At 37.8% G+C, this 1,102,746-nt stretch overlaps 2 protein-coding genes, 1 long non-coding RNA gene, 2 other non-coding genes and 1 pseudogene across 17 annotated transcripts; 3 read left to right on the top strand and 3 right to left on the bottom strand.

Moving 5' to 3' along the window:
* The first annotated feature begins 64,556 nt into the window (after positions 1-64,556).
* ZNF800 (zinc finger protein 800) lies at positions 64,557-122,126 on the top strand. Of its 4 annotated transcripts, none has more exons than XM_023582563.3 (6): positions 64,557-65,214; positions 65,704-65,822; positions 72,049-72,144; positions 79,824-79,967; positions 82,066-83,758; positions 116,247-122,126. In XM_023582563.3, the coding sequence occupies exons 2-6, from the start codon at positions 65,762-65,764 to the stop codon at positions 116,431-116,433; spliced, it is 2,181 nt and encodes a 726-aa protein (XP_023438331.2). In that variant the 5' UTR covers positions 64,557-65,214; positions 65,704-65,761; the 3' UTR covers positions 116,434-122,126. The 4 variants fall into 4 exon arrangements, with proteins under 4 accessions (XP_023438331.2, XP_058153308.1, XP_071071361.1 ...); XM_058297325.2 differs by lacking the exon at positions 116,247-122,126 and adding an exon at positions 84,959-88,938; XM_058297324.2 differs by lacking the exon at positions 64,557-65,214 and adding an exon at positions 65,469-65,608.
* Positions 122,127-122,908: 782 nt separating this feature from the next.
* Positions 122,909-123,040, bottom strand: LOC111758686 (small nucleolar RNA SNORA31). Its single transcript, XR_002792871.1, has one exon. It is a non-coding gene; the product is annotated as a small nucleolar RNA SNORA31 (small nucleolar RNA).
* Positions 123,041-124,514: 1,474 nt separating this feature from the next.
* Positions 124,515-128,546, bottom strand: LOC101427095 (DDB1- and CUL4-associated factor 12 pseudogene; annotated as a pseudogene).
* Positions 128,547-145,544: 16,998 nt separating this feature from the next.
* LOC131278527 (uncharacterized) lies at positions 145,545-163,503 on the top strand. Of its 2 annotated transcripts, none has more exons than XR_009185879.2 (3): positions 145,545-145,846; positions 156,511-156,611; positions 156,928-163,503. It is a non-coding gene; the product is annotated as an uncharacterized lncRNA (long non-coding RNA). The 2 variants fall into 2 exon arrangements; XR_009185878.2 differs by having other exon boundaries at positions 155,517-156,611.
* A 39,499-nt stretch (positions 163,504-203,002) lies between these two features.
* On the top strand, positions 203,003-1,053,567 carry GRM8 (glutamate metabotropic receptor 8). Of its 9 annotated transcripts, none has more exons than XM_058297319.2 (12): positions 204,065-204,277; positions 208,133-208,206; positions 212,485-213,304; positions 393,133-393,349; positions 615,190-615,325; positions 615,782-615,936; positions 617,007-617,144; positions 745,701-745,901; positions 883,426-883,562; positions 953,156-954,091; positions 1,047,161-1,047,407; positions 1,052,992-1,053,567. In XM_058297319.2, the coding sequence occupies exons 3-12, from the start codon at positions 212,795-212,797 to the stop codon at positions 1,053,039-1,053,041; spliced, it is 2,727 nt and encodes a 908-aa protein (XP_058153302.1). In that variant the 5' UTR covers positions 204,065-204,277; positions 208,133-208,206; positions 212,485-212,794; the 3' UTR covers positions 1,053,042-1,053,567. The 9 variants fall into 9 exon arrangements, with proteins under 9 accessions (XP_004471717.1, XP_071071356.1, XP_058153303.1 ...); XM_071215257.1 differs by having other exon boundaries at positions 204,147-204,277; positions 1,047,161-1,047,462; XM_058297323.1 differs by lacking the exon at positions 204,065-204,277 and adding an exon at positions 204,681-204,934.
* LOC111758683 (U6 spliceosomal RNA) lies at positions 371,647-371,753 on the bottom strand. The gene has a single exon (XR_002792868.1). It is a non-coding gene; the product is annotated as a U6 spliceosomal RNA (small nuclear RNA).
* Positions 1,053,568-1,102,746: the final 49,179 nt, after the last annotated feature.

Raw genomic sequence — 1,102,746 nt, 5'->3', positions numbered from 1 at the left:
CTTCATATTTTAAGCTACTTAAATTTGTTTAGACCTAAAGTCTTTTAGCTTCTTTTTTAGGTCAGTTTGGTTGGCTTTTGCTCATGGTGTGGATTTTTCCTTATGTATTTTGTGTATGTGTGTGTTTTCAGTGACCTCATTGTTCTTGGAATTTTATTTGCATGAATTCTTTGAGATTGCTATAAGGCTAATACTTCAGAGAGGAGTTGAATTTGTTTTTGCCAGGAAACTGGAGGAACTACCAGCCCAGGACAACCTTAACTGACTTCTGAACAGGAGATTTATTGGACCTCACAAGTAGTGAGAATTTGACCTGCAAAACTACATGAAGGCTGTTTTACGGTTAAGAAGTTTTGGGGAAGAGTCCCACCCCCATCCAATACTAAGTTTCTAGATAGGCAGTTTTGCTGTCAGTCTCTTGGATGATGGAATTTTCTTTTTCTATTTTACTCTTATACCAAATGTATAGCCCTCTGCAGTCTCAGTTTTTTGAAGGGAGATCTCCTATTAAACCTCCTACTTTGGGGAATCTGGACTTGTTATCTTTTCCATGTTATATAGAACTGAGAAAACCAGAGATAAAGTTTGTTCAGTTTGGGAAATGCCCTGAAAGCCAAAGGTGACTTCATTCCTCTGCTTTCCTCTTAGGGTTTTCACTCTCACTGTATCCCACTTACTAATTATCCAGCTAATTGAGGTATTAAAAATGTTTTATTGTATTTTATATCATATTTTCTTGTTTTTTTTGCAAGGTGGTAAAGTAGCGTACTTTGTTCACCATACTTCTGGAAATCAAAGTCCAGATATTATATTGGAGAAAACTTTCTTTTTTTTTTTCCCTCCTCCCCAGAAAACTTTCTTAATGCTGAATAAGTGGATTTCGTTTGACAATCACACAAAAAAAGTATGGCAATGCTTTTTTCATAGAACTCTAATAATAAGTACATTGATAATACTATAAATATGTTAGTAAAATAGCAAAGTAGTATTTGATCAGGATTTTAATGAAAACCTATACATTTGATTTTTCATAGAATATAATATTTGTGCTAATGATTATACAATAAAAAGAGCTAGGTAGTAATGGATGTAGCTGAAGTGGTTGAGCACCTGCTTCCTAGGTTCAATCCCAGATACCTCCTAAAAAAATAGAAAAAGTGACTCTCATTGGGTAGTGGATATATCTCAGTGATTGAGTGCCTGCTTCCCATGCACGAAGTCCTGGGTTCAATCCCTGGTACCTCCTAAAAAAAAAAAAGCCAGGGTTTTGTGGGGTGGATCACCTTATTTTCCTGCCCTCAGCTCTTCAAAGATCCTCTAACATCCTCAGTGTGGCCTGGAAATCAAAGACCTTCAGAATAAGACCTTGCTTTTTTTATCCACTAATGGTGGACCCCAACTTGCTCTTTGCTTTGCCATCTCAAAACCTTTGCATCTCTCATTCCCTTGACTTGAGATGTCCTCTTTCTCCCACACATGCCTTGATTATTTTCACAAATAACATGATTTCAAATCATCTATCTTTTCTTATCTCTAATTCTACTTCAAGTTTCACTTAAAAAGCATCCATTTCCATCAAATCTCACCCTGACAAGATGGGATCTCTTTCTTGGAAACTCAGAGCCTCTTAAACCTCTCTTATAGCTCTTATATTCTGCCCTGGATTAAAATTTTGCTTAATTTTCTTACCTTCTCTGTTAGACTGTGAGCTTCTAGGTGTGGAGACTCATTCTTAAGTGTGTCCCCATTCCCCTCCAATACCAAAATAGCATCCTGGCATATGGTGTTGGTATAAGAAAAGTCCCAGTCTTAATATAAGCAGCATATATCTATTTAATTGAATGAAACAGACAGGCTTAAATTTGGAGTACTCTTATTTCAGTGTTAATGCATGTGAAATTACATATCAAGATGCTAAAATGGTATGGGAAAAATCCAGTGTGGCTTGTATGTAAACATGATCTGGAGCCCTTGAACTATGCAGAAGAACACACATTATTCCAAAAGTAGGTAAAAATAAAAAGAGAAATGATTGCTTTACTATTGTTAACATTGTGCATTAGTCTTTGTAAAGTGAAATTACAAAGTCCATGTCATAAGTGAGAATTAGAGGAATTCTTCTAGGATATAATTAAGCACATACTAAATGCAAATTGCGTAGCTTAAATTTAACATGGCAACTTTTCAAAATATTATTTTCTTATGTGAGGACCCAGACTCAACTTAGCCATTTTGCAAGCAACCTTTCTTTTCCCGTCTGCTCCCTACTAGCTCTTTTGTGTTTCAAAATGCCTTTGCTTTCATGTAAGACATCACCAGCAGCCTTGTGGCTGGGTGTTGGAATCAGGCTGCTATGCCGCCGTGGTTTTACCTTTTATACCCTTCACCAGATAGAAAGCAACCTTGTATTCACACAGCATTTTAACTTTTTCAAAGCATGTTCATGTCTTTTATGCTTTTAACTCTGTGAAGAAGGAAGCATGGGTTTTTCTCTCCACCTTTTGCAAACGAGAACAATGGGACATGGAGAGGTTAAATGATGGGTTACAGGCAGCAGCTTTCCCCAACTAGGCCTTGCTGTTTTCCTTTCTGGAGTGAAATTACATGGGCACACGCATTCTACTGGAACAAACATAGAGTAAGGTTATGGAGGACTGCTTGATATACCTGTTAGATTATTCATTCTGTTGTGTGGACTGAGGGCTACAGGAAAATTAATGTGTTCAGAGAAATCTTGTTCATGAATTCACACAAATGACATGCCCTTTGAACCCTGTGAATGAGACAGTTTTCATAAAGACTTCACACCATGACACTAAGAGTTATTCTTCAAATTATTTGGAGATCAGTTCATCCAACTCATGTCAGATTACAGTTTTTGTATTGTTTTTCCATCATCTGCAAAATAGCATCCAGTATGAAAATTTTAATTTTAAAATTTAAGTTTTGGGTCTCCAAAGTAAAAAATTCAGAAAAAGGATTAACTTGCTTTTTGTTACTAGCAAATACATCTCTGGCTGAGAAGCAGGGATTTCTTTCAAATCATTTGTTTTATCCCATACTAACTCCATGAATTAGCCCAATGGACATGATAATGTTATTCAAGTATTTGGGGAATAAATGAAGGATAACCTGTTTATGCCTTCTTATGCTTTTTGTAGCTTCTGTGAAAACTTCTCAAAATGAGATTTTTCATAATACATTTGTCAGATCATTATTCCTCATGTTTACTCCAAGATTTCTCTTTTACAATTTTATCCAGTTTTGGGGCATGTTTTCAGTTTTGTCATTTAAATCCATTTCATTCTTCAATTTAACTTTAAAGAATTAATACAAACTGTGATGTTCTCTATGAGTAAGATCTTTTGACTCCAAAATCTGATTTTGACTAATGAACTTCTTTTAATCCTTAGATGATTCTAATTGTTATCCTCTGAACCAGATAAAGTTGTTTTCTGTTTTCTCCAGTATGATGATATAACTCAGGACTGTAGGCCAGAATATCTTTTTGCATATAAAGTTGACCTCAGATTTTAATGACTCCATTAGTTGTATTCAGGTTTCTATTTAAAATAATTATTGGCCATAGTTGGTAGAAGGAAATGAACAAGGTAAATTCACTAGCAGGCCAGGAGGGAGCTGAAAGGACCCTAGTGCGGTCACCCCTCGGGCTGAAGTGTGGTTTGCTGGCCTGGCAGGGGAGCAGCCGCGGTAGGCCAAGCCGCTGCCCCCATAATAGGGTGGCTGGTCGGACTCACCGCCACCCCTGAAGGAAGCTCGGCATGGGCGCAGAGTGCCCTCGGGTCTCCCCTTCTCGGCAGCCATGCTTCCGTGGCCGCCCCTCCTCCCGGATGGCGCCACACAATGCCTGTGGGGTGGCACCCTTCTTCTTCTTTCTCCCTGCGCAGGCGCAGGGCGGAAAATTCCAGTCTGCCCTTTTCCCCTCCCCCGACAGCAGCAACAGCCAGGCGTGGGCGGGAAACTCAAGTCTGCCCTCCACCCCAGCAACAGCAGCCACCAATCCCTAAACCCTGCCCCTTCCCCCAGCAACAGCGACAGCCAATCCCTAATCACCACCCCTCCCCCGTCCAGTACCTCCCACTGACCTTTCGCCGGCAACCAATCAGAACAGGGCATGGCTTCGACCAATCAGCCTTCCCCAGCCCCTATAAAACTGTTGCCTCTCCCTCAATAAAGGGGACTTGCGTGTTTACCTTGTCTCCGCGGTAGTTCTTCTGCCGTGCGCCCTCCAGTCCTGAGAGCCCCCGACAAGGGCCTGGCCTCCCTTGTCCCCAGTTCGTCACCTGCTTCTCCGGGCGACCCCCTCGTCGCCGGCTTCGCCGGGCGACCCCATCAGCCGAACAGCGCAACCCCTTGTGAGACCGATCCCTCGTCTGCTGCCGGACCGACCCCTCGTCCCAAGCGGGACCGACCCCTCGTCCCAAGCGGGACCGACCCCTTGTCCAGAGCTGGACCGACCCCTCGTCCGCAGCCAGACCCCACCTCTACCGACCGAGCAAGCCGCCGCACCCTAGTTCACAACAAAGGGGTGCTGGAGGTTGGTGCCTGAGTAACCAACTGGATCTAGGGAGGGTTAGGGCCCTTAATGAGCCTTTACTAGTTGTACTGGACTAGTATACTACAGAGGTGCTGAATGTGGAGACAAGCAGTGTTTTAGCTTGCCGAAGGGCTGCCGATACAAAGTACCAGAAAATGTGTTGGCTTTTATAAAGGGGATTTATTTGGGATATAAGTTTACAGTTCAAGGCCATGAAAAGTCCAAATCAGGGCACCAGAAGTCACCAAAGTTAGCTGTTGTTGATTCTTTTGTTCAGGCACCTGGCAAAGCAAGAAGGCTGATCTCTGCTGAGGTCTCAGCCTTCCCCTCCGGGCTCACTGTCTCCTCCTGAGCTGTTCTGTGTCCCCAGCTTCTTCTTTTTTTACTACAAATTTATTTATTTATTAAGCAGTTTTATTTTTTTCCCCAAATTCTACTCAATTTATTCATCTTTTTAAATATTAAAATTATTTATTTATTTTTAAAAATTACATTAAAAAAATATGAGGTCCCAATCAACCCCACCGCCCCCACCCCCCACTCCCCCCACAGCAACACTCTCTCCCATCATCGTGACACATCCATTGCACCCGGTAAGTACATCTCTGAACATCACTGCACCCCGTAGTCAATGGTCCACATCATAGCCCACACTCTCCCACGTTCCATCCAGTGGGTCCTGGGGGGATCTACAATGTCCCGTAATTGTCCGTGAAGCACCACCCAGGACAACTCCACGTCTCGAAAATGCCTCCACATCTCATCTCTTCCTCCCATTCCCCGCACCCAGCAGCCACCATGGCCACTTTTTCCACACCAATGCCACATTTTCTCGATTATTAACCAAATAGTTCATGAATAGGATATCATTAAGTCCACTCTAATCCTTACTGTATTCCTCCTTCCTGTGGACCTTGGCTTGGTTGTGTCCATTCCACATCTATGTCAAGAGGGGGCTTAGATTCCACATGGATATTGGATGCAATCCTCCTGCTTTCAGTTGTACGCACTCTAGGCTCCATGGTGTGGTGGTTGACATTCTTCAACTCCTTGTTAGCTGAGTGGGGTAAGTCCAATAAATCAGAGTGTAGGAGCTGAAGTCTGTTGAGGCTCTGGGCCTGGCTATCATATTGTCAGTCCAGAGATTCAAATCCCCTAGATATATCTTAAACCCCAGCACCAACTACAGTTCCAGTAAAGTAGCATGAAAGACTTGTGAAAAGAGATCCCATCTGAGTCCAGTTCCATCACGCAGAAACACTAGCTCCAAAGAAGGGCCAACTGGCATGGCAGTGAACCCCATCTGCCGTGACCATAGAACCTGTTGTCCTCAGCTTCTTTGAGACTCTTAGGGGCTTCTATTTTCCTGCACTCCTCTCTCACTTTGCAGAGTCAAATATATTGGCTCCCTTTTCCTCTGTCTCTCTCTGTTTCCGTTTATATCAGACCCAGCAAGAGGGTAGAGACTCAGTCTGAGTCATGCTGCACTGCCGTAGTCCAATCAAAAGCCCTGAAGCAATCTTACCAAGTAACCTAATCAAGTCCCCTCAAAGGGGTATATCAAAGGGTATCACACCCAGAGGAATGAATTAGTTTATAAACAATTTTTGCTTTTGGGATTCATAAAATGATCTCAAACTGCCATAGGAGATTGAATCTCTTCTGCTACTTTCCAGCTGTAGGACTCTGAACAAATCACCTCTGTCTCTCTGAACTTCATATTTCTAATTTATAAATAGGAATGATAATATTATCTTTCAGGGTTATTCTGTGTATCAGTTATCTGTTGCTAACTAAGAACCTACTTCAAAATTTGGTGGTTTAATACAACAATCATTTATTTGTTCACAGTTGGGGCTAGGTTCAGCTGGGCAGTTCTTTTGTTGGTCTTTCCTGGGCCACTCTTGCATTGATCTGGGGGCTTGACTGGGGGCTAGATGATCCAAGACGGCCTTACTCTCATATGGCAGTCAGCTAGTTTTAGCACTGTGCCTTTGCTCTCTACGTGGCTGCTTCAACAGCAGAGCCAAGGTTTCTTAAATGGTAATAGCAGTCATTCCAAGAAGGCAGTAATTTCAAGCCCCAACATGCAAGTACCTGCCAAGTCACTGATTGTGTCATATTTGCTGATGTCTTATTGGCCAAAGCTAGACACATGGTCAAGCTCAGGTCAATGAGGGAGGAAACTATTTCATAGTGTGGACTCTTGATTTATGTGGGATCATTGGTGCAACAATCTACCTAGTCTATCAGTTAAATGTGACAATACATGGGAAATGATATTTAAAGTGTTGTATCAGTGCAAATTTTGCATAGTGTATATGCATATGTATGGGTGGTGGAGGTGCTGGTGGGAACACTTGGTGCCTGGCAATTTTAATAGGCATTGAATTTATAACTCTGGGAATAATAATTTAGCTTTACCTCTGACTTCTATTATTGAATTAAATATGACTAACTCATTTGGGTTCAGGATTACAGGATGGAATCTGGGTAAAGTGATCATGGGGTGGGCAGGAGTTGGACCAGATGATGTGAACTTGGAGAAATGGACTCAGCTATAGAGAATTGTTAGTCCAAAGCTCAAGGATTCAAAGATGCATCAATTTTATGGATGCATTAGTCCTTCATTAGAACTTGGAGGCCCACTCTAAATGAGTTCAGTTTGAGTCAGAAAGGTGGTGGTCATTGTCACAAGAGCTCTCTACACAGCCTGTCTGGATGGAGATTGTGGAGATGAGGATCCATCTGAGGAGGACTGGTAGGATCTAAGAAGATACCTGCCCTGGAACCAGAGGAGATTAAGTAAGGACAGGGGCCATAAAGGAGGCAGACACCAGGGCAAATGCCCACTTTTCCAGTCTAGACAAAAATAAGGAAGATGAGGGCAAATAGCACATGAATTTTGGTGTACTGTGACTCAGGATAGGGTTACACCAGTGTTTAGAATTTGCTTGTCATAAATGCCCTCAACATTGGTCCGTAAGGAATCTTGGGATGCAGAGGGCAGATGTGGAAGCTTAGCGATCATCCTGACTTACTAAGGCCCCAGGTGTGAAGACAGAAAGACTGGTGAAGATGTTCAGATATTGCATCTTTATTTGGAATGTCTTGACCATTAAGTGCTGATGAACCTCTAGCCTTCCTTATTTATGATAGGGTAGCATGTCTTCCCAGAATTTTATAAGGGCAAGTGACAAAATTTTTACTTGTACAAATGTTATTCAGTCATTCATTTAACAATACTTCTTTCTTTCTTTTTAGGAGGTACCAGGGATTGAACTCAGGACCTTGTACGTGGGAAGCAGGCACTCAATCACTGAGCCACATCTGCTTCCCAATGAGAGTTGTTTTTTTCATTTGTTTGTTTTTAGGAGATACTGGGGATTGAACCTGGGACCCTCATACATAGGAAGCAGGCGCTCAACCACTTGAGCTACACCTGCTCCCCAACAAATATTTATTAAGGGTGTACTAAGTGATAGGTACGATTCTAGGTGATGGGGTTGCAGCATTTAACAAAACAGACAAAAATTCTTGCCTTCAGATGGCCTTTATTCTAGCCTTGTGAAGAAACAACAGTATATAGGAGTGCTTACAAGTAGAACCTTAAAAGTTACTATACTTCATAACCTAGTTCTACCTCTTCTAAGAATTTGTCTGAAGAAAATAATCAGAGATGTGGTAAAAATTTGTTTATGTAGTTTCATTGCAGCATTATCTATAAAAACAAAATCTCAAAAAATCTAAATATTTAATGATAGGGGAATGATTAAATATCTTGCGATATATCTACCTGATGAAATTAACCATTAAAAATTTATTTTAGAAGACTATAGGATTGTAGGATAGATATTTTAAAATGCCAAATTGTTTTCCAGTAAGGTTGAACCAACTGACATGTCCACTAGTAGTGAGGGTATCCATCTGTTTTAATTTGCTAAATGCTGCTGGGAGCAATAAACCAGAAATGGGTGTTGGCTTTTTAAATGGGAATTTATTAGGTTAAAAGCTTACAGTTCTGAGGCTGTGAAAATGTCCAAATCAAGGCATCCTCTGAGATGCCGTCTCACCAAAGGTCGGCTGTAGGCAATCCTGGACTCCTATGTGGCAAGGCACATGGAGGCATCTGCTTCTCTTCTGGGTCTCATTCTTCAGCTTCTGGCTGCTTTTCTGGGACTTCCTTTCTCCCCATTTCTTCTCTGAACTCCTGGGTTCCTTCTCTCTTTGTGGCTTTTTCTTTGGATGTGTCTGCTTTCAGTCCTTCATTTATAAAGGACTCCAGCAAGAGGACCAAGACCCACTCTTGGTCACACCTCCCTTAAGCAATCCAATCAAAGTCCCCCCAACTGGATCCAATCCAATCAAAGGGCCCCACACCCACAGGAATGGGATTAGGTCCAAGAACATGATCTTTTCTGGGATCCACAAAAAGCTTCAAACTATTACACCATCTAACATTAATCTTGTTGCAGTGAGTAATTTTAAAAAGTTGGATATAGTGTAATTCTAACTGTATGTGTATCTCAAACATATAGTTATACAATAAAGTCAGTTTGGATGGCAAAAGTGATATTTCATTTCAATGTACAATTCTTTGATTACCTGTGACACCAAATATTTGTTCATCAATTAGGCAAGCTTTGTATTTCTTTTGTGAACTGTTTTTCTTTTTAAAGGGAATTCAGATAAATTCAAAGAGTTTAATTTGCTGGGAAGGAACCCGGTTAGTGAATTTTTGTTCTTTTACTAAGAAAACTATTTATCATGTCACAATGTGGTTTATGAAAGATATTTTAAAATTTTTAAGTATTCTTTAGATTTACTGGAAGCTCAGTAACTGATTTTATAATACTTTAAATTGGGAAAAGCTCACATCCATCATCATTTTTTCCCTATATTCCTTTGCTCTTTAAAAGTCTGTTATTAGGCAGGGGACTAGTTGTGTTGCTGATTATGGTTATTATTTTAGATATTTAAAAATATGTATCTCTTGTACATTTGCGTACTATATATTCAAACTGTTCAATTGTTCTGCTTTTCCTGTTTTTGGAAGCATCTGCTTCAGTAACTTTCTTTTGACATTAAATTTTAAATTTGGGAAATAAAAAATAAAACTAATATGCTAGGGCCAAGAGAAAATTGTCAAGTGTACAGCTAAGAAAGGGAAAGCATTCACCATCTGTCACTAAGTTGCTATTCTAAAATATAATGACAGGATGTAGAAACATTCTACACTATTGTGTTCAAGCATAGGGTATGGGGATAGTTTCTTGCCTTCCCAGCTCAGTCATCTGCCAGGAACTTGAGTTAAAGCATTATTTGAACAAGCAGAGGGAGGGGATAGGGAAGCTGGTTCAGAGCTAGAGAAAGGAAGATATCTCCAGAAAAAGCAAAGAATTGGAAGTAAGCATTACTTATTTGGAAATCAGGAATGATGGCTTGCAGGGAGAGGGGTGATGGTAGTGAAGAAACGTGAGGAAAGCTGGATAGAAAAGGTGGGACAATTCACAGGACTCTTGGATGCCGGGCTCAGGAGTTGGAGATTCTTTTCTGTAGGTAATTGGTAGCAATGGAAGATATGAGTTTATAAAAGTGACATTTCATTAGAATCATATAAAAATATGTTGATGGTCTTGATTCTATTCATATTCAGGCTATGAAGTAACCTTCCCTTAGTATCTGAGTTACTCATGCCCCTCCAGATCACTTGTTTGCTCTAATCAGAACCTAATCAAAGCAAGATTTAATGCTCTTGAACAAAAAGGATGGCTGCATGGCCAAAACTATGTCCTCAAAATACCCCATGTTACACCTATTCTTTCCTCTCCCTCCTCTCAGAACTCTGGTGACCACTGCCTTTATATCAATGTTACAAGTTCTTCCATTGCTAGAATAATAATGTTTACTTTAGTCCCTAGTTGCATTTCCTCCTTATGTTTGTTCATTGCTCAACCTTGAGGATTTTGGGACCAGTTAATTTTTGACAAGGGTACCAAGTACACTCAATGGGGAAATAATTCTCTCTTCACAAATACTGCTGGAAAATCCAAAAGAATGAAGGTTGATACCTACCTCACACATACAAAATTTAACCCAAAATGAATCAAAGTCCTCAATATAAGAATCAAAACTATAAAACTCTTCGAAGAAAACATCAGAAAGCATCTTCAAGATCTTGTCTTGGGCGATTGTTTCTTAGACTTTACACCAAAAGCACAAGCAGCAAAATAAAAAATAGATAAATGGATTTCATCAAATTAAAAACTTTCGTCCATCAAAGAACTCCACCATGAAAGTAAAAAGACAACCTACAGAATGGGAAAAATATTTGAAAAACTTATAACCAATAAGAGTTTTATATCCAGAATTCATAAAGAATTCCTACAACTCAACAACAAAAAGGCCAACAGCCAAAATAAAAAATGGTCAAAAGATTTGAATAGACATCCCCCCAGAATATATAAATGGCCAAAAAGCACATGAAAAGATGCTTGTCATCATTAGCCTTTAGGGAAATGCAAATCAAAACCACAATGAGAGGTCATTTCATACCCACCTGAATGGCTACTATTAAAAAATGGAAAATTACGATTGTTGGAGAGTATGTAGAAAAATTGGGACGCTATTTTATTGTTGGTCACAATGTAAAGTGGTACAGTCCCTGTGGAAAACAGTTTAGGGATTCCTCAGAAAGTTAAGTAAAGCATTACCATATGATCCAGCAATCCTACTTCTAGGTATCTACCCAAATATTCGAAAGCAGGGGACTTGAACAGATATTTGCACATGGTTGTTCATATTAACATTATTCATGATTGCCAAAGAAGGAAGCAACCCAGTGTCCATGCCAAAAGATGGAAGCAACCCAAGTGTCTATCAACCATGAATGGATAAACAAAATGTGCTATATACATACAATGGAATATTATCCTGCCATTAAAAGGAATCAAGTTCTGATAAATGCAACAACATGGGTTGAACCTTAAAGACATTACATTGAGTGAAATAAGCCAGATACAAAAGGACAAATATTGTGTGATCTCACTGACATGAGTAATTAGGTTAAACAAATTCAAAGAGTCAGAAACAAGAATACAGGCTACCAGGGGCCAGGGCGGTGGTAGGGAATGGGGAATTAATGCTTAATTAATGAGAGTTTCTGTTTGGAGTGATGAAAAAGTTTTGGTAATGTATGGTGGTGATAGTAGCATAATATTGTAATGTAATTAGTAAGTACCACTGAGGTATATATTTGAATGTGATTAAAAGAGAAAATTTTAAGTTGTATATATGTTAGTAGAATGAAAACCAACATAGGATTGAACAACACTAACAACAAACCCTAATATAAATTATGGATTATAATTAATAGTATAATATAATAATTTTGTTTCATCATTTTTAACAATGGCACCACACTAATACATAGTGTTAATAAAAAGGAAAACTCTGAGGGGGGTGGGTATAAGGGAACTGTATTTTCTGCATGATTTTTCTGTAAACCTGCAATGTCTCTAATAAAAATTAATTAATTAATTTTAAAACACTTTATGCTAAATGAAAGAAGCCAGACACAAAAGGCCACATATTCCACTTATATGAAATGTCCAGAATAGGTAAATCTATAGAAACAGAAAGTAGATTTGTGATGCCTAGGGCTGGGGGTCTTGGGGAGAAATGGGGAATAACTGCTAGTAGGTATGGAATTTTTTTTGGAGTGATGAAAATGTTGTATAAATGATTGTAGTGTTGGTTGTCCAACTTTGTGAGTATACTAAAACAATTGAATTTTATACTTTAAATGCTGAATAGTATTGTAAGTTAATTATACCTAAATAAAACTGCTATATATAAATATTAAGAGTAAAAAGGACCCAATGGAAGGGGAGGGAGGGAAGTAAAAAAGGAAGGAAGGGAGGGAGGAAAGAAGAAAGGAAGGGAGGGAGGAAAGAAGGAAGGAAGAAGAAAGGAGGAAGGAAGGAAGAGGTCTTTGTGGTGTTAACAAGGAGGAAGAGATGGCTATGATAAAAATATAAATAAGAGAAATAAGGGAATTTAGTGTCTGAACAGAGAGTTGGTTTGAGTAGAAAAGATAATTATAATTTTGGACAAGGTAATAACAATTATGGGGAGGTATCATATTGGAAGTTGGAAATGTGTGAATAATCGTGGGTGAAAAGTTGGGCATGGAGATAGGGATTTGCAGTTTATTAGCAAACAGGGGGTGGGTTAAATCGCCGTGGTACGATTAGCTGAATAGAGAGTGTAGAGAGAAGAATCTTGAAGGATCAAGGACATCCACCCTGGGAAATAAACATTGTTAGGCAGTGGGAAGAGGAGCCAATAAAAGAGGAAGACAGAAAAGTAGGTGAATAGCAAATTGTGAAGAAATCCAAGAGAAAATTTCAAGGAACAGGCTGGTCAACTTCATTAAATGCTGCAGAAAAATTAGGGAGAAAGAACTAAGGAAAGGCCACTGGATTTTGTGATTAGAGTCCATTGTAATTTTTTGTAAAGTGTTTTGTTAGAATTCTGGGATGCAGGCCAATCTTTTAACCCTTTGTCCCTGTCAGCTGAATCCTTGTCACGAGTATTTAAATATGCTTAAGTAGCTCCCAATTTGAAAAGTCAAATGTTGCTCTGCAGCTCACCAAAGTTACTTCTCTCTCTTTGCTCTCATTGCCAGTGCTTCCTGAATTTATGTGTGCTGTCTCCACTTCCTCATCTAAAATTCACTGACGACTTACCTGCTCTGCTTTTTGTACTGCTGCTCCACTGAATATGCTCCAACGAGGGTCACCAGTGATCTGTTTGTTGCTAAATTTGATAAATATATTTTAGCTCTGGGCACACATGAGGGACAGAGACAGAAGGAAAACAGGACAGTATGCTGTCATTGTAGTCATGGAAGAGAAAAATGGAATGGTAGACAATGACAAAAGCTGCAGAAATACCTTGTGTGTTTGTCCCTCAGGTGGGACTCTACACTCTCCTTACAAGTCAGTGCACTCGCATCACTTCTCATTTGCAAACATTTCCAGGGTAATCTCAACTATCTCAGTTCCTTCATTTACCACCTATAGGTGGATGACTCCCAAATCTCTATATCTAGGCTAGATAGCTCTGTTAAGCCCCAGGTAGTAAAATGTTCATTAAATAATTATATGGTTAGAAAGGTGCTAGGCAAGGGTCATGCTGGGATGAAATGAGATATTTTGGCTAAAATCTTTACCAATTTAAATATGAGAGTGTAGTTGTGCTATTCTCTAAAATACAAAAGCATGTAAAACTATTCTAAAAACTCTTTGTCCTTATGTTTACTTACACAAGTAATCCATGAATACATCCTTGTAAAAATCCACCTTCAATCAATTCCACTCAACTCCCCAAAGGTAAATGATATGACAGTTTAATGTTTACCCTTTGTTTTAGTTTGCTGAAAACTGCTGGGAACAATTCACCAGAAATGGGCTGGCTTTCATAATCGGAAGGTATTACGTTAAAAGCTTACAGTTCTTGAGGCTGTGCAGTGTCCAAATCAAGGCAACATCAGACACAAGGGAGGCTTTGCAGGTTTGGGCCTCTGCCTTCTCCTTCAGGCTTACTTGCTCCCTGAGTCCAGCTGTGGTGATCAGGCATATGGCTCGTCTTTCCCCTCTCCTCCAGCCCTCTCTCTCAGCATCTTGGGGGCCTCTTTCTGTGCCTCTGTGTTCACTGATTCCAGCTTCCAGCCTCTGGGACTTCTCTCTCAGCCTTTCAGGGTTTTTCTGTCTCTGCTGCTTTTTTTTCTGTGTGTCTCTGTCTGTGGCTTTTTCTGTCTCCCATTTATAAAGGAATCCAGCAAGAGGACCAAGACCCACCTTGGGTCACACCTCACTGAAGTAGTGCATCAAAGCCCCCAAGCAAATCTAATCCAGTCAAAGAGTACCACACCCGCAGGAATGGATTAGTTTCAAGAACATGATCTTTTCTGGAATCTACAAAAAGCTTCAAACTGTCATACCCTTCATAACTTTTTGATGTATTTCAATCCATAACATATGTACATATTGAATGATATAATTTAATTTGTGCTACTCCCCCCCATGTGCATTTTCTTTTAATTTATTGACATTTGTTTTATGGTCTAGTATATGGTCTATCCTGAAGAATATTCTATGTGCAGTTGAGAAGAATGTATATTCTGTTGTCTTTGAGTACAGTGTTCTTTTTTTTCCTCCCACTTCCCTCTCTCCCTCCTTTTTCTCTTCCCCCTCCCATACCTTGCTGTTTTTGCTGTGTCCATTTTCAGTGTGATTTTCTGTATCTATTTCTCTTTTTGTCTTCTCTTCTCATCTTTCTCCTCTAGGATTCACTGGGATTCGATCCTGGGAACCTCTGATGTGGAGAGAGGTTCCCTGTCAATTGTGCCACCTCAGTTCCTGGTCTCTGCTGTGCTTTACTTTGACTCCTCTTCTTCTTCTTTTGTTGTGTCATCATCTTGTTGCATGACTCATTAGAATGGGCACTGGCTCACTGTGTGGGCATTTGCCTTACCACATGGGCACTGGCTTGCTGCACAGGCATTCGCTTATCACATGGGCAGTCACATGGGTACTTGGCTTACCACGTGGGCACTCATGTGGGCACTCAGCTCACTGTGCAGGCACTTGGCTCGCTACATGAGCACTCACTTAGGGACTTGACTTGCCATGTGGGCACTGGCTCGCCACGCAGGCATGCTTTCTCTTCTTTTTCAACAAGAGGCCCCAGGGATTGAACCCAGGCCCTCCCATATGGTAGGTGGAGGCTTTATCACTTGAGCCACATCTGCTTCCCCCATGTGCATTTTAAATGGTTATTAGTTAAAGAAGAATGCAAGAAGCAGCAGTTGTAGGTATGATAGGTTACTGATTAGTGTAGAGAAGAGGAGGAATACTTTTTTTTCCCTCCTTTTCCTTTTAGACTGGAAGGAAGAGTTAGAGGAGAGATGTCCAAATAAATGATCCATGGAGAAGATGCTAAGTGAAGGAACTCACATTGGATGGCTTCTGTTGGAGGCCAGATAACTTGTGAGACTAAAGATAGATGGGTGTAGAGAAGAAGTTAGAATAGTTGGAGAGTAAAGTAAATATAAAGAGATTAAATGATTGTTGAGCTGCAAAAGCACCACCTCCTTCCTCCCTGTAATTTGAAAATATCAATTTGTGGAGGTAGAAAGGTATTCTTGGTATTTGTTTTTCAAACCCAAGGAATATAGATGTTTAAGTTCATAGAATGAAGTATATTTAGAAAATGTTTAAATGTGGAGGGAAGCAGAAATCTGATGAGGGAGAAGCAAACCACGTATGCTGCAGGTATGAGAGTATAAGAAAATCAGTGATACCGATGAGAGCAGGGCTCTCTGAGTCTTTGGTATTGCTCCACACCCAGTGCAGAGCATACATTTGGAGTTTAATACTGTCAGCTGAAACCCTGAATGGACAGTTGCCGTTTCACTGGGAGAACCCTGAGTTGGTAGATATGTTTCAGTGCCATATGATGGTGACATCCAGGATGTGTACCATCTGGGAGTGGTAAACTCAGTGAAGTCAAAGAGAGTAAGAAGCTGAGACTGAGGCAACACATGGCTCCTTGACATAAATACTAAAATTGCCGAGAATATGAAGAGGTAATGGATATGGAGCACAAATAAAATCTAAGTGGCAGCAGAAGTAAATGTTTAGGAGGGGTAGATATTGGTAGAAGTGATGGTAAAGTGATGTTGTGGCCTTCAGATGAAGAGGCTTAGAAAGGGTGGTGGATGAATGTGTCAGACTCGACTTTGGGTCAGTGGGTCACAGAAGTCAAGCAGTTCTGGAAGGGAAGTTCTTGTCCCGTTTGTTCAGTGGGTATGACAACTCCAACTCAGACCTGCCAGGATTAACAGGAAACCTAGGACCAAAGATCCGTCTTCCATTTCCCAAAGATAGATCCCACAGGGTAGTCTGGGAATGGCCATTTGTGGGAGATCCTTGTCATGCTCTTATCAAATTAGGTGGTTAAGTCTTCCTCTGTGGTCTGTAAAAGTTCTCACTGAGGAATAGGGGCCATGGCCAGGACCAGAGTGAAGAGGGGTTAGGGATCCACCAGTGAACAATAGGATGGAAATACAAGATCAGCTTTTCTTTTCTTTCTTTTTTTAAAAGCAGTTTTACTGAGATATAGTCACATATCATACAGTCCATCCAAAGTGTACAATCAGTGGCTTTAGTATAATCAGTGTTGTGCATTCATCACCACAAAAAACTAGAATGATTTCATTATCCAAAAAGAAAAACTCAGCACCTCTTATTAGAAGTCACCTCTAAATCCCTCCATCCTTCCACAGCCCTACATAACCACTAAACTAATTCCATCTTTATAAATTTATTTATATTTACATTTTATATAAATGGAATCATACAATATGTAGTGTTTTATATATGGTTTCTTTCACTTAGCATAATGTGGTTTATTTGCCTGATATTAACATCTTGAAACATTAACAGTTTCAAGGAAAAACAGTCTTTATGTATGCAATTTTACCCATATTCATATTTTACATGAGGTTTCACTATACTATACAGTGCCATGTTTCATTTTTTAGCTTTCCTTCTAGTAATGTACATGACCTTAGACATTCCCTTTCAACCTCTGTTATAACCATATAACAGCTCCTAGTTACACACACTATGATGTCTTTTGTCTTGTCTGCTCTCTGTGTCTGTCTGTCTTCTTTTTAGAAAGCACTGGGGACTGAACCTGGGACCTCCTATATGGGAGGGACGTGCCTAGTTGCTTGAGCCACCTCTGCTGCCTGCTCGCTATGACTCTCTTTGTGTCATTTTGTGGTGTTATCTTGTTGTGTCAACTTGCTGCACCAGCCCATCACATTAGTTTGCTGTCCTGCTCATCATTTTAGGAGGCATGGGAACTGAACCTGGGACCTCCCATGTGGTAGGTGGGCATCCAACTGCCTAAGCCACATCCACTTCCTATTGATTCCAAAGATTAACAAACAACTTTTTTTTACCAATTCTATACAGATTAACCTTCAGCTTTCCACTCTCTAAACTCATTCTATTCTCTGGTGACCTATTTTCTAGTTATTAACTCCATGAGTTTATACAATGTATTTAATTTATAAAAGCACAATCATACAGTATTTGTCCTTTTCTGTCTAGCTTGCTTCACTCAACATAATGTCCTGCAGGTTGATCCATATTGTGATATGCTTCACAATTTCATTTATTTTTACAGCTGCACAATATTCTATCATGTGTATACACCACAGTTTGTTTATCCATTTATCAGTTGATGGATACCTGGGTTGTTTCCATCTTTTGGCAAGGGTGGTTAATGCTGCTATGAATACTGGTGTGCAGATATCTGTTCATATCACTGGTCTCAGTTCTTCTGAGTATATACCTAGTAGTAGTATTGCCAGATCACATAGCAAGTCTATATTCAACTTCTTTAGGAACTGCTGAACAGTCCTCCACAATGACTATACCATTTTACATTCTCACTAACAGTGAATAAGCATTATTATCTTTTCACATCCTCTCCAACACTTGTAGTTTTCTGTCTTTTTAATAGTGGCCATTCTAGTAGGTGTGAAATGATATCTCATTGTAGATTTGATTTGCATTTCCCTAATAGCAACTGATGTTGAGCACTTTTTCATGTGCTTGTTAGCCATTTGTATTTCTTTTTTGGACAAATGTCCATTCAAGTCTTTTGCCTCCTCAGTGATTCAGCACTAGTGTACAGAAACATTACTGATTTTGCATATTGATCTTTTATCCTGCCACTTTGCTGAACTTGTTCATTTGCTTAAGTAGCTTTGTTGTAGACATTTTGGAATTTCTAAATGGAGGATTATATCATCTGTGAATTGTGAGAGTTTTACTTCCTCTTTTCCTATTTGGAGGCCTTTTATTTTTCTTGTCTAATTGCTCTAGCTAGAACTTCTAGCACAATATTGAATAACAATGGTGACAGTAGGCATCCTCATCTTGCTCCCTGTATTAATCAGCCAAAGGGGTGCTGATAAAAAATACCAGAAATTGGTTGGTTTTTATGAAGGGTAAAATTTGGGGTAGGAGCTTACAGATACCAGGCCTTTAAGCATAAGTTACTTCCCTCACCAAAGTCTATTTTCACATGTTGAACCAAGATGGCTGCCAACATCTGCAAGGTTTTAGGCTTCCTGGGTTCCTTCCTTCCAGGCTCTTGCTTCTCTTTGGGTTCAGGGTTCCTTTCTTCCCAGGCTTGCTTCTTCCTGGGCTCAGGGTTCCTCTCTTCCTGCGGCTGGCTTCTCTTTCCTCTGTGAGTTTATGTCCCAGGGCTCCAACTTAAGGCTTCAGCATCAAACTCCAACATCAAAACTTCAACATCAAAAGCCCCCAACTCTGTACCTTGCCATGCCTTTTATCCGTGAGTCTTGGGGATTCAATGCCCTAATGACGTGGCCCAATCAAAACCCCAGTCCTAACTCAATCATGCCCAGGTACAGACCAGATTACAAACATAACCCAATATCTATTTTTGGAATTCATAACCATATCAAACTGCTACACTCCCAATCTTAAAGGGAAAACTTTCAACCCCCACTGAATATGATGTTGGCTATGGGTTTTACATGTATGACTTTTATCATATTGGGGAATTTTCCTTCTATTCCTATCTTACAAAGTGTTTTTATCAAGAAAGTATGCTGGATTTTTTTAATGCCTTTCTTGTGTTGACCAAGATGATCATGTGGTGTTTTTTTTTTTTTTACCTTAAATTTGTTAATGTTGTGTATTATGTTAATTGATTTTCTTATGCTGAACTACTTTTGTATACCAGGAATAAATCCCACTTGGTCATGGTATATAATTCTTTCAATATGCTGTAGGAGTCTGTTTGAAAGTATTTTGTTTAGCATTTTTGCATCTATGTTCATTAGAGAGATTGGTCTGTAATTTTCTTTTTTTGTAGTATCTTTGTTTGGCTTTGGTATTTAGGGTGATGTTGGCTTCATAAAATGTGTTGGGTAATTTTCCCTCCTCTTCAATTTTATGAAGAGTTTAAACAGGATTGGTATTAATTCTTCTTAAAATGCTTGGTAGAATTCACCCGTGAAGCCATCTAGTCCTAGACTTTTCTGTGCTGGGTGGTTTTTAATGACTGTTTCAGTCTCTTTAAACATGATTGATTTGTAGAGTTCTTGTATTTCTTGTAGAGTCTATGTAGGTTGTACTTTTCTGTGAATTTGTCCATTTCTGCTAGGTTATCTAAATTGTTGACATACTGTTTCTCATAATATCCTCTGATGATCCTTATTATTTATGTAGGATCAGTTATAACTTCCCCACTTTCATTTCTGATTTTATTTATTTGCATCTTCTCTCATTTTTTCTTTGTTAGTCTAGCTAAGGGTTTGCCAATTTTATTGATCTCAAAGAACCAGCTTTTGGTTTTGTTGATTTTTTCTACTGTTTTGTGGTTGTTGTTCTCAATTTCTTTCATATTTACTCTAATCTTTATTATTTTTTCCTTCTGCTTGCTTTGGGATTGGTTTGCTGTTCTTTTTCTAGTTCCTCCAGCGTTCAGGTATGTCTTTGATTTCAGCTTTTCTTTTTTAATATAGGCATTTAGGGGTATAAATTTCCCTCTTAGCACTGCCTACATGGTATCACATAAGTTTTGATGACTTGTGTTCTCATTTTCATTCATCTTGAGATATTTACTAATTCTCTTATCATTTCTTCTTTGATCCACTGATTATTTAGAAGTGTATTGTTTAACCTCCACACATTTTTAAATTTTCCCCTTTCCCATCTATTATTGATTTCCAGTTTCATTCCATTGTCTGAGAAGGTGTTTTATGTAATTTCAATATTTTTATATTTATTGAGAGCTGTGTTGTGGCCCAACACATTGTCTATCCTGGAGAAAGATTCTTAAGTACTTGAAAAGAATGACCTGCTGAGTTTGGGATGCAATGTTCTGTATATTTCTATTAGGTCTAGCTCATTTATCATATTGTTCAAGTTCTTTGTTTCCTTGTTGATCTTCCTAGTTTTTCTATCTAATGATGTGAGTCATGTGTTGACTATTATTGTAGAGATGTCTTTTTCTTCCTCCAGTTTTGCCAGAGTTTGCCTCATGTGTTTTAGGGCACCCTGGTTAGGCACATAGATGTTTATGACTGTTATTTCTTCTTGGTGGATTGTCCCCTTTATGAATATAAAATGACCTTCTGTACCTCTTATAACTTTTTTGCATTTAAACTCTGTTTTGTCTGATATTAATGTAGCTACCCCTCTTCTTTTTTATTATTATTATTATTATTTGTGTGGAATATCTTTTTCCAGCCTTTCACTTTCAGCTGATTTGTATCCCTGGGTCTAAAGTGAGTCTCATACAGGCAGCATTTTTTAATCCATTCTGTCAATCTATATCTTTTGGTTGGTGAGTTTAATCCACTCATATTCAATGATATTACTATAAATGCATTATTTACGTCCATCATTTTATTCTTTGGCTTTCATATGTTATATCTTATTTTCTTCCGTCTTTTTACTCATTTGGTTGTCCTTTATGCTATCCTTGCCTTCTGCACTCTTCTCCAAGCCTCTCTCTCCTGTTGTTTTCTTTTGGGCTGTAAAGATTCTATCACCCCTTTTTTATTAAAAAAAAAAAACAACTAAGATCATTGCCTTACTCCCCAGTAAGGCTCCTTTTAATACTTCTTGAGAAGGTGATTTTTTAAAAAAATGAACTCTCTTAGTTTCTGTTTATTTGCGAATATTTTAAACTCAAATATTTCAAAATTTTAAGGACAATTTTGCTGGATAAAGAATTTTGGCTGGCAAGTTTTCTCCTTCAGTATCCTAATTTTATCATAACACTATCTTCTTGTCTCCATAGTTTCTGATGAGAAATCTGCACTGAGTTGTACTGGGTGTCCCTTGTATATAATGGTTTGTTTCTCCCTTGCCGCTCTCAGAATATTCTCTTTATCTTTTACATTTGACATTCTGTGTAGTATGTGTCTTAGAGTATGTCTACTTGGATTTATTCCTATTGGTGTATGCTGCACTTCTTGGACATATATATTCATTTCTTTCATGAGAGTTGGGAAATTTTCAGCCATTATTTCCTCAGATACTCTTTCTGCCCCCTTTCCCTTCTCTTCTCCTTCTAGAACTCCCATGAAACCTATGTTGTTACACTTTGTGTTATCATTCAAATCCCTCAGCCACTGCTCAATTTTTTCCATTCTTTTTTCTGTTCTCTCCAATTTTAGCTGTTCTGTCTTCTGCATCATTTATTCTTTCTTCTGTCATTTTGAGTCTGCTATTGTATGCCTCTAATGTGTTTTTTTATCTCACTTATAGTATCTTTTATTCCCATAAGCTCTGTTATTTTTCTACTCAGGTTTTCAAATTCTTCTTTGTGCTTACCGAGTGTTGTCTTGATGTCCCTTACCTCATTAGCCATATTGTCTTTCAACTCATTGATTTGGTTTTGGAAATTTATATGAACCTTCTTGATTAGTTGTCTCATATCTTGTGTCTTATCTGTGGTTTTGATATATTCCTTTTCTTCCATTTCCTTGTTATGGCTTATAATTTTTTTCTAATGTCTAAGTAACTAATTATAATGTTGAGTTTAATTTGTGCTCAATTTATCTCTCTTTCACAGGAATTTAGTTGCAGGAGGCTGTATATTATTGCCATTTTAAAATTTTTGGTTCAAACTATTCTAGGTCTTTAGAATTTCCCCTGTTAATTGCTCATATCTGGGCCATGGATCCAATAATGGGTTGCAGACCCACTTCCAAGGACCTTGGTGAGGGAGGCTCTAAAGGCTGGGAAAAGCCCTTCTTACTTATTTACTTTTAATTTCCTCTCATGCACTTCCATGGTCCATCAGCAGATGGTGCTCTTCAACAGCCCTCAGTTCAAAGCCTGGTTGGAATAGGTTGGCTGCAACACTGACTACAAAAACGTGACAGAGGATCCTGCCTTGAGGCAATTCAGAGCCTCACAATTCTGACTTTCTCAGAGGATGTTCTCCAACCTTTGTTTATAGCCCCTGACTTTTTCCAGGATAGGAAATCATTCCACTCCCCTCCTTGTCCTCAACAACCAATCCTGGTTAGTAGAGAGGGTGATTGAGAGGGTCTGATCTCTTTTGTCTTGTGCCAAGTCCCAAGGCAAAAAATGGTGCAGCCCCATTTGGCCTGGAAGTGCTCTAGGGACACAGCAGACCAAATACATGCATTGAAAACTGAATTAGCCTGAGGCTGGGTCCCTCTCTTCCCTATTTCCTTGGGAGGTGAGTCCCTGGGGCCCCCTTTTTCTGTAGCCTCCAGCTCCAAGGCCTGATAATTCAAAAGTGTCTATAGTGTAGGGGAAGTTGCCAGCATTTGCAGCTGTGGCTTTTAAACTCACAGCTTTGCCATTGTCCTTTGCCCCCCTTTTCTCTGGGCAGTGTCCAGCCTTATCCTGGTATTCTAAACCCTAGAACATTTTTCCCAAGGTCATTTCTGCTTGTCCTCTATTTATTTTTCTGGAAGAGAAGTGAGTCTTGTGTCTCTCTCATCCACCATCTTCCTGGAAGTCCTCTTCAGGTTTTCTTTTGATGCAAGAAAATATTTGAGAGGGAGACTGTATTAGTCAGCCAAGGGAGTGCTGATGCAAAGTACCAGAAACCTGTTGGCTTTTATGAAGGATATTTATTTGGGATGGAAGCTTGCAGTCACAAGGCCATAAAGTGTAAGTTACTTCCCTCACCAAAGTCTGTTTGCCATGTGTTGGAACAAGATGACTGTCAGTCTCTGTGAAGCCAAGCCACATTCTCCAAGTTTACTTTGGAAAGCCCTTAAGCTAACTGTCCAGACTCACCATTTTCAAATTCTGCCTTCCATATAATGTCAGGAGTCAATCTTGCTAAGTTCTCTGCAACTTTAAAACACTGATTGCCTTTCCTCCGGTTTCCAGTAAAAGTTTCTTCTAAGTCCTCATAAAAAGTCTCTTTAGGGTCCATATTCCTACCAACAATCTCTTTAAAGCACTCTGGGTCTTTTCTACCAAAGCATCTCACAATTATTTCCTTCTAAGTCCTTATAAAAAATAACTTTAGGTTCCATATTACTACCAACAGCTCTTTAAAGCAGTCTAGACCTTTTCCATCAAGTATCTCATGCTTCCTCCAAAAAATACCCTTTACCCATTTATAAAACCATTCCAGCATTTTAGTAATTGCAAAAGCACCTCTCTACTCTCTGGTACCAAATTCTATGTTAGTCAGCCAAAGGGGTGCTGATGCAAAGTACCAGAAATCCGTTGGCTTTTATAAAGGGTATTTATTTGGGGTAGAAGCTTACATTCACAAGGCCATAATGCCTAAATTACTTTCCTCACCAAAGTCTTTTGCCACATACTGGAGCAAGATAGCTGCCAGTCTCTGTGAGGGTTCAGCCTTCCTCTTTCTCACAAGGCTCCATGGTCCCAGCTCCTTCCAATCTCAGTTGTAGGCTAGCATAAGGCTTTCTCTCAGGGGCTTCTTTCTTTCTGGGCTTTCTCAGCTGTTTAGGGCTCTGATCTCTTCAGCTGCAAACTATCAGGTGAACGGTTCAGCTCTCTCCCTAGAGCACCAGCATCCAAAACTAAACTCTCTGTGTTCTCCTGTATTTACTTTCTTGTCTTTGATTGAGCATCCATTTATAGAGCCCACAGTTGTAGGCTAGCAGTAGGCAGGGACTCAAAGTGAGTCGCCCTAATGATATGGCCAAATAAAAGCCCTAGTCTTGATTTAATAAAGTAAAAATGAAACCTCTGATTCTAATACAACCTAATACACCCAGAGGAACAGACAAGTTTACAAACACAATCCAATATCTATTTTTGGAATTCATAAATAATATCAAACTGCTACAGAGATCATCTTTGGCCTCTTGCATGGAATATATAAGCACAAATAATAAATTTAATTTCAAATGCCAAACTCAAACAATATGATCGAATACATACTTTTCAAGCGAAATAAAGTTAATATACTTTTCAAATTACTTTAAAATTCATATACCTAGATCATTTATTATATATATACACACATTTATATAATGTTTATAATTACAGCATTTCAAAAAACCCTTCAAATTATTAAATGAAGGGCATTAGTAAATATTCTATCAGCAAGCCAAAAGAAATGAAAAAAAATTCAAAATGGATTTGATAATCTAAAACCAACATTGATTATGGATGAAAAAATATTTGATGTAACTGGTTTCATGCAGTAACAGAGCATATAGATTCTTGATTGTTATCCATTGTTATCCATTAAAAAAAAAGACATTCAGTTTATTTTCAGCTAGTATGGAATCAGTTCCTACAACATTCCAACAAGGGTTCCCCACCAACCTGAACCTGTGGTACAACTCACCAATTTATTCTCCTGATTGCCTGCTCCCTTTGCTCTACTTTTTAGGTGCCAATAGCAAATTCACATTTCTTGCCTTTTCCTATGTAGAAATTAGATGATTTGACCAGGCTGTTAATATATGTGAATCAGCATGAATTCTGTAATCAATATGGTTCCCAATTTTTGCCTTTATACACTATGCTAGTAGTTCCCAAAGCTTGCTGCACATCGCATCTCCTGATGATCTCTAAAATATCCTGGTGTAAGTTTATATCACAGACATTTTTATTTTATTGGTAAAGGATGCAATCTGAGCACTGGGATTTTTAAAAGCTTCCCAAGTGATTCTCATGTGCAGCAAAATTCATGCACTATTGTGCTATATTATTTAAGGACTCTTAGTCTCAGCTATTCCATGACTAAAAGGCCTTTAGGGAAGAGCATTAACCTATATAGGTCACTGGTAGAGGGACAACATTGTTATTAAATGGTGTAATAGTATGTAAAGGCAAGTGGTCAGATACGTTCCAATGAAACCATTAAAATTTAAAATAATTTTTACTGTAATTTTTTTCAGTTCTTAATTTTATTTAATTCCATTATTCTTAGCCTTGGGCTAAATGCTTTCTCTTTCTTCCTGGCATTAATAACTTTTACATTATTTTTGTAACTAATTTCTTCACTCTGTCATCTCTTGGCAGGTTCTACATATTTAATCGTTGCTTATTTTTGATGAATGAATCCCTGAAGGCATCCTATTTATATGCTTTGCTAGACTTACTCTTCTCGGTGTTCTCATGTCCCCAATTTGAACATTATATCGACTAGCAGGTCCCAGCAAAGGAAAGACAGCCTTTTGCCTCAATACCCAGTCCATATCAGCATTGCTCACAGGTCTACAGCCAGAGGAGACTTTTGACCCAAGACAAATGGTAGTCCTATAATTGATTTTTAAAAACATCTTTTATTATCTTTTTAAAAAAAGATACATAGATTACACAAAATGTTACATTAAAAATATAAGAGGTTCCCATATACCCCACTCCCCACCCCCACCCCCACTCCTCCCACATCAACAATCTCTTTCATCAGTGTGGCACATTCATTGCATTTGATGAAAACATTTTGGAGCACTGCTACATATCGTGAATTACAGTTTACTTTGTAGTTTCCACTCTCTCCCAGTGCATTCAGTGGGTTATGGCAGGATATATAATGTCCTGCATCTGTCCCTGCAATATCATTCAGGACAACTTCAAGTCCTGAAAATGCCCCCATATTATACCTCTTCTCCCCTCTCCCTGCCCTCAGCAACTCCTGTGGCCACTGTCTCCACATCAATGATACAGTTTCTTCCATTGCTAGAGTCACAATAATTCTATAGTAGAATACCAGTAAGTCCACTCTAATCCATATTTTATTCCTGCATCTTGAGGACCTTGGGAAGGTGATGTTCACTCCACCTCTAAACTGAGAGTGGGCTTAGATCCCACATGGCTGATGGTAGGGATTCTCCTGCTTATAGTTTGACTCTCTCGGTTCCCTGGTGTGGTGGTTGACCATCCTCACCTCACCGTTAACTGATTTGGGTAAGTCCAATGAACCAAAGAGTAGGTATTGCAACTCTGCTGAGGCTCAGGGCCTAGCTGGAACATGGACAGAGATTCAAGTCTCTTGAGCATACACCAATCCCAGCACCAGCCACAGGTTCAGTAAAAGTGACAGAAGAGGCATATGTAGAAACTCACATCTGAGTCCTACTCCATCACAGTCAGGAGCACAAATTCCAAAATAGACCCACTGGCAAGGCATTGAACTCCAGAGCCATCTGCCATGACCGTAGGACCTGGGTGTCTCTGTAGCCCTCAGGAGCACCATGACCTGAATTGTATCTAATTGGCTCTCTCTGAGATCTTGCTGAGACATGCATAAGTGCAACCCCCGACTCATGACCTCCCGAGTCATTTTGAAGTCTATTTGCCATGTAAACTCATTTGTCTTTACCATTTCCCCCTTTTATTCAAGTTTTTTTTCTAGTTGCCTCACCAACTGGTGCTTGGTAGTAATCCCTTGGTGTCAGGGAGGCTCATCCCCTGGAGTCATGTCCCACACCACGGGGAAGGTAGTGCATTTACATGCTGAATCCTATAACTGATTTTGATGTGATTTTGTACTTACCATTGCTACTGAAATGATTTAAGATTTTTTAGAATATTGTGATGTAATGAATGCACTGTGCATATGGAAAGACATGTCTTTTTGGTATTCAGAGGGTGGAGTGTGGCAATTTGATATTATTTTATGAATCCCAAAAAAGATAAATATTACATTTATAAACTAATCTATTCCTCTGGGTATGATACCCTTTGCATTAAATTCAGTTGAGGGGCCTTTGATTAGATTACTTGATAAGATCACTTCAGGTCTTCTGATTAGACTCGGGTTGAGTCCCCACTCCCTTGCTGGGTCTGATATAAATGGACACTCAGATGCAGAGGAAAAAGGGTACTGCCATGTTTGAGTCTGCCATGTGAGAAAAAAGACTAAATTTTGACCATAGCTGAGCTGTAATGGAGCCCTAAGAGAGAAGCCCTGTGCCAGGATCACTTAAGCATGAAGCCCTGAGAGGCTGGGCTCACAAAGCAGCTCAAGGGGAGATGGTACAGCCCAGAGGGGAAGGCAGAAACTTCAGCAGAGGTGCTCACCATCTTGTTCAACACATGGCAGCTGACTTGGGTGAGAAAGTACTTCCTATGGTGCCTTGACTTGAACTTTTCATGGCCTTGAAACTGTAAGCAATTTTTTTTTATTGAAAGAGGTACTGGGGATTGAACCTGGGACCTCGTACATGGGAAACAGGTGCTCAACCACTGAGCTACACCTGCTTCCCAGTGAACTGTAAGCTTTTACGCTAAATAAATACCCTGCATAAAAACTAACACATTTCTGGTACTTTGCACCGGCACCCTTTTGGCAAAATAAAACTACTTGATTTTCACTTAAATTACTGGGAACTAATCTCTAATTTGTTTTCCATTATCATTAAAAAGATCTCTCCCCATTTTTCCACTGCCTTTCCCCCCTTGCCACTTGCTGCCTTCCAGTCTTTATGTATTGAATAACTACTAAGAAAATAATTTCTCCATATGTATTGTATTGCATTTTTTCAATATTAAAAAACTTCCCTTGTTTATTAAGGCATATGTGGGCAGTTTTTGTTTAGGTTGGCCTGTTTTTGTAGTCCTTCCTATTGCTTTGTCAAGATACTATGAAATATGACTTAATATGCTTTGTACTTCCTCTTGGAAACCATTAATATATTAAGTAATATGAAAACCGAAGCATTAAAAATAGCCCATATCACAATTGCCTTAAATGGAAAGGGTAAGACTTTATTTTTTCAAACACAATTCTACCCAATGCCTACATTTCTTTTATTCACTTTTTTCTGACCATAAAGATAAATTCTAATTTTTAAAAATTGGAACTTACAGAATATAATTTTTAAAATCAGCAGGGAAATTCACTCATAATTATGAGGAAAGAAGCACTGTTAATATTTTTCTTTGTAAATTTTTCAATTTTTTATGATAAAAATCTTAAAGAGAAAAATTGCAAAATTAGCACAAGAAATACCCAAATGTCTAACACCTATTTTATTAGTTTTGCAATAAATGATTCATTTATCTGTGTTCTTTGACTTTTTAAACTCTCTGCCTCCAAGAGAGTGAATTATTCTGAAAAATAAGACTTTTTCCTATATAACCACAATATCATTATCATCAAAGTTAGTAAGTCTCAAATATAATCTAACATCTAGTCTATATTTAAAATGTTCCCAATTTTCCCAAATGTCTTTTGTAACTGTTTTTTTCAAGCCAAGATATAAAGATGGTCATAAGGTTGTTATGTTCCTTTCATATATTTTCAAGAGATTTTCTTTGAAAGAGATCAGTTATGTAGAATATTCCACATTCTAGGGGGTGATTTCTTCCTCAATGTGACATTTAACTTGTTCTTCTATTTCCTGTGTTTTCTGTAAACTGGAAGTTAGATCTAAGACCTTGGTTAGATTTAAGGTAATATTTTTCCTAAGACTGTTTCATAGATGATGCATTTAACTCATATTAATTCATGAAAAGAGGCACATAATATCAGGTTGTCCCACTAGGAGTGATGCTGTTTGATCCCCTAAATTAGTGTAATCACAGGCCTCCATTATTTCCTTTTATGACTGACAAGTAATCTATGGGCTAAATTTTTAGTGCCTTCAAGTATCCAGTCCCCTTTTCAACTAATGGTTTTAGCATCTACTGAGGTTCTAGCCTAAATTAATTATTCCATTGGGGTTTGTCTTAGCCTAAGGGGTGCCGATGCAAAGTACCAGAAATGTTTGCTTTTATAAGGGGTATTTATTTGGGGTAAAAGCTTACAGTTATAAGGCCCTAAAGAGTCTAACTCAAGGTACCATAAGAAGTACTTCCTCATCCAAAGTCTGTTGCCACATGTTGAAGCAAGATGGCAGGTGATGTCTGCGAGGGTTCAGCCTTCCTTTCTCTCTTAAGGCTCCTTGGCCCAGCTCCGAACTCAGCTGTAGGCTGGTGAGCTCGTTTCTTTCTGGGTCTTCTTACCTGCTCAGGGTTGTGGTCTCTTCAGCTGCAAACTATTAGACGAAATGGCTCATCTCTCTCCAGGTCCAGGATCAAGTTCTCTCCTTTGCTGTGTCTATGGAGCTCTTTCTATTCCCGTGTATCTTCTTTTGTGTTCTCTTTGAATGAGTGTCCTTTTATATAGCCCACCAAGGGGATGGGGACTCAACCCTGCACACCTTAATGATGTGGTTGAATCAAAGCCCTAATCTTAATTTAATCAGGTAAATGTAATACCTTTGAATTTAATACAATCAAAGGGGATGCCCAGAGGAACAGACAAGTTTATCAACATTATCAATATCTCTTTTTGGAATTCATAAATAATATCAAACTGCCACACTCCACCCTCTGAATTAAAAAAAAATTACAATATTTTTAAAAAACCACCTAAAACCTTAAATCATTAACAATGTTGTGTGTAAAATCACATCACAAACACAGTTTGTCTTGGGGGCAAATTCCCCTGTGGCTCTAGACCTGTGAAACTTAAAAAACAATTTATCTGCTTATGTGAAAGACAAAGGATAAACATTGGCATTACCATAAGGAGAATTTGGAGGGAAAACATGAGTCACTGGTAGGTCCTAATCAAAGAATAGTGTACCTAGCCTATGAAAAACATAGAACACATGGAGTCTTTATAACAGATGGCGATATCTCCTTTCAACTTAAAGAAGTACTTTAATTTCTGTCTTTTGGGCCAACAAAGTAGATATTGTCATTTTTCTTTCAAGGTAAGAAATGTTTAAACACACGCACACACACATACACACAAAAGCATCATGGGAAAACAAAAAACTTAATTGACCTTAAGTATTTTCAGTGTTTTATAAACATTAGCCTAATTCACCATCATAACATCTTATATAATAAATATTTTTATCTTCTCCACGTAGATGAATAAATTGAGGGCCCATGTTTGCAGTGAAAGTGTGGAATTACGTAGTGCCATAAGCATCTTCTCATTTTTATATCGGTTACACAGAATCTATCCATACTTTTGATGGAATGTATCCATACTTTTGATGGAATGTAATTTTCATTACTATTATTCGTAGCTAATGCAAAACAATTTATTAGTTATGGGAAATATCAAACAGATTATTAAAAGATAATAAAAAGTAAATTATTCAGCAGTAGACAAGTGCTTTAATTAGTAAGGAAAAAACCACAATGAAATAAAAAGTGACAACTCATTAAATTACATTTCTTCTTGTATTTGTACTTACAACCAACCACTCTGTCATTGTCAAGCCCATTTCAAATTCCCAAATTAGTGGCCTAGAAATATTACTTTGTTCCCTGTCTCTAGTTGCCCTAAGTTTTAGACCTTTCATCACACATGCTCCAGGTTGTCTTCTTAAACAGCTAGAGGATGTGTTTTTCATATTTTTTCATTGAGTCTATATTTTCCTTACCTTCCAATATACAATTTATTTCTATGAGTCTAAATGACCCTATATCTACCTAATTACACACCTGCATAGCTATCTGTAGCAGTTTGGCATTGTTTAGTAATTCCAAAAATAGATATTGGATGATGTTTGTAAACTGGTCTATTCCTCTGGGAATGTTCCCCTTTGATTGTATTAAGTTCAGAGGTTTCACTTTTACTTGATTAAATTAAGTTTAGGGCTTTTATTTGGTCACGTCAGTAGGATGTTGAATTCCCTTGATGGGTGGGGACTCACAGAGAAAAAACACGGCAGAGGAGAGAGTTTGAGTTTTGATGCTGAAGCCCTGGGAAGTAAATACACAGGAGAAAAACACAGAAGAATATAGATAGCTCCAAGGCACAACAGAAGCCTGGGAAGAGAATGAGGCTGACAGCCTACAGCTGCAGCTAAGCCTGGAGAGAAATGATCCTCTGGAGAGAGAGAAGACTTATCCCATCCTACAGTTGAGATCAGAAGAAGCTGGGACCACAGAGCCTTAAGAGGAAGAAGAAGGCTGAATCCTCTCAGACATTGCCCGCCATCTTGCTCAACACATGGCAAATAACTCTGGTTGAGAAAGTACCTCTTATGGTACCTTGAGTTGGACTCTTTAGAGCCTGGTAGCTGTAAGCTTCTTCCCCAAATAAATTCCCTTTATAAAACCCAATAGATTTCTGGTGCTTTGCATCAACACCCCTTTGTCTGAATAATATACCATCCATCTGTTTTTATACCTATCTCAGAATCTCTATCTATTTCCACACTGACTTAAGGAAAGGATACGGCAAAATATATAGTTTGCCCTCCAGATAACAAAATTTTTCTGGAGAGCAATCTATATAGACTGGATAGATGGTTGTAGTCCTAGGGGAGTGTTTTCTTTTCTTTTAGGCTCTTTGCCTAAAAGTGAAGGGTGTGCATGTGGCAATGAGACTGTGACAAGGACAAACTTTAGGCTCAATTTTTAAGGCAAATTTTATTTCCTTTGAGTTACACTCTGTCCTTTGTCTTCTTTAGTTACTTCTTGCTCCCTGGGGCACTTGAGTCAGGATGGAAAACAATAAAAGTATAACTCTAAAATGTTATGGCATTATTATTTTTTTATAATTCCTATGATGTAATTAGTATTATTTCCTTTTTATAGAAGAGAAAAGTAGAGTTCAAAGAAGTTAAGTGATTCACAGAATCAGTAAGTGGCGCAACTTGGATTTAATCCAGGCCTTTTGAGTCTAATTTGGTGCTTCCTTTATTAATTCACAGTGGAAAGAGAATAGTACAATATATGAGAAATGACAAAAATGAACATAAGATGAAAGACCATATTTAGGACTTCAAAAGATAGTCTAACAACTACATACAGAGTCATTATTTGGGTAGGAAATTGCAGAGAAATAGAATGCCAAAAGTTTCTTTCAGTTTACTACATAGGTACAAGCCCACCCTATAAAAACTATGCTTCATTGATTTCAGAAATGACAACTAGAGCAATAATAAGAATGGAGGTTCATAAAATTCACAAAAGCACCTAAAAGAAATCTAAATGAAAAACAATAAAAAGTGAAAACAATAGATCAATGTTAAAGAAAACACATCTAAAGAATCAAAGTGAGGAAAATATAAAACTTCAATCTCAGTTGCTGCAATAAACTGTGAGTGGCTAAAATATGAATCCCTTTTTATTTCAGTATAACTGCCAATCAAAAAAGAGAGTAACAGCCTATGCAACTGAAGACCATTAAGCATGACAAGGAATTATATACAGTCACTCTATGTATTATAAAAGGAATTTCTTTGTAGATTCTAAAGCATATTCTTTATTTAGAGTAGGAAACAATTCAACATTAAAATAAACTGTTAGAATGAAAATAAATCTATTGGGACTTCTCTTCTAGAATAATTGCCTATCTAATTCCCATCTAATATAGCTAGTCCATCTATGACATATTAGAAGGAAAGGAAGAAAGTAATGGAAAAAATACCTTGGTTCAATCCTGTTTATTGAAAATGCTTTCTATGTCAATTTTTAAATGACCTTTCTTCCCCTATGAATAGAGGATCTGGCTACAGCCATTCTGAATGATGGATTTCTACTGGGTTTACTAGAAGCTCATATGCTTATCTAACTTTACTATAATATTTTAAAGAAAAAATATTAATTAAAAAATATAAAGACAAAGATAAAATTAATCCATAATTCCTTTGCCAAGAGATAACCACAGTTAATATTTTGGTGTATTCCTTATTTAGATTTTCAGTATGCCAAATATCAGAAGGATATTTTCATGGGACCATTTCTTTTAAATTTTTAAAAAAACCCATTTACCTGTGCTTGTTTTTATTGTAGAAGTAGTAGTTGTATAGAAAGATCCTGCAGAAAATACAAGTTCCCATACCCCTTTCCCCCATTATTAACACATGCATCAATGTGGTACGCGTTACAATAGAAAGAATATTATTATAATTTTACTATTATGGTTTACATTAGGGTTCCCTGTTTGTGTTGACCAGTCCTATATTTTTGCTTAAGGTTTATTCTAGTAACATATGTAAACCTACAATTTCCTTCTTTTACCAAATTCAAATACATAATTCAGTGCTGTTAATTACACTCACAATGTTGGGCTGCTGTCACCACCATCCATTACCAAAACCTTTCCATTACCCCAAATAGAAACTCTATACTAATTAAGCATTAACTCCCCATTCCCTACCCCCACCCTAGCCCCCGGTAGCCTATATTCTAGCTTCTGATTCTATGAATTTTCTTAATCTAATTCTTTCATATCACTGAGATCACACAATATACGTCCTTTTGTGTCTGGCTTATTTTACTCAACATAATGTCTTCAGGATTCATTCATGTTGTCACATGCATCAGGACTGTCTTTTTATGGCAGAATAATATTCCATTGTATGTAAATATCACATTTTATCCATTCATCTGTTGATGGACAATTAGGTTGTTTCTGTCTTTTCACAATTGTGAATAATGCCACTGTAAACATTGATGTACAAATATCTGTTCTAGTTCTTCCTTTCAGTTCTTTCGGTTATATACTTAGAAGTGGAATTGTTGGGCCATATGGTAATTATATACTTAACTTTCTGAGGAATCACCAAACTGTTTTCCTTGGTGGGTGCACCATTTTACATTCCCATCAACAATGAACAAGTGTTCCTGTTTATCCACATCCTCTCCAAACTTGTAATTTTCCATTTTTTTATAAAAATAGTAGCCATTCTTGTGAGTATGAAATGGTATCTCATTGTGATTATGGTTCGTACTTCCCTAATGGCTGATGTTGTCTTATATCTTTTCATGTCCTTTTTGGCCATTTGTATATGAAATGTCTATTCAAGTCTTTTGATGATTTTTTAATTAGGTTGTCGTTTTCTTACTGAGTTGTAGGGATTCTTTATTTATTCTGGATAGTAAATCTTTATTAGATATAAGGCTTTAAATATTTTCTGCCATCCTGTAGGTTGTCTTTTTCACTTTCATTATAAAAGTTTTTCATTTTAATGAGGCCCCATTCATCTACTTTTTTTGTTGCTCATGCTTTAAGTGTAAAGTCTAAGAAACCATTGTCTAACACAAAGTCCTGAAGATGCTTCTCAATGTTTTCTTCAAGGAGTTTTATAGGTTTGATTCTTATATTTAGGACTCAACCCATTTTGAGTTAAATTTTGTATATGTTGTGAAGTAGGGGTCCACCTTCATTCTTTCACAAATGAAGATCCAGTTTTTCCAGCACTATTTGTTGAAGAGACCATACTTTCCCAATAGAATCGACTTTGTACCCTTATCAAAAATCAGTAGGCCATAAATATGAGGGTTGATTTCTGAGCTCTTAATTTGATTACATTGGTTTATAAGTCTGTCTTTGTGCTAATACCATGCTCTTCTGATTACTGTAGCTTTGTAATAAATTTTAAGATAAGGAAATGAGAGTCCTCCAACTTGGTCTTTTTTTTCATGATGGTTTGGTTATTTAGGGTTCCTTATCCTCCATATAAATTTGATGGAAAATTTATCCATTTTTGCATAAAAGGCTGTTGAAATTTTGATTGGAATTGTGGTGAATCTGTAAATCTCTTAGGGTAGAATTGACATGTTAACAATATTTGGTCTTACAATCCATGAACATGGACTATCCTTCCATTTATTTAGGTCTCCTTTGATTTCTTTTAGCAATGTTTTTAGTTTTCTGGGTACAAGTCCTTCATATCCTTGGTTAAATTTATTCCTATATATTTGATTCTTTCAGTTGCTATTGTAAATGAAATGTTTTTCTTGATTTCCTCTTCAGATTGCCCCTTACTATTGTATGGAAACACTACTGATTTTTTCAGATTGATCTTGAACACCACCACTTTGCTGAATTTATTTATTAGCTCTATTAGCTTTGTTAAGGATTTTTCAGTTTTTTTGTAAAAAGGATTGTGTCATCAGCAAATCAGGGAAGTTTTACTTCTTCCTTTCCAATTTGGATGCCTTTTATTTCTTTTTCTTGCCTAATTCTCTGGCTAGAACTTCCATGTGCAATGTTGAATAACAATGATGACAACGGGCATCCTATCTTGTTCCTGATCTTAAGAGAGAAGGCTTTCAGTCTTTTGCCACTGAGGATAACGTTAACTGTGAGTTTTTCATATACACCATTGAATATGTTGAGAAAGTTTCCTTCTATTCCTAGTTTTATGAGTGTTTTTTATCAAGAAGGGTTGCCTTTTCTGTGTCAGTTGATATTACCATGTGTTTTTATTCCTTCATTTGATTACATTAATTGGTATATTACCTTAGTTGTCTTTTTTATTTGAATTACACTTGCACACCTAGGTTAAATTCTACTTGATCAGGGTATATGATTCTTTTAATATGATGTTGGGATCAGTTTGCCAGTATTTTGCTGAGGATTTTTCTATCTAGAGTCATAAGCGATATTAGTAATTTTCTTGTCTTGTGGTATCTTTATCTGGCTTTGGTATTAGGGTGGTTCTTGCCTCATAGAATGAGTTAGGGAGTGTTTCCTTCTCTTCAATTTTCTGGAAGACTTTGGTCAGGATTGGTGTTAATCTTTTTGGAATGTTTTGTAAAATTAACCTATGTAGTCATCTGGTCCTAGCCTTTTATATATTTATTTATACATGCTCCTGATTTATTTATATCTTCTATTTCATCTTGAATCAGTATAGCTAGTCATTTCTAGAAATTTGACCATTTTATCCAGGTTATTTTATTTGTTGGCATGTAGTTGTTGATAGTATCCTCTTATAATCCTTTTTATTTCTGTGGGCTTGGCAGTAATTTCCCTCTTTCATTTCTGATTTAGTTATTTGTGTCCTCTCTCTTATTCTTTGCCTTTCTGGCTACAGGTTTGTGGGTTTTATTGATCTTTTCAAATAAACAACTTTTGGTTTTGTTGATTCTATTTAAAAAACATTCTCTTTTATTTTTCTCTTCTCTAATCTGTGTTATTTCCTTCTTCTGCCCACCCTGGGTTTAGTTTTCTCTTCTTTTTCTAGATCATCCAGTTGTGAGGTTAGGTCTTGCGATCTTTTTCTTTTTCAAGTGAGCATTTAGTGCTATAAATTTCCCTCTCACCACTGCCTCTTCTATATCCCATAAACTTTGGTATGTTGTGTTTTCATTTTTATTTGCCTCAAGATATTTCCTACCTTCCCTTGTGATTTTTTTCTTTGGCTTATTGGTTGTTTAAAAGCACATGTATAATTTCCACATGTTTGTAAATTTTCTGGTTCTCCCTGTTACTGATTTCTAGCTCTATTTCATTGTGGTCAGAGAAAATATGTTGAATAATTTCAATATTTTTTAATTTATTGAGACTTGTTTTGTGATCTAACATATGGTGTCTCTTGGAGAATGATCCACATGCACTAGAGGTGTGTATTCTGTTGTTGGTTGAAGTGTTCTGTATATGTCTGTTAGGTCTAGTTGATTTGGAGTATTGTTTGTGTCTTGTATTTCTTTATGTCTTCTCTTTATGCTTCCTATCCATTATTGAAAGTGGCTTTTTGAAGTCTCCTGCTGTTAATGTAGAACTGTGTATTTATTCCTTAAATCTGTCAATATTTCCTTCATATATTTTGGGACTCTTATGTTAGGTGTATATATAATTGTTGAATCTTCTTATTGAATTGTCCCCTTTATCAGTCTGTAGTGTCCTTCCTTGTCCTTTGTCATGGTTTTTTATGTAAATTTTATCTGATTTTAGTATAGCTACCCCAGCTCTCCTTTGGTTACTGTTTACATGGTATATTTTTCCCACCCTTTTACTTTCAACCTACTTGTCTTTGAAATTAAGGTGAGTCTCTTGTATGAAGCATATAGTTGGGTCAGATTTTTTGAAAATAGATTCTGCCAATCTCTGCTTTTTGTAGAGTTTAATCCATTTACACTTAAGATAACTACTGATAATGCAGGACTTTCTTCTGCCATCTTGTTACATGGTCTTTGTAAGCCTTATCCCTTTTTTTGTCCCCAATTCTTACACTAATGCCTACATTCGTATTTATTAGATTTTTATAGTGTTCCATTTTGAGGTTTCTCTTATTTCCTTCTGTGTATATTTTTTCAGATATTTCCTTTGTGATTGCCATGGGGCTTAAATTTAATGCCCTAAATCTATAACAATTATGTTTGATTTGATACTAACTTATTGCAATAGCATACACATACACTGTTCCTATCTATACCCCTCTCTCTCTTCACCTTTTTGTTGTAGTTGGTAGAAATTATATATTTATATATTAAATGCCCCAAACATAGATTTATCATTACGTTTTTTTAAAGATTTATTTTTTATTTATTTCTTTTCCCTCCCTTCCCCACCCCAGTTGTCTGTTCTCTATGTCCATTTGCTTCATGTTCTTTTTTGTCCGCTTCTGTTGTCAGGGGCACAGGAATCTGGTTTCTTTTTGTTGCGTCATCTTGTTGTGTCAGCTCTCTGTGTGTGTGGTGCCATTCCTGGGCAGGCTACACTTTCTTTCATGCTGGGTGGCTCTCCTTATGGGGCACACTCCTCACGTGTGGGGCTCCCCTATGCGGGGGGCAGCCCTGCATGGCACGGCACTCCTTGCGTACATCAGCACTGCGTGCAGGCCAGCTCCACATGGGTAAAGGAGGCCTGGGGTTTTAACCGCGGACCTCCCATGTGGTAGACAGACGCCCTAACCACTGGGCCAAGTCCACCTCCCTGTCATTACATTTTGTGCATTTGCATTTTTTAACTTCTAAGAAAAGTTCTTAAAAGAATTTTTGAATACAAAAAAATACAGTACAATAGTACTGGATTTATAATTACCCATGTGATTAGCTTTATCGGAGATCTTTGTTTCCTTTCAATCTGGTGAACTCCTTTTAGTTTTGCTTATAGGGTGCAGGTGTAGTGGTGATGAACTCCCTCAGCTTTTGTTTATCTGGGAATGTCTTAATCTCTCCCTCAATTTTGAAAGACAGTCTCACCAGATGTAACATTCTTGGCTGGCAACTGTTTTATTTCAGTGCCTTAAATATTTTGTCCCACTGCCTTCTTGCCTCCATGGTTTCTGATGAGAAATCAGCACCTAACCTTATTTGGACTCCCTTTTATATAACATGTTGCTGTACTCTTGTAGCTTTCAGAATTCTCTCCTTGTCCTTGGCATTGGATAGTTTGATTATTTGTGTCTGGCCACAGTTATCTTTGAGTATCCTGTTGGGTTCATTGGTCTTCTTGAATGTGTATATTCATGTTTTTCACTAAATTTGGGAAGTTTTCTTCCATTATTTATTTGAATATTCCTCTGCCCCTTTCTCTCTTTCTTCTCCTTCTGGGACTCCCATAATGCATATATTGTGTGGGAAGCTGCCTCTGGCACTAGTATTGTATCGGCCATCTTGTTACCAAACGCCATCTTAGATACTAACCCAATTAGGTTTCTATTCCCCCATCCTCACTGAAGTAAGTTAAGTTTCTATTTCTCTTTACGCCACTCCCCCGGGCTCCGATTGGGCACTCCCTAAAGTGTGCGAAAGTTTTCCGCGGACATTGCCAAACAACCATCTGCGCATGCGTGTGGCGCGAAAACCAAAAATCTAGTTATTTAATCATTTACCAACATATGTGCTGTCGTCAGTATGTACTACCTTCTTCCTTCCTAGTTATAAATACCCCTACCCTACCTCTAATAAACGAGACTTGATCAGAATCCTGTCTTGTCTCCATTCTTCTCTCGACTCCTGCCCCTACCCCTGCTTCTTCCCACAGGCCCCTGGACTCGCCCCCGCTGGCTCAGGACAATATTGTTATGCTTGATGGTGTCCTACAGGTTTCTTAGGCTCTGGTCATTTTTTTTTATTCTTTGTTCTTTTTATTCCTCAGCCCGAATCACTTCAATGTTTTTGTCTCCACGATCACTGATTCTTTCTTCTGCCACCTCCAATTGGCTGTTGAAACAAGTAGTGAATTTTTCATATCAGTTATTGTATCCTTCAACTCCCGTATTTCTGTTTGGTTCCTACTGATAATTCAAAGAGATTCCCATATTGTTCATTCATTGTTTCCCTCATATCCTTTAGTTCTTTCTCTGTGTTTTCCTTTATATCCTTGAGTATATTGAGGATCACTTTTTAAAGTTTCTTTCAGTTAAGTCCCAAGTCTGGTCCTCTTCATTGATGATTTCTGGATCTTTTTCTTGTTCCTTTGTATGACACATCACTTCCTGTTTCATTGTTTGTCTTTTGTTGTAGACTGTATAGTTTAATATTTTAAACTTTAATTTTTAATTCTGGGATTTAGTCCCTAAGCTGTCTGCTCCTTAAGCTTATATCCAGCTAGTGATAAGACACAGATTTCCTGGAGTGCCAGGAGCTATCAACAACAGCAACAACAACAACAAATCAAAGCAAAAATACCTTTCACAGTCTTTGCAAATTGGTTCTGCTTTGGCTGAGCACTTTCAGAGCTTAGCCTTCCTATGAAGATTAGTTGATGGCAAATGCTAAGTGCAAGGTTCTCTCTCTTAGGTGATTTTAATTACATTAAAAAAAATATGAGGTCCCATTCAACCCCACCGCCCCCGCCCCCCACTCCCCCCACAGCAACACTCTCTCCCATCATCATGACACATCCATTGCACCTGGTAAGTTCATCTCTGAGCATCACTGCACCCCATAGTCAATGGTCCACATCATAGCCCAGACTCTCTCACGTTCCATCCAGTGGGCCCTGGGGGGATCTACAGTGTCCCGTAATTGTCCGTGAAGCACTATCCAGGACAACTCCACGTCCCGAAAACGCCTCCACATCTCATCTCTTCCTCCCGTTCCCCACACCCAGCAGCCCCCATGGCTACTGTTCCCACACCCATTCCACATTTTCTCTGTGGACATTGGATTGGTTGTGTCCATTGCACACCTATGTCAAGTGAGGGCTTAGATTCCACATGGGTACTGGATGCACTCCCTCCGCTTCTAGTTGTAGACACTCTAGGCTCCATGTTGTGGTGGTTGACCTTCTTCAACTCCATGTTAGCTGAGTGGAGTAAGTCCAATAAATCAAAGTGTAGGAGCTGAAGTCTGTTGAGGCTCTGGGCCTGGGTGTCATATTATCAGTCCAGAGATTCAAATCCCCTACATATATCTTAAACCCAGCACCAACTACAATTCCAATAAAGTAGCATGCAAGTCTTGTGAAAAGAGATCCCCTCTGAGTCCAATTCCATCACGCAGAAACACCAGCTCCAAAGAAGGGCCATCTGTCATGGCAGTGAACCCCTTCTGCCATGACCATAGAACCCGTGGGTCTCTTTATCCCTCAAAAGAACCAATACCTGGGGTTGTATCTACCTTATCTGTGTCTTAGACTCTGTTCAGTTGTACATAGGGGTATTCCTTCTGACAACCTCCAGACTCTTTTTTAGAGACTCACAGCCTTATAATCTCATTTCTCCTTTCCATTTCCCCCTTACATTAGGTCAAACCACTTCCCGAAGTCATGTTATTATATGTAGACAGGTATATTCTGCTGTTCCGCATTGAATCTTTAATTCAAGGTCATTTTCTAGTTGCTTCTTCAGCTGGTATGTGGTAGTGAACCTACCATTTTTTTTTTTAATTTTTTTATTTTTTTTGTTTTATTTATTTATTTATTTTTATTTTTTATTGATTTTGTAATAATATTACATTAAAAATATATATGTGAGGTCCCATTCAACCCCACCCCCCCACCCCACCTCTCCCCCCCCCAGCAACACTCGTTCCCATCATCATGACACATCCATTGGATTTGGTAAGTACATCTTTGGGCACCTCTGCACCTCATAGTCAATGGTCCACATCATGGCCCATACTCTCCTCCATTCCATCCAGTGGGCCCTGTGAGGATTTACAATGTCCGGTGATTGCCTCTGAAGCACCATCCAGGGCAGCTCCATGTCCCAAAGACGCCTCCACCTCTCATCTCTTCCTGCCTTTCCCCATACCCATCAGCCACCATGTCCACTTTTCCCAGTCCAATGCCACCTCTTCTATGTGGACATCGAACCTACCATTTTTTAGACTGCTTTTTTCTTGACTATGCACTTCCCCAGTTATTGCAATTCTTTAACTCTTTTCTGGAGTTTTGAGGAAGATCACTATATTAGCCAAAGAGGTGCCGATGCAAAGTACCAGAAATCTGTTGGCTTTTGCAAAGGGTATTTATATGGGGTAAAAACTTACAGTTACAACGTCCTAAAGAGTCCAACTCAAGGTTGCTTTCTCACCAAAGTCAGTTGCTCTGTGTTGAAGCAAGATGGTTGCCGATCTCTGTGAGGGTTCATTCTTCCTCTCTCTTACTACAGGCTGGCATAGGGCTTGTCCCCCAGGGCTTCCTATATCAATCTGGCATAGGGCTCATATCTTTCCAGGCTTTCTCAGCTGCTCAACTGCAAACTATCAGGTAAATGGCCCAGCTCTCTCTAGGGCCCCAGAAAAAAATAAGACAGAGCTCTCTCCTCTTCCATCTGTCTTCTTGAGTGAGTGTCCATTTATATCAACCCACCAAGGGAGCAGGGACTCAACTAGAGTCATGCTCTATTAACGTGGTAAAATCAAAAGTCCTAAATTGATTTAATCAGGCAAACTTAAAATCTTTGAATTTAATACAATCAAAGGGTATCATACCCGGAGGAAGAGACCAGTTTACAAACATATTCTTTCTTTTTGGGGATTCATAAATAATCTCAAACTGCCACAATGGCTCTTTCTGTTTTTGCTAGGTGTTCAAAGATTCTGTGGGGAATGGCACCCTGGCATGTCTTATGCCACCATCTTGGTTGACTGGATGTCTCCTCATGGTACTATTTTTTAAAAGAGAATTGAAAATCAAAATTGAAAAAAACTGAAGTGCCAGTTATTTGTGATTACACAATTATTCAACTGAGAGATTTTCTTTCTTAATACTCAAAGACTCTTGGTGTTAAAGGTACCTAAAGGCCACAATGCAGGCATCACTTCAATAGCTGGTGGTTGAGTCTTGTATGGAACATGATTTAATAGTTGGTTTGAGGGGAGTGGATGTGGCTTAAGTGGTTGAATGCCTCCTTCCCACATGGGAGATCCAGGATAGTTTCCCAGTGCCTCCTAAAAAAACCCCCCAAAAAAACCAAAAAACAAAAAAACAAGCAAAACGAATGAAAAAACCAACTCAGGGGAGTGGTCCAGTGGTTGAGCCCTGGCTTCCCACATACAAGGTCTGGGGTTCAATCCCTGGGCCCTGGTACCTAAAAAAAAAAAAAAAAAAAAAAAGAAGTTGGTTTGAGTCATTCTTACAATTTTCCTGTTAAATCATTTCACTTATTAAAGATTTTGGAGCACAGCATTAAATGACTTCTTCAATAATTTAAAACACAGTAAAGAACAGTATTTCTCAAACTTACATAGGCATCAGATTCACCTGGAGAGATTCTGTTCTGGGAACAGAAGTTATTTTACTCCTCTAAGATTCTGTCTTCATCAGCAAAATTTGGGGTAGCAATAAATACAGACATCACTGATATAAATATCAGAATATACACAAGTGTGTGAGCCTGTGGACATATATATATATATTTGATGACGGATCATTTTTCAGCTCTAAAATGTTATGATGTTAAGTGAAGGATATGGTTGAAAACTATTGATGCTATTTTGGTATTTTTTTCTCTACTGGGTTTGATGAAGAATTATGATTAATTTATGCTTAATTTTAGTTTTTCTATTTTGGCAAGGCAGTTCTCAGTGAACTTTTCGCTATCTAAAAAACAAAAAAACAAAAACCAGAACAACCCACCACTACCAATAACAAAAACAGTGGGAAGAAGTGGCAAGAAGAAAATAAAACAAAATAGTTCTCAAACACCTATTTAACATTAGAACATACCTTTTGAATAGTAACTGATTTACCTAATTATGTCTTGTTCAATGAGAATTACTGGCATGGTTCCACAAGACCTGGGTCTTTTAACTTTGTTCAAATTGGTGCTGATATAGGTGTCAGAACTGCAAATGAATACTGACCATTGACAAATACATTAGTGGCAAGTAACAATTTCCACATTACATGTTTTCTGCTATATGGTGGGCGGTTGCCTGGCAAAGCTCTGAGTCCACTGGATCTCTTGTTCCTGCTTCATCCTCTTAATTCATGAAGTACTTATGATTGCCAGACAATAAGTGTACTTATTAAGAGGTGTTTAGACATAGTCTATGGGAAAACCAATAATTTTGGCATTGGAGTTAGGGAAATATATTGGATTACCTTGGCTTGGGAGCTATTTCAGCAAGGAAGTTCTCACAGGTGTGAATGTGACCATGTATTTAAAGTGTCATACTTAGTGCTTGGGATGTATTTGTTGTTAAATAAATGTCAATTGAATTGTGCATGCTAGCAGAAGTGGATGTGGCTCAAGCTATTGGGCTCCCTTCTACCAGGGTTTGATTCCTGTGGCCTTCTGGTGAAGGCCAGTTGGCCTATGTGGTAAGCTGGCCCATGCGAGTGCTGGTCCACACGGAGTGCTGACCTGCACATTGTACTGGCCTGTGCATGAGTGCTGGCCTGCATGGAGTGCTGGCCCATGCAGAGAGCTGGCAGAGCAAGATGACACAACAAAAAGAGATGCAGAGGAGAGACAATAAGAGACGCAGCAGATCAGGGAGCTGAGGTGGTGCAAGAGATTAAGCACCTCTCTCCCACTCTAGAAGTTCCCAGGATTGGTTACAGGTGCTGCCTAAAAGAGAAGACAAGCAGAAACAGAAGAACACACGGCGAATGGACACAGAAAGCAGAGAGTGAGTGCAAAAACAACAAGGGGGCAGGGTGGAGAAATAAATAAATAAATGAATAAATAAATTGTGTATTCTATTAAAGAGTCTCAATTCACTGGGGGCATAAATGTGAAATGGTTTTATTTTCACAAGTTATGCTTGCCTCTCTGGGTAATGGATACCTTAAAGTCATCACATTGCATTTTCATAACTTTGAAGATGAGTTATTATATCAGAGCTTTTTTATTGTGTTTTAATTTGTTTTCAAATATTATATCCCTACTTAGCCCAAAGCTCTCCCCCAGTAACACCCCTCTTCTCCACATCCCTGCAGGCAAGACCTGTTGCTCTAGTTGCTTGGTGGAGCAGTGATTTGTGGCCTGGCTGATTGAAGTGGGGAGAGAGCACACAGTGGATATTCTCCGATGAACCTCCCCTCATCCTTTCCTTGTTACCATGTCAATTCTGGTGTGGGGGATGGGAAGGAAGGGGGAAAGGCAGAGACTCCTTACAGAAAGATCTATCCTGAGGTTGCAGTTGCTTCTCTCAAAGTTGAGACTGAGTAACTGATTCTTAAGCACCGACTGACACTATGAAATTTCGCTGGTAATTTTGCAAGTTCTTATATGACAAGTATTTGTAGTTGTAGTGGTACTATAGTGTCTCCCATGAAAAAACACAGATTGACTTATGGACACTTTCACTTGTCTGAGTATTCTGGTATTTTTCTTCCCCAATATCTAGAAGAAATATAATCAGGAGGACTAGAAATCGAAACTAGAAATTGTGGTTGTTATACTACTAATCAAAACCACTATTTTACTTCCTTTCCCACAGCCATAATTTCAAAATATTATTGCTTTAAGCAAAGAGGTAAGCAAAAGAATTGGTGAATCTCTAAGACAAGAAAGAGTTCATAAAGATACTCCATTTTATTAAGAAGCGACCAATTTAAACAAGAGAAAAGAAACAGCATATGTTACTAAGGTACACAGAGTGAACCAGCAATTTTAATCAAGCAATCAGCCAGCAAATGACCCATAGAGCCTTGAATCCTTCTATTTTTGTTGCAGTTCTTAATGAAACACAGAATCCTCTGACTGAAAGGAACAAAGAAATCCAGTACATCCAGTCCTCTCTGTTTATTTCCAATGGAAGCAGATGTGTTTTTTCTTACTGAATATTTTCTGTGAAAAAGATTCCATGATCCTTCCCAGGAATTTCTTCTTCCTGGTCATCTTGACTTCAGCATTCCATCCTATACAATTTATACACCCTCCTTCCCAAAATAATATGAGGCAGTTGATGATTCTACCTCTCTCTATTCTGGAATGCTTAGCCCCAATGGTGGCTGGATCAGTAATACAATGTTCACTAAACAATTCAAATGGGCTATAAGACTCTCGTTGCTATAAAGTCATGTGATAATTATAGAAGCTGCCTTGATACCGGATCTAACTCTCCTTCATTAAATCATACACTAAAAAGGGAGGATTCAGAGAGAGACGGCAAGGGTACATATTTTTCGATTCATGCAGCAGCAACTGGCCTCCCATTCTAAGAGGTTTCCAAGACCTACCTTTATTAACTAGAAGCTGCAGAGATCCAAACCACAACTGAACAACTATATTACTTGAAGATAATCAATACATAGTTAGAATATAAAGGCGGTAGACTCTTAAGATCATTAAGTCATTCTCTAGCTGTATGTTTGATGTCTTCATATATATTACAATGCTGTAAATTCCCTAATATCCCAGATTACTTTTGGTGATAAAGGTTAAATTTAATGATATCTGGCACCATGGGAGAACATGTGATAATACCAGCTACACTTGCAGTGGATTTCAGAGAAACTAGAAAGGCAGTTTGTGTTTCTCTTGAGGTAATACATGAGCCTCTCTTCAGTCTAATCTCTGCACAGCAGCTGGAGTTTATAGAACCCAACTATGATAATGTTACCTCCTTCCTCCCTGCTGAAAACATTTATAGTTAACCAATCATTAAAATAATATATTTTAATATGTCCCTTAATCGTGAGCTTTTATAGTCTTGCAACTCTGAAGCTGAGTGAGCCCTGAGGCTACTGCGCTGGGAATGGGAGGGTAGGTACCTGACTTCTTTGTCTGGATTTTCTGAGTAATGTCCCCTTTATTATCTTGAAATGAAAGTTACAGTTAATAGAAATCATCTCACATAGAATTTCATAAAATCAATATAATAACCTAAAGGAGAAATAAAAAGAAAGTAATTTATTATAAAATAAGTCTTTCAATGTGTAAATGATTGGACATGTCTAGACTGGAAGAGAAAATGAAGGGGTCAGATGCTTGCATTTTGTTATAATGAAAATGAATTGAAGAGAAGAAACTCCTCTGTACAAGAAATTGAAGAAAATGAAAGAGCAGAAGCACAACTGGAAATGAAAATACAAACTAAAATTAGGATATGTAATAACAGATCAAACTTATTTGTATGTTGTATAAGAAAAGAAGGAAATAACCATAGGGTAACATCAAAGACAGATAATGGATGGTTGAAATGAAGAAAATGAGGAAATGTGACCTTTGTACATATGAGCTTGGTCCTAATTTTTGTATAGTGTAAAATAATTCCCTATGACACAGGACATATAGTGGTGAATTATCATAAAAAACACCTCTCCTGTCTTAAAATCCCATTGTATCCAAAGTTTGGTATTTTAAAAGACCTAGGATACCATTTCAGTTTGTTGGGGCCGCCATACAGAAGTATCACTGACTAGTTGGCTTAAACAACAGAAGTTTATGGTCTCAGGTTTGGAGGCTGTAAGTCCAAAATCAAGGTGTTGGCAGGGCTATGCTTCCTTTATTTTATTTTTTTATTTTTTAATTTTTTTATTTTTTATTGACTTTGTAATAATATTACATTAAAAATATATATGTGAGGTCCCATTCAACCCCACCCCCCCACCCCCCCTCTCCCCCCCCCCCAACAACACTCGTTCCCATCATCATGACACATCCATTGGATTTGGTAAGTACATCTTTGGGCACCTCTGCACCTCATATACATTGGTTCACATCATGGCCCATACTCTCCTCTATTCCATCATGTAGGCCCTGTGAGGATTTACAATGTCCGGTGATTACCTCTGAAGCACCATCCAGGGCAGCTCCATGTCCCGAAGACGCCTCCACCTCTCATCTCTTCCTGCCTTTCCCCATACCCTTTGTCCATTATGTCCACTTTTCCCAATCCAATGCCACCTCTTCTATGTGGACACTGGATTGGTTGTGTCCATTGCACCTTTATGTCAAGAGGAGGCTCAGATTCCACCTGGATGCTGGATGCAATCCTCCCATTTTCAGTTGTAATCACTCTAGGCTCCATGGTGTGGTGGTTGTCCTTCTTCACCTCCATCTTAGCTGAGTGTGGTAAGTCCAATAAATCAGATTGTAGGTGCTGGAGTCTGTTGAGGCTCAGGATCTGGCTATCACATTGTCAGTCCAGAGATTCAAATCCCCTAAATATATCTTAAACCCCAACATTAACTGCACCTCCAGCACATTAGCATGAAAGTCTTATGAAGGGAGATCCCATCTGAGTCCAGATTCATCACACATAAACACCATTTCCAAAGAGGGGCCATCTGCCCTGGTAGTTAACCCCATCGGCCATGACCATAACTCCCATGGGTCTCTTTAGCCCTCAAAGGAACCAATATCTGGGGGTTGTATCTGCTTTATCTGTCTCTCTGACTCTGCTCAGTTGTGCATGAGGGCAAACCTTCTGCCAGCCTCCAGACTCTTTTTTAGAAACTCGTAGCCATATAAACTCATTTCTCCTTTCCATTTCCCCCTTACTTTAGGTCAAACAGCATTTTAAAGTCATGGTATTTTATGTAGACATGGATATTCTTATGCTTCCTTTAAGGGGAGAATCTATTCTATTCCTCTTTCCTGGCTTCTGGTGGGTAGTTAGCAATCCATGGCATTCCTTGGCTTGTGTTAGCATTACTCAATTCTGCCCCTGTTACATGGTCATCTCACTTTCTCTCTCTGTCTCTCTTAATGATTGTGTCCAAACTTCCTCTGCTTATATGGACACAAGTCATACTGGGTTAAGGGCCAGCCCTAATCCAATATGGCCTCATCTTAACTAATAACATCTTCAAAGATCCTACTTCCTAATGGGGTGATATTAAGAGGACAGGGGGTTAGGACTTGAACATATCTTTTTTGGGGTGACATTAAGAGGACAGGGGGTTAGGACTTGAACATATCTTTTTTGGGGGGTGAGGTAAGGGGACAGATCTTTTTTTTTCCTTTAGCACATATCTTTTTGAACATACTAATTCAATCCATAATGGATACCATATCCCTTGATAGGCAAAGAGGAATGAGGCAGATTGGAAAACAAAACAGTAACAGGAGAGGCTACCAAGATGTTTGACAGACTTCTGTGGATAGAATCAAAGTTGGATTGAGAAACAACAGACCTCTAAAAATCACATAATATTAATATGTAATTTTCATAACATTTTGTTACATGACATTAAAATATATAGTTGAAAATAACATGAAGTATTTTAAAAACACCTTTATTGTTAACATTCAATGAGATCCCTGTATTTCTAAGAGGGAGTCTTAAATTCCCTGTGATAAGTATTTGCATGTGATAGCACCAGATGCAGACTGATATAGGTGGTGTGTGGTGTTGGCAGTTCAAACACCAGGAGAGCATTGTCATTGTCGGTGTGATGTTCTAAAGTAACGAACAATGTTTGCTAAGGTTCCAAATAAAACAAGGTATAATCAACCCTCAGTTTGCATGGTAAGAGAATTCCTGGAATTCTCTGTACATTAAAACCATGTAAAAATACTTTGTGGGAGCAGATGCAGCTCAAGTGGTTTAGCACCTGCTTCCCATGTACAAGGTTTCAATTCCCAGTACCTCCTAAAAACGAAGAAACAAACAAACAAAAATCAACTCTCATTGGGGAGGAGATGTAGCTCAGTGGTTGAGCGCCTGCTTCTTATGTCTGAGGTCCTGGGTTTAATTCCCGGTACCTCCTTAAAAAAACAAAAACAAAACACACTTTGTGATAATATGTAAGCCAGAGTTAGGTTCTAGGCTCAGATAATTATAAGCAGTTTTTTTCACCTTCATGGAAGTTTAATGGGATATTTCAAAGTTAGGCAGGACATTTCTCCAAAGAAGATATACAAATGGCCAATGAAAACATGAGACGTTCAACATCATTAGCCATCAAGGAACTGCAAGTCAAAACCATAATGATACCACTTCACACCAACTAGGATAGCTATAATCAAATGACAGAGAGTAACAAGTGTTGGAAAGGATGTGGAGAAATTGGAACCTTCACAAATGTAGTTTCTCAATTAATATAAGCTGAGTACTTCTGAATTGGTAGTCATTTTTTTCCCCTGCTGAATGTTTAATAAAGGAAATGTTTTCCTTTTGATTGAAATTTTTAATCAGGAAAGTAAATTAATGAAAACACATGCATGAAACAAACTTCATGCAGTCTGTAGGAAGACAGTTGTTTTCAACTCCATGAGGGCTGAGACCATGTTTGTTTCTTGTTTGCCATATCCCCTGACCTAAGCACTGTGATTGACATGTGGTGGGTATTCAATAAATATGTAACATGAATGAATCAAAATACTCTAATTACATAATGGATATTTACAGATGATAAATTTAATTACACCTGATCCCAGTGCTGATGTTATCAGGTCAAGTCAAGTGCTGTTTTTTCTCTTAGTTTGAGAGAAATCAGTAACTAAAAAGTATATTCTGACTTTGAATTAGAAGGGGCAAGACAATATAAGTATGGTTTCTTATTGCATGGTTCATTGAGAAAAGTTTGTTCAGATTTACTATATGAATTCAGAAGCATGAATGTCTGGTTTAGTTACCAGTTTTGTCCCTTTCATTTCTGCAGTCTCAGGTTTGGAAATAACTTAAAGTCACATTTTCTAATCCAACCTTCCATCTCCTGTTTGAATCCCCTTCACAGTATTTCTGCCAAGTACCCATGCAAAGTTTGAACATTTCCAAGTGATGGGAAACTTGCCACATATTGAGGCAATCCAGTCCATCTTAGGACAGTTTGGTTAGAAATTTCTTATTAAATTGCACTGAAATTGGCTGTCCTATACTTCTCACACTTCAGCAAGGATGGGTTATATAGAAAACATTCTTCCTCTTCCATCCAACACTCCCATATGTATTTGAAGTCTTCTCTAGCTAGGCTGAATTTCTCCAGTTTGTACAAACATTCCATGTAGGACATGATTTCAATTATCTTTTCTTTCCTACTCATTCTCACGTGAATATGCCTCTATGTGTTTATGTCTTTTTTAAAGTGTGGTGCCCAGAGAGAACATGGTATGTAGGTGTGATTTATGAGTGTCCCCATACATTTTCTTCTGGAAATGTGACAATTCCTTTGCATCTGCAACAAATTTTCTGTCTTTTACATGTACCAGAGCAAGAGCATTTTAGATTGGGGAAAGTGATTCTTTCTTAGATCTCTCTCTCTCACACACACACACATACACAAACATACCCCCAAAAAACTGCAGGGGAGAATATATATAATATCTCCTTTCCTTTCATCTCCATCTTTAGGGAACATATGAAGTTGTTTTTTCTTTTAAAGATTTATTCTTTTTTAAAATATTTATTTCTCTTTCCTACCCTTCCCCCCCCCCCCAGTTGTCTGCTCTGTGTATCTATTTGCTGTGTGTTCTGTGTCTGCTGCATTCTTGTCGGCGGCACCGGGAACCTGTCTCTTTTTCTTGCGTGATCTTGCTCCATCAGTCATCCATGTGTGTGTATGGCACCATTTCCGGGTGGGCTGTGCTTTTTTCGCGCAGGGCGACTCTCCTTGCAGGGGGTGCACTCTCTGCGCGTGGGGCTCCCCTATGCGGGGGACACCTGTGCATGGCACAGCACTCCTTGCGTGCATCAGCACTGCACATGGGTCAGCTCACCACATGGGTCAGGAGGCTCTGGGTTTGAACCTTGGACTTCCAATGTGGTAGGCAGACGCTCTATCAGTTAAGCCAAATCTGCTTCCCCATATGAAGTTTAAAATGAAGCTGGTTAATGTTTTTGCTTTGCTTGTGAGATAATGAATATAAAGTACTAAGCCTGGTGCCTGATACAGTTATAATTTGACAAATGTTAACTTTTTCCTTTCTCCTCACCACTTCTTTATATTTTTTCTTGGGATTTTTTTCCCTCTTTTTACACAAAAACAATGCAGGAATGAACAAATACCTAAAAAATACCTTGTATAGACTCTTTCAATTCTCAAAAGTCATGAGTTCTTTGTTTTCTTTAAGTGAAACCCAAAGGGACAGTTAGATGAAATAAAAATCTAGATGTTTCAAACATTTTCAAAATAAAATAAAACACAAGATTAACAATCTTAAGACATTCATTTTATTTATCTTGTTGACTTGTGCATTATCTAGTACATTCATTCATCTGGCTGAGGTGTGTTGTGTGTTTAAAATAAGTTTTCTACGTCTAGAAAGACAAGAATAAAACAATGGAGGATTTCAACTCTATCTTTCCTCACCTTATTGTATTATAGCGTCTCAATTTAATGAGTGATCAAGAAAGGAGAACTAACAGTGGGGAATTTTCAACTATCTCAAAGCAATTGTTCCTTTTTTTTTTTTTAAGAAAAAAAATTTTCTGAGAAATGTAAAGCAACTCTGTTCCATAAATGAAACTGCCACTACTGACTGTGCTGGCTCATTGTCTTTTCCAGCAGTAAGATGATTAGAAATACACTGAACTTTGACTTACTTTTTTCCCCCAAAGGCATTTAAAAATGAAAAAAATTTTTAAAAAAAAATCTGGTTGAATCTCTTGCTGAATTAAAATTTGCATTTGGAAAAATTGTTTCTCACAGGGCTAGCATTTGGGTTAGTAATTCTGAAACACTTTCTATTTTGTCTTAGTTTCCCAGTTGCTAAAACAGATTCCATCCAATGGGCTGACTTAAACAACAGCAATATATTTGCTCATGAGTTTGAGGCTAGGAAAAATCCAAACTAGAAGCATCAGCAAGGTGATGATTTCTCTCTAAAGACTGTGACATTCTGGGGATGGCTGTCAGTGATCCTCAAGTCCTTGGCTTTTCTGTCATATGGAAATGCACCTGGTGATGTCTTCTTTCTTCTGTGGGTTCTGTTGACTTCTGGCTTTTTTCTGAGGCTTTCTCTCTCTACGTCTGAATTTGATTCTTCTTAAAAAGGACTCCAGTAATCCAGATTAAAGCTCAAGACAAGATAAAATACTACATCTTAACTGAAGTAACATCTTCAAAAGATCCTATTTACAATGGGTCCACACCCACCAGAATATGGACCAAGACCAAGAACATGTCCAAACTGGGGTACACAATTCAACCTACTATAATGGGCATCTGTCAATATTGTCAAAAGAACTCTCCCAACTCCCAGGAAATCTAGCCCTACTACTCCAGGTCAGGCCAGTAGTATATTCCTCTAACTCCACACTTACAGCATTTTCCCTCCTGAGCAGTCCTTCTCTATGCCAGGAGGGATGAAATGAGACTCCGTCAATTCTTCCCTGGAAAAGGCATTTATTTTAGAAAAGAGAATGACACTAGACTTAGGCACTTCCCTGCAAAGTACCAAGAAGAAAGTGTCATTCTCTGGCATTGAAAACTGTATATTAACTCCAGCATCTAGGTGTCACTGGATGATTTAGTATTGCCTGGTGTAAACTAATAAATTGCTTTGGGTGTGATACCCTTTGATTGCATTAAATTCAACTGAGGTGTCTTTGACTAAATTACCTGTTAAGATTAAGGCTTTTTTGATTCGACCACGTCAGTAAGGTGTGACACAGGTTGTGTCCCCACCCCTTGGTGGGTCTGATATAAGCAGTCACTCACACAGATAAACAGACACAAGAAGACACACAGAGGAGAGAACAATGTCATTTTTTTTTATCCTGCCATGTGACAGAAAGGAGAAGGCTCAAACAGCTAAAGACCTGAGGAGAGATGGATGGTTTGCCTGATAGCTTACAGCTGATCTCAGGAAGAGAGCCGAGACTGATACAGGAAGCCCTGATACACAACTCCTATGCCAGCCTGCAGCTGAGACTAGGAAGAAGCTGGACCCACGAGTCTCAAGAGGAAGAGGAAGCCCAGAGGGGAAGGCTGAAACCCGGCAGAGACTGCCCATCATCTTGCTTCAACACATGGCAGCTGATTTTGGTGAGAAATTACGTCTCATGGTCCCTTGAATTGGACTTTCCTCAGCTTTTGGACTCTTAAGCTTTTAACCCAAGTAAAAACCCTTTATAAAAGCCAGCAGATTTGTGGTACTTTACATCAGCACCGCTTTTAACATACTGATATACCTGGCAACACAGATCTTGCCAAGAATATTGATGCTGTGGATCCTGTGGGACTTTCTCCTAACTATTCTGCATTAGTGGAGAGAGTAATTCCCTGATGTTTTTTTTCAAAATTCTAACCACTTTAACTTTTCCCTTACTTTACAATTTACTCTAAAAAGAAATTTCCTTACTCTGACAACCACAACACAGAAATTGCTTTATAAACAACCTGCTGATTGTCAACATTTGATTATCTGAAAGTAGAAGAAATAAACAGGAAACTTCCTGACATTATATAAAATATGATTCAAGAGATTTCTCAGATTCAAGATGTACAACTTCCGTTAGAAAAGATTAGTAAGTTTGAATGCAAAAAATTAATGTAAATTTAAGATTAAAAGTATAATCATAATGACAGCATGGATGAACCTTGAAGACATGTTGAGTGAAATAAGCTAGAGATAAAAGGGCAAATATTAATATAATCTCACTGATTTGAAACAATTAGAATAAGCAAACTCATGGAATCAGAATCTAGAATATAGGTATGGGGATGGGATGGGAATAGGGAATGAGAATTAAAGCTTAGAATGTATAGGATTCCTATTTGAGAGAATGGAAATGTTTTGGTAATGGTTGGAGGTGATGGTAGCACAACATTGTGAACACAATTAATAGCATTGAAATATATATCTGAATATGATTAAGGGGGGGATGTTAAACTGAATATATAGTAACAGAATAAAATTTAAAAAAAATAATGTAACAACCCTAAGTTAAACTATGGACTTCTTTAATTAATAGTATTATAAAAATGAGCTGTCATCAATTGCAACAAATGTTCCACACCAATGCAAGTTGTTGTTGGTGGGCCGGTATATAGGTGTAGCAGTATGATATTGCTTATGAATTCCAAAAATAGATATTGAATTATGTTTGTAAACTGGTCTGTCTGAGGTTTCACTTTTACTTGATTAAATTATGATTAGGACATTGATTGGGGCCACATCAGTAGGGCATTGAGTCCTGGTCCCTTGGTGGGTGGGGACTCACAGATAAAAGACATGGCAAAGGGCAGAATTGAAAGTGTTGAGCTGGAGCGCGGGAAGTAAGCACACAGAGGAGCAGAGCAGCTGAGCATGGAGAGAATTGAGCCCTGCGGACAGAGACAGAGCTGGTCACCTCATAGTCTATAGCTGGCCTTGTGGAGACAGCAGGGCAGCTGAGCCCAGAGAGAAACAAGCCCCAGGAAGAGAGGAACCTAGGAAACCAGAACTCTTGGCAGCCATCTTGCTCCAATGCGTGGCAACAGACTTTGGTGAGGAAAGTAACTTACGCTTTATGGCCTGGTAACTGTAAGCTTCTACCCAAAATAAATACCCTTTGTAAAAGCCAACAGATTTCTGGTATTTTGTACCAGCACCACTTTGGCTGACTAATACAATGGGAATCCTGTATTTTATACATAATTTTTCTTTAAATCCACAATTTCTCTAATTAGGAAAAAATTTTAAGTGTCATCACTTTGAACATCAGGGTACCATTTTAGAAATTATTTAATATCTCAGAAAAAACATCATAAGTGAAAATCTCAGTCACTGAATTAAAATATTAGTAGAGCATTTTGTTGGAGATTATGGTCTGGTATATAGTGACCTAGATGTTTGATTAAAAATCTATGGAGGGAAGTGGACTTGGCCCAGTGGTTAGGGCATCCGTCTACCACATGGGAGGTCCGCGGTTCAAACCCCGGGCCTCCTTGACCCGTGTGGAGCTGGCCCATGTGCAGTGCTGATGCGCGCAAGGAGTGCCCTGCCATGCAGGGGTGTCCCCGCGTAGGGGCGCCCTCGCGCAATTAGTGCGCCCTGTAAGGAGAGCCGCCCAGGGTGAAAGAAAGTGCAGCCTGCCCAGGAATGGTGCCGCACACACAGAGAGATGACACAACAAGATGACGCAACAAAAAAAGAAACACAGATTCCTGTGCCGCTGACAACACAGAAGTGGACAAAGAAGAACACGCAGCCAATAGGCACAGGGAACAGACAACTGTGGGGGGGGTGTGTGGGAAGGGGAGAGAAATAAAATAAATAAATAAATCTTTTAAAAAAATCTATGGAGTTTCAATGTTTGAATCAGTTCATATAAGCCAAAAGTGAATATATCTTCTTATGCTTTGTCTTTAGAGATGAGGTATCATCTCACTTTTTCAGAAAAGATTTTAAATGTATAGTTCAGATCAAGATATTAATTCTTACAAAAGAAAAAAAGATTAATGAAGTTAGAGTTGTAGGTTCAAGCACATAAAAGAGCTAACTTCATTCTAATTCACAGACTTGAACTACAGTCTTATTCTCAGTGTTTCTCATAAACTTTCTTGTGAAAATAAGGAGAAGCAGTTGGAAAAATGAATGAAAAACTTAAAATGCCTTTTTGATGACATGACATCAGATACAAAGCTCTCCAATGATTACTCAAATTGAAGCACATAGCATTTACAATTTATGATTTAGGATGAATTACCCTGCTAATACATAATGATAATCTATTAATTGGGTGGGTATCGTAAAAAAAAAATAGATCTTGGTAACATTATTATATTTACTTGAAAAAAATAACACATTATTATTCATCATCTATTATTATCTTTTCCCTAATTTAAGTGTGTTAAAAACTGAAGCAGCACACACTGCCCGCCCCCCCAGTGCTGCTGTTGTTTATAGAACGTTTTAGTCACCTTGTAAGTCCCATGGCATCAATCATCTTTCTAGTGCCTGCCTTAAGTGATTATCATGAAATAATAAACTTTTTACATGCCTCCTTTATTAGAGTGGAAGCTCCTCAATAATTAGACTAGAAACTCAAAGAGGGTAAGAACTACCTAATTCTATTCATGGATATATTTCTAGGACCTAGCATATAGGCATTCAATAAATTTTGTTGACTAAAGGGAGGGACCTTGGATTACGCATCTGTGTATTCTCAGAGTTTGGCATGGTGTTTGGAATATAATATTAATGGCTATGCAATAAATGTTAAGTCGAATGGATTTATCCATAATAAATTAACTTCAATGTAATTATAAACTTTTCCCTCCTAACTTCATGTCATATAAGATTAAACAAAAAAATAGCTTCCAGTTACATAACTGATCATAAGTTTCTAATTATAGATGCACATTTTCTCTCCTTTGCTTTGATACTGATAATTTCTAAAAGTTAAGTAGGATTATTAAGATCATCACTGGTTAAAAGATTAGTTTCTATATAAAACCATTCTTATCTCCCCACTAATTACTTATTAATAACAAAAGGAAAAATTTTATCTATACATTAGAGTACCTGGATAACCCTTTAAGCTGGTGATCAATAAGAAACATCAAGGAGCAAAAAGTAGACAGCGTACACTCAGATGCTTACAAAATAGATGGATAGATATATAGATAGATAGAAAAAAGGAGGGAAGGAAGGAAGGGAGGGAGGGAGGGAGGGCAAATGTGGCAAAATGTTAAAAGTTGGTAGATCTGGGTATCTGGGTAGGGGTGTAGGTTGGACTTACCTGTATGGTTTCTTTTCCTTTTTTTTGTCTGTATGGGTTTTTTTTTTTAAATAACTGTCCTATAAGTTTGAATTAATTTCTAAATAAAAAGTTTAAAACAAAACAGATTAATATGGAGCAGACATCCCTCTGGATGTGATACTTTGAGAAAGACACTAGAGGTACATCACTTACATAGTATTCCATTTAAAAAATGCATAACCTCAAATCTAATCATGAGGAAACATCAGACAAATCCAATTAGACTTATTCTATAAAATAACTGACCTGTAGTCTTCAAAAGTTCATTGTCATGAAATATAAAAAAAAGCTGAAGAACTGTTTCAAGGTAAAGGAAAATAAAGAGACATGACAACTAAATGCAATACTTGGGGCTTATATTGGAACAAAAAGAAAAATCCATAAAAGTCATTATTAGGATAGCTGAGAAGGTTATAATAAAGACTGTAGAGCAAATAAAATTATTGTATCAATATTAAATTTCCTGAATTTGATAACTATACTGTGGTTATCTGAGAGAATAAAAGACCTATTTTCAGAAAATGCACACTAAAGTAATAAGGGTTAAATGGGCATGATGTAACCTACTCTCAAACGGCTTGAGAGAGCAATAGAAAGAGAACGAACATGATAAAATGTTAACAACTGGTGAATATGGGTAAAGGATGTATGGGAATTATTTATACCATTCCTATGACTTTTCTTTAAATTTGAAATTATTTCAAAATTTTAAGTTAAAGACACCTGAATGAACAACAACAAACACCCCTAAAAAAAACAAAACAAAATACAAAACAAAATAAACAAAATCATTCCTTTACAATGATGTATAGCCCACATGGGTCAATATTTTCAAGTGTCTAGCTATGGCATATATTCTACATTACTAATTCTATACTGTAACGGTTCCTTTGATGTCCTTATATGATTGTTCTCTATATTCAAAATGAGTGGTCATGTGTCATATCAAGCCAGGGACCTAACTAAACCAAATCAATAACTGCTGCTTCCTTTCTCCCCAAATGTAACCAGAATTATTAGTTTTGTCTGCTTTTGAAGTGGAATCTATATGTACTTTCTGTCTGGCTTCTTTTACTCTACAGTATGTTTTTTGAGAATCATTCAGGTTGTTGTGTGTAGGTAGAGTTCTTTCATTTTCATTGCTAACATTCCATTATAGTAATACACCATAATTTATCAATTCAGCTGAAGGACATTTGAATGATTAGTTACTATATATCATGAATAAAATTGCTGTGAAGGTTCTTGTACCGGGCTTTTGGTATGTATGGGCATGCACGTCTAGTGTGACATACCTTTTGAGTATAACTGCTGGGACATAAGAAATAGGCATATTCAAACTTAGTAGATAATGGCAAATAATTTTCCAAAGTGAATGTTCCAATTTACACTTCCATGCTTCACTTCCTTTCAATGGGAATTCCACATACTTTCAGTTGTTTTTTAAATTTTAGTCATTCTGGTGGGATATAGTAGTATCTAATTCTGATTTTAATTTTCATTTCCTTATTAATAAGGTTGAACGTATTTTCATATTTTCAGCTTATCATGGAAATATCTAAACATATACAAAGTCAACAGAACAGTATAATGAACCTTCCTGTACCTGTCACCTAGCATTAACTATTATCAACATCCTGTCATTCTTACATCATCTGTATTTCCATTCATATCCACCTTTACTCTATTATTTTTATGGTTTTTAAGTTAAATTTGCATACATTGAAAACTTCAGGGTTCCAATTTTAACTAATGCACCCTTGTAACCTACACTCCTTTCATCTCCCCAAATACCCCTGTGTCCCATACAGACTCCTACACAGTTTAGCTACTTCTTTGCTTTGTTGATTTCTGCAAAGGGTGAGAAATCCAGTGTGTTTGGAGCATAAAATGCATGAGGTTGTAGGAGGAAAGATATAGTAATATTTATTGTACTATGTGCCAGGTGCTGCTGGGTATTTTATCCATTAACTGATTTGCCACAACTTTGAAAGTTGAGGAAATAGAAGTTCAAGGAAGGTTCACACTTGCTGGATTAACATACAGATTTTTCTGACTGCAAAACCTAAGCTCTTTTTTTACGAATGCTTCTTGGTAAGATTTGACTTATTCAAGTAGGCACTTGGCAGTCAACTGGGACTTTAAATTAAGGAGTAACATTATCAGATTTGTTCGGATTATAATTCTATTGATAGTGTGTAATATTAGAATGAGGGAGATATTAGCGGTAGGGAGACCACAGAGGTGGTTATTGTCATGGTTCAGAGATGGGGTTTTGGACTGCAAGATTGATGGCGTATATGGTGGGAAGGAACTGTACTACCCATACCTTTCTGATGCATCACTAAAAGCTTATGGTGCTAGGTTGGACAATGGGGATAAGAGAGATGAGAAATTTTGTGCAGGTAATTTTCAGTACTTTGCATCTTTGCATATGCTCCTCTCTGTGACTAAGATTTCTACCTTGAAAGATTGAATGGATAGCAACATTGTTGATTAAAATTAGGAAGGACGTTTGATGAGAAGTTCAGTTTTAGTCCTGTTACTTATGAGAAGTCTGGGGGAAATTAAGAAGATCTTTCTCATGAGCAGCTAGAAATATATTTCAGAGGCACCAGGGGCAGGTCTGAGATGGAGATAAAATTTCAGGAATCATCAGAAATATGTGACTTGAGGCACAGGCTTTGGACTCACACAGACCTAGGTATAAATCCTAGCTCAGACACTAATTAGCTGTTTCCCTATTTGTAAAATGGGATCTCTTAACCCAGGATCTAAGGATTCAATGAAAAATTATAAAATACTTGGCACATTGTCTGAGTTCAGTAAGTGACAAAATTATCATTAGCCATTATCATTAGATGACAATACAGACTTTCTTATGAAAAACCCCACTATACAAAAAACATTTTTCACCCAAATATTTCACTTAAATGCCATATGAAATGCATCTGAATGGAAGACCTGTAAGGTACGTAAGGTTTAGTGTCCGCAGCCAGCTAGATGGAAGTGTTATTGTGTCACCTGGCCAGCAAGATCTAAGTGTGCCTTTAGCACCATGAATGGAAGATATATAGCCATGTGAGGGTTGTCTCAGTACACAGTTTATCTTCAAGGCAGCAACTCCATTGCAACCTACTCCTCACCCTCCTTAATTTCCTTCAATTTTTCCTTCAAATTTTGTAAAAAGGAGGAGAGGGAGGAAAAAGGGGAAAAAAAAAATTTCAAACCAAACGAAAAGAAAAAAAAATTATAGAAAAAACTAAATGAACCAGGTTATCTATAGCAGAGTTGCTCCAAGGAGAAAACAGAGGTCAATTAATTAACATAAGCATTTTAGGGGAAGCAATATCTACTTTTCTTATCTTATATTTTGCTTGCACAATACCTTGGTGTTAAGTTCCATATAATTGAAAATAGATCAACAGTTTAATAGGTTCTAAATATGTTGGAACATAATTGTGGGTTTATTATTTGTGTTGTAAAGTGTCACATTATAATCAAAGCTAGCAAATTCTTGATCACAGTGTCTAGGAACTATAATTGCTTCTGCTTGATGTTAGGTTTTTATGTTGTGTTTAAGTAGTGGGTTCTATTTAAAACAGATGGGATATTAAGCATGGATCTTACAGAAAGCAATAGTATGATGGGAAAAACAGGGCCAGTGAGGAAATTTAAGGAATCATTTAAGTTTATCTGTAAAAGACCATCAAATTGACCCTTTTGGTCAGTTTAAAGAATAGGTTTGAATAGTTTCCCTGTTTTGCTGGTTTTAAAGTTTAAAGAATAGATTTAATTGATATTTTCTTGTTTTCCTGATCTAAAAGGCATCATCTTGCATTAAACAAAACCAAACAAAAAAATAAAAATAAACACTTAGCAGCTTTAATAGCTATTACTATTAATATTAAATACTATATAATACTATATAAAAGTAATTATATAATGTGATAGACTGTATGTGAATATTACAGTAATTCCTTCCATTGCTATATGCTTATTCCTTTGTGGTATGACTTTGCTGCTCTTTCCATTCAGAAGGGTTGTCAATCCCTCTCTACTTGCTGAATCTGTGCTGGCCTTATGACTTGGTGAGACTAAGAATGCAGAAGTGATGTTATGCAACTTTTAAGTGTAGGGCCTCCAGAGGTATTGCAGCTTCTGCTCTTTACCCTTTTTGTATGCTGCCACCATATAAAGAAGCCCAGGCAAGTCTCATTGAGGATGAAAACTTATGAAGAGAGAAAGATCCAGTTGAGTCTACACCAACTGGCAGCTTTGTGAGCCCAAGTCAAGCCGCAGATGACTGCAGCAGCTGCATGAGTGACCCCAGACAAGGCCTGGTGAAATTATTGATCTACAGATTTGAGAGCACATGAAATGGTTTTAAGCTATTAATTTTGGAGTAGTTTGTCACACAGTAATAATATATATGTGCAGATATATAGATGTGGGTAGTGTTCCTTTATCCTGAGGGCAGGAGAAAATAATTTTAACCTGTGAATTGGACTTAGGTTAATCCTTAGGACATACTTCCAGAATTTAAGGATCAAAAAGCAATGTAATAAAGTGTCAGTGAAAAGGCATGTGATGGTTTGTGTGTAGTATTTTTAGAGTCACGATAATTCTAGATGCTATCCAAAGTCTTAACTCTAGAACCCTGTGAATATTCAGTTAGATTCTTGTGATTTAGCAATTCTTATTTCCACTTTATGAATTTTAATACCTTTGACTGCCAGAATCTACTGCCTCATCATTCACAGTGCATGACAATGTAAATCCTAAACAGCTATGGTATAATATAGGCAAGACAGTATAGGCAATAGAGCATAATGGCTAAATTTATGAGTTCCAGAGCCATACTGCTGGAGTTCAAATGCTGACCTATCTACCAGCAGTAATCTTGATAAATTAGTTTCTTTGCCTCAGTTTCCCCACTTGTAAAATGAGAGAACAACAAAACTTTATTGGAGTATTGATAGGAATAAGTGAATTAATACTTAAGTTTAAAACATTAACTAAAAAATGTCAAATATTAGTATTATTGTTAAAATAGGGATAATCTGGGACCTAAATCCCAGTTGTTAAAGACCTTGGACAAATCACATAACCTCTCTGGATCTCAGGTTCCTCTTCTATAAAATGAGGTTCACTAGATACTTTCTGGATTTGTTTCTTTGTCTATAAAATAAGGCTAACTAGATAACTTCCATGGTTTCTTTTCAGCTTTAATATTCTGATTCAGTGCTTAATATTTTTCCCACATGCATTCTAGTATTGTATCTAATTCTAATTTTTCAAAGACTGCCTAAAACATTAAGCAATTTTGAGGACTCCAGTAATGGCCACTTTGAACTGAAGTATAAATAACACTGCATTTACTAACAAAACGTTTAAAATAAAAATTTTACTTATATCTGGTCAACAAATATAACTCTCAGATACCTGAAGCAATGCTTTTTCTTATGGAAATTTATAACTGTATATTCATTTTTTACCTGTGATAAATAGGATTACTATATAAAAGTTGGAAAAGATCCTACAAAAATTAAGAAAATATTTTACCTCAAATTTTACCATGCCAAGTCTCCACTGCTAAAATTTTGGTCTATTTCCTTTCCTTCTCTCTTCACTGCAATTTTGGAGTGGCATTAATATTGTGTATTTAAGTTTTTATTCTATTTTTGTACTTTGGTATTCTATAATCACTTTTTACATTATAGAGTTCTTACTGACTTTTAAAATGGTTTTAAAGTTTTAAATGCTTAATTTAGAAATTATGTATAAAATGTATAAAAGAACTTAAGAAAAATAAAAATCACAATTCCACCCCAAAGACAAACCACGACTAAACCATCACATAAAATATTTCAATTTTGTTCACACATAGTACATACAATTATACAAAATGTGATTTTTATTGGCTGCATAACAAACACCATTACATGGATGTATCATAATTTATTTCATATTGATTTCTAAACTGTGACATATCTTTATATCTTAGTTTGATTTTGGGTGAAGCTTCATAAAAAATGGATAAAAAGATCATACATGTGACTGGGTAATGTGTGTGTAGAATGTACAGTATGTGGAATTCCTCTGAAAAAGTCATTTTTCTATTCCTTTTCTGTCACCTCCATACTCGAACTCAAGACCTATGCAAATGCTCCATTCAACATTTTTACAATAACACATTTATCAATTTACTGGACCTACTACAAACCTCCCTTTGAATTTTGAAAATGGACTTTACTTTTTTCTTCCAAAATACACCCAGAGCCTATCTACTAAACGTTGTGGTTCCGGGATCCCTCTAACTGGCAGATTAGACAATTGAGGTTAAGTTTTCAGCGAGTCTGTGGGAAAGGTAAACAAGGCGAATGGGCTTTTTTCACTTTAAAATTTCCTGACCAACAGTGTAAGCATATTTGCTTCAGATTATTATGAACAAGAATTCCATTCTAGGAGTGGGGGAGAAGGCGGGAGAGGTGGTTCCCCTGACCCCAAGAACTGCGCTCCGGTTTGCTGAATTTGACGCTCTACTGCGACCTTCGGGGATTTTCCAAGCAGGATGCGGACGCCCCAGTAGAGAGAAAGTGCGCACTGCCCACGTGACCCAACTTCAAGTTCAGGTTTCAGAAGCCGAGCGCTGATGGAATAAATGAAAATCTACTACAGATTTCTACCCAAGAGCCTGATTTAAAAACAAATAAACCAAAACCCACTTTCTGAGAGGTACACTTGGAAAACTGTTGGCTGAAAAACGCTCAACTTGTACCATTTATAAATGCATCGACAACCCTTTTGGAATTACTACTTACGGCTTATATATTTGCAAAGCCTCTTCCCATAGTTCTTTCCTGTGCTTTTCCAACCCTCCCACAGAGTTTCAGTTCCATTGAAAGGAGAAAAAGCGATAGCAACAGTTTGGTTGCTGAGCAGCTCGTTTTCCGAGCGCGAACGCCGCGCCAGGGCCCTTCACACCTTTATGCGCGCGCAACCCAGGGCTTCGGCTCCTCGTCGGCCAGCCGGTGGGCGGGCGAGTGGCGGGCCCGAGACCCCGGCCGCGGCTCCCTCCCTCCGCTCGGCGGTGCCAAGCGCGTCGCGTAGCCTCCCCACTGCCGGGGGTGCGGGGCCAGGCGCATGCGCGCGGCGCTCCCGGGCGTGCCGGCCACACTCCCCCCACCCACTCCGTGAGCTTGTCACTTCCTGCCCTCGCCCCATCTCCGTCCGGGGTCAGTCAGTCGCTGCCTGTCGCTGCTGGAGCGTCTCTGCTTCCCCCTTCGTACCCGCTCTGCGGCGGTAGCTTGGGCTCTTTGGGGAGGGGGGAGACAGAGAAAGAGAGAGACTGACAATAAAGTTTCCTGAAACAACAACTACTACCCAAAGGGCAAGGCGGGGGAAAACCCCCATCCTTTCCCGCCCCTCTCCTAAAGCCTGAGGGACCGTTGCAGGTGGAGCGGCACTGGGGGGAGCCGGGCTTCGGCGGCAGCCGTTGCCCGGGCGAGGGGCGCCTCAGGTCCTGTGCGCTCCTGTTCCGGCTCCTTCGGTGGCGGCGACGGCTGTTGCGGGGCGGCTCCTCCTGTCAACTGCCTGCGCCCGCGCGCCGCCTGCCCGGCTCCACAGCGCGGAGGACGCCGTGAGCTGCCGTCGCCGTCGCCTCGGGCCGCTGAGGGACTGGTGAGCTGTGGCGCTTCCGCGTCAGGGCCGGCGGGGACTCTTTGGGAGCGCGTCGGGCCCGAACCCTGGTTCTCTTCGCGAGGTCTGCGGAGGCTGCGCCAGGTGGGGCCCGAAGCCGCCTCCCACGCCAGGCTGTCCCCGCGCGGCTGCCCGGCCTGCCTGCCTTCTGCCGGCCCGCCAGCTCGCCCTAGGAGTTAAGTAAGTTGGGCGCACTTGGCTTTGGGGACGGAGACTCGCGCAGGGAGACCCTAAAGCACGTGCGTGGCGGGCGGGCGCGGCGCGGGGCGGCCGCCGGCCGGAGCCGCTCGTCGGTGTGCCGCGCTCCACAGCCCGGTTGTCTCCCTAGCTGGGACGCCCGGCTGTGGCCGTCGCGCTCCTCGCCTCCCTCCCCGCGCGCGCCCGCCGGGGACGGCGAGGGCGCCGTCGCCGTCCGCGCAGCCGGCTGGGCCCTCGCGCTGCGCGCCGGGAGGCTGCGTTTCCGGGTAGGGTGATGAACCTGTGCGGGGAGTTGTGGCCTAAGAAGGGTTAGTGCGTTTCTTTTCTTTTCTTTTTCTAAAGAAGAAGATGCAGGTCGGTGAAAGGAAAGTGTTGGGTAGGTGAAGGGAAGGTATCTGGAAAACGCTGCCAAACCCCCCCCCCCCCCCAGTAAGTCCTGGGTGAATGACGGGTTTGTGCTTCTTTTAACAGCTAATCCGCAATGAAGAGCTTCTTACTGTAAAAGGAAAATAGGTTGCGGCCACTGAAAATGCCTTTAAGGGACAAATACTGTCAGACTGACCACCATCATCACGGATGCTGTGAACCAGGTATATATACCATTTTTCTTATATAGCTACTTTGTCCTGCATCAGAGCGACTACTTTTTGCTCCTAGTTTTCTTTTCCTCCTGCTCAAGAACTCATTCTTAAGTAAGCAGGCTATAATTTTCCCCAGCATTAAACCAGTTATGAAGCTAAAAGCTTGTACAAACAAGAGGTCTCTTCTCCTTGATCCCTTAAAAGAAATACTGCAAGTGTCACCCTAAATATTTTCCACAAGATCAGTCGCTCAGTCCTTTTTCCTTCTCTTTCAAGGCTTCCTGCAGTTAGTGGTATATCCCCATGCTCTCTGAATGTTTAAAACTGAAGAGAAAGGAAAAAAAAAATAGGTAGCAGATGACTAGTGTTTATCTTTGTGAAAATCATTTCACTTTAAAGTTTGAAGAATCAGAAGTTTCCTATGCATTTATATCAGAGAATATCTCTGAAAGTCTAAAAATAAGTTTAATTGAGGTTAAAAGTTTTTTGAACTCAACCTGTTGGGAGAATTAGGTTTCCTAAATTAGTACAACCTTTAAGCAACTTTTCTTGGACAGAATATAATTCTGTTGCAAAATAAAAAATGTCCTGATTATTCAGATAGAATACCTAAGTATTTTTAGGGTATTTTATTCAGTGGAACTTTTTTGAGTTGAATTTATGAAATGAAAAAGTTGTTTGAAGGAGTTTTATAAAGAATATTAACAAACTTTAATTTGAGAAATGTGATATATAAACTATTGGCAGTTGTCCTGTTTGTTAGAATTTTGGTGTACTTTGTCATGAACATTTGGAGGTACATCTTAAAAGGGAACCGTTGAATACATGTTGTCACTAAACCATATAAAAGTTATTCTGTTATATTTAAAAGCAGGTGCTTTTTTTGTTAACCTAAAAGTTATTAGGACTTCTTATATTCTTGCTTGCTTTTTGTAGTAGTTTTTTAACTGTAGTGATGTATGTGGTAGGTTTTTATCAGAGTTCATTTTAAGTAATTTTTGATTAATGGGAAAAAGGGACCATGGTAAGAGGAAGAACTTCCATTTTCAGAAAACTCTGGTACTCATGAGAATAAAATTTCTATTATGACCTACCCTCGCTGCACTTTGCTGAGGTTGGAAATAATGCACCTCTACCAATAAAACAGGATGGGATACAGTTTCTTTCAAGTGCTGTCATCTCTGCTCCTTCTAACTTTCAGCATCCTTATACACTGCATATTTTATATATTTGAAATGAAATATCACGTTTTACAAAATTTGATTTTAGTTTGCTAGTTTTGAAGTACAAAGATGTGAAAACCTTTTATACTTGTGTTACACTGAACTTTTATTCTAGTTTTTTTCTGAGACTACTTCAAGTCATTTCTTTAAGTTGAATTAGTTAATGAAATCTTATTTGGTAAGAAGTTTATTTGTTCATTTGTGCAATTCATTTATTTAACAAATTATGATTGCACACCTATTAGATTCCAGACACTATCCAAGACCATGAAGAGATAAAAGTTGAAGAAGACAGAGTTCTCTCCTCACAAACTTACCAGTGGGAAGAGACAGAAATAAGTCAACAAATAAACAAGATAATTTGTGACTATGCCATATTTAGTGTATTTTGATAATTAAAGTTTTCTTTTTTTTTTTTCTTTTTTTTTTTTTTTATTGACTTTGTAATAATATTACATCAAAAATATATATGTGAGGTCCCATTCAACCCCGCTCCCCCACCCCCCCCCTCTCCCCCCCCAACAACACTCGTTCCCATCATCATGACACATCCATTGGATTTGGTAAGTACATCTTTGGGCACCTCTGCACCTCATAGTCAGTGGTCCACATCATGGCCCATACTCTCCTCTCCTCCATTCCATCCAGTGGGCCCTGTGAGGATTTACAATGTCCGGTGATTGCCTCTGAAGCACCATCCAGGGCAGCTCCATGTCCCAAAGACACCTCCACCTCTCATCTCTTCCTGCCTTTCCCCATACCCATCGTCCACCATGTCCACTTTTCTCAATCCAATACCACCTCTTCTATGTGGACATTGGATTGGTTGTGTCCATTGCACCTCTATGTCAAGAGGAGGCTCAAATTCCACATGGATGCTGGATGCAATCCTCCCATTTTCAGTTGTAATCACTCTAGGCTCCATGGTGTGGTGATTGTCCTTCTTCAACTCCATCTTAGCTGAGTGTGGTAAGTCCAATAAATCAGATTGTAGGTGCTGGAGTCTGTTGAGGTTCAGGACCTGGCCATCACATTGTCAGTCCAGAGATTCAAATCCCCTAAATATATCTTAAATCCCAACGTTAACTGCACCTCCAGCACATTAGCATGAAAGTCTTATGAAGGGAGATCCCATCTGAGTCCAGATTCATCACACATAAACACCATTTCTAAAGAGGGGCCATCTGCCCTGGTAGTTAACCCCATCGGCCATGGCCATAACTCTCATGGGTCTCTTTAGCCTTCAAAGGAACCAATATCTAGGGGTTGTATCTGCTTTATCTGTCTCTCTGACTCTGCTCAGTTGTGCATGAGGGCAATCCTTCTGCCAGCCTCCAGACTCTTTTTTAGAAACTCGTAGCCATATAAACTCATTTCTCCTTTCCATTTCCCCCTTACTTTAGGTCAAACAGCATTTTAAACTCATGTTATTTTATGTAGACATGGATATTCTGCTGATCCGCATTGAACCTTCCGTATAAGGTCCTTTTCCAGTTGCATCATCAGTTGGTATTTGATAGTGGTCCCTCATTGCCAGGGAGGCTCGTCCCCGGGTGTCATGTCCCACGCTGGAGGGAAGGCATTGCATTTACATGCTGAGTTTGGCTTCGAGTTTAAAGTTTTCTTGAGACTTTAATACCTTTTAAAAGATGTTTTCCAGAGCTCAACTTTTTAAAGTTTATTAAAACTTTTTTTTTCCCTCCTTCTTTAGCAAGAAATCCAATAAATTGCATTAATTTAAGATTCTCATCTTTTAGTAGAAGCTTTTTCCATGCAGTTTATATTTCAGAACATTAGGTCAAAAGTACTTACTTTGCTTTCTTGGTTTTATTTAAACACTTTGTAAGGGTTTAGTTCTATCCTAGTTCAAAGGAAAGCTATAAGCTTGATAACTTACAGGGCAGTACATTGTCATTATTTCAGGGAAACGTGTGTACTCTGGGAGGATGTTTCCAGGTCTGAAAGGAGTATGTGTGATAGTTTTTAAAAGCAGGTGCCCCCAGATGAAGAGAAGAAAAAATGGTGCTTGAGAAATTCTTTTAATGGATTCTCCTGAGAGGTTTGTACTTACTTGTATTATGGACTGTGTTTGAGTTCTTGGATGAGAGCAGTATATTCCTGAGAAGGACTTTGTGTCTTGATAGGATGGGACAATTTGTATTTAAGGGTAGTGTTTTAAACCTGTCAGTGTATATAAAGTGTTTTCTTAGTTATGTTTATGAATTTTTTAATAGAAATTTTCAAACTTTCACAGGTAGAGAGAAAGGTATAAGGAACTTGATGTAACTGTCACACAACTTCATCAGTTAATAAATACATGGATACTCTCTTTTTATCTATATTCTCCCAGCCCTACTCCATTCTCCACCTTCCAACTACTTATTCCAACCCACAGTTATTTTGAAACAAATACCAGATATCATAAATAAAAGGGTTTTTAAAGAGGCTTTTCCTCAGGTAGGAGAGACTCTTAAAAAAATGGGTGTTTTATTCTGGGAAGTGTGCTATTGGAAGGATTGTAGAGAAAGATGTCGATGTTTGAAGGTTTGGGTTTTTGGTTGGAGGGAGATGCTGTATTTTTTCTAAATGGTCATGTAACCTGGATGGGTCTGATCTTGAGAAGGATGATAGAATATGTAGGAGGAAGTTTTATAAAAAATATTAATATGTAAAGTTTTCACATGAAGAAAGAATTATCTATTTACAGTGGGAGCTACACAGATATATATACCAAGTGGATGTGTCCAGGCACAGTTTAACTGACCTTGGGATTACTTTGAAAGTTGTCTCAGGATAGAAATATATGTGTTGTGGAGGTAGCAGTATTCTGAGGGTGATGGGTAAAAAATTTTGCTCTATTGTCTGTATAATCAGGTTTTGTCATGTGGATGTGAAAGTTGGTATATATAGTGAAAGCTGGTGTAGATAGAAAATTTTCTGGAGCATATATCTAAGTGAGGACAGGGAGCTCTACAGAGAAGTCTCCGCTTTTCCGCATATCTTTCCTTATTCGTTACTGATTTTTCATTCTCCCTTTCCAGAATTCTTGCCACGTAAAGAGCCAGAAGTTGACATTTTCAGTTCTTTACAATCGTATGAATTTCCCCCTCTTTTGTTATTTTTTTGTACTTTTCAGTTGCTATAATGTACAGATACTGAAAAGAGATCCATCTAATCCAAATAAATCTATTTGCAAATTTTCTGCTATTGTGTCTCTACGGGGTTAGTTGTTGTTCTTCTTTTAGATTTTGAAAAAAGATTTTTCAGTTTTTGGTGCCAGAAAGCAATTGATTTGTATGTGGTTGTGGTGGTGGTAGTGGTGGTGATGATTATGATAGAACATTTATTGAATACTTATTATATTCCAGGCTCTGTGTTAAGCATTAGCCCATTTAATTCTCATACAACCCTATGATTTAGGTACTTTTGTTATTCCCATTTTAAAGATGAGAGAATAGAGATCAGAGATTTTAATTTGCCCTGGTCTCATCTATTAAATGGCAGAAAAGGGATTTAAATGCAGGCAGTCCAGATCTGGAGTCTAAGTTCTTAATCATTGCAATGTAGTGCCAGTATCAGATGTTCTCAAAATGAGTTGTATGTGTATCCACTTAATTCATTAAAATACCCCCAAAGTATCTCTTAAAATTGGGAAAATTTGGCTTAATGAAATGATTTGGTAATGAAACATAGTTTTTCCTATGTGTGTACACTGAGCAGAAGACTTGAAGCTTAAACGGGAGCCTTAAGGCTGTGTGAATATACATTGCACATGGACTTGAGCCCATCTTATTGCTTCATACCAAGGGGCACCTGGGTTATGATAGTAATAGTTGAATAGAATATTAGAGTATATTTTTAAAAAGAGGTAGTTAAAATGGCCAGTTTTTCTTAACTACAGTCTTCACTCTTTATATGATAACTAATGGAAAAACTCAGTTTTCCTTTTCAGTTCCCGTGTTTCATATTGCCGTAATCTAATTTATTATATGTTTTTACTACTAATGTGAGGATTTTGGAAAGTAGGAATGATGCAGACCTCTGTTTTTGAAAGGAAAAGTTTTATTTTTAAAATGGAGATACTATTTTTACTGATTATAAAAATGTGTTCATTTTAAAATGCAAATAAGTACAGAGGTGTGAGGAGAAAGTGACAATCATCCAACCTGACAGAACTTCTGTTAAGTTTTGTGGGTATCCCCCCAGACTGTTGTGTTTATATTAGCATCAATACATATGCATTTATATACATATAAATGTAAATTTATGTATTTTCTGTATCTGTCTACAAATGTATCAGTATAAATGAGATCATACCATTTCTATAGCCTGCGTTTGTTGCTTAACGATCTATTGTTGGCATCCTTTGTTGTAAATACATGTAGATCCAGTTGATGTTTTCTAACAGCTATGAGGCATTTTGTTGTATGAACATTGTGTTGTATGGAATGCAAGTTTATTTAATCTCTTCCCTTTGAAAGACTTAGAGTTTAAAAATATTTTCAATTGTATGCAGTGCTACAGTGAACATTCTTACGTATCTCTCATTGTGCACTTGTACAGTTGTTTCCTTAGGCAGTGGTTTTTGAGTTTTACTCTCATAATTGCCCACAGAGTTGTACTGAAGTGTCCAGAGGGTTTTGGAATGGCTTATGAGGTATGGCTAGGTTACCATTTTCCTAGGATTTTAGTTAAATATAGTGGTTCCTCTTCAAGGGGTATAAAAGACAATAACAAATTAGTACAGTCTTTCCATTCGAACCTAATATTTGCCCTTAGTTACCCTTAATTTAGCCATGAATTGAGGACAATCTTAATTGTTTTCATTCCTCCCATTGTTTTATTTTGTCTTACAAAGATGATGGTGAATATTATATATAAATATATATATATATACAAGTGTACTTATCATTTACCTAATTGTTAGCAAACCATTGTTTTACCTCAATAGTAAATGATTTAAATAACCCTTTTTTTGTGGGGATTGGGGTGGGTGTTTGTCTTCCATGTAGTTTATATCCTGGAACCTGGAGATCCTCCTTTGTTACAGCAACCACTACAGACATCCAAATCTGGTATTCAGCAAATAATTGAGTGCTTTCGATCAGGTATGAATGTTTTAGGATGTATTTTTAAATATTCACATAGTTAAAAACGACTAGAAGTCCTTAGAAACAATTAAAAAAAATTAAAATGTGTACATTGGTTTTCTTCTTAATACTTTTAATTGTCATTGTTTTTAAAAGTAGGTGAATAAATATTGACTTAGAGGTTATTTTTCAGTACTGTATATTATATATTAATTTAAAAGCCTATTTAATATAGTTTAAACAAGTACATTATGTGGTGTATTTGGTAGTAAAGCACCTCTTCCTCTTAAAGATCCTTTGTTATCATTTGGCATGTTCTTTATAAACTCTAAAAACAGTAAATTTTACTGGATCTTTATAAGCTCTGGCACAGTATATTATTTACTCAGAATGTCTGAGATGTCACTTATTCTAGATTAATTACCTTATCTCTATTTGTGTAACTTACCTCCTGCTTAACCCTAGAGTTTGTGGAGTATCACTATTTTTAAGAACACAAGATAGAATAAAGATTTATTCTAGCCCTGACATTTTCAGATATATTTGTTCAGGTTTTCTTCCTATAATATTATTATAAGAATGGGATATATAATAAATGTATTTGTGTATTTGCATTCCAGTGCTTTAAAATAAGTTTTGCTTACTGCGTATACATGATTGAGAACTGTTAGAATACCTGTGTTATCAGCAGGATCTTAAGTTGCTGTGATTCTTAAAAGTCCAGTTTTCCACCTCTTGTAGGTTTGGCTTCTCTGTCATTATAGACTGTTTAGTCAAATGTGAATAAGCAAACAGACATGACTGAGACACTTAACTGATGGACACCTAAAGGATTAGAATATCCTTTGCCATTATTTTAAAGCTTACTATCTTAATGAAAATTTTCTGACCTTCAAAGGGAAAGATAATTATATATGATCATCATTTTGTATTGTTGAGAAAATTTTTGAGGTGCTTGTTTTTAAATCATTGTGAAGAGAAAAGACAGAAATATCTTATAAGTCAAATTCTCCTATGGCAAATAGAGTTAAAAATAAAATTCTACTTATTAGGGGCAGTTTAAATATAATACATTTCTGGCCTAACAGAGGAATGGTTAGTTCTTGTAGTAAGACTTCGTTTTAGCTCCTTATTCTTTTAAGTGACTTTTAGAATGGAGATACAAGTTCTTTTTGTTCCTTCTAATGCCATGGAAATGAGAGTAAAAGCTTTTAATACCTAGTAATATTTTTTGTTACAGATTTCTTTTTTTAAACTTAGAATTTAGAATTAGTAAAGCTTTAGTTCATTATATAGTATCATTTGATCAAGGAAGTAGAATAAGTTAATTCGTAAATAATTTGTCTGGTAAAAAAAAGTCTTAACAAAATTCTGTACCCAAAATCTGTGTGTTTTTATTAACTTTGGAAGGTGACTATTTAAAAATAAAATTCATTTTTTTCTTACTGCACTATGGTCATACCTGTTTAACCTGTGTTTGCCATTTCTTTACTATCTAAAGGACTGTGAAATAGGTGATTTGAAATGGTATAATTTCAAAGTCATTTATGATTATCTTTTGAAATATGTTCTTTTATAAACCTCCCCAGAAAATTTACCTTCTGAATTTTTTATTAAGCAAATACTAAAAATGCTTTAATTTTAATTCTCTAATTACCCAATAGTTTAACTTAGAAGTGATTTAGAAGTATGCTGACTTGTACACAGAAACTATCTTTGGATTAAAAAAATTCTTCATTAATGCCTCATAACTAAGAAATTTTCTTTTTATAAAGACAGTAATCTCTTATGTATCTGGATAATCCAAAGTCTACTTAGGATCTTCTTTAGCCCTGAGATCCTCAAACCATGTCTGACTCAAATTTTGGAGTGGATGGGATAGAAGTTTAGGCCAGATTTCCTAGGGACTCAGATCCCTTTTTACCCTGAGACTCTTGTCAGTTCCTCCTTGCCCCGCCTCTGGTAGTGCTGGGTGACAGATATATGAAAATAGAACTCTGAAGTCCATGCTTTTGCTTTTGTTAACCTACAGAGACTTAAGTCAGGTTCAGCAGTATTCACGTATTAGAATATCTACCTTTATCTTCAGGTTCAGATACAAACGCTTTAGCTATTGTATCATCTCTAAGTGACTCTCTTTCTCCCTCCTATCCTCTGCTGTTCATGACCTGATATTAATTCTTACCCAATCTGGAAGTTCATAAAAGGTTTCTGTCTGAAGAAGGAGTTGACTCATTTAAAGTTCACTAATCTCATGTGTGTTATACTGACTGACTGACCAGTTTTGACCCATTCTTTTTGCCTCACACTTCAGCTTTTACTTTGATCTGTTTTCCTGGCTTTAGATTACAAATCCTTTTGATTTCTGATATCTTTTTTTCTAACTACTTGCCTTATATATTAATTTGAATAGACTCTTCTTTTTGGAATAAGTAATGCATGTCTGTGGTTTAAAAAACAAAACAAAAAAAGGAAGCACAAAAGGGTATAGAGCAAGAAGTAAGTCTTGTTACTATTTTGTCCCCGTTCCCTTTGCACGGGCAACCATTGCTGCAACGCCTTGTGTTTTCTCTTCCAGAGAACTTTTGTGCATATATAAGCTTACATCCCTCATTTTCTTCCTAATACAAATGGTAGTTATGTATCTTTGCTTTATTAACGGTGTAACAGTAGAGTTGACTTTTCATTAGTTCATAGATAAACTTTTTTTTTTTAAAGAAGGCTTCCTTTTTGGCCCTGACTGCAGACTCCCTTCTTTGTAATCCCTGGTGGTTGTCTGACTTGAGACCTGCTGTTTGATTTGAATCCCTGGCTTTCTGTATCCTTGACTGAGTACTGACTTTTTGTACTCCTTGACTAACTCTTTACTGGAGCCTTGCCTTGGCTGTATGATCCTTCTAGGATCACATTTGTCATTTAGTGTCTTCAAGTTTTCCTTCTTTCTGTTGTCTGTTTAGTTTATCTTCCTTCCTCCCTGAACTATTTGCCCAAACTAATACTAAATTTTAAATAGTTAAAAATATATATATATACTACTATTATTTATTAAAATTAACTTGAGTTTAGGATTCTTTCTTAGTCTCATAGTCTTCTGGTAAAGACCCAAGGAGCAATGAAATGTCCTAAGATTAGAAAACACAAAATTGGGGGAGGGGGAAGGAATAACCATTTGCCTGGTATTCAAAACCAATCTCTAATATGAAGTTGATATTACCTTTTAAATTCTTGAAATACATAATATTATAAAAATATATAATATTATAAAGTAAATTCTATTTTCTTAACATTTTAGTGAGGAAGGAACTATAACTTTTATTTTACAGTATAATAGTGAAAAATGAGAATTAGCTTTGTGTGATGTTTGCCAATGTCACTATCTTTTTCACAAATTTAGGTTTGGCCATTTAACTTCGTACAAGTTTTTTGTTTGCTTTTTAATTGCTGAAAGCAATTTTAGTTGCAGCTGTGACTGGATGGTGATGATGATAGCTCATTCCTACTCTTTAGGCAAAAACTTAGAATGGAAGTATGATATATCTGAGATATATATGAGTGCCATGTTATAGGATGGATTTTTTTGTGGGGGGTGGCTTTGGTACATTGCAATTGTAGAAAATTTAAAATGGGACTAGATATTATTTGGGTAAATTAAGTAAAATGTAGAATTATTTCTTGAGTTGTTTTTACATGGACTTCAGAGTATGTTGCCTGGGCTGTGCTTCCAGGAGGGCAGCCATTTATATGAGTTTGTACATTTAGGGCACAAACCATATTCTTCATATATTCAGTGACTAAAATTCTTTCTCATATCAAATAGTTGTTCAGTACATGTTTGCTGTAGAAGATTCACTAAGTAGGTACTAAAATAATTTTATTCTACTTGCAAAATTATTGTAGTTTGTGGTAGCGCTCCATAATTAACCTTTTAGGTGTTTAAAGATAGCAATTTCAATTTTCTTAAGTTTCTTTTTAATTTTGAATGCTTCTGTTAAAGGGTGATAACTTAGAAAGAAATTTCCTTCATATTGGTTTGGAACTAGGAAGGGTTGACCAGGCTCATAGATTTGCTTGTAATATTGGCATGATATTGTGGTTAAACATCATGCTGAAGAAAACTGCGTGAGTTAACAATAGGCAAGTAGTATGCCATTTAAAAATCATTACTGGCAAAACTTAAAATGACCAAAATGCTAATGTATTAAGGGGAAAAAAATGAAAGGTTATCTTTGTCTAGCACAGAAGAATTAAAATTAATATGTCATGTTATTATAAAGTGACTGTCAACCTAATGTAAAATTGAATACTGGATTCCTTTTGAAAAAAAATCTTTTGAACATTGTCATCAGTATATGCCATGTACTTAACTGTTAAGGGCTAGCACATGATAAACCCTTGATGAGATTTAATTAATTTTTATGGAGTACATACTAATTAATTGATCTTTAGTGTCAAAGCCCTCACTTTGGACGACTGGTTTTGTAAAGATACTGATTCATGATCTGTTACCTAATGTAATATAGGAGAAAGAAAAATTAGGAGTAAGAAAATATGACTCTTTCTTAGGATCCGGAGCTGTGGAAAAACTTTATGTTGCTGTCTAGGTGTCCATCTCTCTTGTTGCCTCAGGTAACTGAAAGCTTTAGCTATTGGCAGAGGCATGGTTGTTTGCATGTGTCTAATTGTTAGTGAGCAGAGTAATCAGAAAACAGTAACTGATTTTGAATAAAGTCATTATGTTTCCATGAGAAAAATATAACAAAACGTTTAAATGGTGACTGAAACAAATTTAGGGAAAATCTTTATTGTCCGTGTTTATGGAGTGGAAACATATCTTATTTTTCTCATTTGTAAACTGTGTAAGTAGAATTAGAAAATCTTACAGGTCCCTTTTCTGACTCCCAGTCAACATCACATAGATTAAAAAGTCTTATTTATAGAGAAGGTTCTTATACACATAGAGCTCACATATGTCATTCAACAAATATTAATAGGCATTTTTCTGAGGACTGAGAATATAGCGTCGAACATCGGACCTGTCTTTTCTGTCATCTTGAAATTTCCCTTTTAATGGGAATAAAGAAAAGTAGTTAATTACAAGGTAGGGGGATAAGCTAGTATAGAAGAAGTATAGAGTACTATGGAAATACAGGTGAAGAGTTAAACAAGAGGGATTCAGAGAAGGCTTCCTAGAAGAAATGACCACTAACGGGGGACCTGAAGGATTACCAGAAGTGAGCCAGAGGAGGGAGGTAAGATAATGTTATAGGAATAGGGAAAAATAGGTGAAGGCTTGAAAAGAGAGAGAAATCATTTGATATATTTGCAGAACTGAAAGAAATTTGGTATACCTGGATCAACAATAACCATGAGGGAGTGGGTGGGTAATGCATTTGTGATTGATAATTGAGATTGATTAGTCTAGGTTAGAGCCAGATTCTCTTTTTTTTTGGCATGCTTACTTGGAACAAATATATAATCCATACTGAATATAGCTTATAACTATGTAACTAGAACCAAATAAGAAATTGAATATTGTTTCTGTGGTTTTTTTGGTTTTGTTTTGTTTTGTTTTTGTGATTGAGAGAACCTGGTAGACAAAGTGTTATATCTGATTTAGGATTGAAGTTTTTATTTTTACAGTTAAATATTTTTCATGTATAATCTTATGTTCACAGATTGATTATTTTATGCATTATATATGTACTGAGAACTTTTAAACTTCAGTTGATTTAAATTCTTAAGTTAAATCTATTTCTAGTTACTTTTGTGTTCCTCTTTAAGGTTTTTTGACTGTCTTTAAAGGCAAAATTGAATCTTTAGTATGGGTCTATCAACTCTTCTAATTTACAATTGAAGTGTGCACAAATTCTGTTTTCCTCCCACTGGTGTTTGAGTCTCAGCTGTTCTTCCAGAAAAATATATATAGATCAGTCAGAGAGGTTTATCCAATACATTTTTATCATCAGTCTACCTCATAATTTTCAATTGCCTATGAGTTTTAACTATAAACTAAATATAGCCTATAGCCAGGATATTTTATGTGAAATGGATTAGAGAGTTACATCAATTTTTTTGTCATATAAAGAGTAATCCTCAAGTTAGTCTCTGAATTTAAAAATGTATATTTTATAATTTTGTGATAATATAGTTTAGTGAATTGAACATAGATACCCAGGTATGTATTAATTTTCCTGGGATTTAGATTAATACTGTCTTTCATAATTCTCCAAGATAGATCTGGTTTGTTTTATAAGATGGATAAAGAAAATGACAAGTGACACAGCTAGATATTACCAGATTGGAATCTCTAAAGACTTAGTAAAGTTCTGATTATCTGATCATCTACAGTAGAATTTTGAGGGCTGACCTATCATAAAAATGGTGATAAAATGTACTTTGAAAATTAAATGTAAGCAGATTGCAAAATATTGAATCAGAAATATTTAATGTTTAAACAGACTATAGTATTAATTACAATACTGAGAAATACATTCATAGAGTTTATTATTTTTAATACCAAGATCATTTAAATCCTTAGTGTTCCCTGAGCTTAAGAGATAATAAATGCTCATTGGATGATGTTGAGCATTGAGCCAAGATAGTTTTAAATGAGTTTTCAGGGCACTTAACTTTTTTCCTCAAATTTGAGTCATCTCTATATTTGAGGAAACTAAAGGTACATTAATTAATAAACAATGCAGATAAATTTTGTCAGCTTATCTGTGGCAGAGATCTGGGAATTAGTGACAAAACACCATCATTTGTATTCTATTCCTGGTTTTTATTTTAAAGATAAGATACTTGTTGTCATTTATTTTGTCTGTCTTTTGCTCTTCCATTGTAATACTTAGATTCCATAGCTCAGTTCTCAAATCTGACTGATCACTTCTCTTCAACAAATACTTAGAGCATTATTAGAGCTGAACATTTTGTAGTTGTACATAAGACAAGCTTGGTCTTGGCTGCTTTGGAGTTTATAGTATAGTGCAGAAAATAGGTGTTAATAATTTATATCAATATTTAATTGTTTTTGGGGTAAGTGTTTTGAGGGAAGAGAGGCTTTGAATTAATGGATAGTGGTATCAAGAAGCCAAATTAAAATTCAAAATTACCTGGGTAAGGATTCCCTGCTATCACCCTAAATGGCCATAATCCTATGTTGCTCAGAACCCTGAAGTGACTGAGCTGAATTTAAAAAGAAAAGTCACAGACAATCCTATGACACAGTTTTGTCCTTTAAGGAATTAGGGAAAAATGTATATTGTAAACCTTCATGTTTCCTTTCTATACTGAAAAGAGCTGGAATAACCAGCCCAAATGTTTGATGGGGAAGTGGCAGGGGAACATTGAATTTTTCTGCCCTACTCCAGATCTATTGAGTAAGAATCTCTAGGGGAGGATCATGTACATCTTTATTCCCAGGTCAGCCTGGAATGATGAACCAGATGTTGGAATCACTGCCTTTGAATAGCCCAAGAATTGACTGGCAGCTGAATTAGAAAAAAGCCATCAATTTTAGTGATATTAGGATTATGCTCAGAACTTAGTTGTAAATATAGAGTGATAGAAATTGGCAATGTCTGTATTTTGTATTCAAAGAGTAACTGCACTTTTGTATTGTCAACAGTGGCTACCTAATTAAAGGTGCATGTTAAAGATATCTTCTGTGTTAAGTTTTCTTTTCTTTTTTCCCTCAGGAACTAAACAACTTAAGCATATTTTATTAAAAGATGTGGACACTATTTTTGAATGTAAATTATGCCGCAGTCTCTTCAGAGGATTACCAAATTTAATTACCCATAAAAAATTCTACTGCCCACCAAGTCTCCAGATGGATGACAGTAAGTTTTATTCATATATTCAGATACACATTTTACAGTTAAAGCAGTTAAAATATTCTTATGCTATAGCATTTGCATTAAAATGGTATCACTTTCTGGTTAAAGATAATTTAATGATGGAGAATAAAATTATGTATTTGACTCAATGTTATAATCAGTTTCTTAGATACTTTCACATTGGTGCTCTTTACTTGGGTATTAAAGATATTTTATAAGACACTAGACTTATGAGTATTTGTATTAAAATATTGGGTACTATTTTTAAATGTTTGTGTGCACTAGTGTATATTCAGGATATTTGTGCGTCACAAATATTAATGTTATCTTGAAGGGGACGATTTCTTGGTACTTTTCCTCTTTAGTGCTTTAACAACTTGTTACCAGATTTGGTTATTACTTAGATTCCCCTTAAAGTGAGAAAGTTGGAAATATAGAGCAAAGGATAAATAAAAGAGTGATTTCTTAGTAATGGTATAAAACATTAAAAATCTTTATTAATCTTTCTAGTGTTTTCTGGGTCTTGATTTGAAAATTGGTTTTGTTTTCAGTGGAATTTATTTAGATCAACCATTATATCAAATTAAATTGTATCACATGCGAATTTGAGATCCAAAATTGCTTTATGTGATGAAGGCAAGCTGTAGGCTAATAGAGTCTTTGTGGGATCAAATATTTGTTGAATTAAGTGTATTGTACCTGTATGACTAAGTTAGCAGTTTATGGAATAGTATTATATTCTAGCTTTAGAGATCTAATAGAAATTCTTTATAATATGTTAATAAGTAATAGGTTACTTCATTATTTCTTGTTGAGGAATTCAATTGTAAACTTATGAAATAGAGAATGAACTTTGTCAGTTTGATAAAATAGTTGCATTGTGGATTTTGTGCTTTTTTCACCTTAACCTTTTTGGGATGGGCATGAAATGCTAACTCCAAATATCAAAAGAACTGCTTGAATTATTTCTGTTAAAGTGGTTTAGAGTGTATTATAGGGCATAAATGACACAAAAATTTCACATTCGTCTGGAAACTTTTCCTACTCTGTTTAATCGTACTATACTTCTTTTATCATTGACATATAAGTTAAGACAGTGTATAGAGATTAGTTTCAAATCTAGTGTTTAAATGGATTTGCTGGACTCTTGCACACTTTTCTTAGCAATACTTATTCTAGAAATACTTCTGTGAAAATGTTATCCTATTTATAGGAACTACATTATCCCGTTTAGAAAAAATAAAAATTAGTAGATTGGAAGAGCTGTAATGAGTCATTTCTTGATTTTTAAATAGCTATCAGATTTGGCTGTATTTGTAGCTAAGATTTTAGAGTTTTATGTGGAAACATACTGGTGTTGGACAAATTGGTTAAAAAAGGAATATTTGGAAGCCTACAGAGGATGTAATTTTTGTATAACTACACATACTCTATTTTTAGTAAATCTATAGTTATATTTTTAATCATTTATTTTAATAGTATCTTGTTAAGAAATAATTAGAACTGAGTTTAGTAAATACCCTGAACATCGTGCTATTATCTTTATTCTCTTACAGATCTTTCTTTCCATCTTATTTGCCTTTTCATTTCCCTAAGATGTTCAAAATGCTAACCTCACACAATTAGGCTAGATTGATTATTATGAATTAAGTTATGAGGAATGCTGTTTTGTTTTTAAAAGTCATTTTTATTCATAGAGCAACATTCTTCATGATGTTTTATCCATCCTGGGTTATGAGAACTCTGAGTTGCCTTTTTTAGTCTAAAACTTTTAAGAATATGGAATACTATTTTTATTGTTTAGGATACCCTTTTGCTTATACATTTTATGTTAAGGGCATTTAGATGCAAAAGTAGCTGTTTAAATTGCATCTATTCCTTAAACATTTGCATACCATAATGAGAATTTAAAGCAAATTTTAGTTTAATTAACACTTGTTTTTATTTTAATAAAATACTGAGAAGTGGATAATACTCTTAGGAAAATGCAGACCAGAAATATAATAAACTTTAAGATAGAGGTTCATAATGCATTTTAAAATACTAGAGGCCTAGGGCAGGCCAATTATTTCAGATTAAAATGTTGTTTTTTCCTTAACAGACCTTCCTGATGTAAATGATAAACAAAGCCAAGCCATAAATGATCTCCTAGAAGCCATATATCCAAGTGTGGACAAGCGAGAATATATTATTAAGCTGGAACCCATAGAAACTAATCAAAATGCAGTGTTTCAGTATATTTCAAGGACTGATAACCCCTCTGAAGTCACAGAGTCAAGCAGCACTCCTGAACAAACTGAAGTTCAAATACAGGAAACTAGCACTGAACAGTCTAAAACAATACCAGTTCCAGATACAGGGGCAGAAACCGTAGAGCCTCCTCCTGCTGAGATTGTTGCAGATGAAGTTGTACTTACATCTGATGAACAACCTCAGGAATCACAGGCTGACTTGGAAACTTCTGACAGTTCTGATTTTGGTCACCAATTGATATGTGGTCTTTGTAGAAAAGAATTCAATTCCAGACGAGGTGTTCGTCGTCATATTCGAAAAGTACACAAGAAAAAGATGGAAGAACTAAAAAAGTACATTGAAACACGAAAGAATCCAAACCATTCCTCTAAAGGACGCAGTAAGAATGTTCTAGTTCCATTAAGTAGGAGTTGTCCAGTGTGCTGTAAATCATTTGCTACAAAAGCGAATGTAAGGAGGCATTTTGATGAAGTTCATAGGGGACTAAGGAGGGATTCAATTACTCCTGATATAGCAACAAAGCCTGGGCAACCTTTGTTCCTGGATTCTGTTTCTCCTAAAAAATCTTTTAAGACTCGAAAACAAAAGTCGTCTTCAAAGGCTGAATACAATTTAACTGCATGCAAATGTCTTCTTTGCAAGAGGAAATATAGTTCACAAATAATGCTTAAAAGACATATGCAAATTGTCCACAAGATAACTCTTTCTGGAACAAACTCTAAAAGAGAGAAAGGCCCTAATAATACTGCCAACAGTACAGAAATAAAAGTTAAAGTTGAACCAGCAGATTCTGTAGAATCTTCACCCCCTTCCATTACCCATTCTCCACAGAATGAATTAAAGGGAACAAATCATTCAAATGAAAAAAAGAACACACCGGCAGCACAGAAAAATAAAGTTAAACAAGACTCTGAAAGCCCTAAATCAACTAGTCCGTCTGCTGCAGGTGGCCAGCAAAAAACCAGGAAACCAAAACTTTCAGCTGGCTTTGACTTTAAGCAACTTTACTGTAAACTTTGTAAACGTCAGTTTACTTCCAAACAGAACTTGACTAAACACATTGAATTGCACACAGATGGAAATAACATTTATGTTAAGTTCTACAAGTGTCCTCTTTGCACTTATGAAACTCGTCGGAAGCGTGATGTGATACGACACATAACTGTGGTTCATAAAAAGTCATCCCGCTATCTTGGGAAAATAACAGCCAGTTTAGAGATCAGAGCTATAAAAAAGCCCATTGATTTTGTTCTAAATAAAGTGGCAAAGAGAGGCCCTTCAAGGGATGAAGCAAAACATAGTGATTCAAAACATGATGGCACTTCTAACTCTCCTAGTAAAAAGTATGAAGTAGCTGATGTTGGTATTGAAGTGAAAGTCACAAAAAACTTTTCTCTTCACAGATGCAATAAATGTGGAAAGGCATTTGCCAAAAAGACTTACCTTGAACATCATAAGAAAACTCATAAGGCAAATGCTTCCAATTCACCTGAAGGAAACAAAACCAAAGGCCGAAGTACAAGATCTAAGGCTCTTGTCTGGTGAGGAACAGTTACAGAGTTTTGCTTCCCCCTCCCCATCGAACTAAAAAAAAAATCATTTGACCATAATTTATATCTGATTCCATTTTAACACATTTGCTTCCATATGTTTTATGGCGGTGGGAACTGCAAGAGTAATATGCATGTTGCATTTACCTCTTCAGTGACCTTTATTCCAGTGGCTTGGGAACAAAAGTTAACTTCAGAACTTACCTTCCACAGGACAATGCAATGTAGTTATAGGTAGATGGCACAGGGTCAGTGCTTTCCTCTTAATGTTGTAAAATACATGCATTTATTTTGGCTTTGTTTACAATAGAAGTCTTCTGTTTAACTAACTTTGCACAGGTTAAATTTTTTTCAGTGACTTAGTTTACTAACTAATGCGTTGTAGGAAGTTAAATATATTAGAATGAATTTGTGAAGGCAATAATTATAGGAAAAAAGTCTGTTGAGGCACTGTAATTATTGTAAAAATTAATCTTTGATGGCTTAATAAAGTGCTGCACTCAGAAAAAAAAATCCCCAAATTGGATTTAGAATGATTAGCATTTATTATTTACTTTTAACATAGTGCTTCCAGGCAAAGAGGGAAACTTGGCAAGCAGAATTTTGGATTTTTATTCCTTCTCCTTGGGAGTGTTTGTTACTGTTTTTTAGTTTTGATCTATGGAAGAAATTATTTAGGTCCCATATCTTCATTTCCCCATTTTTGTTTAAATAACCTTTTTGGTGATCATTTCAACATAATGTTATTAAGTAGGGATGTTCTTGTGGTTATATGTTGCAAAGAAAGTAAAATCCCTATTGGGAAGAAAGGAAAAAATATTACTTTTTAAAGAAGGTTTTGAAACAAGTGTAGATTTTTAAAATGCAATACGAAATAAGGAGTAGACTCCCTGTACTTGTTTTTGCAAGTCTCTATATTTTTAAAGTTTACCTTCATACCTGTGTTCCTTGTACTAAGGCGTTTAATGTATTTAATGAGTATTAATTTAGTTTGGATTCAGGTTCTGAAGCAGAATACTTAGTTTGAGTGCTGAGTAGGTTAAATGTTGTGGTTTGATAATCACAAACTTTTTTGTGTGGAAAATTTGAGATGAAACCATCCTTTAGAATTCATTTACTTATTGTATAATTTTAAAAACAAGGTTTTTTCGGTAAACTCAAAAGTGTTCATTTATTCCCATTTCTCCTCAGATAACTTCAAGTGATGTACGAAAAGGTTTGGAGTTCATTTTTGTGGAAAGACTTTAAATTGGTGTTAGAACCACTAAACGTCTTCAAATGGTACTATGAGGAAAAAAGAAAAACATTTTCATAAATATTCAACTGTAACTGCTGTTTTTCACTAAATTAATAACCATCTGACCACTTATTTCTAAGGCACTTCCACTTGACAGCACTTTGAAGTAGCTGTGACATTACATGCCATCATCACAGTCCATCTAACTACCCCTTGACCTTGTGCATTTTGTGTACAGTTTCTAAACAAAAATGTTGCAAATTTTCTTTTCCAAACAATTTGTTGATTAAAGTAGTCAACAAACTGAAGAAAATATCACCACCGATGATTTTTAATTGACAAAAACTTTCTGTCATAGTGTTTTTAGCTTTGTTCCACTTTATTTGGCAAAATTTTCATCGGTCATTTTCTAGCATATGTTATGAACAAAAGGTGAAATTAGTCCAACACATATATTTAACTAACTAAATATTTGTAGTGATATTCAGATCCATTCACTTCTAACTTGTTGTTCTCTAGCACTTAAGGTTTATTATAAAGTTTCATTCTAAAAATATTATTACATTTTTCATTTGCAAACATCTGACATTTTTATGAAAATTAAACATTCCCCTCTTTAAATTTTATACACAAGCACTTTAATGATAAAGGCAATTTAATTTTTCAGTTTTTTTTTTTTAAGACCACGCATTTACTAATATTAATGTGAAGGTAGTAAATAGCTTACTGACATTTTATAGATGCAGACAATCCATGCACAACCACTTCTGATACTAGTTTATTTCTTTAAGTAGTGCTAAAAGGAAAAAAAACGAAGATGGGGATGTAAACCCTGATTATTTTTTCTCCCAAGGAAAATCTTAAATGACCACTTTAGATACTGTTTGATTCCTACTGTAAAACTTGGAAAATAATGAATTCTTGTTCTTTTTTGTAATCAAGATTTTAGGAAAAACAGAAGCACATTTATCTATGAAATTTGGAGCAAGTTTTTGTGTATCAATATTTTGTACTTTTAGGGAATATTTTATTTTTTAGTAATTTGTGTCAAATTATAATTTTAAGGTACAGCAGAAAATAGACCATGTTTTTATATAGGTTCACACCTGTACTTAGGAGGATCCCCATTCACCTATTTTTTGTATAAAATTTTTAAATGTTGAAGATCCACAAGGTCATAATGAAATGCTTCTCTAGTTAGAAAACAAACCCTTCCTAGTGCTTTGCACTAAAATATACTGTGAAAGAAAATTAGAAAGACTGTAACTGTTGCTGGAAATGTTCTATATTGAATGTACATGCTCTTGTTGGAAAAATGTTCTATATGTGTTGGAAATAAACCAGACTCGAAGTTATTTCAGCTAAATGTGCTTCAAAAAAGGTGCATTGGTTGAAACTTAAATGTTTTATTATCAAATTTAAAGTTTTTCGGTGACTGAACAGCTACACTTGAATTCTATCCCAGTAGTTTTATTTTTAAGAATTAGAGTAGTAATTGCTCTTTAATTTAAAAGCAGATTTACTTCTCCATGTACTTATAGGTATAATTTTAAGACTTAAAAGCGTAATATATTTAGGGAACTAAATGTATAGGTGGTATTTCCCTTATAAACCATCTTCATTAGTTGCACATTATTAAACCTATGTGTTTGATTTTTACAAAGTGTAATCTTTTATGCATTCCTACACACAACATATTCCAAAGAAGTTTTCCAGTCTTGAGTACATATAACTGGTGAAAAGATAAGAGTATTCCTTAAGTTTGGGGGAGCTCTTTGCTGCATCCTCTAATCTCTATGTCAGCTTCTTCCTTTCAACTTGTTAAATATTGTGGGGGAGAAAGAAAAATAACCTGGTGAAGGAGAGTCTAATTGCTGGAATTCTCTTACTCCACTCACCTTTTCCCACAGAACCATTCACTATATATCTCTTCTGTCATAACTCTAGGGCTATAGAGCAGGAATTTAGGAGGAAATGAGGGCTCTGGGAAGTGTAAAAACATTTCATCTGGGTAAGATAGAAAAAAATATCAGGATTTGTGTAAATTAGAAGGAACTAGAGATTAGGAATCTTTTATAATAGGCAAATTAATGGCTCATGGCAGACATAGGAGTTAAAGGCAGTGGTATTACACTGAGACCAATTTAGAAAGGTGGAAGAACCAAGAAGTGATTAGAAATTATTTCTTCTTATTCCTTTCTTGGCTTCATCCTTACTTTAGTTTTATTTTCACTCTTGAGCATCTCAGAGGCTCAGGTTTTGGTCTGAGTCTCTTGAGAAGAGGCCTAAAAAATTTTCGCCAGCTTTTCTGCATGCAGCATATATAAACAAATGTATGTTTTTTTGTTGTTGTAGGGAGGAGTAGTTCATCATAAAGTGAACACCAGAAAATCTTTATTAAGACTTACCTCTGGCTACAAATTATGCCCACTCTTGCCGACTAGTTTTGCTACTATTTGATCAATTAACAGTCTCTATGGTATTCAACTTATTTAATATACCTTCCTCTCTCAAGTGGTGATAGGAGAGGAGAGACTATAGCAGGTATAGCTTGTACTTCAACTTTAAGTTTGGATCGTACAAGTGAGAGCTGGATAAATGAGATATGGTTTAACATTGGGCAGGTGTTCAGTAGAACATACACATATACTTTGAATACAGAACATCTTTTGTTGTTTGCACCCTTTTTTTTAACTGCTGATTTTAAGAAAACTTGAAGAATGTACAAATTATCTGTCCTTAATTTTTAGCTAAGTTTTGTATATATGAGCTGAGTTTTTGGTTGACACATGGGTTTTATATTTGAAAAGTACCTTCACAGTTTCTAGGAAAATGTTTGTTGTATTGCTTTGTGGTCAATAGACTTGTTTTATTCTGTTCGCTTTCATGAGCCTATGGATGCAGTAGCAGGGAGTTTTGTGGTTTTAACTATTTATAACATGAGGCTGTGGGTATAGAAAGAGGAATTTCCCTCTAGGTGTTAGGGCAAGTATGTATGGAGATAGAGAGGCACAGTGAGTAATAGTCCGGTGTTAGGGCAAGTATGTATGGAGATAGAGAGGCACAGTGAGTAATAGTCCCTGTTGTGAAGTTGCAAGAGATCTTTTCGGAGAGCGTGGCCCTTGAAAATGAGAGAAATGCTTCTAAAATTTTAGAAATTAGGCTTCCAGATTTCCTGCAGTGCAAGGTTTATGGAAGTATTCTAGATCCTTAGTTTGGAGTTATAGAAGTTACTTTTCTAATGGAATCTGTTAGACTACTCTGTTAATTCTTTTCCCACTCTCTGACTTTAGGAACTAAAGGAAACTGCTATTGAAAAGGAGTAAGGATCTGCAATGTTAGGAACTGCTGTTTATTTTAGAGTCTAAGATACTAGGCACGAGGTAGAATGCAGAATAAAACGTTTCCCTTAAACGTACCTACAATTATTTTGTCTTTTCTAACTTTTCAGATTCATTTCTCCTCTCTTTTATAATTTGTTTCTATATCCTTTTTGTCTGACATCTATTCTGAGCTAGTTCTTATCTTGCCTTTTTTCTCTTTTGGTTAATTAACAAATTATTATTACCAAGATAGCTAAAAATATTTTTGGGGAGGGTTGTAGGGTGAAAAGAAGTATAGCTCATTTCCTCCTGAATCGTTATTGCTCTGCACTGAATTTGGAAGTTTTATTACTTTCAAGCTTCTCCCGCTACATATTTTCACCACTACCACATGACAAATAGAGGGGAATTTCATAGTTACCTCTAGTGGGGAAAATACCCAAAGTTGAAGATTTTGTTGTTTTTGCCCACTCAGCAGAATTAATTCCCTTGATTGTATTTTTTTTTTTTTTTTTAGGTCAGGGACTGTGTCTTGATCATTTTGTATAGTGCCTTGCACACTTTCATGTATACCCAGGCACTTTAAATAAATGTTTGATAATGACATTAAAGTGAGTAGTGGCCTTTTCCATCTTACATTTGTGCTTTCATATTCTTTGAGACTTTGGGTCTTAATTTCATAAATTTTTATCTCAATACTGATGGATTTCACTTATTTTAGAAAGATAAGAGTTTATGAAAATAAAGAGAATTCTTATTAATAATTATGTTTATAGAGGTTTTACTGTATGCCAAACTCTGTGCTAATCTTTTACACAAATTATACCCCTAATCCCACCAACAGTCATATGGAATAAGAACTGTTACCTCACTTTTCCATTTTATAGGACAGAAAACTGAAGCTTAGAAAAGTTCAGTGATTTATCAAAGTTCACCTAACCTAGTAAGTTTCAACTGTGTGACACTAGATCTGACTACAAAGTTTGTGCCTTAAATGAATATAACCTTACATTTGCACTTTTTACCATTTGCAAAGCACATTCAGTATATTTACTGGCAGCTTAATATAATGATATGAAGCTAGATTAGTTGGTGATACTGTTAGATCACATATTTCCTGTGTGTTAATTACTTCACGTATAAAATGGGGATATTTCTTAACCTAAAAAGGTTATTTTGAGAATAAAATGAAAAATATATGTAAAGCACTTAGAACAGTGTCTGACATGTTACAAGAAATGATAGCTATTACTTTAACTGATTGTGCATAGCATATTTAAATGGGACATTTTTATTACGTATTCAGTTCAGTTAAGATGGAAATTTCTGTGTTAGAAGAGAAACTATTGTTACACATGAGGTTTTAAGTACTGCTTTTGAATTTAATTGGGGCAATGAGGACAACCAGCTATATATTTTTTGCTACCAATTCTCTTCTAATCAGCTATTAATAGTTTATAATTTTTACTCCTAATTTTAAAATTTCTCTTGAAAAAAACATTTGTTTTAGGCACATTCCAAGTAAGTTAGGCTGGTTTTTTTTTTTTTTTTTTTTTTTCCATTACTCCCCAGAACAAACCATCTGCCTCAAAATTCTCAGTATCTCACTAAAATATTTTATTATATTTGGTCATATGCAAAATATTGACAGAGCAAAATTTGAGTACTATTGCTGAATAGTTTTATAAAACAAAAGTTGTAGATGTGCAGTACTATTTGAAACATTCAACTACGGAACGAATGGATTCTTCAGGAGAGGCGAGTTTGGGCTGAGTCAGGAACTTTGGTGAATGTGTCAGAAGAGATAAGAAGAAACAGCACTCATCAAGTCTTGCCAGTGGTATTCCTTAGTTGCAGTACTCCATATTTCAGTTAAGGCCCAACTACTATTAAATTATCTGCTGAGATAGTTTACCCACACACAATAGGGTGATGATTTTATAATTTTTGTGTTTAGGAGCTATTATAATTTGCATCATCACAAGCCCTTGTCCCTAGGTTTGCATGAACCTTTACATCCTGAATTACAAAGGGAGTGCTAGTGTCCCTACACCTGGGTTGTGTGGCTTTGTAGTAATTGTGATACTCAAATATATCAGGTGTTGGAGCACATTTCTGGCACACAAACATTGCAATGTTTAAGCAACTGAATAACTCAGTTGAAAAAGTAACCAAAGTAAGAAATCCCACTTAATATACTCAAGCAATAATAACTTGCAAAACCTATCTGGGTGTTCTGCTTCATATAATCTGGTAACATTTTCAGTACAAAGCATTTAATGTTCACTTAAGAAATGATTACACCATAATGAACCCTAAGTGCATAGATCTTTCTTTACAATTCAGGTTTTGAATATTGCTTTTTAATCCCTCTACGTGTGGGAGTATCCTGAAAATAAATCAGCTCTAAGAAACAGAATTGTGGCCTTAGTCAAACTATTTCACAATCATGTGAAAGTGTTTTTTTAAAAAAGCTGAGATCTTCTTGGGTAGAGGGTGCTTTGTTAGACCTGAATCTCAAAGTGCCTTCTAGCTATGACTGATATTTCAGATGGGAAGAAAAAGCAGGAAATACTTTACTTCTAAGAAAAAAATATTGAGGCACTAGGAACACAGTGCACAAGAGGTTGAAATATGTGGCAAAAAAATAGGCTACAGAGAAAGGGTTTTTAATGTATTTTTCTTCAATTTTTGATATGTAAGTTATTAGGGAGGAAGATATTATATTAGAGAGGTAGTTTTATATAGCTTCTATGGGAGTGACCATGTCAGTTTTCATGCTCTTTGCTCATCAAATATTTATTCTTGGAATGCAATGCACTGGGTATTGTAGATGTTGAAGAATTTCTAATCATCAATCTTTCCTTTACACGGGGAGGCTCTGAGGAGAAAAAATAGGCTAATGGAACTGCCATTAAGATAGACAAGAACACATTTAGTGAGAATTACAGATAATTTTCAAGATTTAGATCCTCTAACTAGACTTCCCTCAACACAGCTCTCCTTTCTTTGCCTAGCCATCTTTAGTCAATACTGTTTCTTACGACTGTAAGAGAACAAAATCACCTATTTGTCATGAAATTTGTTTACAGATAGATTTATATACTCACAAGAGGAAGAAACTTTTAAAGGAGATGGTTTTGTTTTCTGTAACTGTCCTTGATCTTTTTAATCCCTAAGTGCATGATTATAATGATAAAAAAGTTTATTTTTAAGATTTAGGTAATTCTTTGAAGCCCTTCTCTCTAGAATGCTTAAGTAGAGCAAAGTAGCACAGTGTCCTCAAAGCACATGATACAAGGTGAAAGTAAGACCTACAATGTTTGGATTGCCAGCTATTGCCATGTTTGCTATGTCATTACATTTATTGCAGGGTTTGAGTGCATATGCACCCATACACATAGATACTGTTTTGTTTTGTTTTTTTTGTATTGCAAGCACAAAGTTTAAGTTGGTCTGTAACTAGTAAGGAGAGTACTATAAGGCTTTATCTAGGGAAAATAAGGGAGATAGAAGTGGTCAGATCTTGTGAGAATCCAGGAGTTATTTGTACAACCATTACAGATTTCACGTAGGTATGGAAACTGGGGGGAATAATCATGCAATTCTAGTAACTTGACTGTTGCTGTCTTAGCAGCAGAAGTATTGTTTCTCTGCTCTTAGCCCTCTTCAGGCTCTGCTTTTTAAAACAAAAGAACGGTTACCTTGCTCTGTAGCTTTCCAGTATGGTTGCAATAGCCCCATTGCTCTGCTGCCTGCCTTCTTTGTGTCTTTCAGTTATTTCTCTTTCCCAATAGCTTGAGTTCAGATTCCTGTAAGAGAAAATCAAATTGGTTCAATTAAGTATATTCCTTGCTGGCAGATCTCTTGTACCAGGCCTCCTCATAGTTTGCTGGCTGGTCTGTAGACTGGCTGCTCTTGGGCCATGTGCTCTCCACTGGTCCCGTCACTGGTGATCATGGCGGCAGAGTCAGGTAGAATAAAAATGGCTCTGGACCTAATAGAAGGAATCTTTTGGTGGGAATCTTTTAAAAGAGAATCTAGGTAGTCCTATAATGTAATACTTTTCCAGTATACATATTCTTCATTTTTGGAGATGATAGAATTGAATGCAACTTGTGGACTTGACTCTTAATATCGATGTAGCACCAACAATTTTTTCATGCTGAGAAAGTGTGGGAAATAATGTCTTTTGATCAGCCTCGGCTGATCAGTTCCTTTTCTGAACTGCCTGGTACAATTTCCACCTTTGGCTTTTAAATGCATAGACATCCTGAAGTTTCCACTCAGAAAGAGCTATTACATTTCCTCTAGTAGCATATTAGATCATTCTTTTTGTGGCTGCTATTTTCCAGACCCCTACAATTAAGTTTCAGAGTTTTAGAGGATAATTTAGTGAATCCTTAAAGTACTACTCCTGCTTTTCTTCTTATATTTTCAACATTTGGACTTTCTTTGCACTAGTTGCTTTGTATGTTGTCATTCATTCATTCAATAACAAATGCTATTGATTATCATGTGATTGGGACCATTCCATTATTTTGGGGAAGCAGAATTACATAGATTCTGTTTCCATGTTTGTTTTTTTAGATTTTATTTTTATTTTATTTTATTTTTTAATATAGTTCTCTCCCCTTCCCATTCCTCCCCGCCCCCCCCCCCCCAGTTGTCTGCTCTTTGTGTTCATTTGCTGTGTGTTCTTCTGTGTCCACTTGTATTCTTGTCAGCGGCACCCAGAATCTGTGTCTCTGTTTGTTGCATCAGCTCTCCATGTGTGCGGCACCAATCCTGGGCAGACTGCACTTTTTTCGCATGGGTCAGCTCTCCTTCTGGGTTGCACTCCTTGCACCTGGGGCTCCTCTGTGCAGGGGACACCCCTGCGTGGCACGGCACTCCTTGCATCAGCACTGCACATGGGCCAGCTCACCACATGGGTCAGGAGGCCCTGGGTTTGAACCCTGGACCTCCAATGCAATAGGCGGACACTCTATCCATTGAGCCAAATCCACTTCCCTGTTTCCTTGTATTTTTAAGTCACACAGACCTAAATTCCAATTCTGGCTTCTTTACTTACTAGCTGTGTAGTTTGTGCAAGTAACAATCTTTTCAAGCTTCAATTTTTTTTCTCTGTAAAACAGTAATATTAGAAACTACCTTAGAAGTAGATTTGTTGTAGGATTTATAAAAATTTAATGATACATTGTATGTAATATACTTAGCACAATGCCTGGCTCAAGTAAAAAGCTCAATAAATGTATGTTACTACTGTCATAGGGATCCCTAAAATTGGTACCAGTTTGCTACTGAATTACTTTGTAGCAGACACTTAATTTTTAGTTATCTTGGCTTGGCATTTGATGTTCGTTGCCTTTTTGTTGACAATACTCTAACTGTTTAATGAAAAGTCAGATGTAACATCTTTGATAAAGCCAAGGATACACAGCCATTCATTAAATTAGCATATATCTTTATTTTATGGGCCTTTAATCTGTATTGGAGTTTGATGCCATTTTTGGCAATACCTTTTACTAATTGTTGAATTTGTTGACTTTTTTGATGAAATTATTGCTTCTTTGTGATTAATGTCTTATTTGAACAGTATAGTTTTGAGTAGTAATTCTCAGGGCTTTCAGTTTTATTTTTTTCATTGTAAACATTAGGCTGTGGATGCATGAGCACATTCTGAGCTCCTTATGAACAAGAATTATGTCTTTTTTATATCATCAATGCCTCACAGTATACCTGGCACATACTTTAAGTTACTAAGAGAATTTGAAGGAAAGCAAGACAGGAACATAGTATCAGTTATTTTCAGGCTTATCATTAGTCCACAGTCTTGTCTTTGCTTTTATGTCTTTCCTATTATCTCATATTTTAATCTGCGCAGCTTCTCCTCCTGTAGCTTCTTTTTACTCATGGCTTCTGTTGATTGCCTTCTTTCTGTGAGCTTCTTAGCTTCTGCTATTGCTACTAACTAATGGTGAGAAGTTCAAACTCGTGGGAGTGCTGTATTGACTATATACCTTGAAAAGTAATACATAACCAATTGTACATTGTGTGGGTTTGTATTTTTTTAGTGGTTTTGGATGATTCTTTTTGAGATTTACTTTTGTTTAATTCATGCCTATCAAATTCTATGAAATGCAGCTCACATTCTACTTAATTTTTCACTCCCAGATCCAAACAAAGCAAGCATGCATTTGCTAATTGCCTCCTTTGTTGTTTGTGTAATCTTAATAATTGGAATTGCTTAGATATCACTTAATTTATCTCATTCCCATGTTGCCTGTTTCAGACCTTTTACACTGTCTTCAAGCCTCCAACCACATTTCTGCTTCTTTGATAAGAGACAACTTCACCTATGTCATGGTGAAAGAGGACATTTCTTTATGCCCCTTCCACATCAGAACTGCTTTTTTCCCTCTGTTCCTTCTTTGGTTCTTTGGAGGAAGAGGTATTCTTTTCCAAGCTGAACACTTCCTCCCTTTCCTGTTCACTTTCCTGGACCTTTCTCAAACAACTCCTCTTCCCCCTCCTCATCTTCCAGCTCCCTCTCAGTAGCTCCTCCCCTGTACCTACAAACACTCTCAAATTTCTTTTAGTCAAAGAATAAAACTCCTCCATACTTCCTCCAATTTAGTTACTGCCATTGATTCATCCATCCTTTCACTGTCAAACTTCTGTGTGTTCTCCTAGTACTCTGTTAGCTGTGATCCCTCGGTATTGTGATTGTCTGTTTACTTGCCCATCTGCTCCATTAAACCATAAGCTCTTAGGAGGTCTGTGTCTTGATGACAAATGATTTCCTAGGGCCTAGAATAGTGCTTAGTATATAATAGACATTCAGTAAATATTTTTTTAATGATTAAATGAACAATATAGTGCTACTGCCTATACTTTCTCCTTCCTGTTCACTTGTGAAACAACTGCAGTTTTTTCTACCCCTACGTTTCTCATGGAAATTTGATTGAATATTATGAATGATCACATAAACACTAAATATATTGACTTCTCACTTTTCATCATGCTTGAACTCTTTGCAGCCGTTAATGCTTACAATTTACCTTTCCTATGCTTGTGTAACTTAGATAAAACTGAGATATCTTTGTATACCTCAGGTATGGTATTCTACCCAAAAGAAAGATTAAAGCCCCAAAGCTTTTGGAAAGTAATGAACCTCTTTGCATCTTTACTGAAATCTTCTAAAAAGGTAGAGATGTAGAATTACCTTTCATAAAACTCAGCAAACTTTATAAATGTCCACTTTCCCAGGCTCTCAAATCCTCCAACAGCGTGGCAACTCCTCCCAATCTCTCCTCTGTAACACTTCCCCAAAAACTTTCTGTACACTTTCCACCAAAAACTTCCTGTCCTTTTCCCCCATCTTTTGAATCTCTTATTTTCTTCCAAGAAGAACTGTCTTTTCCAATTTAAGTCACTTTAGCCTCTCTTGTTTTTTTCCTGTTCTATTCTGTACCCATTATCTTGCTCAGCATTCCTGAAGTCCAGGAGCATTGTCTTGATTTCATCTGGTTTGCCTTTACCAACTTTCTTTGCATGATTTTAACCAATCTTAAAGCCTCAAATCAAAACTTTCCTGCAGAGGGTATATCCTGACGTCCTAGGTTGGACAGGGTTTCCTCTCTCTATGTGTCTGCCGTGCCCTGTCTGTATACTGAAGCTGTTTGTGTTTCTCCTCCAGGTTATAAGCATCTTAAGGGTAAAGGGAGCCTGTCTTTCCTTTATACCCCTAGCATCTAGCACAGTACCTGGGCTATGTTTTTAAAGTTGCGTGTGAGACATCTCCACATGGATGTTTCTCCATTATTTTAAATGCAACTAAAACTCAGTAAACCAAACATCATCTTCCCTCTCAACATGCCTCCCTTCTGTTTTCCATGTCTAAATTATATCCCTACATTTACAGTTACCTAGGCTAATTAGAAACCTAAGTAATACCTTGATTTCTTTCTCCTCCTCATACTCTTTAATCAGTTAGCAATGACTATCCATACTGCCTCTGAATGTTTTCACACTTGACTCCCCTCCTTGCCATCTCCACCTTTAGTAATCTAGTTTGGGCTCTCATCCCTTCCCTACTCTATTACAGTAGTCTCTTAACTAACCTCTTTAATCTGTCTTCCATGCTGCTTTCAGAACTATTTTCCTAAAACACAGATCTGTTGTTACTGTATGTTCATCACTTGACTAACTCTTCTTTCAGGTATCAGCTTAAATGTCACTTCTAAATAAAGACAATCTAGATAGAATATGTCTTTTTGTAGTTCTTTTTCATGTTCCTTTTCTTATTGTCATCTAATAAAGGTTGTAAGTATGTTTATATTTGTGCATTGGTTTGTTTAAAATCTGCCTCCCTACCTGAGAGCTTCATAAGTAAGGGGACTGGGGAAATTTATGCAGAACCTGTGCCTAGCACAATGCTTGGGACATAGTAGAGTTTAAAAATATTTGTTGAATGAATGGATCAATGAAAGCTTATCAGTATAACCTATACTTATAAGTATAGACTTGTCAGTGTATAGCTTATCAGTATAGGAGATAGCAAAGGCAGGGAAGTTGGAAGTTACAGGGTCCTGGAATCTTTCTAAATTTTCATGTTCCATGGACTAATTGTAACCTTTCTGAAATGGTAAATGGGTTAGAACTTCTACATTTTGCATTTATCTCTCTGAGGTTGGGAGTCAACAATTACATTACCCCACATTCACACTTTAGTGAGGGCACTGTAGACCTTTTCTAACCAGAAATGGAACCAGTTTTGATGATGCAATCAAAGCAGAATTAGTGTCACACTTGTTTCATGGAGGTAATTTGCATCTCTGAAGAAATTCTGATTGAATAACATTTCTGTCCTTTTTCCTGGTCTAAAATTTATGACTGGGTATTTTCTCCAGACAACTTTTTGGTAAAGATGGATCATAATCTGGGGACTGAAATAATTGTGTCTCTATAGGAACTGTACACTCCTTAAGGTCAGAGGCCTCATAATATATGGGACCTTCAATGTGCAGTTTCTCATTTATTCATCATTGTTGAGGATTGAGTCATGTCCCCTATAAAAAGCATGCTCAGGTCCCAACCCCTGGTACTGTAGGTGTGAACTCATTTGTCAACAGGACCTTTGAAGATGTTATTAGTTAAGGTGTGCCCAAAGTGAATAAGGGTGGGCCTTATTCCAATATGGCTGAAGTCTTTATAAACAAAATTGGACACAGAACCATGGGAGCAACCAGAAGCAGGAAGTCAGTGGGGACCCTAAAGAGAAAGGAGAAGATGCTGCTGGTATAAATTGCCATGTGACAAAAGTCAAGGATCACTGGCAGCTGGTATGCCCCAGTCCCCAGTATGACCACAGTCTGGAAGGAAAGCATGGCATTGCTCGCCTTGATTTTGGGCTTCACCTCGCCTCAAAACCATGAGCCAATAAATTTCCCTTGTTTATCGCAACCTATTATATGGTATTTGTTTTAGCAGCTGGGAAACTAAAGCATCTTAATCATTTAAAAAGATTAAGGTAACAACAGTTTTCACTTAAATCCTAAAGCATAAAAATACCAACAAATAAATAAAACCTATGTTTTGTGGGGATCTTCCCAAAATATATACTTTTCTACCTTCATAAACTGAGTTTATTCACCCAGAGTCATTAAGAATAGGTGAAATTTAGAACATTAGGATTGAATGCACATGTTTAGTTCATGGGCTAAATAAATTTGATTGGCCTTTAAATTTCTTCGTACATCGAATTTCATCCATGGCACTTGAGTAACTGCTTTATTCCCAGGACTACCAGGCAGTTAGGATTTGAAGAAAACTAAGACTAAGACTCGTTATTCACAGGAAGTATGTATTCTAGACTTTTTTCATGTCTTTTATCTGAGCTGTATATTCAACTTTCCACTGGACATTTTCATGTGAACGTTTCTTAGTCACTTGTGTCAAAAACAGAACTTTTTTCCTTGCAAACTTGGACTCCTTTTTGTATATGTCCTCACAAAGGTGTATAGTCAACTACTTGGTTATTGAAGTCTATACAAGAGTCATCCTTGACTCCTCACTCTCATTTCATCTCTAACCTCAACATACAACATTTAATCATTCTCTTATTCTGCTATTTCTATTTCTTTAGTTTCCCAGCTGCTAAAACAAATGCCATACAGTGAGTTGGCTTAACAGGAATTTAATTGACTCACAGGCTAGGAGAAGTCCAAAATGGAGGCGTCAGCATGGCAGTGCTTTATTCCCATAGACTGGCATTCTGGGGCTGGCTGCAAATGGTGATGTCTCCTTTTTCCTATGTTGACTTCTGGCTGCTTCCCATGGCTTTCTTTTTCTCTCTGTGGTCTTCTCTATAAGGCCTTCAGTAATAAGGATTAAGACCCATGCTGATTTAGTTGGCCGCACCTTATCTAAAAATAACCTTGTCAGAAGGTCCTTTTTACAGTGGCTCCACATTCACAGGAATGTACTAAGATTAAGAATATGTTTTTCTGGGGTATGTAATATAATCTGCCACACCTAGCATCTCTTGAATCTATCCCTTTCCCCCATCTGATCCACCTCCCCTTCCTTAGTTGAGGTCACATTTATATCTACACTAGTGCAACAACTTTCTAACTGATCCTTCTTCCACTTTGCTTCTCCTTGGTCCATATTTAAGCAAGAATGATTTTTCTAAAGCACATAATCTTGAACCATGCTCTGCCTTTCTCCAAGACCCTGTTGCCTCAACTTGGAATGTCTGTTGTATTACCCACCCCTTCCTCTTTAAGGACTCACTTTCTCTTAGAAGACTTTCCTCTTTTCCTAAAACAGAATTACATGGCCCTTCCATGTACTCCATCCTAACCCTTTACCTATCCCTTTATAGTAGTTATTACTATGTTTTGTGATTTCCTGTTTCTTTGGTTTTCCCTGTCAAAACTGAAAAGACCTTTGCTGGCAGGGTTGTGTCATATTCATCCCTGTATGCTCATTACCTAGCAAAGGTCCTAGTACAAATATGTGATGAAGACATTTGTGGATGGAATGAGGTTTTTGTTTGTTTGTTTTAGTAAAAACTGTTGGTTAAGTGACTTGCAAGATGGCAGGAACATGCCAGGATTAGTCTTTGCACATTATTGAGGAGAAACAACAATAATTTATAACCTCATTCCTAACAAGTTATACTCTAAACACACATTTGCCTTACTGAACGCATGCCTGTAGTAAGAGTGTCATGTTGATAAAGTATTTTTCCAAATTTTAGTTTATGCTTTTAACTTTTAAATTTAACTTTGTTGTTGATTGAAGAGTATTTGAGTTGCTGTTAGTATAAATAAGGTTGCCCTCTTGGATGACTCTTAACCATGTTAAAAAAAAAAATCACAAGCTGAAGTATTTGTGATTTCTAATGTATGTTGTTCCAAAAATTAGCCAATTTGAGTCTCTTGAGAGAAGGGCAGACTTCTGGGTTGGCTTTCTCAACTTATCTACAGAGAGGTTATTGAATCTCCTATAAAGGATTATATTTAAATATGCAAATTAACATTTGTCTTGTTTTACAAAATTGAGAAGTACCTAAAATGCTATGAATACATAAAATCTTGTTTTAAATATAGTAGGGTTTGGTTTTTAAAGGAGTTCTGTAGTGTGAGTACTCTGATGAAGCCAAAACTTCTTTAGTTATGCTAGTGTTATTTTAACCAGGAGTATGAATTTGAGTCACCTGTGAAATTTTGAAACCATACAGATGCCTGCATTCACTCCAGTGTATTGGATCATAATGTCTAGGGGTAGGGTCTAAGCTTCTATATATTTTCTGCAAATTCTCCAGGTGATTTAATGAGCAGCCAGAGCTACCTGACGCTAAACCATCTCAAATCTTGGCATGCATACAGATCTAGTGGAGTCTTATTAAAATGCAGATTCTGATTCAGTAGGTCTGGAGTGAGCCCTGAGATTTTCCACTTCTAACAAGCTCCCATGCGATGTCCATGCTGCTGGTCTGTGATTCACACTTTAGCAATAGGCTATAAATAATAACCTTCTACGTTTTAAAAAGTTTGTTTTTTTAAGTGGGGCATACCTACCCCCACTTCAGTTTATTTTATAAGATTACTTTCATGGGCTTCAGATCTAATCTAATATAGTTTTGTTTGGGATATTTTCTTTCATTAAAGCTTCAGTACACTGAGGACAAGCCTTTGTCCTCCTGCTCTGCCATGATGATCAGGTATGCAACCATAAATCTGAATGTAATTTCTCATTTCAGACTTTCCTATCAGCTATGGTACTTTGAGGTAAAAAAAGACAAATGCAGATAGAAGCAAGTTGTCTCTTAAAAATAAAACTTGACCCTCTGAAGATTGCAAGTGCTTTATTTTCAGTATGATTTTGTTAGGAGTCCTGTGCTTTTTAAAGGCATTAACTGGCAAGTAATTTTGTTCTTTTGACAAACTCTAGTTTTAAAAATAACTCCTTTCTTCCCTCCCTCCTTTCCTTCCTTCTTTCCTCTTTTTTCTTTTTTTTTTTTTTGCTAGTCCTTGACATTTAGGTTTTTAATTTGATATGTTCAGGGTATAGGTGGAAAAGTTGTATAGTCTGTAAGTAACTAAATTACCTTTTCTACTAAAAATTAAAAATAACCCAAACTTTACTGTGGTTGATCATGGGAAGCTGAAGGGATGTTGTAGATATGATAGATGATGGGAGGTTTGCTGATGTGACTGAAGTTGTTTTGGAGGCTGTGGGGTGGTGGCAGCTAGATTTATTTACCTGTTACTGATGTATTCATGGTGCTCTCTGCATGTAGGCAAACAGGTATTTGCTAGGTTTAATTAATCCAACTCTTTTTTTCACTTCTTGAGTGAGGCAAGCCTTTTTATCAAATGTTAATTAAAGTGTTTATTACTGATAGAACTAGTTGTGTTTGAATGAGGTCTGTCTTTGCCTTTTAAAGATTGAAGATTTCAGTTTAACAAACTTTGTTGATTAAAAGATGAAAAATTGTTTACAAATAATATTTGGCACAGATGGTTAATAATGAGCAAATCAAGTTGTCTTTTTTCCTGTAGAGCTTGTTCAAATTGTCAAAAGTCAAAGAATTTCATGAGTGTTTTTCAGATTTCATTGTCATAGGTTGTCCTGTTTCATTTATTCAGTAGATATGTTGAACTGCTTTTGTTAGGTGCTAGGATTCATAGATAAGCAACACAGTTTAATCTCTCAAGTGCTGTGGAATAGGAACATATAAGGGTACGGAAGTGGAATACTAAGGCATATTCAGGGGGTTGGGAAGAGTTCTCTTAATTCTCAAATTCAGTTTTGAGTTTTGACAGAGTTACCTAGGCAGAAAAAGTTTCCAGGTTGGTACAGAGACATGGAACCACATGTAGATTAAAGGGAGGAATATGAGACAAGGCAGTGGCTAAATTAGGAAGGACCATATGTACCAAGTGTATTATTAGGGTTCTCCAGAGAATCAAAACTAAACAGGAGATATATATATATCTTAATATTTATAATATATGTTTTTAATACTTACAATATATACATATATATTAAATATTAAGATAATTATTATAGGAATTGGCTTATATGACTGTGGGGATGGCAAATCCAAATCCCATAGGGCAGGCTGCAAGTTGCAAACTCCAATGAAGGTGAAGTTGAAGTCTCCAGGAGAAACTGGCTGACTGAAATAGATACTAATTTTTCTTTTTGACTTAAATTTCCAGTCCTGGCTTTAAGACCTCTAGCTGATGGGATGAGGAGACTCCCCTCATTGTTGAGCATAATTTCCTTTGTTGATTATAGATGTAAACAGCCATAGATGGAATCAATGACTATAATACAAATCCATCTATGATATACCAGTAATGAACAAGGCAGGTCTTGCTTGACCAAACAAATGGATGCCATAACCTAGCCAAGTTGACACATGAAATTAACCATCACACCAAAAAAGTAGCTTGAACCATGTTTTCAAGATTAGGAGTAGAGCTACTTCAAGCAGGAGCATCTGAAGCATCAGGGGACTGAATTGGAGTGGGGATGGGGGGTAAGACTGATGATAAGGAAATCATTTATGACCCAGTTTTAATAATCCAAGTAAGGAGTGATACAGGCCTAAGTTCAGGTAATGGCAATGAGATTATAGAGAAAGATATAGATATGATAGTTATTTTGGAAACATCTTTCCAGACAGTGGCAATGGAGGAATCTTACATTATTCCCAGGTTTGGGCATTTTGGTTGGGTAAGTGGGTGGTACCATTCTTTGACAGAACACAGGAGGAGGAGCACATTTCCAGGGGAAAATGTTGAATTAACTTTTAGACATGTTGTGTTTGAGGTGCTTGTGGGAAATCTAATTGGGGATACTCAGTAGAATTAAGATATACAAGACTGAAGATCAGGAGAGAGGTTGCCCAGGAGATAGAGATTTAGGCTTCATTATATACTTGTGGTTGCTGACGTCATAGGTTTTGAAGAGATTACTAGAAAGAATAAACTCAATATATAGTACTACTCATCTTTTGATTTATTTTGTAATTTAGGGCAATGACTTCCTATCTCAATTTTTCATTTGGGAAATGATATTTGGCTAGTATTGGCTCTGTGTATGCGTGTATAAAATATATAACACGTATATTACCCTGAGAAGTGCTGGATAATTACATTGTAAGAGTATCAGGCAATGTGAACTAATTTATGTGTCATATTCAAAGAGCTTTTAAGATATACTCTCTAATGCTTATTTTAAAAAGAAATTATTTATTTAAAAAGGAAATATCTTAATTTTTAAAATAAAACAGTCTAGTAGTATTCTTGGATACTGAACAAGATTTGGTTGTTGAGTCTTATTGCTTTGATCTGTCCATGAATTGCTCATGATTTCGTTCCTGTGCCTCTGACCAAGGCAGGAACTATGTCTGTGTAATTAATCTAGGCAAGAAAACTTGGAGAAAGACATTTGGGTAAATCTTCATAGAACCTGACACAATCCAGTGATAAAATCAGGTAATTTATTATCCATAATCATATTCTAAGGAAAAAAAGATGCTATTAAAGGTTTAGTAGGTAAATAAAATACATTAATTTTTATTTTATTAAGCTGTACTTTTTGGACTTAAAAAAAATAACAATTAATAAAAACTAGGTCCTGAATTGTCATTGTTATTTATGTTCCTGTGGCCCTCACTGCTTCTTCCCAATTTCTTTTCACCTCCTTTCTGGAGAGAGAGCCTAATAAAATTTTTCTTGGTATTGCCATCAAGATAACCACTTACAGTTCAACTGGAAAAATTTTCCCCCTAGAAATTAAAACAGAACAGCCCATTTACCCCACCCAGGCTAATGGGTATTTAGGAGGATATACAGAATGACTTTTAAGAAGTCAACGTTGTTTGGGACTGATATCATGATTTAATAGAGAAAACATAGGTTTGTATACCATTTGAGCTATTCAATTTTTGATTAACTTTTAAAATCTACCTGTAAGGGGAAGAATTCCCTGGGAGATGTTGTGTGTCAGGTTTCAATAGAGTAAATTTGGTGAATGAGTTATGAACCCGTAAATACTAAAGTCACTGATAGAAATGCTGAGAGGCCTGAACTACATAGGATAGCTGTAATTTAAAAATTTTTATTACTCCCTTAATGATTGTTAGTAAAGTGAAAAAACATTTTTAAGTTTTCTCTTCTGATGCTTTGAAATGGTTTATTTCAGCTTGAAATTGTCAATAATAGGCATAAGCATAAAAACCTAATATCTGCTTCAAATAACACAGCACAATTACTTTAGCACAGAATTGTACTAAACTATAAACTTTAATTAATACTTGTTTAAAATCTTCCCTTTTGAAGGTTTGTTTGAACACTGATTTTTTTTCCTGACAAGCCTCTATATACCCTGTCACACCTTAGTAAATCACTAAGAAATTACTAATAAAAGTTGTGTGTATATTTAGACATTTGAAGGGTTCTTAGAAAAAATAATAATAATAGAATAGACTTATTTTTTTTAATTTTTTTATTTTTTATTGACTTTGTAATAATATTACATTAAAAATATATATGTGAGGTCCCATTCAACCCCACCCCCCCACCCCCCCTCTCCCCCCCCCCCAACAACACTCGTTCCCATCATCATGACACATCCATTGGATTTGGCAAGTACATCTTTGGGCACCTCTGCACCTCATATACATTGGTTCACATCATGGCCCATACTCTCCTCTATTCCATCATGTAGGCCCTGTGAGGATTTACAATGTCCGGTGATTACCTCTGAAGCACCATCCAGGGCAGCTCCATGTCCCGAAGACGCCTCCACCTCTCATCTCTTCCTGCCTTTCCCCATACCCTTTGTCCATTATGTCCACTTTTCCCAATCCAATGCCACCTCTTCTATGTGGACACTGGATTGGTTGTGTCCATTGCACCTTTATGTCAAGAGGAGGCTCAGATTCCACCTGGATGCTGGATGCAATCCTCCCATTTTCAGTTGTAATCACTCTAGGCTCCATGGTGTGGTGGTTGTCCTTCTTCACCTCCATCTTAGCTGAGTGTGGTAAGTCCAATAAATCAGATTGTAGGTGCTGGAGTCTGTTGAGGCTCAGGATCTGGCTATCACATTGTCAGTCCAGAGATTCAAATCCCCTAAATATATCTTAAACCCCAACATTAACTGCACCTCCAGCACATTAGCATGAAAGTCTTATGAAGGGAGATCCCATCTGAGTCCAGATTCATCACACATAAACACCATTTCCAAAGAGGGGCCATCTGCCCTGGTAGTTAACCCCATCGGCCATGACCATAACTCCCATGGGTCTCTTTAGCCCTCAAAGGAACCAATATCTGGGGGTTGTATCTGCTTTATCTGTCTCTCTGACTCTGCTCAGTTGTGCATGAGGGCAAACCTTCTGAGAATAGACTTTTATACTTTCTGCATTCAGGATTTCATTTGTTTACTATCCTTCTTTATATTTGTTGATATTCTTTCTTGCCATATGACATTTTAGAAATAAATTTTATTTAGAAATTTCTTACAAGTTTTACCAGTATGTTACCAATCACCAAACACACACACGCACATACACACTTTTTAAAAATAAAATGTTATTGAAGTATAACATTCATGCATTAATGTACATAAACAGTAAGTGTACAGTAAAAGTTGTGAACTTACAAAACAAACATGCATGTCATCATGCAAGGCTCCCACTCGCCACCCCACCACCAACACCTTGCATTGTTGAGAAACATTTGTTACAAACTATGAAAGAGCACATAGCTTACATTTGGTGTGTTTTTCCCCAAACCCACCTAATTATTAACTCACTATATTAGTATTATGTATTTATTATAGTTCATGAGAGAATGTTTTCATATTTTTCTGTTAACCACACGCTGTCTTCCACCACTAGATTCCCTGTGTTATACAGTACCATGCTCTGTACAGTCCATTCAAAACACACACACTTTTTATGCATGAGATAATAAATACCTTCAATTTATACTGCATATTTTGTTGAAAGTTAGCGAGTGTTTATAAATTATTCCTTTAATTTTACAAGATCACTAGATCATTGAATAGAGAATAGCTGTGTTTTTTTAAAAAATCTTGTTTTAATATTTTCAGGTAGTAATGGAAAAGTAAAACCAGCACCTCTTGATTTCCTGGTTTTGTGTGGTGGTGTTTTTTTTGGGGTGGAGTAGATTCTTGAGTAAGATGGTTGTGATAGGAAATAATGCTAGGATTCTGCAAAAAAATAGTGGAGGAGGGTTGTCAAACATCCTGTTTAAGTATGCTCTTCCCGTTCCTTGGGTCCCTCCCCTATTTGCATATTGATCTTTTATTTAAACCTGGTCCTTTGATATACTGCTAACATGTCATAACTTTTTCATTTTCTGTGAAGAAGTTTGGTAATCTAATATTTGAAAAGTAATTTATAAAATTTTTAGCTAAGGTTATTATTTAGAATAAAGCTATGGTTTGTATGGCTTTCTTTAAAATTCTATAATTAGATTTCATTTTTACTGTCATATACATAAAAGATCACTTTCATGCAATTACCACAACTCCTCATCCAACCTGTGTTTTTCAGATCTGATCTTTTCCTTGAATTCTACTTGCCTATTTCCAGACATTTATGAGACATTTATATTTCCTTGTTTATTTATTCATTTATTGTATAGTTAAATACCATGTGCCAGACTGACAGCCTCAATTGTAATATGTCCAAAACTAAAACGAAATTCATCATTCCACTACCAGAACTGACCCCCCCTTACTGATTTTCTTATGTTGTCCATGGTGCCACCATCATTTTGCTTTTTATACAGATTTCAAAGTCCCATTTTCACTATGAATCTTTTCTTGACAGTTGCAACCTACAGTGACATCTTTCTTTGATGAACTTGGCAACATTTACCTTACCACTTATTTTAACTTTCATCTTTTATCTCTTTATTGCATTATTATTTAATTACTTTGCCCCTATGATTAGACTCTTAAGCCCTTTGGGACTCAAGACTAATAGTTTTACTTCTGCATGTGGGGCTGTGAATGAATGGATCCCCAAGCCTGTTCCCATTTTCCCTGTCCTCCAAGCATCAGTCCTCTTCATGTTCCACTTTTACCAGTCTAAGTGTTATATGGCTTTACTTATAGCTCCCTCTAGTTTGCTTAGTATCTTCTGTTTATGAGGATTATGGATGAATTTAGGAGATTCTTAGGCTAATTTTAGGGGAATATAAATTTTTTTCAACTTTTTCTTATCTCAGGATCCATTTTTAAACTCTACCACAAAAATTCTCTTATAATTACTCCTAACATTATATTCATGTATCAAAATAGGTAATGAGAGTCTATTTCTTAACAGCAATAGTTTGGGAGGGAGAAATCAATTAATCAGATTTTTTACTTCTAACACAGAATAAAAAGGAAGAAGAGAAGCATTTCAAGTTCACAAACCTGAATTTTCCTCTGACTCTTGCATGCTATGCTGTTTTAACAGCCTGATGGGAATGGAACAGGCAGCCGTGTAAATAATTAAAATATCATGTTATGTAATTCACTGCAAATTAAGGCTTATAGTTTCATCACCTGGCATTTTGTATATAATTATAACCAATAATTCTTTTGACCCATCATTCTGTTGAAGTGTAGTTGGGGACTCTAGAGATTTCATATAACCCCATGTTAAAATGGAGAAAATTGAGGTAAGTAATTTTCATAATGTCACACATGTAGTTAATGAAGGAGTCAGGGCTAAAAGCCAGCTATTTCTTAAAGATTATTTTTAATAGGTGATAACATGTACATATAAAAAATTAACAGTACAGAGGTGTACCGTCAGAGGTAAGTTTTCTTCCTACCCCATCTCTCACTTCTCCCATTCCCTTCCCCAAAGGTGACCAGTGCCAGTTTCTTTTGTCTTCAAGAGTTGATTTATGTATATATAGCTATATAAATGCATGCATCACCCTTTATTCATGGAAATGATAGCGTGTTATACATACTTTTCTGTGCCTTGCTTTTTCTCCACTTGTTTAACAATATGTCTGACAATTGTAGAACTCAGATCTTTTAATTTCTTGGTCCTTGAACCTTCCATTTTACCAGATTACTTATCGTTTAGACAATTGGTTTTACTAATGTGAATTGACAGAGTATTATTAATTGCCAGCATATCATATTGAGTACCTCATGTTCAATGTTATGTAGATTTTCACATTTCTTTCAGAAAGAGATGGATCCTCGTATTTGCTTCAACTGATGTTAAATATAGAAATTTAAAAATGATGAGTAAAATGTATATAATCATAATAACTATTACTGCTAGTTACCAAAAAGTTGATTGGGATATTTTCTTTTTTCCATTTGAGAAAGAAATGGCAGACAGGATTTTTAGGGATATCAGTTATCTTCAGACTTCTGTAAAATCTATATAATATGTACAAAACAGTTTCATTTCTCAGGGTCAATGAAAAGAAATAATGTTATAAATATCAAATCACAAATGTTTATTTTCTAGATTTTTAATTATCTAGTTTCATATGCAAGTCAGAGAAATAATCTTTCATTAGTTTCTCAAAACAACAGCTCGTAACCATATATATATATTTTAGGAGGTACCGGGGATTGAACCCTGTAACCGTATGTTTTGATCTTCTTGATTTGACTAATGATTATCAGTATAAAAAATACACCCTTATTTTTTATCATTCCAAGTTTATTTTGGCCAAATTATCTATCAATACAGTTATCACTTTATTTTTCAGAGAATAATGGGAACTATTAGAGCTGCTTAATTTTAACTCTTACGACCAAATTCATCTCAAAAGACAAATCCATTAAAAACAAATGGGGAAGAGCAGATGTGGCTCAAGTGATTGAGCGCCCATCTCCTAAAATGGAGGTCCCAGTTCAGTTCTCAGTGCCTCCTGAATAGACGAAAACAATAAGAAAAACAAAAGAAAAAACCAACTCAAGGAAGCCAGTGTAGCTCGGTGGTTGAGTGCTGGCTTCCCACATATGAGGTCCAGGGTTCAATCCCCGGCCCCCACTACCTCAGGAGAAAAAATGTGGGGAGTGGAGGTAGAACAAATGATTGAGTGCCTGCTTCTCATATACGAGTTCCTGGGTTCAATCCCCTATACCTCCTAAAAAACAAAAACAGATGTGTCCAATGCCCAGTGTCCATGATAGGATTCACAGAAATTAAGTACTTATCTGTGATTTTTACTATAGGTAATTAGTCATTAATCCCATACTCTTCCTAAAGGTGGCAGTGCCTTTCAATGTATTACTGGGAGATCCTGTTTGAAAATAGTATCAATGATAACTTTAGCCATATTGATTGGAAAAAATTTAATTGGACTAAAAGTATATTTTCAAAACAATGTTATATCAGTTAAAATTCAGTAATTGAACAAGACAGATTGTAACCTTGAGGTTCAAGTTTCATGTGTGTGATTCTCAGCCCTGGACACAAAGGTCTAACAGTTGTTATTGCATTCTGACTTTAGAATTCTTACTGTCAGAGAGTGAACAAAAGTCATGTTAAGAATTGTTATGACCTTGCTGTATTTATAGGTCTCTCTCTCCTATGGGGATGTTATCAGAAAACAAAATCTGACAAACAGAAACAAAACCCCTAAATAACCACAAATTTTGGATATATGTAGGTATTTAAAATGTTCTGATATTTATTCTTTGGTAAAAGTTTATATGTCCAAGTTCCATTTGAACTTTTGGTTTTTCCTTAGGTCACTATTTTATAAATGAAATAAATACTTACTGGGGCCATTAAAAAAATCTTTCAGCCTTCTCTGCTATAAAATGATACTCTAAATTCACAAGGAGTTGCTCTGGAGCATGGACAAATAACGTTCCATTTTGTTCCTCTTTTTCCCAACCATTCCATTTCTAATTAAATGGTTGTTTCTCTGGGTGTGTGTGTGTGTTTATATAAAATCATAAGGCACTGTAATTTGAATAGCAAGACAGAGGGCAGGCTAGCCTCCCTGCTAAGACTCACAGGTAACTTTGACATGGCCACTACTTTCTAAGGTTGTCTGTGATTATTGATTCTTCTGGAGAGATGACTAGAAGCTGGAGGACTATGCCACTCTAATCAGTCTGATAGATACTGGTGTATAAATACCACAATGCCAGCTCTTTAATGTGCAATGAGAAATATCAAACACACTGGCTTCTTATGTTCATAGTTCAGTGCATTTTCTCCCAGTAGACAAATCTACATGGAAAACTAAAGTATAATCAGACAGTTGCTAGATAAGCATTGAATCAGCTCTCGGCAAGCTCTGGTAGTGTGATACATTCATCTTCCCCGTAGGAATATTCTTGCTACTCAGGCCAGATATTATTCAGTTTTCAGAGTATGCAGTTTTCACAGGTAGTTTTTGCTTTCCTTGATCCCTTTTCTTATAGAGGTGTTATAGATTATCTCCTTTGTTTAACACATTTTTTTCCAATTAAGGACTAATAAAATTGGAATTATTTAATAAAATTGAATAGTGATGGACATACAGTAAATAAATGATAACTTATTATTAAGTGTAACTGGTATTAAGCCCAGGTAATTTTGATACTTGCGTGTGTCAAAGACAATTTTCTGGGCCATTTCTATAGGTGACTGATCAATCGCATCTTTTACATTTGAGTTATTTTAATTTCTTTTAAAATTCTTTATTCTTTCATTTCTTTATTATTTTAGTTCTCTAATTCAGTTCATCCTTAATGTTGAATCCATGGGTAAATTAAATTAGAACAATGCCTTTTGGCTTTGCATGATTTTGCTATTTTATTTATGAGATTTCAGAAGCAAGAAATTTTGTTGCTCTGAAATACCTCTTTTCCCACAGATCTACTATCTCTAGAATGAATCTTTTGGGAGAGATTATTTTGAAATTACTACCCAGCTCTCAAATATATTTAATTTTACATCTTACTTGAATGTATGATTTCAGTTGTAGCTCTTTCCATCTAATGATACTTATCTTATTTTCAAATTCTGCTTTAGATTCTTTCTCACAGAGTGTAAAGTTAGTCAGAAAATGGTAGCAGCATCTGAATCCTTAGAAGAAATAGTAAGATAGCCATTAAATTAGGGGTAGGAGGGGTAATGATGGAAAAATCCAGAGGTGGGGTATAATGGTGTAATCCAGCGGTCAACAATGACATTACAGATCTGACAAATACATAATTGACAAGTAAAAAACTTTGTGTGTGAGGGAAGTGGATTTAGTTCAGTGGTTAAGTGCCTTCTTCCATGTACTAGGTCCTGGGTTCAATCCCCAGTACCACCTAAAAAAGGTTATTTAAAAAAAAAAAAAAACTTTTGCTTGAAAATGAATATAGAAAGGAGTGATTCAGTTGGTCACTCCAGCAAGAATAAGCATTGTTATCCTTCCTCTTTAGCAGTTGTTAAATAGATATGAGAAAAGGATGGAGAAATAGTCACAGCTCTCTTTGTAAAACAACAGATTATGGTGCATTTTTTGAAACTGTTAGTCTCAGAACCACATTTTGAGAACACTATCATAGATAGTAACTATTGTAGGAGTCCATAAGAGGAATAGATCATTTCAGATTCCAGTAATCAAGGAAAGTTAATGAAAGGGACTGATTTGGGTCTTTTTTTTTTTTTTTTTTTTTTGAAGATTTTATTTCTCTCTCTTTCTCTGTCCATTCACTGTGTGTTCTTCTGTGTTGGCTTGCATTCTTGGTGGCACCAGGTATCTGTGTCTCTTTTTGCGTCATCTTGCTATTTCAGCTTTCCGTATGTGCGGTGCCACTCCTGGGTGGGCTGTGCTTTTTTTGTGTGGGGTGGCTCTTCTTGCAGGGCACAGTCCTTGCACGTGGGGCTCCCCTACCTGGGGGACACCTCTGGTGGCATGGCACTCCTTGCACAAAGCAGCACTGCACGTGGGCCAGCTCACCACACGGGCCAGGAGGCCCTGGGTTTGAACCCTAGACCTCCGATATGGTAGGTGGACGCTTTTATCAGTTGAGTCACATCTGCTTCCCTTATTTTGGTCCTGAGGGAATGGGAAACATTTGAATAGATGGAGAGAAGAGAGGAAGCATTTTTGTTGCACAAAATGGCAAGAACAAAAGTGCAAATGTGGGATATTATAGTGTATGTTATGGGAATGCAGAGTCCACAATAGTTTTTGGTCCAAAGGTTTTTAAGTATGGTTCATGAAGAAATTGAGCCAGTGCTCTGTTAAATAATATCAGTCTCTCCAGAGTTAGAAAAATGGGAAGTTATGCCATTTCTCTTCAGCATGCAAATGGATGAAACTATTGATGCCTTTCAGTGCAACCAGCTTCATGTTTTCATGTGCTCTCTGATGTCCTTAAAGAAGAATTCCATTTTAGAACCCCTTTTGGAAACTGAAAAAACTGTCAACATCTTCAAAATAATTGCACCTTCATGCCCATTCTCTCTCTCAAACATTCTAGCGGAAGTAAAAAAAAAAAAAAAAAGTAGCATTCTGAAGCTATATGGTGCACCTGAGATGTCAGGCATACATTACAGTTTTTGTGCTTTGATGAGAAAAGAATTGCCACACGTCATTGTGCCTTATTACTTTTCACATCAACAGCGCTCATTGCCTCTCCAAGAAGTGTTACCGAGAAATAGAAACAGAAGGTGATGTTTTTCTGTACCAGGCTGAGATTTGCTAGTTTTCCAGAGGTCTTAATTGAACTTGAAAGCAGAGGGAGTTGGTGTTCAATACTGTTGCCTGGCAAAGCAGTCTATGGAATTTGGTCTATGCACCTTTGTGACTCAAGGATTTCAGCATTTGTTGCCACAGGGAAAAAGTTGAAATTGACTATCAAAAATGAAGTATTTGCTTTTACATCAAAGGCATACCACAATTTCAACTCTTTTAAGCAAAATCTCATTGGGATTTACTATTGAACAGTTAGAATTCATTTAATAAGATTTTTTTTTGTCCAGGAAGTAACCATTAATCTTTCATGAAGAAAAAAGGAGTGTAAGGGAGTCATAACCTCTGTAATTATTGCTATTTATATACTGTTTATGTTCAGGAAATCAGTTTCCAGTGCAGTGAAATAAAGTATATGGTGTATGCATTTCTGTGCATGCTTCTGGAGGAGGGTATCCATATCTTCAGTTAGAATCTCAGAGTGGTGGTCTTTCACTCCCCTGACTGAACTAGTCGTGGCAATAGGATGCTCTGGATGGATTTGAGCAAAGGAGAATGACATGAAATTAGAAAATTCAACTGAAGAATATGGGAAGGAAAGCTTGGGCAAGAGTGCAAAATGGTTTAGTGATTCAGGTTAGGCCTAGGGAATATGAGTCATCCCAATAATCTCAAGATAATTTACTAGACAGAGCTACTCACAGGAACCAAGTATTGTCTTTTTTGTTCCTAGTGTCTAAGCATAATACCTGAGACATGAGAACTCCAGAAATGTCAAATTAAATTAAAATCACTGAATGGATAATGAAAGTTGGACTGTAGCACCAATAATAAATGCTCTTTTGTCTAATATGTATTAAATTCTGTTACGTTAAATCATTTGGTGAATAATAAGATTTTTAGATAAGACTTCATAAAAAGTTCTTACAGCCTTCTTTTTGTTCAGGAACAGTTGACTAACACAAAGTTTTGGTCTCTTGGTATTTATTTCCTTTGTAACTTGATTTCTGATACTTTTTTGGTAAAGGTATGCCTCCAGATATGATAGTTTTTTTTTGTTTTTTTTTAGGTACCGGGGGCCAGGGATTGAACCTGGGACCTCGTATGTGGGAAGCCGGTGCTCAACCACTGAGCCACTTTGGCTTCCCTGAGTTGGTTTTTTCATTTGTTTTGCTTGTTTGTTTTTGTTTTTTTTCAGGAGGCACCGGGAACCGAACCCGGGACCTCCCATATGGGAGATGGGCGCTCAACTGCTTGAGCTACATCCACTCCTTAGACATGATAGTTTTATCGAATACCTTCAGAGAGAAGGAAACTTGCAGGTTGGTGTGACTGATTGATTAGGTCATCTATTTAGGCAACAGTCCAGTATCTTGGAATTTTTCATCATTAAGTAAAATTAACTTGACATCTCTGAGGTCATTCTGGATTAAAATATCTTTTGAATTTATAGAGGATCTTCTATTAATTTAAATAACAAAGCCTTGGAACCCCTCCCACTTATATTAGTATAATTTTATTATCACCTTTATGCATTTTCCTGGAATAAGGTTTAGCAAAGAAGACTCCCTGGCATCAATAATTGTTAACATTTTTAATTTGCTATTATTGGAAAACCAGGAGTGCTTATTGTTGTTTCATTGTAATATATATATATATACATATATATAAATTTTTAATACAGAAGTTGTGAACTTACAAAACAATCATGCACATGTGTGGAGTTCCCATCCAATACCCCTTCATCAACACACAAAACAGTTTTTACAGATTATGAGATAATATCAGTCTGTTACTGGTAACTATGGTCCATACCATACATTTTGCATATCTTTTCCATTCCCTCTTATTAAAAACAGTACATTTTTGGCATTGATGCAAGAATATTACAGTATTGCTATTAACTATAGTCCATAGGATACATTAAATCTATTTTTCCTATGCTTCTCCACATTCCCACCACCCTGTAATAGTGACATACATCCATTCTATTTCACAGAAGACATTCTTGCATTTGTACCATTAACCACAATTCTCATCCAACTCTGGGTTCACTGTGTTTTGCTCTAAGTTCTTTCAAATTATAGTAGAGAGAAAAGTATTGAATTATTGTAAAACATTGGTGATAACTTAAAACACTTTTTTCAAAAGTATGGTAAATTTTTCTGTTTTTAGTAAACTTAATTTATGCTTCCAAACCTGTGGAGATTATACATCAAATTAGATTTGTCAGAAGCCCAGGTTTTTTTTTTCCTGAAACGATTAATAGAGCAAAATAAGGTATAATTTCACTTTTTAAAAAAAAGATTTATTTATTTCTCTCCTCCCCTTACCCCCCCCCCCCCCCCCATGTCTGCTTTGTCCATTTGCTGTGTGTTCTGTTTCTGCTTGTATTCTCATTAGGCAGCTCTGGGAACCTATCCTGGGACCTTGCAGAGTGGGAGAGAGGTGATGACTCTCTTGTGCCACCTCAGCTCCCCTGTTCCGCTATGTCTTATTTTCTCTCGTCTGTGTCTCTTATTGCATCATCTTGCTGTGCCAGCTCTCCATGTCGGCTGGCACTCTTGTGCGGGGTAGGTTTCCTGTGCAAGGAGGCATTCCCACACAGGCAGCTCTCCTGCTTGGGGCTGCATTCCCACATGGGCCAGCACTCTGCGTGGGCCAGCTTGCCCTCACCAGGAGGCCTTGGGCATCAAACCCTGGACCCCCTATATGGTAGATGGAGCCCAATTGGTTGAGCCACATCCATTTCCCTATAATTTCACTTTTAAGGCAGTAGTTTGGTTTTAATTGTATAATGTTAAGTAACAAACTGCTCTATAATTCTGTGGTTTTCTCAAAACCTTTTAAGTGGATATGTATTGTCTGTGGACTATTCATTCATTCTTTAAAATTCTTAAAAATCCACTATGTGTAAGGCCCTTTGCTATACAATATGAAATAATTATTTTCATAAACTTGAATTGGGATAAAGATAGAATGGGCAGATAACAGTGGAGTAAAAGTCCCTTTATTTAAAAAATAACTTGTATTTGTTATTATAAAAATAAAATATGCTTATTGTATAACATTTGGAAAACAAAAGGAAAATAAAGATCACCTGCAACTCCATCACCTGGAGATAGCCACTAAACAGTTTGGTGCCCCCCCCCCATTATTTCATATATTTGCAGTGTGTCCAATGTCTATGACACATAATACATAAATAACAAGTTTACACACACCACCTACACTACAAATGGGATGAAAAGAATTTTTTTTCATTGCCTATAGTATGAATTTTGCCATATCATTGTTATTTCACAGCATTATTTTAATAGCATGTTAGTATCCACTATTAGGAAAGACTGTAGAATCTATTTCACCAGTATCTCTTTGCTGGTTGTAGGATATCTCATTTTTATTTTTTTTTTCTTTGATTCCTTTTCATTTATTTTACTATTATAGATACTGCACTGAACATAATCCTTAAAGGGTATGCAAAATTTTAAGGGTTTTGATACATTCTTCTTTAACAATTGTTTCAGCGATTTTAATTGTTCAATACAGTTTTATCTCATATGTATATATAACAGCCTGTTAGATGAAAATGGCATCTCGCTGTCCCTTTGGTTTGCAGTGCTTAAGGGTTTTCCTTCTGGTTTCTAACTGAAGTGTCTTTGTCTTTCCTCCATCGGGACCGCTGCCGCCCGTGCGGGACGAAGCCTCGGGAAGCCGTCGTGCCGCAGCGCCGCCGCCCTGCGCCCGGCCGCCCCGGGGAGTCGCTGCCCGCCCGCGGGGGCCGTCACCACGCGCCAGGCCGCCGCCAGCTGCCGCGCCAAGCTCCGCGGCGGGGCCGCCCGGGAGCGTCAGCACGCGGCCCGGGGCCTCGGGAAACCCGCCCGCCAGTGAGCGCCGCCGCCCGGCGGATTTCGCCATCACTCCGCACAGCTTGGTGTACCTCAAGCACCTTACCCGGTATGGCTTCTCCAGCCATCACATCCTTGCTGGTTCCTCCAAACCCTCGGAGCGCTCGGAAGTCCACTTCCTCATCAGCGAACTTCCTGTATCCTCATGCTATTCTCAGACGTCCTTTCACCTCTTGCTTTAACTGAACTTGGCTTACCCAGAACTCGTTCCCACCAAGCCCTTCAAGAGGACCATGTGCCTTAGAGCCAGGTAGTGGGGAGGACGGTCTCCTTGCTAGTCATTGCTACTCGCAGAACAGTACTTCCTCACCCTGTCCGCCCAAACCCCAGCTTCTTTGAAAATCATGCCACTGGACAATGTCAATCTCTTTTTCTCCTCCTTGTTACTTACTGACTCCCTAGTTGGGTTCTTTCATAATTTGTTCTTTGAAGATTAGCTCGTACTTTAGTCTTCTTCCCCACCTCAAATCCGGTCATCAAGTTAGTGAGCCTCTCTCCCAAGTCACTACTGCTACTTGCAAGAAGACTTTTAATAACTGTACAATCTCCAATGACTGTGGGATGACTTGGAGTTATGAAATGCACAACTGATTGAACATGAACTCTCCAATATCCAATCCCCTCATTTTCTGTAACTTCATTTACACTAACCATTTCTTCCCTTCTGAATCAGTCTGCTCACACAGTTCTAGACTTCTTCATCGTTAGAAACAGCATCATCACTAGAATCCTTTCGGGGTGGCTGTGGGACTGCTCCTCTCAGATCTGCTTTTGGTAGCATAGTTGACTGACAACTCCCACTGTGGCCTCAGCGGGGTCCACCACTGGATTTGTGCTGAGGCCATGCCACCCCTGGCTTCTCGCAGTCAGTGCCTGAGCACAGCCAGGTATTAGTGATAGGCCATTCCTGTGAGACACATGAGATGTGGGGCCTTCCTAAATGAGCAACTTTGACTTGGAGACTCCTCAGCAGCTTGATCAAAACTTTGTTAGCACTGTAATGCAGTCTGAGGCTCTTCTTGCCCAATGTCCCCTCCTTCCTCCTTTGTCAGGTATCAGTCCTGCATTATTGTATGACGCTTACCCCCCCCACACACACACACTGCTTTCATCCCATTATCCTTTACAGATGTTCCCTCAATAAAACTCTTGCACATTGAACGCTGTTTTGGTGTCTGCTTCTAGGAGAGCCCTGATTTAAACATTAGTACTTTCCACTCTTTAATCACCATCTTTCTATCCTTCTGAGTCCTCTGGTCACTGACATGTTTTTTCAGTGTCATTAAGACAACTAATTCATTGACCTCATTTTTTCACTGTCCATCAGCCCCTCACTTGAATTTGCTTCCTTCCTTGTCTAGTCTAGATACTATTACCCATCATTATAATCATTATCCTTGATATACAGTATGCTCAGCACTCTTGAACCTCAATTTCTTCTAGTCTACTTTCCTGGCAAAATCCCAACCCTGGATAAACCTTGCCACCTGCCTTCCTTGGGCTTGACTGGGACAACTGAAGATTTTATTTAAGAAAAATCACATGACTCAGCTCACTAGTTTTATTTTTAATTCATTATCTCAAACCTCAAACTGGCGCTATTATTCCTTCCATGGTTTCTATTTCCTACTTCAAAAACTATTCTTTATGTTTTTTTCATCTCATCAAAATTTTCTCATCCCCTTCGCCCTCTTCACTTCATATTTCCCTGAGAAAATAGAAGAGATTACATATAAAGTTCCTCATCTTCCCAGCACAAGATCCACCAACTCAGTTACCTTGGTAACCATCTTCTTCCTATCTGTGATAATGAAGGAAGGGTCAAAGGCCAGCCCATTCTCTTGTGCTCTAGATCCCACCCCCTCATACCTTTTCAAGGATTTTGCTTCTTAGGTTTTCCCCTTCCTTTTTTTTTCCTGCATCATCAGTCTCCCTCTCTGTAATTTTCATCGTTCTGCAAACATGTTCCAATGTTCCCTACCTTAACCAAAAAACTCTCCCGTGATCACATTCACTTCCATCTACTGGCAATTTCTTAGCTCTTTCATAATCATATTTCTTTATGGAGCTGTTTTCATATGTTGTCTCCATTTTTCTCATCTTCAGTCCACAACAATGTGAAATACTGTTCCCCCCAAATCCCCATCCCCCAGAAGTACCCTTGTTAATGTCATCAGTCACTTCCATATTACCAGTCTAAAAGGGTACTTTTCTTTCCTCACCTTGAGCATTCCCTGCTTCTTTAAATGTTCTCCTCTGGATTCTTTCTTGAATTTCCCCCGGCCTCACTGACCAGGCCTCAGTTTTATACTTCATCCCTTTCTGCCGAACTTTGAAAGGTTGGCGTTTCTCAGGGCTTCATCCAGTCCCTCTCTTCTTTCAATGTTCTCTTCCAGTATGATCTTATACAAATGATTTAAGTTACCATCTTTATGCTAATGAGTTTCAAACTTGTGATTTCCACATAAAGATTTCCACTAAGTTCTAGACTCACATATCTGCTTAATATCTTCCCTTGGATGACTCTTAGATATCTCAAACTTAACATGTCCAAAATAGAATTCAGCATTAACACCCCTAAACCTGTTTCCCCTCCATCTTCCCTACCACAATAAATAGCACCACCATCTACCAATTACTCAAGCCAGAACCCTGAGAGTCATCACTGAATCTTCTCATGCCATCTTCCCCACGTCAACTGGATCAGTGCAATCTATCAATTTTATCCCCTCAAATACCTTTGATCTTCTCTCAACCTCCAATGCCATCACTTAGTCCTGACCAATGTTTTCTCACCTGACTATTGTGGCAGCCAATTCTATCTGGTCTCTCTGCTTTCACTCTTGACCCGTTTCAATATGCTCTTGATAGAGCAGTAACAATAACCTTACTTGTAACTTAAATCAAGTCAATTGTGGCTTGTAGGATAACACCTAAATTCTTTCTCTTGACTTGCAAGCCCTGCACACTATGACCTATATTATGCTTTTCTCGTCACTGTCCTCCATGATGTAGCTACACTGGTTCCTCCAATATACCAAACTCTGTTCTGCATCTTGGGGGCTTAGCAAATCCTGTCTGTCTGCTTAGGCTGTTGCCCATAACCAGTCTTCTTCACGTCTTGAGAAAACAGCTTAAATACAAAGTCTTGAGCAAAGCCTTCCAGAGCACCTGATTTAAAATAGTCCTGCCCCCTCTCCTCCCATTTGCTTTCCAGTTTTTTATTTCTTTCCATTATTACTCTCATCCCTTATCTCAGTTTGTAATTTTATTCATGTAACTCTTGGTCTTTTCCTCATATTAGATGTATGAGGGCAGAGAGTGTGTCTGGATATCTTGATTCTTCAAGATTGTATTTCTAGTCCCTAGTATGATACTTATCACGTATCAGTATTAGGTGCACAGTAAATATCTGTTGAAGAAATGAATGAATGCATTTGCTAATTTTTATGTTGAAAGTTCACTTTTATTGATTTATAGGAGCTCTTTTTATTTTAAGACCACTATCCATTTGTTTTTTCTATATGCTGCAGTTATTTTGCCCCTTGTCATATATATACTTATTTAATTCATGATGTCTTTGATATACAGAAATAATACATTTTTCATTTAGAGAAATCTGTCTTTTCTTTCATAATTTCTACCTTTGGTGATATGTTTACAACAGTCTTCTCCGATATTACACAAACATTCACCTCATTTACTTTATTTTTTTTTAGACTTAAGTCTTTACTCCAAATGGAATTTATTTTTGATATAGATGTGGTTAAGCATCTAAATATTTATTTAGTTGTTGCATCATCACTTATCAAAAAGTCCCTTTTCCACTGTTTTGAGTAGTCTACATTTATCAAATATTAAATTCTTATATATACCTGGAGTGGTTTCTAGATTTTTATTTTTAGTTCTTCTCTATTTTATCACACCATTTTAATTATTGCCATTATGTAACTTGTTTTGCCTAAGGATAAACATTTTAATATGGTAAAAATTACTTTTTTCCAAATATTTTTGGTTATATTTGTGCATTTATTCTTCCAGATAAGCTTTAGTAATTTCCAAAAGAAATTCTATTTGCATTTTGTTTAGAGTTGGTTTAACAGTATAGGCTATTCAGGGGAGAATTGCCTTCTTTGTAATATTGTTTCCCGTTTAAGAACTTGGTACATGTCAAAGTTATAGAAGATTTCCCATGCTCCTGAGTAATTTTAAGATCCTACATAATGTTAATTATATTCTTAGAAATTTAATATTTTTATTGCTATTTGAGTGAAATCATTTTCCCATTATGTTTTTAACTGGTTGCTTCTTATAGGCTGAAGCTATTGATTTTTGTAATTGGTAATTTTTCTGAACTTTCTGATGGTTGATTCTGTTCTAAGTAGACAATCATTTAAAGTGTAATTATTGATCATTTTTCCTCTTACATATATATCTTAAATATAATAAATTATGGCCATAATTTTGCTCTTATTCCTGACATCTTAGGAAAACCATTAATATTTCACCAGCTTTTAATGTAAGCTGTTGGAATGATACGGAGTTCTTTATCAAGTTAAAGAAGTGATTTCCTGGTCCAAGTATATGAAGCATTTTATTGGAAGGGGTTATCAAATTATATTAAACATATTCTGGGTAACTGGGTGACTAGAGATGATCATATGGTTTTACTGCTTTGACCTGTTATCACAATAATTTGTATTGATAGATTTCTCAATATTGGATTGTTCTAGCATGAGATGCATCCTATTTCATCATGGTGAGTTCTTTCCTCTTTTAGTATTATAATGCTGAATCCAACTTCCTTATATTTTATTTAGAGTTATTGCATTTATATATATGAACAAGATTGGATTATAGTTTAACATTTTTTATTTTATCTTTATCAACTTCAAAAAATGAATTTTCCATCCTGCTGTAAAACAGTGCATTATATAGGAATTGCTTATTTTTTTGAAGGTTTGGAGGAACTATCCCAAAAACCATTTAGGCCCCAAGCTTTTTTTAGGGTGGGTGGGTAAAAGATAATTCTTTGAAAATTTAAAAAATTTATTCTATGGTTTTGGCCTAGACAGATTAACTACTACTTCATAAGTATTAATTTAAAAATATTTTTAAAGAAAATGATGCATTTTCATAGGATTTAAAAATCTATTAGCAGAGTTTTACATATAATTATCTAAGAGTTAAAAATATTTTTCTCTGTGTCTGTGGTTGTATCCCCTTTCTCATTCCTAATTTTTTTATGTTGCATTTTTTCTCTCACATTACACATGCAAGTCTTTTTAAAGAACCAATACTTAGATATATTATCTATTCTAATTTTTTTCTAGTTTCCACATCATTAATATAATTTTTAATCTTTATTGATTCCTTCTTTACTCTTACATTAATTTTGTTGTTTCTGAATATATCTTTGTAAAATTAGTTCACTTATTTTTATTTCTTTCTTATTTAATAATAGGGTGTTTAATGCTATAAATTTACCTCTGAGTACAGCTTTGGCTGTATCCCAAAAGGCTGGGTATGTAGTCTCTTAATTGTTGCTATTTAAGAATAATGGATTGTAATTGTTGTTTTCATTTCATTTTTGACTGGTGTATTTAGGATAGCATTGTGAGGCTTTTGCTATTGTTAAACCTGCTTTCTTTTAAATAAAGAATAAATTTATTAATATTTATGTTGCTACTTTAATAAAGAGCTAATTTTGTTTGGAAAAAGTAAAATTACCTGTGAAGTTATCTTATAAAATGGAGTTATATGCAAACACTACCTAGAGTTCCTTTTTAAAGATTCCACCCAATAGTGCCACCCAGTCTATGCTGTTACTTACAACAGAGTTGTGATATACTGTCCTCTTAATGCCAACAATTTACTGGAATGGTGATTTCTATATAATGTCCTAGTTACCCATTAAAAAGCAAGAAAGGGAATTAAAAATCTTTATTGCATTAAAAAATCATCAGATTACATGCAACTTAAATGATCCTAATTAAGTTCACACAGTTTATGAAATCAGGAAGGATTTGAATATTGTGAGCATGAATTTAGTCACAAAATTTAAGCATTAGAACAATTTTTCTTTTAGACTTGACAAAAATAGTTTTTTTTTACTCTTTAAATTTTCTTTTATTTCCTAATATCTTTTATATGTTTAATATACTTTTAAAAAAAAAGATTTATTTATTTTTTTTTTTATTTTTTCAGTGTTCACACAAAGTCCAGGATCATTCCAGGACCAAAGGGAAGAACCACTGGCTTGCTTTTAATCCAGTTTTTTTTTAACCTTTCAGTTGTTAAAGGTTTACCAGAAGGCATGAATGTAGGGAACATTGTCGTCCAACACGTCTCACGTAAATCCAAACCTCAAACTCCTTTTGTGGAGTAAATAGGCTATTTGCTCTTTTTAAGTTCATTTGAGCTGCAAAGATTATTTCCCCTTCCCTGCTTTTAGGATTTCCTGTATTCCCCCATTCAATCTTGGCTGCCACAACCAGACAGACAGAAAGGGCAAGGACTTCTTTTTCTTGCATCTGTAGTAGAAATCTTGGCAACAGACAGGAACTGCTCCACGGCTGTCAGAAATGCATCAAAAGTAGTTTTTTTTAATTTATTTATTTATTTTTTATTTAATTCCCCTCCCCTCCCCCGGTTGTCTGTTTTCTGTGTCTTTTTTTTTTTTGCTGCGTCTTGTTTCTCTGTCCGCTTCTGTTGTCGTCAGCGGCACGGGAAGTGTGGGCGGCGCCATTCCTCGGGCAGGCTGCTCCCTCCTTCGCGCTGGGCGGTTCTCCTTATGGGTGCACTCCTTGCGCGTGGGGCTCCCCTACGCGAGGGACACCCCTGTGTAGCACGGCACTCCTTGCGCGCATCAGCACTGCGCATGGGCCAGCTCCACACGGGTCAAGGAGGCCTGGGGCTTGAACCGGGGACCTCCCATGTGGTAGACGGACGCCCTAACCACTGGGCCAAAGTCCGTTTCCCAAAAAGTAGTTTTAAAAACACTTTTGTTATATACATAAGGAAAATAATTTCCCTTAACTCTTATTACCTAGAGAAAAGCATTGTTAGTATTTTGTTGTATTTCCCCCCAAGTATCAGTAGCATAAGGACCAGACTCTTCCTGCTTTGTTGCATTTTTTTTGTTTGTTTGTTTTTTTGTTTTTTTTACTGGCCAGCCTGCTTGCTTTACAAGCCCAGTCATTGGGACTGAAGATTCCCTGATACCTTTCCACTTAATTCCTTTGTTCCTTAAACTAACTATAAGTAGTTTCTATCACTTGCACTCAGAATTCTGATACAATTTTGTTTGATTTGATTGACAGCATTTTCAGAATTCTAGTGCCACACACATGCATACACACACACACATACACACACACATCCCATACAATTTTGGGAAATACCAAATACTTTGTTTGCCTATTTGAAGGTTCGCAAACCACGTTATCTCATTAAAAGCCCTGAGAAGTTCTGCATTAAAGGAAAATTTTACTTTAAAATATGTATTTCAAATATTTCACAATGGAATTAGGGTCTGTTAATAGTTTTTTAACAACTTTGGAAAGCACTTTTTTTTCTTTTATAAATATTTTAATTATAAGTAATCCTCACTCGCAATAATTTTAGTGACACACAGTATCTGTAGGCACACAGCTCACACATACGTGCACACACACACAAACACAACTCCCAAACTTTCACAGAAAGTCTGGCAGCAACCACATAAATATAAAGGAGCCCCACCTCTCAAGAGTGAAAGTAAGGGTGAGAATGGCTGTCGGTCCTAAAGAGAAAGTCAAAGAGGGGAGAGTGTCCCTTAAAGAAAAAATACAAATAGGAATGAACAACATTTGGATGAAAACCAAAAAGAAAAAAGTTAGTAGAGTAAAATTCTTATTACCAAAAGAAAAAAGGAAAAAAAAAGTCTATTCAGTTTTCTGTTCAGAACTTTTTCCTTTAAAATGTTTAAACTATAGGCAAAATCTGATGTTCCCACTAAAATAGGGGAGCTTCACACAGGAAAAAAAAAATCAAAAGACAAAACAAGGAAACCAAAAATGGAAGTTAATATAAATCTCTGCATTTTGGAAGAGAGTTAGTTGTCATTAACTCGAGTCCAGCATAGTTTCCTTGGAGCCCTGAAGGGAGAGAACCTCCTGCCACAAAGAGCTTCGTTCCAGATGAGTTGTGCAGTGCGTGTAAACAGAATTAGGAAAGAAATCAATGTCCGAAAAGTAATTTCTCCAGGTTTCATCATGATTCAGCCAGCCTTTCCTAGTGGTTAGTTTCAGGTTCTCCACGACTAGTCTGGGCTTGGACGCAAAACAAGCTGAGAGCCTCTCTTCCAGAAACCTCTGAGCTCAGATGTCACAGAATAGCAAGAAGCCCTGCCTTGTGCTCACAGTGATGATGTGCTTGTAGACGCTCACCAATTGGATCCCTCTGCCTTGCTCGCTCCCTGAAACAGACAGACTTGACATCGTATGATGGCTGCCGTGGATCCAAGAAGGACCCGTGAGTTTGGGAGCCCACTGCATATGCTGACCATTCACTACCATAGGCCAGACACACGTTCTCATGCGTATGGCAGTTTGGTGAAGAGGAGCTTAGATAGTGTATTTTCAGCCTTCCAGAGAAGAAAGTAGCCATCCAGAGATACTGCTCCTAATTCCTTGTTTTTGTTGTTGAAGACCATAGTCCAGACCTTGCAATTATCAGGGTTTGTGTCCCCCTTGTGGATGTCTTTTAAGGCCTTGTGAGTGATGTGGGCATACACAGGGATCTGTGACACATTGTGCCTAGCATCACTTTTGGTCAATATATCTTCTCTCACCTCCCAGAGTCCCATAGATCAATTGTGTGACCCAGACACTGCCATAATGTCGCTGATCCATGCAATGGAAAAGATCCAGTCCTTGTGTCCATCATCTCTCATGCACACAGGATCTAGTGTAGGCAGACAGTAGATGGCGAGACTGTTGAGGTTGTCTCCTCCAGGGGCTAACAATGTTCTGGAGGGATTCAGCTCGATGGCATGGATACCACAGCCCTGTTGGGTCATCACCCCTCCAGGCTCCTGGTCTTTCAGAATGGGAATCTTGGTGATCTGGCTTGTCTGAACATCCACCACAAATAGTGTGTTGCATTTTATGCCACACACCACTTGCCTGTGATTCAGCCACTGAGATGCAAAGACTTTATTAAGGGTCCCAAGGTGAAATTCTCTCTCCTTCAGGAGACTCAGAAGTAGTTGTGCTGCATAACCATGCCACACCCGGGAATAGCTAGTTTCATTCTGTAGCCTGACTTCCCAATTGATTCTTCCAGTAGTACAGTAAGGACCTCTTCACTGGGTGTGAGTCTTTTCCTTTTGTGAAGAGAGTGATCCCAGCCAAACTGTGGGCCCTGAGCTGCCCATGGTCCTGCAGACACATGGGGCCGGGGGATTGAGGGGCAAGAGGATGGCAGGTCATATACTTGTCCCTGGGGCTGCACACTATAGTGTGCCTGGCCCAAAAGGTGGCCTGGACCCTGGGCAGCGGGTAGAGAAGGGGAAGATGGACAGGAGGGAAGGAGGAAAGAAAGATGGGACAGGAATAGGGAAAGGGAAGGGGAAGGGGGAGCCCAGAATAAGACTGGAAAGCATTGCTTTTATTTCTTAGCTTAGCAGCATCCTAATGGTACTCTAAACTTGGCTTCCACATATCAGTATTAAATTCAGTTAACACTGATAGTACAACTCTCTCTCCAATTTTGTTTATAGAATAAATTTGTTTTCTGGTGACTCTTATTCTTGTATACTAAAGAGTTAGTCCCAGCAATGCCTGAGAGTCTGATCTCAGTATTGCCCTTAGACCAGGCAAGAAAAGCTCTTGCTTTGGGTCTCGTGATTTACAAGGCCCTGCTCTGGTCCTTCTTTGGTCACTTCCTCTCTCCCAGGTTGAAAAATCTGTGAAGTCAAGAGAATTTGCCTACCTGGAACATAAGCCCACTTCTTTAGACCACATTTTAGGTTCCTGGGACCCAGAACTCTCAGTCCAAACAGACACACCTGAAGAAACTCTTCAGATCCACTCTACTGTGCCTTTGGTTGAGCAACCCTATGCCCAAAGAGAGGCCACATGGTGGCTATTTGTGGAGTGTGTACATAACATGGTTCCTGCTGACTAGAGAGGCCTCTCAATCGTGGGATGCAGCTAGGGGCATGGGGAAGGGATCATTTCTTGAAAGGCCACTGTGTTCCCAGCATAGGACTGTGAGGAATCCAAAAATTCTTACTTTGAATGTGGTCTTTTAGAAAATTATAAAGGTGTATTTGTCAGTGTATAACAATAGAACATATTTTATCAGTTTGTTTATAATTTTGAAATATTGGGACATATGGTTAATAAGCCTCCATTTTACTCTTGCTCAGGCCCTTGCAAATATCAGAGGTGAAATTGATGCTTGGAGGGTGTGATGGTTAATCTATTGTGTCAACTCGGCTGGGTATTTGTGCCAAGTTGTTCTGTCAAGCAAGCACTGGGCTAAGTGTAATACAAGGGCATTTATGGACTTTAGTCACCATTGACTTTACTGCAGTGGTAAATCATAGATAGCTGGTTTTAATTACATCAGTCAGGGAGACTGAGCGACACTTAACCCAATCAGTTGAATCCCTTAAAAGGGGAAGTGATTCCAGCATTGAGAGAGTATTTCACAGCTCTCCTTTGGACAGCCAACATCTCCCAGAACTTGTCAAGAATCTTCATTGGACTTTCATTGGAGCTCCTGGTTGCAGCCTGCCTGTGGAACCTGGGCTTGTGCATCCCCACAGCTGTGTGAGAGACTCTGATGAATCTCTTGCTATTGATAGATATCCCTTATTGATTCTGTTTTCCTGGAGAACCCTGACTATACAAAGGGCTAGGTGAAAATACTATAATCCTGTGGGCAGTGACATGTGGGATGTGTTGGGATCTCAGGGGAAACTGGCTGCAGGCTGCTCCTTGGGTGATAGAACCTGGGTCAGGCAGAATGGGACCCTAAAGCTTGAAATGAAGCACCAGAGGTTTGTATCTTGAAATGGATCACAAACTGGACAATGAATATCTCAGCAGGCACCATAGACTATGATGGATCAAAGACTAGAGTACCCCAGTTCTTACACACTATGTAAGCCTTCAGGATTCTTCTGTACTTCAACAGTCTTGCCAAGACATAACTGACTGATTTTTTCCCACATAAGTGAGTAGAAAGTTCAGAATCAGATTTAATTTTATTTAAAAAATTAATAGTACATCTCTTACACTGGCATATGGTGATGTGAGAGGCACACTAAATTATAATAATTATGAAATAAAAGTAAGCACAAAGTGGCATGGAAGATATGACAGAGGGCCTTTCTTGGCCTGGTAGTTCAGGGAAAGTTCCTGAAAGAAGTAACGTTTAGCTGAGAGGTGGAGAATGAGCAGAATTGTCAGGGCCAGCATTCAAGGGTAAAGAGGAGAAAGGGCATTGCAAACATTAGAGAAGACCCCTTAGAGGTCGGAGGTGGGAAAGAACATGACAGATTAGAACTGAGTGAAGACGTGGTTTGAAAGTTGAAAGCAAGATGGAGAGTGTGGTGGTATAAGTCTACAGGGGTATACAGAGGCCTGATCCTATGGAACCCTATAAAGCACGTTCTTGACCTTCTTCAAGAAAACAAGCACACCATGGTTTTTACCCTCAATGAGCTCACTGTCTAGAGGAGAAAAAAAATCTAGTAAGAAAATAATTAAAAAACAAAAAGGTAAGTTGAACACTCAAGAATAAGTATGCTCACTGTTATCTGGGAGCATGGAAAAAAGGAGCACTTAACTATTGCTAAGTGAATCAGAGAAGGATTTTCAAAGAATTGAGTGCTTGAGTTGAGACTGAAAGTTGAGTAGGCATTTTCCAGTGAACAAGGGGTCATGGAAGAGAAGGATATTCCAAGCAGAAAGAACGGCAAGGACAAAGGCATGGGGAATGGAAATAATTCAATATGTTTGGGGGGTAGGGAGTCTTGTTAAAGAGCTTGGATATTTTACTTTGGGTGATGGTGAGGCTTTAAAGACTTACGTATAAGGGCATGACATGATTAGAAAGATCATTCCAAGAACAATGTAGAGATTTGGTGTGTGGACCTTGAAATTGGGGCAGCGGAACATGATAAAAATTTGTTGTCATAATACAGGTGAGAGATGTAGTTCTTGAAATAAAGAATTGGTAGTAGAATTGGGGAGAAGATGGATTCAAGACGTGTTTCAGAAATGGAAGGAACCAAAGGGTTCTCCCAGCTCTTTGTGCCTCACTCTCATCTTGGTTCCAGATAACCAGTATATTAATACTGGGCCGTTCTGTAAAAGAGGGAAATCTGATGATGCATTCACACTAATGTATCAGTCAGTGGCTGGTACAGATCAGTGTTCTTGACCAGAGGACTTTGAATTTAAAAGATTTTGCCTGGATTGGAAAATGAATTGAATGATGGAATTTCAGATGGTTTGGATCTTGAGGTAATTATTGGGTGAGAAGAAGAGATTTATTGCTGCCTTAAATCAGTGATTCTCAACTGGGGGCAATTTCCCCCCGAGGAGACATTTGGTAATGTCTGGAGACATTGTAGTTTGCGATGACTGGGGTGGGCTTCTAGGGGCTAGAGATGAGGGAGACTGCTAAACATCCCATAATGCAAAGACAGCCCCCCTCCCAAAGAATTATCCAGTCCAGTATTGCAGTAATTCCCAAATTGAGAAACCCTGCCTTAAGTCATTACATGGGTGACATTGAGCCTTTTCCTATCTCTAGGAATTACATAATCACAAGGTTGAACAATCGTGATTTCAGAGAGGGAACTCTAATATAACTGGTTTCTAATGGTTTCTTTGAAACAGTTCTGTGGGGCTTGTTCTTGCCCTGGCCTTGGTTGAAAACTTCGCTAGGACCTCAGGAACATCAAACAAATTTGAAAAATCCTATAAGATTCATTTTAAACGAAGAGTATATTCTCAATTCAGTATTAAACCGTCTAGTCCCTTGTAAAATTCAAAAGTCCTAACTTGATTTATAGTTGCACCTTCCCCTCCCCAGCATGGAGAAGGCTGCAGTGGAAGAAGAGGCTGTGGTAGTCTTCTTCCCCTTTTCTGGCTTAGTGCTCCTACTCTTCTCTGGGCTTGCCAAACCTCTGGGGTTGGAGCATGGGTGGGAGGAAGGACAGGGAGCCAGGAAAGTTCTTGGACTGGTGGCATAGTTTCTTGGTTGGAACTTCGTGGGCCTGGTGAGTGTTTAAAGCTGATTCTCTCTACTTGGACAATTTTAGGGGATTTCTTACGTATAGCTCCCTTTTGTGAGTGATGCACCCTCTTCTACGTCAGGATTTCTCAAACCATCTGTAGTGAATAACCAGGTTTAAAAAAAATTTTTTTTAATTTTCTCTCTCTCTCTCTCTCTCTCTCTCTCTCTCTCTCTCTCTCCCCCTCTCTCTCTCTCTCCCCCTCCCTCCCTCTCTCTCTCTCTCTCTCTTTCTTTCTTATGTTGCCCACAAATAGTTCACAGAAAACACCAAGGCATCCTTTTGACCCAGTGGGGACACCTTTTCTGGCTTACTTGCCAGCTGCTAGCCAGATAGTTCTCCTCAGTTGTGGTAGGCAGGTTAATGGCCTCCCAGATACATCCACATCTTAATCCCTGGAACCTATGTATGTTATTTCACATGGGAAAAGGATCTTTGCTGATATGATTAAGTTAATGATCTTGAAATGGAGCAAGTATCCTGGAGAGTATCCAGGTGGACCCAAAATAATCACAAAGGCCCTTATAGGCAAAAGAGGGAGGCAGAAGAGTCAGAGAAGAGGTTGGAATGATGTACCAAGGAAAGCAGGCAGCCACTTGAAACTGGAAAAGGCAAAAGTAATGGATTCTGCATTACTCAAAAGCAATGCAATCCTGCTGACATCTTGTTTTTAGCCCACTGATACCCATTTAGGACTTCTGATCTCCAGAACCATGAGATAAAAATTTGTGTTTTTTAAGCCAATAGTTTGTGGTCATTTGTTATAGCAGCAAAAGGAAATTAATACAACAAGCAAGAGTCAAAACTCAGTCCTCTGTGTCCCCCAGACTTCAAGAGACAAGTAATAGCTAAACTGAGTGGTCATTTTAAAGTCCCTCTATCTTGACTTGTCATAACACAGATTTCAGTTTCATTTTTAAATGGTTCTGTGATTGAATGGTTAGCAAAAATTTCCCTCCATCCCCGCTGCTTTTCTCAATTAGAGAAGTTGTAGGTTTACAGAAAAATCATCCAGGAAGTACAGAGGTCATATAGCACCCACCCCCACAATTTTCCCTGTCATTAGTATTTTGCATGAGTATGATACTTTTGTAGCATAACTCCCTTTGTAGCAGTTTCACTGTGAAAAAAAACAAACCTCGACTTTAACTGCCAGTTCTTAATGACCAGTTTACCAATTTTGAGTTTAATGAAAAAGATTCCTAAAATTACAAACCTCAAATTTGCAGTTTTACTTCTATGTCATTCTTTAATATCATTGTTTCTAACTAAAAGGGATATGCAATTATCAAGTTCATTTGATAGCTTTAATAATTTTCTCTTGTACTTTTCTTTCATCCACATATTGTAAAGTGCTTTGTAGAAATTTGACTTTATGCAAATAATTGATATATTAAACTGCTTTTGTGGATTTTGCTAATAATATTAGCAGAAATCTGAAAATGATATATGCAAACCCAATTTCCTAGCATCAAATAGTACTTTATTTTGTATTTATTTATTTTTTAAAAGATTTATTTATTTATTTAATTCCCCTCCTCCCTCCCCCGGTTGTCTGTTCTCTGTGTCTATTTGCTGAAGCAGCGGAAGTGTGGGGGGCGCCATTCCTGGGCAGGCTGCACTTTCTTTCACGCTGGGCGGCTCTCCTTACGGGGCGCACTCCTTGCGGGGCGCACTCCTTGCCGGGCGCACTCCTTGTGCGTGGGGCTCCCCTACGCGGGGGAGGCCCCTGCGTGGCGCGGCACTCCTTGCGCCCATCAGCACTGCGCATGGGCCAGCTCCACACGGGTCAAGGAGGCCCGGGGTTTGAACCGCAGACCTCCCATGTGGTAGACGGACGCCCTAACCACTGGGCCAAATCCGTTTCCCCAAATAACACTTTAAAGAAAACATGATTTGTTTTACTTCCCTGACTCTTACTACTCTGTGATATATGATTATAACTGTGCATAATAAATCAAATGTATCATCAAATGCTAATCCTGTGAAAGTACTTCAGCTATTATATGATTCCTTTTTTTTTTTTTTTGAGTCAGTAGAGTTTTGTATTTAATAAAGGTTGAGGTTCTGAAAGAACAGCGAGGGCAAGGCTTAAAGTTCAAAACCCTCAAAAATATTTCTGTTAATACTTCATAATGTAGATACTTGCTGACTATTTAAAATGTGAGACTGCACATTAAATTCAATAGAATGTCAGAAATTATTTCTCTCGATTAATTGCCCAGGAAATATCTAAGGAATTGAATGATCATCATCTAGAATATGACTGTTTCCAGTCGTTGCCCGCATCCAGGCTATATCATGTGCATAAAATCAAAGACATTGAATGGGGAACTTCAAATAGCAACTTGAGAAAATCCATTTTGATAGGACTGATTTTCTGACTGAAGCAAATATTTTGAATAATCATGCTTTTTAAAAATGTGATGCTTTCTATAAAATTTTTCTTTTAAGTCTTCTGGGTTCTCACGTAAGTTGAAAAGATTGTAAAGGAACTAAATGAGGAAAAAGGGTTTGCTTCTGGAGCCTCATCAAAGAAACTTTATTCTTGAATGAATAAATTAATAGAAATGAATGAAGAAAAGAGAATTGAGTACACAGGGAAAAAGTGTGGTTTAATAGGATAAGCAAAAATTGGAATATAGATCTGACATTTTTGGCCGTAGTCACAATTCTATCAGAAGACCCCATCTTCTGATGCTGGCTTCTTTGTTATGCATAAAGTCGGATCTCCTTTAACCCAGTATTCTTGAAAAACTTAATCTAATAAAAGTGAAACACTCTTAAAACATAATGAGTTATAGGAAGTCCAAATACTTGATATGGTTAAAACCAAAAGAAGACTAATGTTTAAGTTGGGGGAAAACAAAATGAAACCTTGAATCTATCAATACAGGACTGTTTATATTTTTACTTTCAAAACTAATCTTATATTTGTTTTAAGTAAGATTTTTTCCCTTTAATTACTTGAAACCCTGGAGTAATATATGTGTTTAAATATTTACCAGTAGATTTGAATCTAACATCTCTTTATTGCAGAAATGGAAGAGTCATCAATATTTTTCTAGGCTGCCACTGGAAGCCACATTTTAAGAAGTTTTTTAAGTTTAAAAAATTCTCTTTCTCAATAGAAGGATAAATATAACTCTAATTAAGGCTTACTGTTTTTTTTTCAGCAATTTCCATTAATATTAACCTTTAAGCTTCAACCTGCAGTAAATTTATTACTATTTTAACTGTATAGCAGGAAAAAAAAGTTTTAGCAGTTTTACTAATACACATTCACACACCATAATTCTATCCACAGTGTATAATCAGGGAAGCGGACTTGGCCCAATGGGTAGGGCATCTGCCTACCACATGGGGGTGGTCTGAGATCCAAATCCCGGGCCTCGTTGCCCCTTGTGGAGCTGGCCCATGGGCAGTGCTGATGTGTGCAAGGAGTGCCCTGCCACACAGGGGTGTCCCCCACGTAGGGGAGCCCCACGCGCAAGGAGTGCTCCCCGTAAGCAGAGCTGCCCAGCGCAAAGGAAAGTGCAGCCTGCCCAGGAATGGCGCAGCACACACAGAGAGCTGACGCAACAAGAAAAAAAGAAACGCAACAAAAAGAAAGACAGATTCCCGGTGATTCTGATAAGGATAGAAGCTGTCATGGAAGAACACACAGCGAATGGACATAGAAAGCAGACAACTGGGGGAGGGGAGGAAGGGGAGAGAAATAAATAAATACAAAATCTTAAAAAAAAAGCAGCAAAGTGTATAATCAATGGCTTTTAGTATAATCACAGTGTTATGCATTCATCACCACAAAAAATTTTAGAATAATTTCATTACTCCAAAAGGAAAAACTCCACACTCCTTAGCAGTCACTTCTCAATCCCTCTATCTTTTCCCAGCTCTGAAAAACCACTAATCTAGTTCCAGCTTTATAAATTAATTTTTAATTTACATTTTATATAAATGGTATCATGCAATTTGTAGTACTTTGTGCCTGGTTTCTTCACTTAGCATAATAGTTTGTGTGTGTGTGTGCCTGATACTAACATCTTGTAACATTAACATAACTTTTGTTCAGTTTCAAAGAAAAACAGTCTTATATATGCAATATTACACATACTCATATTTCACATGAATGCTTTACTATGCTATAGGTTCCAAATTACATTTCTTAGCTTTCCTTTTATTAATATATATGACCTTAGTCTTTACCTTTAAACCTCCATCATACCCATATAATAGGACTGCTAGTTACAAACCTTATGTTGTGCTTTCACCTTTTCTATTCATTTCCAAAGATTAACACACAACCTTTTTTTTTCCACCAATTCTGCACAAGTTAACCCTCCACTTTCCTTTCTCTATCCTCATTCTATTTTCTGGTGACCCATACTCTAGTTATTAACTCTATTGTTTACACAATATATTTAGTTCATAACAGCAAAATCATACAGCATTTTTCCTTTTGTGTCTGGCTTGCTTCACTCAACATAATGTCCTCCAGGTTCATCCATATTGTCATATGCTTCATGACTTCATTTCTTCTTATAGCTGAATAATACTGTATTGTGCATATATATACCACAGTTTGTTTATCCATTTATTGGTTGATGGAAACCTGGGTTGTTTCTGTCTTTTGGCAATCGTGAATACATGTTACAATTTTTAGCTTTCCTTTATACATGAACTTAGACTTTTCCTTTCAACCACTGTTATACCCATACAATAGCACTGCTAGTTACCAACATAATGATATGCTTTAACCATTTCTATTCACTTTCAAAGATTTACAAACAACATTTTTATCAGTTCTGCACAGATAAATCCTCTGCTTTCCATTCTCTACCTGCCTTCTATTTTCTAGTGACCTGTATTCAAATTATTAACTCTATGAGTCTACACAATATATTTAGTTCATAATAGTGCAGTCATACGGTATTTGTCCTTTTGTGTCTGGCTTGCTTCATTCAACATAATGTCCTCCAGTTTCGTCCATGTTATCATATGCTTCATGATTTCATTTCTTCTTACAAAGGCATAATCCACACACCACAAATTTGTTTATCCATTCATTAGTTGATGGATATTGGGGTTGTTTCCATCTTTTGGCAACTGTGAATAATGCCCCTTTGAACATCGGTGTGTGCAGATGTCTGTTTGTGTCTCTGCTCTCAGTTATTCTGGGTATATACCTTGTACTGTACTGCTGGTTCATGTGGCAAATCCATATTCAACCTCTTGAATGGCCAAACAGTCCTCCATAGTGACTGTACCATTTTACATTCCCATCAACAGTGAATAAATGCTCCTGTTTCTGAATACAGGTCCAGTATTTCTTTGGTTAAATTGATTCCTAGGTATTTAAGCCTTTTGTTGCTATTGTAAATGGAATTTTGCCCCCTTATTTCCTCCCCAGATTGTTCAATACTAGTGTACAGAAACATTATTGATTTTTGTGTGCTGATCTTATATCTTGCCGCTTTGCTGAACTCATTTACTAACTCAAGTAGTTTTGTTGTGGACATTCAGAATTTTCTAAATATAGGATCATGTCATTGGCAAATAGAGTTTTACTTCCTCTTTTCCCATTTGTTTGCCTTTTTTTTTCTTGTCCACATGCTTTAGCTAGAACTTCTAGCACAATACTGAATAACAATGGTGATAGTGGGCATCCATGTCCTCTTCCTGATCTTAGCTGGAAAGCTTTCAACCTTTCCCCATTGAGTACGATGTTGACCATAGGTTTTTCATATATGTCCTTTATCATATTAAGGAATTTTCCTTCTATTCCTATTTTTCAAAGTGTTTTTTATCAAGAAAGTATGCTGGATTTTGTTGAATGTCTTTTCTGCATTGATTAAGATGATCATGTGGTTTTTCCCTTCAATTTGTTAAGGTTGTGTAGTATGTTAATTGATTTTCTTACGTCAAACCACCATTGCATGCCAAGACTAAATCCCACTTGGTCGTGGTGTAAAATCCTTTTGATATGCTCTTGGAGTCTATTTGCAAGTATTTTATTGAGAATTTTTGCATCTATGTTCGTTAGAGAGATTTGTTTTTAATTTTCTTTTCCTGTAGTACCCGTACCTTTTGGGTAATTTCCCTTCCTCTTCAGTTTTTTTGGAAGAGTTTAAACAGGATTGGTGTTAATTCTTCTCAAATGCTTGGTAGAATATGCCTGTGAAACCATCTGGTCTTGGGCTTTTCTTTGTTAGAAGATTTTTGATGCCTAATTTAATCTCTTTAACTGTGATTGATTTGTTGATACTTTCTTGTAGAGTCAAGGTAGGTTTTGCTTTTCTAGGAATTTGCCCATTTCATGTAGGTTGTCTAATTTGCCGGCATACAGTTTCTCATAATATCCTCTTATGATCCTTTTTATTTCTGTGAGGTTAGTTGTAACTTTGCCCATTTCATTTCTTATTTTATTTAATTGCATCTTCTCTCTGTTTTTCTTTGTTGGCCTTGCTAAGGGTTTGTTAATTTTACTGATCTCTTCAAAGAACCAGCTTTTGGTTTTATTGATTTTCTCTATTTTTTTTTAATTCTCAATTTCATTTGTTTCTGCTCTAATAGTTATTATTTCTTTCCTTCTGCTTGCTTTGAAAATGGTTTGCTGTTCTTCTTCTAGCGCCTCCAGGTTTTCACTTAGAGAATTGATTTTAACTTTTTCTTCTTTTTTAATGTAAGCATTTAGGGCTATAAGTTTCCCTCTCAGCACTGCCTTTGCTGTAGCCCATAAGTTCCCCCTGCCCCCAAGATGGCTCCCTTGTCTGTTTGCTCATTGTTTCTTTTATGCTGTTGTTTGTGCTCATTGTCTGCTTGCTGTTCTTTGCTTGTTGTCTGTTTTGTGTGTTTTTTTTTGTTGTTGTTTTTTCTTTAAGAGACACTGGGAACCAAACCCAGGATGTACATGTGGAAGGCAGGCACTCAACTGCTTGAACCACATCCACTCTCTGTCCCTAAGTTTTCATAAGTTGTGTTCTTGTTTTCATTTGTCTCAATGTGTTTACTAATTTCACATACAGTTTCTTCTTTGAGCCACTGATTATTTAGGATTGTGTTGTTTAGCCTCCACATATTTGTGAATTTCCCCCTTTCTTGTCTACTTTTGATTTCCAGTTTCATTCCATTATGATCTGAGAAGGTACTTAGTAAAATTTCAGCCTTTTTGTGTTTATTGAGACTGGCCTTGTGATTTAGCCTGTGGTCCATCATGGAGAAAGACCCATAAAATCCCCTGATTTGGGATTCAGTGTTCTGTATATGTCTGTTAGGTCTAACTTGTTATCACATTGTTCAAGTTCTCTGTTTCCCCGCTGATCTTCTTTCTAGTCATTTTATCTAATGATGTGAGTGGTGTGTCGAAGTCTCCAACTACTATTGTAGAGATGCTATTTCTCCCTTCTGTTTTGCCAGAGATTGCTTCATCTATCTTAGGGCTCCCTCGTTAGGTGCATAGACATTATGATTCTTGTTTCTTCCTGGGGGATTTCTCTTTTTTTAATATATAATGGTTTTCTGTATCTCTTATAACTTTTTTGCATTTAAAGTGTGTTTTGTCCTGTATTAATATAGATACCCCTGCTCTTTTTTGCTTCCTGTTTGTGTGGGGTGTCTTTTTCTAACTTTTCACTTTCAGCTGGTTTGTATCCCTGGTTCTAAGATAAGTCTCTTGTAGACAGCATTTGGAAGGCTCATGTTTTTTAAAATCCATTCTGTCAGCCTATATCTTTTGGTTGGTGAGTTTAATCCATTCATATTCAATGATATTAATGTAAATACATGATTTACTTCCCCATTTTATCTTTGGTTTTTGTATGTCATATTTTATTTTCATCTGTCTTTTTCTGTTTTTGGTTATCCTTTCTGCTATTCTTGCCTTCCAACACTGTCCTCCAAACCTCCCTTTCCTGTCTTATTCTTTTGGGCTGTAAGGCTCTCTTTCCTACAAAGGCAGATTCTTTTTTATGAACTCTCTTTGTTTCTGTTTATTTGTGAATATTTCAAACTCTGATAGAAATAACCCAGTTGTCTTAACAGGAAAATAGATAAACTGTGATATAGTCATACAGTGGGAGACTATTGAGCAATAAACAGAAGAAAACTATTGCTTCATGCAATGATATGGATGAATCTTAAAAACATTTTGCTGAGTTTAAAAAAGGCAAGCAGAAAAGAATTCATAATATATGATTACATTTATATGAAGTTTGGGAATAGGCAAAACTAATCTATGCTTATAGAAAGCAAATCACTAGTTGGTTTTTGTAAGGATGGTGGGAGGACATTGATGGGGAAGGGGCATGAAGAAACTTTCCGGGATTAAGGACTTTTTCTATATCTTTATAGAGATATTATAGTGATACGTGCATTTTGTCAAAACAGATCAAACTCTACCTTAGTATCTGTGCATTTAACTGTCTATAGCTTATACATCAGTTTTAAAGGACAATTTTGCAAGATAAAGAATTCTCGGCTGAAAATTTTTCTCTTACAGTATCCTAAGTATATCATACCACTGTCTTCTAGCCTCCATGGTTTCTGATGAGCAATCCACACTTTTACTGGGCATCCCTTATATGTGATGGTTTGCTTCTCCCTTGCTGATCTCAGAATTTTTCTCTTTATCTTTGACATTTGACATTCTGAGTAGTACGTGTCTTGGAGTAGGTGTATTTGGATTATTCTGATTGGGGCACACTGTGTTTCTTGGACATGTAAGTTAAATTTTTTCATGGGAGTTGGGAAATTTTCAGCCATTATTTCCTCAAATACTCTTTCTGACCCTTTTTCCTTCTCATCTCCTTCTGGAACTCACATGACACATGTGTTGTTGTACCTCATATTATCATTCAAACCCCTGAGCTCATACTCAGTTTTTTCCATTCTTTTTTCTCTCTGTTCTCTCTTCAATTTCAGCTGTCCTGTCTTTGGTATCACTTATTCCTCTGTCATTTCGAGTCTGCTGTTGTATGCCTCTAATGTGTTTTGGAGCTGACCTATTATGTCTTTCATTCTCATGAATGCTGTTATTTTTCTTTACAGGTTTTCAAATTGTTCCTTGTGCTTGCTAAGTGCCTTCTTGATGTCCTTTATCTCTTTAGCCATTTTGTCCTTCAATTCATTAATTTTTGGGGGGAATATTTATGACTTTCATTGATAAGTTGTCTCAAATCTTGTGTCACATCTGGGGCTTTGATATATTCCTTTGCTTGGGCCATTTCTTCCATTTTATTAGTACAACTTGAAATTTTTTGCTATTGTCTAGGCATCTAATTATGATGATAAGTTTATTCTGCTGCTGAGTTTTTCTTATATACGGATTTAGTGGCTGAAAGCTGTGTTATTGTCATTCTTTGGTTCTTGATTCAACCTGTTCTAAGTCTTTAGGATTGTCCTTGTTAGTTGCTCAAATCTGGGCCCTAAATCCAGAAATGGGTTGCAGACCTGCTTCCCATGGCTTTGAGGATGGAGGCTGTAAAGCCTGGAAAAAACCTCTCATACTTATTTACTTTTAATTTTCTCGCATGCGCTTCCTTGGTCTGCCAGAAGATGGTGCTCTTTGACAGCCCTCTCAGTTCAATGCCTGGCCTGAGTGTGTTGGCTGCACCACAGACTGGATCAGTGTGACAGAGGGTCCTGCCTGAAGGCTAAGAGCCTCACAATTTAAACTTTCTCAGAGGCTGTTTTCCAACCTTTGCTGGCATTCCCCTCTCTTTTCCCAGATAGGAAATAATTCTCTGCATCCTCCCCCCTCTGCATCCTCAACAACTAGTCCTGGTAGAGAAGGTGATTGAGAGGGTTGGATCTCCTTAGTCCCTTGCCAGCTCTAGGGCAAACAGTGGTGTGGTCCCATAGAGCCTGCTAATGTTCGTGTGTCACAGCACACCAAATTTGTGGACAAAAGCTGAATTAACTTTAGACTATGTCCCTTTCTCTCCCCTTTCCTGGGGAGGTAGAGCCCTGAAGTCCCCTTTGTCTATAGGCCCCAACACAAGGCCAGACAATTCAAAATTGTCTGCTCATAGAGTGGAGTAGGGGCACCAGCAGCAGTAATTGCAGCTTCTAGTCACAGTATTTCTGTTAAGATTCTCTTCCTGTACATCTCTCTCTTCTGGGGGGTATTCAGCCTTCCCCTGTGTATCCTAAACCCTAGAACATTTTTTTTCCTTGACATTGGTAGCAGTGATGACATTGTCATTGGCTATGCACTGAAAGACCAGGTCACCACTCTTGATGCAGCTTTCACATCCATCAAGTGATGTACATTGTTGGTACAACATGTTGAGTTTATTTTAAACAAAAGGCACTTAATAATGCCTTCAGGTACTTTTTCCTTTGCAGCACTGCAAAGCCTATAGGTCTGGGTCAAGCCAGGGACATGAAAGGACAGGGTTTGTTTGTTAAAGTTGTCAAGAGATACAATGTGAAATTTAGAAGAGGAGAGCAAAACCATGATTCCTATGCTTAGAGCACTTGGAAATCTAGGATAAGAATGTGTACACTTTGTGCAAGTGCAAGATGATGATTGCTATTTCCAGCAGACAGTTACTCTTCCAGATTACTTACGCCTAAATAAAAAGTGATAGGTTAGTCTGTGCAGCTTCTGCTCACACTTCAAGCACAGCATGAAGATTGACTTGCTTAGCCATGCTGTAGCAGAATACACTGGTGTGGATGAGCTCTAAGAAGGTCACATGAAGGTGAACAGAGAGGAATGTAATGTGGACAGCCTGCACGCCATGGAGAACCGCCGGCCCGAAGTGCTGTGGAGAGCCACCTGGCCTGCAAGCACTGTGGAGAGCCGACTCAGCAAGGTGACGCAACAAAAAGGGAGGCAAGTAAAAACACAGAAAAGCGTGCAGCGAATGGACACAGAGAGCAAACAACAAGCAAGCTGCAAGGGGGAGGCAGGAATTAAAAAAATATAAAGGCAGATATGATGGAGGAAGAGATTAGAAAGCTCATGCTCCTACACGAGAGAATTCAATCTATGAGAAGAAACTTAAAGTTTAAAGAAGATGAGGAATCCGCCTAAATTGTATCTTGCCCAGAAGAAAGCAGAAGAAAGGTCAGTTTTCTCAGAAGGTAGCCAGATTCTTCAGAGCTTGGGAATGTTTCTTTTTGTGTGTGTGTGTGTGGGGTTTTTTGGTATACTGTTTTTTTCTTTTTTAAAAGATACTTAGATTACATAAATTACATAAAAAATATAGGGGATTCTCATATGCCCTGCTCCTTACTCCTCCCACATTTTCCCACATTAAAAACATCTTTCATTAGTGTGGTACATTTGTTACAATTGTTGAACACATTTTATTTTATTTTATTTTATTTTTTTAAGATTTTATTTTTATTTATTTAATTCCCCTCCCCTCCCCCGGTTGTCTGTTTTCTATGTCTTTTTGCTGCGTCTTGTTTCTTTGTCCGCTTCTGTTGTCGTCAGCGGCACAGGAAGTGTGGGCAGCGCCATTCCTGGGCAGGCTGCTCCCTCCTTCGCGCTGGGCGGCTCTCCTTATGGGTGCACTCCTTGCGCGTGGGACTCCTACGCGGGGGACACCCTTGTGCAGCACGGCACTCCTTGCGCGCGTCAGCACTGCGCACGGGCCAGGTCCACACGGGTCAAGGAGGCCCAGGGCTTGAACCGCGGGCCTCCCATGTGGTAGACGGACGCCCTAACCACTGGGCCAAAGTCCGTTTCCCTGTTGAACACATTTTAGAGCATCGTCACTAAGTGTGGATTATAATTTACATTGTAGTTTACATTCGCTCTCACAGAATTTTGTAAGTTACGACAAGATTTATAATGGCCTATATCTGTCATTGCAATGTCATTCAGGCAATTCCCAAGTCCCCAAAATGCCCTCATATTACACCTGTTTTTCCCTTGAGAACCATTCTAAACTGATGTACACAATCTCAATTTTCCTTAAAGAATTTTTTGGTTAAGACCATAAATTTATTGATGAAGAAAAAAAAAGTCTTAAAAAGATTACAGTATGGTTCAACATTGAAAATTATGTACAAAGAAACAGAGCAGTGGGCATACATTTGATATTACTGAAGCAGATATTCATTGTTGGAGGAACAATTGCAATTCTAGTCTTTCTTACAAAATAAGACCAAGTGCTTTAGGTACCAGAAAGGAAGCCCCCCACAAGCAGATGAAGCTGTGGTATGTTTTGTTCCTGGGATATGTACAAAAGGTTGCCAGTCACAGGTCAGGCAAGAGCAACGAAGGCACATCCCTCAGAATAGAATTTTAAAGAAATGAGAGAAGCTGATGGGGCCAATCCATGCTTCAGACAGGTCTATTGTTAAGTCATCAGACATTAACTTATCAGAAACCTGCTGATACCTTTGAATGAAAATGACTTAACTTTTCCAGCAACATGTGGTTTAAATGAAGGGGAAAATTAAGAAATGAGTTTAGTCAGAGTAGAAATATCAGTAAAATCCATGTGTTTTTCAACATGTCTTGAAATTAACTAAAATTTAGCCTATGCAATGAGGCAAAAAATGATCAAGATAAGATAAGCACAGGTTATTAGATATCTCTGTATAAGCATAAAAATAATTTTAATAAGTATAAAATAAACATTCCAAATGATAAGAAAGCAGTGCTATTTATTTCTTCATAGTATAGTGGCATCACTGAAATTCACTACTTGTTCTGGAATCTAAGTCTAGCACAGCATCAGGTACCCTGTGGTGTTCAGTATGTGGTTATTAACTGAAAGGGGAAGTAAATGGAGGAGTGGCCCCTTGAGAAATGGACACATTCCTCATGGGCACTCAGGTGGATTATAAGTGGTGCTGTGGATTCCTATAGAGCCTTGAATTTGCTCCATTTATTCAGCATACTAACAAAAAACATTGTGTGTTTCACTGAGGAGACTTAGATCTGTTGAAAAAAGGAGAGACAGAAGCTTCTAATGTGAAATCCTCTTCTGGCCTAGCATTAGACTTAGGATGTGGTATCAGTATCACAGAGAAGTTAAAAATATGACACAGGTGGTGCCAATGACTTGATGTGTGACCCCGATAAAGCTACCAAGTCTGACTAGCTCTGCTGTACAATTATAAGAGTTCCTATATAATAAGGTGGTGATCTTAGCAGTATCTAGCACATAGTAAGTGCCTTGTGAATGCTGTATTATTAGCGTTAAAGACAAAAGCAGTCATTGTTTCTCCCTTTAAATTATGGGAGAGGAAAATGAATGAGTAATTATGTGAATAAATTTTAGTCACCAGAATGGCTAAAATTCTAAAGCTGGAAGCGCCAAATGTTAATGAATATATGGAGCAACCGGAGCTCTTGTGCATTCATTATCGGTGGGAGAGTAAAATAGTACAATTACTTTGGGAAAATTCTGGCAATTCTGTCAAAATTAAACATGAACCTACCTAATGGTCCAGAAATTTACTAGGTATTTACCTAAGAGAAATTAAAGCAAATATCCACCCAAAGATGCTTACAAGTATATTCATATGAGCTTACACAAAAAACTTCATATGGTATGATTCCGTTTAAATGAAGTTTTAGAATACAAATATCCCATTGTCTGTATATACCACAGTTTGCTTATTGATTCTAATGAATGATAGATATGCTGACTGTTTAACAGTGCAGTGTATTGATGTCTGCAACTTACTCTGAAATGAATCAATAGTAGAATAGATTGATGATGGATAGAAGGATAAGCTGTTGCATCATATACTTTTGTTGTAGGGCCCTCCTACAACCAAAAAGAGGCAATACACCTAATTTACCTCTTTGGATTTTGGAGACAACATATTCCTCTTTTGAATGTGCTATTCTGGCCCATTTACCAAATGACCCAAAAACCTGCTAATTTTGAGTGGGTACTGGAACAAGAGGAGGCTCTTCAACAGGTCCAGGCTGCTGTGCAAGCTCTCTGCCAACGACTTGACAGAGGGATTTGTTGATGGCTCTTTTTATGTGTCAAGACAAAATTCACATACAGTAAAATGCACAAATTTTAAATTATTTGTGTGGTGTTGTGTTGACAAATGCACACACCTCTGTAATACAAGCCCCTATTAAGTTATGTGACACTATCATCATCCCAGGAAGTTCTCCTTTCCAGTCAATCCCCATTCCCTGCTTCAGAAGCAACCACTGTTAACAGGTTTTTTTTTCACCATAGATCATCTTTGCCTATTCTAAAATTTCATTTAAATGGAATCATACTATATGTAGTTTTTTTGTGTAAGCCTTCTTTTATTCCACATAATGTTTTTTAAGATCCATCCATGTTGTTGCAAGCACAAGAGATTCATTCCTTTTTTAATGTTAAGTAGTATCCCATTGTCTATATAAACCACACTTTGCTTAGTGATTCTCCTCTTGAAGAGCAAGCACCTCAGGTATTTCTGGTACTTGGCTATTTTGAATAAAGCACATATGAATATATTTTTCAGTGTCTTTGGGTGGATATTTGCTTTGATTTCTCTTAGGTAAATACCTAGGAAATATCTGGAAGTGTTACATCCAAGATAGGGTTTAAGCAGGTCCAAAAGGCACAAGTAAGTTACATGAGGAAGTGACCCAAATGCCCAAGACCCCACTCCTGCTACATTACCTTCTCTTTCCCAGCCCACACCTATGACTCTTGGGGAGTTCCTTACATCAGTTAACTGAGAAAGAGAAAACTAAAGCCCGGTTTACAGATGATTCTGCATGATATACAGGTACCACTCAAAAATGGATACCTGCAGCACAGCAGCCCTTTTCTGGGACATCCCTGAAGGACAATAGTGAAAGGAAATCCTCTCAGTGGGTGGAACTTTAAGCAGTGCACCTAGTTGTTTATTTTGCTTGGAAGGAGAAATGACTGGAGATGCCTTTGTATACTGATTCATGGATTGTGGCCAATGTCTTGACTGGATGGTCAGGGACTTGGAAAGACCATGATTGGAAAATTAGTAATGAAGAGGTCTGGGGGAAAGGTAAATAATTGGATCTTTTTGAGTAGGTAAAAAACATGGAGATATTTGTGTTCCATGTGAATGCTCACCAGAGGATGACTGTAGCAGAGGAGGACTTTAATAATTAAGTAGATAAGATGACCCACTCTGTGGAACAGTTGCTCTCTTTCCCCAGCCACTTCTATTATTGCCCAAAGGGCTCATGTCAAAGTGGCTATGATGGTAGGGCTGGAGGTTATACATGGGCTCAGCAACATGGGTTTCCATTCACCAAATCAGACTGGCTTTAGCCACTGCTGAGTGCCTAATCTACCAGGAACAGAGACCAACACTCAGTCCCCAGGATGGCACCATTCCCGGAGGTGATCATCCTATTATCTGGTGGCAGGTTGATTACATTGGGTTACTTCCATCATGGAAGGTACAGCATTTTGTTCTAACTGGAATAGACATACTCCTTATATGGGTTTACCTTCCCTGCATGTAATACTTCTACAAAAGCTAGCATCTGTGATATGCATATGGACTTGTAGAATGCCTTATCCCCTATCATGGTATTCCACACAGCATTGCTTCTGACCAAGGGACCCACTTCACTGCAAATGAACTATAGGAACGGGCACATGCTTATGTAATTCACTGGTCTTACCATGTTCCCCATCATCCTGAAGCAACTGGATTGATATAACAGTGGAATAGCCTTTTGAAGACTCAATTATGGTACCAATTGTGTGCCAATATCTTGCAAGGCTGGCGCAATGTTCTTTAGGAGGCTGTATATGCTCTAAATCAGTGTCCACTCTGTGGTGCTATATATCCCATAGCCAGGATTTATGGGTCCAGAAATCAATGGGTGGAAAATGGAAAGGTACTATTTAGTATTACCTCTAGTGATTCATTGGAAAAATTTTTCTTCCCATTCCTGTAACCTTCAGCTCTGATGTTCGATAGCCTTTTGTGGCAAAAGGAAGAGTGCTTTCACCAGGAGACACAATGATTCCATTGAACTGGAAACTAAGATTGTCTCCAGGCCACTTTGAGCTCCTCATGCCTCTGAATCAACAGGCAAAGAAGGGAATTACTGTATTGGCTGGGGTGATTGATCCTGATTATCAAGGGGAAATAGAACTGCAACTACAAAATGGAGGTAAGGAAGGGTTTATCTGGAATATACAACATCCCTAGGACATTTCTTAGTACTGCCGTGCCCTGTTGTTAAGGTAAATGGAAACTGCAACAACCCAATCCAGTCAGGACTGCTAATAACCCCAGCACTTGCATTGGCAATCTTAGCAAACTAAAATAGAAATGGAGTGTGATGGTTAAGCTCTTATGTCAATTTGGCCAGGTTATAGTGTCCAGTTGTTTGATCAAGCAAGCATGGCCTGATTTTTATTTTGTGGACTTAAATCATCAGTAAGTTTCTTGTATCTATGGTTGATTACATCTGCAATCAACTGAGGAGATTGCCTTCAACAATGAGAGAAGTCTCACCCAATCATCTGAAGGCTTTAAAAGGAGAAGTGATGATTTCAACAGTTAGAAGAGAGAATTTCCATCTCTACTTAGCCTGCCAGCTTCTCCTGGGGAATTCATAGAAAACATTCACCAGAGTTCCCAGCATGTGGCCTACTCTACATAATTTGGATTTATCCATCCCCACTGTTGCATGAGACATTCTTAGAAAAATCTCATAATATTTATATATATTTCCTCTCAGTTATGTTTTCCGAGAGAGCCCTGACTAATACAGCTTGAAAAATATGAGAAAGCAAATTTAGCAAAATGTGAATTGTCAAATCTAGGTTGGAGTATACATGTATACATTGTATAATTGTTTCAACTTTTATTTATGTTTGAAAATTTTTATAATAAAATGTTGGAGGAAATACAGCATATTTGTACTTACCTAGTGGTCATATTCCTCTTCCTGAAGTTGAGAGGCTGGGGCATGCATCTTCTGATGAGGCTTGCTATTTCTTAATTTTCCTTCTTCCCACAAAGTTCTATTCTACTTCCAGTTCATTGCTTGTGAAGTTTGACTTTTGGATACTGCCTACATACTCCTCAGCACTTGGATGTGCTGTATGTCATGGTCTGTCAGTTATTGTACTGTTTTTCATGGCTATTCCTTGGGCCTTTCAAATTCCTGTTCCCAGTGGCCTCACCTATGTTTCCCCAAGTCTACTGAATTCTCCTTGTGCTGCCCCAGGTAGTGGAGGGAAGACCAAGGTACCTCATTGCTAGGTCTATCCAATGTTACATCTTGATGAATGTATGTGTGTTTGTGCTTGATTGCTTCAGTTTCCTAGTTGCATAAACAAATACTATACAGTATAGTTTGGCTTAACATCAGGAATTTATTGGCTTACAGTTTCAGAGGCTAGAAGGCTTGTTTCCTCCCGGGGTTGGTATCTCTGGTTGGCTGCCCATCTTTGGGGTTCCTTGGCTTTTCTGTCACATGGCAATGCACATACAGCATCTTCTCCTTTCTCTTCTGTGTTCCATTGACTTCCAGCTTCTGGCTGCTCCCTGTGGCTTCTCTTTGTGTCCAATTTCCTCTACTTATGAGGACTTCAGCCGTATTGGATTAAGGCCTGCCCTCATTTGGTTTGAGCACACCTTAACTAATAACATCAAAGGTCTGTTTACAAATGGGTTCACATGCACAGGACCAATGGTTGGTACCCGAACATTCCTTTTGTGGGGGACATGATTCAATCTCCAACAATGATGAAGCAGTATGCAGTGGGATTTTTCTCTCTTTTCGCCAGAAATTGGAATATGCGGTTTATCCCAGAAGGGATAAGGGTCATTATATTGGCCTTGTATAGTGGAAAGAGCACTGATACAGATGGGCAGTATCTGACTTCTCACCTTGCTTTTTCTTGTATGACCAAGGATGAGTCATTTACAGTTTAAGCCTCAGCCTCTTCACCTTTTATAAGAAATTGGATTAGAGACTACTGTGACAGTTCAAAATTATTTTGTGAATTTCAAAAAGAGAAATGTTTTGTTTTTGAACTAATCCATTCCAATGGGTGTGAGATTCTTTTGATTGGACTACATCAATGAAGGCTAAGTCTCTGCCCTTTTCCTGGAGTTCATATAAATGGAGACACAGAGAGCGAGAGTCACAGGCAAAGGGAGCCACCACATTTGATCCTGCAATGTCAGAGAAAGGACTCCAGGTTTGCCCACAGCTAGGCTCAAGGAGAGAAACCCTAGGAGAGCTGAGACCCAGGGAGAGATGAGCCGTACGCCTGATAGTTCACAGCTGAACTCAGGAAGAATGTAGAGTTGCTGAGACTGAGAGAGGTGGCCTGGTGAGAGACAAATCCTATGCCTGGTTGCCCACAGCTGAGCTCCAGAAGATCGTAGATTCTGCGGGGAAGGCAGAGACCTTGGCAGAGATTGGCAGCTGTCTTCACCACATGGGAGGATGTTAGGATCAACAGCTGGCTTTGGTGGGAAAGTATCTCTGCTGATGCTTTGATCTGGATATTTCATGGCCTCAGAAATGTAAGCTTTTACCCCAGATAAATCCCATTTATAAATGCCAACCATTTATGGTACTTTGCATGTGCAGCCCTTTGGTATATTAAGACAACTGTGTAAGTACTGTTTCAGTCCTAAAATTCAAATTCCACATGTCTAGATCAGTGCTTAGGTTTAAATCCTACTGTACCACTTATTATGTGACCTTAGGCAAGTTACTTAGGTTTTTGAAGCTTTGGTTTTCTTATCTGCAAAATGGAAACAATAATAGTATTTATTTCTTATGATTTCTTTAAGAATTAAATGAAATAAAGTTTGTAAAGGCCTGAGCACCAGTCCTAGCACATAGCACTCTAATGTTAGTTGCTACTACTACCGCTGCTACTGCTACTACCTCTCTTCCTCCTAGGACAAACTGGAATGCAATTGTGAATATGTTTATCTGCAAATGTCCTCCAAGAGCTTCCTATTTCTTTCTCTCTATAAGAAAGAACTTTATTGTTAATTTTTTCAATTCAAATAAAGTTAACTTTAATATTTCCTTATTTATTTAGAATTGCTACATGTCTTTGCTGTAACTTTAGAGAGTGTGCTTTTTTAAAGCCATATTGAATTTTCAGAAAGGATATCATACTTAAAATAAGGATCATTTTAGTTCTACATTTTGTCCACAATCTTTTATCTTCAAAAGGAAAAAAATCTTCATATTATGTTTTTTCTGGAATCATAAGGAATTAACTGAAAAATCAATTCTTCCTAAGAAAAGAGAAAAGAGCTATTATTAAGAAATAAAGAGTAGTTTGTGGACAGCATGAGCAGAAGATCAATGGAGGCTTTGGGGATGTCGTTAGTTCCTTACTGAAAACTAAACTATCACCCTGGGCTGTTGATGATGAACATCTATCCCCCATTGGAATCAGTCTGTGGGAAAACAGGAAAACACCTATTTGTCTCAGCTCTCAGTGTCTCTATCTTTTACTTTCCACTCAAAAACAAAACAAAACACAGTAAACTTCAGAATATTGTTAGATGCAATAATTTAAAAATAACTCTAGATAAGGGATGGAGTGCTTTTAGTTATCTAATATTCTATAATATAATATTCTATAATAGAAATTTTAGAAGCCAGAGAGCAAAACTTTAATTCAAAAGTCGAACTGTATTTATAACATAAAGAATAATAAATTATTCCAGAATGCTAGGAATTCAGAAGTCATTTATATATATATATATATACATGTAAGTTCTTCAAGGAACTTGTGGGAAATATTGGCACAGAAGACAAAAATCTGCAAATGTACACTTGTAATTACTTGGGCTCCAATCCCTAAAGTAGAACTGTAGTGTGGAGGATTCCTTTGGCTGCCACTAGAGGCGACTGTGATTTTAGACCCATGGCAGGTTGAAAAGACTACTCTTTTTCTTAGGCCCATTTCCAAGTCTTAGCTTTCACCACCCAGGCATGGCAAGAAAAGTCCACTTTAGAGCAAGTTAGCCAGTAGGCTTAGGCCACTACTTTGGTCTCAGGCTGGCAAAGGAGCTCCTGGCTGGAAGGGAGACTGTGTTTCAACTTGGGAACACCTATCCCCCAAGGTTTACCCCAGCACACTACATCTAATGCGATGGGGTAGAGATAAAGATGGTACCCAGAGCTCAGCAGTCTAGGCCACTGGCTTCTGCTGAATGAGACTTAATTCTAAGCCCCAGGTATGGAGAAGGGTTTCAGCTAATATTATTATTAACATACTTCTGGACTTTTCTAGCAAGTCAGCTGGTGAAGGAGCAACAGAGAACTGAAGCTGGGGTAAAACCATTCTAACCACTTCTTTGCTTTTTTTTTTTTTTTCATTTTCATCGCTCAGGCAGAGACTTGAGGGTGACAATGACAGTTTTCTAAAAGGGACTCCAACAAGAGTCTCTTAGAACAAACTGTGGGACTTTTCTGACAAGTGGCCTGAAGAGGCATTCTTCAGTCAACCAAAGATCTGACTGACTTCATAAGGTTAAAAAAAGTTCCCTTAGCTGTGTTACTATCACTGCTAAGGAGTCAGACTGAGAACATCAGCATCTTTTCTGAGGAGAGTGAGGCAGGTGTAACATATAGATTTACAAAAATGTCAAATATGAGATTTTTTTCTCTTATAAAAGTTTCAATGCAAAGGGCCTTGAACAAATAAACTTCCCAAGTACAGGTGAAATCTGAGTCAATTTATCAAAGGTAAATTTATCAAAGGTGACTTTTCAGGAATAAGTATGGCATGAATTATTCTTATGAGACACTTATTTTGAAAGAAAACTTCAGTCCTTGGTGAAAAACAAACATTGACCAGTAAATCAGGTGATAGAACCAATGTGTTTGAAGAGAGGTCAAATCAAGGCTTTGGTTCTAACCACAGATACAATGTCTAGACCAATTTTCCTAGAGATGCAGTCTACCAGGAAGCAGAATGAGAGGACCAATAGTGAGATTCTTTGGAAAATCAGTTATAAAATAAGAGGGTTGTGTTAGACCCACAAAGAAGACAGGTAGTGGCTGAATTCCCATATTATTTCTATAAGATAAGTCAAGTCAATAACTATTTGTTGCCTATCCTCTGCCCATTATATTAGGTAGAGATAGAAGACAATCTCTACTTTCAAAGAGTTTTGCAATTACCCCATAAAGCTATTGTGGGGTAAGATATGGGTTCTAAAGCCACTTACTAGTTGAGTGACCTTATTTAACCTGTCTATGCTTCAGTTGCCCCATTGGTAAAATGGAAATAGCAACGGTTGGTAGTTATATAATAGGGCTGTAAGAATTAGATGAGCTAATCTATGTAGAGTGATTAGATTAGTTTTTGACATAAGCAAATGTTCAATAAATGTTAGCAGTTGTTATTATTATGAAACTGTTCTGCAGAAATTATGTCAGTGCTAAATTGTGTGAAAGAAGAAGAGAGGTAAACTGAAATGTGTCAAAGTTACTGCGATGATAGAGTAAGGAGTTAAAATACTTATTTTCAGAAAAAAAAAAGCCAAACTTGCAGTTTTTTAGATTAAGATATGCTGCAAAAGGAAACATTTATGTTTCATTCCTCACTTTAAACAGCATGCACTATTAATGCCACATTCTGCCCAACTCATCCTCACATTTTAAAAAAGTTATTCAAGGTAGGAGAACTTCCCGTCAACTGTTAAGATCTCCACAGAGTTTCAAGGCCCAGAATTGTTGTGATAACGACACTATATCCTCCACTATATCCTCACTGTCATGTTTTACACCCTTAGCTGGAAACTGGTCCTCTATTGTTCTCTACTGATCAGGAATACAAACTTTTTCTAATCCCTTTTATTTCAATGTCATAAGCATTCATGTGTATTAGGTTTTTCTGAAGATTTTTACCACTAGTTGACCCTTTGAGAAATGACAAGCTAAAGCAAATGGGGAAAGGTCTACAGTTAAAAAGCAAATGTCTGAAGTTTTACAAAGTAAAGGTTCCTCTTGGGGAAGATTATGAAATTCGAATTCCTCGCCTACAGCAGAAAGAGAGGTGGGAAGCAGGGAGGGAGATACCTTAAAAATATTATGAGTATTTTGTTTGTGGCAGTTATGATATTAACATAGAAAATTTAAGTGGGTCAAAAACAAAATAACGTTGTTTAATCTTCTAGAAAAAAAATACAGGGCAAGGTAATCTTGCCAATTCAAGGTAACTCAGTCACTTCAAGTAGCATTTTTCTTTCTCCTCTCCTCCTCTTGTCCCTGTCAATGATATCCCTATGAAGTCCCCAAAGGGGCTGATCCATCATCCTGGTCTCAGGGGAGGGCACCTGGGCTGTCTTGCTTCTCTGTGGGTATCTACACCTGTGTGGTTCGTTGTCTGTTCTCTTAGGCACAGTCCATACATGGAGAGTGTTCCCAGGAAGCTCGCCTCTCCATCACTGGATTTGGTCCCTACCATGGCTTTGGGGGTGGGGGGGAGGTGTTAGTACCCTAAGGGTCAGCAACATCCTTCTGTTTCAAGTGATCCACCTGCAGCCTCAGATAGGAATCAGTTTGCCTTAGCAGCTTTGTTGGTTCTCAATCCTCAACTACCTTCAACACCTCTTTGGATTTCTTCTAGGCCCCAAGAATTAAGGAGAACTTTGACCTGGGGTGGGTGAGGAGTGTGCTTTCTCAGATCTATCTCTGGTTTAGGCGACCAGCTGCCAGCTTCTACTCTGCTGCCACCCCATACTGGTGGGGCATATGCTGAGGCTGTCTCCTTCCAGAGTTCTTAGATGGCAAGCAGGACACAACTCCCCTCTGGTCTCAAATCCCTGACTTACTGGGGAGTTTCTATCCCTCCCAAATCTGAGTCTTTACCCAAGAGAACAGGCAGAAAGAGCGTGTACCTCCCAGGGCCTTCATGAAATGGCAATGCCCTGCACAAGGGCATCACTTCTAAGGGGGCCCTGATAACATGATAGACATCACTGATTTGTTTATTTGTTATGGCAATTTTCTGGCAAATGGACGACTTGAAGAAAGAGTGCTTTTTTCTAATTCACACAAAGACACCATATGGACAAGTGGTAGCACCAGTGTCCAGGCCAACATGGAAATTCTTCTGTTCTTCCCTCACAGCCCAGAAATCATTCTAATTTCTTCTCCATGTGGTGGAAAATTGGCTCTCACATCAACACACATTCTTTACCACTCTCTGGTTTATTGTTTAAAGCTTTCACTTAGAGTCCTCTCAACCTGTTATTGGTATTCAAGCTAAGATCTTGAAAACCACCTCCTTCATCCCCTTCCACCTAAACATTTTCTAGTACAAATACCTGGCCCCTAAATTGAAAGCGAGAACTTCCAGGGCTCTAATTTGGAACTCAAAGCTGGAAATTTGACTCTTAGTTCATGCTGGGTTTGAAGATGGATGAAAGGAAAAAGGTTGTTGGTGGTAAAAAGATAAGGCACCACAGTTCTTGGCTCAGGGGAGATAAAGAGACTATCATGAGTCTCCACACATATTGAAGTAACAGAGAAGTAGGATAGATTTTGACCAAGAATTGGGGTGCCAGAAATGATTGTACTTAGTTCAAGTTATGTTTAAGCCCATCAGACTTTGAGACATGATGATGGGATACAGCCCTTCTGAGAGGTGGGTTGTGCTGCTGAATGGTCGTCAGAAACAGGCTCTTTTTGGCACAGGTATGAGCAGTGTGAGATGCATGGGGGAAAAGGCATCAACAGAAACAAATGAGTTTGTTACAGCTTCTGAGGCTCTATTAGGGTTGCGTTAAAAGTGTACACAAGATAAAACAAGGCAGCAGGCTACTTGTGACCTTTGACCACATTCTTATCTAGTGGAAACCACATTGCCAGAAACATCTTTCTGAAAAGGGAGGGCAATGGGATATAATCAGCTCTCTACAATAACTGCATAATCACCACCCCACCAGCACCAGCACTGCTCGGCTGGACGCCTAGGTCTGTGAAAAGTGTGGTCATGCTTCCTTCTTCTTTATTTTCTCTGCTTTGTTTGTCCCCTCCCACCTTATCACCAACTTGCCCTGCTAAGCTGCATTCCCTGGCCCTACCACCTCCACACCAGCCTGGGAGGGAAGTGGAATTTTAGAGCTTCATTATTACCTATAATTCCAGAGAACTACAAAAACCCTGCTGTGCTGCAACTAAGGTTTGCTATATGTACTTACCAGTCTTTGTAAGAAGTTAAAGATTAAAAAAAGAAAGAACAGAAAACCTATATTTTAACTATTTTTTCCTGCAATTTTTCTTTCTGCTAATCTATGAAAGTAAACTCCAGTTATATTATTTTAAAGGTATATTTTTTAAGAGTGGCTAGAGGTCAAGGTTAACCTTCTCCTACTTTATTTAGGGATGCCAAATACTTAATGAATCTCTGCAAGTACAGCTTCCATATATTGTTCTCCTCTGAGTACATGTCACTAGAGTCCTTTATTAGGGAGATGTCCTTATTTGGACCTTATTTTTATTGTTCTGGCAACTGAAGCTGCTTGCACGGGGAAGAGAGAAGAAAACTAACATGTATTGAGTGTCTTCTATAAGTGAGCCATTATGCTAGGTGCTTAAAATTTCATTTATTACCCCCAATAGTTTTGAAATGTATGTATTTTGATGCCCATTTTATAGGTGAGGAAAAAGAATCTCTAAGAAAGTAAGTAACTGAATCAAGGTAACATAGCTAGTGATGAGGATTTGAACGCAGGACTGTTTGACTCTAAAGCCGATGGTCTTTTTATTATGTTATGCAGCATTGGGAAGTCCAAATGGTCCAGCCTTATGCCAGATTCCAGGGCATAGTGATATTTCAGTACTTGGAAAATCATTAGTCCTCTCAATTCTATTAAATGGTATTACCCATCCATCTTCCTAGATCTTTCTACCAACTCTAATCTTTAAATACTTATCTAAGACTAATCTAAGTTTCCATTTACAACAAACAGTCCTCCCATTAAGTAGGTTTATGCGATTCCACTAAAACATCACCAAAGAAAGCAATTAACACTTCTTTTTAGGCCTGATTTTTAATTGGGCCCTGACGTTTCTTCTTGGTTTTAATAGCTGGGACTTAACTTAATAATGCTTCTTACATAATGGAAACATATCCAATTTCTTCACTGCAACATTTATCCAATCCCTACCCACTTCTCAATCCTGTCAATTTTAATCATCAGGGAATATCCTGCTTTGAAACATTACATTGTGAAGGACAGACTTATAGTGGTCAGGAGACAAATGCTATCCAGATAAATTAACTTTTAAAAAATTTATTCCCCTCCCTCTGCTGCTTGTGCTTGCTGTCTGCTCTCTATGTCCATTTGCTGTGAGTTCTTCTGTGTCTGCTTGTCTTCCCCATCTTCTCTTTAGAAGGCCCCGGGAACTGACCATGGGACCTTTTGACATGGGAAAGAGGCACTCAATCGCCCAAGCCACCTTGACTCCCTGGTTTCTTGTGTCTCTCACTGTCTTTCGTCTGTGTCTCTTTTTGTTGCATCGTCTTGTTGTACCAGCTCTCCAAGCCGCATGGGCCAGCTAGCTCTCTGTGCCACATGAGCCAGCTTGCTTTATACCAGGAGGCCTCAGGAATCGAACCGGGGCCCCTCCTTATGGTAGATGGGACCCCAATTGCTTGAGCTGCATCCACTTTCCCAGATAAATTTTGATAATAAGTTTTATTTTAGCATGGATGTGCCACTTAGAATTAGCAGTGTCTCTAAAGATATGTGTTAAGACAAATGGGAAATAGTGAGCTATTTCAATGCATGATCTGCAAATCTTAAATTTGTTTAATTAATTATTTTGTTTCCAGAAGACAATCGTGGACTGGAATACTGGCCAGAAGGATAGGATAAATTTCAATCAAACTAAGCAAACAAAATGTTAGGACCTTTCTATTAATAATCAAGTGGTCGACTATCATATGGTTGGTTCACCTAGTGGGACTAGAACACAGCCACTAAGATCTGCACTAAAGCTCTAAGGAGGAGGAATGAAAGGAAATATCTCTTGTACTCTGCTTTCACCCAACCTTCATCGCCTTCTTAGGAACTGTTGCTGGCTCTGATTCCATTTTTACTGACTGGATTGATAAGGGACCCACTGGACTTTCAAGAAGGATCTACAATTGACCTGTCTGTCTTGGAGATTAAGGTTTTGTTGTTGTTGTTTTTAGGAGTTGAAGGCATGGTCTATTTAAGTCAGTTGGTTTCAAGCTTTGATGCATATAAGAGTCACCTGGGGTACTTGTTGAAAATATGATTCCCTAGACCCTACACATAGAATTTGGATTTGTAATGTTGGGGTTGCATCTCAGCTTTATAATTAACCCTCCTTCTGCCCCATGATCCTGAAGCAAATACCTTGGACCAACCGTGGAAAACACTGGTTTGAGCATTTTCGTCTCCTGAGATGAAGTCTGGAGACAGCTGTACAGTGGTGGGTAACAGTTCAGACTTTGGTGCCCGATTAGTATTGACTAGACCCTGGTTCTTTCTATGATCTTGAGCAAGTTGTGCAACTGACTGTTCCTCAGTTTCCAGAGTAAAAAGGGGTGAAACTACCTCATGAGATTGTTACTAGAATTAAATGAGTTCATCCATGTAAAATGCCCAGAAGAGTGCCCAGTTACCAAATTACCCCAAATTAAATTTTCGGGGTACTTTAAATTATGTTATTTCAAGCATGGGCTATTGAGAAGCAATTATCAGTAAAAAATTACCAGTTTGTATGACAAAATGTTTTGTTCAATTTATTTGCTTTTAATTTTTCTTTGTTTATATAATGGGCTTCACTTTTGTTTTCAGAATCAAGAAACAATAAATAAATAAATAAATAAATAAACAATTGTGCAAGAACAGCTAGAAATAGCAGCTATGTACAGCAGGGGAAACAGAGAGATTGAGAGGTGAGGGATTTTCTTGTTTGTTTTTTGTTTATTATTGCTATTATTGAAATAATGAAAATGCTCTAATAAAATTGAAGTGATGAATAAACAATGATGTGATTATACTAAATACCACTGATTGTACACTTTTGATGAATTGTATGTTTATTAATCTCTATCAATGGCACTGATTTGTTTTAAAAAAAAAAGAATTGAACCACAAAGACCACAATAACAATTTCTTTCTGTTCAGGAATGTTCATGTTTTATTAGGTCTTGCTTTAAATTTTTCAAGGGTGTTGTAGACCCTAATGGATATGGTGTGTTTTTATTGCAGAGACATTCTTTGACAGAGGAGCTTGAGACTGTCAGAATCTGAAAGTGGCCAGACTTTGAAAAGTGAAAAGAGTCAAAGAGATATGCTAAAAAAGGAAGAGAGGAAAAGAAGGAAAGACTTTTCAAGGAGGAAAATTTAACATCCATTCAGGGTTAAAACTTTATATTTGGTTCTATCAGAGATGAACATAGAAAATACAGTCTCTATTTTGAGTGTATTATATAGTACATCGAGTGCTATATAACCTATTGAGGTAAAGAGCTCAGGCTTTGCAGTCCAACAGAGCCATGGGTAGACTCAGCTCCACCACTTATGAACTGTGTGACCTTAGACAAGTTATTCAGCCTCCCTGAGGCTTATGTACAATGGCAATGTTTGGAGTACCAAATTGGATAATATTCATAAATAGCTTAGCACAGTGAGTAGACCATAACAAAACCTTTGTAAGTGTGAACTATTAACATTATCTGAGACCAAATAATTGAGTAGTCATTTAATTACTCATTTAATATCAGTCCAAGACTATTAGAGTGAAAGCGATGCCAATAAAAATGATCAATAGTTTTGTGGTTTTACAGAAACATGGAACTGACTCCATTTATATACATAAATGAATCTGAGATTTTAAAAGCTCCCTGCCTGCGGCATTCCCAAGGATCCTGCTTCTCATATATCATTATTAGCTCAGTTGTAACCAGTGAGCTGAAGTTGTGCATTAATTAGTGCCTTAAAAGTTGACATTTAAAAGAGGTGTATGGAGAAGATCAGAAAGTGGAAGAACATTGTTCTCTGTGTAGAGTGGGACTGTGGGAGTGTTATCTTTTCTCACACACAGTTTGACCACCTAAAGTCCGAACGAATGTGGGTTTCTTTAATATGCCTGGGAGTGTCTTTAGCTGTTTCTTAAAAAGGCTTTTGATGGCTTTTCTTTAAGCTTAGGACTTAACTTTAGAGCCTGTGGGGCCAAACAGATGCTTTCAGGGACTGAGCGTGAGTAATGTCCTCCTGCAGCCTGGGTCATAATTCATCAAATATTGCTGTAGTGGCCTGGAAGAGGCAATATATCTCTGAGTATGCACAGGGGATGCACATTAATGCCAGAGGATCTGGTTCAGTAACCAAAGACATATTCAGAGATTAAAATGAAAACCCCAGTGGGAAATTGGTGATCTAAATAAATTTCTAGAGGGTCTTCTTCGAATTAGCTAGCCAGAAGCACCCACGACAGTGATGCCTTTCATGCTCAGAACAAAGCTCTGTCTTTACTCACATGGGAACATAAATAGTGCAAATTGTAATATAACCATGAACATCTTTGCTCTAGTAGTAGCAATAGCAGCCAAGTCCTGGTAGTATGAGTTGATTTGGTCTTGTTGCAGATGACTAGGTCTCACTTATTTTAGTGTGTTTTTGCATTTTTTCCATGATTGTCCCCAAGTAATTAATTTAGAGAGGTAGTGCCTAGATTAGTGTTTACCTGTTCTCATGATTCCTGGAAATATTTGAAGCATGAGACTGCCATTGCCAGCCCAGACACTTTTTGTCTTTTCCCCACAGAATTTCCAGAATAACAGTTCAATTAAGAGGAAATGCTAACTTATAAACTTACATTCTTTTCACTATTAATACCTGATCACAGGGAAGTGGACTTAGCTCAATGGACAGAGCATCCGCCTACCATATGGGAAGTCCACGGTTCAAACCCCGGGCCTCCTTGACCCGTGTGGAGCTGGCCCATGCACCGTGCTGATGCATGCAAGGAGTGCCCTACCATGCAGGGGTGTCCCCCGCGTAGGGGAGCCCCACGCGCAAGGAGTGCACCCCGTAAAGAGAGCTGCCCAGCGCGAAAGAAAGGGCAGCCTGCCCAGGAATGGCACCGCACACACGGAGAGCTGACACAACAAGATGACGAACAAAAAGAAATACAGATTCCTGGTGCCACTGATAAGGATAGAAGCAGACATGGAGGAACACACAGCAAATGGACACAGAGAACAGACAACTAGGGTGGGCAAGGGGAAGGGGAGAGAAAAAAAAATACCTGACCACAAATCTGAGGATTGTTACCTTAAGGAAGGGACAGTGCAGAAGACAAATTCTTGACTTTTAACTTGCAAAATAGTTTCTTGATATCTATGGCAGAGCCAAGGATTTAAATTGCACATGTCCAGGTTTCTGAAAGAGCAATGGTATTTTGAGTCCCATAGGTTAAGAGGTAGAAGGATTCAGAGCTCGAAGTCCATATATTAAACAAGAGAACTGGGAAGACAGCATGAAAGTGACAGCTAGTTTTTCTCCTAAAATGTGGGTAGTTAGATGTTGGTATGGTTCTAGGAGAAGGGATGCTCCATCCTCCAGCCTCCTTCATGGCCTGGCATCAATAATAACAATAACTAACACCTATGTAGCACTTACTATATGTTATTTTACATGCATTGTACATTTTAACTCATTTATTCTTTTTCTTATGAATACAGGTCATTTTATTTGAATTTTAAAAATTTATTATCTTTTTTTAAAGATACCTTGATCACACAATATGTTACATTAAAAAATATAAATGGTTCCCATATACCCCACTGCCCACACCCCCCACTCCTCCCACATCAACAATTTCTTCCACTAGTGTGGTACATTCATTGCATTTGATGAATACATTCTGGAGCACTGCTACACAGCATGGATTATAGTTTACATATATAGTTTACATCTCTCCTAGTCCATTCAGTGGGTTATGGCAGGATATATAATGCCCTGCACCTGTCCCTGCAATACCATTCAGGACAACTCCAAGTCCCCAAAATGCCCCCATATCACACCTCTTTTTCCTTCTCCCTGCCTTCAGCAAGTCCCGTGGGTCTCCACATTAATAATAATATAATTTCTTCCATTGCTAGAGTCACAATAATTCTATAGTAGAATGCCAGTAAGGCCACTCTAATCCATATTTTATTCCTCCATCCTGAGGATCTGGGGATGGTGATGTCCACTCCACCCCTAAATTGAGAGGGGGCTTCGATCCCACATGGCTGATGGATGGGATTCTCCTGCTTGCAGTTTCATTTATTCTTTTCAACAATTTCAACAACTCTATGAGATAGATCTCATTTTGTAGATGAGAAAACTGAGGCACAAAAAGTCAAGTCAAATGATTGGCTCAAAGTCACAAGCTAATAAGTGGCAGAGTCAGTGTTCTCACTCAGGCATTCTAGCTCTGGAGTCCTTATTTAGCAATGACCAAACTTTGTAGTGTCGATGACAAAAATCTTAGGTTGGGTTGGTGGGTTCCAAGAGCAAGGGAGACCTGTCCTTGCTTCCTGGGGAAGCCTGAAGGGCATGTCTCAGCACAAACTTTACAAGTATGTGGGAGCAGCAGCAAAGCAGAGGTGGCAGCTGGGTGAGTCTGGGCAAAAAGAGCTCTGATGGTTGAGTCTCCCGCTGCCAGAGGAGACCTCACAAGAACTTTCTGTGTCGCTGAAAGGGTTGTGGATGTGGCTGAGAGAGGCTCTGGTGAGGGTTCAGTGTCAGTAGGAGAAGCCAGAGACCCTGGTAGACCAATGCACATGGGCAGTGGAAGTGGTGGAGATGTAGCGAATAACCACAGACCAGCAGGTAGAGGTGCCAGTGAAGAAGCTGCCTCACCCCGCAATGCCATGCCACCAGCAAATCCTAAGGGAATGAAAGGGAAAGGGAGAAACCTTGAATTTTTCTGATTTTATCCCTGATATGACTGAAGAATTACTCATTTGAATTAGTTTAAATTAGGAGGATTGACTTTCCTGCTACAGAGAAAATTGGGAGCTTGAAATAGAGGTTAAGTTCAATTAAAGAAGAATTGAAGGTTTTAATTTTGTACCACTTATTATTGGCTTGTAAAAACTGTATTCAGTACATAATTCTACTGAGATAATATAAATTTGATACAAGAAACCACCAGTAAGTGATCCTTCTGTTACATTTTCAAATAGAAAGTGCTCAGCATGGAAAGGGAGATGAATTGGACACTCCAATACTTTTCTTCACAAGTTTAGACAGAACTTTTCCAAAAGCAATTTCCACTCAATTGCATTTACCTTTCCATGGGTCAGAAACAGTTAATGGAAATGAAGGACATTTCAGTGCTAATGTTATATTGTTTACTGATACCAAATTATTTCTGGATTAAGAACACTGTGGTCCATATCGTGGAAGTGAAACTACTTTATACCCCATCTATGGATGAGGCTAATGTGTTAGTTTATAGACCTTGTATTCCCAAGAGTGCTTTATAAATCTGTAAGTCATTCCCAAGTGCTCTATTTTACATTCAGATCCCTGAGTGAGCTGGAAAATCAAATGAATAAACACACACACATGCAAAGAGGTACCTGGTTAATTATGCGTTGCAGAAGCTAGACATGCTCCATTTCTTTTTTCTGTTTCTTTCATAAAGCTTTTTAAAAATCGTTGTCAGAGAAACATTTTCTGGTTCAAGAGGGGCTTCTATTTCTGAAGAGAAATGAATAAAATAACTCAAATAGAATTTATTGGCTTCGAAAAGATGTTTAAATGGCCAAAGTGGGTCTGGGATGGGTCGTAGGGAAAGAACAAGCAGATTTTTATTGTTGCTGCAGTTATTTAATATTGATTGAGAATCACCAATGCTAATAGCTCCGTTTGGGGCTTAATGCATAAGTATTTCTTGATTTTCTTTGCTAGTAAATAAACACGTTTGAAGTATTTTCCACTGAAATGCTCTTCATTGAACTTACATGCTCAGTCCTTTGCTAAATCAACCTACTGGCTGGGAGCCAGCAGAGATGCCAAGTTATTCTGACTCTACACTTCAATTTCTTCCTCATTTTTAAAATGGAGATAATACCTGCTACAGACCTGTCTCACAGTGATGTTAGAGTAATTTTTGAGTTATTACCTGAAATCAGTGTAAGTATCTTAGGAGAAAAGAATCATAAAATGTAGACTAGCACTGCTTTCACATTTCTGACAAAGAGGGCTTTCACCACGTAACAGTCTCCCCAGGTACATTCACAAAGGACAGGAAGTGGTGATTCCCAGGTCTCTGAACATACCTCACATTTTTCAGTGCTTCCTCATCCTAACACAGGGAGCAGCAGGACCCAGTAGGTGCAGGTGCTCAGCCTGTGACATAACCTCAGTGTTTCATTCTCTCGCCTATCAATTTAGAAAATGTAATTCACAGGACCACCATATGGAGTAAGTAACCAGAGCTGTTGGAAAACCCTTTGCAAATATAAAGAGCTACCTGTAAGTGAAGAATAATACTCAAGAGCATGCATTTTGAATGCAGCGATATGAATATCTGTCTGTTCAACCCTTTATTTGGAGGAAATGAGTATGTTGGCTGAACTAAAGCCATCTACAGCTTTTATGGCGACAGCTGTGAGATACTTAAAAACATATGCTGCTCCACATTTTGTCGCTTGACACTGCCAGATTGAAGATTTAAAATGAGTTTCAAAGAATTTCCATGGCATTTCCTATTTAGAAGGCTTTTCCATAAAGGACACATTAACAGTCTCTTATGCTAATTCACCTCTATTGCATGATATTCCTGGTGTAGAAAATTCTACCAAAAGAAACAAGGAGTGGATGAGAATTGTGGTTGATGGTGCAGATGCAAGAGTGTTCATTGTTAGCTAGAACAAATTTACTATTGCAGAGTGGTGGGAATGTGGAGAAGCATGGGAAAAACAGCTGGAATGGCCTATGGACTGTGGTTAGCAGTAATAATAGAACAGTCTTGCGTCTATGCCAAAGATGTACTGTGTTGATAATGGGGCAGAATGGAAAATGTGAGCCAAATGTACACTATAGACATGGTAACAATCAGATGTTAGTAATATCTTATTTGTAACAAATATTCTACCACAGTGTGCTGTGATAGAGGAGTGTTGTTTGGGAATTCTGCACATGTGCATGATTGTTTCATAGGTTTACAACTTCTGTCACAAAAATATATTTAAAAAAAAATAGGATGGGTTGGGATAAAAACACACCAAATGTAAGGTAAGGACAAATGTAAGGTAAGGACTATAATTAGTAGTAAGATTTTGACAATATTCTTTCATAATTTGTAACAAAAATCTCATGACAATGCAAGGTGTTGGTGGAGAGTTAATGTGTGGGACCCCTGTATGATGTTATGCATGTTTGCTTTGTAAGTTCACAACTTTTACTATTCACTCATTGTTTATGTATGTTCATATAGAAATGATATAAAGATAATAATAATAGAGTGGGTTGGGGAAAAATACTTTTGTTAGTAGTTAATATTTTTTGGGGGGTGATTAATCTTTTTTTTCCCTTTTATTTATTTATGTATTTATTTTTAATTCATTTTTTAAAAATATTACATTAAAAAAACACAAGGTCCCCATTCACCCCCACCGCCCCCACCCTACCACTCCCCCCACAGAAACACTCTGCCCCCAGTAGTTAATATTTTGATAATGCCCTTTAATCATTAGTTGAAAATGTTTAACAACAATGCAAGATATTGGTGGTAGGGTGAGGTATAAGAGTCCTGTATGATGTTATATATGTTTATTTTGTAAGTTCACAACTATTAGTATACACTTATTGTTATGTATGTTTATGTATGAGTGATATACTTCAATAAATTTTTAAAAGTTTGGATTTTCTATATTTTAAGATATCTTAAATATAGAATTAGTTTTGGACTGTCTGGCTCTTTCCAGTTTCTTTTATTTCAAACAGTACTGCAAGAAATAAACTTTTACGAGTTTTTTAAACATGAGAAAAAAAAACTCTACCAAAAGAGCAGTGTGTCCAGTGGGTGGCCCGAGTGTCCCTGGACACGTGAGAACTCCCTCAGCTTATAGCAGGGACCACTGTTGTCTCAGACTAGAAACAGGCCCCCAAAAGTAGCCCCAATCTGAACATCACAAGTTTGGCAGATGACAGGTTTCCATCCTTGCATGCACCTGTAAACACAATAATATTTTCTCCATTGTGTGAGCTTCTTAAGGGCTGGAGCACACACTGTCTGCATTCTGGAGAGCTAGTCAATTCTTGAGTGTTCTGGTTGTCCAGTAAATCCTGAGGAACAGACGGCCACTGATGAAGAGCACTTCCCCTCACGTAGAGTCTGGTTCCATTGATGAAGACACTTCTTGTTCCCAAACTATGAATTAGTAGTATGTCTGACAGGCCAGCAGAGATTCAGAAGAGCTGTTTTGGCTTATGCTAGATGGAGCGTCCCTGACAACACACTCTGGGGAGCCTAAGACTTTTCTGCAAGGTCCAGGCCACTCTTGGCCAGGGTTGTCCGTGTTTGAGAGGTACACCCCTGAGTCAGAGAGGTGAGCAAGTGATCCATCAGCATAGCAACATCAAGCCAGGAGGCAGGGAGGGAAATGGTGAGTAAGGAGGCAGTGTCAGCCATACTAAGTGCCAAAGCTGATGTCAGGGTGGGGTCAAATGCGGGGATAGGAAAAAGACCCTGGAGACTGGGTGTCAAGTTTGGGAGTAGATGTGGGTACAGAATACAAGAAATATACATCAAACTTGTTAGAAACGTGGCCAGTGGTAGGATAGGAAGAGGGAACCAGGAATGGGGAATTGGACAATATTTAAAAACGAAAATGAAAGACTTTCCTAAAGCTCTTGAACTAAGTGCCATGAACAAAGGCATATAATCAACTCAATCTTCTGCTCCTAAGACTCAACAAAGAAGAAAGAAAGGAAAAAACAAAATGACCTCCAGGTTGCTGGATTCTGGCTCCTGCATTTATTGTATAAGCACCTAGATGTGTTCCCCAGGAGTGGTGCTTTGAAGTCCTGGGTTTCCTTTACACAGGTGAGGAAGAAGCAAACTCTTGGCCTGGGCCTTCTATGCCATTTTCAAGGTGGCTGTGAAATAGTGACTTTCTTTTGTTCTATTAAATATTCTAAACTTAATACCTAACAAAACACTGGGACTCGTTCTGCCAGATCTGGCTCTGTAACTGAACCGAATGGACCAAGCTTAGGATTTAGACTAACTGACTAATAAGAATAACATTTCTACTTAAAAAAAATTTTTTTTATCAGAGAAGTTGTAAGTTTGCAGAAAAATCATGAAGAAAGTATGAAGTTCCCATATGCTTTTCCTCTCACACAATTTTCCCTATTATTTACACTTTGCATTAGTGTGGTACCTTTGTTACAATTGATGAAACAGCATTATAATATTAACTCTATATAGTCCATAGTTTACACTAGGGTTCACTGTGTTGTACAGTCCTGTGTTTTAAAAATTTTTATTCTGGTAATATATATACAACCTAAATTTTCCCATTTTAACTGTTTTCAGATATACAGTTTAGTGGTGTTTATTATATTCACAATGGTAGCATTATTACCATTGTTTTAGTTTTCTCTGCTGCCAAAACAAATACCATAAAATGGGTTGACATTTTTTTCTTTTTAAAAATTAAAAAAAAACTTTTTTTTATTATTTTCTTTTTACTGGGTTGGGTTTTAACAGTGGGAAAGTCCAAATCAAGGCATCGTCAGGAGATGTTTTCTCCCCAGAGACTGGCTACCAGCAATCCTGGACTCTTTAGTTACACGGCATCTGCTGGTCTTTTCCTTCTCTTCTGGGTTTTGTTACTTTCAACTTCCCACTTCTGTGGTTTTTCTCTCTCTGTTTTCATCCTATTTATAAAGGACGCCAGTAAGAAGATTAAATTCACCCTGGACCAAACCTTAATTCATGAAAAGGTCCTGCTTGTAATAGGTTTACACCCACAGGAATGGATTAGCTTTAAAAACATGATTTTCTAGGATAAATAAGTTTCAAACTGCCACAACCACCATCCATTACCCAAAACATTTCCATCCCACTAAATGGAAACTCTATACCAACTAAGTATTAGCACTTTTTCTATCTTTTTGAAAAGTTTCTAGTTTCTGACTCTATGAATTTGTGTATTCTAATTATTTCATGTAAATGAAGTCATACAATATTTATTCTTTTGTATCTGGCTTATTTGACTCAACATGATGTCTTCAAGGTTCATCCATGTTGTTCCATGTATCAGGACTTCATTCCTTTTTATGGCTGAATAATACTCATTGTATTAATGCACTATATTTTGTTTATCCATTCATTAGTTGATGGACACTTGTGCTGTGATTGTGAATAATGCCTCTATGAACATTGGTGCTCATGTATCTGTTTGAGTCCCTGTTTTCCATTCCTTTTTTTTTTTAAATTTAATTATTTCTCTCCCCTCCCCACCCCCTCACCCCGGTTGTCTGTTCTCTGTGTCTATTTTTTTGCTGCATCTTGTTTTCTTTTGTCCGCTTCTGTTGTTGTCAGCAGCACAGGAATCTGTGTTTCTTTCTGTTGCGTCATCTTGTGTCAGCTCTCCGTGTATGCTGCGCCCCACTCCTGGGCGGGCTGCACTCTCCTTCGTGCACCACACAGGTTAAGGAGGCCCGGGGTTTGAACCGCAGACCTCCCATGTGGTAGACGGACGCCCTAACCACTGGGCCAAGTCCGTTTCCCAGGATAAATTTTTTTTTAAGATTTATTTTTCATTTATTTCTCTCCCATTCCCCGCCTCCCTTGCCCCCACTGCCCAGTTGTCTGCTCTCTGTGTTCATTCACTGTGTTTTCTTCTGTGTCCACTTGTATTCTTGTCAGCAGCACTGAGAATCTGTGTCTCTTTTTGTTGCATCATCTTCTTGCGTCAGCTCTCCATGTTTGTGGCGCCACTCCTGGGCAGGCTGCACTTTCTTTCATGTGGGGTGGCTCTCCTTACAGGGTGCACTCCTTGCGTGTGGGGCTCCCCTATGTGGGGGACATCCCTGCATGGCACAGCACTCCTTGCGTGCATCAGCACTGCGTGTCAACCTGCTCCACATGGGTCAGGAGGCCCTGGGTTTGAACCTTGGACCTCCCATGTGGTAGGTGGATGCTCTATCCATTGAGCCAAATCTACTTCCCAAGATAGATACATTTAATTTAGGAAAAATTTAACAGGCAAAATAAAAACTCTAAAATTATCAAAATTATCCTTCACTATGGAGAACTGACAAGACAATTCTTTGGCATGTTTATGATGACAAGATGCAGGCTTAACATCGTTTTAAAAAATCAACCACAATATATCATGTGAAAGTTACAATCACTTTGGTCTGAAAATCCATAAATGGAAAATCGTTCAAGAAATGGATCCTCCCAATATACAAACTCAAAAGGAAACATAATGGAGAACCAAGTATAGAATCCCTCACACTGAGCATACTGTAGTGAATTGTGGCATCCTGTTGTACAGTTAAATACTAAAAGCTAACTAAATAGGTTGAAAGGAATGGTCTGAGTTGAGAAGTGTATTGAAATAGTTAAGATTACCAAGATTTACTGATAGTTTCCTATACAACTTTCTTCATCCTTAGTTTTTAAATTTAGCATTCTGCAAAACTATTTTTCTGAAGTGTCAATGGTGCATGTGGATCTTTTTGTCTCTGTCAATGACCTACCAATTTCAGCAACCATATCTCATTCCATGAGATTTCCCTCCTGGGAACTGCTTCAACAAAGGTTCAGCATACAGAGAAGCTGAGTCACGAAAGTCATTTTATAGTCCACTTGTCCTTAGCCAATCTGTGAAATCCTGTCCCAGTTTCAGGAGACCATCATGATCCCAGTCATCTCATAAATATTCAATTTCATTTATTCATAGATGAAGAAAATCCTTCCCCTACACACACACACACATAAAGAGAACAATTTCACCAGGTCCATTGTCAAAAAATGCTTGGTGCCAATTTTTTTTCCATATTGTTTTCCACTCTTTTGAGTATATATCTAGAAGTGGGATTGCTGGTTGCATGTAGTTCTATACTTAACCTTCTGATGAACAGCCAAACTGTTTACCACACTGGCCACACTATTTCACATTTCCATTAATAATGTAGGAGTGTTTCTGTTTCTCTACGTTCTTTCCAACCCTTGTAGTTTTAAGTAGTGCCTTTTTTAAAGCTGCCTCAATTATGGGAGTAAAGGCAAAAACAGTAATTAAAATATATAAAACCAGAAAGAGTAACATTGCTAAAAGGATTTTAAATGGCAGGAGAAGACTCATTAAATACCATCTTAAATTAGTATGCTGAGAGAGAACAGAGGAATAATGCTTAAGTTGGAGTGGAAACATGAGATTCCATCCTGCCATTTCATTTGAGAGTCTGGATCCATTTCCTTAATTTTTGTGTCTTCCAGGATTTTTGCAAGGATGATTTTATACATCCTCTCCCCTTGTTTTCCTCTCACCTCTTCCTGTTTCCCTTAGAAGAGTGTCAGTCATGGACAGAGGTGGATGGGATTGGAATTAGATAAGAGTCAACTTCACTTGCCTCTCATTTCTTCCTCTTTCAAAAAATTCACAAACATAAGCAAACAGTGAAAAATACTTACATAGCACATGGACAATATTATCTTATTTTTTTTGAATGGATGTGATAGCCTCTTCATTTTCAGGTTTTGTCTCATGACATTTTAATACAAAGTGGTATTTTCTCCCACTCCCTACCATGCACTTGGAAAACGGTATCTTTTTTGCAAGTAACTTGATAGGCACGTTTTTGTGAAAGGTTTCATTATCTAACCATGCCATGCATTTTAGTTATGGATCCTAGGTTTTCTAAGTCTGTAAGAAGCTAAAAGCAGCAATATTTATGTTTTAATATCATAAGGAATCAAGCATTTAGAGATAAAAATAGTGATGCATAACAATTTCAGCCCTGGGAAGATGGAAATAAACACTTCACCCATGACAGGACCACCAGAGCAACTAATTAGGTTCAGTGGTGAGTCTGTATTTGTGCTTGTCTTTTTCAGGAGAAAGAGACATGATATAAGGCAGGCAGGCTCAGATTTCTTGTTGCAAAGTTCTCCTCAAGTGGTGGGGTCGGATGAGATGAATTAGTTTTTGTATCTAATTCCTATTATCTTTGTCTCATTAGACAGATAGTAAACTTTATTAACTTATTCACCTGTTCTGAATTTCAGATAAAGAGGCAAGACGCTAACTGAATTGACTTTTAGTCATGTATGAGGCAGGTTTTTGCGGAGCCAAGTGAATCTCAAGCGGAAGCCGAGTGTTTCCCCCCTTCACTTTCGTTAGGAAGGGTTAGCTGTGAGGTGGGTCGGGGTCTTAAGATTCTGATACCAGTAATTAGTAATTAGTAAGAGGAGTAATGTGAGTCAACATACCAAGATGTCTCAGGCCACATTGGTCATTAGGGAATAAGCTATGGTAGATTGAGTCTCCACCTGCCTGACTCCAGGAAATCAGGGCCTCTCAAGGGGACTGTGCTGCCTGTGGGTGTGCCCTGAGGGTCTGGCAGCGGTGGCCACTGCTCCTTCCATTTGGATCCCCTCTAGTCCATGTGGTAATATCACTGGGTATCCCCTCATGCCTGCCTTGCCTATCACAAGAATTCTAGTCTCCATTTGAGATCACTATATATTCCACCTGTTTCTTCCAGGCACAAAATGTTGTAAAGCATTGGTTTGTTTTCTGTAGATTCTAATATGAAAATACGTAAATGTGTGTATGTATATATATACAATGCACACGTTCTCCAATATAAAAATATAATATTGATTTAATTTTAAAAAGCAATATTGAATAAATGAAAAAACTCTATAGCACCATTTTCTCATCCTTCTACCCAGTTTGTCTGAAACATAGCTTAACTGAAGTAAGAGAAAATGCAAAGGACACTTTTGAGTTCAGTCAGCCATAGGTTGAAAAAAACCCAAACTTCTCCAAGGCAATTTATTGGGCATCTGTAAACATAAATAAATAAATAAACAAATAAAGACACACACACAGAGTAAGAGTTTATGTCACCAAGTGTGATTTGTATTTTAGTACATAACTAATATTGACATGTCACGTTAAACATTTTTGTCACTTTGTGTTTGTCTACTTTGTGTTTAAGAGAAACTATCTGCTCTTGATAATTAATTTTATTTCTATTTTTTCCTTATGTAATAGTTTTCTATTTTAACCTCAACTTACCACTATTATTTTTGAGATTTATTTTATTTATTTATTTCTCCCCATCCCCTCCTTGCTTTCATTTGTCGTGTCTGTTTGTTGCATTAGGAGGCACCAGGAACTAAACCCAGGACCTCTGATGTGGGAGGAAGGTGCCCAGTTGCCTGAGCCACCTCTGCCCCCCTTGCTGTTATTTAAATGTGAAATTTATGAGTCAAATATGGCAAATGGTGTAAAATGAAAAACTTATCTTTAATTTTTTATTCTGTAATTTTATTCATTTCCATAATAAGCTTCATGGTGGGAAAACATTGCTTCTTAGTCAATTAATTTAGGAATGATTCCTATTTCTAAGACTCAGCACTGGTCCCAACCTGTACTGTGGCTCATCACTTTTCAGCATAGGTGAATCTCAAAGAAACTTTGTAAGAATTAAAAACCTGAGAATGAGGATAAAAGAAATAGGTAGAGAGTTGCACTGGGAGGAAAGAAAGGACAAATTAAAAAAGTGTTCTGGAAAGGAAGAAAAGGAGACATCAGGGCTTGATGCAGCTTTACAGATTGTATCAAGCCCTCCACAAAGACATGTTAGAGAGCTGACTCCTGATCTTGTGGATGTGAACTGATTTGTAAATAGGATCTTTGAAGATGTTATTAGTTAGGTGAGGCCAAACTGAGTCACTGTGGTTCTGAATCCAATATGACTGGAGTCTTGTATGCAGAAGAAATTTGGACACAGAAGGAGACAGCCATGCGATAGACACAGAGACTGAGTTATGGATTGCTGGCAAGCAACCGCCGGAATGCCAAAGAGTTCAGAGAAAGCACTGCCCTGCTGACGCCATGACTTCAGACTAGAAATATCCAAAATCGTAAGACAATAAATTCTTGTTGCTTAAACCAACTAGTCTATGGTATTTTGTTATAGCAGCCCTAGCGAACTAAGACAAGCAAATTGAAAATAAAGAAATGCTAGCGTTAGAGCCTCAAGCAGCATAATTACATCTGAATTGTGTTGGACATGCAGGCTTTTAAACTGTGTCAGTAGTTACAGAAAACTATCAAAGGATGAAAGTTGTTAATTGGTTTCAATAAACCCTCTGCACTCAAAAGTCACTTTTAGTTTACACTCTCCCCCAGTCCATTCAGTTGGTTGTGGCAGGATATATAATATCCTGCATAAACTACAATGTAAACTATAATCCATGTGGTGTAGCAATGCTCCAAAATGTATTCACCAAATGCAATGAATGTGCCACAATGATCAAAGAGGCTGTCGATGTGGGAGGAGTGGGGGAATGGGGTGTGGGGTATAAGGGAACCTCTTATATTTTTTAATGTAACATTTTTAGTGATCTATGTATATTTAAAAAAAGACAATAAAAATGATAAAATAAAGTCACTTTTAAACTGATATTAAGATGAAAATACCACACAGCTCAACATAGGAAGTCTTTCTTTTTTTTTTTTTTTTTTTTTTTTTTTTTTTTTTAATTTTTTTATTTTTTATTGACTTTGTAATAATATTACATTAAAAATATATATGTGAGGTCCCATTCAATCCCCCCCCCACCCCCCTGTCCCCCCCCCCCAACAACACTCGTTCCCATCATCATGACACATCCATTGGATTTGGTAAGTACATCTTTGGGCACCTCTGCACCTCATATACATTGGTTCACATCATGGCCCATACTCTCCTCTATTCCATCATGTAGGCCCTGTGAGGATTTACAATGTCCGGTGATTACCTCTGAAGCACCATCCAGGGCAGCTCCATGTCCCGAAGACGCCTCCACCTCTCATCTCTTCCTGCCTTTCCCCATACCCTTTGTCCATTATGTCCACTTTTCCCAATCCAATGCCACCTCTTCTATGTGGACACTGGATTGGTTGTGTCCATTGCACCTTTATGTCAAGAGGAGGCTCAGATTCCACCTGGATGCTGGATGCAATCCTCCCATTTTCAGTTGTAATCACTCTAGGCTCCATGGTGTGGTGGTTGTCCTTCTTCACCTCCATCTTAGCTGAGTGTGGTAAGTCCAATAAATCAGATTGTAGGTGCTAGAGTCTGTTGAGGCTCAGGATCTGGCTATCACATTGTCAGTCCAGAGATTCAAATCCCCTAAATATATCTTAAACCCCAACATTAACTGCACCTCCAGCACATTAGCATGAAAGTCTTATGAAGGGAGATCCCATCTGAGTCCAGATTCATCACACATAAACACCATTAACATAGGAAGTCTTTCTGAGTTGTTCTCTAACATAGCCTAGGCCATAGAATGAGTTATATGCTCATGAACTTATTTACAGATTTCACATTTATTTGCTTTATGCAACAAATAGTTTTCTGAAAATTGAATTGCAAAATAAATTTTTATAAATAAAATGATTTTTAAAAAACATTTGAGGAACTTTCAGTTTAGAAGAACTCAGGTGATTATTCCTTGATTGGATAATCCTATAAGTTCAACTATACTAGTTTCTTTTAAAAAAATGACTTTAAAGAATCTTTAGATTACATAAATGTTACATCAAAAATTTAGGAGATTCCCATATGCTCTGCCCCTCCCCCTCCCACACTTTCCCACAATAATACATCTTTTATTAACATACTAGGTTTTAAAAAGAGGCAAAACACGAAGCAAAGATTCAAGATCTCTGGGAAGAGATAGTGAGACAACAGAAGATTGTTTAAAATGGTCATAAATGGAGGGAGGATAGGATTGACTAAATATATGTGCATATTGTTTGGCATATGCAAAATATCTCTGAAAGATACACAAGAAATAGCAGTTGCTTCAGGCAGGAGAAAAGAAAGGGCAGGGGGACAGGAATAAAGAAGGTTTTTCACTATATATCTATTTGCATTAGTTGGACTTTGAACCATGCCAGAAAAATGTGATAAAGACTGTTACTTTTAGCTTTGGCACTAGGTGCCTTATGCTTTGTGAAAAAACAGATCATTCAATTAATTAATAACTATTTATTGGGTGTTGTCTTAGTTTGCCAAAGGCTGCTGATGCAAAGTACCAGAAATGTGTTGGCTTTCATAAAGGGAATTTATCTGGGGCAAAATCTTAGCGTTCTGAAACCAAATTAAGGCACCATCAGAGATGCTTTCTAACCAAAGCCAGCTGCTTTTGATCCTGGTGTCCAGCCATGTGACGATCAGGCATATATGGCAGGGCTCCTCTCCTTGGCCTTGACCTGCTCCATGGGCCTAGCCTAGAGTCCTCTCTCACATGGCTGGGTCAAAATGGCAAAACTCCCTTTCCTGTGTGTGTCTCTCTCTGTGTCTCTGTTTATATCGGACCAAGCAAGAGGGTGGAGACCCAAGCTGGCTCAGGCTTTCCATCAAAAACCTTAAACTGATCTTATCAAGTAATCTAATTAAAGTCATTTTAACTGATTTTAATGCAATTAAAAGGTACCACACTGTATTCGCCAAAGGGATGCTGAAGCAAAATACCAGAAATTGGTTGGTTTTTATGAAGGGTGTTTATTTGGGTAGGAGCTTACAGATACCAGGCCATAAACATAAATTACTTCCCTTACCAAAGGTTATTTTCACGTGTTGGAGCAAGATGGCTGCCAAAGGCTGTGAGGGTTCAGGCTTCCTGGGTTCCACTTTTCCAGGGTCTTGCTTCTCTCTGGGTTCAAGGTTCCTTTCTTCCTGGGGCTTGCTTCTCTTTCCTCTGTGAGCTTACTTCCCTGGGCTCCAGCTTAAGTCTTCAGCTTCAAACTCCAGTGTCAAAACTCCAACTTTAGAAACCCTCAACTCTGTCCTTTGCCATGCCTTTTTTTAAAAAAGATTTATTTATTTCTCTCCCCCTCCCATTGTCTGTTCTCTGTGTCTATTTGCTGTGTCATCTTCTTTGTCCACTTCTGTTGTTGTCAGCAGCACGGGAATCTGTGTTTCTTTTTGTTGTGTCATCTTGTGTCAGCTTTCTGTGTGGGCGGCACCATTCCTGGGCAGGCTGCACTTTCTTTTCTCGCTGGGCGGCTCTCCCTATGGGGCGCACTCCTTGTGTGTGGGGCTCCCCTATGCGGGGGACACCCCTGTGTGGCATGGCATTCCTTGCGCGCATCAGCACTGCGCATGGGCCAGCTCCACATGGGTTAAGGAGGCCCGGGGTTTGAACTGCAGACCTCCTATATGGTAGACGGATGCCCTAACCACTGGGCCAAGTCCGCTTCCCTGTCATGCCTTTTATCTGTGAGTCCCCACACCAAGAAGTGGGGACTCAGTGCCTTAATGACATGGCCTAATCATAACCACGCCCAGGTACAGACCAGATTAGAAACATAATCCAATATCTATTTTTGGAATCCATAACCATATCAAACTGCTACACACACCCATAGGAATAGATTAGTTTAAGTATATAATCTTTCTCTCTTTGGGATTCATAAAAGAATTTCAAACTGTCACAGATGTCTATCATGCACTAGCCACTGTTCCAGACACTGGGTCAATCACAGAAGGCACTTCTGAGGAGATAACATATGAACTGGGACCAAGGGATGAGAAGAGTTGAGGTAGAGGAAACAAATATAGAGCCCTCAGGAGGGAGAGGAGTCGAAGGACAAATCTTTTTGGAATGAGTAGTCAAGATGGTTGCATTTATGGACATGTATGTGCACATATGCAGATCTCAGTGACTTGGGAAACATCAACATTGATCAACACTCCTGAGGGATTGCCAGCATTTTACTAGTGTGCCAGAGAACGCCATTTATAGTTTCTACTTTTGACACTCTTAGGGATAGCTGCTACATGTAGCCCCCATAAACACAGCAATAACCCTGGGAAAGGAACAGGTTAGAACAGGTTAGATGTCTCCTTACATTCTTCCCCAATAATTCCCCAATAATCTTCCTTCAACAAGGAAGAGGAAAATGAGAGTTTTGGCCTCATGCTTAGACTTATCTGTAGTGCTGCTACTATTACAAGGGGAATGGTATGGTTCCCATTAATTTGAGGGTTTTGGAGAGATTTCATTAGACAGGTGGACTCTAGAAGTAGCTGGTGAAATAAATGCTATAGGTACTGATTTTCTTCCTCTCCCTCCCCTAATTCTTCTATTTTAAAGCCATATCATTTAATTTCTTTTTTCAAACCTTTTGTTTTGAAATAGTTTCAAACTTATAGGAAAGTTGCATATTTTTGTATTATTTTATACAAACCCCATACGGAGAACACTAACATAACATACTCGGCCTCCCGCCCCCCGCCCCCCGCCGGATACCCAGATGCACCAATTTTAACATTTGCCACCTTTGCCATATCATTTTCTCTCTCTCTCTCCCTTTCTGAATCTCTCTCCCTCTATCTATCATCTGTCTTCTGAACATTTTAGAGCAGGTTGCATACATCATACTCCTTGAACATACAATGAGGAAGTCATTTCTTTTTGAATATTTTTCCTTTTATTTAGCAACCTGCCGTTTGTCTAAATACTTTCATAGATTAATTCATTTAATCACCTTAACATCCTTACTACTATTTCCACTTCATTGATTTTGAAATTGGGTTACAGAGGGATTAGATAACTTGCTCCTTTCACAGAGCTAGCAGTAACAGAGCTGGGTTTCAAATCTGGGTAGGATTGCTCCAGAGTCCATTCTTTTATTTACTATATTAGAAAAAGAATACATTAAAACATTCTTATTTTCCATCTCAGAGGATTCCAGTTGAATTTGAATATTGATGTAAACATCCTTACAAAAATAATAATTTAACAATAGTGATTGCCAGCATTTAGATTACATTGCAATGAGAAGAGAGATGGAGAAGGAAGTTTACTAGCTTGTATGTTCACCCAGAAGATTTGACCTGGCTTACTTCAATTTTCCAGAAGAATAAAAAAAGGAAATTGATGCAGGGTGATATTTTATCATGGCCATGTCTTACTAGATAAACATGTTGGCATAGTATTCTTTTCCTTTTTCGATATGAAAGTTTAATGGTTAAACTCATTATACAGGTGCCATGGAACAGAAAACTAAGGGTGATGAACACAAGGTTCCCCATGCCCCATTCAATACCCACCGTTTACCCATGCCATGGAACGCATTTTACCTTATTGTCCCATTACATTTTATTCAGGCAATGCTAGCAAGTGCAGTGGCATATAAAAAATTAACTTTTAATAAAGGTTTTAGGAATAAAGTAAAATATGGGATCTTTCTGCTCATGTTGCCAGGATCCCTAAAATGTCCTACAAAGTTCTAGTAGCAAAATTTTTTGAAACACAGGGTGCCATTGACGGAGCTTTTGTGGAAAAGTAAAATGTGAAAGAACCACCATTTGCTCTTGCTACCTGAGTGTCTCCCAGCCTTTTGGTGATGATGTGGTTCCTCCTACATGCCTGCCCATTTTCTTTATGCACAAGACCAAACATTGTAGCATGTCTCATTTAACTATGCAGAGTTAATACACAATTTATAAAATCTTCTATTAGAATGGCAAGTGGCCTGAATTCTATCTGTCTGGAACTGAACATCCATTTCCTGCTGTTGTATAATGACCGGTGACTGGAGGTGCAGGGCTGTTGCTTTGCCTCCAGACCCGGTTCCCCATCCAGGGAATACAGGTTTGCACCTAAATATTACAGAAGGTGGGACTTACTCAGGCAGGGCTGGCGGAAGCATTTGGGTATTAACCTGAGAGTGTGTGTGCTGTGCGCGCACCCACACATGGTCACATGCACACACACACACGCTCACACATGCACTCACATACACGTTCTTGTCCAGAGAAAACATGTTTGAAGATGGTTATGTAAACATGGGAGAGCCCTTTGACAAATGACTAGAGCTATGTTTTAAAGTTCTGTTTGAAAAGAATAATCACTGTGAGCCCACGCGCAATACATGCTTTTTTGAAAGGACTCATCAATCTCTTTATGTATTTTTTGAACTTAAGGTAATTTCTTAAAATGTATGACCGAAGCACATCATCCCTGATGACTGGTGAGTGAACATATGATGAGCGTGCCCTTCCTCTGTTCAGAACCCTGAAACTAGTCTCCATTTCATCCAGGCAAAAAGCGGAAGTCCTCGTCGTCTAGGAGGCACCCTCTCCCCGCCTTAGGGCCTTTGTGGCAGCTGCTCCCTGCCTGAAAAACTCTGGCTCTGGCTCACTCCCTCTCCTCCCTCAAGGCCGTCCACATCTCATTTCTTCAACGAGACCTACCCTGACCTGCTTCCCCACTCCTGCTATCTGGACCCCATTTATCCTGCCCTTAGACTTTTTTTTTTTTTTTCTATTTTATTTATCACGTCTAACCTATGGCAGAATTTACTTATTTGGTTTATCCATTTACCATTTTGCTACTCTTTCTAAAATGCATGCTCCAGAAGAAGAGGGATCTTTATTTTTCTCCCCGATGGGTCCCAAAGATGTAGAAGGAGAGCTATGTGCATAGCTGGTGCTTGGTATGTATTTGCTGAATGTGTGAACAACTACATTACAGAGACTATCTCTAATCGTTTTACCAATCCTGAGACACTATGATTTCTGTTTTCTAGATGAGAAAGCTGGAGTATAGAGAGATTAGGTATCATGTCCAAAATAAAAGGAACTACCAAGAACCAGAGGCAGGATTCACATCCAGGTCCAGCTGTGGCCAAAGTGAGAGTCCTTTCTTCAGTGCTGGGCTCACATCCTCTTTCGTACATCCTCTGAAATGGAGGATGGTAGGATGGTGATATAGTTTGTCGTGATGATGGAGGCAACCTCACATAAACTAGAGAAGTTTATAGTTTGTTGATGATTCTAGGCTTGACTATGACCTTGTAGTTTTGAGGTCTGAGGGTTGGGGGAGATCAGAGAGAGGGGATTATTTCAGAAAACTGAATCGCACATGTCTGATTTTGCATGTAAAATAAACTAATCTAGAGAAGAAGGGAGAGAGATGGAGGAGAAATTGTAGATTAAAAAGGATCTGTACTAAGCAATAATGGTGGTCAATTTGGTTTTTATTTTCAGGTTGTCATCCAACATCTCTTAAGATAGTGTTTCTTAAACTTAAGTGTGCTAAGGACCTTCCTGGGGAGTATGTTAAAAAAAATTACAGATTTCTAGGCACCCTCAAGCATGAGCTCATTACGTCTGTGGGCAGGGCTCAGAAATCTGCATTCTAAATAAGCTCTCCAGCCATTTTGAAGCAGGTGACCTAGAGACCACATCCAGAACATGGCCTTAAGGTTTACAATGAAAAAAAAAGTGACAATAAACACCTCCCCTGGCACAAGGGCAAGGGGGATGGACTGAAAATCACAGTGCTGATTAGGATGGCTTCTTTCCTACCAGATCAGATTGCGTCCCGAGCATAAGCCCCAGCCCAGCTCTGGCAGGGAGGAAGCTGTACCAGCCTCTCTGGGAAAATATGGGCCACACTGCAGAGGCTTGTAATCATCTTATTCTGGCAGTACAAGCTGCTGCAGGAGCTCTTCTATGGCTGGAATTGGAAGCTCCATTTCCCAAACACAGGGGAGGAAGAGATGGTTAGCGGCCAACTGACTTCAGCTACTGATTAGTCAATATAGCTAGCTAAAGTATAGCTCTAAGAACAGCTAAATTTTGAACCTGTCCAAGCAGGAAAGAGGCTGGTAGCTGCCATTTTGACTCCGACCCCCAAATGAGAGGAAGACAGGCTGACTGAAAATCACAGTGACCTTAGGAATGGTTTCTTTCACCCAGATGAGACTGCAGACCTAGCCTAGGCTTCAGCCCCACCTCTAGCTGGGAGGAAGCTGGTGAGCCCTGCAACAGCCTCTCCAGTTAAGTGCAGGTACATTCAGCTGTCACAGACTGAATAGTTGGAAGTCAACCAGGGCAACTGCGGTCGTCTTGGACCCACACTGCATGGATTGCTGCCCTCACCTGCAGCTCCATCCCTGCTCCAGGCAGGGGAGAAAGGGACGTGAAACTTCATCAGTCTCTCTGGACAACTACAGTCTAGGCCTGCATAACTTGGATTATTACACACAGCTGTGACTCTGCCCCAACCCCTGGCAAAGGAGAAAGTTGGGAGAAGCGTCATTGGTCCCTGGGGCAATGCGGGCAGCTTGAGCTGCCACAGATTGCAGCACCAACTACATCCTTGCCTCCTACTACTCAAACAGCAAGGGAGAAAGGGCAAGAAAGCACTAAACTAAAGAGAGAAACTGCATCTAGAGCATTTATTCTGCACCTAGAATAAATGCTCTAGATGCCAAGACACCAACAAAAAATTACAATCCATACCAAGAAACAGGAAGCTATGGCCCAGTTAAAGGAACAAGATAAGCCTGCAGATGACATGAAGGAGTTGAGACAACTAATCATAGATGTTCAAACAAATCTCCTTAATAAATTCAATGAGATGGCTAAAGAGATTAAGGATATTAAGAGGACATTGGGGGAAGTGGACATGGCTCAACAGATAGAGCGTCTGCCTACCACATGGGAGGTTCAGCGTTCAAACCCAGGGCCTCCTAACCCATGTGGTGAGCTGGCCCACACACAGTGCTGTTGTGTGCAAGGAGTGCCGTGCCACGCAGGGGTGTCCCCCACATAGGGGAGCCCCCCACACAAGGAGTGCCCTGTGAGGAGAGCCGCCCAGCGTGAAAAAAGCACAGCCTGCCCAGGAGTGGCGCCACATAAATGGAGAGCTGATGCAAGAAGATGACGCAACAAAAAGAGAAACAGATTCCCAGTGCTGCTGACAAGAATACAAGTGGACACAGAAGAACACATGGTGAATGGACACAAAGAGCAGAGAATGGGGGGAGGGGGAGAAATGAATAAAAATAAATCTTTAAAAAAAAAAGAAGACATTGGGTGAACACAAAGGAGAATTTGAAAGCATACATAGAAAAATAGCAGATCTTATGGGAATGAAAGGTGCAATAAATGAAATTAAAAATATACTGGAATCATATAATAGCAGATTTGAGGAGGCAGAAAAAGGATTGTGAGCTTTAAGAAATGGCCTTTGAAAGTGAACATTCAAAAGAACAGGTGAAGAAAAGAATGGAAAAAAATTGAACAAGTTCTCAGGGAACTAAACTACAGCAAGAGACATGCAAATATACATGTCTTGGGTGCCCCAGAAGAAAAGAAGAGAAAAGAGGCAGAAGGAATATTTGAAGAAACAATGGTTGAAAATTTCCCAACCCTATTGAAGGACATAGATATCCATGTCTAAGAAGCACAAGGTATTCCCATCCAAATAAATCTGAATAAACCAACTCCGAGACACATACTAATCAGAATATCAAATGCCAAAGACAAAGAGAGAATTCTGAGAGCAGCAAAAGAAAAGCAATGCATAACATTTAAGGGATACGCAATAAGATTAAGTGCCAATTTCACATCAGAAACCATGGAGGCAAGAAGACAGTGGTATGATATATTTAAGACACTGCAAGAGAAAAAATTCCAGCCAAGAATCTTCTATCCAGCAAGAATTGTCTTTCAAAAATGAGGGCAAGTTTAGAATATTCACAGATAAACAGAAACAGAGAATTTGTAACTAAGAGAGATTTGCAGGAAATACTAAAGGGTGTGCTACAGTCTGAAAATTAAAGATAGGAGAGAGAGACTTGGAAGAGAGTCTAGAAATGAAGATTCTATCAGTAAAAGCAACTAAAAGTGTCAAAAGAGTGGTGAAAATAAAATATGACAGATAAAACCCAAATATTTGGGAATAAACTTAATCAGTGATGTAAAGTACTTGTATTCAGAAAACTACAGCCCATTGTTAAAAGAAATGTTAACAAAAAAGACCTAAGTAATTGGAAGAACATTCTATGCTCATCGATTGGGAGACTAAATATCATTAAGATGTTGATTCTACTCAAATTGATATACAGATTCAATGCAATCTCAATAAAAATTCCACCAGCATTTTAAAAATAAATGGAAAACATGAATATCAAATTTATTTGGAGGGGTAATGGGTCCTGAAAAGCCAGAAACATCTTAAAAATGAAAAGCATAGTTGGAGGACTCTCATCTCCAGACTTTATTTTTTAAAAATTTATTTATTTGTTTAAATTTCTCTCCCTTTCTCCCCCTTGCCCCAGTTGTCTGTTCTCTGTGTCTATTTGCTGTGTGTTCTTTGTCCGCTTCTGTTGTTGTCAGCGGCAAGGGAATCTGTGTTTCTTTTTGTTGTGTCATCTTGTTGTGTCAGCTCTCCATGGGTGTGGCACCATTCCTGGGCAGGCTGCACTTTCTTTCAGCTGAGCGGCTCTCCTTACGGGGCATACTCCTTGCACATGGGGCTCCCCTACGTGGGGACAACCCTGTGTGGCAGGGTACTCCTTGCCCGCATCAGCACTATGTGTGGGCCAGCTGCACATGGGTCAAGGAGGCCCGGGGTTTGAACTGTGGATCTCCCATGTGGTAGACGGACGCCCTAACCACTGGGCCAAGTCTGCTTCTCTCATCTCCAGACTTTAAATCATATTACAGCATGGTACTGGCATAAAGACAGACACATAGACAAATGGAACTGAACTGATGTTCGGAAACAGACCCTCACATGTATGGTCAAATGATTTTTGACAAGGCTGTCAAACCCACCCAGTTTGGACAGAACAGTCCATTCAACAATGGTGCTGAGAGAACTGGGTATCCATAGCCAAAAGAAGGAAAAAGGACCTCTATCTCACACCTTATGTAAAAATTAACTCAAAATGGATAAAAACCTAAATATAAAAGCAAGAACCATAAAACTTCTAGAAGAAAATATAGGAAATAATTTTCAAGACATGGTGGTAGGTGGTGGATTCTTAAAGGAGAAAAGAGGAGGACCTAGATGGACTACTGATGTTTGATGTATGTAGAAGTTTTAAATAACTTTACTGTAAAAGTATGAAAATACATAGTTGATGGTAACACATTATAGTGAGTAACAGCTGGTTTACAAATGGAAATGTGGCTGGAAAGGGTAGTCTAGGGATGTAAATGCCAACTGAAAGAAAGCTAGAGAATAATCTAGGGACTAACTAACACAATAAACCCAGGGTGGGTGACAGTTGTGGCTGATGGTACAGATGCAAGAGTGTCCTTTGTGAGCTAGAGCAGATGTACATCACTATTGCAGAGTAGTGTGAATGTGGAGAAGTCTGGGAAAAATACAACTGGAGTGACCTATAGAATGTGGTTAACAATAATAATGTAATATTCATGCATTGATGCCAAAAATGTACTGTGTAGATAATGGGGGAGTATGGAAAATGTGTGCCAAATGTATGTTATGGACCAAGTAATAGTCTGATGATATCATAATCTGTAAAAGTGTTCTACCATCCTGTAATGTGTTGATAGAGGGGTATAGTATGAAAATTCTACACATGTGCACGATTGCTTACTAAGTTTACAAATTCTGTCATAAAAAATATATTTAAAAATTAATAATAGGGTAGGTTGGGGGGAAAATATACCAAACGTAAGATAAGGACTATAGTTAGTAGTAAGATTTTGACAACATTCCTTCATAATCTGTAACAAATGTCTTACAACAAGGCAAGGTGTTAGTGGTGGATTGATGTATGGGACCCCTGTAGGATGTTATGCATGTTTGCTTTGTAAGTTCACAACTTTTACTATACACTTATTGTTCATGGATGTTCATGTATAAATGATATAGTAGCAGTAGTAGTAGTAGTAGTAGTAATAGTAGTAATAATAGGCTGGGTTTGGGGGAAAAATACACTAAATGTAAGATACTCTGGCAGTAGTAATATTTTGAGGATGCTCTTTAATCATTAGTTAAAAATGTTTCACAATAATGCAAGGTATTGGTGGTAGGGTGAGGTATGAGATCCCTGTATGTTTGTTTTGTAAATTCACAACTATTGCTATATACTTATTGTTTATGTATGTTTACGTATGAGTGATATACTTCAATAAATTTTTTTAAAGTGACTTAGTATTTGTCAAGTCCTTAAAAATGTCCAATGTCTCAGTTTTAATTTCTTTCTCTAAAAAATGGAGGATTCTGTCATATTAAGACATTCAAATTGGCTTAATGGCTCCCTCTAAGGAGTCTTTGCCGTTTCGCTGGTTTGTGATTGGAACTGCTGACAGGGGTAGCAATTCAAATGCATAGTTCTTGTGTGTAATACTTTTGAAAGTATTTTTTTACTTAAAATGTAAGTGCTATGCAAGCCTGTCTATGAAAAGCTCTCTATAAATGAAATATAACAATTATTTTTATCACTGTAGTTAAGTTTAAATGTTACCTTCCTAAGCATCTGTATCCCTAGGCTGCTTTCCCAAGTTCCACAACTTGTGAGGAGTCTAACGAGGCAGGAGAACTGACTCAATTCTTTTTGCCATATAGAAAAATTCTTCTGTGTCCTTGAATAATGTTTGTTGTCACTATGTAGTTGAGAAATAAGCCTCAACAAAGACCTAGTTAAAATGAACCTTAATCAATGATTTTGCTCGTAGTATTTCCTTCTTTACACTAAGTTCTAGTTAAAGCCTTACACACACATCATTGCAGGTAAAGGTATGGCTGGCTGCCTATTTCAGGTGGAATAATGGGTTGCCGTTTTGGAATGATATCACTCTGGTCCAGGGTGAGAGCCTCATTTTGAAAAGTCATGAGATTGACTTTGTAACTTCATGAAGCTTAATTGGTCTTGGGCTTGATTAAATCAAGTCAAGTTCACAGGATATTTTATTAACAAATAGGAATCCCGGTTTACCCAATGGCAATGGAAGGACCACCTCCCCTGGCAGGTTGCGTGGGTAGTTCATGCTTAGATGGTAAGACAGCCATTGCTCAGAATGTGGCTTGGTAAGCATGGAGTTAGAGTGAGGAAAAAGAGTGTTGCTAAAAGGATGTAGGCCAGTGTTAATTGCTGTGTTAGCTTTCTCCAGTTTAGGAATATTTTTTCTAAATGAGTACTGGTTATCTACATTTAAGACACTCTCTTCTTTGCTCTGAAGAAATATATTTATTTAGATGATGTTGTTTTTTTGACCCCTCTAACAATTACTCCCAGATTTTATTACAATATCACTTCTTAACAACATTTAACAATTTATCAAGCATAATAATAATGACAATTTCACACACACGACCTCATTAGAGACCCATCTTGAAGATAATCCTGAGGATCACAGTGGTCTGTGATCAGCTAAGGCCATCTAGTCTAAAACCCAGTTCTCCTGACTCTGGCTATGAAGTCTTTCCTTTAATTTACACTGCCCCACATTCCAATGGGTAACTAGAGGTACCAGAACAGTTTTTGGCTGAGGGGTTGAATACAACTAACTAGCTTGCTGTAACAGTTTGATATAATTGATGAATTCCAAAAGAAATATCGGATTATGCTTGCAATCTGATCTGTACCTGGGCATGATTGAGTTATGATTAGGGATTGAGTCCCCACCCACTCCCCACCCTCTTGGTGGGTGGGGACTCACAGATAAAAGGCATCACAAAGAACAGAGTTGAGGGGTTTCTGATGTTGGATTCTTAATGTTGGAGTTTGATGCTGAAGACCTAAGTTGGAAGCCTGGGAAGTCAGCATACAGAGGAAAGAGAAGCCAGCCCCAGGAAGAAAGGAACCTTGAGCCCAGAGAAAAGCAAGCCCCAGGAATGTAGGGACCCGGCAAGCCTGAACCCTCACAGATGTTGGCAGCCATCTTGCTCCAAATAGATTTTGGTGAGGGAAGTAACTTACGCTTTATGGCCTGGTATCTGTAAACTCCTACCCTCAAATAAATACCCTTTATAAAACCCAACCCAACCCAAACTGGTATTTTGTATCTGCAACCCTTTGGCTGACTAATACAATTGCCTAGGAAGATAACCTACTGTCATGATCTCTTTACTACCACCCTCTAAAGGATGTAACCAGTCCCTGTGGGTTATCCCAGATACCAGTTCTGTTCATTGTCATTAAGAACTTCCAACCATTTTCATTGTCTCTATTATAATATTCTTGAAATTTTAAAATATCAGTAATTGACTTGGGTTTTGAAATTTTTTCTCTTCAGGCTCAGAAAAGCACTGGCCCCTCTGAAAACTATAGTTTTACTTTAGAATTTTAAATTGTAATCTCCAAACAGAAAGGTTGCCATTAATTTTTTTTTTTTAGTTGATGATAGTTCAATGGCTTGTCATGTCTCTATTATTTGAAAACAATAGAAATTTTTAATAAGTGTATTTTCCTATATTTCCTAGTACAGAAAACATATAATGTAGGTACTAAATAAATATTGTGGAATGAATGAGAAGTAATTACTTTGGTCATCAAAGAGAAATATATGAAGTTATATTTATATTAAATATTATTATTATTTTATTCCCCCCCCTTCCCCTCCTCCCACCTTGCTGTTTTTGCTGTCTGTGTTGTCTTCTCATTTTTTTCTCCTCTAGGATTCACTGGGATTCGATCCTGGAGACCTCTGATGGGGAGAGAGGTTCCCTGTCAATTGTGCCACCTCAGTTCCTGGTTTCTGCTGCACTTCACCTCAGCTCTCCCTTTGTGTTTCTTTTGATGTGCCATCATCTTGCTGTGTGACTCACTTGTGCAGGGCACTGGCTCACCATGTGGTCACTCATGCCGGCACTGGTCACCATGTGGTCACTCGTGCAGGCACTGGCTCACCACATGGGCACTTGAGCAGGCACTGGCTTGCCACGTGGGCATGCTTCCTCTTCTTCTTTTTCACCAGGAGGCCCCAGGGATAGAACCCAGGTCCTCCTATATGGTAGGCATAAGCTCTATCACTTGAGCCACATCTGCTTCCCAATTAATACCCTCTTGTTGTGCTAGATGACAATAACAAGATTCTTACAGATGAGAAGCCAGACATTAAGGACCTAGTCAAATGGCAGACTGGACTATGGAGCCTGAGAACCAGAGAAGAACTGAAGGTGGAAGTTTTAGTTCCTGATTTATGTAATGTTTCCTTAATTATGTGCTGTGGAGACCTTGTTAGAATATAATTTTCATAAAGGGAAAATCATGATTCTTGTGCAAAAAATAAAATGAACATGTATCAAGTAATTTATCTAATTCACTAATTAATGAGGGAATGAATTAGTTCAAAGACCATTTGAGAAGATCGGCACTTATAGACAATGCTAAGATAAGACTGAAATGTTAGATTCCAAAATGGTTTATGTCCAACAGACCCATAAATTGTTACCTCTACGGTTATTTATTCCACTAGACAAATATCTACAAGTAACATCTGACCCCACAGAGTTATAAACTAATTCAGACAACAGAAAGCCAAGCTCATCATCACAATGAAGTGGCACCCAGTATTCTCTTTTTGTCTATTTCCAAGTTTCAAACAATTTTCTGACACCCTGATGTACCAAGGTTTTCTTGCCATGCTGACTTTCTTGCTGCCCAGGTGCTAGTCCATTTCTTCTTTTTTTTCTTTCCCTTTTTCTTATTCAAACACTTATTTTTCCTTCTAATTGAAACTCTACTTGAGTTTTAGCTTGAGCAAAAGTGATTTGTGGCATCTAATCTGTGACTTCCCTTCTAATTCATTGATACTCTCCTTTTTTCAAATTTTATCCATTCATCCATCTGTTTTCCATCCATTTTAATCATTTGTTCTCACATTGATTCAGCAAACATCTACTGATGTCTGACTATGGGTCAGGCATGTGTTAGGAGCTTCAGAGAATATATCTTTATGATATCATAACAATAACTGCCCTGAAATCAAGCCTATAAATTAAATGATGAGATAAAACATTCATGAAAATTATAGCACAAGAACTATTTTGTTTACCAAGACAAAAAACTCCACAATATTTCTCATTATACCAATGAAAGATTTTTCTGAATGCCAAGACTCTAGTCACCCAAGACTATAACACTCTCCTTAATGAATCATTATCAATAGAAACAGTTATTGCTCTGAAAGCAATGCTCTAATGAAGACAGAGTTTGATTTAGATATTTTTACTTTTGCCAATGAACCATAAGTCAATTCAATTCAACAAAAAGTTACAGAGTCTTTTATGTCTGGGGAAATAGATAGGCACTGGGCATACATTCTCACAGAACTTTGTTAAAAGGTAAAACCTCCCCTGGGAGATGTACCTTTAAAAGTTGCTGAAAGTCATTTCAATTTTAGTGTTAAGGTTTTCAATCTCTTCCAGAGAGTATATTTTAATTAAGAAAGAGAACATGAGGACTCTTAAGTACCCAAGGGTTAAAAAGGGGGTAACTCTTGCAAAAAGGAATGAAGAAAATATGATGATGAAATTTCAGTAATCCTTAAAAATGTATCAGGGGTTGGAGTTGATTTTTGTCATAGCAGTTTGATATTATTGATGAATTCCAAAAAGAAATAGCTGATTATGTTTGTAAACTGATCTTCTCTGGGCATATTAGATTATATTGGATTCATAGGTTTACTTGATTAAGTAAGCAGGTAAACCTCTTGTGCCTGTAGGGTGTTGAGTCCCTACCCTTTGGTGGGTGGGGACTCACAGATTAAAGGCATGGAAAAGGACAGAGTTGAGGGTTCTTAATGTTGGAGTTTTTAAAAATTTATTCAAGTATATCATTCATACATAAACAAGTGTATAATAACAGTTGTGAAATTACAAAACAAACATATATAACATCATACAGGACTCTCAAAACTCACCCTACCACTGATAACTTGCATTGTTGGGTGTTTTTTTTAAAGATTTATTTATTTTTTCTCCCCTTCCCCCCCCCCCCGGTTGTCTGTTCTCTGTGTCTATTTGCTGTGTCTTCTTCGTCTGCTTCTGTTGTTGTCAGCGGCACGGGAATCTGTGTTTCTTTTTGTTGCATCATCTTGTTATGTCAGCTCTCCGTGTGTGAGGTGCTATTCCTGGGCAGGCTGCACTTTCTTTTGCGCCGGGCAGCTCTCCTTACGGGGTGCACTCCTTGCGCATGGGGCTCTGCTACAGGGGGACACCCCTGCGTGGCAGGGCACTCCTTGCACGCATCAGCACTGCACATGGGCCAGCTCCACATGGGTCAAGGAGGCCCGGGGTCTGAACTGCAGACCTCCCATGTGGTAGATGGGTGCCCTAACCACTGGGCCAAGTCCGCCGCCATGCATTGTTGTTAAACCTTTTTAACTAATGATTAAAGGGCATGATCAAAATATTACTGCTGAACAAAGTATTTTCCCCCCAACCAATCCTATTATTATCTTTATATCATTTATATATGAACATAAACAATTAAGTGTATAGTAAAAGTTGTGAACTTACAAAGCAAACATGCATAACATCATACAGGAGTCCCATACATCAACCCTCCACCAACATCTTGCATTGTATTGAGACATTTGTTGCAAATTATGAAAGAATATTGTCAAAATCTTACTACTAATTATAGTCCTTGTCTTACATTTGGTGTGTTTTTCCCCCAACCCACCCTATTATTATTTTTTAAATATATTTTTTATGACTGAAGTTGTAAACTTATAAAACAATCATGCACATGTGCAGAATTCCCAAACAACATCAACATACCACAATGTGATGTGTCATTTGCTAAGATAAAATAATATCGCCTGATTGTTACCATGTCCATAGTGTACATTTGGCTCACATTTTCCATATTGCTTCAGTATCAACACAGTCCATCTTTCGCATAGATGTAAGAATATTTTATTATTACTACTAACCACAGTCCATAGGTCACTCCAGTTGTATTTTTCCCAGGATTCTCCACATTCCCAACACCCTGCAGTAGTGATAAACATTTGCTCTAGCTAACAAAGGATACACTTGCATCTGTACCATCAACCACAATTTGCATCCACCTCTTGGTTTACTGTGCCATCCAGTTCCTAGATTATTCTCTAGCATTCTGTCAATTGGCATGTACATAACTAGACTACCATTTTCAGTCACATCTCCATTTATAAACTAGCTGTTACACACTGTGTGTTACCATCCACTCTATACATTTCCACACTTTTACAGTAAAGCTAATTAAAACCTCCACATACATTAAACATCAGTAGTCCACTCAGTCCTCCTCTTATCTCCTTTAAGAATCCACCACCTTCTACCAGGTCTTGAAGATATTTTCCAATAATTTCTTCTAGAAGTTTAATGGTTCTTGCTTTTATTTTTAGTTTTTTGATCCATTTTGAGTTCATTTTTGGATAAGGTGTGAGATAGGGGTCCTCTTTCCTTCTTTCAGCTATGGATATCCAATTCTTTCAGTACCATTTGTTGACTGGATTGTTCTGCCTGAGCTGTGTGAGTTTGACAGGCTAGTCAAAAATCACCTGACCATACCTGTGAAGGTCTGTTTCTGAACCGTAAATTTGGTTCCCTTGGTCTATTGTGTCTTTCTTTAGGCCAGTACTATGCTGTTTTTACCACTATAGGTAGGTATTATGATTTAAAGTCTGGAGATGAGGGTTCGCTTTTCCTTTTTATGATGTTTCTGGCCATTCAGGACTCCTTACCCTTCCAAATAAATTTAATGATCATGTTGTCAATTTCTTCTTTAATGATGGTGGAATTTTTACCGGGGTTGCATTAAATCTGTATATCAATTTGAGTAGAACTGACATCTTAATGATATTTAGTCTTCAAATCCATGAGCAGGAAATGTTCTTCCAGTTATTTAGGGCTTTTAAAATATGTTTTAACAATGGGTTGCAGTTTTCTGAATACAAGTGCTTTATATCATTGGTTAAGTTTATTCCTGACTATTTATCTGTCATTTTAAATTTTTACCACTCTTTTGACACTTTTAGCTACTTTTATTGATATAATCTTCATTTCTAGACTTTCTTCCAGGCCCTGCTCTCCTGTCTTTTCTTTTCAGGCTCTAGCATACCCTTTAGTATTTCCTGAAAATCTGATATCTTGCTTGGAAATTTTCTCAGTTTCTGTTTATCTGTGAATATTCTATTTTCACTCTCATTTTTGAAAGTTAGTCTTGCTGGATATAAGATTCTTGGCTGGAAGGTTTTCTCTTGTAGTATCTTAAGTATATCAGACCACTGTCTTCTTGCCTCCATGGTTTCTGGTGAGAAATCAGCTACTTAATCTTATTGGATATCCCTTAAATGTTATGCATTGTTTTTCTCTTGCTGCTCTCAGAATTCTTTGTCTTTGGCATTTGACATTCTGATGGGTATGTGTCTTGGAGTTGGTCTACTTGGATTTTTTCAGATGAGAGTACGTTGTGCTTCTCGGACATGGATATCTATGTCCTTCAATAGGGTTGGGAAATTTTCTACCATTATTTCTTCAAATATTCCTTCTGCCCCTTTTCCCTTCTCCTCTCCTTCTGGAACACCCATGACACATATGTTTGCATGTCTTTTGCTGTCATTAATTTCCCGAGACCTTGTCATTTTTTCCCATTCTTTTCTTCATCTGTTTTTTTGTATGTTCACTTTCAGAGGCCATTTCTTCACCAATCCTTTCTTCTGCCTCCTCAAATCTGCTATTATATGATTCCAGTGTTATTTTAATTTCATTTATTGCACCTTTCATTCCCATAAGATCTGCTATTTTTCTATGTATGCTTTCAAATTCTTTTTTGTGCCCATCCAATGTCTTCTTAATATCCTTAATATCTTTAGCCATCTCATTGAATTTATTAAGGAGATTTGTTTGAACATCTATGATTAGTTGTCTCAACTCCTTCATGTCACCTGGAAGCTTATCTTGTTCCTTTAACTGGTCCATAGCTTCCTGTTTCTTGGTGTGAATTGTAACTTTTTGTTGGTGTCTTCGCATCTGGCTTACTAGAGTATTTTTTCTGGGTGTAGTTTTTCTCTTTAGTTTAGGGCTTCCTATCCTTTCTCCCTTGCTGGTTGTGCAGTAGGAGCCAAGCATGTAGTTGGTGTTGTAAGCTGTGGAGGCTCAAGCTGCCCTCATTGCACCAGGGACCAATGAAGCTTCTTCCAACTTTCTCCTTTGCCAGGGGTAGGGACAGAGTCACAGCTGTGTGGAATAATTCAAGTGCAGTCCTAGACTGTCGTTGCCCAGAGAGACTGATGAAGCTTCACGCCCCTTCCTTCCCTGCCTGGAATGGGGGTGGAGCTGCAGGTGTGGGCAGCAATCTATGCAGTGCGGGTCCAAGATGACCACAGTTGCCCTGGTAGACTTCTGATTTTCAGTCAATGCCAGCTTAAGTTACCTGCAGTTACCTGTATAGGCTGGTGCAGGGCTCCTCAGCTTCCTCCTCGCCAGAGGCAGGGCTGAAGCCTAGTCTAAGGCTGCAGGCTGATCTGTGGGAAAGAAACTGGTTCCTGTGAACACAGAGAATTTCAGTCAGCCCGGTTTCCCCTCAGGCTGGGGGCGGAGACAGAATGGCGGCTACTGGTGTCTTCCTGACTAGAGCTGGTTCACTCCCCAGCTGTTCCCAGGGTTATATCTTAGCCAGCCAACTCTACCAATCAGGAGCCGAAATCGGCAGCCAACCGTCTCTTCCTCCCCCTTTTCTGGGAAATGGAGCTTGCAATTTCACCAGAGAACAGCTCCTGGGGCGGCTTCTGCTGCTAGAGTAGGATAATCACCAGCCTCTGCGAGTTGGCCAGTAATTTCCTGGAGAAGCAGGCACAGGTCTCTGCAGCTTCCTCCCTGCTGGAGGTGGCACTGGGGCCTAGGCTAGACCTGCACTCTGACCTGGATGGGAAGAAGCCGGTCCCCACCAGCACTGGGATTTTCAGTCCACCCACTTCCCCTCGTGTCAGGCGTGGAGTTAAGATGGTGGCTCCCAGCCTCTTTCTGACTTGGACAGGCTCAAACTTTAGCTGTTCTCAGGATTATACTGTAGCCTGCTGAATTTACTCATCAGTAGCTGAAATTGGTGCCCAACTGTCTCTTCCTTCCCCGTTTTTGGGAAGTTAAGCTTTCAATTTCAGCCGCGGAACAGCTCCGGGGGTGGCTTGTGCCTCCAGTGGAGGATGGACACCGGCCTCCGCAGCGTGCAGCACTCTACTTACAAGTCTTTTCTGCATATGGGCAGTCTCCTCCTTCCACTCCTTCAAGGATGTTCTGGCCTCCTGGAGCCTACAAACAGGCGCTTCATCTAGCTCCAGAGAGCTCTGGGTGTTTACTAACTGCCCTTAGCAGGAGCTGACTCTAGAAGCTGCTTACTCCGGTGCTATCTTGCTGGTTCTCCCAATGTTGGAGTTTTGATGTTGGAGTTTGAATGCTGAAGCTGGAGCCCCAGGAAGAGAGAAACCCTAAGCCCAGAGAGAAGAAGATCTGGGAAGAGAGGAACCCAGGAAGCCTGAACTGTGTCTGACATAGGTAGCCATCTTGCTCCAATGCGTGGTAATAGACTTTGGTAAGGGAAGTAACTAATATAATTTTTGTTTATTTTTTTGGGGGGTGGAGAGGAAGATTGGTTGTATATAATTCAGAGTTCTCCAGAGAAACAGAACCAATAGGATATATGTGTCTATATCTACATGTATCTGTATCTATATCTTCATCTGTATCTACATCTATATATTTGTATTTTATGTCATCTCTATATTTCTATTATCTATTCAAATCAATCAATCAATTTATCTATTTGTTTATCATCTATCTATCAGATTTATTATAAGGATTTGGCTCACATGATTGTGGGGGGTGACAAATCCAAATTCCATAGGGCACGTCAGACTGGAAATTCAGGTAAGAGTGATGTTGGAGTCTTGAGTCTGAATTCCTTAGGCTGGAAACTCAGGAAGGAGTGGAGACTGTAATCTTTATGCAGAGTTCCTTCCTCTTCCTGGGACCATCAGTTGTTTGCATGTAAGGTCTCCAATTGATAGGACAAGACCTATCAATATTATCAAGAGTAATCTCCTTTACTTAAATTCAATTGATTGTAGATACTAATTCCATCTACAAAATATCTCCAGAGCATCTTCTAGGTCAGTGATGGACCAAATGACTGGACATAGTAATCTAGCAAGGTTAACACATAAAATTAACCATCACAGGTTACAGATTGGTTGGTTAGTAGAGTGATTGTTTGGTGAGCTGAGGAGAGAGGGAAAGGAAGATGAAAGATAAAGGCCTTATAGAAATTCCTTGCTATAGCACCTGGGCTCTGGCTGGGGAATGGGTATAGAGCAGGAAGGAAGAAACAAGTTCTGAAAATACAGTCTTACTATAAATGGGCAACAGCTTAAATGTGCCACAGAAGTTGCAAACTAACTAACTTAGGTGCCATCTCTAAAAAGCAAGGTAGCTTAATCCTATTTGAGGGCCAGTTCTAAGAAATAATACTTCCTTGTTTATTCAGCTAACAAATGGCTTCTTTCCACATGGATTATTTGGATTGACACAGTTTAGTGAACTATACAGTCCTCATAAATGAAGAAATAGCCTGCACAATTTAAACATTAAGAGTTTCCACCATTGTCTTTGTGTTAAAATATTTGTAATTTTGCTCCTGGGGGAGAGGCCTAGGGGAATTGGAAGAAGACAGCTGGGGACTGATGTCAGGTTAACTTTGGGGAGATGAGTTTTAGCAACTTTTGCCAGTTTGTTGGCACTGATCAGAGTTACTCCTGTTCTCAGGGAGGAGTCTAGGTTGTTAGAGGCTCCATCCCTTCACATGTTTTGAAAATAAGGTCAAATATAGAAAGCTATAGCTAGGATAATGCTGTGCTCAAGAATAGGTAATGCATAAATGTGCTTTGGGAAAAGTAAATAAATTGAAATATTCATTTTCTTTATCTCTCTCCCTCATTTGAATATACTTGTGGTTAAGACTTTTGGTCAGGTAAATTTAAATGATTTAGTAGAAAACATACAATTGCCTTAATTTTAAAAGTATATTGCATAGAAAAATCTACAGAGGAAAAAAACCCTATAATAATGAAAATGTATGTACCATCTCTATATATCTGATGATGCAAACCTTAACACTATATATATTTCTCTCCTGAATATGTGTAAGACTTATCCCATTGCCAGAATGCTCAGAAAGGGGTTGCGTACAAACACGGCTCAAGCCAAGTCCAACGGTCCTATCTTCCTTATAAGAGCTCTGTGGTGGGTAGAAAGTTCTAGGTCAGTAGCAGGAGGCCAGTCTTCTGCCTCCAGCTCTTCGTCTAGCTCACCAGGCAAGTCTCTACCCTGCTGTGGGCCTCCTCAGGATACAAAGGCTTTGAAGAAGATCACCTTAAAAAATTTTTTTTTCCATCTTAGTGATTCTAGTTTTGGTCCAAATTTGAGTTCTTTAGAGACATTGCTCCTGTTTTTGTTGGTAACTTCAGTTCTCTTCATTCTGACTTTCTTTTCTGCCTTATTCCCTTCTCTTTTCCCTCTTCCCTTCTTGCTTTCATACACTGTCTCATTACGAAGCCCAGGTGAGAGTCATGGTTCTCATTGATAGAAGAAAGATTCCAGTTTCTTCCCCCATACTCTGGAACTTTTATAAAAGAAAATCAAACTCAGACTTTATATCCCTACTTGTAACTTCAGAGAGGTATGTGTGAGATCATATCAGTCAGAAAACAATTCCTTAGAGAGAGCCACCCTGGCAAAATGTCTTGTCTTGTCAGGTGATAAGATGGTAGCCTATAGGCTCTGTTAGTCTGGACACAGGATAGCCCCTGAGGATGTGACAGTGTCTATCCATATATTTACTAGGGAATTTTTTAAACTGCTTACCTGATGAAGTTAGACTTGAGCACAGTGAATGACCTAAACATCTGTAGAAGAGGGCAGTGGATTTGCCTGAAGTGGTTACTGACTTGAAGGGATATTTTGGCCTTGTATTAACATGGCGGTGGGGAAGCGTGAGGCCCCTCCTAACTTTGGTGTCTTTAGCACCATTGGTGACATCCTAATACCACTGGGAGTTTTCCTGGTGAACTCACTGCTGTGAAGCAGTCCTTCTTAAACTGAGACAACTGACAGTATCACACCTCAATGCAGCAGCTGGAGGCCCTACACATGGAGTTAAAATAGTATCAGAATTGAGGTGAAAGTTTTAATTTTAGGCTTTTAAGAGCTAGGCTTTTTTTTTTTTTTCTTTTCAAAGTATGAGATCAAGGTGTCTCTTTTATTTATTTTATTTTTTGCTGGCAATAAAGGTCTTTAAAGTCATTCATCAGGATACAGAAATATATTTGCAATACAGACTACTTAAGTCAGTTTAACACTAAAAGTCTTTTTCATACTGACTTGATATTATAAGAAATTATCAATCCATAGGTCATCTACAGAGATTTTAAATTTAGATCAGATTTTATAGGTCATTCTAGTTTACATTTGAAAACTTTGAACTTTTTTTGAAAACAACCCTTCATCAGGGAAGAATTGACTAACAAGGGTGCTATTTTATCCTGGTAGTCAAGCACAATGTATAGAGACTCAAACTGATCATTATAGTTTGAAGCAGGGACATGAAAACCTTTTTTTTTCTCTCAAGGGTCATAAGATGGAAAAATCTATTGAGGGTCACACAATTAAAAGTAACTTAATTAAGTTAAAAAAATAGGGATTTATAATAGCCATCTGTCAAGGTTTTAATTTAGAACAGGGAACAGGAAATTCTATTCTGGAAGTACAACAAATAAATATCCTTCTGTTCTGTAATGAGGTCACTTAAGGAGGGAGAACTGAAAGAAATGGAGAAAGAAAAACGGAAAGCCCAGAGTTAGAAGACAAAGGTAGAGAAAGCTAGGGGAAGGAATTGGAGATAAAGAAAAGAACAGGTCCAGGATAGGGAGACTGGACATTTTGTGGGCTGATGTGAACACCCTTCTGAGTTCTGATCAACCAGTATCATGTCCTTGGGAGAAGACTGTTCCATCTCCCTCTCTTGCTCAAGTCCTCACTTTTCATAGCCTCTTATCTGGACCTGCCTTCCAGCTCAGCTCTGGCTGTGACCCCTCCGGCCCCTGCCCTCTGCCACCATGGCACCACTCCCCACAGCCAATGGGGAGAGCTTTCTGTGGGCAGCCCCAGTGTTCCCACCAGTCTGCACCGCAGCCTCTAGCATCACTTGCTTTCCCACTCAAAAAACGATGCCCCTGGCAGTCATCCCTCTTCTGCTTCTCTATCTCAGAAAAGGGCACTGGGGGTTCCTCCCTTGCTTCTAATTTAAGGCAATAAAAACAGATGGCAGGGGGCTCTTTTTTTCTGGGTTTTCATTTCCCTTCCCTTTCTCCCTCCCTCTTTGATCCCTTTCTTCTCTTCCTCCCTTTCAGCTTGAAATGAGAAAAAAAATTAAGAAGTGCAGTAGTTCTTTTCTTCAAATGATGAACATCTCTTTCACTCTTTTCCCCTCCACTGAATTCACCACTAAGTATTTGGATATGGAAGAAGTGAGAGTAAAGAGGCAGAGAAGAAAGGGGAAAATAAGACTGATGTCAGGTAGAGGCAGGAGAAATCCTTTAGAGTGCTTTGTAACCATCCAGAAGTAAGAAGAAAATGAAAAATTAAAGCTGTTAAATAGGGATGGAACCCCTGCCCTCTGTTTCTCCATCTCACAAACTTCCTTTTCCTCCTTTAATTACAGTGGTGTGTTAACTCCTGGTTAATTGAGGAATGCATCATAAATGGTGGATGCTGCTCCTTGCTTAACAACTGCTCTGAGCACCTGTTTCAGCTGTAACAGGCCTGTTTTAATGCACTGAAAGTCCCCTGTGATAGAATCTTCAAACATCAAGTGCAGACCCATCTGCAGTAGGCAGACTTCTCAGATGCCCCGCAGCGATCCTTGCTTCCTGGTACTCAAGCCCAGTGTGGCCCTCCGCTTCCCCTTGAGAGTGGGCCATACCTAATGACTCACTTCTAATGAACAGAATATAGCAAATGTGATGGGCTGTCACTTCCAAGATTAGGTTACAAAAGACTGTGCCTTGCATCTTGCTCGCACCCTTTGGCTCTGCCTTGCTCACTCTGATGAAGCCAGAATCATATCAGCTGCTCTATGGAGAGGCCCATGTGGCAAGGGACTAAGAGTAGCCTCAGTCCATCAGCCCACAAGGAACTGAATCTTGCCAGTTACCACTGAATGAGCTTGGAAGCAGATTCTACCCCAGCTGAGCCTTGAAATGACTGAGGCTCCAGCCATCACCTGTGTTGTAGCCTTGTGAGAAACCCTGGGCTGGAGGACCTAGGTAAGCCACATCCGGATTTGTGTGCTGTTTTAAGTTGCTAAGTTTTGGAGTAACTTGTTATGCAGTAGCAGGTAACTAATATGCTGCCTTTTATAAGAACTCTTCCTTTAAAGGGTCTTTTTAATATCTCAGTACCCATGAGTTGGGTTCATGATGTGCTTACCTTAAAACCCCATTTTACCCTTAGAAAATAATATTTTATTAATATTCTTTTGAACTACCTGGGAAGGGAATGCTGTGTTCCCATAAGCACTGAGACATAGTCATTTCTCTTCTATACATCATTTCCAGACCAGCTTGGTCCTATCTTTTTCTCAAAACCTTCCTAAAGTTCTAGAGTCCTCAAATCTGACCCATACAAATTAGCTGTTGGTAATTTTCTTATATTTTTTCTCCTCTTGCATATCTGTCAGGTTGGACTGTATTGTCTTCTGGTGCAGTGGTTGTGACTTCATTTGGGTCCTCGGGCATATAGGTAGGTAATCATGGGTTACTTGATTATTAATCTTAGAAAGAATCAACTAGCTTATCTGGACTCATGATTGCATTCATGCTCATTAGTATATTTCTGTTTGCTTACTACTACTTGAAGTAAATAATTTGCCTACAGTTGAAGACAATAGAAAAAACAAGCCCCCAAACCCTGTTACTGGAAATCTCATGAAACTAATGCTCATGTCTGATATCAACAAGACATTTTTGTTATGAACTTAAATGCACAAAAAAATGTAATAAAAATTATTTTCTGGAAAATAGTAGCAGGTAACATTTATTTTCTTTCTATTCATACTTGTTCTAAGTACTTTGGTTATAAAAAACTCAGGTTAAAAAAAAAAAGATCTATCTTAAGTTTTCTCTAGTCTCATCTTTTAGACTGTGAGGGAGCTAGGTTGTATGTTTGAGGCTGGTGGTGGTGGTGGTACTTTTTGATACTCGAGGGAGGTCATTGAAGAAGAGGTGAAGAGCAATACTTCTCTTATCAGGAATAGTACAGTTCCTTGGCATGAAGGGGTCCCAGGTCCCAGTGAGTTACTGTTGAGGGAGGAAGCCCTCAGTGCAGAGCTGTTGAGAACCTGCGTCATCTTTTCCTCTCCCAGTGAGGCCATGCCAATGGTAAGGAGTACTGGGCTGGAGAAAGACATCAAAGTGGCAGTCTGCCTCTGGGTACATAAACTTTGCCAAGGAAGGGCATGTGACTGCGATCAGCTCGATCTCAAGTGGTTCTCAGAGTAGCAGGAACATTTTCACCCTGTGCCTCCTAGGTCATCATGGCTACTTTGATAGTTGGGATACTACTACTTGCCAGAACAACTGAATCCCCAATTTCAGTGACTCAACACTGAAAGATTCTCACTTACCTAACCATCCAATGTGGATGTTCCTGGTAGGCAGGCAGTATTCCTCAGCTTGGCAATTCAAGGGCCCAGCGTCCTTACAGCTTTTTTTTTTGAAGTATCAGGGCTGAGATTTCTTCCTAAGATTTATTTTATTTATTTCTAGTCCCCTTCCCCCATTATCTGCTCTCTGTGTCTTTTCGCTGCGTGTTCTTCTGTGTCTGCTTGTATTCTCATTAGGTGGCTCTGGAACGGATCCTGGGACCTTCTGGAGCAGGAGAGAGGCGATTACTCTCTTGTGCCACCTCAACTCCCTGTTCTGCTACGTCGTCTTATTTTTTCTCCTCTGTCTCTTGTTGCATCATCTTGCTGCACCAGCTCTCTGTGTCAGCTGGCATCTGGTGCGGAGTGACTTTCCTGCCCTGGGTGGCAACTCCCATGTAGGGCCGGCACTCCTGCGTGGGGCGGCATTCTCACATGGGTCGGCACTTGGCGTGGGCCCGCTCACCACGTGGGCCAGCTTGCCCTTACCAAGAGGCTCTGGGTATCAAACCCTGGACCTCCTATATGGTAGACGGGAGCCCAATGGGTTGAGCCATATCCGTTTCCCCAGGGCCGAGGATTGAAACCGGACCGTACGTGGGAAGCTGGCTAGACCACTGAGTCACATCAGCTCCCCTGAGTTGGTTTTTTCATTTGTTTGCTTGTTTTTTGTTTTTTTTTTGTTTTGTTTTTTGTTTTAGGAGGCACTGGGAGCCAAACCTGGGACCTCCCATGTGTGAAGCGGGTGCTCAGTAATTTGAGCCACATTCGCTCCTCCAGTGTCCTTATATCTTGAACTGGCAATTCTAGGACCATGAAGTTTGATGCCTGCAGCTGGCAGAAGGGGAAAGAGGGAGAAGACATCTGCTTCTTAGCTTCCTTGGCCCAGAAGTGACATGCATCAATTCCCCTTATTCTGTAAGTGAGAAGGAGATACATGAGCCCACCGAGATGCCAGGGAGGTGGAGGAAATGTAGTCCCAGAGGGGGAAGCAGCCCTTTATAGCAACAACTCTGCACTATTGAAGGAGGAGCATGGATCTTCGGTGGTCAGGGGGCTGTCTTTGCCCCACCCACATGAGAAAGAAGGAATTTTGGTGCAGAAATGTTATAAGTTCAAGAGAGTATGACTTGCTAATGGCAAAGCCTGGGCTGGGACTCAACCTCTCCCCCACAAACAAACAAACAAAAAAAACCCACTGGATAGAGTTTCCAGAGTTTAAAATCCTATCTAAAAAAGAATAGTGTAAAAGAGAGAAATGGAGCTTTTGTGGCCACAAACAGATATGGGCAGCATGGGTATCCCCTGGGCCCCAGATTTCTAAGGTCTACTTCCTTAGGCTTTGTAAGTAAGTTATTATATATTTAAATATACTCTGCTGGCTATCTGTGAGGAGAATGATCTCCTGAATGCAGTGGATTTCAGATTTTAGTGCACATGATCAGAATTAATTGGAATGCTTGCAAAACATGCAGATCCCTGGGCTCCATCCCAGAGAATCTGATTCAAACAGACTCTCCTGTGCTTATGACAGCACCCCCAGGTGATTCGGAGGCAGGTGGTCCCTGAACCACATGTGGAGAGATCTTGCCTTGATTGGTGTATGTTTTGTGCGGCATTGCTAAGAGCATATGTTGCAGATGCTAATTGTGACTTGCCCATATTCCCTTGCCCTTACCACTTGGTTGCACACCACCTGCTTACTAACTGCCAGCACCTGCATCCCTGCCCTCCTGCAGCTGCTTTGCCACTCATCTGGTATGACTGGAATTGCCAGAGAGTTCAAATCCTTGGGGATCAATACTTAACCAACAATGGATAGGAGTATATAAATGCTGCAGCTCCCTCACCACTTGGTTGGGACAACTGTCTATCTTTCAGACTTCTCTACTAGAATTAAGCTTTAGGTGCCACAGTGATAGCTGGCTTGATAATGCACCCTTTATTGGCTCACTTCCCACCTTGCCCACTGGGGTTTCCTTCATCTCTTAAATAGCTATTTGCACTTCATTTCTTGCCTTGGGTTGTGCTTTTGGGGGGACCCAAACAAAGTCAGTAGGGACACACGTACACTGTGCCCTATGTACCCTCTCAGGGAATCCCTCCCATGACTCCTGCATGCAGGCGTTACCTAGCTACAGGGGTGAGAGGCACATCACAGTCACAAACCTCAGTGGCCCTGTCAGTCTAACATGTCTGCTCTTGTTTCCAGTAGCCAGTGTCCTAATAAACTGAGCAAAGCCACACACTACACTCACCATCAACTGCAGATGGTCCAGCAAGAAAAATGCTATTTTTGTTTCCAAATGAAACAAATCCATTCCCACTTTCTCTGTTAGCTTCACTCCACGTGGGAGCATTGTGCTGTCAACATTTCTCCTGGGTGAGTAGCCTGCAAAGGTTCCAAGCCTTAATGATTACACCAAAGCAGGAATTGTGGCATAAATCTCCATGTGTGGAATACATATCACAGCTTGAGTTAAATGGACCCCAAACATATGGCATTGTTTTCAGCATTTTCTAACACATGGGCAGTTTCTCACATTTTTAAACCACTGAAAATGAGAAAATTTTAGGTAAATCTTTTTGGAGGATTAACCACCAGGAAATATATTTGGTTTGCCTAAATATTTGGGATGTGATGGATGATGAAGTCAGACACTTTCCAAAGACACATCTTACATTTTAGAGTGTGGTAGCCCAAGGAGAAGCCGGGTCGGTGACTGTGGAATCACCTGCCTTTCTGCACTGCCTGCATATCGGACACTGTCCCCTGACACAGACTGCAGCAAAGGGCAAGCAGAGCTGTGGTGCTAGGGCTTGAGGAATAGTGGCTGTCCAGCTAGTGCCTTTTTCATGTGAGCATTACTGGTCAACGACTGGTGAGAAAATCTTTCTACCTGTGCGACAGTGCTGCTGTCAGTCTGGGAGGTTGATAACCTGCGTGTGAGCCTATATCATTTGTTTGTGGGCTACCGATAAAGTCATTGAAAGCGCTCAAGAAGATGCAAAATGGATCTATTCCCTATTGACCACATTCCACGGTGGATTTGGATGAGGGCCTGATTCTGAGTATCAAGAGTTAACGATGACACAAAACCAAGCTTAGGAGTCGTATTCTCCTGTCTCTCCGAGGGCTGCACCCAAAAAGGAAGTGGTGCACCTGTAGGACACCAGTCCTCCGCAGGTAAGGATCAATAGGGGAAGGGAAAGGAGACTCGTTAGGCATTTCTCCCCTGAGTGGCTCACTCAGCCTGGTCAGGTCTCCAAAGCCACAGTGGCTTGTCCTCAATATTGAAAAGAGCCCTCCAGAGTGCCAGGGTGCTGCCTCTCTGGCGTGTCCCAGGCAACAACCCTACTGGGCTCACAGCTGGCTCTGAGCAGACCCTGGAGACCACTGTGTGCCCTCAGGATATTCTCAGCCTTCATCTGCCCCTTCCTTCATATCTATTTTCCTCTTTGAGTTAATGCACACGTGGCAAAGTGTTCAGAGAGGGAGTTATTCATACACCTATGTTATCAATGATAACTCTGCTCAGGAAAAAATTATTGGCCTGGAGCTGGGTGTGAGGGGGCTGTAGGAATTAGTATGCTGAGCTTATGTTCACATGTCTGGGGGAGTAGGAAGGAGCTCTTCCAATTGGTAATAAAGCTCCCCAAGCTTCCTAAAGAGAAGGAGCCTACACAGCCCCATCTCTGTATCAAGAGTGGTCATTCCATCCTTCCACCTCCCTGCTCCTCTGGTCATCCTTCAGGGATGCCCTGCACATTCATAGTGAATTGAGGTTCCCTATGCAGAAACGTCTAGGAGCAGGAGGCCCAAGCTCTTTCAGGCCTCCAAATCCTTCTTCCTCCCCCGCCCCCCAACCTCGCCCTGTGGTTATGGACATAAAAGAATGATTCTATAATCCAGAGATGGGAGAGAGAAAGGAAGGGAATAGAAGGAAAGGGAATTAGAAAGGAAGAGGTCCCCTGGCATGGAAATTGGTAGATTTTTCTAAGTTACAAAGGGTAGCTTTATGAAACTTTCCCTTTTGGTAATTAAAGAGAGTTTTCCTCTCGAAATGCCAGCCTGGGGAAAAGGCACAACCCCCAGAGGAAGTGTGTATAGGGCTTACTTCCACTGGTTTGAAGCCAAGCAGCTTTGATATCTGGCTCTAGGAATTACCAGCCGTGTCTTTAAGCTTCTATTTACTTCTTCATCTGTCAATTGGACTTAATAATTTTAATCACCCCACAGAGTTGGTGTGAGAATTAAAGAAACCCGTTCAGAATAAGCAATATGCAGCATAACTCAAGATACCTGCTCAGGATTCATGGAAGTCATGGCAGAGATGCCGAAGAGGGGAAGAAGGAGGTTCATCCAGGGCCTGCCTCGCGCGGAGAATATCCCGCCCATCTCTGGCTGGCTGCACCTGCCAGTCGCGCTCTCAGCGGTGCGGGCTGCGGGCTGCGGAGGCCGCTCACGGCTCCCGGGCGGCTACAGGCCTGCGGGCGCGGGCTGCAGTTGCGCACGGTCGCCTCTAGATGGAACTTTCTCACCAACACAAGGGCGGGCTGTGCGGGCGCCCGGCGCCGCCAAGCTCCTTGGACAGCAGCAGCTGGGGGCCCCCTTTTTCTCTCGCCCTGGCCTGTGCAATGTGGGGATACCTGGGCAATAAGCAGTGGGAAGGGGCACTGGTTTGTGCACGTGGAGCCCAAACGCTTCCATCTCCCAATGCAAAGGGAATCCCGAGGTTTCCCCGTAGAAAATGAGCAGCGGGTCCCCCGGAGTTTCCCGTCCCGCACCCACCCGCGGCTCTTTGAATCTTCTAATGAAAATAATGGTCGCTGCCCGCGCCCCCTTCTGTGCAGGGCCCGCAGCCGGACCGTATTTGGTCCAACCTCGAGCTCCCGAGCCTCAGAAGCGGGCGGCCTCCAATATCCTGGGGCGAGGGCGCGGCGACACAATCGCCTGAGCGCGGGGCAGGACAAATGGCGGAACAGCAGACAGCGCCGCGTGGGGCAAACTTCCCAGGCGGGGCGCGGCTGGTTGGCTTTACTTTGACCGTTCTGAAAGAGAAAGCGGGTGGCGGGACAGCTGTCATGTGCCATGCATCCCTCACAGCGACCCTTTTGGGAGCTGTGCTCACTAGGGAGGACCTCAGGCTCGCGGGTCCTGGCTAACACGCCCCCGGGCGGCATTGCGCGGAGCTTTCAAGCGCAGGTCCAGGGTTCATCAGGCAGTCGGGGCTGCTCAGCTCCTTAACAGCCATATTCCTTATTCTATCTGCTCCCACTTCTTCCTACCCTCCACCCGCGTCTCCCATCTTTGGGTCCTCCCTCTTTTGGTGGGGCGGGGCAGGTGGGACGATTTTTTAAAAATCAGTAACTATTGACATTTCTGGTTCCCGCTTGGGTTCGGGTGATGTAACGCGGAGGGGGATCCGCCGCCCGTCTCCCGCTCCCTGCCCACGCCGGGCAGCTTGGTGACACCGAAATCCAGGGACTCCCGCCCCTCGGGGTTCCTCCTCCTTTTTCCCGAGGTGACTGGTTGGCGCAAAGCGATTGGCGATCCCGGGCGCGATTCCGGCCTTGGCTCCCCGCGCCGCGCCGGGTGAATGGCCGCGGGCGGAGGATCGGGAGGCGCCGGGCTCAGACCAATCGCGGCAGCCGGTGGGAGTATTTGTTATTCACATGGAAGAGACTTGGCGCCGGCTCGGCCAGCTCAGCCCCCTCAGCCCCGAGACCAGCCACAAGTGCGGCCGCGGTGCTCGCCTCGCGCGGCGGTGGTGGTGGCGGCGGCGGCGCTGATATGGAGCTGCGGGCCCCCCACGGGCTTCCTCACCGCGCCCTCTGCGGGGAGCAGGGTAAGACTCGCTGAGCAGCAGAAAGAGGAATGCAAGTGCTGAAGCAAAGGAAAAAAAAAGCTCCCAGCCCCCAAACTCTCCCCACACGCCGTGCCTGCTGATAAAGGAGGACATCCCTTGTTTTATGCCCCTTTCCGTTTTCTTCCTTAAAGCCGTTCAGTGCCAGGTGCACTGTTCCTTCTCAGTTCACTTTAGTGATTTGCTTTTTCCCTGGCACAAGTAGATAGCCTTCCACAAACGCAGACTGCGAGAGAACTGCCCGGCGGAGGTGGCGGGAATGCGGGGCGAGGGAAAGTGGGCACCAGGGGGCGAGGGGCTGGCCGGGCATTGGAGCTTGATTGGGTGTCTGTTGATTTTACGTTGCAAAGAACAAGGCAGCCACCCCTCTTGTCTTCTCATGATTACATTCCAGTAAAGAGGCTCAGAAAAGAGGGAGGCTTAGCTTGGAACTCCCAAGGCTTAGAGATGTGAGCCCCAAAAGTTTATATGGCAAACGCGAGAATGAAGGGCCAAGGGACGGGGGCAGGCGCGCCTAGGATGCTCTAACCCGGCGTGCGGCGGCAGGATTTTAAAGCGCTCTTGCTCGGATTGCCTGCCCCGGGTGACCTCCTGGACCTGCCCTGGCGGAATTCGGACTTTCCCCGCCGAGATGACGAGGTACCTTCGTTAAGCAAATCTAACGGGAGGGATTTCCGAAGTTAGAGTCTTCTGGGATGAGTTGGGGGTAACCCCCGACTTCTTGAGCATGAGGCTAGGTGGGTATATAATCAATATCCAGGAAAGACGGGGATCGCAGGAGGAGCAGGGCACAACGTGTGCTCCGCTTTGAGTTTCCATTCTGAGTTGGTCCGACCGGGTTGGGATCTCCGCGCCCCTCTTTTGTGGATTTCAGGAAAACACTCGAGTTTCGTGTTTTGTTGAGGGCGGAGGAAGAGGGAAAGGTTTCGAGAATATTGAGTTTAAAAAGCAAAGGCGAAAGCGTCTCGACAGTTTCTCCGAAGCACCCGCGGCCAGCGTGGCCTCACTTTCGGGCGGACCAGAGCGGGGCATGGGCGCGCGGGGCGGCAGGTGTGGCGGGGTGAGGCGCTCCCAGCCCAGCACGCGTCCAGGCTGCATCTTCTGGTGCGCCGGGAGACTGGGGCAGCACCGGAATACCCGGTGCGGCGCGGAAAAAGGAAGCGGAACCAGGTATTTTCCCCATCGGCCTTGGGCTCTACCCAGAGCCCGGGGTTCGACAGCTGAAGGGAACTGAGAAGAAAAAGGAAGATGCGGCTAGGGAAACGGGAGCTGGGGCGGGCTGGGTGGCTGTGGGGTGAGGGTGGGGGATGGGGGGGGAGAGAGATAAAGGGAGAGGGGAGAGAGATAAAGGGAGAGAGGAGAGAGCGAGTCTTCTCAGTTACACCAAGATCGAGCCCATCTGATCAGCGAAACAGCTTGGAGATCCCGTAAGGTTCGTACAGTTGGCGAAAATGGATCAGAATCACCAAATATATTTATAAATCATCTGACACGCTCCCTTGATGCAAATGAAATGCAGAGGGGCGTGCGAGTCACTCAACTACTGCGCAAGACGGCACCCCCGCGCTTTCTTGAGGAATTGCTTCCCCCAAATTGCAGAGCTTGGGGTCAGAGGGTGTTCGTGCGCTCCGGATAGCAACTGAGGAGATAGACATATCCGCTGCAGAAGCACAAACCTCTCAATTCCCCAAAAGGAATCCGGCTTGGGAGGGAATGCCCTAGTTGCCATTGGGGGATGATCCTTTTCCACAGACCTGACAATGTGGGAGTCTGGAGAACAACCAAGATACGGTGCCTTCTCTGCCACGACCCCGGTTGAATACAAATTCTGCCAACTGACATTGAGAACTGGAAACCAGGGGTGGTGGTAGAGAAATTTACAGGAAAAACTGTAAATGGAAGAAATGCATTCCGATGATAGCTTGTATTTTGCTTGAAAGAAAAAAAGAGAAAAGAGCCACCAGCAGGTAGATCTTGGATAAACAGCTTATTGCACTCGACTGTAATTTCCATTTTCTGTTATGAAATTGTTTGTCAATAATTGCAAATGGCTACAGACACCACTTTAGTTTACCTTGGTCACTTGCTTGTGAATAACATCCTGAAAGAGCTCTGTAGGAGACAGAATCCGCACTGTGAAATTCACTCTCTGGTTCTTGAAAATATGTGCCTTGTTAATTTGAAGAGAAATATCCTTATCCATCAGGGAAAATGAAGCAAGATTTTAAAAATGCAATTTCCTCATTTCAGAGTCAACTGTAGGTTGTACCTGAGATAAAAACAAAATTCTTGCTTTAAAATCAGGGATGTGGGCAGAAATAGACGAAGGAGGCTCTCTTTATTCTTCAGAATAAAGGAAAAGGTGTTGAGAACACAGTTCTGTATGTTATTTAGGCCCAATTTGATCTTTTTGGTTTGTGCTCACTGGTTCTGCCCTGCCATTGCCCCTTGGCAAGTTATGACTGCTTGAATAATTCCAAAGACATCCAAATCCAAAAGGAATAGAGAAAAGGAAGAGCTGAGCTCCAGTGAATGTAGAAGAAAGTCGGAGGTCTGGAGAGATCTGCCATTCTCAAAGTTGGCTGGGCAGGTTGGAGCTGCTGCAGGGCTTGTTTAACTGGTATTTGTGCAGCAAATAACCCGGCTGACATTCATGTTGGCGGCATTGTCTGCCAATATTTGTGTAAGAATGTTCCATTGTCTTTAAGATATGAGGCATAGAAAAAGCACAGTACACACATGCTCCACATACTAGTGATATTTTTCTTTCCCACTGTCTTCCTCCTGTAGTAAGAATACCCTCCTGTAGGGAGTACTTTGCTTTAGTCCATGGAGTGGAGTTGCTTTGTCCAAGTGTCCTAAAAGAAAGTGCTGTCGCATCTCCGTGCCTGTTGAATGGGCTGGCTTGTGAAGATTCAGGAAATTGTTGCTGTTCCATTGATAGAACCTGAGTGTATATCACCAGACAGACTCATATGTTTGCTCAGAAGGGATGATCATTCCATGTTGTTCCAGGCAAGGCTGTGAACAGAGAGCTCGCTGGATCATATTGCTTCCATTTCAAGAGGGGGTTTTCTCTCTTCTAGTATTTAAGATTTGGATTCTTTCTTACTCTCTTTCTCTTCCTTCCATTCTCCATTTTTGTTGTTGTTGTTGCCCTGAGAAGTATGTTATATGTTATTTGATTTTTATTTCTACTTGGTGTTTTGACAAGTTTTGAGGAACTCACTTTCTCAATGCTTGGGAAGGACCTGGAACATTCTGCAGTCTCTCATTCCAAGACCTGTGGAGTGTGGGTGTGGCTATTAGGGTGATTTGAGGGGCACTGCTGAAAGGCTTCTGACTCCTCATAGCTCCCAGCTCTGGTTTGTTCCATTGCCGGTGGTCTTAACCACTTTCAGAGTAGTTTCTTTGGCAAGGAAATGATGGGTCTCCTAGGAATTGTCTTAAAAACACAGATGTTCCAGTTGGGGTAAGGCAGTAATGCATCTTCAGGTTTTGAAACCTGCTAATGAATCCACTCACTCTCGAGATTGTGACCCAGAGGTCCTATCAGTACTGAGAGAGGGAGGGAGGAGATCCAGGGCTTGGGGTGAGGCAGCAGGTGGGCAGCAGTGGGGAGATATAGGAGAGACCCAAGAGGAGCTGGTGGAGGTGGAGGAATACACTTGTTGCTAATTTCATACTTTTTCAGGCAGGGTTTTACCTAAAGATAGAAATCTATTGGCTGTCTATTTGTCCACTTTTCTAGCATTAATGATCCTTTATGGCAGAAGCTCTGTATTATGATCAACTTCCAATTTAGGAAGCCTTTCTTTTGTCCTGTTTTTGATACAGAAGACTATCTTGTCACTGCTTCTTCCAGAACAGCCATTTGGATGCTCCGTGTCTTGTGACCTTCAGCTCTCCAGGTCAGATATTGTGCTTCCATTGATGTGTCCTTCTTTCCAGTTTTCCTTCAGGCTTATGTCTTCAATATGGGCTCTCAGGGGTTGATTCTTTGGACATATGATCATTGTAAGCCTGGCCCAGCCCTGAGTGTGATAGAACAGTGGTTTTCTTATGTCTTCTAATACAATATACCAGTAAAGTATTTTAGTTCTAGGAATGATTGTTAAACTAATAGTATCCCTGTGCATTCTTTCAGTACCTAACAGTTTACAAAATGCTCAGCACATATTTATAAATTGATTGCACAACCTTTGGAGGTGGGCAGAAATCATTCTCCATTTCAGAAATGAAGATACTGAGACCAAGTTAAGTGAATTTCCCAATGCCATGAGTGACTACTGGGGGAGTGACATTAGATTTAGGGTATCCTAACCTCATGACCCCACACCCACCATCAACATTATCAAATCAGGGTCAGCTCCATCACTGTCATCTTCTCTACTCAGGGAACATGGGGTAAAGGAAAAAATATACCAGCAGTCCAGCATTTGAATCCTGGCCCAACACTTTAGACACAGTCATGTGATCTCTCTTTTCAGTTTCCTTATTTACCAAATGGGGCCAAGAGACCAACCTCACAGGTGTATTTTGAGAAGGAGATGAGATGTGAGGTTCCAACCTCACTACAGGCATTTAAGAAATGCTGATTTCACCCCCTTTTCTCTTTATATGATACCTATTATGAAAGTAGTTTATTGTTACTTTAAATATAAATAGCTGTGTTTCTGCATTTTAAATGCATTGGGGGATTTAGCTATTTAAAAGAAACCCGTGGTGAATCCTTTTGTAATGCAAATAATCACCTTCTAATTTGTCTGTTTAGTAATTTGAGCTTCTCATATGTCAGGTTTTCTTAATATGGGGTTTGCTTATATAGAAGAGCTTTCATAATCCTCTCTCAGTGATGGGAAAAAAGTCATTCAGCTTGCAAACAAAATCAGAGTTTTTGTGTTCAGTTGCCAAAACCTCATTCTGATGTTTGAGCACAGTCTTACAGCCCCTCATTATTAAATAATGAAAATCTCAGCACTGGAGACACTTTAGAGATCGTATGGTCCAACTCCTTTCACAGATGAGGAAGTGGAAGCACATGGAAGTGAAGTGACATGCTCACAAGTCACTGTCAGACAAGGATTCAAATCCAGACCTCCATTAGCCAGGCAGAAGACCAGCCCCGAAGGACTGTGGATGGAAGTGCTAAGGGTGGGCAGATGGTGGTCAGGGAGTGGCTGTGAAGCGCTAGGAGAGTTCATTAGCTAAGCCTCCCCACAGGTCCCAGGGTCCCTTCAGTGAGCTCAGAAAGTATGCAGGACTTCTCCCCTCTGTGACCCTTTTTAGGGGTACAGACCTCATGCCTTCTTGAAGAAGTCTATCAGCACACAGGGGTTTGTATGAAAACCTCAGTGGAAGGTCAGATTGAGAGAAAAACTATTTTAATTTAAATCTAGCCCAGAAAATTAAATAGAGCTCTTTGGATCTATAGCACGGAAAGGTCATTATTTCTTTAAAATTCATTGACTCAAACCAGGCTGAGTTTGGATTAAAACTCATAAGAATTGTACAGGAGCAAGATTAGACAGTGTAAGATTATACAATGAAACCTAATGGATATAGTTTTAGTAAACATTCAAATCTATTTTTCCTTAGAATTTAAAAGAGGAGCTAAACCTTCCAGCTGTCAAGTCTGTGATTTTTGTGATTAGATTTTGAAATAACTGCAATATTTCAGTATTTTCAAAGTAGCTTGGATTTCATTTTTAAAGTGCCAAACAAAATTTAGTGGAAAAACCTCACCACCTGAGCAAATACAGAAAAAAATTGTTCTGCTTCAGTCAAAATGAACTGCAGACCTCGTTATAACGTTAGCTCCTGTTTCGTGGGCCCTTGCCCTGGGCCAGGTACCAGGCTTTACATGCAAGCTGTGTGGCCATCCTAACACCCCTTTACAGATAAGAAAACCAAGCTTTTGTGCCATGAATTCTGTGTTGCAGAGAAACTCAAGCAAAGATTCAAGGGAGTTGTCCAAAAAATCATAATCAAAAGTGAATATCCCGTTTTCCATTTTCATGTGCTCATCCCACTGAACAAAACTGATTCCTGCCTCAGTGCTGTTCATTTGCTGACATTTCCTTAAATTAAAGCTCAAAACAACTATGTAATGCTAAAGAGACTAAAAATTATTGCAAACACCAATAGTTTGAAAGGAAACTCAATTGCATTACTTCCAGGAGTGTACAAGTGGAACTAGGTTAGTGCTACCTGAGTAGGTAAGTTTGATTTGTGATGAACAGATGGAGTGTTTTTATGCTAGACTATAACTGAACACCATTTATTCTCTTTTAAGTCTTTTAAGTACTTGGGAGGTGGCTTGGTGTAATGAAGAAAGGCTGGCCTTTGGAGAACAGCAGGTTTAGTCCTCCTTCCTTTCCCCTTAAACATTTCTTCTCCACCATATTTATCCAGTTATTCTGCATTCTGTCAGAAAGGATATGCCAAGGATCAGGCCCAGACACGTAGATGTGGTTTTAAATTCTGAATTAGTGGTCCGAGTTAATGAGGTTTTACTATAATGTAATTGTTCTTCCTTGTGAAACTGTAAAACCCCATCGTACTTGTCTTAATGGGTGGCTGGTGTAATTTACAGTCCATCACGGAAATGATTTCATCCAGAAAGTCAAGTTGACTTTCCCCCAAGTGTTTTCTTTTGTGGAATGCCTGAAGTCAGGTTGTTGTTTAAGCACAGATTTTTCTGAGGGAAAAGCAGCTGCTAGGAGAATTGAATGTGAGGCAATATCAGCTGAATGGAGAGATGGGCTTAGCTTTGTGCCAGGAGGCAGAGAATATTTTCCATAGGGGGAATAGAGCCATCTCTGCCAAGTGGGCCTTTGGCTGGCCAGGAGCCAGACATATTCCCGGAAAAATAGGGCTATGATCCCCCTTCCCTAATCTGAAAGTGAAAGAAGTGCAGCTTTCTCAACGCTTTTGGACATATGCTCAGTTGCGCTCTAGGGAGGCACCATTCTTCCCTTTGGGACAGGGAAGAGGGAAAGAAAATTTTATGAAGTGGAAAGTGAACAAGTGAGTGGAAAATACAACCAGATGTTGGTTGGCTAGAGTAAGGAAAATTGTCCACATTCCAGGTTTCAAGCCCATATAGAAACAGGTTAGAAATGGACATTAGAGTAACCATTTTTGCCAGAGTGAGTTGATGCTACTTATTCTCTTAATTACATGTGCATTTCAAATCTCAGACTCCCTTATATTAAGTTCTCATTTTCAGTTAAACCTTTAAGAAAGTCGTTCGAACAACTCTCGTGGAATTCTTTAAAAACAAAGGCCCCAGAATAAACTTTTTCTGTAGCTTTGCCTCTAGGTTATTTCTAGTCTGGATGAAATTATTATTTTCCCCACTGAATCAGGCAAAATTAAGAAACTCATCAGTTGAGCTCCAGCTTTGATTTGTTAGCCAGCCATCTTCATGATTCTAGGACCAAGGCATGTTTACTTCAGAACTAAGCATACCCACTGCTTTCACCCCAACAAATTAGTAAGAAGCTCTGAAATAGTAATAGTAATATTTTCACTATAACTCTCCCTCTGTGTTTAATTTTCAACTCTTATTTTGTTACCAGAGAACAATGAGGTTATTTATATGACTGCTGACAGTCTATGTTAAAATTTTCACAAGTTATAAAACTTACACATTTTGGGCTCCTTGGGTAGATTCTTTTCCTTTTTCTTGTGATTGAATAATCATTTTTCCCATGGGAAATCTGAGGGACCAAAAATGTCATTAACGGATGACTGGCTTGTTGACTACATCACAGAAAAGAACCTTTCGTTAAGATTTTTGTTGACAAAATTTAAATGCTAAATTCAGACACCTAAAAAAGTAAAACAGAATTGAAAAGAAATAATGCCATCAATCATAGAATTTTTACGTTCACTGAAATAGGATTTATTGAAATAAAATGGTAAATAAAATACCTTTTGACTTGGGAGGAAGCCTAGTTTCTGATACTTTTCTGTTTCCCTTGCTCCAAAAGTGTCATTAATCTCCCTGTTTAGATGCAGTGCAGCCAGGTGTTCAAAATCACAGGGGGACAAAAGGAATTAGTTTCTTACTGAATAGGGGAAATTAAAGAAAAAAGAGAGGTTGGTGTAAACAGGGCTTAAAAATATGAAAAATGTAGACCCATTGAACTGAAATTTTTTTCCCTTACCTCCACCCCCCACAGGAATAATTCTGCTACAGGGCTGACTTCAAGGACATGAATTGACCTCACCCCAACATCAGAACCTCAGATGTTATTCTAATTTTTGCACCCTCTGGGCAAGTTGACTTTATGTGGAAATAAAATTGAATCTTAGGGGTCTGATGGAAATTCACTGTGACATTCAAATCAAGAAAACTTGCTGAAACCCACAGAGCCTTTTCCTCATGGGCCCTGATGGTAGCCTCCAGAAGGTGCAGCCTCAGGTGGTCCCTCTTCTTCTGTGGCGAGAATAAACTTTGGGTCTTGGGTTGTAACACCACCTGTGGAGAAAATGGTATGCGACGGAAAGCGATCAGCCTCTTGCCCTTGTTTCTTCCTCTTGACCGCCAAGTTCTACTGGATCCTCACAATGATGCAAAGAACTCACAGCCAGGAGTATGCTCATTCCATACGAGTGGATGGAGACATCATCTTGGGGGGTCTCTTTCCTGTCCATGCAAAGGGAGAGAGAGGGGTGCCTTGTGGGGAGTTGAAGAAGGAAAAGGGGATCCACAGACTCGAGGCCATGCTTTATGCAGTTGACCAGATTAATAAGGACCCCGACCTACTCTCCAACATCACTCTAGGTGTCCGGATCCTTGACACATGCTCCCGGGACACCTATGCTTTGGAGCAGTCGCTAACTTTTGTACAGGCTTTAATAGAGAAAGATGCTTCCGACGTGAAGTGCGCTAATGGAGATCCACCCATTTTCACCAAGCCCGACAAGATTTCTGGCGTCATAGGTGCTGCAGCAAGCTCCGTGTCCATCATGGTTGCTAACATTTTAAGACTTTTTAAGGTAGGTAAAGGCATTGTCTTTCTGACCATGGTGAATGGACAACAAATTGTTCTGACTCCAGCCACAGGTTTAAGGTGAAGATGCTCGCAGACTCTTCTTGTCGCCAGGTTCCTCCAATGGGGTCTTCTGTGGTTGGGTTTCTCTCTGTTGAATTGGTTCCGTTATTTACAATTTGTGATTTGTTTTTTTTCTAGACAAAGAGAATGACAATGATTTCTGTGACACATTGAGTCCTCATTATCATAAGATATCTACCTTATTGAGGGTCAGTTTAAATCAAAGCTATAATCAACTCTTAGCACATTTATCGTTAAAGACCATTTCTATGGTCTTTGCTATTCTTAATGTAAAAGATAATTTCCTCGGGGAAAAAGTGGGATACTCTGTGTAGCAAAAATTTCTTATGAATATGTAGATATAAGTGATACTCTGAGAAATAAGATGGCCATAAAATTGTCAGGTTCATTGTAGCTACAATAGAGCATAACCTCATTAATTCAGACTACTCTAATGAAGACTTAGAATAATTATATAGAATTCCTGTTTAGTCAAAAGTTCAAATTTAGCAGGGAGGGTCAAGATTTTTGATTTAGGTTTGATGATGTATTGCTTACAAGTTACATTTATATATTGAATAAAATTAACCAAATGAAATGTTATTTGTAGAAAAACGCTTTGAAGAAATGAAGTCCTGATACATAGACATCGTGTTGAGTGAAATAAGCTGGACAAAAAAGGACAAATATTGATCTCACTTATTTGAAGCTATTAGAATGAGCAAACCTCATGTAGGTTACCAGGGAATAGGATGGCGACAGGGAATGGGAAGTTGAGACTTCAAATATACAGAATTCCTATTTGAAGTGATGATAATGTGTTGGTAATGGATGGCGGTGATGGTAGCACAGCACTGTGAATGCAGCTAACAGCACTGCAATATATATCTGAATGTGATTAAGAGGGGAAATGTTTTATTGTATATATGGTAACAATGAAAATTTTAAGAAGTTTCATGGAATTATACTACACAATCAGTGAACCCTAGGGGAGGGCACTTTGAAAAGTGTAAAGTACCATAAAAACAAAGTCTTTATAATTCACCATTTTCACCAATCTCCTCATCTTATTCATTAATATCCGTTATGTAGTCTTTCATAATAGATATAATTATGGAGGAATGACTTAACTGAAAATACTTAATCACTCTTCTTACTCATTGGGACATGACTTTTATGGCTTATTTTGAATTAATGTGATTTTGTTATATAGTGTGAGAAACTTTATGCAAGTTAGATTTAAATATATTAAGAGGATATGAAGAAGCCTGACAGATGCAGATGTAGAGTAAAAAATGAACAAAGGCACCAGGAAGATGAAAAGAATTGAATCAAAGTCTCTCTGGTTTGGAAGATACTTTGGGGGGACTGTCTAATCCATCCCATTTCCCTGGTATCCTTTCTGTAACATCCCCCTGTCAATGTCTGTCCAGCTTCTGAATGGATTCCCTTAGTTTAGAGGAGAGACTGCTACCAGGCAACTCCGTGGGTATTTTCAGATTGATGATGTTTTCTCAAATGAGGAGGATGCTGAGAAGAAGCACTCTGTGTCTAAGGAGGCACAGGCAGGAGACATTTGAGTAGGACAATAGGAAGAGCAGAGCGGTAGTGAGGACAAAAGATCAAAATAGGCAGCCAACAGTTAATTCTCCATTTCCAGAAACTTTCAAAGGAAACTACTTTCTCTTGGGTTAGCTTGCTCCTCACCTGGAGGCAAGATGGGGACCCAGTCTTCTCCAGATTTCTCAGGACCTGGGATCTAGGATTTCTCCCAGCTGTCCTGCTTCTGCATTTTCAGCTCCTGGGGGCAGCTCTTCTTTCCCAACTCTTCTTTCATCTCTGACTTGATCTTTCTCCCTGCCTGCTCTGGAGCATCTCTTTTGTGTTTTTATCTTGGTGACAAAGGTTCAATAACACTCACTTTTACAGAAGAGGAGAACCTTCATGAGACTCTCCCTTCCTTCTGTATCCCTCCCCTTAGACACTAGTTCTTGTTCCCATCCATCCCATCTTATTCCTACAAACCCTGTCTCCTTCCTGTATCCTTGTGCTCAGCCAAAAGCAGGCAAGGATTTGAGTGGAGGGAATGAGGTGCTTATTTGAGGTTTTCAAAGCTTGTTTACGTTACTTTTAGTACAAATTCAGCTTCCTGATAAAAAGGGGTTATAACACCATGTGAAGTTATGGGGTGGCTTTCACAATATAGTGCAGGTGAAGGGTTCCCCCAGGACCTGGCTGAGTCTTTTGGCTCTTGGGCCACTGTTTTTCTTCAACCCTCTTGAGGACAAAAGAGGGGTTTTGTTTTGATATGGGCTGGACCTGGCTTCTCTCTGCTCCATTCTTCCCTCACTGCCCGATTCTCTCGGGCATTTCTGGAGGAACCCCAGCTGACTGGGCGAGAGAATTAGTATTGACCCTTTGGGTGGAGCTTGGTGCTCTGGGCCAATTCTTCGGACACTGGCCAGCACACAGAGGGGTGCTCTGGCCACCTTTGCACAAAGCACAGGGAGTGCGTCAAAGTTTGCTAGGAGGGAGCCTTAGCTGTGGTAGCTGTCAATGACATGTGATTGGTGCCCTGGCAAAGAGTAAACATGGAATATATGGAAGCAGATACATTTATTAGCCAAATTGCCATGCTTGAAAATCTCTCTTTTCAAAGTGAATGAATGAGAGGGTGTAAGTGCTCAGGCTGTCGTCCATCTGAACCTGGACCCAGATGAATATGAATGAGAGGATTACAACTTATCATTGTTGTGCAGCTTTAATTTACTTTGGTGACTTGGGTGAGACCTCCAGCCAGTGCTCTGGAGTGATATTAATTATGAAATTATGATGGTCACTCTTGAGTAGAAAATGGTCCATTTTATGTATATATGACTTCTGTTTACACACATATGCTAAGACTGGCATGAAATATTAGGACAGTTATCAAAGGGATGATTGGCAAATCAGTGCATTGGGGATTGGCTTATACTTCCATTTTGAAAAATAATAATTTGTTTAAATTAAATGCTATTACTTGAATAAATGTGAATATTTAGAATAGTTTTATGTAATTTGGGCCCTGCCAGAATAGCATGAGACCCCTAGAATCTAAAAGATGCACAGAAATCAATATATTGCCACTTATCTCTGGATTAATGGAGTTAAAGAAAGCAGAGCATCTTGGTTTAAAAACACACAAATGATTAACCTTTTTCATAGGGGCGTAAACAAGGTCTTAATTAATGAATTTACTCACTGTCCTGCTCAGCAATAAATATTAGTTGGGTTTTCTAGAATGCAGTCGGGTCCTGTTTAAAATTATATAGAAAATTTTGGGGCTAAAGTTGGAAGTCATCTCCCAATGTCTCAGTTTTTTCTTGGGGCAACTCTAGAAAAGCCATGTCTTTACCTGCAGCCTCTCCCTGGGCTAAATTGTGAGGACACCAAGTTTTCCAGGTATCCCCTATGTATTATCAGGCATATGAATATTAGACCCCTGTGTTTAAGTCAGAGGAGGATTTTATTTTTAGCAGGATCACTGAATGTGGAAGGAAAGGATTTGTCAATATACAGAGGATTCAGGCATGGGGCGGGTGGTCTTTTAGTCCCCCAGAGACTTCTATCGTGGATGGCTGCTTCCTCTGACGAGGGGTAGGCCCGCCCCAGTTCTGGAGGGAAGGGGGAGCCTACCTTTGTTTCTCTTCTCTTCAAAGCTCATAAGGAAGTGAAAATACTGGCCCCTTTTACTTCAGAGGGAAGTTGGAAAGGGGCTGGAGCCGACGCCACCTGGGAGCAGAAGATGCCCAGTGGCCTCAGCCCATGGGATGCCTGATGCTGTAGGACCAGTGATTGGGGTGAGCTTCACGTCTCTCTCCCCTTACCCCCAAGGGGAGTGCTGGATGACCAAAACTACCCTGACGCTTTTCAAGTCACAGGACTCAGTGATGTGCATGCCTCCCAACCCTGTCCTGGGAACCACTTTTACTGATAGGAGTGTCCATGTTCCTCAGGTGTGTTGGGAGTGGAAAAAAGGGTAAGAGCCACAGAACAAGACTTTAGTGGTCTGAACTTTATAAAAGTAATATTGTGCCTTGAAACACAAACACGCGCACACAGAGTCATATATGGGTTAACATGGGGGCAGAGCAGTCACCTAGGTGATTGTATGACTCTCTGTATCAAGCTAATGTTTCAGATAACAGTATTAATTAGGAAAATGACATGTAACTGCACAATGGCAAACCCAGAATTCTGCTCCTTACCACACAAAGGCGTAAAGAACAACTCAGCAGTTCCTGTATTGCAGAAAGAACAATGAAAAGAGGGCCCCAGCTCTCTGAAATAGTGTTTGAAAAGAATTAACAAAATGAGGGGGCTGTTTATGAAATGTTGACTGGAAGCCCATAATTTAAGTTTGTTTTATAAAATAGTTTCAAGGAATTTGCATGTGCTTTATAAAGGGTTGGATTTCCCCCATTTTCTCGAACATTTCCACCCCACCTCTTTAAGTGAGAGCAAATTTGTTCTGCAAAACACTAATCATATGTGTTATTTGATCACAAATTGAATATTATAAGTTAAACTAGCACATTAGTGCTTGGCGGTAACTCACTTTTAAGATCCATGAAAACGTATTGGGTTTATAAAAGGACAGCAGCTGACAGAACTCTCCTCCCCTTTATTTTTCTGTTAACTTTGCCTAGATTGTTAATTTTCCCACTCTTCAAGAATAGGGATTAGAAAGTTTTTAGTGTATTCTTCCCAAAGCAACAAATGAGACTTTTAAACAGAAATCCATTTGTGGGTGGGCCCGCTAATTTCCCCCATGTGGAAATGTGGTGGTTATAAATTGCTAAAATTGATCTTCATGTTAAGTAAACGAAGTGTAGGGAGTATCCCGTTTCCCTGGAAGTCTTCGCCTACTCTGCTATGTTAACGGTGATATATTTTCTTCCAAGAGATTCTTCCGCTTGTTGCAACCAGTTTCATAAAGCCAAGCATTTTGTGAGTTTTTATTGCATACAATGAGCTTTATTAACTGTGAACTATGAAAAGGTAAATCTGCCATATCCAGGCTCAGCTAGTTAGATGGACAGATAAATTAGGCCAATCAATAAACTCAATAGGAAGTAACATTTCATGTGAAATCTTATTTGATGGCAAATAGATAATGGAATATTGAAAGATAGACTTTTTCAGTCATGCCTTTTCTCATGTAACAAGCTCTACTTTAACTTTGTAAGGGGATTGCTTACCTCAGATGAGAGACAATCTCTTTTAAGGTGGCTGAAGGTGGGGACATCCAGGGAGAATGGGCACTGCCTGTGGTCACTGGCATGTACCCTCACAATCAGAGACATGGATCAAAAATCCAGACCTGGTAATGTCACATCCTTTCTGAAAAGTCCTTAATGGCTGCCTGTTGTCTTCAGAATGAAGGTCCATCTCTACCGTGGGAAATCTCTTCTCACTTCTCTTGACTAAAGTTTCTTTGTTATATATTTAAAAAAAAAAAAGCAACCTCTACTTCCTCTTTTTAGCATTCATTCTACTCTATTGTAGTTGTTTATTTACTTGTCTGTATCCCCGTTAGACCATCAGCTCCATGAGGGCAGGTTCCTCCTACACCTTGGTTTGTTGAAGTAGTCCCATTGCCTAGCATAACAATTTCCTGCCTGGGAACCCAATAAATGTTTGTAAAATGAATGAACAAATGAATGAATGTACCATATTTATCGTCCCTTTTTCTTTACCCCAATCCCAAGTGTTTGAAATAATATGTGTTGTGAAGATAGGACAGAAATAGAATTTTGTTTATTTTACTTTTATGCTATTTTAGAAAAAGGAGCAGAAGGAGGGAGAAGAGGAGAAAGAAGGAGAGATGTTATATTAAGGGAGTTCCTATCTTCATGTGCTTCCTCATTTTCCTACAAATTACTTTCTATAAATGGATTTTTAAATTAAAAATTAAATAAGGAAAATAGATGAGCATATTCTCATTTTGAAAGGTTTAAGCAATGAGTAAGTAAATAGTGTAAATTACACACACATGATTTTATTAGAAGGTTTGTGTCTCATGGAATTTTTTTTCCCACTTAATTACATATAATATCTGGGAGAGATTTCCATGTTGTTAATATAGGTCTGCCTCAGTTAGTCTCAATGCTGGCAGCATGTTAGCATAACCTGGATCTCTTCTTAGAAACGTGGATGCCCAAACCTTATCCAAGATTAGTGAAAACTGATAATTCAGGGTGGAGTCCTAGCATTAGTATGGTTTAAAAACTTGCCAGTAATTCTTATATTTGTCCAAGACCACTGGGTGGACTGGGGGAGAGTGTAAACTACATTGTAAAACATTATCCATGTGGTGCAGTAGTGCTCCAAAATGTATTCACCAAATGTAATGAATGTCTCCTGATGATGAAAGAGGTTGTTGATGTGGGAGGAGAGGAGTGAGGGGGGGTGAGCAGTATATGGGGACCTCTTACATTTTTTGAATGTAACATTTAAAAAAAAATAGAGAGAGAGAAAAAAACCCCACGAACTACAAGACTTAATTTCATTTTTATTGGAGAACTTGTAGGTTTATAGAAAAAGCATGCAGAAAGTACAGATTTCCCATATTAACCTCCATATCGCATTTACTTTTTCCATTAGTGTAGTAGCTTTGTTACAACTAATGAAACAATATTACAATTATACTATTAATTATAATTCATAATTTACAATAGGGTACACTGTATTATACAGACCTATGGTTTTAAAAAATATATATATTCTAGTTAAATATAAACAAACCTGAAATTTCCCCCTTTTAATTACATTCAAATATGTAATTCACTGTTGATAATTACAACCACAATATTGTGCTACTATCACCACCATCCATTACTAAATGGAACGTCTGTACCAAATAAGCATTAACTCCCATTCCTTACCCCCACCCTGGTAACCTGTATGCTAGTTTCTGACTCTGAATTTGCTTATTCTAATTCATATATGTCTGGCTTATTTCACTCAACATGATGTCTTCAGGGGTCATCCATTTTACATTGCCACCAGCAATTGATGTTGAACATCATTTGATGTGGCTTTTTAGCCATTTGTGTATCCTCTTTGGAGAAATGTCTATTCAAGTCTTTTGCCCATTTTTAAATTGGGTTGTTTGTCATTTTATTGTTGATTTGTAGGATTTCTTTATATATTCTGGATATTAAACCCTTATCTGATATGTAGTTTCCAAATGTTTTCTCCCCTTGAGTAAGTTGCCTTTTCACTCTTGTGATAAAGTCCTTTGATGCACAAAAGTTTTTAATTTTGATGAGGTCCCATTTATCTGTTTTTTCTTTTGCTGCTTGTGCTTTCAGTGTAAAGTCTTAGAAGAAGCCATTGCCTATCCCAAGGTCGTGAAGATGCTTTCCTGTGTTTCCTTCTAGGAGCTTTATAGTCCCGGTTTTTATATTTAAGTCTTTGATACATTTTGAGTTGATTTTTTTATGTAGTTTGAGGTAGAGACCCACTTTCATTCTTTTGCGTATGGACATCCTGTTTTCCCAGGATTATTTGATGAAAAGAGTATATTTCCCCCATCGAATATATTTGGCACCCTTGTAAAATCAAATGTGAGGGTTTATTTCTGAATTCTAAATTTATTTCCATTGGTCTATATGTTTATCAGGCTGTTACCATGCTGTTTTGATTACTGTGGCTTTGTAATAAGTTTTAAGATCAAAAAGTGTGAGTCCTCCAATTTCGTTCTTCTTTTTGAAGATGGCTTTGGCTATTCAGGGTCCCTTATTCTTCAATATAAATTTGATGACTGACTTTTCCATGTCCACAAAGAAGGCCTTTGGCATTTTGTTTGGGATTGCATTGAATCTGTAAATTGCTTTTGGTAGAATTGACATCTTAGTAATATTTGATCTTTAATCCATGAACATAGAATGTCCTTCCATTTATTTAGGTTTTCTTTGATTTCTTTTATCAATGTTTTATAGTTTTCTATGAAAAAGTCCTTTATATCCTTGGTTAGATTTATTGCTAGATATATGATTCTTTTAGTTGCTATTGTAAATGAATTTTTTTTATTTTTGTTCATTATTAATGTATGGAAAGATGACTGATTTTGGGGTATTGATCTTTTACCCACCACTTTGTTGAGTTTGTTTGTTAGTTCTAGTAGCTTTATTGTGCATTTTTCGGGATTTTCTGTATATAGGAACATTTCATCTGCAAATAGAGAAGGTTTCACTTCTTCCTAACCAATTTTAATGCCTTTTATTTCTTTCTTTTGCCTAATTGCTCTGAAGAGAACTTCCAGTACTGTACAGAATAACAGTGGCGACAATGGGCATCCTTGTCTTATTCTTGATCTTAGAGGGAAAGTTTTCCATCTTTCCCCATTGAGTATGATGTTAGTGGTGGGTTTTTCATATATGCCTTTTTCCTTTTTTTTTTCTTGATGATTTGGGTTTTAATTTTGTTTTTATTGTGCCTGACAAAATACAGTTATCTTATGGTTCCGCAATTATGTTATTTTAATAAAATAAATTAAAGTTAGGTTTCATGGCTGGCACCTCTTTTTAAAGAAACAAAGTGTCATAGGTTAGGACCACTGAGCTCACAACTAGAACTCGCCACGTGCTTACCTCCTTAAAGTGCAGGACACAGACTAGCAGATGAACACAAGAAGCCGAAAGAGGGCCTGGAGCTAGGCAGAGAATGAATTTAATTCAGCCTCTATGTTCTTTGTAACCCTTTACCATTTATAAAATGTTAACCATTTATAAACACTATGCCTTTTTTCATGTTGAGGAAGTTTCCTTGTACTCCTAGTTTTTAAGTGTTTTATCAAGAAGAGATGCTGTGTTTGTCAAATGCCTTTTCTGTTATCAGTTGAGATGATTGTGTGTCTTTTCCCCCTTTTATTCTGTTGATATGTTATATTCCTTTACCTGATTGTCTGTCTTACGTGGAACCACCCTTGTGTACCTGGGATAAATACCTCTTGACCACAATATAATTCTTTTAATATGTTGTTGGATTCGGTTTGCTAGTATTTTGTTGAGGATTTTTGCAACTATTTTCATAAGTGATATTGGTCTGCAATTTTTTTTCTTGCAGTGTCCTTATCTTGACTTGGTATGAAGGTGATATTGGCCTCGTTGGAGTTAAGGAATGTTCCTCTCTCCAGTTTTTTGGAAGAGTTTTAGCAGGGGTGGTGTTAATTCTTGTTGGAATGTTTGGTAAAACTCACAAGTGAAGCCATCTTATCCTGGACTTTTCTTTGTTGGGAGATTTTTGAAGATTGATTCAATCTTCTTACTTGTTATTGGTCACTTGATATCTTCTTTTTCTTCTTGAATCAATGTAGGTAGTTTGTGTGTTTCTAGGAATTTGTCCATTTCATCTAGGTCACCTTTTTTTTGTTGGTGTATAGTTGTTTATAGCATCCTCTTATAATAGTTTTCATTTCAGTGGAGTTGGTAGTAATGCCCCACTTTCATTTCTATTTTCAGTTATTTGTAGCTTCTCTCTTTTTTTGTCAGTCAGGCTAAAGGTTTGTTGATTTTATTGATCTTTTTCAAAGAACCACATTTTGGTTTCCTTGATTCTTTTTTTTTTAAATCTTCTATTTCATTTATCTCCACTCTAATGTTTGTTATTTCCTTCCTTCTTGCTTTGGATTTTTTTTTTCTTGTCTTTTCTCAATTTTCCAGTTGTGAGGTTGGGTCTCAATTTGAGAACTTTCTCCTTTATCAGTGTAAGCATTAAGAGCTATAAATTTCCTTCTCAGCATTGCCTTTTCTGCATCCATAAGTTTTGGTTTGTGGGGTTTTGTTTTCATTTGCTTCAAGATATTTCCTAATTTATCTTGTAATTTCTTCTTTGATCCATTGGTTGTTTTAGAGTGTGTTTGTTTAATCTCCACGTATTTGTGAATTTTCAAATTCTCTCTCCTAGTTCTTATGCAATACATTGTATGATTTCAATATTTTGCACTTATTGAGACTTGTTTTGTGACCTATCGTATGGTATACCGTGGAGAATCATCCATGGGGAAAAATGTGAATTATTCTGCTATTGGGTGAATTGTTCTATATAGGTATGTTTGGTCTAGTTGGTTTATGATATTGTTCAAGCTGTTTATTTCCTTAGTGATCTTATGGTTAGATATTCAGTTTTTGAAAGTGGTGTATTGAAATGTTTTGTACTATTAACATAGAGTTTTCTCTTTCTCCCTTCAATTCTGCCAACATTTTCTTCATATATTTTGTAGCTCTGATATTAGGTGCATGTGTACTTATAATTGTTTTGTCTTCTTGTTGAATTATATAGTGATCTTCTTTGTCATAATAGTTTTATATTTAAAATCTGTTTTTTTCTGATATTAGTATAACTACTCCAAATTTTGTTTGGTTATTATTTGTATCGTATATATTTTTCCTTTTTTTTTTGTTTTTAACCGATTTCTGTATTTGAATTTAAGGGGAGAGTCTTGTAAATAGTATTTAGTTGGGTCATGCTTTTTTATTCATTCTGTCAAACTACCTTTTGACTAGAGAGTTTAATTCATTTACATTTAAAGTAGCTACTGATAATGCAAGACTTTCTTCCGCCATTTAGCTATTTTGGCTTTGTAAGACTCTTCCCTTTTTTGTCCCTCAATTTTTCCATTAATACCTACTTTTGTTTTTATGTGTTTTTTTTTTTTTTTTTTGTGAGTCCCTTCTTATTTCTTCTGTACATATTTACATCTGTTTTCTTTGTGGTTATCATATCACTTAAATTTAATGTCCTAAATCTGTAAGAGTCATGTTCAATTTTATACCAACTTAATTTCAGTTTCATACACATTCTTTCTTTACCCTTGTGTTCTCCCACTTTTTATATTTTATATTGTACTTGTTACAATACAAATCTTTGTATGTTATAAATAAAAAACATAGATTTATCATTATTCTTTATGTGTTTGTATTTTAGAAACTGTAAGAAGTAAAAAATGGAGCGATATACCAAAAAATAAAATACAACAGTTCTGGCATTTAATTTATACTAATTGTTATCTTTACCAGAGGTCTTTATTTCTTTATGCCACTTTGACTTACTCGCTGTTATTCTTTCCTTTCAGTCTGAAGAACTCTCTTTAGCATTGCTTGTAGGGAAGGTCAGGTGGGATGAACTCCCTTAGTTTTTATTTACCTTAATCTCTCCCTCATATCTGAAAAACAGTCTCACCAGATAGAAAATTCTTGGTTAGCAATAGTATTCTTTCAGCACTTTGAATATTTCACCCCACTGCCTTATTGCCTTTATGGTTTCTGATTAGAAATCTGTAGTTAGTCTTATTGGGAGTCCCTTGTGCACAACATGTTGCTTTTCTCTGGCAGTTTTCAAAACTCTCTCTCTCTTTTAACAGCAATGAATTATATATTTCAATATGATTAATAAAGAAAACCTTAGGTTGCATTATGTTAGTACAATAAAATAAAAAAGAAAAAACCCCACAGGACTATGCAATATAGTGAACACCAATGTAAACTGTGGGCTATAATTAATAGTACAATTATACCAATTGTGGCAGTTTGAAGCTGGAACTCAGAAGATCATATCCTTAGAGCTAACCTATTCTCTCTCCTTCTCTTTTGCTTTCAGCAGTTTGACTCTATATATCTCGGTATGGTTCTCTTTGAGTTTATTCTGTTTGGGTTTTGTTGGGCTTCTTGAATGTGTGTATTCATGTCTTTCACTAAATTTAGGAAATTTTTCTTACATTGTTTTTTTTGAATATTCCTTCATCCCTTTCTCTCTTTCTTCTCCTTCTGGGACTCCTCCATTGCATATCTTGGTATGCTTGATGGTGTCTGTATTAGTCAGCCAAAGGGGTGCTGATGCAAAATATCAGAAATTGGTTGGTTTTTATAAAGGGTATTTATTTGGGGTAGGAGCTTACAGATACTAGGCTCTAAAGCATAAGTTACTTTCTTCGCCAAAGTCTATTTTCACGTATTGGAGCAAGATGGCTGCCGACAGCTGTGAGGGTTCAGGTTTCCTGGGTTCCTCCCTTCCAGGGTCTTGCTTCTCTCTGAGTTCAGAGTTCCTTTCTTCCCAGAGCTTGCTTCTTCCTGTGCTCAGGGTTCCTCTCTTCCTGGGGCTGGCTTCTCTTTCCTCTGTGAGCTTACTTCCTAGGGCTCCAGCTTAAGGCTTCAGCATCAAACTCCAACAGCAAAACTCTTGCATCAAAAGCTCCAACTCTTGGAAGGATATGTGACTCAACTGATAGAGCATCTGCCTACCATACAGGGAGTCCAGGGTTCAAACCCAGGGCCTCCTGGCCCATGTGGTGAGTTGACCCACGTGCAGTGCTGCTGCACGCAAGGAGTGCCATGCCACGCAGAGGTGTCCCCTCCGTGGGGAAGCCCCATGCACAAGGAGTGCCCCCTGCAAGGAGAGCCGCCCCTCACAAAAAAAGTGCAGCCTGCCCAGCTCCAGTAAATTGTTGAAACCCTCTAGGGAACTTTTTACTTTCCTGTTATTCTGGTTTTCAACTCGGGTATTTCTGTTTTGTTACTTTTTAAAAATTTCTGTCTCTTTATTGAGATGATCATATTTTCCATTCATGTTTCCTGATTTCTTTTACTTCTTTTTCTTTGTTTTGCTTTATCTCCTTCAGCATATTGAGGATCATTTTTTAAAAAAAATCTTCATTTGTTATATCCAGTCTGGTCCTCTTTGTTGATGATTTCTGAATTTTTTTATTTTTCCTTTGGATGGACCATCATTTCCTGTTTATTTGTTTGTCTTGTAATCTTTTGTTGGATACTGTACATTTTAATGTTTTAAGTTTTAATTCTGGTAATTTTCATCCCATAGCTGTCTGTTCTTAAAAGTTTATATCCAGATAGTGATACGACAGCTCTCCTTGAGTGCCAGGAGCTAATAGAAACAAACTAGTCAACACAAATAACGCCATTCATGATCTTTGCAAATTGGCTCTCTGTTGGCTGGTGGTCTCCCTCAGACAGTAGCCTTCTTATCAAGAAGATCAGCCCAAAGCCATAGTGCAGTGCAGTGTCCATTCTATCTTTTCTGAGCCTGCATCTTTTCCTGGGCTTGTGCTTGTTCATGGTTAAGAATTCTCCCATTTATAGGAAGACAGATAATACCCTTTCTATTCCTTTTATAAAGTAAATTTTCTCCCTGTATGGAACACTCCACTGTTTGCCCTAGGCTCCTTTGACTTAGCTATCTCTTACATTGTGTTAGCTATCTGCAAGCTGCTTCTGTTTGTAGGGCACATTCTGGGAGGGTGATCCCAAGATGAATGTCCTAGTGCAGTTTTTTAGGCTGCCACCTGATAGACGGGCACCAGTACATAGGCACTGAAGTATGTGTGTAGTAATCACTCTGTTCCCACCAAAACTGATCCAGGATCTACAATAGGATTGTAAATTGGTGCACAGCATGCAGGGGAGAGGTAGGGGAGTGACCAGCCAGGTGCCATGAACTTCTCCTACTGTTTATTAAAGCTGCATTTTCTTGGTTAAGCACTTATCCAGTTACTGCAATCTTCTACCTATTTTCCAGAGTTCTGAGGAAGATGGCCCTGCTAGTTTTTGCAGGTTGTTAAAAAATTCTGTTAGGGAAGGGCTCCCTGGAGTATCTTATGCCAACATGTTGGTTCTGGTGGGTTTTTAAATTTTTTAATTTTTTCATGACTGTTTGAGTTTTCATCATATGCATAGACCAAAATTTACTTAATAAATTATTAATTAATTAATTAATTTGATTTTCAAAGACCATTTCTCATTTAGAAGGTGGTTAATAAATGTAGAGCCTCATCCAAACACCGTTAGCTCTAGAGTAAATTTTGTTACTACAGAGCCCCTTCTTGGACCAACAAGGGGTTGAATTAATGAATTAACAAAAAGGCCATGTTCTGTGTTAGGTTCAGAGAACACAGGCACGCGTCACAGGCTATGGAGGCTATGGTATTTTATGACCTGCAGTAACTTTAGGTCAGTATTGTGGTCATGTTGACAAGACTGCTAAAGCAGCACTGTGATCCTTGCTAGGATGGAGCAAATTTTAAAACTGGTGAGTTTAAATAAAATCTCTATTACTTTCCTATTTCCTAACCTTTGAATGGTCTAAAATCTTATAGTGAACACTGAAGACATCTTAAGAACTTACTTAGTGGTTAATGTCTATCTTTTGGGTGGTTTTAAATAATGAGGGTGTTTTTGAAAGTAGTGAGAATTCTTTCTATGACAGAGGTTCTTAACTTTTTTTGTTCCACAGACCCCTTGGCCAGTCAGGTGAAAACCACGGACCCCTTCTCAGAATATAGCGGCAGATAGTTTTATGACACTCAATATCAAAGGCCAGAGAAAATAAAGATAATAAGTTGATTTTTTTCAATTCAAGCTCACAGACCCCCTGAAATCTTTCCATGGACCCCTGGTTAAGAACCCCTCTTCTAAGAGAATGGCTTGTGAATGGATCTACGTATTTTTAAATAAGTTGTCTAAAAACGTTGCTGAAACAAGTCAGGGTATACATACAAATAAATATATTTGTGTATGAAAAGTTCTGTGCTTTTTTCTATACATTCACCCTAAAGATAGTAGTCATTTTATTTGGTTTCAGCACAGGTTTTCCCCCAGACTCCTCAGAAGATAGTTTTTTGCAACCAAAAGTTGCAACTTTCTAGGAAGACAAAATCTGAAGACCAGCCCAGGGCTCCAGACCTGTGAGACTCTTCAGTGAGCATCGGACCACTCAGAGGCCTTGTTAAAACAGATTACTGAGCTCACCCTCAGAATTTCTGATTTAGTAGATTGGGGTCTAGGAGTTGGCATTTCTAACAAGTTTCCAGTTGATGCTGATGCTGCTGGTTCCCAGACTACACTTTGAGAAGCTCCTGCTCCGTGCAGATCCCTTACTGGCTGACGTAGCAAGTCAAAGTACACAAAACAGAAATGAGATTTAACAATGTTCTGTCTGGCAGCAGGCTTTTTTCTTTTGACTCATGCCTGGTTGGATTTCTGTTTGTGTTGGTCATAATCACAGCAGCTGCTGTGTGGATCTATTTTTAATTGTGTGCCCTTTTGGAAATTGTGTTCCTTATTAATAATGCATGGTGCAAGAGTAATGATCAGCATACTGGTCACTCCAACATGATTCCTAAAGCAGGGTCACCCCGGTTACCACTTCACTCATTTTTACTATCTGAGACAGTAGAGCAGACTGAATTAAGAAACTTAGCCTGAGAGATACACATTAACTAGGAATTGAGAACAGTAAGAGATGAAAGAGGCTATGATTTGTCTCAGCTACCAGCAATTTGTCTTCAGAAACCATGACAGCTACCTCCTGATTTCCATTATGCAATGAGATTGCAAATAACATTCCACAGCAGTCTTAATCAATAGAGGGTCACGAGAGGCCCTTCTTTCTCCATGGTGGGGAAAGGGCTTATTTACCAATTTAATTGATATAACACATTCCATGGGCAAAGGACCAGAGACATTTCTTTTAGCTGTAATTAGGGGCATTCTCTATCCCTAAACACTCTTAACAACATAAAAATATATATGTAATCTTTATATTTTTAAAATACAAAGCAAGTACCGGGCTCATGGAGTGGCATTGTCCCCAGTCACCTTTATCTCTTTCCAGAATGAAGCCAATCTATGTTGCTTTATGACATTAGTCCCAGCTAGCTAATAGGAACATGTTCTCCTGCTGGCTGTTATTATTTTTCCAAGATACTTCCAAGCTACTTGGCTAAGGAGACTGGGTTCCTTCCTGGTTGATCCTGGCTTCAGATGAAGATCTGTTGCCCTGTCTCTCCCACAGTGCCATGCAAGACTCTCTTGGGAGTTGTGGATGGATGGTGTTTTAGTTTGCTAAAGGCTGCCAATACAAAATATCAGAGGTGGGGTAGCTTTTATAATAGGAATTTATTAGGGTAGAAGCTTACAGTTCTAACACTGTGAAAATGTCCAAATCCAAGGCATCATCAGAGATGCTGTCTCACCAAAGGTTGGATGCTGGCAGTCCTGGATTCCTGCCATGTGGCAAGGCAAAATGGCAGCTGGTCTCTGCCTTTTCCAGGCTCACTTTCTCCCTGAGCTCAGCTGTAGGTGATCAGGCACATTGCTTATCTCTCCACTCTCCTCCAGGACTTCTTGCTTCAGCTTCAGCTGCTCCATTTATTCCAGCCTCCAGCCTCATTCTCTTGAGGTTTCTCTGTCTTTCTGTGGCTGCAGGCCATCCTGGAGTCCTCTCTCACACAGCAGGGTAAAAGGGCAGCTTTTCTTCTCCTCTCTCCTCTATTTATAAAGATTTAAGACCCACCCTGGGTCCTGCAATCTAATCAAAGGCTCTTACCTGAAGCAATCTGATTGAAAATGATCTAAACAAAAGGGTGATATATTCTTGCTCCAGTCTCCCAACCTTGCTTCCTTCTACATGAACTGAAAGTGAGCTTTAATTTTGATTAGTGCTTGTGCTATTTATTACACTTTGAGTATTTACATAGTAATAATTCTATCCATTAGAATTCTCAAAGTAATTTATCATTTTAGCTCTGAGAATGATTGCATTTGTATTGCTTGTAGAATAAGTGCTATATTTGTCATATAGATATTTGTGACTTATAGATATTTATCATCAAATATCTATTCAAATTATAGAATATTGTAATGTACTTGTCTTTTGGTGCTTTTATTCATCTTTTGAGTAAAACAGATGAATACAAATGATATGAAATAGCTATGAAGTAGGTTGGGCTCTGGGGTCAAATTGCCTGGCTTCAAATTCTGATATAATGCTTATTAGCTACATTATGTTAAACAAGCTAATTGATCTCTCTAAGCCCTAGTCGTCCTAACTTTAAAAATTAGATAATAATAGTATCTTCCTCATAAGGTTTTTAATGAAGATTAAATATGTTAATACACATAGAGTTCAAAGCAAAATCCCAGGCACATAGTAAACATACAAATGTTAGATATGATGATGGTAAGGAGGAAGGAGACATTGATATCCACCATCATAGGATATTCATTTTGTTTTGTGCCTCTTCCCCAATTTCCCAGCCAGATATACTGACTTGGCCAATTTTGGGAACAATGGCAGTTTAGTGCAGTCATTGACCAAGGAACAGAGCAAAAGTGATAGTTCCCAATAGACTCTGGCTTGGAGCAAGGCTGTCTAGTTTGTCTGAGGACCAAACTTGAGTCTGGGACCTCACCAGATCCGTGTTTCAGTCACTTGAGCTAAGAAATTAGTATACTGCTATCTTTTCCAAATCCATTTGTTAGGTAGCAAAAATTAGTTTTATTTGACAAAGAGAAAATCAAGGGTAATATTGGGTGGTTCAAAGATAAGCTGTGTTAAATTTGAATCTTGTTCCCATCCCCAAACAAAGGTGCCGCACTATAAGAAGGATAGTCCAATAATGAGCCCTTGATACTGATAACTATGCTTAGGAGCCTTTGTGCCTGAAATATGAATTAGCTCTAGAGCTATAGGGTGCCTAAGAGTTACCTCCTGAGAGCCTCCATGTTGCTCAAATGTGGCCACTCTTTAAGCCAAACTCAGTATGTAAATTACCTTCCCCCCAATGTGGGACATGACTCCTGGGGATGAGCCTCCCTGTTGCTGAGGGATTACTACCAATCACTAACTGGAGAAGCAACTAGAAAGAGACCTCGAATAAAAGGGTCAACTCAGCACAGCAGAATATCTCAGTCTACATGTTGGATCAAGTGTTAAAAACTGCTCTTTGACCTTGAATAAAAGGCGGAAATGGCAAAGACAAATGAATTGATATGGCTAAGAGTCTTCCATAAAGAGCTGGGAGGTCATCAGAGGGATTGCACTTAAGCACACCTCAGCAGGGCTTGAGAAAAAGCCGAAGTAGATACAACCCTAAGTACTGGTTCTCCTGAAGGCTACAGAGATCCATAGGGTATATAGTCATGGCAGATGGATTTGGAGTTCTGTGCCATGTCAGAGGGTCCTACTTTGGAATTTGTGCTCCTGAGCGTGATGGAGCTGGATTCAGATGTGACTTTTCTACAAATGCTTCTTCTGTCACTTTTACTGAACCTGTGGTTGGCGCTAGGGATGGTCCATACTCAGGAGACTTGAATCTCTGGACTGCCCATGTGCCAGCTGGGCCCTGAGCCTCAGCAGAGTGGTGACTCCTACTCTCTGGTTCGTTGATCTTACCCAGGTCAGCTAACAGGTAGGTGAATATGGTCAACCACCACACCAGAGAATCAAGAGTGCCTACAACTGTAAGCAGAGGAATTGCATCCATCATCCATGTGGAATCTCAGCCCCCCCTTGATCTGGAGGTGGAGAGAACATCACGATCCCAGGGTCCACAGAATGGAGGAATAAAATATGGACTAGAGTGGATTACTGATATTCTACTATAAAACTATTGTGACGAGTAATAGAAGAAATTTTAACATTGAGGTGGAGAAAGTGACCACAGCAGTTGCTGAGGACAGGGAGAAGGTAGAAGAGATGTGATGTGGGGATATTTTTTGGATTTTGAGTTGTCCTTAATGATTGCAGCGTCAGATGCTGGACTTTATATATCCTGCCATAAACCAGTGAATGTACTGGGGGAGGGGGGAGTGCAAACTATCTGCGTAGTGCAGCAGTGCCCCAAAATGCGTTCACTGAGTGCGATGAGTGTGCTGCAATGAAGAGGGATGTTGTTGGTGTGGGAGGAGCTGGGTGGGGGGTGGGGGTATACAGGGACCTCTTATATTTTTTAGTGTAACATTTTTTTTGTGATGTATATGTCTTCAAAAAAATACAATTTACAAAAATGATGTGGTGGGGCGTGGGGAGTGGGTTATATGGGACCCTCTTATGTTTTTTGTTTTTTCATGTTTTTTAATGTAACATTCCTTGTGATCTATTAACTTTAATTTTAAAAAAAAGTAAAAAAAAATGCCCCACTGATTCAGTTTTGGAAAAAACAATCAATTCTGTTTCTTCTGGACACTTTCCCAGTACTCCAGGTTTGTTGGGGTAGAGTTATGGTATAGGTGAGCAGCTGACTAACCCGAGGGCCATTCAGCAGCTTTTAAGCTCATTCTTTGTGTTAGAATTCCCTTTCTTTGCCTTGTTTGGTACAAGGACCCAAAGACAGAAATGCTTGCCCACTCTGGACAAAGAACTCTACCCTTTATGAAGGAAGAATCTTTCTTTTCCCTGGTGTGATCTATGCAACACTAATTCTTATCTTCTGATACAAATGTCAGAGATGTAAGCACTAAAGAAATTAAGAAGTACTTGCTCTAGAAGTCACATTAATTTTTGGACAACCAGAGAAAGAGCTAAATGCATTACATTTTGACCTATCTTGTTCTACTTGTTTAAAATATGAATAATTCAGTTAAACACATACCAATTATGCTCTTGTAAATTTCTTTTTTTAATCAAACATGGGGAATTTACGCAAATGTAAAAGGACTTAGGGAAATATAAATTATATTTGCACAATGCAGAATGATGTGGTCTAGTTAGGAAGTGCTCTTATAACACATAATCTTGTAGTTTAGGAAAGAATGTTGAATAGCGCTTGGTATAGTTTTTTACTTTCAGCAAGCACGTGATGGACTGAATTGTGTATCTCGGTTTGAACACACTTTTGGTCTTGGTCTGCATTCTGGTGGGCATGAACCAACTGTAAATAAGATCTATTCAAGATGTTACTTCAGGGAAGCGGACTTGGCCCAATGGATAGGGTATCCGCCTACCACATGGAAGGTCTGCGGTTCAAACCCGGGACCTCCTTGACCCGTGTGGAGCTGGCCCACGTGCAGTGCTGATGTGGGCAAGAAGTGCCCTGCCACGCAGGGGTGTCCCCTGCATAGGGGAGCCCCATGCGCAAGGAGTGAGGCCTGTAAGGAGAGCCGCCCAGCGCGAAAGAACGTGCAGCCTGCCCAAGAATGGTGCTGCACACACGGAGAGCTGACACAACAAGATGACGCAACAAAAAGAAACACAGATTCCCAGTGCCGCGATAAGGATAGAAGCGGTCACAGAAGAACACACAGCGAATGGACACAGAGAGCAGACAACTTGGGGGGGGGGCAGTGGGAAGGGGAGAGAAATAAATAAAAAATAAATCTTAAAAAAAAAATATGTTACTTCAGTTAAGGTGTGGCCCAACTGAATCAGACTGGGCTTTAATCTGGATTACTGGAGTCCTCTATAGGCAGAGTGAAAGTCAGACTGAAAGAGAAACCAGGAGAGGCTGCCATGTACAATGCCAGGCGACCAAAAAGCCGAGGACCAAGGATTGCTGGCAGTGAGCCCCAGAATGGCAGTCTTTGGAAAGAAAGCATCATCACCTTGCTGACACTTTGATTTTTTGGCCTCAAAATTCTTAAGCAGTAAATTCCATTGTTTAAGCTAGCTCAATGTATGGCATTTTAGCAGCTGGAAAACTGAAACGATAATATCTTTTTTTTCCACTAAGAGAAGTAAGATAGGGTGAAGAGAGGCTAATATTTTATCCACTTCTTTAACTGGTGAGACAGATAAGCAGATAATCCTACCAATAGGTATCTATTAAAAGAAAAAGCGTAAAAAAATAATAAATAAAAAAAGAGGTATCTATTCAGCATCCTATAGGTACATGCATTTTACTTGAAAGTCAGGGAATACTACGAAGGAAGTAACATTGCAGGGTTTCATGTTGCTTAGACTCTACTTGAGGAGAAATCACTAACATATAAAATAACAATGCACAATACAAAACCATGTGATAAGGGCTACAGCACGGTGCTGGGTGCAGAGGAAAGGCCAGCTTGGTCTGCAGAGCTGCAGTTATCAGCCAAGCCTCCATGTGGGAATGTGGAATTGGGCTGGGCCCAGGGGGATGGGCAGGAGTGTGTAAGCTGAGAGACCAGGAGAAGAGGAAGCAGGCCACTTCTGGCTATGTGGGGACAGAATTAAGTGGGGACCTCTTTTCCTCTTTAAACATCTGTCTGCTCTGACAAACATTCCAAGGATAACTTTAGGAGTCTTCTAGGAGGATTCATGATGAGGAAAATTGGGAGAATGTGTCCCTAGCTCCCATTGAACATAAAACTGTGGGCTTCAGCAAGTGGGCACACAGCTTCCAGAAGGCAAAATGCTGTGCCCCTCAGTGAGGGGTAGGTAGGGATAGGTAAAGGGGTGAATTACTGCAGGATTTAAGGCAGGTGCTAGTGGACTCAGGAGACCTCCTCCAACCCCCAGCTCCTTTTCTTTGTACTTTGGAAATTCATGTAACTTGAGATCAGAAATTGTGTGGTTGTTTTTTAATTTACCAGATGCATATCTTTTTCAGTTCATTGTGTTCTCATTAACATAATATATACAATTAACTGCAGAGAAAGAGAAATTAAATACATTAGCAGTGAATCGATTTAATTTGCCTCCTTCTAATAAGAAAAGCCCCTGTCCTTGAGGAGCTCACAGTTTCTTTCTATCCCCTTAGCCTGAGAATAAACTGGGAGGAATCATGTCTGCACATTATCTGTATCACAAGGTGGTCATAGACCACAGGCAAAAATTTTAGTGAATGTACAATATTCTAAGTGTGGAGTGATTGGGAAATAGGTTCAGTATTGCAAATGGCGTAAATGATTAATTTTCTTCGTAATGATGCAGTACTTTAACTTCCACTTTCATAATCCTAACGATTTAAATGGGGCGCTTGATGTAAGATGTATTGTTGTCTTTGAAACCACCAGGATGGAATTTTAAATCCTAGGGATATTTTTTTTCCTCTGCCTGAAGAAAGAAGATACTGGGAATTTCATTTTTCAGTTTGGATTACTTTATTTCATTTATATTCATGCAACTAAAGCATCTGGTGAATTTTAATGATATATAAATTAATATTTACAGGTAACACCTTGCTGAAAATAAAACAGATTAAGTGGAGAATATTTTTCCCACAGCTTCCTTCTCGAACCAAAATAAAATAACCCAGTACCACTTGTTAACTGAATACCCCATCTGTCACCTCCGTGCTGCGCTGAGCCCACTCATCCCAGGAGTGGTGCCGGGCCAGGGGTCTGCCTACGAATCAAGGTGGGTTTAGCACATGTTGAGAGAACTGGAAATTTAAGCTTCAGGCTTATATATATCCTTAAAAGTTTCTCTGAATTATGAGGCACTAAAATGAAAACCTGTATTTTTTATTGTAATTACAGTTAAATTTCAGCTTCCACTGATCATTATTATGCATAGCATTGACAAAAAATAATATATTTGGACATTAAACTAGTAATGTAAAGTATCTTACTTTTTGAAAATTTCATGATGTTTAAACTGATAGTACTAATATTTCATTATATTGAAGTGGTACAAGTTGAGGATTCAAGATAAAATAAATGCAAAACCTATAAATAATGCTGATCACTACATGAAGAGAATTAACCTTTCAGAATCTATGTCCAATCAGAATCTATGTCCAATGTTCTTATGAAGGAAAGGTACACAGTTTTGCACTGTACTTTGTTTTAAACCACACAGAATTAATCAGTAGCAAAATTCCATTGTTTTCAAATAGGATGGATCATACTCACTAAGGGGCATATTTAAGATGTTCAAGGAAACTAAGCAAAAAATAGTTTATCTTAAAAAAGATGGTTTTTCCTAGTTCCCTAAATACTTAGAATTATAGGGAATTTTTGACATCTTTTATTGTAGCCTTCCATCCAAAGCAGACTCAATTCAAGAAGACCCTTGACAGGTGGTGATTCAATGCTGTCATTTTTTTATCTTAATTGTATTTTCTCCTCCCTTCACTGCACCATCTATAGTAAAATGCTCTTGAAGGCAAGAAACATTTCTTACTCATCTTTGTATCCTTAGAGCACCTAGCATAGTCCTTGGCACATAGTAGGTACCTTATGAAGGCACCCTGCATCATCTTGTTTAATGCTTTCATAGTCTCATAAACTGGCTCACTTTATTTTGCAATGGCGTTAATGGTTTTTCTTTATTCTGACCCGAAGTCATTTTCCCTCTTTGGACAAGCAGTTTTAGGAATAACCTTAATCCCAGAATGGATTGGGATACCTACCAGTCAGCTGGACCAGGTGAAGTAATCTGATGCTGGAGTGGGGCAGATGTCACAGTCAATCACTCCTACCCATTGACCCTAGTCCTGTCTTCTGAGACATCTCTTTCTCATAGAACAATCTACCAAATGTTTACAGACACCCCTTGTCCTAAGTCTTGAGTTCTTCAGGCCAAACACTCCTGCTTCTTTATCTGCTTCTAATGGTAACACCACAAGAGCTAACATTTATGGAGAGGTTCCCACATGATGGGTGATGTGCTAAAAACTTAAGACAGCCTGATCTGATTTGATCCTTACAATTCTATCAGATGTGCCTTCTTTTCAGATGAGGAAATGAAGCTTATCTAAGGTTACCCAGAAAGCAGATGGCCAGACCATATTCAAACCTAGATCTGACAGACTCAAAAGCCCATGCTTTCAACCAGTGCTTTGCACTGGCTTTCATTCGGTATGATTTCAAATCCTTTCTGTGAGGGTTTCCCTCAACTGCTGTTAGTTAAACCCTGTTCGGAGTTTCCCTGCCATTCTGAAAGATAGTCTTTGAGCAGGAATGTTCAGCCCTTAGCACTGAGGACTAGAGCTCTCTAAGCCTCATCCTCTCCAGGGTGACGGGTGGCTGGATTGGCAGATGCTTTGGCCAGTGCCTCCTTGGCAGGTGCTTTACCTTGGTGCAAGGACCGGGTCTCTCCTGCTGCCACACAGATCCCTGGGAAGTGGTGGGAAACTTGTGTTTTTTGAGCAGCATTGTTGGGAGCCTCCTATTGTTCCAGATGTTTTTTGGATGGGAAGAGTTTGTGTTATTACAGATGGTCAGAGCAGTTTATGTATCAGAAAGTTTTCCAGGGAAGGACTAATATATCCAAAATTGTTTTCTGAAGTCAATGGCAGGATGTGGTAAAGCTGCTTGTACTTCGGGAAATCACTGAGCATCAAAATAAATAATTGCGGTTTGTGCTTGTTCTTTCCCAAACCAAAATAGGATCCATGACAGCATTACCTCAACACATAGGATCAAGTTCTAGATCAGATGGTGAGCTGATAAAGTGAACACATTTCCATTGAGGGTCTTTTCATTTGCTTCTCGTTTCCATTAGAGTCTAGTCTAGAATGGTAGGGTCAGGGTATTGGGGCCAGGGTTTGTATGATATCATCAATGTCAGAAAAACACTTTCACACATGGGGGAGAGACCCGTGTTCTAAACCTACTTCCTGTACCTTGGTAGAGGAAGAGAAATGGGTACTTTCCTTTCCTTTTGGGGTCAGTAACCTCATTTGCCTATTTGCTGTCCCTGCCCCAGAGCCCTGTGATACTGCTGTGGTGCAGCATCCACATGTTGTATTGTGGCCCCCTACAGCCCCCTTCCTTTGTCTGTTAACCTGCCTTGTTAGGCCGCTCCAAGGCTTTTAAAATCTGTTATAATGTGTTCTCATACCTTCACTTTGAAAACACTTTTGATCTTATAAGAATTCTTCTAGGTTTTCCTATTAGATAAAAACAGCTTTTTATACCTTTTGTTTCCATGGTAATAGATTCCAGGACTACTTTAGAAAACCACTAGATTCATGTGCTGGTGGAAATTCGGTATGTTACAGACTAACTATGATAAAAAACAGCCCACCTGTAAGAGGAGCACAAGCCTTATAGAAATACTTTAGAACCACGGTCATGAAATTATGTGAATGTATTTTTTTAAAAATTTTTTTACTACAATCAGCAGAATTTGGAAAGTGAGTCCTGCATTGCAGGGAAATGTCTTGGGAGCATTACCATGAAATTTAGCATTTACTAATTAGCCCAAGGATGAAAGAACCAAATTAACTTGCGGCATTAATTTCAAATTTAACAGTATATAAGAAGACATGGGACCCGCTTCTGAATTTTTAGCAACCTTCCTGGGATTTTACAAGTGCCAAGTCTGTTCTTGGGAAGTCAGAGGAAGAAGTAGGCAGAGGAGGAGCGTCCTTGGACTGTTCACCTTTTGAGGAAAGGAAGATTGTTTCCAAAAATTTGGGGGACTCTACCTAGCATTGCCAGCAAATATACTTTTTAGGAATCTGGGGTACATAGCAGAATTCAATAGAGAAATCTGTTAGAGGGGATTGGTTCAAGACAGGACAGACAAAAAGCAGAGATTTCCTGGGAAAAACAGAACGACTTTTGTAAAAATCTTTAGGTTTCTGAGAATATGAAAGGATTTTTTTGTCAATCCTGAGTCTGCTTCCACAATCCTGCTCTTTGCTATATAAGGGAGAAGAATGAGGGGGAAGAGAAAAGACAGAAACAAGGAGAGAGGAAGGGAGTATAGAAAGGAAGGTAAGAGTATGTGCCAGGTTGTTTGTGCCTATTTGGAAGGAGAGAATGGATCAAAGCCTTTTCCTTCCTAATGTGGATTTTAATATTTAAAGTTAACAGTGCCATTATTGAGAATATTAAGATGTTTTTATGTTAAACTGATTAAAATTACATTTGGAATAATGAATAACATGTAATGTACAAATATCTCTCTGGACACTTTTTTCTTTTTTAAAAGTATAAAAATTATAAACAACTGCAGTGGAAAGTTTTCAGAAGCATTCATCTAGAAGACCTAGGGTTGGTGGCCAGAAACACCAGTCCAGCCGGTCCTCTGAAGTGGTCTACTGCAAGGCTTGGGGGCTTACCACCTGCTTAGAAGGATCCAGGACTCCTGGCCCTAATAAAATAAACAGGAGGTTGAACTACTCTGGAACTCAGTATTCACTCTCTTCCAAATATTTCCAAGACCAAAGATGCCTATTAAAATAGGCTTTTATATCTGGTAGGAAGTTTACTACAGTTCACCCATTGACTGGTTTTGAATCCAGTTCATTTCTTTAAGTCTTTAGGGCACAGCTTAAAATTTTTAGGTTTGCTTCTTTCCCTTGCCCAGACTGTATCAGATTCTTATCCAAACCATCTCAGTTCCATTTTTTTTTCAGCATGAAAACTCACACACCAAGGGAGGCTTTTGGCTTTTGTTAATTGGAACATGTATGGGTGATCCTCTCTTAGGAGGGAGCCCCCATGGTGCTGAATATAGCAGAGCTCAGACCCAAGCCGTGCAAGGAGCTCCTTCTGGTGTCCTGGCAGGTCAGCCAACTAGCCTTGAGAAGAGCCTTCTTTAAGTGTCATACAAACTTTCACCAACCCACCATAATTCCCAAGGCAAAGCTCTTTGCAAGAGGCTGGAGAGTTCCTCCCCCCGTCTCTATCCTAAATGCACCCCCAGCAGCAGGCTGGACCATGCTCCCCTGTGAAAAGGGTCAGGTCAGCTCTGGAGTGACCCTAGCATAAGAAATGGAGATGCCTCCACTCCCCCACCTCTCCACTCATTGGCCTCTTCTTTGCCACCAGGATGGGCTTTGTCCTGCTTTCCTGTGGGTTGCTTGAACATTTTTTAGAAGTCCATTTTGATTTATCTACAGTGTTTTGGAGTGTGTCACTTTGTATAGATTTTTAGTAGTTCCTCTAGGTATTACATTATATATACATAATTTATTGCAGTCTACTAGTGTTGACATTTTACTAGTTCTAGTGAAGTATAGAAACTTACTTCCCTTGCCCTTCCCCTTTTATAATATGATTGTCTGAAATATTTCCTCCACATACCTTGAGAACCACTTTAGGTAGTGTGATAATTTTTGCTTTAATCATCAACTTAATTTAGAAAACACAAGATAAGGAAAATCTCTAGTATTTACCTACAATTTTGCTCCATCTGTTCCTTTTCTGATGTTCCAAGACTCCTTCCTTTATCTTTTCTTTTCTGTTTAGAGAACTTCCTTTAGCCATTCTTTTAGGGTAGGTCTGCTGGTGACAAATTCTCTTAGTTTTCTGTCATCTGAGAGTGTCATCCCATGAAGGATATATTCTCTGGTTATAGAATTCTGGGTTGACAGTTCTTTTATTTTAGTGCTTGCAAAATGTTGCTCTATTTTCTTCTGGCTTCTTTGGTTTCTTATGAGAAATTTGCTGTCATTCAAATGTTTTTTTCTTATAGGTAATACGGCATTTCTCTATGGCTGGTTTCAGGATTTTTTCTTTGTCTTTAATTTTTAGAAATTTAGTGGATTTCTTTGGTTTTATCTTGTTTGATGCTTGCTCAGATTCTTAAATCTGTAGGTTTTTGTCTTTTTGCCAAATTTGTGACATTTTCACCCATTATTTCTTCAAATGCTTTTTGAATTTTTAAAAAATTAAAAAATTTTTTATTTATTGAAATATATCACTCAAACATAAACAATAAGTGTATAATGGTTGTGAACTTAAAAAACAAACATATATAACATCAAACAAACATATAACATCTACCCCTACCACCAATAAATTGCATAGTTTTTAAACTATTAATTAAAGAGCATTGTCAAAATATTACTACTGAACAAAGTATTTTTCCCCTCATTAATCCTATTATTATCTTTATATCATTTATACATGTACATACATAAACAATTAAGTGTATAGTAAAAGTTGTGAACTTACAAAGCAAACATGTACATAACATTGTACAGGGGTCCCCTACATCAACTCTCCATCAACACCTTGCATTGTCATGAGACGTTTGTTACAAATTGTGAAAGACTATTGTCAAAATCTTACTACTAATCATAGTCCTTATCTTACATTTGGTATGTTTTTTCCCCCAACTCACCCTATTATTATTTTTTAAATATTTTTTTTATGATAGAAGTTGTAAACTTAAAAACAATCATGCACATGTTCAGATCCCAAACAGCATCCTTCCATCACCACACCACAAGTTGGTGTGTCATTTGCTAAAGATAAAATAATATCATCTGATTGTTACCATGTCCATAATGTACATTTGGCTCACATTTTCCATACTGCCTCAGTATCAACACAGTCCGTCTTTTGCATAAATGCAAGAATATTATATTATTACTACGACCCACAGTCCATAGGTCACTCCAGCTGTATTTTTCCCATGTTTCTCCACATTTCCAACACCCTGCACGAGTGATATACATTTGCTCTAGCTAACAAGGACATTCTTGCATCTGTACCATCAACCACAATTCTCATCCACCTCTTGGTTTACAGTGCTATTCAGTTCCTAGATTATTCTCTAGCATTCTGTCAATTGGCAGACGACTATTTTCAGTCATATCTCCATTTATAAGCTAGCTGTTACTCACTGTGTGTTACCATCCACCCTATAATTTTCCTACCTTTACAGTAAAGCTAATTAAAACTTCTACATACATTAAACATCAGTAGTCCACTCAGTCCTTTTCTTATCTCCTTTAAGAATCCACTATTTACCACCAGGTCTTGAAGATATTTTCCTACAATTTTTTCTAGAAGTTTTATGGTTTTTGCTTTTATTTTTAGTTTTTTGATCCATTTTGAGTTAATTTTTGGATAAGGTGTGAGATAGAGGTCCTCTTTCCTTCTTTCAGCTATGGATGTCCAATTCTTTCAGCACCTTTTGTTGAATGGATTGTTCTGCCCGAGCTGTGTGAGTTTGATAGGCTAGTCAAAAATCACTTGACCATACCTGTGAGGTTCTGTTTCTGAACCATAAATATGGTTCCCTTGGTCTATTGCATCTGTCTTTAGGCCAGTACCATGCTGTTTTTACCACTATAGGTAGGTATTATGATTTAAAGTCTGGAGATGAGGGTTCACTTTTTCTTTTTATGATGTTTCTGGCTACTAAGGACTCCTTACCCTTCCAAGTAAATTTAATGATCATGTTTTCAATTTTTTCTTTAATGATGGTGGAATTTTTATCAGGATTGCATTAAATCTGTATATTAATTTGAGTAGAATTGACATCTTGATGATATTTAGTCTTCCAATCCATGAGCATGAAAGGTTCTTCCAGTTATTTAGGGTTTTTTAAAAAATATGTTTTAACATTGGGTTGCAGTTTTCTGAATACAAGTGATTTACATCATTGGTTAAGTTTATTCCTGACTATTTCGTGAGTTTTATCTGTCATATTTTATTTTCACCACTCTTTTGACAATTTTAGTTACTTTTATTGATATAATGTTCATTTCTAGACTCTCTTCCAGGCCCCTCTCTCCTCTCTTTTCTTTTCAGGCTCTAACACACCCTTTAGTATTTCCTGAAAATCTGGTCTCTTGCTTAGAAATTCTCTCAGTTTCTTTTTATCTGTGAATATTCTAATTTCACCCTCATTTTTGAAAGACAGTCTTGATGGATATAAGATTCTTTGCTGGAAGTTTTTCTCTTATAGTATCTTAAATATATCAGACTACTGTTTTCTCACCTCCATGGTTTCTGGTGAGAAATCAGCACTTAATCTTATTGGATATCCCTTATATGTTATGCATTGCTTTTCTCTGGCTGTTCTCAGATTTCTCTCTTTGTCTCTGGCCTTTGACATTCTGATGAGTATGTGTCTTAGAGCTGGTCTATTTGGATTATTTTGGATAGGAGTATGTTGTGCTTCTTGGACAGGGATACTATGCCCTTCAATAGGGTTGGGAAATTTTCTACCATTATTTCTTCATAGATTCTTTCTGCCCCTTTTCCCTTCTCTTCTCCTTCTGGGACACCCATGACATGTATGTTTGCATGCCTTTTGCTGTCAATTAGTTCCCTGAGACCTTGTTCAATTTTTTCCACTCTTTTCTTCATCTGTTCTTTTGTATATTCACTTTCAGAGGCCATTTCTTCAAGCTCACCAGTCCTTTCTTCTGCCTCCTCAAATCTGCTATTATATGATTCCAATGTTTTTTAAATTTAATTTATAGCACCTTTCATTCCCATAAGATCTGCTATTTTTCTATGTATGCTTTCAAATTCTTTTTTGTGCTCATCCAATGTCTTAATATCCTTAATCTCTGTAGCCTTCTCTTTGCATTTATTAGGAGATTTGTTTGAACATCTGTAATTAGTTGTCTCAGCTCCTTTATGCCATCTGGAGGCTTACCTTGTTCCTTTAACTGGACCATAGCTTCCTGTTTCTTGGTGTGAATTGTAATTTTTTGTTGGTGTCTTCGTATATGGTTTACTAGAATATTTTTTCTTGGTGCTGTTTTTATCTTTAGTTTAGGGCTTCCTATCCTTTTTCCCTTGCTGGTCTTGCAGTAGGAGCCAAGCATGTAGTTGGTGTTGTAAGCTGTGGAGGCTCAAGCTGCCCTCATCGCACCAGGGACCAGTGAAACTTCTAATTTTCTCCTTTGCCAGGTGTAGGGACAGAGCCACAGCTACGTGGAATAATTCAAGTGCAGGCCCAGACTGTAGTTGCTCAGAGGGACTGATAAAGCTTCACATCCCTTTCTCCCCTGCCTGGGGCGGGGATGGAGCTGCAGGTATGTGCAGCAGTCTATGCAGTGTGGGTCCAAAATGACTGCAGTTGCCCTGGTAGACTTCTGATTTTCAGTTTATACCAGCCAAAGCTACCTGCAGTTACCTGTATAGGCTGGTGCAGGGCTCCTCAGTCTCCTACCAGAGGTGGGGCTGAAGCCTAGGCTAGGGCTGCAAGCTGATCTGCATGAAAGAAACTGGTTCCTGTGGACACTGAGAGTTTCAGTCAGCCCAGCTTCCCCTCAGGCTGGGGGCGGAGTCAGAATGGCAGCTACTGGCGTCTTCCTGATTTGGGCTGGTTCTCACCCAAGCTGTTCCCAGGGTTGTATCTTAGCCAGCCAAGTCTCCCAATCAGTAGCTGAAATTGACAGCCAACCATCTCCTCCTCCCCTGTTTCTGGGAAATGGAGCTTCCAATTCCTGTCACAGAGCAGCCCCTTGAGCGGCTTGTGCCGCCAGAGTAGGATAGTCACCGGTCTCCATGGGTTGGCCAGTAACTTCCCGGAGAGGCTGGTGCAGGTCTCCGCCACTTCCTCCCTGCCGGAGGTGGCACTGGGGCCTAAGCTGGACCTGCACTCTGACCTGGATGGGAAGAAGCCGGTCCCCACCAGCACTGGGATTCTCAGTCCACCCACTTCCCCTCCCTCGAGCCAGGCGCGGCCTCTTTCTGACTTGGACAGGCTCAAACTTTAGCTGTTCTCAGGATTATAGTGTAGCCCACTGAATTTACTCATCAGTAGCTCAAACTGGTGCCCAACATCTCTTCCTCCTCTGTTTTGGGGGAGTGGAGCTTTCAGTTCCAGCCGCAGAACAGCTCCTGAGGCGGCTTGTGCCTCCAGTGGAGGATGGCACCAGCCTATGCAGTGTGGAGTGCTCTACTTATGAGTCTTCTCTGCAGATGGGCAGTCTTTTTCCACTCCTTCAAGGTTGTTGTAGTATGTTCTCCTGGAGCCCTCAAACAGGTGCTTCAGCTAGCTCCAGAGAACTCTGGGTGTTTGCTAACTGCCCTGTAGCAGGGGCTGACTCAAGGAGCTCCTTAGTCCGCCGCCATCTGGCTGTTTCTCTTCTTCAAATGCTTTTCTGAACCCACCCTCTTTTTCTTCTTCTGCAACGCAGATGACCTGAATGTTAGATCTTTTATTATAGTCCTGCATGACCCTGAAACTTAGTTCATTTTTAAAAAAACTTTATTTTCTCTCTGTTTAGATTAGGTAATTCCTCTTCTTTTACACTCAAGCTGACAGATTCTTTCCTCTGTCCTCTCCATTCTGCTGTTGAGCCCATCCATTGAGGTGTTTATTTTTTCTTTTCATTTTCACTTAGGACATAGATCAATGTCAACATTTCTTTTTAGTTCCTTATGTCTTTCCTTTCTTTGCTGAGACTTCCTGTTTGTTTGCTAAGTCTTTCTAGTTTTTCATTTATTTCAAGAATGTTTGTGGTTGCTTGTTGAAGCTGATACCACCCTGCTGGGGAGCTGGGCTCCTCACGTGGTCTCCACTCCTGTGGCAGGGGGAGATGGGAGTGGTGGGGTGCCCACTGAGTGGTGGTGACGTCCTGAGTGCTCTGGGCCTCCTCTGAGACCACCTCACTGTGGAGTGGGTGAGGTACCTCATTAGCACCTGGCAGGGATGAAAATCCAGTCTCCCCACTCAACCTTCACTGTCACCACCCTGCTGGGAGCATGGGGCCAACTTTTGGCTTGGCCACACTGGAAGTCTAGGTGCCCCCTCGGCCTTAACTGGTATGAGTGGGCCTGCAGTTAATTTCTGTGGTGCTTAGCTGCAGGCTATCCATTTCCTGGTTCTTCAGCTAGAGAGATTTTTGTTGGTCTGTGCCTATTGGCATTTCTGGATTGTTGGCTTCTCCAATATTTGATCTGGAATATAGGAAGAGAAAAGAAAATCTAAAAATTTACCACCATGTAATTCCTTGGGTCCTGAGGTCACTAACCAATCTGCTTTCTTCTTTCCACTTTTCAGAATCTTGTATTTGTTTTAGACATAATGTCCAGAGTTATTATCTATACTTATGAGAGGAAGAGGAATGAGTACATTTATTCCATCTTCCTGTCTAAGCCCCTTTTTCATCCTTTATCTATATCAGACCCTATATCGCTTCACTCTTTCAAGGTTAGAGACATGGTGTGTTTTCAAGAACATCCAACCAATCTGTAGGAAGCTTAGCTTGGAACAGAAATTGCTGTGGGGCAGACCCAGCCTCAAGTACTGCAGCAATAGCAAGGACAGTTTGGTGAAGTGGTCCATTCATATCTTTTGTGGTTAGAGGAAGCTGGGTTCAAATCCTCTGTCCATCACCTTTTTGTTAAGTAGCTTTGATCGAGTTATTTAGCTTTTCTGAGGGTGATTGTCTCTACATATAAGGATTAAAAATGACATATTTCTAGTGCCTGGCGCATACCGAGTACTGAAAAAGGATAGCTATTGTTGTTGCAAAGTAGGTTATAAGTTCTTCAGATATTTTGTTGATAATTTGACGTGTGGCAGTGCTGAAACAAGTCCTACCTCATTTTCTATGAAGCTGTTTTATGTAAATATGTCACAGTCCTTGTATAAGTGGTTGAAGTAAGAATGTGGTCTCTTTAAAAGTTTGAGTAAATGTGTTCAGTTCAGTATCTGGGTTTATTCTGTTACTTGTGTTCTGTAAACTTGTTTCTGGATTTTTACTCCCTCTAGGTAATGAGAGCTCTTTTTAAATTTGATTGTATTGTCAGTAATAGTTTGCAATAATTCTTTTACTCATTGCTGATGCTTGTGCCTTGGTCAGGGAAAGAGGAAGCTATTTCCGTATTTTCATATCAGCCCATGTGTAGAAACTGGACAGCACCGTGGAGAGTAGAGGAAACAGGTGAAGTTAGGTGGATGGAGTGAAACCCCAGAAAGTCCTAGGGCTGAGACTATTAGACCTCTTTCCTCTAATGCAGAAGTTCCCCCTCTAGGATAAAATATACCGAGAATATTTTATTGTGCTTGATATCTTGCTCAGTAATTGCTGAAATAGTGGCATAGATACAATGTTGGTTCTTGAGACCCTTTTGGTGTTTCTTTCATGCTATTCTTTCATGCAGGTCTTTTTTTTTTTTAAGGTTTATTATTTCTTTCTTTCTCCTTCCCCCACCCCCGTTGTCTGTTCTGTGTCCGTTCGCTGTGTGTTCTTCTGTGTCTGCTTGCATTCTTGTCAGTGGCACCAGGAATCTGTGTCTCTTTTTGTTGCGTCATCCTGCTGTGTCAGCTCTCTGTATGTGCAGCGCCACTTCTGGGCAGGCTGTGCTTTTTTTGTGCGGGGCAGCTCTCCTTAAGGTGTGCACTCCTTGCTCAAGAGGCTCCCCTGCGTGGCAGGGCACTCCTTGCGCGCATTATCACTGCGCGTGGGCCAGCTTACCACACAGGTCAGGAGGCCCTGGGTTTAACCCTGGACCTCCCATGTGGTAGGCAGATGCTCTATCAGTTGAGCCAAATCTGCTTCCCCATGCAGGTCTTTTAATTACAAAGCTTAACTCTGCCTGGGCTCCCTTCTCGGCTGGAAACCCTGTCATTGTGGAGTTGAACTTCTGGCCAAATTGACTTCATAGTTGGTTGTGTAGGAAACCTTGAGTGCCTTTTTTCTTTGGACATAGCTATATACATTAGCTTCCGCCAAACACTAATGGTTCCACCAAACTATTTGGAGTTGAATGTTTCTAAGTTTTCAAGCTTGATTAGCTTAATAAAAAAATTGGTTGCTTAGGACACTAGTATCTCTTACCCATTTTTCAAAGGATTCTGATTCTAACTAGGCTTCAGTCATTTTGAGAAGAGTCCCAGCTTGATGCAGTGAGAGGGAAGTCATGCCAAGCAGTGAGCTGCCTGTTTGCACGGGATCTACCTTGTTCCAGTGTCATGTGGTGGGTTGACCTTTTGGAAGAAGGAGTAAGTTTGCAGCATGGTCAGGAGATCTGTGGTCTGTCGAGGCTTGTGCACTTCAGCTGCCTTTTGGGTTGGCAGTGGAAGATTCCAGGAGCATCACTGGTTTTGACTGAGGGCAGGATGGCAATGCTGCTTTTTCTGCCAACTCTCCATTCCGTGAGCTCTTGAAATATCTGTGGTCATAAATAGTGACTTAATTGAAATTCTATGTGTGACTCTACAAAGTAGTTTTATTTAGAAAGAAAAATTAACAATTTTACTACCTTAATAAAAATATGACTTACGGAATAATTTTTTGTCAAGGAAGAAAAAGTTCCTTACTGTATTTCTGTGTTTCAGTCTTGCTGCAGCAGCTGACATTTTGAGGATGTGGCTTCCTCCCTTGCTGAGAAGTCACTCAGACAGTTATTGCTGTTCTTTGCTAATGATGATTGATGTTAGTTAAAAAAGTTCTTCTATATCAAGAGGGCACTTGGACGGCAGGTTGTAAAGAGCAGTTCTCACCATCTGAAAGCATTTGTTATCACTCATGCTTTGATATAGCAACACATTGCAGTTCTTGGCATAATGAGGGCCAGGTTTCAGGAGTTACTGCTGCAACCAACTTTTACCTGCCAAACTATAAAGACAAACTATTTTGAGGATTAAAGGATGGGATCCCTTTGTGCTTTATTGAGGAAGACCTGAAAGGTTCATAATGACAGACAGAGCCATTAGGAGGCATGAAAGAGAAAGAAGCAGCAAGGCTGAAAGTGTTCTGGGCTAGAAAAGAGTTGACGCTCTTTGAACGTTTAAGTTCAAATAATGTGCAGTCCTTTATCTCCAAAGACAACAGTACTGACCTGCTGTCTGTAGGGCATGTGCTATGGGTTGTTTACTAGAAGATCAGATGGATTTTCTTCAGCTCCGTCTTCTCATGCTTGCCGCAGATCCCCTTTGGGACCAGGACATGCCCTGAGGGGATCAAAGGCTGGATGTAATGGCTAATGCCTTTACAGGAATCACCTCAGTTATTCTTCACAACCACCCTATGAGGTAGGTGCGTTTATTATCCCCATTCTATAAATGGGAAAACTGAGGAAAAAGCAGTAAAAGGCATTTGCCCAAGGCCACACACCTAGTAAATGGTGCAGCTAGAATTTCAGTTTACCCAGTCTGATGCCAGAGCCGAAGCTCTTAAGCGCTACATCTTTCTATAGTATCACTAGTATTTGAGAACATGGACTCTAGAGTCAGAGAAACAGGAATTCAAATCCGGGTTCCTACCCTTGGGCAAGGTATTTAACTCTGTTGGGGCAAGAAAGGAAGGCAGAGAAGCCTGGTACAGGTACATAATAATTACTCAATAAATGCCAGCCATGATTATTGTTAGTGTTTTTTTTTTTTTTTTTTTTTTTTGCCCCAGAACAAAATAAAGCTGAGAGGTAGTGGTTCTCTACTTGAGGGTGCTTAAGAAAGAATTACCTGGGCATTCTTGGTAACAATGCACATTTCTGGGTCCCATTTATAAGAGATTCCAGTTCAGTGGAACTGGGTGAGTGGTGGATGGTTGGGCCCAGGAATATGAATTTTTAACAAGGATCTCAGATGATTATGGAATGTGGGTCTGCAGATCCCACACTGAGATACCGTGTGGTGTTGGATTCACAGATCTGACTTGGCCTCCCCTTCCCATGTCCATCCTGGCAACGCTGACTGGCTATACACTGCATGCCCAAGGCTTTAGGGTAAAATTCAGAGCTACATTTCATAACTAATTTGTGAATCTAGCCATAATCAAGCAAGAGGGTGGAACACAGATATTCCGCAGGCTCTCTCTTAATGATTAAAAAAAAATTAACCTCCAAAAGGAATCTGTTTCACAATTTCCATATTGGCAGTTTCAGAACTTGTGCTGAGCAAACAAAAAGAGCAGTAACTAACAGACTTTTAGAGCTGGAAGGGATTGTAGAGATCCTCTAGTCACGTTACTGATGCTGAAACTGAGGACTGGAGAGCTGAAATGACATGCTTAAAAATTACACAATTATTTGATGGGAAAATCCATCATAGGATTTAGATATTTGGACTCCCTGGCCATGTCTGAAAGAGGAGCCAAAATGGAAAACCCTCTCCAACCCTTTGAGAAGTTCTATGTTCTTTGAATTTAGGGTGACAGAATAAAGGAAGGAGGGGTCTCACACCTTTCTGCCTTTCCAGTGCTACTTTTCGCTACCATGTCCAACAAGTAACTAACTGCCTACTCATTCTTTAGGACCCTTTGTAAGCTACCTTTTCTGTAACGGTGTCCCTGGCTGTCTTCCACCTGTGTTTCCAAGAGGACTCATTGCTCTCCCTTTGGCCACTATTGAATCATATGGAATTTATTGCATTTAATGGAAATTCTTTTTTACTTGTATTATTTCTTGGGATGCAATAGGTGGCACAAGTAGAGCCATTCCTCTTTTTCACAAAGCAAATATCATTTATCTATATGTATAAATGAAGCACCCACTATGTGTGCCAGGCACATTCAGAGAATACAGAGAGAAGAGAAGCGTGGACTTATAAATGTGAAAATATGTAAATAACTAGATATTTAAGATACTGATATACTATGAAGAAAATGGTTAAGGATAATGGGATAGATAAATGATATGGTGGGGCAACTCCTTTGACCAGGCAGTCAGGGAAGAGCTTCTTGTATTAGGGTTCCCCAGAGGAACAGAACCAATAGGATATTTATATATAAATATATGTAAATATTGAGATTTATATAGAAAATGATTTACATGACTGTGGACATTGGTAGGTCTGGATTCCTTTGGACAGGGTTTAAGTTGGAAACTTGATGAACTTGATATTGAATTCCTCAGGAGAATCTGCCTGGCTGAAGTAGAGATAGAAATTCTGACTGCTGAAATCCTCAGTTCTGGCTTTCAGGCCTCTGACTGATTGGATGAGGAGACTCCTTTCATTGCTCAAGGCAGTCAGTCTTTGTTGATTGTAGACGCAATCAACAATAGATGCGATCAACTGACTAATGATAGAAATCCATCTATGAAATACTCTCACCATACCAATTCAGGCCAGTGCTTGCTGTATCAAACAACTGGGTACCATAACCTAGCCAAATTCACACATGGAAATTAACCATCACAACTTTCAAGGGCTCTTTAATTTGAACTGAGACCCAGATGATGAGTTGTGGAATTCATATGAAGATCTGAGAGAAGAATGTTCTAGATAGAAGGAACAGTGCATGCAAAAAAACTAAAGTGAGAGTAAACTAGGCATCTTTGAAGAACAGAAGGAAGTCAGAATGGGTGAACTAGGGGAGGAGTGGTATAAGATGATGATTGTGAGACAGGCAGAGCCATCTCTCACAGGGCCTTGTAGTTCCTGGAGGAGTTTGGATTGTAGTCTAGGGATAATGGGAAGCTATTAGAGAGGCTTGAGTGGGGGAGTGGCATGATATTAAATTTTTAACAGATTGCTTTTGTCTACTGAACCTGGACTTGTCCTTAAATTCTTTTTTTTTTTAAAGATTTATTTATTTTATTTATTTTTCTCCCCTTCCCTCCCCTGCCCCAGTTGTCTGTTCTCTGTGTTTATCTGCTGTGTGTTCCTCTTTGTCCGCTTCTGTTGTTGTCAGCAGCATGGGAATCTGTGTCTCTTTTTGTTGCATCATCTTGTGTCAGCTCTCTGTGTGTGCAGTGCCATTCCTGGGCAGGCTGCATTTTCTTTGGCAAGCACTCTCCTTACGGGGCGCACTCCTTGTGTGTGGGCTCCCCTGCGTGGGGACACCCCTGCGTGGCATGGCACTCCTTGAGCACATCAGCACTGCATGTGGGCCAGCTCCACACGGGTCAAGGAGGCCCGGGGTTTGAACCATGGACCTTGCATGTGGTAGACGGATGCCCTAACCACTGGGCCAAGTCCACTTCCCCATACCTGAATTTATAGAACCAAAATATGTTTGAAGTGAACTGAGGAAAGCTAGAAAGCCAGCAAATCAATTTTCACAATATGCTACCAACTACTATTGAGTAGGCTTGCTAAAAAACCTCAGCCAACAGAGAGAAACTTACCACCTCTTTATCCCAAAGGAAAAAATAATTCAGAAACCATCCAATTATACAACAAATATTCCAGAAGAACCTACTCTTTGCCAGATACAGTGCAAAGTGGTAGGCATATACAAGTGATTAAAACATGAACTTGGACCTCAAAGAGGTTAGCAAGGATGCCTAAAGGTTTTTCCTTAAGTGCAAACTGATCAGAGACTGCCTGGAATTTTTAATTTTTATTTTATATTTTTAATTTCTCTCCTCTTCCCCCATTGTCTGCTCTCTGTGTCCATTCACTGTGTGTTCTTCTGTGACCGCTTTCTATCCTTATCAGCAGCACCGGGAATCTGTGTTTCTTTTTGTTGCATCATCTTGTGTCAGCTCTGTGTGTGTGCAGTGCCATTCCTGGGCAGGCTGCACTTTCTTTCACGCTGGGCGGCGCGGCTTTCCTTATGGGGTGCACTCCTTGTGCATGGGGCTCCCCTACATGGGGGACACCCCTGCATGGCAGGGCACTCCCGGGTGCATCAGCGCCGTGCATGCATGGGCCACCTCCACTCCAGTCAAGGAGGCCCGGGGCTTGAACTGTGGACCTCCCATGTGGTAGACGGACGCCCCATCATTGGGCCAAGTCTGCTTCTTGCCTGCCTGGAATTTTGCATTAAGAATTTAAGGACATGGGAAACGGACTTGGCCCAGTGGTTAGGGAGCTAGCCCATGCGCAGTGCTGATACGCGCAAGGAGTGCCGCGCCACGCAGGGGTGTCCCCCGCGTAGGGGAGCCCCACGTGCAAGGAGTGCATCCGTGAGGAGAGCTGCCCAGCACGAAGGAAAGTGCAGCCTGCCCAGGAGTGGCGCTGCCCACACTTCCCGTGCTGCTGACGACAACAGAAGAGGACAAAGAAACAAGACGCAGCATATAGACACAGAGAACAGACAACCGGGGGAGGGGGGGGACATTAAATAAATAAATAAATCTTTAAAAAAAAAAAGAATTTAAGGAAAGGGAAGTGGACTTGGCCCAGTGGTTAGGGCGTCCGTCTACCACATGGGAGGTCCGCGGTTCAAACCCCAGGCCTCCTTGACCCGTGTGGAGCTGGCCCATGTTCAACAACAGAAGCGGACAAAGAACACGCAGCAAATAGACACAGAGAACAGACAACTGGGGCAGGGGGAAGGGGAGAGAAATAAATAAATAAAATAAATCTTAAAAAAAAAATTCAGGTATAGTTAAGCTTAGAGATAAGAGAGTAGGGCCTCTCCAAAAGAGCAAATGCTATAGCTATATTGTCTCACTGGCCTTTAAGCATCAGATGGAGTAGCTTGGTGGACTTCTGCTTCTGGTGTTTTGATAGACTGGGTAATCTAAAAGACTTTCCCAATTATACACATTGAGAAATGCTGAATATCATACAAAAAACAACCTTTTAAACATGTAACTATGTTCGTAAAAACATATGGGAAATTCATAGGGGCTAAAACTGAAGAGAGCTGACACCAGTGTGGAGAGTGAGCACCTAAGCTATGGACTGCCCTTGGGATGTCTGCAGGTAACAAATACCTGGAGTCTTGGTGTGGGAGTAGGGGGTGGTGGGGGGATTGGGGGTGGGAATGGGAGGAATGGAAAGCAAGGCCTTGGGCACTGCAAAGTGAGGGGCAAAACTAAGAGACTACAAAAGTCAGGAGTTTTGAAGTTCTGTACCCTCATTGAAAAGATGGGCTAGAGAAAGTTCATTGGCTAGTAAAGAAAATTGCTAAGAAAAATTGCCCATTCTAGCCTTGGAATGAGTCTCCCTTGAGAATTCTGATCTCATGAAGGCTTAGGATTTAAATTTACATTGCCTATGCTATCCCTCAAGCTAAAGAATTAAGTTAAAGTAATTCCGGGATAAGAGAACCTCAGAATGCCTGGCAGAATAGATGTGAATCCTCCCATAGCTAAGGCCCTGAGTATTCTCACAGATTAATATCAGCCATATATGTGTTCACAATAAAAAGTTATCAAATATATAGAATAAACTTGAAAAATTTAGTGGGAGTACATACATTCACAATATTGTGCAGCCACCACCTCTACTAGTTCCCAACCATTTTCATCACTCCAAAATAAAATCCTGTACCCATTTAGCCGTTACTTTCTGTTCTCATCTCACATTGCACCTGGTAACCACCAAACTGCCTTCAATTTCCTTGGATTTACATATTCTGGATATTTTATATAAATGGAATCATATAATATGTGATCTTTTTTGTCTGGCTTATTTCACTTAGCATAATAATTTTTAAAAATATTGTTTACCCTTTATTAGAGAAGTTGTGGCTTTGTAGACCAGTCATGCACAAAATACAGGATTCCCATTTACCACCCTATTATTAACAACTTGTATTGGTGTGGAATGTTTATTACAATTGATGATAGCACATTTTAATAATAATACTATTAATAGTCCATGGTTTAACTTAGGGTTCACTGATATGTAGTGTAGTTCCATGTATCTTTTTCAAATTTTTATTCCGTTACCATATATACAACCTAATGTTTTCCCTTTTAATCACATTCAGATATGTATTTCAGTGTTGTTAATTATGTTCACAATATTGTGCTATCACTACCATCTGTTACCAAAACATTGCCATCATTCCAAATAAAAACCATATATATTTTAAGCCTTGACTTTCTGTGCCCTATCCTTACCCTGTCCCTTGGTAACCTACCTTCTAGATTCTGTCTCTATGAGTTTGCTTATTCTAATTATTTCAAATTAGCAAGATCATACAACATTTGTCCTCTTATGTCTGGCTTATTTCATATTGAGTGCTTTGGGTATAAAATCAAAGAAACTATTGCCTAGCACAAGGTCCTGAAGATGCTTCCCTGTGTTTTCTTCTAGGAATTTGATAGCTATAGCTCTTATATTTAGGTCTTTGATCCATTCTGAGTTGCTTTTTGTATAAGGGGTGAGGTAGGGGCCCACCATCTATTTTTTTTTTCTTTCTGCAAATGGAGATTGGTTTTCCCAGTACCATCTGTTGAAGAGGCTATTCATTCCCAAGTGAGTGGTCTTCAGTTAAAGGGTACATATTTGTGGATTTACCATTTCTGTCTCTATTATTAATTTCTAGCTTCTTTTTGCTGTGGTCAGAGAAGACACATTGTATAGTTTCAATGTTTTTGAATTTATTGAGACTTATTTTTGTGACCTAACATATGGTCTGTCCTGGAGAATGATCCGTAGTATTCAAGAAGAGTGTTTATTTTGTTTTTGTTGGGTGAATTGCTCTATATATGTCTGTTAGGTCTAGTTGGTTTAGAGTGTCATGAAAGTCTTAATATTTCCTTATAGATCTTCTGACTAGATAGATATACTGTTCATTACTGAGAGTGGTGTGTTAAAGTCTCCTCCTATTAATGTCAAATTGTTAATTTCTCCCTTCAAATCTGTCTGTATTTGCTTCATATATTTTGGAGTCCTGCTCTTAGGTGCATATATATTTATAATAAAGCATATAAAGACCATCTTTGCCCCTCATAACTTAAAACTGTTTTATCTGATATTATTATAGCTGCCACAGCTCTTCTTTGGTTACTTCTTATTAGAATATTTTTTCCATCCTTTCACTGTTAACCTACTGGTATCTTTGAATTTATGGTGAGTCTCTTGCAGACAGCATATAGTTGGGTCATACTTTTTTATCCATTCTGCCAATCTCTGCCTTTTGACTGGAGAGTTTAATCCATTTACATTTAAAGTAACTACTGATAATTCAGGACTTTTTCTGCAATTTAATTTTTAGCCTTTCTGTGTTGTATATCTTTTTCCCCCTTCTATTCTTCCATTAATGCCTACATTTATATTTATTCGATTATTTTTTGTGTTGTACAACATTGAGTGCCTTCTCTTTTATATCTGGATATATTTCTCATCTATTTTCCTTGTGATTACCATGGGATCAAAATTTAGCATCCTAAATATATAGCAATATTTGGTTTGAAACCAACTTAACTTCAACAGCATGCACATATGCTTTCCTATATCCCTCTTTCCCCCACCTTTTTTCTTGTACTTGTTACAACATATAGATTTGTACATTGTATGTTCAAAACCATATATTTATCATGAGTTTTTTTCACATTTGCATTTTAGCACTTATAGGAAGTAAGAAGTGCAGTTACATACCAAACAATCTACCACAATAATGCTGGCATTTATAATTACCCAAACTGTTACCTTCAGGTCTTTATTTCTTTATGCCAGTTTGAGCCATTATTTAGTGCCCTTTCCTTTCAGTCTGAAGAAGTTCCACAGCTTTTGTTTATCTGGGAATGTCTTAATCTGTTCCTCATTTTTGAAAGACAGTCTCACTGGATATAAAATTCTTGGTTGGCAGTTTTTTTCTTTCAACACTTTAAGTATTCCCACCCACTGCCTTCTTGCTTCCATAGTTTCTGATGAGAAATTGGCACTCAATTTAATTGGGACACCCTTGTACATAAAACATTGCTTTTTTCTTTCAGCTCTCAGAACTTTCTCCTTGTCTTTTGCATTCTATAGTATATATTTTTCTTCATGTTTATCCTGTTTGTTTTTTTCTGGGCTTCTTGGAAATGCATATTCATATGTTTTGCTAAATTTGGGAAATTCTCTGTCATTTCTTTGAGTATTTCTTCTGTCCCTTTGTCTTTTTCTTCTCCTTCTGAGGACCCCCATAATGCATATATTGTTATGCTTGATGGTGCCTCTCAGCTGTTGTCAGCCATTTTCCCTTTTTACAATGCATTTTTCTTTCTGCTACTCAGCCTGTCTCATTTCAAGTGTCTTGTCTTTGAGTTCACTGATTCTTTCTCCTGCCAGCTCCAATCTGCTCTTGAAACCCTCCTGAAAATTTTTCTTTTCAGTTACTGTGCTCTTCAACTCTAGTAGTTCTGTTTAGCTCCTTTTAAAAATTTCTCTTTCCTAAAATTTTCATTTTACTCATTCATTGTTTTTCTGATATCTTTCTCTTCTTTCTCTGTTTTTTCCTTCATCTCTTTGAGAATTTTCGAGATAATTTTTTAAAAGCTCTTTTTGGTATGCTCACATTCTGGTTTTCTTCATTGGTGTTTTCTGGATTTTTATTCTCTGTTTTTTGAATGGGCCATCATTCCCTCTGTCTTTGAGTATTTGTACTCTTTTTTTGTACAATGTAAATTTTATTATTTTAAAATGTTGAATCTGAGATTTATCCCCTGAGATGTCTGTTTCTTGATTTTATAACCAACTGGTGATAAGACAGAGATTTTCTTGAGCTTTAACCCCTCTTTCAGGAAGGTTTTCCCAAGGTAAAGGCAGTGTGCAAGGTTTTCCCTGTCTTTCTGGGCCTATGTTTTGTCTGGGGGTTTTCTTGTTGGTTGTTTTAGAGTTCTCCTGTTTACAGGAGTTTGGTTGTCCCCTCTATTTCCCAGGAGACAGACCTCCTACTCCTGGCTGTTTGAAGTCAGCAAGCTGTTGCCCCAGATTGTCCAATTCTATTGTTTCTTACACTCCTTTTATTGTCTGAAGCTGTTTTTGGCCTGTAGGGAATATTCTGAGAGGAAGGGCATGCCAGATAAGACTTTCCTAAGTCAGTCTTTCCCAGTTGAAATAGGGCCAGGGACCCATGAAGGGGGTGCAGACAGCTCTGGAGTGTCCTGGGGAGGGGATCAGGAGGGACATCAAGAACCTCTTCCATGGCTCTCGAAAACTGAGCTTTCTTGAGCTGCCCATCAAATGCAGTCTTCCTACTAGCTGTCTCCTGCTCTTCTACCCCAGCCTCTGTCCAGGGTGGACTGAAACAATGGCCACTGTCAAAGCTGGGCCCCCAGTGATCCAAAGTTGCTAATCAAAAACTGTGATCAGTCACAGCTGTGCCCTCCCCTGGTCTTGGGGAAGAGTATTTTTTGTTCTTTTTGGTCACCAGGGAGCTATCTAGGGACTGGACCCTACAATAACCTGTTGTGAGAGTAGCAGATGGGTACCAGTAGCCATTGTGCAGAGAGAACATCACTGTTCTTTACTGTAATATATCAGCCTCTTCCTCCTGCTCTTCCCTGGATGCTGTTCAGTGTTCTTCTGACCTCTGGAGTTCCAAAATAGGTTTTTCAGACAGTTCCTGCCTGTTTAATAATTGTTCTGGTGGAAGGAGTGACACCTAGAGCTTCCTACCTTGCTGTCTTTCCATTATCCTATCACAATGTTTTTGAGGTTCATGCATGTTGTAGCATGTATCGGTACTTCAATACTTTTTATGGCTAAATAATATTTTATTACATATATACTACAATTTATGTATTCATTTGTTGATGGGCATCTGGGTTGTTTCCACTTTTTTTACTATTGTGAATAGGGCTGCTATGAACATTCATATAGAAGTCCCTATTTCTAATTCTTTTAGGTATATTCCTAGAAGTAGAATTTCTGGGTAATTCTGTTTTACTTTTTGAGGAACTGACAAAGTGTTTTCCAAAGCAGCTGAATCATTTTACATTCCCATCAGGGTTCTAATTTCTCCACAGGCTTGCCAATAACAATGAAAGAGTTTTAACTTCCAAATATATATTTGAAAATCACTGATTGATAAGGGTTTGAAATTATAATAATCTGGCTGGACTGGGGGAGAGTATAAACTACAATGTAAACCACTATCCATGTGGTGCAGCAGTGCTCCAATAGTATTCACCAAATGCAGTGAATGTGCCATGATGATGAAAGAGATTGTTGATGTGGGAGGAATGGGGTGAGGGGGGTGGGGGCTATATGGGGACCTCATATTTTTTGAAAAAATAAAGACAAAAAATAAAATAAAGACAAAAAAAGAAATTACAATAGTCTTTTCAAAAGCATATACACAAAAATGTAAAAATTGCAAGTATACGACCTGATGAATTTTCAAAAATTAATGCACATGTGTAACCAGGATTCAGATGAAGAAACAGAATATTATCAGCACTGAAAGGCCCCTTCCTGTTGTCTTCTAGTTAATTTCCCCACTCCTAGGGAAGCCACTCTTGTAAATTCTAATAGCATAGATTAGCTCTGCTTGTTTTTGTTTTAACATTTTATAAATGACTTTCTACAATATATACTTTTTTGAACATGACTGTTGTCTCTCAACATATGAAAATGGAGAAAAATATGAAATTCATCCATGTTTATGCATATGATTGTAGTTTTTTAATTCTTACTGAATATAATATTCCATTGTGTGACTACACCACAATTTATCTGTTCTATAGCTGAAGTGCATTTGGGTGATTTCCAGGTTTTGGCTACTGTGAATAGTACTGATATGATAAGTATCCATTTCTGTTGGGTTTATATCTAGGTGTATAATTGCTAAGCCATAGGGTATGCTTGTATTCAGCATTAGGAGATATTGCTAAACAGCTTCTAACCTTTTAAAATCATGGTGAATTCTTATGTGGAAATTTAGCAAATAAAACTATATCCCAAATGTCAAAACCAAGCAAATAAACATACCTATGGAATGGATGGGTTATCAGCAGATTAGACCAAATGAGGAAAGAATTAGTCAATTGGAAGATAATACTAAGAATGCAGCACAGAGAGACAAAAGAATTGATAGCAAGAAAGAGATTAATAGACATAAAGGATAAAATTAGAACATCTAACCTATGTCTAATTGAAGGCAGCTCAGTGGAATTGTGTCAGAGAAAGAAAGCTGTAAATTATCTAACTCATCCCTATCTAGTAGAAATATAGTAAGAGCCACACATGTAATTAAAAATTTTGCAGGATGCATTATGTTTTATTTCACCCATTATATACAAAATTTCTTATTTAAACATGTAATCTATGTAAAAATTATTGCTGATATATTGTACATTCATTTTTCATACTGTTTTCAGAATCTGGTGTGTAGCTTTATACTCAGCACATCTCAATTTAGACTAGCCACATTTCATATACTCAATCACCACATCTGGCTAGTGGCTACTATATTGTATGGTGCAGATCCATCCAAGGAAGGTGTATAAGAGATGAGAAGTTCCTGAACGTCACTAAATCTTGGGAGAAGCGAGCCTGTTGAAGCAGAAGGGCTGTGTTGTGAAGGTGGGAGGCATGTGGGTGAGTGTAATGCCACAATGACAGCTTTGGGGTTTGAGTTTACACACATTCATATCCCTCTCTACTGTTATTATACCCTTCTACATCCAGTGAATTGCAAAATTACGGCTGTTGAGTAGTTTGGAGCAATAGTAAATAATAGCTTAGTACAGGAGGAGAAATATATCATATCTGTTGAATTTACAGAGGGGATTTGGAAACTCAGAATTTAATGATCCTCATGCAAATTTGACCAGGAGCCTAAAGTGAGCACGTCTGACATTTACATCAGAGTTCACTGTGCGTATTAATAGAAGCAGGCACTTTAGAGGTGTTTTTTGTTTCTTTGGCTGTAATATGACAACTTGACCATAAGTAGTTTGTTACCTTCGTTTTTATGTCTCAATTAAAAGAGAGCACCATATCCTGGTGTGCTCATGCAAGACAAAAGCTATGTTACCTGACTCTGGATTAAATACCATATAAACTTGACCCAAATAGCCTTAAACTTCCTGAGAAATTCTATGTTTGGATAAGATACATGACTATAGTCAGTTAGTTAACTGTTCCAATAGCTTTAAAAGCAGTGAAGCAAGTAAAGCACTTGGAAACTCTGTCTAGCCTCTGCTATTTGAAAAGTAGTAATAGAATTGAAAATTTTCATCCTTAAAAACATCTCAAAAGTGCTGTATTTATCTGTGCAATGATTGTACATTTTTATGCTGACTCTGCCAGCCCAAAATTAGAATGTGACTGTTGTGCAAGGGAGAACATTATGTAAGGTTGTGATCTTTATGATGGAAAAACTACTTTCCCATCCTCTAAACTATGGAACCAACACAGCCAATTAAGTGTTGCCATTATGTTTGATTATGGGACTAATAGTGAAATTATTAGCTTAATCCTATAATCCCCAGTATTGGGGATATTCTAGTATACTAGAAAGTTCTGCCATACTAAATTTGGCATGCTCTTTATATTGGCTGTTAGAAATTTATCAAAGATTCTCAGTCTAATGTGGTAACCTATTCCAAATTGGCCATCTTAGAAAATATATGATATATCATTGGTATGTTTGGCCATTTTTTGTATGCCCATTATTTCTTAAAAAAAAGGGACCTTCTCATAATCCTCTGTCTCCCTGGTGTCACAGAATTGAGTTACTAGTGGTGCTGAAGAACATCCAGTGAAGAATGTAGTATGCTAGGAATTGGTGTGTCTGATTGTGTGACTAGGGAAAAGTCACGGATAACTTTATTTTTGGATGCTTTTGCAATGAATAAAAGGACAGTCTTTGCATAATGTTAGGAGTGGAAGAAATCTTAGAGGTTATTACCCCCCCCCTCACTTTACAAAGCACTAAAACTTTCTCAGACATCTAGGACAAATGTTCATCCAGCTTTGACTTGAATCCTCTCAGAGGTTACTCCTTTAGAACATCATTCATTCCATTGTTTAATATTTCACAGGATTAGAAAATTCTACCTTGTACTGAGTCACAGTCATTTAGCCAGTGCCCAACTCATAAGGGGTTTGGGAAGTAAAAGAGATAATACAGGCGAAAGATGGCATGTAAATTGGTCACTGTTTATTGATGTGGACCTGTTCGAATTCCTAGTATAGTTGAAATGCCCAAATTCTAAATTCTTGCTTTTCTTTTAGCAACTCCCCAAAGTGAAAGAATCAACACTATGTGGCTTCATAATCCAGTCATTGAACTACTGTGGGTTTATTCTGCCTCTCTAGGCTAACCAGGATTGTCTCAGAGTCTAACACTCAAACTCTGAAAAGGGTTAGAAATTCTCACTTTGACTGAAGGGTGTGCTTGCCAGGGTATCAGAATCTTCTAGTTTTCTCCAGTGGGGAGAGTGGGTGACATATAGGTTGAGGGATTCAGCTGGTCTTTGGCCTCTCCTGGAACCACAGGGTGTACCTGGTTTGTGGCTCTGGTTATTGGGATGGTCACTCTTTATTCATTTATTCATGTAGTATTTGTTAAACTCTCATAGTCAGTGCCTAGCACTGTCTTATCTGTGGAAGCTTTAAATATTCTCTTCAACCTAATGTGTCATCTCTAATGGACCTACAATGAAGATGGAGTTATTCCAGGCTAGGTGGGGAGTCTAGAGGATCTGCACCTGCACCTCAGTGGAATTTCCCTTTAGGTGCATTAGAATCCCAAAGAACCTCCCCACTGCTTTAGTCTCTATAACACCCCTTGTGGAGGATGCTGGGATCCCCTTGACTCAGTCTGCTTCTGACGCCCTGAACCTCTGAATCCAGCTGTGAAGGTCTGTAATTTAGACTTGGTCAGAGGAGGGCTAGGCAAACAGAGTAGAGCCAGGCAGAGGCTGAATTCTCCGGGGTATCTTGGGTGACTCTTGTCACCTCAGTGTTCTATTTCACTGAACAGTCAACTGCTGAGATCTTAGGTGGGCTTTATACTGGATAGCCTCTTCTTGATTTTGGAAAAGGTGGTGGGGAGATAATGAACTTCCTTTCTGATTTAGCACTTGGTCTTGGTTCTAAGATAATTTCTTTCCATCAGATGCTATGTATCCCTGCTCTTTATCAAATGTGATTTCTGGATGAATTTCCTTTCTCAGTCATCTCAGTTTAAACTGAAGGTGCTGTGTCTTGCTCTAGGTGCTAAGTTTTGTCGGGGTAGAGTGAGAGGGAGAAACCTGACCTATATTTGAACAAACACGGTAAGTCACTTAGCTCATGACTGGCTGGCTCTTGGCTTCTTGGAGAAGTGTTGCAGCAGCTCCAAGCAGAACCTCCATTTTAGATATTTATATCTCTGATGTTGAAACACACAAACTATTAGGTATTCCAAAACAAATGTTCTATGGGAAGTAGAATTGTGAATTATGTATCCCCAAGGAAATCTTGGCATTCAAAGCAAAAAACTCAAATAATAGGGGATAAAAGAAATTTAGGTTGCTTACAAGCTGGAAAACTGGATGCTGCTCTCTGTTGAAATGACTGAAAACAAGTGCTTTGATTTCGGACACAGTAAAGCGGAGCAGAGGTTGGTAATAATGTCAGATGTACTGAGTCTAGCAACTGGAGTGCCTGGAGAAAGTGGCAGATCTATGAAATTTGAGATACTAAGCAAGGGGATAATTTTAAAGGCTTTACAATTATTTGTTTATGGGTCTGCCTTTTGAGGGGATCAAAGTTCCTTGAGGGAGTTGTACAGTAGAGACAGGTTCTGGGGTCTTAATGCCTAGTGCGAATCTTGGCTCCATACTCATGATCCAAGTTACTCAGTGTGATGCTGAGTTGGTTTTATCATTTGTAAAGTAGCCATTGGAATGGCATCTTCCTCACAAGGTTGTTGCAAGGATTGCCAATAGCAGGTCAAGAGCTTAGCCTGGTGGCTAACATCTAGTACTCCTGACTTGTTTGGTATTATTATCAGCAGCTATATTTCTATAGCCCAGAATTTTCCTTAGCTTATAGTACATTCAATAGATGTTTGTTGAATAAATAAATGAGCACTTATGATTAGTGTTTTAATAACATTTCATCTTCATTTAATTACTTTGCTTCTTTGCTGGTTAATATTATTTGATATACTGTTAAGACATGTAAAAACTGGAATAAGAATTCTGAAATTAATGAAGGATCAAATGCGAAGACAGTAAATATAAATATTTTCTCTTAAATAAGGATGTAAGAAAACCTTTATAAATCACAAACCTATTTTCTCTGTATACTCCATCATTCTACAACTATAAATTAGTTTGTAATTAACCATCTTTCTTTCTGTTTCTCCTTCCAAGTTAAATAAAAAATGGCTATGTGCTTTCCAGTGTCTATGGCAGAAATCTACAGGTCATTCCCACCTCCTCTCTTTCCCTCACCCATACATGTTCACGGACATACAATCCATCATTCTGTCTCCCAATTAGCTTTGAATCTGTCCTTTTCCTCTGTCTCTGCTATTATTGCCTTAGTCCAGTTACTGTTATCCTTTGTCTAAATTAATATAACAGACTGATAACTGGGGAAAAATCTAAGAATGTTTAGGCAACCAGTGGTTGAACTTATTGCTAGCAAGCTCTCCAGTGGTCATGTACAAAGGATTTAGGAAAGATTTAGGCAGCTTGGATTTCCATGGGTTTGCAGAAAGTTGGAGGTACTTGCTTTCTCTGCTACTGAATTATGTATGAGAAGACTGCTGCTGAAGCTAGTTGGACTTGCATTTGAGGTGCACATGGCTTGAAGTTATTCTGATGTTCACTGTTATCATGGAGGCATGTTAATTCCAAGATAAAAAAAACTCTTCATGATTGTAGATGATCTAACTGTGGAAAAATCCACCATCAAAAGACGAGAAAACCATTTTTATGTTTATTAGAAAAGGATAATTTATATAATCCACATTTGTTTAGCAAAGCGGACATGTATGTTGTGGCTAAATACTTAGAGCAGTTGATAGCTAAAGACCATCATATAAGACTATGGAGTCAATCTTACAGACTTTAGAGGTTGAAAGTTTTTTATATTGATTAGGGAAATCCAAGTTAAATGAATTAATAGTCTGTAGTCAGCTGTTCTAAGAGATGACTATCACATCTGGGCAAACTTATTGACGGGATTACCAGAATGGTTACTGAATTCAGCTTTGCAAGAAATCATAATGCTCATTGGTGGAGCACAGCATGATTGCACTTCACCCATGAGATCCAATTATTCTATCTCTGTTGATAGATGTTGAGAAAGATGCTAGAATGCAGTGATGGAGGGAGAAATATATTTGTCAGGAAATCAAATTGAATAGTTCAAAAACTGGTTCTGGTGTTGGTGTCCTTGATGCCGATGGGTGTCAGTATTCTCATCTGTCTATAGTTGGCAGGGCTTCTTAGCTGAGTCTGAAATGGACTGTGGCTTCCAGAACGTCAGGTTAGTCCCTTCTATGCGGATATAGTTGCATGAGATGACAGCCATAAACACTTCCGTTTTCAGCTGAAGGTAAAAGAGGGGCGTATTTTGTGCGTCAGGACCAGAAGAGAGATGGGGAAAGAGGTGAGAATAAAGGGAAAGACATGAGTCTAGCTGGAGAAAGAGGTAAAGGTCAGAAGGAAAAGCAGAAGTGTTTGTGAAAGACTGAAAGTTTGGACAGAAACAGAACTGCTGTAGGACCCCGTGATCAACTTTAATCTAAAGTAGGGAGCTGCTCCCTTTCTCCTTCACCCAGCCTTTGATCATTTAGGGGAAGTTTGATACTCTGAATGCTCCCAGCGCCCCAGCAGAGCACACTAGAGAGCTGCAGGGCTGCAGCAGAAATGATAGCTCCTAGGAAGTCAGTGATCTTATGGTGCCTGGGAGACAGTGGCAGTGTACTGGGTGCCTTACCTGACTCTTCGGGAGGGGACCAGCACAGTGGCCAAACTGGGGGGACGTTTTGTGCCTATTGGACGTGATGCAGTATCTGATAAATGCTCCAAAATAATTGGGGGAAAACTTCCAAGGTAGCCTGAGTCCTTGAAATTGAGGCATTAATGGAAATGTGACTCCATTTAGATTCATGGGCTGTTGAAATTGGAATATTTGGAATTATATACAGGGCCTTAATTCTGAAATTCTATGACTATGCTATATGCTATATTTAATAGCATTCACACATATGGTAAAGCCAAAAAATACTTAGCACTAATTTACAAATGAATCACAGAGTTTTTAGCCCAGGAAGGAGCTTTAGGAATCATCTACTTCAACCTCCACATTTCAAAATGAGAGTTGGAGAGCAGAAGAGAGGAAGTGACTAAGCCCTGTGATGTTGGGTGTGGTAGTTGCAGATTTAAGATTATATACAGATCTCCTAGATCCTAGACTTGGCAGTTTTAGAACAAGAGAAAGAGGAATGGTTTTTTTTTTTTTTTTTTTTTAAAGTTACATATCTAGTACAACTTTGCTTTATATCAAGTTAAAATTCAAAACAACTGTATTTTAGCTATAGTTAAGAACAAAACACATTAGGAGTTCTCTAGTTCTCTGAATAATAGTATATATTTAAGAAAAGGGTTTTAAAATTTCAGTTCTATGATTAGATATTAACATAAATTATGTCTTTGATCACTCTATCTTGGCAGTTCCTCCCTAGTAGATTTTATTATGTAAGAAATTTTGTGGTATTTTTGTTGTGGGAAGGAATACAGGCCTCAAACATGTCAGCCTACTCCCATCTCAGGGCCTTGCTGGCGTTTCGTCTGCCTCAAACACTTTTCTTGTGTCATCCTAATACTCTCTCCCTCTCATCTTTCATGTCTTAGCTGAATGTCATCTACCTTGAAAGGCTTTCCCCCATTTCTCTCCCCAAGCCAGGCTGGTAATCTTAACCTAGCAGCTTTCAACTGGGGATGATTTCGTCCCCTGTATTAGTCAGCATTCTCTAGAGAAACAGAACTGACAAAGCTATCTGTAAACACCTGACATTTTATAAAATGGTCTCACATAACTGTGGGGATACACAAGTCCAAATTCCATAAGGCAGGCAGCAAGCCAGGGACTCAGATGAAAGTCCTTATTGAATTCTCCAGGAGATGCTGGCTATCTGAATTAGAGATGGGGATTTTTCTCTCTGAATGCTGAAATCACTTCTCCATTTAAGGCCTTCAACTGACTGGATGGATGTCACTCATGGCTGATGGCAATCTCCTCATTTGATTGTAGATGTAGTCAGCCATCTATGCAATCAACTCACTGATTGTTAAAGTCCATGAAATGTCCTTGTATTGCAATTAGTTCAGTGCTTGCTTGACCAAACAACTGGGCACCATTACCTGGCTGAGTTGATACATTAGTCTAACCATCACAGTCTACCCCTTGTCAACATGGCAGCCATACACATCACCTTAAACCATACTTAGTCTCTAAATAAAAATAATAACAGACATATATATCTATTTATATTTTTCTACCTAACAATACTCAACTGTCCTGTGTACAACCAGAAACACACTAAATCCCTCCAGAATAGGATGCAAGTCCTAGATAATGTTCACTTTTAAACTTGACATCCTTAATATCTCAACATAAAAACTAATACAACTTATGTCCTATGATAGGGGAAAGGATAGGGAAGAAAACAAAGATATTCACTTTATGTACATATACAAACATACTCATAACAAGACAAGGAAGAAAGAGTTATGGCCATTACAGTCCTCATTTCTATAACTAGGTCTGTGGTCAAAGTTCATATTTATCATTACCTTCTTCCATTACCCATTACATGTTCTCTTTAATCTCAGCTAGCATCTCAGCTGGCCGTGGTTCTTTGTTTGGTGGGGTGATCCAAACTTTCATTTCTGAAGATTCTGGGCAATTGTTAGTCCTGCCTAGATTGGGTTGTTGCCAATTTCCATTGACTTTAATCACAGGGCATTGTAGTACTGAGAGATGCCCTAGGGATCCTCTTTACCTTCATTGTAGTCCTATTTCCCCTTGATTATCAGGGTCAATCAGTCCAGCCAGTCCAGTAATACCCTTCTTTGCCTGTTGGTTCAGAGGCATGAAGAGCCCAAAGTGACCAGGTAGCAATCTTAACTTCAGTTCAATGGAATCGTTGTTGTGTTCCCTGGTGGAAGTACTACTCCTTTTGAGACTAAGACTTGTAGACTAGCAGAGCTTAAGTTTACAGGGACAGGAAGCAAAAATTTTCCTTGTGGATCTATAGGGATAATAGTGAGTGGTGCCACTCCCATTTCCACCCCTTGATTCCTGGACCTGTGAATCCTGGCCTTGGAAGAAACAGCACCATAGAATGAATGCTGATTTAGAGCCTCCACAACCTTCTGGAGAACATTGCCCAAGACCTGCAAGGTATTGCCACCCAGTTGGTGCTGTAATTGAGTCTTTAAAAGACCATTCCACAGTTCTATCAACCTGGCTGCTTTAGGATGCTGGGAAACATGGTAAAACCAGTGAATTCCATGAGCATGTGCCCATGTCTGTACATCATTTGGCTGTGAAGTGGGTTCTTTGATCAGAAGCAATGCAGTGTGGAATACCATGGCAGTAGATAAGACATTTAGTAATCCATGGATGGTAGTTTTGGAAGCACTGCATGGAGGGACGGCAAACCCATATTTGGAGTATGTGTCTATTCCCGGTATAGCAAGTCACTGCTCCTTCTGTGATAGAAGTGGTCCAATATAATCAACCTGCCATGGGTAGCAGGCTGATCACCTTGGGGAATGGTGTCATATTGGGCACCTGCTGTGCCATTATAATCTCTGTTTCTGGCAGATTGTGTACTCAGCAGTGGCTGTAGTGAAGACCTTGGTGAGGAGAAGTCCGTGTTGCTGAGCTGGTATAACCTCCATCCCTACCACCATGGCCACTTTGTTTATGAGCCCCTTGGGCAATGACAAGAGTGGCTAGATAAAGAGGCTGACTGCTATCTACACAACAGGTGAACTTATCCACTTGATTATTAAAATCTTCCTTGGCTGAAATCACCTTCTAGTGAACATTCTTGTGGGACACAAATATCTTCATGTGTTTTTTTTGACCATTCAGTAAGGTCTATCCACATACCTCTTTCCTAGACCTCTTTGTCATCAATTTTCCAATCATGTTCCTTCCAAGTCCCTGACCATCCAGCCGAACCATTAGCAACAGACTATGAATCGGTGTACACATGCACCTCTGGCCATTTATCCTTCCAAGCAAAATGAACAAGCAGGTGCACTGCTTTAAGTTCTGCCCACTGGGAGGATTTTCCCTTACCATTGTCCTATAGGGACAGTACTGCAGCTGTCCACTTTAGGGTGGTACCTGCATATTGTGCAGAACCATCTGCAAACCAGGTCCAAGTTTCCTCTTCCTCAATCAGCTGATTTTAAGGTACTCCCCAAGAGGCCATAGCTGGGAGCTGGGAACTAGAAGGTAATGTGATAGGAGTTGGGGCCTTGGGCATTTGGGCTACTTCCTCATTTAAATTACTTGTGCCTTTTATACTTGCTCAAACCCTATCTCATATATACCCCTTTCACCTTATAATGGAGTGTGCACACCCAACTTTATGGTTTGGTGGGTTAGACAATACCCAGCCAGTGATAGGGAACTCGGGTCTCATGGTAACTTAGTAGCCCATGGTTAAGCTTTTAGTCACTCCTAAGGCCCAATATTAGACTAAAAGCTGTTTATCAAAAGGAGAGTAGTTATCTGTAGAAGATGCAGGGCAAGGTTTTGCTCCAAAATCCTAAGGGTCTGCATTGTCATTCTCCTATAGGGGCCTTCAAAGGCTCCAGATAGCATCTCTATTTGCCACTGAACTTCCAGCACCATTGGATGTGTTGGATCTTATGGCTTATGTGGCAGTGCAGCTTGCATAGCACCCTGGACCTGTTGCAGAGCCTCTTCTTGTTCCAGTCTCCACTGAAAACTAGCAGCTTTTCTGGTCACTCGATAAATGGGTTGGAGTAGCACACCCAAATGAGGAATGTGTTATCTCTAAAATCTGAAGTCCAACCAAGCACTGTCCCTCTTTTTTGGTTGTAGGAGGGCCAGATGCAACAGCTTATCCTTTGCTTTAGAAGGGATATATCAACATGTCCCATACTACAAGACACCTAGAAATGTCACCGAGGTGGAAGTCCCCTTTATTTTTATTGAATTTATCTCCTATCCTTTCTCATGCAAATGTCTTACCAATAAGTCTAGAGTAATTGCTATTTCTTGCTCACTTAGGTCCAATCATCATGGTGTCATCAATATAACGGACCAGTGTGATTTCTTATGAGAGGGAGAGATGATCAAGGTCCTTGTGGACAATATTATGACATAGGGCTTGGGAGTTGATGCACCCTTGAGGCAAGACAGTGAAGATATATTGCTGGCCTTGTCAGCTGAAAGCAAACTGTTTCTGGTAGTCTTTAGTAATGGCAATTGAGAAAAAAGAATTTGCCTGATCAATAACTGCTTTCCAGGTTAAAGGAGATGTGTTGATTTGCTCAAGCAATGATACTACATCTGGAACAGTAGCTGCAATTGGAATCACTGTCCGGTTAAGTATGTGAAAATCCACTGTCATCTTCAAAGATCCATCTGTTTTCTGCACAGGCCAAATAGGAGGGTTGAATACATCCTTCAAATCCTTGATGGTGGCACTGATCTCTCTGCAATCCCTCCAGGAAATCAGTAATGCTTTTGATTTATGATTTTGCTAGGTAAGGCAGTTCTAGGGGATTCCACTTGGTATTTATTACCATAATAGCCCTCAGTTCACAAGTCAGGGAGCCAATGTGGGGATTCTGCCAGTTGCTGGGTGTGTCTGTTCCAATTATGCATTCTGGAACTAGGGAAACAACCACAGAACGGGCCCGGGAACCAATGAACCCACTGTAAGATGGACCTTCTTGACCTCCATAAGCCCCTACTCTTGACTGGTGGACAACAGTGATATTTTGACTCTCCTGGAATTAATGTCACGTCTGAGCCAGTGTCTAATAATCCTTGAAATATCTCATCATTTCCTTTCCCCAGCGCATGGCTACCCTGGTAAAAGGCTGTAGGTCTCTTTGGGGAAAGGTGGGAGGAAGATTAACAGTATCCATTTTTGGCAGTGAAATAGGATCCTTTCCCAAGGGGACCCAGCCAACCCCTTATTCAAGGAACTCTGGTCTGTAAACTGTCTCAAGTCTGGAAATTGATTAAGGGGCCATGACTATCTGTTTCTATAATTCAAGTTAGAGTTTTGTTCCCTGGACCTAGAACACATCTGCTTATACAGATCAAGTAGGAATTTAGTAGACCGCCTATCTTTTTTACTTCTAGGTACCTCATGATCTATTAACCGATACCACAGGTCTATGTGACTCAGACTCTTTTAATTGCTACTTTGTCTGCCTTTCATTGAGGTAGCCATGCCCACCTAGTCTTTGGCAATTAAGTGTTGCTACTTGGCTTCTGTTAGCCTGGGATCCAGTCATCCTCATAGTGTTTAAGGATTCTAGTTCTGTGACAGCAGTTCCCACAGTAATATCTGACCTACAGAGAAGAGCAACCACAGGGCTCTTCAGGGAAGATGAAGTTAGTCTCACAAATTTATTCCTCCCAGTCATGGTGACAGGTGTGTCCTCTGGACATTCCTGAGGTGGGAAGGCAGGTTTTAAATGGTAAATCCATTCTTTTTTTTTTTTTTTTAAAGTTTATTTATTTTATTTCATTTATTCCACCTCCCCCCCCTTTGTTGTTTGCACTTGCTGTCTGCTGTCAGATCTTTGTGGTGGTGTGGGCCAGCTTGCCTTCACCAAGAGGCCCTGGAAATCGAACCCAGGACTTCCCATATGGTAGACAGAAACTCAATCACCTGAACCACATCCGCCTCTGGTAAATCCATTTTGGCATTCCAATCTCTTTAAGTCTTTGGATCCCCTCATTTACAGTATGCCAGGGTAATCTGGCATCTTGACCTCAGGCATTGTAGGCCATCTTTTGGTCCATGTTTCAGCCAGCCACCCAAACAAGCTGCCTACCTTCAAGTTACAACAATGAATCCAGAGTCTCTGCTTAGTGGGCCCATATCAACAAAGTCAGCCTGATCCGACTTTATATTCCTTCCACCACCACTACCCCATACCCTTAATATCCATTCCCACACATATTCCCCTGATTTCTGTCTGTAGAAATTGGAAAACTCATGCAGTTTTAAAAAAGCATAGCATATCTCCTCATGGGTCACACTTCACCTTTGGGGGCTTGTTGTGACTTTAGTTATAGGTCTGGAAGAGAAGAGGGGTGGTGGGGATGGGTAAGGAGAAGCATTAGAAGTGGCTTGCAAGCCAATTACCTCAGGGTATTGCCTTGTAGTTTCATCTGGTGAGACAGGATTAACCTCTTTAGGTGGAGATTGGACGGCAGACTCCTCAGGACAGGGTGGAGATTGGCTGATGGTTTTCTCTGGGCTAGGAGGAGGTTGAGACTTCTTGGAGCAGGCTGGACATTGGATTGTGCAAGCTTGACATTGGGTGGTCTCCTCAGGGCAGACCATTACAGGTTTATTTGGCAAAGTCTCGGCAGAATTTAGGGTTTCATTCTCCCCACTGCCATCATCATCAACACATCTGTCTCCATCCCAATCCTGAAGATTCCACTCCTTTCTAATCAATGCCCTCACTTTAATACATGGGTTCTTAACCAGGGCTGTGGTAATATTTCAGGGGGCCCTTGAGCTTGAATTGAAAAAAAAATCAACTTACTATCTTTATTTTCTCTGACCTCTAACTGAAATCTAGGATTTCCTTCACTTATGAATGTATGCAATAAAATCACAGTAGTATTCATTTCATATTGCATCACAATTGTTGCATATCTCAAAAAATTGCTTATGTTCATCCATATTTTGAAATTATGGTAGTTAGACCAGATGCTAGTTGACTGTCATAAAGCTATCTTTTGCTACATTCTGAGACTGGGTCTATGGTTTTCACCTGACTGGCAGAGGGGTTCATGGAACAAAAAAGGTTAAGAATCTCTGCTTTAATAGAAGACAACCTGAAAGATTGAAATTTTCATTTCTGTTATAACTCTGCTACTTGTGCAATGAGACTCTGAGTCTGGTTTTCAGAGATCTCAAGCCTTTGGCTACATGAAACAAGATTTTCTTTCAGGACACAAATAGCAACTTTCACATCGTTCATGCAGTCTTAAGTTGCAATTTGAAGCTTTCAGCTCATCCCTCTATTTTATTGTATCCACTTTATTTGGGAAGAGCCAGTCAACATCATTGTATCTTTCAACTCTACAAAACTCTTTTAAGGTGTTAAAAACACTCTTACTCAGATCCTTGCCTCTTATAAGCATGGCAGTTATCATATCCAGTGTTGATATTTTACTTATCTCTATTGTTAGCTGTATTAGTCAGCCAATGTTGTACTGATACAAAGTACCAGAAATCTGTTGGCTTTTATAAAGGGTATTTATTTGGGGTATGTATTAGTCAGGGTTCTCTAGGGAAACAGAATCAACAAGAGATATCTGTCAATAGTATGTGAATCTGTAAGAGTCTCTTATGCAGCCGTGGGGATGCACAAGTCCAGGTTCCGCAGGCAGGCTGCAACCAGGTGCTGCAATGAAAGTCCAAAGAAGGTTCTTGATGACTTCTGGGAGATGTTGGCTGTCCAAAGACAAGCTGGGAAATTCTCTCTCAATGCTGGAATCACTTCCCCTTTTAAGACATTTGACTGATTGGATAAAGCATCACTTATTGCTGATGGCAATCTTCCTGACTGATGTAATTATAACCAGCTATCTATGATTTACCACTGCAGTAAAGTCAATGGTGACTAAAGTCCATAAATGCCCTTGTATTACAGTTAGCCCACTGCTTGCTTAACCAAAGAACTGGGCACAATTACCTGGCTGAGTTGACACAATAGTCTATCACGGGGTAGAAGTTTAGTTACCAGGTCCTAAAGAGTTCGACTCAAGGTACCATACGAGATACTTTCTCACCCAAAGTCTGTTGCACATATTGATGCAAGATGGCAGGTGATATCTGTGAGGGTTCAGCCTTCCTTTTTCCTCTTAAGGCTCCATGGACCCAGCTTCTTATGATCTCAGCTGCAGGCTGGCATAAGGCTGATCACACTCCTGGGGCTTGTTTCATTCTGGGCTTTCTCAGATATTCTGGGTTCTGGTCTCTTCAGCTGCAGACTATCAGGCAAGCAGCTCGGCTTGCTCCCTGGAGCTCAAGCATCCAAAACTAAACTCCCTGTCTTCTTCCTCTCTGTGTGTTTACTTCCCTATCTTTGATTAATCATCCTTTTATATAGCCCACAGCTGTAGGCTAGCTGTAGGCAGGGACTCAAACTGTACATGGGAAGTAGGGGCTCAACCACATGAGCTACATCCATTCTCCCAAAGATATTTTTTAAAACCTTTTATTGTAATACTATATGTACAACTCAAAATATCCCATTTTAACCACTTTCGAGTGTACAGTTCAGTGGCATTGATTATATTCACGATATTGCGCTAACATTACCACCCCCCTTTACTCAAACTTTTTCATTACCTTAAACAGAAACTCTGTACCCTCTAAGCAATAACTTCCCCTACCTCTCAACCCACAGGCTCTTGGTAACCTGTAATCTACAATCTGTCCCTATGATTTTGCTTAATCTAGGTATGTTTTATAATCGAGATCATACAATATTTATCTTTTTAAATATGTCTGACTTATTTCACACAGTATATCCTCAGGGTTCATCCATGTCATCACATGTATCAGAACATCATTCCTTTTTAAGGCTGTGTAATATTCCTTTGTATATATGTATGCCACATTTTGTTTATCCATTCATCTATTGATGGACAATTGGGTTGCTTCCACCTTTTGGCTCTTGTGAATAATGTTATGACTCTTGTTGTATAAATACCTGTTTGAGTCTCTGTTTTCAATTCTTTGGGTATATACCAAGAAGTGGGATTGCTGGGCCATATAATAATTCCATGTTCAACTTTCTGAGGCTGTCAAACTGATTTCCACAGTGGCTGCACCATTTTACAACCCCACCAACAGTATATAAAGGTTCTAATTTCTTCACATCCTCACCCACACTTGTTATTTTCTGTTTTGTTTTTTTTAAAAATAATAACCATACTAGTAGATATGAGGTGGTATCTCATTGTGGTTTTGATTTGCATTTGTATGATGACCAATGACGTTGAGCATCTTTTTTTACGTGATTATTGGCCAATTGCATATCTTGAAGTGTCTATTCAAGTTTTTTGTCCATTTTTAAATTGCGTTGTCTTTTCATTGTTGAGCTGTAGCAATTCTTTATATAGTCTGGATATTAAACTCTTAACAGATACATGGTTAACAATTATTTTCTCCCATTCTGTAGGTTGTCTCTTCACTATCTTAATAATGTCTTTTGATGTACAAAAGTTTTAAATTTTGATAAGGACTATTTTATCTATTTTTTCTTTTGTTACTCACATCTAAGAAATTACTACCAGATCCAAGGTTGTGAAAGGTTCCCCTATGCTTTCTTCTCAGCATTTTATTATTTTAGCTCTTAGGTTCATGTCCTCAATCCATTTTGAATATATATGGTGTGAGGTAGGAGTCCACTTTTCTTTCTCTTGCTTGTGGTTATCCAGTTTTCTCAGTACTCTTGCTGACTAGACTGTTCTTTTTTCAGGTAATGTACCTGGCACCCTTGTTGAAAATCAGTGGGTCTATTTCTGAACTCTCAATTTTATTCCATTGGTCTACATGGCTATCTTTATGCCATTATCATACTGTTTTGATTATGGTGGCTTTGTAGTAAATTTTGAAATCAGGCAGTATGAGACCAGCTTTGTTTTTCTTTTGTGATTTTGATTTGGCTTTTTGAGGTTCCTTGCAATTCCATATAAATTTGAGCATCAACTTTTCTATTTCTGCAAAAAAGGCTGCTGGTCAACCAAGTCTTACTCTCTAGTCTTTTGGTCTTGTCCTGGACAACCAATAAAATAATGATAATGGGTAAGTCCCACCCCAAAAAACAAGGACTATCTACAACTGCAAGCAAAATAGTTCCTTCCATATAGCCCAGAATATCTAAGTCCCTGCTCAGCCTGAAGCAGTCAGCGCACACATCATCCCAAATCCCTCAAAACTGAGGAATGAACAATCATAAGGGGGGAGTGTAACCACAGACCAAAGTAGATTTTTGTTATTGTAGTTATTATCTTGTCTTAACAAAAGAACTTGTAACATTGCTATAAAGGTAATGTTGTCAGGGATTCAGAAGGGAGGGGGAGTGCTGAATGGGTAGAACACAGGGCATATTTGGGGTGGTGAAATTCTTCTGTAAGATATTGCAATGACAGACACATGACATTATGTATTTATTAAGATCTATGGACATGTACAGCACAAAGTGTAAACCATAAGGTAAACTATAGACTTCAATTAGTAGCAATGCTTCAATATTGGTCCATCAACAGTAACAAATGTACCACACTAATCCAAGATGTCAATGAGAAGGGAAACTATGCATATGTGTGTGTGTGTGTGTGGGGGGGGGGGGGTTTAAGTGGGAATTCCCTATACTTTTGTTGTAATTTTTCTGTAAATGTAAAACTAAAACTTCTCTATAAATAAAGTTTAATATAAAACAAAAAAATATACATCCCTCCAAACAAAAAAACAGACAAACAAAAAGTCTGCTGGGATTTTGAGAGGTATTGTTTAGAATCTGTAGATCACATTGGGTAGTATTGACATCTTAACAGTATTAAGTCTTCCTATCCATGAACACATTTATTTAGGTTGTCTGAAGACATTTTTGGTTGTCACAACTTGGGGCAGCAGGGCTGCCACTGGCATCAAGTAGTTAGAAGTCAGTGATGTTGCTAAACATCTTACAGTGCATGGGACAGCCTCTCACAGCAAAGATTTATCCGATAAAAAATGGCGATAGTGCTGAGGTTGAGAAGTCCTGCTCAAACCTCTTGCTTTAGCTTTGTTTTTTTCCAAGACTGTACCACTATCTTATTTGTTCACATGCTTTTCAGTCTGTCTTCTCCCCCACCCCCATCTCCTTCAATGAAAGCTCCGTAAGGCCAGGAACTTTGTCTTGATCACTGCTGTGTAAGATTCCTGAACAGTACTTGGTGCATAGTAGGTCCTCAATACATATGAATTGAAATGATTGAGCAAGGAACTCTATCTACCCCTCCTGGAGAAACAACTTGCAGGGCCAGGTCCTGTTGGTGTATCATCCTTATTGACGAAGAAAACCAAGCCAAAAATACTAGTCAAAATAAAACGACAGGCTTTTTTTTTCTGGTTCCATATAATTAGGATCAGCACAATTTTGTCTTTCAGAAAACCAACAAATGAAAAAGGCTAAGGTTATTGAAAACGAGTGGGTGCGCCTGTGTGGCAGCTGTCAGTGTAATCCTGTAGTTGCTATAACAGTGGGCTCAGACTGCAAAGGGGAATGGAAATGAAGCCATTTGTACATAAGCTACATTTGGCAAAGAATAACAGCTTATTGATTCAGGCTGCCCAGGAAAGCTATGTTTCTTTTCCATGTCTTTTCATTCCTAGTCTGGGTTGAATTGAGAACACAAATTCTATTCAAATGTATTAATAGCTTTCTAATGTAAGCTTTCGGTCATGAAGAAATGAAAAGAATTATCTGAAGCACTACCAAAGGACAGAGTTTCCAGCAGGTTTATTTTACCTGATATGTTATAAAAAATGAAAGGCAACTCTGTACTAATGTCAGGCCAGAACTGCATCAGTGCAGTTTTCTGAATAGAACCAAATAATATATTAGTGAATGCATCTAACTAGTAAACGCTATCAGGAGCATCTTGGAAATAAAGACTGAAAAGTGTCTTAACAGCTTTAAAATTCACAGATGGCAAATCAAGTAAAAGATCTGTTTATCACCCTCCGAACATGCTGTAAAATGCACATCTGAGGGCTAGGAAGTTTCTAATGGCAACTGCTGCACTTTGGAAACCCCTGGGAACCCTTGACTTTCCAATATTTAGCTCTTCTAGTGCCTTCTTGCAGAACAGGGGGATGCCACTTTCCTGACCACACAGCTTCTGTACAATAAGATTGTGAAGTCATTGTGCTCTGCCAGGAGTGTCAGATGGCAAAAAGTAGCGAGTCAGAGATATATAATAATGCATTGGATTGTTATGGCATCTACTATGTTTTGTAAAGTCTTGCAGAAACAACTTGACATAGAATATTGCAGAATATTAAAAGCTGCTTTCTAGTGTTTGGACTCTTTCTGTCTACAAATCAGTGAATATTTTGTACATTAACTGCATAGCTTGTGGTACCACATTTTTTATGCTGTGAAAATATAAATTACTGAATTGACTTAAAAGTCTGTTTGAACTCTAATATATTTCGATCACAGTCTTAGATTTAGCATATTTCATATTTTTTAGAAAATTAATTGCATTACATTCATTTAAACAAATTTATGAAAGTAAAATAAAAAACTTCTGCAATTACCACATGACTTTTCTAGTTATGGAGATTTCTCCTTTCTTTGGCCCTCTCTCTCTCCTTTTCTTCCTTCAAGTCATTTCATTTCATTTTATTAAATGAATAATTTTAACTGTCTAAGCCCCAAATTTTATCACATGCTTTCTTTAATATTTGCTATCTAATACAAAATATATAAGTATCTTGATAATATTTGCCTATTCATAAGATAAATATCATTCCATGTATAACATGAGTTTCTATTAACTGTCCAGTTATAGTATGTGTCAAACTATGTAGCCTGAAACATAATTGATGGTGAAAACCTGACATGCAGCACTTGACCTCTAAAGCATGTCTCAGGTCTGTCTTCTGACTGAATGTGAGGAAAATTATCTAAATAGTAGGGGCCCCAAAGCTCTGGCCTCATTTAGCTAAAGACAAATGTATTCTGAAGGTGAAGATTCTTGATCTTACCTCTGTGAATCACCATTAAGTTTCAGGAATCACAAAAGAAGAGAATGACTGATGAATTTTTTGAGAGGGGTAGGATGACACTGGACATATTTGAAGAGGTTTTATATATAAATGCATGAGTGGATATTTTCCTTGTTTGGAGGCAGGCTTTGGAGTTAGGTAAATTTGGGTCATCCATTTACTAGGTCTCAGTTGATTTTAACTACTTAAGCTTCTCAGAGTCTCAGTGTCTATACTGGTAAGATGGGGAATAGTAATAAGTACCTTGCAGGGGTATTGTAAGGGCTGGAGATAAATATGGAACAGGTTTACTTGCTTGGCAGCTAGTAGGCATTCACAAGAGGTATTAGCAATATTTATTTGTAAATAAGTAAAATGGAGTATATTAAGAACATGGAGGGAAACGGACTTTGGCCCAGTGGTTAGGGCGTCCGTCTACCATATGGGAGGTCCGCGGTTCAAACCCCGGGCCTCCTTGACCCGTGTGGAGCTGGCCATGCGCAGTGCTGATGCGCGCAAGGAGTGCCGTGCCACGCAAGGGTGTCCCCCGCGTGGGGGAGCCCCACGCGCAAGGAGTGCGCCCGTGAGGAAAGCCGCCCAGTGTGAAAAAGAAAGTGCAGCCTGCCCAGGAATGGCGCCGCCCACACTTCCTGTGCCGCTGACGACAACAGAAGCGGACAAAGAAACAAAAGCAGACAAAGAAACAAGACGCAGCAAATAGACACCAAGAACAGACAACCAGGGGAGGGGGGGAAATAAAATAAATTAAAAAAAAAAAAAAAAAAAAAAAGAACATGGAAAGATAGTTATGTTTTTTGGTAAGGTTTAGAGTATTCATTGCATAGAACTGGTGACATTAAATATAATGTATACATGCAACACAAATACATAAGCCACACATACACATGCATTCTCTGCCTTAGTTTGTTCCTGAGACCCTCCAGGTCAAGGAGGCGTCTTTTATCCGTGAAGTTTAGTTTCTCAATGAAGCTGGAACTCCTCAAAGGCAGGACCAAAACTGTATGTTTTCTCAACTGCCTTATCAGGTGTGTAGAAGATGTGAAACAAATATCAATTGTTTTGAAAGATTAAGGTATGTTTCCCACATAGCCCACATTTGGGGCAATTGTTCTTTCTACTTTTCTTTCTTAAGGTTATGACACACTCTTTTCCTTTTTTCTTATGAGCTGGTAGACAAAAAAAGACATGTTTCTAGGCTCATCTTTCTCCACCACCTCATTCACACATACCAAGCAGGAGACAAAGGGGAAAAATGGGTTCCTGAGTGACATCTTCTTCTTTCTTATTCTTACTTCCTTCCAGGGATGATGGAGTCATTCCCCACCCTCATTCTTTTGGCACTCACGTAATGGAAAGGATGAAAATCCCAGAGGGTTACTGCATTTGAATTTGAGGCTGCTGAAAAGTGTTTGGGTAAATTTTTGATGGTTCTTACCACCATAATGCTTCCTGTTTTTCTGGTTGGAAAAGTGTATATATTTTAAAGCAACATAAAGAATAACCACCCAAGGTAATAAAAATACACTTTACATATGTCACGATAAGTGGCTCTGGGTCTCCCTGGGTCCGATCCTCCTGTCAGACCACCACATTTCTGCTTTGACTGTAAAGGAGGTCATGTGTTCAGGCCACTCAATGTATTTTAGCAAATCCTGACCCTGAATAACGATCTTTCCCACAGTTTGAAGACTTATTAGGGAGGCTGAAAAAAAGAGGAACGACTGACAATAGCATGGCCTTTGAATGAGATGAACTTGGCAACTCAGCTCTGCCACTTACTGACCTTGGGTTAGTTCTTTAGTGTCATTTTCGTTATACTTAAAGTGGGAGCAATACCACTTACACTTACCTTAGAGTGTTTAGATGGTTTAGATCGAAGCATCAAGAACAGTATCTAGGGGGGTGGGGGCGGTGGGATTGAATGGGACTTCATATTTTTTGAATGTAATATTTTTTAAAAAATGAATAAAAAATTAAAAAAAAAAAAAAAAAGAACAGTATCTAGCACAGAGTAGGTGTCTGATAAAAGGTAAGGTTCCTTACTCTTTCCCCCGTTAATTACCCTGCCTGCTTGTCTCGGGTTAATAGTATTTGTGTTTGTGAGTTTTAAATGAGACAACATGAAAGCACTGTAAATATACAGCACAATATTAACATAAGCAATGGAAATATATTTTATGATCCCAGATATGATAAAGCTGTGCATATATTGAGAAGCTGGTGAAAATTCCAAATTAACTTTACCTCTCTTAGAAATTCCTTGGTAATTGAGAGGTGAATTCCATACCTCCCTCCATTTTATTGGTTGGAATTTTGCAGAATTTAACATGAGGTAAAATGTAGCTTTAACTGAAAAAAAAAAAAAAGATTAATAAGAGATCTTAGAATCTCACTGAAAGTCTGCTACAAATGGAAATTAAATTTGACATTATCTATATGTAAGTGATCCCTCCCAAAATATTGGTTATTTCTGGAAATCCACAAAATAAATTTGGATAAAATCAGATCTGGAGGAAACCTTTGAGCCTCCAGTTAGTCCATCCTAAACATTTGCTTAACAGGTGAACTTACATGACCAGAAAAGATGTGGAGCATCCATTGAAAGTTGATAGAGAGATTTTCATAATGGAATCCTCCTTTTTAAAATTAAAATCATGTTTGGTGTCTTGTCCATGTTTTTATTCCCAAACAATTTTGGACTACAATAGACTACAGTAGGCAGGGAAATTAAGTAAGCCTGGTCTATGGCTGGGTTAGTGCCTCTAGATAAGGATTGTATTTTCTTTTTGATATTCCTCAAAACCAAGTGTAGGGCCTCCTCAGTCCCCAGGGAACATTTGTTGAGGTCATGTGTGGTTGGGTATAGGGAATGGCACCTGACTTGTTGAAACTCCCTGTGGAAATAGAAGCACACACCCAGAACTTCTCAGATACTCCTCAGTTTCGGCGTGCAATACAAGATCAAAGCTATGCACAGGATTTGGGTGAGGTTTAAATTTGTGTAGTCTTTTCAAGTTCCCCCCAACTAAGCCTCAAAGAGCCTGTGATTAGTTGCTACGAAAGCTGTTTATTTCTCTTCTCTAAGAAAAATGTACAAACAATAGTATCTTGACATGCAACTTAAAGCACTCTTGGTTATTTGACATCCAGGCACAAGAAAGCAAAGCTGATGTTAAATATTCTAAAAATCAATAGTATAATGAACCAACTAATATTTTTCCTGAAAAATGATTTCTTTTCCATTGTTCCCTTTAAAAGATCTTTCTGCTTAAAATAGGCATTGTCATTGTGTTCCTCTGGCTAATTAAGATCCTGTGCAGTGCTTGGACTGGGGGAAAGCATGGGGAATGGTTTGTGTTTTTCTAAATGAAGCACAATTTGCATCATTTTTAACAATAGGCAGCTTTTCAGACACGACTGCTGGAAGGTGAATGGATAGTTTAGACCAGAATGAAAAGAAATCTTATCCTCATGTGCCTCTTTTCCCACACAATGTGGCATAATAAGTTAAAAACCATTGTCTGGAACGGGGTGTGGTCATCATCCTAAAGATCCAGTCAACATCCAAAGCAAAGGAACCTGACATTTACCATGTGCAATCTATGCAAAGACCTAAAAAGACCTTGCTTTTCATGTCTCATAGAGCTGTGCATCTGTAAAAGAAGGGACTATCAAGCTATTAGCAGTGTTCTAAAGGTCATTTGTCATTGTTTGTGAAGTTTCAAGTTCTCTTCCTCTGTGTGACATGTGTTCTCATTTTATTTGAAAGCAATTTTTATTTCTACTTAATAAGCACAAAATGACTGTCCATTAGCAATCATCTTTGAGCAGCCTAAGTTGACAATCCTTCATAAAGTATGAAATGCCAGAAGTCAAGTCCTAGCATAGGATAATGGGCAAAAACAACAAAAACATATAGTATCTCTATGAAAGAAACAATAATAATTGCGAGCATTTATTGAGAGCTTACTATGTGCTAGAGCTTTACACAATTTATTTAATTTAGCCTTCCTGGCAGCTCTCTAAGACACACATCATAATAGTTATCGTTTTCATTTCATGGGAAACTCCTGATCAAATAGGTTCAGTAATGTGATAAGGCCATAGAGCAGACATGGGACTCAAACTCAGGTCTTTCTCACTGCACTGTGCTTGTTGTAATCTAAAGACCTGTTAACTTTTGTCTGGATTGAATGCATTAAGTTGTGACTTGTGCCTGAAAAAGCAAATATTGGGTAAACAAATTAATCCATCTGGCAATTAAGAATCAAGGAAAATCTCATCATGTCCAGATGAAGGAAAATATCTCTTTTGCACATTATCTGATATTCTGATTTCATATACTTTCTCCTAAAGAAATGGTGTTGGCCCTACATGGACTGTTGCCCAGAGGAGTAAATTTGTAGAGTCTAAATGCTTCTTTTTTTTTTTTCAGATTTAAAATTTTAAAAAATTTCTTTAAAGATACTTGGATTACATAAATGTTACATAAAAAATATAGGGGGTTCCCATATGCCAAGCTCCACACCTCCCATATTTTCCCACATTAACAACATTCTTAATTAGTGTGGTACAGTCATTGCAATTGATGAGCACATTTTGGAGCATTGCCACTAAGCATAGATTAAAGTTTACTTTGTGATTTACACTCTCTCCCACCCAGTTCTCTGTAAGTTATGGTAAAATATATAATAGTCTATCTGTCATTGCAATGTCATTCAGGCAATTCCCATGTCCCGAAAATGTCTCCATATTACATCTGTTTTTTCCTTTCTCTCCCCTCAGAACTTCCAGTGGCCACTGCCTCCACATCAATGATATAATTTCTTCCATTGCTAGAATCACAATAAGTCTATAGTAGAATAACAGTTCACTCCCCAATCCTGAGAATTCTGGGATGGTTATGTCCACTGCACCTCTAATTGAGAGGGGGCTGTGGTTCTGTAGGACCGATGGATGAGATTCTCTTGTTCACAGTTATAGACTCTCTTGGTTCCTTGGTCTGGTAGTTATCCATTATCACCTCCTTGTTAGTTGTCCTGGATGAGACCAGTGTACTGGAGAGTAGGTTCCTAGTTATTCATTAACTATCACTATGAACATCCTAGAAAGAGGGAAAAGACAGTGTTTAAAGGTGCTTAGTAGTAATTACTTGGTGCCAGGGAAGCTCATCCCTGGGAGTCATGACCCACACTGGGGTTACCCCCTTTTTTTGTGCCCAAATCTTTTACTTTTAAATGGAACCTAAAATAAGAATAATGAAGAGTAATGTTGGTCTCCCACATACTTTACAGCAAATTTCTCTTCTGTTCTAAGCGATTGATATCTTGTTCCTACAAATAATGGGCACTATCAAAGATATTTCATGGCATTTAAAAATTGTTTTCCTTCCTGTTGTTCACTGCTTCCTCTGGATGATGTTTTCCCTCTGTTCTTTTCCCCTTTTTCATTGTGTGACAGATATGTTTCCTTTCTCATTGAAGGAGATAAATAAATTTTTTTTATTTAGTGACAAAAACAAAACAAAATCAAAATGCACACATAAATCAATGAATTTTGAGTTGTGAAGCAAGTTAAATTAAAGCCTTGTTCCTTTGAACACTGTCTTTTCCCTCTTTCTAGGATGTTCATAGTGATAGTTAATGAATGACTAGGAACTTGAAGTAAAAACCAAAGTTTTGGGCCCTTCCAATTTCTTTGACAGTTGTCTATCTGCAGAGATTGTTGTGATTTTGGGAAAAACACCTTCTTAAAGAGTAGTGTAGAAGTAAGCATATACAATTGAATACTTTTGCACATGAGCATTCAAAAATTGAACTGGAAGCCTTTTTGGAAATGGACTAGAAATCCTGGGAATTGGTTCTAAGGAAATAGTCCTATTGAAAAAACCAACTAACCAAACAACCATCCTCAAGTCCACATGGTTAGAGGTGCTTCTGTGATAGGAATAAACCATCTAGAAAGAGCCTAAATGCCCAATAATAGTACAATGAATTCATAATTATAACAGTAACATTTTGCTATAATAATTATAATAATGATAACAATAACAATTATAAAACTAAACATTTTATAAGCAATATTTATATTTTATATTTATGTTTCTATGTTTATAAGCAATAGGCATTGGAACCATTAATGAGTTCTGTTGAACAGCCTGTGGTAGGCAGAGTATTGGCTCCCAAAGATGGCCATGCCCTAATCCCTCAGAATCTGTGAATATGTCACCTTCTGTGGCAAAGGGATTTCACAGACGTGATTAAGGTTAAGGAGCTTGAGGTGGGAAAGTGTTTTGATGGGCCCCAAATAATCACATAAATCTTTAAAAGCAGAGACTTTTTTTATGGCTTTGGTCAGAGTAAAAAGTTTGAAGATGGAAGTGGGTCAGAAAGATGCAACGTTGCTGTCTTTGAAGATGAAGGAAGGGAGTGAGAGTAAACGAATGTGGAGGGTGTTTAGAATTTGGAAACACAAGGAAAAGGATTCTTTCTTAGAGCATCCAGAAAGGAATGCAACCTTACCAACACCTTGAATTTATCCCAGTGAGATCTGTGCCCACCTTTTTATCTACAGAATTGTGAGGTTAATACATTTGTGTTGTTTTAGGCTAAGTTTGTGATAATTTGTTATGGCAGCATAGAAACAAATACACATACTGAACAAGAATAATTTCATGAAGATAGGTTTTAAATTTTTTATTTTTAAAGAAGCTTTAGATTACATAAATATTACAGAAAAAATATAAGGGAGGGGGAGAGTATGTGGCTCAAGCAGTTGGGTACCCGCCTCCCACATGGGAGGTCCCAGGTACAGTTTCCAGTGCCTTGTAAAGAACAAGCCTCAGTGAGTTGCAATGAGCCATAGCAGAAATGGCTGAAGTGGTTGGGCACTTGCCTCCCAAATGGGAGTTCCCAGGTTTGGTTCCCAGTGCCTCCTGAAGAAGATGAACAGACAATGAGCAGAGAACTAGTAGATAGAAGAGGGAACCATCTCAGGGGGTGGGGCGGGAAATAAAAATAAAAAAAAAAGTAGGGAATTTTCATATGCCCCACTTCTCCCCCTCTCCCCCTCCCACACTTTCCTACGTTAACAACATCTTTCATTAGTGTGGAACATTTGTTACAATTGATGAACACATGTTGAAGCATTGCTACTAACCATGGTCTATGGTTTACATTCTGCTCCTCAGAATTTTATAGGTTATGACAAAATGTATAATGGTCTGTATCCATCATTGTAGTGTCATACAGGACAATTCCAATGTCCTGAAAATGCTCCTATATTACACCTGTTCTTCCCTCTCCCTCCTCTCAGAACCTCTGTTGGCCATTGCTTTTATATCAATCATAAAATTTCTTCCATTGCTAGAACAGTGATGAGTCTATAATAGAAAAATAATGTCTACTTTAGTCCATTGTTCATTCCTCAATCTTGAGGATTTTGGAATGGTGATGCCCACACTTTCTAACTGAGAAGGGGCCTTGATCCCATGGGGCAGACAGATGTAGTTATCTTGCTTGCAGCTGCAGACACTCTGTTTCTTGAGATGGTTGTACATCAAGAGGTTACACTTTATGGTAACCTCTCAGCAGGATCTCATTGACTGCAGCAGTAAACAGTCCCTCAGACAGTGGGGCTTCTGAGGGCCCTGAGCCTTAACAGAGTTGCAACACCTACTCTCCAGTTCTTTGGACTCTCAGGACAAATAGCAAGGAGATGATGATGGACAATACCCATCCCTAGGAACAGAGAGCGTTTACAATTAATTTTACCAAGGGGAAAAAAACTGAATGTACCTCCCTAGTACTTTAAGAATTAAAAAGTTGTCACTTTCTCTTTTAAATCATCTATAAAAAGAAAATATGAACTACACATTAAGTGACTATTTGTCAGTGTCATAATCTGCTAGTTCTTAATGAGGAAATTACATCCAGTTTGCATGAGATATAATATAGTTTAAAAAACAGTTTGCCATCCCTTTTATTCATTTGCAGATCTAAAAATGACTATGTTTTTCTTTTTACAATTTAATTAATTGACTTTTTTTTCTCTCTTCAAGAGACTGTGCTCATTTGGAAGCTATTTTCCTCCAAATTTGTATCAATGCACTGGCCATTTCAATTTTTGTGGTGGTTGTTACTCACTTAAAAACAACATCAACCTCTACAGGGCACATTTGTCTTTTTGGCAGGCACCTGGGGCACCACATGGTCTTTGTTAATGGCTTTGGGGGCAAGGAAAATATGAGAGCCACAGGTGCACCCTTGACAATTCTGGCCTCTGGGTGTTCAAGATTCTTGCAGGTTTTCTGGTGGGGAACATGGCAGACTCCTCTTGGATAGTCGGTCAACTTAGTACACATTGAGAAATGTAGCCGAAGACCATAGAGTTGACCTCTATTTTAGTCCCATTTACCATACATGGAATTGGATCTACCACAGGTCAGAATGCACCTTTCCTCTCATACAACTACATCACAGAATTGCAGTTGAATGTGGTTGAGCTATGAGGCAACGCTGATGGTAGCATCATAAAGGGCTTTTGTTGATCTTATTTATCAGAGACCAATATTTTGGCTGAAGCTTGAAATTATTTTAGTTATTTCTGAGTTTTTGTTTTTTGTCAGTATTGTATGCTGAGAATAATGTTTTTTTTTTTTTTTTTGGTTTGACATGCAAAATTAATATAATGTGAATTACAAAATTAATCTTCTTGGGGAGAATTGTGTCATTATCATCACCATAACAATTGGCAGTTACTGAGAAGAAAAAATGTAGCACTTTCATCTATTCTTCAACAATTAATTAATTGCTTTATTCAGGAAGAGGTCAAAGGAATATCTAAAGCATTGTGGAGGTTTCAAAGAAGGAGAGAACAATTTTTATCCTTACAGAGGCACAGTTCTTTTGGGGAGAAAATCACCTTCCAATAGGAGATAAATGAAAAGCTATATGAACAAAGTCATTGATTTCTCTCCTGTGAAATTCAAATACTGGGGAACACACAGTATAGCAGTGACTTGGGTAGGTAGAGTCAAGAAGACAAAGTTTTTTTTTTATAGAGGGAAGGCCTTGAACTAGATCTTCAAGAAATTTATGACCAGGATTGAATGGAATGGAGGTTTAAACACTCACTGTGGGAAGGACAGCAAAGAGTTATAGGCAAGCAGGACCAAGGCCGATGTGGGAGCTGCCTACCAAAGACCAAACGGGGAGCAGTGTGATCCCAATAACATTCTGATAAAGTTAGAAAGATCAAAAGGGAAGCATTATTTTGATGATTTATGATAGAAGTGCCCTGAATTCCTGTGTTTTCAGGCTATAGATGAGAATGTTAATGTGAAAATCCATTATCTGTTATTGAAGAACTGTCTAAGATGACAACTTGGAGTATGTGTCCATCCAGGTGGCAAAAACCTCACATCATTTAAACACCAGCCAGCTGAGGCTTTATTTTCCTTCTTGCTTGATGGGTGTGGATTTTGCTCTTTTAAGATTGCTCTAGTTGAGCAGATGTGAACACTTTTGCCTTATGTATCTGGTTAGAGACAACTGAACAAGTGTTTTACATAGGGATTAGCTAAATTATGGTTTTAAAGTTCCTTCCCTGTGTGGGGAGAAAGTTCATTATTCATTTATTAGGTACTTGAACAGATACTGAGCACCTACTTAGTTCTGGCACTCTGGTAGGTACTGTGTGTGTATTGGTGCAAATTAATGTTATAAGGTCCCTGCTTTTGTGGAGCTTACAGTCTGGTGGAGATAAAGGCAATAAATGAGACAACCAGATATAGATATCAGATAGTAAATTATGATTAGTCCTTTGGTGAAGACATTATGCTGTTTAACGTATATGTTTACTACAGAAGTCTGCAAATTATGACCCATGCGCAAAAGCCGGCTGGCCTCCAGTTTTCATAAAGTTTTATTGGAACTCAGCCATGGCTATTCATTGACATATTATCCATTACATAATATTATGTGTTATGGCATAGTTGAGTAGTTGTGATAGAGACTGTATGGCCACAAAGTCTAAAATATTTACTATATAGCCCTTTACAGAGAAAGTTTGCTATACCTGGTTTTACTGCATCATTTAAAAATGTAGGAAGTGTTCTCATTTTTTCATTTGATTAGGGTCACAAACTGTCAGAGTCTAATATATCACCCAATAGTCTCCATTATAAAGAAGAGGAATCTGAGGTCAGAGGGGTGACATGACTGGCTCAAGGTCCTTCAACAACTCAATAGTAGCACTTGAACTTAAACCTCATTCAGTGTATTAGAATGAGACTGGACATACCTCCTCCCAAATTTAAGTGTGTTTTGTAGTTTTGTGAATTGCCGGTTTGTGTCCTTTGCTTTTTTCTTTTTTTAAAATAAGGATGTTTATCTTTTTCTTAGACTAATATAAAAACTCTTTACATTCTAAAGATGTCAATTCTATACGGAAATATATTTCCTAGCTTATCTTTTGCCTTTTAAATTTGTTTAGATTATTTTTTTAATTTACAGGAGTTTTACTCTGTATGTAGTCAAATCTATCACCCTTTTAGTTTCTTTATAGTTTTAAGAACTCCCTCCCTACCCCAAGTGTCTCCTTGGTGAAGCTATTGTGTGAATCCTGGGACCTTCAAGTACAGTTTATTTCACATGCTGTTTGTCTCTGCTAGCCAAATAAAATGTGTCATAGCCCTCATACTGGCAGCCCCACTACACACTACACTTTTGTCTTTTACTTCTCTAGTAGGTTAGGCTGTGTGAGTGAGATTTTGCTACTATGTTCTCTACTTACATTCTTCAAAGCCAGGCTCCTTATCAAGGCCCACCCATCTACAGAAATTCCCATCTGCAGGCAGGTGGAAGGTGTCCTTCCTTGGTCCCCAAAATAGATACAGGCTGCCTCCCACCCCTATTCCCCCAAGGCTTCAAATTTGAAATGTAAACACTACATGAATGATACAAAAGTTCTATGTGTGCTCTGAAAGAAAATCTTGTCTCCTGTAGCCATAGGCTTGAAATATCTGAGAACCAAACTCAGACTCTCATTGTATGAGTAGCAGAGTTACAAAGGAAACTAAAATCTCAACCCCACTCTCAGTACCAAACTGTATTAGTCAGGGTTCTCCAGGGAAACAGAATTGACAAGAGATATCTGTCAATAGTATGTGATTTTATGAGTCTCTTATGTGACCATGGGCTTGCACAAGTCCAGGTTCCACAGGTAAGTTGCAACCAGAGGCTCCAATGAAAGTCCAGTGAAGGTTCTTGACAAGTTCTGGGAGACCTTGGCTGTTCAAAGACAAGCTGGGGAATTCTCACTCAATGCTGGAATCATTTCCCCTTTTAAGGCATTCAACTGATTGGATAAAGCATTATTTATGCTGATGGCAATCTCCTGATTGATGTAATTGTAATCAGCTATTTATGATTTACCACTGCAGTAAAGTCAATGGTGACTAAAGTCTATAATGCCCTTGGATTACAGTTAGCCCAGTGCTTGCTTGACCAAACAACTGGGCACAATTACCTGGCCGATTGACGCAATAGCCTAACCATCACACTATGCCATTTTAATATTCTGTTTGTTATTTAAATTGGGATGGGGGGGTACATTTAGATATCTGTGTTCAAATTACCATGTTACTTGCAAGTTCCTGGAAACATGGCTTGACTTATGTTTATTAATCCTTTTCATATAAAATTTTGTTAAAATGATTTTCCTTTGTGTAGGTATGACTAAGGAGTAATGTTGATTTTCCTGGGTGTCTTTCCAAAATCAGTCTTGTTACTTGGTATTCACATTTTCTATATTCCATATAATCAGCCTATTAGGAAAGCTAGTTAAATAAAGGATTTGTTATCATTTCTTATGGATTAACCAAGCATTTTGTTGAAATGACACCATTTGCCAAGTATTGTTTTTGTCCCTGATTTTCAAAATAAAATGTATTTGTTGCTTGAACAGAAATTACTCAGGGTCTAGAAGGATGCCTTGCCTTTTCATTATGGTTCAGAAAGAGCAAATTATTCTCTGGGACAATTAAAGTTAAAGATTGAATAAAGGCTTTCTTCCAAGCCTTTTACTATTATTTCATGAACTCTTAGAAATGAAATGGCCATTTAGAAGATAACCTAATCTAACTCCCTTAGAATAACAATACTGATAATGATGATGATAACAGCTAAAGTTTACTATCATCCATATATTAGCTTACTTAGTTTTCATCATAATTTCATGAGCTCTTATTTTATAGACAAAGAAACCAAATGTTAGAGAGATTGATGAACTTGTCTGAGGTCACTGTGGGGAATTGAATCAAGTTCCTCCACAAGGGAAGCGGACTTGGCCCAGGGGTTAGGGTGTCTGTCTACCACATGGGAGGTCCACGGTTCAAACCCCGGGCCTCCTTGATCCGTGTGGAGCTGGCTCATGTGCAGCGCTGATGCGCGCAAGGAGTGCCCTGCCACACAGGGGTGTCCCCCACGTAGGGGAGCCCCACGCGCAAGGAATGTGCCCCATAAACCCAGTGCGAAAGAAAGCGCAGCCTGCCTAAGAATGGCGCCGCCCACATGGAGAGCTGACACAACAAGATGACGCAACAAAAAGAGACACAGATTCCTGTGCTCCTGACAACAACAAAAGCGGACAAAGAAGACGCAGTAAAATAGACACAGAAAACAGACAACTGGGGCGGGGGAAGGGGAGAGAAATAAATAAATGAATAAATCTTAAAAAAAAAAAAGTTCCTCTACAAAAGGCATGTTCAGGTTCCAACCCCTGGTCCTGTAGGTATAAACCCATTTATAAATAGGACTTTTGAAGATGTTATTAGTTAAGGTATGCTCGAACTGAGGATGGTTTATCCCAATATGACTGAAGTCTGTACAAGTGGAGGAAATTGGACACAGACGAGAGAAGCCACAGGGAACAGCCGAAGCTAGAAGTCGTTGGAACCCAGAAGAGAAGAAAAGACTGACACATGCATTGCTATGTGATGAAAAATTCAAGGAATCCCATAGATTGTTAGCCATCCAGAATATACTGACCCTGGGAGGAAGCAAACCTTCTAGCCCCTGAAACTTTGAACCAATAAATACCCATTGTTGAGCCTACCTATTTTAAGGTATTTATTTTAGCAGCTAGGAAATGAAAACAGTTACGTAGCAAGTAAATATTAAAGATGATGTTTGATCCTAGGCTTGTTGAACTTTGGTGCTTAAGCCCATGCTATTCATTATTATCGTCTACTGTCAAATTGTTCACCTGAGGAAACTGAGGCACAGGTAATTTAAGGAAGTTACTGAAAGCATTAGACTTGCAGAGCTGGGGCTAGAAGCGACATCTTCGGGCTCAGAGTCCTTGGAGGAACTCCGAGCCTGTGGGTCGGTGGTGGTACAAGACATTCTCACTCCTCTCTGAGCACTCTCTACACATGTCTTTGCTCATGTGACTTGCTCATGCTTCAAGTATAATACATGTTATGACAGGGATGGCAGTTAATGCTCTTAGACTTTTACGTGTTTTCTTTCTCTTTTTCTATTTTCTGATGCTTCGATGAATGTTGAAAATATTTCCAGAAACTAGATATTGCAGAAAGAGCTTTTTGGATAGGCTATAACTTTAAGAAATTCAGAAGCTTATGGAGGCAGCTTCCTGAACTGAACAGTATTTTTTTTCCCACTGTTCTTTACAAATTTCAAGATTCACTGTTATGTTTGAAAAGGTGGTTATAAGGGTGTGTTCCATAACCACTGTCTTGACCAAAAATATTAACAATTGCTGAGAAGATGCTACTGCCTCATGCTTCCAGGAAAAGTTGGAGACCTTTTGAAATGCCCTGGGAGTGTGGCCTCAAAATAAAGTAGATGTGGGGACTATTCATTTAGAAGTTTCTTCTTGTGGAGTTAACCCACTCAGGGTTCCCCTCCCATAAGGCAGGATAGGTTTTGACTGAATTGGATTTTCGAAAAAATAATGTGAAAATTTCAAGTTTCACCACAACTGAAAACATCTGCTTGGAACAATGGTTCGAAATCTTCCTCTTCTATTGTGTACTTTGATTGGACATGGATTTGGGTTATAGATTTTACATTTTAGGATATATGTTTCAGTTATGTTTACAGGTTGGCTGTATGATGATGTATTACTTTTGTGATAGGTAAAATATAAAAAGTAATACAATTATAGAAAATATTAAAAGCATAAAAAGCAAATTTTCATTATTCATTTACTTAGAATGAGGCTCAGTTTTATCCATTTACGGGCATAATTGAAAATTCTAACATGGTTTTACCTTTACAAAGTATATAACCAATTAGGGAAACAGTGAATACTTACTTAAGTTATATGGTAGGTATATGGATGGTAGAGATGATTAAGATTTGTAAATGCTCCAAGGGAATCGTATTCACCTTGGTTTGGAGTGCTCAGGGAAGGCTAGGAGGAGATATATGGGTTGGGACTTAAAGGATGGGTAAAAGGTAGACATGGAGGGGTTTGAGGGTGGGAAACACGAGGTGCATTTAGGGATATGTGTCCAGAGTGGGGTCAGATTGGTGTGTTCACATAGGGGCGGTAGGAGTGAAAAGAAAGGTGCAAATTTCTCTCTGCTCTAGCCTGATACCTCTTCTCCAGCACAAGACTTTGGAAAATTTCAAGTATGATTAAACATTTTATTTTTATAATATGAAGAATACAAGGACAGCACCCCAGTGCCTGTACTTTTTCAGAGCTTGACCTTCATTTTCAGCAGTTCCAGGGGTTCCTATGCTGTATACAATGTGAAATGCTCTCTGGCTTGGTGTCAAATATTTTTTATGTTTTTCAGAATTCCTTTACCTTGTGAGCCCTGATGGGCTCCCTGAGACTCGTGATAAAGAACAAACCTAGTGGGTAATAGAAGCTATGTCATAAATTAATGTACAGCTCAGAGAGTGTTGTACAGAACAGTCTGGAATCTGAAACCATGGTTTGCAATATCTCCCAGAAACAGACTTTAGAGTTCAGCTCCCTAGAGAAGCCACTTTCCCCACACCTTCCATCCTCTGCCTTGGAATTTGAAAACAAAAACAACAACAAAAAAACAAAACCCGCAAATGGACTAAAATTTAAATGACGTTTTAGCACCTATAACATGCTTTGGTTAGCTATTCAAAATAATGATGCATAATTTGGTATCATAAAACATATGCTCTTCTTTTATGAATTTGTTCTATTTACTTTCCCCGAGTTTTATTTGAAAAGGTACTTCACATATATTCTGTGCCCCAGGTAATATTTACTAATCAGAATAGTCTGCAGCTCTTTTTGTGTTGAGTTTACTTATGATGTGGCAGTGCATCAATAGTAGCAATAGTTGTTAAATACCCTTTTAGAAAAAAGGGGAGAGAATGTGTTTTATCAGTTTGCTGATAAAATTAAACATACATGCAAACCCATGAGCTTTAATAAATTAAACATAAGTTAACAGAACATGGGAAACAAAAGAATGGAAAATGGTGTGCCTAAATCAATTTAATGTGGTAACCCCAAACAAACGACAGATTGGGCCTCTTCAGCAAAACACTCTAGAAAAACGAAGGTTGTCAGAAATTGTTCATGGCGTATTTTTCATCAAATTGCAGAGGAGATTATCTGACAGAATTAAGTACAAAGTCAATTGTGAGAAATTTTTCCCCTTGCTAGCTAATGTTGAGAATATTATTTATAATAACAGACAAAATAGGCTGGCAGTCCACAAGCAATTATCTAAATTTTATGGATGGGGTTCTGGTCATAAATCTGGGTAATGATGGCATATCTCTTATGGGACTACATTAACTCATGGGCGACCATAATTGTATTGAAGCAAGAATGCCCACTTGAAGGCTAAGGCATTGGAGTGTTAGCCACGAGCTGAGAGGTGAGAAGGCCCCGGGCTTCAACAGCAAAAGAAAACTGACAATTAACTCTAAATGAATATAATTTGAACACTGACCCTTTTTATATTCATTATATTTTCTAGAATTATTTCACTGCTAGAAGGTTAAGGGATGTGAGATGAAAGTACTATCCCTTTTCATATGATAAAAACAATGCAGGTAGTTAAAGTGCCAAATGCATTGAACCCAGAAATAGAGATTCTGATTCTGTAGAGAAGAGATTTTATTTCCACCTTCTTTCAATCTGAACCTTCTGCTATTGCAAAATGATTTAGTCTTGATACTGAAGTAAATGAGTTTGTATTTCCAAAATATAAACTTCTGTAATTGAATCATGTGAGAAATACAAATCTAGGAATCAGATTGTAATACTTTTTTGCCTTCATGTAATCAAAACTGTTAAATGGTATTTCCTGAATGTAAAATACCTAAACAAATTTTTAATTTGTTCATACTCATTGTTATTGTAGTTTCTTCTTCTCTCTAAAATTGGAAAAAATTACCATTGTCATAGACTTACAAAAAAGTTTAAAGCTTTTATTGGCTCATAAAAATGTTTTACCAGGCCACTTGACTAAATAATACCCAGAAAGGAAAAGAAATCAATTCATTCTCAGCATAAATGTTACTTACCTGAAGCAGATATTCAACTAATTAGAATAACAATAAGACTGGAGTTAGAAAAATAATGTCTGAACTGAGGCATTTATAAGAAAAAGTAGGGAAACGGACTTTGGCCCAGTGGTTAGGGCGTCCGTCTACCATATGGGAGGCCCGCGGTTCAAACCCCGGGCCTCCTTGACCCGTGTGGAGCTGGCCATGCGCAGTGCTGATGCGCGCAAGGAGTGCCGTGCCACGCAAGGGTGTCCCCCGCGTGGGGGAGCCCCACGCGCAAGGAGTGCGCCCGTGAGGAGAGCCGCCCAGCGTGAAAGAAAGTGCAGCCTGCCCAGGAATGGCGCCGCCCACACTTCCCGTGCCGCTGACAACAACAGAAGCGGACAAAGAAACAAGACGCAGCAAATAGACACCAAGAACAGACAACCGGGGGAGGGGGGGAAATTAAATAAATAAATAAATCTTTAAAAAAAAAAAAAGAAAAAGTAGGCACCTTCTCTTAGATTGCTTACCTAGTTCAATGCCTACAAATATACCCAGGTTTCATCTATGCAATTTGAAATACTATGCTTTTCCGCTTTTTGTAAAGATATGGGTGATAAACTGTCATTGGCCTCAGTTCTCCATCTCTCTCTGTATCATTCCCTTCGCCATCTAACTGTAAAGTCCCTTTACACAGATGGTCGGGTATAATTCTCTGTCCCTGGGTTTGGCCATATGGCCTTCTTTGGTCAACAGAATGAGATAGAGTTGAGGGTATGCCAACTCTGAACTTACCTCAAGTGGTCTTGTGTATTTCTGTTCACCAGCTCCTCTACTATTGCCTTGAAAACATGCCCGAGCTGGCCTGCTGAAGGTTGAGACACGGAATAGAACTGATCCAGCTCAGTTGCCCCAGCCAAGGGCAGCCAATATTAGGCAACAGTCAACCAGCCTGCAGATATGTGAACAGGCAGTCTAGACTAGCAGAGTCATCTTGCCGATCTCCAGCTGACAAAGGCATACACAATAAAGGCTTATCACTGTATACTACTGAGGTTTTGTGGTTGTTTGTTATGCACAAATGCTTCTGCTGATCTACCTCAGAGGTCAAAATATGTTGACTTTTTTTTTTTTCATTAGTGGGGATGAGTTGCTCTAAACTGGTTGCTCTTTTTCAAAAGGCTCACATAGTAGTATAAATTCAAAAGGGGGCTGATTGGCACGGGGTGAGGGGGCATCACAGAAAGATGTTTAACTCTGTAAAAGGCTTAGTGTCTCATGAGCCAGACAGAGATGTAATCTAATCTGAGACCTTGCTTTCCTTTCTCCTGCTAGGACCAAGTCTACCTCCCTCCCTTTCTGTGTTCCATTTTTCCCCTTCTCTTTCTTGCTTAGCAAATATTAATTAAGCATTTATTTAGTGCCTACTAGGTGTCAGCCAGTTATTCTGGGTCCACAGACTGGACTGAGTGAAGACTTGCACAGAGCACTTTGATTGAACCAATTAATAAGAAGTAATTATTTAAAGCATCATTTTGGGGATGCTTGCCTAATCATCAGGTATGCAATTCTTATAGCAGGAAAAAGAAAAAGGAATAAACCGGACCTCCTATACAGGCCAAATGAGGCAGAATTCTGCAGATCCTTTGTCACTGAATATAATGATGCACACTTCCCCCTCCCCACCCTTGGCCAGTTCTAAATAAAGCCACTTCTCTGCTCTGGAGATGAATCACTGCATTCATGATAAGGCACTTGAGAATTACTGTTGTTTACAGAAAGCATCACCAGCAGCAGGGTTTAAGAATACCCTGCAGTTAAAACACAAACACATTTACAGTGATGAGTGATGAGAAGGAGCTCAAACCTGTTTAGGTTTGAAGGTCTTCATAACATACCCAGTGTACTTGTATTAGGTAGTAGGGGAGAAAATACTGCTACTGGAAAGAGACCACTCAGGGTGGACACTTGATTGCAATTCAAATTCTTATAAAGGCACTTTTGAAGCTTCTAACTTTTATGGCAGTTTTGGATTTACAATACAATATAAAAACCTGGACGGTGGAAACCATGAGAAAATAAAAGTTCCCTTTCCTATGTATTTTGTAGCCTTAGTGTTTATATTATCCTTTAAGACAATACACAAGTCAAGGGAATGGGAATGGTAAAACTGATTGGAGGAGAATTGTTAACTCAGCCCTGGTGGATTGACAGGAGGCTCTGCCAGGTCAAGGTGAGCATCTTCACTCTGGTCTGGATGGTTTGGATTTGACACCCTGAATAAATGAAGTATTCGATGTATTAATATACTTGCTTGCTATTTGATAAGCACTGTACCAGGCTTGGCTATGGGTGTCCTTGGAGGATTGGTTGGGGAAATTAAGCATGGCAGGAGAACAAGTTGGAAAAAATGATGTCAAATATAGTATATGTGCAAACTAATAATCTGATCATGTACAAAATTATAAAGCATAGATTCACTGAGGATGGTTTTTGGGAGGTGAGTGTTAGGCCTTTGCACAATGCTTGAGATGGAGATGACTTGGCTGGCAGTAAGTGATGAGGGCTCCAGATGGGGCCATGGCATTGACATGGCATTGACATTGACATTATCCTTGAAATAGTCTCATGGCCAGGCAAAGCTTTTCCTATTAAGAGTTTTATTCATATATTTAAATAAGATCTTTTCACTGTTATTATTTAAGAGGCAGTATCATTTAGTGGCTAACTACTTGGGTTTGATTCTTGGCTCTGCCACTTACCATTTGTATAACTTGGGTCAAGTTATTGAACTGTGTGTTTTAGTTTCCTCATCTGATAAATAGGATCATCAATAATGCCTCTGTCATACTGTTGTTGTGAGGGTAAAATGAGCCCTACACTAAATTCCTCAGGCGGAAGTGCTCAGAAATGGTAACTTCTATTACATGTCAAAGGGGCATTTTTTATATTCCTAGAATTATTTTAGTACTGTGCTCTTGGTATGGCAAACATTCAGTAAACACAGTTTGATGGATGTGTGAAGAATGGCTGACGCGAAGAGGCTAAGCCTGCAGAGGAGTATTATATGAGATCAGAAAACTTCAGTGGAGGACTAATAGAATCAGGGCTAAGAGAGACCTTCAATATTGCCTAGTCTCATTCTATTATCATTTTTACAAATGAGAACTAGGGCAATACATTCAATTCATGTTAATCAGAACCTTTTGAACACGGTGAACAGGAGAACAATATGAAGATAGAGCATTTGAGAAAAATTGCGCTTGAGCGTAAAGATGAAAGGAGTCAAGGAAGTGAGAGCAAGAACTGTGGACTTGGAGGCCATGGCAAGGAGATTTGACACTGAAGGAGCTGTGAAGGAGGGACACGTTCAATAATCACACAGAGGAAGGGCCAGGAGTTCACAATTTAGAGGAGGCAGGATGAGAACACCAAATGTAGATATATGACAAGGGAGTTGGTGGCAGTTACGGTCCATTAGCTGGTAGCTTTGGAGGTCACACGGTTTGCTATTTGTATAAAAAACCCTACATTTAATGTTCTCACTTCAGTGCTTAGAGACTCACTTTGATTATACAGATAGATGTACAGTTCCTCTTTGAAATCAGATTTAATACACACACAGATACAACCCCCCTCTTGCTTGCTTTGACATGAACATTCTTTTTGAAAAAATAAATTGTCTCTTAATAAAATTTGGTTTTGGCAATGAAAACACCAGATATACATATGTACAACATCAAGGTACACAGTGTTAGGGTTATTATAACCTAGATGTTTTTATATTAAATTATTTTCTTTTAAAACAGTTTGTGCTTGTCTTTCTCAGGAAATATGACTTGGAAGGCAGTATTGAGTTCATTAATAAACTCTGATTGAGTTCTTATTGTGTGTTCTCAACTAGAGTGGGCTAGCAGTTGGAATAAAATGAGGCAGGTGAGAGATGAGGAGTAATGAACAAAGGCAGGTGAGAGATGGGGAGTAATGAACAAAGGGACTGTTTCAAAGATGTGGGCCAACAAGAAATGGTGCAAAAGTGGAGAATGATACCACCCCATGACTACAGACAGGTGCACAGGGGCTGTAGGAGATGGCTGTCTGTCAGGAGCTGTGGCTTTTGGTAGAGGAACATGGCCGTTGCCCACCCACCGCCCAGCAGGGTGGGCGGGAGCTAAGAGAATAAATTCTTTCACCTCTTGACTTCAGACATCTTACCTTTGGCCTTCATGGAAAGCCAGAGTGAAGGGACCTTTTAAGGGAGACCATAAAGTAGGCCCCTGTGGCAGAGTGGAGAAGGTAGAGTGTAGATCTTGTAGGAGCAAGGGGAAATTATCCTGCATAATACTTGCTTCATTTCTTGGTTTGACCTTTCACACATGACCATGTCAAATCATAGACAATCATAATATAAAGAGATTTTTGATTTATAACTTATCTAAGTGTTTTTTCTTGCCTGAATATCAACTCTGGTTGCTTCTGTAGCCATGGTTTATGCAATTTCCATGTCTCTGTTCTCCATACCAGTCCCTGTCACCTGTCTGGCCCAGAGCTCTTTGTGTTTTGTGCTGTTGTAGCAGATTTACCATGATACTATATTCTCCATAGTACAAATACACACATAAGGCATTTTATTTTATTCTTTCTCCCCAAAGGCTCAAATCAGTGTACATTATTAATTAATCCTCACAATACCCTAGTGAAATAGATAGTAATGCATACATAATGAGAAAGATGACAAGAGACAGAAAATTATTAAGGTGATTAAATGAGTAGAAATTTTCATGCGTGAAGAAGTGAAAGATTGAAAATACCCACACCACATTGAATATATATATATCCCTGTTAGGATTATCTATGCCTTAGAAATGACCTTGCCAGGAATCTCGGAGCCCTTCCTTCTTGGTTCCCAAACACAAAGAATTCTCTTGAACAATGTTGGTACCTGAGCTGATGAACCAGATTGAACCCTGTACATGGGTGGCTGTTTGGGTAATGGAATGGGATTTGACCAGAGGGTACCCCATGTTCTACTTGGCTACAAACATTTAACACCCTACCACCTTGTGCTGCCAATACAGAATCAACACTTTGGGCAAAAGTTTTGTTTTTAGAAGGGTTCTGCTCCTGTATTTCAGAGAATAAATAATAATTACAATACAGTAACACTTAATTATGAGTTCTTTGCCATCATAGTTATAGAGCCTTGAAGAAATAGGACAGAAGCAGGTAATTCTGATGGCTTGGCAGGTAAAATAGGTTTTAGGCATGGTGAAGGTAGTTTGAGTTGGGTGGAATGTTGGGGACACCTAAACAACCAGAAAACAGTATCAGAACTGTATGCTTAGGGTAGTTATTCTAACCTCAATTTGTTACTCAACGGTGCCTTAGGTAACTCCTGATTTTGAGGGCTTTTTTTTTCTTTCTGTAAAGTGCGTTGTGTTTTGACAGACATGTAATGTTATACATCCACAATAACATATACAGAATAGTTTCACTACCCAAAAAATCCCCTCTGCTTTACATATTCATCCCTCCTTTTCCTACTCCTCCCTGGCAACCACTAATCTTTGTATTGTCTCTATAGTTTTGCCCTTTTTTCCAGAATTTCACAACATTGAAATTGTAAAGTATGTAACCATTTTAGAATGGCTTCTTTAACTTCGCAATATGCATTTAAGATTCATCCATGTCTTTTTTGTAACTTGATAACTCATTTCTTTTTATTACTGAATAATATTTTATTTTACAGATGATCACTCTTTGTTTATCCATTGACCTGTACAAGGACATCTTGGTTGCTTCCAGTTTTTGGCAATTATGAATAAAGCTGCTGTCAATGTTTAGTGTGAATATTCAGTTTTCAAATCAGTTGGGTAAGTATCTAGGAGTGTGATTGCTGGATCATGTAGTAAGTCTGTTTAGCTTTGTAAGAAACATACTCTCTTCTAAAGTGGCTGTACCATTGTGAATTCCCACCAGAAATGATGGGAGTTCTTATTGTTCCACATCCTTTCCAGCAATTGATATTACCAGTTTTTTTTTGCATTTTAGTCATTCTAACAGATGAATACTGGTATCTCATTATTGTTTTAATTTGCAATTCCCTAATGACAGATGATGTCGAACATTTTTTCATGTGCTTATTTGCCATCTGGGTACCTTCTATGGTGAGGTGTCCAGATCTCTTGCCCATTTCTTGATTAGGTTATTTTCCTGTTGTTGAGAATTAAGAATTCTTTGTATATTTTGGATACAAGTTCTTTATAAAATATGTGTTTTGCACATATTTTCTCCCAGTCTATGGTTTTTGTTTTTAACATTGTCTTTTGCAGAGCTGAAATTTTAAATTTTAATGAAGTCCAACTTATAATTTTTTTCTTTTATGGATTATACTTTTGGTATTGTATTATTATACTTAGATTTCTCCTATCTTTTCTTGTAGAAGTTTTGTAGTCTTGTATTTAACATTTAGGCCTATGATTCATTTTGAGTTAATTTTTGTGAAAGGTGTAGGTTTTATATCTAGATTAATTTTTTTCCACATAGTGTTCAATTATCCCAGTGCCAATAATTGAAATGACTATCCTTTCTCCACTGAATTGTCTTTGCTGTTTTGTTAAAGATCAGTTGACTATATGTGTGGGGGTTTATATCTGGGATCTCTACTCTTTCCATTTATGTGTCTATTCTTTTGCCAATATCAAACTGTCTTTATTACTGTCATTTAAAATTAGTTTTAAATTGGGTAATGCATGTCCTTTAACTGTTGTTCAGTGTTGTGTTGACTATTCTGGGTCTCTTGTCTTTCCATATAAATTTTAGAATCAGTTAGTCAATGTCTACCGAATGGTTTGCAGGGATTTTTACTGTGATTGTATTGTATCTATATATCAACTGGGGAAAGCTGATATCTTAACAACATTGAGTCTTCCTATCCATGAACATGGAATATCTCTCCATTTATTTACCTATTCATTAGTTCTGTAGTTTTCAGCATATAGATCCTATATATATTTTGCTAGAAATACCCAAGTATTTCATTTTTTTGGTGTTATACATTTTGTTTTCTAATTTCAAATTCCAATTGGTTGCTGTGTTTTCTTTTCTTTTCTTTTTTAAAAATTTCTTAGACTCCTTAAAGCAGATACCATGAAATGGGGTGGCTTTTAACAATGGGAATTTATTGACTTATGAGCTTAAGGTTTTGAGGCTGTGAGAATGTTCAAATTAAGGCGTCATCAAAATGATGCTTTCAAATGATTGCTTCCAGCAATCCTGGACTCCTTTGTCACATGGCAAGGCACATGGCAGTGTGTACTGATCCCTCTCTTCTCTTCTGGGTATGCTGATTTCAGCTTCTTGTTTCTGTCACTCTCTCTCTGTACTCAACCTGTTTATAAAGGACTCCAGTAAGAGGATTAAGACACATCCTGCATAAGGTAAATCACACATTAACTAAAGTAGTTTCATCAAAAGATCCTACTTACAATGGGTCTGTACCCACAGGTATGGATTAACTTTAAGAACATGCCTTTTCTAGGGTACATACAGTTTCAAACCACCACACTGTTGTAGGAAAACTATTGGCTTTTGTATATTAATATTGTATCTTGTGACCTTGCAATATTCATTCATTAATTCTGGTTCTTTTAAAAATAGTTTCTTTTAGGTTTTCTAAATAGAAAATCATGTCATCCATGAATAAAAAGTTTATTCCTTCCTTCCCTACCTGTGTACCTTTTATTTTCTTCTCATGTCTTATTGTACTAGCTAGGGCTTTAGTACAATGTTGACTAGAAGTGGTGACAGAATACATTCTTTCTTTGTTCAGGATCTTAGGGGGAAAGCATGCGGTTCCTCACCATTATGTATCATGTGAGCTATAGGTTTTAGTAAATGTTCTTTATCAAGTTCAAAAAGTTTCCCTGTATTTCTAGTTTACTGGGAGTTTTTATTATGAGTGGGTATTGGATTTTCTCAAATGATTTTTCTTCATCAGTTGAATGATCATGTGACTTCTTTAGCATGTTAATGTGATGGATTAAACTAATTGATTTTTGAATGCTGAAATAGTCTTGCACACCAGGAATAAATACCACTTTATTGTGTTGTGTAATTCCTTTTGTACCTTGTTGGATTTGATTTGCTAATATGCTGTTGAGGATTTTTGCATCTATGTTCATGAAAGCATGAGGACATTTCTTAAAATGTCTTACATGGTTTTGGCATTAGAATAATTCTGGCCTCATAGAATGAGTTATGAGGTATTCCCTCTGCTTCTAATTTCAGTAAGAGATTGTAGAATTGATATCTCTCCTTTAAATGTTTGGTAGAATTCACAGTGAAACTATCTGTCTCTGGTGCTTTGCCTTTTTTTTATTTTGACGATTACTAATTATTGATTCAATTTCACTAATAGATGTCCTATTCAGTTTATCGATTCTCCTTTTGTCGGTTTTGGTAGTTTGTATCTTTCAAGGAGTTGGTTCATTTCATCTAATTTGCAAAACTTGTGGCCAGAAAGGTGTTCATAGAACTCCTTTATTATCTTTTAGAAGCCAATGTGATATTAAATCAGTTATTAGTAATTTGTGTCTTCTCGCTCTCTCTCATTTTCTCTCTTTTCTTTCTCTTGGTTAGTCTGGCTAGAGATCTGTCAATTTAATGATCTTTTCAAAGAACCAGACTTTGGTTTTGTTGATTTTCTCTATTATTTTCCAGTTTTCAATTTCACTGATTTCTGCTCTAATTATTATTATTTTTCTTCTCTTGCTTTAGATTTAAATTGTTCTTTTTCTTTGTTTCCTAAAGTGGAAGCTTATATTATTTATTTTAGATGTTCTTTTATAATATACATTTAATGTTATAAATTTCCATTATAATTTATACTATAAGTTAATATGCTATATTACTTATTTTAAATATATGTACTGCTTTACTGCAACCCACAAATTTTGATAAATTACATTTCTTTTTTATTTAGTTTAAAATACTTTTAATTTCTTCTGATACTTGTTCAGCTCATGTTTTTTTTAGGGATATATTATTTAATTTCCAAATATTTGGGGGTTTTCCAGGTTTCTGTTATTGATTTCTAGTTTAATTCCACTGTGGTATGAGAGCACACTTTGTATGATTTCTGTTCTTTTATGTTTGTTAAGATGTTTTAATGGTCCAGAGTATTGTTTTTTTTATTAAGTGTTCCATGTATACTTGAGAAGAATGTGTGTTCTGCTGTTGTTGGATGGAGTATTTTGTAAATGTCAGTTAAATCAAGTTGATTGATCATGCTGTTTATGTCAAGTAGATCCTTAATAATTTTCTGCCTGCTTCATCTATCAATTACTGAAAGAGGGATTTTGAAGTCTCCAACAAAAATGTAGAATAGTCTATTTCTCTTCTCAGTTCTATGAATTTTTTTCTCATGCATTTTGATGATCTGTTTTTAGGTGCATACTGTTAGTTAAAGATAGTTCTATCTTCTTGGAGAATTTTTCTCTTTATCATTATGTAATTCCTCTTTCTATTCTTGATAATTTTCCTTGTTATGAAGTCTGATTTGTCTGAAATTGATATGACCTTTCTTCAAGCTCAGTAATTATTTCCTCATTCATGTCCAGTGTACTGATGAGCCAAAAACATTATTCATTTCTTTTACAGTGTTTTTGATTTCTAGCATTTCTTTTTGAATCTTTCTTAGAGTTCTACCACTCTGCTTATATTATCCATTTGTTCTTGCATTTTGCCTCATTTTTCATTATCATGCATAACATACTAATCATAGTTATTTAAAACTTCTGGCTTTATAATTCCAATATCTGTCCCATATCTGAATCTGGGTCAGATGCTTGCTTTGTCTTTTCAGACTGTGTTTTTTTCTTGCATTTTTACATGCCTTGCAATTTTTACTGAAAGCTCAACATGATGTATCATGTAATAGTAATAGGAAATGAGGTAAATAGGCCTTTAGTGAGAGGTTTTATGTTAATATGGCTCAGAGTTGGGCTGTTTTTAATGTTTGTTGTAGCTGTACATGCCAGAGATTTAGAAGAGGGAAAAATTACATCCAGATGGGTGGATCGGAAAAGACATCAAGAAGCATTGGGAAAGTTTTGGAAGGTGGATAGGGTTTTGACACATGGAGTTAGGGTTGAGAATTTTAACAATGGCTCATAATTAAGAAAGGGGGAGAAACAGAGAAATGTTTCTGTTTGGCTAGAGTAGGGGAGTCATAGGAGTAATAGGACAGCATGTACTACTAGTGGGAGGTAAGGCTGGAGTCAGTGTTGACTTATTAAGATCCTTAATTTATAAAGGGTCTTAAAAACAGGTTGATTTTTTGCAGAAATGGAACAACTGATCCTCAGATTTATGTGGAACTACAAGGGGTTGTGAATAGCCAAAACAATCTTAAAAAAGAATAAAGTTGGAGGTCTCACATTTTCTGATATCAACTTGTGTTACAAAGTGACAGTAATCAAAAAAGTGTGATACTGGCACAAGTGAATAGAATCTAAAGTCTAGAAATAAACCCATACATCTTAAAGCTAACTGATTTTTGACAAGGGTATGAAGTAAATGTGGTGGGGAAAGAATAGTCTTTTCAACAAATCTTGTTGGGAAAATGATACCCACTTGCAGAGGAATAAAGTTAACCCCCTACCTCATACCATATACACAAATTAACTCAAAATGAACCAAGGGCCTAAAAATAAGAGCTAAAACTATAAAACTCTTGGAAGATAACATAGGGGAAAATCTTTATGACCTGGGATTTGGCACTGGATTCTTGAATATGAAACCAAAAGCACAAGCAACAAAAGAAACAATAGATTAATTTCATTTCATCAAAATTAAAAACATTCATGCCTCAGAGGACATTATTGAGAAAGTGAAAAGATAACCTACAGAAAGTGAAAAGATAACCTACAGATAACCTAAAGAGTTTCAAACCGCGTGTCTGATGAAAGTTTAATATCCAGAATATATGAAGAACTGCTACAACTCAACAGCAAAAAAGACAGACTACCCAATTAAATGATAGACAAAGGACTGGAATAGACATTTCTCTAAAGAAGATATGCAAATGGCCAATAAACACATGAAAAGGTGCTCAACATTATTAGTGGTTAGGGAAATGCAAATTAAAATCATGAGAGACCACTTCACACCCACAAATATGGCTGTTATTAAGAAAATGGAAAATAACAAGTGTTGGAACTTTGCTGCATTTTTGGTAGAAATTTAAAATGGTGCAGCCATTGTGGAAAACAATCTGGTGGTTCCTTAAAAAGTTAATAAAGAGTTACCATTTGATTGGGCAATCCCACTTCTAGGTATATACTCAACGAGAATGAAAACAGGGTCACAAACAGATACTTGTACACCAATATTTGTAGCAGCATTATTCACAGTAGCTCCCTTCCTTCCTTCCTTCCTTCCTTCCTTCCTTCCTTCCTTCCTTCCTTCCTTCCTTCCTTCCTTCCTTCCTTCCTTCCTTCCTTCCTTCCTTCCTTCCTTCCTTCCTTCCTTCCTCCCTCCCTCCCTCCCTCCCTCCCTCCCTCCCTCCCTCCCTTCCTTCCTTCCTTCCTTCCTTCCTTCCTTCTTCCCTCCCTCAATCCCTCTCATCTTCTATTATCTATATCTATCTTATCATCTTTCTATCTAGTTCAGGGATTCTTAACAAGGGGTCCATGAGCTTGAATTGAAATTAAAAAAATCATGATTCTTGTGGGGACGTGTTGGTGTGGGTATGATATATTTATTAAATAATACACAGCATAGTGTGGACTTAGTAAGGGATCTGTGGCTTTCACCTGTCTGGCAAAGGGGTCCATGAAACAAAAAAGGTGAAGAACCCTGATCTAGTTATATATTTTCTAAACATTTGAGAGTAGGTTTAGAAGATAAAAAGCCAAAGCCTTCCATTATGATGAAGAAATATTAAGGAATTTTATTGAAAAAAGAATTGGCAGTGACTGTAGTAATTGTCTTCCACAAAACAGACTTCAGGGACCAGGAGGACCAATTAGGCCACTAGGAGGCACCACTTAGTCACTGTTACCTCTTCTTGTAGGTGATGGTCAGGGGCAAGGGCAGGGCCTGAGGGGCATTCATTCTTTTCTTCTCAGAGAGGGGTTGAGCAGAGGTAGGAGCTGACTCTGACCTAATCTTTAGGGAGACAGACCTTCCTCCAGGGATGCCCTCTCTGCTTTTCCTCCTTCATAGCATCCTTCTATGCTTATCTGTGATTCCTTTTCTCTCATGCCACACTCAAAACCTTTTCTGTACCAACATATTGAAATGAGGGAAACACAGATGGAAAAGACACCAAGACAGGTCATCATGTATGTCTCGAGGTGAACATTTTGGACCTCTTCGCATTATAGTTAGTTTTGGATAGAATGCAAATTTATATTGGATGTCTGAGTATTGAGGTGTGAGCACGTGTGTATGTAAGCATGTGTGTGTATGTGGTACATGTTTCTAGAGTTCATTCTGGCTTTAAATGTCAGTTAAGAAGGGATAAATTAATTTATATTAAAAATAATTTTCAAAAAAAAATTTTTTTAGTAGGTTAGACATCCAAGAGCAATTTGTAGATTTATGGAATACTCTTGAAGATGTTTAATCCAAATAATTAATCTCAAATGCAATATTGCAGCATCAGGTCAGCATCTATAGAAACTTTCTTTTTTTTTTATTGACTTTGTAATAATATTACATTAAAAATATATATGTGAGGTCCCATTGAACCCCACCCCCCCTCTCACCCCCCAACAACACTCGTTCCCATCATCATGACACATCCATTGGATTTGGTAAGTACATCTTTGGGCACCTCTGCACCTCATAGACAATGGTTCACATCATGGCCCATACTCTCCTCCATTCCATCCAGTGGGCCCTGTGAGGATTTACAATGTCCGGTGATTACCTCTGAAGCACCATCCAGGGCAGCTCCATGTCCCAAAGACGCCTCCACCTCTCATCTCTTCCTGCCTTTTCCCATACCCATCGTCTACCATGTCCACTTTTCCCAATCCAATACCACCTCTTCTATGTGGACATTGGATTGGTTGTATCCATTGCACCTCTATGTCAAGAGGAGGCTCAGATTCCACATGGATGCTGGATGCAATCCTCCCATTTTCAGTTGTAATCACTCTAGGCTCCATGGTGTGGTGGTTGTCCTTCTTCAACTCCATCTTAGCTGAGTGTGGTAAGTCCAATAGATCAGATTGTAGGTGCTGGAGTCTGTTGAGGCTCAGGACCTGGCTATCACATTGTCAGTCCAGAGATTCAAATCCCCTAAATATATCTTAAACCCCAACATTAACTGCACCTCCAGCACATTAGCATGAAAGTCTTATGAAGGGAGATCCCATCTGAGTCCAGATTCATCACACATAAACACCATTTCCAAAGAGGGGCCATCTGCCCTGGTAGTTAACCCCATCGGCCATGACCATAACTCCCATGGGTCTCTTTAGCCCTCAAAGGAACCAATATCTGGGGGTTGTATCTGCTTTATCTGTCTCTCTGACTCTGCTCAGTTGTGCATGAGGGCAATCCTTCTGCCAGCCTCCGGACTCTTTTTTAGAAACTCGTAGCCATATAAACTCATTTCTCCTTTCCATTTCCCCCTTACTTTAGGTCAAACAGCATTTTAAAGTCATGGTATTTTATGTAGACATGGATATTCTGCTGATCCGCATTGAACCTTCCGTATAAGGTCATTTTCCAGTTGCATCATCAGTTGGTAGTTGATAGTGGTCCCTCGTTGCCAGGGAGGCTCATCCCCGGGTGTCATGTCCCACGCTGGGGGGAAGGCATTGCATTTACATGCTGAGTTTGGCTTCGAGACTGGCCACATTTGAGTAACATGAAGGCTGACAGGAGGAAATTCCCAGGCACAATGTTGCTCTAGGCCTTGTTCTTATTTTAGGTTTATCAGCTCACAAGCATAGTCATTAGCATCAGGGGCTCACTGTTGAACCCTCACTCCCTCCCAGTCCCCGCCACTGTACCTGGGAGACTGTCACTGCTCCCCTAGGGACCACGACAGAGCACCACTGGCCAGGAACCCAGTACCCCCCCTGCTGTGGTTTTTAATTGTTGCCACTATGAGTATATCCAAACATTACCATGCACCCTGGACATATGTTCTGTACAGCTCTCTGTCAGCCATATATCACCTGTCATTGGTATCCCATACCAGTATCCCTCCATTGCCATTGTTGAAACACTCTGTGATCCAGAACTCCCCGAAATTTGAAGCCCAATATAATGTCATGGTCCCTTACTAGGGAATGGCATATAGCGATGGGTTTAAAGGATAGATAAAGAACTTGGATAAAGTTAGATAAAGAACTTAGATAAAGAATGTTGACTTGAAAAAATTCCACATATATTTTTTTCTTTTTTTTTTTTTCCCCCACCCCCCTAATTATTCAGCTTTTCTTCACAGGAGTCCTAGACCACAGCAATGCATATATATAATATACAGCACTCCCACACATCCACCAGAAAACCTTTTCCCTTCCACAGTGATACTCTTACGCCCTATTCATATCATATTTACTTAAAGTGATGTACAGAGTCTGAGACATTAGCTTTCTAACAAGGTGACATCTGTGCTTACATTATGGTGCATACTTTAGGATACACAGTTCTTTACATTTTTAGTTATCCTATGTTTTACATTATGGTTTACATTATCAGTCTGTCATCTCCTATATGTTATGGTGTAATATTACATGTTTTATATCCATCCTTGTGTACTTTCAAGAAACTCCTCTCTTACCCCCCATTTACTTTGGTTCCACACATTTAACGTCCATTTTCCCTTCCACCTTGGTGCCCACAGTGACAGCCAACCTCCGTTTCCTGAGGAGCCACTTCCAGAGATAGATGGAATAGTGTTCAGGGCCTAACTTGCTCAACTGCCCCAATGCCCTGGGAGCCACCCTTTCTCTTGAGGGATACAGTTCCCTCTATTTGATGGCATTAGTCCTCCCCAGGATGTGGGTCCACCCCCACTCTCACTACTTGGGTTTCTACCCCATGGTGTCACCCACTCTGGCAGAATGAGCATTTAGACATTCCCCAGGAGCCCGTCCTGCATCAGACCCTCCCCTCCGAGCATTCTAAACAGGTAACCCTCTTTATTATATTTTGATATGATTTTCTCGGCATTTTACTCTCCACCAACACCTGACCCTCTCCTGTGTTCATATGCTACCCCTCCCTCCCCCCACTTTTGGGCAACATTACCCATCCGTCCCTCCCCAGCCACCCTCAAACCCACAAAGCCCCAACCAAAGGCAACCCCTTGCCCCCCTTTTATCTCTTCTTTGTGTTCATACTTACCACCATCTCGTCTTAAATTCCACCCCTGCAGACATCGGCTCATATCCTTCCTCCACCCTCCGATTTCCTGTAAGCCTATCGTTCAGTCTCTTGCTATCTAGGGCAGCTTGTTTATTTCATATCATTGAGGTCATGTAGTATTTGTCCTTCAATGTCTGGGTTGCTTCACTCCACATAAGGTTCTCAAGATTCATCCATGTTATCACATGTGTTTGTAGTGTGTTTGTTCTTACAGCCGAGTAGTATTCCATTGTGTGTATATACCATATTTTATTGATCCTCTCATCTGTTGATGGGCATTTGGGTTGATTCCAACTTTTGGCAATAGTGAACAATGCTGCTATGAACATTGGTGTACATATATCGGTTTGTGTCCTTGTTTTCAGTTCTGCTGGGTATATACCCAGCAGTGGTATTGCTGGGTCATATGGCAAATCTATGGCTAGTTTTTTGAGAAACTGCCATACTGTCCTCCAGAATGGTTGGATCCTTCTGCATTCCCACCAGCAGTGGATGAGTGTTCCCCTTCCTTCACATCCTCTCCAGCACTTGTATTCTTCTGTTTTTTTCATAGCTGCCAATCTTATGGGTGTAAGATGGTATCTCATTGTAGTTTTGATTTGCATTTCCCTGATAGCTAGAGATTTGGAACATTTTTTCATGTGCTTTCTTGCCATTTGTATTTCTTCTTCGGAGAAGTGTCTGTTTAAGTCTTTTTCCCATTTTTTAAATGGGTTGTTTATCTTTTTATTTTCAAGATATAGGAGTTCTTTATATATGCAAGTTATAAGTTTCTTATCAGATATATGATTGCCAAATATTTTCTCCCACTGTGTGGGCTCCCTTTTTACTTTCTTGACAAACTCCTTTGAGGTGCAGAAGGCTTTAATTTTGAGGAAGTCCCATTTATCTATTAGTTCTTTTGCTGCTCGTGCTTTTGGTGAGATATTCATAAATCCATTTCCTATTACAAGGTCCTGTAGATGTTTCCCTACACTGCTTTCTAAGGTTTTTATGGTCTTGGCTCTTATATTTAGGTCTTTGATCCATCTTGAGTTGATCTTTGTATAAGGTGTGAGATGATGATCCTCTTTCATTCTAGAAACTTTCTTGAAGAATGCCTGCCCTGAATCTGGGAAAGTTGATTAAAGGTGCCCTTTCAGGAGGAATGCAGGGCAAGAAGTAAGAGAAGCTATGTGTGGGGTGTCTTAAAGTGGAAGACATTTTAAGTGGTTATTTCATTTATTTTTCTTTTCAAGACTACTCTTTTATAAAATCTTATGTTGGCTCATGCCACTCCTCTGCTTAAAGCCCTGCTGTGGTTACCTGTTTCATCCATAGTAAAAGACAAAGTGCCCCTTTTTTTCCCCCTTTTAACTTTATTTTGTATATTTAATAATTGAAAATATAAACAATAATTGAAAAAGAAAACACTGTTGAATAAAAACATACATTTCTCAATTAAATGTACTAGATACATATGATTTTTTAAAATCATATAGTATGTTGCACAATATATTTGGTTCGTAGTAACGCAATCATACATAATTTGTCCTTTTGTGTCTGGCTTGCTTCGCTCAACATAATGTCCTCCAGGTTCATCCATGTTGTCATATGCTTTATGACTTCATTTCTTCTTACAGTTACATAATATTCCATTGTGTGAATACACCACAGTTTGTTTACACTTTCATTAGTTGATGGATGTTTCCAGTTTTTGGCAATCATGAATAATGCTGCTATGAACATCAGTGAGCAGATGTCTGTTTGTGTCACTGCTCTCATTTCTTCTGGGTGTATACCCAGTAGTAGTATTGTAGGGTCACATGGCAAGTCTATATTCAACTTCTTTAGGAACTGCCAAACAGTTCTCCACAGTGGCTATACCATTCTGCATTCCCACCAACAGTGAATAAGTGTTCCTATCTCTCCACATCTTCTCCAACACTTGTAGTTCTCTGTCTTTTTAATAGTAGCCATTCTGATAGGTGTGAAATGATACCTCATTGTAGTTTCGATTAGCATTTCACTAATCATTAGTGATGTTGAGCATTTTTTCATGTGTTTTTTTGCCATTTGTATTCCTTCCTTGGACAGTATGTATTTCACATCTTTTGCCCATTTTTAAATTGGGTTGTTTGTCTTTTTATTGTTGAGTTGTAACATCTCTTTATATATCCTGGATATTAAACCCTTATCAGACATGTGATTTCCAAATATTTTCTACCACTGAGTTGGGAAGGTGTCCTTTGAAAGGCTTAACAAAGCTCTATAAATCTGACCAGCCTCCCCTCGCTGGCCTCCTCTCCTACCGCTGTCCCTCGCACTTTCTCTGCTTCTGCTCCTTGGCCTCTCTGCTCTTCCTGGAGCAAGCCTCACAGGCTCCTTCCCCAGGTCCTTTGCAGTGGCTATTTCATCTGCCCAGTTTCTTTCCACATACATCTCGATGGCTAATTCTTACTTCCTTCAAGCATTTGATAAAAAGTCATCTTCTCAATGGTAAATAACCACCCTATTTATAACTGCAATCCTTCTCCTGCCATTCCTGATCCCCTTACTGTATTGGATTTATTATTTTGTCCATAACATTCATCATCTTCTATAAAATTTACTAGTTTAATGTTTATTATTTGTTGTCTGTCCACTTGGAGCTTATTGAAGTTGTTTTCTTACTGCCTAGACCAGTTCTTGGTACAATGCTTAACAGGTATTTGTTGAATGAATGAGGGACTGAACACATGAATGGATGAATGAGTGAATGAATGAATGAATATCTTGGTTGCTATTTTCCCTTCTTTCCATCCTTTCCTAGGAGTTCTTTTCTTCTAAGTTGCCCTAGAATCTGCCATTGCAGGCCAGCTCACAATCTTGAGGCAAAATTGTGTTCGATCTGAGACTAACACAAAAGATTAGAAAGTCAGAAAGAATCTAAGAAACCCTCAGAAGCCCAATGGTATATCTGCTGTATTTGCTTTCAGAGTATATCAATTTTTAATTCTTCCTTTCTATATAATAATATCTTTAAAATTGTTTAATATAAAATAACTCACATAATAATAATGGCCATATAAGAAATGCAGATGGTAGAAAATTTTTATTGGACTTCATATATATTAACTATGCAATAAAAACAAATGAAAAATAAAAAGGTAGATGTTATGTACAGAAAAGGAAAAAGTAATAATGGATTAATACTAAAATACTAAATGTCTTTTTAATACATTAATGTAAATTTTTGAAAAAGTGCTATTAACTTTGCTGAGCTATTGGTTTATCACAGTAATGAATAATATTACAGTTTAATAGTAATTAAGCAATAAACAGGATAACAAAAAAATAAATTTCGATTTTGAAAATTTAACTTAATTTCTTGTTTTATTTCATTTTTTATTTTAAAAGAAGCTTTACATTAGATTTACATTACATAAATGTTACATCAAACATATAGGGGTTCCCTCCCCTTCCCACTTTCCCCCGTTAACAACATCTTTCCTTAGTGTGGTACATTTGTTACAATTGATGAACACATGATGAAGCATTGCCACTAACCATGGTCTACAGTTTTCATTATAGTATACACTTTGCACTGCACAATTTTATAGATTTTTGACAAAATGTATCTGTCATTAAATGTCATGCAGGACGATTCCAATGTCCCCAAAATGCCCCAAGTTACACCTATTATTCCCTATCCCTCTCCTCAGAACCTGTGGCCACTGTCTTTATATCAATGTTACAAGTCCTTCCACTGCTAGAGTAATAATATTAGTAAGTCTACTTAGTCCATAGTTGCATTCCGCCCTTAATTTTGTTCATTCATCAGTCTTGAGGATTTGGGGATGGTGAGGCCCACTTTGTTTCTGACTGAGGGGACTTAAATCCCATGGGGCAGATGGATGGAACTGTCTTGCTTGCAGTTGTAGATACTCTATTTTTTGGGATGGGCGTTATCCATCATCATCCTTCTGTTAGTTGTCCTGGGTGAGTCCAGTGAACGGGAGAGTAGGTGTTGGTTGTAACTCTGCTGAGATTCAGGGCTCAACCAGCATATGAATAGACAGAAGATTTAATTCTCTGGAACATATAATTAATGAGCATAGTGCTAATTATAGGTTCAGATAAAAGGGGCAGAAGAGCCATGTGTAGGGAAATTATAAATGAGTCTAACTCTGTTACACTGGGGAGCATATATTCCAAAGTAAGGCCCACTGACAGGGTGCTGTATTCCTGAGATTGTCTGCCCTGTCTACAGTGTCTAGATGTCTCTAGAGCCCTCAGGAGCTTTATAGTTTAATATCAATTAAGCAATAATTAAATAAGGATAACAAAAAAGAAAAATAAATTTCAATTTTGAAAATTTAACTTAATTTCAATAATGGAAATTCAGTAAAATAATTCACGTATGAACCAAAAGTTGTATTTACCAAACAAAAATATTTTATCTCACAGTTTGCACTCTGTTTCAATGTTTAACATTTTCTTTTTATTGTGGTAATATCCATTTAACACAAGATTTCCCATTTTAACCATTTTTAGTGTATACTTTGGCAGTATTAATTATATTCACAATGCTGTACTACCATCTCCACCATCCAATACCAAGACTTTTTTGTAATCCAGATAAAAACTCTGTACTAGGAAGTGATAAGGCTCAAGTGATTGAGCTCCTGCCTACCACATGGGAGGTCCCTGGTTCGGTTCCTTGTGCCTTCTAAAGAAGACAGCTAGCTGGTGCGACAGGCAGTTGTGGCAAGCTGACACAAGAGACATGAGGAGAAAAACATGAGAGACACAACAGAGTAGGGAGTGGATGAACCCAGTGCCTCCTAAAGAAGACAAGCAAGACAGCAAACAGACATGACGGGCAGGCACAACAAGATGATGCAACTAGAGATTCAAGAAGAAAAAAAAACATGAGGGACACAATAAAGTAGGGAATGGAGTCGCTCAAATGATCAAAGGCCCTGGGTTCGGTTCCTGGTGCCTCCTAAAGAAACATGGACGATGAACAGACACAAGTGCAAACAGTGAGGGGATGGGGAGAAATTAATTAATTAATACATCTTAAAAAAACAAAACAAAAACTCTGTACCTAGTAAGCAATAACTTCTCATTCCCCCTTCCTCTGGCCTCTGGTAACCTCTAACCTACTTTCTGTCTCTCCTAATTTGCTTATTTTAGATATTTTATATAAGTAGATTATGCAATATTTGTACTCTGTGTCTGTCTTATTTCACAAAATTTCATTATTTTAAAATGAAGTATTTCATAATTTCATAACAAAATATAATGTTTTCAAGGTTCATTCATGTTGTTACATGTACCAAAACTTCATTACTTTTAATGGCTGAATAATATTCCATTGCATGTATATAGCACATTTTGTTTATCCATTCATCCGTCTATAAATATGTGGGTTGTTTTTGCCTTTTGGCAATTGTGAACAATGCTGCTGTGAACATTGGTGTACAAGTATCTGAGTCCCTGCTTTAAATTCTTTTTGTATATACCTAGAAGTGGAATTGCTGGGTCATATGGTAATGTTTTCATTTTTTAGCACAAATAAAATATCTGGACATCACATGGAATGATGAATTGAATTAACTCAAGTTTATTTAGTTTTTTTTTGCAATTAATCTCCTATTCCTGTTTATTTCAAATAGACTTTAAATGTACGAATATGGGCATAAATTGCGCCAAAAGCAAGCTAGAACTATTCCTGAAGCTTCATAAACTTACTTATGGGATGAATGCATGTCTCTGATCCTACATGTGTTAGGAGCTGGCTATATAACTGGGAGTTCTTTAAAGTACTTTTAGAATATAATGTATATTAAAGGATGAGTAGTAAAATTGTGCTCATTTAAAGTTTACATATTGTTATGGGTTGAATTGTGTTCTCTGAAAAGATAATATTTGTCCTAACCCCTGGTACCTCAGACTGTGACTTTATTTGGAAAGAGTGTCATTGCAGAAAGAATTAGTTAAAATAAGATGAGGATTTTTTGGCAGGGTTCTCTAGGAAAACAGAAATGACAGGAGATATACATACATGTATATAAAGTATGTAAGTATTATGAGATTTTTTAATAGGAATTGACTCACACGACTGTGGAGGTCAGTAAGTCTAAATTCTTTTGGGCGAACTATGAGCTGGGAACTCCAGTGAAGATTTTTGATGAATTTCCCAGGAGAAGCTGACTTGCTGAAGTCGAGATGGAAACTCTCTCTTCTGACTGCTGAAATCATCACATCTCCTTTTAAGTCCTTCAGCTGATTGGATGAAACTTCACTCATTGTTGAAGGCGATCTCCTCAGTTGATTGTCGATATAATCGGACAGATGAAATCATGAAATCAATTTACTGATAATTTAAATCCACAAAATATCTTCACAGTAACAATCAGGCCAGTGCTTGCTTGACCAAGCAACTGGACACTATCACCTGGCCAAGTTGACACGTGAATTTAACCCTTACAAGGTCATATTGGAGTAGGGCATGCTTCCTAATTTGATATGACTGGTATCCTCTACACAGGGGACACATACAGGGAAGGAATGCTGTATGACAACTGAGACAGATCAAAGTACTATAGTTGAGATCAGGGAAGGCCAAGGATGGCTGGCAAACTGCCAGAAACTAGAAAAGGAAAGGAAGGATTCCCCTCTACTGGTTTAACAGGAGAGTGGGCCCAACGACACGTTGCTTTCAGACTGCAGAGCTGTGAGATAACTTTGGCTGCTCTAAACCAAACCATTTGTGATACGTTCTTAGAACAGCTCTAGGAAACTGATATGCACATATATTATTAAAACTCAACAGTCACCACAGCAATTATTTAGAACTGATACAAAAAATATATTTTCTTCCAGCAGGGATATTTTATCATTCACACTAGTTAAAATTGCTGGTGCATGGTGATAATGAAAAGCAGACAAGTTTTTAAGTTGTTTTTATTATTGTTTTTAAATTCTCTATAGACAATGCACCCCCTTTTCCCTGCATCCCAGTCAGACCATCCCCACCTTTCCCCCTTCGGTATGCGCCTGAAAACACCAGACCTTTTTTAACACTTCAGTCCCTGGACTTTAAAAGGATGTGTTATAATTAATGGTTCTCTTCTTTTAGTAAAGGAAACTTTCAATTCTCCAACTCACGCCTGCAGATCATAATTTTTAATCCAAACACAAAAGGAGGGAAAAAATCTTTTCCTTCAATCAGGATAACACATTGTCTGGAAGATTAAAATGCGCCATACCAGAGACCACTTAAAGGTGAACCAATACTCATTTTAGCATGTTTTTTAGGAAGAAATATAAAGACCATTTAGAAAAATTAAACTGGGATAATACAGGCCATTTTTATGAGAGGAATCTGTATAAAAGGATGTGAGAGAGCAAAGGGCTAGAATGCTCATCTATCTTCTTTGTGATATTTTTATTTGTGAGATAATCAAATTGTATTTTTATTGTTACTGAGAAGAAAGCAGTATTTTCTGCCATATTAATTCTTTTTATTTATTTATTCATTTTTAAAAAAATATTACATTAAAAAAAATGAGGTCCCCATTCACCCCCACCACTCCCACCCCACCACTCCCCCCACAGTAACACTCTCCCCCATCATCATGACACATCCATTGCATCTGGTGAGTACATCTCTGGGCATCGCTGCACCCCATGGCCTGTGGTCCACACCATAGCCCACACTCTCCCACGTTCCATCCAGTGGGCTATGGGAGGACATACAATGTCCGGAAATTGTCCCTGCAGCACCACTCAGGACAACTCCAAGTCCTGAAAATGCCTCCACATCTCATCTCTTCCTCCCATTCCCCGCACCCAGCAGCTACCATGGCCACTTTTTCCACACCAATGCCACTTTTTCTCGATTATTAACCACAATAGTTCATGAACAGAATATCATTAAGTCCACTCTAATACTGTATTCCTCCTTCCTGTGGACCTTGGTTTGGTTGTGTCCATTCCACATCTGTGTCAAGAGGGGGTTTAGATTCCACATGGATATTGGATGCAATCCTCCTGCTTTCAGTTGTAGGCACTCTTGGCTCCATGGTGTGGTGGTTGACCCTCTTCAACTCCATGTTAGCTGAGTGGGGTAAGTCCAATAAATCAGAGTGCAGGAGCTGAAGTCTGTTGAGGCTCTGGGCCTGGCTATCATATTGTCAGTCCAGAGATTCAAATCCCCTAGATATATCTTAAACCCCAGCACCAACTACAATTCCAGTAAAGTAGCATGAAATTCTTATTCATTTATTTGGCATTTCAGACATTCAGAGTGCTAATGGCATGGTTACCTTACAACTATTCCAGATACCTGGGAATATCTTGGGCATGATCAAACTTTCAGATGGTGGCTCGACCCCAGCCCTCATGTGGGACATGAAACAAGATGAAAATTGGGCCGATTTTGTGTGGCCCTCATTATCACAACTTCAGAAAGCAGTCTCATTAATCTGTGTTGTTGAGTTCCTGGTGAAGAAAGGCTCTATATTTATGTGGTCTTAAGTGAATTCCTTAGAAGTTAATCTTGATTTAATTTCTAAAACTTTTATATTTTTTAATATTGAGAGACTTTGGACTCTGTGTATGAAGAAGAAGGGAAAACATTACCAGAGCAACGGAGCAGGAGCTAAAGAGGAACGCTGACTAGCCAAGGTTTTCGCCTGTTTGTTGCTTCACATGGGGGAAAGTCCAGGACCTCAGTGTTAAATTGTCCACTGTTATTTTATATAGCTAGAACTGTGTTTTAAAAAATTCATTCCATTAAATCACTTACAAAGATCTCATCAAATTACAATTTTCATTACTAGAATATTTGCCCTTGGTGGAAATAAGCATCGTATTTATCTTCCTGAATCTCCTGGCACTTTCTAACACAAATCCTTATTTTATTAATTCCCAGCTTCTGAAACAGTCACAAAAATGAAGGCTGGATTCTTGGATAATGTTATTTCCTCTCCCCCACGTCCCATTTCTCTGATTTCTTTTTTTTCACTTCAACTACAGTGGCTTCTCACCTCCCTTCTACCCTACCTCCCACAAAACACACACTTTCTCTGGGTTTAGATTCTTTTGGAATCTCCTTTCCCTTTGACATGAAGAGAATCAAGAAAAGAGAAAAATGTGGAAGAAGATGAAAGAATTAAGTGACAGTAATCCTGACATAAAAAGGAAAACAGGTGAGCAAGAGCATGAAAGCAGTTTAAAGGTGTAATTCAGACTGCAGGCAATTTCTTAGGAAACAATTAAAGGTGAAGAATTTAAAAGGCCAAGACTGTGAAATAGCAGCAACAGAAGAATCTGTCAACAGTGTGAAGTTGCGATGATAAAGCTCTGTGCTGGAAAAATTAGGTCAGTATGAAAAAGATAATAAGGGGAAGATGATAACATTTTAAAAGGCTGTTGAAATTCAGCTCTGGAATGGTGTCCTTTAAAGTTTATAATGTGAACTTGTCTATTGGGTGAACCTAGCAATCCAGGTTGGGATTCTGAATTATCAGGACTGCTTGGTTGGAAAACATATGGTTTTCAACTACTTGCAGTCTTGTGATATCAAAGCATTTTTGCCAAGACAGTGAAACTGGCTCAACAATCAATTTCATCATATGTTTTATCATTAATATATCACCTTAGAGAGGCCATCCCAGACTATATAAAAATAATCTTTCCTCATTCTTACTGTTTTATTTTTTCATAGCACTTTTCACTATTTCAAACCCTAACATGTATATGTTTATTTTATTGTCTGCCTCTCCTGCTAGAAAGACAGTTCCATGAAAGCAGGGAATTTATTTGTTTACTCTTGTATCCTCAGGACTTAGGGAAAAACTAGATACAATGGAAGCACAATACATATTTGTTGAATGAATCCTGATAATAGTAGCTAACATTGATTGAATGTGTAGTAGTAGCTAATCTCTAATACACTCACTTAATACATAAACCCTAAGAAGTGCATATTGTTATTAACCCCATTTTGCAGATGATAAAACTGAGGCACTGAGAAGTTAAGTAACTTACCCAAGGTCACCCAGTGACTGGTGAAGCTGAGATTGTAATTCCTAGGAAGGAGAGTTTTGGGCCAGTATGGTCAAGACAAACTTTAAAGAAGAAGTAAAACAAGCTGAGTTTTGAGATGGGTTGGTTTTGAAGTGGGGAGAAGGAGGTCCAGACACTAATGGAGTATGAGGAAAAGTGTGTCTACTACAGTTATAAAAGAAGTGTTCAATAAAGATTTACATAAAGGTATGCTGTGAGATATGATTGGCAAAGTGTATGAAGGCCATTCTGAACTTGAAAGTGAATATATTGTCAAATTTTTTTTTAATTAAAAAATTTATAACTTAGGCCTTTCCCAAGCCAGATTGAATGTTCTCCTACTTAAAGTGAATTAGTGAGATTTTACCTTTATTTCCAGTTTGGGAAGGATCCAACACTCATTACTTGGAATTCTTGCTTTTTAGGCCTAATTCCAGACAAAATAGTATAATAGGCCACATTCATTTTGCTGATATTCTTAATTCATTCCTTCTCTATTCCTGTATCATCTGGGTTCCTATGGGAAACAGATGATGTACTCAAAAGGGTGATTAAAAGAAGAACTTTTTCTGTTAAAAATATTTTCATGATAGAATATTTTAAACATGTACAAAAATAGAAAATTATAAAAAATACCCAAGTACCTATGGACTCATCTCTAAGCTCCAACAATTACCAACTCACGGCCAAATATAGTTCATCTAAACCCCACCATCTGCTCTCTGAATATCTGGGTTATTTCACAGAAGATCCCAGATGTATCATTTTATTGGTAAGTATTTCAGGAAATATCTGTAAAAGATAAAGACCACTTTGAAAAAGAATCACAATACCATTCTCATACCCAAAGAAATTAATAATTCTGAAGAAAGTGGTTACTGAAGGGTCTAGTCACAAAGGCTTAAGGATTGAGGTAAATCAAGAAAGACTGATGAAGTACCCAAGGGTTAGCTACAGCAGGGAAGCATGACCACTTCCAGGCTTGAAGAGATTACTGGAACCATTGGAGCCCTGAAGCTGTAGGAGAGGTTTGCCTGCCAGGGGCTGTGGCCTTTGGTATAGAGACAGACGTAATGTCAGTATGCAGACCAGCACGGAGAGGAGGGAGCAATCAATGTCTTAACTTCTCCTCCTACCCTCTCACGCTTGGCTAATCCTTTCCATTGACTAACTCAACAGGTTGCCAGAAGGTCAGAGCAGGCTAATAGGGTTCATTGACGCCAATCTTCCAGGCACAGAGCAGGATGGAGAAGGGTAGAGAGCAGACATGAAGCTTCAATTCATTTCCACCTAGAGAATGATGACCCACCTCCTTCTAAACCACAATCGTCCATGGAGGCCTTTTGAGGCCTGAATTCACCTCACTGTACTCTGGACCTCACTATGGGCCCCTCCTGCCACTGCTCTTTCAACATTGATAGACAGGGGTTTAGATATTTTGGTAAATAAATTCCCTTTCCTCTCCAGAAGTATTCCTATTCTTGGCTGGTCTTGATGCTACAAAAGCAAGAGCTATATTTCGAAAGACTAGCCTTTCAAAAGACATTGATAAATCAAGGCATAAGGAAACCTTTTCAACTTGTTTTGCTTTTCTTTGTTCCAATTAGGTTTAAAATATTTAGTTGAGAATGAGCATTTCTAGTTCATTTAAGACAAGCCTCCAGTAAGAGGCAGTTTTGAGTTTGATGTGAGAAGCTGGCAGGGCTTATAAAATTCAGAGTCTAGTCAAATAAATTCTTCTACTATTAACTCACTAGTAAGACAGGAGGAGGAACCAGAAGAATGGTTAGTGGAGCCAAGAGAGAAGAGGAATTACTCACAGTTAATAACTGGTTACCAGACATCCATTCCTGATTGGGAGAAACCCATCTCAAAGTTGATTAGATGGAAGAAAGAGGCCCAGGGTCTTCCTTTTTGTAGTTTTCTCTGCAGGGCTAGGAGAAAAGAGACTAGGAAATGGGTATTTGGACAAAGCAAGGGAAGACTGTTGGTGGGGAGGGTCAACTAATGATATTTGAGTGATGAGTGGTACTGCATTTTATCTACTCTAAGACACACATTTTAACATCCCTGTGATCAGAGTGTGTCTTACAGTTTATGTAATAAAAGGATACTGAGTTACAGTTTACTTGGTAACACTTTTTCTTTCATAAAAGCACATAAAATAATGGCTAATCTTGTAATCATGGATCCCTTAGGTTCATTGAAATATGGTAAACAGTACCAGCATAGTGCATTGCTCTGCTGATGCTCTTGTAAAATCTTGCTCGTCACTAGGGTTGTCTTGTTTATTCATCTCTTACCATGATTATTTAACTTGAATTAGTGTTTCATGAGTTCTTTTGGTAGAAAAAACATATTCAAGTAAAGAATTGTCTGTTTTCTTTCAGTTATCAGCTGTTTATGTGTGGAATACAAATTTCTGTTTTGCTTAAGCAGCACCTTACCACACACAAACATGCGTGCACACATGGATGGCCATATACACATTGCTTCACAGGAACCTAATTCTCACTTCAGCCACCTTTGTTTGCTACCCCAAGGGACTGAGACTGGGCTCAGGGCTTGGTGGTGATTGGAGTGGTGAAAAGATGTGGGTTGGGAGAGGGAGGGGCATGCTAGGAACAGAAGAAATAGTCCATCTCCCTGCCTGCTCCAGTAGAGACCTGGCTCTCCATGTCTCTTAGCTCTTCTCTCTACCTCTTTTTTAAAAATAGATCTTGATATTCCCCTCCTCTTTTCTTTCTTTTCTCTTCTCCTCTCAAAGGTCAAAGTGACAAACATGTTGGGTTTATTTGATGGAGCAGGTGCTATTATAAGGTTTGTTATCTACCTACCGCAGGTCCATGTGTCTTAAGAATCTGTGTGGTGGGCTAAACGCCGCAGTCAGATTTCTTTCCTTCTGTTATTTGGGGAAAATTGGTTTTGTTTCATCCAGAAATCTCAAGTTTACTGCAAAGAATATGCAAATCAGAAAAGTATAGAGAAGAAAGCAAGAATTTTTACCTTGAATTCTGTCAACCAGAAGTAGCCCCCATATAACACTGGTGTATGGGATCCCTCGCAGGTATGTGTGAGTTTTCCACCAAACTTGGCAGAGAAACTGGCCACTGGGACTTCCAGATTTCTTCACTGCCTTTCTCCCATATCTGAGACCTGCTTGTTTCTATTGTAGAGACTGATTTTTTTATATTTGATCCACTTTTCTAATTTCTGGGGGGCATGATAGGGAGCAGGATGGCTGACCAGAGGTGGGCAAATTTGTTAGATTGCCTCCACTCTCACCTTCAAGTGAGGGAATGCTAAATGTTCACCCCATTGGGGGGGGTACTCCACTCCCAGGAAGGGACCCCACAGACTTCAGATCCTCCCCCAAACATCTTGAATCCCAGAGTTCTCTCTTCTGTCAGAGAACCACTATTTCTAACCCAGGAGCCTTTCCACAGCTCCCCAGAGGAGAGGAAAAAAGGCCAGCCCACTAAGCTTGTCTCTCTCCAGATTCATTATTGAGGTGAGGGCACAGGATTTTGAGCTCCCAGTGTGTTTTAGAAGGGCCGTGTGTGTGTGTGTGTATGAGAGTGTGTCAGTGGGTAACTGAAGCTGCTTACACTGTGCTACTTTTCCCCACCCTAAAATCTTTTCTTTCTTCATCCACTATTTTCTAAGGTAATGATCTTGGGCTGGCTCTTTCTTTATTTTCCATCTGTTGGTGAATTTTTGTCTTTCTGTTTTTTTTTTTTTAATTAGCTTTTGTTTGTTTCATTAAGTTTGGATAGAAGGAGATGACAAACCAGTGTATTCTGTCATCTAAACCTAGATGTCCCATTGGCAGATTTCTATGCCCAGTTTAGTGTGAGTTTGGCTGGCAACGAGATCTAACTATCTGAGAGTGGATTACGTTGGTAGGGTTTTGTCTAAGCAGGAGATGTATATGCACTGCTTCTCCTTTCCTATAGTATTAGATTACTGATGTCTTGAAAGAGAAACATGCTAATAGTTTTAAAAATACCATTTCCTAGTTTTCCATGCTTAGCCATTGCTTTTTTTAAAACCGCTTTATTAAATATATACTTTTATATTCCATTAGACTATTTGTTCTTTAGTTTAGTTTTGCTTTCCAACTGTGGAAATAAAGCAATTTTCAAAATCATCTTTTATTTGCAAAGATAATGATGTAGTATGCTTCAGTCTTTTAAGCATGTTTTATTGCACCTTATATCAGTCCTTCAGGGGAAAATCCAGCATTTGACTTATTTTGTTTAAATTTTAGAATGCTCTAATTTGATAAAAAAGCAACTCTTTTTTTCTTTGATCTATTTGTCATCTAAATGACATTAACTCCCCCGAAAAGAGTATAAGGAGCAATGCTTCTGTATATATGTACTGTTGGGGGCAAAAGCCTGTGGCAAAATGACTATAATCTGATTTACTAAATGAGGAGTTTGTTAAGGAGATGCACACAATTTAACAATAGCTGAAATTGTTGTAAGGTTACTTTTCAATCTTACCCTTTCCCCCCCAAGTGATTTAAATGGTTTTGCACCCTCATGTATTCCTTCTGGCATGTTTGACAACTGCATTAAAATCATACTATAAGCTTTTGTGGAACTGCTTTAACATTTCATCCATTTAAAGTTAGTGGTAGGTTTCTCTAAAATCTTTGCCTGTATTTCTTTCCTTTCCCCATTCTATGGCACAATTAATTAGGTCATCTTTAAAAATAGATGCTGATGGCTAAACTCAGCATAAACTCAGTGTTTCCTTTCTTTCAATTTTCTGTGTTCACAAGTACTTTATCTTGCATCTTATTATCAAACAGTGACTAAAAGGCTTAACTTAGATAAGTAATTTTAGAAAAGAGAACCTGTGATGTAGATCAGATCTGTTATTATTAATTCACAAAAAATGACTTGAAGAATACCCAGGAGAGTTGAAAGCAAAACCTTCGTTTTCTCTTTCTACGGGCCTGTTCCAGCTAAGCAGATGCACATAGACAGGGTTTACTTCTACCCAACTAGAATGCAAGGAAGCACGGGTCAGCATTCTTTCTGTAAGAACCTATCTCTTGTCACTAAGAGGCTTTGGCTCTGTGGAGAGTTTTGTGTGCTGTCACTTTAACCTTCCTTAGATCCCTTCAGGAGGCTGAGACACAGAACAGTGACTATTTATTGCCACCACTTGATAGCTAGGGGGCATGAAAAGACAAGGAGGAGATAGTCAATCACTTGGTTGAATGGCGACTAGGTCGTGTCTCCACACAGATGTTTGGACAACAACTGGGTTCCTGAGCCTGAGATGGGCTCCAGTGACAAGAGAGTGGACAGTGGGGGTGTCCTTTGTCTATATGGAAAAGACAATCTGGGTGCTGTTCCCCCCTTCTTCTGTCTTTCAGGCTTTTCCCCCTGACTTGTCTCCAATGGCATAATCTCTTGAGATGTGCTAACGGGATCTCTGAAAACAGGAATTTTAGGGCTGTTAGACCTGACAAGGACTGTGTTTATTTGCATACTCTTTAGTTGCTACCTTACAATTTTTTTCTATGTATTCTGATAAATGCCAATCAGTTTCAGCCACAAATCATCTGTCATGGTGTTGTTTGTTTGTTTGTTTTAATTAGATCTCAGATACAGAGAGTTAAGTTAATCATTCTCCTTAGTTCACAGCACATCATCATCACTGATTGGAGCAAAGCACTCTTCTTGTTTTACTTTGTTTTTCTTTCATCTTCCCTGATCACTGCTCCAATTCCCTTCTCCCCCTTAGCATTCACTCTGATGTCTTTGATGTATGGTCTTAAATATGTGTGTATCCTTGTTAACTGGTATTTTGCATGTGAATGTGTTTTTAATTTTCATCAATGGTATTGTATTATAACTCTGGCTGTATTTTCTACTTTTATCACTCAGTTCTCTCCGTGTTGCTCTGTGTAACATTAATGATTGGTTAGGCTGCTGTTAACCACCAAACCCTTAAATTTCAGTGCCAACAACAACAAAGGATTTCTCACTCTTGCAACGTGCTTCTTGTGGGCTGGCTGTGACACTGTTCAAAATTACAGTAGTTATTAGACCTTCCACTAAATCTTGTTATGTAGTGCATTAATAAAGGAGAGCATGTGTTCCTATATCACAAATTAAAAAAAAAATTCTTGTAGCTGTATTTCAATGTAAATTGTTTTCTTTGTAATCCTGTGTGTTTTATTCTATGCATTTAAAAACAATATTTTAGAATGGATTCATAGGATTCACCAGACTTCCAAAGGGGTCCATAGTATTAAAAAATTAGGAACCTCTGGTCTCGAATATTACTTCTTGATTATTTTATATATTCTGACCCTTCCCCTCCCCTCCCCTCCCTAATCTCTGTCTCTTTTTCTTAGTTTTTTTTTTCTTTTTCTTTTTTTCTTTACCCTATCCCTCTTCTTTGCTTCCTTCCTGTCTCCTTTCTTTTCCTAGTTTTTTCCCCCTGACCTTTTAATCTAAGGTCTTTCACCTTTCTTAAATTCTTAGGAATTCTCAGTAATTATTTCTTCAACTGTTTTCCTCCATTTCCCCCCTCTCCTCAGAGACTCTTATTAAAGAGATTTGGACACTTTATACCTTCCACATATCTTAACTGCCATGTTTTATGCCCCTTTCTTTTTCCTGTGCCTGATGGGAGAATTCCCAGACCTGATCTTCTTGTTCACTAATTCACTCTCTTGGCTTTATCCATTCTGCTCTTTTTTCTGCCTATGGAGTAGTGTTAAGTTTATATTTTTCATATCCAGTATTTCTGTTTGAATCTTTTTGATAACTTCTTGCTCATGCTTCATATCAGCAATATCCTCTCTTCCCTCTTTGAGGATATTTATTTTTCTTATGTTAAATTCTTGATTTCTCTTCTCCATTAACTCGAATTTATTGGGTAGAGGTTGTTGAGTGCATTGTCTCTGTTCATGATCGTACTCCTCCAATATCAGGTCACGGCTGCCTATGAAGCCCCCACCTCTGCTGCTCTGGGCATCAGTCATGTAGAGGAAGAGCCAAGGCCTGTGACGCTCCTGTTGGGTGATGGTGTGCCCTAGGATGGAGAGGTGATAGAACCCAGGCCTGAACTTGAGCTCCACATTTGCTGCCTCCTCACTTAAAAGGGAACTACTCTACCTCTTCCCTGAGTCTTCTCTTTTCTTACATCTTTTCCATACTCGTTATTGAGTCCCAAGATAGGGATGTGGAGGGGCCTCAAGGGCAGGCCAATCAGTCTGCACAAGTCTTCAGCTACTCCTGGCACCAGCCATTATTCAGCTGTCCCCCCTGAAGTTACCTCACTACTGCTGCAGGGGTGGCTGGTACTGCTGTTCTCTGTCCCAGTGGTAAGAGGGCAAGTAAAGACCTACAAAGAGAAAAGAACTCAGATGTACTCCCCAGGCTATCTGCTCATACAGTGCCCCTCTTTCCTCCATACTGGCTGCCATTTTTCTTTTACATTTGGTGACTACCAATATGTTTCTCCCCAGAGTTTCCTCATAATCTCTATAGTAATCTTCAGGGCCATATAATTTTCTTTTTCTTTGTGATTTTTGTGAAGTTGGTTTAGGGGAGAAATTCAATAGCTCTTGATTGCTGTAATGTTTACACAGGATGTTGTCATCATATATGAACAAATATTTCATAGACTTTCTGAAGCCTAGGTCGAGTTTTCTAGTGCATGATTTTCTGATTGGGTGGTAAAGGATCTTAGCATATGATTCCCTTTTCTCAGTAATTCCTCTTACTACATGGAAACCCTGTAAGCATAACTCCTGATAGAATCAGCCACATCTTACAGAGTGAAACATCTAGAGTACCTTGATCTCCAGTTTCCCACCATCCTCCCCTCTTCTGCTGATCCTTTAGCTTAACCTTCTATTATTTCTTCTGTTATCAAACTAAGAGATCACTTGATTTTCTCCTACTTATTAAATCAAAATAAGCATAAGAAGGAAATGACAGATTTCATTATGCCTTTCACCACTTCCTTAAATAATCCTGATCTGTGAGTCCAGCTCATTTGTACATACATTTTCTAAACATTATGCTTATTGACTGTAGTTTTGAAGTTTCTACATAAAAAAATTGTGAATATAACTTTTGTGAATCCAGCTTGCCATTTGATTTTAGACAACTTCTTTCTGCTTTTCTTCACTTACTTTCCACATGGTGCAATATGGCTCATCATACCAAATACCTACTTCAGTCCACTTGGTAACTCAGTTATTGCCCCCTCAAATTCAGATGATGCAGACAGACATTTAGCTTGCAGCTCTTTTCTCTGACCTCCCTAATGTACTTGTTCAATGAAGTAACTGTTTGGGAAGATATTATATTTTAATGCTAACTGACAGTTAAATTATGTAGGATGAATCAAAGAAATGCATCTGCTTAAAGAAAGTATATTTCCCCAAATAACAGAATTGTGATTTTGGAGAGCATAAAAACACCAGATATGCCATGCTGGGTTAGAGCCGACCAAACTGGATGTATCCTGCTCAGTAGTACGGTTCTGACAGGGATACAAGTGACATTTTGTGGGTAAGTAGGGGGTGAGTGTATCCTGCTGACAAGGTAAATAGCTCTAATTTCTACTCAATGACATGTTGGAACCATCATCCTAGGTTATAGCTAAGTCTTCTTGGAACCTACTTATATTTTCATGTCTGTATCAATTCTCAGGATAAAGAGTTTTGTGTTTGCTACCTGCTGTGTAAAGTATCACTCCTTTTTATTTATTCTAAAGCCACCATATTTAGGCTTTGAGGGGTGCCTCTAATTCTAATATTCCCAAATTTGGAGAATGAGCAGAGTCTTATTCTATAAATGCTTCCCCCATGTCTTTTGTAATATTTTAGGCCTCAATATCAACCCTTGTGTTTCTAGACTGATTTCAGAAGTCCATAGAGCAAACTAAAGAAATTATTATTCATTTACATAATTTCTTTTTTATTTTTTTTATTTTTTTAATATTTATTTATTTATTTTTTTAAATTACATTAAAAAAAATATATGAGGTCCCATTCAACCCCACCGCCCCCGCCCCCCACGCCCCCCACAGCAACACTCTCTCCCATCATCGTGATACATCCATTGCACCTGGTAAGTTCATCTCTGAGCATCACTGCACCCCATAGTCAATGGTCCACATCATAGCCCAGACTCTCTCACGTTCCATCCAGTGGGCCCTGGGGGGATCTACAGTGTCCCGTAATTGTCCATGAAGCACTATCCAGGACAACTCCACGTCCCGAAAACGCCTCCACATCTCATCTCTTCCTCCCGTTCCCCACACCCAGCAGCCCCCATGGCTACCGTTCCCACACCCATTCCACATTTTCTCTGTGGACATTGGATTGGTTGTGTCCATTGCACACCTATGTCAAGTGAGGGCTTAGATTGCACATGGGTACTGGATGCACTCTTCCCGCTTCTAGTTGTAGACACTCTAGGCTCCATGTTGTGGTGGTTGACCTTCTTCAACTCCATGTTAGCTGAGTGGAGTTACATAATTTCTATCTTTCAAAAGTTTTATTCAAAATCTAATAGTGGGTTTTTAGTCTGTGGGCTGGAGAAAGAACATGTTAAAATGAATTGCTACCCAAGAAATATTCATTTGTCTGTAAAGTAGATACATGGTAAGACTAAATTGAAAAAAAAAAATGCATTGAGCATCTACTGTGTACCTATCACTTTTCAAGTCACTAGGAATAAAGGGTAAATTAAATGTAGTTTCTGCCATACCTAATGGTATATGCAAGGAGAGAGTAGGGGTAGACTCTTACTCAGGGAAATGGACAAGATAGGCTTTGTAGAGGAGGTGACACCTGAGCAGGAAGAGTAGGCATTTGCAATGGATGGGATGGTGCTAGGAAGGCCTTCCAGTGAGAGAGAACATCTTGTAGGAAGCATGAAATTCAGAACAACACGAGGAAGTAATTTGGAATCACTGGAACATAATGTGCAGGATGGAAGCAGCAGTAAGAGGCTGTGGGGGTTGCAGGAGGGACAGGAGCTGGATCCCAAGAAAGAGAGGCAGGTATGTGCTATTATTTTCCTGGCCTGTGTTCTAGGGAAAGCCAGACTACCAGAATGAAGGACTTCCTTTAAATCAGGGGTTCTTAACCTTTTTTGTTCCATGGACTCCTTTGCCAGTCAGGTGAAAACCATGGCCCCTTACTAAGCCTACACTATAATGTATATTATTTAATGCATATATCACATCTACACCAACACATCCCCACAAGAATAATGTTCTTTTAAATTTCAATTCAAGCTCATGGACCCCTCATTAAGAACCCCTGCTTTAAAGCCTCTCCCCAAACTCCAGGCTGCAGAGCATAGTTGCCCTAGAGAAACAGTGACATATGGTGCCACTGCTAATTCCTTTGAACTTCTTTCTGGAACCCTACTGCCTCCAAAGGTGGCTTTGAGCAGAGGTGACTGGGCATCTATCTAATCACCATCCATACTCCTCAGGCACTTAGACCTCTTCTCACCGTATCTCCTCTTTACCAAGGACCCACCAAAAAGGCAACGGACTCACCTGGAAGGCAAAGACTGCACCCTGGGTTTTCCTTTACGTATATGTTAGACTTCACTATCGAATCACTTGTGTTCTGTAAACTTAAAAAATCCTCTCTAGCATTTATGTAAAGTTTGCTTATACTCAGGTATTACACATTTGCCATTTCTAGTTGAGCTCAAAGAACCTTTATGAGCAACCACTTTGTGCCAGGGGCTGTACTAGGTGCTAGTGACACAAAATAAATTAAACCCTTCAAGAGTCCAATTTAGTAGGCAAAATGGACAGGAATGGATTGGGAAGTTTGATGTCCCTATCAGTTCATAGACATCAACTTCAAGTTTCCTAATTAACTTGTTCTACCACATGCCACAGTGACTATTTCAAAGCACCACTCTTCCCTTTTCCCTCTCTCAAAAGACTTTCTACTACTTCACAAAGAAAATCAAACTTCTTTGACTGGAACCATCTCAATTTCCACCAAACCTTCAAACTAGCCTATAGCCGAACCCACCTTTGCTCTTTCCTTCCTTCTTTGGTGGGAAAGGTGCCTCTTCTGTCAGAGTTCCAGCTGTGGTCTGAATTTAATCCTCTCCCACATTCTCATTGTCCCCGTGCTATCCATTTTTAAAAAATGTATTTCCTCTCGTTTACAGGGACACTGGCACTGGACTAGCACTAGCTTTGCATGGCACTTGGATTAACTGTAACTACTTGCCTGCAAGAAGTACCTCTGATGGCTGTGAAATAAGCCTTTCCCATGGACTATAAATAAAACGAGCCTCACACTTCATTAATGAATCTTTCCTCTCAATGTCCCAGGCGATCCAAATGCTAAAGATACAGTATTTCACAGCAGGTTGTGCGACCTTTTATGTAATATACCTTTTAAGTAAGTGGGTTATGGTCTTGTGATTAATGTGGCCTGATGCTCACATTGAGAAAATGGGAAGGTGTTAAACTTAAGAAACCTCGGAGCTTTAAGGAGATCTTCATGATTCATGCTAAGAAGATTGAGTAATTTGTTATTCTACAAATGGAATGCCTATAATTTAATTTTGACTAACAAATGGTTCCAAACTGCTAGGAAAACAAGTAGCATACAGCATTTGAACTATAGCTCTATAAAAGATGCCTGAAAAATAATTTTATTCATGGTTTTTCTCTTTGGAAAATTTCTTCGGGGATCTTTTAATTGTTTTCTCCAAGTGTCATCAGCTGTGCTTCCAATTAAAGAAATAACTTCTGTCTCATAATACCTGCACTCATTTATAAAAAGAGCTCCAAACAAACTCACAGAGGAAAAAGCCACCTAAGGACATTTTAGGCTGACCTTCCACAGGGATCAGTTCTTGATTACTATGGCTTTCAAATGTGAAGATCAAATGAAGTCAGATTGAATAGTTTGAGGACCCTAATAGAATTTACAATCTTCTTCAAGTGACTTTCAAATTAGAATGAAGTTGTTCCTCAGGTGGGAAGACTATTTCCTTTGTCATAGGTACTGAGTGATGATCAATCCTTGATTTAAGTTGTATCCAGTGTTTTCTCTCTTGCTGCCTTCAACCTCTCTGACCTGTCGTGCAACTTTTGCCCTTCATCATCACCACCGTCAGCACCATCATCATCTCTATCATGATTTGAATTTCTACACTGTGCCTAGCATGCTACCCTCATTGTTCCTTTTCCTTACACCAGCCCTGCCTATTGAATATTGTGCTTATTTCACAAACAAGGAACACTAGGTTCATAGAGGTTAACAAACTTGTTAAAGTTTACTCAGGAAGTGGTAAAGTACACAGGGGGCTTCAGACCTAAATGACTTAGAACGTCTGCTCCTTCCACCTCCTGCCCCCTTGGTGTGCCCAGCCAGTCTTCTTCCCCATCTCTGTAGGTTCTACACTATATTTATTCACTTTTTCCCTAAGGTGGGAGGAAATAGAGGAGAGATAGCAGTTTCCCCATTTTCAAGATTAAAAATAAACATGAAAATTCAACTATTAGCAAGTGAGAAATAGTAAGTAATTTTAAAGTGGCCTAGGAACATCTAATACTGAAAAAAAAAAAAGATCTGCAGAGTTAAAAGGCTTTGGAATGCAAAGGGAATTTTATAAAACTTCAGAATATAAAATATGATCTACATTTAATTTGCCAGGGAAAGAAGAGGATAGCACCTGGCTTTCTACAGACCTCTCAAGGTACATAATTCCCTTTCTTCAAGTCTAAATGGAAGGAGTTTTTGGTTTTTTTTTTCTCTGTGCTTCCTAGGTCTCTTATCACACTGGAGAGTCTTTCCTCGGAGATTATCTACAAATACACAAGCACAACTTTTGATTAGTCTCTATGTGTATTTCCTAAAAGTCCCATAGAGAGCCATAAACTCAGAGACTCAAGGAATATGTGGTGATGATGATGATGATGAAGGGCAGAAGTCGCAGCGGGACTGGATGCCTTTCAGAAACTGAGGGGGTTCACCTGGTATGTTTACATCTGGAAATGCTGTTGAAGAGCCCCCTAGTTTGATGTGGCTTTTCACAACCACCTGTAATTGGATTTTCTGACACGAGCAAATCCTTAGAGGAGATAAACTACGTCTTGCCAGAGTGCTGCCAGGGGGGATTTGCTGGAGATGGTTGGTGTATGTACTCAGGGGTGACTGGAACCTTTGGATGGTTGAGTTTATCCTAGAAGTGAGTAAGATTGTTTTTCTCTAGGGAGGCCAAGGCTGGAGAAGGATCCAGGAGAGCACAGCTGCAGAGGACAAAAGTCACCTCCAGGCTGGGCTGAGGAACCTTCAGAATATAGTTTCTGGTGCTGTCCTGATGAGATCTGAGTTCCACAAAGTCCTTATGAAACAAAGAGTCACATGGCCACACATTAGTGATGCCAGCATATGTTATTCCCCAAGGAATATTAATGGAAATTTATAACACATAAAAACTGGAAAATAAAAACACCTTGTTAAGCATTCCATGATGCTGACCTTCATAGGCTTACTGTGAGGTGCTCTTATTTTGAGGTAAGATCAAACCTACTTCACATTAACTGCATAGTAGTATCTGGAGAGGTCCTCCAATTCTGGGTTTTATGAAGCCAACCAAAGGGTTTTTGGAAATGATAGAATTCAGACTATGTATTGAGAAGAGTAAAAACACTTTATTCTTCTTAAATATAAGAAGGTAATAGAGAATAGAGGTTAAAAGTAAAAGTTTTGGAGTCAGACTGATGTTAAATCATGTACCATCCCTTTCAGTTGTATGCCTTGGATGAATTTCAGCCTTTCTGGCTTTTCAATTATCCCTTCTATACAGTGGGGATAATAACAGCTATTGTCTATTATTGCTGTGGTGATTGAATGGGATAATGGGATAATATATAGCCTAGGGCACCTGGCACACCCATGCTGGGCGTAAAAGAAGGCCAGAGGGCCCCTGATTTAAATTTCTAGTTTCTGATCACTAAGACCTAAGACCTGGGGCAGCCTGTTGCCTCTGTTTTCTTTTCTGGATTAGTCCTGATGACTCCAACTTCTGCTGAGCTCATCTTTGTGTCCATGTGCTTTTGTCTGAAGACACTCTCTGGTTTCAGGGACTTGCCTACTTTTGCACTCCCTGCTATTGCAATGGCTACAAGCTACTTTCAAACACTTGTTCTTTAGCAATTGTTTTCCATGGAGGTGATTTGTTTGCTCTTGCCCGAGCCCTGCTATCTATGTCTGTCTTCTGTCTCACTGAGGCAATGGGAAGATTTTAAAGTCTTTTGGTAGAAAATTGCTTCTAATTGGTAAGTTTGATTGGGCATAACAGGGATACCTGGATTGACTCCTTTCCTTTGTTACAGCCGTTCAAGAGATGTTCCTTGTTTTATTTCATGCAGATATGGGGAAGGTGAGTGCTTAGACTTTATTGTGCATGTAAATCACCCAGGAAATCGTGTAAAAATTCAGATGCTGATTTGGTGGGACTGGGGTGGGGCCTGAGATCCTTTATTACCAACAAGTTCCCAGGGGCTGCTGGTCCATGGACCACACTTTGAGTAGCAAGGGGTGGGGCCACAGTAATCCTTAAACAGTTGAGTTTCAGATGGGCAATAGTAGATGCATTATATTTCAAAACAAAAGCTTTTTGTGCTCTCTATAGTAATTTTCATTTACTTTAACCACTTTTTAAAGCTACGTTTGGGGCACCAATAATATGCAAAGCCCTGACATCCTTTATCTGAGTAAAAACATAAAAATATAGACTAAAATCTTGACAACATACTCATACATGGGTATCTAAGAGTTCAGGTGTTACAGATTATAGAAGAAAACAGTAAAATCAGGTAGCGTTAGTTAATTCACATTAGCTTCTTAAAAGAGGTATTTTGAGCCCAGCTTGAAAGATATGGCAAATGTGGATTGGAGGATATTGGAAGGATCCTACCTGCATACACATTTAAGGGACAGAGGAGACTGAAAAAAAAGCTGGGTTAGCTTGTCCAAAGCAGAGATAAGTGAGAAATTCAGCTCATTTGTAGTTAAAGAAGTAGCCATCCAAGAGTGCACAGAACATCATGACAGAGTTTAACCACATGTATGAGGAAACAAGAGCTCTTTAAAGTAAATTCCACCATCTGTTAGTGGGCTGTGCACCCATCAATAGCACTCGGAAGGCAGCATCCTGACATTGACCTTCTGCCAGGATACTTGTACTTTCAGCTTTTCCTGATATGGGAAGGAAAGGGAGAGCCTTCAGACATCTTGGGAAATTTGACTTTCTCAGGCAAAAAGAAAAAAGAAAGTTGCTATGGGCTGCCCAACTTTCATTCATTGGTCCATTCATTTGTACATTTAGTGTTCTTGAGTTGAATGTCTGGTATATTTGAACCTCATGCTAAGGGTGTGTTAATTGCATGTTTGCAATTAAATAGCAACAATAACAATAGCACACAATTTAGAGACAGATGCTTTTCCCATGCCTGTTAAAGACCTTTTCCCACACTGCAGACAGACAATGTGATTAGGTGATTAGTTTCTGCTCCCCAGTAGTTTCCCCAAGCAAAACTTTTTAAGCTGGAGACTCTTTCCTTGAGTTGAAGAACAGCCAGTGTCCTGCCTTTAAGACTGAAGGGGTGGGGGTGGGAGGGTAGAGGTTTAACATATAATGTGTGATGCTTACATTTTAATGGGATTTTTGAGTAACTTTAGGTGAACAGAGAGATGTTTTTGAAAAGGAGGGATTCTAGTAGCCCTAGCTATGTTCTCCTGGAACAGATACTTCCCTTTGGTGAAACATCTGGGTAATTGAACTGGAATAGTCAGCTTTAATCCTATAGATTGAAAGACAGGCTTTCAAGGGACCTGTATGTCTCAAATATCATTTTCCTTCAGAATTCTCAGCTAAGAGGAAACACTTGTACTTCAAAAGCTGACTTTCCTTCTTTTCCCTCTTTCCTCCCTCATTCTTCCAGTCCCTCCAGGTTCTGCTTCCCTGTTCTGCCTCCCCTGAGCCATGACACCCCAGTCTTTTATCTGAGAGTTACTTTTGCTTTGGAGAGCAATTGTGGGCCTCTTTAGGCCTTGTCTCTGAAAACTGCATTGCCTTCCAGGGATTTCCATGTGGGAGACCATAGGGAGACACCCTCTCCCCATATTCACCTCAGCAATAGAGTGGCTCCCCCATTCCTTTCCTGCAGTGCTCTGAATGGTAAAACAGAGAGGCTTGCTGTCCTCTGAGACCTATTCATTACTCACAATTAAAAAACAATTAAAGCTGAATGGATTAAGGAATAGATCAATAACTTTTTAACTCGAGATATGGCTTGCTAAATAAACAGAGCAATTGTCTCTTGAGTATGCTCTCCTCATGTTGGCTAAGGGCCCATTCAAACACCCTCTGAGGGCCCTGGAGAGGCTCAAAGCATTGTCTATCACCAGATTTCTCCTTTTTTTTTTTTTTTTAAACATAATTCATCCCGTATCAGAGACCAAGAAAATGTTTTTAAAGGTGAATTTATTGTATCGCTTCTGCTTTTTTGTAAGTAGGGTTACAGGGTAAAAAACAGGATACCAAGTTAAATATGATTTTCAGATAAACAATGAATAACTTTTATAAGAATGTCCCATGCAATATGGGATGAAAAGTGAAAACAGAAATTATTCCTTGTTTCTCTGGAATCTAAATTTAACTGGACATCTGTAATGGGCTGAATGGTGGTGGCTCATTGCAAAATATATGTCCATGTCTTAAAACCTGTGAATATGACCTTATTTGGGAAAAGGGTCTTTACAGATGAAATTAAGTTAAAGATCTTGAGATGAGATCATCCTGAACTATTCAGGTGGGCCCTACATCCAGTGACAAAACAGGGGAAGACTTAGACACAGGAGATGGCCACGTATAGAGATTGGAGTTATGCATCCACAAGCCATGGAATGCCTGGTGTCACTAGAAGCTGGAGGAGGCAAGGACACCTTCTCCCTTAGAGTCTTTGTGGGGAGTGCAGCCTTGCTGGCACCTTGCTTTCAGACTTCTGGCCTCCAGAACTTTGAGAGAATAAATTTTTTTTTTAAACTTTTTGTTGTAGTAACATATATACAACTCAAAATTTCCCATTTTAACCACTTTCAAGTGTACAATTCAGTAGTATTAATTAGAGTCACGGTATCGGGCTACCATCACCAATATCCTTTATCCAAACATTTTCATCGTCTCAAACAGAAACTCTGTACCCATTAAGCAATAAATTCTCTACTACCACCCATCCCCTACCTTGGCCCCTGGTAGCCTATATAACTACCATCTGTTTCTGTGAAATTTGCTTCTTCTATATACTTCATTTACACAAGATCATATAATATTTGTCTTTTTGTGTCAGGTTTATTTCATACAACTTGATGTCCTAAGGGTTCATTCATGTTATAGAATAAGTCAGAACTTCATTCCTTTTCATAGCTGAGTAATATTCTACTGTGTGTATGTGTTTCACATTTTGTTTATCCATTCATCTGTTGATGGATGGTATTGCTTCTGCTTCCACTTTTTGGCTATTGTGAATAATGTTGTTATAGACTCTATTTGAGTTCCTGCTCTCAATTCTATTTGGTACATACCAAGAAGTGGGATTGCTGGGTTAGGTGGTAATTCTGTTTGCAACTTTCTCATCTACCACAAACTGATGTCCACAGTGGCTGCAATAGTTTACAGCAATGTATAGATGTTCCTATTTCTCCACATCCTCACCAACTCTTGTTTTTCAGTTTTGTGTTTTTAAAAATAATAGCCATTTGAACGGGTTTGAAGTGATATCTTATTGTGGTTTGGATTTGCATTTTCCTACTGACTAATAGAGCATCTTTTCATATGCTTACTGACCATTCATATGTTTTCTTTGGAGAAATGTCTATAACCACGTCTTTTGCCCATTTTTAAATTGGGTTATATATGTTTTTGTTTCTGAGTTGCAGTAGTTCTGTATTCTGGATATTAAACCCTTGTCAGATATATGGTTAGCAATTATTTTTTCTCATTCTGTACATTGTCTCTTCACTTTCTTGATAATGTCCTTTGATGAACAAAAATTGTTACTTTTGATAAAGACCATTTTATCAATTTTTTTCGGAGGGGGAGCAGATATAATTTTGTTGCGTGTGCTTTTGTTGCTCCTTTCTAAGAAATTGCTGCCAAATCCAAGGTTGTGAAGGTTCTCCCCTATGTTTTATTCTGGGAGTTTTATGGCTTTGGCTCTTATGTTTATATTCTTCGTCCATTTAGAATTAATTATATGGTGCAAGGTGGGGGTCCAGCTTCATTTTTTGTGAATGGATATCCAGTTTAACCAGCACCATGGTGGAAGAGACCATTTTTCCCCCAATTAAAGAGTCACCAATGTAACGTTTTGTGTGATCTATTAACTTTAAAAAAAAGATAATTAAGAAATTAAATAAAAAAAAAATCACTTGACCATATATGTGAGGATGTTTCTGACCCATCCATTTGGTTGCATTAGTCTGTGTGTCTGTCTTTAAGCCAGTACCATGCTGTTTTTACCACTATAGCTAGCTAATATGATTTAAAGACTAGAGATGTGAGTTTGCTTTTCTTTTTCTTGTAAGATGTTTCTGGCTATCAGGACCCTACACTTCCAAATAAATTTGATAATCGTGTTTTCAAATAAAAAAAAAAGTCATCAAGTTTGTGGTCATTTGTTATGGCAGCCTTAAGAAAAAAATGCAACATTATATTTTGTTGGTGTTGTCACTGTTTTACTATATCTGGCAACCTTCAGAGCAGAACTTGTTCTGTTTTCTAACAATTCAGTATCTGTTAATATCTTAGGCATCATTTTCTATACCATCATTTTACTCTGCTTCAAAGTGTTGAATGGCCCATATTTATTTTCAAAAATAAAATGAATTAAACATAATTTTGTTTTAAGAAATGAAAAATGTCACTTGATAAAATTAGCTACCCGTTTGTATGTTGTAAAACCAGAGACAAGTATCACCAGCCTATGGTAATATGAAAACTGGTTATCATGAAATTAGGTTGCTAAGCTTGGCAAATAGTCTATTAGGATTTATGTACTACACATGAGTCTTTAATTGTAGAATTGAGCCTTTAAGTACTTTAGTACCACATTTTTGCACAAGTGCCCCTTCCTTCCTTCCTTCCTTCCTTCCTTCCTTCCTTCCTTCCTTCCTTCCTTCCTTCCTTCCTTCCTTCCTTCCTTCCTTCCTTCCTTCCTTCCTTCCTTCCTTCCTTCCTTCCTTCCTTCCTTCCTTCCTTCCTTCCTTCCTTCCTTCCTTCCTTCCTTCCTTCCTTCCTTCCTTCCTTCCTTCCTTCCTTCCTTCCTTCCTTCCTTCCTTCCTTCCTTCCTTCCTTCCTTCCTTCCTTCCTTCCTTCCTTCCTTCCTTCCTTCCTTCCTTCCTTCCTTCCTTCCTTCCCTCCCTCTCTTCTCCCCCCCTACCCACCCCCCGGTTATCTGTTCTCTGTGTCTATTTGCTGTGTCTTCTTCTTTGTCCGCTTCTGTTGTCAGCGGCACGGGAATCTGTGTTTCTCTTTGTTGCGTCATCTTGTTGTGTCAGCTCTCCGTGTGTGTGGTGGCTTTCCTGGGCAAGCTGCACTTTCTTTTGCACTGGGCGGCTCTCCTTATGGAGCACACTCCTTGTGTGTAGGGCTTTTTGCACTGGGCGGCTCTCCTTATGGAGCACACTCCTTGTGTGTAGGGCTCCCCTATGCTGGGGACACACCTGCGAGGCACGGCACTCCTTGCGCACATCAGCACTGCGCATGGGCCAGGTCCACACAGGTCAAGGAGGCCCAGGGTTTGAACTGTGGACCTCCCATGTGATAGACGGATGCCCTAACCACTGGGCCAAGTCCACCACCCTGCACAAGGGCCTTTAAACATGTATTTATATGACTGTTCTGTTGCTTGCAAATTACATGAATAAAGTAAAGTTCATAACACTGAGAAATTTTATTTGGAAAACTTATTTAGAGTTATGACATTATGACTATGTAAATAAAGAGAAATTTTTCTGATTATGGGTAGTTTGAAGTTAGTTTATGCAAGAAGAAATGTTTAACTAGAATCAGATTTAGCAATAATTTCCATCAGGCTCTTTACAGTTGAGAAAATTAATTAAAATGTCATCTGTTCAATTATTGTTTGTTACCCCTAATTAAAATGTTAATTGAGTACATTTGTATGTGCAACATATTTAATGTGTTGACTTTTTGACAAAGGCAATGACAATGTTTTCCACCTTCTACACGCAAATGTTTCATTGTTCATTTAACTTCAATGTTTTGATGAAAAGACAAATACATTTAAGTAACTTAGAAACATAGATTGGAAGATTGCTTTTCTGCCAGGGTTGTAGATAGCAGATTTTTAGGAAATCAACATTTTAATCAGTAGAAAGGAAATCTATCAGAAGTATATGTTTTAGTCTTATATTTGCATATGATACAAAGGGACGAAAATAAATCAACTAGGAAATGTCCATTTTGAATGACATTTGTAGTAAAGAAATTGATAATGAGGAGATAAACTTGAAACATATTCTTGCCTCAAAGTCTGAACGGGCTTAAGGATGATGAGAACCTTTACATTCTTTTATATTGATGTACCACTTGACCTTTTTACTTGATGGACATTTGAAATAGTTGTTTAATGCAAAATTGGTTTGAATTTTTTTTTAGCAATAGTCATGATTTCTCTTTTCCTTGCATACCTATGGGTACTGACCTCCATTCACTAAATAAACATACTAATTGTGTTTTGAAAAGCAAATATCTTATTTATCAGCATAAAGACAAACTAGTTCTTTCCAAATAATTTATGAAGTGTAATACCTTCCAGAAACAGCATCAGTTAGGCCATAGCAGCCACAGGGCATCTGTCAGCAATGGAGAATGAATAGAATGATGATGGAATAGACGGAATTCTCTGCCTTTGTGGAACTTTGAGTTTAAAGGTTTCTCTTTTCTCCCTACAACTTACTCCTTTGTTTTTCTTATTGATAATCTCCAAGACTTTGCAGTCTAGTAGGATGAGATGAGCTAGTCATAATCATAGGGATAACAGATATATAATGTTTATTCAGTGTTTACACTATCCTAAGTGCTTTACTTATATCTCATTTAATCCTCAAAGTGTAAGTGCTATCATTATTCCCATTTAGGAAACAGAAGCACAGTTTTCCAAAGGTCATCCAGCTAATAAGCAGTGGGGCTGAGAGTTGAGATCAGACATTCTGGACCCTGCGTCTGCTGTCTTATTCTCCCATTATATTTATGGATATTAAATGGGCTTAGTGCAAGAGATATCAAACTGTTTGGAGCAGCCACATATTTAAATCTATTGCAGCAAAACTCCAAAATGATTGAGGTGGAAGTACTTGTGTATCACTTCAGTTCTAAATTTAATGGTTTGTTTACTCATAGTCTTCATCAATGAACATTAAAATATTAAAGAATAAGTAAGAGCCAATAAAAGGAAGCATAGACTTGTAAGGCTTAGGCTTTCTGAGACTAGTTTATCATTTTCCCATACCTAACAAAACCTCCTGCCCTTAATGGGGATACAGTCAGTAATATTGTGAATTATATGGCAAGTGTTAAATTTCACCTCTGCTACTTGCTAACTGGGTGATCATGGGCAAATTTTTTAACCTCTGTAAGCTTCAGCATTTTCTTTTGCAAAATGCAAATAATAATTTCTCCCTCACAGGAACGTTGTAAAGATTAAAGATAAAGCACATAGTGCAATGTTGGACTCATACCAGAGACCCACTAAGTGTGAGCTACCACTGCTGCAAATGAAGCAAACAATTATATTGAAAGTATAGAATTGGATACTAGCTAATACCTTTTAGGTCATCTCTGAAGAGATTTAGGAAGCATACATGTAGATATGTTGCTTAACTGGCTTGAGAGAATAGACTTTAATAATTTCAATGGTGTGCTCATCTGTTACCCTGCTAGAGAATATCCATCGAGAACTGGTACATTTTGCCATTTTTCTTTCCCTTCTGACAACTTTATATGTTAGAAATGAGGGGAGGACACAGTACTTAAGGGGACGATGGGAAAATGGAGCGAAGAGAGAATGGCTTCAAGAAACCATACTTGACCTTGAATTCAGGCTTGGAAAGAGATGGAGGAATGACTTACATTGTTCTTTCCACTTCATCCCTGCCCAGGGCTTTCCACCATGCAGGACTCTGATGGAGTGGTAGATAGAATGTATGTCATCTCTTCACTCAAAACAATGGCTTTCAAACAAAAAAGAATTATGACACATTAAAGAATACTTTTTACAATGCTATCTAATTTACTAGTATGTAAGCACCATGAGGACAGGAATTTTTATCTGTTATACTCCCTAATGTATCCAGTAACCAGAACAGTGCCTGACACATAGTAGGTGCTCATAAATATTTATTGAGTCTCTTTCTATGTGTATATATATACAAAAGTTTCACAAAACATTCTTGTACTTTGTGCTTGCAGTGCATTCTGAAATTCCTCTTCCATTCCTTAAGAAGAAAAAATCGCAGTCAAGTCCTACTAAAGTAATTTCAGGACATTCATTGGGGAGAGAACCTTACTAGGTGATTCTTTACAATCTTCTGGGTTATGACCTGTAGTTTGAAAAACGCTGCTTGTCACTGGGAGCGATTGACTTGGTGTGAAAATTGACTTGTGTCATTGGGACTTTTCTTTTTTGCCTTCACAATGCCTAGTTTAGTTTGTGTATTTCCCCAACCGATACACTGGTTTGGGCACTCACACTACCTTTACTGTGCTGCGGGCTGGAAAAAAAGTGAAGTAGTACTGAGGGTTCTTTGGCAACTTCTGGGAATTTCCAGATGCTGCAGCATAGTGGGTCCTGTCCTGTGAAACTCCAATGTAATTTTTAATAGCTGGGTAGTTGTCTGAGTAGAATAGTTTGGGTACAGTTCTCCCGGAGGCAAAGGACTGGAAAGAATGACCTACTAAGGTTCTCTCTGCAATGAGTAGAGTTTTGGTTCATGGAGACATTGAAATTAAAATTAACTACAGGATGGATTTTAACACTTTTAAGACCTTTTTTTGTTTTTTTTCTAATTTCTTTCTGAGGTGTCTGTACTTGGATTTTCTACTCACTGTAGATATGAAGAAGAAAGGAGATGTGGTAAAAAAAAATGGATGCAATCAAGTGTTTTGATAGGTGTGAGAATTGTAAAAGTCTTTCATTTCCTGAGAAAATATGTGGGAGTATATTTAGTGGGAATAAAAAGGATAATATATTCAAATATTACATTCATTATAAAGGAGAACTAGAGATGCTGTTTCTGTTAGTTTCCTAATCTTCACCCCTTTTTGGATGATCTAACTAGAAAAAGCAATACTTCGACTTAAGTTCTGAGGAAAATCTGAATAAGGTATTTGGAAAAGTTAATTGAATATTAATTGTAGTGTGCAATCTGAGTCTGAGTGCTATAGCCTAGCCATGGTAACTACAGTCATGTGAAAAGACCTAGATCTGGAAAGCCCCTGTGCTAGGTTGAGTCATGTCCCCTCATTTAGACATGTTCTTAATCTTCATCCACATTCCTTGGGGCGTGGGCCCAGTATCAACAGGATCTCTTGAAGATGTTATTTCTTAGGTAAGGTGTGGCTCACGTGAATGAGGTTGGGTATTTTTTTTTCTTTATTTTCTTTTAAATATTACATTTAAAAAATATGAGGTCCCCATATACTCCCCCACCCCCCTACCCCACTCCTCCTACATCAACATCTTCTTCCAGCATTGTGGCACATTCACTGCACCTGGTGAATACATTTTGGACACTACTGCACCACAGGGATAATGGTTTACATTGTAGTTTACACTCTCCCCTAGTCCACCCAGTGGGCCATGGCAGGACATACAATGTCCAGCATCTGTCCCTGCAGCACCACCCAGGACAACTTCAAATCCTGAAAATGCTCCCACATCATATCTCTTCTTCCCTCTCCCTGGCCTCAACAGCTACCATGGCCACTTTCTCCACAACAATGCTACAATTTCTTCCATTACTAATCACAATAGTTCCACAGCAGAACACCAGAAAGTCTACTCTAATCCATACTCTATTCCTCCACCCTGTGGACCCTGGGATAGCTATGTCCAGTCCTCCTCTACATCAAAAGGGGGCTTAGATTCCACATGGATGATGGATGCAATTCTCCTGCTTGCAATTGTAGACACTCTTGGCTCTCTGGTGTGGTGGTTGACAGTCTTCACCTCCCTGTTAGCTGGCCAGGGTAAGTCCAATAAACCAGGGAGTTGCAAGTCTGCTGAGGCTCAGGGCCTGGCTGTTACATGGATGGTCCAAAGATTAAGGTCTCCTGTTGTATACACCAACCCCAACGCCAACCACAGGTCCCGTAAAAGTAACAGGAGAGGCATGTGTGGAAAAGTCATATCTGAGTCCAATTCCCTCACACTCAGGAACACAAACTCCAAAGTAGGGCCAACTGACATGGCCCCGAACTCCAGAGCTGTATGCCGTGAATGTAGAACCTGTAGGTCTCTGTAGCCCTCAGGAGAACCAGTACCTGGGTTTCTATCTACTTTGGCTGTCTCTTGTACCCTGCTGAGGCATGCATAAGCGTTACCTCTCTGATGACCTCTGGACTCTTTTTTGGAGACTCATAGCCATATAAACTCATTTGTCCTTTCCGTGGTTGGGTCTTAGTCCTATTACTGGAGGCCTTATAAGGAGAAAGGCACAGGGAGGGGCAGGAAGCAGGAAGTCAGTGGGAACCTGTAAGAGAAAGCAGAAGGTACCTCTATGTGAGGAAAGGGAGAGATGCAAGCCAAGGAACCCCCGAGATGGTGTTAAGCCAGCACCAGAATGCTACAAACCCCCAGAGGAAGCAAGCCTTCTAGCCTCCAAAACTGTGAGACAATAAATTCCTGCTGTTTAAGCCAATCCATTGTGTGGTATTTATCCTAGCAGCCTGACAGACGAATGCAGTGCCCAATGGCATGGGCGAGACAGATATGGGGGATTGGCAGGGAGGCGGTGACTTTAAAACAAGCACCGATTCCAGAGCTGAAACTTAAATGCATTGTACTGGAGTGAGTGAATATTGCTTGAAGAATACCTGCCAGGATTTTTTCCCAACCATTAAGTCTATTTTGGCTTGATAATGAGGCAATTTTCTCACTGCTATTTCCTTTCTGATACTGTTGCCTTTATAGCTCCATTATTCAAGATGGTACCACATGGATGTGCCTATTGTGAGTTACAGTGATGGGTAGAGTTTGCCTCTAAGACTGATGTACTCAGGTCACATTTTGAAATCATTCTCCTGTAGAAGGAAGAAAATGAGGCCCTCAATAGGTATTTAAGATATTTAAGCTGCCGACAGAATTAACATCCAAACTGTAGTGTTCTGGTTCATTAGAGAGATTTCTGGATAATTCACAACCAGGTGTAATTAACAGCACTGAATTATATATTTGAATGTGATCCAAGGGATAAATTTTAGGTTATATATTGGTTGCTAAAATAAAAAAAACAACAACATATGATTATACAACATGAAGAATGAAACTTATTGTAAATGATGGACTATATTTAATAGTACAATTATAAAAATGTTCTTTCATGAGTGGTAACATAAGTACCACATTAATGCAAGCTGTTAATAGGGTAGTATATGGGAACTCTGTGTTTTAGATATGATTTTTCTGTAAACCTACAGCTTCTCTACTGAAAAATAATAAAATAAAAAATAAGAAACTATATGAGACTCCATTATTCTTCCCACCATCCACTAAATCTGGGGAACATGCTGGAAGATAGCACAAAAAAATCATTCAACGTTTGTACCCTTGTGGGTTAGATACACTGCATTTGAGTTCTGCTCTGCTACTTATTATCTGTAAGAACTGGGTATGTTGCTTAACCTCTCTGTGCTCAGTTTCCTTATCTGTAAAATGGGAAAACCTACTCATAAAATTATTAGAATTAAATAAAATAATATCTATGCTTCCCTTGACAGAGTGCCAGTACCAGTGATAAGGACAAAATAAATGCTCTTTTTTAAAAAAAAATCACTGAATTTGCTAATTGCATTGACCCATCCTTATTCTCCATGCTGATTTTCTCATGGTTAAAGACAAAGAGGGTGAATTGAGGTTGAGTTCTGATAGATGGGGATATTGGCTACTCCTCAGCCTTTTCCTCCATAAAACACAGGCGTTTTGTTTTTCCCCTTGGGATTTTCCTTTAAGATTATTTTGGGGTGTGGGTGTGTGTCTTAGAAATAAATTAAAAAAAAAATTGTTCTTACATAGCTTGAATTCCAAGAGGTAAATACATTTGCTCAAACATTAGTTACTAGGAAATGGAAATGTTTTGACTCCATCAGAGTTGTGCCTCAACACTAAGTAAATCATTCCAAACCCTCTCTTGTGATCAAATGATTGGAAGCCTTCAGCCTGTTTATAAAAGTGAAAAGCCATGAAGGAAACCTGGCTGGCTAGGCTCCTTATTGAAGGGCCAAGGCAGAGGGCTTGTGGAACCATAGGCTGCTGTTCCTGCCTTCCATCCTGTGGAGAACATAAAAGTTCTATAAGTTGCTAATTGATTTGACTCTTGAATATATGCTGTGTGTAGGATATATTCAGGCACATATATTCAGGTATATTCAGGTACATGCACAGCAACACAGAATTTAAAAAAATAAGGAGAAAAAAATATTTCAGAAGGAGAAAGGAGGAATGAGGAGGGAAATTATATTACATGGCATGCTAATTTCCTTGACTGCTCAAGCAAATACCATGAACTAGCTCGGGTTAAACAATGGGAATTTAATGGCTCATGGTTTTGAGGTTGGGAGAAGTCCAAATGAAGACCTTGTCAAGGTGATGCTTTCTTCCCGAAGACTCTGGGGTTCTGGGTCTGGCAATTGGCTCTCTTCTTCCTTAGCATGTCACATGGCAAGGCACATGTGGTGTCTTCTGGTTTCTCCTTTATCTTCTGGATTCTGTTGATGTTCAGCTTCTGGCGGTCTCCTCTGTGTCATTTTATCTGTTTGAATTTCATTTCACTTAAAATGGATTTCAGTAATAGGATTAAGACCTATCCTGACTGAGGTAGGCAATATCTTAAGGGACCTCATCAAAAGGGGTAACCTACTTACAATGGGTTCAAACCCACAGAAATGGATTAAGTTTAAGAACATCTTTTTTTTTCTGGGGTACATACAACTTCGAACCACCGTACGTAGCTTATTTATTTATTTATTTTTGGAAAAGGTAGATTGAAGAAACGGTTTGGGACTCTGCCCTGATGGTATCTTAAGAGGTTAAAATACAAGAGTTGTGGTATCTTTTTTGTGTGATCTGTTTTTGGCACTTCTGATTGGTATTGGGTCACCAGTTTGGAGATGAGAGAGAAAGAGCGAGAAAGAGAGAGGCAGAGAGAATATCTGATTTTTGCAAAATAGGTTGCTGTAATCTTGACAAATTGTAAAAAATTGGGATTCCATTTTTAAAAAGGCTCTGAACTTGAACAATTCATACATAAATTTTGTACAAATTCCAACCCATAACTTTCCTATGGGTTTAAAATCTGGCAAAAGTATTGCCTTTTTTTTCCCATTTATCTATTTTTTTAAAAAAAAGATTTATTTATTTATTTATTTCTCTCCATTTCCCCTCCATCCCGGTTGTCTGTTCTCTGTGTCTATTTGCTGCGTCTTCTTTGTCTGCTTCTGTTGTTGTCAGCGGCCTGGGAATCTGTGTTTCTTTTTGTTGCGTCATCTTGCTGTGTCGTCTCTCCCTGTGTGCGGCGCCATTCCTGGGCAGGCTGCACTTTCTTTTGTGCTGGGCGGCTCTCCATACGGGGTGCACTCCTTGCGCATGGGGCTCCCCTACGTGGGGACACCCCTGCGTGGCAGGCACTCCTTGCATGCATCAGCACTGCACATGGGCCAGCTCCACACGGGTCAAGGAGACCCAGGGTTTGAACTTTGGACCTCCCATGTGGTAGAAGGACGCCCTAACCACTGGGTCAAGTCTGCTTCCCTTAAAAAAGAATTTTAAATGAGGAAGATTGCCACTAGACAAAACCAGTTATTCTGATATTTACCTAGAAATTGTACTGCATTTTGAATCAACAAAGAAACTCACCTGGTGTTCAGGACTCATAATTCTTTTATTATTGTTTTTTAAATAGCACAGAAAATTGAATTTTTGGAAAAGTACCCAGGGAAACTCAAATATGGTAAAACAATGAGAGAATTCTAAATTTCAAACTTTAAGTATAAAAACAACAGCTGATTGTCACAGCTAAATATGTTCCCACCTACATAAGTTTAAAAGAAAAAAAGAGGGAGAATTCTTAATAGGTTAGGGGTGAACACTCTTCATTTCATGGTTGATTTTACTTGATAAAATAACATATTACCATGTAGGAGGAGCTAACTACTATCATCAAAGGTAAGTGGCAGTTGATTGGTTGCTGTAATATGCTATGCCCTGTGCTGGATCCTGAGGTTACAGAATTGAATCTAACCCGGTTCCTGCTTTTAATGGCCCATAATGTAGGTTGGAGGAGGAAACCAGAATGGAAAATGACTGTACAATATGGGAAATAGAGCTGTAGAGGTGTTCACATGTCATGTCTGGAGAACTACCAAGTGGACATTGCCTAATCTGTGGCATCATGCTAGGGACTTGACATATATGGGTATGTGTGTGAGCGAAAACTTTGTCTCACAACAGTCCTACTTTTGCCCCATTTTACAGATGAGGGTGTCAAGGCTTAGAGGATTACATAGTCCAAGATCACACAGTTTTTAGCAAAACTGAGGTTTGAACTTGCAGGTATGAAAGACCTTGAAATCTATGCTTTTTGCATTTTAATGCTGGGTTTTTACCATGGGATCTAATGATTGTATAAATTCTGTCAAGCTAATAGCAACTATTCATTTTCCCAGGTAGATATGGAAACGTTCTTAGATTGAAAATATTTTAGAAATTGCTGTCGCGAGATGGGGAATTTTCTTAGGAGTGAAATATTAAAAAGGAGAGCCAGAACTCATAGCACTTTCAGCTTAAGCCTTACTTCTCAGTATACATTTCTCTTGGGTAGAGAAGTGTGAATGTCCAATACTTTCTCAAATGCTGACACATCCTCCATGTGAAATGGACAATAAATTTACTTTGTAGAGACAGCTTTTCCATGGCATGCAAACATGCATACAGAAATAGTGAGTTGAGTCTCAAAGTGAGCTGCAGAGGATGACAGAGTTTTCCACCATCCTGGGTAAGTTTTTTAGTTGATCTTGGAATCTGAAAATTTTGAATCAAAGAAATATATTTCGTTAGTGGAAAGGAAGATGTCTCTGATCTGCTACAACCTACCAAATTTATGTTTTAAATATCTTCACATTTTATGTTATAAAGGTTCTGCTGTGTTGTGCTTTATACTACACAGTTGACTGGTACTATTACAGATGTTAGCTTCCTTCCTAGAGGTAAAATGAATACAGCATGATCCATTCTCCTACTGCATGAGCTATTAGAAATGATGCTTCTGGCTATTAGGGGTAAATCATATTTGTGGAATGAATCAAGACCTGGCCTATTTGCATTATATTGAATTTGCCCATTTTACAATTGCATTCATTAATTCCAAATTTGATGAAAGCTGTTCATATTAAATTTGATAACCTCAATTATAAGAAGCTACACAAATTATAAAGCTCCTTTGAAAATTTTGACATTTGTGTTATTTTTGTCCTTTAATAACTAAATCATTTTTTATTAGATACCCGTACTTAACCATCTATTAGTGGAAGTATTTCATAGTTTATGATTCATTGAATTATTTCAGAATTCAGTGCTCTTGTTTGATTTTCTCTTAATACTTTGATATTGCAGAGTCTAAGGTTAGTGAATAACCGTAGTTTTTCAATTGGATTCAGTGAACTTTTGAGGAGCCCTTACAACGTATATAGCATCATATAAGATGTGGTTGGTTTGAAGATGAAAAAGACGTAATCCTCAGCCTCCGTTTACTGATAAAATAACAGGCAATATATCTGTATTAGGTATTTCCTCTGCTATTTTCCAGGGAGGGAGAACCTCCATGTGGCAGACCAAGTAGGGATAAATGCCCTATCTTACCAGTTTAAATTCTTCCTTGGAAATAAGAATGAGAATTCTAGATGAATGTAAGTATAGTCTCTCTGCCTTCCCCATCTACTTCTAACAGTTTCACATCTGATTCATTTTTAAAAAACAAATTATCATAACTTCTCCCAACTCTAACTTTCCAGGTGGTCTATGCCATTTCCCTGGCTCAATCCCATCCTTAACAGCAGAACAAAGTTGCTTCTGGAGGAAAGGGCAGGGAACTATCCACTGGAAGTAGTAGAAAGTCTGTATTATGAATATTTCAAATTTTAGTTTTATTATTTTCAAACATCTATAAAAGCTCAAATAATGCCTATAAGGAATGGCTTGGAATATTTTCAATTAGAGATTTCTGTGGACCTGCTTTAATGAATCTCTAAAACTGCTTTATAATTAGTTTTACATAATGTTCACATTTATTATGTGAAAATGGATGTTCCTAGATTCCTTAAAGTAGTTTTTTTTCCCTTTTGAATGGGTTCAATATTGTTTTCTGAAGATGTTTCCATCCTATTAATTCATTGAATAAACAAAAGTTCCCTTTTAAAAATGAATGATAAAAACATAACTCTAAGCTCAACCACTGTACACATCTTCTTTATGCAATTTAGTGAAATAAGTCTGATTCAGTATTTCCTATTAAATTTGCATCACGTTTAACTTCTCTGTTGGCCATAAATTCAATATATTTTTAAAAACTGTTAATGCAGTTTGCAGTAATGTTAGCATGTTAAAAGGTCTTTGTGAAATTTCCAGACCTATGGTTAATAGACTCAGAGCTTATATGTGGATAGACTCCTCACTTAGCTGCAATATCTTATATGTCCAGAAGTTATGTACCGTGCCTAAATTTTATAGTGATGAATTGAAACTTTTTTTTTTTCCAATTAACAGACTGGGAGAAGTCATGAACATTGCTCAGATGTTCACGATCTTTTAAAATGTTAAGGTAGAAAGCTGAACAAGTATTGCTTTTTTGGTTTTTATTTTTCTTTTTGAAATTGCTCTGACTTCCTTCTTTCTACAACTCAAATTATATTTTGGCTACATTTACCTTTTGAGAGCAACGTGTTTTAGATCCTTCTTGAAATAATCCCTCTTGGTTCTTCCATGTTCTTCATTGACTCCTACCATGTTTGAAAGCTAAATTAGACCCACTTGAATTTATGTAATGTTTATCAAGTCAGAGTGATATTTCATGGAGGTGAGAACTCTTGCAAGATGTGAAGATGGTTTAAATTGACGTGTTGAACATCTTTATCTGTTACAACATTGTAGATATTTTCTCACCTTTTTTTCCCTTGCTAATTTCTGTCAGTGTTCTTAAGGAAGGAAACTTTCTGAGCACAAATATGCTTAGCATTGAGTTCTTGATTGGCTTACAAGTTAAATCATTAATAGAGTGTCTATATGATAAAATGAAATTATACTAATAGTAGCTAACGTGTAGTTGGTACGTTCATGTACCAGGTTCTGTCCTAAATGCTTTACATATATTATTTTATTTAATCTTCACAGCTACACCTGGTTTTTGGTGGGTGGGGAAGCTGAGGGACAACCCCGTAAGTATGCATCAACATAATGTCTAAGTCACATAGATAATGTGTGGTGGAAGTAGGATACAAACCCAGATTTTGCCCGATGCCAAAGTCCATATGTATGTGCTGACCCCCCTTGCAGGGGAGGATTGCATGCATTTATCAGATCAAAACCAACCTGGTGAGCTCCCTCCTGGCCCTAGACTGGGTAGGATGGAAGTGTGTGCACCGGAATAATAATTAGAGAAATAGCCAATGATGTGACAAAGTCCGTGTGCATAATAACCACACTTAACAAAAGCGCTTCTGTGGAAGTCCTCCTTCCACAACAATCTGGAACCTTTTTAGCTGATACTATGCCCTAGCATATCACCTGTTATAGTCTGCCAAATGGCCACAATTTTTTGTAGCATTAGAATTTAATGCTTTACTACATTAGCATACATTTCAAAGAGAATAAAGAAACAAAACCAAGAATAGTAAAAAAATAGTGAGTCAGTTTATATCCTTGTTACTTGCCTGTAAAAGAGTTGGCCAAGATTCGTGGAATTAAATAGCTTTTTAAAATATTCCTGCTACTCTTCTAACAAGGACCTTAGGGAATGTGGGCCTTCAGATAAATATTTTGTGTCCTGCTTTCTCTGGAGATCATTGAGGACACCTTTTTCATCCATCCACTCCAGTCACAGAGGAGTTTCCTAGAGGACAGACTTCTTCCTTCCTCATGTCCTTTGGACCAGCTCTTTCTGAGCCTAGAACCTTCTTTCTCTGGCACCTGCCAAGCCAGGTTCCTTCTCGTCCTTTTTGTCAGAAAGGGCTTCTCTGATCCTCCAAAAGATGTGAGACTCCTCATTATTCTCTCTCCTGCACCCCCTTTATTTCCCATGTAATGCTTTCATTAGCTGTTTCTGACTTGTGTGTTTTGCCCCTGGATTCTAAGCTTCTTGAACTGTCTTATCTATCTTACTGTTGTGTCTCTAGCACTGAACAGAAAGGCATACAATGGGTGCTCAGTAAATATTTGAGGAATGAATGAATGAAGAAGAGAGCTTTGAAAAGAAAGAGAAATAATTAAAAGGGACAAAATTCGGTAGAAGTAACTTTTTAAATTTACTGTCTGAGCAAAGTGAACTGAGATGATGGGTAGAAGCAAGGGGGGGGGTGGTGGTGGTGGGGGACGGGGACAAAGGACATTTTCCTTTAGTATGGGAACTCCAGACTCAGCCTACCACTTTGAAACTGAACAAGGGTGTCACAATTTCATCCTCTGAGAAAAAGCTATGAACTTGGTCTCTTCTTTTAACAGGGAAAGACTCTGTTCCAAAATCCAGGCCTCAGATTTGCTGTATTCTAGAGATGGATGCTTGCTCTTGTCATAGATAATGAAGACTGGTCTGTAGTGCATATTGGATTCTAGTTCATCCCTATTCGTTTCTCCTAGACTACAGAATTCAAAATAAATGGCGTCTATTAAAGTACTGTTCTTTATTTTGAAAAATGTTATTATTAGAGTTAAAAATTAAGTTCACTCTGTTCAGATAACTCTTTTGCATTTAAGAGTTCAGAGCTGCGTAGGTTTAGAGAGGAAAACATAATTAAACATAAATAACAGATGCCAGGAAACAAAGTAGAAAGAGAAGAAATGTTAAATAATAACAGTAGTGTGACAAGAAATAGTAGACACCCAACTAATCTCCTTCCACAACAAAATCGCAGTGGATTGGATCAATCAATTCTGTCTTTAAAGCCTGGGTTAAAAAATCACACACACATATGCACTCACAGAGAAATGAGAGTTATGCTATATCGAGTGCCTAAAAATATGTAAGCCATATTTTCATTTTCAGAAAATAGTATAAGAGGAAATTTAGGAACTTGGGGTAGTGAAGTACCTTAAACTAATGAATGGCATCCTTATGGGCAGGTGAGAGCTGACAAAATGACGTAAGGAAGGAAGCCCTTGTTAACTGAAGGTCCCTGGCCCTGGAATATGGCTACTTACATGCGAAACTACTTAAAATAGGAAGCAAGATTCCAAGGTGAATAGCAGGAAAAAAAAGTTTGGTGTTATATCTTAAAAATCAAAACAAAATTTTGAAACTAATTTCCTCTGAAATTCTTAAGCTTTGTGTTGTTGTTTTTCAGTCTTAATTGTCCCCAAACTCATCTGCCCATTGCTTTGCATGATTTTAGCAGGTCTCGAAGATTGCTTTCATTGACATTATAGAATCCTGGATCTTTTGTAAGATTTGCTTCTCTATATAACCCCTTTATTGAGAGGACTTGAATAATACATGCTCAGACAAGAACTTCTGTAATCTGCCCCCAAACTGAAACTTTCTCCTCTCCTGCTACCAAATCCTGCTACTAAGAAATGACTGGGATATTGGAGAGTTTAAAAATTATCCTGATTGGCTACCACAGCAGTCCAAATTCAGATAATTATTGTTTGACTCACTACTCTGTTTACTACATAGTTCTAAAGCTGTGTGTACGGAACTCAAACTCAATTTTAAAGGAGTCAAGTACAGTGGAACTCCTAATGTAATGCTTGGTGATTAAATGAATGATTATCATTATTCTAAGCCACTGACCTTTGGGGTGGCTGGTTGTGCAACAATAGATAACTGATACCAGGATCATGGTGAAGGTTGCCCCATAAATTTCTCAGAGATTAGAGGAAAGGAACCAGTGTTTCAGTGCTATTAAATATGCAGCCAGGGGGTTCTTGCAGGCAAGTTGGGGCTCAGATGTTAGCGCAGCTGTCTTTAATCTACATCCCAACTCAATTTTCTACTCTTTGATATTCTGAGAAATTTTGTCTTGAATATGGGAGAGGAGTTTGACTGAGGGTAGGGCTTTGGTGAAGAAAAGAGACTAGAATTAAAGTGGGTGTGACATGATGTCTTCTTCCTTTGCTACTTTGCCTGGATTTGAGCTGACAGAACTGAAGTATTTGTGTAAGACTTTGTAGGATTGTGGGCACGAGCATATCTGCTTGGGACCTCAGCTGACACAGTGTGAGCCTGTGGTGGGGAGAGGACCATTCCCCTTTCTTCTGCAAAGAAAGCAGCCTGGTCCTGGGACCTTGGAGCAGTGGTTTGGAGCATGAGGAGAAAGCAGGGACATTGATTTTCTCAAGGTAAGCACGAGGGTGAGAATCCTTCCAGTGGCTTGCTGGATGGTAATGGATGTACACAAGTAGGAGCCAGTACAGAAAGGAAGACAGGGCAGGTGCCTTTGGCTACTTTCAAGACGTACTGATTTGGGGATGTACGTGAGACATTTCTCTGGAGACAACTCAGAGTGAGCTCCCAGGACCAGCAGCATCAGCATCTCCAGGACACTTGTTAGGAAAACAAATCCTTAGGACTTTTCTTTGAAGATGGGAGCATGCTCTACTAAGGACAGTTTGGACGTACTGGGGAGTCAGTTCTTTGGGAGGCAGTGATCAACCAATGGGGTGAGGAGTTGGTAATTCAATGCTCCAGACTCTCATCCTTTGGAGTGGCAACTCTGAGGTATATGTTACACAGATGTCCACAGTGGTAACCAGGTAATAAGTCATCCTTTAACTTCCCTATCTCACCTTCTCTACTTCTTCCTTCCTGTTTCTGGGATCACTTCATGATTAAACTACCTCCACCCAAGTCCTTTTTTTTGGGGGTGGGAGCACTGCTTGCAGGGAAACTCAAGCTAAGATATCTGCATTCACATAATTGGTCTATGAGAATGTTTTTATTTTTGCTAAGTATGTGTATGCCAAAATATTTTTAGGTGCCATCCAACCTCAAGAAGCTCCATAAGAGTGACATAGGATCTCTGCCACTGCTGTGAATGTCTGAAGTTTAGCTTAGGAAGAGAAAAGACTCTCTACCATGATTCTGGCATAGGAGGAAGTAACTACATTGATGATTTAGCTGCCAAGGGCAGTCTTTCAGATTGATTCTCTCGTGGGTTCTGCTTCCCATACTCTGGGAATGAAATCCCTCACTGTGTGCGATTTATAGTCCCTGAGGTTAGTCTCTATTCCTTGGTGCATCTGGGTGAGGATGAGAAATGAAATCTTTAGCAGTTTAGCACAAGTGTTTGAAATTTAGCTTATTGGTCTTTTTAGATATTTAATTCACATAAGTATATCATTTTTTTTCAGTGTATAGTAAAGTGATTGTTAAAATTACACTAAAGAACCAGGAGTTTGGTTTTCTGCCCAGCAGTTTAGTTTCAAAGATATTGAATACTTTAGTCTGGATGTGGAGAAAAGTAGTTCAAAGGAAATGAATGTCTTTTCATACAAAAAGGCTAACAATAGCTAGTAGCTGGAGAAGAGAATGGCAAATGAAAGTATTGTTTTGTCTATGCCTCTACTGAAAAGGATAATAATTATTTTTGTTGATTCCTATGATTCCTAGGATTTATTAAAGATGTCAGGGAATGAAAAATATTGGCTTTACCTGGGTTCCTGCTATGAAATGCATGATGCATAAAATACTGACATAACTTATAGACATTCATGCATGCCATTTATTTGTAGACAGAAATAATTATAGGTAATAATGGTGGATATGGTGAAGAAGAATTGGTCTTGAAGGCATGTGACTAATATTGATTATACAGTTATCATAGGGCCTTAATTCATATTTTTCTTTTTACCCCCTTTAATTTTCTTCTTTGTTCTACAGAAATTGTCTATGGTTTCGTCCTTTGGTATGTCTTCTGCTATGGAGTGGCTATCTAAAAGCTGGTTGTGGAAGACCAAATTCTGAATGTAGATAGAAAGGCAATAGTGCATATAGCAGGGAAGGCTTTTAGGGCATCATGTAATGAATGTGGTCTTTGGAATTAGATAGTTTCTGATTTAAATCTTCTCTCTTCTTGATTAGCTGTATATAGTCACAGGACAATTATTTTAATATTCTGAGTCTCAGTTTTCTTCCCTATAAAAAAAGAGATAATACTATCTGTCTTGCAAGGTTGTTGTAAACGTTAGTGGTAAAATACATAAGGTGTCATGGAGGTTAATAATAAATGGTAAATACCACTATTGTGAATTTACCACATTGAAAGGAGCTTTCAGATAAAGAGAGATCATTATGATAAGAGTGAATGGTAAACCTTGTACTTCATGGGAAGTTTTCCTGGCTGACCACTGCCATGCTACGTGGCAGTGGTTAAACAAAATGACAAAAACAAAATGACTTTGCTTGAAGGTCTGGCAATGGGACTTTTCCTCCAAATAAGCCCAATGACTTTAGAGTAGTATGATTATCAAACTGGATGATTATCAGGATAGTTTTAAGAGCTGTTTAGAAATGCATATTCCTGGGCATCATCCCAGACTGATTTAGAATTTCCAGGTATAAGGCTATTAATGGGGTTAGGGAATTTTAAAGGCTTCCCATGTGATTCTGATCAACAGCTTTCAAGACCACTTCTTTAGTTCAGACTCAGCTCCTCTAGGCTAACTTTAAATATTATTGGGTTAGTAGCTATAAATTATTCTTAAAACCTTTCTTTTTTTTTGGTTGCAACCATTATACCTGTCCACTCTGATTATAATTGTCCACATTGTCTCAAAAGTGTCTTTTTTTTTTTTACAGTTTGTTTGTTTGAATCAGTATCTAAACAAAGTGCACACTTTGCATTTAATTGACGTGGATCTTAACTCTCCTTTTTATTTCAATGATTTGTTGGAAATATGGTGTTATTTTACACTGTAGAGTATTCCACATTCTGGATTTGACTGATCGGTGTCATTTAACTTGTTGCCGTTTGTCTTTCTTGTAGACAGGCAATTTGATATAGAAGCTTGATTAAATTCAGTTTTAAAATTTTCTATTATTATAATTTCAATGTATTCCAATTCATTGTAGACATAATTCTTTTTGATGTAAACTGTCTCATTTTAGGTCACTGGGAATCCCTTCATACTGACTCCTATGTCTTTTGCCTAAACCCCACTAGTTTTTGATAATTTCCTTGTTATCTGGCACAATGAGATGTTAGGGATTTCTTATTTATTTATTTATTTATTTTGGCATAAACAACAAGCATTTATTGCCTCATGTTTTTTTTTAATGTATTTTTTAATGTATTTTTAAATTTATTTTTAAAAGATAGTAGATCACACAAAATGTTACCTTAAAAAAATATTGGAGATTCCCATATGACCCACTCCCCACACTCCCCACTTTTCCCACACACATCAAAAACTTCTTTCATTATTATGGTATATTCATTGCATTTGATGAATACATTTTGGAACACTGCTACAGCCTGGATTATAGTTTATGTTGTAGTTTATACTCTCTCCCAGTCCTTTCAATGGATTATGGTGGGATTTATAATGTCCTGCCCCTGTCCCTGCTCTATCATTCAGGACAATTCCAAGTCCCCAAAATACCCCCATATTACACCTCTTTTTCCCTTTCCCTGCCTTCAGCAACTCCAGTGGCCACTGTCTCCACATCAATGATATAATTTTTCTGTTGCTAGAGTCATAATAGTTCTATAGTAGAACACCAGTAAGTCCACTCTAGTCGATATTTTATTCCCTCATGCTGAGGATTCTGGGATGGTGAAGCCCATTTTACCTCTAAATTGAGAGGGGGCTTTGGTCCCACATGGCTGATGGATGGGATTCTTCTGCTTGCAGTTGTCGACTCTCTCAGTTCCTTGGTGTGGTTATCCATCCTCACCTCCTTGTTAGCTGACCTGAGAAAGTCCAAAGAACTGTAGAGTAGGTGTTGCAACTTTGCTGAGGCTCAGGACCAGGCTGGCACATGGGCAGCCTAGAGATTCAAGTCTCCTGGACATATACCAATCCAGAACCAACCACAGTTTCAGTAAAAGGGACAGAAGAGGCATGTGTAGAGAAGTCACATCTGAGTCCAAATCCGTCACACTCAGGAGCATAAATTCCAAAGTAGGGCCCACTGACAAGCATCAAACTCTGAAGCCATCTGCCATAACTGTAGGACCTGGATGTCTCCATAGCCCTCAGGAATACCACTAGCTGGGGTAGTATCTACTTTGGCTATCTATGAGAGCCTGCTGAGATGTGCATTAGCGCAACCCCTCTGTTGACCTCCTAACTCATTTTGAAGTCTCCTAGCCATGTAAACTAATTTGTCTTTACCATTTCCCCCTTTTATTCATGGTCTTTTTCGAGTTGCATCACTAGCTAGTGCTTGGTAGTAATACCTCAGTGCCAGGGAGGCTCATCCTGGGGAGTCATGTCCCATGATGGGGGGAACGTAATGCATTTATATGCTGAGTTTGGCTTAGAGAGTGGCCACATTTGAGCAACATGGAAGGTCTCAGAAGGTAACTCTTAGGCACCCTGCAACACTAGTTGAAATTTCAAGTGCAAAAGGCTCACAAGCATAGTTGTCAGTGTCAGGGGCCCATCATTGGACCATCCTTCTTCACTGGTTATTGCCTTTGCACTTGGGGGATTGTTGCTGTTCCATTGAGGAATGTGGCAGAGCTCCCCAGGATGGGAACCCAGCAGTCCCTCAGTTGTCGTATGAATCTCTACCCACTAGGTCAACACCCAATGGGCATCTGAACAATCTATATACCCTATATGCCTGCCCAGGTTCACTCCCTCCCATGCATCCCCCATCAATGATACCCCACACCAATGCTCCTCCCTGCCATAGTTGAACCCCTTTGTGATCTAAAACTTCTTAAACTATGAAGCCTAATATATTGCCAAATTCAATTAATAGGAAAATGAGATAGTAATGATAGGTTTAAACATAAGAAATAAAGTACATAATAATTTAGACAAACTAAAATAAAGCAAAAAAAGTTGGGGTATTAAAAAATGAAAAATATTATAAATTTTTTTTTTATTTTACATTTTACCTTTCATTGCTGTAATAGGTGTTGTCCTGTATGTGCAGTGGCAATTTCTTCCATTTCTTCCTCAATGTCTTACCTTTTTTTCTTTCATTATTTCTTCAAAGAAGTTTTAGGTCACAGTAAAGTCACAAACACAATATAGTGTACTCTCATATATGCTCTTTTAATATTAATTAAAAAAATTTTTTTATTCCATATACCCTCTTGTAGATTTAGAATCAGTGGTTCCTATAATGAACCTTGTCTCATTTCAATGAGGATGGTTTTTAGAGACCACAGTCTGAGTGTGAGGCATTCTCATTGCTACTTTGTTGTCACCACTTTTAGCCTTCTAAGTAGATTTAGGAAATATGTATTTTAAAAAAGAAACCATGAGTTTTTGCTTGTATTTCCAATTCAGATTTAAGGTTATAGAATTTTTACTCACCTTTCTTGATTTTATACTTGTATCTCTTTACTTATGCTAAAAATTTGAAGCTCTTCATCCTAATCTGTGTGGTAGTACTGGCCCTGGGTTGATTTGCTCTCATAGTGGTTCCTTGCCATCCTCTGGCTTGCCCTGTATCGCAGGGAACTGACCCCTGCAGTCTGCATTTCTCTTGCACTGGAGTAGATAGAGTGGATGGGAAAGAGGGAGATTATTTCTGCCCTCCCATCTCTGCCTTGGGAATCATCTCTGATAGTGATGATACTGTCTGAAGCCTGAGCTTCCCCTGGATTGACTTGCATTGTTTTAGCTTTCTTTGGGTCATCCTGGCCTCTGCTTCTAGTTCTACTTCTTTCTCTTTTCCTCTTTGACTTAGGCATTGTAGTGGCTCCTCTTGATGCTAATCTCTGGCTGTCTCAGCATCTGCTGGCTTGTTAGCTCTTTGGTCAACTTGTATTGGTGTCCTGTGGCTTTTCAGCTCTTTTGTTAACTGTGTAACTAGTTCCCTACATTATAATCCTTCTATTTTAAATACTCACATGCTTTCTATTTCTTCGTTAGATTCTGATACAGTAGTTTGCTTAATTATTTAACATTTTATTTTATCAACAGAGTGTTATGAATTTTTGACTGCTTGAAACTTGCAAACTGAATTCTGACAGTCATTATTATCATTATCACAAGTCATTTATTAATCATCAAACTGTGGGAAGTATTTCATACATTTATGCTTTCCCTTTTAATCTCAACTGTAAGCCTTTGTCTAATTACACCTCCCCTCTGGCTCCTGAATCTGTCATTTCCACTGCTGTCATTCCCACTTCAGCCCATTATGACAGTCTACTGAACTTTTGCAATAACTTCATAACACTTTCGCTCATCTCCAGTCCCTCCTTTCCTCAGTCTTTTTTAATACATGTTGCCAGATGCATCTTTATGAAGTAAAACTTTGATGTCACACTATAACTATGAAAGAAAATCTCCTCTGGCTACACATCTCCTACCAAATTAGGCAGAAACTCTTTTGTGCTGGCTGCTAATATTCCCCACAAACAATTCCAAACTTTATCTTTGTGTTGAGGCCCCCTTCATAAACCTCATAGTTCAGCCTATTGATCCACTGAGATGGAAAGATATCCCTGACTTTGCCATATACAGAAAGCGATGATGGGATGTCCTGTTTGAAGTGTCTTGGAGAGACCAAGTCAAATTAGATTTAAAGATAATAAGCAAATTTGGGTGTCACCATCATAGAAATCATTCCTTCTGCATTTATTATTTAGAGTTCTTCTCAAAATATCTTTCCCTCATTAACTATTAGATTACACTGAACTTGATTTCAACTTGTTTATTATGAAATTTCAGAATGTGTTGGTACTCAAGCATCTTCTGATAGTGACCAATGAAATTTTTGAGTATTATTATGAATTCATAATGTACATTTTATATATTTATATTCATTTTAGTTATTATTCTTCATGATGCACACTGTCCCATCCTAGGTCATGAATCACCTCTTTCATATTTTAAAACATTGAGAGTACAATAGATAAGGCCTTAAAGATAAAATGACATTCACCTTTTATAGGCTTGTTTATTCTACTCTGAGTTCTGGATCCCTCTGGACTCATTTTAGAAACAAAATGTCAATGATTAAAGAAGCTACTTGCTCTAAGAGAAGGTCAGTCTTAATACTTTATCTTCTCATTACGTGGGCTCACTTGGTCTTACTTGTTCTTTGTTGTAGTCCGTATTTACTCCTATAGATTTGTTGAAACTTTTAGTACTAGATCCTGGGGATACAGTGGTGAATAAGGTCCAACAGGAGATACAGGCATTAAACAATGAATTACATAAATAATGATACCATTGCAAGGGGAGTGGGTGCTGGGGAAGAGAATCTGAAAGTGCCATGAAAGCATATGCCAGGGGCTCTGACCTTCAGGGAACGCTTACATGAGGAAGGGATGTTTAAACAGAGAGCTGATGGATGAGCAAGGATTTAGGTGAAGTGGGAACATGAGCAAAGAGAACACAGCATATGGGAAGTCCTTGGAGAGAAAAGGAGCACAGTCCCTTCTAGGAACTGAAAAAAGGCCTCATGGCTAGAGCGCAGGGACCTAGAGAATTACTGAATTGAGGTTGGGGAGGCATGCAGGGGCCAGGCCACACAGGCCTTCAGAGCAGCATAAGTACTGCAGAAGGCTGTTGTACTAAGATCTGCATTTAGCTGGATGGTGGAAGGACTCAAGAGTGCATGCTGAAATGCCACAGAAAATCCAGGTGGGAGGAGGTAGGGTGCAAGACTGGAGAGTTGTCAGTGGAGAGAAAATATATCAAGACTTGGAGATATTCTGGAGATAAACAAAGTGGGGTGATTGTGTGAACATGAAGGTTAGGGGAGATGGAGGTGGGGAGCAGGACTCCAAGGTTTCAAATAACAGGAGAAGGACTTGGTTTTTTTTTTTTAAAGATTTATTTATTTATTTCTCTCCCCTTCCCCCCTGCCCCAGTTGTCTGTTCTCTGTGTCTATTTGCTGCGTGTTCTTCTTTGTCCACTTCTGTTGTTGTCAGTGGCACGGGAATCTGTGTTTCTTTTTGTTGCGTCATCTTGTTGTGTCAGCTCTTCGTGTGTGCGGTGCCATTTCTGGGCAGGCTGCACTTTTCTTTTGCACTGGGCGGCTCACCTTACAGGGTGCACTCTTTGCGCGTGGGGCTCCCCTATGCGGGGGACACACCTGCGTGGCACGGCACTTCTTGCATGCATCAGCACTGCGTGTAGGCCAGCTGCACACAGGTCAAGGAGGCCCGGGGTTTGAACCACGGACCTCCCATGTGGTAGACGGACGCCCTAACCACTGGGCCAAGTCCGCTTCCCAAGGACTTGGTTTTGAAGAGTGTGGCCTGGCATGGAAGGGAAAACCAGAAATTTATTTATTTTTAATTAACTTTATTAAAGAATAATTTACATAATTTTAAGTGTACAGTTTGGTGAATTTTGACAAATCTATACACATGTGTAACCACCACCACAATCAATATATAGGAGATTTCCATCACCTATAGCATTTTGTTGCAGGCCTCTCACCCTGCTCTGGCCCCAGGAAATCACTGATCTACTTATTTTTCTTTAAATTATGGATTAGATTTGCGTTTTCTAAAACTTCAATAAATGGAATCACATTGTACAATTGTGTGTTGTCTTCTGGGTTTCTTTTGCTCTGTATAATTGTTTTGAGATTCATTCAGTTATTTTGTGTGTGTCAATAACTTGTTTCTTTTTATTGCTCAGTAGTATTCCATTATATGATAGCTACTTAGGTTGCTTTCGCTTTTTGGCCATTGTAAATAAAGCTATAGCAAACGTTTGAATACATCTTTTCGTGTAGACATATGTTTTCAAATCTCTTGGGGAACCATACCTAGGACTGGAATTTCTGGGTTGTATGGTAGGACAGAAAGTAGATCATATGACCAAGGTCTGGTGGGATGGAAGAATGGGGAGTTATTCTTTAGTGGGTACAGATTCTGTTTTGGGTCATGAAAGGAGGACAACAAAATCCAGAATTCAACAAAATAAAATTGATAATGCCCAATATCCTATAAAGATTAATAGAAATGCAAAGAAGCAGGAAAATATTATGCATAAGTAAGAAAAATATGTCAATAAAAAGAGATTAAAATGGCAAAAATCATGGATTTAAAGAGAAAAACTTTAAAATAACTATTATAAATATACTGAAGAATTTAAAGGAAAACATGGACAAAAAAGAGAAATGGAAGATATAAAAAAAGAAATAAATGGAAGCTGTAGAGATTAAAAAATGTTTAAAATTTTAAAAAGTCATTGGATGGAATGAAAGGCAAGTTAGACATTGCAGAAGACACAGCAATAAAAGTTATTGAGTAAGTTATCCACTTATTCAAAGTGAAGCATGAAGAGACAAAAAGACTGAAAAAAAAATGAAGCCAGAATTAGTCACATGTGGGACAAAATATATCTGATATATGTTAGTTGGAGTACTAGAATGAGAGAAGAGAGAAAGGAAGACAGAAGAAATTTGAAAAATCATAGCCAAAGATCCTCCAAATGTGATGAAAACTGTAAATTCATTGTATCTCAATGAACTGCATGTGGGATAAAGAGGTATATAAGCAGGTATATATTATTGAAAACAGTTTTCCATTTCCTTCTCTCCTTGAGTGTTTTTTAAAAAATTTGTCTTTATTTATTTATTTTTTAAGGTTACATTAAAAAAACTATGAGGTTCCCATATACCTCCCCACCCCCCTCACCCTACTCCTCCCATAACAACAACCTCCTCCAACATCATGGGACATTCATTGCACTTGGTGAACACATCTCTGAGCACTGGTTCACCACATGGTCAGTGGTCCACATTATAGTTTACACTCTCCCCCAGTCCACCCAGTGGGCCATGGGAGGACATACAATGTCCAGTAACTGTCCCTGTAGTGCCACCGAGGAGAACTCCAAGTCCTGAAAATGCCCCCACATCACATCTCTTCTTCTCACTCCTCTCCCTCAGCTGCTACCATGGAAACTTTCTCCATCTTAATGCTACATTTACTTCCATTACTAATCACAATAGTTCCAGAATAGAATATCAGTAAGTCCACTCTAATCCATACTCTATTCCTCCATTTTGTGGACTCTGGGATGGTTATGTCCACTCCAACTCTGTATTGAGAGGATGCTTAGATTCCACTTGGATGACGGATGCAATTCTCCTGCTTTCAGTTGGCTCCCTGGTGTGGTGGTTGACCTTCTTCACCTCCCTGTTAGGTGTCTGGGGTAAGTCCAATAAACCAGAGGGTAGGAGTTGCAAGTCTGTTGAGGCTCAGGGCCTGGCTATCATCACATGGACAGTCCAGAGATTCAGGTCCCCTGAATATACTCTAAACCCCAGTGCCAACCACAGGTCCAGTAAAGGTGACAGGAGAGGCTTGTGAACAAAGATCACACCTGAGTACAACTCCATCACACTCAGGAACACAAACTTCAAACTAGGGCCAACTGACATGGCACTGAAGTCCATCTGCCATGACCATAGACCTGAGGGTCTCTGTAGCCCTCAGAAGAACCAATACCTGGGGTTGTATCTACTTTAGCTGTCTCTGGGACTTTGCTGAGGTGTGCGTAAGGGCGACCCCTCTGATGACCTCCCGGCTCTTTTTTGGAGACTCATAGCCATATAAACTCATTTGTCCTTTCCATTTCCCCCTTTTATTCAAGATCAAAAAACATTTTTCACTCCTGATATTACATGTAGGCTGAGATATTCTGCTGGTCTGAGGTGACCCTTTTATTCAAGGTCATTCTCCAGCCACATCATCAGCTGGTATTTGGTAGTAATTCCTCAGTGCCAGGGAAGCTCATCCGGAGGAGTCTTGTCCCACGCTGGTGGGAAGGCAATGCATTTACATGCTGAGTTCGGCTTTGAGATTGGTCATATTTGAGCAACATGGAGGCTCTCAGAAGGTAACTCTTAGGTACCCTGCAGCTCTAGGCCTAGTTCTTATTTCAGGCACACAGGCTCACAAGCATAGTCATTAGCATCAGTGGCTCATTGTTGGACCATCCTTCCTTATTGGTCTTAGCCATTGCACTTGGGGTATTGTTGCTGTTCCATTAGGGAATGCGACAGAGCTCCCCCAGCCAGGAACGCAGCACTTCCCCAGTCATCATTCCCAACTGTAACCACTATGAAAATATCGAAACATTTGTATGCACCCCACACACATGCCCTGGAGAACTCCCTCCCAACCATGCGCCCCCTACCAATAACACCCCTCACCAGTATTCCTCCCCCGCCACCATTGAACCCCTCTGTGGTCCAAAACCTCCCTGAAAATGAAACCCAAAATATTGCCAAGTTCCATTAATAGTGAAATGGAATATAGTGATGGGTTTAAAGGTTAGATGCAGAATACAAACTAATTTAGAAAAATTAAAGTAAAAATAAATTGGGGTATCAAAAATTAAAAAATGAAAATGCTTTGTTTTTGATGTTTTGCCTTCCATCACTGCAATAAGTGTTGCCCTGTATGCACATTGGCAAGGCAACTTCTTCCATCTCTTCCTCAGTGTTTATGTCCTTTTTCATTTTTTTTTCTAATTATTAAGCTTGTCTTCACAAAAGTTTTAGACCACAGTAATTTATATATACAATATACGGTACTCCCACATATTCAACGTCAGATACTTTGTCTGTTCCCCAGCAATAATCTTTTTTCATGTTCATACTATATTTACTGCAACTGATGTACAGATATTGAGACAATAGCTTTCAAACAAGGTTACACTTGGGTTTACATTGTGGTTTATATTTTAGACTATACAATTTTCTAAATTTTAAGTTACTGTATGTTTTACATTATGATTTACATTTTAGCCTATAGGCCCCTATACATTTTTGGTGTAATTTAACATGTCCTATATCCATCCATGCATAATCTTGTCTAACACTTCCATTGCCCTATAGTTACTTGATTCCATCTATTCAATACTTCTTTCCCCCTCCCCTCAGGGCTCACAGTGACAATCACTCTTCATTGCTTGAAGGACCATGTTCAGAGATACTTGCAACAATGTTGAAGGCTTGACATGCTCGACTGCTTCTAATGCATTGGAAGTCACCATTTCTCTCGAGAGATACAATTCCCTCTATTTCAGAACATCAGTCCTTCCCAGATTGTGGGTATACTTTCACTCTCATTGTATGGGTCTCCATCCAATGATATAACCCACTATGACAAAATGAGCACTCACACACTCCCTAGAAGCCTGTCCTGAGTCAGATTCTCCCTTTAAACAGGTAGCCTTTCTTATTACATTTTTGAGAAAGTTTTCTCAACATTATAGTCTCAACCACATACCTGACAATCTCCTATGTTCATATGTTCTCCCACCCTCCCCCCAATTTCTTGGGCCATCTGACCCACCCTCCCATCCCTAGCCCCCCTCAAGCCCACAAAGCCCCACACAATGGTATCTCTATGCCCCCATTTTATCCCTTCCCTGTACAAATACTTACCTCCAGCTTATCATAGATTTCACCCATGTAGGTGTCAGCTCACAACCTTCCTCTACCCCCCAAAATAATTTAAGCCTATCATCTGGTCTCTAGCTCTCTGAGGCAGCTTGGTTTGCTTATCTCATATCATTGAGGTCATGTAGTATTTGTCCTTCAATACCTGGGTTGCTTCACTCAACATGAGGTTCTCAAGATTCATCCATGTTATCACATGTGTTTATAGTGTATTTGTTCTCAAAGCTGAGTAGTATTCCATTGTGTGTATATACCACATTTTATTTATCCATTCATCTGTTGATGGGCATTTGGGTTGACTCCAACTTTTGGCAATAGTGAATAGTGCTGCTATGATCATTGGTGTGCATATATCGGTCTGTGTCCTTGTTTTCAGTTCTACTGGGTAAATACCCAGCAGTGGAATTGCTGGGCCATATGGCAAATCTATGGCTAGTTTTTTGAGAAACTGCCAAACTGTCCTCCAGAATGGCTGGATCCATCTGCATTCCCACCAGCAGTGGGTGAGTGTTCCCATTCCTCCACATCCTCTCTAGCACTTGTAGTCTTCTGCTTTTTTCATAACTGCCAATCTTATGGGAGTAAGATGCTATTTCATTGTAGTTTTGATTTGCATGTCCCTAATAGCTAGAGATTTGGAACATTTTTTTCATTTGATTTTTAGCCATTTGTGTTTCTTCTTTGGAGAAGTGCCTGTTTAGATCTTTTCCCCATTTTTAAATAGGTTGTTTGTCTTTTTATTTTCAAGATATAGGAGTTCTTTATATATGCAGGATATTAGTCTCCTATCAGATATATGGTTATCAAATATTTTCTCCCATTGTGTAGGTTCTCTTTTCACTTTCATACAAACTCCTTTGAGGTGGAGAAGGCTTTAATTTTGAGGAAGTTCCATTTATCTATTTGTCTTTTGCTGCTTGTGCTTTTGGTGTGAAGTTCATGAAGCCATTTCCTATTACAAGGTCCTGTAGATGGATTCCAACATTGCTTTCCAAAGTCTTTATGGTCTTAGCTCTTATATTTAGGTCTTTGATCCATCTTGAGTTGATTTTTGTATAAGGTGTGAGTTGGTAATCCTCTTTCATTCTTTTACATATGGATATCCAGTTCTCCAGGCACCATTTGTTGAAGAGGCCATTCTCTACTAGCTGAGAGGGTTTGGTGGCCTTATCGAATATTATATGACTGTATATATGAGGATCTATGTCAGAACTCTCAATTCGGTTCCATTGGTCAGTGTGTCTATCCTTGTGCCAATACCATGCTGTTTTCACTACTGTAGCTTTGTGTAGTATGTTCTGAAGTCAGGTAGTGTGATTCCTCCAATTTCATTTTTCTTTTTCAATATGTCTTTGGCTATTCCGGGTCTCTTTCCTTCCCAAATAAATTTCATAGCTAGTTTTTCTAGTTCCTTAAAGAATGCTGTGTTGATTTTTATTGGGATTGCATTGAATGTGTAGATCAGTTTTGGTAGGATAGACATCTTAATAATATTTAGTCTTCCTATCCATGAACAGGGAATATTCTTCCATTTATTTAAATCTTCTTTGATTTCCTTGAACAATGTTGTGTAGTTTTCTGTGTATAAGTCTTTTACATCTTTAGTTAAATTTATTTGTAGGTATTTAATTTTTTAATTTACTATTGTAAATGGTATTTGTTTCTTGATTTCCTCCTGAGATTGCTCAGTATTGGTGTACAGAAATGCTACTGATTTTTGTGCATTGATCTTATAACCTGCAACTGTACTGAACTCGTTTATGAGTTCTAGAAACTTTCTTGTAGACTTCTCAGGGTTTTCTATGTATAAGATCATGTCATCTGCAAATAATGAAATTTTGACTTCTTCCTTTCTGATTTGGATGCCTTTTATATCTGGTTCTTGCCTCAGTGCTTGAGCAAGTACTTCTAAGACAATGTTAAATAGAAGGGGTGATAGTGGGCATCCTTGTCTTGTTCCTGATCTTAAAAGGAAAGATTTTAGGATTTCACCATTTTAAATGCTGTTGGCTGTGGGTTTTTCATATATATATGCATTATCATGTTCAGAAAATTTCCTTGTATTCTGATCTTTTGCAGTGTTTTTTATCAAGAAAGGATGCTGTATTTTGTCAAATGCTTTCTCTGCATCTATAGATATGATCATGTGATTTTTTTACATACCCAGAATGAATCCCACTTGGTCATGGTGTATAATTTGTTTAATGTGTTGTTGAATACAATTAGCAAGTATTTTGTTGAGGATTTTTGCATCTAGGTTTATTAGAGAAATTGGTCTGTAAATTTCCTTTCTTGTGGTGTCTTTGTTTGGCTTTGGTACTAGGGTAATGTTGGCATTATAGAATGAGTTAGGCAATGTTCCTTCTGTTTCAAATTTTTGGAAGAGTTTCAGCAAGATTGGCATTAGTTCTTTCTGCAATGTTTTGTAGAATTCACCTGTGAAGCCGTCTGGCCCAGGGCTGTTCTTAGTTGGGAGGTTTTTTAATGACTAAAGTTTTTAATGACTGATTCTACTTCTTGTGATTGGTTGGTGAGATTGTCAATTTCTTCTTTCATCAATAGAGGTTGCTTATGTGTTTCTAGGAATTTGTCCATTTCCTCTGAATTGTCCTTCTTGTTGGAATATAGTTTTTCAAAGTATCCTCTTACGATAGTCTTTATTTCTGTGGGGTCAGTGGTGATATCCCCTTTCTCATTTCTTATTTTGTGTATTTGCATCTTCTCTCTTTTTTTCTTTGTTAGTTTAGCTAAGGGTTTGTCAATTTTATTGATCTTCTCAAAGAACCAGCTCTTGGTTTTATTTTTTCAAGTGCTTTCTTATTTTCTATTTCATTTAGTTCTGCTCTTATCTTTGTTATTTCTTTCTTCCTTTGGGGTTACTTTGTTGTTTTTTTTACTAATTCCTTCAAGTGTGCAGTTAGTTCTTCAATTTTAGCTCTTTCTTCTTTTTTGATGTATGGATTTATGGCTATAAATTTCCCTTTCAGTACTGCTTTTGCTGCATCCCATAAGTTTTGGTATGTTGTGTTATCATTTTCACTAGTTTCAAGGTAGTTATTCATTTCTTTTGAGATTTCCTCTTTGACCAACTGTTTTTCTAAGAGTGTGCTATTTAATTTCCATATCTTGGTGAAAAATCTGGGCCTCTGACCCTTGCAGATTTCCAGCTTCACTCCACTGTGGTCAGAGAAATATTTTGTATGATTTTGATCTTTCTGAATTCATTGAGCCTTTCTTTGTGGCCTAGCATATGGTCTATCTTGGGGAATGATACATGTGCACTTGAGAAAAAATGTATATCCTGCTTTATTTGGGTATAATGATCTGTATATGTCTATTAGGTCCAGCTGCTCTAATACACTCTTCAAAGTTTTTGTTTCTTAATTGATTCTCTTTTGAGATGTTTTGTCCAAAGTTGACAGTGGACTATTTAAGTCCCACACTATAATTGTAGAGGCATCTATTCTTTCACTTAGTTTTTCCGGTGTTTGCCTGTTGTATTTGGAGGCACTCTTGTTAGGAGCATAAATGTATATGATTGTTCATTCTTCTTGAAAGATTATCCCTTTCACTAATATGTAGTGTCCATCTTTGTCTCTCACATTGTTTTGCATTTAAAATCTATTTTGTCTGATATTAATATAGCTACTCCTGCCCCTTTTTGGTTATTGTTTGCTTGTAAGATTGTGTTCCAGCCATTCACTTTTTTTTTTTTAAAGATTTAATTTTATTTATTTCTCTCCCCTTCTCCCCCCTCCCCGTCCCAGTTGTCTGTTCTCTATGTACATTTGCTGCATCTTCTTTTTTTCCGCTTCTGTTTTTGTTAGCAGCAGGGGACTCTTTGTCTCTTTTTGTTGCATCATCTTGCTGTGTCAACTCTCCATGTGTGTGGCGCCATTCCTGGGCAGGGTGCACTTTGTTTCGCTCTGGACGGCTCTCCTTATGGGGCACACTCCTTGCACGTGGGGCTCCCCTACGCGAGGGACACCTCTGCGTGGCATAGCACTCCTTGAACGCATCAGCACTTCGCATGGGCCAGCTCCACACGGGTCAAGGAGGCCTGGCGTTTGAACCGCGGACCTCCCATGTGGTAGATGGATGCCCTAACCACTGGGCCAAGTCCGCTTCCCCAGCCATTCACTTTCTTTTTTTTTTTTTTTTTAATTATTTATTTATTTTTAAAAATTACATTCAAAAAATATGAGGTCCCATTTAACCCCACTGCCCCCACCCCTCACTCCCCCCACAGCAACACTTGCTCCAAAATATGGAACGCTTCACGAATTTGCGTGTCATCCTTGCGCAGGGGCCATGCTAATCTTCTCTGTATCGTTCCAATTTTAGTATATGTGCTGCCGAAGCGAGCACCATTCACTTTCAACCTCCTTGAATTCCTGGGTCTAAGATGAGTTTCTTGTAGACAACATATAGATGGGTCATATTTCCTTATCCAGTCTTCCAATCTGCATCTCTTAACAGGTGAGTTTAATCCATTGACATTTAGTGTTATTACTTTCAAGGAATTACTTATATTAGCCATATTTCTTTGGATTTGTGTTTGTCTTATGTTGTTTGATTTTTTTTCTCATTTTGTAGTTTTAGTTGTTCTTACACTCTCCTCAAACTCTACCTCTCCTGTTTGTTTCTTTCCTCCTGCAGAACTCCCTTTAGTATTTCTTGAAGGGCAGGTTTCTTGTTGGCATACTCTCTTAATTTCTGTTTATCTGTGAATATTTTGAACTCTCCGTCATTTTTGAATGCTAGCTTTGCTGGATAGAGTATTCTTGGTTGGAAATTCTTTTCTTTCAGTACCTTGACTATGTCATACCACTGCCTTCTTGCTTCCATTGTTTCAGATGAGAGACCAGCACTTAATCTTATGGAGCCTCCCTTGTATGTGATGGTTCTCTTTTTTCTTGTCTTGTGCATTGGATAATTTGACAAGTATATATCTTGGGGTAGGCCTTTTGGGATTTATGCTGTTTGGGGTGTGTTGTGCTTCCTGAACATGTATATCCATTTCCCTCAATAGGTTTGGGAAATTTTCAGCCATTATTTCCTCCAACACCCCTTCTGTCCCCTTTCCCTTCTCTTTTCATTCTGGGATGCCTATAATGTGTATGTTTGTGCATTTTGCATTGTCATTCAGGTCCTTAAGTCCCTGCTGGATTTTTTCTATCTTCTTATCTATCTGTTTGATTTCATATATACTGTCTTCCACAGCACTAATTCTTTCCTCTGCCTCTTCAAATCTGCTGTTTTTTGCTGAGAGTGTATTTTTGATTTCTTGGATTGTGCTATTGATCCCCATCATCTCTGTGATTTTTTGTGTGCATGATCACAATTTCTTCTGTATGCTCTCCAAGTGTTTTCTTAATATGCTTAATTTCCTTCACTTCATTGAACTGGTCCATGATACATGTTTTGAGAGCTTTAATTACTTGTTCAGTGTTCCACTTCTTTTCCTGGTTTTTAGTTTGTTCATTGTATTGGGCCATGTTTTCCTGATTATTGGTATGGTCTGTAGTTTTTTCTTGCTGTTTGGTCATCATTTTATTTTGTTGGGTTTATTCTGTTGATTATCTTCTTATTCTAGCCTTGGGGTTTAATTAGTTGTTTTTGTGTGTCTTCTCTTTGTCACTTTTTTCTTCTTATTCTATTTCCTTGTTGTTGCCTAAGTTCCCTCAAAGGAAAATATTAGGTCCAGAGAAAGCAAAAGGGGTAAGAAAAGAAAAATATAATAGTAGTATTGATAGTGAGTGTTAGCAGAAGAACCATGTGAGATCTATGAGAATGTATGTAGAACTCATGGAAGCTGTGTATAGTTATAACTGTAAAAAAGTGGAGTACCTATAATGAGATATTAAACTGAATATGGGGAGGAATATACTATGAATTAAAAGGTCAGTGTGGTCAGGAGAGAGGAAAGAGAAAAGAGAGGACAATAACATAAAGAGTGAATAAATGATAGAAAACAGATTAGAGGTATTAGAGATAAAAAGTCAGAAATATCGGGGGGCTAAACAGAGAGAGGTGCAATGTAAGAGAAACAGTAAATGATGGAGGAGAGAATGATGTAAAGGAAAGGGGATAGCATTGGTAGCCAAAATCTGTACACACAGGGAAGTGAAAATTGAGGCTGAGGAAGCAGAGCAAATAAGAAATGTCACCTGCAGCACTAATATAAAAAAGAAAAAAGGGAAAATAAAGGAGAAAGAAATAGAGAAGGAAAAAAATAGCAGAGAGAGGGGAGAAGAAAAAAAAGGGCAGTGGGGGGTCAGGGGATAAAGAGGAAGAAAGAACGAGAAAACAGACCAACAAAAAAGACCAGACCAGGCCCCAGGCAAAGAATCCTCTTTGCAATTGAATAAACTGCTTAGGAGTCTGATCTTCCCCCTTTCTCCCTTCCTCAATTCCTTCTCTCCCAAGGCAGCAGGAAGGCTGGGTGAGGGCTCCTGTAGGAAATTCAAATGGGTCCCTGGTGAACCAACTCACCTGAGGAAATAATGATTCTTAATTTCTTGAGAGAGCACCCTCCCCTTGCCAGGAACCCTGAATATGCTATTGGAAGCCTGTAAAGCACGTCCTACTGTTGATCTCCCTTAGATGTGCTACAAGGGGGCTGGTTAATTTTCTGACTCCACCTTCTTCCAGACCAAGTTTCCTATCTCAGGGCGTTTAGGTACATTGGGCTTTCTCATCAGATTTGCCTCTTCTGTATTCCTAGGCTCTCCCCAAGTCCGCTAATATCTCCTCCAAACTCAGTAAAAAGGGAGGGGGCCCAGAAAATTGAACCTGTACTCTTTGGCCCCTCTGCACCGCCCACCTAAACTCTCGCACTTCCGGAGTTAGTCCGCGTCCGGAGGGGCAGGGCAATGCTGGATTTCTGAGAGTGCTGGACTCGGGAAACAGCGGCCCAGGAGAATGTGGACTTGGGGTATTTAGCGTGGTCCATGGCTTGGGGTTCACATGTTTGTGGGACATGGGGCTTGGAACTCTGCCCCACGACCGGCAGTTCTCAGTGAATGCAGGTGCTCTTAGCCCTAGGCAGGGAGGATTTACCTTCCCATGGCTTCCGCATTCAGTGTTAGAAACCCACAGTTCTACCTTGAGCAACACCAGTTCTGCTGCAGTCTCTCCAGATTGATGTCCAGGCACCTCCTGCCCTGCAGGTTCCCAAAACACCCTGCTCTGGTAGGACTCTGTCACCACACAGCCAGCCTTTTGTAAGAGAGATGACGATGGTGTACTTACTCAGAATCCATATTGCCCTGCCTCTCGAGTTTTTTGTTTTTACCATATTATTTTTAGCCACTTTGAATCCCACTCTGTTGTCCTACTCTGTTTGTTTATGATAAAAGTCTACATTTTTAGTATTCTCAGTCCTAATTTAAGGTAGATTATATATATATTTTTAAAGTTTTTAAAAAAAATTTATTTCTCTCTCCTCCCCCTCTCCCCCCAGTTGTCTGTTCTCTGTGTCCATTCGCTGTGTGTTCCTCTGTGACCGCTTCTATCCTTATCAGCGGCACCGGGAATCTGTGTTTCTTTTTGTTGCGTCATCTTGCTGTGTCAGCTCTCCGTGTGTGTAGTGCCATTCTTGGGCAGGCTGCACTTTCTTTCGCACTGGGCGGCTCTCCTTACAGGGCGCACTCCTTGTACGTGGGGCTCCCCTACGCGAGGGACAGCTCTGCGTGGCATGGCACTCCTTGCACTCATCAGCACTGTGCATGGGCCAGCTCCACACGGGTCAAGAGGCCCGGGGTTTGAACTGAAGACCTCCAATGTGGTAGACTGACACCCTATCCATTGGGCAAGTCAGCTTCCCAGATTATATTCTTAAATACCATAAGAGCTGCTTTAAATTTTCTCAAATTTTATTTCTTAGAATTACAAGAAATAAAGGGCATTTAAAAATGAAGTATCAGTTTCATTGAGTTTGAATTTGAAAGTTTTTTTCTGAAAACAAATAGCTGAAAGGATTTTTTTAGTGTGTGTTTTTCTTTTCTTTCTTTAAAATAGGAGACCCGATGATATTCACATACAGTCTCTGGCAAGCCATTACGAAGACATTTACATATTTAGATTATTTAGAAAATTAGAGAAAATTGGAAAGACAATAAATGTCTTCATATTTCTAAGTTATGGTCCTTGAAAAAAGGAGTTAGTTCTTCATAAAAAAAAAGCACCAACAATGTGGGAAGCTTTTGAGGAGCAATGTAACTGGGTGGACTGAAGATATTAAAAGTCAAGAATCCTGGGTTCTTTTATTGTCACTAGTAGGCAATTAATCCACAACATATATGGATCACTTTCCTAAAACCCACTAAAGAATAAGTATAACCAGAGTTTAGCTTTCAAGCTTACCCTCTGATAGGGAGTAGGCATAAAGAATGAATTTGCTCTTCAAAACTCACTTGCAAAAAAACTTTTTTCTTTTATATCAAGTAATGCTGGCACTGAGGCACATTTACTAGGGTGTCAAGAAATCTAATCAAAGTTATATTTTATGGGCCTACCCTTCAGTTTCCAAGGCTACTGTAGGCTACTTTAATAGCCCATCCCCATGGGCTCTTAAAAGTTGACTCCATTCCTTCCATGCCAAGCCTGGGAAGGCAGCTTCTTTGTTTTTTTTTTTTTAAGATTTATTTTTTATTTATTTCTCTCCCCTTCCCCACCCTCTCCCCAGTTGTCTGCTCTCTGTGTTCATTCGCTTTGTGTTCTTCTGTGTCCGCTTGTGTTCTTGTCAGAGGCACTGGGAATCTGTGTCTCTTTTTGTTGTGTCACTTGCTGCGTCAGCTCTCCATGTGTGCGGTGCCACTCCTGGGCAGGCTACACTTTTTTTTCAAGGAGCAGCTCTCCTTACGGGACACTCTCCTTGCATGTGGGGCTCCACTATGCGGGGGACACCGCTGTGTGGCACTGCTCTCCTTGCACCCATCAGCACTGCGCATGGGCCAGCTCATCACATGGGTCTGGAGGCCCTGGGTTTGAACCCTGGACCTCCCATGTGGTAGGCAATGCTCTATCCGTTGAGCCAAATCTGCTTCCCAGAGGACAGCTTCTTTGATGAGGTTCCCTGGTGAAGCCCCACTCTATTCCTCTATTTATGTTTTGAATTCCTCCTCCTCAAATCTTGGAAGAAGATTCTCCTCCTCTAGATAATTCAGCTCTATGACCTCTGTAAGCCTAGGTTTCTGAAAACAAGGTCTCTTAGTTCTTCGGGACACACAGGCTTGATTGCTGTTGCGTAGGGGTAGGGTGGGGACAGAAAAGAAAACAAATTCTGTCCTGGGACTCCTATAGCAGTATAAATCAGACAGAAGTGAATATCTCACTAGATTATCCTGCCACATATGAATGCTATGGGAAATTTATTGATGACAAGATACATTGCATCTTATATTTGACATTCAAAAGTGCAGGGTTTGTCAAATATTTATTTTTCAAAACTCATCTATTTTCAAATAAGAAACATATATTTAAAAACCTCTTACTGACTCAATGGTTGATGTGATGTATTCACAAGTTGACAAGATTTACCGTGACACTTAAACTTCATGCCAGCATTGGATGCAAAGATTGTAACATAATACCATTAAAAATATAATTTTGGAGTAGCAGGATAATTTTGAAAAATAAAAAGTGTAGTATTAGGAGATGTTGTTCACTTAAGGGGAAGTGAACAGCATGTTCAAGGCCCAGTGTCTTCATAAAGTGGCTCAGAAGGAGCTTTCATATCTCTTCATGGGGACAGCATCAAGAGCTACAAAAATAATACTGTGGCAGGAACTCATTTAAAGGCCTTTGAACATGCATGATGTGGTAAATTTTCAGAAGAAAAGAGAGGACACTTGAGTACACACTCAACACTTTGGACTGAAGCAGAGCTTCCTAAACTTTATTGTGTACATGAACCACTGGGATCTTGTTAAAATACAGATTCTGATTCAATAGGTCTGGGGCAGGGCCTCATATTCACAAGTCCCCAGGTGATGCTGAGGCTGCCAGTCTGTTGACCACACAGAGAAGCACTTGACTACTAGCCCTGTAGTCAATGCTGGTAATTTGATCTTTTGCGGTGTGAGTAAATCCTTTGTATTAAAAAGCGTGGGTATTTTATTTTCTTCTCAAGAAATTCATATTTATAAAATTTATATATTCAATTTTTAAAATGTCTTAGTTTATGGTGGCTAACCTTGACCACTGCAAGATATAAAGAAGATGAGGGATGGACAAGGCAGACCAAAGTCAAGCATTGTAAGATATAGGAGGAAAACACTCCACACTACTGCATGATTGGAATCTGTCATGCACAATCAAGTATTTGGCACTTACGTAAATATGGAGTCAGACTGATTGATCTCCTGTGACCTGACACCCTTGGTGTACCAGCTGACCCCTCTTTCACGCTGGAAAAGATGGGATGTGTTTTGTACATGTTGTTTTAAGGTGTCTGTTGGACACCCAAATGGAGATGTCAAATAAGTGGGACTTGGGTCTGGAGCGCTGTAAATTGGATGTGTAGATTTGGAGTGGATGTGAAGTGGAAAGAAAACAGAGACTGAGATATGGCCTAAACAATACTAACATTTAAAGAACAGAGAAATAATAGCTAAAAAAGGAGGCAGAGATTTAGAGATTTAAGAGGAACATCGGGAGAATGAAATCTCACAGAATTAAGAGATTATTGCATTTAGTAAGGGGCTTGCTGAAGTGAAAAACAAAACAAGCAATGGACTGAACTAGGCTCATGAACCCCTTTTGTCAAGACCACTGAATTGTTTGCTTTTCCTAAGTATCTATAGTCTTTCCTGTGTTTGTTTCTAAGCAAATGCTGTCCCCTCTACCTGGAGTACACTTCAGTCTTCTACCTTTCCTTGGTCTCTGCTTCTACTCCCTACCCCTACTTGGTGTTTAAACCCTGGCCTTTGGACCTCAGCTATCCACTTTGGTTCCTGGCTTCCCCCGCTGGCTTAAGTGATTGTAGTCCAACCTGCCCAAGCTCCACATGTCTTATCCCTGACTTTGGCCATTTTACTGGTATGCATTTGGGCCAGGACCACCTGCTCCTTCTTCAGGAACTGTACTAATTGATAGGGAGATCATAGGGGGTTGATCACAGATGTTAGTGTCTTCTTTTCACTGTGATGCATGTGTGGTGATAGCTGGCAGGATCCAAACTTTAGGTGAGCCATAACCCTGTGACCCGGGGGGCGTTGAGTAGGTGAGCATCAGAAGCAGAAACAGGGATGTATGTTTGCCTCTTTGGCACTCATGGAAGACAAAATTATTGTAGAATGAATAATGGATTTTAAAACGGACTTGAGGTAGTGGAAGGTAGAGATATTGAGAGATAAATCTAGAGTCAGACTGTTTAGGTTGGACTCCTACTCTGACATTTACAAATTATTTTGCTTTGGGCAAGTTAATTAACTTCTCCAGCTCTCAGTTTTCTCATCCATAAAATGGAGATAGAACATTTAGCTAGGTGCTTGGCCAGTACAACATGTTATGTAAATACTGGCAAAACCAACTAAATACCTGTACACACATACACCATTTTTTGAGTTAGCTGTGCTGATGGGGTGTGACATGTAAAGTAGGTTTATCAAGAGTGGTAAGCTTAGCCTCCTTAAAAAGTGATTACACATTGTTAAGATGAGTGCAGAAAGAGCTTGTCAGTATACTTTGGGAAACAACATTCTGCCCTTTGGGATACCAAGATGATGTTTGGAGCAGTTTCCAGTATGTAGTGGGTTCGTGGATACTCAGGCATTTACATTCTTTCATATATTTTTCTTTTTACCCAAGGATGGGCATTTTTAAAACCAGTTATTTGGTCCTTGCAGATGGAGTGACTTTTTTCCAATGTAAATCAAGGTCTAATTAAGACTTTTAACCTCATGTGTGCCCTATTCTAACCTATTGAGTTCACCAGCTTAGGAAGCATGAAGGAACTGGAAATTTCCAGTAGTTTTTGGTGCTTAGAATCAGTACCTGAATGCCAGCTGGGAGATATGTAATGAGTTGAAGACCAGGGTATCAGTGAATGTGGATAATTACTGCAAATCCAAGAAATTGTCAACCAGGAAACTTATTTGCACAGACAAATGTCCTTATCAACATTATTCCTTATTTGCAGGATTCAAATCATGTATTATTGAGTTGGCAAAATGCCAGTCTAAAATGGAAAATTTGCCAGCTTAAGGTTTATTGACTTCACTTTGTTGGCTATAATTACTAACTTTTTATTTTTTAATGTTCTAGTGCTGACATGCTTTGGGGGAAAAATTGAACCACAGCGGTGATTGCGCAGCAAGGAAATCAGCAGAAGAGGAAAATTAAATGCTAGGTGATAGTTTGAAGTCAGCAGTGATGGGAATGAGTGGGTGGGAGAGTTAAATTTTTAAGTGATTTAGCAAATGATGCTAAGGAAGTGGCACAGCATCGTTTTGCTTTTTCTATTCTAAAAAATGGTAAATGATCATTTTTTGGAACTCATGTAAGAAAGCCTCTTTACAGAAAATTTTCTTTGTTCTAAGCAACTCATTCCGAAATTTCCCCTACCTTTTGTTTAAAAGAATACTTAGAGATAGATTTAATTTTGAAATCCCAAGCTGTTTGAAAACTTTGTTGAAAAGGTATCAAAGAAGAATATTCTATTCAGGACTGCAGCGCAATCCTGGCAGTGGTAGTTAGAAATAATGAAATCAGGGGATGACATTCTCCATGTCTCCCTGGGATGCTAGGTCACCGAGCAGAATTTTCAGAGGTGGACAGACCCATTTATTTCTCTTTCCTCCCCCTGAGAGGTGAAGAAAATGTGTATTATCTTGTAAGCCAAAAAAGGATGCCAGATTATCCTCTGGGGTTAGTTCTAACCTGCTTCTCATGTCTTTTGAAATCCTACTGCAAAGCCTTAACTGTCAGTAAAAATGAAGAGAGAATTTCCATCTCTTTTCAATCACCTTTTTACTTGCCTACGCAGATGTTAGAGCTTGTAAATAATACAAATATATATATATTTATTTTTTCCTGGGCTCTTGTTTCCTTTATATGGGTCTGGTTTCTGCTGCATTCAGTCATTCTTTCATCATTCGTTCATTTGTTCATTCATTCCTTTCCTTCAAGATGCTCAGGATTCCGAGGTCTGTGAGAATGTAATGCTGATTCTTGCTGATAATTACGTAGTTTGTTTCTTAAATTGCTCTGGTGTATCAGAACACAAATTATGTATATGCTCTTTGAAATAGTATTTTAAAAAATAGGGGGAACAGTGGTCTCTGGTTTAGTACTAAAATTAAGTACCTGCCAATCAACTGCCCCTCCTCTTCATTTCTGCAAATTCGGTGATTTACAAGTCTGAAGGAGGTCAGAAGTGAGAGGCAATCGGTGGCCTGTGTTCAGTGTTTGTTCCCTTTTCTTCTTCATGTTTCCTGTGTCAGCTTGATGTCCCTTTCCCAGGGAAGCTGGCCCTGGCCCCCTGGATCAGATTAGTTATCCTGTTACTCCTAGAAGCCTTGACTTTTTTTTCACCACAGTCATTACAACTGTTGTGAAATGTTTATTTGGGTGATTGTTGATTTACTGGCTGTCTTGTCCATTTGAGCACATGCTGGGAGGGTGGATGGGTGTGAGTGGCCCACTGGAAAGGACCTTGCTGTTTACTGCCCAGGGCCTGTCAGGCATTTAGTGGGGTCTAATTGGTTTAATGAGTTAATAACAAAGTAACTGCTAAAAAGACATTAAATTTATTTTAACCAGTAATTAGAAAAAACATGTATATTGAATTAAACTTTTAATATGTGTGTAATATTGCAAATGGACTTGTTATAATTTTGTAGAAATCATAGAGTTCTGAAAGGTTAGGAATTTAGGAAACAACTACTGTGTTTCCTTTTTTAAATAAGGAAAAATTAAAGAGCAGGAGAAATCATAAACTAGAGGAACTGGAAAACTAGTGTGACTATTAAATTCCGTTCTTTATAAAATGGAAGCTTTCAGTCCACCTTGCTCTTAGAACTTTTGGGTGAATATATGCCAGGTAGTTAGACTTAATCCTACATGACTAGTGATTTGGTAGATTATACCAGCTCATTCCCTTAGGAGCTGTTGTGCTTTTTCATTGTAAAATGTAATTAGAAGATGTTAAAAAAAAAAAAAGGATTATTAATCTTATAGACCATAATTGGTTGTTTATATGTAAATTCTTTGGTGTTCATGGATTGTTTGTCTTTCATTTTAAGTAATTAGGTTAGAAGTCAAATGTCATTACCAATTTGATTAAAGTCATTATACTTCTTTTAGTTTAAAAGGACGTAAGTTATTTTATTTTCCAGAAGAAATTCTAACTTAATTGGCCTGGTTTTAGAATTGAAATTTTCAATGGCCACACCAAAAAATCTTTGAAAGCATCAAGGTTGGAAAAAGTTAGATAATAGCAGATTGGAAATTTGCATAGCTACCCATCAAATTAAACTGACTAAAATTCAATGATTAATGATGCCTGGGCCCGAGAGCTTGTGGCTGCCCCTCCTGATCCTGCTTCTCTACTCTTCCTTTTGTTCTCTGCCCTGGGAGGCTTCTCTGTGCAGAAATCAGCACGTTCCCTTGTTACTGGTTGGGTTCAGTCAAGGGGATACCCAGTAGAAGCTCAGAGAGGGGAGAGAAGAGACACTTATTTCTTCGACCCCCTCCTTGTGGGGCTGCCAGGGCTGGCTCTGCCTCCTCAGGAAGGCCACTGCTTCCTTCAAGGTGGCTCCTGTTCTTGGCTCTTTCCTTTCAGCTTCTGCAGTTGCTTGAGGCCTAGTGGCAACATCCCTCCTCTGGTTGCTGCTGGATTGCTGCTCTCCACTGCCATTCCCCACACACTGCCCATCCCTTGAAAAGAGTCCTTTTATTAACCGTACTGGAGTTACCTTCATTTGAGCATTCCATTTGTTTCCAGTTGCTTCTCTGACTCATACAATATCCTTGAAAAAGTGGTGAGACATGTACTCTTTTACAATCCAATAGAACAGTCAAATGGATTATTTAAAATCTAGAAGGGACTTCTTATGTATAACATGCATTTATACTTTCAGGCATACATATGTACAAAAATAGGATGATCATGTGCCTCCTATGACTTGGTCTTCTTCATGTTTGCCACTGAAATTTTGGATTCACCATCAGTAGCAAACATCTTTGAATTATTTATCTGGTAGTGAGAATGGATTGACCTTGTCTCCCCGCTCTGTGGCTAACTTTGTTGTTGGTGCTGTGCATTTGTAAGGAGGAAAGTTATGGTGAGAGGTACAGTCTGCATTCTGGCCCATAATGGAATTGAACTTATGACCTTAAACCTGCTACCCTTGTGTTGTACTCTGCTGTGTTAACTAACAGCAGGGCCTTTTGGTTTGGGAGTGTATAGAGAGTTTTGCTTAGTTCATGTGAGCTGAGACAGGGAAGAAATAAAATATAGTACAATGAACAATGAAATCTCTCTCTCCCTCTCTCTTTCTCTCTTTCTGTCTTGCCCCCTCTCTCTTTGCATTGCCTCCACACTTTCCCATTTCAATATGTCTCTTCTCCTTTTCTTTTGCTAAGCACCACCATGCTTCAAAACATAAAACTCCTGTCTTTCTCCGATCCAACTAACTGCGAGGAAAGGCAGAGACTGAAAGGCAGAGACTGAATTTCAAATTTGGTACTAACTTGTATGAAGAGGAAAATTAATAACGAATAACGTAATAGCTGTCCAATGTGTGGGCAGGATTGTCTTGAGTGGAGTTTTGACTTGAGAGTGAAATAATACTTCCTTGTGTTGGGAAGCAATCAAGATGGTCATCACTCTTCTTTATTATTTCACTCTTTGACTACATTTCTCCTTTTCTCTCTCCTTATTCCATTTTCGTTAAGCTGAAAGGAGCAATATTTGGAGCAGTGGAGGGAGGAGAGGGCCAATGCTGGGCATTGACTTCTAGCCCTGACTCCCTTTTTCTATGTAATTTCTGATTATATACTCATGTCTTGCCACAAGCAACTAGTAGTTTTAATACCAGAGATCAGTCAACTCTGAAAAGACAAAGTTAATGGTTATAATCATTATGGTCTTTTTTTTTTTTTGGTCCCAGTTCTGCAGCAACAACAAATCTATCCCCGGGCCAGGTGGCAGGAAGCTATCTTAGTGATGGCTGCTGTTGCTAAGCCCAGAAGTGCTCAGGCAGACGCTACCCCCTGGGGAAGAGCACATCTTCAAGCTGACCTTGCACTGGAGAAAACCAATGATGCTGTTGAACAGCACGAAGAACCCACCCTGCCAACCCCCCCACCCCCACCCCCACCATTAAGCTCGATAATCAATGAACAAGGTTTGCAGAGATAAAAAACAAAAGCCCTTTTGGGCAGCGATTGAGCATGAAGATGTACTCAGGTCTTAAACTGTTATCTTTCTGTAAACGTGTATTCAGAGATGTGTGAGTTTCTTGCAGGGAGACTTAAGTTTACTAATATTCTGAGGGGCTTTCTCTGAGCTTTGCTTTAGGAGGCTCATTGCTGCTTTCGCCAGGGGTAGACTGGCTTTCTAGCTACCTTTGGCAAGCCCGACCAGGGGGAATGGATGCAGGATTCATGCTGTTTCAAGGAGACAAGGCAAGTTCAAGCTTACCCAATACTTTGATAAGTAAACAGTGGGGAATCTTCAAAAAGGCAGCTGATATGGAATTGTAATCTCCTGGGAAATGAAAGAGTGTTTATGGAGTCTGGAAGTTCTTGAGCCCCTTTGAGTCTTAGTAACCCCAGTCTTACTCTCTCAATCATATATAATCAGAATCCATTTGAGGGAGAAATAATCACTTTCAGCCCTGACTTGAATATTCATTTTATATCCAGACATAAGCAGGAAGGGACAAATGACTAATCTGTAACTTTGGCCCTTGATTAGAAATATAATTTTTATTCTTAATAACAATGGAAGTCCATGGACTGTTGAAGTGTTTTGCCAAGACAGTTGTAAATTTTCATGACCATTTCATGATGTTTCAAAAAGCTTAATAATAGAGATCATATGCTTCCCGACAATAATTTTACACAGGCTACAACTGAATAAAACTAACTTGATTTAGAGTGGAATTGTATAATCTCAGCTTGGTAACAATGGATATTTCATGCTGATCAGAAGTGTTAACAGCTGAATGCATCTTTGAATAATAAAGGAAATAGGAAATAGATGACTTTTTCTGTAATAGTTTCATAGAAATATCTTTCAAAATTATTCTAAGTGGAAGAAAACAATAAAAGGGTTTCTTGATTGACTGATGGATGAATGGATTCATTTTTCATTCAACTAGTATTCATAGAACCCTAAGTATGCTCTAGGAGTTTGGGTTATGCCTGTGAACAATGTAGAGATGATCCCTTAGAATCTGCATTTTAGTAGAGGAAAGAGCACACACAAATTAATGACTGGTTGTGATAAATATAAGGAAGGAAATAAAGATGGAGATGAGATAATGACAGAGTGTGTGTGACCACATTACATAGAGTTTCCGGGAAGGCCTTTTTGAGGGGATACACTTGAGCTAAGGCCTGAAGGATGAGAAAAGCCAGGGAGGCCTTGAGAAAAACCTGTGGAAGAGCAGACCTGGGTTTGGAGGAGAGGAACGTCAGAGTCAGAGAACAGAAGGAAAGCCAGTGTGGCTGGATCAGGTGAGTGAGCAAGAAAGTGGTCCGAAGCCAGAACACAAGTCTTCTGCAGCAGGAGTTTTGAGTTTTATTCTAAGAGCAAAGTTTCAATAAGATTTTTTTTTAAAGACCACTTTTGTTGCTGGGTGTAGAATGGATTTGACAAGGGCAAGACTGGAAGCAGGAAGAACAGGTTATTTGAGGAATCCAGATATACCCCCATGGCTTGGGATAAGGTGTGGCTTTTTTTTTTTAAAGATTTATTTTATTTATTCCTCTCCCCTTCCCCCTGTTGTCTGCTATGTCCATTCACTATGTGTTCTACTGTGTCCTCTTGCATTATCCTGGAGCACTGGGAAACGGCGTCTCTTTTTTGTTGAGTTATCTTGCTGTGTCAGCTCTCTGTATGTGCAGCGCCACTCTTGGGTGGGCTGTGCTTTTTTTCATGCGGGGCGGCTCTCCTTGTGGGACACACTCCTTGAGCATGAGGGACCCCTACGTGGGAACGCCCCTGCGTGGCATGGCACTCCTTGCACGTGGCAGCAGCTCTGTGGGAGGGCCAGCTTACCACATGGGTCAGGAGGCCCTGGGGATTGAGCCCTGAACCCTCCTTATGGTAGACAGACGCTCTATCAGTTGAGCCATGTCTGCTTCCCAGGGTGTGGCTTTTTAACTCCACATGGCCCAAGGTGGGTGGTTAATGATACTGGAGCCAAATGTCCAAATTCCAGGCAGCAGGAAATAGGGAGGGGTGTGAGAGGGCATGCTTTCTTCCTTAAGGACATTTTGCAGAGCTGTACTGGGAAATGTGGTCTTATTGTAAGGGGCCAACTGCCTTTGTAAAAACTGGGGTTTCTACCTAGAAGTGGAAAACAGGTACTACAGGACAAGAATCTCTGCTAACTTCTTTTAAAAAATATATAGGTCTATATATATGTTTGTTTATTTTTCTTGTTATCAAAATACCCAAGAAGCTGTAAATGAATTTCTTTTGAATAGGAATTTTGCCTCTTTGAACTCTAAATCAAACGTTTGAAATGTCTTAGCATTTGGAAGTTGAAGATTGACAGAGTATCTAGCTACATGTGGATCAAGTAATTATCTTTATTAACAGCTGGGCAAGCACCAAGTACCTCCCCAGACACATGGTGGTCTCTTAAGAACTGGATTGGAGAGAATACAGCTTGGACCTGAGGACAGAAATTTGGGTCTCCTACTTCTAAACCAGATCACCTTGGGATCCACCTGTGGAGAGAACTTCACCTGCAAAGAAGACTGAGTCCACTATGCTTCCACCAGAGGCATGGGCTTCAGGCCTCTCTCACATACCTGGTTGCCAGTGCAATATGAAGCAGAGGGGAGGGTTTCCTTTCCCCAGAAGGAAGGTTCTGTCTGTTTCTTTAATCTATAGAAAAAACCCAGGGATGGGTGTGGGCAGGCCAGAAAATAGAGGCAGAGCCTGCTTCCTGCTTTGGAGGCTGGCAACCTTCTCTGCTCTTGCACAGTAAATGAAGAACTCTGACCCTTGGTGTTTTCCCCTCCCTTCTGCGAAGAGTTGCTAAAGGGTATTAGATAGGAAACACTTGTACTGGAACTCCTCAAGAGGGGTGGGGGGCAGGAATATACTCTTCTGTGGGTTGAAGACTGTAGTGGGAGAAGGGAAAGAGTTTTATCCTAACCAAAACAATGATCAGACAAGTGGAAGTGAAAGCAGCTATTTAGGGAGAGTTATGACAGTGCGTATCCTGAATTGTGTAATTAATTGCTTCAAATATGCTTTATTTGGGCAATGGAAATGTGGCCTTTTTTAAGCATGCATCGTATTCTTATGAAACCTCAGCGGAAAGAAAATGAGAAAATGAAGAAAAACAAAATGACAGGTGTTTTCAAATCACGCAATTTGATGCCTGAAGGAACCAAAAGAGAAAGGAAAGGAAAAAGCCGCATGACAACCATGGTAGAGAAGGCTGGAAGGGAAGGGGGAGGAAAAGCCTGAGTGGTTAGGGCAGGCCGGGCATGGGGATGCACAGCAGTAGATTGTACCTTCTACACTGACCAGTAACAGTGGGTGTGCTGGTTAGGCTTCTGGCATATTCGAAGTGGTAATGGAAGAGAGGTTAACAAAGGACCATTTACATGGTGTGTGCCCACTTAAGGGAACCAACTTGGAATGGTGAAGCGCTCAAGAACTAGCAACTATGGCAAGGACTGAAGGTGCAAGGAGGGTGAGAGCACTTGTTACTGGAACCTGGTAGAGACTGTCAGGTAAAGAAACACTGAAGGGGTGGAGAAGGAGCTGGGGGAATAAATTCTCTGACCTCTCCTCTTCCTGCCCTTCCATTTCTTGCTGGTGCTTCTCATTGGCCAAACTCAAGTGGAAGTCAGAGGCAAGGGAGCTCTGGGCGATGCAGTTCATAGAGAGCAGCCTCCTAGGATATAAAGCAAATAGATTTGAAGGACTGAGAGGGACAAATGGAGAGGCACTTGCACGATATTTTGATGGATTGCAGGGTAGGGAGCCATAGGGAAAAGGCTGTATCAAAATTCTTATCACAGTTTAATTGCTTCAGAAAATTCCTTGAGCACTTGTACTGTCAGGTGCTGGGGATACAAAACAAATTACACAGAGACCTTGCCCCTAAGAAGTTCATAAACCAGAAGGCAGTCATGATTCTAATGTCAGGTGATAGGGGCTGTGGAGCTGGAGCAGCAAAAGACGCCTGCCTGATAGAGTTAGTGAAAGCTTCCCAGGGAGGAGGTGACTTTTGAGCTAGATATTGAATTTGTGTAGAAGATCATCAGGTGGCGGCGAGCAGAAAGATTGTCCCTATGGTAGGTTGAATTATGTGCCCAATTCAGACATGTTCTTATTCTTTTTTTTTAAGGATTTATTTTTTTCCCCTCCCCTGCCCCCACCCTGATGTTTTTGCTGTCGGCATCCATTCGCTGTGTCTTTTGTATTTATTTCTCTTTTTGTCTACTCGTCTAATCTTTCTCCTCTAGGATTCAGAGGGGTTCGATCCTGGGGACCTCTGATGTGCAGAGAGGTTCCCTGTCAATTGTGCCACCTCAGTTCCTGGTGTCTGCTGTGCTCTACCTTGACTCTCCCCTTCGTCTCTCTTTTGTTGCGTCATTATCTTGCCGCGTGACTCACTTACACAGGCACTGGCTCACTGCGCGGGCACTCGCTCACCATGCGGGCACTCTCACGGGCACTTGGCTCATCGTGTGGACACTGGCTCGCCACGCAGGCATGCTTTCTCTTCTTTTTTTTCACCAGGAGGTCCCAGGGATTGAACCCGGGTCTTCCCATATGGTAGGCAGAGGCATTATCACTTGAGCCACATCTGCTTCCCCCATGGTCTTATTCTTAATCTGCATTCCTTTGGGTATAAAGCTATTATATGGAATTTCTTGAAGGTGTTAGTTTTAATAAGGTGTTAATGAGGTTGTGTTCTTAATCGTAATTACTGGAGGCCTTAGAAAGAGAAAGAAACCAGAAGTCAGAATCAGAGAAAGTCACAGGGCAGAGCCCGAAGCTGAATGTCAGCAGAACCCAGAAGAGAAAGGATAGGATGTTGCCAAGTGACAGGAACAGGGATGCAAGCCAGGGAACCCCAAGGAATGTCAGCAATCCAGCACCTGAGTGTTACGGACTTTCAGGAGAAAGCATATCCTTGCTGATGCCTTGATTTTGGATTTCTCCTAGCTTCAAAACCGTGAGCCAATACCTTCACATTATTTAAGCCAACCCATTGCACGGGATGGAAAACTAAGCAGCCTAGAAAATGAAGACAATCCCCATATAGGGAACATCATGGGGAATGGTGTGGATACTGAAAGGTTAAGGTGTGGTTGTGAGTCCAAGACGATAGGATGTAGGAAGCAAGGATGGACAGAGTCTGATAGTCTTTGTGAGCCATACTGAAAGTTTGAAGTTTGGGTTATATCCTTCAAATGAGCATATGGGAATCAATAGAGGCTTAAAAAGGATGCGAGAACTGTTGCAGGATTAATTTCCTAACTCATATTATCAGTATGTTTTCCTTCTTTTCGCCTTCTTCTCATCTCCCTCTCCAGTTCTCTCCCATACCCTACCTTTTTTTCTGTTGTTATTTCTAGAAGATGAAACCTCCAGGGTTGAGGGAGTAGTTACAGTGGATTTGGTATAGGAAAAGAAAAAATAAACATTCAGATTTTAATCCCACTTCAGTTGCCAGTAGGAGGTTAATTTTGAAGGTAGTGGAAATATGGGGGATAGTGGCACAGAAATTAAAATGTTTAATGAACTGAAGTTCAGTGGTCTGGCAGAATAAACTAAAAATGGAATGTGTCTTCATGATGACTTGAGAAGTTGTTTTGAAATACCCTATCAGTATATGCTGATGCACGTTGTTGTAGACTGCACCTTATCAAAATTTGGAGAAATGAAAATAAAAAGATGTACTTTCACATTGCTTTTCTACATGCGGATCCAGAAGGAGGAAATGATTCAAGACTTTGGGGAGAAAGACCATTACTTATTCAAACGGCCATCTTCTAGCTGCACTTTTATTTTATATACTCCTTACACCTGTTTAATTAATCCTAAACATGAGACTGACTGCTAATTAAACAGCCCTGAAAGTGACTGTCTGAAGGTAGTAATTTGAGATAATTAGTTTTGGTTCCAAACACTCAATTTTCACACGTTGTGCTCATTTTTAGAAAGGGGTGGCTCATTATTATAGGCAGGGTGGGGATGTATAGGATATTTTATTGCTGGACTTTGAGTAGCTGAGGAAGTGGGAGGACTCTTATGTACCCAAATAAGACAAGGAAATTCTATAGTGCTATCGAATGTTCTATAGTATCCTCTCCTCCCCTTCTGTTCTCTCTCTCACACACACACAGAGCACACACATACACAGAATTCCTTTCAAAGGGAAAGTCAGCCTTCTGAATTCCTGTTATCATAACATTACAACATAAAAATGCACATACTCTTGCTCTTCCCAAGTAAGAGGTAGAGCTCCCTGAGTCATCCATTGTCTCTTTCCCTGGTCCTTTAGAAGCAAATGAGAAAAGGTGAAGAAAGCCAAGACTGTGTGGTTTGAGATGGAACTGTCCTTACTGAGTTTCATGCCCTTCAAAGGCACAAAGCCTAGGGAAGGGAACAGTCTTCCAAGATCGAGTCAGTGTCTTTGGCAGAGAAAGCACACAGTTAAAAAGAAGACAGGTCAGACTGGATTTCATAGTCCCCAGAAAGAATTTGGGGTTGAATATGCTAGTGTGAGTAATCATTTTAACCAGTACAGGTAGATGCAGGTTGCAAAGAAGCAGAATGGATTCAGGCAGGAGCTGGTTTTCCAGAGCCAGCATCCTGGGAGGGGAGGCAGATACAAGCAGCTGCACCCTGGAGATCTCCAAGCAAGGTATTCTTCTTCTGTTCCCTGGATGACTGAAACTTTTTATCCTAGGAATATCAGTGTCACTTCACTGACTACCGATGTGGAGCAGGACCCTCTAGTCCAAAGAAAGTCTATTCAGATATGGAGGGATTCTCAAACTTGCCAAGAGTGGAATCAGAACGTCCATGTGAACTGGGAATTGTCTGGGCCAGGAATGGTAGGTGACTACTGGACCCCAGGGCATGCAGCCCCTGTGGGAAGGAGGAACTGCAGCCTCTTTGACATAGAGGCTTGGTGCTGGCTGCAGGGATCTGCTGGAGAGCAAGTCTAATTATTTTATATATGAGTCAAACCTACGCCTTCCACCAAGCAACCTGTATCTAGGCATCTTGGAGCCATTTTCACCTCTAAACTTTTACAGAGGAGTGAAGGAGCATAGCTATTCCCAAACTGCTCTTCTCCTTTCACTTTTCATGCTTTTCTCCCATGGCTTTAACTACCTTTTCCATGTTGTCCCCCTTCCCCACCCCAATCATTATCTCCAATCCTGAAGACTCTCTTAAACTACAGGTCCCCAAATCTCATTGTTCTTTTTTTTAGTTGCTTTCATTTATCTCAAAGGAACCACCAAACAGACAAGTTGAAATTTGAACTCAATGTTTTTTGCACTCTAAATCACTTCCTTTTTCTCTACCTATCTTGGTAAATAGAAACACCATCCATTCAGTTGCCAAAGACCCAAAATTGAGGCATTCCACATTTCTTCCTATCTTCCACACCAATCCTTGTCCTTTAGATACTTTTAGGTTCTAGCCCCTACCTTTTTTCCCTCTGCCACTATCTTAGTTCAGTTCTCATACTTTCTTGCTTACACTTCTTTAATAGTTTTGTAACTGATTTTTCTTCATCTAGTCTGGCTTCTCTTTAATTCAATGCATCTCTAAGTACACTGCAGGGTTCACCTGAACCAGATTCCCCTGTACCAGATTAAAATTCAGACTCATAGGTTTCTGCACATGTAGATCCAGAATCTTTGGGAATGGGGCCACCTGAGTACACAATGAAGTTTGAGGGCTGCTGCTCTTTCCACTGCTTTCCACTGCTGTCTCCTAAAACAAGTATCTGATCATGCCACTCCCTGTGCGTCCCTTTGGCCTTCGGGATAAAGTCCACACTCCTTGTCATACTTGACTGACCCTTCCTAATCTGGATTCTATCCACCTTTGCAGTTGCTTTTCCCGACATTTCTCCGTTGGTACTAGACATTCCTGATGTCTGAAACTCGGCAAGTCCTAGAATATACTTTGAACTTTCTTGACTCTGTGCCTTTGGATATGTACTTTCCTGTGACTGAAATATCTTTCTTGCCTTCTTGCCAGACTTCCTGTGTTTTCCAGGCCCCACTCTAGCCTGGACGTCCTAATCTTGACTTCTTTCCATGTGTTGTATCAAAGTATTTTTCACTTCTATAGTGAGTCCTCACTTGGATATGAGTAAATGTTACATTTAGGGAGAGGGGGCGATTTGTGGCATATGGTTAAGTACTTATTCAGTTCCAGTTTGTTTAGGAAAATACACTAGGAATCCTGGTTTTAAAAATCTAGCAATTTATCTTGTTTGTCAGAAAATAGTATCTTTTTCTTAAGGTAGTTAGGGTGTGGATTTCTTTTTTTGTGACTTTTGGGGGATTGGTTGGTAAAATGTTTTTATTAAGGAATATGTGGGGAAACGGACTTGGCCCAGTGGTTAGGGCGTCCGTCTACCACATGGGAGGTCCGCGGTTCAAACCCCGGGCCTCCTTGACCCGTGTGGAGCTGGCCCAGGTGCAGTGCTGATGCGTGCAAGGAGTGCCGCGCCACACAGGGGTGTCCCCCGCGTAGGGGAGCCCCACGTGCAAGGAGTGCACCCGTAAGGAGAGCTGCCCAGTGCAAAACAAAGTGCAGCCTGCCCAGGAATGGCGCTGCCCACACTTCCCGTGCCGCTGACGACAACAGAAGTGGACAAAGAAACAAAGATGCAGCAAATAGACACAGAGAACTGACAGTGGGGGGGGGGGGGGGGTACGGGATTAAATAAATAAATAAATCTTAAAAAAAAAAAGGAATATGTGGTTGGCTGTTACCACATCTTTTCTTTTCATGGTATTCAAGGATTGTATCAATAAGCAATGAATAAACCTGGCAAAACTATTTAAAATATCTTACCAAAAATACAATCTTAAGACTAAAATGATATCAGGTGTCAAAAGGGCTTATATTAAATTCCCTGTTAGTCATTTTATAGCCTTTCTGTCCTAAGGCCAAAGACAATTTCAGAGGTGACTTTTTCCTGATTATGTGTATATGAAATCTTCATTTCTGCTTCATTATTTATCAGAATGTGTTGTGTAAAGAATAAAAAAGCAATAGTAACAAAAAGCACGGTTGTTTTGCTTTGGATTCAGAACCAATTCTGAATCTGAAGTAAAATTAAATTCTTTCTGTTTAGAAATACTTTGCTTTCAAAGAAAAGGAGCCCACAGGCCTTTATAAGATACTTTCTAATTAAATTGGTGACCATTAAACCATGTCTTGGTTTCAGCCTGATAAGTCTGGGTTTCTGGTAGAGATCTGGCTGTTCAGTCACCTGTGACAATCCATCATTCTTCAAGATTCCTCCTGGGTTGAAACGGCCTGTTGTTTGCTTTGCAGATACCTCAAATCAGCTATGCATCCACAGCCCCAGAGCTAAGTGATAACACCAGGTATGACTTTTTCTCTCGGGTGGTCCCGCCGGACTCCTACCAAGCACAGGCCATGGTGGACATTGTGACTGAGCTGGGGTGGAATTATGTGTCAACGCTGGCTTCCGAAGGGAACTACGGAGAGAGTGGTGTCGAGGCCTTCACCCAGCTCTCCAGGGAGATCGGTAAGCATATATTTTTCAGATTGTTGTCTGGGGAGGAGACAGTTGGCAGATGTCTGAGCACCTCCAAGCATTTTCTCGTTTGTGTGGAATAATTAGGGCTCCTACAGATGTGTGACCTAGGCTGTCCACTCTAGAGGGAAGCTAGGTTTATTATAAATGATTTTGTTGTTCGTAGGTCTGTCAAGGTGACACTTTGGTGCTAATTTAGGAAATAGATCTTTTGACCCAGGGGAACATTTTTTAAGTTGTCTGTTTTGACAAGGGAGTTTGCTGGCACGTTAGAGCCACTGTAAATTTGAATAAATGATATACTATTTGATTGTTCTAGACGGAAGTTTACATTAGTGAGTCAGTAAAAAAAAAAGCAGTGGATTTTAACATCCAACACTAGAGGGATTAAGACTCGAAATTATCTTAAAACAGCATGGAAGTAGTCCTTAAGGCTATATTTACAGGATATTTTTCCTGTCATATTTGACTTTTTGCATTTTCATTCTTACATAAAATGAAGTTTTCAGTGGGATGAAGGGCAAGATATAAAAAGCTGGTTGGAACCAGGTGCCGATGGGGACCATCCTGGGCTCTTTTCAAGGTGCTTATCCAAATTGCTGTAGGCATTTCACCAACCTATGTATCTAGCCATGAGTTTGTAGATCCATTCTCCTATTTGGAAAAAGCAGAACAAAACAAAAACAACCTACAGCACAAACCCTATTGCTGATTAGTCAATAATATATTTTTGTGAATGAAAAGAAGCATATTTTTGTTCCTTAACAAAGACTATTATTCTTATTGAGACTCATTGTAAAAATAAAAAGACTTACTGAACAAAAATTTACATGTTTTTTATTAAAGTAATCACATTGTATTGTAGAAAAATTAAAAATTAGTGTCCATTGACTGTTGTTTAGTAATTTTGAACTTGAAGGAAGAACTTATGTTAATAATTTATTGTCTTTCTTGGAGGCTTCACCTCAGAAAAAGATCATAGTAGTGATTTGGGCTTAATGAGAATTACTAAAGACAGAGAGTTTAAAGTCATTAGAAGAGGGTCTTCTCTTGAAAGACTTGCAGATGCCTGGAATCCATTTTGATAGAGGACATGATAAGGCATAGACATTTATTATACACAGTATGTGGTTTGTTTAACATTTGTTTGTTGTGCTGTGCTGTAGTAGAGAAATGTAGTAAAGACTTGATCTTCTTGGTCAGGTTTAACTGGTTTAATTGGACAACTGTTCATACCTGCTGTAAGTGTTGATGTAGCCATAATCTTTGCTCTCTGGAATTTTAAATTACCGTATATCACTATTGCTATAAACATTGTTCAGAACATTTGGTTGAACTTTAAATTATGACAAGTTATATTATCTTCTTGGATAAAAGTTTATCCTTAGAGGAAATGCCCAGTCAAATGACAATGATAGCTTCTAGAGGCAGGGTTAATGCATTATTTTAATAGCTGATGTCAGTTCTCACCAGGGTGATAATTCAACAAAAGAAGGAAACAAACAGAGTATGTATTGAAATGATAAGTGTTCTGCAGTGACCCTGCACATTCTTCAAATCCAGAACACATTTTACGTGCATGAAATAGATTATTATGAAAATTGACTTTATTTGACAAGTTTTGCAGATCTGATATAATGCATTATTCTAAAAGCTCAGTGATGTTGCAATTTTATTCTTTTGACTAAAATGAGAAATATTCAGTTTCCACTTTTTAGGGGGCATTGCCGTACTTTGGTAATACTGTCACATAAAAGGATACAGATGGTGCCATTCATTATTCCTGTTTCTTAGTCATTGGTATGGGGGAAAATAATGTGAGTGCATTGTGTATGCTCCTGATTAGACCAACATGTTTCTTCTGTGTTAATCCTTTCAGTATTCTGTGACTTGGTTGGCTGTCCATTCTATTTCAGTTGTCACTAATCTAGGGGATGGAGGAGGGATGGATTGTCAATTAATATGCAGAATACTGAAAAGGCCAAATTAGTACCACACTAGAGTATGCCATGGAATATATTAAATATCAAAATCATCCCTCATTTTAATGACAAAGATTGTATCTAGAACAAAAATAGCTGAAAATTAAATCTTTTACATGACAATGATATTAATGGGAATGGCAAGTGGGAACAACTTAAACCATTCTGAAATTATCTGATGCCTCTAATGTAAATTTATTAGTTCTGTAACATTTGATGCTGTTAGTACAACACTGATGACATTTCTGTCACTGTGTTAGTGGTGCGTTTTAAAAATCTTAGTATATTGGCTGCAAAGGAGATGTATAAATTCATTTTCTGGAGTGTCTGCCAAGTAATTAGATTATGTATTTTTCCAACTCTTATACATTGTCCTGTATTCTATTCTGAAGTTCTCTTTAGCAACATTGATTGCTAAGAAATTTCTGTCTAAATTGAGGCTTCCTACATCTTATCTCTGATTAATCCAGACAGATCATAATGGAATGATAGTGAAATGAAAATCTGTTTAGAGATAAATTGCTTGTGTGGTTTGATTAGAATGGATTTCATTTTTTGTAAAATCTGAGGCTTGGGAAATGTCCTTTATGAATCTGGGAGAATGAGGTTTATAAGGGAATGGTGGTTATGAACACAGACCTCCATGGTGACTCTTCTCTAGTTGAGGCCCTTCCAAGGGACACAGGGACAGGAGATACTTGATAGAATAAAGGCAAATAGCCCTTTGTTATACTAGCTGCTATAGTCTTAACCCAAGCCATCTCCAGACTATAAAACTTGTACTGGGGAAGGCAAAAAACAAATTTGGGATCTGCACATAGCACAGCTTTGTGGGAATAAAATTTGTATAGTGATTAGAAACCTTGGCAGTAGCACACAGTTCATTATTTCAAATCAAGGAATAATCATTTTATCCTTAATTTTCTAGACAATGGAGAAAACTACCGAGGAGAGATGGATCTATCAGGATATGTATTTGAGATTGTACCAGTGAGAAGTGGAAGATGGGGAGACCCGTTGTAAAGCCATTGCAATAACCTTGGCTTGATATAGGATAGTGGTAATAGAAATAGAAAAAGGACAGATCTGAGTGACATTGGTGAGGTGGAGTCTGTGGACTTTAGCAACTGATTAGAAGTAGAGTTTGGAGGTAAGAAAGAAAGATGAACTTGAAATTCCATACCTGACAACTGGGAGAATGCAAGTGCCATGAATAGAAAAGAGATAGTTAAATATAAAGGTCAGTTTAGGTTGGGAAGCATGGGTTTGATTATGAGCACGTTAAACTTAAGGTACCAGCACAGACATACTTGGGAGATATTGTGGGTTTGATTCCAGACCTACTGAAATAAAGTGAATATTGCAAAAAAGTGGGCCACATGAATTTTTTGGTTTCCCGGGACTTATAAAAGTTACTTTTACACTATACTGTAGTCTAAGAAGTGTGCAGTAGCATTATGTCTAAAAAGTGATGTACATACCTTAACTAAAATGTGACACAGAGATATGAAGTGACTACATGCTATTGGGAAAGTGGTACCTATGGACTTGCTTGACACAGGGTTGCCACAAATCTTCAATAAAACATGCAATATCAGTGAAGTGCAATAAAGCAAGTGAAATAAAATGATTTGTGTCTGTGCATATCTTTGTGGAGAAGAGCATCAAAGAACATGTGTCCAGAGGTAAAGCAGGAGATGAGACACAGACCTGAAGCTCATCCTCATCAAATTGATCATTGAGGGAGAAATGTGATTACAGAACATGTAGAGTGAGAAGCAAATAGAGCTGAGGATAGAGGAGGAGAAGCTTTATATAAGGGGTGGCAATAATGGTCTAGACTTGGCAATGGAAACTGAGAGCATGGCAGTATATGCTCTTCTGATGGGTTGGTAGCAATGGGAGGATTCTCACCCTCCCTTAAAGAAAGGTTCTATGATGGGAGAGGGTGGAAGGAGTTCTTGAAGAAAAAAGATTTAAAGGCAGTTTTTCATAAGAGAACAGTAACTTATGACAAAAGACAAAGCTGAAATTTTCTGGTACGTGGCAGAAAATCAAGAAATGTCCTTGAGAGGGGCTAATAGTGAAGAAGCACCCAGGGAAATATCTTCTATGTATTCAAGAACTTCACAGTAGGATCACAGCGGGCACTGCCAGTACAGCCATGTACTGACTTTTCAGCAGCCCTGCTTTTTGTAATTCCAAGGTGTAAATCTTTATGATGATAACTGAAAAACTGGATATCCAGAGAGTTCTTACTGGCCTAATTTATTTTTGGTTTCCTCTTCGGCTTCTTTTGGCTAAGGGAAGGGAATAGCTTAGTTGTTGCTGATTGTTAAGGTTTATCCATCACCCATTTGACAAGCCCTCAAATGAGACTACAGTCCTCTGTTTCTGATTTGTTTTAATTATTTGATATGATGTTTTAATGATGTTGTAATTAAGGGGCTGATAATATTCGTGCATGCTTTTCTCATCGTAAGCTCTGGGGCTTATAGCTTGGGTCTCAATAAGTGACTTCCTTGAGTCTTTAGATAAGTTCTTTCACTTCTTTGTCTTACCTCATTATTATAATTTTTAAAAGAAGTCAGGATAATAAATGTTAATGCTACCACTATCATTATGAAGGACAAAGAAGCAAAAGCTTTATCTTTGAAGATGAAAGGAATATGTGAATTTATTATATCTTTTCATTGTGGATTTGCACAGTATGGCAACACACCTCCTTTAATCAGCCATCATGTTTATGAATGGCTTATTGAAGATGATGGGCCTGTAAGTTGTCATTGCATATATTACAGGGGGAAGAAAAGACCTGATTCTGTCAAATCTTCTACGTGACTTTCCCCCCTAATTTGCAAATGTTGGAAGCTTCTGACTCTTGCCTGACATGTGTTTAGAATCTTAAAATCTCAGAGTTGGAAGGTACCACAGAGGTCCTTGGACTTGGCTGGATGTGTTTGAAATGTTAATGGAATAAACCAATTTTATGAATTAAGTTTTGTATATAAAATGACTGACACTTGCTAAAAAGTTTGATGATAGTGAATTTTTTTTTGGTAGGGAGCAAACAAAGTAAGGAAAATTCCTTTCCTACTATGCAATTGAAAAGTGCTTACTGATCATATCTTAGTGTAGTTTTAAAACAAAACCTGTTTTTTTCTCTTTAGTTATAAACAAGAACCAAGTTTCTATTAACCAAAATGAATTCACTTTAAGATTAAAACAAAGTATTTTCAATGACAGAAAGGAAAGAATACATAAAGAGCAGCTTTCCCCCTCAGATGTTCATTGCTTTGGAAAAATGACTTCCAGCAGGCAAAAATCAATTTGACAGAAGTATTAATGTTGCAAAATACTATCGTGAAAGGAAATATTTAAATTCAATTGAAATTTTTACTTTTATTTCTACAGCTGAGTTCCATTGATAACACCGCATTTTAAGTTGCAGCCCATATTTAATTAATATTAACACCAGGTAATTGGCAAGAATAACTTCAAAGGAGGGCTGAGAAAATTGCAAATTGGAACTGTGGGTGTAGGGATACTGCAGAAACTTTATAGGGATCCAAAGAAAGTGTATTTGGTTTTAACAATTACTACAGAACCTGATCAAATAGAAGGCAATTTCAAAGCTGCTGTTCACCCTGGCCTTTCCTCACATTTCTTAATATGTAGGTCTTAGTAACTGCTAAGTAGCAACAGCTGCTGTTAATATGAAAAGAAAACAGCATTCAAATAAGTTTTGTAAAGACCTATGAATCTAATGTTGTAGTTAAGTCTTTAGTAAACAAAGCAGTTTGAGGCAGAGGAGCTCATCTTCGAGTCAGAAGAACTTGTTTAATTCTCTCTTCAATTATGAAACTTTATCAATGAGCCTCTCTGAGGATTAGATTATTTGTCTGTAAAATGGGGGCCTCCTGCTCAGTGATGATCAAATGATATAATACTTGTCAATATACTTTATAAATTCTAAAGTACTATTTGATACCAGGTATTACTATAGAAAGGAATGGGGATTATATGAATTTTTCCAAGGTGCAATGAAACTGTTTTATTAATATTATGAGGGTGGCATATGTACTGCCTGGCATGTAGGATATTTGGAACAGCCAGAGACGGCTTGTGTGACCCATTAATTACCTTCAAACTTATCTATATGGGGCAACTCTCCCTGAAGGATCATGGAAGACGATTTTGAGTGGCTGCTGCCCACCTGCCCTCTCTTAACTTCACTAGTTTCTCACAAACCCTGGGGTAGGTATTTTACCCTAAGTTATTATTGTTTCCCCTGGCTGTCAGACTTATTGTGACATCTGACTATTGTCTTTGCTTGGGTCTAATTATTCAATTTCTACTTTAAATGTTGAAATTTTGCAGTTTGGGGCATCTTGTCTCATCTTTGAAATGTGCTTTCCATAATACCCTGGGCTTAGCCATGAGGTACCACTTGCCACTCTGATCAAAATGCCTCTTTTTCTGTTTATTTCTTCCACCAGAATGTATTTTCCTCAATGAAAGTGTCTCTCATATCCAACAGAGTGCCTGGTACATAATAGATACTTCATAATTTTCCACTGAATGACCAGTGTCACCAGATTCACAGGAGTGTTGGGTGGCGGTGGTGTGAACCTAGAGGTCAGGCTTGATCAATATTGGGGATTGATGCATGTTCAAGGCTTAATCTGTGTTGCTGTGGATGTGAGCCCATTTGCAGAGAGTATCTGAATTCGTTCAGGTGATTAGGGTGTGGGCTCATTTGTGAGTAGGATCTCCTAAAGATCCTATTAGGTAAGGCCAAATTGTATCAGGGTAGGCCTGAATCCTTATTATTGGAGGACTTAGAGGAGAAGCCAGAAGTTAGAGAAAGTCACAGGAAAAGACCAAGGAAATTATAATGTGATGGAAGTAGAGCTTCAAGTCAAGGAGCCCCAAGGGTTGGGGCAAGTCACTACCAGAATGCCTTGTCAATGCCTTGATTTGGAATTTCTGGACTCTAAAATCACAAGTCAATAAATTCTTATTGGTTAAGGCAATTGTGTGGTGTTTATCATAGCAGCTCTGAAAGACTAAGACATGCAGGCACTGGGAACTGAAAGGCAGAGAGGCTTCCAACAGTGGCTCATGCATTTTCTTCACATCTGGGAGCCCTCAGGGGCTTCCAAACAGTTAAGCCACTTAAAATTTTACTTGCCAATACCAAAGCCTATAACATGCAGGTTCAGTCCACCCCTAATCTCTCAGCCAAACAGTGCTATGGAGTGGTTAAGAACTTCTCAACAACTGGGTTTGAGTTCCATCTCTGTCATTTCCTAGCAATAGGGCCTTGGATAACTTATATAATCTTGTTGTGCCCCAACTTCTTCATCAGTAGAATGGGGATAATAATTGTGAGATTTAAGTGAGATCAAACATAAAAATGTGTGGCTCATGGTAAGGTCCTGTCTTCACCAGGGAGTAGCCCAGGAGTGATCATATCTCTGAGCCTGGATCCAGTTTGCTCAATAAGCAGAAGGTAGAGCTGAGGCCTAAGCAAGTGTTTAGTTAGTGGCAGCTAGCTCTCATCATTCCTAAAACTTGCTTTGTTCTTGTCAGCAGGAACATATCCTGCTATTATTTTCTTAGCATGGCTAATATTCTACCTAGCACAGTGCTGGCATCTAATTGAATGCATGAATTAATTAAATACCAGTCCATGTTAGCTCACCAAATGTACTTGCTTCTCTTGCTTTCTGAGTGTTCCAACCATTATTAATAATTGATTCATTTATTTTGTATCCACCATGAACCAGGCCATGCTGTGCCTGGCCTCTTCTTTCTAGCAGATCATAGTGTATCAGAGGATACAGAGATGCAGACAACCCCAAATTCATGGGACCATTGCCTTAGTGAAGGCAACATTTAGAGGCATTGCCCAAGAACAGTGTTATGTAGAAAAAGACCTGGAATGGGGCAGTGAAGGGTGGCAGTCTGTGGATCCCAAACTCAGTGGGAATATGTGCTGTAATGGGAGTTAAATTAATTTAGATTGACTTCAGCTTAGTTTCCTGAGGAGAAAAAGGCAGCACAGAGTATTGAATATAGAATATGCTCTCCACTTTGTAATGTGTATATTTATGAAATGTCTAATATATGCAAAATGTATACAATTCTTATTTCATGATCTCTTGATGATTACTCAGGTGTATCCATTTGTGGATGATTGGCATGTGACTTGCCCTGACACTTTAGCCCCTGTTCTCCCTGTTCATTCCCACCTGGTATTGCCTATGCTCTTGGCAGCAGTGTCAGGTGATTGTATTCTGGAGACAGGACTTCAGGAGGCTGGCAGTCTGAAGGAAGGTGGCTGAATAGGCTAGCAGTACACATGAGTGTGTTCTGTGTGTGTGGGTGTGGGACCTGTGTCTGAGCCCGAGCCAACAATTTGCCCTCAGCCTCTGTCCACTTGTCCTCAGCCTCATTCCACAAGTCGTGGAGTTTAGAATGGTTTTGCCATGATGGACCCTGAACCTGGTGGTCCTGGGATGAGCCCTGAGCCCCTCTCCAGGTCACTGCAAACTTAAAGTGTTGTCCTACCTCTGACTCCCAGACTAAGACCTCCTGGGTTTGGATATGACCTACCACCTCTGCTTGTCATCTTCCACCTGGCTGGGTGGAGGTGCCTGATCCTCCCATAGCTGTTGAGGTCTGGCTGTGTATGCATCCCTTAGAGTGGAATCCTGATTGTGTACTGGACCCATGCTATGAGCTGGGATCCTGACCTCACCAAGCTTGTTGTCTTTACATTTTGCATGTCCTTTCAAAGTCATATCACTAGAACAAGGGAATTCAACCTCTAGTGATGGTTTGAGTCTTTCTCTGAGATTCCCAGGCACATGCTGAGAAGGAGTCTGGATCTGTCACAGTGTGGTCCCTGCTTTGAGTTATTTTTTTTCTGGTCCTTGACTCTTTCAATTACTGCCAGAATGAACCTTAGTTTATGGAGTCCTGCCTGAACGGAGCCTGTCTTGGTCCTTTGGATGGTTTCTGGCATTTGGATGTCCCATTTTCCCCTGAGGGATCAGCATCTGTAGCCAGGTTAAGCAGCACTGCTTCCTTTTGTCCTTGGTAGCTGGTTTCTGGTCTCTGCCCAGGTTATGACAAGAAGTGTGCTGCTCCTCCTACACTCACCACTGCCCCCGCTTAGATTTTTTATTTTTCCTTTCTGAAGTTTTTTCTCCTTTGGAAACTCTAGCACCAGATGAGAGCTTTAATATGCTGTTTTGATAGAAGAACAGGCTGTAAAAACTCCCTTCTGTGGAAATGAAGCAACATGAAATCCATTCATATTGTATCATTTTGTAGACCCTGAAAGAGTTGCCTTCACTATTATGATTGTGTTTTTACAGTTTACTTTATAACTTAAGAACTAAGTAATAATTGTGGCTTCCTTGAAAATAAACGACTCAAGAATAATAAAATCAGAAAGCTATACAATGAATAGTTTATTAAAATAGGTGCCAATTATTTCAAGGATCATGTCCCTTGGCTAAACGTAGCTGCACAGTCTCCATTCTCTAGCATCTGCATGTTTGACAAGTACGGCACTTCCTTCTTTGCTTCTTTCACTGTTACCTGACCAGAGCTGTTTCATGATTCATTGATGGCCCCACAGGGGGAAGGCAGGGGGAAGGAGAGAAAGTAAAACTCAAGTCAGCACATTTTGTTTCTTGTTAACAGCTCTGAGAAGAGGCTTAGTCGGGAAAGGAATTTCAAGTAATGATTTAAACATATCTTCTGGCAGTTGCAGCAGTGAGGAAAAAAATGATGCTTGTTGTGGCAGCTCAGATACACTTGCCAGGCAGTGGTGCTCACAGACATACGACTCTGGAGCCACATTTGCATCATGTATCATGGCTGCCACGTACATAATGGACTATTAAGGGAAAGAGGGATGTTCAGAGTACATTGCTGCTCTTTTGTGTTTGATATCATGGAGGGCAACTATTGTGTTCCCCTTCAAAAATGATGTTATTGCCAGAGAGATCCTGTGCTAGATGGAACTGCTTATGTGAGTTGACGCAACATTCAATTCAACAAATATTTGAACACCTACTGTGTTGGGATTCTCTTCTAATGGTACTCATAAGATCTTCTAGTTTGCTAGGCTGCTGAAAACAGTATACAGGAAATGGATTTGCTTTTACAATAGGAATATATTAGCTTACGAGCTTGCAGTTCTGAGGCCATCAAAATGTCCAAATCAAGGCATCATCCAAATGATACCTTCTTCCTAAAGACCAGCTGCAGGCGATCCTGGTCTCCTCTGTCACATGGCAAGGCACAGGATGGTGTCTGCTAGTGTCTCCCTTTTTTCCCCAGGTTTTGTTGCTTCTAGCTTCTTGCTTCCATGGTTTTCTCTGTCTGAATTTCATTCTCTTATAAAGGACTCCAGTAAGAGGATTAATGACCACCCTGAATGAGGTGGATCATATCTTAACTTAGCTTAAGCTCCTACTCACCAGAAGATCCTACTTACAATGGGTTCGCGTCCCCAGGAATGTATTAACTTTAAGAACGTATTTTTCTGGGGGTCATTCAGTTTCAAACCATCATATCAGTCTAGCTTACAGTCTTTACATTTCTCATGTTCTTTTAGCTCAAAGCTTTATGCTATGGACATTTAGCCTAAGCTGATGATGTGAGATGCCTTAGCTTAGGAGTCCATAAGAATGCTTAGAGAATGGCTGGATCTGTCACATCAATAACTTGATCCTTTGGGTATTTCTGGAGTTCCTTGAAGGTATCCATAGTATGCTGAGGGCAAGTGGCACATATTTGAAAGAACAAGTACTTGTGTGTGTTTGTGTGTGCACACATAGAGGGGTAAGCTGAGACCAAGAAACGAGACAAGCCAGTTGGCAAGGTATAGCTGTTTGGGAGCAGGTGGATAAAGAATTCCATTCAGGCATGCAGCACTTGATATCAAGAGTATGGTGCCCAGTGATGGCCTAAGCAAACTGACCCGTGGCAAGAGATTCACTCATGTGGCCCCTCAGTCTGGAATTCCTGCCTCTCCCCCACATTAATCTGGGTTAACTTTTCCTTGTCCTTTTCTTCTTGCCTCCTTTCCTAAAGCCTTCCCTGATCTCCATTTACTCCTCTTTCCCGTTAAGTTTCCTTTCCCTATAGTTTACTGCATAGATATTTCATCACTTTGGATTTAGATTACTTCTCCTTCTTCCTTTGAAGGCAGAAAACATATCTTGTCTATCTGTAATTACAAGATCTAGAAGATGCTCTAAGAATGCTTTTTGTGTGAGTGAATAAACGTACACATGCCAGGTGCTTGTATTCTGGAGACAGGACTTCAGGAGGCTGGCAGTCTGGAGGAAGGCTAGCAGTGCACATGAGCGTGTTCTGTGTGTGTGGGGGTGGGATCTGCCCCATGGTGAGGTTTAGAATCCTGTCCTGCCTGGTGGCACATGGGAGATCTGGGGGCATGGCCAGGTCTGCAACAGTAAGTTGCATAGGACGGAGGGAAAACCAAGAAATCAGAGTTCAGGGCCAGACTTAAGTTGGGAATCAAAAGCAGTAGCTTCAGTAGATGGCATAAAGTTCCATGCCCAGATTGCTAAACTTGATTCTGAGAACCAGAATCAGCAGGTATAGGAGTGGGGATGACAGTGGATCAGGACCAGAGCTCTGATAGGCCTGAAGTATAAAGAGTGGATGTAACATCAGAAAGTAGATAAGTCTGCTGAATGTGTTATTCCTCTTTCAACTGGCTTTGAGTGTTCCAGGTCTATAAATGTGTGATGTGATTCATGACTACAAAATGTGCTAAAAGTATAGGGCTTCTGATATTTAGAGTCAGAACTCCAGCCCATAGAGGGCTTGTTTATTCATCTTTCATTCAACGAATGACCAGAGCCAATATTAAGTGCCAGGAGCTGTGCTAGTGCTCAGAATACACAGATCTGGTCCCTGGTGTCGAGGAGCATAGATTTGAAAAGAAGACAAGTAAACAACAGGCTAATGGTTATAAATTCAAATTATAAAACTTATAAAGCTTATAGCTATAAATTGTGTCTGAAGAAAGAAACAACCACATGTTCATAACTTATTTGAGAAACACCCTGGAAGCCACTGCTGCTAGAGAGGGTGGCAGAATGTGAGATGGAGAGACAGTCAAAGTCTTGATGTAACGCAGATTTTTTTGTAGGATGTGGCGGGAAGTGTGGATTTTATTCTCACGCGATGGAAAGCCTTTGAAGAGGTTTGATTTGAAGAGCGGCATGACTGAAGTTCTAAGAAGATCATGTAGAGGGACTTGATTGCAGGAGCAGGAGGGAAGCAGAAGATGAGTTAGAAGTTTATTGCAGGACTCCAGGCAAGGACTGATGGGGATGGCTCGGACCAGAGTCAGGGCAAGTGCAGGGATGTGTGTATGGGTGTGTGTTGGCGTAGGTAGAGGTAAGGCCCTAGACCTGGGAACAGTGAGGGGACTTGGTACTAAAGGACATAAGTCATTGAAACAAAGCCCCCTTGAGACACCCTGGCCAGCAGCAGGGCAGGTCCTGGGGTCCTTAGGTTGGGGTGGGTGTTGGGGATGACAACATGGCTCCCCTGACCTGGTGATACAGGGGTGGGAAAGCAGACCGTTCATTCCCTGGCAAAATTTCACTCCAACCAATGCTTTAGTGAAAATGAGCTAGGAAGGTAGGTTGTGGTTACTTTTTAAATTTAACAAAACCCATTTTTAGAGATCTTTATTGCTATTTTTTTCCTGTGTATGAGGAGGGCCTGAAATTTAGAGTGTTCTTGTTAATAGTTCTCAACTTTTACCCTTTACTTCATATTTTTTGTTGGTTTTTTACTCTCTTGTGTAACTGATTCATTTTAAGGCTCATTAATCATTATGCAGTTTCCTGAACATTTTTGTGTTCTCATAATATGGAGGTAATTCTAGGAACACCTCTGGGTCCACATAGTCAAGGGTCAGCGGAGTGGGTGTGTTGGTACTTTGGTTTCTAAAAATGAGGATTAGTCCATCTTTCATTTCATGTGTGTAAAATTATGACTCATTTAATGACTTCTATTTTATAAATTCTATCTTATGCCATTTTCTATTAAATGTGAATGTTTGCTCCTCAAAGACTCAATAAAGCTTAAATGGAAGGTGGAGTTTCTCTCTCTCTCTCTTTCATTCTTATCTGCTCTATTGTCTCCAAATCCATGATTCTCCTTAATTCATCAAAAGGAGAGAAACGTATATTTATTAGTGTTTACCTTATAGGTATCATCTTATTTAGTTTTCACTATGCTTTGAGGAAGATGATTGTCTCTATTACATAGATAGGAAAACTGAGTATTGGGGATTGGATCATAACCCCCCTCAAAAGGCATGTACAGATTTTGACTCCTAATCCTGTGGGTATGAAATCATTTGTAAACAGGACCTTTGAAGATGCTGTTAGTTAAGGTGTGCTCAAGTTATGAGGATGGGACTTAATCCAATATAGCTCAAGACTTTACAAGTAAAGGATATTGGACACAGAAAGAGAAGCCATTGGGAGTATCCAGAAGCTCAAGTCAATGGAACATAGAAGAGAAAGGAGAAGGCTCTCTATTTCTGTTGCCAGGTGACAGAAAAGCCAAGGAGCCCCAAAGATGGGCAGCCAGCCAGAAGATAACAACCGCGGGAGGAAGCAAGCCTTCTAGCCTCTGAAACTGTGATCCAGTAAATTCCTGATGTTAAGTCAACTCTTTGCATGATATTTGTTTTTAGCAACTAGGAAACAAACACAAGGAGCTCAGGAAAAGTATGTAAGATGCCCAAGATAACTCAGTAAGTAGTAGCATGGGATGCAAACCCAGGGCCCTCCAATTGCAAAGTTTATGTTCTTTTTACTCTTGCTATCTCTCTTCTGAGATTGGAGACCTTAGTTTTTGCACCTCATGCTTCCCATCCTGGCCTTGCCAAACTGCAGAATGGACAAAGCGACAGTGCTCTTCACACAGTCTAATTTCTTGCCTTTTTCCTCCTTCTCCCCCACCCACTGTGCTCTTATGCTGCACCTTACTTCCTACCTGAGCATTTTCTAATATGCCTTTGTTGACCCTCTTCCATCTGCCTGAACGGCTTGCATCCTAATTGTCTGCCTGGAGCAATTTGTATTCTTTAACGACCCAGCATAAATTAGCAAAGCCTTTCTGGATTCCCTTAAGTGGTATTAGCGGAGCTTTTTCTCTGTGCTTGTGCCACAATTTGTACCAACCATTAGTAAAGAAAGTTAAGTATTAGTCAGGGCTCAGACTTAAGCTGATGAGGACATTTGGGGTTCTGCAATTTAAAAAGTCTTGGGGTGATTCTGACTTCAGGAGCTTGCCTCTACATTTTCAAATGACATCTCCAGGAATGTGACTTGCTGCAGCTTGGCTCTGCTTTCTTGTGTGCTGGTTTTGTTCTCTGGTTTTTGCCATGTGGTGGGAGGTGGCCAACAGCAGCTGCCGACTTGTGCCCAACCAGCCCAGCAGGGGTCGTAAATTCCTAGGGCTGCCAAAGCAAATGAACACACACCGGGTGACATAAAACAATAGAAATGTGTTCTCTCCCCACTGTGGAGGCTGGAGGTCCAAAACCAAGGTGTCAGCAGGGTTGGTTCCTTCTGGAGGCTCTTCTAAGTTCTGGTGGCTGCCAGCAATTCGTGTTGACGTGTAGCCGCATAACTCCAAACTCTGCCTCTGTCTTCACTGCACTTTCCTGTATATGGTCTGTGTTTTCTTCTTTTCTGTCTCTTGTTAGGACATTCATTGTTGGATTTGGTGTCTATCCTAATCCAGGATGATCTCATCGGAAGAGCCTTACCTAATTACATCTGCAAAAACTTAGTTCAGATAAAATCACCTTCTGAGGTTTGAAGTGGTTATAACTTTTGGGGTGGTGGTGCCATTCAACCCTGCTATAGCAACTTTAGTGGAAAGGGTGTGCTCACCCCCTATCAGTGCCAACAGAAGTCCCAGGGCCGACCTCTGCTGTGTACTAGGTCACAGTCCATCCCTGAAGTAGTCACTGTAGCCCGTGAAGGCGCAACTCACTTTTTCCAGGCATGGATCTGGGAGAGGGAGGCCAGGTGGATCCATTTTGAAAAACATGGTCAAAGCCATGGGGAGGGGTCTTTCCTCAGAGCTGACCAAGGTATTCTTCTGGAATAATGTAAAAAAGACTACCAGGCAGGCAAACCCCATGCATATCCACTACACACTCTGTGGTGTCGGTGGTTTGATATCTCTGCTTTCTACCTGAGCTGTGACCTTCCCAGGGGTATGGACCTGTGCTTACTCATCTGTGCCTGGGGCATGCTGTAGCTCTATCAACATATGTTAAATGAAATTGCAGTAGCTAAAATTTCCCTGAAAAACCGGATCTCAATGTAACCATGAATCATAGTGCATGTCAAAAATAGTTTTGGCCCTCATCTGAATGACAACAAGCAAAGCCATTTCAAGGACAAGAAAAGGCTTCTGTAGGGGCAGTTTCTTGCACTTTGAAAAGGCTTCTGCATGCTGTCCTGCCTCCTCCAGCCTTAGGGTGTTGGGAACCATAGGAATGAACCCAGGGCCTGAATGCTTATAAGACAGGAGCTGTCTATCTACCCAGCAGTTATCAGTGGTGGTAGGTAGACTCTGCCCATCACCACCACTAATTGAGTCAGATCAGTGAAAGTAGTCCCAATCACACAGCAGCCAAAGAGCTGTCCTAATAGGGCTCCTCGTGTCATGAGTAAATTCTGGTCACTAAGTAATTGGACAACAATCAGCGGGGCCCAGGTCAAAAGGAAAGAATGAGAATATTTTGTTTGCCTGTCATAAACGTGCCTGAATCCTCTAATTTCAAAGAATTTATTCTAGCCCTTTTTATAGTTGTTACATCAATAGATTTAAAAATTTCTCCATTTTAAAAAAAGATGGAATTCTCTGTATGATTGCCAGGAAGCACAGGAGCCTTATGCGTTGTATGAGTATTTTTTTTTTAAGATTTATTATTTATTTCTCTCCCCTCCCCCCCGCCCCAGTTGTCTGCTCTTTGTGTCCATTAGCTGTGTGTTCTGTGTCCACTTCTATTCTGTCAGTGGCATGGGAATCTGTGTCTCTTTTTGTTGTGTCATCTTGCTGTATCAGCTCTCTGTGTGTACGGCCCCATTCCTGGGAAGGCTGGCCTTGCTTTTGTGCTGGGCGGCTCTCCTTATGCGGTGCATTCCTTCTATTCGGGGGACACCCCTGTATGGCAGGGCACTTCTTGTGCGCATCAACACTGAGCATGGGCCAGCTCCACAGGGGTCAAGGAGGCCCGGGGTTTGAACCGCGGACCCCCCATGTGGTAGGTGGATGCTCTATCTATTGAGCCTCGTCTGCTTCCCTGTATGAGTCTTTAAAAGGAAAAAGCACACTGGAAAAACCCAATTATTGAAAGCTGACTTAAAGAAAATGCAAATGTAATAGGTATAATGAATAAGTGCAGCTCCACAGAATGTAGAATCCTCAGCAACTTTATTTTGGGGGGGCTAGTTTGTCACATGTGGAGGTCTGGTTCCTTTTTGTTTTAATTTGCTTTTCACTCTGGAGGATATGTTGGGTCGGTCTCATATTCTAGTTCTCTAGTCACTCTAAATACAAATAAAATCTCATTTCAGTTATTAAAATTTCAGGTCCAGTGTAATAAGACTCTGAACTTTAGTTAAAGGTTCTCCCCTCCCACAGCTTGGACCTGCTGTATGCTAGAAACCTGCCCTGGAGAAGGGGTGGGTTGTGGCTGCTTCTCCTCAGTTTCCCCATTTGTACCCTTCTCCTGCTCCCCCAGGAGCTGGTCCTGCTTTTTTATCCTGTGACTGTGACCTAAGCATCAGCAGAGATATTTCTGGTGTGGGGTGGCTAAAGGACCTGTTCTTAATTGGTGGGGGGAGGGTGTTTCCTCCTCTTCACCCTTAATTATATTTTCCCTTGGAGAAACTTCGGCTTTCTCCCTGGCTTTTGGCATGAGGCCGTCCATGTGGGCCAACATATGCTTTGGGTCTTGATCTCAGCAGCATGAACTTGTGGGTTCAGCTTTTCTCTCTCTGGCTCGTAAATAACAAGCTGGAGGTAGGACTTGATTAATGAAGCTAGAACAGGAGCAGGGCCCTGTTTCTTTCAGTTATGCTATAGCAGGAGATGCCCCTTGGTCACACTTGATACAATAGTCCCACACCAACTATGTGCAAAACCCTGTGATGGGCTACAGGGAGGGACACAAAGATGGCTGTGACACAATGGTAACCTTCCGAGAGCTTGGAGTTAGATGAGAGAAATTAATTGCTGGCTAGAGGTAGAGTCCATGAGCTGTGCAGGTGCTGAGGAGGAGCTGTGTTATTGAGGGGAGGCCCTGGGGGTGTAGGATGAGGGAGACGCTGGCAGGCAGAGACCAGGGAGATAGGCACAGCATTTAGAATGTGTGTTTTGTATAAACACTTTCATTGATAAACACGTAAGCTTGCTTTGAAATTTGGGCACATAGTTTTCTCAATCATAAAAATAAAAATTAGTGAGATGCCAACTGCATGAATACTTTTTTTTAATGTTTTATTTTGAAATATTTTCAAACTTACAGGACAGTCAAACAAAACAAACAGCAGAATTCTAGGACATACCCCCATCCCTTCAGATTACCAGATCCACCAATTTTAACATTTTGCCACATTTGCTGTGTCATTCTGTCAATCCATCTATACATCTATCTGTCTATTTATCAATCCATTTTCTGAACACTTGAATGTCTGTTGTATACATCATATTCCTTGAACACTTAATGCTGCCAAGTACATTTTCTAAGAACAAGGATATTCACTTATCTATCTACCTTAAGTGAGTATTGAGCTCAACAAATTTAACAATGTATTCCAGTGTTTTCAGTCTGTATTCCAATTTTTTCATGTGTCCTAATAATGTCCTTTTGAACCTTCTATCCTCTCTTGTCTTGTTAGATCTCATCCAGGATTACATATTGCCTTTAATTGTCATTGTCTCCTTAGTTGCTCTTTTTTTTTAAATTGTGGGAACATATATTCAACATAAACTTTCTCATCTCAACCACTCCCAAGCATACCCTTCAGTAGAATTAATCACATTCACTATGTTGTGGTACCCTCACTATCTTCTATTACTAAAACTTTCCCATCTCCCCAAACAGAAATCCTATACCCATTATGCATTAACTCCCCATTCCCCTGTCCCCTGGCAACCTGTACTCTATAATTTCTGCCTCTATTGGTTTGCATATTCATCAGTATTTTCTTTGTAGTTACCGTGGGGCTTAAACTTAATGTCTTAAATCTAAAACATTCTCGTTTGCTTTCATATCAACTTAACTTCAGTAGTATATATAAACTATGTTCCTATAACCCTCTGTTCTCCCCCACCTTTATATAGTTCTTTTCACAAATTATATGTTTATATATTATGAGTCCAAAACTGCTATTTATCATTGCATTTTTATGGGTTTGCCTTTTAGATCATTTATGAAGTAAAAAGTAGAGTTACAACCAAAAATACAATAGTACTGGCATTTGTATTTATTCCTTTTATTTGCCCCTGGGAATGTCCTAATTTCTTTCTCATTTCTGAAAGACAGGTTTGCCAGATATAAAATTCCTGGTTGGCAATATTTTGCTTTCAGCACTTTAAATATGTCATCCCACTGTCTTCTGGCCTCCATGATTTCTGGTAAGAAATCAGCACTTAATCTTGTTGACACTTCCTTGAACATGACATGTTGCTTCTTTTTTGTGGCTTTCATAATTCTCTGTATATCTTTGGCATTCCACAGTTTGTTTATAATATGCTGTGGTGTGTGTCTATTGGGATTTATCCTCTTTGACATTTTTTGAGCATCTTGGGTGTATATATTCATGTCTTTCATTAATTATGGGAAGTTTTCAGCCATTATTTCTTTGAACATTCTCTCTGCTGTTTTCTCTCTTCTCCTTCTGGGGCTCGACACATGCATATATTCGTATGCTTGTTGGTGTTCCAGGGGTTGCTGAGGCTCTGTTCACTTTTCTTCATCCTTTCTTCCTTCTGCTCCTCAGACTATTGTTTTCCTGATTTCCTTTAGTTCTTTGTCCATGTTTTCCTTTAGCTCTTTGAGCATATTTAAGACTACTTTTTAAAAGTCTTTTTCTGGCATATCACTCCTCTGGTCCTCCTCATTGATAGTTTGTAGGACTTTAATTTTCTTTTTTGCTTGGGCCATCACATCCTGTTTCTTTGTATGTTTTGTAATAGTTTGTTGAAACCTGGAAATTTTGATATTTTAATGTGCTGTCATTGGAATTCGGACTCTGAGGCATCTGTTTCTTAAACTTGTATCCAGCTAGTGTTATGTTATGACAGAACTTTCCTTGAATGCCAAGTGCACCAAAAAAAAAAAAAAAAAAAAGAGAGAAGGAAAATAAGGAAATACCTTTTCTAGTCCTTGCAGATTGATCTGTGCAAGTGGGCTCCTTCAGGGCTTATCCATGCAAAGAATTTAGAGAACAGCTCACAGTGAAAGCATACAGGTCACCTAGATCCTTTCTGCACATGCCTCTTATCTTGGGCATGCTCACAGGGCCCTATGGATTTCCTCATTTATAAGGATATGAATTTCCCCTCTTCCCTAAGAAACAGCTTCCTCACAGACATGGGCACTAAACTGTATGTCCTACAGCTAGCAATCCCATATCCCAGTCACTGACAGCTCTCCTATAATGTTCTGTAGGAGAGCTCAGTGAGCTGCCTTCTACATGCAGGGCCAGTTCTGGGATGGTGAGTTCTTTAGGATATCACTGGATAGATTAGGTCAGACATACATGCTTCTGGAATGTACATGAGAATTACTCTGCCTCCTCTGTAACTGGGCCCAGGGATCCACACTAGGAGTGCGAGCTAGCTCCATGCTGAGCCACTGGGGGTTGGAGGAGGGGCCAGCCAGGGCATCAAAAGAGCCTACCACTTCAATTTTTAGAGAACATGTAGGTTTACCGAAAAATCATACATAGTATACAGACTTCCCATATACCACCCTACTTATCTTACCACTTTAAGTAGGTTTTTTCTTGATTCAGTGCTCACCTTGTTACTGTAGTGTGGACTGTTTTCTGGAGCTTTGTGAAAGATGTTTCTGCCAGTTCTTGCTGGTTATGCAAAGCTTCTGTCGGGGGATGGAACCCTAAAGCATCGTACTCCACCATCTTGATTGGGGGAGGGCTCCCCGACATGAAGACTTTTGCCTTGTTTCTACCTTCAATTTTATGATCCAGAAGAGTCTGACCGATTAAGGAGATTTATATTTCTGGGTTCCCGATATCCTTGGTATGCACTGGTCTATCCCATATTCTTCCTTCCCCATCCATGGTGATAAAGATTCTTACTCCAGTCTCACCTTGAAACATTCAGTAGTTTGAAAATCACTGTCATTGGAACCTGTGGTATTCCCTTCACATCGATTCCTACACAAGGGCCAGGATGAGTGGGTTCATTGGTGATTAGACAGGCACACTTCTCAATATCCTGAGGGGATGGCAAGGCAACTGAGACCTGGAATCCCTGGTTCCCTCACCAGTGACCTTTTTTCCCTTAGTGTATATATGGCACAATTATGCCATAGCTTTGTCTGAATGATTTTTAGAATCTAGGGCTCATTATAACCACATGTCCTCCAGATTTTTTGTGGTCTTATGTTCACAGAGAACTATTGAAGTGATGAACGTGTCTTGTGGTTTTATGTATTATTCACTATGAGAAATATGGTTTAGGGAGTACCTCAAGTTCCCCACTCTATTCGCATAATTCACCTACTCAAATGTAAAGTTGATGGAGACAGCAAGAAGACTATCGTTCAGTCTTTCTCCTTAAAAGACTGTTTTGTGTGTGAAGAGTCCAGTGTTTGCAAGTATCTTCAAAGGAAAGTCCAGTCTAGCTCTATCATTTTTCAATGCCCCACCAACCAATTCTTCTTTGATGACCAAATCTCCTCCAATATTGAGAAACTTATATTTCTAACTCTTAAAACAAAAAAAGTAACTTATTATATATCTTTCCAAGGAAAAATAGAAGTGCTTACTATTCCCTTAAATTTCTAGGTACCCTCAGTGATTTTTAAGTCCTGTATCACATTATAAAATAGAAGGCACTTCTTTCATCATGGGATGAGAAAAACCCCAAAAGTAATCTCTAGACAGTGTTGTCTCTGCTGGGTCTCCATATGTTTATAAAGTACCTGGTACTTTACGTTTTTTGACCATAGCACTCTCTCTTAGAGAATTACAGTCTAAAGGAGAACTTACAGTAGTTGGTAAATTCTCTGGAAAGGCAGGGAAGGAAGCACTTTATTTTGCTCAGATATATTAGAAAGCACTTTGCCAAGATGATGATGGTTGAGCTGATTTGGAAAGGAAGAAAGGGAGAGGCTGACATTTCAGACAGAGGGGAACAGCATGTGCAAATTTTAGAGCCAAGAAAGGGCATGGTAATTTCAAGGAAGTGCAAGTGTTTTGTGATGCTGGGTGCAAGGAGAATGGGGGCTTATGGGAGACTGGTAGGGGATGAGACTGGGAAATAAATGAACATACGATTGTAAAGGAACCTTTCACCAAACTAAGTAGATAAGAAGGATTTCAAACCAGGCAGAAACCTGACCAAATTTGTGTCCTTCTGATGGCAGGTTGAAATATGGATGGAGAGACCCACTCTATCTGTAGGCAGCAAGTTGAATTAGTAGGTTATTGCAATAGTCCAGGCAACAACTGACAAGGCCTTAGCAAAGCTGTGTTAGCAAGGATGGAGGTAAGAAAACTAATAGGAGCATTGTTAGGATGTAGAATAAATAGGCCTTTGCAATCAATTGCATGTGCAGACTGAGGAAGAAGGAAGAGTCGAGGATAATGTCTGGCTTTGGCACCTGGATGGATAATCCTGATACTAATTAAAATGAGGAATACAGAAGGAAATGTTAGGGAGTGCACTAGTATTTAAAAAAATAATACTGAATACCCAGTAGGAGCCTGATGCTGTATTAGACATTTCATGGATATGGTCTCACTTGATCCAGTAACAACCTGGTGAAGTTCCATTATCTGTATTTTTTAGATTAGATGACAGAAGAGTGAAGAGGCAAAGTCATATAGCCAGCACCTGGATATACCTGGATATGAACCCAAGGCTACTTGCCTTGAAAGCCATGTTTCCTACTATGGAGATTTAAATTTTAGACAGGTCTATTGTACATCTGGTGTGTGTGTGTGTGTGAGAATTATCCTGTAGTCAGCTGAAAATAATACTGTAAAGCAGAAGTAAAACTGGGAGAGCCCAGGGCTGGCAGTATACATTGGGAAAACAGAAGTTTATGGGTATTTGACTATAGGAGTAGAAGAGGCAGGGAAGGATGAAAAGGAAATTGAGTGAGGAGAGACCAGAAAAAAATATGACATCCTATGAAAACAAACATTTAAGGAGCAGGGGTGGAAGAAGAGCCTGGTATGTAGCCTGTGAAGGTACAAACAAAACGGTAATCCAGAACAGTTTTTCTTTACATATAGAATGCTTGGAGGTCCTAATCAAGCTCAGAGTATCACATATCAATTAGGGATTGCACTTAACTACAGGTAACAGAGACCCTCCTAATGTGGCTTAAATAGAGGCAAGTTGTTTTTCTCTCACATAAAATAATCTAGACGTATAGTGACACTATGATCTCAACAGCCTTCTGCTCTTCTTCCTTAGTGTTTGACTTTCATCCTCACGCTCTCAAGGTGAATGCTGGAGCTCCAGCCAATATAATTGCATCTCAGATAAAAAAGTAAGAGTAGGGCAAGTGACAAAAATGTTTCTTGCTAGTTGAGTCAGCTTCTTTTAAAAAGCTTTCTAATAAATCCATCCCAATGATTCTCAACTATATCTCATTGACCAGAAGGGGGTCAAATGATCAGCCTGGCTACAAGGACAAGGAATGTATTTTCAACTGGGGCTATTGATACATTGAACATAATCAGAATTCTGTCAGACTAGAAGAAAGAGAATAAATATTGAGGAGACAACTAGCTGCCTTTTCCAGGTTTGGTAGAAAGTGAGGGTAGAGGTAAGGAATATATAGACTGCTAAATGCAAATTCTAACTCCTAGCTCTCATGCCTGTAAGCCTTTTTTTAAAGATTTATTTTTTATTTATTTCTCCCCTCCCCCCCATTGTCTGCTCTCTGTGTCCATTTGCTGTGTGTTTGTCTGTGTCTGCTTGCATTCTTGTCATGCAGCACCAGGAATCTCTATCTCTTTTTGTTGCGTCATCTTGCTGACGTCAGCTCTCCGTGTGTGGTGCCACTCCTGGGCAGGCTGCACTTCTTTCGCGTGGGGTGGCTCTCCATTTGGGTGCACTCCTTGTGTGTAGGGCTCCCCTACATGGGAGACACCCCTGTGTGGCACAGCACTCCTTGTGTGCATAAGTACTGCACGTGGGCCAGCTCACCACATGGGTCAGGAGGCCCTGGGTTTGAACCCTGGACCTCCCAAGTGGTAGGCAGATGCTTTATCAGTTGAGCCAAATCTGCTTCCCCCTGTAAGCTTTTGATAGATACACCTGTAAAAGATTTATTTCAACTTAACAGACTAATTTGGAAACATTTGGCTTGTGAATGAATTCATCTGATTGAATGTCTAAATATTTTGACTTTATTTGACTCTTCCTAACTTAATTCTCATAACCAAAGAAGACATAGTGAAGGTCTATTAACCTGGTTATAATATTAAAACCAGAGGAGCGGACTGCCACCCACCTAGCCCTAAGGTGGTGTTTCTGGCTGTCTCGGGTCTTGTGTTTGCCTGGAACTCCTCCAGCTCTGGGCCTGGTTCCCTCTACCTTGGGGCACAATAGTATCCTGCTAAGTGCCCAGGCTTTGGGGTCAGGCTGTGTGGGTTCAAATTCTGCTCTGGCACTTGCCCCGTGATATCACCGTGTGATGCTGGGTGTGAGTGACTTCTCCCAGCCCTAGTTTACCAACCTGTTTAGCTTAAGTTCTAGCATGCAACAAAACAAACCCTTTAAAAATGTTTGCTGTTAATATTATGGCCCAGGAAACATTTATCCATTAGTGTTCATCACTAATAACAGCTCAGGTTGTTACCTTTCCCAGGAGGGATTTATGTGATAATAGGGATCAGAGTTTTCCATTAGAAGAATTAGCCTCTTAGCTTAATGCTTTGCACATTGAATTAATAGGTAAATAATCATTGAATGACTGAATTATTTTTCAGTACTAGTGAGTAGGAAAAGAGAACTATGGCAGGTGAGAAAGGAAGAAACTGAGGTACAGAGGGGTGAGTGGCTTAGTAAAGGTCCCCCAGGTCAGTCAGTGGAAACACTAATGTGCCCTGGCTTCTGGCCTACTGCCCTTTCCCTTTGAACCAGAGCCCTTCAGCCACTCCTTAATCTATGCCATGAAGCCAGTCTCTGGACTGCCAAGCCCCACAGAGCAGACTGTTTCTTACACTCTTCTTTGTGGAGCAAAGTGCTGGATAGTCATATGTCATCAGATTTGGTGAAATCTCAAAAGGACTTACTTTTAATGGAGGAAAATGTGTAAATGCATTTATGTTTTTTTGTTTTAATAAAAATTATTCAGAGTTATTAACCTATATGAAAATGTAAAAGAAGGAGGCAAAGAATCACAAATTTTCATCTCTCCATCTCTTAAGTCAAGCCCTTGCAGGGGCAGCATGTGCTCTGTGTGTGCCCACTGACCCTTTGTTCTCTCTTCTTAGTCTCCTGCCATTTGACCTCTTAGAGGTGAAGTGCATGGGCTGTTCCAGGCCCTCTTTCTTCTTGACCCCTCTGCATCACCCAGCCATGCTGATAACCTTCCTCTTGAAACTGTCCCCCTTGTGGGTTCTATGATACAGAGAAGCAGGCAGTGCTCCATCTCCTATGCTTCCTCTCTTGACACTTTTACCTCCTCCCACCTCTGATGGTAAATGTTTCTGAAGGATCTGTTCTTGGCAATCTCATCATCTTTATGCCGATGACTCGCGTATCGCTATCTTCAGTCCTGATGTCTCATCCAAGCTCCAGACTCGCGTGCTCTCATTTATATTCATCCTCACTCTTTCTCCCCCACCACCCTTCTGGGCCTGGCACAGAACTAGGTGCAGGGGTAACATATGAAGGCCACCATTTCTGCATTCAGAGACCAGGCTAGGGGGAGGGGTGATGTTGGCTTAACACAATTGCAGACATTCTAACGATTTGAAAAATACAGAATGAGGATGTGCCTAAGGTTCTGTGGGAACACAGACTGAGTATGTTTGTTAGCATTTAATGCTGCCTGCATAGGGGTGATTGCAGGGTTGGCTCCATGAAGTCAATGTTTGAGTTGAGTTTTGAAGCACAGGAAGGTGATAGGCAGGTTAAAGGGTTCCAGGGAGCATCCTGTTGAATTGCACAGGGACTGAGAAATCGAGGCACGGGCTTGCAATTGCAAATTGTTCGGTGTGACTGGGAAGATGAGTGAAAGCGAGCTCAAAAAGGACCTTCTGTGCTATTCTACCTAGGGGTTTTTAACTGTCAGCTAAATATCTCTAATTAGCATCTCATTCTTAAAATCTTTCAGATTGAAATGCCCTTTTACTTCACATACCTCTGTTCATGATATCAAAATTGAGCTAATGAGGAGATACCTCATGGTGGGTGTTTTGTTTATAGGAGGTGTTCATTTCTGGCAAAGGGAAGAGAGGCTATTTTTGATGGCAAGCAGTTTAAGATCCAAACAAACTGGCTTAAATACTAAGTATTTAAGTACATTTTTCTTCCTATATCACAAGAAGTCTGGTGATACATCAATTCCAGGGTTGGTTATTTCAATACCCGATGAAGGCAGTAAGGATCCAGCTTCTTTCTATTTTTCTGCTCTGCTGTATTTAGCAAGTGGACTTTCTCTTCATGGGTCTGCCCTCATAGTCTCAGGATGGATGCAGAGGTCCAGGTATCATAGGTGGGTGACAACGTAGAAGCTTTTCCTTATGGATGGCCTCACTTTTCTTTTTAAGAACAAGAAAATCTCAGGAGCTTCCGGAAGACTCCCCATCACGTTTCCTTGGCAGAATTCTACCACTTGCTTATTTCTAAATGAGTATATCTGAATCCCTCAGGGGAATAGAATTACAATGATTGAGTTAGACCATTTGTTTTAAATGGTAGACAACAGATTCTTTGGGGATAGATTGGTTTTCTGTGCTGATGTAACAAATTACTGCCAATTTGTGACTTAAAACAATGCCAATTTATTGTCTTACAGTTTTGGAGGTCAGAAATCCAAACTGGGCTAAAATCAGGGTGATAGCAGACTGGGTTCCTTCTGGGAGCTCTGGGAAGAATCCATTTCCTTGCCTTTTCCAGCTCGTAGAGGTGGCCTCATCCCTTTGCTGGTGACCCCCTTCCAGCCTGAAAGCCAGCAATGACTGGTGAATCTTTTTCATGATGCCTTCTTTCTGATTCTGACCCTTCAGCCCACGTCTCCTCCATTTAAGGACCCTCGTGGGCCCAACAGGATAACCCAGGATTGACACTCCTTCTCAAGGTCAGCCAAATGGCAACCCTAATTCTATCTCAACCTCATTTCCCCCTTGGCATGTAATGGACATATCACGAGTTCCAGATACTATTCTGCCTACCATTGGGGGCAAAAAAGATCTTTCATGTTACAATGGTTTGTGGTTGTCCAAGGGCCACGGTACATAAACAGGTGTATGGCATGTCTGTGGTAGTAAAAATTCAGGGTGGGGGATTGATGATGGAAAAATGTCTACAAAGGCTCCTTAGGAGGGCACTGAGGAAACAATAGTTGATAAAACAGGATTCAGCAATGGGGCTCAGGAAGGGCCAATATGCTCTGAAACAAACAGCCACTGCTACTGGAATGATCTACTTGGATGGAGGAAGGGGAGATAGCTGTTGGGTCAACAATGAGCATAACCTGCTCCAGGATGAAGTTGAGGCCAGAGAAAGGGTAATCTGTAGGCAAAGAGCCGTTAGCTTGAGCAGGGAAAAAGTCAAACAAAGTTCAGAAAGTTTCTGTTGCCATTTGTGTTTCCCTTCCATTATTTTTAATATGTTTTTATCTTTATTTTTTTTTTAATTTATTTCTCTCCCCTTCCCCTCCCCCCCTACAGTTGTCTGCTCTCTGTGTCCATTCACTGTGTATTCTTCTGTGCCCGCTTCTATTCTTGTCAGTGGCACCAGGAATCTGTGTCTCTCTTTTTTTGTTGTTGTTATGTCATCTTGCTGCTTCAGCTCTCTGTGTGTGCAGCGCCACTCATGGGCAGGCTGCACTTTTCTCATGCTGGGTGGCTTTTCTTATGGTGTGCACTCCTTGCACGTGGGGCTCTCCTGTGCAGGGAACACCCCTGTGTAGCATGGCACTCCTTGTATGCATCAGCACTACGCATGGGCCAGCTCATCACATGGGTCAGGAGGCCCTGGGTTTGAACCTTGAACCTTCCATGTGGTAGGCGAATGCTCTATCCATTGAGCCAAATCTACTTCCCTTATTTTAACTTTAAATAGATAAAATAATGAAGTATCTGTCCTTAGAAAGCATCAAAGTTTGTCATTGGCTTTTAAAACTATATACATGCTATTGCATAATCCTTCAGTTGTGCTTATATATGTTGTGGTTGGATGGGTTTAATGCTGTAATATCTGGAAGATGAGATCAAACAGTTGATTAGAAATGTTGTAATGAAATTTCCTATTTCTTTTTATATGTTCTTCTTTATATGTAGGCATCAGTTTCTTTTTCACTAACCAATTGTTTATCTAGAAGTTACTATTTGAAATTCTATTACTTCATGAACTGCTCACAAAGCTTTGGAAAATTACTGCTAATTCTAAAATAACTGTACTACTTATCATTACTCAGTTAAGAAAAATGGGCATTTATGCGTGCTTTAGCAGTGTTTAGATAAGTTGTTACACCTCTTCCTTTAAAATAGCCCTGATTGCAATGCAAATTGCAAGCTTTGATGCCATCACTGAAAATTGGAATGGCAACAGTCTTGCCTGGTTGACATCCTCTGCTGTTGACGATCGGTGCTTCTCATAGCTGTGTTCAGTCATCTTTGGCTCTTTTAATAAGAGGACCAGTGTATGGTCCTTTCAACTAAGGCTGTACTTTTGTCATTATATATTTATTCCCAGTGCCATGAATGCCTTTGCTTTCCAACAAGAATTATGATTGCCCTCTGCTGTCAGTATAGTTTCCACCACTCTGCCAGAATTGGTACTGAGATCAGAGGAGTGGCTCTATGAAGATTCAATTAAATTCTGTAGACATTATTAAATGCCTATCATAGGCTAAGGACTGTGCTAGGGGAGCTAAAAGGGAATGATATATGATGCTAAGCAGCTGGGGTCTAACAAGATGGATGAATGATAGTATAATAGTAGTGTGCAAAAAGTGTTAACGAAAACACAGATGGAGGAATAGAAACAGGGAAGAGAGATCAGGGAAAGCTGCAAGGGGAAGTGACTTTTGATTTGGATCTTGTTAGTAGAGCTGAAGAAAGAAAATGCTAGTTTAGAAGATGGACACTTTCTAAGGAACCGGAAGGAACTTGGAAGCCTGAGATTGCTTTTGGAAGTCAAACTGGCTACCGCCAAGTCGCTCTAGATCAGCACTATTGACGTTATGGGCTGGCTAATTCTTTGTTGTGGGGCCCACCCTGTGCATTGCGGGTGCTTAGCAACATCCTTGGTCTCTTCCCCCTAGATGTCAGTGACGCACAGTCGCTTGTGACAACCAAAATGTCTCAGGCATTGCCACATGTCCTCTGGGGGCAAAATTACCCCTAGTTGAGAATCTCTGTTCTGAATAATAGAGAAGACTGTGGAATCCCAGGCAATCCTGGAAGGAAGAAAAGAGATAAAGAGAATGGGGAAGAAGAGTAAAGAGGAATCAGGGAGATGGGAAAAATTTAGATTACCAAATGAAGTTAACTGGCCAGTAAAAATCTCTGAAGGGGCATACTTTTAAAAAACAGTCATGTCTACTGGACTATCGGAAGTGGTTTGCATTGTTTTAATGTAAACTGCCTCCCCACTCACCCAAAGCTCCTACTCACCACAGTGTTGTGTGAGTGTTTTTTTATTTTCAGTGGGAGTCTTTGGATGGGGTTTAACTTCCACATGTGGTGCAGAACAGAGAATGGCACCTTAGGACAGGTAGCTAATCCATAACCAGAATTATTTGTTAGAAAAGGGGCTAGAACCTGTTCTGGAATTTACAGCAATTTAGGGGGAAGTCCATTAATGTACACAGAGAATAAGATGGAGGTTTAGGCAATACAATTTAGATCTCAAAGGGGAGGACACACCCTTGGTTGACACCTGTGTTACAAGGGATAGAACTTGACAGAGAAATGATTGCTTGTGAAAGCTCTAGCATTTACCTGGCTGAACACCAGAGGGCCAGAGTGAGCATGTGGATGCTCCCAAATCTTTAGCTTTTATTCTGGCACAGCTGTCCTGCTCAGCACAAACACACCTACATATCTACACATGTACATACCAATGCCATTGAAGAGCTATGCTGGGAAAAATAGCATGGAAAGAGAAAACAGTACAGACTCACAAAGTCTATGGAGAAAAGTACATGAATATGAGGTGTAGATAGTGACTGGAGCACTGAACTGGGAGTCAGGAGACAGGGACAGAGACTCATAAGACATAAATGATATGGCTCCTGCCCTCCGCTTGGGCAAGCTCTGGTTATAGGACTTTTGCTTTTAGGACCTGAGTCAGAGCAGCCCAATTAAAGCCAAACCCAGATTTAGATGGACTCCAAGCCAAACCCAGATTTAGATGGACTCTAAGCCCTAACATGAAATAAAGGATCCTCTTATAGCCTGGGGCTTCAGTTAGCCTCAGAGGATCCTTATGAGATCCTGCTGTTAAGGGATCCTTTAGGAGACTTTCATATCTGGGTTTTCTCATTAGAGACACCAGGAGGAACCAAAGAGAAGAGTGGGAGCCACTTACACAGCGTTCCCAAACCTTAACTGTTGAGCAGGAAATCCCAGAAATTTCCTTAGCCTGGTCATTCCTGCCTCATCCCAACCTTTCTAGACAGTTTTCTCTGTGCTTTCCTGGGCTTGTGGTCTCACCCCTCTCCATATTTACAAGTTATTGGTAATGATGACTTAAAACTGGCCTTTTCCCCTGAATTCTCTACTTTCCATGCTTTCAAAGATGGGTTTGAATATGGACCAGAAGTGGAGGCTTCCCTTCCTTTTGCTTATGAAAGCATTAAATTTTGCATCCATCTCCCCTGGCCCCCCAGCTCTTCCATCGATATTTGGGACTCAGCGCTGCCTTAATGAATCTCTTACCATACTCTGGGAAGTTGTTTACCAATTTCTGCTTCTAGTGCAGCTGTCAGACTCTTGAAATGTCTGCTGGCTCTCTACCAACCACCCTTTCCAAGCTTCTGTCTCTTAAACACAGTGTTTTTGACTAGACTAAGGAGATCAGTCTTTTTTAACACTTTTAAAGCATGGTATTTGCCACTATACAATTTAAGTCAATAAACAGCATTTTCTCTGTGTAAGGCCTTCTGCTTATTGCTATTGCATTGTATAAAGATGCTATGCTTTCCTTTTTCAATTTGAAATCTATTTAGAGCTTGGGAGGCAGGTATGGGCCATTGGGTTGCTTTGCCCTTTCTTTCAGGAGAATAATGAGCACTCCCACCCACTTAGTGCTTATTATTTGCATACCCTCTTTTCCTCTCCGCGGTAAGGGGAAGAGTCCCCTTAGCACCTGCTTCAAAAACAGGACAGAACTGTGGTCATAAACCAAAGTCAACAAAATCTTGGCAATATACAGGCTCTGAAGGTCACTGCTCCTGCTTCCATCTTACCCCATCCAAAGACTGAGAAGGTGGATTTATCTCATGGACAGCAAGACAAATGTCCTTATTTGTTTCTGGTCTCTGTTGTTAGTCATACTCCCATGTCCCCGACCTCCCTACAAAAAGGTTTAGAATTCCAACTAAAGCATTAAACAAATGCATTCATCAAATAAATATATTCCTATATTTTTACCAAGTTTTATACACTGTCCTTAATTTCATATGGTTCATTAGCTAAGACATTATGGGACTATCTAATTCTAATGGATTTAAAGCTTAGCTCTGATATTGCTATGTTTTATTGTAGAAAACAATATTTGTTGCCCATGATAAATCATATAAGGGGTCCACGATTTGTAGCTGGGCAACTTATAGGTTGAACTTAAACATTACCTGGTGGAACTGTAAGATGCTGGCTGTCTCCATCCCACCTCCTATTTCAATCACTTAGGTCTTTACTGGGAACTTGGTTGTGGGCAGTATTTCCTACCTCAACAGTCTTTGGGAAATGAACATAAGCCCTGATACAAAATGCGTAGGGATCCTTACATTACATGTGGCTGTCTTAAAGGGAGGAAACACATCCGTAACATCAAGAGTCAAATAAATTTCAAGAATACACAAAGGTGAGGCTAGTCTTCTGTCCAAGCATCGTTCCTGAAAGAATGTTTATGAGTGGGAAACTGATGAACACTTGAAGACTTCATCTGCAATTCTAATCAAAAGACCAGAGTGTTGCCCTAGACAGAGCTTGACTGTATCAGTGGATTCAAAACTGTGCCAGAGATATCCAAGAGAAGAAGGTGTCAACAGAAGACAGAATTGAGGTAGCATTCAAAAGAGGGGAGGAAAGAATATAGCAGCAGTTAGTGTATATCCAGTACTATTAGTAAACTGGAAAGAATCTTATGGTACGAAGGGGGATGGGCAACTTGCGTAATGAGGAAGAATGCTTTAGTTATCTCAAGAGGCATGTCTCAAAATCATCTACCATTTCAAATGATGGTGAAGTGTTATGAGTTTTGGCTCATGTGAGCTAGTTCCCACTTGCCTAATAAATTTGAGTTATGGGATGTGCAAAGCTAAGGATCATGACCCAGAAGAGGGCAAGTGGGGACATCCAGAAGCTCTGTCCCCAGAGAAGGAATGACACCCTACCTCATTCCTTTCCAATACACACATCTGTGACCCTCTGCTGTCCTTGTCTTGGCTATATTGCACAATTTCATGCTCAGATGTGATACGTGCATGAAAATTGGAAATGTGAAAAATGGACTATGTGGAATTAAATTTTTATAAATGGCAAAAAAGGCTGAGTTTTACATTGTAGTACCTATAACCTCTTCCCACCCAGCTAGTGGTACCTGTACTCCAGACTGTAATTAATCACAATACTATTTTATTGCTACCTTTTATTATTTAAAAAAGTCCAATATGGTTTGGACTATAGATTAATTCAGGATGCTATTGTATTGCCATCTGGGTTTATTGTTAGCCACTTCCATTTCCAAGTCTTATTAAACCAAACAAATTACAGCAGTTTATATGTAAAACATTCCAGCATTACTAACCTTTCTATAGGGAAGCATGAGTTAAATTAAAGCATGCTCCTTTGGCTACCCAAGGTTTTATTAACGTTACAATTCTATCTGTAGAAGAATTTTCTTTTCAAGGACAAAAATTTGTTGCAGAAAATTCAAATTATTTAAAAACCAGTGACTCATACACAACAGGGTTTACTCACTAGTTAGAGGAAACAATATTCTCATATAGATAAAAAATGTCTGCGGGAAGACTGTCCTCAAGAGGGTCCTCTGGCGCTGAGTCTTTCCTTGCGTACCCTATCAGTTGGGGTGTTCCCTCCTAGTGAATGCTGAGAGCTGGAGGGGCTCATAAGCTTAAACTAAAAATGCTCTCATGCCGTTTCTACTAACACCAATCTTTCCTGAGTCAGTTTTAGTTATAGACCTTGGTGCGGTGGTGACTTTCATGTGCCAACTTGGCTAGATTATGATATCCTGCTGTTTGGTCAAACAGTGGCCTAGTTTTTGCTATGGAGGTGTCAATGGGGTTAGCATCTACAATGGGCTGACTGATTAAGACAGTAATGTGGGTGGGCTTCAACCAATCACGTGGAGGTCTTAAGAGCAAGAACTGAAGGTTTCAGAGATCTAAAGAAGGGATGCTGCTTCAAGACTACACCCTCCACTCCTTCCTGAGTTTCCAACCTGAGGAATTCGGGCTCAAGATTCAACATTACTCTTACTAGTATTTCCAGCCTCTGACCTGCCCTATGGAATTAGACTTGCCAGTTCCCACAATCATATCAGCCAGTTCTTTAATTAATTAATTAATTGATGCTTAAAGTAACTATCTGGATACACACAATACATACACACACATACACAGAGTTGGTTCTATCTCTGGAGAGCCCTGTCCCATACACTCAGGGAAGCCAAGCCTCCCAGCCTGTAGAATCGGACAAAATAAGGTCACCTGGCCACTTTTACTACCCCCAAAGAGAAAGTGGAAGCCTGAACCCCTCGAAAAGAGAGCATCTTTTAAAAAACCCATGCCCGTCATAAATATGCTGAACAGCCATCTCCCAGGTGGCACTGATGGAACCATGGACAGCCTTTCTCTGTCCTTCCTTACCTACCCCTCTTGCCTGTCACAGCCCATTACTCCACTCTTCTGTTCATGTGGTCAGGCTGACTCAGAGGCATTTTGGTTTCTGCCCTGGAGGCCTTATGTGTGGCCTGCCCTCTTCAGCTGTTCAGGTATTTCTTCTCTAATAGGTCCCTCCAGTCCCTAGGAGTTTTATTCCCTGAAAGACCTGCTCAGTGGACTGGAATGAGTGATATTTGTTCCTGCTTTGTGGGCAGAGGAAGGCTGCCTTCCAGCTGTGGCACAGATGACTGACTGACTTCTTTCTCCTTCTCCTTCCCCCTCCACCGTCCTTCCTTTCTCTAGGAGCTGTCTCTAGAGAACACTTCTTTTTGAAGCAAGAGGAAAAAAAGAGAAGAAAACAAGTAAGGTGGTTGATTTGCAAGCAACAGGTGGGCCAGCTTCACCTCCCTTAGTCCCCTGCCAAAAATAAAAGCAGGGAACTGGAACAGCAGCTGGCCTTATCTTGCCCTTCCTCAAGAACTGCCTAAAAATAATGTTTAAGATTTATCTTGTGGGCTGGAAAAACACCTAGAGCTTTCTAACCTAAACTACATTTTTTTAAAAAACCTCCCTATGAACATTTTTTTGTATTTCTTTATGTTCCAAGAGAGCACTGCATTCTTCTTCATTCACTCATTTACTTGGTGCCTTCTATTTGTACTGTGCTGAGACAGGTGCTATAAAAGAAATATATAATATGAGGTTTCCACATTCAGTTGTTGGTGGGACAAGAAACACACATTAAACCCTTATAAAACAATGCAAGGAAGCATATAATTCACTTTGAGAACAAGTGATACAGATATAAATGCTAAAAAGTTTCAGAGAAGGGGAGAGCAATATAATTTAGGAGTGGATGGGAGAAAAATCCACAAAATGAAAGTCTTAAATGCCAGCTTGATTCTATAGATAATGGAGAGCTTTTTGAAAACCTGTTAGCAGTTTCAAAGCATCTTGTTGGAAGAGAAGAGCACACCAGAACTTTATGTGGCTCAGAAGGAAGTGGCTCAGTGAATGTGAGTGAAGATCTGTTCAGACATGGATTCCCTCCCTCAATTCCAGATATGGTGAAAATGAAGGAAGGGAAAATGCTTGCTGAACTAAGACTAGAGGGTTGGTTGGGGAAACTTAGATTCTACAGGATGATGTTTGGATCAATGAAGTTTTGAGCAGGTTGAGCCTGGGTAGCAGGAGAGGATACGTCAGAGAAAATTGAGGAAGCTTGGAGAAAACCCTGGACTTAGAACAGGGGCTTAAGTATCCTGGGTGGAGAGGCAGCACTGAAGATGGTGTGAGTAAGATTTGGGCAGTCAAAGGGAATGGAGAGAAATTGTGAGTTGAGGTGAGTTTTTTGAGAAAGTCAGTTCAATGGACATTGGTGAGTTACATTTCTGTTTTTGAAATCAGCAGAATCAGTGCATTCCTCTAATGGCAAAGCCAGATACGTGGGAATGGAGAGGGAAAATCCTGAAAGGAAAGATAAGTATTTTTACCATACCATATCAGGTAAGGTTTTGATATCCAATTTGAAATATCTTGAATAGAGAAGAGGCCAAGTTGAATTATTTCTGCAAAAAACAAAAGCCAAAACAACAACAAAATGTACAGAGAAAAAATCAACCATGAATTTCCATTCCATAGTCATATTTTCACTCTATTCATTAACTTTACATTCCGAGGTGACATTTTGAGTTACAGTGTTTCCCATTGTCTATGAATTGATCCCTGCAAATATGAAGAGGAATGGGAAAACATCTGAATTGCCACGCAGGGTTGCTTCCCCCTAGCTTTTGATCTGGTCTAACGATTGAAGACCCTGTCAGAGGCTAATAAAGTAGGCTTATTGTAGGTGACCTAGACAACATAACTAAATGGTCTTAAATTAATATCTCTTCACCTCATATTTGAATTTGACTGAGCCTAATGGCATCAACACACAAAGAAGGCAGGATAAGGTGTTTTGAAATCATTATCTGAAAACTAAGTCTGTCTTAACAACAAGTTCAGTCTTAAGCTCATTAAGGAATACCACTGAATACTCCAGGATACCATATTAACCATTAAAAACCTTTGAATGTTCCATTGAAAATAGGGCACTTCTAAAAATCTTTTGAGGTTCAGTTTTTGAAGTGAATAAAATTAAAGGTTTAAAAAATTTTTTTTTGCCCCCAGCTCTGATGAAGAGAACATTAAAGGATATTTCCTTAAATGACTTATGTAAGGTCTAAGAAGTTAGTTTGGAGAAAGAACTTCTTTGGCATTAAAGTTATTTTCCTTAGGAAAGTAAAAATGGTCTAAGCCTGAAACTCATGGAAAATTCAGTCCTTCACATTTTGGCATGTGGGCACCTAAACATTTTGGAGGGTAAAATCAAGGTACCTATTCTGGTACATCACTTAATATTGGTAGAAATTTAAGATGAAATGAACTGTTCAAAATTCTTTCTTAATCTCTGGACTGACAATGTGATAGCCAGGTCCTGAGCCTCAACAGACTCCAGCACCTACAATCTGATTTATTGGACTTACCACACTCAGCTAAGATGGAGTTGAAGAAGGACAATCACCACACCATGGAGCCTAGAGTGATTACAACTGAAAATGGGAGGATTGCATCCAGCATCCATGTGGAATCTGAGCCTCCTCTTGACATAGAGGTGCAATGGACACAACCAATCCAATGTCCACATAGAAGAGGTGGCATTGGATTGGGAAAAGTGGACATGGTGGACGATGGGTATGGGGAAAGGCAGGAAGAGATGAGAGGTGGAGGCGTCTTTGGGACATGGAGCTGCCCTGGATGGTGCCTCAGAGGTAATCACCGGACATTGTAAATCCTCACAGGGCCCACTGGATGGAATGGAGGAGAGTATGGGCCATGATGTGGACCATTGTCTATGAGGTGCAGAGGTGCCCAAAGATGTACTTACCAAATCCAATGGATGTGTCATGATGATGGGAACGAGTGTTGTTGGGGGGGGAGAGGGGGGGTGGGGGGGTGAGGTTGAATGGGACCTCACATATATATGTATTTTTAATGTAATATTATTACAAAGTCAATAAAAAAAAAAACAACAAAAAACAAAATTCTTTCTTAGGTGGATTTATAATGTCATAAAAAGGAGAAAAGTGCCTTTTATTTTCTTCCACATTGTAATGGTTCAAGAGGATGGCCTTTGAAGTTAGACAGTTATGGGTTCAATTGAGTCTTTCCTCTGCTGTCAACATTGGTGGACCTTGGACTGTTTTCTAGTCTTAGATTCCTCATCTATGCATGAGGATAATCATGGGCCTTACAGCACATTATGTAATTTATCTAATACATAAAACATACTTGAGACAGTCTCTGGCATATGGTAGTCACTCGTAATTTTCATCATTAATGGAAATCAAGAGTGAGGACACTCATCTCTGTGCCAACTCACTTTTTTTGTTTTAAGGATTTATTTATTTATTTTCCCCCCTTTCCCTCCCCCTTGCCTTTCCCCTGCCCTGATGTTTTTTGCTGTCTGTGTCCATTCTCTGTGTGATCTTCTGTATCTCTTTCTCTTTTTATCTTCTCATCTTTCTCCTCTAGGATTCACTGGGATTTGATCCTGGGGACCTCTGATGTGGAGAGAGGTTCCCTATCAATTGCACCACCTCAGTTCCTGGTCTCTGCTGTGCTTCACCTTGACTCTCCCCTTTGTCTCTCTTTTGTTCTGTCATCATCTTGCTGCGTGGCACACTTGCACAGGGAACTGACTTACTGTGTGGGCACTTAGCTTGCTGCATGGGCACTAGGCTTGCCACGTGGGTACTTGCATGGGCACTTGGCTTGCCATGCAGACACTGGCTCATTGTGTGGGCACTGGCTCACCACACAGGCACTTGACTCACCATGCGGGCACTCGGCTCGCCATGCAGGCACTCAGCTCATCGTGCGGGCACTGGCTCACCGCGCGGGCATGCTTTCTCTTCTTTTTCACCAGGAGGCCCCAGGAATCGAACCTGGGTCCTCCTATATGGTAGGCAGGGAGGCCTTATCACTTGAGCCATAGCCGCTTCCCCCAACTCACTTTTGTCAGTAACATCTTTTGTAGCAGTTAGAGTGACTTGAAAAGTCTTAACATGGACAAGATATGGGAAGAATTATTGCTATAATGACCTTTACACATTATTATAGAAAGAACCTCTGGTTTCTTTCATTTGTATTAGTGTTCATAAATGGTGGTGAAATCTCTATCATCTTCCATTCAATGCTTGTGTTAGTATATAACTAACACAAGCTATTTAAGTATAGTATTCATCCTGGAAATAATTTTACTTAGACAACAAACAAATACAGTGGGGTCCTCAGAATGAGATTGGTATAAAATGATCCTTGTGTGGAAACAAGCTTGCTTGTAGATACATGCACCCATGAGAGAGTAGGTGAATTTATCATCCCTGTCCATTTTAGACATCTTCAAGTACAAATATTAGGTTGTCTTTACAGATATTTATTTATTCTGATAGATGGTATTTTTAAAAGACTTTTAGATATTGAAGACTAAGATAGATATAAAAGGCAAAGAAAATGCGCTGAATTAGTTCCTATCATGCTGCTACTGAGAGTGCTTTTAAATGGTGTTAACGAACAATTTTCCACATTCGAGAGTGACCTATTTATTCATTTTCAGATAGGAAGTTGGCAGGGATAATGGAAAGGAAGGAGTATTTATTTGCTCAGTATCTACTGGTGTCAGACAAAGCAGTTCACATTAATTATATTATGCCATTCTCACAAACCCCTATCTTGATAGTTTTTCAGATGAAAAAAATTCAGCTCAGAGAATTTACAAAACTCATCAAAATCATACACTTCACAAGTGGAATGAGTGGGTGCTCTTAATCATGATATCACATTGCCATTCCATTTGTAAAGGAAAGCCATCTCCTTTAATAGAATAAATCAGTGTATCAAGTAGAGCTACTTTTGGTTCTGAGAGAGGAAACCTCTGGGAAGAGGTGATGGCTGACAGTTCTACTTTCCCACGGGGCTGTCGCATCTGCTGATCCCACCTGTTCAACCGCAATTGTAATCTGCGAGCATGTCAAACACTTGGTTCCCAACTTTACCAAAAAAAAAAAGGAATTTCCTAAGTGCAAAGGAAGATTTCTTAATATTGGTTGTAATTCACCCAGCAAGGTATGATATATATTGGCTGCCTGTAGAGAGAATGGAAAGGAGATTCTGTTGTCTTCCAATGAAAAGTGCTTCAGAATAACAGACTCAAACTGAGTTCCGAATCATGCTGTTAATAACAAAGGATGGCTTTTCCCTCGCAAAATCAGGGAAGACTATAAACCTGGTGTGATTTTTATCTCCTTCTATCAGAGTTAGAGTGGGTGCTCTCTCCCATCTCCACCTGTATAAAGCATTGCATCCTGGCTTACATGAAAGCAGGAGGACAGCTGGCCAGGCCAGACCAACGGTGAGCGTAGGAGAAGACAGGAGTGTGGATAAGGTCTTCTTATTCCAAAATTGCTCCTTGCTCTGTCCTGTGACAATTTATACCCCAAATGCAGACTCAGCCTGTCCCCACTCTGGGGTCAGTCTTGTCCTCTGATGGGAGTCAGTATAAAGTGTTAGTTTAACATGCCTGTGACATAGCATCAAGACCTCTAGGCCAGCCCCAACCCTGTGTTCTGACTCTAGTGACGCCTTGTGCCCTGTTTCCAGGCAAGTCCTCCCCTATGTGCGTTCCAGTTCCAGTTGGAGGTTTCTCCTCCACCTGAACCTAGAGACCGACCTTATTTGTCTGGGGTCCTCCCTTTCAGTTTTAGTAGTGAAAGTCCCGTGTCTTGTGGGTTCTCAGAGTCCCAGGCAAAACAGGTTCGTGAGTCACTCTGTGAGCCCCTAACATGATAATGTTGCAGGATCCCCCTTAGCACCAGGCTTGGAAATTTCTGGCTAAATTACTAAAGAGCTCTTTGGTTCTTGCTAAGCACATTAGTAAACTGAATTTGGGATGCTGGCTGCAAGTCTTCTGGAGGATGTGCTGTTATGGTCTATGATGTGGACCATTGACCATGAGGTGCAGCGAAGCCCAGAGATGTACTTACCAAATGCAATGGATGTGTCATGATGAAGGGAGAGAGTGTTGCTGTGGGGGGAGTGGGGGTTGGGGGCGGTGGGGTTGAATGGGACTTCATATTTTTTGAATGTAATATTTTTTAAAAAATGAAAAAAAAAGAACATAAAAAAAATGTTGACTCTAAATGATTAAAATTCTAATTCATAAAAGAGTTCTTTTAATACCAGGTATTTTGAGTATCCCTGACTAATAAGAGGGGGTGGAAGAGATGAGGAAAACACAAGGCTGACCGTATTTGGATAAATGTCTTATTTAGTGGGAAAGCCGTTTACTCTGTTGTTTGCTTTCATTGGTCTGAAGGAAACAGGTTCATAATTATCTAATTAGGTGGGATTCTAAACCATATCTTTCCTTGTCTTCCTAAATCACAAGCCAAACTTGATGATGCTTTGTCTAAAGCATGCTTCATGTGGTCCTTGGAGTGTTGTTAGTCTTAAGTAAAAAAAAAATTAAATAATAATTATTGAGAGGAAATAAATATTATCATAACAAAATGATTTATCTTACTAGTATGGAAGGAATCTTACGTACTCCTCTAAATCGTATCAGTTTACTTTTGCTATAAAAGAAATGTCAGTTTTATCTAGTGACATTTTTAACTGCTCACATCCAATGCAGGATAATATCCTTTAAAACAAAGGGGAGACATTTAAACATAATGAGGAACTCTCAAGAGCAGAATGTAGAACTAAAGCATTGCTTTTATCCATCATTGGCAGAGTCTTGGTTAAGAAAAAACAAAACGGGAAAATTAATAACAAATATTCCAGATAGTTTCTTAAATAAAGCTAAATATTGAATGGGCTAAATGAATTTTCACCCAATTAGTTTATATGAGGCAAGTCTCCTTTAAGAGTTTTAAATGAAGAGTAATTCTTACTAGGGTAGAATTCTGTTTCTGTTTACAAGAGCTGTCACATGGCAGGAATCATTTACAAAAGAATAAGACACCTGTTACTACTAGATGTGGAGCTTCCTTTACTAAAGAGATGATGGTATGCATTGCAGAAATGCTCTCATGTGATTTGGTTCATGAGAAAATAAGTACTTTTGCTCTAGAAATGGTAGCTTACGAGGCTCCTCTGGCAGGGGCTCCGGTGTGAACCCTTAGCTACCAGTGGAGATGGCCTGCAGGGACAGAGAGGGAAGCAGGGATGGCTGGCTGGAGCTGTGTGCTAAGGTTTGAGCCAACTTTAGTAAGCCTAAGGGCATCGGTATTTATCATGCCACAAGACAATCATGTGCAGGAGGAAGAATCTCAGCTCCACCGCCTAATAGCTAGGCAGCCCCAGGCAAGTCACTTAGCCTCTCGGAGCCTTGCTGTCCTCAACTATAAAAGAAGTCAGGCTAATGATGCCTCTCTCACAGCGTTGTTTGGAGCATCAGATGAGATAATGTCTGAAAAAGTACTTTGTAAACTCTTAAATGCTACACAAAGGTTAACTATTTCCCCATAATGTGGTTTATAATTGCACATATTTAGGTATTCCATGAGTCACAATGTTACCTCCAAAAGCCAAGGCCTGATATATGTTACTCTGTGACACCGATATTAGTCCTCTCCCTGGGTACAAGCATTATAAAAGGTTAGCACTATATTAAGTAATAGATCTATTGCTCTACTAAATTATTCATGATTATGTGTTCAATGAATGATCAGTTTGATTGAAATAATCGTCGGGTGTTCTCAGGGCTCCAGAGAGCAAGTGGATAAATGACATAATGTGTCTTCAATGTGATGACTTTGCTACTATTAAACATTAGGAAAAAACAGTTAATTGGTTTGCTGTGAAAAAAATGGCATAAAGTTTTCCATCTGGAGTATTAAAGGAATTATCCTTTTTTAAAGTAATTTCTCTTTCAACCTATCAAAGCTTTTCAGCAAGAGTTTTAGGACAGTGAAGGATTTGAACCATTGTCTCAGGATCAGGGTTTTAAGTAAGATGGAGAAAAATCCACTTCTTTTTCACACAGAAAGACATGTTAAATATTTTTTTTTGTTATTGTCGAATGAATGAAGAATAAGTTTGGTTCATATTGGGCAGCAACTTTAGTTGTTGAGAAGGTATGTTTTGAGCCTCTTTTTGGGAAATAGGTGCCTCCATCTCCATTTCTGACCTCTCTTGTTTGCTCTAGAAACAAGGCAGTCACAGTCAATGAGAGAAATCCAATTGGATACCTTGATGTCATCTTAAACAGGCCCCATGAGTAAATAATGCTAATTTCTTCCTCAACCATCTCTATTCCCATAAGTATCTGACATCCCATGTCTGCCAGTAGCACAACGTACTTTCAGTCTCTCATGCTAAAATTCTTTGGAGTTGTATTTGTTTTTTCACCTTATAATAGTTCTTATATCCACTATGTTTGTAAGTACTGACTTTATACTACTGAAAATATTTCTGGTTAGACACTCACTTCCTCCCCCACTTCCTGACCATATCCCCATACCCATGCCACTCCAGTCGAACCCAGGCTTTGGCTTTTTTTTTTTTTTTTTAATCCTTTTTTTAAAAGGATACATAGATCACACAAAATGTTACATTAAAAAATATAAGAGGGGGAAGCAGCTGTGGCTCAATCAGTTGGGCTCCCGTCTACCATATCGGAGGCTGTGGGTTTGCGTCCCAGGGCCTCCTTGTAGAGGCAGGCTCACCCGTATGCTGCCCGGCCTGCAGATGCCATGGAGAGCCGACTCAGCAAGGTGATGCAACAAAAAAAGGGGAGAAAAGCGAGAACACAGAAGAGCTCGCAGCGAATGGACACAGAGAGCAGACAGTAAGCAAGCCACAAGGGGAGAGGCGAAATAAATAAATACAGACACAGAAGAACATACGGCAAATGGACACAGAGAGCAGACAGCATGCAAAAAGCCTCAAGGAGGGGAGGATAAAAAAAAATATATGAGGTTCCCCTATACCCCACTCCCCACACCCCTCACTCCTCCCATATCAACAACTTCTTTCATTAGTGTGGTACATTCACTGCATTTGATGAATACGTTTTGGAGCATAGCTACACAGCATAGATTATAGTTCAAGTTGTAGTTACACTCTCTCCCAGTCCATTCAGTGGGTTATGGCAGGATATATAATGTCCTGCATTTGTCCCTGCAATCTCAATCAGGACAACTCCAAGTCCCAAAAATAACCCGATCACACCTCTTTTTCCCTCTCCCTGCCTTCAGCAACTCCCGTGGCCACTGTCTCCATATTGTTGATATAATTTCTTCCATTGCTAGAGGCACAATACTTCTATAGTAGAATACCAGTAAGTCCTCTCTAATCCATATTTTATTCCTCCATCCTGAGGATCCCGGGATGGCAATGTCCATTCCACCTCTAAATCGAGAGGGGGCTTAGATCCCACATGGCTGATGGATGGGATTCCCCTGCTTGCAGTTGTAGACTCTCTCGGTTCCTTGGTGTGGTGGTTGACCATCCTCACCTCCTTGTTAGCTGACCTGGGTGAGTCCAATGAACTAAGAGTAGGTGTTGCAACTCTGCTGCTTTGGCTTTAATGCTTGCAGTATCAAGACCACAGCTCTGACTACAATGGTCTGCTTCCTTCAATTCCTCCTGAATCTTTCCATAACACCACTTTCATCACACCATCCCTTCTTCTAAAAATAGCGGTGACCCCCCAGCGTGGGACACGACACCCGGGGATGAGCCTCCCTGGCACCGAGGGATCACTACCACATACCAGTGGAAGAAGCAACTAGAAAATGACCTTGAATTAAAGATTCAGTGCGGAACAGCAGAATATACCTGTCTACATATAATAACATGACTTCGGGAAGCGGTTTGACCTAATGTAAGGGGGAAATGGAAAGGAGAAATGAGATTATAAGGCTGTGAGTCTCTAAAAAAGAGTCTGGAGGTTGTCAGAAGGAATACCCCTATGTACAACTGAACAGAGTCTAAGAGACAGATAAGGTAGATACAACCCCAGGTATTGGTTCTTTTGAGGGATAAAGAGACCCACGGGTTCTATGGTCATGGCAGAACGGGTTCACTGCCATGACAGATGGCCCTTCTTTGGAGCTGGTGTTTCTGCGTGATGGAATTGGACTCAGAGGGGATCTCTTTTCACAAGACTTGCATGCTACTTTATTGGAATTGTAGTTGGTGCTGGGTTTAAGATATATGTAGGGGATTTGAATCTCTGGACTGATAATATGACACCCAGGCCCAGAGCCTCAACAGACTTCAGCTCCTACACTTTGATTTATTAGACTTACTCCACTCAGCTAACATGGAGTTGAAGAAGGTCAACCACCACAACATGGAGCCTAGAGTGTCTACAGCTAGAAGCGGGAGGAGTGCATCCAGTACCCATGTGGAATCTAAGCCCTCACTTGACATAGGTGTGCAATGGACACAACCAATCCAATGTCCACAGAGAAAATGTGGAATGGGTGTGGGAACGGTAGCCATGGGGGCTGCTGGGTGTGGGGAACGGGAGGAAGAGATGAGATGTGGAGGCGTTTTCGGGACGTGGAGTTGTCCTGGATAGTGCTTCACGGACAATTACGGGACACTGTAGATCCCCCCAGGGCCCACTGGATGGAACGTGAGAGAGTCTGGGCTATGATGTGGACCATTGACTATGGGGTGCAGTGATGCTCAGAGATGAACTTACCAGGTGCAATGGATGTGTCATGATGATGGGAGAGAGTGTTGCTGTGGGGGGAGTGGGGGGCGGGGGTGGTGGGGTTGAATGGGACCTCATATATTTTTTTAATGTAATTAAAAAAATAAATAATTAAAAAAAATAAATAAAAATAGCAGTGAGTCTGTTACATGTTGCATAAAGCCCAAACTCCTTTCCTCATGTCGTTTTTTTTTTTGTTTGTTTTATGTGTTTCCCACATTTCCCCACTCTCTGCTCCTACACACTTCAGCTTAGCCAGTGCAGCTTGTTTCCCTTTGAAGTTCCCTTTGAATTCCTCGTTGTTTAAACTTCCTGGGTTGGGAATTTCCCCCACAGAGAACTTGGGGAAACCCAGAAGCACAGGGGCAAGAAGCTGCTTCAAAAATTGAGGTTCATCAAGCCCACCTTTAATTTGGGCTTATTCCTTCAGTGGATCACAGTCTGGGCCCTCCTTGCCTGTTATGAAGAAGCCAGTACACCCTGTATGGAAATACAGTGGACCACATTGCCATTTTGGAGGTAGAGCAACCTCCCGAACATTGGTATCTGCAGTTCTGGATCTCTGAGAGTGACTAGATGGGAGCTGGCATGGCATGGACAAAACCCATATCATCAGTAGGGACAGTGGAGAAGTGGCTGCCAGTACCTCAGATAGTAGAGCAGGGTCTGGGAGATACAGCAGAACTTGAATGTCCACAAGCATTAGCAGGGGGAGGAATAGTGTGGGGAGAGAGAGATGGAGTTGGGGGCTGAATATTCCACCAGAGAGCACCCAAAGCCAGAGATTACTTGTCATGTTGATAACTCCATCGCCATCCACTCTCCTAGAAACTGCCGGGAAATGATGGTAATTTGGGTTACCTGGCTCATAGAATACTTAAAATTGTTAGTGTATTTATGGCTAAAGCATGGAAGAGCTATCAGATTAATTCAAATAACTGAATGGTGTAGTTTGTATTGGTTAATCTTCACACTTCTCTTCAAGATCATTAAAGATGTGACTGAATTAAATAACATATGTAAAGCACCAGCATAATTTCTAGTAGCTAGCAGGCCCTTAAGAAATAGGAGTGCTTTTGCCCTTCCTTTTTCCTGAATTTGATCATTTAAAGAAAATTACTTACATAGGTGAACAACATTTAAAATCTCTCTGGGGACTGTTTTTCTTCAGTTCATGGGAATCTGAAAAATGCTCAATGGACAGAAGAAAAGCTACAGGAATGAGTGCAGGTGATCTTTAAACCTGTCTCAGGTACACAATGCAGGTGGAGAATATGGAAGAAAGTGGGCTCCATATGAATGCTTCCCAACCCTCCTCCCAGATCCAACCCATCACTGTATAACAGAGGTGTGTTTGTACAAATGAATCCCTACTCAAGAGAGCCAGTACATAGAACTCTGAACTTGTAAAACATGCAATTAATGTTGATTATTCTACTACAAAAGATTCTTTGCTCTGAAAGATATACATTTGAAAATGAATTAAAAAAATTTCCCCCATGTACATCTGCTGCATAAACTGGATTCTGCCTGAGTAAAAAGTACATTAATATCCATCTGAAATAAGTCTGCAAAAACCAGAACTTCCTGATGTTGCTATTCTTGTTTCGCTTCTGGATTTGGAATTTAAAAAAAAGATAGATTCTTAAGAAAATAAGTCTTAAAAGGTTCACGAACTCCATAACCTACTGCTGTACATAATTGGGTTTCCATATTCTGCAGATCTTTACCCCACATTCACTATATTCTGTTTTCTAAAATGTATCACTTATTCAAGAAAATTTTTCATTACATCTTGTTTCTTCTACTACTATTCATAATAAAATTTTGTATGCTATATATAAAAATGGGGAGGAATTGGTGTTTGGAAATTTTCTCTCTCTCTCTCTGTCTCTCTCCTCTGAGTATTACTTATTACCTGGCTTTGGGGGACACGGTGCAAATAATCTTCTTATCTTCTTACAAAATTGATGTGTTAATGAATATCTATATTTGCCATTGCTTTAAGCTGTATATTAAGGATTTCATCAAAATTTAATTAAATAATTGCTCTCTTGACTTCCAGAAGGATATGGATTCATGTGTATATCTAGCTTAGGAATGGCGTTTTAGAAACTGACTTGAAAACTTGCCTCTCAACACCATGTAGCTCTTAGCAAGATGAAGGGACTGAAATCTCCTTGAGGTTTTATTCTCTTGTCTAGTTTTTAAACACCTCTTGAGGATTATGATAGCAGTAGAAAATATCTTCCAGTGGCTTTCATGTAGGGCCAAATATCAGAATATTAACCACTTAACACTGAGCTGAAGTGTTTCTTCCACAGAATAATAAAAAAAGACAAATATTCTTTCAGTGTCTATTTTAGAGAGATGAATCATCAGCAGGGTGTTTCTAATCCATCTTTATGTACATACCAGAAGAGAAGTGACCAAGGTTTTTGTGGCTAGTCAAATGCTTTCAAGAAAACACAAATGACCTTTGATTTCCAATTTTTATTTGGTTAGACAATATATTTAGCCTAGTGGATAGAAAATTTTCCTAACAGGTAAATTCTACTGCATTGAAGTACCATATTTAAGAGTTATCTAGAAGCTGTTCATAATTGTGATTGTAATTATGTACTTTAATTGTAAAGGTAGATATGGTAATGGAAGTGAGTTGGTACCCCTGAAAACAGCGTTGACATACACAGATCATGAGAGAATTTCTACAAAAACTCTACAAAAGGATGAATTTAGGTTAACACTTTGAAGTTTCCTGTGTCTTCAGATTTCTGCATTTGAATCTGGATTTTTTTTCTCCTCCATCTATTTATTTTGCAAGATACACAAAAAATGGCAATCCCTCAGGATTCCTTTCCTTTTCTGAGTCCCCAGAACACTGTTATCTTCCTTAGAGCCTTCATTTATGGCTCACCTGAGTTCATTACTGACAGCACCGTAAGCACCTCCAGATGGCACTGTTTCCTCTGCTTCATCTGAACTCTTGACCCTAGAACAGTGCCTGGCACCTGTGAGTTTGCTGAGTCAGTGAAAGCGAGGTCCCGCACTAACGTAATGCACCGTCGTCATGTTACGTTTAATGAACTGGTGATACATCTTTTGGAAGAGATTGTAAGTAATTTCAGATAGACTCTCTTCCAAGTGTCCTGAGTTTATAATGGCAGCGCAGTGGCTGCTCACATGGCAGCTCTGCTTGTTACCAACTCTGCTAGTTGATAGTAAAAACTCACCAATTACAGCTCTCACACCCCCTCCATCCTTATCAAATGTCTCTAGTCAAAACAATCCACTGCATCTGCCTCCTGCCCTCTGGTTATTTGTATTTCAGGATGTTTAGAAAAGGAATGCTGGAGAGGAGGGAAAAGAGAATTGAAAGAATGTGGATGTTGAGGGCAAGAAATTAGAAATAAAAGGATTATGTATGTATTTGGTTTTTTTTTTTTTTGACCAGCCCAAACACTATCCTATGTCCTAAAAAAAGGGGGGACTGACATTTGTACATATTTTATCTCTACAATAGGATTCAGGGGTATTAGTTACGGGGTAAAGTAAGAAAAAACCATATTTATTATGGAGATGAAAATCATTCCCATAAAAACCATCGCCATGAACTTTCCTTTTTGTAGCCTTCAAATACCCCTAATGTGAGATCCAAGAAGTTTTAGGAGACCAGGGAATGATTTGTCAAACCTGCTGTTTTTTCCTACCCACCAGGAGTAAACAGGAGCAAAGAATACCTTTTAGTCTCTCTTACCCTTACTTGGGCTAGGGTGAGGAAGTGCTGATGAATTTAATTTGATGATATTATGCCATGGCATTGTGTCAATATGCGATGATGTGTTGTGATGGCACAGCGTCATCACGTGGTGACGCAACATCATGACGTAAAACATCACAACGCCCATTAAAGACGTGGTTCCTGGAGGGTTTTAAAATTGAACAACACATCTACAGTTATTTGACAAAGGGCTTGAGATCTAAGATAGTGAGGGAGCTAGACTGTAAATTATAGTTAGAAAATGTTTCTTTGCATGAGTTATGGTTCCTTTTCTCATTTGTATATGGCTCCTTCTAGAAATTGTAACCCCTCTTCTTGCAAGGCAGGTTTGGAAATCAGAATATAATTTTAATAGACTATTCCTTTCTCAGGATTTCCCTATATTAGTTTCCTTTTGTCTGTGGAATATGAGCTGGTGCTAAATTTAAATGTAATTTTAGAATGAAATCTAGAAAATATAATCTCATAATTTGCATATTTGTTAAAAATTATTTAATAACGTCATATAGCTCCAGGTAAAATGATTTATAATTGAAATTACATTGTAACTAATCTTTTGTAAGCACACATTTCATAATAATATGAAAATGTTTAAAAGGAGAAATTATTTGCAAAATAAGGTTTATTCTGGGTGTGTGTGTGCATGTCTGTGCATGGCCCTAGGAAAACCTTGTAACTATTTTTTGCCACAGTTCTACCATCTTTAAAATTAAGAAAATGAATTTTTAATTGATTTTTATAAGGATGTTTTATGGACAATAGGTGCATGATTTATGTAAATATCCTTTATGCTCTTTGGAATAAATTTTATGTAAATCTAAGGTACTATTAAATAACTTCTGCAGAGCTACATAGACTATAATTGTGAACTTGAAATCAAATTGGGAAAAGTTAGTTTAATTAAAACTAAGATGGCTTCACATTTGACACTTCATTTTGGCATTTTTACTCTTGATTCCTTTATTTCTATATTTATGTGTTCAGAAATGAATTAGATGCTGAAGTAGAGAAGACAATGATATACATAAGATTTTATTTGTGATATTTAAAGCTTGGTAACTCATTTTGTCCTGTAAATGTGGATATGCAGGTGTTTGTTTTCCACTGGTGAAAGGGACCTTATAGCCCACATCAAGGAGAATATAGTTTGAGCAAAGGTTCAAAATTCTCTGATTCACAGGAAACTTTGACAGTTAAACTTCCAAGGAATACTGAAAAAGCCTGAGGTGTTACAGGGCTTCATCGTTACTTCTAATTTTCCATGGTGAAGTGAAGAGATTGCTTTGTAGTCTTAAAATTCACATTTGCTTCATCACTCTTTCTGCAAACTCCAGTAAAAATGTACCAAAATTTCATGCCTTCTGAAAGCGATACATGACTTTGTGATAGAGTTTGAAATGGTGGCTGATTACTTTTGAATACTTGAGCTCTACTGGTTGGCAGCTCACATCTGCAGCAGGGAAAAACAATTAGCAAATTTGTGAATTATCATTGGTTTACACATTAAACAAGCAAAGTAATTCTTTCTAACCTTTATCAACAGACAGTGTCTTGATTACAGGATATTGTTGCTCATTAATAAATGGTGCTATTTTTGGATTTTGCCAGTGTGTATGCAGTTTACTTGCTTGCCTTTCATAGCTCAGTCACTGGTATGTACCAGTCATCAGGACCATCTACAAAATCTGCAAGTCCCTGTGTTCAGAAATTATTATTAAGAATTTCAAAATGGTGACATTAGAATATTAACCCAAATGTGGGCCCTTCTAACAGTGGGGCCCTGTGCGAATGCCAGTCATATGCTTGACAGCATGAGGTCCTGTGTGCCAACTCAGAATGTCTATAACTTAGCACCAAGGTGTGTGAGCTCTAGCTTTAGTTGGATTCTTTCAGGTAAGTTTGGGACTACTTAAAATACTCACTTTTGTCTCTCTCTTTGTTTTCATTGGTAAGGATCTATGATTCATTTCTGTGCTCAAGAAGAACTCACAGCAATGTATTATCAAAAAGCCTCTTAAATAACTTGAATTTAGGGGACCTAATTTAAACTTGGGGATGGTCCAGTTCACACTAAGGCTGAGTTTCTTAATACTTAAAAAATTAGCTTTATTGTTTTTAGGTTTTTACAGTATTCAGAATAAGTACTGTTAACAAGGACCTATAATTGTTCATTCCTACCTGACCTGAGGTAAAGAATGGATCATTAAGGAATTGGAAAGATTTCTTTGTACAGAAATCATAAGCTAATTATTTTTAATGGTGTGTTTTCTTGACTTTAGACATAATACCAAGTTTTCCCACCAGAACCTTGTTTATACTAACATTTTATTTTGCAAACATTTTTTTTCCCCCTAAGAGATAGCAAACTTTGATCCTATTCATTACAAATTTCAAACAGTGGACTCTGAACTAATGAGGCTTTGGTGTTTTTTCCACCATAACAAGAATCATGTGTGTGGTTTTATATGTCTGTATACATATTTGGGGGTGGGTAGATAATAGATTTAACTTCAAATCCTGTCTTGCTGAGACCATTAGTAACAGCAACATGTCTTTAGCAGTCCCCTTCCTTTGAGGCAACCATAGAAAATGTTCCTTCAGGTTTGCAAGGGCCCTTAAACTTCATCATACCCAAGTCCCACAGATGTCTTTATCCCCTGTACAGTATCCCACCAATAGGTTTTTCAGCTTACGCTAGAGCATCTAACATTGGGGAAGTCACAATCTCATAAACACATGCCATATATTTCCTTCTTATGTTCTGTTGCAATCTGCTTTCTTCAAAGCTATTGATCCTCATTTGACCTCTTTAAGTTTTTCAGAGAAAGACTGTTGGAGATTTGGACCCAAAGGATATCGGGAATGAAAGAAAGAGAAAAAGGAGAGTGAAAGAAAGAAAAAGACAGAAAGAACGAGAGAGCTGGGATCAGGGGGTCTGCGAGTAATAACTCGTCAGACAACTTTATTGTTTGCAAGGGGCTCTCTATGTACCCCAGTGTATGTGACAGGAAGGGGCATCTAGAGTAAGCACCCCATTTTAAAAATTAACTTCTCTTTCTTCCTGTATGAGAAAACAAATATCCAGTTTGTCTGTATCTTTCACATTCAACATCAAACATCATATGCCACATGGAAGTAAATTACCAGTGCCAAACAGCAAGCCTATGACCCAGACTCTTTGAAATACTTTATTTCTATTATTGCAGCTAAAGATGGCACTGACTTTTTAGGCAGTTATACTGTTTGTTGCTTTGGAGTGAATTTATTGTTAACCAAAGTTCCTATGTCTCTTTCAAGGTGGCTGCCAATCCCCTCCACCCTTTAAAAAAATTCTTTACTTGGGAAGTTATTTTTTTTGGATCTTAAACTTAGTTCTGTTAAACTTCAATTTATTCTACTTGACCCATCTCTTAACCATGTGAAATTTATTTTGGTTCATATAACCTATTTATTACCCCTCTCAACATTCTGTCTTCTTCTAATTTTAGGGCCTTATATCTATTTATCTGTACCATTGATAATAATTGGAAACAGGAAAAGATAAAGGACAACCCTGTGGTATGGTGCTATTTCAGGTTGAAATTCTTTTCTTAATCATTAGCCTTTTGAGTATAGTTACTCAAGTAGTTACTCATTGTCCTTGCATCCAGTCAACATTTCTCCTTATCTTCCATTTGGGTAAGAAAGATCCCCTCAGATGCTTTCCTGTAATCCATATACATTATCTACTAATTTTTCTGACGAAATATACTAATAATACCCTCAAAGAAAATAATGAAGTTGATGGAAATAGCATGATGTATTAAGAATTCTGGTAAAGATGACAGAGATACCATAGATAATTCACAAAGTCAATCATTCATAAGGTAGTAAGAGTCAACTGTATTCATCTAAGTGATAATGAGATCTGGAAGGAACCCATTTAGTAATTCTCATCCTAGACTCTCATTATTTTGGCTGTGAGTCAATTTCCTAATCACCAGAGGGGCCCATCATAATAACAATGTTAGAAGAACCTTAAGGAAGAAGTGTAAAGTTGTAGATAAATATTGAATAGGGTAGAGAAGTTATTAGAATGATACATAAGGATGGAGTTTAAAAAAGTTCATTTACAAAAAATGTGTTTATCTTTGGGTATTAATATTGTCACTGAGATGGGACCAGACAGACTCCTGACTGTCATTTAATACTACCATGATCTTGTATCAGGCAGGGAATATCTACTTCTCAAGGTTACTTAAGGGTTGAATGAGAAATAGTCCTTGACTTATTATGAATTTTTAATCCTCAGTTCTAATTCATGAGGCATTCAGTGCATCTATTATGTGGCAGATACCGAGCATTTTTTGTATTATAGCCGAAAAGAAAAATGTATTTTTTCTTCTGTTGTTAGTTATATATATATTAATTTAAAAAAATATATATATATATATACTGCGTTGAGTGTATTTTGGGTCTACATGACTCATTAATCAATTTGTCATTGGTTTAGCAACCAAAAGAGTTGAAAACATAGAACAAAACTGTATATACAAGACCAGAACAATTGGTTAATTGTGGTCAATCCATAGAACCAAAGGATTTTAGAGATGGGAAGGACCTTGTAAATAATAAAGTCCAATTTGTACTTAGCATAGAGTAGGAAACCAGAGACCAGAGATATTGAATGACTTCTTAAGTCATTCTTAGTATGTCTTGGAGCTAAAACCAGATTTTAAAAAATTCATATTCCTAGTCCGTTAATATTAACTATGCTTCCTGCCACACCATGCTGACCAAATACCTAAAAAGAGGCCTGGACCCTTCAATCTTGTGACATGGCATCACAAACCAGATGGTGGAAAAATCTACCCCAGCCTGGTTGGCTGATTTGGATATGTAAATTAGTAAAACTTAATTAGTAAAACTTAAAAAGATCTGAAACAAACAGGGAAGAATGCTAACATTTGTTAAATCTTGGTGGTGTTACTTTTTTGTGTTTGAAATATATATATATATATATATTTTTTTTTTGAGGTATCTGGGCCTGGGATTGAACCTGGGACCTCATATGTGGGAAGCCAGCCTCAACCACTGTGCCATATTGACTTGCCTGGGTTGGCTTTTTTGTCTGTTTGCTTGCTGTTTGTTTTTTGTTTGTTTCTATGAGGCACCTGGAACCCAATCTGGGATCTCCTATGTGGGAAGCAGGTGCTCAACCACTTGAACCACATATGCTCCCTGTTTGATATATTTTGTAGTAAATAATCAATTAATCAAAATTAGTCATCCTTTGCAGGCATCAGTACCCTGAGGTTCATGTTATTGAAATGACTGAGCACGTTCAAAGATAAAATTAACAAACAAACCTATTTGGAAATGTAGGGAATATCTTGAAAAGTATCAATTAAAAATAAACCAATCTTTTCTTCATGGAGAAGTTCTGACAGTTAGTTGTGGTGAATCATGCCTGATGTGGGGTGGGGGATGAGAGGTAGAGCGTATGCCCAAAGAATGGAGATAAATTAGTGAACATTGCTGTAATGTTGATTTGAAATTCTCTTTCACTTTGTGACATCCTCTGCTTAGGGAAAAGTTTCTTCTTTAAGGAAAGGTTTCTTATAAATTCAATGTCATCCTCTAAATCCCACACAACTTTTCTGTGTGCCAGACTTTCCTGGCTTTATTTTCATTCTTTTTGCCTTAAAATATATCTTAGAATATGGGCTGTGATTCCTGTTTTGTGATATATTATTAGTTGCCATCCAGTTGCTGGGGCATTGTAAACAAGGGAGCTATTAGGGCGGACAGCTGGACATGGGACAGTGGCTGAGGAGGCTGCACCTTTTGTGTGGAGAGGAAAATGGAGTGGGGCTGAATGTTTTCTATTGGATCACCAAAATAGATCACAGAGGGTATGAGAGGCAGAAGGACTTCAGAACTCACTGAATTCAACCTCTTCTCTTTTGCAAAAGTGGAAACTGAGGCCCAGAGAGAAAGAAAAAATTGGCCTGATACTAAAGAGCTAATGTTAGAGTTAGGCTTTTAAAAAGTTCAGGTAATTTAATGGAATCTAACAGATTTTTTCTTATAAAAATTTTTAATGAAATATTAATTTCATTGAAATAAAATAATTAATTTCAATGAAATAAAAATTTTAATGAAATACAGAAAAGGGGCAAAAATAATATAAGAAACATCCATGTATCCATCCCTCAACTGTATCAAATCTTAATACATTATTATATTTTCTTTTGATTTTTTTTAAGAAATAGAATTGATGAAGCTCCTCAGTACTGAAGCCCCACTCCTCTTTCCTTCCTTCCCCAGACCTACCCACTGCCCTAAATAGGCTGTCATCCCTGTGCATGTTTTTATGATTTGACTATCTACGTATCACAAACAACTCCCAGGATTGTTTAGCATGCTATGAACATTACATAACTACTATCAAACTGCATGTATTCTTCTGTGACCTGCTTTTTTGGCTCAACAGTATGTATTTGAAATTTCTCTGTGTTGATGCATGCATCTCTAATTCATTCACTTTAACTATGATCTGTGTTCCTATGCACATATATACCACAATTTATTTACCCATTCTTCTGTTGATAGGTATTCAGGTGGGTCCTGATTTTTCACTGCTAGAAACAATGCTGCAGTGGATATTCTTATTAATTTCCTTTTGCACTGGAGTGAGAGTTCCTGCAGGCCAGATTTTCTCTGAGCTTCTCAGGCCAGCACTACCTCATCCATTTACTCGGATGTTGTACAAACTGTAATTTTCTGTTTGCCAGGATGTGAAAATGTTGGGAAGCACTGTGCTAAGGAAGTGGTTCTCAAACTTTTGTATGCATCAGAACCACCTGGAGGGCTTGTTATTTTTATTACTACAATAAAAGGTTAAAAAAAAAGAAGAGAAGAGGTTGCTGGGCCCCACCTCCAGAATTTATGATTCAGTAGGTTTAAGGTAGGGCGCCAACATTTATATTTCTAACAAAATCCCATGTGATGTTAACGCTGGTGCAGTGGGGACCACTAGTGACTAAATCTAGGAGTTGAATTAGGGCTGTAAATTTATTATTCAAGTGCATTTTCATTATTGCAAAATCTTTTATAACTGGTATTTAACATAATCTTTAAAAACTTAATTCAAAACTAGAAATGTTTCTAAAATATAATAGCTTGTTATTTACAAACGTATGTGTGAAAGGTGGGAAATATTTTTTCTGTGGTCTGTGGGTACGTGAAAGAGGGTAGGGACTTGAAAAAGATACTTAAAAGGGAAAAGCCCTGTTGGCTTTACTTGTATAGTAAATAGGCACATCACATATAGAAGGAAAAGCAAGCAGGGGAAATGTTACAGTCAGAACATTGTCAGCCCTCAGCAAACTGTGAAGTAATCAGAACGTGCCTTAGATGTTGGCCTCCCTGGGATCCGCCACAGCGCGCTGGAGGCCCGCGCTCCCTCTCCTTCCGGCGCGGCACCCCAGCCAGCGCTCAGGCTTCCCTGGGCATTGCTGCCTCCCGGACGCCTCTTCACCTTCTCCCTCTCCCTTCTCAATAGGCATCTGTTTCTCTTCCTTTGCTCTGATGACGTTCCACCTACACCTTCAACAAAAAGAGACCAACGCAGTAAAACTGTTGCAATCAACAATTCCGGAGCAGAAAGGGGTGCAGAAAGGACCTCCATCCCTAACCCCGCCCCTACAGCGCTCTTGAAATTGAGTCATACGTGGTGTAAAGCAGCCCCTCCTCCGTGTGCCCCGTCTTAGGCGACAGCCTTACAGCCCCTCAGGCAGCACACCAGGACACTGGGGCTCTTCCTGGGCTCCTGCGTCTCCCTCTTCCGCACCCCTGCAGTCCCTGCTGAGGCGCAGGGGTTCAGCCTTGCCCACCCTCTGCCTTCACCTTTATGCTCCTCACCTCACCTCTCATCCGGACAAACACGGTGGCCTCTTAGGAGCTCCCCTTGTTCCGTTCCAATCCGTCTTCACATAGTAGCTAGATTGACCTTTTAAAAGTGAAAACTGGAATGTCATTCTGCTGCTAAAAATCTCCCCTGGTGGTTTCTCATGGCTCTTGGAGTTAAATCCAAACCTTTTAGCAAGGCCTGCCTGCCCCCTCCTGTCTCCAGCTTCACCTCAGCCTGCACTCGCCCTGTCCTGCTTTTCATCAGACCTCTCAGACTTCTCTCTTTCTTCAAGTCACTGGATTATTCTCTCTTGCATCAAATCCTCTGCACAGGTTTTCCCCTTTACTTGAAAAGTTCTTTCCTCCCCCATCCCTTTGTCCTCCTTGGGATCATGTACCTACTCTTCAAGTGCAGCTTCAACATGACTTCCACAGGGCAGCTGGGCCACCTGCCACACTGGGCAGGGACCCATGTTATGGCCAGCCCTGCACCCGGCCTCTTCCTTCATGAACCTAATACTTGTAATTATATGCTTAGATTTCCCTGTGAAGCTGTATGCTTAATGAGGGCGGGGGTCCTGGTCCTTTTATTATCAGCACTGTATCCCCAGTCCCTGAAGATAGTGCCCAGGGGTCATTCAATAAATATCTGAGGCTGACGGTTATAAATTCTTGACTACATTTCCATATGTTGATTGTGTGTATGTATTCACACATACACATATGTGGTTTAAAAAAATTTCTTCACATCCTTTACATGTAAACCTGGGTCAATATGTCTTCTTTAAAAACTCAACGAGATACTAGACAGCAAATTTACATGAACTGCTTTTATATTGTTTAACTTGGAAATACAAAATTTGTTGCTGGAGAGTAAGTAGAAAGATTTCAGTAGCAAACCCTTCTATATGAGTATCTTCCTTATCAGTTGTATTATTGTGTTTGTGCTTTCTCTCTCTCAGTGGTTTCCTTGATCCAGCAAAATTCTGGTGGAAGACAGCATTTATGGTGTTCAAAGTGGGATTTGAACTTGGGAAATGCACCTATCAATTGTTAACAGATTTAAAAAAGAAAACAACACTCAAGTGGTGAAGTCACTTTTAGAGAATATCTAAGTCTCTATTAGATAATAGACACACAATGTTGAACTCAATTTTTGATTTTAACTTCTTATTTTGAAATAATTTCAAACTTATAAGATAGTTGCAGAAATAATACAAACCCCAAACTGAGAAATCTAACATACCCACAACACTCCAGACACCCAGATCCACCAGCTTTAATGTTTTGCCACTTTTACCATATCTATCTTCCTATCTATCTATCTATCTATCTATCTATCTATCTATCTATCTATCTATCCATCCATCCATTTTCTGAACATTTGAGAAAATGTTGCACACACCATACTCATTGAAAACATAATGCTTCCATTTCCTACAAACAAGGATATTCACTTAGGTAAATACCTTAAGTGTATTTATAAGTTTAAAGGATTTAACATAGATATAAAACCTATAGTCTATAATCAAATTTTTCTGATGTCTCATTAATGTCTGTTTGAGCCCTTTCTCCTTCATTCCTGGATCCTATCCAGTATTATGTATTGCATTTTAATTGTCATTATCTCTATAGTTTCTCTTACTTTTTAAAAATTGTGGAAACATATGAACAACATACTATCTATCCCAAGCCCTCCCAAGCATACCGTTCAATGGGATTAATTCCATTCACAATGTTGCAGTACCCTCACCACTATCCATTCCTAGATCTTTCCCTTCATCTCAAACAGAAACCCTACTTGCATTTTGCATTAACTTCCAATTGCTCCTGATTCCTAACTTTCGTAACCTGTCCTCTACTTTCTGTCTCTCTGAGTGTGCATGTTGTCTGATTTTTTTTCTTTGTGGTTGCTCTGGGGTTTAAATTTAATATCCTAAACATATAATAATCTCATTTGCTTTGATATCAACTTTTTTGTCTTTATTTATTTTTTTAATATTACATTAAAAAAATATGAGGTCCTCATATACCCCCGCCCCCCTTGATATCAACTTAACTTCAGTAGTATATAAAAACTATGCCCCTATATTCCTCCATCCCACCACCTTTATGTGGTAGTTGTCACAAATTGCATATTTATACATTATGAGTACAAGACCATTGATTTATCATTAAATGTTATGCATTTGCCTTTTACATAATGTAGGAAACAAAAAGTGGAGTTACAAATAAAAAAATACAATGGTACTAGTATTTATCTTTACCTGTATCATCATGTCATTATCTTTACTGGAAATCTTTGTTCCTTCATGTGGCTTCAGTCAATTGTCTAGGGTCCTTTCAACTTGCAAAACTCCCTTTAGCATTTCTTGTAGGGCCAATCTGGTGATGGTGAAGTCTCTTGGCTTTTGTTTATCTGGGAATGTCTTAATCTCACCCTGAATTTTGAAAAAACTTTTGCAGGATATAGAATTGTTGCTTGGCAGTTTTTGCTTTCAGCCCTTTAAATGTCATCCTTGCCTTCTTGCTTCCGTGTTTTCCAGTGAGAAATCTGCACTTATACTTATTGAGGTTCCCTTGTGTGTGACATGTTTCTTCTCTCTCATGCTCTCAGAATTCCCTCTTTATCTTTGGCATTTGACTGTTTGATAATAACATGACACAGTTTGGGTCTATTTGGGCTTATCCTGTTTGGAGTTCATTGAGCATCCTGGGTGTGTATATTCATGTCTTTTTTAAATTTGGGAAGTTTTCAACCATTATTTCTTTGAATAGTCTCTCTACCCCTTTCTCCTTTCTTTTCCTTTTTGGATTCCCACAATGCATATATTGGTACACTTGTGGTATCCCATACATTCCCCAGGCTCTGTTTACTTTCATTTATTCTTTCTTCCTCTGTTCCTCAGACTGGATGATTTCAATCATTTTATCTTCAAGATCACTGATTGTTTCTGCTGTCAGTTCCAATCTGCTGTTGAACCACTCTAGGGAATATAAAATTGCTCTTACTATGGTTTTCAGCTTTGTTTGTCTCCCTTTCATCATTTCCATCCTCTTCGTTCATATATAATTTTCCTGATTTCTCTTTGTCCATATTTTCCTTTAGTTCTTTGAGCATATTTACAACCATTTTTTAAAAAGTCTTTGGTATGTCCCTGATCTGATCCTCCTCATCGATAGTTTCTAATGCTTTAATCTTCTCCTTTGCCTGGGTCATCATTTTCTGTTGCTTTGTATGTTTTGTAATCTTTTATTGAAACCTAGACAGTTTGATCTTTTTATTTGTTATTGCTGGGATTTCGATTTTGAGTTGTCTGTTCCATAAGCATGTATCTAGTTCATCTTATGATAGAGCTTTTCTTGAATGTCAGGAACCAACAACAACAACAAAAAAAAAGAAAAGGAAAAAAAACAATACAACTTTTACCTTTGCATACTGACTCATGAGGGTACGCTCCTTCAGAGCTCATCCATACAGTGAGTGTACAGCAAACAGTCCCTTGCCCCAGGCAGCCACTTGACTGCTTTGCCACAGCCGCTGTAGGAGAGCTCTCTGAGTTGCCTTCTTCATGCAGGGCAAGTTCTGGGTCATTGAGTCTCTCAGGCTTCCACTAGGCAGATTGAGTCAGACATACATGCTCTCAGTGTGTGCACGAGAATTCCTCTGCGTCACGTGGAACTAGCACAAGGCATCTGCCTCCTCAGCTCTGTGCTCAGCCAGTGAGGGGTGGGGAAGGGGCCAGCCAGGTAACCAGGAGCTCCTACTGCTCTTAAGTGACCTTTTAAAAAAATTGACTTTGACATTTGCCTTGCATGTTACTGCAATCCTTTAACTGTTTTCTGGAGCTTTGAGAAAGATGTTTCTGCCAGCTGTTGTTGGTTGTTCAAAGCTTCTGTTGGTGGACACAGTCCTGATGCTTTTCACTCTGCCATCTTGATCCAAGCTCACATCAAGTTCTTAACTTTTCAAGCTAGAAGGGATAGGTCTTTAGGTATTTGAAGCAAACCTAATATTGGAAAATCAAGGTTTATAATTTTTTTGGTAATGATTCAAGAATAAAATCCAGACATCTGAATCTATAGCATCTAAGGAGTTTTTATTTTTAAAAGTGTTACTAAAATATAGCCTACTCTAAAATCATGAAAATCTTGAAATGATAATTATAATATCTTCCATTAAATAAAGTTTATTTGTGAAGCACTGTCCTGAAGTAAAATCAAATTTGTCTCACTCTGAATAGTATCCTTTGATCTTGGACTGACTTTTGGTTTGATACCAGTTCTGTGTGAGCTGGCAACTTATTTAACCTTTCTGCATCTTAGTTTTCTCATCCATAAAAAAACATAATAATGGTATCCATTCATACAGCTGTTGGGCAATTAAACGACATGACTCTCCCTCAGATATAGCAATCGGTTTCCTAATTGGTCTCACAGCTTCTACTGTCTGTTCTCACCACAACAGCCAGAGTGATCCTTTTAAAAATCTGTCAGACCATGTTGCTTCTCTGCTCAAGCCTCTTCAGTGGCTCCTCATTTTGGTCATAGTGAAAATCCACTAGGATCTACATGATACGGCCCTGTGACCTCTCTGATCTTATCTCCCATTCTCTCCACTTCGTCCACCCCAGCTTCTCTGGCCTCCTTGCCCTTCCCTGAACAAACTGGACATGCTTCTGTCCAGGAACGCTGGGTTTCTTTATCTCCTTCAAGTCTTGGCTAAAATGTGCACCACCTTCTCAAGGAGGCCTGCAGACCATCTTTACAAAATCATACTCCTGTGCCCCTCCTGATCCCCCTTCACCCTGCTCTGATTTCCTTTTCCCATCACTTATTATTTGTCATTGTTTGTTTCCCTGTGTTAAAATGTAAGCCTCATGAGGGCAGGGATGTTGTTTGTATTCATGGATATATCGTGTCTAGGACAGTGTGTGACATCGTGTATTTGGGTTCTCCAGAGAAACAGAAAAACAAAACTAACAGGATATATGTGTATATGCAAATATTAAGAGATTTATTATAGGAATTGTCTCACTCCACCATGGTGATTGGTAAGTCTGAATTCTGTAGGGCAAGTTGCAATTTGGGGACTCAATGAAGGTGACATTGAATTCCCCAGGAGAAGCTGGCAGTCTGAAGTTGAGATAGAAATTCTTCTTTCTGACTGCCTAAATCTTTAGTTCTCCCTTGAAGACCTCCAACTGATTGGATGAGGAGACTCCACTCATTGCTGAAGGCAGTCTCTTTTGTTGATTGTAGATGTAGTCAGCTGTAGATGCAGTCAGCTGACTAATGATTTACATCCATTTCTGAAATACCCTCACAATAAAAATCAGGCCAGGGCTTCCTTGATCAAATAACTGGACACCATAACCTAGCCAAGTTGACACATGAAATTAACTATCACACATATTTTAGTCAATGAATATTTGTTGAGTGAATGAATTTTGAACCAACTAATTTAGTATAATACATGGTACCTAAATATTTTTAAAAGTTGGCCAGCTTTTTTATTGATTTAATTAGAATGAGATTTTTGTTTTGCCTTTTAAATACAGAAGAACAGTGAGAGAAGAGAAAGAGCATAAAAGAAATGGGGAAGAAAGGAGAAGAGGAAGGAGTGCATGAGAGAAATGAGAGGAGAGGGTAGAAGAAACAGAGAGTGGGGAAAATGGAAAAGATACTTTGCTTTAAAAATAAGCCTTTTTGGCCTGCTTCCCTGTTCCTTCCTCAGCCCTTCAGTCTAGAATAAAAATTGGAAGAAGAGGCTTTTAATAAGGTGTATATCAGAGGTTGGCAAATGTTTTCTGGTAAATATGGTTTTGTGGGCTGTATAGTCTCTGTGGCACATACCCAACTCTGCAGATTTCAGGAAATAAATGTAAAAAGAATCTAAAATAATACTCTATAATATTTATAGATACATATAAATGTAGTAAGGTATGACAATTCGATTGAATATGTACTGAATTCATGACACAGCGGCTGTCTTGAGGAGGGAGAGAGGGAAATGGGACTGGTTTGGGTACAGGGAACATAAATTACTTCATTTGGAAATGTTTTTTTAATTAAAAAAAATCTGAAGCCAATATGTAAAAAATGTCATTTGTTAATCCTGGATGATGGGTCCATCAGTGTTGTTATAGTTTCCTTTGTGTAGTTTTTTTTTCTCTTAAATAAAAAGATCGAAAAAGAAAATGCATATAAAGCACTTAGTACAGTGCTTGACCCACAGGAAGTGGCCAATAAATGTTAGCTATTGTTGCTCTCCTTGCTGCTATTGCTCCTTCCTTTCTTGTAGCATCTTTATTTAGCCCTCAACCTGCCTGACTCCATCCCTGGCTGGACCTTCCCCATGAATTAGCTGTACTGCCCTGCTTGTCAAGGAGAAGTTTAGTTTTGGAATTTCGAATCAAACTTTGTTACTTAAATTAAATCCCATGGAGATTGCCTGATATTTAGCTAAACTGTATTTCTAAACGGTACCTACTGAGAAAAACTGTATGCATAATTTAGGTAAATTGCTAGTAGAAGGTTTGTTTTAATTACCTTTAATATCTAAATTGTGCTAGAATTTTTAAATGGACTCCATTTGAAGTCCCACATGGCGAGGTAACGATGTCTTTCTAAGCTTGATTACTCAGGGCCATGTGTGGTGGCCATCCAGATTAAGCTTTCAAATCTGCAGGTAGGTGAAGTTGAGAGGGTGGGCTGCTCCCTCTGGAGTCGGGGGGAAAAGTCTCTAGCTATTGGATTTGCTATGCTTCAGAGGTGTGAGCCTACGGGTAGGTATCTGTGCTCCCGGCCTCCTTTGGGATGATTTTGGAAGAGAGTTGATGATTCTGAGAACAGTAGCTTACTGTCAGACAACCCTCTATGCAGCAACTGTTGGCAGGGTCTGGTTAGTTCTCACTTACCCCTCCCAAAGGTTGCCCCACATCCTCACGGAGCCAGCTCAGTGCTGCCAGGCCCAGTGCCCCTGCTTGCCTCTCCTCTCTGAGCGAGGGGTCAAACAGGCCAGTGCTGGAGAAAGTTAGGTCCTAAGAAGAGCTAAAGATAAAATGAAACAAACCAGTGAAAAAGAAACAACTTTTTAAGTGATTCGTTTGAAAAGGGTAAGGAAAATAAATCAGTTTTTCTCTTTGGTATTCTACTCTCCATTCAGAACCCCTGTGCTTCTCGATTTCTGGACCACTCTTCTTCCAGGAGGCCCATTGCCTCACATGTCCCTGGCTACTCAGCACATCCTTCAGCTGACTCCCAGAACGACCTGTTTTCAAAGGTCTTTAACTTTAACATTATTTATCTTTCCTTTTCTTCCTATACCTTTTTCACTTATTGTGCCTCCCTACTTCGTTTCCATTAAAACTACCACCCCTCTGTATCTCTGCATCTGATATTTCCTTGATCTTCTGTCTAAATAGAATCCTTTTCCCTGTTGATCCATTTGGCTGAGCTCAAATGTCAATCTGTTGTAATCCTGTTACCGACTCTGCGGCATCTCACCCTTCCCCTCTGTCTCTCTGGAAGCTCTTTGTACATAATCTCTGTGACCATGTCTCATACTATAATTGCTTGTTGATGCATTCATCTTCCTCTTCAATGCTGGAGAATCCATTTTAAGTGATGTTTTCCTCAGCACATAGCACAATGCTTGATCATGGGCACCAAATGAATGAATGAATGAGTGAGTGGGTGAGTGGAAACTTCCATTTTATTGGCATCAGGAAGACACTGATGCATTTTTGAGCTGAGGTGATGCTGGTGTGGGGGAATAATATATTTCATATATTTCAGTCCTCTCTGCCTCAATACCACCCTGCACTGGCAGTGTAAGGGGAAGTAAAAATGAAACTCTTGAGCCTATCTCTTCTTTAGGTGCAAATCTCTCTGCAAACCTGCTGACCCCAGGCCATCTGTGCCCCATTTCGTCCCCTCTTTTAGGGTTGACATCTGGATTTATGGGACTTCAGAAGAGCTTCATTGCAATTTTCTCCTCTTGGTAATTTACCCCCTCCCCACCTGACCACAGTCATGCTAATTACAGTCATTTACAGGAACTACTTCCATTTATTATTAATCACCATGAAACTCAATAATTCAATATGTGTGTCATTATTTATTCCTCCAGCATGATTTGAACACCTATTAGGTATCAGTCACTATGTAAGGTATTGGAGATGGAAGGATTGCATTTGTATGTCAGAGTAACTTGGTTGTATTTTCTTTTTAATTTGATCTGACAAATTCTCTAATTCATGCATGGTTGTTTTTTTATGTTCTTTTCCTTGTGTAGCATGCTAGACAAAATATAGCTTAAAAAAATAGGTATTCTGACTTCCTCTCCAGGGAAAAAGAGGTAGGCTCAAAAGATGTGAAGCTGTATAAGTCTGTGTGGGATCTTGGGGCCAAATCCTTACACTGCCTTTGACTTCTCCATTCCAGGGTTGGCCAAACTGGGTTTCACCACTGGTAGCTAGTTCCCTGATGGTCATCACTGACTTTATTTACATTACAAATTTGGAAAACCAGCTTTTCGCTTCACAAAGAATACAGAGGCCATCTGCAAGACAGTTATCCTCCACATAGTCAGAATTTATCAGTCAGCAGAGACTGAATATGTTGATTTGTATTCTACAGAGCATGGAACAATACTTGTGTTTGAGGAGAAATGAGAATGTTCTGTAGCTTCATATTGGTAACCAACTGAGGAAAAGTGGTTCATTCAATGGAGTTACTCTCCTGAGTTCCTGAGGTCTCCCAGTAAGTCAGTCATGAGAATGTGCCTCTTGGATTTCTGAATGTAGAGAGTGTAATAAACCGACAGATCTAACTGCTGTGATCTGAAATTCACCTTAGACGCTTCCCCCATGCTGTTCCCAGCCAATGACTGAGCATGGCAGAGATACTAAGGCCCCATTCCTGAGAAATTCAGGACTCTATGGCCATGCTGAACTTGCCTTAGACCTGCACTGCAGTCTCAAAAGCTTCCATCAAACCTTCCCTCTTTCCTTTCCTCTCTGGTCAGCCCTGCAGTATGGACTCCTGATTTCCCTACTCCTCAGTGACTCTCTCCCCATTTCCTCTCTCAGGAGTTTTCTTAATAAATTTCTTTTACATTTATTTTGGTCTTGATGCTTGCTTCTTAATGAGCCTGCACCAACCTACCTGGCCTCCCTAACTAGTATCACTGAGTTCATATTGCAATTCAGTGAGCTTGCTGAGCCTCTGGGGTAGCAGAGTGAATGGAGTGAGAATTTTCTTTGTCCAGTAACTCTTTCAGTGAGTTTCTAAAGTCTATAGCCTTTTTTTTTTTTTTTTTTTTTTAATTTTTTTATTTTTTATTGACTTTGTAATAATATTACATTAAAAATATATATGTGAGGTCCCATTCAACCCCACCCCCCCACCCCCCCTCTCCCCCCCCCCCAACAACACTCGTTCCCATCATCATGACACATCCATTGGATTTGGTAAGCACATCTTTGGGCACCTCTGCACCTCATATACATTGGTTCACATCATGGCCCATACTCTCCTCTATTCCATCATGTAGGCCCTGTGAGGATTTACAATGTCCGGTGATTACCTCTGAAGCACCATCCAGGGCAGCTCCATGTCCCGAAGACGCCTCCACCTCTCATCTCTTCCTGCCTTTCCCCATACCCTTTGTCCATTATGTCCACTTTTCCCAATCCAATGCCACCTCTTCTATGTGGACACTGGATTGGTTGTGTCCATTGCACCTTTATGTCAAGAGGAGGCTCAGATTCCACCTGGATGCTGGATGCAATCCTCCCATTTTCAGTTGTAATCACTCTAGGCTCCATGGTGTGGTGGTTGTCCTTCTTCACCTCCATCTTAGCTGAGTGTGGTAAGTCCAATAAATCAGATTGTAGGTGCTGGAGTCTGTTGAGGCTCAGGATCTGGCTATCACATTGTCAGTCCAGAGATTCAAATCCCCTAAATATATCTTAAACCCCAACATTAACTGCACCTCCAGCACATTAGCATGAAAGTCTTATGAAGGGAGATCCCATCTGAGTCCAGATTCATCACACATAAACACCATTTCCAAAGAGGGGCCATCTGCCCTGGTAGTTAACCCCATCGGCCATGACCATAACTCCCATGGGTCTCTTTAGCCCTCAAAGGAACCAATATCTGGGGGTTGTATCTGCTTTATCTGTCTCTCTGACTCTGCTCAGTTGTGCATGAGGGCAAACCTTCTGCCAGCCTCCAGACTCTTTTTTAGAAACTCGTAGCCATATAAACTCATTTCTCCTTTCCATTTCCCCCTTACTTTAGGTCAAACAGCATTTTAAAGTCATGGTATTTTATGTAGACATGGATATTCTGCTGATCCGCATTGAACCTTCCGTATAAGGTCATTTTCCAGTTGCATCATCAGTTGGTAGTTGATAGTGGTCCCTCGTTGCCAGGGAGGCTCATCCCCGGGTGTCATGTCCCACGCTGGGGGGAAGGCATTGCATTTACATGCTGAGTTTGGCTTCGAGACTGGCCACATTTGAGTAACATGAAGGCTGACAGAAGGAAATTCCCAGGCACAAAGTTGCTCTAGGCCTTGTTATTATTTTGGGTTTATCAGCTCACAAGCATAGTCATTAGTATCAGGGGCTCACTGTTGAACCCTCACTCCCTCCCGGTCCCCACCACTGTACCTGGGAGACTGTCGCTGCTCCCCTAGGGACCACGACAGAGCACCACTGGCCAGGAACCCAGTACCCCCCCTACTGTGGTTTTTAATTGTTGCCACTATGAGTATATCCAAACATTACCATGCACCCTGGACATATGTTCTGTACAGCTCCCTGTCAGTCATATATCATCTGTCAGTCTATAGCCTTAACTCAGACTTTCAAGCATTTCACATCTTCACCGTAAACAATAAAATAAGCTTTACTATGATTATTGAGGTGATGTAAAATTAGGCTCTTGATTTTAATTGTTATTTGGTCATTGATGTTTTAGTTTCCTAGGCTGCTCAAGCAAATACCATGAAATGGTACTCTGTGTACAATGGGCATTTATTTGCTCATAGTTTTAAGGCCAGGAAAATGTCCATATCAAGGTATCATCAAAGTGATGCTTTCCTCCTGAAGACTTGCAGCATTCTGGAGCTGGCTGCCTGTGATCCTTGATTCCTCTGTCACATGGCAAGGCATCTCCTGGTTTCTTCCTTCTTTTCTGGGTTCCATTTCAGCTTCTTGCTTCCTGTGGCTTTTTTTCTCTCTCTCTGTCTGAATTGCATTCTCTTAGGACTCCAGTATTAGGATAAAGATCCATCCTGAATGAGGTGGGTCACACCTTAACTGAAGTAACCTTATCAAAAGGTTCTACTTACAATGGGTTCACTCCCAGAGAAATGGATTAGATTTAAGAACATGTGTTTCTGTGATACATACAGCACCAAACCATCACAGTCAATTATAGTCATTATTTTATTAGCCCAACACCGAGAAGATGCAGATATAATTTCCCTAATCCTACCACTCAAAGCAAGGAGTATAAAGTTCGGTTATATCATCCAGGTTGATGATTTTATTATTCCATTTTTCAAATAAATTATTTTTATTATTTAAGTTTTATAGAATCTTTATGGTTTCTGTATTTTTCCCTTTTTAACTAAAAGCAAAATACATATTTCTTTAGGTAAATAAATTTAGAAATGATGTTTTTAAGTTCTTCCTTATATAAAATGTAATAAGTACATTAGCATGAAATAAAAAGTTCTTTAAAATCGTGAATATCTTTTGTATTAGAGAAAACAAATTTTTTGCCTGTACTGGAATGCCTTTTCCCCAAATTCATATCCTGTATTTTCTTTAAGGCCAACTTCAAAACCTACTTTCTCCATGTAGTTTTCTTATTTTGCTGCAAACCTCCCCATTTAAAGTAAATCATGTGTACATGGTATCTTGGATTTTTCTTTAGTAATTTCAGATATATATACAAACTCTTGTCTCCACAACTAGACCCTTAATTTCCAGGAATCTCTTGCTGTGTCGTTTACATGATAAGGGATAAACAAAGGGAATGTAAGATATAGTTCCTGTCAATGCCTTCCTTGATGTTGACAGTCATGTGCAGAAAATCTTGAGGCCCAACTGACAGAAAACAACTTTTAACTTGCAAATCAAATGCAATTTATAATTAAATTAATGATATCTATGTATATTGCCATGCAAGTTATTTTGCATATGGTGATTAGTCATAAATGATAAATGTATTTCATATTTAACTGTAATTGGCATTTCCTTTATACAGTCAAACAGTGTTTTCAGTTTTTCATTCCTTCATTAATTCTTAGGTATATATTAAAAGCATCAGAGTTGGCAGTTTTTGCTGATAATATATATAGTGTAATTTTAAATACACACACACACATGCCTCCTGGTGATCCTCGTGCTCTGCAGGGCTGAGATATTTTCTGCTTTGGTCCCTGGCCCTGCAAGCTGCACACTCCTGCTCTCTACTTGCCCCCACCCCTCACTGGCAAGGTGCTGGGACAAGCTGCTCCTTGTTCGCTCCTGTTCTCCTTTGAGGTTCCGAGGCAGTAAAACTTTCGGTCCTGTGGCTAGATTGGCAAATCCTACAGGATGGTCATACTATGAGTAAAAGGAAGTGAGTGGGGATGCTAGATGTCAGCTAAAGGTTGTGGCATAAAGTGGGACAAGGGCCCATCAAGAAAGAATGGAAGGACCAGCATTTCTCAATCTTTGGGCAGAGAGAGGAAAGGTGGGGATGGGGGGAGCGACTCAGATGGGCGGGAGGTCTGGACCTCTCCTTGGTGACAGCGGTTTGGAAAAGTCATGAGCTCCCATTCTCCTGGGCCTGCAGCAAATCCTGGGAGGGGCTGTGCATTCATTGGGGCAGGAGTTTGGTCCCTGCTTTCCATGGACCAGGGCCCAACTTTAGGAATTAATGAGCTCCTGAATTTGTTCATAAAGATTTTGTATGGGGGTATACAATTTTCTGGAGAGAAAACCTATACCATTAGCAAATGTTTCTACGACACGAAGAATGGCAAAAGCCACTTGACTGTCAAGGAAAATGATTTTTTTGTAATCAGATTTTGAGCCAATCATGTAGAGGAAGGTGTGGGGTAGGGCATGAAAGCACAAGTAGTTGGGACTGGGGAAGGTTGAGAGAAGCAGTAGGGAGAGCAGTATTCTATATCTCTGCCTGTTTGTTTATCTTTCTGTTTCTCTATTTAAAAATAAAATCAGGGAAAAATAAAAGGACAAGTAAGTGTGGGTCATTAAATAGAATCAGGAACAAGATTTAGAGGACTATAAAACCTGTTTGCTTGCTTAAGATAGTCAAAAGCCCAGCCCTAACTGAAAAGGGATATCTGATTAGTTAAACATGCTGTAGGGTCCATAAGAAAAGAAAGAACAGTTGCTTTGGAGAAGTTCTGTCCTGTCCTTGGTATTAAGACCAGGAAGGAGTCTCTCAAGAATCTTAATCAAGGGGGCTCTATGCACTGTCATGAACAGCACCCTCATACACCTCCTAACAGGAGACCCAAGGATGCAGTCCACAGAGGTGGCTCAATTATTGATCAAGTCAAAGGGCAGCTTGCTAAATAGAAATTTAATAAAACATCCTGTAAAGGCCAGTACTGTGGGGTTCCTAGTGTCCAGTTTTCTGCTGCTCTTGCTTACACAGTGAGCAGTAGCTATTTGGAGTATAGGGAGAGTGTATTTGCTTTAATCAGTGATCTCAAATAAAGGATTTCTTCCACCTAGTTGATGATAAATACTGAGTAGCTATGAGTTTGCACTGAAGTTGTGGATTCTATGTCAAGCCCCATATGCCTTTATAATAATGCTGGAGAAAAGGTAGACATCTTCTTAGGGAAACAGGAGTCTTTTTTTAGGACATGTACCTGCACAGAAAACTACCCCACATCCACTAAGAGGGAATCCAAGAGAGATTGTTGTGTCATGATAAACAAGTTTGTTAACTTCTCTAGGTCTCAGTTTTCTAATATGTTAGATGTGGATATTAGAACACACCTTTTATCAATTGAGTGAAATTAAAAGGGAAATCAGTGGGCAACTGTTAGTTATCATTTATTATTTAATTGGTCACAAAAATCAACTGGACACAGCTTAATGAGTATATTGCTATTTGACAGCATAACAAGTATACTGGTCCAGTTCCCAAGGAGCTCAATACTTTTTGTGGTACATGATATAAACTATATACTGATAAATAGAGAGTAAGCAAGTAGTTTATAATATGTTGAAATATCTCGGGCAAACAGTGGAGGAGGTCAGCAGAGGGAAATATCCCCCAGATTGTCAGGGAATGCTTTGCGAACATATGGTCTATGAAATGGAAAGAAGGAAAGTCTTGAGTAGAGAAAGCAGCATGGAGAGTGCTATTTGCTAAGCAGGGGGATGGCAGTGTAGAGATGGGAATGAATGTGGCACATTTGGGGAAAGTGCTTAACTAACCTTTGTTTACAGGGTCTTCTAGACACGATGAAATGAAAAAATGTTAGGGATTGAGAAACATGACAGATTCCCATCACACCACGGAGGCAGGTTGTCAAGTGTCATTTCATTGACTGATTTCCACACTATATAGACTGTAAGACTGAACAAGATGCTGAAGGTGGAAGATAGATAAGAAGCTGCCTCTGCCCTCTGAGGAGCTCATTGTTTAGTGAGAGAGACAGGTATGGAGACAGGTTATTATATAGCACAGCATTGGAATGGGAAGCGAGTGCTCTGGGAGCCTGGACCAGGTGACCTAAGGGGAAAGCACTCAGAGTCCAGCAAAGTGACCAGCCAATCAAACAAGTCAGCTAATCACTTTGTTAATGTAGTCAAACAACACGGGCTTGAGTAAATGTTTCACTAAATTGGTTGCTTGAGTGAATCAGCCTAATCAAGTGTTTGCTGGCATCACACAGATTCAGTCCTAATAATGTAAATATCATTATAAGCTCTTCCTTTTGAAATTATTCTATGGGACTTCCCAGGGGATCTGGGCTGCTAGTGTTGTCTACCTATGTTCTGACTTTTGTCCCTTGGTAGGAAGAGAATTGTTTTTATGGACTATTACCAACTACTGAAAATATAGGTCTGCAATTATTTCCAACCTTGACCTGGTTTCTATGATTTAAAAATAGGTGCTGGTTCTTCTGAAGGCTATGGAGATCAACAGGGTATATGTTCATGGCAGGTGGATTTGGAGTTCTATGCCATGTCAGAGGGTGCTACTTTGGAATTTGTGCTCTTGAGTGTGATGGAGCTGGACTCAGATGTGACCTTCCTACACATGCCTCTTCTGTCACTTTTAGTGAACCTGTGTTTGGTGCTAGGGATGGTGCATACTTGAATCTCTGGACTGCCCATGTGTCAGCTGGAACCTGAGCCTCAGCAGAGTTGTGACTCCTACTCTCTGGTTCATTGGACTTACCCAGGTCAGCTAACAGGGAGGTGAAGATTGTCAAACACCAGGGAATCAAGAGTGCCAACAACTGCAAGCAGAGGAATTACAGCCATCATTCATGTGGAATCTAAGCTCCCTCTTGATCTAGAGGTGGAGTGGACATACTATCCCAGGGTCCACTGAAGGGAGGAATAAAATATGAATTAGAGTGGACTTATTGATATTCTACTATAAAACTATTGTGACTAGTAATAGAAGAAATTGTAGCATTGAGGTGGAGAAAGTGACCACAGAAGTTGCTGAGGGCTTGGAGAGGGAAGAAGAGATATGATGTGGGGTCATTTTTGGGACTTTGAATTGTCTTAAATGACATTGCAGGGTCAGATGCTGGACTTTATATATCCTGCCATAGCCTACTGAATGTACTGGGGGAGAGTGTGAACTATTCCAAAATGTGTTCACCGAGTGCGATGAATGTGCCTCAATGATGGAGGAGGTTGTTGGTGTGGATGGAATGGGGTATACAGAAAACTCTTATATTTTTTAATGTAACATTTTTTGTGTTACATGTATGTGTTTTCAAAAATATATAATTTACAGAAATGATGGGGTGGGGAGTAGGGAGTGGGGTATATGGGAACCTCTTACATTTTTTATGTTTCTTTTTATGTTTTATAATGTAACATTTTTTGTGATCTATTAACTAATTTAAAAAGTAAAGAAAAATAAATAAAAAAAAATAAAAATACATATATTTGGAAATTTTTTTGTTAAGGGTAAAGTTGTTTACCTGGGGGCTCACTGGCAAGTAATCTAAACCAAGCTACTTTAGTTTATGACCATATCTATCCACTTTCCTAGGTTCTGCTTTAAAAGCTCTGTGATTATCTATCTATCTATCTATCTATCTATCTATCTATCTATCTATCTATCTGTCTGTCTGTCTGTCTGTCTGTCTGTCTTTCCATGCCTACCTTAACCAAGTGGTTTAAAAATGACTTGAGTGAAAGGTCTGAGTTTTATGAGCTTTTCTATAATAGTGCTATTTTTAGAATATTTAGTTGTTTCTTTTCCAAAAAAACACAATTTTATCTCCATGATATACTCTATAGCAGTGTCCAAGGTTATTTGAGAAACAGAGTGCATTTTTGCCATTATTTCCTGAAGGTTGTACCATACACTGTACAATGAAAACACTGGACTTGCGGAAGATCAAGGACATACCGCTGTGTTGTAGATTGTGTAACCAAGTTTGTAATCTGACTCTGCAGCCTCCTTGTCTGAGCTTGAGTCAGTAGCAGACACAACTATAACTCCATACCCTGGACTTCATATGAAAGGGACAGGGGAAGGAGCCGGGAGAAAAAGGATTATCATAGCAAGATAGTGAAGCAGCTAATAGCTTATTGCTCAAAGCTGCTTTATATTTTAAGTATATTTGGGAAAAACTGATGTGGCTCAACCAGCTGGGCTTCCATCTACATATAGGAGGTCCAGGGTTCGATGACCAGTGCCTCCTGGTGAGGGCAAGCTGACCCATGCAGAGTGCCGGCCCATGTGGGAATGTGGCCCCCGGCAGGAGAACCACCCTGTGTGGGAATGCCACCTTGCATGGGAAAAGCCGCCCCTCACAGGAGTGCCAGCCAATGCGCAGAGCTGGTGCAGCAGGATGACGCAACAAGAGACACAGAGGAGAGAAAATAAGAAGATGTAGCAGTACATGGGAGTTGAGGTGGTGCAAGAGAGTAATCGCCTCTCTCCCACTCCAGGTCCCAGGATCAGTTTCGGGAGCCACCTAATGAGAATACAGGCAGCACAGAAAAACACACAGCTGGGGGAGGGGGGGAGCAGGAGAAATAAAAAAAGTAAATCTTTAAAAAAAAGTCTGTTTGGGTGGGGGGGGTGGGTTAGTTTATGAGATCTCTAAAATGGGACTTCTATCTTGTTTACTGATATTCTTGTATTTGTAACCACCTGATCTATTCTGGAGTCATAAATTTAAATGCCTGGAGAGTTTGAAATGGGTTACATAAATGTGGGGATAAAGCCAGTTATGATACAAGGTATTACCTACAGCATATCCAAGAATGCACACCGACATTTATGTAGGTCAATTAAAGCTTTTCTGCAGGTGTCTGGGCATTGAGCATTGCCAGTTTGCAGCTCCTGACCTTAAAGTGTGTGAGAAGAAAATAACTGATGGAGAAATTTGCAAATTAATTATGCAGTGGTGTCCGTGTGTAGTTTTTCTCCTGTGTCCATCTCTAGTTCAATTCATAGAATGAGGAAATAGTGAATAGGAGCATTTCTTCTTAGAGATTCCAAATTTTCATTCTCTTGGAGAACTATTCCATTAGACTATGGCAATGAAACTTCCCAGCTTGAAGTTTTGCGGTATGTCTTCTAGACAGCAGAATTTGTGATGCATAGTTAGTGCTTATAGGGAAATAATTGAATAGAGTAAAAGCAATATATTTACACATGTGATTCTAGCTTTCATTATTAATGGAGTCTTAGTCTTTTAAATGTATGTGTCCAGAATTTATATGAGGGTGGATTGTCCTACGGGTCAAGAGTTCCATACCTCTTGAAACTAAGATGATGTGACTTAATGTTAGGAAAGCCCCTTCTAGCCAGAGATTTGTGGGAGAAATGTGCATAATTTTCAACATAGTAAAATGCTGTGATGATATGCATAGGCTTTGGAGACAGAAAGACCAAGCTCCCAGTTTCGAACCATTGTTCATACATTTATAAGTTGTACAACCTTGTGTAAGTTACTTTGCCTCTCTAATCTGCAGTTTCCTCATCTATAAAATGGAGTTTTTGTAAAGCTTAAATGAGATGGTACACGTAAAACACTCAGATCAGTTCATAGTATATAATTGGTGTTAAATAAATGTTTAGCTGTCATATTATTATAATCATAGTTAACATTATTATTAGAAATAGAACTTTTCACATCTAATATAGGGACAATAGAGATGATTTGGAGAAAGTCTCAAGGATGACATAAGGCTTAGAATACAAAATCATGAGCAAAAAACTAAAAAATAAAATTAAGATTTTTATCTCAGACAGAGGAGATGAGACTGAAGAGAGAATTGATATTTAATGTGATCAAAGAGTGTATTGCTTAGTACTATACATTAAAAGGATTAGAAGAAGGCAAAGGAGAATATTTTTATCATATAAGGATGGGGAAGATATCACTAATTTCATTAAAAGACAAGTAGCAGACTAGGAAGCAAAAATTGTGACAGATATACCACACTGAGGATTACTGTATATAAATAAATTGTCTCTACATTCAATTAAAAAACAAAATCCAATAGAAAAAAGGTAAAAACAATGAAGAGACTATTCATATGTGAAAACTGCTTAATCTCATTATGGTCAAGTAAGTATAATTAAAACAACATACTATATTGGCAAAAATAAGAAAAAGAAAGTCCTCAAAGTAATTTCTAGAGTATCACTGGTTAAAGATATTTAGAATAACCTTTGAGAGAATTTTTGGATAAAAATCTCTTCTCTCCAGACTGTAGTTTCCCAATTCAGCCTTCAGTAGAAATAAAACAACAAGAACAACTAAATCTAATTCAAATTAAAAAAATAGAAATTCTGCATCCTCCTGATTTTATAGAAAGAAACCACAAGCTCTTTTTCTCATCTTCTCATACCCAAATCTGGATGCTGCCCAAATTGGGAAAAGCAGAGTTCTGAGAAAGGAATGGGTGATTTGAGGGCCAAATGGTCTTTTTCTAATTTCTTAAATTTCCTATGCTCATGCATAGTTAAAGATTTTGGCTATTTATCTCCAGTGGGAATTAACATTGCTATTGATTTTTTTAAGTACCTCAAATTGAGGCAGTAAATGAACCTTTACAAAGTACAGGACTTCAATTTTCTTTAAGGAGCATTGTTGGAAAAATGGTAGGAACAATCTTCTTCGGTGATAGACTGTGGCGCTTACTTGTCCTAGCGCCAGTCTTGATTGTGTGATGGGCAGAGGTGGAGCACCGTCCACGTGTTTTTCTGAAATGCTGCTTGAGGCTGTTCAACCACTGATGAAAATGAATTGAACATGACAGTTATAGGGCGAGAATCCTGGGGCAAAAGAGAGATTCACCGTTTGGAGAAACACAAAAACAGAAAGTGGGAGACCTGTCAGAGCATGTTTGTGATGATTAAGTTCCTGCGATGGGCTCAGTGTTGTGAGGTGGGCCCATAAAGAGAATAAACTGTAGCTCTGAAAAATGCTGGACCCTAAAATGTCTTTTTAAATCTATGTTTAGAATAAGAGGAACAAGAAAGAACATGCTCATTACTTAGAACTGATGGTCTAATAGGATACATTAAAGGAAAAAGGGAAGAAACTTTTTCTTCAATATTATTGTTTCAAGGAGCACACATAATTTTCGAATTGGGAAAGGGCAGTAAAAGCAATAGAAATACTATAAGCAGCTAATTAATCCCCAAGATAGATGAGGAGATAGTAGAAGAAGGCCTAGCCACTGTCAGAGCTCTAGGCTTAGGCATAGAACTTCCCAGGTAGTAGACATTTTAATGTTCTCCAGGCATTTATGGTGATTAAGAGGAGCCTGAAGATGGGCAGATATCTGTATTTTCAAAACAGGGTACAGAGATTTTTGGTAGTTTAGAACAAAAATATTCATGTTAATCAGGATAGCTTGTGATAATTTAGAAAATATTGTTTTTTGGTGAGGAAAGTAGTTTAACTATATATCATACTAACCTAAGTATATCTTTGAGGATGTTACTCTTATTGATAGATTATGAACTGTTATAGATGTGTGGTATTTTTTATTTTACCAGAGTATTTCTTAAATGCTCCAGAGGGAGGAGGGGATGGAGGGAAAGAAAAAAAAGAGAAAGGAACGGAGTGAGAGAGGAAAGGAGAGAAGAAGAAGAAGAAGAAGAGAGAGAGAGAGAGAGAAGTGCCAACTCAGATGAAGGTTTCTGGAATACCCCAAGACTCTGACCTGGCTCTCTTCTCTGCAGAACATTGGAAAAAGCAATAATGGCTTAAACGAAGAGAGAAAATATGTTTGTCAAATTGCAGATAAAAAAACTGGGTATTTGTCAAATTTGTATTTAATGACAAATTAAATATCCTAATGTAATACCAAGATTTTAAAAACCTCTGGAGACTGGAACAAAAGGCCAAAAAGAAAAGGAAGAAATGTAACGGAGCTAACTAAATATAAGATTCAACATTTATATTTGAAAAAAATCACTTGAACTAATCCAGAAGGCAGAAGTCTGACTTAACAGCAGTCCATATAAAGCAAATCTGAAGTTTGGGTTGACCACGTGCTTAATGTGAGCTAACCATGTGGTTCCTCTGTTAAAAACAAATTAAACCCAGACAACAAATGCCCAAAACTTAATGCAGTTTTAAGCTGCATTAACAGAAAAGGAGTGCCCAACTCTCAGAAAGTGATAGCTCAACTCTTCTTTTCACTGGTAGACCACATCTTAAAAGTACTGTTAATGCTTCAAAGAAAGGTGGCCAAGATGGTCAGTGGGTCTGGAAACTACGTGACATGAGAAGCCTGGAGAAGAAAAGGAGTCAGGGTCATCGTCTCTATCTGAGAATATTTGAAAGGGCAGTTGTGTAGAAAAAAAGCTATTCTCTTATTGTGCTGGGTAGAAATAGGACAAAATGGGTGCCCATTTCAGCTAAATAGAAATATGATTCTTTTGATTTTGGACTACTAGAGATATTCAGCATATATGGGCTTCATTATGATGTAGTTAACACCCTAATTTAAAGGTATTAAAAGAAGATTCATTTAACACGTATTTAAGGAGCACCTATTTTGTGTCAAACACTGTTGCAGGGGCTGAGGGTAGACTAAGATGGTGATGAGTAAGAAAGGAACAGATTGAGATTGACAGAATAAACCAATGAAGGGCAATGGTGTTTTTCCTCTAAGTCCTGGAATTGTGGCTTCCTCTCAAAGCTGAGGACAAGAAGTGCTCCTTTTCTAAGTTCAAGGGGTTGCCAGCCATTGGAACTGCCCCTGTTGAAGGATTTACGGAGAGACATTGAGTAAGAACCAGCTCAACCCCTAAGACACCCCAACTAGTCAATATAAGAAGACTAGGGGTGGGGGGTGGGGAATTCAGGTTTTGGGAGAGATCCTGGCTATTCCCATTTTTTCCTGTGAGGTAGAAGAAGTCCATACTTCTCTTTGGAGCCAATTGAGTAAGGCTCTGAGCAAATAAGTGAGCAAGATGGGGATTTGGGGGTATCCGCCAAAATGACAGACAGCATCTCATTCACTGCCGGAATCTGCAGGCCTATTTTGATGCTGACCCTGGAGTAGAGTGGGAGAAGACTTTTAGAGAGTGTTCTTGGAGCTTGGCAGTAAGATACGTTGTTATTTTCCATCCCTGACTGCTCTCCAAAGAGAATAAGAAGTAAGTGCTTGACTTGACCTTGAAGGTTGGGGACGTGTGTTTAAAAATAGACCCTGGAGGTCCACTGACTCAACTCAGGACTGGAGTGTGTGGTGTGCCTGAAGAGAAGATGGCACAGTCCTTATCCTATTTCAATTATGGGCATCCCTCAAGAGGGTGCAAGAGGCCCCACTTGTTAGGGGAGTAGCTGAGGTGCAGGAGCTGGACCAAGGGTAGGGCTCTCAGCTTGGAGAAAGACAAAGATGTCATGGCTGCTTTCGAATAATTATTTCTTCCACCTAGTTGATGTAGGGGAGAAAGTGTCATCCTCAGAAAGCCCCACTCCTCACCTCAGCCATTTCCTTGGTCATAACCATCCTGAATTAGGGCAAGACCAGGAAAACCTTTTTACCACCAATGTGTGTACTGGCACATAAAGAGAATCTCCTCCTTCATGCAGTACATGTGTGTAGTGGGTGAGTGTGTTAGCCAGCCAAAGGGGTGCTGATGCAAAGTACCAGAAATCTGTTGGCTTTTCTAAAGGGTATTTATTTGGGGTAGAAGCTTACAGTTACCAGGCTCTAAAGAGTCCAATTCTAGGTACCAGAAGAAGTACTTCCTCACCAAAATCTGTTGCCACATGTTGAAGCAAGATGGCAGGTTATGTCTGTGAGGATTCAGCCTTCCTTTCTCCTCTTAAGGCCCCAGGAGCCCAGCTTCTTCTGTGTATCTCCGTTGTAGGCAGGCATGGGACTCAGCTACTCTGTTCTCTTCACAAGGTCAGCTGTAAACTATCAGGTGAATGGCTTCTCTCTCTTCCTGGGGCCACAGGATCAAAGTCCTCTTCTCTTCCATGTCTGTGGAGCTCTCTCTTCATGCGTGTATCTTCTTCTGTGTTCTCCTCGAGTGAATGTCGCATTTATATAGCCTACTGAGAGGACTCAACCCTGTGCACCCTAATGACTTGGTCAAATCAAAGCCCTAATCTTGATTTAATCAAGTAAACGGAAAGCCTTTGAATTGATATCAATTAAAGGGTATCATGCCGAGAGGAACAGACCAGTTTACAAACATAATCTATATCTCTTTTTGGAATTCATAAATAATATCAAACTACTGCAGTGAGGAAGGCAGCCTGAGGGTCTAGAGTCTGAGGGGAGAAGAGTGAGGCAGTTTGAAGAGAAAAAGAAAAGGGGAAATGAATAAAAGGAGCATATTTCCCTCCTCTCTCTGCAGTAATAGGGAAGGAGAAGAAACTAACTTTGAATCAACTTTGAGATAGGCATATTTAAGTGAATAGTGTCACGTGTTAAATACCAAAGTGGTCAGCTCTCAGCCACAAGTGGCTATGGAATTTGGCCAAGACTCTGTAGGGAGGGGACCTGTTTCTTCTTGGGAAAGGGGAGCTGATATGGTGTATTGTTAGTGGCAGAGGTTTCATCTTTATATCCCAACAAGCTGAGATTTCCCTGTAAAATGGTTACGTTATAAAATGACAGGGAGAAGTGAAGGAAATAAACTAGAGTGAGTGAGAGTACGGTGGGGGATAGGATGTGATAGGGTACTGCTGACAGGGATCTCCTGATGATGTAGCATATGAGCTGAAATCTGCATGCAAATAAGGACCCAGCCACAGAAAGACACAAGTGATGAGCTCGGTAGGTAGAGGCGATAGCAGTGCCAGACCCTGAGCTGGAACAGACTTGGCCAGGACAAGGAACATGAAAAAGGTCAGTGTGACTAGAGGGAGGGAGGACATGGTATGAGCTGAGGCCAGCATCAGTTCCTGGGAAGATTTTATTTTCTTTATGAAGTTAAGTCTTTCGATAGTGTCCGTCAAGGGAGAGGCAAGGTCTGATGTGTTAGAAAGATGATTAGAAGTGCTGTGTGGAGAATGCAGAGGATGGGTCCAAGGGTAAAAACAGGGAGACCAGTTCAGCTGCAATCAGCTCTATGTTCTGACGAAAGTATTAAAACCTCAACTTTTGGTGTCATCATCAGTAATGAATACAAAAACTCCAGGAAAACAGTGGAAACTCCTGCTGACTGATGCTGGAGAAATCACTTTTTCTCTCTGTCAGTTTAGTAGCAATTGTAAAATAATTGGTATTAAAATATTAATACTTGCTATTTTATTGAGTGCTTATGTGCCACACTCTGTGCTTGGCAAGTTAATTAATTTTTATCTTTTTAATTCTTAAGAATAGGCATCAGCAATACTGTAAATGAGGGGGCAGCCATTAATATCCAAATCTAAGACTTGACAATTTATCAGTTTAGTCAAGCAAATGAGTAACAGTGCAGTGATTTAAAACTAATTGCCTTTTTGATTAAATTCCATCTTTTAAAAAAAACTATTTTATTTACAGGTGCCATGGAGAAAATACTTTAATATCAAAAGAACACTTGAAATATTCTCCTCTAGGTGAAGAGAGATTTTGAATTCACGGGCATTGCCAGGAATACTTCTCAAGAAAAAATTACTAAATCTTTTTCTAAAGTGCCCTTCAGATGGTATGGTTTTTAATATTCTGAAATTTTATATTATATAGAAAACCACACTGGAACCCACTATTTAGGAAGGGTCTCACCTTAATGAGCAAACAAGATTCCATAGAGCTGTGCAGCCACTGAGTGAGGGCAAAACATGGATTTAAAATTGGAGATTTTTTTTTTGGGGGCTGTCTCCGTGAATTCAATTTTACAGTTTTTACTTGAAGAAATGATCAAAGGTTTTTTTTTTTTTTTTTTTTTTTACTTCTAAGCTAACATTTCTTTGAAATGTAAAATTAATAGTTTAAAACTTAAGGGAGTATTAATCATGGTTTTAGGTTTCAGAATATGCCAGTTATTATGAATATTTGGAGAGAAAAATTATTTGTTATAAACAAGTTCCCAGGTTTGGAAATTAACCTCTCTCTTTTATTTTTTTTGTTCAAGTGATAAGTATTCTCAGCATTTGCCCCTTCTGTATAGACAATGTGCGGTTCTGTGTGAGGGATGTTGGCACTAATTGATAACGAGGACTTAAAATGTTTTGCTGCAATAAGAAACTGTAAATAATGGGTGAATAAACAAAGTTCATAAACATTTTAATAGCATTCTATATAAAGAAAAAGAACTCTTGATGAAAGCAGAGAAAACCCGTATGAATAAATTATCTTGGAAAGCCCAGTTACTACTGATGACATATAGGACAACTTATTCCTTCTGGGTTGTTAGAGAGAAAAAGTATCCTTTAAGTGGAGGGGTGTGGCTCACAAGTACAGCACAAACGAGTAAAGGGCAGAGAGGTGGATTTCTAGAAAGTCAGTTCCTCTTTTCTCCTAATGTTATTATCATAAATTGAGTGCTTAATTTATGGCAGGCATTTGGCTAGGTTTATTTAAATATTCCTGTTTCATAGATGGGGAATCAGATGTAGAGAAATTAACTGGGAGACTTAGGTTTTGTACTCACTTCACTATACTACACTGTGCTTTAAGTGCTGTAGAAAGCTATAAAATTTAGGTGATTGGCTAAATAAAACTTATCATACTCTTGCATTAAAATAATGGGATTTTATTGACTAGTGAAAAACCTCTCAGTCGCTAATGTCTTTCTTTCCTGGTTCACATGCTTCTGCTTAGAAGACAGGATATTGAAAACTGTGAACTCGACTGATTCTCACTTGCTTCCTCAAGCCCCTTGTTTTCCTCCACCCCCACCCCGCCACTATCTATGCCTCTTCATCTCTCTCCTCCTGCCAAGGGAGGGTCAGGAGAGGCATTTGTGGAGCTTTGGGTAGTGTAAAGAATCATTATAGTCCCTAATGTTTTCATGTTCGTTTTTTTATATTAGAATTGGACATTTGTAATGGAAACTCAGGTATATATTTTAATACTTCTCCATTTTAAATGAACTAAATTTTGAACCAATCCTCCATACATCTGTGAGATCCTTGCAGTGAAAGCTATACTTGGAGAACCACTACTTCTGAGATTACTTGGACTTCAGATATTTGTCATGCCATGGTAACTTGTGCAGTCATGATATAATTTATATTGAAAAAAACACAACAACTCACCCTTAATGCAGAGGAAGATAATAAACGGAATTGTTCCAAGAATTTCCAAATAGAGTTTTAATGATGAATTACTATCATGTTTGGGCTGTGAGCCAGCTAGTTCCTAGGCTAAAAAGTTAGAACTGGTAAGTGCAATTTTAATATTGTTGCCAGTTATTAAATGCCTAAAACATGGGACTTAGGTTTGGATGACATATTGTTTTTATCAGCATTTAACTCAATTAAAAAGCAGGAATAGAAGGAAGAAAAAAGTAAAAAGTCTCCCAAAAGCAAGAAAGATAAAAATTACCCATGTCTTTTCACTGTATTTTGCATTGTCCTTTCTGATCTGAATCTATTCGTGTAGTGTACTTACCATCTTAAAAATGGTTGAATTTAGTCCAATAATTTTAATAACTGGCAGTTTTTAATTGTTTGGCTAAATTTATCTATTTTCCAAAAATGTATTGGAGTGAATAACTGGGGTTGCAATCTTAAAATACCATGACACGTGTAGATTTTCTAGTGACATCATAGATGGACCATGCCTTTTTCAAAATAAAGCTTCCTTATGGATATTATATTAGCTATAAATTCACAGGGCTAGAATATCTACCACTTTGACTCAACCTGATTGAACTGTTCAAACAACTGGGTTGACTCATTTTTTCTTTTATACCACCAACAGTTAAAAAATTGTATGATTTAGCTGAGTAATAATATATTTTGACTTGTTAGAAGTTATATTACAGAATTTACATCCTTAATGAGCAGAAAAGTAAAAATTACCAAGGAGAAAAAAATAATTTAACAGTTTATGTTTGGACTTATCATATTTCTTAGAAGTCTATTTCTTAAAAAAAAAATTTCCCTCTGCAGTAATTTCCTGGCCTGAAGTCCTTGGAGGAAGCTGTCAGTGAGTAATAGGGCTCTGGAGCCTGGTGGAGGGTAGGGTTTTGGTGGAAAACATTCCTGGATACAGTACTCCACAGTTTGGAAGCCAAGACTTCAGAGTTTTTCTCTTTCTCTCTGTCTCACTCCCTCTCCCTCTCTCTTCAGATAATAATTGCTGTAGTTGCAACATTTGTGAATGTAAGTGCATATAAGTGGCTTTCTCCTGTAGCAGTCTTTTGAAAAATGTGAAGATGTTATTCCTTGTAAGCATTTAGAACTGAAGCTGAAAGACTAGAAAGTGTTGGCAATTGTACATCACACTATTGCTTATCTCTTTTTCAATAATGTACTGTTCAGCGCAGTATACATTCCCTTAGGAAGCTCTGTGGAATTGCCCTTCTTGCACTTAGAAAGAGCTTTAATTTCCTTCCTGTATCTACTCTGAATGGTAACTGGACATTGAGATTCTTGTTTTCTAATTTATGATGATGATTAGGGCAACAGAGGAATAATGCAAATTTAGCCACTTGAAGATAAAATAAATTGAAACATACTCTGAATAATTTCAAGGCGTTAATGTTAATTTTTTTCTATGCTTCCTAGGAGAGAGTCAATGAAGCAACATATTTATATTAACAAACAGATAAACTGACATTTTTGAGACTGAGCAAGAAAATATTCTAGTCATAGTTCCTGCAAGAAAAAAAATGAATTCCAATATCCATAGATAGTCCTATTTTATCACCAGCAACCTAGTTGTACATCTTGCCATCACTGTCCCTTTTTGGCCAGGTTGTCCTAAAATGAGTGAAACAGTCAGAGAGATGACTCTCCAGGGAGGTGATGCTTGGAGAGGGGTTCCTCACTGCTCTCCTAGAGGGGATAGTTGCTTTCCTTCCTGTGCTGGCGAGAGAGAGTCAACTCTGGAGCAGACAGCAGGGCAGATATATCAGGAAGCTTCACTGCATCCTTAAGTTATCTCTTCTCAGGGCTGTGCCCTGGCACGTCTCCCACCCTGTGTAGTTAGGACAAGGAGTGTGACCCTTTACATTTCTTTTCTGGTGTAGCTCTGTGATTTCATAATACTAACTTAGCCTTTTGAAAATGTAAACAGTCCTTAGCACATCATTTTTATGGTCTGCATGATGTTCCAATAATGGGCACAATTGATTTTTACCTCTCCCACCTGGGTTGCTTTATGTTTATAATCTTTGCCTCAGAATTTAAACAGAAACCTTCTCTACATTCTGCACGTCACTGGCTTGGGATCTGTTCTGTAGGAACAGATTTTACTTCTGTTTTCTTTTATGAAAATTCTTCAAATGGAGTTCAGTGTAGGGAGAGAAAAGAGAGAAAGAGATGATGTTTTCAGACAGCTAATCGCAGTGTAGGCCTGTGTACTTTCAAAAGAAACTGAGGCATGAATAGTAATCAATAATCAATAATGCAGGTTTATTGAAGGAGAAACTGAAGAGAGAAATCTCAAATTACAGTCTGAGTCTTAAATGGTTACTTAGTTTCATTGACTTCTAAAGGCAATCAGGGGATTTCCAAAGGGAAAGTTACTCTAGTTTCCTTATTATAAAGGAGGGCTTTACAATGTAGGGAATGGTTATAGATTGGTTATTATAACATACTTATTTATTTCTGATAGGTTATCTCTGTTGGAATAATACCAGCTTATTTTTCAATAGTTGCTTAAACTGCAACTTTTACAGGAAATAGCCTATTTTTTTTTAAAGTCCCCATCACTTCTCAGAAAGGGGATTGTTCCCAGCACTGCCAAGGCAGGCAGTCATTTCATTTTACTCATCAGTGCTAGTTGTGTTTGTATATAAAGTTTTAATACTGATAAAATATAGGTGCCAGAAAACCAAAGGTCAGGCAGGTTGGAAACATGCTTAAGGTAGCACAGTTGCTATAGAGATTGCAATCCTAATATTTTTGGCTTCAAAGCTACATCATGTTGGACCCACCCTATGATGAAATTGGTGCTATAGGGGACCACATTATCGAATGCACAAAATAACTATTCTTTGTGTTTATATTACTTGATGTAGCCCATCAGAGCTGACTTCATCTGCCTTTCAAAATGGGAGTGTCATGACAAATCAATGTATATAAGCAGGAAAAGGCAAATGTTGGAAACCTATTTGTGCTTAAATAACCATAAAAATTGGCCTTCTGCCAAATTGACACACATTTTTGGAATCAGAGATTCTGTGATGTCCCTTTACTTACCATTTAAATGTCCACCTGCTTCAGCACATGGCTGAGCGCTCAGAAAAAATTCTCATTGTTTTCTCAGACTGTCTTCATTCATGTTCAATGATGGGGAAGGTTTTTCAAAAAGAAGTTGTTATAATGTGACAACTGGATGTCTTTGGATACACCAGTTTTCTGTGGCTTAAAGCTAAGTAATTTTCCAAAGCTAAGTAAGTTTTATAGTTCTAAAGCATTATCCTACATAATGTAATATTTATTTCATTATATAGTTTATTGTCCTTTGTATTTGAGGTAGTAACTGTGTCTATCTTGCAAAAAGGGATTTGAGATGGTTTTGGGTCTCCATATCTTCCAAGTCATCTCTACCTTAATCCCTCCCTTAACCATAATAACTCCCCCTCCTACCCTACTTCAACCTTGTATCATTAGGGATTGTGTTTGGCTGCAGGTGAAAGAAATTGGTCCACATTGGCTTAACCAAATAGGAGTTCTTCTCACATAACCAGAAACCCATAGATTGACTGTCTGAAACTGATGATGGCCCCAGGGTGTTATTAAAATCTCTGGTGCCCTCTCCCCTTTAATCCTGCCACCTTTAGCATGTGGTTTTCTTTCTTGTAGTTTTCTCATATTGCAAGATAACTGTTTCACTTCCATTCTTGTGGTACCACTTCAGGTAGGAAAAGCAAACCAGGTAGCAAGCAGGGAGAGCTATGCTGCCATTGGGAAAAGCAAAACTTTCCAGAAATCCTTGGCAGTCATCTGCTTGCATCTTGCAGAAGAAATTCAGACTTAGAAAAAATCACAGGCAGAGACAAAACCTGGAAGTCAGCAGAAACCGAGAAGAGAAAGAAGACATCACCAGGTAATGATAAAGCTAAGGAACCCAAGAACTACCAGTGTATTAGTCAGCCAAAGGGGTGCTGATGCAAAATACCAGAAATTGGTTGGTTTTTATAGAGTATTTATTTGGGTAGAAGCTTACAGCTACCAGGCCATAAAGCATGAGTTACCTCCCTGTCCAAAATGTATTGCCATGTGTTGGAACAAGATGGCTGTACGGGATCAGGCTTCCTGGCTTCCTTTTTCCAGGGCTTGCCTCTTTCCAGGCTCAGCTGCTTTGTTAGCTCTGCAAGGCCAGCTGTAAACTATTAGGCAAATGGATTGTTTGTCTTCCTGGGGCTTTCTCTCTTTCCTCATGACCAATCTCCTCTGTGTGCTTACTTCCTGGGGCTCCAGCTCAAGAATTCCAGCATCAAAACTCCAACATCAAAACTCCAACCTCCCTTCTCTGTGGTGCGGTTTTTCTGTGAATCCCACCAGACCAAGGAGGCAGGGACTCAATGTCCTACTGATGTTGCCCAATCAAAGAATTAATCATTATTTAATCAAGTAAAAGTGAGACGTTTGAATTCTATATACTCTAATATCCCTGGAGGGACAGACCAGTTTACAAACATAATCCAGTGTTTCTTTTTGGAATTCATCAGTGATATCAAACTGCTACAACTAGCCAGCCAGAACTTGTTGGACCCCAGGAGCAAGCAAGCCTTCCAGCCTCCAAAACCATGAGACAATAAAGTCCTGTTGTTTAAGCCAACTCATTGTGTAGTAAATGACAGAGTAGCCCAGAAACTGATACAAAATGTCCAATGCATTTTAACTTGAATGCCACTCTCTTATCCCAATTCAACAAGTTCAAATGATACTCCTTAGCTCCCCATTTCAATTTTGTAGTCTTTGACAGTGATAAAACTCATATTAATTAATAAAGCTTGAAAATTTGGTACTACTTATGGCATCATTTATTTACATCGAATGATATTTTCTTTATCCTGGCAAAATAGCTCTAGCTTTTCTGCATTTTCATTGTTACCACCCTAGTACACAGAGTATAGGTTTGTGGGTGCTGATGGATGTGAGATAGCAAGATCATAGATGACAAGAGTGGGATGACCAAATGTTCCTCATCAAGAATGGGGCAGAGGCTTTGCCAGTTCACCTTCCCAGTACACTCATTTAAACATCATTTTCTGGTGCTTACAACTCATGGCACAATCAATTTAGATAACCTGGGATTACTCTACAGTAAAATTTGAGGTAATTTGGCTACTTAAAATAGGTGGTACATTTTATGATGGTAGACATAGGCAACTTTTGCTGTATTGATGAAAAATATCACGAAATGGTATTAAAAAGCTACCTAAATATAGTTGCAGTAATAAAGGATTTTGTAAAGACAGATTAGGTGTTCCTACTCAATCAATTTCATAATGCAGAAATTAGTGGAAATTTATTGAAATTAATAGGTATGAAATTTATAAAAGGTAGCACAATTGCTTCATAGATTATCTCATTAACTATGATGTACATTTTTCTTTCATAGAAAAATAGTGAATCTCAGTGCTATATTGGTTTAATAAATGTGTATTTGGTGCCAAAACAATTGGTTAAAAAGTGAAGTCTGATAAACTTTCTATTTAGCATTTTTAGTGTAAAACTGTACTAATTGTTAAAAAAACAAAACAAAACTAGTATTTGAAAAAATTATAAGCAAAGCCACATTTAATATGAAACTTTTAAAAACACTCTGCAAATGTACAACTTCTGCCTGACTTTCGATTCATGACCCATGTAGTATTTAAGAGATTTAGGGAATACATTCCACATTACCCTAGCTATATCCTGTAGGGAATGCAATTTTATTTTTTTTTTTACTTCTTTCTTTTTTTCTGTTTGGATTTAAAAGAGCAATGTTTTCATGATGCAGTTCATCTTCTAGTTCACTGCATTTGTCAGATTGAAATTCATCTCTGTCACCATGTTGTTCTTTGGGATGTATTCCTTTGATAGATGTTTAGGTATATGGGACATAGAGGCAAAGAAACACAGCTGGTATCAGTAATAGGCCTCTATCTCTCGTCATTTCCATGATTTTATAATTTTTTCCTTTGTCCCTTGTCTGAACTTACTTCATGCAAATAAAGTTTTATATGTAGGATCCATGAAGTATTTGTTTCCTTTTAAATTTGTTTCAGTGAGTTCTGATCCTTCTGATGTATGTAACTTTGGGATACAGGCGTTAAGGCCTGTTTAGGGTTTTGCCACAGTCTAACTTCCCCAGACAGAGTGGTGCCTCCAAAAGGCGACCTCCCAGCAGGCCAAGATTCTATTCCTCTTACTTGTGGATGTATTTCATTTATCACTTTTAGAGCTACTTCTCCTCTGGACACTTTCATGTTTTTTCCAATAGGATAGAATAAATATTATTTGGTTTTTCATCCATCATAATAATAGAAAGTTGCTGTCATAAAGAGAAACTTGAGACTTGAGAACTAGGGCATATTTTTTACTTAGATTAAATTAAAAAAAATCTAAGCTTCTTTCTATAACAAAAACAATGGGCAAAAGGCAAGCAAGAGCTACAGAAAATACATGCTTAGTTTTTTTCTTTGGGCCCAATTTTTATGGATGTGTTAAAACAAGTTATTATAGTTCAGTCAGTCAGTTTAACTAAAAGTCACTCAAATTGGTTTTTCTCATTCAGCAATAAAAACTTTTTAGCTGGTTTGGCTTAACCCTCTGTATATTGACATATGTCACTCTAGTGAAACAGGAAAATCAGCTCTAGCAAAAAAATATGGAAACAGCCAATATTGTAGTGGTCAAGTATTCTGTTTATAAGGAACTCTTCCTACCATTTTTTTTTATAGAAGTGGAAAATCCAAGAACCAGAGTAGATAACAGCCAATATTACTTTTTAAGTGTATTATAATATTGACCAGAATTACAAGCAGTGAAGTTTCAAATCATGAATAGTTTTGAATGGCCTGTGTCTTATGGTTTGAGGTTGATAGATGAGTAGAGGAAATGGTTTTGAAACTACAGGGGACCTTTGTAGAATATCTGTATCGTATCCATTCCCCTCTTTCCTTTTTCCCACCAGGATGTCTTATTTATCAAACATGCAGTTTGATTGGGGTTGGCCCTACCTCGATATCTATCTGATCAGCACACTACAACCCTCTGGCCACAGAGATTGGTTTTAAAATGATCATGTGACCTTCTAGGGTGAGATATGTATTGGGGGGGGGGGTCAGAAAAACTCTCCCTTTCTCTTTGTTGGGTCTCCTTCTCCCTCTCCTTCTCTCTCTCCCTCATCTCCCTCCTTTCCTCCTATGCTGGATACATACTATTTCTCTCTCTCTCTCTCTGTTTTTTTCCCCTTGTTTTCTTTTTTCTTCTTCTGACACATACTATTAAGCAGCTTTCTTCCTACTAATCAATTGACTTCAATCACAAGAAAGCTAGTTTTAAGGCGATGTTGTTGTTTTTTTTCTCTCTCTTTATTTTATTTTAAATGTTACATTAAAAAAATATAAGAGGTCCCCACATACCCACCACCCCCTTCACCCCACTCCTCCCAAATCAACAACCTCTTTCATCATCATGGGACAGTCACTGCATTTGGTGAATACATTTTGGAGCACTGCTGCACCACATGGATAATGGTTTGCATTGTAGTTTACACTCTTCCCCAGTCCACCCAGCAGGCCATGGCAGGACATACATTGTCCAGCATCTGTCCCTGCAGTACCATCCAGGACAACTCCAAGTGCAGAAAATGCCCCCACATCATATCTCTTCTTCCCTCTCCCTAGACTCAGCAGCTACCATGGCCACTTTCTCCACATCAATGCTACAATTTCTTCCATTACTAATCACAATAGTTCCATAGTAGAATATCAGTAAATCCACTCTAATCTATGTTAACACCCTATATGGCAGAAAGAAAGAATCCTGGCTGTTTTAGAACCATCTCATTTAAAGGCAATTGGCAAAACTAATATAATTGCTACAATTTCTTTAGCATTTATTAAAGACATAAATTTTGAGTGTGATGATTTTCAAATTGATAATAATATCTATCAGTTATTCTTAATATGTGCTAGGCATTGTAATAGATAATTTATATTTCTTAGTTCGTTTATTCTACATGGCCATGGTTTGAGTTAAATATTACCATTGCTATTTGCAGATGAAGAAACCAAGGCACTGAGAGTTTAAGTTACTTATACAAGGCACATAGCTAGTGTGTGGCAGAGTCAGGACTCAGGCCCAAAGCCACACTCCCAACCTACTAGGACATGATCAGACCTTGAATTTGGGGAAAGTTATTTTTTCTGAAGCCTGTAATCAGTATTATATATCTTTATACTGAATATCCTAAAAGCAGACCTTTGAGGGCAGTTTTGCAGATGGAGCTTTTGAGGCAGGGCAGGAGTTAAAGTCTTTGGTAATGGTTGTATAACAAATGAGATGGAAAAGGCAGTGATGTGGTAGGATATAATTTGGCTCTGTAAACCCAATTCATTCCATTGTCTTTGAGGTCAGCGGGCTTCCTGTTTGCTGCTGTGTCTTCCCAGTATCCTCAGGCATCCTGCTTTTCCATCTTGGACCTTGTCATCATCAGTTACCATGTTCTGGAGACCCAGAAATGCTCTTGTTTGATTAGTTTAACTCCACTCTAAGAGGAATGATCCTTTCCATTTCTGTGGTGGCCAAAATTTACCAGGAGTCTTCTTGTTTTTGATCTTACTTGGACCTTTCAACCGCCCAGTGCGATTGGTTAACATATTCGTTTTCCCAGTGCTTAGGTACTTTGATATCAGTTTGCTTAAAGTTAGTTTGTACTTCTGAGTATGTTGACCTTCTAAGTGATTTTTGGTTCTGTTGTACATATTGCTGAGTATGCAGCTGGACTGTAAGCCCCATGAAGAGAAAAATTGATTTTGAGTTTCATGTGTTTGACTTTCCACCAGTGCCCCCTCTTGTTACACATTGATTTCTCCGGGGGAAAAGAAAAGCCTGACTCATTGAATTAGTGTCTGAAATAAGGAAGCATAGAGTTCCTTCATTGATGTGGAGTTGACATTGGCTCACTAGAGCCAATTATCAAATATTCAGGAACTTTGTCAGCTGGTTGTTAAACTGTTGGTAGCTTGACATCTATGGAAGAATTATTTATACCATGAAAATTGGCCAACGATAGCAACCAGGTCTTCTTTCCCTGCCTCTCTGCCCCTCTGGAGAGCCTCTTTACCAGCACGCCTCGGTTTATAACACTTCTTTTGGTCCACAGGTAACTGTCATTCTTTTTCTTAGGTAGATTAGCTAACAGCCATGATTCAAGTGTCTAACAAGGGAAAACTTAAATGGAAGTAGTTTAATAAATGTGATATTAGAGTATCACGACTCTATTCATCCTAAGTAAGATGTACAAATTTAGTAAAAAAAAAAAAAAAAAAAAAAGGAAGCACCATACCTGAGAAGGATAGCAGCTTCCTTCTAAACATTTTAGTTTATATACTTAAACTTCAAGGCATGCTTTGCCATGTGGCATTCCATATTGAATGCATATGTTCAAGTTAGAACTGTGACTTCATTTTTCAGAATTTTGAGTTCTCTTTTTGAGTAGCATCACCTCTTTCACAAAGAATTTGTGAAAGGCCTGGTTTGTAGAATTTTGAAAACATTGCTATAGGTTTAAAGGTGTGCTGTTTTGTATTCCATGAATTTGTTATTGAGTTTCATAGATTCTCACACTCAAAGGAAATGTCTCTTAAATATTGAATAATACACTGAATTTTTAAAAAGGCAAAATGTGAGAAAATGAAATCATATCTAGGGCAATAAGTAAGACTCAGAGACAATAATAATAATACACTAGATGGTAATCTTTTGAGTTCAGGACCATTGTTTAATAATTATTTCCCTCCCTATCCTCCTTTTTCTCCTCCTCCTCCTCCTCCTTCTTCTCCTCTTATTACATCTTCTCCTCCTTCTCTTTCCCCCTTCTTTTCCCTTGATTAAATCCTTTACTGCAAGCGGCCTTGAATACAAGAGCTACTCAAAAAATAGCTTTTGAATTAATGAGTAGCCACATAAATCTTATCCTTCTCCAAATCTGGCTTACTATGTTGGGTGTGCTGAGTGATTGATAACTATTTGTTGAATGAAGTTTTTCAATTACCTTTTTTTTCTTTAAGGGGTTCAGTTTTATAACTTTCAAGCTGTCATTCTATTGAATAAGAAGCTATCAATATGCTGAGTAAAGGTTTAGATTGATCCTCTTTAATATATAAAGAAGCATCATTTCTAATTAACACAATGGTGTGCAAATAAATACTGGAAAAGGGCTTGAAAATGATTTGTTCATTAAAAGAGGTCATTTTCTTCATATAATTTAATACAGAGTTTTTTTATGCATAGTTATTTAAAAATATTTCACCATTTTTACCACTTTCATAAGTTTTGGACATTCTTACTTATACCTGTACAGTTATTATTCAGAATTTTATATATTGTAATCTAAATTTATTTAAAGAGAAAATTTTATATTAGTACTGTGAATGGAAAAACAGTAGCTCCTGCTGCAAACAGAAGGAACTGTAAAAATAAACATAACGTGATGAAAAAAAAAGTTATTAAATTTTGGCCAGATTCTGTTGCCTGGAGGAAGGCTCTGAGTTTGAGGTAGCATTTTTTAAAAAGGAAGATTGGCATACACTAGAGAATTGTTGAAGATACACAGGCACTGACTGAACCATCGTCTCCAAATTTATTAGAAGGGTTGAAAAAGAATTCACAGGGGAATAACTCCTCTTTGCATTAGGTCAGGGATAAACTTCAACATAGGAGAAAAGTCTAGATTTTTCATAATTCCAAATTAGTGTGGCTATTTGTGGAGTTTTATTACTCTATAATTTTTGTAATGAAGTAAGACTTTCTTTTCATTTTTAAATTTCATTTAAAAGGTTGATTAAACACATTCAAAATAAGGAACACAGTTTAATATGAAGCTTCCATTTTCTTTTCATGAATTTATGTCCTGCCAAATGTGTCATATAAGCAATGTCTTGTCTTTGGTGAAGATATGCATGCTGAATCAGGTTTATAGTTTCTGTGTCATCTGTGCTTCTCAGGGAATAATGTTTTAGTTAGTGCCTATAGAGTTATGATACATGTAAGAGTAAAACTTTTAGTGAAAACTTTGTCTAATAGAATGAACTCAGCAAAGTACAGGTCTAAATGATCAAAATTCTAAATTAATATATTCACAGATAATGAATTTTATTATATGAGTTTTGAAAGACTTTATCCTTTAGCAATTGTTTTGGATTGGTTATTACCACATTGATGAAGATCATTTTAGATTGTATCTGAAACATAATTGGTTTGACCCTCTTGACTGAAAGAATTGATTTCTTAACAGGTAAACTAATGGTTTGTCAATTCCATCAAAACCCCAGTGGTCAGTCACTTTAATCGCAGTCAAACTGATTTTGTGCATAGATAGAAAACTTCTAAGTTCTACACCATTGGTCTCCCATCCCAATTCAGAAAATGCTCTCTAGTTCAAAACTTAGCCCAAGGATTTGAACAAAAAGGCAAATCAAACTTAAGATTTAGAAATTTCAGACTTGCCGGTAACATGTGTCATGTAATGCTTCATAATGTAAATTTTATAAATGCTTTATCACACTGATGCAGGTGGAAATACATTGGAAAAACTGAAAAGACAAAGCACTTGAGATAGTTAATGAGCAGTTACTTACACAGTATAGATAACAACCCACAAATATATGGAAACTACTCTTTGGACCAAATGACTGATGCTTATATCACTGGGAAGAGAAGCTGTTTTCAAAATGACTGTGGACTTTTTAAATATTGTTTTTGTACTACTAATTTGACTTAAAATAACAAATTTAAATTAAATCATGCATAAATTCAATTCCAAGACAAAAACAAAGCTTAGGTAAATGTTTTACTTTTAATACTTTATTTGTGCAAACATTGAGAGATTGCATTTCAGCATAAAGATGTAAGTAGTTTTAAATAATTTAAAGAACAGCACATACTTTTCACAAGGCATTTCAGACATTCCGTACCAAGGTCCTAAGGCATGAGAGAGACCTTTAATCATGTTATATTTATGGTTTAAAATATAGACAGTTGAATGTTGGCCCCTTTTCCTTCTTTGGTCATGTCCTTATGTCCAAGTGTTTCTAAGATTTAAAAAATGGAAACTCATTATCAACTTAGTTAAATGCAAAGTGAAGCAAGATGGGGGTTATGGTTAAAATTATGCCTATCTCTTGTGTTAATGTTGAAAATGTTATGTTCAACCCTAGCGAGCTATTTGGGACCCCATGAGAAGTTCCAGAAGGAAGCCATTTATTCTTTTTTTTTACCATACAATCAAATTTGTATTTAAAGCCTTTACCAGGAATATAAAAATGGAGCTGGCTGGTAGGGACTATACTTCTTCGTTTGACTTTCTTTGCATGCTGGTCTTTCCTTGCTTCATTGTCTTCAAACTTTTCAGATCAAAGACAAAGAAACAATAAATCCTGACAAGCAGCATGGATGGTCTTCAAAAATTGGGTACCTACCATAAATTTGAAAGATTTGGTGAAGTGACACCTCTTGGTATAAATACAATATTTTATGGTACCATAGAACCCTGGCAATGCTCTGAACATTCTTTGCTAAGTCTGCAGAAGTGACTGCAGGCTAGGGACTTTTACAGAAGCTGTTAAAATGGCTTCTAGAGGGGGACATCTTTGACTTCTGAGTCCTATAATCTTTTTGGGGTTGCATAAGCCTTAGCTGGAGTATGGATTTAAGTTAAGGAGATGCTTAGAACATATTTTAAAATTGAGTTTCATTTGATGTCTTCATAAAATCCATGAAAAGGCTTTTGCCAGCTGTGATTATAAGAAAATTATCTTGGCCTTGAACTTCTTAAGAATGCAGAAAAGTTATTCTCCTTTATTAAGATGTTAATACTTCCCATATTATCCAATAGTGGTCTGAAAGAATTCACTAGTGATAAAGCATTGCTACAAGTCAAAAGTTAATAATAAAATTAATGAAGAAAGTTATTAATATAAAGTAAAGCAGAGTTATGGGAAGAATCAAGGATTTGTCCCTAAGGCATAAAATATTTTCTTATGGGAGGATTAACATTGTTTAAGAAATAGAGCATAAAATGGCACTAGAAACCCTTAGATTTCTAACACTGATATTAAGATAAAATTTCTCCTGCAGTCCCAAATGATTGATACATTCTCTACTTTTTCAAAGACGTGAGTGGTAGTTAAGCAAAATTGGCAATATAGTCTCGTAAGTGAAAAGAACTGCCCTCCCCATGCCAACAGTAAGCTGAATCAGCCAGGTTGTTTTGGTAGGCAATGGGCACTTCATTCATTTACTCATTTACGAAGTATCTTTTGATGTTTCTGTGGGAGAAGTGCTACTATTGGCACTGGAGATGCAGCAGTAAATACAGAAACCTCCCTCCCCTCAGAGTTTACATTCAAGTAGGGAACACAGCCAATAAACAGACAGAGAAAAAATAATTATATAAATTTCAGACACTGTTAAGTGTTATGAAGAAAAGAAATCAGAAGAAACAGAGAGTGAAAGGGAATAGGGTTGAGGGATGTTTTACATAGGCTGGTCAGACAAGTCCCCTCTGCAGCAGTGACATCGTACAAAATATTTGTATGATGAAAGGGGTTCACTTTTTGATGATATCAGGGGAGAAAATTCCAGATGACAGCATGTGAAAAGTCCTAAAAATGGAAATTTGGTGTCTTTGAGGAGACAAGAAGGCCAGTGTGACTGGAAAGGAGTAAGAAGGAGATGAGGTCAAGAGGGTAGGTAAAAGCTAGATAATGTACCTAATGTATCAAGGGTAGATAGATATCCATTATGGTTTTTGGCAGGGACTGATAAAATCTAATCCATGTATTTTTTATGTTTTATCTTTGAATTTTTATTCTAGTAAAATACATATGACCTAAAATTTCTGTTATTCCAGTCACATATGTAATTCAGTGCTCTTAATTACATTCACAATATTGTGATACCATCCTCATCATCCATTTCTAAAACTTTACAATCAACCTAAATAGAAACTCTGTACAAATTAAACATTAGCTCCCCATTCTCTACTCCAACAGCCACTGGTAATCTATATTCTACATTCTAAGTCAATGAGTTTACTTATCATAATTATTTCCTATCAGTGAAATCATAGAATAGTTGTCCTTTTGGGCCTGGCTTATGTAATGCAGCATAAAACCTTCAAGGTTTGGGAAGCAGATGCGGCTCAAGCAATTGGGCTCTTGTCTACCATATAGGAGGTCCAGGGCTCAATTCCCAGAGCCTTCTGGTAAAGGCAAACTGGCCTGTATGGTGAGCTGGCCCATGTGGAGTGCTGGCCTGTGCAGAGTGCTGGTGCAGCAAGATGATGCAACAAAAGAGACAGAGGAGAGAGAATAAGAGATACAGTAGATCAGGGAGCTGAGGTGATGCAAAAGAATGATTGCTTCTTTCCCATTCAGGAAGGTCCCAGAATCGGTTTCTGGAGCCACCAAATGAGAATACAAGCAGACACAGAAGAACACACAGCAAATGGACACAGAGCAGACAGTGGAGGGAATGGGGAAAAATAAATAAATAAATAAATCTTAAAAAAAAGCTTCAAGGCTCATCCATGTTGTCATAATAGCCAAAAACAACATAAAAAGAATGAAGTTGGAGCACTCTCACTTCCAGATTTAAAAGCATATTACTTAGCTATTGTGGTAAAAACAGCACGGTACTGGCATAAAGACAGACCTATTGACCAATTGAACTGAACTGAGAATGCAGAAATAGACCCTCACATCTACAGTAAAGTGAGTTTTGACAAGGCTGTCAAGCTTTCCCAGCTGGGCCAGAAAATCTACTCAACATATGGTGCTGGGAAAACTGGATATTTATATCCAAAAGAAAAAAAGAGGACCCCTATCTCACACCTTATACAAATATTGACTTAAAATGGATCAAAGGGAAGTGGACTTGGTCCAATGACTAGGGCATCCACCTACCACATGGGAGGTCCGCGGTTCCCCTGGGCCTCCTTGACCTGTGTGGAGCTGGCCCATACACAGTGCTGATGCGTGCAAGGAGTGCCCTGCCATGCAGGGGTGTCCCCAGTGTAGGGGAGCTCCATGTACAAGGAGAACTGCCCTGCGTGAAAGAAAGTGCAGCCTGCCTAGGAATGGTGCCGCACACACGGAGAGCTGACACAGCAAGATGATGCAACAAAAAGAAATGCAGATTCCTGGTGCTGCTGATAAGGATAGAAGTGGCCATAGAAGAACACACAGGGAATGGACACAGAGAGCAGACAACTGGGGGTTGGGGAAGGGGTGAGAAATAAATAAAAAATAAATCTTTAAAAAAAAATGGATCAAAGACCTAAATTTAAAAGCAACAACCATAAATCTCCTGGAAGAAAATGTCGGAAAACATCTTCCAGACCTCGTGGTAGGTGGTAGTTTCTTAAACTTTACATCCAAAGCATGAGCAACAAAAGAAAAAATAGGTAAATGGGATCTCCTGCAAATTAAACACTTTTGCACCTCAAAGAAATTTATCAAAAGGCTGTAAAGGCAGCTGACTCAATGGGAGAAAATATTTGGCAATCACATATCCAATAAGGATTTAATATACATGATATATAAAGAGATCATATAACTCAATAATAAAAAGACAAACTACCTGATTAAAACATGGACAAAAGACTTGAAAATTGTCCAAAGGAATACAAGTGGCAAAGAAAAACACGAAAAAATGTTGAACATCGCTAGCAATTAGGTAAATGCAAATCAAAACTACAGTGAGATATCATTTCACACCTATTATACTGGCTGCTATTAAAAAGTCAGAAAACTGTAAATGTTGGAGAAGATATGGAGAGATAGTAATGCTTATTCTCTGTTGATCGGGATGTAGAATGGTACAGGAACTGTGGCAGACTGTTTGGCATTTCCTAAGGATTTTGGATGTAGACTTGCCATGGGGTACAACAATACCATTGCTAGGTATATACTCAGAAGAACTGAGAGCAGAGACACAAACAGACATCTGCACACCAATGTTCTTAGCAGTATTATTCATGATTGCCAAAGGTTGGAAATAACCCAGGTGTCCATCAACTGAGGAATGGATAAACAAATTGTGATGTATACACACATATTATGGTTTGTTGAACTTGCCCAGGTCAGCTAACAGGGGGGTGAAGATGGTCACCCACCACACCAGGAAACTGAGAGTGCCTACAATTGCAAGCAGGAGAATTGCTTCCTTCATCCAAGTGGGATCTAAGTCCTCTTTCAATATAGAGGTGGAGTGGACATCATTATCCCAGGGTCCGCCGGATGGAGGAATAAAATATGAATTAGAGTGGACTTACTGCTTTTCTCCTATAGAACTACTATGACTAGTAATGGAAGAAATTGTAGCATTGATGTAGAGAAAGTGGCCACAGTAGTTGCTGAGGGCAGGGAGAAGGAAGAAGAGATAGGATGTGGGGGCGTTTTTGGGACTTGGATTTGTCCTAAATGATATTGCAGGGACAGATGCTGGACATTACGTATCCTGCCATAACCCACTGAATGTACTGGGGGAAAGTGTAAACTACAATGTAAACTATTATCTATGTGGTGCAGCAGTGCTCCAAAATGTACTCACCAAATGCAATGAATGTGCCACAACGATGAAAGAGGTTGTTGATGTGGGAAGAGTGGGGAGGGTGTGTGTGTGGGGTATATAGGAACCTCTAATATTTTCTAATATAACATTTTTTATGATTTATGTATCTTCAAAAACACAATTAAAAATGACGGGGGTGAGGGATAGGGACTGGGGTATAGGGACCTCATGTTTTTTAATGTAACATTGTGTGTGATCTATTAACTTTAAAAAAAGATAATTAAAGAATTAAATTAAATTTAAATAAAAGAAGAAATGAAATCACAAACATATGACAACATAGATGAATCTGGAGGACATTATGTTGAGTGAAGCAAGCCAGACACAAAAGGACAAATACTGTATGATTGCACTACTGTGAACTAAATATATTGTGTAAACTCATATAGTTAATAATTAGAATATAGGTCACCAGAAAATAGAAGGAGGCTAGAGAATGGAAAGCTGAGGTTTAATCTATGCAGAATTTGTTGAATGGTTGTTTGTAAATCTTTGGAAATGAATAGAAATGTTGAAAACATACTATGGTGTTTGTAACTAGCAGAGCTAATGTATGGATATGACAGTGGTTGAAAGGGAAAGTTTAAGGTCATTTATGTTACTAGAAGGAAAGCGAAAAACTAACCTGGGACTGTATAAAACAGTAAAACCTCAAAGAACCCATATGGCTATAGATGTGAAAGCCTATTTCTGACCTCCGAATTCCATTCCATTGGTCTATAAGTATATCTTTGTGCTAGGACTATACTGTACAGATGACTGTAGCTTTTTAATAAGCTTTAAAGTCAGTGCAGTGATTTGATATAGTTATGAATTCCAAAAATAGATAGTGGATTATGTTTGTAAATAGGTCTGTACCTGGGTATGATTAAATTATGCTTAGTGCTTTGATTGGGCCATGTCAGTAGGGTATTGAGTTCCTGCCTCTTGGTGGGTGGGGACTCACAGATAAAAGGCATGGCAAAGGACAGAGTTGAAGCTTTTGATGCTGAAAGATTTTGATGTTGGAGTTTGATTTGGAGTTTAATGCTGGAGTCTTGAGCTGGAGCCCAGGGAAGTAAGCACACAGAGTAAAGGTAAGCAAGACCCGGGAAGAGAGGACCTGAGCCAGGAGAAGAACACAGAGGAATAGAGATGGCTCCTTAGACACAGCAGAAATGCCAGGGAGAGAGAGAGCAGCATTCACCTGGTAGTCTACAGCTGACCTTGTGGAAAGAGGTAAAGTCTAAAGAGCCTCATTGTGTACAGTTGCCCTTGTGGAGAAAACAGAGAACCCTAACGCCCAGGAAGAGGAGAACCCAGGAAGCCTGAACCATCAGAGACGTAAGCAGCCATCTTGCTCCAACATGTGAAAATAGACTTTGGTAAGAGAAGTAGCTTATGCTTTATGGCCTGGTATCTGTAAGCTCCTACCCTAAATAAATACTCTTTATGAGAGCCAACAGATTTCTGGTATTTTATATCATCACCCCTTTGGCTGACTAATACAGTCAGGGAGTGTGAGTTCTCCAACTTCATTGTTTTCAAGATGTTTGGGTATTTGGGGCTCCATATGCTTCCAAATAATTTAATAAATGGCTATTTACTTAGGTTTTCTTTGATTTCTTTTTCTTTTAGATTTATTTATTTATTTATGTCTCTCCCAGCTGCCCCCCACCCTGTTGTCTGCTCTCTGTGTCTGTTCGCTGTGTGTTCCATGTCTGCTTGTCTTCTCTTTAGGCAGCACCGGGAACTGATTCTGGGACCTTCCTGAGTGGGAGAGGTGCTCAATCTCATGTACCACCTCAGCTCCCTGGTCTGCTGAATCTCTTATTGTCTCTCCTCTGTGTGTCTCTTTTTATTGCATCATCTTGCTGAGCCAGCTCTCTGCTTGGGCCAGCACTCCTGTGTGGGCGAACACTCTGCTCGGGCCAACTTGCCACATGGGCCAGCACTCTCCCTGGGCCACCTCTTCACTCAGGCCAGTTTGCCATTACCAGAAGGCCCCAGGAATTGAACCCTGGATCTCCCACATGGTAGATGGGAGCCCAATCACTTTAGCCACATCCACTCCCCTTCTTTGATTTCTTTTCAGCAATGCTTTACACTTTCTGTGTATTAGTCCCTTATATCCTTGGTTAAATTTATTCCTAGATGTTTGATTCTTTTAATAGAATTTTTTCCCTGATTTTCTTCTCAAATTTCTCATTGCTACTGTATGGAAACAATACTAAGGCTCCTCTTAATATAGAGGTGGAGTGGACATCACCATCCCAGGGTCCACAGAAAGGAGGAATAAAATATAGATTAGAGTGGACTTAACTGATATTCTACTATAAAACTATTGTGACTAGTAATAAAAGAAATTGTAGCACTGAGGTGGAGAAAGTGGCCACAGTAGTTGTTGAGGGTAAGGAGAGGGAAGAAGAGATGTGATGAGGGAGCATTTTTGGGACTTTGAGTTGTTTTAAATGATATTGCTGGGTCAGATGCTGGACTTTATATATACTGCCATAACCCACTGAATGTACTGGGGTAGAGTGAACTGCAGGGTAAACTATTATCCATGTGATGCAGCAGTGCTCCAAAATGTATTCACTGAGTGCAATGAGTATACCACAATGATGGGGGAGGTTGTTGGTGTGGGAGGAGTGGGTTGGGGAGGTGGGGGGTGTACAGGAACCTCTTATGTTTTTTAATGTAACATTTTTTGAGATATATATACCTTTAAAAAACATAATTTACAAAAATTATGGGTGTGGGCAGTGGGGAGTGGGTTATATGGGAACCTCATATTTTTTAATTTAACATTCTTTGTGATCTATTAACTTTAATTTAAAAAATTTAAAAAAAGAAACAATACTGCATTTTGCATGTTGATTGTACCCTCCACATTGTCTCAATTCAGATATTAGCTCTACTAGCTTTGTGGTAGCTTTTAGGGACTTTCTGAATACAGGATCATGTCATATACAAATAGGGACAGTTTTACTTTTCCCTTTCCAATTTGGATGTTTTTATTTATTTTTATAACCTAATTGCTTGGGCTAGGACTTTCAATACAATGTTGAATAACAGTGGTGATAGTGGGAATCATTGTCTTGTTCCAGATCTTAGAAGGAAAGCTTTCAGTTTTTCACCATTGGGTATGATGTTAACTGTGATTTTATCATATATGCACCCTATCAAGTTGAAGAAGTTTTCAGTCTATTCCTGTTTTTCTAAGTGTTTTTTTTTTTTTAAATCAAGGAAGTATGTTAGATTTTGTTAAAAGGAATTTCTGTATCAATTCTGATGGTCGATTTTTTAATCCTTTTTTGTTGATGTAGTATATTCCATTAATTGATTTTCTTATGTTGAACCACTTTTGCATAGCTGGGATAAATCCCTCTTGATTGTGGTGTATAATTCTTTTAATGTGCTGTTGGTATTGATTTGCAAGTATTTTGTTGAGGACTTTTGTATCTATATTCATATGAGAAGTTGATCTATAATTTTCTTTTGTGTAATAACTTTATCTGGCTTTCGTATTAGGGTGATGCTGGCCTCCTAGAATGAGATAGACAGCGTTCCGTCCTGTTCTTTTTTTTTTTTTTTTTTTTTTTGGAAGATTTTGAGCACCATTGCTATTAATTGTTCTTGGAAAGATTGGAAGAATTCACCTGTGAAGCTATCTGGTCCTGGGGTTTTCATTCTTGGGAAGTTTTTGATGATTTTGTTGCTTTAATTGGTGTTTTGAGATCTTCTCTTTCTCCTGGAATCAGTGTAGGTTGTTTGTGTGTTCCCAGGAATTTGTCCATTTCATTTATATTGTCTATTTGGTTGGCATACAGCTGTTCATAGTATCTTCTTATGATCCTTTTTATTTCTGTAGGGTCAGTAGTAATGTCCTCTCTCATTTCTGATTTTATTTATTTGCATCGTCTCTCTCTTTTTGCTTTGTCATTCTAGCTAAGGGTTTTTTAAAATTTAATTTATTTTTTTATTTATTTATCTTTTCATGGAAACAATTTTATTTATCTTTTCATGGAAACAATTTTGGTTTTGTTAATGCTCTCTATTTTCTTTATTCTCAATTTCATTTATTTCTGCTCTATCTCTGATATTTCTTTCTTTCTTCTTACTTTGGGTTTAGTTTGCTGTTCTTTTTCTAATTCCTCCAGTTGTGCAGTTAGGCCTTTGCTTTAGCTCTTTTCTTCTTCTTTTTTAATGTGAGCATTTAGGGCTATAAATTTCCCTCTCAGCTCTACCTGCATTGTATCACATAAATTTTGATGTGTTGTATTCTCATTTTCCTTTGACTCAAGGAACTTACTGATTTCCCTTGCAATTTTTCTTTGACCCACTTATTGTTGAAGAGTGTATTATTTAACTTTCATATATTTTTGGATTTTTCATTTCTCTACCTGTTATTGATTTCTAGTTTCATTCCATTATGGTCAGAGAAGATTCTTTGAATAACTTCAGTCTTTTAAAATCTATTGAGACTTCTTTTGTGACCCAACATGTGGTCTATCCTGGAGAATGATCCATGTCACATGAGAAGAATGTGTATCCTGCTTTTTTGGGGTGCAATATTCTATATATGTTTGTTAAGTATAGTTTATTTATTATATTATTCAAGTTCTCTGTTTCTTTATTGATCTTCTGCCTAAATGTTCTAGCTATTGATGAGAGTGGTGCATTGAAGTCTCCAACTATTCTTGAAGAAGTATCCATTTTTCCCTTTCCATTGTTTGCCTATTTATTTTGGGGCACTGTGGTTAGTTGCTTGCATATTTATGATTGTTATTTCTTCTTGGTGTATTGCCCCTTTGAAAAATATATAGTATCCTTCTTTGTCTCTTATAACACCTTTTGACTTAAAGTCAATTTTGTCCAATATTAATATAATTATTACAGCTCTTTTTGGTGATCGTTTGCACAGAATATCTTTTTCCATCTTTTCACTTTCGACCTATTTGTGTATTTGGGTCTAAGGCTCAAAGTTGAATCTTCTGTGAACAACATATATAGATGGATAATGCTTTTTAATCCATTTTTTCCAGTCTGTGTCTTTTGATTGGGGAGTCTAATCCATTAACATTCAGTGTTATTACTGCAAAAACCAAACTTACTTCAGTCATTTTGTTCATTGGTTTTTATATGCCACATCTTTTTTTGTCTCTCCTTTCCTTTATTTAACCTTTTTTTTTTAGTGCCTTTTCTCTCTCTTTTTTTGTTAAAGATTTATTTATTTACTTATTTCTCCCCCTACCCCCCACCCCCCACCCTGGTTGTCTGTTTTCTGTGTCTATTTGCTGTGTCTTCTTATTTGTCCTCTTCTGTTGTTCTTAGTGGCATGGGAATCTGTGTTTCTTTTTGTTGCATCATCTTGTTGTGTGAGCTCTCTGTGTGTGCGGCACCATTCCTGGGCAGGCTGCACTTTCTTTCGCGCTGGGCAGCCCTCCTTACAGGGTGCACTCCTTGGGTGTGGGGCTCTTCTACGCAGGGGACACCCCTGTGCGGCATGGCGCTCCTTGCGCGCATCAGCACTGCGCATGGGCCAGCTCCACACAGGTCAAGGAGCCTGGGGTTTGAACTGCAGACCTCCCATGTGGTAGACGGATGCCCTAACCACTGGGCCAAGTCAGCCACCTAACCTTTTCTGTATAGTTGATCTTTTGTGCTGTATCTGACTCATCCCTTTATCATTTCTGTTTCTGTATATTTTTAAAATCCTTTCTTGTGTTTCCTTTGAGTATATATTACACAACCTACATCTATAGCCTAATCTGAAAAGATACCAACTTAGCTTCAATAACATACACATTCTCTACTCCCATATTCCTCTGTTTCCCCTTTTATATTGTTTTCGTTCCACTTTACCTGTTCATATTTTGTATGTCTGTTATCAGGAAATATGCCTTTTTTGTTCAATAGTATTTTTTTTTTTAAAGATTTATTTTTTAATTTATTTAATTCCCCTCCCTTCCCCCGGTTGTCTATTTTCTGTGTCTTTTTGCTGCGTCTTGTTTCTTTGTCTGCTTCTGTTGTCGTCAGCGGCACAGGAAGTGTGGGCAGCGCCATTCCTCAGCAGGCTGCTCCCTCCTTCGCGCTGGGCGGCTCTCCTTATGGGTGCACTCCTTGAGTGTGGGGCTCCCCTACGCGGGGGACACCCCTGTGTAGCACGGCACTCCTTGCTCGCATCAGTACTGCGCATGGGCCAGCTCCACACGGGTCAAGGGGGCCCGGGGCTTGAACCGCGGGCCTCCCATGTGGTAGACAGATGTCCTAACCACTGGGCCAAAGTCCGTTTCCCTGTTCAATAGTATTTTGACTCTTGTAAGAATTAAAGAGCATATTTGTATTTTCAGGATAGAGTTCCATTGGGTTTTGTATGTTCCCTTGTAGTTATCCTTACTGATGATATTCATTTATTTTCACTACTCCAAGCCACTCTCTCCTACCTTTTCCTTTCAACCTACAGAACTCTCTTCAGTCATTGTTGTAGGGCAATTCTTTTATGGATGAACTCGCTCAGTTTCTGTTTATCTGTGAATATTTAAAATTGTCCCTCAGCTTTGAAGGACAGTTTTGCTGGATAAATAATTTTGGCTGATAACTTTTCTCTTTCAGTAACTTAAATATATACTGATGCTTCTTGCCTCCATGGTTTCTGATGAGAAATTGGCACTTTGTCTTATGGAGGATCCATTGTATGTGACAAATCACTTCTCTTGCTGTTTTCAGAATTCTCTATCTTATGTCTTGGAGTATATCTATTAGGATTTGTTCTTTCTGGAGTATATTTTGCTTTTTGGAATGTATAAATGTGTCTTTCATAATATTTGGAAAACTTTTAGCCTTTTCCCCCTCAAATAGTCTTTCTGCTAAGTTTCTTCTCTTCTCCCTCTGCAACACCCATAACATGTTTCTGCACTTCCTGCTTTCCCTCAGATCCCTGAGATATTGCTCATTTAGTTTCTATTCGCTCTCTAGCTGTTCTGATTGTATGATTTGATTGTCCTGTCTTCTGGTTTACTGATTCTTTCTTCTGCTTGTTCAATTATAATATTGTATGCTTCTAGTATATTTTTAATCTCTATCATTGTGCCTTTACTTCACATATTTTCTGTTTTGTTTTTTTTATACTTCTAAATTCTTTTTTATGTTCACACATTGTCTTCTTAATATCCTGTAGCTCTACATCAATATTTTCCTTCATTTCTTTGAATTGATTTAGGATGAACTTCTGTGATTAGTTGTTCCAAATTCTGTGTCAACTCTGAAGTTTTAATTTGTTCTTTTGACTAAAGGATATCTTCCTCTTTCTTAGTATGGCTTGTAATTTTTTTCTTGTATCTGAAACATCTGGTTATCTTGATGGGTTAACTTTGAAGGTCAGTTTCTCCTTCTTGTTTGGATTTTATTGTTAATTAGCTTTGTGTTAAGGCTCTTCTTTGATGCTTTGTCCAACTTGTTCTAGACTTTTAGAGTAGTCCATTTTTAACTTTTCAGATTATCTTAGGTCTCTTCATTTTATTCTTGCCCTTGAGATGTGGTACAATTTTTAAGATTGCACTTTGTGTGCAATTGTTTCACTTCCAGGAGAAATCTTCCTTTCCACAGTTTCTTCTCCAAGAATCTTGATCTATTATGTTTTATTTATTTTTTTGTTCTTTTAGCAGAATTTTATTTCCAGTTACCACGATTTATTTAAATTCTCTCCTTTACTCTGTGCCCCTTTCCTTACACTTTTCAGTTCTGGGAGCAGTCCTGTCTTATAGCAATTCAGTCCCCCTCCCATTTTTTTCTTTGAGGCTTTTCTGCTTCCAGTTTCTTCCCCATCAGTGTATCCCATCCCTGGAGCCAGATGGGGTCAATCCAAAAAGGTGAGTATAGCAGTTTGATATTATTGATGAATTCCAAAAAGATATACTGGATTATGTTTGTAAACTGATCTTTTCCTCTGTGCATATTAGATTATATCAGATTCATAGATTTACTTGATTAAGTAATTATGTAAACCTCTTGTGCCAGTAGGGCGTTGAGTTCATCCACCCTTTGTTGGGTGTGGACTCACAGATAAAAGGACTGGCAAAGGACAGAGTTAAGGGTTTTTGATGTTGGAGTTTTGATGTTGGAGTTTGATGCTGCAGCCTTAAGCTGGAGCCCAGAAAGAAGCAAGACCTGGGAAGAGAGGAACCCAGGAAGCCTGAACTCTGGTAGATGTTGGCAGCCATCTTGTTCTAACATGTGGAAATAGACTTTGGTAGGGGAAATAACTTATGCTTTATGGCCCAATATCTGTAAGCTGCTACCCCAAATAAATACCTTTTATAAAAAACAAACTGATTTCTGGTATTTTGCATCAGAACCCCTTTGGCTGACTAATACAGGGAGTCAATCTAGAAGAGTCTGTTTTTCATTTAGGTGGTCCAGCCAACAGTTCTGCCACAGTGTCTTTGTTCACCCCCAGAAGGTCCCTTTTTTACTCAGCACAACTCAGCATCCTGTGTTCCACCATGGCTCTCTGTGTACTTGGGTCTCTGTGCTTCTATATGTGTGGGATTCTAACTTGCTGCTGTGAGTGACTGCATAGTCTGCATCTGTGGCAGGAGGGACCCAGACCATGCTGTCTCTGTGCAACTTTTAAACTGCATCAGACTGAGTGAGGTGTAGGAATCTGGACTGGCAGGTCCAGGATGAACACTTACTACATTCTTTTTCTTTGATTCAGTATTTGTGGAATGCTTCTCTATCACCCCCCATCCCCAGAGTTTTAACTCTGTGGGGTTTGTTCTTTTAGCTGATTCTGAGGAGAGACTTTTCCAGGGGATGTATTATGTGGATGACATCACTTCACTAATTCATGTTTTTAAATGTTCAATTTGAACTTCCCATTGACCAAGATGGACATGTAAGAGGCTTTCAGGGTGACATTCTCCACGAAAATCTTTGAATAACTAGCAAAACTGGCAGAGCCATCTTCTTCAGATGGTTGAAGTAAAGGGCTAGTACCAAATCAAGAAAACATAGCTTTTAAAATGGTAGGAAAGTTAAATATGTCCTTGCCCTTCCCCCATCCCTTTCCTGGCATTGTGGTGTAGTGAGACTGTGCTTCCATTGTGGGCCTCTGGCCCTGTTCTGGAGAGAGCAGAGTAACCCTTATGCCCAGTATATGCCCAGTATACTGTGGTGTCTATTGCACAGCAATCTGAAGACTGAACCAGGAAACTCATCTCTGGATCATCCTCCCATAACTTGCCCTGCTTGCAGAAGCAGCTTGGAGACAGCTAAAGCAAAATAATAAATAATTAAGTCAAATTCATTTGGGACAAAGGATTTCTGCTTTATGTCATATAATAGATCACCCGGGGTGGGGGGGAAGAGTCTCTTTTACAGATAGTATAGGGGACATTTGAAGAACTGTAAAAGAGGGAATTCCTAGGGCCACTAGCAAGCATGAGTGCAGGACAAGATACAGGCTTAGAAAAAAAACAGAATGGAATCTGCACTTCACTTTTGCTTTGGGCTGATACTCTTGATAAGTGGGCTAAAATCTGAGCGAGAGCACCAGCCAATGCAAAGCCAATTTGCAGAGACTGTGAAAGGTTCTTTGCATTGATTTTTTGTTTTGTTAGCTTCTATTAGTCAATCTGTCATAGCACTAGCTGGGTGCAAACTTAAGGGACAGGCACCTCAGGGACTAAATTCCAGAGTTCACACTTTAAAATATTAAAATGTACAGTGTGCAACAAAAGGTTATAGGACAAACAAAAAAACAAGAAATGATGGCCCAGTGAAAGGAACAAGGCAAAGGTCCAGAAATTATGAATTCAGAATAACAGACTTAGGATATTCTCGACAAAGTCTTTTATAAAATTATCCTCAATATGCTCAAGGAGATAAAGGAGAGAAATAAAGGATATCAGGAAAATGAGGAATGAGCACTATGAGAATCTTAAAGGAGAGAACAAATTTTAAAATGGAACCAATCTAAAAGACTGGAGATGATGAACCAATCTAAAAGACTGGAGACTGAAATGAAAGATTCCCTAGAGGATGTCAACAGCAGTTTGAAGCTGGTGGAAGAAAGAATCAGTGAAGTGAGAGACAAGGTGCTTGAAATGCTTAAGGCTGAGAAGAACAAAAAAATGAAAAAAGTGAACAGAGACCAAAGAGACATGCAGAACACCATCAAGCATAACAATATATGCATTATTTGAGTCCCAGAAGGAGAAGAGAGAGAAAGAGAGAGAGAAGCAGAATGAATCCTCAAAGAAATAATGATAGAAAACTTAGCAAATTTAACAAAAGACAAGTATATGAAGATTCATGAAGCTCGGGGCACCCCAAACAGGATCCACACCCAGACACATATTAATCAAAATGTCAAATGAAATGACAAGAACAATGAGAAATTCCTGAAAGATGCAAGAGAAAAAGCAACATGTTATGTACAAGAATGTCCAATAAGATTACATGCTGATTTTTCATCAGAAACCATGGAGACATGAAGGAAGTCGAATTAAATATTTAAAGTGCTGAAAGAAAACAACTGCTACCCAAGAATGTAAGAATGTCTTTCAAAAATGAAGGAGATATTAAGTCGTTCCCAGATAAACAAAAGCTGAGGGAATCCATCACCACTAGGCTGCCTTATAAGCAATGCTAAGGAGAGTTGTTCAGACTTAAAGGAAAAGACTAGACAGTGGATCAAAATGGTATAAAGAAAAAGAGATACCCTGTAAAGATAATCCATGGGCAATTATAAATGTCAGTATTGTTGTATTGCATCTTTTGTTATGTAATTCCACTTTTTACTTCTGTTGGTTCTCAGCAATGAATGTCTCATGATGATGGAGGAGGTTGTTGTTATGGGGGGAGGAGTGGGATGAGGGGGGTGGGGAGTATATGGGGACCTCATATTTTTTGAATGTAACATTAAAAAAATAAAGAAAGAAAAAAAAAGTCACAGAGAGAGGCAAAAGGCAAAAGACTTCAATAGACATTTCTACAAAGAAGATGTACAAATGGCCAGTAAGTACATGAAAAGATGCTCAACATCATTAGCCATTGGGGAAATATAAATCAAACCCACAATGAGATATCATTTCACACCTACAAAAATGTCTACTATTAAAAGAATGGAAAGTAAGAATTGTTTGAGAGGATATGGAGAAATAGGAAGACTTGTTCATTGTTGGTGGGAGTGTAAAGTGGTGCAACCACTGTGGAAGACATTTTGTTGGTATTGGCAGCACAACAATGTGAATATGATTATTACTATTGAATTATATTTGAATATTGTTGGTAGGGTAATTTTAGGGTGTTTATAGATTACTAGAATAAACAAAACAACATTGAATTATACAACACAGTGATCCCTAATATAAACCATAGACTATAGTTAACAGTATAATTATGATAATATAGTTTCATCAATTTTAGCAAAGGTACCACACTAATGTAAAGTTTTGATAGGGAAAACTGCATATGTTAGGGAGTATATGGGAACTCTGTATTTTCTGCATAATTTTCTGTAAACCCGCAACTTCTCTAAGAAGAAAAGTAAAAAAAAACCAAAAACGTCGTTTTGTTTAATGGATAATAGACTGAGGGGTAGCAAGAATGGAAGCAGGGGGACTAGTAAGGAGGCTATTGCAATTACCTGGTAAGAGATAACATGGTATGAATGAAGGTTGTAGCATTGAAAGTGATGATAAATGTTGGGTTTGAGATGTTTGAAAGGTAAAACCCACAGGCTTGGCCGATAGTTTGAATGTGAAGTTGGAGGGAAAAGGAATAATCAAATATTACTCTTAGGTTTTTGGTCTGAAAACCAGAGTTAATGGTGGTGCTGGTAAGTGAATTGGGCGCGATTTGGGGTGGCAGGTTCTGATATGATGAAGATTGAAATAGTTTTCTTTTACCCTTTTAATTTATGGAACCTATTAGACATTGAATAGAGGTGTTCAATAGGCAGTAGTAGGATATTAAGAGATTTGTGCCTAAGGAACAGGTGAGAGTCTGGAAATAGAATATATAAATTAGAATATGGTATATATAGAACTTATATTATTTATATGGTTTAGCAATAAGCAGACTATTGGTAATATACAATACTATGGAACCAGATGAGATTATCTAGAAAGACAGACATATAAAGAAGACAGCCAAGGACTTAAAAATTGAGAGCACTAACATCAAGAACAAGAGAAACCAACTTCAAAAATTCATAAGAAACATATGAAGAAGAGCTAAAGAAATTCTGATAGGATAAACATGAGTCATTATAAAGTCCCAAAATAAGTTGAAACAAGATTAAAGAGGGGCTTTAGCACAAAGTCTTTCAAACAGAAACTTACTCTAAAGGAAGAAACTGAGTCTTTTTTTTTTTTTTAAGATTTATTTATTTATTTCTCTCCCCTCCCCCCCCCCCCCCGGTTGTCTGTTCTCTGTGTCTGTTTGCTGCATCTTCTTTGTCCGCTTCTGTTGTTGTCAGTGGCACGGGAAACTGTGCTTCTTTTCATTGTGTCATCTTGTTGTATCACTTCTCCATGTGGGCGGCGCCATTCCTGGGCAGGCTGCACTTTCTTTCGCGCTGGGCAGCTCTCCTTACGGGGTGCAGTCCTTGCGAGTGGGGCTCCCCTATGCGGGGGACACCCCTGCGTGGCAGGGCACTCCTTGCGTGCATCAGCACTGCGCATGGGCCAGCTCCACAGGGGTCAAGGAGGCCCAGGGTTTGAACTGCAGACCTCCCATGTGATAGACGGATGCCCTAACCACTGGGCCAAGTCTGCTGCCCAGAAACTGAGTCTTGAATAAATACCTCAAGTGAATCAGATGCTGAGACACCAACAAAAAGTTACAAGCCATACCAAGAAACAGGAAATAAGGCCTAGTCAAAGGAACAAAGGATTTGATACAACTAATCACAGATTTTCAAACAAATCTTAACAAATTCAATGGAATGGCTCAAGAGATTAAGGATATTAAGAAGACCCTGAGTGACCAAAAAGAATTTGAAAGCATACATACGAAAAAAGCAGATTTTATGGGAACGAAAGTCACCATAAATGAAATAAAAAATACACTGGAGGCATGTAACAGCAGATTTGAAGAGGCAGAACATAAGACCAGTAGGCTTGAAGACAAGGCCTCCAAAAGCAAATAAACAAAAGACCAGATAAAGAAAATAATGGAAAAAAGTGAACACAGTCTCAGGGAACTAAATGGTGGCAAGAGATATATAAACATTTATGTCATGGGTGTTCCAGAAGGAGAAAAGAAGAGAAAAAGGGCAGAAAGGATATTTGAGGGAATAGTGATAGAAAATTTTCCAATGCTACTTAAGAGCCTAGATATCCATGTCCAAGAAGCACAATGTACTCTTATCTGAATAAATCCCAATAGACCTACTTTGAGACATATGCTAATCAGAGTGTCAAATGCCAAAGATCAAGAACAGATTCTCAGAAGAGCAAGAGAAAAGTGATACATCACATTCAAGGGATACCCAGTAAGACACTCTGTACTGATTTCTCATCAGAAACTATGGAGGTAAGAAGGCAGTGGTATGATATACTTAAGATACTGCAAGAGAAAAACTGCCAGCCATGAATCTTATATTTGTCAAGATAGCTTTTAAAAAAATGAGGGCAAGTTTGGGATATTCACAGATAAACAGAAACTGAGACAGTTCATAACCAAGAGACTGACTTTTCAGGAAATACTAAAGGGGGTGCTACAGCTTGAAAAGAAGAGCTAGGAGAGTGAGGCTTAGAAGAGAATCCAGAAATGAAGATTATATCAGTAAAAGTAACTAAAAGTATAAAAAGTGTGAAAATAAGATATGACAGATGTAGTAGTTTGGCATTGTTTATGAATTCCAAAAATAGATACTGGATTATGTTTGTAAGCTGATCTGTTCCTCTGGGCATGTTCCCCTTTGATTGTATTAAATTCAGCGGTTTCACTTTTACATGTTTAAATTAAAATTAGGGCTTTGATTCAGTGACATCAGTGGGATGTTGAGTCCCTGTCCTCTTGGTGGGCAGGGACTCACAGAGAAAATAACATGGCAGAGGAGAGTTGTAGTTTTTGATGCTGGAACCCCAAGAAGTAAACAGAGAGAAGAACACAGAGGAATAGAGATGGCTCCACAGACATGGCATAGGTCCTGGGAAGAAAGAGAGCCTAATAGTCTATAGCTAACTTTGTGGAGAGAACAGAACTGCTGATCCTGGAGAGAGATGAACCCCAGGAGAGATATAAGACTTATCCCAGCTTACAGCTGGTATCAGAATAATCTGGGGCCACAGAACCTTAAGAGGAAGAGGAAGACTGAACTCTCACAGACATTGCTAGCCATATTGCTTCATCACATGGCAACAGACTTTGGTGAGGGAAGCAGCTTACGCTTATGGCCTTGTGACTGTAAGCTTCTACCCAAAATAAATTCCCTTTATAAAAGCCAACAGATTTCTGGTCCTTTGCATCAGCACCTGTCTGGTTGGCTAATACAATGGATAAAATCAAAATATCATGAGTGAAGCAAAATCTACCTTTACAGTAATAACATTAAATGATAATGGGTTAAACTCCCCAATCAAAAGACACAGACTGGCAGAATGGATGAGAAAATGTAGCCTTCTGTATGCTGTTTACAGACATTCACCTTAGACCCAAGGATATAAATAGATTGAATATGAGAGACTGAAAAAAGATATTCTATGCATGCAGTAAATGAAAAAAAATGCTGGAGTAGCTGTATTTATATCCAATGAAATAGTCTTTAAAAGCAAAGCTGTTTTTAGAGACAAGGAAAGACATTACATATTAATAAAAGGAGAAATTCACCAGGAAGAAATAACACTCATAAATATATATATACCTAACCAGGGTGCCCCAAATTACATGAGGCAAACACTGGCAAAACTGAAGGGAGAAATAGATGTCTCTACAATAATAGTTGGAGACTCTAATACACTACTGTCATCCATGGAGAGACCATCTGGGCAGAGGATCAATAAAGAAATGGAGAGCTTCAATAATATGATAAATGAACTAAAATTAATAGAAATATACAGAACATTACACCCCCCAAAAAAACAGGATGTACATTCTTCTAAAGTGCTCCTGCATCTTTCTCCATCAGAGACCACATGTTGTGTCACAAAACAGATCTCAATAAATACAAAAAGACTGAAATTATTCAAAGCACTTTCTCTGATCATAATGGAATGAAGCTGTTATTAACACTAGGCAGAAAAAGAGAAAATTTGCAAATATATGGAGATTAAACAACACACTCTTAAACAATCAGTGGGTCAAAGAAGAAATTGCAAGAGAAATCAGTAATTCTTTCAAGATGAATGAAAATAAGAACACACATATTAAAATCTACAGGATTCAGTGAAGGCAGTGCTGAGAAGGAAATTTATAGCCCTCAATGCTTACATTAAAAAAAGAAGAAAGAGTGAAAATCAATGACCTAACTACACTGCTGGAGAAACTAGAAAAAGAACAGCAAACTATTTCCAAAGCAAGCAGAAGGAAAGAAATAATAACAACCATAGTATAAATAAATGAAATGGAGAACAAAAAAAAGTAGAGAGCACTACCAAAACCAAGAGCTGTTTCTTTGAGAAGATCAACACAATTGATTCTTTTTTATTTTTATTTTTATTTTTTTACTTTTTAATTTTTTGTCTTTATTTTTTTAAAAATATTGCATTAAAAAATTATGAGATCCCCATATACCCCCCCACCTGCTTCACTCCACTCCTCCCCCCATAACAAAAATCTCCATCATCATGAGACATTCATAGCATTTGGTGAATACATCTCAGAGCACCACTGCACCTCATGGTCAATGGTCCTTAGCTACATTGACAGTGGAAAAAAGAGAGAAGGTGCCAAAAAAAAAAAAAAAAATGTAAACAGGGATATTACTCCTGATCCCATAGAAATAAAAGATATAATAATAGGATACTATGAACAACTGTATGCCAACAGATTAGACAATGTAAGTGAAATGGAAAAATTTCTAGGAACATACCAAAAACCTACACTGACCCTAGAAGAAATAGAAGACTTCAACAAACCAATCACAAGTAAAGAGATTGAAACAGTCATAAAACAACTCCCCAAAATAAAAGGCACTCGACAAGATGGCTTCACAGGTGAACTCTTTCAAGCATTTAAAGATTTAATGCCAATATTACTCAAACTCTTTCCAAAAAAATGCTATCAAACTCATAGATGAAGCCAACATCACTGTAATACCAAAGCCAAATAAAAACATTATGAAAAAAGAAAGTTATAGCTCCATTTCTCCAATGAATATAGACCCTATTTCCTCAACAAAATACTTATTGAATCCAACAACAAATTTAAAAATTTATTCATCATGAGAAGTGGGTTTTATCCCAGGCATGCAAGTATGGTTCAACACAAGAAAATTAATCAGTGTAATACAACATGCTAATAATTCAAAGAAGAAAAACCTCATGATCATCTCGATAGACACAGAAAAGGCATTTGACAAAAACCCAGCATCCTTTCTTGATAAAAACACTGCAAAAAATAGGAATTGAAGGAAACTTTCTTAACATGATAAAGGCCATATATGAAAAACCCACAACTAACATTGTACTCAATGGTGAAAGACTGAAAACTTTCTTGCTGAAATTGGAAAGCATGCCCACTGTAATCACTGCTGTATTCAGTATAGTGCTAGAGGTTCTAGCTAGGGCAATAAGGAAAGAAAAACAAATAAAAGTTGCCCAAATTGGAAGATGGAAAGCTTTCGTTACACACAGATGTTATTATTGTATACCTAGAGAGTCCTGAAAAATACAAAGTTACTAGAACTAGTAAACAAATTCAGCAATGTGGCAGGATACAAGAAAAATCAGTCATGTTTCTATACACTAATAATGAGCAATCTGAGGAGGAAATCAGGAAAAAAAAATCCATTTACATTAACTGCTGAAAGAATCAAATATTTCAGAATAAGCCTAACCAAAGATATAAAGGACCTATATTAAGAAAACTACAATGAATTGCTAAATAGACCTAAATGGAGGACTATTCTGTGTTCATGAATTGGAAGACTATTGTTAAGATGTCAATTCTATCCAAATTGATATACAGATTCAATGCAATCCTGATAAAAATTCCAATAGGATTTAAAAAAAAAGATTTATTTACTTTTAAAATTATTTTTTATTTATCCTCTCCCTCCCCCCAGATGATTCTCTTTGTCTGCTTCCTCCAGGAGACACCGGGGACCAAACCTGGGACCTCCCACATGGGAAGCAAGTGCCCACCAGCCTGAGCCACATATGCTCCCCACAGGCTGTGACGTCTGCTAGCTTGTGACATCTCCTTGTTTAAGCATCTGCTCATTGTGGCATGTGCAGTGTCTGCTCATCTTCTTAAGGAGGCTGTGGGACCCAAACCTGGGAGCTCCCATGTGGTAGGCAGGTGCCCAACTGGTTGAGCTACATCTGCATCCCAAACTACAGCTTTCTTTAAAGAAATAGAAATGCCAATTTAAAAAAATTTTTTTTATTTGCAGTTATTGTATGCTGAAGTTATTCCTGAGCCATAAGTTTTTGTTTCTTCAGTTTCTTCTGGGATATCTTTTTCTTCTGTGCAAACTCCTTCTCTGGTTTAGGAACAATTTGTTCTTTTTCAGTAAGGATCATCTCAATGTGGCAGGGGGAGCTCACATATGGGTTGTTTTTTTTTTTTTAAGATTTATTTATTTATTTCCACCCTCCTTCCCCCATTGTCTGTTCTCTGTGTCCATTCACTGTGTGTTTTTCTGTGTCCATTTGTATTGTCATCAGGTGGCACTGGGGATCTGTGTCTCTTTTTGTTGCATCATCTTGCTGTGTCAGCTCTTTGTGTGTGTGACACCACTCCTGGGTGGGCTGCAGTTTTGTGTGGGGCAGCTCTCCTTGTGCAGGGGCCACTCCTTGTGTGGGGGGCACCCTTATGCAGGGACATCCTTGCATGGGCTGGCACTCCTTGCATGCAGCAGCACTGTACATGGGCCAGCTCACCACATGAGCCAGGGTGCCCTGGGTATTGAACCCTTGGACCTCTATAAGGTAGGCAGACACTCTGTCTGTTGAGCCACATCGGCTTCCCTCATGTATGGGTTAATTCGACTGTGAGCTCTGTAAGTACGCTGGTGCATCTTAGGGGCTTTGTTCACCTAGATGTGCTCAATGAACAGAGAATCTACATCAAAACACTTGAGTTTAGCATTATTCTCTATATTTTTAAGCATGTGCAGCAAAAATCCAGCACTCTTTTTGGGCCACTGACCCTGTGTCCAGCCCCACTGTTTGGCCTGGGCACATCTACCAACACCACCATTATAACAATGGAATGGCACACATTGCTTCTGTAAAGTGACATCTTTCAGATACTTGGTGGTTTTTCGAATATGCATACCTTTGATGGCCTGGGCAGTTTCTTGGGTGTTCTTAAAGTGAACACAAAGATTTGAGTCTCTTGATTTGCGTGATTTTGTGGGGTTTTCTGGGTCAAGGAAATAACGAACCATTTTCAGAGATCACCTCGGGTGACGTACAGAAGAGCAATGGAAAAGCCAATTATCAAATTTATTTGGAAGGATAAGAGGCCACAAGTAGCCAGAAATATCTTTAAAAAGGAAGAATGAGGTTGGAGGATTCTCCCAGACTTTAAATCGTATTACCTAGCTACAGCGGTTTAAACATCATGGTGCTTGCATGAAGATAGGCATACAGACCAGTGGAGTCGGACTGATTGTTCAGAAACAGACCCTCACATCTATGGTCAAGTGACTTTTGACAAAATTGTCAAGGCCACCCAGCTGGGTTACAAATGTCTATTCAATAAAAGTTGCTGGGAGAACTGGATATCCATAGCTAAAAGAAAGAAAGAGACTTCTATCTTATACTTTATACAACAATTAACTCAAAATGGATCAAAGACATAAATATGAATGCTAGAACCTTAAAACTCTTAAATGAAAATGTTAGGAAACATCTTCAAGACTTGGTGGTAGGTGGTAGTGTCTTGAACCTTATATGCAAAGCATGAGCAATGAAAGAAAAAATTGATAAATGGAACCTCCTTATACTTAAAAACTTTTGTGCTTCAAAGGAATTTGTAAAGAAGGTGAAAAGGCAGCCTATTCAATGGGAGAAAATATTTGGAAACCACATATCTGAACAGGGTTTGAATTCCATGCTATATAAAGAGATCATACAAATCAACCATAAAAGGGCAAGCAATCCAATTTAAAAATGGGCAAAAGACTTAAATAGACATTTTTACAAAGAGGAAATAAAAATTATGAAAAAATATATGAAAAAAGCATTCAATATCACTATCAGGGAAATGCAAACCAAAACTGTAATGAGATATCTCACACCTCATAGAATAATCATTAAAAAAAACTGAAAACTACAAATGTAGCAGATGTGGAGAAATAAGAACTTTACTGTTGGTGGGAATATAAAATGGTGTAACCTCTGTAAGAAAGTTTAGCAGTTTCTCAGGAAGTTAAATACAGAACTGCTATGTGATTTGGTAATCCTTCTACTAGGAATATATTGAGAAGAACTGAAAACAGGGATGCAAACAGACATTTGCACGCCAATGTTCATATCAGCATTATTCACAATTGCTAAAAGAAGGAAACAAACCCAGTGTCCAATAGATGAATGGATAAACAAAATGTGGTATACACACACAGTTCATATCAGCATTATTCACAATTGCAAAAAGAAGGAAACAAACCCAGTGTCCAATAGATGAATGGATAAACAAAATGTGGTATACACACACAGTGGAATACTATGTTGCTGTAAGAAGAAAGAAATTGGGGCACATATGATACCAAAGATGAACCTTGAGTACATTATGCTGAGTGAAATTAACCAGACACAAAAGGACAAATACTATATGGTTTCACTAATATGAAGAATAAACCCATGGATTTAAAACCTAGATTATAGGTTACTAGGAGATAGTGTTACTGTAAGGATGGCTATTTCTAATAGAAGGGCCCGCCCAATCCAGTGCTACAAAGGAGAAACATTTCTCTCAGTGAGAACATGATTTATTGTGAATACACAATCAAGGAACTGGGGGAATCTTCTCTAAACCAGTTCAGAGTGAGAATGGGAGCTCTGGTTTTTATAGGCTAAGGAGAGGAGTAGGGTGAGAAGAAAAACAAGTGATGATAGGGATCTTGTGAGGACGGTATGTGCAGTTTCTCAGTGCTGTGTTGTCTCAAGCACATTCAACATGTCCTTGGTTTCAGCAGCTGATAAACCACAGTGTAGATGTTGTCGTGCAGGTACAAGATCTCCATGGCTTCTTTCTCAGATGACCACTCAAGGATATCAAGCTTTTGTCTCTGAGAAAAGTTACAGATTTACACAATTCTGTCTGGTTTTGCTTTGAGGTGTTACCTTATTCTTATAAGCAAAACTGAGAAGGTCTGGTTAATATCCTTCGGGAAACTAAGTGCAAACAGTAAACTTTTAAAATTAGATTAATAGAAAATCAGTTCAATTAGTGTTAGAGTTTTCAGAGCTTCTTCAGTGAAGAAATTTTGATAAGCACATTTTCCAAATGGATGAGAGTGGAGAAGGGATACTGATGCTTAATATACGTAGAATTTTTAATTAGCTTGACTGTAAAAGTGTGGAAATGGATAGAGTTGATGGTAACATATTATAGTGAGTATAACACAGCTGGTTTGTAAATGGGATTGTGGTTGAAAGTGATAGTTTAGGGATGCAAACCTCAATTGAAAGAAAGCTAGAAAGAAAGCTGAATAACAGTGAACCTGGTGGTGGATGAGGATTGTGGTTAATAGTACAAATTCAAGAATGCTCTTCTTTGAGCTAGGACAAATATATGTCACTGTTACAAGATGGGAAGAATATGGTAATGCATGGGAAAAATACACTTAGTGTATTCATGAGTATAATTAACAGCAATATTATAATATTCTTGCATCAATGTCAAAGAAGGTACTATGTCAATGCTAAGGGTCAATATTGGGCATTTGGGACTTTTTCTTTTGGACTAAGGAAAACATTTAAAAATTTACAGAGGCAATGACTGTACATTATATGGTGAAAATGAGAGCCACTGAGTGTATGCTTTGGAAAGATTGTACAAGGCATGGAACTGTATAACGCAGTGAATTATTTGGTGGACGATGGACTGTGGTTAAGAGTATAAATATGAGAGTGTTCTCTCATGAACTATAATAAATGTACAATACTAATACATGGTGTTAATAATAGGAAGATATATGGAAAAAATATACCAAATGTAAAAGTTGGTAATAGTCTGATAATGTTCTTTTATAATATGTAACAAATGTTTCACAACAATGAAAGGTTTTGGTAGAGGGGTGATGTAAGGGAATTCTGCAAATTATGCGTGATTGTTTTGTAAGCTCATACTTCTCTAATAATAATAATAATAATAATAATAATAATAAATACTATGTGAACAGATGGAAAATGGCAAAGAATTATGAGGCAAATCAGGAAAGGGTTCTTCACTGGAAGCCAAGTGAAACAAGTGTTTCTGGAACAAGGTTATGATTCATTAAATTAACACTTTCAAGAGGTTGACTCCTTTGGAGACAGCTGTGGAAAGATGAAGATTGCTAATTATATTTGTGGGAGCAGCCCCACAGGAACAGTGGAGACCAATCCCGAGAGGAATTGAGGAAAGAGTGAATGGGAGTGAGTAGAGGCAGTTTCCCAAATGTGAAGCTGGCAAATAGGGCAGAAGATATCCATGCAAATGGGATCAAGGTAGTTTGCTCTGATTATTTGATTTTTAAGATGGGAGACTTTTTATGGTGTTTATATGCTAACGAAAGTAATCCAGTTGAGAGAGGAAAGTGATGAGAGAGAAGAAATGGATAGTGGGTGGAGGGCAGAATTGCAGTAGCAAAATTTTGATTAGATGAGAAGGGATGGAATCCTATGCACTGTAGAATTGGTTTAGATGGGGCAAGGGTGAGTTCATCCGTTTTATAGCCAGGAAAGGCAGAGTAGATGGGTCAGATGCAACTGGTATAAAAGGTGATGTTAATGATCTTTGCTGGAGCAGCCCACAGGTGATGGAAAAATGAGGGTGTTGTCTTCAGATTGCTTTTATTTTTTTCAGTGAAATAGGAGGCGTAGTAATCAGTGGAGACTGAGCAAAGAGCAAAGAGAAGAGGAAATATTGAGAGTTTGAGGTGAAGAGAAAATATGTAAAGTAAATATTATGGAGAGTGGGAAAATGAGTCTACTATGGAAGTCAAGAAGGATGCTGGACAGTGCTGAAGTCTTTCATGAGATTAGTGGTCACACATTTAATTTGAGATCAGTTAACTCAAGTGAATCTTTTTTTCCAGTCATTGCTGGAATTTGGGTGTGTGGGAGTAGATAGAAAGTTGGGTTTTAACAGGTTTTTAATTTTAATAGTTATGTATGATGGAGGAAAAAACAGTCTTCCCTATTGGAGTTATTAAAAGCAGTGCCTCATGTAGTGGTGGAGAGCAATACAGTGAGTCAGTTTTAAAATGATATGTGAAATGCAAGGGAGTTATTGCGAAGATAGTAGATAATTGTAGGAGACTCATTACAAATAGAATTGGGCTTTACAGAGTCACTCAGATTTATACTTTAGTGGAAATTAAATCTAGTAAAGAGAATTCCCAGCTTGGCATTTGGAGGTCTGAAAAATGTCATGATAACAATCAATTAACTTAAATTTTTATATTTTATGATCTGAGCATTGTCTGGAAGAAAGAAAAATCATAGACTGGTTTTTGGGAAATTGGCATTTTACTGGAGACCTGGTAGAAAAGATGATTAGAAAGATGTAGAAGATGATCTATAATTGTTTTGTTGAGTAAAGTCTAAGTGGAAAAGCAACATGTACAGTAAGTTGTTTCTCTGGTCTTGTAGAGCAGAATGTAAATATTTATGGAATTCAGACGTCTTTTAATCACTAGCACAGTTGGACCTCTACAAATATGGAGTTCTCTTTCAGATCCTTCAAATTAGAGACAAAAATCAGGCAAAACCACTCACAGTGAAATTCTAATACATCCGGCATAACTAGAAATTTTCAAGTATTCACATATAATTTGTGTTGAATGCAAAATGAATTTCTGCCCTTTCCTCTCCCTCTTTTCCCTCTTTCTCCTCCTCCTTCTTTAATAATGATTAGATAAACAGTAAGGTGATAAAATAGTATCTTGACAAATAAATAGTCTACTTCCTTCCTCCTTTCCTTCATTTCTTTTCTATTTTTATATTGATAATGAATATATTGCTTTCGTAGAAGTAATACATGTTCATAATAAAAATAAAAACATTTGAGAAAAGTTTAAAAAAGGTAATCACCTCAAATTCCACCTACCAGAAATAATCATTATAATTTTAATGGTTATCTTTCTGGACACCTCTCTATGTTTATATGTGCAGGTAGAAGAGTGGATAGCAGGAACTGATGATTATGTTACTTTTCTTCATCCTTGAAGTTGGGGGAAGAAAAACTTCACCATAGTTCTTTCTTTTGGGTCATCATTGTTTATCAATTTTTCCTGGAATTTTATGTGCCCTTTCAATGTATGGATTTATTTTTTCTCTTAATATCAGAGAAGCCTTCTTATATTTTATCTTTGAATTTTTCCTTTTGAATTTATTGTCTTATCTACCTTGTAGTCTTTGCATATAAATTTAACTTTTTATAATTGTTTTAGTTTCTGTATTTTTTTCTCTGTACTCACTATGGCTTTTTCAAACATTTCCTCTAGTGAATAATTCAATTTTTAATCATGTCTCTTCAGTTCTGTTCTTATTAATTTATTATTATTATTTTGCATTTTTATTATCTTTTTTAAAAAAGATACATAAATCACACAACATATTACATTAAAAAAATGAGGTTCCCATATACCCCACTCCCCATACCCCCCACTCCATCCACATCAACTTCTTTCATTAGTGTGGTACATTTATTGCATTTGATGAATACATTTTGATGAATACCTGGCATGTATTATAATTTACATTGTAGTTTACACTCCCTCCCAGTCCATTCAGTGGGTTATGGCAGGATATATAATATCCTGCATCTGTCCCAGCAATCTCATTGAGGACAACTCCAAGTCCTGAAAATGCCCCCATATCACATCTCTTTTTCCCTTTCCCTGCCTTCAACAACTCCCATGGCCACTGTCTCCACATCATACCATTGCTAGAGTCATAATAATTCTACAGTAGAATACCAGTAAGACCACTCTAATACATATTTTATTCCTCCATCCTGAGGACCCTGGGATGGTGATGCCCACTCTACCTCTAAATTGAGAGGGGGCTTAGATCCCACATGGCTGATGGATGGGATTCCCCTGCTTGCAGTTATAGACTCTCTCGATTCCTTGGTGTGGTGGTTGACCATCCTCACCTCCTTGTTAGCTGATCTAGGTAAGTCCAATAAACTTGAGAGTGGGTGTTGCAACTCTGCTGATGCTCGGGGCCCAGCTGGCACATGGACAGTCCAGAGATACAGGTCTCCTGAGAATACACGAACCCCAGTGCCAACCACAAGTTCAGTAAAAGTGACAGAAGAGGCATGTGTAGAGAAGTCACGTTTGAGTCCAACTCCATCACACTCAGAAGCACAAATTCCAAAGTAGGGCCCAATGACAAGGCAATGAACTCTAGAGCCATCTGCCATGACTACAGGACCTGTGTGTCTCTGTAGCCCTCAGGAGCACCACTATCTGGGGTTGTATTTACTTGGTTTGTCTCTGAGACCCTGCTGAGATGTATGTAAGCATGACCCCTATGGTGACCTCCCGACTCATTTTGAAGTCTCTTAGCCATATAAACTTTTTTGTGTTTACATTTCCCCTTTTTATTCAAGGTCTTTTTCTAGTTGCGTTACAAGCTGGTGCTTGGTAGTAATCCCTCAGCACAAGGGAGACTCATCCCCAGGAGTCATGTCCCACTCTGGGGGAAGGTAATGTATTTATATGCTGAGTTTGGCTTAGAGAGTGGTCATGTTTGAGCAACATGGAGGCTCTCAAGAGGTAACTCTTAGGCACCCTGCAGCTCTAGGCCAAGATGAAGTTTCAAGCAAACCAGCTCATAAGCATAGTTATCAGTATCAATGGCCCATCACCGGACCATCCTTTTTCACTGGTCTTTGCCCTTGCACTTGGGGGATTGTTGCTCTTCCTTTGGGGAATGAAATAGAGTTCCCCAGGGTGGGAACTCAGCACTCCCTCAGTTGTCATGTGAACTTCTACCCACTATGTCAATACCCAACAAATATCCAAACATATCTATATATCTTATGTGCATGCCCTGGAGAACTCTCTCTCACCCATGCATTCCCCATCAATGACACCCTACACCATTGCTCCTTCCTGACATAGATGAACCCTTTTGTGATGTAAAACTTCTTCAGAAATGAAGCCTAATATGATGCCAAATTCAATTAGTAGGAAAATGAAATAGTAATGATATGTTTAAAGATTAGAAATAAAATACATAATAATTTAGAATAACTAAGATATAGTAAAAAATAAATTGGAGTATTAAAAGAATGAAAAATATAAATTTTAAAAAATATTTTGCCTTTCTTCACTGTAATAGGTGTTGCCCTATATGTACAGTGCAAGGCACTCTCTTCCATTTCTTCCTCATTATTTTAGTAATGGTGTTATTTTGGCCTTTTGTTTTCTTAATTCTGCAACTTCATTTTTTGGTCTCATTTTGTTGTTCATCATCAGAACCTTTAGATTGTTTTATTGAAATCATATTTATGTAATGTATTTTAAAGAAAAAATGCTCAATTAATTTTCTTCTGTTCCTTGTGTTAGTGTTTTTGAGTTATTTATCTGATTTTAGCATTCTATGTTCTGCCTACCTATCTTTCTACCTCTTCCCTTACTTTCTTTTTTGTTTCTTTTCTATAATATATTTGGATTGTGACCATGCCATTTGTCAATTCTTTTCATCTTGCTCATGCTTTTCAGTCATCTATTTTTAAACCAATGGTGTGAGTTAATTTTTCTTAAGTTTCTTCTGATCTTTTGAAGGTTTATTTGTCTCTATCCTTTAAGCTACAGTTTGAAGATTGGGGGCACAATAATAAGTAAGAAGAGAATAAGTAAGAAGACAATGTGTGCAGCCTTTGTTGGGAAAACTTGGCTTTATTCTCTTTCAATTTTGTGAAATGCTCTATTACTGGATTTACTGGACCTGATAGAGAGTGTACACTATCTTTGTAGGATGTATGCCATTTATTTTGTATGGTTTCCCCAGTTTCACTCAGAGTCCTAGAAACTGCTTTCATCAGAATCGGTCCTGGTTGTTTGCTTTCGCTTCTTCTTCCTTTTCCCAATCTTCACTTATTTCCCCTTTAATTTGGAAGGAGAAAAACGTTGAACACAACCCTTCATTCCCTTTCTCTTTGTGTTTGCAGGTATTAATGAAGAATATCAGGTTTTTGTAAATTGACTTGTTTTACTTTTATAGAGAAGTTGCAAATTATTTCCCCATGTCACCACTATTAGAATCCTCTGTGCTTTCCCCTTGAAAAACTCACTACTGTTTGGAGTTTAGGTCATGAAGCTATGCCTCTTTCATTAGTTTGGTAGGGTGAAGAATACTATGCTCTGCCCTTACTCTTCCAATCTTTTTCCAACAGTTCATTTGTTTGTTTTATTTTAATAAATTCACAGAGCACAGGTTTTTATGCTACTTTGTTAAAACATGACTCTAAAGTGCAAATTTCTTCTCTATCATTCTAGTATCTAGGAGGTAGAAAGAATTCATTAATCCTTATTGAATGTCTAATACCAGCAGAAGCTGTAGTGGGAATGTGTACATGAGTAAAACAGTTTCACTTCCCTGGTGGAGCTCACAGTCTAATATATTTTCCAATAGAGGGATGTTTAAAGTGCTATGGATTAAAGAGGAGGGAACAATTCATTCTGCTCAGGAAAGGAGTAGGAGATCATATAAAGCCACATATGATGACATTTCATCTGAGTCTTATTGCATGAATAGCAGTTTGCTACATAGATGAGGTGGGAAGCTGGAGATGGGGAGGAGGGATGGTAAAAGGATATCCTAATTCGAGGACACAGTGTGACCCTCATCTTGGAAGAGTATGAACTTTTGACCTTTCCCCTAATAAGTACAAAGTAATAAAGGAAAAGAAAAAAATGGTATCAAAATCTCTACATGTGGGAAACTGATGTGGCTCAAGTGATTAGGCTTCTGTCTACCATATGGGAGGACTCAGGTTCAATCCCTGGGGCCTCCTGGTAAAGATGTGCCCATGTTGCAAGCTAGGCCTGCATGGTGAGTCAAGTGCCTGTGCGGCGAGCCAGTGCCTGTGCGGCGAGCCATGCAGCAAGATGATGATGCAACAAAAAAGAGAGATGAAGGGGAGAGTCAAGGTGAGATGCAACAGAAACCAGAAACTGAAGTGGCACAAGTGACAGGGAACCTTTCTCTACAGTGGAGATCCCCAGCATCTAATTCCAGTGAATCCTAGAGAAGAAAACGAGAAGACAAAAAGAGAAATAGACACAGAAGGTCACACAGGGAATGAACACAGACAGCAAAAACCCTGGCTGGGCAGGGGGAATAAAATCTCTCTACATGTTATTATTTCTTAAAATTTCTTCCTCAGGTCAAACAAGATACCCCTTGATATAAATAATTATATTTTATTTGTACACATACACACACATAGACACACTCATGATAAACATGTACCATAGTGTATTTAGAAAGAATCTCTTATTTAGACACCATTTTTAAAAAATTAATTAATCTGTTTTGCTCTCCCCCCCCCCCCGGTTGTCTGTTCTCTGTGTCTATTTGCTGCGTCTTATTTCTTTGTCCACTTTTGTTGTTGTCAGCAGCATGGGAATCTGTGTCTCTTTTTGTTGTGTCATCTTGTGTCAGCTCTCCGTGTGTGTGGCACCATTCCTGGGCAGGCTGCACTTTCTTTCGCGCTGGGCAGCTCTCCTTACCGGGCACACTCCTTGTGCGTGGGGCTTCCCTACGTGGGGAACACCCCTGCGTGGCAGGGCACTCCTTGCGTACATCAGCGCTGTGCATGGGCCAGCTGCACACGGGTCAAGGAGGCCCGGGGTTTGAACCACAGACCTCCCATGTGATAGACGGATGCCCTAACCACTGGGCCAAGTCCATTTCCCCAGGCACCGTTTTATAGTATAGATGTTTTAATTTGCGACTCATGCTTGAGAGAGTCTTTGGAATAGAAAGTTAATTAAAAAATTTTGAGTATGTGTACATTTTCACAAAATTCTTAAAAATTAGGAGCTGCCAGGAAAAAAAGGTGCTTATATTTGCAACTGTTGATTGGGTTCGTCTTGTTTTAACACCCTATCTTACAAATCCATATGGTAATAAAATCCTTGGAAAGATTTACTGGGAATGAAGGAATTCCATATAAAATGGACTGTTTCAACTATACTAAATAATCAACTTAAGCTTAATTAAGATTTTAATACTTAAAAATCTACAAATAAATTACATACAAATATAACTACATGTTGTTTTGATTATCTGTAACCTCACTCACTCAGATCTTGGTGAAACCTGTAACCACAAGAGGCTAAGAGGGTGTCTTACTGACTGTGGGTGGATCCACTTTCTATTATAGTATCAATGCCCTTCCATTTACTCATCCTTTTCTGCATCTCATGCTGAAGCATGTTTGCTTATGCTAGATTTGTCATTTTCATGGCTGAAGACATACATAACTGAGGACAATAGGCTGTCCACCTTTGTTCACATTTTAGACTTTGACATATTACTTCTCTATCAACTTTACTTTTGTAGCTATACTTTTCTACTTTAGGTGCCACTACACAGTTATTCATCACATGGGTGCTCTGAACTAAGAGTTGCAGTATTCTTCCAATGCATAAGCAGCAAACTTTCTTGGCACAAAATGCCCTCTCTTCTCCTGTTGTGGAAGAGTTTTTATAGATTTCCTAATGTGGGAGGGAAGGGACTAATTTCCCATCTGGATTCCACCTGTAAGAGTTCACACCTTTTCTCAGAAAAATTTTAATCTATAGTAGCTAACTATTTCATGTTTTTTTAAACAAACTTTATCACTGTTCTGTAGAAGTTGAGCATAAAGATTCTTTACTGGTTGTCTTCCTGGAATATTTCTGTTTATAATCAATACCATTTGCATTAATTTTTTTTAACAGGAGGAAGGTCAGCCATCAGTTATATATTGTCTCATTCAAAAGTAATCATACTGTTTCCAAAATCATTTGATTTTGATTATGTATTTCGTTATTACCTATCCTGCCTGTCAATTTACTCCAACATAATTGGAGGACTAAAGAGTCCTTGTGTCTGCCAGAGCAATGGAACAGTGAATCCATTAGAGCACTGTTTGTCAAACTATTTGGAGGCTATCTGTACTAGAATCACTAGGGAGATTTAAAAACACAGATCCTTGAATCCTAATTTCAGGCCCATCAAAAACTTCTACAGTCTTGGCTTAAGAATGTGAAGTGTTTGGAAACCATAATATTAGAAGTTGCCTGTAGGACCATCAGAGGAAATGAACTTTATTAAGAAGTTTAGAAAAGATTCAGGATGAATTTTTATCAGCATGAAGAATATATAAGCCACCATTATTTAATTATGCTTTTAAAGTTTAAAGTCATCCTTGGTGGTACCTGGGGTGTCTGAACAGATTCTTAAGGATCTACCTTGGAGGTGGGGGTGGAATATTAGTGATCTCTTCTAGTAAGGGAGGTGATAAAAATACATCTTTGGTGGCTTGAAGCTATGTACCTTAGAAAAACATATTATTAAATGTAATCCATTCATTGGATGTGAATCCATTGTAATTGGACTTTTTGATGAGGTTCAGTTAAGATGTGGCCCAACCAATCAGGATGGGTCTTCATCCTTTTACTGGAGTTCTTTAAAGCAGTATGAAATTTGGTTACACAGAAAAAAGTCACAGGGAGCTTCTAGAAGTTGGAAGTCAATGGAATCTGGAAGAGAAAGTAAAAGCCACCAGAGGTTTTCATGTGCATTGCCATGTGACAGAAGAGCCAAGGACCAAGAATCTCCAGCAGCCAGCTCCAGAATGCCACGGTCTTTTTAGAGAAAGTATTGCCTTGTTGATACTTTGATTTTAGACTTCTTCTTGATTCAAAACTGTGGGCCAATAAATACGTGTTGTTTAAGCCAACCCATTGCATGGTATTTGTTTTAACAGCTAAGAAATTAAAACAGTCAAATTATCATTCACAGATAAAGAAGTTTACTATAGACTATGTCATCTGGAGAGCTGGCCATGGGAGAGGTTTTCTGAGTTCTGTCTTAGGTACGACTGCCAAGAGCAGCTGTCTTCTAGGAGGAAGATGCTGCATAGCTGTTCTCGCATACCTGGGATATGCATGCTACCTGGTAGAAAAGAATGTGGACATTTCCCAGCTGGGAATGAGGGAGAGATTGCTCTTGCCAATGACTCCAAATTCTCTTCATCCTCAAATTTATTTTACCCCTATACTTCAGTTAAACCTGGGTGTATTGGTTTGATGATTCATTTTGTCACAGCCTCAACAAGTATATCATGTACATTTGATAACAGAAATAGGTATTTATTTGTACTTTTAAAACCTTCTTTATTGAAGCATGATTTACATATAATAAAATGTATCCTGTGTGGCAGATTGAGGTACGTACCCCAGAAAAAAACACATTCTTAATCCCATTCCTGTGGATGTGGACCCATTGTATATAGGATCCTTTGAAGATGCTATTTTTAATTAGGGTGTGACCAACTGAATCAGGATTATCTTAATCCTATTATTGGAGAATTTATAATGCGAAAGCCATGAGAAGGAGTTGGAAGCTGAAAGTCAGCTGGAATCCAGAAGAGAAAGGAGAACTCACCATGTGAAGGGAAATCCAAGGAACACCAAGGACTTCCAGCCTACCAGAACATCTCTGACCCCAGGTGGAAGCAAGCTTTCCAACCTCTGAAACTGTGAGACAATAGATTCCCTTGTTTAAACCAATGCATTGTTTTGTACTTGCCATTGCAGCCTGAAGAGCTAAGGCACACCCATTAAAAGTATAGCATTTGATGCATTTTGACAAATGTATATACACATTAAGCCACCATCACAATCAAGATATTGAACCGTTTCATTATCCAAAGAACTTCCCCCATGCCACATTTTTTTTCTTCTTTATTTTCTTTCAAATGTTACATTAAAAAAATATGAGGTCCCCATATACTCCCCACTCCACCCACCCCATCCCTCCCACATCACCAACCTCTTCCATCATCGTGGCACATCCACTGCACCTGGCGAATACATTCTGGAGCACTGCTGCACCATATGGACAGTGGTCCATATTGTAATCCACACTCTCCCTCAGTCCACCCAGTAGGCCACAGCAGGGCACACAACATCCAGCATCTGTCCATGCAGCACCACCCTGGGAAATTCCAAATTCTGAAAATGCCCCACACCATATGCCTTCTTCTGTCTCTCTACCGTCAGCAGCCACCGTGGCCTCTCCACATCACTATTACAATTTCTTCCCTTACTAATTTCAGTAGTTTCCCAGCAGAACACCAGTAAGTCCACTCTAATCCGTACTCTATTCCTCCATCCTGTGGATCCTGGGATGGTTATGTCCAGTCCTGCTCTACATCAAGAGTGGGCTTATATTCCGCATGGATGATGGATGCAATTCTGCTTGCAGCTGTAGGCACTCTTTGCTCCCTGGTGTGGTGGTTGACCCTCTTCACCTCCCTGTCACCTGGCCAGGGTAAGTCCAACAAACCAGAAGGTAGGAGCTGCAAGTCTGCTGAGGCCCAGGGCCTGGCTGTCACATGGACAGTCCAGAGATTCAGGCCTCCTGAATATACACCAACCCAAATACCAACCACAGGTCTGGTAAAAGTAACAGAAGAGGCATGTGTAGAAATCATATCTGAGTCCAACTCCATCACACTCAGGAACACAAGCTCCAAAGTAGGGCCAACTGACATGGACCTGAACTCCAGAGCCATATGTTATGACCCTAGAACCTGTGGGTCTCTGCAGCCCTCAGGAGAACCAGCACCTGGGTGTCCATCTACCTTGGCTGTCTCTGGTACCTGCTGAGGTGTGCATAAGCATCACCCCTCTGATGACCTCCTGATTCTTTTTTGGAGACTCATAGCCATATAAACTCACTTGTCCTTTCCTTTTCCCCCTTTTATCTAAAGTCAAAAAGCAGTTTTTAACACCTGATATTACATGTAGGCTGAGATATTCTGTGAGTCTGAGTTGACCCTTTTATTCAAAGTCTTTTTCTAGTTACATCATCAGCTGGTGCTTGGCAGTAATCTCTCAGTGCCAGGGGAGCTCATCTCCCGGGAGTCATGTCCCATGCTGGAATGCATCTACATGCTGAGTTTGGCTTAGAGAGTGGCCACATTTGAGCAACATGGAGGCTCTCAGGAGGTAACTCTTAGGCAACCCACTCCAGGCACACAGGCTCATAATTGGAGCCATCAGTATCAGGGGCTCATTGTTGGACCATCCATCTTTGTTGGCCTTTGCCATTGCACTTCCCCCCATGCCACTTCTTTTTTTTTAAGATTTCTTTATTTATTAATCTCTTCCACCCCCTGCCCCAGTTGTCTGTTCTCTGTGTCTGTTTGCTGCATGTTCTTCTTTGTCCACTTCTCTTGTTGTCAGCAGCATGGGAATCTGTGATTCTTTCTATTGTATCATCTTGTTGTGTCAGCTCTCTGTGTGTGCGGTGCCATTCTTGGGCAGGCTGTACATTCTTTCGTGCTGGGCAGTTCTCTTTATGGGGCGCACTCCTTGAGCATGGGGCTCCCCTATGTGGGGGACACCCCTGCATGGCACGGCACTCCTTGCGCACATCAGCACTGTGCTTGGGCCAGCTGCACACGGGTCAAGGAGGCCCGGGGTTTGAACCGCTGACCGCCCATGTTGTAGACGGCCGCCCTAACCACTGGGCCAAGTCTGCTTCCCTCCCCCGTGCCACTCTGAAGTCAGCCCTCCCTTCCCACAACCACAGCCTCATGCAACCACTGATCTGTTTTCTGTCACTATAGATTAGTTTTGATTGTTTCAAAATTTCATATAAATGGAAAGATGCAGTGTATGCAGTGTGTAATGATACAGTGTATATGGCTTCTTTTGTTCAGCAAAATGTTTTTGAAACTCATCCATGTCATTGCTTAAAACAATAATCTATGCTTTTTTTTATTGCTGAGAAGTATTCCTTTGAATAGACATATCATAATTTGTTTACACATTAACTTGTTGATAGAGAGTTGGGTTGTGTATTAGTCAGGGTTCTTGAGGGTATCAGAACAAATAGGATATATATTTATTTATACTATGTAAATTTAACGAGATTTTTATAGGAATTGTCTCACATGACTGTGGGAATGGACAATTCCAAATTCCATTGGGCAGACCTCAAGCTGGGAACTCTGATGAAGGAATTTTATGATTTCCCCAGACAAAGCTGGCTGGCTGATGTAGAGGTGGAAATTCTCCTTTCTGATTGAAGAAGTCATTATTTCTCCTTTTAAAGTCTTTGTGGTGGCTTGAAGCTGTATGTACCTCAGAAAGACTTGTTCTTAAATTTAATCCATTCCTATGACCATGGACCCATTGTAAATAGGACTTTTTGAGGAGGTTACTTCAGTTAAGGTATGACCCATCCTATTCAGTATGAGTCTTAATCTTTTTACTGGAGTCCTTTATAGATGAAATGGGTACACAGAGAGGGAAAGACACAGAAGCAAGAAGTTGAAAGAACAAAACCAGGAAGAGAAAGTAGAGATTAGCATGTGCTTTGCCATTGGGTAGGGGAGCAAAGGCTCAGTGGCAGCCAATCTTCAGGAAGGAAGTATCACCTTGATGATCCCTTGATTGGACATTTTCATATCCCCAAATCTGTAAGCTTGTAAGCTAATAAATTCCCATCATTTAAGCTGAAACCATTTCATGGTATATTGTTTTAAGAAGCCTTGGAAACAAAAATAACTTTCAATGGACTGGATGAGACTCAGTTGATTGTAGATGCAATCAGCCATAGATTAAATCAACTTGATGACTTAAATCCATGAAATATCCTCATGGTAATGATCAGGCCAGTACTTGGCTTGACCAAACAGCAGGACACCATAAACTAGCCAAACCGACACATGAACTTAACTGTCACATTCTACCCCTTGTATATCTGACACCTATACACATCTCCATAAACCATACTTAATGTCTAAATAAAAGCAATAATAGTCATAATTTTGTCCAACAATAGTCAGTGTCCTGCAGATTGGGTAATATAATAGTTACTCTTAAACTTGATATCCTTTAATTAATTAATTAATTAATTTTATTTATGTATTTATTTTATTATTTTTTTTTAAAGATTTATTTATTTTTAAAATTTATTTCTCTCCCCGGCCCCCCCCCCCAAGTTTTCTGCTCTCTGTGTCTATTCGCTGTGTGTCCTTCTGTGTCCACTTGTATTCTTGTCAGTGACACCTGGAATCTGTGTCTTGTTTTGTTGTGTCATCTTGCTGTGTCAGCTCTCCGTGTGTGTGGTGCCACTCCTGGGCAGGCTGTATTTTTTCCGTGCAGGGCGGCTCTCCTTACGAGGCACACTCCTTGCACGTGGGGCTCCCCTACGCAGGGGACACCCCTCTATGGCACGGCACTTCTTGCTCACATCAGCACTGCATGTGGGCCAGCTTCACCCACATGGGTCAGGAGGCCATGGGTTTGAAAACCCTGGACCTCCCATGTGGTAGGCGGATGCCCTATCCGTTGGGCCAAATCCACTTCTCTACTTATTTATTTTAAATATATTTTTAAATGATACTCAGATTACGTAAAATGTTACGTAAAAAATATAAGGGATTCCCATATGCCCCACTCCCCACACCTCCCACTTTTCCCCACCCTAACAACTTCTTTCATTAGTGTGGTACATTCATTGCAATTGATGAACACATTTTGGATCATTGCCACTAAGCATGGAATATAGTTTACATTGTAGCTTATACTCTCTCCTACTCAATTCCTTAGGATATGGCGGGATATGTAAAGGCTTGTATCTGTCATTGCAATGTCATTCAGGACAATTCTAAATCCTCAAAATGCCCCCATATTGCACTGTTTTTTCCTTCTCCCTGACTTTAGCACCTCCAGTTGCCACTGTTTCCACATCAATGGTATAATTTCTTCCATTGCTAGAATCACAAAAGACTAGAGTGGAATACCAGTAAGTTCACTCTAGTTCATATTTTATTCCCCAATCCTAAGGGATATCCTTTATTTTTTAATTTTTAATTTTTTTATTCCCCCCCTGCGGCTTGCTTGCTGTCTGCTCTCTGTGTCCATTCACTGTGCATTCTTCTGTGTGTCTGTATTTTATTGATTTTATCTATCCCCCCCCCCCCTTGTGGCTTGCTTGCTGTCTGCTCTCTGTGTGCATTTGTTGCATGCTCTTCTGTGTAAAAACTTTTCTCCCTTTTTATTGCGTCACCCTGCTGAGTTGGCTCTACATGGTGCTTGTGGGCTGGCGGCACTCCACAGCATCTGTGGGCTGGCAGCACTCCACGGCACCTGGGCAGCCTGCCTTCACAAGGAGGCCCTGGGACGCGAACTCAGGGCCTCCCATATGGTAGACGGCAGCCCAAATGATTGTGCCACAGCTGCTTTCTGATATCCTTTATTTTAAATACTCTATCATAAAGTTAATACAACTTATTTATATAATAAGGGGATTAGATGGGGAAGAAAGCAAAGTTATTTGCTTTATGTATAAATATAGACATAACAAAACAAGGAAAAATATTCAAAACGATTACAGTTCTCATTTCTGTAACTGATCACATGGTCATAGCTTGTATATATAAGTACCTTCTTCCACTATCCATTGAATAGTCCCTTTACCCTCAACAACCACCTCCTAATTCTTCCAGTCTCTACCCATTTCTCAATCCCAAAGCTGTTTCCACATTTTTATTTGCAATAGTAGCACCCCACTCTCCTGATACCAAAATCTCTTTTATTTTTTTAAAAGATTTATTTATTTTCTCCCCTTCCCCTCCTCCCGCCCTGCTGTTTTTGCTGTCTGTGCTGCCTTCTCTTCTCATTTTCTCCCCTCCAGGATTCACCAGGATTCAATCCTGGAGACCTCTGATTGGGAGAGAGATTCCCTGTCAGTTGTGCTACCTCAGTTCCTGGTTTCTGCAGTGCTTCACCTTGACTCTCTCCGTGTTTCTCTTTTGATGCGTCATCATCTTGCTGTGTGACTTGCTTGCATGGGGCACTGGCTCACCACGTGGGGATTCACACGGGCACTCATGTGGGCACTGGCTCACCACATGAGCACTCACGTGGGCACTGGCCTGCCATGCAGGCATGTTTTCTCTTCTTCTTTTTCACCAGGAGGCCCCAGGGTGAACCCAGGTCCTCCCATATGGTAGGTGGAAGCTCTATTAGTTGAGCCACATCCGCTTCCCCCAAAATCTGTTTTAGTGTGATGGGCTGCTCATGCTGATTCCATTAAATGGGTCAGGTTAAACAATGGGAATTTATTTGCTCACAGTTTTGAGGCAAAAAGAAAATGTAAATCAAGGTGTCATCAAAGCAGTGTTTTCTTCCCAAAGACTGGTGTTCTGGAACTGGCCTTGGTCCTTGGTCCTTAGCTAGTTATATGCCAAGGCACATGACAACATCTCCTCTTGTCTCTCTTCTCTTATAAGTGAGTCCCATTGAATTTCAACATTTGGCTGCTTTCTCTCTTTCATGTCTGAAATTATTCCATTTATGATATAATCCAGTAATAAGATTATGATCCATCCTGATTTGAATGGGCCACCTCTTAACTGAAGTAACCTCATCAGAAGGTCCTACTTATAATGGGTTCACATCCACAGGAATACATTAAATTTAAGAACAATTCTTTTCTGCAAGTATATATAGCTTCCCCATCACAGATTGTTTTCCAGTTTTTTGGCTACTACAAATAAAACTACAATGGGTATTCTTGTAGAGTAAGCAAATGATTCCATTGCTTTTGAGATATTTGAGTTATATGGTAGGTGTATATTTAACTTTATAAGAAACTTAGAAACTCTTTCCAAAATAGTTGCTCCATTTTACTTTTCCACCAACACTGTATAAAATTTCCACTTGTGGGAAACGGACTTGGCCCAGTGGTTAGGGCATCCGTCTACCACATGGGAGGTCCGCGGTTCAAACCCCGGGCCTCCTTGACCCGTGTGGAGCTGGCCCATGCGCAGTGCTGATGCGTGCAAGGAGTGCCGTGCCACGCAGGGGTGCCCCCACATAGGGGAGCCCCATGCTCAAGGAGTGCGCCCCGTAAGGAGAGCCGCCCAGCGCGAATGAAAGTGCAGCCTGCCCAGGAATGGTGCTGCCCACACTTCCCGTGCCGCTGACGACAACAGAAGCGGACAAAGAAACAAGACACAGCAAATAGATACAGAGAACCGACAACCGGAGGGGGGGGGGGAATTAAATAAATAAAGAAATCTTTAAAAAAAAAAAAATTTTCCACTTGTTCTAGTCTTTTTATTTTTAGCCATTCTAATGGGTATGAAGTGGTATCTGAATGCAGTTTTAATTTGCATTTTCCTGTTAACTAATGGTGTGCATTTTTGATGCACCTATTGACCGTTTATACATCCTCATTTCTGATGTCGGTTAAAATCTTTTGACTATTTTTTACAGTGGAATTTTTCTTCTTGTTATTAAGTTCTGGAAACACATCCTTTTTCAGGTATTTATTGAACATGTTCTCCCAATTTTTACCTTGTGCTTTTTATTCTTCTTAATGAATGTTTTCAAGAGCATATTTCAATTTTGTTGAAGTCCCATTAATAAAACGTGTTTTTTTTTGCAAAATTTTCTCCTAGAAATTTTATAGATTAAGTTTTACATTTGGGTCTATGATCTATTATGAGTTAATTTTTGGTATAATCTGAGGGAGGATCAAACTTCATTTACTCACATGCTTATCTAGGTGTCCCATACCATTCATTGAAAAGACTATCATCTCCAAATAGAATTAATTTGGTACTTTGTCAAAAGTTAATTGATTGCATATACCTGTGGTCTCCATTCTCTGCCATTTATCTGTATATCTACCTTTACACCAATATTAAACTGTCTTGATTATTATAGTTTATATTGTCTTTAAATCAGGTAATGTAAATATTGCAACATAAATCTTCCTTTCAAAATGATTTTGGCTATCCTATATCCTTTACATTTTCATGCATATTTTAGAATAAACTTGTAGATTTCTACCAAAACACTTGCTGGGATTATAATTTGGTTGTACTGAATTTGTAGAAAGATTTGGAGAGAATTGGTATTTTAACAATATTGAGTCTTCTGATCCGTGAACATAGTATTTCTCCTTATGTAAGTCTTGTTAAATTTCTATTAGTAATACTTTGAAGTTTTCAGTGTATTGTTTTTTGACATATTTTGTTAAATTTATTTTTTAGTATTTCATATTTTTGATTCTGTTTTAAATTGTGTTTTTGTTTCATTTTACAATTGTCTGTTAAGGTATAGAAATCCAATTTATTTTTTTTATCTTGTACAATGCATCTTTGTTCAATTAACTAGTTCTAATGGTTTGTGAGAGAGTGTGTGTGTATTCTTAAGGTTTTCTTCATAACCAATAATGTCATCTGTGAATAATGATAGTTTTACTTCTTCCTTTGCAATACATATGCCTTTTATTTCTGTTTTTTTCTCCTTGCTTTATTGCACTGACTGGGACTTTTAGTACAATGCTGAGTGATGAGAGTAGATGTTCTTGTCTTTTCCACAATCTTATTTGGTCTTTCATCAATGAATTTGATATTATCTGTGGGAAATTTTATTTGAATGTTTATATTTGTAAATAAATCAGATAATCTATTTATTGGCTCCTAGGCATTTTTCTTACCCAGATTCTGTAATCAGGTCCTATGTTGGCCTCAGATCTTTCAACACTGTTTAAATTAGAGCATTTTTTTAAAAAAATCTATTTTATATATTGAATGTTTGCATAAAATTTTATTTTCCATGTTCCACATCTAAAATAATTTAAAAATTATTGATATAATGTCATGCTATTGACTTTTATTGAAGTTCAAAGCAGTCAATTAACCCCATTAATGAAAATACTATATATTATAAAACTTAATTTTCTTTGATCGAAGGCCCATGCGATAATTTCCTATTGGGAGTTTAGTACCAAGAACACCTTAAGAATTAGTATATAATAGCATTTTTAAAAAATGAGACTTGTTTAATCAACTACATTTCCATTTTTGCCATAGTCTCAAGGAAGTTCAGTGCTAAATTTTATGTATAATCAAAACCATCATGATTTTTATATTTGCATCCTCCTTTCAAGTTGGCATTGTTTTGTTTTCTTTTTTAACAATCTTTATTTATGTCTTATTGTAAGCCAACTAGAATCCTTTTAGAAAGGATTTAGAAGTATGGATAATAATCTCTTTTTGAATTAAGAAAAAAGCTATTTTATGAAAAGGGCCCAACTTTTAAACATTTAATTGACATAAATTCCTACCTTTTATGAGGCCTAATGGAAACCTGTAAATGGAAAGTCTCTATACTTGGTAACACAATCTTTTATTGGACTTGCAAGATAAGCTCCCAAAGTGAAACAGTTGGGATGATAATCTTGTTGAAGTGAAGCTGAAAATGCTTATAACCAACAAAACAAAACAAAACAAAAACAGAAATGCTGTTTCCTTCAATGATCTAAGATAAATGGGAGCATGTCCTGAAAATAACCTAATAAATGAAACACTAATGATACACAATGCCTCACTTAGTTATTGGGTGAAGTAACTAGAGAAAGTTGTGAGGTGACTGCCAAGCATTTCCATCTATCCTTGTGCTGGAGAAAATAGTATATTTTTCTTTGACAAAAATTAGAATATAAATTTTTAAATAAACCATTATGGTAATTATTAGTGGATCTTATATCCTCTAATTTATACCATCTAATTTAATCACACATGAATATATTTATGCATTTTAATATTAAATGCATTTCTTTATATCTGTATGTTAAAGATATATAGAATGAGACTTATAGTATAAAGAATTATATTCTCTACCACCTTAAATATTTAGTTCTTTATGTGCTATCATTTGGAGAAAAAGCAACAACATTTACTTTGAAAACATTAAGTCTTCATATTTTTGTACAGAGGGGTGTCTTTGATTTGAGAGTAATATTACTATGTGCCAAATTCAATGCATTGTCTAATATTTTCACAACAATCCCATAGTAGCAATTGCTCTTATGCCCATTTTAGAGCTGCCCATATTGCCCCAGGAATCAATGAAGCTTCACCCACCTTTCTCCTCTGCCAAGGGTAGGGATAGAGTCTCAGCCATGTGAAAGTCATGTAGGCAAACCATCTATAGTTGCCTAGAAAGAAAGACACAACTTCACATCCCTTCTTCCCCTGCCTGGAGCTGCAGGTGTGGGCAGCAATGTATGCTGTGCAGGCCCCAAATGACCATAGTTGTCCAGGTAGACTGACATAGCACTGGCCCCCCTCTTCTGCTGTCAGGGATGGGGATGGACCCTCTGGAGTGCCCAACAATCTATTCTGTGTGGGCTGAAATCACCTGCAGTTGCCCTGAGAGGCTAAGGGAGTACTATCCCATATGCCTTTTAGGGAGTGGGGGTGGATCCACAGGTGCCCAACAGTTCAGTCCCTGTAGGCTGAAAGTATCTGCCATTGCCTGGAGAGGCTGAGGGAACACAAGTTCACACCTTAGGATATGGGGGTGGATCCACAGGCAACCAAAAGTCCAGTCTGTGCAGGCTGAAAGTGCCTGTTGTTGCCCAGAAAGACTGAGAAATGCAGCTCCCCTCCCATCTTACTTGAGGGCAGGAATGGAGCTACAGGTATCTGACTAGTCAGTCTGTGTGGGTCCAAAACCCCTGCAATTACCCAGAGAATTGGGGAAACACCACCCCCTCTTGTACTTTTGGGGGTAGGGGTGGAGCCACCGGCACCCACCTGTAGAGTTTATGCAGGCCAAAAGCATCAGCACCTGCCCAGAGAGGTTGAGGAAACACAGCTTCTCTCCTATCCTATTGGAGTGCAGGATGGGATCCCCAGGTGTCAGATTATTCAGTCTGTTCTGGCTGAAAGTGCCTGCAGTTGTTGGAAAGTCTGGTGCAGTTCCCCCCAGCTTCTTTCCTTACCATCACTGTGATTTTCAATCAGCCCCGCTTCCCCACATTCTGGGGTCAGAGTTAAATTAGTGTCTACTGGCCTCTTTCTGACTTGGACAGATTCATACTTGAGCTTATTTTAGGATTATACTTTAGTCAGCTGAATTTAAACTAATCAGTAGTCAAAGTCGGTGGCCAACCATCTCTTCCTCTGCTATTTTTGTGAAATAGAGCTTCCAACTCCAACCACAGAATAGCCCCTGAGGTGGCTTGCATGGCAGTTGAGGATAGGCACAGGCCTCTGTGTCATGGAGTTCTCTATTAAGGAATCTTCATTGCAGATGGGCTGTTTACTCCTTCCATTCTTTCAAGAATGTTGCAGGATGTTCTTCTGGTCTCCTGGAGCCCACAAACAGGTGCTTTAGATAGCTGTTTAGATTACTAACTTCTGTGTAGGACAAACTGATTCTTGGAATGCCTTACTCAGACCCCATCTTGTCCCCATTCCTACTCCTTGAATTTAATTTTAAGTGCTTAGTGCAGTTATGCTGTTGTTCCTTCAAGCAAGGGAAATTTAGTGTCTTTAAGCTCAAAAATCCCAAATTTTGAAAGTGCTATGCTAAAATGGGGGTAGATTATTCATTAACTTCTTTTTCTGCAGTATTCTTTTCTTTAAACTGCAAGGCTATTTCCATGCACTTGCTAGTTTTAATATTGGAATGGGTGCCTACTCCCGTGGGTAAAAAGAAGAAGTCTATTTATTATAGGTATCGTAAACATGATAAGAAATCACTTTAACTCTTTGGCTGCTGGATGATTTACAAATATTGTTAGGAGAAAGTAATTTTGTGACTAACTCAAGCTATTGAGCTCATTTTCCTATGGAAAAAGTGTGGGCTTTGGGTAAATGGTAAGAAAATGGAAAAGATATACAAAATTGACCAAAATATGCTGAAATACCTTGCTTGTGCTTCTTAAAACTCTGATTTGTATCCCTGAACTCAGTAAATTATTTCTAAAAGCTTTTATTCTTCCTTCTTTGTTTTGGTGTGTTGCAGGAAAAGAGTTTGGTAGAAACCGTGGGAGGAAAATGAGTAGGAGAGTTTTAACATTATCCTCATTTTATCTAATAAGGAGACATGCAGGTGTATAACATGTCACATGAGACAAGGGGTGCATCAGCCTGAAAATTTTTTCAAAGACTAAATAGGCTGTAATTCTTACTCCTAAATTTTATAACATATTAATCAATTCCAGTCTTATCTTTCTTAAGCAATAAGTTCATGAAAAAGAAAGTTGATTTCCTAGGTATAGGAAGTCATGATGGATTCTTGGGTATGATAATGACAATGGTATTGTAAGATTAATCATGAGTTGGTGTGTATGATCAATGGCAAAGAAGATAAATGGAGGCACAAAATTTTTGGGAAGGTTGTGTTAGTAATTCGAGTGTGAGAAGTGACAGCTTGGATTGTATGGTCAAGAGGAAATGTCTGATGAGGATGAGTGATGTTCTCAAATAGAAGGAGTTTTATCTCGAGAGAGAAATGGTGGCTCCCAGTGCATTAGGGCAGTCGAGCATGTCAAGCCCTCAACATTGTTGCAAGTATCTCTGAACATGGCCCTTCAAGCAATGAAGAATGATTGTCACTGTGGGCCCTGAAGGGAGGGGGAAAGAGGTATTGAATAGGTGGAATCAGTGTAACTGTGGGGCGATGGAAGTGTTCTACAAGATTATGCAAGGATGGATCTAGGACATGTTAAATTACACCAAAAATGTATAGGGGCCTATAGGCTAAAATGTAAATCATAATGTAAAACATAAGATAACTAAAAATTTAGAAAATTGTATAATCTAAAATATAAACCACAATGTAAGACCAAGCGTAACCTGGTTTGAAAGCTGTTGTCTCAATAACTGTACATCAGTTGCAGTAAGTAAGTATGAACATGAAAAAAGATTATTGCTGGGGAAGGGACAAAGTGTCTGGTCCTGTATATGTGGGAGTACTGTATATTGTATATATGAATTACTGTGGTCTATAACTTTTGTGAAGACAAGCTTAATAATTAGAAAAGAAAAAGAAAAAGAAAAAGAAAGGACGTAGTCACTGAGGAAGAGATGGAAGAAGTTGCCTTGCCAATGTGCATACAGGGCAACACTTATTGCAGTGATGGAAGGCAAAACATCAAAAACAAAGCTTTTTCATTTTTTAATTTTTGATACCTCAATTTATTTTTACTTTAATTTTTCTAAATTAGTATGTATTCTATATCTAACCTCTAAATGCATCACTGTATTCTATTTTACTATTAATGGAACCTGGCAATATAGTGGGCTTTATTTGCAGGGAGGTTTTGGACCACAGAGGGGTTCGATGGGGGCAGGGGAGGAATACTGGTGTGGGCTGTTATTGGTGGGGGGCACATGGTTGGGAGGGAGTTCTCCAGGGCATATGTGTGGGGTTCATAAAAATGTTTGGGTGTTTTCATAGTGGTTACAGTTGGGAACAACGGCTGGGGGAGTGCTGAGTTCCTGGCTGGGGGAGCTCTGTCGTATTCCCTAATGGAACAGCAACAGTCCACTGAGGGCAATGGCTAAAACCAATAAGGAAGGATGGTCCAACAATGAGAACTTGATGCTAATGACTATGCTTGTGGGCCTGTGGCCCTGAAATAAGACCTAGGCCTAGAGCTGCAGGGTGCCTAAGAGTTACCTCTGGAGAGCCTCCATATTGCTCAAATGTGGCCACTCTCTAAGCCAAACTCAGCATGTAAATGCATTACCTTCCCCCCAGCATGGGACATGACTCCCAGGGATAAGCCTCCCTGGCACTGAGGGATTACTACCAAGTACCAGCTGATGTTGTGGCTGGAAAATGACCTTGAATAAAAGGGTCAACTCAGACCAGCAGAATATCTCAACTTACATGTAATATCAGGAGTTAAAATTGCTTTTTGACCTTGAAAAAAAGGGGGAAATGGAAAGGACAAATGAGTTTATATGGCTATGAGTCTCCAAAAAAGAGCCGGGAGGTCATCAGAGGGGTCACCCTTATGCACACCTCAGCAGAGTCCAAGAGACACCTAAAGTAGATACAACCCCAGGTATTAGTTCTTCTGAGGGCTACAGAGACCGACAGGTCCTATGGTCATGGCAGATGGAGTTCAGTGCCATGTCAGTTGGCCCTACTTTGGAGTTTGTGTTCCTGACTGTGATGGAGTTGGACTCAGGTATGATCTTTGTTCACAAGCCTCTCCGTCACTTTTACTGGACCTGAGGTTGGCGCTGGGGTTTAGTGTTTACACAGGGGACCTGAATCTCTGGACTGTCCATTTGATAGCCAGGCCCTGAGCCTCAAAAGACTTGCTCCTCCTACCCTCTGGTTTATTGGACTTACCCCAGCCAGTTAAGAGGGAGGTGAAGAAGGTCAACCACCACACCAGGGAGCCAAGAGTGCCTACAACTGCAAACAGGAGAATTGCATGCATCACCCAAGTGGAATCTAAGCACCCTCTCGATACAGAGGTGGAGTGGACATAACCATCCCAGGGTCCACAGCATGGAGGAATAGAGTATGGATTAGAGTGGACTTACTTATACTCTATTCTGGAACTAATGTGATTAGTAATGGAAGTAAATGTAGCATTGAGATGGAGAAAGTGGCCATGGTAGCTGCTGAGGGTGGGGAGTGGGAAGAAGAGATGTGATGTGGGGGCATTTTCAGGACTTGGAGTTGTCCTGGGTGGTACTACAGGGACAGTTACTGGACATTGTATGTCCTGCCATGGCCCACTGGGTAGACTGGGGGAGAGTGTAAACTATGATGTGGACCATTGAACATGTGGTGCAGTAGTGCTCAGAGATGTATTCATCAAGTGCAAAGAATGTCCCATGATGTTGGAGGAGGTTGTTGTTATGGGAGGAGTGGGGTGAGGGGAGTGGGGAGGCATATGGGGACCTCATATTATTTGATTGTAACATTAAAAAATAAATAAATACATAAATAAAAAAGAATTCCCCCAGGAAAAAAAAAATGTCTGATAGTTTCTTGTATTATTTGAGGATATAAATAGTCAAGAGTCATACTTAAAATCTCATAATTGCAATTATAAAACCTTGAGAAATCTTCAAGAGGAAGTCAAGGATAGAGGCAAGAATTAAACTGTAGGTAAAAATTCCAAAGAAAATAAGGCTGAAGAAACCATAGACTCAAGTAAATCCTAAAAACATCGGTGGCTGCCCTCTGAAGAATGTCAAAAGAAAGCAGGCCAACTGCTGTGGGGATGGATTTGCTTGCATGTAGCAAAAACATCTTGTACCATGAGGCTAAAAGGAAATGCCCTGAAATTCATGGCTGAGGTACTTTTTTCCATTAGCTGCTTTTCTGTTTATTGTTGTATTTCCCATGAGAATCAGCTCCATGAGAGCAGGGACCAACTTTGTCTTGTTTGTGGTTATGAATCCTAGCTAGAAGGGGAATTGATAAATATTTGTTGAATGGGTAAAGGGATAAACGGTTGCACACACTCTGCTCCTCAGTGGGATATAAAGTCTGCCCAATTTCAATCCTAGGCCTATAAGGTTCTGGGAGAGTCAGGAACAAAACTGAATCCTAGAGCAGCACATCCAAGAGGACATAATGAAAATGTTTACGCTCTAGCCACAAGCCACATGTGGCTACAGAGCACTTGGAATGTGGCTGGTGCAACCAGTGAACTTTTAATTTTATTTAATTAGTTAACTTAATTGGCTAGTGTCTACTGCATTGACCATCACAATGGATGATTTAATCATTCAGAAAACCTGCCTCCTCTGGGCAGATGCATCCAGGAGCCAGAATCAGAGTGGGGCTTGGGAAAATAGTTAAGGATTTGCTGCTGGGGCTTTGCCACGCTCATATGTGGTCCAGGCCAGTTAATCAGTAGAGGAGACCAGTGAGGCATTTGGGGCCAAAGTCTTAGTAAAAAGGTTGAGTTTACACTGAAGGTCTTTTTGAACATATCTGTTAGGGAACTAGCAATGTGTGGTAATGGCCTTCACAGATGACTAGAGATAATTCAGGATTTAGGGATTCTGTTACCTTTGTTTGTACCATGACCAAAAATTAATTAATTAAGTGATTAAATGATCAAATAATTCAATCAGTAAAAGTAACTACATACATAAAAAATTCTTGAACACTCAGACATCTAGGAACTCATAGTTTGGAAAAGGAACATCTTTGTATATTTTAGGTATAGCAGATACTCCAAAAAATATGTATTTTAAAAAATATTTATTAAATTAGATTAAATTAATTAAATTAAATTAGATTAATTACCTGCCCTGTTTATCTAATTTGTATTAGATTTGGAAAGGCCATGCTGTGACTTTTGTTTTACAGATTGTCTGGTTATTTATGGCTTGCTTAGGCAAATATTTGAATTAATCTGATTTTTGAGCACCCTGCAGCTGAGCTGCTGGGTAAAGAGGGAGTTTTTCATGAGTGTGCTAAATTGGCTTCAGATTCCAGATACACCTAACAATAATACATAACAATATCATGTACTGAAATGTGTGTAGAAGCAGATGTTTGGCATGTTTCAGGCTACTTTTGGGAATAGTTTCTATTGAAGAATGAAAAGTATGCTTCAAAATCCATTCACATAATTTATGAAAGTGAACAGGGATCTCTTGCAAAGGAAGAATGCTGGACAGACTATTATATTTTGCAAGATAAAGTGAGCTGTGTGCAAATTCCCAAAGTCAGCCACTATAGCACAGGACAAAAGAATATTAATATATTCCTGGAGAAGGAGATTAGTTCTCTAAAGAACAAACAAGAAAGAAAATAGAGAATTCTCTTAAGGTTTCCTGAAGACTTGGTTCACCTCCTGAGGCTAGCCATTTATTTTCATTGTTTTTATAAGACAAAAAAACTTTTGCAGAGAATTTAGTTTGCACTACAGGATATGTTTGAATATTAGATTCTTTCAAATATCATCAAGTCTTACCATCTATCTTATGCTTGAATTAGTTTTACAAAAGCCAGTCAGGGCTACAGTGTGTCTTGGGAGAGAGTGGGCCATTCCATCCTTGGACAACTTTGAACTTGATGGCCTCCTGTAACCATTGGAATCAGGTGACATTTCTAATCCTTTTTCCTAATAAAATTCTTAGGATATTTGAAGATAATTATCCAAAATCCAGGCTAAATATGACTAATTTGTTTAAAAATTTCTCAGATGTCATAGATTTGACCATTTACACTATTTCAGATCACTCTTGAATGTGTCTAGTTTGTTCATACTTCTCTTTAGTACTGAGAGTACTGAAGTTCTCTTTAGAACTTCAAGGGTGGTCTGAGACACACCCTGAGAGAAGTGGGATGTTTGCTTCAGGAAGTATAGATTCTCTTCTCTTCCATTGACACTACAGTATGCTTATTCATTCATTCAACAAATATTCCACTGATGGTTGATTCATATTAAGTTTCCCATAGACTAGAAAACTTCTATAGAATCTAACATCTAAGTCCAAGTTGCATGTATTGCTACTAAGCCACATTTTTTCCATTCTGTACAAACCAACTGTCCTTGTTAATTGCCACATTTTGCATTTATTTCTATTATTTTTCATCTTACTAGATTTAGCCCTTGTTTTTTAACCTGTCAGCTTCTATTTTGATCCTCATTCACTCATCCAATATGGTCACTCCCCCTCCTACAATTTTTATGATATTTTCATTATATTCTCGTCTAGGGCATTGAGTAAAATGTTGAGACAACTAGAATTCAGTAAAGAATCTTTCCATGATGCTAGAAATCTAGAACTGTTTTGATGCTGATTCATTAATTAGCCCCTCTGGCTATAGCTGTTGAAATTATTACCAATCTGCCTCACTGTCTGTGCACTCAGCTTCAACTTTTCCATTTTGTTTATAAGGATAAATTGAGAGACCTTTTAAAGGTCTCTCTGAAGACTCTCCATGCTAGGTCATTCACATTTCTATAGTCTTAGATTTTATATCAAAGAGGAAAATGATATTTGGCTATTTTTCTCTTCTCCTGGATTTGTTGCATAATCCTCTCTTTAGCATATGTCTTCTTTGGCAGGCAAACATTTTGGTTCTCTAACAGATATATGAGGCCCAGAGAAGGATACTGAAAAGAAAATGAAGGTTCAGGTAATTATTGGAATGAGTAATGGTATTTTATGGTAGTGCAACATACAATATCTTAATGCTTTGAAATATCCAGTGAGATCTGTTACTTTCTAATCAACAGAGGACTTGAAATGATTGGTGTTTTTGGTAAAACAAATCAGAACCTCTGAACCACTGCTGATGCTTATTTCTTGAAGTTTTCCTCATACTTTTCAAAGAACTGAAGTTATTTAAAATCATTAGCCTCACTGATGTCATAATATTTCAGGAGTTTTATATACTCTTTGGCCACAAATAGAAAAGGCACCCAAAGAATCTCTCAGTAAAGTTAAAACCCATGTAGAAAGGTGAATGCCAATAAGTAGATAACCGTGGCTGACAAAACTGAAGGATTGCGTGGTCTGTCTTTGTCTTCTTATGTGGAAAGTGGGGGTTGCATTCATGGTATAATTAAACCTGGTTAAGACATAATTTGTTAAAAAACACTGCCCTTTATTTTGGTTGTAAAATATGGACTAGTTTCCTATAGGAATATTGCTGCTGCCTCCTCACTCAAGTTAGCAGATATTCTCAGAGACCAATGTGACTGTTTCTAAGACATCATCTCTAAAATGCCAATCTCAGGTGAATGAGATTTATGTTAATTTATATTCTACAGATGCAGCCATTTAAATTACATGGACATTTTAACAAAATCAATGTTACATTTTCTTTTTTTAACTATGAAGTATAATTTTAAAAATTTTATAATTTAAATGTCTTGTATTTCATGTTCTTTAAAAATTAAACATGGAAATTGAAGAGCATCATCATTTAAAAACATTATGATGATAAATCTTTAATATATTTATAGAAATGAATTTAATATGAGCCAGGACCAAAAGAGTTTCCGATGTACAAAAATATACTTTTGAAAGTATAGACTATATTTATAGTTGTGTATGCATGTGTGTGTTGGTACCAATCCAGTGAGAAAATGAGAAAATCATCTATACTCATGTAGTTTTCAACTATAATTATGATTACAATGATTGTCACTATTTGGCCCTTATGGAGATGTCCTTGGCCACTTCTTAACTTAAATATTTCATGTTTGTTTGTCCATCTGAGTTGAGTCATAATTAGAAGACCAATCATTTTTAATGATCTCACCCTTTAAAAGAGGGACTGGATAATCACAAGATAGGAAAGAGTTAAATGAAATTTTCGTACTTAGAAATTTGCAAATATGGTTATGATATTATTTCAACCCTTCATTAGAAATTTGCATTCTCAAAATTTTCAGAAGCTCAAATGAATATTATTTTATTTTCTTGTTATAATTAAGTCATGTGCCTGGAGACTACCTGAGACCATTTATTGAGGTTATTAGAAATTCAGAGAGCTCTCAAATAAAAGTGTCAGAAGATATTGCCCTGTTCTATGTTGTATTGCAGAGCAAATACATTTCCTATGTGTGAGAGCAGTAGCATAAAGTTGTAGGGAAGAACTTGCCACCACTGCCTTTATACAAAGTTCCCAAAGGGAGGTGAAAATGCAAACTGCCACAAACTTGATAGAATGGTAAAATTATACAAAATCGACTGTCTTTGTTTTGCAGCACCTTACAAACCACAATTTAAAGATCAAGATGGGAACTAAAACCTACCATGGCCAAGGATCGTGTGTGACTTGTACCATCCTCCACTTTCCCTCCAGAGTAGTCATCTTTTGCTTCCATTAAAGGTCTTCCCAGTGCTCCTCAAATCTTAAGATCGACATTTGTGTTTATGAAGAAAAGCCTTTCTTGGCCTGGCACCTTCCTGTTGATTACAGCACACTCTCTTCTAAGCTTGTGTTGGCAAAGAACTGATTTGTTCTCGATGTGAGGGTAACTGATGATATTCAGTGGGAGAAAGCCTCTTCCAAGTTTAGAGTGTGGATGCTATCATACTAAAAGAAAATGTTTTATTTCGTCACCAGATTGTAGAATTATATGGTGCTTATGACCTTGAGCTATGCAATAGTCCTAAAAATGGGGCTTCAGCCATGCTCTTTCAGCTTAGAAACATCTGAACTTTGAGTACGCTTGCACCTATCACATTGACTAGATTACTGAATTTTAACTGGAGCTGCGCATTACAGTAATCTGGAAAGCAGTCCCAAATTCACATCCCCACTACAGACTTGCATTTCACTAATTCCAGGATGTACCTTTTGTTCACATTTTCCCATTTCTAAAACATGGAAGTACTTTCCATTAGTTTATTCATAGTTTGATTGGCAGCATTTTTTCTCTTAGTGGTACATAAAATAATGGTGCATCTTATAATTAGTGGCATCATAATTCAATGAAATATGGACTATACCAGAAACTCTGAGAAAGGTGACTCATTGTATGACTTTTATAACAGCTCTCCAGATGAGTTTAATGTACACTGATGATTATAAAAACTTTCAGCTAGCTGTTAGCATAATTTCTACAGTTTACAATAATGATAAATGGATCACTACCATTAATTGTTTTTTCTGCCCTGTGCCAGGCACTGGGCTAAGCACTTTACATATTTAGTCTCATTTAATTCTCATAGCAAATATATTGTATAGATATTATTATCCCCATTTTATTGATGAAGAAACTGAGGCCTGGAGAGGCGATGTACCCCACCCAAGGACATGTTATTAGTGTATTTGAACTCAGGTGAGTTTGATTCCAGTGCTTTAACCACTAAATTATATAGCAGCAGTCCTTATAGTGTCGCCTACTGACCAGTAGCATCAGCATCCCCTGGTAACATGTTAGAACTGCAAAATGGGGACCATACCTTAGACCTATAGAATCATAAACTCTGGGGAAAGGACCCAGTAATGGGTTTGAACAAACATTTCAGGTGATTCCGATGCACCCTAGAGTTTGAGATCCACTGTTATATAGCATGCAGGTCTCTTACAATAGGAATGCGAGGCATGGCTAATAAAGATAGCACCTAATAAAGTTTATTGGATAGCTGGCTCATATTGTAATCCTAAGATAATGCCATATTTGCAAGGTTGACTAAGCTTTTACTTGCTTAATAACAAATAAAATTGCATTTGCTCAAATGTGCTTTAATTATAGTTCCCAGTAGGCAGAACTATGGTAACAAAATATACTAGACTCTTAATGTTTTTTGCATAATGAGCATAGTCAAAGTATTTAGCATGAATGGATTACAATTCTCCATACTAGATGGAAAGCTTTAAAAGGATCACATGCCGTTCTTTGGTCTGATACCTTCTTGTCCTCAATCTTAGTCTAATCCTATTATTTCGTTTCTTCAGAAGTGTAAAATATAGTATCTTTGTTCCTGTGAGGAAAGGAGAACTGACAAGATCACTCCTTGTATTATCCTGGGTTGAGAGTTGGCTAATCTAGCATTCGTAATGCAGATAGAAGTAAACAATTTCAGAACAAAAGCTGATTAAAGAATCTAATTGAAAAAAACCAACCTTCTTACTTAGTGAAAAAAATTGACTGAAATTAAGGAATTAAGCTCCCAAAGGATAAATAAGTTTGATTCCAAGAAGAAAAGGAAGTTAAAGAAATAATATGCCAGGTAACAAAGTGTAGAGATAGATACCTGGTGAATATGAGTATGTCTACCCAAGATCAGTACAAGTATGTAAAAATGCCTAACATTCTGCATGTTGCAAAATAAGCAATTCAATTTTTCTTTTTCCACTAAATTGACTGGTTCTTGAATGCATTATTTGACCTACACTACTGTATTAGCCACTGCATTTCCCTGATGACTGAACTAAGTAGATGTCCTATTGCTGCTTTTTTCTACTAGGCATGTATGGGGATGATGAAAGTGATAATTGGAAAAGAGGAAAGTATAGCATTTGACACTTGGGAGTGGAGTTTTTAGAAGCATGAACTCTCCTCAGACTAGAAGACCTGATGTTTTCCTGCAGTAACCTGCAGAACCCATATCCATCTCCATAGGTTAGTAAACACTTATTGGTACAGATTGGGTTTTATAAACAGGGCAAAAGAGTCCAGAGTTGTTTCAGATCATCAATTGCTCCCCTTCTGACTTCTCTGAATTTCTCTGATGTGTGGCTTAAATCTCAACATATGACTTGATTTATATATAAGAGCCATTTCCCCCTGGGTCTTTCTGCCTTGAATGAGTCTCTGGATTCTTGCTGTCTGCACCCTGATACTATTGCTTTCTGAGCCCCTGCCTAGCTTGCATCTCAGAAATGGACCAAGACTACCTCTTCAAGTTGTGAACCTGCCTACAACCTCCATTTGGCCAGTCTCCTGGAATTGGACATTAACCCTCTTCACAGATTTATGGGGTAAGGGGGAGTATCGCTTACTGGTTAAGTGCATCAGCTAAGGCTGGCCTATGATTGAGGAGTTACTCTGGGAGTTACTCTCTGGGTGTCAGTTTCTTTATCTACATTATGTCCAGTCTAGATATCCATCTAATTTATACTCTGTCATTGAAGTTATTTGAATGAATGAATGAATGCATGAATGAAGTGGTGAGAATGAAATAGGATATTATGTTTTAGGTACTTAGCACATAGATTAAGTGTTCAACATGTTTCCCATTATTATTGTGCTTTTTCCTATTCTTTGCTTGGTTGTTTTTAGTATTACTACCACCTAGCCCTTATGTGTACAAACTGGTCCCTGGCCATGATCTCTATCCTGTTGGCTATTCTGGACATTCTTCTTAGGAAGTGAACACAGTTTCTATCTCATGTTGGCTACCTTCATCCTATAACCTTCCACAGCTTCCATTGTTGGTCTTCCATTGCCAAGACCAACACAAATTTAACACCAATTTATTTAGAGAAGTTTATTGTTGTGAACTACAATTCACCAGCATTAATGAAGAAATGGATTGGTTTCCTCAATCTGTGCAACAAGAAAAACATTTTAGGAGCAACTTGTGTTTTGTGGGAGAAACTGCAACATGGTTCAAATTGTAAGTTCCAAGGTCCTGACTTCCTGGGTCGAGCAAATAATAGATCTCAGAGGATGCAAAACCTAGCCATTTAATGCTAAAATTTAGGTTTGCCTGCTTTTATGGCAACTGAATTGATAGAGTCATTGGTTTGGGTTACAAAGCTTGGATTTTGCTTGGCCTTGCAACAGCTGTCAGCCAATCTCGGTGATTTGTCATTCTTATAACAAGAATGCAGAGGAAGATCCAAAAGGGGTAAATGGGTTTGGAAGTCATTGCAGCTAAAACTTGATAGAGTTGGAGATCTATCAGTTAGACTGACACAGAAATGTTTTATTGATCATGATTTAATGGCTTCCCCATTTTCATTTCATTCCTAGAGTGTCTACATAATTCTGAGTTGTCTTATAGACAAATCCTAGACAATGGCATTATAACATGATGATGGTCCAATGGTAAACTCATATATTATATCTAATGGATATCAAAGTGGTAAATTTCCTCAAGACAGTGAATGTCTATAAAACATTTTCATAAGCTGAAGTCATAAAATATATCTGCATATGTATCTTGTACATTTATAGTGCACACTTAGCTATGTATGACTATATATTCACACACATGACTTGGGATTTATGATGAGTGCTGAATATGGAATTTTAAAGTCATGGAGACTTAAGCAATTGCCTCGAGACCTGAATTTGCTTGATTATGATTTATTTGTTTAAACCTAACCAGTGGTAGATTAATAGTACAGGTTTTCTTTGAAGAGAGGATTATTATTTTCAAAGCTTATTAGGAAAATATGTGAATTTTGGACCTATTAAATACTTGAGGAATTAGATTAAAGAAATGGTGTATTAAATGTTTCTAAATATCAAGGCTGCTGTATGTGAATCAAACATTTTAAGAAACATTCAGGTATTTTTAGGGAAACAGTGCATTTGGAGGCAAAAGGAAGGAAAAATCATACTTGCAAAAGCAAGGTCTAACAGACCACACCATGGAGGCTGGTGATCATCCTACTCTTGTGGTGCAAGCCATCTCAGGAACTATTTTGTGGCTGGAGTTGGAAGCTCCATTTCCCCAAAAAGGGAAAGAAGAGACAGTTGGCCACTGACTTCAGCTACTGAGGAGAATATATGGTTAGCTCAAGTGTAACCCTAAGAACAGCAAAAGTTTAAACCTGTCTAAGTCAGAAAGAGACTGGTAGTGGCCATTTTGACTCTAACCCCCAGCATGAGGGGAAGCCAGGCTGATTGAAAATCACAAGGAAGGTTGGGATTGAACTTCTTTCCATCCAGATTTAACTGCAGCCCTAACCTAGGCTCTAGCTCTGCCTCTGGCATGGAGGAAGCTGGCGGGCCCTGCATCAGCCATGCCAGGTAACTACATGTACATTTGGTTGTCACAGACTGAATAGTTGGAGGTCTGCCAGGGCAACTGTGATCATTTTGGACCCACACAGCATAGATTGCTGCCCATACCTGCAGCTCCATACCTGTCTCCAGCAGGGGAGGAAAGGGCATGAGGCTTCATCAGTCTCTCTGGGCAACTACAGTCTAGGCCTGCACAACTTGGATTCTTACACATGGCTGTAGCTCTGTCCTACTCCTGGCAAAGGAGAAAGGTGGGAGAAGCTTCACTGGTCCCTGGGGCAATCAGGGCAGCTTGAGCCTCCATAGCTTACAGCACCAACTTGGCTCCTACTACAAAACCAGCAATGGAGAAAGGGCCAAGAAAGCCCTAAACTAGAGAGAGAAACTGGCCCCAGAATAAATACATCTAGTAAGCCAGATGCCAAGACACCAATGAAAAACTACAATTCATACCAAAAAGCAAGATGATATGGCCCAGTTAATGGAACAAGATAAGCCTCCAGATGACATAAAGGGGTTGAGACAACTAATCATAGATGTTCAAACAAGTCTCCTTAATAAATTCAATGAAATGGCTAAAGAGATTAAGGATATTAAAAAGACACTGGATAAGTACAAAGAAGAATTTGAAAGCATACTTAGAAAAATAGCAGATCTTACAGGAATGAAAGGCAAATAAATGAAATAAAAAATACAGTGGAATCATCGGTGAGTTCAAAGACATGGACTCTGAAAGAGAGAACGTATGAAAGAACAGATGGGGAAGCGGACATGGCTCAGCTGATAGAGTGTCCATCTACCATATGGAGGGTCCAGGGTTTAATACCCAGGGCCTGCTAACCTGTATGGTAAGCTGGCCCATGTGCAATGCCGCACCATGCAAGGAGTGTCATGCCACACAGGGGCATCGCCACGTAGGGATGCCCCACATGCGAGGAGTGCACCCTTCAAGGAGGGCAGCCCTACATGAAAAAAGCGCAGCCCACTCAGGAGTGGTGCCACACACGGAGAGCTGAAGCAGCAAGATGACACAACAAAAAAGAGATGCAGTTTTCCAGTGCTGCCAGATAATGCAAGCAGATGCAGAAGAACACACAGTGAATGGACATAGAGAGCAGACAATGGGGGGAAGGGAAGAGAAATAAATAAATACATAAATAAAATCTTTAAAAAAATAAATAAAAGAACAGATGAAGAAAAGAACTGAAAAAATTGAGCAAGGTCTCAGGGAACTAAACTACAGGAAGAGACATGCAAACATATGCATCTTGGATGTCCCAGAAGGAGATGAGAAGGGAAAAGGGACAGGAAGAATATTTGAAGAAATAATGATAGAAAATTTCCCAAACCTATTGAAGGCAATGGTTATCCATGTCCAAGAAGCACAATGTTCTCCCATCCAAATAAATCTGAATAGACCAACTCTGAGACACATATTAATCACAATATCAAATGCCAAAGACAAAGGAAGAATTCTGAGGGCAGCAAGAGAAAAGCAATGTGTAACATATAAGGTATACCCAATAAGATTAAGTGCCGATTTCTCACTTCTTACCTACTAAGATAGTGCAAGAGAAAAACTTCCAGCCAAGAATCTTATATCTGGTAAGATTGGCTTTCAAAAATGAGACCAAGTTTAGAACATTTATGGATGAATACAAGCTGAGTGAGCTTATAACAAAGAGACCAGCCTTGCAGGAAATACTAAAGGATATGCTATAGTCAAAAGAAAAGACAGGAGAGAGCGGTTTGGAAGTGAGTCTAGAAATGAAAACTGTATTAGTAAAAGTAACTAGAAGTGTAAAACAAGTGGTGAAAATGAAATATGATGGATAAAACCCAAAGGTCAAGATGGGTGAAATAAGAACTGCCTTTACAGTAATAGCATTGAATGTTAATGGATTTAACTCCCCAATCAAAAGACACAGACAGGCAGAATGGCTGAAAAAATTATGAGGCTTCTAAATGCTGTCTGCAAGAGACTCACCTTAGACCCAGGGATACCAATAGATTGAAAGTGAAAGTCTAGAAAAAGATTTTCCATGCATACAGTAACAACAACAACAAAAAAGCCAGAGTAGCTATACTTGATGAAATAGTCTTTAAAAGACACTAGTAATGTGCAATCTGAGGAGGAAGTCAGGAAAAAATTTCATTTACAATAGCAACTAAAAGAATAAAATATTTAGTAATAAACTCAACCAAGGCTGTAAAGCACTTGTATTCAGGAAACTACAATGCATTGTTAAAAAAAGTAATAAAAAAAAAGACTACATAATTGGAAGAACATTCTATGCTCATGAATTGGAATAAAAATATCATTAAGATGTCAGTTCTTCCAAGTTGATAGATTCAATACAATTCTGATAAAAATTCCCACCAGCATTTTTTAAACAAATGGAAAACATAATTATTGAATTTATTTGCAAGGATAAGGAGCCCCATTCTAGCCAGAAACATCTTAAACAGGAAAAGTGAATTTGGAGGGCTCTCACTTCTGGATGTTAAATCATATTACCTAGCTATGGTGGTAAAAAAGCATGGTACTAGCATAAAGTCAGACACATAGACCAATGGAACCAAACTGATAGTTCAGAAACAGACCCTCACATCTATGGTCAAGTGATTTTTGACAAGCCTGTCAAACCCAACCAGCTTGGGCAGAATAGTACATTCAACAAATGTGCTAGGAGAACTGGATAGGATATCCATAGCCAAAAGAGAGAAAGAGGACCATTATCTTGCACCTTATTAAAAAATCAACTCAAAATGGATCAAAAATCTAAACAAGAACCATGAAGCTAGTAGAAGAAAATGTAAGAAAACATCTTCAAGAACTGGTGGTAGGTGATGCATGCTTAAAGGAGATAAGAGGAGGACTGAGATAGACTATGAGTGCTTAATGAATGTAGAAGGTTTAATTAACTTTACAATAAAAGTGTGGAAATGTATAGAGTTGATGGGAACACATTATAGTAACAGCTGGTTTATAAATGGGAATGTGGCTGGAAAGGGATGTAAATGTCAATTGAAAGAAAACTGGAGAATAATCTAGGGACTGAAAAACACAGAGGTGGATGAGAATTTTGGTTGATAGTACAGATGCAAGAGTGTCCTTTGTGAGATAGAGCAAAGGTACATCACTATTGTAGGGTGGTGGGAATGTGGAGAAGCATGGGAATAATACAGCTGGAGTGACCTATGGACTGTGGTTAACAGTAATAATGTAATATTCATGCATCTATGCCAAAGATGTATTGTGGTAATAAAGGGGGAGTATGCAAAAAGTATGCTTTGGGCCATGGTTAGTGGTAACAGTCTGATGATATTATTTCATAATCTGTAACAAATGTTCCACCATGGTGTGGTGTGTTGATAGAGGGGTGTTGTTTGGGAATTCTGCACATGCAAATGATTGTTTTGTAAGGTCACAACTTCTGTCATAAAAATATATTTAAAAATAATAAATAGGGTGGGTTGGGGGAAAAATACATCAAATGTAAGATATGCACTAAAGTTAGTATAAGATTTTGACGATATTCTTTCATAATTTGTAAACAAATGTCTCACACAATGCAAGGTGTTGGTGTAGGGTGATGTTTGGGATCCCTGAATGATGGTATATATGTTTGTTTTGTAAGTTCACAACTTTTACTATACTCTTATTGTTAATGTATGTTCATGTATAAATGATATAAGGTAATAATAATAATAATAATAATGATAGAGTGGGTTTGGGGAAAAATACACCAAATGTAAGATACTTTGGTTTGTAGTAATATTTTGAGGATGCTCTTTAGTCATTAGTTAAAAGTGTTTCACAGCAATGCAAGATGTTGGTGGTAGGGTGAAGTATGAGAGCCCTGTAAGATATTATTATTTTTTTAGATTTTTAAAATTTATCTATCTATCTATCTATCTATCTATCTATCTATCTATCTATCTATCTATCTATCTATCTATCTATCTATCTCTCTCTCTCTCTCTCCCCCACCGCCTCACCCTGGTTGTCTGTTCTCTGTGTCTATTTGCTGCATCTTCTTCTTTGTCCGCTTCTGTTATTGTCAGCGGCATGGGAATTTGTGTCTCTTTTTGTTGTGTCATCTTGTTGTGTCAGCTCTCCATGTGTGCGGTGCCATTCCTGGGCAGGCTGCACTTCCTTTCCTGATGGGCAGCTCTCCTTATGGGGCGCACTCCTTGCGCATGGGGCTCCCCCACGCGGGGACACCCCTGCATGGCAGGGCACTCCTTGCGCGCATCAGCACTGTGCATGGGCCAGCTCCACACGGGTCAAGGGGTCAAGGAGGCCCAGGGTTTGAACCGCAGACCTCCCATGTGGTAGATGGACGCCCTAACCACTGGGCCAAGTCCGCCGCCTGTATGATATTATTTATGTTTGTTTTGTAAGTTCACAACTATTTCTATACACTTATTGTTTATGCATATTTGTGTATGAGTGATATAGATCAATATTTTTTTAATAGGATACCAGGAAAGGAAAAAAAAGCAAGGTGCCTGTAATGTATCTGAGAGTGCTGTATTTTTTAAAGGAGGATAGATTTAAAAGTTTGCAGATAATTTTAGTTTATGGGATTCTTATTCTGGGACCGATTACTGTCATTATTCATTGAATTTTACAGAGTTACTTGGGTTAGTTTCTCTTAGAAATTTTTTAATATATATATTTATGTGTATTTGATGCTATGAATTACAAGAAGCCTTAATAAATCAGTGATATCTCTTTTTAACATGAACAAAGTAAATAGTAGAAGAAGAAATGCATCATCTATTGTTGTTGAATGGATGCTGAATTGGTTTAATTAAGTTTATCCTAACATCCCTTGTCTAACCATATGTTTAATTGAGTCTAATACTATTTACATGGTATACCAATGAGGAAAGGCCTGTTTCTCTTGTTTTAAGCATTATAAATAAAGAAGGCAATACTAACAACTACCGGTCCACCATTTCTCACCCACGGCCCTAATGTAAGATATGCTTATGGTCCATGGATCCTGTCCTTTGGGAAGAGCAAGGCCAACAGCAGATGCAGTGTGATCGAGTCTCATGTACCAGGTCTCCACTCTGTAAGTCTCCATTTTTTCTGCCCAGAACAGATCAGAGGAGGTAAATTTTGACCCTAGAGTGACATTTGAAAACATTAATGCAAACCCAGCTTCTCTAGTAAGTGAATAATGGGTGCGTGACTCATCACCTTAACTTGTCCTTGCCCCATGACTCTTGTCCATCAGGGCAGACCAGAGCCACACTGCTCCATCTTTGCCAAAGGCAATTCTATTTCTCATTGACTTATTTTTTTTCTGAAGATCTAGGGAAAGATTTGGGTAGCAAATTGCTATGTCTTTGGCCCAACTTCTTTGTTTTACTCAGAAAGACAAGTTTAGAAAATTATAAGTTTTCTTGCTGGGTCATGCTGGCTATTGGTAAAAGTCCAATTATTTTGCTATTAGAGCAAAACACATTCACTCCCTAAAACCTAAGTGTAGAAATCATGATATATATGTTTCTCCTTTCAAGAGGAGATAATCATAATATTATGTTGTAGGAAAGTTTCCAATGTGCAAGCTGACATTTGTGATTGTTTTTCCTTTTTTTTTTAAAAAAATTTTATTTACTGTGCCCCCACCCCTGTTGTCTGCTCTCTTGTGTCCATTGCTGTATGTTCTTCTGTGTTCACTTTCATTCTCGGCAGCACCAGGAATCTGTGCCTCTTTTTGTTGCATCATTCTGCTGTGTCAGTTCTCCGTGTGTGCAAGTCACTCTGGGTGGGCTGCACTTTTTTGTGTGCGGGGCGGCTCTCCTTGCAGGGCTCACTCCTTGCGTGTGGGGTTCCCCTACGTGGGGGACACCCCTGCGTGGCATGGCACTCCTTGTGCATGGCAGCACTGTGCATGGGCCAGCTCACCTCACTGGCCAGGAGTCCCTGGGTTCGAACTTTGGACCTCTTATATGGTAAGCAGACACTCTATCGGTTGAGCCACATCCACTTCCCTTTTCCTTTCCTTGTAAGGTGAGATGAACTTGAAGAAGTCTTTGTACATCTTTCTTTTAGTGCATGCATTCTTTATTCTTGTGGAAGTAGCTTTTGGTTCTGACTTTGAACAAGGTACCATTTTCTCTTTCTCATATTCTCTTTTTTAAGTCTAAATTGAACAAATATTTTTGAGTTCTTACAATATAAGTGCCACACATTGTGCTGGACACTGGAAATACAAGTATGAAAAGATGTGAACCTGCTCTTGAGTAATGCATACTCTTGTAAGAAAGTATCACTCCGTTTTGTGTTCATTGTGTACATGTTTAAGTGTTATGAGAAGATTTTCCACAGTGTACCATGTCCAAAGGCAACACAGAGGGATCGGTGATCTTCTCTGTCGTTGGTGAGTTGATGTTTGTGAGGCAAGGCTTAATGGAGAGGGTGATTTCTGAGTTAATTTTTGCTTAAAATAAGGGAATAATGATATATTGGAACAAAAAAACTTAAGGTAGGTAAGGTATGGAAGGCATACTATATTGTTCAGCCATGGTAGATTGTACAGTAGAAAACTTCTTCAAAGACTTATTATACTAAGAAGCATATTCAAAGTAGAAGAAAAAATTCAAGAGCATTTGTGTTCATATCACAAAAAAGCATTAATCTGGAATAAAGCTGAATTACTATGCTTTTCTTTAAAACTACAACTGAAGAGGTGTTACAACTTTTCAACATATACAGTGCTATAAACTTACAGGTTAAGAGAGTTTCATTTGTAAATTTGCTGATGGTTTTTAATTATTAAATTAATTTTGTTTAGAATTTTCAACTTTCTATTAAAACCTTCTTCTTTCACTGAGAAAACTTTTATATGTGTGTGTATGTCTGTGTGTGTATATATGGCAAAAGCAAAGTCTGGCCTAACTTCCATCAGAATTATACAAAATCGGAATTAGTTTCTGATTAATGATGTTTCTATAGTACCAAGTAAAATGCTTCATGCACTGGTCACTGACAACCTCCTAATTGCCTCATCCAAAAGATACTGCCCGATCCTGATATTACATTTAACATATTTATCAGGCAGCATAAGACTAGTGTCCCTTCGTCAGGCATTGTTGCTCGTTCCCTCTCTGCTGTCCTGCTGTATTTCGTTCACATTTCTATTTGAGCAGTTGCCACCACATTGTGGATATTTGTTGACATCTGTCTTGTGAACTTTGAGCTCCTTGACTGTAGAGACTGTGTTATTCACCATTGCATCCCCTGGACATTTAAATGAACAAATGGTGAGATTTATTTATTTACTGACATTCTCCATATTGTTTTCTTTGAGTGGTTGTCAACTTTGCCTGTCCCTTGGGATCACTTGGGGAGCTTTAAAAAATATTGACGTTTGGGTTTTACCCCTAGAGATTTTGAGTTAATTGGTCTTAATGTGGCCTGAACATAAGAAATTTTAAAAGCTCCCCCAGTGATTCCAGTATGACAATCAAGGTAGCCAGTGGCTCCATATGGCATTGAACCATTGAAATATGGCAGTCAGAACTGAGATGTGTTATAAGTATAAATATATACACCAGAGCTTGAACACATTACAAAAAATGTAAGAGATCTCGTAAATAATTTTATATTGATTACATATTCAAATGGTAACATTTCAGATATATTGGGTTAAATCAAATTATTAAATTTATTTTCACCTGTTTCTTTTTACCTTTTTTATGTGGCTACTAGAAAATTTAAAATTACATAGGTGACTTGCATTATATTTCTATTGAGCTATGCTGTTATAGATGACAAGTTTCTAAATAGAAGGGACAGAGATGTTTAATGGACAAAAGAGTACTTAATAAATATTTTCTGACAAACTAATTGATAGTATTCATTTTCCATATAATACATGGTATAAGTGGTCTCTTTCTAGCTATATTTAAAATAATCAAGTTAGGGGAAACGGACTTGGCCCAGTGGTTAGGGCGTCCATCTACCACATGGGAGGTCCGCGGTTCAAACCCTGGGCCTCCTTGACCCATGTGGAGCTGGCCCATGCGCAGTGCTGATGTGCACAAGGATTGCCATGCCACGCAGGGGTGTCCCCCGCGTAGGGGAGCCCCACGCACAAGGAGTGCGCCCTGTAAGGAGAGCTGCCCAGTGCGAAAGAAAGTGCAGCCTGCCCAGGAATGGCGCCACCCACACTTCCTGTGCCACCACCGACAACAGAAGCGGACAAAGAAACAAGACAACAAGAGGAAGCAAAATAGACACAGAGAACAGACAACAGGGGGGTGGGGGGTGGAATTAAATAAAAAAATAAAAATAAAATAATCAAGTTCAATTAATATCAATGATTGCATGACTTATGGATATTACTGTGCTAAGAAGAGAAATAATGCCTGTGATATAAACAGAAACAAACAAGTGATTGAACGATATGTTTAAAATTGAAGTAGCAAATTCTATTTCATTCTATTAAGAATGAAATAGGGAAACGGACTTTGGCCCAGTGGTTAGGGCGTCCATCTACCACATGGGAGGTCCGCGGTTCAAGCCCCGGGCCTCCTTGACCCATGTGGAGCTGGCCCATGCGCAGTGCTGATGCGCGCAAGGAGTGCCGTGCCACGCAAGGGTGTCCCCCGCGTGGGGGAGCCCCATGCGCAAGGGGTGCGCCCATAAGGAGAGCCGCCCAGCCCGAAGGAGGGAGCAACCTGCCGAGGAATGGTGTCGCCCACATTTCCCGTGCTGCTGACGACAACAGAAGCGGACAAAGAAACAAGACGCAGCAAAAAGACACAGAAAACAGACAACCGGGGGAGGGGAGGGGAATTAAATAAATAAAAATAAATCTTTAAAAAAAAAAAAGAATGAAATAACCATTTGCAACTGTTCCAAATAAGGGGAAATTGAAGTTAGAGTGTGATTTTGTCATTAGAACTGCATTATAGGGCAAAAAAAATATTTTTCCTAAGGTAGCATCTATCCTGTCTTAAAAAAAAAAGTGAAAAAGTTATTTGGTTTGCATTCAGAATAAATGAATACATTTGTATAAATATTGGTAAACTTATATATATGTATGCAAATGTTGGAAAGTGATACATAGAACAGAAGTTAATGTGTTAAGGTTGAGGATATCTCAGGTTTTGGTCATCTTGAGCACTGAGCACAGGACTCACAGTACACAGGAACAATTTGACCTATAGGGCAGACCACTGGACAGGGCAAGTGTGCAGGTGGTAGTAGGAAAACATTTACTGATCAGGTTTAGCTGATCAGGTCATCATGGTGGGCAACATTTGTTCTAACTGCATATATTCAAAGAAAATGGTATTAAGTGTTTTGAGCAAGCTCTTACTGAAGAGGATTGGTTCAAACCAGAAATTTCTAACTGTGAGTTATTAAGAGACACCGTACCGAAAAATCAATTAAGGTGCATTATATATATATTCTATCCCATTGCCAATATTCATTTACATATAACCAGCTGTAGTTTCTACTCACATTAATACAAATAAAAAATTTAGGCTACTTTAATTTATGCTACTGTGTTTTGTTGAAATTAAATGAACTGATTCTTTTGATTTTATTTCAGATAAGCTTGATGGGAAACAAATTTGTGTTCAGCAAATTCCTGGTGATATAATCTTATTTTTGCTTTGTTCTCACACCTTGACCTTCTTAAGGATTGTTGGGCAGTGTAAAAAGGTGGGCTTTTGCATCTCAACAGACCTGGTTTGAATATTCTGTCACTCACTACATTTGACCTTGGCCAAGTCACTCAACCTACATCATGCTTCTGTTTGCTTGCCCATAATCTCTACCTTGCAGAGCTTATTGGGGGAGTGAATGTAAACTATATTGCTTGGCAGATAGCATCAATAAATGTTGTTATTATTATTATTATTTATTAGTACAAGTCTGAAAAGCATTCTGAGCAGGAAAATTAGTTGATGTGTAATATAAAATTATAATTAAAATTCATATTTTGAATGTAAACTATATTACTAATTCTACCTTCTAGAGTTTGGAAGGAGGAAGGAAGAAAGTTCGGGACAGAAAGAAAGCTTTCCCATTTCTACCAGAAGCCAATTGGGAGGTTAAATCACCCTTATGGTGGATGCAGAGAACTATTTAGGACCAAAGCAGATGAGTGAGGAAGGACAGCAGAGCTGGGGCGACATTCCTCTGGGGAGCATAGATTAGGCTATGCCTGGCCAGCAGATGCCCATACAAAAAGGGCAGGTGAAAGGAAGCATTTCTGCCTCCTCCAAGCCTTTGCATGCCTCATCTCAAGGTCTTTCCTTAAGCCTCTTGGGACTAATGTCTGCCTGCCAAATTTCGAGCAGCGAATGTACACACCATCCATTCTTGGTATTCACTGGACCTGAGATATGTTGGAAAGCACCTGCTGTGTGGTGTTCAGAGGTAGGGGCCATAGCCTCACCTAGAGCCTGGCACATAGTGGGGATGCTGTAAGTGTTGATAAGATGTGAATAAATGCACACATCCTACACTTCACAGCTCCCATGAGTATCTAGAATGTGAACAATTCAAATTTTATTCTAGACAAATGTGTATCTTGTTATATTCCCTTATGCATAGTTATAGCATAAGAGAGGAAAAGAGAGTGGAAATCAATGATAAATTAAGCAAAGGGTATTAACTTCCAAAAGACAAGCCCTTTAAATGCCTCTCAAAATTCTGTTTTTGCTTGTTTTACAAAATGCTTTGATCAATGAAATGCAGTAGGCGAGGAGTTTCACATTTAGTGATTCTTTCTCCAAGCCTATTTAGAACGAACCAGAATATCCTGTTTTTTTTCTTCTTCTAAGTTTAAACTTTTTACATAGAGAAAGGATTTCTGTTATTTTCATTCAAGCAAGACTTAGATAAATAAGATAAATTGAGTTTTGAGAGCTATATACTCTGTCTTTTAGCTATGATAATAGCTATGATAAATGAGGACGTGTGAATATTTGAAAGAGCAGAACTGACTTCAATTCTGGGCATCATGTTTGTTTATATGTCAGTCATCCATGATGAAGGAGAGGTATCTCTTGGAGGTGGGACTGTTCTTTGTTGAATTTTGAGTATTGCTAAAACATTTAGGAAGGGGATTTGGAATATCTCTCAATTCATGTAGAAGGTGGGAGTAGCAGGAAAAGACCAAATTTAAGCAGCACTGTTTTCAAGCTAGGAATAGTTCAAATTTAAAAATTTATCTGCTTGGAAATAACACAGCCATTCACAAATCTGAATGCAATTCCCTTTTTATATGTATCTGAGCAGTAGCATACAAATGTAATTTTTCTGTGTCTAGAACAAAGCCAGATCCAGGTCCCAGTCTAAGGCTCCAACATTTTCCTGGGTATGCTTCAAGTACATTTAGATGATTGCTTCTGCTTCTCCCCTAATATCCATCCACTCTGAGCATATAACTTCATGAACTATAAAATAACAATTTCATTTTCAACTCTAAATCAACATTCTAAGAATAGTGTAGTCTTTGGGCCATAATATTATTAATTAGTTTATTAATTATTTTCATTCTTGTTCTAGTGAAACTTGCCTGTCTTTGAATATCTCAAGCTATTTTTTGGTTTTCTGCATTTCTTCAAAAGCCAAGTGTCTATATTTGTGTTTGTGTGTGTGTGTGTGTTTGTGTGTATGGTCACTTGGACCTTTGAAGAAGCCTGAATGACATAGTATTTGTAGAATAGTACTCATTTCTAATGACTTTTTCTGCTAACTGTGACATCACCTGATTCTATTTTGATGACAAAGAAAATGCATCTTTCCAACAGAATTTTTTTCTTACCTCCAGTTGCCAGGATCTTGTCAGAGTAGAAAAATTCGAAGATTGATTGTTGTCCTTTTCGTGTTCATTGATTTATTTGGGTTTCTAGCTGGCTGATGTATGTGTAGCACTTTGCACCATGGATTATGTGTGTGAGAAGAAAAAATAAAGAGGTTAATGATAAAAATAATAAAGACAATGCTTTGTTAAATACTTAGTTTCCTAGACATCATGTTAAGTATTCCATGCTCATTAACTCTTTTAATCTTCACAACTCTGTCTTATAGATGAGGAATCTGAACATAAAAAGGATAATCAATTTATTTAGTCACACACCAGTAAGTGATGAATCTGATTTTAACCTAGGTTTATCTGTCTTCAGAACCCAGCACATATAGTTTCTGATCAAAATGAAATTTAGGCTATTTGAGCCCAGGCGTTTTCCTAGGAGCCATGGAGGATGCAAAGGCCACAGGAGTTTCCAGACTTTAGGGGGGAAAAGGTGTGTATACAAATAATAACTCTTGGCGATCAAGTTTTACAGGTGAGCTTTAGATTTCCCTTTGAAGGTAGCCCCTTTTGCTGGAAATCTCTCCATAGAAAATAGACTCTTACCACCCGAATTTGTGTCTCATTTCCATTTGTTCAAGCTGAATATGTTGACGGTATGACTGTGACGACTTTCTCCCAAGTCTAGTACAATGTTTTCATTTCTCAAATAAGGAATAAAAAATAGTCTTTAATTAACTGACGTCCTTTATTCCTCAAGGTCACATTTGTCAAATTTTGCCTCTAGACATTCCCTCTTTCCTAGTCCTTGGGCATGCCGTTAGCTCAGGGACTTTCTATTTCTAGTCTGGTAAATTGAAGTTTCCTTTCTGCTAGCACCTGGCACCACCCTCTGTAGTCTGTCCTTAGTGCCTAGGATCATTGTGGTATTGGTCTCTCAATGTAAGAGCTCACCAAGCCAGTCCTTAAAGCTCTGTGGATTCACAGGACTCTATGAATTCGTGCTAACAGCCTCCACACTGCTTCAAAGTCTTTTCCCAGGATTACTCTTGGAAACACATTGGCTTCATCTTTTATCTTCCAACTTTCTCCTTCCTTGTGCCCATATTCATTTTACAATGTAGCCAAAACTTACTAAGGAGTCAGTACAGCACATTTCCAGTCTAAGTGTCTCATCCTAGCTGGCCACTCTCTCACAGTTTTGATGACATTAGACAACTTTGTGAAATGTACTTTTTAAAATGAAATAAATGGGGTCTTGTGTTGATTATTATTATTTCAGAACATGGTGTTGGGAGAGGGCAGGGAGAGAAAACCCTTAAGAGCACATAGACATGCTGTTTCCCATGTAGATTCTTCTTTAAGGAAAGATATACCATGATTATCTAATTTTTTTAATGGAAGGGGGGAACACTTTTATTATAGGGTTTCCACCTTTTTTTCAGCTAACATGTTTTGGTGCTCACCATTTTGTTCTGCTCTCTAATTTAGGACTTTCTTACCTTCCAGCCACAAGCTCTTTCTACAGAAATGATAAGAGTTTAACCTTTATTGGGACCAGAATTGTCTGTGGAACTTCAAAGAAGTATTTACACAATAGCTCCACCCCTGGGATTCTGATTCAGTGATTTGTTATCTGGGGTGGGGAAAGATGCTTGTACTCATCATAAGGTCTTCCACTGCATAAATTGTTTTTCTTTTCCCAGATCTGTCTTCATGACTCATATTCACAGTAATTGTAGGCACTGTCTTGGGCAAAGAATTCCATCATGAGGGAGAAGTCAAGATAAACTTACAAGTTTAATTTGACCAAGGAATACACTTTGCTTCTACTGTATTCTGTGGTGAATTCTGATGTCCTCTCTCCTCATTACAAGTCATCAGTCCTTTCCTATCATGTGCTTGTTGTTTTCCTCTGTCCCTGTCCCTGTCAGGTTAGTCTCCTTGAAAGTCTTAATTGAGAACTAAAATATTAGGAGGTAATAAGTCAAATAGTAGCCTCTTCACTTATATTTTCATTTAAAAAGGGAATGCTGAAGAAGTGGATAACGGGAATGAACACACTTTGTGGTGGTGGTATATACATTATAATGTCTAGCCAAACAACAACCTCTGGTAGGCATTGTTATATGCCTTTTACAGATGAAAAGGTGGTATATAGAGAGAAAATAATAATAATTACTAGAGTGGGAACCTTCAAACTAGTCCTTGCAATTCCACGATACATTCCCTAGCTTTCTCTCATCACCTTGCCTCTCTGTGTCTGTCAAGCATCAAAGATGCCTATCTATATATCTTTCTTCTACTTCTTCTCAAAATAAAACTAATAATAGGCTAATATTGTTGTGATAAATTTAATTTTACAAAATAATTTCACATTCAACATTTCTGTTTTCATAGCCCTAAAATGTCATTTATTTTTAGGGAGTTGTATACTTAAATTGAGTGGACTTGGTCCTCTGTGCCCAGCAGACCACCATACACACACACGCACACACACACACACAAGCTGCCATTTTTTTTAAGTAAAAATGAGAATGTAATGACTAGAACACAGTTCTTATAATCACTGGGAAAATCCCCCACAACAAACATCAGCATGTGCTCATGAAGTTGATGAAGTTGCCAGGCTATTCTCTTTAAGGAAATTGGAACAACAACAAAAAAGGAAAGCCCTAGAAACCCACATCCTTTATAGGCAGCACAATTAAGCAGCAGTGTCATGCAGAAAAAAAATATTTTGTTAAAGTGGAAGAATCTGGAGTTTATCTGATTGAATGGGGAAGGAGACCCAGTGGGATTTGTTACCAGGAAGACAGACTTGAATTGACAGGAATAATTAATCTCTTGTGGCCAAACAAAGAAAAAGAACTCATTTGAGTCTATGGAACACCCTCCAATACCTATGACTGCTAGTTATAAAGAAAATGAATCTTTTATGTTGCTCCTTGCTCCTGGGAAAGAGGAGATAGTGTTTGGAAACTGCTGGTGTAACTGGACATTTGGAATCCCTTTCATTTATTTATTGTTAACCCTTCCAGTCAGCAGAAAGAATGAGTTGATAGTGATTCAAACAATTTTCGTTGAGAACCTGTCCGTAGTTCTGATTTTTTGCATCCAGCCAAGAGGAAAATGCTATTTTACAGCCTTTGTATTGGTGTTGATGGGTTCTTAGGAGACTTCTTGAGGAAATGAAGGTGGAAGAAGTAGATAGGATGTTTGTAAGAGAAGAGCTTAAATATTGGCTGGTGTCTAGGCACAAGTAATCTTGGAAAACTACTGTATACCAGCTTCTGGACAGAAATATTGTGTCAGAGGTCATTGTCAATGCTTTTTTTAAAAGGGTGAGCAATAAGTATGTTCTTAATTTACATACATACTTTTTCCTCATTTTTGTTTGGGCTTATCTTGGTTGTTGCACTCCAGTTCTTTTGCCTTTTATTCTGAATTGAAATGAAAAATGAAATGTATAAAACATTGCAAGAAAATTCCGTAAGCTTTTCTCATTCTGAAGCCTGACAGTAATTATTATTAAGGGATTACAGGAAAATCTTACAGTATAATTTAGGGATTCTCAATTTATTCACAGACTCTTCTTTTCCTTTTACCTTGCTTAGCAAAGCCACTTTCTATATTTCTGATAAAATTGAGGCTTTGATTATATTATTGTCAGCTCTTGCAACAAAAATATATTCAATGCACACAGTAATAATGAAATAATTATAGTGAAAGCAAGGATTTGTTGGGTGCGCAGTATCTATCAGATACTGTGCTAAGTACTATATAAGTTATTGACTTACTCCTCACACCAGCTCTATAAGGAAGTTATCATTATTATTCCATGTAACAGAAGAAGAAACAGAGAGTTAGAGACATTAAATAAATTAAGCACCACACTTAGGAAGTAGTTGATATCTACAGAAACCCAGGTCTGGGAGATATTTCTTACCCATTTCTCAGAAGAAGTGGCAAGTTGCTGCAAAAAATATAGTCCACCCAGTTAAATTTGAATTGCAGGTGAACAACAAATAAATTTTTAATGTAACTATGTCCCAAGTATTGAATGGAATTTGGCCATCTTGTATTCTTATTTGATATATCTGGTAACCTTAGGAACATTAGAATAATTGTGGAGTCAATTTTGATCAATTTCGAGGGCATCTGGCCCCACCATCATAGTGTACAGCTGAGGAAAAGCTCAAAAGTCTTAAGATTTTCAAGTTTCCATGAATAGCATCAAAGCAAGACCTTGCACCTTGCCAGGCTGCCCCTCTTAAGTCCTCAGCAGTTTTCATTTTACTGCCAGGTAAGTTTGCCCCTGTTTTCATCTCCTGCTTATTTTATGAATTGTTGCCTGGAAAGCAAATCTTTGCAAACACATTCCCAATAACAACATCGGGATCAGTCTAGTTAGGGAAGGAAGAAGCAACCAGTAGAAGTTATTGATTGTTCTTGAGTGTTATGGTGCATGTATCTACTTGTCCTAGTCAGGCTTCTTTCAGACCTTACCTGGGAGTAGAGGGTTTTCCAGTCTGAATGACTACTAAGGTTATCAGAGAGTGAATAACTAGGAATGCATTTTATAAAGTAGTCATCCTTTCAGAAGATAGTAAATTAAAATGTTGTATAAGCCACTGGAGTTCAATATTGGGTCATTTTCTTCAAAGTAGAGAGAGGTATTAATTAGTCTGTTGCTTGGAGGCTTCATTATATATGCTTCAGTCTCTTTGCTGTTCTAACAAATAGTTCCTGGGCACTTGGGCCCTGACTGATTAACTTGCATAGCTTCCTCTTGATAGTTCTCTTTTTGACAGCCACTGTTAAATAGGGGAGAATGGGCTAGAAGAATAGAAAAAGAACAAAACAAAACCTGATTCTTTTTGTGATGTGAGAAAGCAAATAAATGTGACACTTTGGCAGACAAAACTGAAATAAACTGTCTGAGATGTCCATCTTAGAGTAGGATCCCTGTGGGCGAAAAATCTCAAGTATTAGAGGCTTTTTACAGTTGGAGTGGTAAATAGCTAAGAGATGGCAAAAAAACTTCTTGGGGGCTCTGTCTTTGGGAACGGGAAAAATGTTTCTCTGCTGAAAACAAAATTAAGATCAATTATAATTGAAGCATGAATACACATAAATGTGTTGATGCAAGGGACTAAATTGTTGATGCAGATTCTTAAGTTAAAATTATTTTAAAAATGTGAATTTTTACCACGTGGTTCCCCTCATTTAATTTTCATATCAGCGTTCCAGTGTTTTTCCATTCAAAAGAGATTTACTTCAAAATATTTTCAATTTTTTTTTAGTAAAGATAATACTTTTTTAAAATTAAAAACTTGGTTTTGAACTACTTTCAGACCTGTAAAAAAGTTGCAAAAATAATTCAGGGAGTCTCCATATATCCCTAGCTGCCCCTAATGTTAATGTCTTACATAATCACAGGACAATTATCAGAACCAGGAAATTAACATTGGTACAATACCGATAGCCAAACTAAAGCCCTCATTTGAATTTCACAAAGTTCCATTAATGTCCTTTTAAAATTTTGTTCCAGGATTCCATTTAGGATAACAACATTATTGAAATAAAATTCACATGCCACACAGTTCACCCATTTAAAGTGTACAGTGGTATTTCATATATTTACAGATATGTGCAGCCATCACCACAGTCTGTTTAGAACATTTTCATTACCTCAGAAAGTCACTTGGTACTCTTAAAGTGTCATCCCTTATTGCCTCTTTTCTCCTCACTGCACCTAGCCCTAGGCAACCACTAATCTAATTCTGTTTTTATGGGTTTCTCTGTCATAGAGATTTCATATGAATGGAATCATATAATATGTGATTATTTGTGACTGACTTCTTTTATGTAACATGTTTTTGAGGTTCATCCATGTTGTAGCTTATATCAGTACTACATTCCTTTTTTTTTTTCCAAATTCTACTCAATTTATTCATTTTTAAAAAAAATATTACATTAAAAAATATGAGGTCCCCATTCACCCCCACCGCCCCCACCCCACCACTCCCCCCACAGTAACACTCTCCCCCATCATCATGACACATCCATTGCATCTGGCAAGTACATCTCTGGGCATCGCTGCACCCCATGGCCTATGGTCCACACCATAGCCCACACTCTCCCATGTTCCATCTGGTGGACCATGGGAGGACATACAATGTCCGGCAATTGTCCCTGCAGCAACACTCAGGACAACTCCAAGTCCTGAAAATGCCTCCACATCTCATCTCTTCCTCCCATTCTCTGCCCCCAGCAGCCACCATGGCCACTTTTTCCACACCAATGCCACATTTTCTCGATTATTAACCACAATAGTTCATGAATAGAATATCATTAAGTCACTCTAATCCTTACTGTATTCCTCCTTCCTGTGGACCTTGGCTTGGTTGTGTCCATTCCACATCTATTATGGCTGAATTATGTTCCATTATATGAATATACCACATGTTACTTACCCATTAATCAGTTGAAGGATATTTGTGTTTTTTCCACTTTTTGGTTATTATAAATATTTGTAAACATGCTTTGTTGTTATTTCTCCTTAGTCTCCTGAGATCTGTAACAGTTTCTCAGTCTTTTCTTGGCTTTAATGACTTAGACATCCTGGAACCATCTAGATAGTTGATGTTTCTAATTGGGTTTTGTCCGGTGTTTTCTCATGATTGTGCTGAAGGTATGTATTTTGGCAAGAGTATCACAGAAGTGATGCTGTGTCTTCAGTGCCTCGTATCATGGGGTTCATGATATTGACATATCTCATTACTGATAATAAGATGGTATCTTAGTTTGCCAAAAGGCTGCCAATGAAAAGTACGAGAAATGGGTTGGCTTTTTTTTCTCCAAACATTTATTTTATTTATTTCTCTCCCCATTCCCCCCACTGTCTGCTCTCTGTGTCCATTCGTTGTATGTTCTGTGTCTGCTTGTATTATCCAGCAGCACTGGGAAACTATGTCTCCTTTTTGTTGTGTCATCTTGCTGTGCCAGCTCTCCGTGTGTGCAGTGCCACTCCTGGGTGGGCTGTGCTTTTTTCATGCAGGGCGGCTCTCCTTGCAGGGCACACTCCTTGAGTGTGGGGGACCCCTATGCGGGGATACCCTGCATGGCATGGTACTCCTTGCATGCAGAAGCAGTGTTATGCATGGGCCAGCTTACCACATGGGTCAGGAGGTCCTGGGAATTGAACCCTGGACCCTCCATATGGTAGATGGACAGTCTTATCAGTTGAGCCACGTCTGCTTCCTGGGTTGGCTTTTATAATGGGGATTTTATTTAGGGTAAAAGCTTATGATTCTGAGGTTGTGAACTGTCTAAATTAAAGCACAATCAGAGATGCTTTCTCACCAAAGTTAGCTACTAGTGGTCCTGGTGTCCTGTCATGTGGCAAAAAAGGCAGACAAAGTCCCTGCCTTCTCTTCAGAATCTACCATCTCCTGGCTCTCTGCTCTGGGGAACCTGGCATAAGACTTGTCTCTCTCCAGACCTCCTCTTTCAGTCTCTGCTGCTTTGGCTGCTAACAATCCTCAAGTCTTCTTTCATATGGAAAGTTTGAAAACAGTAGTTTCCTTTCTCTGTGTGTGTCTCTCTCTCTGTCTCTGTTTATATAAAGCTCCAGTAAGTGGGCGGAAACCCCCCTTGAGCCATACTTTATGGACAGAGTCCAATCAAAAGGGCCCCACAGTTGACAGGAATGGATTAGTTTAAAAACATAATCTTTTTCTTTTTAGGATTCGTAAAAGAACCTCAAATTGTCACAATATAACTTTGAATCCCCAAAAGACATATTCTTTCAATAGGAAAAATATATTTATTACATCACAATATTTAAAAAACCTTAAGTCATTTCAGTAGCAATGCTAAGTGAAAAATTTCATTAAAAAACAGTTATAGGCATGTGCTTTGTCTTGGGGCAATATTCTCCTCTGGCTGTAGACCTGTGAGACTTAGAAAACAAGTTTTCTGTTTTCAATATACAAAGGAGAGAGTCATAGGTTAAACATTTGCATTACCATAGAAGAAATTGGAAGGAAAACAGGTGTCATGAGTCCCAAACTGTTCTGAAAACCTGCAAGGCATACTCCATTAGATTTCAAAGTCTGAAACTTATCTATAGAAAGATGGTTTCTGTCTCTTCAGGGCCTCATTAGGTCCTGCCCCTTGCAAGGGCTTGCCTGGTGGCCATCTTCTTGGTTCTACCCTTGTCAAGCATCTGGGTGGAGGCCAAGCTCTAGATCTCACACTCCAAGAATATTGGGGTAATGGCCACAATTTCCCAAATCTCTGGGGCACAATCTCAACCCCCTTCATACAGTGAGGTGGTGGTAATATTCTCCCTAATCTCTGGCATAAAGGTCCAACCCTTGTGGGATAGTGGGACAGTGATCTAACTCTCCCTAATCTCCTGCCCAGTCTCCTCAGAGCAGTGGGGTGTTGTCCTGACTCTCCCCATCCACTGGGGAATGTGCTCCACCATCTCTATAGCCTGGGTTGGCTGAACTCTCCCTGAACTCTTTCTACACACATGGTTGGGGTCCATCTCCTGGCTTGAGAAGATGTCCTAATCCAGACTTCAGCTTCCATGGTTTTCCTCCTGAAGCCATTTTTCTTTCAGTTTTTCCCTATTCTGTACTTTTTAGTCTATGCTGATAATAGCTTAATTCATATAGATCTCACAAACAACTTGTTGGTTTTGCATGCAGTTCACAGGGATCTAAACCATCATACAGTAAAACTTTCCACAAGTCCTTTCTGGATAACTGCATTTCCAATCCTGGCTTGCAAGAAAATGGCTGCCTGTTTCCAAGTGTAGTTAAGTCCTCACATGGGGCACCATTCTCTGGGACTTGTTGTCTGGAAGCTCAGAATTTCTCAAACCATCAATTTCTGATTTCTTTGTGCCTAGGAGGACAGTTCCAAGCTTATCTCTTTGTTTTTTTGCTATAAGCTACAAAGAGAAGCCAGGCCTCATTTTCCGCATTTAATTTAGAAATCTCAGCTAAATGTCCAAGCTAATCATTTTTAAATTCTGCCTTCCACCTAACATCATGAGTCAATTTTTCCAAGTACTTTGCCACTTTAAAGCAAGGATCACTTTCCTTCCAGTCACAGTCATAATTTCTCATTGGAAATAACTTTTGGGTCCATATACCTAGCAACAGTCTCTGCAAGGCAGTCTAGGCGTTTTCTAGCAAGCATCTCACAATTCTTCCAAAAAATACCCCTTTAACCATTTATAAAGCTGTTCCAACATTTTTGGTAATTGCAAGCAGCACAATTCCACTCTCTTGGTACCAATTTCTGTCTTAGTTTGCCACAGGGTTGCCAATGCAAAGTATTGGAAATGAGTTGGCTTTTAAAATGGGGAATTTTTTTTAAAGATACCATATTTTTGTATTGTCTTTTTTAAAAAAGATAAGTAAATCACACAAAATGTTACTTTAAAAAATATAAGAGGTTCCCATATACCCCACTCCTCACCCCCCTACTCCTCCCACATCAACAACCTCTTTCATTAGTGTGGCACATTCATTGCATTTGATAAATATATTTTGGAGCACCGTTACACCACATGGATTATAGTTTACATTGTAATTTACACTCTCCCCCGGTCCATTCAGTTGGTTATAGCAGGATATATAATGTCCTGCATACGTCCCTGCAATATCATTCAGAGCAACTCTAAGTCCCGAAAATGTCCCCATATCACACCTCTTCTTCCCTCTCCCTGCCTTCAGCAACTTATTTTATTTAGGGTAAGAGCTTATGGTTCTGAGGCCATGAAATGTCCAAATCAAAGCACCATCAAGATGCTTTTTCACCAAAGTCATCTACTGGTGGTCCTGGTGTTCTGCCACATGGCAAAGATGGCAGCCAATTTCTGCCAAACTCCCTGCCTTGCCCTTCAGATTCTACCATCTCCTGAGCTCTACTGTGGGCAACCTGGCATAGGGCTTGTCTCTTTCCAGGCCTCCTCTCAGTCTCTGCTGCTTTGGCTGCTAGCAAATCTCAAGTTCTCTTTCACATGGAAGGTTCAAAAACAGCAGCAGCTTCCTTTCTCTGTGTGTGTCTCTCTCTGTCTCCATTTATACAAAGCTCCAGTAAGAGGGCAGAAACCCATCTTGTGTCACACCTTACCAACATAGTCCAATCAAAAGGGCCCCACAGCCACAGGGATGGATTCATTTAAAAAATGACTATTTTGGGAAGTGGACTTGGCCCAGTGGTCAGGGCATCCATCTACCACATGGGAGGTCCGCGGTTCAAACCTGGGGCCTCCTTGACCCGTGTGGAGCTGGCCCATGCGCAGTGCTGATGCATGCAAGGAGTGCCCTGCCACGCAGGGTGCCCCTGCATAGGGGAGCCCCATGCACAAGGAGTGCGCCCTGTCAGGAGAGGCGCCCAGCGCAAAAGAAAGTGCAACCTGCCCAAGAACGGCGCCACACACAGAGAGATTTTGCAGCAAGATGATGCAACAAAAAGAAACACAGATTCCCATGCCACTGACAACAGAAGTGGACAAAAACAAGAATACGCAGCAAATGGACACAGAGAACAGACAACGGGGCAGGGGGGAAGGGGAGAGAAATAAATAAAACAAATCTTTAAAAAAAATGACTATTTTTTTTTTATTCATAAAAAACTTAAAACTGTCACAAGTAGTAATTTCTGCTACGTTTCTCCATTGTAAAGTTACTACCTTCACCTCTGTTGTTGAAAAATAGCTTGGATACACTGAATTTTAAATCTATTTTATTATAGAGATATCAGTTTCTAACAAATGGAAATGTATCACCTGTTCCTTAACTGTGTAAATAATATTAAATACCTTTGAAACTGGAAAAAAAAAAGAAAAGAAAAATAGCTTGGGGGAAATGTTTTGAGATTATACAAATCCTGTTTCTCCTAAAACTTTCACATACTGATTTTAGCATCCATTAAGTGGATCTTGTCTATAACTATTGTTATTATAGTTTTGCCAACGGTGAATTTCTATTTCCCTCTTTTCTTCTACATTTATTAATTGGAATTCTATAGCAAGGAAGATCTGTCCTACTCTATTTATTTAGTTAATCTATTATTAATATCAGTATAGATCATGGATATTTATTTTAGTCTATGAGCCATAATAAAATGCTATCATTATTTTGTTGCTCAAATTGTTCCAGCTTCCAGTATAGAATGTAGTTAGCAAAAAGCTGAGTATGGTACTCATTATTATGTTGCCAATTGCTCTTAAAAGTTGTCTATTTTTTACCCAGCATTTTTGTATGATTTGGTTTATATACACAATTGGCATTTAGTCTTTCTAAAAAGTTAAGAGCTGTTTGTATTTTAAACCTATGTTGAAAGAAAGAGAGTAGATGAAATGAAAATGAAAATTATCCTTATTTCTTCTAAGCAGAGAAAATCACTGCTAATGTTATAAATTCTTCTCGAGTTCTTTCTTATGCTTATGTACACTGCATATCATTAGAAAAGATATGTGTAATTTAAGACAAATAGTATTTTACTCTACCATATTTTCCACAGTATTATTATTCCTACCAGAGGGCTCAACTAGATCATTTGGTTATTTCAGTCTAAGGAACAATCAAATATGAAACAAAATTGAGCAACCAGACAGACTAACCCCAACACTCAATAAATCAGGGCATTTGAATTACTGGGTCCCTAAACTTAACGGACTATATGTTTTTGTAAATGCAGCATTTTGCCAAGGACTTACCTAAAAACGATATAGTTAAATTCAGGGAATTGATCCCTTGCTATTTAAACTTCTGTTTGTGATGTTAATTTTAGTGATACTGCAAAGTGAGGGAATTAGCCTCAACTTCAAACTCAAGCCTTTGATCTAAAATGCTTGACAGAAGCCTGCAGGCTTCTTCTAAGGCTGCAGTTCTGCAGGAAGCATTTCCATCATGACTATGGTTTTTAAAAGTTATAGGTAAAGTTTCACAGTTTTGAAGAATTTATTGGCCTAAAAGCCACCCACCAAGGTTTCCTTTGCCCCCCTCCCTCTTTCGGGCCTTCCTCATTTCTCTGGCTCCATTATGTAAGAAGTATTGTTGGTCTTTTCATATTGCTAAAATCTAAAATGGTGTTGATATGTGAAAATTTCCAGCAATGCAGAAGGTTTACCTTTATTCTTATTTTTAACTCCTTATGGCAGGAAATGGGTGGATGAAAATTAAACAACGCTCTTGTCTAAGGGATATTTTTAACTCCGATTGTTGGCTCTAAAAGCCACCATGAAGTAGGGAGAAGGGAAATAGGCAAGCTGCTTTATACCTTATGAATCTTAAACTTGTAACATATATTTGGAATCTGGTTCTCTGTGAACCTTTTAAAAGAGAGTCATATCTGTGGTAAAGGGAAGAAAATCATTTTTTCAAAAATTAGCTACTCCAAGAGCAAATATGATTCTTTATAGAGCTTAGTCTAAATCTTACATTCATCAGAATGTGAAAACAGTGCTGGTGTGGGGAAGGGGAAATGTCTTGAAATGTAATATTCTGACTCTGAGATCTTTAGGGAGGGAAGAAGAGGGGTAGGCTAAAGAGGAGAGTGATTCTAGGAACTACTCTTAGGTTCCAAACTTCTTTCAAATAGTCAAGGTATTTGATTGCATGGCACTAACTGGTAATAATTTTAACTATTGATTATTGCGTGTAAACATGTGCCAAGGTCTGTGTTAGTGCTTCACATACATCGCATGTATCAATAACGTAGGTGTTATTGTTAGCTCTATTTTATAAATGAGGACGCAGTGGCTTGGAGAAATGAAATAACCTTGTCAGAGTCACACAGCCATCATTAATAAACCACCTGCTGGGATTTCACCCAGGTGTCATTAGGCTCTTTACTACCTCAGCCTGTGGCTCTATTATTAGTGGGGGACTCATCCTTAGGACTGGCACAGCCTTTGGCCATGAGCCAGTGTCGAGCAGCAGCAGGCTTTGGTCCTAGGCCTGGCTCCTCTCAGCCTCTTGGCTGTCTCCAAGGTCTTCCCCATTGAATTGAGTCTTGGCTGGCAAATGGTACTTTTAGGTAGGAGGGAGTTGAATTCAGCAGAAATGAGTGGAAAGAGCAGTAGACATGTATGAGCCTCCCATTGCTCTTATTCCTTTCATAATTTTTTCTTCTAAATCATTCCCTGGGTCTTCTTGTATCCTCTTCTTTAGGGACGTGCTTTTTGTTGAAAGCAGGGATACACTTTACCTGTTTACAATATTTTAGTTGTTCATTTTCTAACTCCCTAGGGCAGAAGTCAAGACTTCACTTGGCAGCATGTGTTCTTGTCTATTTCTTCCTTCATGTCTCTCTCCTGATGTTCCTAACTTGCACCCTGGGCTCAAGGTTATTTGACTGTTTACAATCTCCCAGGCACATGGTGATTGTTTTAATGCTCTTGCATATGCTGTGTTCTCAGCTTCTTCTTCCTTTCATGTATACCTTACAAACTGTTTTCCAAAAACCCAAATCAGTTGTCTCCTCTGTAACGCTTTCTCTGTCTTCAACCAGAATGAGGTATTCTCTCATTTGGGTTCCCAGAGCAGCCCATGAATTGCTCTGCCTTATCATGTTTACAGGGTTTGAAGAACTATGTGAAAGCAATGAGTTTGTCTTGTCCTCCCCAGGGCCTACCATAGTGCCTGGTACATGCCTGCTAAGTAAATCTTGCTTGTATAAACTCATGGATAAACTGGGAATCAGGAAACCTAAATTTAGAACCATCCTGCCCACTGAGATGCTGTATGATGTTTGGGAAATTACATGATCTCTCAGGCCTCAGTTTACTCAACTGTGAGAAAAGGATCTTGACCATGATCTCTAAGTTCTCTTCCTTGTAGGACATTTACAATTTAGCCTATTTAACAATGAGGTATTACAGAGCTTCTGATGGCAATTACATTTCAGTTTGCTTTTGGCTGAAATCTCCCAGTGGTTTGGGCTGGAAGAAAGAACAACCAAATCCTTGGAGACTAAAGTGGAATGAAAAGGCTGAGTTTTTGGTAGGAAGATTTCAGAGCTTGTTTCACTGTTCACAGGATCTTGGAATGTTCCAATTGGGAGGAACCTAAGAGAACTCATCCAAAATCCTCATTTCACTGAAAAGAAATGAAGACCTGGAGAATTTAAGTAACTTGCTCAAAGTCACAGCACTAGTTAGTGATAGAGTGCAACCTCTGGATTCTCAAGTTTCTCAATTTGTACCCTTCTGTCTCATGAAGCATTTGATCTATGGAACTACATCAAGTTGCTGAATAATACTATCTGCTAAGATGTACAAGGGAAAAAGTATTGATGTTCGAAGCTTCTGCATAACATTTGACTCAGACTGAAGAATCAATGACATGTTAGGCAGCTTTAATTTGCTTTGTGCTCATATTGGCTTGGACTCTTACTGCCAAATGCAATGCAACTTTACGAACAATTTTTTGTCTTTTTTTCAGCATCGATTACAGAGGCTTCATGAAGGGTAAATAAAGGCATATGACACAACATGCTAGAAGTGCTAAAACATTCTACTTGAGCCTTTGCATGGTAGGGCCTTAGCTTCATGGAAGGTGAAGTAAATATTTTCCAAACAAGAACTTGAACAGTGTGTGGACAAAATAGAGCAAGTTATTAGCCATTTTATTCTTTTCTGATTATTATTTAAGTTAATATGTTGATGATAATATATTGAAGAAATATATTATCTTCTCATATTTATTGGCCTTTTGGTGTCTTCTTTTCAGTGGAATATCAACACATATCCTTTGTTCATTTTCTACGGGATTTTTAGGCTTCTTATTGATTCTCATAAGTCTTTTATATATTCTCAATATAAACTGTGTCTTATTTGCACTTACTTCTCCTTTTTCAGTCTGTGGTTTGTCTTTTGGTTTTGTATCTGCTATGTTTTGGGCTTGGCTAACTTTTCCTACTTTCTGGAACAGTTTACATTTAAGATGAATTATGATGAAACTTATGTCTAAATTTCTTTTTACTACTGTTTTAGCATCTTTAATAATTTAAGTCTACTTGGGGTGAGCTTTAAGCTTTGCTTCCTGGGCTGGGTGGTTTTCTCAGGCCTCTCTTCAAGGCCTGGGCAGCCCTGTTGACCTGCACTCAGTTCTAGTTCTCTGTTGGACCAGGACTTGAGGACCAATCTCTGGGGACCACGTTTTCGAATAATATGCCTTTGTGCTGCTGCAACACCAACTCCAGCCCAATTTCCTGCATTGACTTCCTTATTTATTTATGGCTCCTGAGAATCTCTTATCTTTCTTTCAAGTTCAGATTACATGAAAATGAAAATTTTGGTTCCTTTTTTTCCAACTTTCTACATGTTTGTAGTCAGAGGAAGGTCTCTATCAGCTTGGCCTATTGTGTCGCTCTTCTCTGGAGAGGCTTGACATCTATCTGCATTTATGATTCTGTTGGATACAATTAATGTCTCTTGGGCACAATACCGACCTAATGACCTCAGTTTTATTTGCATGCTAATAATATTTAGCCCGAGAAAGGGTCAGTTGACCTATCTGGAAAGGTAAAGCGGCTATTAATGTCTATTTTCAGCTCAGGCATTTCATACTTAAACTTTAATCAAAATCACTGGTGAAATGAGTCCTCTAAAAGAAAAAAATATTAAGGCTATAAAAATTATCTATCATCAAAAATTTTGATCCAAGGTACAGCAGTGAAATTTATGGTTCTCTACTCATTGTTATTACCAGTCATTGTTATTACCAGTTATTACTAAGCAACTGAAACTTCTGTTCAAATAAATAAATTACATATGTCAAAAAATGTAAACAGCTACATTAACTTTGCTATTAATTATTCCCTCTTTGGACAGGTCTTTAACCAATGACATATAAACTTTGTGTGTGTGTCCATTTCTAATAACCAGTATGGGTACATCCATTCACTGTGGCACATTTTAAAATAAAATACTCTAGCAATGAAAAAAAAAAACACTGGTGAAATGAGACCTCTAAAAGAGAAAAATATTAAGACTATGCCCTCCTTAAGAATCGTGTAAAACTCTTTTGGCAAATATTTGACAAATGTCTAGATCCATCCATTCATGAATATAAATTTATCTCTCTACCTATCTATTGTGTTCATGGCCAGTTGACCACCATTTGCAATACTTGTTCTGTGAACATGATTCTAAGGACTAATTTCAGTGGCCTCTCTGTCTTTACATGCCTGACCTCAACTTGAGAGAGGGATAAATTATCCTAAGAACTATCTCCCTGTTAAAGGCAGTATCTGGGGCAATGATTTAACCTATTTGAGGTAGATAAGACTGCTGTAAAGTCCCAAATGCCTACAAGCCATTGTAAAAATTAGCCTTAAACTCTGCCAGTCTTTGGTAAGTAGCGATACGATCCTGATCTCATCCCTACAACAAGAACCTGAGATTTGGGGACCTTTTCCTCCCCTACATTCCATGCCCTCCCAGCCACACCAGGCTCTTCACCACCAGCTGGGTTATTTCTACCTGCCAGTGCCTATAAGATGAGATTCCTATGCTGTGACCCACAATCCCTGGCCGACTGTCTCAGGGCCCTTTGTGCTTGATGAGACTTAATTCTGGCCTCTCTTTCTGAGTGATTGTGACTGATCTGATCTCCATGTCTGGATTCCTGAAAACTTGGAGACCCTGACCTCTAGTACTTATCAGTTTCCTCAATCCTTTTTCCCCTGTCTAAATGCAAATGAGTCCAGGATTCTTGTGTACACTCTACTTTGAGAAGCTCTTAAATCTTGCTGTTTGAAGTGTGGCCCAAGGGCCCATCAGCACTGATGCCATTCGGGAGTTTGTTAGAAAAGAAGAATATCTGGTTGCACCCCAGACCAGAGTCAGAATCTGCACTTTAACAGGATCCTCAAGTGCATTACTCCATTTGAATTTCAACTTGGTATTGGGCATCAGTATCAAGAAATGTTGGAATAGCCCCTTTCACCCATCCCAAAGAGCGTACTCTGATGTTTAGTGCTCATGATCTGTGTTATTGAAGGAAGCATGGTTCTTACCTGAGTGTGTTGGAGAAAGAAAAAAAGGTGGGAACGAATGACTTCTTTCTTTGCTGCCCCTGCCCCTGCCCTTGACGATAGCCTGGTTCTTCTGGACTGAACCATGTTTGTTTTAACTTCTCCCATTCTGTTTGTGTAGGGTCACTTGTGTTAGAGCATTTCTACGCTTTCCAGCAGTCCTCTGCCCCTTCCCAACTTTGGTGTACTCTGTGAGCTGCAGCCCAGACCCACGCATTCAGGTTATTGCCAGGGAGCAGAGCAAATGTCCATCCATATCAGGTCCAGGACCTTGGCCTTATTAGCACTGACCTACAAACTGAGCTTGTAACTGTGATGTGCCTTGTTAGGTAATGAGTGCTTAAGCACCCACTGCTTCCAATTATAATGAATTATAATGAATTAATGACAGTATGGTCTCAGCCCTCAAGCGACTTTTGCAGTCTGGAAAGTGGGGAATGATATAAGGAAGGGAAGACAAAAAAACACACAGAATGGAAAAAATAATAGCATATTGACTTGTAAGGTGATTTCCCTAACCGTATGGTAACTACTTCATCATTAGGGAATTTGGAGTTTTAGAAATAGGCACATTCCAAATATGGTAATTTTGGACCTCCATACTAACTTACATCTAGGATTGGGAGTATAGATATTTGGGATTAGTATGCCCATGTAATCAACCATCCAGAAAGCAAGTTTCTAGCTTAAAAAAAAAAAAAAAACCATCCAGAGAAATGACATCTACAACTTTATTACCTAGATAACAATTCATGAGGTTTAAGTCTTTACTAATTCTCTCAAACATTTACTTCTACCCAGAAGAGAGGTTTTGCAGAAAGATATGCCCAAAGTCATTTTAAATATAAATCAATTTTTGTTTTTTAAAGAAAGGGATAGTATTTGTTTTTCCTATATATTTGGAAGAAAATGTGTATTTTCTACCTGATGTAAGGGTGGAGGGTCTTGCTAACAGATTTTTGAATATTAAGAGACATTTCTAGGTAGGTGAGATTTGCTTTTTTTTTTATATTTATCATTCATTTTAGTTTCTGTAAAAGGTTTATTGAGGTATAATAACATACAAAAAATTCACCTTCTTTAAGTGCACACAGTACTATGAGTTTTGACAAATGAAAACAGTCCCATAAGCATGACCACAATTCAAGATAAAGAAGTTGAAAGTTCTCTCTTGCCCTTTTGTTATCGGTCCCCTTCCTTGCCTTCAGCCAGGCAGCTACTGATCTGATATTTGTCTCTATTATTTTATTTTGCCCAGAATGTCATATAAAATGGAATAAGTCATTTAGAAGTTTTTTGTTACTGACTTCTTTTACCTAGCCCAGTGCTTTTGCTGTTCACCCATGTTGGTCCATATACCTGTTGTTTGTTCCTTTTGATTGCTAAGTCATGTTCCATGGTATGGATGTACCATGCATCATTTGTTCCCTAGCTGATGGATTTTTGGGTGCTTGTTTCTACCTTTTGGCTATTATGAATAATGTTGCTATGAACATTCATGTACAAGTCTTTGTGTAAACATATGTCTTCAATTCTCTTGGGTAGATATGTACAACTGGAATTGCTCAGATGTATATTTACCTCTAAAAGGAAAGGCCAAAATGTTTTCCAAAGCAGGTGTACCATTTTGCATTCCCACAGCAGTATATGTGAATTCTTGTTGCTCCATTTGCTCACCAGCATTTGGTACTATATGTTTCAAAAATTTTGGTCATTCTAATAGGTATCCAGAAGTATTTCATTATCATTTTCAATTATATTTTCCTAATGAATAATGATCTTGAGCATCTTTTCATGTTGTAATTTATTTTAAAAAACACTATCCATTCTGTCCAACTCTTGTTGAAGAAAGTTCTCATGCAATTTATTTTAATAGGGTTTTGTCAAATCCTTCCTAAGTGCCTCAAAAGATTTACATTTTTAATGTTGGTTGTTTGTAAATCTTGCCAATTTTTGAGGTTATAATTTCTGTAACCACTGTTGCATTTGAAAGTTATCTTGTTATTTTTCTGGACATAAAATTGAACTTAAAAAAAACTACCTAATATCAATTAAGGCTCTTCCTTAGCAGGGTTTTAATTTGCTTGCTTTGGTTATAGCAGTATTTTATTTCAGAAAGAAAGGAACTAGAATTGCTGCTGCTCAGATGGAACATGTTGCTTGCATAGATCATGTGTCTTTTCAGCCATGTGTTTCCCAAACTGGGGGGAAGGCAGGGCATGAGTACTGGGGAGGCTCTGTGGATGAAGTAGGGCTGGAGACTGTTCCAAGGACTTGTAGTTGAGTAGGAGAAATAAAACATGAGGTAAACCTTCTTAATACCTGATTGAAAGTTGTTGTCATGGAGATAAGTGCTGTGGCTATTTAGAGAAGGAAGAGGGAATGATGGGGTGAGGGACAGCTTAGAGGAGGAAGGGATGAATGGATGAGAGCTGAATGGATGGATAGAATTTGAACATGGATCATATTCCTGTATAAAGTCCTGCTGTGGAGATGATGGACTAAAGTGTGTAAAACTCTACACCTCATTATCACTGCCTTTATTTCAAGGTAGATGCAAACAAATAGCCTGAAAACCAGCCAAGCAAGCAAATAATGATATACAAAGTCCCCCTTTCAGTAACACAATCTGTAGCGATTACACAGTGGGCACTGGATCGAGGCTGGGCTCTTAGCCTGGACTTCTAGCCAACCAGCAAACAATCCAACTGGACGTGGTAGAAAACATCCTCAGAGGAAGAGAAAGGACAAAAAAAAAAAAAAAAAAAAAAAAGACTCAAAATGAATGTCAGAGAAAACAGCCAAAACTCTACAAAGGAATATTACAGCATAGCCAGGAGCCCTGGAAGAAGATTGTGCCTACATGAGACCACCCAGAACATTCAATAGGAGAGCTTTCCTTTCCTTCCTCTCCTTCCCTTTCCTTTCTTCCCTCCCCTCCCCTCCCCTTTCTTCCCCTCCCTTCCTTTTTTTACTCCTTCCTTTCCCTTTCTCAGTCCCCTTCCTTGAAGAGCAGGGACCTTTGTCTTCATTGTGACAAAAAAGATGATGGATTCTGGTCTTAATTCTGCCACCACTAAGCAGAGTGACCTGCGCCTCTGTGCTCCCCTTGGGCCTCAGTGAAGAAGGGCAGGAGAGCTGACCATCTCATGAAGTGTTCAGAAGTGCCCACCGTATGCAGCTAAGATGATTCCAGTGATGACGGCACTAGAAGCAGGAGAAAAGAAATTGTGAAGCCACTTTGCAAACAGCCCCGCAGCTAAGAAAAATCAGCTTTAGAAAATTGGGTCAGAATGGGGTGGTGGTTATAATCAGAAACCTGCAAGAAGAAACACTATAAACATGTTAGCCTGAACAAAATGGATTGTTTTAAAAATAAAGGTGAAACAATAGATTAAAAGAAGCAGTGCTAAATATTTTCTAGCCTAATAGAAATGGGATGAGAATTGGAATTGTAGATGGGGGAGGAAAGCTTCTATTTTAATCTAGAAAAGAAAAGCCTTATTTTCCCTTCAGTTTCAAGCATGCTTATTTAGTTTCAGATGTATCTCTGTGTTATGGCTGAAAGAAAAAGGCCCGTACTCCAGCCCGGATGTTGGGTTAGCTGATGACACTAATTGTCCCAATGAGCTCCCTGAAGGCTAAGAGGGCATTTTCTTTGCAAACTTAATTTTAGTCCTGTGAAATCATTTTAGTCTTGGCGGATGCTGGGTGACACACACTGCAGCAATTATTATTTAGCCATGCCTGGAGTGGTCAGCTGAGTTGGATAGAATGTGGCACAAATAAGAAATAATCTCATGTGAGCCATTTAGCTTCACAGAGAAGAAAATCTATGTTTTTCAAATGCATTCAATTCCTGGCCAACAGGCTTGCAAAAATAATGTTTTGGCATGAATGGAGATTGGGAGAGAATGTGCTTGTGATCTTTGTGGTCCATCAGCAAAGGAAAAGCGCATATGTTCCATAAGCCATGGATCTTGAACTCATGCAAGAGTGTCATTGCCAAATAAGAATATTTTACTATTTTACATAAAAATAACTGTATCAATAATTAAGCTTCCATTATTCCATGCTTACTGTATGTTAAGCATATTAGTCAGTCCCTTGTAGGTATTGTATCATTTAATACAGTAATCCATGATGTAGCTATTACTGTCTCCATATAATAGATGAAGAAATCTAGTTTTGGAGAAGTCTGGGGAATTGTCTAATATCATCACACAATGAGGTAGTAATAGTTCATCAAAGACCTGGTGTTTCTTATTTAAGTAGGCTTAGTATGGGGAAATGAGATTTGGCTTCTGGAACCTAAAAAGGTGCTTTTAAGAAAACCTCTAAGTTTGATTTTTCAACAGGATATTTATTTTATCATATTGATCAGACATTTCATGTTAAGATATCAAAACACAGTATAAATAAATTCCTTGAATGAATTGCTGTCTTTTTTTGAGGCCCACAGCACTGAACACTTTGTGCCTTGCTAACCTGGGAAAGGAGTCAGTCTCATAGAAGAAGTATCATAGAAGACCGTGGTTAAGATGTTTGGCTTTTAATAGTCACCTTTTCACAATTAGGTGGTAATGATTTTTGGCAATATTTACTTAAATATTCCTATGGAGGATTTCTGAGAAGATGGTGTCAGAGTAGTCAGACAGGGCTCAGCTCTCACAAAAACAGCTTATCTGCTTTGGGGTTCAGCAGTTCAGGACAGTACTACACAACTCCCAGGAGGTTGAGGGACAGAGAGATAAAGAACCCAAAACAACAAACGTGAGTTACCAAACACCCATGGTGACCAAAAAGGGTTACCCTCTTCCACCACCCAAGATATTAAGCCAAGGTAAAACCCCTGGCTCACTGCAGCCAACTGAGAGGGGAACAGACATCTACCTCCCTGTCAGCTGTTATAAGGGAAAAGGGAGGGAGAGTTGGGGGCTTCACTTCAGTGAATTCATCCAGCATAATCCTCTTTGAATCTTGGATCTGGCCAGATCAAAACAGTGGAGAGTGAACCACCTCTGTGGAAAGGTGCAAGTACAAGTGCCATCTACTTGCTAGTATGGAAATTGCATAGGCAAAAACTGCTTTTGCGTCTCTCTTACCCTAACTCCTGAGAGAAAATCTGTACCCCATTAGTGAGTCCCTGGCCCAGTTTTGATAACTTAAGGTGGGCAGCTTTAAAGACTTAGAATAAATTGAACCAAATATCAAAGAAGAGTTGTGGGAAAAAATATAGGCAAGAGAGAGAAATTGTCCATCAGAGTAAATTCACCAACATATTCAGATATCTAGACATTAACAAAAAATTACAAGCCATACTAGGAAACAGAAAGAGATGTCTTAGCCAAAGGAACAAACCAAATATCCTGATAAGATACAGAGTTTCAGACAGTTAATCAATGATAATCACACAACTCTCCTAAATCAATTCAAAGAATTGAAAGAAAATTTGACCAAAGAGATAAAGGATATTAAGAAGACACTGGGTGAGCATAAAGAACAATTTGAAAGCTTGAAAAGAAAAGTAACAATACTTATGGGAATGAAGGGCATGATGGAGGAGATTAATACATTAGAGGTATTTACTAGCAGGTTTGAATTTCTGGAAGACAGAATTAGTGATTTCAAAAACAACATCTGAACTGGAAAAGACAGGAGAAGAGAGTGGAAAAAAATGGAACAGAGTCTCAGAAATTGAATGACAATGTGAAAAGCACAAGCATATGCATTATTAGTGTCCCTGAAGGAGAAGAGAATGGGAAAGGGGCAGAAAGAATATTTGAGAAAATAACGACTGAAAACTTCCCAGCCCTTATGAAAGATGTAAATATCAATATCCAAGGATATTGCACTCTGAAGAGAATTAATCCAAACAAACCTACCTTGAGACACCTACTATGGAAAATGACAATTATCAGAGATAAAGAGAGGATTCTGTAAGAAGCAAGAGAAAAACAAAGCATCACATACAAGGGTATCTCAATAAGATTAAATACAAACTTCTCATCAGAAACCATGGAGGTGAAAAGATTGTGGTATGATGTATTTAAGGTGCTGAAAGAGAAAAACTGCCAGCAAAGAGTTCTGTATCTAGCAAAACTGTCCCTCGAAAATGAGGTGAAATCGAAGTCTTCACAGATAGACCAAAACTAATAGAATATATTACCAAAAGACCAGAATTACAAGAGATACTAAAGGGAATACTGTGGTCTGAAAGGAAAATAATAAGAGCAACAGACTTGGAGAAGTGTGTAGAAATGAAGACTATTAGGAAGGCTAAATTAAAGGGTAAAGGACAGACAATAGTACAATGTGACAACAGAAAGCTAAAGGAAAAATGGATGAAGCAAGTTATGCCTTTCCAGTAATAACATTGAATGTTAATGGCTTGAACTCCCCAATCAAAAGACATAGACTGATAGAATGGATAAAAAAATATGAGCTATCTTTATGTTGTCTGCAAGAGACTCACTGCAGATGTAAGGACGTAGCCAGTGAAAGACTGGAAAAAGATATTCCATGAAAATAGTAACCAAAAAAAGAGCTGGAGTAGTAATATTAATATTGGACAAAATAGATTTTAAATGCAAAACTGTTATAAGGGATGAAGAAGGTCATTATATATATTAATAAAAGGGGCAATACACCAAGAAGAAATAACTATTCTAAATATGTATGCACTTAACCTGAGCACCCCAAGATACATGAGTCACACAGTGGCAAAACTGAAGGGAGAAATAGATGTCTTTACAATAATAGTTGGAGATTTTAATACACCACTCTCAGTATTGGATGGAAATCTGGACAGAGGATAAATAAAGAAACAGAGAGCTTGATTAATATGTTAAATGAAGTAGACTGAACAGGTATCTATCATTGCACCCCAAAACAGCAGGATAGAAATTATTTTCAAGTGCTCATGGATCCCTCTCCAAGAGAGACCACATCTTGGGTCACAAGACAAGTCTCCTTACATTTAAAAAGATTAAAATTATTTATATAAAACACTTTCTTTGATCATAACAGAATGAAGCTGAAAATCAATAATGAATGGAAAAGGAAGTATCAGAAATATATGGAGATTAAACAACACACTCTTAAGTAATCAGTGAGTCAAAGAAGAAATTGCAAGTGTATTCAGCAAATATCTTGAGACAAATGCAAATGAGAACATAACATATCAAAAACCCACGGGACCCTGCAAAGACAGTGCTCAGAGGAAAATTTGTAGCCCTGGGATCGAAGGCCCTTCTCAATTGAGAGGTGGAGTGGGCATCACCACCCCAAGGTCCTTATGATGGAGAAATAAAATATGGATTAGAGTCCACTTACTGGTATTCTACTATAGATTTATTGTGACTCTAGCAATGGAAGAAATTATATCAATGGTATGGAGACAATGGCCATGGAAATTGCTGAAGGCAGGGAGAGGGAAAATAAGGTTTGATATGGGGGCATTTTTGGGACTTGGAGTTGTACTGAATGATGTTGTAGGAACAGATGCTGGATATTATATATCCTACCATAACCCACTGAATGGACTGATAGAAAGTGTAAACTATAATATAAGCTATAATCCATGCTGTGTAGCAGTGCTCCAAAATTTATTCATCAATTGCAATGAATGTACCACACTAATGAAAGAAGTTGTTGATGTGGTAAAAGTAGGGGGTGTGGGGAGTGGGGCATAGGGAGGCCTCCGATATTTTTTAATGCAACATTTTCTGTGATCTATGTATCTTTTAAAAATAAATAAAAAATATTTTTTTAAAAAAGAAGAAAGAGCTAAAATTGAAGTTCTAACTGTACACCTGGAGGAACTAGAAAAAGAGAGGAAAGGTAATTTCAAACCGAGCTGAAGGAAAGAAATAGAAAATATCAGAGTAGAAATAAATGAAACCAAGGGAAAAAAATAGAATCAACAAAACCATAAGTTGATTCTTTGAGAAGATCAACAAAATTGACCATCCCTTAGCTAGACTGACAAGAAAAAAGGAAAGAAGATGCAAATACATAAAATCAGAAATGAGAGGGGGGACATTACCAATGACTCTAGAAGAAATAGAGAACCTCAACAAACCGATCACAAGTGAAGAGATTGAAATAGTTATCAAAAATCTCTCGAAGATGAAAATCCTGGGACCACATGACTTCACAGGTGAATTCTATCATTCAAACACAATCTAATACCAATCTTGCTTAAGTTCTTCCAACAAACTGATAAGGAAAGAATACTACCAAACTAATTCTATGAAGCCAGTATCATCCTAATATCAAAATCAGATAAAGATACTATGAACAAAGAAAATTACAGACCAATATCTCTAATGAAAATAGAGGCAAAAATTCTTAACAGAATACTTGCAAATCAAATCCAAAACCATATTTAAAAAATTATACACCATGATCAAGTGGGTATGCAAGGGTGGCTCAATACACAAAAAAATCAATTACTGTTTATTAACCACATTGATAAACTGAAGAAAAAGATTACATGATCCTTTTGATTGATGCAGAAAAGGCATTTGACAAAATACAGCAAAATTACTCGATAAAAAACACCCTAAAAAGATAGGAATTGAAGGAAGCTTTCTCAATATGGTAAAGCACGTATACAAAAAACCTATAGCTGGCATTGTTCTAGGTGGTGGAAGACTGAAAGCTTTTCCTCTGAGAACAGGAAAAAAGACAAGGATGCCCACTGTCATCACTGTTAGTCAATATTGTGCTAGAAGTTCTAGCTATAGAAATTAGGTTAAAGAAATAAAAGGCACCAAATAAGAAAGGAAGAAGTAAAATTTTAAGTATTTGATTAATATGATCCTCTATCTAGAAAACCCTGAAAAATCCACAACAAAGTTACTATAACAAATAGACAAGTTAATGAAAGAGGCACAATACAAGATTAATATGCAAAAATCAGTAGTGTTTCTATACACTACTGATGTGCAATCTGAGGAGAAAAATCAGGAAAAATACCCTTTATAATAGTGATTTAAAAAACCAAATATTTGGGAATAAACTTAACCAAGGACAAAAAGAACAAAACACTGCAAAAAGAAACTGAAGAAGACTAAACTAAATGGAAGGACATTCCACATTCATGGATTGGAAAATTGAATATCGTTAAAATGTCGATTGTACCCAAAGTGATAGATTCAACACAGTCAAAATAAAAATCCCAACATCCTGTTTTTGCAGAAATGGAAAAGCCAATTATGAAATTGATTTGGAAGTGTAAGGGGCCCCAAATAGCCAAAAATGTCTTTAGAAAGAATGAAGCGGGAGGACTCTCACTTCCTGAGTTTAAAGCATATTACTTAGCTATAATGTTAAAAAACAGCATGGTACTGGCATAAAGACAGATTGACCAATGGAACTGAATTGAGAACTCATAAATAGACCCTCACATCTATAGTCAAGTGATTTTTGACAAGGCAGTCAAGCCCTCCCATCTGAGCCAGAACAGTCTATTCAACAAATGGTGCTGGGAGAACTGGAAATTCATATCCAAAAGAAAGAATTAGGACCCCTATCTCACACCTTATACAAACATTAACTCAAAATGGATCAGGGACTTAAATATAAAAGGAACAACTGTAAATCTCCTCGAAGAAAATGTAGGAGAAGATCTTCAAGGACCTTTGGTAGGCAGTAGTTTCTTGAACCTTACACCCAAAGCACAGAAACAAAAGAAAATATAGATAAATGGGACCGCCTCAAAATTAAACACTTTTATACCTCAAAGGACTTTGTTAAAAGGGTGAAAAGGCAGTCAACTGAATGGAAGAAAATATTTGGCAATCGCATACCCAATAAGGGTTTAACATCCATGATATATAAAGAGATCATATAACTCAACAATAAAAAGACAAACTACCCAATTAAAAAATGGTCAAAAGATTTGAAAAGACAATTATCTGAAGAAATATAAATGGCAAAGAAACATATGAAATAATGTTCAACATCAGTAGCAATTAGGGAAATGCAAGTCAAAACTACATTGAGATCTCATTTTACACCTATTAGACTGACCACTATTAAAAAATCAGAAAACTGAAAATGTTGGAGAGATAGGGAGACTTATTCTCTGTTGGTGGGAATGTAGAATGGTACAGCCACTCTGGAAGTCTGTTTGACAATTCCTAAGGAAGGTGAATATAGACTTGCCATGGGACCCCACAATACCATTACTAAGTATATACCACAGAGAACTGAGAGCAGTGACACGTACAGACATCAGCACAGCAATGTTCTTAGCAGCATAACTCACAATTGCCAAAAGTTGGAAATAACCCAGGTGTCCACCAACTGAGAAATGGATAAACAAATTGCGGCACAAACACATGATGGAATATTATACAGTGGTAAGAAGAAAAGAAGGTGTGAAGCATGTGACAACATGGATGAAACTGGAGGACATTACGTTGAGTTAAGCAAGCCAGACACAAAAGGACAAGTGTTGTATGATTGTGCTATTATGAACTAAATATATTGTGTAAAGGCATGGAATTAATAATTAGAATATAGGCCACCAGAAAATAGAATGAAGGTAGAGAATGAAAATCTGTGGGTTAATCTGTACAGTATTGGTTAAAAGGTTGTTTGTAAATCTTTGAAAATGAATGGAAATGGTAAGAGCACATCATCGTGTTTATGACTAGGAGAGGCATTAAATATGTATGGCAGTGGTCGAAAAGAAAGATCTAAGGACATGTATATTACTAGAAGGAAAGCTAAAAAATGTAACATGGAACATATAACTTCATGTAAAATATGACTATGGGTGATAATGCATATATTAGACTGTTTTACAAAATATAAATACAAATATGCTAGAGGGAAGGGAACAGAATAGCAGCTATGTATAGCAGGGGAAGTAAATAGAGATTGAGAGATGAAGAATTTTGTTTGTTTTTTGTTAATTAATATTATTATTACTGGAAAAATGATTGGAAGTGATGAATACACAACTATATTATACCAAATGGTATACTTTGGATGGATTTATGCTTTATTAATATGTACCAATAAAATTTGTTAAAAATCTTACTATGAATGGGGCATTTCCCCACATACTTTATGCATTATCCCAGTTAATCCACAGGAAACTGAGGCCAGGGTTTAGAGAATCTCTCGATAAGTAGCTTAAGGTTAGAGGGCTAGTAATTGGGGACTCAGGACATACAACCAGGTCATCTGTCCTCAGTGTTAGAACTCTTAACCTCTATGGTTTTGTGCCTTTCTGCTACATTATTTTCTCTTATGATATGTGATAATAAATATTTGGACATGTGATTATTCATTTTTCGAGTTGTCCTTTCTTTATGGGATTTCTTCTTGAATAGATCAAGGATTCTTCTATTATTACCTCTAAACTATTGAAATAGAGCTAGATGACTTAATTTTTTAAAAAAGATTTATTTATTTATTAATTTATTTACACCCCCCCCCAGCCTTGCAGCTTGTTCCTTTCTTTGATGTCTCTTTTCTGTGTCCATTCATTGTGCCTTTTTTCTGTATTTGCTTGTCTCCCTTTTGTTGCATCATCTTACTGCACCAGCTCTCCATGGCACATGGACCAGCTTTGCCTTCACAAGGAGGCCCTGGGATGAGAACCCAAGGTCTCCCATATGGTAGATGGGAGCCCAACTGATTGAGCCACAGCCGCTTCCCTGGATGACTTAATTTTACAATTCCTTGTAATTTGGGGAGGAGCTGCATTTTTTCAAACTGAATTCAGTTTCACTCATTCACATAGGTATTTCTAGCCTTGCTTTGAGAGGGATGGTGGATTTCAAAACAGTCACTACTTCACCTTATAATCTCCTCTTTTGTTTTAAGTGACATTTTATATTTCCTCACATTTAGCTCATGTATTTGTATATATTTTGTGTATTCAGATCACTTTGGTTTGCAATTTTTCTCTGGATTAATTATGGTAGAGGTTTTTGCTGCTGTAAAAATATGACCCCAAAATATAGTACCTCAAATGACATTGTTTGGGAAGCAGTGCAGAGTGGCTCCATGAGGTCCCTCAGAGACCGATGTTCTCCCTATCTGGTTACTCTGCAACCCTAAGGGACTGTGGTACTGATCCCATCTGTGTGGTCCAAGGTGGCACATGCCATCACAACTGCCTTCTAGCCAAGGGAATGGGAGAGAGAGAGAGAAACAGAGAGAGACAGAGACAGAGAGAGAAAGAAAGAGAGAGAGTTGAGGACAAGAAATTTCCTTATAAAAATGTACTCCAGTGGCCAAACTTCACCCATCATTGACGAAAGTCTAGTCATGCCGTTATGCCTACTCAGATGTAGACTCTGAAGTTCATTACCTAAAGGAAGAAGGGAGATTGGACAGTGAGATAATCAGCAGTCTCTTCCACAGTCTGTCCCTCTGGCAACCAAGTGCCCCTTTCCATCTTTCATCAACACAGAGAACTTTTTTTTTTCCCCAAGGAAAGCAAACCAAGTCCATCCAATTCCTGCATCCAGCTGAGAGCCCAAGATCTTTGGGAGATGTTTATCCCTCTTCAGGGTAACTCCAATAACCCCTGCACTACGAGATAAGTTACCACCTCAAAATGTTCAGTTGGAAAGGGGCAGAATGGGAAGTACACAGCAGAAACCTGTTATTACATTTTTATTGTACAGGAGCTTCTGGCCAGTCCATGTTAGCCCTTCTTGACCATCCTGGTCCTGCTCTCTGGAAGTAACTTCCTTGCCCATTGTTTTTGTTGGCCATTTTCATCAGAGGTGGGTGTCAGAGAGTGTGCCCTTTTTAGGAGCTACCCACCTTTTACAACTTGCTTCCTACTAGTGCAGGTTTGGGGGCTTGAGATTTTGTCTAGTGGTTGAGCAATCAGTGGCATTGTCAGGGTTTTTTTCAGAATTTTCTCCAAAATTCTAGTCCATTTGTTTCTTATCTGTTCCAAATGAAAGCAAGCTTTTGCTGTAGTTTTTAAGCCTTTAAATTCACCTTTTTATTTACTGGCTTCAGTGTACAGACCATTCCTCTCCCTCCTTCCTTCAGTTTATAGGCTTCTACCTTGAAATAGGCTTTTGTGGGAAATCTATGTCTTCACCATCTGAATTTTTGCAGCTGGGTAAGTTCCCAGTCTGTGGCCCAGGAGAACACTCAGTAGAAGATTCTTGAAGTGACAATCTTATTTTATAGTGCTTGGGGGAACAGAGCAGTTGGCTTTTCTAACCATAAGGCCCCATATTTCAGGCCACAGGCAGTGAGTGCCTGTCTTGATAGGGCTGCCTTTATTTCCAGTTATCCTTACAAAATTGCTAAAGTCTGCAGAGACTCCTACCAACTTTTTGAGTTTTCACACTTGTTCTTCTAAAGCTGCAGGCTCACTATACACATAGTCTGATTTCCAAGCTACTTTAGGTAGTTTATTTGGCCAAGTCTAGCAGGAGTCACCAGTTTTCCAAACGTCAATATCTGTTCTCACTTGACACCTGGTCACTAAGTCAATGCCAGATATTTTTAGTTACCCCAATACCCCACTTCTAGGTAACAACTTATATATAGGATATAGGCAAAGTTGCTGGAACAAAGAGACCCAAGAATACAGTGGTTTAAACAAAGGAGAAGTTTATTTATTTTTCACCTAATAATCACAAAGTGGGAAGGCAGTCCAGGATGGGTCAACTCTTGTGCTCCATATCAACTAGAAATCAAGTTTGTTCTACTTGTTACTCCATCAGATCCTGAAGGGTTGCCCACAGTTGCAGCACTGCAGCTGGCTCACCAGGTCATGTCTACATTCCAGCTGTGAGGGGAGGGGTGGAGAGTGAGGGACAAAATTGAGGGTAAACAGTTCCTTTATTAAAAATGAACTGGAGGCTACATCAGCCCTCCCTGTCACACCCTATTGGCTCACATTTAGTTCGTTAGTCACACCTAGATGCTAGGGAGCCTTGGGATGTGGATGTGGGAGGATGCAGATATAGTCTCCAGCTGGGCAGACCTAATCAAACCTCCGGGGATTCCATCACTAAAAGATAACTAAAAGGTAGAAGGAAGGGTGGATATTGAGGGGTCAGATAGCAATCTACCATAATCTCTCTGACTAATGATGAAATGAGGTTAAAACATTACCAGACCTCTGGCAGGCTCCTAGATACTTTTCCCTTTTCAAGTTACCTATCCATCATAGAATGTGATAGGAAAGAAAAATGTACTCTTGCTGTTGTTGCTTTCTCCCTGTTCAGCTCTCTCCCTGTTTCTTACAAATAAAATGTGAATTGAGTTTTAAGATAAAATACTGTAGGACAAGTGATCAACTGCTTTAAGTTCAAATATTCATCATTTGTTGTTCCTTTCAGCCAACTATGTTGTAATTCCATCACAGAAACGTATGCAGTTGTCGGGAAAGGTGCAGTTATAACTAATTCTAAGCAGCATGATTTAGATGGTTTTCATCTTTTCTCAATACTGACATTGTTGCCAGCCCAGATGGTGTAATTCAGGCTAGGTAGCAATAAAATGTACATGAAAGCAAGCATGCCTATATTCTGTTGGGTGAAGGTGTAAAAATAATGAGCTGGGTGACCAGCTCACCCATTCTGAATCTCTGATGCTCGTGAAAACACTGAGCCTAAAGACAAAACTTTACAAGTATAGATTGAGAAACAAAGTTTATTCAAGATGTGAGATGAAGGAAAACATAAAAGAGAAATTGTACCTGGAAAAGTTAGTAGGGTTGAAAATTATGCATATGTATTTTTTTCTGATATGGTAAATTTGTTTGGACACCTATAAGCAATTTTCTCTTTATCCTGGTCAAACTCTGTCATCCTCAACATAACCAATTGTCAAAATTTATTTCTGAGTGTGGATGTGTGTTGAGAGAGGGCATGCTTCAGTAGGGACAATTCTGAAATTATATGGGAAAGAGAAAGAGAGACTGAATATGTATATGTTTTGGGGGCAGTAATTCATAATTCAACCCACAAAGAAAGAGAGAATTTTGTCCCAATCTGTTCATCTGAGCTCTGTAGAAGTTTTTGGCCTCCCTCTGCATTAGCTAATTAAATAAGTAGCTGCAGTTCTGATGCTCTGGCTCTAAATTGTTAGTCTCCTCTCTGCTCCCACCTAGCATCTCCTTGGGTCCAGTAATGCGTTGCTTGTCTTTTGTCATTTTCAGCTGCCACCTTCCTGGTTGGGTGCTGAGGATTCTGGGTTTGGTGATATCTGGGTTTCTCTAACTTTGCCTTAATAACTTTTCTACCTTTACTGCTTATACTCTTTTATTCCTGTACAGGATTGGGTCTCAGCCAAATTGTGAACTTTGTCTTTTTGACCTTCTCTTTCTTTTCCAATTCTTTCTGTGTATTTCCCCCTCAAGTTTCCCTCTTCAGTCCAAACCCCTGGGTTGCTGAAAGTGGTCTACTTCATACATGGTGCTTCTTTGCAATTTCATGTTTTATTCTTAAAATACATGCAAATTTTGTCTTCTACAACATCACTTTCCTATTCATTTAAATTACTACCAGTCAAACTATCCATCTCCCTTTGCCTCAAATCTTTAAGTAAAACTAACTTTGCAGGAAAAGAAACCCTGTTTATGCTGTGGCTTTGCCCAGTCTTTTGGCATATGGCTCCAAACCTCAAGGGTGTAAAAGTCTTCAAGTTTGAGAGACAAATGTTCTTGGTCAAACAAATTGATTTCTGACTGTGGAATGTGAGCTAAGGGTGTTGTTTTTGAAGTGCAAGTCTCTCTTACAAATCTAGAAATCATACTACAGAAAAGGCTGTCTCTTCATCAGTCCAGTCCAACCAATATTTTTAGTTTTTGCCTATGTCTTGCTTGGCCCATGTAAATGTACATAGTTTCTTTCTTGACCCTAACTGCATGCACAAAGGACCTGAGATTTCTAGCCCTGGCACTTAAGAACAGTCTCGTACTATTTAATGGTCCTTCAAAATTAATATTTCTAGTCATTTGAAGACTCCTTTTATTCATTTACCCATCAACTCTTTAGAATTGTTATTTTGCCTGGCCTAGACATTGCCAGGATGTTCATTTTTAGCTCTGTGGTTTAACCTCTGTGTATACCATTATTAACATCCATTTTAAAAAGTCATAGGCATGCTTTGGAGACCCATCACTAAACATTTTTATGAATGATTTACAGTGGGGATAAATAATTACATTTTGTGGCCAAAAGCCTCTCAGCTTAGTTAGAGCTGGAGTGATTGACAATTTCTTTGTCTTTTCTTAAAGATATATTAAAATTATGTATTTTAATATATACTTTATAATGTTTGGTAGCATAATTGCGAATTCTGGAGAATTTTGCCTCTTTCCACATATCTCTAAATCTACTTCCTTAAATGTTGGGAAAGTGGTTAAGTTCAAGTTTGATTACCAGGGGCAGTTGTAAGTAGAATACAAAATGAATAATGTCTTGCCTCTAGTATCTTGGGAACAAGGGGACAGAAATTTGTGTCAACTCATATTTCAAGGTCTTACTAATTAACAATTTTGAAATGATTATTTATTCATTCATATTACATTTATTCATTAAGCTCCACCTATGTTCCCAACACTGTGCTTCTTCATACCAGAGTTGTGGTGGTAGACAAAGTATAGGCAGAACGCTCTGGGTTTCTAGGTTCTTTGTTAAATTGCATAAAGGAATTTAAGGACATGACATAGGATAGGCAAGCAAGTAGAGTTTATTAAGAAACAAGAAAAAAGGAAAATTACACACCCCAAGACATGGGTGTGGGCATGATAAAGGGCGAAGCATGTATGGCCTTACCCCCTCCACCATGCCCATATTAAGGAGGGACCCCAGCTATCTGCTGTCCTGATTGGTTGCCTTTACACCTTCACCTGTCAGCTTTCAGGGAACCAATGGGGAGCCTTCTCTGTTTGGAATTATCGGGGCTTCTTTTGAGTCTGTGAGTTTTAAATGGGTCCTCATGACCAAGGTCTTGGCAGGGTTTTTGGCTGTAATGGTTATGGCTTTTTTTCTCATCTGCCTTCCCTGCGGGAGTTTCCAGGTGTGGTCTTGTGGCTATGTTCTGACCAGGGGTGTCCCAGCTATTACACTTTTTTCTGACAGCCGCCTTCCCTGTTTCCTATACCAGCCTGCCTCAGGAATAAATATGGTCCCTGGTCTCATGGATCCAGTGGGGGTAACCCAACATCTATAGCATGTTTTCCTCACTTAGCACATAGTTCTGCTTCCTTCACATTAACAAACTCTTAGCCTTTACAGGCACAGAGTATATGTATCCACAACACAACGAGTACGTGTTGAACCCAAGATTTAAAAACTGGAATTTGAGCTAAGGCATGTCTTTTTTGGAAGACCAAGTTGAGTTCTCCACTGTCTTATATAATCAACCCATATGTAGAGATTCATCAGCCTACACATTGTGATAACTACTAAGAAGGAAGAGTACAGGTTGCTATGAGAAAATAATTGGGGTCCCAAGGGATATAGGTTCAAAGAACAGTTGAAGAATGGTCAGAAGCAGTCAGGGAACTGTGAACAGAGGAGGGACAGGGTCATGTGAAAGGACATGGTGATTTCAGCTGTGCTTTCACTGAGGGGAGTGAATTTCCAGATAACCTCATCCGATCATTAATCTCTTTGCTCTTAGCTTTTTCCAGGATGCGCTATTGCCTATTGCCCTTGCCAACTATATTAATTTATACAACTTAATCAATCCCTCTACTTTGTTTCATTTAAAAGCTTTTCAAGTCTGTTATTTTGTGATGCTTTTGTGAGAAAAGAAGGGGAAATGTATTTCCACTTGTTGCATTCTGCTGGGGGTTAATCTCCATCACAGGTGCCTTGATGTCCATGTACGACTCGGGGCTCAGCCTTGCAACTCTGAATGTCTTTTCAAGAGATCAGAGGACTTGGTTTCTCAGGGGCAGAAATGAGGTTTTAGCCACCATCAGAGTGAGCCTCATCCTGGTTCTAGCCCTTTTCTGATTAGGGATAGAGGATTCCAGATACTTTAACTCTAACAAACCTCCTAAATGACCACTTTTCCATATTGTATAACTCTGGGACCAGAACCTCTTTGCCCACTTTATTCCATTGCAAAACCAGTCTTAGTGAAACATTTGGGAGATTCATCTTCTTCCTCTCTTTCTTGCCTCCTCCAATTTGAATTGTATCAGCTTATTTCTAATATTCCTTTGTAACAGGTTATTTTATTTCTTTATGTGACCTGATAATATTCACTCCTACCTAGGCAGGCCCACAGCATTCTTTCTTCGTTAGCATGCCTCACTTTGTGAGACTTACATATCTTCAGGAAAGCCATCTTTGATTAATTCAGTTCATTAAACTTTATTCCAAATATCCAGGACTTTTTTGTATCCTATTTACATGATATTCTTTGAATGAAAAAATGCCGTCATTATATGCATGCCTGTTTATTTTCCCTAGTTAGATCATGAACTCTTTCGTTGCCTAAGAACTATACCTTTTCTTTGAACTTCTTCCAAGGACTCCTATATAGTTGACCAATAATGAGTTCTCAAAAAGTATTACGATAATGAATAATGTGTTATTTCTTTATTCATTTGCCAGTGATTGTCTCTGTGTCATGCCAAACTTGAATGGAGTTTGTTGTGTAAAAATTTATTTGGTATTAAGTTTCATATTTTTAAATGTGGACTTTTGACATTGAGGAGCATTAGCCTTTACATACTTTGGATTTCTACTGCCCTTAAAATAAAGTCCAAATGCTGCAATGAATATAACAGATTTTTAAGGGGACACTCACAACAAAGACCAATTAAAGAAACCAGGCTGCCTACCAACAGACAGACAAAGCAGTGTTTCAGAGATGCTGAGGAAAATAGAAAAATCGTTTATAGCTATCTGTTGGGAGATGCTAGAGAGAGTCCTCCTTTGGGAAGGTTGACCCTAGATAAACTCTAAGTATCTTCCTAAATAAGATTTGATTTCAAAATTTAGAGGAGAAATTAAAGAAGAGAATTAAAAGGAATTTTAACAATGTGAATATAAAAATAAGGCCTTTGGAATTTGTTGTGAGAAGGTCAATAGTTATTTTCCGTTGAGTTAGATGCTAAGTGCTGCTTTCAAAGCAGCCATGATCAATTATTAAGTATTTGTAATTTATTACACACGTCAAGGAATAATATATTGCAATGTGAGCTGATGTCACTAAATAGCATTGGCTGAAGCATTTGTTTAGATACTGTGCAAGATTGTCTGAGGAAGCAGTGGACTCATTAGTAACTCAGATTGTTGTAGGAGATTGTACTTCTTTCTTATAAGGGTTTTTCCTTTCAAACTAGAAAACAAAGTATCATAAAAAAATGTTTATATTCTTAAAGTATCCTGGTGAAACTTCTGTCCTTTGAAATTATTGGGGTAATCACTAGTGTTTTCCAAGTGTAGAAGGTGAGGACAGAAGTTGGTGCCTTCTATTCAATACAAATGTTTTAAGAATTCTTGATAAATATATATTTGGGCTTTTGATTTTTTAGTTGTTGATGGCTAACATAATATGTTATTAATCTATTGTTTGTTCCCCTAGTTGCAAGCTATATTTTCGTATTATGCTCAGTATAATTTTATAAAGAGTAATTCACACAAAGCATGCAAAAACATGCCTCGAGTAAGGATTAATTCATAAAGTCCCTAGAGATTGCCATTTTTCATAGCACCTTCACAACCTGGGTCTTTTCTTCTACTGATTCAAAGCCCATCATTGAATTTGTATTTGGAGGAGAATAGAAAAAAATTTTTCTTGCATTTTTCTTCCCTATTATTATAGAAGCTCTTGTCATGTGCTGTGGCTTGTTAGCTCTGTAACACCTTGAAAATCTTTAATTTATTTCATATCACTCTTGAAAATGATTTTTTGACATCATTCTCTATTTTAACTAATGCTTTACTCCTTGGGTATTCTAAATTTTACTTTAATTCCAATGCATTCAGCGTCAGCTCTGCTGATAGACAAATTATTTCACTGCCTTTGAGAGCCTTCCCTAAAATCTTTAAAAGCTTTCTATCAACCAGCACCAACCTCCACTGAAAAAACTCAAGTGGTGAATGGCAGGAGTTGGGAATGTAGCAGAGCTGGCTGGTGAGAGGAGGAAAGAGAGGTGAGTGGGTGTATGAGTGATAGTCAGAAAGCATGCTGAAGGTCTGTCAACATCCTTCGGAAAGCAGCAAGAGAGGTTCAGAAACTGACTAGTGTGTAACTAGAGCAAGGATTATGAATAGAAACTACACCCCAGTTGCAAGTGGACAAGTTGAGGGCCTCTCTTCTGACCATAATTTACAGTGCTCTGCTCACATAAAGATGTTTAATAATTTATAGGAACCAACAGTCCATGCTCAGAACTATAGTTCTTTACTTATAATTAATTGTTATTTTCCTCTTCTCCTTTTTTCATTTTTTTTTCTTTTTTTAAAAATATTTATTTTTATTTATTTTTCTCCCCTTCATCCCTCCCCCCCCAGTTGTCTGCTCTCTGTCTCCATTCACTGTGTGTTCTTCTGTGACTGCTTCTATCCTTATCAGTAGCACTGGGAATCTGTCTCTTTTTATTGCGTCGTCATGTTGTGTCAGCTCTCCGTGTGTGCGGTGCCATTCTTGGGCAGGCTGCACTTTCTTTCACTCTGGGCAGCTCTCCTTATGGGTGCACTTCTTGTGCGCGGAGCTCCCCTACGCGGGGACACCCCTGCGCGGTGCGGCACTCCTTGTGCGCATCAGCACTGCGCATGGCCAGCTCCACACAGGTCAAGGAGGCCCGGGGTTTGAACCGCGGACCTCCCATGTGGTAGACGGATGCCCTAACCACTGGGCCAAGTCCGCTTCCCTCCCTCCTTCTTTTTTCAATTACAGTTTTAAAAACTCTTTTCCCTGATCTTAGAATTTCTTTTCTTTGTTAGAAAAGTCGTGCTTTTATGAAATAATCAAGCATAAAATACAGGATTTCCATATACCACCCTATTATTAACACCTTGCATTGGTGTGGGACAATTGTTACAATTGATGATAGCACATTTTTATAACTGCACTTGTGGCAGTTTGAAATTATTTTATGAATCCCCCAAAAAGAAATACTACGTTTGTCAACTAATCTATTCCTCTGGGTTTGAGACCTTTTGATTGCATTAAATTCAGTTGAGGGGCCTTTGATCAGATTACTTGATAAGATTGCTTTTTAGGGCTTTTGATTAGACTATATCAGTGAGGTGTGACTCAGGTTGAGTCTCCACCCCCTTTCTGGGTGTGATATAAACCTAAACAGAGAGAGACTCACTCAGACAGACACAGGAAAAGGAAGGCACCATGTTTGATCCTGCCATGTAAGAAAGAGGATGCTTAAGCATGAAGATAGATTACAAAAGGCAATCCCTTTCAAATAAACCAGCATAGAAATTACAACACTTTGGTCTTGGACCACCTTATTTTTAATCTTTTACTTCATGATTATAGAATAAATATGATATAATATCTCTTTCCCTCAGTTCTTTTGTTTACTTGCCAATTCTTTTACTTTAAACAAATTCAGTTGTCCTTGAGCCTTTTTCACCCTTTCTCTTGCTTTGACTCATTCTTCCATTCCAACATGTATGAAACCAGCTGCCAGAGCCCATTAAATGTGTCAACACCTTTGTCGCTGGGCAGTCTTCCAGACTTGCAGCCTTCAGACAGCTTTACCTGACCTCAGGGAGGACCTTCTGAAGTGGCCAGATTGGATCTGAGGTTCTGCATCACATGCGACTTCAAGTTTTCCTTAAAGGCAGTCACATATTTTTGAGGTTATTCTTGGTGTGTTTGTATCTATTGTTAGACTGTTGACCTCACATTTAATGTACATGTCAAAGATACTATCCAGTATTCTATTTAGTAAATCACCCAAGATGATCAATTTCATGTATCTTTCAGGCCACCAAATACTTTAACAGTGTCCTTCACATTTCTGTGGACCATTTGCCCAGTTACCTGTAACAGGAATTTAATACAAACTGTCTGGTTTTTAAAGATCAAAGAAATGGATGGACTGCTTTGTGAGGTACTATCACTGGAAGATGAAGTGGCACATTGATTCATTTATTTGTTACCACCATTAGGAATTAACACTTTGCAGGGCACTGGGGAGACAGAGTTAAAGACACATCTCCAATGTAAGGATCTAATAATCTACTTGGGAAGATTGGTAGCTAAACAGGCAACCACAATACAACGGACTAAATGCTCTGATAGAGGTTTCTTATCTCTTTGATGGAGTTATAGTGACCAATGAACACTGGGAGGACGTGGGGTTAGGAAAGTCTTCCAAAGGAGTGAACCCCAGAGATGAGTCTTGCAGGACAGTAGCTGTCTTGGTGAAGAAAGTTTCTAAGAGCCTGACCTAAGTGGATATTGAATAAGGTGGGGTTAATGGTAAGAGATGAGTCTCAATACTGAGCTAGATTATGAAGAGCTTCATATGCCATGCAATGGAGTTCAGATTTGTTGTGAAAAAAAAAAAAGATATGTTATTGAAGTATTTAAACATAGTGACAGTCAACATCAGATTAAGATGCTAAAACACACACAAAGCCAGTCATTAAACTAGAGGCAGAAAAACTGGAGAAGAGATTATTGCAGTAATCTAAGTAATGGGTCAGGGGGCTTGAACTAAGGCTGTGGCAGGAGAGACGGAGAAGAGTGGAGAAGATTTAAGAGGGATTTTGGGTTTGAAATAATAATACACTGAATAAGGGCAATTGACAACAGTGAGGAGTCTAGGATAAATGACAGGTTTCCATCAAGGATATTGCTGCAGAAATTTCTCCATGGATGAAAGACTATTATATCCGTAATCCTATACAGTTCTATGCATCATAATTTAAATTTGTATTAACTTTCAGAACTCTTGAAAACTTCCACTCATTATCCTAAAATATAATAAAGTTAACACTTAACATATGTATAGTATGATAGGATATCCTTTTTCAGATATGACATTAGTGAAACATTAAACACACATTTTTTAGTATTGGCAAGACTGCTCTGCCTGCAATCATGTGTTCTGGTAGCTGTATAAATTGGTATACATGTTTTAGAAAACAATTTCGTACTATATGTCAAGTGCTATAAATACGTTCACCCTGCTTTTATGAAATTATATAAAGAATATTATTCAAAAGGAGAAAAAAACTGCTATATCAGAGAAGTGTGTACAGTTGTATTTAGACATCTGTGAAATACTGGTCATTGCCTAAATGTCCAAGAACATGCAAGGACCAAGTAAAATTGGTTATGTGAATTCCATGGAGGATTGGGTAGCTAAGAAACGGATGAATAGCATGACTAAAGGGAGAAATAACATGGCATGATTTAAACCATTCTTCTTGCTCAAAATCCAGTGCTATTTCTGCTGCTTCTCTTGTAACCTCATGGATGAATGCTACTGATAGATAGAATGCTCAGTGGAAAACAGACCACAAAGTGTATATACATTAATTATCACTAATAGTTATGGATTATGTGTATAAGGACTATATCAAAGTATGAAATGTTTAAATCCTAGGATGGTAGGATTACGGATATTTGTTTTCAGTTTTTTCTTTAGAAGTTCTTTATGTTTCTGTACTCTGATGCCTCAATGAGATTTTAGCAATCATGAAGGTGAAGAATAACAAAATTCAGCTTTATTTTGGTTTTAGAATTTATTGTTTAGATCTTCAGTTTTTCCACAAGATTGCTTGTTATTATCCTTCCCAATTTAGAAGAGCTAGCTATTTAATAATAGAACACATGTGCAGCAATCCTAGTACTGCATTCTGCTTTCTAAAAATTCATTCAGCACAACTTTAAAAAGAAGCCCACCTACACTTTCTGAGCTATTTAATTTTTCAGTTTTATACCCATGTTGTGCTAAAGCACCCATGCAAAAATAAATTGAATGCTAACCATTCTGCAATAAAATAGAAGGAATCTATGTTATGAGCTCTAATAATGATTAACCAATTGCTGTTTTAGATAGTTTTTTGAGCTTAATAATAATAAATGAAAAACAAGGAGGAAAAATTTCCTGTATTTGAGGTCTTGTTCCTTTACGTTGCACATCACCGAAAGTTATTAAGAGCCACCTACCTTTTCCTCCAAATGTCATAGTCACATTCCTTTCCTTTCCTTCTTCTCTTTCCTCCTTCCCTAGTTTTCTCCTTTTCTCACATAAATTGTCATTTTGCTTACCTGAGTCCCACAGACATTTGCTGGAGACTTAGTTTCCTGGAGTACTGTGAAGTAGCATTTATTTGGCTGTATATTTGGCCTTTATAAAAGGCACTGACCTCTTTCTCCCTCTTTATCCTCATTTAAATTCGAAGAGAAATTGTTAGTGCTGAGAGTGTCTCATGTCCATTAATTTCCTTTGCACAATGCTATGTTCAATTAGTGCGAGATAAGAACTTGACTTAAAAAAAATTCTGGAAGCAGATGTGGCGCAGTGGTTGAGTGCCTACTTCCATGTACGGGGTCCTAGGTTCAATTCCCGGTACCTCTTAAAAAAACCAAACAGATCTATAAATCATATTATTTATAGATTATAATAATAATATTTATTATTATTATTTCAATAGAACAAAAAAAGAAGAAACATATGATCCACCCCATCAGCCATATAAGGATTGTGGATGTTAGTTGGTGGTGAATGAGAAAAAGCTGTTACTAGAAGACACTGTGGGGCGGCGGACTTGGCCCAGTGGTTAGGGTGACCGCTTACCACATGGGAGGTCCACAGTTCAAACCCCGGGCCTCCTTGACCCGAGTGGAGCTGGCCCATGCGCAGTGCTGATGCGCTCAAGGAGTGCCCTGCCATGCAGGGGTGTCCCCCACGTAGGGGAGCCCCACGCGCAAGGAGTGTGCCTCGTAAGGAGAGCCGCCCAGCACGAAAGAAAGTGCAGCCTGCCCAGGAATGGCGCCGCACACACGAAGAGCTGACACAACAAGATGATGCAACAAAAGGAAACACAGATTCCCGGGCCGCTGACAACAATAGAAGCGGACAAAGAAGATGCAGCAAATAGACACAGAGAACAGACAACGTGGGTGGCGGGGGGAGGGGAGAGAAATAAATAAATAAATAAATCTTTAAAAAAAAAAGAGAAGACACTGTGACAACCGGATTTCACATAAGACACTATGCCTGGGACACCCATCTGACCAAGAGGGATTATACAGCATAATCCTTGTTGTATGGAGACATGAAGTGTGGGAAAATAGATTAATATTTTTGAGTTATATGATTGTTCCCAATTTTATGCCTAAATTATGTTACACAATGCCTGAAATTTAAAATTAATATTTATGAGTTGGTATTGAAATGAAGGAATGCCCTCTGAATCCACTTAATTTCTTTCACTGCATGGATCCAAAATTCTCTGGTCATCAAGGTCTCTTATCCCATCCGGCCTGGCACAGAGCTCACAGGAGCTCTTTCTCCTATGGCTGATATCTGATTCTCCTTTCTTCTGTATCTGTGCTGAGGGCCTAGGGGCCTCTTACTCCACCATTCAGTTTGGAGATAGAGATTCCATTTACAGTAGAAAATAAATCTCAACAAATCCTTTCTGAAGAAAAATGAGGTACAAATTAATACCTGGGGCCTTGATGTACACAACATATTAAAAATATGTATAGATGTCTTTGAGTCACAGGTTAATGAAATCTGGGTGATGAATCATATAATTCACCAAATTTCAATTCCATACCACATAGCTAAAATTTTGCCAAGAATTCCTTTTTACATTCTCATCTTTCCTGGAGAGCATCCTTGCTGGGGGTAACATCCTATCGGAATAGTCTGGATGACAGCTATCTCCACCCACTTAAAAAGTGATTTAAAGGCCAAAAGACTTAAAAAGTGATTTATTGTGTTTTGCATGATGTCCCATTCCCATGTTAGAACTTGCATAAGTCATAGTAGTCATGGGAGGCACCATATGTGATATATTCATAGAAATACAAAATGTTGGAATGAAAGGAATCTGGAGACCATTTTGTCCAGAGCCTTTCCTTTTACAGAGGATGCAACTAACAGTCAGAAGGTTGTGTGCCTTGCCCAGGGTATCCAGAGGGAAAATGGGGCCCACCTCAATATAGGAATGATAAAGTTATGCCATGCGTGAATTTGTTGTTAAAATAGAACTAGTGCTTTTGTTATGCCATTTATGTATCAAGATTTTTTCACATGCCAAACTGCTTTTCATTAATAGATATTCACAAATTATATATGGTAAAGGTATAATGCATTAGTAAGGAGAATGAGTTTTATCTGGAAGGCAATGCATGAACGGAAATTATAGAAATTATATCACAGAAATTTATGAGGTAAGAAATTGTTATCCTTTTGTCATTTGAGTTCTGATCAGTTTTCATTTTTGTGCTTAGATACTAGAAATTGTTGAAAGCTTAATGTTCTTTTCTAAGAATCACCCCCACCTCTATAGGTAAATGACTTAATTTAATGCAAAATGTTGTAACACACCTGCTGTATATCCAATAGAACTGTGGATGTAGAAGTTTCTTGATTTCAGTGGAAAATTATTTGATAGTAAATCCCTAAACATTGTAACTTTGACTTAGCTTGCACGTTTTCAGAATTTCCAATAATAGAAATCTTAAAAAAAATTCTTACAGTGCTGGCTTATTTTGACATTAAAATTAATAAAGCCATGTAGATAGCTGTTTGATCATTTGTGATGAAAAATTATTAAACCCAACTGAAATCCTTGGTTCTTAGGGATTGATAGTTTGTTAATTCCCCTATCAAGTGGCCATTTTAATGGTTACTTTAGTTTTTTTCTCTGTGTTCCTTCTACCCCAAGAGGAGTTGTCTTTTTCTGATTAGAAAAAGTGAAATTAAATCCTCTTTCCTAAATAAATCCTTGGTGTTTTTCACCTTGGATTTAAATTATTTATGACAATCACATTTTCTTAGGAAATACTGAACATGTCTGTTGAATAATAGTACCCCTTAGAAATAGATTTTGCTGGGTTTTGATTGGCTAAATAAATCATAAGCTCACTTCTGAAATGTCTTCTTGCCTGTTGATCCTGGTGGGTATAAATGTACATTACAGCTGCTCTTTATGCTTCTTTAACCAGATATTCCCAAGCTCGCTGGCAGAAGCCATTGAATCCGACTTGATGGTTACTAGATTCCATTGTCTTGTTCCCATATCGTTAGACTACTCTGATTATAACATTTATCACACCAAATTGTAATATTTGTTTAAATATTTGTGTTTTTCACTGTGAGCTCCTAAAGGCCAGAAACTGTGTCTTTTTACTCATTTTTATAACTCAGAATTTGAAGAGTGTTAAGCATGTAGCAGGAGCTCAGTTAAGTTCCATAAGTGATGGGGTTATGCCTGGGTTATGGGGTGAAAAAGCCTGCAGACACTCTTTAGGGAGGATGTTAATGAATGAGATATCTGCCCAACCTGAACCAGACCAAAAGGATTTTTCTAAATTATTCAGCCCTGAGGGTATAAAACTTTGAAGTTCACATTTTGATTATACTGCCTTACCTGTCGATGTATATAAAAGGGTATTTAATAACTATGGAGATCATTACTGGGAGATAATAGCAAAGTACAAAGAGTATACTTAACTATTAGGCTTAGGTTCTTGAAATCTGGATTTGACCCTTACTAGCTGTGTGATCTTGGGGACAGTTTCCTTAATATACAAAGGAGTTTATAGTGTCTATGTAACTCACCGAAAGTACTGGGGTATTATGAGGCTGAAATGAGGTATTAATTAAAGCAAGGTGAACTAGTATCTCTATTAAAATATGTCATCCTCATTATTATTTTCTTTTTGTTCTAAAGTTGTTCTTTCATTAAGTAAAGGTATTGGAGTTAATTAATTTTGTTGGAAGAGGGCTTGCATCTCAAGTTACTAATTGCTTTCTTTTTTTTTTAAAGATTTATTTATTTATTTAATTTCCCCCCTCCCCTGGTTGTCTGTTCTTGGTGTCTATTCACTGCGTCTTGTTTCTTTGTCCGCTTCTGTTGTCGTCAGCAGCACGGGAAGTGTAGGCGGCGCCATTCCTGGGCAGGCTGCTCTTTCTTTTCACGCTGGGCGGCTCTCCTCACGGGCGCACTCCTTGCGCGTGGGGCTCCCCCACGCGGGGGACACCCTTGCGTGGCAGGGCACTCCTTGCGCGCATCAGCACTGCTCATGGCCAGCTCCACACGGGTCAAGGAGGCCCGGGGTTTGAACCGCGGACCTCCCATATGGTAGACGGACGCCCTAACCACTGGGCCAAAGTCCGTTTCCCCTAATTGCTTTCTATTTTGAAAAAAATCTAGTCTAAAATTTTTTAAGTCCTTTAAATAATTAAATTGTAAGATGACTTACTATCAGAACCATGTCTATTCATTCTCTCCACTTTTTGTTACTATTTGAATTCAGGAAGTTAACATTTTATATTTCCCAAACACATAGATCAAATCCTGCAGGTGAAAATGATCTTCCATCAGCTATAGAAACACTACAAGGTACTTACTTGCATTTGCATGAAAGACTTGAGTTTTTAAAATGTTATTCATGCCTATTTTTGTTCTCTGAAGTCCATTTTTTAGGTCAGTCAGTGCTTTACATTGATTGTGGTGCAACCCTTGTTCTGAAGTGTTATTTTCTGAAAATAACAATGATCTTTCAATATCGTTTTCTTTTTCCTTAAATCTACAACACCAGTCCCCTGTGAGTATCTGCTGAAAATGCTGTTCTGAATAAAGATCACTGATTGAAAGCCAATCCATAGCAATTCAGGTAGTGCTGATAGGTAAAATAAGATGTTATTTGGATGCTGGACAAAAGAATGCTCATGGTTTGCAAGTTCTGATAGCTGTGGATACTTTTACTGTTGAGAGTTTTCTAGTTGCAGAAGGTATTAGAAATGACTTTATGTTGCATAAACATATAATAGAGATGCAAAGATGTTTTGACTTTTTTTCTGAGTGATGGTGGTTTTAAGACATAGATATGCTTACTATCTCTTCCACTCTATCATTCCACTCTATCATGAAATAGGAGTTTTTTGTTCATTCAGTTATTTATCACACATCCTGTGAATGCCCACAGATCAGGCTTCACTAGACCCTGAAGATATATTGGAATGTGTGTTGTTCACTGCTCTATGTCCTGTGTTTAAAAAGCATCTGAGATGCAGTAGGTGTCAATTAATATTTGTTGAATGATTGAAGTTGGATGCCATGAATGTCCTTCCTCCCCTCACCAACTTAATTGGTGATCATTCTATAATGAAATACTGATTCTATAACTGAATTACTAATTCTACACATTTCCTTTTATTTCACAATGAGTAAGGAATTTAAACAGTGCTCACTGTGATTCCAATTCTGTATTTTGGCATAATGGTTTTCCCAGGCATTGGGCTGGAAAATATGAAGTTTCTCTTCCCTCAGAGAGTCTGTTCAGACTAGACATTTGAGCATTTAGAGGGAGGTAGTTTTCTCTGTTCTGTCATATCGTTTGTCCCAGTACTAGGAAACCTACCATGAAATGATAAAAACAAACAGGCAAAGAAACCAAGGGGAAAAAAAAATCCCAACTACTCTCCCAAAATATCCAAATACTTATAAATACATTAACAAACTGATAAACCTTATTTAAACCTTAACTGCTCCGTCTCCAACTGCTCCCAACCCCCCATCTGTTCTTTCCCTCCAGAGAATCCATCTTTGTCCCAGTTCCAAGAATAATTCTGAACTGATGGTCTGCTCTCTACTTTCCTAGTTTCCCCTACCTCCACTCTTGCTCTCTTTCTTCTTTTTTCCTTCCCTCATGCCATTTCTCTTCTTTTGCTCTCCCCTTCTCATCTTCCTTTTTTAAATTTCTTGCTTTATTTCTTTTCTGGAATCTTTTCCCCCTCTTGGAACCATAGTTCTTAGACATTTCCAGGTTGTAGAATGGGAAGAGTTAACACATCAGAAATTTATCTCTAGCCTGAGATAGCTTGAGTGTTCATTCTGACTGTGGGGCCAGCTGCAGTAGACCCAAGGTTCCTGGTTGACTAGAATCTCTAGTCAGAGTTGTTATTCTGTGTACATTCGGGGAATGAAATTTGAGGTTTCAGGAAATAATTTCACAGATGAGTGTTGCTTGAAAGTCACTTACCTTTTCGGTTTGGGGATTTGTCAATGCAGCTCTAAATGATTTATAAGTAAACTGCTTATAAATTTCTGAGGACAAAATGATCTCTTCATTTAATCCTTTCACAAAAACCTATTTGGAAAACCCCACAATTTTCTCATGAAGGTCAGAGGCACAGAAAGTCACATAACTTACCAGACATCACATAGATAGTAAGAAAAGGGGCAGGATTTTGGAGCTAGGAGGTCTGGCCCCGGAGTCTGGATTCCTAACCACTGTAAGGTACTGTTTCTCTGAGCAGGCCTTTGGATCTGTGATGAGTTGTGGCTGAGTTAAATCACCCCCTGGGGGCACTATGAGTTTAGCCCAGTACAATCTGCCCCCAGAACATTAGCCTCTCTGAGAGAATATGGTGATGGGCAGGAGAGGAGCTGTCTGTGCCAGTCCTTTTCATGGCGAATTATCCCATATTACCATACTTCAGGGGACATAGGAGAGTAGCGTTTGGTGCCTTTCTGTTTGGTACCAGGAGTTTCATTCCCACACTATATAAAATATTTGAAAAGAAAAAGGGGAGGAAAGGAGTACAAATTTAAGTGCAATTTTACTCTTCTGATCCATGTAGGTAAAGACTAACACTTTTTCTTTACAGTGGTATGTGATCTAAATCTTCTCTTTTACAAAAATGCACTCTAAGCTGACAAACTTACATACTTTCATCATGTTGAGTGCTTTCCTGCTACGTCCCAGTTGTACATCACATGAGGAGGTGAAAATATTGTTACAAGACTTGTGATTACACTTATTTGAACCCTAGAATAAATTCTGCTCAGCTACCACTGAAGGGCCAATTACATTAGGCTAAATTGTTATTTCTAGAAAGATGGAAAGAAATGATGTCAAGGGCATGAGGGTGGAGAAGTCAGGTGTTTTTGTTGTCCTTTTTTAACTGCTTATTTGGTTTTCTCCATTGCTATTATCTGAAGGCATGCTCCTAAGACAGTTAAAATATAATGGTTCACTGACTATGTTCAATCTCTTCTCGGTAAAAAATGGTCCATTATAGGTAATTTCTTATGGTCAACCTAAAATTTTAACCAATTAAATCATTTTAAATCAATTGATCAATAGCCTAGACATTCTTTTCAACAATTGGTAAAATGGCAAGTTTGTTTATTTATCTGTTTAGTCACCAGAGCCAAAGTCTATCATGTCTTTCTAACAACTTAAACAACAAGAGGCTTGATCTCATTTACTCAGAACTTAGTTTTAGGGAAATTGTGAAACAACTCGAGATACTGGTAACAATCATGTTTTGCTTTTTTTAAAAATCACATTTAATATTCTATTCATACCTTTGTAAGAAATTTCATTCTAATAAATTAATCGTCTATTTCCATCACAGAACTTGGTGCTGTGGAATTCTTTCTTGATTATTTTTCTCCTTCTGCATTAGTAATAGAATTTTTTTCTTAAAAAAAGCAACAGTGGAAAACATGATTCCTTATCCTTTTAGATTAAAAAAAAATTGTCTGTTGAAATACCAGGGTGTTTTATGGCCATTGTTCTCTTATCTGTGCTAGACACAATTCCAATTGTATAGACTGCCTTTCGTTAAGCAGTAAGACCTCTTTAACATGAAATAATAAAATTCTATTAATTATTCAACTTATATTGTCATTTCAGAACTCTGTAAATTTCAGTTCATTTTTGTGGTGAGTCCTCCTTCCAGATCTCCCTTCAGTGAAGGGCCAGTTGGCTCCATTGCTTGGACTGCTGTGGGCGGGCAGGCTCCAGCTCTGAGACCCTTGAGGGACTGCCCTGCTGCAGAGAGCCACCTCACCTACGGTCACTCCCCTTGTGGCCCACATCCAATGCCTGATTGATGGGAGATGTAAAGTTCTGGCCTTCTCCGTCTAATGTGGAACAACACTGAAGACCATGCTAGCTCCAGTGCTCCCCATGGCATGGGCGAGTGGCTCATTGAGTCATTGCCCACGGGACTTCCCTCCGCAACCTGCTTTCTTCCCCATCCTGCCATAGGATGGATGCCAAGGGCAAATATCACACACTTCAAACTCTTTCTAAGGGTCTGCTTCCTGGGCAGCCCAACCTGTAACAGTATTACATTGACACTTTAGATTCCTGCCTCTTAATAACCCATGAGCAAACATTTAAATGAATTAGAATATCTAGTCATCTCTAAAAGTTTTGCTCCTCAATAGCTAGCACCATTAATAGTTTTAATAGTTTTTACTACTCTAGTATTCTTTTAAAGAGTTAAATTCTCATTTTAAGCCCAGATAGTCAACCCAGATCTTCTAAATACTTATGGATTCCCTTTGAAAGGAGACTTGAATACTTGGGGTAGGAATCGGGGGTTGGAAGAGGAGAACAAAGTAATTTTGTCCATTTTCTCACAGTGTAACTATTTCAGTTACATTGCATTTTTCCTCAAAGATACTAAAAACAGGGGAAAACTTAAATCTAGTCAAATTATTTATTGGCATAGCCAAGTGGGCAAGCCTCAGAATTTAGGATATTAATAAGGTACCAAAATGGTGAAAAGTTCAAGTATGATCTGTTGAAAAGCCCATGTGTTTTAGCTCTAAATATCAACTACCTCCCCTCTCAGGTTTGGTTATGATGCTTATCTGGCCACAATAATTATTAACAGGAATAGTATTATGCCTCATTTGTACCTCTTTTTATTTGATTCTTTACCATTTTACCCCTTTTTATTTGATTCTCCTAACATACCTGTGAGATAGTTATTATGAATGCTGTTACAGAGATGAGGAAACTGAGAGATAAATTAACTTGTTCAAGATCTAGCTAAGTTGTTCAAGGTCAAGAAAGACTCAACTCAGGTCTTCTGACGCCAAGTCTGTTTTTTTCCCTACTCCATATTGTTTCACTAGCAAACCAACACGTATGGACCTTTCATCTCTCAGACCTGAGGCACTGATCCAGGCACCCGTGAGTTTAAGTTTTCTGAAGAGACAAACGTTCCGAAGTGGAATTTTTACAAATTTTTCTCTTGTATCAATAAGATCAAAGTATTGTACTTTTCTACAGATGAATAGACAAATGCCTAGGTGATATTTTAATTCAGACTATCCTAATAAAAATTATTTTGAGGGCGGAACCCATTTCAGTGACAACTTCCTCTGAATTTTCATGGCCCATTTTTTTTTTGCTTCTTTTATTATACTTTTTTAAAAAACATATATTTACATAGAGGGTTTACTTCCCTGTTTGAATGAAAGGTCTTTGAAGACAGGACCATTTCGTTTCTATTTCTCTATCCTAACAGCGTCTCTAACAAGCTTTGCCTTTATTCATTCAAGAAATATTTATTGGTGTCTCCATGTGCCCAGCACTGCGATAGGTGCTAGGGATATGACAGTAGATGTGAAGATAAGGATCAGAACTCAGGGAGCTTCTAGCCTAGGGGCAGAAAAAATGGTAATAAAGCAAAAAAATATTGTGGTTGCTGCACTGCAAAGGTAAAGTGCAGGACTCAGGATCTCAGGAAATCTATTTTTTTATTTTAAAGATTTATGTATTTACTTATTTCCCACCCACTTTGTCACTTGCATTCACTATCTGCTCTCTGTGTCCATTCATTGGGCGTTCTTCTGTGTCTGCTTGCCGTCTCTTCTCATTTGTTCTTTAAGCGGCACCAGGAACTGATCCCAGGAACTTCTGACGTGGGAGAGAGGCACTCAATTGCCTGAGCCACCCTAGCTCCCTGGTTTGTTGTTTCTCTCACTGCCTCTCCTCTGTGTCTCTTTTTTGTTGCATCATCTGGTTGCACAGCTCTCCGTGCCTTGTGGGCCAGCCAGCTCTCTCTCTGAGCTGTGCAGGCCAGTTCACTTTCACCAGGAGGCCCCGGGTACTGAACCTGGGACCCTCCATATGGTAGATGGGAGCCCAATTGCTTGAGCCACTCCACTTCCCAGGAAATCCTTTTTGAGGATATACATTTTCAGGAACAAATGAAAACTTTTGAGGATGGATCAGCTATAGGCTGATCTAATAATTTGCATGCATTCTGAGTATCCTATTTAAGTTCCTAATACTGAATAGAAGTACTGCATTTTTGTAGCTACCTGTCAGATTTACAAGGGACAGCCTGCTAGATTTTTAAAATGTGTCATTAAATTTGCTTTATCTTATTCATCAATCATTTGCAGCCACTAAACCTTTAGGAGCAGGTAAAGGAAATTACGGATGAGCAAGGTTATAGAAAAAGTCTAGACTTGGAGTCAGAGAGATTTGGCTTTGAACCTGATTCTAGCCTCTTGCTAGTTGTCAATACTTCTGTTTCTCAGTTTCCTCATCTGAAAATGATGATAATAATGATGATAATACCAACTCTAGAATGCTGCCTTAATACTGATAATGGAGTTTGGGCATGAATGAGACTAGAAAGGAGTGCTCACATATGTTGTAGATTGTATGTTAAAGTAGTCAGTTCACTTAACAATTAATCTTTTTATTATCATTAAATAGTCAATAAGAGAAAAATATCACAAGCTGAAAGGAAACTAGACAGGAAATTGTAGAAAAAACAGCCAATCATTCATTCCATCTTGGGAACATGCTGGGGTCTACATTGACTAATGCCTTCAGGCCATTTCCAGTTTTACATAGCTTTTTCTAAATGCTAAGCTTTAAAAATTGTTAATTGAAGAACTGGGCACACATGGAGAACAGGAAAGTTAGTGCCCCTTGAATTGTACACTGTCAGTAATCTTTCAGAGTGATATATAGAAAAATAGATGTATGGTGGTATGTATCTCAGAAAATCAAGTTCTTAAATTTAATCCATTCCTGTTGGTGTAAGCCCAATGTAAGTAGGACCTTTTGATGAAGTTACTTCAGTTAAGGCATGGCCCAGGGTGGGTCTTAATCCACTTGCTGGAGTCATTTAAAGAAAACAAAATTAAGACAAAAAAGAGAGAAAAGCCAGGGAAGCAAGAAGCTGAAATCAATGAAACCCACAAGAGAAGGCAGGGACCATTAAATGCCGCCAGGTGCCTTCCCATGTGTCAGTGGATCACTGACATCTGGTCTTTGAAAAGGAAGCATTGCCTTGATGATGCCTTGATTTGGATGTTATTCTCAGTATCAAAACTTAAAGCTAAAAAATTCCTATTGTTAAAAACCAACCCATTTTGTGGTATCTGCTTTTAGCAGTCTAGCAAACTAAAGCAAGATGCAATAGACACGTTCTTTGATGAAGGGCTATTTCGAATTAATTATTCATACCTTCCAAAGTTGCAAACAACTCACCTTTCTCCCTTCTACTCAAGAAGTCTAAATCAAGTTAGGGAGTATCTTTATGAAATCAAACAATAGATACAGAATATTGTACAGAAAACATACCTGTGTACAGGTGAAGACAGGACTTAATTGCACTGTATTTTTCTAATAAACTCTACCAGGTACAAGATCCTTCTTATGAAGACATAGGACTACTTTGGGGACTGACTCATTTGTCATGTATTACTGCATTTCTATAGACCTTATGCTGTTATCTTTCATTTGTATCAAATTTTACTGTTATACATGGCTTTTTGTACATGCACATCTTGTCATTTAATTATATTTTGAGACTGCTGAGACCAGGAAATCTTTGAATGTCTTCAGTTCCTGAAACATAGTAGACCATGAGTGCTTATGAATGGACTAACTGCCTGGCTTTTTGAAAGATGTGAAGGTGGAAAGTGTGAATGAGTTTTCGGGCTAAGAAAAGAATCCTAATCTCCTAAATTCCATCACTTGAGAAGTAATAGAGTCCACAATTTTAAAAAAAATGTCACAAATGCCTTGTGAACAGGTTCTCCAGAAGTAACTGTTGAGCTGAAATAAATTAATTGTTCAGCGCTCCTAGGAAAACACAAACTTAGCAGGCTGACAAATATAAAGTGACGCAGGGGAACAAACAATTATGAAATGAATTTAGACAATGTAAAAATACAACTTAGCTAACTCAGCTTTTCACAAATAAAAATGTTCAATAGATCCTTAGTGAATAAATAAAGCTTAGAATTCAGTCTATACCATATGTTTGAATTGTCTGTTTGCATCACCTGAAATAATCATAACAAAATTTCTCTGGCCTTAATTTCTTCTAGTTATGGAGTCAGTAGTAGTCTCTGACTGATACTCAGGCTATGACATGTCTTTAGTGGGAAGTTTAAGTAATTAAGTAAATTTAATGGAAGAGTGGTCATATTTCAAAACAGCTAGTGTTTTCCAGAGAGTGTTACAGTTTTAGTGTCGCATTACTCTAGTTACCTAATTCTCTAATTCAACAGTTTGCTTATTTGTTCTTTTTTTTTTTAAAGAAATAATGCAGTCTTCAACTTACCTATATATTTTCCCCAAAAGTTTACTCTTCAAAATAAGTGATCACTTCTTCCCAGTCTCATTCACTAGCTCACTGTCCAAAGCAGGTGATTTCTCAGAGTACCATCCAAAGCCGGTGATTTTTCAGAGCACCATCATTCACCTTTCTCTAGTGTTGATTTAAATGTTCACTCTTCACTCCCCACATGTCAAATAACTAATGTATCAGCACCTGACAAAACTAATTACATTTCCCAACTCTCTCCTTAGCTCCAGATCCACTTTTTCAGATTGATGTACCAAAGCGACTTTAAAAACACGTCCTGAATCAAAACCATTTTTTTTCCTCCCCAAACCTGCTAATTCTCCTGTATTTCCTACTTGTTTAATGGTATTACCACATAACTGGTCCCAAAGGCCAAAACTTTGGAGCATTCTTGATTGCGTCCCCCTGCCTCATTACATAGGTCAAATGAGTACAAGACTCCATTGATTCTAACTCAGAAATTCTAGCTTAGTTCCATCCACTCCTCCCCAGCACTGGTAGCTATGCCTCAGTCATCATTTCCCACTGCTAATTTCAGTTGCCTTCTACCTGGGCTCATTGCGGCTTGTTCTTTCCACTCCAGGGTGACTCTATACCAGTAGTTCTCAGACACTTTCCCTTGCTACGCATTGAACATATGTGAGACATTTCTTTTGGGCTACTGAAACATTGAAGAAATAGAAACATTTAGTGAAGAAATTGAGCACTTTATTTTTCCTAATTTCCCATGGCCAAGTGCAGCCTGGCCCCTGTCTCCCTCTCCTTTTCACCTCTCACTTCTCTCCCCCTCATTCATTAACTCTACTGACACTTGCCTGGCCTTTTCCATGCTGCTGTTGTCTCCCATTCTTTTATCCTTTCGACCTCAACTAAATGATGCTACTTTAGGGAGGCTTTGTTTGAATACTCCTCAGTCTAAATTAAATACACTTCTTCCTCATAGCACTTGCCACAATTTGTAATTATATACTTAATTTCGTTTTGCCTAATGCCCAGTTCACCCACAATATTTCTCAACTTTGGGAGGGCAGAGACTATGTCTATTTTATTCACCTTTGCCTCCCCACATAGTATCTGACAGAGAGTAGGCACTCAAATATTTGCTGAAAAAATGAATCATCATAGCCATTAATGGTATATCAGGAGGTTAGCTAACTTTGGGCAGCAGCACGGCTCATTCTATGTGTTATGGCAGTTCCCACTGTAAAGAGCACATTGTAAGATTAGTGAGGATGTTGTTGTCATAGGGATCATTTTTCAGGTGCTGTAACTTATACAAAAAATAAGCCTTCAGTACTCCAGTGCTTATTAGTCATTGCTGCCACACACTTGACATCTGATCACAGTGTCTTGGAAACTCATTGACTGGATACCAGAGTTGTTTTCTTTGTATGGCTACCAAAGTTTTTGTTCTAATGTGCAAAGGTCATCTTGTACTTGTCCTCCTTGTGAACTTTCAATGGATTTCCACTGTTTTCAGGATAAAGTCCAAATTATTTAGCATGTTTAACAACTTCATTCTCAAGCTGGGCCAGGCCATTTTTTTTCCAACCTCATCTGCAGTGAGTATCCACCATAGGCCATGATCAAGCAAAGTTCTTTTATACCTCGGCCTCTACCAAGAATACCCCACCTTTGTCCCACTCTCCCAGGCACTTTGCTCCCTTCTCTGTGCTCCTTTTGCATGCGATACCCCCTTAATTCTACAATTTATCACATAAGCTATCCCCTTAATTCCAAAATTTATCACATAGTCCCATTATAATTTGTTGTAATGCCTGTCTCCCAGATAAGATGGTGACTCCTAGATTAGGCTGTACATTCCCGGTATCTAGTGTAGGGCATGGTATGAGAGGCACCTACTAATGGTTGGGTATTTGGATGCATTATCAATTGTTTGGAAGTAAACACGCCTTTGCTTCCATAAGCAATGCTGTAAATGGTGATTTAATTCTCAGTTTACTTAAAAATACCTGTTTAATTCATAATGTAACTGAAACTTATTGCTCATATTGCTTTCTCTTCTAGGATCAGAATATATGTTATGTTATCTCTCTGCTTCATAATAAGTGGGGAATCCTCTTTCCTTAGTGGCAGAGACTTCTTCCAAATTTTTCAGTTTTGTCTCCTCATTGCTTTGGAAGGAGAGACCAAAAAAAAATTTTTTTTTTTCCAAATAACAGTGAGATGGGATTTCTGTCATTTTGGTTTTCATGATGGGGACATATGTCAACTGAGGGTTTGCATCTTTTGGAATTTGCTACATCTCAAATAGTCTTGGATACAACTTTTCTAATAATATATCATCATGGTTGATTCATGAATCTCTTGCAGCATTGCTTTTATCTATGCAATGAAATTAACTTTAAAGGAGGATCTACTGACAAAAGTAACAAAGGAACCTTGCTACTCAGTAGATGGTCTCACCCATAAAACATCCAGACACTTGTCTTTTAGCTTATATTAAATAAATCCAAATAGCCATTCTTCCTTCTACTCTTTGACTGTCATCATATGTCTTAGAGCACCTTGGTTTCTTTACATGCATCCACAAAAATAATGTTTAAATTTGAAAAAAAAAAACCAAAAACAACCATGTATGATAAGTTATTGATGCCCTTTATTTGAGGCATATATTATAAAGGACTTTTTATTTTTATGGTTTATATTTTATTTTATTTATTTTTTTATGTATGTATATATGTTTTTTCCATGTTTTACCTTTTTTTAAAATAAGTAATTGATGCCCTTTGTTTGAGGCACATATTATAATGCACTTCTAATAAATGAGAATAACAGATGTTTTGAGAAACAATATTCTGGGCTGAATCATGTGTTTTTAAGTAGCTAACCTCATTAACCTTGTTAATTAAATAAATGCCCTATCTGAATCACTTTTTTTTTTAATAGGTGGTGTTTGCATTGCTCAATCACAGAAAATTCCACGTGAGCCAAGACCTGGAGAATTTGAAAAAATTATCAAACGCCTCCTAGAAACACCTAATGCTCGGGCAGTGATTATGTTTGCCAATGAGGATGACATCAGGTGCTATTACTTTTCTTCCTTATGTAGGATCAGCTTTGTGGCCCACATCCTTTTTCTAATATATTTCACAGTCAATGTAAAACCTTGTGAGATTTCACAGGAATTGTAAAATTCTCTTGCAGTTACAGACTGCCTTCAGCTTCACAGAGACACAACAGCTTTCTAGCTCCTAAGTCTGAAATATCTGTAGAATAAAACCTGGGGACTGAAAGAAATGTGACAAATAAGGATAGTAGATATAAGGATGTGAATAAGGTTAAGGATAAAGCTAATTAATATGTGCTACAGTTATATTACCTTTAGGAGATAAGATTCAGGCAGATAGAATGATTCACTAATTGGTTAACTGTGACCTATTATTGAGTGTATATAATTTCATATGTCTTGTCTTGTAACATTCATAATTGTAGTGTTTCTTGGTAAATGTGATAAGCTTTTTTCTTTTAATTCCTATAGGAGAATATTGGAAGCAGCAAAAAAATTAAACCAAAGTGGGCATTTTCTCTGGATTGGCTCAGATAGTTGGGGATCCAAAATAGCACCTGTCTATCAGCAGGAGGAGATTGCAGAAGGTGCTGTGACAATTTTGCCCAAAAGGGCATCAATTGATGGTAAGGATACATCATTGGGACCTGTTTCAGTCCAGATGAATCAAAGCTCAAAGGCAAAATCAGAATACTAGAATATGATCAGATGCACCCATTATTGGTGACTCTGGACAGACTTCTTGGCTCTGACGGCAGAATTGTTAAGATAGTAACTATTGAACAGAGCATATTATATATATTTTTAGGAAAGAGTACCTATTAGATTTTTTGTAAGAAAGAGAATGATAGTTGCCCTTGGGTATTTCCATGATGTTAGCAATTGCACTTTATATTTTCACATTCTAGTGAGCATCATATATGATGATTATAGATTGTTGGAGAAAGAGAGAGTGCTTGAATTATACAAAATGAAGACATGATGCTAGGCTGACCCTCTGGATATAAATAAGATTTAACAGGAAAGATTTGGAATGTTCCTGAAAGGCAGTCTGCTTCCCAGACATCTCCCAGTGATCCCCATGATCTTGAAAAAGACTGAACTTCCTACTTTTCCCATTATTCGTTTGGGGTAAGGCATTATTTCCAGGTGGCCGCCTGTCAATTAGGTGGTTACCTGAGTGGGCTGGCACTTTAGCCCATTAACCACGTCTTCTCAAGAGTACATTAGCATTAATTCTTTTATTGACTTTGCAAAGAATGGGATATATAGGAAAGATCAATTTTGAGGAGATAAGAAGCTTATGAAAGCCTGGGACATTGATCTTGCTAGGAGAAAGAGAGAAGAAATGTATTCAGAATCCATCATGAGTTCTCTGACTTCTGCCCCTGGGAGATGTAGAGGAGAAGAAGAGGTGATGAAGATGGCACCAACAAGCTTTCCTGTTACATGGCCATTCCTAGAGCCAGGGGCTTGGGTGGTGATGTGGGAGATGTTGTGCTTTGATCCTCCTGGGCTTTTGTCATGAGAGAAGTAATGCGATTGGCCTTTATTTCTTGGCTATTGTCTCTCTTCCACTTGTTACATGTTATTTTTTTTTTCATGCAATGATCACACATAACAATATCCATTCAGAAACTATGACATTATTTGATTTTGAAAAAAATTAAGATCATACCTTTCTTCTTAAAAATAGGGTTTGATCGATACTTTAGAAGCCGCACTCTTGCCAATAATCGAAGAAATGTGTGGTTTGCTGAATTTTGGGAAGAAAATTTTGGATGCAAGTTAGGATCACATGGAAAAAGGAACAGTCATATAAAGAAATGCACAGGTAATTATTTAAGTATTTACTTGATGTGTTTGTCTTATCATTTCCTGAGAAATGAAGTTTTTCTATGTGGATAAAGATGAGTATATCTTTACTTTTTTTGTGTTTCTTGTTATTGTTTCTCAGCAAAGCTTAGAATACATCAGTTATTCAACAAACTTTGGTTTGCTCATTGGTTCTTTTCATCAACCAACAAGTATTTATTGAACACAGTGCCCAGCCCTGGGGTATTAGGTTTGTGGGATACAGACACATAAGCAAGACATAGTATTGCTTTTGAGGAGCTCAAAATGTAGTGAGGATGCTTGATCATAATTAATTGCTATTGGACAGTGTTTTTCAACTATTTTGATCTATGTTCCCTATAATACTATTATCCTCCATATTCTGCATAGCTCCAGCACCTATGATTTTTGATACTTTACTTCCTACATCTTGTGGTAAAAAATAGTAGTAATATGGAATATGCATTTTTAAAAGTAATGTTAAAACTCTCTTCATTTGCAGACAACATGATTGTGTACATAGACGCTCCCAGGGAATTTTTAAAAATTATTTAAAACTAAGTAGTAAATTTAGGAAGGTCACAGGATACATAGTCAATGTAAAAATCAAATTTAAAAAATATAATAGAAACTAACTCATGGAAAATAAAATCTACATACTACCACTTACAGTATCAAAAAACACAAAATGTTAGGGATAATTTCAACAACTGATGGGTAAATCCTCTACACTGAAACCTACAAAACTTGTGTGTGTATTTTACAACCAGAAATTCCTCCTTCTCCATTTGTCTTCCTTTAAGGCCACCTCACAACTTTGAAAATAGTTACTGAAATAAATATGAAATAGGATAAATGCTAAAGCAGACATATAAACAGAGAGGGGACACATGATAAAAAAATTGGTGCCACATTACAGAGAAATCTGACTTTACACTTATTGTCTGCCAGACTCTGTTCCAGGTGTTGGGGTGAGTGAAGAGAAACAAAATCCATTAGAGTGTGAGGAGACAGACACTAAATAAGTGAATATATAAATGAACAGGTACTTCAGGAGGTTGAGAAGTGCTTGAGAGAAATGGATGAGAGCAAATGTGAAAGAGGGTGATGGTGGGTACTGGGAGAGAGGACAACAATTAGATGGTGTGGTCAGAAGATGCCTCACCAAGGACCTGACATTTGAGGTGAGACCTGAAAGACAAGAAGTTGTTAGCCATGTGAAGGAAGGAGGGCAACGTATTCCATGATCCAGGAGAATAAGCCTCTTTTGTTCAAGGTACAGAAAAAAATTCAGGGTGGGTGGAGAATAATGAGTGAGGGGACAGTGATGGGACAGATGAGGCTAAAGAAATGGGCTGGGGCCACATCCTGCAAGATCTTTGAAGGTCTTTCTAGGAATTCCAGAGCCGAGGAGTTAGGACTTAATCCTATTGGTAGGACAGGATTACTTTAGGGAATCTAGGGAATTGCTCAGATAACTCTAGAAAATCCCTCTGGCAGAAGTGTAATGAGGGTCGTGGTTCAGGGGAGAGAAAGGAGGCAGGTCCATTAGGACAGGGCCAGCAGTCCTGGTGAGGGGCAGCCATGGTCAAAACTAGTGTGTGCTGTTAGGGGGACTGCAGAGGACAGAAGCTCTATTGGTAGTGACTAGAGTATGTGGTGAGTGATTCGTGCTGCGGATGGGATGAGTAAGGGAAAGAGGGTTGGAATGTTCACTCTAGACCAGAAAGCGCTAGGAAAATGGTGATGTAACTGATTAACAGAAGACAAAGAATGGTAGATTTTGGGGGAGGAATGTAAATTTGGTTCTGAGATGACCCTGTGGAACTGTCCAGCAGGTGGCAGCATAAGGATCTGGGATCGCCTTCAGAGAGTTCTACATTAAAAATAAGATTAGAGAGTCACAGATGGAGACATGGGAGTTAAAGATAAGGACAGATATGCCATTGCCAAAGGAGGCTGAGAAGAGATGAGAAATGATGACTGAAGACTCATCGGGGGGAACGAAGAATGAAACCTGAGGATGGTGGATTTGGGGATGGGTAGATATTGGGAGACATCGTTTCATATTCAGGGGAGGAGGCAGAGGCTGCACGCAGAGTTACAGCACTGCAGAGAGGCGTGGGCTGAGGGATGAAAAATGTGAGGGAGGGAAGCAAATAGCAAGGGGTTGAGAGAAAACCACAATAGAGGAAGTAGAGGAAAGAATGTTCTTTCAAGAAGTTTGGCAAAGAAAGGAAGCAGATATGGTGGCATATCTGTTTCAGATTCCTTTGATTTATTTGGGTGTTTCTAAAATTGTAACAATCTGTCCAATTAGAACTATTTCTAGTGCAATGAATATGGCATTTACTCCAAGTGCTAGGGCAAATGCATCCTTAGGGAACTGGGTCAGTAAACAGATTTTCATGCAAATCCCATTGTGGAAGATACTGAAATAACTTGTCTCTGGGTGGAATGTGTCACCAAAAGAAATAATGAAATGTTATAACTTCATTTTTTAAAACAATAACACATGAAAGTTTCCAGATGGTGCGAAAAGATATTTGTGTCCCAAATTACCATTACACCCAGTATTCATCTCTGCTTTTGGGGAAGAGAGAAAATGATCTAGCTTGTTAGTGGCCAGACATGCACAAGGGTAAGAATTTGCAGAATATCCATGAGTAGAAGTTTCTGGGATTTGGAAAGTTATCTGTATTTCCAATTAATACAAGTACTGATCTAATTTGGAAATGAATATGCATTTTTCAAGGTTTGACCTTAAAAAGTTTGGGCTTTGATCCTCTATAATGAGTCAAAAAGTAAGGGAACTCTGTGAAAGTGGGATATCTATAAACTCCTGTTTGCCACATTCAAAGCATGATTTTTGGATTATGTTTTGTGTAAAAATTTATATTAGGTAAAGCTAATCTGTAACCATAATTATTTGCTTCCTTAGGGAGCAATATTGGCAGTGTATTTACATGCAGAAGAGAATGGTCCCCAGCAGGTTAGGGCTTCTGTCGTTATCAATTTTCGGAAGATATAACATCTTCAAGCAGTGAAGAGCCTCCCCTTCCTGAAATTAACTCGGTACAAACAGTTTTCTGAGATGATTTTCCCCCTAGAGTCTCAGGAAAGCTTTCAAGAAGATGTGATGTTACTGCTAACTTTGATATGCTGGCCAAATTCCAAGCGAAGTAATTCCGACCATCCACTTAGCTATTTATGTAGTTATTATTGCTTCTGAGAGCTGCTGAGTTCTGAAAGCTACTACTTCTTAATCCTACTTAAAATTCCCTTTGTCTTTCTCAAAAAGAAAAAAAGAATTCTTTTATACTCGTTATCAGTGTTGACGGGTGTTTTTTCACAGTTTTCTGACCTCTTCCTCCCTTGCTCCCTCCCTCTGTCCCTTTTTACCTCCCTGCCTCCCTCTTTCTACTCCCATCCTTAATGCCTTTCTACCCCACAACCAAGACACCCAAAGACTCCCTTGAGGGTTGTGAGTCTTCCTCCTCTCCCCCTGCTTTTACACATTTTTCACACACCTATTTCCCTCCTCAGGTCTCTGTCTCAACCCCTGCTCCACCGTTCTCCCACACTGCCTCATTTGTTTTCTTGTTCCTGTCTTTTCTCTGGTCAGCCTCTCACCTGAAATTGTTTCGGCACTATTCTCACTGGTTGTGGGGAATATTCCTTCAGCGGTCTCCCTTGACTTTTTGAATGACGTCACTCTTACTTCCTTCTCAGGGACCTGCTAGTGCATATTCCTGGGACCTGAGCATGTGCTGTTGAGCGCTTCCCCAAAGGCAGGCTTCAACTCACAGTCTCTGCCTTCATCTCTCCACCTGAATTGTAGATGGAGCTGCCTTTACCAAAACAGCATCCCCAGATCAACTCTATAAATCCAGTTGGCTCCATATACCATCTTAAAACCTTTCTTTGCCTCACTCATTTATCCATTCACTCATTTATTCATTTCAGATAGCCCACCATGTGCCAGGCACTGTGTTGAAGATATAGAGACAAATAACAGAACACCCTGACCCTCACAAACATCACCCAGACATACACACTGCCTTGTTGAAATTTAAGTGCTGTCCTTGTCTCTTGGGCTCTAATCCTCAGCCAGGAGGCTGGGGTGCTGCTGCTTAGCCTGCTTATGGCTGACACTTAGATGCTAAATGGTGGTGAGCATATGCTACTTGAAATGGCCTATTGATTCTTATTTATGATGATAGAAATAGCGGTAATGGAAAAAGCAATGCACAAATATTTTTCTTCCCACAAACAAGCAATTCTGTCAGTGAACCGAATAGCAGGCTCAATAATTAGCTCCCTGAAAGGCCTGTCAGTTTATTTTCTAGTGCCAGAGGAACTGGGTAACTTTTCAGGTGCTACTACCTCTCAGCTGCCTGCTGTTTACTTGGGGAGGCTATTAAAGGTGAACTCTCTCCCTCATTCACCCAGGACTCATGGAGATCATGTGAGTGATTTGGGTAGTTGGCAAGGGAGAAGGATTTTCTCAATTTGACTTGTTTATTTGAAATGAAAGGAAACCAAAATAATCTTGCTTGCATTAAAATGCGCGCTGCCATCACCATTGCTCTCTTTCTCAGAGCAAAATTCTGTCTTTACATTAGCACCATGAGGTGGCCGTTAGCCAATAAGCTCCTGCTCTTAGCAATAAAGGAGCAGAAATCCCAGAATGACTTATCGATGGAGATAGAGGTGCATCCGTGTACAGTTTTTAGAATCTGAGATTCCATATTGAATTTCAGTAGACTTATCTGAGATGACAAGGCAGACATTGATTTCAGGCATACTTGATTTCAGAATTTTAGAGCTGGAATGTAAAATCAAGATCATTCTCTCATTTTCCAGATGAAGAAACTGGAACCTAGAGAAGTTAAGTGAATTGTTGAAACATTGCCCGGCCTCAGAGCAGCAACTAGAATCCAGGCCTCTTTTGCTTGAATTTGCCCTTGAATTTTACATCCTCAATTTATTTTATTATTTACTTACTTCAGAGTTTTTACCACATAATTGGAAAACATTTTCTTGCTCTTTGTGATACTTTATTTATAACCTCAAACCATTGTAGAATTTAAAATCACAGGCTATGAAGTGAAGCAAAAATAACATTGGTTGTTGCTTATTCATATAGAGTCAAAGTAAATATTTTAAAGTTTTTCATATTGATTTTTTATGATATATATAATATTTGTGAGTGGGTCTTGAATAGTATAAAACTTCTCTTCTAGTTCCCTAGCATCTCCTGCCACTTATAAGAGTAGACCTGGGACTATAATAAGAAAAAAGGAGAAACTATCAACTGTAAGCTTCTGGAACTCAAAGTCCAGTGGCACTGAATTATAGCAATTCACTTTGCTAAATTGCAGTTAGCTTGCTCATTTATTCATTCCTTTAAAGGAAAGAAAAAAACAAGCGTTTATTTAAAGCAGTATGAGAACACCATAATAATTAACAGCCCTCCTGGAACTTTAGAATATGTATAAATCACCTGAACACCTTGTTAAAACACCGATTTTGACTTAATATGCCTGATGGGATATCCTGCATTTCTGACCTTGGTGATGTGGATACTGATGTGCCCTGGGCCACGCTTTGAATAACAGGAGGTATGAGAGTTAAGTTACAGAGCAGGGGTTCTTAACACAGGGTTCATAAGCTTGAATTGAAATTCAGAAAAACATGATTCTTGTGGGGAAGTGTTGGTGCAGGTTTGATATATTTATTAAATAATACACAGTATAGTGTGGACTTAGGAAGGGCTCCATGGTTTTCACCTGACTGGCAAAGGGGTCTGTGAAACAAAAGAAGTTAAGAACTCCTGTTATAGAGATAGCAACTGAACTTAATTGGCAGAATAAATATTCAACTATGCTAAAGAGTACTGATAAACTTAAGGTACTTACAGAGGATGATCTAAATAACAGTTTAAAGGGCCAAATTCAGGGGGAGAGGGGGGTGGGGGGTGGGGTTGAATGGGACCTCACATATATATTTTTAATGTAATATTATTACAAAGTCAATAAAAAAAAGAAATTAAAAAAAATAATAATAAAGGGCCAAATTCAAAAGTGAGCACTCAATAGCCTTGCTATTATACTATCATAAATAAGTATTTAGATCAGAAAAGTGCAAAAAGATAATAGTATATGTGTGTGTATGTGTGTCTCTCATCATGAAAATATGAAAGTAGGAAGCTTTATTAGTAGATATAAAAAACTGTACACAGATGCACCTCTATCTCCAAAATCTACAGCATATGTGGTAGTGTCTGTCATGTCAGAAACCAGAAATATTATGAAATCTTAAAAAAGAAAACTGCACTGCCAGTTATAGACATAGAGTAAAGGAGTTAGAAAGGTCCATAGAGTTCATTTAGTCCAATTCTTTTCATTTTCTAGAAAAGGAAATTGAGACCCATCAGGCCTAAGGGATTTGTCTAACTCCCTATAGCTTCCTGAAGGTGAAGATCTGACCGAAATCTGATACTTACTCAGATTTAACTTAAAATTTGATACTTAACTTGATGTTCTTTCCTCAACCCTTACTAGCTGGGGGCTGAGTTGCATTGGCCCATCCATTATTTTTCTTGATGTTCTGGTCTGATATTTTCCCAACAGCCAGCCAAGGTTAAGTATTCCCTCTTTGTGAAACTGCCTGACCATGAAGGGGTGAGACTGATTCTCTTGGTCTGAGAGGCAGTAACACTGCTGGAATTGTGGGAATTGTGGAAGCATAAGGAAGTACTCCTCTGATTAGAATGGACTTCAGGGGTGCATGAACGCTCACATTTTTCAGGCAATAACTTAATGGGCAGAGAAATGCCTATTCTGCTGAACCAAAGTGAATTTAGCGTCTAGGAATCCCTTTCTGCAAAGTATACCTTGGACACTGGCTTTAGACTGATTGATTAGACATCACCAATATCTGGATGAACATGATCCCTGAAATTGCTTGGAAGTGCGAAAGAGAATAACAGACATTGAGTGATAGTTAAGTGTTTCTGAGAAACAGTTATTTTAAAAAGGAATAGTGGGAAGCGGACTTGGCCCAGTGGATAGGGCGTCTGCCTACCACATGGGAGGTCCGCGGTTCAAACCCTGGGCCTCCTTGACCCATGTGGAGCTGGCCCATGAGCAGTGCTGATTCGCACAAGGAGTGCTGTGCCACGCAGGGGTGTCCCCCGTGTAGGGGAGCCCCACGTGCAAGGAGTGTGCCCCGTAACGAGGGCTGCCCAGCATGAAAGAAAATGCAGCCTGCCCAAGAATGGCGCCATACACACAGAGAGCTGACACAACAAGATGATGCAACAAAAAGAAACACAGATTCCCGGTGTGGCTGATAAGGATAGAAGCAGTCACAGAAAAACACACAGCAAATAGACACAGAGAGCAGAAAACTGGGGGGAGGGGGGAAGGGGAGAGAAATAAATAAAAAATAAATCTTTAAAAAAAAAGTAATAGTAAGGCTTGGGCCAGTGTAGATGGGGGACTGCATTAGAAATTTAAGAAACAATGCCTTTCCTCTAAGGCTTATTAAACTTCAATTGAGGGAACCAATTCATTAAAGAAAACAGACCAAAAAAGCATCCAAAAAAGAAAAGACAGGGATGTGGCTGTGGCTCCATCAGTCAGGCTTCCATCTACCATATGGGAGGTCCTGGGTTCACGTCCTGGGGCCTCCTTGTGAAGGCAGGCTTGCCCGCACGCCATGGAGAGCTGCTGGCCTGCAAGCGCCATGGAAAGCCTACTCAGCAAGGTGACGCAACAAAAAGGGAGACAAGTAAAAACACAGAAGAGTGCACAGCGAATAGACACAGAGAGCAGACAACAAGCAAGCCGCCAGGGGGGGAGATAAATAAGAAAACAAATACAGACACAGAAGAATGCACAGTGAATGGACACAAAGAGCAGACAGCAAGCAAGCTGCAAGGTGGGGGGGGGGGGGGGAATAAAAAAAAAGACAGATGGCTCAACATTAGGAAAAACTTATATCCCCAAAAGAAGAGTAAAACATACCTGCAAGGACCTAATTATTTACATTTAAAAAGGATTGCTTATTTTCTGAGATTTACTTTGGAATTCCTTTAAACCCATGGGATATGAGGAAATCCCACGGTTATTATGGTTTCATGAAATAAAAGTATTTACCCTAAACTCTTAGGAACACATCTAAACACAAGGAACCCTCTAACTGAACAAAGAATTGAATATATTAGAGCAAAGGAGACACAAAATAAAAAGTGATCAGTGTTTGGTAAGGCTCCTTGAGAAAACTTCCTGGAGAGTCTTAATTATTGTTAGTTATGACATTTGTTAAAATTCCATTTTGTGCTAAATCTCTCTAATACCTCCTCTCAAGGAGCTTACGTTTTATCAAGAAGACAATAGTTAGGAAAATGAATTATTGTGTAACTTGCCAGTAGGCAGTGGCCATATTCTCAGAGCTTAGCAAATGCTTAGCCTTATGTATAATAAATTAATTCATTAGTCAATCTAATGGCCAAGTAGTCCCTTGGTCTCCATTATAGTTATGTAGATATGCTTCAGGGGCCCAGTCTGGTATGCATATGATACATTTTTTAATTGTCAGAATGTTATATATTTTTTTAATTAAAGAAAGTGGTCAACATAAATGATTATATTAAAAGAGCCTTTATTGTATTTAAAGAAAAAAATGAACTATTCTGTTATTTTACCTGTCTTTAAATTCCTGATTGTACTGCTAAAATAAGATTAGAATATAGTTCTAGAAAACATAGAGGCTGACATGCGTCAGTCAAATTTTAGTTGGAATATTTGGTTTCCTGATTATAAATACATGGCTCTGAAATATTGGCTTTAAATATTGTGCTAAAAAAAGTTGCATATGTACTATTTGAAGGGAAATACGATATTTCTGTATTATCTCTAATAAGGTAAAAGCATACTGAAAAGACAACTTGGAAAATATGATGGAAAATGTCAGCTAAGAATTTGTTCATTTACTTGAAATATGTTTGTTTATTCGTTTTTTGTTGATTTTTTCCTCACAAGGACACAGGCTTAATGAGGGCAGGGACTTTGATTTGTTCGCTGATATATCCTAGTGCCTGGAATGGCATCTGGCACAACTAGTCTTCCACAAAATATTTATTGAATGAATAAATGAATGAATTCAATTCAGCTTATTGCTTATCCATTTTTTGTCAGGTACTGTTGGTTAGAAGTCAGGGGGATGGATATGAGCAAAACAGAAATGGCCCTTACACTCATGGCACTTCCTGTCTAATTGGGAAGATGAGTAATTGAATCAGGTCCCTGTAATGAAGTATGTTACGTATTATGTAAGGTGACTACGAACATAAACATATCAGGGAGGCCTAGTGGGATCTAGGGGAGAAGAATGATGTCATTTAAGCTGAGATGTAAAGCATGAGCAGAATTTAGAGAAAAGAAAGAGGTTATGAGCAGGATTGGTGTTTCAAGCAGAGGAAAGTACAAAGGCCAGGAGCAAAGAGAAAGGGTAGCCGTTTGAGGAACTGAGTAAGTTCAATGTGTCTGTGCTATGGAATAGGATGGGAAGAGTAGTAAGAGAAGGATAGAGCTCTAGGTAAAGGACCGATCATGTAAGATTTTCTATCCCTTATGAGGTCAATGAGTTGAAATTTGTTTTGAAAGGCAATGAACAGGCACTCAATGCTGCTAAGCAGATCAGTGACTGTAGCAGTTTGATATTATCGATGAATTCCAAAAAGAAATATTAGATTATGTTTGTTAACTGATCTTTTCCTCTGAGCATATTAGATTATATCAGATTCATAGGTTTACTTGATTAAGTAATTATGTAACCTTCTTGTGCCAGTAGGGCATTGAGTCCCCACCCTTTAGTAGGTGGGGACTCGCAGATAAAAGGTATGGCAAAGGACAGAGTTGGAGGCTTTTAATGTTAGGGTTTTGATGTTGGAGTTTGATACTGAAGCTGGAGTCCCAGGCAGAGAGACAGAGCCATTTGCCTGATAGTCTACAGCTGACCTTGTGGAGAAAACAGAGCAGCTGAGCCTAGAGGAACCCAGGAAGCCTGAACCCTAGCAGACATCGGCAGCCATCTTGCTCCAATAATATGTGAAAATAGACTTTGGTGAGGAAAGTACTTATGCTTTATGGCCTGGTATCTGTAAGCTCCTACCCAAATAAATACCCTTTATAAAAACCAACCAATTTCTGGTATTTTGCATCAGCACCTCTTTGGCTGAATAATACAGTGACATAATTGGATTTCCATCTTAGAAAGATTATTCTGGCTCTAGTGTGGAGAAAATATTGGTGAGGCATAGCACTGGAGGGAGTCCAGTTAATTGCTAGAGTAGTTCCCCCAGAGAGGACAGTGGCCTGCGTCATGGTGGCTGCCCTGCCCTGGGGTGGATGTGTGAGATATGTTAAGAGATACATAATAGCACTTGACCTCTAATTGAGTGTGAAAGGAAAGGACTAGTTGTGAGTGACACTGACTCTCAGATTGGGAAACTGGCTCTCTAATTGAGAGAACATTCCTGACATAAGGAATGATCCAGGAAGGAGGGGAGGGAAGGATGATATATTCTATCTGGGATATACTGGATTTAAAGAACCCGTGAGACACACAGCTAAGGTGTCTGTGAAGCAGTTAGCTGGTCCTACGAATTTGAAGATTTCAAAAGAGGTCTTACTGTGGAGAGAAAGTTGGGAATCACCAGTGTATAAGTGGGGCTAAGTGAGATAGATCCAGAAAGTGTGTAGAGAGTCAGTTGCAGAGGGCCTGAGACAGAGCTTGGAGGAGCTCAGTTTTTAGCGAATGTGTGGAAGAAGATGACCCTGGAATTCCAGTTTCTCTGGGAATTGTCCTCAGTATCCATGGAAGGATCCCCAGTGGCCACCTCTATGACCTATAATTCCGATCTCCTCCCTAGTTGTCTTCTCAGCTACAAGTGATTGATTGAAGTTTGGGTGCTTGACCTAAGCTGGGCCATCAAAAGTCCTTCCAAGAAATGTTTAAAACTGAAACTGAAGGAGGAAGGTCAGTTGCTCTGAGGGGTGAGGCTTTGAGATGTGAGGTTAAGGAGCTTGTCAAGGTGCTCACCATAAGGAGAAAGCTGGCCTGGAAGAATGATTTTGTCATGCAGCAGAAGCAGTGATGACAGATGGAGAGAGACTTGATGGTGATCAAGACTTTAACCATGCCCTCCTGCGGGTGTGGAGAGAGGTCAAGATCCTTCTAATTAAGTTTTTCTGTCCTTAACCAGCAACCCAGAGTCCAGACTAACATATGATATTATTGCCTCACAAGACTGTTGGGAGGATTAAAGGAGATAATATGCCTAAAGCTTATTACCTGCTACATAGGGAACATAGCAAATATTGCTAATTACTTAGCCAGCAGCAGTTTCCCTTTCTTCTAGGCCAGCACTGTACTAGGCCAGTACTGTATCTGCACTGTCCAAAACAGTAGCCACTAGCCATACGTGGCTATTGATCCTTTACAATATGGCTAATGGGCCTGAGAAACTGAATTTTTAAACTTTTCTTTAATTTCAATTACTTTCCATTTAAATTTAAAACCCCCCTTGTGGCTAGTGGCTATCATATTGGACACAGAGGTTGGTAGACCTGCAGAGAAACAATTATTTTTATTTTCTTGTAGTGTCTAATCTCTGTCATGTGGCTCTGTTAAAACTGATTGGTTTGGTCTGATTATAGCAGACTTGAAATATAGTTCTGGTCGATGAGATAGAAGGGAAAGTTTCCAGGGATCTGCTGGGGCAAAGGTCTCCTTGTTCTCCTGGTTATTATGGATGTAATCGATGGCTGGCCCTAAGGCAGGGAAAGCATGCTATGGATCACATGACAGCAAGGCCAAAGGAACCCTGATCACCGCTGACACCTTTGAGCCTCTGAATTTAACCAGCCCGGGAAGACCCTTCCATTCTTGTTATATGACACAATAATACATCTTCTCAATTTAAAAACTCTTTTGTGTTGGGTTTCTATTATTTGCAGCTGACAGCATCCTAACTGATACTATGTGTTATCAATGAGTGGAAGTAATTTATTTAACATGACATGCCTAATTTTTAAGAAGATTTGGAAAAACTAAAATAAAAAATAAGGCAGGAGGTGAATATTTGTAATATAGACAGATTGTTTATGTTAAATGGGTTCCCCACAGGTTTCTTAAATATTGTTCTCCCAGTCAGGGGATTTAAGATGTGATTTGATTTACTAAAATTAAAAGGATACATAGCTTTTTAACAATATCTCATTGAGACATATTTCTATATAAGCTGCAGAATTATAAAACACATGTATTAGAGAATGTTCCTTAGTTTGTTAAAATAATTTCTTGGTTCCTTTAAATAACATGCCCTCCAATCTAACAAAATGTTTTACAGATGGTGGTATGCTACTTACTACCCCATCAGACAGTAATTTAGCTAAGCAGTTTTCTTTGCAGAGTAAGTGAAAACCTGTTCAAAAAGCTTGCAAATTTATCAACTAGATCATAAGACCTAAGAGGAACTAGGTGTTCCTATTATGTTTTCTGCATTTAGTAAAATTCTCAGGCCCTTCGTAGACACTCAAACTCTGTGCCTTAGTTGTGTGATCTTGGACAAGTAACTTCACCTCTAAGAATTCCTGCCAAATGATCATTTTTACTGATGTTACATTTTGGTGATGATGGCCATGTTTTTTTAAAATTAAAAGTTGCTATCTTTCATAAAGACCATTCAAATTGCTTTGGTACCCCTTTGTGTTCTCAAAATGCTATGGCAAGAACATTTGAACTTAAGTTCAACTTGGGTCATTTTCAGAAGTGGTACTTGCTTCTTTATGTACCTCTGCCCTACATCCCAGCAGTGGGCTGACATGAAATTTGGCTATTTGTTGGAAGAGGAGTTTGTATTTTGACCAACAGGTGATGTCATTCCACTCAAGTATTCCTTTCTATGAAACCACTGACCCACACATAACCTTGGAGCTAGGGGTTTGTGGCTTACATCACAGTGGCCAGTTGGCTAGAATTCTAGATTTACATTTTGGAAAATGATTAATATCTTTCATTAAGGACATTAATACTAGTTTGAATTCTCCTTTCGCTTACGGTTCATGAACACTAAAGCTTTCTGTTAGCCCTGCTGAACAGACGTGGGAGTATGCTCTCTACATCCGTCTCCTACCCAGATCTCTTTCAGAAAGAAAATAGGCAAGTTAGCTGAGCTGTTGGAGGAGAGCGATATTCAGTTCTTTGCCAAAAGAGATCCAAGACTCCAAATATGCCTATTCAGCAGACCACAGTGAGATTATCTAAAACCAAAGGGCTCAGGAATCCATCAGAATGTGAAATAACAATTGAAATAAAATTTAAATCCCACTAGCCAAGAGAGAATCAGAGCACATTAAAGAGGGAAGGAAACTTAGAGGTCATCATGTCTAACATTTTGCTGAGCTTCACCTCTCAGACTGATGTAAAATGAGGACAGGGAGTGCACAGAAACATTTATCTTTTACTGATTCAGTAGAACTCTTGGAGGTTTTTATTGGTGCAAAAAGAGTCTTTCTCATTGACTCTAAATAGGCTTATTAGCAGCACTCTGAAGGACTTCCACTGTGATCCTTTCTTTGTCCCTAGTCGGAGTGAAGGCATAGGTCTGAAGCAGGCTGATAGCTGTGGAAGTGAAAAGTACCAGCCTACCAGAGAGCAGAGAACTGGCCGACTGCCAGCGTCAGGTTCAACACCCTGAGGAGTGTCTTTTGTCTGAGCCACTTTTATGAAACAGAAGCCCTCTTTTGTGTATTTGTACCTGTGAAAGGGAACAGTGGTGTAGCTGATCCAAAGGAGTAGAAAAACAAATAATTCATATTGGCTTCTGGATGCTCTCCTGCTCACTCCCCCCTCCTCCCCCTTTTTTCAGGAGTTTTAGTTTACATTTCAATACATGACCAACATTCTGGGAATACAGGCAAGATGCTTCCCAGGGAGGCTTCATTAATTGGTGTGAAGGTTTAATTCGGTAGAGCCTAGGAAGCTGTTTAGTTTTTCTCCCCAGCCTAATAACAACAACAAAAAAATCTGTGTTACTGATTTCTTTGTGGGATCAGTCTGTGTCATTCTCAAAACTGACACCAAGCCTGGCTTCAGTCATGTTGACTGCATGACTCATACTCTTCCTCTCAGCTCTGAAGGTTGGTTAAATGTTTAAATGACCTTTTAAGACAGATGATTTGAGTATGGATAAACAATTTGTTCTTCTGATTCTTAATAACCTTGGTGTATATTTAGGGTAGGCATAGAGAGGGTTGGGAAGAAGAAGAGCAAGAGACTTGGGTAATCTCACGGAGATGATGGTGATGATGATTTTGTTATCAATAGGCAGGAAAGAAGATTTGCCAGAAGAGGGGAAAACAACACAGTCCCTCACTGCCAGCTCCCTTTTCTTCCCTCCTCTCACCTCAGACAAGGGACACACAATGTGTTCTGTCCCTGGTGACTGTCTAACCACTCGGGAGCTCTGGTGTTCCTCAAGGATCACAACACCATGACTGGAGCACTTTTTCTCTTGACTGCTCTCTGGGGCAGCTCAGTAGTGTATCTAACATGGCTAGTGTCATTCAAATATAGCTTTAGTACAGGCACATCTAAGGAACAGACTGCATGTATTTGTAAACTATACACAGTCTCATTATTCAATCTGTCCTATGGAATGTTATAAGTTGGCTACAGGTTTTAGTTCCAAGCTTTCTGTATCTTTCTGAAATTGGCTCTTTTTTTTTTTTTTTTTTTTTAATCTAACTATGGTTCTTGAAAAAACAGTTCCTTCTGGCTTGATTTTCAGGTTCACACCACCCTCGTCTTAGGTTCCAGATTAAAAGCTTCCTTTCTGAAGCACTTGACCAAACCCAGGTGGAGAACCTCATGGTCCATCTGGATCTTGCCATCCATCTCTCTTGAATGACCCTCCATTCTCTGGACACATTTCCAGAACAATACCTCCTTGCCTTTCTAAGATGCTCCCTCCTTTTACCGGCCCTTTTCTCAGCTCCACATGAAGTCATTGCTCCTGAGAATAAACACTAGAAAAACATCTAAAGCTTATCTTCACATTTTATACATTTTGTCACATGAGAAATTGACTTTATACTATAGTAACATAGGGAGGGAAGGTATTACTCAAGAAAATCTCAGTACATATAATTCTTGGATAACCTATGTTAGACTCTATGTGATGAATTAATTATGAATTTTTTTTCAGAAAAGGATTTGTTCAGTGATTTTTCATTTATACTTTCATGTCATTAATCTGCAGTCATGAATAAATTTATGCAGACTGCTCAGAAACTAATGAAGCTTGCTTATCCTATGGATATCTCATTAGCTCCTTTCCTCCCTTCTCCTTGTCTTTTTGGCATCACTGTTGACATAATAAAAGATGTTGAGCATCCCACTGGTGGAGCTGTTGCAATTTTGTGGTGATCGTTCCACATTTAGGAACAGATCTCTCTGGTGAAATTATTTTGAAGCTATAATACAAAATGCACAGGAGGAAATTTAAAATGTACAGAAGTGGGAAGCTTTTTTTTGTAAAAAAAAAAAAGCAATCTAAAGAAAGACAAGAGGGTACTTCTTCATTAGTTTGTTTAGGTATTTAACTGGTTGATCTTAGAATATATTAGTGAGTATGACACTACTACTATATAATTATAGGGTAACTATAATTCCTAGCAATAATGTGGGAAAGCCAAGATTTGAGTCTGCAATTTATATGAGTTTGCAGAATCACCCTGTCATCAGTGTCTCTGTATTACAACACCCTGCATTGGTTTCTTGATAGAGCCCTTATTTTGAAGTAGCCAACTAAGAAAAACCAGAACATTGTTGTACCTGCAACAGAGTTACCTGGGTTACCAGTGAATATAAATGATGGGATGAAAAGTACATAGCCATAATTTTCTCAGGCTATTTAAAAGGCATCTTCATAAAAAATGATACTGTGTCAAGCACCATAAATAATAAGAAAATGCACCAGCCCTGCTCCCTGCCCTTCAGGAGCTTATACTTCCAAGGAGAAAAACATATTGCCTTTGAATTCAGGTAAGAACATTTATTTGTTATTACAAATTTGGTTTCCTCATTTTATTTCAGGAAACTTATATTTGAAGGTAGCAGATAACTAGAAATGCCCTCCCTCCCCACTCCCCACAGGGGTTTGAAACCTTTTCTTGAATTAGTAAGTATATTCAAAAATCTGAATTCTTATTTTCAATCAAGGCCATTTTATATTTACTCTGTTTCTTACTCTTAAACATCTCATGCTTTCATACTCAGAAAAAAATGATAGATTCCCCCTTGGTATAAAAGAAAAAGGTTCTTTTCTAGCTCTCTAGACCAAGGCCTATCAAACATACTTCAAGTCCTGAGTGAGACAATGGTGGCCAGGGTACTCCCCTGCCTGCAGGTAGAGAGATTCATTGGGTGGGGAGAGGCGAGTGGGAACGTGAGGAAACCTTGACTGATTTTGTATTCCTTTTTCATGTTGATAGCTGTGTCTGTAAGGAACTTCTATTTTTATGCTATCAACTCAGTTTGTGGTTAATTGTTTGTGGTTGGATATGTACTCCTTAACTCTAGGAAGTTCTGAGTTTACCCAGTTATTTCCTTGACTTATACTGAGGTTCCAAAACTGTAGTGTTTTACTGTAGGAGGAAATAATGGATCCCACAACGGTGCTGCTACCATCACTCACAGATGGGGACCAGGGCTGGGCCATTCTGATTTGAAGACGCCGAATGATGTGGAGTTTGTGCCTGAGCATTGGTTCAATCCCATGATATACTGGGTTCACTGTCAGTGTGAGGCCAGTTGAGAGTGGAACGTACTTTAGATATAGAATGTAGATAGTGGCTGCCCATAAGAGAGGATTTTAGGGTGCCCAGAAGAAGATTCTATTCTTACAAATGCCTCCCTCACCTCTTCGCTGATAAGCAAGATTCCAGGAATAGGATGCAAAGACCCCAATTTGTCTTACCTTTCTTCTTAGGTTAGAGCTCCCTGCGATATATCAGTAGAGCACAATACTCACTTTTTTAGCTGATTTACAGTTACAATTAACATATATTTGTGGGATGTTTGATGTTTAGCCTTGATGAGCTCAAGGAGAGTATCTTCTTTGCTCATTATTGTGTCCATAGTGCCTGCCACATTGTTGAATGAATAGCTAAAAATGCTTCTGAGGTACGTAATGCATTCATTTAGTATACACTACAATGCAAGACAATTCTCCCCAATAGAACTTGGTCTTCTTTTGTCTCCCATGTCATTTCTAGTTGCTAAATTGAGGTTAAAAGATTGGATTGTGACTCAACATTTGCAGAAACTCTTCAACAAATAATGTACTCCATTTTCTTTTATTTTTGAATCAGAGGATAAGGACAAAAAAGAAAAGAAAAAAGATTTAAGCAGCTAATATCAGTTTTGAAAAAGTATTTGGGTTGTTTGCATTTTGTTTAATCATGTAACTCCTACATAAACAGTTCTATCTTTGATACAATTTTATGTAATCCATCTGGTTGCTAAATTTTCAATTTTTTTTGTTTGACTTTCTTTGTTTAATTCACTGGCGAATGACCCAGTTCTTGGTTGTCGAAGATGTTCCCATATTTCAGTCATTTATTAGGAATATGTCCCTATATTTCAGTCATTTTGAATAATTTTTTAAACTTACAACATGAGTAAATGATCTACAGTATATTATTAACCAGTGTACATGAGGATGTTAATTTTAACTGAATCCTAAGGACCTCAACATAAAAATCACAGCTCATTTTAATATTGTGTAGACCTTATGACAGATATATCTGAGTGCTATTACTCACTCTTGATCTTTTCTTGCTAAATTATCTGCATTACTTCTACTCTGATTTTTTAAAAATTTTCATTGAATTATACATATTTTATAGATATTATATTCTAGAAGAAAAATGTTTGTCATGTGTCCATTTCTCTATTGATTATCCAGCATCTATCTGTCCATCCATCTGTCTTATTTATCTCTCTACCCTCTCTCCCCCCTCTATTCTCTCTCTCTGTCACCTGTCTCAGATGCCCCATTTTTTATATAAAACCAACAATATAATTCCACATATGAGTTATTCATGGCTAAAGAGTTTGATCTGTCTCCATGACTTGGATTCTTCAACTTTACATGATTTAGGTTGAGTCCTGCCTTTTATCTGGCTACTTCAGATCCACCTGAAATACAGTGTTATTGAAATATAGCTATGCAGTTCATAAAATTATATTTATATCCTTCTTGGCACATAAAACAATAGCTTTCTTTAGCATTGGAAGAGATACTAGAGATTATTATCCTGTATCCTCAATTACAGTAAGTCACTTGCCTAAGGGCCAAAGAAAGGAACCAGAACCAGAAACATGTTTCCATTTTCCCTATGTCTCTTTTCTTACAGTGAATCATGATTAATGTGCTCTACTCTATTTGTCATTCTGGCATCAAAATAAGGGAAAACCCAGTTACTTTTACTTTCTTCCTCTACCAGTTACACAAAGTGAGCCATGATCTTCTCTTGTACATCTATACATCCATGATGTTTATCCAGTCTAGAAAAATTAGTCACAAGCAAGTGAAGAGAACTTTAAATGATAGCATCTAAGCTAAATACCTAAAATAGCTGCATAATTCTAGGTCTGTGAAGCTTCTTGAGTTTTGTTGTGGTACCCTGGATGGAGGCCAGTCAGACACGACCTTGAGCTCTGATTCTACCTAGTCAGCCTCCCCTTGGTCAAGGAAAACATTTGAGATGAATTGTAGTTTTTATTGTCCTGTGAGTGAATCACATTGAAAATAGCCAGCCTTTAGTTCTGTTTCATCTAATTATCTTACAGATATAGGCTTTCCTGTCCTCTTTGACCTATGAGGACTGCCCTGGAGCACTGGGAAATTTCAAATACCTTTGAGGTTGGATTGCATCTCATAAGGTGGATACTATTCTATATGCTCAGAGATAGTGCTTTTTTTCTCTCTATAGGATGCCTGAGTAGGAAATTTTGATGGCCCCAAGTGTGGCCACTTCATTTAAACATTAGGAAAGTTTTCTATTGCAGAAATTCTCCTAAAATTGAAATCAGGAGGATGAAACTGTACCCATTTCAGATACTTGACCTTTGAACAATAAGGCTATGGTTTTGTTTATTTTTAATTAAATTAATTAATTAATTAATTAATTTTTACTTTCACAGCAGAGATCAGTGTAGAATCTTATTCCTTGCCAATGAATGCAACTTAACAATTTTTCTAAATATTCTTCTCTCAGCTTTTAAGTTCCTTTGTCTAGCTAAACCAAATTGCTTTCAGATATGATAGGCTATCCCTGGTATACTTGTTTCCTGTTCTTTAAAATAGTCAGATGTTAACATTTTGTAATGAGAGGAGGCTCCTTACATGATACTGAAATGACAGGTAAATTTTTTTTTTCACTTTATTTTGCCTTTTTTCCCCCCTTAAACCAAGGAGATTGAATCAGAGACATAAAGCAAAATAAGCAAAAACCTAGAGTAATAAATTTCTAGGTCAATCAAAATTCATAAAGCATTAAAAAATGTTGGCAATGAAGTTAGATGCAAACTGACAGGGGAAAAATCTGTTTGTGTTCTTAAAGCCCCAAACCAAAAGCAAAATTAAAATTTGTGCTGACCTTTCTCCCTTGGGGCTGCAGATGTCACTGCTGTCCAGGGCACCGTCTGTTACTGAGAGGAAGGAAGAGAAATGGCATCCAAGTCACTACTGAAAAAAAAAAAGGAGCTTGCCTGCCAAGTCCTGAAGATGTTCTGCCATATTTTTAAGGCAAGGGGATGGGGGGTAGAGGTGAGCAACAAAGGTGACTACTAAAAATGCATCAATTCTTATCTTTGATGACTCATTCTTTTAGTATAAGACTTTATAAGGGGCCATATATGTTTTATAATTTTCATTTAGTCAGTAACAACAGTAGTTTCCATTTATTTAGTTTATAGTGCCAGACAGTCTATACATAATTTTCTTCATTTAATGTTTAGAACAATTCTACAAATTAAGTATTATTCTTAGATTATTCTGATCAGGAAACTGAGCCTCTAAACAAAGTAGAGTTCCAAGAGACACATAAAATGAAGGTCCGAGTGGGAATTCCAGTGAGGTCTGTAGCTGTTCTCTTACTCCAAAAGTGGTCTGTCTCCGGAATTGTCACCCTCCAGAAGGCAAAACTTAGTGGAGGTTGTGCCAGTTTTTCTTCATTTGCCAAGGCCCCTTCCATACTCCATTTTGCTGTGCTTCCCTGTGCCCTGGGAAGCTGACTCTTGTTGACTGCAGACTAGGACTTTCTCTGCCTTCTTCTTGGATTTGACCGGTAGGAGGCAATAACAGGATATCAGAAGACAGAAGGTAAAGAGGCCTGGATATTTCTTCTCTATTTCCGGCTGTGACTTTGTGCCCTGGCTGTGCTAGTACTCACAGTGGTGTCCTTTCAGGCTCTACTTCCCACAGGGCTGCCCTCTTCCATGCCTCTGGCTTATATTGGGCTTCTGTGGAAATGCTACTTCTCCTTGTTCCTTCAGCCCAAGGGATAGTATTGTCTTCCCGCTCTTGCTAGTTTCTGGGTTTCTCACTATCTCGTTTGTATCTTAACTCTGTCTACATTTCTGTAAATAGTCCCTTCATGAAAATCTCTTCATTTGAACCATCTGGAATGAGTCCTGTTTCCTGCTGGAAACAGGTCTCTGACTGATACAGAGACTGATAATACACCCATATTAAAAAACATCCAAGATAATTTACAAAGTATGTTCAAAAGCTCTAAATTAGGAAAACTAGGATGCCAAAAGGCACAGATATGAAAATAAATTCGTTATGCACAGAGGATGGCAGAGCAACTTTTCTACTAATCAGGAATCTGTTTTAGGAAGACATGGGAGACAAGAATGCTGTCTTTGGCTGTTATACACCAGAAAGTAGAGAATTGTAACAGGCTTTTGAGCTTATAATAAAAAACTGTCAGTGAGGAAGATTTTTCTAGCAGCTGTTTGTACAGAGACTAGAAATGGGAAGAAATATTGAAAGTAGAGAGAATAGCTAGAATCTTTTAAAGCAAGCCAGAGGTGACGTGATTGGAGACAGATGCACATGGTGGCTGCAGGTATGGAAATTAAGATATGAAGCTGAGACACATTGCTACTATTTGAGATTGCATTCATGCTCATTTAACGCATTTGCTTTAAATTGGTACAAGTTCTTAACGTGCGGAGGGTCCATATGCCTTGATGTCACATTAGATCAAATGGCAGACGTTAAATTTGGAATTAAGACAATATTTGGTTGTAGTGAACATCATTCCTATTCTGTCTCTTAGACTTTATATGGAAGTACTTAAAATCCTAAGAGGCTAATTTCAGTTCAATCTATTTATTTAACAATATTTCAGATCCTTAATTTTCTGTTTCCAGATGATCTGATGACTCAGCTTGAAATCCAAGGGCGTTACAAACTTCAAGCAAATTGCTTGTGCATTAAGGCTATTGAACTAGCAAAGAGTAATCCTGCGAATGCCCCATCATTGTGGAAACATTTCCCTAATTGTGTATTCCTCCTGAAGGTTTATTTGAAAATATTCTCTTTGAGTGGGGAGATAAATAAGCTGATGTTTATTGAGCTCCATTCACCCATTTGTTTATTTACTTATTCATCTAATAAACATTTTAATGAATGGGTTTCAGGCATATTTATGTTTTGCCCAAAAGGACTTTCATTTACTATTCAGCTATTCAACCTTTTGACCACATATAAGGAAGAGGTCATAGGCTTTGGAATGAAGAAAGCCTGACTTTGAAACTGGCCTTTGCCACCTACTGTCAGGGTTATCTTAGGCAAATTATTTTTTAGACTTGTTTACATATTAGATGAATTACTTTTTGTAAAGAATCTGCATCTTGACTGAGAAAAGGCATTCTAAATTGTGAGTTTAATCCACCTAAATCTCACCCCTGACAAAACTCTATATATGCACTAAAATATATGAGGTTCCAAGATGAATGCAAAATAGAGTATGTGACTCATTCTTAAGTGTAATTCAGATAAAAGACAAAATGTGAAGCTGTTCAAAGATATGAGAAAGCTAGTATGATAAAGAAGAAAATAAAATATGGCTTTTGTTATTTAACTGGTACAAAATTAATTCCTTGAATCTTGCATTTTTCAAATATGATAATGTGTGTGGTAATGTACTACTTTGCTTTGAGGAGGAAAAATATTTAAGAAAATTCTGGAAAATAATAAGAGAATTAATTTTTTTAAAACATTCCCAAATACATTTTAAATGGCTTTCTTGAAAGAGAGGGGAAAAAATAAAAACGTGCAAGTATAATTCCAGTAAGTCCCAAGCATATTATTAGTGGACTTAAAATAATCATGCATATTCATAACTAAATTGCTAATTAACATTTCCAGAATTGTGTTTAGTGTAGGGAAGTTATTCTAATGGGGTTAGGGCAAAAACAATATGATAAAGTTCTAAATATTTGGCTACTTAACTGCCATTGAAAACCTGATTATACTGCCTCTCTCCCTCCCATAGACATAAACAATTAAGTCTCATTATCATGTTTTTTAAAGTGTAAAAGGACAAATAGCAAGTATATTGAGATATAACACTGCACCCTTGGTGATGAGGTTTGAACCCTCAGAGAGCTTAAAAGAAAGGTTGATGGAACTTGGGAGGCAGAAGACATGGGCTAAAGTCCTATTCCTGTCACGAAATAACAATGTGAACTTCAGGAGGCCTCTGTGCTCTCTTAGCCTCTGTGAAAGAGAGATAATGTTCCAGTGGAGCTGCCTCAGAACTGTTGGGGAAATTAGTTGGGAATAAATTACAGCTGTAAACAAGTTTTATGAGCTGCAAATTACTTTATGTATACAAGACATTATTCATCTATTCACACATTACCGATGGAGCAGTGCCTAGTTTTACACGGCCCGGGAGGGGGGCCTTACTATGATGAATGGGACTAGGCAGCAGTGTGCCTCTGTGGGTAAAGGCATGGGCTTTGGAGTTAGGCCCAACTGGGGTGATTGAGACCTCTCCACTCTGTGACCTTGGGCAAGCACATCTCAGAATCCTCATTTGGCCAAGCAATTCATCATCAAATCCCAGTTTCCCTAACTTTACTATATAGTCACCATGTACTTCATAGATAAGTTTGAGGATGTGAGAAATATCAAGCCCTTAGCTTAACACATGGAAACACTCACTGACAGTTGGCAAATATCAAGTCTGCAGGCATTTTAATCTATTGAGAGAGTAGGCATAAACAACAATAACAAAAGAACAAGCCAAAATGAGTAATAATGGTACAAAGAACTTTAGGTGTTCATAGTAAAGTAGGACACTTTATCTAGAGTGATCTCTAAAGACTTTGGAGAGAAGTAAATGTTCAGGTTGAATCTTGAAGAATTTCTTTATAACGAGATACAGCTGATTGTACAGCATTCTAGGTAGAGGGAATAGAATGAGCTAAAGTTTAGAGGTGAGTGGTTGAGTAGTCCAGCTGTCTAGAACTTTCTGTGATAAAAATGTTGTACAAATGTGCTGTCCAATATGGCAGCTATGAGCCACATGTGACTATTCAGCACTTTCCATGTAACTAGTGTGACTAAGTATCACTAAGACAGGTCTAGCCTATGGGATACATGGAGAAAAATTACGTTTGATAAGATCCAAATAGTTAGACAAATTTGGAGGAGCATAACTGGTAGACCAACAAGTTTAGACTTCAAAATGGAACCATAGTTAGAAGCAGGAAAGCAAAAGAAGAAATCAGCAAATGAGACCAAAAAATAGCAGAGACAGAAGTAGGAAAATCAGGAAGCCATCTAGGAGTAAGTTTTGAAGAGGCTTGTACTACACTATCAGGTAGTTCAGATCCCAATGAGTACCAGAAAAAGTTTGTTAAATTTGTCAATTCAGAGATTATTGGTGACCATAAAAAGAGAAGTTTCTCTTGAGTGGTGGAGGTAAAAAGATTGTTGCAGAGATTAAGGAGGAAGGGATTTTGAGGACATGGAAACATTGAGCAAACTCTTCTCTTTGAACAAGTTTGTATTCCTTGAGTTAAAAAATAAAACATTACACACTCAGTTAATTTCAGGAAGCATTGTGTAATCACCTGGTAAATGGAATTCTTACAGGCAGCCTAGGTATTTTCAATGCCAGGTGTGAAATTATAGTAGTTTAGATAAAATTCTGAAGCAGTTTTACAAATAACTACTCTGAGTCATGACATTTTTAGGCCACAGAGAAAACACTACCTGAAAGAATACAAACACTGGTGAAATTATAACCAACCCCCTTGCAGAGTTTATATTCTAAGCTAAGCATAGATTATCCTCATGTCCTAAATGAACTAACTGAATTATTGTTTTTAGGTATTTTGGTATCCTCTAAATTATTTTAAGATATTTTAAGTTGTCATGAAACCAAATCTGACAGTCACTGGTTCATAGTGATGAAATCTGTGATCATGCAGGAAAAGTTTAATAGAATCCACATACATAACCCTACTGACAAATAGAATACATAGCATCATAAAATGCTTCACTTATGATTTACAAACCTATTTTACATGTTGGAACAATAGGCGAATTCTTAGCATTTGAGCAAATTGGGTGGGTTTTAATCTGTTTTAGTACATTAATGTTATTGTGAAAAACCTTATAACATGAAGTGTTTACATTGAGGGCTAAAATGGTCAAATATATTTCTAACTTTATAAAATATGCATTCATAAGAAGTAAGTGGGTGATGTGGCAAGTGCATTGGCCTAGAGCAGCTGCCTAAAGTGAGGCGATTTTGAGTAAGACAAATGGTTTGGGATTTTGACTCTTCAGGGCATGAAACTGGACAAACTGATTCATCCCCCTGCACTTTTCTCATTTGTAATGTGGGATGATAATGCTTGCTTTACAAGATTATTCTGAGGAGTAAATGGTGACTGGCCATAGTAAGCACTGTGTAAAAATTACAGCAAATTTTAAAAATTAGGATTCAAGATTTTAGTCGCAGCTCAAGATACAAACTCATGGTGATCTTGGAAAAGTTGCATTTTCTTTCAGGGTCTGAGCCTCCTTTTCAGTAAATGAAGCAGGTAGGATTGGAGATTTCTAAATTTCATGATTGGAGTTGGGATTATATGAATCGCATCTAAATTTTTGTCAGAAAATGAATCATTAAAAGGTTTTATTTTACCATGTGTCATGTACTCATGTATGTGCTTTGTGAATACATTTAATTTAAATAGATTTAAAAGCTTCAGCAAAGGTAACATGTTGATTTTTTTTAAAAGATTTATTATTTTTTAATATATTTCTCTCCCCTTCTTCCCCTCACTCCTGCCAGTTATCTGCTCTCTCTGTCCATTCGCTGTGTGTTCTTCTGTGTCCGCTTGTATTCTTGTCAGCAGCACTGGGAAATTGCATCTTTTTTTTTGTTGTTCTGTCATCCTGCTGCGTCAGCTCTCCATGTGTGTGGTGTCACTCCTAGGCAGGCTGCACTTTTTCCCGTGGGGAGGTTCTCCTTACAGGGCACACTCCTTGCATGTGGGGCTCCCCTATATGGGGGACACCCCTGCGTGGCATAACACTCCTTATGCACATCAGCACTGCACATGGGCCAGCTCACCACACGGGTCAGGAGGCTCTGGGTTTGAACCCTGAACCTCCAGTGTGGTAGGCAGACATTCTATCAGTTGAGCTAAATCTGCTTCCTACATATTGATTTTGAAAGCATGATGGGTGCTCTGGTGAAGAGTTCCATCAGGCAGTTAGAGATGAAACACAGGAAAGTGGTCAGAGCTTTAAAAATACAGGAATTAAATAATACAAAATATATTTAAGGACTGCAAGTGGTTGATGCTGTCTTAGAAACACACAAAAATATTTGTAGATAAATTTCACATTTCTATATATTCATTTATTTTGTATTAATCATAGCAGGGGTAACTCACTAAGAAATCAATGCTCAAGTAAGACTAATATTAATTGCAAAATTTAGAAAATATTGACTAAGAAGGAATATGAAATTTTCAAAATAATATTTTGAATTTTCATATATTTCTGCCATGATAATTAGCAAATGTTTTACATATTTGGAATGTAAAAAAATCACAGTTGAATTTTGTATGTACCCCAGTTAGATAGGTTGCCACATTGAGAGCTTGGACAAAGAATACTGCCAAACATTGATGACAGCTCTGGAAAAGATGAAGCTAAGAACTGAGTAATTGTTTCATGTCAGAGGTTTGACTTATTTATTCTCAGTTAATTTGAATGAATAACATTCAGTTAAATTGAATTAATAATATTCTTTAATCCAGTGATTTTGAATTACTACTAGTCCTCTATTTCTGTATTTGTATAGGTGCTCAGTCTCAGAGAGGTTGTTTACCATAGCAGTTGAGCATGTGACTCTGGAGCCAGACTTCCCAGGCTCAAATCCTAGTGCTGAGCTTTGAGGAACTTATTTCACTCTGACCTTTAATTTCCCCACATGAGAAATGGAAATAATAATAGTACTTACCTCATAGAGAATGAAAGAATATATCCACAGTACTTTGTCCAATACCTGATATGCACTAGCTGCTCGTTTTTTTTTTTTCTCGTTAGTTGTTAAAATAAGGTTTGCTTTTGTCAAGCCAAATAACAAAAAACAAAAAAACAACAACAAAAAAAATCACACACATACACACACATATAAAGAAGTTTCTCAATCTTTAAGAAAACTATTATGCTTAGTAGATTTGGTCATCTATGGAATAAAAAATACAGTGAATATGGTTTTTTAATTGACCTGCCAATTTCATAAAAAGCCAAACTGAGTGCACTCTGCAGGCATAATTTAGGTTGAAAAGTGTTCCTCAATTAAAGTATCAAAGATGAAGAAATAGTGATACTTGTCAGAAGAGGAAAAAATACATCTGTAAAACTGTGTGCTATGTGTGTGTGTTTTAAACTATAATATAGAGGCTAAATATAGCATAATAGTATGTCATTTAGTAATACTTGGTAAATTATTTTCATTATTATAAAATGAATTTTAAGTTATGGCCTGAGTGTTTTGTGATTTGTGTGTATAGGAAAAAGGAATTTCATGAAGTTTTCTTAGTTTTTTTTCCTTCTAAAAACTATGACATATGCCTGAAAGGATATGGATTTTCATTTTAAAAATTAAAGAGGGGCTCAAATAAGCCTTAGTTATTTTCTTCGATGATGAAATGCTCCCCAGGGGTGGACCAAGAGGAGTGATAAATCTTTGATGCACCTGTGTAATATATGCAAGACACTGCTGAGAATATCTGGTTTTGAGGTTTCGGTGGCAGAAAACCAATTGCGGGGAGATTACAGTTCAGTTCTGACCTTAAATGTTTCCACTGAAATAATAATGCACAGTTTTAAAAACTGTTAATATGGTCCTAAAAGAAGGTAAAGACTTTTTCCTTTCCATGTAATTTAAAAAACACTATACTAAAAAGGTTGAAATACTAGTATTGCCTTAATTTTAAATCAGAGAGCTCTTTAGTTAGCTCACTGCTGCTTGGGATGACGTAAATGGCATCTTAGCACTTGAAAGAATCAATGCTGCTAATATTACTTTGGTGTTGGGAAACAGCTTCCATGGAAGAAAAGGCAGGTCACTGAAGTAGCAATGGGATGGGAATGGCTTTTGTCCCCTGGCTCCAAACTGTGGAACCTCCTGCTTTTCAAACCTCCTTTGCATTTCAGAGTGAAGGGGGAAAAGGAGAAAGGATCAGGAAAGTGAGAAAGAAGAGTTAGGACACAACCTTCAGAACAGTTTGCACCTTCTCAAAATTAAAGAACAGAGTTGAAATTTCCCAAGCAGAACTGCAGGGGCCCTTTTCTTCACGCCGTCCTACATAAACACAGACACCAAGAACAGAGGCAGGCCAAGCACCAGTCACCTACGGATGTACACAATTTTCTCCACAAGTATTCTCTGGGGTGAGCTGACAGTGCCAGCAAATTTTTCATGCAAAGGATATAAAATAAAGGGTAATTTGGACCTATTGGTATGAATCATGTTTTAGGAGTATTTTCATTTATCATGACCAAATAAAAAATTGTCCCTTCAATTGAACACTGCCCTTTTAATTGAACAGTTCTAGTACTAACTGTGTGCTGTACTTGGTGTGAGCATTTTACAAACATTATCTCATTTAAAGCTCATAACACACCTGTGAGGTGTTATTTTCCCCATTCCTATTTAAGATGAGAAACTGAGGCATAAGAGTGTAGAGCTAGAACATGGCTCCAAAATCTGTGTTCTTAGCCACTACACTGTATGGCCTTTCCGTAGTAAAAGTGCTAATAATTCTCAAGCAGTTTTGAATTGGGTGGGCTATGTGACCAGAACCAATCTGTAATTCACTCGAGAAACATTTACTCAGAGCCTGCCATGCACCAGCCACTCTCTAGGGTCTAGGAATTAAATGATGAGAACTAGGAGACTCTGGGGTCCATCATGGAGTGGTGGGGGTGGGGGACCAGCCATGAGGAAGGCCAGTGGGGGAGGGAGATGCGAAGGTGCTCTGAGGAGTACGAGAAGACTGGCTTTAATTTAACAAAGAATTGCAGTAGAGAGCTCTCTATTTGTTTAAAAACTTATTTTGCTAGAGGAGGGAAAGCAACAAAAATGCAAACTTCACTTATTTAACTGAAAGAAACCATATCAATGGTAGTTAATTGTCCTTTTCAATCACTTCTTCATTTAAATTATGGGTAATGTTCAGGGAGTTTAATAGTGTTGAGAAAACCCCACAAGTATCCTCCCTTGTGAGCGCTTATATTGTAGTTGGAGAGACCAAACATAAAAAAGTCAACAAATAAATCTGTAATTTATCAGATGGTGATAAATTCCATGGAGAAGAATAAAGCAGTGGAGGTGGAGGTGGCTACCTTGTATGGTGGCCAGGGAAGGGAAGGGAGGGAATGAGCGCTCTGGATATATGTGGGCATAAAGGTGGGAACAAAAGTGCAAAGACCCTGAGAAGGGCACATTCCGTGAGAGATGCGGGACAGCTGGAGGTCCTCGTGGCTGTGGGAGCTTAGTGAGCAGGACCATGGAAGCAGACGAGAACAGCATTCAGGTGGTGAGGCCAGCGACACTACAAGGGCTACTTGTAGGGACACGCGCTTCATTCCAACATATCATACATATCATTGATATTTTTCTTGAAATGCTTTTGATTAATGTTTACTAGTAAGTTAGTCCTTTACTTTTGTGGGCTCTGAGCCAAGCATTTTTTTTTTCTTTTTCATTTTGTGATGCTAAACTTTATTTTTAGAGAAGTTTTAGATTACAGAAAAGTTACATCAAAAGAATAGGGAATTACCATATAACCCACACCTCCCCCACCCACATTTTCCCCTATTAATAACATCTTAATTAGTGTGGTACCTTTGTTAGAATTGATGAACCTGTATTGAAACGTTGCTACTAACCAAGGTCTATTGTTTATATTATAGTTTAAACTTCGTGCTGTACGGTTTCTTAGGTTTTGACAAATGTTGACAAATGTATCATGACTCGTATTCATCACTGCAGTATCATACAGAACAATTCCAATGCCCTAAAAATGCCCTGTTGTTTCACATAATCTTCCCTATCTCTCCCCTTAGAACCTCTAGTAATCACTATCTTTATATGAGTGTTACAGGTTCTTCCATTACCACATGCTAATAACTACAATATCAATAAATCTACTTTGGTCCATGGTCCCATTTATATTTGTTCATGCCACAGTCTTGAGGAATTTGGAATGATGTCTTTACTGATTCAGATTGAGAGGGGGCTTAGATATTATGTGGCAGATGGAAGGAACTGTTTTGCTTGCAGTTGTAGATAATCTTTGTTTTTTGGATGGGACTTGCCCATCATCATCATTTTGTTAGTTGTCCTGGGCAAGTCCAAAGAACTAGAGAGTAGGTGTTGGCCAAAATTCTGCTGTGATTCAGGACTCATATGAATAGACTGAAGATTTAAGTTGCTGAGACATGTATTTAATGAGTATAGTTACAATTACAGGTTCAACTAAAAAGGGTGGAAGAATCATGAGTAGGGAAATTATAAATGAGTCTAACTCTATTGTATAGGGGAAATAGGTTAGCATATATCCCAAAATTAGGCCTGCCAATGGGGTGTTGATTTCATGGGGTTGTGTGCCTTGCCTATGGTGTCTGGACATCCCTAGAGCCTCAAAAGCACTTTTGTTTGAGGCTTTGTTTACTGTTGCAGTTTGTGAGATCTGCCTGAGACCTGAATAAGTGTAACCTCTGGAATGACCTCCTGACTCACTTTGAAATCTCTCAGCTGTAAAAACTTTTTTGTATCTAATGTTTCCCCTTTTTGGTCAAGGTCTTTTTCCAAATGCATCACTGGTTGGCGCTTGGTAGTAATCTCTCAACACCAGGGCGGGGGGCATCCCAAGGAGTCATGCCCCACGTTGGGGGAAGGTAGTGAGTTTATACGCTATGTTTTGCTTAGAAAGAGGTCACATTTGACTAACAAGGAGGTTTTCAGGAGGTGACTCCTAGGAATTAGCTATTATTAGGCTAAGTTTCAATTTTACAGGAATAAGGTTTAAGTTCAAGCATTAATATTGAAGGCTTGGCATATTGGCCTGCTTTCTTTTATTAGTCACTGCCTATATACTCCTGAGATTTTTTTCCACTCTATTTGAGAAAGTACTAGGAGTCCCCAGGATGGGAGTTTAATATTTTGTTGACTACTGTGCAGGTCTCTACCCACTGAGAAAACACAACTATGACAGCACTACACATTCTTGTCCCATAGAGGCATGCCCCAGGTATACCCTCTCCACACATCCACCTACCACTGATAGGCTCCCTGAAAGAACATCCCCACAATTGTATTCTTAACCACAATCTTTGGCCTCCCCAGAGTTCACGGAGCTGCACATTCACCTGTTGCATCCTCCAGCCCTACCCCCAGCATCATGGATGGCCCAACCTCATTCACACTCACACTCCAGTGCCATCAACTCTTTTCACAGCTGTCTCCAACCACTGCCAAGCTGCCACCATCAGCCTTATCATAGGTTCTACCGAGACTGAGCATCGTGAGCCAAGCATTCTTAAATGTGGCAAAAGCATTGTTTGGGGGAATGTAAAAATAATTTACCTGTCATGATTACTTGAATAGAAAAAGGTTCTTCCCTAAGTACCATTCTATATTTCTGAAGGTTTTGAATCTTTCATTTATTTTTTAAATCTTAGAATTGGATACCTCAAGGTATCAAGGTATCCATTAATTTTTCTTATATACTATAGATCTTCCTTTCAAGTGCATGCCATTGTCTCCTTAATTTTAAATGTATTTTTTTAATAACTTTTAAAGGTTAATATGTGAATTCTAAAGAACTGAAAAACTCAAAAACTAAGAACACAAAATTATTTGTAATCATAAGCAGTTTAGAGTTTAATATGCTCCTCCAAGTCCCAAGCATATATTTTATGTGACTGAGATAATACAGTATGATGCTTTTTCACACATCATGAATATTTACCAATTCACAGTTCTAAAGCCCTGATTGTTTTGATAAACAAGAATACAATATAGCAACTTAATAAGGAAATGAATATAATTCTGTCTTTGGTGGGGACAAAAATTTCATAAAAGATAAAAGTGATAAGAGGTTTCTGGTTAAAGGTGTTGTTAGAGTTACAATTAAAATATAGCATTCACTTAATGCTCAATTTAAAATGAAACATACAGCAATAGAGGACAATAAGGATAATGCTCCTAAGAGAAAGCTTTATCAGGTGTATACTACTAAATTTCCACTGCACTATTTCACAATGTATTCATATAGAACAGCTGAAAAAGAGGCACACATTTGTCAATGGTTATCATCAAAATGTAAATATGAATACATCCTTGTACTTCCTTTGACCCCTCTGCTGCCAACCTAGTGAACAAGTAAGTACTGATGTATATTGCTCAGAGGTCATTTAAAAATTCCATGTCCAAGATACTTTTTCATATTAATAATAAAGATATTTACAAATTGGTTAATTCACTATGATACACTGTCACCTTAAGACATCTGAAAAGTAAAATAAAGGATGAACTTTGTCCACATTGAACACAGAAAGTGTACAAAGATATACAATTATGGTTATAATCTTCTACCTTTGGTGATACTAGCAGACTTCTTTCCTTGGTCCTCCTTCTTCTCCTTCTACAATCCCAATGATGAAGAACAGAGATGGACTAGCTCCAAGAGGTGTATTGCCAAAGGTCATGCCCAGAAGACTGTTATTCCTATAAACTAACAAAAGGACATTAATAAAATAATCATTTTACTACCCCTGCTTTTAATATATTTGGCAGATAAGACTTGCTAGGTCTTTACATGCATAGCATTATTAATGAAGATGCACATATAGAGCAATTTTTACAATTTAAACTTGTTTAACAACTCACAGGCAAACTCCATTCCCTGTCCCCACCAGCCCCACATTTAGTGATCAGTCAGTATACTTCTCCAAGAGAGCAAGTTAGACTTTTGCATTCCCAAAGACAATGATTCCTATGAATTAACAGAAAAAATATTTAAAGCATGCTATTTTACATTCTCAACTTTCAAAATATGTTTCATACTTGTAAAGCCCTAGAAAGACTAGGTGTTTCAAATAAGGACTTAAGTTTGTCCGCTATACACACAGTACCATTGAATAAACAGCATACATGTAATGAAGTTTATAATCTGAAAGTGTCTGCTAAATAGGAACATTCTAGCCCAGAACCCTTCCCTTTTCTCATGTTTGTTAATCCAGTGGATAAGTATAAGCATCATGTTAAAGATCATTTTGATGATTTCACCCTCAAGTTGCTTTCAAAAGACAGTCTTTCCTATCAATTTTAACACACACATACAAAATGTACAAAAATATTTACTAATTCTACTTTTATCATATACTGGCAAGCTCTTTAATATCTAGAAAGAGTGATGTAGAATTATGATTTGTTTTTCCATTATACACACTATATACAAAGTAAAACAAAATGCATAGAAAATATGAGAAAAAGGTTGACATTGCCTCAAAATAAACATGCTGGCATAGAGTGCTTTGCACTTCCTTGCACTGAAGCAGTCACACATCCCGCGTGTACAGCGCAACCTGGTAGTTGGGCCATTTCTTTTCCAAAAGACACTAAATCATATGAATTTTAAAGAAAAGATATTTACAAAATATGTTATTTTTCTACCTCTACTTTTAACATTTTGGGAACTTCCAAACATCTAGACAGACTAGATTTTAAAAGTAAGGATTTAGTTTGTCCATTATAAACCCAGCAGTCTTGAATGCTTATTGGAAAATGTCTTCTAAATATGAACATCCTGGCCTATAACTCTTCCCTTATTTCCATCTTCCACCACACAGTGCATGATGATGCTCAAATTTTAAGAAGCCTATCTGAAGCCTATCCTATATATTTTAACACAAAATGTAGAAAATGTATTAGTTTCTAATTCTGCATTTGTCATACTCTGGCAATATCATTAACATCTAGAAAGACTAAATGCTGTAAAATTAGGACTTATTTGTCCATTACATTAATTATGTATACAGGAAAAAGTAAGACAAAATCCCCCCACAGATGGGACAATGGCTAACTTTGCCTGACTATTAACATGCTAGCATAGAGCCCTTTTGCTCCCTTCCACCTGCTTTCCCAAAGAAGTGTGCACACACCCCATGTGTATTGCGCAAAGATTGGTTTGGCCATTCCATTTCCAAAAGACACCTTTTCATGAGTTTTAATAAAAGGAGATTCAGGAAATGTATTTTACTACCTCTCCTGTAACCGTGTACCAGGCACTTCAGAACATACAGAAAGATTAGATATTTCAAAAAAATACTTAGTGTTATCAACTATATATATATGTATATATGTGTGTGTGTATATATATATATGTATGTGTATATATATGCAGCAGTGTGGAATAAAATGCACACATAGAACATTAGGCATAATACGAAATTATTTTCTAAATATGGCCAGTGTTGCATAGAGAAGCCTTCTTGTCTTCTTCCCAGCCTTCTGCTCCACGTCCTCTAACCCACTGAACAAACATGCTCCTGGCGTCCCTCGTAGAAATGGTCTAACAAGTCTCTTTTACAAGTCTTTCCACAAGGCATTTTCTCCCAGTGATTTTTTCTTCTTTTAAAGGGGCGTTTACAAGATGTAAGATTTTCTATCATACCTGGACACCTCTTTTCATCTAGGTGGCCTCCATGCAGCAAAATACGTTTTATTTTAAGAGGAGGTGGAGGGGAGCAATTAAGAGCAAATGTTTTTTAAGCAGGGGCCTTTTATGAACGGCCAGTATTCTCAAAGTGTATTGGGCATTTCCTGTTGGCCGAAGGTGGCATGTTGTTCTACCATCTCTTTCTTCCAAGGTCATGGTTGGCTCCAGCGTAGGCCACCGCCAAAGCCTCTGACGTTAGCTTCCAGCTTGTTAAGGTCTTGTGAGTCGTTGTCAGGTCAGGGCAGTGTCTCGTCTAGTTGGGACACGGCACTCACGCCGGATCTGTGCGGTGGGGGCCTGAGGCTGAGGTGGTCGGAGGTGCAGTCTTTTTTCTCTCTGACCCTAGACGCCCCTCAGGGTGCACGGGGCCTTCTGGCCGCCGCTTCTCCTCTCTCTCCGCCAAGCCAGGGGCCTGCAGGTGCTCAGTTGCTCCCCGCGGGATGCGGCGGAGGCCCCGCTGAGGTCTGGGCTCACGGGCAGCTGGAGTTCACCAGGCTCCAGGGGAGAGACGAGGGCGCGGATCGCCACTTGCTTCTTGCCGCACACTGCTGGGCCTTTCTTTTATTACATATTTCATTTTCTTCTGATTTAACATTTTAAGATAGATCACTATACTTAGGTGCTGATTATGATTTTTTTCTGCTGCAAATTATCTGTTACTAGTAAAGATACACTTTGTAATAATTTTAGATTTATTGATTACTTCTCTTGAATTCGATTTAAAACTTTAGGTGCTGATTATGATTTTTCTGCTGCAAATTATCTGTTACTAGTAAAGATACACATCATAGTAATTTTAGATTTATTAGTGATTACTTCTCTTGATTTTGATTTAAAACTGTGGACATTGCACTAAAATGGAGTCACTTTTTAGTGCATGGGGATGATAGTATCTTGTCCCCCTACACGACTTGCCTTTACTCCTCCTTGCACCTTGTTTACCCTGTCTTCCCATCTCTGCTCATTTGCTCATTGGCCTTCCTCTGGTCCTTTCATTCCCTTCATTTCTTCTAAGCATTCTTACTGATCTTTGTGCCTACCCACCCTTTCGATAGGGTCTTTCTTTTTTTTTAAGATTTATTTTTATTTATTTCTCTCCCCTTCGCCCCCGTCTGCCCCAGTTGTCTGTTCTCTGTGTCCATTCGCTGTGTGTTCTTCCATGACCACTTCTATCCTTCTCAGCAGCACCAGGAATCTGTGTCTCTTTTTGTTGTGTCAGCTCTCCGTAGGTGCAGTGCCACTCCGGGCAGGCTGAACTTTCATGCTGGGCGGCTTTCCATACAGGGTGCACTCCTTGCGTGTGGGACTCCCCTACGCGGGGGACACCCCTGCCCGCATCAGCACTGCACATGGGCCAGCTCTACACGGGTCAAGGAGGCCCAGGGTTTGAACTGTGGACCTCCCATGTGGTAGGAGGATGCCCTAACCAGTGGGCCAAGTCCACTTCCCTTGATAGGGTCTTTTTCTCACTTTCCCCTTAAATCTCTCATCTGTCTGATGTTGCAATATAGAGAGAAATGCAGTAAAGTATTACTTACTGGGATACCATATTATGAAGAATTTCTGTCCTTTCTCCTTGGTCAGTGATTCATTACTTGAAAATATTGACACCAATTTCCAGAAATTCATAAAAGTCTCCAGTCAATACATATAAATTTCAAATAAACCTCCAGTGGATTGGTAAGAAAGTACCCAATTTATTACTGCCCTTCATTTCTTGTAAATCACAGCAGTGAAAGTTTAGAAGGAAGCTGCATCAGGACTATAAAAAAATCAGCCTATGTAAATGAGTTTTTATTTCCTTAGAGCCCACCATATTCATGACTGAGCTTGGTTAGAGCTCACGGAACTGTTTCTGTCCTTGTGCCTTAGTCCTGCCTTCTCATCTTGTATCAAAATTGGAGCACTACGACTCCTTTTAGTTCTATTTACCAGGAAAAGCACACACACCTGGAAAATATGTAAAGAATCAGTATCTCAACTAAGATTTTATAATTCTATACATTTAGAGAGCTGAAAGTACAGGGAAGGCCAGTATGTCAGATGCTCGAATATTGTTGTGGTAGCAATAATGTTTATGGTACAAATAATCATGTCATTTTCCCATCAGATTTTTAATGCTTAGGAAAGACTGCTGTGCTCATACCTTATAAAAAATTAACATAAAATGCATCCTAGATTTAAATGTAAGAGCCAGAACTATAAAATCTTAAAAAGAAAATATGGGTGTAATTCTTCATGATTTGTATTAGGGAATTGTTTCTTAGATAAGACACTAAAAGCACAATAAACAAAAGAAAAATAATTAAATTGAAAACCATAAAAATTAAACACTTTTGTTATTCAAAGATGCCATCAAGAAAGTGAAAAGAGGGAGTAGATGTGGCTCATGTGGTCAAGCATCTACTTCCCACATGGGAGGCCCCAGGTTCAGTTCCTGGTACCTCCTAAACAACAACAGCAACAACAAGCAAACAAACAAAAAGAACCAACTCAGGGTGGCCGATGTGGCTCAGTGGTTGAGCACCACCTTCCCACATACAAGGTCCTGGGTTCAATCCCTGGCCCCAGTAGCCCAAAAAAGAAAAAAAAAAAAAGTGGAAAGACAACTCGGAATGGGAGAAAGTATTTGCAAATCATGTGTCTGATAAAAGATTTGTTTTTAGAGTATATAAAGAATAATTGCAACTTAATAATAAAAGAAAAGAACACAATTAAAAATGGGCAAAGAATCTGAACAGACTGTTCTCCAAAGATTCACAAATGGCCAATAAACGCATGAAAAGATGCTCAATATTAATCATCATGGAAATGAAAATCCAGATCACAAGGAGATACCATTTCACACTGAATGGAGTGTATTAATCAAAATGCAGATGATAACAAGTGTTGACAAGGATGTAGAGAAATTGGAACTCTGGTACATGGCTGATGGGAATTTAAAATTTTGCAGCAGCTTTGTAAAAAAGTCATGGCAGCCCCTCAAACTGTTAAACATACCTCTTTGCTCTAGCAATTCTATTCCTGGATATATATCCAAAAGAAATGAAAACATATGTCCATGAAAAACTTGTACACAAATGTTCATAGCCGCATTATTCATAATAGCCAAAAATAGAAACAACTCAAATGTAGAATGGATATTTAAAATTGTGGTATATCCATGCCATGGAATGTTATTTGAAAAGAAATGCAATACTGATAGATACTACAACTTGAATGAAACTTAAAACATGCTAAGTAAAAGAAGCCAGTCACAAGTAGCATGTATTATGATTTCATTAATAAATATCCAGAATAAGCAAACCTATAGAGATAGAAAGTAAGTTAGTGGTTGCTTAGGGCTGTGAGTAAATAAAGGAATTGGCAGGGGGTGACAGGTGGGGCTGATGGCTAAGCGGTGTGGGGTTTCTTTTTGGGGTATTAAAAATGTTCTAAATTTGATTATGATATGGATGCACAACTTTCTGAATATACTAAAAGATATTGAATTGTACACTTTAAATGGGTGAATTGTGTGATATGTGCATTATATCTCAGTAAAACTGCTACAGATATAAAAACCAAGAAAATTCCACTGTGCTCAGAGAACTGTTGTTTTTGATGAGAGGATGATAAACCTAAGGCAGGGCCAACACAGGGAGAGTAGTCTAAGAAATTTCTTTGGAAACACCATGAAGGATATGAAGGAGTGAAGTGACACAGAAGCCTCTTTGATCCATGTGAAAATAATATAAATGCTGGATAAGAACTAATAAAAATAGTCATATACCCCCAAAAGCACAAAACTAAGAGAAACCTCCAGATTCTACAAATGAAAAGGAAACATTTTTGTTTCTTTTTAAGAGACCCTTAAGAAGGGGTTAGTGGCTGTGGCAGTTTGAATTTATTTTATGAATCCCCAAAAGAGAAAGAGTATGTTTGTAAATTAACCTATTCCTCTGGGTGTGATACTTTGATTTCATTAAATTCAGTTGAGGGCCTTTGATTCAATTACTTGTTAAGATTGCTGTAGGACATTTTATTGTACTATGTCAGTTAGGGTGACTCAGGTTATGTCTCCACCCCCTTGCGGGGTCTAATATAAAAGACACTTACTCAGACACAGGAAGAAGAGAGCTCTGCCATTTTTGATCCTGCCATGTGATGAGGCTCAAACAGCTGAGGCCCTAGGGAGAGATGAGCTATTTGTCTGATAGCTTAAAGCTGAGCTTGGAAAGAAAGCTGAATAGCAGAGACTGATATAGGAGGAAAGAAACGTGCTTCCCAGGATAGAGAGGGCTAAAAGATCTCTTAAGTATGAAGCCTGAAGAGGCTGGGCATAAGTAGCAGCTCAAGAGGAAAGGGTGCGTCCAGAGGGGAAGGCTGAAATCTGTGCAGAGATCGGTGGCCATCTTGCTTCACCATGTGACAACACGGATCAACAGTAGCTAACACTGGTAAGAGAGCATCTTCAGTGGTGCCTTGGTTTGGACTTTTCACGACCTTGGAACTGTAAGTTTTATCCCAAATAAATCCCCTTTATAAAAGCCAACAGATTTCTGGTACTTTGCATCGGCAGCCCTTTGGCAACTGAAAGAATCCAGCAAATGCTACTTGTTCAGGGCTTTGGGCGGGTAGGACATCTGTGGCAAACATTGGACCAAGGTCTGGATTCACGCTACTTAGGAACCTCGCACTACTCTTACAGTTTAGGAACCTCAAGCTTAGAAAATAAAGAAAAAATAGTCTTTATTGGTAAAATATTTGAGATCCCAGAAGAAGGGAACTTAAGTTTCCTGAGGGTGAAGAAGGCAGATATGAAAAACAAAGTGTAATTTCTAGAAATAAAATTATCAACAAATTAGTTGGACAATGGAATAGACACAGCTACTGAGAGCATTAGTGAGATTCAATATAATTATGAGGAAAGTACCCACAGTCAGTACAAAGATGGAAAATATGAAAGAGAAATAGAGAGTAAAATAAGAAATCTTCCCATAACATGCAGTATTGTGTGGGAGAGAATGTAAACTACAATGTGAACTAAGTGAATTGTTGTCCATGCTCAGTGGCAATGCCCCAGGATGCATTTATCATTTGCAAGGCAATTGCAGTGAGGCATATGGGAATCTCCTATATTTTTTATGTAACATTTATGTAATCTAAAGGTTCTTAAAAAAATTAATTAAAAAAATTTTAAAAGCGTGATAAATAGGTAATGCAAATTAAATTGGTAATAATAGGTTTAAAATAGCAATAGTTAAGAATAAGCATAAATTACAAAGCTCACTTACTAACATGCAGAAACTCTCATTTTGGATAAAATGCAAAATCCAGCTAAAAAGCATAGCACATTATAAGATATATCACACAAATTCAAATTTAAGCAAAAAGAAAGATGGTATTGTGAATTAATAGTAGACAAAATAGAATTTACAGTAAGGTGTTAGCTGAGATAAAGGGGAATATTAATTAATAAAAATCATTTATAAGAAGATTTTGCAATTATGAGCTAAAATGAACTTTAAAAGCAAAAATTAAAACAATGATATGATGAAATTAACAAAACTATAAACCAAATGGGAAATGTTAACACAACTCTCAGAAATTAATAATCAGACCAAAATATTTAGAAAGGATTGCGAGTTTAATAAATCATTTAACAGGTTCATATTATACATAATGTTTTGACAGACACATATATCATACAACCACACAATCAACAAATGTGAAAACCTGTTCTTTTTATTAAAGCTAAATTCAGAGACAGCCTAATAATGGAGATTATAAGTACACACAGTGGTGTGTGTCTAACTTTGAATCTTAGCACCACCATTTCCTTGCTGTATAGAGGTGTTTTGAGTTTTAACAAGTTAAATCATGTAAATATTTAGAATAATGCCTAACACATGGTGAATACTTCACAAAATTACTTGCTATTATCAGCAGATAAGACTACAAAAGAAGTAGCAATAAATTCCATGAAATAAAATTTAAAAATTTGGTACTACTTATTAAAAAATAGCAAAGCTCTTCTATATAGATGGAAATCGAAAGATAGACTTATAAAAAATTCATAATTTAATGAAGAAACTTAAATATATATCATAAAACACTTTTTAACTGGATGATAATAAACATGGTACTTAATGAAAACTTGTGGGTTCAATCATCACTTAAAAAGAAATTCTAATTTTAAACGCATGTATTAGAAAACAAGACATTTGAAAATTAATTAATGAGGGTTACACATAAAATTAGTAAAGGAACACCAGGTAGTCTCCAAAGAAAGTGAGGAGGAAGGAATCATATAAAAAGGAGCACAAAGTAATAAAATAGCAAGCAAAAATAATATAAAAATTACTAACAAAATCTAAAGGATTTTTTTCTATTTTTTTATTCAAGTATGTCATCATACATAAACATACATAAACAATAAGTGTATAATAGTAGTTGTGAACTTATAAAACAAACATCCATAATATCATACAGGGCTCTCATACCTCACACTACTACCAATACCTTCCATTGTTATGAAACTTTTTAAACTAATGATTAAAGAGCATCCTCAAAATATCACTACCAACCAAAGTATCTTACATTTGTTGTATATTTCCCCCAACCCACCCTATTATTATTATTTTTATATAATTCATACATAAACATACATTAACTATATATATATAGTAAAAGTTGTGAACTTACAAATCAAACATGTGTAACACAATACACGGGTCGCATACATTAACCCACCACCAGCACCTTGCAGTGCTATGAGAAATTTGTTACAAATTATGAAAGAATATCACCCAAAATCTTACTACTAGCTATGGTCCTTATCTTACATTTGGTGCATTTTCCCCCAACCTACAATATTATTATTTTTTAAACATATTTTTATGACAGAAGTTGTATACTTAGAAAACAATCATGCACATGTGCTGAATTCCCATACAACATATCTTTATCAACACACCACACCCTGGTGGCACATTTGTTACAGATTATGAGATAATATCATCAGATTATTACCAGGTCCATAGTGTACATTTGGCATACTTTTTCCATACTTCCCCATTATTAACACAGTACATCTTTGGCATAGATGCATAAATATTACATTATTACTGTTAACCATAGTCTATAAGTCATTCCAGTTGTATTTTCCCCATGCTTCTCCACATTCCCACCACCCTGCAATTGTGATGCATATCTGCTCTAGCTCACAAAGAACACGCTTGCATCTGTACCATCGACCACAATTCTCATCCACCTCTGGGTTTCCTGTGTTATTTAGTCCCAAGATTATTCTCTAGCTTCCTGTCAATTGACATTTACATTCCAAGACTACCCTTTTCAGCCACATTCCCATTTATAAACCAGCTGTTACTCATTATAATGTGTTACCATCAACTCTATACATTTCTATACTTTTATAGTAAAGTTAATTAAAACTTCTAATACAGTAAACATCGGTATCTATCTACGTTCTCTTTTTGGCTATGGATATCCAGTTTTTCCAGCACCATTTGATGAATGGACTGTTCTGCCTGAGCTGGGTGGGTTTGACAAGCTTGTCAACTGTCTCTTGACCCTAGATGTGCGGGTCTGTTTCTGAACCATCTATTTGGTTCCATTGGGCTATGTGTCTCTTTACGCCAGTACCATGCTGTTTTTACCACTGTAGCTAGGTAATATGATTAAAGCCCAAAATTGAGAGTCCTCCAACCTTGCTTTTCCTTTTTAAGATGTTTCTCACATTCAGAACCCCTTATCCTTCCAAATAAATTTGATAATTGAGCTTTCCATTTATTTTTAAAATGCTGGTGGAATTTTTATCAGTATTGCACTGTGTCTGTATATCAATTTGAGTAGAATTGATGTCTAAATGATATTTAGTCTTCTAATCCATGAGCATGGAATGTTCTTCCAATTATTTAGGCCTTTTTAAATTTCTTTGAACAATGAGTTTTAGTTTTCTGATTATAAGTGCTTTACATCATTGGTTATGCAAAATAAAATCCAGAGAGAATTAGAGGCATAAATGTGAGATTCAAAATTTTTTTAAATTTTTGTAGAAAATATAGAATTCTTAGAAATTTCTTAAAATGCACCCAAAAAAACACAAACCAAAAGGGAGAAGACTGATCAATTTGATTACACTAAAGCTACTTAAAACTGTGGTATATCAAAAGAAAAAGTTAAAAGATCATCTACTGACCAAAAAGTGATAGCTTCATATGGAGTCAATCTTCCTTATTCACAGATTCTGGGTTTGTGAATTTGCCTACTCATTAAAATGTATTTGTAACCCCCAAACCAATATTCACTACACTATCCCAGGCATTTGCAGACATTCATAGAGCAGTACAAATTTTGAGTCACATGATCTTAGCTTAGGCCAAACAAGGGTATACTCTACTATCTTGTGTCAGCTCTAATACTATAAACAAGCATTCTTTTTGTGGTAGGTTTGATACCACATTTTTAATATTTTTGTGCTTTTTCTTGGTGATTTTGCTGTCTAAAATGTCTCCCAAGCATGGTGCCAAAGTGCTGTCCAGTGTTCGTAAGCACAAGAAGGCTGTGATGTGCCTTACAGAGAAAATGAATGTATTAGATAAGCCTCATTCAAGGGTGAGCTTTAGTTCTGTTTGCCATGTGTTCAGTGTTAATGAATCAGCAAAATATATTAAATAAGGTGTCTTTAAGGAGAATCATAGGTAAAACAAGGTTATGTATTTATCAGTTGACAAAAATGTGACCAGAGACTCACAGGAGCCTAATCCTGCCTTTCCCCTAGAAGCAAGAGTTCAGCATTCATTAATTCACTATTCTCAATGATTTTATATAATAGAATATAACCACTGTGAATAATGAAAATTGACTATATATATTTGGGTCTTTTTATACAACAAATAAAACAAAAACAGCAGGATTAGATTCCAAGCTATATAAGTAACTCCAGCAAATTAGTGAGAAGTATTAATAAAAAAGCAGCTCAGAAAATAGATTAAAAATAAAGAATAGGAACAGGCAGTTTATAAAAATGGAAAAGCAAAAGATGAAGAAACATGAAAATGTTAAAGCTCATGAGCACTAAAGGTAGTACAAATTTTTTAAAAAGGGACATATAATTTTATACCCATCGGATAATATTTCATTTTTAATCTGGCAATGCCAAATTTAGGAGAGATTGTAGAGAAATGGAAACTCTCACATACTGTTAGGGTGAGAAGAAATTAGTAAAACCGTATTAGAGGGCAATTTAGCACTATCCAGTCACGTTGAATTTTGGCATTCTATACTAGTAATTCTACTTCTAGGCATACATCATAAGGAGATTCTTATATATGTGTCAATGGATATTCATTACTGCATTGATTTTATTGGTGAAAAATTCAAAACAATGAAATGACTACTTAGAGGAGACAGGATAAATAAATTGTGGTATTATGTGTGATGCTAATTTGAAGCTATATGTACCCAGAAAAACATGTTGTTGAATCTAATCCATTCCTGTGGGTGTAAACCCATTACCAGTATTATCTTTTGGTGAGGCTACCTCAATTAAGGTTTGACCCACCTCATTCTGGATGGGACTCATTCCTATTACTTGAGTCCTTTATAAACAGAATGAATACAGAGAAAGGAAGGGAAAGCCAGGGATGGGAAAAGCTGAAATCAACAAAACCTGGAAGAGAAGGGAGAGACCAGCAAATAACACCAAGCGTCTTGCCATGTAGCAGAGGAGCCAATGATAGATGGCATTTGGGAAGAAAGTATTGCTCTGATGATGCCTTGCTTTGGACATTTTCTCAGCCTCAAAATGCTAAGTGAATAAATTTCCATTGCTTAAGCTGAACCATTTCATGGTATTGCTTTAAGCAGCCTAGGAAACTAAAATCCTATATAAGAATCAAAATAAATATTTATTTCTCCACATCGGGTAGATCTTTTAAGTTTAATGTACATAGAAAAGAATAAAAGTCTAGTGTGATCTTACATCCTTTAGAAATAGATATGAGGAAAGATAATTAAAATGTGTATGGAGAAGGACACACAGCAAATTCCAAAGAGTAGTTCTTTCTGGAAAGGGAGGAAGGGGAATGGGATAGTTAATTCTTAATGGTGAGTACATGAATATTTCACACAACCTTCTCTCTCTGTTTTGCATGTTAGAAATATTTCATATTAACAAAGTCCCAGACAGCACAGCAGCCTTATTAACTGCTGAGATCCAATAGCAGGAAAATAGCTGGTTAGTAGGGAGACAGAAAGCCATGTCTGAGCATGACTGATGGCCACAGAGGAAAATTCACCAATAAAGGATTTCACAAATAAAAAAGATTTATAATAATTGGTGCAGTCACAAACCAAATAACACTCTTAACATGTTCACTATATCAAATGGCTTCATTATTTATAAGTCTTCTCATTTATAAACTTGTATTCACAGGACATGAAGACTAAATGTGATTTCATTTCCAGAAAAGGAAAAGTACACTGTTATATTAAAAAATGCATATTTTGAAAAGTAAAAGGACTTAACTGTAAATAAAGTTTAGTATTTTTCCAATATTCCTAAATTATGATATGTGGTTTGGCCAGTAAATATGTGTGTAGAGTGGAAGAGAATAGTTGAAATTAGTATGCTTGCAATTTCCATAAATAAATGTGCTGCACTTTAAAAGAACTGGAGTTAATGACTACAAACTGGGTAAAATAGCACATTTTTAATGAGGTTATGTTTATATTTTTATTATAAAGCTGTTTGTTCTGGAGTTGTTTTAACTTATAATTGTTTCCCGGGAATTGATAATAGGGAAACTCTTCTTTACCTTCATTGTACAATAGCAGTCATATTTTCCCTTGATAATCAAGATCAATCACCCCAGCCAGTACAGTAATTCCCTTCTTTGCCTGTTGCTTCAGAGGCATGAGGAACCCAAGGTGACTAAGTGACAGTTCAATGGAATCATTGTTGTGTTTCCAGGTAGAAGCACTCCCTTTGGAACTAATAACCCATAAACTGGCAGAGATTAAGGCTGTGGGGATAGGAAGCAAAATTTTTTTCTAGCAGATCACGAGGGATAATAGTGAGTGGTGCCACTCCATTTTCGCCCCTTGATTCCTGGACCTGTGAATCCTGACTATGGGAGAAACAGCATCATAGAGTGAACACTTGGAGAACATTGCCCCAGGCTTGTAAGGTATTGCCACCCAGGTGGCATTGTAATTGAATTTTCAAAAGGCCATTCCCCCATCTATCAATCCAGCTACTCCCGGATAATGGGGAACTTGGTATGACCAGTGAATTCCTTCAATATGTAATTATTCCCACCTTCATTTGCTGTGAAGTAGGTTCCTTGATCAGAAGCAATGCTGTGTGGAATACCATCATGGTGAATATAGCACTCTGCAAGTCCATAGACGGCAATTTTGGCAGAAGCATGTGTGCAGGGAAGGCAAACCCATATCTGAGAATGTGTCTATTCCAGTAAGAGCAAATTGCTGCCCCTTTCCTAATGGAAGAATGGAAGTGTTCCACTGTAAACAAACTGCCACCAGGTAGCAGGCTGATCACATTGGGGAATGATACCATATCAGGAACTGAGTGTTGGTCTCCTACTGATAGGTTGGGCACTCAACAGCGGCTGTAGCCATTCTTGACTTTGGTGAATAGACGTGCATGTTGCTGAGTCCATGCTTAACCTCCATTCCTACCACATCGCCACTTTGTTTATGAGCCCATTGGGGAATGACAAGAGTGGCTGGAGAAAGAGACCAACTAGTATTCTCAGAATGGGTCATCCTATCCACTAGATTAAAATTCTTGTTTGCTGAAGTCATGTTCTGGTGAAGATTCAGATGGAACACAAACATCTCCATGTTTTTTACCCACTCAGAAAGGTCTATACGCATACCTCTCTCCCAGACCTCTTTGTCACCAATTTACAATCATATTTCTTCCTAGTCCCTGACCACCCATCCCAACCATTGGCCACAGCCCATAAATCAGTATACAAATGTACCTGCTGCCATTACTCCTTCCAAGGAAAATGAACAACCAGCTGCACTTATTGAACTTGTGCCCAGTTGGAGAATATACCTTCACCACTGTCCTTCAGAGATGTTGCAAATAGGGGCTGTCCACTTATCAGTGGTACCCGTATATCATGCAGATCATGCCGAACTGTCTGTAAACCAGCCCCAAGTTTTTTCTCTCTCAGATAACTAATCATAGGAGCTCCCCAAGAGGCCACAGCTGTGGGTGGGAAAGAGAAGGTCATGTGTCAAGAATGGGGGTTACATTTGGGCTACTTCCCACCTTAAGAAAGGCTGTTTCAACATGGATCCCACCACTGAATGACTAGAAATTTCACTGGGCTGAGAAGTCCTGAAATTTGTTGGATTTATCTCTATCCTCTGATGTGTAAATGCACTACCAAGTTTAAAGTAGTTGCTACTTCTTGCTCACTTGGTCTATTAAGCATAATGTAGCCAATATAATGGACCAGTGTGGTGTCTTTTGGGAGGGCGAGGCAATCGAGTTCTCTGTGGACCAGATTATGACATAGGGCTGGAAAGTTCATGTACCACTGAAGTAGGAAAGTGGATGTGTATTGCTGGCCTCGTCAGCTGAAAGTAAACTGTTTCTGGTAGTCTTTACTAACAAGTACTAGGAAAAAAGCTTTTGTCAAATAAATATGTACATATCAGGGGATGTGTTGATTTTTTCAAACAATGATAGCACATCTGGAACAGCAACTGGAATTGGATTCACCTTCTGGTTTTATTTATGATAATCCACTGTCTTTGTCCAAGATCAATATCTTCTCTGCACTGGCCAAATAAGAGAGTTGAATGGGAATGTCATGTAAATCACCATCTCTCCATCCTTTAAGTCTTTGATGGTGGCACTGATCTTGCAAACCCTCTAAGGATGTCATGGCACCAATCACTGCAATCCCTCTAGACATACGATAGTGCTTTTGATTCACTATTTTGCAAGGTAGGGCAATTCCAGTGACTTATTGTATTAATCAGCATTCTCTAGGGAAACAGAATCAACAAGAGATATCTGTCAATAGTATGCGATCCTATAAGAATCTCTCGCACAGCCATGGGGATGCACAAGTCCAGGTTCCCCAGGTAGGCTGCAACCAGGGGCTGCAATGAAAGTCCAATGAAAGTTCTTAATGAGTTCTGGGAGATGTTGGTTGTCCAAAGACGAGCTGGGAATTCTCTCTCAATGCTGGAATCGCTTCCCCTTTTAAGGGATTCAACTGATTGGGTTAAGCATCATGCATTGCTAATGGCAATCTCCCTGATGGATGAAATTATAACAAGCTATCTATGATTAACCACTGCAGTAAAGTCAATGGTGACTAAAGTCCATAAATGCTGTTGTATTACAGTTAGCCCAGTGCTTGCTTGACCAAACAACTGGGCACAATTACCTGGATGAGTTGACACAATAACCTAACCATCACACTTATGTTGTCCTTTCCTATTATAATAACCCTACTCCACATGTCAGGGAACCATTGTGTGGATTCTGCCAGTTGCTGGGTATGTCCATTCTAATTATACATTCCACAACTGGGGAAATAATCACAGAATGGGTTCAAGGACATACTGGGACCACTGTGAGATGGACCTGGGCTAAAACTCCACTGATCACCTGACCTCCATAAGCTTTTACTCCGGCTGGTGGACCACAGGGAGGTTTTTGGTCTCTTGGAATTAACATAAGTTCAGTACCAATGCCTGATAATACCTGAAATGCCTCGTCATTTCCTTTTCCCCAGTGAGTAGTCACAATGGTAAAAGGTGGTAGGTCCCTTTGGGAAAGGCTGGAAGATAGATTAACAGCACATGTCAGTGATAGTGTTATTAATAGAAAAGGATGAAACAAGGAGGAAATGACATGTTTTATTCATATGATAATAAAGCACAGGATGCTACTTTATGATGTAGATTGTGTAATAATATATAAACCAGGCAAACTGCAAAGATTTGTATAGATGTGATTTAGTTCATTAAAAAAAGTCTGAACATCTGACATTATTATAAAGATCAGAAAATTTTTTTTACCAATGTCATATTATCAAAAGTAATAAAAATAACAGATTTTCTTGTCCAAAATAGAAAAAAAAAAAGATTAAGAGCGTAATTTTTTTACATTGTAGCAGGGTTCTTCCCAAGGGACCCAGAATTCCTTCTTTCAAGGAGTTCTTTGTTACCTGTTCAAAGTCTGGGAACTGATTGAGGGACTGTGACTCTGTTTTTGTGAATCAAGTTAGTCTTTTGTTCACTTGACCTAGAACACTTCTGCTTATACAGATCTAGTAAGAATTTTGTAGAATATCCATCTATTTCACTTCCAGGTATCACAGAATCAACTAGCCAATGCCAAAGTTCTCTGCAAGTCAGTCTATTATTTTTACTGTGTTGACTCTGCTGTCCCTTATGGTAGACATACCTACATAATAGTCTTTGATGATTAAGTGTACCACTTAGCTTCTGTCAACCCAGGATCTGATCATCTTGTTGTGTTTAAGGATCCCAGGTCAGTGACAGCTGTTCCCAGGGTAATATCTGATGAACAGTGAAGATCAACCCCAGAACTCTTCAGGGAAGTTGGACTCTCAAATGTGCTCCTCACAGTGCTGGTGAAAGATGCATTCTCTTGACACTCCTGCAATGGGTGAGCAGGTCTTATGTATTAATCAGCACAAGGGGTGCTGATATAAAATACCAGAAATCAGTTGGTTTTTATAAAGGGTATTTATTTGGGGTAGAAGCTTACAGTTACCAGGTCATAAAGTTACTCCGCTCACCAAAATCTTTTGCCATGTGTTGGAGCAAGATGGCTGCTGACGTCTGCCAGGGTTCAGGCTTCCTGGGTTGCTCTCTTCCCAGGGATTGCTTCTCTCCAGGCTCAGGGTTCCTCTCTTCCCAGGCCTTGCTTCTCTTTTTCACAACCAGGCTCCTCTGTGTGCTTACTTCCTTGGGCCCAAGCTAACATTCCAACCTCCCTTCTCTGTGGTGCAGTTTCTCTTTGAGTCCCCATCCACCAAGGGGATGGGGACTGAAAGTCCTACTGAGGTGGCCTAATCAAAGCCTTAATCATTATTTACTGAAGTAAAAGTAAAACCTCTGAATCCAATACACTGTAATATTCCCAGAGGAAAAGACCAGTTTACAAACATAATCCTGTATTTCTTTTTGGAATTCATCAATAATATTAAGCTGCTACATCTTACATGATAAACATTCCCGTCTCCCCTCCTCTACATTATACCTAAGCAGTTCCGGCATTTGCCTTCAGGCTGTATCAGCCTCCTTTTGGTCCATGTTTCAGCAAACACCAAAACAAACTTTTAAAGCCCTTTCTAACCCCTTAAGCTACCAGATTGAGTCCAGAATATATGCTCAGTGGGTCCATATTGATAAATTCATCCTGATCTAATTTTAGTTCCTTCTACCATTACCCAACACCCTTAATATCCATTCCTACATACATTCCCCTAATTTCTGCCTATATAAATTGGAAAAAAAATGTGCAATTCTTTTCCTAATGGGTCGTACTTTGTACCTCACCTTTTGAGGCCTGTGTGACTTCAGTTTAGTTATAATTCTGAAAGAAAAGCGGGGTGGTGGGGGTGGATCATGAGTGGAATTAGTGTCTTGCAAGCCAACTACCTTAGGGCTTTCCATTACAGTTTCATCTGGTGTAACAGTATTAATCTCATCAGTCAGAGGTGTGAGGGCTTTCTTCCTCAGGGGCACAGTTACAGGTTTATCAGGCACAGCAGTATTAATCTTTTCCCAATCAATGCTCTCACTTTAACAGCAGACATCCTGCAAGTTTGGGAATTCAGTTTGTGTTGTAATTCAGGCACTTGCACAATGAGACTCTGGGTCTTTCAGAAATATCAAGTCTGTGACTGCAGGAAATAGGAGTTTCTTTCCGGTTACACATAGAAACTTTCATGTCCTTCATGTGGCAGTTGAGCTGTATATTTGAAGTCTTGAGCTCATCCCTTTCTTCAACAACTGTATCTAGTATATTTAGAAACAACTGGCCAACATCATTATACTTTTGCACTCCACAGAACTCCAATGTATCAAATATACTCCCACCCAGAACATTGCCTCTTAAAAGCACTTGAGTAACAGTATCCAATGGTGATATTTTATGTATCTCTCTTGCCAGTTCACACCATGAACTATCCACTGTCATCCTGATCATTGGAAACAGAGTCTATTAGGGCCTTTGAATCTGATGAGATTAGAGAACCAATTCAGTAAACCCTAGAAACAACTAAAATCTCATCTTGAAGATTCTGTTTTTCAAGAATCACTCTCACTACCAATATCTATTAGTCAGGATTCTCTAGAAAAACAGAACCCACAGAATATCTAATATCTACCTGTCTGTCATCTGTCTGTCTGTCTATCTATCTATCTATCTATCTATCTATCTATCTATCTATCTATCTATCTATCTATCTATACATAGATGTATGTAATATTATGGTATTGCTTTTTATAAGAATTAGCATCACAACCATGGGAATTGGCAAGTCCAAGTTTCATAGGGTAGGCCACAATGTGGGAATTTTGATGAAGGTTGAATTCCCCAGGAGAAGCTGGTTGGCTGAAGTAGAGATATAAGTCCTTCTTTCTGACTGTTAAGTCCTAAGTTCTCCCTTCAAAGCCTCCGGTTGATTGGATGAAATTTCTCTCATTGCTGAGGCAGTCTCCTTTGTTGATTATAGATGTAATCATTCATAGATGCAATCAAATGAGTGATGATTTAAATTCATGAAAGTCTTACTGTGGCAGTCAGACCAGGGTTTGCAGACCACAACATCCTTGCCAAGTTGACACATGATTTTAACAGTCACATCTGGGGATGACATCTTAGAATCAACAGCATCCAAATGAAATTTAAACCATGGAATGAGTAATATCTCCCAAGGGGACAATGTGGGCAGAGAAGTAAAGAGTACCAGGGTAGTATATCTTACTCAATGAGTTTTGTTCTGATGAAAAGCATAAACATGATTTGGCTGAAGGTGGGTTGGGGGTTTAGCCTGGGAGGGTTTTTGCAAAAATATAGCTTTATTATAACGGAATGATTCAGTTTCTAGTTATTAAATGATGATGCTGAGAGAAGACAGCTCACTGCTATTCTGAGAGTTGAGGCCTTTCCTATAACAGTGGGCCACATGTTGAACTTTTTGCTCCTGAGGATTCTACACACACCAAATCTTGACTCTTTTACTGAGAAAATGATTGCTCTGCCTGCACAACCATAGGCAGTAGCAGCATTTGGTTCAGAGACTTTAGAAAGCTTAGAGAGACTTCTCTAGGCACCAATAACAGCAGAGATACCATCACACATATTTGTTGCTCAGCTAGGGCACAGAATTTTCCCAGTTCTTCATATTTCTCCCTTGTCCCTTTTTCTAGAAAAGGCATAGTTTCTCTTTGGTGAGTAATTAGGTCAATTTTCAAGATAGTTCAAGTGAAGCTCTCCCTACTCATGGGAAAAAAGTTTACTTTGTTTTTGCCACGGAGTCAAAGTACCATGCAATTACAAACACCTTTCTTGTCGTTAAGAACTGTGCTCTACGAATCTAGTCAACAGAGAACTTTTTCAAGGAGGGAAGAAAGGCATGCTTATTCCCTAAATACCACCAGACAAGAGCTAATTGAGCCAACCTATAATACTACCTCCTGCAGAACAGAATGAAAGAATGCAGGAAACTTTGAATGGATAGCGTTTCATGTTTGATGGGTCTTCCACATAAGAGCTTGGCAACTTCTCCCTGATATAAGGGTTTCTTTCATCATTGCCTTGTTTAGGTGGTGCACTTGCTTTGTTGTTTATTTGCTCTCATTGCCATATCATTGCATCAAGAAATCTTTCCCACTGAATTAGCTAAAATCTTTTCAGGTTCATCTACAAAATGGAATTAGACATTATGGATTTACTTACTGGTCTGACTGATCTCAAAACTTAGAGATCAATCTAAGTATAAAGGATGCTATCACCACATACCATAACTCATCTCTGAAGACAGCTCAGATAAGACTAAGAGAAAAACAAATACATGTAAATGAAAGGCAAGTAAAATAGCACTGGTTCCCTATAAGTTCTAATTAGTTGAGCTCTAAGTTCATATTTCAACTCTATCTACTAAGATCCTTCAGAAGAAATTGCTAAAAAAAATTGTAAGCTATTTTTGTTTTTGATTTTTGAAAAAAATTTATAGGCATTCCCTCTAGATATCATAGGGACAGCACATGTATAGAATGCTAATAAAAAGGATTCACCTGAGCCTCCTCTTGACATAAAGGTGCAATGGACACAACCAATCCAGTGTCCACATAGAAGAGGTGGCATTGGATTGGGAAAAGTGGACATAATGGACAAAGGGTATGGGGAAAGGCAGGAAGAGATGAGAGGTGGAGGCATCTTCGGGACATGGAGCTACCCTGGATGGTGCTTCAGAGGTAATCACCGGACATTGTAAATCCTCACAGGGCCTACATGATGGAATAGAGGAGAGTATGGGCCATGATGTGAACCAATGTATATGAGGTGCAGAGGTGCCCAAAGATGTACTTACCAAATCCAATGGATGTGTCATGATGATGGGAACGAGTGTTGTTGGGGGGGGGAGAGGGGGGGTGGGGGGGTGGGGTTGAATGGGACCTCACATATATATTTTTAATGTAATATTATTACAAAGTCAATAAAAAATAAAAAAATTAAAAAAAAAAAAATAAAAAGGATTCACAAGGTGAAAATATTTTAAGATATGATAATTCTTAAAGTAATAACGAGACCCAGGACAAGTCCATAGCTGTAAAATTCTGCATTTTAGCCTGAGCTTTATTTCAAATATTTAAGCTCAGAAGAAAACTTACAGGAAATTTACTTTTGAAAAATAATAGTAGATTTTAGCAATCCTTGGGAAAAGAAGTTTTAAATGGTGCAGAAAATATATGTTTCTTAATCATTAAGTCCATTTTTCTCATTTAAAGAAAAACTCTTCATTCTCCTCTTCTGAAATTTTTAAATTCGTTTAGATCAAGGTCTATATCTTTAATTCAATTAAAAATATATATTAAAAATCTTTGACATGTACTATGGGAAATACAAAGATAAGTGAATCGATACCATTACTCTTATTATTATCCACTGACAAATTACCTATAATGCAAGGTAGGTAATGGTCCAAGAGAAATCCAACTAGCAAAAGAATCACAAAGGAGAGAGAAATTATCTTTAGTTTACCAACTAGGGAAAGCTGCACGTATTATGTGGCATTTAAGAATGAAGTAGGGTTAGTGACTACATAAGTGTAGATAGGTGGAAGAGCATTCCCGAGAGATTAAACCACAGGATCGTAAAGTGTGATCACAGGGCAAACAGCCTCAGCGGCACCTAAGAATTTGCTATAAATGCGAAATTTTGGACTCCACCTCAGGTGTACTGATCCAGAAACTCTGGAGTTTGTTCCAATGATATGTATTTCAACAATTCTTTCAGGTAATTCTTATGCATGCTCAAATTCAAGAACCAGTGGATTAAACAATTCAAGTGAAAGTAAGGTGAGAAGATGAAGCAGTTTAATCAGATGGAAGAAAATTAGAATTTTCTGGACTTTATAGTATAAGAGAAGCAGTAGTGAAATAACAAAGTAATGTTGGTACAATCTTGGTGAAGGACTTTTGTGTTATACTTTGGAGTTCTGGCTTTATTCCAGAGGAAGCTATTGGTAGCTGTTGAGCAAGAAAGAGAGCCCATCAAACCTGGGTTCAAGAGGGATTACTCTGGTAGCAGAGCATATGATGGAGAGGAGATTACAAATGGAGAGACCGTTTAGGAGGTTATTGCAATTACCCAGGTAGAATTTAATTATGAGAACTACTGTGATGACAGGAACAAAAAGGAAAAAACTTTAAAAGCCCTTTCCGATCTTTTTTTCAATGAAGAATAAGGGAGAGGGGGAAATAAAGTAGAAATGAAATAAAGGGAGGAAGGGGAACAGTTTTGCACTGATATTAATTTGGTTTTGAACAATTTATGTTGTCCTTCAAGTCTACAAAGGTCCAGAGGCAGTTGAAAATGAGTCTAGTGTTGCAGTGTTCAATAAGATATCCCATGGCCACATGTGGCTATCGAACATTGAAAATATGGTAGGTTAAATTGTGATGTGTTGGTAGTGTAAAATTCACTCTGGATTTTGAAGACTTAACATATCTCCAGAGTGAATGTAAAGTATCTCAATAATTTATTTTTATCATTTTTAATGACAGTTTGTTTAAATGATATTATTTTTTGATACATTGGATTAAATAAAATATGCTGTTAAAATTGATTTTATCTTGTGTTTTTTTACTTTTATTAATGTGGTTACTAGAAAATTTAAAGTAAATATCTCAATTGGACAATTGGTGTACAGTTTCAGTGAGAGACTATATATTTGTTAGTGCTCGACCCTAATTCTATACTGTACTTGACGGAATGGGATCAGATGACATTCCAAAGGGAGAGAATGTAGAGAAGGAAAGAAGGCTAAGGAGAGAAGCTTAGGGAACTCTTACAACTAGAGGAGAGAAGTAAGATTGGTGAGGGGTGGAGGTATGTATAACTAATCCCTCACATTGAATAGTATGATTATTCTATGTAAATATTTGCTGAATTGATAAGTAAATGAATAAATTAATGACCTTCATGTTGTTCTGTAATCATACCTTATTTCCCTAGACCCTATTTACTATTAGTCTCCCAGACAGCTATTTTCTTCTTTCTCCTCAAACCTCTAATCCCCAATCCTTCCTCTCCCATCAGCAGTCTCAGCTGCTGATCTTGCTTTCCTTCTCACTGAGAGCTAGAAGCAATCTGGAGAGAACTTCCCTACGCTTATTCACCCACTTCCTAAGGGCAGCATACCTGTATACCTCTCCTACCGATTGCCTCATTACTCAGGGCAGGAAGCAGTGGGGCCAGATAACTCACCACCCACCAGCCACTCTTCTTTCAGGGAAGACAGTCATATGACCTGACCCCATGGCTTGTGACTGACTTGAGCAGAGTTCCCCGGGACCTGGTACTCTCCCTAAGGGACTGTGCATCAGGTGGGTGCGCGGCCCAGGTTGGCTGCCTCTCTGTTTGTCTTTGATTGGTCCCTTTTTATCTCCCCAACTTTGACACATTGGAGTGCTCTGGGTACTAGTCCTTAGGCCCTCTCTCTTGTTTACTCGTATTTATTCATGTCAATGTCCTCCCAAACAAATACTACCTGGAACATGCCTGTAGTTGAACAAATTGTATTTATTATTGCTGCAGGAGAACACATACCATGGAAAATATGGTGAATCTTAATAAGACAGTGTTAGAAGAGATTTATTATGGGATTTGGGATTAAGTTGGTGATTTTTGAGGAGGGTCTGAGGAAGGGGTGCTTTCAGACAATTCTATGATTGGATATCTCAACAAATCATATCTACAAGGAGGGCAAGGCTAATGTAATTGGTAAAGAAGCAGCAGGCCTTCGGATTAGTCAGGAGAGGGGGATGTTTAGCCTTTTTGGCAGGTTAAACAATATTCATGTTTTTGGCATGACTATGGAATGGTTTTGATATTTTCCTTTATCTATCGTGGTCAAGAGTGGCCTTTTCTGATGTTAATGTTCTGTGAAATTGTTTGTTCACAATAAACAATAGTTGTGAGTGCCACACCTAGCTGATAGCCCCAGAAAGTTTCCTATTTGTTGGGGGCTAATTTTATTTTTCTTACTCTCTATGCAGTCTCATGGAATCTCATGCCTGTAAAATCCATGAATATGTTGACTATTCTTGAATTTTCATCCCTAGTTATTTTAGCCCTGAAGTAGACTTGATAGCTAGAAAGCCTACATCCAGAAGGCATTTCATACTGAACATACCTTAATCTGGAGTCCTGAAGGTCCCCTCCAAATTTGCTTCTCTTGATAGACTTCCCCATCTTCATTAAAACAATCTCATCCTTTCCAATTGTTCAGACTACAAACATCTCCTTTCTTTGATTCATATACCTTATCTTTTTCTTATCCCATATATGATATTTGGCAAAACTTGTTGGGTTCATTTACAAAATACACCCAGAATTTGACTACTCGCCACCTCTCCAGAGCTAGTTCCTTGACCCAAATCACCATCACCCCTTTCCTGGATTATCTGAATAACTTCTAATTATTCTTCCCGATTCTGCCCTTGCTCTGCTTGAGTCCATTCTCCTCTTGGTACCCAGTGATCCTGTGGGAAACTCTTCAATGACTTCTTGTCTTACTCTAAGTAAAACTCATTTGTGGATGGAGATGTTTACTTCTGGCATATGCTCAGGCCAATTGGAGCTGTATCCTTCTGAGTCATTCCTCAATGCTCTGGCCATTCTGTGTGCTTGTTTCTGAGCATCACAGGCAGCATGGCCCAGTGCTAAGACAGCATTGCCATGACCCATAAAGCCTTTCATTAAACGAGACGTTAGTGACTGGAATTTTGTTTTCCTTTGCTCAGATGCCATTAACAAAGGTTTAACTTGGGAAATGGCAGAGTATATCACTGAAAAAAATGTCTAAGAGGGTGTCCGTTTCTCTGTTAGTAGCTTGAAGGACCACAGTTGCAGGGGCAGGGTGACATTCAGCAAGTATTACTAGTATCTTTTATTCCTCATTAAATTATCCTAGTCCTCACTAACAAAAGGAAAAGACCAAAAAGAAAGAGCTTACATTAAATGGATTTATAGATCTTAGAAAGATCAGAACTTGCTTTTGTACTAGATTGCACCATTTAATAAACCTTTTAAGAGATCTAAAAGTGTATTGAGAGTATATTCTTTAAAAGAATTTTCAAGTGGTGTATTTGCACAATATAGTGACAAGTGACTTACCTCTCACATGTATTTGTCCAGTCTGCATAACTAACTTTTGAATGAGGATGCATGTGTTATATGTTATAATGATACTTGCTCTATATATTTCTATTTATTTTTATATATGTGCATTTAAATATTTATAGTTATAAATAAATTGGGTAATATTTTACCTTGTGAGTATTATTAAAGTCTCAGGTTGATCCCTATAGTATTTGATCAAAATTTTTTATTTAGCTTTGTCCACATGGCTTAATGTTGCTCCAGACAGTTTAGAAGTAAATCAGCTGACTTGGTTAGCAGCTACATTTTTTCAAAGTCAGGATATTAGAGAAAACAATTGTTTGATGGATGGAATGTTTTATAAATATAGGTCTCAAGATTGGTTTTTTGAAAAAGGATGAATCACATGGAATAATACCAGTACTACCTGTCTCCTCTGTTTCTTTCAGCTGTTTTATGTTAACAGTGACGTTACTTGACTGGTCTTAGAGGATGAAAGAATCAGATCACTGTAGACAGTATATGTTGGCTTTGGCATTAGCTTTTCTCTTTATCATCAGTTACCAGTGCTTTGTTTGATCTGCAATGGCAGATGATGGAGGGTGTTTTTATTTTTTACTTTTTTCACTCTTTCCTTTATTTTTATGCCTTAAATTTCTGCCTGCCTGATTTATATTTATTTTAAGAGGCCTAAGTCACCAGCAGAAAAGGTGGTCCTCTGGTGTGCCAGGCTTTCAGAGGCCTCTTTTCTAGGGAAGTGTGGTTTCTGATTTGAGCTGTATCATATAGATACTTTTTGGACCCAGCAAAACTTAGAAGGTAGACAATTTCTTTCATGCCTAGCCTATCCTACGTAACTAATTTTTGTGTAAAAGATTAGTTACGTATATTTGTTTGATAACATTTTGCCTTCTTGAGTCACAAGTAGCTTAGGCCAAAAAAAAAAAGGGGGGGGGGTATTTAGTGTAAGGATGCAAAGGTGTTACACTGACAGAAAGGAGGGAGCTGGGCCTCAGGAATGGACCAGAGCCTGAGACAGGATGCCTCCAGACAGCAATCCTGCTCTTTCCTATTTCCCATTCTTCACCTATTCTCAGCCTTCTCTAGAATCTACTTGTTTCCTTTCCATACCCTCTTTTTTGCTTTCTCCTAATTATTTAATCACTATTTCCCTGTTACAATAAAAAGGAAGGGATTTGTATTGGTTACAGTCAGGTACCCATGCTTGACCATAAAATGGAATCAGAACTGCAAAGAGGATCACAACTGTAAAAATGTAGGTGATGCATGGATATTGGGGTGAGAAGATTGGGGATGTGGATGTTTCCTGAGAAGGGAACTAGAAAGTCAATGTAATATGCCTACTATAATTCCTTTCTGGTTTAATAAGAATTTTGTTAAGCAGAGAATAGACGTTCCCAAGCTTGAGAAACTTCCCGTAGTACCTCTGTTCATGCTCCTTAAGACTTATGGGGGGAACATCTGTGCAGATTGTATTTTCCAAAGATGTTTGCACCAATAGATCCTATCCCTCACATTCTTCATACAATGTAATGTTGATACTTCTCCAGGTAGAGGTCAGGTCTATCTTCTCTCCCCTTCCTGGGAGAGCTTGTAATCAAAACAGAAACAATGCTGTCTAATTTCTGAGGCAACATCACAGAAGGTAACTGCCTGGCTCTTTCTTGGACTCATGGTTTGGGAGCCCTAAGCCAACATGTATAAAGAACAGGTACCCTGAAGCACCATGCAGGAGAGATCATGTGGAGAGACTACAAAGAGACAGAGATGCCCAAGTATCCCAGCAATTCCTGCCCTGGCTATTTGGGACATCAGGTCATTCCAGTCCTCAAACCTCACAGTGCCCCAAATGATGTTCAGTAGAATAGGGATAGGCTATCTGCTCCGAACTCTACCCACATTGCAGACTCATAAGCAGAATAAATTTTATTGTTGCTTTAAACCACTAAGTTTGGGGTATTTTGTTATATAGCATTCAATAACTAAAATACTTTTCCTGTCACTTCTCATTTTTAACAGTGTATAATATCAATGTGCCTAATCCTAGGAGGTTCATTGTAGACCTTAAGTTGATAAGAATAACTCTTTTTTTTAAAAAATTATTTTATTTATTTTTTAATATATTTTTAAATTAATGATACAGTGGTAGAGATTCACACGACAACTGAGAGAGTGCTGGGGTCTCATCTGCGGGAGCTCTGTTGCATTCCCCAATGGAATAGCAACAATCCCCCAAGTGCAAGGACAATGACCAGTGAGGAAGGATGGGCCCTTGGTACTGATACTGATAACTATGCTTATGAGCCTGTTGAGATTGAAATTTTGACTTGGCCTAGTGTTGCAGGGTGCCTAAGAGTTACCTCCTGAGAGCCCCTGTGTTGCTCAAATATGGCCACTCTCTAAACGAAGCTCAGCATATGAATGCATGCATTACCTTCCCCCCAGCATGGGACATGACTCCTGGGGATGTGCCTTGCTGGTGCTGAGAGATTACTACCAAGCACTGGCTGGTTATGCAACTAGAAAAAGACCATGAATAAAAGGGGGAAATGGTAAAGACAAATGAGTTTATATGGCTAAAAGACTTCAAAATGAATCAAGAGGTCATCAGAGGGGTCGCGCTTATGTTGGTCTCAGTAGGAACTCGAGACAGCCAAAGTAGATACAACCCCAGGTAATGGTGACTTCTCTACACATACCTCTTCTGTCCCTTTTACTGAAACTATGGTTGGCATTGGGGTTGGTGTATGCCCAGGAGACTTGACTCTCTGGGCTGTCCATGCGCCAGCTGGACCCTGAGCCTCAGCGGTGTTGCAGCACCTACTTTCCAGTTCGTTGGACTTACATAGGTTAACTAATAGGGAGGTGAGGAAGGACAACCACCACACCAAGGAACCAAGAGAACCTCCACCTGCAGGCATGAGAGTCCCATCCATCAGCCATGTGGGATCGAAGCCCCATCTCAATTGAGAGGTGGAGTGGGCATTGCCATTTCAGGGCCCTCAGGATGGAGGAATAAAATATGGATTAGGGTATTCTATTATAGAACCATTGTTAGTCTAGCAATGGAAGAAATTATACCACTGATGTGGAGATAGTGGCCATGGGAGGTGCTGAATGCTGGGACAGGGAAAAGGAGATGTGATATGGGGGCATTTTTAGGACTTGGAGTTTTCCTGAATGAGATTGCAGGGACAGATGCAGGACATTACATATCCTGCCAAAATTCACTGAATGGACTGGGAGAGAGTGTAAACTACAATGTAAACTATATTCCATGCTTAGTGCCAATGCCCCAAAATGTCTTCATCAAATGCAATGAATGTACCACACTAATGAGAGAAATTGTTGATGTGGGAAAAAGGGGAGGTGAGAGGAATGGGGCATATGAGAACATCCTATATTTTTTAAAGTATCATTTTGTGCAATCTTTATTACATTAAAATATATAGGAGGTTCTCGTATACTCCACTCCCCACACCCCTTACTTTACCCACATCTACAACTTCTCTCATTAGTGTTGTACATTCATCGCATCATACACATAAATAACTCAAGAAAGCTAGTGTTGACTAAAGAACTAATAGATTACCAGTAGCCCATCACCCTCTCCTAGCTCCTTCTTTATGTAGCATATGAAATAAGACTGGGATATATTAGACAAGTCAATGGATAGATTCTGTAAATGTCAAGTGTGAAAGATGCTATCAGTTTCACATTTACTTTAACCATCTATTCTAAATGAAATCAGTTATAAAAATAAATAATGCAGTATATTGTGTAAAGATAAAATTTGGAATAGCCATAAATCATGACTATTTCTTAAGTTTATATTTTAAAAGAAGAGAGTACTGAGTACTGTTTTATTGGATTTTGTACATGTGCCTATGTAGTACAGTAGGAAAACACCAGAATAGAAGTTATGTTCTTGATGTGTGTTTGGTTATGGCTCTACCATATTGGGTAAAATGAGAGAATGGATTTAGCAATCTATAAAGCTTTCTCTTTCATAATTAAAATGCTATAGCTGGGGAGCAGATGTAGCTCAGCCGTTGAGCACTTGCTGCACATGTGCAAGGTTCAGAGTTCAAGCCTCGGTAATTACGAAAACAAAACAAACAAAAATGCTATGGCCCTGTTTCTGCACCTTTTCATCTTTTCCTGCCTCTATCTTTATATCTCTATATGACATGTTTGTGCTTTTGATTTTATTTTTATTATACAAATAATTGGGAAGACAAATATTATGGTGTTAATGTCCATGAAGTGTAATCTCTTCTTGAGATCTTGAATGTCAAATTTGTAAAAATATGGGCCATCTTATTCAACCCAAGAATCACAGAAGCCTGTGCTTACAGTGAATTTGTTGCCAAATTTTTCTTTTTTCATTTGAAGACCACAGTTTTCCTCTATTGTGCTATATCTCTTAGTAACAATAGTGTTCCATGGCTTCAATAATTATTCCTAGACACAAGTTTTTAAAAATTAAGGTGCAATTACAGATATGCTAACTGGTCTTAATAGATTTAGATTAAGTGATCATTAGGGAAGGAAATGATTTTGTCACCCCACATGAGAGTTTGCAGTGAAGAATAAGGGGATCATCTTTACCAACATTTTTGTTGTTGTTTGTTTTTGTTTGCCCTCATTTCTGAGTTTCCTCTTGTGTAGTTAAATTTTTTGAGTGAAAGACTCTCATTCTGAGATTGGATTTTAATAATCTATTTCTTAAGTTTCCTTGAAAAATTCCTAAATCTAAAATATCTTACCTCTCTTCTCCATAGTTTGCTGTGGTTCCTGGTTCTACATTTATTTTATTTTATTTTATTTTTTTTAAAGATTTATTTATTTATTATTTAATTTCCCCCCCTCCCCTGGTTGTCTGTTCTTGGTGTCTATTTGCTGCGTCTTGTTTCTTTGTCCGCTTCTGTTGTCGTCAGCGGCACGGGAAGTGTGGGCGGCGCCATTCCTGGGCAGGCTGCTCTTTCTTTTCACGCTGGGCGGCTTTCCTCACGGGCGCACTCCTTGCGCGTGGGGCTCCCCCACGCGGGGGACACCCTTGCGTGGCACGGCACTCCTTGCGCGCATCAGCACTGCGCATGGCCAGCTCCACACGGGTCAAGGAGGCCCGGGGTTTGAACCGCGGGCCTCCAATATGGTAGACGGACGCCCTAACCACTGGGCCAAAGTCCGTTTCCCCTGGTTCTACATTTAATATCTCTATGACTTGGTCAACCTAACTGATCTTCATGAGCCCCAATTATATGCATTATTGTCAAGATTTTTATGAAAGTTTTATATATAAATTATAGTGCTGGGCATATAATTGGAGCTAAAATTAAAAATTACTATTTTCAGTATTCCAGTAGGAGGGGTAGGAGATTCAGCTATCGTGATATTCCCTTTCCCACATCCCCTCACACATACTGTCAACAATATTTCAAGGGCCTCATCCTTGGCATCTCCCACTCACCAGGGCAGGCCTACTCTTACATGACTTCTGGACTTCAGAAACATGGCCAGGAACTCTTTCTTACAAAGAGATTATTGTTCCTTCTTTTAATGGAATTCCCTTATCGCTCTTATCTTATATGACTAATATAACTTTCATAATGTATGTTTGTTATTTTTGAGTATATGACCTCCTAACTAAAACACAAATATTTCTGAATTCACAATAAATGATTTTTTAAATGCATGCTTTTGCACCTGACCTTGCCTGGATGTTGCCATGAGTTTGTATGAATGCACTTTTATATATTTTTTCTTTGACCCTTATGTGTTTCATCATTAGACTATGGTGTGTAAAGGGAGTTTAGGACTGAATGAATCATTTATGTCCAGATGGTGAATTAATAAAATGCTAGTAAATGTACTTTATTTTCACTTCTTTGGGATAAGAGAAAGGACAAAACAAAAGTCTAAGGCTCAAGCATTAGGGGAGAAAATGGATAATAGCTATTTGCAGAGACAAATACAAACAATTCAGCCTTCAATGCCCTTTCTTAAACTGCTGAAAATCCCTATCTTGATGGGATTCTTTGAACCACTATTCTCCATGAGAGAAAATGCTTCACTAGTAATAAAGTCACAGGAATAAAATAGTCATAGCTGATAGATAAGATGTGGTCCTTAGAGCTTAATGAAACCATCTGGATTATAGTAAATTCAACTCTCAGTTAATTGAGGACTGAGTATTCATTTTAGCCACATTAACCACCCAAGCTTCCAACCTCTGTTATTGATTGGTCAACAACTGTTCCTTGACAATGGTCTGGAATGAGGGAAAGGTGGTGAAAATTGCATGGGCTCTGGGAGACAGGCCAATCTGGGTGCAAACTCTAAATCCCACTTATTAGTTGTAGTAGGCAAGTCATGTAACCATTCACCTCTTCTTTTTTTGAATGTATTTATTTTTTAATTGCCTTTTTTTAAAAAAAGATACATAGATCACAAAAATTGTTGCATTAAAAATATAAGAGGTTCCCATAAAACCCCTTCCTGCTTCTCCCACATCAACAACTTCTTTTATCATTGTGGCACATTCATTGCATTTGGTGAATACATTTTGGAGCACTGCTTCACCACATGGATAATAGTTTATGTTATAGTTTACACTTTCCCCTGGGTCATTCAGTGGGTTATGGCAGAGTATATAATGTCCAGCATCTGACCCTGCAATATCATATATGACAACTCCAAGTCCAGAAAATGCTCCCACATCACATTGCTTCTTTCCTCAGCAACTCCCGGGGCCACTGTCTCCACATCAATGATACAATTTCTTCCATCACTAGGGTGACAATAGTCCTATAGTAGAATACTAGTAAGTTCACTCTAATCCATATTTTATTCCTTCATCCTCTGGACCCTGGGATGGTGATGTCCACTCCACCTCTAAATTGAGAGGGGGCTTAGATCCCGCATGGCTGATGGATGCGATTCTCCTCCTTGCAGTTGTAGTCACTCTTGGTTCCCTGGTGTGGTAGTTGGCCATCTTCACCTCCCTGTTAGCTGACCTGGGTAAGTCCAACGAACTGGAGAATAGAAGCTGCAACTCTGCTTAGGCTCAGGGCCCAGCTGGCACATGGCCAGTCCAGAGATTCAAGTCTCCTGAGTATATACCAACTCCAACGCCAACCACAGATTCAGTAAGAGTGACAAGAGAGGCATGTGTAGAAAGATCACATCTGGGTCCAACTGCATCACACTCAGGAGCACAAATTCCAGAGTAGGACCCACTGGCAAGGCACTGAACTCCAGAGCCATCTGCCATGACTATAGAACCTGTGTGTCTCTTAGCTCTCAGGAGCACCAGTACCTGGGGTTGGTTGTATCTACTTTAGCTGTCTCTGGGATCCTACTGAGACATGTGTAAGCATGAACCCTCTGATGACCTCCTGGCTCATTTTGAAGTCTCCTAGCCATATAAACTCATTGTCTTTACCATTTCCCCCTTTTATTCAAGGTCTTTTTCTAGTTGCATCACCAGCTGGTGATTGGTAGTAATCCCTTGGCATCAGGGAGGCTCATCCCCAAGAGTCATGTCCTACACTGGGGGGAAGGTAATACATTTACATGCTGAGTTTGGCTTAGAGAGTGAACATATTTGAGCAACATGGAGGCTCTCAGGAGGTAATTCTTAGGCACCCTGCAGCTCTAGGTCTAGTTGAAATTTCAGGCACACAGGCTTATAAGCATAGTCATCAGTGTCAAGGGCTCATCATTGGACCATCCTTCTTCACTGTTCTTTGCCCTTTCACCTGTGGGATTTTTGATGTTCCATTGGGCAGTGTGACAGAATTCCCCTGGCTAGGAACGCAGCACTCCTTCAGTTGTTGTTTGTAACTTCAACTACTATGAACATACCCAACAAATGTCTGAACATTTTTATATACTCTATATACATGCTCTGGAGGACTCCCTCCCAACCATGTGTCCCCCATCAATAATACCCCACACCAGTGTTCCTCCCTTGCTGTAGTTGAACCTCTCTGTGGTCCAAAACGTCTTTAAAAATGAAGCCTGGGAAACGGACTTTGGCCCAGTGGTTAGGGCGTCCGTCTACCACATGGGAGGTCCGTGGTTCAAACCCGGGCCTCCTTGACCCGTGTGGAGCTGGCCCATGTGCAGTGCTGATGCGTGCAAGGAGTGCCGCGCCCCGCAGGGGTGTCCCCCGTGTAGGGGAGCCCCACGCGCAAGGAGTGCGCCCATAAGGAGAGCCGCCCAGCGCGAAGGAGGGAGCAGCCTGCCGAGGAATGGCGCCGCCCACACTTCCTGTGCCGCTGAGGACAACAGAAGTGGACAAAGAAACAAGACGCAGCAAAAAGACACAGAAAACAGACAACCAGGGGAAGAGAGGGGAATTAAATAAATAAAAAATAAATCTTTAAAAAAAAAAAATGAAACCTAATATATTGCCAAATTCAGTTAGTAGGAAAATGAAATGGTAATGATAGGTTTAAAGATTAGAAGTAGAATACATACTAATTTAGAAAAGCTGAAATATAGTGAAAAATAATTTGGGGTATTAAAAAAAGAAAAATAGTGTAAAACTTTGTTTTTGACATTTTGCCTTTCATCATTTTAATAGATATTACCCTGTTTGTACAGTGGCAAGGTCATTTCTTTCATTCCTTCCTCAGTTTCTACATTCTTTTTTTTTTTTTTAAATTTAATTTTATCTTCAAAAAAGTTTTAGATCACAGTAAAGTCACATATACAATATAGGGGACTCCCATATATCCAACACAAAACCTTTTTTCCCCTACCCCAGCAATGATCTTTTTACATATTCATGTTATATTTGCTGCAGCTGATGTACAGATATTGAAACATAGCTACCAAATATGGTTCCATTTTGGTTTACTTTATGATTTATATTTTAGACTGTACATATAGAAATTTTTAGTTACATCATGATTTACATTATGGTTTACATTTTAGACTATATACTTTTATAAATTTTTGGTAAAATTTAACGTGTCCTAGATCCATCATTGCATGATCTTGTGGAACACTTCCAGTGCCCCCCAGTTACCCCTGCTTCCATCTCTTCTTTTTTTTTATATACGTTCTTTTTTTTTTTTTTTTAGATTTATTTTTTATTTGTTTCTCTCTCCTTCCCCCCTCTCATCCCCCAGGTTGTCTGCTTTCTGTGTCCATTTGCTGTGTGTTCTTCTGTGACCACTTCTATCCTTATCAGGAGCACCGGGAATCTGTGTTCCTTTTTGTTGCATCATCTTGTGTCATCCTGTCGTGTCAGTTCTCTGTGTGTGCGGCACCATTCTTGGGCAGGCTGCACTTTCTTTTCACGCTGGGCGGCTCTTCTTACAGGGCGCACTTGTGCTTGGGGCTCCCCTTTGTGGGGGACACCCTTGCATGCAAGGGCACTCCTTGCACACATCAGCACTGCACATGGGCCAGCTCCATATGGGTCAAGGAGGCCCGGGGTTTGAACTGCGGACCTCCCATGTGGTAGGCTGATGCCCTATCCATTGGGCGAAGTGCACTTCCCTCCATCTCTTCTTTAGAGAAGGAGATAATAGCAGTGCTTATCTCATAAGATTATTGTGAGGACTAATAGAGACCTTGTACATTAAGGGCCTGACAATTTAAAGAAAGAAAAAAAGAGAATTTGAGTAAAAATATCATTGTCCAGATTTATAAATGATTGCAAATCAGGTCAGGCAGTGCTTAACCTTATGGATCAGAGTATCCCAGAATGTTAAAACATTCTTTGACTACAAATTGGGCCTAAAAGTTAGAATCTCTCTGATGGGGCTTGGCATCTGGATTTTAACAAGATCTCAGGTGATCATCTGTGCACTAAAACTTAGCATCACTACATCAAAGGAATGATACTTTGATCAGTGTCTCAAAATGTAATTCTATAAATGCTTAATGCCAGGCACCCAGATTAAAAGGAATTTATGCCAGTTGATGCAGATTGTCAAGGAGAAGTTTAACAGAGTGTGCATCTGAAAGCTGTTATTGGAGTCTGCTTTGGCGATTGCCAGTCTGCATGTGAATGGATTAGTTATACCACAAAGGACAGTGGGTGCATGATGACTATAAAATTAATTAAGATAATATGACAAGATTACTGTGCAATTTTACAAATTGTTACCCTATTTAACTATCATTTTCTGATCAATAATATATGAGAACATAGTATGTTCAGAGAAAATGAACTGAAGGAAGTTACTGCTCTTGATCCTTTATCAATGCTCTCTTGAATGAACAGCTAACAGGTGAAGCTATCTTTTACCAGACACCTCAGCTTTTCCCTCCCTGGCCCACAGAAATATTGGCTTCTTTTTTAGCAATACTAAGTTTCCTCTAAATGATTAAATCTTTAAAAAGAATGCCAAATATCCAGAAAATGGTAATTATAATGCCTAATCCACCTCCTCACATCTTTGTGCAAGACAATATTTACTCTGGGTTATGCGTTTGCTAGAACAATCATAGCCCAGCTTTAGCTGGTGGGTGTTTAGCTGTATCTTTGTCATGCATATTAGCAAGATGTTAGAAAGACCCAGCTGAAATTCAGATACTTCGTCAGTGGTTAAAAATGTCTCTAGAAATGTATTGGCATTTATTGCTTGGATCTTAATTTGATTTTTTATTCCAATTAATATTAGCTCCCTTCACTCTTCCTTCCTTTGCTAATATACCTAATCTCACAATCCATATGTGATAGTGAGCTTTTTATTTTACAGCTTATAAATAAGGATTTATTCTATTTATTCTATTTCTACTATGTATCATGCTAGTTACCAAAGTCCAGATCTGCCAAAATCTATATTTACCAAAACAGAAGGCTGATATTCAAAAGTGTACATGGAGTACATTTGCTATGTACCTGACAGGGTTATGTCAAACATCATATATTATTTTTTCAAGACAGTTACCTTTTTTAATAATACACTTATAAGTCTTGGCATTTTTTTTGGTCATCATTGAGCAACTGTTTGCCAAGTTAAATGCCTTCCTTATATTCCCTTCCAAGTATCCCACAATATTTGTCATAATTTTATTAGTTTCCTATTGCTCCTGTAGAAATTATCACAAATGTAATAACTTAAAACAACATAAATTTATTATCTTATGAGTCTGAAAGCTATAAGTCCTGACTGGATCTAAAATCAAGATATCAGCAAGGCTTTGGTCCATTCTGGAGGCATTAGGAAAGAATCCATTTTCTCACCTTTTCCATCTTCTAGAAGTTTCTAGAGGCTTCTAGAGGTCATCCACATTCCTTGGCTCAGAGTGTCCTTCCATTTTCAATCCCAGCAATAAATGTTTGAGTCTTTCTCCTGATGCCATCTCTCTGGTCTGACTCTTATGCTTTTCTCTTTCCCGTTTAAGGACCCTTGTGATTAAATTGGACCTGTCCAGATAATCCAGGACAATCTCATTCTGAGGCCAACTGCTTAGCAGCTTTAATTCCATCTGTAACTTTGATTCCCCTTGCCATGTAACAATATATTCACAGGTTATGGGGAGCAGGATGAGGACATCTTTGGTGGGCTACTATTCCACCAACTAAAGAAATGTAGTTTACTTTCAATCTCTCGCTCTATCTGTCTCTGCTTTCAGAGGTTAAGTATTTTTTAATAAGGCTTTTTTCCTCTTATTGCATTCTTTTGAGTGAGTGTCTCTTCTTTTCAGCCATTTGTTGTTTAGGAATCACATGCTTCCAGAGCCAGATAAACAGATTGTAAAGGCCCATCCTATTTCTCCGTATCTAGAGCCTTTTAGTTTTGTTTGACTCTTATTTTTTTATTAGAGAAGTTGTATGTTTACAGAAAAATCATGCAGAAAGCATAGAGCTCCCATATATTCCCCCCTTACATACATGGTTTCCTGTATTATTAACATTTTGCATTAGTGTGGTACCTTGTTACAACTGATGAAATGATATTATTATAAACAACACTTGTTTCAGTTTGCTCAAGGCTGCCAATGCAAAATACCAGAAATGGGTTGGCTTTTATAATGGGAATTTGTTTGGGTAAAATCTTACACTAATAGGCTGTGAAAATTTCCAAATCAAGGCATTATCAGAGATGCTGTCTCACCAAAGTCAGCTGCTGGGGATCCTGAACTCCTGTCATGTGACAAGATAAAATGGCAGTTATTCTCCGCTTTCTTCTCCAGGCTCATTTTCTCCCTGAGCTCAGCTGTGGGTGATCAGGCACACGGCTCATCTTGCCCTTCTCCTCAATATGCTGTTTTGCTGGTTCCTGCATCTGGAAGAGCTCTTAGTCTCTCGGAGTTTCTCTGTCTTTCTGCAGCTGCAGGCAATCCTGGAGTCCTCTCTCACATGGTGGGGTAAAACGGTAGCTCCCTTTTTCTGTGTTTTTACAGCTTCTCCCTTTTATAAAGGGCTCCAGAAAGTGGGCTGAGATCCACCCTGGGTCACTCCACATTGAAGTACTACAATCAAAGGCTCCCAACTGAATTCAGTTCTATCAAAGGGTCCCACAATCTAATCAAAGGCCTTTAAATGAAGCAGTCTATCTAATCAAAAGTGATCCAATAAGTCCTTTAACTGAATCTAACCAAAAGGTCCCACCACCTAAAATAGGTTTACAGAAACAGGAATGGTTTGCTTTAAGAACTATAGTTCATAGTTCACATTAAGTTTCACTCTTTGTGTTGTATAGTTCTATGGTTTTTAAAACTTTTTAGTCTGGTAACATATATATAACTTAAAATTTTCCATTGTAACCACTTTTAAATGTACTATCTAGTGGTGTTAATTACACTCATAATGTTGTGCTACTATCTCCACTATCATTACCAAAACTTTTCCATCAACAGAAGCTCTGTACCTATTCTTCTGATGACCCTCATCCTCCTTTCTCCTTCTGGCATTCTGCATAAGAATGTCCTGGTTTTCTTTCTGGGTCTGCTGCTCTGATTTTGTAGTTTCCAGTTGCATTTCAGAATGCTTTCTTTTTCAGAGGGCGTTCTCTTCTCTACTCCATTTCCATAAACGCAGATAAATTATATTTAAAGAATTTCTCCAAATGATTGTGTTCTTTCTTTTTTAACAATAAAACACAAACATGCTAAATGGTTAAATAATTTATTGATCATATCTTACTTTTCTTCTACCAGTGGAGGAATGAGATTCCATCTGAATTTGTTTCCTTTCATTACACATTAATTGCCTTATTTATTCCTCTTTGCAACATTTTCTTTTAAAACCCAAGTCCACACTTCACTCAAATTTCTTTTGTTTTTACCTAAGATTCTTTTTTTCTGACCCAGAATCCCATCCAGGAAATCACATCACATTTAGTCATCATGTCTCTCTAGGATTCTCTAGACTATGACAATTCCTCAGTCTTTCCTTGATTTTGATGATCTTGAGGATTACTGGTAAGGTATATTTTTAAAAGTGGCCCTCAGTTTAGTTTTGTCGGATGTTTTCTTTTGATTAGACTAGGGATATCGGTTTTTGAGAGGAAGACCACATAGGTTAAGTGTATTCTTAGCACACCTTATCAAGGGTATGTGCTGCCCATGTAATTTATCACTGTTGATATAAACCTTGGTCACCTCACTGAGGAAGTGTTTGTCAGTTGCCTGCACTGTAAAGTTACTCTTTCCTCCCCCCTTCCCAATCTCTAGTTTTTGGAAGGAATCAGTATGAGAGGAAATATTTAATGGGTGGAGAGTTATGCTACACCACTCTGAGAGGGTGATACCCATATAAATTATTTGGAACTCTTCTGTTCAATTATTTATTTATTCAATCATTCATACCAGTATTTACTCATAGACATTTATTTTATACTTTGGGTTATATTCTGATACAGTGTTATTTATTTTGTTGCTCAAAGTGATACAGCTTTGGTCACTGGAAGCTCTCTCTCTTGGCCCCTGCACCTTTTTACACACCCCAGTTGGTTTGTTTTTTGAGCACTTTGTTACTTTCTGGCATAAGAAAATGCTCCACACCAATCTTGTATATTTCTTGTTCAGTCTGAAAAACAGCTTTTTCTTTAGGGAACCTTGGTTACTTTAATTGAGAACAGTGTGAGAAACCAAGATCTGTGCACTAGGTCTGCTTATTGCTGCGATGTCACTACTTCCAAGTCCTTTCAGTTTGGAAATATATGGGAATATACCCATCCAACAGTGAGAAACCAGGTTCTCACCATCTGCTATCCAGTTGCTTAATTGTTTAATTCCAGTATGTACAGCAGTTTCAGAATTGTTAACCCATACCCCCATAAGAGTCAACTTTATCAACTTTACAGTGCTTATCTATAGTGCCTTTTGTCTTTAATCTGAGGATCTCCACTCATTTCCAAAGTTAATTAGATCAGCAGCTTATTTCCTTATTTCCCCACCTTCTTCAACAAAGTTATGCCATATGTTTGTAACACAGTTACATTCTTTTTTCACAGTCTGCATTCCATCCTGGGATCCTCCAATGGTGTCCTCAACTGATTTTTATTTGCATAGTTTAAGGTTTATTCATTGTATTGTAAAGTTCTATAGGTTTTGCCCAATGCATAGTGTCATGTGTTTACCACCTCAGTATTATATGGAATAATTTTACATCCCTAAAAATATCTCTTGTGTTTTCCTTATTCAACTCTTCCCACCCCCCAGACTCCTGGCCTCCACTAATCTGTTTTCATTTCTATAGTTTTTCCTGGTGTAGTATATATATGGTGTAGTATATATATGGAATCATGCAGTGTGTCATCTTTACAGACTGGCTTCTTTCACTTAACAATGTGAAAAGATTATTCCATATTGTTTTGTGGATTGAAAGTTCATTCTTTTTATTGCTGAATAGTATTCTGTTGTATGGCTGTGCTACTCTTTGTTTATCCATTCACCTTTTGAAGGACATCTTATTTACTTCCAGCTATTAGAGATTATGATTAAAGCTGATATAGGCATTTACATGGAGGTTTTTTTTGTGGACATGTTTTCACATCCGTTTGATTATTACCTGGTAGTGCAATTTTTGAATCACATGGTAAATGATATTTAGCTTTACAAGAAAATGCCAGTCTTTCCTTCAAAGTGGCTATACCAATTTGTATTCCTACCAGCAATTGGTACAGTCAGATTTTTGGACTTTAGTCATTCCAATAGTTATGTAGTAGTATCTCATTGTTGTCCTCCTTGTAACATCTGAAAAATGTGCTTAGCAGCTATAAATGAGAGAAGTTGAAATGATAAAATTAAAGAGAAAATAGGGGGTTATATCCTTTTCAGTTAGATGGTTACTTTGGAGATAATAAAAAATTTTTTATGTTAAATTATTTATTCACCTTATTTTCCAAGGCTGTATTCAATGAAGGGGTTAAGTTTAATAAGGTAAGGCCTCCTTCAAATCATACTAAGTTGGGGATTTACTGGGTTTTTATATATATATATACACACACACACACACATATCTTCATCCCTCTATCTACCCATTGCACTACACTTATTAGGTTGGACTAAAAAAGGCATAGAGATCTAAGTGGTTATCTGCGGTAGATTAAAGATGACTGCAAAGTTTTCTCTACCTCTCTTGGTGATAAGTGGAGACTAATTCCATTCCCTTGGAATCTCGTCTAGCTTTAAGTGACTGACTTGGCTAATAAATAAAGTGGTGATAACATCCTGGGACTTCTGAGGCTAAGTCAGAAGCAGCTTTCCAGTGGCCCAGGTATTTAGAACATTTTCTCTGGGAACCCTAAGCTGCCAAGTATGATACCTCACTCACTGAGACCCCCCATATTGCTATACTGTGAGAGAAACAGTTGAGTATCCAGCCGAGCCCAGATTCCTAGCCATTTCTACCAAGATTACAGAAATGTAAGTGAAGCTGTGTTGGTCTTCCCAGCTACCAAGTAAATACCACCAAGTGACTTTAATCAATGCCACTCAGCACAGAATTTCTCAGCCAGACCCTTTCTGAATTCCTAACCCACAAAATTATAAGAGATGATAAAATGCTTGTTGCTATAAGCTGCAAAATTTTGAAGTGGTTTGTTATATGTTAAGAGATGACCAGAATATTACCCAAAGGCATTCTGGGCATTCTGAAAGTGAGACATGCACTACATGCTAAGGCTCATTCATGAGACTTTAAGTAATCACAATGTCAGTGTGTATTATTCTAGTGCAGAAAATAATGGACTTCATTTCAGGCACTGCCAGTGTCTTTAATCCTCACATACACAGCTATTTACACAAATGAATATATTTTCTTTATTAAATTTTCATGTCTTTCTCTGATAGAGCCAAAGTAATCTAACAACTATAATCATAAAACAGAAGTTCTAATCTTATCTGTGATATAAAATTAGTGTTTTTTTCCACTATTAAAATGAAAGTTTGATGAAAAATTATATTCTTCCTTTCAAGAATGTCCTACCGTTTATTACCTTTCATTTATATTGAAAATATGCACAAAGAACACTTATTCTCTGTGAAAAATAAATTCATTAGTAAGTCATGCTTGGATGTGGAATTCAGAAAAATATTCACAATGAGAAATTAAGTGACCAAAGTCCTTTTTAAATAAAAAATCTCAATGGCATAGGTGTTGACATATATGAGGGTCTCCTTGAGCCACATGGTTACAATAATCCAATATAATAAACACAAAAAATACACCTAAAATAGCAGTAAATATTCTCCCAAGAAGAGATGAAACTACTGTCCCATTAAAGGATTTTAAAAATTTAAATAGATAATACGGAAATCACTAAAATACTGTACTACAAGAGGAAGGAAAAATAATAGTAGTCAGCTATTTCTTAATAAAAAGTAATAGAGCTAAACCTAATTAATTATAACATAAACTGTGAATAACCTGAAATTCACCTTTCTATTCTTGAGAAACAAAAAGATTTGCTCAGAAAATTTGATCGTGTAAATAAGACTAACATTTAGCCTACTTGAGTTTAAGGGAAACTTTTTCTAGATCAGGTGCTAATTTACATAAAACAACATATTTTAATTACTTATCAGCCTTGAATACCATCATAGCAAATCCCAGATGGAAGCTTGACTGATTAATATAGTTTGATTTCTTATTTGTCTTGTAAAAAACTAAAATATATGCTATCACATCTAGTCTTACATCAGACAATCATCCCAATACTGAAATTTCTATGATTCCAACTACTTCACTAAGTCTTGTAAAAAATCACTGGTGTGGGATATCAGTGGTGGGGGATGTAAGGGAGGAGGCTCACCTGGAACATACCTATATGGCATATGAAAGAGTTCAGTTGGTCATGGGGCATTGTCACGGTGGGTGGTGATCCACACTATAACCAAAAAAATATCCAATTCCTATCCTGGGGAATTCTGTCACATTCTCTAATGGGACAGCAAGAATACTCCAAGTACAGGGACAGTGACTAGTGAAGGAAGATGGAACATTGATGGGCCCTTGATACTGATGACTGTGCTTATGAACCTTTTCTTTTGAAATAGAAACTTAACCTAGTAATATAGGTTGCCTAAGAGTTACCTCCTGAGAGCTTCCTTGTTGCTCAAAGGTGGCCTCTCTCTAAGCCAAACTCAGCATATAAATGCATTATCTTCCCCCTGCCCCCCTCCAGCATGGGATATGACTCCCAGTGATGAGCCTCCCTGGCATGAGGGATTACTATCAAGAACTAACTAGCAATGCACCTGGAAAAAGACCTTGACCAAAATGGGGAAAGGGTAAAGACAAACAAGTTTATATGGCTAAGAGACTTCAAAGTGAGTTGAGAGGCCATTCCAGAGGTTACACTTAGGCACATCTCAGCAGGATCTCACTGACTGCTACAGTAAATATTGCCTCAAATAGCAGGGCTCCTGAAGGCTCTGGAGACATGCAAACATTATAGGCAGGGCTGACAGCTCAGGAGTTTTGCACCCTGTCAGTGGGTCCTACTTTGGAATTTATGCTCCCCAGTGTGACAGAGTTGGACTCAGTTGTGGTTTCCTTACACATGGCTCTTCTGCCCCTTATATTTGAACCTATAGTAAGTACTAGAGTTAATAGGTTTATTTGCAAGAGACTTAAATCTTTGGGCTTTCCATGTGCCAGTCAGGCCCTGAATCTGGAGTTGTAACACCTACTCTCCAGTTCATTGGACTCACCCAGGACAACTAACAAGGAAATGATGATAGACAATAAGCATCCTAAGGGACAAAGAGAGTCTACAGCTGTAAGCAAGATAGTCCCACCCATCTGCCGTATGGGATCTAAGCCCCCTCTCAATTAGAGGTGGAGTGGGTATCACCATCCCAGAATCCTCAGGATTGGAGAATCAGTAATGGACTAGAGTAGACTTACTGTTATCCTACGATAGACTTATAGTTATTCTAGCAGTGGAAGAACTTTTATCATTGATGTGGAGGCAGTGGCCACTGGTGGTTCTGAGGAGAGGGAGGGGGGAAAAATAGGGGTAATATGGTGCATTTCTGGGACATTGGAATTGTCCTGAATGACATTGCAAAAACAGATACAGGCCATTATATATCTTATATAACTTACAAAATTGTGTGGGAAAGAGTTTAAACTACAATGTAAACTAAAATCCACACTTAGTGCCAATGTTCTAATACATCGTCATCAATTGTGACGAATGTACCACACTAATGAAGGATGTTAATATGGAAAGTGTGGGAGGGGTAGGGAGTGGGGCATATGGGAATCTCCTACATTTTTTATGTATCATTTATGTAAACTAAGTATCTTTTAAAAAAGACTACATATGCTTATCCAGCAAAGGGATTTCTGGGTGTCCTCACTCACAGGATATGCAATGTCTTGATTCATGAGAAAGGTGTACTGTGTATAATTCCGTTCAGTACTGTGTGAGCTTCCGGTCAGATTGTCCAATGTCAGAGACCATTTAGGTGAACTGGACAAGCCTTGATTCCTTAGCCAAACTGTGAAATGGATAGTGGTTTTCTGTGTTTGTTTGTTGTTTTTTAAGACCAATTTGCTTTTCTAATGGTTCCCTTCTATGCCTCTAACAAGTCTATCTGTTACCCCTATGATTCCCAAGTCACCCCTTTTGCTTACAAAATTAACAATTCTCAGTAATAGATTTTATCACCTAATGGAAGATAAATCATGCTTCAGTATATATTTATTCAATTGTTTAATTCTTTTAATGTAATTGCATCATCAAGAGCAGTTGACACTTTTAATATCTGGATTTTTGTGTCAAATAATCTGAGTTTCAATCATGTAATTCCATTTACTGACTATGTAATCTTCTCAAGTCAGATGGAGCACTTGGAAATCTTATTAAAATACAGATTCTTATTCAGTAGGTCTGGAGTGGAGCCTGAGATTCTGCATTTCTACCAAGCTCCCATATAATGCTGCAACTGCTATTCTATAGACCATTCCTAGAAGAGCAAGGATGTAGAAACCTGTTTCCTCACTTGCTCATTGGAAATAATAATGCCTACCTCATATGTTTGTTGTAGGTGTTATATGACATGCCTAACCTAAAGTTCCTGGTTCAGTTCTGAGTCAAGAACAGTACTAGTAGTAGTGTACAGTGCTAGTAGCGGAGGTGGTGGTAGTATGATAATAACAGTACTAGTAATATATTGGAGAATCTCAGACAGATGGCCTGGTGAACTTTTTTTTTAGGCATAGGTCCTTACTTGGATACAAAGCTCTGTCCTTCAGACGGACCCCTCCTAGTCACCAGTACCTATGCCTTTCTCTGTTGTGGGGAATGTACACTTTGATATTCTCTCAGTTGTCTTCCAGTGACTTTAAGCCAGCAGAGGCAGCTTGACATGACAATGACTTAGGCCATGGGGTCCAATGGCTGATAGAGAATAGTTGTGAGTTAACATTTTCTCTCACTGCCTTAGATGTTTTGGCTTGAGAATTCAGGATCTGAGAGACATGGAAGAGGGTATTTGATTTGTTTTAGTTTGTTTGTTAGTAACCACAGGTAGGAAGGAAGACTCATTGGGTATTTTAGGACATAATTCTATCCCACGGATACCTTGTGCTATCCCTTATAGCTACTGTCCCTCCTCCCTCCAACCTCTGGCAACCAATAATCAGTTCTCCATATCTATAGTTTTGTCATTTCAAGAATGCTATATAAATGGAATAATATAGTATGTCACCTTTTGAAATTTTTTTTTCATTCAGCATAATACATTTGAGGGCACTCTAAGTTGTATCAATACTTTAATCCTTTTAATTGCTGGGTACTATTCCCTGGTGTAACTGTTCTCAGTGTGTTTAATCATTCACCCATTTATGGGTATCTTATTGTTTTCAAATTTTGGTCATTATGAATAATGATGTTGTGGAAAAAAATGCCTCTTACAATGCCTTTTAGCATTTATAAAATAGTATTGGAAGATAGAAGTTATGCATGATGTTTATCTCATCTTTGTCTTTAGGGGTCTCCAAAAACTTGAAATGGAACCACTTCTATCCCCTGGCCGAAGGGATCATGACTTGGGGAGGTTATGACGACTTCATTAATATCATTGTTGCTTACATTACTCTATTCTCAGGAAACCACATATAAGTGCTGAAAAACTGGAGTCTCAGCACGTCAGTGCTGAACAAGCAGAACAGACAAACAAATGAAGAAAGGTGATATTACCAATAGTTGGCTGTGTCACTGGAGTCTTACTGTCTATGTTTTTTTGGCTGATTTTTCGGGAAAACACTTTTTTCTCTTGGGTCTTCTTTTTTCAAGATGCTATTTCTAAAAGGTCAGTTATTTGTCATATCACTATTACTGCATGTTAAAGTACAGAATGCATCACATTAGAAAAGCAAAAAACAAGAATTCACTCCATTCATATTTTTAATTCCATTGTTTTTAGGATTAGTACGTTTAAGGGGACAGGTAGTATTTATAATTGAGAATCTATTAAGATTTTCACCTTTGAGGCTATGGTTTTCTTTTATAATCCATTTAAAATAGCCTTCACAGTCCCTTTAACTTTAAGAGGATATGGCTCCCTTCTCAGATTTTTCTAAGGGAAGCACTACAAGACTTTGATTTTCTGCAGTACTGCTTGAAAGATGAAGATGTCAAGATGGATGACAGCTAATGAACTGAATGCTCAATAGTTCATCACCTTGGTTTTTCCTGAAACCATTTCTTGTCCTTGTCTGGTAAATTGAAATCACTTGACTTTGTTGCAACACCTGACAGGAGTCAAACCACCCAAATATCCAGGCAAGAGTAAATTCTTTTACATTACAAATCTTCTGCAGTCTTGGAGTGTTAGGTCATGGGTTAAGGTATAGAAAAGATGAGACCATGGTCATGTTCCATCTGGCACTTGTTGTCTCCCTTCATTCTGAATAAAATTGCTCCAGGACTGTAGATCCCTCCCCTCTCTATTCAGAAAAGGAATGAGGTGAAAATTATGTATAGTTCAGTTTACATGGGCCTCCACTCTTGGAAAAATAACTCAGGCAATAAGTCCTTTAATAATTGGTGAGTCATATCGTCTTAGTGTATAAAGTACACTTCCAATTTTATGTGGATTCAAATAGTTGTTCATGTCAAAGCATATTTGAATTGTAACTATACAGTGCTAAAACAATTAAAAGCTAGATATAAGCCATTGTATCTAGTTCTTTGGTGTATAATCAATTCTTTGGTATATAATTTTGATATCATAAAGATAATAACAATAACTGAAATTTGAGTGTATTTTCCAATTTGAAGAATGATTTCATAAATAGAAACCTATTATGCTAAAACTTATAAAGATCATTTAGTCATGGTCTAATGAGGGAAAGAGAAATTATATAAATTGTTACATACTTATTTAACCATACAAAATGACAGGTGTTTCAGAGGAAAGGTAGAGAGTTCTGTAAAAAAGAATAGGACACTCAATTAAGAATATGACTTAGGCAAGGACTAAATTTAAGGAACAATATTTAGCCTGAAACCCGAGGAATGAGTAGGAGGCAAGCATGTGCACACTAAGCAGGGAGGCAAGAGGTCATATGAGTAGCATGAAGCTTGGTATACTTGAGAATTGAAAGGAAGCTCACGTGGTTGGAATGGAGTGACTGAGGAGAAGACCATGGGCCATGAGTCTGTGTGTATTAGAGAGCAGAGAGAGAGGCAGAGGAAAGCTCAAGCAGGGCACCATGTTGTGGAATTTGAATTCAGTTTTATAGAAAGTAGGAGATCAAATGTGAACCAGATATTCTACTTCCAAATTTAGTGGTGGTTTCTGTCATACTCTATCGGTGTTCTGGTGGTACCCTTATGGAATTCTTGTTCTCTTGTCTTAATTAATTGTTTAAACACACTGTTTTTCTTATATACAATCAGTATGTGGGAGTTTGGTCTGTTGGCTGCCATAATCACATAGCTGATGACGACTCCTGTAGTTTTTTTTCTTTTTCTTTTCTTTTCTTTTCTTAACTTTTGCTAGGGCATAATTCTGGCCAGAAAAGTAGTAGAAAGTTCTAGAATGTTTCATTCTCTGTGAACTTTAGTAATGTGGAAGTCAAGTTAGATTTTTATATAATTTCTTCATTATATTGAGCAAGTGGTTGCCTAATGCCTTTGATCAAAATGGAATGAACTAAACAAAGAAATAATTTTTAAAAAATATATGGGATGATGTCCTTGTCTGCAAACTCTTTATCTTTCCTCCACTTTCATTCATCAGTCTGATCTGACTACATCTAGATGTTGTGTTAAACAGCATTCCACCCTTGAAGATGACCTAACCCTTTTAGAGGTGTGTTTGTGCATGTGCTTTAAAGCAGAGAAATGCATTTACTTTAAAGTTCTTTACCTTAAAACAACCTACACTTCCATCACTTGAATTCATTTACTAAAGTTCTAGAGAGACATTTAGGATCCATTAAATGGGATCATCCATAAAATTTTTGTTTTCCTAAGGAATTTGTTTCTGTGCCAAATGGCACTTTGAGACCAGCATTTATAAATCGCCTAAGACCAAAAATCCATAGTTACCAAATTTCGCTTTTTCAAAGCAAATCAATGGATTTTTAAAGATAGAAGTATTTGGTTTAATTTCAACAATAGTCAATCATTACTCTCTACAAATGCTTTTTAATGCTTAGCAAGCTGCTCTGCAGGTGCCTGTGATAACAAGTTCCTAGGCTCTTGGAACTTGGTTAGTAGATTTCTATTATATTTCCTGAGCCCCACCTTTTTCAGGGACTTTTTGCCAGAATCATCTGGCAATTTCAGTTGATGTCAAGAAGGCCTTTACTTTTAAAACATAGTGAACCATAGGAATTATATTTCATTCTTTACTTGCTTGTTCTTTTATTAAAACATGTTTTGAGTAAATTCAGTATATAAATAATTTAAAATAAGCAGCACTATCAATGAATACATCCATTTTTCATTTAACTGAAACAGCAGTAGTTTCATGTATTTATATTTGAAGGACAACTTGAACTTTTGCAGGAAAATATACACTACACTAAAGTCATTTTAATTTTCTCAGCTTTGTAATTCTGTTTCTTTTGGTGCTTGCTTAAGAGGTGACTTCTTGTTTCTTGCTCAATCCTCTCTCTCCTCCAGATTTGCCACTCTCACAGAACAGGGACTTGTGAGCAATCAGTTCTACCCAGAAAGGACCTAGGGCAGCATCTCTCACATTGTGATCAGTGTCCCTTGCATCAGAATTCCTTGTGCTGCTTTGTAAGATAATGAGTCCCTGGCCACTTTACAGAAAATATGAATCAGAATTCAAAGGGTTGCAGAACTGGCAGTCTGTGGTTTTCATACATCTCCTCAAATGGTTCTTAGACACAGTAAAGTGTGATACCATTGCCCTAGGGGAAACTTCTTCTGTCTGTACACAGAGGGAGCTTCACCCTTTAGGATGAAAATGGAGATTTGGTGTGCAAAGAATGATTACTCAGAGATTTGTTTTTGCGTCTAGTTGTTGTCTCAATTTTTCTACTGGGTAACTATAGCCTATTATCAGGGCATCTTTGTGTTCCCTCTTTCTCACCCATTAAGCAACTCTTTTCATCAGCTGCACTGGGCAGAAAGTTTTCAAAGCATACCTTTAAACTCCTAAATGCCCTGGTTTCTAATCTGCTTTTGGTTAGCCAAGAGCCCAATTGTGCAAGCCTTCTTATGTTTCTGCAGTGTTAACTGAATTTGCTTTATCATTAAATTTGGGAATATCATATGACCTCCCAGGACACATTAAAATTGACAACATCCCTTTAGTCTTCAACATAATATCAGGTCTTTCTTTTTCTTTTTCTTTTTTTTTTTGGAGATTTCTGCAAAAATTCATGAACTGTCATTGAATTTTCTGAAATTAAAACAGCATGTTAACAAGCCATGATAAATATGATGTCTGCGGTGAGACAGCCATTTGACATATGCCATAATGTTTAATTTTTGATCATTAGAAGGGTAGTCACTGAAAAATGTTAGAGTAAAACAACTAAGAGTAGAGTATTTTAGATAACAAATGAAGTTAACAAAAGTGAACTCTAAACTGGGTTGGGAAGGATAACAGCACTGTTTGGAACATTTTTGAAAGTCTGCAGCCACTCTCACTTTTCTTTTTCTAATTTTAGTTTCATATTGCATGCTTCTTAGTTAATACTATGGCTGTGTCTCATTACATAACATGAAAACATAGGCTGAAAGTGAAAAAATGTAGACAAATAAGTTATTTCATTATAAGAAAAAATAAATTGCTCATCTGACTCATCTTGATGTTTGTATATGTATGTTTCTTTTTGTTTTAACTGAATGGAGATTGAATTTAGGTACTAAAAACACAAATAGGTTCAAGTACACTTCAACTCAAGGCTAATGAATTCAATATAAATTATTAAGATAAGCAGATGATGTTTAGATGTACATATTTAGCTTTTGTGAAATTTATATTATTAAGCGATCATACCTTCAAGAGTGTGCCTTGTCATGACAGAACACAGGCCTGTATGGACCAGGGGTCTGATCCACTATGGCATTTTTCTGGAAGATAGCCTGGTGTTATGGACCAACCTGTGGACAAGAGAGAGGCAATGATCTAGCTTCCAGCTGTGGCTCTACCCAAGCTTGTAGTTCACTGGGCTTTTGGCCCACCTAAGTCAAACAATAAATGCTTGAATGTGGTTGTGTGCATTTATGAAAGTCTGGTAAAGCTGACTGAAATGGCTTTCTCACCTGAAAGGGGAAGGAAATATAACATCTATTCTACAGAGAGGTAAACACTTAAAATGAAATAAAAAAAGAGTTCAACAATTCAAATATATAATGTGCAAGGAGTTGTTTTATCTATGAACGTGTCATTTGTTTGTAACAATTCCAGGAATTTTGAAAAACAAATCAATGTTTAGGGTTCTATTTTTAGTAAGTTATCCTTTATAGTTACAAATTCAGAGTTTGCTCTTGGCACAGTTTTCTTATTCTACCAGGACCTGTAACAATATTTAAGTATGCTTCTAAAAGCATAGCCTTTTTGTGATCTTCAGGGGCATTTTATGGCTACAACTCAAGACTTGAATTGAGAAATCTGGGTAACCTCTCATTTATTAGCTTTGTGACCCTGGGCACACTGTTAAACCTCTCTAAACCTCAGGTTTATTAGAAGGCATAATAATACTAATAAAGGAAATAATAATGTCTGATTGAATTGTTGTCCGTTTTAAAGAAGATCATGTTGAGGTAATCACTTTGTAGATTCTGATGCAGTGACAGACACAAAGCATTGCCCCAAGAGGTGTTTCCAAGTACTGCTGTTTCCAAATGTTCTCCTGAAGAAGAGGGGCCCCTGAGGCAACTTTGTAGCATGGAGGTTTTCATAGCAGTTTATTTCTAATGCTTATTCAGCTGACTTATGGGTTTGGGATCTGATAATATGGGAATTTTGAGAGTCCATGAAGATGGAAAGATTTCAAAATATTTCTTAGTCACTAACCAAGACTATAAAGGAACAAAAAACACCATTTTATATTCCTGTTTTTGCTAAAAAAGATGCTCCCACTGAAATCTCAAGGTATATTTCATGAAGAATCCCATACATATGAGCCAGGTCATTATTGTGACATGCCAAATAGTTAGAAGGAAAGGCCTGCGCTTTCAAGTGTGTCAGAAGCTGCACCTCAGTCTGAGGCACAGAGTTCGCCCTTTGAGGGAGCATGCCAACACGCTCTCCCCACACATACAAAGCATCCTTCCCCCAGTCAACAGCTAAGGAGCCCTGGGAGAGAGAACTTCCCACATTAGATAGTTCACGGTAATGATCTATGGGGAAGTAGACCAGCAAACATTTAAGGCATACTGTGTTTATTCATTGATTTCTTTTCTTTCTGCCATTGACTTTTGACTCCTTTATTTTCTCCTGTGCCCCTTTGATATAAATGTATGAATGTATGTTTCTTATGCATGACACAATGCTAAGGCAAAGACCAAAACAAGCTCTGCAACATCCCCTTGCTATTACTTCATCCAGACTAGCTGCCATTGGAAACATGAAGTGACTTTTTTCTTTTTAAAGATGTATTTTATTTATTTCTCTCCTCTACCCACCCCCCTCCCCCCATTGTCTGCTCTCTTGTGTTCGTTTGCTGTATGTTCTTCTCTGTCTGCTTGCATTCTCAGTGGCTCCAGGAATCTGTGTCTCTTTTTGTTGCGTCGTCTTGCTGCGTGACCTCTCCATGTGCGTGGTGCCACTTCTGGGCAGGCTGCGCTTTTATTGCATGAAGTGGCTCTCATGCAATACACCCTCATGCAATACACCTCTGTGTGTCATGGTATTCCTTGGGCACAGCAACATTGTGCATGGGCCAGCCCACCACACAGGCCAGGAAGCCCTGGTTCGAACCCTGGACCTCCTGTATGGTAGGTGAATGTTCTATCAGTTGAGCCATATCCACTTCCCTGAAGAGACTTTTTAAGGGAAGAGCACTGGGTACCCCAACCTAAGAAATAATAACAATAAAAGTGATAGTAATATTTCAATGTGAATAACAGTTATTTCAGTCTTATTTAAAGATGAATAAATGTACTTTTAGGAGTCTGATTTTTATTGATCTCTAGCATGCAATCTGAACAAAAATAGTGTTATTTTGATGCGGATACAGATTTAAGACAGAGCCTCATGTCCACCTCCTGCCCCCCTGCTACACACACACACATATACACATTCACACACAATATAAATATATACTGTATATAAATCTTAGAAGTCCTTCAGCCACTAATAATGAGAAATCAGGCAAGTCTTGATTAATCTCCAGCCCTCTCTAGCCATGGTAGTGAACCAATAGCTTAGTCACCGCCAACATGTCCTTAGGTGAAAGTAGAAGAAGGTACAATGTGACATAGGAACCACCATGGAGGAGTTTCTGTGAATTGACTTTTTAATAAGTAGCAGCATAAAATCAGAATTGTTAGGACATGGTGGAGAGGTAGTGGGACCAGAAAAATTTGTCTCCTAATTCCTCAGGCATTTCGACAGTGCATGTCAGAGCCCTTTCTAGTTTCCTCAACATTTTAAATTCATGTTTTAGGTAAGGATAAAGAAAACATGCTCATCAAATTTGCAGATGGGAGGGGGCAAAATTTCAGGGAATGGAATGTGTTTGGTTGCTTAACTCGTGTTATTTAGGTTAAGGTTTAAGCTGCCATACTAGGTAACCCAAAATACAAGTAATATTTTTTAAGCAAATGAAATGTAAGTTGCAAACATGAATTCTACTCACATTCCATTGGCAAGAACTAGATGCAAGTGAGGTTGGGAAATGCTCTCTTTCTACCTCTGCACTATCCTATTCAGAAGCCACTGGCTACACAAGGCTACTGAGCACTTGAAATATGGCTGGCCCAAATTGAGATGTTCTGTATCTATAAAATAGACACCAGATTTTAAAGACTAGAATGAAAGAAAGAGTAAATATCACATTAACAAAGTTTATATTAATTAACATGTTGAAGTAATAATGTTTTGGATGTATTGAGCTAAATAAGATATGTTATTAAAATGAATTTTACCTCTTTTTTCTTTTTTAAATATGGCTATTAAAATTGCTTAGATTCCATATGTGTGACCAAATATTTTTTTTGGTTAGCATTGTATCTAGCTGATGGCAAGGAGCCTATATTAAACTGAACTGCAACATCATGAAAGAGCAGAAGAGTGGATTGGGGGCAACTAGCAGCATGCCCCACCACTGTATTTCTAGTGCCTCCCAAAGTGGCAAACACCCAGCGCTTGCTCAGTTTATGCTTCATTTAATGAATCACTGTATTTGGATCCCAAAATATATCAGACTTTGAATGATGGGACAAATTCAACAAAGTGACATGGTGTGTCCCAAATTTTATTTGTATAATGACAGGACTGGGAAACAGTTACTGGAATGTATTTGTACGAAACATAGGGGCCTTTTTTTGCTAGTCAATTATGAGACGAGGCCAAAATGAAATGTAATGCAATATTAGACTGCATTAATTCAAATTTATTTCAAAGAACTAATGAACTTTCTGATCTCTGCATTGCTGTGTTTGTATCTGTAGTGACTTATTAGGTTTTGGAGATCCTTAAGTATAAAATAAACACAATTCACAAGGTTAAACTTCAGGCCTATAGTAGGATTGGTTGGGAATATATTCTGTTTAAGATTCCTGTAGGATATCCCATATAGATGTATGGAATTCAGTTGTATATATGGATATGAAGATTAGGAGAGAGAAATGTGTTGAGGATATAGATATGGGAATTATCTGTATATCATTTATACAGATGTCGATGTAAGCACTCTAATATTTAGAGGCTGTGTACCAGGAAAGGAGCCGGAAAAGAAGACTAGGAAAAGCATCCAGGAAGGTTGGTGATAAATTAAGCAATAGTGGCATTGTGGCAGCAGAGGATATGTATTGAGAAGAGAGTACTTGGCAGTGTCAAGGCTCCCAAGTGGTCCAAGAGCATCGAGACCAAGAAGTTTCCTTTAAATGTAACAAGAAGAGGGATCTTGGTGACCTTGACAAGAATGGTCTGATCAGAACTGAGGCTGGTTAGTCGTGGCTTGAGGGGCAAGAGGGAAGAGATGAAGTGGAGTCAGTGAGAGGAGGTAATTCTTACAAAAAGTTTTACTCTGACAGATTGTTATCATTATTCTTGATATGATGCTCAGAGAAGGAAACAATATCATTTTTCAGGTTTTCTCAAAAATGCATAACCTTATTTCAGTCATAAGAAATATAAGATAAGCATAAATTGAAGGACATTCTACAAAATAACCCATCAGTTCTCTTCAAGAATGTTAGCACTTTCACTGGGAAAGATTAAGGCTTTGTTACAGATTATATGAAACTAAAGAGAAATAACTAATTGCAATGTGGGATCCTGGATTGGATCCTGGAAGAGAAACCTGACATTAGTGAAAAAGCTGGTGAAATTTGAAGAAGGTCTGCAGTTTAATACTATTGCACCAATTCTAGTTTCTTATGTTCAATAATTTTCCATGTCTATGTACTTTGTTAACGTTAGGGAAAGCTGGATAAGAGGTATATTGGAACCCTCAATATGACTTTGCAACTGTTTTCTAAGTCTAAAATTAGTTCAAATAAAATTTGTAAGATGCTTTGCTCTGAAGGGAACAAAAGGGATGGGGATGACTGGAAAGAATATGAGAGCAAGGAGAGTTCAAAATTAGTCACAGTAATGAAAATGATCGATAATATCTTCCAAGTGCTTATCATGTGCTGGTCACTGTGCTAAGTGCTTTGTTTGAATTTTCTCATTCAGTTTTAATAACTACTATGGAGGAGATGTTGTTGCTATTCCACTTTTACAGATAAGGACAACGAGATATGAAGAATGTTAAGCATGATCAATAACAGCGGCAAATTGGGATTTGAAGCTGATCTCTTAAGCAACTGCATTATATGTTCTCTTCAAAATGGGAGAGAATTTAAATACTTAAGTGATGGATCCTGTTAGATAGGGAGAAATGGAAAATATGTGAAAAAGATAGGATTAAAATATTGGGTGAAACCTAGAATATGGGTGGACCCAAGAAGGGACTGTAATAGTAGGGGAAACATAAATAATAAATAGAAAGGTAGTAAATGTGTAGGCTATGCAGCTGGAAACTCAGGAACTTCTAAGATGGACTTTAATATTTTTGTGGATTAGGAGCTAAAGGTCCCTGGCTGATAGCTGGGTGGTACCAGGGTTGGAGATTTGAGATGGTGGAAAAGTTTTAAGCTATCCAATGTGGGGAGTAGGAGAGCTGGTAAAGGGGACATAGAGGATGGCTAGCAGTGCTGAGAAAGAGGTGATGAGTTCATACCTGTGGAAGTTCCACCAGTTTCTGCAGTGGTATGATTTTCTACAATGTTCTGTAGCACATGCTGTAGACTGTTGAATTGACTCAAGATTAGTTTTTTCCTAAGTGAAAAATAATTGATCAAGGAAGAGAAGTTGTTATTATGAAAATATAGAATTGATAGACTCAGATCAACCTAATGAGAATGACATGAAGATAGGAGGGAGCTGATAGGAAGACATCGGAGCAGTCAGTATATTGTTTCACTTTTTATTTTTTGATTCCTGGTGAGGGATGAATGCTTTTCATGTATTTGTTGGTCATTCATATTTCTCCTTTGTATATTTTCTACACCCATCTATTTTTTCCAGTAGGGGTTTACTAATTTTTTCTTTACTAATTTCTATACTAATTTACTGTTTAGGTTTTAAGGATATGATGTATCTATTCAATAGATGCATTTGAAATATTTTCTTCTCAAATTTGTGGTTTGTGTTTTTCTTTCTTTCCACAGGATTTTACTTGAAACTATAGATCTGTGTTACCCAAGACAGCAATCATTAGGTATACATAGCTATTAAATTTAAATGTCACTTAAACAACATTTTTTTAAATTTAAATTTATTTAAAAATAAATAAATTCAGTTCTATAGTCTCACTAGCCAGATTTCAATAACCATGTGTGGCTAGTGATTACTATATTGGACAGTGTAGCTATGGAACATTTTCCTCATTGCTGAAAGTTATATTGGACAATAAAGGTATGGTATTTTTTAAAATCAGTGGAAAAAAAAAAGCCAACACAATTCTTTATTGATATCTGTCTTTGGAGTCATTATTAGAAAGGTCTTTACCATCATCCAATATAATATAAATGTTTACTTTTATTTTATTCTAGTGTTTCTATAGTTTTGTAAGAAAAAAAACCAAACTATTTACACTGTTAGTCCACCTGGAATATATTTTGTTGTACTGTAGAAGTTAAGCACTAACTCATATTATTTTCAAATTTTTGACTACATGTTCAATAAATTAAAACGTTTGAAATACCTTTATCATTTAATGAATACTTAAATATTCAGATTTTATTTGTTGGGCCTATTATATTTACATTGATTTGTCTGTTAGAATTAATTTCACTTTGGTTAATATTTGTCAAGGAGATTAATATAATGAAGACTAAGTCATGATTACTTCCCCCAGGAAACCCGTAGTTTAGCAGGGAGATAATAGACACAACAAATATCTATAACATGATGTGAATGTATTTGAGGGAATATGAAAAAAATCAGCGTGATTTCAAGGGTTATTAAAGTGGGTTATGTGTTTGGGAAATTGTGAGGAGATGGGGATCAATGAGGCTGTGTGTGTGTTTGAGGGGGAGGGAAAGAGGAAGAGGAGTGAGGGGAGAGAATGTTTTAAATTTTGGTTAGTCTAAATTGTGAAATATTTTGTGTGAGACATGCTAGCTTGTTATTATCCAAACATTTTTTCCCCTGGAATATAGATCTCCTGATTGTTCAGTTAGGATCAATTGCAGGGTGGGTAGACTCCGAAGCTGGGGGATCTCTCAGATGACTTTTCCAATATAGTTCATGTGAGAGCCAAAGAGAGACTGAACTAGGCATTAGCAGTGGAGATACATTGGAGAGCCTTTTGGAAGATTGGTGTGATAGGAGTTGGTAATAACTGAATGTGGGAAGAATCACTGATTAAGTGATATTCCATAGATATACCTGTAGACTAGTGTAAAGTATACTCCAGGTTTTGCCAAAAATGAACCAAATTTTGGACATGTGAAGACTCACTATTAGGCAATATGTCATTAATCTTAATACTATAGTCACATTGTTGATTCTAAATAACTGGATATAAGTTACTTAGGTTTTAATATAGCTGGTATTTTGCTTGCAAGAGCAAGTTTCTTAATGCTAGAGAAAAATTTACTTACCTTAGTTCATCGAAGTGCCAAGATTAATTTTGATATTTTGATTAGAGTGATGCGGCTACAACTTTTTCTATTTTAAATGAATTACTCAGAGCATCTTCCCTTTATCAGAACTTATTTGAGGTAGGCTAAATAAGCTGAGAAAAGTGAAATTATTATAGTTGAAAGATTTGACATTTGATATTTTTCACCGACACCATGAATCTAAAAGTTAGTTTAAAGACCACAAGCAAAAAGAGATTATCTTTGCATCCATCAATTGCATCTTCTGTTTTGCTTCCTGGAAAATATTGAACAGAACAGTTGATATTTTACAGTTAACAAAATAATAAAGCCTTAAACCAATACTGCAGAATTAAATTTAAATTTAACCAGTTTTAGGACAAGTTTCCATAAAGGATCTTATATTATGATTCATAAGATTTTTTGAAGGGAAATATCTCATTTAGAAGCAAATCATATTGTTTGACAGCTGATAGGATATTCCTATTAATATTAAATTTGATGATATGTTTTCTACCAAGAAGTTCACAATGCTACAATTTTCTTAGAAGATTTTTCTTCCTTTACCAGCCTACATTTTTCCTCTTGGGAGAAACATTCTCAAGACTTTTTGTTTTGTTTTGTCCTTTTGCTATTCCCCATAATGAATTAAAGATTATAAACTTTAAGACTCTTTGTGCAATCATCCACTAGTAATTGAATTACCTCTGATTCTAAGTGTTTTGGTTTTTTTTTCCCCCTTCATTAAGGCTTGTGAAGGTTTTGGTTTGCTGTGGCATTTGCTATAGTTGAGAAAAAGAAAGAAAAACATCTAATGAACTAAGGTATTTTATCTCTATTCTTTTAAAAGGATAATTTACTTACCTATATGAAATTAAATCCTTTTCATTGAGGTAAGTTATTGACTTACAAAAATAGGAGCACTCAGACCACGTCCCTTTCATCCATTTCCCTCAAATGTCTGCTTCTGAAAATCAATTGCTCAAAACTAATGATGGCGAAAGTGGTCAGGATGTGTTTAGAGGACGATAAATGATAGGGAAGGAATTTTCGTAAATATGCAACCTACAGGATATTTTCTAAATTTACTGGTAACTGTATATTGATAATCCTCAGTAAACAAACTGTACCTTACAAATGGAGCAGCCAGGCAAAATCTTGTCATCTTGCAAGTAAATTATTTCTGAGGGAACTAGTAAATATTTTGAAATATTTAAAAGTATATTTATGGCATTGATTAAGTGAGGCCTCATCCATATTCTCCATGGTATCATCTTAATATAATTTCTTTTACTGTATTAAAATGAACTGAATAGTAAATATTATAGAGCATATTCTAGGTTGTTTGGATATTAAAATACCAATAAATTATTTAAAATAAAACTCACCAAAGATAGTGAGTGTAGATATTGATGGAGACAAAATTTAGTTCTACTCCAGTTACTACCTCTTGTCAAAAATATAGAAGTAATTAAAAAACTAATATTTTTGTTTTTAAAGAAAAGTGTGAAAAGAAGTCACAAATCTGTGGAAATAATTGAACTATGTGTAATCATTATTGAACTTCTCACATATTAGATTCATGGTACGAGTAATAGGTATTGGATAATACTGAGGAATTTTTAGGGATATTTGTGATTATATTTTATATTAAAAAGTCCTTATTTTAAAAAGATACATAATGGAATATTACACATGAAATGAAGTGATTTTTGGGATTTGATTAAAATAACATAAACTAAGAGGGAGAATTGATGGGCCGTAGATGAAAAACATTGGTCATGAGTGGATAATTATTGACACTGGGAGATGAATACATGGTTGTTCTTTGTATCTGTCTACTTCTGTATATACTTTAAATTTCGTACATATAGTAACATTTAAGAATCTGGATATGGTGCAATACATCAACATCATGATCACTATGACAAAAACAAGAATTAATAGTCCCTGTAAGATGTTTTGGAACAAGGAACCCCAGTTGCTCAACTCAGGCCAAATCCCACAGGCCAGGAAAATCACCTTAAACCAGAAAACATCTTTCTTAAGGTAATATGTAGCCTATTCTACTATTTATACTTCATTGATCCATGTACAGCAAGTAGTATTAGCAATGGCATAGATGCTACCATTGACTAGTCAACAGGAAATCTAGAGCAATGCGATTGCCTATCACTACTCATGCCAACAAGTTGAGATTGATGTGTATTCCTTCTAGGGAAGAGATATCCATGCCACAAGGGAAGCGGTAACTGGTAGTGGCAAATGGATAGTCATGAAAAAAGGAATTGCTCATGACATGAATTTGGAACCAAGCCCTTACGTTAATATGGTTACATATTTGAATTTCACTAGTTTCTTCCATGTACCAAGTAAATAGCCCATCTTCCAAATAAGATTATGGAATTCAATTCTAGAACTACTTAGGGTCTGACCAATAGATCATAATAGTTGTTTCTTTTTCTGGGAGAGAAGGATACTAACGAAATCACAGGTTGATTTGTTTAAGGCCATTTTGTCCATACAGGTGCAAATGGAGATGCCAGTAGGTGTACTTCCCTATGGTCTCATTTGATGAGACTGGGATTGCTCAGAGGGTTTTATCATGGGGGTCTAATGATGGATGACTTATCTCCCTGTCCATAACATTGCGAACAGTGGCTACTGTTTAGGATGATCTAAGATTGGCATTAAAATGAATGTGACATTGTTCTGAGTGAACAGTTATAATAAGGAGGGAAGAAAGAGAAAAAGGGTCATTACGGGTGGTTGACAGAGATCTATAGAAAATGAGAAGAATAATGATTATAAGTAAACAGGTAGAGCAAAACACAAAACAAAAATTAGGTAGGGGTCTTGGTCGAATGTCTTGGGTGGAAGCTGTCTATTATCTGAGGTCATCTTCTTGTTCTGAGGGTTTTGGATCATCTGTCTACTTCTGCAGATCAACTGCTTCTAGAGGATCTCTGAAATCCTCAACTCAGGGTCCTCTATTGGAGTAGCCTTCCAGTTGTGTAGAATTTTTAACTGCTGCTTTAGTTGTAAAACATGAACCCAAGTATTGACTCTCTGGAGTTTCTCTCTGTATCTGTTTGTTGTTAAGAGTATGTTATAAATCCCCTCTAACAAGGTTCAAGAGCAGTTTTTCTCTGGTGTCTGTTACAATAGTCAGGATATCCTGGTTGAATATGAAAATATCTGTTTAGGAGGATGTGAGAAGACAAACATTAACCTATTGATACTAGGTATACTACATGAATCCCTTGCAATATTTTGTCATGTCTTTGCACAACAGAGCATAATCTAGAATCAGATGTGAAATCCCTAAAGGCATGGGCCTTCCAGTTACCAGCCCATATATAGATAATATATGAATCCTTCCAGCTACCAGTCCATATGTGGATAACTGATGAATTCCCAAGGGAATAGACTATATGGTCATAAGTGGTAGTGGGAGTAACCTTGGTCCCCCAAAGGAGGCTCATGGATTTCTGCAAATTTTACTAATTTTAGTTTAAGTATACTATTGGTTATCTCAATCTTTCTAGACAACTGAGGTTAATAAGGATAATGTAGTTTTTATTAAGAAGAAATTCTTTTATTTTATAGTGGTACTTGTAATGCATGTGCCCCAATCACTTAATATAAAAGTTGATATACTTTGACTGGAAATACAAGATCAAGGAGCTTTTTAGTAGTAACAGCCACAGCTTTTTAGAAAGGAAATACTTCAACCCATCCTGGAAATATACAATAACTAAAACATTCAAATTCCATGGAGGGTGGAAGCTGGATAAAATCCATCTGAAGGTATTCTAATGCCTTTGAGAATTTGTTTTCTGGCTATGGCCCAGCTTTTCAGTTTTTCCATGATTATGTTTTGACAGGTGACACAAGACCTGGGAAATGACCTCAGCTGTCTTTCTAAAATTTCCACAGCAATGTTAATTTAAAATAGCAACAAATTTGTCTGTACCAGGATGCATAGTTTCATACAGAAATTTAACTAATATCCATATACAATCATCTAGTGCCACCACATGACCTTCTTGGAAGTGCCAGAGATTATCTGAGTGAAGGGTACAACTACTTCCCATCCCCTGCCCCATTATTCCTTTTCAGAACTAAACATTGGTATTTTATAATGGCTATTTGAATTCCTCAAGGGATTTATTCTTTGACAGTTTAATTGGACTCATAACCTTGGGTGAGACTGCTTGTTTGGCATGATTGTATGCTCGAGCATTTTCTTTAGGTTCCATATTATCTCTTTTTGCATGGGCTTAACCTGTATAATAGCCACTTCTTTAAGAAATAGGAGTGCATCTAAAAGTTTCTTAACTCATTGTCCATTTTTGATGGAGGTTCTAGCAGACATGAGAAACCTGCCTTGTTCCCAAAGTATTCCAAACTCATGTACTGCTCCAAAAGCATACCTATTCTCTGTATGTATACTCACTCTCTGGTCTTTGACTATGTGACAAACTCTAGTAAGTATAATAAGTTCTGCCATCTGGGCTGATTTTAGCTCAGTTAGAGGACTACATTATAAACAAGAGAGTAAATTAGTAATAACATATCCTGCTTAATAATCTTCAGTTTCAGTTTTGAGGTATGATCGAAAGACAAATATTAGGTCAGGATTCTCAGTGTGAGTCTTCAATAAATCTTAGCAAGTTACAGTTATTTCCCTATCTTTCTAAAGGTAATTGTGACATTCCCCTTCTTCTGATAAGGGCAGGTTATTGCAACATCAACAACTTTTACAACAGCAACATTGCCCTGAGACAAGAGAAGGTGCCTTTGCAACCATGCCAAGGGTGAAGTTATAGTAAGCAGTGCGTTTTTGATGCTCTCATGAAGTTGAGTTAAAATCCCAAGGGCTCATCCACATTGCTTATGCACAAACAGACAGAAGAGCTTTTGTAGTTAAGGATGTTTAGGGAAGCAGGCTTTAGAAGAGCTCTCTTCAGGTTTCAGGGACCTGTTGATGTTTGGGCTCCTAGACAAGTGTATCTCTTATTGAAGACTTGTCAAATTAGAAAAAGTTTTCTCAGTTCCAGAAAAATTTGACCTCCATTGTCTGCAATATTCAGTTAAAACAAAAATCTTCTAAATTGTTCCTAGAAGGAATGTAATTCTACCAATACTTATTTCATTTCAGCCCTATAAGACCCATTTTGAATTTCTGATTTCCAGTACTCTAGCATAAGTATGTGTTGTTTTATGCCACTAAGTTTGCAGTAATTCATTACTGAAGCAACTGGAAACCAATACATGTGTGTAGGCTTTTATCTGGGTTATGTCTGAAATAAAATGGAAAAGGCAGAGATATATCCAGAGCAGACACAACTTGATAATGAGTGGAGGAGTCCTCTGGAACCTCAAGAAATAGTCCCTGGGGTGTGCATTAAATATTCCAATTTCATTTGCAAAGTGAATATCTCCCTATTAAGAGCAAAAAAAAAAAAATGTTTTTCAGCCAAACGCACATAGGTGAGATTGAGGGAAAATCTGTGTGTGATTTGAAATACCTTCAACTTGTGTGGTATGTTTACTCTGAGCAAAAGGAAGAGGGTGAGCACAGGTGGTGGTGTTTAGTGTAGAAAGAGTAGCCCTTGTATCTACTAGGAGGCTAACCTACATTTATAGTGGAATTCATTTCGAGTGTTTAAGGGAAATAGGATATTAGACACTTTTTCCTTTCTCAGAGCTCCCCCATTGATCAGAATTGAGGGATTTTTCTTTGACTTGGCATTTCTTTTGTAAGGTAAGATGATCCATTTCCTAGTGTCCCTTCTAGCTATACTATCCAAATATTTCCTTCTCAATAGGTATAGGTGATTATTCAGGAAGCAGGTCACATGGTTGTTTGATCTGCGGGGCCTTAAGTTTCTTTTGGGTCTTGTCTCATGTTTGTTCCAAAGCCCTTTTAAAATGTTCTCCCAGGAGTTATAGTCCAGGTAAAGGGGTTATTTCCCATTCTCATTTCTGTTTTTAAATTAGATTTCTAGTTTCAGGTTAACTCCATTGACAATATGTGATGAAAGGGCCACTCCTTTCATTCTTTTAACTCCTAAATGTTGTTGGGAAGTATTTTCTAGTGTTTCTTGACAATCTCTTATAATTTCATCTTTCCTCTGTGTGCATGATTGAATTACAATCCAATCAAATGTCATGATGCATATTCCTTTATGGTGCCATCCCTGAGGCATACACCAGTTGCTTTTAAGGGCTCTGACCCCGCACAACTAGCTAATAAGGACCCTGGAACCTTGTGTCTGCAGTTCAGAGAAGTGACCAGCAGATGGCAACAATGACTTATTGAGTAATGTACCAAGCAACAGTCTCCAGGCACAGACCTGTAGGTTTATCTAAGACGTCTAGTTTATTCTTTTCTAAGTACTAAAACTAGTTTGGAAGACTTCAGCACTTAGGGGAAAGAAGGGATGTGTGATATGGTATTTGTTTCAGCAATTAAGGAATTCAGTCACCAGGAGAACCATCAATTTATTCAAAGAAGATTTTTATTCAGTAGTAGAGAATTGGTTATTTGGAAATTTGTTTGTGTGATCTGGCTCTCTCTCTCTCTCTCTGTTTCTCTCTTTCTCTCTCTCTCTCTATATATATATATCTTCCTGGGTCTCTTTTTAAAAACTAGTAAATCCTATAAAAAACTACCTGAAAATGTTTATCTGTTCACTAGGTCCATGGTCCAGAGGCCATTAGTTTAATTCGTACTAGGTTGTGATTATGTGAGTGAATGCCATGCATCCTTGAGGCCAGTAGTCACATATCATTATAGTCTCTGCACTTTTTGGTCTTGGTTTTCACTATAATTTTAATTTTATGTTTTTATTCCATGTGCAGCGCTGCTTTCAGTGATATTGTCATTTCTTTTGCAGCTGTCAAAAATGGACCTTGGTTGAGAGATGCTGCAGCCAAAGGGCTTAGGGCATGTATACTGCAGGGGTATTCTGGCAAACCAGACAAAGAGACTGGCCAGAAAAATCACCAGTGTGGAGCTCACTTGGATAGCCTTCTCAAATAATGAAGGAAACAGAGTTATCAGAGTCCTTTGAAAGTCTCATGTAAATAGTATATTGATAAATATGTTTAATATTAGCTAAATACCTCCAACTTGCTTGGAGTCCATTGAACCCATGTTGGCATTTAACTGTTTATATTTTTTTGAGAAACTGAAAAGGAGCACCATACAATGGAATCAGGGTCAGTGCAAAGGAGACAACCCCCCCCTGCACACACCCCCATCACTGCTGCCTCTCTTTCTTCTCTCTTATACAGACACCCTGAAAAGATAGATCCTCTCCACTTAACAAAAAAGAGAAGAATCCCTTTTTGGGATATTTTCTATGTTGGTGCCCTCTTATTTCCCTCAAATCATATTTATTTACTTAAAAAAATTTTTATGAACATGTATTATGGTAACTAATCTATACTATAGAAAATTATATATTACAGACAGGCAGTATTTTATTAAATAACCCCTTAAGTACCACCCAGATATTAATGCTGAATGTTTGGATGTCATTTTAAAAAAATTTATTGAAGTATGTCATTCATACATGAACATACATGAACAGTAAGTGTATAGTAATCTGTGAACATCATACAGGGGTCCCATACATCCACCCACCACCAGCACCCTGAAAGCTCTGAATTGTTTATCACAAAGTATGGAAGAATCATCAAAATCTTACTACTAACTATAGTCCATATCTTACATTTGGTGTATTTTTTCCCCAACACACCCTATTATTACTTTTAAATATATTTTTATTATGGAAGCTGTGAACTTATAAAACAACAATGCACATGTGTACAATTCCCACAGAATTCCTCTCCACTAACATACCACACTGTGGTGGAACATTTGTTACAGATTATGAAGTAATATCATCAGACTATTGGTCCATAGCTTACATTGACATACTTTTTTCATATTCCCCCATTATCAACACAGAACGTTTTTGGCATAGATGCATGAATATTATAGTATTTCTATTAACCACTGTCCATAAGTCACACCAAGTGAATTTTTCACATTCTTTTCCACATTCCCACCACCTTGCCATAGTGACATATAACTGCTCTAGCTCACAGGACACTTGCATCTGTACCATCAGCAATGTTTTGATGTTATTTTCATTTTACAGAAAGTAAGTTATAAGATAAAATAGTGTCATTAGCCTGTTTTTCTAATATAGCAATATATCATGAAAAACCTTTAAGTTAATAATTACAGATCTAGACCATAAATTTTCATGGCCACAAAATATTCCATTTCACCTACATTCCCAATTGTTGGTTGCTTAATAAACAACTTTACATCTAATTAAGATATATTTCTATAGGTGGCATTGCTGAATGAAGCATACACACATTTTTTATTTTATTTTAATATTGCTAAACTGTCCTCTAGAAAATGTGAATCAACTTATGCTTACACCAGTAATGTAAAGGATATTAATAGGTAAAAAAAACATGCTAGAGTGTGACTTTGATTTGAATTTGTTTGATACAAACGATACAAACTTTTACAGGCATATTGGCTGATTATGTTTCTTTTTTTTGAATACCTTTTTACAAACTATGACATTAAAAAGAAATCCTTTTCTTATTTACTTCAAATTTTTCTCATATTTTCTTTTATTTATTTCAAACAATTTTTTCCATATACAGTATTAAGTCTTTTGTTCATCACATCTTACAAATATCAAGATACTTGCCTTTTAATGTTGCTGATAATCTATGTTTTCTTAATTACAGAACTCTTCATTTTCATTCAGTTAAATATATCAATTATTCTAATTAAGGTTCTGTCTTTAGAATCATGCCTTAAAAATGTCTTTCTCAAATCAAGTTTTAATTGGTACTCTGTTTTCTTCTAAATATTTTATGCTTATTATTTTACACTAAAATCATTAACTCATCTAGAATTTATTTCAATGTACATTTAAGAAAAATGATTTAACGCTCTTTTTTTACAAATCATTGTCTGGGACAGACATGATCTGGATGTTCACCCAGAGACCCGGATGTTCTATGAAGCTTCATGTCTTCTAAGTCTTGACTAAATTCTAGTGGTAGAGCTGGGATGATGGGAATGGCAAGCTTGGAGGCTCACCCAAGAAATGAATGAACATTGAAGTCAGTATTGAATGTTCCACATTTGTCCATTGTTAAATACAAGAGGAATTATGATTGATTAGCTGTGGCATGACTATATCACATTTATAAATATTTAAATAACTATAATGCAGAAAATCTACCAATGGCAGAGATTTCATAGCAGAGGAGTGAGGATCCTAACTGGTGTTAGGATGAGGGACTACTAGGGGAACCTAGAATGCATCAGGAAGGACACTGATGAATGCTAGAGGCTGGCCTCCTTCCTGAGTCTGTGCTAAAGCAATACATTAGGATGTGATGAGATTTGTAGTGCTTATGGATTTAAGGCTGCACAAACTAATTTGGCAAAACTATTTTTCAGTAACATTATTATTGTCATCATATACAAAAAAAAATTAAAAAATGATTTGAAAATTAACGAGGAAGATAGTATCATTGAACCTGAAAAAAAGAGACTATTTTTACTTTCTGATTTTGTAAAATGAGATGATTATTCCAATTTCTACTATGTCTTTGGAGGAGACATTAGGGCTCTTTGGCTGCTTTCCTTAGGTTCTATTTCCTTGGATTGGAAGGGAGGTAATGGCTGGATTCTGCAACTTTGGGCTGGTTTACCTCAAATCTCAGGGCATTTTACCTAGGTTCTTAAAAGGTTCAATGATATTGGTAGAGCTGAGAGGATATAGGGAACAGGTGGATAGGTGAGAATGCTTAAACTAAATAGTAGTAATAATTGTTATTATAATCACCACCACCACCACAGCTGTCATCACATTTATGGAACGCCTACTATATGCTAGGCAGTGTTCCCTGTGCTTTACATAAGCTACACTCTACTTACTAGTAGATGAATCTCCCCATCTGGAATCTGTCTCCTGAAGTCCAGGGAAGGAGGAAGGTGGGGTGGAGGTGTGACCTTTGGAATGCATTTCCTGAGTACCAGGGCTCTTTGGTACTGAATCCACCCTAAGTTCCCATGTGCCAAGCTAGGAATTGAAGAGGCTGTTTTAGGCTGGTTTAGCTGACCCTGTGCTCCTAGGTATAATCATATCTACATTGTCTGACTATCTATTAAATAATTGCTGCTGGTACCTCCACCCTTACATCCATCAATGCACCTCATTGGATTAATGTTCCTAAACTACTTCTTGTTATTTGACATCCTCTTATCAGTCTCACTGGAGCATTTGTTGAAAATGGAGATTCCTGAGGCCACCTTCAGATTTAGTACCCCAGGTGATTCAGAAGGCACATTTAAACAGTGGCTTGAACAATGTTCTCAGACATCCATGTGCATAATAATCACATGAGGATCTTGTTAAAATGCAGAATCTGACTGAAGACGTCTGGAGTGGGCCCTAAGATTCTACATGTCTGTAAGATCCCAGATGGGGTGGATGCTTTGGTCCATAGACCACATCTTGGTTGAAAGGGGTGAAAGGGTTTACACTAATTATTGGGGACTTCTAGTCTTTCTGTTTACTTGGCCCCTTTTCAGTGCTCCAAACATACTCCTCTAGAATCTCTGAAACAGTCAAACCAGGCTCTATAGTGTTCTCATTCCCATTTGTTGACAATGGATCCTTCTTGGAGGACTTTCCTGATCCCACTTTGTGGGTAAGGCTTGTTTCAACAGTCTCAGACTTCTGAAGTCCCCTCCTCTCTGACCTCTTGTTCTTATGCCTATCACCTGCCATTGGTATTATGTCAAGGGCTGCAAACCCTGCAACTTCCCCCTCAGATATATGAAGTTAACTAGAACTAATCTTGTTGAAGTGAACTGTTTTATTTTCCCCTTTTCTCCACACAGGTTTGTTACCAGGCAGGAGCCAAGGCAGGAGCCAGCACAACCCCAATTTCAAAAGCCAAAGGTCTCTTTCCCATCCCTACTGATGCACAGGATGTTCTCCACTCTAACCCCTGTAGCTACCTGTAGCTTTCAATGAACCTTCATAATAATCCTATGTGTGGTGTGGAGGAGATAATGAAGGCACCATCCCCATAAGGGGGATAACCACATCTGAACATCTCCCTTCCCAATCTGCTATCTCTTGCCTCCCAAAAAACAAGTAGAGGAAAACATTCTCATTTTTACTGAGTTTTCCATTGTCTTAAACTTCCGGGCTAATTTATCTGAGTCTGTATTTTCCTTAACCAGACTTTCTTTGCTGTCTTTGTTCAATCTTGGTAAAATGTAAGCACTAAGCCTTTTCCCTTAATCCTTAGATAGAATAGAGACTTTGAATCTGCCCTTGGTCATTTTCTTTGCTGCTATGAAGGTGAAGAACATTACACATAGGGAGACAGTGTTCTATAATATAAATTCTGATATAATTCATGACAAGTTGAAGAGAGTGGACTTGGTACTTGTAAATTTGGAGAAAAATTCTAAGATGTTCTTCAAAGTAGATTGTAGAGCCTCATGCTGTCATTTGGTTCTTTTTCTTTTTATTTTTTTTTTAAGATTTATTTTATTTATTTCTCTCCTCTTCCCGCCCCAGTTGTCTGTTCTCTGTGTCCATTTGCTGCGTATTCTTCTTTTTGTCTGCTTCTGTTGTTGTCGGTGGCACAGGAATCTTTGTTTCTTTTTATTGCGTGTTCTTGCTGGGTCAACTCTCCGTGTGTGCAGCACCATTCCTGGGCAGGCTGTACTTTCTTTCGCACTGGGTGGCTCTCCTTATGGGGCACACTCCTTGCACGGGGGGCTCCACTATGTGGGGGGCACCCCTGTGTAGCAGGGCACTCCTTGCACACATCAGCACTGCATGTGGGCCAGCTCCACATGGGTCAAGGAGGCCTGGGGTTTGAACCGTGGACCTCCCATATGGTAGACAGACGCCCTATCCATTGGGCCAAGTCCACTTCCCTGGTTCTTTTTAAAATAGAGGCATTTCTCTCTTGCACTTTTTCTGGGAATGTAAATTTTTACCAAAAGAGGATAATCCTGAATATTTTTCAGATTCTGTCTATTGTTAGATACACTTCTGTGCGTTAAATAACCTGCTCAATGTTTGTTGTCTCTTTAATACTACTCTTAATCTAGCATAAAAATGTATCTTTAGATAGTATATGTTCAAGCCAGATAAAAGTTACTGTCTTCATTTAGAATAGAGGGAGCATAAATATTGAGTTCTTTTGTTGTTTTACACTTTCTTAGTGCTAGTTATGGATTTTGAAATAATATTTCATGTTCTAGGAGTAGTTTTTATCCAATGATTAGGCCTTGCAATTTTTCACCACTTTCTCCCTAAACCTCTTAAGGTCAGAAATAATGAATAAATCCATCCTTGATAGACTGAAAGGTCTTCAGAGAGTCATTAGTAGATTTCAAATTGAGCATTTTTTCAGTTCTGTCACTTGTGAGTTATTGGTAAATTTTTGTACTAATGCAGACCTAATGAATATATTCATGGAGGCTGGAGCTTGCTTGTTATTTTAGAGGAGTTCAGAATATGATTTTTTTCTATTAAATTGAGTTAGAAATGTTATTTGTGATTGAATATTTAAAATAATTTAAAAAATTAAAAATTGTGCCACTATAGCTTTAATTTCATATTAAATGTAAATAAATATAAATAATAGATGATAAACTACCAAAGAAGTTCTTAGGCCATTCCTTTTAAGCTTTCCTTACTAAGGCTAATCACAACTCACATAAAGTATTTCTAAAAACTAGGAGGTTTAGTATGGTACCTCTGATTAAATTCTAACCTTTGTACTGACAGAAAAGCGAGGTGAATAATAGACCATGAATTTCTCAAGAATTAATGAACCGTAAGTCTGATAATAACTGATAGGGTTGGATTAAGGAAACTTTACATTTAGTAACCATTTCTATAGCCTAGATTTCAGTTTGGACTTTTTTTTCAGCAAAAACATTGTAATTTTAAAAGGTCCAGTTTAACCCTCCCTCCCACGTGGAGAGAGTAGAGCAACTTCCTTCCCTGGCTATGTGCCTTCAAGACAGGCAAGACGGTGAAGAGAGGCAGGGCTTGAGACCAAAATTGTTTCTTGGAATATTGAGTTGAATGTTTATTTACTTTTAATGAATATAACATTCATGATAGGAGAATTGTTCCTCTTTTTGAAGAGCACTTGGAAAGGCAAATCTTAGAGAAAGGTTCCTATGGAGGGATTCATGGGAAAACAAGAGTATGGGACTCTCCTAGATCAAAAAGAGTACTGGGCATGCTGAACTCCAAGGAGATGACAAACCTTGCATACTTTATTTTTAACATATAGGAATTTAGTGGGCAAACACTAAATCACTGGTTCTTATTAGCCAGTCTTATCTTATAATTTCTAATTGAAAGTAATTTACCAGGAGCCATGATAAATGATCATCAGTGCTTCCATTTTACCAGTAAATCCTGAAAGACACATAGGGTAGTGTGATGACTTGCTTGCACATGTATTGTTATTGTCACTAGGTGAAGTTCATTTCAATCATCTACTTGTTATTTTTGTTTCCTCTTTGGTAAACCCCAGATTTTAAAGATGTGGATTAAGTATTATCAAAGCTGGAACTATACTAATAAATATCAAGATTGTTCAAAATCCCAGTTTGGGTTCTGAAAAGCAAGATGACAGCTAAGTGTTTACTGTTTTCCTTTTCAAGACTTAACCATGAAATTAGGCATATGGACAAAGTTTTATAGAGATGAATGCTCTGAGGAAAGAAGGTTAAAATGGACATGCGCCTTTCCCATATTGATTAATTATACTATTTACAAAATCTCTCATTAGAATTCAGCTTTGTTTAAATTTCAGTTTTCAAAATTGTATTAAAATTAAGGAAAATTGCAAGCTGAAATTCCTTTGAAGAAAATGTTATTATTTTGTTCATAATATATTGGTTATTTTAATGTACTTAAAATTATTGTTATTTGTAATTATGTTGCTATTTTAAATTTGGAGTAATTGTAATGAGGGAATTCTACCTTTTGATAGGTTTGGAGGTTATTTATCAGTCTTATTTTATTGTTTGAACTTCACTGACTATAGGAATATACATTCAAACCCATGTTCCTCTCCCTCACTGTGTAAACCTGTGGATAATTTTGTACCTGTGTTTATTCCACCTGGATCTCCATTCATTTGGATGATTGGGTTATATCTTGAGGAGGAAATATTTCTACTGTCTAATGAATGGCCCCCAGTGAAGAGTGTATGTCATTGAGAGGTGACAGTTACCACTCCTCACTTGCTGGGAATCCTGGTGATCCAGAGAGAGGGTTTTGTTACCATAAAAGCCAATTTACCAACCTGAAAGACTCTCTAGTCTAGCTAATCAACTGCTACTTGAAAACTCACCATTTGGAGACCCGTACTTTATTATATTATCTAAGCATTTTCTAAGATATTTTATTTTAGAAAAGTAGATTGTTCTATAAATAAAGCTTAAGTCTTATCTTGATGTCTTTCATTTATTATATATTAATTTAACATCAGTCAACTCCTATGAACTTTTTTGGGAGAACAAATAAGTGTATAAGAAATAGTCAAGAAGGGTCAGGTACATCATTCCCCTGATTTTGAGCAATGTTAACTCAACTCTGCCGTATTGCCTGAGTGGTCCTGAAGAGTTATATATACCAATGACTTTAAGATCTTGGTTTAGAATCAGTTGTTTTTAATTCCTACCGTCCAGTTGACTCAAAGGGAGATGTCTTTAAAAAATCTTCTGCTGGGGCTCTGTAACTCATGTTGCTAGGTTAAGTAAATAAAAATAAGAATGTTAAATAAGTATGTCTTGTATTTTTCTGGCAACCTTACCCACAGTTCATTGATTCTGATTCAGTTGGTCTGTGATAAGGTCCGATCACATTTTTGTAAGTTCTCCAGGTAAGTATAATATGCAGCAGACCTGGGAACCAATGGCCAGATTAACGGTGTCTCACAAACTGTAATGTGTACATAGGAGTCATTAGCAATGTTTGTGAAAATGTACCTTCCCAGTTTTCCTCCAGTCAGATTCACTAGATGAAGGATGAAGGCGAGATTAAGTAAGTTGCACTTTGAGATACTATTATAGAGCCTGTTTGCCAGCACTTGTGCTTTTTAAAAAAATTTTATTGAGTTATATCATTCATACATGAACATCCATAAATAATACGTGTACAGTAAAAGTTGTGAGCGTACACAACAAACATGTATAGCATCATACAAAAGGGTCCCATACCTCCATCTACCACCAATACCTTGTACTGTCATGAGACATTTGTTACAAATTATGAAAGAATATCATCAAAATCTATATCTTACCAAATGTAAGATATAGACTATAGTTAGAAGAACTTGTGTTTTTTCTTTTATTTATTTATTTTAAAATCTCAGTATAACAAAATCCCAGAGTATGGAATAATATGCTAGTTAAGAATGACTAACATTTAGTTTCATATCAGAATAAATGATTAGGGTTAGGAAGATGTTTTCAAAAGAAAAAGAAAAATTAATGTGAATTGTGTTTTGTTGTTTGCTTTCATTTCATCTGCAATAAATTAAAGACATAATCTTCTGACTTGAAAAATGGGTCTTTGTGATGACACTTTACTAATGTAAATGGACCCTGATTCACTAAAGGGCCCCAATCTCCTATGACTAGAGCAAGTGACCTTAGGGGAAACAACCTGGAAATTGACACTAACAGTTCATGAATGATTCCAAGTTCATACTGAGCGAAGGTCTATGAGAATGCATTCCTTAAGATTATTAGGGCAAGTTTTTCAAGATTGTATACGAGGAAAATAATATAGATAATTAACACTGCAAGTACTAAGGACTGTTTTACCATTCCTTATGTGATTTCAGTAATGAAGGGAGCAAAGTCATTCTGTCTTATTATAGCCTCTTTGTTTTAGTGATTTCTGAGTTCCAAATCAGTATTTTTCCCTAAGAATTTAAGAAAACCCACTAGAGTAAATATTTTGCTTTATTTTCAAGGGTCATTGACATTGATGGAAATCTATATTACCATGATTCCTTATGGGTATGATTATTTTTCATAATCTATTATTGCATTATTGATTAACTACAAAGCCTATTTATATTAGTAAACATTTCCATATAAGATCACTTACCCCAAACCCCTTTTCATGGTTCTTTTAGGGAGTATGGTCTCTAGTAAATGCACTCCTTTTGTTCCAATTTTCCTGTATATATGGAAATATTTTAGGCAATATTTTTCAGGTTTCTGTACTAAGAACTATTACAGCAAAACTGTGTTACTATTTTATTTTATTACTAACATTTTCTAGTTTTCTTTTTAAATTGTGGCATTCTGACTCTATAGATTAAAAAAAAAAACCAAACTACTGTTGTTTTTTCCGGTAGCTTTGTGATTGCTTTCAAGTCCTAGTTCTATTATTTTTGGTTACTTTGCATCCAGTCAGTGCTCTCACTGAGACTTCATAACTCAGAGTTACATAGCTCTTTCCAGTATTCACAATGAGTTCACATGCATTTTTAAATTTGGTCTTCTCAAAAGTTATAAGAAGTATGCAGGGCAAGGATAATTATTACTCTCATTTTCCAGATATGGAGACTATGACACAGAGCTTGAAGTGGTGTTTCCTGGTAAGTTCGTAAGTGGCAGAACTGTCCCTGTTCAAAGACTTCTGCCTACAGTGCCCTTTCCATGCCATCATATCTGTCTCTTATTAAAATGGTCCAAACCAGGCAAAAAATATTAAAGTGCAATGGGTGGGTAGCTATTACTGAAGAAACTGTTTCTTTATTCTTTTAAAATATTGATCAGAAAGACAGTAGAAAGAGAGGGCAATTTTTGTCACATGTAGAAAAAGAAAACAAATAATCAGGTAGAATGTGAAAGCAAGCTGATAAGAAAACTGCCAAGAGAAAACTCACATAGCAGCATGGTCACATGCAACACACACTTCCATCTTGTTTCTGTGAGGGAAAAGAAGGTCCGAGGCAAGGATCACAAACATGCAAGAGTATTCTCCAGTTCAAATTATATAGCAGGGACGGACAAATATTAATATGGTGTAAATTCTGTAGAATGAGAATGAGTAAGGAATTCTACAATTCTGTAGAATGAGGAGTGAGCCAGGAATTCTTGTCTTCCGTAGTCAAGGGGCAGCACGGCATGTAATCAAACTGATCTTGGGTAAATACTGTGCAAAGATGTTAGCAAGTCCAGCTAGTTCTGTTTTCCTTGGTCATTGTAATAGCTTAGAGGGAGTGAATAAACTATTCGTGATTGGGATGAAAAGAAGCACCTGTTAAATTCCATACAGGGATTTTTTTTTTTTAAATCAGAAAAATGGCTTTCTGGAGCTGTGGATGTGCTTTAGGTTGAAAACTGAAAGCTACTTGAAATGCCATAGTTGTGACTGTAAAGTCAGGGAAGATGAGCAGGTTCAGGTTAATCAATGATTGAAGCTGAGGGCAACTTAGAATAACTACACTAACCACTTACAGTTTAAACCAGTGGCCTTCAGACTTTAGCATGCACCAGCATTGCTGGGCCCCATGCCCCAGAGTTTTGGTTCAGTAGGACTAGGTTGGGGCCTGAGGATTTGTCAGGAAGCACCCACTTAGAACCATGGTTTACAGGTGCTCTTAACCTTTTTTGTTCCACAGACCCGTTTGCCAGTCAGGTGAAAACCACAGACCCCTTACTAAGTCCACACTATGCTGTGTATAATTTAATAAAATTATCACACCTGTACCAACACGTCCTCGAACAAGAATAATGTTTTTTGAATTTCAATTCAAAGTCAAAGACCCCCTTCTGAAGAACCCCTGGATAGGTTTTATTACTTAGAGTTTCCAGGGGCAATGAAATTGGTTAAAAGAGAACACAACCAAATTCACTGTGAGAATCGCTTAAATCTAGGTCAAGGAAGCAGATTCTGATCAGATAAGAAGTCTTGAGCAAACTTAGATGCTCCTCCTGGCTCCATTTCCTTGTTCCCGAGGGATGCGCTGTGGCTATGAATCTCGCCCTCCAGAGAATGATACTTAGATACTGGAAATAGTAACAGCATTTTGCACATACCACAAGAGTTTTAAATCACCATTCTGGAAACATTGCATTTATAATCGATGAGCTTCCTTTGAAGGGATGTTTACAAATACCAGGCACTCCTGATTTCTGAAACAGAATCAGCATCAGCGAGCCCACATCCTGTTGGGGGAAGAAAGCCGAGCGAGCAGGTGTGCCTATTCAGTGTCTCTGTCTCCATGTCTCCAGCTTCCGAAAAACCACTTTTCCCTGCAATTACACATCCAATTTCAGTATAGTGATCAATAGCCTGATTAAATTTGATGTTTATCTGTTTTAAGTCTTGTATTTTTTATGGAATTCAGTGAATCACCTCTGTGGCTCGTTTACCTGGAAGCTATGCCCTAGTGGTTTTTTTCACCTGTCAGCAAGAAATAATAGTTATGAGAAAAAATACCTGGAAAGATCATTTGAGGGCTGTTCTATGTAAAGTCACACTAGATGTTTTGACTGAGTTTCTCCTTCAGAACTCCCAAACAAGGAGAAAAGAGAAAGCTTAGCCTTTTCCTTGATTCTGTCCTTTAATTGAATGTATCCAGAACTCAACTTGTGAGTCACCACCTTGAGTTGGCAGCCTTCCTGGTTACAGCAGTGCTTTTTAAAACCTGGTCTGGGAAAGCTGCCTCATAGAAAACAACACAGAAAATGCTTTGCATTTACAATATGAATACAGTGCAGAAGCTTGAAAGATAATAATAATTCTAAAAGGACTGTGTGGTGACTACAAATCATAAAGTGAATGTAGGTAAAGAAAGCTGGTAACAAGTGAAGATATTCAATTATCTAAACATGACGTCACAAATTAAGTCTCTCTTTTTTTAAAAAAAGTAATATTGTAATGTAGTATTTTTCACAACTGTGTGGTTTGCCTGAATAGGCCCTTTTTGGGGGGTGTTTGTGTGTGGTTTAGGGTAAAAATTGCCCATGCGAGACTTGTATGTCACTATTACTCAGGCCCTTTCTTTGGGTGAGGTTAGCACTCCATGTTAATAAGCTGGGCACCTTGGGATGTACATTTATTCCAACAGCTGCTAGAGCTCCATTTAGGGGCACTGGTGCTGTTATTTATTAAGTGGCACCCTCCTGGTCTCAAAGAGTTAATGAGAATCTCAGATTTCCTGCTTAACTCCCCCACAGGAAACACATCTAATGCATCAATCTGCAGTATAGCAAAGCAATTGGCACCCCTGACCTTCATGCAAACTCATTCTGCTCAGAGCCCCAGATTCTCACCAGCAAGCCGCCGTTCATTCCCGGCTACATCCACGCTTCATGAGGCATCACTGCTGCTCTTCATCATTTACCTTCACCTGTTTGGAATCTGAACCATTCTCTGCCTTATGCTGCTGGCTGCCGTTAATGCAGCGCTGGCTCCATGGGTGGTCTCTGACTTGGCACATACCTCTTTACCCTCTGATCACCTTGGCACAACCAAGGGAAAGCATAGCTGATTCACCTGTAGCCTAGTCTTTCAACCATAATCCTTAGTGAAATCAGAAGTAAGCTTTTAAATACAATACTAATGCCATGGCAACTTAATTTCAAGATATATGTGATCGCTAATGCAACATCAAATTCCCAGCATTTAATTCAGAATGTTGGTGGGAATGGATATGGATTTTTATCTATTGCTACATAAAGGTAATTTAGGAGGTAGAGTATCTCCATACCTATTAGATGAAAGAAATTTCAATACAGAGTTTGAATTTGACAGTGATATGCACTTTTTAAGGCTAGAATATCATTAAAAGTGTCTTTAAGGAAGTTCTCTCACTGAGAAAGCAGTTTCGTAATTGAATGAATCAAATAGTAGGATTCCATTCTCCAAATTGCCATATGAAAAACAGGTTAGTGATTCAACGATTTGAATATTAGTCTTTGTCTTCCCTTTCCCAGATACAATCTGAGTCTTTATGATATAACCTATACAACAAACATTCTCTAGAAAGTCACTGTAAAGAAAATGCAAATAGCTGGAGTAGCAGAAAGCAACTCTCACATTCCTTCCCACTACAATGAAGTAATTTTAAGTCATGATATCAAATAAGATCCGTATATTTTAGGGAAAGCAGCTTTCCTATGTCTTCAGCCACACAAGAAGCTATCTTCTCCTGATGCTTAGACTTACTTATTTATATTTTAAACCTGTATTGTTTGTCATGCTCTATGAGGTTTTAACATTAAAAAATAAATAAATGAGCTTCTGTGGAACATTAGCCAGTACAGCTGGATGGTGCTGCTGCTGAAGGGAGCATCCGCCCAAGAGCTGCGGTGGTGTCCCATTGTCTGTGAGGGCAGAAAAGATAAAAAGCTTGAAGGGACCATAAATTCAAAACATGGAAGCTGACTAGGAGTTTCTTGCTGTTTCTTTATGTGTTGCCTTATTTGCAGGGCCATAATTATAAACTGATTACAGCTAAAGAAAAAAAATGCCTCCCTTGTTCTGTTGTTCTCCCCACTGAATAGTAATTACTCTGTTATTGTGTTTCATTGCCTTTTTTTTTTTTTTCTGTTAGTCTTTTGAACATTATCAGACTATCTTAGATTTCAGGATGGCTTCTGGCAAGCAGGAAATGCAAAATAAGTGTAATATATGTAAGATGTTTTCAGTGATTATCTTATTGCATGTTATAAATCTTATTGTAGACCAAGTATTTATATGCTAGAGACAAAATGTCTTGTTTTCCAGTCTATAGTCATTTGTAATATGTTTGATGCTGTACCTCTTTGTGGTCTGTTCTACTTCTCTCTTCCTTTGTAATATATAGGTAGTGTAGAAGAAGCTATTTCAAAGTTAGAATGCCATATGTTATAAGGCTTCAAATATGTTCTGAACAATATGAAATATTTTTCTGTATGATGGAAAATAGCTTATCTTCCATTAAGGCTGCATTTATATTAGGTGAAAAGCAAAACAATAGCAGTTTTATTTCCTCCTTCAAAATCATTTTGTTTGTTTGTTTGTTTGTTTTAAATTGATGTAACTGACCAAATGGCTATTTTATAGGCATAATCTGTGAACTCACTACCTTGAGTTTAGGCCTAATTAGTCTTCATGCTTTCTTGTTTTCTTACTAATTATATGTTTAACTTATATTTATGAGGAAACCCATTTGTAGAACAAAAATAGAATTCGTTTTTTATGTCCTTTAATTGATTGTATTTTATTTTATCATTGCAACAGATAGGGGAAATTTCATCTTCCCACATACTAGGCAGAAGAGATGGTTAAGTAACCCTGACGTGGAGAAATATTCAGGATGATGTAGTATAAATAGAATGGGAATGTTAAAAGTGCACAGAAACTTTTGGAAAGAAGTAATAAAATAATGGCAAGGAATATCTGAAAAAGACTGAATGATAGACTGAGTATAAAAAATTTGCAGATGACCTTTGCTGTTTTTGTTGGATTTGACTGATTCCACCAAAAAAGTTAATAGAGTTGGTATGTTTTCTAATTTGATATTTCCAAATACTAGGTAAGACTATGAAGAAGTTAAAAATAAACAATAAAGAAGTAATAAATTAATAAAATGAGATATCGTTTGGAAAATTGTTAAAAGTGAATTGAAAATATGACAAAAACAGAAGAATCTTTCAGGACATTTTCTTATAATTAGACTTTGACAGTTTGTTAAAAGAGTAAAATATGGTGATTTGTTTTAAAGTTAAGTGTGTTTACATATTTAATTCCAAATGTCTAGTATCATATAAAAGAAGAATACTGTAGAAATTGGCCAAAGTTATTATCCTCTCATTCCTTCTTTTTTAGTCTCGAAAATTTGTGGAGAGAATTTGGTATAGTTGAAATAAGTGGCCACCTAAATTTAGTGATTCTTTCCTACATACAATTTGATGATGACATACATTCCAGAAGTTCATGCATGTTAAGGTGGTAGTAGTTGCACTTTAAGCATTATCTGTGATTAATGTCTTTTTGCAAAACAATTCATTTTGCTTGTATTGGGTACTTGGGAAGGGTGAAGTGAAAGAAGAATGACTTTTTAGAGAAGAAAGATAATCTAGAACTGCAGAAGCAAATGACGCTGGATACTAATTTGGTCTCCCTCATAACTTGACCAGAAGTAGTCATGAATATGGTGTGGAAAAGAGCCAGTATCATGACCAAAATGCCATTTGCAAAATGAAAAGGATGTGACATAGTGAACTTAACTGAGAGAAGAATGGAAAGCAGTCACACAATTCAGAAACCAACACTTCCAGTTGATTGCCAAAAAGTCCTAATATGCTGACTGTGATACCTTTAGGGAGGTTTTAAATCTTATTTCTTTGTTATATCCATTTTTACATTAAAAGAGTATGGAATAGGACAATTTGTTTTTATCAAAGGACATGATGGCTATAATATTGACCTTAGAAAAAGCATGAGAGGTTCGCACAAGAGGTGGCCTAAGTAGGTAGGTCTAAAATCTATTCAGAACTTTTCATTGCATGACATTAAAGAGGACTCTTTCCTCCAGGAATGACTAGCATGGAAGAATAGGCTAGACGACACTAACATTTATTGAGTTATTACTATGTGCACTGGAAATAAAATGATGAACAAAAATAAACATGGTCCTTCCCTTGTGAACTATTAATGACATTGGCTAATAATTAGGTGGGATACAAAGGTGATGTTAGAGACACCAAAAAAAAGAGTACATTTTAAGACTTTTTTCTTTATCTCTTATAAATAGTAATTAATTAATGAAAGGAACCATTAATTCAGTGAGAAAGTAAAGCTGGAGAAGCGGTTCTCGGGTTGAAAGGTGTCTGAAAGTTAAATGTGTGAAAATGTCTAAACCTAAATGATTTATACTCCATGATAAAGGACACAAGAATACTGTAGAAACAGTATCATTTTCATGATTGCTTATAACAACTCTTTGGGGTAGGAGGTCATTAACCCCTCATTTATAGATGAAGAAATGAGCCAAAAAGAGGTTACACCATTTGCCATACATAATAGAGCTAGTAAGTGGAGAAATTTATATTGCAAATAATGGTTTAATTACTGTTCTATGCTACCTCATAAAGAATTGTACAATTACAAGTTAAAATATGGATAATGAATTTTTGTTCTTGGTTTAGACACAAAGAGTTCATGGTTGAATATCATTTATGATAATGTCCAGCTACAAGTAGCAAATAATGAAAACCACACTTGTTTAAACAAGATGAACTTTATTTCTCTCTCTGGTCAAATTCAAATGAGTTAGTCCAGGGATGGTGTAGTAGCATGGCTTTGCTCATGCCTCAGGGACCCAGGCTACTTCTAGAGTGTGGCTTTAATTCCTCCTGTTCCAGATAGCACTTAGAGATCCAATTAACACATCTTCATTGTAAGAGGCAGTTTGAAGGAAAGGATGAAAAATAATAAAGAGGCAAAGGGCACATGTCCAGGGTATTATAAGGAGTATTCCTAAAAGTTGCTACATTTGCTTATATCCTACAGGCACCTCCATTTAGCTGCAAAGAAACCTGGAAAATGTAGACTTTATTCTGACCAACTATATGTCCTGCTAAAAACCAAAGGTTCTAATACTATGGAAGGAGTAGTACATAGATACTGGCATATTATTAATTGTCTTTGCCCAGAAAGCCTTGGCGTGTGATTTTGATGGAAACCAAATTGCAGTGAGTCAAGGTGTGAATGGCATCTACATGCTCTTCCAAGGAGCTTAGTTCTGAAAGAAAGGCTGACCTACCAGGTGACTTTCATCCCTGAGTCAGTATAGGTGCATTTGAGTGAGATGATCAGAAAACACACATTTTAAAAACTGACACTATATACAGAAATCGAACACACAAAACTGTCATTGAATATCAAAGGCCAAATGTTTACTGGGTGCTGATAATAGTGGTGTTTAACAAGAATGGGTCTATCCAAGGACCTGGTGCTGGGTTTACATCTTAATCTAAACCCCTTCTGCTGCATTTGGGCACATTCCTTATTTGTTTATCTCTGAGTTGTAATGCTAAAAAGCAAGACATTTTGAGTAGACAGTCACCATATGAAGTCTTGGCATTTCAGCTTACTGAGTCTGTGATAATGGGCAAGTTATTAAATGTTTCTGAGACTGAGTTTTTTATTGACAAAATGGAAATAATAAAACTTGCTTCATAGAGTTATCATGAGGAATATGCAAAAATGTATCTGACTTGTCTAGCATGGTCTTTCCCTCAAAATAGATCCCAGTAAGTGTTAGGGTCCCTCTTCTCTGTTTCCAAGAAGACTGTTGATGAGCATTTGTAAACTTGAACTATTGTATCTGAACATTTCCTTCACCATATCTCCCCTCTTTTCTGTCCAAATCCTTGATGCTAGTAACATAATTTGGGGAACAAAAATAAATAAATAAGAACAGAATCCAGAAAGCAGATTTGTTAGAAACAAATTTAAAGTGCATCTCAGGCTATGATTTCCATTTTCGTTCTAAATTTATCAGATTTCTATTTATAATTTCTTTCACAAAATGTGTTTTGATATTCAAAGCATGCAATGAACATTTAAAGATAAAAATATTTTCAATTTTGTTTTTGTTTGTGTACAAAGTTAATAATGAGAGATTCCAATGTGTCCTGCTCCATCTCTCAAGGTGAAACCAGGGCTTGTTGCCAGAAGAAATCCTTGGTGGTTCCATCTTTGTCTTAGAAAGTTTGCTAAGTGAACTCTTATGTCGTTTATATGTAATGTTGAAGGGTACCACAGTTTGTATTAGTTAGATATTTTAAGGAAAACCTTGTCAAACGAATTCACTCCCCTTCCATTTTAAGGTAAGTTCCTAGTCAAAAGCCATAATATTTGATCTTAGGCAACAGTGCATATGAGTTCTACCAGTGAATGCTGATGTTTTATTGATTGTTTAGGAAGTGTTGGAACACAGCCATGGGTTGCTGATTTATGAGGGCTTTGAAATCGGCTGTGACATGAGCACTTACCTCATCTTGGATCTGTTGTTTCAACATGGTCTAATGCAGCTAGTCTCAGATGATCTATTTTCTCTCTCACAGAAATTATCTTACCAGTCCTTTAGGAGAACACACACACAACAAACAAAACACCTTTGCCAAATCGTTTCCTTTTGTGTACATTTATTTGAACATAAAAGCAGAAGGTAGAGATTTATTTTATTTGATAAAAATTTTCCCTGCTGTACTTTATTGTATCTCATAATATTTTCCTAGAGTAGTATTTCATAGAATATGAAAGCAAAAGAGATGGAGGCCTTATGGACAGTCATTGGGATTATCTTATTTATATAGCTTTTTTAGAAAGAAACTCATTTTGGGTTGGTTTGTAAACATTAGTATAAACCTAGGGAGATTGTGAGCACCAAACCAAGGCCAATGGGTGATCAGGGAATAAGACCCAGTCCCTGTCCTCCACGAAGTTTTCAGTCTTTGGGGGGTGGAAGTGCCCTTAGGTTGCCGAGCTGCCATGACAAATACCATACAATGGTTTGGCTTAAACAGAAAATGTTTATTAGCTCATGGTTTTGGAGGCTAGAAGTCCATTAGCAAGACCACGCTTTCTCCTGGACATCTGTAGCATTCTGGCGCTGGCTTGCCACAATTCTCGGAGTTCCTTGGCTTGCATCTCTACCTCCCGTTACATGGTGACATTTTTCTCTTTGTGCCTGCCCTTCTGGTTTCCACTGACTTCTCATCCTTCTTTATAAGGTGTCCGGCAATACAGGTTAAGACCCACTCTGACTCAGTAGGGCCATACCTTCTCTAAAAATAATACCTTCCAAAGGTCCTACTTAAAAATAAATTCACACCCACAGGAACTCAGATTAAGAGTAAAATCACGTCTTTTGCATGAATACATAATTTAGTCTACCACAGGTGAGAAAATGATATTTAGAAATGAGTTGTAAATAAAAACAGTGATTACTGAAAGATAAATCCTGCTAGTTGATGAAATGCAGTCTGCAGCCCTTTTGTTTGCTGATTCCTTGTGAGGGTTTGCAGCGGGCATATAGTTTACATCCCAGAATTTGTCTGATAGAAGCAGAGGCTGATTGAATTAATTGGAAAGCAGCAAGAGAGGTCATCTTGTCTGGTCCCTGTCCCTATGAAGGATGGCACAGAAACTCTCCCAGACAGATTGCGACCTGCTTTAATCAGCCACTGGCATTATACCTACGCCAGGGCTGTGACCCCTAAAATTGGGAAGAAAAGTAAAAGACCTAGTCAGTCATCCAGAGGATTGACTACATTGTGCAGATGTAACAGTAGTTTTCCTTTTTCTTCTGGGTGCTTTAAATACACAGATACCCTGAATTTTTCATGTAAAGGTCATGCATCTTATACTTAAAGCACGTTTGGTATTCTTTGTAAAATTTAAGTTTCTGACATGAAAATCCTCTATGTTTATATTTTTGTCATATCCCACCAAAATACAGTTCTTTGAATGTTTTTCACTGCTACAGTTACCCATTGGAGTGAGAGGGAAACTTGCCATAATTCATACCTTCCTATTATTCATTTCTTCTCATAATTCAGTTATTCTTTCAAGGTTTTTAATTCCTCATGGAACTCATGCAGCTGGTGATTCCCTTAAGTTTTACTTTTCTTCAGTGGAACTTAATCACAAAGGGAGAGAAAACAGGCCTGAAAAGAGGCAGGATGATATAAAGGGAAGAGTTGTAGAATTAGGTTATTAGAAATCTATTCCTGGTCTTGCCTTTTATGAGCTATCAGACCTGGCTAAACCACTCTGTGTCCCTCTACCTCAGTTTTACCATTTGTAAAATAAGAGGATTGGGCTAGATCTGTGAGTTCCAAACTTTTTAAAACTGCAATACATGTAAATAATTTATATAGAGCAACCAAGCATATAACCACTGTACAACTGAAATAAAAGTTTCAAGAAACAATATTTCCTATTACTGTATGGGATATAATAAGCTGATTTCAAGAGCTACTAAAGGGTGACAGGCTGAAGTTTATTAATAGCAAACCATGATTTCAAAGGTCACTTAGCATGGGTATTCCTAGGTTGTTAATAAAAGTTTTAGGGGTTATTAACATGTATTCCAGTAGTAATATTATTGTCTTGTTGACCAAACCTTATGAAAATGAGACAGAGAATGTAGGAAGATAGGAAGGTAGAACTAGAGAGAGTGGGAAGGGGGAAAGTTTACTTTCCTATATTTTTATTTAATGTGGACTGTCATGTTTACTGTTCAAGTTTTTGGTTAATAGGGCTACCCAAGAGAATACAATAGTAGTTACTTTGTAACTACAAAGTAAATAATAGAATTCAGTTGCTGATTTGTAAATTTAAAAAGAGAAAAGAAATCTTGAAGATCCAGTGAAGGAATTTTGAAGCTGAACATATAAATGCCATAAATCAGTCAGAGTACCTTCCTATAGTGCCAAGTACAGACAGAAATTTCAGGAGGTGCAGGCTATTGGGATTTCCATGGTCTATCTTAATCGGAATAAACACATCTTGTTGATCACCCATGAGGCAAATATGGAATTATCCTGTGGGATGGTTTGCTTCAGGGCTAGACCGTGCTGCTCATCCAGCGACCAGGTGAAAGCTAGAAGTCATTCTTGGCACCATGCTTTGCTTCAGTTCCAATATCCTAGCCATCATCAAATCCTGATGATTTTATCTCCTAATATGTCTTAAGTTCATTTGTATTTCTTCTTTATCACCACCTTAGCCCAAGCCTCCATATGTCCTTGCCCAGACTCTGATGGCCTACCCACTCACTCTTGCCTCCTTCTTCTCTGTTTTCCTGTGCCAGTGCTTTTTCAAACAGGAAATCTGATTATGTCACTTTTTAATAGCTTCCCACTGTTGTACAAAGAAGACAAAATAACTCCATGTAGGCTGAAGAGCCCTAAAATCTGGCCCCTCCCACCTTTCAGGCCTCTTATTTACCATATTATTGCAGCCTTCTTGCCTTCATGAGGCTTAAGGAAAGAAGCCATCTCCATAATGTAAAAGTACACCGTGAAGCAGCAAATGATGCTGTAGATGCCCGGATAATTGATGAAAGTGGCTCACTAAACAACACATTTTCAGTGCATATGAAACAACCTTCTGTTGGAAGAAGATGCCATCTAGGATTTTCCCATCTAAAGAAGAGAAGTCAATGCCTGGCTTCAAAGCTTCAAAGGATAGGGCTGCTTTCTTGTTAGGGGCTAATGCAGCTGGTGACTTTAAGTTGAAGCCAGTGCTTGTTTACTTTTCCAAAAATCCTTAAGAATTCTGCTAAATCTACTGTGCCTATGCTCTATAAATATAACAACAAAGCCTGGATGGCAGTCCATCTGTTGAAAACTTGGTTTAATGAGTATTTTAAGTGCATTATTGAGACCTAGTGCTCACTAAAAAGATTCCTTTCAAAATATTACTGCTGTTGACAATGCACCTGGTCACCCAAGAGATGTACAATGAGATTAATGTTGTTTTCATGCCTGCTAATGCAACATCCATTCTGATGCCCATAGATCAGGGAGTCATTTCAACTTTCAAGTCTTATTACTTAAGAAATACATTTCAAAATGTTTTAGCTGCCATAGTGATCTTCTGATGGGGTCTATGCAAAGTCAACTGAAAATCTTCTGTAAAGGATTCACCATTCTAGATGCCATTAAAAACATTTGTAATTCATGGGAGGAGACCACAAGTGAAATAATCTCCATTAACAAGAGATTGGAAGAAGTTGATTCCAGTCCTCATGGATGACTTCAAGGGGTTTAAGACTTCAGTGGGGGAAATAACTGCAGATGCAGTGGAAATAGCAAGAGAAATAGAATTAGAAGTGGAACCTGAATGTGTGCCTGAATTGCTGCAATCTCGTGATAAAACTTGAATGGATGAGTTGCTTCTTATGACTATGCAAAGAAAATGGTTTCATGAGATGGAACCTACTCCTGGTGAAGATGCTGTGAACTTTGTTGAAATGACAACAAAGGATTTAGGATGTTACATAAATTTAGTTGAAAAAGGTAAAAACCTCTACCAACGAAAAGATTATGACTTGCTGAAGGCTCAGATGATGGTTTGCATTTTTTTAAACAATAAAGTATTTTTAAATTAAGATATGTACATTGTTTTTTAGGCACAGTACTATTATACATTTAAGTATAGTGTTGACATAACTTTTATATGCACTGGGAAGCCAAAAAAAAATTGTGTGACTTGCTTTATTGTGGTGGTCTGGCATGGAACCCACAATATCTCTGAGGCACACCTGTACTAGGTTTAAGTTTCTGTTATGATTTCTTTTGTTCATATAATTGGAAAAATGCTGCACATTGGTGCCATTTCTTCACTACATACTCACTACATACTATGCTCCATGCCCTGCATGATCTCATTTAATCCTCACAAGAACCAAACAATGTAGTTTGTAAATTACTGTTTTGTAAGTGAGGAATAAAAGACTGAAAGGCAGGGTCTAAAATCCTGATCTATGTAATCTCAGAGCCATGCTCTTTTGGATTTTCCTTTTGTGGAAGAGATAAGACTTAATGTGGGTCTTCTGGGATGCATAGAATTTAAATAAGAGGAGAGGAGCATGTTGGGCATTAAAATGAATTGAAATTCATTAATTATGTCATGAATAACCAGTTAAAATAAAATGGGAAAAACTATTTCATAAGTCTAGATAGTACAAAATGTTGAGGAATGAAGTTAAAAAAGAAATGTGATTTGTATATCTTTACTGAGAATTCCAAAAGAAAATTTGAATAAACAGGGATACCCCATACTCCCAAATGTGAATACTTAATATTGTAGTTATGTCAAAGCTTCTCCAATTAATTTAAAAAATTGATGCAATTTTAATGAAAATTATATTTTTAAAACTAGTTTAAATAATTCTTAAGTTTATTTGTGAGGAAAGAATGTTTTTGAATAAGAGTGCTTGCTTGAATGTATGTTACAACTTATATGAGTCACAATAATTATAAAAAATGCAGTATTAGTACATTAAGAGACAAGTGGCCTAGAGCATTAACTCCAGATATATATTCAAGAAAATAAATAATTTAAATGGGCTAAAAGTGACCTTTAATAAATTGAGTAAAACAGTATTCATTGAATAAATAGTGTGGGAAGAATTGCTAAACAATCTGGAAACAATAGAATTAGACACCTACTTATCTATCAGGAAAGAATTAAATGCAAAAACCTGAATTCATTAAAAGAACTACAATATAAGCATAAACTCTCTGCTTCTTGGAATTCTCACTATAAGCGAAGTGAATGCAGCATATTCCAAAAAGGATACATAGTATGATCTTAATTTTGAAAAATGAAGGAAAAAGAGAAATGCTAGAAAGAGATAGACCTATATGAACATGGTTAAGATGGTGGGCTAATGGTTGCTCTTTATTTTCTCCTTTTTACATTTTTATTTTCCACATTTCTAGTAACATGCATATTGCTTTTATAATTAGAAAAATGGATATGAAATAAAATATTTTGTAAGGCAAAGTGTAAGCCAAGTCATAGGGTAATGCAATGGCTATAATGTTGGTGGATAGTAGAAGCCCTAACTGCTGAGGTGGGGAAAGATGCAACTAAGTGGAGGGGGCAGGTTCTTCAATATGCTTCAAAGAGATAAATCTTATTTCTACTCTTTGCCAACATTTTAATACATTTTTTGAATCCAAATTTGTCTTTCCTTTGCATGAGCTAGGATAATTAGGTAGGAAAAATGCAACTGTTTGAATTTACCACACAGCTTTTTCTTTGTTTAGGGATTTAGGGATCCATGAAATAACTTCTGTGTTCTGAACTTTTTTTTCTTTAAAACAGGTTATTTTGCCTGAAGATACACTCTTAATTTTCCTTGTCACTTACCTTAGGTTTTTCAGTGTTTTAGAAACCCTAGGGCATTGCTTGGAAATTTTAACACCTGAAGGGGACACCTGGCACCTGTGTGAAACACTTTCCATTTACTGCCAGGCACACAAGAGACAGGGGAGAAGATGCTGTGTTTTTGTTTTTGTTTTTTTTTTACAAGTGTCTCTTGATGCTTCCTCAGGCAGCTAAGATCCTTCAGTTCATAGCACTACATTTAAATTACAGAATATAGCAGGTGATTTTCAGCAAAGGACCCTCATCTTCTCCATTTTCTCTGCCCTTTGTAAACAGATAAAGCTGTTGCTTAAATTAGTTCATTAGTGCAATACCTCTGTTTATACAGGCCCTTCATATACTGTAGAATCCAGAAAGGAGAACCTTAGATGTGGAATTATCTTTTGAAATTGTGGATGCTATTCTCCAAGAGAAATTTTATAGATGTGTGAAACACACATACACACGCACACACTCGCTCACTCTCCAAGCTAAACTATTCTATTAATTTACAAACATAAATGTATTAACTTTATTAACTTTGGCTTTTGCCACAAATATCCAACTGATCTGTCTTATGCATTTCAGCTATACATCTGAAATACGTTTTCCTTTTATTTCAGGTGGACAGCTGAAATTTAGAAGCAAGATGACTTTTTTGGTAGCTGAGGAAAATGCTTAAAATATTATAGAAACTTTCCTGCTTTTTTAGTACATTTCAGTATAAATATTGTAACTGGCAACATTCATATTCATTAACCAATATGTCTATAAATGTTTAAATTATTTCATAATATCCTTTACCTTTGGTCTTGCTCCAGGACTCACTTTAAAGTTTAAGACACGCATACACACAGACACAAACAGAACCTCCGCTAACAACCTAACTCAGAGACAAGCCAAATGTGGGCAAAGTGGTTGAAAATTTAACAGGAGTTCGGAGAAGAGAAAGGTAAGCTTGAGCTGGAAGGGTCAAAGAAAATTTCACAGAGGAGGAAGTGTAGTTGTTAGTAGAATTTGGAGTCAAGCTTGACTTTAAATTGCCATTTACTGTCACAGATGTGTGACATTGGGTAAATTATTCAACTTTTCTCAGTCTTAGTTGCTTTTGTCTGTAAAATATGGATAGTAACTCTTTGTGAGGATTTAAGCGATGCTCTCTCTGAAGTGTTCTGCCCATTTGTACCCTACCTCTTCCCTTTTCACTTCTCTAACTTTATTTCCCTCAATTGATTTCTTTAATCACCGCATCCAAATAAGAAGAGAACTGAAAACTTTTCTCCCTGATGATGAACCAGATATAATATACAGCTCAAGGCTAAGAATAATGAGAATGTGGTGACATAATTAAGAACATAAATGAGAGGCAGGAAGAAAAATTCAGTTTACTGTGTGGTATTTTTTGTTAGTGCAGAATATCCAGGCCCCAACAGTAGCCCAGGTACTGGACGTTCCAACTTCTTCTGGAGAGTTAGGTGTTTGCTCAGTCACAACCTATGCATTCTTTATGTGATCTTAGTTTAGTATAAGGAGGAAGCAGTTAGACAAAGAGAACATGACCTAGAATCCAAGAATTTTTAGAGCTGGCAGGCACCCTGGCACATCTTCTTGTTCAATCCTTTTATTTTTACAGAGAGATCATGACTTGCTCAGTCATAAAGCTTGTCTGTCACGGTGTTAGAACTAGAACTCAAGTCTCTGGCTTCTCAGACCACTGGTCTTACCACAGCACTGCATAAGATATTTTGCTCCAAGGTGGCTTAAATTATTGTGGGTTATAAGAAAATGATCAACTATATTACTGTCAGATGATTACTCTAAATATTCAGACCTTCTTTAAATAGCAAATTGTTATAACATCTATATTATGATAGAAGATGCAAGAAACGTTACAGAATCTTAAAAAATCAGTCTTCTCAGCTGAGGTTTTGTTGTAATTGGAGAAATGTCAGCAATGGCATGTCCCTATTCACTGGATTTTCCAAATTCTGTTCATGGTGCCAATACTTTACTTTCTATTCTCAAAATCCCTGAACTGTGGCTTATCCCAACCGTTTACTACTATATTTAATCAGTTTGGCTCTACAAAGTTACTTATTCCTTTGCTCTCATCTCCTCTGTTTTCATCCTATTTCTGCCCTCTACATCTCCTACCTCCCAAACTGTATCTCTACCTTCACTCTACTCTTACGTCAATTCACTTTATGTACCATTCCCAGAAATTATTAATATTTTAATTATTGGTCGTGACTCTGTGTTTCCCACTGAATAATTATTCCTACTGAATAATTAAGCCTAGTGTTTAAGATGCTCAATGACCTAATCTAGGCTGCTGAATTGAAAATAAATATCAAATATCATTACTCCTGCCAAACCTGAGATGGCATCTTACCTGAAACTTGAAGGATAAGGCATCTAAGCAGAATGAACACTGGAGGGAAATTTTGTAGTTTGGATGTGCCATGTTATAACAAGAACCTAAAAGGAGTCATGCGAATGTGGAGCAGAGAGAGGTGGGGCTGTACTGGAGATGCAGCTGGAGAGCTGGAGTACCTCATCATGGAGGGTTCTGTGGGCAAATTTCTCCATTGAAGTCCAGGACTCAGTGAGATTTAGGAATGTGCCAGGGCTACAAGCCTTCTAAATTGTACTGCAGGGACCTGAATTCAGGTCACTCCTGTTTCTGCTTCCAGCAGGCCAGGCAGTTTGTCTTTCTGGTTTATCCCAAGGTCTGTGTTTTCACCTCTGCCTTTTGGGAGATATATACAACTTTCATTTGTGTTTCTTTCCACTCAGGAGGTATTTCCATTTATTAAATATGCTTATATTTCTTCTCTTTGCTTCCCTTTTTGAATTCTATTGCATCCTTGAAGCAAAATCAGATTAAATTCAGTAAAAGATGACATATTTGCCAACTTGATAGTGGTTAGTTTTTGTGAGTGTTACAGCTCTTGCTGTGGTCCACACTAATTTAAAAGTCACCACATTACATGGTAACAAAGGTGGTATGTGATGCTAAAATAAGTACGATATAGAGCATGAAAGTCATGTCTCTGTTTTGTCAAGTCTTGGGGCATACAGTGCTCTTGTGGAATTCAGAATGACTGTTAAATTTGGTCCTGTACACATACATGCATTTATTCATAGCAGGTCCACAAACTTTTCTTTTTCTGTCTTACCATCCTTTCTACAGCAACTCCAAGAAAATGATTTAATTATTTAAAATAGTTGCTGCATACTAAGGAAAAAGTCAGGTAGGAACTAAAAGAAGAACTATTTCTAAACCTACAAGTTTAGAATGTAGAATTATTTCTACCTTATGTTGAGACTAGATTAAAAATCCAGCCAGCTAGATGTTTGGTTTCTCCGGGAATAAAACCATGGGCATGATTTGCAGGTTTTGCATTGCATTGATGAGCTATTTATTGACACATCAGTATGTTAACATTAGAAACTTTTATGTATGACTTAAGGAAAAGGAAAATAACCCTCTAACATTTCAATTTTGAAATCTGAACTACCGCCTGATAAAAGAGAAATTCTTAGGGAGCAAGTTCAATAAAACTAGCGTGCCAGTCAAAGAACTTGAAATTCATGTCAGTGTCCTTTTAGAAATTAATGTTGTAATGTCCACAACACTTTACAAATTTAAGCAGACTTGCCTTTTTACGAAGAAGGAATAACAACAACAAAAATCCAAGAAGATGCTACATTTATTGATCGATCTTAACTGTGTAATGTACATATGGTATTGCTTGGACAAATAAGAATTCACTGTTTTCTAAAAACATGAGACGCAGTCAAAAAGTTTTAGATTTCATTAATGAAAATATGAAACAATCTTGCTATAAAATTTATGAAGCTGACTTCATCTCCCATCGTCTGAACACTTTGCTGTATGCTGTTAATTTTAAATTATACACTAAAACACATTGCAGCTTTTCAGCAGTGATATTTTAAAAGGATGGCTGAAATACAGACTTTGAAAATATTTGGTACTTTATAGCAATACATTTAATGCTAACTTTAGAAACTATAGCATAATGAAATTTTACAGCCAATTAAGTTGATGAGTCACTATCAACTTCCTAAACTCCTCTTTTAGATGAATGAGAGAATCAGATATAGGAAGTGAGGAACAAACTATTTCTGCTATAAAAAGTGTCACCATGAAGTTGAAGTGTTAGGGAACAGAGAAATACATTGTCTAAACAGCCTGAAAAGAACAGATGTTTTTGTTTTTGTTTTTAAATTTAGAAATAGAATCAGAGTTAAGTCTTCAGTTTGTCACCATATGCTGACACTGAATATAGAAAAAGTCATAGTGTCCATTGATTCACATGCAGCAGTCATTGGACAGACTCTGAAATTTATTTCTAAAGTAAAATTGTGGTGAACCTGAATATTTACTAGTCACTCAAACTAACTGGATTTTATGAAATAGTCTGAGCAGTGAAAATTTAAATGTTGCCCTTTATATGGTATATGAGAGTACATATGAATCAGTTATATATGAAGCTGAAATTTTTTCTTGGGAAAAGCTAAGGAAGAATATGTCTGTTCGGTTGGAGAGTGTCTATCACGAAAGTGTTGCATATAAATTTATGCCAATTTTCTAATGATTAAGAATAGCTTTATAGATTTTTAGGGAGTTTGCAGTGACAATAAACTAAAATCATAATATATTAAATGTAGAACATGTTAGCATGCAGTGATTGAAAGTAGCCATACATATCTAGCTCTTACAGGTATTCTATAGGTTGTGGAAATTTTCCAAATTCCTTAATGGTCTCAGGTCCTTGCTCCCTCCGAATCAACTTGACTTAGGCATTTTCTGCCAGTTCCATGCCTGTTGTGTTCTTCTTCCTGTATTAATGAAGACATGAAAATTTTTCCTTGTTCTTTAAAGTCCACAAAAGAAAAAAAAAATCAGTTAAACACATACTAATATTCACAGGAGGAACATATGTGTGTGTCTGTCTGCAACAGAGGAATTTACAGAGTAGCAATATAAACAATGTAGCTGGGGATGCTAGACATCTGTCTTAAAAAATCCTTCTGCCGATTTTGTATCTTGGGCTCAAGCCTTTACTTGTGTTACTCCATCTTCTTTTCTCTCCTCTCTCCTTCTTTTCCTATTCTCCTCCTTTTCTATCTTCTCTGTTTCCATCCTCCCTGGAGGAAAACATTTAATTCTTTTCATTGTCTGAAAAGACATGTTTTTCTAGTCTTTCACCTTCTAATTCAGCTCTTGGCTTCCTTTTGTGTGTCTAATGACTTGGTTGCAGCTTTAAAATGTATAGATATTGGTAAAAGCTTGTATTTCAATTTATTATCCAGTGAGATGGGGAGGATCTGATGAAATTGTTTTCTAATTGCACAAGTTATGAAATAATTATTTTCATTTGAGTACTTCAACTTCACAACATTCTCTAAACACTAATCTATGATAATATTTTAAAGAATTGAGATATTGCACTGCAGTGGTTTCCAAAAGCAGGTCCACAGATCAGGTGTGTCAGGATCTTCTGGGGACTCATCCTGCCCCTTAGTCTGGAGATTCTGATTCAGTAAGTCTGGAGTGATGCTGAGGAATCTGTACTTAAGAAGATAACCAAGCCCGGGAGCAACTGCTCCGGGCCTCATCATCTTCATTTGCTCATTTATTAAGTTTAGTGATGCAAAATAAATGAAATACCTATGGATCTCTATGTAAATCCTGAGACCTACCTTAGAAGTAGGTTTTAAAGTCTTACCTCACTACATTATTTGTAACTTGACTCTTTTTTGTAAGCAACCATTCTGGTTTGCCCAAGACTTTTCCAAGAAACTCTTTAGTGCTAGACAAGAGCACTGAGAAATGCAGTTCTTTTTGTTGCTGTGACCATTCTTTAATATGTATTATGGGAGAGAAAGTTTAGGCAGAAGCCAAAAGGGTGATTTGCACAGGTAACACGATGAGATTCTGGGCCCAAGCAATGCTGTCCTAGGACTGAGGGGAAAAAAACTTCAACACGGAGATAAGGAGAGGGCATTGTCCCATAAGTGTATGGAGCACAGAATAGATCAGTTCATCTAAGGTAGACTGAAGGTGACACATACCTTTTGGCACTTGGAAGATGTTCTTTGTGAGAACAGGACTTCCTGTCTCTTTGTGCTCCCAAACCTGCAATAGCCTCTAGAAAGTTTTAGGGAAATAATGATCTAGTTGTCCACAATAGCCTGGTTTTAAATATATTGAGTTGAACATGGAAGTGGAATATGTAAAGATGTGATAGGCACTTGGAAATTTGGGGCTGGCAAGTAGGGGATGGAAAAGTGGTAGAAAACTAATTTTCTAAAAGCTAGTTTCCAAAAGGTATAAGGTTGCTTCTTATAAATCAATCTAATGTTTTTGGGTATATAACCAACATTTTGGATTCCGATTCCTATTTCAAGTGCTTAGAGATCGGTAAGAATTGAAAGTGTTGAGAATGAATAAATGTGAAGATGAAGAAAAAAGAGGACTTGGCCTTGGGGAAGGGAAAGTTGAGCCATACAAATTAGAAAAGGTACATCAAAAAAGGAGGAGCAGAATTCAGCACTACGGAAGACTGAGAGAAGAGAACACTATCACCACGTGAAGATGCGGAGTCACAAGTGATTGAGAACAGAGGAAAAAAATGTTAATGATTGGATGAATAAAAATGAATAAAATGTCCACTTTGTCTAAAAGAAAGTCACCAGTTTTATCAGTATCCATTATGAAAAATAATGAGCATATAAAACATCCTTTTTAATTTAACTCTCCAAATTTAGAGGAGATAGACATACATTAGTGGGAAGAAAATGCATATGTGTTGAATCTAACAACTATTCATTAAAAGTTAGTAACTGATGTCCATGGGAAAGTACTTTCTTCAAGCATTATTGGATGTGTAACATTTGAGCTGGATGTGGAGATGATATAAGATCAATTTGGTCTCTGTGACAATCCCTTGGTGTACTTTCTGTAATTTTTTTCTCTCGTGCCCAACTTCTTATTATCTATGGCTTGCCATCCACCAAATTTGTCTGAGGAGTGAAAGTGTTGGGCTGAGAGTTGAGACCTGGGAATTCTCCCCAAATCAGCTCTCCGTGCCCACGTGATCCTAACTATAAGTCTAATCTCTAAGTCTCAGTTTCCTCATCTTCAAAATGAGAGTTTGGATTATAGTTGATCACTAGCTTATTGACCATTTAAAAATTCTATGCTTCTATTAATATTACACATTAAATGATAAATACCGAGTCAAAGATAATTTCCAGTGCCAATTCTCAGCCTAAACCCAAATACGGTTATTCGGCATGACATTAATTTTTTAATAGAAAACAAAAATAAAACTAATAAATTCAAGAAGAAAATGAATCAGATAATTCTCTTAAAGATAAGTTTAACTTGAAGAAATGTTATTATATAATACTTGGGAAAAGGGCTCTGAAATAGAGCACATTCAAACCAAGAACAATTTTGGGAAGGAGAAAAAAGACCCTAATTTAGACCACTAATTAAGTGATGCTCCTGAACGTGTGGTAAATGGAAAGAATGGTGTTCTACACGTTTTACATAAAAGATCTAGCTGCTACTAAAATGTTATATAATTTTTAGAATATATAATTTAATAGGACTCAATAAGGTAGAAATAAAGATAATGAAACTATACTTCTATTATTTAATTTTTACCTTTTTGTTGCTTAATGAAATAGTTTGTTCTTTTCAAATAAAAAAAGTCAATACCTAGTTTAAAAACCTGACTCAGAAAATAAATAAAGGACTAAAGTAGATGGAAATAAAATCAAATTGTTTTGTCTTGTTAAGTGTGCCTCAAATGATGGAAATCTTAGCTCTATGCCATCTTTTATTGAAATCTAACAAAGTGAATTGATGGTTCCTTTCTATTTTACAGGACTAGAGCGAATTGCACGGGACTCGTCTTATGAACAGGAGGGAAAGGTCCAATTTGTAATTGATGCAGTATATTCCATGGCTTATGCTCTGAATAATATGCACAAAGATCTCTGCCCTGGATCTATTGGCCTTTGTCCTCGAATGAGTACCATTGATGGGAAGGAGCTTCTTGGTTATATTCGGGCTGTAAATTTTAATGGTAAGTTGCAACTATTTTTCCCCCAGTTTCTAAATATTTTAGAAGTGACAGGGTGTGTTTTCTCCCACTATATATAGAAGGTAGTTGGGCAGAAAGGAAAGCACAGGATTAGAAGCAGTTCTCCATTTTCATCAGAAGTGAGAGTTTTTCCACCTGCTTTTAAATCTCAAGCATATTTTTTGTGCTACCATTAATCTGCTTCTTTCACCTCTATCAATCATAATATTCTACTTAAATATTGGATTTCAGAAGTAACTTAGAAGGCTCATTAGAAATGTTTGACAATAGATTGGATTTCTTTGAAAGATTTTGTTTGCATCATCTTTGGAGAAGGACTTGCAGGCATTCTACTTTAAAACTGATTTCTTAAGCTTTTTAAACAGTAAATTGACTTGAGTAAAGCAGATGATCTGGACTTGCTACATATTTACATTCTAGGAATGCTGTTACAAGTTTCTTGCATCTTCTCTCTCCATGTGTCTGTCTCAATGATTTGGTCAAATTGAAGCAAGGAACTGCATCTCTTAAGATAGAACTACATACAATATGGTACAGATGGGGTTTTCCTACTACAGAAGTAGAAATGTTGCTTCTGTGACTGTCACAAGAAACTGATACAGAATATACTGGATTTAGGTTGAGAATAGCCAAACTGCCTGTCTGAAGTGATAGAATTATTGAATGCTGCTGTTCTTTCATGAAAGTTGTAATGGTTGCTGCCCATGACTTTGACCATTATTTTCAAATGAAATGACAGAATGCTCTGAGCTGTCTAATTCTTTTGGTCTGGCTGTGATTCACACAGTGGACATGCCTCCGAGCCCCACACAGCACTGCGCTGTCCGTCATCATACACTCCAGCGACCTCAGCTGCCAGCTTTTCTCAAAAAAGCACAAGGTCATCTTCCATTTAGAAATCAAGCAGGAAGTTCTCCTTTTGCTTTGTTCAGGCAACATGAGATAAAATTTGGTTTACATTCAACACAGAATATCATGTTTTTAGCAGAACTTTGTGAAATATTATATAACATAATCTTTTTGAAGAATATAAACACTAAGGGAATTTGAAAATAATTTTCATGCAATTATCAAATTGAGCAAAATAGGAGTGTTATAATAATATGAGGTTATTTACCCCTGACATGAAGTTGGGGAACACTTTATTTATCTTATATTGGTAGGTAGTGGGAAGAGGAATACAAATGACTGCATTTTCTCAATAATTGAAATTTAACCTCCAGAAGACAGGAAGATCTTTTAAGGCAAAATTGGATGAAATCATCTTAAAGGTGAATTACTAATATCTGTATTTTTTTCACTATAGATTAAAATGTAACTCTTCCTTGATGGCTTTAATTATTATACCTCTCTGTAATATAAAAATGCTGTTAAAGACTATTAAAGCATATCTTAATGTCTAAAGACTATTAAGATGATTGGTCTCCAGACTCCAGTGATTTCTGAGTTCTTCTGTCCAATGTTTATTGTAGGTTCTTTTCCCTCTACCTTATCAGACTTCTGTTGCTGTGCTTGTCTTTAAGACTTATATCTTCCATAATTTACTTCTCTCTATCCACAATGAACAAAAAGTTAATATAAAATGTCATTAATTTAGCCAACAGGTATTTATCAAGCACAGATATTTATTGAGTCTTAAACAATATTCTGCATGGCAAACAGTGACAAAACAAACATGGAACTTATCCTTTCTTTTGGAACTTAGACATTAAACAAATAAGTATTTATTTGGGAACTTAGATTTTTAATCAAATACGTAAATGCTGGTATAATTATACAATCACTGATAAGTGCCGAAAGTGGAGGTGTACCTGACTGAGAATTTAAAATAGGGGGAATTTCCCTAATTTGCGGTGTAAGGGATGGCTGAAATCTGAGAGAGAAATGTGCAAGATAAGGGTGAACCGGTAGTGAGGGCCAGATAGGTCATGTGAAATGTTGTTGGGCATGCCTAAGATTTGTTCTTCATCTTGCAAACAGCGGAAATCCATTGACGCATAATATAACTATGTCTGATATAAGAGTAAGTTAACTCCAGTTGGAGGTTAGGTAAAGCACGTGAAGTTTAATGTATTAACTTGAAAGGGAATCTTTTTGAGTGTTTGGAGATTGAAGATGTTTGTATTTTGAACATTGGCTGTGTTCCAGTAGACCTAAACATAGGCAAATTTTCATGGACAATGTAATTCTTTTGATTTTCAGCAATTTTTTATTTCATTATTGGCTTATCTATTAGTGTCCCTTCCTTATTAATACCTTTCTGGTTTATGATAAAAGACATATATAGGAAGTAAGCCTTCAAAACTATTGAAGGAGGAGGCAACAATTATGATGACCAAGATCAAGAATTGTATTTAGTTCTGGGGTTCCTACCAGTCAATGTGTAAAGCAACATGCAATAACAGGCTATATAATTTTCATTATATAGTTGAAGCAAGTCGTCCTATTTTTTAGGAAATTATTTCTAAAAGAAATGTATCGTATGGGAATTTGACAGCCTAATGAGTAATGTTATTTAACAACGTTTTACAATAAAAACAGAAACATTCTTTCTCTTTGACTATTTCACAGACATACAATCAAAGCTCAGAATGTAATGTTTGAAAAATTGAAGGATATTCAATTCAAGGGTTTTCAAAGAGGAGGGAGATCATCTTCCTCGACCTTCTTTCAAGCTTTGATAATAAGGAATCTAACATCCTCTGAAGACAGCTTCTCTTGTATACTCTGTTTTTCGAACTTTATTTTCAAAAGAATACTACCAAGAAATTTAATATTTAAGTTAGTCAAAATAAGAACTCCTGGACAGAAGAGGTTGGTGTAATCTTGGTCACTCCATTTCTTCTAGACCTACTTTCCAGCCTTGTAGAGACTCTGAAAGATCCCAGTGGCTCTGTGGAGCACACTTTGAATCCAAAACTGTGAGTCATTGCTTTTTGCAAGGTAGTTCTTAGAAGGTGAAAATAGACATGGGGAGTTTGTGTTCTCTGTCAGAAAGCTAGAAGATGGCTATTTTATGTTAAGTGGATATGTTGAATGGGTGGTAGGTTTGTAAAGATGGCTAGTGTGCTCACCAAGTGGGACAGCCCATCCACTACCCAAGGGGTGGAGGTGCAAGGGGGACATTGGCCAAATGAGTTACCTGAGGACTAGTTTTGAATCTACTGAAGAGAGCCCAGAATGTTCTTGACTAGACCTACAGTTGATTATTATACACATAAAAACAAAAATCATTTTATACTAGAAGTTTCCTTTTTTTTTTGCATGGCTGTTACCATTGTCCAAGAATGAACTTAGTAAGGCCATTTTCAGTTTTCTATGGCCAGATTTTCTGCAAGACTCAGTGAGCTACAAAATGTACTCTCAAGTAACTGAAAAAATTGTCCCATTGAATGAAATTACTTAGTAACATCCATTTAAATATTGGATGTTGGCTGCCCTGAAGAGTAATTTCTGAGTAGATAAACTTGTTGTTAAGCTGGTTCTTTCTGACATTGATTAGATAGCAGGTCAAATTGCTTTTTATGGTCCCTTTTAGTTTGAAATAGTAAAACCATGTTGGTGTAGAGGAACACTTTTCTTCCAGTTTTTAATAGCAGGGGGCAATGCAGACAAAGCAACTAGATGCTGTTCAGAACACTGATAGAAAATTAAAGAGAAGGAAATGTAACACTCTATGTTGTTGAACTTGTAACCCTCTGTGTGGCATGCCTAACTAAGTAAAGGTTTTATGATACTTGGTTAAAAGGTCATACTTCTTTCAGGTTATTATTTAATTGGTGATGTAAAGGACACATGAGAATTTAGAATGATGAATGACTGGTGCTTAAGGTCAGAGTTACTATCAAAACAACTAGTTAAAGGTGAACCATTTAGTCAAACTACTAAACTACAAATTTCTATCTGACATCAAAGATGAAAGAACCGTGCTGGTTTGATTGCACTTAATCACTCAAACTGATTTGTTTCATCATTGGAAAAAATTATGTGAATGCTGTTCTACAGGAGAACTTTATGCTTGTTTTGAATTATGGCATATCTGGAGTTACTCATGTGTTCTTTATAGGTTTCTAAACTTCTTCTTCTTCCCTAGGGAGACAGGGAAACAAAGACTTACCTTTTAGGGTCACTTCTATTGCCACTATTTGAACAAAGTGCCGTGTTTATAATTTTTTAAAATCCAAAGATTTATCAAAAGAAAAGCATAAACTAAAGAAGAAGAGTTCAGATTTTTTCAGGGACTTCAAGCAACTGTGTCAATCCCTGATTTCAGATCAATCTAAAAGCAATAAAATATTATAACTCTACATCTTGTAAGGGATCAAATACTTTTCTGTTGCTATAAGAACCTTACTTATCATAAAGAAAAAGCATTGGCTGGGATTCCAGAGATATTTCCAAACTCCCTTTCTCTCTAGTTAAACTCATGTCAGGGCAGGACAAGTACAGAGGTATATTAATCAGGATTGCTTGATTGTAGGAACCAACTTAAGCCCATTTAAGCTGTTATAAAAGGAAGAAATTATAGGGTGCCTCAAGAAACTTTAGGCAGGATATAAAACTGTCTAAGAAGAGAACTGGTTCTAAGAATTAAAAACCTGTCTGAAACTCAGGCATCTCTCTAGCTGTTTCTCTGCTTTGTTTGGTTCTCTTTCCACTGTTTTTCTTTACTTCTTGATTCACAGGGTAGGCAGCAGAATGCCATGCTACATTTCCAGAATTTAGTTATTCTTTGTTCAGGACACTGCTCAGACTAGCAATTTTTTTTTTTTTTTTTTTTTTTAGTTCCAATTCTAACTTCTTTGAAGCTGGAATTTCATTAGTCAAACTTAGGTGATGTCAGATCTGTTCTCAGCTATCAATGGCCAGGAGCAAGTAGTATAAACTTGCTTATCATGGACCACTCCTTGTGCAAGGGACATTTATGAAGTTTCTAAAATGACTTTTGGTGAACATGAAATTAGAGTGTACAAGAGGTAGAAACCCAACAGAAGAACGATGCCTGGGTCTCTGAAACTCATTGCTTCTTTAAGTGGGTGAGTTTTTGTTAGGCTAAGGGCAACATGAATTAAGAATCTCATAGAAATGATCAATCTTGAAATTATTTAATGCAAGCCCTCATACTGGGGTTGCATTCCCTGAAGCCAAGAGAAATGAAGCTACTTTTCTAAACTTGCCAGTAAGATAGTTGCCTAACAATTTCAGTGGTCAATATTCTTTGGAAAAGATGGACACATGTTTGGGGTCACAGAGACTGGTTTAGAGGTGGAATTTATCAGTGTCTTCTTTTCTTTTAAAACCTCATTTGGGGGCTTACTACAAAATGAACAAATAAATAATGTTGAGAGTCTGTGAACACCTAGTCTGACCTTGAAACAAATATTTGCCTCTAATACCTGTTAGTGATCTAAAATAATATAAAAATTGAGCCTCCATGTTGCTCAAATGTGGCCACTCTCTAAGCCAAACTCAGTATGTAGATGCATTGCCTTCTCCCCAGCATGGGCCATGACTCCCGGGGATGAGCCTACCTGATGCCGAGGGATTACTACCAAGTACCAGTTGCTGATGTAACTAGAAAAAGGCCTTGAATAAAGAGGTCAACTCAGACTGGCAGAATATCTCAGCCTACATGTAATATCAGTTGTTAAAAACTGCCTTTTGACTTTAGATAAAATGGGGAAATGGAAAGGAAAGTGAGTTTATATGGCTGTGAGTCTCCAAAAAAGAGTCAGGAGGTCATCAGAGGGGTCACACTTATGCACGCCTCAGCAGGTACCAGAGACAACCAAGGTAGATGGAAACTCAGGTGCTGGTTCTCCTGAGGGCTGCAGAGACCCAAAGGTTCTAGGTTTCATGGCAGATGGCTCTGGAGTTCAGGGCCATATCAGTTGGCCCTACTTTGGAGTTTGTGTTCCTGAGTGTGATGGAGTTGGACTCAGATATGACCTTTCTACACATGCCTCTTCTGTTACTTTTACTGGACTTGTGGTTGGCATTTGGGTTGGTGTATACTCAGGAGACCTGAATCTCTGAACTGTCCATGTGACAGCCAGGCCCTGGGCCTTAGCAGACTTGTGGCTCCTACTCTCTGGTTTGTTGGACTTACTCTGGCCAGCTGACAGGGAGGTGAAGAGGGTCAACCACCACACCAAGGAGCCAAGAGTGCCTACAGCTGCAAGCAGGAGAATTGCATCCATCACCCATATGGAATCTAAGCCCCCTCTTGATATAGAGGGGGACTGGACATAACCATCCCAGGGTCCACAGGATGGAGGAATAGAGTACAGATTAGAGTGGACTTACTGGTGTTTTGGTGAGAAACTATTGTGATTAGTAAGGAAAGAAATGTAATAGTGATGTGGAGAGGGTAGGCATGGTGGCTGCTGATAGTAGGGAGCTGGAAGAAGAGATACGGTGTGGGGGCATTTTCAGGATTTGGAATTGCTCTAAGTGTTGCTGCAGGGAGCGATGCTGAACATTGTATGTCCTGACATTGTATGGCCCATTGGGTGGACTGGGGGAGAGTGTGGACTACAATGTGGCCCACTGTCCGTGTGCTGCAGCGGTGCTCCAGAATGTATTTGCCGCGTGCAGTGGATGTGCCACAATGATGGAAGAAGTTGTTGATGTGGGGTGGGTGGGTGATAGTATATGGTGACCTCATATTTTTTGAATGTAACATTTAAAAGAAAATAAAGAGAAAAAATAAAGATAAATAAATATGGATTTAATATTAGAAAACATACTACACTCGCAAAAATATGTCAAATATGAAAATGATAAGTACCTCAAAAGACTGTTAACCTTTTGATTAAAATATAACCATCAGCTCTGTTACAAGTACAAAACATTAACTAACTAGAATGGAATAAATGTTTAACATGATAAAAAACATATCTCTCAGCCTACAACTGATTAGATTTTTATAGTTATCACCATTAAATAGATGAATTAGAACTATTATCACTATTATTGTTATTCTGTAAATTTTAACCAATGTGATCAAGCATGAAATGAAAATGAGAGATTATTAAAAAGGAAAAATCAGTATTATGATTATTTTCAAATGATTTGATCTCAAGAAAATAAATTGAAAAAATATTAGAAGCATTTACTTTGGAAAGATGATCAATATATAAAACTAATATTAAAACATTAAAAACTTTCTGGAGTTTATAAAAATAGCTCAAATTTTAATTATGAGAATAAATGAATAAAAATAACAAATGATTTTGAATAAAAATTATTCCTATCAAACTTTTAACATTTGTACATAGTATCAAGTTAAAATACTCAATCCATTAGGAATCAGTATCAGAATATATATATAATAAATGGAACAAGAGAGAAATTTCCATAAACTTACAATGATGATAAAGAAAGAAATATGCACATGTCTATATACCTATGTATATATGAATTTATTTGATAAAGGTTGTTTTACAACTTAGTGGGAAGGATATTTTATCATTTCATGTGAATTATCAATTTATATGAAAATCAAGTGAAAAGATTCTTCTACATAAAGAAAAACAGTATTATATACCTGTAGTTTATTTTAGAGTTAAGCTTAAAAAGAAGAAACAAAAGGGAAAAAAAGCTTAAAATCTGTAAAAGAAATTACAAAAGAAAAACAGACATTTAACGTGGTAAAAAGTTAACACTGGTATATTAAAAATATTATGAACATAGTTTTAAAATAGAAAACAAAGCAAGGCACGCAGGTATGTTAATAACTGCAATACAATTGACAAATGATTAATGGGAGCATGGGCATGTACACACACAGCGTAAGGATAAGAAAACTATGTAAAGGGCCCAAAGAATCCAATACAGAGAGCAGGGGAGGTGACATCTGATTTAAGTAGCAAATATTAAGTGGCATTTCCTCAAGGAGACAGATGGGGAAAAGGTACTCATGGAGGAGAAAGCCGTCTAATAGTAGCTGGGTGACAGGGAAGAACATGCACATTCTGAGAAAGCTGAGTGTCCCCACGGGGACAACCCAAGAGAGTGGTCAGTGAGCAGTCTGGAGATGAGACTGGCAAGCTGAGCGTGGGTCTGGTTAGAAATCTATGCCAAACTCTTGTATTTGAAGTTGATGTTGCAGGCAACAGGTGAACTTAAGCTTTTTGAGCAGGACGATGAAGTGCTAGGGTATTTTAGAAAAGTAACTATGGCAGCAGTTTGAAGACTGGAAAGAGTGGGATGGATGGCAAGAGACAAGTTCAGTGATGGTCCCAGTAGTCCAGATGAGAGATTAGTGCTGGAAATGGAGAATGAAAGTACAAGTGGAAAGAAATGAAGGAGGAAGAAGGCGATACAGAAACAAATCAAGAGGTTTTGAGAAATGTCTTAGTTTCCTCAAAGAATATTTCATCATAAAGCTTTATGACCTCTCATTATCAGAGTTAATTCAGTATTTTAGTATATATAATAGTGATGGAATTGACTTGACACTACTTCCTGTTTCTTCTACATCTAGAAGTAGAAACTGAGACATAGAATGTCATTATATGGAAACACATGGAATGTTAGCTAATGTTATCCTTTTTTTTTTAAAAGCTTTGTTTGTTTATTTCTCCCCCCTCCCTCCACTGTCTACTCTCTGTGTCCATTCACTATGTGTTCTTCTATGTCTGTTTGCACTCTCATTAGGCAGCTCCGGGAACTGATCCTGGGACCTTCCAGAGAGAGAGAGGCAATCATTTTCTTGCACTACCTCAGCTCCCTGGTTTTGCTGGGTCTCTTATTGTCTCTCCTCTTATTGTCTCTTTTTGTTGCGTCATCTTGCCGTGTCAGCTCTCTGTGTTGACTGGCACTCCTGTGCAGTGTGGCACTCCTGCATGGGGTGGCACTCCTGCGTGTAGCGGCACTCCTGCATGCAGTGGCACTCCTGAATGGGCCAGTACTCTGCATGGGCCACTTGACTTCACCAGGAGGGCCTGGGTATCAAACCCTGGGCCTCCGATATGGTAGATGGGAGCTTAATTGCTTGCGCCACATCTGCTTCCCCTCATGTTATCTTATGATTAAATTTTACTTAATAAATGGGAAGCAAATGAGATAAGGAAACTATCTGTTTATCTTAAATACAAACACACTTTTTGATAAATACCTCATTTGAAAAAATTAAGAAAATTATTCATAATTTGGAAGTACATTATTTAATTACTTCTTGAATCTTAAAGTTTGGAGAAGATGGAGTAGTTCCTGGAAATATTTATACATTTTTAAGAGTGAAAAATATAGAGAGATACTGAGTATATAGAGATAAAGAGTTTAGTTTAAAAATAGGCAAATTTTTGGCTTCTGACTAAAGAAACTTCAGGCTGCTAATGAAGTATTAATATAAACTGAGAAATGAAATGTAGCAATCTTACTGTACTCACCTCTTATCTTCTAACTGAGTAGGGTGATAAACTGTGGGGAATTTTATGCCTAATTTCTTTTGTAACCATAAAGGTCAAGGTTTATTTCCTTCCTTAAGGACTTTCATGGTTCATTTCTGGGCCAGGATGGTGTCAACAAAGAAGGAAAACATGACGAGAAAGCCAAGGTGTTGCTCTAGATCTGCCTCAGGTCCTGCTCAAATTTACCCACTGTTTTGGGGATCTTTTACTTATTTTACATTCCTGTACATCCTGAATTTCTCCATCATGTGCTTAAAATAAAGAGGAATAAATGAGAAGCAAATCTCAGAGAGAGAGAGATGTAAAGCCATGAGCCCAAATCACAGCGGTGCTGTAAGAGCTGGCCTTGGGACTTAAAGGGAGTTGGAGCAGTGAGCCTCAAATGAAGAAAAAGAAAACAGGTGAAGGAGCAGAGAGGACATAAGATGGTGGGGAACATTGCAGAAGGAGTTCACATGGAATAATTTGTATTTTTCATAGTGACCAGAAGCACAGCCTTCCTAGTCAGATATAGTTTGAATCCATTTTCACTTCTCATTATTTTGTGATTTTGACCAAGTTACAAAACTTTTGTTTCCTCATCTATGAAATGGGAATGACTGTTGTATATAGAAACTCGGGTTCCTGTGAGGACTAAAAGAGACAGTGTTTATAAGGAACTTAATATATAGAAGGAGTTTAATAAAATAATCAATACACTGTATAATATGTGGAGAACATTTTGTCAATTGAGATAAAATGAAGTTCGTGCTTGAGTCAGTTTACGATGATGAGATGAGTAGATTGGGATTGAGGACTTGAAAATCTTAGGAAGATGTAGAGTTGAAAAGCACTACGTATCAAGACTACTAGTGGAAATGAAATGAAAAGAAGGCAAAAGTTGGGAAAGATTTGTCTAACATAGCACTTATCAATAAGGTTTTCCCTGCATGTCAGCTCCTTGAGTACTGAAAGAGAAATCTGAATTTTTTAACAATGGTCTCAAATAAATGGGCAGCTATATTGCTGTTGAGATGGCCATCTGATGAGTGTAGAGCAGGTCAAATGGAGCTTATTTGCTCGTTATTTCTTCTGTTTCCTTCAAAATTACATACTTTAAAAAAAGAAAGAAAGAAGATTTTTAATGGAACAGCTCCCATGTTATTAGGGGTAATTATTTTCTAGTGATATTTCAGAAAGAATCTACCTGAAAATTATAATGTTAGCTTCATTATCTTTCCCTTTAAGTTTGTTAATGCTTATAATTACATTAAAGTTTAAACAAGAAGTTAGTTTGAAAATGAGGAAAATGAAAGAGCAAATTCACTTTGGGAATTTGGGTTTTCAGTATCTTTTGAATGTGATCGAAAAACCATGCTTGTGAAAGGGCTTTGCTATGGAACATATACATACCTTTACCTGTAACTAAACTAAGTCAGCAATGACCAAATTTGGGGTTTTGAATTTTTTTTTAAGGAAATGCATATTTATATGTTTGTGTCATACATGTTCATTTAACAAACATTTATTGAGTGTGTAATATTTGCCTGAACTGTGCTATTTGTATTTTTTCTCACTTCCATCTCCCACTTATTCTTTCCCTTACTTCATGTTCCTTATATCTTAAATTTCTTTCCCCCTCATCTTGTCCTCTGTTCTTCCCAATATCTGTCAACTTGCTCATGTGATCATTTGGTAACCAAGAGAGAGCAAATGATTAAGAGAGTAGGTCTTTGAGGGAGATAAACATGACTTCAAATCCTAGCTCCCCACGTATGAGACCTTGGATAACACTTAAATTTTATGGGCTTCTGTGTTCCCATCTTTGGATGAGAATAATAACCATACCTACCTTATAGTGATATTGTGAGCATGTAATGAGATAATTCATGCTCAAGGGCTTAGCACAATGCCTGGCACATTATTAATAATCAGTAAGTGGTAACTATTATTATTTTCTTTCTGTCCCCTTTACTCAACTGCTTACCTGTAAACCCTCTATAAATGTTTGCTGAATTTTATACTCATATACATAAACACCCTCTGTAACACACACACATTCACATTCTCACACATCCTCTGGCACACTTTAGATTTCAAGGCATCTGATGAGTCTCTTTTGATCAGGTATAATGTGTTGCCTGAAATCAATTAAACTCTTGTTTTCCTAAGGCTTAATTCATATATCATCAAGGTTACTTAGTGTGTTTTTTGTTTTCTTTTGTTTTTTTTAGTTCACTTTTTCTTTCCCCTTGCAGTTCATCTTTTGAAATCTTTATGTCTTTTAGCATCTTAGGGTGAATATGGGAATAAGAGACATAAAACCCATACTAACTCATTTTGTCTAAGTAAAAATGACCTGTTAAGTGAGGAGGTAGTGGCTATTGTTTAAAATGGTGTTCAGGTACTACATATTAGGATACAATACATCTCGTATGTCAACCTATCAGGAACATGCACATAGGCTGTGAGGAGATACCTGTAATCTATACAAAGAATTTAACTGGAGGTTGGTGGTCTCACCTGACTCAGCCAGGGAAAAATCTTTTGTCTCAGTGCACCACCTTTTCAGTTGTCTGTACCCACAGAACAGAGAAGAGTGTACTCCATGTGAAAGAATTAATTGAAAGCCATAAGCCCCTGTTCATGTAATAAAACATGTATGAAAATACATAAAAATACATATTTTAGCAGGTAAAAGGGATGTGGGTAGTACTAGTCTCTCAGAAAATAATTTATTATTATTAATTTACTCTTAATCCTGCTAAAAAAAGCTCTCATTTCCCTAAGATCTCATGTTTTTCTTTACTGACTTTCTAGGTAGGTGTGTGACCCTCTGATTTATATTTGCTCATGATCAACAGTGAGCAATTCTGACTATTTTAATAATACATCAGAAGTGGCCCTTCCCTCTCGCCCCTTTCTTTTTGTTCTTCTCTATCCTTACTTAAACATTAGTTTTGTTAAACTATATTAAAATATATATACCCTTATCTCTATCCTCTTTGCACTTTGATCAAATTTAATGACTTGAAAGAAGATGCTTGCTGTACTTTTTACTTTATTTATGAAAGTATAGAATACATACAAAAAGTGCAGTAATTGTAGAGCTCAATGCATTTTCATAAACTGCAAATACCCCAAAGTAGCACCCAGAACATCCAACCAGCACCCAGAACACCCAGTCAGCAACTCAAAACCTTCCTCCAGTCCTCACACCCTTCCCTCCAGGGTCACTATCTTGACTTCTAACAGCATAGGACAAGGTAGCTCATAGATATGAAATTATACAGTATGTACTCTTTTATGTCTGGCTTCACTTCACCGTAATTTTTGGTAAAGAAAAAAGTAGAGCATATTTTGCACCATTATCTCTCTGTATTAATGTTAGTTTCGATTATTAAAATTACTTTGTAAGCTACTCAACATTTAATTTTTAAAGCATAATGAATTATTTTATGAAATAACATTATTATCTCTTAGTGAGTTTTAAAATCTATGAAAAATTAAAATTTTAATATAACACTCTTTTTTTTAGAAAGTGATAAATATTACCTTTAGAAACATAACTTTTGCATTATTCCATCATTTTTTAAAATTAGAGGTATTATCTCAGTATTATTGTGATTCTAGAATATTGTTGCTCTATGAATTAGAAGAAATGGTTCTACAAAACAGTTCCAGGTTGTTCTCATGGAATTTTTATTATATTCAAATGTTCAAATATCAAGAAAATTAAAGTCAAACATTCTTTGTAGACAGATTACAATTGTGTGTGTATTGTGTGTTGTCATTGTTGTGGTTGTTTTTGTAATTTGGAGGTTGGAGAAGGCATAAACATAATATCAGTGATGAAAGAGAAAAACTTAATTAAGTTGGTAGTGGATGTGACTCAAGTGGTTGAGCACCTGCTTCCCACATGGGAGGCCCCAGGTTCCATTCTGGGTGTTTCCTAAAGACAAACAACAACAAGCAAACAACCAAAAAACCAACTCAGGAGAGCCAATGTGGCTCAGTGGTTGAGTGCCAGCTTCAATCCCCAGCCCTGGTAACTCAGGGCTTTTAATAAGGTTGAATTGAAAAGTGAAAATATTGGTACATAGCACCCAGATACTGGCCAGATGCTAGGCATTTGATTAATGTATATGGACATTAAATATGACTTCTGAAGTCTATTTCACTTTCCAGGAAACAGAATTCTCATGACTGTTCCAGTTTTAATCAGCATCATTGAGTACTACTTCTTAATTGCCTAATTATACCAGGCACTATCCTAGGCACAAAGCAGAAGGAAATTTTATTCTTGCAGCTAGTCCTCTAGGGTATTTCCAAATTACCCACAGCATCAGTGTGAGACAGTAATTTTTTCCCCTCTCAACATGTTATTTCACCAGGGAGGAAGACACATTCGTTTTTCCCAATTTTGCTATTAATGACACGTCAGAGTTGTCACAAATTCTAGAATCAATATATTCTAGAGTGCTAGAGTCATTTCAGAAAACTATAGTGTTCTTCATAACAGAAATAAATGCTCCCTGATTTTTCTCTCCCCATAATTGCCTTCAGAAAATATATTGGCCCTCTGTGACAAACTGTCAGACTGACATTTCAGAATATTTTTTGCAGGGAATATTTGAATAAGAATTAGTTGGGAATATCTTTCTGATCTTACTAGATAAACTTAACTACCATCATAAAACTGAAACTTTTGATACATGTGAAGAAGCTTGAGAAATGGCATCATTTTCCCACTGTAAAAAGCCTGTAATTAGTAGATTTGATAAATTATTAGATTTAGGTGAGAAAGTTTTTCTTTCCTAATCTAGCATGGTTTATGTGCACAGGTATAAGCTTTCTGTTACTGTTTAAAAATTAAGAGATTTTTATGGCTATGTTTGCGTAATACTTTCTTGTTATATGGTTACGGGTTATGGGTTTCATCGGTTCGAACCATGTGAGTCTTTAAAGAGGGCTTCAGATGCAAAATTGAAATGATACTACTTTGAGCAATGAAACACTAATGTATGAAAAAACAATTGCCATTTCTTGTTGTTGTTGTTTTCTTTTTAGCATTACTTAAAGGCCATCTTTTGGCTTTTGAGCATGATGGCAATGTGCTCCACTGGTACTGAAGCAGAAAATAACCAGTCCATAAATTTTCTAGCAGCTTCTACATACAAAATAGTTAGGAAAATAAAATATTTAGCAAGCTCAAGGATGGTTTCAGCTGAGTAGCTTTAAGTTCTGCAACATATATAACTAGAAAGTGAATTTCTAATACCAAGAGCTTTTCAGTTTACAATGTGGGCTGTGTGTGTCTGTGTATATGCACTTACCCACACATATATCTTTCTTGTGTAGAGAATATACTCCTTTTTATCTAGAGATAGAGGAACTGAATAAAATAGAATCAAGTGATATGGTGCAAGGAAGAGATACGTTTCCTTTCCATTGTCAAGAAAAAAAACTTTTAGACTCGTATAGAAATTGGGTAAGAGTAGAATTTTTTAATTACTTCATATCTTTCAACAAGAACTTGGATAAGCCAGATGCCATTTGAGCTTGTGTTAACTTTTGGCTGGCATTTACAGAAAGTATTTCCAGAGTCATTTCACTACTTGTAATATTATTGTTATTTAATCTTAAGAACTGAACAATGAGAACTAGAAATGCTCAGAGACTGGTGATCGACACCCACCTATACTACATTTTTAGACCGTCATAATTTAGGCATGGTGTGGTTTCAGATTAGTGTAACGCACTGTTTTAAACTGTTAGCAATGTACAGCAAGCTTTTAAATACTTCATTCTAAGTGGTCCACAGGACAGATGTGTTTGACTTATGCAAGTTTAGGTGATTTCATTTGATAGCACAAGGGCCCATGCTTGCAGATTCAACCTAAATTTAAAAAGCAAAGCCCCGAGAATTTCAAGAGTTCCTGAAATAATAGTACCTGATTAGTCTATCCATTGCTATCATTTGATTTGAATTGGGAATAAAATGTTAAGTACCTTGTCATTAAACAGCGATAGTTTGTTAAAATTTTAAATATTTCCTTTTGTGGATCAGAGAATATGATTACTTATCATTTTGATCGAAAATATTTTTTTAATAGTTTCCTGGAAAAGACAATGATGTCAAAAATATATAAGATTGATTCCTTTCAGTGTGGGTTCAGTTCACTTGAGATGTAGATTAGGAGGGGTCAAATAAAATTAGCCATATGGTGGTCAGGATAAGTAATAAAAAATTGCTTTAAACTATCTATCGTATATATATTTTTCTGTCCCCACCATAGATATTGAACTGTCAATATTCTGTTAGTATCTGAGGGGAACAATAATCTTGTCATTTGGGATTTATATTAAAAATGTGTATGTATAAAGACAACGATGTTTTAACTGTGTTTTCTTATGTCATTCCTCAAACAATGATTCCTTTTGATGATAAATTTTAAATTTATCCACCTTAAATCTTTTCTCGTTGCTAATTGCCTTGAATGTGTTTCAACACATCATACTGATAATCCTAGCTATCCTGATGCTTTTCATTTTAAAATAACTTCATATATACATATAATTCTCATCAGACAAACAATCCTAGGGGGAGGTGGCAAGTAAGGAGATGCCATTAACTCATTAGACAACTGAGGTGCATAAAATTTAAGGAATACAGTCAAGATTTACAGATGATAAGTCAAGGAATTGGAACTAGATCTTGCATTTTCAATTCTATGTGCAATATCTCATGGGTCAAAGGAACCTGAAATAGGACATTGCACTGAAGGCAGCCGTCTTAGTTTGCCAGGGCGGCTATAACAAATGCCACAAACTGGTTGGCTTTAACAACAGAAATTTATTGTCTCACAGTTTTGGAGGCTGAATCCAAATCCCCATGACATGGATCCCCAGGTCAGACTTTCTTATGGAGTCCATAGCATTCTGGTGATGACTTGCCAGCACTCCTTGGGATTCCATGGCTTGTAGGTGCATTTCTGCCTCTATCATGTGATTCTCCTCTCATTCTTTGGCTTCTCCTAAATGAGTCTGAATTTCCTATGCTTATAAGGACCACAGGCATATTGGATGAAGGTCTACTCTGATTCAGTCTGGCCTCATCAAACTAGGATCTTCAAAGGTCCTATTTATAAATGAAATCATATCCACAGGAATTCATGTTTTTGTATGGACATGATTTGTTTTACCACAGTAGCTTTTATAGTTAAATCTGCATTTATTCATCCATATATTTATTCAATAGTATTTTAATAATTGTCTACTATGTAACAGTCTTTGCTAAGAACTGGACAAACAACAGTGACCAAGGCACAGTCTCTGCCTTCAGGATACCTTTTAGTAGGGCAAGCGATCAGTTAAACAGCTACAAAGTATGAAGTATTACAATGCTAAAGTAGAGAATATGGTGGGAAGAAGAAGGGCAGGGCTGATTTAGTGGGAAAAGCAGGGAAAGTAGTACTCAGGTGATCATATTTAAACTGAGACCTGAATTATGAGAATGATACAAACCTAGGGGGGAAAAACTGGTGCAAAAGCTTTAAGACAGAAAAGAGATTTGTGCAAGTACCATGTCACTGGAGTTGGGACCCTTTTTACTAACAAGTGTATTATTTCCTGAAATTCACAAAATATGGCTTCACTCTTTAAGGTTTAAGATGGCACATCATCTTGTAAATATTTTGTAGACGACCATGGAAGACCATGTAGCTGTTCTTATAGGATTTAGGGTCCAGGCATGTTCTCCACATGATCCTTTGCTACTCCCTGCTTAGGTTGGGAGAATATATTTGTAAAGTGTTTTCTTTGTAGTTAGCATTGTAAACCTGACACCACTGAACAATGAAGAAATATTTGTCTTTCAAATACTTCCCAGATTATAGTAGTGGTAGTTGTGAAGTGTAAGAGCACAAACTGAAACAGATAAGAGCTAGTCAAATTTAATTTTCACAGCAATTTTTGTGACTGCTGTGGTCTTTTAGGGAATGGAAACTCTTCATTGCTCTATACCTTCATTGAGTCATTCTCCATCCCACACTTCTCCCTCTGCAAAGAGGAGAAGGTTGATTAGGAGGAGTCAGAGTCGCTGGTTGATTGGCTAAAAGCAACTGAGCAAGGCTCTTATCTGAGGATTCTCTGAAGGAACAAGGACAATGAACTTCTGGGATGATCGCTCAAAGCAGGCCAAGCCATCTAGCATTTTCCCTGTGGATGTGCTTTCTCACGTGCAAACGCTAGCCAGAAGTCACTCAGGCCTGGGACAAATTGGCCTAGTTCCACTTTGAATTAGGCTCTGCCCATGTAACTTTTCCTCATTTTCCTGCAAGGCCTCTTAGACCTAATTAACAGAGGGATAATGTTCCCTCCATATTATCTCCAGTAGTTTATGAAGTTTATGAAGTAGTTTTGGAGTTTGACACCAAAGCCACAATTGATAAAGTATAATGGTGCATTCCTTTTCTCTTTATGAGTATGTTTCCTTGAGGACTTCAATAGGAGGGCTGCCTGAGCCAAGGCAAGACTTGGGCATTTCTAGTTTTCCTTCCAAAGATTATCTTTAGAGAGGAACCAAATGCAAGTTTTTTTTTAAGAGTCCCAAATTAAATTTAGGTATGAACAAGCTTACATGTTAGGTCTTATTTAAAAATACACACATACATATACACATGAATAACTCAAATATACGCATATAATATAGAAAGTTGTAATGGAGATAAGATTTTCCTAAGACAGAATGTTTTGCCTTTTTTTTTTAAGATTTAGTTATTTATTTATTTCTCTCCCCTCACCCCCCCACCCCGGTTGTCTGTTCTCTGTGTCTATTTGCTGTGTCTTCTTTGTCTGCTTCTGTTGTTGTCGCGGCACGGGAATCTGTGTTTCTTTTTGTTGCGTCATCTTGTTGTGTCAGCTCTCCGTGTGGGCGGCACCATTCCTGGGCAGGCTGCACTTTCTTTCGCGCTGGGCGACTCTCCTTACAGGGCGCACCCCTTGTATGTGGGGCTCCCCTATGCGGGGACACCCCTGCATGGCTGGGCACTCCTTGCGTGCTTCAGCACTGTGCATGGGCCAGCTCCACATGGGTCAAGGAGGCCCGGGGTTTGAACCGCGGACCTCCCATGTGGTAGGCGGATGCCCTATCCACTGGGCCAAGTCCGCCGCCTAAGACAGAATGTTTAATCTGTCCTCTCCATTTTAATATAAACCGAAACTTTGGAATGCAACAAGGACAACAAAAAATAAAGAAACTATAAAAAATTGAGAAGCAGAGGATGACATTTTTGTTGACTCTCAAAGTTGTAACTGAGTACAACTTCTGGATTTAAGATCTTATTATGGTACCTTATTTAATCACATTGGTTTCATTTCTTTCCTCTGGAATTTCCTCTGGAAAAATGTGAGACTGATGCATTTATTGAGTTCTTATTGTATATCAGGTAGATTTATGAGTGCCATTTGGAAACAGTTCTGTGAAGTAAGAACCATTTTTATCTCTACTTCTATATATGAGGGAATAAGCACATATCTAGTTTATATACCTACTTAAGTACTGGAGCAAGGAGCTGAGCCTTGAAGATTTAGACCAGAGCTGTTATCCTTAATCACTGTGGTGATTATGGTAATTACCTTAGTAATTAAGGTATACCACCTCTAATGATAACTGCTATTGTAGAAGCTGGGGGAAACTTGTTAGTGAAAAAAGCATGTGTCTAAAAGATAAAACAAAGAATCTTTATAATTTAGATACAACACTGGGACTCATGGAGTCAGAGAAGCTGTCTGTGTCTATGCAGATAATGTTGTGAAACAAAGTGAAAATAGGCACAGAGCATATCCCTACCTCCAAAAGTGTTTCCAAGAGTTGAAAGACAATGGATAAAGCAAATACAACTTCACTGTAAATCTTTTGAAATTCCATTACAGTTGTATGCTTCTTGGGTATTAATATTCATGACTTTCTAGATGCTGAGGAATGAGCATTAATGTTCCTTGCAGCCCAATAGCATTTTCTTAATTAGCTTCATTGAGGTATAATTGACATATAATAAAACTCACCCAGTTTTAAGCGTACAATCTGGTGTATGTACTGTTGTATGTTCACCACCACAAGCATGATAATAGAATTTTTTATCACTTCAAATGCTTCCCTCTGCCTCTTTGCAGCTAATTTCCTCTCCTGCTCTCAGCCCTTGGAAATCACTGACCTGCTTTCTATCTCTATAATTTTCCTTTTTTCAGAAACTATTATGAGTGGAATTATACATTATGCAATCTTTTGTTTCAGGTTTCTTCCACTTAGCATGAAACTTTTGAGATTCACCCAGGCCATTGTGTTTATCAGTAATTCATTGTCTCTTTTTGTTTGTTTTCACTTTTGCATGAGTATATCACAATATGTTCATTTATTTCTCAGTTGATGGACATTTGGGTTGTTTCCAGTTTTTGCCATTATAAATGAAGCTACTTTGTACATTCAAGTACAAGTCTTTGTGAGGTCATATGTTTTCATTTCTCTTGGATTAATACTTGGGAGTGGTTATTGCTGACTTGTATAGTTAGAGTTTGTTTGGACACTATGGGCGGGGCAGACAACCCCAGGATTTTGGCACCTTGTTAGTGGGCCCTTTCTTGGAACATATGATAACCTATCCCCACAGTATATTGGAGTTGGACTCATTTATAATTTTCTTACTTGTGGTCCTTATGTCCCTTTTATTTGAACTTATAATTAGCACTATACCCATTAAATATGTGTCCCAGAGACTTAAATTTTCCAGCTGTTCATATGCTGGTTGAGCCCTGAATCTCAGCAGAGTTATAGCCAACACCTACCCTCCAATTCATCAAACTCACCCAGGACAACTAAGAAAAGAATGACGATGGACAACACCCATCCCCAAAAAACAGAGAGTATCTACAATTGCAAACAAGACAGTTCCACCCATCTGCCCCATGGAATATAAGTCCCCTCTCAACCAGAAGCAGAGGACATCACCATCCCCAATTCCTCAATATTGAGAATGAACAAAGATAAGGGGGGACTACAACTATGGATTAAAGTAGACTTATTGTTATTCTTGTAGTGGAAGAACTTGAAAATTGATATAAAAGCAGTGGCCTCCAGAGGTTCTCGGGGGAGGGAGAGGGAAGAATAGGTGCAACACGGGGCATTTTTGGGACATTGGAATTGTTCTGCATGACATTGCAATGGCAGATACAGGCCATTATTTATTTCATCAAAACCTATGAAATTGTGCTGTGCAAAGTATAAACCTTAATGTAAACTGTAGACCATGTTTAGTAGCAATTCTTCAATATATGTTCTTCAGTTGTAACAAATGTACCATAGTAATGAAAGATGTTGTTAATGGGGAAAAGTGTGGGAGGGGGAAAAGGTGAGATATATGGGAATCCCTATATTTTTGGTGTAGCCTGTATGCAATCTAAAGCTTCTTAAAAATAATTTAAAAAGAGTCTGTTTATGTAAATCTGTATTAGTTAGGGTTCTCCAGAGAAACAGTATCATGTGTATACAGGTATACATATAACTATACTGTTTTAGTTTTAGACTTCTGAAAGCAGATTCCATAAAATGCATTGGCTTTAAATATAGTAATTTATTAGCTTACAGTCTTACAGTTTTGAAGTGAGAATATCCAAATCAAGGCATTATCAAGGTAATACTTTCCTCCTGAAGACCAAATGCCAGATACTGGACACCTCTGTCACATGGCAAGGCACATAACAGTGTCTGCTGGTCTCTCTCTTCTCTTCCAGGTTTTGTTGCTTTCCCCTTCTTGTTTCCATGGCTTCCTCTCTATATATTCATCCCATTAATAAAGGACTCTAGTAAGAAGATTAAGACTTACACTAGGTCTTAATTGAAGTAACCTCATGAAAACCTACTTACAATAGGTTTACACTCACAGGAATGGATGAGCTTTAAGAAGATTTAAGATTTTGTGGGGTACATACAGTTCCAAACCACCACATATGCCTATACATATCTACACACATACATATACCTATTTATTTAATGGACTTTGCTTATGCAATTGTGAGACTAGAATGCATGAATTCCATTGGCAGGGGAATTTCATAAGGGAAATTTGGCAGCTTGGAAATTCTGGTGAGAGCTGATGTTAAAGTCTGGACTCTGAAATCTGCAGAGGAGACCCACGGGCTGGCAGCTCAGATGGAAGAAGAGTGTGCGTACATATTTTCTTATTCTCTCTGGAACTCTCAGTTCTTTGCTCTTAAGGCCTTCAACTGTTTGGAGGAGACTGACCCACATTATCAATGGTAATGTGCTTTATTTAAAGTCAACTCTTTGTGAATGCCAATCCCACCTACAAAATACTTCCACAGCAACATCCAGACCAATATTTGGCCAAACATGTCAACTTCATTTAACCCATTAAATTAACCATCACAGTTTATCTTCATAAGAAACTGCCAAACTGTTTCTTAACATTTTACACTCCAACCAGAAATGTATGAAAGTTCTAGTTGTTCCATTCCTTTCAAAACTTGATGCTGTTAGTCATTTTCATTTTAGCCATTCTGGATTAAATTAGGTTCCAAATGTTTTAATAATCCCATAGACATTTATTTTCTTGCTTTAGATCATCTTTAGGTAATTCAAATCAGTGACCTCAAAGTCTATATGAACATAAGGGTTTCCAGGGGAATTTGTGAAAATTAGAAATTCGCAAGACCAACTCCAAAATAAGGAAATCTGATTCTCCCAGGGAATTTTCTAGCAATCTCTTCTTATAAAGCAACCTAAATAATTGAAAGGCATCACTAATTTTAGCAACCAATGCTTCAAGTTATACTGAAATATGACAAAAAAGTCATCAAATGGAAATTTTATAGTTTTAAGTATTTTCATCATATTTTCTCTTACAATGAAATTTATCAAAACTTATGGAAAATGTGCAATATATAACAAGGTGTATTTAAATTTTGATCTTCCCTGGGCGGTTGTCCTATACTTTCAATACTTTGTTATTATCCCTAGGCTACAAATATAGTACTGTAATGAATATAGGTCAGTTAAAGGGGTCTGGAATATAAGCATACAGTGGAATTCTGTTGGATAAGTACTGTGGTGATGGTCTCCCAGAAACATTTATTAAATAACTATTGTGTGAGTAGCACTATGTGGAATAAAAAGGAAATAAAACACAAAGTTTATATTCCTAGGGAATTCTCTTTTGGGTATTGAATGCTTTCAATCAGGAAGAATACATAAAAGGCTTGGTAGAATACTAAACTCTATGGGCTCAACAATATGTTAGAAGGAAAGTTGTTAAGGAAAACGGTAAGTTTAGAGCTAGCACAGTCAAGGAAAGTTTCATAAAAGAAGTTAGCTTGACCTTGGTCTTTAAGAACTCATAGGATGTAAAGCACACAAAAAGGGAACTTACAGGAGTGGAAACCCAAAGAAATTTGAGGAGATACTACTCTTCTATAATCAAGGTAATGCAAATTAAAGCAGCAATAATATATAAGGACGTGATGTAATGGAAACTTATGTACACTAACAAGTACACAATTTCCTAATGTATAGTAAAGGTTAAGGTGCATTTGTCCTGCTATATAGCACATTTTAAGGCATAATTTTAGAGAATTTTTGGACAAATGCTTAAAGAGAAATGCTTAAATATAGTAACTTGAGACAATGTGTATAGTACAGGAAAAGGAAACAACCTAAATATCCATAAAAGAAGAATGAATAAATAATTTATGACATGTTAAGTTAATGGATTATCACATAGATAAATCTAGGAAATATGCCAGATATTATAATAAATGGTACAGTAAAATATAACAAATGATGACATTTTATAAACATTAACACATACTAAATAATTTTGTTGGTACAAACATGCACATAAAATGATTTGTAGCAAAAATAAGAAGGATAAATATCTAAGATAGTGGTTATATCTATGAATTGAGGGAGGATAGAGATGAATGGGATTGGAGAAAAGTTTCTAATTCTTTGATTGTATTTGAATGGCTTTATTACTTGAAACAAAACTGAAAGAAACAGAAAGGAATGGGTAGTTTCTATTCAGATGGAGAAAAAAGAAAGAACACCATAGGTCTTTAATTAGTATAATAAGAAATGTAAGATAAAAACACTGGAATGAATATTGCAAATAATTTTTTGGTGATAATGAAAAATAAGTTTTGTTAATAATGTGACATCAGAATATGGATATGATTGAAAGTAGATAAAAATAATTTAGATTTGATAGAGTAAGCAAAAAGGAGCCATTATAATTCTTTTATTTTTAAAAATATTTATTTCATTTATTTATTTCTCCCCACTGCTCCCATTGTTTTGTGCTCAATGTCTGCTTTCTGTGTCTGTTTGTTGTGTGCTAGTGTTCTTTTTAGGAGGCACTAGGAACTGAACCCAGGACTCCCATGTGGGAAGGTGGAAGTCAATCAATTGAGCCACCTTAACTCCCTGTTTGTTGTGTCTCTCATTGTGTTTCCCCATTATGTCTCTTCATTGCATCATCTCTTTGTGTCATCTTGTTGCATCATCTCTTTGAGTGATCTTCTTGCAGCATCTTATTGTGTCATCTCGCTGCACCGGGCCAGCACACAAGCCTGGCATATCAGCTCACTGTCTTGCTTGTCTTCTTTAGGTGACATGTGGTAGGCAGATGTCCAACTGCTTGAGGTACATTCACGTCCCCATTATAGTTTCTTTTTTTTTTTACTTTGAGAAGGAAAAATGGTTTATTGATGGCCAGCCAGACTCGGGAGCTTTCTGTTTCAAACCCGAGTCCCAAACAAGACTTTCAAGTTCCTTTTTATACAGGGTGGGGAGTCAAATGGTGCTTTTATCAAAGAAAACTACTTTCTTTGTTAGTTAAGTCTTTGCCTGAGAACTGGGTAGGTTTTGAATTAACATATCACCCATTATAGTTTCTTGATGTGTTACTAAGGCTGATATTTCTATAAATTACCATTAAATTGATTATTTGGTATTGATTATAAACTTTTTATCCAAACCAGAAGATTGAATATTCTTAGAGGGTCCAGTGAGATGGTAACTTAAATGTGTAAAACTGTAAGGATACATGGTCTCAGAGCAAGATAGGGCTCATGGCTAGGAATGTATGCCCTCAAATATCTTTAAATTAAAATTCTGCAAAGCAAAACATTTCTGCAGATGGAGATTTTTAAAAGAATGAAAACACTAACAACAATAAACTTCAAATAACTAATCAGTCTCTGAAAAAGTAGCATCAAGAAATATGACTCTCTTTGTAATCAAGGATTTCCAAGTCAACTGAAGTATGATTTGACAGTTAATCATGCCAAGTGCATACAATGTGGAAAATAGTGTACCAGGTGTTGAGAGGGTGCCAAAGATATATTTGTCCAAGACATTACCCTAAAAAAACTATAATTCAAATACGAGTCAATGTACATTATTAAAATGTAGCAAACACAACAAAATAGCATGAAAACTTTTAACACCAAAAGCACAGTAAGTACCTAATGGTTTATTGTGTTTTGTATTTCTTTTATTTTGTCATTACTGAATATGTGGAAGTGTAAAACTGAGAAGTAGAAGTATAATTTAGATTGCATGTATGTGCCTTGTTTTAAAGATAAGGTTAATAAAGATATTTTATGCTTTGTTGAGTAATTTTAGATGTCAAAAGTTTAAATTTAGTTTTTTGTTGTTAATTTAATTTTTAAAAAATTTTTAGTGCAGTAGCTATGATTGTGGTCATGATAAAGCACCCATATAAGAAAATTACATTTCTCTATTCCTGATAACAGCAAATTAATTTTCCTGTTATTTATAAAAGTGTAGCCTTTCTTTTTAAAAGACTTATAATGTTAGGTAGCATTCAATAATTAGTGATTTATTAATAAAGTTTTATTAATATGAATAGTATGCTGTAAAATGGAAGAATTTCCATGAGTATAGACATGCTTTGAAATCTTGTTTTTGTTATTTTAGTGTAATTATCAGAGTGTGAAATTTAAATAAATTTGACTCAATTCTTCCAGATTCTCCTTTTGGTGTTTTCTATGAAGTTTAAAAATATAAGTATTACTTTTATCATCACATTAAAACACTGATTTAAGTATTTTTTGACAAAAGATCTTTGCCACTTTAATAAGCAAAAATCCCTTAGGTTTTCCTTAGCTTTCTTTAGGAGAAGTGGATATGTCCCAATAAATAGGAGGATTTTCAGGGGAAATAATTCCATTATTTATCTCTGAGTTACTAATGAAGCCTTAAGTAGAAGAAATGTATATGCATATATAATTGTATATATAATATAAAATTCTGAATTACTTTTTATTACAGAGATGACATTTAGTATTTGGAAGGAGAGAATGATAGGATAAGAGGGACAGTTTTGTGAAAATCCAGTGTACAAAGAATAAACTGAATAGCAGTGAGTTAGGGACAATAAATTTACAGTCTGTCATGGGTTAATACAAAAAAGAATGGAGTTTCACACTATGATTTGAGATCACAAAGGAAAAAAGTCCTTACTATGCTCTGCCTGCAGGTAAATATTAGCAAAAAGCCATTGGAATATATAAGGGATATTATCACTAAATTGAACATATTCAATGAGTAAATGAATTCAGTTTTGGGCATATTACAGATCTCTGTGGAGCTTCAAAGTGAAGGCAACTGGACATAAAAACACATACACAGACAAATGCCTGAATGTAGAAGAAAGATGGGCATAAACCTGTGGGGGCAGGGACTCATATAGAAACTGCACCACAGAGAAGGGAGGTGGGACTTTTAATGCTGGAGCCCCAGGAAGTAAATACACCTACAAGTAGATATGTGAGGGAAGAAGATAGACTTCATTAGACATGGCAGAGGCCCCAGGAAGAGAGATGAGCCATTTGCCTGATAGTTTACATCTAGCCTTGTGGAGTGAGCAAAGTAGCTGAGCCTGGAGAGAAACGAGCCCCAGGAGAGAGATGAGACTTATCCCGCCCTAAAGCTGGTATTCAAAGAAGCTTGGACCATGGAGCCTTAAGAGGAGGAGGAGCCTAAACCCTTGCATATGCCAGCAGCCATCTTGTTCCAAAATATGACGAGACTTTGGTGAGGGCAGTAACTTATGGTTTATGGTCTTGTAACTGTAAGCTTCCGCCCCAAATAAATACCCATTATAAAAGCCAAGAGATTTGTCAATGTCCTACTGACATGGCCCAACCAAAGCCTCAATCATTATTTAATCTCAAGTAAAAGTGAAACCTCTGAATCCAATATAATCTAATATGTGGATATATGATTATATGGCTATTGATGAAGCTGTTAAGTGCCCTGATTATACAACCCATTTCTTATATTTTTCTTTTCTTTCTCTGTACTTGGCTTATAGTAGAGACTGAGAAATGGTTATTGTATAATTGACATCTAGGGCATTCAATCTGTAGTGCAAAAAGCCCTAACTCAACCAAATAAAGAGCACTGCAAAAGATTGTCTTTTTTCTACCATACTTTCTTAGATTCCTAAAGTATATCTTGTAAATCAGCAGTTCTCAGATACTTTGTCCTCAGCACCCCTTTATACTCTGAAAAAAAATAATTAAGGATTCCCAAAAGTATTTATTTGTTTGTATTACATATATTGAAAATTACAATATTAGAAATTTTAAAAATGATAAAAATAAAATGTTTACTAATTTGTTAAAAACAACAGTGAACAGTTGCATGTTATTATAAACAACATTTTTATGAAAATAGCTATATATTCCAAACAAGAAAAACATTTTGTCAGAAGAATGGCATTGTCTTACACTTTTGTAAATTTCCTGAATGTCTGGATTAGTAGAAGATAGTTTCAATTCTCATATTCTACTAAATTTGGTATGCTACAATATGAAGTTCTGAGTGAAGTGTATGAGGAAAGCTTGGCCTCACACAGATATATAGGAAAAAAGGAAAGAGTATTTTAATAACCTTTCAAGATAATGGTAAATATTCTTTGAAATTACACCAGAACTTACTTGACAAATGTTTTAGTTTGCAAAATGCTACCAAAGCAATATACCAGAAATGAGTTGGCTTTTACAATGGGATTTATTGGGTTAAAAGCCTACAGTTATGAGACAATGAAAGTGTTGAAATCAAGGCATTATCAGAGATGCTGTCTCACCAACCTGCAGCTGTGGGCTATCAGATACATGGCAGTGCTCTATGCTGGTCTACTTGTCTTCCACTCTCCTCCAGGGCCTCATTGCCTTCAGATTTGGGCTGCTTTGTCTGTGGCTTTTCTCTCTCCTGGGTTTCTCAATTTCCAGAGGCTTCTCTCTGTCTCTGTGGCCTTCTTTCTGTGTCTGCAGATTTTTATTCCTCTATTTATAAAGGACTCCAAAAAGAGGATTAAGACCCACACTGGGTCATGCTCTGATGAACTGATCTAATCAAAAGGAGGGTCCCTTGACTGAATCTAATCAAAATGTTCCATATTCAGTAGGTTTACATGTACAGAAATGGATTGGTTTTAAGGACAGGATTTTCTGAAACTGTCACAAGAAATATCATTTCATCAAGGGAGTTCCAACACAGACTCTGAATGCACCAATAAAAGTATCTTATAGTCTGAATGGATCTTTTGCCAATACAAGATTTTGAAATATTTGGAAAATATTGATTCACTGAGCTATGTACATCGTTCAAATATTGAAACATTTTATTATACAATAACACAGCATTGCATTTGTTAATGTTACCACCAAGCTTATTAAAAAAGTCTGATCAGAAAAATCTGATTAGATTTCTGGCAGTAAAAAATTTCTGCATATTAATTTCCACTTGAAAGCTCAAATTTTATCATTGATAACAAATTTTGTCAGGTGTTTTTCTTGAACTACCCTGCTAACATTACTCATTTTTTTAAGAAAAATTTGCCTAAGAAACTGTTTTAGTTTTATAGCAACTGGGGAAAATACCATACAATGGTTGGCTTAAGCAATGAGAATTTACTGGCTCATGTTTCTTAGGCTAGGTGGAGTCCAAAATCAAGGCACCAGCAAGACAGTGATTTCTCCCCAAGATTACGGCATTTTGGGACTAGGTGCCGGTAATACTCGGTCCTTGGCTTTTCTGTCACATGGCAATGTGCATAGCAGCATTTTTTCCTTTCTTTTCTGGGTTCCATTGATTTCTAGCTTTTGGCTGCTCTCTATGGCTTCCTTTCTATTCATTTCTTTGGCTTATGAGGATTTCAACCATTTGTATCAAGGCCCCCTCTCATTCAGTTTGGGCTCACCTTATCTAAAACATCTTCAGAGACCCTCTTTACAAATGGGTTTGCATCCACAGGACCAGAGGTTGAGACCTGAATATGCCTTTTGTGAGGGACATGATTCAATTCCCAACAGTAACCATGTATATCTGTCAGTCATTCTTTCAAATAAAAGTGATTTGCATTTAAAATTGTGTCTAGTTCAACTTGCAACTCAAACCATTACATATTTTTTTTAGTCAACTAATATCCTTCAGTTGGTAATAGAAGTGCTTTCTCTGTACTTTCCATTTCATCATATGGAATATTTAAAAGTTGTTTATCCAAGGGCCAAAATTTAACAAATTCACAGTTTTTACTGTTTTATCAAGGCCATTCTTAAGTGACATTAGCAGTTGTTCTTATCTGCAAGTATGTAGCTGTGACAAATATAAAAAATGAGTACAATTTGGTGCTACAGTCTGCTTCATGCTAGGATATCAGCAGCCTTAACCACCATTGCTTTTGTAACCATCATTGTGAATGTCAATGCAGTGAAAAAGGCAAATACCAATTTAATATTACTATGACAATGATTTTCACCTTGCAAATCAGCTGAATGGGTCTTAGGGATCCATGTGGGCTACATGGAGAAGTGCTATTTTAAATAATATCTTTCTATATGAAGGAGGAATAAAAACCTCATACTTGATAAAAATATGTAGGTAAACTATACTGTCAGAGAAATAGCTCAAATGAAATAGAGAACTGATTCATGGCTCATGGACATAAAATATGATTATTATTTCATTTGAAAATTTCATTACTTCCATTTAGTAATTCCTTTAAGGAACTGTAAGCTTCCACCCCAAATAAATACCCATTATAAAAGCCAAGAGATTTGTCAATGTCCTACTGACATGGCCCATCCAAAGCCTCAATCATTATTTAAGGAATATCAATTTAGGGAAATATTTTATTTAGCCATGTCTGGATTTCCTCTCAACTTTCACTCCAGTTGCTTTTGCTATAAAATTATAACTGAAATCTAATTTACTGTGGTTTGAAAAACTTGTCAGAAAGGTCAGGGTAGTGTGTGATATGAAAAGTGGATCATTTAATAACACATGCACTGAAAATAAATCTCTGTTCATAGGACATTACCTTGTACATCTTCAAATATTTAAAAATGAAAATCGTAGAGGTTTTTATTGGATCTGTATCACAGTACATTAAACTATAATATCTTTATATGGGAGAATGACTTTTTAAACTGCCAATTAGTTGCATCCTTTCACTGAAATCTTACTACATATGCCCCAGGCTCAGTTATGCACTAGTCTATTTTTCAAATATTAAAGACTTAATGCTTTATTTTCCAGAGCACACTTTCATTTAGTATATGCCATACACTGAGTTAAAGGTGCTAAAGGTATCATAGTAGGTGCCAAGTGATTGATATGAGTTTTGCTTTGGGCTCCATCCATGTCCATGGCAACCTCCAGGGCACAAATATTATTTCAACAAATGCGTGTTGAATATCTGCTCTATGCAAGACAGCAGGTCAGCCTCTGTGGGAAAGAAATGAAGATTTGTAAGGTCAACTCCCTTTTCTTAGGAAACTTGAAATCCATTAAAGCTAGCCCTATAAGCAACCAATTAGTAAAATATAGCAGAATGAATTATTAACAAGAATTTAAAAAAGAGATATACATAAATGATTGTTCAATGGGAGACCAATGGAAGCACCCATTTTGACTGAGAAACTTAGTAAAAGAGGAAGAAATAGAATTTGGTCAATTCTTGTGGGAGTAAGTTAGATTTTCCTGGATGAGTATGTGGTGTGTGGGCTCTATTCTGGAAGAAAGAACTTCAGGAAGGAGTAGAATACTTGACATGCTCAATTAATGGAGAGCTGGCAGTGGGGTACCATGGGAGGGGCAGCTGGGAGGGCTGGTCTTGTGAGTAATAGCATGTGTGTATGGGTTGGGGGGCTATGAAAATGAGTAAGGGCTAATCCATGACATGTTCTCCTTAGGTCTTTTTTAAAATCCAAAATCAAGAAAAACAGGACATAGCCCTGTTATAGGTCTGAAACATGCCTTAACATTGCTCTCTTTCCCTGCTTTTTCCATCTCTCTGATGGTGGTATGTTTCTGAGAACATCTACCTTGGATGATTTCTACTGATATTCCACTTGGAATGAGTTTAAAAAAATGAAATAAAATTAAGTGTTTCATACAAAGATATAATGTAATCATTGCTCACGCAACTGGGGGCCGGCAAGTCCAAATTCCATAGGGCAGGCTGCAAGCTGCGAACTCTGATGAAGGTTTTAGATGAATTCCCCAGGAGAAGTTGGGTGACTGAAGTAGAGAAGGAGATTCTCTCTCCTGACTGCTGAAATCGCCACTTCTTTTTTTAAGGTCTTCAACTGATTGGATGAGACTTTTGTCATTGTTGGAGGCAATCTCCTCAGTTGATTGTAGATGTAATCAGCAAGAGATGCAGTCAACTTACTGATGATTTAAATCCATGAAATACCCTTACAATTAACAATTAGGCAAGTGCTTGCTTGATCAAACAACTGGACACCATAACCTAGCCAAACTGAAACATGAACTTAACCATCACAGCCCACCCTTGTCAACTTAGTACTCATACATCTCCTTAAACCATACTTAATCCCTAAATAAAAACAGTAACAGTCATAGTTTTGCCCAACAATACTCTCCTGTCCTGCATATAGCTAGAAACACACAAACTTTCCCCAGAAGCTGGTTCAAATCCTTGGGCAATATTTACTCTTAAATTTGATGTCCTACAAATTAAATTCTACAACATAAAGTCATTACAACTTGTGTTTTACAGTAAGGGAATAAGATAGGGAAGAAAACAAAGATATTTGCTGTATGTATGTATATGTAAACATATTCATAACAAAGCAAGGAAGAAATATTCATAACCATTACAGACCTCGTTTCTGTAACTGGTCAAACTGGTCATCTGGTTGTAGCTACCTTCCTCCACTACCCAAACCTTCACTCCTACAGTTTCTGGGCCATTACCAGTTCTACCTGGATTGGGTTATTGCAGTTTGCCATTGAATCATAGGGTATGGCAGTACCTAGAGACACCCTAAAGGGTCTCCTGTAATCCAGACAAACTCTTCTTTACCTCCATTGTGTAGGTTCCATCCAGTTTCCCCTTGATAGTCATGATTAATCAACCTAACCAGTACAGTAATTTCCTTCTTTGCCTATTGATTCAGAGTCATGAGGAACTCAAAGTGGCCAGGTGGCAGTCTTAACTTTCAGTTCAATGGAATTGTTGCTGTGTTCCCTGATGGGAAGCACTCTTTCTTTTGGAGCTAAGAACTGTAGACCAGCAGAACTTAAGGCTGCCAGGACAGGAAGCATTTTCCTAGTGAATCACTGGGGGTATTAGTGAGTGGTGCCATCCCATTTCCACCCATTGTTTCCTGGACCCTTGAATCCTGGCTTTGGGAGAAATATCACCATAGAGTGGACGCTAATTCAGAGCAAACACAGTCTCCTGGAGAACATTGCCCCAGCCCTGCAAGGTATTGCCAGTTGGTTGGCACCATAATTGAATCCTTGAAAGGTCATTTCACTGTTATATCAATCCAGCTGCTTCAGGATGATGGAGAACATGGTAATACCAGGGAATTCCATGAACATGTGCTCATTCCAGCATATAATTTGCTGTGAAATGGGTTCCTTGATCAGAAGCAATGGTATTGTGGAATATCATAATAGTACATAAGGCATTCTTTAAGTTCAAAGATGATAGTTTTAGCAGAGCATTGCATGCAGTGAAGGCAAACCCACACCCAGGGTAGGTGTCTATTCTAGTTAGAACAAACACTTCCTCTTTAATGATGTAAATGGCCTAATGTGATCAACTGCCACTAGGTAGCAGGCTGATCACCTCGGGTAATGGTGCCATACTGGATACTCTGTTCGTTTCTATGGTTGGCTATAGCCAGGTCAGCCTTGATGAGAAGAAGTCCATGTTGCTGAGTCCATGCTTAACCTCCATCCCTACCACCACAGCTACTTTGTTCTTGAGCTCATTGGGCAATGACAGGAATGCCTGGGGAAAGAAGATAACGGGTATCCACAGAGCAGGTCCTGTGCATGATTATTAAAATCTTCTTTTGCTGAAGTTACCCTTTGGTTCACGTTCACATGGGACCAAAATATTTTCATGTTTTTTTTCCCACTAGCAAAGGTCTATCCTATGCCTGTCCCTCTCTTGTATATTGGAAGCAGGTTCCACGGGGCCCACAGAGAGGGGTAGTATGTCCCAGGACAGATTTTGATGAGACTTCATACTGGCATTGTTACTGAAATGACTAAAAGCTTTTGGGATGTTGGATGGAATGGAATATGTTTTGCTGGTGGAAAGAACATGTCTTTTTCAGTGTAAAGGGTGGATTGTGGTGGTTAGGCCCTTTCTATCCCCAGAAAAACATGTTCTTAAACTTGATCCATTCCTGTGGGTGTGATCCCATTGTAAATAGGACCTTTTGAGGAGGTTTCTGCAGTTAAGGTGTGGCCTTCCTCAATCAGGATGGATTCTTAATCCTGTTGCTCAAGTCCTTTTAAGCAGAAAAGAATTCAGACGCAGAGAAAGAAAGCCACGGAGGGAGCAGTCAGAAGCTGAATATCAGCAGAACCCAGAAGAGAAGAGACAAGCCAGGGGAGGCTGACATGCACTGACATGTGACCAAAGGGCTCAGGAACAAGGGTTACTGGCAGCCAGCTCCAGCATGCCAGTCTTTGGGAAGAAAATATTGCCTTGATGATGCCTGATGCCGTGGTTTAGACTTCTACTGTCGTCAAAACTGTTAGCCATGGTGGCTGTTGATGGTCGGGAGAGGGAAGAAGAGATATGGCTTGGGGGCATTTTCAGGATTTGGAGTTGTCTTAGGTGGTGCTGCAGGGACGGATGCTGGATGTTGTGTGTCCTGTCGTGGCCCACTGGGTGGACTGGGGGAGAGTGTGGGCTACAATGTGGACCACTGTCCATGTGCTGCAGCAGTTCTCCAGAATGTATTCGCCGGGTACAGTGGATTTGACACAATGATGGAAGGGTTTGTTGATGTGGGAGGGGTAGCGTGGATGGGGTGGGGCTGTATGGGGACCTCATATTTTTTGAATGTAACATTTAAAAGAAAATTAAGAAGAAGAAGAAAAAAAACTGTTAGCTGACAAATTTCCATTGTTTAAATCAACCCATTGCATGGTATTTGCTTGAACAGCCAAGGAAACTAAACAAACCCTCTTGTAAATTTGTAACATATACTAACATGCAATTACATGCACAGGTTTTCCTGGCAGTGAGTCCGTTTAGTAATGCTTTTATAGACACTTAGGACCTTGGAGCTCATTAAGTCCTTTTATTGTTCATTTTTTACAGAGGATGAAACTGAATACCAGAAAAGTTAAGATGACTAGCCAAAAGTCTCACAACTGGTTTCTTGCCAAATTGGGACTAGGACTCAGCTTTTAAATTTTTTTTTTCAAAAATAAAAACATTAGTAAAATTAGTTTTCATTAAAGTAACTCCAAGAATTCAGATAATTCACTATACCATACTAGCTGGGAGATGCTGTGTTGTAAGAGAAAGATAATCACCCTTTGGTATTTGCTGGTCTTCAGTTAAAAGGCTCCCTCATTTACTTGATGTGTGCCTGGGGTATATTACCTAGCTTTACTGAGCTTCAGTTTCCTTTTTTCTGTAAATAGAGATTATAACAACGTTGACCCTTGTCATTCACAGATCCATCACTCAAGTGTTTAGGTATTTGAGAGCAACTTCCAAGTTTCACGATGTGTAGCAAACCAGTGCTTCAGGAGAGTGAGTCCTTTTGTTCGTGAGCATAGTCAATTATGGAAATTTTCCCTTGAAGTTATAAAAAACCCTATTTCTTTATTTTTCAAAAATGAGACTGTAAATAAAGTCAACTAGTGATGACAGAAAAGTGAAAGGGGAGAGAACTAATAAAGTGATGGTTCTTAGTTAATAGAAGGTTGATACAAATTAAAGAACAGAATGTCAAACTTTATACTGGTTTAGATCCAAGACATGACTAGCTCTGCATAAGCTCCACAGATGTACACTAGAGGAAGTGATTTCTGAAATTGTTTCAGTAAATGCTGTAGATTTGTAAAAACAACACAAGTAAAATAATTCAAGCGATAGAACTGAAATTTAGGTTACGTTGTGAGGATATGTACTGAAAATAGTTGATATAAACATGGATACAGTTACAAAGACCAAACGCCTGTATAAAAATTTCCATATTTGAAGATTTAGGAATTTGCACAGGTATTAGAATATATTCCTAAAAATATATAAGACAGTTAGATAGCTACTTCACAGAATAGTTATGAGGACCACATGAGATAAACAATATAATGCATCCAGCATGTGGTATGATATATTATTACTATAGTATAATATTACTATTATTATTTCTCCATTTAATATGTACAAATAAAGTTTTACTGTGAGGGTTCTTGCTATAATTTTGATATATAAAAAATTAACCAATTACCCTTATTTATTATTAACTCTTAACTTCCCTGCTTTCAGCTCCTGCCTTTCAAAGTATATCTTTGCACACTTTGTGAAGATGTATTTTGTATAATTAGGTTGTTAACACCTGTAATGGTTTGAAACTGTATGTACCCCAGGAAAACATGTTCTTAAATTAAATCCGTTCCTGTGGGTGTGAACCCACTATAAGCAGGATCCTTTGCTGAGGTTACTTCAGTTAAGAAGGTATGGCTCACCTCAATCGAGGTGGGTCTTACCCCTATTACTAGAGTCCTTTATAAGTGGGGTGAAATTCAGACCAATGGGAAAAGAAAGCCGTGCAAATAAGAGGCTGAAATTCAATGGAACCTATAAGAAAATGGAAAGACAGGGAGAAGTCTCCATGTGCATTCCCCTGTGACAAGGTAAGGACCAAGAATTGCCAGCAGCCACCCCCAGAATGCTACAGACTTTGGGGAGAAAGTATCCCCTTGATGATACCTTGATATGAACTTTCTTTTAGCCTCAAAACCATAAGCAAAAAAATTCCCACTGTTTTACCCAACCCATTTCATGGCATTTGTTTGAGCAGCCTAGGAAACTAAAGCAGCACCTGATGCACTTTACTTCAGAAAGATATTAATCAGGATTTCTCTGGTGGTAAATGTCTATCCATAGTATTTCTTGAAATTCACTGTTACTGCTGTGGCTGGTTGAGATTCATACCTGAAATGATGTGAGGCTTCAGAACAACACTCCTCTGCAAAAAGCTTTTGTGGCTAGAAGAACATTTCAACATACCTTCATGATTTTTCAAATAAAGAATTACTGAGCTCATGTCAGAAATAATAGAATTTTCCTTCCAAACTTCTGAAACTAAAGTATACATTGTAAATTATACCTTTCAAGATCATGGAAGGGGGTCTTATTTGACATTAGATTTGTGACTTGGAAGCTACCTTTTGCAGTAGCTATTAGCACTAAGTTCCCCATTTAACAGTTAAAGTTTATAAAAAAGATTTTTTTTTTTAGAGTATGCATAAAGTATCTACATTTTATTCAAGCATTTTAAAAAGGCCATTGATCTTTCTGGCAAAACTAATTCAATTTGACTTGATAGGAGTTCTATCCTAGTGAATAAAAAATGGCCCCATGGTAATAGTCCGAGATGCTATCAGCTTGTGGCATGTTGTTCAGTGGAGCATCTCCTATGATTGATTTTAGCTGGAGTCTTGTGAAGCATCTTTATTGTTTGGGAGCTAGGTAAACAGCATGTTAATTGTGTGACTGGTTGTTTTCATCATCCTTAATGTTGCCTGGCATTATTTATGTGAGAAATGTATAGTTTGAAAGGTTGCTTTGTGATCTCTAAGGATGAACAATGCTATATAAATGTAAATGATTGTGATTCTTAATAATTTATTGCTTACGTTAAATTAGAGTTAGAAACAAACATCTGTAAGAACTAAAAATAATTATACAAAGGGGGACAGGGAGGATTGCTGATATGATAAAGAAATAATGTGAAAGGATTACATTAGAAAAATTGAGAGGAACGATATAAATTTCTTGGGTAGAATTAATCCAAGCACTAGTATTGAATACTAATGACTAAATAGAAAATCATGGCCTTAAAGGAAATGTGCGATGAAATGAAATATTACTTCATTAGTATATTTATTTATACTCTAATAGAAAAAATTATGTTTTGTATGTATAATGTGTGTGTGTTTGTGCAAACACAATTTTGAGTAACTTGGGAAAGAAAGTCAAGGCGGTTCAGTCTAATTCCCAGCTGCTGCTGGTGCTATTGTTGCTCCTTTACTGGGACTTTCAGTGTTAGAGTAAAAAGGAAAGTGTTATTTTTTGCTCCATTAAAACTGTTTCCACACTAATGAAAGAAGTTGTCAATGTGGGAGGAGTGGAAAGTGTGGGGAGTGGGGTATATGGGAACCTCTTACATTTTTTATTGTGACATTTCGTGTGATTTATGTAGCTTTTTAAAAAAAGATGATAATAATAATAATAATAATAAAGTATTATCAAGACGACTTTTCAATTTGAGAAGGATGTTGCCAAAACATACGCTGTGGAAGAATTACTTATTTTAAAATGTGTTCTTGCAATAACATTCTTTCCCACTCTCCTCTAGTTGACTCTCTTTTCAGTGTATTTGCCATAGAGCATCCAGAGGGCTTGTTTTCAAAACATCTATGTCATCATATTTTCCTCTTACTATAACGCAAATCTTTGACTTAGCAAATCACACCCTTCATGATAAGGTCCTCATTTTCTTTCTAAGCCCTGTACCCTCTTCTCTGGCTATGCTACATGACTCGTGATTCTACAAATGAATCATTCTATTTCACACCTTGGTGATATATGTTATCCCTTTCCCTGAGTAACTCTCCCTCCTGTCTTTGTCATGTCACTATTTCCTTCTCAACTCTCAAAACTCAGTTCAAGGGTCTCTAGAAAGCAAGACTTCTCTAAATTGAGCTCATCTTTGTTAGCCTGATTTAGTTGCTCCTCCTTTGTACCCCTTATACTGTACTTGAATTGATACTTTTCTTATCTGCCTCCACAGTGTACTGTAATTTTCTTGAGGGCAGGGGTCATGACTTATTTGACTTTGTATTCACAGGGATTAGCCAAATGATATTCAATAAATCTTTGCTGAATGAGTGAAGAAATTAATTAACTGTCATTGGGAATGGCTCTTTTTTAAGTCTGGCCATTGGCCAGAAAGGAATTGAAAAAATTACATACTAGTGAATTTTTAGGCTGGTGTTAAATTTTAACATAATGCGAGAGGTTATCTTTAAGGGTAAAAAAAGAAAGACTTTTTAAATTGAAATGATTATAGGTTGGGACATAATCCTGAATCTCTAAGAAATTTGCCAGTATTGATGTATGCACAGCATTGAGTTAGAAAGTGAAAGATGTCCCAGTATTTTGGTTAACCCAGAATAAATCATTGGATATTTAGAAATATGAACATATTTGCTTTTGTATAGAAAAGCTATTTAGAGTACTGACTGACTGCACTTATCCTTTTCTATTAAGATATTTTGGCATTGTGTGGCCTCAGAGGATAAATAGCAGCAAAGGTTAGAAATATTTAAAGCATTTTCTTCCCTAAATATAATGAGAGGGACACAGAATATCCCAATTACAATGATAAACATAACACTGACACATATCATTAATGAGTGACCTTGTCCAAATTATGGGATGAACTGAATTTATCAAGTATGGCAAATGGAAATGCTTTTGCTTGGTTCAGCAGGTTATGTTTACAAATTCTAGGATAATTTTGATCCCATTTTGGGGCATTATGTTTACATATAGTTTAAGCAATTCCCTGAAAATGAGCTAGAATTTTAATAGGTGCATAGTTGTAAAGCACTGCCCATCTCTGGTTAGTGAGATGAGACCATATGCACACACACGTTGTAAATTAGGTTTAAGTTTCCTATTTAATATAACACATTTTGGCCAAGTGTTTCCTAGCCCTGGTCCTAACATAAAACATAGAGTTGCTGGTGATATTGCATATACTGAGTTGGGTGGTGCTGGATATAAGAAAATGCTCAGCTTGTGCTGAGACCAGTCTTTTGTACCCAGAACTTACATCATCCTGGAAGAACTTACGTTAACAGTCTGCACATGTGTATTTAAGGTATTCTGTGTACTGGGCTCTTCTGGTTCTTGAATTAAGGATTTACCATTTGCAAGGCTTCATTCTCACCCAGCGAAAGAAACATAGTTAGTACCCAGGTGTCCCTGTTTCTGCCTCCAGCTTTTTAGTGTTCCAGAGAACCCATTTCCCCACAGGTGCACAAATGGTACTCACATTGTCTCCATCTGTCTCTTTTATTCTGTGTCTCTCTTTGTTATTGTGATTAGAGGTTTTGAATTGTGGGTGCCGTCTAAAAAAGAATCCTTGTATTTTCTTGATTTTCTCTTTTAGTGTACTGTAAGGATAGGATCTTTACAATACTAAAGAGCTTTTCATTCTAGAAAAATAATTCATCAGAATTTTGCTTATGCCATGGCATCCTTTACATATGAAAATACCAGCAGTCTGTTTACTTGTTCAATTATTTTCTTAGAAAAATTTCTTAGAAACATAATTGCTGCCTTAGGGATTTCTGATCGATGTCAAATTATGCTTCATATTTACACATCCAATGCAGTGAATAAGTTGACCTATCTTCCCATACACTCACATAAACTGAGAATAATATATTCCCATATTATTTTTCATCTTTATCAATATCATAGGTGAGAAGCATTCTATTGCTATTTAATTTGCATATCATTGATTCCTAATGATAAAAGTTTTTATATACAATTAACCAATTGTATTTATTCTTTTGCATATTGCTTATATTTTTCTTTTGGGTTATTCCTCTGTTTCTTATTGATTTGTAAAAATCTCTTTTAGTCTAAGTATATTACCCCTTTGTTTGGCATATATTTTACAAATACATTTCTGTGATTCACCCTTTTATGTTTGCTCTACTACAATGCTACAGCAATTTAAACTAATTGTGAGGTTACATCTATTAGACTTTTCCTGTAGGCTTTCTGTCATTTGTTATGCCTGGAAAAATGTGTTAATAGCCAAATCATGGAAAATCTCCATTGAAAAGCCCATGTTCTCCAAAATTATTTACCTTTCAATGAAGTTTTTTTCATTTTGGACCTCAATTTCTCAACTAAATTATTTGGAATCTGAGTGCCTCAAGTTAGAAGTCAAATGATACAAACTTATTGTTGTGCTACAGTTTTAACTAAGGAGTGTGTTATTTCTGAATTATAGGGATGCATTTAGATTGTAGTGAAGAAATTTCAGATATCTGTGGGTCACTTGTGCATGTGTGGACTAGTGGACTAGCCTGGAAATGCCTGGGCACCCCTCATAGGAGCCATGCCCAGTTTAAGTTATTCCAGAAAAAATTTTAAAAAGAGTCTTCTGCTTTTTTCTTTGGGATAGATGGAAACACAAACATGCACACACACTCACTCATGCATATGTGTATGTATTCTGGTCCCCACCACTGCTATTTCATCAGCTGGAGCCAGCTAATAGGATGCTATTTCTCACCTTGTTAGGTGAGGTGGACCCAGCCTTCCTCCCAGTTCTACACCTCCACTGTGATGCTTACTTCTGTCCCATGCTCATTTTCCCCACACCCTCCTGCTATTATACAGCAATCCCATCTTGGGGTACTGACTACCAAGTGTCTCCTTTCCTGGTTTAGACACCCTTCCTTTACTCACCACTGCTTCTTAGGGTGCAGGTATCAATAAAACTTCTTGTTTTATTCATATCTGATGAGTTTATGTTCTCTATTAGAGGAAAGGAAGCTGTTCATAGTTTGATCTTTAAAGCAGGAAATTGTCTTAAACTGGACTAACACAGACTATACTCTGATTTCAGAATATTAAAAAATACATACATGTTTTCTTGTGACTTTTTCATGGTTTTATTTTTTTACAATAATATATTTAATTCATCTGTTTTGTATTGCATATTGTATATCCAAGTAGATATTTGACAATTTATTTCTAAATAATCTTCATCCAACATTACTTATTTAAAGCCATCATTTAACAGTGATTTGAAATGCCAATTTAAGGATATACTTCACAGTTTCATTTTCTGGATCTGTTTATGAAATTTATTCCACTGGATTTGACTATTTTTGTGCTCATACAATACAGTTTTAAATATTTTAGTTGTATAAGATATTTTAATACCTGTAGGACAAGTAACCACCATTAGAATGGGTTTTAAAACTTTCTTGACTGTATTTTTCTGCACTTATGTACATTTTGTGAAATTTCCTTAAAAAATGAAATGGTATTTTCTTTGGAAATAGCCTGAATTTATAGATAAACTTGGGAAAAAAATACTGCATCTATCCAGTGCAGTTATATACATTTTTTATTCAACTCATGTCTGCCTCTCAGTAATATTTTGCAATTTTTATATGGTTCCTGTGAATTCTCATAAGCTTATTTTTGAACATTTTATATTTGTTGATATTGTTATAAATGGGATCTTTTACCCATAATATTGTAGAGTGATTAATGTAGGTATATGGAAGTAATATTTTCAAAATAAGAATTTTATAAGCAGTACTTTTATTTTCTATCTAACTGCTTCTAATGGAAAGAAAGGAATTTTAAAAAATAACAGTTGCTGAGATGATCTAAACATTATTGATTTAGTTTGAATATGCCTTTAAAATAAACTGGATTTTTTTAACTTCTAAAATATTCTTAAGAAAATTTATATTTAAGATTAGCAATTATGTCTGGCTGGGGAAGGATGGAGGATTGAGAGGAGGCTATTAAGGGGTAGGAGTTTTCTTTTTGGAGTAGTGAAAATGCTCTAATATTGATTGCAGTGATGAATGCACAACTCTGTGATGATACCAAATGCCATTGATTGTACAAATTAGATGGATTGTATGGTTTATGAATATGTTTAAATGAAATTGATGGAGAAAAAGACAATTCATATTTATCTATCCCCCTTGAAATTTTGGTACTGAAGACAGTGATTCAAAGTAAATTAGAATGCTACTGTGCAAAAAGACAATCATTCTTTATTTTAAAAATGTATCAGTAACATGGAAGAAAAAAGTACTTTCCTCATACCACCTTTTTCATGTGTAGGTAGGCTATAACATATATAGCCTCAATGGACTGCACAAACTAGGATGGGTGAATATTTTTTATCTGCTTTATAAACCTCTCTTCTTGCTATATTAATATTTTTGATGAAACAGAAGCAACCATTGTTTTCTTTTGTGCTATAGATGGTTGTAGCTTGAGAAAATGACTTCACTAATATCTCTTCATTTGAATTAGGTTATGAATAGATTTTATAATAACTTTCAAAGTAAAATTCACACAAGCTGCAAAATTTGAGAGAATAAAAAAATTTGTCATTTGGAGTGTTCACGTTTTTCTTAGGTGACAGAGATCTTTTCTGTTGTTCTGAATAGATACAGAAGATTGAATATATAATTTTTTAGATTTCTTAATGGAGCATTTAATTTTTATAGCAGATGTTCTTTTACAACTGGTCTTTTATCATCCTTAATAACCAACCTGCAATTTTCAGATTCATAGTTTGAATTGTTTATTTAAAAATTATAGTAAACATTAAATATGGTGAAAGAACATATGATGATAGTCATTATTCTGGCTACAGACTAAATTTGGTTAATGTCTGCATGCAAGGAATAGCTACTGACACATTTAACTAAGTAGGGTTTTGGTGGTAATTTCATTCTGAAGGATAATCATTATTTTAGGTTCCAAGGCTTTTTCTACCTCATGACAATTCTTTGAATATCAAATGAAGTTAAAAATTCCCAAATGGGAAATGTATATTATCTCTTATTTATAGGTAGCCATTATAATGGTAAACTGAGTAAACCTCAACAAAAATAAAAGCATGTCTCTTTTTAATAATACAAGTGGTATACCTAATTGATTACTTGGAGTTATTTTCAATTAACAAGTATTTATTGGGCATCACATAAAATGATAATAATGTGTCATCTTCTCTGGAAGAAATATTTATATTTATAATTATATGAAAATGCATGTTCATTTATTAATTCCTTGATTGTTGTAATAATGGTGCATATAATAGTGAAATATATTAATCTAAATTTGAGTGTCTGCTTTTAGTGTCTTGTTACTAGTGAGAAATTGTGGAAAGTGAAACTATATAAAATGAAGAAATCAAAAGTAGTAGATTTGGGGTGACTAGAAATATTCCATATTGGTAATAAATGTCAGAGAATACCTGAGTTAAAATGGGCAATTTTCAGAAAGGATTTTGTTTCTCTTCTGTTTACTACCATTAGAAATATCCATCCAATATTCCTTCAGTCTCCCTTTAAAGACAGTTTAGAAATTAAGGATTGAAGAAATGCGGGAAAGGGAGCAGGTGAAAAAAGACTTTAGGAAATTCATAAAGTGATTCTTCAAACTTCTGAGACAATTCAAGCCCCAGGGTAAATGCCTAGATCAAATTCGAGTGTATACTTAATTTTACAACAAGTTCATAGGTTTTCAGGTGATTCTTTCCCGTCCTCCTGACAATGGTCAGGTATCAGACCTAGTAAAATGGCTTCTCTATGCCATCTCAGTCTAGTTCATGAGTGCCAAGCCTTGCCATCAGGTCATCAGGACAACGCATGATTAAAGAATGAAAAAAATTGTTTTCACAAGCTTCTTTTGATTGACAAATTTGTTTTTTTAATTAAAATTAAATCCAAATCCTTTGAGGTTCCTTCTAGCACTTAATGGTATTCTTAAAAGAAAAGTAATTAGTATCATTTAGTTAATTAAATTACTGCTTCTAAACATTTTAATTAATACAAAACAGTATATGTAGAATACCTATATCCAAGAGAAGAGCTGTTATATATATTTTATCAAAAGGTGAATTTGGTAAATCAGTTAACTAGATAGAGAAACATTACCCCAAATGAGCACAGTTAATAGATAACTCATCATTCCTTCCTTGTTCTGTACCTAAACTACCTCCAATTCCTTAACTGTCTAATTTAATTAATGGCCTCAACATTATCCTGCTTTCAAAATCTCAAAATAGCCTTTGATTCTTTATCTACTTTAACCCTTACTTTTAAGCAGCTCCTAGCTCTTGTTTTCCCATTACATGGCTTTTTCTATTTTACCTTTATTTCATTTCAAAACTATTGTGAAAACTTTCAATCCTGCCTCTTTCTGTGTAGAGGTACAGGTTAATGCTCCTTAGCTACCCCATTTTTCATGCTCAAAGGTTGCCTACAGTTCTACATTATTTACAAAAAGATTTCTAAATTTCCTTGCCAGATATCCAGGAACTTCTACAATCTTCCCCAAATTGACATATCCAAATATATATATTTACATCACCACACTTTTCCAAATTTACTTTGTAATATCTCTAATGTGATTGCTGAGGGTCCAGTCCAACTGATATATTCACATTATGGATCTCTGTTCAGGCCTATTTCAGGAAACAGTGCTCTTATTTTTGTCTTCTGTGTCCATCCACATATTCATATTTTTTCAGATTTTTGCTCAATCTACACACCCTCATTATGATCTCAAATACTTCCTGCTTTTAAATCAGTGCATTGCCAATACTATTTCCTTGATACCTCTGTGTTTTTTGTGTGAATATACTGTTAATCTCAAGTAGTTCCATTATCTTCAGATAATAATATGAACTGAAATAGAAGAGACTCAAATATTACCTTACATTGCTATTTCCTTTCACTTAAGTCCTTACTTTTGATTCATGCTGCATTTGGTCTATGTGCTTTGTTTTATTTTGTTTTTCTATTGAACTTTCTCGTTGGAAGGACAAGCTTTCTAAACTTTTGCATACCTAAGACTTTATTACTTCTGATTTGGCTTGACTGGGAATAAAGCCATTAATTATAATTAGACTTAGTTTTGTTGTTATAGATATAAGTTTCATAAGTCCAAACCTCAAAATTGAGGGCTTGGCTTATTAGCATATTGTTTTTTATGAGGCAAGGTTCATGTGTTGTAGAGTTTATTTTCATAGGTCTCCCTGTTATAAGTTTAGATGGGGATAATTTATGTTTCTTAAAAAGGAGTGGATTTTAGATTTAGACTTGGCAAAGTTCTTTAATTAGAGTTTCAGTAAATTGGGAACCCCTATTGCTTGAGAGAATAGCAAGACATCTCCAGGAGGGGAAGTTTAATAGTTCTTTGCTTTTCTCCTCTAGTACCACAAGGGACCTTATAAATACTTTTTTTTCATTTTATGCCCAAAACACTCTGAAGAGCATCAGGGTATTACATCAACCTGTACACAGTACTAAGATTTCATTTCCTATTTTAGGTTCCATGTTAAATAAAGCTATGTTACATTGCTTAAATAAACTGATCAGACAGATTGAATCAGTGTACTATAGAAAATGTAAATTTTGGACAAAATTAATCTTTCTTTCTTTGGTTTCCACATAGAAATTAAAGTCCTAAAATACAGGTAATATTACTCTTTATCCTGTAGTCTGATTTACCTTAGTCTTAACCAGATCAGGTGCACTTACATTTTCAATGGAAATTTGCTCCCTTTTTCAGCTTCAATAATTGCTGCATGGAGTCATTTTCTAGAATTAATGCTGCTTCATTAGTACCTCCAGAGCTGGAGAACTTCAACTCTGAAACTCAGACATCACAGAGATACTAAAAGTTCTAGGGAGCTACTAGGCTGCACATAAAGAGCAAAGCTCCTTAAATGTTATAAATAACCAAAACCTAGGAACAAATGTGACTGTTTTAAGAGCTTACAATCTTAGCCCTAAATCCCTTATGAGCATTTTCCAAATGAAGCTATTTCCATAAATAAAAACATTTGACAACTTATTTTGAGGTCATCAACTACAGACTATAGCAAAAGTTTTCTCTTGTCTCATCTTTATGTTTTTTACCAGGGTTATGCTTATTAACATGTAGACCATAATTTATATTCTTGCCTTGCTTCTCTTTTGAAGTTCCCTTTATTTGAAGATGAAGTTTGGACCTGTACTTGACCACATGCACTTTTAGAGCAGTGTCAGTGTAAAACAATGGAAATTTATTTTTTCTATGACCTGCAACATTAAAATAAAAACACCTAAAACCATGACCAACAATACTATACTATTGTCTAATATCATATAGATCAGTATCAAGACATAATATAGACAGGGAGAACATTGTTAAATTTTAAAGAATTTTATATGATCATTTAGTCATATTAACTTGACCAACAGAAGGTTAGAAAATCCCATTTAATTTTTCTAACATCTCCCATGTAATTTATAACATATCATATGAATCTAACTATTTTTGGCACCATATGTTTTGTAAGGTGAAAGAATATATCCTTTGCATCAGCTTGGAATAAAAAGATAGCTATTTGGATCTGATTTGGGAAAGGCAAATAAAAGTTGTCATACTTAAACATTATGTTAAACAGGAAAATCATTCACTGTGAAACAATATTTGGTTTCTTGTTCAATTAAAGTGATAATAAACGAGTAAAATAGGAGTTAATATGTTTGTAAGAAAAAGACTTAGTTCTTTTAAAAGTAGGAGAACTTGTCTTCCAAAACAATAAATGATAAGATTAGCATAAACATCAAAAAGTATATTATTCAGCTATGACATGGAATCTGTATCTTCTAGAAAGAATACTTAAATGGTTAAGAAGAACTTCTTATAACTGCTCACCAAGAGCAGACTAATAAACAGAGCAAATTTCATTATTTTAACAGAGAGAAAACCAGATTGTAGTTTTGCATGAATATGCAGTTTGATATGAAAGCTTTTAAAAATATATTATGAATAAGCTAATCAAATCTTATTTAGCTTGACCAGGACAAATAAAATTTATTTCCACAAGCCGTTCATAACTTTCCATACCCACTTAGGCTTTGTCCTATACATTTTTGCTTCTCATTCTGTGAAAACAAGTCACTTTATTTTTAGATAAAACTACTTTTTTTCTTAACAAAGTATATCCTGCATGCTTTAAATTACTAAAATGATCTTACTGTCTTCAAATACCCTATAAAACACAATTATTCTTGAAGTTTGTCAAAAGAACATAATTTCATTAAATACACATTTAAATTTTTCATTTTCTTAAGATCTAATAGATATAATGCTAACTTAGTTTATAAATAACCCTATATAAATTTAGGGAGAATAAAATTGTATACTTGTATTGTACTTAACAATAATAATTCAGAGAAGGTAGCTATTTTAGGGGATGATTTCCAGAAATACTGCTTTCCTCAGTTTACCATATTATCAGGATTCCAGTGAGATATATTGTGAATAATTTCCAAAACAGCTTTCTGGAGACAAATAGGGATGACTGGTTTAAACGCATGATTTAATCACAGGCTTATAAAGCAGCCAGTGTTTCTCTTTTTTTTTTTTTTTTTTTTAATGTTTCTAAAAGCGTTGTTTGGTTTAAAAGTTATCATAGAAACAGGAATAGTACTAGAATTTGTTGCTGCAATTTTGCAACTGTATTTGCCTTGTGGTTACCAGTGTTTTTCTCCGTAGTTGCCTAAGAATGACCAGGAATTTTAATTACAGCTAAAACCTTTGATCATCCAGCAATTTCTTAGCTAAAGGAATTTTTAAAAATTTTTTCCTCCAGCGAAGGTTAAGAAAACCTCTTTGTTTTCATAATACCTTAAAATTATGAAAAACTTCAAAAGCATACTGACTAACAAGCCCTGGAAAATATACTGTAATTGTTTAATTTGTCCCAAGCATAATCCAGGAAAACTTCTAAAGCTCTCAAGGACATTTACCTTTTGGACCTTTTGAAATTTAGCCATTGGATTTTATTTCATTATTACCATTTCAAGGTTATAAATATGTTTAATGATTTGTCTTCTGTGGCTACCATTGCAAAGATATTATTAGAAAAAATAATTTCAAATTGGGAAATTACGGGACAGGCCATACAAAAAATGGCCTAAATTGCAACATTCCCCTTGTCCCTAGTGCTCCTAATCTCCAGGTGGGTAGAATGAATTTTAAACTAAACCTACACCTCCCCCATTTTTCTGTACCTAATCGGGTTTTTTTTGTCTTTATTTATTTTTTTAATATTACATTCAAAAAATATAAGGTCCCCATATACCCCCCACTCTGCTCACCCCTTTCCTCCCCTCATAACAACAATCTCCTCCATCATCATGAGACATTCATTGCATTTGGTGAATACACCTCTGAGCACTGCTGCACCTCATGATCAATGGTCCACATCATAGCCCACACTCTCCCACATTCCACCCAGTGGGCCATGGGAGGATATACAATGTCCGGTAACTGTTCCTGCAGCACCACCCAGGATAACTCCAAGTCCCGAAAATGCCCCCACATCTCATCCCTTCCTCCCACTCCCTACCCCCAGCAGCCACCTCTTCACCACCACAGTGGTTCATTAACTGGTTCATTCATATTTGGCTAAGGTTTAAGATGCCCTAGGGACTGGGAAGGGCGTGGCAAAAAGAATGCAGCCTGGTCTGTTGAATCTGTTTTATAGGTTCCAAATGAGGACTGTGTGATTTAACACAGATAAGGTGGTCCTAGTATTGATCATAGTCTTGATAGCTTTTTTTAATTGTTTTCAATTATCAGATCTGTTTTGCATAAAGATGTGACCTGGACAATTGGAAAAGTCTCTGCTGTTTTCTGAGACTGCCCTCGTAGTTGCATTGAAAGGCACTTCGTTGCATCATCTGACAGTGAGAAATGGAACAGACCATGGTGATAAGGTGTCTCAAGCAATTGAGTGCCTCTCTCGCACACAGGAGGTCCCGGGGTCAGTTCCCGGTGCCTCCTAAAGAAAAAGACAAGAAGAAAGGACAGACACAGAAAGAACACACAGCGAATGGACACAAAGAGCAGACGAGTGCAAACAATGGGGGAGGGGGTGGTAAGGGGGTAAAAAAGGCACTTTGCTCCCCTAACAGGTTAAGAGCATTAGGAAAGAGAGTACTGCTGCCTTCAGGAATTTCCAGGTGGTTTCTCTCCAATTTGCAGGTAGTTTACTGTAATTACAAGTACTAATGTCCTCAACACTTGTGCCTAGTGGGTATTTTGATTATTTTTATTGTTTAGCTGCTGTTTTAGCTTGAGAGAATTTCTCTTTTCTCAGTTTTTTCTTCTAAATAGTTTTTTCTGTCTAGATTTCTGGATGACCTTCACTAACAATCCTGTAAATTAATTGGTAAAGATCTAAATATCCAGGCTCATAATTCTGAAATGATAAGATTGAATTTTGTGCAAAACCCACTAAGACTTCGTAGGATTTGGGAAATCTTATTATAGAATGGGAGCTAGGCTAAACTAGGATAAGAAGGGAAAGATGAGTTTAAAGAGTACTAGAAGCTTGGCTTCCCCAAATTCTTGGACTCCAAGAGAATTAATTTATATATGTTATTATTTATAATCTGTATCTTTAAGCCATTTGAACTGAGCTTTCCTAAGAATTTTTTTTGTTAATTTGGCACTACCACCCAGAGGTAGGAAAATATATATCAAACAAACAGAAAGACACCAACAGGAAGTTCCACACAAAAACACAGGAATACAGATATATAAAACTCACTAGTTGGAACCATAATTTTGCACATTTTCTGCAAATTCTTATTCTGAAATAAAAACATAAACTATTGAACTTGTGGGATTTTTGCCTCAATCCTCTTTCCTTTTACAATATATATCTAATTGTAGGGTAGTATTATAATTTAAAAATTCATCTTCAGACCAGTTTTCCCTAGAGTCTAATTTATACTGGAGCCAGGCTGTGTTACAAAGAATATAATCTTTTCCTTTTCATTAAACTAAACAGATCAATTATCCAGAATGCATTTAAAAGGACTGCAGTGAGATGTACCATTAACATTTCCCATATTATCTACAAGCAACAATTAATTTTACAAAACTAACACATATTACAAACATAGTACCAGATTTTATATAGTACCTTAATTTACAGTGATCCAAATAACCCAATAACCAGATCAGAACCAGATCATATATGGAGGTAGGGGCAGAGGAGGTGTTGGGGAAGGAGCAACTTGAGGACTTTTAACCCCAGTTAGGAATTCAAACCTATGCAACTTTCTTGGCCTCAACTCTATCTTCCCTCTTTTTCACATATTAGATGTCCTGAACCTGGAACTGGTTCTTGTCTTGAAATAAGATGGTGTCAGCTGTTCTGTAACATTAGCAGGAACAAGAGAGAGAGAGAGATATGTTGAAGCCTCTAGACTAACAGGTCTATGTTACCACTTAGGATCTGCAGCCAAATAAGCCTCTCCCATTGGGGCCCCAGGGCTTCAGGCAGGAACGACCTGCAGACCTTCAATGTCCCTTAGTTGTTGCGGAGCAAGGGCTCATTCCCTAAAGAACACAGAAATTAATGCTGTGACACCAGGATTTCAAGAACAGAAAGATGTTTTGTTTTTTTGTTTTGTTTTGTTTTGTTTTTATTGCAGGGCAGCCAAGCAAGGAGACAGGAGGAAAAAAATCTGTCTTCCTAAATCTACAGACCTTAAGGTTTTTATGGGATTAAACAAAGGGTGGTAGAGATAGTGACACTGGTAGATATTGATTAGTTATGTTTTGGTTATGGTCAACAGGGAACGTGTAAGCACAGGTCCAAGAAACCCTTGAAAGGTGACAAAAACCAGTTGGCATAAGCATAGAAGCAAACATCAGAGAGAGGTCCCTATGTAAGATCTTTCTGCATAATTTCAGGTGTGCAGGTGTTCTCTTTTCTGGGCACTTCACAGGTATATTTTTTGTAAGAAAGAAATCTTCTGGAAGAAAATAAGGCTCACTTGATTGTGGAGAAGAAAAAAAATTTATTCTCAATCTTGCAAGAAGGGGCGCATAACCAGAAAACATGGCTGGTGCCCTGAACAAAGAAGAATGACACAATTTATACCCCTAAGCCTAGCATGCAATCCCTTCCTCTGTTTCTCTATAGATTGGACACTTCAGAAGTTACCACCTATCTGAGAAGATCTAACTTTCCTGTGCAAGAGTTTGGGATTAACCACTTTCCCCATCACAGTCCAACCATTTTAGTTTTTACCTGCTCCCCTTTGCCAAATATGGAATGGAATTTAGTGCTGAATTGGTATTGACTTAGTTCTTTCTTGGGGATCTTTTTTACTGCCTATAGGACTGGCTTAAGCTGGTTCCTTTGTCCCTGTTTAACCCAGGAGTGGGAGACTGAGGCAGTAGGCTGCCAGGTTACGTTAATCAATATTTTCTTCCTTTATGTGAAAACTAAACTAATCTTTGTTTCTTACACTTTTTAATCCACTGTAAGTCTTTAAAACATTTTCCTCAGTATTCATAGGCATTTTAGTGGGAAATTGGAAGTCTGAATCAGAGATACCTACCTAGAGGATAATTCATTTCATTGAGTTTTAAGAACTCATGTCAATTCAATTAAGCTAGATTCACTTAAAGCACTGTAGATTCAAAGTTATATTTAAAGAGCTCTATTAATCTGAGTCAATAAAACTCTGAACCAAATATTTTTTCTGTATTTATATAGGTGCCATTTATTAATTTATGTATATCTATAATGAGAGGTTTTTTTAGTGCATTCTTTTCAATGAACTTGCAAAGCCTGCTACCCAAATCCACAGAACTATATCGAATATTTTAAAAACTGCCCTATTTAACTTGCATATTAATAAATATTAATATGTAAATATATTTTATACATTTATTATATATAACTACTGTATTTAAGTACACTTAAAAACTAAAATTATTTGAATTTAATGATTAAATATTTATATATATACTTAGTTTCACATGATTAAATAAAATATTTAATATGTTTAAATTTTGTTTAAATACTTTTTAATGGTATATATAATTTTTTAAATGCAGTTTTATTGATTTATATCATGAAATAATTGGAACATAGATAATGAAATACTGTAATTTTCTTTGGAAACTCTTACATTATTAAAGAGGATAATTAATAAGTAAAGGATATATAATATTATCTTTTTAAGCACTTGGCAATATATTTTATGAATGGGTGACATATTATTCATGCAAACCAGGAAACAGTTATTTCAAATCCCTCCTAAAACAAATCTTGGATGGCCAATCTTGATTGCATCAGAATTTTCATCAGAGTGGTATAGCTTATATACACAGATTTGTTTTTAACCTGTTAACCCTTTGTATAGCTCTGCTATGGGATATACCAACTCTCAAAAAGCTCTGCGGACACACTCAGGCCTGGTAATAGGGAAGGGTGATGAATTCCTGAAAGGGGGTTTTCAGGGTGGAAACAGCAATGGGACCAGCACTGGGATAGGGAGTAGGGAGCAGAAGGAGCTGGTCCTGTAGGGGACTGAGGCCACCCTGCTTGGGGCCTGCCCCACAGCTCAGAGAGTAGTGACCGGGAATGGAAACCTGGTTCAGGCAGAACATGATGTAACATGCTTGTCAGTGTCTGGAGCCCTTTGCCTATGGAAGGGTCTGGGCTATGGTGTCAAAGAACTGTTGACTCAAAGTTTCAGTCTACCCTTGCTTTGTTAGTGACTTGATCCATCAATGACAATGATTTTGAAGATGCTGCTGATGCTGCTGATAGCCGGAGACTCAGAGTTTACTATGTATCACAAACTCTTTTAAGAACACAACATGAATTATTTAATTTACTTTTCACAAAAAGGCTATGAGAAAGTATTATTCTTTCCATTTAACAGATGAGGAAATTGAGGCACAGAGTGCCCTTACTTATTTAAACTGGTAATTGGTTGACTCTGCCTCCTTTGCTTATATTCTTAAATTTAGATCATTGCCCCTTTCTATTCAGAAGCAGTGATCTTCAGCTGTAAATAATGCATTAAACTATGCCTAGACCAGATTACATTCTCTGTATACCTCTCATGCCCAGCTGAACTATTAAGCAGCAGAGGAAATGTGGACATTTAACAGGGATGGGATACATCTTGGAAGGGAGGGATAGGACCTCCTGCTGCTATTGATAAATGAGTCCCTAAACACCACCATATAGGACTTGATTGTGGTTTTTTGCCTCCCAATTTGTAAAGAGGGATGCCCAAGATGAAATATGGATCAATCACATATATCTATGCATGTGATAATTGACCATCTATGTTTAAGGCAGTTCATTTAAGGTGGTGCAAACAGCATATCACCATCTTTCATCATTGATGATAATGAGATTACCCTTGGAGAAGTCAACTTTTGTCTGAAGATGCAAGTCTAGAGCCTTGTATTGGGCACAATCTGCCTGGCTGTTAGTAACTTATAGACTGTGTGCTTTGAAACTTTCAGAAAATCTCTAGTTGTCTTCAGCAAACATCCACTCTTGTCATTTTCTTCCTGATATTTTTCTATAGCATGCCCCTCATCTGAGGGAACCCACAGACTATAAAGGCTGAAATGAGGTGCTATCGGTTTCCAGTACATATAAGAATGTGCATCAATTTATGTTACTTTGAGTATCTTGCTTATTTTATTTCCTTCACTTCTCCAAACTTCTCTGTAAGCAACCAATGACGTTTTGCTTCTTTTAAAATGACACTTTAAAACAAACATTAAATACAGTTATAAGAGACAAATATTAAAACTATCAAAATTCAAACAGTATGCTTTTCTCAAATAGAAGTTTATTACACATATGTATATATTAATATTTCCAGATATCCTTTTCAGGGGCATATTTTAAAGTGTGTTTTAGACAAAAATATCTTTAAGTTACACACATTCACTACCATAAAGGAGGCAAAAGAAGTGGATCTCTGTGAGCATCCCTAAAGTGCTCACACATATTTATCAGGATAGCCATTTGTTGTAATCAGTAATACCAGAATACCATGGCTCAACATGATAAAGATTGATTTCTTTATTAAATGTCACAGTTCAGGGCAGGCTAGTGAAGCTGAGGGAAGCCGCTTTTCTCCGTGTAGTTATCGAGGAATTCAGATTACTTTTCCATAGTGATTTTGCCATCCCCTAGGGCCTCACAGTTCCCTATTGCATCTGGCTAGACAATGAGGGAAGAGAGAAAGCATGAGAGATTCAGCAGGAAATCTTTTAGAACCAGGCCTGGAAGTGCCACCCAACACTTCTGCTGACATTTCATTCACCAGAACTCAGTCATGGCCACACCTAACTACAAGGGAGGCTGGGAAATGTAGCTGCCTGCCCAGGAGGAAACTCACTCTAGTTACCTTTGTGAGCCTCCTTTCTCTGAGCCTTGTGAGTATGTCTCTAGTGGAGGGGGTCATATCTCCAAGCAGGGAAAACATAAAAACAGATTCACTTAACCACCTCACATTCTAGACAGACACCTGTTTATTCATGCGCACCCTCCATGTGAACGTGAACGCCTGGAAACCAAGGGTTGTACGGTTATCTAATTCACAGGTCCTGCTTTAGTTATGTTATTAATAGTAGTTCCTGGATTTTCCCTTCTTGTTACCACTTCTGACTCTTTAGGTTTTCTCTGCTGCCCCCAAGTTCCTCAGTGCTCTCACTTTCCAGTAATTGCCCAGAGTGGTTGAACTTAGGTCGATATTAGGAGAAAAGCAATTTACTAGATGAATTCATCCTAAAATATGGTTAATTATAAAATTAAACTCCCAAATGTAAAATTCCCTTGATATTCTCATTCTTCTTCCTGACTCAGACATGTTCAAAGCGCCCACGGAGACCTTTGATTTTCCAAAGTTTTGATGTTAACTTGAATACTGATTTCCTTGATCTCTGTGGCCTGTTGTTACCTTCTTGTCTACAGTAAGGCTTTTGTGCTTTTCTTCTAGGAATTAATAACTACAAATCCCTGGGTCATTGTTCTAGTTCTCTGGCATTCTGATTTCTAGCATCCATGGGTATCTTAAATGCTTGATTAACTGTTTTAGTCTGTTGTACTGCCAAAAGCAGATACCATAAATGGTTTTGCTTTTAGCAGTGGAAATTTTTTAGCTTACAAACTTAGTTCTGAGGCTGTAAAATGTCCAAATCAAGGCAGCATAAAGACAATACCTTCTTCTGGAGGACCGACTGCCGGCTATCCCTGACTCCTCTGTCACATGCCAAGGCACATGGTGGCATCTGCTGATTTCTCCTTTCCCTTTGGGTCTCATTGCTTCCAACTTCTTGATTTGGTGGCTTTTTCTCTATTTGTATGAGTTTCCTTCTCTTATAAAGGGCTCCAGTAAGAGGATTAAGACCCACCCTGAATGAGGTGGGTCACATCTTAACTTAAGCTAAGATCTTACTTACCAGAAGATCCTGCTTTCAATGGTTCTACACCTACAGAATGGATTAACTTTATGAACATACTTTTCTGCAGGACCTTCAAACCATCACACTTACCCATTCATAACCCCATCACTTTTGGGCTTTCCGTTTCTCTCCTCTGGTCTGTTCTGCTGCCTGCTACCCTAAATATGGAATGGCTTTCCAGTTTAAGCCAACAGTTAACAACAAAAGAATATCATCAACGGCAGAATTTCTAAAATAGGTAAAATGAATAAATTTAGAAGGTTATGAGGGAGGCATTATTGTGCAGAAGAGCTTTTCTATAGTCCACACCGTATTCTTGATTGCCACCAGTGGTGTCTGATCTGCTTGTGTTTGTCATTTAGCTAGTGCTGGATTATTGGGGGCAAGAAAGGAGAGTTCTTATGGTTCTCCAATTTCTCTATCTTCCTAAGGAAATAGGGGAGTCTTTTTTTTTTTTTTTTTTTAGTAAAGGACCTGAAAGATGGGCATTCTAACCTAACTTCACTCATCCAAATTTCATCCCATTTCCAGCTTTCAGACCCAGGAAGGGTAGTATTCAAGTCAAAAGGAAACCTGACTCTTCATACACTTAGGTTACTGGAGCCTTTTAGTGGAAAGTGGAAGAAGCCTAGCCCCCAAATGCTCCAGGGATCTTCAGACAGTTGCCAGAGATGTTTAGTCATACCTCATTCTTCCTAACTCACTTCAGAAATTCCTCCATAATTCTAATTTCTTAGGTCCCTCTTCTCCCTCCACCACTTGCCCTTAACCTATTCCCATGCTATGAAGCTGTGTCAGAAACTGCTAGCTGGCCAACAATTCATTCTTCCTTTTTCATAGGCACAGGATAGACTTTATTTCCCATTTTCCCTTATACATATTGTGCCCAGGCCCCAAGTTCCTTCCAGTGCAAGTGGGTGTGTGCCACTAGAAGCCTAGCATAAAATCCTTCCCATATACTTCTTCATGCTTACCCCTCCTTCTGGGCGACTGGGACGTTGAATGCCAGGGTGATCTTGGAGCCACGTATTGAAGAGGGCAGAGAATTGTCACACTGGGTCCCTGAATGACTGTGTGAAGGAGAGCTTCCCCCATTGTCATAAACCCTAGCCTCAAATTATGTGGGAATGTTTTTACCTGCTTCTTAAGGCAAATAAATTTTGGAATTTTAAACTTAATGCATTCCTGTGTGTGAGGAACTATTGTAAATAAGATCTCTTCAAGATGCTATTTTTTTTTAAGATTTATTTTATTTATTTATTTCTCCCCACCCCTTCATTGTTTGCGATTGCTGTGTCTGTCCTTGTGTGCTAGTCTTCTTTTTTAGGAGATACCAGGAACTGAACCCAGGACCTCCCATGTGGGAGGGAGATGTCTAATTGCTTGAGCCACCTTCACTCCTTACTTTACTGTGTCTTTCATTATGTTTTCCTCCTAGTGTCTCTTGTTGTGTCATCTTGTTTTATCAGCTCACCACATCAGCCCTTCACAACAGCTTGCTGTCTTGCTTGTCTTCTTTAGGAGGCACCAGGAACAGAACCCAGGACTTCCCATGTGGTAGACGGGAGCTCAATCATTAGAGCCACAACCACTTCCCAATGCTGTTTCAGTTAAGGTGTGGCCCAACTCAACCAGCATGGGTTTTAGTCCTAATACTGGAGACCTTTGTAAACAGAACGAAATTCAGACACATAGAAAGCCACAGAGTAAGAAGCCAGAAACTAAAATCAATGAAACCAGGAAGAGAAGGGAGAGACCAAGAGAGGCCATTGTGTGCACTGTCATATGACAAAAAAGCTAAGGACCAAGAATCACTTTCAGCAGCCCCAGAATGCCAGAGTCTTTGGGGAGAAAGTATCACCTGGATGATAACGTGATTTGGATTTTCCTAGCCTCAAAACTGTGAGCCATTAAATTCCCATTGCACGGTATTTGCTTGAGAAGCCAAGGAATCTAAATACCATGCCTTCTGATGGTTTTCTGATACCCAGCAGGGGCATAATATTATCAGATAGACATGTACCAGTTGGCCATCTCCTGGTGTGCTTCCCCTAAGATGTCTATTGCTACAACTCTGCCTTGCAAATTCTGAAGTTATAGAGATATGGTTCTAACCCAATCCTCAAAAAAGCAAACAATAACAACAGCAACAACAAAATCAAAATAACAATAAGAATGACAAAACAAGCTGAGGATTGAGCCTGGAAAAGAGGAGACTTTATTACCAGTGTTTTCCCTTCCGAAGTTGGAATGGGGTAGGTAGAGTTGGGGGAAGTATTTGATAGTACAAATTAATGAAAGTGTAGAGAAACACAGTTTGTCTCTCAATGAATGTTGCTTAAATTAAAGTGAATCAACAGGCAGAGAAGTGCAGGAGAGTTTAAGACTATGTAGAGAGAAATGGAGGAAGAGAACCTGGGGAAGAAAATATATTAGGCCAATTGGATGTCCTGTGACAATAAATTGATGATGTTGATTTTCTGATGAGCCTGGGAAGCTATCTTTGAGGTCAGTTTCCGAAGAGGAAATTCAAAATAAGCATTCTGGGCAATGGCTACAGCCCCAAAGAAATGTTTAAAACTTCCAAGGGATCACAGAAGGGCGTGTTCTTTTAAATGCATGTATTATAGTACAATTGGTAAAAGAAGACTTTCATTTCTTTACAATCTCATTATGTTTCATTCTTTAAAAAGTTTAAAGAAGAAACGAGTGCTTTAGTGATGGCTGCACTTCACTATTATAAGACAAAGGCAGGGCTTGAGTCTGAATTGAAAAGATTTTTGATTGTGTAGATTCAAGAGCCGGCCCCAAATTGTGTGCCTTTCAGTTTGATCTCCATTCAAGCCAAGCTCTGAGGTTTTTGACATTGTGAAGAAATAGTAACAGATCAAAGGATAAAAAGAAAAATCACTGCAGATAAAATTCGGTTCACACATTTTAAAGGCAGGAATATCTTATATACCATTGGGGTATAGGGTCAAGCTGCTACTGCTGATGAGATGGCAGCTCAAGAGAGCAGAAAACATTTTATGTTTTGATGACAGTAGAATGACCAACACACTGATCTTTAATCCCTGTTTGCTAGAGGGAAAAAGTAAAGCAAGGTAGAAAAACAAAATGCTCATATAGCAGTTTCTCGAAAAGTCATCTGTAATCTGACTTTCCCCAAATTCTTTTTGGAACTGCCAATGAAAACTCTACCCCATCCAATGAAAGTGTTCTTTTCTTTCCTTTGCTGAGGTAAAAATACAAAAAAGAAAATACATTTGTTCAGGACACTCTTACTATATCATATTAAATTCAGCTTTCTAGAAGAGGCCCCTGGTAAGATTTTCCCTCATTTATTTATAGCCATTGAAAGTTTTATGTTTTATTAGTATGCTTTTTATAAATAGAATTGTAAAATGTTGGGATCTTAAAGAAAGTGTGGGTCTTAGAAGTCATTTAGTTAACCTCTCTACATCATCCCTGTCAAATGATCACACAGTTACAGTTTGGGTTAAAAGTCAAATTTTGCTTCCTTTATACTTACATATACTGACTTGACAGGAAGGTAATCTGTCATAAAGATGACAACTGCTCTAATACCTACCTACTAATTTCAGAGGTAATTTGTGAGAGATTGAGTGAGTCCAATATAAACAAACTTGGAATGAAAGGAAGAGAGAGAAGAAAAAAAGAATAGAAGAAAAGAAGGAAGGGAGGGAGAGGAAAAGAGAGGCATGAGGAGAGGAAGTAAGCAAAGATATTGATGATGATGTACAGATTAACAGCTGCTTTTACTATACTAATTATAAATTAGGCACATTGGAAAAATTATGAATGTTACTTTAAAAATATAACATTGGCATTTAGAGACAAGAGACAAAAGAAGAGAAAAAATAGAAATTTCTGTAGAAATCAGTAAACACCTTGTATTTCTTGATTTTTTTTAAGACTTAAGATCGCTTTTTATCCTAACAGCTGCTGTTTTGAAGAAAATTAAAATATCCACCACTCCTCAAGTCTCTGTCCATTTGTAATTTCTCAACTCCCTGGAGCCCTGGTGAATTGTGTGGCATTCTTCCAGAGGAAGATTGCTCAACTAAGAAATACAGAGGACCTAGGCTTGGTAGACTTCAGCTATCACAGGGCATTCCAGTAATATACCTCTGTGAGGTTTCTTTGTGGTTCTAAGGCCCCCGTATTGTCATCTTTCACACAGGCTGATTGTCATGACTACAATAGCTACTTTCATGTGAATGGACTGAAGGATCGACAAAATAATTTATATCCTATTTTATGACTTCTTTCAGTACAATCCTGAGCCATGCCTCCCTGTTTACTTATTCCTATGGGTTTAAAGCTATTTATACCGATGATTGCATTATTGACTAAACATTTCTCTTTGCCACTTAATATGGTTTAGAAAATGAAATCTATGTTTGCCTTACGTTAAAAAACAATTACTTTCAAAATTTGCCACTATATTGTAAGGACTTAATAAGTTAAAAATGAGTAATACATACTGTGGCAATTTATTGATTCTGTGCCAAAAAGTATGCAAGATGCTTTAATTATATTACCTCATTTATTGATTTAGTCTTCAAAACAATCTAGTGCAGTATATATCGTTATCACATCCACTTTATGATTTAAAAATCTGGGGCTCAGAGCAGATGTTAAATAACTTTCTCCAAACCTACTACTTAAATGGCTAATCCAGGAATTGAACTCACATCTGTTTGACTCCAAAACCCACATATTTCTACTACTTCATAATTTACGGTATTGATAACACTGCTAAATTTCTTGGTAAGTCTAATGCTTATATCTCCTTATAATTACCCCTGACCTTCAGTTGGTCATAATGACTTTGTAAGTGGATGGTGGCTTCTACCTCAAACTGGCAAGAACTCACCAGTAAAGAGGAAAGACCCATAGTTCAAATTCTTGTAGCTCTTACTCACCCAGATTGCAGAATTTCTGGATCAAAAAACAAACCCCTGTGAGTCAAGCCTTTACTTCTATTCCAGAAGCTGCATCTGAAATATTCAGATAGAACACACTTGGTCTCTGAAGAATGTTTTTCTTTTCTTTTTTTAACCTCCCAATTCAGAGCAAGCTTTGTCTTCCCTTTGAAAAATTGAGCAAATAGAAAAAACACAAATTATGAAAGTTATTACCATTCAAACCAAGGAGTCCACTCAACTATATTCTTGCAAAAGAGTTACTTTCAAAAAATAGGAAAACAGTTTAGAGAACCTTAAATTTATGTTTTCAGCATGGTTTCTGAGTAAATAGATTTTTTTCCATAAAATTATTTGGATATTATGCAAAAGAACTAGTAACTTAAAACTCTATTTAATTTTTTGGTTAAGTAAATAATTGCCTTGTAAATTTCATTTGTTACAAATATGTAAACTGGTAATATGTGTGTTTTCAAAATTGACGCCTCAGTTCTTTAAAGCAGAAATAAGGTTTACATTGAAAAGTATAACTTCTGAAAATTGTACTGTTATAGTGACCTGTGATGCTTTTTTAATTACCCACAATTGTTGGTCTCCACCAAGTTTGTCCTGCTCTTCTAGCATGAGGAAGGGAAGTGATGGCAGTGCTTGCTGAGCTCTGTCCCACCTGCCACTTGTGTCCCTGGATGGCTCAAGTGCATGGTTGGCCCTCCATCCTACCAAGCCTGTTCCTGACGTTCTAGGATCCTTTGCCTCCCTGACTCTGTCCTGCCAGTCTGTCAATCTGTCCTTGCTTTCTACCTCCTTGCTGCCCGGAATTGTGGGAGAATCACAGGGTTCTGGTAACTACACCATTACACCTTCATTTGAGCTCTCGTTATAGTTATTAACTTTTGTAGATGACCAAGTGTACTTTTTCATGGAGGTGGTCCCAAGCCTTTCTCAGAATCTACTATACTTCCCGAGCAAATGATCTTAATCCCCACTTCTGTAAGGAATATTTTTAGGTTCTTTGGGGTCATCTCTGTGTATTTACTTTTCTCTACCTCAAAAATTCTAAGAAACTACTATCCTCTCCCTATACTCTTTGATGTGTTATTATCCTACCTCATTGGTAGAGGAAGAGATTGCTGGCCTCTTTTCATGAATAACCCCTCCACTCAAGCTCTTGATCCTTCCTCCTCTCTTGTATGTTTTCCTCTTTCAATCTTTCCCATTTCTTCAGCCTCTCTCCCCTCACTGACACTTCATCTTCTGCCTACAAACATTTTCAAATACTCTCTCTATACATGAGAGTAGCATGATCCTTGAAAACATCCTCAGGGAAAATGTAGATTTTTGGCTTTTAAAATTTCCATACACAGGCACAGATTGGATAGAAGGTGCAACAGAAGTTCTGGACATTTGAGAGTGTGTGACAGGAGGGTGGAAGTGAGGCCCAGCATTCCCTAAGGGCATTTGGGAAAGGGATACTGGAATCTTAGACATGATGTACCATGAGTTAACTTTCTAGCAGAGCCTTCCTTTGAGAATCTGGGAAAATGACATAGATGGGGGCCATGCGGGAAAAAAGGGTGTTATAGGAAAACAATAGATGTTCCATGCCTAATGGAGCCCTTTGGAAATTTCAATGCATTATTGTAGAGAAACAGTTTAACTGTCACATACCCTTCTCTGGCTAACTGCTTCATATCTCCAGATAGTTATGGAAAATGCTGCTGCTGCCAACATGATTTTTGAATTAGGCCAATTAGATTGAAAAGTCAGGACTGTAAGACACTGACTATATGTAGGGAAGGAAAAAAAATGCAAAACAAAACACTGCTTTGAGAAAGAAGCCTGGCCAGCAATTTTGGAAAGGGAAAAGATCAATGTGTTTATTCAATTTGCATGCCTAAATTTAAATTTTTCTTAATCCAATTCAACTGAATCAAATATGTTATTATCAAACACCTACTACATGTGTCTAGCTACTCTAGCGAACATAAACATTTGTGACAAGGTGTCTACATATGACCTAAAATCAATTTCAGGTGACAGGATTTATGCATATGAAAAAATGTAGAGAACAGAGTTGAATGATAACTAAATGTGAAAATATATGCTCAGTTTTCCCTACCATGAAGTCCCCTCCTATGATTCTTTTCATTTAAACTCTCATACTCTTCTGAGCAAACCTTTCTTTAATACACTTTACAGAAGGATTTCATGGTCAAGAGCATAGGCTCTACTGTCTGGGTTCAAAGCCTCGTTACACCACTTACATAGTGACTTTGAGCACATTATTCAACTTCTATGTCCCTTAGTTTTTTCATGTGTAAAATGGAGATCTGATAGAACCTACCTGCCAGAACTGTAGTGAGAGTTAATTGACAAGGTATGCAAATCACCCACACAGCATCTGGCACAAGTGTATACTGCCATTCTTCAATTACTTTTCAATACTTCATTTACTTTTCTCCTTCTGCTAGTTTCTGAGCTCTGTAAGGCCAGTGCAGACTTACTAGAGCATAAGAGAAACTAAATAAATGTTTGCTGAAGGAAGGAAAGGCCACATAAAGGAAGCATTCCTGGGTCACCATTCTCCCCCTGCCTCCCATACCTTATGGTAGATGCACTATTTGCTTTTCATGCACACCCTATGTCCTCTTATAGTGCTTATCTTGCTTCCACTCTCCTTACATCTCTGGCTATTTTTTGAAATTCTTAAAGTGAGTGCAGGATTTTAACTTAATTTTTTTTCTTTTTCCTTTTTCACAAAATGTGTAATGTATAATTATGGCCAGAATCTGTTTGCAGAAGTGAAAGTTAATCTGCTTTTGCTGCTGCACTGATGAGCTAATGTAGGTTCTTGAGCAGGGAAGGATCACGATGACATTGTATTTTGGGTGGTTAATCTAGTACTTACGTAGAAAATTGATTGTCACAAGAAGAGAATGGCAGTAGGTGTATCCGGTAGGCATGAGGGAACAAGGACCTGCACCTCAGCGACTGTTCTATCATTTTATCCATTTAGGCAGTAGGCATGGCAAGTATTCGGTATGGATTAAGCATAGAGAACAAAGGGGGCAATATGAAAAAGCAGAGCGGCTCCGGGTAAGGGAAAGCCCCGAGATGACTGGCTTCCTTCCTCTGCCCACAAGCAGAGGGACTAGGAGATCATGCAGCAGAAGTAGAAAAAGGCAAACGAGGAGGAGGAATCCTAGTAGCTTTGTGGCTTTGTGTCCAACTCTGCTGCCCTTCGTCTGTGTGCCTGGAGCCAGTCCCACCACGCCGGCGTTCAGGGTCCTCCCGCGGCACTCCCAGCTCCCAGCACCCACCGCGGCATCCCCCTTCCCCTGAGTCTGCAGGGGTCCCATTGCTGCTTCCTTCCCCTCAGGGACCCTCTCTCCCCCTGGGCCCTCCTGAGGGTGAGGGGGTTACCCCTTCCAAGTGTTTTATTTCCTTGTGGGGCTCACCCCAAAGTATTAAAAGTAGCTTTGTAATTAAAAAAAAAAAAAAGTACATCATGCTTTTTAAAACCAGACTTAAGAGTGGCTTATTCTTTCTGTGGCAGTTACTATTCACGTTTACTTTTTTCTTTCTTATATAGAGCTTGAGCAAAGGTAAAAGATCCTGCTTGCTCAGATAATCTTGCTCTACCTTATAAATTGCTCCAATCGACTGGGTGATTTTTCTTAGATTCACCTAGCTACTGAAACAAAAAGGAAAAAATAAGCTATTCAAGTATTACTAGAGAGCATCTGCCTCCTAAGTATATTGCCTAAGTATATCAACTCTTGCAATTATGTGTTCTCTTGTCCTATCTTAAAACAATGGCACTTTTACCTAAAATTCACTTTCTAGTAAAATATTTAATGATCACTTAGGTCTTCTTTACTTGCATTAGGCTTTAACAAATCAGACAACCTATAAAATAATAGTTTGAAATTAATCTAGTGAATATTTATAATGGACACAGTTCTTTGGTTTCTTAATTTATTGCCATTCTTGAATAAATATGTTGAATTGTTTGTTTTTCTTTTGTTTTGTTTTCTTTTTTTTTCCTTTCTGGTGAATCATTTCAACTTAAAATTTAGGTTTTTAAGCATTTTGTAGCTCTCTGATATTTTTAGGTATTGAACTTACTAAAATAAAAGTTTATTTGTATTTGACTATGGAATGAAACAGCACATTCATAACAAAATGTTAGCTTAACATTAACTTGTATAAATATGTATGTTTGTTTTATGCATGTATACAAATATTGATATATGTACACAAAGATAGGCTTGTCAATACCTATGTCCATGTATATTTTCTCTAAAAAGATTTCAGGAACACAGACATACATTTAGGTTAGAATAAAGTGTATGGTTAAAAATTGGCCGATGATCATTTTTAATGTATAACAATAATGAAAACAATCACCACCACCATGATCTTGATGATTACATGATAAAACTTGTGTATGGGATGGCTTTGGCAAGTTTCTGGACCAGTGAGGAAACTGGAAACCTGGTGCCTAGCAATGTTATTAGCGTATTTATAAAGGAGGCAGGTATTTACTGAGGTGAGAGATTGGAGGTTATGTTCTCTGGGCTACTGATCTAGTTGGAATTATGAAGTAAGCACATGATAAGAGGCCTGCAGATGACCAAACCATTTGGTTAGGCAGTTGCTGGTGGTAGAGTTAGGCAGAAGGGGTCCAGTTCCAACTGGTACTGAGGATGTGCCCATGAGTGTTCAGGAAAGCACAGGGACTGTGGTTGCAGGAGTAATAGAGTGAAACTGTTGATGGTCTCTGGTAATAGCCAACATAGAAAATAGGTGCTTGGGTACACAGTGCTCAGGGGTTTTTTCCTGCCTTTTGTGAACAGCCTGACCTGGTTTAGATGAGGTCTCTAGATGGAAAATTTACTACTGTTCTTTTCTAGATTCCTATTTATAACTCCCCCCTTGACATATGCACTTTGATGTCCAGTTGGTATCTCAAATTTAGCCTCTGCAAAACAAACCCTTGATGCCTCAAATGCAAACTTATTGTATACCAAGAGTTCCCAGCGACTTGTTTCCTTTGATCAAGCCGTAAACGGACTTATATCCTTGATTCCTCCTTTCTTTCACCCCTTTTCTATTATTCAATCCATCAGAAAATCCTGTCAATCCAAATCCACAACCCTTCATGTATTTTCATTTATACCTATTTTTGCTATTCTGGAGTAATTCACCTTTACCTCTTAATTGTACTACTGAAATAGCCCTATAGCTAGTCTTTCTGCTTAAGTTCATTTTCTACAAGGTACCCAGGGTCTTGTTATTAAAACTAGATCATGCCTGACTGAAATTCTTCAATGACTTCCAATCTAGTTTGAAAAAAATCTGAACTTGACCCTGGCTGACATGGCCCTGATCTGATTCCTATTTGTCTTGTGCTTTCCATTCCCACCTCCTTACTATTTTTGTTCCTTGAACATGCTAAGCCCTTTCCCTGTCTCAGGGCCTTTTGTACCTAATGTTTTCTTTGCCTAGAATTCTCTTCCTGAGTTGTCACCAGGTACCTTTTCCTTCTCTAGGAATTTATCACTTAGTATTCCATTGCAGATAATGGAAACCATTCCATTTTTAGCAGAGAATTTGACCTGAGAAATCAGCACATACATTTTTGGGGAAGGGGTTAGGGATAGCTCCACAGTGGGCCTTCATGAATGACTCCCAGATCACTAACCCCAGAACCAGCCCACCAGTTCTGCCTCAGCAGGAAGTGCAGGAGCCAAGAAGTCACTGTCGCCTGGGCTGGCTTCTGGGACATACCACTGAAACTGCGAGCTGGGAATCTGGAAGTGGTAGCGTACCACTTTGGTTGCTTTCTGGCAATCAGGAGGCTAATTTTATGCACCAGCAAAGTGGATGCCTCCCATGCTGCTGCCTCTTCCTCCTCGATTCAATTCTAAATTAATACCTCACGTGATTGTATCTGATTGGAAGAGTCTAAATCCAGAAGCCTAACTGGAAAGGAGGATGAAAAACATAGTTTTTAGTTTTCTTTTTTTTTTAAGATTTATTTATTTATTTCTCTCCCCCTACCCCCCAACCCGGTTGTCTATTCGCTGTGTCCATTTGCTGTATCTTCTTTGTCCGCTTCTGTTGTTGTCAGCAGCATGGGAATCTGTGTTTCTTTTGTTGCATCATCTTGTGTCAGCTCTCCGTGTGTGTGGCGCCATTCCTGGGGAGGCTGCACTTTCTTCAGCGCTGGGCGGCTCTCCTTATGGGGCGGACTCCTTGCGCTTGATCATATGCATTATTGCCCAAATAGTGACACTTTTGAGTGAGAAATGGGTAGCACTGTTAATAATTATGCTGAGACAATAGGCATAGAATGGAACTCTCCAAGACAAACCAGGATGTACAGTCACCCTACATATTATGATCGCTGTTCTATGATAGGCACATCTTCCTAGGATGGTCAAGAGCAACCTCAGAGGGGTCCAGAAGTCCCTGGCACACTCTATTTACTAATGTCATATTCCAGTATTTGGGTAGGGACTTTGGTTGCATGGACTATGGCAGTGATTTTCTGCTTTTTGTGGGATTGCTGAAACTACAAGAATTTCTCACAAAACCTTACTATCTGACCTCTTTGGACTTGACCCTGGACTTCGTAAATAATAAAATCAAAGTCTAAGATTTTCCAACACCATTATAAACTGGTTATTCAACAATCACTTGCAGTGTTTATTAGAAACACAGATTTTTTTTTAAACCTCCTTCCCTTGAGACACTGATTTTCTGCGTGGACCCCAAGAATCCATTCCATATAAACACTAGCAGGTGACTCTAGTTCATGGCCAGATTTGAAAGCCACAAGACTAGAAGTCTCTGAGGTCCCATTTGATTTTGATATTATATGGTACAAGGGACTAAGTACCTTAAACATACATAATTTTTTGCAGAAACTAAAGTAACAGCTGTGAATGGGCCAGTAGTGTGAATTGTCAGGCCACTATGCCCTAGGCAGCTGTATTGCATGTGTTCACAACATACGAGTCCCACCCCCAACATTCTGGGCCAGCAGCTGGCATCATTGTGACTAGCCTGATTTCAAAATTAGCTGACTCATAGCCTTGCTTCTTATTTCTCTTATTGTACTTCACAATATTGACAGTGGAGAATTTATCACACTGTCCAGTACATTGTTAAGTGCTTTGCACTTACTGGTTGATGTAAATAATTATTAAAGGAGGGAGGGGTGAGAAAAAAGGAAAGAAGAAAGAAATCAAGTCTCAAGTTATGAGATAATGTGGAAAATATACTAGAGAAGCAAATTTACTTTTCTTAGGTTGGATGTAATTTTTGACTTGGGAACATAGACACTTAAAGTCTACTGAGACTGTGGCAACATCATGTCTTCAACCATATATATGAATGGTCAAAACAGGAAATTCTTTTGGGCTGTTTGGAGGCCTCTGAGGATTAAGATAACTGCCTTTTTTTCACAGAACATAACTTAAAAATAAATGTAATTGACATTTTCAACTACTAAATCATGTAACAAGTTGCTTTTAGAATGGCCTTTGGCATGGTTGGCTAAATCTAGGCTGGAGGTATAGAGACCCCTTTCTCATATTTATCAAATTATGTAATTTTTTCTCAACTTTTTAAACTTCAAAATATGGATTATAATGACTTTTTAATACAATTTGTGGGTTGTTATTGGAATCAAAGGAGCTCATGAATGGGAAAATACTAGAAAATATTTAAAAGAAAGAGATGAATGGGAAAATACTAGTAAATATTTAAAAGCGAGAGATGAAACAGGTTTTCTTAAAAATCAATCATCAAACTGATGAGTATGCTTATGAGAGTGTGCTTGAAATTTCAGCTAGGCCGAGAGCAGCAGGGTGCCTAAGAGTTACCTCCTGAGAGCCTCCATGTTGCTCAAATGCGACCACTCTCTAAGCCAAACTCAACATGAAAATGCTGAGTTTACCTTCCCACCAGTGTGGGACATGACTCCTGGGAATGAGCCTCCCTGGTGCTAAGGGATTACTACCATCACCACCTGGTGATGCAACTAGAAAAAGAACTTGAATAAAAGGGGGAAATGGTAAAGACAAATGAGTTTATATGACTAAGAGACTTCAAAATGAGTTGGGAGGTCATCAGAGGGGTGACACTTATGCAAATTTCAGCAGGATCTCAGATACAACCAATGTAGATACAACCCCAGGCAGTGGTGCTCCTGAGGGTTATGGAGACACACAGGTTCTATGGTCATGACAGATGGCTCTGGAGTTCATTGTCTTGCCAGGGGGCCCTACTTTGGAGTTTGTGCTCCTGATTGTGATGGAGTTTTACTCAGATATGAACTTCTATACATGCCTCTTCTGTCACTTTTACTGAACCTGTGATTGGTGCTGGGGTTTGTGTATGCTCAGGAGACTTGAATCTCTGGACTGTCCATGTGCCAGCTGGGTCCTGAGCTTCAGTAGAGTTGCAACACCTACTCTCCAGTTCGTTGGACGTACCCAGGTCAGCTGACAGGGAGGTGACAATGGTCAGCCACCACACCAGGGAACTGAGAGTGTCTACAACTGCAAGCAGGAGAATCACATCCATCAGCCATGTGGGATCTAAGACCCCTCTCGATTTAGAGGTGGAGTGGACATCACCACCAGGGTCCACAAGATGGAGGAATATAATATGGATTAGAGTGGATTTGCTGATATTCTATAGAACTGTCATGACTCATAGCAATGGAAGAAATTGTGTCATTGTTGTAGAGACAGTGGCCATGGGAGTTGCTGAGGGCTCTAAGAGGGAGGAAGAGATGTGATATGGGGCATTTTCAGGACTTAGAGTTTTCCTCAACGACATTACAGGGACAGACGCAGAACATTGTTTATCCTGCCACAACCCACTGGAGGGACTGGAGTAGAGTGTGAACTGTAATGTAAACTGTGGTCCATGCAGTGTGGCAGTGCTCCAGGATATATTCACCAAATGCAATGAATGTACCTCACTGATGAAAGGGGATGTTAATGTGGGAGGAAGAGGGGTGGGAAGTGAGGTATATGGGAACCTCTTATGTTTTTTAACATAATGTTTTGTGTGATCTAATTATCTTTAAAACAAACAAACAAACAAAAAATACCAATCATCAATAGCTAGAATGTAGAAGCATGCTGTATTTAATTCAGTTAGAGCCTCCAGGCTTATTTTCATTAAAGTGCATTCTTTATTTCTTGGTTTCCTTTAGGGCCAGCATGGTTTATTTTAGATACAGGTATATGAAATATCTTTTTATACTCTTTAATAGTCTAGAAATTGTGAAATTCCAGTTGTTCCAACTGCTCTGCATACCCAGAAGCTTCGTATAATAAAATCATGTGTAAACTTAGGTGGGTGATTAAAATAACCCTATTAACTATCGAGCAATGTGTGCCGTGGTTCTTTTCTCATTGTGGCTCCAACACCATTTCAGCTAATGTTCTCCATCCCCTTGTGCAGCTATGCTAACTTGTGTTGAACAGTTATTGGTGCCTGGAAAAATATCTGTTATTCTATGAATAGACCTGGATCTTATGTCTCTGAGAAACTTACTTTCTATCACTCTCTTTTGAGCCAATATTTATTCTTACCTCCCCCAAATATGCATTATACCTGGAGAGATGCAGCCCTCTCTGGCAGGTAAGCCCCTCGTGGGCTTAGGGCATTTCTGGGGCATGCCGGCTCTTTATCTGGAGCCTGCAAATGATTGTTTGACACACACTGAAGGGAGAACTTCATCAGACACTGAAAATAGCACCCTGGAGCCTGAAGAATCCTTCCAATTGCTTCAGGGCTGCAAAAAAGCAAAGATGCAGAAACATAAAAGTCAAATTCAAATATGATTGAGAAATGGAAGACGAAGTGGAAGAGGAAGAAAATGATGAAAAGAAATGTATGAACTGCTTTTTTATTTAACACTCTTATCAAAAAATCATGGGGAGGTGTGTTCTGTCTATCAGAGCCCAGAGTCCTTGGGTATGTAATGAAAATATCATGAAATTTCATAGTGCTTTACATTTTACATTTGCAAAAGCAAGGGGATTTTCTTACATTTGGCATCAGTCCCGCACATGGAAAATAGCACTACGGAGTTAGCTTATTTTTATTGAATTCAATCCTCATAAAAGCAGTATAGTTACAATTGAGGAATTGTATGGAAAATGGCTTTGCCATGAATTTTGATAGCATCATGGAAGCTTTAAATCTATCATCCTTTCATCATTAGTCTTTTCCTCTCAAGTCCGCTGATGGCAATCCTGTTTTACAGATGAACCCATTGATTCACTGGGAGGTTAAGTGACTAGTTCTGCCTGACAGTCAGGAGCAGGGTTAAGATTAGATAAAATCCCTCAGGATCTAGTGATGGCTAAACTTTGAGGGCAGCAACGCTCCTTACTAAAAAAAACCAGGTATAACCTACGAACTTCCTTCACACATTCAAGAGAAAGTTTATGTGCCTTTAGAGAGAAAGACTGATGAAATTTTTGGAGATCAAGTTGTTAGGGATGTATACTTTTCTTCTCAGAAGCAGTAATTATAATCTGGGCAGAATTTCTTGAGGAAAACGTAAATTTATTTCAATTTATATAATGCACATGTAATTAATATTCCATAAATATTTATTTATTATTTTTTTAAAAGATTTATTTATTTATTTATTTCTCTCCCCTTTCACCCCTCCACCTGGGTTGTCTGTTCTCTGTGTCTATTTGCTGCATCTTCTTTGTCTGCTTCTATTGTTGTCAGTGGCACAGGAATCTGTGTTTCTTTTTGTTGTGTCATCTTGTTGTGTCAGCTCTCCGTGTTTGTGGAGCCATTCCTGGGCAGGCTGCACTTTCTTTCGCACTGGGCAGCTCTCCTCACAGGGCGCACTCCTTGCACATGGGGCTCCCCTATGCGGGGACACCCCTGTGTGGCAGGGCACTCCTTGCCGCACATCAGCACTGCGCATGGGCCAGCTCCACACGGGTCAAGGAGGCCCGGGGTTTGAACCGCGGACCTCCCATGTGGTAGACAGACGCCCTAACCACTGGGCCGAGTCTGCCGCTCCTGATAAATATTTATTTGACTTGCTAGTATTCCAGGCACTACAGTCAGCCCTATCAGGGCTCCAAAGGGATGTAGCTCATAGAATCTATCCACGTCAATTGATTAATTCATTGTTTCATTGCTTCATTCATTCATTCAGGCAGTCATTTATAGAAGTCAATAGATGTTTGTCAAATTAATGAAAAAATAGGTTGATCAGGAAAGATTTAGTGGTTTAGGTAGCACTAAACCAGATGGATATGATGCTAATAGGTAGAGAAGTTCTGGGTCATTGCAGGTGTAGGAAATAACATGATTCTTTTCATTCCAAAAAAATCCCAGAGGTGGAAAGGCAGAGTTTGTTTAGTGAGTTGCATATACAGTGATATGCCTGAAGTGTTTCATGACATGAGTGCAACTGAAAAATAATTTTAAGTTAACTCTTTCTGAAACAAATTAAGAAGGATCATCTCTTTTCTTAATTTTCCTCTAGTTTTAGGATTTGTTTTGTTTTCTTTAAATTGGAAGGTAGAGCAATTTTATGGAATTTCAATTTTTCTTCCACACTCCTCTAAATAAAATTAGCAAAGAGGAAGCCACTACATACACTAAAAATTCCCCTTCCATTTACTCTAGGAGAAAAACAACTCAAGATGAATTGTAAGGATTTCACAAGAGTGTTGCCTAATTAAAGATGACCAGAGAAGTACCAACCTTGGAGACCCCTTTAATTTGACAGTCTGGTCACTTAGCATGTTTGAGAAGCAGTTCTCAGGGACAGTTCTGCAATCTATTTCATTAATATAAACCTCTGGAATTTAGCCCAAACAATAGCAGTGCACAAAGGGATGACTGCTTCCATGAATAACAAATATTTACTGCATTTGCTAGTATTGTTTCTCACCTTTTTAGTAGATATTTTATTACTAAAATGAAAGAACTGTTTTATGGAAAAATCGCTCCAAGGTGTAGACTACGGTGAACCTGGGGATCCAGCTGTTGCAGCCTTGACTATAATTTCCACCTGAAGGCAGGGTAAGAGCAATTTTGCAGAGATGTGAGCAGCACTTAAGCACCACTTCTATTATTTTCAGCAAACTGTTTTTAATGCTTCTTTGTTCTTCCCTTGTTAAAACTTCACAGTGGTGATAGCTGGTTGATGGTCAAAAGAAAGGGGGATTAGGATAAATATTGCATGCTAATTCCTCTAAATTTGGGGATGGGAAGAAATGCAGAAAGATGTTAAGCCAATGTTACAAACAATTCAAAAGGGGTTGTGTGTGGAACAAAAAGAATGGCTACAGAGCAGAGATGTGCTAGTGTGCTATTCAGGCAACAAAAGCACTTTCTTTAACTTTCACTTCTTTGGTGGAAGCTCTCTTACTTTTCAAGACCTTTATTCACTCAGTTTGTCTACATCCAGCCCCATCTTCACCTCTTTCCACCAGCCCACTTCTCTCCTGCTTGGAGTCTGTCTGCCCGACTTCTTCCCCATGCCATTGTCCCTTGCCAAACTCTTTTTCCCTACTGGCTCTTCAACCTCAGCAAATCAACGTGCTTAAGTTTCTTATCTCATTTTTTTTTTTAAAAAGAAAGAAAGATATGAAAACACTTCCTTTAAACCTCCTACCCCTCCAGGTACTATCTGATGTCTATCAACTTCCTTAAAGCACGGCTTTCACCACTGTGCCAGGATCAGGGTTACTGCTTTTTCCTTTTACCTCAGGCTCCAACATGGCTTGGGTGGCACTGTTACTGACCCTATTTTTATTTAGCATTCTGATATTTTGTTCATCATGGCATTTTTGCCTTAATTTTTATGTTTTCAACATTGTACATTAAAGTAGTATTTATTTTGATTTCTGAGTTTTTAGGGTGCCATTTTTAAATTCGTGCCCATCTGAGTTCTCACTGCCCCCTACTCCTATCCTGGCATATCTAATTGTGCTCTTAATAGGTAATGCCAGCTCGTTGCATCTACTTTCAACCAAATCTTCTTTCATGCTAGTGGCTACAGTCAACAGCTTTTACTTGGTTGCCAAAGCCAGAAACCTGGAACATCTTAGACATGCATTCACATTTCCCTTATCCCCATCTCTCTAGTCATATACTCCACAATCATATTTTGCCTTCTTTGACTCTTTAATCTCCTTCTCCAGACACACTGTTTCTGCTTTAAGACCCATCATTTCTTTCCTGAATTGCTAGAATGCTCCCCTAACTGCCCTTTTTGCCTTAGTATATCCTCCCACCCTTCTCCAAACTATTTTTACACTTGTTGCAGCCGGACAACTCTTTCTACAATGCAAATCTGACCATGCTCCTTGACTCCATAAAATCCGTCAATACCTCTTTATTGGCTTAGCATAAAATTCAAACACCTTAGCAAGATAACTAAGACCTTTAATTACACCAACCCCTTCATTGTCTTCTCTTGTCACTGCCCAGTTAAGACCTTGGCCTGCATACTTACAGGGCCCTAAATGAGCTATTTCCTCATACGTCATTTCTGTGTCTGAAAATTCCATCCTTTAAAACTCAATTCAGATGCCTCGTTCTCCAGGAATTCTTCCAGATGTTTACATTCTGAGCTAGGCATCTTTTCCATCTGTTCTCTGCCATACTCTTCTCCCCTCTGAGAGCTCTCACACTGTTTGCTGGTCAGTCTGCCTACCATGCTATGAACTACCCTGTGTCTCCAGTACAAAGTACAGTTCCTGGCACAAAGTAGTCATTTCCCTGATTATTGTAAACATCAGACTGGATGCCATTTTTTCCTGATTTTGTTTACAATAAAAACAGAGTTCCTATTAAAAAATGTTTTCCTGTGTTATGCATCTGGGATTTTGATAGTTCATGATTTGCCTTTCATTTGCCTATCACCCTGGAAATTGTAATTTTTTAATACAGGCAGTTCAATCCCTTCCCTTCTCCTCAGAGTTACCCCAGTCATGCAAACCTAGTGGGACCAGAGACAGATCCTCAAAATCATGACTTTTTACAATGTGATCCAAGAGGACAGACCAGGGATGTAGGAAAGGGCCAGAGTTCCACATCAGACAGGACCAGCTGAATTCTGTTTCTTCCTCCTTAAGCGCAGCCCTCCTAAATACATGGCATTATCAAGGCAGAGACCATGGTTGGCCACATTCCCTCTGTCTGGTCTTAGTTGCTGCACAATAATTACATGGACGTCTAGCCCTAGCAAGGAGCCTGGATGGATATATATGTTTCAGCAGTATGACTGGCCCAGAATGATGTAATTTAGCAGCAAATACATGGAGACATCATTAAATCCAACTACGTTTGCCTAAGCAGAACCCAGATAAGAAACAGAGATGTAAAATAAGGCTTAGTATACTTCGACACTCAAGAGCCTTCTTGATCACTTTAAGATACGATAAAAAATTTTCCATAGATATGACAGTTATGAGGCAATTAATGAAATACTTTGCAAATCAACTGCAAAAGTAGGAGAAAACACTGAGTAAGAAACAGCTGAAGTAAAAAATGAAAATGCTATAAATATAGATAATAGCTTTCATTAAAAGTGTTCTCCAACATTGGAAAGTTTAATCACAGTTTCACTCAAATAATTGTTTACAGTCTATTTCACAGTTATCCAGCTAGGGGAAATATATGCACCATTAAACATGATACGCTCAATGTTTTTTATAATATCTGGTCAACAGTGAGAATTTTTGTTAGCTAATTTCTTTAACAAGTTTTAATTTCATTTAATTCTAACAATAACAATTTTTTAAAAATACTATTTTAAAAAATCTATAGACAGCATTAAAAATAAAATCAGACCGGCTTATGTAGAAGCAGATCCTGGAATATATTATCATTTAACATCTAGAAAAATAGTATCATAGATTAGTGGGGGGAATTTTGCATTTTCCTATTTTAAAAAGATTCAAGTTCAGTTCTAAAAGCATAAACCAAAATAATTTCAGTGGGATCAGAGATTAATATGCAATAGCTAAAAAACATAATGTAGTTATATCTAATCTTTAGAAGTAGAAGAATTTTTCAAAACTTAAAGGAATTGAGTAAGTAACATAGGGAAAGATAAATAAATATAATTAAATAAAAAGTTTAAATATCATTAATAAAGTTCAGAAAAAATATCTGGGAGAAATATTTGCTTCAAATATAACAGAACAAATATATTGGATATTTACAAGGCTCATATAAATTTGCAACAACCTCTCCTTCAAAATTCTAAAATATCAATTGACAAAGGACATATTCAAACAATTCACAAGAGAAAATATACTTGACTGACATATCTATTAAAATTATTAAGTTTTATAAATAATCAACGAAATATAACTTGAGATCCTTTTTTTCACCTATTGAATTAGAAATATTCTGGATTGATGAGTACATAGAGCTGAGACAGCTCTTTTATATTGCTGGCAAAAGATTTAAAAAGTTTGTAAAACAAAGAAAACTTCTAGAAGATAATATGGCAGTTATTCCCTTTTTACCCTTTTATTCAGAAATACTGCTTCCAGGAATTTTACTCCAACGTGTAATTTGAAATGTAAAAGCAAAGTATTTGTGCATAAAGATTTTTATTAAAGCATATGATGTGGAAAAAAGATCCATAAATATCAATAAAATGGAATTTAATAGTGGCGTTATGATTGATGCTTCCAAATAATTTAGTCATATGAGAACATGCTTATAATATAAAACACAAAGCATATACATTGGTGTATATAGTACTTTTCTATACCAAAAGACTGAAAGAAGAATGCTAAACCATCAAGTGATTATCTTTAGCAGTTTTATTGCTAGTTATCATTTTCTTTGGATTTTTCTCTACTTCCTTGATTTTCCATAAGAGATATTTATTACTTTCATAATCAGGAGAAAACATTGCTAATAAAATAATTTTGTTAAAAATGAATCACAGGGGAAAATATTAATGTAATACTGTCTATTATCTACCAACACCAGATAAATTAGTAGTTTATTTGTAGCTGTGTTGACAATTTGTTATTCTAGTAAAAAAGCACTGATCTTTAGGGGAGGTGGTCTATCATTCATTGTTAGTGAATTTAGTGAATTTTGAAGAAGTTATTAATGGTTTTTTTGGAAGGGGGTTCTTCTTTTTTACTTATTCAGCCAACTCTTCCCTACTGAGGGTTTGGGTGGTGGTGCCAGGGGAGAGGAATACATACCTCTGTGCTAAAATAATTTAATAAAGATAGTTAAGTAAACAAAGCATTAGTCTGTGAAAAGAAATTGCCCATAAAGTGTGACCTATTTAATTTTCTGATCTTGCATTTGTTCTACAAGATTGATATTTAGGAAGGTGATTATTCTACTTCTTCAAGATTTGACTTTTGACAGCAATCAACTCCTGAAGGAATAACTCATTTAAAGAAACTGTAACTGAATTCAAAGTTAGTAAGGAACTCTTCTGCAGTAGGGAAGAGAGAAAATTGCAGTTTTTTTTTCAGTACAGCAGAATAAAAGTCTGTATTCTGCAGTTGGGCAAAGCAATATCGGATGTAGTCTTTGGATTTCTGATATATTTTCAGTTTATTGCTTAGTGCCATAGTATTTTTCCATGATATGCTGCTGGAAGAGTTCAATCTTTCCAGAATGGCATATTGGACACGCCTTCCAAGTAGAGAGTAATGCCTTGTCCTGAACACAAAGAACTCCCTTCTCAATACCTTCAACATGTATCGCCTAAGCGACAACTGCTTCAGAACATGCTGGATGGTGGTAGCAGTCACTATCCTTGCCTGGAGGACAACTAGAGACTTTTGGAACTCAAGACTGAGGCATTGTCCCACCATTCTTTGTATGTCTCATCCTACAGCAAATTTGCTTATCTGCTATTATTCCAGAGTTTGACCAGATTATGGCAGAACTTCAAAAGCCTGGGATGTGAATATTAAAATTCTGGCTTTCTTGGGTGTATTTATGACTTTAATGATACCCAGTCAGAAAAATGGCTGTTCAGAGAGTGTTTGCTAGCCCTGTCACTTGTATGACAAGGTCCTTGTCATAGGAGAAGCTGACTCCATGTTGTGACTCTCACCGCACCCCCTCCCCACCTCCAGAGTCTATTGACACTCTTCAATTATTTAGGAAGTGATTTTTCTGGGGTCAGAACCATAGCACTATCATTCAGTTGGGAAATTGCTGCTACTTGGTTTTAATTAGTGTAGCTATAACTATTTTTTTCTATTAGCCATATAAAATAGGTCGTGGGCTAAGCATCCTAAACACATTATCTTCAGTTTTCACAATAACTCATCATTGTAGTTGGCATAATTTCTATTTTTTTTGCTTAAACAATGGGAATCTAATGGCTCACAGTTTTGAAGTTAGAGAAAAGCCTAAATCAAGTCATCATCAAGGCAATGCTTTCTCTCCAGAGACTGTGGTTTCTGTGGCTGCCTGCCAGCAGTACTTGGTCCTGGGCTTCTCTGTCACAGGGCAGTGCATATGGCGGCCTCTCTGGCCTTTCTCTTCTCTTCCAAGGTCCAGTGATGTTCAGCTTTGGCCATTCCCTCTGTTGCTTTTTCTCTCTCTGCCTGAATTTCAGGCATAATTCCTATTTTACAGATGAAAATACAAGGGTAAGAATGGCCATTACCTGTCTCAGGTCACTGTGTACAACAAGACTCAAGTTGAGTTCCGTAAAATCACGTGGTTAAGGAAAAGGCTTTATTGGGGAAATGTCCAAGCTGCTGTCAGGAAGAGAGGTGCACATACCTGTAACCTCTCAACATCTCATAGAAAGGGGGGGTCAGGACAAAGGCCCCTGCGAGACCCATAGTGGGTTTATGTCCTCAGGGAAGAAGATAGGCCCCCATTCCTCTCTTGTTTTTGAGCAAGGGAGAAAGCAACCTGTCAAGACAGTGCAAACAGATTAGTTGGATGACATAAACTATGGTTTCAGTTATCAGCTGTTTACTGTAATCATCTGAAAAAGCCGGCTCCTCAGAACCTGCGGAACTTGGAATACAGCGGGAAGACTTTGTCTCCCCCTTGGCTCTGGAGGGAACCCTATAGACCTATACTTTGGGAAAAGTGAGAGCTCCAAGGGGACCCAGAGAGCACATTTAAAATTCTCCTTTGCCAAGATAGTCGCACAATTTATAAGTGCGTGTGTGTATGTGATGGTGAATTGGATGAGTGCAGATTTTAAAAACAGATCTCTCTGACTTCAAAGCTATGTGTCCATTGTCTATAGCATATATCAAACTTTTACGTCTTTTCTATCTACAGCTTCCAGAAGTCACTCCTATTGCTATCTAGCTCAGCTCTACTCCACCCTAGGATGGTCATACTTTGTTTAGTTCACCCCTTTCATTAAACCATGAGAATGTTTAAGTGAAAATGTGCCCTTAAATCTTGGAGATTTTTTACCTTTCCTTCATTACACTAGGTTTCTATTCTTCACTGTCCTCCTTTGAATCCTTTCTCCAGCCAGGAGTACTGCTCTCTCACTCAGCTACATTAAGAAGACAAGGGAGACATAGTCTTTGCATTGAGACCCCTGGTTCTACCACCATACCGAACAAATGTTCTTTAAAAGTCCTTATCCTTACATACCATTTTCTCCTAATTCTTGTTAGTGTCATTTATGTCTCTTCAGGATGTGTATTTTTCTCAATAACTCAGTGTTAAACACATGATTTCCACCCCCCCCCCCATGTATTTCTACCATTATCCTCAATAATTTTGAAATAAAAATCCAAATACCCATATATCATAAATCCTCAGTGTACTCAAAACCAATAAATTTTGCCTCTGTCCTTCTTTAGCACACATTGACATGACCATATTCATGACTTCTGGGTCATCTGGTATGGTTCTGGCATTGAGGTCATTTCTGACACTGTCTTGACCTGATTCTCTCCTACTTCAATAATCACTCTTCAACTTTCTTGGATAGTGGTTCTTTTTTTTTCTCTGTCATTTCCCCTAAGTATTATTACCAAGTGTCATCATTTGATTTTCTATTACTCATCTCCCTTCTCATTGACTCCCAAAGTGTTGTCTATTAATTTTGATTTTGTCCTCTTTAACTTTATTCTCATTTCTCTCTATTCATGCAGGTCCCAAGCTCCCTTAATTTCCTGGAAAGTATGAATATGTATTTTCAAGATTCACCTTATTGCTGTATGACCTTTCCTGAGTTCCATTCCTCCTAAGTTTAAATAACAACCCCTTCTCTCCATTCAAGGGGACCTTGAATATATGTCAATCCTAGAAACTGCAACAGAGACTTTGACTCCTCCCATTGGATGTAAGCATCTTTAGGATATTCAGAGAGTGAAAAGGGAAGCCTCAGAATGGGACAACATATTTGAGGTATGTAAGGCCATCAAAGGGCTTACATATATTCTGAATTGAAGGATTATTTTAAAGTAGTTTTAAACAACTACTAATCAATGAGGCACAAGGCAGGCAACTCAAGAGAAAAATTAGCATGTGAGCACTTCACTAATAAAAAACAAAATTATAAAAAAGGTTCTAAACCTTATTAATAATCTAGGAAATGCAAGTAAAAACAATAAGTTAGCAACAGGTATCTATAAGAATCACTAAATTTTCAATAAAGCACAGAATATAAAGTATTGACAAGTAATTGGAGCAATAAGGAAGCTCATGCCCTGTTGGTGATAGTTTAATTTGTTCAACACATTCTGTAAAACTGATTGACATTCACTATTTTGTTTGAGGATAGGCATAGCATCAATTGCTTTCTTCTTTATAGCCTAACAAAAATAACCATCCATTTGCAGATATATAAAAGAATGTTTATAACAGTAATGTTAATAATAGCCAATCTAGAAATAACCCGTATGGTCATCAATACCAGAATAGATAGATAAATTATAGTACATCAATGTAATGGAATATTATTTAGTAATGAAAATGAACAAGTTACAATAGCCATAACAGGGAAAATGATTCTTACTGATAAAATCGGCAGTGGTCAAGCAAATAAACATATTCTATTATGGGAAGTTCAGACATTAAAAGCTAAAAATAAATAGGCAAAACTAAACTTAGAAATGATCAAAACTAAATCAAGGCAAAGATTGTCTTAAAGGTCAGGGCTGATTTAGGTACGTGGTTACCTTTAGACAGGGTTCGTACAGACGCGTGGGGCACGTGGCCACATGGCGTGCGATCCCGATGCTGCTCTGTTCTGTGATGGGTGTTCGTTTTGTAATAATTCTCTAAGATATACGTCTAAGTGTTATGCCATTCTCTGGATGGTAAAGAAAGGATCAAAATGGGGGGAGGTGAGCTCCTGGAATTGTAGCGGGACAAGCAGCCTGAGAGGGAAGGGGCAGGCCAGTGATTCCTGGGCTGTGGGCTGAAGGAATGGTGTTCACCAGGCCAGAGGCTGGTGTCGTCTCTGCTCCTGGGATCACAGTGTGGGAAGGTGAGCAAGTGCAGAATGAAAGCGTGCGTCCACAAAGTACACACAACACAAGCGTCGTGGGTTCCTCCCTCCCAAACTAGTAGAAAATCCAGGCTTAACCCAGGCTTCTTCTACCCAAATAATCCTGAGAAGATGCAGCATTTGAAGCATTTAGACAGAAGGTTGCATGCGCTGCAGAACAGCCCTGAAATACCCCTCCTGGCCAGACTCTCCAGGAGCTGTCCCCGATTGGTGGCTTACTGGTCCTTGCTGCTTCTAACAGAGTCCCAGTGCAGCCAAAGCCTGACAGGCCTGCAGGGATGGGGAATAACCCAGCCACCTTCTCATGCTAACTTCAGCGCATTACTTGATGTCACCTCTGCCCCGAGTGAGCTCTGCCATACACCTTGGTCCATCAAAGTGTGAGGAGAATGCTCACTTCTGTGATACCACGTCAGAAAGAAACAAGTCTCGGCCCAAATCGCAGGGAGCCTGGGTGGTAATACCCACATGAGACCATTTTTCCCAAGCTGAGCCTGAGGTGCCAGGAGGGGCCCCAGCATCAGTCACCGTCTACTGTGACTATGTCAGTCTCCCTCCCCGCACCCCCCTCCCCCAAATATTAGATACTCCCTTTAGAATATCAGCCTAGACCATCCACTCCCTATGGTAATTATGCTCTACAGATTCCTTTTTATCCTTTCTGAACTCTTTATCTTCCTTCCCTCCATCTATCTTCTCCCCATGGCCTCTCCTCCCTGCACTCCTTGCCTTCTCTTCATCCACAACTATTTGCATGCCAGGCACTGTGCTAGGCAATGTAGACTACAGTAGTGAAAAGATTCATCATGTTCCTTTTCTCAGGGAAGTCACAATTTCCTGCCTTCTGGTCTTATTTGGGAATATTAAGAACCTCAGATACATTTTCATAGCTCACAGGAAAGGCAATGTGACCCATATTTATTTTCTCCTAGGAGGCTTTTAATCTCCTATTAATTCATCACTCATGGTTGAAAAGAGCAATGAGACAGAAGGACCTTAATTATTTGCAACTAAAGCAACTAATCCCCAGGTCCTTTCCTGGGGAAAAAAAAAAAAAAATCCTGTCTATATTACATACATTACATATAACACATCTAAATTCCTGATTTAATATTAAGAAAGGAACTCTAAACTTTATTTAATTAATTTGACATTCAATAAGTTCTATATATGACCAGTTAACCTGAAATATGAAGGAAGGAAGACAAGATATAGGGACGGAGAAAAACACATCTAGGGAAAATGAAGAGAAATGGAAAAGAGGATGGCTCAGTAGTAGACTCTGAAATATTTTAATACCTTATTTTGAGAGCTGAAGAATGTGATTACCTTATCTCGGCCTTTGAAAGGTTAATTAATTGTTTAACAGTTTTGGCTCTTTGCTCTCACCTTGAAACATCAGAGGCTGCCCTGGGAATGAATCAAACACAGCCCCAAACCAGGAAGAAAATGAGATAAAACAGCAGCAGAGACAAGACCAAGGTTAATCTAAAACAGACTGAATTTAAATTAAGGCTTTGACTGGATGTTTTTCAATCCCACAGTAGCCCACTTGTGTATTTTCACTGAGAGTAGGAGAAAATTGTGCATTTAGCAAATATGGAGACCACGTCCCTCACTTGTCCAGGATTTCTTGCTTTTCCTTTACTATTCATGACAGTCCTGTGGTCTGCTCCATCAGTGTAACTCAGGGCCGGGATCACAAACTTTTCTGTAAAGGTCAGGTGATAAATATTTAGGTTTTGCAGGCTGGACAGTTTCTGCAGCAACTACTCAGCTTTTCTGTTGTAGCCCATAGACGATATGTAGCCAAGTGAGTGAGGCTATGTTCTAATAAAACTTCATATGTGAGAAAAATGTATGATACGCAGACCGTACTTAGCTGACCCTTGTCCTAGTGAGCAAGAGTAAGTAAGAGTGCAGGATCTGAAATAGGGCAGACTTGAGTTCAAATTAAAGCTGTCATTTATTAGCTTTATAATCTTTGGCAAGTCACTTAACCTCTCTGAGCAGCTATTGTCTCTTCTGCAAATTGGGGATAATAATGCCTGCCTTATAGGGTCATGAGAATTAAATCAGATCATTTATAAGAATTGTCCAAAAAAGAACATGAAACATATTTTGCCTTCAATTAAGGGTAGTTACCATTATTAGTCACTCACTCACTCACTCACTTATTGATGCATTCATTCATTAAAGTAATTAAGTTGGTTTTTCAAAAGGCATTTAGTGATTGTATATTATGTATCAGACATTTGATACATACAATACAACAATACAACAATATTTAATGTCTATCCCTAATCTAAGGAACCACAGACAGAAGGAAAAATATGTACAGGTATTTGTAGGGCAAGGAGATTGGTGCTGAAAGAGATGCTGTAATTCCAAAATGTTTTCAGAACTAGTAACTACATGCCCAGTTTAATCTTGAAGCTTCTTGGCTTTGAATGATGCTCCTTATAATGAGAGTGGCTGCTAATTTATTTCCAGATATTGGGGTTGGGATATCTCATACAATCCAAGTAAAATACATATAGAAACAGGGCAGAGAGGGGTTGCCCCTGTTAACTAACCAAATAATAAATTAAGAAGGAACAAATAATCTCCAATTCTTAAAAAAAATTCCTATATCTTTGTGGAATACTTGCCTGAATACATAACCATTTCAGATTAGAAATATGAATTAGGGGAAAGAGAGCTCATTTACCAGTATGTCCGTAAATTTACCAACTGAGAGGAATCCTTCCTATGTCTGCTCCAAAACTATGCATGTAAAAACTGAAAGTAAATGCACATCACGTGACACCTGGACAGTCTGTGAATATGGGAAGGAAACAAGGTCCCTGTGCTGTAGCAGGTGATTGATTCAGTTTGGTGGTAACCCCATAATTCTCTAATCTTCAGATCTTTGAGTTTCAACCTATTTTTTCTTTTCCTTGCTAATGAATAGGAGCTAGGATAAAACGTATGCACAGTGCTTTGCTGGATAGCATGCCATAGTACTGGCAATTTTACATTAACGTGTCATTGGCAGGGTGTAGCATCTGCAGTTTTGGGATCTTCAAAAGAGCACCTTGGTATATGTCGGCTCTCATGAGGGACACTGACAACTGAGGCAGTGGTCAGCAGCTCATAAGACTGCGGACAGTAGTGGGAGGACAGCTCTCTAAAAAGGGCCACAGTTGGAGCAGAAGACAATGGCTCATGCCACAGAGCAGTAGAGAACAATTTTTGTTAACCTGTTATTTCAGACTTCTAACACAAAGGGGGGAAATTTGTTGGGGGCTGGATGATCTGCATTAGCAGGTGGGATAAGAATCTGCAGAATATGAGGCATAATAATATGCCAGTATTATGGTATGAACGAACTGGCTGCCTTAACCTTTTATTTTCTCTATATGATCACTCTTCCTTCAAATATTTACAAAGCACTTATTTATAAGCTCCAGAATCACTTCCCATTAAACCTTAAAAATATTCTGAGTGTGTATGTGTGTGTTAAGCAATCATACAGGAGAAAGAGGAAAAAGGTGGTAGTGCAACTCAAGTGCATGGGAAAACCCGGAACAGAAAGAGTAACCTCCAGGTATAAGAACAGCTGGCCTTCGTGGAAAGCACTGCGGACTTTGCTCACTGCCATGGTATCACCAAAAGAGTTGGAGGAAACATACATGTCTCTGGGAAAACAGCACAAACTTAACTATCTTTACATCCTTCTAAACAAAGCACACTACTAATAACCTTAGTCAGAAGTGCACAAGGGGAAGTAGACAAGGATAAAATGTGGGCACATTAGTGATAAATAGCTTACTAACAGGAGTTACAAAACAAACTCTGCTTCTCTACTTTGCATTATTGAATGGATTGTATTGCATGGAACTAAGGGGCAAGACCTCACTTTCAGAGAGAAATAATTGGAAAAATAAACATGCAAATATTTAATGTATATGTATGTTACTGCGTTTCTTCAATTCAAATATCTCTTATAAAACAAACTATTGTTTTAACAATATTTTCTGGAATACAATGGGCATTAAATATACATAGCAACTAAGAAAGCAAGTCTCAGTTATTTGGATACTTTAATATGTTATAATAAGTGCCTCTTGATCAAAGAAATATACATATAGTCAACACTCTTATCGAAAGATGAACAGGCTGGGCAGGTAAGACTAGAAGATGGTGGGTGAGTTTATCGTAGATTGTCAATGTGCCCTAATTACCAGCTGGGAACTTGCTAGTTTATGGCAGATAATATGCCACTCTTGTCTTAGGAAACCTGGATTCCAGTTCCAGTTGTGTATCTCAATAGCTACACAATCTGAGGCAAGTCTCCTTCTCACTAAGTCCCAGCTTTAATGAGACCCTCTGAGAGAAATAACCTTTGAATGTATAGATTGTTTTTTTCCCATCACTCAATTTTTACTCTCCTTTAGCATCGTGTCCTTCTCCTTTATGGAAATTATGACAATTATAAATTAAATTTTTGGGTTACTATATATTAATTATAGCTGAGTAGACTCGGTCTCATTCCTGAACTCTTCTTCCAACTTCTGCCTCAGTATGTGACATATGGTAGATGTTCCAATATTTGTTGAGTCAATGAAGTGATTTTACTATCTAGGCATAAGTGCTTCATCAGTAACATGAGAATAGTATACTAAAAGATCTCAACAGAGCCTTTCCCACCCCAAAATCCTGTGATTAAGTTTCTTTTAATCTATTCTCATTTAAAATTTTATATCAAAGGAAATTTTAGATTTCCTGTAGTATGCAAATGGTGTGTGATAATTTTAGAGGTATAAAAACAGACTTGCCAAAAAATGGGCTAGCAGAGCATAATGTAAACTATAAACCCCTTGAGGGGAGGTATCATATTTTACTTTTATATTTCTAGTTCCTAGCACAGATCCTTAAGGTGGAAGACAATCTTTGCTGAATTAATATGGGAGGTTAAATGAAAGGAGTAGTAGGAAAAATAGGAATCCTCAAACAATGTAATGGGAGAAGTTTGTAGGCAGAAACTCCAGGGATTTGAAGGAAAAATGTGATTAGATAAAGGTGCTCAGGTGTTAAAGTTTTAATAATTATTTATAGAGTTTCAAACAAAGACATTTCTAAATCAGAAAATAGCTTTCAAATTAGTAGTGATTATAGCATTTTTTAAAAGTATTTTTAAAAAATAATCTAAATTTGAAGCAGTGGAGAAGGGACCTAGTGCTGAATTGAAGGCTCTTCGCCTCTCACCTCCTTCAGTCAATTTTGTAAATCTCTTACTGAAATTGAGATACTATGTACAACCATAGCCACAACCGGGGAGCCGTCAAAAAGAAGGCAGCAGCGACCATGCCGAAGATGTAAAAAATCCTACAGGCAGCTGAGTACCTCTTAATGGAAGAACATTTACGAAAGAAAACTTTGGTGTTTATTCTTTTGATAGAGCACTTTGAAGGAGTGCTCCTAGTTTATCAGAAAGAGGAGAGCTGCTGCTTAAGAAGTGCTTTAAGATGCTTGGATGAAGATATTTTTCTTTTAAAAAGATCTACTCTACTGTCATTTTCTCTCCTCTCCCCCGGATAATCTTCCACATTTTTCCTCCCAACTTCACACAAATGTAACACTCAAAGGCTCTTTGAAACGTTCAGTGGCTCTTTATGGATGAAAAACTTGAGCTTTTCAATAGTGACAGCATAACTAAAGATCCTTCAAAATCAAATTTCTTTATGGTATTTGATGATTTTCCTTGAATTCTGAGCACTAGTCAATATCTACTTTATCAACAATTAATCATATAACTTATATGTCTTTAAAATAAAAACAAAATGCAAAGAGAAGTCAGTATCTTTTCTTTTATTAGATCTCTGTAAATCTTAACCTTTAGACAATAAGCCCCTTAAGAGGAGGCACACATGGAAAACAATGGCAGTGGTGCCCTGGGCTTAACAGATGGGGCTGGAAGTTCCTTTCTCTCCTTGTTCTGCCACCATGATGGCTGAGGGAACCAGTACCTTGGCTCATATCAGTCCCTGCATATATGTCACACCTGTGTACCTCAGCTCTCTGCCAAGGAAGGTGGTTCTGAAACTCTGATTCATTTGTTGTCTTTCTTCAATTGTTTTTTCTTGTCCAAGTTTTGTGCTTGGGTATAAACAAACCCAATGGCAATTGCTATATGGATTTCACCTTTGTCATTTAGCTAAGTGGTCAGCAACAGCTCTTGTTGCCATGGTAACTTGCTCAGAACATATGTCATTTCCACACATCCGGGAGTCATAGGACCCTCTTGGGCTGACCCTCTTTTGTTCTTCCTTTGCACTTTTCTCCTTTCTTATACTTACCACACTGAAGTATAGTTACTCTTCAGTTTTATAATCAAGTCCTTGAAGGCCTGAGGCTCTGTTTGGTTAGTTCCCCAGTCTCTAACAGTGTACATAGCATACAGTAGGCTCCTTAGGAGCCTGATGTTTTGACCTGTGCAACAGTCCTTTGGAGCATGATAACTAATAGGAGGCTGGCACCATTGAGATGCTTTGTATACAAACTTGGAGGAGGGCGAACACCCACTGCAGGAAGACAGATTATCATCTGGTTTTGAGGAGAAAGAATCCAAAAAAGATCACAGAAAATGTTATTATGTGTATTTAAGGATTATGGCTAGGGAAGAACATGCTGCCTTTTATATCCCTCAATCGTTACGAGACAGAGAGTTATAAATCGACTCTGAGGCTATTTGGGGATTAGCAAATCTCTGGTAAGCAGTACAGGAGAGCTGGAGAATGGATTCTGTTGAGTCTGCAGTATGAGTGGGGAAAGAAATAAATTGGAAGAGGCTAACGGGTTGAGAAATGGAATAAGAATCAGAAGAGGTAGAACTGTAGTGTTTAAGTTAGGTAGAAATGATGTTCAACCTGGGTGCAGTTTATATTGCACTGAATCAGTTAATAGAATTGAGGACAAAGGTCTTTATTGATACATTTCAGTTCTCGAGTCACTGTGCAGTATCAGTGAAGAAGGCTAATAGAATGCCAACTAAGATTAGGTGAAATATTAATAATACATAATACTTCTATAGACCATCTAATAAAACCAAAGACACTCAGAGTTGGAAAGTATCTTAGAGGTCATATAGTCTACCTCTCTTACTAATGTCTCCTCAAACTTTTATGATCAAGACATACTTCTGAATCAGAATTTGGAGCAGCCCTTGGAGGGATTAAAACATTCAAAATAACAGCTAATAACTCAGCAGTTATTAAAAGTCAGCATCTGCCATGACATATTTGACAAGTATGTGGTGGGCCTTTAAAAGCAAGGGAAAAAAAAGGAAAATTAGCAGTAGGGCAATGCCCCTCAACTGGAATGCAGCCCACACTCAGGCCCCATATACGTCTCTATAAAGACAATGGGTGGGTGGCAGACACATAAGTTCTCTTCTTGCTGAACCTGGCTTTGTAAGTTTTTGTAAATTTTGTAAGTTTTTTTTGAAACCATATTCCTTGCCTGACATTGTAGAATTTATCTCAAACCCTACTGCATAGCAGGTGACTTCCATGAAAGGACCCACTTTACAATATGCATAATCTCCCATTTGAGATCTTTCTCCTGGATAGTCCAAGCATTTTGGGGACTTACTTGGTCCACAGAAGGGTGTGAGTTCTCCTTCAACAATAGGTCAAGAAGAAAGCTGAAGTTAGTCAGTCTACTCTTGTTGCTCTGAAGACATGGAGATGTTCATGCTGGTCCAGGCGCTGTGACACAACAATGGATCCTCAGGTCAAACACATGCTCAGCTCTTGTTCCACAGAGCATCACATAGTGTCTGCATCCAGAGGCCCTTCCAGCATTGGCCAGATGGTGTGCCCAACAGCTTTGTCCACAGGTCCCTGTCTAGGACCTGGTTCTCCAGCTTTCCTCAGGTGAATTTTATTGAGCTGAGTTGCACTTCCCTCCCACCATTTCTTTACTTTGAATCTTGTAGATCAACCTTCAGTGTCTTACTTCTCTTCTCTTTCTGGAGCCCCGACTTTGCATTTACTGCCCTTAGGGAGTTGGGGGCTTGATCATTTATAAAATAAGTTATTTTCTGTTTTTGTTCTCTCTGAGCAATGGATACTTTTTCTGACTAAAATTACAAATAAAGGAGACCACTCAAGGGATTATTTACAGAACAAAAAAGATCTGTTTCAAGCTATATTCCTGGAAGCTGGAAAGATTTTAAGAATATTCTTTAAAGGCATCTCATTTAAGCTGTCTTATTGGACTCCGACCTTCACCAACCATCTTCCAACCCGAAGATAGCCATCACATTATAATTAAAATCACATCTTTCTAAGATAAAGATGTGCACTTTGTCCAAATCTCTGTCCTTCAGTTTCCTTAACTGTAAAATGGAGATAATAATCAGAATACACACATTGTGGGTTATTTTGAGAATTAAATGAATTAATATAGAAAGTGACTAGAACAGTGCTGTGCACATATTAAGCATTATTTGCATGTTAAATATTATTATTATTATTATTATCATTACGTTAAAATCCTATACCCAAAACTGTTGGGACCGGATAGATATATTTTGAAATTCCTATGTTTTGAATTTTTATGTAAAGGGCAACATGAAGACACACTGTCTATTAAATAAATGTCCCCAGTGGGGCCAATTATTATATAATATCCCCAGTGGCACATGGTACAGAATCCCATGATCAAGTACACTAACATTTCTGCAATAAAACACTTGAACTTGTAAACTAAGTGGGGTAAATTCTATAAATAACCTCTCCTCATTTCCAGTCAGAATTTTCCAACAATTGAGATAAACATCTTTCAGTTTTCAAACATTTTGGATCTCAGAATTGCAGATAAAATATTGTAAGTATGTTGTTATTATTGTTTTTATTCTCTTTTTGTTAAATCTGTTAAAATGTACTGTCCTGATTATTCTCTGTATATTCCCAGTTTGCCCTGACCTTGCTTGAGCGAGGTTCCCAGGGTGGAGTATGTTATTTTGGATATGACATGCTGGGCTCAGACTAGAATTAATATATCAGTCTCCTAATGTTGAAATTAATGCTTTCTGGATCCACTCACCACACTATGGTTTTCAGTCAACAGAATCTTTATTTCTTTTTCATATATGCTACTGTCTAAATCTCATGTGTTCTCCTCTTGTTTTTGTGCAACTTGTGTTTGGAAAATAAGTTTCTCCCCATGAAATTGGTTCTCCCCATGAAATTTAATTTTTTAGGCTTGGCTCATTTTCCCAGTCTGATGAGATAATTTTGATTCTGTCATCTCAATATCTGCTATTGCCTTCCATCAAATTTAACTTTGATCAGCATGTCTTAATCCAATTTGGTGAGAAAAATATTGAAAAGGACACTGCCAAGGACAGAGTTAATGCTGCTCATTAGTGAACATTAGTTGACACTATTTGGAATAGTAGTCCAACCAATTAAAATCTGTCAGACTGTATAGCAATTCATATTTCCACTCTTGTCTCTAAGAATATCAAGATGATCTTTGTCTGGGGTCTTATTAAAATCCATATTTGATCTGTCTACAGAAATCCTGTATTATAATAACCTGAATAAAGAAGAAATTAAGGAGAATTTCACCTAATTTTATCTTTATAGTGGTTGCTTCCTCTCTCTCAGTCATTACAAAAATCTATATGATAATCTGTTCCTCTGATTACCAAGTCTAGGTTATTTAGATATGACAACATATTCCTTCTTTCCTTCTTTGAAAATTAGAACATCTGTTCATCTCCATTTTCATAGCACCACTTCTATTCTCTATAGATTCTCAAAGATTATTAAAAATCGTTAAGATGTGCAATATCCAAGGTATGCTGATATTTGTGAAAGGTGACTGACTCTAAAAGTTATCCCTCAAATAAATGCACTTATGTGGTAAAAGGGAGTCTATTAATAATTATACCAAAAATATAGACTTAGTCCAGTATTGTTTTAGGCAAACGCAGAAGGGATGGTCATCTTATATATACATGAATGTGACTGAAAGTCTTCAATTCACTCAGAGTGAGAAGTTGCCTTTTACAGTCTCCTGACTTAGCTTGGGGCTGCTTGCCAATATTGGCCCCCACCATCCATAATTGACTGTTGTCTTCTATGACAGAAAAAGATAAATAAAGCACCCCACTCTCCACCCCCAAACATTCATCAATCATTCCCTCTATGATGAACAGAAGATATTTGACACTGTTTTTTCTTGCACTGAATGACATTTTTTTAAAGTGGCAGAAGGAGAATGTTTTTCGAGTCTTAGTTTATTAAGTGTTGTAGCTTCCCTGATTCTGTATTTTACAAATATTTATTTTACTATTTGTCTTCCTATCATTTCCACAAATCCCCTTGAAATTTGTAGCCATCAGATATTCTTGTTGATCTCTTTAGGTATGACTTCTGCCCTTTTCTTAGTTTTCCAATTATTTGCAGAAGAAAAATTGTAGTCTTTCTGAAAAGCCTAATACACTTCTTGAGTGTTCTTCCATTTCAGATCCTCAGCCATGGTTTTATCCTTCATTTTATCAGGACTTTTTGAAGGCTCCCTTCTTGACTTCCCCACATCTGATTAAACCTAATATTCCTCTCCCAAGCTTTCATGAGCCCTAGGATGTCTTGGGCACTTTTCCCTATGGTCCCTGTCATTTTCACACTCCCAATCTGTTTCGTGGCCAGAAATAATTTGAAATCTATCCGTTTCTCTCATTGTTTATTCTATTATCTTCAGCTTTATTTACACATTTCTATTAAGGGATCCCTTTTCATTTTATTTTCCTTAAGCCTTTCAGTCCCTGGAAAAAGTAAAAGAATCAGAAGAACCTGTTACAAAATGTAAATTTAGAGTAATTTAGAAAGTCTTAAGGTGTTTATTATGAAATAAAAACCCAGTAGAGTGGGAATGTGGACATGGTATTTTAACAGTCGATGACATCACCTTTGCTGCAATCTATCAAAATATGTGCTTTGCACACAGAACCATGGAATCATTAAATTTGAGACAAGACAGAAATCAGGCCACTGTGAAGATCTCGCAACTTTTTCTCATTAAAATGGCATATATTGATTTGAAACAAGCTGCTAAGGAGCACCTTTTTTTCCCCTTATATTTCTACGTGGAGACTAAATCTACTCTCTTGGAAGGAGTAGTTTGGCAGTAACACTTCTGATGCCTCCATTTTCTCACTTCATTAGCTTCCTCCTAAGCAGAAGGAGGGCCCACTCCTCAAATGAGTGAGGCAGGGCAGACCCTGACTGCCAGGACCCCATTCGCTTCAGGCTGGGACACTGCGAGGACTAGTTGGAGAAAGACTGGAGCTGCTGTTCTCAGACTCTGAGACTGCTTGGTTTCCTCTTCCACCACCTGTGAAGAGTCAGTGCCCCATTGATCCCAGGGCTGAGTTTAGGGAGCGAGTTGGGAGGCTCCACACTTTCTCCAATCAGGTCTTCACAAGGAAGCGTTGTAACAACGTGATTTTCTTCTTTTTTGGATAAAGGCCAGTTGTTGCTGATCTTTGTACATTTGTACTGCAGTGGACAGAGCGTAGGAAGTAACTAGGGATGAGGGAGGATTTAGACTGGAAAGTTCACCTTGGACTTTCCATGAAAGTGTTTAGAGCAAGTGCTTGGGATGCTCTTTAAAGGAATGGCATTTTCATATACTTTTTAAAAAGAATAATTATGGAGGGATAATTGTACTAAAAGTAATTAAAACATTATATAGCCATACTGATTTAAGATTGTAGCAGTGTTGCATTATTAGCCAAGCTGATCAATGGACTTCAATAAAAATCTAGAAATGTATCCAAACACCTGTCCTGTAGTCATTTAGTGTATAATAGAGGTGGCATTTCAAATCAGTGGGACGCAATATGTATTATTCAAAATAACAGTGTCGGGACAAATTTGGAAAAATAAATTTAGATTCATTTTTATTGTGTTCTACAAAATAATGATTTGCTGTCTTAAGGAATTAAATTACGCCTAGGGTTTTTTTCAGTATAAACTATGCTATGCACTTCATATGGATCATCCCACTTATTACTTTTAATAATCCTATGGAGTAGATACTGATGTTGTCACATTTTATAAGGAAAAAAAAAATAAGGCAAGGATCAGATTAAGCCATAGATCAGTGTAGGTAGAATAGAGCAAAGGATAAAGGTGAGGATAGGAATGGCTTCCAACCTGCAAGGTCTTAACCATTATGCTTAACTACCTTGAAAGAACTAGAAGACATTAATGGTGAATATGTTTATGTGATTGTAACACAGAGAAGAGCTTTCAAAACTTGACTCTGAAACCAAAGCCAAGAAGGAAAATATGCACCGCATAAAAATTTAAAGCCTTCCATATGTAAGAAAATACCGTAAATGAAATAAGACAATGATATTTTAAATATGTATGACAGAGGATAGATTAAAATACTTAATATACAGAGAGCTCTTAAGAAAAGCTTTATACTCCAGAAGAAAAATGGACAGGGGGCATGAAGGCAATATACAAAAGAAATGCAAATGACCCCAAATAGGAAAATGGTCAGCCTTACTATTAACCAAGTAAATGAAAGTAAAGCCAACAATGTTAATCCATAAATTTATGTGAAATAGTGGAAATTTAGAAACCTAACTTTTTCATTTTAGGGAGTTGATTAAAAATGTACTACAATAATGAACTATGTTAAGGTGGGAAAGTATGGGAGAAGGAGGAGTTGGGGCATATATTTTTTATTTATGTAATCTAAAGCTTCTTTAAAAATTAAAATTAATAAATAAAAGCAAGAGAATTTCACATAGCCCTTAAAATAATATTTTAAACATATAACAAATGGCAGAGTATACAATATATATTGCCAAGGAAATAAAAAAGTATTAGGACCCAAGTTCCATTTTTAAACAACACAGATATGAATAAAGACTGGTGTGTAATACACAAAACTTAACAGTAGGCATCTCTAAGTGGTAGATTTGAGTTTGTATATATCTCTTTTCATCTTTCCCCCCTATTTCCCAAATATTCTATAATCTCTTCTCTTGGTAGAGACATGTGTCATATTTATGACACACACACACACACACATATATATATATATGCTGTGAAATAAGCTCTCAAATCCAAGGCCACCTCAAAAGATTATTTCCCTTTTCTCGTTATGTTTAGTTTACAAAGCTCACTTAGATACGCTATCTCATTTAACAGAAAAGATACCCCTGGCAGGTTCCCACTGACACTTGTGATAATCTAATTTTCTATTCCACAAATTTGGAATAGAAAAGGAGAAGCCTTTTTCAAAGAATCCTGCTATTCCTTTCTTCCAATTCAGTAGAGCGCATTACTCATGGTCCTTCACTGTAAAGAGCAGACATATTTTACTGCAGCTAATCTATAATTCAGCCTTCATGCGAAGTAGCATAGTAACATAGTGCTGCGTTGTTTGCCTTTATTCATGTTTGAGGACTTGAGTAGATTGTGGACTTAGGTGACAGGTGATAGGTGTTTGTTGGTGGTGTTTTTTGTTTTTTTTTTATCTCCAACCTTCTTGGATTAGATGCTCTCTAAATCCTTCCTAAATCTGAGAGTCTCAGACCCTGTTCTCTGCTCATTGGTTCCAGTCACCAGCTCCTGTTCTTCTTCATAATTTATTTCATTTCTTTCCTCAAGTTCAAGGCAAGGCCATGACATTTTCTCTGTGTTCTCTTCAGTAAGCATGGCCTTTTCCTTTCTGGACTCCGGGGCCCCCACATTTGGCTTCCATTCAGAATTTCCTTCCACGTTTCCAAGAGCCACAACTCAGCCCACGGCTCCCGGAGCACTCTCAGAAATTGTGTGGTGTCAATACTTATCACACCATCAACATTGAGCTGCATCTCATCTCTCCTTTCTGCTTGCCTCTCACTCTTTTTTTTTTCCTTTATCTTCTTAGGAGTTCATAAGCCCCTTTAAAGCTCCAGTTGCATTAAATTCTTTCTCAGCAGATTTCATTTTAACCCCTGGGTCATCAGCTTCAGGCTATTGTTTCTTCTTAAAAATTAATATAGCCATTAGCATCTCTTCACTTAATTTCAGTTCATTGTTTCCTGCTTCGGAGAAGACCTATCTATTATGAAGGCAGGAGGAGTTTTATTCCCATGGGCCACAGGACTTCTTTCCTGAATCTTTTAAATCACCCTGTGTCTCTAGGTGCCTTCTCTGTCTGTTCTCTCCATCACCCCCTTCACCTCACTCCAACCCCAACTGGACTAGACAGATCACTAATTAAAAGACTGAATTCAAAAATTCATTTACATTCCCAGCTCAGACACTGGGTATTATGTTTACACATACAAACCAGTTTTACTGAATTTATATTTTCTAACAGTTAGGTTTGAGCACACATTTCCCCCCATAACCAGTGAAGTTACTTCAGGAATTGTAATATTCATGGAAGCTGAGAGTGACGTAAGCTGGAACTATTTTCCATGGTACATAATTTAAAAGTTTATGTTCATAAAAACATTGATTCTCCTAATAATGAGTAAATGTTAAGCGTGCATTCTTAAATTTTTGACTAATACAATTCAGTTGTTATTTTATTCATAAACTATAATTGTATGTAACTTAAAAAAAAAGTTTTCTTGCTAAGAAGATATTTCAAGGTCCCTGGTCTATTTAAAGTCAAGAAAGCATTTCAGGCTCAGTTTTACTCTCCAAAATCATATGGACACGACGTGACTCAACCTCTATGATTTTATATTAACTACAATATGACTTATTTTCCTCACCTAAAAAAGCAGAGATAATACCTCATGGATTTGTCTGGAAGAATAAATAATAGAAACTATTGTAAGGGTCAGTAAATATAAAATGCTCTGTGAACATTACTAAATCATAGCCATAATGCAAAGTGCATAAGCACTTTTCATTTGGGTTACTTTCTAATGCATTAATCTGTTGCCAGAGGTTAGGCCCTGCAACTGATTTCAGATGAGGATGTGTTTGCTTCCCAAAGTACACATAGCTTCCAGAGGTGATAGTTACTGATGAGAGGCAGCACATTTTTATTATTTTTTTAAAACAGTAACTACAGCTTGTTTGTGAAAATAGGCACCTCTAACATTTGCAAACATCCTCCTTCAGTACTAACTGAAGTACTAACTGGGTTAACTCTAACCCAGGGGTTCCTAACAAGGGGTCCAGAAGCTTGAGTTGAAATTATAAAAACAAAACAAAACATTATTCTTGTGGGGATGTGTTAGTGTCAGTGTGATATATGTATTAAATAATACATGGTATAATGTGAACTTAGTAAGGGTCCATGGTTTTCACTGGCTGGCAAAGTGGTTCGTGGAACAAAAAAGTTTAAGAACCCCTGGTCTTACCCCTTTTCCTCACTGTGGCTGTTCTGCCAGGTAGTTCTTGTTTCCAGGAAGGTGACATGGTGAGGTTCAGAGCTATTGAATCCCTCCTCAACTGGTATGCCATTGAGATTCCCCAGGGGGTCATTTCCTGCCTTTTAACTATGCCCCTTCTTTCATGCCTCACTGTTTTGACTGCCAGAGGAGAATAAATGTAGCGGCAAAATCCTTCTTGGCCACCATTAGCTCTAACTCCGCAGTCCAAATCCCTCAGACTTTGTCATTTAATAGCCCTCAACTTTATTTTATGATTATAATTTTTAGTTTATAATCTGTAACCCCTTCACTCCCAAAACAAGAAAACCAATACTAAAAGTTCAGTGGGCAGTTCCCTGATTTTGATAATTAGTAGACTATTTAAGATAGCTTTGATTTATTGTTTATGTTAAATTGCCAACCATGAAGAAATAGCTGAGCACATTGTTTCCTACAATAAGAAATAGTGCCGAAGTTAGCCTATTTTCTATGCATTTTTGTAAATATAGTTATAATGGAATGTGATTTTAATGCTATATTTCTCCCAAGTGCCACATTTGGAAATATATCTATCTTGGGAATCAGTTAAGGCACATGTGGATGGTTTGATATTTCCTATTGGTGATTGAGTTAAATAAAACACCTTCAACTAGGCCTAGACCTGTGGGATGCCTAAGAGTTACCTCCTGAGAGCTTCCATGTAGCTCAAATGTGGCCACTCTCTAAGCCAAACTCAGCATGTAGATGTATTTCCTTCCCCCCAGTGTGGGACATGACTCGCCGGGAAGAGCCTCCCTGGCATTGAGGGATTACCACCAAGCACTAGCTGATGATGTCACTAGAAAAAGACATTGAATGAAGGGGCCAACTCAGATTTGCAGAATATCTCAGTCTACATGTAATATCAGGTGTTAAAAACTGCTTTTTGCCTTTGGGTAAAAGGGGGAAATGGAAAGGACAAGTGAGTTTATATGGTTATGAGTCTCCAAAAAAGAGTTGGGAGGCCTTCAGAGAGGTGGTGCTTATGCACACCTCAACAGGTTACCAGAGACAGCCAAGGTAGATGGAAACTCAGGTTCTGGTTCTCCTGAGGGCTGCTGAGACCCACAGGTTCTATGGTCATAGCAGATGGCTCTAGAGTTCAGGGCCATGTCAGTTGGCCCTACTTTTGAGTTTGTGTTCCTGAATGTGATAGAGTTGGACTCAGATATGACCTTTCTACATATGCCTCTTCTGTTACTTTTACCGGACTTGTGGTTGGCATTTGAGTTGGTGTATACTCAGGAGACCTGAATCACTGGACTGTCCATGTGATGGCCAGGCCCTGGGCCTCAGCAGACTTGCGGCTCCTATCCTCTGATTTGTTGGACTTACCCTGGCCAGCTGACAGGGAGATGAAGAGGGTCAACCACCACACCAGGGAGCCAAGAGTGCCTACAGCTGCAAGCAGGAGAATTGCATCCATCATCCATGTGGAATCTAAGGCCCCTCTTGATGTAGAGGGGGACTGGCCATAACCATCCCAGGGTCCACAGGATGGAGGAATAGAGTATGGATTAGAGTGGATATCCTGGTGTTCTGCTGGGAAAGTATTGTGATTAGTAAGGGAAGAAATTGTAATAGTGATATGGAGAGGGTGGCCACAGTAGCTGCTGATGGTAAGGAGAGGGAAGAGGACATATGGTGTGGGGGCATTTTCAGGATTTGGAGTTGTCCTGGGTGGTGCTGCAGAAACGGATGCCGGACATTTTGTGTCTTGCTGTGGCCCACTGGGTGGACTGGGGGAGAGTGTGGGCTACAATGTGGGCCATTGTCCTTGTGGTGCAGCGGTACCCAGAATGTATTTGCCAGGTGCAGTGGATGTGCCACAATGATGGAAGAGGTTGTTGATGTGGTAGCGGTGGGATGGGTGGGATGGGGGTATATGGGGACCTCATATTTTTTGAATGTAACATTTAAAAGAAAATAAAGAAGAAAAATAAATAAAAGTAAAAAAAGTAAAACATCTTCCTTTGATTTCAATTTCAATCAGCTACTTAGATTTCATCATCTGTATACACATTTGATAAATTTAAAAAAACAATAACACTGATTCCTATGCCTCATATACGTTTGCAATGAGATCTCAGAAATATGTGTGGAGGCATTTTCAGGATTTGGAGTTGTCCTAGGTGGTGCTGCAGGGACGGATGTTGGACGTTGTGTGCCCTGTTGTGGCCCACAGGGTGGACTGGGGGAGAGTGTGGACTGCAACGTGGACCACTGTCCATGTGCTACAGTGGTTCTCCAGAATGTATTCACCGGGTGCAGTGGATGTGCCACAATGATGGAAGGGTTTGTTGATGTGGGAGGGGTAGCTTGGGTGGGGTGGAGGGTGTATGGGAACCTCATATTTTTAAAATGTAACATTTAAAAGAAAATAAAGAAAAAAAGAGAAAATATTATGTTATGTATTCAGTTGTATCATAAGGGATAAATGTAAGGGGTAAACCTGGTTAAGCTGAGTAACCATAACTGGGACCAAAGAAGGATGAGATGCTTTGAATTTTCCATTTTATTTTGTAATACAATGGAAGGGCATTGCAATGTATTCTCATAGGATATGGGGCTGGTAAAACTGGTGGTAGATATTCTGATAGACTGAGCTCCCAGGATAATGTTGAAGGAAGGATGAATGAGTGAATGATGGAATGGTGGATAAATCTGTGGATCTGAGGATATTATGAGTGCTTTTGTGAAAACACAATAGTTATGAAAAGCACATTTAAGTAGAATCAGTATTCTATCTGGAAACTACAATTTACTTTCCACCCTCCATTTTACATGTCTCCAGCACTTTTCCTTTTCTGGCCTCATTTTCTCAGTTCCGTTTCTTTGGGTCACCTCCTGCATTTGCCCAAGCCAGTTCTTCCGATCAATGATAATTAGTATCAGTTCCTGTGGCTCTTCCTGGATTCTCTTCAACCGAACAGTAATTTTTTCTTTAGCTTTCCTACTGCTTTAATGTTCACTCCTATTTTAAATTCTTCATTAACTTTAATTAAGCTTTCTTAAGGCTTAAATACCTGTAAAACTTTTTTTAACTTAATCATTTGATTTGCCTACTCAGCTTCCCTAGTCTCACCCAGTTTTAAGACTGTTAAACCTTAAATTGTGCCTGGGAGATGATGTGATTAGAGAAGGGGAAAGAAATTATGTCATTGTTAGTGAATGTTTAATGATGAGTTTTGCTGGAAAAATCTCACACTTCAGTGTTCTTTGTGTTTCGTGCTGATAAGCAGCTAATAATTTTAAATACCTTCATTTTGGCTGTAATTTATTAAAAACACTTACAGTTTTCAAGTCCACATAAATACTAGGTGCAATTTCACCCAGTCTAGAAGAAAATGAACCTTTTCAAAATTGCTGCTTGCTTCAGCAAGTCTCCTTGATTTTAGTTCTGTAGACAATTATTTATTTCTCAAGCCTGCCATAGCTTTTCCAATTCTGTATTTGGAATAGGAAATTGATCTTAAGGACAAGATATTACATTTTCTTCAGTTTATAGATAAGGAAACTGAGGCCCAGAGGGTTTGCAGAGCTGGGTACTACAAGAGACAGACCAGAGGGTTTGCAGAGCTCGGTACTACAAGGAAGCCAAGGAATTTGGCTTCCTTGGGCTCTGTCCAATCACCTTTTATCAAGGATGCTCACTAAACCACAAACCTATGGACACACCAAGTGGTCTATAAAATACCGTAGTGATTTCAATCCAACTCAGGTTCAGATGAAAAGGAAGTATTAGAATACACATGAACCTGTATAGGGCTCTGGTTATTTCTAGAAATTATAGAAAGAGTTCATTTTAATTTTAATGGATAACATTTTCTCTTGGTTCCAGAGAAAGTTGTAACCCTCTTATGATCCTCCTATATAAACTCTAGGAGAATGCCTTTGTGACTTTTAAATCCAGCAGTTACTTGTATTCTGCTTTATAATATCTACTCAGTATTATCAAACAATATCTTTTGCATCATCTGGAATAGCACTGGGTCCAATTATTTCTTTTCTTCCCCTCAATGCACATTACCAGTATAGGCTCTGTTAGTACCTCTGAGAAAGATAAATAGAAATATAGACTGCTCTTTGATTAGAAAGCAAACAACCCAATTGAACTAAACTGCATTAAAATAAACAACCAGGCTCTTCATGGTTATTCTTGTTACACATGATTTACCCTGGACTGTTCTCTTACTTGGTCTTTGTGGTTTTTAGGTTTCCATAGATTTCATAACTCCCTTAGTATTATAAGCCATAGTGGGAGCTAAAGAAAAAACCACTTTTAAAAGATTAAAAAAAAAAAATGGGGAAGCGGTTTTGGCTCAAAAGATAGAGCGTCTGCCTACCACATGGGGGTCCAGGGTTCAAACCCAGGGCCTCCTGACCCATGTGGTGAGCTGGCCCGCGCGCAGTGCTGATGGGTGCAAGAAGTGCTATGCCACACGGGTGTCCCCCACGTGGGGGGCCCATGGCCAAGGAGTGTGCCCCGTATGGAGAGCCGCCCCATGCGGAAAAAGTGCAGCTTGCCCAGGAGTGGCATCACACATACAGAGAGCTGACGCAGCAAGATGACTCAACAAAAAGAGACACAGATTCCCAGTGCTGCTGACAAGAATACAAGCAGACACAGAAGAACACACAGCAAATGGACACAGAGAGCAGACAACTGGGGGAGGGGGGGAAGGGGAGAGAAATTAAAAAAAAAAAGAATAAACCACTTTGATATGGGAAAATATATTCTCTGGTAGAGTTTTAGTGCTTTTTGAAACTGTAATTGATGTCTATATTATCAGTTTGTCTCCTTATTTAATATAATTTGAGAAGAAATTAGTTATTTTGATTCAATTGAAAAAGTTTTATCTTCTTATTTAGCAGGGTCACTTATTTGGCCATTTTGTTGAAACAAAAGATTTGAATGATTTTCACTCAAATTGAATTACCTGCTTTGGTCAGAGTCCTCCCTCTCTCCCCCCAACCCCCTGTCCCAATTGATAAAACCACATTGACACAGCTTAGCTCTCACGATCACTCTTTCAAATCCTTACCTATTTCAGGGACTTCTATCTACTCTTCAGAGAATCCTTATTTTCTCAGGATCCCCACACAGTTATAGAGAGGTCAGTGTTCCTGGACTAATCACTAACTGAGATACATGTGTCATTGAAGAAACTTGTTCTCTTTCAAAGCCACAAAGATTCCTAACATTGGGAAAAGGGAGCTACATAGAATTAACCTTCAATCTGGAGAACAAATAGTGTAAGTCTTGTTAAGTGGCCCTTTCCTTTGTCTCTGTGACTTTCTCTGCTTTTGGAAGTATTATTCCTGTGTTCTTCTCAGTCTTCACTTCTAGAAGCCCACATTTAGAATCCAAAATTTCAGACCTCGATGAAGATAGTATTATTTAATTAAATAAGTAATGCACCACGCTTACATGGCTTCTAAAAGCCTGGCTCTATGATCCTGAAACTATCTTCCTACATTCATTTCCTAAGTGACTTACAAATGGAAGTCCCAAAATTATATTGCTACTCTAGAGCTAGCACAGGAGTACAGAGAACTGCTTCAGTAACTGTGGTGGGAATGCAATGCCTCCCTGTATCCACCCTCTGAGGATTAAATCATTCTATAGTCAGGTCTTGAACACCAGGGTTTTTGCTCAGCATTAGTTAATTTAAGCTATCATTTAAAACATAGTAACATTATGTGTATGAGAGATTATTTGTGTGTTGGAGACAGTGTAGTTTATAAGCACCCAATGTTTTTTGTTATCTGCCAAAGAAATTCATCTTTCATCCAAAAGCATAATTGCATCTGGTCATCTCCGAAAATAGGTTTAGGATATTTGGCTATTGAATCCGTCCGGTCAGACGATGCTATTGTCCCTACTCTTCTATTTTGTGCTGTGACAGGAACCATGCAAAAGAAACACCACAGACTGCAGAGCACCTGAAGGGTGTTACCACTGGAAATGCTTGCTTAATTCAAACATTGGAAGGCATTTTTGAGCACCAACTCTGTGGGAGGCATGACACTAGGTGTGAAGTATTAGAGACAAACAAAACAGAGCAGTTATCTTCCTTACGAAAATCAGATGAACAGGAAAGATAGATATTAAATGATCACATAAAGAAATAAGCAATTTCCAACTTTGAGAAGTGCTATGAAGGAAAACTAGAGTATTCCATGAGGGAGTATAACAAGGACACTTAACTGACATTGGCCAGACACCAAGGTCCCTCTGATGTTTGGAGTAAGATCACAGTGTTGGGCAGAGCCTTCCTGGTAGAGGAACCTGCCTGGGTAAAGGTCCTGAAATAGGAAAAGCCCATATGTTTTAAGGAGGTGTAATGATGTCAGGGAGGTAGGACCAAGGGGAATAAAGTGGGTAAACATGACATAAAATGCGGCTTAAAAGGTAGCCAGAGTCCAAATTATCCATGACTTTGGAAGCTGTGGTAAGGATTTTGATTTTTCTTCCAATGTATAACAGGACACCATTGAGAAATTTTTTGTCAGGTAATGACATAATATGATTTTTATTACAAGAAAAAGTGCTTTACTGCATAGAGAATGTATTGGAAGAGAACAAGAAGGGGGAAGTGGGGAGAAATTTTAGGAAGCAGATGTTTAGGTTCATTTGTGAGTTAATGGTGATTTGATTTAGGGTAGTTACAAATTAGAAGATAGAAACAAGTCAATAAATTCAAGGTATATTTTTAAGGTAAAATTAACTGTTGGAGTATATAAGGGACGAAGAAGGGAACATTCGAGGATGGCTTCCAGAATTTGAAGTAAGCAGCTTTGAGGATGGCATTGTCATTTGCTAAAATACTAGCAGTTTGGGTTGGGGGGAGGGAGGTCAGTGTTCAGTTCTGCACATGTTAAATTTGAGATGCCTATCAAATATCTGAGTGAGAACATCAAGATTATACTTGCATATATGAATCTGAAATTTGAAGAGAGTGATGAGCTGAGATGCAATTTGGCTATTTTATCAGTTAGAATTCTTAGAAGTTGCAGGCAACAAAAGCCAAATCTAGTGAAGTCACTCAAAAGGGAATTGAAGGATCTAAGAATTTCACAGAATTTCCAAGATTTGCCTTTGGGAATAAAGCTCCAGAATCACTCCACAGATAGTTTGGGAAAGACCGTGTTGCCGACACCCCTGGGCGTATTGCAAGACCAAGAGCACCAGCCCTGGACCCTGCATGTAAGGGCCAAACAACTGCCTCTGTTTCCTGCGGAGACTATGCAAGATCATATTACCAATTATTAAAAAAAACAACTAACACCTGTAGACTCCTTGCTGTAGATTAGATAATTTATCACCACAAAAACCTCGTTATAAGAAAATAATTGCATCCCCATTTTAGAGATGAGGATGTTTAAAAGGGCCACACATCTGGTATGTGAAGGACCTGGGATTCAACTTACATTGGACCCTAGAACTCAGACTCTTAAGCATGGTGGTATCGTGAAGTTGAAAGGCCATGGAAAGCGAGAACCTTGAATACATGGATGTATTTGCCCTTTTTCACAAGGGCAGTTTCAATATTGACGATGGAGGAAATTGCAGAAGGCTGAAGAGTAAAAAGAGATAGTTTAGTAAGTGGAGAAAACCTATTTAAATAACTTTGAGACTTTGAATGCGAAGTTGAGATATCAGATATCAAAGGAATATTCCCGCCTCCTCCTTCCTTCTCTCCCCCCTCCCTTCCTTCCCTTCTTTTTTTGCTTCTCCTCTCTGTTCTCCCCACCCTCTTTGCTCAGTCCTAAATTAAACTAATGCATCTTTTGAATGCTGACAGGCAAGCCTTGGTAATGAAGCATGCGTTAAGGAAGTAGGGAGGAAAACAATAACCTATGAAGAGGAGGCCCCTGGGCATGTGGAAGGGGCGATGATCAGAGCAGGTAGGGTGGGGTTCCCTTCAATGAAGGGAACTATAGCTTGGGAGCAGGGGATGGTTGGGATCAGAGAAAGATACTGCAAATACAGCTGTGGAATAAAATGAGGGGCTCTTCCTGATGCCTTCTGTTTTTCCCAGTGATGTGTAAAGTAAGATCACCTGTTGAGGCAAGATGGCGATGGGGATAGTTGGAGATTTAGTAGATGGAAGCAGACAGGTGATATTTGTCGAGCTCAGTGATAGAGAGATAGCTGACCAAGGAATGTAGTGTTTGTTATGTCAAAGTCATTTTAATGTTAATGATTATGAAATTAAAGTGATACTAATCAGACAAGTCATGTGATTTTTTTTTCCAGAAAGACATATTAGAACTGTAATGCTAGGTGGAGTGAGGGGCATGGATTGGACAGTGAATGAGTCTCACAGTGGGGATGTTGTGGAATTTAAGAGAAGTTCAATTATTTGAGTATAGAGAGGCCAGGACTCAGGAATGATTTTGAGAAGGAAAAATGGTTTATTGACGGCCGGCCGGACTCGGGAGCTTTCTGTTTGAATCCCGAGCCCGGAACAAGATTTTCAAACGTCTTTTATACAGAGAGGAAAGGCCAAATGGTCCCTTTGTTTCAGTTCTCAATAGGCTTCAATTAGCATATATCTCTTTCACATCTTAGGTAAGCTTTTAGCAAGGACTCCAGACATTTTAGATAAGCCTTGGTTTTTGCATTTCCCCTAAATACTTAAAAGTTTATAGCCCTTGCTTTGTTAAACATTTCCTGGGACTGGAGCCTGCTGGTCCCTAAGAGCAGGACTGCAGCCTCTTACCGTTTCACACCCACAAGTCAAACAACTTAGTTATCTCTGAAGAGACAAAGAGCCTTCCACCCATAGCCCACATCATTCCCCCCCTTTGTCAAAGTTTACTTGCTAAGCTTTGGCATAATTATTGTTGTAGCTATGAGGTGGATGACTGTTTGTTGTCTTGACTGATTATTTATCAGTCTTTAGTACAGCATCAAGGACCGTTTTTAGAAGTTTAGAACTTTTCATTCTGGACAGCAGAATCTTGGGCAGGGGCCTCCCGCAGTTATTCTGCTGCCACTGGCACTCACGTGGATTTCCAGTCAGGTTCCAGATCCATCTATTACTTTTATTTTACTCTTAAAGAGTTTACACCTTTAATTTAAAAGGGGTGCTGAAGGGAGACGATCTCTTTTCTGTAACTGCTTCCTGCTGGCCATGGGCTGTAGTCATTGCCTAATAAGGTGTAAAACTCTTTAATTTATTCTAACTGGAGGAAGATGGATCTGGCATTCTGTACGAAGTTGGATGAAGTTTTCATATGGTTAATAAGATGTTCACTCTGAAAGAAACAAACTTAATTAAAATTTTGGAATACCTGTTTTTAAAAGAGGACACATTGGATTACAGAGGTAGACAAGGTTAGGTGCCTATAAAGATGGCATTCCTTAAAAGCTGGTGGGAACAGCATATATGTTCTTTTTTAAGTTATCCATCTTTAGAGAGAAATTGCAACAGACACTTAGCTTTGTCTGAAGACACATTCCAAGCTGTTCAATGATTGACACTCATTCGCTTTCTCAGATGCTCCTGGTGAACTGGCACTCCTTGGGCAACTGGCTTCACTCAGGATTAGAACACTAATTTGGAAATATTCTTAGTTTTCACCTGTGGGAGTGATCAGAACTACAGAATAAAGATTTTTACACCTTGGTTTTCATTGTACAATTTCTAGCAATTTTGACTTGTTCAATAGGTGACTCACCATCAGCAAGCAAGCCTCACTTTTGCTAACTGAGACTGGCTGAGACTGCCACCTTATTCTATAGACATGTTATTAACTGTTTAGAAAATGATTTTACCAGGAATTTAACATGTCTAATATACTTCTGCACTTGATCCAAAATAGAAAAGATAACATTACAATTATTAGGCATATATTTAGTACAGGATAAAAGTACAGCACTTAATATTAACTAATGTATTACTTAATGCATAAGGATTCAGAGTTGCCATTATTAGTTTTGAGTTTCAGGTTTGTAATACTTTACATGTTATCTCTCCATGAGAGCAGGCCATAATGCCAATTGTGTTTAAGTTTTACTTACAGTCTCCTGGTATCATGGCTCCACTTAGCATGTTCTTGAACGCAGTGAGCAAGTTGCAGCATCCTTCATCTTAGAGAGATTTTCCAGTATTCTACTAGCCTGGTGCATAGCGCTCTCTGGCACCATGGAACAGTGCCAGTCTGGAAGCGATATCCATTGTACACTTGGCTGTACCAAGTCATTATTGGCTGCAGGAGCTTGAAACTGCAATATAGTTTCCATCAACTTCAGGAGCAGAACCAGAGACTGATATAGCACATATTTTTAATTGAGGGGTCAGTGACCGGCTTAGCCAATAACTCACATGGAGAGGCCACCTGTAATGTATACAAGGCCTGGTTCGAATGCACAAGAGTTTGACAATGTTAAAGTTTATTCCTTGTTTTATATATATTTTAAACAACTTAACGCAATACATATATCAAATGACTATTTACTTACACAATTTTACTATGAAGATAACAGTAGGTACTTTACTTTAGTAATAGAGGAAAAATATTATTTTTCATTGTTAGAATGAAAACAGAATATTTCCAATAGAATCAAGACAACTTTTTATTACCATTTACTTAAATGTGTATTTTGCAGTGGCCTTCAGACAGGTTTATTATCATGAAGTTATTTCTGCTACCAATACCAATCTAAGTTTCTTTAGTTAACAATGACTTCTACAACTAGAACTATTTAAACATTTTCAGTTTGGAAGATGTTTTACAAACTCTTTATAATTGACTATAACCGCATTGACTAGACACCTCATGTTTAAATAAACTTACTAAATTACAATTACCAATGAAAGAAATTTACTCTTTATTTAAGAGAGCATATCTACAATCTTTTCCCTTTAGCCTAATTTCACCAATGTGAACTTACAATTTTCACTTACAATTTTCATTACTGTAAAGATTTTGTACATATGTTAATTTAGTTTATAAATTAACTATGGGAGATTACACTCAAGTTAAATAAAATTGAAACCATAATAGTTTATGCAAGGAATGTTCTCTTTTTCCCTTACAGGAAGCTAAAAACTTCTTTTCTTTAAGTTATGAAAATTATTAATTTAAAAGCATAACTGACTACCAGGTTTTAAAACACATGCATACTGACTTCCAGGTTTCAAAACACATTACACAATTACTTAATTTTTTAAAATCATAACCCAGGAAAGATCTCTCCATAGTTTTTATGGACTTTCCTTTACTTACTGAAATTTGTTAATAGAGCCACTAATTACCTTATTTTGTTGGAAAGAAATCTTCTGGAAGAAAATAAGGCTCACCAGATTGTGGAGAAGAAAATACTTTATTCTCAATCTTGCAAGAAGGGGCGCAGAGCCAGATATGGCTGGTGCCCCGAACAAAGAAAAATGACACAATTTATACCCCTAAGCCTAGCATGCAAGCTCTTCCTGTTTTTCCATAGATTGGATACTTCAGAAGTTACAGCTTATCTGAGATTTAACTTTCCCACGCAAAAGTTTGATTTAACTGCTTCTTCTATCACATTCCAACCATTTTAGTTTTTACCTGCTCCCCCCATTTTGGTTTTGGAGATAATAAAACTCCAGTGGTCATTTAACCTTATTCTATCAGGCAGCAATTTATTTAGTTTACACTTGAATTCATGAGAGAAAGGGTTACTAATACCAGAAGAGGAGACAGTGAAGTCCCAGCTCTTCTCAACTATGAAATAACCACAGGCAAAGGCAAAGGGCAAGGTTAGGCCTGAAGCAACCATAAACAAAGGAAAGGTTAGTGTAGAATTTACACTTAAATAATAGTTTCAGGCTAAATTCACCCAGCTATAATCTCAGTTATTGTCTTTCCACTGTTTTACAATATAAATGCATTTATAAATGATTTTAACTCTTAGTTACAGTTTTTATTAATTTTTTTAAAACCTATTAATTTTATAACACCTTTAAATACCTTTCATTCAACTTATAACATATTAAATGAACTTAACCATTACTTTAATTTTTCCTTTAAAGTGAAAGAATAAATCTCTTGCAGTTAGTTTGAAATAAAAGGCTACTTTTCAGGATTTGATTTCTAGAACATAAAATGTTCTTTTAAAAGAACTCTTCTTCAAACATTGAGGATATGATGAGGTTAAAGCACAAGAAGCTATGATAAAATATTTTCTTTGTATATTGATCTTACTCAATTTAATCATAAAAATTTCCCTTCCACAAACCTTCTACACTTTCAGTATTCATTCAGGTTCTGTCCCACACTCTACTCTTTCCAATAATCAATCATTTTATCTTAGGACAAAATCATCTTCTGTTGCCTTAACAATAAAAACACACTCCATATATCCCACATACTAAGTTACCAGGCAAACGTCTTGCAACATATAATTGCCATTAATACTAACCAAGTTTGTTAAAATAATGAACTTTTCTTCACTTTAAATACTTAGTAGCATGTAATACCAGAAACAGTTTTTTTGGAAGCAAGTTGGCAGGGGAGATTGGCTGCCGAATAAGTTTGTTATAAAATTGCCTTTTATTATTATTATTATCAATTCAGTTTTGTTAAATAATGACTTTCTGCAATTAGCCACTTAACTACCTTAAACAATGCTTTGTAAAACTTTTATATTTATACCCTTAACACAAATTTTACCTTCACAGAACATTCTCTTACTTAAGGTTACTACAATACCTTCTAAGAACCTGAGCAGAATGCAAACGTATTTTGGCTTTGACACCCTAAGGAGGGAACTTTACTGCATTTATTCTGATTCTGCTTTTCACCTCCTTCACTTCCCCCCCTTCCAGGCAGTCGGGTGCACAACAAACAGGAATGCGGCTTATGAATAGAAGGGTGGACTCACTGGAAAGGGGCAAGCCGCTCCCCCCTTTCCAGCTTTCAGCCAAAATGGGCAGACAGAACCTACTCAAATTTGGCAACTCTCCCAGGAACCCAGCCGCCCTGACTGGGACATTCCCAACAGACTTGGGTGCTTGGCGCGGACACAGATGGCCTCCAAGCCCCGGCAAAGGGCCAGACCAGAGACAAGACACCAGAACATGCACAAACATCTAGACTCCTCAGCTTTTGCCCCAGAATCATTTCACCCCCTTGCCAATGGCAAGGGAGAGCTCCAGCTCAGCTGTAATTCTACTTCATGTAAGGACACAACTCCAACACTAACATTGAGCTGACACAGACAGAAGCACAAAGGTCACTAATCTGACTCACAAGTTTATATATTTATTTTCACCACGGCTGCCCCCACAGCCATCACAAACCTCAGAACACTTAACATTTGGTATAAAGCAAATTCATTCACAAATTAGCACCATAATAAAAGATTTCAGCTAGACTTTTCCACTGTTTAAACTTTACACCCAGACCAAGCTCCACCAGAAAAGCCGATCCATTTTCCTGTAACCAAGTTTTGTTTTCCTTAATCTAGACCAATTTCCAGGATATTAGGACTCGAACCTATAAATACCCTTCCTATTAAAATCGAGACTCCACTCCTTTAGTGGATATAAGACCAGTACCAGATTCTAACATGCAGTTAGACAAACCCAAAACACCAGGGCTTTTCCCCGGTTTTCCTCCTTTTCCCAAGCCTAGAGAGAACGGCTTCCCCCCAGCCTTCTGGGGCTACTAGGGTTCTCTCGGGAGGTGATCAGCCTCCCCTTCCTAGCAATTAAAGCTAGGGCCTTCCAGACTCTGCTCACCCGGGGAGTCTTACCTTCTTCCCTGTTCGGAGCTCTTTTTCGTTCCCAGAATCTTTCTCTTCAGACCTTCCATTGCCCCTTGATTTTGTCGGGAAGATTCTGGTGGGGCCCACATCTTTTCTGGATTAAATTTAATCCAGGGGCGCCCAGATTTGGGGTTCACCCGAGTCCTCCCGGCTTCCTCGGGGATTTGGAAGGGGCAGCAAAATGCTACCGTCTCTGGCCTTCATTTATTGTCCCTTCGTGGTCGCCATTAATGTTGTGGAATTTAAGAGAAGTTCAATTATTTGAGTATAGAGAGGCCAGGACTCAGGAATGATTTTGAGAAGGAAAAATGGTTTATTGACGGCCGGCCGGACTCGGGAGCTTTCTGTTTGAATCCCGAGCCCGGAACAAGATTTTCAAACGTCTTTTATACAGAGAGGAAAGGCCAAATGGTCCCTTTGTTTCAGTTCTCAATAGGCTTCAATTAGCATATATCTCTTCTACATCTTAGGTAAGCTTTTAGCAAGGACTTTAGACATTTTAGATAAGCCTTGGTTTTTGCATTTCTCTTAAATACTTAAAGTTTATAGCCCTTGTTTTGTTAAACATTTCCTGGGACTGGAGCCTGCTGGTCCCTAAGAGCAGGACTGCAGCCTCTTACCGTTTCACACCCACAAGTCAAACAACTTAGTTATCTCTGAAGAGACAAAGAGCCTTCCACCCATAGCCCACATCAGGGAGACATCTGCACCCGCACAGAGAATAAAGTCTTCCCTTTGGGAAAACGACTATATAGAAATGACATTTTCTGTGTGAGATCCCATGGACCCTGGGTGTGGCTATCATTGTGCAGAACATATGTTCTAGGCACTGAGATTGATGCCCCAGTTAAATGGTAAAACAGACATACACAGGTGATTATAGTGTCACGAACAAAGTATCTCAATGAAGAAGAGCCACTGAGCTTGCATTCTGAAGTTCTTCCCTCATTTACCCCATCAACTATCTGCTGACATATACCTACTAGCCAATCTATTAGACTATTTCCTACATCACTTCAAGGAATTTACTTATTTTCAGTGTATAAATGTGTATTTTTAAAGTGCATGTCTATCAGTCCTCAATGTAATATAAATACTGTGGTTAAATAAACTAGTACCAGCTAATGTTCTTAGCTGAGGAAGAAAAAGAAAAAGAAGTAAATATTTTCATAGTGTTATTTATTTTTTTCATTCTCAAGGATAATTAAGCAAGCCATTCTGCCTTGATATAAGTGTTTAGCACCAGAAAAAATACTTTTCCATGAAGCTAAAAAACATTTATGAAATCTGTTCTCTTTTTATTTTTCTAAGGATTATTATCAGTGCATGAAGCTTGCCTTTAGCAGCTAGTACTTTGTATTGAGAAATGAATGCTAAACTGAAATAATTCACTGTGTTGCCAATTGTTATTTCTCAACAGTGGTGTTTAAAAAGCATTTGATCATTCGCTGTAACATATAATATTTGTATGGCAAATACTGTGTTCTAGAATAGGGAAGATTCAGGCAACAGCCTGCTCCAAGTGAAGTTTGAGGTAGACACAGAAAACCAGAAATTGTTTTTATGAGGTTTTGATTGAGTAGACTAATTTCTGAAAGGGGAGAATCATGCTCTTGTGCAGCATGACTCAGGTGCTTGGGGATACATCATTGCTGTCCATGGGAAACTCTGCCATATGGCCATGGCATCAGGCATTTTTAATCCCCGAAAATTAGATCTTGTAGTAGAAAAACGAAGGAATATAGTGAGTTCCCACATTTTGTCCACATTCCTTCCAAAACTGTAACTAGATTATGACACAAAATTATGTAACTGCTGTTGCTATAATCTGAGTAATTTATGATTAAAACTTTAAATTTAAATAACAGTGTTAAAAATATTAATACTGTACTTTATTCTGAAAAGAAAGTTCAGCCTGCTTTAATCACTCTGTTTTAGGAATAAATTTTAGAATTGTAACATTGTTCCAAGAAACCATCTAATATAAGATGCACCATTTACTTAAGGGTATTTCTGGGAAAGAAGAAACACTACATTAAATGTCCATGCTGTTTTTTAACCAAGACCACTTTTCTATACATTTATTCAAATGATTCCATTTGACTTGATTCTTTCATATCACAATCGAAATTTGAGTCTAAACCTTCATCATATTCACGGTCTAAAGATTCCACATGATTGTTGGCCTTTGGTGGCACAGTGAAGTGCTGCTTTTCAAAGCCCATGCTTATGATCTGACCTCTTCACTTGCCTTAGGATTGACAGAATAATTCGGAAACATTTTGAAGAGCATTAGGTACATATATTTTTTTCATTTCCTGTTTGGTTGAATTCACAGTTTCAATTTTTTCTATAATAGAAGACTGTATTGCTGGATATTAAACAGTAGCTCCTGAATATCAGCTGGAAACTTTCAACAGTTCTTGAATTTTAGTACCTAATGAAACTCTATGAGCCTCTGGAATTTCTCTTAGTTTTTAAAATTCCATGATATATTCCAAGACATTTGGCAATTTCTATTGCCTCTAATTATCCTTGTGCGTGTAAGGTAATTTTCTCAATTGGATAACTACACATATATATATACATGCATATACATATGCACACAGTTCTACTTACATGTATATATCTCCTTTCTTAGAAATTAGAAAGCATTTGGATTTGGACTTAAAATAGAAGATGGAAGTATATTTATTTTCCTACATGATTTCTTGCTTCAAACATTAACAATGATGATAGCCTATATTTATCCCATGCTCTCTATGTGCCAGAAACAATCTTAGTTCCCTATAATCATTAACTCATTTAATCCTAACAATGACCCTATTGTCACCCCCCATATTTTACAGATGAGTTGCCACTCGAGATAAAATAACTTCCCAAGGTCACACAACTCCTAAGTTGTAGAATCAAAGCTAGCTTCTGACTCTAGCACCATACTCTTAACCGTTAGTGATACTGCCTCTACAAGAAATTTTGCTTCCTTCAACTCTTTCTGTCTTGTTTGGCATACCAATCCTTTACTTTTATGCTGCATGACGACATCATCATTTTGTTGACATTTTAAATCCCAATTAGAAATAAAAATTTAAATAAAAATTCAGTCATGTATGGTGCTACCAGTGGAGAAAATTTCACTGCGGTGACACAGAGATGAATGTCAAATACCTTCAACACTAAGCCGAGTTGTACAGATAATTGCACTTCATTATAAGTGGCATGTTTCTACTAACATCAGTTGTAAAATGTATACTATTTAAGGCCTATTAATATGTTGGAAAATGAGTGTCTTAGACTCAGTGAAATGCAGTTATAATGAGGAGCTGCACTTACTGAGCTATGTTTGGCTAACACCGTGTGGCAGGTGATGCTAGCACCTACCCAGTATCTACTCATCATGTCTTCCATGTTTACACAATCCACTTGGCCTTGGTAGAGCAGTATGCCCACCCAGCCTCCAGCTAGAGGTGTTCCTATGATAGTTCTGGCCAATGAGATGTGATTGGAAATCCAGAGGTTAGGGTCTGGGAAGATTTTTTTTTTCTCCAGATAAAAAGGAACAATTTTGACACAAGAGACACATATTCTAATTCATTGACCATTCCTAGGGTTCTCTGGCCTTCGTGTCTCAGCTCATGCTGTATACTCTGCTCATCTCACCTGCCAATCACCCCCACCCCGCCCCATCTTTCAGTCGCCTCAGCTGCAGTATCTCATGTTGAGGTAGAAAGAGTCTTGGTATACAATTGGTCATGGATGAGTCTTACCAAGTTAATTTCTACCTTTTTAAGCTTTATTTTTCTCATAAGCAAAATATATAATAAAAGTTACCTACTTGTCAGAGATGTAAGGATTAAATGTGATAATGCATGAAAACTGCCTTATATGGCGTTTGGAACAAAATAATAGTTTCTCAGGGAAGCCGTCCCAAGTGCTCAGCAGAAGTGACCTTGCTTCCTTTCCCCCTGAGGACAATGCTTACTCCCTGACCCTTATTATTTTTTCTTTATTTTGATTAATAGTATCCATGTCTTCCTTCCCAAATAAAGGGAAGCTTCTTGAAGTCAGATACTCTTGCACATAGCATGTATGGTTTTAGTGGAGTTTAAACCAACCTGAATTTATTTCACAGATTTGCAGACCTTCCTAGTTTTTGTTTGGGTCTCAGAATGCTGTTGGGTTAGTCTAAGAGGTTTTACCGAGCAGTCACCGGTCATTAGGAGAAAGAGAGCAAGCAAATAGATCTAGGCTAGGGAAAACTGAAAAAATAAAGCATTTCTTTCTTTAACAGAGCACTTCAAGGGTATAATTCAAAATAAATATACATTTATGTTGACTATTAGTTATAACAGTGACACAAGTTATAGGGAATAAAGTAGTTGATACATTTCATGGTGCAGTTTTACCAATTCTCTTTTAAAATGCTCATATTCATAGTAGGAATAGTTGATTCGCACTGGAGAATGAAAAACCCTCACAGTGAGAAATAAACTTTGTGACGACATAGCACCCGAGAGTGTACTCTTCTGTTTATTATGGGGTTTGTATGGTAGGAGGGGAACTGACCTGTAATCAACCAGGGCCTTTCTTCTCATGAGACTTTGCCATCTGAAAACCTTTGAATAGAAGCTGTGGGAGCATGAGGGAGAAAACAAAAAAGGAAGGAGGAGAAGTGAGTCCCAGAGGGGGCCCAGAACAACTTCCCCACTTCCAGAAGATGGCAGGGATGGCAAGGAAGGTGGAAGGAGGGAGTGGACGCATTTATGAGAAGTCAAATCAGAGAGATTTATCCTAATTTCCTCTAGGCCCCAAAACTGCAACAAATATGATTGTGCACACCTTAATACATATGTTCCTACATGTCCACACCTAGAGAAAGAAAGAGAGAGAGGGGAACAGGCATGCAATGAAAAGATCCACCATTACACATAATTTTGATATGCAAAGGTATTGGAATAGTTTATTTCTTCTCAGACATCAATCCATGGTTGTGATTCTAGAAAACAGGCTGGCTTGGTTTGCTCCCAGGTTGAAATAATATTTTCTTTTTATTTACCTTAGTTTATTCTCACAAAATCCCTTGTTCCTCCTTGGCAGATGGAATCCAATGCCAATCATGTATATATTTATGTCTCTTTGTTCCCATCCTGTAAAATAGAACCCCATCCATCATTTCATAGAAGTTTTCTTAGGTTCCAATGAATTGTATTGATATATTATGAAATTCTTAAAAAGTTTTTTCTTTAAAAGATGTACTCTCTGATGAGTTAGATCCTAAGTGAGGAAATTGGACAGATTTCCTATTCCACATTCCTTCAACTGCTTTATTACGGCTTGTGTGCTCTAGTTATGTGTTAATAGTTTTCTGACATCTGAAATCACAGCCCCATTTGAGCCACATGGAGTGCTTTTATCTCAAAAGGGATTTAGCCTTAAATACAGATGGGCTTGTCGGCATGGTCTAGATGACATTTTTATAACCTGTAATGTTCTTCAGCAAGATGTGGTTAATGATGCTTCACATCATCCGACTAGAGTGCTCAGTTCCTGGTGGAAGGTCGCGTTCATACCACAGCTTCTGAGCCTGCTGAACACAGGGCTATTACTGTGGAAACTGCCTAATGAAAATCTGGTCATTGCTGCATTATTCATTTAATCATGATGACTATTATTCCCAATATTGCTGTCTGTCTCCTAGTTGTATCCGAGCAGTGCTCTTTTATTTTAGCCTAGTTTGACCTTTTCCTTTTGCAGCAACCGCCTTCCTTAGGCTTGGAGGGAAAGGAATGCCGCCCTGCTTCTGCATCCCCATGCTGGGCTGTAACTGCACAGGAGCTGGTCCTGCTGGAGACTGGCTTCCAGAAGCTTTTTGGACCCCTTACTAATGTGATAAGACTTCAGAAAACAATAGTGGAAGGTACAAGGAAGCAGAGGGATAAAACTTAGGAGATACGTGTTCCTTAAATTCCTTCTATTTCCTCTTCCCTCTGCTTTTATCAGATTACTCCCTTCTAGGCCTTTGGACCCCATACTTCTGGAATTAAATTCCATGAATAGTTATTAAGCATCTGCTTTGTGTAAGGCACCATGCCATATGATGGGAAGATATGTCCAACCCTCACGCAGTTCACGGTGTGGGAGGTAGTGGGTATACTGCATTCAGTAGATATACTTCCATGCAAAATAAAAATGGTGCAATAAAAACAGATGCAAACAAAATGCTTAAGTTATTTGCAAATAGAAGCCAAAGAAAAAACTGAAGAAATTCCTTTGGACAAGAACTTGAAAGGGGATTAGGAGTTTGATAGCAGAAGAAAAGACAGACATGCATTTCAGGCTGTTTGAGCAATTTTGAGAGAGTGACTACTGTATATGGGGTAACTAGTATATAGCTTGAGTGGATGGTGTGGCTAGTGTAGCATTCAGTGACATTCGGTGGCAAGTGAAGTGGAAAAGGCAGTGAGGCTGGCTGTAGTACCAAGGTGGGAAGGGGGTGTTGGGATGCTGTGCTAAACAAGACTTTTATTCTCTTGGCAGCAGTGAGGCTTTAGAAGTTTTGGAGCAATATGATTCAACCAACTTTTTGGGTCAGTGGAGGACTACAGAGACCAATTAGAAAACTTGTGTGCAAGATCAGGTTACAAGGGCTACAGTGAAGGAATTGGAAAGAACGAAAGATAATGGGATAATTTTCAGAAGTTGAACAGACAATACTTGGTGAAGAAGCTATATGTATATTCAGGGAAAAAATGAGAGTGAATCCAGGGTGTCTGGACTGTGATATGACTGACTTGTTTCCTAATGGCCTAGTACCTAAAAATACAGCACACAGAGAGAAGCAAGGTAGACCAAGTTAGAAGTAGGTCACTGTTATCTTAGGCACATGCTCTTGATTACAACTTGACATCTTTGACCTGTTTGAATTGTTTATAATGCTCTATCTCGTTCTGTAGTGCTCTCCAGCTAAATTATGATACTGCCCCACACAGGCTTTCTCCAAGTGAAAATCTATGTGTTCATGTATCCATCCTCTCAGGACCGTGCACTGAGCTAATTAAAAGAAAAATTGTCTATGTTACTATATTGATATGTTATGGGTTACCCTCACAGAGTAACCCTGTTGCATTTTACACCCAACCCCTACTTAATCTAAATAATTATGGTAATAGTAAGAATTGGCTGCCTTGTACTGGAAGAGTAGGAAGCTGTCTAGAGGATCCGTGTCATATAATGTGCATCATTTGTTTCTGGGTGGAGTTGCCTCATTATAGAGACATAACAGGGAAAATGAAAGTGTTATTAAAATTAATCAGGCAATGATATTTAGGCAATCCAGGATTACAAAATAAAGCACAGAATAATATTTTAGCACCTGCTTGAAGTTTACTTTCAAAATCTAAATGTATGATTTAAAAAATCATATTACACAGAACCGCATTACAGAAAAATGTCATATAAAAAACTCTTACATCAATTTTTTCAAGTGTATTTCCATCATGAAAAAGCATTGGGTTAAACAAAATTTCAGGAGATATAAGGAACAGGGACTAATATAACTGCTAACAGTAACCTATCTTTACAAGAGATTTTCCATTTCTCTCACGGGTGCTTCCAGGTAGATTTGCATCATCAACCATTAGGGGAAGAATTGTTCATGTTGGATACTTCCATAATGCAAGAATCATGAATCATGTTGCTTCCTGCTGAAATTCAGCCACCTTAGGGGCAGATGCTAATGACCACTTGAAAGAGCATACACTGCTGTAAACAGATTAAGCATAGAAGTGACAAGGATTATGAGAGACTTAAGGGGACTTCAAGGCAGCTAGAACATCATTACACAAATTAAATTTGGCCTAAACAACAAGCTAATGCTTCTTTTCTAGCCACAAATTTGGGGGAGACATTTATGTCCTACATCATAATTTTCTGTGAAAGGAAGAACTGGCATATTTGTGCGAAGCAAATTTCTAAATTGTGTTTTGGCTGTTTGGTATCTGGAGATGTCCAGAGTCCTTATTTTTGTTCCATAGTAATTTTTTTTAAAAAGAAGTTTTAGCTTACATAAATGTTACATCAAAAATATAGGAGATTGCCATATAGCCCCTCCCCCCTCCCCCACTTCCCCCATTAACACAGCTTTCAATAGTTTGATATATTAGTTACAATTTTAATTACAATATCTGCAAATATAAAGAATCCTGTTTGTCTTATCTTTTAGTTGGTTGTTTTGGGGTAGGATTTTTTTTTTTTTTGCTATCACTGCCTGTTTTTCCACATTTTATGACTATTTCAAAAGTAGTTTTTTAATTTGAAAAGTATTTTCTTTCTTGAAAATTAAATTACACATTCCACTATTCTCAATAAAACTGACAACCTAATTCAAAAATACAAGGAATTAGGAATGTTTGACTTCTCCAGGGCTGTGTTGTTAATGCTTTAACTATGAGACAGCTATGACTGTGGCAATTCTTAGTGATAGGAATTTCATCAATTCCTATATATTTGGACAAAACATTGACAATATTGAATCAATGTGCTCATGCATCACAGCAGCCTCAGAGGGAGTGTCTTTAAGATTACTGGTATTCTCCTAGTTTGAGAAGTAAAACCATGACTTCCAATTTTAATCCAAATGTCTTTGAAATTCAATTATTCAGATGCACAGAAAGAGGAAGCTGCACGACAATCTTGGTGAGTGTGGCCCAGGGCGGTGAGCAAACTAACGTAGCATTTCTCAGAGAAGGACTTTTGGAGGATGGATCCAGCATGTAGATGGAAAACCAGAGCACATCTTTATTTATTTATTCATTCATTCATTCATTCATTCATTCATTCATTCATTCATTCATTCATTCATTCATTCATTCATTCATCTATCTATCCATCTATCTATCCATCTATCTATCTATCCATCTATCTATCTATCTACCTATCTATCTATCTATCTATCTATCTATCTATCTATCTATCTATCTATCTATCTATCTATCTATCTATCTATTTGTTTATTTAGAGGTACCAGGGGCCCGGGATTGAACCCCGGACCTCGTATGTAGGAAGCCAGCGTTCAACCACAGAGCCATATTGGCTTCTCTGAGTTGGTTTTTTGTTTGTTGTTTGTTTTTGTTTTTTCTGGAGACACTGGGACAAAAACCAAACTCAGGACCTTCCATGTGGGTGGCGTTACTCAACCACTTGAGCTACATCCACTCCATAGAGCACATCTTGATCTGTCTTTCAATTCATTCCATAAAGCACAATAAAATATCAATAAGTTTTTAGTTCACTGTCCCCTTTGAGTATCTGATTAAAGTAATTGAACTCTGAAGAAAATGCAGTTTCATGTGCACACTATTTTCTATCCATTACAGATAGTATAAAGATTTCCTAAGGCTCATTTGTGGGCCTCTGTGGGGGGTGGTCTGTGGAATTTAGGCTGACTATTAATGATGTGCAGATGAGGAGGTGAATACTTTCCTCAAATTTATGGCAGTACTTTGTTATATCTGTAGGTCCTTGCTACTCAATGTATGGTCTGCAGGTCTTCATCTGGGAGCTTGTTATAAATGCAGACACTCAGGCTCTATTTCAGACCCACTAAATCAGAATATGTATTATAAAAATAGCAGATGATTTGCATGGATATTAAACACTGTACACTAATAGGTTGGGGAATAAAATGTATCTCTGTCTCTCTGTGTATTTGCATCTTGGAATAATTCTTAAGGCTTTTTTCATATTATATAAATCCTAGTGATTATTCATAAACACCACAATTTATATGTAAAATTCCTAAAAGGAAGTGATATACGTGCAATCAAATTTGTGGTGCCCTTTGACACAACCAATTCAGTTGTAATTTATTTTTTAAAAACCAGACTATTGTACAAGAAATATGTATGAGATTTTATGAAATATCATTATATGATCAAGTAGTAGACAGTGACATAAATATTTATCACTAGGTGAATAGTTAAGTGAATTATGGTATAACCATAAATGGAATGATATATAGCCAATAAAATTATCTTAGTGATCTTTATGTTTTAACATAGAGTTTCCCATAATATTTTTTAATTGAAAAGAGAAGGATTCAAAAGTACATAAATAGTATATCATTATAGTTTAAAAATATAGCTGAAGATATACTAAGAAATAATATAGCTCATACAATAACCATGGTTGTCACTAAATAGTGGTAGGATGATGGATAAATATTCTCTTTTCTCTTTTATTGTCTTCTTTTTATTTTGGTAATATCTTGTTTTGAACTTTCTCTACAATAAATATATATTAAGTTAAATATGTTAAAGTGTTCACTAAGATTACTAAATTTGCCTCTTTTCTTCTAATATTTGATGATGTTCTGCTTCCTCCCATTGCCAATGATAAAGATGGCTAATTAGGTAAGTTTGGTTTTAAAAAGATAGTGAACAGGTAGAGTATAGCTCTAATTAGATATTGGCCCTTGGATACAGTTTTCTTCTGTTGATATACAATGAGCTTTGCTATAGACCAAGAAAATGCAAAAATTTCATTTTTTTTTTCCTGCTCCAATAAAATCACCCGATTACTGGTATACTGCAAGGTAACATTGCAACCTATCCTTTAGATTTAGTGTAAATCTTCCAACAATATAATTACTAATGAGGCAGTTGAGAAACTTAAGGAACTGGTGTGACAAAAGTTAAATATAATGGAAAACGGATACACAGAAATATAGTTTAAGAAGTTGCATATTGTTAGATGATAAAAAGTCATAGGCACCTAATTTATTAAACTATTTTCAATCAATGTGCTTTTGTCATTTTTTTCCCTAACTTCCGATTTTGCATTTTGAATCCAGTTAGGGTATAAAAATAAGTTAGTTATTTATGAGGTAGCTAAAAATTTTAGAAAGAATTCCTACAAACTTTCAGATAGGAGGAAAAACTTGTATGACCTTCGGATTTTGTTTTTGCCTTACATAAAAGAGGATTGCAGAATCTTGCTCTCTAGAGTCTTATTATATACAATATTTCCCTAAGCTAATTTCAGGACTTAAAAATACAAAGCATATGTTTTCCTTAAATTTCTGAGGGTTTGTTAGTCATGAAGTTAAATGCTTCTATTAACTTCAGGGAGAGCTCAATTTCAGAAGACATTTAAATCAGAAAGCATAAAGCATTCAGCAATTTCAGAGGAAGTGAAAAAGAGCATCATAAAATTCCAGAGAATATTTTTGTTATTAATTCTTTTCAGACACTTGTTTTGGGACATGTAGAACATCACCTTAGGAAACAAAATACATATTTGGAGTGCTATCAACTTTTTTGAAAAAGAAGGTTTATGATTTGAATAGTGAATTTATGATATGTACATGCTTGCCTGTATTTAGGAAATCTAACTTTTTTTCAATAAAGCAGTAAATTAGTTATTTCATCATTTTATTCAGACAATGGATTACTCTCAGTTGAGCTTGAATCCCCTTAGCGGTGGTACACTAACAGGTAATCTGTGATCCAAGTGTCAGCAAGTGCAAAGCAAGGGCTCAGGCTTCCTGTTTCCACCTGTAGTAATGACGGGTACCTCATGCACTTATGGGCTACCCAAATTAAAGCGTGTGAATATGCTATTTTCCATACAGATGCTAATGCTAATAACATGCCAGATTCTTAGGTAAAGGATATTCCAAAAATGTAAGAATCATAACAGAAAGTTTAAAAAAAAATCATCAGAGTTTATCTGGTATAAAACTAGTTTCCATTTTTTGAAAGAATATATTCTGTGGTATGCCAAAATTTTAGTTTTAGTCACTGGAACAAATAATTGCATTAAATTTCCGTTAAACTTGGGCCTCAACAAAAGGCAGTAACACTCAAAGGGTCATGTGGATTTAATGCTTTTGATTATTACATTTTCTTAAATTAGGTGGGATTCAGTGAATCAGTTCCTCAATTAGCCAAATATAGAGTGAAATATAGAAAGGTAATACTAATAGCTGACAAGAACATAAATAGCCATAGGCATTAACTCTTTTAAAATGTGAATCCATGTTGACAAAAATGCATTGGCAACTTTAATACTTTCACCCTCAATCAAACCAATGGGGGGACAGAGGTAAATTGGCCTTTTAAATTAATTAGTTATTTAGCTGACCAAAATTATCGATTAATTATACTTTCCTTGACATGGCACTGAGGGATGGAGACTATAACAATTATAAAAAACATACTACTTTTTAAAAAATGTTAATCCTTCCAGCTGCATTATCCCCATTCAAAGGAGGAAGCGATGGTGCACAGTGGTAGCTTTCCAGATGTTTCTGGCAGACAACCCTGGCTAGTTTGATTCCCAGAACTCTGCTCCTTCTAACACTCCCTCTGAATGGCTGTCTGGCCATGACCCTTGTGTTCACTGATTAACATTCCATCCTCCAAAACCAATATTAAAACCACTGCTTTAAAGATAAGATCTCTCAAAGTTAATCAATCGTTTCAGGCAAAGAGTAGCCTATATTTCAGTGTTTCAGTATTGCTAGTATTTCATCTAGCAAATAAGAAGGACTCAATAACGTCAGTGATGTGTCAGTGGTGATGATGATGATGCACAATCAGGAATGCAGGAGCCAGAAGGCGGGCAGGGGGCTGGGTGTCTGGGAGGCCTGAGCTGGGTCAGGAGGGGAGCAGACTCATACTGACTTGCAGTCAGTAGCAAATACGCGCAGCACAGCCCTCTAGGGGTTTAAATCAGCACTGAGAGATTTTTGAAATGGAAGGGGAACAAGAGAATAAGAAACTAAGATTCACAGCCAATGGGGGTCAGGAAATCGGTTCACGTAGTGAATGAAAGGAGACAAATAGTCAAAGCCTGAGCTTTGCGGCCAGATAGTCCTCATGACTTAGTTTAGGTGATGCTGTGGATTTGTATATGGGAACGTGAGGAGCAGTTAAAAAATGGACAGCTGTTGATGGACTCGATGTGGAAGTGACTTTAATTTTCACAAATTTAGAAGCACTTTGGAACACTTCTATTTGCTCTTAATTCATTGATTGGTTTACTTAATACAATGTACTTTCATGAAAGAGAACTTAAAAATGGCAACAGTAGTCCTTCTAATGATCTCTTTTTAAACAGAACCGAGAAATGTTTTCCTAATGAAAACAAATTAATATATAGCATTATATAATTATACAGTTATAAAAATAATATACTGATTACAGAAACTCTCTGTAAACGTGGATTTAAAAATTACAATTCCATTTTTTAATGCCCCCCCCCACGAGATGGCTCCCTGTTTGCTAGTTGTTTTTCTTGTTGTCTATTTCTTCCTTAAGAGGCACCAGGAACTGAACCTGGGATCCCCATGTGGGAGGTGGGCACCCAACTGCCCGAGCCGCAGCTGCTTCCCTTATAATTCCATTTTAAGATAAAATAGACATTCTTTCCTATATTTTCTTGTAATAAATGTACTAGAAAATGTAAGATATTGGTTGTTCCCTTTTAATAGATCCAAAAGCTAAACTGAGCTCATAAAATGGAGACTTGTTAATATAGATTCTCTGCATGGACCTTATAGTTATTAAAAGGAAGAGGTTATTTTAACATACAAGAATTATTATTTTGGAAATAGAACTTAACTCCTAAGGCATTTTGTCCATTTAGATTGTCACCCCCTGACCCCCTGCTGGAAACCGGCGGGGGCGAGTCCAGGGGCCTGTGGGAAGAAGCAGGGGTAGGGGCAGGAGTCGAGAGAAGAACGGAGGCAAGACAGGGTTCTGATCAAGCCTCGTTTATTGGGGGTAAAACACGGGGATATATAGAGAGGGACGGGAATGTGTACATAGGTGATAGGCTGGTCTTGTGGGTGGCAGACGTCCAAGGAGGGGATTGGCCGACAGTTCGCACCGGGTCTGCGGAGTTCCGTGCCTTGCACATGCGTATTACTGTGGTCACCTGAGTAGTGGGGGGGGGGGGGGGGACAAAGAAGCAGGGAGGAGAAGAACAAGGAAATGACAGATGACAGGGCAGATTTGTGAACTCTGCCATGTTGTGAGATCCGCCATGTTGTGGAAGGCTGTAGATAGGTCTCACAGCGGGTGGCTCCCTACAAACCCCCCGCATTATTCTAAACAATGATTCACTGAACATCTTTGTATATATTTCTTTCACAGTTGTCTGCCCATTTTCTAGTATAAATTTCTATTATTCGATCAAAGAATAAGCCTGTTTTAAATGAGTATTGATACATCTTAAAAATTTGCACCCAGAATGGTTGTATTAATTAAACTTTATTAGCAGAGCATGTGAGTATCCATTTTACCCCACCTTCATCTACACTATTTAGCCTTGGGCCAAATGTAAATAACAACGTCTCACTGATGTTTTTATTTCTAGTCAAATGGAACATTGTCAATAGGCTTACTTTAATTGTTTATATATTTTCTTTACAGAATTATCTGTTTAATTTTTCCCAATTGTGTCAGAGTGTTAAATTTTTCTTCTTAGTTGCAAGACCTCCTTGCATATTAAGAATATTAACTATCTGTTATATTTCTTTAGATAGATATTTTTATTCAAAAATCTTCGTTGTTACATGTTTTTTCAAATTCAGGTTTATCAAATTCAAATTTATCAATTATTTTCTTAATATTTTTTATTTGGTGTCATGCTTAAAAGGCATTTATCTTCCAAGATTATAAAATATTTTCTCTCTATTTAAATACATATGTGGGAGATGTGCAACAATAAAATATTTGAATTCTCTGAAATTCCCTCAGAAGACAGCCTTGGCTACATCTTGAAGGTTTTGAAATATATTTTTATCTGTTAATAGTACTCTAAAATTTTAGTTTTCAATTTCTGCTTGACCCCAAAATTAAATTAAATGAGTGTTTAATTGATTGACGTTATTGAATTTTCTCTTACTTGGCATTGCTTAAACATTCTAAGCTTTTGTGGAAAACAAATTTTTTTGTAAAGTGGTCATAAAATATTATCAAGTTTTCTACTTTGTGCTAATTGCCATTTTGGGCAGAAAATAATTATCTTAGATAAATGTTTCATATATATTTGAAAATACACTATATTAATAATTATTGCTCTCTTATTGGTCAGCTGCTCAGAGGGGTATGCTAAAGTGTAGTTAATTTTATTTTTAAATTTATGACAGCTTTTTCTTTATGTGTTTATGCTTCAAATTGGTATGCTTGGAGAGTAGAATGGAAGCACCTCAAAATCACCATAGTAACTTAAAGATTTCAATTTATCATAGTGGCCTAATAATACACATTGACAGTTCTGTAATTACAGAAAATCAAGTCCATTATAAATAAATGATTTGGTATCTCTTTTTAAATTCAATACATAAATTATTGTCAGAAGTGAGTAAACCTATCCTAGTTGATATATTAGACATTTCTATAGACACTTTGGCATTTTCTCTTTCTATAAAGTATCTGTATTTGATAGGCTGACAGTAATTCTGAAAATATTAACAAAATATTAATTCTGAATTACATTGAAATACTAAACTTAGTGAAATTCCAAGTAATGAATTATAACAAAACATTCATAGCATAAGGTAAAAGAACACTTTGATACTCAGCTAGAAATGAAACAATGACTCAACTGGGAAATGATGATTTTCAGCTTGTTTTAACTCTTTAGAAACATCCTCAAAATTGAAAAGTGATTTAAGCATTTGGTTTACAAATATAATGTGATTCTAATGCCAGCCTGTTATATTTGAAAAACTGGAAATTCTGACAGAAGATTCACTAATATAAAATCTAAAAATATACAGGAAAGCTGTTTTAGAGAATTGGGTGAAGGCAATTATGCATGTGATCTGTTTTGTTCGGGTTCGTAAACCTATTGGGAGGATTCATATTCTCCAAGTGCATAATAATAGGGCTAAGTATAGCATTCAGTTAATTCACAGTACACAGCAGTTAAGCACTGTCTCTTAATATACCCTTCCTTTTCCATAGTTTTAAAATGGATTTATCCCTGTTCCTTTCTTTCATTCTTTGATTCATTCTTTCTACATTTCTTTCTCCCTCCTTGCCTTCCGTCCTTTCTTTAGTCCTCTCTCCCACTCTCCTCCTTTTTTCTATCAGTCCCTCTCTCTCTTTCCCCTTTCCTCCCTCCCTTTCTCCCTTCTCCTTTTTTTTTTTCCTTGTTCCCCTCCTCCCTTTTCTTCTCCACTTTATTCTACTCTCTCTCTTTTTTTTTCTTGGTTTCTTGGCTCATAAGACATGTTAATCACTGATCCATACAAAGCCTTATTTCATTTAGTCAGTCAGTTGGTTATTTTAATTACTGTAATAAGCACATAAGAAAACAGGACCCCAAACCAAAACGAAGACTTGGATAAAGAGCTATAACAAACGTGTATTTCCCATCAGCTACCCATCCACCCGTGCCTTCTGAATAATCAACATCCCCCAATCTATTGTTATACATTTGTCTTGCAGCTATATATATTCTCAGAAAACATATATTTGTTGAAAAGGTAAAAATGTATTTGGCACACTTATTTTTTTCACTTAATATTATGTTGTTAAGATTCACATTTGTGTCTGTCTCTATAGTTTGTGCATTTTGACTGCACTATAATATTCCACTGTGTTAATGAACCATGTATCACAATTGATTTAGTCACCCTCCTGTGGGCATTTGGGTAGATTCCAGGTGAGTTCTACCACACTTTCAAGGAAGATTTTATTACAACTTTATACAAATTATTTCAGGCAATGTAAAAAGAGAAAATTCTTTCCAATTCATTCTGAGGCCAACATACTCTGATACTAAAATAAGAAAGACATGACCAGAAACAAGAAAGAAATTACAGATTCACCTCACTAATAAGTATGGAGGTAAACATTTTAAACAAAATATTAGCTATTGAATTCAACAGTGCATATAAAAACAGCTTGAAATCAAATTGAGTTTATTCTAAGTTTCCATGATATATTATTTGACAATGTATAAAAGTAACTCATTACAATAACAGATTAATGGCAAATAACAGATTAATGGAAAACATACAGGAAAATGATTTGTTTAAACTTAAAATGTGTTTGTGATAAAATATTAGTACATTTAGAACGAAAGGGACATTCTTAAACTGATGAGAAGTTGCTATAAAATGCCTTGATCTAACATAATTCTAAATGAGAAGGTGGAGAGGATTCTTCTAAAATTAGGGGAATTACAGTGCTGCTCACTACTGACACTTTATGTCAACAATGTAGAGCAGGTCCTGGATAGTACAACGGGAAAGGAGAAGGAAAAAAGCTTAGAACAGAGTTGTTAAGATAGACAAAATGATATAATTATTTGTGAGATAACATGACCCTTTATGTAGAAATTTAAAAAAATTCTAGATATAAATTACTAGGCATGATAAGAGAGTTTTGCAAAGTTTTCTCAACCTGGGCACTACAGACATTTTTGAATGGGACAGTTCTTTGTTGTAGGGGCCTTTCTTGTACATTGTAGGATGTTTAGCAGCATCCCTGGACTCCACCCGTCAGTGGCAACCCCATACATACCCCTACATCATGACAACCAAAAGTATCTCCTAACATTGCCAAAAGTCCCATGGGGGACGAAATCATACCCAGTTAAGAACCACTGACCAAAATATAAGACTAATACAGAAAAAAGTCAGCTGCATTCTAAATATTAGCACCAAAGTAGTGGATAATGTAGTTTAAGGCACCGTTTGTATAGTATCAGGGAATATTAAGTACCTAGGAATAAATTTACAAAAAAGAGGTTGAGTTTTGTGAAAAAAAATTGTAAAACTATATTAATACTTATAAAAGAATATCAAAATAACTGGAGAGGAGCCAATCTCATGGACAGGAGGACAATATCATAAAGATAACAAATCTTCCTCAATTGATTTATAGATTCCATATATCAAAATATCATAATTCAAACAGGATTGTTTGTGGAACTTAATTAGATCATTCTAAATTTTATATGGAAGAGTATAAAGCAAAGGAAAATCAGAACACCTCTGATAAAGAATGGGGGTTTGTCACACCAGGAATCAATCTCATTATGGAACTTCAATAATGTACGCAGTATGATATTGGGCCAAAGAGAAACAAAAGGATTAATGATATAGGAGAGAACACCCAGAAAGAGACCCATTTCTCAATAGAACCTAGGTATAAAACAAAAGCATTTATTGGGTCAGTGGCAAAGGGTGAAGTATTCAATAAAATGATCTGAAATATAGTTATCAGTATACAAAAGGGTGGAATTGTATCATTAATTCACATATAAGCCAACTACAGATGGATTAAATGTACTTTTGTCAAATGGGAAATTTAAAAATTCTTAACAAAAACTATTAGTAACTTCGAAACCTTAGGTAAATAAAGATTTCTTAAATAAGACATGTAAGAAGCATTCATTATAAAAAACTGAGGGAAACGGACTTTGGCCCAGTGGTTAGGGCGTCCGTCTACCATATGGGAGGTCCGCGGTTCAAACCCCGGGCCTCCTTGACCCGTGTGGAGCTGGCCATGCGCAGTGCTGATGCGCGCAAGGAGTGCCCTGCCACGCAAGGGTGTCCCCCGCGTGGGGGAGCCCCACGCGCAAGGAGTGCACCCGTAAGGAGAGCCGCCCAGCGTGAAAAGAAAGTGCAGCCTGCCCAGGAATGGCGCCGCCCACACTTCCGTGCCGCTGACGACGACAGAAGCTGACAAAGAAACAAGACGCAGCAAATAGACACCAAGAGCAAGACAACGGGGGGGGGGGGGATGGATATTAAATAAATAAATAAATCTTTAAAAAAAAAATTTGATTAATTTGTTGACTGTTTTAAATCCAGATAGTAAATACATCTCTTTTTTTCTTTTTTAGCAACACTGTGAACTAGGTGGTTAGAGACCTCCCTCCCAGTATTACAAATTTAATAAGGTTGGAACATATGTACACACACACACACACACACACACTTTTCTCTCATATATGTACTCGGCCAAAGATACAATAGTTAATAATGTACAGTTTTTCTTATAATGGAAGTCATGTATACAAACAACTATATATAAGGTATTAAATGCCCACTCACCCCCCAAGAAAAAACAAATAAAGGGGTTCAAATTGCCCAACATAAAAAAAAAAGAATTTCTGTCAGGGAACATTCTTTGGTTTGTTCTTCAATTCTTAATATGCATTGCTTAATTTTGCCTAATTGATGAATATTCTTTTCTACTTCTTTTGTTTAATGAAACATTTGATATTCTAATACTCTCTTTGGTCACTTTTCTCACAAAAGATTTTATTTAAACCTACAAATTCATCTGCCTCCATGAGATATGTATCACTAAATAGTGGATCTTTTCTTATTTTAAAAGTCCAATCAATTATCTGAGTGCTCTAAGTGCAATTATAGGTTGTATTTCTACTCAGAAGGTGTCGTCTATTAATGACAAGGGTATTTTGCATTTGTTAAGTCCTTTTAAAACAAGGACCATAAAGCATTTACACAATGGACAGCACTATTTTCAGTTAGCTCAAGGAGCATTGCCTCAGAGTTTTAGAAATGCCATTTGATTATATTCCCTTTCCTAATTATTTTATGTACCAAAACAATCAGTTAAGGAACATCCCCTCGATCCACAAATTCCTAAAAGTGGGCTCATATTTTTAAAGCTGATATATTTAGTTTTTATGAAAACATCTAGTTGAGTGAGTACTTTAGTGAAGGTAAATGTGCTTGCATACTTATTTGTGCAGTTCTATAGTGCAACTACCCATTCTGGATTCCACCTTTCTATTATATGTGTCCACATTGCAATAATCAGCTTTGATTAAGGAGAGTCTAAAGCCAGTTATTGATCTATGCCAACGTCTTTGATACTCATTTTATAAAACTATATTTCTTTTAAAGCATTGTAATATGACATAAAGTGAAACATTCATTTCCACATTTAATAGTTTCACTCACTCATTTATTATGTAGTCATTGAGAACCTACTTTACTAGATAACGGGCAATGATAATTGTCTGCTGTAGGTAGACTCCCTACTCTTAATAGCTCAAGCAGAATAGAAGTCTAACACTGGATGGATGCACAAACAGGTTGGTAGCACATACCTCCTCCATGTACTCATATAGGAATCTTGGCTGATGTGAATTCTACTGTCTTTGACATGTAGCTCCCAAATTGCCCAGCATGTCATTGTCATTCCTTCCAATCAGAAAGAGAAAAGATCATAGAAAGCAATTTGGACTGTTTTTAATGGTCCAGCCCATAATTAACTCATATTACTTGTTTACATTCAACTGATAAGAACTAATCATTTGGTCACACCTTGCTGCAAAGAAGATTGGAAATGTAGCCTAACTCCATGCTCACAAAAAAGAGAAATGGATTGTGTGCTCAGCCTACAGGCCCTGCTTCACACACTGTGGTTAGCACAATGGAGACATTCTCCACGCTAATAGAGTTTATAAACCAAATAGGCAACAAGGAGTTAAATAAGCAATGTGTTTTTAGAAACGTATAAATACTGTGTAGTAAGTAAATGATGTGTGCAACAGTGAATGATGAAGATAGGAAGCAGGCTGCTTTAGGAATGGTGCTCTGACAGGGCCACTCTCTGAGGAGGTGATATTTGAGCAGGGTATGTGAATGATGAGAAAGAGCTACAAATGCAAAGAACCAAGGGAAAGAGCACAGCAGAGATAGAAATAGGAGAAAATAAAAATGGCCCTGAGCTTCATGTCCTGTTTGAGGAATAGAAAAATGCAAATCCCAGGAAGAACAGAATGTAGAAGGAAGGAAATTCAGAGAAATAAGAAGGCCTTTAAGGTCACGACAAGCCTTTTGCATAAAATTCTAAGTGGTATAGGTCACCACTAAATTATTTTAAGCAGAGAAGTGGAGTTAATTAATTTGTATTTTAAAGTATCACTCTGACTGCAGAGTAAAGAATGGATGATGGGTGACAGTGTGAATAATGGGGACTGCTTAGGAGTTCAGAAGGAGTTCAGAGTGGCTTGGATCAGGGTAGTGGAAGAGGCAATGCAGAAAATGGACAAATGCTGGATATATTTTGTAGACAGAACTTGTTAATACATTAAATGTAACTTAGGTTTTGATTTGATTGAATGAATGAGTGTGGTCCATTTCTTACAAGAGGGGAAATGTTGAGTGAAGAACATTTTTGGAAATGAGTAAGAATCAAGTTTTGTGTCTGAATGCATAAAGTTTGAGATGATCATGAAACAACCAAATAGGTAATTGGGTAGGTCTAAATTCAGGGTTAGACATAAAATTTAAAAGTCATCAATGGAGGAATGAACTTAAATTTAAAAATTGAAATGGGTTGAAGAATAAATAAGGTATACAAATGTTGAGAATGTGTAGATAGTTATTTTCGAAAGTTTTATTTTACAGTGGAGGAAAGCACATAAATGAAGCAGTACCTGGATAAAGCTGTGAGATTAGAGTAATGGGATTTATTTATTTTCTTTTTAAGATAAGAGCTGCTAGAGCTGATTTGTAAACTGAAAGGAATGCTTCTATAAAGAGTCTAAATTTGTTGATGTTATAGAAAGAAAAGATATCTGTGGACCTGAAGGTTAAGAGAGAATGGCTCCTGAGCACAAGGGGACGAAAGTGCCTTGGATTTGTTCAGGGACATGCATTGCACTGGAACAGGAGGGAAGACAGAATATAAGTGTACATGCATGTAGATGTGTAGATTTTGTGGTGGAATGATGTGGAAATCCCGAAGATACTGCCACTTTTCCTCAGTGAGAAAGTATGACACAAGCTGAAGTGACAGAGGGAGGAAAGTGTTGGATGTGTGAGTAGAGAGAATGAGGCACAAAACAGTCAAATAGTCATCCAGAAGTGGTGAAAGTAGACTCATTGGGAAGTGCGGTAGGATTAGAGCAATGTTGATTACTCATTTAAAATCTGAGGTCATGAATTTAATGTGAGATCAAACAGCAGGGCCAGGACAAGGGTGAAGTAAGTGAGGTGTCAAACATACATAATTTGTGGTGCTCACTCTTTCCGACATGCCCTAGGTGCCTCATTCATCTCACTTTAGTTCTGGTCCTACCACACAGTAGAATTTCATGGGTTTGTGAAATAATATGCAGCTGCTTGAGTACAGGCAAAGACATTGTATAGTTGAGTTTAATCATGATTGAGCTTTAACAGGGAAATAAAATTGGAGGGAGAGAAGTACAAGAGAGCAGAGAGTATTTGCAAGGATCACAAAACCTACACAGGATTAGGAGGGAAGAGAAACCATCATGGGTTGTGAAATACAATCATGAAATGGGATGATCTGTGAACCAGTTAATTTAGGGGATCGTAGAATTGTTGCAATGGGGGCGTAAAGTGGTGCTCAGAGTGTAAAATTTTGGAAATGGTGTAGTTACTGACTGCAAGTTCTAGAGTGTGGTCATAAGAATTGTTACTGGAATGTATGAAAGAAACTATTTTTGAAAGTGAAGAGGTCAGAGAGCCTAGAGGCCAGGATGGTGTGGCATCCAGGTGGACAAGGCTACCAACAATGATAGCAGGACTGTGTTGGAGAGGAAGGTGCTGAGTCCAATGCTAAAGTCTTCAATGAACAAGGCTGAGAGTAACTGGGAGGTGGATATATATATATAGGAATAATCTAACTGATTTCTGAATAATTAAACTAGAATATGATTATAAATCAAATATGTGGTTCTATTTATTGACTGTAGTAAATAGTTCATAAAATAAGTTGGATAAGGAAAGGGAGAACATGAATAACTGGAATTCTGTAGAAAATTGTCATTTCCAATGTGAAATTTTGTCAGTGATTTAAATCATATATATTCATTCTTATATTAAAGATGCTAAATATTACTAAATTCACTGATTTCCTTTTTAGCTTTCTTATTTTTCCTGCTCACCCAATAGTGTATTTGGTGATGAGTAAGGAAATGGATAAAGTTTGAGTCGCAAGTGGGAGGAAGGAAAGTAATAAACCTGACAGTAAACAAATGGTGTAGCTTCATCATATAAACCTTTTGATAATTTTTGTACTTAAAGGTGAACGAATTATTATTGAGTTACTTTTTGCTTTGTGGAGACTAGAAAATGTATCTCGAGGGAGCATAAGTACTGGCAAAGGAACAGATAATGACAATGAAAGCTTCCATTTATTGCACAACTCTTGTGTGCCACTCACTGCACTAAGTGCTTCCATGCATCAACTCATTTAACCTTTGTAATAGCCTGGTAAGGTGAAGTTATTATGCCCACCTAAGAGATGAGAAAACAGCTCTAGGGAGGGTCAGTAAATTGCCCAGATCACACATGTAATTGACATTGCCAAAAATCAAACTCCATTCCCTGAATTCCAAGTCCATAGTCTTCCTTTGAACAATATTTAAAGAAATCAACATTTTCAAATAAACCTTCATTGAATGTATCTTTTTTCCCTATAAAAGCATCTTAGAAGTACTTGAGATATCTAGTATTGAAAACATAACTTTTTCAAATGTTTCTTATTGAACAGTAAATATTCAAGATGTGTAAACCTGAGTGAGAACTTTAGGAAGAGTTGCCTCACAACTCGGTGTTGTTTGTTTCAATTTCTCCACTAAAATGGATGAAAAAATATTTTAAAAACTCAGCCTAATTAAATAAGGTGATGTTATATTTCTTACCGGTATTGTTATTAAATCATAATAAATTGACAAGAGGAACAGCATATTAAGATATATTAGCCATATGAAATTTTTTTATGAACAAAATGTCACCTCATTCTGTTTTGCATGGTGGCCAATTTCAGAACAAAGCATGATCTTTTAAAAAGTTAGCAAAACTTGTAGAAATGAATAAACAACATGATCCATGATGTCCACTCAATGGCGCTTTTTTTTTTTAACATAGGTAACTACCAGAATAATCATTCGAGATGAGTCAATAGCAATGACCTCAGCTCTTTGTGTGAAAGGGTTGATTCACATAGGTTATACAAACTTAGCCTAATACCGGAAACCAGATTAGTAAAAGATGCGTGTGATCAGAACAAAAACCTGTTCAGATACCAGTCATGAACTCAAGGACTATTCAATGATAAATCAACTTTCACTGTGGTTTTTAATGTCATGTTGATTAAAAAAGTGAAAGGGACTGCTTTATTCTCTTTATTTGTGAATATAAAAGATGAGAGAGGATATACACGAAGTTTATAAACATTGTGAAGAGGGTGAGCATAGATTGGCTTGGGATCATCAGGGGAAACTTGGTTCATCCTATCCTGTAATGTTTGACTCACTTATTGTTGAGCACTGTCTTAGGTACAGTGCCTCCAAACATAAAAGATACACCCTGTCCTTGATTAAAGAAGCTGTCATTTTGAGGAGGGCAGAGGGTCTGCCCAGCATTGAGCAAGTAGTAGCTCTCAATAAATATTTACTGAAATATTTTGGTTAGGCATGGAGATGATGAATAAAAGTCCAGGAAGTATGGTAAATGCTATGGCAGAGCAGGTAGGGCACCAAAAGATACTTAAGCTGGATTTGAAGGATCAATTTTTATAGGTGAGTGACTCTTGAATCATATCTTGAAAGAATTCAAGGTACAGAATAGAAGGGATAAGAGGAAGGAGGAAGGGAATCAACACAGAATGCATGTGCAAAGCTAAGACAGTGGGGAAGAGGGTGGTGAATTTAAGGAACTTGATTTTATCTATGTATGGCACTGAAAGGGGAGAACAGAGACTAGTAAGAGGAAATCATGGAAGACATATAGCTCACAGAGAAGGTTATATTTTTTCATATATACAAGTGGTTTCAACCATAGCATTGTCAAAACAATAAAGAAAATACTAGCAAGCATTTATATAATGCTTACTGTGTACAAGACATTATTTTCAATGGCATATAGTGATTCATTTAATCCTCACTTATCCCTCTAAGAGAGGAATTATGATTAGTCCCAAGAAATGAGGAAAAGTAAGGTAGGGAGAAATTACAGACATATTAGTCATGTAATAAGTGGCAGAACTGGGATTTGAACCCAGTGGTCTGACGCAGAACCCACATTGGTAACTACTAATACAGTGCCCCTTAATGCATTGCCAAGGTTAATGTGACGCTTGTGGTAATTTGCTATTAATAAAGATGTCTGGAGTATCTAGGTTGGAGAATGGTTATTTTTTAAAATATTTTTTATTAGAGAAGTTGTGAACTTACAAAACAATCATGGGTAATATGCAGGATTCCCTTACAACACCCCTCCATCAACATCTTACGTTGTGGTAGAACATTTGTTACAGATTACGAGAGAACATCATCAGACTATTGGTTATTTTTGTTAGAATGTGACTCTCACTTAAATGCATTCCAATATACTTTCTTGAGTTGGAAAAAAGAGGTGTAGTAACAGCTGGCATGCTGGAAATTATGCACAACCCAAGTACACTCATGAAAGTGTGCTACACATGTCTCGTTCTTCCATCTTAGGTGTTAATATGGTAAAAAGAAGTTTCAGTATAGCTTTTGTAGGAGAGCGGGAGTCATTCAGTCAGGGAGGTGACAACATTGGGGAAATTTAAAGGAAATTACATATTCTTTTATTTAGGGAGTGTATAACATTAAAATTTTTCAAAATGGTATGTAAATGTCAGGAAGTGATGATGTTAATGTGAAATTCATAATTGGTATCTGTTTTTCTAGGTAGAAATAATCTCTTTTTCATTTGAATTTCCATAATCCATTGTCCAGAAATAATTTAAAAAACTTTCAATGGCCTTACTATTAGTATGAGTTTTATATACTTAAATATATATACCAGTGAAAATGAGAATGAAAATAAAAATATAATAATAATGTATAATTCACCCATGCACTATTCTAAGCACCTCACAAATGTTGATTCATTTAATTCTCATATTCTATGAGAAAAGTTTCCTTATTACTCCATTTTACAGATGATGAAACTGAGTATATAAGAAACTAACCTGTCCAAGTTTAGGGAAGATTTTGGTCAGGTATGGCCAATGGGTGTCCACTGGAGTACCTAAGGAATAACCAAGGCAATACTGGTTGATTGGAGAGCCCTTATTTTATTCCCCAATCCTTCATTTTTTCTTGTTGTATGGATAAAGTTATTTCCCATATGAACTAATAATAATCATAATACTGTAAATGTGTACAGCTCTCTTAAGACTACAAAATATGTTTATATTCATTGCTAAGTACCTATGGGACTGGTAAGGAGAACGAGCCATACACAAGTTGTGAAAATAAATGAGGGCTGGAGTTGGCCTGGACACACCACTCCTGACTCAGGGCAGTGCTCTTTTCTCCACTCTGTACTATCACATATGGTCTTAGCAGTTTTTACAGGTACTGGTTGCCTGTGGTGACATCAGAGACCTCACCCTGTGTTCAAATTTTAGTGAGCTTCCAGGGTATAGAGAATATTAGACAACTATTTAATACTACAAAACTACCTTAATTGTTGCTGTGTGACCATGATTGTATACATTTGCAAATAACTGTATATTTTTTGTGATACAGCCACCTATTTTGTTTAATAATTTAAATATTTCAGAATTTTATGATTATTGAAATTTAGTACAATAATGCCCCAGATACAAGAAATTCATTATAAGATGGAAATGTATACATTTGACATAAATAACTACTGGGGGTATATATTGTTGAGGACTACAACATGAAGGGGAGATAGCATAATGGGGAAACTTTCAAGTATAGTACAAAAATTAAATTTGATTTGTTGTGAGAAGAAATTTAAAGAAGAGGCACTGCAGAGAGAAGATAGGTACAAAGAAAAGGGACTGGTAGCAGATGAATCTATAAAGATAGCTTGAGAAGGTGAAGGGGGAGGAAGGGTCTATAGGCTGTTAGAGAACAAGGAGAGTCTGTGTAGATAGTGGGACTAGATGGAACAAGAAAACATTGGGGTGGTGATTCCTTTCTATTGTGAAAACCTGTGATTGTATAAAAGTTAATAAGAAGGAAAGTAAAAGTGAGCAGAAGCTATTAAAAGAAAGTATGAAAGCTTCAGAGAGAAATGGGAGTTTAGAAAAGACGGCCATTCTTGCATGCTGCTGCTCTGACATCGACACTAGTCACAGTGAATCAGGGGAGCTTTTATAAAATGAACAGAGTTGGAACTTCCCAGCAATCACTGCCTCGACCATTGAGAGATTCCCAGCACTAGCCCACATTAATACTCTCTTGTGCAGAGGTAGTAGAAGCAGAGGCTTAGAAAAGAAATTGAATAGGACAACTGCTTCAGAGTGGAATTCAATACAGGATCAAGTAAAGCCCTGGGGAATCTGGCTGGGACTTTCTGACATATTTTGAGCTGCCATTAGTAGTTCATATTGTACAACTGATCTTATTTTCTTATGCTCTTCTCTCTTAATTGCCATTCTATGTATCCAGTACTGAATATTCAGCCTATCCATTTTAATTTATTTAGCAGTTATGTACATTGCTTAATTTGGATACTCATCATTTACATAACATAAAGCACATCTTATTCTTATATGTAAATCTAGAATTCTTTTTATGTAAATGATACTATTCTATCAAGAATGACTGTGTATGTATTTATTATAATCTCCATATCTCTGACTACACACAATATATCTTTATCTACCATTCTTTCTAGAAAATTAATAAGCTCAGCAGACTATCTTACTAAACCTGTTTATTAACATTGTTTTCTAAACTTTTATAGGTAGTGCTGGAACACCTGTCACTTTTAATGAAAACGGCGATGCTCCAGGACGTTATGATATCTTCCAGTATCAAATAACCAACAAAAGTACAGAATACAAAATCATTGGGCACTGGACCAATCAGCTTCATCTAAAAGCAAGTATCAGTATAAATGTACATTAGTGTATTTAGCTCACTCTGGAGGAAAAATGTTTTGTATTTAATTATACATTTTTGTTAGAATAAATTTTCTTGTAAATAAATCTTTATAAAATGTATTTCTTAATCTTTCCTTCAACTTTAAAAGGTTGTGGAAAGTTTTAAAATTCTAAAGGTAATGCTCCTGATATCGATAAGGATTTAACGAAAGATCTCATATCCTTTTAATTGGCTATATACACTTAGGGGAATTTTGTCCTTTCCTGAAAACACACTTATTCAGGTCTCTGCAATTGTGTGTGTGTGTGTGTGTGTGTGTGTGTGTGGTGTGGTGACCGAGTGTGCCATAAATTTTAAAGTTTGGGTTTAAAAACTATTGTATATCCCCTGTGCCACATCATAAGGTGAGACCTGATGGCTACACGGAATTGATAAAAAATGAGCCATGGTCTGTACCTACATGACCGCTTTCAACTGTAGCTCGAGAGTTGTCACATGCTAAGTGTTGGTGAGATGATTTCACAGCCCCTCTTAGGGCTGCCTGCTGTCGCTGTCAAGTTGAGGCCTTCTCGAGGACCAGTGCTCACGAATTGTGCAGTTCCTACAGGTGGCCACGTGAGGGCGTCTTGGAGTGCTCAGCTCGAGTAGGCATCTGGTGTGCGGAAGCCACGCAGCCTCCCGAGGCTCAGGCTCTTCCCACCCGAGTAGGTTGAGACCCTGCGGGAGTGTCACGTGGGGATGGCGGTGCGTGCCTGGTTGGATGTGCCCGGGGCAAGGCGGTGACTCAGGACACGGTTCTCCCGAGACTTTGGGGAGAACTGCCAGGCACCGGCACCCACGAATGATAAGGGGCGCTGGAGCAGGAAGCCAGTCCTGAAGTTGACGGCTAAGAGAGGTTCAGGGGGTCGCTGGGCACGCGGCTGGCGGTGGCAGGTGGCAGGGTGGGGATGGTGGAGGGCTGGTTGGAGCAGCGTCTGTTTACTGCCGACTGAGGAAGTATTTCACCCTTTAACAGGCCGCGGCGCCGTAGCAGTGCGCACTGGCTTCTTCAGAGGTGGGAGAGTAGGGAACAAGCCCCGCAGTCTCGAGCAAGGATTGCCGTTCATTCATAAGGAAGCCTTCCCACAGAAGTATAGGACTATGACAAACTTTGTGGCCAAGGAATCACTATAACAACAGCAATGTTCTCTTTCAAACAGTTTCAAATAAACTAGGAACTTAGGGCAGCCAATATGTGTTTCAATCTTTCCTCGTTCTCAAAGATGCCATAATACTGCGAGAGTCGAGTTCGTTTCCTAAGTGAATGATTAAATTCATTCCCTAGCTAGAGCAAATCCCAGCTAGAAAGTAAAGTATGACACAGATGAGGCGTGTGGATAGATTTCACTCGTGCTTGTGTGTGACACGTGTGCATGTGCTTTCATGTGTTTGAACCTGTTCAGAAGACATCAACTTGGAATTTTTAATACATTTTCACCTCTTTATGTCCAAATGTGGCCCTTGAAGCGGTTTATGCTTCATCTTTCATCCAGAAACTCAGCAATAAAGCAGATGAGAAATAAAATGAGACTATGTATGATTTAGTGTCCCTTTGGAATGACTTCCTGGTAATTATCACAGCTCTGCATCCAATATTGCATGGAGAAGGCTGATGTTTCCATTTATTTTTGTACTATTTAAGACCTCCTATCTACAATTTACTACATGTTGCAATTTGATAAAATCTTATCCATTGTTCTGGAATGCAAATTGACACTTATTGAAATATAGCTTTGGTAACTCCAGAGGCTACTAATACCTATCTGAAAGTCCATGCCTTTTCTGCAAAAGTCCTTTTGAAAGTGGCCCTGTGTGAAATAACTTAAACGTGAAAAGAAATTGACAAGGGTTAAAAGAGGAAAGCTACTTTTTTTTTTTTTACTTTTACTGAGGCCAAACTGCCAATATAAATCACAAGAATTATACTCTTGTGATTAAGGATTTACTTAACAAAATTCAGTGGTTGAGAAATACTTGGTACCTGCAGTAATATGCAATGCAAAGATACCTAAAATAATTGTATATGCAAATACACACAGATATATACACACATTTACATATCCTATTTACTTTCATATTGAATCTCAAGCTGCTCTTTTATGTTCATTTAACAGTGCTTGAAAGTTTTATGTTTATTATGCTACTGTTCATAAAATATAACAAAACAATTTGTAAAAATTACTTCTCATGAGTGATTATGTTCATTTATAACTATATACCACTGCTAGTTTTATGAAACAAAGAAAATGCAGCTCTCAAGAGAAAATAGGGAAGGAGACTATAGGGAGAGTTTATATCAAAGGTTGAATTCTGGGGATTATCAAGACAAAACAAAAGGACTGTTTCTATTTGGGTGTAGGATCATTCACCTGCATGAAAATGGATTAGGGGGTGCTTGGAAAACTGCTGACATGCTAAATATTGTACGTATGATCCCAGGCAAGGCTTCAAACCATCCCATGTCTGTTTCATCATCTGTACCCTGGAAACTTTAGTAGCACCTACCTCATATGTTGTAATAATTAAATGACAATACATTAAAGCACATAGACCAGTGTCTAGCACATGTGAGAGCAATAAATATTAGTTATCCATAGCTCGTGATTCTTTATGGTCAGTGGGAGATCTGGTAATGAGTGTGGTGGGCAGAAAAGTGAAGACCCTGTTGGAAGAAGCACTTGGATTGTTTCAGAAAATTCAGAGAGAACCTCCATACTTAAAATTCTTACCACTTGTTCCCCCAGCCAGTTGTTTCTGTCTTTAATATTGTACTTATTACTCTAAAAATCCAAATCTATATGCATTTAAAAATGAAGTTTATTTTAGAAAAATACAGTTTCTTTTCTTATAGTAGCATATGGTTAGGTATTGTCACCTCTCCAGTTAACTTGGAATGGATTTAATAAGTTCATATTGTGCGCATCCCATGTGCTAGCGGTTGGGAGTAGAGTGAATGTTCTCCCTGCTCACAGTCTAGAATGGGATACAGGCACTCAAACCAATGATTCCAGTGTGGGAGGCAGGTGCACTGATGGAGGTAGTACAGGATTTTTCCAGTGGCAGCCCAGAGAAGGGCTCCTAATCTAGCCTGACTGCTGGGGGTGGGGGCACAAAAGTGAGGGCAAGGGAGGGTACAGAGAGGAAGCTTTACTCTTCACTATATATTCCATCCCTCCTTATCCTCTTAAACCAGATTTATGATCAGCTTCACAGTCTCAATGGTAAGCATTTATCAGCCAGTTATTGGACTCAATTCTGCTTGTTTTCAGAGAGCCAGTTTTTCAGTCTGATTTCAACCATAGGACAATTTTGTACAACAGCGAATATATATTAGGCATACTCAAGCGCAGCGAATTTGCCCTAATATATCGTAGTGACGTGAATAATTTGAAGAATAAACAGATTATTCTTTTCTTTTTCCTGGAAAATGTCTGAGGTATTTTATTTCCTCAAAAGCATTGTCTTTATTGTTCTAAATATTGTTGGAACTAACATACGTTCTTAATTTAGCAACTAAATTCAGTTAGTATAATTTGTTTATTTTGAATCAGGTTTGTACTTAGGAATCGCAGTCCACGCATGTACGCTGTCCTATCTAAATACCTGAGAGTGAAAATTTGAACATGGGGCCTCTCTGCTTTGTTAGGCTGACATTTTCAAGAGGTGGGTTGTCTTTCTTAGTGATTACAAAACATATTGTAACCTAGAAGTTCTGAGTCAACAGCAGAGCCTGAACTGGGAAAAGAACAGCCACCTGCTGCTTTGCATCTGGGCCTAAAGTAACTCTGGGCTCACTGTTTCATGCTTCCTAACACAATCACTTTTGTGGATTACTGTAGGAATGAGACATGCATTTTGTTCATTTCTCTTCTTTGCTCCTATTTTTATTAAAGTAAATAATGTAAAAATAAAAATTGTAAAGGAAAGTGACTTCACCAGAGTGTCTCAGACCAAATAATTAGTGGCCCAGTGTCACTTGGAAGGCTGATTTGAAGAAAAAGAGCATCATTAAACCTCATTTAATTTTTGAACGGGTCACTCCATTGATGAGAATAACTCTTGACAAGTAGTCAAGACTTGGTTTCCTCATTTCTTGAGTGGGTGTGGCAGTTTGGTATTGTTCATGAATTCTAAAAATAGATATTGGATTGTGTTTGTAAACTGGTCTGTTCCTTTGGGTGTATTAGGCTCAGAGGTATCGCTTTTACTTTATTAAATCAGGATTAGGGATTTTATTTGACCATGTCATTAGGACAATTCCATTTGAGTCTCCACCCCTCACCCCCACCCCCCACCGCCTTTGTGGGCCATATAAAGGGATGCTCAATCAGAGACAGGGTAATAAATACACAAAGAAGGAGAACAAAGAGAGTTGAATTTTGACATTGGAGCCCAGGGGAGAGTGCCGAGTCATTCGTCTGATAGTTTACAGCTGACCTTGTGGAGAGAGCAGAGCAGCTGAGCCTGGAAGGAGATGAGCCCCAGGGGTAGAGAGATGAGCCTTATGCCAGCCAACAGCTGAGATCAGAAGAAGCTGGGACCGTAGAGCTTTAAGAGAGAAAGGAAGACTGAACCCTCTCGAACACTGGCAGTCATCTTGCTCCAACACATGGTAACAGACTTTGGAGAGGGAAGTAACTTACTCTTTTTATTTTATTTTGTAATTATCTTTTTTTAAAGTTAATAGAGCACACAAAATGTTACATTAAAAAACATAAGAGGTTCCCATATACCCCACTCCCCACCTCCAACCCCATCATTTTTTTAATTGTATTTTTTTTGAAGATACATAGATCAAAGAAATGTTACATTAAGAAATATGAGGTTCCCATCTACCCCCCAACCCCCACACCCCACTCCTCCCACATCAACAACCTCTTTCATCATTGTGGTACATTCATTGCATTTGGTGAATTTATTTCGAGCACTGCTGCACCACATGGATAATAGTTTACATTGCAGTTTACACTCTCCCCCAGCACATTCAGTGGGTTATGGCAGGATATATAATGTTCAGCATCTGTCCCTGCAATATCATTTAGGACAACTCCAAGTCCTGAAAATGCCCCCACATCACATCTCTTCTTCCCTCTCCCTATGCTCAGGAACTACCATGACCGCTTTCTCCACATCAATGCTACCATTTTTTCCATTACTAGTTCCATTAGTTCTATAGTAGAATATCAGTAAGTCCACTCTAATCCATATTTTATTCCTCCATCCTGTGGACCCTGGGATGGTGATGTCCACTCCACCTCTATATCAAGAGGGGGCTTAATTCCACATGGATGATAGATGCAATTCTCCTGCTTGTGGTTGTAGGCACTCTCGGTTCCCTGTTGTGGTGGTTGACATCTTCACTTCCCAATTAGCTAACCTGGGTATGTCCAATGAACCAGAGAGTAGGAGTTGCAACTCTGCTGAGATTCAGGGCCCAGCTGGCATATGGAAAGTCCAGAGATTCAAGTCTCCTGGGTATATATCAATGCTAGTGCCAACCCACAGGCTCAGTAAAAGTGACAGAAGAGGCATTGTAGAAAGGTCACATCTGAGTCCAACTCCATCACATTCAGAAGCACAAATTCCAAAGTAAGGCCCACTGGCATGACACTGAATGCCAGAGCCATTTGCCATGACCATAGAACCTGTGGGTCTCTATAGCCCTCAGGAGAACCAGTACCTGGGGTTGAATCTCCTTTGGCTGTCTCTGAGGCGTGCATAAGTGCGACCCCTCTGATGACCTTCCAACTCTTATTTGAAGACTGTTACCATATAAACTAATTTATCTTTGCCATTTCCCCCTTTTATTCAAGGTCAAAAAGCAGTTTTTAACACATCATCCTACATGTAGGCTGAGATATTCTGCTGATCTGAGTTGACCCTTTTATTCAAGGTCTCTTTCTAGTTGCATCATGAGTTAGCAATTGGTAGTAATCCCTCGGTGCCAGGAGGCTCATCCCCAGGAGTCATGTCCCACACTGTGGGGAAGGTAATGCATTTCATGCTGAGTTTGGCTTAGAGAGTGGCCACATTTGAGCAACATGGAGGCTTTCAGGAGGTAACTCTTAGGCACCCTGCAGCTCTAAGCCTAATTCATAATTCAGGTGCATAGGCTCATAAGCATAGTCATCAGTATCAAAAGCTCATCATTGGATCATCCTTCTTCACTGGTCTTTGTCATTGCATTTGGGGGATTGTTGCTGTTCCGTTGGGGAATGTGACAGAGCTCCCCTGGGTAGGAACTCAGCACTCCCTCAGTTGTTGTTTGTAACTGTAACTACTATGAAAATACCCAACATATATCCAAACATTTTTATGTACCCTAAATACATGCCCTGGAGAACTTTCTCCCAACCATATTGTGCTCCCCATCAATAACACCCCACCACAGAGTTCCTCCCCTGCTGTAGATGAACATCTCTGTGGTCAAGAACTTTTTCAAAAATGAAGCTTAATGTATTGCCAAATTCAATTAATAGGAAAATGAAATATAGTGATGGTAAAGATTAGAAATAGAATACATACTAATTTAACAAAACTAAAATAAAGTAAAAATAAATTGGGGTATTAAAAAATTAAAAATATTATAAAGCTTTGTTTTTGATGCTTTGCCTTTCATCACAGTAATAGCTGTTGCCCTGTATATACAGTGGCAAGGCAATTTCTTTGATTCCTTCCTTAGTGTCTACTTTTTAAGTTTTTAATTTTTAATTTTGTGTTCAAAAAAGTTTTAGATCACAGTAATTCACATGTACAATATATATATCCAACATAAACCCTTTTCCCCCATCCCCAGCAATGATCTTTTTACATGTTCATGTTATATTTGCTGCAGCTAATGTACAGATATTGAAACACAGCTATCAAACATGGTTCCATTTTGGTCTATATTATGGTTTATATTTTAGACTGTACAATATTCTGAATTTTTAGTTACTTTATGTTTTACATTATGGTTTCCATTTTAGCCTATGTATATAGGCTTAAAACACTTCCATTACCCTCCAATTACCCTGTTTCCATCTATACTATATCTCTCCCCCCCCCCCCTCAGGACTCACAGTGACAATTAATCTTCACTATCTGAAGGACCAGATTCACAGATACTTGCAACAATGCTGATGGCTTGAGATACTATACTGCCCTAACCCATTGGGAGCCACCATTTCTCTCAAGAGACATAATTTCCTCTGTTTGAGAACATCAGGTCTCCCAGGATGTGGATACAACATCACACTCATTGTATGGCTCTCCACCCAATGATATAACACACTATGACAAAATGGGCACTCACACACTCCCTAGAAGCCTGCCCCTGTGCTAGATGATCCCCCTTAGGCACCTTAAACAGGTAATCCTTTCTTATTATATTTTCTAAAGAGTTTTCTCAACATTATAGTTTCAACCACATACCTGGCAATCTCCCATGTTCAACTGTTCCCCCAGCCCTCCCCCCAATTCCTTGGGCCATCTGACTCATCCTCCCAATCATAGCCCCCTCAAGCCTGCAAAGCCACACCCAAAGGTATCCCTATGCCCCCATCTTATCCCTTCCCTGTATGAATACTTAACCTCCAGTTTATCATGTAGGTGTAGCTCACAACCTTCTTCTCACTCCAACTTCCTTTAAGTCTATCATCCAGTCTCTAGCTCTCTGAGATAGCTTGGTTTGCTTATTTCATATTAGAGAGGTCATGTAATATTTGTCCTTCAATACCTGGCTTTCTTCACTCAACATAAGGTCCTCAAGATTCACTCATGTTATCCCATGTGTTTGTACTGTATTCTTTCTTATAGCTGAGTGGTATTCCATTATATATATATACCACATTTTATTTATCCATTCATCTGTTGATGGGCATTTGAGTTGATTCCAACTTTTGGCAATAATGAATAATGCTGCTATGAACATTGGTGTGCATATATTGGTTTGTGTCCTTGTTTTCAGTTCTTCTGGGTATATCCCCAGCAGTGGAATTGCTGGGTCATATGGCAAAGCTATAGCTAGTTTATTGAGAAACCGCCAAACTGTCCTTCAGAATGACTGGATCCTTCTGCATTCCCACCAGCAGTGGACGAGAGTTCCTATTCCTCCACGTCCTCTCCAACACTTGTAGTCTTCGGTGTTTTTGATAGCCACCAGTCTTATGGTAGTAAGATGGTATCTCATTGTAGTTTTGATTTGCATTTCCCTAATAACTAGTGATTCTGAACATTTTTTCATGTTTCTTTTTAGTCATTTGTATTTCTTCTTTGGAGAAGCATCTGTTCAAATCTCTTGCCCATTTTTAAAATAGGTTGTCTTTTTATTTTGGAGATATAGGAGTTCTTTGTATATACAGGATATTAGTTTCCTATCAGATATATATTTACCAAATATTTTCTCCAATTGGGTAGGCTGTCTTTTCACTTTCTTGACAAACTCCTTTGAGGTGCAAAAGGCTTTAATTTCTAGGAAATCCCATTTACCTATTTGTACTTTTGCTGCTTGTGCTTTGGTTCATGAAGCCATTTCCTCTTACAAGGTCTTGTAGATGCTTCCCTACATTGTTTTCCAAGGTCTTTATGGTCTGGGCTCTTATATTTCAGTCTTTCATCCATCTTGAGTTAATTTTTGAATAAGGTATGATATGGTAATCCTCTTTCATTCTTTTGCATATGGATATCCAGTTTTCCAGGCACCATTTGTTGAAGAGGCCATTCTCTCCCAGTTGAATGGGCTTGGTGACCTTGTTGAATATCATATGACTGTATATATGAGGATCTATAACAGAACTCTCAATTCAGTTCCATTAGTCAGTGTGCCTATCCCTGTGCCAATACCATGCTGTTTTCACTGCTCTAGCTTTGTAGGATGTTTTGAAGTCAGGTAGTATGATTCCTCCAATTTCATTTTTCTTTTTCAATATGCCTTTGGCTATTTGGGGCCTTTTTCCCTTTCAAATAAATTTCTTAGTTTTTCTAGTTCATTAAAAAAGGCTGTGCTGATTTTTATTGGGATTGCATTGAATCTGTAGATCAGTTTTGGTAGGATAGACATCTTAAAAATATTAATCTTTCTATCCATGAACAGGGAATATTCTTCAATTTATTTAGGTCTTCTTTGAGTTCCTTGAACAGTGTTGTGTAGTTTTCTGTGTATAAGTCTTTTACATCTTCAGTTAAATTTATTCCTAGGTATTTGATTTTTTTAATTTCCTATTGTAAATGGTATTTGGTTCTTGATTTCCTCCTCAGATTGCTCACTATTGATGTGCAGAAATGCTACTGATTTTTGCACATTGATCTTATAACCTGCGACTTTACTGAACTCATTTATAAGTTCTAAAAGATTTGTTGTAGACTTCTGAGGGCTTTCCATGTATTGGATCATGCCATTTGTAAACAGTGAAGTTTTGACTTCTTCCTTTCCAATTTGGATTCCTTTTATATCTGGTTCTTGCTTCAGTGCTCAAGCAAGTACTTGTAACACAATGTTAAATAGAAGGAGTGATAGTGGGCATCCTTGTCTTGTTCCTGACCTTAGAGGGAGAGATTTTAGGATTTCACCATTGTAAATGATGTTAGCTGTGGGTTTTTCATATATAACCTTTACCATGTTCAGAAAGTTTCCTTCTATTCCTATCTTTTGCAGTGTTTTTATCAAGAAAGGGTGCTGTATTTTGTCAAATGCTTTTTCTGCATCTATAGATATAATCATGTGATTTTTTTTTGCTTCCCTCTGTCTATGTGGTGTATTACATTGATTGATTTTCTTCTGTTGAAACATCCTTGCATACCAGGAATGAATTCCATTTGGTCTTGGTGTATAATTCATTTGATGTGTTGTTGAGTATGATTAGCAAGTATTTTGTTGAGGATTTTCACATATAGGTTCATTAGAGAAATTGGTCAGTAATTTTCCTTTCTTGTGGTGTCTTTGTTTGGCTTTGGTATTAAGGTAATGTTGGCATCATAGAATGAGTTAGGCAATATTCCTTCTATTTCAATTTTTTGGAAGAGTTCAAGCAAGACTGGTGTTACTTCTTTCCAGAATGTTTTGTAGAATTCACCTGTGAAGCCATATCGCCCAGGGCTCTTCTTAGTTGGGGGTTTTTTAATGACTGATTCTATCTCTTTACTTGTGATTGGTTTGTTGAGATCATTGATTTCTTCTTTTGTCAATGTAGGCTGCTTATGTGTTTCTAGGAATTTGTCCATTTCCTCTAAATTGTTCTTCTTTTTGGAATATAGCTTTTCAAAATATCCTCTTATCATAGTCTTTATTTCTGTGTGGTCAGCGGTGTTATTTGCATCCTCTCTCTTTTTTTCTTTGTTAGTCTAGCTGAGTGTTTGCCAATTTTATTGAGCTTCTCTAAGAACCAGCTCTTTGTTTTATTTTTTCGAGTGCTTTCTTATTTTCTATTTCATTTAGTTCAGCTCTGATCTTTATTCTTTCTTTTTTTTCATCTTCCCTGGGGGTGAATTTGTTGTTTTTTTACTAATTCCTCCAAGTGTGCAGTTAGTTCTTCAATTTTAGCTCTTTCTTCTTTTTTGATGTATGAATTTATGGCTATGAATTTCCCTCTCAGTACAGCTTTTGCTGCATCCCTTAAGTTTTGGTATGTTGTGTTATCATTTTCATTAGTTTCAAGGTAGTTATTGATTTCTTTTGAGATTTCCTCCTGGACTCACTGTTTTTCTAAGAGTCTTTTGTTTAACTTCCATATCTTGGTGCCAAATCTGGGTCTCTGGCCCTTGCAGATTTCCAGCTATTCCACTGTGTTCAGAGAAAATATTTTTTATGATTTCAATCTTTCTGAATTCATTGAGACTTTCTTTGTGGCCTAGCATGTGGTCTATATTGGGGAATGATCCATGTGTACTATAAAAGAATGTATATCCTGCTGTATTTGGGTGAAATGGTCTTTATATAACTGTTAGGTCCAGATCTCTAATATATTGTTCAAAGTCTTTGTTTCTTTATTGATTCTCTTTTGAGATGATCTGTCCAGTGGTGATAGTGGTGTATTAAATTCCCCCACTATAATCATCGAGGCATCTATTCCTTCCCTTAGTTTTTGCAGTATTTCCCTTATGTATTTGGAGGCACCCTTGTTAGGGACATAAATGTTTATGACTGTTCTTTCTTCTTGAAGGATTATCCCTTTCATTAATATGTAGTGTCCATCTTTGTCTCTCACAATAGTTTTGCATTTAAAGTCTATTTTGTCCAATACTAATATAGTTACTACTGCCCTTTTTTTCGTTATTGTTTGTCTGTTAGATTGTTTTCCAGCCACTCACTTTTAATGTCCTTGAATCCCTGGGTCTAAGATGTGTTTCTTGTAGACAGCATATAGATGGGTCTTATTTCTTTATCCAATCTTCCAATCTGTGTCTCTTAACAGGTGAGTTTAATCCATTGACATTCTGTGTTATTACTTTGAAGGAATTACTTATATTAGCCATATTTTCTTTGGATTTGTGTTTGTCATATTTTGTTTGATCTTTTTTTCTCTTTTTGTCTTTTTAGTTGTTCTTACACTCTCCTCCAGCTCTGAGTCTCCTGTTTTTTTCTTTCCTTCTGCAGAACTTTCTTTAGTATTTCTTGAATGGCAGGTTTCTTGTTGGCATACTCTCTTAGTTTCTGTTTATCTGTGAATATTTTGAACTCTCCCTCATTTCTGAATGCTAGCTTTGATGGATAGAGCATTCTGGGTTGGAAATTTTTTCTTTTAGTACACTATGTCTTACCAGTGCCTTCTTGCCTCCATGGTTTCAGATGAGAAATCAGCACGTAATCTTTTGGAGCCTCCCTTGTATGTGATGGCTCTCTTCTCTTGCTTCTTTCAGTATTTTCTCTTTTCCTTGAGCATTGGATAATTTGACAAGTATATGTCTTGGGGTAGGCCTTTTGGGATTTATGCATTGGGGTGTGTTGTGCTTCCTGGACATGTACATGCATCTCCCTCAATAGGTTTGGGAAGTTTTCAGCCATTATTTCCTTCAGCACCCCTTCTGTCCTCTTTCCCTCCTCTTCTCATTCTGGGATGCCTATAATGTATATGTTTGTGTGTTCTGTGTTGTCATTCAGGTCCCTAAGTCCCTGCTGGATTTTTTCTATCTTTTTATTGATCAATTCTAATATCTGTTTGATTTCAGATATACTGTCTTCCGATTCACTAATTCTTTCCTCTGCCTCTTCAAATCTGCTTTTATTTGCTGGGAATGTATTTTTGATTTCTTGAATTGTGCTGTTCATCATCATCATATCTGTTATCTTTTTGTGTATGATTATAATTTCTTCTGTATGCTCTCCAAGTGTTTTCTTATCATCCTTAATTTCTTCCTTCACTTCATTAATTTGGTCCATGATATATGTTTTGAGAGCTTTGATTAGTTGTTTGATGTTCCAGTCCTCTTCCTGGTTTTTAGTTTGTTCATAGGATTGGCCCATGTTTTCATAATTATTGGCATGATTTGTAGTTTTTTTGTTACTGTCTGGTCATCATTTTATCTTGATGGGTTTATTCAGTTGATTAGCTTCTTCATCTAGTCTCAGTATTTAATTAGTTGTTGTTTTTGTGTGCGTGTTAAGGCTTCTGTTTATCACTTTGTTCTTCTTATTCTATTTCCTTGTTTTTTGCTATCTTCCCTTGAAGGAAAATATTAGGGCCAGAGAAAGCAAAAGCAGTAAAAAAAGAAAAAGCATAATAGTAATATTGATAATAAATGTTAGAAAAAGAACCATGTGAGATCTAGGAGAATCAATATTAAAGTCATGTAAGCTGTATAGAGTTATAATAGTAAAAAGTGAAGTACCTATCATGAGATAGTAAACTGAATATGGGGAGGAATACAGTATGAATTAAAAGGCCAGTGTGGTCAGGAGAGAGGGAAAGAGAATAGACAGGACAATAATATAAAGAGTGAATAAAAGACAGAAACAGAATAGAGGTATTAGAAATAAAAAGTGAGAAAAATTGGGGACTAAACAAAGAGAGGTGGATTGTAAAAGAAAGAATATACAATGGAGGATAGAAAGATGTAAAGGAAGGGGAATAGCATCGGTAGCCAAAATCAGTACAAAAAGAAAAGAGAAAATTGAGGATGAGGAAGCACAACAATTAAGAAACGCTCCCTGCAGCACCTAATATAAAAAAAGAAAAAAGAAGAAAACAAAAAGCAAGGAAAAAAAGCAAGCAAGAAAAAGTAAAAGAAAGAAAAAAGGGCTGTGGGGGGGGATAAAGAGGAAGGAAAAACAAGAAAACAAAGCAACAAAGAAGACCAGACAAGACCTCAAGCAAGGAATCCTCTTTGCAATTGAATAAACTTCTTAGAAGTCTGACCTTCCCCCTTTCTTCCTTCCTCACTTCCCTCTCTCCCAGGGCAGCAGGAAGGCTGTGTGAAGGGTCTCGAAGGAGATTCAAATGGGTCCCTGGTGAATCAACTCACCACAGAAAGTAGTGACTTAATTTCTTGAGAGAGAGAGCCCATACCTTACCATAACCCTAAATATGCTATTGGAAGCCTGCAAAGCATGTCCTACTATCTCTCTCCCTTAGGTGTGCTAAGGGAGGCTGGTTAATTCTGACTCCACCTTCTGCCAGACCAAGTTTCCTATCCCAGGGCATTTAGACAAATCTGGCTCTCTCAGCAGATTTGCCTCTCCTGTCTTCCTAGGCTCTCCCCAAGCCAGCTGATATGATCCTCAAAGCTCAGAAAAAAAAGGGGGGGGGGACCAGAAAATTGAACCTGTACTCCTCGGGCCCCTCTGCACCTCCCACCAAAACCCTCCCACTTCTGAGCTAGTCCAAGACCAGAAGAGGGCTAGGGGAATGCCGGATTTCGGAGAGTGCTGGGTTCGGGAAATGGAGGACTTGGGATATGTGGGTCTGTGGAATGTGGGTTATGGGGGTTCAGGGAACACGGGCTTGGGAATGCCGCCATGCAACTGGCAGTTTTCAGGGAATACTGCAGCCCTCAGCCCTAGGGGGAAGGGTTTTGCCTTCCCACAGTTTCCTACTTCAGTGTTAGAAACCCACAGTTTTACCTTGAGGATGCACTACTTTTGTCACAGTCTCTCCAGATCAACGTCCAGATACCTCCTGCTTTGTAGGTTCCTGAAATAGCCCACTCTGGCTGGATTCCGTCCCCACTCAGCCAGTCCTTTGTAGGAGAGATGACGATAGTGTATTCTGTTACTTATTCTTTTTTGCCTTGGGACTGTGAGCTTCTACCCCCAAATAAATACCCTCTATAAAAGCCAAAAGATTTATGGTTCTTTGCATCAGCATCCTTTTGGCTGACTAATACAGTGGGGATAATACTAAACTTATTATGAAGTTCAAATGCATTGAAATATAGTGTTCAAGAACAAGACTTCAAACCAGAAAGATGAAGTTTGAATCCTGACCTTCCATTCATGAGTCATGTAGCCTTGGGTCAATCATTTAAACTGTCTTAATCTCAGTTTCTTCATCTGTTTGGGACCAATAATATCTACTTCATAGAGTTATTGAATTAAAAGAAATTGCATACATAAAGAGCCTCGAATATCGCTTGACATATATTAAGTGTTAAATGAAATAAATAATTTCATTTTATTTTGTTTTGCCAGTATAATTAGCCTACCGCAGAGGAACTCAGAATGAGTATTTCAATCTAAAATCAAATGGAAGCCAAATTTGCAAAGTCTTTTTCTGACTTTGTCCTAATGTTCTGAGTAAGGGGTAGCTGTAAAAAGAACTGTGTATACCAAGATAACTGGTCTGTTCCTACATAATAAGCCGAAATTTTTTGTTTTAGTATGAAAAAAATAAAAGTGGATTTGGTGATTCAGTTGTTAAGGGGACAACCAGAAAGCTGAGCAAAATGTCTGTTGGAATTTAACCCCATTAAATCAGTCTTTTTTATGTATTTGTAATAAATATTAGTTATCACACGGTATTTTAAGTAATGCATGTCATTCCCTGTAGATTATCAGTCTAACACACAAATTCTGCCAGTGCTCCCTCACCTTGCTTGGATTCAGAAAGGGAGAGCACCTGGGTCTCCCCATTTGCTTCATGGGTATACTGTTCTGTATGAAGGTCAGCTCTCAATGGGGTTAAAGCAGTGTTTGGAGAAGATGACCCTTTAATTGCTTTCACTCTTAGAAGTCATGCATTTCCCCTTTGACTCTATTTCCCTATTTGCAAAGTTGTCTGCATTTGAAAATGCTCTTGCATATTTTTGTCAATGTATGTAAAAAGTACACCCTGTGAGACAAGCATTATGTAAAGCATCCCCTTTCCTGCAGGGTGTGAATGTGAAGTCAGTTTCTGGAGACCTTTTACTATGTTCTTAAAGAACTTTAAATGGCATTCTAGTTCCTGCCTTTCAATTCTGTTCTGGAAATACTTTTTTTTTTGCAGCCTTTCCTTGTAATAATAACAAGATGATTAATCTTTAAAACTGCATTTTTTGTTTATTAGATGCTAATTTATTCTTTTCAAAAAAGCCATTTTTAGGTCATTACTTATATCTCTGTATATGCAATAACAAGCATTTGTAAAATTCATGTTTTTGACACACTGAGCAAATGTTAAGGTGATTAAGTTTTCAAGCAGATTCTTGTCAAGATTGAGGTAGGTGTTCAGTAAGTAATGTTAGTTTGTCATGAATAATATGCTGATATTTTCTAGATACTGACTGAATATGAAGTAATAATCCAAGATTATTGATTAGGATGTGCTCTTGTGTACATATTATTTATTCAGTGACTGCTCTTTGCCAGGCAGGATGCTAAGTCAGTAAGATTCAATATATATACTTTCAGATATCAAGAGATTTGCAATCCATAAAGGCAACTATGTACTGAAAAACTATAGTAAAAGCGTAATTAGAGAGATGCAGATTAAAGAATAAACCATATGAATTCAGAGGATGCTGTGGTTAAATCCACCTAGGGGGAACTGAATAAAGTTTCTTGACATAGATCAATTTGAATTAAATTTTAATTTAAGCTGATGGTCAGAAAAGGGTGGAAGGGAATATAGATCATTGAAAAGGCATTAATTCATTCATTCTAGAATAAAGTATCTCCAATATGCCTTTGCTCTGCTGGGTACTAGAATAGTTTTGCGGTATTTCAGATTTAGTCCCTACTGTCTCACTTGAATTAGCCACATTGTGTGGGAGCAGGATCCAAACATATGCCTTTTTCATGAACCCATAATGTGTCCAACTGTGGTCCTGTATTCTTGTCAATTTCAACACATATTCTTATTAACAGAGTAGGATCAGTGTTCATAAGGAAACATATTCTATCTTGGTCTGGAGGTAGGGGAATTGGGAACTGATTGGTCCAATTGGTTGGCAATATCCCCATGGAGATAGGTGGGAAAATCTTAGTACTTTGGAGGTCTAAGGAAACAGTATGGCATTCAGCAGTTCCCTATCTTCTTTTCTCAAAGTGGTAGGATAATTGAGGGCAAAGACTTTTTTTTACTTGTCTTTATGTCTTTAACAATTAGCATAATGTGGGGCTCAATAAATGTTCATTGAATAAGTGAATGAACCAAAAATAAAAGCACAGTTATCTTCACAAGGACATAAAGGCAAGTTGACCCTAAGGCACTCATCCAGAGCTGAGGCAGAACCTGGGAGCAGACTGTGGTACAAGGATAAAGTTAGGTCCCATTCTCAAGGTAGCCAGGCATGAACTCAGTTATTAGAGTCAGAATGGAGGACCTATTTACAAGACCCGTATATAATCAAGCCAGATAAAAAACAAAGAAAAGTCCAGAGTTACACACACAAACAAGGGGAGTACATATATGCGCCCCAGAAACACTACTGCAGGACTTGTTACTATTACTACTGGTTTTAATTGCTCTCCATGCATTGACAGAACTTCCTATACCATGAGAACTTTAGAGTTGCCGAATATCTTTTGATACCCACCAACAAGGAGCTGGTATCCATTGGATTGGCAAGTCTACCCTGACTACACAAGGGCTTCATTCATAATGCAAATTCTAAGTGCAGTGATAGAGGTGAGTACTTTTGCCTAAGTTTTCATAAGAAGGTAGGAAAGGACACAGTTTTTTGGGGGAACTGAGTGTGATCATGAGCTGTTAGAGCAAAGGATGATCTGACATTCTGGGGAACAAGGAAAGATGACTTGAAGCTAAATAATGTAAGGTCTTGAATATTCCAAGAACATATTTCAGTATTCACTAGTGAATATTTGGAGATTTTTACTGGAGATATGCTCAGCTTTAAAATTCCAGGAAATTGTCATAGTAGCAAAGTGGCTGGAGAAGAGAAAGTTCCATTGCTTAGTAGAGGCTACAATTAAGAACTAATTTATTTCCAATTTTATCTAATTGATAGATTCTCTCTCATATCTGTCAGTCTACTTGGTTCCAGTCTTGTTCCCTATTTATTTATATGATAAATAAAATATTTAAATGGATTTACAAAGATACATGCATCATAGTAGGATAAACAAACAAGGAGGAAGTTAGGAAGAAAATAATAAAGAGATTAATGAATTTTAGTTAGTGGTCAAATTCAATTTTCTCATCAATATAACAACCATTTATTCATTCAGGCTGTCTAGTAGAGTAATTGAAATAATCACTAATATTTTAAGAACATACAGAATTATGCCATAGCAAATCTAAGTGAATCAGGTCAGGAATTGAAAAGATGATTCAGTTATCTGAATCCAGTTGGAGGCAAGATCTCGGAATGACCTAATAGCAAACAGGGAATCTAGTGCTTTAGTAGGGAAAAACAAAGGTAGGATATTTAAACATCTGTTAAAACAGGAAAAGTCACAAGGTCTTAATTAGTTATTTCAATAAATAATAATGTAAATGACACAAAAAGAAAAGTAGGCTAAAAAATTATTGAAGCTAAATTAGAAAAGACAAAGCAAAAAATATATTGGAGTTTAAAGAAGGGAATAATATAAATTAGAGAATGTTCATTTATACCAGCACCAAAGAAGGATAAAGAAAGATCGTGAATTTAGAATTTTATGGGGATAATTAAGTAATAAACTTTGAGTAAATGGTATTTTAATCCTTATTTTAACCTTGGGGGAAGTAAAGTCAGTGCAATTTTAACATGATGAGTAGGAAACATAAGGTTGAAATATGGTTAGAAACATAAAAAAAAGCTCTGGATTAGATGAATAACTGGTGGAAAATAATTTTCTTATGGTGAATTTACTAAAATCTATATGAACTTTGAATCCTAGGGTACTTTAAAAGTGCTCAATGGACTCATCAGTGTTACATAAAATCTACAGTGTATAAGAAAATTACAACTAAGAACTGAAAAGTTTTACATACAAATGAAATATATATCCTTAGCTGTAGATAGAAGTAGTAGCTGATAAGAGTGTAGAACTAAAAGAACAAAGTTAATATGTCAATTGACTGAATCAAAAGTTTATCATGACATCTTTTCTTAAAGCTTCCACAATTTAAGTAAGGGAAATAGAGAGCCAGAAGCTGGACTCCTCCCCAATCTCCTAAACCTTTTCACTAATGTTATGGATCCTTTATCTCTAAGCAAAGTTACAAAAATGTGCAATTGTATATGAACTCAGAGATTTCAGACACAAAATATATGTTTTTTTTATTAAAGCCCTAAAGAACTGGCAGAGCAATGAAACAAGGACTTAGAGAAAAGTACCAAATTTTACCAGTATATATTTGTTCTAAAATCATTTTAATTAAATTTTTAAATTTTGAGAGAATTGTAGATTCACATGCAGTTGTAAAATTTAATGAGAGACCCCTTTTCCCACTATCCAGAGTCCTCCAATGACAACAACATTTAAGGCTATAGTATATATCATAACCAAGATATTAACATTTACACACTCCACTAATTCTTGGTCAGATCTTCTCAGTTTTACTTGTATTCATGTGTGTGTGTGTGTGTGTGTGTGTGTGTGTGTAATGTGTGTATTTAGTTCTATGAAATTTTTCACCTCTGGAGGTTCACATATCTACCACCAGAGTCAAGAAACAGAACAATTCCACACGGATGTCTCACATTACCCTTACATAACCACACTCATTTCCCTCCATCATGTTCCCCCAACCCCTGACAACCACTAACATGCTCTCTATTTCTATAATTTGATCATCTCAAGAATGATATGTAAATGAAATCACAGTATGTAACTCTTTGGGATTGAGTTTTTTCTTCACTTAGTGTAATTAGCTGGAGATTCATTCAAGTTGTTGCATTCCTTTTTATTGCTGAGTAGTATTCTATGGTATGATATGAATGTACCACAATTTGTTTAACCATTCACCTTTTGAAGGGCACTTGGATTGTTTATAGTTTTTGGCTCCTAGGAATAAACTTATTATGAGTATTTGTATAGAGATTTTTTTCATGAACATAAATTTCCATTTCTCTGAGATAAATCTCCAAGAGTACAATTGTTGTGTTGTATGGTAATTATGCATCTAGTTTTATAAGAAACCACCACGCTGTTTTCCAGAAAGCTGGGCCATTTTACATTCCAGCCTACAATGTATGAGTGATCCACTTTCTTCACATTTACATTCCTCAACACATTTGGTATTGTCACTATTTTTTATTTTAGCCATTTTAACAGATGTATAGTGATGTCATTTTGATTTAATTTACACACTTCCCTAATAGCTAATGATGTTTAACATCTTTTCACATACTTATTTGCCATAAGTATGTTCTCTTCAGTGAAGCATCTGTTCATGTTTTTTGCCCATTTTAAAAATTAGAATGTTGTTTACTGTTTAGAGTTTTGAGAGTTCTTTATAGAAACTAGATACAGTCCTTTTACAGATATTTCCTCCCAGTCTTTTCCTACTCCTAATAGTCTTTCACAGATCAAATGCTTCAAATTTTGATAGGGTACAATTTATCAGTTTTGTCTTTTTATGGATCATGCTTTTGGTGTCAAGATTAAGAACTTCTTGTCTACTGGCTCTAGAACCTAGAGACTTTTCCCTTGTTTTTTCCTAGAGGTTTTAGATATTTACATTTTAATTTTACATCCATGATTTATTTTGCTTTAATTTTTGTATAACTTGTGAGGTTTAGGTCAAAGCTTATTTTATTTTGCCTATATACAATTGATCCAGCACTATTTTTTGAAAAGGTTATTTTTCCTCAATTTAATTGTTTTTGAAACTTTGTCCAAAATCAGTTGGGCATATTAGTGGGGATATATCTATGGATTCTCTATTCTATTTTATTAGTTATGCCTATACCTTGGCCAATACCATACTCTCTTGATTACTGTTACTTTGTAGTAGCCATTAATATTGGGTAGAGTGATTCCTCTCACTTTCTTTTTTTCCTCAGGATAGTTTTAGCTATTATAGTTCCTGTGTCTTTCCATATGAATTTTAGGATAAGTTTGTCTATGTTGACATAAAAAATTTGGGGGGATTTTAATAAGATCTATAGATCATTTGGGGGAGTATTGACAGCTTACTTAGTTGAGTCTTCCAATTCATGAACAAAGTCTATATCTCCCTTTATTTAGGTTGTCTTTGATTTCTGTCAGCAGCATTTTTTAGTTGTCAGCATTCAGATCCTTTACATGTTTAGTAGAGTGTACACTTAAGTAATTCATTTTGGGGATGAGCATTTATAAATAGTATTGTGTTTTAATTTCAGTTTCCACACATTCATTGTTAGTATATAAAAATATGATTGATGCTGTATCCTATGGCTTTGCTAAACTCATTTATTAGCTCTAAAAATGTTGGTTTTTAAAAATAGATTCTTTGGGATAATTACAGAGACAACCATGTCATCTTAAATAGGGACAGCTTTACTTATTTCATTCTATTCCATGTGCCTTGAATTTCCTTTTCTTGCTTTATTACACCAGTTAAGTTGAATAGCAGTGATGAATAGCAGTCCTGATCTCTGGTAAATGTACTTACTCTTTTACCATTAAGTTTGATGTTAGCTGTAGATTTTTTTTTGTAGATGTTTTTTATTAAGTAAGTTCTCCTCTATTCCTAGGTTGCTTAGGGTTTTAGCATAAATGGGCTTTAGAATTTGTCAAATCATTTTTCCACATCAATTAATATCTCATATGAGTTTACTCTTTAGCCTGCTGACATGGTAGATACATTGATGGATATTGAAATGTTGAATCAGCATCACATACCTGAAATAATTCTTTTTATGCATTGTTGGATTTGATTTGCTAAATTTTTTTGAGAATTTGTGTATCTACATTCATAGAGATATTGGTCTGTAGCTTGCTTTTTGTACTCACTTTCTCTAGTTTCAATATTAAGGTAATACAAGACTCATATAATAATGTAGGAAGTGTTTCTTCCACTACTATTCTCTGGAAGGCATTGGTGTTATTTTTAGTTTTTTTTTTTCTCCCTTTTTGTTTGTTTTTGGTTGTGATTGGTGTTAATTCTTTAAATGTTTGGTAAAATTTTCCAGCAAAATATCATTTAGGGGGAGCTTTTTTTAAATTACAAATTCATTTTCTTTAATGGTTATAGAGCTATTATGTTTATCTCTTTTATCTTGGTTGAGTTTTGATAGTTTGTAGTTTTTGAGAAATTGGTCCATTTCTTTTAGGTTGTTGTATTTATGAACATAAAGTTGTTCATAGTATCATTTTTATCTTTAATGGCTACAGAATCTATAGTAAGAGCTTGTTTCATTATTGCTATTAGTGATTTGAGTCTTCTTTCTTTTTATCTTTCAGTCTTGCTAGATTATCCATTTTATTGATTTTTTTCAAAGAATCAGCTTTTTGTTTCATTGGTTTTTTGTATAGATGTTCTTTTTCAATTTCACTGATTTCTACTGTTATCTTTCTTATTTCCTTCTATTTAACTTGGATTTAGCTTGCTCTTCTTTTTCTAGTTTCTTTAAGTAAGAACTTAGATTATTGATATGAGACTGTTAGGGTTTGAATTGTGCCCCCCAAAAAGACATGTTCAAGTCCTAGGCTTGTACTATAAATGTGAACTTATTTGTAAATAGGATCTTTGAAGGTGTTTTTTGTTAAGATAAGGCCATCCTGGATTAGGGTAGGTCATAATACAATATGACTAGTGTCCTTTTAAAGAGGGAATTTGAATACAGAGACAGAAAGAGAGAGTTGGCCATGTGATGGGGGTAGAGACTGAGTAAAGCCACCACAAGCCCAAGAGTGCTGGGGATCGCTGACTGCAGGCAGAAGCCAGGAGAGAGGCATGAAATGGATTCTGCTCTTTAAGCAGAGCCCACTGACACCTTGAATTTGGACTTCTAACCTTCAGAACTGTGAGACAGTAAATTTCTGTTGCTGAAGTCAGCTAGTCTGAGGTACTTTCTTACAGCAGCCCTGGCTAACTAAGACAGAGACCTTTCCTCTTTTAAAATGTAAGAATTTAGGACTAGAATTTCCCTCTCAGCACTGCTTTAGCTCTATGCCATACATTTAATATGCTGATTTTTATTTTCATTAGATTCTGTATAATTTTTATTTAATATGATACTTCCTTTTTGACTCATGGATGGTTTAGAAGTGTGGTTTTTGTAAATGTTTAAGTGTTTGTAGATTTCATGTTGCCATTCCATTATTGATTTTCGGTTTATTTTGTTATGGCTGGAGAACACACTCCATATGATTTCAATTAGTTTAAATCTGTTGAGATTTGTTTTATGTTCCATAATATGGCCTATCTTGTTAAATCTTCCATGGGAACTTTAAAAGAACACATATTCTGTTGTTGTTGAGTGGAGTATTTTATAAATGTCAGATTCTGTTTGGAAATGGTGGTGTTCAGTTCTTCTAAATCTTTGTTAATTTTCTGTCTAGTTGCTTTATCATTTGCTGAGAGTGGGTTGTTGAAGTCTCCAACTATGCTTGTGGAATTTTCTCTCCTTTTTCCAGCTCTATCAGCTTTTCTGTCATGTATATTGAAGCTCTGTTGTTTGTGGTTCATTCACATTTGAGGTTACTGTGTCTTCTTTATTTTTTGAGGTTTTTATCATTATGCAATTTCCCTCTGTCTCCAGTAATTTGCTCTGAAGTCTACTTTATCTGCTATATTTTATTGATGTAGTATGGTATATTTTCCCATCCTTTTACTTTCAACCTATGCATGTTATTGTGTTTGAAGTGAATTTCTTGAAAAAAGCATGTATTTGGGTCCTGTTTCTGTATTCAATCTCCCAACATCTGTCTTAATTGATGTATTTAAACCATTTACACTTAAACATCATTATTATTAGGTTAGGACTTAAATCTATTTTTATGATTTGTTTTCTACATTTCTTCTGTTTCTAATTCTCCTGTTGCCCTTTTCTTACCTTTCTTTGGGGTTATTTGTACTTGTTTTATTTATGCTGCTTTTGAGTATGTTGCTTTCTATAGTTTCCCTAGTGGTTTGCTCTGGGTATCCCAATATACTTATGTTCGTGCTTACTGCAGCATTTGCTATCAATGTCTCACCATATCAAGTGAAGTTCTGAAACTGTACTTCCATTTAGGTCCCTTAACCCTGCCCATTTTATATTTTTAAATATAATTTTCTTAAATATTTACTCTGTATACACTGAACACTATAACAGACATTCTTATAATTTTTCTTTGAATCATCAAATTAACTTAATGAACTCAGTTGGAGAAGTATAGTCTATTATATTTACCCATATTTTTTACCCATTATGCTGTTCTATGTCTGTTTCTGTTTCTTCTGGCATCCATGATTTCAGGTGAGAAATCCACTGCTGTTTGAAATGGTGTTCTCCCATAGGTTATGCATCATTTATCTCAGGTTACTTTTAAGATTTTTTTCTTTGTGTTTAGTTTTTGAAAGTTTAATTTTAACATGGCTTGGTATGGATTTCTTTGGGTTTATCCTATTTGGGGTTCACTGGCTGTCTTGAATCTCTAGGAGCATGTCTTATGCCACATTTGGGAGTTTTTCAGCCATTATTTTTACTAATACTTTTCTCACCCCTACATTCTTTCACCTCTCTTTCTGAGTTTGATAATATGAATGCTAGATATTTTATTATTACCCTATGGGTTCTTTAGGTTTAACTCATTTTTAATTCAGTCTGTTTTCTCTCTGCTGTTCATATTGAATAAATTCTATTGATTTATTCTCAGTCCATGGATTCTAACTTTTGTCATCTTCACTTCAACACTGAGCCCCTACAATGAGCTTTTCTTTTTCGGTTATTGTATTTTCAGTTCTATAATTTCTATTTGCATCTCTTTTATAGCTTCTGCTTCTTTGCTGAGGTTTTGTATTTTTTCATTTCTATCAAGGGGATTTGTAAGTATTCACTGAAGCAATTTTATGAATTTTTGTCTTATAGTTCCAGCATCTGATTCATCTTGATTTTGGCATAAATTGATTGTCATTTCTCATTCAAGATTGATTTCCTGGTTTTTGATGAGTAGTTTTCGACTGTATTCTGGATATTTGTTTATTATGTTAGAGAACTCTTGACCCTATTTAAATCATGTATTTTAACAGTCATTAGCCTTGTTTAGGTTTAGCATATAGTTTCTGGCCTCTATTTGTGATCTATAGCTTGGTTTTATGAACCCTTGCAATGCTATTCTGGTCTGCTGCATTCTTCTGTCTCTACTTGAGCTCCTTTTGAATTCCTGTTGAGGCCACCTTTGAGGGTAGAACATGCTTCCTGGCTGCCTGCTGTCTAGGTTGGCAATGGGTGATTACATACCCATAGGATGCAAACCTGTCCTGTTCTTTGGCTATGTGGTACCAGTAGGCTTCCTGCTCTCTCTGATAGTGCCACTGGGATAAGAAATTACCTCCCTGGGCTGCCTTTTGCTGCTGGGTACACCAGGAGCCACTGAGTCTGCTGGTGCCATGGGTGTGGGTGGAGGAACCTGCTTGCTGCTGCCTGGTGAGGGGCAGGGCCTGGGTCCTCACACCTGGGCCCCTGCACTGATTCTGATGCCTCTGCTGTGGGCAGGTAGGGCTGCTGCTTCCACCGCATACGGTCTCCCCTCCAAGTCCCTGCTGGGCATCCTTCCCTTCTGGCCCTGGTGCCAGAGAGAGCAGACTTTCCTTGTTCTTGCTGTGGTTGCTTTTGCTATTGTTGTTGACTATGCCTGCAGGCATTTTTGTTTGCAGGCCTTTCTGGCTCCCCAGTCTGGGATATGTGGAAAGTAAAAAGAAACCCAGCAAACTCAAAATGATGTCATTTTTTTAAGTGCTGAGGTCATCAGCTTGTCCACCTTCCTTTGTTTCTTTGCACCTTTCAGAGCTCTTTTATGATTAGAATTACTTGTAGGGTGTTTAAGTGTAGTCAGAGGGGAGCTGCATGGAAAAGTGAAAATCTTATCTCAGAACGAGACTAAACCATTTTTGTTTAACATTTTTTAGAAGTTACATTTAGAATACTTCAAGGAAATAAAAAAGGAAAGTTTTATTGCTAAACAAATGAACATCATTAAAATGTGCACCTTGGAGGCTTTATAACTGGCCTAGTGATGCCTTGGTTGCGGTACACTTACTTACAGTAGAAATTCCAAAAAGGAAAAAAGTTCTCATTTAAAAGGAATACCACCTAGGACTAGGTCCTTACAGCATCCTAGTTTGATGGTGATAATAGGCCTACATTCTTTTATCTCCTGCTTCACCGCCCCATCCTTTCTGTCAGTTCAACATAAAAATAGCTGTCCTTGGTACTAGAATAAAACTTTTACCAGCTTTCCAAGACTTTCTTCAAAGTTGTCCCTGGCTTATCTTTCTCAAGTTATACGAATACTCTACTAGGCTTTGCTGTAACTCGTTCTCATTTGACTGCTCTTCTAGCTCTAGGTATGCTAATATGTGTATTTTTTTTTCTGCATGCTGGCCATTTTTTGTAGATTACAAAAATCAGATATGACTTCCAAATTATGCCATTATCTGAATCCTTGAGCCCACTAATCCAACCTCTTTGTGAAGTTTTTCTGATTGGAAATTGAGGACAAAACTGACATATACTGGATATATATATCCTAGTAAGAATATACCTTAAACTTTGCTACTATGAATTAAATTCCTTAAACTTGGGCAACTAATCATCTTATAATTAAAATTAGCTCATCAATGAATAAGGCAATTTTTATAAGAGGTCATCATAAAATATTTTATAAAGGTGTAATTTCATGTTGTTTAAGGCACAAATGTAATTAAAAGGAAGATCCTAGGAAGCTCTGCCATGCTATGGAAAGTATAACTGGAAATCAGGAAACTATTTTTCATCCTGAGCTTTCATTAATCATCAGCTGGATTTTTGCTTAATTACTTAATATTCAGGGCCTCAATTTCCATGTCTATAAAGTTAGATATTTCACATAGTCATTAGAATTCTTTCAGACCTATTATTTTTTATTGGATGTTTCTGATATTAAAATTTATGTTAGAATGTATTTACCTATTTGTTTACATACTTTTTCTAGAGTTAAAAGTTACTCTAGAGAAGTGGATGTGGCTCAGTCAATTGAGCTCCCACCTGCTGTATGCATGGTCTATGGTTCAGTTCCCAGTGCCTCCTAAAGAAGACAGTGAGCTGGTGTGACAGGCAGACATAGTAAACTGACACAACAAAATGATGCAACAAGAGACACAAGAAGAAAAACATAATGAGAGACACAACAATGCAGGGAGCAGAGTTTCCCAGTGCCTCCTAAAGAAGACGAGCAAGACAGCAAGCTGATGTGATGGGCAGGCATGACACACTGAAGCAACTAGATGACTCAATGAAAGACACAACACAGCAGGGAATAGAGATAGCTCAAGAAATTAAGTGCCTCCCTCCCACATTGGAAGTCCCGGTTCAGTTCCCAGTGCCTCCTAAAAGAAATAAGGAAGACAACAGACACAGCAAATGCAAACAATGAGGGGTGGGGAGAAGTAAAAAATAAAATAAATAAATCTTTAAAAACAAAAAAAAATAAGGCCTCGGTCATTCATCTATATAGGAGTGACAATACAATGTAAACTCATTGGCGTTTAAGAATTCAGAGGTTTTCCTTATGTGATTTCTAATGCATCTTATCTTCAATTTGAGTTATTTATTTTAAAGAAGCAAGGCTGCTAATAGACTGCGAAAACTAAAACTGAAATGGGAGAGGTTAATAAGGACAACTTAGTTATTTTACTTACCTTTAATAAAAAAATGTAAAGATTGTTAAAACTCATATGATGTTAGTTTTCTTGTGTCCTCACAACACTGTATTTTAATAATATGCTTTAAACAGTAGGACTCTGCAATGGGAGCTTATTTTATTGTATTCAATCAACTGAATTTAAACAGGGTAAGCAGAAATGACTAATATAATTTTGTAAATGCCATTTTATTTGAAAAGCACATTTCAATGAAGATAAAAGAATTAAGCACTATATTTGTGAAGAAAGGAGATGTCATGGTTAGAGAAGAAAAGATCATGTCTGAGCAATAAATGTGAGCTAGCTTATTTCTGCTCCCATTAAAAGAAAAAATAAAAATGTTTTCAAAATTCCCACTGTGTCATCAAAATGTGGCTGCAGTCAGCTTGTAACACAGGGACAATCAGTCCACAAGCATTTATTGCCCCTTTACCTAGTACACAGTAAACAGTTTTATGTTTGGAAGAAATATACAGTAGCTCAGTATGGGGATCTCATCTCAGTTCTGCTTTCATCACAGTCCTGGACCTATCTATCCATTCTCTGAGACTTCTGAGAATTCTTCCCACACATTATCAGATATTCACAAATTTGTATGCTAAACTTTTCTCCTGAGATGAAGTTTCACATCTGATACTGGCTGGATAGGCAATTGCTGGGCATTGCATGAAAAACAGATTTTTTTTCATATCCTTTAAGAGATTGTTAAGAGATAATTGGCCTTAGAGAGTTAACACTGTTCTACTACCCCTATGGTGACGTTTCCCACAGGACAGGATTTGATTCCATTTTTGAGAGCTTGTATAACTTTAAAGTTTAGAGAATGTTGTTTTACAATTTCCCCCCCTAAGTCTATTGGTAAGCTGAGGTTGAAATAACTTCCAAGATGATAATCATAGTTCTTGTTTGAGTCAGCATTTCCTCAAGCACCTGCCTCAGAAGACTGGTTCTGTAGGCTTTTAAATACCTTTAATATATGCACACAAAGGTTTTCTGGCCAAATCAGCTTAGGGAATGTTAGGACAACTGTTTTTGTTTCGTTTTGTTTTCCTGCAAGACTTTGGAAAACTGTTACTATGTTAATGTACACTGTGGCTGAGTAAGAAAGGGGCATTTGATTTCCTGTTTACTACTTGACTTAATATGAAACTCTTTCTATTTGAAGAATATTTGATTGGACTAATACTCCTTGAAAGCTGCTTTGAGAAATGTTGGCTTAAGGTGAATTTTCCACCTAAATTGAAGTTTACATTTATTAACTCATCTTACCTTTATTATAACCTTGTGTGTTAGGAATTCTTAAAATGGACATTTTATAGAAGAGGAAACTAAGATTAGCAACGGGTTGCTAATTTAAATTCACTAACTAGCGGAAACATAGATGACACTCAAGAGCCATTACATCTGATTCCAGTGTGCATGCTTTAAAAGACACACATTAAATAAAAGCAAACAGAAGTTGGTGACTGATTATATATGGGAAAACAGGTGCAATCAGGGTGCATAGTGACTCTTAGGTTTTTGGCTTGAGTAGATGCGAATACGGGGGAATGAGATTTCAGAAAAGAGATTACAAGAGGAGAACATATTAGCAAAGAAGTCACTTTTAATCTTAATGGACAGTGAATGTTCTACCTAAAGGTGAGGCATGCCAGGAGGAGGCAGAAACTAAACCAAGGCAGAAACAGGGAGTCTTGGAATTTTCATGAAGAACAGAGATTAGGACAGGGAATCATGGAAGGTCTATTTGTAAAATAGATTTTGGAACTTGTATTTCAATTTTGGGTGTGGATTCCATTCTTATGGGTCAATCGCTGTAAGGAAATGATGGGATTACAACTAGGCATTAGTTGTAAAGAGATGGCTTTCAAAGACAATCATAAATTAACAGTGCTGTTTGACCATTTAAATTATTAGTGAATAAGCATGCCTTTAATTTATGGCTTATTTCCATAAACACACAAAAAATTATTCTTTATCCTAACCACAGTTCTTTCTTAGTTTTTCATGAGGGACAAGTAGCTTTTCTTTTACAAAACACCCTATTCTATTCTGCAGTGATTTGTTTGTTGTTTTCTTGAACTTAATATTGAGCTGATTCTACTTTAAGGAATTTAGGGATGTTTTGAGGTAGTCATAACAATCAAAATTTATTTAATCACCATTTCTATAATATTGTTTAACAATAAAATATTAAATAGATATCGTATAATTTACATGAATCAGTCTTTCTTGACTAGTCCTTGAAAAACATGCTCTGAGCATTAATTGCTGCTCTTTTTGTCCTAAATGTTACAATATTGCATATGTAAGTGAAGAGTGGTTTACTGGAGGCATTCAGGACACATCAGGGGTGAACTTTAGTTCAGCTGACAAATTATGGACTCTTGGTATACCCCAAGAACCAGGCAAGTGAATCTCCTTTTCCCGTCACACCAACTGCTTTTGCCCATTCCATAAAAACTCTATGAAACTAGTTGGCCAATGGCAAAGTTTCCCACCAACACCAGAGTAAAGCCTAGTCATAGAGCCCATTGCCTGTTGTAGACTCAAAAACACACTGCTCCACTAGAGAGGCTGACTCCAGTCAAGTCACTATAGCTCTGGAATTTTGCCTTATCTATGAATTGACTCATAAATCCCATTATAAAGAATCTGCTTAAAGAGCAAAAAGATTGTGTGTGTGAAAATACTTCGTAAATTTAAAAAAATTCTGCAAATTGTTGGCTGTTATTTTTGGAACCTGGTTAAATTGTACAGAGAAAGCCTTGGGCCTCCTCAAAGCCAAACAGAACAAAACTAAGCAAACTTTCTGGAATGTCCTCTTTATCCTTTGAAATTTAAAATCCACACCAAGGCAGTTGATCCAAATAGCAAATCACACTCCTAGTTCAGTACCTTTGCCCCAAGACAAAATAAAACCCGCCTGCACTAAAATGACCCCAATAAGATGGACAAACCCAGGTCTGATCAATAGCAGTCAAGCTAATTTCTTTCTATGTCTAGAAAAATCCTTTGCTATCCCTAAAATCCCTGAAACTACTTCCATTCCAGCTTCCTTTGCTATAGCAAAACTTTGGTGTCCCAAAAAAACGTGTAGTCTGCGAACTCTACTCTGATTTGGTTTCCACAGTCCACAGTTACTGTAAATAACAGCCACACAAAGCCACATTTAAAAACACCAAAGCAAAGCAACCTTAACTTTGTCATTTTTCTCATTTGGGAGAATTATTTTTATGTATTTGGAGGTAAGCATAAATTCAGTCAGAATTGGCTTTGCGTATATTTCAACACATCTGAACTACTAATATTTTGTTTCCTCATTCCCTCTGTACATAAGATAATGCCCATGGAAAAATTTATACTTTAATAGTCACACAGAGTAGGCTCTCAGAAAGTATGAGTTGAATATGAAAAATTCCCTCAGAACTTTGTCACTTGACTATTTTCCTCGTACTTCAGATTGATGAGGCCAGGACGGAGAGAGAAAAAAAATTTTTTTAATTCTCTTCTTTCTATAAGTATAATATAATTGTCCTGTAATTGACATATAATATAAAACACTATTAAAGTTAGAGAACTAAATTAAGGGACAAAATTTAAAACTAATTTTCGACAAATGTGCCCTTTTGCAGCTTGTTGCTATGTCATATTTATTAGCATATAAAAGATAGTTGTTTTTTGGAAACTGGAGCCCTCAACGTTCAAGAGTGCACCTCTGGAACACGGCAGCCATCTGCTGCTGCTCCCTAGTGGCTGCCCCTAAACTACCCAGATTCTCTAAATGTTGAGTGGAAGAAGAGAAAGAAGCAGCTGTTCTGGAGCTTTGCGGCTGCCTCTGCCCTCCTCACCACCTGGCAAATATACAACTCCGCCCATGGAGCAAGCAGGCACACTAAGCCAAGCTGTATTCCCCTGCATACCATTTGCTCATTCCCCACACAAATCACTAATCTCTTTTATGCCATCCTTTATCCTTCTCCTTTCTCTTATTCCTGTTCTTTCATCAGGATATTAAATGGGAATGGGACAGGAAGACAGACTGTACTTAGGGGAATGCAGGATTCTGGCCAAATTGTATCCTGCTTCCCATCTTGCTACTTTTACTTCTTTAACCAAAACTTCTTCAAAACCCATGTGTCAAGAATATATGTAAATACTTTATTTCATTTAGCTTCCAATCAATTTTCTATCATGGGTATTGTTATTTATATGTAATAAGAAAAACATTAATGTAAAACTAATGAGGGTTTTTTTTTTTTTTTCATTCTAGTCTTCTCTTTAAAAGGAAATATTTTTGCTGACCATAGTTGGGCTGATAAATAAGAGTGAGAATCAGAAGTTACTAAAATCAAGGTGATGAACTGACATTGAAAAGAGCGAATTAAAAAATGACTATATCTAAAAGGGTAGGGGAAGAGAGAAAGAACATGGTCTGGGTTTAATGGGAGATTTTGAGAGTTAAGGTAGAAGGAAGGAGAGTTTTTGGTGCAGTAGGAAATGAGCAAGGTACATATTGAAATAGATATATATATATAGAGAGAAAGAGAGAGCAAGAGGGAAAGAGAATGCTCAAGAGTATTTGGGAAGCATGGGAGAAAGTATGCTCAAGAGGGAGACAAAAAGGATTTTAAGAAATTATGTTGGGTTCCATAGAAATTCAGTTTTTGACATTGCTGAGAAATTGTAATGAATATGTAAGTCACTTCCAAATTATATTTTGGATATTTAGGCACTGTGTTGTAGAGTCATGAGGCACTTGGGCTTTTTCCTTCCTGTGTACCTTGGAGTAAATAATCACATAGAACTGAAGTTAGATAAGACTTTCATGGTAATTTATAGCTTAGATATTTCACAGATTTTTCCAGATGTGATTAGACATTGACTGTGATTCTCCCTGGAATACCAGGCAAAGCTGTAGGGAAACTTTAGCTACTATTCTGATATTACAATAGTTCTTTGGTGGGGGCGGAATTACTACCTGGCATTGTGCTACTATCTGCATTATTTTTTCTTTTTAATTCTGTTGAGTTCATTTAATTGCCATAGCTTAGGAAGCGCTTTTATGTAACTGCAGATTGAAAATTAGTTTATAACCTCACCTCCTAAAATATCAGATTTCTTAAGAAGTGAGAGACCATTCGGGAAGGAGGCATGATCTGAAATCCCCCAAGCTAGACGCTACAGGCTGGCTTTCTACTTCTAGAGATTTGAATTCGAAACCACCAATGTAAGGTACTTGCTACCAGGAATTTAAGAAACTGACTGCCAAGGACAGGAAAATAAAAGTTCTCTGAGTTATGGTGAGGGCTTGCCACTGAAATAGGTCAGTTATGATAAGTTTTGGAGGCCTTGGAGGCAGTAATGAATTGAGCTACTACAGCATTTGTCTCTAGGATGTGTTCTGGGAATAAAAGCCAGAAAGACCTTTGCTTCTGAAGCAGATCGTCTCACTGACCTAGAAAAGGGAACAGCAGAGTAGATGGAGACTGGGAGTACGAGTTTAATCTATAATTAGACTTTGATAATAAGAGGAGAACTTTATACTTGTGTGTTCAGGCTGAAGTTCTGCAGAAAGCCATCCCTGGGGGTGGGGAAGTACACTCTGCACCTGGAAGGTCAGGATCTTCATGAGTGTTTGCTGAAAAGAAAATGAGAATATCAAACATAAAAGACTGCAGAGAGACAAGAAAGAGTGTGGACTGATTTTGGAGGAATTTCTGTAGAGTTTCAAAAAAGGAAGAAACTTGGGGACAACTACAAGTTTTACAAATACTTAAAAGATAACTTTTTATAAGTTTTTCTCTGGGCTATGAAGTGAATCCGCATTCAGTATTTGAGAGCAACATCAATAAATATTTGAATCACTTTTCAAAATTTTGGTAAGGATTTAGCTTTTTAATATTGCATAATGCTGGGCCTAGACGACATGGTGCATTGACTTGGCAAGTGTTAAGCATATTTAGAGACGTGGAAGCGAAGACTCAGGAAATAGAAATGACTTACTCATGACTGTCGAGCTATAGCACAAGGCTCAAGCTGCTTTACATTACGTAATGGCTGCCTCATTGGCATGTTTCTTATTATCAAACCCTCTCAGACAAGAGTTGATCGAGGTCTGAATGGGCCTCATAGTTGGATGATGGAAGAAACTATATTTGGACACTAGTCCCAAAGTTTCACTTAGAAATTAAGTTGCCTGAGAGAAAGAGAGAGAGAGAGAGATGCAAAAAATGGAAGTAAAACTCAGAATAGTGTCTTGGAAAATAGAATGTTCTTTTAAGGATTGGTGCCTCATAAATATAAGAGTATAATAGACATTCAAAGCCAAATAAATATGGTATATGTAAACAAATACAATGGTCCTTAGTCCCTCATTGACAATTGATTCTTTAATTGTAGTGGTTGGTTAATATTTTTCTTTGTTTAGGCTTGAAGACAAGACACATGGGTCAAGTAGCAGATTTTATTTCACTTCTTAAAGGATCTCTTGTCTACCCTTACTACCCTATGGTAGTTCAAAATTAACTGCAGTTGAGAGGTGGAAGTACCACCAGAAAATTGAACAGGAAAGCAAACCATTTCTGAGGCAGAGCTTGGAATTCAGTAGGGCTGACAGAGGACTGTGAGTCGTGTTATGCTGTCCTTACCTGATAGAGTCAGTATTCATCAGGGAACCTCTTCACAGGAAGTGCAGGTACCCTGCTTTAACAGCCGGGTCAATCGATAATATCAGACAATAGATGTAGTTTCTGGGTCAGTCTGCAAAACAGTCCAAAAAGGAGCTTGTTAAAAAAAAAAAAAAGCAGAACACTGCACTTTATGTCTAATTAAAAAAAGCAAGAAAAGAAATGGACCTCTGGTTGCCTTGGGGGATTTCAGATCATGAAGTACTTTAAAGACTTTGAAATTTTGCAAGGAGAAAACAGTTGGAAAACACATCAGCCATTCCTGACCATTTACTAGGTAATAAAAATCCTAAGTTACTAAGAAAAGGTACTTTATGTCCAGCATCAGAATGTGCTCATGATGAATATGTGGTTTTCCAAACACATCACATCCTTTCCTTACATCCCCATCGGTCTGCATTCACAGACTTACTTGACTTATTTCCAAGTTTTTAAATTCAGTCATGATGAAATCTCTATGATTATCTGATAAAGAGCTAATATATTCCAGCTGAAATTAGTGGCTTAACTTACATCCAGCAGTGATGAGCAGTTTAATATCTTCCATCATCCATAATAATATTATTGATGTTAATAATTTATTTATTAAAACAATAGCTAATGTTCAGTGTTAGTATACTGAACAAGCATCATTGCCTGAGCCTGGAATCATGATAATTTAGTCCCTAGGTTAATTGGTAATGGTGACAGGGTCATTTTAAATGGTGTTATAGTTTTTCTTTTTTCCTTTTAAAATTTTAATTTAGAAAATTGCTTGAAATGAAAAGCAAAAATGTCTTCAGACCATTAGACCCACTTCAGGGAGGGAAACTTTTAAAATTATTTCTGTTCGTAGGATTTTCATATCTCAAGTTTTTCATTTATCAAGTTATGATATTTACAGACATTGTGATAAGAAATATAAGGATTTAGTTCACTTTTGCTATTCTTCACATTCTCTTCTCTCGGTGTTTGGTTTTTTATGGAATTGTTTTAGGTTCTGGTTTTTCTTCTGGTGATTTTTTTTTTCTTTATTAGAGAAGTTGTGGGTTTATAGAATATTCATGCTTAAAGTACAGGATTCCCATGTTCAATCCTACTACAACATTGTTGTGAAATATTTTTTAAAACTGATGATAGCACATTTTTATAATTGTACTATTAATTAAAGTCCATGGTTTACCTTTGGGTTCACTCTTTGTGTAGTGTAGTTCCATGGATTTTTAAAAATTTTTTATTCCTTTACAATATATCAAATCTAACACTTCCCTTTTTAGTCCTACTCAAATATATCTTTCAGTACTGTTAATTGCATTCACAGCATTGTGCTACCATCACCACCATCTACTACCAAAACATTTCCATCATCAAAATAGGAACCCTCTTAACTTCCCATTCCCTATACCCACCTTGTCCCTTGGGTAACTTTTTTTACCTTTTTCTTTATTTTTAAAGAAGCTTTAGATTATATAAAAAACATAGGGGGTTTTTCAAATACCCCAGCCCCTCCCCCTCCCACACTTACCCTCATTAACAACATCCCTTATTAATGTGGTACAGTTGTTACGATTGATGGATACATATTGACGCATTGCTACTAACCATGGTCTATCGTTTACATTATGGTTAACACTTTGCACTACACAATTTTATAGGTTTTGACAAAACATATAATGGCCAGTATCCGTCATACAATAACATGCAGAACAATTCCAATGTCCCCAAAATGCCCCAAGTGACACCTATTCTTCCCTCTCCCTCCCCTCAGAACCTCTGGTGACTACTGACTTTATTATATCAATGATACAAGCTTTTCCATTGCTAGAATGATAATGTCTACTTTAGTCCATAGTTGCAATCCCCACTTATGTTTGTTCATTCCTCCATCTTGAGGATTTGGCAATGGTAATGCCTGCTCTGCTTCCAGTTGAAAGGGGTCTTAGGTCCCATGGGGCAAGTTTTTCAAAGTTTTATAATTTAGCATTAGTGGCATTCAGGAGAGAAAGAATGGAAGGATGGTGCTTTTCAAGCACTCTTTTACATTCCAATAAATGGGCAATAGGAATCACACCAAGCTATTCACTATTACCACTTAGAAGAACTTCTTTAGAGACTTCTAGTCCTCAACAGTGGGCAGGTTGCTTCTTAAGAATACAGAAAACTCTGAACTTCTGGTTTATTTTATATTCATACAGTGAAGTTGGTTGTTGCTGCTGGAGTGGCCCAAAAGTTATAAAGTAAGAAATATCCTGCCTGACAGATTTCTAGCACCTGTTCCCCATTCCATGCTCAAAGATGTAAGGATTTTTCCTCCAACAATGTTCTATCCTGGAGGAGCAGAGGTGGAAGAGCAGAGGTGAACTGAAATCGAATATTAAAAACCAAAGGCCAGAAAATATGAATATGTCATGTAGATAGTAGGCATATGGGAAAGACCTGATTGAAGAGAAATGTGATGCAAAAGAAGCAGCTTAGGAAAAAAGAGCCAATAGAAACAAAAAGAAAATATAAAGCTAGCTTTAGGAATCAAGGAGTCTGGAATCAGGGAAAAGGTAAGAGGAAAATCAGAAATTTCCGGTCATGAAATCCAAGTTATTAGGTAATAAACTCATATTTCTGGTGGCCATACAGAGATAATATTTCAACTTACTGTGGTTATTTTTTCTTGAAACCCTGAATGGAAAAAACTAAGCACTTTTAAGGACTGATATTTAAAATTGTTATTGTTTAAATCTCAAAAAATAGCAGACCTGGAATGGATTTGGGTAGCTATAATTTGTCTTTCTGTATTCAACTTTGAGTACTAACACCTTATAGTCAAAAAGCGTTGATTTTGTGCTCAAAATGGGTGAGACTGAGTTTTGTATAATTTGTAATTTAGGAAGGGGTGTGGAAAAAGAGACAAATAACTATAACATTACTGGGAGAATCTACTCGGACCCTTCCTTCATTATGGGAAAATTGAACAACTTGTCAGGGAAAGTCTTCTCCCTGAGCGCTCTCCACGTGGTTTCATCTAAACTTTAATAAGAATGTGCCAAAACTACCTGAGAAGTACTGGTCTGTCAATATTTGACTGGCAGCTCTGATCTGAGTGTAGTGTCCCTTTCTTCCTGCAGTAGGACAAAATTAAAAATAAAATTTGGTTTCAGCATTTTTGTCTCTTTTTGAAGACGTTCAGTGTATCTTGGGAGAACAAAAATGTGCTTACATGGAGCCTGTCACTATTCTTAAATATCTTAGCTGAAAAGTGCCTCTTTACAAACAATAAACATTTTGGCACTTTTTCCATCTTCATTGTAGGGGGAGAATTAGAGAAGCTTTAGCATGTGGCTAAATTATGTAAAAATACAAAATAAAAAAAGATTTAGAAGCTACCTGGTCTTCTTTAGATTGTCCATTGTTTTCCCTTATTAGGCAGTTGTCAAACTTTTGCATGTTAATTTGGAGCAGCTGAATTTTGGGGCAAAAAGTTTTAAAATAAATAAATTTTAATAAGTATGATAGAGTGGAATTTTGAGGAATCATAAGTATGGGAGACTAAATCATTGCTGTTTAACAGTTAATTTACAAAGACACTTCTACTCAGGTTTATTTTTTAGGGATTATATGTCCTGCTCTGCTCTTCCTTTTACTTGATATTCCTTTAATGCTATTAACCTTGAAGTAATTTTACATTTGCATAGTGTTAAGTGAATTCAGCCTAGGTAGATCCTAAATTTCTTTGCAAAATTTACCAGTTGATTAAAGAGCTACAAACGATTGTCACAATACTGAAATAAGTCACAGATTGGCCCTAGCATCAACGTTTGTTTTCATTTTAATTTTAAATATTTTTAAAAATCTGTGGAAGAATAGATTCATTTATTTTTCAACCTGATCAACATTTTTTACTTGATTGTGGTCATTTAAAATCAACACGAGGAAAGGCATTGTACATTTTAAAACTATATTTCAGCATACAACAGATGAATGGTTGGCATATAAATTTAACTGAGTAATCATTTACCCCAAAGTCAGCTGTTTTTTATTTAGGAGGTACTGGGGATAGAACATAGGACCTAGTGGATGAGAAGCAGGCACTCAACCACTGAGCTACACCCATTCCCATAAACTTTTTAAAATCTAATAAAATTTGCAATTATGTGACGTTGAAATAATAGTCCATAAAGGGACAAGTGGGAGAGAAAAAAACAGAAATCTTGCTCTTGCCTCAGAGATATGTAAAGCAGAGAACCAGAAGTTTTGCATACTAATCAGGTAAACTTACACTATTTAGATTTTAAGATTGATATCAACTCTGAATTACCTATGCTAATGGAAGAGAATTTTTAAATTAAAAACAATAGATTATTTGGAAATGCTGTATTATTTGAAATATATCCCTGTTTCTTCTTGGGCCAAGAAGAGTAACCTGCTCCTGTCTGTGGAAAGGGTGCGTTTGCATTTGAAGAGCTGGGCCTTCTGCCTTATTAGTAAGTGAGGGTTCAGAGCGGGAGGAGCACATTCCCTGGGGGTTGAGAAGAGTCTGGTCATCACTCCAGTGTTCTTGCAGGGTGAGGCCTAGAGCTCAGCAACCACCTAGAGGCTTGATGAGGGTGGAGCTGAGAAGATGGGTGCTGGGCACACTGTTGGAAGACTTGGGACTCCTTCTCCAAGAGGCCATGAGGAGAAGAAACCACTGTCCTAAACATGACTCTCAGACTTTATAAAATCTAACAGGAGTATGCCCTGTAGGCTTTCAGAACTGTTTGGGACCCTTGACCCCTGTTTTCCTTCCAACTTATCTCTATGACAATGGGAATATTTATCCTGTGACTACCCATCCTTTGTATATGGGAAACAGATAACTTAAGTTTCATAGGCCTACAGCTGGACAGAAATTTTGCCTTAATACAGACTGCATGCTTATACTGATTTTGATATGATTTTGTACTTAATATTATTACTGAAATGATTTAAGTTTTTTGAAATATTGTGAGGGAATGAATGTATTTTGCATATGGAAAGAACATGCCTTTTGGGGATCTTGAGGTGAAATCAGGGAAGTGCTGGATTCTTCTAGATTCTTGGCTTTGTCACATAAAAGAATTTAGGAACACCCCAGTTTAGTTAGGCCAGTAAAAAGAATTCATTGAGGAATGGGGAAAAGAACAGAGCTTGCTGAGAAATGGGAGAGAAGGACAGAAATACTTTTGCATCAAGATTTGATGCGGGTTCTTCTAGGCAGAGAAAGTGAGCTCTGCCTTGTGTTATTACCTTTAAAACTATTAATTATTCCCCCCCTTGCTAATGCTAAGGGGAGGGGCCCAAGCTGTTACTGGTTACCTCACCAATGGTGGGGATCAAGGGTAAGGCCTTTTGTTTGGGATTATCTGGGACCAATGGGGAGGCCTGTCTGGAATTATCCTAGGCCTCCTCTTGCCTCAGAAAGAGTCCCAAGTGTGATTTCAAGGTCAAGAGCGCAGTGGAGTCTCATAGCTATGTTATCTGTCAGCCATATTGTTTGTTTGGCCATGTTATGGCTTGTCTTCTCCTTGTTTCCTGTACTAACCTGCTCAGAGGGTGGAGTGTGACAGTTTAAAGCTGTTTGTGGATCCCAGAAAGGATAATGTCCTTAGAACTAATTAATTCCTTTAACTGTAAACCTATTGTAGATGGGATCTTTTGATTAGATTCAGTTAAGGGAACTGCCTTTTGATTAGATCACTTCAGTAGGGTATGGCCCAGGGTAGGTCTCAATCCTTTTACTGGAGTCCTTTATAAATGCAAAAAACATGTAGAGACACACAGAAAAATGTGGCAGAAACAGAGAAGCCCTGAGAGCCTGAGAGAGAGGTCCCAGAGACTGGAGGCTGGAATGAGCAGAGCACAGATACATGGAAAGAGACCTCTGAAAGGCTGAAAGAAATGAGACCCCAGGAGAGGGGAGAGATGAACCATATACCTGATCACCCACAACTGAGCTCAGAGAGAAAGCATCTTTAGATAATACGGCCATGTGCCTGATCGCCCACAGCTGCAAATTGGTGAGACAGCATCTTTTGATGATACCTTGATTTGGACATTTCCACAGTCTCAGAAATATAAACTTTCAACCAAATAAATTCCCATTATAAAAACCAAGCCATTTCTGCTATATTGCTTTCAGCAACTTTTTAGCAAATTAAAACATCATAGCTCCCCTTGGCTTTTGTTATTGATCAAAATTCCCAGTCAAAACTCTCATTAGGAGAGACATCTTATGCTTGCCCTAGAGGCTGCTGGGAAAACCTATGGCACCTGCTCATTATCAGACCTCTGTATTCCTTCATATGGAGGTAGAACCACTCTAAGATCTAAACCTCTTCCTCCTCTCCACAGTTCTGGAAGCCATCCATTAGCCCTAAACATAACTGTCACCCTAACTTTTCGCTATGGGCTGGTTGAAGCACTCTACTTCATTGCTTTTTATCTCATTGATTTAAGCTAGTCCAGAAAGCCTCAAGCATAGTCTTTGTTGACATACACCCTTATACATGTTAGGGCATAAAACTATCTCACCATGCTTCTCTCTAGTGGTAGCCACAAGTTTATCTTCAGGCTCTGCAACTGAGCAAATAGCCATTCGGAATATCTTTTCATGCAGATACCAAAACTCTCCGCAAGTGGTTCAGTTGGAGAATGCTTCAGAGGGAGTAAGTAGCCTCTACAATGAACATTATCCTTCTCATGAGTCTGATGAAGCTCCAGCCTCATCCCTATAGTTTTTCTCCCTATTTACACTGGGGGCAGAGGTAAGGGTTGGTTGGGAGACTCATTGGAGCAAGTCTGCTTCTGGAGCATCTTGGTTATCTCCAGGATTGCCCTCTGATTCATCTTTAGAAATAAATTATTGATTGGTTTTTGGCAGCTTTTCTTTAACTCTACAGCTTTGGGACTTAGCTGAATTTCCAGGGTAAAGGGAAACCCCCCACTCAACAGTTTTTTTTGCACTGTGATTATATAATATACTCACTGGTGGCATAAGTGGTAATTAATGATATCCATTAAAAATGTTTCTTTCAACTTCATAGGATAAGCAGAGTTCTGATGCTACCAACAGAGGATTTAAGCATGCTTCAAATTATCCTGAATTTAAAAAGCTATAGACATGAAAATTAACTAAGGGTGGAATGTAATGCCTGTGTATTCTACAGGAACAAAGTCTTACCAGGTGTAGTCTAATAAGGGGAATTGCATGTAAGTGCCAAGGGGGACATGGAATTAACCAGATCTGTTATAATGAGCTTTTAAGCTTACAAATATTATATCCATGTATAGCACAATGGGAAGTATTGAAACATTCCTTTAGAGATTCTTATCTTTAATCAACTTTTGACATTTACTTAAAGTTTTAGCTTATTTTTAAGATACAATTTACACCCTAATTTCATTTCCTAAATTAGATTCTTAAAATATGTGGTACACTGATATTTCTTAACTGGACAATTCTTTAAAAATACCTAGTTTTTCAATTCTTTGGATGAATGAATCTTGATACAATAAAAGATAGAATAAACATTCCTGATACCAGGACTCACTGGTCAAGTAAGACTTGGAAGACTGATTTGAGAGGCCAACTGGTCATTACCTTAGAGGTAACCCATGGTTAGCAGTTTGAGATGAATTGTGGGAGATGGAAGAGGACATTCCAATTACTATAAGAAAGTTCCAGAGCCTTTGATGCAAATGCACCCTTTTCTCATTTCTCTTTATCAAGAGTTTCCATCAAATACTCTATATAATATCTATATAAAATTTTGAATGGCAAGACAGTCACCTTTCTGAACCTTTCTAACCTCTTTTTAATGACCAGCTTGGTAGTTTATTTTATCATCTCTAATTTCTTTTGTTCACTCTCTGGATCTTATTTCCAAATTTCATGGCTTTGGGAAAGAGCTTTTTATAAGATTAAATCAATTGGATTTATTATTTATAAATACTAAAAAAAGCCTTATTCATCACACATCTATTTTAAATAACAGAGAAAGAAAAACCATGGATAGATAGATGAGGGGTAATCTATAGACAATTGCTTTTGATCAAGCCTTTATATTTTCATTTTGGTAAGTCACATGGTTTCACATCCTGAATTGTTTTTGTTTTACTATTTTTGTAATTTTTTTTATAGAGCTAAAAATTTAAGGTGCAAATGATGTGAATTATGGTAGAATCAGGTGAAATAAAAAATTGGGTGGGAATATATATTCCAGTGTGTCATGTATCGTTAGCTGGTGAGATCAGTAGGTCATGTAGTAAGTCTGTCAGAGGGTGGAAGTTGACTAAAAAAGTCATATAAAAGAGCTGATTTCTAGCATTGAAATTCCATTTTCGAAGCTCAGATGAAGAGTTTATTTGGGGGAAGCTTACATGACTTCATAGACCCCTATAATAATTAAATTAAACAAAGATTAAAATTCATAGTGCATTTTACTAACATTCCTATTTAGTCCACTTTGTAAGCATACATTTGGTTCATATTTATCACATCACAACTTTCCCCTCATCCCATTCCTAAATGCTGTCAGCCCCAGAAATGTTTAATACTGTCTTGAAAACTGGAATGCTAATACTTCCTTGGAGAAATCTGTTACAGAAAGTTATCTATTCACAATATAAAGTCTAGTATCACGCTGTTTTTATCCAAAAAGGACATATTTTGACCAGTAAATCTTACCTGTAGTTTTAATTTACATTGTACTTTTTTATATTTCCCGGTCCATTTCATCTCTGTGCAGAGATTTCCATTTATCTATTTGCTCCTTTATAAATAACAATGGAAGCCTGCCTAAAAGCTTTTACCCCTGCTGTTTGAAATTTCAAAATATAAACAAACATCTTTCTAGAATTTCTCAACCAAGAATACAATAATTTTAATATAATTTACTTTCTCTATTCCTTCCAGTCTTTCCATTAAATAGATCAATGTTATTTTTGTCTGTTTAAACCAGATTAAATATCAGAAATTGGTTATGATTAGAAACCTTACTACTAACTTGACTTCTAGTTAAAAGTCAATTACATATAATCACTAATATAGACTGAAAATTACATAAGTTGAAAGCCTTACTGCCCCAAATTTTTATGTTCTTTCATCTGAAATAGAAGTTCAGTCATGCCTTTTAAAAATGAAACAAAGGCAGCACAGTTTGTAAGTGTTGCTACTGATACATAACTACTGATTAGTCTTCCCCTCTGACAATGTAACTTTCTCCCTTTGGGTTAGATTTCAAGTGGCAATGCACTTGTTGCTCCAGCTCTCTCAGATCTTAAAATGATCCTGTCTGTTAACACAATTACAGATACTATTGTGCAAGACTGGAGAGTGATTAAAGAGCATTTCAAAAGGTAAATATCACCTATCCAGTTACAAGAGGAGCCACATGTCACTTTCACAAGCATTAAACTCAGTACTCTTATACCAAGCCTATACAACAGAAAACAAAAGATGAAGATTTTTAGTTCTGATTTAAAATAACAGCTTACACTCATACCATGTGGGGACCGGAAAGTTGGAATTTATACTCAAATATTCCTATACAGTTCAGTAGAATCATCGAGTCAATTAAGCATAGTTTTTGGTTCACTTGTTAACACATTCCCCCCCACTCTTGTCCCATTCTAAGTTGTTAGGCCAATTAAAAGACATTTTAGAAGGAAACTGAGGCATATCAGATAAATTTTTGCACTCAAAAATTACTGCATGACAGTAATTGAGATCGAGTTTGAATCCTCTTATTATTGTTGAAGAGCTCTGATAGAATTGTGCATATTTGGTGTCACTTCCCTTGCAATCAGTGCATGAACTTATTCTACTTTTTTGGCCAGCTGAAGCCCGTTTCCTTTTCCTCACTGCTCACACTTACACACTGTGATCTCTCTAGTAAAATGCTTATAAGCATGTCATGCATCAGTACCTGTCTTTCTTCAGCACTTGTTGATACTGTCACTCCACTTGGCTTGATTCCTGAATTCCTGATTCCTGACTTAATCCTGGTTTCTGGTTACATTCGTCTCTTTGGCTTTTATCATATAACCCTGTTTGCCTGATTTCTTCCCTCTTCTTGATACTGAACAGTGATTTATTGCTCTCTTTGTAGGCCACTGAGTATTTGTGATGATGCTTATTTTAAATTCTTATTTGGAAAACAGCATACAGAGATTGAAAGGGTGGCTTTTGAGTTAAACTACCTGGGTTTGAGCCCAGATTTGATACTTACTATATATATATATAATTTGACACTTATTGAGGATTGAATCTTGCATTCCACAAAAGACATTCAAATCATAATCCACGTTCCTGTGGGTATGAAACCATTTGTAAATAGGACCTTTTGAAGAAGTTATTTTTAGTTAAGTTGTGCCAAAATGAGTCAGGGCGGGTCTTAATCCATATCACTGGAGGCTTATAAGGGGAGGAAATTTGGATTCAGTGGGTCAGAGAGAGCCACAGAAGGAGCCCTAAGTCAGAAAAAGCAGAGAGGAGAGAGAGAATGCCATATGGAGGAGGACTGCCATCCCCAGAATGCCACTAAACCCAGGGGAAAGCACAGCCTTGCCAACATCTTGATTTTGAACTTCTAGCTTCAATAAATGCATATTGTTTAAGCCAGCCCATTGTGGAATTTGTCATAGCAGCCCTGGCAATCCAAGATGATCCTCAACAACTTACATTTCCTCAATATGTATAATTTTCCTCATTTATAAAATGATAAAATATCAATAGGAATGTTTTAAGATTTCATGGGGAAAACATGTAAAAACTTTTGCAGGATGCTTGGCATATGTTAGTCACTGTATCTTCTAGACATTATTGTTCTTGCTCTCCCCTTCCCCATTTATTTTTATTAGAGAATTTGTAGATTTACAGAAAAATCATGCATAAAATACAGAGTTCCCATATACTACCCTATTAATATCACCTTGAATTAGGGTGGTACATTTGCTACAATTTATGAAAAAATACCTTTATAATTGTACCTTTAGCTATTGTTCATCCTTTACAATAGGGTTCACTGTGTTGTACAGTCCTATATTGTTTTTAAATTTTTGTTCTAGTAACACCATTATTGTTCTTGACCATTGGTACTCACATAGGCTTAACTCTCTACTAACCTACCTGAATAATAAGTACTACCCAAAATTTTGGTCCTGCCCTTCCATCTTCTAAACCTGATTTTATACAAGTCACTCCATGTTAATGAACTGTGTAAATTTGTTGAAATGCACCTTGTAAATGTAACCTGTGGAAATACTCAGGATCCAATAAAATATACCTTATTTGATTATGAGTTTATATTTAATTAAAACTGTTTTCTTCTGACTTCTTTTTGAGAACAGAATTCCCTTGTAAGTCATAGTTTAAAGAAAACTTAGGTATATCTTTATATTCTTTTCAGTATTCAAAAGATGCTCAACAAGCACTTATAGATTTCTCAGTATATACCCTTTGCCATGATCCTGGACGTGTGAAGATGAGTAAGATAATGGCAGTGAGTGAATCAAGAAATACTACTCTGAAACCGTTTATTTTTATTTTGGATCAACAAATTATATTGGTCTTAGCTTGAAAATTTCATATTTTTATTCTTAACTTCCAGTGTATTCTACAACATGAAGGTATTACAACAACGAAAGGTTGATTTCCAGAAGTTTTCCATGGTTGCCAGTTAAGGTTGTCTTATTACAACTTGAAGTTTGTTTTCCTGAGAATGAAGTTGGACACTGGCAAGAAAGAAACAGAAGCTGCAGAAGTCCTCTGTGCTAGTGTGAGAGAATAATGTACATGGGCAGTAAAGAGGGTCAGAGAGCAATTCCAAGGTGGCACAGAGCATCTGAGTGTGGCCTTGGTAGATATATGAATGTTTAGATTCCTACATTATGTGTCATCTTTGTGGAGCTGTATTCTAAACATCACACAATCTCATCTTGATACAGGGCTTTTGCTCTGTTCTAAGATTTCAAATTTCTCTTCTTAAAAATATCCTAAGAAAGAGGAGATCACCAAGCAAAGCACTGCTGAGGACTGCTGTGCTTGCCAGTATCTGATTGCTTTTAGTTGGGAGACAGTGCTTGGTGAATGTCAATGTCAGAAGTGAATACTGAAGCTTCAGTGAATGCTTCTTTAGCAGAGCAGCCTCCCCGCAGGCAGCTCATTTATCAGGGAGAGAATGGTGTTGTGTTTTGCCATTTTCTTTGTGTTTCTCCTTCATGGTTTCTTCTGACCCCTCTCTTTAAAACAATAGTTTTTATTATAGCCACGTTTTTCAGGTATCTTTATGGATTCTAAATTAAACAAAAGACACCAGAGAAAAGGCCTTGGAATTTATACCTGATTTTAAGGAAAGAAACTAAGGACAATGCAATGGAAACTAACAATCTTTTTAGAGGCAAAATATATGTTTTGGAAAAAAAATACATTACATTTAGAATCTTCCTTTTTTTTCTTTTTCACAATCTCATCCATCGTTCATGTTTGCAAACAGGAGGTTCCTTTTGAAAAAAAGGAAAGGTTTCTAACTAAAACTTAAAAGCATATACTTTCTTAAAAACGAGATGGATCACTTCTCCATTGAAGCTCTTGCCGCATTGTCATCCTTGAGCTCTATTTTGAAGCTTTACAATACAAGTGCCAATCTGAAAAACACAAAACAATAACTCTGGTTTTAACTGCATGCCTCACTTTGAGAACTGAAATAATTCAAACAGGTATCTTCAGTCATGATTAATGTTATTTCATAGATACAAAGTGTTTTGTCTCTCATTCAAGTAATTGAGACAAAAGGGAATGGTTCTCTGACAGTATATATTTAACTCCAAAATAATTTATTTTGTAAGGCTAAGAAAGCACTCAAAGCACTCAAGTTGTTTGTGTGTGTGCGTGTGTGTGTTTGTTTTTTGGCATTTCAGAGAGCCGAGTATGCTCATCTCAAATGGATGGTTTTGGTGCTTTTATAGTCCGAGCCTGTTTAAAGTTTGCCAAAGGCTGCCTATGCAAAGTAACAGAAATGGGCTGGCTTTTATAAAGGGGATTTATTTTGGGTAAAGGCTCACAGTCCCAAGGCCGTGAAAAGTCCAAATCAAGGCACCATCAGAGGTGCTTTCTCACCAAAGTCAGCTGCTGTTGATCCTGGTGTTCAGGCTTGTGTCAAAGCAACATGGCGGCCAATTTCTGCTGAGGTCTCTGCCTCCCCTTCCGAGGTCACCATCTCTGAGCACAGCTCCTGGAGCCCAGGTGTCATCACCAGGCATAGAGCTTGTCTCTTTTCGGCCTCCTGCATCAGTCTTGCTGCTATGCTTTTCTCCCCGAGTTTAGCTCTAAGCTATTAGAGATAGAGCAGGGCTGGTTTCCTCTTGAGTTGCTACCTGGGCCCAGCCTCTTGGTGGCTTTGTGCTTAAATGGTCCTCTAGTCCTCTCTCAATTGGCAGGATAAAAATGGTGACTTACTTTTCCTGTGTCTGTGTCTCTCTGTTTTGATCAGACTCAGCAAAAGGGTAGAGCATAGGAGATTGAAATGTGCTATTCAAAGTAGAATTCATTCTGAGAATATTCTATTCTTACCATACCCAGGAAACAATCAAGTATGTGGGCATTTGCAGTTGACAAGTAAACAAACACCGACCATAAGAACACAACAAAAGCATAAGAGCTTGGAAACAGTAACAAAATACTAACATGGCCCTCACTTCATAGCTGAAGTGTGAAGCATCAAAAACCTTCAGAACATATTATTTTGTCTTTAAATTAATGTAATACATAATTATAATAACATTAGAAAAATAATTATAAGTCAATAATTTGAACAACTGAAAAGTATTTGAAATATAGCAAGTACAGTAACTGCAGGTGTTTTAGGAAATTGTTCTTATCCAACAATTATGATTTATGAGTGACAGGACAGGGATTTTGGCTCATAGCACCTCACTGACTAAGCTGGTAGTGGTGAAACAAGCTAAAGCAAACTAGACCCGGTGATCTGCCTAGCTCTTAACCTAGGCCAAGAAGATAATCTCTTGGCCTGAGCAATTCATCTGAAGTTCCTTTCATCAGTTTCATACTTTGCTCCTGCCATCCAGCTATGGACACTGTTCACATCTAATTTGGCACTGTGTCAAGAGTTCAGGCTATAAATTTTACCTTGGTCTGCTCTACTCACATGGAAGAGATTAAACTTCCCATGAATCTATTACAAAGATAAATGTTATTTGTTTTATTGTATTGGTGTTTCTGTACTAAAAGATTTTGTTTTTTAAGTGTTCCCCTGAGTTTTAACATCATCCTTTATTGTAACTGCCCTCACCCCGTCTTCATTCTGAGTTCTGGATGATACACTCATCATTTCCACAATGCCCTTTTAAAATAAGAGGAATCTCTGCCCCACGAATTGATATCTCAAATTCCAATTTATTCTTCCCTCCTTGCATTTATTTTCTTATTCCCAAAACAGGTAAGAGAGAATTCTTTAAGAATACCATTACTCTACTCTGCTCTGCTCTGCTCTACTCTACTCTACTATGAACATGTGATGTTCTTAAAAGTATTCTTAACAAAGGAAATAACACACGAATATTTATCTGGCCCTGATCTATATGTACAGGATGGCTTATAAGAGAAAGGATGGCCAGTGGCAGGTTCTTTATGGTAGTCAAGATATGTATTGTAATGAATGACTACAGTAGGAGTGGACAAAACAATGGACAGATTAAAGACAAATTGTACATGGTGGCTGATATTGAATATGAAATCAAATTGAGCAAAATTAGAGAAACCAAGAGGAAAATTCCTTAAGCCAGAAGATTCCATTTGTAGACATGGTGAATTTTCTGTCTTATGCTTTGGCTCTGTATAATAGTGGTTGATCGGCAGGTGATTGGAACAGGACTAGTTCTCAAGTAACAAGACCAGGATAAAAGTACAGCAATGATATTTGAAGCAGGGAATGGCTGGGATATCTGTTGGAGAAAGACAAGTCAGTAGAAAAGGAATGAAACTTTGGTCAGAGTTAGGGGAACAACAAAGAAGAGAGCTATGAACCAGTATTCATGAAAAGAGGAAAGAAATCTAAGTGCTAACGCTTTAGATGCCAAGAAAGGAGAGCCTCAAGGAAAGAGATGGATTGAGAGAAGCTCATTGGATTTGAATGCTAATAACTTTCCTCATAGTGTTTAAGATGAGGTTGCAAAAGCCAGTTTGCCTGGAAATGATAAAGCAACTAGGGTGACTATAAAACATTGTTGCTAAGTGATTGGTGAAGAAAGACAGTAAAGAAAGAATGCAATAGCTAAAGGGTAGAACTGTGCCACAGGCAGTATGTTCAAGGGCAGGGAGATCAGTGTATATTTCTAAAGCAAAGGGGGAGGAAAGGACAAATTGGACTAAAGGTGATCCTTGAAACCACTGAATTCTGATGGGGACAGGTGGGCATTTGTTTAGCTCTGCACAATTAGGGGCACCCCTTCTTTGGAATAGAAAGAAAATGGATAGAGTAGACACCTAGACAGGCAGCTTGTGCCTAACTTGAATTTTCTTGGCCAAACCAACACTCAGTATGAGAGTAAGAGCTGAGAAGAGTGGGGAGAAAATTCACATGATCAACAACTAGATATCATACACTATACTGAATGATACATATGATTTCTGCCCTTTTGATTTGTCAAGAGATGATGCTGAGTGCCACTGAATGCTTCATACATGTTAGAGGCATGCTTTTTTTTTTTTAGAGCACGTGATTGCCACAATCTTGTCATTTTTACCAGCAGTGTTCTGTAGTTAGGAGTAGGAACAGAGGCTTGAGGCAACAGGGTAACAGGACAGTCCAGAATAGAAGATTAGCGAGATAGTGAAAGTGTGAAGGGATGAAGAATCGTAGCCCTCTCTGTGAGAGTATAGCATTTAAGTGGCAGCTTCTCAGTGTATAGGAAATTGTGGTAATTAAACAAAAATGGTCGTGTATTGGACAAGTGTGTAGTGGTAAGGGGTTGGGGAGGAAGGTTTCTCATGAATGATTCAATTAACATACGCAAAAATGTTTGAGGATTCAAACTTTTACAGGTTTATTTCTTTTAGTTATATATGTATTTCTCATCCTTCAAATTTATGCTTTCAGGCAAGAATCTTTGTCATTTTTTACAAGTATTGTTTTAAATTATATGAGTTACATTTGGTCTGTGTAAAAAATCAGAAAATACAAAGAAACAAAAATACAAATGGTACACATATCTACAAAACTGAAATTTTGTGCCCTGTGATCTGTAATTTTTTTTTAACATTCTCAACAATGTATTTTAAGCCTATTTATGGGTCATTACATTATGTAATATATCTATATGTATTTAATAAATCTCTTATTTTTTAGCTTTTATAAACAAAATGGCAAAAATACTTTATATATACATCTTTATTTACATTTTTAATTTGTCTTTTGGATACATTCCTGAAAGTTAAATATGAGTCAGAGGGTATTCATGTTTAATACTTTCTTAAAAACTAATTTTGTACTTTTCAAAAATACTTATTTCTTTCTGGGAAGAGGATAACAATTTATATTTCCAGCAGCTATTCCCTAATTCTTCAGAGGAATACTACCTACATGGGGTCTAAGAAATTCTATTTTCTTTGAAGTTTTTAGAGCACTCACCAGCCCTAAAGAAGTGGACTGTCATGCAAAGCAATCTAAATGTGGACTAATTTAAAGAAATACTACACAGTTCAACACTGTTCAAGCTCTGATAAATCCTGTTCACATTTGGTCAGCCCATGATTACCAAATGTGTTCGAATAATGAGTAATACTGCTACAGATGCTGCTGCTGCTTCTCTCCCTTCTTACTCCTTCATCCCCCTCCTCCATAGCTGTTCCACAGGAAACCAAGCTCTATTCCATTCTATTTGATGTGCCTAATCCAGTGTAAATATTCTACTCTGTAATATTTATAGCTTCATAAACCTTCTGATATCAGATAATGCAGTTCATCCCTTATCCTCTTAAGAAATTGCTTATCTAATATTTTCTTTTCCAATATTGAAATTTTTTTGTAAATTAACAGTACAATTGAATTTTGATTGAAATTGCAGCATCTTTATAGATTTAAATGGAAGAACTAGGTTTCTTTCTTTTAAAGAATTTGGTGCATTTTTGCTGTTTTTTCAAGTTTTCTTTTAAATTCCTTTTTTTCTTTTTCTTTATGTAGATTTTGCACCCCTGGGTCTTTTTATCTTGTGTTAATTTTGTGAATGAGATGCTTTTTTCAGTATGTTCTTACAACTAGTCATCTTACAAAATTCTTTTTTAAACTTCAAAAGTTTAATTTATTTTGGGAAGTGTCTCAGGAAGATGATGATGTTATGTGCAAATGCTACTGAATTTTTTCTGAGTCCTAATAGTTTTATCACCTATTTCTTTTTGTTTGTATCACAGGAGCTAGAGTTTTCAGGCCTATATCACAAGATAATGGTGACAGAGATCATATCCTATTATTGATTTTATCACAAAATACCTCTAACCTTTTATTGCTTAATATTTTGCTGGACTTTTACTCAGTTAAATTTGACTGTAGTCACATTAAGGAAATATCGTTCTCTTATTAGTTTACTAAGAACTTTTATGAGACATGTATTTTGAGTTTTATCAATTTTTACTGTCTTTCACTGTGATCCTAGGTTTGTATATCTATTAATCTTTTATTGTGGTTAACTGTATCAGTGAACATTATCTGAAGTTAATAAATTATTCCTATTGATTATGGTTATTATTTGTTTGCTGCTGTCCTGGATTTGATTTACTAACATTTTTGAGGAGTAATTTTATCTCTATGCCTAAATGAAATTGTTCAGTAATGCTTATGTCACCGTTAGCAGGATTTGGCATGATCCTTTTAGCATTGTACAACAAATTAAAAATATTCTCTGGGTGCTTGGTGAGATAACAAATCATAAGATTCTTCTTTCCTTGAAGACTTGATAGAACTCATTAACAAAATCTTTTGGACTCACAACTTTCTGAGGGATAATTCTCAATAAATGTATTCGTTTCTTTCATATATATTAGTCTAATCAATTAATTTTAACCTCATATTGAGCTTGTTTCCACATGTAACTATTTCTCTAAATATAGTGCTTTCTTAGGGCTGCTATGTCCAGTACCACGAAGTGGGTAGCCTAGATGACAGGGTATCTTGTCTCACAGTTTCTGAGGCTACAAGTCTTGGCAGGGCCAGCTTCCTCCCTGGGTCAGCAGTGTTGGCTGGCATAATCTTTGGGACTCCTTGGCTGTCATCTCCAACTCCCCTCACATGGTAATTCTTCTCTTCTGTCTGCTCAACTGATTTCCATTGACTTTCTACTTCTTGCTCCTCCCTGTGGCTTTCTCTGACTCCCAGCTTCTAGTTTCTTTTTTTTTATAAGGCCTCCAGGCAAGGACTAGCCTAGAGGTTCTTAAAACTTGTTGTTCCATGGACCTCCTTGCCAGGCAGGTGAAAACCATGGACCCCTTTCTAAGGCCACACTATACTGTATATTATCTAATAATTATATCACACCCACACTGTTTTCAAAGTATATTGTATTAGTCAGCCAAAGGGGTGCTAATGCCAAATACCCGAAATTGGTTGGTTTTTATAAAAGGTGTTTATTTGGGCTAAGAGCTTACAGATACCAGGCCATAGAGCATAAGTTGCTTCCCTCACCAAAGTCTATTTTCAGGTGTTGGAGCAAGAAGGCGGCTAATGTCTGTGAGAGTTCAGGCTTCCTGGGATCCTCCCTTCCTGGGGCTGGCTTCTCTTTCCTCTGAGTGCTTACTTCCTGGGGCTCTAGCTTAGGGCTTCAGCATCAAACTCCAACATCAAAATTTCCAACATCAAAAACTCTCAAATCTGTCCTTTGCCATGTCTTTTTTTGTGAGTCACCACCCACCAAGGAGTGGGGACTCAACACCCTACTGGCACAAGAGGTTTACCTGATTACTTAATCAAGTAAACCTATGAATCCAATATAATCTAATATGCCCAGAGGAAAAGATCAGTTTACAAACATAATCCAATATTTCTTTTTTTTGGAATTCATCAATAATAACGAATTGCTACACACACCAACACGTCCCCACAAGAATAATGTTTCTTTGAATTTCAATTCAAGCTCACAGACCCCTTGTTAAGAACCCCTGACCTAGCCTGATTTCTTTGGTCATACCTTAATTAAAAATAACATCTTCAAAAGTTCCTGTTTAAGAGTGGATGTGGATCAAGCGGTTGAGCATGCACCTTCCACATGGGAGGCCTGGTTTGGTTCCTGGTGCCTCCGGAAAAAACAAAAACAAACAACAGGGAAGCCAACTTGGCCCAGTGGTTAGGGCATCCATCTACCACATGGAAGGTCCACGGTTCAAACCCCAGGCGCCCTTGACCCGTGTGGAGCTGGCCCATGCGCAGTGCTGATGTGCACAAGGAGTGCCGGGCCACACAGGGGTGTCCCCCGTGTAGGGGAGCCCCACGTGCAAGGAGTGCGCCCCGTAAGGAGAGCCACCCAGTGCGAAAGAAAGTGCAGCCTGCCCAAGAATGGTGACACACACACGGAGAGCTGACAGAACAAGATGACGCAACAAAAAAACAAACAGATTCCCATGCGACTGACAAGAGAAGTGGACAAAGAAAACGCAGCAAATAGACACAGAAAACAGACAACCGGGGCGGGGTGGGGGGAGGGGGAATAAATAAATAAATCTTTAAAAAACAACAACAACAAGCAAAACAAATGAGAAAACCAACTCAGCAAAGCCAATGTAGCTTAGTGGTTGAGTGCCATGTTCAATTCCTGGCCCCTAGTACCTTAAAAAATAAAAATAAAAAGAAGTTCCTCTTTACAAATGGTTTCACATCTACAAAAATGCAAATTAGGATTAAGAACATGCATTTCCAGACCTATCACCATGGTTTAGTCCCTTTTCAGAATTAAGATTGTATATTTGATTTTTTTACCCTTTTTTTCCTCAACTAAATTTGCCAACTGTTATTTTTACTGTCTATTACATAGATTCTGCTTTTAGATTTTGTTTTTAATTCACCATCAATCTGTCCTCTAAGTCTTTAATGTGTACTTTCATTATTATTAATGCTTCCATGTACTTTTCTTAGTTTTATGTTATCATTTTTCCTAACTTCTTGACTTGAATACAAGCTCATTTATTTTTATTATTTTCTGTTGTACAATAATGCATTAAAATATGAATTTTAAGTATAGATTTGTCTGAATCATGTAAGTTTTGATTGCATTGCTTTCATTATCTTTTATTTCTAAATGGTATACAATTGCAGTTTTGACCTGACTTTTTAAAGAGAGTTATTGTTTAATTTTAAGTGGTTGCATTTATGTTTATGACCTTAATTTTATTTATTTCTAGTTTTCCTAGTAACTTTCATCAGAGAATGTGATTTAAATAGAGTTGCATTTGTTTCATTTTTATCTATTATTTCTTTATGATCCTTTCTTTTAAATATACATTTTTCTCTGAGCTCTGGAATTTCTGTCAATTTATCATATTTCTATAATAATAGATTTCCCCTTTGTTGTTTGCTCTGTTTCCCTAAAGTCACATGAAAGTTATATTTTCATTGGAGACCTGGGGTTTTGGATCCAGATTATTGTAATTGTGCTTTTTTTGAGGGGTTACACTCTATTCTTTAAAGCATTTTTGATATCTGTATTCAATTTTGTAACTACAATCCCATTACTGTAGGTATCTTACAAGCTTCCGTGCTCTAAGACAAAATTTTTACTCGATGGCTCCCTTTTTTGACTTCTTAAATTTGCTTTAATTCTCAGAAGACTGATTACATATTAAAGAAGTATTTTTTTAACCAATAAAGTATCTTTTAAATATATGTTACCAATGATTGCACATCTGACAAAGTTTTCTTATAGTCCTCCACATTCTACTCTGTTTCTTGATGATTTACTCTACATTTAAAAATAACATGCTTACTCTTATTTTTCTACTTTTAATATTTAATTTTGCTATGTCAGTATATATTGACTTATCACTATGAAATGTGAAGAATTATATCCTTCACACCTTCCCTCTGCAGCCATTTATACTTTCTGTCCCAGTAGCCTCCCACTATAGATTACCATAACTCTGGCTAGATCAATTCTTAGGGCTTACATTATCATAGTCATATAAATGTTGTTCATAAACCTCCTATTTAGTATGCTATAGTGTACTTTTTGTCCCCAGTATTCTGAAATCTCAGCATATACCATAATTATGTGTACATTTTCATTTATTATGCTGGGTATTCAGTAGGACCTTTTAATCTAGAATCCCATATATTTTCTTTCCTGGAAAAATTTTGAATTTGTTAATTGATAATCCTCATTTTTTCATTCAGGAATTATTATTTAGATATTGGGCCTCTTGGCCTGATATCTTAATTCCCTTTTTTACCCCCTTGATTTCTTTCTCTACATCATTTTGGTCTACTTTCTGAGAGATTGCCTCAACTTTATCTCCTAATTATTTTTGCAGTTCCTATTTCTGAAATTATAACATTATAATTAATTATATTATTTATAAGCATATTAATTATAAAGAACATATAAAACTCAATATACTTAAATTATATTAATTATAATAAATTATTACAATGAATGTAAGAGTTCTTTCATCTTCTCCAAATATTCCTTTTTGTAGTAACTTCTTTTTGTTACATTGACGTATGTTTAATCTTTGAATTTATTAATAATTTTATTTTATTTTTTAACTTTATTTTTAAACTACAGTTTTAGACTACAGAAAAGTTAATTGAAAAACTTAGGGGACTTCCATATACCTTCCTGCCCCTCTCACATTTTCCTCTATTAATAACATCTTATATTTGTGCAGTACATTTGTTATAATTGATGAACAAATAGTGAAGCACTGCTACTAACTATGGTTTATAGTTTACATTATGGTTTACATTTTGAACTACACAATTTTATAGGTTTTGACAAAATGTATAATGACCTGTGTCTGGCATTGCAATATCATGCAGAACAATTCCAGTGCCCCCAAAATGATCTTTGTTGCACCTGTCCTTTTCTCCCCTTCCCCTCAGAACTTCTGGTAGCCACTGTCTTTATACCAACATGGCAAGTTCTTCCATTAGTTACTACAATAATAATGTCCAGTTTGGTCCATGGTTGCATTCCCCCCTTATGTTTGTTCATTCCTCAATCTTGATGATTTTGGGATTGCGATACCCACTCTGCTCCAGATTGAGAGGGGGCTTAGATCTTATGGGGCAGATGGAAGGAACTGTTTTCCTTGCAGATGTGGATATTCTCTGTTTTTTTTTTGGGATGGCCACAATCGTCATTTTTTTTGTTGTCCTGGGTAAGTCCAATTAACTGGAGTGTAGGTGTTGGCTGCAACTCTGCTGAGATCCAGGGCTCAACCAGCATATGAATGGACTGAAGATTTAAGTCTCTGGGATTTACATTTAATGGGTATAGTGCTTCCTGCAGTTTCTGGAGGAGGAGTGCAGCCTTCCATTCCCTAATCCACCATCTTGGATCTTAGTTATTAATCATTCTAGATGCTTTCCTTCCTATGTATAGCCTATTTTTCATCCAAATTGCTTTTTATCTTTTTGTCTGATTTAATGTCTATTTTTCACGGTAGAAAGTTTCCTCAATGATCCCTGGTGTTCTTCAGTGATTTCCTCACATTTAAGAGAGCACTGAAGAACTCATCAAATGCTCTCTGCACAAGGATGTGTTTGTCAACAGTGGGCTTCATTGGGGCATTATATGATATCAGAAGATTCAGATTTTCTTTACATTGGTTAATCTAAAAATCTCACAAAATGAATTTTCAAATCTTCTTATTAGTGGATATAAACTAGACAGAAGTTATTCTTAGAGTCGGGTAGGAGAAGAGAGCCAGAAACTTCAAAATTCAGTACACATATTTTCATTTAGCACAACGAATTTCTATGCATACTGCAATCCTAACTGTGTCAGGTGTCCCGCAACCAAGGCAATGTTTTTTCCTCTCCAGAAACTAAACCTCTGGTCTAATGCCCAGTTGAAAGACAGGATGTAGTCCAGCTGCACAAACTTCAAATATTTAATCACATGGTTTTACTGTTGAATTTCAGTCTATTCCAAATTCCAAATTGACTGAGCTCTTCGTTCAGTCATTCCTTCACTCATTATATTCCTAGTACTGAATCTGGTGATTGACTCTTATATTATACATGTTTTTTTAAATAAATGAATTAATTAAATCATTATTTCATAATTTGAGGAAATCCTTAGCCAGATGTGGCCGATTAGAAATATTTCTCTTCCAGGATCATACATTTCCTCTTCTTATTTTGTTGCCCTGGTTCTAATATCTTTGTAATCATTTCTGCATCAGAATAAGCTCGTCCTAATACCATGACTTTTCATACAAGTTCTGGACAATTTACAGCTTTTTCATTTGCTATTCAAAGTTCACATCATAAGTACTGTCTTTACTCAATATGCTATTTAAATAATTCTAGTTTCCATTTTTTCCTATTAACTGCAGCAAAAATGCAAACAAGTTTGGAAAATAAAAATGTTTAGCTTTGTGAGTCATGTTCCCTAAAATACTAGCCATAGCCTCCTATTTCTCCTTAATCTCTGTTTTTTTCAGCTCAGTCCCCCTGCTGAATTCTACTGAACTTTCTCTTGGTCTCTATCAGCCACTCCACACTATAATGAAGTTTGTGGAAAAAGTCTTTAGTCTCTATGCTTGGGACTGGGAGATATTACTAAATTACTAAACTCTCCTTGTTTTGCTTTCACCACCCATCCTGGTTATAATAGTCAAATCTTGTCTTGATGGTCTTTAGCAGTTTCACGTTTACCTTCCTGTGTGTATGATACATGTAGTCATGCCTTCCATAAATATTCAACATTGAACAGAGAAATATTTGGAATTGGTGTCTTCTCTTTTTAATTCAATTAAAACATATTTTGCATATATTATTTAGGGATTATGTTAAATACATCTGTCAGGCAGGAAGAGTACTATTTAAGTTACTTTTGAATAGAATATACTAAATACATCCAATGACCTTTATGAAGCTCATATGTGGAATGACATAGCTAGAAGAATTCTAGCTGGAGATAGGCTATTCTTGTAAAGACTATGAGGTTAAAAGGAATCCCTAGGATGTAGCTTACTCAAAACCATGAAACAAATGTTTATCATATTCAAAGGTATTTACATTGGGTCAATGTGAACATATTCTTTAAATAAATTATTGTTGAATTCTGTTGCTTTTGCTTTCTAAATCTTTCATGAGTTGATGTTTTTCTTTTCCATTCCCAATAAACTGATCATCCTGACCTCCCCATTCTGCTCGTTCTCCCCTGTCAAAGGCTGTACCTACTTCACCTGGACTCATATTTCAAATGCCTTATAACTATTCCACTGCCTCCCATCCCCTCTGCTTCCTATTCTGGATGTTTCTAGAACAGTTAATTTTCAAAAAACTTTCACTTTCTAATATGGTTGTGTACAGCATTGGGCGCTCTGTGGCAATGGGCTTTGGGCAATGCTGTGATTGAGGTGTGGCTGTGATTTAGCATTTGAGTCTGCTTTCCACCATTTACTAACTAAGCAATCTGGGAAAATTGCCTACATTTCTGTGACTCCTAAAATACTGTGGGGGTGGGTGATAGACCTAAATGACAGTGTTGTTTTAAGAATTAATGTTAAGGGCTTAGAACAGTGCTAACATGTAGGATACCCTCAATATATGCTAACTACTATTATTAAGAGATGATGGTGATCTTTATGTTTTGTTACCTAAAAATATAGCCTTTGAAAACATTCATTCCAAACCTCTTTATCTATCCTTTAACATTCTGAAGATTTTAGCTTCCTGAAAACTTCCATGAATTAAGTGTCCATGAAGTGATAGGGGGCTGAGATCCAAATGGAGAAGCATTTTGAACTGAGTGGAACAGCTACTATGTTGTTCAAATGATTGTAGAATGTCTTTTAATGAGCCATCTTAGTTTTGGCCTGTATTAATTAAGAAAATAGTGCAGAAAAAATAACAAATGTAAATAATTAAAATCTGTATTTGAAGGTTTAAAAATTGTCAGTAGAGAGTAGTATTTCTGGGCTGAATTTCATATTAACTTCTACTTATTTTTAGCAGTGAAAGATCCAGTTTCAATGAATGAAATCATCACAAAGCACTGGCATTATTTCTTTAATGTAGCTACTTTTGTATGACATTTAAGTCATTTAAATTTAGCTGACTTTTAAGTCCAAAATCATGAATACTTTTGCATAATTTTTAGAAAAGAGATAACATACTAAATCATTCTGAGAGGTTAAAATAGTCATTTTTGTAGCAAACACTCAGATAACTTAGTCCTAAGTGAACAGATTTTATTTGAAGAAAAGTATTTGAAACTTTAATTTTGGTCTTCTAGAATATAATCATGAACATATTAGTACAATGATAGCACAATGATTTGTACTTTAAGATTATTGTCTTCATAGTATTCAAATTAGAACTTATCGTAAATTTAAAAGTGAGATAGAGTTATTCTGCCTCAATACTATTGCCATAAATACAACATACTCCCTGCATATTTGCAGATGTGCTGGAAGGAAACTCAATGGTAGGTTTAGCACATGCAGTTTACAAAAAGTGTTGTAGGTCGGACCTCCTGTACCCTTCCCCCAAACCACCAGTGCCACAACACACGCCAACCAGCCCAACTTGTGTCAAGGGCAGAACGCACCTGCCCAATGACTTTTTCTGCATAGAGCTTGGGTGAAAGGTGGGGGCACCTCATGTAGCAATTACCAGGAATTGGCATTAAGAGCTAAGACTGTGGGAAGATAAAAGCAAGTAATAACAGATCTGGATGAAATTCAGAGACTGTGGCTTTTTGTTTATTGCTGGGGACATCATTTTGGACAGACTACATATATATAATTAGAGGTAGAGAGTGGGTGCCTTCTTTCCAGAGCTGCCTCGCAATACTTTAAATCAAAATAAATGAAGGCTTTCTGCCTGCTTTACATTTTATTTTCACAGAACACTTTAATGGACATTAACTTGTTTTATCTTGTCGACATTCCTGTAAGATATGTGTTGGGTGCATTGTTTCCTCAAAATTAGCTTCTCCGCACCTACAGGTGAAATAATCAAGAGACCACACAGATTTAGGAAAGAATATCTTTACTAAACACATCTGTGGATTGCCTAAAGATATACCTTTATTCAGGGCTAGGCAAAGCACTAAATGAAGAGCAGTTATAAATTTGGAGTAGTCATAGACATACTTGCCACACATTCTATTTATTAATCAGTTCTGTCTTTATCAAATACTGACTTCCTATTAAAACCTAGGTCTTATGAGAGGTGTTGAGAAGTATAAGCAGGTCCCTGTGATTAATGTGCTCTCAGTCTGGGGGCGGGGGTGGGGGGTGGAATATATCAATGGGTAATTACAACATAATACTGAAGAGTTGTAGCATAGTTGTAAAACAGACTGTTAAAATGTATAAGAAGATACCTTTTGGCTTTTCACAGAAAAAATGTTTTCTCTCATGAAAGTGACCAGCAACTCAATTTTCAAATCCAAGCTTCATGAAACTTGATTGTATCTTCGTGCATCACTGACCACTTCCTCATTCCTAAAATTAACTATTTATTTGGTTTCTTGGACCTTGGACTGGATTCTTTCCTGGGCACATTTTCTCCCCCCTGGTTCATTGATCTTCCTTAGTCCACTCCTAAAATTTCTCTTTCAGGGCTCCATCTTTGCTATCTTAACCTTTGCACTTTTCATTGTACCTGTGGGTAAGAATTCTCATAAAAATAATCACAGCCACAAATGCCTCACCTATGACTGTGCCTTTGAAATATTTACCTCCGGGCAAACCTGATTCATGAGCTCACCTCAAGTACTCAGCTGACTCCGAGCATCTCTGTCTTGGCTTTAAAGCCTTACCAGGACTTTGAGATCCAGGGTCCCAGAGGCAACCAAGTCATGACCTCTTTTTCACCCAAACCCAGTCATTCCTTTGTATGCCCTTTTTCAGTGAAGGGCAGAACTGCCTATTTACTCTTTCTTCTATTCCTTCTTCATTCATTCAATAAATATTTATTAACATCTTAGTTGTTAGGCTCTGGGTTGCAGTCATGGAAAAATAGACCTGGTCCCCACTCTCCTGAGGAAAATATAGTTCAAATTGGTGCCTAGAGAACTAAGATTTTTAATTATATATGTCAGAATGACTGGAGGAGAGGGACTTCTTTTTAAAATGCCATTTTGGATCCCTGTCCATGCCTATTAAATTGTAATCTCTAGGATTGGTTCCAAGGAATATGTATTTTAAGTGAACCCCTTAAGTGATTCTTAAGAACTACCTAATTAACAAAAATGCTTCCTTAAATAAAAATAAAAAATAAAAAGTTGCAATCACACACTGTGAAAGTGGAAGGGAAGAAGATTACAAAGTGATACAATGTCCTGGTTAAAACACTTCAGAAGGTCCCTTCTACCTTTAAGGTAGTGTCTCCTTCCAATGGCTTATAGCCCTTCCTGCCCGGGCATCTAAACTATTTCCTACCCTATATTCTGTCACTCCACCCAATACCTTTAATCTATACTCCTGCTATTCTTAATACCTTTAGTTTCGCCATTGTGTCTTGGCTTTTTGCCATGAGTCAGAGTACATATTTAATTCTTTTTGCCTGGTGCTTTCTTGAGATCCTCTTCCCTAGTTTATCTCCTTCACATCCAGAAAACTTGGTCTTGTCGGCCCTGCTGCACGCTCTTCTATCAGCAGCATTTCCGCAGTCCTCTCTCAAGGAGTCTCATGCTGAGCTGTGACTGGCTCTTAGTTTACCTCTCTTCCCCTCCATATCGTGTCTGGAGAGCAGGGACCATGTTTTGGGTCACTATTGAATTTCCACACTGAATCACGTGCCTTGTAAACAGCAGGCCTGGAATATGCTTTTTTGTACAGCAAATAAAGCACTGACTGTTGATATTTGCCTGAAAGTACTAAGGTACTCCATTTCCCCCCTCCCACCCCACCCTGGCTCTTGGCAACTACTAATTCACTTTCAGTCACTATGGATTTGTCTATTTCATGTAAAATGAAGTGACACAATAGGTGGTCTTTTGTGACTGGTGCCTTTTTCATATAACATAATATTATCAAGTTTCATCCAAATTTGTAGTTTGTATCAGTATTATAAAATAATATACCAGTGTATGGATATACTACATCAAGCAGTTCATTCATTCATCAGGTAATGAATATTTGGCATGTTTCTATTTTGGGACTGTAATGAAAAATGCTGCTAAAAACATTCATGTACAAGCTTTTGGGAGAACGCTTGTTTTCAGTTCTTTTGGGTATATACCTAGGAATGGAACTGCCAAGCCATATGGTAATTCTATTTTTAACTTTTTGAAGAACAGACAGCTTTCCACAACAGCTGCACCATTTTACATTCCTACCAGCAATGAATGAGGATTCTAATTTCTCCACATCCCAATTCTTGTTATTACCTGACTTTTAAAATTTTAGTCATTGTACTGATATGGCATCATAGCTCCTTGTGGTTTTGATTTGCATTTCCCTGGTGACTAATAGTGTCAAGCATCTTTTCATGAGCTTTGTGGCAATTTGTATATCTTCTTTGGAGACTATTCAGATTCTTGGTTCATTTTTCATTGGATTATTTGTCTTTTCATTATTGAATTATAAGAATTACTTATATATCTAGTTGCGAGTCTCTTAAAAATTTATGATTTGCAAAAATTTGCTCTTATCTTTGCATTATATATTCACTTTCTTGATAGTTTTTAATTTTGATTCAATCCAATTTATCTATTTTTTTGTTTTGTTTTGATACCTTTAGTGTCATATATAAGAATCTATTGCCAAATCTGGGGTCATGCAGATTTATTTCTATGTTCACTTCTAAGAGTATTTAGCTCTTACATTTAGATCTTTGATCAATTTTGAGTTAATTTTTGTGTATGGTTTGAGGTAGGGTTTCAACTTCATTCTTCATTCTTTTGTACCAGCACATTTTATTGAAATGATTGTGTTTTTTTTTTTCCATTCAATTGTCTTGGCACCCTTGTCAAAAGTTAACGGACAAAGAAAGATGGCAGCGGAGTAAGGAGCTCCTAGAGTCAGCTCCTGCCCTACAGTGCAGTTAGTAAACACCCAGAGCTCTCTGGAGCTTGCTGAAGCAACTGTTTGGGGGCTTCAGGAGGCCAGAAGAGCATTTTGCAACATCCTTGAGGGAATGGAAGGAGGAGAATGCCCATCTGCAGAGAAGATTTGTAAGTAGAGCACTCCATGCCACGGAGACCAGGGCCCATCCTCCACTGGAGGCACAAGTCGCCTCAGGAGCTGTTCCGCAGCTGGAATTAAAAACTCCACTTCCCAAAAAGGGAAGAGGAAGAGATGGTTGGGCACCAACTTCAGCTACTAATGAGTAAATTCAACAGGCTAAAGTATAATCCTAAGAACAGCTAAAGTTTGTGTGTCTGTCCGAATCAGAAACAGGCTGGTAGCTGCCATCTTCACTCTGTACCTGGCACGAGGGCAAGTGGGGTGGACTGAAAATCACAGTGCTGGTGGGGTCCAGCTTCTTTCCATCCAGGTCAGATTGCAGGTATAGTCTAGGCCCCAGCCCCACCTCCAGCAGGGTTGAAGCTGCGGGGTCCTGTGCCAGCCTTTCCAGGAAATTACTGGCCAAGCTGCAGAGGCTGGTGATTACCCTACTGTGGCAGTGCAAGCCACCCCAGGTGCTATTCATGGATGAAATTGGAAGCTCCATTTCCCAAAAACATGGGAGGAGGAGAGAGTTGGCTACCAATTTCAGCCACTGATTAGCAGACTTAGCTGGCTAAGGTATAACCCTAGGAACAGTGGGGGTATGAATCTGTCCAAGTTAGAAAGAGGCTAGTGGCTGCTATTTTGACTCTGCCCACACATGAGGGGAAGCCAGGCTTACTGAAAATCACAGTGAAGATAAGAACCAGCTTCTTTTACTCAGATCGGCCTGCAGCCCTAGACTAGGCTTCAGCCCCACCTCTGACTAGGGAGGAGGCTGACAGGCCTTGCACCAGCCTATCCACATAACTGCAGGTACCTTTGGCTGGCACAGACTGAATAATCAGAAGTCTATCAGGGCAACTGCAGTTACCTTGGACCCGCTCTGCATAGATTGCTGTCCACCCCTGCAGCTCCATACCCACCCCAAGCAGGGAGAAAGGGCATGAAGCTTCATCAGTCTCTCTGGGCAACTACAGTCTAGGCCTGCATGAGTTGGACTATTCCACACAGCTGTGATTCTGTCCCTACCCCTGGCAAAGGAGAAGATTGGGAGAAGATTAATGGATCCCTGGGGCAATGAGGGCAGCTTGACCCACCACAGCTTATAGCACCAATTACATCTTAGGTTCCTACTGCACAACAAACAAGGGAGAAAGGGCAGGAAGCCCTAAACTAAAGAGAAAAACTGCACCTAGAATAAATACTCTAGTAAGCCAGATGCCAAGACACCAACAAAAAATTACAATCCACACCAAGAAAGAGGAAGCTATGGCCCAGTTAAAGGAACAAGATAAGCCTCCTGATGACATAAAGGAGTTGAGAAAGGTAATCACAGATGTTCAAACAATCTCCTTAATAAATTCAATGAGATGGCTAAAGAGATTAAGGATATTAAGAAGACACTGGATGAGCACAAAGAAGAATTTGAAAGCATACATAAAAAAATAGAGATCTTATGGGAAGGAAAGATACAATCAATGAAATTTTAAAAATCATTAGAAACATATAATAGCAGATTTGAGGAGGCAGAAGAAAGAATCAGTGACCTTGAAGAAATGGCCTCTGAAATTGAACATACAAAACAGATGAAGAAAAGAATGGAAAAAATTGAAAAAGGTCTCAGGGAACTAAATGACAGCAAAAGACATGCAAACATGTGTGTCATAGGTGTCCCAGAAGGAAAAGAGAAGGGAAAAGGGGCAGAAGGAATATTTGAAGAAATAATTGTAGAAAACTTCCCCACCCTATTGAAGGTCATAGCTATCCATGACCAAGAAGCACAATGTACGCCCATCCAAAAAAATCTGAATAGACCAACTCCAAGACATATACTCATCAGAATGTCAAATGCCAAAGACAAAGAGAATTCTGAGAACAGCAAGAGAAAAGCAATGCATAACATATAAGGGATTCCCAATAGATTAAGTGCTGATTTCTCACAAGAAACCATGGCAGCAAGAAGACAGTGGTCTGATATATTTAAGATTCTACAAGAGAAAAACTTCCAGCCAAGAATCTTATATCCAACAAGACTGTCTTTCAAAAATGAGGGTGAGATTAGAATATTCACAGATAAACAGAAACTGAGAAAATTTCTAAACAAGGGACTAGATTTTCAGGAAATACTAAAGGGTGTGCTAGAGCCTGAAAAGAAAAGACAGGAGAGAGAAGTCTAAAAAAAGAGTCTAGAAATGAAGATTATATCAATAAAAGTAACTAAAAGTGTCAAAAGAGTGGTGAAAATAAAATATGACATAAAACTCAAATAGGAATAAACTTAACCAATGATGTAAAGCACTCGTATTCAGAAAACTGCAATTCAATGTTAAAAGAATTAAAAGTATTACTTGGGAATCCTATTAATAAAGGTATCAGTTAATATCTGGGATAAACACTATAATGAAGGTATTAATATTGAGTACAAATTTTATAATAAATACTAGAAATGATTAATTAGAGTGAGGCATTTAATTGTGAAACATTCTTATACTGTTTTTTTCAGTTTAAATCTACAGGGAAGAAAAAATTATTCTCTAAAATGTTCTGTTTAAGAGTTTAGTAAAGATTACTATAAATTTTTTCTGGCAAGAGGAAATATTACAAATGCAAACATGCTTACTCAGAACATTCTGTTTTTGTGTTTGTTTGTATATTTCTTTACAATAATGGGATTCTGAGAGCAGAAAACCAGTTGATGTCTTACATTTCATAAAATGCACTGGATTGGAGCCTACTGAATGAATGATTATTGGTGAATTTTTTTGTTTGTTTTCTGTTTTTTGTTTTTGTCCCTGCAAAGTCTTGTCTATAACTATCATACATTTGTTAGATTGTGTATTCTAGATAGGAAAAGTCCTAATCTCAGAACAATGCCAAGGGAAAGAAAGACAAATTTGGAATATGAATGAATAAGGCCTTTGTTGATATTCCCATTATGAAAGATGGTACAAAATTTTAATATAGCAATATAAAACAATTGAATGATCCATGTATATCCTTTGAAACATTAAGCAATTTCATTTACTCTCAATTAGTGATGTTTTCAATTACCATTTAGCAACATATTAAACTATCTTCAAATATTAATGTATTTACAAAATCTTCCTTCAAGCATTTGTTATTTGTTTTTCTTTGTGGCAGATATTGGTTGGTTCCCAGGTTTCAACTATGACATTAATACATAATGTAGTTATACATAATTAGACTTGGTTAAAATTATGAGGTCACATATGTTTAACAGGATCATCATTAATATGTTTATTAAAACATACTTAAAGTTATCTCCAGTACATTAAAAATGCCACATTTATTGTCTGGGTCTATTGGGCTTTGTTTTTGTTTTTTTTTTTAATTTTTTTATTAGGAGGTATGGGGGATTGAATCCAGGACTTCATGCATGGGAAGCAGGCACTCAACCACTGAGCAACACCCACTCCCCAGTATATATATTGTTTTTTTTTAACTTAAAGAAAATTCATAACTATTAAGAAAAGTGTGGTATTTTCCTATAGTCATTGCTTTTTTCCCCCCACTTATTAAAAAAAGTTCTTCCTTGGTTAGTGCATAGAAAATATATGAAGGAAAATTTCATATTTTGTTTATTATGATGAATATTTATCTTATGTAACGAGGCCTCCTTATAGGCATTTTACTTGGTTAACAGGTGTTACTTCTTTCTATAAAATAAAGATTATTGAGAATCAAAGCATCAGATGTGGTTAGACAAGTTGACCTTTAACGTTTCCATCAATCCTGAAATCTAATGTTTCTAAGATTTCTTTTTATTGACAGCATTTTAAATCTACAGAAGTCTCAAACAAAGTTCAATTTTGGTTTTACAATAATTAGCTTTGAAACATAACCTTCACAAAAGATATTTTGTTATCTTTTAAAAGTCCACTAGGGTATATAATCAATACTTTAGCTACTCAGTAAAGCATTTCATTTTTTCTCAATATTTTTTACAGAAGCTACTATGAATTTCCAATTTGATATTCCTTTTCATTCTTAATGGAATCCTATAAGTAAATAAAATAACCTTTCCAAATCTTTAAAGCCTAATAGTAAATTAGTAGGGTTACTATAGACGGTTTTTCAGATAGGATAGCTCTAGCAATTTTGAATGTCCTATATTACACAAAGTAGTATCTTCCTTCTCAGGGGAGGATGTTTGAAAATAAATGCACCTGGATTTTCTACTGTTTTGAAGCGATTAGACAACCCTCCCCGGGTGTCAAGACTGGGGGCTACAAGTCTCTGCTTCAACCATTCACTCCACGTTCAAGAAAGGAACACTGTCTTTAAGACATAGATCCATTCTTGAGAACAGTCTCAGCCACCTGGTTCCCAAAAAGGAGGTGACCTTGAAAGTGATGCATAGATATCTCTGATGCCTCACACTTTTGATCATTTTCTTGGGTACACTGTCACCAAGCACACTCGGTATGCCTTCTCAACAGATTATTTTACTAGTGTTAGAATGCTGGTGGCCATGGAGTGGGTAAACTTAATTTGAGCTGTATTCATTTTCTATTGTTTCATAACAACTCCAAATTTGAGTGGTTTAAAGCAGTAAACATTTATCTCACGTAGCTCCTGTGGATCAGCATTCTGGGATCAGCTCAGTCAGGTTATTCTGGCTCAGGGTCTTAGATGAGGTTGCAGTCAAGATGTCAGATACCATACCAATGTTTGAGGAGGCACTTCTCACACAAACACATGTGAGATGTGCCTCCTCAAAAGGATCTAATGTAAGAATTTTTTTTTTTTTAGGTATGGGGGCAGGGATTGAAGCTGAGACCTTGTATGTGGGAAGCAAGTATTCAGCTGCCTGAGCTACATCCACTCCCCACTGATCCACTTTCTAGGTGACTACCTCACATGTCCCTGGCAAGTTGGTGATAGTTGTTGGCAGGAGGTTTCAGCTCCTTTCCAGAGGGCTGTTTCAGAGTTTTCATGCCATTATGGTTGCCTTCTCTGTTGTGAGTGATTGAAGAGAGGGCCAGACAGAAGCCAAAATGTCTTTTGTGACCTAGCCTCAGAAGTTAAATGCCATTATTTCCACAATATCTTATTGCTTACATAGGTCAGCCCTCTTGCCCTCTTCAGTGTGGGAGAGGACGACAGATGCTCATGAATTCCAGGAGATGAGGGTATTGGGAGCCATCTTGAAGGCTCAGTACTGCAGAGTAGAGTAATTCTTCTTTCAGACTATTAATAAGCTGGTTTAAGGAATATAAGTTTGTTTTTGTTTTTGTTTTTTTTAACATTCCTTCAGTTCCTTTTCCATGACTCTTTGAGAAACCTTTCATTTCCAGTTCCCAGTTCTTTCAAATTGGGCCCTTATTCCTTAGAACTCCTCTTGGTGCCCTTCTCTTTTATCCTTCTTTCTTTATTGAGGGCAAACTATGTGCCAGTCACTGTTCACATAACTGCCTTCATGAAACTTACCTTGGATAGTAGTTACTTTTCATAATAAGTGGTCTTTTATCATTCATAAATTCTAGCTTTGCCCTACTGGGATTCTGCTAAAATTACTTTGTATCCAATAAGGTAAACAAATACAAGGTAAGACATCAACGTTTGAAATTATTCACTTCTTATTAACATTTTCATTTTAATAGTGGTATTCAGTGATTTAACCCAAAGAGTAAGGGGAATTTAGGACCCTAAGCAGATACTGAACATTTGTACCAATTTAAACTCCCTGCCCTAAACCACCTGTGGGACTACTTTTTTTCCCATGGAGAACATTATCATCATTCAGCAAGATCTTTTCAAGATTTGGAAATGAAAGACTGAAAAAAGTATATTTCAAGTGTAAACACAGGAGCAAAATCATTAACACAGTTATCTCTGGGAACACTTTAGATGAGTCAGAGGTTAAAATATCTCATTTTGCTATTTCCTTTCAAAAGTGACCCATGTAATTTGAATTTATCCAATATGGGGGAAAGCTTGCATCAAATTTTATGTATGTTTATATCCTAATCCAGCATTTCAGGACTTTTGACATTTATACTTGTGATTGGCTCAAAAACATTTTCCATGGGGCTTTTTTTTTTTATTATTTGAGTTTTAAAACTGTTTGGGCCAATAAATCTTTCTCCAAATGTCAGACTGATCAGAATGGAGGAGGTAAATGGGAACTAATGACACTGATCAAGTTGATGATGTGAATGATTTACTGGACCCAATCATTTAACACTTTCATAAAGTCAATATCAGGGAAAGACACTGGGCTCTTATTATGGTAAACTGTATTTGTACTGTCAGCATTCAGTGATTTATTACAAACCTGTGGCTAGGATTAGGATATTATAAATGGGGAAAAATGGAAGGCTCATTAATTTTTTATGCCCACAGGTGGAAGACATGCAGTGGGCTAGCAGAGAACACACTCACCCCGCCTCTGTCTGCAGCTTGCCATGTAAGCCTGGGGAGAGGAAGAAAACGGTGAAGGGAGTCCCTTGCTGCTGGCACTGCGAGCGCTGTGAAGGATACAATTACCAGGTGGACGAGCTTTCCTGTGAACTTTGCCCTTTGGATCAGAGACCAAACATCAACCGTACAGGCTGCCAGCGTATCCCCATCATCAAGCTGGAGTGGCATTCTCCCTGGGCCGTCGTGCCTGTGTTCATCGCGATCCTGGGGATCGTCGCCACCACCTTTGTGATCGTGACCTTTGTCCGCTACAATGACACGCCTATCGTGAGGGCTTCGGGACGTGAACTTAGTTACGTGCTCCTAACAGGGATTTTTCTCTGCTATTCAATCACCTTTTTAATGATTGCGGCACCAGATACAATCATATGCTCCTTCCGACGGATCTTCCTAGGACTCGGCATGTGTTTCAGCTATGCAGCCCTTCTTACCAAAACAAACCGAATCCACCGAATATTTGAGCAGGGGAAGAAATCTGTCACGGCACCGAAGTTTATTAGTCCAGCATCTCAGCTGGTGATCACCTTCAGCCTCATCTCCATACAGCTCCTTGGGGTGTTTGTCTGGTTTGTTGTGGACCCCCCACACATCATTATTGACTACGGAGAACAGCGGACGCTAGACCCAGAGAACGCCAGGGGAGTGCTCAAGTGTGACATTTCTGACCTCTCGCTCATTTGTTCACTTGGATACAGTATCCTCTTGATGGTCACTTGTACTGTTTATGCCATTAAAACAAGAGGTGTTCCAGAGACTTTCAATGAGGCCAAACCTATTGGATTTACTATGTATACCACCTGCATCATTTGGTTAGCTTTCATTCCCATCTTTTTTGGTACAGCCCAGTCAGCAGAAAAGGTAAGCAGCAAGAAATGCATTTGCCAACTGTTTTCCTGGATTTAACTTTTCCCTTTAGGTTGTTAGTCTTCCTTTCCCTTTGCTTCATTTATATTCTCTCAAGATGCTTCAGTCTATGCTAAATTTATAAAAAATCCCCAAGGTCACTCTGCCTTGAATATGCTTTGACATAGGATTATTTTCTATGAAAACTGTTTTAATGTATCCTCTTTGGACGGGTTGAAGATTGACGAAGTTCCCATCACTATGTAGGTCTCTCTTCCCAGTTCTGTTACATCCTAACACCACTGCTCTTTTCCAAATGTTGATTAAAAGAGGGAGGGAGAAAGGACAGCTGTGATTCATGGGGTGAGCTGTACCAGAGATATCACATTGCATCACGAAATGCCTCCTTTTCTGGATCTAATGTGACTCTGGGAAATGCCATCCCTTAATGATTACGATTATTTTAGTCTTGGAAAATCCTTCATGGTAAAACAAATCAACAAACAGATACTGGAATGGTTTCTATCAGTGTGAACCAACTTACTGCATGCTCCCAGCATTCTCTCTCATTGCTTTTCCTTATGTGGAAAATGATGGTGACGAATTAAAGAGGACAGCAATGGGCAGTTACATTAAAGAGTTCATAATTATTTAGAAGGTGAAGATCAACTTTATCTCCCAGAATAAGAGGATGCACTAGAATTTTTCTTTGCCACTAGTTTCCCACCATTGACCTTTTCCACATAAAACACTGCTAGTGAAGAATATCTGCCTGTGAAAGGGAATAATTGCCGACCTGGATATAGGTAGTTCTGTGTCCAGAGAAGAAGTAAAGTTAACCCTGAATTTAAGGTTTGGGTGATAGGATGGAAAATAAGCCAGCTCGTCAAACAGAGGCAAAAGCATCTTATCTTTGGAATGGCTGGCTTTTTGGCCCAAGTGAGCACTTACAAATTATACCATCCTCCATCATGAGAAAGTGTGGAGAAATCAAACACCCTGGAGGCAATTATATTCTGTAGACCATATCATTCCAAGTGAGACTCTGCTTGACTCTGAAAATTCCCAGCTAATTCAGAGTAATAGCATTTAACAGGGGATGGAGAACTCATTAGCATGAGCTTTCATCCCCAAGAGATCAATGTGGATTTCAACCATGCTCAGACAAAAAGTATACTTCAGAAGTCATGCTGCCAAATATAGCAACCTTGTCCTGGGTTCCAGACCTATGACCTTTCATGACTTGTACGACCTGATGGAAGTCCATGAATATTTTATGTAAGTACAAGCATGTGGCAGGAAAGTAAAGTAAGATAATTTGGGACTTTAAGCCTAAGAACCAGAAAACATGTTTTGACATATGCAGATGGGAATATATTAGGATCAAACTTCTAAGTTTAACTTAAGAAAGAAATGTGTGAGCTGAAAAATAAGTCTCTCAAAACCTGTGTGGTTGGACTTGTCAGGGCGAAGTAATGTTTTTCAGAATTTGGAAATGTCTGTATTCTGTGATTTACTAATAACATCAACTTAAGCAGTACTTGTATTTGTATTTAACCTAGGAAAACTTTGAAAGGCTTCATTTGAAGCAGTTTTTATATTCTATTTTATCTGAAGAGGGCAATGATAAGTGACACATTCTACTTTCTGGTAGAAAAATATTTGAACCAAGCAAAATCTCCTGAGCTCTGACATCTAACTTCCTTTCCTTTTTCTTTCTTTTCCTTTACACTTTATAAATGAGCCTACTTTTCTTTTCATATAATGACTTCCAAGAGTAGGCGAGAAACAAATTAACATGCTAATAAGATGTTTTTCCATTTAGATAAGTCTTTCATTGCCTCCATTTTTAAAAGAAATAAAATCATGGTCCTACGTCAAGTTATTGGACATCATCATAGTAAATCAAATTGCATAATATTAATTTTTATAAGAGAAACATGACTATTAATTTTGTATATATTTATGGATATGGCCATATCCATTCCAATAAATATATGACCAGACATGGCTAGAGAAAATTCCTTTTGGTTTTTTGACTAGTGTAGAATCAAAGTAAGTCAAAGAAATGCAATGTAAGATAAATTATAAATTATTTTAATTGGAATTTATTTTGTATTAATTACATAATTCATTGTGCAAAAGACTGAACAATCAAAAAGAAACAGTAAGTCTAGGAATTTTCAGAACATCGTAGAATCCTCAAATCATTTGACTAGTCTTCGAGTTGCTGAATTTAGACCAACTCTACATCAAGATCTATCATAAATAGCTATAATTTTACTATTGAGGTACTTTATCTAATAAAATTAAGTGTAATCCTAAAACTTCTCTTTAAAATTTTTTACCCACTGTTCTCTAGTGAAGCATATTTTATTATTCAAAATGATATACAAAATGCTGAGAATGTCATTGCTTTTTCCCCATTGCTGAAATTACTGACAAGAATATTAGAAATGAATACAATTTTTCTAACTCTAAGAGAAGGCTTTCAATACATTTTATTGATTTCAAGGACCAAGGAGCTCTTCAGTCCTCCATTGTCATTTGCAGTGCTCAGCCAATTAGCCCTACCTTATCAACTTGAAGCTTCTGCAGCAGTTAGGGAGCACACACATCCATTCATCAGCAGATCCTTATTGAGTGCTGCCTACTCTGTGTCTGCCACTGTGCTAATTGCTGAGCCCATATCGTCTGCTTTCCTCATCGTTCTCGGTAAAGCTTTGTCTAGCTCGTGCCTACTGGATGCCTGCTCAGTGCCAACAGAGAGCCAGGCTCAAGGGCAGGGAACAATGGTGAGGGATCGGAGTTGAAAGGAGAAAATGGAGAAAGAAGAGAACTGTGCATCCTGTAACTATACTCCAACGATGGAATTTAAAACATGGAAGATAGCGGAACAAAATTTCTTCCAGTGTGCATTTAAGTATGAATTCTTAGAGTAGTATCTTTAGAAGAAAACTCTTAACCATATAGGCCTCTCTGAAATTACAAGAGGCATAAAAAGTAAAATTAGTTGAATAAATAAATTTGGAAAGATGTTTTAGAAAATCCCTGGGTGAAATCAAGTTATAAAGGGACACTTAGAATCATAAAGACAGACAGCTCTCAAAAGCATGTCTTCCTTCAGAGAGAAAATATTAATTTCCCCACATTACTCTTCTTTTCAGACTTCAAAACCAATATTAATCACATTTTCCAATAGAATGTTAATGACATCATTTATTTTTCTGTGCCTACTCATCTATTAAATCAGAGTATAACTGTACTTTTTCTCTTCTATAGAAAAGAGGTATGAAAGAAGGGTGGACACACTGAGACATGGCCACAGACTACTACAAACTCAAAGAATTGTCTGAAAAAGCTGAAAAATAAATAGAATGTAATTACTTGAATAGTCAGGAAAAGAATCCTTATAGATGGTTAGGGGCTGCTAAGATGGGAGAGAGCTCTTAAGTATTTTACCTTCTCTAATAGGGCTTACAAAATCCACATAGTCAGACAAGGGCTATGGCATTGTCAAGCTTCAAGGAGCACAATGCTTCGACCTGAGCATCAAATGGCAACAAAAGAAAACACTCTCAAAACTGAAAAGAAAATGAACTCAAAATTGTCAAAACCCTTTTTGTTCCAAACCAGCCCTTCTTCCTTCATCTTCTCTGAATGGATGGTACAACATCTCCCTGGGGATCCTCAATGTCTCATGTATATCTGAATGAATATATTTCTTAACATAGAGCCCTTCATTTTGTAGAGTCTCAATAAATACCTATTGAATGAGTAAATGGGGTACCATGCATCATAATGAATGTACTATAAATATTTATGATAAAAATTAGACTATGGCATAATGGGAATATTATAGTTACATTTTATTGTGATTGTTTTTTTTCCTTCCAAAGAGAAAATACTTTCTCATTTAAAGGACTGACTATTTACATTTCTTTGAAAAATGTCACTATTCTGAAATAAGGTTACTAAAAAGTTAGGATTGGAAGAAAGAATTACCATAGCTGTCCTTAGCTTTATCTAAAATACACAAAGAAATGAGAGGATGCAATTAACACATGTGTTTCTGTTTATCTGTTGAAAAGACAGAAGAACTAGTAGTGTAAGGAAAAGCACAGCTCTGGATTGTGAGAACTTAAATTCAAATTCTGCCTCTTCTAAACTAGCTGAGACAATGTCAGCAATTGATGGTACTCCTATGGATGCAGGGAACTACTAGGACAATGTTAATTTGAATATGGAGTAGTAGTCTGCCATCTGTCCCAGACCTTATTCTCAAACTAGAGCAGGCCTGAGTGCATATCTTCTGGGAAAAGGCAGATAACCCCATTGTAGGAAGATGACTGGCTTGAAAAGAAAACAAATAAATTTCTTTTGTTTCATTATGGTGTGTTTTTTTACTGATAGGTACCTCATATTGTTTTACTGACAGTTAAGTAGTGTAAGTTATGAAAAGCATTTAGCACATAATAAGCAGTCCATAAATGTTGGCTATTATTAGATTTAGGCTATAATCCAAGAGGGCAAGGACCATATTTGGTTTTATTCACTATTATATCTTCACTACCTAACATAATACTTGGGCCTGGAAAAGACTCTCAGAAATATTTGTCTAATAACTGAATACAACCCAAAATTGAGTGGGAGAATTGATTTGATTTATCCAGAATATTGCCTCAACCTCCCAGCCATTTAGATGAGGTCTGTGCAACTCCCTAACTGCAAAGTGTTTTTTCAAACTTACAGGCTTGCCAGGAAGTGTCTATCATGCAGATTGCAATAGTTAAAGAGGGCTCTTAGAAAGACAGGAATCTATATATAAGATTAGGGGAGAGAGTTTTTGAGGCAATATGTAACTGCCTTTATATATTTAGCAGAAAATAATGGAGGAAAGCAATGTGCCATCAGAAAGCATTTGCTGGACTCTATATTTTAAAATTTGAAATGTGAATGGCTCTAACAAGAGATATGAGAGTTAGTTATGAAGTCAGTAATAAAATTCCTGCTTCAAGAAATAATCCAAATAAGAAAAGAACAGCCTGAGAAATCTGGGGGAAGTATGTCAGTATAAACTTGGAAAATGACGGGTGAAATTTATGGAAGAGATTAGACAGGAGGTAGTTCTCCAACCAGCCCAAGTAATTCCTCCTTTTCCTTAGAAAGAAGGCACTGGAAACCATTATCACTGCTTTGTGTTTGTTATTGTTTAATATAACCATATTGGGCTATCTGTTTGAACTGTATAACATTTTCTTTCCTTGTCAGCTTTCTGTCATTTGAAGCTGATGTCTTTAAAGGCTTCATGTAGTTCCAAGTTATAGAACTATTTCAGGATTATGATAGATTGTAACTGAGTAAGATCAATCATATCAGATTGTTGCAATCAAGTCTGAAAGGAGAAAGCCAAATAAAAATGAAAAAACAACAACAACAACAAAACTGCACATTTATAAGATCACATTTATGCACTAAGACAAAATGGCATGCTTACAAAAGATGTAGAAGAAAAAATGAAATAAGGAGAGTCCAGGGCATGGTGTAGACAGCTCTGCTAATAGTTCTATGGAGTGGTGCCTTAGCCAGGTTTGTTTTGGGTTCTTTGTTTTTGTTTTTTTCCTTCTGATTGTGTTACATAGTATAGCTGCAGAAAATTACTAACTTACATGTTTAGGGAAGTTTTGGGGGTAGACGTTTATTTTATTTGATGGCACAAAGAAATATTTGTTCAATGAACCTTGCTACACACTTTTATTTCATGATCCTACATTTTTGGAGCTCTGAGGATGCTATGAGGCCCAAGGATACTTAATTTAAGCATTTGGTTATTAGTGAGTGTTGTGGTTTGATATGGTTTTAAATTCCAAAATAGATATTGGATTGTGTTTGTAATCTGGTCTATTACTGGGTGTGATTGAGTTATGATTAGGGCTTTGATTGGGCCATGTCATTAGGGTGTTGAGTTCCCACCCCTTGATAGTTGGGGACTCACAGATAAAAGGTATGACAAAGGACAGAGTTGGAACTTTTGATGCAAAGGTTTTTGATGTTGGAGTTTTGATGTTGGAGTTTGATGCTGAAGCCTTAAGATGGAGCCCTGGGAAGTACGCTCACAGAGGAAAGAGAAGCAAGCCCCAGGAAGAGAGGAATCCTGAGCCCAGGAAGAAGCAAGCCCTGGGAAGAAAGGAACCTTAAACACAGAGAGAAGCAAGACCCTGGAAGGTAGGAACCCAAGAAGCCTGAATCCTCATAGCCGTTAGCAGCTATCTTGCTCCAATACATGAAAATAGACTTTGGTGAGGGAAATAACTTATGCTTTATGGCCTGGTATCTCTAAGCTCCTACCCCAAATAAATACCCTTTATAAAAACCCACCAATTTCTGGTATTTTGGATCAGCACTCCTTTGGCTGACTAATACAGTGAGATTGTGGTATTAGCACATTCATCTTTTTATTTTTTAACTGAATTTAGATTTATAAAGAGTTTGCATTTTCTTTTTCCAAATTAAAATTGTTTAAGCAACTACCCAATTAGCCCACCTGGGAGTTCAGTCCTAGAGCTAACACAGTTCACCAAAAAGGTTTATTTTTTTTAATATGATTGAAAAATGCTGGGGTACTAGATTTGATCAAGCCCAAAATGTGAGTATTTTTGGAGTCATAGCTTTGTTTATTTCAGAATGTTCAGGGATTGTCATATAAATAGACTTAAATTTTTCTATATAGACAGAACCATAATGACATCCCAGACTGTTGATGGTACAGAATGTAGTGACTAATTTACTTATTGTAACTTCAAATTGCATTTTCCATGATTCAGTAAGTGCTTATATCTCAAAGAGCACACAGGGTGCCATGAAGAGCAGATTGCAAAGCAAATAGTTCCTTTGGGCTGTAACCATATACACATTTTTATGTTGGGAAATGTTTTTAAAGTATTTTCTAAGTTCAATATAATGTGGGTTAATGCCACCCCTTCCAAGTATAGAAAAATATTTAACAAATATTAGTGTAAATCCCAGACTATTTAAAATAATGCAAGAAATGCAAAGCACATTTATTTGTATCATTAAACAAAATCTACAATAAGATCCTTAGTCTGACTCCTGGTTCATGGTATGGGCTAGCACAAACATATAGATCCCCCCTCTAGGGTACCACTTAAGTGGATAAAAAGAAGACTTGTAAAAAAAGAAAGGAAAGAAAAAAGGGGCAAAGGGAAGAAGAGAGAGAGAGGATATTATAGTACCAGAACCAACATTAGATAAAACAATTAGAGAAAATCTTGAAAAATAAAAATCAGATAGGTTTTTTTACTGGAAAACTTAAAAGAAAAAAAGCACAGCCCAAGAGGTATAAGTGATTTTGCCATGGCAGTCCCAAATAATCTGCAAACCAGAGTCAGCAATGCCGGCTGAAGCAGTCATTGGAGTGTCATGTAGAGAGCATTGGAGTGACCATGTAGAGAGCAGTGTGCAGGTTAAAACTCCAAACTCTACTTTAAATAATCAAATTATCTGATAGCAGAGGGCTCCAAGAGTGAATATGAGGCACTAAGGTAGAAACAGAGCAGAATCTGAAGTGATTGCAAACATGGACAGAGGGATAATACGCAATACTCCTCTATCTAGGAGAAAAATATGATAAATTTCTCAATTTCTAGGATAAGTTCCTCCAAAGGTGGGTCTCCAATCTGCTTACTTCCTCCATATCTAGGCATCCTAAAGAGAAGCCAGTTGGGTAAAACAAACCTTAACTGATACATATCCACAAGCAGCACTCCCATTCAAAGAACACAGACTCCATCGGTATTTCACATCAATCAACTTAGCCCTTCAGTCATAATTATACATCAGTATTCAAGGACCACACAATAACTGAATAAAACAAGTAGCATGATAAAGAAGGACTGAAAAACAAATAAACAATAATTGACTCCAAAAATACAAAGGTAATTCAGGAAAAGAAGTGGATTTTCAAAAATCAGAATTGTAGTCAGTGCCAAAAGAAGGAATCAATTATAGTGAACACGCACACAGGCATACAAGCTGCTATAGTAAAAATCAATTAGAAAATCAGAAAATGATTCTGGAAAGTAAAATTATGCCAAAATAAAAAAAATGGAATGGATGGACTTTAAAATGGAATTGCTAAAGCTAAAAACTAGACTGGATCTTGAAGGTAAAATAAAACAATAGAACCAAAGAGAAAAAGAGAAAAATGGGAAAAGGAAAATATGAAGAAAGGTTAAGAGACATCTAACATAAAGCAGGATTCTAGCATCCATCTAATAAACATTCTAGAAGAAGTAAATACACTGAAGGGAAGAAATAATCTAAAAAATAACAGAAGAAAAGTTTCATTAGTATACAAAACAGCATTCTTAAGGTTGAAAGACCTCTGCTCTTAGTAAAATTTCAGCAATAAATAGAAAATCCTAAAAGCTTTTAGAGGAGAAAAGGGTATTTACAAGAAATGAAAATCAGGTACACATCTGACTATATTTGCCTCTTTGGGTACTAGTAGGCAATGAGCAAAGATTTTCCAAAGTAAATGTATTTTAAACTTGAAATTATATAGTCAGCCAAACTACCAGTTAATGTGAGTTAAAAAATATGAATGGCTCAGAAAATCTGGTGCCTATGTATATTATTTATGATGTAGTCCAACAAAATAAAATACATACCTGATATGAAATGAAGAGACCCACACAATTAACAACAAAATATTAAATTCCCATCCTGGAGAGCCCTGCTACATTCTTAGATAGAGAGGCAAGAATCTCTCAAGTATGTAGGCAAAGCCTAATAAAAGAAAACAGACCAATATGTCAAGCCCTCAATATTAATGCTTGTGACTATGAACCTTATTTTTGTAAAATTGAAACTTAACCCTATAATAACTATTGCCTAAGAGTTACCTCCTGAAAACTTCCTTGTTACTGAAATGTGGTCCCTCTCTAAGCCAAACTCAGCAAATAAATGTACTACCTTTGCCACCTTCGCCCCCTTCTCCTGTCATGGGACATGACTCCCAGGGACACGCCTCTCTGGCACCAAGGGATTAATACCAAGCACCAACTAGTGATGCATTTGGAAAAAGACCTTAGCCAAAATAGGTAGACATCAAAAACAAAAGAGTTTTTATGTCTAAGAGATTTCAAATCGAGTCAATAGGTCATTCTAGAGGTTACACTTATGCATGTCTCAGGCAGATCATACTAACTGCCACTGTGAACAAAGCCCAAATAGGAGTGCTCCTGAGGGTTCTAGAGCCATCCAGAATAATATACACAAGGCACACTACCCCATGAAATCAACACCCCATCAGCAGGCCTTATTTTGAAATATATGTTAATCTATTTCCTCATAAAATAGAGTTAGACTTATTTATAATTTCCCTTCTTGTGATTCTTCTACCCCTTTTATTTCAGCCTATGATTAGTACTATAACTGTTAAATATATGTCTCAGAAACTTGAATCTTTTGGTCTGTTCATATGCTGGTTGAACCATGAATCTCAGAAGAGTTGCAGCCAACAACTCCTTTCCAGTTTATCAGACTCACCCAGGACAACTAATGAAATGATGAGGGACAACCCTATCCAAAAAAAAAAAAAGAGTATCTACAACTAGAAGCAAGACAGTTCCATCCATCTGCCCTCATTTACCCGAAGTCTCCTCTCAGTCTGAGGCACAGAGGGCATCACTATCCCCAAATTCTCCAGGTTGAGGAAGGAACCACACATAAGGGAGGAATGCAACCAGGGACAAAATAAACTTATTAATATTGTAGTAATGGAAGAATATGTAACATGGATATAAAGATAGTGGTTACCAGAGGTTCTCAGGGGAGGGGAAAGGAATAATAGATGGAACATAGGGCATTTTTAGGGCATTGGAATTAAAGGTAAACCACAATGTAAACTATAGACCTTGGTTAATAGCAACGCTTCAATATTTTTTCATCAATTGAAATGTACCATACCATTGTATACATATGGCCTAGGAGAAACTAACATATTTTAAAAAGAAATGTAAAAGAATATATTGGATCCTAGTGTCTTATTACCCTTCAAAAGCAAGGTTTTAATGATTATGTTTATTTGTTCTCAGTGGGTCCAGTAATATAATACTCAGATGAGCTGAAAAGAATAATATTTAATAGGCATAATAAGAAAATTGATTTCTATATTGGTTTTATATATTTAGAAGGAACCTATAAACAAAAACAGAAAGATTAAATTAGCTACTGAAGTGAATGTAAATATAATAAAACTTGTTAAAGTAGAAATAGTAATATAACTTAACAAAAAGTGGGTGGTTGAGGGAGAAGGGGTAGGAGAGAAAGGAATTGTTCAATCACACTAAGTCACTGAATGTTTACAGAGAGTAACAAACAAATACAACCTAAAATTGACAATTCAAGGACTATAAGTATTATTTAAATGACAATAAAAAAAAACAATTCATACTTGTTTCCTGTATAGAATGGGATCAGGAGATGGAGAGATGGGTGATAAAGGGTTTTATTTCATTTAATAAATACTTAGATTTTGTTTTAGTTTTCTAGGCAATAGAAATAGTGGATTTAAAGGCTCAGAAATGGGAAAATTGGAGACTTATTTGTAAAATCTGTGACTGAAAAACTATTCCAAATTTAGGATAGGAAAGTTGGGTGAAAATATGTCATGATTTGCTCCGTTATTCCAATATAATTATTAATTGCACCCATTTTCCTCTATGGACAATATCTCCCAGTATAAGCAATAAATTATTTGGTTACCCACAATATAAGGCTAGTTAGATAATAGGAAGCCATTTTGTGGAGGGACATATACCAAAACTGCTAAGTTTGCACTTCCTTGCTGAGGCGTTGGGAATGTTAAATCTTTCTGAACATGGATGTCCTCTCAGTAGAATTACATTTCATGAGATTTCTCTACAAGTGGTGAGCTTGGTTAAAATTGTAGTGTGCAGAAATAAGAAAAAAGACAATAACAAGATTATTAAGAAATCCAAGAAGTATTAGGGTCTTGACATGTGGCTGTGGAAACGGAAAAAAGAGACTAATTTCAAACTGAATTAGGGACAGAAGACAGAGTGGGTGCTGAGGTGCTTCTGGTATAGGTCTGTGTCTTTGCTTCAACTGGAATGGTTTCTGTGGCCTCCACAAAGGCTCTAATTGGACTTTTTTTTAAAGATTTATTTATTTATTTATTTCTCTCCCCTTCTCGCCCACCCCAGTTGTCTGTTCTCTGTGTCCATTTGCTGTGTCTTCTTCTTTGTCTGGTTCTGTTGTTGTCAGTGGCACGGGAATCTGTGTTTCTTTTTATTGCATCATCTTGTTGTGTCAGCTCTCCGTGTGTGTGGCACCATTCCTGGGCAGGCTGTTCTTTCTTTCTCGCTGGGCGGCTCTCCTTAGGGGGCACACTCCTTGCGCATGGGGCTCCCCTACGTGGGGGACACCCCTGCGTCCCCCTGTGTGGCAGGGCACTCCTTGTGTGCATCAGCAATGCGCATGGGCCAGCTCCACACAGGTCAAGGAGGCCCGGGGTTTGAACCGCAGACCTCCCATTTGGTAGGCGGACACCCTAACCACTGGGTCAAGTCCGCCACCTGATTGGACTTTTAAGAAAAGCCTGTAGCTTTTCTCCCCTGCCTGTGCTAAAGGAGAGAAAGCAAATCTCTTTCTTTGCTGATGCCACATCTAACCCAGTCTAGAAAAGTCTATTCAGGCTCAAAATAATGAAATTGGGGAAAAATCAGTTTATGTGGATAAAAGAGAAAGTAAAGAGTACAGATATCGACAAGAATATCTGGTGGATATGAATTTGAGTAAACAAATCTGATTGGATTCATTCAGATTCAAAATTAATTTTGATAGTTAAAATCAAGAGACAAATGCTTCACAAATAAAATTTAAATCATTTCTCAATGATCTTTATGAATCCTGATTGAATATATAATCCCAGTTTTAGTATGTAAATTTGGATGTTAAATGAATTTTATGTTCTAATGAATTTGGGTGAATTTTAGAATAGCGTTGACTTTATCTGCCTTTATGCTCTTGAACAAATTCATTCCTTTTTCTCCTTCTTTTCAATACATCTTGTTTTTGTATAACTTTGATTACCCTGCATGTAAAATCAGAATAAATTCATTTTTAATTCATTTGTTGCTTCTCTTTAAAATAATTTTTGAAAGTCATGTATTGATTCTATAAGGTAATCTATAAGGTTCTGCGTTTTGGTAATGTTCAGAATCTGGATAATAGGGACCAGTTTTGAACCAGAGTATCAACACTAATTTTAGTTTAGTTTTTTAGTTTAATTAAGGATAAATTAAGATTATTTTCATTTAAAAAATATCTTGTAGCTCGAGCATTAAAATCTGCTAGAAATTTTTATCTAGGAATTTTAGATATACTGAGTTTTTGTGCAATCAAGTCTACCCTGGGGAAAAAATAGCAAGGAGTGTAATGCTTTCGGTGTCTGTTGGCCCAAATGCTATAAACTTCTGTGTGCATATGCAAACACATTCACATCACACACACACACCACATACACACATACACACATATACATATATAACTTCTGTAGAAGATTTTGTGTTCTCAGAAAAGATTAATGTTTCTCCTGCCGGACATTTTTCCTAAAATCCTCATCTACTAAAATTGCATTGAATTAAAATTGTGTTGGTAGATTCTGAGCTTGTCATAAAACCATAAAGTGTTTACATCAGCAGACAGTTTATCACTCTATCACTGACCTTTCTTCAACAAACACTTTCCCCTTGATAAAATGTCCAATTAAACTACAATTTAGCAAACATTTGGTTATATTGCCTCCCTATTGTTAAGAACAACAAGCAGGAAATAATTAAATTTTGAACACAAAAGAATATGTGTAGAAGATGGCAAGAACTACAATGACTAGAGTCTGTCAGTACACAGGATTAGAAAGTACACAGAAAGTACACATCTCCAAAGAAGACCCTCAAATTACTTATTTTCCACCTCATTCATTATTTCATAGTGTTTTTAATATACAGTAAATGCAAATAATTGTAATTGTTAATAACATTTTCCCCATTTTAAATTGTCCCCTCCCCCGTACTCTGGGACTTCACATTGCTTTGAATCTCTTTTTATTTCTTTGTCATCTTCCTTTTGTTCAACTCCTCTCTTATTTTGGCCTTTTCCCAGGCATCATCCCCTGAAGCACTAATCAGTAACATCGCTTCAGCTATAAATGCAGCACTCATTGTTTCCAAACTACTTTCTTAGTCCCTACCCTTTCATGTGAAATTATGTAATCCCAAATGGAAAATTGAGAGTAATCCAAAACCCAAATAAAAAATTAAGCAATCTAAAACCAAGATTTATCATATTTTAAATATTCACTATTTATTAAATATCTCCCATGTGGCTAAAATTTTTTTTTCTATAAAAATCTTTCATTTTTAAGAGATGAAGGCTCTGAGAGAATCCAAGTCTCTGATGTAAATTTTGCAGATGAAGAGATGTTAAGAAGTTTTACATTCATCCTGCTAGTATCACGTAGACCAAGGGTTGAAACTCTTTTCTGACCACAGGTCTCATACTTTTAGCTGCTGCTTTACATTTCTCCATTATGCTTGATTTCTATTTTAATTTCTCCTTTTCTATCAACATCAAGTCTACTTTTCAGAGGTCTGATTTTGGGACTTAAAAATGACTTCTCCTACCATTTCATCACTGTTCACAGGCTATCAACAAATTAGATTATTTGTTTAAGATTTCATTCCTTCCTACTTCCATGGTCACAACAGTCTAAGCATCACCTACTGTGGTGATGTAAAAGCTGAACTTCTAGAGTCACACCTTGAGAACTGGCTTTCAGATTTCTGCCATAAAGTTATTACACAATACTTCTTCCAAATTATCACTTATATTTTCTCAGTCCTCCAATTCTTATTTAATGCTTCCAATCTGCTGGATGATGACAGCAGAGGTAAAAGTCAGATGTAGCCTGCCCTCATGGAGCTTGAATTCTAGTTGAGAAGACAGATTTAAAACATATAATTATAGAATTAGTTACTCAATAAAAATTGTTACAGGTGTTATCAAAGATACTGTATAAGGTTCTTAAAGTAAAATTATCTATTGACCATTAGCTCACATCTAAACTTTTCAAATTTTGTCTTTCTAATACAGCCTTTCATTTCAGTGAAACCAATTTTCTTAACAAGTCCATTCCATGAAAACATCTCTGACTTAAAAAAAACTTAAAACTTTTGAACACATATATCTTCTGTATAGACTTCCATTATTTCATATTTCCAAATTTGTGTATTGTGTTGTTCTTGGGTCATTTTTATTTCTTCATTGTGGTATTCCCACTCAGAAATTATTTATGAAGAGATAGTCATTATAATGCTTTTGTATGCTTCCTCTCTCTCACTTCTTGCCAGTGCCACAATGCCTCTTCAAGAACTTTGCAGATAGTTTTCAGCTTAAATGTTCTTGTTGAATTAAATGAACAGGAAACTGATAAACATTTTCAAGCCAATTCTGAGTCAATGTGTACAGAGAGTAAGTTAAAACCAAAGTAGGGAAAATGTTTTGAATGACAGGCAAGAAATCCAGGTTCTGGATTCATTAATATCTCTGTGGCCTTGATAAAGCAATTTATCTTTCCTGAATCTCAGTCTCCTCACCTGTAAAATGAGGGCTTGACTCTTTAGTTTATAAGGCCCTGTCTAATTCTAAGGTACTCTTATTCTAGAGAAAATTGCCAATTACATAAGAAATGGTCAACCACTCAGAGGCATGACCTAGTTATTTTAAGCAAATGAACATTAAGTTTATTGTGCATAGGCAGTGAGAGATGCAAACGAATGACTGAGCATTTTAGAAGATAAAGGTGCTTCAGACAGACTATCAGTCTCATAAAACCATATCAATATAGCGTGATACAAACTCATGATCCAGGGTCCGAATTACTTTTCCATAGAAACCTATGGGGCAAGCACTCATACTATATATTTCTTTCAGTCTTTCCGAGTTATCTTAGGCAGGAAAATGAAAATGACACTAAGTACTCAAGCTTCATACTAATTTCTGGATTTCTTTGCTCTTTGGTTGAAAAAAAAAAAAAAGGTGAAATATAAGGAATAGCTGAGAGCAGAAATCTCCCAATTCATCAAATTTTGGTGCCTTAGTATTACTTAGCTTTTGTTTGGCACCTTACACTCATCATTACTCCTTGTTTATCATTCAAATCAGTTTTCCCCTGCTAGAAATACATGAGCCACTGACTGGAAAACTTTGATGTGACTCTTGAGAAGTTAATGTGTGAAGTAATCTCTTGTTAGAGATTGATTTTTATTTCACCTCACATTAGTGAGTTCCTTATCCCCTTCTACCACATTTTCCTTGTACTTCCAGTTAATGCAGGATCATAAATCCCTCTGCCACAATGCCTAAGGAAGAGAGAAGGAAATTAGGTGTACTAAGCCGCCCTCTCCAGACAAATTGTGAAGTGTTAGTAGCAAGATCCTGTTAAGTTCCCATTATACCTTTGAATTTTTCTCTCATTTGATTTTTTTTTCTAATTTCCCTCATCCTGTGGACCATAGGAAAGAGTGCTTTAAAGTCTTTTTGTAACTTGAAAAAAGAAAAAAAAATCACCCTGTTATTTTTCTGAAAAGAAATTCATGATTAATAAAGACAAAATTTAAGTATGAAAGTCAAAGAGATGATAGGAGCTTTTTTTCTTTTGGTTGAGAATCTTGAGAGGCAAAATAGACAATAAGATACATTGAATTCTAAAACAACCCTTTCCCTTCCACCTGAAACCTCTAAAAGGAGTTGCTTTTCTCTCTCTAGAGTCTGAATCCTGCAAACTCATGCTGTTTTCAAACATAAGACATTAGTGGAAATTGTATATTGTTTTCATTTATTTTGAAAAATAAAGGCCATAGTTTCAACACACAGAATATTTAGTGTTAATTCTAATTGACCATAATGTGAAATAGTTATACATTGACCACTGTATTAAATAACAATCTGAGCAATTGAATTAAATTCCGTCTAAAGGCATGGAGGCAGTGTAGAGTAGCAATTCTCAATATAGATTTGAACCCTTGACTGCCAGGGTTCAAATCCTGGTCTGGCAACATAGTATATGATGCTGCATATGTTATTACTTTAAGCTTACCTCTCCTCGGTAAAATAGGGATAACAATAGTTAATTATCACATAACACTGGCTTGAGTATTGAATAAGAATGCTTGTTCTTAAATCCCATTGACGATAATGGTGATCAGTTCCCATGGCTAATCCCTTTGACATATTCATTCTCTGCCTTCTTTACTTTTTGTGCTGGTGCATTTGATTTCTTGAGACATTTTAAATTTATATTCTTGCTATAAAAATCTGTCCAATCTCCAGCACCGTATTCTTTAAGTGTAAACCTAGGTTTGACAGACACTACACGTTTCACATTTCCATATGCTTTCTTATAGTAGAGATCAATTATTTAATAGCAATTATTACATGATTTTTAATTTAGAGTAAACAAAATTATTTTAATGGAATATGACTATAAATGGAAAAATATGTTTTCGTTTGTTTGTTTTACTGGATACATACCAATTTTTTAAAAATCATACAAGATATTACACAGTGTATTTGGTTCATTGTAATGCAGTCATACACAGTTCGTTTCTAAGATTGTTTTCTGTTCCCTACACTTAAATAACATATTCTATCAAGAAATAATCTTTAACTGTATGATTTCTATAAAAATCACTACAGGTGTAAGAACTCATTAAAAAGCAGGAACATATACTTTCTGAAGGAAAACAGTCTCAATTTTTTAATGTCAGTGAAAAAATAGAATTCTACATGGGGAGAAATTCACTTTGAGATATTTCTGGAACTTGTCTTAGATAAAATAAGTTTATCTACAAGTCACAGCATTTTTCACTTTGAACGCTTTATATTCTAAATATAAAGTATGGCTTATTTTTCAAACTGGCTCACATGTTCTCTTTCTCAGAACATCACAGTGATTTAAAGCTGCTCCTTCTGACCTGGTGTTAAACCAAAGGGTCCTCTTTCCTACCACTCAGCTGCCAGGCTCACATCCAGATCAGGAAGCAACAGATCCTTTGTTTAGCCTCAAATGTAACAGAGGCATAGTGCCGTCTGATTTTTGTAAACCAAATATTTCCTTTCAGTCATTTGAAGTCCTAAACAAACTTCAACTTCTATTTTAAGCTACTACAGTGTTGGCAGTTGCATTTGTATTTGGGTCTCAATTTCCCCTAAGAGGTCTTACAAGATGATCCACACATTTTCTTTTAGTTCTCTAGAGGAACAGCATTTGCAAGTCCCCATTAGTATATAATTTAGGGAAGAGAAGCTTACAAAAGGACTGAATTCAACATTTTTTCAATGACTTAAATTCCTTTTTTCAGGGCTTTGCTCACAATTTCAGTACTTTCCTTATATTTTGGAGTAGCTGGTCCATTTCAAGTCATCTCTTCCATTATTGAAATGTGATGGCGCACATGCCATAACATCAAAAGAAGAGTTATATCTATTTTAAATATAATTTTATCACAGCATCCTAAAATCTCAATGCATTCAAATAGTAATCCAAATTAATAGGTTAATGAAACTAATATAAATACCAAGCAAAATGTTAAAATCTTCAATTTATTTGCTAAATGAATAAAACTTCATGTATACATTTAAGGTTCAATAAACATTAACAGTTTGATGGTTAGTGATTATGCTAAGTGGAATAATGAATGGCTCCCAAAAGATATCCATATCCTAATTCCCAGAACCTGTGAAAATGTTACCTTATATGACAAAGACGAATTAAAAGTATCAGATGGAATTAGGTTTGCAAATCAGTTGACCTTAAAATAGGAAGTATTTCCTGTATTATCTAGGTGGGCCCAAGGTATTCATAATCACAAGTGCAAATGTAAGAGAGGGAGGCAGGGGAGTCAGTCTAAGAGTGATGGAATATGAGAAAGACTCAACTAGCCATTGCTGGCTTTAAAGAGGTAAAAGGCCATAGCCCAGGAGTGTGGGTGGTCTCCAAACCCTGGAAAAAGCCTGAATGAATGTTCCCCCAGGGCTTGGAAAAGAAGGCAGCATGCTGACGCTTGATTTTAACCCAGTGTGACCCATTTCAGACTTTTGACCTCCCCATAATGGCAAGATAATAAACTTGTATTGGTTTAAGTCATTAAGTTTGTGCTATTTTTTTACATTATTGTGGTAGTTGTTTCCTGTGTACTTTATTGTGTTAGTTGTTTCCTTGTGTAATTTTCTGCCTTTTCAGATATGGCACACTATTCGTTAAAAACAAATTATCTTATAATAATGATCATGATTTTGTAAATAACTTTAATATTAAAATAATTTTTGAAAGCATATGAATACCAATTTGAAACATTAAGTCTCTTATTTCTCATTTAATCATGTGTTCATTGTGAATGAAGCTGCTTTATCTTTGTACTTTGTCATTTTCATATTCAAATATTTTATTACATCCAAGATCAACTTATACTCCATTGGCACACATTTTGTGTCATAAAAATATGCTAAATTTGGAAAATATGTTTATTTAACAACTTTGCATAGCATTTAAAGAAAATTGCTATGAAATAATTACCTCCCATATTTTCTAATTTCATTAGCATTGTACCTTCTTTTGAAAAAAAGTATATATTTTCATTGTATATATAAAACACCCATGTTATAGAAAATGTGGAAAATAGTAAAGGAAAAACAAAGGCACCCATAATTCCGTCCATTTAAAAAAACTGCTGTATTTTTGGAGAATGTTTTCTTTTAAAAGTTGCTTTCGAACCCTTTTTTAGAAAATTATATAACATATTATGTAGTGGGTGATGGTGATATACCAAGTATATGCAAGCATTTTCCTGGTGTTAACATCAAGTTTGATTTGAATCTTCACTACTATTAATACATTTGAAAATTTAATATCTAATTACTTATTACTTATTTCTCTAAATATAGCTTTCATTAATTTTGTGAGAATTGATCTTTTCTGAGATCTAAAATGTTTTAAAGTCATAATCAAAGTTCCTTTGAAATATTGCTGCTGCCATATGTCATTTTCTTACATACTGTATCTCATTCAAGTTAACATTCTTATACCTGAAGGTATTGAGTAGAAGCATAAAGAAGGAGAGGAAGAAAAAGTACTAACATTAAGCACCTACCGGGAAGCGGACTTGGCTCAGTAGATGGGGCGTCTGTCTACCACATGGGAGGTCCGCAGTTCAAACCCCGGGCCTCATTGACCTGTGTGGAGCTGGCCCATGCGCAGTGCTGATGTGCGCAAGGAGTGCCATGCCACGCAGGGGTGCCCCTGCGTAGGGGAGCCCCATGTGCAAGGAGTGTGCTCCGTAAGGAGAGCTGCCCAGTGCGAAAGAAAGTGCAGCCTGCCTTTGGTGCCGCACACAGAGTTGACGTAGCAAGATGACGCTGCAAAAAGAGACACAGATTCCCGTGCCGCTGACAACAATAGAAGCAGACAAAGAAGAACATGCAGCAAATGGACACAGAGAGCAGACAAAGAGGGGGGAGAGTTGGGGAAGGAAGGGGAGAGAAATAAATAAAAATATATAAATTTAAAAAAGCACCTACTATGCTGATCCCAGGACTCAGTGTTCTCTATACTTAAAATGACCATAGTTCTTCAAAGGCCATATCACAAATATTTTCCCATTTTACTTATAATAAATTTGGGTATAGCAGAGCTAGTGAGTTGGGAATGTAGATAATGTTTTGGCTTGAAGTCTAAAGTTTCCACCTCTGAATTGTTTAAACAGTATTATACTCCTTCATTTTAATAAATTGCTATATGTCTATTGACCTAGGTGACAATAAAACCCCATAAAAACTGAAATTCACCTTTCTGCATATAGGGTAAAATCAGATCTCCAGTTGGAATTCCAATTCCAAGCCAATGAGAGAACAAAAACATGAACCATGACTTCAGCAGCTGCTGGACTTGCTGGGACTGTGTAAGTCACTAGAAAATGAGCTCCTTGGGGGCTGGGATACCCAGCTCTGTGCTCCATACATAATACGTATTCAGGAAATTTCTGTTGAAATGAACCAATGAGTGAATGCATGAACAAGGCTCTCTTCTCTAACATTGATTATTTCTTCTTCAAATGTGAAGGTTCAAATTGTATTCTTGAAATACCCAAAGAGAACTCTGTAAAAAAAGCTGTATGTGGGCAATTTGAATTTATGAAGAGAATCATTATATGGTTTATATTAATGATAAACATTTCTGATTATGATCAATTTGGGATAAGTATTTAATTTATTTAGCATGAGAATTTAGGTAAACCAAGAGGTTCCTAAGTCTTCCTTCTCCCCCATCCACTTTCTTTTTTTTTTTTAAGCAAATTTTTAAAAAAGATTTATTTATTTATTTATTTATTTCTCTCCCCCACTCCCACCCCCACCCCCACCCCCACCCTGGTTGTCTGTTCTCTGTGTCTATTTGCTGCGTCTTCTTTGTCCACTTCTGTTGTTGTCAGCTGCACGGGAATCTGTGTTTCTTTTTGTTGCATCATCTTGTTGTGTCAGCTCTCCGTGTGTGCGGCGCCTTTCTTTTGCACTGGGCAGCTGTCCTTATGGGGTGCACTCCTTGCTCGTGGGGCTCCCCTACACCGGGGATACCCCTGCATGGCAGGGCACTCCTTGTGCGCATCAGTACTGTGCGTGGGCCAGCACCACACAGGTCAAGGAGGCCCGGGGTTTGAACAGCGGACCTCCCATGTGGTAGACGGACGCCCTAACCACTGGGCCAAGTCCGCCGCCCCTATCCACTTTCATAGCACTTCCACTCTGTGTCTTTGTTTCATTACCTGGAAAACTGGTTTTCACCTGAATTCAGATCCATATTTTTAGGAATAAAAGTAAGGTAAAGGGAAGAAACATGTTAATGGGTACAAAAAGCTATCATAACATGATAATAACAATCAGTGGAGGAACTTGAAATAAAGAATGAGTAGAGTTAATGCAAACTGGTAAGTGATGATGTGAACAATTTGCTTCCATTTGCAAGATTCAGATATGATGAAGCCCCACTGAGCTACCCTAAGAAGTCACGGCTTAAGAAAGGCTGAAATATACATTGAGCAGGTAGAGCCAACAATGGCATTTAAAGCAATTCAGGTGGGTCGTCCTGAGTGTCTTGTAGGGCAGATGAAATGCCCCAACAGTATATCCTTTTTCTACCTCTGCACAGACTGGAACTGGGGCTCTTAATATAAAAACTTACTCTTTAGGTATGGAGACTATATCCATTGTTTTCTAAAAGATATGATACTGTTGTGGTAAACATCGGGTCCTAAAGTATGTAAATTCTAGAAACAGTTCTTTGATTCCTTTTTAAATTGGAATTTAATTTCTTTATTATTTGTTTGGGTACCTCAAATTATACAAAGTTTTGTTTGTGGCTGTGTAAGAGGCTTAGGTCTGCAGGATGTGGTGCTAATGGGTCCAAGGTCAAAGGTTATAGTTCCATGTGGACTCTAACACAAACCCTCATGCTAGTTATACCTGAAGACTGGTTTCTAACTTTGCCAGAATACTTCACAAATATACATCAATGTCATAATGGGAAGAGAACAGTGAAGGAGTATGAATAGGTCTCTCTTTCAGTATTGAGAGATATTGTAAAGGTCACTGAATCTACTAACACATAAAGAATTGATGTTACTCAGTGTATGTCCAGATGATGCCTGAACATCCCCAGTGATGAGAAATTCTTTATCCTCCAGTCTAATGTATTACATAGTTGTCAGCAATGACCCTAAGTCTTTTCTTAGGTTGAGCTAAACTTTGTCTCTCTTTAACTTATACCAATGGGACCATAACAGAGCAGGCTAACTGTCCTCCAAATGGCAATGGCAATCATTTATATATTTGAGGACAGCCATAAACGGTTCTTTTGAATTTTGTTTTATATTAAACATGCTTATTCCCTTCCAATAGTTCTTCAAATATTGTTCTACTTTTTGTATTTCAAATGTTCACTAAACCTCTCTAGAATATTTGATGAGAGTGAAGCAGAGTATGCCAAAGGTGGCTGGAATACCACAGGTCATTTCTGTTAGTGAACTAGATTTGCTAGCTCTCTTAATGAATACTAAGATCATATCACTCTTCATCTGGAAGCTCTATCAACTCTTGAATTATATTGATCTTATTTTTAACTAAAATCCATGTCCTATTTTCAGTGTATCGTTGCTGAGCCATGTACACTTACACTGTTCAATCTCATTTGTATAGTCCTTTCTATCTTATAAAGTGGCGCTATATGTCTTATGAAAGTACTCTTAAAGCCTCTGCTTTCTGTCAAATGAGAGTTGCGGCAGTGTATTATTATTATTACTATGTTCCATTGTCCCAGCTTTGTGGTTGTGTCAAGAATATCCTATTTATGTCCTTCTTCTGGCCAGGAGTATCTTTAGTTTTCATCAAAATGCACATCAACTGGACTGACAGATGATTTCACCCTTCCATCTTCTAACAGACAGTGTGTGCACACACATATGTGTGTGTATGGTAAAGCTTTTATCCCTGTGCTTTAGTTTGCTAAGCTGTTGAAATGCAGTAGGACAGAAATGGGTTGACTTTTAATGGGGATTTGTTAACTTGCAAGCTTACAGTTCTGGAGCCATGAAAGTGTCCAAATCAAGAAATCATTGGGTGATGATTTCTCTCTGCAGACCAGCTGTTGGCTAGCCTAGGCACCCCTGCTATATGGCAAGGCACATACATAGTGGCATCTGCCAGTCTCTCCAGGTGTTGTTGCTTCAGCTTCTTGCTTGCAGCTTTCTCTCTCTGTCTCTTCTTCCATATTCATCTTGCTTATGAAGGACTCCAGTAAGAAGATTAAGACCCACCCTGGACCATGCCTTACTAAAGCAACCTAATCAAAAATTCCCACCCACAATAAGTCTACATGCACAGGAATGGACTAACTCTAAGAACATAATTTTCTGGGCAAGCTATGGAGTTAGATGCCCTTGATTTCCAAAACTATCTTCACCATTTCCTAGTTCTGAGATTTTTTTCCATAGTAACAAATCAATTAAACTTCATTTTAAAAAATCCATATATTGAAGGTGATGGTTACCTACCTAAAAGGTTATTGGACTTTGAATCAGATATCTTTTAAATACCCACGTAAAAGTAAATACTCAATGACTGGTAGTTACAATTATTTTTATTATTACTTGAATATATTATGGTTTCTAGACAGCAATCATCTCCATAATATGCTCGATTGGTAAAAGATTTCACAACTTAATGTGGGTTTTTATTCACCTGCCCCCTCTATGTTCAATTACATTATTTAGTTGATATAAGCCATTATCTGGACAAATATATATTTTCTGAGTTTTATGAAATAATGCACTTTGCTTCCTAAGGATATTTCTTATACCATAAGCCATATCTCAGAAATCATACTCATATAACATTACCAGTGCAGCAAACCATTCTTTTCTAGGATTCATCTATCTATTCCAACATTTTAACCAGAAATTAGAAGTAAACATTAAAAACTCTTACCCTCAGAGCATGGTCTGCTTTGCATGTACAAAGTCCTGGGTTCAATCTCCAGTATACCTCCTACCCACCCCCCCACCCCCCCAAAATTGAAAAAACAAAACAAAACACATAACCCTCAGGTCTTCACTTTCCTGCCCCAGTCATCAGTCTCAACTACTCCTCAAATCTATTATGGAGTTATCAATTTCCCTCCCCTTATTCCAGGAATGAATAGGAGTTGATAGCAATTAGTGAATTTGTTAAGTCCCCACATCCAGGTATGTGTTTTATAGATCAACATAGTTGGGTCTGTAAGCGCCACATCCATCAGTGTCCTGCATTTGTTATGATATTGGTACTTGCAAATCCACAATTATAGTCTAAAATTTACTGACCTATGATCCTGATTTATGCAGTGGGACAGAACTAAATATGTTTCCTGTCATTCTAGGGTTGTGAAATTTCTTCAACCTTTTCCCAACCATGTCATCCATTCTTCAAAGGATATTTTAGATCATATTTTTAAGGGACAACCCATTCGACTTATCCAACTTGGTTCTCAACTCTTAGTTGATGACTGCACTTCATAATCAGTGGGTATAAATTGTCCTAGAGGATCATTGATCACTTATTGCACTTGTTGAAGTAAACTTCTGTTTATACATTACTGAAACATATGAACAACATTTACATTGTAATAAAATGGATTCCATTCATTTATAAGACCAAGATATAATGAAACATGTCAATTAGGACAAAAGCTAAAGTTGGAAGTGTAGTTTTTTTCCTTATCACAAATAATCCATGCTAGGATGAGAGTTTATTAAACATGCTAACATGTTGCCATCCTTTACCTGTCCTGACAATGCAGGTTAGACTGTGGGTAAAACAATGGCACCACAGGAGGTTTCAAGCTGAGGAGTGGGGAAGTAGAGAAGAAGACCCTAGAGCCTAGAGAAGATATTTTGGTTGACAGATGTGGGGTACTTGAGCAAATTGAAACCATGGAAAGTTTAGGGTTGGGTTATACACTAGGGTTGGACAAGAAGGTGGTTGTTATACAGGACAATATTTCTTGAAGAGAGGGGACATCTCCAAGCAAAGGGTCTATCAATAGGAGCAGATACCCCATTTAGACCCTGGCCATAATTCTGGAGCTTGGTCAAAGGGTAGTTGATCCCTAATGTCACCAGGAAGGGAGAGAGAAAATACAAATTTGATTTCAGAAAAGAAAGGCATTCAGTAGTCCTGACAGAAAACATAAGGGTCAAGAGGAAATCCCTGTCATTTGTATTTTGGATATATAGAGAAGTTCTCCAAACGAAATTACAATTTATTAAAGGTGATAGCTATTCTAACAAGAAACCATAATTGATGACAAAAGAAGAAACATGGCAGATATGTAGGCAATAATTATTGCCTATTAGCTAAATGCCAGGCACAGATCTAAAAATGTTCTAAATGTATTGATTCAACTAATTCTCACACCACCACCATAAAATATGTGCCATTATTATTCCATTTTACAGATAAGATGAAGAAATTAATGTAAAGAAGGCAAATGACTTATGTGAGGTCACAAAGTTAGAGAAATGGCAGGACTGGGACTGGCAACCATGCCATCTAGCTTAAGAGTTCATTTCTTAATCATTTTGCACACTGTGACCAGGAAAATTATGTGGGGAAAGTGAGCGAGGGAGGAGCACTTATTTTGCTGTACGTGATTGGGAAGACTTAATTGAGAACTTTTTTAGGTTGGATTAGCTGCCTTTCTTTGTGCTTCTGTTATGTTATTTGAATGCCTCATTCATGTAACTTACTTCATTAATTTTTTTCCTACCAGTTTGCTTCTGTGTCTTCACCACTTTATTGTGACTTCTTTGAAAGGAGGAATTGCTTTCCATTTATGTATCTTCTTGTCCAGCAGAGGCAACACAGAAAGACATTCAAGAAATGTTTTTTGAACAGATAACTTAGCAAAGCTTTAAGGGATAAGCATGATTTTCAGAGATAGGAGAGGACTTGATGGGAGTTTCTAGTCAAAATAGGCAGTAGATCTGTCAAGGTAATGTTTTGTAAGTAACACAATTAAAAAGAGTATCGTACACTTGGGGGACAGGGAAAGGACAAAAAGAAAGAGCAGACTGAGACTAAAGCTTTTGTTTGCTCAGTTTTTCCTGGTTTTACTTTATGTACCTTGAACAATGGAAAGATAAATGTTGGTTGCAAAGAAGGCAGTTGCTCCTTTCCTACTCTGTTTATTTCAGAGAACGCTTGTCTGAGACTCTGGAGGGTTTGCAAGGCACCACAAGTCTGAACTGGCTTCACTGAATAGGTACTTTCTTTAGATTGGGGGTGTGTATTTGGGAATGCCTACCAATATATACATTCAATAAGAAATCTCATGGAAAGATATGTAGTTTGTTTATCTAGTCAAGAACATACTGAAGATATTGAATTGGCACTACTCTAGTCATTGTACATGTTAATTATTGGTTAGATTAATTACTATGCCTACACAGTTAAGACACCAGAAGAAATTTAGGTGACAAGAGAAGGGAAGCAAAATGGTTGTGGTTTTTATGTCTGTAAGTCTGCTTATACAACAAATCAATTTTAGTCCCAGTAAGGGTTTGCTTGCATCCATCAATCTGCAACATAATTGGTGACAAGAACTGCTTCTCCTGTTCATTATTCTACTTCCAAAGCTTGAAACTGAAAAATGACTCCAGGTGCACAATTGAAGTTCTTCATTTTTCCTTCTTGGTTTGAAAGCCCCCCTATAATTTGGTTCCAATACCAGTTATCATTACTTGCTAGCTTGTGGGTTTGATATTTTGTCCTATAGCTAGTATCAAAAGCTTGGTTATTTGGAAATTAGAGGGAAAAAACTCTTTTCTAATCCACATTTTAAAATTTCAGGTACAAAATTATTTTTTCAATGTGAACTAGTAAATATTTTATTGGGATAAATAAAGTCAGAGATAATCAATTGATGTCATAGATTAATTTATTTTTATTATATATATGTGTTATTTTACTAGACTAATTGGAAAATAATTGGTAAGCTGATTTATGAAAAATGTAATGTTTTATATGTCTTAAGGCAAAAATTAAAACAGACATTAGCTGCAAAATCATAAGTACACTGATGCTGTACATACATATCATTATAAATGTATTGAATAGGAGACAACAAATCCATGAGAAGCAGTTCATTTTCCATGAAATAAAAAAAATTGACTTATACTACAAAAAGAAAATCTGAATTAATGTGAAAATAGAAAATTGTGAATTTAAAAATCCTTTAAATTGTACCTTTAATAAGATTGTAAATTGCTAAAATATGCATAGTTTGTTCGATAATTAATTATGAAACATTTGACAACTATAAGAAACTATTATATGATTCCTTGAAAATAGAATTTCAGTAAATTACATCTGCATTTCCAAAGTGATATTTTTGTGGAGAGATTTGCACCTTTTTTTATTTTCCTCAGAAATGGCTCACTCAGATATCATCACACTAAACCCTATGGGTAAAGTTAAGTGAGAAATAAAAAGGGAAATATTTGTGGAGCTAGACTAAGTAATAATGTAGTAACAAAATAACCCCCAAATCTTAGGGACTTATCAGAACAGAGGTTTGTTTCTCTTTCAAGTAAAATCTGCTCTGAGTTAGGTGATCCTCTGTAGCTACTGTCTTCCTTGTAGTCAACTCAGCAATAAAAAATGCTTCTGTCTTGTAGTTCCACCTTCTCAATGTTTGGACTCTGTAATCACTATGGCAGAGGGAAAGAGAGCTGGGAGGTTTGTCAATGCTTTCAGCCAAGAAGTGATCTGTGCCACTTCTGCTAATAGAGCATTGGTCTGAAATAGTACTTTCTCCCTACCTGCATGGAGCTTGGGAAAGGTGAGAGAGCACAGCACTATTTGTTGAGTAGTACTTGTCTATGCTACTGTGGTTAACTTCAAAACAATTTCCTAATATATAGGTTATTTTTCCTACTTAATAAACACTTCATAATTCTGAAGTACTTATCACTCTAAAAGATCTTAAAGTCTAGTTTTAAAATTTGACCAACTTGGAATATTTATTGATAAAACCTCATCATATCTGGTTGCTAAAAAAATGTCTTCTTTGACAACGAAAAAGCTATGTCATGAACATAGACACAGCTGTGTTCTTCTTATATTCATGTACTTTCACCTCACTCCTCCAACCAATCCTACTGTTTGGTAAGTTCCTGATTTCTTCCTCATTTAGGCATCATGCTCTCAGCTTCAGATGGGCTTCCTTTTCGGGACAGGAGAAGATGAAATCTAACCACACTGATCACATCCTCTCAGTGTGACAACTCTTGTAGAAAGAGACATTCTCATTCCCAGAACAATATATCAGTTCCAGGGGTCACTCTGATTGGTCCTGCTTGAGTCTCTAACTTTTAACTGATCACAGTTGCTAGAAGAATGAGTTCCTAAGGAAAGACATGGAATCCATGATCATGCCTGTGGTAGACAGCTATGTAGGGTCCTTTTCTTCGCAGACCACTAGAACCACCTGTAATGTGGAGTAGGGACCTGTTTCCAGGGAAGGGTAGGTCCCTTCAACCTCTGTCCTCTGCATCATGTTTGTTAATTATATCTACTCTTTTAGTTCTGTATCCATAGCATAAATGCCAAATTGCTTATTACAGGCACACCTCATTTTATTGCACTTTACTTTATTGCACTTCACAGATACTACATTTTTTGCAAACTGAAGATTTGTGGCAACCCTCCATCTAGCAAGTCCATCTGCACCATTTTTCTAACTGCATGTGCCACTTTGTGTCTCTGTGTCACATTTTGGCAATTTTTGCAATATTTCAAACTTTTTCTTTATTACTTTATCTCATGGTGTCTGTGATCCATGATCTTTGATTATAGCTTTTACTATTGTAATTGTTTTGGGGCAACGTAAACTGCACCCTTGTAAACTGGTGAACTTAATTGATCGTATGTGTTCTGACTGCTTCACTGACTGAGTGTCCGTTTTCCCTGAGACACAACAATATTAAAACTAGGCATTTATTAGTAGCCTTACAATGATCTCTGAATGGTCAAATGAAAGGAAGTGTGACAAGTCAGTGGCTGTAAGTACAAAGCTAGAAATGATTAAGCTTAGTGAGGAAGGCATGTTGAAAGCCGAAATAAGCCGAAAGCTAGGTCTCCTGAGCCAGTTAGCCAAGTTGTGAATGAATGCAAGGGAAAAGTTCTTGAAGGAAATTAAAAGTGCTACTCAAGTGAACACGTGAACGATAAGAAAGTGAAGCACTGTTATTGCTGATATGGAGACAGTTTTAACAGTCTGGGGAGAAGATCAAATCAGTCACAGCATTCTCTTAAGCCAAAGCCTAACCAGAGCAAGACCTAACTTCCTTCAATTCTATGAAGGCTGAGAAAAGTAAAGAAGATGCAGAAGAAAAGTAAAGACAGCAGAGGGGAAGTGGATGTGGCTCAAGTGATAGAGCTTCTGCCTGCCATATGGGAGGACCTGGGCCTGGGGCCTCCTGGTGAAAAAGAAGAGGAAGCATGCCCATGTGGTGAGCCAGTACCCACACGAGTACCCATGTAAGTGCCCACATGGTGAGCCAGTGCCCTGCACAAGTAAGTCACGCAGCAAGAAGATGATGCATCAAAAGAGAGGCAAGGGGAGAGTCAAGGTGAAGCCCAACAGAAACCAGGAACTGAGGTGGTGAAATTGACAGGGAGCCTCTCTCCCCATCAGAGGTCTCCAAGATTGAATCCTGGTGAATCCTAGAGGAGAGAAAAATGAGAAGACAACACAGACAGCAAAAACAGCAGGGTGGGAGGAGGGGAAGGGGGGAGAATAAATAAATAAATAAATCAAGGTAGCAGAGGTTGGTTCATGAGGTTCAAGGAAAGAAGCCATCTCCACAGCATCAGAGCACAAGATGAAATAACAAGTGTTGATACAGAAGCTGCAGCAAGTTATCCAGAAGATCACTTATGAAAGTAGCTATTTTAGATGAAATTGCCTTCTCTTAGAAGAAGATGCTATATAGGGCCATCACAGCTAAAAAGGAGAAGTCAGTCTGACTTCAAAGCTTCAAAGGACAAGTCTACTCTCATTAGGAGCTAATGCAGCTGGTCACTGGAAGTTGAAGCCAATGTTTATCTACCGTTCTGATTCTACTGTGACCCTGTTTTCATGCCTGTTAACACAACATCCATTCTCTAGCCCATGGATCAAGAGTCATTTTGACTTTCAAGTTTTATTACTTAAGAAATTTCATAAGCTGCCATATAGCTGCCATAGATAGTGATTCCTCTGATGGACCTGGGAAAAGTCCATTTAAAACCTTATGGAAAGGATTCACCATTCTAGAAACCATTAATGCATTCATAATTCATGGGAAGAGGTTAAGAAATCAACATTAATAGGAGTTTTGAAGAAGTGGATTACATCCCTCATAGATGATTTTAAGGGTTCAAAACTTCAGTGGAAGAAGCAACTGCGTATGTGGTGGTACTGGCAAGAGAACTAGGATTAGAAGTGAAGCCTGAAGATGTAATCAAATTGCTGCACTCTCATGATGAAACTTTAATAAATGAGGAGTTGCTTTTTATGGAGGAACAAAGAAAGTGGTTTCTTGAGATGGCATGTATCCTCATGAAGATGCTGTGAACATTTTTGAAATGACAACAAAGGATTTTTGAATATTCCATAAACTTAGTTGATAAGGCAGCAGCAGGGTTTGAGAGGACTGATCCAATTTTAAAAGAAGTTCACCTATGGATAAAAAGCTACCAAAGAGCATCACATGCTGGAAAGAACTCTTTCATGAAAGGAAGAGTCAATTGATGTGGGGAACTTCATTGTTGTCTTATTCTAAGAAATTGCCACAGTCACCCCAACCTTCAGCAACCACCACCCTCATTAGTCTGCAGCCATCAAAACCGAGGCAAGACCCTCCACCAGCAAAAAATTTATGACTTGCTGAGACTCAGATGATGGTCAGTATTTTTTTAGCCTAAAAGTATTTTTAATTAAGTTTGCACATTGTTTTTTATACAGAATGCTTTTGTATACATGATAGACTACAGTATAGTGTAGCTATAACTTTTACTTGCACTGGGAAAACAAAAAATATGTGGGCTTGCTTTATTGTGATATTTGCTTTATTGTGGTGGTCTGGAAATGAACTTGCAATATAATCTGAGGTATGCCTGTATAAAATATGCATTCAACAAATAGCATTTTCCTTTCTCTAATTACTTTATCCTATTGCCCCCTCTCTATATGGTGTGATAATGAGATGAATATATATATATAATTTTAGACGACTAAGAATCTGGAGTTTTACTAAACCAGTCAAAGTAGATGAACCAATGTTTTATTTTTCTATCAGTATTTAACCAAAATTTCGCTTTTCAAATCAAGTACAATATTATTTTTTAATTTAAAATGGGCACTTTTGGCATGATATAGTAGATAGGTTTGTGTATTAAAAAGAGCATGCTTATAACCAAGTATTTCTCTGCCACTTAAGCAGATACTGTTGATACAACTTTCCTACCCCTCCTGTAAGCAGTCCTGTGGGAAGACTTCTAAATTACATTTAGTTTGATTGTGCTGCCCTTGTATAGCTGTCAAACAGACCACAATGCTATGTTATTACTTAACTTGTCACAATAGACATAGACTGTGCCTTTAACAGCTATAGTATTTAAAGGAAGTTTAGCTACTTCCATTTTCTACCATTCCAAAATGATCACCAAATTGTAAGTCTGTTTTACTTTTTACATTCTTGGAATGAATACTGCCAGACCTTGCTACCCAAATATTTAAAGATAAAATAACTTGCTCTTTTAATGGCAGGTTGTTCTCCATTAAGCAAAAGCATTTATAACTAATCCCAGCAGGTTATATGGTAAGTCTAATAGATCCAGCTTTGCTCCTGGCCTTTCTCTTAAAAAGCAAATCAGTCCTAGTAACTAACTCCTGCAAACATTTTATGAGCACCTCTTATCCACCAGGCATTGATCCTTTCTATAACAAGCTCTGCCACTGGATCCTGGTCCTCATGGATGATTCCCTGCTGGGGAAAATCCAATATGCCAATGCCACTATCAGCTCTTCCTGGACTTCTCTGACACTGCATTCTCCCTTTCTGCAGCAACCATCATTGATTGTCATATTCTCTGTCACCATGTGCCAGTCTTCCTAAACTCTGTCTCTCGCTCAAGTTTGCTTAATGGATTAGTGTACTCATTTACTCGTTTGGGTGAGTTTGCTGGGGCTCTAGAATTTGTTCAACCTGATCTGACTGTCCAGAGTCATCCAGCCCCCTGATAACAAGTGCTTGCTCTTATTTAATATGTCTTGTCCTCAATTTTGCCTCTAATAAATATTATCTTATCTCTGTCACTGCTGATGACCTGTCAGCCTTACCCCCTTTATTTTATTTGCTTTTCCTCTTTCATTCAGTTACTGCCACTTTTCCCATGCTTTTTAGGCTTCACTTAATTTACTAATCTCAGTGTTCAAAGTGCTACTTTGGGCATCTCGGTTTTTCTCTGTTGTGTTCATTTGGGTCGTCTGATTTGTGATGGAAACCTTTTACTCCCCAGTCAACTATTTCTAAGTCTGGAAATTCTAGAAAAGTGATAACTCCGGCAGTTGTTTTCTTTATAGCCAGGATTTCAATGTGTTTCTGTAATGAGGCCATGTTCCTTCAACTATTCTATGGCTTTTTAAAAACCATTTTCCAGCTGTGTACTCATTTTTCTTTTAATCTGTAAAGTGGAAATACTAGCACTTACTTTCCTGAATACCCTTCTGTTAAAAATAAATAATTCATGCAGAACTTTTGGAAATCCATTCATAAAGTGTGTGATGTGTTTACAAAGTATTGCCATTATTCAAATTAGTATATTATTACTAGTTGGGCATAAACAAAATAGCATCTAGAAAGGAATTATAAGAGTAAATTACAGTGCTAAAAAGAATGATTTATTTTTTAAAAAGTCATAAAAATTTAAATACTGTGGTTTGTTAAACAAAGACTAAGGGAGAGAGCATAAGAGACAACAAAGAGCTTAAAGGCCTACAAAATGAATTAAACTTCCATACAATGGTCATTTGATACAATGAAATTAAAATTAAGTCCAATTGCCTTTGGGTTGAAACAGTACCTCATAATTTCTATGATTATGAATTAATAGTTGTGTAAGGAGGACTTTATGAGCTGACTAGCATAAACTGAGCCTCTGCTATGTAATAATTGCTAACACATATACTTATTAATATGTGCCAAACACAGTACTAATTATTTTTCATCCATTAACTTACTAATTCTTCACAACCTCCATGGGAGGGAGTTACTATTATGATATTATAGTGAGGAAACTGAGTGCAACTGGGCGAGCATTCCACAGCTGGAAAGTGGTGAAGATGAGTTTCAACACCAGGTTGTCCAGCTCGAGTCCAGCCTATTTACCATCCAGTCATACTACTTCTGTTTAACATATATCTCTTCTCATCCCACACTTTACGTTGTACTTCAGCCACCCTGAAATTTTTTATTGATCCCAAACATGTATTTGATGAAAGACATTCCCTACCATTTTTGCCTGGAAAAAACGTGTATGACCACATAATTTCCTCATTTCTTTCCATTTTGCTGTTCCCTACAAAACTTTTTCTAACCACTATTCATACTATTCATTTGTATGCATTTGCCACTTGACAAACTATATTCAGTGCAAGGACCATGTTGGGTTTATCTTGATATCTTTATTTTATTTTTTTTAAGATTTATTTATTTATTTAATTCCTCCCCCTCCCCTGGTTGTCTGTTCTTGGTGTCTATTTGCTGCGTCTTGTTTCTTTGTCCGCTTCTGTTGTCGTCAGTGGCACGGGAAGTGTGGGCGGCGCCATTCCTGGGCAGGCTGCTCTTTCTTTTCACGCTGGGCGGCTCTCCTTACGGGCACACTCCTTGCGCGTGGGGCTCCCTACGCGGGGGGGGGGGGGCACCCGTGTGTGGCATGGCACTCCTTGCGCGCATCAGCACTGCGCATGGGCCAGCTCCACACGGGTCAAGGAGGCCCGGGGTTTGAACCGCGGACCTCCCATGTGGTAGACGGACACCCTAACCACTGGGCCAAAGTCCGTTTCCTATCTTGATATCTTTAATAGTTAACATGATACTTGGCTCGAAGGAGGTGTTTTTTGTTTTTTCATTATTATTTTTTTAACTTTATTTTGAATTGTCTTTTTAAAAAAGATACATAGCTCACAAAAAATGTTACATTAAAAAATATAAGAAGTTCCCGTATACCCCACCCCCCCAAACCCCTACACCTCCCACATCAACAACCTCTTTCATCATTATGGCACATTCATTGCATTTGGTGAATACATTTTGGGGCACTGCCGTACCACATGGATTATAGTTTGCATTATAGTTTACACTCTCCCCCAGTCCATTCAGTGGGTTATGGCAAGATATATAATGTCCAGCATCTGACACTGCAATATCATTTAGGACAACTCCAAGTCCAGAAAATGCCCCCACATCACATCTCTTCTTCCCTCTCCCTGCCCTCAGCAGCTACTGTGGCCACTGTCTCCACATCAGTGATACAATTTCTTCCATTGCTAGAGTCACAATAGTTCTATAGTAGAATACCAATAAGCCCATTCTAATCCATATTTTATTCCTCCATCCTCTGGACCCGGGGATGGCAATATCCACTCCACCTCTAAATCAAGAGGGGGCTTAGATCCCATATGGCTCGAAGGAGGTATTTTAAAGTGTTTCCGTGGGAATTGGTTGTGGCTGAAGTGATAGAGCATCCACCTACCATGTGGACGGTCCAGGGTTTAAAACCCAGGGCCTCCTGACCTGTGTGGTGAACTGGCCCATGTGCAGTGCTGCCACATGCAAGGAGTGCCGTGCCATGCAGGGGTGTCCCTGCGTAGGGGTGCCCCACGTGCAAGGAATGCACCCTACAAGGAGAGCCACCTGTTTGAAAATGGCACAGCCCACCCAGGAGTGGTGCCACACACATGGAGAGCTGACACAGCTAGATGATGCAACAAAAAAAGCGACAGTTTTCTGGTGCTGCATTGCAAGAATGCAAGTGGACACAGAAGGACACACAGCGAATGGACACAGAGAGCAGTACAACAGGGGGGAAGGGGAGAGAAGTAAATAAAATAAATCTTCAAAAAAAAATCTTTCCTGAGTAAATGAATTTATAACATTTCATGATTTCCTTTGATAGCCCACTTTAGTGTACCCAAGGGTCACACCTATAATATATCAATAGAATTGTTTAATTTGTAGTGGTGGAACAGATATGTTATATCCATTATACTTCTAATCTAAAATGGTCAAACTTGTAATCCTGTATTGACATCATCAGATGTCTGATGCTCTTGCTTGTACATGAACATTCCATTTGTTCTCTCCTTGAAAATAATGCCCTGTCCCTGAGAACTCATATGACAGATGAAGAGTCTATCTTGATCTAGGTATATATCATATAAAATTAATCAAGCTGTAAACCTAAGACTAATGTACTGTATGCACATGGCCATTATCTGTTTTGTACTTCAATAAGAATTTGAAGAACCAGTGAGTTTCATAGATGTAAAGAAGCTAGTTATTAAAGATGGCAACTCTAGTTCTATGTTTTATTTCATTTAACACTCAACCAAAGAGCTAATAAGTGTTGTATAGACTGAAACTTTTTAATTTTGGAAATTGTTTACCAAGTTATCTTACAAGGAATTTTTTGATATATGCATACTCCTGTGTTCTCAATCTGGATCCACTCAGGAAAAGAGAAACAACACTACTATAGAACCACTTATAAAGGTGTTGGGGGAATAAAATGTCAAAAGGAACATAGAAGTAATACAGTAGTAATGGCAAAAAGAAAAGATTGCCTCCTAAGGTTAGGGAAATAAAGGGAAATATTGGGAATATCAGAAGCTACACGTTTGAGAAGAGTAGCTTCTGTTGATTTGTGATTCAGACTTTGCGGATATGATAGGGGAAGGGTTTGCTGGGCTGCAGAGCTGGTACTTTGCAGAACTGGGACTCAGACTTCTGAGAGGGGAGTCAACCCCACTGCTACTGGTACTTCTGATGCTTGGAGAAGGGTCTCCTTGACTTGGAGCTCAGTCTTCTGAGGATGAGTGCCCACTGTGCTAGTCCTTATCAGCGGGCACGTGAGGCCATCCTAAAAGTGATTGGCCGGTATTAGAGACTGGAACCAAATGTTACTGTTGGGGTGCTAGGTGACCCTCAGGAAAGAGAAAGTCCCTTCTTCTCTCCTCCTGCATTGCAGCCTCTCTCCAGTATCCCCCATTGGCAGAACAGAGCAGAAATTCAGCTAACAAGGAGGAATTAGTTTGCAGGGACCCTGCTCCAGCTTCACAAATCAGAGTATGTGGAGCAATGCATTTGGATCTGAGTGACAACAGCTTAATAACCTGAAAAAAATGTTGAAATTCTGAATAAATCTCCCATGAATTGTCAGGAAGAGGCATTTGTCTTCCCAGTGGATTTTGAAAAAAAAAAGATATATGCCTAGTAACAAAACAATTATGTATTTTATTTGCATTCATCATGATTTTCCCTTTATACTAGCAGTGAAGGTGCTAGGGATTAACTATAGGTCAATAACTTTGGTTTCTTCTAATTAACAAGTTACTTCCATCAGTTAATGAAAGATAAACACATAATTTATGACCCATAATCAAATTTCTTGGAATAAAAGGCCTAATTTGACACTGTAGCTACATTATATCCATTAGTGCTCTTTTACAGGTTCTGTCAAAGTGTAATTTTCATGTATTGGTATAGAACAGAGAAAGATTAAGGTGGTAAAAGTGAAGAAGTAAATTATGCTATAAAATATTTAATACCAATATTTGTATTAATATTAAATATTAATTTCATACCAATATTAATTGGTAATAAGACCAAAACCTTAGAGCCAGCCATCGGGGCCATTTCCTCCACTTTCGTGGTGACTGTCTCCTGTATGGGTGAGAATTTTCTGCAGAGGCATTTTCAGTTGCCCTGAAGTAGTGTGTATACCAGAGAGGGCATTCCCATGGTGTGGTCTAATGTAATAGGCCCTGGCAAGCAGGCATTCCTCCTGGAAGCAGAATCTCCTGAGGTCACCACAAGCACTCAGAAGTCAAAGGGCTAATAACCCGCTTTTGTGATCTTGGCCAGGAGATCACGGCTTCTCTTTGGCCCTCATTTAATTGATCCAGTACAGTTTAGCATTCATGGGTAGTCAGGTTCTCTCTATTCATAAGAAAAAATATTCTAAGTAAGAATATATCATCAAAACCATTGCATTTCTTAAAGTAGCTGCAACTTCAATATGCAAAGATTTCCCTCCCTATACACAGCTTTTCTGTGTCCTATGGTAAATTCTCAGAACATCTATGGTCCCAGTGACCACCTCTCATCATGTAATTCTCTAACTCTTGAGAACCTGTGCCTGATTTCTTTAATTTTCCAGAATCTGTCTCTCGTTTTCTCTAGGGGACATGCCAGGATCAAGGGATTTGTTTGCCCCAGCCCTGATTTCCTGGTCCTTACCTGGAAATCTATTGCTTTTGCACTCTGGTCATTCCTTTAAAAATGTGTTCAGCTCAAGAAGCATGAGGGCCTACCTATACTCCACTGAGAAATGACACCTTGATGTTTCTCTATCACAACCTGATTACTCAGTCCTCCCTCCTTTTTAAACTTGGGCATTCTAACGTTACGCTTACCTGTCATTTAAGACTCACATTTATACATCTGTACATACAAATCTACCCACAGATGCTGGTAGGAACCCTAAAATTTCACATATATCACTTACGGAAAGACTGTGATTTTTTTCACAGGGGTAGAGAACATCATATCCAGAGAACTTTTAAGACGGAACTCCAATCCCTGAGTTGTTACAGTGAGACTGCCCTGGCAGAGCAATTCCAACTGAATCTGCCTCTGATATTGCAGAGGCAGAAATAGCTGCTTAGTCGCTCTTTAGAATTACACTTTAGAAACGAGTAAATCAGGCGGAGACAGCACAAAAATACCAAATTAGGTGGAAATGTGCTAGTGAAAAGAGCTCAGATTTGGGTGACAACCCTACCCAGGATTGAATAATAGTCCTTTAATCAATTGTGTTGTCTTAAGCAACTCATTTCAAGTTGCTGCACCCAAGTTTCCTTATCTTTAAAGAGATGTATAAAGTTGCTATGAAAATGAATAAAATTGTAAGTGTAAAGTTAAAAACAGTGGTAGCATAGTACACAGTTACTTGATAATGAGTAATATTTTCCATGAATGTCTCTATCTTTCTAAATACTACCATGACTATTATTTTTGGAGGAATATTTACCCTATGTTGTTCTTCATTCCATCCATGTGTTGAAATTGGCTTATAATCATGATCTATACCATTTATTAAATTCCCTCTGTGTGCCTTCTATTTAATATTACTTTGTTTCATGCATTCTCATTGGGGGAGGGACTGCCCTAAGAGTGTAAAAACTGATCTTTGGGGCAGTGAAAAATAATGTCAATATATTTTTTTATATATAAAGCACAGATACACATACAGTACATAAACACATAAACAGTATATCTGCATGTAAAAAATCTTTTTGGGGATGTGTTAGTTCCCAGGTGCTAAACCAAATTCCATACAATGGGGTAGTCAGTGTTCTCCAGAAAAATACAAAACAAGAAAAAACTGATAGGATGGCTCATGCAACCATGGGGATTGGCAAGGCTGAATTCTGCAGAGCACGCTGCAAGTTAGAAACTGATGGAGGCCCCAGTAGAAGCTGTTTGTCTGTAGCAGAGATAGAAATTCTTCTTTCTGACTGCTGAAATCATCAGTTCTCCCTTAAGCTCTTCAACTGACTGGATGAGAATTTTCTCATTGCTGAAGGCATTCTCCTTTGTTAAATTCATATGTAATCAGCCATGGATGCAATCAACTAACTAATGATTTTAATCTACTAATCACTATCACAATAGCAATCAGGCCAGTACTTGCTTGACCAAACACTGGGCACCATAACTTAGCCCAGTTGACACATGAAATTAATCACCACAGGGGCTGATAATGAAAAAGCAGTTGAGAAAAACTGAACTATTTAATTTCTGTCTCCCAAATCCTCCTGCAGCCATCCTACTCTTTCTAGGACAGAAAGCTTAGAGTGAAATGACTTGTCCAGTCCACAGAGTTAGTGAGTGATAATCGCCTAATGTAAGTGAAACAGACACTGGGTGATTTTACTTTCAGGGGGAAAGGCAGACAAATTACAGATGTTACAGAAATAGCATTTGCAAGAGAACTGGCTCCAATGGCCCTTTCCTAATTCAGAAAAGTCTGCTAGCATCTGAAGAGAAGTAAGAGTGTGCATTAGTTTCACCCTAGAGTATCTATATATTATAAATTTTATGCAAAAATCAAATCCTTTTAGTAAAAATACAAATGGGTCCACTTCTTCTTGTCATGGAAGAATGTGGAGGCCTGGGATTCAGTCCCAGCTCTTCCTAGAATGAGTGAAATGTCATTTAACCTACCTATACCTCATTTGCCTAATCCACAAAGTCTATACATTTCTTCTCTCCTTCTGTCCCTCCCTTTCTTCCTTCCCTTCTTTCCATCTTTATTTCTTCCCTTCCCTTTATTTCTTCCCTTCCCTTCTTCCTCCTCCTCTTCCTCTTTCTCTCTTCTTCAGTAGTAGAACCTCTTTTGAAATCTTGTGACAGTCCATGTATAAAGCTGAAGAGCTAGGTCTCTGTCTTCATGGGTTTGGGGGTATGAGTCCCACTTACTACCCAATCCAGCAAGACTCAAGTAGCTAAAAACTCTCCAGTCTGTGGAACCAACCCAGTTTGAAAGCCCCAAATTCAGTCTCTTTCAGCTCTGAAGTCTTTGGCTTTGGACTTCAAAAGGATGATTGAGTTGATGAAAAGTTATTGTGCAAATATTTTGCCTCTGTGCATACATGCCTAGTCAGAGATATATTGATCATAACCACTACATCAGTGAGTTATTATTGATATATCCACAAACATGTATCTATATTTAAATTTGTGCATAAGAAGTGAGTATATAAGTGTATTTACTGATAATCATTAACAAGATATTTGTTGCTATTTGTCAACAATCATCACATTAATAGGCTGTGCTGATCTTCACATATCAGATATCAATCTAATGATTTAACGATTTATCTGATTGTTTTCTCTTTACTAGCATACACTTTTGCTCTTTTAAGAATTCCTAATGAAGATGGCTGAACTACAAAATAATTTAAAGCTTTTATTACTCAGCAGGCAGGGCCTGTTTGTATACTCCTTTCTTCACCTTGAGGATCCCAAATATTATTATACTTTTAAGTTCCCAAGTAGTTGATAATGCAACCACTTATCACACTTAGAATGAAAAATTATCAAGGTTTTGTGAAGCTTTTTGATATGTCAAATCTATTCTGATTGCTGTACTATAATTGCTGCGGTTTCAGTAGCATTCCCTGGTTAATGGTGATAAAAGAAAAACTTTTCATGCAACTTAAGAACTCACAGCTTTATTGAGCTATTCAAGAATCAGGCAGTATCCCATATAGAAAGTAAAATGGAACTCCACTGAGGGAATGGAAAGGGGAACTCATATTGGGCAAATGTGAAAGTAAGTGAGAAAATGTTCTGATCAGCTAACATTAAATTTCCATTTTACATGTGGAGGGAAGGGTCTTACAAACTAGAGAACAGATATACGTTAATTAGCATGGTATGCTTGTCCAATCTGAGAAGGTATCTCTTCTGGACTGAAACTAGTTTTATCACTAAGCATTGCTTATCCACAGTTCCATAGGGTGTGTTCCATTTTCTTTGAAAGCCCCTGAAGGTCAACTACTTTTGTCTCCCCAAAATCCCTGTCACCCAAAGCAGGTGGCTGTTTTATTTTACTTAACACTACCTTTCCCCCTTTTGGTCATTTTTCCAATGAAACTTGACCAAAACATTCCAGTCACCGCTATTGATTTCTTATCAGGCAGTCGAGTAGGCTTGGTCAGTCCTTTTGTTTCATTTTTCTTTTTCCTTTTTGTTGCATTTATTTCCTTTCTTGATTGCAGTGAGGTTTATTGGGAAGCTGTTCTAATACATTGAAGACAATTGGCGTGGTGTTACTTACTTAGTTGAGTAGATTATGGATACAGCTCCCTCTACAAGTCAGAGTGCTTAATAGTTTAATTTTTGGTCCCAGTCCAATAGACACAGTCCATTTCTATCTAATTTTCTTTATGATTAACTATCTTAAGAGCAACCATCTCTCTTGAGGGTGACAAGGAATTTGAACTGAATTTGTACGACAAGAAATAAAAAATATATAGATAATCACATTAAAAGCATAAATCCCAAGTGTACTAGTTTGTTCCCATATTCCATTAAACCAAGAACCTAGGTCAGGAAATAGTTCTGCTTATTGAAATGTTTGAGCCTAACTGATATCATGAAACACCTTAATTGTTAATTTGGTCCTTTAAAGGTTATTAGGTTATTAGGTTATTAATCACTGTACCAAGCTTAGTAACAATAAGGCAACATTGTTCATGGGCACACAGGTATCTAGAGTCCATTGTTTTGCAAGACCACTGATGCTAAGCCATCAGCTTCAGCCTGGAGGGCCAGAAGATCATTTAGGGCAGGGGTTCTGTGAGATTGAATTGAAAAAAAACAACTTATTATTTTTATTTTCTCTGACCTCTAACTGAAATATAACATTTCCTTCACTTATGGACGTATGCAATAAATTACAGTAGTATGCATTTCATATCACATTACAGTTGGTGCATGTCTTGAAAAACCACATACACTCATCCACACTTCAGAATTATGGCAGTTGTGAGACCTGACGCTAGTTGGGTGTCATAAAACTATCTGCAGCTACTTTCAGAGAAGGGGTCCATGGTATTCACCTGACTGGGAAAGGGGTCTGTGGAACAAAATATTAAGGACCCCTGACTTAGGGTGATATTAACATTAGCTATATTTATAACTGCTTAATCCAAGTCATATGTTCCCAGGAAAGATATGATGTTTTGCATGAAAAAAAATAGAAAACTGAATTACAGTAGGTCAAAAGATTGAGGATATTGACCCTCTTTTCTCAGTTTGAGGCCCGATGTACAAAAAACTCTTTTGACAGGTGTATTAGTCTATAAAAGGTATGCTGAGGCAAAGTACCAGAAATCTGTTGGCTTTTATAAAGGGTATTTATAAGATACCCCTTTATGGCTGTTACAAGGCCATAAAGAGTCCAGTTTCACCAAAGACCGTTGCCATGTGTTGAAGCAAGATGGCAGACGATCTTTGCCTATTCTCGTCTTTCCCTTCAGACTTCCAGTCCTCTTTTTTCTGGTTAGAGCTCATTTCTTTTGTTGGGAAGAGCTCCCTTCCCAACAATCTCTGTAAGCTATCAAGCAAATGGCTTCTCTCTCCCTGGGACCACAGGATCAAAAATGACAAAGTTCTCTCTCTTCTGTGTGTCTTCTTGAGTTAGTGTCTGTTTATACAGGCAATCCAAGGGGGCAGGGACTCACCCTGAGTCTAATCAAAGCCCTAATCTTAACAGGCAATTTAATCAAGTTCCCCTCAACTGAATCCAATAAAATCAAAGGGTACCACACCCAGAATAGATAAGTTTACAAACATAATCTTTCTCTTTCAGGGATTCATAAATAATCTCAAACTGCCACAACTAGCATGTAGGGTAGACAACAAGGTATGCAAGATCATAGGATCCAGTTCCAATTAACAAGTGGGTAACAAAATCCATGCAGTTTACAAAGGGAATACAAAACAGCTCAAACACTTAACAGTAGCAGAATCTGATAACCCACAGGAGTATGCTATAGTTTTCCATTGTAACCTAAAATTTCTCTCTACAGGCAAAGAAAACCTCACAAAGATTATGCTTAATTATAAAATAAAGCTAGTTCCATTGATTTGCCATGATTATTTACATAGCTGCAGCAAAAAGCTAATTTACCATAGGCCCTTTTAAGTTTGCTTTGCTAGTAATTTTCATAAGGAGCCTCCCATTAAGGGTCTTTTGTTTTTGTTTTTTTAAAGAAGCTTTATATTACATAAACGATACATTAAAAATATAGGGGATTCCCACCCTTTTACCCTCCCATACCTTTCCCCATTAACAGCTTTTGTTAGTATGGTACATTTGTTATAATTGAACACGTATTAAAGCATTGCTACTAACCATGGTCAATAGTTTACATTACAGTTTATACTTTGCACTACTCATTTTTATAGGTTTTAACAAAATGTATAATGGCTTGTATCCATCATTTCAAATGTCATTCAGAATAATTCCAATGTCCCAAAAATGCTCCATGTTACACCTAGTCTTCCCTCTCCTTCCCCTCAGAACCTCTGGCGGCCACTATCTTTATATCAGTGTTAAAAATACTTCCATTGCTAGAATAATAATAAGTCTACTTTAGCCCATTGTTGCATTGCCACCTTAAGTTTGTTCATTCCTCAATCTTGAAGATTTTAGGATAGTGATACCTACTCTGTTTCTGATTGAGAGGGAGCTTAGATTCCATGGAGCAGATGGCTGGAACTGTCTTGCTTGCAGTTATAGATACTCTGTTTTTTGGGATGAGCATTGTCCATCATCATCCTTTTGTTAGTTGTCTTGGGTGAGTCTGATGAACAGGAGAGTAGGTGTTGGCTGCAACTCTGCTGAGGTTCAGGGCTTAACTGGCATATGAACACCCAGAAGATTTAAGTCTCTTCAAGTAGACTTTTGAAAGCCTCTCAGGCATTAAAGTGTCAAGCCAAAAACTTAATAATAGGTTTCTCCTGCACGTATGGTTCCTACACTTGCCAGAAAATAACCTTCTTTATTGACCTGTAAGGTCAGGAACCCTGGAGCCAGGCATCAGAGCAGTTTTTCCAAAGGGGTTTTGTAAGCCTTGGCTCCATAGAGTCGAGTCTAGTTCCTTAAAAGTCTCTGGTCATGTCTCACTAAATGAGCATCATAGTTAAACATGACATTCCAGTCAAGGCCTTGGTTATATAACCAATGTTTCCAATTATCTCATTTTAAGAAGGAAGACAGATTCTGATTGAAACTATGCAATAAATTATTTTGCCATAAAAATAAGAATATTCAATAAGAGTTTCCAAATTCTGGAGGGCTCGGACAAGGAGAGAAAGATGAATATTTTATGATTTATAGATAGCTTAAGGGAAAGAATAAGAGATCCTTTGTATCTAGAAAAATAGAACATTAAAGCATCAGCCATAATCCAAACAAAGCTATAATTACTCTTTATCAGTTCATTAAGTCTTCAGTAATTAGTCCTTGTTCCACTCAATCTTGTGTTAGCAATCCCATGAACCCATCTGCTTCTTTGAATTTTGAAATCTTGACTCAGCCTGATAGTATGGTCCCAAAATTATTTAAGAAATATCAGTAGAAGTCTGTGCTCCATAGTACATGACATGTACAAGACAGTCCTTTTTTTTGAAAATGAAGCACTCTGGCCTGTGGCTGATGGCTAGTGTTTCAAGGGAAGCAGAATAAGAACTATCTGTAGATGACAAAAATCTTAAAATGACCATGGTTAACATATTGCTCCTTTACAAAAGTGAACAATCTGATGAAAGTTCATGAAACATTATTTTAAGAATAACTGAAATCATGATTGAAAATACTACTATTGTCTAATACCAGGCAGATGAGTACTAGGATGTCTCATGGCCAGTGAGGATATTGAAAAATACCTAAGAATTTTATACAATTTCCAAAATGTTTATAGTAATAACATGCAACACATACAAATTTAACCACAAGAAATTTAGAAAAATCTGTTATAATTTGATGGCATTTCCCATGTGACTCATAACATATCAAATAAACCTAATTATTTCTAGCACCTCTCTTTTTATAAAGTAAAAGAACAAATCCTTTGTATTTTCCAGGGGTCCTCTGGAAAATCCCAAAGACAGTCTGAGATCAATATGACTTCATTAAAGGTTTGCTTTTAGGATGGAAAAAGTCAAAGTTGTCTGAAACATATTTGATTCGTATGTGTTCTGAGTCATCGATATTAGGTACAATACAGCTGTATGATTTTATTCTTCTTGGGTATGTTATTCTAAATTTATACAGGTTCACAGATTTACAGATAAAATAAGTTGTCATTATAATATCTACCATATCTTTAAGATGATGAAACATGTAACTTTGTGTTTAACCAAACTGAGTTATTGGTTAGACAAACTTTATTTTAAGAATAATTGTATTTTGTAGGATATTGGTTAATAAACCAAAGTGAAAATAAAAGATTTTAAAAGTAAATAAACATTAACATGATTTATGATTAAAAAAAGTTAACTTTCAAAAGTGACCTTGTTTTCAAAACAATGAAGGGTGATAGTCAATATACAGTATAGAATATGATAAAATACAGAATCTTTGCTTTCTAGGCAGATTACTCAGATGGTTAAGAAAAACTTTATGCAACCTTTTACTAAGAGCAGACCAATAATCCAAGAAAACCTTGTCAGTTGCACAGAGAGAAAAAAACAAATTCTAGTTTTGCTCAAAGATACTCTCCGATAAGATTCTTAAAAATCTCATAGACCTATCAAATCTTAGACAACTTTGACCACAACAGATAAAATCCAGGTTTTGTCCTATATCTTCCTATTTCTCATTCTGTAACAACCAGTCATTTTACTTTAGGAAAGCACTTTTTCCTTAAAAACAAAACAAAACAAAACACATCCTGCATAACGTATATACTGAAGATACCAAAATCTTTGTACTGTCTTCAAGCCAACAACCTACAAAATACAATTATTCTTAAAGTTTGTCTGACCAATAACTCAGTTTGGTTAAACACAAAGTTGCATGTTTCATCATCTTAAAGACATGGTAGATATAATAATTTCAACTTATTTTATCTGTAAACTGTAAACATGTATAAACTTAGAATAACATACCCAAGAAGAATAAGATCATACAGGTGTATTGCACTTAATATTGATAACTCAGAACACATATCTGTTTTTTATTGAACTAGTAATATTAAACTAGTCCTGTTTGTCAAAGGTTTATCTTGATTGTGTGACTTGAATGTTTTTAAACATTTGGATTTAGTTGTAAGAATACTTTTTTCATTGGAATTATTAGGAGTTTTGTTTCCTTAATTTCTAGGACTTTAACAGTTTTAATTTATTTATATTAATAAGTATTTATTTACCTTTACACAAATTTGAATAGAGCTCTTTTAGGTTTTGTAAGTTAATTTGGTAATACCATCTGGAGGTAGGAAAATACCATGTATCAAACGGACAGACAGGCACAGAGAGCTTATAGCTTCAATTTAAATTTTTTCAGCCAAGAGTCAGATTTAAAGAACAGAGAAAATAGAAATACAAACCTCACTAGTTTATATAAGCTGTTTTGGAGTCTTGCAATATCTTAGTAGACTCTGAGTACCAATTAAAACAGGAATCCCCTTTGGCCTATTTAATTCAGGAGAGTTTTTTTCTCAAGTGCACCTCTGAGAGGAGTAAATTTGTCTAATTGGAACATTCTGCATAATGGCCATTCTAACTCTAGATTGTCTTTGGTAAGATTTTGCCATTTTGTAAGATAGGCACAGTTTTCAGTCGGTAAGTTTTGAACATGTAATATGCGAGAGTGCGTGAATGGAGAATCAGTTTTTAGAGTTTGAAGATCCTGTCTTTATCATTTCCCCTCTTACCTTGTTCACAGGACAAAGAAAGCAGCAGTAACAAAAGTGAAACTGCAGACTGCACCAGAAAGCTAGGTACTTAACATTTGAGCCTTCTCATCTGCAAGATTAACCCTCTAACCCTCAAATCTAAGAGGACTCACCAGGACTCTTGGGCAGTGAGGGAGTACATGCAAAGGGTTCAATGGAGCCTGCACCTTTCTTTGTCATTATCTTCAGTCATTAGTAGTCACCTTTGGATCCTGTCCTTGTTGACAAAACTGATGAAAAAAAAACTTACATACAATTTAGAATCTCACAGATATATCGAGCAACTCATCAATTAGGCAGCATCCCATTCAGAAGTTAGAAGTGAAAGGAACTAAAAATGCTACAAGATATGTTAATAGCTAGTGAAGAAATTGTAGACTGTAAAATCTTCACCTTATGGCTTGTAACTGTGCACTTGTTACTTATTAATGAAAGACCTTCTTTGATTATAGAACAAGCTCCTGCTTTACCTCTTGCCCTTATCTAAACCTAGCAAGTCCCTGTTTTCCTCTCTTCTCTTTGTTTAAACTAAAGAAAGGTTACACTAGACAAAGGAGCCTGAAACCAAGGATACTCTGAAAAGTATCATCAATAAGGGCAGGAAGAAAATATCAGACATGGAACTAGAGAGGGAACAGGAGTTTTAGTGCTCAATAGGAGCCCACCTTTCTCCCCTCCTCTGATGACCAAATTCATCACTCAATAGCCAGTAGCCAAACTTGCAGACCCTCATTTATAAGTGGGACCAGTTAATGCTCACTGGTCAAAACTCACAAACACTAGTTTGCAGGAGAACCCAGCCAATGACATCCCTGTCACCACCTCTCTTCATCTAAATCTAATAAAAATCCTTGTCCCCTTAGTTTGAGAAGGTGAATTTGAGACTTAGTCTCCTGTTCTTCACCGGCTTAATAAAACTGTTTCCCTTGTGTGATCAGTCTTGATGTGGCTTCAAATTCTCTGCACCAGGCAAGAACCCAGGGCGCTCGCAGGGGTACCCTTCAGAAAGGAAACTCAGAGAGAGAGAATGTGGAAGCGAGTGAGGAAGTGTTCTGACTGGTGGACATAAAGATTCCATTTTACATGGAGAGTCTTACAAAGTGGAGAGCAGATATACATTGAGTAGGATGGCCTGCCTATCCATTCTAATAAGCCATCTCTACTGGACTAAAACTAATTTTGTTACCAGGAGTTCCTTATCTGCAGTTCTACAGGATGCATTACAGTTTCCCGGACTTGGCCCAGTGGATAGGGCATCCATCTACCATATGGGAGGTCTGTGGTTCAAACCCCAGGGCCTCCTTGACCCGTGTGGAGCTGGCCCATGCACAGTGCTGATACTCGCAAGGAGTGCAGTACCATGCAGGGGTGTCCCTCGTGTAGGGGGAGCCCCATGTGTAAGGAGTGCGCCCCATAAGGAGACCTGCGCAGCGCGAAAGAAAGTGCAGCCTGCCCAGGAATGGCGCTGCCCACAGGGAGAGCTGACACAACAAGATGACGCAACAAAAAGAAACACAGATTCCCAGTGCTGCTGATAAGGGTAGAAGCAGTCACAGAAGAACACACAGTGAATGGACACAGAGAGCAGACAATTGGGGAAATAAATAAATAAATAAATAAATCTAAAAAAAATAAATAAAAAAGAAAAACCTTTTTTGGAAAGGGGTCTTCTACTGGCAATGCCCAGTGTAGGCAGTCATTTTATTTTACTTAACATTGGATTTTAATCTACTTACCTCAGTTCTAAAATATTTGCATTTTCTTCCTTCCCACTTATATTTCTGGTTTCTGACTTCAGCTTTTTAAGCTGACTCCAACCCAGCTTTCTGTTCTCAACCACTCCATTGACTGCCTTCTGCTTGAAGGGTACACACTTTAAAATACCTCACTGAATCCTGCTATAGGATTGTCACATTCTCACTTCTATCCTGACCTCTTGACCTTGGCCCTTAGTCCTTGACCCAATGCTATAGCAAATTTGCAAGTGTTTTATTATTGATGAGCATATCCACTTGAAAGAACAAACAATTAGATAATATATAAAGGTGGTATTCTGTTTAATTGATTTTTCATTTAATTTTTTATTATTCTAAATAGTCTATTAGTAAATGCTCATTAGTAAATGCTCAAATGTTCTGTGAGCTTAATTGAGCATATTTTTCATCTGAAGTCATCTTTTTTAAACAAGTGTATAGAATTTCAGTGTTAGTTTTTTTCAAAGGGAAAGTATTTTTTATACCCCTTAAGCAAAACACTATGTGATTTAGTAACCTAGGCAAGCAATGTAGAACATGCTTTCAGGAAAAGTGCAATTTGAAATTCTGCATTTGCAATCGGGCAGTGGCATTCAAATGTACAACAATTCTATTTCTGAATACATGAAGTGTTGTTTTTTGTTTTTTGTTTTTTTTCTTTTTTCTTGTCTGAGGAAATGCACTAGGGGTTCTTTGAAATAAAAAGAATACAAAGTAGCATATATCTTTACCTGCCCTCCTCAAGCATTTTTTTTCAGGAGGGCTCATCTAAACTCTGAAGCAATTACTGTGCTACTTCCCTATACTGCTGGTTTAAATTTTATTGATTTTGTTTGCTTAAAGGTGTAAAAATATAAATTAGGAGTTTTTATAATGTGATAGATGGAAAGGACTATTAAAACTGCCTAAAAATTATTAGAATCAAGTGGATGACTATAACAACTAAGCTGCATATGGTTTGTAGATACTCTCTTAGATTGTTTGAAATGAACTTTAATTTACATAACACATACATATCTTACAAAATAGCTTACATTGTGTGTACATTTATTTGAGCTAATGATCACATTGCTTTTTTTAAAAAAGTTGATAACTTATTCTACTTTACACTAAAACAACTTGTAGGTATTAGAGAATCACAGCCATGGTTCTTTCTCCCTATGAATTCTAAACCTATTACAAAATTAGTAATACTTATCAATAAATTGGGAAAAATTCATCTCCATTGCTGGTAACTATGGGTTGAAAATACAGCTTGGAGTGGAGATTTGAATGCTACTTTCCTTACAACCTAGCCTTTCCCAGTGGCCATCAGTTCTGGTCCTTGGGACTCTGTGTTATAAGAGTGAAGAGGTCTTCCTAACTGAGGTTTCCCCTGCCAGTCTTGCTGTGTAAAGCCATTCTTCGTGACAGCAGTAGCTCAGCTGATTTCAAACAGAGAGCCTGGAAGAAGCTAAACTGTGCATTTGTAGTGCCTTTTTAAAATCATATCGAGAAGCAGAGGCCAGTGGTTAGGGCATCTGTCTACCACATGGGAGGTCTGCGGTTCAAACCCTGGGCCCCCTTGACCTGTGTGGAGCTGGCCCACATGCAGTGCTGATGCATGCAAGGAGTGCCATGCCCCAAGGAGTGCACCCTGTAAGGAGAGCCGCCCAACGCAAAAGAAAGTGCAGCCTGCCCAGGAATGGCACCGCACACACGGAGAGCTGACACAACAAGACGACGCAACTAAAAGAGACACAGATTCCCATGCTGCTGACAACAACAGAAGCGGACAAGAAGAACACACAGCAAAAAGATGCAAGAGAACAGACAACTAGGGGCGGGGGGAGGGAGAGAAATAAATAAAATAAATAAATCTTTAAAAAAAATCATATCAATCTGAAAAATCACTCTTTCTTCTATAGGGATAATTAACCATTTAGGGAAATGGACTGAAGAAAGATGAGGGCACTCTCCCTATGGAGTTGATAGATGAAAACTGTAAAATGGGCTTTCCCTACCTTCCCGAGATGGCTCCCTCATCAGTCTGCTTGTTGTTTCCACTCATTGTCTGCTCGTTGTCTGCTCATTGTGTCCACTCATTGGGTCTGCTCATTGTGTCCACTCACTGTCTGCTCATCTTCGTTTTTAGGAGGCACTGGGAGCCAAACCTGGGACCTCCCGTGTGGGAGGCAGGTGCCCAACTGCTTGAGCCACATCCATTTCCCTAAAATGGGCATTTTTATTCCAACTCAGAAAATGGGAAAGCAAGTTTGTAGAGATTAGGGACTTGGCCAAGATCGCAGACTTTGAAACTCATGGAACAAAGCTTCAGATGTTTCACTCAGCAAGAATACCTTGGAATAAGGTGGCACATCTCTAAACCTCTCTATTGCAAACATCTGCTCATTTTCTTTGCATATAGGAGTTGTCATAGGATTTTTTTCACAGTTCAGACCAACCTTCTGTTAAAATCTGTTCTTCAGGGAAAGATAATAATTAGTTTGTTAGCACATCTCTGCTAATCCTTTGATATATGCTGCTCTCTTCCCTGTCTAGGAGTAGCTGTATTTACCAACTCTGAGCCAGGTTTTTTTGGGGCCTTTTGGCCAGGGTGTCCTGCGCTGGGTCTCCCCTCCAGCTCTGCCCTCACTCATCAGATTGAAGACACTCTATGCTTTGTCTGTGTCTGGACAGTTGCTACCTGTTCCTCCACTGTTAATCCTGCAGCAGCCTTTTCTATCAGAGTCTCTGGTTTCTTAAAGTCCTATGTGTTTTATTTCCCAATTAATTTTATAACTATATTAAGACCATTAACCAAAAAAGAGGGAAGAAGGGATTTCATAGGAGAACAATTTTATTAGATGAAAATAGTTGTTTTAGCCACTCTACTCTTTCTTTAAGAAAGAAAGAAAGAAAGAAAGAAAGAAAAAGAGTAACCCGAAAAACCCTCTCCAGTAAAATCAATACTCAAATAGACCTTTCAAACACTCCCCTTTCCCCACACACATATATAATGGTGCCCATTCTGGTTTATTTTACATTTACAATAGAAAAATATTTTTATAGAATTTGACACTCCCCTATGGCAATATTTAAAAGGATTTAATTTTAAAAGCACTCACTTGTGATTTCTGCTTATGTTACTATTTTGATTAACAGATATTTAGAATGTCTATTTGTATATTAGCTTTGCCACATAAAGGAGGCCCACATGACAGAAATAGTCCATTTTGATTGACTATGTATAAGGAATACCCATCTATTAATCTATCTACATATTTTACTATAAATCAGTGATGGTTATATAGTAAAAATGCTAAGTTCAATATATGAAATAATTTGAATTTTAATAAAAATCATTCGATTTAGTTAAATATTACCATTAGTTACTATGACCCAACCATAATTACAAAGAAGTGGCATGAGATAAGTAGCAGGAGCAAGGCTTTAGGGGGCAGGGAACCTGGGATAGAGCCTGGCTCTAACACTTACATTGACTATGGCCTTGTGCAAGTTAGTTATTCTCTTTATATCCCAATTTTCTTCATGTATAAAATGGGAATAATAAGACCCAGCTCACTGGTTGTGTGAGGATTAAATTAAAACAAGATACTGAATGTAAAGTGCATTGCTTAGTTACTGGCACATAAAAAGTGCTACACAAATTCTAACTACATAATTATTGTGTTTTAAAGCCTTGCAGAGATCCAGAATAATTAATATTGCCCAATGAAAAGATGGCTTGATATATTATTCCTTTACGATGTCAGCATCTCTATTTATACACCATTTCAAAAGGACAAACTAAAAACAAGCAAATAGGTCTTGTGTAAAAATATTTAACCTGTATGAATTATTAAAATACTCGAAATTTATTGAAAACTAGAAGAGAAACAGTGAGACTCCTTTCCTTGTCTGTTGATTTAGTATTTTCTTATAGTTCCAAATTTATTTCCAACTATTTTCTCCTTTTATTCTTTCAACAGCCCTTCTGATTATAAACCTTACATTACAAAAAGACATTCAAGACTAAGAGGATTGAAATAATTTTGTCAAAGGGTCATGGAAACTACAGGAGGGAATCAAAAGGGGAACTCGTATGCTCTGCTCTTCATTTTCAGTTCATTGTTCCTTATGTGAGGCCCCATTACTTCTAACAGTGTGAAACTTTGTAAATGTTGTTGAGTGAGTTCCATTCTTACAAAATGCAAGCACTCTAAATTTGTGAGTAATCCTTTTCTTAAACTGAAGCTTCTTGAAGACACACATAAAGCATTTCTGAAAACTTAAATGACAAACAATATCCATTTCATTGTACTTGCCTGAAAAATGAAGATAATAAAAACACACAGTATCAGAACTCTTAATTTTCAAACATTTGCAACAGTACTGGATTAAATCTCATTAAAATAAAAGAAAGTTGCAGGCTATATTGAGATAGTTGTCTAGGTCTAAAGAGAGGGAAATTATGTTTCTGTAAAATAGTATATAATATTGTGAAACCCATAAGATGATATTAGTGTTTGTAATACCAGTTTGAAATCTCAAAATAAGCCACCCTTATCTTAGAAATTCCCAGTCTCACACTTTGCAGTGGGTGGGATAAATATAAGTAAAAAGCTTCCTTAATCATGTGAACTATTTTTCCCAAGTACACTGCATGTAGGAGGCATTCAATTTATGTGTGTCTGAGTATTGACAAAAATATCATAGTATTGAAAAAATAGTTTATCTTTGCAGTTGAATTGTCCAAAGATATACTCACATCCTGATTATATTATGAATTAGTTCTGTAGCCTTGGGCATATTATTTAATCTCTCCAAATAACCAGTTCTTCCTATTTTAAAGGGGAACTACCAAGATTATTCCAGAATTAGAAATCATCTATGTGAAGAATCTGGAATGTAGTGCATGCTCCTTGAAGGAAATGATGGTGGTCCTCTGAGTTTGTTTTTCCCTGAAAGCAGTAGTCTGAGGCAATGACTTGGGTGTGGGTACTTTATTTGGGTGGAAATACCAGGAAGTAGGAGTGAGGGAGCATGGTGACTTAGATAGGGAAGGAAACAGTAAATATAAAGAAATGTTGAGAGTTCCACTGAGACCTCTGAAAATGTAGAGTACCATCCAGATTTATCCATCTGAATAAAAGGAGTGTGATGGTTTGGCTCATGTGTCAACTTTACTAGGTACGGTGTCTAGTTGTTTGTTCGAGCAAGCACTGGCCTTATTGTTACTGTCAGGGTTTTTCATGGGTTTAAATCATCAGTAAGTAGATTGCATCTATGACTGATTGTATCTACAATCAACTTAAAAGGTGGCCTTCAGCAATGAAAGAAGTCTTATCCATCAGTTGAAGGCGTTAAAAGGAGAAGTGATGATTTCAACCGTCAGAAGCGAGAGTTTCCATCTCTATTTCAGCCAGCCAGCTTTCCCTGGAGAATTCATTGAAAACCTTCATCAGAGTTCCCAGCTTGCAGTCCGCCCTATGGAATTTGGACTAGTTCATCCCCAGAGTAACGTGGGACAATTTTATAAAATCACATAATATTTACAGATATTTCCTGTGGGCTTTGTTTCTCCAGAAAACCCTGACTAATACAGCTTGGAACCAGGAGTGGCCACATAGTAAAGGTTTTGGCCCCTCATACAAACAAAAAGAAAAACACAATGCCTAGTTGACCTCTTTGGATTTTGGAGACAAAATATTCCTCATTTGTGTGTGCTACTCTGGCCAATTTACTGACTGATCAGAAAAGCTCCTATTTTGAGTGGGGACTGCAACAAGAAGATGTTTGCATGAGGTCCATCCAGGCTATTATGCAAGCTGCTCTGCCACTTGGGCTATAGCATCCAACTGATTCAATGGTGCTGGAAGTGTCATTGGCAAATAGAGATGCTGTCTAGAGCCTTTGGCAGCCCCCTCTGGGAGAATCACAGTACAGACTCTTAGGATATTGGAGGAAAGCCCTGCCATCCCCTGCAGATAACTACTCTCCTTTTGAGAAACAGCTTTTAGCCTGTTACTGAGCCTTAGTAGAGACTAAATGCTTAATCATGGGCCACCAAATTACCATGAAATCTGAGTTGCCTATTGTATTAGTCAGGCAAAGGAGTGCTGATGCAACATACCAGAAATCTGTTGGCTTTTTAAAAGGGTATTTATTTGGCTAGAAGCTTACAGTTACAAGGCCCTAATGTGTCCAATTCAAGGTACCATAAGAGGTACTTCCACACCCAAAGTCTGTTGTCAAGTGTTGAAGCAAGATGGTGGGTGATGTCTGCAAGGGTTCAGCTTTCCTCTTCCCTCTTCCAGCTTCTTGCAGTCTCAGCTGTAGGCTGGCATAGGGCTCGTCTTTCTTCCTCTGAAGTGCATTCCTTTATGGGCTCAGCTGCTCTGTTCTCTTCATAAGATCAGCTGTAAACTATCAGGCCAATGACTCATCTCTCTTCCAGGAACATCTGCCATGTCTATGGAGCTCTCTCTTCCTCTGTGTATCTTCACTCTGTATCTACTACTGTTTATCTACTTCTATGTTCTTGATTGAGCATCCATTTATAACCCACCAAGGGGGTGGGGACTCAACCCTACATTTCTTAATGACATGGTTAAATCAAAGCCCTTATCTCAACATAATCAAGTAAATGTAAAGCCTTTGAATTTAAATCAACCAAAGGGGTTTCATGCCCAGAGGAACAGACCAGTTTATAAACATAGTCTATATCTCTTTTTGGAATTCATAAATAATATCAAATTGCCACACCTATCATGAGCTGCATGTTGTCTGACCTGCCAAACCCTAAAGTTGGTCATGCACAGCAGCACTCCATCATAAAAGAGTAGTGGTATATATGAGATTTGGCTCAAGCAGGTCTTGAAGGAACAAGTAAGTTACAGGAAGAAGTGGCCCAATTGCCCATGGACCCCATTTCTGCTACATTACCTTCTATTTCCCAGCCCACAGCTATGGCCTCTTGAGGGTAGTTCTTTATAATAAATAGACTGAGGAAGAGAAAATCCAGGCCTGATTTACAGATGGTTCTGTGTGATATGCAGGTAACCCCTAGGTAACCACCTGAATATGGACAGAAGCTGCACTGCAGCCTCTTTGTGGGGCACCCCTGAAGGATATTGATGAGGGAAATCCTCCCAGTGGGCAGAACTCAGAGCTGTGCATCTGGTTGTTCCTTTTGCTTGGAAGCAGCTGGAGGTGCATTTGCACACTAATACAAGGGCTGTCACCAATGGTTTGGCTGGATGGTTAAGGACTTGGAAGGAACATGATTGGAAAGTTGGTGACAAAGAGCTCTAGGGTGGAGATATGTGGATAGATCTTTTTGAGTGGGCAAAAAAAAAAAAAAAGATATTTGTGTCTCACAAGAATGCTTCTTTAACAGAAGATTTTAATAATCATGTGAATAAGATGACCCATTCTGTGGATGCTAATCAGTCTCTTTCACTATTCACTCCTGTCATTGCCTAGTGGGCTCAGGAACAAAGTGGCCATGGTGGTAGGGATGGAGGTTATACTTGAGATCAGCAACAAGGGCTTCCTCTCACCAAGGTCTAACTGGCCACAGCCACTGCTGAGTGCCCAGTCTACCAGGAGCAGAGACCCACACTCAGTCCCTAATGTGGCACAATTCCCCAAGGTAATCAGCCTACTACCTGGTGGCAGATTGGTTATATTGGACCACTTCCATCATGGAAGGGGCAGCGATTTGTTCTAACTGGAAGAGACACATATTCCACCTTCCCGCTATGCAATGCTTCTGCCAAAACTACTATCCATAGATTTACAGAGTGCCTTATCCACCATCACGGTATTCCATTCAGCATTGCTCCTGATCAGGTCACTTCACAGCAAATTAAGGTCTGGGTCACCCCACCAGGCAAAGAACCACAGCCAGCTGAGGTACTTGCTGAGGGTAAAGGGAGCATGGAATGTATATGGAAGAAGGTAGTAGTAAATATGAACTATAACCTGTGACCAGTTACAGAAATGAAGACTGTAATGGTCATGAATATTTCTTCTTTGTTTTGTTATGAGCATGTTTGTATATGTATGTACTCAAAGAAATATCTTTGTTTTCTACCCTATCTTTCCCTCTTATCATATGATGTAAGTTGCATTAGTTTAAGGTTGTATATTTACACTATAGGATGTGAAGCTTAATGGACTTGGCCCAATGGATAGGGTGTCCGCCTACCATATGGGAGGTCCACGGTTCAAACCCCAGGCCTCCTTGACCCTTGTGGAGCTGGCCCATGCACAGTGCTGATGCACGCAAGGAGTGCCATGCCACACAGGGGTGTCCCCCGCGTAGGGGAGCCCCACATGCAAGGAGTGAGCCCTGTAAGGAGAGCCACCCTGCATGAAAGAAAGTGCACCCTGCCCAGGAATGGTGCCATACACACAGAGAGCTGACACAGCAAGACGACCCAACAAAAAGAAACACAGATTCCCAGAGCCACCGTTAAGGATAAGAAGCAGTCACAGAAGAACACACAACAAATGGATACAGAGAGCAGACAACTGGGGATGGAGAGAGGGGAAGGGAGAGAAATAAATAAAAAATGAATCTTTAAAAAAAAAAAAGAGTAAATAGGGACTTGCACCCTATTCTGGAGAGACTGGCATGTGTCCCCGTGTATGCAGGGCAGTTGAGTATTGGTAGTGAAAAAAAATGTCTCTTATTGTTAATTTAGAGATTAAGTATGGTTTAAGGTGGTGGGCATGGTTGCAAGTTATAAGTGGTGGAAAATAATGGTCAGGCTCATGTGTCACCTTGGACAGGTAATGGTATCCAGTTGTTTGTTCAAGCAAACACTGGCCTTATTGTCACTTCAGGGTATTTCATGGATTTAAATCATCAGTAAGTTGATTGCATCAATGGGTGATTATATCCACAATCAACTGAGAAGATTGCCTTCAGCCATGAGAGAAGTCTCATCCATCAGTTGAAGGCCTTAAAAGGAGAAGTGATGATTTCAATGATCAGAAGCAAGAATCTCCTTTTCTATTTCAGCCAGCCAGCTTCACCTGGAAAATTCACTGAGAACCTTCATCAGAGTTCCCAACTTGCAGCCTGCCCTATAGAGTTTGGACTAGTTCATCCCCACAGTAACATGAGACAGTTTTATACAATGTCATAATGTTTACAGATATCTCCTGCTGGTTCTAATTCTCTGGAGAACCCTGACTAACACAAGGAGGGTAGAGCCATTGTTCACAGACATAGTTCATATTCTATAAGGATTTCTTTCTTCCCACTTCTTTTAAGAAATACAGCACTTATTTCTTATAAGTCACAAGGTCCTATCTAGGTTAGGATACTGTGATTATTGACTGCAATAACTTTCTGAGGCTTGTCCCTCAACTGTTTATGCTTCAATATATTAGGCCCAAGATGGAAGATTTTTACGCAGATTTCTGCTACAATTTTCAAGAGAAAAGTAGTCAGTGTGAGTGAAAAGTATCTTACCAGGTGTCTGGCTGAAGTGAAGGGGTCGTCAGATATTGGGATGTTGGGTGGGAACAGAATGGCAAATTAAGAGGACACAGGGCACTTTCTGGAGAAATAAGGGGGCAGAGAACAGGGCAAAACTTTAAAAGGAGAGGAGAGCAGATGTGGCTCAAGTGGTTGAGTGCTTGCTTCCCATATGGGAGGTCCTGGCTTTGGTTCCTGGTGCCTCCTAAAAACAAAAAAAAAGAGAAAAAACCAACTCAATGGGGGCAATGTGGCTCAGTGGTTGAGCACTGACTTCCTACATGGAAGTGAGGTCATGGGTTCAATAAAAACAAAACAAAACAAAAACACAACAACTTTAAAAGGAGAGAGAGAACTCTAATGATTTTTATGAGATTTTTCCATGTAGTTTTCTGTATATATCTATGTTACCTCTTCAGAGCCTTGTTATTCCTCAAGGCTTTCAGAGTTAGAATGCTCATACTGGACCATATTCTGATTTATGTAGTTTTCAAGTGAAATATGCACACACATGGTGCTTTACAAATATTTAAAATCACATTCTAAGTGGAATCATATGTACCTCAAGCTGTCTTTGGATTTAATTCTCAAAGATGTCTCAACTTTGTGTCTTCACTCTTCCAAATTACGGTTCTGTGCCTCCAGTCTTCTTATTCCTAATATTGGTGTGGAAGTCTCAGGGTTATACTTACACCAAAATATTGTATTTGAATACTACTTTGTTTTCAATACACTTACTCATAAAATGCCTCACTGAAGTATCACAGTAAGATGAACATTTTTCTTTTAGAGACACTGGGACACAAATATGTTTTATGGCTATTCCAAGTCCATGTGGTTTTCTGAGTCCAAAGTGTGTACACTTAAATGATGGTTTGCAGCCTCCATGTCCAGTTCCTTTCCACTATATGTAGCTGTATGATCATAAAATTTATGTTAGTTGTGCATTGCTTTGTAAATGGATATTCCAGATTATGTGCATCTTTGATACAAATTGATTATCTGAAGTAGAAGATATTACAAAATAATTTATAACTTTAAAAGGCTTTCTGTGCAAAGACATTTGCATACATAGAGGCACTGTAAAGACATATAATACATGCTAGTATGAATAGCATCAATATTACATGTGCAACCCTATGAAAAGTATTATTGGAGAGTCAGAAGAATTATAAAATAGTCCTCACTTATAGAACTATTGCAACTTCATTTGGGAGATAATTTTAATTCCCAATGAAATATCATAAATACCATATATAAAGGGTCCTAATCATATAATATAGGCAAGGGTTCAGAAATGTAGAATGGCAATGAATTGAGATGGATCTTGAAAGCTTTTGTATACAGTAAAGACTGGGATAGAACATGAAATTAGGAGATGAAAAAATGTATGATTTGCCAAAGTGAGAAAATTGGGTTAATCTAAGACTACCAGTAGAATAGAACCAGACTAGGGATAGATCCTAGTCATAGGGATTTAGACTTGAGGCTTTGGCATGGAAGTTTCCAGGTATGGTCTGAGGACCCCTGGGGATCCTCCAAACCATTTTAGGGATCTGTGAAATAAACATTATTTTCATAATAATACTAGGATATCATTGTCTTTTTTCACTAAGTTAATATTGCATTATTGGTGCAAAAGCACTGGTAGATAAAAGTGCTTTTGTGTTAGCATGAATCAAGGCAGTGACATAAAAATTGTGTTATTACTCATTGTATTCTTCACCACCATGTATTTGCAGTTTAAAAGATCAAGTTTCAACATGAGTCCTCTTGATGAAGTGGTCATTATTAATAATTTTATTAAATCTCAATCTTCTAAATTTTTGTGTGATACAAACAGAAGCACTTCTAATACTTACTATCTTAGTTTGCCAGGGCTGCTATAACAAGCACTACAAACTGGTTGGCTTAACAACATAAATTTATTATCTCACTGTTTTGGAGGCTAGAAATCCAAAATTAAAGAGTCGGCAGGATCAGGCTATCTCTGAACTCTAACATCCTGCAACCTTTAACACGGTCTCCACTTCTGTCACATGGCCTTCTGTCTTCTTTCTTCGTCTGACTTCTGGCTTCAACCTCTGGATTTTCTCTACTTATAAGGATTTTAGTCATATGGATTAAGGCCAGCCCTGATTCAATTTAACCTCATCTTAATAGTGTTTTGAAGATCCTATTTACAAATGAATTCACACCCACAGGAGCAGGAGTTAGGGCTTGACCATGTTGTGTGGGGGACACAATTCAATCCCTAATACTTACCAAAGTATGATTATCTCAAGGAAATGCTTTTATGTGGTTGTTTGAGTTGCAAGCTGAACCAGCTCATTTTTTTCACCAATGTGATGTTTACTTGAAGGAATAACTGATAGGCAAATTATGGTTATTAAAACTTTAGCATATAGCAGACATTTCCTTGCAAATGAAGAATTTTTTTTTCCACTTTAAAGGAAACAACTAATAGTATTTGTTGTCGATAATAAAATTTGAGCTTTCAAGTAAAAAGTAGAGTTTTGGAAAATTTATTCCACCACTATACACTTGATAGTGTTTCAAGTCTTAAAGAATTTTCTGGTAAGATCACTGGTGATATTAACAAATATAATTTTTTTTATTGTATAGGGAAATGTGTCATTATGAAAAATTTGTGAAGTTTAATGAATCAACATTTACAAGCTGATCAATTCTACAAAATCATGAATGGGTGAAACATCCATTCAAAGTGAAAATAGACCAATGGATGTTTACATAATATTGTATGGAAAGTTCATTGATATTATTTCAGGTTCTGCATTGCATCTAAACTTTAAACTACCATGATTGACTAATAGAGTAATATTGAAACAATATCTACAACTTTCAGAAAAGGCTATTAAAATACTGCTCCATTTACCAACTATATCATCTGTGTGAGACTAAGTTTTCTTTGTATGCCTTAACTCAAACAACATATGACCATAGATTGACTCTAGAAGAATATATAAGAATCCAGTTTTTTTCTGGTAAACCAGCCATTAAAGAGATTTGCAAAAGATGGTTTAAAAAGGAAGCCACTTCTCAATGTTTTGTTTAGAAAAATGTTATTTTTCATAATGTGTGTTATTTATTTTAACATATAATGATATTAAATAGCACACTGCTATTTTTAAGTGAAGTCATAAATAAATAGGTTTAAATTTTCTGTTTTAAGTTCAAATATAGTAAAAGTAGACAGGTATAACTTACATAAACAAAATGAATTAAGTATCCTCAAAAATTTGTAAGATTGTAAGGGGTCCTGAGACTAAAAAGTTTGAGACTCTTAGTAGAAGAGTAACCACTGAAGATTACTGGGTCTTCAGTCTTGCATCCCTTAACCCCAGACTCCATAATGCTGTAGACAAGTCTTATTTTAAGTACTGTTTAAATACCCTCAAGGACCAAATTCTTTATCATTTCATATTGATGTCCCTATGAAAATCCCTTCGCTTTCTTCCCTTATACCACTCACCATTTCACATACTACAATTACTTAAAAGGACCAGGACACAGCACACTATTTATTTAATTTGCCTGCCTATAGCTGCCATGACTTTCCCTCTCCCTTGGGAAAATGTAAATGAACTACCAGTATCATGTAATACATTTTGTGTTCCTCTACCTCAGTTTTAATATTTAGTATATTATTGTGCCATTTCTTGCTTTTGTATGTTTTCTTCAATGGTTAGTAAGCTTTTGAGGGCAGAGACCTTGTGTCTAATACATGGTTACCACTTAAATATGCTTATTTTATTTAAATTTAATAAAATGTTTAGAAATCACATCATATAAATAGTAATTAGAAAGGTTAGTCTGGTAACTACCTTAAAAATGATTTCAAGTCAACAAAATGCTTAAGAGCAAATCTAATAAACAAACAAATCAAGTACATAAAACAAACTCACTTTTTTCTCCTTCTTGCAGCACAAATCAGTGCTAAGTATAAGTTTTGATAAAAACATTTACAGTGGATAGATACATGCAAGCACAGCTTTAGACTCAGCTTTCCAAAAAGGGAGTCAAGTATTTAATATTTTTAACATGTGTTTTAAGGACAACTCTAATATTTTAAAATTTTTGTTGCCGATATGATTGCATGAAAAATCTGCACTAGAGTTTTTAAGAAAACAAAAATCAGACTGGTTTGGCATATATAACCTTTTTTTTTTAAATCACTACATTAATATGAATAAATTAATTTCTTGTTTTGATTGAATGTGGTCATGTTTACATTAAAAAAAGAGGGCACTTTCTAACAAATGTGCTCAGTACTGTCCAATGACCAACTTTAAATTTAGCTGGACACAGAAGCACATTTAACTATAGGAATGGTAGATGGGTACTTATTTTTAATATTTTAAACATAAATCCTATTGAAATGCATGCTAAGGCTATAGAGACATGTTTGATTGTTTGCTTTTCCTGATGTCATTCCATTTCAGCTATTTCCTTAGTCATAATGTAGATCTTTTAGCATAATATATGGGTTGAGTTTGCACAGCTTTCCTTGCCAAGGGCTGCCCTGCAGTTGCTCCATCACTGGGGTAACCAGCTGTTACTTATTTAAAGCCTCCATCATTTTGTATGACAGAGTAACTTAATTATGCCCTGCTTTAGAGATATTAAATGAAATTATCGTCAAAACAAGTGTACTTCATTTAATATTTTTCTCCATCAAGTACTTGAACTGTGACATTTACGTCATATGTACTAAGCAACTAAATGCTTTATAAAGTGAGACCTTCTGATGGGGTGATCATTATAGCGTGAGAGTACTCTAAAGTACCTGTGATAAACATTGTGGTGGCTGCTGCTCAAGTGTGGATTGAAGGGCTTTACAGAAATGGAAATTTTATAAATAGTTAATGAGTTATGGTTGCGCACACCATCGGTCAGCCAAATTTTGTTTTTCAAATTTCAGGTGTTGACATATTAGTGGTTATAACCCCTTCAGTGTTCCACTGGTTACCAGCATCATTTTATTTTTGCTGTTTTTATATGTTGTAGATAGAACCTACATAACTTGTCTTGACCCATTCCTCAACAAAGATTACTCTTTACCATACAGAAGATTGTTTATTATGATAAATATATAGATTCCTCAGATGGCATTCCCATTTTATTTGCCTACTTTGAAGCTAAGTAATTTCATAGCTTTTCAGAGAAACCATTTATTTGGTGCAATAAATAGTGTGTAAAAATATTGAAGATTTCTTGCTATTAAATTTAAGTCTAAATAATGCAAACACACATGAAAATTCAGCTTACTATTTCTTATTCCTGTGCATTAATTTTTCTAGTTATGGAAAATATGATCATAGTTCAACAGGAAAAAGTTGGATTTGACAAAGGAAGTGACTATTGATCTTTCTATCTCTTAACAGTATTGCACCTGACTGGACTTTTGATTTTTTAAATCATGTCCTCATACTTGTATTTTGCCTTGCTTCAAAATGAATTTAAGGCAATAAACACAAATTCTTAAAGTCAGAATGTTAAAATCAAAAGTAAATGCACCAATTAGAGCAAAGAGGAGAAAATAAAGTTAAGCAAAAAAGGATAAAGCCAGGGCTAGAATTAATAACTGTAGGGGGTTAAATGGTGACCCCCAAAACATATATCCACATCCTAACCCCTGGAACCCGTGAAAAAGGGTCTTTTCAGATGTAATTAAGGTATGAATCTTGAGATGAGATCATTCTGGATTATCCAGTGTATTCTACATTCCAATGACAAGTATCCTTGTAAGACAGAAGAGGAGAATACACAGACACATAAAAGAGAAAGTGATGTGAAGGTGGAAGCAGAGATTGGAGTGATGCAGCCACAAGCCAAGGAATGCCCAGAGCCATCAGAAAATGAAAGATGCAAGGAAGTAAGCTTCTTCTCCAGAACTTTCAAAGGGTGAACTGTCCTGCTGACTCCTTGGTTTTTAAACATTTTATCTCCATAATTGCAAGAGAATAAACTTCTGCTGTTTTTAAGACACCCAGTTTGTGGTAATTTGTTACAGCAGTGCTAGGAAACTAACACAATGAATAAAGACTTCTAGGTAGGTATGCTTTGAAGTCACCCCCCTTCCCCAATTGATGAACTCAATTCTCTAAGTGCAGGAGAATCATTTTGACTGCAGTATTTCTCTGGCTTTCCTCAGAAGAAATCTTTTAAAGAACTTTTGATAAAATAACATTCTCCCTTCTTTCCTTCCCCAGCTCTATTGGATTAGACAAATTGGGAGTCCACCTTAAGAACGTTCATATAATGGTCAATTAAACCATGAGTAAGTGAGATTGAATTGCTCTGAGGAATTACCATGGTTATCAAATCAGTTACATTGCCAGTAACTTTAAGTAGACATGCTTGATTTATGTTATCCCAAGATTATAATTTTTAATTTTAGAGGTATGTTTGCTTAGTAAAGAAGAACCTTGAATATTAAAAAAATGTTAGCTGCTGTATTTTTCAGTGAACTACAAAAGAAAATATGCCAAAATAGGTGAAATTATTTTGCATGGTTTTCCATCTGCTCCAGTTGCCAGTTGATTTAGTTCTTAGAAGGTAACTACAATTCATATTTATAGCAACCACCTGTCACTGAATTAATTAAGGATGGACACCAGAGATAAAATGTGGCAGCATCTTTGAGACATTTGAATTGGGCAAATCAATAGGTAAATGAAGATTGGAATATACTATTCTTTATAATAATAGTTATTTCATTCTATATAATCTCAGAGAAATTAGAAGCAATTTGTCTTTCTATGGACTCTTCGGAATAATGATTTTAAATAAAAGACATTTGATTACGAAGGAAAACAATTATATTGGCATACAGTCATCAAAAAATTTAAAAGCAAATGCATGATATAGTAACTTGCATGATGCTCTATTAATACATTATTATACTAAGATTTAACAATGGGTCTAATGGCCTCTAAGTTATAAAATGTTAATTGTGAACTAATGATGTACATAAAGTATATTTAGATATTTTCAACCAGTTAATGTATTATAAAAATATCAGTAATTTCTATTTGTGTAGAAGATTTTAATTTTGCTAGCAATACTTCTAATACTGCTACTGTTTCTTATTTATATTTATAATTCAAGGCAAAGTTTAATTCCATTTAATTTCATGTAACTTCTTCATGGACCCTTGTCTGTGGGCAGATATCTTCTATGTTGACATTTTTTTCCTTTTGGAATCCCTTTTCTTCTCTAGGCAATTCTTTTTGGGCAAAATCCCTTCAAGAAGATTCCAGAGCATATTCTCTATGTCTTTGCAAATGTAAAATTCATCTACAGTATGAACTTTTTTTTAAAAAAGAGGATACCAGGGATTGAATCCAGGACCTCATCCATGAGAAGCAGGCACTCAACTACTTGAGCTACAGCCCCTCCCCTAAATATGAACTTCTGATACTTTTTGATGGGAGTTTAAAAGTTTCTCTAATCCCAACTTTTTTTTTCCCCATCAAAGGCCAATTCAGTCAGCCTCTTGCTGTTTAGGTATGAGTTGGGCACATCTCTTCTGTGTCTCCCAGATTGCAAGAGACACATAATTTTCTCTGTAGTTCTCACCCTTACAAGGCTAGGAGGGAGAACCTATAGCAATGCAATAGCTTTCTCCAAGAAAATTCTCCGCCTAACATCTGGTCTAACTCGAGGCTTCTTTAAACTCTTTTAGAGGCTGAAGGTGAAGATGTGTGGTCAATTGAAGATAAAAACAAACCAAAACAAAGAAACAAAAAAAACCCAAAACCTGTTTTTAAAACCTACTTTTCAAATCCTGTTTAGTTAAAGGTCTATTACTTCACTTTGGAAGGTGGGAAATAGAATATTCCAAATTGTCTTCGTACATCACACGAAATTAACTGGGCTGATCTCATATGTCAGATGGTGTTGAGATCTCAATCAAGATAAGGACTAAGAAGTGGTCACTGGCATTGGCAAAATGGAGGTAACCTTGACTAAAACCAATTGTGGTGGAGGTCGGGGGCAAGGGGACATTTATTGGAGTGGTTTTGGAACAGAGTAGGAGAAAGGATAGTGGACTCAGCAACATAGATAATACTTGTGTGTAAAATGCTGAAATGGATTTTTTTTTTAATGTTTGCAAATTAGAGAATCAAGGGAGATGTTTCGTAAGATAGAGCTTTCATTATGGCATAAGTCTGCTTTTATTAGGGCAGGAATAATCCAGGAGAATTGGGAAAATTGATGATGCAAGGAGATAGAGAGGAAGAAGTCAAAAGCAATGTCTTTCAACAACTGAGGTAAATGGGAACTTGTACACTACAGATGGGTTGTCCTTGGATAGTGACAAAAGAAAAGATAGAATCAAGGGTTACAGAAGCTAGTAGGTTACTGAAAGTGGCAGTAGAATTATGAGGACATTCTCCAATAGACTTTCCTGTTTTCGCATGAAATGAGAGTCAGTTTTTAGATAAGTGAGGAAGAGAGTGGATATAGTAGTCTGAGGAAAGAAAAGCTATGAGTCAGTCATCTTCTTGAAATGTGGGGTAGTGAATTGATGAGGACAAGCTAATCATTGCAGAATGGCTTAAGCCCATTTGAGGCTTATTGAGAATTTTAAATGAGGCTAATCAACAACAAGATCCCTTTTAACTTTTTGGGAGTGTAAGCATGGAATTGACAGTAAGTTAGATTTAACCAGAGTTGGATTTTATTTTCTGGAAGTAAGCAGTGAAAGTAGAGAGGGGCAAGGAAGTTGAGAGCATTGCAAAGTATTGATTTTAATTTTAGACAGTGAAATCTAAGACAAAGAAAGAAGAAAGGAATTGGGGAGAATTTATGTACTGGTGGATTGTAACTTTTAAGAATTATTGGAATTTGTGCTAAAAGAAATGGGCTTAAAAGTGTGGGGTGATGGTCAGAGCCTAGGATGCTCAAGGTTGAGACTCTGGAAGATGTACATTTATTATCAAGGCAGATGGGATGAAGGATAAGGTTTTTACAAGGGAAAATGCAAGATATTGTGAGGCTAGGGAATTAGATAGATCATCAATGTAGATGTTGATGTCAGCAAAAATAGTGGAGGAGAAAGAAAATAATTACCCAGATACTAACATCCTTGATATTATATAAATGGTACATTGTCCTTTTTTCTTATTGTTTAGCATTTTAATTCTGTTTGCATCAGTTGTCTCTCACAGATTGTAAGCAAGTAACAATAGCAGATATTGAAATTTTATGGTCAGCAGCAGATATCAAAAATCTCCTATAGCATTTTATGGTCTTTATGGTGTATGACATAATTTCACATGCATTATCTGATTTTATCTCATAGTTATCTTGTGAGGCAATTAACAAAGGTATTCTTATAACAGCTCTATACATGAGGAAATTGAAGTTTGATTATATTAAATCATTTGCCAAAGTCCATGGCTAGCAAATGACAAAGTTTTTCCATGAGAACACATTACACATGGATATGCTTTGAAAATAGTAAATAAAAGAGATTAAGTATAACAACCAGAATATTAATCCTGTTCTTTGATGTTTTATGTAAGCCCTGTCTTTGCATGAATATTTTTATGAAATTGTAACTTGTGGTAAGAAAAAATATATGTATGTTTTAAAATTGTGAACCTTTTTAGTTCAGATTCAGAATATACTTCATTTTTCTCCTCTTTCTTAGTTAACCCCAAAGAGTTGTTTTTTTTTAAAGGAACTTTAGTAAAATTCATATGGTACCTTAATTATAGTAAGGCAAAATGTTTGAGTTAATAGTAACATATTCTTTAAAAGACTAACTATACTAACTATACTTATGAATATTGATGTAAAAGAGTAAATATAATGAGAAAAACAACTCAAGAGAATATTAAAATACTTATACAATGAGAAGATAGCAAATGTACCAGAATGTGTTTAATTGGTCCAGCCATAGAAACCTTAAGGTCCTACCAATGGATTATGAAAAAAATATATAAAAAATCCAATATTGTTCTTTTTTAAAAGAAAAAAAGATCTATGAGAAATGTAGAATATTTCCATTGCATAATATCTATCTTAAAAAAAGAAATCACGTCATTCACAATGAAGATTTTCCTTAAAAAATCAACAAAATAAGAATGTTTGTTATCATCAATTTATCAAGAAATTCAGGCCAATGCAATAAAACATTAAAGAGAATTAGAACTTCTAAATCTTGACAAGGGAGATGGAAAAGTAGATTTCTTTAGTCAACACCATATTCCTAGAATAACAAGTGACATTAAATAATTTTTTCTTAATTTTGTAAGAAAATTTAGGTAACAACACAATGCCCAAATACAATATAAACAGAAAAATAATTAACATCTTTCTTATATCCTACCAGTAACCAGTTAGAAAATATAATGGGGAAAAATCCTATTTAAAATGGAACTGTTAAATACCAATGAAAAATTTTAACAAGACAATTTAGTACCCATGTTAAGAAAAGTATAAAACTGTGTTCATGACTGAAAAGAAGATAAGTAAAGGATGTGTTGTCTTAGATGGAAAGATTGAAAAAGTAAAACTGCCAGTTCTTGTTAAATTAACTGAAATTCATTAAATTCAATATCCATTTATAATTTTAAAGGTATGTCTAGCAAATTAAGACTATAAAGGAATTTCCCTAATCTAATAGTAATGTTTTTTAAAAAGGAGCAAAAGCACTTAATTGTCAATATTGATTATTTTTTATCTGAATTGGAAAAAAAACACCATGCCCACAATCACCACTATTCAATATCATACTCTTGGTCCTATGCAATGAAATAAGAAAAGAAGAAGAATAAAAGGCACAAGAACTGGAAAGGAAAAACCAAGAGCTTGTTTTGAGGTGAAATGAATTGGATATATAGATATCCAAAATAACCTACAGATAAAGTATTAGAGTTAGTAAATAAGTTTAGCAAGGTCACAGGATAGAAGGTCAATATACAAATTAATCGTGTTTAAAAATAAACTCAAAAAATACATAGAAAATGAAGTTTTAAAAAGATATAATTTACAATAATGTAAAAGCAAATATCTCAAAAAAAAAAATTCAGCAAAAGGAATCCAGAACTCTACAATGATAACCAAAAAATATTATAAAATTAAATTAAAAAGAACCTAAACAAAGGGAAGGATATAATGCAATAATGAGTGGTGTTTTAGTTTGCTATGCTGCTTAAAGCAATATGACATGTAATATTTCTGTTTGAACAGTGGGGATTAATTGCTATGGTTAAAATCTGGGAAATTGCCCAAATCAAGTCATCATCAAGGCAATGCTTTCTTTCCAAAGATGGTTGCTGGCGATTCGTAGTTTACCTGCCCCATGGCAAGACACATGGCCATGTCTGCCGGTCTCTGCCTTCTCTTCTGGGTTTCATTGCTTTCAACTTGTTGCTTCTGTGGCTTTCCTCCATCTCTGTATTCATCCCAGCATTAATATTTTTGTGCATTACCTTCTAACTTTGATCTTAGAGATAAACATTTGTTTCAGGATCATATAGATATGCTTCTCTCTCAACATGTTTTCCTAAAAACTGTATTTTTTCTTATTATTTTCCATGTCATTAAAATACCTTCTTAAGTGCAAAGTTTGGAACATACATTATTTGTGTTCTCATGGTATTTTTGATCACTGGCTAAATGTTTACTTTTAAAAATAAATCCTAATGAACATTTGTGTGTACAAATCTTTGTAGACATATCTGATTTCAAAATCTATTTAAAATAGACTAGATTCCTACGGAGAAATTACTGGCTCAAATAACAATGAGTAATCAGGTTAATGTTTTCCATTTTCCCTCATGCTTAAGCATTTGATGGCAATAAATTTTCCTAGCAAGGGAATAGCTCAATTTTCTTTTATATTCATGCCTTTACTGAGTCAAAATTTTTCCCCCAAATTTGTAAACTCTGCTCCCTTTCTTTTAAAGTACAAAAGATCTGATCAAAGGAAGTATACAGTCTCTGAAGCCAGACAACCTGGGTTGGAATCCCAGCTCTGCCACTTCTTGCCTTATGACCTAAGGACAAGTGACTAACATTTCTCTGCCTCAGATTCTTCATATGCAAAGCGGGTAAAAGCATAGTACCTCTCACAATTCATATAAAGTGAGAATGGATGCAAAGTGCTTACAAAGGGTCTGGTGCATAATAAATGCTAGCATAAGTATAACTTACTATTATCTTAGGCTCTTAGGACCTCCCCTCTCTTCAGGTGTTGTCTCTGGCTTTGTTCCAGTTAATAAGGCAGAAGAGTTTTACTTCTGAGAACCTAACTGGATCATGAGCTTAGGCTGATGGCCTGATCTTTACCACCAATTAAGTTATGTATTGCCTTCATATATTTGTATTAACTAACCCTCTTAGAGACTTGGTTATGTTATTTCAGCCTTCTTGACTCTGATCAGCACTTAGTGAAGCACAAAATTCCAAAATCCCGTATGTTGACAAAAAAAGCTGGAGGCAGAAATACTTGAGGAAAGATATCAATACTGAATAATATTAACACCCTACAGTTGTGTGTTATTTCAGTACTCTCAAAACACTTTTTAAAAAATAGATTATTCACAACCAAGCCTGTGAATTTATCAGGTCAGGAATAATTTTTCTTGTCTTTACATATGAGGGAAAGAATTTCACAGAAGTTAATTTATTGGCCTGGAGTTAAACCATATCCAGGGGTGGCAAAGTCAAGCATTTAACCTTGGCTTGCTGTCTGAATAGCCTGGTCTTCCCACTGCACCAAACTGAAGCTCCAGAAGTACATTAAACAGCCTTTACTAGCATGTGCTGCTGTAATCAGCAACCCCCAAATCAGGGCTTACAACAACAAAGGTGCTTTATTTCTCACCCACATTATGTGGGGATTTCAGGTCAGCTGTGGTCTGCTCACAGGTCTTCTCATTCCAGAATCTAGGCTGATGGGCAGACAGACTCTATCTGCAATATAACATTATCTTGGCAGAGGGAAAGAACAAGGGCCAGATACTCAAAAAGGCTTCAAACTTGTGCTTAGGTATGGTGTGTGTTACATCTGCTCACAATGCAATGTCTAAAGCAAATCACATGATGAATCCTGAAATCAATGGGACGGAGAAGAATATTCCTCCCTATAGCACAGTCCTGAAAACCATATGACAATGGACAAAGTTGTATAATCTTATTATGGAGAAGGAGGGAGTAAATAATTGAGGACAGTAATATAATCTATAACAGAAATTATGAAATAAGATCTTGGCAGTGGAAATAACAGGGAAATATCAAAATTCAGAGAAAGAAATAAGTTGTAGAACTTGGCAAAAGTTTACTACATGAGAGATATTCTGTAATTTTATTTATATTTTCTTGGATCTTCAGAGATTGGTGAGATACGTTGCTGGTGACAAAGCAGTTGGTTAGAGGCAGTGTCAGATATGAAGTAGCCGAGGGAAGGAAGTAAAAAGTGAAAACTGCACATCAGACACAAGTGCAGAGTTGCTGATTTTAGAATTTTAGACCATTAGTTTGACAGTCCAACTTCCTTTTGGAAGCGCTGATTTACATAGGCTTACTTTCCTCTAAACTCCCTCAGGTACTGAACTTTATAAAATGTCTGAAATGATTCTTCCTTGAAAGTTTAATAGAAAACCTAGCTTGGTCCTTTCTTTCCCTAAACAAAGACTGAGGTCACTGGACTAAGCAATAAATTCAGTGACTTGGAATTGTATTTGCTAGGCTAGTTGCTTTGTTAGAACATGGTAATGGTGTGAACAAGGTCATGGTTAGAATCCATCTGTGGTTATCATAATTTCATTTTTCTGCAATAGCCATTAAAATGATCTGTCACTCTGCTCAGTCATCACACATTAGTTAGAGGGCCTGACAAACCAGTTTCTCAATACAAATCTACCACCTGTAGAACAGTAATTAGAAGTACATGCTCTGAGCATGCAATTTTACTTCTCACGCCAATAGTCTGAGGTTGTTTCTAGTTGTCTGGCAGCTCTCTTCTGTGCAGTGTTTCAGGAACCCTGCTTTCTTCCATCCTCTAATGCCTCATCATAAATGCACAGTCAGCAAAAAGAGGCGTTTGTGGAGAAGGTGCATGTACTTCTTGGTTCCTTGTAGTAAATTCTGTAAAATATTTATGTGACATTCATTATTTTGTTCACATTACATTTGTTTGAAACTAGTCAAATGGCTATACTCCATCTAGTCACAGCTGTCCCTGACTAGTTAGGCAGTTCCCAGTAACCTCTTTACACAATGAAGGGAAACACACACTTTTTGATGGGCTATCAGCAGCCTATGCCACATCATTTTCCCTATTAAAAATGTCTGGCTTTTTTCCCCCGTAATTTCCTTCTTCGTAAGCTTCTACATTTATATGGATTGCACCTGAAGTTACTCTGAAAATTTAGCAAAAATAATAAAAGAAAAAAAAGAAAGAAACCTTTTCTCCCTGACATTAAAAGAAAGAGTACCCAATGATATTTCCTCCATGGCAATTAAAGATTCCACTTGGATGCGATTATTCTGAAAACTAAAGAAAGCATCGATAATTTGAACATACTTGGAACTCAAGTCTATCAGATTTACCAATGGAATAATTTATCCGGAGAATTCTCTACCCTTACTCCTAGGAACACAGTTTTAATAATATCATCCAGATGGTCTCCCAAATTATAAATTGTTTATGTTCTAAAATTCTGTTTGTAGGATAAGTTGTGCTATTTTAAATTTTATTTTATACATAGAATATTATATATGGTGATTGTCTTTATGCCAACCATAAACGTCTATTTAACCCATTATCTAACTGAAATAAAGGATGCTTGCAATAAAAATCACAGAAAATAATATTGCTGTGATATTTTAATTAGTATGAAAACAAATGAAGTATTTTTCAATATAAAATATTTAATTAAAATACTATAATATTTAAAAGAGATATTACAAGTGCACATACTTTATTTGATAATAGCTGGGTTTACTTTTTTATTATTTAGAAAAATATGAGTTACACTATTTACTATTTGTATTCTCACACTTAGAAAAGTCCACATTCTATCACAGTGAAGTATGGTCACACTTAACAGTCTCAGTTGTGAAATACTTGGAACAAGTCATAACCAGTTTTATTGTAAAAGGTCCCTGTACACATTTACATTAATTCTGGTACCTTAATAGGCTACCCAGCAAGCCATTACCATACAGGAAAAAGCATTATGAGAAATGAGAAATGCCCCTCTCTTTTGCATATTAGCAATTTGTCACTCTTGGGCAACAATGCTCACATCACTGAAACCTGTGAAGAGAATTCTTCATGTTTTTTCCAGGCAAAACATGGAAAAAATTCAAGGAAAAATTTATCATAATATAAACAATGTCTTAGCAAAAGGCAATATAGTAAAAACATATATTTCATGGATTTTATTTCAAAAAACAATATGCAAGACCCAGACTGTGATCACAAATGTGAATGCCTGAAACGCAGTAAAGGGAAATGTCATTTGGAATGAGGAAGTTAGGGAAATGGGAAGTCGGGTAGCTGGAACAATCATGACATGGATGTAGAATTCAGCCAAAATAGCTACATCCTTTGCCATAGAGAGCAAGACTGTGTGTGTGTCAGAGACAACCTTCAGTGACTGAGGGCAAATGATCATGGCTATAGCAACAGAATGAAAGGCTATTTAGTTAAAATTTATGATATATTAAAAGGCAGGGTATATGAGGAAAAGAATGTGTCTGTAATGATCTGGAAGCAGAAAAGAGGAGCAAGGAATCCTCCAAAATTATCATCTTCCCTTAGAGGTTGGATTAAAGAAAAAAAGTTCCCTGAAAGATTAGAGGAAAAGAAACACTCTTAGGAAAAGGGAAGTTTCATTAGGACTGTAGGTTGGAGAGCTGGTAGAGAAGATGCTGGGTCTGTAGAGGAGTTTGTTGTTGTGAAATACCAATTACAAAGCACTCTAAAAATGGGTTGACAGATGTGGGAAGGGCAAACAACTGAATGGGTTTCAAGAAAATTCAGAGCTTTCTGGTTGATGATGCATTAGAAGATCAGTGTCCAAGCTCCATTACTTTGGAAATGGACTGATGATGAAGGAGTAATCTGTGGTTTTAGTCTCAACAGAACAACTTAGATCTACGTGGAAGGAGACATACTCAGAATGTCAGTGGGTCCATTCAGAACCAGAGAGATGATGCCAGATGACCTGCGTGGAGAAAAAATGAGTCATTTGCCTCCAGGATATTAATGAAGCCAATTATTGTGCTATCCTCCTTGGAAGAAGGGACATCTAGAGAGAACATCTGGATTCACTCTCTCAGAAGACTTAGATGCTTGGAATTTCTGATAGATTCTTGACTAAAACATACAACTGTCTTGGTTCTAGCACATACTTTACAAGTCTTTTGTTCTGAGAACTGATATCACTTGCAGAGCTACCAACAGAGTAATATGAGTTTCATGAAATGGTCCTGGTGGCTGGCTCGTACTGTTACGGAAGTGAATTTGGGTTTGGGGCTCGTTTAAGTTTGTGTAGGAGACTTCCCTCCTTCACTTTCTGCATTTGCCCCTTCAGGTACCTGGTCAGGCTAATTCTAAGGCCCTATAGGTAATTCACTCAGGGATCATGTGTCTGCAGAAACTCCATGAGGCTTTACAACTTTAGGTTGGATCGTGGAACAGCCAAATTCTCTTTCACATCATCGAACTTAGGGAATATTCTGTAGAAAGAGGCTATTTAGCTCTGATCTCGAAGTGTGACAGTGGCAAAAGCATTTTATACTTGTTACTGGATATTATTTAGGACTAACAACTTGTTTAGGCTGTGACCACTGGGTGTTTCAAGGTCTTGGACTCATTTGAAATAACTCTATTTTGTTCTAAAAGCTGTTGTTACCACAAAGAACTGAAACTCTAATGTGGAATTTTGGTGCCATTTTGTGTGATAAGTACACCCTGTAACAGATCACTGAAACCACATGCCTTCCCCATGGAAGACAACTTGACTTGGGGAGGTCACCATACATATACGGGTAAAGTTTTTAATTTTCCTGAATGCTTCAGCCCTAGCTGGAGTCTAGATAGATCCATGAGTCGATCTCAGGCATGACTGGGTACAGTGACGCAAAGTCTAAATCATTGTTATTCGGAGTTTCTTCTATAGAAACTGGCTACTTTTAGCTTCATCTGTATCTTCTAGAGGTATTGCTATAGGAACAAGCTTTCCTTACAGTCAAAAACATCCTTCTACAGATTGTTCCAGAAGCTCTGATGGATGAGTTCAGGACTTCCAGCATCAAAGCATGTATATGACTACAGTGGATTAAAATGTTGTAAGGGCAGAGAAATCATGATCCTTGAGTCATGGGAATGTCATTTTGGGGCCTGAGACACAGGGAGGATTTTGATTATCTGGTGGGCTGAGTTGGATATGGATAACCATTTTATGCTTGCCATCTTTCAGATAGAGTTACATTTATATCCTCCCCAAACTTACCTTATCCAAGAACACTCTTAGTAAACATTCAGATTCCCCAGACATGGTACAATGGTAAAGTGTTCTTGCATTGGCTTTGTAATTAGTCTTTTTCAACACTTTGGAGAAGGATACTCTTCACCATTTTCCTCTTTTCTAATAGCTGTAAGACAGAGAGACAGAGCAGAATAAAAGTGCTGATATAAATATATCAGGGGATGAGCACAGGGGCCATGGTAAGGGCACAGTGGGAGCTGGGAGGGAGAAGATAATTTCTATGTTCCTACTCTGCGGTATATTGGAAGGGACACTGGCTCGATCATCAATGCTAGGTATCATTTTGCTATCATTCTGACTTCCCCCATGGTTATAGACCTTTTCAGGATTTTTTGCCACCTCTGATATATATTTCCCAGACACTTTTTCAGATATTTCTGTGTAAAATTATGTATAATTCGCTCTTATAATTTAAAAATCTAATTTCTATCATACTTATATCTTCTTTCTAATTCTATGATGATTAATCATATCTTTTCTTTCTGTTTTTGGACAAATATTATCAATTATGACTTGATTTTCCTGACCATGCCTATGGCTTTTGTTTTCTGTTTTGTTCATTTCTTCTTTTATCCCAATTAAATAACAATTCAATTCAGTTTCTTGCTGCTACGTTTGAGTTTATTTTTATACTTTGGGTAACTCCATGGATAATTTTCAGACTTACTTGTTTTCTAAGATTGTTATTTTCAACTTTAAAATTTCCTCTGAGCCCCACTTAGATTCATCCAAAACTTTTCCTATGTATTATATTACTCTCATGATTGTTTATTTCTCAATAGTTTGTAATTTCCTTTTTAGTGTGAGTTATTTATGGGGGTAATTTTTAGTTTCCAATTTAAAAATATAATTTATTTATTACAATACTAATTTGATTGTCTTTTGAGGCAAAGAATGAAGCCTCTATGTTTACTGTTGGAAATTTCTTTTTTGTTGTTGTTTAGTTAATTTAATGCATGGTCCATAACTGAGGAGTCCATTTATATTTTAAATCAATATAATAGAAACAGCAATATTATCAGTTGGGTTATTCAAATTCTTTTCATCTTTAACTATATGTTGTATATATATATTACATTTCTGAAAATAAAATTTAAAATCTCACATGATGATTATGGATTTGTCAATTGCTCTTTGTATTTCTATCTTTTTTGGCTTCATACATTGTGAAGATGCATTGTTTGGTAAACACATATATTCTTTTTATAATTTAATAATTATACTCTTAAATATAATTATAACCTTAAATATAATCTTGCATTCTATTTTGACCCATATTAATATTGCTTTCTTGGTTTTCATTGCACAAACATTTTCCTGTTACCTCCTTTTTGATTACTTTATATTCAGCCTTGATATATAATTTTCTCTTTATTGGAAAAATATTTAAAATCCAGTCTGGTAACCTCTGGTTTTTATGGGAAATTTAATATGTATACCACAAAAAATATTGATTTATGTTTGCCAATTTATTTTGTTTTCTATTGTACTATGCTCTCATGTTTTGGTTCTTTTTCCTACCTGGAATTTTTTTGGAATAATTTGAGTTCAGGAATTATAGATCTTATTTCTACCTTTTCCAGGTCACTCGTCATTATTAAATACATATTTTAAAATATTTTTCTGCAAACAACATCCAGAAAAAATTTGCTGGCATATTTTGTTAACTTTATACCACATCTTCTTCCTTCTTTCTCAATATTTTTCATTGGATCTATCCTTAATAATAACTATGGAGTTTATGAGCTAACAATTTTCAGAGTCTTTGCATATTCAATTCTTTTTATTTTGACCTCTCACTTAAGGGTTAGTTTGTATAAGTAAACAATAAATTTTTCATAACTATTAAACTTTGTCATCTGGAAACTAGTGTTGCTAATAGCAAGTCTAGCACTAACCTGATTTTTGTTCGCTCATAAATAAGTTTTTTCCTTCTATCTGGAAACTATAAGATTTTTTTCCCCCTGCATATTCCTTAGTGCTCTAAAATTTTGTTTCTAAACCAGATCATTTTTCTTCTAATTTCTTGCTGAATAGAAAATGGGCCATTTTAACAAAAGACCTGTTTTTCTTCAGCTCATGGCTATTTTCTTCTTTTATTTGTTGTTTTCACTTCACTCTCTGATGTTTACTTCTGGGATGTATGGTAGCTCCCGTAATACACACAGTTCTGCTCCATGTCTTTTTGTACTACATTTTCAAGAGTAATAATTTCCTCTTCTGATGTGTCCATCCTGCTATTCAACTTATCCTTCTTGGTTTGGTCTAACAATTGTTTTTCTTCAAATTAATATTTGTAAGGATTCGTTGGTGAACTCATTGGACATTTTTGTGTGGGGAAATGGGAAGAGTTTTAATTATAGTTTCAATTTCTTTTATGGTGTCCTAGTTTTCCAGGCACCTATGACAAATATCACCCACTGAGTTGGCTTAAACAATGGGAATTTTGCATCTCACGATTTTGGAGACCAGAAATCCAAAATCAGGCAATGCTTTCTTCCCAAAATGTCAGTATTATTCTGCTAGCTTGCTGCAGTCCCTGAGACTCCTTGGCGTACATATCTGCCTCTTGTCACACCCTGTGTGACTCTTCTTTGATTCCTCTTGTGTTTTTCTGACATCTGGTTTTGGTTTCTTGTGTTTATAAGGCCTCCAGTAATATGGATTAAGACCCACTCTGATTCAGTTGGCCACACCTAAATATCTTCAAAATGTGCTATTTACAAATAAATTCAAACCCACAGGAACATGGATTAAGATTAAAAACATGGCTTTCCTTGGGGTACATAATTCAACCTACTACAGATAAGCTTTGAGCTATTCAGATTATCTCTTTTTTATTACTTCTTCGGTCAGTTTTGTAGGTTTCTCTGTTTAATAAATGTGTCTACTTGATCTAAGTTGTTATATATGTTGGCATAATTTTTTCCCAAAATTCTCTTGTCTTTTTAATGTCTTCATAATTGTAATGGTTTTCTGTTGCTGCTGCAATAATTACCACAAATTTAGCTCCTTAAACAATGCGAATTTATTATCTTCTAGCTGTGTATGTCAGAAGACTTACCTAGGCCTCATTGGGCTAAAATCAAGGTGTTAGCAAGACTGTGTTTCTTTCTGGAGGCAGAATCTGTATTCTTGCTCATTCATTTGGTTGGCACAGTTCAGTTCCTTGTGGCTTTAGGACTGAGATACCAGTTTCCTTGCTGACTTTCAGTTGAGAACCCTTCCTAAGTTCCAGAAGCTGGTATGTTCCTTGGATTGTAGCAGCAAAGGCATGTCGACACTCTCAAGCTTCAGATCTCTTCTGCCTCTTCTTCCCTCACACCAGTCTTGAGCCTACTGCCCTTCTTCCTCTTCTACTTTTTTTTTAAATTAGGTAATTTTTTATTTTTTAAAGATACATAGATCACACAAAGTGTACATTAAAAAATATAAAAGGTTCCTATATACCCTACTCCCCACACCCCCCCAACTCTTCCCACATCAACAACTTCTTTAATTAGTGTGGTATATTCTTTGCATTTGATGAATATATTTTGGAACCCTGCTACAAGGCATGGATTATAGTTTACTTTGTGGTTTTCACTCTCTCCCAGTCCGTTCAGTGGGTTATGCAGGATATATAATGTCCTGCATCTGTTCCTGTAATATCACTCAGGACAACTTCAAGTCCCAAAAATGCCCCCATATTACATCTCTTTTTCCTTCTCCCTGGAAGAAATTGTATTATTGATGTGGAGACAGTGGCCTCTTCTGCCTTTAAGAGTCGATGTGATTACATAAGGTCCCCTGAACAATCCTGGTTAATCTACCAATTTTAATACCCAGAACCTTAATTCCATCTGCAAAGCCCATTTTTCCGTGTAGTATAAAATATTCACAAATTCCAGGGATTAAGACCTGGGCATCTTTGGGAGGTCATTATTCTGCCTTTTATAAGGATATCTGTGATGGTCCCTTTTTATTTCTGATTTTGATCATCTGTTTTATTTTTCATTCTTGATCGGCCTTGTGAGGAGTTTATCAATTTTCTAGCCCTTTAAAATATATTTTTTTACTTTGTTGGTTTTTCTCTATGTTACATTTGTTTTACATTTTATTGACTTTAACTTTCATCTTTATTATTTCATTCCTTCTATATTCTTTAGGTTTAATTTTCTCTTTTACATAGTTTCTTGAGAAGTATAATTGTAGCAGGAATTCTTTTCTAATATATTCGAAAACTGCTTCAGTTCCATCCCACATGTTTTGATATGTTGCATTTTCATTGCCATTCAGTTCAAAATATTTTCTAATTTTCTTTGTCATTTCTTTTTTTGACTGATAGTCTTTTAGAAATATACTGTTCAATATTCAAATATTTGGTAAATATTTTAGTTATCTTTTGTTATTTATTTTTACTCTAATTCTACATTCTACTCTAATGCCACTTGAGTCAGGTAACATAGTCTATATTTCAATCCTCTGAAATTTGTCAAGGTTAATCAAAATGTGGTCCTCAAATTCTTTCTGTACAATTTAATAGACTGTATTTCATCAATTTAGGGAAATTCTTGACCAATGTCTCTTTAAGTTTATGATTTAATAGGCTATGTTTCATCATTTTAGGAAAGCTCTTCACCAGTAATTCTTTAGGTTTTTCTTTTTACCTATTATCTCTCTCCCTACTGGAGCTACAACTTCATCTGCATTCAAATTTTGCATCATATTTCACAATTCTCTAGTGCTTTTTTCTGTATTTTTAAATTATTTGTTAAACTCATGCTTCAGTCTGGACATTTTGTACTGGCCTGCTTTCTGGTTCATTAGTCACTTTCTGAAATTTATCTAATCTGTTGTTAAACTTATCTACTGAATTAAATTATAATACTTTTCAGTTCTAATAATTTTTATTTGACATCATAATTATATATTCCAGTTTCTTTGTGAAATTCTTTTATTTTTATGTATTTTATTTCAACATATTTATGTTCAAGTTTTTGTAAACTTTTGCCTGAGAAGTCCAGTATTTGGATAATCTGTAGGACCTATTTTATTATATATTTTTCTCTTGGTCTTTGGTCATACTTCCTATATTTGGCCCTTCCTGATCAATAATTGTTAATTAAATACTTGCTTATTGAATACTTGACATTGTATGCTAAAAATATAAATACTATAGATGTCCTTTTCCAGAAATGCTTCAGTTTTCTACTACTCAGCAATCTTAATAGAAAAAATTCACCTTGATCTAATCAGGAATTGTGATAATTTGAGCCTACGCTTTAGCCTTTCTATGAGCATATATATTTCTGATTTACCTTTTTTCCTAGAGGACAGTCCATTAGATTTATCATCCTAAAGTCCAGGGTGTTTACAGGTACCCATCCTTCTTAGTGGACCCAAATTCCAGCTTACCTCTCATGCACTATGAGACTGTTTGCATACCCTGCTTGACTTTTTAGAATCTAGATTGTGTTTGATTTTTTAGCCTCCGTCTTCCTTATGCTTAGTATTCAATAAGGTCTCAAGTTAAAAAATTGATGAAGAATATCAGGTGCACTTTTGTGTAATACCCTGGAATCTTGGGTCCTCAAACCCTGCATAGGTAGCCCTGAATTCCAGATTTGGGTCTCTTAAGTCTTATGAGACTGCTGAAAGTTATATCGAAAGATTTGTGCTCAGCCTTCAGTCCCTATCAAATAATTAGCACTTTCTCTATGCACGAAGGTGGTGGACAATGCCTGACTCATTTCAATGTTTCCTTGTTAGGATCTTGGCTCCCTGAGTTCTAGCTGTCTTGGTTCTTCTCTGATACATTCCATATATATATATTTTTTAACTTTATGCTTCTTTTATAGTTATTTTCATTGGATAGATTGGTTTAATTGTGGCTACTCCTTCATAGCCAGAATTAGTTCTTCATCTATTATGGTACTTATTTTAATTATAAAATTGTTAATTTCTAAGATATTTGATACTTTTATAGCTGTATTATTCCTTCAAATCTTTCCAAAGACTGTACTTATTTTTAAAATCTTCTTCCATTAGCTCAATTTGGTTTATATTCTTGGGAGTTTTACTATTTTCTTTATAGGGTTTCCTGGTATTGGTTCTATTTAAGTATTCTCTAATTTTTGATTGTTCATCTCTATATTTGGAAAACTCAGTTGCCAACCTGTGGGAAAAAGAGTTTAAATTGTTTTTGAACTTTGTATGACCTGTTCCTTATTGTAGAAGTTGCAGTTGTTCCCTATTATTGTAGATGATGTTGCAGTTCTGATAGCAAACAGCGTCTTGGTAGTTTCCCATAAATATGATGTGGAAACTAGGGTCGAGGCTCTCAGTTCCAGAAGCTGTGAGTCCCCTGGTTCCAACTTTATTTCCTCTCTTGTGTCTCTCTTTCTATCCTTTTATTTCTTAAGTTCTGCGTTGCCTTCCCTTTGAGCCAAACTATTGCTGAGCTGGTCTCATCACTTTGTAGGGGTTTCTAGTATTGGTTCCACTTAAGTATTCTCTAACTTTTGATTGTTCATCTCTATATTTGGAAATCTCAGTTGCCAGCCTACCTTGTTTTCAATAGTCTGTCTCTGGTGACAGTAGAGATGAAGTGGTGCCTATGCTGGAATAATGTACTGGTCATTTTTCTTCTGTGTTGGAGATCCCTGTTCCTTCTGGTGGCAGTTACACCACTGGGCATGTCTCTACTCTGGCTCAGTGCAAGCTTAATGTTGAATATCTTCATTTAAAAGATTATCTCATCTACTTCTCTGGGATCATGTATTTATCTGAATCAATCTATCAAGTTTAACAAGATATAATACTAAGAAAATCAGAGGTGCTCTATAGAGTGAAAAGAGGTTCTTTAATGAGGACACTAGCTAATTGATAACAGCAGTCTAAAACTGCACTGAACTCTCAATCAAATATTAATTCAAGTGCATTAACTGTATCTATCTCTCTCTCCTCCATCCTCTCTCTTTCAATTTAGTCCAACTCTTTGTAGAAGAAGGGTTTAAAGTCATAATCATGCTGCTCTTTTGCATCTCTATCTGTTGGCATCATATGGGGTATGGATTTTAAGTCAGACAAACCTTAGTTTGAATATAGGCTTTATCTTCATGACTTGTGTGACTTTGGAAATGCTAACATGTGTAAAATGTTATATCAAACACTAGTACGTAGCTCTCATTAATAGATGTTATACTTGTAATTATTGAACAGTGTCTAAACTCATCTCTTTAATCACTGTCAGAGCTATTTGAGATTCTTTTAGTATGTTTAACTAAAACCCAACTACATTAGCAGAACTTTCAGCCTCTTTGAGTAATATTAACTCTTCTTTCATCTTGATTCTTCCTGTATTAAGTAATATCATAAGGAAAAAATAGTTTTCCTATAACAGCTCATATCTCCACATCAGTTATTATTCTAATTCTTTTGGCTTAATCAATGTAACTGTGGGCAATAGAAGTGTTCACAAGATCACGCAAGGATGGATATAGCACATGTTAAATTACACCAAAAATGTATAAGGGCTGATAGGCTAAAATGTAAATCATAATGCAAAACATAAGATAACTAAAATTTTAGAAAATTGTATAGTCTAAAATATAAACCACAATGTAAACCCAAATGTTACCTTGTTTGAACACTATTGTCTCAATATCTGTACATCAGTTTCAGTAAATATAGTATGAACATGTAAAAAGATTATTGCTGTGGAAGGGAAAAGGGTTTTATATTGGATATGTTGGAGTACTGTATATTATATATATAAATTACTGTGATCTAAAACTTCTGTGAAGATAAGCTTAATAATTAGGGGGAAAAAAGAGGAAAAGAAAGGCCATAGACACTGAGGAAAAGATGGAAGAAGTTGCCTTGCCAATTTGCATACGGGGCAACACTTATTGCAATAATGGAAAGCAAAACATCAAAAACAAAGCTTTTGCATTTTTAAATTTGATACCCCAACTTATTTTTACCTTAATTTTTCTAAATTAATATGTATTCCATATCTAACCTTTAAACTCAAAACTATATTCCATTTTACTATTAATGGAAACTTGCAATATATTGGGCTTCATTTTTGAAGAAGTTTTGGATCACAGAGAGGTTTAACAATGGCAGGGGAGGAATACTGGTGTGGGATGTTATTGACAGGGGACACATGGTTGGTAGGGAGTTCTCCAGGGCATATATCCAGGGTACATAAAAATGTTTGGATATTTTCATAGCGGTTACAATTGGGAACAACAACTGAAGGAGTGCTGAGTTTCTAGCCAGGGGAACTCTATCACAGTCCCTAAAGGAACAGCAACAATCACCCAACTGCAACGGCAAAGACCAAAAAAGAAGGAAGGTCCAACAATGAGCCCTTGATACTAAAACTATGCTTGTAAGCCTGTGCACCTGAAATAAGAACAAGGCCTAGAGCTGCAGGGTGCCTAAGACTTACCTCTTGAGAGCCTCCATGTTGTTCAAATGTGGCCAGTCTCAAAGTCAAATTCATCATGTAAATGTGTTGCCTTCCCCCCAGCATGGGACATGACTCCCAGGTATGAGCTTCCCTGGCACCAAGGAATTAGTACCAAGTACCAGCTGATGATGTAACTAGAAAATGACCTTGAATAAAAGGGTCAACAGAGACCAGCAGAATATCTCAGTCTACATATAATACCAGGAGTTAAAAATGCTTTTTGACCTGAATAAAAGGGGGAAATGGAAAGGACAAATGAGTTCATATGGCTATGAGTATCCAAAAATAGCTGGGGGGTTATCAGAGGAGTTGCCCTTATGTATACCTGAGCAGAGTCCCAGAGACAGATAAAAGTAGATGCAACCCCAGGTATGGGTTCTTCTGAGGGCTGCAGAGATCCACAGGTTCTATGGTCATGGCAGATGGAGTTCAGTGCCATGTCAGTTGGCTCTACTTCGGAGTTTGTGTTTCTGTGTGATGAAGCTGGACTCAGATGTGATCTTTGTCCACAAGCCTCTCCTGTTACCTTTACCAGAACTGTAGTTGTTGCTGGGGTTTAATGTATAACCAGGGGACCTGAATCTCTGGATTGACCCTGAGCCTCAACAGGCTTGCAGCTCCTACACTCTGGTTTATTGGACTTACCCCACTCAGCTAACATGGAGGTGAAGAAGGTCAACCACCACACCAAGGAGCCAAGAGTGCCTACAACTGAAAGTAGGAGAATTGCATCCAGCATCCATGTGGAATCTAAACCCCATCTTGATATAGATGTGGCATGGACACAGCCATTCGAGGGTCCACAGGATGGAGGAATAGAGTATGGATTAGAGTGGACTTACTGATATTCTATTCATGAACTATTGTGATTAGTAATCCAAGAAAATATGGCATTGGTATGGAGAAAGTGTCCATGGTGGCTGCTGGGGGTAGGGAGTGGGAGGAAGAGATGTGATGTGGGGGCATTTTCGGGGGTTGGAGTTGTCCTGGGTGGTGCTGCAGGGACAGTTACCAGGCATTGTATGTCCTCCCATGGCCCACTGGGTGGACTGTGGGAGCATGTGGGCTGTGGTGTGGACCATTGACCATGAGGTGCAGCGGTGCTCAGAGATGTATTCACTAAATGCAGTGAATGTCTCATGATGATGGAGGAAGTTGTTGTTGTGGGGGGAGGAGTGGGGTGAGAGGGGTGGGGGTATATAAGGACCTCATATTTTTTTAATGTAACATTAAAAAAATAAATAAAGAGAAAAAAAATAAAGTAGGTTACATAAAATGTATCTATGTGAGGAATCATTTCCTGTCTTTTAAAAAATTACAGTTGAAATAATTTCCCTCATGTTACCAAGTATCTTGGTAATAAGATAACATAAATAATAAATTTCTCCTAATTTTTAAATGACAAGAAAATTCTCTCTCTAGACATTGATAGCTATAGAATTCAAAATACTTTCATTTTACCCTGGCTCCCAGGACCCCTCCCTCCCAAGAAACACATGACTATATATGTATGTGTGTATATTTGTGCATGTAAATGTGTGTATACATATATGTATATATATTCTATTTGGATTATATAGTTTAGGTATAAATTTCATCCTCAACTGCAGCAGTTGTTTCTTCCTCCTTGTTTCTTTCTCAAAATTTTCAAACTTCTGTTTATTTCTTTGTAAAATTTGTTCTTATTTTGATATTACACATCTGTTCAAATAATAATAACTATGGACATCTCCATTACTTTTATTCTCAGTTTTGACTATACCATTGGTAAATGATAAGAGGTTAAAAGACAATAGGAAAGCAGGAATCATGGGCAGAAACATGGGGAAGAATACCTCTAAAGAAGAAACAAATAAGCACTCTGAAAAGATATGCTTCATATTCATTTGCATAATCACAGTAGAAATTGCAATACGATTGTTTTTTCTAAATGATTTTTATTATGTTGCCAAAATAATACTCATAAAAATTGAAAATTAAAGATTACATTGTATTTAATAATGCTCACTTTTAAACACCTACTTTATAAAATTCCTATCAGGAATTAATAAAAATAAATTATTTTACTAATCCAAATATTAAATATAACATATTAAATTATAAAAAACTTATTGTAAATCTAATATCTGTCCTTCCTTACTTAGAATAACTTTTGCTTTTTTAAATTTATCCTTTCCTATCCTTAGAAAAACTGATATTCTACTTGGTAGTTGATGTATACTGTTCTCTGCTGCTGGTTACCACTATACACAATAAAATTAAGGGTAAGGATTCAGACCTCATGGTGCAGCAGCCTAGTTCTGCATCCATAGTCTTTGCCATCTGACTCTTCATTTTGCAAACTTGTGTCCCAAACCAAAAGAGGATTTGATGAGAGCCTGCAGATGATCAGGCAAACCCATCTCCATCTCCTGTAATAAAATCATGTGCAATGTCTATGATCTACTGATGGGTTAACAGCACTGTAATTGACAGAAGAAACACAACACTTGGGACAGTGATTTTTTCCCTGGGTGAAACACATTCATAATCTCTGTATTTATCATAGAGTTCCTTCACAGGGATAAAATAGATTTTCTAATGAATAATTGTGCTTGTGTGTATTCCTACTAAATAGTCTCTAAGGCTAAAAGACTTGAAGCTGATTTTGAGGGAGTAATGCTGTTAAGTCATAATGGTGTCAGAAATGGGAGAAGATGAATAGAGAACAAAATCAAGGTTGGATAATGACAATAATAGCTAGTACTTATTGATTACCATATGCCAGGTGCTGTGCCAGTGTTTTATATACACTGTTTTTTTAAAATCCTTTGATTTAGTTCTATGGAAGCTGAGGAATAGCAGGAGTGGGTTATCATCAATTTCATAGCTCTTAAGAGGGGAAGGGAGGGAAGCAGATTTGGCTCAATGGTAGAGAGTCCGCCTACCACATGGGAATTCCAGGGTTCAAACTCAGGGCCTCTTGACCCGTGTGGTGAGCTGGCCCATGAGCAGTGCTGATGCGCGCAAGGAGTGCTGTGCCATGCAGTGGTGTCCCCTGCATAGGGGAGCCCCACGTGCAAGGAGCGCACCCCGTAAGGAAAGCTGCCCAGCGCAAAAAAAGTGCAGCCTGCCCAGGAGTGGCACCACACACACAGAGAGTTGACCCAGCAAGATGATGCAACAAAAAAGAGACACAGATTCCCTGTACCGCTGATGAGAATACAAGCAGACACAGAAGAACACACAGCGAATGGATACAGAAAGCAGACAACTGGGGGGGGGGGGGGAATGGTAGAGAAATAAATAAAATAAAATAAAATCTCTTAAAAAAAGAGGGGAAGTGATCCTGGGCAGAGCCCACAGCCCTCATATTACCAAAGCAGGGACCATTTCAGACTCCTTGTAGAAAAATTACTAAGAATTTAAAAGAATTTTAAAAACCATGACAGCAGAACATTAAACCAAGTGCTGTGCCCTTCTGAATGCCCAGCTCTGTGCTCCTGAATAGGTAGCACACAAGAAACCAGTCCTGATTTAAGGTCATAATTCCAAACGTCATCTTCAAGAGAGTAAATGCAGATATATCCATATAAAGATGTCCACAGACTCTGCCTAGGGAACTTAAACAGACAGATGTTTGAGACCTGAGGAGGAATCTTCAAAATTGACTGAGAAGGAGAGTCCACCAAGATATTTGACCTAACAAAGCAGAAGCAATACTAAAATGTTTAATATGTACTTTTTTTTTAAAAGATATATATATTTATTTATTTATTCCCCCCCCCCCTTGTCTGTTCTCTGTGTCTATTTGCTGCGTCTTGTTTCTTTGTCCGCTTCTGTTGTTATCAGTGGCACGGGAATCTGTGTCTCTTTTTGTTGCATCATCTTGCTTCGTCACTTCTCCGTCTGTGTGGCACCATTCCTGGGCAGGCTGCACTTTCTTTTGCGCTGGGCGGCTCTCCTTACGGGGCGCACTCCTTGCGCGTGGGGCTCCCCCACGTGGGGACACCCCTGTGTGGCACGGCACTCCTTGCGTGCATCAGCACTGCGCATGGGCCAGCGTCACATGGGTCAAGGAGGCCCGGGGTTTGAACCGCAGACCTCCCATGTGGTAGACGGACGCCTTAACCACTGGGCCAAGTCCGTTTCCCAATATGTACTTTTGATGGTCCATCAGTGCTGAAGCTCAGCCAGAGGAGATGGGTGGCACCCGTGGTGTCTGCTGCTGCCCAGTTGCCAGGAGAGTTTTATTAGAGTTTGAAAATTATTGTGTGGTGTGTGAGTTTGGGGATTTCACCACCCAGAAGACAACTCCAGAGCTTCTCTGTAAATTTTTTAATAAAAAGAAAAAAAAAAATCACTTCTGGTAGTTAAGATTTTGAAGTCCACTAGCTGAAGCCCTACTGAAAATCAGAATAAAATCCATTTTTGGATGCAGGTGCCACTTTGGCAGGCTCACAGATTAGGAAATGGATAACAGAGGCAGAGAAAGACAGGCTTAATATGAAAACATAACTTTCTAACTGGCCAAACTCTGTCTAATGCAGCCAAACAGAAAACTGGCTGACTGTAGTAGAGAGGTGAGATTAAACCATCCAGGGCAAGGCAGGAATATTCAGGAATGAATAATGAACCTGTTCCTTATCACATGGTGCAAACCTGCCTTGATTATTAGTTCTCATAATAGGTTACTTTACTTACTAAGGGGTTGAAATTCAACAGTATGTGGAGGTCTGTGTGCAGGTAGCTGGTTGAAAGCAAAAGACTAACCCTGGAATAATAAAATCCCCTCCCTCCTCATATTTCCTGGAGTCCTTAATGATTCCAGGCCAGGACCTATATTCAGTAGACCCTGCGTGGGTACAGATGACCCCTCCAGAAAAGGAATAAGCTACAATAGGGGTCAGAAAAAGATGTCATGTTAGTATATGCCATTGTGTCAGATCCTCCCTGGCTTATCCAGAAATTGCTTAAATCGCTTCAGTGCATCTGGCTGCTTCAGATTCAAAATGTGCATGAAGCGTGGAGACAGAGGAGGTGACAGGCAATCAGCAGATATGATAGAAACAATATTCCCCTCCCTATGGATATCTGTATTTTGGAGTGGTCGGGGGCAGAGAGGGCATAAAAGAAGGTTGGAAAAGAGAAAGTTATCATTAACATATTCACTACCATTGCCAGCATCTCTCACTGGATTTATATTAGTTAACGGGAGTTCATGTAGTTCCTGCTTGCATTCTGGTGAGCTGTCACCATGAGACAGAGTGGTGTGTTATTCTAGGAATGTAGCCTAGACAGAGAATATGGCCTTGGCGTCAGCAAATGGAGTTCGCTCCTGGACAATTTTTTTATGCCTTCTTTGAAGTAACATTGCAAAAGCCTTTTCCTGGATGGACATCATACAGTCAGAGCATGGCTGTCAGCTGGTCACTAAACAAGACTGTCTGGCTTGGATAATTGGCTAATAGGCCATTTCTTTGTCTTGTACACATGGAAGGATGCTTTGTTAGCATTCTTTTAGATTCAAAGTTATAGGTTAAATAATCTTTTTTGAGATACTATTTTTGCCAGTTAGATGCTGTATATAATCCAAACCTGTAACTCCTCTATAAAAAAAAAAAAGTATTATTTGCCCCATTTTATGGATAAGAAATTAAAGGTCAAAAAAAAATCACAGTTTCTACTTGGTGGTGCCAGAATTCAAACCCAGATCTGCTAGCACATGCCTTCTCCTTGCATGGCTCAAGGAATTAGAAATTCCTATAGGTGTACAAAAATCCATAAGTCATGTGGAATCATGAGCTTGTTTACCATCTTGTAACACAGTCTATCCATTTCTTCTTGAATTATGGCAATAATCAGAATCCTATAATCCCTGATGCCGAGGATTTCATTATTCTAGAATGGGGATTGGTGGGGGATTTTATTTCTTTGCGTTTGTTCCTGTTGTGGCTCTCAGTGGGTTTACAACATATATCACTTTCTCATTTTATAAAATATTCAAAGATGAGGCTCAGAAACTCAGTTTACACACAGTTCAAGGATCTGTGACAAGTGTTAGGCCACATTAAGTTTTTATATTACCGAGTGTGCTTTTGTATAGATGGCGTTCCTTGTATTAAAGAAAGTCACATTAAAATTTTTCAGAAATGGCTTTAAGAAAGCACATAACTAAGATCAGTATTTTGGTATAATTTGAAAGTACCGTGTCTAGTGGAGAGTCTGGTATACTAAGCATAATGCTATTTAATTCTAATGTCTATGTGTATTACATCTTTCATTGAGTTGGTTTGCCAAAAGGAGAGACTGAAGTAATATATTTAATATGACAATTAGTATTCTCAAATCTTCTTCAGGTCTAAAATTTAGCAAATATTAAATTTAGTATACATTACAGAAATTTTTTTGGGAAATGGATGTGTCTCAGATAATTGGGCTCCTGTCTACCATATAGGAGGTCCAGGGTTTGAGGCCCAGGGCCTCCTGGTGAGGGCAAGCTGGCCCACACAGCGAGCTGGCCCACACAGAATGTTGGCCCATGTGGGAATGCCAGCCTGCACAAGAGTGCCAGCCGACGTGGAGAGCTGGAGCAGCAGATGATGCAACAAGAGACACAGAGGAGAGAAAATAAGAAGACATAGCAGAACAGGGAGTTGAGGTGGCACAAGAGAGTAATCACCTTTCTCTCACTCCAGAAGGTCCCAGGATCAGTTCCTGGAGCTGCCTAACCCAGAGCCACCTAATGAGAATACAAGCAAACACAAAAGAACACAAAACGAATGGACACAGAGAGCAGACAATGGAGGGAATGGGGAGAGGGGAGAAATAAATAATAAAATAAATCTTTAAAAAAATTTTTTTGAATAAGGGAAGAAAATTATCATATATTTTTATGGTATCAGAGACTACTTCCAAGAGTTTCAAACCATAAAGTTATTCATGTACTATTTAGAATACTACTATACATTTTAGCAAGACCAGTAGATTAAGACTATAAAAGCAATCAAATTAATCAGTATAAGTGTTCTTATCATTTCATAGCTGTTTGACTTATGGAGTTTTGTTGTTTTTGTTTTAGTTAAATTGACTTGGAAGGGTCTGACTGCAACAGAGTTGATGGTTACCTGTTTGAGTGGCTTTGAAATATGTATGTGTGTGGTTCACACCTAGCTATACACTTTCCTTATCTCTGTATCCTCTCTCTGCAGTCCATTTTCTGCAAAGGATTTTCAGTGATGCTAGCTTAAGAATAAGTAGGAATTCAGAGAGGATTAACTAACACACAAGAAGCTTATGAGTATTCATAATAATAGGTTGCTTAAAAGTTGATGCAGAGCTTAATGAGGTTTATGGAGTTTAAAAGCACGTATTCACATTTGTATTGGGGCCTTCTTAATTGTAGTATAGCCTTAGCATTCTCAAACTTAACATGAATTTCACTTATTGGCAGACTCTCTGACATGATGTGTAGTAACTTACCACTTCATTCAGGGATACATTTGAATTGTATCTATTGCGACTGGTATGCATTGTCAGGGATTCACACTCTATTACCTGTGGTAGCCATTGCTGATATCCATTTGATAGAATGAGAAATTAAAGTGTATTGTTTGTGTAAATCAGAGGTTTCTTGAAGATTTTATTATGCTTCAAAATAACTAGCAATTACTGGTTAATTATTGTGACTAGAATCTAGCATCCTTTCTTAGAGGTATGTGCGAAAATTACAAGCTATGTACTCTAAGAAAATCTATGCTTCAGTTGTACATTCCATATAAATTGATACAGAGGTCACGTAAATGAAAATAATCACCTAGTCACATATTAGTAAATGTGCCATGATATTATCCCTTTTTCATGCATTAGTGCTCAAGAAAAAGTACAATAATAGGATCATAATCAATAGGGTTTTTCCTGGAGGAGGAGAACTTTGAAACAAACCAATCCTGTATCACCTTGTTAAAGAGTCCTTCCATGCTCACAACAGGGTCTTATGCAAGGCCAGTGTTGGTGGTATGTGAAATCCCCAGTAAACTCTGTAACCTATGATTTCATAGCCACGGACCGTCTTTCACTCGTGCCTGACATTCTCTTTGTGCATCTGCCTGTCCTACAGCTGAAGGCTTTGCTCTCTGTTAAAAGAAACCTTGGCCCCTAAGAAAAGGAAACACTAAGACTGATTTAGATATGTACCATTGAGGGGAATGTTTTCTAATCCTTTATTTGTAGAATAAGACAGAATTTGTTTGGGACCCTGGGATTGCCAGGTGAAATTTGGCAACTTTCCATTTTGAGAGTAAAGAGGTATTAATCAAGTTCAGAGACACAATAAAGGGAAACTCTTCACAGTCTTAAACATGACTTTTCTGTGGCCTAGACAGTCTAAGTTATATGTGGGAATTATATTTTGAGCTCAGGACATTAAAAATGGAAGTGGATCAAAGGTTTTGGCTTTGTTTCTGAAGATTAAAATACTGTCATGTTTGCATACATACCACAATGAAAAAGCCAAACGCACTGGTTATAGGCTTAGTTTTTTCAGCTTATTACCTGCTGGATTGTAGAAAAGAAAATTCTTTCAGAGAGGGCTCTCTCTATAACTGCCAGAGCAGTGAATTTCAGTGCAATAAGGGTTAAGGATAATAAAGTAACAAGAATACGGGAGAGAATTTAAGATGTAAAATGTGGAGGGTAATCTCCACAGAGGGACTACATATCTGAATTTGGAGGGAAGAGGTCTTGTAGATTTTATAAAGGCACCCAAGTTTTTTTATACAATGCTACCATTCAGAAAACTTTTCCAAGTGTTCTTTAGAGGGGCTGTTAAAAAAATCAAGCTATAATGGCATGCTTGTGATTTACCAGATTTTATGATAAAATTTAAAAAATGATGCAAAGATACAAACACCAGCATTATCCAAACAATGTGCAGGTAAGATTTTTCTGGAACACTTCACTCCCATTCTGCTTCCAACACATATATTTTAGCTTCTGGGTTAAGGTTATTGCCAGAAGAATAATACTTGAACCTGGAGTACCTTCCTAAAGAAAGTCTATGTGGCAGAAAGTGTGTTCTTCTTTTCCAGACTGGTCTTGGCTCCCTCACACCCCCCTTCTTTTATGGTCTGTGTTAATTTGTAATCTGAAAAGGAAACTAAGCACCACCAATTTTGCTGTTTGTTTATTTGAAGGAACTGGATTTACCCTGCTCACCTATAACTGCAGGTTGGGTTACAGGAATGCTTGACTATAATTAATGCACTTGCAATAAGGCACCTTTAGCAGAAAGGCCAGAATAATTTTAGAAAGTGGTTATGTTGTTTGCTTTATCTTAGACCAGGTTTACCAACATAGATTCTTTGTTTTTTTTTCCCTCCCCTCAGATGTACATCCAGACAACAACACTTACTGTCTCCATGAGTTTAAGTGCTTCGGTGTCTCTGGGCATGCTCTATATGCCCAAGGTTTATATTATAATTTTTCATCCAGAACAGAACGTTCAAAAACGCAAGAGGAGCTTCAAGGCTGTGGTGACAGCTGCCACCATGCAAAGCAAACTGATCCAAAAAGGAAATGACAGACCAAATGGCGAGGTGAAAAGCGAACTCTGTGAAAGTCTTGAAACCAACAGTAAGTCATCCGTAGACTTTCCGATGGTCAAGAGCGGGAGCACTTCTTAATAGATGTACGTTGAACATTCTTCTAACTAGACTTGGGGGCTGTGCTACAGGTTCCAGGGCATGGCGAGTCCCACACACCGTGGGGCCATCACACCAGAGACTACACTGGTTACAACCAAATGATTTCATGATTAGTGGCTGTTCTCTAGAGCACAAACATGCACAGAAAATCTCTTTTATACAGCATGACACTCAGGTTTCACTTTGGAGGCATTATGGAACTAGAAGCTTATGAGTTTTTTTGTTTTAATTCTTAAAGTATCTTTTAGCATTGACAGACTGTTCTCCATTCTTTGTTAATTCAATGCTGGTTGCTGTTATAATATTAAAAGTTACCAAATGTCTTATTAAAACGATATTTTAATTTAATTTGGGTGATTAGGAAAATGAGAAAATTGGTTTAGCTAAACCAATTAAACTAAACCAACTAAAGTTGGTTAAGTTAAATCTTACTTAGAACTTCTTCTCCCAAGTGATCCTCTTCTTTTGGCTTTCCTTGATTTCCCTCCTTGGACATACATATTAAGATAATTAGAGATCTTCTTTGAAAGCGTCAGGACTATGAATGTAGAATCCTTTCTCCATCCACCTTCCCCCTTTGGCGTTTCTCTCCTAATTTCCTCTTCTTTATAATTCACCCCAGCAGAAACACAAGGTAACTATACACTAGCACCAGAACTGATCTAGTAGAGTTTAACTAGTCTATCACGTCCATTTTAGCATCTATGAAAAAGTACCAAATAGATTGAAGATTTGTAAAATACCAGAGAGCTGAGTGTAGTAAAGACCACAACTTTTACATCACTAGGTTCTGTAGATGGATCAAAAAGAATTAAAAGCTAAGGTCCTTACATTAGAGTAGCTGCCAGTCTTTGAGGAACACAATATACATATTAAATAATTACGGATAAAGTCCCATGAAAAACATTCTCTTCTAAGATTCCTCCCATTCTCTCTACTAAATATAGCTAAAGAGTTCATTTTAATTTTAATAAGTTAATTTTAAAGGTTAAATTATCATAACAACTCATAGTCTTCACTAGATTTATAAATTTCCCCTGATATTAAGAGTCCATTTCCACGTGAAATGTCCAGTCTAATGCCCCTTTAACAGAAATATCCTCAGTTCATACACATCAGCTAATTAAACTAACTGGCTTCAACTGGAATCAAATTTTTTTGGAATTATTGACCAGATTTTCCAGGAAGATTGCTTCCAGATTACTAATACCAAATTTAGTCACTTGTAGAGAAAGGAGCATTGCAAGACTAACATGCTGCCCCACATATTTTTTTCTACAAACATGAAACTTTGAGAAACTGCAAGAGAAGGAACCAGAAAGATGGATTTTGGTAAATAGTTACAATATTCTATAATTATGTGTGAGTAATTTATAATAATGAGCCAATTTGGGCTCTTAGCAAAATGTATACTGTGCCTACTGCCAAAGACATGGAAAAAGAGTACTTATGTCTGAGGGGCAGAATTTTGTTTGCATTTTTCTATCTTGTAAGTATCAGTGCTGGATGTCAAAAGCTACTGCAAGATGTTAATAAACTGCTGTTGGCCATTAATAAACTCTGAACACTGAGAGTTCTCTGTATGATTTGCCAGAGTCTATTTGTCATACCTGTCTTTAAGTAGAATTCCAGAAAACTTTATGTAATATGATTACAAAGGAGAACACCCAAAATTACTGTGGAAGAAGTACCAGCCATTCCAGACTCACCTGTGGAAAACGGTGGAAAAAATCATTAGCTTACAGCCTTTTTCCACTCCTTTAAGAAATAATATAGTTTCCCTAAAGAGGAAAATTACAATATTAATAAGGACTAATTCCATATTATTGAAATAAGTCTGACACATTTTCCATTTTCTGTTATTTTCTCTTGTTGTTGAAATGTAAATTACATAGCATGCATACATTTCCCTATTTTCTCTGAAATAAGAATAAAAGCTTAAAAATGTTGGGGCCTGTAAGGAAAGCTGTTTATACACTAGAGGAGTTGGATGCTTACCTTTGGAAGGCAAAGGAAACTTGCAAAGGTGAATCAAGACAAAATAAATGACTATCTGAAAGAATGTTGAACTGTACTTTGGAGATTTGAGTGTATTCATCTTTTACGAGAGAAGTTTGAGTTTGCATAGACTGGGTCCAGATGAAGCGATTATAATTTAGGCATTCAGGAATAACAATGTATAAAGTCTTCCCATATGGGGCATCTTTGTTAACCTTTGTTCATCTACTCAGCTGTCTTGTAATGAAAGGGTAGATTTGTACATTTTTTAAACAAAACTTGGAATTCAATATATAGGAGTCCTTATGAGAAAAGCAGGACATGTATCATGGACTTCCTATGTCCCTGTTACCTTTATTACATGTACCCATGCTTTTAATTTAGTCAAAGTCTTATATACCATCTAAAAGTATGCATAAAATTAATAAATAAAATATTTTTCTTCTAATAATGCATGTCATACCTTTGGAAGAATAATTGAATATTGGAAAATCCTTTGCCATCCAACTATCTGATACCAGCATTGTGCCTCTTCAGTTTTGAAACACCTCACCTCAGAATTGATGGAGTCCATTTTTAAGAAATTCAGGGATGGTTATCCCACTGTAACAGTATCCATTTCACTGTATGCTCTGACTTTCTGCTACCAAGTTTTTGCTAAATCACCATTTACTATAATGAAATGACAGTTACATGCTTAAAAAAGGATTTGTAAACTAAAAACCAGAAGAGAAAAATAAAGGTATCATTGCAGCCATGAAAATGGAAATTGGTCTGTAGCTAATGAAGTGAAGAAATTTGATATTATTGTAGAATCTCTAATTTCTTCTTCCCACTCCTCCACTCCCCACTGCTCTTCTCTTCCCTTCTTCTCTTCTCGTCTCTTCTTTTTTTCATGGATGGAAGATTATGATAGTTATGGCTACTATTCCATCGTTCGTGTTTTTTATCCTGGCCAATTACCTGTGAGTGTATGATATCCATGCAATGTCTTTCTTTCATGGCCGAGGAGCTCTTCAAGTCTATCATATTTAGAAATTCTTTGGGAAAAGTGCCTTGTTAGTACTAGCAATTGTGGCCACCTATACAAGATCTTAAAGTTTCAAAAGCTACACAAAATAATTATAAGTAACATGAAGCTGGTAGGGAAACCCAGAATTCATGTTAATTGCTAGATTTGCAGAACACTACATATTATGAAAGAAAAGGTCATGTTGTTTCAAAATAGAAATAAAGTTGGCATGTATGAATTTTATCAACTGTACTTACTAAATTCTGTGCATGATATTCCTTAAGCTATATTAATGAGTAATTCACGAAAACAGCTGCTGCCAGAGGTAGATTTGCTTTCACTTGCTTATGAACATAGTTTGGTACACACAGGAAATTCATCATTGGTCTACTCAAAAATTGATTTTCACATTAGTGTATTCATCTCCACTGTAAAAACTCCCCTTATCAGCTCATCTGTGAATCTGTGATCTGCTTTTACTCTGTAATACTTGTGGGATAGATTCTAATACCTGCAAGATAGCTGCCATTCTTAGTTTGTCCCTTATCAGTTTTTTCATCATGATTGTCATCAGTTTCCAGAGCCTTGTACTGTCTTTCAAACAGTAAAAACATTAAGAATTCTTCACTTCTGTGAAATATAATCTCAATTATCCATAGCCTTCCACCTTTATTTTTCCTAAAGATCTCTTCTAATAGGTAATACAATGAAATATGAAGTTTTAATTAGCTATAAAGATGGTCTGATCGAAATCAACATCAGTTGAATGAATCTCTGCTGAATATCATCTTCTTCAAAATCATTTTGGCTCTTGTTCCTCTATTTCAACCTGTAGGTTTTCTCCCTATCTGCAAATTTTATAAATATTCCTTATATTTTTAGTTATTGTTGAAAATATAAATGGGGCAGGACATTGAACAGCCCCTTTAAGGTACAGTTTTTCTAACTCTTATGAAAACATTTTCCCCATCTTTTTTGCAAAGAGTATATGAAATCCCATGAAATGCCTACCTTAAGTAGAGATTTTATTTTCTTGGAGGAAATCTAGAGGCAGATGAGAGTATTACAAAAACTAAAATTTTAAAAAATTATATATAAGGAAAGAAATAAAACATTCATCTTCCTTTTGGAAGGATTAAGTAGGAAAGTAAGACTCCATAGTAGTTCTCCCAGACTGTTACTCCCCTATAAATACATTTTGCCCCTACCCCCACAAAAACCTGACGTGATATGTTTTGACCAGTGAGAAACTGAGGCCCTTTAATTGTATGATTTTTTTTTTTCACATGGTAGGGAACAGAATGGAGCTTACAACCAGATCTAAAAACTCATTTCTTTTCTACTGTATTTCAATGACTACTTAGAAGGAGTGTGAGCAATATAGATAATAAAAGTAGATAGCATAAAGCTCATATTTATTGAAATAAAAAACAGAAATGTTATAATTCACACCTCCTCCAGCTATCAACATTGATTTTAATGATTGTGAAATTTGTATGTTCCTGGTCTCTGTAAGGACTTCTCTGGTAAATCACCATTATTGCTGTGCACTAAAATGAAATGAATCTGATGGCCAGTTATTTCAAAGGAAGTGTGTGACAACTTTTAGTTTTATTTAATGCTCAAAAACCAAATTACCTTCAAAAGAACTGTTTTATCCTGAGTTGGATTTTCATAGCAAAATGTATATGTGATTTTACCTTTTATCAAATATCACTTTTTATGATTCTTCATTCCATAATTCCACTGAAAAATAGGAAATCATATCTGAATTTTAAGGCAGAGATTTATTCTATCTTTCAAAAGAAATCAAAAGAATCGCTTAGATTTATATTCTCTGGAAATTTAAATGAGTATAAATTTGACATAGGATATTTTGTTATTTGTATCTATCTAATAATTTTATAATAATGCATTGTACTTTATAGTAAATTAGTTATCAAACAATTGAATATTTATTTCCTTCTTTGAGTCTTTATTTTTAAATGTCTGCATTTGTATCCTTTAGATGAAGCAAAACAGACCATAACTATTTTGGCAATACACATATTTATTACTTTTACATTCTAGTTACTTGATAGTTAACTATTTTCTTAAGTGGAAGAATTATTCATTCTCAAGGCACAACTAATTATAATTAATTAACCCTTTCTTGGTAGTCAGATCAGGCTGGAAGATTTGAAGTCTTTAAAATAGATTGTAAGGAAAAAATTTTTGTATTTTGTAGGGCAGATACTTTGTCTTTGTTAACCGAAATACATATTTGAAATGAATTTCATCTAAGTTTATTAAAAATGATAACTTGAAATTTTCAGTTTTATGCTAAATATCTATTATAAATGACTCTAGAGGTTTTACAGATAAGTTGCTGCTGAATTTTACTTCTGTAATCACTGAAAGCTACCAATACTATAAATAATTATTAACATTGTAAAAACTGCATATCATAAAAGTAGCCATGTTTGAAATCATATTAACAAAATACTATTAACTGTCTTAACAGCTTCCTCTACCAAGACAACATATATCAGCTACAGCAATCATTCCATCTGAATCAGGGAAATGATAACAATCTGAAGAAATGTGATGTGTGATCTTAAACAATGAACAGGACACCACCAAACACCCACTCCTGGAGATCTCTGTAGACTACAATCAATCAAATCAATAGTCAGTCTCTTAAGGAACAAAAATTAGCCGAGAGCCAAAATTACCAATAACTGAATGAAGAAATCTGTTTTAGAAAATACAACCAATGAGTGTAAAGTGAAGTATTGCTTACTAATAAGCAGTTTTTAAAAAATCCCAAAAGGAAAACTAATGTTAGCTTGTGAAAAAAAAAATCCTGTTGAAATAAACTATGTCTGATGTTATTCTTGTAAGTATTTTTCTGTGATTGTGAGAACTCCCATTTCTGTCCCACATTGTACAACTTGTATAAGACAAAGAGTCTGTTTCTCGTATTGGCTGACTGGATTGAAGCCCTGGGTTGTGCTAAAAATAAATGCAATGGTTGACGCATGCAATTTTTTATACAAATACTTTATTTCTAATAATAAAGGAATGTTTTGCAAATGTTGAGAGTTGTTTCGTTCCAGTTTTAAAGCCAAGGAAAACTCTGTTTTCCAGTTGTTACTTTTTCTGCTATTATATACCTCCTGCCTAGTATTTCAACGAAATAGTATTTCCTCAAGGAAAGTATTTTTACATATTTGTGTGTATATGAAGGAGGCTGTCTTTTATTTCTATATGAAAAGATATTTATTTAAGAACATGTGAATATTTCAAGTTTTCTGCTGTAGGTTCCCATAGTCATTGCTTCTTTTATGAAGATTCAAGTTCTAGCTTGAGGTAAAGTGCTTCAGATATTGCAATTAACAACTGATGAGGTAAACTTTACTTCAAAGAGTATAATAAGATAATCACTGTCAAAAGTATATTGAAGTATCACTGAAAGGTCCCATTATGTTTCTAAGTCAAAACCTTTGTTAATGAAATATTCCAAGGTATGTTGTACTAACCTTTTCACACTTCGGCTTAGTGTCCACTGAAATCAACGAAATAGTGAGTCTTCGCACTGTACATTCTTCCAAACTACAGCATTAGCATGTATATTCTAATTCTTTTTTTGAAAGAATCACTGTTAATATAACACATCAATACTTTCTTATTTTCTAGATGAAATGATTCATTGGTTTATGGAACAGTATTATTATAGGGGGGAAAATGGGATGCCTGGGCTATGCTAATAAACCATGCCCACACGCATAAAAGGCTTTCACATCCATTACCATTTTGTCATAGGTTCTTCTATTCCATACAATCCCAGACATCCATCAAGTCAATAGGTCCTACGATCACTTTATTAGTAAATGTTCTCTCTGCTGATTTAGCTAGTATGGCTCATTGCCCTTCTTACAGACATAAAGAGCTATCTGTGCTCAGTGGCTTCAATTCAGTTATTGATAGTAACTTTATGTAACTTAGAAGGTTGAACTAGCAAGGCTCAGCCTCCTTAGACATATAATAACATTTTCTAGATACCTACACAGATAAAAAGCTGCATCCAGAAACAAATGTGATTTATTGGTCTTGTTGAGTTTCTCCCAGTAGGACTCATTGTTTGTTGATAATATTAAAATCAAGGAGGGACGACATTATTTTCAAGTTTTGTATAATCTAAAATACTGATAAATACAATTCTATAATCAGGATCCTATACTCACCTTTAGATGTGCCCTTCTAGATAAGACCTATTTTAAAACAAACCCATAAATGTATATTTAGTATATTTTCTTGTGCTATGTGGCTTAATACCCATAGCCATACCAGGAAAAATAATTATAATTTTATTTAAAAATTTAAGTTTATAATTTTATTTACATTGGCGATTATTAGTGGTCTGTAAGATTATTTTACTCAATTTTAACTTATTAATAATTATCCATTTGTTTGGTTAAGAAAAAATGCTTGATTTTGCAAGCCTTGCATTTCATTCAGAAAGCAACACTCAAATACATTTTCATGTTTTCATTTCCTAATTGACTCTAATCTGGGTAAGTGGATGTGACTGGGTGATGCTTATGAGAGTAAACCTGTTTGTTTTGTATTTTAAGGCTTTGGGGAAAAAAATGAGAAATTAAATATTATTCTTGGCATTTCAAAATTTGTTCTTCCTATTAAAAACTTACCAATGGCTGTTTTCCTAAGTACTTTTTAAAATAATTGATAACTTGTTTGCAGCCATACATATACAAAATCTTATTTATCTTGTAACAGAATTGAATAATATTTCTTGTGGGTTTATGTATGCCAATTATCCTTTATAGCATTATCTCAGTGGGATAATTTTTCCTGATGAAAATATTACCCTTTCCAGACCATGGGAGGATAAATTCCCTCAACCTCTTGCAGTAGGAGCTGAAGAGTTCTGACCTCCAATGTGATTATTTTTTCAGGGATTTTGCTGAGGTTTCTGTAGGTAGTCATATTGGCTGGGACAATGAGAGGAGAGTCCTGTAAAGAGAAGGATTTAGCATGTGCCAGCAGTGGTTCATAAGTCCCATGCTTTAAAATGAACTGCCTGTGTACTATAGATAAGCAAATGCAAAGTTGCACAGAAAAAAATATATATAGTATTACGTTCTTTAGGATCGACCTTGTGTTTTATTCTGGCCAAGAAATGTCACATCTAATCTCAGCATGCCAGAGGGAATGCTAAAAATGTAGCTCAAGGTAAGAGTCAGCGAATGTCACTAGTAGACAATGAGAGAGACATTAGCGTGACCTTGGATCAAATCTAACCTCTGTTTTTAAAAACTATAGCTTATACTAGTTAATATTTAAAGGTTTCTAAATCAACGATAGTTGATCTGCCACAAACTAATTTTATTTATAAATGAAACTACTCATAAATTTAAACTTGAGAAATGGCTATTGAAACATGAATAGGAATTGAATGACTAAATTAATTTTTAGCATTCACTAACATTTTAACAGAAAATTTGGCATACTGTATAAAAAGGATTTTGCTTTTCTTTTAAAATTAAATACCACATTACAGAAACTCAAATTAAGATTGGAACTTTGTGTCATTTATAGTTCTTCCCCTTTTAACTCCATATTCTATAAAATTTACCATTACTTCTGGACAGTGTAGAATTTCCTAAACTGTAATAGACAAAATGAATATTGTAGTCAATCAGAAAATTGAAGAAATCACATTCTTAAATTCTGTTATATAGCCTTACCAATTCTTCTCATCTTGCTTATTTTATTTCCTTTAATGTCTGTATTTTCATCCATCTTCTTCTAGAATAAAATGCCCAAAAGTAATGAACAGGCTGCAGGAAATAAAGGGTGAGTGAGAAATACTATCAAATCGTAGAATATCATAACCATATATAATAATCACTAGAAATGTTTCTTTATGATTCTCCTTTAATGGATATATAAATATTGAAGAAAAATCTGACCATAGCTTCAAGAAAAGATATTGTTAAGAAGAAATAATTACATCTGTGAACACTCAGAAACTCACCATCACTCTAAGAAATAGCTTTCCTATAATAACGGTGATCCAAAAAAAAAAAAAAAGTACATAATTTAATCTTTAGAAAAGCTATTTTCTACAACTGTTATTTCATTTTTTCCTTTGAAAATTATTCATAGCATTAACTTTAATGGTATTATATATCTTAAGCACCGTTACTTTTTCATTTCATCTAACCCTTCATATGACATTTAATTTTTTTGTCTCTTTTGAACTCAGTGTATTATCAATGTAAAGTGTCATATATTTTGAGTTACATATCCTCTTTAAGAGTATTAGGGATAGATTAATTTGACATATTATATATGGGTTCTAGTTTGTTAAATAACTTAGGCAAAGATAACTTTGACTTATGTTTCTATAGGAAGTCAAGCATATATTGAAACCTATGGAAAAAAACAAAGAATTGAGGATATAATTAATTGAGTGGAAACAGGAGCGATGTAGTTATAGAAAACCAGAAAATGGTTTAATGTTTCAGTTTGCCAAGTAAGCGTGTGAGATTATTTACCAATGAACAAAGTTTCATTAAATAAGTTCACTAGAACATAGGGTGGCTGCGAGAGCTAATGAAAAAGATTAGTGTTAAAGTATAATTTTAAAAAGTTAAAAAGATGACTCATACAAATGTAAAATGAGCACACCACATATTTTATTCAACTTATTGACTAATGAGGGGGAAAGTAAGAAGCTAAAAGTAGTCCAAGAGCATTTGAGAAGCTAAGAATAGCTGTGTGTGTCACACACAGATGCACAAAATATATAAGTATTGAGATAAATCAGAGTTCAATACAATACTGGTAGTTTAATATCTTACCATACAATAAGCATAACCTATGTAGTACCTAGTCCATTGTCGAATATTATCTGATTCTCTACTGAATAAAAATCCACAAGTTAACACCTGCATCTACAAAATTATAGTGTTCATCTGTTGATAGAACATTACACGCAACACCTCACTGAAAGAACACCTACCAATAGCTTTTCCTTATTTCTATGTTTTGGATAATTTTTCTGATGAAAGTGGTACCTCAGTTTCTTTCATTTTCCTTTCCTTAATTTCAGGCAATTACATTGACCACCTCTGAATAATAAAGGTCACAAAGACACCTAAATGGGTATCAAGATAATTCAAAGTAGTCAGGGAGGAGTTCTTGTAATGGGGCTCAGTTTTAATTATTCTTTCCCATTTTCACTCTTTTACTATGTCTCCATTTCAGAGGCTAGATTCTATAAAATATTATGGAGACTAAATTCTTATGACTGTGTATTTGCTTTCAGCTAACAGTTCCCTATGAGGCAGTTCTACAAATAATTTGTGAAAGTGTGATTTCTTTATTTTGTCCTCTAGATACTGTCACCTCTCCCAGGTGTTTTCTTTCCCCTTTTATATATTACCCTAAAAGGGAGAAATCAGTTTTTCAAGAGTGTCCCTAAAGATGGCAAACCACTGATAATTTACTCCATACAGTCCTTCTGTTTGTCTCTCTCTATTAGCCCTGGCCCATCTCAGCCTATCCAACAAAGCCTTAGCTGGATTTCACCGCTGGCATATTTCAGGCAGGAGAGTCAGAAATGGAGGAAAACTTCACAAACAAAGAGAGATAATAGCTATGATGAGTGGAGTACCGATTTTCCACAAATGTGCCAGTCTACCCCTCACTTCTGTCTGGCATGTTAGGCTCTGGGGGACAGAGGGATGGTGAATGTAGGGCCTTGTGATGCCCTTCCCATATGGAACCCATCTTCTAAATGGAGTCTTAGCAGGGGGCTAGAACTCATTGGTCCCTTCTGAGTATCTTTACTAATATTTTGGAAGAAAGCAAGGGAGACAACCTGCACAAGGCAAAATTACAAGCTAGATGAAATGTGGTTTGTTGACTTTTTAAATTTTTTCCTCATCCTTGTCTCTAATCTCTTAATAGCTCTTTCTAAATGCCACCCAGATGACTAGTATTACAGGATATAGTCTAGATACTCAGAGGTCTTCATTACCCACTCTCTATCTTTGAAGTCACAAAAAATTTCCTTTCTTCAAATGCTTCAACATTGAATTGCTTTTTTTTTTAAAGATTTATTTTTATTTATTTCTCTCCCCTTCCCCCCCCACCCCACCCCTTAGTTGTCTGTTCTCAGTGTCCATTTGCTGTGTGTTCTTTTTTGTCCGCTTCTGTTGTTGTCAGCGGCACGGGAATCTGTGTCTCTTTTAGTTGCGTCATCTTGCTGTGTCAGTTCTTCGTGTGTGCGTCACCATTCCTGGGCAGGCTGAACTTTCTTTTGCACTGGGCAGCTCTCCTTACGAGGCACATTCCTTGCGCATGGGGCTCCCCTACGCAGGGGACACCCCTGCATGGCAGGGCACTCCTTGCGTGCATCAGCACTGCGCATGGGCCAGCTCCACACGGGTCAAGGAGGAGGCGGGGGGGGGGGGGGGGGGGGGGCGTTGAACCGCGGACCTCCCATGTGGTAGATGAACACCCTAACCACTAGGTCAAGTCCGCTTCCCCAAATTGCTTTTCTATGTCAAACTTACCTCCACTCTCAATATATACACAGATATCAAAGAGGCCTATCAAAGGTCCCTAGGGAAGATAATGCAGCTGAATTTTCAGCACCAAACCACTTAATTAAAATCATTTATTCATTCATTTTATTCAGAAATTCTTGAGTACTTGCTATGTACTGGTCACCATTCTACCCCTCTAGGTGCTGAGATTATACTAATCTCAAAAAAAATCCCTGCTGTTATATTTATGTTTATGTAGGAGAAATAAATAGTAAACAAGATAAAGGATGTATTAAGTAGTGATAAGGTGCTAAGAGCTTAAAATGAATCAGGGAAAGTGAAAAGGAAGACATGGTTGAAATTTTAGATGGGGTGGCCAGGGAAGATGACATCCAAGTAAAGAACTGGAGAAAACAATCAACCCACACAGTGTCTTGGGGAAGGGAATTGCGGGCAGAGGGAATAGCAAGGGGACAGACCCTAAGGCAGGGTTCTTAATCTTTTCTGTTCCATGGACCCCTTTGCCAGTCAGGTGAAACCCATGGACCCCTTAGTAAGTCCACACTATAATGTGTATTATTTAATAGATAAATATTTAATAATAAATACATCTCACCCACACCAACACTTCCCCACAAAAACAATGTTTTGTGGGGTTTTTTTTGAATTTCAATTCAAGCTCATGGACCCCTGGTTAAGAACCCCTCCCCTAGGGAAAGCACATGACTAGACCAGCTTAAAGCAAAGGGGATGGGATGAGATGGAGTGCAAGATCTCATCGGGCTGTGTAGGTCATTGAAAGGACAACTTTCATCAAGATTGATGCGAAACCATTACAGGGTTTTGAACTAAGGAGTGCCATGATGTACCTCTCATTTATTGAGTCTTTCTGACTGCTCTGATGAGATGAGATTAACTAGTCTCCAGGGGGCAGTGACAGAAGCACAGGGCACCTATTACAAGGCTCTTGGATAATGCAGGTGAGTGGCATGGAGGTGTGGAGGTGGTGAGAAGTGGTTAGACTATATATCTTAGCAGAAGACCCAACTGATTTTATGATGGATTAGATGTGCAGTGAGAGAAAAGGATGATTCTGGGGCTTTTAACCTGAGTAAGGAGAAGGATGGTGTTGCTATTTACTGAGATAGGAAAGACTGTGAAAAGATCAAGTTCAGAGAAATACAATTTATACTAAGGAATAAATGTCTGGTATTTCTCTCCCCATTTAGACTCCATTATTTGCATTTTAAAAGATGAATGGGTCATTTTCTTGGAATTACTTCAGAAATCCTGGGACAAATTTGGGGCCAAGAAATACTGTGAGATTCTCAAATCATCTCCCAATGTCACCAAACCATTCTTTTTTTCAACTCCCTCTACCAGACTAAATCCTGAGCTCTTATTTTTCCTTCCTCTCTTCTATTTACAATCCTTATCTAATTCCTCAGGCCTATTCAAGTTCTTCTGGGGTTATTTTTAAATTGCTTTGATGGTTGTTGTAATTGTTGTTGATATTGTTGTGCTGCTGTTTTTCCTGAGGAATGGTTTATGAGTCCCTGGGTCAATTTTAATCCCTAAGTTTCTATATATTTGATTTCTGAATGATTTAAAAGTGAATCCACCTCAGGAAAATTTTCCTTTTCCTCCAATTTTTTCCCCCAATCAAGACTCTCAAGAAGCATAACTTTCTGCTTAAAAGGTAAAGTAAGTTAAAAGGGATATTACCTGAAGTCACAAATACTAAGGAGTTGCAGAAATATACTACTTTAATTATTATGTTGTCTTCTATTATGCAAGCTCCCTATGCTTCAAGAGTTTAATTTTTTATTCTTTATTGCATTCAGTCAGTCATTCATTTTTCATTTTTGCATTGTGAAAATAGTATACTAATTCTTGTGTGGATACAAAGTGCTTACTAGATGGGAGAGAAAATAAGATATTTTATAACAATTACAGCAACAAAACAATTATTTTATTAATTATCATAACAGTTAAGATCATCAGGCACTTATGTGACAGACACCTTGCTAAATGCTGTACTTGAATAACTCTCCCAAGAGCCACCCTGTGGGATATATATGATCTTACTCCTATTTATATAAGGCAAAGATTGACTAGCTAACCGCCTGAAGGTTACATGGCATATTGGTATAGAGCTGGCACAGAGCTGTGGTATCAAACAGAATATGCCAACTGAGAGGAAAAAATGCTATGGAGGTCAGAAGAGACATGTTCACATTCAGCTGAGAGAATTAAGCATAACTCTGTCAAAGTTCTCTGAAACTTTTGATTTGGTTTCTGACGTCTTTGTGTCATGCATCATAACCTGTTTCTAGGAGAACTATCCAAACTTCTTAATACTGGGAAGTATATTTTGATGGAGAGATATTCTTTGGATGAATACAGGTCAGTGTCAACTTTTTTTTTTATTTGATTGAGGGCTTTTATTTTTATTCTGAGTTGCCTTGAGTATGCAGACTTTGGAGTTATCCATGCACACCATAAGACCAGATACAAAATGTAGACAATTTTCCTCATTTTTCAATGATTTGTTATATTTCATTTAAAGTTTTTCAAACACTATGAAAGAAATCAGAAAAAAATGACAAGACTACTTAGTGTTAAGTTCACACAAGTCAACCTAGCTATATCATTTGCTCTATTTAAGGCATGGCATAAATTCTTCAGAAGTTCAAATTGTTTGTAAATATGTTCTTATTATGCCCCTAGAATGGTGAGCCATGGTTGTTTCTGTCATACACAAGTAGTATCTTAGGTAAATAGTATATGATCTCCCACATAAGACACAGCACATTAGTTTTGTATTATTTAATAACATCTTCTAGACAGAAAGTTCAGAGCCAAAGATTGCTAAAGCTCAGTTCAAATCATCCACCAGTAATTGAGCCATGAATAGCATCTTACAATCAGCAAGGCTGGGTTGATACCCCCTTGCTTCAACCATACTGACCCCATCACCATTGGGCTTAAACTCTATTATTACCTAATGACTATTTATTGGGTCACCTAACCTTAGTGTTGCCATTAGCAGAAGCTGTCTGCATTCCAGAAGACTTTCACTATGGAAACTCTTGGCAGAGCAAAAAAGCAGAATTGACAGTGACCTCCTGCATTCTTGATGGCAGACTTATGTCTTCTAGGTCAGAGGGGATAGGGAAGGTGTTTGGATACTCTGTCTTTATTGCTGCTATACTGGATCCAGCAGTCAATTTAGGAAAAAAGGTTTTTTTAGGTATTTTAAAGTTGTAACAGTTAGGTCATGTCCCTTCATTCCCCCTATCCTCATTCCAATACAGGTGCTGATTTTTAAGAAGCAAAAACTAGACCCAGTTTGCATGATGTAAAATGAAATTTTCAAATTTGAAAATAGTTATACCTTTTCAAGCATTGTAGCTGGGGTTTCAGAACATGCATCTTTTATCAGCAGGGATCTGAGATCTGAAATAGATCTTTGATGGGGCTCTGGAGCTGCTGTATGGGCACAATAGGCCATAATGACTTTATGGAATGTGTCAGTGAAACAGAACACAGGAGGATTTATATGATAGGCCTTAACTGTTACAAGAAGCTATAATCGCCTATTGTAGCAAAAACCTCACTTTTCAGTAAGTACCTAAATGCCAATTTACACAGTAGGGATTTTTAACTAACAGTGACAGCTGTCTGCCTTTGAGAAGGTATTTTTTACTATTAGCCAATAAGAGAATAATTTGTCTGCTTCAACAAATTTAATTTCTAAGTATATTGACTATGTAGTATTCAAATACAATTACCATATTTATGGATCTCATTCTGCCTACATAATATAAAAGCAGTGCATTTAATATGAATAATAAAGAGAAATGTCTTCTTAGCATATTCCTCATTGCCATCAGCTTTGGAAATTTGCAAGTGCGTTAAAATATATTTTAACAGTTTTCACCATTAATTCATAATGATCCCTTCTTTCAATCATTATACATTCTGAAGTTAGCATTAAAATCCAGGGTGAAATGACTCAGTTGAATTAAGATAAATAAATATTTAAATTGCATTGAACTTGCTGGAAAGACAAAATTAAGCCAAACTGTGGAATTGAAGTTTTTAATGGAGATATTTTGTTTAGAGGTTGTGCACAGGTAGCTAGCATATCTACATGCTGAAAAAAAATTAAATTTTAGTGGTTGGATAAAACCCATTTATAAATGCATAAACTTCAAATACTTTTCAATGGAAAATTTAGCAGTAAATAATCAGAATATGTTATAAAATTATACAATTTTTAAGACTTAATATAAATGCTATGAATATGGTATGGTATCATCACCCAGTAAACTGAATGGTATCATATTTTAAAGTATGAAAGTACATTAAAAAAAAAGTGTTCACCATATATCAATATATTGTGATGATTTTCTAAATTAAAATAATGAAACCTATATAAATAGTTGTGGGTAAGTCATTTTACAAGACAGGCAAGAAGCAAAGAAAGAGCTCAGTTGTCATGCTTCTGCCCACATGCATATATTATCATTTTTATCAAGCTCCGCATCATAGAAGAACAATTTAAGATCTGAGCATTTTAAAATAATCTATATATCTGTAGGTCTAAAATTAGTTCAAAGTGTTCTTAAAACATCCATAAATCTGCCTCACCACTCTTCTGTGATTAGTGCCCTGGAGACCCAGCAGTTTGCTCTGAAAGCAAAATCAGACACACAAACTTCAAAAACTACCTCAACATGGAAACATTTTAAATATGGTTTTAGTCCAGTGTTTCTTCAAGATTGTTCTGAAGACAACCGGTATCAGGACCAATAGGGATGTGGCTTGCAGTGCAGACAATGAGGCTCTACTCAGGATCTACAAAATCAGAGTTTCTGACTTAAAAATCTACATTTCAAACAAATGAGAGTCTTGTGCTCAATAAATTTGACAACCCAAAAAATGGAGAATTTCTCCCCTATAAATGGTCTATGATACACAATACATTCCAAATATAGTCACTGCTCTCGAATTTTACTATCTTTTAGTCATATTTCTGTAAGTTATTTGTATTGGATTATAATTATGTATAAGTATATGAAGTTTTTAACTGACTGTGGAATTATAGTAAAGGGTTTTAAACGTACATGACCATTGGTAGTTCTTATATGATATGAAGCTATTTTCTTGGATTTTTTCCTTTATCTAAATGAAAAGCCTTTTCATACAATAGTGATTTACCTTTCTATATATAATTATTCTTGGAGCCAAGAACATTTGCCTCTCAGTCCAGTATACTAGAGAAGACTTTCCCTGATTCCTTTCCTACCCAGAAAAAAAAAAGAAAAGAAAAATCAGTGGATGGATAATCTGGGTCATCCACCAATGTTTTGGTCTTGGGTCTCAAACAAGAAGAAAAATTTAAATAGATACAGTTTATCATTTCACGGGTTCTTAGAAAGTAAATATGACTCATTTTAAAAATTCTACCTTTTTTTGCTAACAGTAATAGTGTGCTCACTTTATGGAAATTCATTATAAATTATTTTTAAGAATTCTCAAAATGTTGACCTATGTGCAAACCTAAATTTGATATATGTCATTTTCCTTCTTGGTCTGCATTACTGACTCATGTTACCGAGCTTGGTGTGTTTTGTTTTATTTTTTTTTCGTTTTTGGCTTTTTTGGTCTTGTTTTCATGGTCTATGGAATGCATTTTTACATAAATTTAAAAAACACTTATGTATTCATGATGTCTTTTTTCCAGCACCTTTTCTTTCTGTGACATGGGGTGGTTGCTATTTAGACCACATAACCTCTCTCTATCGAGAAGTCAGATCTCAATAAACTCTCAGAGGGTTCTCTCCTATACATGAATGGTTAGGCAGTTGTCTTTTCATTTATGTTATTTTGATGCAGTAATTCATTCCTTAGAAACTACGGCATTTCATTCAGCATTAAAGTAGGTCTTGTATCCAGAACATCAGAGGAAAAGTTTGTCACATCCTGTAGTAATCATACCATGTCTGTAGTCTTATATTTGGAGGCGTAGTTGAAGAGAGATAGAAACAAACTGAAGTCTATTCAGATGGACATGAACTGAAATGATTATACTGTAGGAAGCTTTGAAAGAACTGTGTCCTAAGCAGGAAGAGAATACTTAAGAGAAAAAGTAGAATAACTCCAGACATATGGGCTATCATTCGAAAAAGGGTTGAATTTGGTCTGTGAAGTCTGGAGGAAGGAAACAAGCGTTGGGTCAAGTTATCAAGGCAGACAGACTGCCTTGCAACATAAGTTTTCAATATAAGCTATCTAACCATCTCTTAGAACTGTTGCATATAGATTTCTTGCTTTAAATAATAAGGTGACTGTATTACCTCTTAGATTATTCCAACAATATGTGTTGCATGTCCACAATGTGCCAAGCACCTGGCCAAGGGATGGGGAACGCAGAGGAGTAGACCCTGTTTGTGCCCTAAACTGATTCTAGGCAGAATTGATAGATGCTAGAGGAAAAGCTCAAATATCCTTTGGGGTTCCAAAGTAAGGAAATATTTCATGTCTAAGAGTCCCTGATTTTCTGAGTACCTTTTGAGATTAATCATACAGTTACTAACATGAAATTGAGTAAGATTAAACAAGCTTTCAAAATCCATCAATTCTAAATAACCTGAAATCACCTTGGATAATAGAGATGTCCCCTGTGACTCTAACAAGTATACCCAGACCAAAGAGACTGGTATGGGCGAATATGGCACATTGTAGGGTGTTTAAAAAGAACGAGTAAGAAAGTCTGCTCTGGATGGCTAATCAAATTGCCTGAAACAGATCTCTTTCAGGTACAGATGTTTATAATTCACAAGTACATAAAGATAAACATTGTGAAAATGCAAATATGAGTACACTACAGTTTTTCTAAAAAGTCACATTGATCTGTATTTTAACAGCAAACCATATAAATTACTTTAGTTTTCTGATGCTCAGTCTAGTAGAAGATTCAGGTTTCTGGAAAGGATATCACTTACATGCTTTCTTCTTTCTTCTCTTTCTTCCCCTGTCCTCCCCTCCTCTTTTCTCCCCTTCTTTCCGCTCCTCTCTGTTTAAGACTTTGCCACTGCTCTGCAAAGTTTCATGACATGTTTTTGAATTGCTGTCATGTGGCTATTAGATGGGTAGAGTCCATCCATGGAAACCCAGGAGGGAGGGAACTAGAGGAAGACCTACCTTGCCCCATTTTCCCTCAGCCCTCAGTCTTACCTCACTTGCTGAATCCAAAGGAGTTCATTGATATTTTCCATGTGGGTCAGTCTAGCAGGCACAGAGCAGAATGTGTAAAGACAGAAATTGCGTCTAGAGAAGCAAATGGATCGGGCACCCAGGCCTACCATACACAAGACTCTCTTCAATGTTTTAGGGGATACAATGATAAAGGAAACAGTTTCATCCTCCAGGAACTTGGGCAAATAAATAGGTAATTTCAAAGTGGTGTGATGTATATTATTCTAGCAGCAAGCTGGGGATGTTCCCAGAACAAAAAGAAGGGATGTAACCCACAGCTGCTTCTTCCTCCCATGAACTGCCAGTATACACACAATCACACTTGCCACAAAGGTAAGACTGAACAAAGGTGAAGTAAACAGGGCAACGTACAGATCCTAAGTCCAATCTATGCTTTCAGAAAGCTCTGAGTCTGGGGAGATCTTTCTATATACAGCTGATGATTTACAGAAAAGAAAAATACAAGTTAAACTTTTGACAAGTTGATATTTAATATTCTTGTATCTAAACTTACTAAAATTCAACAACAAAAAATAATGAGGGGAAGAGAGATAGCTTTTGTTGCTCTATTCAAATATAAGTTATAAAAAATTTGTCAGAAAGTTCTATTCCCTTTTAAGCTAGGAGATGACAAGAAAGATATTTCATACAATAGAATTTTGTTTTTGTTTTCATTTCTACATCTTAGACCCTGGAGAAGGGCTTTGGATTCTATGAGTCTTTACAACAATTGTTTAGTCTTTGGGCCTTGACTGCTTTATCTGTAAAATGGAAATAATAAGACTTTCTATCTCTTTAAGAATTCCTCAATTTGATAACTAATAAGATTGCTAGAGTAAAATGTTTCATGGAGATCAGCCATTAACTGGGAAAATGTAGGTTATTATAAGAATACTTCTTGATCTATTGATACTATAGAAACTCCCAACAAAATATATTATATCCTGTTGAAACTGCCCTTGGATAAGAAGAGTGCAATTATCCAAGGTTGTAATTGATTGCCGAGTGTCTGTGAACATCTGGACTTTTATAAATTGTGTCTTTGGAGCCCAAAGATATGTGAACAATTTTCAGAAGTAGATGGCTCTCACAGAAGAAGCTTAATACAATCTTCCTCCCTTTAGAGCTTTTTAATCTTGAGGTTGAGTCAGAATAGGCATGACATTCCTTTTCCCCTATAGCCTCAGCCACCGGTAATGGCACCATTTAAAAATGATAAGTTAGTGGCATATTTTCTTTTTATTGTGAGAATAATGACCATAACCTTCAATGAGAGGCAGCCAATGTGGAAATAGCACAGGCTGTTTTGGACAACCGAATGTCAAACCCAACTATGCCAGATGTGTGATATTAAATAAATCCACTTTCTAGGTACCTCATATATGAAATGAGACACAGTGAGCCATATACTATTCTAGGAATTAGGCCCAGACTACTGTGTTTTGAGAGAATCCCGCAGGGGACTCTGATGAACAGCCAATTCAGAACTGCACTCCACTGGAGCAAGTGATAACAAAGTTCCCAATGTAATTTTTCTTCTGTTTGGGGAATGATCTTGGGCAGTTTCATTTCCTTTCTCCATTATCTTTTAAGATCTCCAATTCAACCCTAACTCCTTTATGCCAAAAAAAGAAGTTTAATTGTGGACTCATCACAAGCATAAGCACAGCTGTAACCATCTCCATTCCTGCCTCTACCATAGGCACAGAAAAATGGCAATCGATGTCAAGAGGGACAATCTTGTTTTGTTAGTTTTTACAGGTTCATTAAAGCAGTTGGTTGGTTTGTTACTGTTTCAGTCACTATCCTTGACCCAGAAATTACAACTCAGGAATTGGAAAATCATTGGATTGCCAAGGTGGAGAATAGAGTTAATGAAAGGAACAATGTAAGAAGGAAGGGAGAATTATTTTTAAAAGGCAATATTTGGATCCTGTTCTTGGACATGTTGCAATGGGTACATTAAAAGATGGTTTTAAAGGTCACATTTGATCAAGGGACTCAGAGGTGCTGGATCTTGCAGTCAAGCTCAGCTGCCCCTCTCCAAGAGGGCCTGAACACACACACACACATGACTGAGCTGGCAAAGTAGACCAGACAACTTAGTATGACCAGCTGAAGTTTTGACCCTAAATTCCAAACTGTTTTTTCTCAAAATATGGTCCTCTGACCAATGTCATAAGCATCACCCAGAAACTGTTAGAAATGCAAATTCTCAAGCTTCGCCCCAGACTACTAAACCAGACTGTTGGAGCCTAAGAGTCAGTAGTTAAACAGCACCTCCAGGTGATCTTTATATGCTGATGATTTTAAGGACCAAGGACTTAAAAGTTTTAAAAAGGTTTAATCATCACAAAATCTTCCTTTCCTACGTCCTCCAAAACATATTCCAAATCTTTTTCTCTTTTAATTCAGAATAGGGGGAAAGGGAGATATAAGTTAGAGGAAAGGGAAAGAATAAGAAAACACATTTACTTCAATCCCCTAGAGGGTTGCTGGCTTGGGCTGCCTGCTCTTGGCCTTTCCAAGCAAGGATAATAACTGAGTGACTGACAGCAAAGCGGACAGACAGGAAAGAGCCAGAGATGTAGAGGGGGTAGTTCTTGATAATCCAATATGCAGACTCACCATTTTTCCTCCTTTTACTTATTTTACTCTTTAACGTTGTTTTCATTTTTAATGATACATGAGTGAAGCGCCACAATATTTTAAGTCTATAGGGCTTCTAAATATCTTAAACAGGTTCTAGAATGAAGGTGAGAGGAAAGAAAGATAAGAAGGGGCAGACATTGGGGCCTGTGGAAGCTAGCTAGCAAGACTTCTCCCTTCTGGGCATCAGGTGGGCCCCCTTACTATCCAGGTCTAGTAGACACTAAAAAAGATACGTGCTGTCACAACTATCTTTTTGGTTTATGATCACTGACTAGTCTTTTCAATGTGCATTCTCAACCCTGCGCACCACTTGATCTCCTAGGGCTGGGAGAGACCTGACTATGAATGAATGTAGTCTTGGGGGGTGGGGGTGGGGTGAACGGGATGAGGAAGTGTCTTGCAATCCCCTTAGAGGCCAAAATCTCTTAAGTACTCAGGATGTCAGTTTTCACAGGCAGCATACCTTATCGCCACCTTGCACAGGAAAGGAAGAAGATGCACAGCATGCTCTAGTAAATTGTCCAAAGTAGCAAAGCTTATGACATTGCCAAACCAAAGAAATTTCCAGGGTATAGCCATAGGCGGCTATTCAATTTTTAATTAGTTAAAATTTTAAATGCATTACCTCAGTTGCAATAGCAATTTTTAAAGGGCTCAATAACCACCTGTGGGGAGTGGTGACCATACTAAACAGTGCAGATACAGAGAATTATCACAGAGCTGGAGCTGTTAGAGGGGGAGTTGGGGATGAGGGAGGATGTGTTGATAGTTTAAAGTTAACAAGAATAAATCACATACTAGGAAAGTAATAATGTTACATATAGATTCCAACTATTGTATCTGAACACAGAAAGAACAAATGTTTGAGTTGAAGCAGGTTAATTAGAAAAGGCATCTTGTGCCCTAGGCTTTTAGCTAGAGCAGGGACACAGCTTCATAGTTACAGCATCTCTCCATGCTCAATTGCTTCTTTTGCTGCAAGGTTCTGCCCTGTGTCACCCAACAGAGCCACTGACTCTTTTGCCCCATCAACCCTTCTCCCTACACAACTCTTTACATCTTTCCTTCTTTTACTTTGTAATCCAAGACCCTGATCTCAGGAATTTTAAGTAAGTAAATAGAATTAAGTAGTAGCCTTAAGTTCATATGTATCACAGCCCTACTGAATTGCTCTTTGTTTTAGAGTTTCACCTGTAGAGCCATTTGCCTACTAGATTTTTTTTCCAAGTTTCCTTTTCTGTTATTTCTTTAGGATAGGAATAATTGTATGACAGTTCACAATAAGGACTAAAGTTGCCAGCAGCACCTTATTGCCTCTACCCTGCTTTTGTACAAGAGAAATAGTAATCAAAGAAAATAATTATATTTTTCCCAGTAACCTTTTTTTCCTGGTGTTTCAAGATAATAAAATATAAAAAGAGGGAAGCAGCTGTGGCTCAACCAGTTGGGCTCCCGTATACCACGTGGGAGGCCCTGGGTTCACATCCTGGGGCCTCCCTGTGAAGGCAGGCTTGCCCACCCGCTATAGAGCACCACCCGGCCTGCAGATGCTGTGCAGTGCTGCTGGCCGGCAAGCACCGTGGAGAGCCAACTCAGCAAGGTGACAAAACAAAAAGGGAGACAAGCAAAAAAACAAACAAACACAGAAGAGCATGCAGAGAATGGACACAGATAGCAGACAGCAAGCAAGCCACAAGGGGGCAGGGGAAATAAAAATAAAGACACAGAAGAACACACAGCAAATGGACACAGAGAGCAGACAGCACACACACACACAAACAAAAGCCACAAGGTGTGTGTGTGTGTGGGGGGGCATAATATATATATATATATAAAAAGAGGGAAAAATAGAGAGTAAATAAGGAAATTTCTGAGTTTTCACCAGCTTTTATTCTGCTTGTGGTCAAGGGCCAGGTGATGGTGGTTTTGCACAGTTGCCTGATAAGCATGGCAGAAAGAGGGCCGACTGGGTAAGCAGTGTGAGTGTTGTAAGTAGAAGAACAAGTGAAAAATCATTTAGCAAATATCAGTAGTTTCTCTGGCTAGTTCTTTGCTAGTGTGCCTTGAAGTTCCATTATGAGCTCTAACCAGCCCAGTCCAATTTATGTGACCCACTTGTAGAATAAGATGATTGTAAAGCATTATAAATAAATTTCTGAATGTATTTGTAAGCAACTTTGTTTCTGAAAAGATTGCATTGCAGTTCTTCTTGTAAATATTAACTGATTGAGGAAAAGTAAATCTATAATCTTATAAGTGTGGCTATAAAATTGTAAAACCAAATTCCCAAGTCACACACATACAATTAAGTTCATTAACTTATAGCTATATCTTATAAATACACATACATGCCAGATTTATTTTACTTGTCATTTCATCTAGAAAAAAATATAATTTAACAGTAATACATCAGATAACATTGAAATGACTTGATCATTTATAAAACAAATATCGACTACAGTTTTTAAATGTAATAGACAACAATACAGCAACAATTCTGTCTGTAGAAATTAAGTAAAAGCAGACACATACATAGCAAAACCCCTCCAAATTGTACTAATTGGGGGATAATTGAGTTTGGGAGAAAATTCAATTATGGAATAACTTTAGCTTAAGAATGTAGTCTTGATATACTCAGGAAAGAGAAAAAAAGGAAACAATAAAACTAATCAGGTTATGGGAAGATGGCCTAGAAGGATGCTCCAGAAACCAGTACCTCTACCGGAATAACTACTAAATAGACATGAACTGTTTGAATCAACTATTTTGCAACTCAGAAGTATAGTAGAACACAGTATAGTGTCCAAGGAAGAGCAGGAGTAAAATGCTGGTCAATTGTAGTAAATATCAGTAAATTTCTCTCTCTGCTGCCCTCTGGTTATAAACATCTATCCCTCTACTTTCCTGGAAAACAGAAGTGGGCTCCTGGCATAGCTTCCTGGTGCCAGAGAGGGACATAAAAATTTACCTCCCCAAGATCCAGGGTGGGCAAGGGCTGATCCCAGCCTTTGATGATCTTTTTTTTATCACTGTGGGCCCTGCTTTGAGGGTCATCACTATTCCATCAGCCCCAGATAAAGTGGGCAGAGGAGACTTAAAGGCAGTATGTTTCCTCAGAGCTGTAGAGAACAGTCGAAGGGCTGCATTTGCTGGGCAGGTAATGCAAGTGCACCTTTGGGGAGCTATGGAAGAAGCTCTGGGCGACCTTCCTGTCCTCCCACTCATCCCATATCTGGATGTTTAGAGTTGACAAGCACTCCCTTTGTCTGTCTCTGGCCTTGTTCTGGCAAAGGAATATTAACTTGAAAATACCTCTCTGTTGTGCCCCCACTCCCATTATACATTCTTCTTACAAAGAAGCTTGAGACAATGGAAGTAATGTAAGAAACAGTTCTGTTTGTCTCCTGGAAAGTACAGAAGGCATTCAAAATCCTGTAACCGGGATAATTCCTAAGGCCACTAGCAAGCACAAACCCAGGACAAGACACAGGTCCAGAAAAGATAGAAAGGATTCTGAAGTTTATATTTTTCTTGGACAGACCTTACTGATAGGAGGGCTGACACTCAGGAAAATCTTTGTCATGTCACCAGCTGTTTATAAACTAAAAAACAGACATCCCAGGAAATAAATCCCAGAGTTAACATTTTAAAAAATTAAAATGTTCATCATGCAACAAAAGATTACAAGACAAACAAAGAAACAGGAAATAATGGCCCATTCAAAGGAAGAGAATAAAAATCCAGAAAACAGTAATGAAGGGGAACAGATTATGGGCATACCAGACAAATACACTAAAATATATATATATATTTTTCAATATGCTTAAGGAGGTGAAGGAAAATACAGAGACATACTAAAGGGTATCAGGAAAACAATGAATAAACAGTATGAGAATCTCAATGAAGAGACTGGTATTTTAAAAAGGAACCAAATATAACTACTTGAGTTGAAGAGCACAATTACTGAAATGAAAAATTCTTAGGAAGGTTTTCAACAGATTATAGGTGGAAGAAGAAAGAATCAGTGAACTTGAAGACAAGGCAATTGAAATGAGTCTGCCTAAGGACCAGAAAGTGTATCAATATATGTAATATGTGGGTTTTAGAAAGAGAAGAAAGAGAAAAAGGAAGAAGGAATATTCAAAGAAATAATGACAAAAAACTTCCCAAACTTATCAAAAGACATGAATGTGCATATCAAGAAGCCCAGAGAATACCAAACAGGAAATACTGGAAAAATGCCCTATCACATACAGATCAAACTTTTGAAAGCAAAAGTCAAGGAGAGAGTTCTGAAATCTGTAAGAGAAAAGCGCCATGTTAGACATAGGGAATTCTAATTAGATTAAGTGCTTATTTCTCATTAGAAACCATGGAGGCAAGAAGACAGTGGGTTGAAATACATTGAGTTCTGAGGGAAAACAATTGCAAACCAGGAATTTCATATCTGGCAAGACTTTCTTTCAAAAAGGAGGGAAAGATTAAGACATACCCAGATAAATAAATCTGAGAGAGTTCATCACCGTTAGACCTGCCCTTTGAGCAATTCTAAAGGGAGTTCTTAACCTGAAAGGAATGGACACAAACAGTAGTTCAAAGCAGAGCAAAGAAATAAAGACCACCAATACAGTTACCATTCAGGTCATTATAAATGCCAGTACAATTGTATAGTATTTTTTGATATGCAACTCTACTTCTTACTTCCTATGGATACTAAAATGCAAATACATAAAAAGTAATGAAAAATCTATGGTTTTGGACATATAATGTATAAAGGTATAATTTGTAAAAAATATAAAAAATGTAGGGAGATGAAGGCATATAGGAACATTGTATATGTATGTTATTGAAGTCAACTTGGAATCAAACAAAATATGATTGCTATATTTTTAGGATGTTAAGTTTGAACCCATGGTAAACAGAAGGAAATTGTATGAAAAATATATCCAGATGGAAATGAGAAGGGATGCAATATATTAAGATACAAAAATAAATTAAATATGAATGTAGGCATTAATTGGAAGAATTGAGGGTCAAAAAAAGATATGACATATATGATAAGCCCACAACTAACATCCTACTTAATGGTAAAATACTGAAAGCTTTCCTCTAAGATCAGAAACAAGACAAGGACATCTACTATCACCACTGTTATTCAACATTGTACTAGGATTTATATCTAGCGCAATTAGGCAAGTAAAAGAAATAGAAGGCATTCAAATTGGAAAGGAAGAAGTAAAATTTTCCTTATTTTCAGATGGCATGATTATATGCACATAAGATTCTCAAAATCTACAACAAAGCTCTAAGAGTTAATGATTGAATTAAGCAAAGTGGAGGGTACATGATCAGCACCCCCAAATCAGCAATGTTTTGTATACTAGCATTGAAGAATCAGAAGATGAAATCAAGGAAAAAATCAATTTGTGGTAACTAGGAAAAGCATCAAATATGTAACAAGAAATCTAACCAAGAATGTAAAGGACTTGTATATGGAAAAACATTGCTAAATGTAATCAAAGAAGACCTAAATTAATAAAAGGTAGTTCCATGTTCATGGATTGGAAGACTAAATATTGTTAAAATATGAATGCTACCCAAAGCAATTTACAGATTCAATGCAATCTCAGCCAAACTCCAGTACCCTTCTTTTCAAAAATGGAAAAGCCAATCATCAAATATATTTGGAAGAGTAAGGGACCCTGAATAGCCAAAGCCATCTTATAAAGAACAAAATTTGAGGGTTCACTCTTACAAATCTTAAAACTATTTATAAAGCCACAGTAATCAAAACAGCATGATACTAGCTCAAGGACAGACATAAAACAATGGATTTGAATGGATAGTTTAGAAATCAACGCTCACATTTATGGTCAACTGATTTTTGACAAGAGGGTGAAAAGCACTCAAAGGGGAAAGAATGGTCTCTTCAACAAATGGTGTGGGGACAACTGGATCTTGATTTGCCAAATAAGGAATGTGGACCCCTACATTACTCCATATATAAAAATCAAATCAAAATGGAAGAAAACTCTAACTATAAAAGCCAGGATTATCAATCTCCTCGAAGAAAACATAGAGAAGCATCTTCAGCACCCTGTTAGGCAATGGCTTCTTAGACATCACCTCCAAAGTACAAGCAACCAAAGAAAAAATAGATAAATGATACTTCACCAAAATTAAAACCTTTTTGTGCCTCAAAGAACATTATCATCAGAGTAAAATGACAGCCTACACAATGCAAGGAAATATTTGGAAACCATACATCTAATAAGGGATTAATATTCAGCATATGTAAAGAAATACTTCAACTCAACAATCAAAGGACAAACTACCTGTATTAATCAGCCAAAGGGGTGCTGATGCAAAATACCAGAAATTGCTTGGTTTTCATAAAGGGTATTTATTTGAAGTAGGAGCTTATAGATACGAGGCCATAATGCATTAAGTTAACTTCCCTCACTAAAGTATATTTTCACAGGTTGGAACAAGATGGCTGCCAACGTTTGGGAGGGATCAGGCTTCCTGGGTTCCTCTGGGCTCAGTTCCTCTGTTTTCTCTACAAGGTCAGCTATAGAATATGAGGCTTTCTAGGTTTTTTCTCTCTCCACAAGATCAGCTGTAGACTATCAGGTAAACAGCTTTGTCTCTTTCCCCGGGACTCCAGTTTAAGACTTCAGCATCAAACTCCAACATCAAACACCCTCAACTCTGTCCCTTGCCATGCCTTTTATCTCTGAGTCCCCACCCACCAAGGGGTGGGGGACTCAATGCCCTAATGATGCGGCCCCATCAAACCCTAGTTATAACTTAATCATGCCCAGGTAACAACCAAATTACAAACATAATCCAATCCAGTATCTATTTTTGGAGTTCATAACCATATTAAACTGCCACACTACCCAATTAAGAAATGGATGAAAGACTTGAATAGACATTTTGCCAAAGAAGACATACAAATGGCCAAAAACTTATGGAAGATGCTCAACATCAATAATCATCAGGGAAATGCAAATAAAAAACCCCAATAAAATATCATTCCACAACCACGAGAATGGCTTTTATTAATTGTAATGAAAATTACTAGTGTTGGATAGGTAGCAGAGAAATAGGAAAACTAATTCATTGCTGGTGGGAATATAAAATGGTGCATCTACTGTGGAAGACAGTTTGGCAGTTCCTAAGAAATTTAAGTATAGAATTACCGTATGATCTAGCAATCCTACTTCTTGGTATATAACCTGAAAAATTGAAAGACAAGACTCAAGCAGATATCTGCATACTAATGTTCACAGCAGTATATTCACAATTGCCACAAGATGGAAATAGCCCAAATGTCCATCAACTATTAAATAAATAAACAAATTTGTGGTATATACACACAATGGAATATTATTCAATTGTAAGAAGGAATGAAGTTCTGTACATGTGAAAACATGGATAAACCTTGAAGACATCATGTTGAGTGAAATAAGCCAGACACAAAAGCACAAATACTGTATTATCACTGATATGAAGTAATGAGAATAAACAAACTCATAGAGTAAATATCTGGAATATAGATTAGTAGGGGAGGAGGTAAGGGAAGGAATAGGACGTTAAGGCTTAAAATGTATAGAGTTTCTATTTGGGATGATGAAAAAGATTTGGTAATGGATTGTGGAGATGGTAGCAAAACATTGTCAACTTGATTAACAGCAGTGAATTATAAATTTCAATAGTGCTACAAGGGGTAATTTTAGATTGTATGTATGTTATTAGAATAAAAATTAAAAAATAAAATCCTATGGGCGGTTGAATTGGCCCAGTGGTTAGGGCGTCCATCTACCACATGGGAGGTCCGTGGCTCAAACCCCGGTGCAAAAGAAAGTACAGCCTGCCCAGGAATGGTGCCGCACACACGGAGAGCTGACACAACAAGATGAAGAAACAAAAAGAAACACAGATTCCTGTGCCGCTGACAACAACAGAAGTGGACAAAGAAGATGCAGCAAATAGACACAGAGAACAGACAACCGGGGTGGGGGGGGGGCGGGGAGAAATAAATAAATAAATCTTAAAAAAAAAAAATCCTTGGCCCTGCACAGCACACACAATGACCCTAAGTTAAACCATCGACTATAGTTAATACTACAATTATAAAATGTGCTTTCATCAGTTTCAACAAACATACAACCAACGCGAAGTGTTAATAATAGGATGACATATGGGAATCCTGTAATTTATGCATAATTGTTCTATAAACTAACAACTTCCTCTAATTAAAAATATAAAAGAAAGAAACAGAAAACTAATTGCTCAAAAGATCTTTCCAGGTATTGGTTGACCTCTTTCAATCAGAAGATTTTACTGCAAAATAAATAGAAGACTGTTTCATTGACAGAAGCAGTGGGCTGAACCAGACAACCTTTCATAATCTTTCCAGATCACAACCTGTGATTCCACGGTCTGTAAGTACCAGCCTCTGGTTATATAAAACTAATTAGTGTGATAAAGCCATTAATACACTTCATTAGAATAGAACAAACTTAGGTTCTACAATATTCTTTATGCTTTTCTTTTTAAGACAGCATACAATTGAACTACATAAAAACTAGACCAAATTATAACATATTTCACATTAATGGAATCTGAATTAATACTGTTCTTCTCTGATAAATGCTCTCAGTATGTATACTTGAGAGAAAAGACACGTGCTTGAATCCTAGCACTTCCTCAGCAATGATTTCCAAATTTCTTAACATATATTAAAATCTGTTGTCTTGTAGGTGTTCCTTCTCTAACCTCTGCTGTTACATGCACAATTTTAGTTTTCTTGCAATCTATATACAAAGCATACTGCTAATCACAAAGTATTTAGGGATTAGATTCATTTCTCATTGAAATAAACTGCTTTTTTTTCAAACCAAAAAAAACGAACAAGCTCAACTGCAATGTTCTTGTGTTCTGTTTTCAATCACTGACGTGACAGATAATTTCTGATTATAATTATTTTATATCTAATCTAATAAACAGTGTCATATTGGCCTTTCAATTTTATAGCTCAAGAAAACAAACAAAAAATTCAGAGAGACTCTCTATTTCAATTGTCTTGCTGTTGGCCTAGAAATATTATGTGACAAGAATAAGACAAGTCAAAGATCTTTCAGCAGCCATGGTGGTGAGGCTGAATGCTCTGTATGATGCATTTCCCTGGGAAAACTTAATAACAGGCACTCTTTGGGAACCTGCGGTAAGTGTTACAAAGTTGAATTCCTTCAATTAGGGGTGGGGTGCCCAATACCACAAACAAAAGTCAGAGAGTGGAAAGGCAGCATCTTGATTATTTTCCAGATTCAGTTGACCTCTCTGGAGTTTATATACCTCAGGATTAATTTTTCTTTTGCTCCATGTTATAAAACAGGCACAGAGATGAAAGAAATTCTGAGAATGATACTATAAATATTAAGATTGGTAAAATTATAGACTCACTGTATATCTTAAAAGTCGGGTGATTTTTTTTCATTTGAAAAAGTGGAAAAGGAGGTAGAGAAAATAAATTCATTTTAGATAAAGATTGAGAATGTACCCACTGTATACTAAGTATTTTGCTTTCAAGCGTCATTCAATTGTCAAATTTTGGAGAACACTGTATTCAATCCACAAAGGCTGACTTCTCCATTTCAACTGTTGCTCTGACTATCAACTGTTCAGTCCTAGTCAGATCAATCAAGAAATTCAGTTCATTTATATGTTTAGAGCCAGAGTACAATCCGCAAAATGCAGACCAAATTACAGTGATTTTATAAACTTTCATTGGATATTGATCATTACAGGATGTTTCAGTGCATCTTGTTAACATGGTTGCAAAAGTCTGGGAATTTTGACTTAATAACAACATCATGTGACTTAAAGCAATAGTCTTTTTTTCCTCAATGTGGGTGGTCCCTCCATGATAGATACTTTGTTTCACCAATTTCTCTCTTCCCCGATGAACTTGTCCTTTTTACAAGAGCTCTGACCCACCAAGGTTTGTGTTTAACTGGTTCAGTAAAGGGAGATTGCCTCACTAAAACATGGGGGAGGAAAAATAACAATAACATGGCTTTTGAGATGAACAAGCTATCCTATTGATATTCAGCTGTAGCTTCTGACAATGCTCACAGGATATTTGAAAATTGCATTTCTAAATGTTATGGGCATCAGGTCTTTCAACCATGTAATGAGTATATATATTTTCTCCATTTATATATTATTGGTAGGAACTGAGTGATGGACTTTTCCACTGATGTCCCTGTCTATGTTTATTTCTTCATTGCTCCAGTCAGCATTGTTATCTGACAATGCAAAACAAGTTACATTTGGACTGATATACAAAGGCAATCTTTCTTTCAAAGAAATTTCATCTGTCACCATCATCTCCACTAAGATGCAGAACAGGGAATGACAGAATGATTAGTTTTATCTGCATCTTGGATTTTGGTATGTTTTTCTTTGACTGAAAGCCTCAGAGAACACAATTTGCAAGATAAAATAACAAAACTGTGATTATTTCCAATGGCAGGGTCTGCTGGAGGACTAAAGATTATTGCCTAAAGTGCCAAATATTTTGGACTAGTAGTTTGAAATAGTGTTCTAGAGATTGTTTGCAGTGACTGCTTCTTAGATCTCTTTCTTCATTTTAGAAAAAGAAATGTTTTTTGAAAATGGCAGAAGGCCAAAAATCAAAAACAAAACCAAAGCACCATCAACAAAAAACCCACAAAAATAGCAGTATCAAAAAAAATTCAAGGGAAACGGACTTGGCCCAGTGGTTAGGGCGTCTGTCTACCAAATGGGAGGTCCATGGTTCAAACCCCGGGCCTCCTTGACCGGTGTGGAGCTGGCCCATGTGCAGTGCTGATGTGCGCAGGGAGTGCCCTGCCACACAGGGGTGTCCCCCGAGTAGGGGAACCCCACGCGCAAGGAGTGCGCCCCGTAAGGAGAGCCGCCCAGCGCGAAAGAAAGTGCAGCCTGCCCAGGAATGGCACCGCCCACACTTCCTATGCCTCTGACGACAACAGAAGCGAACAAAGAAACAAGACGCAGCAAACAGACACAGAGAAGAGACAACCAGGGGAGGGGTTGGAATTAAATTAAAAAAAAAAAATTCAAGACTATATAGTTCCTTTCACTTTAGTGGCACTTGCCAATATGACTTGTTAAAGGCATGCTCCTTTGTTTTCTAAATGATAAAAGAATTTTTTTAAACCCACTTTAGCGTCACTTTTTCAAATGATACCAATTAAAATACAATTATATAAATCTAATTAATTTACAATATATTTATCAACAACTCTTTTTTTTTAAGATTAAATTATTTATTCCCTGCCCCCCCCCCCAATTGTCTGCTCTCTGTGTTCTCATCAGTTGGCACTGGGGATCTGTGTCTCTTTTTGTTGTGTCATCTTGCTGCTTCAGCTCTTCATGTGTGTGGCACCACTCCTGGGTGGGCTGCGGTTTCATGCAGGGTGGCTCTCCTTGTGCAGGGGCCAATCCTTGCACGGTGGGCACCCTTACACAGGGGCATCCCTGTGGGGGCCAGCATTCCTTGCACACAGCAACACTGTGCATAGGCCAGCTCACCACACGAGCCAGGAGGCCCCGGGTATTGAACCCTTGGACCTCCTATATGGTAGGCAGACACTCTATCTGTTGAGCCACATCTGCTTCCTCAACAACTCTTGACTGCAGATTCATTACAATAGTAAATACTGGAAAATTCATAAAATACAACTCAATGATAGATGCTAACAAAGTTGATGCTCAGCTACTTATAAAAATATGATGAACTCATCAAGCAAGACACCTGTTTCTTTGGTTTGCAGTTGAACTTTGACAGTAGAAGATCATTTGGTAAAAGATGAGCACAAAAATTCAGACATTTTGGTCAAAACATCTGTAGTAGATTGAATTATGTACCCCAACAAACTACATGCTCTTAATCTTAATCTGTATCACTGTGAGTGTGAACCTGTTGTAAATAGGACCTTCTGAAGGTGTTATGTTTAGTTAATTTGTGGCCCATCAGAATCAGCTTGGGCCTTAATATATATTACTGGAGGCATTATAAAGGGAAATCAGAGAAAGCCACAAGGAGCAGTCAGGAGGTGGAGGTCAGCAGAAACCAGAAGCGCAAGCAAAAAGAGAAAATATCTCCATGTGCAAAGGCCAGAGGTGCAGGTCAAGGAAACTTAAGAGTTGTGCAAACCAGGACCAGAATGCTACAGACACTGGGGAGAAAACACAGCCTTTCTGATGCTTTGATTTTGGCCCTCTAGCCTTGCAAACCATGTGACTGTAAATTCCTGTTGTTAAGCCAACCCATTGTGTGGTACTTTTCATAGCAGCCTGGAAAACTAGAAATCTTCTTTGGCTATCATTTACAGTATTTTCAAAGGTAAAGGAGAGTATTGCTATTCAGAATCATCCTTATGTTGAAACAAAGCCCTAGGTTACCTGACTGTGAGGTTAAGGAAAGGGCCTAGAAGGTGAAAGCAACTCCGTTTCCATAATCTACAAAATCTGACCCAATGAGATCAACCATGTATCAGTTTTTCCCTATTGGTTCATGCCAGGTGAAAATATCTAGTGATACTGGCATGATTGTTTTAAGAAGAAATTCTCTGTTTACAGTGAAAATATTTTGCCAATCTGAATGAGCATCAAACCAGATCCCACTGATACCAAATCTTTCCTGCCGTCAATCAAAATAATACATCTTGTGACTATTGGTGATATGGACACTGTCAATATTTAGTCTGTCAAAAATATAGCGCTGCCCAATTTCCTAGCTATCTCTGAACTATGGATACAACCAATCCAGATGGTCCTGAGAGAAACAAAATTGTCTCGAAAGTACTGTCTCTGAGTTGGTGAACTGGATCATCATGAATTCAGTAGATTTCGCTTTGCTTTGCTTTGCTAGTGAGAGACAAAATCTTACATTGCTTTTGAGAATGTAAAGTTTGAATTTGGATTCAAATTTTCAGCCTCTCAATGGAGAATGTGTTGTGCAGATTGATTATGAATAATTAAATGTAGGAGATAGTTTGTGTTGGGTAATATATCACTTAAAATGAGCTAGAATTTAAAAAAAATAGATGAGTTGTTTACAAAGCAATTCTGAAATTGATTGAAAATCACAGATATATCTGCTTTGTGTGGCAAAAATAAGAAGAAAATGAAACTTTCTCTTCTGATTACTACCTTTAACTGAGTGTCAGCCTATTCATTACATATTTTATTTGGATGATGGGCAGTGAAGCCAAGAAAAATGGAAAGAATAAAAGAAAAATAGTGGTAAAAATAGATCAGACAAGGAGATAAGCAGAAGTGAGGAACATTTTTGAATTATTTTATTATATCTGAAGAAATTGAAATATTTTACTGAGATCCCAGAAATCCTCTCCATATTTTTTCATCTAAAAATGTTCCATCTAAAATATTCCAACTAAAAATGTTCAAGAACAACAGATATGGAATAGTGACTTTGCAATTATTTTGATCACTTTAAGAGATCATTGAATCTTTTCAAGAAAAGTAGCAATGATTAAAGGTGTGTTGAACCTTATATTTTTACATTAAATTAAAAATAAAAAGTGATTATTTATGTATGTCAAAAGGGAGATGAAGATAACCTGTAGAAATCAAAGGCCTATAGAGTCATCAAATTTTGCCTGTACAATGAAATAATCTAAGAAATGACTTGTTTTTATCAAAAACAAAATAACGTATGTAATTTTCTCTGAAAATAGCTCACTTGAATAAAAAGGATTATATGTAGCTAATGTTGCACACTTGAGGACTTTTAATCCTTTTCTTCCTTAAATAAATAACTTGTCTACAAGTTCTCCAAGAAAATTTACAAGTTTATTTACTTTCATCCAACAAAGATAAACGACTTCATTGAATGGGACCACTGACATGCTGAATGGAGAAAACAGTTATTATAGCACAAAGGATTAAAGAATGAAAGTTTGTGTTACTACCTTTGTCTATCAAAATTCAAAAAGACAAGCTCTCTTCTAGAGATTTTCATTTCTATTAGTGTTGTTCTTATATTAAATCAAGTCAGTAATGGAACTGATATTAAATTCTCTGGCCTGTCCCTGAAGAGAGAAAATTTGTTACTAGAATTAGTGATCATGTGTATAAGTTGAAGTTCAAGTGTTTCAGATGCAATAAATATTAAAAATAAATCAATCAAGCCAAATTTTGGATACTCAGGATAATTATAACCATAAATTAAAAAGCTTCCCAAGGGCAAAGATTTTCTTCTGTTTCGGGCAGTGATTAATTCTAAACCATTCACAATAGTGCCTGGTACATTGTAGATATTTAGGTATTTAAATATTTCTTCTATGAGTAAGTTAATGAATAAATACTCAAGGGATATAGAAGTATGTGATAAAATAAAATATTTTATTCCATGATGCATTAGGAAATTAGTATCATTTCTAATGAATATCTTTCTTTATTCATTTCTTTTTAAATATAGAAAGATATTTGAATTTTAATTCCTTAAAATTTGGCACATCTGAGAACTGGGAAATTTCTGATTCACAACAATAATCTGGTTAATCAGAAATAAAAATTGGCAGGGAAACGGACTTGGCCCAGTGGTTAGGGCGTCCATCTACCACATGGGAGGTCCGCAGTTCAAACGCCGGGCCTCCTTGACCCGTGTGGAGCTGGCCCATGTGCAGTGCTGATGTGCGCAAGGAGTGCCCTAACATGCAGGGGTGTCGCCCGTGTAGGGGAGGCCCCACGCCAAGGAGTGTGCCCCCTAAGGAGAGCCGCCCAGTGTGAAAGAAAGTGCAGCCTGCCCAGGAATGGCGCTGCCCACATGGAGAGCTGACACAACAAGATGACTCAGCAAAACAGCAAAAAGAAACACAAATTCCCTTGCCACTCACAACAACAGAAGCAGACAAAGAAGACAAAGAAGACTCAGCAAATAGACACAGAGAACAAACAAACAGGGTGGGGTGGGATGGGGTGGGGTGGGGAGGGGAGAGAAAAATAAATAAATAAATAAATCTGGAAGAAATAAATAAAAATTAGTATTATTTTCAATTTTTCTCTGCCAGGCAATCAGTTAAACAATTTACATGGATTATCTCCTTTACTAAACTAAGATATATGGCATTTAATAATATCATAATATCACTCCAATTTACGTGCAGGGAACTGAGGCACAGAGAGATTAATTAATACATTCGAGATTATCATCTAATAAATAGTGGCACCGAGGTTGGAACTCAATTCATCTGAGTTCAAAGTTGACACTTTTAATCACTAAACAACCCACAAGAGCAGTGCTTATGTTGAGTCCCTTCACTTAACACTTGTTTTTAGTAAATAGAAATGTAAATCAAGTTGGTTATTAAACACCTCACTGGATGTATGTTAAGGCTCAGTGATAAATGATAAATGTGTCAAAATGCACCCACCATTAAAGATAAGATTTAATATCTGATACTTGTAGTTATGTAAAGTTTTTGGCAAATTCATATACACCAGCATTAAAGATGATATAGTTGTTTTGTGGGTGGTCTATTTTTTTGTTTGTTTTCTGCAATTTAGGGAGGATTTTGGTCCATGAATATTCATATTTTAATACTTTTGAAAAAGAGCTACAATCATCTTTCCATGGCATACTTGAGAACTCTAAATCTCAATCTACCTCTCTATTTGTAGTTCCATGAAAGTTCAGTTCATACTTACAAAATTTAATATTTTCAGAAGCAAAATCATAATAAAGTAATATGAATGTCAATTCCTCATACAGTGAGTCCCAGGCAGTCAAAGTCACCTTTTAAAGACTTTCACTTCTTGTTTTAGCCAACCTCACATTCTAGCCACATCTTGATGCCAAATCAACTGGATGCTGACCAGCTTAATCCTCTCCTGGAACTAGAGAGATTATATGATTAAATATATGATTAAATAGGGCATATTTTCTATGAATTTTACTCAACTGAGTAAAAAATGTCAGGGTTCCCTTCGGACCATTTAAACATCAAGTGATCAACAATGACTACCAACAAAGATTAGGAAGGGCAAGACCTTGCTCCATCTACTGGATCCAAGGTCTCTTGGAGCAAAACTGTACTTGCCATGAGAGTCAACCCAGCTCTACTTTCCTATTGTATTACTCATTTCACCTGTCAGCTTTCAATGATTGAGGAAAAGGACTATGGTTCTTCTAACTGAGTACTTTTATCACTTTTTATCTGAATCAGGATATTTTCAAGATCCAAAAATATCAAAGTTTAGGGCCAACTTATTAATGAATATTTCACCTAAAATGTACCAGATATGAATCAGAAATAGAGAGCTCACAAACCATGAGTAAACAGAGTCACCTAAAAGAAACCATGCATTGGTGCCTGGCTCAAGTCTAGAATATGATAATTAGGATCTAATTAAGAAGGGAAAGAGTTAAAGGTTTGACATTAAATATTAAAGCTTGAAAAGTGATCAAGGCACTAGTATTATGTCTTCAGGAGAAGAACTTGGGAACCTTTATCACCCAGAGATGTTGGTCAAGTAACTTCTGTTTGACCTTGATGGATAAGGAAACCTGCCCAACTGCTTAACCATGTGTATTCGTTTTCCAGCTGCTAAAACAAGTACCATACAATGGGTTGGCTTATACAATGAAAATGGAAATTTATTACTTTATGGTTTTAAAGCTAGAAGTCCAAACAAGACATTAGCAAAGCTAATTCCTGAAGACTGTGGTATATTAGGACTGGCTATAGGCAATCTTTGGTCCTTAACTTTTCTATCACTTGGCAATGAACATGAACTCCTTTCTCGTCCAGGTTTCATTGACTTCTGGGTTCTGGCTATTCCATGTGTCTTCTCTCCATTTGACTTTTACTCTAATGACATCTGGATTATAGCCCAAACCTGATTCAGTTTTCAGTCAAGGGCCACACCTTAACTGAAATAACATCTTGAGGACAGTTCATTTATAATTAGTCCATACCTACCAGAATGTGGAACAAGACCAAGGCCAATAAAATGTCAAAACTGGGGTAATTCAATCCATGACACCAAGTTTTTTTGTTGGCTGCTCTGATAGAAAGTTTATATTGTACAGGAATTTTTATGATCCTCTTTTTCTGTAGTGATAGCTGCCCTAATTTTCAGATGGACATATATCCACCTCCAATAAAGTCCAAATTTCCCTCCTTTTCTTGTAGCTGGTGTAAGTATGAATCTTCTCCTCTCTTTTACAACTTACTAATGGTTAAAATACAGATGTCCATAAATACTTCCAACTGATTTCTGACAAAGAAGAAAACCAATTTAATGGAGGTAAGATAGTCTTTTTAATAAATGGGGCTGGAACAATTGGCATACATTCCTGCCCAAAGCTGAATCTCAACTTAATACTCACATTTTACACAAAAATTAACTTGAAATGGATCATAGATATAGATGTAAAATGAAAAACTATAAAACTTTAAAAGAATATAGTAGAAAATCTTCATGACCTAGGGTTACACAACAAGAAACCAAAGGTAAAATCCATAAAATAAAACTCAGTTATTGGACTTCATCAAAATAAAAAAAACCTTCTGCTCTGTTGAAGACCATGTTAAGTGTATGAAAAGAGAATCCACTTACTAAGAGAAACTATTTTCAGATCATAAATTGGAGAAAGTACTCATACCCAGATTATATAAAGTACTCTCTAAACCCGACAGTAAGAAAAACAGTCCTATAAAAATGGGTAAAAGATTTCAACTGTCATGTCATCAAAAAATATATGCAGCTGGCAAATAAAGACAGGGGAAAATGTCAAGCAATATTAGCCATTAGGAAATGCAAATCAAAATCACAATGATACACCGCTATATGCATATGAGAATGGCCAATATTAAAAAAAAAAAGTGGTAGCATCACATGTTGGCAAGGTTGTGAAGAAACTGGATCTCTCATATATGTGGGGGAAATGTAAAATGGAAATTGGTCTTTCAGTTTCTTACAAAATTGAGCATATACTTACCATGAAACTGACGTAGAAATAATAATCCTAGGTATTTATTCTAAAGAAATGAAAACTTCATACAAAAAAAAACTGTACATGAATATTCCCAGCAGTTTTACTATAGGCAAAAACTAGAAATTAGAAATGACCCGAAGTCCTTCAATTGTTAAACAATCTGAAATACATTCTGACAATAGAATTCTACCCTTCAACAAAAAGGGCTGAACTTTTAATACACACAACAAATTGGATCTGTCTTAATGGAATTATGCTGAGAGAAAAAAAAAAACAGATTTAAAAGGATACATGTTGTATTATTCTATTTATATAACATTCTTGAAATTACTAAATCATTGAGATGAACAACAGATTAAGGGCCACCAATTATTAAGGAACAGGAATTAGGGTATGACTATAAAGGAGAAGCATGAGAGTGTTCCTTTGTAGTCATAGAACAATATCTTTATTATAGTGTTGGATATGGGAATCTATATATGTGAGAAATTGCCATAGAATTAGTCACAAGACATACCAAAAAAATGAGTGTATGCAAAAAAATGGAATCTAAATAAATTCTACAGTCCAGTAAATTGTACTCTTCCTGTTAATTTCCTAGATTAGAGCATGATCTATGGTTATGGAAGATGTCGTTATTGAGATGAGCTGGGCAATGGGTATAGGAGACCTCTCTGTACCTCTTGACAATCTATGTCTGTAATTATTTCAAAATAAAAAGTTTTTAAAAATCATTCAGATCCATGGAGTTACTGAAAAGAGCTAAAAGAGTTAGAAAAAAATCAAATGCACAACTAAATTAAATCTGCTTGAATGCTTATGGTACCAATGTCTTCAATTGTACACAGAATCTAATGTTAATAAAATAGAAATTCATTTCAAAGGCAAATAAAAACAAAAGCAAAAACAAACAGAAAAGCAAAACTCAGATGAAATGGATGAATCTTGAGCCGCTTTCTTGGATCTAAGGGTGTAAACTGCCTTCAGAGAATGGCAAAACAAGAGAGAAAAAGTCTGTGTCTTGATAATTGTGGTACCCACCCTGGAGTGACTATGTTGACAAGTGGTATTATTTACACTATGGTAGTTAAGCTAAAATTACGTATGATTTCAATTGCTCACACATAACTCTAACAGAGATATTTATCGGTAACAAATTAATCAGACATAATTAGCATATTGTCAGGACTATGCTAAATGAAATAACTAAAATCAGAAACCAGGTCTTCAGCTTTATTTATTTGGTTGTTGGGATTTCAGCTGATGTGTTTTGCATCTATTCATGGTGTTAGCAGTCTTCAGCTCGCTTGAATGTACAAATATCACATCATGGAAACTTATGGCATTGAAAATAATATTGAATTCCATCACTATGTTCTCTTCTCTCTTTCTCCAACATGAGAGTGTAGTGTGAACTAAGATTTAATTTCAATTGCTCATGGATTCTTATCCTGGCTGTGGAAACCAAACTCCCTCTGAGGCTGAGCTGAGTAACTGTCTGGCTTTGGACTAAAGACAATTTATTTTGGTAGTTCAGTGACTTATATTCTATAATGCACCCAGATCACAGAGCATCCTCTTTCATACATTTAACATTTTATCACTTTATAATTGGCACTCCATCATGTTTTCTTTATTACAGTGCAATTTAGAAGACTTACGTCATTCCAAACCCTATTATATCAAGATATGGTGGCATTTAAGATAAAATTCTTGGCATCTACCTTTCAATACAAAGTGGCTGACCTCATTGGGTGCTGCTGGTCCCTGGAAAGATGCCCAGTAGCATCCTTGTCTCACTGACACTGTCAGCATTACCCATTTGGTAGGTTGCCTGCCTTGTGATTCTGACTACTTTTTACCTAGCAGATTTCATCTCTTTAAAGAAATTATTTTACATTCACCCATTTGAATAGAATTTAATTAAGATTTTTACCTCAAACATTATTTAATCTCTTAAATATATTTTAAGGTATCTCACATAATCTAGAGTACAGGACATTGCAACTCAATTCTATTTCTACCTTAATTCTGATTATATTTTTGAGCTGATAGGTAATTTTAATTAGGAATCCTAAAGATTTCCTGTAGAAGATCTAAGCCATTCTGATTAGTGGGTTAATGCGATGTCTTCATAGCATAACAAAGTTTGATTATCTCAATTAACTATTAATTCCTCACCTGCCATAACAATACAACTGCCTGATAGTCATATCTGCCTATTTCTTTCCCTATTTTGCTTATGATGAAATACCAAAGGACCATAATAATTTCTAGAAAGAACAAAGAGAATTGACCATTTCATCATTTTATTTGTTCCCTTTTACATTTATTCCAGTTTACTTTTGTTCCAGTTTACATTATTAGCACTTTCAATGACAGGATTTCAAAACTCTCCTTTTAATTATCAAACAAAAATTTAAAAATTTACACCAGGAAGAATCTCTTAGTAAATGATGACCCCTTCTAGCAAATATGTTCTTGTTTCTTTCATGTGCATTTTCTGAGTGAAGTGTACAATCAAAGGTATCATTGTTGGCATTGAATAATAAACCATTTATCATGGTACAGGGTTTGGACAAGGTTTGAAAATCATTTTCCAGGAAAACTGGATATGTAAGGAGATGAAGAGACTATCCATGGGAAAAAAAAATTATAAATCCATCATAAATCTATAAGAAATTGCTGGAGAAAAAGAACTTAAGTTAAGGTATATTTAGATACAAACTAGTTTGAGAGAAAATTTTAAAAACCCTGGATGCTTTGAAAGAATTTTCTCTTAGTAAATAAATATTTTGAAACTATTCATTGTGGAAATAAATTTTTCTTGGTACAGTTTCCTTTCTTGTTATTAACATACTGGTCTCTTCATTTTCAAAATCTGACACATAAGAAATTTCTAGCAATCCTGATGGAAAAAGCAAGAGCTCAATAAATACTGTCCTATTATCTTTTCAGTTGATCTACTCAGGGTTCAGGACTTTTAGAGTTTGACCATTATATTCTGTGCTAATTGTAAAAGAACTTCCAACCAAAAATTATTTCCAAATTTTGGATTAGGACCCAATTAAATTCTGTCTTTTGCCTACAGAATAATCCATACTTCATTTTAATCTAAATTGGAAATTTTAATACTGAGTGGAATGGATCCTTTTTCCAGGCAACAAGTCAACATATTTGACTCTTTTCCACAAGTATCTAAGATTTTAGAAGAAGAATTATATTTCATTTTTTTACATGGAAAGTTATGACTTGTTATTTTTTGGAGAGAAGGAAATTAAATGGACACTCAGAACCTCATGTGTATAGGACATTTTTCAACTCTTTCTTTAAAGTAATTAAGGTGTTCTACACAATTCCCACAGGGTGCTTTTAAGGTAAGATCAGTTAGATAATAGATGAGCTCACTACCTCAGTTCCCAACTGAAACCAATTTATGCATTATGTGGTTTTCAAGTTTCAAACATATATGGCTGAGAAATAAAGGCTACTGTCAACATATCCACGCACCCAGAAATATTAATGAACTCCACATGTAAATTGATTTCCACATTCTCTGCTTATTTCAGTCATCCAACTATTAATTTTAGAAAGAATTGGATACTAACTAGCTTGTAAGTGATCACTAATGGAATAAGAGTACTACTCTAGCAGGGATAGGATCATAATATTTATTGAAGCTTGGATGGTTAGTCACATATTTTCATTTTATGTTCTCAAAATATAATGTACTGAATTCAATTTTCAGAGAAGATTGCACCTCAATTTTAGGGTAGGGGAATAAAGCCCTTATAGGTTTTTTGATTTTCTAACATAAAGGTCAATATCCTAGTCTGGAAAGGAATGCTTGGAGGTAAATATTGGTACATAATGATGAAAAAAAATTTCCTCTAGGTGGAGTTGCAATTTTGAGATGGTTTCCTTTGAGGAAAATAAAAACAATGAAAAAAACATAAAATACCAAAAGAAAGTGGTTTCCTCTCTAGGAACTTCAGATAGGATGAGAGTTTGGTTTTAGGTAGGAGACTGGAAGAGGAGCAAGCCTATGTGGTTGGTGATCTGGATTCTTGAAATGGCAGTAGGCTGGTGGTTGAGAACTACAGCCATCCAGTCAGTGAGCCTGTGGAGGCTTATGACTTGAGGGATCCAATGTTCATCCTTAATCTATTTTTCTCCATTTCAATATCTTTCTGGTATGCCCAAGTCTTCGGTGAATTTTTGCGAGAAGTTAGAGCTAGGTCTGAGAATTGCTTTGGGAAACAAAAAGAAAGGATTGAGTCATTCTTTAGCATAAAGCAGTGCAGCAAAGAAGTAATATCTGGACTAAACTTGACAATAGAGCAGAGGAAAGGCAGGGGGTAAGTAGCAATTGGGCTGTGTGAAACACACATGAATTTTTTTTGGGGGGGAGGGGGGCAGTTCACACAAACAGGTAGGGGCGAAGACTTGGCTTCCTCTGCCCAGCTAGGATGAGGCAATTTGGATGTAAAAGAATGATGCCTGAAAGCTAAAGAACTTGAAGATGGGTTATGCAGGAATGTTTGCTTAAATAGACTCATTATTTAAATTTAATTGAACTAGGAGATGCTTAATACATGTGCCTTTATTTATTGAGCTAAAATAAATGATCATATTGAGTTATGGTTTACTGATTTATGTGAAATATACATTAAAAAACCACAAATGATATTATATGCAAAACAGAACTGCATGGAGCACAAGTAAGTATTCTATGATTAATTGATTCAAAAATTCAGTTTGAAGAGGATGTGACTCAAGTTCACCCCATCGGGTTTAAGGCTTCAGGACACCAAGGCAGTGCTAATAAAGACAAAGCCAAGTGATAAATCAAGCCAGTGAATTAGATTAATGTAGCCAGTCAACCTGGATAATATGGGAGGAATCTTTTTCTTTTCCTAAATTACAAGTATTTTTCTCTGCACTTGTTCTTAATCATTTGAATAATTTAATTAGCTATTTTATTCTGCTTGTGTGAATTTTTCTTGACTTAATTAATTTTTTCTCTGTAAGTTAAATATTTCATTTCTAAAGATTTTCTACGATGTACCCTGCCTTTCTAGATGGTCATCCAAATATTGTCCTTCTGATGTGAGTTCCCCCTTAAAATGTGTCAATGATTTGGTGTTTCTCCCTTTTCTCATCTTATTTTTCTAAATAAGTTCCATGGTAACCACACGTAGAGTAGATTGTGACCTTGTTTTTTCCTGTCTTAAAGCCCACTTTATCTCTTCCATAAAAATTACATTTACTTTGTCTTTACATTTATCTTACCTATCCTTCAGTTCCTTCAATTAAGTATATATCTATCAATGTTTGTTGTGACCAGGACAAGCTGGATAACAGTGCTATTTTAAGTAAGTATGAGTCAGATAACTGCAGCAACAAGAAAGCTGTTTTTTGTCTTTTTCTCCTCTTTGGAAGTCCAAGGACCAAGTGAAGGACAAAGGAAGTTATTAGCATGAAGTTATACCTTTATAGTAGAGGCAAAGTCCAACGTTTTTCCTCAAGTTCATTGGAATGGCCATGAGTAAAGTCAGTTGTTCTTGTGATTTTAATAAGGTTAGTATATTGACTTTTATAAAGGGTATTTTATGTGGGGTAATAGTTTGCAGTTACAAGGCTCTAAAGACTCCAACTCAAGGTACCATAAGAGGTACTGTCTCACTAAAGTCTGTTGCCATGTGCTGAAGCAAGATGGCTGCCAATCTCTGCAAGGGTTCAGCCTTCTTCTTCCTCTTAAGGCTCCATGGGCCCAGCTTCTTCCAATCTCAGCTGTCGATTGGCATAGGGCTCAACTCTCAGGACTTCTCATCTGTTCTGTTCTCTTCACAAGGTCAGCTATAGACTATCAGGCAAATGGCTTATCACTCTTCCTGGGGCTGCAGGATCAAAGTTCAATCCTCTTCCATGTCTGTGGACATGCCTATTCCTCTATGTATTTCTTCTTCTGCATTCTTGATTGAGTATCTGTTTATATAACCCACCAAGGGGGTGGGGATTCAACCCTGAGTTATACCCTACTGACATGGTCAAATCAAAGCCCTAATCTTACTGTAATTTAATCAAAGATATTTCAGCTAAAGCTAATATAATCACAGGAGATCACGTCCAGAGAGATAGATCAGTTTACAAACGTTATCTTTCTTTTTGGAATTCATAAATAATCTCAAACTGCCACAGTTAGTCAACAGTTTATATGATGTTTAATGGAAATCTGACACTTCTATAAGAACACTTTAGATTTTGGAGAAATATATAACTTTTTTTTTGAGGTACTGGGGACCAGGGATTGAACCTGGGACCTCATGTCTGAGAAGCTGGTTCTCAACTACTGAGTCACATCAACTCCAGAGTTGGTTTTGACATTTGTTTTGCTTGCTGTTTGTTCTTGTTTTTAGAAGGCACTGGGAACTGAACCTGGAACCTCCCATGTGGGAAGCAGGTACACAACCACTTGAGTCACATCTACTCCATAACTTATTTTGAGTGGGCTAGGAGGTATACTATGACAATTCAATCACACAGACATTTAAGAGGAAAGAGAATTGCTGCTCTAGGTAAGAAAATGTTCTATTAGGTTGGGGCAGGGCAAGTTAACCCAACACCTAATAGCATTTGATTTTCCTATTTCTCTTGTTTACATGAAATGGAGAGAGTACTTTTAAGAAAATATAAAAATGTAATTTTTTTTTTATGGACAGAAACCTCTTGGAAGAGAAATTTCACCCCAAATGGAAAGAATATGTCATTCATAGAGTAATACCTTTCCTAATGGGAAGACATAAATATACTTAGACAGGCACATTCATAAAATTTTTCTTAATCTATATGATTTTTGCTCAGATCATATTTTATTTTCTTTGCAACCTATATGATTTTTTTGTCCCATCTCTATTTTTGGACATGGTAAGATTCTTGAAGAAATGTTGCTTGCTTTATTGCTATAAATTGTGAGTCTATCACTTTCATAAATCTTCTCTTTCTCACAAAATGAAACTGTGGTTCAATATATCCAGCTAACTCCTATTGTTTGTTAAAAGATAAGTACAAGTAATAGAGGTATGCAAAAGAAAAGAAATATATAGGTTTAACAGAAAAAACTTTTTGAATAGCAACTCAGATCACAGAAAAACATTTTTTAGGTAAACCCATCATTAGATTTTAAAGCTGCAGGGGATATTAAAAAGGATCTCATCCAATTTCTTTAGGTACCCAGTGCAGAAACTAAAGCTCAGTGTTCTTAATATATTTGCCCTGAGCTCTTGGATCAGCGTACAATCAATCAGCTGTAGGGTGTTTACCTGACCAGGGACTTAGCTATAGAAAGATAGAAAAATGGAGAACTTATTATATATTAAACCTAAACCTGCCCAGGTTAATGAGAACAGCTACCTCTCAGGGTTCCGAATTTAGAGTAGGGTTGAGTCCTTTTTCCCTGAGTTACTCAGTTGTTACTACTCCCTCACCAGACCTAAGCCAGCTGTGGGTGGAAGCCTATACCACACACTGAACTATTTAACCCCACTTCGTACCATACTTAAGGGCCAGGAAAATGCTGGGCTGTTTTAGCCTTTTTTTCTTCTTGATCAATATCAGCTGAGGTCTTAGCTCACCAGTCAGTACTAAGGACATCTGTGAACTGAGTCTTCCAACCTTCCTCTTAATGTATCAAACAGAATAAAAAGAACTGGAAAATCTCATGAGAAAATGGTTTTGTTTGCAAGGCCATTGTCTCACAACAAAATCCTGTTTTGAATGCCAAAAGTGAAATAATGCTCCATTTCTTACTCAAAGTATTCTTAGGGAAACCTAATGAAGCTTCAGAAAGATGGATTCCTTAGGTGAAAGTCAAATGGAAATGCAATCAAGGAAGCACATTGCTAATTTTCAAAATAATATTCTGATCGCGTTTATTTTGTAAGTGAACAAATAATCCAGGATGAAATCACTGAGAGGTCTATACCTAAGGCAGTATTGCTAGTAGTTACTAAATTGTGACAAAATCATATAGAATCCCTGAATGCCATCAATCAGAAGTTACAGTATCCTCACTGAGGATGCATTTAAACACAGTTTACATTGGTACTGGAGGCATTCCGATGAGACATCAGAAAAATTGGGAGTCTAACAGATTTGAAACAAGATGGGTGTCAGGGGAGGCTATAGGGGGTTTTTCTTACTCACGGGTAGCATAACCTCATACAAATATCAGAAACCTACTAAATGGAGCAGTCATTCAGGGGGTGCCTGAATGATTTTTTCCATCGTTTTCTTATTCTGTGAGTCTATCAGTTTTACTCTTATCACAGAAGCAGATTGTAAGAGACAGTTCAGTTAAAATGAAAAATCAAAGACTGGCAGTTATTCAAAGAAGTCATAGTCTTGTCCTCATCCCTTTCTTGGCCTTTAGCAACTATAAGCAACCAAAGCCATTCTAGAGCTTTTTATGTTTAATTATTTTCATATGCTTGCATACTTTTCAATGTAGAAGGCAAAATTAAGATGCCTAATATGTGGACTGAAACACAGAATCCATAATTTAAATACAAATAAACTTTCAGAGAACAAGGAAAGGGTTATGAATGGGGATCTCTTGACTTGTAGAGTGTTATCCTCTTTTAGTGTTTAGGTCCCCACAGGATACTATCTGCTATAATTGTTTTCTGAAAAGTTCTCATGATTTTATTTAACAACCCTGCCTGGGCATTCTTTTTTTTTTTTTTTTCCTAATATTTTGTCAAAAGATGCTTCCTTATATTTGATTTGGATTTTTTCATTTAATTTCCACTTATGCCTATGTTCCAATATTTTTAAGAGTTGAGAAATTAAAACTTCATTTGTATTCAATGATATGAAAAAGTCCACATACCTTTTGAAACCTTTTACTTTTTAGTTCTTGGTCTAGGCTTCGGTGTGGAGAGATAAACGGAGAGAATTAATATTTATCAGTGTACTTTGATTTTTGCTTTTATTTGCTTTTAATACCCTGGGAATAGTGACTGTAATTCTAATGCCACTGGGTGAGAAAAGTTCTATTCATGCGTAACTTTTACATATAAAATGATATTGGACATAAATAATAAAAAATAATTATTTGACTGTGAATCTTTCTATTGGAAAATGAAAATAAACAAACCCTTTTCATTTTTAAGATTAAATAATTAAAGATCATCAATCATTGATTTAATGTTGTTTAGTGACCTCTTGAAGTATATATTCTCCAGGACTTTAGGAGTAATTTGTTTAGCTTTGAATCAGAGACATTTTGTGCCAAGATTCATAATATGAACCTAAATTTTACAAATGTGATGGATTTGTCTTTTTTTTTTAACCTATGTAAGAAAGAGTAATGTAATAAAGATGATCAGGAAATCATCCTATTTCCTACACATTCATGAAATGTTCTTAATGGGTATCTTATTATGGTGAAGAGTTCAAATTATAGGGCCAGGATCTTTAAATACTGCCAAGAAAAGTTTATTCTTCAGCTGGTATTGAAAAAGCATCCCTTTTTAGATTTATATATTTTAAGATGTTTGAAAACTGTAGACTATGAATATTCATTCAACAAATACTTGTTGCACACCTAATAAATGCTAGGGTCTGATTCGGTCACTAGCGATACAGCAGGATAACAAGAGCATGTACTCCATCTGGAGATGAGGGCTCAGTTCTGGGCCCTGCATGGGGCACCAGGTCACCCAGGACAGAAAAGGCAGCATTTCCTCCTCTGTTTCAGGACCTGGCTAAAGAGTTACTTTCCTAATCTAGAGGGTTTCTTTTTAAAAAAAAATTCAATGTAAAATAAAACATTGATACACAAAGCTATCCAAAACAAATGCTTAACTTAAGGAGTTATCACAAGGCCACCACTGTGTGCCCACCACCCGGGTCAAGAAACAAAGCTCAGTCTGTGCACCATCCACATCACTTCCCTCCCCACAAAACTAACCACTTTCTTGACTCTTTTATTAATGATTTCTTTGAATTTCTTTATAGTTTTATCCCCCAACTAATTTAGGCTAAGTCATTGATGATGAGTCCTCAAGTATGTATCCATAGACACTGCGGTTTAATCTTAGCTGCTTTGCTTGTTTGGTGATTTTTAGATGTGACTCTTAAGTTGCCTATTACTTTACAGTTTGCCCATCCAAATCTTACTTTTTATTGCAATTTATTTGTTGAAGAGTTAGGTCCATTTGACCTATAGTTTTTAATATTCTCCTGTCCACTGTGTTTTCCTCAGTCTGGGAGCTTGATGGAGAGGTTTGATCAGACTTTTGATCAGTCCTTTTAAAATAGACTATAATTTGTATTGTGTTCTTTCATTAGGAGGCACATGCTCTTTGATTGTCTTTTTTATATGCTATTAGCGCTGTTAATGACATGCTAATTTGATGGGAGTAATAAAATGGTGATATTCTAATTCTGATATTTAGTTTTCATTTATTGGCTGCAATAATTCCGTAAATAAAGGCTTTCCTTCAACTCTTATTTTGGTGCCCAGCAATATAAGTGAGACAAGATAAATGTTTTCTTTCCTTTTATTTCCTGCTCCTCATAATAATTAATTTGTTCCCAATCACCTTTTGAAAGTAACCACCAGTTTTTTTCTACTTTGCAGCATTATGAACCCATGGATTTAAACATATTTGTTGGATTTCAGTTCATTGCTATTATCCATATTGGAGTTCAAATTGTCCCTTATAGGCCTAGTGGGAGTCTAACTCACACGTTTGTTAGTTGGTACTGGCTGTCAAGTGGGGTGATGAGGGTGACTAGGCCACGGGTCTCTTTTCATCAAGCAAGCTAATCCAGAGTTATTCTTATGATTGCAGGGTCCCAAAGAGAAGCAAGAGACAGCAGAGGAGAATGTGTAAGGACTTAGTAAGTTTCTGCTTGAATCATATTTTGATTTTGTCTCATTGGTCAGAGCAAATCCCATGACCCAGCTCAATCTCAATGCGTGAGAGGACTCAGAGTAGGATATGGGGACAGGAATTATTGGACAGTTTTGTAAATAATCAACCAAATATTCTAATTTTATTTCCCTTACAAGTCATTTACTGCTTTTGACTAGATGCAAAAAGGATTTTTTTTTTTTTGTCTTTTTCTCTGAAATGCAGTGATTTATTATGTTATGTCTGAGTGTTGATCATTCTGGATTAATATTCTTTGGTATGCAATTTGCTTTTCCAACATGTAGTTTCATTTTTTCAATTACTCGGAAGTTTTCTTGAAATATATATTTTTGCTATTTTTGTTCTGTTCTCTTGCTTTGCTTTTCTTCTTCAAGTATTCCTATTATCCATATGTTAAATCTTTCCTTTTGCTTTTTTGGTCTGTTTTCAAGATATGTTGTTTTCTCTTAAATCATTTTTTATCTTTTTAAAATTTTCTTTTTAAAAATTGTGCTGTTCCTTATAATTTTTTCTCAAGTTCTTATCAGTTGTGTTCATTTTCTCTTTCAGCCTAAATCGTTTTCCATTGCTGAATTTTTCCCTTCATTTCTAATTCTTTCCTGTGGTCTGTTACCTTATTTATCATATTTTAATATCTTGTATTATTAGGCTATTGTTTTAATTTGTATTATGGGCATATTTTTTATCTTCTTTCTTTTTTATTTTTTTTCACCTTATGATAACTTCATATGGCATTTGACTTCAATCCTTTTTTGTTGCTCAATTTATGCAAGATTAGTTTTCCTAAGAGTTTAGAGAGAGACTTGTTTAGAGTAGCTTTCTGAAATTTCAGGCTTTCCCCTTCTCTACTTGTACCTGGATCTTCTCTTCCTTCCTCACTACTGTTCCTATTCTACTTAACTTTAATTACATTCACAGTAGTATCTTCCCAGTGTGAACTCTTGTCCAGAAAGGGCTGGTCAGTTTTGAGAGTTTGTAGCATCTACACTGGTCCAGCTTTCATGTTCTCCAGGGAACTAGCCCCTTGCACAGCAGCTATAATTTTTGGCAAACCCCTCCTAGTTTAGCCTGCTGTTCTCAGTTTGGCCTGCCATGCTTTTCAGTGCATACTTGTTGGCTATTACAGGGTTCTCCTGTTTTTAGATGCACCACATCCTGTTGCTTCTTTTGTTTCTTCCCACACAATGTAGCACAATGCAAGTTAGTGCTTTTTAACCCTGACTACTTGTATTTTGGAATTTGTGGTGACATCATGTTACCTATTTATTGTAAACATTACACATAAGTATTTGCCATTACTATTCAGTTATTCTGACTGTTTTTAAGAAAGGTTTTGGGGAGATTCAAAAGCTATGCTACCTATCCTAAACCAAAAATTACTTAGAAGTAGGTAATTTCTCCCTCATAAGCTAATAATTTTACCAAACATCACAAACTATAATTTTGAAATCTCATGCCATTATCTTGGATCTTTTAAAAAACATGAGGGCATAAATTATGTGTACATTGATTACAGGTGCTTTCTTCCCAACTGGCTGAAAGCATTGACTAGTAAATGCCCAATAATGATTATATTTGAAGATTACTGACATTGCATATGTCCCTTTCATATTTGGAGGTATTATACCAGAAAGTAAAAATTGGTCTGGATGGCATCATCTTAGGAAATTGTTGATAATATATGCCCCAGATGGAAAAAATGAGAACTGAGACACAGCTTTCCCTAACGTAGTTCCAAATTATTTGTTTTGATCAAAGAATACAATATGAAAGAGGAAAACTCCTTTCCCCAGGGCAGCATGTCATAATAATGTTCTCTCAGTTAAAATTTCATTCCACTAAAATATGCAAACCAAACATGTGAAACATGACAGGGATATGGGAGAATTTGGGACATAAATTGACTTTCCATGGCAACCTTTGCTCTTTTTCCTTTTCCCTAAGGGTGAGTTTGCACTATAAAATGTCGTTTTAGCCTGATCATCCATGTTTGTTTTTGTAGTAACAGCCTAATTAATTGTAATAACAAGCAGAATTAACCACTTTGTCTGTAACTGTGGAGCAAAGCAAAGTTGACTGGCTCATACTAGATGCCTGACTCCAAACACCATGCACTAACCAACTGAGCTTATTGAAATACAAGAAGTTTTTTAAAGAACAATCAGAATGCTATCTTTAATGCAAGAACTAAGGTAACACAGTCATGTTTATTTATTTAAAACTAAGTGGCATATTTCTATATGCACCAGGAGAAAATGGCCCCTACTGAATTCAAATTAAGTATTGCAAGCCTTCTGTTTAAAGATTTTTTCCTTAATTATAAAAATTGCCAGGACTCAGTCTTTGATTTAAAACTTGCCAGCCTGCATTGGATTACAAAGTAATCTGTTTCCCCTGCCCCAAAATGACCAATTTGTGCTGTAACATGATTTTCTAATGATGTGACCTGAAGTACCTGATCAAACAGATTTGATTTGTTTGATTGTGTAGATGTCAAGAGAGGTTCAATTATTGTGTATGGAAAGGCCAGGAGTCAGTAATAACTTTGGGAAGGGAAAAAACAAATTTGTTTACTACTGGCCGGGCTGGGGAGCTTCCTTATCCAAAACCTGAGCCCTGAATAGAATTTCTGAGTTCCTTTTATATAGAGGATATAAGAGTAGGGAGTTAAATGGTGCTTATATGCAAAAGGACTTTTTGTTAGTTTCTTTAAGTGTTTTATCTGAGTATTAGATAGGTTATTTCCTCCAGGTAAGCTTGAATTAATACATATCCCCCATGTTCCAGGTAAGCTTTTAATATGAACCCCACACATTCCAGATAAACTTTTAACACATTTGGTTTGCATCCTCCCTGAATATTTGAAGTTTATAGAGCCTACATTGCTAAATTGTTTTTCCAGAACTTGAGTGGTTGGCATGGTTATGGTATACAGGGAGGAAGAGTAGGGCTGCAGCTCTCATTGTCTGATACACACAGCTCAGGTTATCTATGAAGAGATGCACAGCCCCCATCCATTGCCTACATCATTCTCCCCTTAATGCCAGCTTAACTTGCTAAGCTTTGGCATTACTATTGGAGTTACAAGATGGCCACCTGTTTGTTGTTTTGATTGATTACCCCACTTATCAATTTCCCAGTGAGGGCTCACAGAAAAAGTTCCTGGGCATCCAGGGCCTTTTCTTGTTTTCAGAAGAAGTTCTCATTATTCTGGACAGCAGAATCCTGGGGCTGGGCCCCCCTAGTAGCCAGTTTGGGGGTTACTGGTGCTTATGTGGTTTTTTCCACCAGACTTCAGATCCATTTATTAATTTTTATTTTATCTTTAGAGAGTTTACACCTTTAATTTAATTTAATTTAATTTTTAAAAAGATTTATTTATTTATTTATCTCCCTTTTCCCCGCCCAGCTGTCTGCTTTCTGTGTCCATTTGCTGTGTGTTCTTCTGTGACCGCTTCTATCCTTATTAGCGGCACCGGGAATCTGTGTTTTTTTCTGTTGCATCATCTTGCTGTGTCAGCTCTCCGTGTGGGCGGCACCATTCTTGAGCAGGCTGCACTTTCTTTCATGCTGGGTGGCTCTCCTTACGGGGCGCATGCCTTGTGCATGGGGCTCCCCTATGCGGGGGACACCCCTGCCTGGCACGTACTCCTTGTGCGCATCAGCACTGTGCATGGGCCAGCTCCACACAGGTCAAGGAGGCCCGGAGTTTGAAGCATGGATCTCCCATGTGGTAGGCAGATGTCCTATCCATTGGGCCAAGTCTGCTTCCCTACACCTTTAATTTTAAAGGGGTACTAAAAGGAGATGATCTTTTCTCTGTAGCTACTTCTTGATGGCCATGGCTTGTAGTCCCTACCTAACAAGGTATAAAAACTTTGTTATTTTATTTTGACTGGAGGAAGGAGGATCTGGCATTCTCTATGAAGCTGGATGAAATTTTCACCTGGCTAATAAGATGCCCATTCTTAAAGAAACAAATTTAATTAGAATTTTGGAATACCTAGTTTTGTTTTGTTTTTTAAAAGAGGACACTGGATTACAGAGGTAAGGAAGATTAGGTGCCTGCAAAGATGGTACCTTTTTAAAAGTTGGTGGGGAACAGTATATAAGTTATTTTATGTTTAGAGATAAATTATAATAGATAATGGTATTGCCTCATGTACTTCGTAAGGTGTTCCTGGTGAACTGGCACTTTCTTGGGCAGTTGGTTTCATTTAGGATTAGTACATCAAGTTGGCACTTTCTTGGGCAGCTGGTTTCATTTAGGATTAGTGCACCAAGGTGGACATTTTTTTTAGCTTTTAACTGTGAAAGTGATCAGAACTACAGAGTGAAGTATCTTTACATTTTGGTTTTAATTGAATAATTCCTGGTAATTTTGACTGTTTAATAGGTGACTCACTGTTAGTAAGCAGGTCTCATTTTTGTTACACAGTAAAGTAGTTGGGTGGCTGAGCCTGATATTAATTAACCAGTTACCTGTAAGCCACTGGTGGCCCCTGATCTTCAGCACATTCTTTACCCAGTTTGGGGTGAAGACTGCGAGAGGTTGCCCCCAAGTTAGTATGGTGGCCTTTAGATTAAAAGAGTTGCTGGCTCCATTGTCTCCAAGATGGTTATTTTTATTTTATTGACATGTTTATTAATTACTTATAAAATGAAGTTTATCAGGATTTTTAAAATGTTTAATGTACTTCTGTACATGATTTAGAATAGAAAAGATAACATTCTAATTATCAGGCATATATTTGAAACAGGATAAAGGCACAGCACTTAATATTAATTAATGTATT

Source organism: Dasypus novemcinctus, chromosome 5 (genome assembly GCF_030445035.2).
Source record: "Dasypus novemcinctus isolate mDasNov1 chromosome 5, mDasNov1.1.hap2, whole genome shotgun sequence".
NCBI lineage: Eukaryota > Metazoa > Chordata > Mammalia > Cingulata > Dasypodidae > Dasypus > Dasypus novemcinctus.
The sequence above is the reverse complement of the archived record's forward strand: the minus strand, read 5'-3'. Positions and strand labels throughout refer to the sequence as shown.

Bases quoted from the DNA above. Each gene is read 5' to 3' on its own strand.
- ZNF800 (XM_023582563.3), top strand. From the start codon at position 65,762: ATGCCTTTAAGGGACAAATACTGTCAGACTGACCACCATCATCACGGA. The intron at 65,823-72,048 runs GTATATATACCA...TCTTCCATGTAG, and splicing joins TCACGGATGCTGTGAACCAG to TTTATATCCTGGAACCTGGA. The intron at 83,759-116,246 runs GTGAGGAACAGT...TGCGGGACGAAG, and splicing joins AGATCTAAGGCTCTTGTCTG to CCTCGGGAAGCCGTCGTGCC.
- GRM8 (XM_004471660.3), top strand. From the start codon at position 212,795: ATGGTATGCGACGGAAAGCGATCAGCCTCTTGCCCTTGTTTCTTCCTC. The intron at 213,305-393,132 runs GTAGGTAAAGGC...TTTGCTTTGCAG, and splicing joins ACATTTTAAGACTTTTTAAG to ATACCTCAAATCAGCTATGC. The intron at 1,047,408-1,052,991 runs GTAAGTCATCCG...CTGTCTTAACAG, and splicing joins TGAAAGTCTTGAAACCAACA to CTTCCTCTACCAAGACAACA.